We start from the raw sequence: 1087152 nt of genomic DNA, 5'->3' as shown, positions 1-1087152 counted from the left end.
ATCCCCCCAGCATGAGTCAAGCCCTAGGGATTCAGTAGTGAGCAAGGTAGATGTGCCCCTGTCCTGGTGAAGTTCTCTGTGGATTGTGAGAAATTCTGAACAAATTACGATTCAAACAAATGCACAAGTAGAGACTGTGAAAAGGCAAGAAACATGGTGTCATGAGCAGGTCTTTGATTGATCAGAGGTGATTGATCTGGCCCAAGGGTACAGGATTGGGAGCAAGGTGGAGAAAGTAGTTAGAGTTTCCCTAAGTGATCTGCAACTGAGGTCCCAGTAGATATCAAAAGAGAAGGACCAGCACATCCCTAGCAAGCACAATGACAATGACTATTACAAGGTTCAAATGTCCTCAATAGGATCATGCCCCTCCCCGTGACCGCTCAAAGCTATATCTAAGCTGCTCCTACCAATTGCCTTTTCAGATTCTGATTCTAGGAAACAAAGAATTGGAAGAACAACTGAAAATGACCAGGAGGAGGACATACTGGGTTCCCAACTCTTCTGGTGGACCTGTGAATCTTGGCTTTGACATAAGCGACGACGTGGTTTCAGGACTTGGCTATGTAAGTAGATTATCCTGGTATCAAAATACTAGGAAAGTGAGTTGACAGCCTATGCTCAATGATTATAAATTAGGTCAGAAAATTTTGTGCCATATTTATTTGCCTTTGAGTTTTTCAAAGGACCTTAGGCTTCCACAATAGATAAATCATTATCTTTGGTCATTACATACCTTCATGGTTCATGTGTACTTCTAGTTATCTATCTATATATCTACCTCCCCAGCTACCTATCTGATCTCTGAATGTATCTATCAATCATCCACCACCATTTTTCTATTTATTTACCTACAATTAATAGAGTAAGCAGTTGTAAAACCATTACCTACACCAGTTTGAACCTTGACAATCATGTGCATCTATTGTTTTTTCCCTGTATCTCATTTTCCAACTTTCCCTAACTGACATAACCACTACCTGGATCTTTTTCCATCAATAACTTGGTTTACTTTTACTTATTTATTTTTGGTACTAGAGATTGAACCCAGGGCACTCTACCACTGAACTACATCCCCAGTTCTTTTTATTTTATTTTTCATTTTGAGACAGATTTTTGCTAAATTGTTTAAGGTCCCACTAAGTTGCTGAGGCTGGCCTCAAAATTGTGATCCTCTTTCCTTACCCTCCAGAGTTGCTGGGATTACAGGCTGTGTCACTGCACCCAGCTCCTCCCATATAGTTTCAGTCATCTCTAGATTATATATACTTCTCTGGATTACTATATAATGTGAGTGCTATACAAAAGGTTGTTACCATTATATTGTCTAGAGAATAATAACATGAGAAATGTCTGTACATATTCAGTACAGATATGATTTTTTTCAAATATATTTGACCTATAATTGGTTGAATCCATTGATGTAGAACCCAGGGTATGTAGATGCCAATCATATTTACTTATATGAAGTTGTAAATATGGCCTAGCTTTTTGTTTTAGCTGTCAAACAAGTAACATATTATATTTTGGGATTTACTTCTTTACTTACTGACTTTTTTTAGGTTTGCCCTCAGAAGGTGACTTGGTCTATCATACTCTTTATTCCTGTCCATATTCTTTGTTGACAGATAAAAATCCAAGAAAGTGGAGTGCCCATGAAGGTGGAGCAGAGGGCAGGGCTGGCACCCGGTGGTCCTGCTCTCAGCCCAGGGCTCTTTCCCTGCCTGGATGCCTTTCTTTAGGGAGCTAGATGCAGAAAGATCCACCTCTCCTCAGGCAGCTGATTTAACCCTCCCTTAGGACAGCATTCATGAGATCTGAAACTGATGCCCTTTTACTTTTTTCTTTCCTAAGAAAACTTACAATCTCCAAGATGGCTCTGGGAGCCAGCAGGAAAGGAAGCCTGAGGTTCGAGGGGCAGTGGATGTCCTCCCTTGGGAGCAGTACCAGGCTGCCTGGAGAACCACAATTCCCTTCCGACCCCAGCCAAAGTGAGTCCTGGGAGGGAGGGAAGGGCAGAAGCCACCAGGGTGATGGTCCTCAACCCTCACTTGCTACCCCAGGTTACAGAACCATGTCCCTACACCATCATGTCACTCAACCAATACTTGCAGAGCAGCCTGAGGCGCACCAGGAAAGCACAGGCGTCCCACATGTTGAATCATTAGACAAGGATCACTGAGCACCCACACGTGCCAGGCATCATGCTAGACCACAGGGGAGCAGTGCAGTGGGAGCAAGACGGGCGTGACCTTTGCCACCACATGGGGGAGAAAGACAGTGAGCAAGTTGACTCCTAAGTAGACGTGTGACTCCAAGCTGATGGAGGAAGATGCCGTGGAGACGTATGACAGATGACAGCTTGGTAGGTTGAGTGACTTAAGCTGGGGCCTGGAGGATGAACAAGAATTTACAAGACCAGAGTAGGGGAAGAATAATATGGGCAGGGGGGCAACCTATGTACAGGCCTGTCTTAAGGTGAAAGGAATACAGAGGGAAGTGCCCTGGAACTGAGAAGGAGGCCAGTGTAGTTAGAGTGCGGGCCGATGGACATGGCATGAGATGAGGCTGCACAGGCAGGTAGATGCCAGAGGACCATGTGGGGCTCCGCAAGCCACATTAGGATGCTGGTCTTCATTGTAAGGGTAGAGGGGGGCTGTGGGAAGGGCTCAAAGCCCTATGATGTTAACCTTAAATCTAAGACTCAAAGAAATTCAATTTATCCTTCTCCCTTCGATCACAGTTTGATGTAACCATCTCCAGATTGCTCTCTAACTTGATATAGTCTTGCTTTCGGAATCACACTACAGAATCACACTCTTCACAGCACGTACATATCCATTTATTCATCATTTATCGATAGGACCTTAAAACTCTTCTAGTCTGATTCTCTAGCATTTTATTACCAAGAGTCCCTTTTGTATTTATGATTCTCTCTCCAACACATTTGCTAAGAGTTTATCTATCAACAACACTGCATTTTCTGGGCTGGGGATGTGGTTTAGGATAGCATGCACGAGGCCCTGGGTTCAATCCCCAATGCAGGGAGGCACTTGAAAACAAACTACATTTGTTTTCCCATTTTCTTAAACAATCCAAGCTTCTAATCAGCACCAGCCACATTATTACCACACTGAGTTGATAATCTCCGCCAAGAGCAAAGTTCAGGCTCTCAATTCTTCGTCAAGTTCTGGAGTTCACCTCTTAGATAAACATTGTTTCTGTTGGGCCTTTGGAATACTGGCACTAGCTCACAGATTCTTGCCCTGCCTTGGGCAGTCACAGATGGCCCCACATACCTGATGATACCACTACTTCTTCCCTCCTGCCTCTCTCTAACATCTTGGGCAAAGGTGAGATTAACCTTGTCCAGAAGGCACAGCCCTGGTGGGCTGGCTGTGAGGGTATAAAGGGCCAGAGAGTGGAGAAAAGAGGCCACAGTGCTCCCCACCCCCAAATTTCATGAGTTTATCATTTTCATCTTCTTATCTTTATCCCCAAATATTTTTTTTTGAATCAACTTTTCTTCATATTGAAACACATAACATTAGAAGCAACTTTGAAAATAAAAGAAAAAATTACACACAATCCCAACATTCTTAATCCAATAATTTTTGTCTATATTTGAGTCATTCTCAGAGACAAGAATTGTTTGTTTTTTATTCTACTTTATTATTTTTGTAAAAGGTCTGTACAAAATCTGAACAATGAGAATCTTTTCCCTTTGCCAATTCCAATCCCTTTTTCAAAAAGATTTGATACAATTGTACATATTGTTTGGTGTGTTTTCCCTCTTTTCTTCTTCTTTTTTATGTAATTTTTTAAAAGTACTGAATGTTTTCATCACCAAGTGGCTTTTTTTTCTTACTTAAGATACTTGGAAGTTTTTCCATGTCATATATTCATATATATATATATATATATATATATATTCATATATATATATATATATATATATATATATATATTCTTGTTTTTAAAAAAATTCTATACTATGTTCCATGTATGGAGATAGCATAGTTTCTCTCTTTCTTCTTAAATAATTGCTCTATTAATGGGATTTTTTTTTCTGGTTTTTAACTTACAAATAATAGTCATGAAAAAATATTGTGTGTACATCTGGAAGACCACATTGTAGTTTTTACATAGTTATAATTCATGCTTTCAAAATCTTGTGTTTAATTTCATTTTTCTCCTCTATAACCTCCCCGCCAGGTTTCCTGCCCCTCGCCCGATGGATGACGCGGGCCTGTTCTCCTACCTCACACTGTCATGGCTCACCCCACTCATGATCAAGGGTTTACAGAATCGCTTAGATGAGAACTCCATCCCTCTGCTGTCCATCCACGATGCCTCAGCCAAAAATGTCCAAAGGTAACGCATCACTTTATGGGTAAACTCATCTTTTGGTGGGATGGTGAGTGACCTGAGGTGCATAAAGGTGGTAGGTAGGTCCATCCTCAGACAATTTGGTTCTTCCTTTATAGCAAGAGGCCTCATACTGGGTGGATGGATCTTAATCTAGGTCTTGGGAATCTCCTGAAATGATATGCATACTTTGTACATCTGACTGGAGATTTTTTTTCTGGAGCAAAAATCCACATCTTTTATGAGATTTGTGAAAATGCTCATGATCCTAAGAAAAACAGAAATTGCCACATCTAGTCTCAGTCTCCCTCTCTCTCTCTCTCTCTCTCTCTCTCTCTCTCTCTCTCTCTTTTAATACCTTTTATTTAGAGAGAAGGACTTGCTAAGTTGCTTAGGGCTTTCCTAAATTTCTGAGGTGGGCCTTGCAATCCCCCTGCCTTAGCTTTCCAAGTCACTGGGATTACAGGTGTGCACCTCTGCACCTGGCCCTGGTCCCTTTTGATGGTTTCTTCTGGATCAGATCAGGTATTGAACAGTGGAACTTAAATTTGGGGTAAGTGGCCCAATCTCCTGATCCTCACTAGTTAGCCAAACACTAACTAGTCATGTGATCATACTTCCTGTATTACCCACAAGGTAATATGAAGCTCAAATGGAGAAAAAAAATGAGTAATTGATTTAAAATGTCCTATACTCATGTTCCTACCTCTAGTTCCTTTACGAGACATACCAGGTAGACAATGGAAGCTTCCATTTGTGTTCCAGGAAATTGTAGCTTCAGAGGGGCTTCCCTGAAGTACTGAATTTTTTCATCAACAAGTGGCCTTTATTTTTTCAGGGGTCAGGAGAATTTGTGAAATGTTGTATATTCCAGCCTGGTTTCAGGGTTAACAAAGCGAATAGTATATCTGAGGCAACTAGAAAATCTATAATATAGAAACTGGCTTAACTTTGACCCATGACTTCTCAGACTTAGTAAAAAACAAACAACAAAAAGATGCCTGGGAATACTTCTTGGATAATGCCAGATATTGTTTAGCATCTCACCTTTTACCATGATGTCGGACAAGTGGCCCTTTCTGGTCCCTGTGTTTTCATAAACAAAATAGTGGGCTATAAAATTATCTCATGAACCTCCTTAGGACTATTTAAAAATTCAGAAGAGGTGGTAAACTCAGTTTAAAGTATCTAGGAGCTAGGTGTGTAGCTCAGTGGTAGAGTATTGCCTAGCATGTGTGAGGCCCTGGGTTTGACTCCCAGTAACACAAAGTAATAATAGTAATTAAGAACAATAATCGGGCTGGGGTTGTGGCTCAGTGGTAGAACATTGGCCTAGCATGTGTGAGTCACTGGGTTCAATCCCCAGCACAAGAAAGAAAGAAAGAAACAGAGAGATAGAGAGAGAGAGAGAGAGAGAGAGAGAGAGAGAGAGAGAGAAAGGTGTGTGCCCATCTACAACTAAAATAAATAAATAAAAATAATAATAAAGTATCTGGGAAAATGCCTAATACATAATAGGCATCCACTTTCATTGTAATTTGCTTCTTCCATAACATTGTGAATACAAGATCTGAGTACTTCTATCCACTTTTACTCCACAAATTCTGCATTTCTTATTCCTTTACTCTCTATGTCTGTCCACCAATACTTTTGCAGATACTCCATTTTGGGATTTTTTTTGAAAAAAAAATTATCTGTGCATTTATACCTTTAAGGATATAAGGGTTTTTTTTCTGTATATTCACTATTTAACAGGCAGAGTTCTGGGTCCATCTTCCCTAATGTTTTAGAACAACTGTTTGGGCTTTTAGGAAGATTTTCTGACAAATATCAACCATCATGATCACCTCCACCATCAGCAGCAACAGCAGCAGTATTACCACTTTCATCACCATAATAACTCTTTTTTTTAAAGAGATAGAGGGAGAACTTTAATATTTATTTTTTTTAGTATTTGGCAGACACAGCATCTTTGTTTGTATGTGGTGCTGAGGATCGAACCCGGGCCGCACGCATGCCAGGCGAGCGCGATACCGCCTGAGCCACATCCCCAGCCCACCATAATAACTCTTGATATGCTTTATTGTTCTCTAATTACAGAGCATACATAATCATCAATTATGTTGTTTGACATCACAATAATTATGAAATAAATATGATAAATACTACTTTCCCCATTTTACAGATGAAGAAGATGAGAGTTCAGTGAAATGATGTTTCTAGAGTCATATAACTAATGAATGGAGGAGATAAAATTTGAAACTGAGTCTTTTGACATGGAGTCTGGTGATCATTGCCAGAAACTGGAAGAGTTGCTAGAAGAGCTGTGGGCAGTTTATGGAAAACTTGGATGTATTTAGTCAAAGTGGAACCAACTCTAGAGCTCATCATCTCTGTGGATTGTGTACATGTAGGGGTGGGAATAAGGAGAAGAGGCTCTGTGATTCAGCCCTAGCACTCTCATCTGTAAGCAAAGACCCTCTAGTACGTACAAGTGTCAATGGGAACATTTTCGCTTTGCTGAGCTAGAGTCATCTGACTCATCCGTTGGTGGTTATAGGATAGGGTTGATTATAACTCAGGAGGGAAAGCTGGAATTTTGATTGCATGTAAAGAAAAGCAGGGCAGAAGGATCCTCAAGGTGTTTGTTCCTGTTGGGTTTCAGACTAGGCATATGTGCCCATGGCTGGAGGAGGGGGGTAGAAAGGGATAGAACTGTTTGCCTTGAGACTTGGTGAGAGTCTGGACAGGGCTAAGAACCAGCTGTTGAACTCTGGTAACAAAGAGTGACCCTGAAAGAGAGGCCATTCTGTCCACCAGGTTGTGCATACAAGATCTGATCACTTCTACCCACTTTTACTCCACAAATTCTGCCTTTGTTATTCCTTTACTCTCTGTGTCCACCATCCCTTCTTGCAGTTCCTAAGCTCTGCCCACACCTTTGTAAATAGTCACTTTATTAACTTCTAAAATACCCAGAGCTGAAGCTTCAAGGAATACAGGGAGTCCTTTGGCATCGTCCTTGATGTTCTCATCTTATATGGTGGTAGCTGAGCTTCTTGGGCAGTGGAGCCAGACATATGGGAGTGGGAGCCAGCATGTTAAAAGGTCAGGTGCCACATGGAATGCAGCCAACAGACTGGATTGTAAATATACGGGAAGCATCCTAGAGCCAGATGAAGCCTTCTGGAAACCCTCAGTGCCACAGCGACTATGCCCCTGCCTCGAATATAATCCAAAACAAAAAAACTCTGAGAAAGGCAACATGTTTAATTTTTTCGTGAGTTCTTTGGTGCATTTTTGAAATGTATATCCAATTTTTCTTCAAAGAAAAATGTTTTGGGGGCTAAGCACAGCCACACCCACCTGTAATCCCAGCAACTCAGGAGGCTGAGGCAGGAGGATCACAAGTTCAAGTCCAGCCTCAGAAAAATACAAGGTCCTAAGCAACTTAGCAAAACAAAAAATAAAAAGGACTGAGGATGTGGATGAATGGTTAAACGTCAAAACGGTTGTTGTTGTTTTCCTGTTTTTGTTGGTGTAACACAAACATCTAAGGCATTGTTATCCAGGAATATTAAAACAAGGACACACTTTCATTTGGCTGATCCAACGCTGGGACACCCTTTGGGGGACTTTTTAAAAAGAGGCCACGTCAGACTTTGTTCTTTAAATGCAAGGTGTGAACCCTGTTTGGATCTTGACTCAGACACACTAGCTATAAAAATGTATTTTTGAAATAATTAGGGAAATTTGAAAATAGACAAGGGATTAAATAACATTAAGGAATCATTGTTATTGTGTTTACGGTGATTTTTTTTTAAAAAAAAGTCTTGTCTGGAAGAGATACATATTGAAGTATTTCTCCATGAAGTGATATGATGTTTGAGATTTGCTTTAAATACTCAAGAAAAGTTAGAGGGGAAGAAAGATGAAGCAAAAATATCAAAGTGTCGATAATCCTAATGATGAAGGATGAGTACTTGGCAGATTCCTTATTTGCTCTCTCTGCATTTGTTATGTTTGAAAAGTTCACCAGGCTCAGTGGTCCAGACCTGTAATCCCAGCCACTGTGGAGGCTGAGGCAGGAAGATCCCAAATTCAATTAAGCCTCAACAGCTTAGTCAGGCCCTAAGTGAATTATAGAGACCCTGTCTCAAAATAAAAAGGACTGGTGATGTAGCTCAGTAATAAAGCATCCCTGGGTTCAATCCCTAGTACCCCAAACAACAACAACCACTAAGAGAAGGAGGTGTGTGTGTGTGTGTGTGTGTGTGTGTAGAGAGAGAGAGAGAGAGAGAGAAAATTTTTGCAGTAAAGCTATTAGCTTGCAAGATCCAGAATAATTGAGTGACACATGCAAAGAGATTTCACTTGTCTCAATTTCTCTCTTTTCAAGGCTTCATTGCCTTTGGGATGAAGAGGTCTCCAGGCGTGGGATTGAAAAAGCCTCTATGCTGCGAGTGATACTGCGGTTTCAAAGAACAAGCATTATTTTTGGTGTTCTTCTGGGCTGCTGCTTCTGTGTTGCGAGTACATTAGGTCCAGTAAGTGCAGACTTGGTGAGGTTTGGGGACAAGGCTTTAGCGATTAAAAATGGAACAAGGGACATGTTCAAGTCCGTGCCAGGAGTTGGGGATGTTTTTATCTGTTAGCTGCATCCAGAAAATAAAGACCTTTGGAGGGCAGGAGAGCACGGTGGTTATCTGTGCAAACTCTGCAGCCATTGCTTAGGTTCAAAGGGAGAAGAGAGGGCGAACCACCTCTCCTCATGACCCGAGCTCCTGTCAGGTGCCCTCTTTTCATGTTTCCCTCTGCTGGGCCCCTTAACTGCACCCTGCCCTCACCCCTTACCTCTAGGGAAGAGGCAGTTCCCTGCTGTCTCTAGCCCAGTAGTAGTCCACCATTCCTTCTTGGAGTTCCTAAGTTCTGCCCATGCCTTTGTAAATAGTCACTTTATTAACTTCTAAAATACCCAGTGTGTGTGTGTGTGTGTGTGTGTGTGCGCGCGCGCACACATGTGTATGTGTTTGCACATGTGTGTGTGTGCACATGTGTATATGTGTGTGCGTGTCCCCTGTTTCCTGTCTGGACCAGCTCCGAGATGGTAGAGCTGGGGGATTCAGATCTGGGTCAGTAGAATTCTCAAGTCTTCTCCAACTGAACTTTGCCCTTCCTGAGGGTAGGATTATACCTGAGTCCATTTTGATCCCTCAGCAAATCCCTGACATCAACCTTGACCTCCCCATCCTTCTTTCAGGAAATAAGTATGAAACAGGTGTCTGAAAGGATAGGGAGGTTCAAATGATCCCAACTCCTATTTCCTTTTAGGTGCTGGTTATACCAAAGATCCTGGAATATTCTCAAGACCAATCAGGGAATATTGTCCATGGAGTGGGCCTCTGCTTTGCCCTTTTTCTCACTGAGTCGTTGAAGTCTCTGAGTCTGTGCTCAGTTTGGATCGTCAACCAGCATACAGGCATCAGGATTCGCACAGCCATTTCCTCCTTTGCCTTCCAGAGACTCCTCCAGTTGAAGTCTCTAACACACATCACCTCAGGAGAGGTAAGTGACTGGGGATGCGGACTTCCCTTCCCCTCCTGGGGACAAAGGAGGGAGGAATGGGAGTTAGGGGAGGCAGAAGAGATAAATGAAAATAATTCTTAGGTTCAGAATTTAAAACCATTCACAATTGCCTCTGGGGTCATGAAAATAAGTCAACAAGAATCCAAGCTGCCACTTGCATTCAGAGTATTTGGAAAGGATCTATGTGTTCATTCAACAGATAGTAACTGGGGCCTATCTGGGCCAAATTCTGTTCTGGGCACTGGGAATTCAGCTGTGAACTAAAAAGGCACAAATCCCCTGTAGAAGCACTTTGGAAAGTGCATTCCCTAAGCCAACCTGGGAGTAGGGCTTGGGGGAGACCTGATAGCTTAGGGAGTTCTAGGGAAAAGCAATCATAGGCAACCTGAGTTTTAATATTCTTATGTGTGAAAGAGAAATACTTAAACCTGCCTGATTGATTGACTTTCCACTCTTTGCTCTTGCCCTTCTTATAACTTAGCACAAACATCGATGAGACTAGAGAAAGACACTCCAACATGGATTCCATTGCCACAGGGGACCATGGGAAATTTAATTTCAATTTTCCGATTTTTCTATTGCTCACCAATTGCAATTGAGGAGCATAAATTACTTTTATGTTTAAATCAGCATTTTGATTTTTAGAAAAGGCAGCCCTCCTGTAATAAGGGTTCACTTGACGCTTTGACTGTATGCCTTGTGGCTTTGAAACTTACCTGTGTTTTCTTTTTCCCAGTCTTCTTTTCCCTAACCCTCTCTCCCTGATCCTTTTTCCCCTGATCTTCTCCTTCGTGATCTCTCCTCCCTCATCTCATTTTCTTTGAATTACCTCTTTAAAAGCCCCCTGTTCCTGCCGATGGGCAGAATCACATCCTTTGGGACAGGAGTCCCCTGGGTTTCTCCTCTGCTAGCAAAGCAATAAACCTTCTTTTTCCTTTTTCTCAAGACCTTGTCTTCGTTATTGGATTGGCGTCAAGGATGAGGACCAAGCTTTCAGTGACACTGCTTTGGCTCTTTCTCCTGGAGCCATCTCCCTTGTGATCCGGCAGCAGCCCCCTCATAACAATCGCTGAACTATGCCAAGGCAGACCTTGTCCCAAGAGCCTCGCTTGGGTTGCCTCAGTCAGTCTTCTGACCTCCTTCTCTCAGCACCATATCTTCCCCTATCCTCTCCTCAGCTCCTGGGTTGGCATCTTTCCTTCCATCAAGGCTGGACCAAACCTCCAGTCCCCTCCAATTCCCTCATATGTCAGACATATCCACCTGCCCGTCTTTAAAAATCCCACTTATCCTTCAAGGCCCAATTTAGATATCCCGTCCTTCTTGATGGTGTCTCCAAAGCCTACCCTGGCCCTATCCTTACTAAACCTTATAGATCTTGGCAAAGTTATCATAACAAGTGCCAAATTACTCTAAGTCAGACAGTGTTTCAGGTGCCCAACTTGTATTAGCTGAGTCACTCTCTGACACCTCTCTTGTGGTAGATTCTCTTGTTGTTCCTCTTGTCACAGAGGAGGAAAACAAGGCAGGGGCAGGGTGGGTAGTGTGGGCCAGGCCACGTGACTGGTAAGCATCAGAGCCTGGATTTAGTCACAGTGGCCTGGCCTCTGACTCTTGCATGTAACTGCCTCACTAAGGGAGACCGGCACTGAGGCCTGCCACCGTTCCTTTCTGCATGTCTCTGTTCTGAGCACCAGCTGTCTGCAAGACCCTATTTTCCCCAAACATCTTCACAGAAACATGAAGCAAATGGCCCATTTGAAAGGGGAAATGAACTGGTTACCCAAGTGAGGGTTTTCTGAGAATTGCTTCTATACATTTTATTTTTAATTTAGAAAACTCAACTGAATACATTCTCCTTGGGAAAAAAAAAGAAAAAAATGTACAGATAACTGGCAGTATAAGACAGATTTAGAGTGCTTGCCTCGCCAGCATGAGGCCCTGGGTTCAATCCCCACCATCTCACACACACACACACACACACACACACACACACACATTCACACACATACATACACACACACTCTCTCTCTCTCTCTCTCACACACACACACACACACACACACACACACACACAAATTATATAGAGGATGCCCTAGACGTGGTCTCTTCCCTTATGCATAGAGGTTAGCACCATTATCATTTCTCATTTTTTTTGTTATGTATTTTTTAGACTTCTCAAAGTCTTCTACACACATGCAAGTTACTCATAGAAAATATGTTGTATTATATGTGTGTGTTTACATAAATTCTACTACATTTTATGTATTTTTTGCAATATGTTTTTAACTGATGGAAAACCTCATTAGGTTTTAGCTTTTCATGTTAGCACACATAGATTTTCCTCGTTCCTTTTCAGTGATACCTAATGATAATTATTGTACTTTCAGTGTCCCAAAATAAATTGCTTTATGGGCATTATCTCACTCAGTTCTCAAAGGAAATTACAAAGTAGGTCGTGTTATTATTAGTATTATCTTATTTTGCTGATGAGGTCCAGGGGCACAGGAGTGTAAGCACTTGTCTATGGTTCCACAGCTAGTGAATGACAAGGCTGGGACATGAGATCTGGTTGTTTAGGTTCCAGGACCCAATGTTCCTAGTGCTTCTGGGGTGGACTTTTTAACCTCTCCTCACCAAGGACATGTAGGATGTGTCCAGGGTTTGGCTGGGATTAGCAGTGCTTCATGAACATCCTGCGCATGCTTCTCCAACACGTGTACGTTTTCTCAGCAGAAAAATGAAACTATCAGATCACATGGTCTGTATAATTTTTATTTGCCATGTAATGTGCTTTAATTTTTTTTTTTTTTTAAAGGCTCGGGTTGGGACATAGTCCTGTGAACTCAAAGGAGATCAGATGATATAAAAGGAAATCATTTCTTAAGCCATTCAAATTGGTAACTCTGTAGGACATGAATGAATTGTTTTCTGGATTTGGAATGTCAGTTTTTATATGACATTAAATTTATATGACATATGACATTAAATTAAATATGACATTTACATGTGGAGGGAGGACAGTGGGCAGAAGAATCTATAGCAAAAATGAAGGGTCAAGAGAGGATGACTCAGTTAATACTATTAGTAGTAAAACAATGAATATAATAGACGAGTAGAATAAAAGCAAATATCTGAAATCTAGACATTTTAGTGATAATAATAGTAAAAGATATCTTTAGTTGAGTACAATTTGTGTGCAGACACTTTGTATTTCATTGAAATTCCCACAAAAACATAAGAAGCAGGTATAATTACTTTGGCTTTGCAGATGAGAAGCTGAGGGTCAGAGTGGTAAAGTAGCTTGTCAAGGGTCACAAATCCAGTCAAAAGAAGTCCTTTACCACTCTGACCACCTGCCATCATGTTCTGGTACTAGAGAGGTGACACCTGTGCCATGGGCTTGCTGTCTTACAGGCCATCGGCTTCTTCACCAGTGACCTACACTACCTGTTTGAAGGGGGGTACTATGGCCCCATGTTGTTGCTTGTCTGTTCCTTGCTGCTGTCCTGTAGCATTGCCACCTACCATATCCTCGGACCCTCTGTGCTCATTGCCACAGTTTGCTATCTCCTGATTTTCCCATTGGAGGTAACATCTTTCCTGTTGGACATCCCCTAGAACTCCCAGGGTTCTGGAATCTAGGATCCCACCGAGGGGCGGGGGGGGTGTTGCCTCTTGGTCATTCCATTGAGGTCAAGATCCAGCTTTGAGTCCTACTGCCAACCGTCCTCTGGCCACCATGCTTGGTTGATAAGTCCGATGTGAATGTGATGTGTGAGGCCTACCTCGTAGGCTTCCCCAAGGGATTATGTGCTTCACAGGCTTTCCTTGATGAATGACCTCTGTAGAAGGTGCTTATTCCTTCCACCTGGTGAAAAAAATGTAGATGGCATAGTATAACAGGGGGAAAGGGAACAAATGTGCTGCCAAGATGCTGCTGAAATGAAATCAGACAAAGCGGAAGTGACTCTGAATGGCTGAAATTGAATATTTTCCTCCCACAGCACAGTGACTCTCGTTGGAAGGGATTGCCATTATAGGGGCTTTCAGTTTCTGAAGGCAAAAGAGCTATATTTCTGTTGAGCTAGCCACAGCCTGGCTTGAAGCCCAGGAAAGAAAGGCCCTCAGGCTAAGGTATCTTAGGCCCTAAGACTTGAGGTATCTGTAGGAAAAATTCTTCACAGGGACCAGCAACTAAGAACCATAATGGATTCACTCAGTGCAGGATTACTCTCAAGTATTCAATCCACATATGAAGTTTACAGTTTACATTTTCCCTTTCCTTTCCTTTTCTTTTTGTACTGGGATTTAATCCAGGGTGCTTAACCCCTGAGATACACCCCCAGACCTTTTTTATTTTGATAGGATCCCCCTAAGTTGCTTAGGGCCTTGCTAAGTTGCTGAGGCTGGCTTTGAACTTGTGACTCTCCTGCCTCAGCCTCCTGACCTGCCGGGATCACAGCTGTGCCCAGCTGGAGTTTACCTTTGAAAATACAATTGGCCCTCTTAATCTGCAAGTTCTGTATCCTAGGAATCCATGAACCATGGATGGAAAATATTTGGGGGGGAAAAAAAACTGCAGCTGTACTGAGCATGAGTAGATTTTTTCTTGTAATGATTTCCTAAACCATACTATATAATGACTATTAACCTCTACTTTGCATGAGGTACTCTAAGGAATCTAAAGGTGATTTAAAGTATCTGGGAGGATGTGCATAGATTATCTGCAAATACAACCTCATTTTATATAAGGGACTTGAGCATCTGTGGGTTTTGGTGTCCTGGTGGGGTGTGTGTGTGCTAGAACTAATCCCCCAAGGATAGTATGAAGGAGCAAGCATATTCCCAGTTACCCTACCAATGCCAGACTAAACTCCCCTGTCCTTGTTAACAGCCACTCTTGTGCATTAACACACTTACTGCACCCTGACTCAGGTATTCCTGACCAGAATGGTCATGAAGACTCAGGATCACACATCTGAGGTCAGTGACCAGCGCATCTGTGTGACTAGTGAGGTTCTCACTCGCATTAAGCTGGTTAAAATGTACACATGGGAGAGACCATTTGCAGAAACAATTAAAGGTATGTAAAGTTTGTTTTTCTGCTCAGAGACTGGTGATGCCATGGTGCTCCAAGCCCATCACCTCTGAGGAATTCTTTCAAGCTTTTGGGGGGTGCACTGGTACTTACTTACGATGTATTTATTTTCTTCTCATTTCCCAGACCTAAGAAGGAAGGAAAGGAAACTATTGGAGAAGAGTGGTCTTATCCAGAGCCTGACGACTGCCACCTTTTTCATCACCCCAACAGTGGCCATAACAGCCATGTTTCTTGCTCACACATTCTTGGAATTGAAACTCACAGCTAATGAAGTAAGTGTCTTGGTGCTCTGTCCCCCTCCAAATAATGATGTGGAATTTTCACATGTGTCCTTCTCAGCCCACGACCCTCAAAGATGAAAACTTTGCAAAGGGATACTCTATGTTGCTTTTGTTTTTCCAGATGATTCAAGCTTTCTTCCTTGTCAACCCATCTGAAAAAGTGACATCTCTTGCAGAGCAGCAGTGGGTGGGAGGGATGCTCTAGGGGTGCTGAGAGGTACATGTGCATTTAAAACTCTGACCACTCTCACAAAATCTGAAGGATGAGAATTCCAAATGGAGGAGTTTATCTGATCCCCAAATAAGGGCCCTGGAACCGCACTTTGAATGGGAAGATGTAGCTTCTTCAGTCTTTCCCTTTGTGGCCAGACCCTGGCCCCAAGAAGCAGCGGCTGCCTTTCATGATAAGGAATCCAATTCCTCAAAGAGAATAGGGCAGGATGCTGCTTGCGGAGAATGGTAATGCAGTCAGGGAGGTGAAGAGATTGTACCTGAAGCAAGAGGGAGGAGTCTTTGAGACTCTGTGGCCAAGGTGCATGCTCCAGGCAGCTGTCACCTCTGCTTGACACCAGAGAGCCACCCTGAGAAGTCTGAGTGTGAGGGTGGGTTGGGGCTTTGGAAGAAAAAATGTTCAGGAGGACTTTAGGGTCCCACAGCACTCATACCAAGTATGAGCAGACCAAGGCACTCAGCACCATTCAAGTTTATCTGTAGATTTAACTTGAAGAAGAAAGGGATGGAGATGGGCATAGATTAGAAGGTCCTTAAGGCACCTGGGAGGTCATACTCTGAGAGCTAAGAGCCTGAGGTGGTTTGCTGTATCAGAGTGGGGCTTGCATTAGGCATGAAGGATAAGGAGATTTGGGTTGTTAAAGAGGAAATAAGCATCTAAGGTGAAGAAGAAAGAGGACCTTGACTGTGGAGATAGTACCATGCTACATGGACAGTAGATAATATTCTCTCCAGTGGATTTTTTCGGGGTTTTCTAAACCTTATTCCTGTACTGACTTTGGTGTCCTATGCCAATGAGGACATTGAGCAATGTGCTCAGGGTTACAGAATTACCCAGTGACTAAACTGCAACAGGGAGGAGGTCTTCTAACTTTAAAACTCCAAGACAAGTGTTTCTTCCTCCCCTTTCTTAGTCTCTCCCAAACACCAGCTTGGTAGAAGCTGTTGGGTGGCCCTGTGGCTTGAGACTCAGGGAGGGGAGCCCCAAGAAAGGCAGAAAATGGGAAGGACTGAGACCCTCAGTATCTCCTCCCGCTCTGATCCAGGCTTTCATATCAGTGGCCACCCTGAATCCCCTGCGCCTGGCAGTGTTCTTCGTGCCCTTTGCAGTCAAAGCCCTCATGAATTCCAAGTCTGCAGTGGCGAGGTTCAAGGTGAGTGGAGAAAAGGCTGGCTGCATGGGACTCTACTGTAGAGATTATTTGCCTTCATCCCCTGCGATGCACTTCCTGATTGTGTCCCGGCCAAGGTGGAGGAGAGAGGCATTAGCTATCTCAATGACCTCCTGTGCTCAGGCTGGGGCAACAGATGAATCAGGGCAGGTCCCAGTCCCCAAGGAGATCTTAGGATAGTGAATCCAAGCTAGGTTTCAGACAGGTCTGCAGCCCTGATCCAGATTTACATAGGATGGCCTTGATAGTTTTACTTAAACAAACAAACAAATCTGAAAACCAAACTAGTATTTGTTGCTGGTCTTTAAAAACCTGGAAAATTTATACGAAAACCCAAATTTCTGAATTCTCTTGAATAATCCGAAGATCTGGCAACACTGGATCACATTCTCCTATAGCATGAAGCAGCAGGAGCTGAGCTGAGCAGCTAGTTCCCTATTTAGATGGGGTGTTTGGATACAGTTTGCTGCAGACTCCACCATGCCCTATTGCATCTCTGATATCAGGGCTGCATCTTATTTACCATTTGTCCTCTTAGAAATGGTCTGCTTATTCATAAAGCTAGTCTTGCTCCAACAAGCATTTGAATTGGGAAACCCTAATTTAAACCAATATTTAAAAGACATTTCATAGTCATCCTACTTTTAAATGCATACAATCCCCAGCCTGTATCATCCATTCATCCATCCGTCCATATATATGTCCGTCTATCCATTTATCCATTTATTCATTCAATAAATATTTATTGAGCACTTACCCCATGTCAGGCACTTGAGAATACTACATTAAATATGACCAATAGTGACTGTTTTTAGGGTGTTCCAATCTGGTATTGGAAACAGATAATTAACAAGTAAAACTAATGATGAAAGAGGATTATATCAGATCGCAAGAAGAGATATGAGGCTGCCCCATAGCCATCAATTCAGAAAGCCAGCAAGGGGTGATGGGGGATTAAGACAGACACATAGACATTTAGAGAGAAAAGTGGGATCACGTGGGAAACTGATCTCTGATTGGGAGAACAGTGACCCAGAGCTGGTTCCACATGTTTATTATATAGGTTTTATCATCAAAAGGTTATTTGTGGGAAGTTTCTGCAGAGCAGGCAAGCTTGAAGGTCCCAGCAATGATGAGTCATTATATTTATCTTGCTATGCTCAGAATCCTCTATCTTTGGGAGCTAGTGTCTGAATTTCACTGAAAACTCTGAGCTTTTGCACAGTTTTGCTCAGGGCAGCGTTGCTATAGCAACTGGAGAATGTGAACCCGTACCTGTGCATGGGGGGATCCCAGCACAAGCACACCACGACCACGAGACAATCAGACACCTTGATCCACATCACCCCTCCCCACATGAGGCCAGTATAACTGTGATGTTCTACAGAGAATTTTGGGGAGGCCTGGAGGGAATTGTGGAGAGCCTGGTCAGGGAAGGGCCCTCTCCCAAGGTGATTTTGAGCTGAGTCATGATGACTAGGCAGAGGGAAGAGCAAGTCCTGTGGCTGGATGAACTTGGCTTGTCTGTGTAACACAGAGACAGTCTGTACTTGTCAACAGCCCCAAGAGCTCCTCAGAAGCTCCATCAGGTCCCTCCCATCCCCTCTTCCTTATAGAGATTGTCCCTCCGTCCTCTCCTTCTTATTTGTTTTCACCCATGGGGTGGGCAGACATGAAGAATACATAATCTGGGCTTAGAGGGTGAGTAAGGGCATCCCAAATGTCAATAACCATCCTTCTAGACCTTGTCTAGGCTGATCTCCAGAGTAGAGAGAGACAAATATCACTTGGCATCGGTGAGATCATCCTCCCAGCCAGCTTTTTTTAAATGCCAGGATTTATGTAGCTCAACCTGAGTATTTTACAGACAGGGAGATGGAGACACAGAGAAGTCATTTTTATTCTTAATTGTTACACAAAAAGTTTAATTAGAAAATTGTACATGAATCCCACACGAGTCCATGGCTGGCAACCCTTGGGAGAGGTTAGGCCTTCATCAACGGATAGCCAAAGTAGTATGGAAGGAAGGCCCAGTGGTCTAAAACTGCACCAACAGAGTCTGACCTTCTCCCAGTTTGTGGTGATACTTCTAACTTGAAGTGCTTATTAGAAGTTCACTAAACCATATCAACCGGCAGGTCAGCAAAACTGGATATGCTTTCCTACTGCACAGAAGAACTGAACTCTCCCTCCCTCCCTCCCTCCCTTTCTCTTTGTCTTTACAGAAGTTTTTCCTCCAAGAGAGCCCGGTTTCATATGTCCAGGCATTGGAAGACCCCAGCAAAGCCCTGGTTTTGGAGGAGGCCACTTTGTCTTGGCGACAGACTTGCCCTGGGATTATCAATGGGGCTTTGGAGCTGGAGAGGAACAGAGGCAATGCTGAGGGGGTGACCAGGGCTCAGCCAAGTTTACATGCCCTCAGGCCAGAGGATAAAGAAGGGAACTTTGGACCAGAGTTGCACAAGATAAACCTGGTGGTGCCAAAGGTAGCCTTGACCAGGTCACGCAGACAGGCCTGCTGCCAGGCTAGCAGGGCCCCAGGCTGGGAGCTTGGCCAGCACTCAACTAGTTCCTTGACTAAAACCTGCCTTCTCCAAAATCTCCCTTTAAAATTCAAATTTTGCTTGAGGTATAACTCATGGTGTGTGAGCTAGGGCTCAGTCCCCAGCACAGGCCATCCATAGCACTCCCCCACAACTCAAAATACAATTTCTTTTATGAAAGGCCAATCCAGAACATCTTTCACACTTCAGTGTGAGTTATCAATCTTCTACATTTGGGGGCAGAATAAGCAAGACCCAGAATAATATGGAAGTACTTTGTGCTTGTCCTTGGGGGGAACAAAGGACACAGAAAAGAAAAAAGGGGAAGGAGAATAAACTAACATTTATAAAATTCTTAGTATAAGCCAAGTACTATCCTACATGGTTTAATCTGGTTATTCTGTGAACTCACCTTATCTGGCTCCTTCTCTGCCTACTGTTTACAAGAGTGAGCTTCCTGTTCTCTCTCCTTCTCACCTTTGCTCCTCTTCTCTATTGTCTATTAATATTATATTAATATCTAATAATAAATTTAAAATAGATGTAGTAATTGATCTCTATCTGGTGATGAATATAATATCTAAAATTGATATTACTAATAGTAATAGTTATTAATATCTGCTATCTATCTACTGACACTTTCTCCCTTGGAGATTGTCTTTAGTTCCATGGCTTTAAATTCCATCTCTGTGCTCTTATCTCAAGCCTGGTGGTTTCCCTGTGGCTCCAGCCTCAACTGCATATTTAATCTGTCTCTGAAATGTCAAGCTAACACTTCAAACAAAACAGGGTCTTTTTTATCAGTTTGAATATATTTTTATTTATTGATTTTATTTTTTTAAATACATGACAGTGGAATGCATTACAATTCTTATTACACATATAGAGCACAATTTTTCATATCTTTGTATATAAAGTACGTTGACACCCAATTTGTGTCTTCATATATGTACTTTGGATAATGATTTCCATCACATTCCACCATCCTTGCTAATCCCCTGCCTCTTCCCTTTCCCCCCAACCCCTCTGCCCTATCTAGAGTTCGTCTATTCCTCCTATGCTCCCCCTCCCTACCCACTATGAATCAGCCTCCTTATATCAGAGAAAACATTCGGCATTTGTTTTTTGGGACTGGCTAACTTCACTTAGCATTATCTTTTCCAACTCCATCCATTTACCTGCAAATGCCATGATTTTATTCTCTTTTATTGCTGAGTAAAATTCCAATTGTGTATATATGTCACATTTTTTTTAATCCATTTATCTATTGAAGAGCATCTAGGTTGGTTCCACAGTTTAGCTATTGTTACTTGTGCTGTTATGAACATTGATGTGGCTGTGTCCCTGCAGTATGCTGTTTTTAAGTCCTTTGGGTATAGTCTGAGGAGAGGGACAGCTGGGTCAAATGGTGGCTCCGTTCCCAGATATCCAAGAAATCTCCATACTGCTTTCCATATTGGCTGCACCAATTTGCAGCCCCACCAGCAATGTATGAGGGTGCCTTTTTCCCCACATTCTCACCCACACTTATTGTTCTTTGTCTTCATAATAGCTGCCATTCTGACTGGAGTGAGATGATACCTTAGAGTAGTTTTGATTTGCATTTCTATAATTGCTAGAGATGATGAACATTTTTTTCATATATTTGTCGATTGATTGTATATCCTTTTCTGAGAAGTGTCTGATCAGGTCCTTGGCTCATTGGTTGATTGTGTTATTTGTTTTTTCGGTGCTTAGCTTTGACTTTCACCCTTTCAGACCCAAATCTTCCCCATCTCAGGAGATGACACTACCATTTTTCTAGCAGCTGAGGACGTGGGAGTCAAAATCAATTCCTTCATTTCCCTCCCACCAACCCAATCGATCAGCAAGCCCTGTCACTTCTGCTTGGACATCTCTCCAGAACCCAGCCACCTCTCACCACAGCCTGCTCCACTGCCCTGGCTCCAGCCACCACCAGGGCATTTCCAGAACTTCCTTATGAGCCTCTCTGCTTTCATGTTTGCCTTCTTGTGATCTCTTACCATGCAGCAGATAAAGAATTTTTCTAAACTATTAGCCAAATCAAGCCACTTTCCTGCTTAAATTCAGCAACTTCCCACTGCCCTTGTATGGAGCCCAGGTTTCCTCCAAGAGCTGCCTTTGAACCCTTCCCCCATTCACTTCCTCCCTTCCAGCTCCACCAACCTTTTCTCAGCTCTTTGGCATCCAGCCTTGTCCCAGCCTCAGGATCTTTGAGTGGACCTTAGGACCTTAGGAGTGTGTCCATATCCTGGAACACTCTTGCTCCAAATCTTTCTGTGTCTGGCTCTCGTCTTTCAGGGCTAAGCTGCAACAAGGCCTACTCTCAAGAAGGCTTCTCTTGAGAGAAAAACCCTCTTAGCTTCCAACCAATGCTCTGTGTCGTAGGAGCTGATTTCATCCTACTGATATCAATTATTACCTCAGATTTTTGCAATCAATAGATCGATTGTTCTGTCTTTCCCCCCATGTACTAGAATTAAGATCACAAAAATTCCTTTATCTATTACTTGATAAAAGAAGAAATTCAAATGAATATTTGGTGAGTAGATGAATGAAGGAATACATTTGTGAGTTCTCTGAGACTGGCTTCTTCAGCCCCACTTTAGAGATGAAGAAACTGGAGGCCAAGTGACTTTCTCAGGATCAGAGTAGAGTAGATGCCAATCAGAACAGGGTAGATGCCAATCTGGAATTCAGGCTCTTTTAGTTCCTCTCTGCCACTCGTGTGGAATCCCTCCCTCTGCCCATCCTGCCCTGCACAGACTGAACTCGCAGCTCTTGAGCTTTGCTTGTCTAGAGCTTTGGGAGTGCGAGTGGTTATTTTGTTTCCTGTTTATCATTCTGTGTTCCATCCACCCTCCCTGGGCCAGTGGGTGGGTCAGGCCACCCCAACCTGCCTGTCTCTCTTGGCTTTGCAGGGGATGATGTTAGGGGTCTGCGGCAACACTGGGAGTGGCAAGAGCAGCCTGCTGTCAGCTATCCTGGGCGAGGTAAGTGACTTGTGGCCACTTGAATTTCCTCCCATAGGCAGTCCTTTAGGTCCCACACCCAAGTGTCCCCAGTAAGGCTTATTGCCACTTTCTTCCTGAAAAAGTAGGATTTTTTGGTGAATTGCCCAGTTGTGCATGTGCTGTGGGAGTGAGTTATAAAGCCTGTACCTCCTAAGCAGCACCGCCCACCCTCAGGCAGCGCTGGTGGGGGTGACCACCACTCAGCTGCCTGGAGACCTCTCTCACCTGCTCTCTGTGATGTTACGGGATGCTCCATGGTTTAGGATGATAATCATTTCATGAAGCCAAACTCATACCACTGAGTAGTGGGACTTGACCCTTGTTGGGCAGCATTAGGAGCAACAAGGATAGGACACAGCATTCTTTTTTTTACTTTTGAGACAGGGTCTCACTATGTTGCCCTGACTAATCTTAAACTCTTGGGCTCAAGCCATCTCCTGCCTCAGCCTCCAGAGTAGCTGGGATTATAGGTGCACAATTGACCCCTAACTTGTGGGGCAATCTTTTTTTTAAAAAAATGTTTTTATTAGTGCATTATAATCAAGCATAACAGTGGAGTTCACTGGGACATACTCACATATGCACAAAACACAATTTACTCCAATTCATTCCCCAGTACTTCACCTTTCCCTTCCTGTCTCCCTCCAGCTGTGTGATGGGACAGTCTTACTCCATCAATGGAATCTATATGCATGCTGAGCACCTCTGTCTTTGAGATGTAAGCCCCCAAGTCCTTTGCCTGTGGACATTTGTGAGGTCTCTTTGTAGCCAATAAGACTTATGTCTCAATATACCCCATCTCTACTTTCCAAAATAACACTCAAATCCCTGCTCCCAAGTCACTTAGGGTCACATTGCACACCTGATAGCAAACAACTTAAAATGCCCACAACACCTGGCATTTGTGGTCACCTCCAAGAGATGCCTCTCACCTCCTCTTCCCACATGGACCCAGCTTACCCTATCCTGGGGAGTCTCTCTCTGCCTATCATCCCCTTCCCACAACGTCTATAGAATTAACAGTTTTTCTTCCTTTATTCAGCTCTTCCCTCAGCTCCTTCCTCCAAATGTCCACAGACTCACCTCCTTGGACTGTGGTGACATCATCAAATAACAATTCTCTCCTATACTTCACTCTGACAGCTCCTGGTCTATGTGCTCCTGAAGTTCACTATGCTCCATTTGTGATGGCCTTTCCCCAGCTTCCCTGCAACTGTGCAACTGGAGAGAACAAAGACTTCACTAAAAAAAAAAAAAAAAAAAAATTAAACCAGGCATAGTAGTGTATGCCTGTGATACCAGTGACTGGGAGGCTGAGGCAGGAGGATTGCAAGTTCAAGGCCAGCTTCAGCAACTTAGCAAAAAAAAAAAAAAAGAGAACAAGAATATACATGCCTGGCTGTATCCTAAAAACTTTTCAGTATTTTCCTAAAGTCCTGCTAGCAACCTCAGGAGGTGGGTGACTTGCTGTGGCCTGTTTACAGATGTTGAGCAGATGTAGGCTGCAGGGAGGGGGTGAGCCAGGGTGGAAATCCAGGTGTACCTGAGGCTTGAGCTTTCAAGGACACCTTTCTCCATGGCCACACATTTGCTAGTTTCCTCTGCAAAGGAGTCAATTATCACTTTCCTTCTAATAAAGGAAAGCAGAGATGACATTTAGAAGTTTTCCTCTTATTAACTAAAGTCTAACTCCAAATTTAAAAAAAATACAGGATCAAAATGAGAAAGGAGTAAGAACTGAGGTCCTCCTGGATGGCAGGCATGGGGGTATGATGCTCCCTCTTTTTTTTTCTTTTTCCAGTACAGGGGTTGGATTCCAGGCCTCCCATATGGTAGGCAAGTGCACCACCACTGAGCTGCATCCCCAGCCCTTTTTATTGTATTTTGAGACAGGGAGATGAGGGTCTCACTAAGTTACCCAGGCTGGCCTTGAACTTGCGATCCTCCTGCCTCAGCCTTCCTAGAAGCTGGGATTACAGGCAGGCACCACTCCATTTGGCTTCTTTTTTCTAATATTCTTTTTTTATTATTTTTTTAGTTATACATGACAGTGGAATGTTTTTTGACATATCATACATACATGGAGTATAACTTCCCATTCTTGTGGTTGTACATGATGTGGAGTTATTCTGGTCATGTATTCATATATGAACTTAGGAAAATTATGTCTGATTCATTCTATTGTCTTTCCCAAACCCATCTCCCCTCCTTTGCCCTTTGCCCCCATTTCCTGAACCCCATCCCAATCCAGTGAACCTCCATTTCTCTCTCCCTGTCCCCATTGTGAGTCAGCATCCTCATATCAGACAGAACATTTGTTTTTTTTTTTTTTTTTTGGATTGGCTTATTTCACTTAACATCATAACCTCTAGTACCATAATTTCATTCTTTTTATGAACATTGTATAGCTGCATCACTGTAGTATGCTGATTTTAAGTCCTTTGTGTTTATGCCGAGGAGTAGGATAACTGGGTCAAATGGTGGTTCCATTCCAAGTTTTCTGAGGAATCTCCATACTGCTTTCCAGAGTGATTGCACCAATTGTAGTCCCACCAGCAATGAATGAGTGAACTTTATCCAACCCTCATCCTCACCAATCTTTATTGTTAATTGTACTCTTTTTCTTTTCTTTTCTTTTCTTTTGGTACCAGGGATTGAAATCAGGGGCACTTAACCACTGAGTTACCTCCCCAGCCATGTGTGTGTGTGTGTGTGTGTGTGTGTGTGTGTGTGTGTATGTATGTATAATTGGTTTTTTTTTGAGACGGTCTCACTGAGTTGCTTAGCACTTTGCTCAGTTGCTGAGGCTGGCTTTGAACTGGAGATCCTTCTGTCTCAGCCTCCTGAGCCACTGGGATTATAGGAATACGAGTAACAATAGCCACTATACCCAGCTATTATTACTTGTTTTTTTGATAATTGCCATTCAGACTTGAGTAAGGTAAAATCTCAGTGTAGTTTTAATTTGCATTTCTCTAATTGCTGGTCATGTTGGACATTTTTCATATATTGGTTGACTTCATATTTCTCCTTCTGTGAAGTATCTATTCCGTTCCTTTGCCCATTTATTGATTGGGTTATTTTGGTTTTTTGTTTTGTTTTCTGGGTTTTTTTTTTTTTTGGTGTTGAGTTTTTAAGTTCTTTATATATCCTAGAGATGAATGTTCTATCTGAAGTGCAAGTGGCAAAGATTTTCTCCCATTCTGTAGGCTTTCTCTTTACATTCTTGGTTGTTTCCTTTGCTGTGAAGAAGCTTTTTGGTTTGATACAATCCCATCTATTGATTCTTGATTTTATTTCTTGAACTTTTGGAGTCTTCTTGAGGAATTTGTTTCCTAAGCCAACATGATGGAGATTTGGTTGGCCTCTTTGTTTTTAAACTGATCATACAAAAAGGCAGGAAGAACACTACAGGAAAGAACCGTAGACCCACCACCTGCATTTGATAGTTGATGGCCTTTGCATTTTATAGAAGTATTTTAAGTTAGGGAGGCTATGACACTTTCTCTAGTAATTGTTTCATCAATATGTCCAAAATAAGGACATTTTTCTATCTAACTACAATAACATTATCCTGCCAAACAATAATAATTCCATAATATACTGGCATGCTCAGAGATAACCTGGGACATTCGATCTCCACGTGAAGATGGTGGAGGCACTGGTTGCTGGGAAATAAGGGACCTGAGAAATCAGAGGAAAAAACCTGCGGTATCTTCCATGCAGACCTTGCATTCACAGTGGGACTGGCCTGGTGGGGCTCCGAGTGCTCCCATATGTTCCCATGGCCGTTCCCTCAGATTTCCTGGTGGGCCTGGCAGGGCCACATTAAAAGCCCTTTTTAATATCAGAAGTTCTCCAGGTTCCAGAGGGCCCCTGGGGCTGCAAGCCAGGCAGGGTCTACTCCTTGTCCCTCCTTGGTCCTGAGCCTGGACTTACTCTGCTGCAGATGCGTTTGCTCGAAGGCACAGTGGGGGTGTGCGGAAGCCTGGCCTATGTCCCCCAGCAGGCCTGGATCGTGGGGGGCAGCATCAGGGAGAACATCCTCATGGGAGGCCAGTATGACAAGGCCAGGTAAGCTTCTGGAAGGGATGGTGGCTGGTCTGAGGAGGGGCCTCCCGCTGGTCATGGCGGTTTGCCAACTGCCAACCCTTGTATGCATCACGTATGAGCATCACTGTGTTTCCTGCTCAGTTTGAAAGGGATGTCATGATCATGTCCATGTTCCAGAGGAGCCAGCTGAGGCCTCAAAAGAGTCAATAGTTCATTCCAAGTCACACAAGGGATAGGATAGGATAGAGCCAGGACCTGAACCCAGCCGCTTGCAGAAATCTATTACTACTCTGTCTTGGCTCAAAATGGTCAGTACACCTTGTTGCTCCAGAAATATTACCATTCTTTTGCATTAATTAAATCCTTGGCCCTCTGTCGAAAGGAAAACAATGGGGATAATGAGATTATGCAATGAAGAGGAAATGAGTTCAGATTCACGGCCAGCTCCATCAGTATCCCCTTTGAGGTCTCTCCCTCCCTCAGAACCCTGAGGTTGACCTGCTGGAGACAGGTACTTGGGATTTTAGAGTGACACCTCATCAAGGGAGGGTCCAGGAAAACTGCCCTGAATGCTATAGCTATGCTTCCAACTCCAGGAGACACTGATCTCCTTTGACTATTTGCTTGGTTTGCCTTCTGTCCCTGGTCACACCAGTGAGAAATGTACTTGTAGGTGTCTGAACTAGCCACCTCCATCTGACACCTCATATCTCAACCATAACAGGCACTTCCACGTCATGTGCAATACCAACTCATGCTCACCCTGTCTGCTCAGCCCCAACCAAGCTCCCTAGTTTCTCTTTCCCAATTGCTCTGTTCAGTTTACTGGATCACCCAAACTTGGTCACCCACCCTGGATAAGTCTATCTCCTAAATATCTTTTGCATTTCTCTTTTTTCCATCTCTTCTGCCAGTGCCAGTCTGTGATCTCTTGTTGGAATAGTTCCCACTTCCCCTGCCCCGTGGCCTCTGTCTCTAGTCCCCCTCTTTGTTCCACCCTCCATTCTGTCCTCCAGGCAATCGTATTACAACACAGCTCTCATCTTGCTCTGCTTTAAGACTAATACAACTCATAGAGCAGTTTTGAAATGTCTGACAAAAAAAAAATTAAAATGCACCAAGTGTTTGACTCAGCAGATCTATTGCTAGGTATTTAATGAGTGGATATTTTTAGCCATGAACACAAAGACCCATACAAAAGAAGGTTCACACTGCTTTGTTCATAGGAGAAAAAGAACTAGAAACCATCCCAAATTCCATTACTAGAGAATGGTTAAATAATTCATGGTGTAGCCTTATATTGGTGCCATTAAAACAATATAAATCTGTATATCCAGATGAATATATTATTTCTGAATAAATACTGCTTCTGAGGAACACAACTGAAAGGAGACTTGATTTTTATTGTATTTTTTCTGCTAATGCATACCCTTGTCAAATATTCTGTTCAAATATTTGACAAGTGTATGCATTAGTTTAAAAGAAATTAAAAAAAAAAGGGGGGGGGGGAAGAAATGAAAAAGTCCTCCAAGATCAAGTCCAAATTTCTTAGCTTGGAATTCAAGACCTTTCCTTTAAAACTTCAGGTGGTCTGAGGTCTGGCCACTTATATGTTCAGCTACCTGTCCTTGGCAGGTACCTCCAGGTGCTCCACTGCTGCTCTCTGAACCAGGACCTGGAAGCGCTGCCCTTTGGAGACATGACCGAGGTGAGCGGGAGGCGAGCGTCCCCAGCTCTCTGGTAAGGTTGCTGCTCTCTCCTCCAGGCTGCCTCCTTGGGCAGGTAGAGGAGTGACCCAACTTTCCCTTTCCAAAATAGCCCAAGCTTTGCCCATCGTCAGCCCCTGCTTCAAGGTCAAAAACAAAGCCTCCCCCTAGGGGAAGATGGGGCTCATTTTACTGGAAACCAAAGAGCCCACCCTGCCCCATAGAGGTGGAGAGCTGCTCTCAAGCTCCTCTTTCTGGAAAAAGAACAAAGAACCTGCAAAGATGCGAAGCCACCAGCTTCCCACGCCTCCTGTCTCCACCCCAATCCATCAGCACTTCCTCGGCCCAGGGGCACAACAGCCATGGCTCCTCAGAGGCGATCTAATTTCTGACTAACATTTTTCTGGTATTTCACTATTTACAGCTACTTTTTTTTTAATCCATGTAAGACTCCTCCCCTCATGAGAACAGAGGCTTTGTTATCTTGATTTTACTGTCATCTAGGAAGAGCCTGGTCTATTACGCTCTTGCTATATGCAGAGTGTTATTCTAGCAATTTGCAGTGTCTTGGGTGAGCCTCACAGGAGCCCTTGGAGGGGTCCTTTTTAAAAAAAATCGTTTTAATTAGAAACACAGTAGAATTCATTTTGGCACATCATATATAAATGGAGTATAACTTTGCATTCTTTTGGTTGTATATGATGTAGAGTTATATAGGTCATGTAGTCATATATGCCCATAGAGTAATAATGTCTGATTCATGCTCTATCCTACCTACCCTCATACTCCCTCTCCTCCTTTCACTCCCCTCTGTCTAACCCTAAGTACCTCTATTCTTTCCTAGCTACCCATCTTCCATTGTGAATTGGCATCCGCATATCAGAGAAATCATTTGGCCTTTGGTTCTCTGGGATTGGCTTATTTTGCCTAGCATAATATTCTCCAGCTTTGTCCATTTACTGGCAAATGCCATAATTTCATTTTTAAGGCTTAGTAATATTCCATTGTATATATATAGACCACTTTTTTTTTTATCCATGCATTTGTTGAAGGGCACCTAGTTTGGTTCCACAGTTTAGCTATTGTGAATTGAGCTGTTAAAAACATTGATGTGGCTGTGTCACTGTAGTCTGCCCATTTAAAGTCTTTTGAGTATAAACTGAGGAGTGTGATGGTTGGGTCAAATGGTGGTTCCATTCCAAGTTTTCTGAGGAATCTCCCTACTACTTTCCAGAGTGGTTGAGAGCAGTAGTTTTGTTATTCTTCTTTCAAAGATGGGACTATAAATCCTTGTACATAGAGAGCTTAATTCTCTTTTTAAGGTTGTTCTGCTATAAAATGGCTTAAATAAGATGACTGAACTTATTGGATTACTTTGAAGTTTAAATAAATTAATTCATACAAACTAATTTGAATAGTGTTGGGCAGAGAATAGGTGTTAACTGTGACTCTAAGAGCACAGGAATAGCTATTTAATAAGGATTTGTTGAATAAATGGGGAACTTGGCCTCAGTAAGGTGAAGTTGCTTGTCCAGGGTCACAGGGTGGTGACCTGGTTGCAGAGCAGTGACAAGAGGTTGCCCTCCCACCTTTTGAACTTTGCTTCTCTATAGACACCTCTGGAGTTCATGACAGACAGGGGCTAGAACACAGTCTCAGACCTAGCTCTCAGGGCCTGGTGGGCTAGCTGGCAGCTGCCTGCAGTGTTAATCTACAAGGCGACTCAAACATGCTGCCCAGCGACTCAGTTTCCACCCTGAATTCCTAACACAGCAGGTGCATGGGAGGTGACCCTTCCCATGACTGCAACAGCAAAGCCCCAAGCTATGATAGGGTTGCAAACAGTGCAGATGTTCTCAGATGACACCCCTAACCCAGGCTGATGGTCCCACAAAGAGCCAGGTGCAGTGAATAGAAGTTTGAAACTTGAAGGAGATATGAGAAGGTACTGTTTCTTGGGAGTGAGTGATTTATTTTTCTATCTAAATTTTTAGTAGTTTAATATGCCTCCTGAGAAGTTGACAGGTTTAGAAAAATTGTATCCAATTAGGAGATGGGCACAATTCTGAAAATCATCAGGTACCCTGGAATGTGGTACGTCTTGGTCTGTACTGAGGGGATTCCATCTGCCACCCCTACCCACCCATTTGAGCCTAACTGATTGTCTTTGCCCTCTAAACATGGTACCTTTTGCTGCCTGTCTGCAGATTGGGGAGAGGGGTCTCAACCTCTCAGGGGGACAGAAGCAGAGGATCAGCCTGGCCCGTGCTGTCTATGCCAACCATCAGGTCTACCTACTAGATGACCCCTTGTCTGCGGTGGATGCCCGTGTGGGGAAGTGCATCTTTGAAGAGTGTATTAGGAAGACACTCAGGGGGAAGACTGTCATACTGGTCACCCACCAGTTGCAGGTGACCACCCCTCCAGGGCTCTGGCCATGATTGATGAATAATGAAGATCCTCAGGATCTACCATTTTAGAGTACATAATAACAACCTCATAGTAATTGTCCCTTCATCTGATTAGACTCCTCCAAATTTGGTATCTTAATCCGTTTTGTGTGCTATAACAAAAAAAACTGAGGTTGGATAATTTATAAAGAAAAGAGGTTTACTTTCATTCATTATTCTGGTGGTAGCATCTGCCTTACTATTTATTTTGCTATGAAATATTTAAGACCAAAAAAGGTTTAGAAAATAATTAATGAAAACCTATGTATCTACCACCCAGAGTAAGCAATTAAACATTGATTACCCTCCTACATTGCATACTCTCTCCTCCCTCTTGCTAAAACGTCTTACTTCATTGCTTATGGTCTTCATGCTTTGACAATACATATAGGAATCTATACGTATTCCATACATATGTGTGTGTATTTTTAATATATTTGATACTGGGATTGAAGCCAACATTGCTTTGCCACTGAGCTACATCCCCAGCCCTTTTTACTTTTTTTATTTTGAAACAGGGTCTCCTTAAGTTGCTTAGGGCCTCACTAAGTTGCTGGAACTTGAGATCTCCCTGCCTCAGCCTCCCAAGTCACTGGGGTTACAGGTGTGAGTCACTGTGTCTGGCACCTTTTTGTATATTTTAAATGTTATATTATTGATATTTTACTTTCTGTGTCCTTCAATATTTTTTTTCACTTAACTTTTCGTTTTTGAGATCTCCCATGTTGATAATGGGTAACTTTATTGAATTCTCACTGGTATAGTGTTCCAGTATTTGAACATATTAGAATTCATTTCTCCCACATGAACTTTTGTTTCCCATTTTCACCTTTACATATATATATATATATATATATATATATATATATATATATATATATATTTTTACAACTGTCCTTGCAAATAGGCTTGAGAGGTTTTTATTTTAGGATAGAGTTTTAGGAATCAGTTGTTCATAATTCTTCAAAAATCTTAAGGGCTGGGGGTATCGTATCATGTGGGAGGCCCTGGAATTGGCCCCCAGTTTCCCCAAACCGAAACCACCTTGCACGTTACTAGATATTTTTAAATAGCCTCCAAAGTATCTGTGCCAACCTACCATCTCCCCAGCACTTTATGAGAATTCTCCTTACTTTGAAGTTTTAGTCAGTTTTTTCACTGCTAGGACCAGACCAGAACAATTATAGAGGAGGAAAATTTTATTCAAAGGCTCGCGGTTTCAGAGGTCTTAGTCCATAGAAGGGTAGCTCCATTCCTCATGGCTGGAGGTGAGGTGACCGTCATGGTGGAAGATGTGTAGTGGAGGGAAGCTGCTCACATCATGGTGACCAAGAAGCAGGGAGAGAGAATCTACTTTCCAGATACAAATGTATACACTAAAGCCACACCCTAATGCCCCCCTCCTCCGGCCACACCCCACCACTTCAGTTACCACTCAGTTAATCCCTGTTAAAGGATTAATTCACTGATTGAGTTAAAACTCTCACAACCCAGTCATTTCTCCTCTGAGCTGTCTTGCATTGTCTCACCTGTGAGCTTTTGGAGGACAACTCACATCCAAACCAAACCACTTGGATTGTCGCCAATACGTGGGGGTTGTCTGACTTGTGAGTTTTTGCCAATCTCGTGGTACAAACTAATATTTATTAGCATTTAAATTTACATTTTCCCCAATGAATAATGAAGTCGAACACCCTCACATATACTTACTGAAGACCTTATTGCTTTTGATTGCCCAGTACTTAGAGTTTTGCGACCAGATCATTTTGCTGGAAGATGGGAAGATCTGTGAAAATGGAACTCACGGAGAGTTAATGCAGAAAGCGGGGCGGTATGCCCAGCTGGTGCAGAAGATGCGGGAGGACACCTTGCAGGTGATTTCCGCCCCGCCCAGCTCTGGCTCCCAGGGAAGAGCAGAGCACCCTTCCTTCACCAGGCGCCTGTACTGTCTTCCCAGGACACACTGCAGGAGGCAGCAGCGACTGCAGAGAACCCACAGGAAGCAGGTCAGGCTCTGGCTACCGGCAAGGAAGAGCCCCTCAAGGAGAATGCTGGTAAGGATGAGGGGAAATCTCCAGGATGCCTCCATTCCGGGTTCCTCTGAGGTCTTGGAAGAAATGCCAGGTTCATGTCTTCCAGGGCCACTTCCCTCACTATGCTAGATCCTAAATGTTCTCACACACGGGTTACAGCTTGGAGTCGTTGAGGACCAGGGTAAGGGTGGTGGTGATCAGGAGGCCTGAAGCATCCCATCCAGGAAGTGACTGCTGACGGCTTTGCAAGACATCAGGAGGATCATTCCTAAGATGATATACAATCAATCACCAAATATATGAAAAATGTTCATCATCTCTAGCAATTAGAGAAATGCAAATCAAAACCACTCTAAGATTTCATCTCACTTTAGTCAGAATGGCAGCTATTAAGAATACAAACAACAATAAGTGTTGGAAAGAATGTGGGGAAAAAGTCATACTCGTACACTGCTGGTGGGACTGCAAATTGCTACAGCCAATATGGAAAGCAGTATGGAGATTTCTTGGAAAATTGGGAATGGAACCACCATTTGACCCAAATGGACTTTACCCAAAGGACTTAAAAACATCATAGTACAGGGATACAGCCACATCAATGTTTATAGCAGCACAATTCACAATAGCTAAACTGTAGAACCTAGATGCCCTTCAGTAGATGGATAAAAAATGTGGCATAGATACACAATGGAATATTACTCAGCAATAAAAGAGAATAAAATCATGGCATTTGCAGGTAAATGGATGGAGTTGGAGAAGATAATGCTAAGTGAAGTTAGCCAGTCCCAAAAAACCAAATGCCGAATGTTTTCTCTGATATAAGGAGGCTGATTCATAGTGGGAGAGGGAGAGGGAGTTTGGGAGGAATAGACGAACTCTAGATAGGGCAGACGAGTGGGAGGGGAAGGGAGGAGACATGGGGTTAGAAATGATGGTGGAATGTGATGGACATGACTATCCAAAGTACATGTATGAAGACACAAATCTGAGTGAATATACTTTGTATTCAACCAGAGATATGAAAAACTGTGCTCTATATGTGTAATAAGAATTGTAATGCATTCCACTGTCTCATATAAATAAAAAAAATTAATAAAAAAAGAGAACAAATGCTGTGAGCAAAGGTGTTGGAAATCAGCCTCTTTTCTGAGGCAGGGTAGCACAAGGGAAAGATTTTCCCTTCAAGAAAAATGGTTCTTAACTTACTAGAACATATAAAAGAAAAAGAAAATTCATTCTTGAATTGAAACCCAGTTCTGCTGCTTACAAAGCTGTGGGATCCCAGCCAAGCGGCACAAGCTCTGGGAACCCTCAGTGGCAAAAGTGGAGATAATAGTACAGACTTTGCAGGGTTGTAGTAGAGATTAGATGAGGTCGGGTCTAGGGAAATTCCCAGCACAGTGCATGGCCCATTGTAGTTTCCTGTCACCATTAGTCTTCCGCTGCCAGGGTCAGAAACAGATTTGGGCTAATATAGACAGAAAGATAATGTCTTGGCAGGGCAGGGTGTGGACCATAGACTAAAGGGAAAAGGAGAAGAATTAGGAATCAGCATCTTTGGGGTGCTCCAAGCAGTAGTAACAAGTGCAGAGTCTTTTTGGTAAAAGCCCATTGAAAGATTTTCTACCCTACTCTAGTTTTTCTCAGGATTTGAATTTTAGAAAGGGAGTCTCTTCCCAGGAAATATTGGGGTTCTGTTTTAGTAGAAGGGAGAATGTCAGGCAGACACAACAGTCATTCATGGCTGTGCAGGTGGTTGCTGTTATTATCAGAGGTACCTACTAGTATTTCTTTCTTTCTTTCTTTTTTAGAGAGAGAGAATTTTTTAAAATTTTTATTTATTTTTTAGTTTTCGGTGGACACAAATCTTTATTTTATTTGTATGTGGTGCTGAGGATCCAACCCAGCTTCTCGCGCATGCCAGGCGAGCGCACTACCGCTTGAGCCACATCCCCAGCCCACCTACTGGTGTTTCTAAGCACTGTTCTGTAGCCCATGCTCCTGGCCAATGTCTGCCTGGACCGATGTCGTGACTGTTTTTTTGAAACGTTGTCTCAAATATGTATTGCTGCAGAGCATCTTGCAACAATCCAGGCCTGCTATTTTTCAGATGGAAAAACAGGTTAAGTGATCTGAGGTTTCACAGTGACATGGTGACCATTCTGGAACCCAGACTTTCTGGTCCCACATCACTGCTTGCTTCATTTGCTCCTTCTGCCTCTCTCAACCCATTAAGCACATGGGAATGGTGGACCCTCCACGGGTTTTGTTTTGTTTTGTACTGGGGATTGAACTCAGGGGCACTTGACCAGTAAGCCATATCCCCAGCCCTTTTTTGTATTTTTTTTTAGAGACAGGGTCTCATTGAATTGCTTAGCGCCTTGTTCGGTTGCTGCTGGCTTTGAACTTGACATCCTCCCCTCTCAGCCTCCTGAGCTGCTGGGATTACAGGTGTGCGCCATCATGCTTGGCCCCTCCAGAATTTTTTGAATGGCCAGGGAGGGACCCTCTATCCAGACTCTGGAGTTCAAATCGATGATTATCATCAGTTATGTTTTCCATGGAAAACCTGCTGCTCAGGGACAGACCTAGGTAAATCCCAGCTCCACACTCACCCTCCCTGGAAGGTGAGGAAGCAGAAGGCTTTGCCAGGACACCCCCTTGGCCCTGGAAGGGGAGCAGCTGATTGGGAGGCATTTCATTTTCTCTTTTTTCTTATTCTGACCCAGTACCAGAAGAGCAGCTCACAAAGAAGGAGGAGATGAAAGAAGGTTCCCTGAGTTGGAGTGTCTACCTCCAGTACATCAGAGCAGCTGGAGGTATGGTCTATCAGCATCCACCCCAGGCCTGGGGCTCTTGTCCTGATCAGCACCTCCCCTGAAGCCAGGTCAGACTGGAACCTGTGAGGTCCTAGGAGGTGGAGAGGCACAGAGGGGTCATGCCACTCATGGAATCTGACTTGCACAAATCCGACCATTCTCCGTTGTAGTAACTCTGGCATGAGCCAACGTTGGCAATGATGTTTTCACATCTGCTAATTATTTCAGTATAGTTGTTATTTCAGTGTTTTCTAAACTTTGGGTCCCGACTCACTAAAAGCGGGTTGTGAAATCAATTGAATGGATCATGGGCAGAGCTGAAAGAAAAAAACAGGAGAGAAAAGACCAGCAAGCACTGCACGTAGGGACACTAGCAGAACTTGGAAGAAATGTAGAATTTGGGAAAGACACATGGGCACGGGACATAGACTGGGTAGATGGGTGGAGTGCTAGGGCAAGAGGCAGATACCAAAGGAGGGAATGCACCCCAGGTCTCCTGTCCTTGACTTTTTGAATCCAAGATCTTCCACTTACCAGCCCTGTGACTCTGGGAACTGTTTCTCCTCTCTCTGAGATTCAGTTTCCTCATTGTCATAGTCTGTCTGTGCTATTGTTACAACATGCCTGAGACTGGGTGATTTATAAAAAATGGAAATTTATTTCTCACAGTTCTAGAAGTGGGAAGTCCAAGATCAAGGAACTGGCCAGTTCAGTGTCTGGTGAGGGTCTGATGTTTGCTTCCAAGATGGTATAGCTTGAATGCTGTGCCCTCTGTCCTCCAGAGGGAGGCATTTGGAAAATGGATGAGGCAGGGCTCAAAATCTCTTCTGTAAAGGCACTTACAAGAGTGGCACCCTCATGACCTAACACCCCCCAAAGCCCCACCTTCTAATACCATCATCTTGCTGCTTTGGTTTCATCATAGGAATTTGGGAGGAATGCATACATTCAAACCATAGCACCCATGGAAATGAGAATAGGAATCAAAGCCTCAGAAACCGCACGCAGAACATAATAGTTCACAGTACACGTTAATGTATAAAAGATGACTGTAAAGGTTCTTTCTAAAAGTGAACCCTAAGAATCTGCATAAGGTGGAGCTAACTTTTTTAGAATACTGCAGCTGTGCCAGGCACTTGGCTGGGTGCCTGACACACATCATCTCATTTCATCTTTGGTTTGTCCCTGAGTCTGTTTGAAGGTCACCATTTAAAAGGCAAGGAAATAGACTATCACTGATATTGGATGCCTTCTCCAGGGTCACCCAACTTGGAAGTCAGAATTTAATCCAGGAGTTGCACCGAGGGCTCTCCAACTTTAGAGCCCAGTTCTTCCCAGTCTTCCAGGGTGTCCAAGATGGATGGGGGTCCAGGGGATCAAATGGTTCAGGGCTTAGCAGCTCTGATACTTACTGCTTGGCATCTTCTCATGGCACCACCTGTGCACCCCCTCTGTCTTCCCCCCAGGTTGCCTGTCTGTCACAGTTTTCCTTCTGATGGTGGTGATAGTCTTCCTCACAATCTTCAATCTCTGGTGGCTGAGCTATTGGTTGGCACAGGGCTCAGGGGTGAGTATCATGATGTGGGTTTGTGTGAGTAGGTGGCTTCTTGCTCCCTTAGATCCCCTTGAGGGCTAGAGCACAGCTAGGGACCCATGGGGCAAGCCCAGTGCTGAGTTGACAAGTGTGTTCCAGGAAGAATAGTCTGGGAGCTGGGATCCTGCACTGGCCTTCTGGCTTTGTAGAATGGGTCATCACCATGCAGTCTTTTGGGGACAAACCCAAGAGATTTCTGTTCCCAAACAGTCCCCAGGAATCCGTGCATGTCTCCTTCGTGGGTTTCTCCTTTGGTTTGAATTTTGCCTCCTTACTGTGCTTTATTTAAAGTACTTCCCTGGACTCTGGGGCACTGGGGGATGGGAGCCACCATGAGGCAGAATTAAAGTGGGTGAGTTTTAGAAAGACACCTGAAAGCCAATGGCAAAAGTCCACATCCCATGCACCTGCCCAGTTGCCACCACAGTATGATGGCTTCTCCTTTTCCACCTTTCAGATTTCCTATGAGTGCCTCTCCTTGGTAGAGTCTAACTTGAAACCATGCTGGCACGGAGCCTGGGAAGTCATGTGTCCATCTTGTCTTTGCATTGCAGTGGAGAATGTAGAAGGGGTGGCTGTTGTGGTCCGGGGGATGGGCCTTGAGGACCTAATCCAGGGGAGGGCAGGAGGAAAGAAAAGAAGGAGAACAGCTAAAGCATGGAGCAGGGAGGTTTGAACACGTGGTTTTATGTAGCCCCTTGGAGAAGGACATTCTCTTCTTGAATTTCACCCTGGACCCCTGTTCTTTCCTGAAGACCAATTGCAGCCAAGAGAGCAACTGGACCACTGCAGACCCGGGAGACATGCTGGACAATCCTCAGCTGCCCTTTTACCAACTGGTGTACGGCCTCAGCACCCTGTGCCTAATCTGTACAGGGATCTGCTCCTCAGGGACTTTCACCAAGGTCACCAGAAAAGCAACTACAGTCTTGCACGACAAGCTCCTTGACAAGGTATGGATTTGGGTGCTAGATATGCCAAGGCTGAACCCTGACCTTACCTAACTTGGTTTTTGATTTATAGAGAAATGGAGCAGAAATGAAGCATTTCCATATCCGCCCCCCTCCATCCCCCCAGTTTCTCTTAGTCTTAATGTCTTGCATTACTGTGGAACATTTGTTAAAATGAATGAGTCAATTGATACCTTGCTAATATTAACTAAAGTCAACAGTTTGCATTTGGGTTCACTATTTGTATTGCACATTTTATGGGTTTTAACAAATGTATAATGACATGTATCCACCATTTTAAAATCATAAAAAAGAGTTTCCCTGCCCTAAAAATACCCCAAATCCCTGATTGCTTTTTCTGTCTCCATAGTTCTGCCTTTTCCCAGAATGTCATAGTTACAAGGGAGTGTAACTGGTTTACTAGGTGGGTAGGGATTGAGGAAGGTGCCTCAGAACTCTCCTGCTGTTGGAAGAATGAGTTAAGAGTTCAGTGTCCCTTGGTGGAGGGTTAAGGGACACACCAATGCTCGCCTCTGTTGGCTGAACCCTGTCACATTTAAAGTTGCTGATAATTTCCCCAAGTGCCTGTTGTAGTGGGTATGGTCATCCTCATTTTACCTGTGAGATAACTGGAATTCCATGTGCATTAGGGGTTAGAATGTGCATTAAGTGTTATGCATGTTAGATACACTTAAGGCATCACATGTTGGAATACCAACACCACACCTCCTAGAAATATCACTTCTTCCCCTCACCAGATATCACTACTGATAGATACTGTTACAGGCTTGCAGTGGTGAATGAACATTGTGGGAAGGGTTTGGGCTATAATGGGTTTATGGTCTAATGGGGGAGAAAGGGAAGAAAATGGGCCACTGTAATATGATGTGCAAGTGGACCATGGGATGGAGCACACAGGGCTCTAAGAATGTAGGAAGCACCTAACCTTGGCTTGGGTGTCGGGGAAGGAAGTCGGGAGTGGAGGTAGTCCAAGAAAGCTTCTTGGAGGATGCAGTCACTCCTTGAAGGATGAGTTGGGGTTTAGCCATCTTAAGATTAGGAGGCGGAGGTCGACAAAAGCAGAGCATTTCTGGGGAAGTGAATGGAGTGCAGAAGGCTGGAGCTCAGAGGTGTGAGCTAGGCGCTCTGATAGGAGCGCGTGGAAGGGAAGGAAGAGACCCATCATTCTTGGTAGATTGAATGCAAGTTGTGTTACTGTTAAGTGTTTCAGTCTCAGGAGGATGAGGCAAGAGCTTTCCCTCCTTCTCAGGTAAGGTGACTACCTGGCAGGTAAGCCCAGTGCTATCTGAGGCCCACCATTTACCATCCAGGCAGCGGTACAGCACTTGGCCCCATGGTCTCTACAGGAGCCTCTGGCTGCCCTGCTCCAAGATTCTAGAAATATTCAGAAGCTAGTCCTGCAAATGATGTTTTATACCTTAATTTTAAGAAATATCCAGGTTTCTTTCCATTAGAAAGTGTTTAATATTTTGAATATTTCTCTTTTTCTAGTTCTTTTATGACTTTATTTTTTTAAAAGAGAGAGTGAGAAAGATAGAGAGAGAATTTTTTTTTTAATGTTTATTTTTTAGTTTTCGGCGGACACATCTTTGTTTGTATGTGGTGCTGAGGATCGAACCCGGGCAGCATGCATGCCAGGCGAGAGTGCTACCGCTTGAGCCACATCCCCAGCCCCATCCACTTGACTTTTTTTTTTTTTTTTGTGGTGGTGCTAAGGATTGAGCCCAGGGCCTTATGCATGCAAGGCAAGCACTCTACCAACTGAGCTATATCCCCAGCCGACTTTAATTTGACTTTGTAGTTTTAAATCATGAGTGAAGGATAAAATCTCTGAAAAACTCAGCTCAATGGTAAGAAGAAGAACAACTAAACTAAACCCAAGCAACCAACAAAAACATTCCTGCTTAGTTTTATTTTAGGAGGCAACCAAAAACCCTCTTCCCTGTGTCTCCAGCATTTGCCCCTAATCCTCAATGATCCTGGGCTCAGAAGGACGGTTCGCACACTCCCAGCAGCACTGAGGTCTGTCCGAGTGCCCCCTACTCCATAGCACTCAGACTTCCCCTTGGGTGCTGGGAGTCCTTGAGGGAATGACCCTTTTGCCCTCTGATTTCTTGAAGTGATTGTAACAATTCTGATTGCTTTAGCTCAAGTAATTAACAAAAGATTCTGGAAATAAAACTAAAGTCATTTTGGAGACAGAAAAAGTACTAAGATGGTAATCTGCTCCCGTGACCTTCTTAGAAAGCAAACATGAACAAGAACTATACAGGCATTTGCGTGACAGCTGCTGCAGGGGCCCTTGGTGGCTCTGTTAGTTACTGTCTCTGAATAGTCACAATGTTCCTTCTTCTCCTACCTTTAATTTTGGCCTTAATAAATCCTATTAGTTTTTATTAATTTCTATTTCTTGCATGGTGGCTTTTGAGAAATCCATAGGGCAGTGAAAGTGGTCTGTCCGTCAGCACCACGGGCCTTTAAGAAGCGCCTACTGTGAAGAGCTGGCTGTGCTGAGGGTGGGGGAAGACTTAAAGAGGCCTGTCCAAGTCATGGCTTTGACATTAATATTTGGGTGACCTTCAGCAAGTCACAAAGCCACTGCCCCTCCTCTGAGCTTCATTGTTCTTTTTTCCATCTGTTAAACAAGGACACTGAACTAGATGCTTATTAGAGTCCTTTCAGTTGGAAACGTTCTTTGATTTCCAAAGGACCTCATGTCCACTGGCTTTCAGAGATCAAGTTGGGTTCCACCTTCAAGATGGAGCAATCATGGTGAAATACAACCCAAGAGTCCTAGTCTTGTGAAATTTAAGTGGAATTGCTGCTATTCACCTTTAGCCATCCTGAGTGACAGTCATCCATCCCTTCTATAGAAAATGTTAGGAGCTTCATATAGTAAATTTTTTTTTCTACATGCACTTCAATTTCACAGCAAGACCGGCATAGAATACCTAAACACAGAAGAGACCATTCATGCAAGAAATCTAATGCATACACTTCAAATTGATCACACTGTCATTACATCTAGGGCCTTCTGCAATTACAAGGTGATGGTTTTGGAAAGTATAGCCCCCAGCATCAACATCTAGAAAGCAGTCACCACTTCTATGTGTGCTCTCTTTTTGCGTATTTTTCTTCATTTTCCTTAATCAACTCTGCTGTTGTTGCTGCTGCTTGGCAAAACTGGTAAAGACCAAATTGTAATCATTGAACATAGCACTCTGGCAATCAAGACGTTTAAAACCTTCAATCTTCTGGGGTGAAGAAAGCACTGTGCAACAGTTAGAACTCTGATTAACAAACAAGGTGGTCACAAATTTTCCTGGCTTGATGACCTCCACAACTTTGCTGCTCAGGTGATCCTAAAAGGTCTGACTTAAGTTTGTTTCCAAGCTAACATAAGAAAATTCTGGTTCTGGTGTGATGTGAACAGTCCAGTAAGTTCCACCTGATTTCATTCCATTCATTGAACATCTACAAGGATTGAACAGGGTGGCATCAGTGACAGATTCCACTCGTACCAGTGACATCCTTTGCAGTAACACCTTTTCTCACGTAGAACTGGTCCATAAATGCTGGATCAAGCTCACTCATCAAAAAAAATTTCCAGGGTTTAATCTGGTTGGCTTATTACCCAACTCTCTGGGAAATCCAGAATCTATAAGTACCAAGAGTCAGAATTTACAACATTTATGAAAACAATTCAATTTGGTTTATGCACAGTGTACTATTTCTGCAGGTATTATCCAAAATTCCCCACCGACAAGGCTTTCATCCTCATTAGGTGTTAGCTTCAGCCTAACCATCTGGGACTGTTCTATTAAATTGCTGCTAGAATTTTACATCCAGTTACCTTTACTTTCTAGAACATAGTTTCTACTAATGTTATCGAAACCAGTTTCTACTTCACACAGATGTTTTTTTTTTTTTTTTGCAACAGCAATTAAATTTTTTTTCACAAGACAAGTCCTTAAGAAAATGATTCCCTTTACTCATTTTGTGTATTACTGTTTTAATAATTGTTTCTGCATTTGTAGTCCTTTGATTTCTTCCCTCAACCTGGTGTCTTCCCCTCCAGCCCCACAAATTAAGCAATAAACTTAACACTGCGGGTTTATATACTAATATTATACACCAGATGGGCAAAGAGGGAAAGTCTTTGGGCTTAATTTCCTTTTAAGGACATATTAATTTGGCCCCTTTTTTATTGGCATGGGCTCTTTTGGAAGATAGATGACAAAATTAAATGTCTCCCACAAAAGAATTTTAAGTATCCAGTGTTGATTAGCAGGGATTGAGATTAGGGAATACTGACTGAACTCTACACTGCCTTCTCTGCTGTGCTCTGTAATAAATGAGATTAACTTCTAATGGAGTACTGTGCTTTTACTAACTTGCTAAGTAGTGGTATTAAAGGATTTTTATCACTAAGTAGTTAAGTAGGGAGATTTATCCTATAGCTTGTACTGGATTCATTCAGTCCTGTTAGAGCTTGTATCATCCACCTTAACTTTTACTTTCAGTAGCCATTGCCACTAATTTTCTTTAATAGTAATATTGTAAACTTTGGTTTAAAGCAGAAACAGTGGTTTTTCCATCTTAAGACTTACAAGTTCTGTGATTAAGTGACACAAGTGTGTATTCTGACTTCATCTGTTTCTCTATCATCTCCTTCTGTGACATGCAGAGGATCAAATGTATGACTGCCAGGTTATTCACATATTACCATGTAGCAGAATATATGGGTGGATTTTAAAAAATTAAAATTCTAAAAATATCCAGTGGAAAATGACTAGTAATATAGGCTTCCAAGAGTTAGGATCTTTTAGTTATAGTTTTAGCAAAAACTGCAGTATTGAAGCAACTGAGAGCAGAGCAAAATTGACTAAATTTTGTATTTCTTGAACTCACAATATTTTCTTGATAATTTCTGGATTGATGCAGTGATGCTTTGTTCCTTCTGTAATTATAAAGGAAACACATTTTTCAGTGTTTTTTAAACATGCAATCTACTTGGTTTGAGATCAAATGGTTAGACACTGTTTTGACGTATAGCTCATGCATGCTGTTGATTGAGTGTTTCATTGAGGAAGCTTTCGATTAATTTGATCTGTTTGATTCTGTAATGAGCACAGAACCTAATGTTTTGACTTGCTCTGTTGTGAGGACTTTAACTTTAAAAGTGGATTTTGTTTTGGAGTGGTTTCCCAGTAGATCAGTAATGTTTGTTAGCTTGAGGTCTGATTTTTATTTTATTAAAATTTTTTTTTCCTTTCTCCTAATAGACTTAAGACTTCTAATCCTGAAAACTTGCACAAATTTGTGTGGAACAAAGCCTAGAGAAATAAAAACTGTAGATGCAATAGAATCTATCCAGGTGTGATAGAAGAAAACTTTGGTGCCATGTTTTCTTTCTTCATTGGTGTCAGACTTAAATCCGTTGAAATGTATTTCTGTATCACAATTAAAGCTTCAATAAAAGTTTGCTTACTTAAAAAAAGAAAATGTTAGGAGCTGATATTGATGAAATGCTTACTAGGGGACAGACACTGTTCTGAGCCCTTTCCATGTATACTGACTTATAATTCACAGACCATATTTACCCTCTTAGATGGTACAACTCATAGGTGTTTAGGATATTTGCAGAAATATGCAAGCCTTATTACAACTCTATGAAGTATGAGACTATAACAAATGTAGACCTTGAGACTCAAAATAACTTGCCCAGGGTCAGACAGCAGAAGGTGGAGGAGCTGGGTAGCCCTGGAATCCAGGCAGGTGGACTCCAGAGCCCATCCATGCTCTATGCTTCCTCCCCGGATGGCTGTGAAGCTTCATCCTGCACCCCTTCAGAGCCTAAAGGAAATGGGCATCTTTGTCCAGTTCTAAGCAAGGCCTGCTGCTATGTTCATGGACCCTGTGGATTTTGTCCCTGCAGGTTTCCTGCTGCCCCATGAGTTTCTTTGACACAACCCCAATAGGCAGACTCTTGAACTGCTTTGCGGGGGACTTGGATGAGCTGGACCAGTTGTTGCCCACTGTGACTGAGGAGTTCCTGCTCCTGTTTTTGATGGTGATAGCCATTCTGTTAATTTTCGGTTTGCTATCTCCATACATCTTCTTGATGGCAGCCATCGTAGGCGTTGTTTGCCTTGTCTACTATATGTGAGTATGTTCTTTCCCTGTATAAGTGGGGTTTGAGACTTGGGGTACAAGACGGGGGCCAACCCAGATTGGATGGTTTCAGGGGTGGATGGCCCCAGTCACTCACCCTCATTCTCCATGCAGGGTATTCAAGAGGGCCATCAACGTGTTCAAGAGATTGGAGAACTACAGCCGGTCTCCTTTATTCTCCCACATCCTCACCTCTCTGCATGGCCTGAGCTCCATCCGAGTCTATGGAAAAACAGAAGACTTCCTCAGCCAGTGAGTCCTTCTGCTGCCCTCGGACAGTGATGGGGAACCAGGGGGTGGGCAGGATCCAGAAGGAAACAGAGCTTCTGGGGACAGTGTCATCTTTAGAAGAATCAGAACAATGTTTCATTCCGTATTTCTCTGAGCTTCCAGAATCTCATCTGTAAGATGGTGTTTATAAGAATAAAAGTGGAGATGATATGGGAAATGTTTGCAAAATTTTAAAGACCTATGGTTAGTTTATGTATACCCTTGACTCTCCATAGCCACCAGTTTGGCATCCATGGATTCAACAACTTGCAGCTCAGAGATATTGGGGCGGGGGTTAGAATTGTGCCTGAACTGAATATGTATAAACTTTTTTTTCTTGTCATAAATAATACCATACAGCAACTATCTACATAGCATTGACATTGATTAGGCGTTGTAAGTATTGTAGAGATGATTTAAAGTACACGGGAGGATTGTGTAGGTCACATTGTGACTGTTTTATAAAGGAACTTGAGTATCCTGGGGTTTTGTTAGCCTCAGGGGGTGTAGGAAGCAATCTGCATGCTGAAGGATAACTGTGTGTGTGTTTTTTATGTTTAATAATCAGGTATATTATTATGCAATTAGGTTATTTTATTATTATGCATTAGGTTTTTTCTTTCACTTCTGAACAAATATCTCATCTAAATAAATTAAAGAGAAACAACAGCTTTCTGAATAGCAGAACCCCATTCACTACTCCCCATTCACTATAGATCTGTCTTCTGAATGTTTGTTGAAATAAACAAGGAAATTCTGAGATTGTAGTTGAGGCTTAATGGCGTAATATGAGGTAATCTACTTGTAGAGAATAACTGAACTTGGCCTTCACCTATAAGAAGCTCAGGGGTGGTGAAAGAGAAAACAGGGACACATATTTTTGTAATAACACAGGATTGGATAGGAAGGAAGATAAAAGAAGGGAACTGATAAGATAGCATGGAAATTCAGTGGGAGAAGAAGTGGTGGGGGAAGCTTTGGGGAGAAGATCATATCTGAGCTGGCCTTGAATGCTGGGTGAGATTTAGCCAGGGGAGACCATATAACCCTGGGTGAACCATGGTGCCTAATCTCCTACTGGCATTACACTGAGGGGATCAAGGCATGGCTTATTCTTTCAGTCCACACTGAGACCCCGCTGTGCCCAGCACCCACAGAGTACACAGCAGGGAAGAAGACACACACCATCCCTGCCCTGAGGCATAAAGAAGGGTGGGGGGACACAATTAGACTATGGTGAACTGGAGCTGCCCTTAAGGAAGATCTCAGAGGAAGAAATTGGGCAGAGATCTAGATGAAGTGAGGGTCAAGCTTAAGAAATGAAGTGGATCAGAACTCTCCAGATAGAGGGATCAGTAAACACAAAGCCTCCAAGAGGGGAAAAGAGATTCAAAGGATAGCAAGGTGACCTGAACAGAGGGGCCACCAGGTCTAAAATTGTAATTAATCTGGGAAAGCCTCAAAGTAGGGATAATTGAATCACTTTGGGAGGGTCAGAAGCACAGAAGCTGGATTGGTTTGTGCAAAAGTTCAGAAGATATGGACAGAATGATTCACAAGGCCACTGTGCTTTGGGTGACCACTGCAGTGGTAAGAAGATGGTTTTAGTTGGAATGTAGATGAATGTACTTTATTTCAAAAATCAAAAGTTTATTTGAATATACCTTAGAAAAATTCAACTAACGCATCAAACCCATTTAAGGTAGTGATAAAAATTTCTCTTAATTTAATTATAGAATATATTAAGTCAATTAAAAGGAAAATATACTATTAATTTGGGGAGAAGATCTAGTATAGGTTGTGTATTGATTTGGTAAATTGTGGTGGTGGTATATAAAAATTGCAAATTTGTAGGTTTGTTTTGGTTGGAAGTGATAGAAAAAATGAGTTCAAACTAGCTTAAAAAGGAACGATGTTTAAGGCTGGGGTTGTGGCTCAGTGGTAAAGTGCTTGCCTGGCATGTGGGAGGCACTGGGTTCAATTCTCAGTGCCTCATGTAGATAAATAAAATACAATTTTAAAAAAATTTAAAAAAGAAAAGACTTAAAACAATAAAAATATTAACCATTGCTAAATTAGAGGGTATGTGAATGTTCATTAAATCAGCATTTTACTTTTTTTTTTGTACTTATAAAAGTGTTTATAACAACAGGCTGGGTCAGATCAATGAAGAAACTTCAGGTGAGTCCTGACCCAGAGGCTCAGGTGATGTCCCCAGAGACCCTGACTGGCTCTCTATTGCTCGGCCCTCCTTGATGTGATTTCATTTTCGAAGTCTTGGAGACTTCCTGGAAGCTCCAGGCTACCCTCATGGTAGCAAAATGGTAGATTCTGTTTGGACAAGGATTCCCGTGATCCTGCTACAAGTGCTCATTCCCTTCCCTCACTCACAGACCCTGGCAATTGCTCATGTCATTGACCCAGGTGTGTAACTCACTCATCCCCCCAAAGAATCAGTCATGGATTTAGGGGAAGAGTGGATGCAGGTGCCCACAGAGCCTACTCCTCAATTGGATTAGCTCTATCCAAATCCATGGTTGACAAAAGGGTAAGGAAGAGGAGGATATCTCCCAACCCCAAAAGAAAATTCACGTTTAACTGGTGGGAGTGGGGTGCTGCAGGATTCGAGCAGTGTCCTCATGGGGAGCCCTGGGCTGGACAAACACTTGGTGCTCAGGTTGTGCTCTCCTTTCTCAGGTTTCAGAGGCTGACTGATACACAGAATAACTACCTGCTGATGTTCCTGTCCTCCTTGCGATGGGTGGCATTGAGGATGGAGATCTTGGGCAACCTGGTGACCTTGGCCTTCGCCTTGTTTGTGGCTTTTGGCTTTTCCTCCTCTCTCTATGTCTACAAGCTCATGGCTATCAACCTTGTGCTGCAGGTGAGAAGGGATTCTTAGGGCAGCTCTCCTAGGCTGTGCCTATCCTCCGCCTGCAGCCCCTGGGCAAACCCAGGGGTCACAGGACTTTAGGATTTGGCCATTTGAGATCTTCTGAGGTCTGTGCCCCGCCTTCTCTGTTTTCTTGTGGTCACCTCTGTACGGGGGAGGCTACATTTAAAGTCTGTATTTAATGGACTCATAGAACTTGAGAATGAGAGGGAGCCCATTGCTATAGAATCTCCCACACTTATTGTATAGACGGGGAAACCGAGGCCCAGACAGAAGAAGGACTTGTCTAAGCAGAGCATTCGCAGAGCCAGGACAAGCCCTGACCTCCTGGCTTCCTAGCTGATGTTTTTGTACTTAATTGCTCATATCCTGATTGGGTTGTCAAACTTGCCTGAATCACCCGACAAGGTGGTTAATATGGCAGCTTTCCCAGCCCCTTCGGGTGGGGGCAGGGCTTCTAGTCTTGAACGTGTGCAAGGCTGAAACAGACGGCAGGGCCTCCACCAGGAGGTCTGGGTCTAGGTGGAGCACAGCCATAGAGATTCTGAGTCCCTTCCTGCATCAGGCTTAGGAGTCCAGCTTTGAAAATGGATTCTCTAGGAGATTCTGAGTGAGTGACCTCTGTGCCTCTTGGCCTGAGAGCCCTGGGTGGGAGGAGGCGTGGAGAGGGAGTAGCTGGTCGAGGGTCATCGTCCAGGGAAGGGCTGTCCATGGGAGACTGTGAGGCCCGAGGCCGGCTCAGGGGAGCCTGGCTGTACAGCACCAGGGCCCCTTCCTGAGGCGTGACTCTTTAACTGCCCCTCTGTGCTCATGTGGCCATTTTTTCTAGTTGGCTTGGGATGGCAGGTGTCTCCCTGAGCTCTATCTATCCTCAGTGCTGAGGAGTTATTTTGGATATGCAAAGGGCTTCGCTTCTCATCTGTTCCAAGCACATATTTGCACCAGGGCGTGTCCTGTGTGGATAGACACACACCTGTGTGTCCAGAACCAGCCATGCAGATGGCCGTGCAGCACTCACACTCAGACACCTGCGAATGCAGTAGGAGCTGGGGTTCTAGGGGGCTTATGCTAGGCGGGTGCTTCACCAGGCACTTGTACACACTGCTTCCCTGAAATCCCTCCTGAGTGCTGCAGGACATGGGCCAGGGAGGCACAATTCAGGGGTCAACAACAAATAAGGTGGTGCCCTTTTAGGTACCAAAAATAACTTCTGAGCCTTGGGGACAGATAGAGCTCAGTGAGACCCACGAGATCCCAAGCCAACTAGAGCATAGGCCACACAACTGCACAGGGCCAGTTAATGAATAACCCCCCTACCCAGGGCAGGGGTGCTCTGGAACTGTGCCAGCAGGTAGAGCCTCTTCTGTTTAATTCTCACCACGATGCACAAGATACACCAGAGGGCTTGACAATGTGTGGCCTGGGATGTCCAGGTTCAAACCAGGCCTGGCCCATTACTGTGTGACTTTGGGTAAGTTTGTTAACCTCTCTGTGCTTGGGATTTTTCATTTGTAAAAAGAATGATAATACAAGTTCTGAAATCATAGATATGTGAGAAATAAACATTAGGACCAAGGCACGTTGAACATGTTGAATAGTGGCTGGTGCAGGTTAAGTGCTCAGTGAATGCTAACTATTCTCAGTTCTGTCTTATAGGCCTAGAGAATTTGAGTAACTCATGTTTCCAGAGGTTTGTCCATGGTGGCTTATGGCTATAATAGACCAGTAAAAGTGTTTCCCAGAGTTCTGTGAGCCACCCTAGATAATTTATGGAACCAAGGAAGAGAGCCCAGGAACCCCAATTTACAGAATTAAATAGAAGAGGCTGTACCTGCTGGCACAGTTCCAGAGCACCCCTTCCCCAGGGAGGGGGTTATTTATTAGTTGCCCCCTGTGCGGTTGTGTGGCCTATGCTCTAGTTGGCTTGGGATCTCAGGTGTCTCATTGAACTCTGTCTCCTCCTTCCCTTGTATTTTTTTTTTTTTTTTTTTGGTGGTGCTGGGATTGAACCTAGGGACACGCTACTACTGAGCTACATTCCCAGCTCTTTTGATTTTGTATTTTGTAACAGGATCTTGCAAAGTTTCCCAGGCAGGCCTCCAACTTGTAATCCTCCTGCCTTGGCCTCCCAAGGACCTGGGGTTACAGGCATGTCACTGTGCCCAGCTTCCCCCTCCCCACACATATTCACACACTCACATGCAGGAGTGCACACACACACACACACACACAAAATGCAAAGTTATTTCCAAGCCTTCTAGAACTCTGGGGAGAGGTTCCAAGCTGATGTCTTGGGAGCATTGTAATCATTAAGGCCCAGAGATCCTTCCTAAGTGTGCAGGACATCGACCAGGAGTGCAAAGTTCAGGGGAAGGCCGTGCAGTGCTGGCACGGCCCTGGGCACAGTCCTGTGGCAGGGAGCAGAGGCCCATCTCTCCTAGGGTCACTGTGGACTCATAGGCCCCTGCCCTTCCCGGAGGCCTAGCTGGACTTCTGTTGTGATGTGAAACCCTCAGTGCATGTTCCCTACTCTCCTATGCTCCATCCACGCGGAATGCTCCACCTCTGGTCGCCAAGTTGTGCTGGGGAGCCCTCCCCCACCAGCCGCTAGTGCTGCAGCAGACTGACCAGCAGACACCAGCTGCTGTCCTCCAGCCCAATTCAGTTCTGACACTGTGTGCATGGACCAGGCGTCAGAGCCTATGGATGGGGGGTTAGTCCCAGCAGACTGCTCTCTAGGCTCAAGCCTGTTACAAGTACAGGCTGCAACCTGTATTTCTGACCAGCTGGCTGTAAATTGGGGTCCTGTGCTCTCTTCCTTGATTCCATTAATTAGCTAGGGTGGCTTACAGAACTCTGGGAAACACTTTTACTGGCCTATTATAAAGAATATTATGAAGCCGGGTGATGAGAGTGGTTCAGAAAAGGCATGTGGGAAGGGGTGCAGAGCTTCCGTGCCCTCTGTGGGCACACCATCCTCCAGGTGCCTCCATGTGCTCAGCTACCAGGAAGCTCCTGAGCCCTGTCCTTATGGGTTTTATTGCATAACATGACAGTGGATCCTTGGCCGTTAGTGGTAACTCAGTCTTCAGCTCTCCTCTCTTCTCTGGAGGTGAAGGTTTGGGGCTGGAAGTCCCCACCTCATAATCCAGCCTTGGTCTTCCAGGAGGCCAGCCCCATCCTGAAGCTACCTTGGCCCCTCAGTCACCAGCCAGCTCACTGCATGCAAAACACATTCTTATAACACTGGAGATGTTGAGTTAGGAGTTTTTGGCTTGGAAACAGGGACTAAGGTCAAATATGTATTTCACAATATCACAGCTCCACAGTGGTCCTTGGGAGCATTCTTTCTTCCCGGTGTCCACTGCCCTGTTTGAATGTCTCGTCTCCATCCTGGTTAGCACCCTCTTGGCTCCCCTACCCCCTGAACACCTTCCATTCCACCTTCCACTCTCACCAGTGAGCTTTAGTTACAGTTTCCATCAGGTCACTGTCTTGTTCAGAAACCTTCAGACTCTGTCTCCTTGTGCACCAAGCTTAAGATCTGAAACCTGCCTTCCAGGACCCCAATCTGGCCCCGGGACCCCCACATGCATTCTCTAGATGGTCAAGCCACTACCCTCGTAACTTCTGCATGTATTCTTAAGGAATTATGTTCAAGCTTTAGGTGGCAGGAATAACAAATTGTGCTGCTTTGCAGACCTAAGAGGTTTCTCATTAATGCCAGAGATGCTTCTCGCTGCAAGACAAAGGATCAACTCAAAATGACCTTGATCATCTGTTATAACCAGAAGGCTGGGGTAGGGTGGGTCTTTATTAGTTGATTCAGTGGTCTAGCATGAACCCACAATCATTTTACCCTTCTATTCTGTAATCTACAACCTGGCTTTTGTCTGCAGGGTTTTCAACTTGGGGGTCACAAAGGGACTGCTACAGCCCCAAAGAACAAGCCTCACACGAGAACAGCTAAAGGCTGGAGAGGAGATAACTTTTCCCCATGCATCCCTTTTTACAAATAAGAGTTTCCCAGAATGCTCTAATCTATTTTTCACACTTCATTGTCCAGAATAGCATTATGGGTCCACTCCTAAGGCAGTCATTAGCAAGAGGAATAGAATTGATGTGATTTTTTTAAAAAAATTAACCAAGCTTCCCCAAAGCACAAAGCTGCCAGACAGCTAAACATACTTGAGGGTCTCCTGATAAGTCGGGTCTGACATACTGGGGGACTGGAAGAAAGGCAGTCTCCCAACCCAGCCTTGACCTCCTTTTCCAACTTAGTGTTGGGATGGCCACCTTCTCTGAATAGAAGAACACACAGAAGCTTTTCCTGCCCTTTCACTCACTACGGACAGCTTGTAGGTCCCTGAGTGTAACATTCCTTTCCTACTTTCGGGGCTTATGTAGGCTGGTCTCTCTGTTTGGAATTACTTTTCCAACCACTTTTAGCTACTAGATCTTACCTTTCTTTAAAAATATAAGTCCATTTTCATGTATTTCAACTCCCCTAGGAACCTTTTCAATGGCCCTCATCTGGGTGTCCCTTCTGCTGAACCTTTGGCTCTCCACCCTGAATCTGTCATGGAGAAATCCCTTGGTACTGCCAGTCTCTGGTGACTTGTCTTCCACCTGAGAGCTCCTGAAGGACAGGGGTCTACCTGCTGCCTTTTGGGACCTGGGGGTTGCCCCAGCGCCTGACATAGTGTATTGAATGGATGTATGATGACCTTGTCACTCCACACCCTCTGCATGTTCTGTTTGCCTGTTGGGTGACAAACATAAAGACTGAGGTGTCCCACAGTAGAGAGACAGACGCTATCACCCTATACTCGTGCATGATTACCCTACTGGTGTGACTCTGCACTAGGTACAGCCAGAGGAATGAGAAGCTGGCCTCCATTTGTGTACTGGGTGTCAAAATGCATTCTACTGGCAGGTATAACAAATTAGGAACAAACTTAAAAATCAAAGAAAAGATTGAGGTCTTAATCCCTATACTGCCTCCAGCTTCCAGATGATTCTGCTTGTCATCTTCTTGGGCCTCAGTTTCTGTATTGTGGTGCCTCTAATTCCTAAGAATCCCTACATTCCTCTAGCCTGGGTTTCAGATCCTGAAACAAGGACTTGGGGGCGCTGCTTATCTGGGAGATGCTCCCAGGAAACAGGATGGAGGGAGCAGAAGAGTGAGAAGAAATCGTCACGGGAGTGTCATCAAGGCCCCTGCCCTTGGTTACTGAGGGTCAACTCTACTGGGATCTCCTGTGAAGCATCTGAGACATTCCCAGGATTGTTCCCCCAAAGGCTGAGAGATGGGGGCATTTATCTACCAGCTCCTGTTCCCCATGAGTTGAGGCTTCTCAATAGTCCTTGCTCCACTGTGTCTGGGGTGCAATTTGCACGGTGGCTCAGTTGAAGGTTTTGAGCAGAAAGAAGAGACACATGGAGGGAGCTTGAGGTGCAGCAGCATCAGGGCGATGGAGTTGCCCGTGGAGATTTCAGAGTAGCAGCTACACTCAGAAATGCCTGGTGGGGCAGGAGAGCTCCATCCATCCTTGGAGGGAAATTAACTTGCATCGAGGAGTTGCTCAGGGGCAATGGCAGCTCGTGGTTTTCAGGAGCGTTGAGGGCCTGAGGCAACCCCCCCCCCCACGCCCCAACAGCTTCTTGACCACTTGAGCCTCCTCCTTCCTTCTAGCTGGCATCCAGCTTCCAGTCCACTGCACGGCTTGGCTCGCAGACAGAGGCGCACTTCACGGCTGCAGAGAGAATGCTGCAGTATGCAAAGGTGGGGTGCGGGTCTGGGGCTGGTGGGGAGCTCCGCAGGGTGGGCCATGGCTTCTGGGACCTCTGCAAGTCCTGCCTACTCCTGGGGGCCCTAGACTCCCCAGGACTTCTGCTCATCATCCTCAAGCTTTTCTGCACCTGCTGGCTCATCTTGACTACATCCTTCACCGCATCCCTGAATATACAGGGAATAATCTTCTCAGAAATAAGAGGTTTGCCCAAATACAATAATAATAATCATCATTATTATTGCTTCTATTTGTGTCATAGTAGTTAAAATCACAGCTCACCTGAGTTCAGGTTCACACTTTGCTGCTTGAACCAGCTGTGTGACCTTGTGCAACTTATGCTCTCTGTTCACTCTCTCTAATATGGGAAAGATGATAGTATCTCCTTCATTGAGCACAGTGAAGACTCAATAATGTTATCATCAAGATTGAGCCCTTTCCATGGACCAGGCACTTGGCTAAGTAAGCCCTTTATGCAAATTGTCTCATGATATTACAAAACAGTTTATGAGGTCCATTGAATTTTTTTCCCCATTATTCAGATGAGACGCTGAGGCTCGCCCACAGCAAGCACATTGCTTCATGAGATGACACAGCCTGGCCCTGGCAGAACCCTCTAAAGCTGGGTCTCCTGCCCCTGTGATGACATTGTGAATCAGGGATTCTGGTTTAATGCCAAGGAGCTTTGTTGTGAGACCAACTGTCAGTGGAGACCCATGGCTTTGTAGCCAGGTGAACCCTGCCGTTTCTCTAGTGCTGTCTCCTCCCAGGGCACACAGTGGATACAGTCTCCTGGGCGTAGAGGTAGGCAGGTCTGGCTTTGAGTTCCAGTTGGTCTGCTCATAAACTGTGCTTTTAAGTCATTTGACTTGTTGGAGGCTTTATTTCCTGTGAAATGAATCTTAAAAAGCCTGAAAAGTAGGATGAAGATGGAGAAAGTCGGAGCAAGATTTCTGAGCTGTAAAGCGTAAGGGTCAGTGATTCTGCTGCCCGTGTCATCATTATCCTGGATCCTAGTTCTTCAGTGCCTCATGGTAAATTAGGAAAAGTGCCCTGTGTCAGCAGCGAGGGGGCTAGCTAGCTGGATTTCTTATCCTTCTGGGACAAACCATATTCGTTCCAGGTATGCATGGAGTGAAAGGATGTTCCTCTCATCACACGGCAGTAGCTTGACCATGGGGTGGGACAGGCCAGGGTGGGTCACAGGAGCTGGAGGCCAGTGTGTGCAGAGGTGGACAGAGGTTGATCGTGACCACTGATTTCTTTTTCTTTCTTTTACAACAAGATGTGTGTCTCTGAGGCGCCTTTACACATGGAAGGCACGTGTTGTCCCCCTGGGTGGCCACAGCATGGGGAAATCACATTCCAGGACTATCAGATGAAATACAGAGACCACACGCCTGTCGTCCTCGATGGCATCAACCTGACCATTGGTGGCCAGGAAGTGGTGGGCATCGTGGGAAGGACGGGCTCCGGTGAGCTGAGTGTCCCTGGGGAACATTCGCATCCTCTCCTTTGGCCTTGGGTACCAGACCACTTTAGCATGTGTGTTAGGCCCTCTGCTAAGTAGACACTGGTGAGCCACCAAAGCTGTGGGACTCCAGTGGAGGAGACGTATGTTCAACAAACCATCACATAAAGAAACAAAGGTGATAATTACAGATTGCAGTGGACACCATGAAGAAAATACACGGGGTGGTGTTTTAGGAGTCATGAGACAGTGCAGGGCTTCAGTCAGAGTGAGGAGCAGGGCAGAGTAGCATTGGGGTCCTCCTGTCCTTCCTTCCCTCTCTCCTTCCCTTCCTGGACCTCTCATCTGCCTCCTCTTCTTCCTCCTTCTCCTCCTTTCCTTCCTCCTTCCTGATTTCTCTCCTTTCTTCCCCTGTTTCTTTTGGGATATGGTCCACACGTTACTCTGCATTGTCCAAAGGCACTCTTCAGACCTGCTTCTTGGACTCCATCTTCACTCCTTGGACAGTCCAGGGTGACTGGAGCCTTCATGGGTCTCTACCTCCTCAGTTGTACCTTTCAACCCTGCAAGCTGGAAGAGCTCCCGGCACTGTTCCTTTAAGTGTTGTTCCCTTGCTCTTCTTATCTGCCAGTTGGCCTGGGGTGGGGGGGTGCTGGGAAGTGGCATGGATGAGCTCTCAGTAGACACTGGTCCGGTTCACTGTTTTCATATAGTAGATATCTGTTGAATACCTACTATACTCCTGGGAACTGCATTAGTCAGTTCTTTTTGCTGTGACAAAGTACCTGAGAAAATAAATTTAAAGGAGGAAAATTTTATTTTGGCGTACAGTTTCATGGGCCCTTGGCTTTGTTGCTTTGGGCCTTTGGTGAGGCTGAACATCATGGTGAGAAGCATGTGGTAGAGCAGGAGAGGTATCCAGGAGAGGAGGGGGGAGCAGGCACATACAAAAGGCCAGGGACCCATTGCCAGGGACCACTTCTCCAAGCTGGCCCCACGGCGTTGTAGCCCATTCAGCTATGAGCTCATGAATGGATGAGTCCATTGATGATGTCAGAGCCATCATGATCCAATCAGTCTCTCAAAGTTCTGTTTGTGAACCCTGCTGTACTGGGGACCAGGCATTCAACACATGAGCCTTTGGGGGACATTGCAGCTCCAAGCAGAATTTAAGGGGAAACAAAACACATGGCTTCTGTCCTCATTGACCTTTGAGCACAGGGTTAAAAACTCAAATGCCTTTAACACAGATGAGTGGCCTGGGCCATGAGTGGGTCAGGTGCTTCCCTGGTGCCCCGGCAAGGCTGGTCTCCCACACCACTTGTTTCTCCAGGAAAGTCCTCCTTGGGTGTGGCTCTCTTCCGACTCGTGGAGCCCACGGCAGGCAGGATTCTCATCGACGGTGTGGACATCTGCAGCATCAGCCTGGAGGACCTGAGGTCCAAGCTGTCAATTATCCCCCAAGACCCGGTCCTGTTCTCGGGAACCATCAGGCAAGTGCTGGGCTGGAGGCCATACCTGGTGTGGAGGTCAGCCTCGTGGGGAGAGTCCCAGGACAGGGATTCCAGCGCCTGCCTGCCTCATGTTAGCACCGCCTCAATTTCTGGGCCTCTGATCTCTCCTCCAGTCAGGCCTGCCTGGTCCACCTCACTAAGGTGTGGTTTGGGGTTGAATGAGGTCCTCAGACAGGAGCCTGTTGTAAACCATCATGTCCTAAATGAAGACAAGGCATGCTTCCATTTTGTAATAGCCTGATAGGATTGGTCAGCACCTGATCCCCATTAAGGATCTGCACCATGGCTACCATGTTCTTTTGTGTTCAGACGTGACTTACCCTCTTCCCTCACCACTGGCCCACTGGGTGAAGCCCTTGGGGTGGTTGTTAGCAAATGCTTCTTCTCGGGGGGCGTGTTCTGGGCAGTGAGGGAGTGGGAAAGGACCCAGGCAGGCAGCGAGTGGGGCACATGGAGCCCAATCTCTCAGCAAGCAGTTTCACGCCTTCCACTTTCTGGAAGTCAACCCCGGCACAAGCGTCATCCAAGTTAGTGTTTTTACCATTTCTAGTTATATATCTGAAAGAGGTGAGGACAGAGACTTGAAAAGATATTTGTATACTTGTGCTTAGAATAGCATTGTTCACAAAAAGATGGAAATAACTCAAGTGTTCTTCAACATATGAATGAATAAACAAAATGTGGTGTATGACTATATAGCCGAATAGTACTCAGCCTTGAAAAAGAGTGAAATTTTGATACATGTTACAACACGAATGGACCTAGAAATCACTGTGCTAAGTGAAATAAGCCAGATACAGAAAGACCAGTACTACACGATTTCCTTTATATGAGGTAGCTGGAATAAGCAGATTCGTAGAGCTAGAAAGTAGAATAGAGGTACTAGGAAGTGTGGCAGGGGTGAAGGGAAAGGGGGAATTGATTCATGTGTACTGAGTTTTTGTGGTAGATGATGAAAAAGTCCTGGGTATAGACAGTAGTGACAATTATACAACTTTCTTAATGTGTTTACTGTCACTGAATTGTACACTTATAGGTGGTTAAAAAGACAAATATTACGTTACATATATTTACCACAAAAACAAAAACAATTAAACCCAGTGGCTTATGCAAAAAAAGGTGTTTGTTGCTTCATAATATTGAGAGGCCCAAGGCTGGATTCGAGGACCCAGTTTCCCCCTGGCTCTGCCTTTGATTCATTTGTAAGGTCCACCTGAGGGCCCTAGGGGGTTCTGTGCGTCCTCTTCCCGAGGCAGGATGGTTTCAGCCTCTTGTTCAGCTGGTGAGAAAGACTGGCTTCCTGGGATTGCCTTAAAGTCCTCAAGTGTGCTCTGATTGGTTACCTTCCAAGCCAGGCCAAATCAGTGTCCAGGGATTGCCCTGGGCTGATTGGCTGATGCTTGGGTTGCTTGCTCCACCCTGGGGCAGGTCGGGGACCCCCCACTTGAAACACATGGGCTCCATGGTTGGAGAGGAGGGGGTGTCCTAACACAGCTTGGGGGTCGCTGTCTACAGAAGGAGTGGGTGCTGGAGAGAGATAAGGAATGATCACTCAAGGCTGTTTGACGAGTTCTCTGAACCCAATAATCCAATTCTAACCATTCTTGGTCATTTACTGTGTATATAAAATAAAGTGCTCAAAGGTTGGTGAGGTCATTGAACCTTGTTCTTCCTCTCACCTGACAGATTCAACCTAGATCCCTTTGACCGTCACACAGACGAGCAGATCTGGGATGTCTTGGAGAAGATATTCCTGACCAAGACTGTAAGTAGCCCCCAGGCCCAAGTCTGGGTCTCAGTTCTTTGAGGGGTCCCTTCCCTAGGTATCCTGGAGGCTGTTGCCTTGGGTCATGGTTTAAATAATCTCACCAGGCGACTTGGAATTCCTCAACAATAGTTGATGGCCCCGGTCACCAACAGTGTGTTCTGTTCTAGGTTCACCAGCACACACAAGGCTGATAAGGTCTTTGCCCTCCTGGTGTTTATACCCCACAGGTGATAAAGACAAGAATAAATAGAGATACTTTCAGATAGTAGCAAGTGCCATGAAGTTGATAGGATCCAGTGGAAACTCCAGTGGGGGAGCAGCCCCCTTTGATAGGCTGGCCAGGCAAGACACCTTGAAGGATGTGACAGTTGAGACCAAATACTGAGGGGGAGCCAGGAAAAGGTCTTTGAGAGAACATCCCAGCCCAGGAGCTTGCCTAGGCAGAGGCCCTGAGATGAGAACGAGCCGGTGCTCCTGAGGACCAAGAAGACCAGGGGCTGGAGTGCAGAGAGGAGGAGTATTACAGAAAGCGATGGAGAGTGTTGTGTGGCCCCCAAGTCTCACCCACAGTGACCCACATGTGGTCTCTCCTGCCTCCATGTCTCAGATCTCAAAGTTCCCCCAAGGGCTGCATGCAGAAGTGGTGGAAAATGGTGGAAACTTCTCCGTGGGGGAGAGGCAGCTGCTCTGCATTGCTCGAGCCCTTCTTCAAGACGCCAAGGTGAGACTGTCACTACCAAGTGGCCGTGAGGAGCCGCAGGTGACGTGGGGTGACCTGCACTCTTCCCTCCTCCATTATCACAGGACAGCGGTCACCATGCTATTTTTTCTTTCCACCAAAATCCAAAGGGCCCCTGGTTTTGCTGATTGTCATTCCACATGTTTGTGTTGCGGCTAGGCATGGTGGCGGGGAGAGTCTCAGTCTGGGCTCCCCCTTACACTGATGTCCCACAACTAAGCCACAATGGCAGCGACTGGAACCAAGTTAGAAAGCTCTATTCCCTGAAGAAGGCAAAAGGTCAGAAACCCATTGATTTAAAAATTACCTCCTGGACATTCTCCTTGAAAAGTGTACGCAAGACATTCTTTTTGCCTTTACTAGAATCAGGAGTCAGAGGGACAATTGCTCTGGGGCAAATGGCATTTAAAAGAATTTTTTTATGGTGCTGGGGAGAGAAGCCAGGGCCTCGTGCATACAAAGCATAGGCTTTACCACTGAGCTACATCCCCAACCCGTTTTAAAAAATTTGATGTAACAGTGTTTCTCAAAGTTTCCAAGATATTTTTCCTTAATTTTATTACCAGGGGTATCCAGGAACAAACTCTCTCACAAGTGAAGCAACACACACACACACACACACACACACACACACACACACACTTTTATGTGCATACATACACTGCCTCCATACTCACACATATATGTACATGTGTACACAGAGCTATGCACAAGTGAATGCACACACTCACACCATGGTTAGTTAATGATAAATGCAAAAAATGTTGGTTGGTGCAAACCGTCAGAACCGGCAGAAAAAAATCTCAGTGGGGCTTGTAGTGGGGGAGAAAGTTGCAAAAGGGGTAAGATTTTTCTCTTCCTGTTGTGCTGTGTGGCCCCTGAGTCTCACCCACAGTGACCCACATGCAGTCTCTCCTGCCTCCATGTCTCAGATCTCAAAGTTCCCCCAAGGGCTGCATGCAGAAGTGGTGGAAAATGGTGGAAACTTCTCCGTGGGGGAGAGGCAGCTGCAGAATTTGCAATATGTTTGTAGCGCTTTCTTAATTTCTCAGTTCCTTCTTTCACAGTTACTTAGTCACTTGGTGCTGAAGTTGCTTCCTCTGTGTTGCTTCCCAAATTTGAGTCATGTCTTTCTGACTTTTGTCATATCTGCAACCCACCTGTCTTATAATAAATTTGCTGATGATACACACTTTTCAAAAATGGACTTCTCCTGACCAGTAACATTTGTGAAAACATTGTTTTCTGAGCTAGTTTTCTAATGCATATTGTTAATGAATCATCACCAAAATGTCAGACTAAGAAGAGTGCTTACTCATTTACTGGCTAAGACCATCTCATATACTCCCTGGGGTGGGTTTTTGACCCCCTTTGGGGAACATAGATCTATTTTAATTCAAACAAATGGGAAGGCAATTGATAAAGCAAGCGGTTGACTCTGGGGGTTGGGGTGTAGTTCAGTGGTAGAGAGCATGCTTTGCATGCAGAAGCAGCACACACACACACACACACACACACACACACACACATTTGGCCACTGGCCCTTTCATTTCGGGGAATTTAATTCTCTGGTCACTAAGATGTAGTTAGCTCTTGGATAAGAGGCTATCATTCTCTCCATAGTGCAAGAGATAATTAGAGCTTAAAGTGGGTTTTCAACTCAGTTTCCTCATCTGGCAGCTAAGGAAACGGAGGCCTGGTGAATTAGGGTTAGAACTTGGACTAGGCCCAGGCCTCTGGGGCCCCAGGAGGCTGCCTTTCACCCCTTATTTTGTATCCACCAGATCGTCTTTATCGACGAAGCCACAGCCTCCATTGATCCGGAGACCGACACCCTCATCCAGCGCACGATCCATGAAGCCTTCCGGGGCTGCACAGTGCTGGTCATTGCTCACCGTGTCACCACTGTGCTAAACTGTGACCGAATTCTGGTCATGGGCAATGGGAAGGTGAGAGCCCAATCCCTGGGCTGGTGGGAGGCTGGATGCCTGCTCAGGCCGCGGCACAGACGGCCTGTGAATTCCCTCCCCTTCCCTGAGCTTAGCTGTGGCCCTGTCTCTTCCACACCTTTCTCCACCCCCCAGGTTGTGGAGTTTGACAGGCCTGAGGTCCTGCAGAAGCAGCCTGGGTCATTGTTTGCAGCCTTGTTGACAACAGCCCATTCTTCACCAAGCTGAGGAGGAGTAGAGGCGCCTGGAGACTGGTGGCTGAGCTCAGGGGACGGCGTGGGGGCAGCTGTGAGGCCTGCAGTCTCTGACCTTCTTTTCTAGAGATGGCCACTTCTCCTGGAAGCAGGGCTGACATGTGGGGAGGGTGCTGGGAAGGAAAAGGAGACAGAGGCAACAGAATCTGGAATAGGTCACTCTGTGACTCCCCAAACCTTAGATCCCCAGTCTGGTGTCATGCCATGGGGTCAAGTGATCAAGTGTCTCTTTTAAACTCATGCCAAATAATTTTAGAATAGTGTAACAGCTTATTACTATAGTTTTCTGATCTGTGTTGGAAGTGTTGCAAATTGATGTATTGATTTTGTTAAAAATTAAACTGAGAAAATAAGTCACATTCTTTGTTCTGCTTTCTCTGTTAGCTAGGACCTATTCAGTTCCAGGGACAAAAATTCCCTTACGCTGACTTCTGGAAAAGGAGGCTCATGTAACAGGAAGCTCCAGAAAAAAAGTTCTGGGCTGGGTACAGGTATGGAAAGGACGTCTGTCTTGAGGACTCTGTCTCTCTTCTGTTGTCCCTCCTTTCCTTTGTTTGGCTTCAGTCTCTGGCCACTTTTCACTTCCTGGTGGCAACATGGCTGCCAGCTACCAGCTCAGCACCCCAGGTCTTCTTACCTCAATGATTCGAGCAAAAATGGGCTGAATCTCATGGGGTCAGCTTGGGTCCTCACATGTGAACCAATCATGTGCTTGGCTGTTGGAATACAGTGACTTTTCCAGGCCCAGTCACATATCAAACCAGGGCCTGAGGGATGGTGTCAACTTCCCTGAATTATCTGGACTCAGTACAAGATTTTTTTTTTTCCCTCCAAAATAAAATTAGGATGCTATGACTATGTGAAGGAAGAATGGATATAGTTGCTGGATAGACCCCAAATAGTATCTACTATGCTTGTTTACTGATTAGAAACATAAACAGGTGGTATAGAAAGTTAACTTATATACCAACTAGAAAGAAGATCACTACTCCTTCCTCCGATGTGTTTATAGATATATAAATAGAAAAGGAAGCCATTTCCAATTTACTTCTAAGGAGACCTCATTGTTGGGGGGGGAAATAGGTTTCAAAATACTTTTGCTTTGCCTTCAAATTATAGTGTCTGATGTTCCAAAATTCCATAAGAAAATCCCGTGAAGCAATATTTCCCTGTTTCTTGCACTGGGATAGGTGCTCGGGATGTAATGATATCCCTGCCTTCATGGAGTTTGGAATCTTGTGAGGCTAAGTAAACAGTAAACAAGTAAACAGGTTGTTCCAGAGCAGAGGGCCAGGAGGTGACCACATGGTGAAGGGGATTTGGACATCCAAGCAAGGCTTCCTGGTGGAACTGAGGTCGCAGTTTACTGAGACCTGTAATGAACAATATTTACTCAGATGACGAGTGTTGGGCAAGAAAGATCTGTTCAAGACCAAGAGAACGGCAAACACGTCCCTGCAGGAATGAACTGCCTGCCACAGGGGCTGACGATGCAATCTCTGGATCAAACAGAGATTGCCATCTCCACCGGGAAACGGTGTCAGGTGTCCATTATCTTCTGTTACCTTCTCCTTCTGAATGAAAGCTTTTTTAAAAAAAAAAATCTTAAAAATCCATTTATCCTTTTATTACCTTCCCTAATCATTGCTTTTTAAAATTATTTTTTTTCACCTTTTGGGGGCCTGGAGATGCCTGGGAACCCCACTTGTACCATGCCACCCCACCTCTGCATAGAGTTACCGGGTGAAAATGACACCCCTCACCTGGCCCTGCCTTCCTTCCAGAGCTGCCGTGGGGCAATGCCCTGCAGTACCTCAGAGAATCAAAATGCATTCTGCTGTCATACATACCTAATTAAAATAGAAAGATTAAAACAAACAAACAAACAAAAAATCTGTGTGCTGTGACCCATAATACTTCTCTCAGTGTCCTTTCCCAACCAACGAATGCAGCTACTGCGTTTTCCCCAAGCTGACCAGCAGATGGCAGTCTCTTCCCAAAAATGTGGGAAGGCCTGCTGCTTTCAGAACTGGGAGGATCCATAGAGAATCCAAAGAAAATGTCAGAGGACAGGAAACAGAGCCCACTGCCACCAGAGCTACAGGACTCCATTCCACCTGCTTCCATCCCCACCTCTGTTCCTGGTATGATTCTGAAGGTTGGCTGCATATTGGAATCGAATTCCTTTGAGTGTTTGAGATATTGATATTTTTTCCTAGTGGCTCTGATTGTGTTGGTTTGTATGGAAATTGGGTGTAAGAATTTTTAAAAGTTTTAGGAGAATCTAAAGTGTGGCAAATTTGAGAACTATGGGCTCCAAGTTCCAATAAAACAGATTTTTTTTAATAGTAACACTAACAAACCATATCATAATATTTTATTTCTTAAGCTGAGTGGAAAATGGATACTTGTATGTTTTTGTTTGTTTTGTTTTGTGGGGCCCTTGAGGATCCTAGGCAAACTCTCTACCCTACATCCCCCTCCCTCTTGATTTGTTTTTAATGATCTTTTAAACCTTTGGGGTTTCTGAAATATTTTAAATTAAAAGTTTTAAAAATTGGTGCTTGGCATTTCAAAAATCATACAAAAATAGCTGTTGAGAGAAGGCAGAACTTTGTTCTACTTCTTTGTACTTCTTTAGCGATTTGTTATTTTTTAATTTTTCATTACATGCTGGTGGAGAAGAGATCATGGTGATTCTAGGGGTTGCAGAGGTTTTAATCTGTCCTCAGGGGCTAGCCTTTCTCATGGTCAAGAGCAACAGGCCAGCTCAGGATGAGCTCGCGTAATGTGGTCCACAGGGGACAGCAGCTGGAGGTCCAGATGAAAGGAGGCAATAGTCCCATGGCCCTGGCCCTGTTCTGCCCTCCATCCTCAGCTCTAGACACTCTGTTTTAAGAGGAACCCTGATAAATGGAGGGTCTCCAAAGGACAACCACTTTGGCCGACTGAACACCAATCTACAGAGGGAAGAGGAAGGAAGGAAAACAGGAGGGCTCAGACTTCAGTCTTCACATTGCTGAAGTGTCTTCAGAGGTGGGAGGGGCCTCAGGCCAGGAGGCACAGAGAGAGGGCAGGTCACTAGATAGGCCCATAGGGAGTAGCTGCTTGAGGCAAGCACCCTACCACTGAGCCACACCCCGAGCCCACACATGTGTTCTTATGACCTCTTTGGCTCAGACTTGCTGAGCACCTCACTGGGCCACAGCGTCTCCTTTCTTCAGCAGAAGTAGAGGGAGAACTCAGCACCTTCTCTTATTTCTCTTAGACCAATCTCTCATCGATTTCCATCCCCTCAGGCTCCAGTCTCCTTGCTGTTCACTAGTATCCTCCTTGCCCCCCAACTCTCAATTCTAGTGTTTCTACCAGAGACACTCTGGTGCCAGCTTTTAAGATTGTAAAATTTTGCCCCATTTTCCCAGATGGCCCCTATTCTTTTTTAAAATTATTTTTTCTAGTTTCTTAGATATGATGGCAGAATGCAATTCATTTCATATTACACATACAGAGCACAATTTTTCAAGTCACTGGTTGTACACAAAGAATTTTCACACCATTCGTGTCTTCACACGTGTACCTAGGGTAATGATGTCTAGCTCATTCCACCATCATTCCTACCCCCTTCCCCCTCCCTTCTCTTCCTTCCCCTCTGCCCTATCTGAAGTTCCTTTATTTCTCCCATGCTCCCCCACCCCCAACATCATCATTATGAGTCAGCATCCTCATATCAAAGAAAATATTCGGTCTTTTTTTTTGTGGGGGGGATTGGCTAACTTCACTTAGCATTATATTCCCCAACTCTATCCATTTACCTACAAATGCCATGATTTTATTTTCTTTTAATATTGAGTATTGTTCCATTGTGTATCTATACCAAAGTTTCCCTATCCATTCATCCTACTTACTGAAAGGCATCTGGGTTGATTCCACAATTTAGCTATTGTGAATTGTGCTGCTATAAACATTGATATGGCTGTGTCCCTGTAGTTTTTAAGTCCTTAGAGATGGCCTCTATTCTATCTGCCCGTCTCATTTAGACAATCCTATGAAATCCAACTATGTCAGAGTCAGAAGCTACTTAGGAGATTCCTAGTCCGGAAGTTAGCTCGTGGTCCACAGACCTGTCAGCTAGATTCAGGGGATCCATGAATTTGGACAGGAAAAAAATTATATCTTTATTTTTACCAACTGAAATTTAGCATTTCCCTTGATTATGCTTGAGACAACAAACTTTGTAGTATTAGTACCATTAGATTTGAATTTGTCACCAATAGATGTTCTCAAATCTTATTTCAATGGTATCAGGTAATTCAAAATATCATTTATGTGCATCAGTGCTTTGAAATTATAGTCGTCATTAGACTTACTGCTAGATCATGTTATTTAGTGCATCATTATAGAAGATTATATCTTATAATATCCAATTTTTGTGTTTTCATACCTATTTTGAATAATCATGTTTCCATATAATTGACCCTCTTTACGATATTACATACTTTATTATGGGAATTAGAAAAACCATCCTGAGAATACTCTAGAGTGCCAAAGAGATCCATGGCACAAAAAGAGTGAATTAAGAGCCCTCATCTAACTCAATTCTGATTTTATCGAGGGAACTTGAGTCCCAGGCAGAGGACGTGACCTGCTGACACCTACATCACTGGTTTCCAACAGGCTGGCTTGGGAGCGAAATCTGAAAAGGTGGAGGAAAGGAATGAAGAGGAATAGGCACACATCAAGAGCTGGGGACCATGGCCTCACCCCAATACTGTAGTCAGGCTTGGTCTGCTGGGAGTTGTGGTGTGAGGAGTATCGTTTTCCAATTTAATAATGATGTTTCTGACCAAATTCTTTGTTCCCAAATGCCCTGTGGTCTCTACTGTGCCCTAGAGAAAACTGTATTGATTCGTACACTTGTGTTCCACTCTGAGGGAGTCAGTTACCTGGCAGTCACTGAAATGCTCCTCTATCTTCCATAAAGAAAAAGGGGACAGTAAAAACCATGTGCCTAAGGCCCCCTTTCTGTTCCCCAAGTTAACTAGCTGAGTTAAGGAGACGAAGAGAGCAAGCCTGAGCCAGAAGATACAGACACACATTATCCTGAAGGACACAGGTTTCTCTTATGCACACTGGGAACCAAGGTCGAGTTATTGTTATCTGTAGAAAGTGCTTTCTTGTGTATACACCATGATGGTTGCATTTTTTTCTTCCTCCCTTCAGTGTTTTATTTTGAAAATTTCAAAACTGTAGAAAGGTTGTAGGTAGAGAATAATGAATATCCAAATACCCTCTGCCTAGATGAACAATCTGTTAACATTTTGCTTCCGTGTGTGTGTGTGTGTGTGTGTGTGTGTGTGTGTGTGATACATATGCATACCAACACAGACCTTTGAGCCTTTAGAGAGTTACTTGTGGACATTATAACCCTTCACCCTACATCCTTTACATGTAGCTCCTAAAAACAGGCACCTTCTGTCATAACCAAAGTATAATTGTTACACTCATAAAATTTCACCATTGAAATGAACAACTTCACAACCGATAGACCATTATCGAACACACAATTCAAATGTCTTCATTTATCTTAGTAATGTCTACTACAACTCAGACACCCCTCTCCAGACAATCCAGGATCTTAATAAGGAGCTATCATTGCATTTGATTGTCTTATCTCTTTAGGCTCCTTTTTAAAAAATTTAAAAATTTATTCTGATTTGTTACATGTATTTATTACATGTATTCAGAATGTGTTTCAATTTATATTACACATATAGAACACAATTTTTCATGTCTCTGGTTGTGCACAAAGTAGAGTCACACCATTCGTGTCTTCATAGATGTACTTAGGGCAACGATGACCATCTCATTCCACTGTCTTTCCTATCTCCATGCCCCCTCCCTCGTCCTCCCTCCCCGTTGTCCTACCTACAGTTCAAGATGGTTACATTTTGAGAGACAATTCTTATAAGAAACTTAAGCAAGTTAATGCTAATGATGTCACTGCTTCTGCAGCTTAATATATAAAACACCCCTTTCTCTCTCTCTCTCTCTCTCTCTTTCTCTCCCCCCCCCCCCACAGATTGAACCCAGGGGCACTTAACCACTGATCCACATTCCCAGTCTTAAAAATTTCATTTTGAGACAGGCTTTTGCTAAGTAGCTAGGGCCTCACTCAGTTGCTGAGGCTGATTTGGAACTTGTGATCCTTCTGCCTCAACCTCCCAAGCCGCTGGGATTACAGGCGTGTGCCCCTGTGCCCAGCTAGAACCTCTCTTTACGTGGGGACTGGCCTGGGTGCTATGGAAAGGATACGTGTCACTCATCCAGCTGGCTGCCACCGAACTCCATGCCACGAGGGAGAGGAGGTGCTGCTTACCAAGCACCTTGAGGGACAGAGGTGCTATCTGTTCAGCCTGTTGCCACTGAACTTTTCTTGGAGCTGTTACTGATACTTGTAAGCTTTCCCTCAATAAACCAGATGTCTCTCATGCAGTCTCCAGGCACTTTCTTGGGCTTTCCTGCATCCTACCCCAATGCCCAGGTACAACTAGACTTTGGACACAACAACACTCCTCTACCGCCTCCCCACACGCATCACATATAGTTTGTGGTCCTGGGGTTTTGCCTGTCCATGAGTTAGAGCTCACAGAACACTTCCACAGGTGCATCATTTTATATAAAATGTAGGATTGGTTGTGGCTGCCTGAGATGGCTGGGTTTTCACCGAGAACTTCTGAAGAGTCAATGCAAAGAAGGAAATAGGTGTATTACAAGATCATATACCAATCATTTAAAGATAGAATTTAGTTGTTCACCTTTAGCATAGGTTTCCTGGTCCTGAGGATGCAGAGTTACGTTTTGCATGTGCAGGGTGGGTTTCAATTCCCAGGCTGCTCTCTGACTTGCTCACATCTTTAAGCTGTGAGTGGCGAGACTGAGGCCAGGACTCAATATTTGTGTTTATAAAACCTTTTTGTTCTTTGTTAGAAGGCTTGTTCTCTAATTGTTGCATGCATGTATTTTTGGTTCACTAATCCTGGTGTTTCTTCCCCTTGTTTTAAAAGTCCATTCAAATTCCACACATTTCTAGAACCATCTGATATCAACTTTGTTTGGATCTCCTCCTGTGTCTTGCTCCTGGATTCATTAGGAAAACAACACATATAAGCCAAACCTGTTTTTTAAGCACATATTTCTATGTATGACCACCAGGCAGACTAATAGCAATCTAGAAGGTGGTCTTCTTATCTCTCAAAAAAGCTTGCCAATTAAAAAATTATTCATAAGTGACAGCTACCTTTTGGGTGTTTACTATGTAAAAGGCACTGTGCCCTTCACTCATGCTATCTAATTTAAAACCTCAATTAATTTACAATGATTTGAGGTTAGTGTTTTCATTTTGTAGTTGGAGAAATTGAAATTTAGAAACTTTGATGTCAGATCTGATTCTAGAGCTCCTATTCTCAAGCAGCACATGATCTTGAGTCTCTACAACTCCACACACTGATTTCAAAGTGCTTTGGGGCCAGAACTCACTGCCTCTTTCTCTGAGTCTCTGTCTTTGTATAATTGTTATTACATTAAACTGATTTTATATATGTGTGTATTTACGTGTATAAGTGTTCATACATCTATATCTATATTTTTCCTTTTGAAGATTTCAGACAGAGCCTCTTTTTAGAATGAAAGCCTCCTAGAAGCTCAGAGCTGGGAAAATTCTCTTTTCCAGCAAACGTGGATTTCTACTTGCCACCAAGCACCCCTATCTTTGGGCACATAGACTCCTGTTGTATGCATATATCAGTATGTACAAATGATGTGCAGGATATTAGATATGCAAATCACTGTATTGATGTATTTGTAGGATAAAAGAAAGACAATGAGATGTCTTAGATTTTAATTACATAGACCAGTGGGCAGAGATAAAAGGAAGTTAATCAGTAAATGGTTGCAGGTGAGACCAACAAAAACACCCTTTATGTTGAAACCTTGACTTCAGTCCCACCAAGGCCCCTGTTTCTGTAGTCAGTATAGGGCACAGAGTTTTCCTTTCCCAGAGCTTATGAAACATGCTCTCAGTGCTGGTCCTGGCTCATCATTGTAGGAACTTGTCTCTGAACCTGGTCCTTTATTTTCCTAGCTACCATTTGCAATGGTTCAATAAATCCTTTTATTTCAGAGACCCATACGTCTCCAAAGATTTGATTTAATAGAACACAAAACGGAATGTTTAAAGGATGAGGAAAAGTAACAAGGATTTCTGATTTTTCTTCCTGTACTCCAATAGATCCTCATGCTCCCCCCCCCCTCCCCCCAGGTGTGCCCACCAGGCTGGACCTCGCTCCCTGACCTTGGACAAACCCATGCACTGTCTGAAATAGGAGCTGATCTATTTTGTGCTGAAGGACTCCCTTGGCCAGAGAGCAGACAGCCTCTCTCTATCATTCCACTCCAGAATCTGTTCCCTGAAAGATCAGACTCTGCTTCACCAGAATACTGTCTGTCTTGGTAGAAATTCATCTCCTCCCGGCCTTGTCTGAACATGGAGGAAAACTGCTCAGGGTCCTCCACTGGTTAACTCCATAATATCTGCACTTGTTTGGAAGACTGTGCAAGGCAGTCTGCCACGGAGAATCCCTCCCCACCAGGATTGTTGAGAAGACTGAGTGATCAAGAGGATAAAGAACTTGAGGATACACAAAGGGCTGCACAAATGTCAAGTGGTATTATTAGCAGTGATTTGCATCCGCGGAGGAAGGGATGGAGGTAAATGAAATGGGACACTTTAGATGTGCCTAAAGAGAACGCCTGCCGGTCTCACCACTCCCCATGCCAGGGAGCCTTCCTCCATTTCCCCACACCACATCTGTCTCCAGACCCTCCCTATTTCAGCTCAGGTGAAGTCAGTGAGTTGCATCTCTAGGAGACAGAGAAGCCAGGAACCACCAGCAGGGGGAGGAATTGACCAGCCCAAGAGTAAAGGAAGCGTCTTGGGCAGATAAAAAGACTACAGCAAAAATGTCATTAAACCCAAGTAAGTTAGGTGGAGAAGACCTTCTAAAATGTCTAAATATTCTTCAAAACAAATTAAGATTTGTTATTTCTGGATTGAGATTTTACTCCCTCCTAACCAATTCATTGGCCACTGTGAAATCCTTCTGCTAACTGAGATTGGGCCAACTGTTCTGGGCAAGGTTCAAAAGGGACCCAAGGAATCCAACAAGGCCCAGGCTCCAGAGCATATGACAAGTGTGACAAGCCGGAAGCTTCTATGCAAAGTTCCAGTCTCAGAGTTTCAATTCAGGAAAAAAAAGAATTGAGCTCAAATTGCCCTTCTATTTCTGGTTAAGTGAGTGGGAAATACATGATGGATGAATGAATGAGATTTTCTCTGTTTTAAAGGTTGGATTTCCCCTCCCTCTCCTGAGTCCAGGGTGGCTTTACCTTTGTAGGAATAGAGAAAGAAACGGGATGCATTGTCACAGACAGGGGCCAGGAAGAGGGTCAGGAGGTGTGGATACTGGTCTCAGCCTTGCCCCACACCCGTCGTGGCAGGTTCGTGATGTTTGGAATGGGCCTGGAGGGAGACCCTCCCTCCCTCCTACACAAAGGTGTTCTGTGACAGGCCGTGAGGAGGTGGCTAGGCAAGCACATTGCATGAACTCTGTGTGTCCTCAGAGGAGCTGATGGACCATCCCGAAAGGGGGCAGTGCCCTTTAATGTGGGCTGAGGGAATGTTGGCCCCCCAGAGTTCCCTCCTCAGGTGTGGTGGGAGTGGCAGTTGAATGGGGCAGTTGGAGAGGAGGGCTCCAGGCAGGTGGGAGCAGGTGGGAGCAGGTGGGACAAGAGAAGCCAAACCCAAGGGCCATAGAGAGAAGGAGTTCCAGGCAAAGTGGGCAGCAGGTGCCACCTTCTGAGCCTCATGTCTTCTGACGCCTACTGCCTCTTCTTCTCCACCTGAGAACTCAGAGCATTTCCTGTCCAGGTACAGTCTCTCTCTGTTGCAATTATTGGTACCAATTAGTCCTCAGGGTCCTTGTTTCTCATCCCCAGGACAGGATCCAGTGGGTGACACGATCACAGGTGGCTGCCCTGTGGGAAGGAACAGGGGGGCCTGGGGCTCCCAGAGGGTCAAGGAAGCCTGGGCTCTTCCATTTTGGGAGACTCCTGGTATGTGAAAGAAAAAGCAGGAATGCCAGGACAGGCCTTAAAAAAATCTGTGATAGACAAAAGCCCACCTTGAATAAATGAGGCCTTTCAATACACCCTCCCAAACACACACACACACAGACACACACACACACACACACATGCATGTGCACATACACACAGAGTTCACAGTTTAATCATGAGGATTTATTTGTTAAAAGACCTTGAATTCACGGTGCATTACTATGTGGTTCTCATTCATTTAAAACGGGGGTTCTCATCTTTCTTTAGTTATGTCAGAACATCTCTGCCCAAAGGGGTGACCTCATTTGGAGACGCCATCACAGGCCAATATTTTAGGCCCTCGGGGGATAAGAGGCCTCAAGCACCACGTCTTCCCATTTCCCTTCCTGACTTTGTGCTGGCTCACCCGCCTATGCCTCCCTCTGCTCCGTCCTCCACTCCTGGGACGCTCACTCTGACACCAGCCCCTCATCACTCAGGGATTCTTCTGTGGTCTGTGTGCCCATACATGTGCTAGGGAGAGCCAGCCTGGACAGACAGGGGCAGGAAGGGGTGTGGGAAAGCCTCCTCTGAGCTGGAGGCTGCTCAGACTCTGGAGGAAGTTGGGGGAGGCTGTGAGACCATCAGATATTGCCGATTTGGGTGGTTTTAAATCAAGAATGCATTCATTAGGCTGGGATGTAGCTCAGTATCTACATGCTCACGGCTCTGAGTCTGATCTCCGGAACAACAATAGCCTGGTCTCTTATCTGGGAAGGATTTTTACGGGGAAAGGATTCCGTAGAAAGGACTTCCATTGTGGGGCAAACCCAGGGAAACTGGGAATCCAGTTCTCAAACAGGAAATTGTCAGTTTTCCGGGTTAGAGAGGCAGAAATGGAATATGAAGCCGTAGGTGTGGAAGATGTTTCTCCTCGAGATACCCTCTGTTCTTCTTTCATTCTCCCCACCTTGGACAGAGACAAGGATTGAGAAAAAATGATTCTACTTATGAACAATAACTGTGTAAGTGTGATGCTAAATGCGAAGTGACCCCAAACCCCAGAATCAGGGAGCAAAAAAGAATGATGGGGACTGTGGCTAAATAAAGCCTGAATGCATTGCCCCCAAGGGTGATGGCCACTGACCATGACCACATGAATGTACAGAGCAACTGATTTTTCAGAAAAGCCAGAGGTCTTTTTTAAATATGATGTCTTCTAATTATTAAATGTTTTCCACACATTAAAAAATTTAAAAAAAAATCCATAGTCTGAATCAAATGGACCCATAAGTTGTATAGGCCATCCAATTATTAGTTTGAGTCTTCTCTAAACAGAGGCCTCCCCTGCTTCCACCTGTCCAGTGTGTTGACGTTAGGTAAGGAACCCCCAGCCTGCAAGCAGAGAGATGCACCAAGGATTTCTTACCACCTCCTGCCAGCCCGCAGATGCTCTGAGTGGGAAAAGTCAGGGCAAGTACAGAGTCGTGATGGCCACAGGGGCCCTGGCCTGCCTGGGCATGTGCCGGCTCCTGGAAGCTCTTCTCGGCTGTTCCCTCCTCCCCCCATGGCTGCCTGCTAGCAGATTTCTCACTCTAGGCAGCTTCTCACTCCTGGCAGAGGATGGCATGACAGACGGCGATGGAGACGTTAGCCAAAGCCGACTTCCTGATTTTAAAAAGTCTCATTTCCCTCCGGGGCTGCCAAATTTAGCAAAGTGTCATTCCAGCTGCAAAGCTTCCAAGCTGTCTTAGGTAATCATAACTCTGCATTCCCCGTGGAGTGTTCAAGGAAATTGCTCCCCGCACCAATTTCCTATGCCCTCTGATTACCCGAAACTGGCCAGGGAAGCTGGCCTTCTCTGTTGGACATCTTGGACTCAGAACCCCAAAGACAAGCTACCGACAGGTTGCTGTTGGGGCCTTTTGCCAGTGAAAATGGGAACCAAAAAGGCAGAAATTGTAGGTAAGGGCGCTGCACCAACAAACGAGGCCTACCCTCTCGGAAGGCAGGTCAGGACGAGGGGCTGGGAATTCAGCCTGGACAAGAGACGAATAGTGACTGAGTTGAGGAGTGGGCATTGTGAGTTGAAATGAAGGAAATGAAGGTCGTCTAGAATATCAGAGGGCACATAGAAAGGGCATAGATTTTGACTAAATGGCTGAGACCACAGCAGTGGTTGCCGGAAAATAGCACCTGGTTCTACAGAGGGAAAAAATTGATTCTCTTTAGAGCTATTTCCTTTAAAAGTACTTAACTTTTAATTTTGAAATGATTTCAAATGTACAGAAAAGTAGTAAGAACAACGCTAAGAAATTCTGACTACCTTTTAACTGAGATTTGCGAACGAGTATTTTGCCACAATTGTTTTACCAATCTCTTTCCATGCATTCTTATTATTTTTCTGACACATTTCAAAGTCAACTGTGGATATTTTGCTCTATTATCCCTAAATTCTTCAGTATGTATTTTCAAAGAACATCTGATCAAAATGATCCAAATATACAATGATTAAAGTCAGGAAATTTAACTATGAAATAACCTAATTGTATAGAATCCATATTCAGCTTTCTCTTGTTGTCCTAAGAACATTTTTGAATCTTATTTTTTTTCAGTCCAGTATCCCATCCAGAATTGCATATTGCTTTTAGCTGTTATGTCTCTTTAGTTTCCTGTAATCCAAAGCTTTTCCCTCACCTTCCCTTGTCTTTCGGGATACTAATGCTTCTAAATTGCCCAGGCCAGTTATTCTGTAGAGTGTGTCTTTGAGCTTGTCTGACATCTCCTCTAGATTCAGTTTATGCATTTCCTGCATGTGTGCTACATGAGGGCTGTCTTAAGAAGATTCAGAGGTCTGTTGCCAAAGCTTGTTGAAGCAGGATCAGGTTGGCCAGAAGGAAATCCTCTTATGGGTGGCTGAGTTTGCCATATCTGAGGTCTTCTTGAGTTCTTAAAATTCTTGGATTCTGTGATTCTTTACCCCCAAATAATTTCAGTTGGATTTCAGAACTTGCGGTGAATTCTTTCTTCTGCACCAGCTAATTAGTTCTGCTTTGCTCAGGTCATGGTGAGCAGGAGAGTGGTCCAGAAGCTAGTAGGAGGTCACGAGCAACTGTCAGGGACCACAGCTTGATCACTCACCTGTGGTGCAGCGGTATTAAGGATCAGAATATGGTTTCAAGACTGTGTACAAAGGCCATGTCCATGTCCTGGTCTCTTCTTGCCTTTATGGTCAGAACTGGATTGCATTTACTCAGGGACCAATGACCATTCCAAGGATGAGTGACCAATTTCTTTTCTGTTCTCAGACTGAGCATCCTTTAGAACTGACTAGCAGTTCTCCATTGTCTTCCTGCAACAAATTCAGAAAGGCCAGGGGCATAGTGCTTTGGGTAGAGAAAACTCTGAAGAACTTTCTGATACACAAATAGATGTTGCCATGGTTTAGATTATGAGATGCATACGCCCCCCCCCCTCCGCAAAAAAAAAAAAAAAGCTCATGTATTAATGAAGGAGGTGAAATGATTAGATTATGAGAGCTTTGTAGTGGATTAATCCAGTTTATGTGTTAATGATTTGAATGGATTACTGGGTAGTAGCTGTAGGCAGATGGCTGGAGGAAGTGGGTCACTGGGGTCATGCCTGGAGATTATATATTTTGTCCCTGGCTTCTCCCTCCCTCTCTCTGTTTCTTGGCTGTGATAAGCTGAGCAGCTTCCCTCCACCATGCCTGTCCACCATGATGTTCTGCCTCTCCATGGGCTCAGAGCAGTGGAGTTGGCTACCCACTGGCTGAATCTCTGAAAACATGAGTCCAAATAAACTTCTCCTCCCCTAAGTTGTTCTTGTCAGGTATTTTGGTCACAGTGATAGAAAATTAACTAACAGAATTTTTTTTTGGAAAAAGTTCTACAGGAGCATTTTAGCCTCGATCTAGTCCTATGTAGGAACAAACTGATCAGACTGCTGTCTGCATAAATGGGCAAATCTGAAGCCCTTTATTCCCAGCCTTGTTTTTTTTTTTATTTGTTCTTTTGAGACATACATGACAGTACAGTGTACTTTGACAATTATACATACATGGAATATAAATGCCCATTCTGTGGTTGTACATGATGTGGAGTTATGCTGGTCATGTATTCATATGTGAACATAGGAGAGTTATGTCCCATTTATTCTACTGTCTTTCCTGTTTCCCTCGCCCCTCCCTTCCCTTCATTCCCCTTTGTTTAGTCTCATGAATTTCTATTCTTCCCCCACCCGACACCCCTTATTATGTGTCAGTATCCACATATCAGAGAGAACATTCTGCTTTTTGTTTTCTGGGATTGGCTTATTTCACTTAGCACGATATTCTCCAGTTTCATCTATTTGCCAGCAAATGCCATAATTTCATTCTTCTTTATGCCAGCCTTGTTTCTCGACTCTCTTACCAAAGCTTGCTGCACATGGTAAGGTCCCCTTAGGAACCTCGCCATGCAGCTCCACAAACATACTCAGTCTCGACCAAAAGCCTTGGTCTGGGCTTTCTCTCAAACTCTTCTTTCCTTTTCTTTCTTCTGCAATAACCCAGACGCAGTCTCACCTCCCCCAGGACATTCTTTCTAATCCCATCCTCCTTCCAGATCATACTGACCTCTCTGTCCTCGGATCTTCTCTAGCACAGGTGTTCTGCATGACTCAGTGACACTGAGCACATGTAGCCTGGTTGCAGGGCTTATGATTAAATATTACATTACATTAAATATTACATCCCTGTGTAACTTCCAGGTCTCATTCCCTACCCCCCAAGGTAGCCATCATGTTGAATTTCTTTAAAATGAACTTTATTTTATTTTAAAAGATATTTTAAATATTAGTTGTTGATGGACCTTTATTTATTTATATGTAAAATTTATATGTATGTGGTGCTGAGAATCGAACCCAGGGCCTCCCACATGCTAGGCAAGTGCTCTACCACTGAGCCATAACCCCAGCCCCTGAACTTTACTTTTTAAGAAAGTTTTAAATGTATAGAAAAACTGTAAAAATAGTACAGAAAGTTCCCACATACCCCACATCCAGTTTTCCCTACATATAATATCCTGTCTTATCACAGTATGTGTATTCTAATTCACAAACAAATATTGCTACATTAGCTTTTCTCAGTTTTTATCTATTGTCTTTTTTCTGTTCCAAGATCTCATCCAAGATACCACTTTATTTGTTCTGTTTCCTTTAAGTTCCTCCTGGCTGTGTCATTTCCTTATTTTTGATGGCCTTGATAGTTTTGCTTTGGTTCTGGGGATTAAACCCAGGGCCTCATGAATGGGAAGGACATACTGTACCACTGAGCTACACCCCAGCCCCGACCTTGATTAATTGTAAGGAGCACTGGTCAGGAATGTCCCTCAACCGGTATTTGTCTCCTGTGTTTCTCAAGATTAGGCTGGGATTATAGGTTTGGGGGAGGAAGATTGCTCTCATCACATCATTTCAAGGGCTCATATTATTCACATGACTTACCACTCTTGATACTGACCCCGATATCACCTGGCTGAGGTAGTGATTGTCAGGTTATCTTCACTGTAAAGTTATTATTATTTTTTTCTATATTGCACTGAACTCTTGGAAGCATTGTATTCTAGTTAAGTTGTTTCTTGCAGGGTAATAGGTTGATAATTTCGATGCTGCTCTGCATGTATACTGAATTGGATAATTAAGTAAATGGATAGTGGATGGTGAGAACCAGGTTTTTCACTTTTAGATTTGGAGTTTGTAAATAAGCAAGGAGAGGATGCTAGAATTAGGACAATTATGGTAATGGATTAAAGTTGGAGAATCAGTATGCTTATCTTAAAATAGATACAGATAGTTACATATAGAAATATTTATAGCTATGTGCATTTGAACTAGCCAATATACACACATATATTCCTTGTTTCATCATCTGAGAGGGCCCAAAGCAAAAGTACTCCAATAACAAAGAACAAACCTAGTGCCCAGATCTTGGTTTCTAATATCATTCTCCAGGAAAAGGAGTCATGGGTACCTGGAGAAGTGGAATTGTATTGCAAATACAGTTATTGGTAAAAAAAAAAAATGTATTTATTGTTTTGAAAGTATGTGAACTTTGTGTAGTTATTTCAGAGTGCAATTTTTTTGCAATTCATTTATTTTTCTGTTCTCAATTTATTGTGTGTGACATTCACATAGGTTGATGTGTAGACCTAGCACATTGATATTTAGCATTGAATAGTAATATACTCTGTTCATATTATACAATTTGTTCATTCATTTTCCTATTTGCAGATGTCTGAGATGCTGTAAACAGAGTTACTTCAAATATTCTTGTAGAGGGGCTATAAAGATATTTTTTGTATGAGATTAAATCCTCTGTGGATTGTTTCCTTGTGTTTTTTTAGATTAACTTCCGTGTTGACACCAGTAAGTATGAGAGAAGAGAGGCTAGAGAATTGTGAGGAAAATGAAAAAGATCTTGCAAAGTTTGTGGCCACTCTGTGTATGACTGCTTGGAGAGGCAGAATTTCCCCTGCCATGTCCATATCCAGGGAGGATAAGGTAGCTTTGACAATCTTTAACTTGACCGGGTAATGCCATATTGCTTTACAAATTAGCTGTTCAATTTATAGCCCCACCATCAGGATTTAAGGGTTGGTATGTGAAGTTTTTATGCTTTTTAATACTGCCTATTTGAGGAATGACACATGGTTATTACTGTAGTTTGGTTTTAATCCACAATTCCCTGGCACTTAGAAATTGTACATATTTTCTTGTGTTTATTTGACTCATTTATCAATAGCCTATTTCTATATTTTTCTCACTTTTTTAATTGATTGTTTTTTTGCTATTAATATATTGAAAATGCTTTGATTTCTGCATGCTAATTCTTTATAATTAAATGCATCACATTCATACCAGCAAATCTTTTAAACATTGTGCCTTCTGATGAACAGACATCTTATAGTCTCAAATTTATGACTTATTTTTTGAATTTTCTTTAAGAAATCCTTCCTTATTTGAAGATTATAAATACATCTAATCACTTCATACTGTTAGTATGGAATTTCCTTTTCTAGCCTTTTATTTTCAACCACTCATCTAATCACTTCATACTGTTAGTATGGAATTTCCTTTTCTAGCCTTTTATTTTCAACCACTTTATGTTTAAAATACACCTCTTGTAGGTAGCACATCATTGGATCTTGCTTTTCCACCTTGTCTGACAATCTTTGTTTTTTTAACTGAAATATTTAGTCCTTTAAATTTAATGCAATAATTATAAGGTTGGGGTTTAAATCTATTGGCTTGCTATTTGTTTTCTATGTATTCCTTCTGTTTTTCTTCCTCTGTTCTTATTTGCCTATCTTTTTGGGGGTGGGGGTGGGTTACTATTCTATTAACTTGATTAAAACTTCTTATCTTTAACCCCCTTTTGTGGCATTTTTTCCCTAGGGCTAACACAATACTGTGGTTCACATTATATTGTGTGATATTGTGTATTAATTTCTCCTTGGGGGGGGGTTTTGTCCTAGACTACTGTCTTACTCATGACTAGTGATCCATTTGACAAATATGTATTGAACATCTAGTACTCGTAGGAACTGGGCCAGGTGAGAAATATAGCTGTGAAAGAGACTGACATGAAGCTCATAGTCTGTTTGGGTAAATAGAAAAGTAAGTGGGGAAGTTTTCCCAGAAAAAGATGTGTCTGAAATGAGCCCTGATGGCTGAGCAGGAGTTGGTCCAGAGAAGGGAGGACTAGGAGGTTGTTCCAATGGTGGCAGTGGTGAGTACAAAGACCCCAAGGAGGGAGGAGTTGGCACTTTGTTTGGGGAGTGTTGAGACTCCCAGCTGGGCTGGTGCTCAGTGTCAGTTGGTCTAAACCGAGAGTGGAGTACAGAGCAGGTACACGCAAGCAGTAGTGAGTTGGATTGGTAACTTCGAATTTTCTGATTGAATCGGCAATCTAGAAGCTGGGTCTGTGGTATGTATACAGGTATCACTAACTGAATGACTGGAGAAATTCTGAGCAGATCTACTGCATGTGCCTCCTCTTCCAGCTGACTACAAGGCTTCAGTTTCCTCTTTGGAGAGTTTGTGTTTTTGTGATAAAGACATTTTGATTTTCAAAATATTTTTTAATAAAAAAAACCACCATCATATTTTCCCAGAGAAGTACCACTTGTAATATAAGCAAGGGATTTCCCAAGGTTATTGCAGAAAGGAGGGAGTCTCAGTTTCCCTTGTTTCTAGACTGCCCAGATGAGATGGTGACATTCTTCTCCATATACACTGGAGGAAATCTTTCCCCTCTCTGGACCCCTGTTTCCTTTCCTGTATAATAAGGACTTTGGAAAAGTTTGCATCCGAGGATACTCCCAGCTCTGCCATGCTGTATGTTTAATACCTTGGTGGGAACTGGTATATTCATGAGGGTGTGAGTGACTCCTTTGTGTATATAATATTAAAGCTTCTGATTGCAAGTGACAGGAACCAACTTAACAGAGGTGAAGTTAAACAAAACAAAAAAAAGGGAGAATTTATTTTTAGGATATGGGGAGAGGAATGTCATGGAATCCTAAAGCAAGAGTAGCTTTTAAGCTCCCAAGCAACCCAACATAGGAAAAGAAGCGACTGAAGTGCTTAGGAGATTAGAGAATGAGGTGTTTGGTTTGTGGACTGGACATACCACATTGAAAAGTGTCCTCTCCAACTGGGTTGTTTGATTCCATTGGGGGCAGGGGCCACAGAAGTGGGAAAAATGTGGGTCTGCCCAGATGGGGCTGGTCCTGAGAGGTTGAAGTTCTCTTATCAGTAGGTATCCAGGTAAAGGGGATGTAGATACACAAGCTTCTGGAGGTAATCTGGGAGAATAAAGGGTGTGTGGGGTGTGAAAACTCTCACTTTGGATCATGCTAAGAGTGCAAACCCAGTTTCTTAGAAATTATTTTTGCCAGGCTGGGATTCAGCCTGGTTTCTACCAGAAAACTCACAATAGGATTTTATTTGGCTCCCACTCAACCCAACAGGGAAAAGAAGAGGAGCAAAATGCTCTTACTAAGAAGGAGGTATCAGGATGGAGTTAAGGGATGTGGTGGGGCTTTGGGTCCTATTCCTGCATAAATGTGGATGGCGAGTTGGTAAAACCAGGTCTGTGGGGTCAATGCAGGGGAACAGGTCCGGGTTGGGTAGGAGCTGTTTGACTATTCCAGACGTCTTCATTTCTCAGTGAGCCTTCCCCATCTCTCTGCCATAGAGTAAAAGTGTCCCTAGGCTTTTGGCCTAGGGGTCCAGAGAGCCCTCATGATGGTTGGGGAAGGACCCTATCTTATCTCTGATCTGGATCGGCGAGGCCAGCGGAGGTCCTTTTCAGAGAGATATGACCCCAGCCTGAAGACTATGATCCCGGTGCGTCCCTATGCAAGGTAAGTCCGGAGGAGGATTGAAGTGGTGTCAGGACAGGATCTGACCCAGGGATAGCTGTGAGCCCATGAGCAGAGTGGGCACTGCCCTCCTCCCCCACAATGTGCTGCTCTGCACGTTTGCCCTTTGTTCATCCACCCATCTGCCCATGTGCCCTCTTCCTGATCACCCAATTCCTGTTTCCTCCTGTCCTTTGATGAAGGGGAATCAAGAGCAAACATTAAAAGAGAGCTTTTCATGTGCCAGGACCTGCACAAGTGCTTTGCAAACATCTCATTCACTCTTCATGACCACCCTGGAGGTACTGGTATTGTCTTTATCTGATAGGAGAGGAAACCGAGGCACAGAAAGGTTAAATAACTTGCCTGGAGACAGCCTTTACTTTTTAAACAAACTTCCTCCAACACTTAGTGGCTTAAGACAATTGCCACGTATTTAGCTTATAATTTTATGGGCGGCCCATAAAATAAAGCAACTTGGGCTGAATTAGTTGGGGGTAGTTCACCTGGTCTTAGGCATCCGTTGCCCAACAAGGTGACTGTGTCCTGGGCTTGCCTGGATGTTGGGTAGGGCCAACAGGGCTAATTGGCCACTCCACCCTCCAAGAAGCAGGGATAAAGATTTAGGGAGAGTGAGACAGGGAAGGAATAAAAGGCAACATGGGATGGGCCACTGCTGTAGGGAAGGGGGACTCGACTCCTGAGAAGGGTCCAAGCTCCTACTCAAAGGATGTGAGGTGGGAGCATTGACCCATGGTCTAACACACTCTTAGTTCAGGTTTGACCCTGGGGGGAATGAACTCCCTGCAATGATGGGCTGCACACTGGTGCACCTGAGAAAGCTCTGAAATAATGGTGAATAGACACAGTGTGCATTTGAGAGGGGACACTGCCAGCCTGAGCTTGCTTGGAACCCTCTTCATCTGGGATACAGCTAACATTCAGTAATTGGTGGCTAATGCTCTGTGTCTTTGACTTTTATTCTGTCTTACTCGATTAATTCCTCAAGGGCAAAAACATTGGCTTTTCTTCTTTCCTAGGCACATTTCCTTTTCCTTCTTTCCTCTCTTTTCTTCTTCCTCTTCCTTCTTTTCTTCTTCCCTTCCCCTTCCTCTTATCTCTTCATCTTCCTCCTCTTTCTCTTCAGTTTCCTCCTCCTCCTCCTCTTCCTCCTGCTCCTCTCCATTTCTTCTTCCTGCCCCTTTGCCTTCCCTATCTCTCTCCTCTATCTGTTAGGTAATACTTAGGTAGCACTTTGTATGTGTCGGTGCCCTCAGTCCTCATAATAAACCCAGAGTTTCCCTTCAGCTCTTAGCTTCTTGGGACGCCTTGCCCTCTGTGGCATGCCCTGCTCTGGACTTTACCAGTCCTCTGGAAAGCAAAAGACGGGTACTTGACCCCTCTGATGGTCAACTAAAGGGTCTCTCATTTCCTCATTTGTCAAACGTGGCAAGTGCCCTTCTTCCCATGAGATGATCATGAGGCTCAAGCTTTGGCAAAATGTTCAACAACCATTTCACTGAAAACAAAAATCATTGGTTTATAGCACTTATCAATTATGGTTGTGTAAATACTCTACGATGGTCGATTTTGAGCACTCTGTATGATGCTATTGAATACGAAGTTGGGAAGAGATACCTGGTACCATACCATACCATGGTATTCCCATATAAAGATGATAAATAGATGCAAATAACTTCAAGAAAATGGGTAATCGTAACATAATTAGGAAGTGATGAGATCTGAGTGTGGAGCACCTTTGTCTTTTGGATAATTTATTTAAATTTATGTAACTTAATTTTGAATATTGGCTGCGTTTAGCAATTGACTTGCAAAATTCCTGAAAATTTAATAATGTCTCTCATGAGCTTGTATAAACTGGCCCCAGGGTGAATGAATGCAAGTCCCAGGTTCTAAGTGTGGCTGTGGTTATTACTGTGGTTACTAAGCCAAACCAGGAGGCCAGGGCAATGACCCCAACACCCAGAAACACTGAGTATTGCATTTGTCTGTAGGTTGGCATCCAACCCGGTAGACGATGCAGGGCTGCTCTCCTTTGCCACATTCTCCTGGCTTACACCAATGATGGTTAGAGGGTACAGGCACACGCTGACTGTGGACACCCTGCCCCCGCTGTCGCCATATGACTCATCTGACACCAACGCCAGAAGGTACCTGAATTTGCTTCCGTCACCTGGGGAGAGGCGCCCACCCTAGGAGGGGGTCCTGGGGTCCCCTCTGGGTGCCTCCATTTCCTCTGTATGGAATTGATGCACACAGAGGCTGGTGATCCTGCTCAGTGGCTGCTCTCTGAGACTTGGGCTGACTGCCTGCCCTTCTTGCCTCAGGGGAGGTGAGGGTTGGGCAGAGTTGGTTGGAGAGCCCAGTCAGAGGCTCAGGATCTTTCAGCTCCTTTGTAGAACAAAGATGGCTGGAAACTGGCTTTGCTGGATGTTGGTGGCCCTGCCAGGCTGCTGCATAGAGCTCTTGGCATTGTGTTGTGTTTCATTTTAGAAACCATACTGGACTTGTGTATCACAAAAGGCACCTAGGCTGAACCCAACGTGACCACCAGTATTTGCCATTTTGACTTGTAAAAATGGAAATGTCATTGGTCCAAGCCAATTCATGTTCATTATAAAAATGCTAAAGCAACAAAATTTAAGCAGCGCAAGTATCCCTAGCATATTCTTGCTTCCCATCGCAGAGGTTAAACACTGTTAAAATGTTGATGTGGTCCTTTCCAGGATCTTCCTACTCTGATGAAACAGGCCCTGTGCCATCATCCGCGACAGGGCAATGCCTCTTCTTTTTCCTCCCCACCCACAGGTTGTGCTTTTTACATTTAAGGAAAAAAGTGAAACATACTCTGTAGTTGTTCATCACTTTGCTCTTTTCAGTTGGAAATGCACGAAGACTTGTGCACACAGAGACTCCACTTTTATTCTTTCCACCAGCTGCATTGAACACTATAGTTCTGATGACCAAGAATGTCTTCAACAAGGAAGAAGTTCTCAAAGGCCCCTGTGATTTTTATCTCCTGGAAGTTGCCCTGTCTTTGGTCACATGGGGGGTAAAGTGCAGGGCTTAGCTTGGGGTAAACACTTAAAGGGCTGGGCATGTTAGTTGCAGCCTTGCCATTGCTTCTAGAATGGTGCTTCCCCTCATCTCTGCCCTGAAGCCATCTCAGCCAGTGGTAATTTCTAGATAGAATCTACTGTCTGGAGAAAGTGGCCAGGCAGCACTGAGAGAAAAGGGCTGAACCGGCGTTTGTGGAGTACTGGATTTTCCTTCTAGCTCTCTGGCCTGACTCTCTGGTTTTTCTTGTGTCCTTCCATCTACCCCACATCATCTTAGATCCTCTTCTCTGCTATCTTCTGTTTCAAAAGCTTAGACACCAAGCACATGCGGGCTACTCAATGATGTATCCATCTCTAGTCCTGGCCTCTCTTCCAGATTCTGAATCTGCATACCTAGCATGACACTGGACAGTGGCATTTGGGTGACTCACAAGCACCTATATCTAAATCTGCATTCTGTATGTGTGTGTGCACATGCTGGAGATTGAACCCAGGGCCTTGCACGTGCTAGGCAAGTGCTTAAAGCTGCATTAGTGATCTCAGTCCCAACCTGGTAACCTTCTCCCCTTCTTCTTTTCCCTGACTCCTTAAACTTCCTTCACACGGTTGGTCAATTCAAGAAACTGGGGTCCAGCCTTGGTTTCCCTTCTCACTCCGCCCATCATGGGTGAGTCCTGCTGTCGCTCCCTTCCACCTTTCCTTGCATCCACTACTGAACTGTGCACCTCCCACCTGGATGCCAACAGTCTCCTACTGTGGGATCCTTACCTTTCCCTTGCTCCCCCAATAATCCATAGCTTTCACAGCAGCTGAGTGATCTTTTAGATAAGTAAAATGGTGACTTAAAAACCCGGGATGGCTTCTCTTGCACTTGAGATTGGAATACAATCTAATCTCCTCATGGAGGCTGTGAGGTCTCAGGAGATGTGGCCTAGCTGTGCCTCTCAGCCTCTTGATTCACATGCCACACTCCCATCACGCTGGTCTTCCAGATCTTTAAAGTGGATAGTCTTCTTTGCCCTGGAGAAGAGCTGGCCAGGAGGCAGTACAAGCAAAGGCAGCCGAGTGTGTCCAAGTGCCAGCTGTTCAGCCCTGTCTAGGCATTGCCCTCTGCCCCTCCTGTAGGCCACCTGCCCAGGCAAAGAAGAAGGTGAATCCATGCTGCTTGTCTGAAGGCGAAGCACCGCTCCCAGGAACAAGGGCTGTGTGGTACCCCCTGTCAGGGTGTGCCCACCAGAGCAGTTTTAGATGGCAATGTCAATCTCTTTTCTGATCTTTCATGGCAGGTTTCGAATCCTTTGGGATAAAGAGGTAGAAAGGGTGGGTCCCGAGAAGGCCTCCCTGGGCCAAGTGGCCTGGAAGTTCCAGAGGACACGTGTCTTGATGGACATCTTGGCCAACATCCTGTGCATCATCATGTCAGCCATCGGGCCGGTGAGTGGGGGCAGCCCTTCTTCTGCCTTGTCTCCTAGGTCCCCAGCTGGGCAGAGCATGTCATTAGTTACTTTCTCTCCGAACTGGTGGGTTTAGTACATTGTCATTATCTTTGTGCTCCTCAGGGGCGAATTTTCATAAAGTTAATCCTTGTGGAGCGCAGCAGCCACTGAAATTAATTAAAAAGTTTGCCTCATAAAGTCTGCTTGCTGACATTAGCTGAGGCCTCGTATACCAACCTCCACCCCCAGTGGCCCTCTCCTCTCTCCACCGCGCTGTTTTACAGACGGTTCTCATTCACCAAATCCTCCAGCACACCGAGAGCTCCTCCGGGAAAGTCTGGGTTGGCATCAGCCTGTGCATGGCCCTTTTTGCCACCGAGGTCACCAAGGTCCTCTTTTGGGCCCTTGCCTGGGCCATAAATTACCGCACGGCGATCCGGTTGAAGGTGGCCCTCTCCACCCTGGTTTTCGAAAACCTGGTGTCCTTCAAGACATTGACACACTTCTCTGTTGGTGAGGTAAGCTTGTCCAGAAGGAGTCTACTTTTGGAAAACTAATTCTTGAGTTTTTAAAATGCGTGAGAGGTCTGGACGGAGCACTAGCCTTTCTTTTGATTATCCATATCCTGTCCATCGTGTTGCATCTCAGAGGTGGTGGGGACTCAAGACGTGGGAAAAGCTCAGAGAAAGGAGAACTGGGTGACTTCCTAGTGACAGCTGGGACAGGCCTCCGGGGTGACTTCATTCTTATCCCTTTGATTTTCGATGAAGAGCACAACCCTACGAATTCAATACAATTGATTGATGGGTGGATCCAATAATTCCAATTGTGTAGCATTTGGGATGCCAAAGCCATAATGAAAACCATGCCTATTGTACTTCAGAGTTGACATTTTCTTAAGCCCTTAATCCTCAGCAATAAAATCCTTGCTGCTTATTCAAGAAAATTCTCCTAATCAAGGGAACCCCAGGCGGTGCGAGTTAAAGAGAAAGGGCTTGCTTGGCTCTTACAGTTGCTCTTTTCAGTGTGTTCAAAGAGTCCCACATCAATTATAATCAGATTCTGAAAGTAACAGAAACCCCCAAATAACAGTGGATTAACCAAGATGAATTTATTTCACCATTTAAAAGGAGTCTGGAAGAGGGCAATCCAGGGCTGGCAGGAGGATTTCAGGATCCTTCTCTTTGTTCGTCACTCTCTTAGCATGTAGTTCCCACAGTGGTGCAGGATAGACTCTAGAGATCCCAGCCATCCCAACCATGTTTCAGATAGTTGGTAGGAAGAGGGAAAGAAAAACAAACATGGGTGTGCCTTCCAAGTTGGGTTGGTTCCTCTTTAGAACCCATCCCAACATCCCATGACACACTTTGACTGGTATCTCACCATGCCCTTCCCACGGTCACCCCTTCCACCGAGGAGGTTGGGAAATGTAGTCTTTTAGCTGGGCGCCATACTGCCTGAACTCTGCTGCCTAAGATGGGCAAACAGATACAGAGTAGGCAGCAAGCAGTCTCTCCAGCATGCTCCTAGATAATTCTATTACTCTTTATTTATTTATTTATTTATTTTTTGGTGGTGGTGATGGAGTTCCCGGGGATTGAACTCAGGGGCATTTGACCACTGAGCCACATCCCCAGCCCTGTTTTGTATTTTATTTAGAGACAGGGTCTCACTGAGTTGCTTAGCACCTCACCATTGCTGAGGCTGGCTTTGAACTCGAGATCCTCCTGTCTCAGCCTCCCCAGCTGGGATTACAAGCGTGCACCACCGCTCCCGGCAGTTTCTATTACTCTTTAAGTCATTCCTCTTTGGGATTCTCAGTCCTAAAAGACTGGCTTCTCCAAAGTCATACCAGAATGAGACCCCAAAACTCATCAGGTGCCCTGCCCCATTTGCCATTCAGAAAACCCTCAGTTGAGGAGACGTTTGAGTTACCCTTCCCCAAGCCTGAACCCATGTGCTTTCTTTCCAGGTTCTCAATATACTATCAAGTGATAGCTATTCTTTGTTTGAAGCTGCCTTGTTTTGTCCCCTGCCAGCCACCATCCCTATCCTAATGGCCGTTTGTGCAGTGTACGCCTATTTCATTCTGGGACCCACAGCTCTCATCGGGATATTCGTGTATATCATATTCATCCCTATCCAGGTAATGACAGACCTCTGCGATGGGAACCGCTGGCTGTACATTTGCATTTGCGCTCATGGAATTGGATAGAAGGCTTGATTTCTTTTGCTGGCACAGTGTAGTTTTTGAAGAACTTGAATTTGAATACTTTGGGGGGAAAAGGAGCATGCTCCTTCAGTTTGCCAAAGTTCCCAGCACTCCCCGCTGGCATCCTGGCAATTCATTATGTATCACCTGCCTGATCCCCAGCCGTTTTCCCCCAGGCCAGGTCGTCTGCCAAATCTCAAGGGAAGGACTCAGCTGAGAAGCTCAGCCAACTTCTCAGAACTTTTCCTGGCACTTGTGCTCCGGTCCCTAAATTTTTAGGCCAACTGCAACTCAGCAATTCTCCCCCGAACACAGTGTTTATACCTTGCTTTCAGATGTTTATGGCTAGGCTCAATTCAGCTTTCCGAAGATCAGCAATTTCAGTGACAGACAAGCGCGTTCAGACAATGAATGAGTTTCTGACCTGCATCAAGCTGATTAAAATGTACGCCTGGGAGAGATCTTTTACGAACACCATTCGAGGTAGGGTGAGAAACTGCTGAGAGAACCAACTTACCCTGTAGAATGTGTTCTTCTAGGGAGTTCCTAAGGTTCCCAGGGCCAGGCGTTGCAGAAGTGAGTTGAGGGAACCCCCTGAGATGCTCTGCAGGTTCAAGGATTTTCCCAAGGATTATGGAGGTTTTTATAATCTTTATAAGAGAGCCAGGCATCTGTTGTGATGAATCCAAGGGTGAGCAACATATGGTTTTGATTTTACTGGGGCACGGGATCCTGGCATGACCAGTACCTTTGACAAAAATAATCCACTAATATTGTAAGCAATTGAGGAGCTGCCTCAAGCTATTTCTTTGACTTATAAGAAATCTACAAACACACACACACACACACACACACACACACACACACACACAAATCTCACCTGCATCAGCTTTGTGTTTGAATGGCCCACTGACTCAACATTTCTTGGGCAGATATGAGGATGCATTTTTAGTTTTTTTTTTTAAAGATGATATTAAAAACTATTTCAATCAAATATAAATGCAAATCTTAATTGCAGGGACATTTCCATAACTGCTGACATGGACTCAGGTGATTGGCCAATTAATGGTCTGAATCACTGTTACAATCGACTCTCTGGATCTACGATGACACTTTTGCATCAGTGTGTAATTGTGGCTGAAGCTGTGGGTCTGCACATCAGGGAAGGGCTTTAGAAAAACCTGCTTCTGAGCTTGCTGAAGAAAGTACCTCTGACGGGGCACATCAGCCTTCCTACGGGACTCTCTTTGAGGGCTCAGACACACTTCCTCACATTCTGAACTCACCTCAACACAATCTCATTTGGTTTCATTAAGTTTCGTTCCATTTTCAGCTCAATTCAATTTAACTCAGTTTAATTTTAAAAAAAATCAAATTCCTACCATGTGTAAGATCATGGGAGTTACACAAATGATCAGGCAAAGGGTTCCTGATTCTGAGATTAAAGGAGGTTGAGATGACTAAGCTCAAAAACAGTCCCAAATTTGTTGGCTCGATCTCCAGAATATACCCGGAATCCATCTGCTTCTCTCCACCCTCTGCCACTCCAGTTCAAGCCAGTCTCCTCTCCTGGGCTGTGGCGAGGAGGTTTAGTTGTGCCCCCTCCTGATTTTCACCTTCCCCCCTCAAAACATTATGCACCAGTGTGACCTTTCAAAAATGCCAATTAGGTCCTGCAGGAAACTCTTTAGTGGTTTCTTAACACACTTTGATTTTTTTCAAATTTAGATGTTTTGAATTAAGTCCAAATTCCTTATAGGTAATTGGGTCCTACCTGATCTGTCCCTGGTGAACACTCTGACCTCACCACATTTTAGTGCAGATTTTGAACCTTCTGTTTCTAAAGCAAAGTGTCTCACATCCCTCATACCTCAGGATCTTTGCACGTGCTATTTTTTCTGCCTGGAACCCTTCTTTTATATGTTCACAGTGACTCTAATTTGATTTTAGGTCTCTTCTCATGTGACTGACTCAGAGAGGCCTTCTGGACCAGAGCCCTAAACATGTCTGTGCTCTACCAATGCTTCTTCATCACTCTACCTTGGTCATTTCTTTGAGGTCATTCAACACAATTTATAATTATCTTATTTAATTGTTTCTTTCTTTCTTTATTGTTGATATTCCCCCACCGGAAGAGGGCCAAGACCTTATTTATTCCTCTATTCCCTAGCACCAAATGCAATGCCTGTCATATAGTAAACATTGAATTAAAATTCATTCAATGAGTCAGCAACTGAATTGGTTATTCTATAAGATAAAAAGGGGACGTGCCCCAGGGAGATCTGAGAGAAGTTGCATGGAGCTCTAGGGGGAAGCACACCAGGTGGGGAGGTCAGGAGGTCAGGAAAGGCTTCCTGGCAGAGGTGAACTTCCGGTAGGCCTTAAGGACAGGAAGGATGTGGACACACAGAGATCTGGGGCTTCCCCAGGTAGGAGCAACAGCCTGGGGGGTGAAGATGCAGGTGCATGCTTGGGGAAAGTGGATGTTCTGGGGTGAAGGGCACATGGGTAGCAAAGCTCTGGATCCCTGTAGAAATGGGTTCTGATTCTTCCTCGATCACTTAAAAGGCAAACTGGTTAACTTGCTAAGGTCGTGTCCTCTCCTGTCAAAAGGGCCTCATAATAGCCTCTCATCAGGGTGGTGAGAAGAACCTAAAGAGATGGGGCTGTGAAGCATTGAGTGGCGCACCTGGCTCGCGGAGAGGACTCAGAACAGCCGCTGCCGTTGCACAATCGATGTGAAAGGGCTTTTGCAGATGAGGCTGAAATTGGAGCTGAGAACTGTAAACACCAGGGGAAGATGGTTTGGATTTAATTTGTGAGCACTGCAGCGTTCTGGGTACCTTGCAGACTTATGAAAGGGAAAAATACTCTTATGAGTGTTGGTGGCTGGTAGGGGACATCAGGGTCTGGTAGTCTCTGGGTCAGCAATTATTTATAAACTTTTTTTTTCAATGAGTTCCCAACATATAAAAGTAGGAAAATAGCTCATAAAGGTCCTTATCTCAAACTTCAGAAGAGCTGAAGGAAACGCTGGGCTCCCAGGCGCTCACTGTGGTCTGGGCTCTTCATTCGGTCACATTCCCTCTGGTCTCACCCCCTCCTCACTCCTGTCACTTACAGTCCTTGCCTTGCCCCCATAGGCATCTGAGCCCGCGACTCTTGACACATGGAGTAACAGGACAGGAAGGGACCTTGGAAACCATCCAGTTATGACAACGACTCCTGGCTTCACATCCCTGCTGGGTTTGGTCCGGGGGCTTCTGTACCACTGGAATCACTGACCCTCATTTGGCGGAGGACCAGGCGGCACGGAGACGTGTCTTCTTGTTGGTGCTTGACATTCAATACGAGGCCACCTCAGACTTCTCTCTGTTTCACAGATATCAGAAAGAGGGAAAGAAAATTACTAGAAAAAGCTGGATACGTCCAGAGTGGAAACTCAGCCCTGGCCCCCATTGTGTCCACCATAGCCATCGTATTGACATTCTCATGCCACATCCTCCTGAGGCGCAACCTCACGGCCCCCGTGGTAAGAACATCTCTAGACCTGGCCTCTTTTGTACCCTGCCCCTGCCAAGCCCCTTCCCACCTTTGTTGGACCCTGGCCTCAGAGCCCCCAGTCACAATAGGCTACTAGGCCCGAATCCAGTCCAAAGTGACCAGGATTCCAGGAGATCCTAACCGTGATCCTAACCCTCTGTTCATGGCAGGGCAGGGGAACTAGTTAACAGTGGGATTTAATTTTACATCTGGAGAAAAGATAGAAACCAAAACAGCACCTGGATGTTTTATTCATATACTGTTTACTACAAGAGGGAGAATTTGAGAACATTCTCTAGGTCAAAGGACTTGGAGGTCTTGGGAGAGGCAGTGCTGGGTTCTGAGCCCATCCCGCTTAGGAGCCAGGTGTGCCCACTACTTCCTAGCTATGAATTAGGGCAAATCTTTGAACTTATCTTGCCTTGGTTTTTATTATCTTTTAAGAGGAGGATAATCGTCCCTATCAGTGCAGTTGTGAGGACTGAATGAGTCATTTTATACAAAGCACGCAGAATCACCCCTGGCCCTTAAGTGCCGTATCAGTGTTTGCTGTTCTTATTAGCCTGATTCTCACCCGGGGCCAGGCAAAAGTGGGTTGCAAGACTCAGGGGGGGAGTCAGGATGAATATGAGATGAGCTTGCTTTTTACCATGGACCTGAGCCTTCAAAGGTAAAGAAACATGCAGCCAGAGAGAAAATAGCCCTTGCCTTAAATAAAGAAAAAAGCAACAAAGATATTAAAGGAAATGCCTTCAGGACAAGTAGTTGGAGGAAAGTAAACAAGGGTTAGGGAGAGAGACAGAGAGAGGGAGAGAGGCAGAGAAAGAGAGAGAGAGAGAGAGAGAGAGAGAGAGAGAGAGAGAAAGAGATGCTTTTATTTTCTCAAGTTCTTCGGCAGGTAATAGCTCATACCTGGTTTCCTTTCTGGAATAGTCAAGGGATTTGAGCCCAAAGCTAAAATCAATGGCAGTGATGTATTGAAAGCTGATGAGAACACTGCCCAATTATTGTGCCTGCTTTCTATGATCCCAATTTGTTTTTCCTCCAATAAAGCAATAGCACATCAAGAAAGTCAATTTGAAACCAAATTAAGTGCATATAGCTAATATTTTCTACTGTGATGGTTTAAAAAAAATTAGATCCAAACCAAATTCTCTGAATGCAAAACTCTTATTTCTTTGGATTCAGAATCGCCTGCAGCTGCTTCTTTTGCTAGGACCATGTCAGTAGCAGGTCAGCTCAGACGTTTTTGGTCATGTCAGGCAGCCCAGGTGCTCTGTCAACGAAGGCCTGGATTCCAGAGCAAAGGTGGTGTTTGGGGACCTGAGAGAGAATTGCTTTAGGGGTGTATTTAGGAGGAGATGTGATAGGAGCATCCTTCATCATCCTCTTAGCAAACTAAGTAGAATTAGTTGAAGCCCGGGGCCCTGTCCATGGGACCCATTCAAAAGCAGGCAGCATCACTTAGGATTTGGTGAAGGAAGTTGTGATATTAATTTTTAAAATGGGTGGCTGGAGAGAGGCTGCTAATTAGATGAGAAGAATGAAGTCTCAGAGATGAGATCATGCACCCCTGGGGTACCCATAGAAGGGAGGTAACTTGTTTTCATTTGCCCGTATTAATTACCTACTAGGTAAGATTCAGAGAGCAAGAACCCAAGGAAGACAGGAGGTGACTTTTGGGGGGAAGTGCAGTAGAACAAAAGCTCTCAAATCTGGCATTGGTGTGTGTGTGTGTGTGTTGGGGGCGGGGGAGGCAGGGCACAGAGGCCAGGCACTGGGAGCAGGAGAGCGAAGGTCAAGTCAGCAGGGTAAGCAGGTCCTTCTAGGGAGCTTCCACTTCCATCCCTGGGGTTGTGTGTGTGGTGTGGAGAAGGGAACCTTTAGTCCCAAAGGATCAGATGCCCCTGAAGAATAAAGAGCAGAGAATGACCTAGGAAAATCTGCACAGGATTTGATGGAATGGTCTAGACTTAAATAAGAATGTAGTGTGGATGGAGATTTCCAGAAGTATTCAGTTAAAAGGCCTCCCTTCTGGTTCAACAGAGACCAGGGGGTATATTTCCTACCAATATGGTGGAAATTCAGAAGCAACATAGATGAGGATTCCACCATCCCTAATTTTCTAAACCCATGGTTTCTGAGCCATGAAATGAAAAAAACAAAATGTTCCTCTGTGAATTCCAACTGTGCTACCATTTTTTATCTCAGTAAGTTGAACCCCCATGGATAGAATAGTTTAGAGTCCACACAGCTTCCCCTCCTAAACCCTTGTGTCTCTCTTTTGTTCTTCAGGCATTTAGTGTGATTGCCATGTTTAATGTAATGAAGTTTTCAATTGCAATCTTGCCTTTCTCGGTCAAAGCAATGGCCGAAGCCAATGTCTCTCTAAGGAGAATGAAGGTATAACTAACACTGGGTGAGTAGGGAAGAGAGATTTCATTTCTGGGTGGGAAAATTCTCAGATATGGGGATGCTGCACCAATCCGCTGGAGAGCTGGGTCCCCTGTTGGGTCGACATTGAGAGAAGGATATCCATTTAGAGTTAGAGCGATAAATAAGCATGGAGGAGGGATCCGTGTGAGTTTTATAGGTGTTCTGCCCTTGTGGGAAAAATAAAATAGAATCTCTGTCCATGGAGATGATGTTCCTGACCTTTACTCTTGATCCAAACAATAAATTTAAAATTGTTCTAGCAGTGGGTATGGGTTTGCTCTGTTGCTCTGAATCTTCCCCCTGTTTGCCTAGTTTGAGCTGTGATGGGTGTGATGATGGAAGTGATAAAGAATAAAGTGACCTCCATTTAGTCACATTTTATTCACTCATCAAAGATTCACTATGTGTCTTCTATATACAAAGCATGTGGGAAATTCAAATATGTGAGAGTCTTTAGCTCTCATTCTGATCTAGGACCGGGTACACTAGTAATTTATGTACATGGTAAGGATATTAAGTGACATGCAAAAAGTATAGACAAAAGTGGTTTTGAAGTCCAGGTGAAGAATGGAGAAAAAGGGCATTCTAGTCAAGAAAATAGCACTTCAGATTATTTATGAATTAATCATATGGTCCTACTCACCCAAACCAGATATCTGGAAATCATCATAAGCATCTTGGGTTCCCATACCTCTCTTCGCACTTACTCTCCGCATTCAAGAATTTAGAGCCCTGTTGAGTCACCTCCTGATCACTATATGCCCCCCATTTTGAGAGGCGCCATGGTAAGATTAGATTGAAAGGTTCGCTTTTATCGCTTCCTGAAGGCAACGCGAGAATCACCACCACCATGTGTATATTACAGCTCTCAGAGAGCTGTTAAAGTATTGGTTCCATGATGGATTCTTACATGCTTGAAATTCTAGAACACTTGTCCCCTCCAGGACTGACCTCAAGCCGTCCATCAATGGCTCCTTGGTTTTGTCTCTGTTGTTTCCCATCCCCTTCCTACTTTGAGCCCTGTGACTCAAGTACTCCTGAACTTCTTGTTGACGCCTTCCCCCCACCCTAACATCAAACCGTGTTCTGCAGGCATCCTTATCTTTCCCATGTTTGGTCCTTCACACACAAGTTCTCACCCTCCCTCCCGTTCCTTGCCTGTATAGCACCTGTACAGACTCAGGTTGGTCGTCAACTATGTGGACCTCCAGATGGGGAGTCAAGTGTCCCTTCTCTGGAAATTACAGTGCTTTGTCCTTGTCACATTTCACTGAAATGATCTATGCATGTTCCCATCTCCTCCCAAACAAGGACAAGAACCGGCCTCATTTTACATTTGCATTTCTGCTGTTTATCCCCTAGCCGGGCACATGGCAGGCACTTGGCAAACACTTTGTTGAGCTAAGTGGAGTGGGGATGCAGAAAGAGGACACAATAGAGACTTAAGCACATGACCTTGGTTTTTACATACATTAATGTCAAACAGAGAAGTTCCATAACCAAAGACAGGCAAAGGCGGATTATCTAACAGATGAGTGTAAAATGTAGCTGGAATCAGCATTCTCCAGTGTAGGTGACCCACATGGGCCTCATGGGTAAAGAGGCATCTGTCCCAGAGAGTATGTAATAGTGGACTATTCTTCTCCTGGGGAAATAACTTCAGAATGTCTTTCCTGGATTTCCTGGGTAGAATCACCAAGATTGTGATGTGGGGTCATTAGAAGAAATGTTGGGGAGATTCTTGCAAAGGGATGACATCTGCCCATCTAATTTTGTCTCTTTACTCTTAGAAAATTCTCATAGATAAAAGTCCCCCATCTTACATCACCCAACCGGAAGACCCAGATATTGTCTTGCTTTTAGCAAATGCCACCTTGACATGGGAACAAGAAACCAGCAAGAAGAATAACTCAAAGAAAGCGCAGGACCAGAAAAGGCACTTTGTCAAGAAACAGAGGCAGGAGGTATACGCTGAGCCCAGTCCATCGGCCCAGGGAGTCGCTGGCTCAGAGGAACAGAGTGATGGTCCCAAATCAATTCTGCATAACATAAGCTTTGTGGTGAGAAAGGTGGGTGTGTTAGCTTTGCATTTTATAATGAAACACCTGTGACAATTGACTTCTCAGTTGCTTTGGGCTCATAGTTCTGGAGGTTTCCATCCAAGATTGGCAGCCCCTTGGCTTTGGGCCTTTGGTGAGGGAAGCTCATCCTGGCTGGAAGAGTGTGGAAGAGCAAATCACTTGCATCATGAGTAAGAAGACAAGAGAAAGAGAGATCAGGTCCCACATCCCTTTTGAGGGCATGCCTCTAATGACCTAAGACCCCTCCATAAGACCTCTTCTCCTGAAAGTCAACACCACCTCCCAATAACATCACCAAGCCTTTAACACAAGGACCTTTGGGGCACTTTTGATAACCAAACTGTAGTGAGTCTAAAAGTATGGCCTCCTTCCTCTTGTATGGCATAGCTATGGCCTTCTAAAAATCAGTTTGAGCTGAAAGCAGTTGCAGGATGTCTCTCACCAGGTTCTTTGTTGCCTCCCCCACCCCCAACCCCAATTTAAAAACTAGGTGGGTAAACATTGGAGACATTCTCCTCAAACTTAACTTCTGGAAGATGACTCCATATTAGTACTGGTTTTCAATGCCTCCTTTGGAGCCAAATGCAATTTTGAATGGACAATCCATTTCAGGTAGTTAGCCCCAAACTGACTAGCTTTTTTATTAGATTTTTTTTCTTAACATTGGAGTATTAAGATAAATAATAATATGGACAGGAGCACTTCCTACTTACCAGGTACGTAATTAACTCATTTAGCCACTCCAATAGCCCTATGAGGTAGGCACTATAACACCCCCACTTTATCATCGAGGAAACTCAGGTGTCTAGGAAGTTAAACAACTTGCCCAAGGTCAAATGGCAGAGGAGGGCTTGATACACACAGTGCCAAACTCCAGAGTTTATACTCTGAACCACCATGAAATATTGCTCTTGTAAAAAGTAAAATGAGATCCACAAGCAACCCAGAACAAAGCCAGCGAAGTCAGTCAGACACTGTGGGACTGAGATCAGGGTTTTTAGATGAAGCTATGAATTTAGGGAATTCTTGGCTTGCTCTTGCATTTCCTGCATGTATTTTCTTGTGCTGGGAACCTGGCATTAGTGCTCCCAAGGTGGAGGTGTTGATTTTGCTACAGAGGGCTCAGCATTAATCTTTTGCCTAGTATTTTAATCTCCCATCTTGTTGACTCTCTCTCTTTCACTATGCAAATACCATAGAAGGAGAGGTTCTTATTTATTATGCAATGTTAAGCTGAATATCAGCATGAAAATAGTACCTCTTGAGGCTGACAAGACTGTCTGCCACATATTTATTGAAAATGATATCTGATATTTGTGGACTGAGTGCAGTTGAGCTCGGGTCTCGGTTAAGTGCTGTTGAATGCAGCCACTCTGCCTTCTCCTCACTCTCTCGTGGCCTCTCTGGTGCAGCCCCTGACTGCTCCAACCCTGCTTTCCCAGTTGCTTCAGAAAGGCCCTAGCAATCTGCCCCCATATAAAGAAACTGCCATTCAACTCTATCGTTGCTTTACTCCAAATGCTCTTTCAGTATGTTGGTAATGTCTGGATCTGTACATCAAAAGCATGGTCAATATTTTGTAAAATAAGCAGAAGCTATAGTTGGGGGCCATACAGTGATCATGTGGGTTCAGAATATGCTTCTGGAGACTTATGGACCTTGGTTCCAGTACCAACCACTTGACTTTGAGTATATTGCCTAAGCTCCTGAAATCTCAGTCTTTTTATCTGATCCACGGATTTTATAATAGTACCTATTTCACAAGGTGGTTGTAAGAATAGACAGACTCATAAAAAAAAATACTAAGCCCAAATTGTCAGCTGATGTCAGCACCTGCTGTTGCCTTATTTCCTTTAACAACAATCATGTCCAGCTGAAGTGCTGCTCTTAAATGTCCTAAATTTAGGCCATCTGTGCTTTCCCAATTCCATTAGAGTCTATCCTCCAGGATGAGGTCAGGGTGTGTTGTTCAGAATTATGTCCTTAGCCCTGAGCCCAGGGCCTGGCTCAGATGTTCCCAATAATGTTTGCTAAGTGAACACATAAAATAATCAGAAGCCTGGAGGATGCAGGCCTCATGGATTTTCTGCTGAACATAAGGATAGCTCTAGAGGGCTCTTATCTGGCCCTTCAAAACGGACAGGACTGAGGGAGAGCCAAGTACCCAGGGAGGCTGGATCCATACCTGTGATCTCTTTGTCCCAGAGTTTCCATGATATCAAGTTCCTTGAAGTCCTTTTAGTGGAATTCAAAAGGATAGCCTTCCTATACCTGCAGCTCTAATGAAACTGTGAGCTCTCCAAGGGCGGGGACCACATCTGTCCTGATCACTGTCTTTATCTCCAACTCCTAGTTTGGTGTCTGGAATTCAGTAAAGAGTTGTCAAAGGAATTATGATGACAGGTGGAAACCCTCAGGTGTTGAGTGTGGCAGGCAGGTGATGGGCCTTCTGGTCCAGCACGAGGTGGGAAAGCAGCCATATCTGGCCCCATGTTGGGCATCTTTGCTCTAGGAATTGCAGGGAACAGGGCTAAATGCAAATGTTCTAGAATGTTCCATGGGAAATAGTACAGTCTCTGCTTGAATGCACCAACAGGCATGTTCCTACCTCAGAGTCTCTATCTATAGTAAGTAGTTCCCTGCAGAGGTCAGTGTGGCCTCCTCCCTTACTTCCTTTAGGTCTTATTCAAACATCAATGTACCAGATGCTATCCGTGGTCCATATGTCTTGGGTCTTTAGTTGTGCTCTGACCAGATCTACAGCTGTAGCTCTCCACCCTACCCACTGAGCTCTAAGACCTTAAGAGCCCAGGGAGCAGCCCACAGATAATGACAGTTGGGGTGTTCATGTAAAACCGTACTCAGTTTCTAGGAGTTTCCCTGCAGCATGGGCGCTTCATTGGCTTCCTGTGAGAGCTGACTGAATATACCTTTTGGGGCCACCTTCCCTTTTCTATATCGCTTCCCCTCTTCTGTTGATTTCCTGTACCTCCCAAATTTGTTGCTTTCACTCAAATCCTCGATTAAGTGGCTGATTCTGGGAGAACTCAAGACATCCTCCTTTCCGGGAAGGCCTTCCCGGCACACCTGTGTCCACCACACGCCCTGTCTCTTCCCTGCTTTTCACTTTTCCCTTCTATGCTTCCTGTCCGTCTTCTCCAACTAAAACAAGCTCTGTGGGGACAGACACAGAACCGATCTGTTGAGCTCCTTGTTGTTTGTGTTGCTGCTGGTGCTCAGAACAACGCCCGGCACGAGTGCTAAATAACAATTTGATGGTTGAATTCATAAATCTGCCACTGTAGAGTCATCCATGAGTCCAACATGTTGAAATAGGACAACTGTTCAGTATTTTAAAATTGAGTTGTTATGGTGGAGGGATTCATTTAAAAATGACTTGAAAAGCACCCAGCTCGCCATACTTCAAAGGCTACTCCCGAACCCCTGGGCTGTATAGACATTTAGCTTACATTAGATTTGCGTTCCTGGAACTTGGGCACAGGACAGTGCTCACGTCCAGGGCCTGTGTCTCTCAGACCCGCACAAGGCTGTTTTACATCAGTGCCCGTACATGATTTCTAGAGCCCTCTGGGTGCTCTGCTATGCTGCACAAGGGAGAACACTTAATTAAGACTTACATTTCTGCATCTTCCCAGGCTGTGTGTACTGAGTTTCTGATGAGAGTCTGCAGCAGTCACCTCAGAGAGCCAGTTGTGACCCCTTGCCCTGCCCGAGCCTAGCCAGCATAGACTGGGAGGGATGACTTTGGCCCAGGATCCTCTGAGGACTTAGGAGAGTGACTGTGGCTTATCTCTATTTCTCTGGCAGGGGAAGGTCCTAGGGATATGCGGGAATGTCGGAAGTGGAAAGAGCTCCCTCATTGCAGCCCTCCTAGGACAGGTAAGCTGAGTGGTGGGTGCTATGGTGACAGGGCATCAGAATGGCAGTGAAATGCTGATCCTCCTGTGGAGTTTGGGGGCTTTCCGGTGGTGGAATCATGGACTCAGTGCATGGGATTGGCTGCACTGGGCACTGTGCACATAGTGAATGATGCTTTCTGGAAGGTTGATGTACTTAGTAGCTCTGTGCCCCTCAGCTAAACAAGGGCTAAGCTTTGCACGCACTCTTGAGTTTGCTCCCTGAGGATGTGTGTTAAATGGTGACTGCTTCCTTACCTAAAGCCCCATCTTGGTCAAAGGAAGCGATGGATCATTAAGCTCATGGTTTTCCCCAGGACCTGAGCTGCTCTGATTTAGAAAATCCAGCAAGGCAGCTTCACGGAAAACAAAGGAGTCTGGCATTCACGGTGACTGCAGATGTCCTTTTCTCTCGTTCATCTCCATATCCCCAGCACCTGCCTCAGTGTCTGCCAAGAGCAGATGCTCAACCAGGCCTGCCTCCAGGAAGGAGAGGTTGAATGGAGGCTTACACTAAAGCAGCAACGTGCCTCCAACTTCTTTACAAGTCTCGTGCAGGAAGAGGGAAGAAGCCGGGTCCTGTTCCTTCTCTCCTACCTCTAGCTGTGTGACTCCGGGGGAAAGGGTGAAGTCGTTCACTGCATCCGCAGGCCTCCGTGGTGTCATGGTTCCTAAGTTGCATCCTAAATGAATGGGAAATTTTCTGGGGAAAAATATCAAGTTCCTTCTTCTCTTCACTCCCCTGTCCCTAAAGATAAGTCTGGGAGAAGTTTGTTTGTTTTGCAGCTGGGATTGCGTGCAACAGGAAGAGGTTGGGGTGTCTCTGAGGAAACAAAGATACCTGGTCCAGTGGAGCAGAATGGGGAGGGTCGTGTGTGTTTAACAAGCTCCGACATGAGGAACTTCTTTCGGTCTCTGTTGACTACTCTGTAGAAAGAGTGAGATCCCCTTTTCTGCCTGGAGGTGGAGGCCAGGGCTGAGTGGGGTGAGCCCCCGAGGTCACCTGTGCTCTGGGATTCAGAATGTTTGCCTAGTGATGACCCTGGAGTTGGCAGGGATGTTGGAGGTGATGCAGCCCAATTCTCCCCATAAGAGCATGGATCCTCTTGACAGTGGAAGAGATGATCCAACCTGTGCTCAGTTATCACCAGAGACGGGGAAACAATGACTTCATGTGCAGTTCCCACTTTGGAGTGGTTTGATACATACTGAAATGAAGTTTGCTTTCTTTTAACTTCTGTCTTTTGGTTTGCTCCATTGGAACTTCTCAGAGAAAATAGAATCTATCTCCCATGATACAGTGGTGAGATCAGGCCCTTCACCAGGGGCACAGGGGAGGCAGGAAGCCCATGAGCTCCAAGTCTGCTCACTGTTTAACTTTGGTTTGGTGAATTAACCTTTCTGAGTCTTGTTTTTTTTTTTTTTTTTTTTTTTTAATCTATAAAATGGAGCTTAGTGAGGATGAAAGGAGAAAATTTATGTAATAGTTGTAGGATAATTCCCAAAGTCAGTCATGGTGATAAAAATTTTTATATATACTTCTCAAGTGCCTGGAATATACCTACACATTTCTCCATACTTTTTGTTGGTACATTACAGCTCTATATAATGGTGGGCTTCATTGTTACATATTCGTACATGCACACAATGTGACCATATAATTTGGCCAACATCACTCCCCAGTATTTACCCATTTCCTCTTCTCCTCCCTCTCCGCTGGTCTCTTTTACTTACTCTACTCAGGTCTCTTTGATTTTCGTGAGATTCCCTGCCCCTAACTTTCTTTTCCTTTTTCCTCTCTAGTTTCCACATATGAGAAAAAACCATAACCACCCTTAACTTTCTGAAGTTGGCTTATTTTGCTTAACACCGTGTTCTCAAGTTCCATCCATTTTCCTGAAAATGACATGATTTCATGCTTCTTTATGGCTCAGTAAGACTCCACTGCCCACACGTTTTTATCTTCTATCGTTATTACAGTTATTGTTAACATCATCGTCTCTCTTCTGAGTCTAATTCTATGTCTCTTGGACCGTGCTTGAGATGAAATGGCACCACATCCTTTAACAGCTTTGCCACCTTCCTTCCCTGCCCTCAAAACAGGGGAAAAAAGAAGAACCGCTGCTGTCCCCTGTGCGTCGGCCTGAGCACATGGCCTGTCTCAGACATCCTCTCTCCCAGTGTCTTTGAACATCGCACCATCACTAATATCTACCATGACCTAACAGAAGCCCATCATGTGGGGTCATCTTAGATGGCCTTATGTACCCCAGGGTCACAAACAGGAGTTCATGCATTTTTAAATTCTGATTCGTTATATGCGGCAGTGGAATGCATTCCAATCCACATTACACAATAGAGCACAATTTTTCATATCTCTGGTTACATACAAATTATATTCACACCATTCGTGTCTTCATGCATGTACTTTGGATGATCATGTTCATCACATTCCACCATCATTTCTACCCCCATATCCCCTCCTTTCCCCCTCCCACCCTTCTGCCCTATCCAGAGTTCCTCTGTTCCTCCCATGCCCCCTCCATACCCCACTATGAAACAACCTGATGCTGGTTGTTTTCATGAATCATAATAGTAGCCATTATTTATCAGGTGGTTAGTATGTGCCCAATACTGTTTAAACAGTTCATGAACTAGATTTATTTTTAAAGTCATGTTTGTTGAAATATAATTTATATATGGTATAATTTGCCCTATTTAGTTATATGAATTTTGACAACACAAATATAAAAAAAATGACAACAGTCAAGATACAGAATATGTTACCTTGTTCTCCTTTACTTCTTTTTTTGAACAAATGGAAAAATTAATTTTAATATATTTTTATTTAACCCAGTGGATTACCAACATAATTTGCAAAGAAAATAATAATAATAGTAATAATAATAATAATAATAATAGTAAGATGTTTCATGTTCAAATTTTGTTTGTCCTAGTAATTCTTTGGAATCTAATGTCTACTTAACACATAGCACACCTCAATTCAGACTAGACACATTTCAAATACTCAGTAGCCTCATGTAAACCAATGGCTGCCATATTGGCTCCTTTCTCCATCTTTCACCTTTTGGTGAGACATATCATGCATGTTTTTTGGTGAGATTGCTCAATATTTGAAAAAATCCCAAATGTCTCATATGAAACTAGATTTTTCCATTCCTCTTGAAAAAGCAGAAACTCTGATAACACCTGGCCCACATTCTTGCATGGTGCCAACTGTGCCCCTGAGCTGTAGCTACCTTCCTTAAGGTGAGGCACACTAGGGCCGCTACCCACAGCAGTGCAGGCTGTGTCCTGCTCCCTGGGGACTTGGCTAAGGAGGGCCAAAGCCTGTCAGTGCACCTGGAAGAAGGGGAGCCTCTTGTGATCCGTTGGCTCAGGAGGTGTAGTTGTAGTTGACACAGGGGTGCCTTGTGTGACATGGTCCTGCAGCCTGTGCTCTCCAGTTTGCAGTAGGGCTTGCCATTGCTTATTCCCTAATGTTCCCTCCTGGGCCCTTACAGGTGTTTGACTTTGAGACTCTCCATCTGCAGAGCTGGGCTTCGCAGAGCATGGACAAGGCAAATTATCGACCTCTTGCACCTCCATAATCAATGCTCACAGAACAAGGGGGTGGCTGAGAGCAACGGGCTTTTGGAATAGGCCTCGAGGTTTGGCTCCTGAGGCTTTTCTGGTATTGTCACTGCAGATGCAGTTACAGAAAGGGATTGTGGCTGTCAACGGAACCTTGGCCTATGTTTCACAGCAAGCGTGGATCTTTCATGGAAATGTGAGAGAAAACATATTATTTGGAGAAAAGTACGATCACCAAAGGTAACATTAACTTTTAAAGTGCGAAGCTCTGTAGTATTTGGTACGCTCTGTTGCAGATGCTGATGCCATTGGTAATGATCGCTAAGTGGGTTTCTTTAATGAGTTCTGATGAAACATTCATGGGATCCACACAAGCACAGTTTTTTCCCCTCCTGACCCAAGAGTTCGGGAGAGGCACAATCTGCAGACCTGTGACTGCACACTGGAGGAGAGGATGCAATTGACACTTTGTTCCCAGGGTGGAGTACCATATGTTCTGTGGTTCTCTGAAACAGGGCATATGTTGTCTGACTGGAGAAAAATGAATCTGGCAATTTTGCTTTAGGCTGAGTAACCAAAAACTTCACTTGAAATCATGAGCAGCAGGCACGCAATTAATCAGCCTTGACATTGTTAATTGACATCCGTGTTATCAGGATATATTGTCTTTGGTGTCCTCCAAATGATCTAATGAAATAAAAGCAAAAGTTTCAGTTATAATTATTGATACACTTTAGGCCAGGTTCTTTGCTGAGTACTGTGTGTTGCCATGTGTATTCTCTCGTTTGCATCCCCTAAACATCTATTTAGAGGGGATCCTGGCATTGCATCCCCATTTAAAGATGAAGAACTGAGAATTGAGTTGCCTGGCCCAAGGTCAAAGTTATTAAATGGCAGACTTGAGTTTTGGATTTACGTCTTGAACCCCAGCATCATTTGTTTCAGTTGGAACTGCCTGACAGTTGGGACACTTAGCAACCTTCTTAAGCACCACCTTGTTGAAATAAAAAGAGAGAGTTGGTTTTAGGAGTCTGGCTAAGGTTTGAACTTCCTCATTCTGTTGCTTGAACCCACACGCTCTGTCCCTGCTGACTGGCATTGGCCAGCATGTTCTTTCTCAGCAAGGGGCCCATTACGCCACCTCCTCCTCCCTTGGCCCCTGCCATCCTGTTAACAGGAGGCTCAAGCCTGACAGGAAGCCAATCAGCATGGGAGTCCTTGGCAGGGGCCAAATCACTCTGCTCAGGTCTTTTCGCCCTGACCCCCTCTGTCTGTGCCGCCTCCTGCCACCACCTGGAATACTTCACTTTCCACAGAAGCAGCCTGGAAGGAGGGTTCCTTTATTTATCAACAAGGAAGTTCAAAGGGTAGATAGTTACCAAATGCCTGCAACATGCAGGACTCCACAGGGGACCCACAGGGGACCTGGATGAATCTTTGCCCATAAGGTGCTCGGATCTGGAAAGGGCTGTAAGAGGTGCAGGAAAATGTCAGTACCTCAGGGAGGATCGTGCTGAGTGGCATGAGACCGTGCCAGGTTGTCCAGAGGCATCAGGGATCACCAGAGGGGAGAGGTCAGGCAAGAGAGGGTGGCACTTGATGAACCTTGAAGGATGAATCAAGTAACTTCCATTCATTGAGACTTCAGCAGAGGTCTGGCTCCTAGGTTAGAAACTGTGACTCTCAGGACCACAAGAAGCAGGAGGATAGGAGGGAATTTAAATGGGGTGTGGTGAGGGGATGAGAATATGCTGAGCGGCCTGGCCTTGTGGTTGAAGATTGGCAAATACATTACTCGATGGAGGATTTGCTGTGCACAAGACATTGTGGCAATGGCTTTGCAGTGGTTTCCCTCCAGTGGAGAATGAAGGCCAGGGAAGTATGTAAAGTCACTCGTCCAGGGTCACCTCATGCGATTTAAACCCACATCATTCTTATTTCAAAGCCTCCAGCCCCCACCACTGTGTACTCCAGTCCTGAGGTTGGTATATGAGTGTGATGCTCAGGATTGTGCCCAGGTTCTCTTCTGGCTGTCAGGTGCTGCCTGGGGCCTGTGTGTCACCTGAAGGGCAGCATTTCAAGGCCTGCCCGCTTTCTACCTTGCCACTGCACCTTTATTGGGAAGGTGTGCCTTGTGGAGTCTGAGAAGTGAGGCCTGCCTCTTGTTGTGCATCATGGAAGCAGGGTCCTGATGATGATGATGATGCTAATGATGTCTGTCAATCACTCAGTCAATCAGCAATCAACCCTGGTGGAGGTAGGCAGCCTGTGCAGTGAGATACAAACCTAGGGTCCAGTTGTAGGGTCTGGCAGCCGCTTGGATGTGGCCCAAACCTGACTTCCACCTGCACATTAAGAACCTAGGCCATTTAGAGCAGAAGTTAGTTCCTGAGATGGCTGGCTGAGCATGGTTGAGGGGGACTACATTTCTTTTACAGAAGGGCCGAATGGGGCTGAGGTGCACAGAAAACTGAGGAAGGAGATTGCAGGCTTCTTTCATGACACCATCCTGGACATCCCACTAAGCCCTGACTTTTCTAGATCACTCAGGGCCAGAACTCGCAAGGGATGGGCTTCTCCCTGGGGCTGAGTGGTGCCATGCCCAGTAGGACAGCTCTGGTGCTGAGCCTCTTAACTTTGGCACCGTTTGCAGATGAGTTGCTTGTCCCAGTCACTTAGGGCCTCATAAATCAAACTCCACAAAGACTGAACTCCAAGACTTCAACAGTGGCTGATGCAAAATACGGAGTAGAGAGGCTAAGAGGCCCCAAAGCCAGAGTACTACTCCCATGTGGCCTCTCTCCCTTTTGGTGACATTCTCTGTGCCTTCTGGTTGTCCCAGGAGGACCCTATTGTCTCCAACCTGGTAGGAGTGATGGGTGGACGTGGCAGTTTTCTGGAGCAAAAGGGGCTCAGTAGATATCAGGGTTGCCATTTGTAATCACCCAGCCCCAGGCCATTAAGCTCCACCCACACATCTCTCTTCCATTCACTGTCTTGCTTCAGCTGTTGTCTCCCCAGTGTTGACTCCGCCCACATGGTTGCCCTCATTCTGATTCCCATGAGCAGCGTTAGCAGCTGGCACTCCTTCCAGGGGATCCATGTCCTCTGATGTCATCTTCCCGGTACGGTGGGAACCCTGCAAGGGGAGGAGCCATCGTTCAGTCAGCTCTGTTCCAGGTCAGGGGAGGGGCCCCAGGAGCCAAGGGGATGCTGTCCTGGGGACGTCAAAGACAAGGCAACTGGCTGGGGAGCTGATCAGTGATGATGGATGGTGCCTTCAGAAGCTGCCGGAGGCAGGCAGCAGTGCTAGGCGTCTTTCTCACTGTGCTGACTTCTGACTTCATGCCCACAGGTATCAGCACACGGTTCGTGTCTGTGGCCTCCTGAAGGACCTCCGCAGCCTCCCTTATGGAGACCTGACTGAGGTGAGCAGAGCTGGGAGCTGAACCCCAGCACAGCTGCCCAGCAAACCCCAGTCCTGTATCCAGATGCCCGTGAGGATGAAAGGTTGTCAGAAAATACAGGCCAAGTTCAGGTTCTGACCACCCAGAATTCTCTATCTGGGTCTGCACTCCGTGGACACCACAGTGGACATGGCACCAAGCCTATTTATGTTTGGTTCATTGTGGTCACTTCCAGAGGCCACTCCCTATCTGCCTGGTCATCTTGGGAAAGGCTTCTGGTGAAAACTGTGTCCTTACCTCAAGGACTAGCTCTGTTCTCCAAAGCAGGGGTCCAGGAGTTTTGCGCACAGCAGGAATCTCAAGGGCTCCTTCTTGCCTCACTGGCTCTGCCCAGCCCAGAAGTGTAGGGGTCACCTCCAGACATTGCCCCTGGGGTGTTTGTCCAAAGAGCCTGGCTCCGTCTTGGGCTGATCTACCAATTCAAGCGACCTGGGAGTGACCAGGCCATTCCCTTCTCTCCCTGGCTGACTTCTTGTGCACTTTGCACAATCTTTACCACTTTGCCCAGGAGCCCAGGTGGAGCTCAGAAAGCTGAGAAAAGATCAGCTCAGAACACACAGTCTCACAGACAGGCAGTCAGTATGGCCCTCCATCTCCTGGGCCAGCACAGCCTTCCTGGCCCGGCAAGCAGCTGCTCTGGCCTCCTACCCTTCCGGGCTGTGCTCCTCTTTACCCCACCTGCCGGAGTGCCCACCCACTCTGAACCTCTCAGTCTTTTTCTCCTGCTCTTGTTACCCTGCTTTGAGTTCCAGCCTCAAAGCCACCTCCTTTTCTGCAGTTTCACAGCCTGAAGCAATTTTCCTCCAAGTACTCTGAATATGCTTCTCAGTTGGCACTTATTGAATTCTGCTGTGGTACCATTATTGTCTAAATCACTTTGCTCTGTAAAAACATAAGCTCCTGATAGATTGGGCACATATTATTATTTTGTTCAGTGTGTGTCCAGCTCTCAGTGCCCAGTTTAACACCTGAACTGCTGAATGTGATGGGGGTTCACTTTGGGTTCAGATGGATGGAATTCCCCTGAAGTTAGCAACTGAGGCTTTTCATTCTTTCAGTAAATATTTACTGAGCATCTATTCTATGCCCAGAGTGGTGTCAGGCCTTAGAAATGTGATAATGACCAGAGAGCATGCATCCTCTCCTTGTGGAGTCTAGATTTACCTATGGCGGGGGGGATGACTGCACCATAGAAAAGGAATAAAGGGCTCCCTCCTGTTCACTGGTCTGTTCTCCCAGAGTTACCTGCTGAAACAACTCTCTTTGGTGTTATTGGTCAAGACACATCCCCTCCCTGGGCTGTGCTTTGGAATGGGGGTGTGGTGAGGCAGGTGCCCATCCCTCAGCATTGGAAAAAGCTGTTCCTGAGGTGCCACCACCCACTAGGCTTCCTGGGGCAGCAAGAGAAGCAAGAGGGTGGGGAGTTTGGGTGAGAGGATGTGTATCTTCCCCCTGAATCCTGAGACGCCTCAGGAAGCTCCCGTCCTTTGAGAACTGGGACCTGATGATGGGTGGTGCCATTGTCCCTGTCCACAGATTGGGGAGCGGGGTCTCAACCTCTCTGGGGGTCAGAGGCAGAGGATCAGCCTGGCCCGCGCTGTCTACTCAGACCGTCAGCTCTACCTGCTGGATGATCCCCTGTCATCGGTGGACGCCCACGTGGGGAAGCATGTCTTTGAGGAATGTATTAAGAAGACGCTCAAGGGGAAGACTGTCGTCCTGGTGACCCACCAACTGCAGGTGACTGGGACATGCAGGACCCATGAGGTCTGGGTGGGGGTGTGTAGGGGTGTAGCACCTGACGCTCACAGTCTCCTGTATGACCTTTCTCATCCGAGGCTGTCCTCACCTGGACAGGGCATGGTGGGAGCAGGAGACACCAGTGATTCCCCCAGACTTCCAGGCAGCCCAGCCTGGTGCTCTGTGCATGTCCTCTATTGGCCCTAACTTTGGGTTCAGGCGAGCCAAGATCTTTCCTCCATCAGAGTGGATTCTGCGGGAACAATGGACTTTTACCTGTGGGTAGACATGAGGTTCCCCTGCTGAGCTCTGGGCCATTGGTGGGGAGCCAGGAGGAAATAGTTCATAGCCCACCCTTCCTCCAGCAAGCGCTGAGCAGGCCTGAGGCCAGGGGCACCTTGGCTGGGGAAGACGGGGTGGTGGGCTCTCTGGATGACAGGCCCAGATGCCCCCGTCATCACGCCTCAGGGAAAGGGGCTTGAGGCCAGGACTTGGGTGAAGCCAAGGCTTTGGGGGAAGTTTCTTCCTGCTAAGAATCTGTCCGCCTTTTGGGGAAGACGTGTCTTTGTCAGGCTTAGAGACATGAATCCTGGTGAAGAAAGTGACTATTGTCACACTGAGTGAGCTGGAGAATTTGGCAGGGTAGGGACTTCAGACTGACTCAAGGGGTTGCCAAACGCCTGGACTCTTTTATCACAGGGAATCCAGGACTCTTTTCCATCTCGAGAAAATCCAGGTTTCCCCTTCCTCCTGCTGTCTCCCTCTCCCCTCTCTCCTGAGATGTGCAACACATGTATGTGTGCATGTGTGTGTGTGGATCTCCTGTAGGAGGAGATATCCCATGGACTGACCTGCATCGGGGGGCTCACTGGGACAGGGGAGCAGAAGCCCTGACTTCTCTCTCCTTTGGGGACCTTGTTCAACAAGGGCCTGGTTTGAGGGTAGGAAGCAGGTCTCATTGCCTTGCAAGGGTAAGTCAAGCTGGGGCAGGGAGAGAGAGAGAGGGTGGTAGCAAATGAGGTTATTATGGTCCAGGACACTGCAGCCAGCATTTTAGGATCCTCTGGCAGTGACCAAGAGGACGAACCTGAGTTTTTCAGAGACCTAGGAAAGCAGCTTTCCCATCACTGTGGCCTTGCCCCTGAGCTGACCTCAGCCCAGGGCTAGAATTCTGGTCCCAGAAAAAGCCCCAAACATTCAAATTTTGCCTGCACAGACTGTCTGGGTTTCCTTGAAGGGGGCTGGAAGCCCTAAGCTGGGCTGCTGTGGACGAGAGCTCCAAGCCCCTCTCTGCCTGTGCAGGTCAGGGTGCAAAAGGTTGGATTTCTTCTGGAGCCCCATGTGGTGCCTGGGAATGGAGGTCTGAGCCAGCCAAGTTGCTAAATATGTAACCATAGCTCTGACCTGTGACTGGTCCCTGGAGACAACCTGCAGTGGGGAGGGTTGTCTTCCTGAGGCTCCTGGGACCTGGTGGGGAAAGCCTCTCACCTGGCGAGTGGGAGTCAGAGCTGTCCTTCCAGTGGTCCTCTTGGAGGGGAAGCCGTAACCTCAGCCCTGCTTCATCTTTGAAACTCAGGAGCCAGCAGGGTGACAGTAGGCAAGCACTGGCCCCTCCCCCTCATTCTACCCAGAGTCTGTTTACCTTTCCCCCAAGGTCATTTTGGCTCACTTTTTGTGTACTGAAAAATGCAGATGGCCACCAGGTGGCACCAGAACCCTTGTGTGATCCTCCCATCCATTGTCAGGGAGGAGGGGACTCGGAGCCTCAGAACTGGAGCCTTGGGGCTTTTCCGGAACATTTCTGTCTCTGCTGCTTTTACTCTGGATGCCTCTGAGTGGCTGGGCTGGGTGATTGCTCTTCTATTTACTTGAGGAAACAAATGAAATGAGGCCAGTGCAGCTGATACCTGACCCAGGGTCAGGTTCGTGCTTCTGCAGAATAAAGCCGCTGGAATCTGCCTGGTCTGGCTGAAGCCAACTGGGGGACCTGCTTTCCTTAGAGGGGAAGGACTTGGTCCATGGGGGCTTTGCCAGGAGTTTTTGGAGGGCCAAGTGGGCCCTGGCACAGGCAGAAAAGGCTGTGGGGCTGTAACAGGCCCAGTGGTGCCTCAGTTTCCCCATCTAGAAAATCAACTGGTAACAAAGCTGCCCGCCTTTTGGCAATATTGGGCGGTGGGAGGTTGAGAGATAAGAGACAGGCCAGGCTTTGAGAAGTGGGAAGATACTGTGCAAAGGTGAGGGGTTGTCTTCTGAGAAGAGGCTCTGTCAGAAAGTGCCTCAACTGGACAGTAAAAGCCGAGCTGTTCTTGTGTGGGCCCTACGAGGAAGTAGACCCGCAGTGGGACAGTCCCAGTGAGGCAAAAAGGCCAGAGCCATCCAAGCCATGAGCTGCTGTCATTTAACCTTCTGAGTGCAATCCTCTTCCCCACCCCTGTCAGGTGGACAGTGAATAAATGTAGCTACTTCTTTCAGACTTTTTAATTTTATTCGTTTTGTTGTTAATTTTGAGACAGGTCTCACTTAAGTTGCTGAGGCTGGCCTCAAACTAGCGATCCTCCTGCCTCAGACTCCGGAATCTCTGGGATTACAGGCATGCAGCACCATGTCCAGGTCTTTCAGGCTTTTAATCAAGAGCATCCCAGGTTGATTTGACCTTGGGTGGACCCTGTTGCTAAGGCTGCTTTCGGTTGAGCCATCTTGAACCTCACAGCATCTTGTTTTACAGAGCAGGAGGGGGCTTCCTGCTCTCCCATGGTTAATCCTGTGGAGAGAGCTCTGTCTTATTCCAAAATGAAGGGAAACCCCATGTTAGCAGAACTCTTTGATCACAAGAGTGATATGGAAATAATAGAGAATTCAAATGAGAAAAACAGAAGTGCTTTGAGCAAATCAAGGGATACCCACATTAAATGTAGCTGTATTTTTATCATCTAGGTAAAGCCGGTGTAAACCCAGGCTTGGAGTGTGGCTTGAGCTACCGCACCATGGTCTGCTTCTCCTGGGCTCAGTGGGAATGGTGGGGGAGTCTTGTAGTGTTAAATGTGAGGAGAGCCATTGCTGAGATGATACTTCTATTCTCTACCAAATCATGGCTGCAATGACTGTCAATTTCATTTCCCAAATATCCACAATCAGATTTCTTAGCAGGGGCAGCTCAATTAGGAAGCAGAAGCAAAGGAAAATCCAATGTACTTCACTGTTTTGGAGCCAAAGCTGGCTTTTGAACTCATGAAATCTTTGGGGACTAGCTTAGTGGTTCCCAACTGGGGGCTCTCAAGGGACATCTGGCAATGTTTGGCGATATCTCTACTTGTCAAAATTGGGGAACGAAATCTACTGGTATTTAACAAATAGAGACCAAAGAGGTTGCTAAATATCCTACAATGCATAGGATAGCCCCCTGAAGACAAAAAAATTATTTGGCCCCTAATGTCAATAATGTCAATATTGACTGGGGCACTGCTGGGTGGTGTGGGCTCTCCTCTCTTTTACTGGAGATCACTTTACTCTCTGTGCAGTTTTTGGAGTCTTGTGATGAAGTCATCTTGTTAGAAGATGGAGAGATTTGTGAAAAGGGAACCCACAAGGAGCTAATGGAGGAGAGAGGGCACTATGCAAAGCTGATTCACAATCTCCGGGGGTTGCAATTCAAGGTAACTATGCATTTGGGCTGGAGAGGGTGGGAGCCGTCCTTGGTAATGTCTGGCCTTGGAGGAAGTTCTGCCATTTGGTTTTCAGAAGAAATTTCATTTTGTCTCCAGGACCCTGAACACATTTACAATGAAGCCATGGTGGAAGCCCTGCAGGAGAGCTCCGAGGAGATGGATGAAGATGCTGGTACAGTCAGAGCTCCAATCCCGCCTCTCTTCCCATCCTGGGCTCCAGAGTGGACACAGACCTCTCTTTCTTTCTCACCCTAGTTTTGACTCCAGGAGATGAGAAAGATGAAGGAAAGGAATCTGAAACCAATACAGAATTTGTAGAAACAAAAGGTATTTATTTACCATTCATGCCCTTGTGTAACTACTCAAGTGTACGTTGGGCATTCTACCGTTTGAGTCTAGGTATTGTGAACGTCATTTGAGGTAGCTGGAATCATGTGGCAGAATGGGAAATAAGCCAGGGGCTTCAAATTCTGGCTCTGCCCCATGACTAATTCTGTGATCTTGAGCAAGATCCTGAGAATATTGAAATCTTAGTTTCCTGACCCATAAAATGGAGATGTAATCATACCAATCTCATAGGTTCTTGCAAAGATTAAATGACAACCTGCACACAAAGTGATTAGCACAGTGCCTGACACAGAATGACCCTCAATAGTCATTATTATTAGTCACTGTAGAGAACAAAACAATGCACAGGGATTAATTAGAGGGAAGAGCCAGCAAGAGCTGTTTTCCTATCCTTTGTGAGGAACACAGAGAAAGGACTGTGAAGCTAAGAAGTGATCAAGATGGGATATGGTTATTTGTTCTTTAAACAATTAAGGACTAAACATTCTATTATGTGCCAGATACTAAGCTAGGCTGGGAGCGAAAGAACCAATGTGTGAGTTCTTGGGACCTCGTGGTCTGGTAGGAATCCTAAGCAAATGGAGAGCTGTGGGAAACACTGATTAGAATAACAGGGAGTCGAGGTGGGAGTAACAAACAAACATAGGAGGGTTTCACAGAGGGGGTGGCCTTCAAATTGGTTTCTCAAGGAAGGGCAGGAATCTGCTAGGGATACTGTGGTAAGAAGGGGGAGAGGGTGGAGGGTTTGAGGTTGAAGGCATGAGGAAATTCCAAGAAGCTGAGGAGGAAAGATGCACTGGGTAAAGTCCAGTTCTCCTTAGACTGTATTCTTGCATCCTGTCCTCCATTCTATGTCCCTAGAGCATCCACCTCTGCCCTGCCTAGCACTGAATACTGATAGTTCAGGGGTCCCAATTCTTCAAAGCACCCACAGCAAGATGGCTTTTCAAGTTAGAGGATCTAATCTTCATTAATGTGTAGGTGTTTTTTTTTTTTTTTAAGTAAGTGCATTTCCTCAAATTTAAAATGCCATCCATTTTTAAACCCACCATTATTTTATATACCACTTAGGAAAAACATTCTGTTCCAATTAAAATGATATCATATGCTACTGAGGGGAAGGCACATCCAGATTTCAGAGATGTTAAAACATGAAGGAATAAAAAGTCTCTGAATCAATGGGTTTGGGTGCCATTAATGGTGCTTGTGACACGGGCACACGTTTGGAAAGACAACTTATTTTTACTGCTCTGTAGCTTCTTAGGCAGAAGTGAAGTGCCCAGACATTGCTCCCAAATTTTGGAGGAAAAACTCTAGGCTGCCCAGGATTAGGGTTCCTATGGAGAGAATGATCCCTGCTCCTCATTTCTTCCCACCTCCTCTTGTTTACTGGAGAGGGAAGTGAAGTTGTGAAATGTCCCCACCCGCTCCCGCCCCAGAGACCTAATCCTCCAGGATACACACACACACACACCAGGTGCTCAGTGCTCTGAAAGGTACTGGGAGCGAAGAGGCCTAGGCATAGTTAAAGGTTCAGAGTGGTTTTTAAAGCCCAGCAAAAGCAAAAGAGGCACCAGCCACACTCCTGGCTGGGCTGGCAGGCTGCAGGGGATTCCACGGGTTCCTTTGGTGCTCCAGGGTACCCATTCCTTGGGCTCTGCCCACACCCATCTCCCTCATTTTCTAGTCTAAGATATAATGCGTGAAAGTCAGCCTGACCATTTTCAAAGAAGCACACAGGTTCCCAGGCAGAGAATAATGGTGGTTCTATTCACAGAGCCGCCTTTGAGGTGTGAAAGAGTCCGTGTAGAGGGTGCCCCCTCATCCAGCTCTATTTATCTCTGTTGATAAAAGCCAAGGATGGTTTATAATTCTGCTTGGGAGTTGACATTTTCATGCTTCTGTGTGAAGGAGGGAGAAGAAGTGTACAATCAGCGCTGGCTGCTGGGAGCTGCCTGGGCCATCATCTGTGTATCTGTAAAATGCTGTTTGCCGGCGGAGACCCTTTCACCTTCCCCTTGGGGAGCGGAGAGAACTTGGGATGGCCAGGTGGAGGGAGTCAGGAATCCACGCAACAACTGACCTAGGAGGGCACCCTTTAGAAGAGACTGTGGGTGTCCTTGTCCCTTCAGGGCACACAGCCTGACTCCCAACTGCCACCTCTGCATTCCTTTGCTTGGGGACTATCTCTGGTGGCCAGGAGACAAGCTGCAGAATTAACCTCCCCAAGAAGCAGCCCCTCCCCCAGTGGCCAAGAGGAATTGGTATAGGGAAATCTCAGATCCCTTTCATGTGAAAAAGCTCTGAGATGTATTTCGCCACTGGCTCTGAGATTTCTCTACAATGGGATTAAGCTCCAGGTGCCTGCAGGGATTGCCACTTTTTTTTTATTGTGACCTTCCCTTCCCTTTCATTTTTTTCCCTTTAGCTCCCAAATAAACTGCAGCTACCCCTCAGCATCCTTCCGGGGATTAGTTCCAGGAGAACGCCCCAGATGCCAAAGCCTACGGTTGATCAGGACCCTTATGAAATGGAATAGTAATTGCATATAGCCAACACACATGCTCCCTTATACCTTGAATCGTCTCATTTTGGTGAATACCCAATACGATATTAGTGCTATGCAAACAGGCACTACACTGTATTACTGAGGGAGTGAGGGCAGGATAAAAAGTTTATATAAGGTTAGTATAGTTGAAAATTTTCCCCCAGACATTTTCAATCTGAAGTTGGTTGACTCTGCAGATGCAGAGCCATGTGGGTACCGAGGGCCACCTGAACATGCATTCCTATCTATACTTGGGGGACTTCTGGAGAAACACCAACGTAGCTCAGCACACACTGAGCTCCAGGAATGAGCATAGAAGGTATTAAATAAGTGTTTCTCAAAAGACCTAATACCACCTACTTCACAGGGCTGTAATGAAAATCAAACAAAATAAAATGAGCTAAAGTATGGTAGAAATTTGAAAGCATTGGGTAAATGGAAGGATGGGTCATAGGTCCCCTTAGCAGAGGTGTGGCGTATGCAGGGGGTTGGGTCAGGACTGAGGGCCACAGCCTTGTGTTTTTCTCTGTAGTTCCTGTGCACCAGCTTGTCCAGACTGAATCCTCCCGTGAAGGAACTGTGACCTGGAAAACATATCACACATACATTAAGGCTTCTGGAGGTTCGGTATAAAACAATGGGTTTCTTGATTTAATTTGCATTTAAAAAATCTATTCTTAAACTGTTGGGTTCACATTTTATGATTCCTTTAACAATTACTGTCTTTATGCGAGGGCTGTTTATCAATGCTTTTTATTTTTTCCCCCCTAAAAACTAAAGTCTGATAATGCTGCCTTTTAAATGGAATCATTTTTTATCTCCATTAAAGCTGCCAGACTCGGTTTTATTGGAGCTGAGTGGGCAGCAGCCATGAACCAGTGATGGTTCTTCCACACCTTGGCTCTCTAATCCCTGAGTACAGACGCAATCACCCCATTACCAGTCATCTGCACCCAGTTCCCGCCTCTGTGTGCAGAACATTTCTGTAGTTTCATTTCTGGTTTCTCTCCAAGACTGCGTTTTTATTGGTTTCCTTTTAAAGAATACTAGGTTGCTTCTATTAAAGTGCACATCAGAGATTTTTCTAATACCTTGACAATTTGGACCCATTTTCCAACCAGATGGAATAGATGTCCTCATTGGGGTTCAGGGGCCCAACCCCTAGACATCTTGAATCAGTCGAGAATGCAGTTCCCAGGCTGCGTATACTTCCCAAATTCCAAGGGTTGGGCTCTGAGGATGATGAGCCTGCTCCTACCCTTCTCTCTCACCTCCTCTTGCAGGGTACCTTCTCTCTCTCTTTGCCATGTTCTTCTTCCTCCTGATGATTGGCAGCTCCGCCTTCAGCAACTGGTGGCTGGGTCTCTGGTTAGACAAGGGCTCAGAGGTGAGTTTCATTTGGCAATGCCGAGTCTGTGTCTGGAGCAAAAAGTTTGCTGGAGGAAAATCTGAGTCCAGCAGCGCACACTGAGCTCATTTGTGTTCTTTTTGCCCCTTTTTGTGAAGTTGAAATTGGTTGCTTGCACCTCATGATCCGTGTTCCCCCTTCAGTTTTTTAAGACAGGCAGGGCATCTCGTCAAATACAGCAAATGGGGTCAAGTGCATGCCGGAGAGGGAGGTTCTGCAGCTTCTGTCCTAAGTTTTCTCTGAGGAGGGGCAGTGGGGGGCCAGCGAAGCTTCTGGAGAGAAACTGACATCTTGTCATAGGCACTGCTGGTGCCAGAAGGTTCTTCACGGCTCTGCTCCCCAACTTTGCCTCTGCAGGAAGGGGACATGGAAGAGTCAGACTCAGTCTGCAAATACTACAGGGTCACCAGAAGCCTTTTTGTGCCCCACCCCCAAGGCTTCTACCTTGGTCAGGGCCCCTCCAGGGGAGGCACTAAGAAGTTTTCTCTCCTTGGAGCTTGCTGGGAGCTCTCCCAGCCGATGCCCAGTGGTTTCAAAGCTTTCCTGACCCCCAGGGAATGCTCTGAGGGCGCCTGCCCATCCCCTGAGATTACATTTTGGTTGGTACAGTTCTGTTGCTATGACAACCAATGTGTGCAGACATGGGGAAGTTTGGGTAGGAGAGAGGCTGCTTGGTGCAGCTTCCCGGGGCCACTCCCAAGGGAAGAGGCCCATGGGTGGCCTGCTCTGTGCAGAAATAGAGAGTCATGTCTGGAACATATGTATTCTCCCAGAACACATGTATTCTCCCCAAGAAAGAGCCCTTTCCTTGGAGAGCCTCAGGCATAGGGTCGAAGCAAAGCCACCTCCTAGGCTGGGTGCCTTCCCAGGTGGCCGGGGAGCCAGGCAGCAGTGGTGGCAGACCCTTGCATCTGCCCCAATCCCTCAATGCTGTGGGCTCAACCTAAGGCCCAGGAAAACCCCTCCTCCAAGTTGGGCCTTTTATCAGTTAACTCCCCAGGGCTGCTTTTGCCTTTATAGGCGTTCATCCATCAGCCACCCCTGGTTTACATTTCCTCTATTAGTGTAATCAGCAGAATGGCATTTAGAAGAAAGATGTTTGTTTGCTCCCCAAAGGCACTCTTGACTTTTAGCACAGAGCCCAAAGAAAAATGAAACTGCCAGTTTCTCAGGAGGAGGAGGGAAAGATGGCCTCCCCCCTGGACATGGTGGTGAAATTGTCTTCTCCCTGGGCAGCATGGAGCTACGGTTTCTTCAAATCCCCCGAGAGCCCTCTGTGTTCGCTCTCCCCTACCAGAGAACCCAGGGTAGTGTACCAGCACCCTCCTCACAGTTGGCTGTTGGGAAAAGAAAGGGGAAAGACTATAAGAAGCCCCTCTGAGTGCCCCTAAAAGTCCCTGGGCAGCCCAGTGAGTTGGAGACTGGTCCTTGATCCCTTGTCTTGTCTGGGCTGCCTACAGGTTGCTCATCTAGCCTCGTGGCATCCAGATTCCTTGTCGTTTCTAGATCTTCCTGGCTCAGCATCACTTTTAGTCCTCTGAGGCACAGGTAGCTTCCGGGATGGCTGCCCTGTACCTGCCTAGCTCATCTGCCTTGTTTCCCCCGTGACTGTCTGATGCTCATAAATCAGGTGCCCTTTGGGGAGGAACCATTTCAAGCTCCTAGGTCCCAGAGGGAGCTGATTTGATTTTACCCACCAGACTCATTCTTCACAATTATGTGCCTCTTTTGAGTTTTCTTCTCTCTGGAAAAATTTCCCTTCTCTTAATAGTTTACTGATTCATGGTGCTTCTCTTGCTCTGCTTCAAAGATAACCTGTGGGTCCCACAGCAACAAGAGCACGTGTGAAATCGGCAAGACACTGGCAGACATCGGGCAGCACGTGTACCAGTGGGTGTATGCAGCCAGCATGGTGTTCGTGCTGACGTTTGGCATTATAAAAGGCTTGACCTTCACCAAGACCACACTGATGGCGTCCTCCTCGCTACACGATCAAGTGTTCGATAAGGTACAGTTACCAGGGGCCGCAGGCACATCCACTATTCACAGGGCTTATTGGGTCCCTCCTCTGTGCTGGGCACTGTGCTGGGGCCTGGGGGAGAACAGTTCTCATGGAGTTTGCAGACAGCTGGGAGTCTTCCACATATCTAATTACCAGTCATGAAGGTCAATTCCAGGGAACTGTACCGGTGCATCATGGGCCCTTAGACGAGGTAGAGGTAGGGAGCAGAAATGTTCAGACCAAGAGGGCGTCTCCTGCTCCTGCTGGCCCTGAGTACAGTAAGGACTTCTCACCCTCTCCACACTCCATTGCCAGAGTGGGTGGCAGCCTTTGGTTGTGAGGGCTCTTGCCACAGTGTACAGGTGTGGGTCACACTTTGAGGGGACAGAGGCAAAATGGAACTTGTCTTCTAAATGCCCTAGGGAGGGAAAACGTCGCTTCTTCCTCCAAAGGCACAAGCCTCTCTCCTCTCAGGCTGCATCCCAGATTTGCTGAGGCCTGACCTGCAGAGCCCCACACAGAGGCAGAATCTCCCCACACCCACACCTGACGCCCACAAAAAATGGGTAGCATCCATCCTCACCGCCTCAAGATCACCTGGCACACTTGAGTTGTACCCTCGGGGAAAGGCCAGGCCCTGAGTTCACAATTCCAGCCCCAGCAGAGTGGCCAGGGTTTGCCCCACACTCTCCCCAACCCAGTTTGAATCTCTGCTTTTACCCACAGATCTTAAAGAGTCCAATGAGCTTCTTTGACACGACTCCCACTGGCAGGCTGATGAATCGTTTTTCCAAAGACATGGACGAGCTGGATGTGAGGCTGCCGTTTCACGCCGAGAACTTTCTGCAGCAGTTTTTTATGGTGGTGTTTATTCTCATGATATTGGCTGCCGTGTTTCCAGCTGTCCTTTTGGTCCTGGCTGTCCTTGCTATAATCTTCTTGATCCTTTTATGGTAGGTCTACACACCATTTAAAAAGGAGAAACACACACACACACACACACACGCACACACACACACACAGAGTTGATATGCAAAACAGCCGGGTATCAGGTGATAGTGAGCCTTTACTGTCCCTCTGATGGTAGAGCACATTGATTTTTAGCACTTACTAAACTCCACTAAACTCCAGGTGCTAAGTGCTTTGGATACATCTGGCATTTTAGCCTCAGAGCAACCCTGAGAGGTGGATATTACTGGGAGATTGTCACTGGTCCCAAGCCAGGAAACTAGTAACCATGGTTGCTGTCTGTCTGCTATGTTCCTAACCATTGGGCTCTGCCGTTACTGCTACAGGCGAGAGAGGGGGGGGGTGGGGGAGGCCAATTCTTATGCTGTGAACTTTGAGAAATAACCTGCATCCTCATCATTGGCAGAGTTACAGAAAAGCCTGCTTTGCACTGGGGATTCCTGCCGAGGCTCTGCCTGCCCACCTGGAGGATGGCAGGAGGGTGGCAATGATCCCAGCCTCCCAGGGGATACAGCTACCCCTATCCCTGGGGTGGTCAGAGGCTCTTAGCAGCAGGTAGACGGTGGGCATTGAGTGAGGGGAAAAGGTTGAAAGTCAGAAAAAAATGGCACTAGAGCCTCAACTTTGCCACAAAGTGGCTGGAGGACCTCGGAGAAGCCCGAGAAATGTTCCAAAGCTCAGTTTTCTTATCTCCAAACTGAATATATGCCTCGCCTGCTTCAGAGGGGGTTGCTGTGAGGATCAAATGACTAGATGATTAATTTGTGTCAATTAAAAATACAGTAGAGTTGAATGCAGACTAGAGATTTAGAATGTAAGTTCACAAGGACCAGACATAGGCCACAAAAGAAGGAAGAGAAAAGAAGATGGATTCCAGAGTCATTTGTAAGGTAGACTCATTGGGGTTGCACGGCTGGTGGAATTGGGGGCATTAGGAAGATGGGAGAAGCCAAAGATGACTCCAAATGTGGGAAGTCATGTGCAGAGAGGAGATACAGGGGACATAGGAGGAGAGGTGGTTTGGGTAGTCACAATTATGTGTTTGGTTTTGGATTGTCGAAGTTTAACGATCAAATCTATAGATGGTGTCAGTGGATTATGGCAAATGTGGATAGAGAGGCCCTGGGGCTGGGGTGCTGGACTTGGCATCTGTATTTGAACTTGGTATAGTGGGAAGTGCCCTGGGAGTTGGGAGAGCCTGAAGTATCCCTTGTGACTCTGAGAAAGGACACCTGGCCACAGTCTCCAACCTCAAGTATTTATTGGGACAATCAAATTAAAAAAAATATATCTGCAAGTTCTTTACAAAGGAGAGGATATCATTACTTCCAGTGGATTCCATGGACTTGGGTTCATTTTGGTAATCCTTGTTCCAGTCTGCTGTCCTGTTCATAGTGTTGATTGACTTAGCATAAGCCTTTTCTCTGCCCTGCACCCACACTTCTTGCTTTAAAGACAGGGCAGACCAGAGCTGGCCCTGACTGAATTAGCCAAATGTTTTTATCCAACTCACTTGAGTTCTGAGTTAATGAGGTTCCTCCCTCATTCCCCTGGGTTAGTTTCATCTGAGAGTCTGGAGGCGGGATTAGACTCTCTCTCATAAGCAGCCAGCTAATGTGGAAGCCCAAGGCCACTGGTGTCCTGCTCACCGGGCTTCCTGGGGCTTCCGGGCAAAGGGAAGCATCCTGTGGGGGGTTGGTTTTGAAGTCAACTCCCGAGGCTATCCTAATGTTAGTTCAAAATGGTCTTTGAAAATGCCTTTAGAAGACCACACATTGGCATGTGACAACCAGGTTTCGCTCCAAGATAGAAGAGATCCCTTTTTTTCTCTAGTTGAGCATCTAAAGTGGTTGGTTTATATTCAGGGGTGAACCTTATGAAAATTTCTGGTCTTTAAAGACTAGAATTATGTCTTACGTGGCACGACAAGAAGCACTTAGGTGTGAGAGCAAATGAAGGGACCGCACGCTCACCTTTCTCAGGTGTGCATCTTTCACAAAACCAGACAGGGCACTCTGACAGAAGAAGGGCACATTCTCTCAACTTAGATGGCACCATCTCTGACTCAACTGTCTTACTGAGTGCGTGGTTGGAGCTTCGTGTGTGAAGGCGAGCCCTTTGAGACCCCACTCTGTGGCTCTCTTGGCCCCTCTTGATTTCCTCCCAGTGTTTTCCACCGAGGAGTCCAGGAGCTCAAGAAAGTGGAGAACGTCAGCCGGTCACCCTGGTTTTCCCACATCACCTCCTCCATGCAGGGCCTGGGTGTCATCCATGCCTATGACAAAAAGGAAGACTGCATCAACAAGTGAGTCCTGGGCTGGGCCCCTGCCCCAAGGTCTCCCTGCTTCCTGCCTGACCCCAAAAGAAAGTTGCAGGAACAAATGTCTCCTCTGGTTCTATGAAGGGCAGTCTGGACTGCTGGGGACTGACTGATGAGCTTGGAACTGGGCAGGGACACTCTCAGAGGCCTGGCTCTATTCCCAGCATCTGGAGCCCCAAAAGATATGAATTAGGGGAACTCATTCAGGATGACCTCAGAATGCAACCTTATGTTTTATTTATTTATTTTTAATTTGAAGGGCTAACCTGTGTTCAGTTCAGGAAAACAGGAAAGCAGAAACAAAGAAGAAAACGTTGCTCATAGGCCCCACCCCCGACCCTGTTCACATTTTCGTATACAGGTTGAACACCCCGAATCTGAAAATCTGAAATCTGCAATGGTCCAAAGCGCAAAACTTTTTGATGTGTCTACACAAGTGGAGAATTCCACACTTGACCTCATGGAATGGGTCACAGTCATACAAACAGTAAAAGTACTGTATGAAAATTATCCACAGGCTATGTGTATAAGGCATATATCAAACATAAATGAATTTATTTAGATTTGAGTCTCATTCCCAAGATAGCTCATTATGTCTATGTAAATATTCTAAAATCTGGGGAAAAAAAACAAACTAATCTGAAACACTTCTGGTCTTAAAGATTTCAGATAGTAATACTCAACCTGTATTTCCTTCCTGTCTTTTCTTTTATTCTAATCAATTAGGTTTAGGGGGCCAGTGGCACATCTAACCATGGATCAGAAGATTCTATTCAAGATTTTACTTTTTTTTTTTAACTTAAAAGATTAATTTTATTAAACATGCCTCTAAATGTTAAATGATTTTTCCCAATTATTATTATTTTTTGTTTTACTTAGTTACACATGACATTACAATGTCCTTTTTTTAAAAAAGTATTTTTTAGTTTTTTTAGGTGGACACAATATCTTTATTTCATTTTTATGTGGTACTGAGGATAGAACCCAGTGCCTCATGCACACCAGGCAAGCGTGCTACCACTTGAGCATATCCTCAACCCCTCAAGATTTTTTTCTTAAATATTTATAATCATTTTATTGCCTTTTTAAAACTTACATATTTTAAATCCCATTTTTCATATTATTACATGTTCTTTGTAAAAATATTTTTTAAAGGCCACGTTTCTTTTAATTTTGTGGACAGATCAGTTTGCTCCTTGTTAAACTTGGGGACTAGATTAGTAAATTTCTCTGGAGTCTTCCAGCTCCAAACTTCAAAATACCATAGGAAAAATGTATAATCACAATAGGCTCTCCACATTATGACCACTGAGCCACACCCCCAGCCCTATTTTGTATTTTATTTAGAGACAGGGTTTCGCTGAGTTGCTTAGAACCTCGAGGTTGCTGAGGCTGGCTTTGAATTTGCTGTCCTCCTGCCTCAGCCTCCCTAGCTGCTGGGATTACAGGCATGCGTCACCACACCCAGCTCCGACTTGAGATCTTAACAATATATATTTTATTCCTCAAGTACCAATTTAACAAGGTTCCATGGGGGCAGGAGAAGGGGATTCTGTTCCACACTCAGGCACATAATCTCTTTCTATCTAAGGCTTTTCTGTTCCACAGGCCTTAGGAAGAGACGGGGAGAGAGGAGGGTGGTGGACCCCATAGAAGGTGTTTTTATGGCTCAACCCTGGTGAGGATCCTCCACATTTCTGTGCATTCATTGACCTGATCTCAGTCCCATGGGCTCACCTCACTGCACAGGATGCCAGGAATGCAGTCCAGCTCTGGCCAAAGGAAGAAATGAAAATGAATCTCAAGCAACTTCAATAACATAGACATTTTTTTTCCTTCCTTATAAAGCTAACACACCCTTTGATACTTGGGTCTAACTCTTTCTCCCTCTCACTGTCTCTCAATCTGGCCACCCAGGATCTCATTAGACTGGACTTGACGGTTTGTCCTGGGTTCAGTCGGCAGCTGGTCCTGTGACTCATTTGACCTGATGTCAAGGTTTGACCTCATTTTCTGAGTCCTGCCTCCCAGGTAGACCCTTTCCGTGTCCTGATCATGAGAAAAGTTTGTAGAGCCGCTCATCTCTTCACCCTTGACAAACAAAACAGACTCAAGCTTGGTCTTCCCACAGGTTCTCCTTCGAGATTCCTCAGAGACTCCCTTAGGGAGCTGAGCCCTACTACGCGGATGGGGGTCTTCCCCATTCTCCCCATCTTTCTTGTCAGTGGGCTGAGGGCTTCTGATATACATCGCATTTGTCACAGAGAAATAGAAACACTGTGGTGTTTGGATGAATATCTTGGTTAAGCTTTAGAGGAAAAAAGTTAGAATGGAGACGGAGAGGAGGAAGGTGTGGCAGAGTCCCCGAAGGCTGGTCAGAGGTGCGGCCGGGTAGAATCCCCAAGGGGACTATGAGAACCCAGTGGACTAGCATGGCCTGGAGACATTCGTGGCAACAGAGGAACTAAACTCTATAGGACTTCAAACTTTGTAAAGTCTTCATTTTTCTCCCCAATAATTTCTACCAATTGTTCTGACGAAGCCGGCTTTTCACTAGGGGTGTGTGTGTGTGTGTGTGTGTGTGTGTGTGTGTAGTGGGGGGTCTGGGGGGAGACAGATTTGCAGTTAGGAAGCACCCGGTCTTTCCTTTTTCTTTTAAACTCACTCTGCCTTTTCTCTGAGCCTGGTCCTCTGATGCTGGTGCAGGGGAATTGGGAGGGGATCAGAAAATAGACATTCCTGCCTCTGGGCCATTCTCTGCGGCTCATCCCTGCTGACCCAGCTCACTGGACAGATGCAGTCACGGCAGGGTGGGGTCCCAACAGGACCAAATCCCAAGCAGCTCTGCCAGGATCGCCGCGTCAGGTTTGCTGGGTCCCCTGGCGAGCTGCTTGCCAGCATCCCCCTGGCTCCCTCTTTGCCTCCTGTGGGGAAGGAACGCTGCATCAAGCCTGCCACTCACACGCTGTCTTCCTGCCCCCCTCAACTCCAGGAACTGCAGGAACGGGCAGGATGCACCCTGTTTCACCTGGGGAATGAGGAACAGCAGGGTGGGTCTGGCCCCTGTGCTCTGCTGGGTCACCTCTCTGTTACTCTGCCTGGTGCTCCTTCTCCCTCAGCGAGCCCTTTGGCTCAGTGGACATGGGCAGGGGTGCAAGATGTCAGCTTCCTGTCCTTGAAGAGACCCCCGCCCCCAGCTTTCTAAGCAATGATGTTGAATCTTGTCTGTCTGAAGTGGGGAGGGGAGCCAGGCCGACACCCTCCCTGCCTCCTTCACTGTCACAGACACTGACTCTCCTCAAAGGTGGCCTCCTCCATGATCCCCTCCCCACACCCCTTATGCAGATCACCAGCTGATTCCACTAGGCCTTGGAGGGAGGCCGACTGCGTGAGTTCTCGGTAGCTTTTGTTCTCAGTTGTGGGTTCCAATCGCCAGCTCTGGGGAGAGACAGAAAGAGCCCACTTGGCACCACTGGCAACCGCCACATGGGATTTCTCAGTATATGTGCAAATCAAAGATGTCTGTGGTGGCAGAGAGAAGGTGGATAGATGCTCAGTTTTCCCGTGTGAGAACGTAAGGAGTCCCGTCTTCATTCCTCCAGTTGCCCTGATCCTTCGTCTGTGTGACCTAAGCATAACCCGAGCTCTTATTTTGTCTGATTTTCTTAATTTTAGGTTTAAGATGCTAAACGATGAAAACTCCAGCCACCTTCTGTATTTTAACTGTGCTCTCAGGTGGTTTGCTTTAAGAATGGATATCCTCATGAACATCGTCACCTTGGTTGTGGCCTTGTTGGTGACCCTGAGTTTCTCCTCAATCAGTCCTTCGTCCAAAGGCTTGTCGCTGTCTTACATCATCCAGGTAACATATCAGGGAGGGTGCTTTTGGTTGGACACAAAAGAAAACTCCAATGGGCTTAACACAGTGAAGAGAGTTTAGTAGCTCGCATCATTAAAATGTTGGGAAGTTGTGTGGGCTTCAGGCACAGTTGGATCATGGCTCTTGTCTTTGTCCTTCTGTGATATCTTCCCCTCATAGTTATGCAATGGTGACCAACATCCTCTGGGGTCTGTGGCTGGAGATATTTTCTGTCCTAACCACTGGACAAATCCTGAGCTTTACTCTTATTGGATTAATTTAGGTATCCAAGAACTAATTGTGGCTTAATGGGATTGTGATGATTGATTCAGGCCACCATGAAGTTGTACAGCTACTCTTCAATGGGGGCTGTGAAATAAATACTGGAGGGGCCATGGCAGTGTCTATGACTGGCTTATCTTCTTGGATGCTTGTTTTCTTTTGAATAACAACAATAGTAGGTGAACACAAGGTATTTGCTTTGCTTTATATAAATGAATTCATTTATTCCCCCATGATGATCCTATGATACTACTGTAAGCCCCATATTAAAGATGAGGAAACTGAGACCCAGAAAGACTTGCGAAGATCCCACACACGTCATGTCTGAAAGCCAGGATTTGAAGCCAGTCCACCTAGGTCTGATGCTCCTTGAACTTGTCCCTTGATATATGGTCCCCATTTTTCTCTTTGGAAACATTTCCAATGTAGTCCTTACCATTGGTACTTGAAATTCCAGGACCATGTTTCAGAATATGGGTCATTTTAAAGTATTCTGTTCGATGCTGTGGCTTCTTTTACTTTAAAGTCAAATCTCCCTTCAATTCAGAGAAATTTCTCCTTCATTTGACAATTTCTTTCCTTTCTCTGTTTTCTTCCTGTGACTCATGTATATTGGTTGCATATTAGATTTCCTGCATCAATTTCTGTTTCTTTTATCTCAAAATTTCTGTTCTTGCTTTTTTTTTCTGAGAATAAATCTGTTTTTTTATTCCTTTGAATTTTAAGATTGGCAATCATGTATTCATATGTTTAATTTTCACAAGCTCTTATTCTTTCTGTTTTTTTAAAAATAATTTTTTATCTATTCTCTCTATATTTTTTATTTGTTTTAATTAGTTACACATGACGGTACAATGATCTTGACATATCATACATTTGAATCAGATGGGATATAATTTCTCATTTTTCTGAGTATACAGGTTGCAGAATTACATTGGTCATGCAGTCATGTATATACCCACAGCAATAATAATGTCTATTTTATTCTGCTGTCCTTCCATTCCCCCCTTCCCCTCCCCTCCCACTCCAAGAAAATAATTTTTTTAAATCAATGAAGTGTTTTAAATTTCTCTGAGGACATTTATATTATTAGAGCCCCCCCCCCCCCGCCACCGCCCTTAGACTCTTTTCTCTTCTTTGACTTATATATATATGTTTGTTCCTGGGTCACTTCTTTTTCTTTTTCTTTCTTTCTTTTTTTTTTTTTTTTTTTTTGATCTATCCAGTTCTTGCTCTTTCATGCCATTAGATTTGCTCAGCTGTTTCCTGCTCTGTTTCCATTTAAGCATGGGAGAGTGGGGTGGGTTGGGTTTTCAGGGCTTCTTTGGCACTTGTGAATTCCTTCCTAGGTCTCTCTTCACAGGAAGCTTCCTGACTATGGTGGGCTGGGTGCTGGGGTTTTCCCACAGACTGGGAGCACTGCAGGAAAACACCCAGGGAGCTGGCCTTTAGAGACCCACATGCTAGAATTAAAAGGGAATTTTAATCTAGGTACGATTCCTGCAGCCCCAGGTAGTCAGTTCAATTTCTTTAGAGAGGAAATTGTGTGTATATACATGTGCTCACAACCTGTGCCTAGGGATACAGTGTGTCACTGGTTGGAAGATGGAAGTGAATAAATGGGTCCAATAGGAGTCTCTGTAGACAGACTGTGAATTTGCCAGGCTCTTTGTGGGCTCCTCCTCACACCTGGAGGCTCTCCAGATGCTGCTAGACAGAAGGCTCTTTAAATCCCTTTAGCCCATTCTGCTTCCATTTTATCAAAAGGTTCTCATCCTCTTTCCAACTTGCAGAAATTTGTAACTCTCTCATTCAATTTCATCTCTTTCCAATCCCCTTGCTGTTAAGGGTCTATTCTATTTGGGGAAATTTTTATGGTATCATTCTTAAGTGTTATTTTGGGAAAGAGGAGGGACAAAAATATATCTTCTATACTCTTAAGGTAAGGAAAATAATGAATTTTTTCTTGGGTAGCCAATTTCCCTCATGGATGGATGCTTTCATTTGTTGCTGCCTAGTTAAAAAAAAAAAAAATCAAACAGATGATGTTGAATGGTTTCCCTTAATTGGTCCAAGTAAAACAGCTTGCCCCATCTAAGGTCATGCTTTTGGGCAATATCATTGGCTCTCGGTGAAGTTGTTTCCAAACGTTCCTGTAGGGGGTCAGAGAAGAATTTGCACACATTGAGGTTTCTGGGATGGCTTCTCCAGCTGGCTCCTGGGGCTTTTCCAGCATTAGACCCCTTTGGAGAACACAGAAACGAAACAACAGAGCTTCACTTGAGAACAGAGGACGGATGAGAAACACCACAGAGCAAGAAAGCCAGTGTAAAGTAATGTCCCCTCCCGTGGTGGAGGAGAAGAGGCACCTGCTGGGGCCAGTTCTGTGCTGACGTGGACATTCTAAACCTGGGTGGGCTGCCCAAGCCCTTGGGAGATCATACTTCTCCTGTCCTTAATGAAATGTGTATGTGCCTCTGTCAAGGACAGGCTCCGTGGGGTCATTTGCCAGCTCTCCCCTGAGCAGCTGCTGTGAGCCAGGAACTGTACGGGTTGTTGTGGATTTAGCAGCAAACAATCTGACCGCCCTGCCCTCATGGAGCTTACATTCTAGTGCAGAGCTGGAATAAATAGAGTGGCAAGTAAATAACCAATAAGGCTTCAGGAAGTGCTGTGAAGATAATAAAGTGGGGTACAGTGACGGGGAAGAGGGAGCAACATTACAACCAAAAGCCTGAGGAGGCCTCTGCTGGGGGGGTGACTTCCGAACTGAGACCAGAACAAAAAAGAACAAGCCACAGGAGACTGGGAGGAAGGGTGCAGCAGGCAGAGGAGCCGGGGAAAGGCTTGGGAGCCTGAGCTTGGTGTGTTGAGAGTCTGAAAAAGGCTGAATGGCCTAAGCAAAGTGGTAAGAGTTGGCAGGGGTAGAATGTGTGGCTTTGTAAGTCAGGGAAGAGGTGTTACCTGTATTCTAATATGCACTTGGGCGAGATAATGCTTTTTCTTTTTTTTTTTTGGTACTGGGGATTGAGTCCCCGGGGTGCTTAACAACAGAGTCATATCCCCAGCCCGTTTTGTATTTTATTTAGAGGCAGGGTCTCGCAGAGTTGCTTAGGGCCTTGCTAAATTGCTGAGGCTGGCATTGAACCCGTGATCCTCCTGCCTCAGCCTCCTGATCCACTGGGATTGTTGGGTGCCAGCATGCCCGGCAGATAATGCTTTTCCTGTGGGGCTGTCCTGTGCACCTGAGGATGTTCAGCAGCCTCCCTGGCCTCCACCCATTAGATGCCAATATGACCTCCCTTCCCCCCAGGTTGGAACAACCCAAACTGTCTCTAGACATTGCCAAATGTCCCCTGGGGACATAATCACCCAGGTTGAGAGCCATTGCTCTAAGAGAAATGGGAAGCCCTGGCCTGTGTCGAGCAGGGAGGTAGGTGCAACGGAGACCAGTGAGGGTCTGCGGCCACTGCTCTTCCTACTGCATTCACCTGCTTGGGCTCCACGGCCTGCTTCTGTGAGGGTCGCTTGTTGCTTTCCAGAGCTTTCTCACCTGAGGTTTGCCTGGTGGACATCTCGTCATAAAGACCTCAGCTCACATAGTCCTCCCTGCCCACTGTAGGCTGGCTCCCCACCCCTAGCCTTAGCCAGTCACCCACAGCTTCCTGTTTTATCAATACCCTGTTCTTATGGTTCCTGAAATTTCCACCTGCCAATCCACTAGAACGTAAGCCCACATGTGCAGGGTCTTGTCTATCACGCTCAACCTTGGAAAACGAGCACCCTGGCCAGTACTGGACCCATCACTATAGCTTAATAAACGTGTGTCATCTCTGTGTGTCCTGAGAGAAGACTGGTCCTGCCTCTGACTCTTTCCTGCTAGGCTAAGCCCAGAGGCACAGTTGGAGATGTAAGGGATGGGGTTCTCACAGCCACAGCAGTGCCTGAAGGGAGTTAGTGGATACATTAACCCTCAGAATCCACATGTTCCACATCACAGATTCAACCACCTGCAAAATGAAAATATTCAGGAAAAAAATCACTGTGTCTCTACTGAACATGTAAACTAGTTTTCTTGTCTCTATGCCCTAAATACAGCGTGACAGCCTTTACATAATGTTTACATTGTGTTAGATATTCGAGGTAATCTAGAGGTGACTTAGACTATTTGGGGGGAGGTGCATAGGTAAGATGCAAATACGTTGCCATTTCATGTAAAGCATCTTTGGATTTCCGTATCTGCCAAGGGTGATGGTGGTGGTGTCCTGGAATCAGTCCTTCAAGGATACTGAGGGATGACTCCTTGCCCTGGCATGGAACAACTCTGTGGTGTGGTCCCTCTGGTGTCCCAGGGCAACCCAATCCCAGTTGCCTGCTGCTCTGACCTCTCATGAACACATACCTGGGATTGGCTGCCTTCCCAGTCTCCCTATGTCACCCATCCCCTCCGTGCTTTCTGGGTTCACTACCTACACCCTGTGTGTGCTAAAGCTGCTGCAACAAATTACCCCGAGCTTGATGACTTAAAACAAGAGAAACTAATTCTCTCGTGCTTTGGAGGTCAGATGTCCACAGGCAAGGTGTTGGCAAGGCTGTGGTCCCTCTGAGGCTCCAGGGAAGGCTGTTTCTGGTCTGGCCAGGCTGCTGGTGGCTGCTGGCATTCTTTGACTTACAACTGCCTCACTCTAGCTCCGGCCTTTGCCTGCCTATCCCCTTTTCTGCTCTGTGACTTATCCCGTCTCTTGTAAAGATACCTGTCACTAGCTTTAGGGTCCATCCAGGTAATCCAGGATGTTCTCAAGATCCTAATTATATCTGCAAAGGACCTGTTTCCAATGAGGTAACTTTTACAGGTTCCAGGAATTTGGATATGGACATATCTCAGGCAGGTGGGGGAGGGGGCATCCTTCATCCTAAAACACTATTAGCCCTAAATCTCAGGGTAGCCTTCTGGGATATCCTGGCCTCAAGTGGGTCATCTTATAAAGCCATCCCTCTGCCCTACATGATTTTTCTTTTTTTAATACATGATTGTCTCATGTGTAAAGCGGGCAGATAGGCTGGATGGTTTAGTGGTCTCCTGTGGTGGCTGAGCTTTCAGTTCCTTCTTGGTGTTGGGCGGAGAGTGGGGAGGGGCCCTTGATGGAGAGCCCATCCAGGTGCTGGGAAAATTGATACCCAGCAGTTCTGCCCCCAGGGAGCATTCCCGCTGGACGGCAGGTCCCCAGTGCTCAGACAGAAAGGCGAGTGATAGAGTGGTGCAGTGGTGGTGGGATGATTCCCACCATCTGGAGTGCCAGGGAAAATGTAAATACCATTTGTTTCCAGACACAGAGGAAGTGTTTTAAGGCAAAAGAACCCGACAGGAATATATCTCCACTTTGGGGTGCCTGGCTGGGAACGCAGGCCTCCTGTGCGACTGGCCCCTAGTGAGAAGGGGGTGGTGATCCTCAAGGGCAGTCCTGAAAGGTGGGAGAGCAGAACCCAGAGGAGGAAAGGCCTCTAACGGCGACTGCTTGCTCCTTTGCAATAGCTAAGTGGATTGCTCCAAGTGTGCGTGCGGACAGGAACGGAGACCCAGGCCAAGTTCACCTCCGTGGAGCTGCTAAGGGAGTATATTACGGTAAGAACCCAGTGTGTGAATGAGAAGGGACAGGCCTAGGCGGGTATTTAATCTTTTTTTTTTTTGATGTGAAAGGGATCTTTTTAAAAAGTCAAATCTGACCAGTCACCCCTCTTCTTTAAACCTCTATTTATAATACAAACCGAAGTCCTTGGTGTTGAATGTGAGGCTCTTTCTATAAAATAAAATTCTTTATAGGCGGTTTATATACTCAGGAAAGACAATTCAGTGGCTCATTTTGGTTTCTAAAAATTAATATTTGATTAAAGTTGTAAACTGAAAAACAAAAACAGCTTCACTTCTCTTTGAGAGTTTTTCTGTTCAATTCACAGCTGCTATTACTGGGCAGCTGAACCAACCCCTGGGAGGAAAGAGACTGGCTGTATAACACTCCCTGCTCCAGAAATATTCACAGTCAAATTGGTAGGAAAGTTGGTTTTATTCAAAGCCAACTTCTTTTTTTTTTTGTTTTTTTGGCACTGAGGATTGACCCCAGGGATACTTTACTACTGAGCCATATCCCCAGCCCTTTTTATTTTATTTTTTTATTGAGACAGAGTCTTACTAAATTGCTTAGAGCCTCATTTCATTGCTGAGGCTGGCCTGGAACTTGCAATCCTCCTGCCTCAGCCTCAAGAGATGCTGGAATTGCAGGTGTGGGCTAATGTACTTAGCACAAAGCCAGCTTTAAAGGAAGGCAAGAGAAACTTAACTGCTTCAAAGATTCTACCTCTGAAATCCCTGAAAATTAGCAGAACTTTCAGGAGAAGAGGCAGGGAAGGACAAAGGACAGGAAATACACATATGCAGATTGAGTTGTCTTGTGTTAGACAAGCTGAAGTGGGCTATCTCCATTCCCATCTTCGGCCACCCCCCCACCCCCCCACCCCCGTCAGGAGTCAGGGTAGGGGGTTGGAGTCCCCCTCCCCCAACCCCCACTCAGCACGAAGAAGCCATTACCAATTTCAGATGGAGGACCCTGTTTTAGTGCTGTTATTCTTTTGAAAAGAAGTCTAAGCGATCCTAGCAATCTCTTTTTAAGGGCCTTTGAACAGTGTTTGGCCCCACTTACAAACTTAATTAAACACTTAAAACATTTTAAACTGCATTTTAAAATTTAATACATTCAATTTCCTTTTAAGTACCTCAATAATCTGATTTAACAAACAAGCCTTCCTGAGTTTGTATAAATCTAATAAATTAAACTTGTAAATATGGTGAGCTTTAGGTTCTCATGGCAGTTCCAAGGCCATATATAAACAGAAAGCTTTTAACTTAAAATTGTGTTTAAATCAATTATTCAATTTTATATTTTGAATTAGAATCACAAAGCCGAATTCTATACATATTATAAATACTTGAACACAAAGTATGCAGATTTCTTAAATTAAATATATGGTTACAGTATTGCTCCCTCCCCCTTCTCTCTCTTTCTCTCCTTTCTGAAGGATTGAACCCAGGGACAAGGATGAGCCACACCTCCATCCTTTTTTATTTTATTTTATTTTTTTGAGATCAGGTCTCATTCTTGTTAAGTTGCTGAGGTTGGCCTTGAACTTGGGATCCTCCTGCCTTAGCCTTCTGAATAACTGGAGTTACAGGTGTGTGCCACCAAGCCCAGTTATTCTTCTCTTAAATATTTTTATTCTTAATTCTACATCTTCCAAGGCTTAAAAATAGTAAGAATGCAATCATTTCCTCAGCTAATTGAAATTTTTCATGGACCAGGGATCTGGGTTGGTCAGTTACCCTGACAGGGTATATGGGATCCCTATTTCTAGTTGTTAATAGGGGACTTTGTAACTTAAAAGGAGGGGTTGGTCTTATAAAGAGGCCAAACTGATCTCCTTCATTAGACTTTGCATTGCTTCAACTCTCAGGAAGGAAACTTACATGTCTTTTCCGTTTGACTCTAAAAACCACTTGACATCCTGCATTCTTTTTGCTTCTAGTACCCTGGTTTTGGTTTCTAAAAATTAATATTTGATTAAAGTTGTAAATTGAAAAACAAAAACAGCTTCACTCTTCTTTGAGAGTTTTTCTGTTCAATCTGGTAGATACTGAAATCGTATCTGATTGAATTCTGCAAATCTCAAGTCTCAGCCTGGATTTGCCACAGCTTCAAGGTCACACTGCTGACATTGCCCAGGTTCACAGGGCCCAATGTGAACTATCCCTTCCTTAAGGAATACAGCCCCATGACTTTCTATTCCTCAAAGTACCCAAGTTGGTTCCGGCCCCCTCTATCTGGAAGGCCCTGAACTGGAATCCTCTTGTAGCTGACATCTTCTCAGCATTTCTTGGTCTCAGCTCCGATGTCACATAGACGTTTTCTCCAGCCCTCAAATACTCCTGCTTCCCTCTCCTCTGCCCACCCCACAAGTCCATAGGCTGTTCCAACGCTCTGTTTTATTGTCTGCATTTCTGATGGCTTTTCTTGTTCATTATCTGACGTCCCCACTGGAACATGAGCTTTTTTGAGACCAGGGTTCTTATGGGTCAACTTCACCATCACGAACACCAGGACCTAGAGTTAGAGGAAGGAATGAGTTAAACGAATGGGGAAATGACTAGTTATTAACGTGTCGTTGGTCATTCTGCTTTTCAGACCTGTGTTCCCGAAAGCACTCACCCCCTCAAAGTGGGGTCCTGTCCCAAGGACTGGCCCAGTCACGGGGAGATAACCTTCAGAGACTACCAGATGAGATACAGGGACGACACTCCCCTTGTTCTCAACGGACTGAACCTAAACATAGAAAGTGGGCAGACAGTTGGGATCGTTGGAAGAACGGGTTCTGGTGAGGACAAGCCCTGCTTTTGTTTCTTTCAGGCTGTTTTCCTTGGATCTGCCTTGAATGTGCTAGTTAGGCCACACCAGAGAGAGAAGGGTATGTGTGTTGGATCGGCTGTAATTTCCCCTCACATCTATCTACTGTAAATTAGGACTTCAGGTTAAATGGTTGTGTGAGTTGGAAGCGACCACACATCCGTTTTTATATTAATTAAATGAGATTCATTCTGGTGAGATGAGGCTCAGAGGATGACTCGTGTGCTAAAGGCCCCTGCGAGGACGGGCAGGTTAGCTGTGACAAGGCTTCCGCCCCCTCCCCCCAAGTGAGGAATTTCTGCCTGCACAGTCATCCACCAGAGTCATTTTCTTTGCATTAAAAATTCCTTTAATTAAATGCCGGGGTATGATGGAAGCACAAACGAATGCTGGATTTGTTGTTGTGGCTTTTACTGTTCCCAGGGAAGTCATCACTGGGAATGGCCTTGTTCCGTCTGGTGGAACCAGCGGGCGGCACCATCCTCATCGATGAGGTGGATATCTGTACCATCAGTTTGGAAGACCTCCGAACCAAGCTGACCGTGATCCCCCAGGATCCTGTCCTGTTTGTAGGTACAGTAAGGTAGCTGTTTTTGATCATCCTGCATTCCTATTTTTGGATAGTGAAACCAGACCCACAGTCCCCAGGGCTTGACTGGCCTGGGGCTATCCTGTCTCAGGGAGGCAGCATCTCCATGGGCTGTTGGTACCTGTTTTTTTTTTTTTGAGTAAAGTCTTCGAAGGAGATGGGGAACAGAGCCATGAGCTTTGCATTTCAGAAAGTACATTATTAATAAGCAAGATGCTTTGATATGTAGGGTGAGCAGATATCCTGGTTGGCCCCGGACAAACTTATTTTATGCCTGTATCCTGGCATTTCATCTGGCTTAGTAATGGCCACTTTCAAAGGTACCCCAGAGTGCATAATGGAATAGATGGATGGTAGCCTTACATGTGAAGCCATCTCTTGGAAGTGCATTAATTTATTCCTACTAAAGAGCAAACAGAAGCTGTTCAAGTAAAAGAACAGCAGGATTGCAATTTCCACGGGCCCAGGATCTGAGGTCAAAGCATGAGAAGGAAACCGCAGCTTCTCAGTTGGTCCAGTGAGAGGGACATTCCCTCAAATGGAGCACCCAATGAGGCATGGGTGTTCACTATAGGTGGCTTGTAGGAGAAATACATCTTGAAACACTAGACTTACATCCTGCCTATGAGATGCTCAACCCTGGGCAAGGTCCTGGGAGCCGCAGAGGTACTTCTGGCCTCTGAAGGCTGACTAAATTTGGAATGACAGCTTGAGTTACTGGCTTTATCTCTCTGTTTGCCAAGAATTTATGGAAGGTCAAACCTACTTTGCTGCCCAGTGACATGGAGAGGCCCAAGTGTTGTGCCTTCCTCTCTGCAGGGCTTCACATTTTTGTCTGCCTCAGTGGTCTCTGATTCATTGCAGAGTTGTGGGTGTTTGGTATCATGGCCAGGGCTGAGCACTGTTCTTGGAGCTGCAGGCTCCACACCTGCCCTCTCCTGTTCTCCCCTACCTGCCCCAGAAAGAAACCATTGCTTTGTCTTTTCCAGCTTCTAGAGGCCACCTGTATTCCTTGGCCCACGGCTCCTTCCAGCATCCCATTCCTTCCCCATGTTCTTGTCTTTGGAAGGACCCCCCCAATCCCCATTCTCTCGCCCTAGGAAATCCAGCTCCCTCTCCTCTCCTTTGTTGCAGGTACAACTTGGATCCCTTTGAGAGTCACACTGATGAGATGCTCTGGCAGGTTCTGGAGAGAACGTTCATGAAAGACACAGTAGGTTTCTGGAACTGTTCAGGATGAGTCCATTTCCCAACCTCAGTTCCCCCAGATACCTGGTCCAGGTTTAAATATGACAAGCACTTGGAACAGCACTAGGCCAGGTTTATTTTTGTGGATGCCACATACATCAGTAGAATACAATCCTTATTTGCTCTTTTTCTTTTTTAAATAAAAAGCAGCCATAGACACCATTTATTATGGTTCTGCAATGATCCAGGTAAGTGTCCTACAAGTACTGAGCTCACTCAGTCCTTGCAACAGCTCTCTGAGGTTGGTGCTCTTACCCCTCAATTTAGGGGTGCAGAAATTAAAGCTCAAGGAAGAGACATGTCCAGGTCAGTGAGTAGCAGAATAGAGACATGAACCCAAGTCCAGCTGATTCTAGAAGGGGAGTTATGCCTTATTATGAGGCCAATGGCCTCATTTACTTATCAGGACAGATAAGCTACAGAAACATAAGGGATGGTATGGCCTATCTTGGGAATGACAAATATGGCTGGTTTGAGGAGGCTGAGTCATCTGATCAGGGAGCCTCCCCGTCAGAGCTGCAGTCTCAGGTGGGGTCAGCAGGTGAGCATCCTGCCTATGAAGCCACATGGTGCCAACATGGGCATCTCTCAAAGTCACTCTGGCCTTTTGCACTGAATAAATCAGCCCTTGCCCATGACCCTGTCAGCCCCAAATGCTCCTGTCCCACAGTAGCCACCCTAAAAGCCATTTCTCCTTGTTTGTGTGTTCTCTGGAACCGTCTGTGCGTCATTTGTACTCTTTTGGTGAGTTGTCTACGGGGTTCTATGAGTCACGCTGTGATTTTAAATTATTAATGTCCGCCTCCTCCCTGGTCTTTCCCTGGTGCCTGTTTGCAATATTGAAATGATTGTTGTTTTGCACTTTCTTTTCTGCAGTAAAATAAAGCAAGCTGATAAATGCAAGAGAAGGGGGCAATCAATACAGACGATTCAGGACAATTTTATAGATCATCAGCATAAATGTGGCATTTTCTATGTTTTATAGATAATGAAACTCCCGGAAAAATTACAAGCAGAAGTCACAGAAAATGGGGAAAACTTCTCAGTAGGGGAACGTCAGCTGCTTTGTATGGCCCGAGCCCTTCTCCGTAATTCAAAAGTAAGGAAACAGCACGGAAAATGGATTGGTCAAATTTTGGATATTTCCTGCAGTGCAGCTCAATCCAGGAGACGGGGCCCGGCGTTTGTCTTTCAGCAAAGACAGAGCAATTGAGCCATTTAAAAACCGATCACTTTTTCTTAAGACAAAGTTGTGAGGGGTAAAAATTGAAAAATAACAGCCATTTTCAGCAGTAGCATTTTCCTCCCCTGGGCTGCCCCACCGGGAGGTCTTGCTTAGGTATTCTCTCTGTTCCCCTAAGTCGTTTGAGTTTGAAAAATCTGTCTCTCAACTTTTTCCCTTTGTCCCTGAACAATTCTGTGTCCTCAGAAACAGTACCCAAGACACTCAAGAAGGCCAACAGAATGCTAGCCTTCACAATTTGTAAAACGTATTCTTTTTTTTTTTTTTTTTTTTTTTTTAGTGACTTAGCTAGCCTTGCTTACTGATTTGGAGAATGCCATTTTTTAGGAAATCCCGCTCTGAATCTTTATCAAGGGTGGGACACACCATGTGTATTCTGTAGATGTGCCGGTGGCAGGGGAAAGGGAGCCAGGACTGTGCTTGGTGCCTCCTATGGCAGTGCTCATGCTAAGTGCTTCTGTGTCTTTCCATTTCTTTCTCATAATAAAGCATAACTCCCCTTCCCATGAGGGAATGGAGCCATGGAGAAATTACTGGACCAAGGTCCAGCAGAGGTAGGAGCTTAAGCTCTCTAATTTATAAAATTAAATCAGTGCTGTGGTAAGCAGAGCAATGCTCCTTCTACAAAAGGGGGGGGGGGGAAGATGTCCATGCCATGATACCCTAGACCTATAGAAAATGTTCACTTACATGGCAGAAAAAACTTTGAAGATAGGCTTAAGTTCAGGGTCTTGAGATGGAGAAATTTTCCTGTATCTCATTGGGCCTGGCCTATTCACAAGTCTTTATAAGAAGCAAGCAGGAGAAGAAGAGAGAAGGAGATATGATTCCAGGAAGGGACCATGGGCTAAGGAATGCAGGTGGCTTCTAGAAACTGGAAAAGGGCAAAGCACTTTCTTCCCAAGAGTCTGTTGGAGGAACGCAGCCCTGATGACATCTTGATTTGGGGGATTGTTGGCTTCTAAAACTATAAGATGATATATTTGTTGTCATTTTAAGCCTCGAAGTTTGTGGTCATTTGCTACAGCAGCAGTAGCAAATGTATGTAAGTGTTGTTTTTATACTGGTTTGCTGAAGGTCTCTTCAAGGTTCCTTTTTTTAAAAAATGTTATTCTAATTTGTTATATATGATGGCAGAATGCATTACAATTCATATTACACATAGAGAGCACAATTTTTCATATCTCTGGTTGCACACAATGTAAAGTCACATGGTTTATGTCTTCATACATGTACTTAGGGTAATGATGTCCATCTCATTCTACCATCTTTCCGATCCCCACACCCCTCCCTTCCCCTCCTACCTTCGCCCTATCTAGAGTTCGTCTGCTCCTCCCACACTCCCCCTCTCAAACCCCACTATGAATCAGCCTCCTTATATCAGAGAAAACATTTAACATTTGTTTTTTGAAGATTGGCTAACTTCACTTAGCATTATATTCCCTAACTCCATCCATTTACCTGCAAATGCCATGATTTTATTCTCTTTAATTTCTGAGTAATATTCCACAGTATATATATATGCCACATTTTATTTATCCATTCATCTACTGAAGGGCATCTAGTTTGATTCCACAGTTTAGCTATTGTGAATTGTGCTGCTATAAACATTGATGTGGCTGTGTCCCTGTAGTATGCTGTTTTTAAGTCCTTTGGGTATAGACCAAGGAGTGGGATAGCTGGGTCAAAAGGTGGTTCCATTCCCATAATGCTTTCCATATTGGCTGCACTATTTTGAAGTCCCACCAGCAATGTATGAGTATGACTTTCCCCCCACATCCTCGCCAACACTTAATGTTGTTTGTATTCATAATAGCTGCCATTCTGACCGGAGATGAAGTCTTAGAGTAGTTTTGATTTGCATTTCTCTAATTGCTAGATATATTGAATATTTTTTCATATATTTGTTGATTGATTGCATATCCTCTTCTGAGAAGTGTCTGTTCATTTCCTTGGCCCATTTATTGAATGTTATTTTGGTGTTTAGCTTTGTGAGTTCTTTGTATACCCTAGACATTAGTGTTCTATCTGATGTGCAAGTGGTAAAAATTTGCTCCCAAGATGTAGGCTCTCTATTCACCTCACTGATTGTTTCTTTTGCTGAGAAGAAGCTTTTTAGTTTGAATTCATATGCAACAAAATGAAATTAACCCCTGTCTCTCACCATGCACAAAACTCAACTCAAAGTGGATCAAGGACCTAGGAATTAAGCCAGAGACTCTGCGTCTAATAGAAGAAAAAGTAGTTCCTAATCTCCATCATGTGGGATTAGGCCCTGACTTCCTTAATAAGACTCCTAAAGCACAAGAATTAAAATCAAGAATTAATAAATGGGATGAATTCAAGGTTTATTTCTACATATTTGTAACATTAGAATACACCATTAAAAAAAGGAGGATGGTGAACATACAGCCTTGTTCCTCCAGCAAGCCTCTCTAAGGAAGGTGAAGTGGGTGTGATTTGAATGTTCTTTCACTTTTTTTTGTAATTTTTTTAAAAATGGATGCTTTTCTCCCTCTTTTTAATAAATAGAGCTGAGACTGTGAATTTCCCTCTTGGCACAGCTTTGGCTTGGCATGATTTTTACAGTGTTTCTTCCTTGACAGATCATTCTCCTGGACGAAGCCACTGCCTCCATGGACTCCAAGACAGACACCCTCGTTCAGAGTACCATCAAAGATGCCTTCAAAGGCTGCACGGTGTTGACCATCGCCCACCGCCTCAACACTGTTCTCAACTGCGACCGTGTCCTGGTCATGGAAAATGGGAAGGTGCAGAAAGCTGTGGTTGCCTTCACCTCCCCAAAGCCTTCAGTGGTTTGGGCATTATGGTGGGTGATTTTTTTTTTTTTTAATTTCATTTCTTCTTCTCTTTTAGGTGATTGAGTTTGACAAACCAGAGGTCCTTGCTGAGAAGCCCAATTCTGCATTTGCAATGCTACTGGCGTCAGAAGTCCGACTGTAAAAATCCCTGGGGTTGATCTGAGTGCAGGAGGAGGGCGTGTGAGATAAGTAGGATGAGTCTGCAGGAGCAGGAGCTATCAGCTCAGCTGGGTGCCCTGGCCATAGCCCCTCCCACACTTGGAGTACTGGGTCCATCCAACCCATGAAACTTCACCTTAGCTGGAAGGCTTGGGGTGGTTCTGGGTGGTGGACAGAGGCAGACGGGAGCTAATGGATTAAAAAGCTGCGCCTCACCTCCTAAAATCCCAAGGACCCCTCATGTGTAGTCATCAATATCATCCAAGTACCTGAGAATGGAAACATTGTAACTTTCTGTTGAAAATCAGTCAAAGCAAACAGAATGGGAAAATGCCTAGGCATGGAGCTTACAAAGGTTTCCTTACCTTGTTATCAGAAGGGAAAAGAGTAGAGTTCTTTTCCTGTTTAACTTCTATTCACTTCTATCTTGACTGCGTGATAAGCAGTAACTACACAGATCTGTAACATGAGTGATTATAGTGTTTGGTAAAAAATTTATTTTGAAAATCATATTGTATGTTCCAATTGATCTGTTAAAATAACCAGGAAAACAAAAATGTTAGAGTTTCTCTATAAATGACATTTTTATATCTTCTTTATTGGTCATTAAAACGCGATAGGAAATTAAACTACCCTGAAATATTGACTTTCAATTATTTTATTGAAGATATTCCAATTTCCACACTATTTCTTCTCATAGATCTTCATTGCCTTCTCCCTTGACTCCGTAATACTCCTACACAATCATTCACCAAATGAAAGATTTTCTTTCCAACCTCAAGGTTTGCTATGATGGATGCAGAAAAGATGCATTCCCAGTAACCCAGGAGTGAGTTCTGTTAATTCATGGTGACATTTGGGGGAAAAAAAGTATAAAGTCTGTTGAACTTTATGTAATATTTGCTGAGGGGCACACCCGCAGTTCTGGATAGTTCCATGCCGCACCCTTCATTCTGTTCCCCTTCTGAGCCTTCATAAGTGTTCTCTAGTCAGGGTTCTGTAGAGGAACAGAATTCACAGGAAGTATAATTATAAAAAGGGAATTTATTCCATTGGCTTAGGTGACCAGAAGCTGGATAGTCCACAATGGCTGTCTGTAGCCTGGAGAGCTTGGGGAACCAGTGGCTAGGTCATCCAAGAGGCTGAAGCCCTAGAACAAGAGGGATCACTAGTGCTACCCTAGTCCAAGACCTAAGCCTTCTGGAGAATCACTGGCACAGTCTGCTTTGTCAAGAGTGAAAAAGTGTCCGATATCCTCAGATGACCTCAGCAGCAATCAAGAATCCCTTCAAGAAGAGTGGAGTTGCATTTGCTGTTGCTTCCTGGTTCTTCCAATTTTTATTCCATTCAAGCCACCATCCTACTGGATGGTGCTGCGCAGACTTAGGGAGGGTCTCCATTTCAGTTGGCTATTGCACACTTCAATCATTCCTAGACACACCCTCACTGACACACCCCTAAGCCTCTCAATCATCTGCGACTCTTAATCCAATCAAGTGAACAATTGAAATTGACCATTTTAGTCTCATACTTCCCCCATCTTTCCAAATGTGGAGGAAGGCAGTACCTGACATGTGAGCATTCAAGAAACACTTGTGGCAACCCAGATGACAACACCTGATGAGCTCTCTCAAACACTAGCAGAGCCTCGTGGTTTCCCCCTTCCAGGTACATTTGCATGTTAAGGTTTAATGGAGAAATGCTGAGATTTCTAGTAGATAAGAGCCAGGATGGTAAGGGGGATTTAGGGGCTTATATCCAACAGATCTTTCTCCAGTTTACCTCTGGCCAGGCCCTGAGCAGGTGAGGCCAGCACTCCTGGGCCCAGGCAGAGCTCCCAGTCTGGTGAGTGTGTTAAAACTCCAGCTCAGGCAGTTCAGCATTGAGGGTGTGCTCTCAGAAGGATGTGGCTGAAAAGGTCATGAGTAAGGGGGTTCCTTTTGTGGGCATCTCCATGCCAAGCGTGGACTCCCTGTAAAATGGCACGGTGTATTTTTACACCATCAGCACTTCCCCCCATGATGTGTGACCCTGATCTGAGGTCATCAAACCCACATCCCCAGGGCAGGCTAGTGCAGCCAGCACCTTCTTGGATGTCCGGTGACCCACATGATATGTCTACTAGACCTGTTGGTCCCTGTCAGTCATGGGAATCCATACCAATTGTGTGGTGTGGGGGAGGATGCTTGATTTTGTACCAACCTGGCACCATCCAGGCAATCAGCCCCTGATTTCAAGGTGTATCCGTGAGGACAAAGGTAAGATGCAGTGATCCCTGTTGCTCATTCAGAAGCCTTGAGGGATGAATCACCTCCTGCGGCTCCTTTCCTGCCCACTCTTTTTGGCTGGTACTGGCAGGAAAGAATACTGATATCGATCCCGACATCTGCTGAGCCTTTGCAGTGTGCCAGACACCGTGATAAGCATTTTTTCATGAATCATTTCACTGAATCCTTACCTCACCCCATGAGATGGAAGCTAAGGTTCATTGAGGTTAGGAGCTTAGCTACAGGCATGCAGGAAGGAAGGCACAGACAGAGGATTTGAACCCATCCACGGTGACTCCAGGGGCCCTGCTCCTGACCATTCCACAATAAAGCCTCTCCTGCCCTTTCCCCTAGACCTGTCACAGGAATGGTGATGGCTGTCAGCATCACACGTGGGGGACAGTGACTTTTGGAGAGGTGGCTGTTTGCATGTAGACCATGGAACAGTTTTAGTGAACCCTCACACTGACCCTGACCACAGCTTATCACTGCAAAGTCAGCCAGGGAGAGATGATGTCAAATAATAACCAACATTTTCCCAGGGCTCCTCAACAAACAGGCTCTCCTCGCTCAATCCCTGCCATATACCCGTACGGTCCTTACCTACTATGGTCGGAATGTTGCTGATCCTCACATGTTGAAACCCAAGCATCAGAGCAATAGTGTTGCGAGATGGCTTCTTTGGGAGTGGCTCATGTCATGAGTACAGAGCTTCATGAAAGAGGCTCAAAGGAGTTGTCTACCACTTCCACCATGGAAGGACCCATCCAAGGCACCATGTGTGAAGCAGAGCCCTCAATGGATGCCACCTCCCAGCTTCCAGAACTAAGAGCGATACATTTCTGTTTTCATAAATTACCTAATGGAGGGTGTTTGGTTATAGAAGCTCAAGTGGGCTAGGCAGTACCAGTGTTATCTTCATACCACTGATGAGGAAACTGAGAAATAACATGTCAAGCTCACCTTGAAAGCCTGTGCTGTTAAATCCCATGTAAAAATCGCTGGAAATCTGAGATTCTCCAGGTGAGAAAGAGCAGCATTCGGGGTCAGAAAGCCTATGTTTTGGTCAGAATGGGCCCAGCTCCACCGCAGTAACAAAGGAACCCAGATCTCAGGGGCCTATCACAAGTCAGCGATGGCTGTGCTTCCTCTCCTCTTCAGCTGTGGTTCAGGCTAGACATCAGTCTCTGGCCATCATCACTCTTGTGGGAGAGGGCAGACAGGCATGGCAATCAGAAATTCACAAGTTCCAGGCTAGTCTGGGCAACTTAGCAAGACCTGTCTCAAAAAATAAATAAATAAAATAAAAAATAAAAGGAGGGAGATGTAGTTCAGTGATAGAGCTACCTGGGTTCAATCCCAGTACTGAATTTAAAAAAAGGAGGAGACACATGTCACTTTGACCCACATTTCATGGGCAAAACAAGTCACATGGTCACTTCTGAGTTCAAGAGCATGTCAATCTGTTTGTGGCAGGGGAGTCGTGTATATATATGTCACCTGCAGGGAGGAACACGATACCCAAGAGCCACACTCCATCCTGCAGGAAATCGTATAATCCTTCTCTTTGGAAGGACAGCAAATAGTCTGAACAATATTACAACCTACCAAAACCTGGGCTTGGGTCTTGGATCTGCCACTTGAGTGACTATGTGATCTGGAAAAAGCAGCTCGCCTTCTCTGAGCTTCTGTCTTCTCATCTGTAAATTTCGAGGTTTAGACTGAGTTCTAAAGTCATTTTTCAGTGGTAAATTTCATTTAGGAGAAACAAAAAGGAGGTAGAAGAACAATTTATAGAGCATTAATAGTGATATTTAGATGTTCAGAAGAATTACAGTGCCCCCTCAATGTAATTATTTTCTTAAATGTTAAATTTGTTAAGTTGAACAAAGTTTAGCCAAACTTAGTTCTGGGTCTTCCCTTACCATCTGCTTTGAGGATCAGGAAATAAGAAATTCTTTGAAAATTTCTTCTCATTTATTTTGCTGTGTTCTGACTTCCTCTGCCTTTTGGGTGCTCCTGAGCTCAGTGCCATGAATTAGAACCTCTTCAATATTCTTTATCTGCTGCCAACGGAGAATGGAGGAAGCCACTGACATTGATGTTACAAATTAGTGACCAATGGCCTGTGACATGGTTCACAGTCATTGGATCCTGTGTTTGAGGGTAGCTGGTACGGAGCAAGGGTAAGTAAATGACAGCCCATGGGCCAAATCCAGGCAGCCACCTGTTTTCATAAAGTTTTATGGGAACACAACCATGCTTGCTGACTCATTACCTATGACACCTTCCACATTCCAAAGACAGAGTTAAGTGATTGTGACCTAATGTACAACTTCAAAGCCAAAAATGTTTGCTGTCCTAATCCTTTACAGAGTGAGTATGTCAACTCCTAGTTTCAGCCTTGGCACATGATGGGAGCCACGTGGGAGGAGAGTCTGCTGGCTCAGGGTCATGGCTTCTGCTGAATAGCTTTGTTCTGTGGACTCTGAAGCTATGACAGCCATCTTGTGCTATGGAGGAAGGGGACAGATGGGCGAAACAAGTTCTTCCTTATGACACTGAGTGGCTGAGTTGCCAAACCCATAGTCACCCTACCTCTTGCCTTGAGATGTTTCGAGAGGAAACGTTTCCCTTAATGTTTGAGCCAGCTTAACGTGGGCTTGCTGTTTCTTGCAGCATCCTGCGAAGATGCTGACTTTGACCTGAGCTTCCTCAGAGCTACGATCCCCACCCAGGAGCCCAGGAGTTAAGTCATATTCCTCCAACTTAGATGGGGTCCAAACAAGCATTAGTTCACATCCATTTCTCCTCCTTCCATTTATGAATATTTTCCTTCATTTTCCTTCCCTACAGCCCCAGATCAGAAGGACCCTGAATTCACACATTTTATTCTTGCTATTTAAGCGAGCAAGCCTGAAATCAACCTGGAATTGTTGGTTAAAAACTGTTCTTTGCTAAGAAGCTGGAATGACTTTGGCCTGAATGGAATGATTTAAAATGAATTGAAAAGATGCAGGAGGTCAGTTTGGGGTCAGATGGATGATCAAAGAAATCACTTTTTCTTTGGGCCATGTATAGAAGGTCACCTCTGGGTGAGGCTAAATCGAGCACTAAAATCTTCAAATAAATGCTGATTTCCATGGAGAGGTCCTGCCTGACTTCATGATGTGCATGCTCGTGGCTCCTGCTGAAAAGCCGTTGCTCTGGTGGGACCAGCGTTAAAGGGACAGACCAACCCAGTTTCTTCCAGTTTAGCATAAAGCACAGCTCAGCCAGGCTGATCTTTACCTTCAGCTCCAAGAGCAGCTGGAGCTCTGGGCCTCCTTTACCTTGAAAGAAATACACCAAAGGATCCTAAGTTTGAATTGTGGCAATTGTTTTGCATTTTTTAAAAAAATCTATATTATGGTAAAATATATATGACATGAAATTTATCATTTTAAGTGTGCAGTTTAATAGCTTTAACTACCTCGGCAGTGTCATGCACCACCACCATTATCCATCTCCAGAACTTTTTCATCTTCTCAGACTGAAACTCTGTATTCATTAAACTCCCCATTCCTCTCCGCAAACTCCTGGTGCTGTGGTTTAAATGTCCTCACCAAAACTCATGATGAAATGTTATCCTCATGGTGAGGAGGGACCAATGGGACCTGTAAGAGGTCCTAGGTCAGGAGACCTCTGTCCTCATGAATGGATCAGTTCATTCATGGATTAGTAGATTAATGGGTTCTCTCAGAGTGAGTCTGTTACAAAAGTCAGTTTCATTCTGCTTCTTGTGGGTGTCCCTCTTACTATGTGGTACCCTGAATTGCCCAGGGTCAGTGTGGAGTCCTTGCCAACAAGAAGCCCCTCACTAGCTGCCACCCCTTGACTTTGGACCTCCTGGCCTACAGAACCGTGAGCTGAGTAAACCTCCATCCTTTATAAATTTCTTAGTCTCTAGTATCTTGTTATAGCTACTTCCGTCTCAATGAACTTGAGTACTCTAGGTGCCTCATATAAGTGGAATCATATAATATTTGTCCTTTTGTGTCTGGCTTATTTCAGTTAGCATACCATCTTCAAGGTTCACCCATGTGGCAGCACATATTAGAATTTCATTTCTTTCTAAGGCCTTCTTAATAAGTGTGAAGTGTTTCTCGTTGTGATTTTGATTTGCATTTCCCTAACGACAAGTGGCATTGCATATCTCTTTGTGTGCTTATTGGTCTTGCACTTCTTTTAGAGAGAAATTTAATATAGCATTCTTGAAGGGATGTTCTCACTATGTCAATATGGGCAGGAACTTGGAGATTCTGTTAGCCATGGGCTTAGCACCTGGCAGACATCATATTGTTAGGTCTTTAAAACAACTCTTGAGGTAGTAATGATCCTTCCTGTTTACTCAGGGAGATTGTGCATCTTCTCAAATTTACCCAGATCGTATGTAGAAGAACCTGAATTCTTACACCAGAGCTGACTATCTTAGTCCAGTCCCTTCACTTAAAGATAGGAAACTAAGGCTTAGAAAGCCTAAAACTTGTCCAACTTCATTCAAAGAGTGATGGGGGGAAGATTAGGATACAGAATTCCAATTTAGTGCTGTGCCTACAATGTTCCTTTGTATCAGACTGTTCTACCCAAGGCCTAACCGTAAAGGAAATAAAAATAATAACCCTTTCACCCTAAGCAACCTGTGCGGTTATTGGAGAAATTACCTGAAAGTGTCAAAAAGCAGTAAAATGCCAGAGGATGGAGTGTAAGATTGGGGTTGAGCTCCTTCATTCATTCTTCCATCTCTTTGTTTATTAATTCATTCAGTATTTAACTTGACCATTGACCCTTTTGATTCTTCCTTCTACTTAGGAAAGGAGGGAATGGGGCCAAGGGTGGAGCTCAGTCATGGAGAGTTTTCCCTACATGCCTGAGGCCCTGGGTTTGATTCCTAGGAGCTATAATAAGGGTTGGCAGGGGGAGGAATGAGTGAAAGTTGGAAGAAAAGAGAAGCCTTCTGGAAGCAACCAACATTCTTGTAGGACAAATGGGAGCCAGAAGGTGATGAATGTTGGGAATGGTGCTCCTGGATCCTAGTTGGGGAAAGCATCTGAACAAGGCCGGAAGGGAAAATGAACCAGGCTGAGGGGGATAGGCAGTGACTGCCTAACTGGGGCTGAGGAATATTTGGAAAATTTTCGGGTACTTTGCTTTCTGGATCTCCAAACACAGTTGGTGACCACTGATGGCTTGGATACAATTGGTGATGGGAGAACAGTTTGTCGTGGACATAATTAGGGTAGGCGCTTGGGAGGAACCCATTAGCAACAAAGGGAGTCTGGCCAAGGAAAAGCCCAGACAGTCCCCCTGCAGTAGAGTCAACTAAGCTCCAGGGAAGATAACTGGGGTCAGTTAGTTCCACCATATCACACCTCCCAGAACAGGAAGTGTTTCCTGAGGGCAAACACTGACAGTGACATGCAGGGGTCCTGTTTGCCCGTCCCTAATGGTACATGCTGCCCCTGTGAGCAGGAAGCTCTTTCCTGGGCTTGCAATGGACAAGACAGGAGAGCCAAGTCCCCTCTGGCACATCTATTTAAACTGTTTGCCTCTTTAGTTCTGCAATTGGTACATCAAAGATCATCTGCATAGCAGGATCATTTAGGAAATGGTGAGGCCACTCTGTGCAGAGAGCACATTTGGCTTGGCAACCAAATGGGTTCTTTGGTAAGCGGTCATAACGGCACTGCAACCCTCATCAAATTCCTCGGTTTTTCTCTGACATGGGGATTTTAGAGCCAAGTGTCCTCATTCTAAGCAAAGGCAACACGTTCATTTGGACTGATGAACTGCAGAGCTGGGAAGCAGGACATAAAGAAGAAACCATGGGCTTCGGGTTTCTAATAAACCCTGCCAACCATTCTCTGCCCAATCCCTCTATTGATGGCTGGTGTGTTTCAGTGTACTTCTGCTGTCCATGGTCACTACTTTAATTCTTCTCAGGCCTCCTGAAGCCAGAGTACCCCATACACAATGGGTGGCAGCCATGCCTAGAAGTTTACATTCTTCCAGGGGAGCTCTGAGCAGATAGGCTCAGCTCCCTGAAGTATGATTGACACTTTCAGTTCCTCTGTGGGTTCAGACTGAAGTTAACCTTTGTTGAAATTGTCCTTTTTCTCTTCTTTGTCCTGTTTCTTTCTGGTGCTTCCAGATCTTCCCTGAGAGCACTTCCTTGATTAATCACAAGCATATAAATCTTCATCTCAGTGTTTGTTTCTGGGAAATCTGACCCATCATAGGGATATCAAAGAAATATGTACACCAACCCAAACCCATCATTTCCAAGTCTCCAGCAACTCTTTGAGGACCACCTCTCAACTATTCTTGGTCTAAAACCTGGGACGTTCAGGTGAGGCTGACTCCAATAATGCCCCCATCGTGGGCTGGGGATCTAGACCATGTCCATCAGGGTGTCATCTCTATGGTGCCTCAAGAGGTTTGGGCTGGACAAATGACCCAAAGTGGGCCAATAAGAGTCAAAAACCAAGACTTGAGATACCATTAACCCAGTCAGTCCCAAGTTTTCAACTCTGCAAACATAATTATTATTTCAAAGTTATTATAAGTGGTATATTTGTTGCTCAATTTAAGTTTTAATAGGTGTTCCATATCTGGGATGGTGGGAAAAAATGGATTCAAGGGGAATGCATTCTTCTTGAATGGTAGATAATTCAGACTCTTAAGTTTCAAGCTTCCAGATGTTATTTTTACTATCACAAGAAGAGAAATTGCCCAAGAATGAAGCCAACTCAGAAGAAGCAGGGTTGACAGATAGATATCACAGTACGCTCTGGGTACTCCCTTATTTCCTTCATGACAGTATAGTCCTTATTGGTGGATGTTAGTCAGCTTTCCACCACAATAACAAAATGCCAGAGACAATTTAGGAAGAGAAAAGGTTCATTTTGGATCACAGTTTTGGAGGTTCCAGTTCATGACTGGTTGGTCCTGTTGCTTTGGGCCTGTGGTAAGGCAGCATCTCATGGAAGGAGTACATGACAGCGCAAAATTCCTTGCAAGATTTTAGTCAGAAAACAAAGAGAGGAAGAAGAAAACAGGGTCCCACTATCCCTTTCAAGGGCATTTCCTGAGTGACCTAAGGAGTTCCCACTAGTCCCCTACCCCAAAGTCCCACCACATCCCAGTAGGATCACCCTGAGGGCAAAGGCTTTAAAACATGTGCCTTTGTGGGACATTCAAGGTCCATACATATAACAGTGGACTTGCTGTTGATGGTATGCCCCAGGATGCTGTCTTATGGTGACCCCCAGAGTTTCCTAAACCCCAAAGTACCAACATGCCCCACTGAGCCAGAGCCATGCTGAATTAGAGTGAAGTCCCAGACCCTGGGGCCAGGCTGGGAACTAAATGCTATTTCAGACCCAGGCCTCCTCTGAGCAAGACTGCCTCCTGTCAATCAGTCCCTGAGTCACACCTTGGGCACAGGGGGTCCCCCTGCTACATTGCCCCATTAAAACTTAAATAATGAAACAGTTATTTGATGCTTGACATCATCAAGACACTATTTTAAGAGTTTTGCTTGGATTACCTCATTTAATTCTCCTAACAGCTCCAAGAATATGGGCTGCTGTTATCTGCTTTTTGCTGATGGAGACACTGAGTACTGTTGTGTGAATTAGGTTTTAAAATTAATATGTTGAAACTTAATCCCAAATGCCCTTATCTTATATTAACAGGTGGGGCCTGCAGGAGAGGACTATGCCATGAGGACAGAGCCCTCATTTATGGGATTAGTACCCTTATAAAGGAGGCCTGAAGGAGTTTGTTTTCTCTTTCTGTCATGTGAGGACACATAGGAAGCCCCATCTACGGGGACTTCGTCCTTGGCAGATGCCAGATCTTCTGGCATCCTGATCTTGGACTTCCCAGCCTCCAGAACTGTGAGCAATACATTTCTGTTGTTTATAAATTACCTAGATTTTATGAGAGCAGCCTGAGCAGATGAAGACCCTGAGGACAAAGGCAGGTTGGGTAACTTGCATTTTAAAAGTACCATTAAATATTTTCCATGCTTTAACATTTTTGATCTCCTTTGATTATCACAATCATTTTTTTGAATAAATTTATAATTTAAAAAAATTCAAAGCATAAAATGTTGAAAGAAATCGTCCATGGCCGAACCATGATTCTCAAGTCAATGTTCATTTAGAGGAACACAGAAGCTCAGAGTCGGAGGAAATCGAAACCATGCAGTTCCAACTGCTTGTTTAGCTGGAGGAGAGACAGAGCCTTGAAGAAGAGACAGGTTTGCCTAAAAGTGAGTTGAGCAAGTCAAAGTCTGGGGTTTCCATCTTCTCAGTTCTTTTAGTCAGACATGTTTCTTGAACAATGTATGATCCTCCCTCCCTCCCTGTCTACCTCTCTCTCTCTCTCTCTCTCTCTCTCTCTCTCTCTCACACACAGACACACACACACACACACACACACACTACTCACCTCCTCCCTCACCACCCTAAGATGGTCTTCCTCTAAATTCATAGGAAACAGAGGATCCACACTAACCCCAGTTCCTCTGATAATCTAGACAGCTTTGGGGTTCAAACCAAAATGGCTAGGTGTCTTCCAGGTTTCCCTGAAATTTTAAGGGAAGAAAAGTCAATGAGAGAGCCAAATACATGATCAAGAAGCCAACATTCCCAACAAGTGATGGGGCTCCTCTGTCCCACAGGGCTGCCTGGAGGACTCTTGTCTATTTCTGATCCGGGTAGATTTGGAGGATCTTCGAGATCAAAGCCAGAGGAGGATTAGAGTGGAGCGCTTGATCAGCCACAAGGACAGGCAGCTGAGCTGTCCAGCCAGCAGGTCCAGCAGGCCATCACTGGCACAGAAAAGACACGGTGATTGCCTGGAGAGAGAGCGCAGACAAGGTGAGCTGGTAGGAGAAGGTCAGAAGGAGAAACCCAGGGAAATCAAGACAAGACTCTCCGCTGCTCTGGAGGAATAATAAGATCAGCAGAGGTGATGCAAATTCCAGCCACTAAGGCAACCCCTCCCCTCTCCCTTCTGAAAAGCTAACACGTGGGGGTTGAGGCGCATCTCCTGAGTCAGTCTGCAGCAAAGGTAGAATTAATGAAGGCAATAGCATTGAAATGCATTGTATTAATAGACGCAAGCAGAAAATAAGTTAAAATGACTTTCACAAATGAGTCCAAGCTAGGATCATAAAGAAGATGCATTGAATAATAGGTGCAGGGGTGGCAGGGGGAGGAGGTGTCGGGGAGGGTGCGAAGACATTGAGAAATGATTACCCAGAGTTATTTATTTGAAGCCCAGGCGACAGCAACCCCAGAGATGAACTATCTGATTAAACTGAAACATGAAAACATGGCAGTAATTCAAGGGACTGGCACTGGAGAGAAAAATGAGACCAAAGGAAAATTTGAAAATCAAGAAAATAAAGAGTGTGCGTGCCGATACCTAATGGTATTCTGCAGCCCTGAGCAAAGTGGAGTCGCCAGGGTCAGGGTTCCACTGGGAAGGTCAGTGATGGATGCAGTGTCAGAGAAGCACCGTCCAGTCAGCTTCTGGCACCTGTAATGCAGATGGAAGTTTGACAGTGACAGTGAAGAAAGCCAGGACCAGTCAGCCTGCTCTCAAAGCATTTGCAAGGAAAAATGGACGTAACATGAGTCTTTCCTATGACTCCAGGCTTCAGAGTTTCCCATGAATCAATCGGAGCCCGAGCAACGGAATCTCAGGCCAGATACTGTGGTTTGGTGGCTTTGCCACAGTTGTACCAGAAAAGGCAGGGGAAATGATGTTCCTATAGTAGCAGGTAGTGGTCTCATCAAACACTCCATCTCCTCTCCCCACCATTCCCAGCCCCCTTGCCATTGGGGAAGGGAATTTTGCAAGTACCTTATAATCTTGGTTAACAGGTCAAAGTAGAAGTGACACACTGGCAAGGCTAATGCATGGGAAGGTCAGCATAAAACCCTCTAGATGTCTCTTCCCCTGCTTTAGCCACAGGGGACATTTCAAATGTCCTGAGCTCCTGAGTAGGTACATGGAGAAGAATGCCCTTCCTCTCCTTATTCCTACCACTAACTGACCTGAATAGAACAGGTGATATGAGTGAAAAATAAATCTATGATGTGTCAAATCTTTGTTGTGTTGAGATATTATTATAGCAGTGTGTTCCTACATATCTGTCTAAAAACTCCACCTAACAATTACCAGTTACTATATAAGTTAATACCTGCAAAATAATTATGGCATCAGCAAGCTCTTTTAAGATTTGACTATTTAAGTTCAGTGATAATTTATTGAAAAGGTAATAAGTTCCAGGGATTATACTAACCCAGGACTATTGAGATGAATAAGATTCAGAACTTTTCCATCCAACTGGGAGGCAAGTTCATGGGTACATAATAATGATACATAGCGTGAGAAGTTTTACTGTATTGGGATCAAACATTCTATGGGGAAACCAAAGAGCTTAATTCCAGAAGTTTAAGGGGGTAGGAAGAGGGTCAGGAAGACTGTACAGAGGCAGCATTCTTTGAGCTGGGTTTTTGAGGATGTGTACAGATAAATGTATTGGGTAAAGAAGGTTTGATGTACATTTAAGTCAGAAGATAGAGGAAGATCTAAACATCTTCCTCTTGCTTCTCCTCTGAGCCTACTTACCTCCTATATATACTTTAAAATCATCACAGGTATCTGGGTGCAGTGACACACACTTGTAATCCCAATGACTCTGGAGGATGAGGCAGGAGGATTGCAAGTTGGAGGTTAGAATCAGCAATTTAGAGAGGCCCTAGGCAATTTAGTGAGACCCTGTCTAAAATTAAAAAAAAAAAAAAAAAAAAAGAAATAAAAAAGGGATAGGGACGTAGCTGAATGGTAAAGTGCTTCCTGGGTTCAATGCCCACTCCCCACTCCCCTAATCCTCAACCCCTCACCCCAGCCAAAATCATCTCCGGCTTTTCCTGGAAGCCTTTCCCACCTCTGTGTCCCCTCTTCCAATGCCCAGGGTGGTGCATGCAAACCCCAAATCTCTACCTCTGCAACACCCAGCCCTCTGACCTAGTGCCGCAGTCTCTGGCTGGGCACAAATCACGAGTCTCCACACAGCTTGTAGATTCAAACAGCAATTCTTTATTCCCGAACTCACACCGGCCGTCTACAAACACGCTCTGGGGGAATCCACGTTCTCTGCCCAAATCCACTTCTCCTAAATCCACTCTCTGCCCAAATCCACCCTCCTGGGCTTCTGTCTCCCAAAATATACTGTCTGACCCTAAGAACTCAAGAGGAACTCAGCAGCAGGATACGCCCTATTCTAAAGGGGGAACACCCTAATCTCCTATTATGCTAAACTACCCTATTCTAAAGGGGGAACACCCTAAACACGGATCCTGCCCTGGTCCTTGAGCAAGGTCACCTTTCAGAAGTCCTTCCACTAGACAGCATGGGAGTAAGCTGGCAAGGAATTTGTCATACCTACTTGGCTGATGGCTCCCAGCAACCTAGCAATATTTTGTCATTCTGCCCGGGTTTCTCTGTCTTCCCCATTGTGTTGGAACCTCTTCAAGGTAGAGACTGTCACTGTATTCCCAGTGCCCAGTAGAGGTCTTGGTCCACAGTGAAAAAAAGTAAATAAAAACTGGAAAAATGAGAAATTCAACCAAAAACAACAAGATTTCATCACAGGCTTAAGGAATTTTGTTTTGTTTTGTTTTGTTTCAGCTTTTAGAAGTAATGAGGAGAAAAGTAATGGAGAGGGAGGGCTGCACAAAGTAGACATCCAGGGGCAAAGAGAAAGTGCAGCCCAGCTGAGGAAAAAATCAGCTGAGCCAGGAGAAGACCGACCTTTACAAGTATAAGGAGGAACAGCAATTCAGTGAGGGAAGGTCATGGAGGCCCATGAGCTATTGACTTTGTTAAATCATTAGTGGATTGGCTGTTGACCAGAAAAAAGCATCTTTCTTCCTTATGATTTCTAATTTATCCAAGAGCCTCTCTGGCTTTCTGGAATTTCTGTTAACACATTTCAGTGTTTCAATGGTAAATTTCAAGTGTCAGAGTTCTTATTGACATTTCCCCCAGGCTGAGACCTAAAGCTGATCCTGTGTCTAGCAATCAACAAATGCTTGATGAGTCCTTGTTATGGACTAGAGGTAGTGCTGCGAGTAGTGGGGTCTCTGTGATAGATGGCACACAGAGGAGGGCCCATCTGCCAGGGGAGACAGACAGACTACACTGTCTGATGGCCCCCACAAGGGGAAGAAGGATGCAGAGCAAGTTCAGCTAACTCCAAGCATGAAGGAGACAGGGACTGGAGTCGGGTGGTGCTGGTGAATTAGCATAGGGGAGAAGAGATCTTAAGGATCAATAACAATGGAAGTCAAGCTCTGTCCTCAAGTCCAAAGAGGAAGTGCAGGGCCAGAAATTAGAGAACTGTCAAAAAGCCAGAAGTCAGAAAAGCCTGAGCAGAGTGGACAGTGAGGAACAATAGCAGGAAGAGAGAGATGACCTAAGACCGCTGTGAACTCGGCGGGGAGTCCCAGTGTCCAGTTGAATTGGCTGCTGCCATACTTTTTGTGGGTGGGTGGATTTGTCTAAAGGCTCAGAATCTGGGTGTACGTCTGTTTAACTTTTTAGGCCATGATCCACAAAACCCAGACCCAAGGTGGGTTTGAGGTCAAGAGAGTCCAGTCCAGCAATCAAGAGTAATTGCAAAAGCAAGCACTCCTGAACTTGGTGGACATTTTACAAACACAAGGCGGGCCCACGTGGATATCAGCCAGGCTTAGTACATTCCTGTTTTCTTTCTCATCCATTTTGCTCATCAGTTACTGCCGTAGCTCTGAACTTATTTTTCCCTGGCAAATGCTCTAAAAAACTTATCTTCCCAGCTCTGCTCTCCAGGCCTTTTGTATTTCTCTTCTGCTGCAGTCTGGCTGGGCACAATTCAGGAGCCACTTGTCAAAAGAAATGAACTTTATTTTTAGAACACACACACCACACCACACAGCTCTTCAGGAAAACCCTCAGAGCCCAACTGCCACCACTGGCTTCCCACAAGCCTCTCAACCTCCCCCACTCCTCCTGCTCTTGAGGCCGATTGGCTAGGTCTTGGGGGTGGAGCCAAAAATAGTCCCCCAATGAGCAGCTCCGGGGTCTGAAAGGGCAGGGAAACAGCCGAATGAGCATCACCGCAGAGGAGCCAATCAGTTGGCAGCTAGAAGTTTGCTGGGGCCGCTGTGAGCCAATCATCAGCTGGCAGCTGGAAGTTTGCTGGCAGCTGGGAGTTTGCTGGGGCCCCTTGGGCTGTGGCTCTCAACACTCTTCCTTTCTCCAGATTCTGAATCTCAAGAGCTGGTTTGCCAAGCAGAGACCCTCTCAGAAGGTCGGAGGAAGCCCCAGAAAGGATGTTCTTTAGTGGGACGGAAATCAGGAAAGACTGGAAACTGCCGCTTTTAAACATTTTATCCCATCCCATGTGGAACAGGTCACCAAATGCCAAACATGACAAAAACATGAGTGCTGTTCAGACATCATGTCCTGAATCTACTCAGGAAGAGCAGAGCTGTCCTGGGACAGCACTAGGGGGTGTTCTTCCATGGGCAAGATCAAGTCTCCCAGTCCACGCAGCTGCCTCGTGTCTCTATGATTATCAGACTCCAAGTGTAGGTTAGACCCGGGTTTCACGGTTGATTTCCTCCTCACTGATTCAACAGCTTCAACCAACCTTATTAAAAACCTCAGCTTTGATGGCAGGACACACGCTAGATTTTCCTCCTACAGAATGATCCTATTTTGGAACCTCACAGGCGCCGAGTTGCTTGAATACTTTCCAGGTTTGGAATCAATCCTGCTCGAGCCAGGTTGTCGAGAAAAAGTCCCCAGCTATCTTCCATTCATCTCAGATGCTAAATTTCCTGACATAATGGCCCAATCCTGAGGTGACTCTGCCTCTGATTCACAGCTTGAGGAGATTGGCACCATTTCCTTACAGGCAGAAGCAGAGCAGAAGGGTAATGCCCTCACAGGCAGCTAAAGTACATTTTTTTTTTTGTATGTATGAAGTATGAATCCACTAGAAATTAGTCCAATTCCCATGCCACACTTGAAATATGAGAACTAGAATTCAAAGCAGGCCCAGAACAGCAGATGAACCCGTTAAACGCCTATCAGTCACTTCCCAGCAGTCTGGGTCTTTGAGAGGATGCTTCTCTGGGGAAGTCCCAACTCTGGGTATTTCTAGGTCCCTGGTCGATACCGTTCCTTCCTTGCACCCTGGTTATGCATCTCACCCTTGACTTCTTCCCTCTCAAGAACTCTGCAACAGGCTTGCATCCCACCCAGGTATTAGGGAGTTCTAGCCCATCAAGAGGGACTATGAGAAAAGGCTGCTCAGTCACACACAGTTGGGAAGGGCCTTGGTCTCCATTCTTGGAGACTTACAACTCAAGTTGGCTGTGTCTGAGTTTAAGTTCCCCAAGAGCATTTACTGAGACAAAAATTTCTGAGTCCCTGGAAGGTGTGGGAAATGAGAGAGGGAAGGAGAATCAGTCAAGAAAGGATTTCTTCTGTGGTCAGTTATCACTGTGAACTGAAGGTTAGTCTCACTGAGAAATCCTGGCAGCACAATGACCTCAAGACATGGACCACCCAAAGGGTAGTGGAAGGGGGCTGGGGTAGCTCACATTAGCTCCTGCCCCTCTTTGGTTGAGAACTGCTCCAGAGAAATGTTAACTTCCAGATGCTTCTTGCTTACCAAGGTGGGTCAGGGGGCAGGGGGAGCAAAGTGGGCTGCGCAGGCCAGACAAAGCCCTTGGGAAAGAAATGCAGATGCTGATGGTGGGAATGGGGACACTGTGCAGTGCAATGCCACCCACCCCTGGCACACAGTCTCCTGGACAACCCACAACCCTTCCCAGGAGTGTGTGGGGGAGTGTGCATAGGGGGCCTCCCTCTGCCCCTGGCAACCAGGAATCCTGGGCTGGTAGTGTGAGGTGTGGGGGGCTGACCTTGACTTCTACAGACATGTCCTGTCCTGAGGAGGGCAGATGCCCGATCCCTCCCCAGTCCCTCCCCAATAAATATTTCATTATGGGAGAGAAGAAGCAGTTGCTAGGCTCCCAGACAGCCTCTCCCTGCCGCCCGGCAATATGGATGGACACTGACCACAGCTGTCAAAGTTTATGAACCCAGCATTTTCAAAACATATTTGACCACAGGACTTTTTTTTTCTCTTTTTTCCAAAGAATGCCAATTTATATACTGTGACAAATGTTGGAGAAGTCTGGTTCAAATACTTAGCAGGCAGACACATAAACCAAAAGCTGAATGTGATGGATATGTTCTAAGAACTGGGAATTTTTAGCTGGGAGGAAAGAAGATTAAGAAGTCACGAGAGAGGAAGGAAAGTCTATGAAGTGTTATCAGGCAGGGGAGCAGTCTGTCTTGGCCTTGACCTTGGAAACCAGTGGACAGACTTGGTAAAAGGAAGAAGATGGTAATAATCGGTACAATGTGCCGCAATCTGGCTGGGCACAATTCACGAGCCACTTGTCAAGTAGAAACGAACTTTATTTTTAGAACACACAAGCTGAACGACGGGAGTTCTTCAGGAATTCCCTCAGAGCCCAACTGCCACCACCTGCTTCCTGTGAGTATCTCAACCCCCATTCCTCCAGCTCTTGAGGCGGATTGGCTGGGTCTCATGGGCAGAGCCAAAAGAGTCCCCCACTGAGCAGCTCCTTGGTCTGAAAGGGCAGGGAAGCAGCCCAATGAGCATCGCCGCAGAGGAGCCAATTAGCTGGCAGCTGGAAGTTTGCTGGGGCTGCTGTGAGCCAATCAGCTGGAAGTTTGCTGGGGCTACTGTGAGCCAATCAGCTAGAAGTTTGCTGGGGCCCCTTGGGCTGTGGCTCTCAACAACAGTGAACTTTCCAGCTTTCAGGCATTTTAGCAGCTTAAGGACTTCTGCAGGTAAGTGGGAGGACATTCCAGTTCTGAGAGTGATTCTTCCTCCAGATGTGGGAGGGCAGGAAAGGAGGGGAAGCCAGGGTACTTCTTCCCTAATCTCTCTGTTTTCTTGGCATGGCTACCACTAGTTATGTCTCTTGACTCCCCACAGGAAGACTCTGCCATGATTAGCTTCTGATAAGCACCTCTGGGTCTGGACTTTGGACAAAAGATGGAACACTTACTACAATTCACCAACTAAATATTTTATTTGCTCATCAGCAGAACTTGGTCCACAACTATGCATTTGTTCATTGGCTGAGGGGAGCTCTACCCTTTCCACAGAATTGGGGTAGGAGGAGGGGAAGGGGAAGTAGGCACCCACGGGTCCCAAAGTCTTCATCTGGTGTGGCAAAGACCATTCTCTACCATCATGGTAAAGTCCCACAAGAGACCCATCCTGTGCTGAGCTCCCCAGTCCTGCCCCCAGCCTCCAGATTGCCAAGGAGGGAGGCAACTCTCCAGGCTTTTAATTCAAAATGTTGTGTTTTTTTTTTTCTCTTTATAAGAAAGAATAGTTGTCTTTTGTTCAGAAAGTCAGAAAAATGGATTAGCCCCTTGGGTGCTTGCAGATTTGGTTTATATTAATCTTCCAAAGATGTGTTGAGAATGTGAAGAAAACAAAACAAAATCCAGATAAATAATCAAAAGAAATCAGGCACTTGCCAGAAAAAAATAATTTTTTTTTTTTCCAAAAGCAAGCAAATCAAATTCCCTGAATCCCAGCAGCATTTTCCTCCTGCTCTATCCCAGCAGAATGGCTGGATAGGCAGCGTGGTTTCCAGAACCTTCTAATTCAGGTTACACAGTGCCTTCTGACACTTAGCAAGTGAGAATGCCCTTCTGCATTTTAATTCTTCCAATGAGACAATGATTGTCTTGGCTCCAGGGGAGACGGGTATATTTCAGGAAGTGGGAAAGAAGCTCTGCTTGTCAATTACTTGTCTTTCTCTCAGATTCATTTTCATTCCCTGCATTCTCTGTTTCACTCATTGTCGCAGGAAACTACATTTCCCAGCCTCCCTTGCTCCTTGGGTGAGCTAAGAGGAGGAGAAAATCCAGAGTATTTCTTCCCATCTCTCTGAGCTTACTATGTCAGTGGCTGTGGCTGTGTCTCCTCCATGGCTTCTGCTTCCACTGGAAAACCCCTTCTTGCATTGTCCTGGATTCTTCCCAGCTTTCACTCCGACCTGGATTGTGTGGTACCATCTCTTCCTAACTTCCCTCCAGTGAGGTAACTTCCTGCTGTAGCTGATTTCTGGCTCACCTCACTGTCCTCTGCCTGGATTCTTGGCTCTTCAGGTCTTGTCATCACATATTCTCCATATTAAGCTGCTTCAGTTTGGAAGATCTAGAATAGTTTCTGCTTTTCTGACTGGATCCTGATTAATGTACTGGTCTGTCTTGTGAGACAGGCACCAAAAAAAAAAAAAAAAAAATACCCATTACCCTCAATGAAAAGGCGATTTCCCCCAAATAAGTGTGTGAAACAGAAACCAGGCTGTGTGGAACAAGGATTTGGGACAACCTCATGACCACATAAGAGTCACAGAAGACCTTCAATGCCCTAGTTTCCAAAATTTCCCTCTGCACAGGGCTGGGGTTGTGGCTCAGTGATAGAGCACTTGCCTCACATGTGTGAGGCCCTGGGTTCGATCCTCAGCACCACATAAAAATAAATAAGCTAAACAAAGGTATTGTGTCCATCTACAACTAGGAAAAAAATTAAAAATAAATTCCCTCTGCACTAATCTAGAACATTCTAGGATTGTTACTATTACTTAGTATTATTATCCTATTTTACAAATATAGAATCCAAAGTTTGGAGGTGAAACTTTCCCAAGGCACAGCTTAAGCCCAGGCCGTCTAACTCCAGGGCATCTACTCCTGGCCACTATACTATTTTGATCCCCTGACATTGTCTCCACGTGGTTCCCAAAATAAGAACTGACCAAGCCCCTCTATTCCAGATCTGTTCGGACCTGCCCTGGTTTCTTCTGGCTTTAAATAGAAATTGGGCTAAATAAGAAGAAAAGCACACTCCATTTTTGCATCTCAAATCTCATTTGACTTCGAACCAAAATAAGTCCTAAATCAGATCTGCTATAAAATGATAGAAACAGTCTCAAGTTTCTGAATGGTTAGACTGTAATTATGGGCCCCCCTTTCTAGATGAAGATGCACTCTCCAATCCTCCCACTGGCTTCCCATCTGTATGTACTCAAGGCCTTTGCGAGATGCTGAGTGAGGGTAGGTTGGGGCCTGCCCAAGGAACAGAGCAAAGCTCATCATCACACCGAGAAGGAACAGGGCCATAACTTTAGCCTCAGTAGTCAGTGTCTCCAAACAACTGGTGACAACCATTGACCTAAACTCTCTTTCTTCCAAAAAGGTTTCAGGTCACAGACTAAAAAGACTGTGTCCCTACCTGTTCCCTGTGAGCCAGACCTCATTAAGAAAAGAACCTCGTTGTGTCCGAATTTCCTCCAAATGACAAATTAACTAAGCTTTTTATAAACGGTGGCCTTGGGGATGAGGAGGAACTGGGTTATTCCCAGTGCGTCTGCTCCTCTGATGCAGGAAGTCTGTGGTCTTGCAAAGAGTCTGTATGGAGGGACTGCAAAGGCGCCAGGTACCTATTATGGAAGAAAAGAATCTGCAAAGATTCAACTGGAGTTGACCTTATTTCTTGTTGGGGAACTTCTTCCTGGTGCTGAGATGAGCAATGTACAAAGGAATTTATTTCAGGTTTTTATCATCAGTAGCATCGTCATTATCAATATTAATTATTTTTGGTCCCAAACACTATTTTTTATCTGATGGGTTAGACACTTTCTTATGGTAGCCATATAGATTTGGAGCAATTAATATAAAATTTGGATCCACATCTGGATTCAAGTCAATCAGCCAAACATCCATCAACCCTCCTCTGGGTTTCTGTGATGTGCTAACCCACTGATTCTCAAGCCTGGCTGCACATTGGGATCAGATAAAACATAACAGTGTCTGGGCCTCACATCGGATCGATTAAATCCAAATCTCTGGTTATGGAACCTATATTTTTTAAAAAATTTCCTCCGGAGATTCTAATGTCAGCCACAGTTGAGAAGAGCTATAATATAAACTGTACTAGGAACTATGGAGATTTTAGAAATCTTATCTCATGACCTCTAGTTACTTACTGCCTCATTAGGGAAATAAGATGTAGTTAAATAACTAAATATAAGTGTGTGTGTGTGTGTGTGTGTGTGTGTGTGTGTGTATAATATAATGGGTGAAGACAATTCAAAACAACAATTCAAATAAGACAATAATGCCTAAAGAAACATGAAAGAGAGAGAGAGAGAGAGAGAGAGAGAGAGAGAGAGAGAGAGAGATCAGAAATGGGGAGTTGAGGGTAGGTAATAATATTAAGAGTATTAGGAAGAAAAGGAAATGAAGGAGGAACTTAGAGGGGAGGCAGAGAGCAGTTGAATCATTCCAGGTAGAACCATTTTCAATGGTTTTAGAGATGAACATTAAACGTGTTTTGTTTTGGAAGTAGCAGATAGACCAAGAATGTATTAACTAGTGCATCAGTAAGGAGAAGATAAAAAAAAGATATGTAAAAAAAGCTGGATATGTAAATTTTCTTGACTGTAGTGACAGTTTCAATATATATATCAAAACATTATGTTCTACATCTTAAATTTTTTTAAAAAGTAGGTTGGGCCACCTGCAAATGGCCTTGATTGCTACCCAAGATGCTTGACTTCTATTTTTGTAGGAAGAGCTATTGACTTTTGATTTCCGGGCAGAAAAGTGATAAGATGTAGAGATTTTAAATTTTTGTTCATTGGGGGATTTTCGATGTATGAAATGTAGTGCGGATTGGAGGAAGGGAAGAAAGGAGGTGAGAACATGTATCAGCTCAAACAACATGGTTAAGCACAAAAGATGTTCTGGATGCCACGAGGATGTCTTTCCCCTGAGATGGCTTCATTCTCAAGCAATGGGAGTGGCCCCGATGACACCAACACTTCAATCTACCGCCTTGAAAATCGCAGCTGAATTGAGGACACATTCTTTCCAACAGGCCAAATCCCTTCCTCCTACCATCTTTTTTTTGTATAAAAAATTATTGGCACACAGCCATGTCCACTTGTTTATGTATTGTCTATGGCTGCTTCTGAGTTACAGCCAGAGTTGTGGTTTCTACAGAGACCATATGGCCTGCAAAGCCTAAAATATTTACTATCTGGGCCTTTACAGAAAAAAAGTTTGCCAACCCTAGCACAATGAGCTGCGTCCACAAGAGCAAAGCCTTTAGTTAGAGTCACTGTAATATTTCCAGGCCTGGAAGAATGCCTGGTTGATGGTAGGCACCCAATAAATATTTTTGGAATGAATATTTTTGGAATAAATAATAAAGGGGAATTATGGGATTTAAAGACCAGATATAAGAATTTGAACCACTGAGAGCGTCAACACGTAGAGGGAATTGGCTTGAGGGAACTCAGTGACAGTGGTGGAGAAGGAGGTCCAAGGCCAGGAAGTTCAAGAAGAGGCTTATAGGTCTTGCTGTTGGGAGGACACTGGTGCACTTCCCAAGAGCCATTTCAGGAAATGCGGCCTGCAGAAGGACAAAGACATGGTAACAACTACCATGTGCTACATTTTGGGGCTTGGGCAAAGCAAAAGCTCAGCAAAGGTATAATGGGAAAGGGTGCCATCTTAAAATGTCTGGGTCTTTTGGGATCTTGGCTTGGAAGTTGACCCCTGAGTTCCCAGCCTGTTTGTTCTGATATCCATCCTTCAAATGGAGGAAAAGTATGCCACACACATTCCAAGTTCACATATTGTTTAAAGGACCTGCTGATCCTTTATTGACTCACTCACATTCCACGCCCCGCCCCTCCCCCAGACCCAGAGCTCCAGGCTTTCCCCGTGGGCTTATCTTCTTCTGAGGCTTGGATAATAAGCTCCAGGGGAATTGCTCTGTATGTTCTATGAGAGTTTAAAGCAAAAAGTGTAGGGCTGACTTTCTTTCTTTCTTCCTTCCTCTCTTTCTCTTTTGGGAGCTTAAATCAAAGTTCTCTTCTGCTAAGGTTATCAGAGTATATTAATTGATGCCAAAATTGACCAGCTCAGTTTCAGTTGTGTTTGAATCAATTCAAACCTTTGCAGAGCCAGCTAATGGCAGGATCAAGAGTTACAGTTCCATTCCTGGGTCAATTCCCTTCCAGAGGAGTTATTTCCATGCTGGTTTTCTCCACATGAGTCTGAAGTGAGATAAGGTGCTAGGGTTTGAATGTCCCCACCAAAACTGTTGAAGCTTAGTCCCTGCTGTGCGTATTAAAAGGTGGGACCAGTGGGACTTTGAATCATGAGGGATAGCTTCATGAATGGGAATCCCATTTGTGGATTAGGGAATTAGTGGGTCTTTTATTAAAGCCAGTTTGGCTCTATCTCTTGTATGCATTCCTCTTGCCACGTGACACCCTATATTACCTCAGAACTCTGAAAAGAGTCCTCACAAACAAGAAGGCCCTCATCAGATACAGCCTCCTAACCCTGTACTTTCCTATTGCCAGAACTGTAAATAATAAACTTCTTTTCTTTAGAAAGCACCTAGCCTCAGGTATTCTGTCATAGCAATGGAAAACAGACTAAGACAGGTTGGTGAGGGAAGCATCTATCACAGTCTCAATGCTCAGAAGATATTCAAAGATTTACTTTCCCTCTCTTCCCAGACTATGAGGAGGCTGGTGCCTCGACTATCCTTTGATTCCATGCTGGGGGATTGTGAGAGAGCTGACTATTTAGATTTTCTTTGAGGGAATGCAATCGTAGCATAAATTCATTACCTGAGCTTAGGTATAGGGAGATTCTCTAAGGATGTGGTTTCATTTAGGTTTTCTTTAAGAAAAGTTGCTCAAGCTGTCATATAAATGAGGAGTGTGAGGTTTTGTTAATTCGTTCCTTGGAAAGAGAGGAAGCCATTCTGCTGCTTAATAAAGGGCTTTCTCGAGGACGCTGTCATGTTTCTCTCACCTTGGCTGGTGGTGACCGCCTGTGAGGTGGTGGGGATAGAAGCAGAGGTGTGAGCCCTGGGTGAGGCCACTCCTCACTCTCTGACAGATGATTCTTCTGGATAAAGATCAAGTCAGAACTGGGCTCTGGTGGCATGGGGCACACTGGACCAGTAGACCTGGGGACTGGCTGAGAATAGCCTTCTCCCTGTGAGCCTGCTGGTCTGCACCTCAGGGGCTCATTGACCCCGTGTCTCCCCGACCCCCATCAGTGTCGAGGGTTTTGGAGGTGGGACGGTTTGAGGCTCCTATTAGCGTCTGAAGACATATTTAGAATCTAAACCCTGAAGCCTTCCTCCTGGGATCCTGCTGCAGTCGTGCCTGTTCAGCTTGTTTCCACTAGGGGCTGCTGTGGTCAGGGAGTGGCCCCAAGAGCAGAGCTGTTTACCAAGAGGGAAAAAGAAAAAGACAAAGAGAGATTATTTCAGTTCGTGACTAATTTCGTGATTTCAGAAGATTTGGCTGGTGTGCTTGGCCCCTGCCCTCATTTTGCAAGTATGTGACTCCTTTCTTACAATGGCCCTGCCAAGATGGCTTCATCAGAAGGTCCCTCATGTTTGACCCGCAGGCCTTTTGTTGACAGGTGCAGGCTGCTGTGGCTGATAGGAACTGGGCTCTATGCTTCATGTCCAACACGGTACTTAGGGAGAAATAGCTCTTCCTTCTGGGCAACCCTTCTGAGGTTTCAGATGAGAATTGAATCTCAATGGCAAGTCCGGAGTTACAGACACAGAAGAGGACAAACCAGACGGGGGAGGCAAGGTGTCATCAGCACACTCCCCGGATTCTGTAAATCTCCATCAGGCTAGGACTAAGAAAAGGAACTACTGGTGCTTTGATTGAATCCTAGTCAGAATTTATTGAGCACCTACTATGTGCAGAGTCCCTTACATCAATTAAACAGGATCTACATAAGCTTTCTTTGGAAGAACTGGGTTAGAAATTTGGTGGAGGGGTAGAGGAAGAATTGAGAGCCTTTTGAAAGCAGGAATCACAGGAGCTAAGAGTGTAAGAAAAGCTTGTAGATTACAGCTATTTAATTTACCAGTAAATAGAAACTGGATGAGGGAAAGAGTGAATTAAGGGTGGGATGCAATCCTTTCTTTATTTCCTGTGGCTAGAAAACATGAAAGCTGGGAAATGAATCCCTGCTGAAGTGTGATTTCCTCCATGTTGCTAAAAGGTCATGGTGGCATTGTTATTCTTTATTATTTTTATCATTCTTATCTTGGATATTTTTTGCTAGTATGAATATTGACCACAAGGGACATGCATCATCGCTTATCAATTTAGCCCTTTTCAATTTGAAACAAGGCAAAACAACAACAAAAACTATTCCTTGATGATGGAAAATAGACCTGAAATCAGTGGCATTAATAACTGGGCTTCATGCCACAGTGTTTTGGCCTGGGCAGTGTGGCACTCTTGCGATTTGGCTCCAGGAGAGGATCTATAATTTTTGTGAGGACAGAATCCAGGCAGGACTTCTGCACTTGCTGTCTGTAGCTCTCTCCTGGGAACAGACAATGCTAGAGGAAAACAAAGCAAAACCAAAACAACCCGGAGTCATCATCATTCCATCTCCCTGTGCAGCTTCGATCGGGGCAAGCTTGGCCCCCAGGATTTCTGGACACAGAGGCAAAGTGGGACCTGTGAGTTGAAGGATATAGGACAGACTGGAAAATGCTCACTGGTCTCTGATGCCTATGTCCATCAGGAAACTTCTTTCTTTCTTTTGACCCTTCCTCTAATGACAGGTGAATGAGCATTTAGGAAAAATATATAGAATGAGCACAGAGTAGGTGCTCAAGAAATGCAATTCCCTCCTTCTCCTCCTCCTACTTTCTCCCTAACCAAAGCTGTCAATTCAGTGATCTCTGGAGAGAAAGAACTGGCTTTCTACCTTACAACTGTTGCCCCTTGGTTAGGAAAGATAGTGTGCTCAGTTTATGTGGCTGGAGGACAATTTTCTTGGGCTTTTCAGGGTCAGGTGGGGGAACAGCAACAGAATGAATGTGGGAAATCTAGACAGAAAGCTGATCACCAGAGAAACAAACCTAATAGAGAAGCTATGGGAGTACAAAGACCTCATTTTACTGAGAGTAGCTCTGGGTGTTTTGTGAGTTCTGTCTGAGTAATGTATTTCCTTCTTGTAAAGTATTTGACAGGTTTAAAATGCATCAAACTGAGCAGATTTGTTGTGAAATGCAGTACACATATGCTGAGTATTTTAGTAGACTCATAGGCACCAGGCATGCTTTTTCTCTGGTGTGAGAATACAGAGACACATGACTCCCCTTCCTTCCATCACAGTTCCCAGCAGAGATCTCTGGATTTACATAAATATAAAAATAAATGTGTATGCCTGGAAATCAGAGCCTACCAGATTTCTCAATGTTGTCTTTTTTTTTTTTTTTTAAATGGGAGGCTCAGCATTCATGAGTCTTTGATGGAAGTGACCCAAAATGATTACTGATGTTAACCTCTTTAATGATTTTTCATGTACATCCTCCCTGCCCAAAGGGTGGTCCCCAAACATCAGGATCAGCATCACTTGGAAGCCCATTGACTGGGCAGAAAATCAGCTTCATCCTAAACATGATTCAGTTTGAAGGTGTCCCCCCAAAAGCATGTGTTGGAAACCCAATTCCCCAATGCACCAGTGTTGGGAGCTGGGTCCTGGGGGGAGGTGTTTAGGCCAGGAGAACACCACCCTCGTGGATGGATTAATGTTGATGTAAGAGCTTGAGGTTGGGAGATTGACCTCTTGCTTTCTCTCTTGCCTATGTGATGCCTTCTTAGCAAGAGGCCCTCTCCAGATGTTCCCCGAGTCTCAAACTTCTTAGAACTATAAGAAATACATTTCTTTTATTTAAATAAATAACCCTATCCATGGTGTTCTGCTGTAGCAACACAAAATGGACCAAGATGTCTAATGAATCAGAATCTGCTTTTTATTCAGACTCCCAGGAGATTCAAGAGCACACTGAAATATGAGAAGCGCTCTTCTCCTTCAGCTCTGACAGATGCCACCCACCTTCCCCAGAGACAGCCAGATTTCTGAAACTTTTCTACTTATTAGCTATTATTGAGCTTTCTGGAGCAGCCTGTAATAAACTAGCCCTCTCTTCTCTACGACAATTAATTCACTCACACAACAAATATTTGTGGCGTGCCTGCTCTGAGCTAAGTTTTGGTGGGCAAGGAAAGACATATGGGAAGAGAGCGGCTCTGTGTCCCATGGCTGTCCCTTCTCCAGGATTCCAGCAAATCCATCCGGTTCTCAAATGACACAGCTCCCAGATCTCTCCATCATTCTTCCTCAGCTCATCCAAGTTGTCAAAGTAATTCTTTCAGCATTAACTCATCCGGAAAGTATTTATTGAGTCTCTATTAAAATCTGGCACTTAAACAAGACCATCTATTTCTAATGTAGCCTGAAAAATGAAGAGTTTAGGAGGAGTTTTACTTCTGTGGTCTGCTCAGATTTGTCCGAAGGTCTCCAGTGTAAGTCCGTCTCTATCTCTAACCAGCTGTGTGACATGGTGAGTGAGGAGGTTATTTTATTTCTCTGGACATCTTCAGCATGAAATAAGGCCATCAGCATACATTACCAAGCTCCCTTAGGTACTGTATTTTATTCCCGGTGTCATGAAGGAGAAGAAAAAGAGACATTACCACATCACAGCAGTGGTCCCTCTCACCTGCTTTCCTACCTTAGTTAGTGATCCCCCAGCGTCAGGTTCACCCAGCAGTGACCACAGCTAACTCAGCATCTGCTGCATATCTTCTGTTGCTGTGGCCTTAGCCATTTTGTCTTTCTCATCTCTGTTTTGCAAGCAGCCTTTTTAAGAAGGGGGAATGAATAGAGTCAATAAAACTTTTTTCCCACCACATCTACTCTTCCACTTAACACCATAGCAACGAGCAACTCTCCTTCTCCACAGACAACTCTTCTTTTCTCACACAGCAAGAGGAAAAAGAGGAGAGAATCAGAAAACCCACAGCCTCAGGGAGGCTTCCTTGCCTTGCCCCATGGCGGGGGGGGGGGGCAGTTTGACTGGACAGGAGGACAGAGACTGCGAGGAAGTGGGCTCCTGGGTGTGGTTTACAGAGGCTGAGCGCCAGGCCACTCCAGTGAGGACGCTGGAAATACGCTTTGTCATAAAATGGCAAGGGCATGTTTATGGGCAGCTCCGGGCGTGGATGAGGCTCCTATGCAGATTCCAAGGGTGAAGGCTGCAGCCTTGATTCCCAGATGTTTCCCAGACAAGTTCTTTTAAGCATTGCTTTGCCACAGACAGCAGACATAATTAAAGGGTAGCCTTTCTGAGGAAGCCTGCCACTCTGTGGGTGCAGGGAATATTTTGGAGGGGGCAGTGACACCTTCAACAAGCTTTATGAGAGACAGGCTCTCTGGAATATTCTTACACAAAGCCTCTGTCTTTTCCCTGAGGCAACCCCAGCTTAATGCAACTTTTAGACCCAGGGTGTCCCTTGGGACAGGAACGCCGCTGCTTGGCTCCTGCTTGGTCTGTTTCTACGACTGTCACAAAATACCACAGACTGGGTGATTTATAAACAATAGAGAGTTATTTCTCAGAGTTCTGGAAGTGGACAAATCCAAGGTCAAGGTCCTGGAAGATTCAGGTTCCTATACCCTTCAGAGGGGATGAAAGCTGTGTCCTCACAGGGCAAAAGGGACTGAAGGGTTGGGCAGCTCTCTGGAGGATACTAATTCCATTAAAAAAGATGGAGCTCTCTCGTCCTAATAATATTCCAAAGGCCTCATCTCTTAATGCCGTCACCTTGGAGTTTAAGTTCTAACATGAATTTTGGAGGGACATATATATTCAAGCCTTAGCGTTAGTAGCCACCAACCAATCACCCCAGACATCCAGGAGCTTTTCACTGTGATTTGATCATGAGCGCTAAGCATCTGCTGAATTCGAGATCTGCTCACCTATAGCTGCATGACCCAAGAAGGATCTATTCCGCCCTTCTCTTTTGCTAATTCTTTGGATGTCCATTTAGGTCCTCTCTGACTAAATATGAGACTGGAGTTTTGCAAAGATGATGAATTCTGACAACCGCTTTGCATCAGAGTTCTGGACTGCATATGACAGAAAGCAACTTCACTTTTTATACAAATGGAGATTTATAAAAATAAAAAAAAGACACAACAGGCAGGTCCTGTCACATCAGGTGTGGATGCCATGGCTACTTTCACCCCCACCATTATCATGATGAATGGCCTCCAACCACTGACATTTTGCTTTCAGTACTTTATTAAGATTCCAAGTCTAGGGAAAGAGTGCTCTTCTCCAGGCCACCTGGCATGTTAGGGTCCCTTAGTCTCAGAAGTAAGAGGTGGATCATCTGAAATTATTTTGCACCAAGACTACCCCCAGCAGGGAGGGGCAGGAGGCAATTCACCAGTAAGAAAGTGTCAGGCTATGGTGAAGGGCAGAGGTGCCAGGTAGAAGAGATGATGGTGTCCCTTACATGGATGGCCCCAGCCACCGTCTTGCCAAAGGCAAGCAAAAGAAAAGTAAGTTGTTGTCTAAACTTTCTGAGTTTTATCATCTTTGTCGTTTTTTCCCCCCTTATTTCATTTGTCTGTTGACAATACCAGAGGCAGCATCACATAGAAAGTCCCCCTGGATTAACATGTGCCTCCAGCCTGCCATTTCCCAGCTTGGTGTCCTCTTCCATGAAATGAGCCTCGTTCTGTCAGCCCGGCAGGGTGGCTGTGAGGACTGAATGAGGGAACGGGTATGAGTGTTCTTGAAGAGCAGAGCACGTCTCGTAATTGAGAGATATTAAGCCTGCTCTGAATGGGCCAGCTGTGCTGATCATCAGCTTTTCATTTCCTCCCAGCCTCACCGTCCCCTTTCATTTGCTCTTGCTCTGATTTGTTTATTTAGTTAGTTGTACCCTGCTTTATTTCTCTGAGGGTTTGGCTTTCAGGTGGCAGAGTTTTCTCCCCAGTTTCCTGGCAGGCTGATTTTGGCTCACATCCTGGCCTCTGTCATTTCATGGGGGCCCTTTGTCCTCTTCCTTTGGATTCCAAGTGCAGCTGATCCAAAAGCAGGGACAGGTGCGGGTTGACTCTCTGCTGGGCAGCCTTTCCTCAATACCCACAAAGAATCAGGGGACATTTTCCTCCTGCAGAGGCCCCTTCCTCTCCCCCCCCCCCCGACCCTCTCCTCTTCCTCCTCTTCCTAGTTCTCCTCCATCTGTCTGTATTTGGACCACTGTAGCCCGGCAGGCTGAGAAACTGTCAGCATCTCTCCTCATTTCTCAGGGTCTGGACGTAACATCCTTTCCTAACCTATTAGACGCCAACAAGATGTCATTCAGCTGTAGTGGTACAAAAAGAGACTCTCAACAGGAAAGCATTCTGAGAAAATAACGCCCCCCCATCCTCTGCTGGGTCCCCTTGAAGGAAAAAACCCAACAACAAAATAAAACTGAGCAAGAGAGAATTCAAAATAAAGAATGAAGGGTAGAGAAGACATGGGAAAGTGTAGTTTTCCACAGGAAAATGGAGTCACTTAAATATAAACCAGAACTAAATAAATAATAATAAGTTAATTGGAAATTACAATTATGGAATGGGCTTGCCCATGTCACGAACCTTGGAAATTAAAAACAAAACAAAAACAAAAATAAAAACACTAACAAAAATAGGAAAAGGGAATATTTAGATAGCTAAAAACAAAGACTTCAACTTTTTTTATTTCTAAAAATTTGTGGGTTTTTTATATCTTTATTTTATTTATTTATCTGTGGTGCTGAGGATCAAACCCAGTGCCCCATACATCCTAGGCAAGCGCTCTACCACTGAGCTACAGCCCCAGCCCCAGACTTCAACTTTTAAAATCTAATTGTCATCATTATTTTGAACTAATAGGGCCCTTTGAAAAATTAATACCTCTGGTGGAACAGAAACTTTTACTTGAAATTTATAAATTCTTTCAGTTTAAAGTCAATCTTCCCCATTTAATTCAAGTAAATTAAATTTATTTAATTATTATTGAAATAGCATATATAGCATCATTCACTTCCTAAACATGTATTTTAATGGATTTATCTGGCCTCTCATCTGTATGTATTCAAGAGAGAGATGTTTGGAATTATATTTTGTAACTTTCAAAATATTCACATTATTTTAATGATATCTATTTTGGGGGGGTTAAGTTTGGGGTAATTCTTTTATATTCTTTATAGATGTGGCATCACTTTAATTCTTTATGGTAAACTCAGACTAATTATAAATTAGAAATTTATAATCATTACTCTCAAAAACAGCGGCCTAAAGAACTCCAGGGGCAGAGGTTGTAGCTCAGCAGTAGAGCAATAGCCTCACACATGTGAGGCCCTGGGTTCGATCCTCAGCACCACATAAAAATAAATCAATAAAATAAAGGTATTGGTCAAAAATTATTTATATAAAAAAAAGAACAATGACTCCAGCATGGGCAGGATGGTGCACACCTGTAATCCCAGCAGCTCAAGGGCTGAGGCAGGAGGTTCAAAGCCAACCTCAGCAACTGAGTGAGACTCTGTCTCTAAATAAAATATGAAAAGGTCTGGGGATGTTGCTCAGTGGTTAAGCACCCCAGGGCTCAATCCCAGTACAAAACAAAACAGAAAAACAAGGACTCTCAGTTAATTGGGAAAATACGCTGCAGGAATGAACAATTTAACATGGATTCTTAGGGGTAACAGACACTATTATTCATATTTAAATAGATTCTCTCTCTCTTTTTCTATGTGTGTGTGTGTGTGTGTATGTGTCTGTGTATGTGTGTGTGTGTATCCTGCTGATTTAATTCAGAACAAGTTTTTAATTTTTTATTATACAGAAAAATGGCCACTGTGATATTTCCATATAGGCCTACATCATGAATTGATTGTATCCATCCACCTTTCTTGTACATTTACCCCAACTCCCAACCCCTTCCCAGTCCCCAGTGAACCCTCTTCTACTTTCAGGTTGACTTTTTATTGATTAGCTTTCTTCTTTAGTTTTCACATGGGCCTGGCAACATGGTTCAGGGGCAGAGCACTTGCCCAGTTTCCACAAGAGAGGCAACATGGGATATTTGTCTCTTTAGGGTCTGGCTTATTTTGCTTTATATTGTGTCCTCCAGTTCCATTCACTTTGCTGAAAATGACGCGATTTCCCTTTTCCTTATGGCTAAATAATAATTCATTTTTCACACGCACACATGCACACACACATGCACACACAATATTTTCTTTATCCATTCATCAGTTGGGGAGTACCTTGCATGATTCCACATCTCAGCTGTCATGAAAAGTGCTTCAGTGAACATGGACATGCAGGTATCTCTTTTGTATTCTGATTTTATTTCCTTTGGATGTATATATTTATCCATGAATGGCATGGCTGGGTCATATGGTAGTTCTGTTTTACATTTTTTAAAAAATATTTATTATTTTTAATTTTCGGAAGACACAACATCTTTGTTTGTATGTGGTGCTGAGGATCGAACCCGGGCCACACGCATGCCAGGAGTGTGCACTACTGCTTGAGCCACATCCCCAGCCCCTGTTTTACGTTTTTGAGGAAGCTCCATACTGTCTCCCATAGTGACTATGTACATTTCCACCAAAGTGTGTAAATTTTCCTCCCCTCTAATATATATATATATATATATATATATATAATATTAAATATATTAATAATAGCCATCTTTTCTTTTTGTACCAAGGATTGAACCTAGAGGCATTGAACCTAACTACTGAGCCACACCCCCAGCCCTCTTTTTGTATTTAGAGAACATGGTCTTGGTGAGTTGCTCAGAGCCTTGCTAAGTTGCTGAGGCTGGCTTTGAACTTGCGATACTCCTGCCTCAGTCTCCCATGCCACTGTGATTATAAGTGTGTGCCACCATGCCTGACCCTTATAATAGCCATTTTAACTATGAAGTGGTATCTCATTTTTGTTTTGATTTTCATTACCCAGATGGCTAATGATGTTGAACATTTTTTTATAGATGTATTGGCTATTTGTATGTTTTGTTTTGAGAAGTATCTATACATATTGTTTGCCCATTTTTATTGGATTATATTGTTGTAAACTTTTTTGCATCCTTAATTCTTTTTGGATATTAACCCTCTATCAGATGAAAAGCTGGCAATGTTATTCTCCCATTCTATAAGTTTCTTCAGATTGTTTCTTTGCATTGCAGAAGCTTTTTAGTTTGATTGAATCCCATTTGTGAATTTTTGCTTTTGTTTCTTGGGTTTTGGGAGTCCAAAAATCTTTGCCTATACCAATCTCTTACAGCGTTTCCCCTTCCATTAGTTTCAGAGTTTCAGTCTTAAATTAAGGTCTTTGATCCATTGTTGAGTTGACTTCTGAACAAGGCAAAAGGATGGGGTCTAGTTTTAATCTTCTACAGGTGAATACATAGTTTTCCCAGGACCATTTTTTAAAGAGACTGTCTTTTCTCCAATGTATGTTTTTAGAAACTTGGCTGAGAATCAATTGGTTGTAGATGCACAAATTTATATATAGGTTCTCTATTCTTGTTCCTTTCGTCTTTGCAGATGCATTGTATGTGTTTATGTATTCGATGCATTTGAGATAGAGTCCTGCTATGTTGCCCAGGCTGGACTTGAACTTCTGCCTCAGCCTCCTGAATCAGACACATATTATTTTAAGCTCAAAGATTTCCAATTTGGAAACTTCTCCACATATTGTTGTCGGGCTATGTTTTAGTTGAGGTATGACATCCAAGCTTTCTTAACCCATGTTGGGGTGCAAAGCTGGTGATAAGATTTGGAATAGGTGATACAGAATGAACTTTCCGTGTTAAAGGCAAATTAATTTATTATGATCAATACTGTCAGCAAAGCAAAAAGAGAATACACAATGAATAAATGATGTAAAGGAAGGGCTGAAGGAAAGACTGCTGTCAGAGCTAGAGCAAGCTTAACACTGTGACTTAAGGCCCTGTTTATAATGCCTCGACCACTGCCAGTTTGGGCTTGATATAGTGACAGCCCTAAGCTTTAAGACTCTCTCTTGTTCAAGTTATTGTTCCCTGGGTGGCAATTTTTACGCTCTCAATTCAGGGACAGTGAGCTAAGAGGAAGTGAGTTGTGGGAGAAAGTCTAAGCTTTTGAAAATCAGAGCGGTATTATGCTACTTTCCTGAATCCCCAGTCCCCACTAAGGAAAAACAGTGGGGACAATTGATAATGCAGGACCCACCATCAACATGGGTAGTTTAAAATTTTAATTGATCCAGGCAAATTGCATTTCTCCAAATTTATGCCAAATTCATTCTGACCTGAGCCCAGACTCTGCTAACACTAAAGCCCTAATATTTAGCCAGGGACTTTAAATTTATGCCAAAAAGCAAGGAACAAATGACCCATGTGCCCTGTCCATTTCTACTGAATCCATGGGAGATCAGATTGCTTGCTATAAAAACTCAGGGAAAATATACATTTGCATTTACCCATGGAAAAATGCATGACTGTGTTTTGTGTATATTTTAATATAAATTGTATCACACTATATATGTGTACACAAGCACATATAAAAAGTCTAAAAATATGACTTTCTAACATTGATAACCTTAGGGAGAAAGGAGGGGGCCAAGGTTATTGGAGAACAAAGGGACTTTGACAAGGGGACATCTGTAATGTTCTCATCTCTTTATCTTCCTTTGTTCTTCTTTTTGACGAAACAGTCACACTTTACCTTCACGACTAGAAATGACTTTTAAGGATTTGGGAATAATGCTCTCCAGAAAAAAAATCTAATAGAGCTCAGTGACCCACTTAATAATTGCCTCATCAAATTGCTTCTTCAGATGTTTTGAAAACAGTTTTTCACTTAGTAGCTATTTTGTGAAGCAGCTGATTTCTATATGGTTCCTGGGATGAATGAAAACACCAAAGATGGGTGGGCTTTGGTCTGATGTTTTCACCTGAAAAAAAAAATATTACTTGTAGCTAGGAAGAACAAGGGACATGTCTGTGAGTGGCACATAGTAACCACTCAACAAAATGTTAAATGAATGAAATGGATGATGGGCAAGTGTGTGGATGGATGGATGAGACATGGATGGACCCATTGGTGGGTAGATGGGTGGTGAATGGATCAATGGGTGAACCTGATATAACAGACAATCAGTCGTTAGATTAAGGATGACTTTAATCCCAGGTTATATAAATTTTGAATACAAATGAAAATTTAAACACCTTCTCACTTCCTTTTGGCCAACAGCTAGATTTGATAGAGACAGTGTTTCTCGCCTTAAAAAAAAATTCATCAGAATGAGAAGTTAGTCTAATACTAAATGGAAGCTGAGAGTTTGTAGGGGTGCAACTAGGGAACAATGAACTGTTTTCTTCTCTCTCTCAAAGAAATGAAGGGAAAACATACCAATAAGCAGTGAAATCATTTAGAAATGTAGCAGGGTAATTACACAAGTCACAGGGAGAACAATGGTGCCCAGAGGGGCAGCAAAGCAGTCAGGAAAACCGAGTCTACTGCATAAATATGGGTTGTTATTCCGAAAGAGGCAGTGGAAGGAGACAGATGGCCACTGGCAGCCAAGTTTGCAGCCACCCCAAATACGATAATGGGACCAATAATCCTGTAAAAAAGAAGCAAGAGGCTCATCTCCTGGTCAGCAGGTGAAATCAGAATAGAAGGAGCCAGTTTGGCTTGACAAGAGTGACCTCTTTTCCTAAATGATCACCTACTTCCTTCAATTTCCACTTCCCAGCTCAGGGTTACTGCCCTCTCCTCCCTACGGTGGCTCTTTATATATATATTTTGTAGCTTCAGGTGTGGAGAAAAATAAAGATGGAATGAGGAGCATGAAACGTTCATCCTGGTTTTCCACTACCCACCGACCCCATCCCAGCCCCTCAGGCGCAGGGGGAAAAAAAAACAAAAAACCTCTTTTCTCTATGTTCTAGAAGGTTTCAGCAGGCATCTTGCCAGAAAACACCTCTGGATTTTTTCAACAGAGAATTTTTGAGGCCACAGTTTGAAAAGTTTGGTGTCGTGGGTGTGATGCCCCCGGGCTTCTGGCTTTCCAGGAGTTGCTGAGGCTGGAAATGAGTGGAAACCAGAGGGAAGGGGGGCTGCCTGTTCCTACAACCATCTGAAGAGGGCAGACTGAGCCTCTGGGTGGAAAGAAGGAGGAAAGAAATGAAGTGGCCCCACCCCACCCAGAGGCTGGCGGTGATTGACTTTGAAAGTGCCATATACGCGTCTCTGTTAAAACACATTCTGTCAAACTTGTTTTTCTGCGCCTTGAAAAATTCTGTCAAATGCCATAAGCCATGCTGTCAGGAAAACTGTTTTTAACTGCCGGATCCTTGGCTTTGACTTTTTCTTCTTTAGAGCATTAGCCCTCTTCTTTGGCTTTGGGCCAGGTAGGATGGAGGAAATGGATGCTCTAGTTTGTCATCACAATGATTGAATGTGCCATTTGGTGACACACTCAAGTCAGCCAGGGGCCTCAGACTCATGTGCCCGCAGGGGCCAGGCGGGTTACACAAATGAACAAAGCAGGTCTCAGGGGACTTCACAGAGGTGGATTGTCCTGGTCCCACCTGAGTGGGGAGCCTGGTCCTCAGCTCCTGAAGACTGCTGACTAGTGCTGCCAGAACGGTGGATCTGTTCATCTGCTTCAAAAACAACAACTATCTCGCCCTTTATAGTTTCCTGAGTTTTATTTCTTTGGGGTCTTTGTTCAACTTGCAGTAATCATCCTTGTGGTAAAGCTGTGTTATCCTCCATGTTTTAGGGAACTCTTTCTTTCTTTCTTTTTTAATTCCATGCCGTTAAATTTTTTGGGACCAGAGACTACATTATCTCACTCTCCACAATAACTTATCCAAAGATTGGCACTTAATTCAGGCAGAGCCAATCCTAGAATCCCCCTCTCCTGTCCACAGTGATTGGTCAGGGGCTGGGCATGTGACCCTTGTTGACCAATCAACATGCTTTACAATTCTTTTTTTTTTTTTTTTTTAATTAGTGCTTGGGAGCAAGAGAATTCTTTTTTCATTGAAGCTGCAAGGATAACAACAGCTAAAGAATAATTGGCAAACTCAACACCAGCCCTACAGAAGAAGCTGGTCCGAGGCCACTGTGGAAACACTCAGGAGATCACAGAGTCCTGAGGGGGCCAAATTCCCAGCCTCAGCCATCCCAGAGAATAGACCCCTTCCTGCTGTCTTCAAGGACATGTCTGTAAGGAAAGAAACTCCTTTTTTTGCCTAAGGATTTTGAATTGAGCTTCTATCACTTGTAACACAGGAAACCCCGACAGATAACTGGACTCTGACTGCACCTGGCACCTGCTAACTGTGATCTCTTGAGGGAAGCCCATTAGCCTCTTTGCCGTAGTTTCCTCAGCTGAACAAGGAACGATCATAGGACCTCTCTCATAGGGATATTGTGAAGATTAAAAGGGTCCATGTGTGTAACACAAGCAGGACACAAGTGTTGTCATCCGAGTGTGGGCAAGTGACAAAACGTGATTACATTCCTCAGAGAGAGGGTCCAATATGACTGAAGGGCCACTTTTGCCAAAAGACAATTTGAAACCCAAAAGATGATTTCTCTCCTCTCAGATTCTCACCTTATCCAGAAGCATGGCAATTTTTCTGTGTAAGAAAAGAGGTTTCTCTTTTTTTTTTCTTCCCCGAAAAGAAAGGAAAAAAAAGAGAGAGAGAGAAGAGAACTTTATGCAGTCAAATTCATGTTACATCAAGAAATTAGAAGACAAACTAGACAGGAGCTCTAGAACAAGGCAGAATTCATTAATATTCTGAGAGGGCTGGAAAGTCGAAGAGATAGTGGAGTCATTATAAGACATTAAAACACCCACCACAAAGAGAAGTTACTAATGGGTGAGTGTAGGTATAATTTAATGCTTGCATTTATGAGAAAATCCAGGAAATGACAGGTCTGTAATTTTGACTTCAGTTAAGAAGAGGTAATGGAAGTGCCGTTCAGGCTTAGAGCAGCACAATGCTGTGAAAGTTATTATTTAATTAGGGACTGTAAGCACAGATTCAAACAAGGGAAGAGCTCTCATTTTGCATTCAGGAGGTTCACGGGCACAGCAAAGAAATGAAGAGGCAGCAGAGAAGTGAGCACTACCAACTTCTCCAAGAGAGCCTAGGTGAAACCCAGCTCAGAGTGAAAATCTGAGGCCTTGAGTCCAAGGAAACCTTCCTGCAACCTGCCTTCAACTCTGGGGGCTTGCTGCCAGTCTTATTTTCTAGAATAGGAAGGCGGAGAACACAGCTGAGCATGTTTTAGGGACTGACCCGAAACGGGAAGGAATTAAACGAATGTCAAAGGGGATTGCAGTTTTGATAAGAATCAGAAACTAATGGGAGATCATTGGGGGGAGGCTTTGGAGTCAGGGTGTGGTGTTTCCCCTGATGGTGATTGCTACCCTGAAACAATTCCATAGCTGTGGGGGAGGCAGGCCATGTAGGTATGACTTTATGCCTCCTGGCTTCCCCCCAACTACCTCCACAATACTACATTTCACTGTGAGTTATACTGGCATTAACAAACTGTCATGGAAGTTTTCAGTATTATAGTCCCTTAGGAATTTCATGACAAATTCATGATGCCTGGGAAGCCTTCTAAATTAAAATGATAGGGGAAAGCAGATAGAATACCCAGAAACTAAGGGCTATGTCTGACCACCGTTTTTTTCCTGGGATGGGCTTAGAAAGTCAATCAGAGTCTGACTGAGGGACATCATGGGGAATGTGATCCATGAGTGAGTCCCGTTGGTGCCTGACAACCTGGTCTGATTGTAAACTTCAAAGCCTTGTGCCCCAAAGAATTTCTAGGTTTCCCTTGAGGACATCAATCTTAATTCAGACCACAGAGTGTCTCTTTTGTAGTGCTTCTATCTTTGCATAATCATCAATTTAATACTCAGGTTATCCCTGCAGGATGTGGTCGAGTGCAGACACGCAGAATTATTTGCACCAGATGACACGGACTCTTGTCCCAACCCCAGCCCTGATTCTGATGATCTTGGCAACTCACTTTTCACTCTCTAAGCCATATTCCTTACTTAAGAGAAGTAAAGGGTGGTAAGCCTGCAATGTCTCTTTTAGCATTAAAGTTCTACAAAAAATAATTCCTTTCTGCAGGAGAAAGAGAAACTATACAGAGTGAATTAGATGGAAATGTGTTTGGGGGAAGGCAAATTTAATAATGAATGAAATGTGGACTGAGAAGGCCAGGCAGTGAAACCAAGTCCAGGATGGTGGGAAGCCATGCAGGATGAGTAGAATGTGGTCCTGGGGAAGTTGGAGGCAGGGAAAGAAAGTGAGGAGCTCTGAGGAGACAGGAGAAATGAAGCAAACAGGGATTCTACACCAAGCTGGCTTATTTTTCTAACCAAGGGTTTTTTTTGTTTTGTTTTTGTTTTTTTGGGGGGGTTTTGTTTTTGCTGTTTTTTAGTACTAGGGATTGAACCCAGGGGTACTTTACCACTGAGCTACATTCCCAGGCCTTTTAATATTTTATTTTGAGACAGGGTCTTACTGAGGCTGGCCTCACCTTGTGATCCTCTTGCCACAGCCTCCTGAGTTGCTGGGATTCATCTCCTTCCAGCATTCTGGACAGGTCCAGCTTCTCTCAGAACTCAGTGTCTCCTCACATCCCGGAGCATAAACTCTAAAATCCACACGAGTTTCCAATCTTTCCAGACGTCTCTCTAACCTGCCTTTGACAAAGGCTGAGTATGTTATCCTTTCTCTACTGTTCCTGAAACTTCTCCCATTATCCATTCTTCCTGGAAAATCCTTCCTCTTCCTTTCTGCTGAGGAAAATATCCTTATTTATCGAGATCTATGGTAGCATGTCTAACTCTAGAATTATTTTATCCATCAAGTCCTGCAGAGTTTTCAGGAGACTGTTGACCATGTTGGTAGACGAGATAGCTCCCAAACAGGAAAAGTACAAAGTCAAAATAATATTTTTTTTTAAAAAAGTCATTCAAATAATTTGAACAACAAAATGCTCTACTTAATAATGAAACTTGTAAATTTTAATATGACTGATGTGTCTTAATTTCACTCTACTCTGTGTCAAATTGTCTACTGTTGCCTCCTAGACTGTAAGCTTTGTGGGGGCTGGACTGCCATTCTGGTCAGGGGTCCTGATTAGCATAGGGGCATAGGAGAACAGCCATGTTTTTAAAATCAGATTCCAGGTTTCTGTATTGTAATAATTCAGATGACCTGACTATATCAAAACAGAATTACCTTTGCACTAGTAAATAGATGGAGGACCCTCAGTCAATTATTTTAGCCACCTGGCAATTGCAGGCTCTGAGTCTGGGAAAACTCCTGTCTCTCACCTTTTGTAACTCCTCCTCCTCCTCTTCATACCTAGCAGCGTCTTGCAAAGTGCAAAGCTTTAACATGTATTTGTTGAGTAAACAAATCATTACAGGGTTTGGAGCTTGATGTCCCTACAATTCATTGTCATAATCAGACCTTGAGATGTGCAAAGGAAACTTTAGCCATTTACTAATGACACTATTTTCTCTCTCCAGCTGGCTGAGGGAAGGAACCTAATAACAAGCTATGTGGAGTATAATTGGATCATTTTACTGAAAATGATCACAGCAGTAGCAAATTATATCTGTATGATGGATCTTCAGCATTACCCATTTTTTTAGTCAAATTCGTAGGCAAATTATTGTCTTAACTCCAAAACGATGTATCCAAAGATTTGTTAATGTGAGAGTCAGATGTAATGGAAATCTGAAATGAAACATAAACTGAAAGCAAGATGAATGTGGACCGTCTAGGACTTCCCATTTTTTTCTCTTTTATCAAACAAAATGAATCTTCACTCGTAAATTGATAAAAAGAAAAAACCTTTGCAAGACAAGAAATTCAGCTGAAAGGAATACAGAGAAGCCTAAGCATGGTTGATTAGAGATTTAGAAGCCATTGTTTCTGAACTGACATTTTGAACTTGCTTCTGAGATCCAAGCTACAAAGGTCAGGTTTGAGATACATGTTCAAAAACATGCCACTCCACAGCCTCAGATGTGGAATTTAAGGTGATATTTTCAGTAAAATGGCTAGATTTTGTCAACATAGATGAGCATCTCAACTGTCCAGCCAGACTGCAAGCCACCACCAGCGGAGGGCAGGGGCTGTCTCCCCCTATGACTTCACTTCCTGCCATAGCACTTTGTGCATAAATTGCACCGGAATATTTATGATGACCTAGTTAGTAAGCATACTTATTTGCCCTTCAATGCAGCAAATTTTCATGCAACCTTCTTTGTAAGGGTTGCGACTTCTAACATCTGTGACAGGCCACAGAGTAGTGAGTAGATATATAAGGAGAGACTTTGTCATTAATAATTCACACAGGGAGAAAATCATAATTGGAGAAAACTCAGTCTCGATGGCATGAGTAAGTTTCTATAGAGATGCAGTGGAAAGGCTGGTCATGGGAAATGGGCTGATGCCTCAAATCAAGTGTAGTTGTTCTGTTCCAGAGTTAGGATATGACCTGTGGAATACTCAAGGAAATAGTGAACTTGACTATAATAGATAACTGCTCTATCATTATTTTACAAATCAAAAGTGTGCCCAGTAATTATCCTTTAAGCATGCACTGTGCTTTTAGTTCTTGACAACACAGTCACTGAAACCAATAGTCATTGAGGTTTAGACCAATGAAGGGACATGGACATATTTTTAAAAAAATGTCCTCCCACCTGCATCCGGCAGTCTCCAGGGAAGGAGGGAACTTCCCCACTGGAGTCCTGCGGTTCTTCTGTTATAGTCCAATGTTCTTTTAAAAATCTTGCATTAGTGGTTGTTGTTAGAAGGTAGCGTGGTCATTTATTCTCCAGTCTGATCCTTTGGTTTTACTTCCTGTTTCCCACATCAGCCCCCATCCAGGGTCATTTCGGGAACCTCAGTCAGTCTCCAACCTTCCAGGTCTCCTTCATTCAAAAATGTCGTGCCTTGGACTGGGCTGTGGCTCACTGGTAGAGTGCTTGCCTTGCACCACATAAAATAAACAAAGGTATTGCATTTATCTACAACTAAAAAAAAAAAAAAAAAAAAAAGTGCGCTTTACCCAACTGTCATTCTGTGCTTTGCTTATGGGGTGGACAGGATCCCTGCTTTGTCCTCTGAGAGCTCAAGACCTCCCTGGGGAAAAAAAGCTCTAGCAGGAAATATTCCTTTAATAAGCAGGTATTTGTTGAGCAGCTACTACATGCCAGCTCAATGCCTGATTCTGGAGATTTGTGGCAAGTGAAACAGAGGCTCATGGAGACATTTAGTCCAGAGTAGAGCTGGCTAAGAGGAAAGGAGGTGGAGTCACATATGTAATTTGAAGTTTGATAAGAAGTAAAAGCAAACAGGTGAATCGCCATCTATCCTAGCTGGAAGCCTAATTCTGGGGTCACAAAATCTGACTCTTCCAATAACTTAAGAAAATGACAAAGAAAGCACACAAACACACAGAAGTACCTTTTCAAAATTTGTGACGGCTCTCTCCTTAAAGATCCATGGAAAGAGAGAGAGCCACTAGAATTCTTTATTCTTATATGGGGATCCCACAAGGGGAGGTTCCATGGAACATTCTATCCCTAAAAGGGCAAAGGGATAGGATTACAAAGGAGCAGGTGAGTGTAGCTCAACCCCAGCAGGTGACGCCTACACCTGGAGCCATGCCAGTTATCCGAGCTGGGGTAACACCCAAGTTACTGCAGAGCGCAATGATCATTCAGGACCCCAGGGCATCAGGACTTAAAGGAGTGTTCATCCAGGGCCGCTCCCCACAAAATTAGTTTTAATAATCTCTTTTATTTAACCCAAAATATCATCATTTCACCACATGACCAGGACTTTCACACTGATTTTTTTTCACACTCTTTGAATTCCAGTATGTACTTTGCACTTCTGATTCAGACTGGCCACACTTCAAGTGTTTAGCAGCTACACATGGCCAGTGGCTACTACCTTGGACAGTGGAGATCTAGAGAAATAAGTGACAGTGGGAGTAAAGGACCCACACCTGTGCAGAGGAACAAGGGCAAGGAAGCCTGCTTAGAGGTGAGCAGGGAGGCCGGGTGAGCCGGGCTTCAGGGCTGGGAGTCGAGAGATGGCATAAGCATCAGCAGATGGAACATCACTGTCGGGCCAGGAGTCAGCTCAGCCAGGTTGATGGGGTTGTCGGTATGGGGAAGAGGTGCTGCAGTGGCTGCCTTGGAGAATCCCAACTCTAGAATGCCACAAATCATCTCAGCCACAAGAAGCATTCTGAAAGGAGAAAAACAGCTGTAGGTTCAGAGGTGTGGCCTCTGACTACTGATTCATTTTTTTTATTTATGCAAAAATATTTATTGCACATCTACTATGTGCCAGGAACTGTGAATGTGGGTGGTAGTAATGAATAAGATGTTCAAGGTCCCTTCCCCGTAGAAACTGCACTATACTCAGGGAGCAGGGAATAAACAAGCCATAAATAAACAGTTTCTGATAATAGATGTATGATGGGTGGAGAAGAAGCAGGTTGAGGTGATAGGTTGGTTGTGGATGGGGGGGGGGCATTCTCCATCTGCCCCTGTGCACCACTCCCCCTGTCTCTCAGCCCTGCAGAGCACCCTGGGAGGCTGAACTTAGTGTAGCGCAGATTACAGAGAAATAAAGAGACACAATGACTGAATGCCACGTGGTAGCCTGGATTGGATCATGGAATAGAGTAAAAATCCAAATAAAGTCTGGAGTTCAGTTAATAGCATTGCATCCATGTTCATTTCTCGGTTTTGATCATTGCAATGTGCTTATATAAGATGCAATGTTAGGAAGGTTGGATGGAAGTTATGTGGGAACTCCATCTTTGCAACTCATAAGGCTATAATTATTTTAAAATCAAAAAAGTTAAAAAAAAACAACGTATGGTCCGTGATGAAAATACATGCAACAGCAAGAAATTTGCATTTAGCCACATCCACAAGAGAATAATACCAAACCACAGGAAAATTTTAATAGCATCATTTCTACACTGTGGGGTATTTTCTGTTTAAAATCCAACTGTACTAGCAAGGCTGCTTTGGAGCAGCCATTGTTAAGTACCTCCTCAGAGCTCTCCTTCCTACCAAGACGCCCCTGAACACCAGGCAGGGGGATGAATTCACCTATCTGTGCCTCCCACTCTCTATTTCACCCAGTGAGCTAAGGAGCTCAGGTTTTGCCTCTTGAGCCTCAGTGGTTCCATCTGTAAAATGGGAGGTTGGGCTGTGGAATCTCTAAGGCTCTTTGGGTTTAGATGTTGAGCTCTGAATGCAGATACACTGGATGATAATCTAACCCAAAAGCACTGGGGACCCAGCACAAACAGCGAGAACGTTTCTTCTACTTCTTGCCTTGGTGAGAGGCAATACTTACAACAACTATAGGACAGGTGACATCAACTAAACTCTTGCTGTGTGCTAGGCACTAGGCTAAGCACTTTCCTTGTATTAACTTACTGAATCCTCATCATGACTATCATTTGCATCATACCCATTTTATAGTTGAGAGAGCTGAGGCATAAGAAGGTGAAGGGGACTGCTTGCAGTTCCATCGTGACCTCCCTATTAATATACAAGGAGCGGGGGTTGTCCTATGCCTGGAAGGAGCAGGGACGAGGGGCCTGGACAAGATGACGGAGACGGTGAAGGTTTCCCTCTCAGATCTGGGAGGTGAGCTAGAAGCTCACAAAGTGGGCCCCGTGCCTGCCCCGTGGTGTTTTTCTCCTTTGTACCCAGGACCTAGGGGGCGCTTCATGCTCAGGCTGGACCTGGATCTGGCTCAGGAGCCCTTGGAGGAAGGAGCACTGGAGCAACTTCTCCAGAATTCCTCGCAGCTGCCGCCTCCCAGGGACTGAGGAGGCTATCCATCTCCCACATGGATTCCCTCCTGCCTCCTGGTGTCTCCTCCCCGCCTGGTTCTTTATGGATGCTGTGTGCTCGAGCGCGCACACAATTCATTTATTTTGTTTCCTCTATTGGTTTTACGAAAATTACAAAGTGATAAATGCTCATTATGAAAATAGTTCAGATAGCATAGAAATGTATGATGGAAGAAGCGAAAGCCTCCCACTCCTGCCCCCGTATCTCTATTCCCTCCTCCAAATCCCACTTTCTGGGGCAGTCACAGCACGTAGGCATTTTCTGAGAATGTGACACCAAGGAAAAAAAATTGTTTTTTACGTCAAATATAGGCTCCACGAGAGCAAGGTCTGTGTCTGTCTGGCCCACGGTTATAATCCCAGGAGTGGGTCTGACCTATAGTGAGTTGGCCACTCGTGCTTTGAATGTTAACTGACTGGTGAATGAATGGTTTGCTTTGCAAACCCTCCCTCTCTTCATTCCTTCCTTCCTTCTTTCCCATGAAACAAAATGGCTGTATCATGGGCATTACTTCGTATCAGAGCTACAGACCTACTTCAGTCTTTATTAGGGGCTGTCAAGCATTCCATAATTCCGATATACAAATTGGACTGGCTCCTTATTAAAAAACCCTTGGGTATTTTTGCAGTATTTCTTTTACAAACATGGTGCAGTGTACCATCTTGCATATGTATTTTAATGCACACAAGTGAGTCAGGAAGATTCTCTGCAGGGGAGCTTCTGAGTAGGAAGGTACAATGGAACTTAAATTTGATGATGTTAAGGGACCTCTTAGGAGCTGGACAAGAGTCTGCAGGGCTTTGAGGCCATAGCCTCTTTCTGAGAGGGTTAATCCAGCATCTCTCTGTGCAGGCTTGTGTTGGGGCTTACATGGAGAGCCAGTTTCTTCTTTGGGATCCACCCTGATGACCAGCAGGGGGCTTTGGAGCCAGACAAGGGTTTTTCTACCTGGATATTTAGGACTCTTTCTAGTAACCTTTTCTCCAAGTACTTGTGGTTTTCCAAATATCTTCACTTGCATTAGCTTCTTTGGATCTTACGAATCCTTGATATGCAGGCTGAAAAGCTAATCGTATCCCCATTTTACAGAAGAGGCCAATGACAGCCCAAGGTCACCCACTTGTCACATTTGTCCCTTTTCAGCAGGAGGAAAAGTAATTATTCTCAGTAACTGGTAGGAATATCATCAGAATCAGATAGTGCAGTTTTTGTGTGAAAATATCTATAGTGTATTTAAGAGGTAATTTGTCTTAGAACAAAAAGAAAGTAAAACCCGCGTGGTCTTAAACATATAATAAGTTCCATGGGTCCCCAAACAGCTCCTCAGAAGAGACTGCACAGTTGGAGAAGAGATTTCAGCAAATGGAAACAAGGCTGCAAAAATCCCCATAAAACATGTTTTGGAGCCTTCTCAGCTTGAAACTTGGGACAACTAAAGTATTATCTCATATAAAGAGACCAACATGGATTTGAAAATTAGTTGCCTTTGTTAAGATTGGTTTTCCATTCTGTTAAATTAGTTCATTTAATTATCCTGGTTAGAGGGCTTGAGAGCATCAGCAGCAATAACACCTAAACACTGAGGGGACACTATGTTTTACTGAGATCTCTTTGGGGAACACCTTCCTCATTCTTCATTCAAAAGTCAACCCTGGGATTTTGCAGGAGCGAACAGCCCACTCAGGATTGCTAAACTGGAAGTTAGTAATTCTGGAGCCACTGGCCACCCCCTGAAGCTCCCTGATAATGATAATTTCGGAAAAAAATGGAATTTTCTCAAAGGGCGCAGTGAAGCTATTAGTCGTGACTTACAGAGACGTCCTACAGCTGAGTCTAACTGCACCTTTGGCAGAGCCTATGTCGTGGAAAGTAGGCTGCACCTGCGGAAAGACAAAGCCCCTGAATCTAGTTGTTCCTGAAACCAAACTCTTTGGAATTTCCAGCTAAGAGAGTTAATAAATTTCTTTTTATCTTCATCATGAAAGGATTCCTCATTAAGATGTTGTATTACAAAATGTTAAACATAAGTAGAATAATAATTGACTGGTAATTTTTAAATGGAAGTATAATTTATATACACAATATTTACAGATCTTAGGGGTACAATTCATTAATGTTTGATGTACACCCCTGTCAAGACAGAAGGATTCCATCACCTCCAGGAAGATCCTGTGCGCACCTTCCTGTTCAATCTCTCCTTATCTCCCACCTGATTAGTATTGCCTGTTCTAGAACTTTCTATCAGTGAACTCATATATACAATATGTTCTCATTTGTGTCAAACTTGTTTCACTCAGCATGATCTGAAGTTGACCCACATGCTTGTAAGTATATCTAACATTTTTTAATACTCCCGATGATGCAGGCACCACATTTGGGTTACATTCTTCAGATCTTTGTTATATTCCCAGGGAATGTTGTTAATATCTCCATTTTGCAGATAGAAAAACTAAGGCTTAAATAGGTTAAGTAACTTGCTTAGAATCGCATTACTAGTAAGTCTGTCACAGTTGGAGTTCAGGTGTCTGATTCTAGAGACTGAGGCCCAATAAACCAGGGGCTCTGTCTCCTGTTCTGGGCAGGTCAGACACTGAGGGAGGTAAAAGGTCATTAAACACCTCACTCACAACACGCTTGGCCTCCAACTTCTCCTTCTTGTTCTGTTTTTCATCTCCTTGCATCTGGGCTGAAATCTCATCTTCTATTCCACTTGGAGGGAGTCACCTTCGCTGGTGCCCCAGATGAACCAGCTTAGGGGAGGGAGAACAGAGGGCACAGGGGGCTGTGACTGCCCACGGCCTGGTGAGTTATGGCTCCATCTTCCCTCTGAGTGATGACTGTGTGCAAAACCTGACTCATAAATATAGTTACATTTCTGGGCCTGTCTACAGAAAGAAAGATTATCTACAGCTGTAAAAAGGGTAAGGTGAAGTTAAAAAAAAAAACAACAAAAAACCTGCCACCCAGATAACCCAAATTATACAAAAGCCTTTTCCATCTAAGTTGACACCTGATTCAAAATGGAATTTTTTCGAAGGGCGCAGTGAAGCTATTAGTCATGACTTACAGAGACGTCCTAGAGCTGAGTCTAACTGCACCTTTGGCAGAGCCTATCAGATGCAGTTGACAGCAGCCCACAGGTCACAGCGTGGCCAGCATTACTCAGCAGTAATGAAGGATGGAACAACAGCAGCCGTTTAGAAGGCAAAACCCCTGCTTCTGGTATCCAGGGCTCCTTCTACACCCTCTCCACCTACATCAGCCTAAACTCCTGGAGATTAGCACCAGGAGAAGACCCTTAGGGATCTCCAGGAAAGGGGAGGTAGAGGGATACAATAGGCAACTGTGGACAAATGAAACCAAGAGGGTAACAGGCTAGGACAATAGCTCCTTTTCATGGCCTTGAAGGACATAGAATATTTCCTGGCTCGTGTGATCACGAGCAAGTTGCTTAATCTCTCTGTGGCCACTGTTGCTTTGGCTGTAAAATCAGCACAATGATGGCACCTATCAAGTTGTGAGGAATAACTGATTCAATAAATTACATAGCACTCTTTCTGATAATAAGTACTCAACGCATGTTTACTGTTTTGCTATGACTTTTATTGCTGTCATTGGGACCGTGGGAGGAACACTTCAGTGTGGGAGCCTGTCGATGCAGATTTTCATCTCAACACCACCACTAACTTGCTCTGTGTTCTTGAGCAACTCATTTCCTCTTTCTGGGTCTCAATTTTTCCCTATCTACAAAGCCCAAGTGCCCTTCCAGCTTGAGTACTTACTCCCTATACTTCTTGGAAGGAGAGCGTTCAAGAAAGACCTTCCAGCTCTCCTCCCTGCCCCGACTCACTTGTCCTCAACACCTGAGGCTGGGTGAAGATGTCAGCAACCACGGCACATCAAAAATGAGAATCTGGGGCTGCTTGGAGCCTGGTTCAGAGGACCACCTTCTCCAAAATAGAAAGGCATTTGTTGTCTGCCTCCCTGAAGACGATGCTGTAAGTCAAACTGTCCAAATCCTTGCTCAAGCACTGACTGAGTGCTTGACCTTGGTTGCTTAACCTCCAGGACCCCCAGATTCCTCTTCTGCAAAGTGGGGGTAATAGTAACCACTAGCCCAGACAGTGATGAGAAGGGCAAGTATGATTTTGCAATTAAAGAATTTTATACCATGCCTGGCTCAAAATAAGTGGTTAGTCATTTTAATATTATTAAGATGATAAGCTTCATGATGATTCTTTTTCTTTCCAATCCTGAGTGTCAGGCACAAGCAGCACACGGTCTGGGAAAGCAGCTTCTTCCTTTACTGCTCCGGGGAGCGCTCTGATTTAGCTGCATTCCTCGTGGGCACACGAACACACACACATTCATATGTGCATTCACACGCACTCTCAACATTCACACCCCCTTCCCCAGACTGTTTGTCTCCAAGAAGCACCTGAACCAAGGCAAGGAGCTGGTGTCTGGCTTCTGGTTGGAAAACAGTGAATTGCAGGCCACGCTGGGCGATTGCTGCAGGTTCTCCAGCAATTTCAGCTGCTCAGTAAACACAGCCTGTGAGTCAGGAGTGGGTAAACTGTGTGCTCAGACCTGTGTTTAAGATCATCCTTGGATGAGAGTTGGCAGTCAGAGAACAAGCATGTAATTTTCGATTAGTGCATCACCAGCTTCCAGGTTTGCCTAGGCCACGGCAGTCTCGCCTGGAATTTGTTTTGCAACTGGCTGTAGTTTAAAAGCAAACAGGCCCTGGGCTTTATGCAAGGAAGGGAAATATGTGAGGATTTCTGAGGCCACCAACCTCTCTCTCCTTTTCCCTCTTTCTTGTTCATCCTGTTTTTCTTTTACACACACACACACACACACACACACACACACACACACACAACCATATGGTGGGAATAATATCCCTTTCCTCACTGTACACTGGGATTCCTCGCCCCATGTAGGCTTCCTTTCTTCTTCTTCCAGGGCACATTCTCCTCTTTCTTTGGGCCTGGTTTTATTTCCACCTCTGCTTTATCTGACCTTCAATCCTCAAATGATCACACCTGGGTGCACATGCCATTTCTATCAAAATTGCAGCAGTAATCATGAAGATAATTACCTGTAGTGGTCATTTCTATTTGCCAAGCATGAGCTGAGTGCCTTACCTGACATTATTTCACTGACTGTTCAAAGCAGTCCTTGGAGATTGGGTTCTACAAACATTATTCCTGCCTTGAAAATAAGGAAAAATCAGGCTTAAGGAACTGAAGGAACTTAGTTAAACTTTCTACAGCAGTAGCTTGGAATGTGGGAGCTGGAAACATGCTAGTCTGACTCCAGAATCCAAGTTCTTAACCCCTGCGCTTCAGTGTCTAAAGGGATCACCTGTAATTTTTGACAATACTTTTGATCTTGGCTTCCAACTCATGAAATCATTTTAGTGTGTGTGAGCATCCTTAAAAACAGCCTATGCTAGACCACGGTAGGGAATGTCAAAGTGCCTCATCCATGCTAAAGACAAGTATTATTTTAGGACAGTTTTCTTTCAGTTTGACATGTATGGGTTTACAACATAAAGTGTATTTTCCAAGTTTAATCATAATCAAAATCAGTTTGAAGGCCTCTAGTCTGTGAGATCCCTCTGGGGAAAAAGAGTGAATGTTCAAAGTTGAAATTCTGCCCATCTTCTTCCTTGCCTCCCCTAATTAATACTAGTGGCAATGGTGTCTCATGGCTATGAGGGAGGTGAAACTGCTTAGCACATCACAAAGTGTTGGTATGAATAAGTTCCAGGTTGATTTTAACTTTTGCTGAGTAGGTTTGTTAACATATTAGTGGGAGGGCAGAGAGGGGAGCTGGGTGTTCAGGGACCACCAGCACAGCTCAGGGGGAGATTCCCATCTTTCTGTCCTGTGGCTGCTGCTGCCTGCCAGGCCCCAGGGTATCATTTCTTCCAATTAAAATCTCAATGCCCAGAGGCTAACTGCTTAGGTGATAGGGATGGAAATGCTTGCAATCCTTGAGAGGATTTAGTCCTGTGAGCCTTTCCAAGACAAGGGAGGTCTAGCCTTGACCTCAATTCATCCCTCTCACGAGCTGGCTCTCAGCTTCCCAGGAGAGTTGGGATAAGTCTGCTGGCACAGACCCTTAGGACGTTGCAATCTGTACATTCATAGGTCAAAGAAGCTTTGGGACTATGAGACAATCTGTGGGACCGTACCACCAGTGCTAAGAATAGTGACAAAACTCTGAGGTTGCACAGGCCCTTTCTTCTAAAAAAATTCAAGGTAAAAATTGCTTCAGATGTTGGGCTCATTTCTTCCAAGGTCATGGTGGAAGGTACGGTTCTCCCTGCCAGGTCTTGATATTGGGGTGGGGTGAAATAATTGGAAAGCTCTGGCCCTGATTACCTGCAGAAAAGTTAGGGTTGAATTTACCTTCTCCTTGGTTTCCTAAACCTTCTCATCTGATTTCTTACTTCCCATCCCTGTTTTCATGACCACCTCCCCAAAGAGCCTTGTCAGACACTTTTTTTCTCATTGCTTTCCATGCTCCTTCTTCCCATGAAATGTTAAGAGCTCAGATACATTGTCTGTCTATTCAAGTCTATAGGTATCTGTGTTTTATACATAAAAAGAGTAGTGTTTTTTGCACTACCTCTACCAGGCCAAATTTTGCCCCCTTATTGGTATGACTTTATCCTGCTTGCTCCAGAGAAAGAATGGGAACTGAAATTGCCCAGTTTCAGACTTCCCAGCCTTCCAGGCCCCAGAGTATCATTTCTTCCAATTAAAATCTCAATGCTCAGAGGTTAACTGCTTAGGTGATAGGAATGCAAATGCTTGCAATCCTTGTGAGGATTTAGAACCATCATAGCACCTCCCTGGAAGGCAAGGCGGCTTATTGCAAGGGCATATTGCAAGTAAAGGGCTTAGCACACTGTTTGGCTCAAATTAAGCCCTTGTGAGGACCACTGCATCATTATTTCTGAGAATCACAGTAGTTAATGTTTGTTGGGGGATTACTGTATGATGGGATTTAGAGCTTTTCACAAATTCAGTGACTTAATTCTCATAATGACCCTGTGAGTTAGGGACTATTTTTGTCATCATTTTACCAGAAAAGAAAAATCAAGGCACGGCCATGTTGACTTATCCAAAGTGGCACAGCCATTTAGTGGCCAAGCCAGAATTTGAATCCAGAGAGTTGTTCTCCTGAGTTATTACCCTTGACCATGATGTTATGTGTATTACTCACATAATACAATATTAGTATGAATTTTAGAATTAATTCTTCAACCTTTTCTTCAATGGCTAATGGCTAAAACTATGGCTTCAAATGAGTTCTAGCCTCTGTGAGCAATTGTTAGAATCTTGAAATGAACAAATTTTTCCATCCCAGGCACAGTTGCCCCAACAACTGACAAGTGTCATTATTGAGGGTAAAATTTTTTGAGTTCTCACTTCCCAGCCTGAGTAAATTTCTAAGGCCTCTGCAACAACCATTCCTCTTCTTTGGAATCAAGATGGCATGGAGCGTGGGATGCTGCTGTGGAGATGTGTGTTGCTATGGCAGCGGCTCATGCCTCTTTCCCACCCTCTCCGAGGTGCTCTGACACAGGCAGAGGTTTCTATGGTAACAAGGATAGTGGAGGGTCCATGAAGAAAGGACTTGTGTGTGTTCTGACATGGGAAGAATTAAAAATGAATCCAGGGCATTTGGAGGGCTACCCTACCATATGTCAAAGAGAATAATCCCAGCAAGTGGAGTATCCACCAACCCAGACTTTCTTAGCTCCCTTAAAAGTTCACCTTTTGTCTTTTTTTAAAATATATATATATAGGCTATTTAAGACTTCAGAAAATAAGATGAAGAGGTGGAAATCATAGCTGAGGGTGAATTGTCAGGGGTGCATAATTCAATTACTATGCAGGCAACAGACCTATAAATAACTTTAAACATGGTTCCAGATCTCTCAGAGAAGTGACAAAGGATGCAGGGATTGATGCTCTGTCCTGTTTGAAGCTGCTTAATGCCCAATCGAGGAAAACCATTTCCACTGACTGACAGCTCTGCCCTGCAGGCTGCTGTGCCCTCAAAGCTCTCAACTTTTCTGCTGCCAGGAAGGCTGGGATGCTCCCCTCTGCTCCCCCACAGGTCCATGGCTGACACCCAGAAATCTAAGTCGACATATCAACGCTCACTTTGCCCTCTGCATGCTTTAAAGGCAACAGGAAATATGGAAAGAAAGTCCCATTTCTGTCATCCCACTATTTTAAGAGCAGGCTTAGTGGAAGGGACCGCTAGGCAGGGGTCACTGTGTTCCAGCTCTTCCTGGGTCCACCTATGGGACAAGAGATGGAATGTTATAGCTACTGCTTATTAAGAATTCACTATTTGTTAGACATAGTTCTAGGCAATTAGCTTATATTGATTTCCAACACCCTGAGGAGATAATACTGTATTGTCCCCATTTTACAGGTGAGGAAACAGGCATAGAGAGCTTCAGCAACTTACTCAAAGCCTCCCACTTAGTAAATAGCAGAGCTAGGATTCAAACCACACATCAGGATCCTGGATGGGGGCTGGATCCAAAAGAAGTCAAATGAGTATATGTGCTGGGAGCCATCAGCCAAGTAGGTATGACAAATTCCTTGCCAGCTTACTCCCATGCTGTCTAGTGGAAGGACTTCTGAAAGGTGACCTTGCTCAAGGACCAGGGCAGGATCCGTGTTTAGGGTGTTCCCCCTTTAGAATAGGGCGGTTTAGCATAATAGGAGATTAGGGTGTTCCCCCTTTAGAATAGGGCAGTTTAGCATAATAGGAGATTAGGGTCTTCCCCCTTTAGAATAGGGCGTATCCTGCTGCTGAGTTCCTCTTGAGTGCTTAGGGTCAGACAGTATATTTTGGGAGACAGAAGCCCATGCGGAGTGGATTTGGGAGAGAGTGGATTAGGGCAGAGTGTGGATTTGGAAAGAGAACGTGGATTCCCCCAGAACGTGTTTGTAGACGGCCGGTATGAGTTCGGGAATAAAGAATTGCTGTTTGAATCTACAAGCTGTGTGGAGACTCGTGATTTGTGCCCAGCCAGAGACTGCGGCATATATGCACAGAAAGCTGGGCAGAAAGGGAACTCACAGCCAGAAGTGGGAACAGTATTAAGGTCCTTTCAGTGACAAAAACCCAACTCAGGCAGTCAGAAGGAACAAAAGGAATGTGGGGACTCATGATACAGAGATGTCCACAGGCACATTTAACATAAGTGGGTCCAGATCCTCAGTCCCTCAGCTCAGGTCAGCCGGGGCCCCTTCCTTTGTTTCATCCTTGCAATCTGCACAGGTGGTGGCAAGGTGTCTCTGGCAGCTTCTGAGTGCCATTCTGCCAAGCTTAGCTCCAGGAGAACAAGAAAACCCAGTTCCCTAGCTCCTCATCATTCCAGGCCAGTCTCAAAGTGGACAATGTTGGCATGTTTAGTTCTATTTGGGTCACATACCAACTTCATACCAACCATCTTGTTGATGCTGTATCCCATCCGCCAAACCTGGGTCATGTGCCCAACTTAGCTTCCTTAGGGGCACACTGAGCATTAATTAGGGGTGTCTCCAAGTGAAAATCAGAATGTCATGAACAGAAGAAAAGGGGATAGGTGCCGGGCAAGGCAGAACAAGCAGCCATGGTTAACTCTTGCTTTCTGGTATATACAGAGAAATGGGGGTGACTAGACACACTGTTAGCCAAACCCTGCATTGATTGCTGCTTTCACTTGGAGTCTTTAGCTTGCTAAGACACAGATATGAGCCAGTCTGTCTTCCCTAGGAGGAGAGAGTCCAGACAGTGGGAGCTGTCCCACACTGGTCTCTCCCAGGCACTTCCCCCTTCTGCACTTCTGATCTGCTTTGTGCCATGAATGTGATGGAAAGTTATGTCATTATAAACCAGTGTGATTTGTAGTTGTTTATTTTTGTAGCATTACCCACCCTCATCTCTTGGTCCCTGCTCTTTCCCCCACCTGCACTGGCAGGCCCTCATTACGCTCACCCTCTGTATCTCTCACCCACCTCTTTTCACATTCACCTCACTCAGGCTCTTCCATTAGAGATGCCTCAAATCTTTTATCTTCCTTTTGCTGCCTGACCTTCTTCTGGCATTTTCCCACTGTCATTAAAAACCAAAGCCCCGCTTCTCCACTGACTTCTATGCTTTCTTTGTGGTCTTGGTCCAGGCACATGGGAGCCCAGCAGCTTTGCTTGATGGGTCTCTGAGCATTTTGAAGCATGTGTTTTAGAGAACTGAAATTCGGGGGAGATTAAACATCTCTCTGGGTTTTTCAGCTGAGAGAACACAGTAGCAGAGCAGCCTTTAATGCCAAGTTTGTCTCTTTGCTCTCAGTCCATACTTTATTGAGCCTTTGTTTCTTTGAACTTCCACACAATCTCATGGATACTTTGCTGTCAGGATCTGTCTCCCCCTCTGATCCCTAGGGTCCTCAGGTAATGGGAATCAAGACACCTTTGTTTGGTTGGAAGAATTTTTGAAGATTTATTGTCCATAGGATCCTTCACTTAATGTGATTCAGAGTGTTCAGAAATGATGCTGACTCTGAAAGGCCACAGGACAGGAGGGGATTTCTATGGTCTCAATGTGTCTCCTATGAAATTCAGACACTGGAGCCCTTGATGTGCTGGTATTTAGAGCTGGGATCTGTGAAAGGTAGTTAGGTTTAGATGAGATCACGAGGATAGTGCCCTCATTGTGGGATTAGTTCCTCTTATAGGCAGAGGAAGACACAAGAACTCTTCCTTTCCATGAGCATACACTGAAGAAAGGATGTGTGAGCACACAGCGAGAAGGCGCCATCTATGAACTGGGAATGGAGCCTCTACCAGACACGGATGTGCCAGCAGCTTATCTTGGATCCCTCAGCCTTGAGAACTGTGAGAAATGAATATCTGTTGCTTAAGTCACCCAGTCTATGGTGTTTTATCGTGGTGGTCCTAACAGACTCAGACAGTTAATGGAAGAGACTTACCTTCCTTCTTTGTTCAGAGAGCTCAGGTGAGCCACGACCAAATCTCTTGGAGACTGATGCCAAACGTTGAAACCTTCAATTCTTTTTTTTATTGTATTTTTAAATTTTTATTTGTTCTTTTAAAATATACACAACAGCAGAGTATATTTTGACATATTATACATATATGTAGCATAACTTATTCTAACTAGGATCCCATTCTTGTGGTTGTACACTATGTGGAGTTTTACTGGTGGTATCTTCTTATAGAAACATACTGTCTTTCCAAGCCTTTAATTCTTGATTCCATGTACCAGATAAGGAGAATCATAAAAATTTTGCTTTTCTCATATAAGGTCATCATTAGAGCTGTTGAATAGACATTTTTCATCCTCCAGGTACAAATGTAGGGTTGCACTTCACCATCCCATTGGAGTTAGGTGTGCATGGTGAGACTTTAGCCAATTAAATGTGTATGATCTCTTCCAGGTAGAAGCTCTAAGAGCTGGTGTGTGATTGATTGTGTCCTCTCTTCCTCTCACAAGTGCCAGCATTAAGATGACAGCTGTTCCATCAGCCTGGGTCTTGGAGTGAAGAGAGATGAAGCAGATCTTACCCCCTCACACATACCCTGCCTCTGATCTGCTTTGTGCCATGAATGTGATGGAAAGTTATGTCATTATAAACCAGTGTGATTTGTAGTTGTTTATTTTTGTAGCATTACCCAGCCAATCCTAAATGATGGTCAAGTGGATCAAAGCCTGAAGGGAAATTTGCCCAATAGACATTTCTCAACTCCATCAGCCTAGAAGATTCACCACCTCTTCAGATGACTGCACCCTATCTTTTAGGCCCAGGGACTTTCTTTGACCAGAGCATGTCCAGAAGCCCCTCTCAAACACATCATACCTTCATCCTCCATCGAACTTGTCAAAATCTGACATAATCTTGCTTAATTTCTTTCTCATCAGAATAAAATCTCTCTGGAGGCAAAGGTTGTGCACTATTGTATCATTAGGACTCAGGCTTCTGCCTGGTATCTGGGACTTCAATAAAGTTGGTTGAATGGATAAATAGGAAAGGCAGTCAGAAAGAAAACCTTTATGTATGTATGTGTCCATTCAGAGCCATTTGGTGGAAGATGATTCTAGAAACAAATGGGAGGTTGACAAAACTTGGAACTTCTCCCTTTTTCAAACTCATTTTTTAGTACTATTTTGATATCATACTCCATTAGAGTTCGAATGCTGTATCTCACTAGGAGTTCATTGCCCCAGTTCCTCCCCTCTGAAAATCTGTCCTGACCTCCAGTGGGCTTATTATTTGGATAACCACAAATCTCTGCTAGAGCTTGCACACTGCTTTGTCCTTGGACAGCCAGATCCTAGAGGAAAGAGACTAACTGCACTTTCAGGGGCTCTCACTTTAAAGGTGCTGGTTGAAGGAGTGAGCTGTCTCCTGTTGTCGGTGATCATTTCCCATGTATGAGTTTGGTCACTCCAGAAAAATTAGAGGAAGGAGGCTTGGGGACAGTAGTTTGTTTTCTCCTTTTCCTGTGCCAAGCATGTAGTAAGTGTTTGATGAATATTGATTGATTTCCTTTTCCTTAGTCAGCACTCCCCATGATCTGCTTTTCTCATTGCACATGGAGAAAAGGAACTTGAAGTTGGGGTCAACTTACTGTAAACTCCATGATCAGGGTCTCGGGGCTTCTTAGAGGAAAAAAGTGCATTACAAGTGTAGGTTACCACATATTGATAATACAGTGGCCTTATTCTCAAAATTTCTAAGTCCCGCATTGCAACACTCTGTCTGAATTTTGTGTTAAGTTCAAGTGTGCAAAGTCATTTTCGAGTTAAAGTTCAGATGCCCAATAAACATTAGCCAAATGAGTAAAGGAATAAACGGCAAAATTAAATTTTTCCATCTCCTCTGCAAATGACATCAAGAAAATCAATTACACCCAGGATGGAATCTCTCAATTTTCTAAAACTCTTCTGGAACATCAAAATATTCTTCAAACAGAATCTGAAACAAACGGATTCACTCCCTTGGTTTGAGATCTTGCTGTGAAGCTCTTATTAGAAATTCTCATAAGATTCCAGAAAGATCTTGGTCACTTCTGTCATGCACATAAATGGCACTCAGCACATGGGTGACCGGGGGTCGGTTACCATCTTCCCATTAATATCTTCCTCACAAGTAGCTCTGTGCTCTACACAGTGCAGACTTGTGCTTCAGGAGGCTTTCTTGTTGATATAATCCCTGCTCTCACTAAACCACTGGGGGAGAGAAACATGCAAATAAAGTACAATGGATATCAAAGAGGAAAAGACTAACTGCCTGGTTACAGTCAAACATGGATTTGAAAGGGATGTTTAAACAGAATTTTGCATGAAGAACAGGGGAGCATATTTCAATTAGTTGAGATATGGCTGCAAGAACAGGGATGTGGAACAGCATAGTACTTTTGGGGGAATAGCATATGGTTCAGCATTACTGGGGAACAGGGTATTTCCATGCTACCTTCAATCTGCTTTTATTATAGTTTTTTCAGCATGAAGCACCAAACACATTTGTACATACTAAAAATTGTGCACACACACACTTGATGGCATTGACCTAAAATATACATGATGCGTTTCTAATGTTCCATGAAGTCTGTTTGAAAGGCTTTGGACTTACTTACAAATGAGCACACATGGGACCAATCTTGATGCTTATGTTTGGCACCTCCATTCTGCCTGTGAAACTACGGGAAGTACACCTGGATCTTGGTTCACAGAAATACTGGGAAAATATCTTGGCAAATAAAGCATTTATATAATTCTCTAAATAATCCTTTTTGTTGGTGTTAAATTGAACAACCGATTTTTCTCTCTGTCTTTTGTTATACCGAATGGTGTAGTAGCAGTGGTAGCTTTCAATCCTGGACCTTTCTGGCTACCTAAAAGCTAGACAAGAGCTGGCTCCATTACCCCTTCTTGGAACTAGTTAGTGGTGGCAAAAACCCATATAGCTCGTGTTTAACCTGACCAGTGAATGAATGATTTGGGGTCATTTTGGATGACAGCTTTATGGTTTTTCATATAAAAACAACCCCTAAAAACATTAGAATTGTCAAGGTTAGTGATATGGTTCTATGTCACTTCAGCATCAAAATGACAGGTTCAGAACCCCTCTTTTTCTCTTTGTTCTGGTGGGCTAGCTCCATGCATACTTGTGCTACCCCAGCAACACCAAGAGATATAACATGGGGAGAGGCAGTGAGACCCCCACCCACAAAGTAGGGAGCCCTCTTGTTTGATGGGCATGGTGCTCTTGCTGCTGTCCTGTTACTTTGGTCACAGGTGACAATGTCTGCCTTGTTTAAATCCAAGGCAGTTACCTTTGTTTTCAGCAAAACCATGAGCAGAAAAGCAAACTGGCATGTTCTGGAGAAAAGAAAGCCAAATACCTAGACTTAAACTTGGTGTCAGCCCGGGGACAGAGATAATGCCATGGCACCCGCCCTGAGCAACTTAATGAAGCCCTGTCTTAAAATAATAAAAAAATAGATAAAAAATATAAAAAGGGCTGGGGACATAACTCAGGGGTTAAGTACCCTTGGGTTCAATCCCAGTAGCAGGAAAAAAAAAAGTAGGTTGTAACTGCATTACGGGTTTCTTTCCTTGAAAAGCAACCAAGTAGAGTTTGCTATCTAGTGACTCAACCATTATAACCTGTTACTCCCTGAAAAAGAGAGGAATCTGAGGACTGAGATAGAAGGTTAGGAGAAGTTCCATAACTCAAAGGGAGCCAGGGACTATACCAGGGTGATCAGAGGTGGTTGATACCAATGAGACTTAGGAGCTAAGGCGTCTATTTCATAATTTTGCCCATGTCCATTTCAGAGGCATTTGAAAGGAACTGTTGTAAACCTTAAACAACTTCTGCTGGAGCTATTGACCATCCTGAAAAGGTGAATCACATTTCCCCAGAGCTAGTGATGGATGAACTCCCGTGAATGTAGTGTCTTTTGACGAGGAACAGGGGACAAGCAAGGGCAGGTTGGGGCTCGGCCAGGCCACCCCCAGCACTGGGAGTGTGAGCAGAGTTGGCATCGGGAGTCCAACTGGTTCCAGCAGAGAGTGCTGGCAGTTTTATCAGAGCATCCAGATTGGAATGCTCGGAGGGAAACTATTTTAATTTTTTTTTTTCTGTGCTGTACAGTCTCATGAATCTCACCTTCCCTCAAAGTCCAGCAGCCGGCATTGGAGTGATGGTGATTTATTTCAATTCTGTTTTTATTAATAGCTTCTCATATTTGGTCAAATCAAATCATTTTTGGTGCTGCCCAGAATGTTAATATGAAGCAAAAGCAGAGAAGCTGGCTTGTCAGGGACAGAGACACATATGTGTATAAAGTCAAAGGACTTTATAGAATTTACACTTTGCACTTTAAAATGTCTTCTGCATTTAGCTCTGGAAAAGAAATGTGTTTCTGTGAGCTGCTCTACTGCTCCCCCCACCCCGCCGACCCACTGCTTCTTCCACATCTCTTAAAACTCAAACTCACCTTTTTCACAATATTTTATTAAAATCTTTTTCTATTCACCTCTTTGGGAGGATTTTCCATCTCTACAAGTCAATTCCTTTTAAATAAGTCTCGAAGATTTGTATATTTTAAATAGCATATTTGGAAAAGAAAGGGATTTGTCAGTTTATTGATAAGACTATTATACACACAAATACTCAAAATATTTTGGGGTCTGGAAGACAAAGCTCTGCATTTGGTATTGCTAGGTCTTTTCAACACAATCGGCAACTCGAGTTTTCTTTATTGCAATCCTGCCTTTGTTGATTGTGTTGCTTCTGGCTCAGCCCTTGGAAAGGGCTCACCAAAGCAGGGGACGATGTACTGCAGTATGTCCTTTATCACCCCCAGTCAGCCAGTGTGTTCAGGAGGCTGCAGTTGGAAGGGGATGTGTTGCATGGATCAGGACCAGATTGTGTCCATTAGAAGGTACTCCCTCGGATTGCAGCTACACAAAAGGATTTTTTAAATTGAGCTGTGATCAAAGCCTCTTTCTCTTGCTCTTAATGGGACCCAAGTCCAGACTGAAGGCCTCCCTCCCTCACATGTACATCTGCTTAGGCAACTGTTCATTATCTCTGCTGGTGGAGGCCGGCAGCAGAGCCGAGGTCCCCACATCATTAATACATGACTTTGGAAGGAAGTGAATGAGTTTGGTTTTGATAGAGCCAATTTATTTCCTGGATTACTCGCCATTGCTGAGCCTAATAGACTCCATGTTATTAAAATGAGGCCACACAGGCAGGGATGACCAACAAAGGGATCTAGATGGGTAGGGAAGAGTCAGACTGGTGATAGAAAAGTTTCAAGCTCAGACACACAGCCGATGTGAAGAAAATAATTGACAATGAACCTATAGCAAGTGGGGGAGACGTGTTTTTATTTTGTTCTCAGAACACGCTTTTTTTTTAAAAAAAAAAATGTGGTAAAATGCACATAATATAAAATTTTCCATCTGAACCATTTTTAAGTGTATCATTCTGTAGCGCTAAGCACATCCACATTGCTATGCAACAAATCTCCAGAACTCTTCATCTTGTTACACTGAAACTCGGTGCCTATTAAACAACCCCTCACTCTCCTTCCCCGGCTCCTGGCAACTATTTTTCTACTCTCTGTCTTCTCAGAGCATTTTATTCATGCATTTTATTAATTTGTTTTGCAGTGCTGGGTATCAAACCCAGGGCTTTGCACTTCTGAACAAACCCTCTACCCCTGAGCTGCTTCCTTAGTCCCTAAGGACTATTTTAAGTGCATGTGCTATTTAGGGATCTTTCATAAGTAACAGAAGTCCTGGGAGTTGTTAATAAAGGGAATCCAAGGGAGGCTAAGCAGTCAGCCATAACAAAAGCAGGAATGGGCCTCCTTGAGGAGGCCAGGCTTCAAATGCCATCAAGCTCCTGCCCTATCCTGTAACCTTGTTTCTTTCTAACATCCATCGACTCCATCTCCCCCTTGGCAGAGGGGCTTCCTTTGCGGAGAACATGGAGATCAGCAACTCCATATTAGCTTCATCCCCCAGAGAGACATTGAATTGACAAGCTCTTTGGCTCTAATATAAATTCCTCAGGAAGGGACTTATTGAGTCCAGGGGAACAGAGGCCCATACTTGGACCAATTAGCCATGATCAGAATGGTGAGGTTATTGTCGTTGGCTTAGCTTAAGTCAGGTGCCAATCAACTATGGCTAGGGGAGGAGGGACATGTAAGATCATGGCTTCCATGGAAACCATATGGAAACCAAAGGGAGAAGCTGAAGGAGTTCCCAGCAAAAAAGGTCAGCGGTGCTGGTTAGATGTTACAGAAGGTATTATGCCCTTTACTTTGTCTTCCTCCATCACCTGACCACATATCTCAAAGCCACTTATGCACTGCTTTGCTCCCACCCTGTCATGTGACACCCTTCTCCAGGAGATGCCCCTTCTCTGGATATTGGAGACAATGAGGTCATCATCTGCATGGGGCTTGGCACATGTGCACACTGCTCTCTCTCCCTCTGTCTCTCCAGCAAAAGATTATCTGTTAGGATTTTAAAGTGTGATTCTCTCTAATGGTATTCTTGTGTTTTACAAAAGAGACAAAAGATCAAAAATTTTTAAAGGCTCTTGACCCCAAATTCACAGCTCACGGTGGAATTCGAGGCATCTGGTCACCTAATCTCCCTTCTCTGAGCCCGCCAAGCAGCGCTTCCCAGTTGGAGCAGACACGAAGTCGTTGGCAAGAAGACAGAGGGAGGTTTTCTCCTCATTCTTGTTATTATCCTAATTCCCTTGTTTTGTGACATTTAACTAGGCGGGCTCCATCTGCGTTTTTATATCGGTCAGATTATCCTTCCCTTTAAAGAATTGTCTCAGCATTTGGGCTGAGCAGATTTACAGGCAGGCAAACACTTCATCTCCCCAGCATATTAGCTGAAAAGTAAAATCCAACTGTGTTCTGGGAGTCCTCCATTCCAGGGCTGTAAATCAGCTGCATCCGTGTCCCCATAGGGATCCCCAGAGAAACATTGTGTTCACCTGCCTCTCAAGGTAGATCAAAGGCCTACCATGGTGTCTACATGAGAGCCTATGTAAAGGAGCACCAGGCTGGGTCAATCCCTCGTGCATTTTAAAGACTATTAGCCTCAACTGTGTTTCCAAAGATGCTTTCAAGGTCTGCTGCTCAGTCTGAGGCTGTGAAGCGCCATGCACAACTCTGAATACATAGAATAGTTTTTAAAAAGCACTTACACTGCATATCTGTCCACAAGTATTGCCCCAGGCTTTCCTGCCTAAATAGGAAGAATCATAGCATCTAGTGTCAAGGAATATTTAATGAGTTAGGGTTGGTAATAGCCAGAATGAATGAAAAAATCAAGAAAATTTTGGCTCATGGAGTGTATAGGCGCCTGGCTCCATTGCTCTGGGCCTAAGGAGCAGCAGAACATTTCGGCAGAAGGGAATGATGGAAGAAAACTGATCAGCTGATGGCAGCCAGGAAGTAGATAGAGAGAGAGAGAGAGAGTAAGGGCTGGGGACAAGAACAGACTTCCAGGGCCCACTCCCAGGGTCCCACTTCCTCAAGCTAGACCCCACCTCCCAATAGCCCATTCAGCTCAATGGATTAACCCACTGATGAGGTCAGAGCCCTCAGGGTTCAATCACTTTTCAGAAACCTTGCCTCTGAACAGTGTTCATTGGGGACCAAGCTGCCTTCAACACGTGAGTTTTAGGGGTATACTTCATATCTAAACCATGACAGAGACTAATCTGGGGGACTTAAACTTGCACCACTACTATTAGGAAAGAGCCTTGTTCTTTGTGTTTGATTTTTAGTACGTAATATTGTGGTCTAGAGTGTCTAGTGCATGCTTCCCCATTTTACAGTTGATGGAGCTAAAGTACAGAGAAGTAATTCATCTAAGTTTACAGAGTTAGCTGGAGGAAGAGCTGGCATTCAAATCCAAATAGCCTGGTTCCAGAATCCATGCTCTGCTAGCACGCCTCCCAGATAATCCAGACACCTCTCATTATCTTCCAATAAGAGGCTCTTTACCTCCTCCTAGCTCTTGATTCCAGGAAAAGGCCCCTTTCCAGACAGTCTCCCAATTGCTTCTAGGAGCAATTACCTCTGGCTTTGGTGCATACCTGGATTAATAGGGCTGCTCTCTGGGTAAAGAACCCAAGCACCACAAAAATAGCAAACAGCCCATTAGAGTGTCTAAAAGGATTCTTAACCTTCTTGGGTTTATATACATGTAAGAATCATATATGTCAAGGTTATTGTGACTGCAAATGACAGAAATAAATTCAAATGAGGGGAAATTATTGGGTCCTGTAACTGTGCTAAAAGCAAAGATGTTCTCCAACTCCATTCTACATGATGTACAACCAGAAGAATGAGAAATTATACTCCATTATATATGATGTATCAAAGCACATTCTACTTTCATGTATAACTAATTAAAAAAATAAGAATAATAAAAATTTTTAAAAAACAAGGATGTAATTTTAATAGGCTCATGGGTAACTGGAACCAGGGATAAAGCCTTTTATTTCTGTATTATTCTCTGCCTCTTTCATTATGTAGGTTTTATTATCTCTGACCCCTGGTAAGCAACATGGCTGAAATTAGGTCTCACTTGACTTGAGAAGCCCCATCTTTACTCCTGCTCCAACTCAAAATACCCTAGAGAGAGATTGTAATTGCTACAGATTGTGGACATATGTAATGCTTATATACTCCATCATATATAATGGAGTATAATTTCTCCTTCTTCTGATGTACATGATGTAGAATGGAGTTGGAGAACAGCTTTGCTTTTGACACAGTTACAGGAACCAATATTTTCCCCTCATTGTCTGCTTCTATGACTACCCTTGTGGCCATAAAAGCAGAAAACTGAGATCAGCAATATTTACAGAGGAGGAAGGTAATGTCCTCAAAGAAGGCAGTATGTGGGGCAGACACGGCAAAGATAACTCAATAGAGACCCAAGAGAAGACCCTGGACCTACAGACTAGAACTGCATCTAAATGTTGGAGAACTGAGGATCTTATGTCAATAATTCAAAACAACACTGGCCTCAGGCTCAATTATCTGAATAGTTCATGGGAAATGTTTTGACCCAGGTATCTTGGAATGTTGCCTCCAATCTTTCTTTCTTTGGCTAAGAATTAGTAATATAACCCGTATTCCCATGCCCTACCAAGGAGAAAATTACTTTAGAAAATAAAAATAAGATATGAATTTCCTACTGGGAAACATAGAGCTCTGTGAGCCTGAGGTTTCTTCTGTTTCTAAATTTTAAAAAAGAAATAAAACATTAGATCAGATTGGTCTAGTTTAGGCTTCCTATATCTAATATTAATTGTACAAAACAGAAAATGCTCAAGTGGGCTTTCTAAAGGTATCCCCAACTCCAATTAAGCTCCTTTCAATCTGTCCTCTGCATAGATGCCAGGCTAATTTGCTTAAAACACTACTTCATTATGATTCTCCATAAATTCCTAGTGCTCAAAACTACACATAATGGGGCTCTCCCTAAGCCATTCTAATCTCTGACTACTCCATCTGGGGTTGCTTCCTCAACCCTTCAAAGCCTTATGCTTATTCTCACCTCTGACATCCTCATCTCCTTTTAATTCACCCCAGCCAAACCTCCTCTACTGTTTAAAATTCAGTTAGATGCTCACCTTTGAAGAGGGCTACCATGCCCCATAGAATGTGCTAGTCCTTTACCTTTGGCTCTCCAGTTCACTGCCATCTTTCTTTGGTTCTGTTCTATCTGCAGGGAGCCAACCCCTGCAAACATCATTTCCCAGTCTTTCTTGTGAGCTGGCTTCCAGGTAAGTTCATCTAATAGGAGACAAGAGGCCAGAGAACATCTCTGAGGAATGGAACCTGTGGTAGTAACTAGTTTCCTCCATGGTCATCTCAGTAGCCCTGTTTTGGCTTCTCAGGTCCTCTGATACCTCTGTACCTTTGTGATGAGTACTGCCCCTGCCATAATAAATTCCCTTTATTTAGCTGCCTATATGGATTCATTTTTTCCTATATGGCCCTATCTGAATATGGGACCATCTCTCTAATTGCTTTCTTCTCTGACTTCCTGTAATAGACAATGCATGTATTCATTTTTTTTCAATAATATTTCTTCACTTCAAGAAAAAGGATTACAGGGGCTGGGATTGTAGCTCAGTGATAGAGTGCTTGCCTAGCATGCCTGAAACATGGGGCTCGATCCTCAGCACCACATAAAAATAAATACATAATATTAAAGTGAAAGCTAAGAAAAGATGGCATTAGGTTTAAAAAAAGGTACAGTCTGTACTATTTCAAGTAATATAAAATAATGCGCAATAAAAAGAGAGTTTCCTTCTCATTCTAGATGCATAGTCCTCTGTTTAAACTAGAATTAATATATTGTTTATCCTCCTGGGAATTTATATGCATGTCTGTTTGTATGTTTTGAGCAATGGGAGCATACTAATCACACAGTTCTGCAGTTTCCTAGTTTCTTTTAATAACATATTTTGGAGCACTATCCTTAAGGGTATATTATAGATCTACTTCAGCCTTTTTATCAGTTTCCTAGAAATTCCTTGTATGGAGAACTGGTTTATTTAACTATTCCCTATTGGTGAATATTTATGTTGCTCCGTATTTTTTTCCATTATAAACTATTCATGTACGTTGACTTTGTATATAGTAACAAGCTCAGTACACTCTTAAAGGAATTGTTAAGGCAAAAGGTGTGTACATTTATAAATATTAGACATGGTCAAATTGTCTCTCAAAGAAGTTGTACTATTTCATATTCCCACCAAGATTATGTTTAAACACTGTACCCACAACCTTTACAAAAATGTCTTCTTAAAAGTTTTATATTTACTAATCCAGTAGGTGAAAAATGCTGCCTCATCTCCAATTACTCAAATGGGATATCTTTTGAGTTTTTCAAAGCTTTTGTTTACTTTAATAAATATTTATTCACTATATATTATTGTTGTCATTACTAATAAGCACTCCCAATTTTTCAGACTCTCTATTTACCAAACCTTGTGCTCTGAGCTTTACATGTGTCTTCTCCAAATTCAGCATGTCTACAGGAAGATCTTGTTCTTGCTCTATATAGGGAGAAAATAGAAGCTAAGAGAGACCCAAATTCAGGGATTTGTTCAAGACCTCATAGTTTGGAGGTGAAGGAGCTAGAACGCTAACCCAGAAGACTTTCTGATCTTTCCACCACGCTATGTAATTCACTGAATTACAGTTGACCTGGGAATGTTAATCTCCTATTTTCAATAAGGCTGTCAACCTTTTCAAATCTTTAAGTAGGACAATGTCTTATACTGTTTGGTAAATGAATAAAGTGCCAAATACTCAATTAAAATCTCTTAATCCAATAGAATATTTGTTGTTAGATACGACTTACCCACAACAGTGTTTTAGGAATTGTTGAAATGCTTTATAAATCACTACTTTTCTTCCTGTGACTGCAACTAAAATATGTTGGTTGAAGAGATGCATAAATGACTTTTTGGCTGTGTTTAAGCAGCTTTTCGGTTCTGAAGATGACCAATGAACTAGAAGATTGAAGATGTACATATCCCATAAAGTCACAGTTACCTCATTCTCCAAATACATCATTTATGGAAATTCTTGGATTTCACCTAATAAATCAGGCAGAACTCACATGCAGAATGTCCTGCTGAACAGCCCAGATGGGTTCAGGGCTAAAGGAGGCAGCAATATCACACAGGTGGGAACCATGGTCCCTCCAGTCCAGAGCTCAGGGATACCCAGGTTGACGCTGGAAAAATATTTGCACCTCTGCTATAAGAGTGGGGTGACCCCATCAGGAACTCTTGCATCCCATGTCAGCCTCAGCCTCAGCCTCTGTTCAAGTATAAGAATGTCATATATGTACCACCTTTGTCTACTACAAGTCTTTATTGAGTCTTTTCCTGAAAGACTGGGTGTTCAGGTTTTTAAAGTCTATTTCTGAAGTTTCTTAACTCTGAAAAATATTTAAAATTTTTATTTTCATATGAACTATTAACCTTATACCATCAGTCAGCCAATGCTTACTCATTGAGCCCCTGAACGAACTTCCACACTGCAGTAAATGTGAAGAAACCCATAAACAGGTCTGATAAGTGCTAGGAGGAAAATAAAAGAGAGAAATGGGATAGAGAGTGACTTGGGGACCTGTTTTAGGCAGGTGATGAAATAAAGCTTCTTTATAAAGGAAGTAGCAATTATGTTGAAGTGCGAATATCCAGTTGGAACACGGAAGAAACCTGAACAAGAAACTCTAAAGATCTAAAGGTTTAGAGCTCCACTGTCTGCAGAGGTAGCCTCTCAATAACAAATTAGGTTAATTAAATTAAAATTTTAAGTCGGATTTAAAATCCAGTTGCTTAGTTGTCATATTCACTTTTTAGGTGCTCCCTAGCCTCAGGTGGCTAGTGACCGCTGTGTTGGATCAGCAAAGACGTACAGCATTTCCATCATCCCAGAAAGTTCTGTTGGACAGCTCTAAAGGAGCAAAGTTCAGGCAGAAGAAAAGATGAAAGCAAAGGCTAAGGTGGGAATTATTTTGGCGCTGTACTGAATGAAAAGAACTGCAGTGGACTGAAGAAGGGAGAAGAGGTTAGTGTTAAGGAGCAGGTGAAGCATGCTCCTGGAGGTTGGGGAAAAAATCTAGGGTTTTATTTATTTATTTATTTATTTATTTATTTATTTATTTTGCAGTACAACAGGTTTTATATATTTATTTTTTTTATTATTAGTTGTTCAAAACATTACAAAGTTCTCGACATATCATATTTCATACATTTGATTCAAGCGGATTATGAACTCCCATTTTTACCCTATATACATATTGCAGGTTCACATCGGTTACACATCCACTTTTTTACCTACTGCCATACTAGTGTATGTTGTATTCTGCTGCTTTTCCTATCCTCTACTACCCCCCCCCTCCCCTTCCCTCCCCTCCCCTCCCCTCCCTCTCATCTTCTCTCCCTAGCCCATCTACTATAATTCATTTCTCTCTCTTGTTTTTTCCCCTTTCCCCTCACTTCCTCTTATATGTAATTTTGTATAACAATGAGGGTCTCCTTCCTTTACCATACAATTTCCCTTCTCTCTCTCTTTCCCTCCCCACTCTCGTCCCTGTTTAGTGGTGATCTTCTTCTCATGCTCTTCTCTCTATTCTGTTCTTAGTTGCTCTCCTTATATCAAAGAAGACATTTGGCATTTATTTTTTAGGGATTGGCTAGCTTCACTTAGCATAATCTGCTCTAGTGCCGTCCATTTCCCTGCAAATTCCATGATTTTGTCATTTTTTAGTGCAGAGTAATACTCCATTGTGTATAAATGCCACGTTTTTTTTTAACCATTCATCTATTGAAGGGCATCTAGGTTGGTTCCACAGTCTAGCTATTGTGAATTGTGCTGCTATGAACATTGTTGTAGCAGTGTCCCTATAGTATGCTCTTTTAAGGTCTTTAGGGAATAGTCCAAGAAGGGGAATAGTTGGGTCAAATGGTGGTTCCATTCACAGCTTTCCAAGGAATCTCCATTCTGCTTTCCAAATTGGCCAAACCAATTTGCAGTCCCACCAGCAATGTACAAGTGTACCCTTTTCCCCACATCCTCGCCAGTACTTGTTGTTGTTTGACTTCCTAATGGCTGCCAATCTTACTGGAGTGAGATGGTATCTTAGGGTGGTTTTGATTTGCATTTCTCTGACTGCTAGAGATGGTGAGCATTTTTTCATGTACTTGTTGATTGATTGTATGTCCTCCTCTGAGAAGTGTCTGTTCAGGTCCTTGGCCCATTTGTTGATTGGGTTATTTGTTATCTTATTGTTTAACTTTTTGAGTTCTTTGTATATTCTGGATATTATGGCTCTATCTGAAGTGTGAGGAGTAAAGATTTGTTCACAGGATGTAGGCTCCCTATTTACCTCTCTTATTGTTTCTCTTGCTGAAAAAACTTTTTAGTTTAAGTAAGTCCCATTTGTTGATTCTTGTTATTAACTCTTGTGCTATGGGTGTCCTATTAAAAAATTTGGAGCCTGAACCCACAAAATGTAGATTGGAGCCAACTTTTTCTTCTATCAGACACAGAGTCTCTGATTTGATCTCAAGGTCCTTGATCCATTTTGAGTTAACTTTTGTGCATGGCGAGAGGAGGGGATTCAGTTTCATTTTGTTGCATATGGATTTCCAGTTTTCCCAGCACCATTTGTTGAAGATGCTATCCTTCCTCCATTGCATGCTTTTAGCTCCTTTATCAAATATAAGATAGTTGTAACTTTGTGGATTAGTCTCTGTGTCCTCTATTCTGTACCATTGGTCCACCTGCCTTTTTTGGTACCAGAACCATGCTGTTTTTGTTACTATTGCTCTGTAGTATAGTTTAAAATCTGGTATCGCTATACCGTCTGATTCACACTTCCTGCTTAGAGTTGCTTTTGCTCTTCTGGTCTTTTATTTTTCCATATGAATTTCATGATTGCTTTATCTATTTCTACAAGAAATGTCGTTGGGATTTTGATTGGCATTGCATTGAACCTATAGAGAACTTTTGGTAATATCGCCATTTTGATGATGTTAGTTCTGCCGATCCATGAACAGGGTATATTTTTCCATCTTCTAAGATCTTCTTCTATTTCTCTCTTTAGGGTTCTGTAGATTTCATTGTATAAATCTTTCACCTCTTTTGTTAGGTTGATTCCCAAGTATTTTATTTTTTTTTTTGAGGATATTGTGAATGGGGTGTTTTTCCTCATTTCCATTTCAGAAGTTTTGTCGCTGATATACAGGAATGCCTTTGATTTATGCGTGTTGATTTTATATCCTGCCACTTTGCTGAATTCATTTATTAGTTCTAGTAGTTTCTTTGTAGACCCTTTTGGGTCTTCTAGGTATAGAAACATGTCATCTGCAAATAGTGATAATTTAAGTTCTTCTTTTCTTATTTTTATGCCTTTAATTTCTTTCGTCTAATTGCTCTGGCCAGTGTTTCGAGGACTATATTGAATAGAAGTGGTGAGAGAGGGCATCCCTGTCTTGTTCCAGATTTTAGGGGGAATGCCTTCAATTTTTCTCCATTGAGAATGATGCTAGCCTGAGGCTTAGCATAGATAGCTTTTACAATGTCGAGGTAAGTTCCTGTTATCCCTAGTTTTTCTAGTGTTTTGAACATAAAAGGATGCTGTACTTTGTCGAATTCTTTTTCTGCATCTATCGAGACGATCATATGGTTCTTATCTTTAAGTCTATTGATGTGGTGAATAATATTTATTGATTTCCGTATATTGAACCATCCTTGCATCCCAGGGATGAATCCTACTTGATCACGGTGCACAATTTTTTTGATGTATTTTTGTATCCGATTCGCCAGAATTTTATTGAGGATTTTTGCATCTAGGTTCATTAGAGATATTGGTCTGTAGTTTTCTTTCTTTGAGGTGTCTTTGTCTGGTTTTGGAATCAGGGTGATGTTGGCCTCATAGAATGAATTTGGAAGGGCTCCCTCTTTTTCTATTTCCTGAAATAACTTGAAAAGTATTGGTTTTAATTCTTCTTTAAAGGTTTTGTAGAACTCTGCTGTATACCCATCCGGTCCTGGGCTTTTCTTGGTTTGTAGTCCTTTGATTGCTTCTTCTATTTCATCCATTGATATTGGTCTGTTCAAATTGTGTATATCCTCCTGATTCAGTCTGGGCAAATCATATGACTTAAGAAATTTATCGATGTCTTCACTATCTTCTATTTTATTGGAATATAGGGTTTCAAAATAATTTCTAATTGTCTTCTATATTTCTGTAGCATCTGTTGTGATATTTCCTTTTTCATCCCATATGTTAGTAATTTGAGTTCTCTCTCTTCTTCTCTTCGTTAGCATGGCTAAGGGTCTGTCGATCTTATTTATTTTTTCAAAGAACCAACTTTTAGTTTTGTCAATTTTTTTCAATAGTTTCTTTTGTTTCAATTTCGTTGATTTCCACTCTGATTTTAATTATTTCTTGCCTTCTGCTATATTTGTTGTTGTTTTGAGATGGAGTGTGAGCTCATTTATTGGTTTTTTTCTTTTTTTGAAGAATGACCTCCAGGCAATGAATTTCCCTCTTAAAACTGCTTTCATTGTGTCCCATAGATTCTGATATTTTGTGTCTGTATTTTCATTTGTCTCTAAGAATTTTTTGATTTCCTCCTTTATGTCTTCTGTAACCCATTGATCATTCAGTAAAATATTGTTCATTTTACATGTGATGTATGATTTTTCCTTCTTTCTTTTATTGTTGATTTCCAGTTTCATTCCATTATGATCAGATAAAATGCATGGTATTATCTCCACCCCTTTATATTTACTGAGGGTTGCCCTATGGCATAATATATGGCCTATTTTTGAGAAGGATCCATGTGCTGCTGAGAAAAAAGTATATCCACTTGATGATGGTTGATATATTCTATATATGTCAGTTAAGTCTAGGTTATTGATTGTGATATTGAGTTCCATAGTTTCTTTATTCAACTTTTGTTTGGAGTATCTGTCCAATGGTGAGAGAGGAGTGTTGAAGTCACCCATAATTATTGTGTTGTGGTCTATTTGATTCTTGAACTTGAGGAGAGTTTGTTTATGAACGTCGCAGCACCATTATTTGGTGCATAAATATTGATAATTGTTATGTCTTGTTGGTGAATGGTTCCTTTTAACAGTATATAATGTCTTCCTTATCCCTTTTGATTAACTTAGTCTTAAAGTCAATTTTTTTTGATATGAGGATGGCCACCCCTGCTTGCTTATGAGGACCGTGTGCATGGTATGTTTTTTCCCAACCTTTCACCTTCAGCCTGTGTATGTCTTTTCCAATCAAATGTGTCTCCTGGAGGCAGCATATTGTTTGATTTGTTTTTTTAAATCCATGTTACCAGCCTATGTCGCTTTATTGGTGAGTTTAAGCCATTTACGTTTAGAGTTACTATTGATATATGGTTTGTATTTCCAATCATGTTTGATTCTTTATCTTTTTTTTTTTTAATTTGGTTTGTTTCTCCATGATTAGCTTTCCCCCCCGCTCTCTGGCTTTACTGAGGTACTTCCCACTGTTGGTTTTGGTTATTTTTTTTCATTTCTTCCTCGTGTAGTGTTTTGCTCAAGATGCTTTGCAATGCTGGTTTTCTGGCTGCAAATTCTTTTAACTTTTGTTTATCATGAAAGATTTTTATTTCGTTGTCGTACCTGAAGCTTAATTTTGCTGGATACAAAATTCTTGGTTGGCATCCATTGTCTTTCAGAGTTTGAAATACCTTGTTCCAGGATCTTCTCGCTTTCAGCGTCTGTGATGAAAAATCCATTGTTAACCTTATTGGTTTACCCCTGAATGTAATCTTCCTCCTTTCTCTTGTAGCTTTTAATATTTTCTCTTTGTTCTGTATATTGGATATCTTCATAACAATGTGTCTTGGCGTTGGTCTACTGTGATTTTGTGTGCTCGGTGTTCTGTTTTCATCTACAATTTGTACAACCATTTCCTTTTTTATATCTGGAAAGTTTTCTATATTTTTTTCATTCAACAGGTTGTTCATTCCCTTGGTTTGAACCTCTATACCTTCCACTATCACGATGACTCTTAAGTTTGGTTTTTTTATGTTATCCTCTATCTCTTGGATGTTTTTCTCGTGATTTTTTTTACCAGCCTTCCTGAGTTGGCTAGACTCTTTTCAAGATGATATATTTTTGTCTTCATTATCTGATGTTCTGGCTTCTACTTGCTCCACTCTGTTAGTAATACTCTCATTTGAGTTTTTAATTTGGTTTATAGTTTCCTTCATTTCTAAAATTATTGTTTGATTTTTTTATAATCTCTTCTCCTGATAAAGATGCTTATTTGCTTCTTTTATTTGCTTGTATATTTCATTTTCAATGAGTTCTTTCATTGTTTGAATTTGCTGTCTCATATCCTCTTTAAGATTCCATTCCATCTGTCTAAGGTATTCCTTGAGTTCTTTATTTGACCATTTTTCTGATGCCTCTAGGTCCTCCTGTATATTTAGGCTGTCCTGCATTGTTTGTACTCCTTTTCTTCCTTGCTTTTTCATGCTGCTTATGTTACTCCTTGCTCTGTTTGACTGCTGAGTTATTGTTTACTCCTATAAATTTATTTGGTTTTGTGTGTCTCTGGAGTCTTTCTTTTGTGATGGGAGACTATGACTAGAGATGATGAGTTTTGTTGCACTTTAGTGCAGATTCATTCGTTTCCTAAACTGTGTACGGATTCTGATAGCATATAGCGGTCTGCGGTTTGGTCTTGGTTCTTATATTTAGGTTGAATGATGTGATGGTATTGAGGTTGGTATCTCTTGGCAACCTTGGAAGGTTGCTCTACTGACGAGGGATATTAACAGGAGAATGGTCTGGAGTATTTGGGGGAAGTTAGGGTCTTGGTAGCACTATATAACGTCTCGGAACATTGACCTATACATATTTAGTAAATTACACATAAACAGCGTCATGTTGCTTGGGAGGAAAGGTATTAGAAGGGAAGGGAAGAAGTCACTAAGTCACTAAAGAGAATGAGAGTAAACAGATAGAATTCAAGGAAAGGGGAATAAGGAAATTGAAAAGAAATGAAAAGCCAAAAGAAAAAAATAGAAAATAAAAAAAGAAAAAATTTAAAAAAAAATAATAAAAAAGTGAAAATAAAAAATACAAAAAAATATTTTAATAATTAAAAAAGAAAAAAAATTAAAATTTAAAAAAAAATTTAAAAATGCAGTCTTAGAGTTCGATTAACTTCTCTTCCAGTAGGTGAAGCTGTGCCCACCGGGCCAAGCTTCTCCTCTCAATGCGCGTGAACCAATCACTTTGCAGAAGCTCCTCCTCCCCGACTGGGCGGGTCTCCACTCTTGAGAGTCTCGGCCGTTTCTTGTATCTAGTCACCTTGCCACTGGCCCCATTCACAGGTGACGCTCACCACAATACTGGTTACGCGCCAGGTCTGCTGCTCACGGGAGCCCTATTTTCTTGAACAACTGGGCACACTCTCCCTGCTTGCCAGTCCCTCAGCCCCTAAGGTTGTGGAGCTTGGGGCTGCGAGCCCTCAGCATATTTTGCTTGCCCTCTGGTAGCCATGCCCCCGGGAGCTGGTGCAAGAGACCTCAGTTGCCTGTGCTGGTGGGAGCAGTAGCCGGGGTCCCACGATGCAGGTCCCGCGCCACTCCTGAATCCCTCGGTCTGACTATCGTGCTCACGGGAGAGCTGGGAGGGGCCCTTGAGGTTTCCCTGCTGTGTGGAGAGGGAAGGTTAGGGGGTTACACACCTGCTGCCACTGGTTTCAATGAAGTTATCTCCTCCACCGCATTCTGGTGATGTCAGTTCTCTGCCATGTTGGTATCTCATGCGAATGGCAGCATTTCGTTCCCTTTGCCAGGTGACTGAAGCAACGGGTGGGTCCTGACCGGCCCTCCCAAGCCCCATTTCAATCCTGTGGCCACTGCCTATGAAGGCTCGGTTGGTATTTACCTCCACAGGATTCGGTGGTACCGGAACCGACAAGCAGTTTCCGGGGGATCCTTTAGCACTGAGCCAGAGCGGTTTTTCTGCGAGACGCAGGCGAACGGGAGCCTGAATTCGGCCGCTCTGGGCTCGGTGTGTGTTCTGAGAGGAGCAGGCTATTCACCCAGATCCATGTTAGCTCATCAATGCCTACTGATCTTGAGCAAACAACATTTAGATGGTTTAAGACTCCCTATGCCCACGCAGCTGAAGAGGTCAGAGACTTGATACCTCAGTGCCCTCTGCCATGTTGGATCTCCAAATCTAGGGTTTTAAACCTGGAAATCTATTGAGGCAGTTTTAAGCAGGAGGTACAAATTCTGATTGTACTTAAGAAAGATCTTTCTGAACATTTGGTGTTTGTTTTGGTTTGGTTTGGTTTGGTTTAGTTTATAGTAGTGGAGATTGGGCAAAGGGGTGCTCTACCACTGAACTGAACTATATCCTGCACCCCACCTCCCAGCCCTTTTGATTTTGGTCTCCTTAAATTGCACAGTCTGTCCTTGAACTTGCAATCTTCCTGACTCAGCCTCCTGAGTAGCTGAGATGACTGGCATGTTTCATATACCTGGTTGTTAATGGTTAATTTGAATTGTCGACTTGATTGGATTAAGAGAACTTGATGGTTAAGAGGTTTATGGGTGTGTCAGTGAGGGTGTATCTAGGAATGATTGGCCTGTGGGATAGCTAACTGAAATGGAGACCCTCCCAAAGCATGGGCAGCACCCACCAGTGGGATGATGGCTTGGATGTTATGAAAGTTGTAAGAACGAGGAATAGCTGTGGATGCAAGCTCAATTTTTCTTGAAGGAGTTCTTGATTGCTGCTGTGATCCTCTGAGGATATCAGACTCTCCATTCTTCACTCTTACAAAGCAGACTCTGTCAGTGATTATCCAGAAGCCTTCAGTCTCAGACTAGGGCAGCTGATCCCTCTTGTTTGGGGGCTTCAGCCTCTTGGACTGCATAGCTACTCTTTCTTCCAGCTCTCCAGCCTGCAGACAGCCACTGTGGACTATCCAGCTTCTGGTTGTATAAGCCAACCTAATAAGTCCCCTTCTTATAATTATACTTCCTATTGATTCTGTTCCTCTAGAGAACCCTGACTAATACACCTGGCTATTTCTGAAGGTTTTGAGATAAAAAATTCACATACCATTAATCCCAAATAAGTTTTTTATGTCTCTTTGAACAACAAAAATTTTTATTTTAAAGATTTTTTTTTCTCAAAGTGAGTTTTTATTTTTGAGGTTGTTGTAGGGGAGGATTGTAATTTCACTGACATGTCTCTTTACTACACTGTAGTTTGAAACGGTGACCTAAAAAGCTTATAGTTTTAATAAAAATCATAAGGCTTTTATTGTTTGTTGGTACCAAGTAAAGGACCAATTTTTTTAAAAAAATGGTTTGAAAGCATAGGAAGAAAAAAAGAGGAGGGTATTGCTCTCTATTTACAGGATTCCAAATATATTGCAAGACTGTTAATTTTAATCATGTTATTAATTCCATTCACAACCTTTTTTCTTTTATTTATTTATTCATTTATTTATTTTTATTTTTTATTTTATTATTATTATTATTTTTTTGGTATCAGGGAGTGAACTCAGGGCCACATTCCCAGCCTTAATTTTTGTTTTTTTATTTAGAGACAGGGTCTCATTGAGTTGCTTAGCACCTCACCATGAGAAACCAGCTCTACCTCAAACAAAGCCTGTCCAAGGAAGGGGGCGTGACCCTTGTCCTTATAAAGACCCACAGAGCACTCCTAGGCACATACCCACCCTGCTGAGTTGTTTATTTACAAATAACAGGAGAGATCTGCAGGAGCCAGGTGTCCCTGACTCAATCAGGCTAAGTGAGGACCCATAGCAACCCCCTAGCAACCACCAATCAGCATGAGACAGAGAAAATACCTGGGATGCCAGATGACCCTCCCAGTAGTTTATGGTGGTTGATAACATGTTGGGAAACCATGTAGTTCTGTTATGCTCAAATTCAGGACCCCCCAAAAGACCACCAGAGATCAAGAAGGATATACGCAGCAAAGAGGTGTTTATTGCTAGCTAGCTCGCTCCTCTGCGCGCACACAGCAACTGGTGACGCTGAGAGGCCCCGAGCCCAGGGTTTGCAGCAGTTTTATACACTCTTTGGGGGAAGGCAGGGACTTCACATACATCATAGCATCTCTTAGCAAATCATCACACACCATGGGAAAATCATAAGACAACTCTAAAACATGATTAGCACATTTACTGGTGGGAACAAGTTGGGTAAGGGTGATTGGCTAGTACAAGAAGGGGATTCATTTGAACTGATTGGTTTAGGCCACGAGGGGTGTATGTGCTAAACCACAGGGTTTCCCAATGTGTTATCAACCACCATAAACTACTAAGAGGGTCATCTGGCATCCCAGGTATTTTCTCTGTCTCATGCTGATTGGTGGTTGCTAGGGGGTTGCTATGGGTCCTTACCTAGCCTGACTGAGTCAGGGACACCTGTCACAGCAGATCTCTCCTGTTATTTGTAGATAAACAACTCAGCAGGGTGGATATGTGCCTAGGAGTGCTCTGTGGATCTTTCCAAGGACAAGGGTCATGCCCCCTTCCTTGGACAGGCTTTGCTCTGAGGTAGAGACTGGTTTTTCAGTTCAGCACGTACACCCTCATGGCTTAAACCATTCAGTTCAAATGAATCCCCCTCTTGTACTAACCAATCACCCTTACTCAACTTGTTCCCGCCAGTGAATGTGCTAATCATGTTTTAGAGTTATTTTATGATTTTCCCGCGGTGTGTGATGGTTTGCTAAGAGATGCTATGATGTATGTGAAGTCCCTGCCTTCCCCAAAGAGTATATAAAACTGCTGCAAACCCTGGGCTCGGGGCCTCTTAGCGTCATCAGTTGCTGTGTTCGTGCGGGGACCGAGCTAGCTCGCAATAAACACCTCTTTGCTGCGTACATCCTTCTTGGTCTCTGGTGGTCTTTTAGGGGTCCCGAATTCGAGCATAACAACCATTGCTAAAGTTGGCTTTGAGGCTGGCTTTGAACTCGTGATCCCACTGTCTCAGCCTCTTTGGCAGCTGGGATTACAGGTGTGTGCCACCATGCCCAGCCTATTTATGTCTTTTTAATGTTTTACTTTATCTGTCAAAGTCTAATGGGACTATGTCAAAGTCACATACCAATACTGATATGGTTCTCTCAAAATTTTTTTTTATTTCTAAGCATTTTGTATACATATTCTCCTGCTTAGTTATTTGTTGTATATGGATTCATAATTCTTATTTTCTTCTTTGTCTACTATATTTTTTGCTAATGAAAAATTCTATTGCTAAAAAAAAAAAAAAAAAAAAAAGCTAATTATCTACTCACAACACTTCCGACATCAAATGTGTGGGGTTTTCCCACAGCCAGCAATCCTCCAGCTCTCTTCAGGTACCCAAAGAGTGTCCTTAATTTAATTAAGTTCTGATCCTAACCACCTGGAGTTAGCATAGTCCCCACAGGATAAGGTCTCAGTCCTATAAGACTGCCCCTATTCAGACATTCAGATCTAGACATTAAACCTGAACCTCCTGAAGTTCTGATCAACCAGATATAAATCAAGAGTTCCAATAACACCCTTCTCCAGTTTAAAAATGTGCCAGAATGACTCACAGAACTCAGAAGTCACTACTTACCTTTGCTTATTTAGTATACAGGACACAACTAAGAAACAGTAGGGCAAGGTATGAGGGAGGTGGGGTGTGGAGTTTCCATGTCCTGTCTGGGTATACCACCGTCCTAGTACCTTCATGTGCTCACCAGTTCAACAGTGGACCAAATTTAATTGTTTAAGTTTTTATAAAGCTTAATCCCAAACATCACTAACTCCTTTCTAGAAGTCCAACAGGCAATTCCAAGACTATCTAGGAGCCCCACCCTAAACCATTTCCTTAACATAGACTGAGGTGTGAGCTATAGGAACTCCCTATGAGTAACAAAAGACACTCTTGCCACTCCAAAGATTTTAGGAGTTTTGTGCCAGGAGTAGAGAGCAAAGACCAAAGGTATTTCTTATTCTACTTCATTCCTTCCAGTGCTTTCTGCCTATTACATTCTCTATAATGACTGCATATTCATAGCATGGGCTACTATATTTGTTTAATCTTTCGTCTATGGATAGATATTTCAATCATTTCCCCTTTTTGCCATCATTAATGATGTTCTTTATGCTAAACCTCTTTAGGCATATTATTTCAATTCTGCTCTGTTGATGAAGATGAAGAGAAAACATAAACCAATTTGTCTGATGATATTATAAGATGTTTCTATTAGTCAGGATCCTAAGGGATACATGCAATGCTTTTTAAAAATCAAACTTTTTCCCCTCTTGATGATTCACCTCCATAGTGCCTGACACTTAGGAATCAATTGAACTACCATATCATCCAAACTAAAAGCAACAACATAAATTATGTTAGAAATTTAATACTAGGGATAAATGTACAGAATGATTCACCAGATAACTCAGGGCAGAATCAGAACAGAAGAAATCTTGAGGCAAATATAAAGACAACTTTGACATTTAATCCAACAGCATAAAACTGTATGAGATCAAAGGGACTTTGAAATTACAGTTCCATGTGGCTGCTGTTAGAAAAATCACCAGGGACTATTATTGAGTTTGTTGAACACTACTTATAATAAAAAATTATAATGACCCAAGGACAGAGGAAAAATTATTGATTGCAAAGGTAGACACTCCATTGCTATAATTCAAATGGAATGACTGGCACATTTGTCACCCTGTGGAGAATGCCATGTCCAGGCTTTTCCCATCGAATTATTAAGGGGGATTGGAGATTATTTGATAAAAAGCTGACAGGGAAGTACTTGGAGCAAAATAAGTGTCAGTGACACTCAGGGAAGCAGGTGTTGATGAATAAAACATGGCGGGAGTGGAGCACAATGAGGTGTGGAGGTGATTTGGACATGCAGGGTGTGTGGATTGATTTGAGTGACACAGCCCATTCTTGGTGAAGAAAACTAAAACAATTGTAGGCTTCAAAAAGGAGACTTCCTGCCAGGGAATCTATCAATGAGATTTTTATTTTTGAAATATGACATTTCTTTTATAGTGATTCTGTCTTTTGAGATTCAACTCAGGTCAATGAAAAATTCAAGATGAGCATAGAAGTGGAGAAAGTCTCTGGCTCTGGAGAAAGTATCCATCACCTTTTTATTCTCAGATAAAATTCTACTAGACTCTCCCTTTGCCTCAGAAATTTCCATGGGTCTCTATGCTCAGGAACTGCCATGCCTATCAGACACCATTAGGTGAAGGAAGCGGTTCCCCCCCAAAAAAACTAACAGAAAACATAAATTCCAACCAAATTGTCTAATGTCCAATGACTTTGATGGAAAGAAATTTCTCTGATTTGGTGAAGTCCGTGTCGTTTTCTCATTTACGAATGTAAATTGCCTCTTTTTCTTACATAATTGAGTTAGTGTTATGGTTTGGTTTTGAGATGTCCCCCAAAAGCTCACATGTGAGACAATGCAAGAAAGTTTAGGGGTGAAATGACTGGGTTCTGAGAGCCTTAACCCAATCAATGAATTTATCCCCTGGTAGGGATTAACTGAGTTGTAACTGAAGGCAAATAGGGTGTGGCTGAAGGAGGTGGGTCCTTGGGGACATGCCTTTGGGGATTATATTTTGTCCTGCTGAAGAGAACTTTCTCTCTCTCTCTCTGCTGGTGTGATATCAGGAACTGCTTCCCTCCACCACACTTTTCTACAATGATATTCAGCCTCACCTTGAGCTTCAAGGAATGGAGTCCACCTCTATGGACTGGGACCTCTAAAACTGTGAGCCTCAAAATAAACTTTTCCTCCTCTGTTCTTGTCTGGTCTTTTGGCCACAGCAGCAAAAAAGCCGAGTAAAACAGTTAGCAATCATTTATTTGCAAGGGCTAGGTGGTGGAGATACACATTAAATTGGGGATTGCCCACAAAGTATGGACCATTCCAATCCTCAGGTAGTTCCATCATCTTTTCCAGCTATGGCTCCCAGGTATAAAGGATGAGTGAACTGAATAGATCAAAGGATTTTGTGGATTTTATACTCCATAGTACTAAGAGGCTCCTCATTACATAAATAACCATTTCCTTCTGAACTCAACTTCTGGCTACTCTCAATGTTGAAAAATCTTGAGCTATTTTTGTCAAAAAGCCTCAGATTTATTCCCAAAGGTACAGTTATATAGTTCTTTTCAGCAATGTCAACATTGTTGGATTTCCAAACAGAAATAGTAAAACAATGTGAACAGTAACCCACTTTCTCATACATATTACATCACATGATCCTTACAATACTCTTTTTATCCCAAGTGTATAGATGAAGAAAGCTAGGTTTTAAGAGTAAATAATATGTCCGAGATTATACCGCCAGGTACAGAAACCAGAGTTTGAACCCAATTGAACTGTGAAGCGTGGTATTTCCATGAGACCTCACCATTTATAAAAGGAGGTGGACCGGGGCTACAATAGCAATTGCTAAGTTTTATTGAGGAGTTTCTAATATGTCAGAATCTGCTAAGAGTTCAATGCATCAATTTCTTACCAAAAACTTGTTAGGAAAGAAGTACCATTGGTTCCATTTTTCAGGGGAGAAAACACACTTGGAGAGCCAGAACTCTGAACTGAGGATCAAAACAGGCAAGTCCAGTTATTGCTGGAGTATAGGGCAAAGGCCTCAGCTACAGAGGTCCCCAAGGACTAAGTACTTCCACCCACATGAAGCTGTCAATCAAAGAGACAGTAGTGAGGGAAGGAAAGGAACTTTAATCAGTAGAAGACTGAGAAGACACAGGACTCAGTGTCCTCAGATCTGTCTTTGAAACCAACATGAGCTTCAGATTTAAATAGGAAAGGAACATAACTAGTGGATGAGAAGTATGCATGGGTCAGCAGTCTTGGTCAAACTGTGGTCTGGTTAATCATTATCTCAGGATTAGTCAGGCAGGGCTATGTCAGTAATAAGAAAGTTGTTGCCTGGAGGGTAGTTTTGACTCTTGGCACAAGATATTTATCCATCAGAACTGTTGTTCCTGGAATCCATGGTGACCACAAGAAAAAATGACTCAGAACAAAGGAAATATATATGAAATAGGGGCAGAGGTGACAAGCTTTTATTCTGCTTTCAGTTACCCATCCAGCATCTGCAAGTGAAGAATCAGGGCTTTTTGCAAAAGCAGCCTCTAAGTCCTTGTTACATGGTCACTGAACCATGGAGTCATGCTGCCTCCCTCCCAGTAAAACAGCTGATTTTTATTGAGGAGTTTCTAATATGTCAGGATCTGCTAAGAGTTCAATGCATCAATTTCTTACCAAAAACTTGTTAGGAAAGAAGTATCATTGCAATGCATTACAGGGCAAGAAAGTTCAGAGGAGAAATGATTGAGTTGGGGGAGGAAGTCAGTAGTTTAACCTGCTTTCCAAAACACCACAAGGCCTAGTGTTTTTCATTAAATTCTTCCCCAAGGAAAACTGATCTTACTCTCATAGACAGTTTCCTAAAGTGATGGTATGTTGGCACTGGTCCTGAGAACATAAGCCTCAATGGTGCTGAGAACACAAGGCTGATATGCCTGCCTTAGACCACAGCCCCGTGGATACAACACAATCCAGTTCACCATTCCTCAAGGCGAAAACACCACAGTGGAGTTTGAGAGTTTCTAGAGAACTATAGAAACAGAAAACCAAATGATTAAAGGTTATTAAAAAAAGCCTGGTGCATAACAGACCTATGTGGTTGGGAACAAGGAGGGTGGAGGAGAGACATGACCGAGCTGGATGATGAAAATTGCCTTGGTGACCAAATCCTGTTATAAGATGTATGGAATTCTCCAAGGCCTTTGAAAGAAAGTCTTATTCTCTAGTCTCGCCCTTTTTAAGACACGAGTCATCTAGCTTTATACTCTGCAAACCTCTTTGCCACGCCCTCTATTCCCTGGTCATTCCCAGCTTCGTATATGGATAACTCTGGTATTTGGCTCCAGTGGACTGTTATGGTTTGGATCTGAGGTTTCCTACCAAAAGCTCATGTGTGAGACAATGCAAGAAGGTTCAGAGGAGAAATGTTTGGGTTGTGAGAGTCTTAACCCAACCAGGGAATTAATCACAATAGGTATTAATTGATTGGTAACTGAAGTGGTTAGGGTGTGGCGGGAGGAGATGGGAATTGGGGATGTGGCTTTGGAGTATATATTTGTATCTGGCAAATGGAGACCTTTCTCTCTGCTTTCTGATCAACATGTGAGCTGCTTCCCTTTGCCATACTCTTCCACCAGGATGTCCTTCCTCACCTCGAACCTCAAGAAATGGAGCTAGATTGAGACCTCTAAAACCATGAGCACTTAAATAAGCTTTTCCTCCTCTACCGTTGTTCTGGTGGCGTCTTTTAGTCACAGCAGCATAAAAGCTGACTTGGACCATCCTTTCCCATGGCTCACCCCATCAGATCAGTGGGTTGAATGAAGAGCTCTCTGTCTGCCCATGAAATTCTACCTTTTAAGTAGTTCAGTTAGCAATCCTCCACCCCACCACATCAGTTCTTCAACCTCATGGAGATCCCTGGCCACTGACCCCTATCATCTTTCTCCCTCTCCATCAGTCTCCTTTTCACTTCTCTCCCTATGCTTGACAGACTCTTAGAGTTATAACTAGCGCCAATGCTTCCCTTCTCTTCTGTCCTACAGAAGCATCTCCCTGGACTTGAGTCCCAGATGAATTTGACATCTACTCCTTCTGTTATATTTTGGATCTAAAAATGTCCCCAAAAAGAGCTCATGTGTTAGGCAATTTAGGAATTTCAGAGGTGAAAAGATAGGACTATGATAGCAGTAGCTTTATCAAGAGATCACTCCATTTGATGGATTAATAACTTTAATGGATTACAGAGTGTAACTATAGCAGATAGGGCATAGCTGGGGGAAATTGGTCACTGGAGAGATGACCTTGGACTACATCTTGTCCCAGGCTCCTTTCTCTCTCCCCTCCTCCTCCCATTCCACCCCCCCCACTTCCTCTCCCCTGCCCTTCTGCCATGATGTTCTTCCTCACCTCAAGCCCAGTGCTATGGAGTTGGCTGAGCATAGGCTGAAACGATGAGTCCAAAATAAACTTTTCCTTCTGTAAATTGTCCTTGTCAGATATTTTGGTAAAAGGAACAAAAAGTTGACTAACACACTCTTCCTGGCTGCATGTGGACTGCTGAGTACCACTACAGAAAATTATATAGGTGGGTCCTGTTGTCCCTCAGAAAATGCTACCCCAAAGTATGGCACTTTGACATGCTAAGTGCCGAACGAAAGAAGCAGCCTCCAGGTCTCTCTGACCTACCCCAACTCTTCATCTTCCCAAAGCACACAGAAGAGCTTTCTCTGAAAGAATGCAATTATTGATTCTCATGGATCCCCTTCCGGAACCAGAGAAGATTAACTGGCAGAAAAAGAGATTGAAAATCAAATATCACCCCCAGAGTCCAGGTAAAGTTTGTCTGAGGTTATTGTCTGCTCTTCAGCCCTGTTTGTCTCCCCTGAAAGTCAATTGCTCTTCCTCTAAAATTGTCTACATCCCCTTCTTCTCTCTTCCCTATGAAGAGGGTGCTTAAGCTTCTCTCCATGAGGCCTCTCTTTGAGTATCATACATTGTGTGACTCCCTTGTACTTGCATGTTAATACATTTGTATTCCTTTTCTCCTGTTAATTTGTTTCAGCCGACTCTATTTTTTTTCCACTTTTTTTATTGGTGCATTATAGTTGTACATAATGGTAGGATTTGTTGTTACACATTTGTACATACACATAATATAACAATATATTTTGGCCAGTATTATTCCCTAGTATTTCCCCCTTTCCCTCTTCTCCTCCCTCACTCTGGTCCCTCTCCACTACTCCATTGATCACCTTTCAATTTTCATGAACCTCGGGCCCCCCCCCCCGCCATCTTTATTTTCCTTTTTCCTCTCTAGCTTCCTCATTAGAGAAAACAAGTGACCCTTGACCTTTGAGTTTGGCTTATTTCGCTTTATGTTATGTTCTCAAGCTCCATTAATTCTCCTGCAAATGACATAATTTCATTTTTCTTTATGGCTGAATAAAACTCCATGGTGTATATATGTAACACATTTCTTTATCCATTCATCTGTTGATGGACATGTAGGCTGGTCCCATAGTTTGGCTACTGTGGATTGTGCTGCTACAGGCATGGGTATGCATGTATCACTATTGAATGATGACTTTAATTCTTTAGGACAAATACTGAGGATTGTATAGCTGGGTCATGTGGTAGTTCCATTCCTAAGCAGATCCAGTTTTAGAACCTGCAGAGGGCAGAGAGGACATTCCCTTGATGCTACTAGAAACTCAAGGTCATTCACCTCAACTCTTCAGGAAACCTACTGTGTTCTCAATAAGTTCACATTTCTATTATTTTTGCACCTTTCTCATGTTCATAAGTCTCATATTCTCTTGCCTCCTCACTTATTGCTTATCCTTGAAATCAAATACACAAAAGCTTCTTTTCTAGTACTACAGCATCTTCTCTCACCCCCTTCCATCTCTGTTTCAGGTAGGGACTTCTCTGGAAGATTGTGCTTGACTCAAAAAAGCTGCCTCACCCAGAGATGCCAGGGAGGTTATGCACCCAACCCCACTTTCAAGAGAGACCAGTGGCTAATGACCGTCTAATGCAGGGAAATGGAAATCAGCCCTCTTTCTTCAATAACAGACAAACTTTGTGGAAGCAATTTACACTCCAGAACTCTCCAAGGAATCAGGTCAAAACTCGCTCTCAGAAACCACAACATCCTGCTTCCCATACTCTCTTATACTTTTCCGGAGAACATTTCTTCATCAGTTATTTGCACAAAAATCTCCAAATTGGGCTCTGCTTGGCTTACCTTTTTTTTCCCCCTCCCTCCCTCCTGTTGGAATGGAGTGACCTCTGCTTGTATTCACCAATGCCTCCTCCTGTGCTCTGCAGCTTATGCTGTTCTGTCTTCTCTTGCACAATTAACAATCGTTTTTATTTTTATTGGATCCTTCCCATAAGGATTGAAATATGCTCAAGTTTCTCCTATCTTAAAACACAAACTTCCTTTAACCCATTTTGCTTACTAGCTATGACCCCCACCCCACCCCACACCCATCTTCTCTTCTACAACTAAACTTTAACATTAAATTGTTGAAGTTTTTTTTAAAAAAAATTTCATGGTTACATGTTTCTCTTATTTGCAGAATATAGAGTACACATCATGAGATTAGAGATTTTGGAAGGACTCAAGATATGGCCAGAAAGGAGCCCTTTAAGGAAGAGCCTGCCACTCTTGCTGTTATTTTGAGTTTTTCTGGCATACGAGCTGGTGCATACTGCCCCATGGTGCTGTTTACATGTACCTCCTCCATTTCCTCACCTCCTACTCCTTTCCCAACCCACTCCAATCTGGTCTCTTCCCCTGCCACTTCCCCTCTGACCTCCATGTTGCTAAATCTAATGGACACCTTTCAGTTTTTGCATTCTCACTTGATTTCTCTCCTTCATGCCTTGGCACTTTCTCTTTTCTTGGTTTCTCTATCTTTGTATTTCTCTTGCCCTTCTAGAAGTTCCTTTTTGGCTTTCTTTTCAATTCCTCTTTCTTTAAATATCCATTAAATGTTGGTATCATTCTGAGGTCTGCCTGGACCCTAATGGTTCTCACTCTGCACGCACCCTAAACAATCTTATGCATTTTCCAATCCTTTAATCACTGTCTCTGTACAACGGATTCCCAAATATCCAGCCCAGGCCTTTCCTCTGAACTCCAGATTCATATTCATCAGTCTTTGCCACATCTTCATATACATACTTCAAATATATCTTAAACAGAATGTGGCTAGAATTAAATGCACGATATTTCTACCCAAACTGCTCCCAAACTGCTCCCACTTCAGTCTTGATAGTCGTAAGGAATGGCACCACCACCCACATAATTTCTCAAGTCAATAATTTATGAGTCAGGTGCTATTCCTTTCCAACCTCGCATTCAATCCATCACCAAGTCCCACTAATCCATTTTCTTAAATATTCCTTTCTACTCGTTCCCCCATGACAGTTTGTTAGTCGAGGCCATCATTATTTTCTGTCTCAAATATTTCAACAATCTCTATATCAACTGGGGGCTAGTTGTAGGAAACAGAAATTATTTTAAGTCTTTTTAAGTGTGAAGAGATTTAATACAGGAAAGAAGGAGCTTGCACCATCCTGGAAGGACTGAAAAGCTCTGTGGACTAAGCTTCCCCTAATAACATCCAGAACAAAGCCACAGAATAGGCCCAGCAATGAAATAGATACCCTACCAGGACAATGCTTTTAAAAGCACAAAATCGATCATAAAATTCTTTTAAAACTCACTGGTGGTTTCCAATTGCTTTAAAAATACAATCCAAATTCCTCATCACAACCTACAGGTAGTGTTTATCATGTGCTTAGGATATGCCCACACACTGTGCTAAGTGATTTTTGTGGGTTATCTCACTAATTACTCAAAAGAAGCCTAAGAGTCAGGTATGTTATATATCCTTTCAGATGGGCCCACTATAATTTAGGGAGGTTGAATAACTTGCCCAAAGGCACCCACTTAGGAAGCATGACAACCAGATTTACTGGCTCCATAGTCTAGGCATTTAGCACTGCTTCACCATTGTTTCAGCAAGATAGACACTGATGATGTCTCAGCCTCATTTCTTTCCACAGTTGCTCTCATTCCCTGTGCTCCTCCCATCCTGGCTACCCTCATGCCCTAGAAGATGTGCTCTCTCTTGCCTCCAAACTTTTTTTTTGTTTCCTTCTCTTCCTCCTCATTTTTTCTAGCTCATGTCTATTTATCATTTGGGGCTACTCAAGCAAGTACCACTCCCTCTGAGAAAGCCTCTCCTTGAACCCCCAGTGCATGCAGAGTCTGCTGAGGACCCCCTCTAGGGTACTCCTCCTCCACATCACTGAAGCACTTCACACACACAAAGTATACACAACATTATCTAATCAATCACCTAACGTGTGTCTTTCCTAGAAAACTGCATCATGACAGCCATTGTGCCTAGGTACTCTCTCCTAGGGACCTAGTACTTTGCCGGCCACAAAGTGGGCCCTCAATAAATGTTTATCAAGTGAACTCAGTATTAAGGGGGAAAGCAATCTTTAAAACATTATCTGAAATGAGAGTGCAAAAATATAAAAATATCTCGGCAAAAAGTGTAGGTAAGTTCCCATAGGAAAAGAAAAGAAAAAAAAAAAAAAGAGGGGTATAGGCAGATGAGTGTGTCGAAGGAAATAGGAAGTAAGGAATATCTGCAGGACTTTATCAACCTCCTGAGTTTATTTAGTTGCACCACACAGGGAAAACTGAAAGGGGACTATGATATAACTAGATTCCCATGCATAGCCCTGGTTCTCACCTTCTGCCCATCTTGAAACAAGGTTCAGGAATTCCAAACACCTGAGAATTAGATCTGAATCCACAGTGATATACTACCAGGAGGTCAGAAGTTTACATTTCACACTATGAGAAATATTTCACAGATATTCCTCTTACATATCCTTTCTCTCTTTCTCCAAAATTCTGCCCTGATGCCAATCAATGATCCCTTTCATTCTTTCAGAGTGGCCCTTCCACAGCCTCAGCATCCCCAGCCACGTCACACATGGCCTACTGCCCACCAAAGGATACCTGGGTTCTGTGTGTCCCTCTCTTCCTTTATTTAGGTAGGACAGTGAGGTTCATTCTTCAGGGAGTATCCTCACGCTCCATCTTTGCTCAATAATTAAGTCTCCTCCTAGAGATCCACTTCTCCTGGAAGGCTGGGTAGACTGAGAATATCATTGGGATATAAACTAGCGTCACTTTTTCATTGATAATCTTTTATTCCTAATATCATCGTGATGTTATGGTTTGGATATGAGGTATCCCCGCAAAACTTCTGTGTTAATGCAGAAATATTCAGAGATGAAAAAATTAGATCATGAGAGTCATAACCTAATCAGCCCATGTTCGTTTGAGTAGACTAACTGGATGGTAACTGTAGGCAAGTGGGGGGTGGCTGGAGGAAATAGGTCATTGGGGTTGTTCCCTGGAAGGATTCGCCTTCCCTGCAGCTCCTTCCCTCATCTATCTCTCTGCTTCCTGGCTGCCATGAGCAGAGCAGCACTCGTGTGTCATGCCCTTCCACCATGAAATTCTGCCTCACCCGGGGCACTGAACAGTGGAGTCCGCCAACCATGGCTGCACCTCTCAAACTGTGAGCCAAATAAACTTTTCCTCCCCTAAGTTGTTTTTGTCAGGTATTTTGGTCACAATGATGAAAAGCTAACACAAATGAACTCCCACATAAAAGGATGTAGGAATGTGTACCATGCCTGAGGTCTGAGGCCATATCTTGTTTGTAGAATGCCTGCCTGGCAGGTGCTAGGCCCTGGGTTCCATCCCTAGCATCACGTATTATTATTGTCACTTATTTAAAAAAAAAAAAAAAAGCTTGAGTGACTCAGATTCTTGTGTGATGTAGAAAGGACACTGCCCCCTGTGCTCTTAATACTGAGTCATGAGACTCAGTGCTCTAAGAAATAGAGTAAGAACCTTCCAAAGAGAAAACATAAGATGAAATGCCCCTCTGATCAAGATGAAATGTGGTGGGAAGAAGTCAGGTGAAAATGTCCAACACGTGTCCCCATGTTCTCCCTCATTGAATGGAAACTTTGCTGGAGTTGACAGGTAATTGGGGGCCAATATCATTGTGGGGCTGGAACTGAAAGGTAGCATACTTCAGTGGGCGTAACCTGGGGGGAAACTTCATCACCATGGCCGCATCCACTGCAGCAACCAGGTTCATGATGCAGCATTTCAGAGTGAAGGTTTAGATAGGACACCCTGTGGCATATTACTGGCTTTCTCGGTACTATACATGGACGGCAGGGGATGCGGAAATTTCCATATGTTCCTGTGGAAAAGATAGATACAAAGAGGATCATGGGTGTACCAGAAGCCTGGGTCTGGAAGAGAGGGCCATCAAAGTGGGACTTCAATGACGAAAGGTAATGACAGTATACAAACACTATTTCAGCCATCAGACCAGCTCTACCACTCAACAGCAAGCACTGGAAGAGGACAACACGTCAAAGTGTCACGACCTCCAAGACTTAAGGTTTTCCCCATACCAAGAAGTCAGGCAGGAGGAGGAGAAAAGAAGTAAAGGCTTTGACTGACCAAATATTTACCCAATATAGATTGTCCTAAGCTAAAAGAGATTCTTTAAATGACTATAGTTGGCAAGATCACTATTTTGCAAGTTGGTCTCTCCAGCCAGAGAGTATGAGCTCAACTCAACAGAGAAGACTGCAGAGCTCTGGGGGTCTAGCAGCCCAGAGTAGCTGGGGTTGCTCGAAGAGACCTAGTCCTCAGGACCAGTGCCTAAGTCACTGTGATAAATCTGAGTGTCTGCATCGCCTCAACAAGGGTTCCAAGGAAGGACATGATTGAACTCCCCTCCTGACTCTACCTGAATAATCTGGTTACTAACAAACAGCAGGCCTCTTCGGATCCTCCAGGATAATTGCTGCTGGAGCTGGAAGGCTGCTAAAAACATGACTGATCGTATGATTGTTATTAGCAGCAATTCCCCTCACATCCCAGCAGGTGAGAAGAGAAGCAGTCAGCGGCTGGTTCACATGGAGAACACAGCCAGCCAAAGACACCCAGCAGGATGGACAAGTGTCTGAGAAGGCCCTCGGGCTGCAGCCTGTCTATACACAAAGGAGAAAATGACATTGAGCGAGGAAAGCCAAGACAGAGTGAGGAACCCAGCTACAGGCTTGGTTTTAATGTCCTTGCCGGGATCTCTTGGTGGGGTCTTTAAGAAATGGTGGGTGATGGTAGGCCAGAGAGTGGGTACAGTTAGGAAGGGCTGAGTTGGTGGAAGGACTAGCCTGCCAGGAGCGACATCTTTAGAAGTGCCACTTCAGCTGTTTAAATGCTATGGTTGGTTGTACAAATGATTGTTATCTCGAGGCCTAAATTCTGCTGATTCAATTGCTCTTATTTGGATTTTCGAATTATTCCTGACAAGATAATAAGTCTCTTTCAAAACATTAAATCGGATAAATCTCCCGGCTGGAGGTCTCAAGTTCGATTTAATTTTCTGCAGATTTTCTAAGGATCTAATGAGAAATCAAAATGAAAGAGCTTAATTGGAATTCCTCTAATTCCCCAATATGAGGTCCTGTGTTACAGAGTGTGAACGTGGACACACAGCAGGATATTTCCTTTCTCTCTCTCCCTCTCTCTTGCTCTCTCCCTCCCAGTTTAGCTAAGTCCCACTCCTGACCTTTAGACTGTCTTGCTAAACTTCACAGTCTATAAAAGGCTGAGCATTAATTATAGAGCTTGATTTTTGCTTGTTTCTGTGGCCAATTTTAATGCACTCCCCAGTTTTCTTTAGGACTATTTAAGGCTGTATGTTACGTTTTCAGCTGAGCTACATGGACATAGCAAATCAGATGGGAATTTTCAGAGCTGCTGTTCTGCAGAATTTGGAGGGCAAAGGATTGAGCTTGTAAAGTCCCCCAGAAAATTGTCCACCAAGACTCCTTCAATTCTCAGGAGCTTCCCCAGAAAAGTGCATTGGGCATCATTACTCTACATACTAGTTAACATCTACTACTCTTTATTGAGCATTTACTTTGTTCTAAGCACTTTGCTAAGCCTTTGATATGCACGTTTCATTTAATCCATCTCCACACAGCATCCCAGTTGGGTAGATGCTGATTTCCCCCCCACTGTATAGATGAGCAAGTAGTCTCAGGGAGATGTAATTTATTTGAAGCCATACACTTAGTAAATGGTGCCTGCATTGTGGGAGGGAGAAATCATTTGGCTCTTGACCTGTGTGCCTTCCAAACTCTCATTGCCACTAGAATAGTTAACTAAACAATTAAAAAATCACATTTAATGAGGCTCCAGGAGAGCTTGATATACCTTGAGACAACAGCACCATCTTCATCAAACACCCACTACACACACATCCATAGACACTAACTCTTCAATTGCTTTCAGGACTTTTTCAGAGATGGACAATGAGGCAGAAGGAAGGGAGAATGCTTTTATTTCCTGGAAAATGGGGCACAATTTTCTCACCAAAGAAGCTGCTGTCACCAGTTCTGGGAGAGAGATTGACATGACAGTAACTAGCTTCATGCTCCCAGTATTACGAGAGAAGACAGAGGAGTGACCTTAGCAGTTCTTGGCAGAGATCTCACCTCATTAGAGATGATATAGGTCACTTCAATGGTCCTGGGACAAATGGAGAGAGACTGCCTCACTAGAGAATCAGGTCGCAGGCAAGTTACACCTACTCCAGGGCTTTATTTTCTCCTCTGCTTGTTACCAGGGTTGCCAGTTTCACCTCCCAGAAAACAGATGCTTCTGTCACCTGATACTAGTGGCCATCCCAGATTAATGGAACCGAGAGGACAAATACCAGCCAGCCACTGCTTTGGGTGGTAATTTCAAGTAGGAGTTAGCTCTTGCCCTGTTAACTTCCTCACTTTTATCACTGGTCATGATGACATTGCAAAAGAGAAGCTCTGTCCAGAACTGTCTTCTAGACTGGGTTTGCTCACAAAATTCCACTATAAATCTCTGCCCCTTGCTTTTAAATTCACAGGCAAAGAGAGCAGGGAACTTCAATTTAGGAGACAGTGGCTTGTTGGTAAATGGGAGATGAACCTCAGAGGGCTCAGTGCCAGGCATCTGGAGCTGTAAGATCTGCAGCTCTTTCCTTTTTCAGTCCCACACCCTGATTTTTGTCCTCCACTGGCGCAGAAGGAAAGTGAGATGCAAATAAGTTAAAGGGAAGCTCTTTCAGAAGTTCAACTGGGGTCGGTCCCTGGAATTTAAACTCCACAGGGAGAGAAGAGTTTTTTCCTAGTTTCAAGTGTCTACCCAAGGAGCAACCAGAGAAGAAACAATTCAGAATATCAGCCCAGCAGGCAGGGAAGACTCTCAGAGGGACACTGTCCTTCAAGTCTGTGCTACGATGCTCTGGGTTGGGGCTTGATAGCTCTGGGATTCAGGTCATGTTCGGGTCAAACTCCTTATGAGTCATTTATTTACATGTCCTCATTCCCAAAAGACACAAGGTAGCTTCCAACAACAACAACAACAACATCAAAAAATAAAACAAATACAAATATAAAAACAAAAAAAACAATAGAACAAAACAATGACAACAGCAATGTATAATAAACTAATGAAAACAAGGCTTCCCTGATAATAAAGAGGCATTGAAAGGGGGCAAAACAGAAAATATTAGAGTAGAAACCTTGGCTCCAATAAGTAGAAAACATTACTTTGAGTCTCTGGCATTCAAGGAGAAAAAGAAACTCTGGCAGATGCATGCTCTACAACATCTAATATTAAAAGCATAGCCAATTTGTTACAACACGGGAACACATGGCTTTTCTCTGTTCTATGGCTATCCTCTGCCCTCATGCCCCAAGCAGAGGTCAGACAAAATGAGGTCTTAAAAGATTTGTTGGGTAAACCCACCTGCCTTAAACAAAACTTAACGTGGCCAAAATATACCCTCTCTCAAACTGTGGATTCTCTGGTCATTTCTCTCATGGGGATGATAGAACACGTGTTTATTTCTTGATAAGCCCTCAGTAGGCTGAGGGTAAATATTAATTAATTTCATTAAAATATCCCCTGCAGAGGCAGAGAAACAGTTGTAGCAATAGCTGAATTTCCCCCATTTCTGAGAAAGGAGTGAGGAGAGGTTAGTTATTATTTTCAAAGCTTACAAGGGGATGTGATGGTGTTCTAGAAAACACTGAGATAGGAGTCAGAATCCCTGGATTCTTGTTCTAGCCGGAGGACATCTAATCTGTGTAATGTTGGACAAGTTTCTTCCCCTCTCTGATCAGCACCTTCTCCCTCTGTACCACGTGAACTCTAAAGATTAGAGTGACCTAGGGGAGCTTTCAAACTTGCACATGTATGGCCTCCTCCACAGACCAGCGGGGGAGCCCAGGCCTTGGTCTTGTTACCTTAGAAGATTCTCAAGTGCAGCCAGGATTGAGATCCCAGGATGGCGTTGTCTCTAAAGGACCTCTACAAAACCAGGCTTCCATGGAGACATTCTTATTCTAAGGGGTACCTCAGTTAATGATTCTCCTAGGCCTGGGGCCCTTTCTTACAGAGTTGGCTAGGTTAAAAAGAACAAACCAGGAAGCTTCTTATAAATCATGCAGAACAAGCAGCCTGCTTATGCAGCTGCAAGACAAAAATACCTCAGTGCACACGTCTCCCCCCCTTCCTGTTGATGATAAACAGCACCCTCTAATGCAGGGCACGAGCCCATCATCTATGACCTCGCTCTCCCTCTCTGGCTGCCTGTCTTCCCACGTGGGCTCCCTCACATCACTTCATGCCATAGGTCCTTCCCCAGTAGATACAGAACAGGAACCTAGAGCAGTTTGAGTTAAACCTCAAGGATTGGCTCGCAACATGGATTAAAAACACTAAATAGTTACTTCCAGTTGCATTATGAGTAAACACTAATTTAGCATCTATGTGGCAGAGGCTGAGTTAGGCTTTCTGTACCATTTTAAATATTCTATTGGTATTTTTAGAAAGGAGGGGATACTCCCTCCTCTTCTCTCTGTGCATCACCACAAGCAAGCAACAAACAAGGAACCGATTTAGGAGGAGACTAGATCCAATGTTTCAGGGGGGCTTCTCAAATGGCCCTGAGGAATAACATCTTCCTAGGGACTTGGTTGAGGATGGAGTCCTCAAGATGGTCCTCTTCAGGAACTTGGGCCGCCAATCGCATCTGCAGGTACCCCAGAGCCCACTTTGCTACAGCTGTAGCTGACCAGTAGGCTTCACCCACATTTCTCAAATAACTTAGTCAAATTCAACCCTAACCTTTCATTCATAGATTCCAATCCTTCACCCACATTTCTCAAATAACTTAGTCAAATTCAACCCTAACCTTTCATTCATAGATCGAAGACTTTTGCATTAGTACTTTGCATTTGTTGTAATATTTGAAATTACGTAAGTGATATCAATATCCAGACCCTCCTGCCTACTATGCCTCCTCTCTCCCTTCCCTAAACACTAACACTCTAGAAAATGGGAAAGTGCTATTAAAAAACACTTCTAGCAAGAATTCACTAACATAGAATAAACACTAAATTATTGAAAGGCTTGTAGTTCCAGTAGAGAATATAAACATATCACACATTGATAAATTGAAAAACAGTATATAACCAACAAAAATTGGGAGGTAAGAGAAGAAAGGAGACAAAATCAAAAGAAGGATAATACATAATGGGATAGGGAGAGGGAGCATGGGAGGAATAGATGAACGCTAGATAGGGCAGAGGGGTTAAAGGGTAAGAAAAAGGCATGGGGTTATTAATGATGGTTGAATATGATGATCATTACTATTCAAAGTACAGGTATGAAGATGCAAACTGGTGTTGTATACAAAATGTCTATATTTTGTACACAACCAGAGATATGAAAAATTGTGCTCTATATGTGTAATAAGAATTATAATGCATTCCACTGTCATATATAAATAAATTTTTAAAAAGCAGGATAATAGACTCATCTACCCTGAGAAGAGTCAAAAGACACTTCTAAAATTGAAATAGAATTAACAGCAGAGTTAAGTCAATCTTGAAAGATTTTTCTAATAGAGTTTCTCTACTTTTTGAGAATTACGAATACATGTAATTTTAAAAATGTTAAATAGGAGTTCAGAAATTCCTTCAGTTTTTTTAATCAGTTCTTTCCCTTCTGTTGGATTCATGCAAAATTAAATGTAAATATTTTCACTTTAAAAAAAACGCATATAATATAATGCCACCCTCAAAGGAGTATTTCTCTCTTTTGCTCCATGTTTATTCATTCAGAGATGTCTGGGAATGTGTTCACTGAGTATCAAATACTAGCTGTTTCTAGACAGTGAGAATTTCATTTGTAGTTTCAATATCTGTGCTTTTCTGTCTTGTTTGCATTTTTCACCATGAGCATGTACTATATTTATATATTAAAAATTTAAGTCAAGGACTAGAAGTGGTTTCAAGATGAACTCAGAAATTATTATTATGTGTGTGTGTGTGTGTGTGTGTGTGTGTGCGCGCGCGTGCACATTTTTCTTTTCTGGAGAGTGTGTCATATTTTCCTCCAGATTATCAGAAATGTTTATAACTCCATCCTGTGGCTTTTCGTTTCTCTCACCTTCTGTTCTTAACCTTTTGGATAATAACGTAGCTGTCAACCAAGTGCCAGGCCTTGACCACGAGTTTTGTTGTATAACTGTGCTGTCCTCACACAGCCTCTTTTGCACATTATGGAGAAGTGAGGAAGCCACAGAGCAGAAGTAGATCTAGTAATCTGAACCCAGCTCACCTGGGTCCAGAGTTCACATTTGGTCTACTGCATTCTTCTATCTCAACCAGCGGGTCACTGGAAGTGGTTTATCTGCCAATGAGAACCCACAATGTGCTGGCCATGGTTCAGGTCCTAGGGTCCCAGCCATGAGGATGTGACAAAACCCTTGCTTTCCCTGAGCTGATATTTTAGAAACGGGCTTGACACAGTTTCACATTTTGTTTTGTTTTTTCTTCATTGCCCCTAGCCTCGCCTGATGCTGTTGGGCAAAACGAAATATTAAATTTTTCTTTACCTCACCCCCATTTTCCCTTTCATATTCCTTCTCTCCAGTTCTGATGCTCCTAATTTGTCACCATGGTCCTCAATTTGCTCTCCATTGTTTAAACAGCTGTTCTACCTGCTCTGTTTCTATCCCCAAAGATTAGACATCAATAATGCTTGGCACATTATTTTGATGCTGTCATTGATTATAGAATATCTGAGCATGTTGGGCATGGTGTCAAGTGTGAGGGGAGATTTTATATATATATATATATATATATATATATATATATATATATATATATAAATATATATAAAGACACAAGCTCTTTTTCTCTCTGTAGGGGCCTGTATTTACAATTTATAATTTATAGGGATTTGTTAAGTAAGTGTAGAAGACTCTAAGACCCAAAAAATTCATCTCCAATGGTGGATTTTCAGGTACTTTAAAAGACACGTTCTATTGGAGTCACTTATAAACTATCCAGGGGCTTGCTATAAACGCATATTCCCAAGCTCTATCTTCAGATATTCTATAGTTCCCAAGTGGTAGCCATGAGTCTGCATATTCAGCAAGTTTCTCAAGGTCTGTGGACAATTTTTGAAAAGCATTGGTATATTGTGAGAATTTATTGAACACCTATTTACGATAGGAATCTCCATGTCAAGGCTGCATTCATGATGATTCTGTCGAAGCACTGTTATACCCTATTGTGATTGCCAGTCTACCATCAGACAGGGGGACTCACTTCTATTCATCTTTGTAGCCCAACTTTCTGGCATACAGAAACTTGGGTTAAAAGGCATTTAGTAAATGTGCATCAAAGACAGAAAAATTAGCCCAACTCTACATTAGCCTCATAAAAATGCATGTGTCCATTTACACACACACACACACTCACACTATACACACACACATCATCATCATCATCATCATCACCCCTCTGTACTCACATGGGGAAGGCTGATCCAGCTCTGCCCCATGATAGGGAGTTCACAATGAATACATGTTTGGGCAATATGATAAGAAAGAAGACTTTCTACAGCATAACTGACTTGGCAGCTGGATAAAAGTATATTTCAAGGAGAAAATTAAACTCCTAATGCATTCCCATATCCATCAAGCAAAGAGTGAAATAAAGTAAGGAATGAAAGAAACCTATAACAATGAAATTGAGCATCTTGGTGAAGGTCATAGAGCAAGTTGCTCAAATCTGGGACTAGAATTATAAGGTTCTGGTGCTCTGATCAAACCAAAAAAAAATCCGAAAAAACTTTGATCTTATGCCACTATAGTAAAAGTATAATTATATATTAGTAAAAACCTAATATTTTGTATTGTAGAAGTAGAATTTCTAATTCTGCATACCAGTGGATTATCTCATGATCATGCCACTATGGGAATCTCAGGACTGAATCAGTACCTCTGCATTAAAACAGAAAAATCTCATTTGGGAGTTAAAGAAAATAATGTCCAGTGATGATGTGTGTAAATAAAAAAAATGGAAGAATAGAAAAGAGAGATGAAGAGTAAAAAGCAAGAAGAGAAAGAGAGAATAGAAGAAGAGAAGGAGAAGGAACAAGAAGAAAGGCAAAGAAGGAGTGGGGAAAGAGAAGCAAGAATGGGTGACTCCTGAAGCCACACAGAGCTTCTTATTGGAAGTCAACTGCATTGTACGCACAAGGGGTCACTTTATGATATTCCAACTCACAAGCAACAGGATTCCACTAGTCCAAGGAACATCAAGATCAGATTTTTACCACATTTTCCTTATTCTAATTTACAATTTAGTGACATTGGTAAGACATAGAGTAACAATGAATCATTTTCATGGATTGTCCTATGCTTTTGAGAGCTCATGATATGTTGATAGCCTATATCTCTCCATTCCAGAAAGCAGCCTAGAAGCACTATTTGTTTTTCTTCAGTTTGCTGGGCTTGTGCGAGACTACAAAAGAAGGCGGCCCTGATGATAGAAGAGATAAGGTAATTATTATGTTTAAACTGAGATGATCCATTTGTGAGCATGCCAGAATTTCTCTTAATTGAACAAAATAAGGTTGCCACTATTGTGAACCCAGAGCATCTCTACAAGTGCTCCAAGTGTTTAAAACATGTTGCTCTGTAATTTATGTATTTGGGGGAAATATTTAAACATCATCTGAATCAATCTTCAAGTTAGAAAACAAAGTCACTTTATCTTTTGAAAGGACCTCAGTTTCTTCATCTGTAAAATGACAGTACTGAACAAGTCAAAGTACATGTTTCCATTCTAGCTCCAACATATCATAAGTCAAGAAGAATATCTAGGAGAAGTGTCGGGTCACATGCATCAAGTAAGAAATGAGAAAAATGATTCTCTTCTTTCCTTCAAGTTATCAACTTACAAATGCTGACCTTAACTACAAGTGTTTAAAGGAAATGCAGTCTACTTGCAAAGATGTATCTAAAAGTATAGACACTCCATTTCTTTCAGAATGGTGAAGGGTTAATTATAGGCAATGATGAATGACCTTTTATTTCCATGACTTTATCTCACCTCTAACCAAACCGCCATCCTCAATGAAAGTGTCACAAGGATAGTAAAGTTTCCCAAGCTAAAAAAAAAAAAAATAGGGCAGGTTTTCTCAGACATCCACAAATGCTAATTACTCATAATGACAAGTCATTACCCAAATCCATTTCTGGAAAGTCATAAGGACTCCAGAGGTCAAAGCAGAAATGTCATCTCAGGATTCAGCAGGAGACTCTTTCAAATTAACCCTCAGCATGCTCATATTTGCTACTCTCTTTTTTCCAGGAAGAGAAAAACAAATATAGAGGAAAGTTCAACCCCTTGGAGAAAGGAAACCAATTGGAGATTCAAGGTATGCACATGGGTTGGTGAGGGAGTGATTGATTGAGTTCCAGTTGAGGGCTCATATTAAGGAAGCCCTGCAGCATAATCTAAATGCCATGACATAACTGTGGCCTTCTGGGGAGAGGGAGTTGGGCAGGGGTCAGGACTCTCACACAAACAGAAATGCAGCTATCCAGAATTTGGAGATGGGAATTTGGGAACATCAGAGCAACATCTCTCTCGGGGAGAGATGGGAAGAGGTGAAGAGGTTTGGCTGCTGATAGCAATGGGTCTTATAAACAAATGGTTTATAATCTGGTTCCATGCAGATTCCTACTCGTAAATTCACTTTTAGTTTCATCTATGTTTTCAATCATGCACTCAGTCGATAAATATTTTTTGAGTATCAATCTTTTGACAATCATTGTTCCAGGTTCTAAGAACACAGTGGTGAATGAAATAGTACTCGACCTCATTGAATTTCCAAAAGGAAAACAAACAGTAACTAAATAATCATGCAAATAAGAAAATATAATTAAATGACACACTTTATTAAATACGCCAAAGAGAATGAACAAGGAAAGAAGATACGAAGTGAATATAAATTGAATAGACAATTTGATCGAGTCAAGAAAAAGGATGTGGATAGAAGGCAGAGTCATCCAGGTAGGTGGGGGATAAGTAGCAAAGTCCAGGGCAAAGGTTCTGAGATAGACCTTTGGAAAAGAGACAAGGTAAAGAAAGAACTAAAAGGAACTGGGAAGAAAAGGCAGTGTGGTTGGGACCCGGGGCAAGTGCAAAGAGTGAAGGAAGCAGAGCTTGGAGGGGTGGGTGGGCATCTCTGGATTACCAAGGTCAGTTAGGAACAGAAGAGAGAACAGAAGGTAGGAGGCTGCACCCTTCCAAGCAGAGTGGGTCAAGACTGGCACAGAGAAGCAGATCCCTAGAGTATCAGAGGTTGTCTGAGGACGGTAAATACCTGAATAAGTTATGGAGAGCTTTGTCAATGAGGTTTGGACCCCCACCCCCAATCCACTGGGAGGCCACTGAAGTACTTCAGATGGAGATCGAGACAATCTGATTGTTTTTAGAGAACACACTAGGGATAAGTGGTAGAAATAAAAGAACAAAAAGTACACATGATAACATGGAGTATCTTAGAGAGATAACAAATTTAAAAAGCAACCCTGAAGATTACATACTGTGAGATACCATCTTTATAAGACTAAAGAACAAGCAAAACTAGGCAGTGCATTCTTTGGGGATATAGATGATAGGAAAACAAAATATTTTAAAAAAGGGAAATATAAACATGACATTTTAGGATAATGGTTTTATGTGGAAAGAGAAAAGGGGGGCAGGGTGGGGAACAGGGAGTTAACAGGTTGTGTTTCCTTAAGTTAAATGTTGGATGGTGGGTTTCTGAGTGTTCACTTTATAAATATAAATATTATTCTACACATATACATATGTATATATGATCATATGTATCAAATATTTTATTTAAGAGAAAAATGGTCATTCTGGCTACTGTATAGAGAATGGATTATTTTGGTGAGACAAGTTAGGGGCTCTTTTAGTCTCCCAATGAGAGAAAACCAACTTTCCACTGTACATATTCCAGGAGGCTGGAGATGGAGCCCATAGTCCACCAGTCATACCTGCCTAACACCTGGCACCACTCTGCATATGTAGTCAATGATCAATGCAATTTTATTCAATAAAAGTCATGCATTTGCAGGTAGAAAGAGCCATTAGATACATTAAAAGCCAAGACATAGGCTCATAATGGTTGTTGAACTACCAGCTCCGTGGCACATTTATCATCTGTCCCACTACACCCCCTCTCCCTGATTCCAGAAGACCCATCCTCACATCCTATAGGAGGAAAGTAACATCAAGGCAAAGTTTGACTGGAATAGGAATGCTTCAAGTTGGCTGATTCTTTCACTCTAATGACTCTTAAACACCAAACATAACAAAATTATCCTTTCAAATCTGTAGTCTTAATAGTTTATAACATATCTATATATGGATACCTAAACGTACATGTGTAAACACATTTATTATTTATTTTGCATACATATCCTCTACATGATTATCTAATTCTATATGCTTATCTCCAATAACTCCATCAGCTCTTTAAGGGAAGTATTTAAGCGCTCACACACTCTCTCTCTCTCTCTCTCTCTGTAATCTATAAAGTGTTGAGGTGAGCATATTGAGGTGCTGACCCCTCACTGTATAGAACATCAGAATTGATCCATATCTGTAGAAGCTGGATAGGCCTCTTCTCAACTGCTCTGGGCTGTGTGCTCTGTTAGAGAGAAGGACTTTTCCATAGATGAGGGGACTGTTAGACAAAGCCATTCAGGACAATTCCTACATTATAAATTCTGACAGCAGACACACAGTGGTTGATTAGTGAATTTTTCTCTGATTCAGAGGCAGCAATTGCTAAGACATCTGGCCTCTTCTTATTGTTGTCCTGGATTCCTGCCACAATCTTATTTATTATTATCTGGGATATAGTCTGCCAATAAGAATATCAGAAATTTATTGCTGAGTGGAGGAGCTAAGATACAAGTTTTAGTCCTATGTCCAGAAACAAAAACAAAATAATCAGGATGTAGAATGCTGAATGGATAAATGTAAGGAGGAAGCGAGATCACCCACTTGAGACCTCAGCTTGGTTACCAAATCCAGGTGGGAGTCTGTTAGAAGAATAACAGGAAGAGTTGGGGAACTGTTAGGAAATACCACATTCCAAAGTTCACATGCTAAAACAGAATAAGATTGAAAGACTTGTCCTTAAATCAATTCTTTTTTTTTTACTTTATTTATTTTTATTTGTTCGTTTTAGTTATATATGACAGTAGAGTATATTTTGACATATTTATGGAAACATGGAGTACCTCTTATTCTAACTAGGATACTAGTCTTTTGATGGTACATGATGTGGAGTTTCACTGTGGTGTATTCATACATGAACATAGGGAAGTTAAGTCAGATTCATTCCACTGTCTTTCCTATTCCTGTTCCCTCTCCCTTCCCTTTATTCCCCTTTGTCTAATTTACTGAACTTCTCTTCTCCCCTCCCCCTTGTTCTATGTTAGCATCCACATATCAGAGTGAACATTCAAACATTTGTGGTTTTGGGGGGGGGGATTAGCTTATTTCACTTAGCATGATAGTCTCCAGTTCCATCCATTTACCGGAAAATGCCATATTTCATTCTTCTTTGTGGCTGAGTAATATTCCATTGTGTATACATGCCACATTTTCTGTATCCATTTATCTGTTGAAGGGCATTTAGTTTGGTTCCATAGTTTAGCTACTGAAAATTGTGCTGCTATAAACATTGATGTGGCTGTGTCACTGTAGTGTGCTAATTTTCAGACCTTTGGGTATAAACCAAGGAGTGGTATGACTGAGTCAAATGGTGAGTCCATTCCTAGTTTTCTAAAGAATCTCCATACTGCTTTCCAGAGTGGTTGCACCAATTTGCAGTCCCTGGCAATGTATGAATGTATCCTTTTCCCCACATCTTTGCCAACATTTATTTGTACTTGAATTCTTGATGATTGCCATTCTGACTGGAGTGAGATAGAATCTCAATGTAGTTTTAATCTGCATATCTCTAATTGCTAGAGAAGTCCAACATTCTTTCATATATTTGTTGACCATTCGTATTTCTTCTTCTGTGAAGTGCCTGGTTCAGTTCCTTTGCCCAGTTATTGATTGTGTTATTTGGTTTATTTTACGTATTTATTTTTTAGTTCTTTATATATCATGTCGATTAATGCTGTATCTGTTTTTTTGGGATTAGCTTATTTCACTTAGCATGATAGTCTCTAGTTCCATCCATTTACCGGAATGGATGGCAAAGGTTTTCTTCCATTCTGTAGGCTCTCTCTTTGCACTTTTGATGCAATTCCTATTAAAATTCTAATGATGTTCTTTGTAGAAATAGAAAAAGCAGTCATAGAGCTGGGATTGTGGCCCAGTGATGAAATGCTTGCCTTGCAGATGTGAGGCACTGGGTTCAATCCTCGGCGCCTCATAAAAATAGATAAATAAAACAATGGTGTTTTGTCTATCTACAACTAAGAAACATTTTTTAAAAGAAAAAAACAACTATGAAAGTCATTTGGAAAAATAAGAGGACCACAATAGGCAAAGGAATCCTTATGAGAAAACTAAAACAGGAAGCATCACAATACTAGACTTTAAATTATACAACAGAGCTATAACAAAAATAGCATGATACTGATCCCAAAACAGATATGAAGATCAATGTGACAGAACAGAAGACACAGAGACAAATCCACATAAATACAGTAATCTCATATAAGACAAAGGTACATATTGGAGAAAAGATAGCCTTTTCAACAAGTAGTGCTGAGAAAACTGGAAATGTATATGTAGCAGAATTAAATCTAACCTCTCTCTCTCACCCTGAACAAAACTCAATACAAAGTAGATCAAGGACATAGACACTAGACCAGGAATTCTGTGCCTACTAGAAGAAAACAAAGTCCCAACTCCATCATGTTAGCTCGGGAACCAGCTTCTTCAACAAGACTCCTAAAGAGCAAGATGTAAAATCGAGAATTAATAAATGAGATGGTATCAAACTAAAAAACTTCTTCACAGCAAAAGAAATACTCAAAAGAGCAAAGAGAGAACCTTAAGTCCATTCTTAAGGGGCAGGAGTCTTCTTGAAGACCTTAAACACCTCTGGATTTGTTGTGTTTTTTGTGGGGTTTTTGTGTGTGTGTGTGTGTATGGATTTGTTGCTAGAGCATCCCCTAAGCTTTACATGCCAGGTACCACCTTTACAGGTGGAGTCTCATTTAATCTGCACCATATGTACATAGCCTACCATTATTTCCCCATTTTGCAAATGAGGAGAGTGAGACTTCAGGTAAAATTATTTACCCAAGGTCACATAATTATTGGGAGAAAGGATTGGCAGAGATGGAGACAAGTTGAGCTGGATTTAAATGACAGTCTCTAATAATAGGTAAACTTCCCAGAATGTATCCCTGAGCTTAGCAGATAAGCCTGTACCAACCCTAAAGCTAAGAATGACTCTGAAACCTTTAGAGAGGTTTGGCTACTTGGCTGAACATAGGCTGCCTACCTCTGTTCCCACCAACGTAACTGGTAAGTAGAATGATGTGTGAATTTCTTTTGTTCTGTGGCTATAAAAGTTTATGTAAATTCTTCCACAGTGGAACTTTCTTTCAGGATAATTTTGAGTGGTCACTTATATTTGGTTAAGAGTAAACTATTTTCTTATTTCCTTTAAAAAATAAATCTAAAAAAAGAAAAAAATAAATCTAGACAGTCTCACCCTCAAGCTATCATCTTAGGCAACAATTGATAACTACTTTCTGGTGAAGCTTTGTCTTCAGGTCCCTTTAAGACTTGTGGACAATGTTCATATAAAAAAAGTTAAAAATGAGTTTATGCTCATTTGACTTTGAAAACTGAACATTTTTTAGAAAACTGGAGAGAGCCCAGGATTAGAACTACTGCTTTGGGCATGGACAGACCCAGAGGTGGGCATGTCAAGGTTCCTCCTCCCTGAGTCCTCTTTGGAGGATTCACCATCTCTGCTATAACCCGGCCCTCACCACTCTCAGGTCCTGGAGCTTGAAAAAGGACATCAGTGGCAGGCCTCGAAGACAGGGGAGGACAAGTCGAAGCATGATAACTCTGATTCCAAAAACCCAAGGCCCCATAAAAATTCTATTTCTAAAGATTTATATTCTCCTTAAAGCCATGAGGAGTTGGGGTAGCTAAAAAAAAAAAATCTACTTGTAAAGCAAATAGGATTATTGGATTGTGAAATTGAGAGCCATAAAATTTAGAACAATTTTATATAAAACTTCAACTTTTTTTTTTTTTTTGTATTTCAAAGTAAAAGAGTCAGACAGCATCAAGTCAATTTGAATCTCAAAGGAGAAGTGGAACAAGGGTTTCTCTTGGCTGAGCAACTGGAAACCCACCTGAGTAGAGGGTGACTTAGGTGAGACACCTGCTCTGGGGCAGCAGGCTGAACTTGTCCCTGATTCTTGCTGTCTAAGGGTGGAGAGCAAACCAGCTCCTATTTCCTAAATCTCTCCATGTCTGAGGAAGCCTCCTCTTTGTTTCTCCTGTGAAAAGCCTCTTTTAATTTCTGTGCCTCCTTGGGCCTCTTCACCACATGGCTCCCCAACTTCACACTTCATAAGGCCTGGTCAAGTATGACCTTTTTATGTTGTTCCTTTGTATTCAATTTCCTTTTCCATTTGAAGAGTGAGGTTTTTTTGGTACAAGGGCTTCTCTTGTTTTCCCTGGTCCTAAGTAAGTGGTAGCTTAGTGCAGTGAGTATGATTTGAGTTTGAATCCTGAATCTGTGTGATACTGAATAGGTTACTTATCCTTTTCTTCTTCTGTAAAATAAGGATTACATGGGCACAAAGCACTTAACCCGGTGCCTAGCACATACAGGTATTTATCACACAGGAGCGTTATTCATTATTATCTCGTATTGATTGGGAGGAATGACTTCGGGCCTGACACACAGCTGGGGCACTCTAATGGATGATATCCCCACCCAGCCTCTCTGGGTCTGTACATACCATTCCTCCCTTTTCAAAATGAGAAATTGAATCTTTCTTGCAACCACCCCCACCCCCACCACGACAGCTCCTCTCCATCTGATTTGAGTGTGTATTACCATCTCATCACGATGCCACTTAGACCAGGCCTTCTGAATGAGGAGCCGCAGAAGGGGCTGGGCGCAGGCTGGGGCAGGGGACTGCCCCATTAACATTCAATCCATAATAGAGACCATTATCTTGGCAGCAAAATACCCCAGCCTGTAATGATGGGAGGAAATGGGGGTGGGTTACCAGAGCAACCGAAAGACTTTGAGCTGCACGGTTTCTATGGCAACAGAGAGCAGGCACGAGAGCACTCTCCTTGTTCAAAAGATGGTTAGACTCACCAGCAGCACCCGTGACTCATCAGGTGGATGGCGATGCAGAGGGCAAATTGGTGAAAGGGGTCCTCTCAGAATTTAGGACAGAATGCAGTCTGCGAAAGACCCAGTAACTCTTCAAGCTGACACCCAGATTCTCTACTAGGAATCAGGCTTCCCTCTTTGGCTAAATAATTCCTCCCTTCCCCCTCAATTTTTATTTTATTTTTAAAAAGTCAATGATTGTTTATACTAAAAACATTAGTCCCCACCCATAGAGCACCTCTTCCCTCCCCTGGTGTCTGGAAGCAACAACCACTTTTAGCAACTTTAGCTGTATGTCCTCTATTTACTTCCATATTTTAAGTGTTTTCATATAAAACACAATTTCCTATAAAAGTAAGAGGATAAAGCTCTCTCACACACCACCTCCCTTAAATGCAGCCTCCTAATATGATGGTATCACAATTTCTGAATAAATCCATATATATGGGTTATGTTCTAACATTAAGGGCAGGCAAATATTGGCTGACTGCTGAGGCAATTATGGAACTTCAAAAGACATGATTTTGCTTGGGCAGGGGGTTGGAGTCCTCTCCATTTGAGAGGCAGCCTTGCTTTTTGTTAATATTTTATTTTTGATTAACATGAATTAATTGTACCTAGTAATGGGGTACAGTGTGATATTCTAATACAAGCTGACAGTGTGCCCTGATCAAATCCAGCTCCCTTTATTTACCTCTCACTTTCCACCCCTACCATCACTACTGTATATTCAGGTCGACACTTTTATGTTTTCACCCATGAGAAAGGACATATAGTACTTGTCTTTCTGTGGCTGGCTTATTTTACTTGACATAATGCCCTTCGGTTTCATCCTTTTTGCTGGAGATGACAGGATTCTTCTTCACTGCAGAATAATATTCTATTGTGTGTATACACCACATTTTCTTTATCCATTCATCTATGGATTGGCACCTAGGCTGATTTCATCTCTTAGCTATTGGGAAGTGCCACAATCAACATGGGCATGCAGGTATCTCTTTGGTATGCTGATTTTATTTCCTTTGGCTGTATACCCAGATGTATGGGTATATGTATGGGTTATATGTTATATCTATTTTTAGTTGCTTGAGGATCCTCCATACTGCTCTGAATAATGACTGGACATATTTAAATTGTGTATGAGAGTTCCTTTTTCTCCATATCCTCACCAAAAATTGTGTATTTATTTATTTTTTATAATAACCATTCCATGGGATGAGATGACACCTCAATATAGTTGTTTTTTTGTGTGTGTGTGTGTGTGTGTGTGTGTGTGTGTGTTGTATTTACCAGGAATTGAACCCAGGGATGCATAATCACTGAGAAACATCCCAGCTCACTTGTATATTTTATTTAGAGACATAGTCTCGCCAAATTGCTTAGGACCTCACGAAGTTGCTGAGGCTGATTTTGAACTCATGATCTCCTACCTCAACCACCTCAGCCACTGGGATTATAGGCATGCACCACCACGCCCGGCTCACTATAGTTTTAATTTGCATTTCCCAGATGACTAATGATATGATAATGATTTTTTTCATAGATTTGTTGGCCATTCGTATTTCTCCTTTTGAGAGTGTATATTCTTTTTAAAATTGGATTACTTTTTTGTTGTTGTTGTTTTTAAGGTTTTTGCATCCCTTAAATATTCTGGATATTAATCCTTTGGCAGTTGGCAAATGTTTTCTCCCATTCTGTAGAGTGTCTCCTCACTCCGTAGATTATTTCCTTCGCAGCATTGTAGTTTGATACAATCCCACTTATCAATTTTTGCTTTTGTTTCCTGTGCTTTGGGGGTCATATCCAAAAAAATCATTACCTATACTAATGTCTTGATGTATTTTCTGCTAGTTCTTTCATAGTTTCTGTTGTTACATTCAGGTCTTTCATCCATTCTGAGTTGGTTTTTTTGTACAGGACGGGAGACAGGAGCCAAGTTTCAATGTTCTGCACATGCATGTCCAGTTTTCCCAGCACCATTTATTGAAGAGTCTGTTCCTTCTCCGATGTGGGTTTTGGGTGTCTCTGTCAGCAGTCAGACTTCCACCATCTCCTGGGTCCTGTCCTGGCACACCTGCCTTCCTCTGGGCTTGCCGTCCCGTCTCTGGAATCTGTTCAATTTCTCTAGAGAATTACCTCCAGCTTTGCAGCAACAGCACTGGAGACTGGAGGACTCTGCCTTTGTCTTACACAGGCTTCCACTTGATGCCCTTGTTTCCTGCCTGCTGCCTCTTGCTCCCCTTCAGCAGTAGCTAAGCCTTGGATCCCGGGCCTCTCTTGAGACCCTGGGGCTCCACCTTTCCTCCCACTGCCCCCTGCTGAACAATGAAGTTCTGAATCCCAGATGTCTTTTTTTTTTTTTTTTTTTGGTATGGGGGGGATTGAACTCAGGGGCACTTAACCACTGAGGCACATCCCCAGCCCTTTTTTGCATTTTATTTAAAGACAGGGTCTCGCCGAGCTGCTTAGGCCCTCGCTAAGTTGCTGATTTTACTGATTTTGAACTCACAATCCACCCGCTTCAGACTCCCAAACTGCTGGAATTATAGGTGTGCCCCACCGCACCTTGGCTATGAATGTCTTCTGGTGCTGTCCAAAATGGAGTTGTATGACTGGCTCTTACGCCCTTGCTACTTTGAAGTGATTTTAATTCACAAGGGCAAACACACCTTTTGCCTTCCTCAATCTGGACATTCTTGAAGACCTTGGTTGCCTGAGAGGTAGCCTCCTCCAGGATGATTTTGCAAAGCGGCTAAATTATATAAAATACCTGAAATTTTTTAAAATTACAGTACCATTATTTTAAATGTACAACCACCTAAACCTATCCAGAGAATAATTTGATTTGAAAAAAAAAATTTTTTTTAAGGTTTTTTTTTTTCTTAAAAAAATTTCTCTCTGGTACATTAGAGTCAAAGTGAGGTGACTTTTACCTTTTGATTGAGCTCACTTTTGAGACTATCCTAGCAAAATAATCCAAGACAAGCGTTAAATGAGATTGATCATTGTTATATCAAGTATAATTGTGAAAAATGAAAATTAATCTAAACGTCCAATGAGAAGCAAACTGTGATATGTGAAGGCAGTAGAATAATCTGTGAAATAGGGAAAGCATGCCATCGTACCAAGCGAAAGAAACTGGATGCAAACTTGGCTTTATGCTCTGGTATTTAATACAAGTGCATTAACTATCCATTATGATCATTGCATTGCAAATCTTCAACTGTAAAAGTGGGAGAGTTCGGATATGATTACATCTGTCTTGTGAAAGACAATATGGTAAAGATGACCCCTCAGAGTTGTCATGAGGATTAAAGAACATCCTTTAAAGACTTAGCTCATGCCTAACATATAGTCACTGGGCAATAAATGTTAGCTATTATTCCTGCTGTTGTTTGTATGCTCTACAAAGGTATATGTATAAAAGATGTGGAATTATGTGTGTTACATTCCCATTTTTCTTTTTCCAGTATTTTTTTCAAAAAATAATAATCAACACATACACACACACAAATATCCTCTGTAACAATGAAGAAACATTTATATTATGACCTAATTTTTGTAATCTTTGAGGACCTCTGACTCTTGGTGTAGAGCAGTGATTTTCGAAGTGGGGTTCCAGGACCAGAAACATTAGCATCATCCACAAAGTTGTTAGAAATGTGAATTCTTGGGCCCCAGCCCAGACCCTCTGGATCAGAAACTGGTATAGGGACCAACAATCTGTGTTTTGAACAAGCCTTCAGTGGGTTCTGGCACATGTTGAATGGTTTTTATCTTTGGGTGTACTTTAGATTCATTTTAGGACATTAAAATTAATGAAACCTGCTCCCACCCCGATTAATTAAATCAAATTCCTGGGTTGGTGCTCCAGTCTTTGTCATTGTAGAAGACCAAGGTACCCTCATGCACAACCTAGATTGAGAACCACAGATTTAGAGATATCAATCTACAAAGTTAGATTCGAGGGCCGGTAGTCTTACGGGCAGTCTTTTTAATTTTATTCCACCATCTTTGGTTTCTATAAGATGCTCTTGGGCCTATTCTTTTTTTTAACTTTATTTTTTAATTTTTTAGGAGGACACAATATATTTTATTTTTATGTGGTGCTGAGAATCAAACCCAATGCCTCACGCATGCTAGGCAAACGCGCTACCACTTGAGCCACATAACCAGCCCATTGGGCCTATTCTTAATGAATTTTAAAGCTAAGGAGGAAGAGGAACAATTGATAAGCCTCTTCCGAGCCTCCAGACATGAGTGGACATATCTTGGAGATTAGAAAAAAGAGATTTCTCATTTCTACAGAGAGAAACAGGAACAGTTTAATAAGGTAATATAAACCAGTATGTCAGGATTCTCCCTACATTTGAGAAAACTCCCTCTTTGTAAAGTGAGGTCTGGATACATTGGTTCCAAGGAAAACCTGGTGTTTTCATACCAGCCAGACTGGAGACAGTCTCAAATCCCCTGTTTTCTGTTTATGTCTCCCTTTCCCTTTGAGATTCAATGTCCCATCAAAAATCCAAAGAAGTCCCTATAAGAATAAGTTTCAGGTCTCAGCAGATTTGCTGGGTTTCATCTTAGTGATTTTCTGACAAATTTCTACCAGAAAATGTCACAGAGATAAACACCCCTGGTTTATTTTATTCTCCCTTCTCTCCCATTTTCTCACTGTTTGCTTTTATCCCATTGAATGTTACATATTTTTATAATCCCTCTCAAATCCTGTTATAGAATTCGTTTGGGTAAAATAAATAAGAAGCTATAAAAGCCAATCAGTTATATTCTACATTTGCTGGGTTTTTTTATTGAATCCTTCATTTATTCAATCAGTAAGCATTTATTCCTTTCATTTTAAGAAATTTCTATTGAGAATCTCTAAGTGCACTGTGAAAGCTACAAAAGAACATGAACTATAATGGCTTTCCTTAAGAAACTTATTTACCATTGTTAGTAGATAAAAGAGAAACATCAGAAACAAATAAAAAAAGCAGTACGTGATAAATTACTGAGCTAAATACAATCAGCTGTGAGGGGAAACTAAGATGTATCCAGTGCTTACTACAAACCAGGCAGCAGGCTAGATGTTTTCTATACATTATCCCACGTGTTCCTGGCCCACCCCTCTGAGTAGGTGAAAAGGGCAGTCCAGACTCAGGGCTCAGAGCCTGGGCATTGTGCTTGACCTCTCTGTGCCTTCAGGAAAAGATGTGGATAATCACAAGTCAGGAGAAGCAAGTTCACGTGGAACTCATATTTCAATATTCACTTTATCTTAATGACTGAATATTGACTGGCACATAGAAGCCATTTATCATTGTTGGATGACATTTACTTCCATTTTAAAGGAAGAAAACTGAGTTTGAGAGAGATTGTTATCGTATTATCTTGGCACAGCTACACACCAAAACCTCTGTGCTTTCTTCTCTTTGCTTGTAAAATCAAGTGCTAAAATAGCAAGGGTACCAAACGATTTGCTATTTTGTTTGCATTATACAAATTCTTACCAAACTGGAGATTGAACTCTACAAACTCAGTTTTATTTACTTCTTGATTTTTAATAAATGTTGTATTATAAGAAATATCAAATTCCTCCTTGGCTAACACACCTACTCACTTGCCATGGTATGAATTCTAAGCTCCCATAGGGTCCACTCACTGGGCCTCCTGTGTCATTCCCCTCCAGCCCAAGGCAGACTCTCTCTCTTCCTGCCTCTCCTCTTTATCACCAAAATCTGCCTCTTTCTCCTCTTCCTCCTGTTCTTCCACTTCCCTGTCTTACACCTTCCCATATACCTGGGTCCTTGTCCCTGGAACCCTATCTCCCTCTCCTACCCACTTCTTTCCACCTCTCAGAGGCCACATGGCCTCTCTGAGGACCTGGAACTGTGTGTAGCACCTCACCTGTGTTATCTCATGGAGTCCTCAAAACCATCTTGTTTTTATGATTCTTGCTTTCCAGATGAGGAAACTTGGGCTCATGGGGCTTAAGAAATGTGTGAGATACCCCACATCTAGAAACTGGAAGAGCTGACTCTAAGCCACGCCAAGAGACTCGAGAGTTCCTTGAATTTAGTGAGCACAAGAATGGAATCGTGCAGAGCTCCACATTCAGCTACTAACAGAGAAATCCTTCTGACAGAATTCTGTGCCCTGATGGAACTTTCCTGCCCATTGCAAATCCAGTTTATACAATCAAAGAAACCCCATTAAGGAGAGACTGCCATTGTGGCTTCTACGAAGACACTGATCAATAAGGAACAGAGACCACAGTGTCTCCCATCCCCATACCAAACTTTCTGAGTAAGCTATCCCCTTTCCTCTCTATTTCAATCCAGAATCTAAGGTTCCATGGAAGCTAGTCTGGTCTAAACCTTAAATGACTTGAGTTTCTTTCAGACTTCCTTTTTTTTTTTTTTTAAATTTAAAATCATTGAGCTGGGCGCAGTGGTGCGCACCCACAATCCCAGCAGCTCAGGAGGCTGAGGCAAGAGGATCACGGGTTGAAAGTCATCCTCAACAACAACATCGAGGCGCTTAGCAACTCAGTGAGACCCTGTCTCTAAATAAAATACAAAATGAGGCTGGGGATGTGGCTCAGTGGTTGAGTGCCCTGAGTGCAATTTCCTGGTATCAAAAAAAAAATCTTCACGGAGCACCTTTGATGTGTATGGTCACTGTGCTAGGTTCTGTGCTAGGTGCTGCAACAAAGTGATGAGTGAAAAGAGAGGGGGTCCCCACCCTCATGGCATGGAGTTAGGTAATCAAAGAGTCCCACACATCCATTATGAGTGCTGTGGTCAAGTGGCACGTGACACTCTGACAGCGCTCACATGTGGACTTGATCCATCAGAAGGTGAGGGAAAGCCTTCCTTGAGGAAATTATAAATGAGCAAAGATCTGAACAAGCATGAACATTATCTAACACAGGGAAAGGCTGGAGAAGGAAGAACCCAAAAACACAGGCAGAGGGAAGGCGAGGAGGGAGGCGCGGTTGGAAAGGCAGCCGGGGCCAAACGGTGAATGGCCTTGTACACATGTTAAGGGTTTGAGTCTATCTTTAAACCAACTGGAAAACTCCAAATGTTTGGGGGCAGAAGGGAAATAATAAGATTTATATTTCAGAAAGCTTATAACACGGGAAACAAATTGGAGTCACGGACAAAGCTGATCAATTGTCTCAGCCAGAAAGATGATGTGGGCCACGGTGCTGATGATAAAACTCAAACTAGTGGGCCAATCTGAGATATTCAGGAGATAAAATTGCAGTGATCAATGATGGAGCAGATAGGAGCCGGTGAGAGGAAGACCTGTCAAGGGAAACTTCATTTGTGGAGATGAGAATCCTGAAAGAGAAAAACTTCTGGGGGAAAATTGGGGGTTCCGATTTTAATACGCTAAGTTTGAGAAGCCTTTGACACATTCTCAGGGAGGTGTCAGGAAGGAAGTTGGGAATATGAATTTGAAATTCAGGGGACAGGTTTGGGCTCTTCTAAGAAGAGGTTTGTGAGTCATCTGCCTCTAGAAGATAACTAAAAGCAGGGCACAGAGGAAATTTCTGAGAGTAACGAATGTGAACAAAATAGGAACTAAGACTAAGTCTTGAGATCCCTTAATATTTCATGGCCAAAAATAACCTATGTAAAAACAGATTAATGGTCAGAGTGGCAAAAAAAAAGAAAATCAGGACAAGGAAGGGGATATTTCAAGGATGGTTTCACAGCATGGAGTTCTCTGGAATCTTAACCTGAGCTTTGCAGTGGAGTGAAGCCAAGAGCAATAGAAATTGCATCTGTTGTCATCAGTGAGTTTCATGGGCACGAATGCCAGAAACCCAATGTTGCAGCCCCTTCCAAACACTAATAACCTTGGTCTTGATATCTGGGTTCAAGCCAAGCTGCTTGAGAGGAAATCCACTCATCTGTCCAACTAACATTGCAATCCAGCAGAAGGGAAAAGGACAGAAGAATATGAATTTGTTGATAATCTTTGATCTAAGGGTCAAGGCAAGAAAGGGAGTAATTATCTGCAGCTGAAATCAAATCTCTCTTTCAACCAAAGGCTGTGAATTCCCAGGTGGATGCAATGTGCACCTAATGAAGAGTCCATCTGTTACAAGATGAATTGTGGCAAAGCTCTGAGAGCATCACAGCAGCCTATGACAAGACCACTTTGTCCTTTCAAGCATGTTATAAAGACTTGGGAAAAGCTTCATTTTGCACCTGACATTAAAGCACCATTAAAGGATTCTGAATACACTCTCAAAGCCATGCAATTCCGAGGATGGCAGGAGTCATGAACTCATCCCATTACTTTTAGAGGGAGAGAAAACATAAAGAAAAGAACAAAGTTCTGTTTAAAGAACAGAAAAGCCCAGGAATGAAAGAGGAGGAATGTAACTGCCTGTGGAATTGCAGCTTAAAAATAGCACGCAGTGGGCCTGGCGTCCTGTGAGGTCGCCGCAGCTGTGAGGGCATCTGTGCTCAAACATGTTGTCATATGGATATGAGGCTTGAGCCCCTCTTTCCCAAACTCTGGGTGCAGGCAATTACTACCATGCTGGGGTGGGTGAGGGGGCTTTCTGTCAGTCATGCTTCCTTTCTAGTTTGTTCTGAGGTTCCACGGTTCACACCCAATTCACACAATAATTGGACCTAACACTGCTTCTTGCCTTTGGGTAGTTAATAAGCTTATCTTCCATGATGGAGCAAGGATAGAGGTTCCATAGTGGCAGTGGAGAGGGGTGCGGAGGGAAGGGAGGAATGTCTGTTGCTGCTCCATCATGAGTAATGATACAATGGCCGCCATCTATTAAGGGTCTACTGTTGGCCAGAGACTACAAAGCACTGTAGGTATGTTATCTCTATTCCTCCCAAGAACCCTGAAAATTAGGTGTACGTTTTACTTCCATGTTACAAACAAGGAAATTGAGTCTATTTCATAAAGATTTAAATTGTCCATGGTCACCCAACCAGTAGGTGATACAGCCAACTTCAAAGCCCATCCTCCTTGGACCCTAGATTCATTTCTGGTCATGGATGCAGATAAAAGGGAAAGGTATTGGAAAGTAAACCCAGTGGAAGGGTCATCCATTGATGTCTTCTCATTCACATCTATTGTCCCTTTTAGTGCCCCACCCTAGGTTCAATTGTGCTGGAAAGGAAATCTCAATGCCTTTCTACTGTGAAAGTTAGGGAAGCTCCCGCTACCAGATTTCTCCTCCATTTACCATAGACATAGGAGACAGAGGATTGGTTTCTGGTATAATCTCAGGCAACAACAGTTTTTCTCCTGAGTTACTGACTTTTATTGAGGACTATGAACAGAAGTAACCATATTAAGTAACCTTGATGGGAGGGAGGACCAATAGTTATGGTGGAAATGACACCAGACTGGTTCTAAAAATTGCCTTTGACTGAATTGGAATCTTCTGTTTTTAGCAAAATGGAGACTTCATTTTGTAACCTAGTCATAATTCCTGGAAAAGTCCAAGCCTCCTGGACTTTTCCATGGGAAAAAACTCCAGTCAGCATCCCCAGCTGCGCTCTCAGCTGCCAGTTAGCTCCGAGTGCTCAATCAGGAGTGCACCATCTTGGATGTCCAGCAGAGTGAACCCTTCAGATGATTGTGCTTCCAGAGAGATCCTAAGTGAGAATCTCCCATTCTGCCTGCAGAAATGTGAGGAATAATAAATTGTTGTTTTTAGCGAGTAAGTTTTGAGATGGTATGTTTTGTAGTAATACATGACTGACACAGGCTGCCTGGAATTATGGTTGCTGGATGGAAGGAAAAATATTCTTATAATTTTGATAGATATTGCCAAATTCTGTTCCCTGGGCGATATACCAATTCACATTTCCTGCAAGGGTAGATGATAATAAATATGAGATTCTGTAGCCAAGTTCCTCGTATTTTTCATAGCTATAAGAAATCAAGGGCAGTCATTTATCAACTCCTAGCATTCATGATTTTAAAACTGTGGTCAAGAAAAAAAGAATGGAAGAAAAGAAATTTGAAAAGAAGGACAGGTTGTTTAGAATTTCTTTTAACTTCTTCAAATATATTTTTATCCCATTAATCAATACATTGTGAAACTTTTTGGTGGTCAATTGTACTAATATTGGTGATAAAGGTAACTAAGCAATGGCTTCTAATTAAATTTAATTGGTGCAACAAATACTTAAGAGGTAATACTCTGTGCAAAACACTGAGGGTCACAGAGATGCCTAGACAGGAAGAAGCAGAATTGACAATGTTTCATGAATAACTGAGGCCTGTTTCCTCTTTCTTTTCTGCAAAATCAGAGAAACCCAACATTGCCTCAGCACCTTATTCTGAAAACTGGGCCATCTTATGTATTGGAATCCTCATCGCCATTTTCTATTTGAGGAATCGTCTCCTTTTCTTTTAGCTTTATTTTCTACCTCCTTTACAACAGGACTCTGCCAGAAGTACAGCCCTGCAGTTCCTTCTCATCTCAGAACTCCCCCAGGAGGGTTTCACTATCAGAGGACATGTGACTTCCAGACATTGAGTTTCCTACATCTCTGAAAGATCAAAGATGGAAATTGAAGAAGTTGGGGCAAGGAAGAAGGTGATATCAGGAAGAAGAAGACAGGAAATGACGAGAAAAGAGATGGTCCCCACATCAGGAAGTAGGTGGCTCCTTCACTTAACACCAGTTGAAAAGTCTTTCTTGTACTTAGTAACTAGAGAATGCTGCAGGACCTTGAAAATGACACTCTGTCCTTGACCCCCTAACCGTTGGTGTCCGAGTTCTTGGTCTTCCTTTAACAAGAACCCCATTAGGCCAGTATCATGGACTGAGTATTTGTGTGGACTTCCCTCCCCTTTCACCCAAAATCAACCTTCAGCGTGATGGTGCTTGAATTGGAATCTTTGGGGGAAATTAAGTTTAGATATGGATATGAGGATATGGCCCTCACGATGGGATTAGTGGCCTAGGAAGAAGAGGATTTCTGTCTCTGTTTCTGTCTGTCTTTCCCCCTTCCTTCCCTTCACGCTCACACTGATGAAAGTCCATGTGAGGACAAACCAAGAAAGACAGCCAGCCTCCAAGCCAGGAAGAGCTCTCAGCCGAACCCGATCATACTGACGCCCTGATCTCAGACTCCCAGCCTCCAGAACTAGGAGAAAATAAATTTCGGTTGTTTAAGCCACCTAGTCTACTATATTTGTTATGAAGTCCCCAGGCTGACTAAGTTTAGCAATAATCCGCCCTGATGGGGGGTGTCGAGACACCCTGTTGGTAACTTTCTATCTGCGGAGCCTGTTGCCCTGTTCCTAGGCCACAAATCCCTGCTTGTCCTTGCTGTGTTCTGAGTAGAGCTCAACTTTTCTCCCCTATTACAATATCCCTATTTCTATAGCCTTTAAAAAATCATTTTAAATTATTTTAACAGGTATTACAATATTTTTTTCTTTTGTAAGTGCACATTAAGACTGTGGAAAATTCTTTGTCTCCTTACATTTGGCAAAGTGTCATCTATCCTTAAATTCCAGTGTTTCATTGTGGTTGTTTTTATACAGTTATCTCCTCTGAGCTCCTGGAAAGAAGCCTTTGGCTCCAAGTCTTTGTGTCCCCAGCACCAGGCACAGTCCTGTCACACAAAAGAGAAAGTTCATTCCAAGACTAGGAAATTTTTTTTTAAAAAAGGGTGTTGGGGATGCAGCTCAGTAGCTAAGCAACCCTGGGTTCAACCAGCAGTACCAACAAACAAAACCATTCAGCTTAAAGGCTTCACTGTGGAGTGGACTCCTTAGGTTCAAGCCCAAGGAAACCTTTCTGGGCTGAGAAAGTTGGGAGGGCTCCATGGAGGCCGGGGAGTGCTGAGGAAAGCAGAAGACAATGAGGGGGACCCTGCTGAATTGGGAGCAGCATTAAAAAAATGGGACACAGTGAAATAGCAAGTGGTCAAATTCTCATCGAGCATCATTTGATGTCTAGAAACAGCAACCCACTCAAAATTTGAGCAGTTATAAACCATAACTCAATTAATAAGTGGGTTTATTCTAAACCGATCTGATATCCAAGTTAAGGAAACTTGGTTGGCTGTTAAGAATAAAGCAAGGATTGGAACTCTAGAAAGATCCCCAACAGATGCCGTCCATCTTCACTGCTGTCTCCATGCCCAGCTTCTCTCAGACCACCTTCATGGGTTCAAGTGGTCCAGTCTGTATGCCCCCGAGGCACCCCTGCAGGCCCCCAAGTCCACGAGACCTTCCACCTTACCTCTATAAATAACCCGTATCTCTGTAAGATGCCACAGGTCCTTCCCGTCCCCATCAGCTGGGCTTGTGGGAAGGGGGATTTCTAAGACTATGGGGATCTACTCCCAATGTAGTGGAGGAGCGATTTTCAGAGACCTGTGCTAGACAGAAGGGCACATTAAGGAGACAAGAATGAAGGGATTATCTTGAGAGTAAGTGAGGATGGACTCAGATCACTGAGGTTGGTCAGCTGAAGGCTCAGGAAGGCAATGCACAGGATCTTTTGGGCAAGAGAATCTGTGCTATAGAAATGAATTCATACTGGGCTCCAGGTTCCCTGTGGGTGCATCCTGCACCTCTACTAGAAATGTGTTCCTAAGGATGAGGCCCAGAGAATGCAATGCAGGGTTCAGCTGCAAAATCCTTTTCTATGCAAAGAAAGTGGTTTAATGACCTGCCTCCTCTCATTAGAGGCTGCCCTTCTTCTCCACCCAGAGGAGCAGAGTCCTCCACATCACCTGACTGCAGTGGCAGGCACATATTGAGATTTCCGGGCCTCCAGATGGGGCTTCACCGATTGGCCCTAATTGCCATTTTGAGAAGTGGAAAAGACCTGTCCACTTCCCAGACCTCCCTGGCCCCACTGGGAGGTGCAGTGTCTGCGTGCACCCTGGCTGCCTCTCCTGGAGATGGAACATTCAAACAGCACCAGGAGGGCATGAGTGTGCTGAAGGGCTGGCAGGGTGGGTGTTCCTCTGTCATGCCATCTTGGGAACCATTGCACAGGTTATAACTCTGGCTGTAACTAACAGAGGCTCACTAGAGCGGGCACTGGCAAAAAGGAGAAACACCAAGAAGAATAAAGAAGTGTCTTAAGTTATCCACTGGGGAAGGAGCTTAGGGGCTTCTCCCTCTGCTCCTTATCTCTGAGTCTAGCGGTATCCCTATTTCATTGTTTCTTCACTCAACAGAAACATCCAACTGCACTTCCTTGTCCCTAAGGTAGCGCGGCAGTTGTAAACAGATGCAGGGTTAACATGGCCTCCATTCAACAGAGCAGCCTGGTTGAGCCTGCCATTTCTTAGTTCCCATCTGTGTCTAATAGGAAGTCACTGACTGGTCCAGCTAGTATTGGCCATAGTGGACGGACCATCACTTGGCCTTTGGGGTGTGGCCATGCTGTATGAACATGAGCCTATCACCTCGAGAAAGAAGCTGGGGTTGGGGTAGTAGGTGGGGAGGGCACAGTTATCAGAGGCGGAGTAATCACACAGTGAACTTGGAGACAGCCCTGAGGTTGTTCCCCATGAACTCCTATATATAGGTTCTCGGTACACAAAATTCCATTCCTTAATGTCACCAGATGATTCTTTTGTGTTCCCCAAGCTTCAGTCATTCACAAACTGTCTTGAAAATTCTTGCCATCTGCGAGCACCATCTCTCTAGTTATCGACATATTTTTATTTTTTTAAAAATCAACTCACTGGTTTTACTTAAGTCAAATCTGGCTCTCACTTAAGCAGTATTAATCATAAAATGTTGGGCTTGGTGATTTTTTTAAATTATAGCATAGATTATAATTTGTGCACACCAGTAAATAAAAAGGGTTTTCCCATGAATTCCTGAAATAATTTCACATCTCCCAGTAACGTGAACACTGCACTTTGGGGTTATTGCCCTCAAAAGGCTTTTAGTAAAAAAGAGTAGCATGAGACAGGAGGATTGTGAGTTCAAAGCCAGTCTCAGCAATTTAGCGAAGCCCTAAGCAACTCAGTGAGACATTGTCTCTAAATAAAATTCAAAATATAGGGCTGGGGATGTGGCTCAGTGGTTGAGTGCCCCTGAGTTCAATCCCCCAGTACCAAAAAATAAAAATAAAAAAGTAGCAAAGGATGGTGGTTCTTGAAGACAGGCTGAACTTGAGTTCCAGTTCCCTCTCGAGGCTATTCAATCTTTGGCAAATCATAAAATTCGATTAGCCTCAGTTTTTTTTTTTTAAAGAGAGAGTGGGAGAGAGAGAGAGAGAGAGAGAGAGAGAGAGAGAGAGAGAGAGAGAGAGAGAGAGAGAGAGAATTTTTTAATATTTATTTTTTAGTTCTCGGCGGACACAACATCTTTGTTTGTATGTGGTGCTGAGGATCAAACCCAGGCTGCACGCACGCCAGGCGAGGGCGCTACCGCTTGAGCCACATCCCCAGCCCCGATTAGCCTCAGTGTTTGCATGTGTAGAGCAGGGACACACACTTATGTTATGGTTTGGATCTGGGAGATAGCCACCGCCCCCCCCCCCCAAAAAAAAGCTTTCTTATTGAAAGCATTGTCCCCAGCAAGGTTCCAAGGCCAGGCTTTTAGAAATGATTGCATTGTGAGGACAGTAATCTCACCAGTGGATTAACCCAGGTAATGGTTAATAATCTGAATGGACTACTGGGTGGTGACTATAGGCAGGAGGGGCATGGCTCTGGGAAGTAGGTCACTGGGGGCATGACCTTGGGGACTGAATCTGTCCTGATCCCTTCCTCCCTCCATTTCCCTGCCTCCTGGCTGCCATGAGCTGGGCAGCTTTCTCCTCCAAACGATTCTGCCATGATGTATTTCTACCTTGGATCTTGCCGACCATGGACTGTGACCTTTGAAACCATGAGCCAAAATATACTTTTCCTCTCCTGAGTTGACTATTTTGGTCACAGAGATGTCAAGTTGACCAACACAACTTGCCTCCAATAGAATGGAGTTGGCCCAGTGTCAATGTTTCAGGGGTTCCAAACCACAGATGTTTTTCAAGGATTCCTGAACTATCTTCATTGCTACCCTGCTAGGATTTGAGCTTAAATGTTCCCCCAAAGGTCCATGTGTTCAAGGTTTGGATCTCAGCATGGTATTCTTGGGGAGATAGTGGAATGTTTGAGAGATGGGACCTAGCAGAGGTCCCTCGGTCATTGGGGTGTGCTCTCAAAGGGAATTTGGGGCCTCTGCCCTATCCTCTCTTTTTTTGACATGAAATGATTGTACTTATTCCTTCCTAAAGCAGCACCCCCAATGACCCCATCACCTCTCCCACTAGTCTCTACTTCTTTTTTTTTTTCCCTCAATCATGTACTCCCATCATGATATGCTGCCCTACCATAGGCCCAAAACAACAGGGTCAACTGATCATGGACTGGACCTTCCAAAACCATGAGCCAAAATAAACACTTTTGCTTTATGAGCTGATTATCTCAGGTATTTTGTTACAGTGACAGGGAGCTGACTAACATATCCACACAATTCAGAAATCATCCCTTTATCCCTGAAGAAGGGGAACCAGGCTTCTGGGTGAAATTCCTCCAGGACAGCACAGGAATAGCTGTCCAGTCTAGTGGTCAAAGGGTGGGATTGGGCAGAGCCAGTTTTAAATACCAGTTGTACCATTTACCAGCTGAGCAAGCTTGGAAAAGTGCCTTAACTTCTCTGAGCTTCTGTTTCTTCCTCTGTAAAAATAATGACAGCGATACCTACTCCCAAACGGTTTTTGTGAGGATGAAATGAAACGGAGCTGGGCCTCCACAGTCTTTCATCTGTCTTTGTTAGCTGCCAGCAGTGTAACTGCAGCAGTCACCTGCCATTAGCCACCGTGACTGTGACAATCTCATATAGGCCTTGAAAAGAGCTGCTATTTCAGGGATGTGACAATCTGGGCTGGCTGCTGGAGAGGGACTCCGTGGGAAAACAGGCTCGACCATCAGCTCCATGAGTTCTGACAGTAATGTGTCTAGCAATGAAAACAGTCGTCATTTCCCACAGCAAGGGGAAAAAAAAGGAAGGGTAAAAAAAGCATCTCCCAAACCTTTGTAAATGAGAAATAATTCATGCATGAAGAAAGTCATTCCAGGGAGATATTATTAAAATTCTGCCCTTTCTTGCTATTAGAACAAAATAGGCAGAAAGAAAACTGAGGGAGGAAGTAGGGGGTGCTGTACCTTCCAAATAAATAAGAAATCATTTCTCTTTAAAATTTGACCCCATGTTCCTTCTTATTCAGGATCACTAGAGAAAGAAAGAGATAGAAGATTCTAATCTACGCGTGGAGACGCATTTTTGTTCTTATTTCTAAAGCCACAGGAGTGGTGGAGAGTGGGGTGGGGAGCCTTCTTTTCTGTTGAAATACAAAGCTGACCCTCTTGGATTTGGCTTGAGGCAAGGAGAAAGGGGAAATCTCCAAAATGAAGACACCCCTGGGGGAGCCAGATGGGATGCTGGAAGGAAGCTCCTTGAAAGAACTCAGGATTGGAGCCTCACGTTTTAATCAGGCCTACAGACTTGAATGACAAGGAAGTTAGGCTGATGTCTAAGCCCATTTTTTTTTTCATTGCTATAACAAAATACCTGGTGCTGGACAATGTATAAAGAAAGGAGGTTTATTTAAATGGCAATTTGGGAGGTCAAGACCGGGCAGTTTCATTTGTTTGGCCTCTGGAAGTGATCACACAATGAGACAGAAAGCCAAAGAGTGGAGGTGAAGCCAGTTTTGCCATTTAATCATAATCTTCTCTTGAGAACTTACCAGGGTCCCACAACTAATTCCTTCCTAAAGCAGCACCCCCAATGACCCTGTCACCCCTCCCACTAGTCTCTACTTCTGAAAGGTTCCACCACCCCCGGCATTTCCACACTTTCCACCAACCATCCAACACATGAACTTTTGGCAGACACACTCAAACCACATCTAAAACACAGCAGCCCGTGAGTTAAATGAGTAAAGAACATAACTGTACAGTCCATGCTCCTAAAAGGGGGTAGGTGCTACTCAACTCAGCCAGCCCCATGTTGGAAAATAGACCCAGAATCGCCAGATCTTTCCATTTTCCCAGAGAAGGCAAAACTATAGCTTTTTATTTACAATTTCTTTTTAGTTCACAATTCAAATACCTTTTAAACACTAACCCAGCTAAAATCACACACACACACACACACACACACACACACACACTGACCATTAAGTCTAGAAGAAACCACTTTGTGACCTCTGCTTCGCCCTTTCTTGCCTGGTCCACTGCCTCTGTTCTGGATTAACTCCAGACTGTTCCGATAATGCAGTCACACTGTGTCTTTCGAGAGCCCTGTCTTGTGACCCACGGCACAGCCCTGAATGACTCCTGTCCCTGTATCAATGGAGGGAAGATTGACAGCCTCACCTGCCCACCAATGCTCTAGAATCATTTTTCCTCAAAAACACTCAATTTTTTTTTCCAGGAGAAACATTTTTCAATCTCAGATGTGTTCTCAGCCACAATGTTCTCTTCCACGCCGGCATAATCTACTGTGACATCTCCTGCTTGCTTGACAAACGAGGAGACAGGGAGTTGACAATTTGGCCAGATTCCCAGCCACAGGCTTAGCCCACTGCTACCTGGAGGATCCCCCTGGGGACCCTGGGGAGGTTGGGCCACCTCTCCCACCCTTCACTGATGGCTTGGTACACAGCTCTCTCCAAGATGAAACGGTTTGGCCTTTTACTATAAATCTAAGAGCTCTATTTTTTTCCATTTTAGTCATTTAAACACGCAGTCTTGAGATGGTTGCAGCCTCCCAGGAGGACGATGTGTTTTGACACCCATATTTAGGGCTGACATTAGAAGTCTCCTGGAGAAATAAGCCATGGCATGAGATCCCTTGTGAATGGATGACACACATATGTAACTGCTCACTGGCTCCGCTTCTTCTTTCTTTAACTGACAAACATATTTGTGATACACACACACACACACACACACATACACATACTTTGTAGACTGGCTAAATCGAGCTCACTGAGATGCACATTACCTCATATTCTTTTTACGTGTGTGGTGAGAACAGTTAGTCTACTCCTGAACAATATTCAAGTATTCAGTCTATGGTTATTAACTCTGGTCATTGTGTTGTAGAGTAGATCTCCTGAACTATTCCTCCTAACTGAAATGTTGGCACAGCTTTTTACGAGGACTATTACACTAACACTTATTTAATACTTTAAATAAGACTTGGGCATCTTATGAAATATAAACTGTTTGAGAACCCAAAGTGCCTCAGTAACCTTGACAGTAAAATAGAGCTAATAATGCTTATTCTTGGAGTTCTTACTGGGATGAGCTGAGAAAATGCGTATCTAATATGTAGTTTTACAAGAGAAGAACAAATGTTGGTTCTCTTCTGTTTTACTACTTAGAAAATTTTAGCCCTAAATTAGTAGACCAAAGAGGAAGCAAGGATTATATTTATTATATTTTAAACTTTTAACAATTTTAACTATAAAATTTTTAATTTAAACCGTTTAAACTTTGTTACCAGATTTTGCAAAAATATCTTTTCCTACAATCAGGGTTATCTTGGATTTATCAGTTCTCTTCACTGGGATCCCAAAGTTCTCATGCTATTTCATTTATCCTCCTAGGGTAACAACTAAGAGGATGCCCTTGAAAATGTGTTTTTCCTTCTCCTTATTTGAGTGGCTTATCTGTGAACAGGGAGACTTCAATGCATTAATGCCCAAAATTGGTGTGGGAAGGAAAGTGTAATAAACTATGTAAACGCACTTTAATAAATATGAAAATGATGTTCGAGAGATATAAGAAGTTTGATTCCCCAGATCATTTGATATTTCCCAGAAGTCCCTTGTCCTTTCCTGACACATTCTGGTGTGACTTTCAGGGAAAGCTTCTCAGCAGCAGCAGAGAGAAGGAGACTGTAAGACACTGAATTCTTCTCAGTAGTAAAGCAGACCAGCAGGTGGGCCCTGGAATAGGGAGCAGATAGACTGTCCTTGGTCAACCCTTCCTTGGTTCTTCTCTTTCTCTTGCATCCCACCCAGTGTCTCTCCAAACTTGTTGGCTTCCCCTTCAAAATGAATCCCAACTTGACCATTACCTACCACCTCAGTAGTGCCAGCCACTGTCTTCCATAACAGTCTCTTTACTGGTCTCTTCTTCCCCCTCTCTCCTTATAATCTATTCTCAATGAAATAACCAGAGACATTTTTCATAATGTAAAACAGACCAGCCCCTCACCCCCACGGCCTGCTCAGTTCTCAGCCCTCGGTTCCTCCACCTTCCTAAGACCAAAAGCCAGGGCCTGCGTAGACCTCGCAGACCTGCCTGCACTGACCCCTGGCTCTCTGTCCACCTCACTCCTGCAGCCACACAGCCCACAGAGCACTTTGTGTTCAACCCTACAGCAGCCCCACGAGCAGCAGATGCAGATATTTTACATTTATAGTTAATTTTGCAGATAGAAAACGTGGTTTAGAGAAGAGACCTCTCTTACATCACACAATTACACGTGGTAGAGTCAGGATTGGAATGCAAGCATCCCTTTGCATTAACCTTACTTCTTTATATATATGCCTATGGGATCTGCATCAGCAGATTACACCAACTTCAGGGAAAAATTATGTAAAAAAAATATTTTCTGTATTGAACACGTACAGACATTTTCCCCCCTTGTCATTATTCCCTGGAGAATAATGTGTAACAATTGTGTTATGATTTGAGTATGAGGTGTCCCCCAAAGCTCCTATATTAATGTAGAAATGTTTGGAAGGGAAAATGATTGGGTCAGGGTACTGCAATCTAATCAATACATCCTGGTGCAAATGCACTGACTGGGTAGTAACTGAAGGCAGGTGGGGTGTGGTTGGAGGAGGTACATCACTAGGGGCCAGCCCTGTTTCTGACCCCAGCAGTTTTCCTTTGCTGGGCCCTTCTGCCATGAGGTCCTGCCTCAATTTGGGCCCAGAGCAATGGACTAAGAACTTTGAAACCATGAGCCCTAGAGAAATTTTTCCTTCTCTAAATTGTTTTGTTCAGGTATTTTGGTCACAGCGATGCAAAGCTGACTAACACAAACTATTAACATGGTATTTCCACTGTATTAGGTATTAAAAGTCATCTAGAGCTAATTTAAAGTATAAAGGTACAGACAAATGCTATACTGTTTTACACAAAGGACTTGAGCATATGCAGGTTTGGGTATTTGCAGAGGGTACCGGAGTTAATTACCAAGGGACACAAAGGGATAACTATATTTTATAAATTACTTCAAATCCACTTTGGATTTGATAGGGAAGGTAGAGGAAAAGCCACACTTTTGAGCCCAGGACCAATCATGTCTCTAGACCAAGATTCTCTGAAGGCCAGAAAAAATATTCAATTTGCTCCCAATCAAGCTGGTAAAATCAGTCTAACTTATGTAACCAGGGTTTACACAATGTTTCAGGAATTTGCAGAGACAAAAGGAGAGAAGGCATATTTATATTTCCACCAGTAGAGAAATTCTGGCTAACCAGGCCAGCATTCAAGTTAACGGCACAGAAAATGTAGTTGAGCCATCAGAAAATTGTTTTAATGTCCAGTGTTTCTGCTATTGTGCTGCCATTAACATGATGTTAATGAAATGTAATAAAATGTGGCTTGAAAAGGAAACCCATCTGCTCTGAAACTTCAATTAATATGATTAAGATATAGCTTTTACACAATAAACTTGCATCTGATGCACATTCTATGCTTTATAGATTATTACAGCAGAGCTAATGCAGTCAAATAAAGTCAAGTTGTGCCCAATTAACATTTGCAGCCAGCTCCATAGCCCAGAGCCTTGCTGAGAAGAGGGAGCAAAAGTGCCCTGGGCTCAATTCCCTCTCTGAATGATCATCTCTGCTCTCCATTACACTGGGAAGAACAGCACCCCGCCTTCTCCATCTTGTGTTTTCCTCCAGTTCACAGCATCCAGCAACACAGGACAGGCAGGGAAGGTGGCCATGACAATGTACTTGTCCAAGAGACTGTAGGGCTCTGGGATCGAAAGAGGAGCTTCCACCTTGCTTCCACAAGGAGGGAGTGAAAGCTGGTTGGCTGCCTTCCTTTGCTTTCTTCTTTCAATATTCTACCACCACATTCAGCAATTCCTGCTGAGCATCAGCTATGTGCAAGACAACAGGGGGAAAGGAACGGATGCAAAGAGGGAAAAAAAAAGTCAGCCTTCCTCCTCAGGAAGCAGGGCGAGGCTTTAGGAGCAACATTGAATCACTGTGCAAAGACCTGATGTGGGTCTTAAATTCCTTCTCCCTTTCATCAAATTCCAGCAGAGTTCAGCTGGGCCTGGGAAAGATGGCTGATAGAGGAAGCAGAGGAGGAAGGTCAGTCTTTCGTTTCCTTCAGTAGGATAAATACATGCACCCCAAATGCAGAAAACTGAAATGGACATCTGCCCCAACCTCAGTCCTTGAGAGGGGTTGACCCCACCCTGTCTGCACCCTTGTTTTGCACAGACATGGCCAATAAAGGGGAGTCCATACCTCTAACCACAATGATTCACTCAGGGATGAGCCCATGATCAAGTCAGATAAATAAAAGATCAGGCCTAGGAGCTGCTCTGGGAACTATTGGTAGAGAAGCACCCTCCTGCCACTGTGACTGGCAAGGCAGAGAGCATAGCCCTAGAGCTGGTGGGCCCTGTTTGCCGTCATGGGGGGAGCTTGCTGAGAAAGAAGCCAATCAAGGAAGGCAAAGCCAAGCCCTGGGGAAAGACAGACAGTCCCAAAGACACAGTTTAAGCATCGAGATCCAGCTATGCCTGAAGGCAGTTACCCCTTTTCTACTCACTTGTCATATTTATGAATTCATCTTCTTAAATCTAGTTTTAAGTTGGTCCTTAACAGATGAAGAAGTTCTAGCTGATATCAAAATGGATACTACACAGGTACTAGAATTTTCAGAGCCCTGGTGCTGCAGAAGGGGCTTCCACAAATCTCAGGAATGTTGCAGAACTGAGCTGGGGCCTCTCAGTGGCCAGCTGATTGTTTTGTCAGTGAGGTGCAAGCAGAGGCTACAGCTTCACGTAGCCTGTTGTCCCCATTCTTATTCCCCTACCCCCTCCTCCCTTTTTCTTAAATCTGCCCCATAGAAATATCTCAATGACCTTCAAAACCCTTGCCGGGACCTGGCTCCAGTGGATTCACATTTTGTGTTCCCATTTTGGCCTCTACTCTCTCACTCAGTGACATTTTCAGGAAGTTGGAAGCCTGTAAGCCCCAAACCAACCTGGGCTGCCTTCCTTCACTGAGTTTTGCCCCACTCACGGCCTAGTGTTCAGGTGTGATGGTAAAACCAGACCTGGTTGTGAAATGAAATTACAAAAGCGTTATGGTAAGAAGCCAATGCCTGGGGAAGGGGTCAGTTCTGCTCCCCTCTCTCAGCCTTTCTCCAGAAGCCTCATTAACTCTGGGTCCCTACCTTTTGGATTGTAAATAACTGCCCTAAGCGTCTGGCTACTACTCCCTCTTGAAAGGTGAAGGATGCCTGTTAAAAGAGCCCTTTCTTCTTGGTTTCTGTGAGCATGCTTGATGTTAGAGACCCTGCACAAGGCCCTTAGCCACACAGATTAGGAATTTTTTTTAAAAAAGAGGAAAAAGCCTCAATGATAGGATGGGTCTAAGATGATGTCAAATAACTTATAAATATTGTAAGGAACTTTGGATCAGGGCTCAGAATTTGGAGTTTTTCTTTCCTCTGGGCTTACTGGTATAAAATCAAATGTAGAGTTCTCCACCTCTCTGAGTGCTGCTTGCTACTTCTCACTCAGTCTGTTTTTCAAAACACAGGCACTATTTCAGAGTAGGATAAAAAGGTAGACACAGTTCCCTTCAGCTTCTCAGCCTTGCTGTTAACAGAGTTAGTGGAGGTGGCTGGGGATCATGGGATCTTACCTGAGGTCTGTGTTCTGGATCTATGGTTTCTATGACTGCCTTTGATTTTCTTTCAAACTCACATTGATATCTCTCAAAAGTAAGTGAAGTTGGAAAATGTAGAAATAATGAAGGGATGATAAAAATTTTAATATCAAATAGACCTGAAAGCAAAACCTAGTTTTACAAGCAGTGTGGCCTTCGCATGTTTAGTCATATCTTCCTCATACCTAAGTTTCCACCTTGGCAAAGTGGTGACACCTTTCCAGGGTCATTGTTAGGATTCCAGGAACTTTATCTTAGGGCCTGTCACACTCTCAGCTTTCTGCAGACTCAGTTTTCATACTCCAGACACCAAGCTTGGAGCTCTTATTTAACTATCACAAAATCTCTGTAGATGGCGTTATTATTCTTGACTCATAGGCAGGGCGATGTCAGTCAGACTCTTGGTTGCAAAATACAGGAACAGATTTGCTCTCTTAGACAAAAAGGAAATATAATTAAAGACTAACAGGGATCAAAGAATCATTGAGAGGTCAGAGGACCAAGCTTTGGGTGGGTTCTGAGGCAGGACCTGTCTGGATGGCCTATGCTCCCTACCACCAGGGGCAGGGATCTGACTCCTGACTGGCCCCTCCAGCTATTACCAGTCATCAAGGTCACAGAATAGAGCAACTGATGGACTGAATTTATATCAAATTACTGTCCCGTGGCTAAGATGAAGGTGGAGGGAAGATGGAGGAAAGATTTGAACCTCTGAGCCTTCAAGGTAAGAGGAGGTTACAGGAGCTGTCCTTCAAATTGTACCTTGGAGTACCTCCCTAAAGGAGAGCAGGGAGGTAATAGGATAAAGCGTGTTTGATTAAGACAATCTCGAAATCCAGAGGATCCCTCAAAGGAAATAGAGACGTTTCATGTCTTACTTATTAAACACATGTACACAACACACACACGCACACACACACACACTCTCTCTCTCTCTCTCTCTCTCTCTCTCTCTCTCTCTCGTAGCAGACAATGATTATTTAAATCCATATTTTGACCTTCTCATCCTTTTATCCTTTCTTCTAGGTCAAAGTGAGGGGAGGCATGGTGGGCAGAGGCACCAAAAGGGATGTGGACATTGAATAGGTCAGATAATCCTCATAATTATACCAAGGAAGAGCTGTGGCTGGTCAAACCAGCCCAGCTAAGAAGAGGTGGGAGGCTTTGTGGGCTGGGCTAGGAGTGGGAGAGTGTCTTCTTAAAACAGTAGGGGAAAAAAAGAGACAGAAATGCTGGTAGTAACATGGGCACAGAGTAGGAAGCAGAGCATGCCTGGGGTCCCAGGTCTGGACATTGATGACAAAGATACTCAGTGCCTAGGGGAGCAGGCTGCCCTCGAGGTGCTGAGTCAGTACAGCCTAGGGCAGGTGCTCCTTCAAACACAGGAGCTCGTAAATCACATCTGACAGGGTGGGGGCTCTCTGCTGTGCACTACCTTTGTTTCAGGGACAGATGGCCACTGGAATATGCATGTGGAATTTGTGTAATTAGAGAACTACATGTGCATGGTAGAGTGGTTATTAAGCCAGAGAGCTGAAATAAACACAAAAAGAGGTCATTTTTGCACCAAACCCCCTTGGGCCCCAGCAGTGCTTCCCAAACACAAGCTTTAGAATACCAATTGTATTGTTATTTAATGAAGCTTTCCTTTTATTCAGACTCACTTTTTAATCCAAATAGATAGATTTTGAAAGGGAATTTTAGACTTTCTGTTATCCGTCTGGCATATATGGAGCTTAGAAGTTATCAGTCTGTCCCAACAACAAATAAAAAGCTAAACAAACAAACAAAAAGTCTTGAAAAATCAAGACCTTTGCTTAGACCCATAATAGAAGTAAGGCTTGTGTCAAACCTCTGCTAACCAAGTTGAAAACAGGTGAATTCAGAGAATTAAAACCCACTACAGAAGAAACCCATAAGCTAAAACTTCCATGGGGAGATGTTTGGTAGGAAAACCTGAATTGTAACTGATAAACTGCTAGAAGCTCAGTGTGGACAAGTCTGAGAATTCATCCAGTGGAACCTAGTCAGAGGGGCCCCCACATTTTGTGAGTTTTACCTTTAACCGTTCTATAGTGAATGTTGAGGAAAAAAATTCCCTTGTCCTTCCAGCAGGTACAGGGGACAGTTAATCATGTTGAAGTGTTTCAGAGCATTGGATTCTTCTTAAAAAGTTCTACCCTCAAAGAAACTATTTTATGAAACTATTTTTGAATTGTTTTTCAGAGCCTAATTGAGCTAGGGGAAAGGAAACAGCCAACTCCAAACCTCTTTGACTTTTCACAAGAGTGGCAAGTGCTCTATCCGTCCTCGCCCACCTCAGTCTGGGAGGAAGGACTGAGAAGCACTCGCACAACCTACAGTTGGAACTCGAGGTGGGGAGAGGTCCCAATAGCAACCAGCTTAGTTAACACAGGGATCTCTGTTCCCAAATACCCTTCTCCACTGACGGATGCTTTGGAGAAATGGCCAACACAAGAGAGGGCCAATACTAAAGAGCCAGGAGAATCTTATGCCAGAAAGAAAATGCTTAGAGAATGATGGGGATATGTCAAAAGAAGACAGAATAGAGAGGCTTTCACAGGTCAAATCTGGGACAATTTGAGCATAGAAATAAATAACAAGAGTAAGAAATTATAATTAACTGAACAAAATAGCAATCTGGGAGTCCATTCAGATATAAATAAATAAAGAGGAAAATGAGAAAGCTTTTTCTCTCCGCAGAATGAATGATAGAATGCTAGAATTAGACATTCGTTTGGCAACCACGAGAGTAATGATTAATTCATCTAAGAAACATCAATAGATGTTAAAAGTAGTCCTTAAATTTGATGAGAGACAGAATATTTACATAGTATCAAAGTCCCTCACTATGAAATGCTTATTAATTACAAAGGATGAAAGGGTAGTTTTTCTTCATATGGAGAAACCTGGCAGACTTCACCTTCATCATCGAGTAATCGCAGTTAACATTAGCGGCAATGGTTCACATCAGTGTGGTGCCATTCAATAGGATGCAAAAAGAGGAGCATTGCTTCTGTGACATTTCACCAAAGATTCAAAATCTGAATCTAATCATGAAGAAAGGTCAGACAAATGAAAATTGAAGGCCTAAGTCATGAAAATCAAGTAAAGACTGAGAAAGTGTTCCAGACTAAAGATAACCCAAGAGCTAGAACAACTTAATACAATGATCCCAGGCTGCATTATTGTGCTAGCATTAATTTTTGTAATGGCTGCAACACAAATAGGGTTGGTGGCTTGAGTAGCAACTTCCTAATTTTGATGGTTGCATTGTGCTTGTGAAGAGAATGTCCCTGTTGATAAGAGCTACACAGTTAAGCATTCAGGGGTGATAGGTATCGTATCAGCAACTTACTTTCTTATTCTGTAAATTTTTTAAAATTTTCTGAAAATTTGAAGTGGATTCAAAAAATTCTTAAATTATCTTTAGCATTTAAAAAGAAAGTAACTATAGAATAAATATAATACAAGCAAAATAATGTTATTTATCTAGCTAGATTTCATTGCCTGCCTAGGAAATGTAGAGCTATTCTCTGTTTGAAATGAAGCTTAGCAAGTGTTTAGAAAGCAGGTATTTGCTTACAGCACCCTGAGAATTTCTTCGTCATAAGGGAGGGAAAGAAATTATAAAAGGGAATAATCTCATATGTTTACATGTTGTTTAATGCTCTATTTGTATATACCCCAAATAATTCCCTATACCATTTATTGTGTTTGGTCTACATTAGGGAACACTGGAAAACAATTTCTAAAGGACTTGCTTAATAAATGCTTATGCCTGAATAGATGCAGAAGGATGGCCTGCTTTTGCAATATTCCACTAATCATTTCAAAGAGAAGAATATAGGCAGAAAGAACACTGTTACTTGAACACCCCAGCTTATCTCCAGAATTGACTCCATTTATCTCAAGTCTTTCACATCTAATCAATGTAATGCTTAGTCTTCTCTTGATGCACAGTCTTGGAAGCCCAGAGTGTCCTTTGGATGTGTTCTGAGCTCCAGAGTCCAGTATTCAGCTGCCCATTGGCATCTGGGTGTGTAGGTCCCACTGGCTTCTAAGTGAAACATTTTCTCTTCCCAATTTCAGCTTTCAAATCTGTTCTTCTCCTCCTCATCCTTCCATGGCCTCTTCTATCAGTTTCTCAAATCAGAATCTTGGAGAGAATTCTTGAGTCCATTAACTTCCTTTTTCCTTCCCTGTGGTTCCTCTCTATAGTCAAGTCCTGTGATTCTACCTCAAAATGTATTTTTGATACATCCACATTTCCTCATATCCACTGTCTTCAATCCAGCTCAAGCTCCTCATTGGCTACTGTACTTCCATCATTACTCCTCCAAATCATTATCCAAACTATAGCTGCAGTGATATCTTTAAAAAGAATAAATCTGATAGAGCATTAATCTCTAGGATACATAAAGCACTCAAAAACCTTTACACCAAAAAACAAATAACCCAATCAATAAATGGGCCAAGGAACTGAGCAGACACGTCACAGAAGAGGATATACAATCAATCAACAAACATGAAAAAAAAAATGTTCAGCATCTCTAGCAATTAGAGAAATGAAAATCAAAACTAAGATTTCATCTCACTCCAGTCAGAATGGCAGCTATCAAGAATACAAACAACAATAAGTGTTGGCGAGGATGTGGGGGGAAAGGCACACTCAAACATTGCTTGTGGGACTGCAAATTGGTGCAACCAATCTGGAAAGCAGTATGGAGATTCCTTGGAAAACTTGGAATGGAACCACCATTTGACCCAGCTATCCCTCTCCTTGGTTTATACCCAAAAGACTTAAAAACAGCCTACTACAGGGACACAGCCATATCAATGTTTATAGCAGCACAATTCACAATAGCTAAATTGGGGAACCAATACAGATGCCCTTCAGTAGATGAATGGATAGGGAAACTTTGGTATATATACACAATGGAACTACTCAGCACTAAAAGAGAATAAAATCATGGCATTTGCAGATAAATGGATGGAGTTGGAGAATATAATGCTAAGTGAAGGTCAAAAACCAAAGGCCATATATTTTCTTTGATAGGAGGATACTGACTCATAATGGTGATGGATGGGGAACATGGGAGGAATGGAGAAACTTTAGACAAGGCAAAGCAGGTGGAGAGGAAGGGAGGGTGGAAGGGGTTAGTAATGATGGTGGAATGAGTTAGACATCATTACCCTAAGTACATGTATGAAGACATGAATGATGTGACTCTACTTTGTATAACCAGAGATATGAAAAATTGTGCTCTATATGTGTAATATGAAATGAATTCCATTCTGCCATCATGTATAATTAATTAGAATAAATAAACAGTATAAAAAGGATAAATGTGATCTTGAAATGTGAGTTCTAACTATGGAAATGTATAAGACAGTGAGTTCTCTCTGGTTGCACAGAGTAATAACAGACAATGGGAGAGCAGTGTCTGAGATTGGGGTCTCTGATGACTTAATGGCTGTGACATTTTCGGTGCCTGGGAAAGTTTCTGAGCAATGGTGCAGGATGCCTAGCTGCTACGGCAATGCCCTCTATGAGAAGGCTCTATGATAGAGTCCTATCAGCCTCTACCTTGATCTCAGGCACTCAGCTCCTAGTAATAAAGGAACTCTCTTGCTAGACAACCACAATGTTTCACCAAGCTCCACTGCTCCTGAACCTGTCCACATAACAGTAACTTTAAACAATGGACTTGCTTGAGAACTACACAAAGCTCCTAAACTGCACATGGTAACTGTAGTGTGTAACTGAGAAATAAGCTGCATAATGTCGCTAACTCTGTAACCTGCCTAATGATACAGTGAACAATAATATACTAATGGTGCCAATGACCTAATGTAACCTAATGGTATAAATAAAGCTGCAGCTTAGATGAGCAGCCATTTTTGCCTCTGCATCTTGCCTCTGTCTCTTTTGAGTTCTTTACATTGGAGCTCTCTTCCATTAAACTCTTCAAAACTATGCCAATGCAATAGCCTATTAGCACTTGTGACTATTTCAATTAGTTAAAATTAGATAAAAGTGAACATTCAGCTCTTCCATTGCACTAGCCACATTTCAAATACTCAATAGTTATGTGGCTAGTGGCTGTCATATTGGACAGCAAAGATTATGGAATATAGAAATTATCAGTTGGTGTTGCTTCAAAGTTTCTCACTGCTAATAGATAAAATCTGAATTTCTTGAGGAGCTCTACAGGGCATGGATCAGCACCTTTTCCTGCATCTCCCTCCACCAATCACCACATTCCAGTAACTGGACTTTTCATTTCCTCAAATAGATTGAGACCTTTGCTACCTTAAAACTTTAATTAGAGTGTTCCACCTGCCTGGAACATCTCTCCCATTCTCTGAATCCCTAATTTCCCTCATCCTTAGGGTTTCATGTTAAATATGTGTCCATTAAAGAGGACTTTCTTAATTCCCCAAAGTAAATAATTAACATATTATACACTTTTGGCTCCATGTTTTTCTTCTTCTGTGTTATCTATCATATCACAATTGTGATATGTTTATCTGTTAGTTTAATATCTGTCCCCCTATCTTTGAAAGGAAAGAGTCCCTAATTTGTTTTTGTTTTGTTTTGGTACCAGTGATTGAACCAAGGGGCACTTAACCCCTGAGTCACAACCCTAGCCCATTTGGTATTTATTTAGAGACAGGGTCTAACTGAGCTGCTGAAGCTGGCTTTGAACTCGTGATTGTCTTGCCTCAGCCTCCTGAGCTGCTGGGGTTACAAACATGCTCCACAACACCCAGCAAGAGTCCCTAACTTTGAGTCATCACTTCCTCTCTGTTGACTCACACAGTGCCTGGTACATAAAATTCACTCAGAGATTGTTTGCTGAAGTCAAGAGTGATTTTGTAGCAATAGAACACTATAATCTACAGGTCTCTTTGGGTGTCAGTCTGGGTATGATGCAGTTTTTTGTCCATCTTTCTCTTCTTAACCATAGGCCTTTGTCTTCAAGATAAATATTTTCCACTGAGGCCTCCAGAACACTTTCTCTCTTCACTTGGCTTCAAAATCCAGTAACAGTTCCTCATCTGTGAAATGGGGATAAATCTTCGCTGCCTGGTGTCTGGGGCTTCACAGGTAGATCCTTTGAGAGCCCTTCCTGCCCCAGATTATAATTGCATCAACTCTGTCTAGGAAGCTGGTTTCTTCCACTGGCAAATTTGGAACTAAGTATCCTACTACAGAGGTTAATTGCACAGAAAATGTAATTCTCAGACCATCAACTTTTTACCCCTCATGTTTCTGCTATTAGGCTGCCATTAATGCTTAGTTTTAAAATGTCCTAAAAGTATCAGGAAGGAAAGGAAAACAATGAGAAACCTAATACCTGAATCACCCACCCATAAACTGGATCAGCTGTCGTGAAAAAGGGAGCGATATTGATGCCACCAGAGAGAAAGGACTAGACGCAGTGCTTGCCACACAGCTCCACGAAACAAATATTCTCTCCAATCACAACGGCTACCCCGTAGGAGAAATGGGACCCTGGCAGGTCTCTTGCCTGGATTCGTAAAACAGCAGAGTTGGAGGGAACATTGTGATCCTCGGGTCCAAGCGTGGTTGCTCACAGTTGCAGAAGCAAGCCTACATTCTGAGTCCCACCTGGGGTCCCCACACTTGCAGTCCAGAGCCTTGCACAGCGCCGGGTACCAAGGGGCTAGAACCAGTTTCCCACACTGTTTCCTTATTGCCTTCTCTTTCCAAGGTGGCCCCATTAGGAGTGAGTGGCTAGGTACATGTGATCTCAATGCATCATCAGGTGTCAGGGGAAATCTTCAATCCAAACCCACCCTGAAGGCCTGACATTGGAATCAAATCAGAGTCCGAAGTGCTCCGTTTTTAAACTACACACCCACATCAAACCTCTCTCTCTCATCTTCCAGGATTTGTTTTGTTTCTGGCCCAAAGGAGTGAAAGCCTAAGGTCCCCATTTGGTCACCAATCTCCTCCATCATGACACACTTAGTGTAGGGACCAACTCTTTCCATCTACGCCCTCAGGACTGACCTTGAGGCAGGGGCCAGGGCAGGAAAGGGGCCCTCTCAACCACCACATCCATCCAACAGCCTCCCTGGTCTCCCACTCAGAAACAGAGGCTAGACAAAGAACAGACAGTTGGTTCTTTCCCTTCCTCTTCTGAGTGATGGGGTTAGACCCGGCGTCCAAGCAAGAGTGGCCAGAACATGGGAAAACATATTGGAATACCTTCCCTACTGAGATCTCATTCATATAGGAAGGAAAATCAGTAAAGTTCCAGAGTATAAAAAATGCAGTCTGGGAGTCAGAGTCAAATTAGCTCCTGAGAGGTGAGAAGTCACTAGTGAACCATTCTGCCCTGACTCCTCCATTCCTCTCTCTCTCCTCTGTATCTCTGTCTCCTCTCTGTGTATCTTCTACACACACACACACACACACACACACACACACACACACCTCGCATGGTACACTAAAACCTAGGAAATGACTGCTCCATTGACGAAATCTAACCATTCTCTCAAAATAAATATAGTAGGATGCTTGGGCTATTTAGAAGGAACAAAGAGATTCAATTAGCCACAGCGTGGTCAACCTGAACTCCGTCCTACCTACCACAGTCACAGGCTATAGGCAGACAGCTAGAATCCTTCATTCTGCTACATAAATGGTGGCTTCTCATTGGATTTCCTGCTGCTGGCTTCTGAAAGTCATTGCCTGGGCCACCAGCAGGGCTGCTAATTGAAGAGCTGGGCAGGTTCTTTTCCTAAAAGTCAGGATGACATGTTGAAACCAGGCATGTTGCCGTTGCTCCCCACACATTCCTTTTGGAAAGCTTGCTCTTCACATAATCGAAACTTGCAAGGCGCAGCAGACAGAAGGCTGAAGGTCAAACGATAAATTCTAAGAGCTAAGACACGCTTTACTAACTCAACCCTGTGCCTCTGCTTATATAAGGCAAAGCTCCAGGAGTAAAGAACAGGACTCACAGACTCTGAAAGAGCTGGAGAATTTGGGTCAGGATTGAGGGAAAAATGTTCTCTGGCTGGGAAGTAGTTACTATTTATTAAATATTTACCATGTGCCAGACAGATGGGGGATGGATGGATGGATGGATGGATGGATAAATAGACAGATAAATGATAGTTTCATATCATAATACATATACATATATATGTGTGTGTATATATATGTATATTATAAATATACATATGCATAACTAGGTAGATAGGTATATTTCCCCCTTACTGATGAGAGAAAAACCAAAGTTTAAAAGTGAAAAATGTTTGATAATTATATCAGTTTGACCTAGAATAGAACTGATGATGGAAACTTCAGTGCAGGTAGCCAGGGTGTAGGAAAAGTGATACAAGGAAGGAGGAAGAATCAACATAAAGCATGCCCTGTCATTGATCTGATTGTTCCTATGGGCAACTGTGCTCCATCCCACTGACCCTCTCAGGAAGAGTGTAAGATATGCCTCAGAAATCCCCCCTCGGAGGATCAAAATGGTTGAGTATTAATCTCTTCCACTTCAGAGCTGTACCTGTGTGACACAGTGACTTATAACAAGAAATCTATTACCTACCTACCTATGTATTATATATGTACATATGCATATGTGTGTTTATATATGTATATGTGTGTGTATATATATGTATACATATATATACACAAATATTTCCCTGATTCCTAGCACAGAGTTCCTAAAACCCATATAATTTCCTCCAAAGTTCTCTCTTAAAACTTAAGAACTCCTAGCATGGGAAAAATGTGGCATTGTCTCCATAAAGACTTGACATCTTCCCCAAGAGCCAGGACCTGTGAGAATGAGCTATAGGACTAATACCTAGGAATGATCGAGTACAAAGAGCATGGGCTTTGGGGCTGGGAAGGCCACTGTCACTTGGCATCATTCTGCCTCAGCCTATCTGTGGTTTTAGGTACAGGAATGGTGTTTACACATGGAGACAACATTCCCTCAGGACAAGCTACACCTTAATCTATCAACTTTTTTGCCTCTAGTGTCCTCCAAAAGTGGGTACCCTCTATGAGCTCACAGGCAGGTTGTATAAGTGTATAGTTGGGAAAAAAAACATTTCCTCCTACTATACTCTCATCACAGACTCTGTGGCCAGTTGAGTGAGATTTTTCCCCTCACTGATCATTTATTCAATACCGGTTGGGTGTCTTGTAATTCGATTCAATCCTGATGTGACCTACCTGAAGGAACAGTCAGATTCCACAGGCTAAGGCCTCAGACTGCCCCCAATCCACTTCAGAGGCCAATCTCAGGACTGGGCCTGAACTTTGATTATAGATTGGGGAGTCCCATAACTCCCTCTTTGAGTTCAACAGTCATTTGCTAGAACAGCTCAGAGAACACATAGAAACATTGATTCATGTTTACCAGTGTATTATCAAGGATATTGCAAAGAATACAGATGAACAGCCTGATTAAGGGGCACACGGGGCAAGGTTTGTGGGAAGAAGCATGATGTTGCCAAGCTCCTGTTTGTTCAGTAACATGGAAGTTCACTGAGCTCCATAGTTCAGAGATTTTTATTAAGGCTCCATCCCATAGGAATGATCATTAACTCAATTTCCAGCCTTTTGCCCCTTTCCAGAGAATGGGATGGGAATAAAAGTTCAATACTATCATGTCTTGGTCATGATCAATGATCAGTTCCCATGAAATGACCAAACCATCATTAGAACAAAACACACTCCTATCACCCAAGAAATTCCAAAAGTGCACTGTGTCAGGAACCAGGGTGAACAAATGATATACCTAGCACTAGCACTTTTGCTTAGGATAACAGGGTTTTAGGAGCTCAGAGGAAAAAAAAAAAAAAAAAATATATATATATATATATATATATATATATATATATATATATATATGCAAATCACAACATGAGCTCTTTTAAGACATATTTTGTACATAAGAAATGAGTTATTTATCAATAGAATGTTCCATAAGCCAAGGGTAAATGGCAGAAAGTCATCATGGAAATGTCTGCACCAGATGGTAAATTACACAATTACACTTAGATGCTAAAGGAAATTCTAAGGTCCTCAACAGAATGGATGATGCCCACCCACATCAGTGAGGACAGTCGTCGTCGTCCTCCTCCTCCTCCTCCTCCTCCTCCTCCTCCTCCTCCTCCTCCTCCTCCTTCTTCTTCTTCTTCTTCTTCTTTCTCTCTCTCTCTCTCTCTCTCTCTCTCTCTCTCTCTTTTCTTTGGGGGGGGTATAGGATGTTGAACCCAGGGGTGTGTTACCACTCAGATACACTCCCAGTCTTTTTTTTGAGACAAGATCTCACTATGTTGCCTCGGCTGGCCTGAACTTGCCATCTCCTGCTTCAGTCTCCCAAACTTCTGGGATTACTTAATCAATTCAAATGTTAATCTCTTTCCAAAAATACCCTCATAGACACACTCAGAAATGTTCTACCAGCTATCTGGGCATACCTCAAGAAAGGGATGAGGTCTCATGTGCCGCATGAGACCTTTGTTTTTACCGTCACTGGGAGGAAGGCAGAAACTCCGGATGGCTAAAGAAAATCCTGTAGCATTTCGCTAAGAAAACAACCTTCTGAACAATTTAGTACATTTTCTCAAGGTTTTTTACATTTGAAATAAGCCTTAACAGTACTCATTACTCATCAGCCTCCAGGTGTGGGAGACCCATTGTAGTTACTGGTCTTGGAAATGATCAAACTTCAGGGACGCCAGTAGCGTCTTCTGCCAGCTGTAGCATCCCGGGCAGCCCCAGATGGCCCTGGGGAGAGTCCCAGACTCAAACTGTTTCCGGGCACAGGGAGCAAAAGCCTGCGAGACTGTGCCTCCAGGTCAGGTCTAGATTTGGGCTCACAGTGGTGATCTGCTCCCCTGGGCAGGGGGGCGGGAAGAGCCCGCAACTGCTGCTTGGAAAATTCTTGCTGCGCCATGATCGGCTTGGGCAGGTGGCAGCTGCCTTGTCGATTCACGCACCCTCCGGTAACGAAAAGTATTCAGTAATAGCCTTTTGCTGCAACTTTTTTCTTGATAATCCTTCTTCTTCTGAACTTTCTTTTTCTTTCTGACTAGAGTTTCTGGGCTTTTATCAACACATGCCCTAACTATTCTTGGTTCCACTGGGGTGCCTTTTTCCCTTATCAATTTACTTCTCACCCCTTCCATATTTTCATCACAAAGACAATACAACATTTCAAGACAAAACAAGACACAAACATACTGCATCAATCTTCTCCATTTTCTCGAAATGGCCATTTTTTCTCTCGCCCTATCTGCCTAGGGACGAGCAGATTGCGCGTGTCCTATCTATGGACGGGCAGCTTTTTTCATCACTTACCCCCGAGTGTCCCGGGGCTCCCTGTAACGGGCCACCATCTGCCGCAGCCCGGCTGCAGCAGAATAACGGCCAGGGGTGGGGGGGGGTGACGAATAACTTGTGTATGTTGATGCAGCAGGAGTGGAAGCCGTTTATTGTAGGATCTGAGCGATATTTATACATTTTACATAGCTTATCTCATTAGCATAAAATAGATACAGCAGTCAACCAATAAGGAATCTCCACACTTAATGGCTCACTTTTGTTACTTCCCAAACCACTCCCTCTGGCATTTTGCCAGGCGCCATCCAGACTTGTTTACAGACTCTAACATTTCTCTGGCAAAATACCAGGTGCCATCCTGACTTGTTTACAGACCTCAACACTCATGAAATTAGAAGAGAGATAAATGGAATGGAGAAAAAGGAGTTGGAGTAGGGAATTAGGAGGAGAGGGAAAGGGAAGGTACAGGGGAATGAAATTGACCAAGTTATGTTATGTGCATGTACAAATATATCATAATAAATCCTGCTATTATGTATAATTATAATGCATCAATAACAAATTAATTAATGAAAAAGTCACAAAATTAACTATCACGGTGACTGAAAACAACCACTTACTCAACTCTGCAGGGTGACTATTTAAGATGAGTGTGGCTGGATGGTTCTCCTATCTTGGGGAAAGTCACTTAAGCAGGCTGTGCAGGGTTAGCTCATCTCTATTCCACATGATCACTCACCCTCCAGCAGACTAGCCTTGGATTAGTCTCATGAAAGCTGGCAGGATTCTAAAATTCAAAATGGAAATATGCAAGTTCTCTAAAAGCTTAGGCTTAGAACTCGCACAATTGTCACTTCCATTAAAGCAAGTCCCAAGGCCACACCAGACGTTTTCTCCTTGACCTTTTTAGGGGAGAAACTACAAATACTTAACTTTAGAATTAAGACATGTATGATTATCTTCTAGAATTCCCCCTTTTGTATAAAGGAGATAATAAGATTCAGAGTGGAGGGATAACTTAATCAGGGTCACACAGCTTGTTAGAGGAGATGCCCCTATTCCCTACAATAGACTGATCCAACTAGACAATGTGGCAAAGGAATAAAACCACTGCAAGCTGGGCACAGTGGTGCATACCTGTAATCCCAGCATTTAAGAGAGACTGAAGCAAGAGAATTGCAAGTTTGAGGCCAGCCTCAGAAATTTACTGAAACCTTGTCTCAAAATAAAAAATAGAAAGGGCTGGGGATGTGGCTCAGTGGTAAAGCACTCCTAGGTTCAATCCCCAGTACCAAAAAACATAAAAATAACAATGAGACTATCCATCAAGAGGGCAAGCTGAGTCACTGCGTTCAGAAAATTAAAACTTGTTTCATCTGCTTGCCAAGAATAACTCAAGAAAAACTGCCCAGTTCATACTCCAAGCCACAAAACTGCAATATTCCCTCAGTGAGTCCTTTTTTCATTGAGAATTAAATGACTTACAGCACAAAGCCTGTCATTACAGGCATCTTTTAAAGATCTCTTTAAGATAAATAGCACAGGTATTGAAACACTCTGCTGTGAGCCAATTTGGGTTTTTCAAAACAGGAAGGAGACACCAGAGAAAAAAATTTTCAGTAATGTTGTCATTTTTAGTTAATATACTGAGGAGAATGTGGCAATTCATTGCATGCAACTTATCTTTGTTCTTTTGTGTACATTTTGATGAGCTTTCTTAAACTCCCTTGGTAAATAGCAGATATTATGGGCTCTTTATTAAAACTTGGGAGCAACTAAGCATAAAATGAAATACGACCAGTTTCCAACAAGCCTCACATTGCCATTAATAGGAATGTCTCAACAACACAGGTTGTACTTGTAGATTTTGCTGACTTACACTTTTATATTTCACAGTTCTGATTTGGGATAAGAAAAAAATAAGCCACCCATTAGGCAGAGTACATAATTCATAGCAAGAAACAACAAGGATCCTTAATATATGCTGCTCTGCAGCGTCTACAACCCTTAGCCACTGTCTGGATCTAATCTCAGGGTTAAAAAGGAGAGTGTGAGCGGTTTACAATATGTGTTTGCCCTTTTTTAAGCTTAAAAATTAATGCCACAGAGCAGTAAGAATGAATATTATAAGTAACCTTCTTCCATACATTTCCACCCCATCCATCTCCATTGCCATTCACCTCCCTTGAGTTAAATCACTGTTCATTCTTTACACTGTTGTGTTTCAATTCACTTTTTTACATTTAATCATATCTTAGAGATTTTTCCACGCTGTCACATATAGATCAATTTCTTTTTATCCTCCCCTGTTAAGGGGGATTATTTCTGATTTTTTTTCAAATTATTATTCCTAGTGATGCTACAGTGAATATTGTGTGTGTGCGTGTGTGTGTGTGTGTGTGTGTGTGTGTGTGTGTGTGAGAGAGAGAGAGGGAGAGAGAGAGAGAGGGCTACTGCTAGAGTATTTCTGTAGTATAAATTTTTGAAATTAAATTTCTGGAAAAAGAGAAAAAACATGTCAAATTTCAGTAAGTTTTGTACAGTTGTCTTCCAGAAAGGCTCTGCAAATTATGTGTTGTTTTCAGTGCCGACCAGATGGGTTTTGGAAAGCCCCAGAGTCAGACAGGCAGGATTGACATCAAGCCTCCATCTCTTCCTTTGTGGTGACCTGGGAAGTCACTGGATCTCTATGTCCTGGTTTCCTCACTACAGATACAGGACTCATGCATTTCTCTAAAGATGTGTGAAAGGTTGAAATCGTAATGACTTAAAATGATGAATGCCTAGGCCATGATGGGTACTCAGCTTTCCCAAACAGTAACAATCCAGTTTTTTTTAATTCCAATTTGTCATATATGACAGCAGAATGCATTACATTTCATATTACACATATAGAACACAATTTTTCATGTCTCTGGTGGTATAAGACCATTCATATCTTCATATACATACTTAGAGTGATGATGTCTGTCTCATTTCACCGTCTTTTCTACCCCATGCTCCTCCCTTCCCCTTCCACCCCTTTGCCCTATCTAGAGTTTTCTAATCCTCCCATGCTCCCCCCCACACATCCCCATTATGAATCAGCCTCCTTATATCAGAGAAAACATTATGCATTTGGTTTGGGGGGATTGGCTAACTTCACTTAGCATTATCTTCTCTAACTCTATCCATTTACCTGCAAATGCCATGATTTTATTCTCTTTTATTATTGCTGAATAATATTCCATTGTGTATATAGACCACAGTTTCTTTATCCATTCATCTATTGAAGGGCCTCTGGGTTGGTTCCATAGTTTATCTATTGTGAATTGTGCTGCTATAAACATTGATGTGGCTGTGTCCCTGTAGTATGCTGTTTTAAGTCCTTTGGGTATAAACCGAGGAGAGGGACAGCTGGGTCAAATGGTGGTTCCATTCCCAGTTTTCCAAGGAATCTCCATACTGCTTTCTAGATTGGCTGCACCAATTTGCAGTTCTATAAGCTATGTATGAGTGTTCATTTCCCCCCACATCCTCACCAACACTTATTGTTGTTTGTATTCTTAATAGCTGCCATTCTGACTGAAGTGAGATAAAATCTTAGAGTAGTTTTGATTTTCATTTTTCTAATTGCTAAAGATGTTGACCATTTTTTCATATATTTGTTGATTGATTGTATATCCTCTTCTGAGAAGTGACTCGGCCCATTCAGTTCCTTGGCCCATTTATTCCCACAGATAGAGCACTAATCTCTAAGATATACAAAGAACTCAAAAATCTTAACACCAAAAAAAATATAGTTTTTTAACTTCAATATAAATAAACATCTTCTGTCTGCAATACAGATTCTAGGTCACTACCCAAAAGATATGTGTGGAGTGATCTGAAATATGGACCTGAATATTGCACTTTTTAGTAAGCCTGCAAAGAGGTTCTGGTCTCTCTCTCTCTCTCTCTCTCTCTCTCTCTCTCTCTCTCTGAAAGAGCAATGGACACAATACCTTTTTGTGGTGCTGAGGATCAAATCCAGCGCCTCACATGCACTAGGCAAGTGCTCTGCCACTGAGCTACAAGCCTAGCCCTGGTATAGTCTTTAAGAATTGTGTCTTTACTAGACAAGTCCCAATCCACTGATGACTGCTTCCTGCTAAATGGAATTCCATGTGTAAATAGATGGAATCTAACTTTATTCCTAGCTGTCTGCCTTTGTTCTTTCCAATATAAGAATTAGAATGGGTCAGTGGTAGGGATGGATATACCCATGGCACAATTCCTAAACCAGTTCTTGGAACTCCACAGACTTCGAAAAGCATTTTTTTTTCTTAAATTTGGAAACAGAAAAAATCCTACATAATAAGTTCATTTTAAAACAGGGAAAATTGTACACAATAAGTTTACAACAATAATAATTTCTCTCAGAAAGTAATGATCCTATAGTCACCTGAAAGAAATGCCCTGTTTAATCAAATCTAAGATACTAAGGAAGGTAATTGCTGTCACTTATACTCATAAGACATCTTCTTTTGTAAGTAGCATTCTAATTTCAAAGATCTCAAAATATGAGAAAATCTCTGTCTTAGAATAGTTGAAATACTAAGATTTGTAGAAGATATTTGACACGCAAGGGGGGGAAACCCAAAATCATGTCCAACTCCAAAACATGATCACCAGGTCATCTTGAAAATTCATTTGCAAAGATGATTCTCCCTTGGTTTGCTGAGCACCTAGATGAGTGTGGGTATATAAGTTGGGGTGGAGGTGAGAGGGTAGGTAGACTCACTGGGCTTTATGGAGGATGAAGCATTGTGGATTTCTGGGAGGAATCTCAGGAGCAAGAGGAGAGACACGGATTCTGGGTGAAGCAAGATCCATTAAATGCCTACACTCATGCACACACGTACATATTTACATATGTTTGTCACTCAAACATTTATGCTGAAGTTTAAAAAAAACTAGATTTTTTTTCTTGTTAGGATGTTCCTTAGATGTGAGAAGTTCAATAAAACGCTTTCTTCTTCTGCTTAGCAGATCCTAGGTCAAGTTGGCTCCTTTACACCCTCTACGTGAGTGGATTCTTTGAGGTGAGCTTGGGTTTTGTGTCCATTCCAGTGTTAAACAAAGACAGAATAATCTCAAGCTGAAGGAACAGAAGGATAAAAAATAGCCACCAACTGGTTCCCAATACCAGCAAGGAGATGGCATCAGAAGTTTGGAGTGGCTCACCTGACATGATTCAATGTCTGAAGCCCTGCCGGAGGGCAGGTGCTCTGGAGTCCCTTCTCCTTCCAGATCTTGGGTTCCTTCCAAAATGAGTTAATCCTTCTCTAAGCAACATCGAATGTTTTACTCATTAAAATTTTAGCTCTGGGTTAGAAGTTTCTGGACTCCAAGGGACCAAGGACACTCCGTGAATTATTCTACCATCCATGTTCCTATGAAAACACTATTAAACAATTTTAGTCACTGACACAATGATTACAGTCTTCTGTGAGAGCTCTCCCCTTCCCCCTGAATGTCCAAACAGCTGTGCTACCCCTGACCCTGGCAAAAAAAAAAAAAAAAAAAGACATGTCATCATGGAATCACGTTTGCTCACAATTGAGTCTCTGCTACAAAGGTGAGGCATGTTGAGCTCTCTTCCAACCCCTCTTAGCGGAAAGTTGACCTGACATCTCTGTGAGTGGACATATCACTGTAATTTAGATGCGCTGCAATTCCTGGCACCCTGGGTGCCTCCAATTTAAGACTCAAACCATCTTAATAGACAGAACCAGATCCACAGGTACTAATATTGAGCATGATTCTCAGCAATCATCCCAAAGGAGCCAAGCATTGCAAATTAAATGCAATGCTTAATAGTTCACAGGAGGAAAATACAAAACCTGTAAACAGCTCCTTCAGGTTTAACAAGCTGCGGACTTAGCTGAATGTTTTCTGCAACTTGACAATCAGAAGTGACAACCACACAATGGGGTGTCAGTCTTCTTAGCAGATCCATTCTTTTCTCCGCTAATAAATGTGGGTGTCACATAGAATCCATTTCTTGTTTAATTTGCTGCAGCATAATACAGAACTAAATCACCAGCACCCCAGCAAGTTTCCAACATGCTCCCACAGATGAATAGACTCTGCAAAAAGACATGGGCCTGTGCCGAGTCCATTTTCTTGCCAGGAAGACAGTAAAAGGAAAGAGAGAATTTGCTTCTAAACAGTTACCTCTAGTGGATCCATGTCTGTTGGCCTGGGGTTGCTTAGTCGTTGTTCAACTCTATGCACACTCAAAAGATTGTATATATTTTAGGTACTTGGGCTCATAACCGAGCATGTAACCAAAGCAATCAAAACACAGAACATCAATCACTCCATAAGATTCCCTTCTGCCTTTTATATAGTCAGCTCCTCCCAAATCCACAGCCATAGAATATCACTGATGTATTTCTGTCACTGCAAATCACATTTCCCTTTTTTACAGGTTAAAAAAAAAATCAAACCATGTCATATACAGTCTTTCACATCTGTCTTTTTCGCTCAGCATAATGTCTGTAAAGTGAAGCCTTGTCATTGTGTATATCAGGAGTTTGTTCCTTTTTTGCTGAGTGGGTTCCATAGCATGGGTGTATCACCATTTGTTTATCCATTCGTTGAGTGAGGGACATTTGGACTGTCTCCCCTTTGGGCTATTATAAACAAATCCTCCATGACTATTATGCATAACTCTTTGTGGGGATGTATGTCTTCATTTCTCTTGGGGTAATTAAAGGAAAGTGGAATTGCTGGCTCATATTGTAAATGTATGTTTAACTTTACAAAAGATTGTTTGTTTTCCAGGGATATTGTACCTCTTTAATGTTTCACGACCTCAAAAACTCTTGGGATTGTTATTATTTTCAGCACACTCAGTGGATTTGAAGAGAGATCTCAATGCTGTTTTAATTTATATTTCCCCGAAGACTAATGATATTAAGCATCTTTTTGTGTGCTTTTTGGTTATGACCATGTAGTGTTTGTTCAAATACTTTGTCCACTTTTTACACCCTTTATTATGTTGAGTGTGTTTGTGTGGGTGTGCAGGTGTGTGCGCACATGCATTCCTTATATTCTGAATGCAATTCCTTTTCCAGATTGGTTTTATACATTATATGTATAATTATAATATACAATTATATTATTAGTACAAAATTGTATTATAATATTATATAATATTACAATTATAATATTATATATAACTGTATATTATTGTATAATATACACATATATTATATATATGTAATATATGTCAAATATACATATATATGTATATGTATTTTCTCCCAGTTTGTGACTTATCTTTTAAAATTCTTAATGATGTCTATAGTTCTTGTTGTTTTATGAATGGGCAGGCATTTTTCATTATGATAAGAATCCAAGTGTCAAGTTTTTAAACAACTACATTATGTGTAAAAGCAAAACTTGTTTAAAAAACTTTTGCCTACCCCTGCCAAGATCATGAAGCCCTTTTTCTGTTTTCTCATAGAAGTCCTATAGTTTCAGCTCTTGTGTTTAAATCTATAATCCTTTTAGAATTAATATTTTATTATAATGTAAAATGAGGATAGAAATTTTTCTGGGCTGGGGTTGTAGCTCAGTGGTAGAGCACTTGCCTCACACATCAGGCACTGGATTTGATCCTCAGCCCCACATGAATATGAATAGAAAAATAAAGGTTAAAAAAAAAGAAAAAAATTTTAAATTATACAGGATTTCCAGCACAAGTTTTGAAAGGACTATATATTTCTCATTGAATTTCCTTATCTTCTTTGTTAAAAAGCAGTTGGCCATATGTGTGGGTTTTTCCCTAGACTGTTCTGTTTCACTGATGTATGTGTCTGTCTTTATGCCAGTGCCACATTGTCCTGATCACTGTGGCTTTATAATAGACTCTGAGTCCCCTAGTGTGTCTTGCAACTTTACTCATTTGAAAAACAAATTGAAGTTAATAAATTGATGGTAACATCAAACACACAAAATGCTTAGGAATAAATTTGACAAAATATGTGCAAGACAGGTACAATAATAACAGAAACACATTTCTGAAAGAACTATAAGACCTAAAATGGAGAGATCCGTGTTGCTGTGGGTTGAGAATCTCGATGGTTATAAGATATCCATTCTCTCCAAGATTGATGAGAGGTTTTAATCATATAGATGCTGCGTTTTATCAAATGCTTTTTTCTCCATCTATTAAAACAATTCTATAGTTTTACTCTTCATTTTTGTTAACATAATAAATTACAAATGGATTGTAGAATTGATAATAATATTATAAAACCAGCCTAGCATTCCTGGGATAAACCCAACTTTGCCATGGTGCATTTTCTTTAAAAAAAAAAATATATATATATATATATATATATATATATATATATATTATTGGAATGAGGCTCCATGTCTGAAGTGGCGTTGAGGAAGCTGTGTGCCCTTGGCTGCGTGGCGGTCTGGTGATTGAGGCTAGAGTTGGGACTCGAGAAAGCAGCGCCTCTAAAGCACTGGGTTCACCAAGTGGCAACTGCAGGAGCCAGAGGAGTTTTTCATCTCATCTAATACCCTGACCTGTTTGCATGGGAGGATCTTGCAGGACGCCTTAATTTGACAAAAGCCAGAGTGCATATTTGGTTTCAGAAAAGAAGGGTTAAGTGGAAATGGCATCAGAGGACACAAATGTTCAGAAATATGGGTCTTTTTGTACTGGGCACCCCTATGGGCGTAATCATCAATGGGCCCTATAGTGCTGTCCTTGTTCTGGAACCTGCTTGGAGGTCCCTGTGATGCCACAGCCCTATGGACCCCCTGTGTCACCTCTGGGACCCTGGCCCCCCATGCCTCCCAGGTCACCCATGCCACCCAGGCTGCCTATGCCACCAGGCCACCCATGATGCCTATGCCTCCCAGGCCACCTATGGCTCCCATTGGTCTAGCCTCTAGTAAGTGTGGCATGGACCCCTATCATCAATGGTTACTTCATAGGTCCCGTTTTGTAAAGCATGGTCTTCATGACAATTTTCCCAAAGTATTTTGATTTTGATATAAATTGTGCATACCACAGCACCAAGTGTGGTTCAGATTAGTTCATCAGATAACTGTTAAAGTGAATTTCACATATGAGCAAAGTTTAGTGCCATATGTGTGTGTGTGTGTATTGTGTATACACACACACACACACACACACACACACATATATACATCAATAAGGTTAATGTGGTTAAGGGTGAAGATCTTGAGATGAGCTGATCCTGTATTATCTGAGAGAGCCCAATATAATTACAGGAACCTTCAAAAGCAGAGAACCATCTCCAGCCATGACCAGTGACCAAGGAGGGCGTCACAGACATGCAGTACTGCCGACTCTGAGGCTGCAGGAAGGGGCTCTGCACTCAAGAAGGGGTCACCCTTCAGAACTAAAAAAGACCATGCAGCAGACTCTCCCCAGAGCCTCCTGAAATATGTATATACACACACATATACACACACATATATATATATACACATATATATACACATATATACATATGTGTGTGTGTGTGTGTACATATATATATATAATTGTTGGATTAAATAAATACTTCATAAAAGACAATACAGAAGAGCCATAAACCAAGTAGAAAGATACTCAACATCATTAGTCTTCAGGGAAATGCAAATTTAAGCTGAGCATGATACCATTTCCTACCCAGTAGAATGATGAACAATAAAAAGAAGAAAAATACCAAGGGTTGGCAAGGACATAGAGCAACTGGAACTCTGACGTGATGCAGAGGCTGTGTGTACAATGCTGCAGACATTGGAAGCTCCTTATAATGTCAAACATACACTTTCTGTATGATCTAGACATTCCACTCCTAGATATTTATTCAATAAAAGTAAAAATATATGCAACTGAAAGACTTGACACAAATATATGCATATGGCACTATTATTCATAGTAGCCAGTAGCTGTAAATAACCCAAATGTTCATCAAGTGAAGTGGTAAAAAAAATTATGGTATATCCTCATGTACACAGTTAACAATATAAAGAAATCACACACAATAACATTGAAAAATCTCACAGTTATTACGTTGGGAGAGAAATCACACACAAAAGAGGAGTATTATTCTATTTATATAAATAGGTATTATATAAGAATTATTCTATTTATATTCCTATTTATATTCTTCCCATTTGCTGAATCTTGGGCATCGTAGGAAATAATATATTCTATTTATATGAAATTTGAGAGCAGGCAAATTAATCAGCAGTGATGAATAGGAGGTAGTGTTGAGGTGGCTAGAAGCGAACTGGGGAGATACATGAAGAAACTTTCTGGAAGGGAAGTTCTTTGTCTTAATTGGGATGGTGATTAGATATGTCAAAAGTACAGTACACAGGTCAGTAGCTTTATACTGAAACCTGTGAATTTTATTGCATATAATCATATCTCAATAACATCTACTTAAATTTGACACATTAAATTTTGTAATTATCTATGTATTTGGTTGAATATGTCTTAATGTCTTACTCCCTGTCAAGCTCCACGAAGCCAAGGACCATGTCTGCATTGCTCACCTCCAATCCCCAGGGCCCACAAGGCCCAGGATTTAGCAAATGGGTGGGAGGTACCCAAGGAATATCTGTTTAAAAAAAAAAAAAAAAAAAGAACTAACTGAGTACAGGGTTGAATTCACCAAACAAAGAGGCAAACAGAGTTCAGGAGAAGAGAAATAACTTTGTGTCCTAAAGCTGTTGACTAAGGCACTGTGAAGTAAGTGAGTCTGAAAATATCCTAGAATTTGGAGAGCTGGAGGATGGGAGAGATGGAATTCCTGGTGGAGCAAACTTCATGAATACAGACATCTTACTCCCAGCAGATGCAAAGGAAAGGAGACCCACTCCTACTCTCACTCCTCTAGCTACATCTAACTCCAAATCTAACCCCCAAATCCAGACCACTCTCTGTCTCTGCTGACCTGGGCCATGCAAACCCGAAGGCAGCTGCTGTGATAGAACAGCCCACCCACGCTGACAGCGGGGTGACTTTGAATGTTCTCACGGATGCTTCAAGAGGTCCTGATGCTTAATGGAGGTCCCAGGCCTGGGGCCTGCCACAAATGGGCTTCCAAGGGAGCTTCTCAGGTCTTCTCAGCACCGCATGCACCAGAGATGGCAAATTACAAGCTGAAAATTCATTACATTTGTGGAAAACCTGAATTTATTTAGACAAAGGCAGATGGAGGGGATGGATAATCTCGTTACATTTCAGCACACTCTGCTTTATTCAGAAGAAATGAAACATAACGCGTTATGCCTTCCTTTCTTTCCATCTGCTTTCTCTTGCCCGAGTTCAGGTTTATTATTAATATAATGAATTCATCTTGCCTCCCTCTCGATTCCATTAGCCTGTACTCCTAATTAAGTTTTGTTAGCGTTGTCCTTTTTAACAGCTCAGAAACTCTTCCTTCGATGTCGCTCTTTTCCCCAGACCTCAAACCACTTACACAGATGAACTGCTGCCACCAGGCATATGAAATGTCTTCATCAAATGATAATTTTTTCTCAAATGTTAAAAAATTATCTGGGCCCTTCTGTTCCCTCAAACAGCTCTGACTTGAAGGACAGATCCCACAGAGAATTGGGATCAACTCTTAACTGGAATTTTGGGAAGAGAAGGCGGGAGTCACCATTCTCTGATTTCAAGACCTTGACCTTGGTCAGCTCACTAGGAGCCAGATCATTAGTTTTCCCTGCATCCTCACCCACTAGCACTTTACTTTTTTCTCATTTCCCCATATGGGTGGGATGAATACAGAAAGTATCGCAAGATAAGCTCAGGGCAGGGGATGTGACTCAGTGGTAGAGTTCTTGCCTGGGTTCCATTTCGACAGAAGAAAATATTGTAAAAATGTGCTTAGAGGAACACACTGACTCTCCCGCCATCCCTATACTCAATTCCATCTTCAAAGAGTTTAGGATTTCTAACATTTCTGTTCTCAACCCAGGCAGCTCTGGGAAATCAGATCAAGTGGGTGGAATGGCCCTCAACCGCTCTGGCCTGAGGAGTCTGCGTGTGGTTGTTGCAATCACTTTTCGGACTTCTTGCAAAACTTGGACCAACATTTCTTTAAGTCACGTGTGTCTGCTTGAGAGAAGAAATTCTCTGTGGTTAGAAGAACATGCTATGGAACTGGACTCCTGCAGTCTAATCTTAGTTCTGCCCTTACCTTACTAGAGCCAACCTGGTCAAGCTAATTCGTGCCTCGGTTTCCTCATCTGTAAAACACGGCTAAGGGTTCAAACCTACTTTATGAAGTTATTGTGAAGATTTTGATGTGAGAAAGTATGAACATCAGTCAGCGTGGTGCCCAACACAAGTACTCAAAACAATGACTGTCACCACTAATGACAATTACAATCACTCTGGTACCCTTCGGGGGAATCCTCAGGTCTCCAGGGTTTGACCCAAAGAACTAGGGAAAGCAGCCTCAAATTCATGCCAAATATTAAAGCAGCCAACAATTCCCTCTTTGGTCAGTCTCATGGGGTATTCAACCGAGGGTCTATTCTGATGGGGTTACTAAAGGTTCAGAAGTTTCAGTCCATGGTCAGCTGACTCCATTGCCCTAGGCCTGAGGAGACACAGAACATCATAGCAGAGGGGGAAATGGCATCTGGGAAGCAGAGAGAGAGAGAGAGAGAGAGAGAGAGAGATCAGAGACAAAATATAACCCCAAAGGCATACCCCCTGCCCAGGGACCTTCTTCCTTCGTCACACTCTGGCTGCCTATAAGTACCACCTAGTTAGTTCATTCAGATTTTTAATCCATTGAATGAATTAATCCACTTTCATAATCTGATCATTTCACCTCTGATTATTCTGTATTGTCTCACCCATGAGCTTCCAGGGGACATCTCCTGTCCCAATCATAACAAGGGAGATTTGAGCATCATCATGATGGCCCACCGAGAAAGAAAGGCCCAAAAGAGGTTGATCTCCACCACCTTATTTCAAACCTCCTGGATCATGGTTACGTTTTTAGCTAGAATTTCCTTCTTGGGGCATTGTAATCCTTAGGCCAATATCACTGGGCAAGGCTGGGATCAGCTTTCAGCATGGGTCAAGGAAGTCTGCTATTGATTAGTATTTTGAAAATCAGCAGGTAAGATCCATCCACCTCCCTTACACTACTAAGACCTGGATCACAGAGAAGACAATCCAGCCTCTGGCCTTTCATTATAATTGACTCTGGGTCTCCCCACTGCTGACCTCTGAAGACAACAAGCTGTGGCAGCTCAGTCATTGAAGCCCTGATTAATGAGCTTTTCTGGAGCTCTGTAGTTGCCACCTGTCTTGTACCTTGAGCGAGACACCCCTCTGGCCAGGCATTGTTCTTCCTCAAAACAGGGCCAGAGCAAGCTGCCCAGCTGACCCCTGAGGCCAGCATCTTCCGGCGAGCAGCAGAATCACTCCCACCTTTATTACTCACTTTGAAACCTTCTGGAATGAACTCACATAAACCACTACTTGCAGAACTGGCCAGCAAAATTTTTTTTTTTTTTTTGACTCTGCTCCTGGGCTCGAAGGAGAGCGCACATTTTCTCAAACTTAAATCTTCTAAATTGGAGTTGCCACCTTTAAAGGGTAATTTGACCTAATGTCCTTGCCGGTCAAAGAAACTTCTTCTAAATGCAGAAGAAAAATTAACACCTTCCTTTTCAGACACTGGATGAAAGAAGCCACAAATCGGTCAGAATATTAGCTCAAATCTAATTGTTGGAGTCTTTTCAGTTTATGTTTATAGATGGAAAAACTGCACAATATCAGTCCCTTCTCCCTCCTCAGGCTGCCTGTTTTCTCACTTGTCAATCAAGTGGATGTGCCTGGGAACCTCGGAATCCTCCGGGCTGAGCCTGCCTGCCCACCTACACAGACATGGCTGGTCCTGCTGGTCCAGAGAAGCCTTACTCTTGCAGAAACATCAACTCCAGAGCAGTTGGAGAGCCACCATAAAGGCAGGACAAAGTGTCACTACTATGTCCACCTGCCCTAGGCTGTGCACTCAGCCAGGCCAGCCCCGTTGCTCATGTGACAACAGACAGAGGACCCCTGGATGCTGTGGGGGACAGAATGGAAATAAAAGAACACCTCTGACCTGGGAGAGTGTGCTGTCTGTTGGGGACCCAGGGGTCAGTCCTAGGGAAATGACTTTCAGACAGTAATGGCAAAAGAACAGGAGCTCTAGGAGCCCAGAGCCAGACTCCCTGGGTTCAAACCCTGTGTCTTCGTGTTAATGGTGACACCTTGGGGAGTGGCATGCCTTCTCTGTCCCTAAAACCTCCTGGGGTAGTTACAAGGACGTAAAAGCAGAATGTGTAAAATATTTGGAACACTCTTGATTTAAACGTTCTTATTCAAATCTAACCATGCTGCATCACTCTTCCGCCACACCTTCCCATGCAGGGGAACGAGGTCCAGCCTCCCCTCACAAAACCCGAACCCTACCTTATCTCTGTCCGCAGCCTCAGTTTCCCCCACTCTCCTCCTTGCTCACTGAGCCTGGTACACCAGTCTTCTTGCTGCTCAGATGCAGGGAACTTCCTCCTGCCTTGCTCCTCTGCTTTTCTGTCTTCCACCCAGAACGCTGTCCCCAGCCCTCTGCCCTCTCTCCATTCTCTTGACATAAGCCTTGACCTTATTAACCAACGCCGACCTGACCACTTTATCTGAAATAAGAATGAACCATCCTTGCCATCTCTCCTCTTACCTTGCTTTATCTTTTTTATAGAATACCCCTTCCTGGAATTAGATCATCTATTTGTTTTGTACTGTTTCGCTATAGTATCCCCAGAGCTGAGAAGAATAGAAGTGAAGGTTTGCTGATGAACAAAGGATGTACGGGAACCCAACAAGCGTTACCTGCCTCCAGGAGTATGGCATGTGTCTGGGGTGTCCTCCCTCCCCTGGCCCAGCCCATTTCTGCTTTCACCCACAGCTGGGTGGAGGGTCCCACAACCGCCTCAACTCACCTGTAGCTGGCTTCCTCTCATCTCGAGCACTCACAGACTTCTTTTTCTGCCCCAGGATTTTCTCTAAAGCCCTAGGATTACATTGGACCTGAACCCAAGCATTGTCCCTGAGTGTGAGGTTAATGTCCCCAGGGGAAAACCACAACCCACAGAGGAAGGAGCTGCTGTTGCTCAGTCTGTCCAGACTTCAGGAAGACAACCATAGACACTCTGTGGGCTTCTTGGGAGGTCCTGATAGAATCCGGGCCTTAGTGCAAATGGCAGGGATCCCAATACCACATCTTCATAGTGTCTTTTCCTCATTCTCTTTCTCACTCACCCCAGCCTCTCTCATCGGCTCCCTGTGATCACCTCCTAAATAAAGGACCACCCCCAAGTCCTTGGAAAACACTGAGTGCTAAATCTAAAAGCAACCTGGATCAGGAGGAGGTGTCCAGAGCATGACCAGGCTGTGCTAGGTGAGCAGAGAGGCTTTTCTGAAGAGAGGAATCTGGAATGGCAAATCAGAAGAGCCCACTGGGGTAGGGGTTTTTGTGTCATGCACAACATAGTTATGCCAGGACAGTGGAGTCGGTTGCAGAAAGGCCAAAGAAAGTATCCAAAGACAGTGTGGCAGACGTATGGTTTATCAGGGAAAGCTTACCAGAGATCCGTGATTGCTCCAAGAATAGTTTAGTGATGACAGGCTGACTGATAGCACTTTGATCCCTCACAGTGTTTTGTCCAGTGGTGGCCAGCTGGACAGAGGACACGTTTTCTTTCCATAGTGCCCTGAGTCCTACACCTGTCCTCACACAGGAGTTTTATATGTTCGGTTGCAGGAGCCGTGACATCATCAGCCAGCTTTCTCAGTTCACTTGTATGGCCAGCATCCCAAGGAGCAACTGTCCTGGTGTACGTGCAAGAAAGTAGCTTTCCACAGATAATACTAACTTGTCTCAGTTCCCAGTGTGCATGACACCAATCCAGTGTCCTTCAAGACAATACACATCTACACTCTCCAGTCCAGACTTGCTCTCATTGTTCCTTACCCTGGTGAGGTTTGAGGCAACAGAAAGGACACATCCAGGAACATAATGTCTTGCTGTCCCCTTTGCTTTGGGGATGATACGAGTTCTCAGCTCCCAAACAGCCCAGAAGCTGAGTCCACACAGACAAGGCTTTGCGCTGGTAAGATGGTGATTGTGGCCGCAGGGCTTCCTGCTTTCCATCCTCAGCCCTTCCTCAGAGAGACAGGATTTATAAGAATGTTTTTGCCTTCCTAATGAAAATTTAGCCTTTCAAGTCTTATTAACTCTAATGGGGAAAAAATACCTCCATTTCTTCTTTTTCTGGAGGTAAAGCAATAATATTAAATGATCCAATTTACCCATTTCTAATACCACTCTGGTCACTAATGAAGATGCATCTGCAGCATAATGCGTGGTTCACACACAGGGCACCTCTACTCAGATGAACAGCATGCAGATGGCTTCGTGCAGCAAGAAAACGTCTCACGCAAATTAAATTTTTGTGAATCAGATATTGCTCTCCTCTGGACTCACATGATTGTTTAAGAATCATAGTTTCTATCTGGAGGGCTTTGGTAGAAGTTTCCCCCATGTTCCACCTCTCCTCACAGCCAGGTGACTGATGGGCCATAATGAGAGACAAGGGAAATCTCCTTTGTGAGGGAGAATGTATGGGCTCTGGGCAAACAAGAATTCTTAGTACTATGTAAATAATTGCTAACTGTAATAGTAATCAGAAATATGCTACTTGCTTTGCTGGTGGTATCTCATTTCCACCATTCTTTGAGATAAGCAATACTATTATTGTCATTTTTTCTAACTGGGAAGCCTAAGGCTAAGAACATTGCCTAGGGTCATGCAGCCAGACAATCTGAATGTGTCACAGGAACTGCATGCACCTGTGCATATCCCATTTACAATTGGGAACTAAAGGAGTTTGTTGTTTATTTTATACTTTATGTTCATTAATTTATTCACCTAATAACATTTGAACAACTATGAAGTGCCAGATGCCACACAGGCCTGGTCGATAATTCTTACCTTTGACTCACAGTCTTTGGGTGCCACTTTATGTTATCTACCTTATTTCACAGTAACCTTATCCCTCCACTTTGTGGATGAAGAAACTGAGGTGTAGAAATGTTTAGTTCACAAGTAAAGTCACATAGTTGACTGCTGAGTAGCAGGCTTGGAACCCCAGGCAGGTAGACCTCAGAGTCCCCTTCCCCACCTAGATGCTGTACCACCTCCCAAAGAGGAATGGGGACACAATTAAACCTGAATAAATAAAATGCAGTATATATACCCAATGGAATATTATTTAGCCATAAAGAAGAATGAAATTATAGAATTTCCTGGTAAATAGATGGAACTGGAAATTATCATTCTAAGTGAAATAAGCCAATCTCAAAAAACCATGCTAACACACAATAAGTGGGAAGGAGGAAAGAATAAAAGTTCATTGGATTAGAAAAAAGGGGAATGAAGGGAAGTGAGGAAGATGGGAATAGGAAAGATAATAGAATGAATCAGACATAACTTTCCTAAGTTCATATATGAATACATGACCAGTGAAACTCCACATCATGTACAACCACATGAATGGGATCCTAATTAGAATAAGTTTTACTCCACATATGTATAATATGTCAAAATATACTCTTATGTATATCTAAAAAGAACAAATAAAAATTTTTTAAAAATTTCAAACCTGAGCCCTATGATTACAAAACCCGTTTTGCTACTATGTCACACAAGATTCACATTTATATTTGCTTATACAGATAGATACACTAGTGGGTGCATTAATAGATGTTCAGGGCATATTAAAATGATAATCCATTTTTTTGTTTTTGTTGAACTCTTCTATCTGGTTTAGTGCCTATCACAAATGAGAATTATGATTCATGTTTTCCTGTGGAGCCAGGGCTTATTGTAATTATTAGCATATATTTATTATTTAAACTAGTGGGTTTCATTGTAAGATTTCCCATATATGGATACAATATGCTTTGATCATACCCACTCTCCCTATGGTCTAGCCCCTCCTCTCCTCTCCCCTTCTTCTCCACCGATGGCCCCCTACACTTTCATGTCATATTTACACCCCCAAACACAGATTCCACATGAGAGAAAGCATTCAAGATTTGTCTTTCTGAGTCTGGCTTATTTCATTTAACAGGATGTCCATCCCATCCATTTTCCTGCAAATGACATGATTTTATTCTTCATTATGGCTGAATAATACTTCTTTGTGCATATTTACTACAACTTCTTTATCCCTTCATCCATTGATAATGATGGCCTCTAGGCTGATTTCATCACTTGGATGTTGTGAATAGTGCCATAGTAAACAAGGGTATTCAGGTATCTCTTTTGTATGCTGACTTTGATTCCTTCTGCTTTATTCCCAGGAGTGGGATAGCTGGATGGTATGGTTGTTCTATTTTTGGTGTTGGGTTTCCATAGTGGCTGTACTAATGTACAAGCCCACCAACAGTGTATACAGTTTACAGTTTTTCTCTCTACATCCTCACCAGAATTTTTATTTTTATTTTTATTTTGTTTTCTTGGTAATAGTCATTTTGACTGGGGTGAGATAAAGTATCAATGTAGTTTTGACTTGCATTTTCCTGATGGCTAACGATGTAGAGCATTTTTTCCTATATTTATTGACCATTTGTACTTCTTTTGAGGAGTATCTGTTCAGCTCATTTGCTCATTTATTGATTGAATTACTTGTTCTTTTGGTGTTGACTTCTTTGCGTTCTTTATGTATTCTATATATTAATCCTCTGTCAAATGAGTAGCTGGCAATGATTTTCTCCCTTTCTGCAGATTGTCTTCACTCTTCCAATTGCTTCCTTTGCTTTTTAATTTGATGCCATTCCATTTGCCAATTCTTGCTATTATTTCTTGAGCTATTGGAGTCCTATTCAGGAAGTAGTTACCTGTACCAGAATCTTGAACTGCTTCCCCGTCCACAGAGACGGATATGAAGAATGAGCGTAGTTTCAAAGTTTCAGTTCTTTGATCCATTTTGAGTTGATTTTTGCACAGGGTGAGAGAGAGGGATCTAGTTTCAATCTTCTATAGGTGGAAAGACATTGTGTGCTCTCCAACAGATGTTTCTGGCTCCTTTGTCTAGAAGCAGATGACTGAAGGTGCTTGGATTCATCCCTAGGTTCTGTGCTCTATTCCGTGGATGACCCATGTTCTCTATATACGTTTTGTTTCATTCTCCCTGGAGGCATGCTGTATTACAGTGAAAATAATGGTTTCAACAGATGTCTGGGGGAAAAAAAAAACTAATCCACATCAGAGAGAGATGCAAACCCAAACTTTGACCTGTTGAGGAGTGAATCTATGTCCCAAGAACAAGGTGCGAGAAATGAGGTGGTTCATTGAACTCAAGCCCTGTGCACTTGACCTTGCTTTGGATAAATCTTTTCCTACGAGCTCTCAACTGCCTTGGTCGTCCGAGTTTTGTTGGCAGGTCTGCACCCATTCCTCTCTAATTCAGCATCTATTGTAAACTCCAAGTGAGCTCCGTTTCAAATGCTAAGATGTGAGGTGAACAAATCAAAGATGAAAAATTCATCTCCAAATATATTTATTTGTAATGATCCATAAGTCTGGTGTTGAAGGGAAACAGTTCTCTAAAAAGAAAGCTACCCATCACGATGTGAGTTGTCAGGAGGCTAACTCAGCAGCAGAAGAGACACAGGATTTTCTGCATATTAAATGCGCAATCAAAGAGCCATCTGCCCCAGATGATAATGATGGAAATTGACAGACAATTCCATTAAGTATAATCTTCAAATTGAGACTTTCAGGAACAGCATGCAAGAAGAGGGTATGTTAAAGATTTATTATGCTTATGAACTATTTTAGTACAATTATTCAAAACAGACTGAGAGTAAATTATTTTCTAAAATGTACTTGAAATGAGTGTGTACATTTAGGCTTTTAAAGTGTATGCATTTATTAAAGAACTCCCAACATCCTGGCATTTTATCTGGCAGGCAATTTGTGTTTTAAAATGTCAGCAAAGCATTTCTTTGTTTAGGGATATTTTTTAAGCATTTCTTTAAGAAATGGAAAACAAAACATGACTGGTAATTTTGTAAAATTACATCTGGAAGGACGTTGAACTTGGAGATATGTTCTACTTGTTTTATAAGCAGAGCTATATGAAGCAGTGGAGGCCCTTGGTGTATTTGAAATCTTGATGGGAAATAAGACAGATGGGTACTCATATCTTCATTAACGATTGATAATGCCCTAATCTCAGGCTTTCGCCACACTTTTGTGCCATAATTCAGGCTAAAATTCACTCTTTTTTTCAATCTGTCCTCCCAGAAGTCCTTTGTTTCTGCAGAGAGATCCGCACATCTCCCATTACCACCTTTGCTCCCTGAATTTGATCTTGTAGGACTTCAGAGTAATGCAGCCCATTTTTCCCTACTTCTGAAGAGCCAGCCCTAAAGCCTTTGGATTTAATATGTACAATTGTGCTATTGAATCTGGTCCATGTGCATGCCCTCCCTTCTGAGAGCCTGTCCCTTTTCTTGGGGGAGACTGAGACCAGGGGGAGGAGAAAGGGCTGTGTGCTGTTTCTGCTCTTTCAGCCAAAAACACTCAGGAGACTTGTGCCATCCCATCCACAGCTCCTGCACTGTCAAGGAAAGGAGAACCGCTCTCAGGATCAGGCCTTTCTGCAAAACTTTGGAGGGCTTCTCACTGGCTCTAAAAGAAACTGTCCTATCATCAAATATCAGCCTCACCAGAAGAATGAAGAGGAAAAGTAAATTAGAGGCAGTTGTATCACAGAGACGGATATGAAGAGTGAGCTGGATTATTAATTTTTTTTGTTTAATATTTAACAAACCAAGGCTCTCCCCTTGCCAAAACTACTCCCCAGGTGTGAGTCTGGCCCAGATGGAATGGGAGGTTTCTTTTCCCCACTGCACCATCTGATTTTTATTGTTCTCTTTGCAACCCTTGAAATTGCCATACCCTCCAAATTCACTCTCTTCTCTGTCAATCCCAGTATACCAAAACTCAGCCTGTCCTTCACTCTGCCCTTGAGTTAAGTGCATTCCCAGCTGTTGAAATAGTTCAGAGCACTTCCCATGGAGCTAGCAGGTCTCCTGATGACTTCAGATGCAGGGAAGTGACAGAGGCTTGTGACCAAATCAGAGAAAGCTAATGGACACGATGCAGAATTCAATTGTGGAAACTGAGGCCCAGAAAAAAAGCAACTGAACCAAGGTCATATGGTCACCATGCAGTAGTTCTGAGGTCAGTCAGTGCGAGGTGAGAACATAAGCTCTGGGGTCAGGCTACCAGGGTTTCAAGGCTGGTTCTCTTACTTGCTAGATGGGTGTCCTCTTGGAGTCTCAGTTTTCCTACCTACAAAGTGGGAATAGTTATTGGTATCTGCTGTGAGAATTCTGTGGGACAATATGAAATGTGGAAATTAAAAATTTAAAAAAAAAACATTTGTAGGGTTTAAGAAAAAAACATTTTTTCTCTATCCTCTCAGATTATATCAACTGGGGTCATGCATATCAAACCTACAAAAGACAGATTAACAGGAGACTAGGCTTACAAATTATATTCCTATTATTATTTTAATGTTTATATGTACCTAGGGTCTCACAGAATGAAATAAAGAAGGGAAAACCCAAAGAATTAATTAGGCCTGAGAGCTTCCATCCCATTCTAACAAAAAGTAATAAATTTGTGGAGAACTGACAAGACATAAGGAAAGTGTTTAGGCTCTGAGGGGAGGTAAATTGCAGAGAGGTAAATAATACAGGAGAAATTAATGGAAGATAAAGGTTATTTCAGAAAGGTTCAAATAGGTGCCACCTCTAATGCTACAGTTCTCTCATCTCCAGGTGGGAGAGGGGAGCAGCAGCTCCCTTCTACAGAGAGAAATTTATGACCTTGGCAGGCAGAAGGAGGGCAGTAGAGGGCTTTTCTTCCTTCTGCTGTTTCTCAATTCTCTTCTGCTCAAAATAATCCTCATGCCATATTTTGGGGCATATTTTGGGCAGCACGTTCTGATCCCCTTCGGGGTTAATGATCACGCTAACTGATTAATCACAGAGCCTATCCACTGTCTAAAAAATTCTCTTTACCCAAACGTTGCTACTACAGAACTCAATTTTCCCTTTCACCCCCATGGGATTTAGTGTGCCCGCTTAATATTCTATCTCTAAAATTTTTATTCTCCCTATTTAAATTTGAGAACAAATACAAGTGCCGCTGCCATCCCTTCTTCCCTGAGTACTCTTGGAGACATCAAACAGGGTTATGAATCCAGGATCCTGTCTTCCAAACTGCCTGACCCTCTGTCCAGAACGTTCTTCATTCTGATCCACCCTCTTGCTAGTCAATGTCCGTTGATTTTGAAATCTCGGCTCACACATTTCTTCTTCGGTGTTCCCTGACCTATATGCTTCCAGGTTCCCCTGAGCGCTCTCTCAGAGCACCTGCCAGAGTCTCGCTTCCCACCTCCTCATCCTCCACCGAGACCCAGGCCACACCATCTGCACCCCAGAACACAAGAGTCAGCCCAGCAGGGCAAGCAGAGCATGTGTTACCATATGTGGGAAGCTTTTCATTCTAGCAAAGAAGCGTCTTCATACGACTCATTCATAAAGCAACGGACAGAAATAGTTTCCATTCATGCATCTTTCAATAGCAAGATTCATTAAAGGGAATTCTGCTAATTGTGATGTTCGCTCCTGCAGAGTCAACGTGGCTTCTTCTCTCTAGTGGGCTCCCTCTTTCAAGGCAAGTGCCAGAGAGGACAGAACTAATAAGCAAATTCCATGAATTGTTCTTGCTCTTTATTTTTTTTTTAACACTTGCTCTTATCACCCCAGACATACTTTATGTGGAACAAATTGATTAAAACATAAAACGAGGATTCACTTTCTGTTAGGCTCCGTGGTGCGCAGTTATTGGGATGTAAAAAGATCCAAGTGGCTTAACTAAATCCAAAAAAAAAAAAATCCATCTCACACTGTCTTATCTTCAGCTCTAAAGTTTAAGCTCCTTGCTGAGAAGGGTGAAGAAAGAGAACTGACATTTATTGAGTTCCTACCATATGCCAAGTACTAGGAGAAGCAACTTTCATCACCAAATAGTCAGCAGATATTTGAATACTAAGGAATGGGGGGAAGACTGAAAATAAAATAATAATAATAAACAACTATCTGTTGTTGTGGATTTTGCTTTCCAAGAGGAGACAGACAGGAGGCAAATAATTATATCACATAATGTCAGATAGGATTTATGGCTGGGAAGAGAAATAAAATAGGCTAAAGAAATAGGGGTAATGGGAAAGCCAGATGTGGTGGCCCGTACCTGTAATCCCAGTGACTTGAGAGGCTGAGACAGGAGGATCACAAATTTGAGGCCAGCCTCAGCAAGTTACTAAGACCCTGTCTCAAAATAAAATATTAAAAGGGGGATGGGGATGTAGCTCAGTGGTTAAGCACCCAGTGGTTCGATCCCTAGTACCAAAAACAAAAAGAAAGAACAAAGGAAGGAAGGAAGGAGAGAAAGAAAGAGAAAGAGAAGGAGGAAGGAAGGAAGGAAGAAAGAAGGGAGATATTTTAGGCTAGAGAGCAGGAAAGGAGGAAAGGGTTCTCTAGGGGTGGCCCCGGAACAGTGCCTGAATGATGTGCAAAAAGGCTTGTCACCACTGGGAGGAAATGTCCTCATCAGAGGAAGTAGCTAGTACATAGGCCCTGGGGGGGGGGAGGTTTGGAGGTGGAAGAAGAAGCCAGCATATTGGGAGTACAAGACAGAGGTAACGGAGATAGGCAAGCGCCAGCTCATGGGGCCATGCTATGAATGCTTCCAAATTTTGTAACAGCTGTCTGGAAGGTTTTGAGTAAATCTGATTTACTTTGTAATTGGTTGCATCTCACTTCATCTTCAAAAGTTCCTTACAGATGAGCAGCACTAATCCTACTTTCCAGATGTAGGGATTAAGCATTGGAGAGATTAAGCGTCTTGCCCACATCGTGGAGTTTGTACTTGGCAGCTTTATGACTCCAACTCAAGAGGTGCTAAATCCAGACGCCCCAATTTTTACACCAATCCATGCCATCCAAGGACAGGAACTGGGCCATGCATGATCCTGAAATACCATCACAGCAGCCAGCCCGTGGCTGCTGCCTGGTGGCTATTTTGTATATGAATACATACACAGAAGCTCAATTCTGACAAATTCCTGGGGTGTGTTGCGCATTTGGGTCATAGAGGAGGCAGAAATGAGAGCAAAAAGATAATTCTAAATATTCTTATTAGTTATTGATAGACCTTTATTTGTTTATTTGTTTATATGCGGTGCTGAGAATCGAACCCAGTACATCACACATGTTAGGCCACAACTCCAGCCCCGCAAAAGGCTTTTTCACAATCAAAAAGAAAACGGAAAAGAGAATTCAGATATGTTGGACTGTGTTCTGTTTGGAATAGTATCCTTTCGGGAGAGCCATGATTATTTTCTGGCATCTCAATTTTTACCCCATTTGATATTTTAAATTAGATCTTCTACAGAGACATCTGCGTGCCTGAACACACATCGACTCTGAAACAACCAGTGTGCTCTTCAGTCCCAGGGTCTATTTGGAAAGGACATCCATTGAAATTGAGCTGAGTTTTGAGTTTCCTAATGGCTATTCACGCACATGCATCATGTCCAGATAAGTAAACTACAGAAGGATCTTGTGGTCTTTCTCCTTCCTGTGTCAAAAACCCCACCAGGGAGCAGCACCCTTCTTCCTCTTTTTCCCAGGGGTAAACCGAGAGAGAGAAAAGACCATTTTCAGGTCAGTGCATACTATGCCCCACTGCCAACTCTGCCCCAGCCCCACCCAGCACCCCCAGGCTAGTCCCATGCAGTCGTTCATGGCATAATGGTGAATAAGCACAGACGCTCCCATGTGCCAGACTCTTCCCTTGGCCGGAGGTGCCATGGCCCCAAGACTTGCCAGGGAGCAAGACTGAACACATCCTCATACAACCTGAAATCATGAAGGGCACCAAAGGAAACAAACTGGAAGTTCTCAGGAGCTTCTAGCAGTGTCCTGCCCTAGTCTGGGGTGCAGGCATGGAAGTTTTCTTCAATGAATAACATGGAAGGACAAGTGGCTTTAAGAGGAGGTGACAGAGGAGCGTGCCAGGCTAGGAGCTTTAGAGGGGTGCGGGGAGACCTGAAAGAGGCTAGTGTGACCCAGGCGCAGTAGTGAGAGGACAGTGGTTAGGAGGCAGGGACTCTCAGGGGATGGCCTGGGAATCTCCCATGACACCCCCAGACACCCACCAGCACTCCCTGGCAACAGGAGTGTCGGCTCAGCCTCCAGAGCAGACATCACAACAAACAAGTGAAAACAGACTCAGGAAAGCCTAAAAGCTCCCAGGGTGTCTAGACACACAGTTCCAGAATCCTGCTAGGTGACATTATAATCCTGCCAAGAAAGCCATTAGCACCACCTCCCCCGGGGAGAGGAGCTCCAGGTGAGGCTCGAGGTGAACCTGGCCGGGAGAAGAGCCGCTTACATCCTGGGGCTCTCGGAACCTCTGAAATGAGAAGCAGTCATTAGCACAGCGAGCGGCCCTCATCCCTCCTTCCCCATAATAACACAGTCACCAGAGGACGGAAAATTACCCTGACGTCTCTCTATCTCCAAATTGCACTTTAGAGACAGGCTGCATGAGGCAGACAGCCCCCAGTGCAAAGCTCCCGACTCGACTTGCAAGCCAAGGGCTCATAAATAACCCTGAAATACACAGTCTGACGGCAGCTTTGCTCTGTGGCTGGTAGCTTCTGCCCTCAGAAGGACCATGAATCGCAGGGCCTGACAAATGGCATCAGGAAAGTGGTGTCTGCCCAGTGAGTCGAGGACCTGCAAATTAACCCCAGGATGGTGCCGGCTCAGGCCAAGTCTAACCTCCAAGAAAGGAGCAGGCCTGGAGGAGAGGCCTCCCAAGCATCCAAGAATCAACCTCAGCCCACCAAGGCCAGAGAAGAGCCATCCAGCCTCCGAGAGAGCTCTGTGATTCACAGGATCCAGGAAGGCAAATGAGATTTTTCTTTTTTCAAGTGGTGATTGAAAATGCTCATTAGGAGCGAGAATGTGCAGTGTTAAGTGAGCCCAATTGAAAGGTGCGAAATGTTCATAGTCTGCATTTTTCTTTCTCAGTCAAAAACACTCTGAGATTTGCCAAAGCACTTTTGCAATCATTTGTAAATTGGTCTGCCAGGGCGTCTATGAGAATGTTAAATGACAAGAAGAAGAAATCAATATCTCATCGCTGACGCGGGGGTGGGCATCCATGTGAAAAACAAGATTCGAAGCACCGATAGAAGGATGCAAAGATGTCGATCTCCTGGGATGAAAAAATAGTTAAGCAAAAGGTGACAGATTCCCTGCTAGAAAGACTGATCTAAATAACTAATGCAAGTAAATCAGCATAAGGCAGCTATAGATGTGGGAGCTTGTTGTAAAATTCAGATCTTGTCGGGGACTACCGATAAGAATCACATCAAATGAGATTATCAAGATTAAATTAGTTCACTCTTCAACAATAGTTGCAAAAACTTTTTTAAAAATATTTTTATTTGTTCTCATTACATAATACATTATGATACATGACAGTAGAATATATTTTGACACGTCATCCATAAATGCAGTATGACTTCTCATTCGTCTGGTCGTACATGATGTAGAGCTATACAGGTCATGTAACCATGTATGCACATAAGGTAATAATGTCCAATTCATTCTACTATCATTCCTAACCCTTGGACCCCTCCCCTCCCTTCACTTCCTTCTGTCTAGTCCAAAATACCTCCATTCTCCACCTCCTCTTGTGAATTAGCATATCAGAGAAAACATTTGGCCTTTGGTTCTTTGGAATTGACTTATTTTGCTTCACATAATATTCTCCAGTTCCATCCATTTACTGGCAAATGCTATAGTTTTATTCTTCTTTAAGCCTGAGTAATATTCCATTGTGTATATATACCACAGTTTCCTTATCCATTCACCTGTTGAAGGGCACCTAGGTTGGTTCCATAGTTTAGCTATTGTGACTTGAGTCACTGTAAACATTGATGTGTAGTATGCTGATTTATACCTTTAGGTATAAACCCCAGGAGTGGGATGACTGAGTCAAGCATAAAATTTTGATGTGAACAATAAAGAACATATTTCATAATCTGCTTGAATCAAATGTATGAAATATGATATGTCAAGAGCTTTGTAATGTTTTGAAAAGCTAATAATAAAAAAGAACATATTTGTGACATGAATAATACAGAAAACACGTAAACAATTTTGGAAATGGGACATTTGTAGAGTTTAGTACAAAACCTATTATTCTAATAGAGGCACCACATATGAGGGTAGGCACCTGCTATATGGAGCCAATAATTTTAGCAATTACCAAGTATGGACTGTGTGCCAATTATGTTATGAATAGTTTTGTTTTATTATTGTTGTTTGTGCATTCACTCAAAGATCCCTCTAAGTATGTAATTTTGTAGATGTGGTAACTGTGGCCCAGAGAGGTTAACTATCTTCTCCAAAGTCACACAGAAAATCAGAGATGGGATTCCAGTTTCAGTTTCAGAGTTATTGCTATTTGATTCTACTTTTATAACTCTCAATCAGTTTGGCCTGGAAGAAAGGGAATTTGGGGGTGGGAGGACTTAGCTGATGTTTCCACTAGAACAAGAAAGAAATAGCTGGAGAGCTTTACCTAAGCAAACTCTTTTTCTGGGGAGAGAGAAACCGGTCATCGTTTGGGGAATGCCACCACCAGGGCCATCTTTTTCCATTTCAGAGGCTTCAAGATTTTGACTGAAACTTCAAAGAGAATCCTGGATCTTCTCTAAATACAATTATATTTAGCTAAATAAACAAATTGGATAGCAAGGGAAAGAACAATCAGTTTCACATGTTTTTCTCAAGAAAAGGAAATTCAGCTAAGGAGTCATTCGAAATATTTTTAAATAATTACACAGCAACAAGCCCCAAAGCCAAAACATTCTTTTCAGGATGTTCTGAAGTGTTTTGCGTTTCTCCCTCTTAGAATCACAAATCAACCATCCCCTTCTCTGTTAGAGAAGCACAAACACTCCTCATTCTTATGGCCCGTCCCTCTTAGCAAGTGAAGTATTCCCTGAAATATTTTTCTCAAACTTTGCAAAAACTAGTGATCAGGTCCTTAAGAATAAAACAGGACTCCCCCTACCCCACCCCCCCTGCTTTTTGGCTTGGAGTCTTATACCAGCAACATATTTCTTTTCCCTTCTGTATAAATACATGAGTAGAAATCTCCTTCCAAATAACAAATAGATCATTTTTCTTATTTCACTAGAGAAGAAAGTTCTGGAGTAATTGTTGATACAACTCAAGCCAAATGATTTCACCAGGAGATGCCAGCGGTCCTATTCTCTGTGTCCTTAATGGACATGTGGCTTTTTCTTTCTCTCTTTCTTTTTTTTTTATTTATTTTTTATTTTTTAGTGGCTCCTTTGTTACCCAAACCTGCTGGCAGAGGATGAGGGTATTAAGTCTGTTAATTGTGTTTGGATGCTACCGTCCTCATATGTTGTGAGCCAGCGGAGGATGGTAACTTGGCTGGAGGAAGGGGTCTCCGGCAGGGGAAGGAGGATTAGATAGTTTTATAGAAAGGCAGTGAAAGAGAGCTCGCTGCTCCAGGGGGCCAGGTGTGAGCGGACGGGTGGCACTGAGAAGGCAGGCCTGCCAGCCCAGGTGACCTCGCTCAGTGGGCTCCAGCCCTGGGCCTCGTGACATCACGGCACACTCCCCGCTCCTCAGAGTCTTTCTCTTCCACTTCTCTTCAGTTTCCTTAGTCATTCAGGAAACCTTTCGCCCCTCCCTCTGCCCCTTCCCGTCTCCATCTCCTCTGTCTCTGTCTCTTTCTCTCCCCTCTCCCTTTTGTCTCTAATGTCTTCTAGGATGCACTCCATTTGGCTGGCATTTCCCCCCCCCAGGGAATTGATGTGCAATCTTTTGTTCTTTGAAGCTGTTTTTGTTTCCAAGAGACAAAATACCTACTTTGTGTCATGTTCTCTTGTGTGTGACTAATGATTACAGAACAGTTATGAGCTGTACATTTGTATTCTTAGAAAGCTTAAATTAGTACCATTTTTAATATAACAATTGCATTAGCATGCAATGTTTGCACTTAAATCATAACTTGTGAAAGCAAATTAAAGGGCTTAAATTATAGATGTCCATTGACCACTAAACCATCAGAAAACAGAGACTAGTAATTCTCATTGCAAAACACTGCACTATTTTTGTTGCCTGGGAGATTCTAAGATGACTTCCTCTGCCTTCTTTTTTATTTCTTTAAGATCTTTATTTTATTTATTTATTTTTATGTGATGCTGAGGATCAAACCCAGTGCCTCACTCGTGCTAAACGAATGCTCTACCACTGAGCCACAACCTCAGCACCACCTTCCCCGCACCACTTCCTCTGCCTTCTAAGAACAAGAAATATCTGGATGGACAGAAACAGCAAATATCAAGGCCCATCATCTTACTTGATCCCATTTCTGATACACAATCTAATTAGGAAAAAAGACAATATATAAATAACACACATTTGGTAAAACATAGCATTACTTTCTATATTGATTCTCTTGACATTTTGATAAACCAATTAATATTAGTGTGTTAGCTTTCTGTCACTGTGACATAATACCCATGATAACCAACATAGAAAGAGGAAAGGTTTACTATGGCTTACACTTTCAGAAGTTTTAGTCCATAGTTGCTTTTGGACTTATGGTGAGGCAGTATTCATGACACAGAAGCACACAGAAGAGGAAACTGCTTACCTCTTGATGTCTGGGAAACAGAGAGAGAGGAATGGACTGGGGCTCCAGTGTTCCCTTCAGGGAGACCCCCCCCCCAAGTGATCTAACTTCCTTCCACTAGGCCTCACCTCTTTAAAATTCTCCCATGTCCCAATAGCACCGTAGGCTGATGACCAAATTTTTTAACATTTGGGCCTTTGCCACACTTATCCAAACATGGTACACTTATCTAAACCATAGTAATTGGTCATAAAATAAATGGATTTAAAAACTATATACTTTTCTGAGCATGTTATCATGAATCTACAGGTACAGCTACTGGGGATGTTGAGACAAAAAGATCACTTGAATCCAAGAGTTCAAGGCCAGCGTAGGCAGCATAGCAAGACTCCATCTCAGAGAGAGAGAGAGAGAGAGAGAGAGAGAGAGACAGAGAGAGAAGAAGGAGGAGGAGGAGGAGGAGGAGGAAAGAATGGGTGGATATTGGATTGGTCCATCAATAAGTGGTAAGTGGAGGGCTGGATGATGGATAGAGGAAGGGATGATGGATAGATGGGCTGATGGAAGGTGGATATGAGCAGACTCTTGCAGTCAGATCATCTGAGCAACATCATCAATAGGTTTGCTCATTTCCAATTAAACTAGGGCCTGCTCCGCGCAAGGGCATAAAGATGGTGGATGTTTTGCAACAGAAACATAGAAGATGTGGCCCATGCCCTCAAAAAAGTCTCATTCTCATTAGGAAATTAGACAATATATAAATAACAATACACATGTGGTGAAACATAAAATTATATGGCAGAGGCTGTTCCGAGAAAAGGAATTCCTAGGAAGGAAGGGAGCACCCAGAGGAGAGCTTGTTGGGGAGACCTGACTCAAGAAGAGTTTAAAGAGCAGATTAGGTTGGATGAATGGGGAGAAGAAGCTGTTTCCAGAAAGTGAAAACTGAAATGGTGGCACCAGGCTCTTTCTCTCCTACCGGTGGCTCTCCATTGTTCTACAGCTTTCAGCAAGAGGCGCTGTGGCTTCGTGTTTCCTTTAACTGTACATCAGCCCCGAGCACAGAGTCTTGTACAAATGAGAAGCTCAATTAATACAAAGTGAATGAATAAGTGGAATAATGAATGAAGAGTTAGACCCAAAGTCCCCGTGTGTGGTCTCTCCTTGGGATTCTTGGCATAAAATGACGTTCAACTAGATCTTTACATAGATCACCCCAGACTAGATTTTTTTCCTTAGATAAAAGAGCCCTGAGAGTCAATTTGTCGTATGGATTAGTAATAGGATGATGAAATCGAACTTATGCTTTGGCAATAATGAAGACAAAAATCAGTTTCTTTGCATTTTCCAACCGGAATCCTTTCATATTTGAAATGAAAAGAAAAGGGCCAAGGGGGAGAAATGGAACCATGCTTTGACACAATCTAAATTAAATAGCTTCACTCCCAGCTTTTTGGAAAAAATCAAACCTAATAATATTTTGCCCACGGATTGTTCTTCAAGAGGATAATAACAAATCACTCCACGGGCTTTAGCCTTGCAACCAGCAACGTGCAGTAATTTAATTAGTTATGTGCCATGTCAGCGATTTAGAGACTGCAATTGACTAGTCTGTGAAGTTAGAGGAAGCTCCACTGCGAAGAAGTGTGACAGCCTCAAAGGTGACTTGTCTCAGGCAATGGTGACAGGATAATGGGGAAAAGGAAGAATGTTGTATGTAGTCTCTGAGAAGATCTTGGCTGCCTCGGGGCCTTTGAATTTGGTGCTCCCTCTATTTTGAAGGCCCTGCCCTTGGTTGGCCAGCCCTCCCTTACCTCCTCACTCCCCCAGGAGACCTGCCCAAATGTCATCCCAGGAGAATTCTCCAGATCATTCTAGCCACTTTACTATCCCCTCTCCCATCATGATCTCGTTTACTCTCTATCCCTTACTCTATTTTATTTTCTCCAGTAGCACTTATTATCACATGAAATAAATTGTTATTAGTCACTTCCTGGAAAACTAGTGGGGTAAGAATCTTATCATTTGTCCATCACATTCACTATCACTCAGGGCTAGAACAGTGCCTGGCACAGAAGGCCCTCAATATTTCTTTAATGAATGAGGGAATTAATTTATTGGGGTTTTGTTTTGCATATTTAAACCTCCTTAAAGAGCTAAGCTGAAAGCAAGAGCTACAGTAAGACTTGAAGTTAACCTTTATTGAATACCTCCTGTGTGAGGCGATCCATTAATTACTTTACATTCATCAATTCATGAAATTCACAAGAATATGATGTAAATAGTATTATTGTCCCTTTTGTACGTGGGCAAACTAGTGAAGTCAGCCTCTCCTGTTGCAGAAGGATTCCATACAAGGGGGCACTATATTTAGGATCATCCTCTGGGAAACCTTTGATGAAAGTAAAGAATCCACTTGAGTGAGATGATGATGATGATGATGATGATGATGGTGGTACTGATGGTGGTGTGATGGTGATAATGATGAGGGTGAGGGTGATGATGAGATGATGATAGTAATGAGGATGAGGAGGAGGATGATGATGGTGGTGGTGGTGATGATGATGGTGATGGTGGTGATGATGGTGATAAGCTGACATACAAAGTACTTAGCATGGGTTGGGGTCTGTTCTAAGTGCATTACCTGTGTTAATTCATTCAGTCCTCATTACAGATTTATAAGGTAGATACTGATAATATCTTCATTTTACAGAAAAAGGAAAATGAACCAGAGAGAAGTTAAACAACTTATTCAATATCTTGTAGCTATTCAGTGTCAAAGTTTACCTCCAGGATCATATATAAATCCCACTAAAGAAAAAACGGTGGGGGAGAAGAAAGGAAGGGAGGAAGGAAGGAAGAAAGGGAGGAAGGAAAGAAGGGAGGGAGGAATTGAAAGCCTGAACAAGAGATGGGTATTGGGGCTGGGGTCGTGGCTCAGTGGTAAAGCATTTGCCTCACAGGTGTGAGGCACTGGGTTCAATTCTCAGCATTGCATATAAATAAATGAATAAAATAAAATTCCATCAACAACTTAAAAAATATTAAAAAAAAAAAAAAAAAGAGAAGAGATGGGGGTTGGAATCCACACCAGCCTCACAGGTCACAAGCAAGACTTGTCATCAGACTGGGCTACAAAGGATGCAAAGAGATTTACTTTTTCCTGAACAAGCTGACACAATATTTACAGAAAACTGCTCTTACCAAAGGGGATTTTTATACCTAATAATCACTAGATAAGTGAAAAAATTCATGCTCCACAGAATTAAAAACACTCTCCTGGGGGTGAAGAATGGAATAAGCAGTCTCTAAAATAAAAAAATGACATGCTGGATAATCATTATGCTAAATAATGTACATGGAAAAACAAACAAACAAAAATGTCATCTAGTCCCTTGCATTTAGCTAAAGAAATTTTTTTGTTGAATGAGGTTCTTTTCCTTGCATCTAAGCTATTTCTTTTTCCACTTGAACTGCCTCAAAAAGAGTGAGTCAAAAAGAAAAGTTGCTGGGAATGGAATTCAATAATATTTAGGGAGAAGTGAAATTAAATATTATCTGATGCCTCAGTTCCTAGCTGGCAACACAGAAGTTGCAGGCAGGGGACTCGCTTGCCTAAGCTTCGGGAAGCATGCTTAATGGGTTGTGAATACTCTATGTACTCACATCCATGTGCACAATGTGAGTGAAGAGCTGGGATAGAAGGGAAATAACAACAACAAAAAATTCTTTCAAGTCCTCTTTTATTGTTTTGCAGCAGAATAACCAACATAAAACAAAACAAAAAAAATATTCAGCTGTGCAAGAAGAGCTAGTACTTAAGAACAAATGGGAGGCATGGCTCTTCTGTTTTAAATATATACTTAAATACAACTCAGGTCCTGCCCACTTGTGGACTCTAGGTCTGGGTAGTGGAGCTCCTTCACCGGTGGACCTGTAATAATGTCATTTTTAACGTCTCTCTCCAGTAATTAATACATGGAATTGAGGTGCCCACTATTAGACATGATCACAATAAGCCCCTTTTCTAGAACCTTCCCCAGCCCTCTACAAATAATGATCTGACCTAGACAAAGATGATTGGGATTTCTGGAAGGCCAATAGTTCAGAGCAGTTAAGTATTCTACAGGGGTCTCTTGGTCCCCATTTCCATGGAGGGCAACAAATATGGTGAGGTGACTTTCTCCAGCTTGTAGAACAGGTCTACCGGGAAGGCTCCCCCAAGCCTCTGAGGACGCTGGACTTCTCATCCTTGATGAAAGCTTCACACCTCTCTTCTTTGAAAACCTTCCCCCATGTTTGTCACTGCAGGTGTGCTTGGTGTCACCTCTTTTCACCAGGATTTCAATATTATCCACAGCCACACAGTGCACCAGTGACCATGTACCATTTGGTTATATCTTGCAGGCCAAAGTAGCCTCCCTATAGATGATGATTCCCTGCACAGAGACCCGGATTCCCAGATAAAGGGCTTGAACGCTGTCGGAGTCAGGGATCTTCACCAGACAGTCTCCCAGTCTACCCCACTGGAAGTCTATTTCCCAGCATCAGTGGTCATAGACTTCTGGCTAACCCACAGGGTAGACCAAGGAGAGGGAGGTGGATCTAGCTGCACCATGGAGGTCAGGATGCTGTCAAAATCCCTCCAGAACATGACCCAGCTAGAACGCTCCTCAGTATTTCTCCTAAAGAATAAAAGTCATCAAGCTAGAGTGATACATGCATACCCATGTTTATAGCAACACAATTCACAATAGCCAAACTATGGAAGCAGCCTAAGTATCTGTCAGTGGATGAATGGATAAAGAAAGTGTGGTATATATGTACACAATAGAGTTTTATTCAGCCATAAAATAATGAAATGGGGGTGGTGCTGGGGTTGCGGCTCAGCGGTAGAGCCTAGCACAATGGAAGGCCCTGGGTTCAATCCTCAGCACCACATAAAAATAAATAAATAAGGGCCTGGGGATGTGGCTCAAGTGGTAGCGTGCTCACCTGGCATGCGTGCGGCCCGGGTTCAATTCTCAGCACCGCATACAAAGATGTTGTGTCCGCCAAAAACTAAAAAATAAATATTAAAATTTTTAAAAATAAAAAATAAAATAAAGGGATTGTGTCAACTACAACTAAAAAAATATTAAAAAAATAATGAAATGAGTTCATTTGCAGTAAAATGAATGGGACTTGAGAACTAGAATCTTAATAATTTAAATACTTACTATTTGTTGAGCACTTTCAATGAGCCCCGAACTATACAAAGTGCTTTCTGATTATTCTATCATTTAGATTCTCACAAGACCATGAAAAAACTGAAGGAATTAGAATTCCAAAGGTGACAGGGATTTGCTCCAGCCTCATAATTAATAAAGGGTGTGTCTGGGATGTGAACTGTGGCAGATCTCACTCCAGAACCCGTGTCCTTGGTCACCCCTACGGTAGGGGTTAAGAATCCTTTTGGAGTAGCTTTGACTCTAGAAAGAGCTGGATTCAAGTGCCGACCCTACACCTTACAGAATGAGGCCAGTTAAGAAGTGATTCCTCTAAATGAAGAGGTGGAAGAGAAGAGGGAATGGTGGGAGAAAGAACAGGCCCATCCCAACAGCCGTCGTTCACTCATGACAGGGATTTGTTTAACACTGTCACTTGTCTCCTCACAGTCTGCTCTGAGATGATGGGAGATTCACGGGTAGTCAATGGACACCAGATGTGACGGCATCCTGAGAGTCCTGCCAATTAGGAGGAATTGTTTCCTGGATTGAAGACCCCAAAGACAAGCCACATGCTGTTCAGTGATACCCAAGGCCACTCTGCACTGGGAAGAGTGATTTGTCTCCTGCCTTCTTGAGCGTCACCAGAGATATAACGTTGGCAAAGACTGGAATGGGAAATGCCAGGCAGGTCAAATCAACCACAAGGTCTTTCTCTCAATCCCCTGTTTGGATGGAGTCCAGCATACTGTCTTAGGTTGGAAACCACCAGAAACAAATCCTGAGACAATGATTACAGTATAAGTTGCTTATTTAGAAGATGATGCCAGGAAAACTAGAGAGAAAAGAGCCCATACAGGGAGTGTTCCTGAGCAGCTTCACTGTGGGCAACTTCAGTTTTGCTGAGGACCTTTGACTTAGCCTTCCCCTAGAGTCAAGACATTTATCCCACCAACCCCCATTCATCTCTCTTTGAGAGTCGTTTCCAGGGGCAACTCCCAACATTTCTGCCCGTTTAGAGGTGGGCTGAGAATGCCCAGGCGGCCAGAGAAAGTAACAGTGGAAAGAAGTTCAGGTGAGTGGGCTGGGGTTGTGGCTCATGGCAGAGCGCTTGCCTAGCATGCATGAGGCACTGGATTCCATCCTTAAAACCACATAAAAATAAACAAATAAAATAAAGGTGTTGTGTCCATCTACAACTGAAAAAAAAAAGAAGAAGAAGAAGAAGTACAGGTGAGTGCAGGCTGAAGCCATCTGGCTTCACAGGAAGTGACTGTGCCCAGAGGAGATGGGTGAGGCACCACAATGCCTGCACAGATGCCGGAAACTCCCTACTAGGAGCAAGGCAACGGCCTTCTTATCCGTTAGAAACTGCAGCAGCTGCTTAGCTCTAACCAATTTGTTAGCTCTGCAAGAATGTGGATCCAGTGCTCAAGAAAAACTACAAAACCAAATCTGTTTGGAAATCTCTACATTTTCAACACGTTGGTGACAAATTAAAAAGTTTGAAAACTGTGTGGGCCAAACAAAGCTCATGTGCTGGCCCTGGTTTGTAGCTTCTGGTATCACAGTAGCAATGTCACTGGGTGGTGTTGGTAAAGCCCTTGTTCCTTTCTTCAAAGGATTCTTCCACCTGTCAATTCACAAGCCTTTTTTCACATCTTGGGGAAAGCTCATTTTCTGAGAGGTGCTACTGCATAGATCTCATTTCAGGATTATCATAAGAGGCAGAATTCAAAATGAAAGGCTTTGTTGAAGGTCTTATGGCAGAGACAGAGTTCTGCCAACCAGTTTCTTCATCTTTTGCACCAAGACAATGAGTAGTTTTGTGACATTAGTTACCACCTCCTATAGGGGGGAGCCCTCAGCAGAGGTAGCTGACTTCTCAGGAGCTTTTGGAGGGACTGGTTTCCCTTGTCTCTTTCCTCCCCCACCATACAAAGGTGGACATTTCTCATGGGTAGATGGCAGCTGTTAGTTGATAGTTCTCTAATAACTCACACTAGAGAATTCTGTTCTCACGGCCTTTCAAAAGCATTCTAAAAAGAAGGGTTTAACAGTAGCCATGTGAACAATAAAAATCACTGTGGTGACAAAAGTTATCTCCACTTTCAACTTCCAGAGAGGCCAGGGTCAGGGGATGAGAACCAGACTTGTTCGTTCATTCATTCATCCAACAGATAATTACCATTGTGAGCTGTATGCTGAAGAAGCCTTCCAGTGGAGACTCATTTACCACTCATCTACCTCCTCAGCCTTTCCCAGGTGGGGAGGGACAATTGCATCTTCTGATCACAGGAGGAAGTGGTTAGGTGACATCTCCATTGTTTACCCAGAAGTTCAACCTGAGTAAGACGACAACTTTCTCAGTGGTTAGAGAGAAAGGTCTCCCAGCCAGGGAGAGTCACTGTTTCACAGCAACTTAAGGCATTTTACCTTAACCATTAGTGTTGTGGGGCTGGGGTTGTAGCTCAGTGGTAGTGTTTGCCTAGCATATATCACTGGGTTTGATCCTCAACACTACATAAAAATAAATAAATAAAATAAAAGTATTGTGTCCAACTATAACTAAAATTTTTTTTAATTAGTCTTGGGTTTAATAAAAATAATTCTGAAGTGTGAAAAATTAGTATTATGAGATCAATCAAAGCCTATGTTTGGATGTTTCTTACAAAGGTACACTCAACAAATATCCATGCTGTTCAAAGATGTGAGGCTCAGAAAGGGTTATCTCAGCCACCCTTCATTTTACCAGTGGGAAAATTGAAGTTCAAAAAGAGGAAGTGGCTTGTTAGAGGTTGCCCAGCTAAGAAGCAGAAGGGAAATCTAGGCCTTAGTCCAAAGCACTCTCCACAACAAATCACAAAATGACCTTTCATAGGAGTGCTCTAGTTCATTGAATACATTCCAGCTGAGCACCTTTAGATGCACGATCCTTGGGTAAGTGCTTGGAACAAGTGCTTTCTTCAGATAAGCTTCCCACGTGCTTGGGAGTGATCTGGCTCAGGAGTTCTGAAGGAGGCCTAGGGAACCTACATAATATGGCAAGTGCCCATGGATTATTCTGGGAGCCAGGTGAGCTTGTGAAATACAAGCCTGAATGAGATGTCATTCTTAAACAAAGCTGAGCATAATCATCCCTGAGCACACGTGCCCAGACTCTGCCTCCAGTGATATTTTATAATCATTTTACTATGTTTCCTAAAGATTTCCTGGGTGAGCCTGATGCAGGCCATGTGCTTGGGAACTCCTGGCATCCTTGTTATGATCACTGCTACAGATGCCAGGACACAGCTGGGTTTAAATCCCAGCTCCCCAATTCCTAGTTGTGTGGCTTGGGGAAAAGTCACTCATTTCTTTCAAAGCACAGGGGATAATGTCAGTACAAGCTACCCAAAAAAGCTGTTGTGGGGAATCTGCAACAGGAAACGATCCATGTGGAGTCTTGAGCTCAGTGCCTGGTACACAGGTGCACAACAAATGTTAGCTATTGTTTCTATTTTATGTAGTCTGGAAACCTAAACTCATCTGATAGCCTAAAACTCTATGTGAAGCTAAGGCCTAATGAAGGCAAACAACATTGGAAGAGAGCATGTAAGCAAACATTTTCTACTAGGCAGAAAATAAATGTTAAGAGCCCTATCAACAAGATCTTTCAATACTGAAACTTAACTGAGAGCCCTCTCCTGAAAACTTCCCTTCTCCACATTTGAACTCTTTCTATACATTCCCTGCAACTGAGGGGCATTTCCTAGTAACTAGCATTCCAGCAAAGGAACAACTTGGAGGTTCCTTTGTATTCAAGCCGAAGCACACACTGCTGATTTCTCGGAAAATCCCCAAATCTTCCAAGGTTATCCAAGAACACTGTGGAACTGGCAGAGATGTTATGAATCAGCCTGCTTTTTTAGCAACTGCCCTGATTAGGGGTTACGGTGAGCCATTCATTTTGGTGTTCTGCAAAGAGATTATCCCATTCCAGGGGATAAGACTATTTCAAAGGAGCTAAAAAAATAAACATACTTTCCCTGCATTAAAGCCTCTGCCTTCTTTGAACTTCTCATTTTTAGAATCTTCACTGATAAGGACAAATGCAATTTTCACCATCAGTGGATCTGAACAGACAATTACATTAAGGCAAATAAGACAGGGTGAGGTCAATGATGTAAATCACATTGTGTGCATCTAATGTGCAAACAAAATCCACAAATAAAAATGAACATCTTCAAAAAAACAGTCGACTTTTTTTTTTTTGTATCTAATCAGGTCTCAATTTGCATAAACATTTCTTTTCCCATCACCTACATGAAATTACTTGCTGGCATTTGGAGATCTGGGGAGGGGAGAATTTGGCTAATTTTCAAAACATTTTCCCTAAGGAAATTGCTCAACCCTTTTAGAAAGGGCTTACAGGTGCCTATCAAAGATATTGTCCTTATCCCCAGTGCTATAGCTTATCAAGTTTACAAGGTGATCTCTTGGTTGTTTTTCATTTGGTCCTCACCAAACAAGCATGGAAATTAGCATCGTTTCTTAAGCTTATAATGGAGAGAAATCTGAAGTTGCAAGTGATCCCACAGGAAGTGGCAGGGCTGGAGTGGGGCTCTTACTTTCCCCTGGAGCAGGCTGCATTTGGTTCCAAAGTCTGCCCAGGTGATGAGTATTAGCCAAACCAGTTAATTCTCAATGGCTTGATATTGTTGTAACCTCTGAGCATGGAGCTGGACAATAATTTTGAGTTCTGCAATGAAACAAGAAACTTGGAAAAGGGCAGCAGAGACTGCATTCAACCCAGCTGAGATTTACATATTTGCAAGTGGTGTTTCAGCCAGCCCAGTGGGGGAAGCAAAAGGCTAGGGACGCAGAATGAATTCCGTGTTGAGCTTTTGTGTGCAGGAAAAAGGCAAAGAAAGGATATTCAGGAAAGGAGTGTCAGAGAAACCATGGGGAGGGTCAGAGGGTGTGAGGCATGAAGGTACATGCAGAGAAAGACAACAGCCTGCTCTTTAAAACCTCCCCAGTACTTGGCGTCAAAGGGAATAGAAACAGGGCTGATGGTGGCTCAAAGGGCATTGTTTGCAGGCTTCATCACACACAGCATTCAACACTTGATGAGGGCTTTGGATATTATCCAATGTCCGGGTACACATGTGTCACAAAGCTAAGCAGCTCTCAGCAGATCACCCTCCCTCCGCTGCTTGATCTTTGACATGTTTCTGCCTCCCAAGGTTACTGACAGGGCAGGTGAAGGGCCCTTACACCGATTCTCTGTGGAAGAGGACAAGCCTGGTACCGGATAGGAGGGACTCATGTAAAGGTTCCCAGCTCAGGTTTCAGGGAGGCTTTGGTTTTTTCAAAGAAATTAAGGGGAGACCAAGAGACGGTACGGCCAGAGCAATAATGCTATTTCTACTTTGTGTGTCTTTTCCAGCTAACAAAAAATAATAATAAGGGAGAAAATAACAAAAGGGCATCATTGTTGCAAGGCAGGCTTTGCAAACCTTTGCCCAGATACATACAAGGGCCCCTTCCTGCTCTGAGGTTTTAGGATTCCCCTGTTTCTGGCAAAAATGAGTCTGTTTCACTTCTCTAGCCCAGTGTTTTCCTAGAGTGGGATAAATGTATTAGTAGGGTTTTTATATGGCACTTGGAAAACTCCACTTTGATGGTTATGCACTTATTGCAAAATATCATTTTAAGAGCAACATACACTGGTTTTGTATTTTTAATAGTGAAGTTAAATGTTTTTTTAAAATCAGTACATAGTTATACCTTTAGAAATGGAGTTGCTTTCATTATTGAGCCATTGTTAAGTCATAGTCCTGTTGGACGTGGCAATGGCAAAAAACATGACCTCAGACTGGCAACAGCTTGGGACTTGTCATGTGGACCCAGTTGGTAATCAGCCAAGCATCCGCATGGAAGTCAGTGAAAGCTGAGGACGTCCCCCAGACCCATCAATGCTTAGGACAAATCACTGGGAAAGAGTAGCCACCACATGAAAATTTACAACTGCATACCCTATCCTAGGGCTAAGGACAAGCTAAAGAAATAAGTTACAAGAGGAGATGGCACAGCCAGAAGTACTCACCACAAAGGGTAGAGTGGGGGAGGAATCCTGGAGGGAAGGAAGGGATAAGTACCCCTTATGAGCTGTGTCCCAGACAACCTCTGCCCTTTGCCAGACTAATCTGTCATTGTCCTGTAGACCTGATGTTGAATTTGCCCCCACATTTTTCATGTTTTCCATGCCTAAAATGACCTCTGCCCCCCCCCACAATATTCCCAGAGCTCAACCTCCTCCTTCTCCCCTAAGCCTTTCCCACTCACTCCCTCTGCACTTTCCATGCGCTACCCCAAACTACTTCACCCTATTTTCCCCAGAACAGGAAATGTACCCCGTGGCTGATGTGGGAGGTGACATAAGGGCAAGCTGACTCAGACTTAAGTTGAATCACAGAGTGAGAAAGCTACTTTTTTCTTGCTTCTACATCAGTTCATCTGATTTAATCAAGAAAAAGTCTCAGCTTGAAACCAATATGTATTCAACAAGTATGGTACTTGCAGATCTCACCCTTTAACAAAGCAGAGTCCTGGATAGGAATCTTCATCATGCTAAATATCCAACTAGAGTAACATTATTTTTCTTTTATTATATGTATTGTCTTTAAATTGAATTTATTTTAATTAATATATAAAAAGCATAAAACTATACATATTAACAGGGTAACTTGTGATTTTTGACACATGTGTATATTGGGTAATGTTTAAATCGGGTTAAACATAACTGTCTCCACATTTTTTCCTTCTTTATCATGAAAACTAAAGTACATTACTGTTATCTATAGTCACCCTACTGTGGGATAACAGCACATAGGAGCTTACTGCTCCTCCTAGCTGTGTCTTAGTGCCTCCTGATCACTCTTTCCCCATAGCTCCCCTCAGTCTCTGGTCACCCCCATTCCATTCTTAACTTCTATGAGACGGACTTTTTTAGATTCCACATATGAATGAGACCATGAGGGACTTGTCTTATTTCATTGAACATAATGATCTCCAGTTCCAGCCATGATGGATAGATACCAAACTCCTTGAAAATGACAGGATTTAATCAGGATTCCCATGACTGAACAGGATTGTGTATGTGGACCACATTTTCTTTATCCATTCATCAGTTGATGGATACTAAGATCATTTCCATTTCTTGACTACTGTGAGGTCTCCTCAACATCCTGATTCCATTTCTTTTTGGATCTATACCAAGTAGCAGAATTGCTGGCTGGATCATGTGATGGTTCTATCGTTAATTTTTAGAGGATACTTCAAACTGTTTCCCACCATGGCTGTGCAGATTTACAATCCTGCCATTCCTGCAGTGTGCAAGTATTCCTTTTGCTCCTCATCCTCACCAGCACTTGTTATCTTTAGTCCTTTTGATAGTAATCATTCTTATTAGGAGGAAATGCTCTCTCACTGTGGTTATTAGACTTGGTGAGCTATTCTGGTTTTGCATTTGAAATAGTCATTAAATCAATGTCTTTAAACCAAAATGCAGAAAAGTTAAAGAAAATATGCACATAATGATACAGTATAAAGTATGGTTTGTGGAAATGGCAAATATAAGGAAACTGTATGAATAAATGAAGTTTAGAAGAAAATGGCCAAACTTTTCTTGCAGATACCTTGAATCTATTAACTCCACACAGTGGAGGTTGACCAGGAGTTGGAGTCTAGCACCAGCCTCACTAGGCTTCTTGATCCCATGCTCTATCAAACTAAACCCCAAAGTCCACAGAACAATGACAAAAAAAGCAAATAGCAAGCAAAAATAACCATCGAAGTGAATTTAAAAAACAAATAAATAAACCATACAAACATGGGAAAAAAATGTACTAAAAAAGAGACTTAGGACTCACAAAACCAAATTTGAAACTAGGACAGCTTCTAAGGATCAAAAAGAGGAAACACAGGCATTCTCCGTCGGGATGCTCCCACCACAGGTGTGAAAAAGTCCTAGTAGACTCTGTGTGTCCTTCTCTCAAGATTCAAATTCTGGGGAAGTGTCTGATTGGCTGAGCCCAAGTCAGAAGCCTGTACAGCGGCTGTCAGGGGGAGGGAAGAGGAAAGCATGACCCCTCACCTTCAGAGGTGGGGCACTGTCTCCTGTAAGATCACACTCAGAGGCCCAGCACGATGGTGCACACCTGTAATCCCAGGGGCTCAGGAGGCTGAGGCAGAAGGATAGCAAGTTCAAAGCCAGCCTCAGCAACTTAGAGAGGCCCTAAGCAATTTTGTGAGACCCCGTCTCTAATAAAATTTTCAAAAAGGCTGGGGAAATGGCTCCGTGGTTAAGCGCCCCTGGGTTCAACCCCTGATATCAAAACAAACAAACCATACTCAGTAGGAAATCCTCCAACACAGGACAGCTGGGTAGACGTTGTACAGCCCAGACATAGCAACCTTTCATAAACACACGTGCACACACACATATACAAACACACTCCTACATAAGTTCCACTTCCTATCCCTCCCTAGGCTCCTTCCTAAAGTTCGTCCCTCTCATCACCTTCTCTCCCTTATAAGTATATTGAGTTTCTCTCTCTCTCAACTAGAACTTTTCTCATAGCCTATAAACATGTTAAAATCTCACCCATCGTTAAAATCCTCCTCTACCAAAGAGTCCAAAACATGCTCTTCACTCGCCACCCACTCACTGCTCATCCCACAGCAGGGTGACACCTGCCTCCTCCACCCCAGCACTTCCCTGTAACGGTATTTTACAAGTCAGCAATGAACGTGAAGTCATTCAGTCTAAACAGCACTTTCCAGTCTTGAAGTCTCTCGGGTATTGATCCCTGAAACACTCCTCCACCTTGACTCTGGGAGCTCCTTCATCCAGTAGCAGGGGAGGCACTGTGACTAGAACTTGGGAAAGAATGTCAGCAAAGTGGCCAGAGTCCTGCCCCGAAGGACAGTGGAAAGACACACCAACAGGCCAATGCCGTGAAGCGTGATACTGAAGCTGAAGACTGGATTGTTGTCTCCAATTTCTTACCCTTTTCCTGTGGTGGAATTTTATGTCCTTGCCCTCTGCCTTGTGAATTTGTACTGGAGCATGTTTCCTCACCCCTTCTGAATTTGGCCTTGGCCATGTGCCTTGCTTTGGCCAATCAAGTGTGAGCAGACAGGACAGAGCAGAAGCTGTCAATATGCTTGAAGCTTAGCTGGGCCTCTGGAGCTTCTGGCTCCTGCTGCAAGAGCATGTCTTATAATGAGATACGTGAGAAATAGACCTTGTCAGCTGCAGCCTGCAGCAGAGCTGTTCCAGCTGATGATGCACCAACATGTGAGTAAGGAAGCAGAAAGAGTGCAGGCTGTGAGCCACAGGGGCTAGCCATCGTTTGCTGGACAGTGTTGTGCAGAAAGCTGACTTTATGGGTGGGATTGCTGGTAGGGCAATGGGAAGTGAAGAGGTTGGACCTAGCCTTCTGTGGTTGATCAGAGAAGGTCATTGGTAACTAAGCCGAGTCATGAAGGACAAGTGAGTGTTGGTCAAGAGAATGGCATGAAGGGCACAGGACAGAGGATGAAGTAAATGCATGGAGATGAGGAAGGTGACCATAGGCTTGGGACATGCACATCCTTCACTCTAGCTGGAGCAGGACTGCAGAACCTTGTTCATTTGCTTCTCTGGGCCAGCTCAGCTCCTCCTGCAGCTGCCTTCAGCATCTGGTGCTATCTTCTCCTCAGTCCCCCATCTCTGACTTCTCTCAAGCTCCAAGGTCTGCTCTGTAATTGCCATCTCAGGGGGACTCTGAAACATGCCCAGTGTTTATTTTCTTAGTCCTTTCAAACCTGCTTTTTCTGTGCCTGATCTCTCTAACAACCCCCAGCCCCTGCCAGGTGCCCAGGTCAGGAAGCCTGACCTCATCGCCCCCTTAGCCCCATACCCAGCGTAGTGTCTCTGGTCTTCCTGCTTCTCTTCCACATTTGCTCTTGGCTTTTCACACTTCCACCGCAAATAGCCGACGTCAGGAGACATCTTTAGTTTGTTCCTTATTTTTGTGAAAATCTTCTAATATATCACCACTAGGTAGGATGCTTATTATTGATTTATGACATACACATTCCCTCAAATTGAGAGATTTGTCTCCTACTCTTAGCTTACTGTTTTTTAAAAAATATTTTTAGCTGGAGATAGACACAATATCTTTATTTTACTTATTTATTTTTATGCAGGGCTGAGGATTGAACCCAGTGCCTCCCACATGTTGGGCATGTGCTCTCCCATTAAGCTACAGCCCCAGCCCACTGAAAGGTTTTTAAAATAATAAATTAGTGTTGATTTTACGAATTTGTATTCTTCTAAATTGATTGAAATACAATGTTTTTTTAATCAACTAATAAATTAGTGTCCCAAGGCATTCAGAAACCCTACATGGTCATGATGTCCTCCTATTCCTTTCACTCAATGCTTCATTTAACGGAGGGAAGGGATCTGTTACCATTTTTGTGTTATTTTATCTCAGTCCACATTTGCAACTCAGACTTTCTGCATCTATGTTTATGAGTGACCTCACTTATATCTTTCTTTCTTTGGAATATGGAGATATTGCAGATTTGGTTCCAGACCACCAAAGTGAAGCTAAAATCACAATGAAGTGAGTCATAATAATTTTTTTTCCTGTGTATGTAAAATTATATTTATATCAGACTGTAACCTATTACATGTGCAATAGCATTATATCTAAACAATTTTGTACACATCTTAAGAAATACTTCATTGTTTAAACACTAATAATTGTCTGAGCCTTCAGCAAGGCCATCTCTCTGCTGGTGGAGGGTCTTTGCCTCACTGTTGCTGGCTGCTGACTGAGCAGGGTGGTGGTTGCTGAAGGTTGGTGTGCTGCGGCAATTTCTTAAAATAAAACAACAATGAAGTCTGCTGCATCAGTTGACTCTGCCTTTCATGAAGGATTGCTCTGGAGCATGTTATACTGTTAGATAGCATTTTAACCACAGGCTTTCTTTCGAAATTGGAGTCAATCCTTTCAAACCCTGATGCTTTATCAACTAAGTTTATGTAATATTCTAAATCCTTTCTTGTCACTTCAACAATGTTCACGGCACCTTCGCCAGGCCATTTTCCCATTCTGTTGAAACTTTGCCATGGGATTGCAGCAATTCAGTCACATCTTCAGGCCCCACTTCTATCTCTGATTCTCTTACTAGTTCAGTAACGTATCTGCAGTTACTTTCCCCACCAAAGTCTTGAACCCTCAAAAAGCCATCCACAAAAGTTGGAGTCTATTTTTCCAAACTCCCATTGATGTTGATATTTTGACCTCCTCCTGTGAATCAAGAATGTTCTTTGTGGCATTTAGGAATGGTGAATACTTCCAGAACATTTGCAATTTACTTTGCCCAGATCCATCAAAGGAATCGCTATCTATGGCAGCTACATACAGCCTTACAGAATGTATTTCTTAAATAATAAGATTTCCAAGTCAGAATGACTCCTTGATCCAGAGGCTACAGAATGGGTGCTGTGTTAGCAGGCATGAAAACAACATTAATCATGTTGTACATCTCCACTCTCAGGTGACCAGGGGCGTCGATGAACAGTAATATTTTGAAAGGAATCTTTTTTCCTGAGCAGTACGTCTCAACAGTTGGGCTTAAAATATTCAGGAAACCATGCTGTAAATAGATGTGCTTTCATCCAGGCTTTGTTTTTGCACTTACAGAGCAGAGACAGAGTATGTTTAGTATAATTTTTCAAGGCCCTAGGATTCCTGAAATGGTAAATGGGCATTGACTTTAACTAAAATCACTAGCTGTGTTAACTCCTAACAAGAGTCAGGCAGTCCTTTGAAGCCAGGCATTGACTCCTCCTCTCTGCCTGTGAAAGTCCTAGATGGCATCTTCTTTCAATACAAGGGTGCACCCCTGCACTTAAAATCTGTTGTCTGGTGTAGCTGCCTTCATCAGTTATCTCAATTAGATCTTCTGGATAACTTGCTGCAGCTTCAACACCCACAGTTGCTGCTTACCTTGCACTTCTATGTTTTGAGGTGGCTTCCTTCCTTACACCTCATGAGCCAACAGCTCTTAGATTCAAACTTTTCTTCTGCAACATCATCACCTCTCTCAGCCTTAATAGACTTGAGGAGAGCTAGGGCCTTGATCTGGATTAGGCTTTGATTCAAGGGATTGTTAAGGCTGGTTTGTCTTCTGTGCAAAGTTTTCCTCATATGAGCGATAAGGCTGTTTTGCTTTCCATCATTCATAAGCTCATTAGAGAACTCTTTCCTTTGTATTCCCAACTTGGCTACTTGTTTGGTACAGGGTCTCACTCTCACCCTGTCTTAACCCTTTGACATACTTTCCTCAGTAAGTTCAATTATTTGAAGTTAGAGATGTGTGACTCTCCCTTTCACTTGAACACTTAGAGGCCATTGTCAGGTTGTTTATTGGCCTAATTTCAATGTTATTTTTTCCCTGGGAAAAGTGAAGGCCCAAGAAGGAAAGAAATATAGGGAATGGACAATCAGTGGGGCAGTCAGAACACACAACATTTTATCCACTAAGTTCACCATCTTCCATGGACATGGTTTGTGGTGCCCCCAAACAATCATAATTGTAACATCAAAGATGATCACAGTGCTCATAACAGTCACCATAACAGATAGAATAATAATGAGAATGTTTGGAATATTGTAAGAATTATCAAAATGTGATCATGAAAAAAAAGTGACATGAAGTAAACACATGCTGTTAGAAAAAATGGCACTGGGTTGTCACCAATCTTTAATTTGTAAAAGGATGCAATATCTGCAAACCATAATAAGGCAAAGTGCAATGAAATAAAGGATGCTTATATTATGGAATATTATGTGAATGATTTTTTGTAACATTATGGTAAGCTCATACAACAGCCCTACATCATTTTCAATAATCCTGAAGGTGTTTATATATGTGTGTGTGAGTGTGTGTGTGTGTGTGTGTGTGTGTGTAAACATATATGTATGTTATGAATATCCACATATGTGGATAGATGGAAGTTTTCCATTACTTAGTGGTTACTTATTAAGTTCACTGGACTAATATACTTTTGGGATTACATCTTTGATTACCTTTTTCATTTCTTTCATGGCTATTGGTCTTCTTGGGTACTAACTCTAGTCTAATTTCTAATTCTAAACTCTAGTCCATTTCATTTTTGATTAATTTTTTTTCTATTTCATTAACAAAATGTTAATTTTCATTAACTCTATGTAGACTTTTACTTTCTTTGGTTTATCTTTCTACCCTTTCTAGTTTCTTACGCTAGAGATGGGTTTCTTAGTTCATTTTCTGTTGCTATCACGCAATACTACAGTCTGGGTAATGTATAAAAATAAAAGGTTTATTTAGCTCACAGATCTGGAGGCTCAGTCCAAGAGCATGATGCCAGCATCTGCTAAGGGCCTCATGCTGTTTCATAACATGGCAGAGAACATCACATGGTGAAAGAGAACAAGAGAAAGTAAGAGAGAGAAACATGAGCAAGACAAAACCAAGGAAGCTGAATTCACTTGTATAAAAATCCACTCTTGAAATAACAACTCCACTCTCACAAGAAGTAGCTCACTCCCTTGACAACGGCATTAATCCTTTCATGAGGGTTCAGCCCTTAGATCTAATCACCTCCTTAAAGACACCACCTCCCAGCACTACCACATTGGAGATTGAACTTGAATGTGAGTTTTGGCAAGAGCATTCAACCCCCAACATTAATATTCAATGCTTTTCTGTTTCCTGTGAATGCATATAAAACTATATATTTTACTCCAAATACAACTTGGGCCATCTTTCATTGGTTTTGATTTGAGTTCTTATTGTCATTCATTTATAACATCAATTTGGCCACCTTAGATGGTAAGCCTTTATTTTTACACATTTTTCTCTTCCGCAGATAAAATAAACAAAACACCTTAAGTTTCCTATTGGGCTTTTAATTGAGATTTTATAATGGGCGGTTTTTAATATTTAATATTAATCCTCCTCCATTTTATAATGGAGGAGGATTAATATTAAATTCCCTAAAACATAATATGTATCTCCATTTATTAGGATCTCCTTTTATGTCCATCCGTAAATTTTACTGGTACTTTTACAAAGGTCTTTTCCATCGTATTAAGTTAGCAGGTTACTTTTGCTATTGTTAATGGATCCTTTCCCTTTTGTTTTCTAATTGGTTATTAATGACACATACAATACCTAACAATTTTATTTGTCACTTTCATATTTGACACATTCTGATATGATAGCTACTTGGTTTGTTCACTTAGATTTTCTAGGTGATCAAACTATAGTACAAAGTAGGCACTCAATAAACTTGCTGAATAAATATCATTGAGTTTCTGAGCTTAGCTTCCAAGAAGTATAGACAATCTTGTCCAATTTACACATCCCTCAAGAACCTTGTCCTTCATAAATCTCTCAACTTTTCCAAATACATTCTAACTTTTCTCCATTAATTCTTTGTACCACTATGATTTATTTGCCCACATTATTCAGTTATGCTCTGGTCTTAAATAATTTAGAAGAACCCGAATGCAAAGAATTCAAGCATAGCATTATCACAAATAATAGGGACTCAAAAACAGATACCCCCATGTTCCCCTAATGACTTCTACATTGAATCTAAGCATCTGGAGTGGAAGTCAGTCATCTTTCCACTTTGCAAAAGGGTGCTGTGGGAAATTCCCTGCTTTGCTCTCTAAAAGCACACACTGACCTTTTGGCTCTACAAGCCCTTTCACACCCAGACTCTTCCCCCAGAGATGAGCAGAGAAAAAGAAATGCTGAAATTTGCCCTGGTGGCAACACCCACCCGGGAGGACATGAAAGATTTGAGAAATGTGAGCTGTCCTTCCAGAAACAGATTTGCTTTTTCTATATTTGATTTAAGCAATCCAAACTTAAAAAAAAATAAAATAAAATAAAATCAATGAGTACTAGGGAGGAGATAGGAGGCAGGAAAATGAGCCCTTTGAAAATTCCTCTAGAGAGCCAACTGCAGCCTATTAATATTAACACATGGTGCCTCAACCCTTGGATGCTTTTGGAGATTCGCAGGCTGGCTCTCGGGAACCCTACTGTGATGGTTCTTTTTGAATGTTAGAAATAAGATCCACAGCCTCTAAGTTAGGCAAAAAAAGAAAAAAAAGAAAAAGAAAATGTCCATTTTCTTTTGTGCACACACTTTCATAGGAAGCTGCCTCCGGCATAGAAGGAGGAAAACTGAAAATTCTTAACAGGCTGTTCCTTGGCAAGGGAAATCCTTATTTAAGAATCTTGCAAAGTGAAAGGATGAACAGGAGACAATGAAATGAAGCTCAAATTCATCTTGGAATAATATTTCTTTCTGAGATAGACTCAGTTATTGGTATTGCTTGGGTGGTGACTTGCAACCATTTATACTCGACGTAGTACAGTAAAAGCAGTAGACAACCTTAGGTCTAAACAATGACTGGAAGGAAGGAAGACTTTAAAAATTAGAAGAAAGGAAAATAAGTGCCTCAGCTACTCCCTTAAACGCATTAGACTTCTTTTTGGAAATTCAGACTTGACCTTGAATACAAAGTGATTCTCACCTATAGTAGGCAGAATGGGGTAGAACTTTACTGAGCAATAACGTGCTCAGGCACGCTGCCACATGTTGAGTCCTTTGAGAAAGCCTGCTTGTTCTCATGTCCCTGTCTGCTGCGGCTTCCCATCTCCTCTTAACCTGTTAACCGTTCCCAGTCCTTTGAATCAGTTGACATGTCACTTCTTCCAATTTTCCCTTAGTCTTCCAGATACTGCGACTATCTCTGTCGTAGTAAATATCACACCCAATTATGAATGTCCACTTTGCTTCCATTCAGTTTTCTACTCTTTCCCACTAAACTTCATGTCAGCCAACATCAAAGGCTATACGCCTGATACAGTTCCGGGTACCTGATAAGAACTCTATAAATATTTCTTGAATGAAGGAACAGAGTATAGACCTTCCATGGGCAAGAAGCAACCTTCTTGCCCTATGGCTGCATTTCTGTTCAAAATGAAAGCATTTTCAAGGTTAAATATATTCTTGGAGCCACATCTAATTGGCCAGCTTCCCAAACACTAAATTATTTAGTTCCAGGAGAAAGATTTTTCTTTTCCCTTGGCAAATCTTTTCTCTTTTAAAGAAAACTGGATGAGGTGACTGTTGGAAGAAAATGAAACATTACCATGTAGCTGCAGAGATGTCCAAACACTGCCAAAGCTGTCCCACAGGTTTGCCCACTCGGGGAATATCTATAAATATTTTCTTCAGTTAGGCTATTAAGGCAAAATTATCTTGAAAACACTTTCTAAATGTGAAGTTCACAAATGTTTGCTAATAATTCTTTCTGCCCTTTCCAACACAATTGGTTATGAAGGGCATCCTTCACTTAAGACTGCATTAGAAAATTTTGTCTTTCTTATCCTCTCTGATAAGAAAGGCAAAGTAGTTCAACTTTAGAGTTTGGTCAAAAGGATCACTAATTCTTAAATCAGGTGTATTAGTTTTCAGGGGCTATCATAGCAAAAGTCCACAGATTGTGTGGCTTAACCAATAAAAATTCATTTCTTCACTGTTCTGGAAGCCAGAAGTCTAAGATCAAGGTGTGGGCAGGGTGGGTTTCATCTGAGAACTTTCTCCTTGGCTTGTAGAGGATGTCTTCTCCTTGGGTCTCCACGTTTTCTTCTCTTGTATATGTCAATGTCCAAATTTCCTTTTCTTATACAGACTCCAGTTATCTTGGATTAGAATCCACTCTAACTTGTTTCTTTAGTTAGTTGGGGTGGGGGGACTGGGGATGAAGTTCAGTGGAAGAGCACTTGTTAAGCATACAGGAGGTACTGTGTTCAATCCTCAGCACCACTACCCACCCACCTGTTTCCAAATACAGTAACATTCTGAGATACTAGGGAGAAGACTTCAGCATATAAATTTGGGAGCAAACAGTCCATAACATGAGGATACAATGTATTTCCTCAAATATTTGTGGGAAGAAATGAAAGACACAGCAACACAAACTCAATGGCTACTTTTTCGAATTTTTTAAATTTGTTTTTTATAGTTTATTCATGACAGTAGAATGTATTTTGACATATCATGCGTACATGGAGTATATCTTCCCATTCTTGTGGTTGTATATGACGTGGAGTCACACTGGTCATGTATTCATACAAGAACATAGGAAAGCTATGCCTGATTCATCTTACTGTCTTTCCTATTCCCCTCCCCCCCTCCCTTCTCTTCACTCACCTTTGTCTAATCCAATGAACTTCTACTTCTTTCAAGAGTGAAAATCTGGGGCTGGGAAGAGTAACTCAGTGGTAGAGCACTTGCCTGGCATGCATGAGGCCCTGGGTTCCATTCCCAGCACTCAAAAGAAAGAAACAGAGTGAAAATTTATAATCTTTTAAAAACCCATGAGAAATGGAATCTGCCCATTCAACACTGGACAATCTTTAGTGGAAAGTCCTATGATAAGAAAAGCAGTAAGTATTATTCTATGGTTTAAATCCCCTCTTCCCATCTGAGCAGAAACAAAATAACTGTAGTTTTCTTGTATTTTTATTTTGGTTTACCCATTCCTTTATATTTCCAAAGTACCTGGCGTCTGAGGGCAAGGGGTGGAGCTGTCAGGGTCAGGTAAGGGGTGAACCAGCCTCTTCCCCACCTTGGTTACCCCTACTAGTAGCACATCGATTCCCTCCAGGACTCAGGGTGAGACTGAGAGGGTGGTTCTCTCTAAGGCAGAGAAAACAAGATGAAAAGTGATTTGGGAATGTTACAAATCACATCTGCCCTGACTTTGGTTAAACATGCTGCTGATTGCTTTTAGGAGATAAACAGTGTTTAATAAGATAGCCCAAACCTGCCATCACTCTTCACCCAGACATGAGGGCTTTTTGTTTTGTTTTGTTCTTTATTTTTAATTCTTTGAGCAGATGGGAAAGCAGGCTGTTGGGACCATCATTTACTCTCACTTGACAACAGCAGGAAGATGAGCAAAGAAACATCAGAGGTGAACAAGGTGTGGCCCAGCAGAGGAAGTCCTTGACTTTGCTGCACCCTGTCTCCACTTAGTTTGCTCAGAACATTGCTCCTGTTCTTGCTACTGAGTTCCTGACTTTTCCTAAATCATTGGATTGGTTGGGGGGGGGGGGGGTTCTCCCAGAATGATGTTGGATGCTGTGAACATTTTCAATCTCTTGCCCAGTTTCTTTCTCAAACTCAACTCATATGTTCTGCTCCCTATTGGACATCTTTATTTCAACATCTATAGATACCCCAAATTCCGAATCCGACCCCGATCCCCACAACTTGCTCTCATCACAGGTGTCCCCATCTCAGCAGATGGCAGTTGCATTCTTCCAGTTACTTGGGCCAAAAATCTTGAAGTCACCTCTGACTCTTGTCTTTTTCTCACATTCCGCATGCAACCTGTCTAGAAATGCTACAGGCTGTCCTCTCAAACTATATTCAGAATCTGACCTCTTACCACCTCCTGGCTACAAACATCTTTTGCAGGATTTACTTCAACTGCCTCAAAATTGGCCTTCTGGCATCTCTCATCTCTTCTCTCATCCACTCTCCCAGCAGCCAGAGTGCATCCTCCAAAGTGAAAATCAGAGCCTGTCACTTCTCTGTTCAGATGCTCTAGGTTTCCCATTTAATTCACAGTAAAATCCAAAGTCCCAGTCACAACCCAGAAGAGCCCCCATAATTTTAGACCCCTTTTACTTCTCTGGTCTGCTCTGTTGCCACTCTCCCTATCACCCAATCTGCTCCTGCACACTGCCCTCCCTGTGACTCCTGGCACATGCCAACATGTGTCTGCCATCAAGAATTCTGGAGGAAGGTTGTTCCCTCAGATACCAAGTCAACATGGCTAACCACTCATCGGCCTTGCCTTCCCTTCTCAGTCTCAGGCCTGTCCTGACCACTCTGACATCCCCAATACCTTTGTCTTGCTCACTTCTATTTTCTTCTGTATCTTCACATAGCTCACACATCTCATAGCTTATTTATTTTTTCTGTGTTATTTGTTGTTTATTTGCCTACCAAGGCTTTTTCTTACCCTTCCTCAACAAGAGTACAAGGATCTTTGTTTTGTACTCTGAGATATCCAGCACCTGGAATAGTGCCTGGCACATATTAGGTACTCAATAAATAGTTGCTCAATGAATAGTAACAATAAAGCATGTATTGTATCTTTCCAATGAGCCTTGGAATGAGCCTACTCTTGCTCACAAGCAAAGCACACCAACTGAGAGAGGGCCCTTCTCAGTACACCATGACTTCAAAGGAGAACCTGATAGACTTTTCTGCCTTGGGAAAAAAAAATGATCAAAAACAGAGAGAAAAAGATATAGAATTTCTGCTCAGCCACATATCAAATGCAATGAACAGTGTGGGTCATTTCTGCCTCCCATGTTACTAGAAATCAGTGGGAAATATCACTGGACTTGGATCCAGGAAACTCAGCTGAGCTTATATGATGTGGCCTTGGGAACACACTAAACTTTCTTGGGCCTCGGTTTCCTCATCTGTAAAACAGAGTGAATAATCCCTGTACCCCAGAGTTGTGAAGATTAAATGGGATCATGAGTGTGAGGTGCCCAGCATAGCCTGGGACTATGAGACAGACCCCCACACTCCCTACAGTCAGAGTCGCCCACTCTTGGGGGAAAAATCGGTGTTCCAGCTCAAGTAACACAGCTCAACACCCCACCACTGCTTACTTCTGTGCAAACCTGAGCACATCAGCTGGCCCCTCTGAACCTCCATTGCCTCATCCTTAAAATGGAGATAGAGTTGCGTCTCCCAGAAGACAAGCAACGGGATACCTGGGTATGTGCCTGATGCCTACAAAGTGCTCAATAAATATTTGCTGCTGCCGCTACTGGTACTTAGTAAATATCATTTTTTCTTCCCTTGATGAAAGCTCCAGAACAGGAGCCAGACCATTCATTCATTTTTTTTTTCTCCTTTGATGTCAATAATGACAACCTGCCCTCAAAACCTGGTTCACTGGGAACATTCTGATGGGATAACAAAAATGTGTTTCTTGGGTTTTCTGCAGCTCTAGTCCTATGACTCCTGGCCTGGAACTGTCAAAATAATCCTGAAATTCAGGCTTCCTGCCAAACTCTCCTGGAGAGGGAGAGATTTAGCATGTACTCCTTCCTTTCTCCCTGCAAGGTCCCCACTCCATCCAGTCCAGTTCTGTGGCTGAAGCACACTGCGTCAGCTGTGCATGAGTGATTTGGTAAAACAGGGTTTATTTTTACGTTAGCTTCCTTTGACAGAGCCCAGGGTGGTGCATGAAGAAGGCTGGAGGGTAGAGATGTGTAAAATTGCTTCAGAAATGTCTATGAGATGCCATCCTATGAGATGTCTCCAGGGTGCTCAGGGCAAGGGTTATGGCTGTGATGCCCTCGTAACTAACTTTGGGCTATGGCTTATGAAACCCTGCATGTTGATCAGGAATCAGAGCAGCTGAGGACAGACAAGGACAGCAGTCTACCTTGAATTAGGTCTTTCAGGGTGATATGAGATGCCAGGGCCAGCAGTTGGCTGCAAAATCTTGTTGTAGAATCATCACAGTTCCTTTGTCACTTCTGATCTTGATATGAATCTTGTAAAACAGAGACCCTCCTTCTTCTTAAGGCCTTGGAGTCATAAATCTGTGAAAACAACTTTGCCCCATGCTCATGCAAGCACACCCTTTCCCTGGCCTCTGCTTCCCTGTTCTGACTGCAAAAGCTGGACCCTCCACAGAGCTGAATTGGACTCCTTTGCAAATCAGTGTGTTCCACCCATAAATAATCAGATGTGTGAATGTAGATCTCTGATTGACACAAAATCATTTGTCCAAATTCCCAACAAGGACAGACATTAAAAATAGCTCATGGTCCTCCTCAAGTCCCCTTCCTGAATTTTGAGAGGTTTATATTGGAGGTCTTGGGTACAAGTGAAAGAAAATCAACTGAAATTGACCCAATCAAGAAAGGAGCCAGACATGGTGGTGCCTGTCTGTAATCCCAGCGGCTCAGGAGACTGAGGCATGAGGATCATGAGTTCAAAGCCTCAGCAACTCAGCAAGGCCCTAAGCAACTCAGTGAGACCCTGTCTCTAAATAAAATACAAAATAGGGCTGGGGATGTTGCTCAGTGGTTAAGTGCCCCTGGGCTCAAGGTTCAATCCCCAGTACCAAAAAAAGAGCGAGAGAGAGAGAGAGAGAGAGAGAGAGGAGAAGAAAAAAGAAAAAAGTTTTTAAAAGAAAGGAGATAAACAGGCCCTCATGACTGAGATGTTTATGGCTAGTTTAGCTTCAGGCACAGCTGGGTCCGAATGTCAAAAGCTGTTGCCATTCATCAGTGTCCCTATTTAGGCTCTGCTTTCTTCCATGTCCACCTCTCTCCCAGATGGGTTATTCTTCTCTGCTGCTACATTAGACTCCCAGTAACTCCAATTGCATGTCTACATCTTCCAGGGGAAAGAGGATTTTTTCAGGGGCCACTATTGCCAGCAAAAGTTCACTTATTAGGCACCTGTGATATGCCAGGCACTGGGTTGAGAAACGGGTAATGACTGGAGGCTTCATGAGGGCATTTGGGCTGTAAAGGAACATTTTTCATTAGCCCCACCAGCCCCTCCCAGAACCTGACTTTGTTACAGGAGGACCCTGTCATCTTGAGAGTGACAGGGACTCATCAGGTATTCCTGGGTAATAGAACCTTTTCTAAGAGGAAGAAGTCACAGCTTGCAAATGGTACCATACCTGTTTCTCCCACCTCAAGGAGCCCACCATCTAGATGAGATAAAAATGAAAAGAAGGTCACAAACATGTTGGTCCCAGGCATAGTTTATTTGGTCCATTGGTATTTTTTTTCTTTTGACAATATTGAGAAGACAGAACATTTCTCATTCAGAGCCACATTTTTGACTTCTCCTAAACCTATCAGGTATAGCAGTACTGAGCCCATATGCCTCCGTGGCACAGTGAGTAAGAACTGAAAATGGGACTTGCCTATTCCTTACATTCCCTATTGCCTTACACCCAGACCACTTTACCCATGAATTTTACTTGCTGAGGGAGTCTAAGTGCTAAAGAGTACAAACAAGAGGCTAAGGGCATATAAAAGAAGAAGAAATGAATTCCCTGGGTGGATGGAAAAGGAGAAATCAAAAAAAGAGATTCCAAGAAGAGATCAAATTTGAGCCAGGCCTAAATGATAAGCAGAATTTTAAACACAGAAGTCCCGTCAATGCGTAAGATGAATTTTCCCACTAGTGTTGGGAAGGGGTTTACCAAGGTGAGTGAAGGAGATGGAGAAAGACACAGGCAGAATGTTCCACTGATGCTCTGGGACCTCAGCCTGCACAGCTCACACCACGATGCACAAGCAAGACGAAGGACCAGGTGACTGAATTCTGCAGCACACCTAACACACTCCACCAGCCTCGCTACAATGGTTAATTTGAATTGTCAACTTGATTGGATTAAGAGATGCCCAAAATTAAGGGGTTTCTGGGTGTGTCAGTGAGGGTGTGTCTAGGAATGATCGGCATGTGGAATAGCCAACTGAAGTGGAGACCCTCCCTAAGTATGGGCAGCACCATCCAATAGGATAGTGGCTTGGATGGAATAAAAGTTGGAAGAACAAGGAAACAGCAGCAGATGGAAGCTTGATTCTTCTTGAACCTGTTCTTGATTGCTGCTCTGATCGCCTGAGGATAACAGAATCTTGCTTCTTCATTCTTCCAAAGTGGACTCTGCCAGTGATCCTCCAAGAAGCCTTGAGTCTTGGACTAGGGTAGCACCATTGGTCCCTTTTGTTCTGGGCTTCAGCCTCTTGGACTGTGCTGCTACTGGTTCTTCCAGCTCTCTAGCCTGCAGAAGGCCATTGTGGACTATCCAGCTGCTGGTCATGTAAGCCAACCTACTAAGTCCCCTTTTTATAATCATACTTCCTGTTAATTCTGTCCCTAATACACTCACTGAGGCCTCAGGACAGGCATGGGAGCTCGTGGGTCCAGCACTGCAGTGGAGCAGCAGGCCAACCCACCCTGTGGACCTCAGGCTAGGCGCCAGGCTGGAAGCTGTGCTCCAAACTCAGCGTCACCTCATAATTGTGACCACAACCTTGCCAGGCCTCATGGGTGACACCCTCTCTGCTAAGGTCAGGGCCTCTTGCTGCTTCTTCCAACTTCTTTCCTTGGCTATCTCTTGAACCTTCAATGCTCAGTCACTTGATCCTGGCCATCAGCCTCTTCTCAGAACAGGGAGAAGTCCCCTAGTTGATTCTGAGTTCCCAGGGCTCTGTATTACCCTCCTTGGGCTGGGGCCACTGAGATGGACAGAAGGAAGACAGGAAGTGAATAACAATATGTCCAGCTACTCTTTAAAGGTGCTATAATCATCCCAACTTTCCAAAGAAGAAAATTGAAGCTCAGAGAAATTGATGACTCCCATTTCATCCCCCATCTATTGAGAATCACTTACGAGTCTTCCAGGATTTTATGGAATTTAGAAATCATATATGAAGGGCTGGCCTGGTGCCTTGAATGCATTCATTTGTTTAAATAATTAGTGGACATCTGCTACACCCCAGGCAAGGTGCTTGGCACACGGTGACATCATTCAACAAAGTAGGCATGTTTCCTGCCATAGCAATTGTGTGTGCACATACGCTTGTGTGAGTGTCAGGGTTGGAAAATTGGGGGAGAATAAGTAACCACATACAGCCAGTGAGCAATTGGACATCAGGGGCTTTCGGGGTGGCAGCTCACCAGAGAGATGAAGATCTTCAAGTTCCAGAAGGGAATGCCATCTCAACATGAGACTTACAAAACAAAGATATTCAGTGGGACATCTATTCTGGACCCAAAAACTGTGCCTGGGTGAAAGGAAGAGGGGCAAGGAGTCTGGGTGAGGCAGACCTTTCCCCATTGTGCTAAAGGGGTTGTATTTCATCCTAAGGGCTCTCTGAAGTTAAGTGAGGTGGGGAGAAGAGAGGTGGAGAAGTTAAGTGAGGTGGAGAGAGATGGGGAGTTCTGTGCAACAACCTTGCAAGTGGTCTTTTGCCCCACCCCCACAGCTTATCTCAATTTAGCAGGCAAAGCAATCCTGGTAAAAATGTCCGTCAGATCATGTTAGCCCTCTGCTCAGTACTGTGCAATTGCTCTGCATGAAAGCCAAACTCCTCACCAGGCCCTGTGACCTGGTGACCTGACCTGTCACCTCCCTGCTCTTGTTGGATAACACCCCCCACCCCCAAACCCTACTGGTAGGAAGACTCCAGCCACACTGACCTCGCTGTTCCCAGAATGTCGTGCCTCCCTGGAGGCTCCCCTCCAGCTGATACCTCTGCCTGGGATTCTCTTTCTTCTCCCCTCATCACCTTCACATCATTTTTTAAACCTTCCCAGTAAAATTTAAGATTGAAAATTGGCCCCACAATACCTCTAATACCTGCCCCCTTTTATTTATGCTTTGCTTTGCTTTTTCTGTAACACATATCTTCTTACATATTGTCAAGCCTTCTAGCCAAACACCACCAGGAACACAGGTGTTATAAAACACGTTCACTTTATTACTGTTGGAACAAAGGAGATCATATTCCAGAGAGACCCCTGGGGCATCTCCTTCCTTACAATGCACTACTACACCTGTGTTCCTGGTGGTCTTTGGCCAGAGGCTGTTAACAAATACTATTTTTTGTGCTATTTTTTTTTTCTTGCTTCCTTCCTAGCTTCAAGGAGGTAGAGATGTTTTGATTAGTCTGTTAACTGACATATTCAAAGTCCCTTAGAGCCATGTCTAATGTACACTAGAAGCCCAATTTCTATTTATTGAAGGAATTGCTTATTAATCCACTTGTGAACATGGCTTGATTAGGGAAGGGATGAGTTACAGATGCCCTGAGAGGACTGATTTTGATAACAAGATGGGCAGATGTGTCATTCCCTGACATGAAGTAAACAAGGGTGGGCAGGTTTGCAGGATGGGTGGACTCAGAGAGGCGTTGGTTGATCAGCTTTATTTATTTACAGTCACAGAATCATTAGCCCATCAACCTGGATCAGCCTCACCCACAGCGAAAGCGATCACAATCCCTTTGGCCCCCCAAGGCAGGCCTAAGCCCCCAACTGACCTCCTCTGTACAGAACCAATAATATCATTATATCATATACAAAACACTGTGTTAGACATTGGACACAGACGGCCTTACCCAGTTAACATTCCTATGATTTTGAAGATGAGAAAACTGAGGTGCAGAGAGGAGAGATAAGGTTTCCATGGCTGAGCTGGAATCCGAGTACAGATTGATCAACTCCAGAATCTAGACCATTCACAACATGCAGCGGCCATGAAGCAGATGCCCCAAAAGGTGGGATTGAGGAGGTACCCAGCAAAGGTGACCTTGTGATGAAGCAAATGAAAGCTGTTTTTGTTTTTCTCTGTGAGGGGGGAGCTATTTGCAGCAAACTCTGCTCTGCATCTCATGGGGAACCCCAAAGGCTGCCCGAAGCCCTCACAGCCCGCCAAATCCCATTAAGGCCTGTCATGCCCCATGGAGTTGGCCCTGCTGAGTTACATAACAGGGAGGGAGTGGTGCCTCTGACAGGAGGCATCAACTGGAAAGGCCACAAAAATTAAAAAGGGAACCAAGCCCATCCTCACCCCCCACCACCTCCAAAGGAGAGCAGCAGAGGTCTGAAAACAGTGTTATTAACTACACCAGGCATGGGAGTTGCCATGGATACCACTAACCCAGCATGGTGCCTCCTCTGCCCTTAGTCCTGAAAGGCTTTGCTCTTGGTCCTGATTCAGGCTGACAAAAGAGAGGTTTTTCTCCCCCACTTCCCCAAAACAGGTCCTAAAAGTACAAAAGGCATTTGAAGACTCAGAGCTGGGATGGGGGGAGCTCCTTCCATTCCACGTCATGTTTTTGATAATTGTTTTCTTTCAAACTCTATTGTGCATCGAGTTAGCTGCATTCACATTAACATGATTTTTTTTTTTTTTTTTTTTTTGTATGAGGACAACTGTGCTCTTATAAAGCAGGGTCCATACTACGAGAAAAAATTAAGTGACTTGGAGGCGAGAAGAGAGCAAAATAATAGGCAAAGAAAGGAGTTCAAGTGTCTGTGTATCTGCCATTGTAAAGGATGGTCATTGGTGATCCCTAGAGGCATGTTAAAATTATAGAAGACTATACCGTAAAATGAGGCCTAAACTGTGTCCCTAAAGTGAAGCTCCCAGGTTTCTCCAATGCAAGAGCATTGAACAATCTCTGTGTCCCCAGGTGCTCAAAAAACAAAAAACAAAACAAACAAACAAACAAACAAAAAAACTGTGCCAGTCACATTCCCAATAAACATTTATCAGATAAACATATTTGAGTGCTGCTTTTAACTTTTCAAATACTCCTTAGATCATTTAAGCCTCACAATTACATGAAATCAACAGTACCACTCTCCAATCCAGGCCAAAATTAGTAATATAAATGATAATCAATTAAAAGTGGTACAGTAAAAACTCACTTAAATCTGCAACCCAAGGCAGATTGATGGGTGGAGAAAGGGATGATAGATGGAGAGATATGTGAACCAGCAAATAGAGCAGAACATCAATAGCAAAATTCCTGGGTTGGACAAATCTCAAAAGTGCTTTCATTCCCCCAAATTCTATGTCTTATATTGATTTCCTGAGCATTTCTCAGACATTTGTTATAAAATGAAGATAAGTTAACATTAGTCATCTAAAATCAATCCAAGATTAACCTTTGCAGCCACTGAGAATTGAGCCAGAGTTTATCACTCAGGAACCAGCATATCAGGTAGCAAGCACCGCTAGAACCTGGGGGCTTGACAGTACAAAGGTTTACCTCTTGCTCATGCTGTTTGTCCACAACAGGTTAGCTAGGGGCTTTGTGACAGCAACACCTTTGACGTTGTCATCTTTGTTGTTTTCTCTCAGAGCCCAGTTGACAGCAAGCCACTGGGCATCACCTGAGGCAAGGAAGAGACTGTCAAAGCATGAAACATGTTTAGGTTTCTTCACATTTCATTGGGTTAAAGGAAGTGACAAGAGCCAAAGGAAGGAAGCAGATGCTGCTGAGCAGGTACACGGTCCTGCAGGTGACTCTCAGGCTGACGTGCCTGTGTGTGCTCTTCTGTCCTTTCTCTCGTTTTTATTGTAAACAGCTCAGTCTCTGTGGGTTTTCTCCCCTATTTATGCAAAAACTACAATGCCCAGAAATTTGCCTCCTCTCTTTCTGACGTGATCAGTCCACATCTGCCATTGGTAATGATTGAACTTCTCATATCTGTGCCCTCTGAGAAGAGAAGCTCTTTTCTACATGTGATACCCTTATTTTGCCAGCTCAATGATGAAATCCAATGGAAAGCATTCAAAGTGGGTCTTCAAACCCGAGGAACAAATGACTTTGTGTGTCTGTGTGTGTGTGTGTGTGTGTGTGTGTGCGCGCGCGCCTGGTGGAGACTGAGGCTTAGCAGCATGGCCACCTCCTCTGGAAGCTCTCTCAACCTGACACTTTGCTACTGTCCCATCACAGCAGGGAGAAGGGGAAAGGCGAATCATTTAAGGACCCTGGGGCTCCTGTGAAATTTCTGCAAGACAGAGGTGATAATAAAAACTCAATGGAGTGGGACAAGTGGGAGGGAGAACTATTAGCAGGCTGACTAGAAGGGGAAAAGGGCTTAAAAGAAAGCCTGAGTTGTTTTCAAAGCAAAGATTTCATCTTCCCATTGGAGCAGCCCCACCCACCACCGTGTTCCTCCCCTCCACGGCGGCTGTCTTTGAGTCCACCTCTCGCAGTGATGTCTGAGGCCAAGTCCTCTCCCCAGAGGCTACAGAGCTAGATGATTCATGCTGTACAACCTAGTACATTCTAACACAGGCTTCTCTGAAAGGCAGCTTGGCTCTGAAGCTGTAAAGTACAAAGCCCTTCACAGCAACAGCCAAACAGGTACATAAATGAATCAATATTCCAGCACTCAGCACATTCGCGCATATGTACTACAGAAACATGCTGGCCCAGGCCCAATACCTGGGCTCCTAACTGTGCTAGTCAATATCACTCGTCAATTAAAAACTAAAAGGAGTTTTATCACTCCCCCTGACACCCCAGACTCCTGGCTCATAAAATGGATTTCAAGTCAGTGTAAATAGCCTGCTTTGCCCAGCAGCTGTGTTCCTGAAAAGTTTCTTATAAATCAAATCCTCTTTTAAAATGCATGAAACTCGCTGTTTAAAAGGAGTGCTGTGATTAATCCTTTTGTAAGGCAAAGAATCTTCCTATAATATAAAAACCACTACTACCTCCTATCCCCATCTAGATGCTCTCCCCCTGCTACCTGGTTCTTTCTCATTGTCACCTCTGCCTGCTCACTTCATTCTGTAAGGTCAGCTTTAGGCATAAATAACGTTATTAAGAGAGCTCACATCTTTGAGGCTTGAAAGCAAATCAAAGATCCATCTTTTTAACATGTATCTTACAAACATCCTAGAGCAGAGAGGGCTGCAGAATACATTTTACTTGTCTGCAGATACCACAATACACAATCACCAGAAATGCTGACAAGCTTCGCTATGAAAGACCCAGCTGATGGGCTCTGCGAGAGAGGCTCATCATCCCCCTCTTGAAACAAAATCGGAGACAGCATCTTGGAAGACAGGTGGAGATGTGGTTAAGGATGCTTTTATTTCCTCTCTCCAGCTCACCCTCCCCTTCCTGCTAGCAAAGACCGAAAAGTAGAAGGAATTGTGGAAAATTCCATCCTTAAAATGTCATGAACACTTTTGCTCAAGGATGAGGCCAAAGATTAGCCCAGTGTCTCTCCATCTCTAGTCATGTGGGGTTTGGTCACATCTGTGTAATAGCTGTCGTTATTATTTATTTCTTTTAGTTAAGTTGGCTCATTGATTTTTACTTAGCCTCATGAAAAGCAACCCATAACATTGAAGTTTTGAGATGCAGTTGTAATTTTTCTAGACCCTGTTAAAATGCATTTGTATCTATTTTAAAATGTAGGTTAATCCAAGTGCCAACTAAAGTCATCCTGTGAGCCACTATTGATAAGCATACCTTACTTGGCCAACACTAGATGAGGTGGCCTCAGCAAATCTAATTGAGCCATGACAGTCTCAGTTCCCACTTGGATGGATGACTGAACTCTCCTATAGGAGCAGAAGCATCCAACATAACACTTTGGATGGGCTCAGTAGGATGGATGAGATTGGCTCTGACAGAGGGAGTGAAGGAATGCATTTAGGGAGGGTATACAGCCAGGTGCAAAGATTCAGGGGCCTGTGGCAGGAAGCAAGTGGTCAGAAGGGGAACATGCTGTGTGGCAGGAGAGGTAGAAATTTCTAAGCTCCAAGAGGAGGGTTTTTTTTGTAGACTTAGTGAGAACAATTTTAAAAATCATCTATTTTGCAGCATGTAACAGGATTTCCTTTCCTTTTATGGATGCATATGATTCTATTATATGTTGTTATGGATTGAATTGTGTCTCCTCAAAAAATAATTTTTAGAAATCCTAACTCCTAATGCTTTTGGAGACAGAGCCCTTGAAGAGGTAATTAAGGTTAAATGAGATCATAAGGGAGGGGTCCTAATCCAATACCTAGGACTCTTATTAGAAGAAGAGGCTATAGCAGGGAGATTCAAAGAGAGAAGACAGGGTGAGAGCACAGCAAGAAGGCAGCACTCTGAGAGCCAAAGAGGGAAGGAGAAGCCAGTCCTGCCAGCACCGAGATCTTGGATCTCCAGCCTCCAGAACAGTAAGGAAATAGATGAACATGAGCACACAAAAATCTCTTCAAAACTCTACTTTCAATCCTTTTGGCTGTGAATGCAGAAATGGAATTACTGGATTCTATGTTAATTTTATTTCAATTATTTTTGAGAAAACTCAAAAAGAAGATGCACCAAACTTATATTTTTTATAGTTTTAATTGGAGCTTCAATGCATAGGCACACTTAATTAAGTCACTGGCCATGTGATTGAACACAATTTCCAGCCCTCTTCCTCTCCCAGGAATTTGATCTGAGCCAAAATCCCAACTCTTGAATCACCAGCTTGGTGATTCAGCCCTCATCCTGAAGCAATTAGGGTACACCACTGAGTCACCTTATTAGCATAACAAAGGTACTCCAATCTAACGTTCTTATCAAATTTTCCATAGTTGCTGCACCATTTTTAATTCCACCAACAGTGCGTAAGATCTCCTATTTCTCCACATCCTCACCCACATTTATTATTTTCAGTGTTTTTAAAGTAATTATGTTAACAGATGTGAAGTAGTATCTCACTGTAGCTTTTATTTCCTTTTTCTTAATGGTCAGTGTAATTAAGCATCTTTTCCTATGCTTACTGACTGCATGTAAATCTTTGGACATTCCATCTATTCAAGTCCTTTGCCTGTTTTTGAATTATTGTTTGGTTTTGGTTGCTGAGTTTTAGGGGTTCTCTCTATATTCTGAATATTAATCTACATTCAGATATATGATTTGGAAATGTATCAATCAGGGTTCTCTAGAGGGACAGAATCAACAGGAAGTATGATTACAAAAGGAATTTATTAGATTGGTTTATACAATCAGAAGCTGGATAGACCACAGTGGCAGTCTGCAAGCTGGAGAGCTGGAGGAACAAGTAGCTGCACATTACAAGAGGCTGTAGCTCCAGAATTAAGAGGGATCAAGGATGCAACCCCAGTCTAAGACCAAAGGCTTCTGGAAACTCCCTGGAGAATCACTGGCAGAGTCCACTTTGGAAGAGTGAAGGAGCAAGAGGCTGATATCTTCAGGCAATTTGAAGCAGCAGTCAAGAACCTATTCAAGAAGAATGAGCTTGAGTATGTTGTTGCTTCCTTGTTCTTCCATCTTTATTCCAACCAAGCCACCATCCTATTGGATGGTACTACCCATGCTTAGGGAGGGTATCCACTTCAGTTGGCTATGCTACATGTCAATCATTCCTAGACACACCCTTGTCGACACACCCAGAAACCTCTTAATCTTTGGCATTTCTTAATCCGGTCAAGTTGACAATTCAAAATAACCCTTACAGGAAATATTTCTCCCATTCTCTTGATTGCTTTTTAAAAATTCTGTTTGTTATATTTTGATGCACAGATTTTTTTTCCAGTTTTTTTTTGTGTATTGCTTCCTTTGTCACCTGTGCTTTTGGTATCTCATCCAAGAAATCATTGCCAAGTTTAATGTGAAGTTTTATGCCCTCGTTTTTTTTTTTTTTTTTTTCTAAAAGCTTATTTTTTTGGTCTTACACTTAGGATTTTTAATTCATTCTGAATTAATGTTTGTATATGGTGTTAGGTAAATGACCAATTTCATTCTTTTTTATGTGGATATCTACTTTTCTCAACAAAGTTGACTGAAAAGACTGTTCTTTTCCCCATTGAGTGTTCTTGGCAAACTTTCAAAAATCACTTGACCACATATGCAGGGATTTATTTCTGAGCTTTCTATTTATTCCATTGGTTTACATAACTGCCTTTATACCAGTGCTACACTGTTTTGATTACTATAGTGTTATAGTAAGATCTAAAATCAGGAAGTGTAAGTCTTCAGCTGTGTTCATTTTCAAGATTGGCTAGTCATAGTCCCTTGATAATTCCATGTGAATATTAGGATAGGTTTTACACTTCTGCAAAAAAAAAAAGTCTTGAGGTTTGGAAAAAGATCACATTAAATCTATAGGTCACTTTCGGTAATATCAACATCTTAATATTAAATCTTCCAATCCATGAATATGGGGTGTATTTCTGTTTTATTCTATTGTCAGTAGAATTAGTCTTATGATTTCCTTTTCATATTATTCATTGTTAATATATTGTTCATTGTTAATGTTGACTTTGTGTCCTTTTACTTTCCTGAATTTATTTATTAATTTAACAGAGTTTTTGTGGAAACTTTGGAGTTTCCTACATGTAAGATTATACCATCTGCAATCAGAGATATTAGTAATTCTTCCTTTCCAAATTATCTAACTTGGAATTATCCAATTTGTTTTTGATTACCTTTTCTTGCTTATTGCTCTGACTAGAACTTGTAGGACTTTGTTGAATAGAAATGGTAAAAGTGGATATCTTTGTCTTGTTTCTGAGTTCAGAGGAAGAACTTTCAGTCTTTTGTAATGAAGTTTGAAATTAGCTGTGAATTTTTTTGAAGTAGTTTCCTTTTTCATCTAGTTTTATGAGTATGATTTATAACTATTCTTATGCTTTTGTCTTTAAAAATATAAACAAGAATTAAAAGTTGATTTGTGCACCAAAATTACCTTAATACAGGTTTGTCAATTTGTTTAACTTTACCAGAAAACTTTATATTTTCATATGGCTTCACGTTGCTAAGTAGTTAGCATCCTTTGGTTTCAACTTGGAGAACTCCCATTAGTGCTTCTTGTAGGACAAGTCTAGAGGTAATGAACTCTTTCAGCTCTTGTTTATCAGGGAAAGTTTTCATTTCTCCTTCATTTTTGAAGGACATCCTTGCCATATGGATTATTCTCGGTTGACAGTTTTTCTTCTTTCAGCAATTTTGAAGATATCATCCCACTACCTTCTGGCCTGTAGTTTCTGCTGAGAAATCTGCTGATAATATTACAGAAGGCTCCTTGTATGTTCTGAGGTTTTCTCTAATGCTCCTGTCAAGATTCTCCATGTGGGTCTTTTTTTTTTTTTTTTCAAATATTTTTGATCGTTGATGGACACAATACCTTTATTTAATTTATTTATTTTTATGTGGTGCTGAAGATCAAACCCAGTGCCTCACATGTGCCAGGCAAGCTCTCTGCCACAGAGCTACAGCCCCCAGCCCTCCACGAAGGTCTTTTAGATTTAGCCTAGTTGAACTTCTTAAATCTCTATAGCCCTTTCTTTCTTCAACTCCGGGGAAATTTTAGCTATTATTTTTTCAAATAAATTTCTCCTCTTTCTCTTTCTCTTCTCCTTCTAGAACTCCCATGATTCCTAATTGGACCACTTGATAGTCTCCTGTGAGTTCTCTTCATTTTTCTTCATTCTTTATTCTTTTGATCTTCTGATTGATAAATTCAAATGACTTACCCTCAAACTTAGTAATCCTTTGTTCACTTGATTAAATCTGATAATGAACCCCTTAAATTCAATTATTATATTTTTCAACTCCAGAATTTGTTTGGTTCTTTTTTATAGTTTTCTTTGTTGCTATTCTTAGCCTATTCATGCATCATTTTCCTAATTTCATTGCTATTCTCTTTTATCTAACTGAGCATCTTGGGGGGGTTACTGGGAATTGATACCAGGGGCACTTTACCACTGAGTTACAGTCCCACTCTTTTTATTCTTTTGAGACAGGGTTTTGATAAGTTGCTGAAAGTCTTTCCAAGGCTGACCTCGAACATCCTGTCTCAGCTTCTGGAGTCACTGGGATTACAGGAGTGTACCACTGAAACTGTCCCCAACTGAGCTGTTATGGGCCAGGCTACATGGGCAATGACCAGACGGACTCGGTTTTACCCTGAGACTCCATATCATATAAGAAATGCTTCTTCCCTGGAAAAGCCCCACCTGTGAACCCATTAATAATTACCTAGCACAACACACTTGGCAACACAAAATAGCAATTCTTATACAATGTAAAATTGTTCTCTTTGGTTTCCATTTCTCTTGGGCAATGTACCTCATTGGAGATTGATTTTCTAGACGTTAGTAACCATTCTCTAACTTGTACTGAAATGGGGTCATTTTGACCCACTTCCCTTCTGCTTGCTTGCTGCCATGCCAACCTGGAAAATCCCATGGGAAATACCAATGTACCCATTGCATTGTCTCACTATCTGCCCAATTCAGCTTCTGTACCTGCTTGCTTGCAGCTACATCAACTCAGATGTGGATTTTGCAGTTTTTGCCTTTAAATATACTAAAATGCTCAGGCTCGGGGCTGTTCCTTGCAGAGACACTGGTCGGAGGAGTCACTGGTCGGCCAGCTAAAGACTCTTCAATTTGTGCAAAACTGGGACTTGGTGTGTTTTTTTGAGCAACCTGCCCCATAATAGAGGATCTTTTTTTTTTCTTGCCACGTTTTTTTTATTGGTGCATTATAGTTGTACATACTGATGGTATTTGTTGTTACATATTCTTGCGTGCACACAATACACAATATAACAACATAATTTGACCAATATCACTCCCTTGCACTTCCCCCCTCCATCCCTATCTTCCACCCTAAGGCCTTTTTCTCTACTGATCTCCCCTTGCTTTTCATGCATTCACCCCTCACCCGTCTTTTCCTTTTTCCTCTCTAGCTTTGCATATGAGAAAAGAACATATTACCCTTTTTCCTCTCTAGCTTTGCATATGAGAAAAGAACATATTACCCTCAACCGTTGGAATTTGACTTTTTTCACTTAATATAATGGCCTCTAGTTCCATCCATTTTCCGGCAAATGACATAATTTAATTTTTCTTTATGACTGAATAAAACTCCATTGTGTATATATACCACATTTTCTTTAACCACTCATCCATTAGCAGACACCTAGGCTAGTTCTATAGTTTAGCTACTGTGAATTGTGCTGCTAAAAACATGGATATGAATGTATCACTGTAGTATGATTAGTTTAACTCTTTAAGATAAATACAGAGGAGTGGTATATCTGGGTCATATGGTAGTTCCATGCCTAGTCTTTTAAGGCATCCCATACTGATTTCCTCAGTGGTTAAATTAATTTACAATCCCACCAATAGTGTAAAAGTTTTCCTTTTCTCCATATCCTCTCTAGCATTTACTATCTTTTGTATTCTTGATGACTGCCATTCTGATTGCTGTGAGATAAAATCTCAGTGTAGTTTTGATTTGCATTTCCCTAATTGTTATTATATTGAACATTTTTTCACATACTTTTTGGCCATTTGTATTTCTTCTTTTGAAAAGTGTTTGTTTAATTAATTTGCCCATTTATTAATTGGGTTATTTGATTTTTTGGTGTAAAGTTTTTAGAGTTCTTTATATATTCTAGATATTAATCCTCTGTGAGAGAGTAGCTAGCAAAGATTTTCTCCCATTCTGTAGACTCTATTTTCTGTTTCTTTTTTTTCTGTGCAGAAGCTTTTTAATTTGATGATATCCCACTTACAAACTCTTGGCATTGTTTCCTGAGCTTTAGGGGTACTATTGAGAAAGACATTGCCTGTGCCTATGTGCTGGAGTGTTGACCCTATGTTTTCTTCTAGGAGTTGCATAGTTTCTGGTCTAATTTCAAAGTCTTTGATTCATTTTGAGTTGATTTTTGTGCATGGTGAGAAATATGTTTAGTTTAGTTTCATCCTTCTACATATGGATAACCAGTTTTCCCAGCACCATCTGTTTAAAAGGATGTATTTGTTTCCAATAGATGTTTTGGGCACCTTTGTCAAGGATGAGGTGACTGTAGGTTTATCTCTGTGTCTTTTATTCTGTACCATTGGTCTATGTGTCTGTTTTTAGGCCAGTACCATGCAGATTTTGTTACTTCAGCTCTGTAGTATAACTTGAAGTCAGGTATTGTGATTCCTTGAGCATTGCTTTTTTGAATTATAATCGCTCTAGCTATTCTTGGACTTTTACTCTTGCAAATAAATTTAGGACTGTTTTTTTTTTCAGTTCTCTGAAGACTCTGACTGAGCATTTTTAAAACAATCAACAGTTATTTTAAACTGTCAGTAATCTGGAGATTTGCAGGTCTTTAGGGTCAGTTTCTGTTGACATATTGTTTCTTTGAGTGAGCCATATTTCCTTGTTTCTTTGTATGCCTTGTGGTCTTTTATTAAATAAATAGCCCTCTCCCACAGACTTTATGGACTGGCTTCATGCAGGAAAAGATCTTTACTGATCAGATGGTTAGAAGTTATTGGACCTCTCAAACATTTCTTAAGCATGCATCTTCTCTGGGCTTGTGAATATGTTTTTCACCCCAATATTTTTGACTGATTTTAGTGATTTTTAATTTTTGTAAAGGCTTGTCTCTACTTCTTCTTGGGAATTTTCAGATTCTATTTCTATTCTATTTCTTTTACCCATAATCTCTTGCTTCTCTGATGGCTGTCTATGGAACTGCAAACTCCTGCTATTAAAATGCCACAGTTCTTGCCTCTATTTTCAGTATGACCTCCAATCTGGTATTATCTATAAACCATAAAAGAAACATTTGATAAAACTGGACTCCATAAAAATTTAGAACTTCTGCTGTTCAAAAAAAAATTCTGTTAACCGGAAGAATCATTCAAGACGGTGAATTTTATGTTTTATATATTTTAACACAATAAAAACTTACAGGACAAGAAAAAAGACAAGTCAAGTCATAGACTAAGAGAATATGTGCAAGACAAATATGAGCTGAAGGACTTTTTTTTCAGAACATAAATAAAACCTCTCAAAAGTCAATAATAAAGAAACATAGAACTCAAAGAAATATAAAATATTTGAACAAATAATTCACTAAGAAGATAAATGGAAAGCAAGTAAACATATGAAAAGATAACCAATATCTTCAAGGAAATACAAACAAAAACCACAATGAGATACCACTACATATTTATTAAAATGGTAGAATTTTTTAAAAGAACGAGGAATAAAGGGAATGCAAAGTAATTTAATCAATTTGGAAAACAGCTACTTTGATATTAAACAAATTCTTTAATATCACCTATCTTATAACCCAGTACATCCATTCTTAGAAAAATTAAAATGCATGGTTTAAATAAAAATGTACACATAAATGTTTATACTGACTATATTCATAAACATCAAAAACTTGAAATAACCCAAAAGTTTTTCAATAGGTAAATGGAGAACCATTGATAAAATGAAATGATGACTTGTTCCTACAATATAGGTCAATCTCAAGTGCATTGTTCTAAGTGAACAAAAGCCAGACTCAAAGGAAATAGAATTCTCTTTCCATGATTCCATTTATATGACACAAACAGGCCAGTATTTTCTGTGCCTGGGTTTGTGGAGGGTTATCTATGAAGTGGCATTTTGATGGTTATATGACTATATGCATTGGTCAAAACTCATAGAATTATACACTAAAAATGGTGAATTTTACTTTATGTAAATTATACCTCAGTAAACCTGACACACACACACACACATACACACACACATACACACACACACACACACACACACACACCATACATATAGACATTTACACATGTTAGAATTTTTTTACATCCTTGCCAGGACTTAGTAATATTGTTTTTAAAATTCTAGTTATTCTAATAAGTTTTCATTTTCCTAAGTACCAATGACATGGATCATGTTTTTACATGCTTATACAGCTGCTTCTCAACTTACTATAGGTTGTATACCAACAAGCTAAAAATGTAATAAGTCAAAGATGCTTTTAATACACTTAACCAACCAAACATCATAGCTTAGTAACATGCAATACACTGTGGACTTCTGATTGTTTGCCCTCATGATTATATGATGGAATGGGAGCTGCAGCTCACTCATACTGCCCAGCATCATGAGAAAGTTCCATACTATATATTGCTAGCCTTGGGGGAAAAAAAATATATCCAAAATAAGTATCACTTTTGCACCATTATACAGTTGAAAAATCATAGGTTGAGTCATGATGGTCAAGGACTCATCGACCTATATGCTTATGTGCCTCATAGAACTGTCATATGTAGTCCCTAGTGTGTGGAAACACTCAACAAATTGTATTGGATATTTGGATATGTCAGGTGGTCTCAATCTGGGCGACTGGTCATGGCAGCCTGCATTGTAAGGGTTATGGAGACACAGTAGGCCTGACCTGAAACTTCCTGGCTACCAGGGTGCTGCTCCCTGTGCCAGCCTCTGTTGCTTACTGTTCTCAACTCCTGACTTCATTCTTCCAAGAGGAAGAACAAGCCCTACAAAATTTCATACAGAAAGAAAAAGGAGAAAAATGCTCCCATTCCAGAGTTCTATGCTGGAAGTTTCTTTGTGATAGTACAGGTGACCATGTTCCAGTGGAAAAACCAACCAGTTTCTGGAGATTTGCTTCCAGAGATCGGGAGAAGGACTTGGAGCTACTTTTATCCTTATAAATATTATTGAATAGCAAGGTGTTGTAATTTGCTTTGAACTTTATGAGGCTTGAATCTACTAGATCCAAGTGGTCACATTAGAGAAATGACTGAATGGTAGCTTGCTATACTTACAAGATGCCCTGCCTGGGTTTAAATATGAAGCCAGGAGCCAAGAACTTCCTGTTAATAAGCTGAAAATAAAAATGAAAGCTAAGCCCTGGTCCAAAAGCTGGAAATGTCCAGATTTTAATTTTAAAGGAATCAGATTTGATCTTTATTTAACCAAAGAACAAATAAAAGAAGCTCAGAAGTGGAGTCAGCCATGGCCTGGATTTGCTATGATGAAGGAATATGATACTTCGGAGCTGCAATAAGGGAAGAAATTGAAGCATCAAAAAGTCCTGATTCTGAGAATGAAGTTGGTTACATGCGGAGGATATATTGAATCTCAAAGGATTTATTTTAACACCAATTTAATTTCATTTATAAAACATAATCATTAAATGAGCTAAGCATTTCTTATAAAATTGTATATGAATTTGGAGCACATAGCAGTCAAGAAATTTTTCATAGAAAAGGCAACATTTGAGCTGAGACTATAAAGAAGACAGATGTTAGAGGTGTAAGAAATTGGGATGGTGTCATTAGAGTAGACAGGCTATGGGACTCCAGATCCAGAATCAAAATAGTATAAGGCCCACAGGAGAATACTGAGGTACATTTGAAAAATGTCAGGTGGTCAGTTACAGGAGAACTATGGACAGTAAATAGTGATAAACATAATAAATTTGGCTTATATGAGGGAAGTCTTAGAGGTTGAATTAAACATAGTGACTCTCTCCCAGAAGGTTTTCAAATAGTCTTTCATCTGAGAGTCTGTGAGCAGTAGCAATGCACCTTCAGAGCTTTGTTTTACACATGGAAAGAGATGAAAGGACACCTCTTGAGACCATTCCCTTGGGGAAATGTGTAACATTCTAAGAGGGATGATGGGGAATCTCTCAGGGGGAAAGGCCAGTACAGGGTATCAGAGCTCAGTGGGGATAAAAAGGGCACCCTCACAAAAGACGTCTTGACACAATGTGTTGGATCCCAGGAGGGATGCAGAAAGCTCCCCTGTGGTTTGGGGGTGGGGCTAGTTAGCATGAAGTGATAGCATTTAGGCTGTATTAGGTGCATATCCATATGGGCAACAGCCCAGCATACAGGGTCAGCCCCAGGTGAGTGAGGAGCCTGTCAGTAGGACACAGCAGGGCAGCAGCCTCGTGTGCCAGACACTGCAGTGGGGAGATATCCATGATGGTGGCAAGGACAGTAGTAATGGGAGATTGGTTACATAAAGAGTTGATCACTACGTACATATGATTATGATCATAGAAGACAAGTTTATTTTCAGAGGAAGGAGTGGAATGACAAATGCAGAAAAGGAGAAAAGTATAAAGAACTAGTGACACTGGTCTGAACCTGTGGTTTTCCTTACATAGAGACATAAAAAGTAAGTACAAATAGTGTATTCCCTAGGTCATCTGCTGAAAATACCCGGAGCACTGATAATCTAGTAGTAATAAGCACACCTAGAATCCAGTTCTTGGTATCTAAATACCATTCTTTGCTGAGAGGCACCAAGGGACCTTATGGAAATTATTTCTTTCAGGGACACGGCACGGCAAGTGTAAGATAAGCTTAGGTCTTGTGACAGAAAGTGAGGCCATGCTCAAGTGGTAATGGGTTATTGGTTCACATCATAGGTACAGAACCAGCTTGAAGGGGCTCTGTTGATCAAAATCTATGGTGTGGTATAGTAACAGATTAGAACTAATTGGGCTAAAATAGGAATCCACAATTAAACACTAATATAAATAATAACTTGAAGGTTAAGGAGAAATAGAGTATTTCACAGTCCCAAATGATTAACCACCAAAAAAAAAAAAAACATCAATTATACAGGAAAGAAGCAAGACATCACCTTATTAAATAAAGTTAACGTTAGTAATGGGACAAGTTACAATCAATGAGAAACATGCCTTATCACTTCTGTGACTTTCCTGCAAAATATGCATAATTTGTCAAACTATGAGGAAACAATAAACCAGACCAAACTGAGGAGCATTTTACAAAGTAAGAGGCATATGTAATATTCAACTTTGTCGAGGTTATGAAAGTCAAGAAAAAACAGGCACTGTTAAAAGACTGACAAATACTAACTAGACATGGCAATAAACTGTATCCTTCCATTGAAAAAGATATTGGAACAAGTGGGAAAATTTGCATGGACTCAGGAATAGATTGTTATCACGTATCAATTTTACCTTTCTGGATCTGATGGTTGTATTGTGATTATGGGGCATCTTCTTGGCAACTTATTCTTAAATGAGTCGGGGAAAGAAGGGTTTTGTAATGTTTTTAAAAACTTCTGTAAATTTTAAGTTGTTCCAAAAATGAAGGCTACCCCCAGTGATTGTAACAGGTTCTTGGATGAGCCTCCATGAAAACACAAACATGGAGTTATTGGAGCCCCCATCTATTGGAGCCCCCATCTAGGGCAAAATGATGCTGATGAGATCGGCAAATCTGGAGACTGGATGAGGGGCAGCAATGGCAGATGGAGCCTATATGATGTTCAGTCTTCAGCCCTGGAAGATTGAGAAGACAGTCATATAGAAAACAAAGGGAAATAGAAATACATAAGTCACTAAAATGATTGAGCGAGGGCGAAAATTGGTTTGATTTTGGATATGTTGAAAACGTTGAACAAGCAATTCACAGTCTATTCAGATTCCAGGTGTCCACAGGGATTAGAATGAGACGCTAAACTGTGTGTGTGTGTGTGTGTGTGTGTGTGTGTGTGTGTGTGTGTGTTTAAGGGGACCCAAGCAATGGTAGGCTTGGCTTCCTCTGGTTCCACTCTACTAACGAAATGTGCTGTATTTTCACCATGAATTAGCTTTTTTAAAAACTAGCACTCTGATTGTCCACACCTGCGGGGAATGAGCCTAAATATATAATTCATTATTCTTGGAAGGTCGCCAAAAGCAAAAGCAAAAGCCAGAAACTTCCCAAGCTGTCTCCAGAGCTTAATGTGTTTTCAGCTCACACAAATTCCCCATTGCCAAATGGTCTGTCAACAGCCCGGATAGTCAAAGAGACTAAGTGTGTTTTAGCTACACAGATGTGTCCTTTGATTGCCTTATTATTTAATCCCCCTCTATAAAAGTATCATATGGCCCCAATTCCTTATCTTGGCATTTGAGGCTCTCTCCAAACATAAATTTGTGGCCCCATTTCTTCTCACCTCCCACCTGAGTCCTCACTCCAGCCAGCCCTGTACCTTTTTAATGGACTGAGCTCACCATCCTCTTTCCTACCTGGGAGACCTCCCTCATCTCCTCTCGTTCTGCCACTTGGGATTCAACTCAGTGTGCACAGGGAAAGCACATTCCAGGTGCTGTGGAGGCATTGAGTTGACGAAGACACAATTCCTATGCTCAAGGAAATTGCAGTCCCAGCAGAAATGGATAAACCTATAGGAGGGAGGGTCTGCTTTGTGACTGCAAATGTGGGTCAGGGAGGGCATGTGCACCCTGAGATTGGACAGATGCCACTTTTACATTTAAGTCTTTCAGACATCAAGTCAATCGGTCCCCAGATCTCCATTTACAACTCCTATTGCCGGATGAGGACACACTGTGTTTTGCCACCCTCATAGTCCCCCATTCTTTAGGCCTCAACTAAAAATAGTATTACCCTCAGAGTGGCCTTTGCTGGTTCACTTGTACCACCATCTACAATACAATGAGAAAGTCTGCACTCCCAGTTCCTTTCTCTCTCATCCGGGAAAATAGCCAGCTATACTCCAAAGCTGACTAACACGGACATCGTTTCTTTCAATAATTCAACCAAAGATTCAGAAGTTAGTCATATTGGCTGTAATTCACTTGCCTTGGTACATGGTACATATCTGAACCTATCATTGTAACCACTTAGATGGGTTAAGACTGGCTTTGGCCAAACAGGGCCTCACCCTAGAGCTGGTGCTAGAATCAGTTTACCAAAATCTCATAGCTCGGAAATGTCGGATTCTATTGTGAAGGTGAGAAGAAAATTGATGGTGGCAATACAATCCACAGAAGTTCACCATGGAAAGTTACCGGCAAAGTCAAAGCTAAAGCTAAAAGCCAGGTCTCCTGTCTCTAGCTCAATGTTAAATCACATTTTGGAAAAGCCAGCTAAGGTTTCGTTGGACCAAGATGTAGTCAATCAAGCTTTGCATTCTAACAATTCTGTCCTCATTCCGGAGAGTCAATGTTAAATTTACCATCCCTCAGGGAGGGAGAGAGGAAGAATTCCAGATTCTGTATCCAGACAGAGATGGGGTACAAGAAGAGAGATTACTGGAACAAGCTGTAGATCCAAATCAGGCATGAGAAGCAAAGAACCTGTGTAATAATTGTCCCACTTGTGTGACCAATGGAATCGAATTAGCATAATTGATTTAATCTGCACAACGAGACAGGACTTCTGAAAAACTGCCCATGAACACATTATAGCAAGACCCATAATTGGTATATTAAATAAAAATAAAGGATTAAAGATGGAGTTCTTCCAAACTACGTATCCAGAGCAGTCTAAACAAGAGACTGTCTGGTTGCAGCACAGCAGGAAGAAGGATGACTGGTGTTAGTTATTCCAAGGGAGCCATGGTTAGAGCTGGCTTCTTGAGGAATCTGTATATTATACCTGTGTATATATTTAAAATATTCCCATAGAGTACACTTTATTCCCAATAACACACCATTGAAGATATGCTCATTTCTTGGTTTAACCACCCCCCAATTTTTCATCTGATAATCTTCTTAGCATTTTCCCAGTTCCATAAGTATAGCTCTTCTTAGCACAAAATACTGTCACCCAATAAGCAGGAATGACTCATGAGTATTTTGACAATCCCATCTCCATTCTTTTAAAATGTTCTCCTAGAGAAAATAGAGAGGTACAGGACAGTTCTAGTTTGTGAGGATCCCTTCTTGACAACATGGTCCAGAAGAAGGGAAATTTAAATGCTTGGTGAGGTTCTCCATAACCTGGTTGCAGCCCATATTATAATTTCAGCATCTCCTTTCTCCTGTTCAGTCCCCACTGCAAGAAACCTGGAACAAAGTGGTTTTCCATATGATTTCCGTGCTTTTCCGTGCTTTTCTGCCGCCTTACAAGTATTCCCCTTTGCCTTCCCACACATCCACGGGCTGGATTCGGATGTGACTTCTAGATTAGCCCTCGACCTTTTTGGTGAAACCTTTGATTCCTGACAAGAGGAAATGACCCTCAGTCCCTTTAGACCCTGCCTCATTTTGCTTCTCTCCCTTAGCCCACTCCCTCCACATCTTATCATGATTTGTGCATCTGTCTTACCTTTCAAATAAATCTCTGAATTTCCAAAGCAGAAATCACAGGGGATTTATGTCTCAGAATCCCATGATGCTTTGCCTAAATTGATTTGTTGATGAAAATTCATAGGGCAGGAGCTGAGTATATTTTATTAATATTGGCATCTTGAACAAGTGCAGTTAAATAGCTCATAAAGGCTTTGAGGGTAAGAAAACACTTGGTATCCAAGGTTCATTCGCTGATGAGACTCCCTAAAACCTTCCTTTCATTGCACCAGTCCTGAGTCTTTCACTGTGGAGACCATTTGTCATCCTCAGCCCAGAGTATACTTCACTTATTGAATTACTGTGACCCTGGGCAGTTACTAATCTGTGAGGCAATTTCAGGCCAACATTCTTGGTGGCACTAATCATGTGTAAAAGCATTTGTGAGGTGACCTCCAGCTAGTAACATGCCCTGGATTGGGACGATCCCAGGAAAGTAATCTAGATTAGAAAAATAGACTCTGAGGCCACCAGTCATAGAATTAGGTTCTGATACTAATTATCACTTTGGGGGGGGGGGCTATTTTGTTTCTATACCCTGTCACTCCAGGATTCTACATACCCAAACTACCCTACCCCTGTCCAACATCATTGTAGATCTTCCAGAAGTCACTGGCACACAGGAAGATCTGAAGACAAAACTTATTAATAACCCATATGTGTCATTAAGGAACAAAGTTGAATGTGGTATCGTGTTAACTGCCAAGAATATGGATTATAGAATTAAGATCCAATATTTGAAAATGACCTCCTTGGTTAAGATATTTTGAACAAGTTTTCTGACCTCTCTGAGCCTCACTCAATGAACTCATTAAAGCTGCCATGTCTATCACATAGAGTTGTCTTGAAATGAAGTGAAATCATGCAAGAAAAGCTCCTAGCATGGTACCTGGCACGTGGTAGAACTAAAAAAATGTTAGATGTTATTTTTATCAACTTTATCATCATTATTAGCACAGTTTTGGGTGATAAAATTCCAAGATTAACAGTGGAAAGGAGCCATCACACAGACTGGACCTCCATCATTGGCACTCAAACACTCATAAGATATCAAGGCTCCTCTTCTGCCTGCAGGAATCTCTGTTTTCACGCATCTTTTGGAAGAATATTTGTCATCTAGATCTTTCTTTCATAAGTCCCAAGAATCACAGCTATAAAAATCAGCTGGAAAATATGGGGAGACTGGATTCAGATCAATGCAACAGAACTTTCTGCAGGACCTCTCTCTACATGAAATAGGTTGTCTCTGGAGGTAGTGAACTTCCCATCACAGGAGACATTCCGGGAAAAGCTAGATGAACACTTTGGGGGAATTTTGTGAAATAATCCAGGTATCATATTCAGGATTGAACCAGAAGAACTTTGAGGACTTGACTGACCCTAGGACTCCATGCTACTATTATCTCTTCTTTCTTTATTTTTAGCCCTTTACTATAGAAAAAATAATTCGGTAACATTGAAAAATATCCAAAACAATCCCTGTGGCTGGAGATCCACTTTGCACAGCACAGAATTGGCAAAGCAGACATCCCTAAACTGCCATTTTTGGTTAATGGTAAAAGAATTTCTAACAAATATGCTATCAAAACATTCAAAACTCATACTTGAGAAGTCAAAGCAAATTATAGTTGGTAAGCTATTATTTTAAAAATACTTATGTGTACCTTGAGTTGAATTAAGTTCAGGAACAAAATGTATCAGAAAATGCCTGCTTTCCAGTTTTTGATTCATCATATCATCTGGCTTTAGAATGTGTCGTTTTCATTCTAGGAAGGATAGACTCTCATTCTAGTCAAAGAGCACTTAATAGATGCTGTCTAATAAGAGAACGTGTCTGGTCTTTGTCCTGGGCTTCCAACAAGAAGATTCTAACATCCTTGGAATTCTTTGATTAATTGGAATACCTTTGTTATGCTAATAAGGTGACTCATGGTAGGCCTTTAAATTTCTTCAGGATGAGAGCTGGTCCCTAGAAACACCAATCAAGTGATTCAAGAATTGGGACTTTGGCTCAGATCAGCTTCTTGGGAGAGGAAGAGGGCTGAAGAGTGAATTCAGTCACATGGCCAATGACTTATTAAATGTGTCTATGCAATGAAGCTCCAATAAAAACTCTGGGTATAAAAGTTCAGTGCATCTTCTTGGTTGGTAAACATATTGATGTGCCAGGAAATGACACACCTTTCTCTTTAATAGGACACGTAAGCTCTTTATTTAAGTTTCTCCCTAGACTTGTGCTGTGTTATGTCCTTTATAATAAAATTATAATCATAAATATAATGTTTTTCTGAGTTCTAGTGAATTACTAAACCTATTAGAGTCATGAGAAACCCTGAATTTATAACCAGTTCTCTGTAAGTTCTGCTGGTATCTGAAATAAGTACAGTCTTATAAAGGGCTGAGCCCTTAAACCTGTGGAAGCTAATTCTAGTTCCAGAATAGAATCACAATATCCCAAGATGGGATTGAGATAGCAGACACCATAATGTAAGTTATTTCACTGAATAGGGTATATCTTGGCTCTTGTTTCTCAGTTTGGGCTACCAAATATTGACAAGGATATGGGAATACCTAGATTACAGGCCAGGAATGTAACTCTTGGAAGGTAATGGGTGCAATCATATGGGAAGAAACTATGCTATTGGAGGATTGTAGGGAGCTTGTAGGTTCTTGAGAGGACCCTTCACCAGAGGCAAGAAGACACAGGCAGCAAGATTAAGGTCTGTTCGTGGAAATTCAGGAAGGAGTGGGAATATGTGCCAAGAGGGATATTTTTGGTACTCTTTGATTTATCTTATAAATTTATAAATAGTCATTGTTACTCTGCTTTTACAGATGAGGAAAAAAAAATGAGACCCAAAGAGGTTGAGTAATAAGATAACTCTTGTAAGGAACAGAGCTAGGATTTTTAAAACTCACATCTTTTTTACTTTAAACCACTTGCCCTGTGCAAAAAATATTCTACTGTTATTGAGTGTGTGTTTTGCTCTTCATAAAACAAGGGTTACTAAAATATTTTATATTCTCATTGATTCTTTGCCTGCCTTTTCAAGCAGTCCCAGAAGGAGAGATACTTTTTTAATTCCCCATTATAATTGTAAATTTTCATTTCTTGTTGTAGCTCTGTTATTTTTGAGTTATACATTTTGAAGCAACATACTTAGGTGCATACAAATTTGGAACTGTGAAATCTTTCTGGTGATTTGAAAATATTATCATGTTGAGGTACATCTCTAGTGCTTTTACTATGTCTTCTTGCATGGTTTTTTGAAGTGACTGTTCAGGGATTACAGTAAATATACATTCTGTTTTCATTATTCATGGATAAAATTAATACCTGTGGCACGTTTGTGGTCATTTGCAGATATACACGGGAAAGTGAAAAGTTTGATTCACCCAATGTGCATGTTCCCAGCTGGGGTAGAACTTTCTTATTTCAGCTTCCACAATAGAACCACATGTTCTTTTCACGTCTATTTAGTGGCACATATTTCACCTTTTTTTTTTCCTTTTGGGGCAAATTCAAAATGTTAAATAGCCCCTAAATATAGTCCTAAAATGATATCTAGTATTCCTAACCACACAAACACACACACAAAAGTTGTCATGTGTATTAGACAGAAAATGTGTTCAGTAAGCTTCATTCACGAACAAGTTAAAATACTTTTGGCTGTGAGTTCAATGTCAGTGAATCAATAGTGTATATGAAATAAAATGTCTTTAAATAGAAACACACATAAAACAAGTATATTGGCCACTTGATAAAAATGTGGCCAGAGGCTCACAGGAACCTAACTCTGTATTTCCTCTAAGAGCATGGCTCAATATTTGCTATTTCATTATTTGATGAGATTTTATAGAACAGAAGAACCACTGTAAATAACAAGAATTGCTATACTTTCCACTGTTACTTAGAATTAATAGTTATCACTTCATTTGGAATATAGAAACTTTACCACCATGTAAGTCCCTTTGTTCTCTTTATCTTGTGATTGTCATAAGTAGTGTGTATGTGTGTGTGTGTGTGTGTGTGTGTGAAATTTTACTAGACAATGTTACAAGTTTTACTTTGAATCCTTATGCATATCTTATCTTAAAAACTTAAAGAGGAAAAAGCAGCCTAGTATATTTGTTAACAAGACAAATTAAGCTTCCTTAACCTTGAACCTTGTTAAGCTTCCTTCAACCTTGAATTTCCAGTTTCCCTTTATCATTTCTCTTCCATTCAAGAAAACTTATTTAAGCACATTGTTTACAGTAGGCATGCTGGTAGTAGATTATCTTCATTTTCCTTCACCCAACAATGCCCGTTTTTCATCTTGTTTTCATAAAAGTATTTTCACTAGATAAGAAATTCTGGGTCTTAGAGCACTTTTAAAACGTTGTTCCACTGCCTTATGGCCTTCATAGATTCTGAAGAGAAATCTACATTCCACTTGCTTTCCTTTAAGTAATGTCTGTTTTTCTCTGTCTGTTTTCACAGCTTTTTCTTTGTCTTTGGTTTTCAGCAGTCTGACTGCAATGTGTTTGCATGTAGATTTCTTTGAGTTTATCTTGTTTGAAACTTGCTAAGGATCTTAAATCTGTAAGTTTACATCTTTTTCCAAATTTGGAAAGTTGTCAACTGCTGGGAGCCACAGCCAATTAATATGATGCATGGCATTTTTGATTGAAAGGTGATGCCAGCTAGCCATTGAGATGATATGATTATGTTAAAAATTACATTCATATGGATACCGGACTCCTGCTGCGGGACTCCTGGAGAGTTCCCATTGGTTGGGAAAGTGCAGTAGGAGGGAATTCCGGGGAGGCGCTTGCGCTAGAGTTCCGGGAAGGAACCAGCAGAACTGGTGGCCCTGTACGGGGAGCGCCTGAAGCTTGGAGGTGAGTAAAATTGCTCGCCCCTGAGGGAAGGCGACAGAATGGGTGACCATTTCAAAAAACAATGTGTTCTTCTTTTGATTTATTTTGTTTTTGTTTCAAGCTGCCTATCCCTAGAATTTTCTCAGGAAAACTGGGAAAAATGGTTGGCTCAAGGCTTGAAGTTGTTTGGCCCGGAGAAAGAGAAAATTGATACAACTATTCTTTGCTCCGTTTTTGTTTCATTCTGTTTCGGCTTTGTTTTATGCTACCTTACTGGGTTGCGTTACCTTTATAGTAGATTAGAAACTAGTAAAAAACAAACCGAAAAACTGTTAAGTAAATTGTTAGAGGTCCAAACTGTGGTAGAAAACATGTCAGGTCAAGCAAAAGAGAAGGTCTCTCCAGCTAGTCAGACAGAGGAAAATTTGAAGAAAGAAAGCTTAGAGGAAAAACGACCATCAGTTGGGGAGTTACAACAGGAGGCTGCTACTAACTCCGTTCTATCACCAGAGGGCGTAATTCAACCAACAGCTCCATCTGCAGCTGAGCGGCCCTCAATTCCTGTAGTTAATGCACAAAATCCTAAGGCAAGATCCCAAAGACTAGCATGCCCTGTACTTGAGCAGGCAGGAGGGCAACGAATTCACCGCGCTCTAGATTTCAAAACAGTAAAGCAATTAAAGGAGGCTGTAACAACCTATGGCCCGCAAGCACCCTTCACCATAAGCATGGTCGAATCTATTACCAACTTAGACATGACACCAGCAGATTGGGCTAACATGTGTCGATCTGTGCTAAATGGAGGACAATATTTGTTATGGAAGGTTGCCAATGAAGAATTCTGCATGGAGACAGCTAGGCGAAATACAGCAGCCGGTTACCCTCAAAGAAATCTGGAGATGTTGTTAGGAAAGGGACCTTATGAGGGTCAACGACAACAAATTGAATATGATCCTGGTGTATACGCACAAATTGCTGCAGATGCAGTTAGGGCATGGAAAACTTTACAGGGGCATGGAGATTTACAAGGACAGTTATCTAAGGTAATACAAGGAACTAACGAACCTTACGCTGAATTTGTAGATAGGCTTATTCAGACAGCTTCTAGAATATTTGGAGATGTAGAACAAGCAATGCCATTTATAAAACAACTGGCTTATGACCAAGCAAATCGTTGCTGCAGAGAGGTCATTAGACCATGGAAACATGAAGCTTTAAACACATATATTAAATTATGTAGAGACATTAATGAACAAGGACAAGTCTTAGCAGCAGTACAACAGGCTTTAGATGCCAGGCCAAAAACATGCTACAATTGTGATCAGACAGGACATTTTAAAAGGAATTGCCCCATAGGAGGAGGGTTTAACAAAGCTAGGTATCAAAGGAATAGAATACCAGGTATTTGCCCACGATGCCGTAGAGGGAGACATTGGGCTAATGAATGCCGTTCTCAAACTACCATAGAGGGCACTCCGTTATCAAAAAACGGACAAGGATCAAGTGTTTACCCACGATATCGTGGAGAAAGGCATCAGGCTCCATTGCCAAAAAACGGACTGGAGGGCCCAATGCTCCGGGGCCCAAAACCACAAATATACGGGGCAATGGAGGAACCCAGCAGCACCATCAAGGTAGTGCCCAGGACACATTATCCATTAAATCCCTCATCAGACAAACTAGAGGGAGCGCAGGGCTGGACATCTGCGCCTCCGCAAGAGCAGTACTAACTCCAGAGATGGGAATTCAAATCATTCCCACAGGAGTAAAAGGACCTCTTCCCCAAGGAACGGTAGGCTTATTATTGGGACGCAGTTCTTCCACACTAAAAGGACTTATGATAAGTCCCGGGGTAATTGATCCCGATTATGAAGGTGAAATAAAAATTATAGCTAGTTCTCCAAGAGGCATATGAGTTATCTCACCAGGGGATAGAATAGCACAGTTACTAATAATACCCAGCCTACATGATAAATTTTCTAGTCGTACTGTAGAAAGAGGTACCAGGGGATTGGGCTCCACAGGTGTAGATTGGGCTATGCTGTCTTTAAATTTAGATTCTCGCCCCATGCTAAAACTAAATATTCAAGGATACGACTTTAATGGGCTACTGGACACAGGTGCAGACCTTAGCATCATATCTAGTCAGGAATGGCCAAAACATTGGCCATTACAACAAGCCACTCAAACGCTTCGAGGCCTAGGAGTGGCTACTAATCCCCATAGAAGTGCAATGGTATTAGATTGGAAGGATCCTGAAGGATGTGAGGGAACTATACAGCCATATGTATTGGATCATCTTCCTATAAATTTATGGGGACGAGATGTCCTAGATCAATTGGGTTTAACGTTAACAAATAACATCAATCCTAATGCGCCCACTACTAGGGCTAAACAAGGTTTTAAAAAAGAAAAAAGATTAGGAAAACAAGGACAAAATATAGCAGCACCAATTCAAATAGATCAAGGAACAGACAGACATGGGTTGGATTTTCAGAAAGGGCCACTGAGACAATAAAAATTACTTGGAAATCAGAAAGACCAGTGTGGGTTCCTCAGTGGCCCCTGACTAAAGAAAAGATACAAGTAGCCCATGATCTGGTTAAACAACAATTAGCGAAAGGACATATACAACCTTCCATATCTCCCCATAATACTCCCATTTTTGTTATTAAAAAGAAATCTGGTAAATGGAGATTATTACAAGATTTAAGAGCCATTAATAATGAGATGGTTATTATGGGACCTGCTCAATCAGGGATTCCCCAATTGTCTGCTTTACCAAAAACCTGGTATGTTTTAGCTATAGATATTAAAGATTGTTTTTTTTCAATTCCTATTCATCCTGAGGATAGTCCACATTTTGCATTTACTATCCCTGCACTAAATCATGAAGGTCCTGATCAGAGATATGAATGGAAAGTACTCCCTCAGGGGATGGCTAATAGTCCAACTATGTGTCAAATTTATGTTAACAAAGCAATCCAACCACTTAGAAATCAAAATCCTGAACTACAAATATTTCACTATATGGATGATATGTTATTGGCACATAAAGATAAAAACACACTGCTAGAATGTTATGCCACACTTACAAATTTATTAAAAGGTTATAATCTAGAGATAGCAATAGATAAAGTACAATTAAATCTTCCAATTAATTATCTAGGAGTTCTGTTATCCTCAACCATGGTCCGTCCACCAAAAATTCAAATACGAGTAGATCAACTCAAAGTACTTAATGACTTTCAAAAGTTATTGGGAGACATAAATTGGATAAGGCCTTATCTAGGCATACCAACAGGAGAGCTAGGACCTTTATTTGATATCCTAAAAGGTCCATCAGATCCAAATTCACCCCGCATGTTAACGCCTGAAGCAAGAAAGGCATTAAAAATCATTGAAACATATATGGAAAATATGCACTTGGATAGAATTGATATAAGTTTGCCTTTATTATTTATTGTACTACCAACAAAAAATATTCCTACAGGAGTATTTTGGCAAGAAGGTCCATTATTGTGGATACATTTATCTTATTCTCCTAATACTATTCTTACTAGATATCCTGAGGCTGTAGGACAATTAATACTCAAAGGAATAAAAGCAGCAAAGGGAGTGTTTGGGATTTCTCCCAATAAAATTATTACTCCATATACTATGGATCAAATTGATGAGTTAGCCAATGAGTTAAATACTTGGGCAATAATCATGTGTAAATCTAATGTTTCATTTGATAATCACTTGCCATCTAATCCTTTGTTGTCTTTTTGGTCTAAGCATCCTGTAGTTTTTCCAAAAATGACAAGAAAGACCCCTATCATGAATGCTCCAAATATATTCACTGATGGGTCAAATAATGGTACAGCAGCAGTAGTTACCCCTGATCAAACTTTTACATTTTTAGTACCCAAACAATCAGCTCAAAAGGTAGAGCTTAATGCAGTATTACAAGCTTTTATGATGTTTAAAGATTCCGTATTTAATTTATTTTCTGATAGTCAATATGTAGTTAATGCTATAGTATCCCTTGAAGATGCAGGTAGGATTTCCCCTTCTTCTACTGTTTTCTCTTTGTTTTCCACTATACAAAGTCTAATCTGGGACAGAAAAGATCCATTCTTTATAGGACATATCAGGGCACATACAGGATTGCCTGGAGCCCTTAGTTTGGGCAATGATTTAGCAGATAAATCTACACATGACATACATATTTTCTCCACAATAGAAGAAGCTATAAATTTTCATAAAAGGTTTCATGTCAATGCTAATACTTTACAAAAACGTTTTAAAATAACTAAAGAACAAGCCAGACATATAATAAAACAATGTCAAAATTGTGTGACATTTTTACCACAAGTTAATCTTGGAGTCAATCCTAGAGGACTGATACCTAACCATATTTGGCAGATGGACGTCACACACTTGCCAGAATTTGGAAAATTAAAATATTTGCATGTTACAGTTGATACTTCTTCTGGATTTTTGATGGGCTCCCTTCATGCCGGAGAAAAAACTAAAGATGTTATAGCTCATTGCTTACAAAATTTTGCCACTGTGGGCGTTCCAAAACAGTTAAAAACAGATAACGGTCCCGGTTATGCTTCTACCTCTTTTAAACAATTCTGCTCATCATTTGGCATTACTCACATAACAGGAATTCCATACAATCCACAGGGACAAGGCATAGTTGAAAGAGCTCATCAAACTATTAAAATGTACTTATTAAAACAAAAGGAGGGAATTGGAAAGGGGTATATATCCCCCAAAGATAAACTTAAAATAACCCTCTTTACTCTAAACTTTTTAAATTTGGATTCATCAGGACTTAGTGCTGCGGAAAGGCATATGTATCCAAAAAATGTGCATAAGCCTAAAGTTCTTTGGAAAGATATTCTAACAGGACAATGGAAAGGTCCTGATCCAGTGATTGTCTGGAGTCGGGGCTCTGTCTGTGTGTTTCCACAGGGAGAACAGCAACCGATTTGGATTCCAGAAAGACTAACTAAAACGATTTCTACAGATCAAAAAGAAGATGATTTGACTCAAATCCATAACAGCTGATATCCAGAACTCCAGCTTGGCCATTCTTACATCTGCGACTGATTAACCAGGATGCTTTTTTCAATATCTATTTTATTATTGCATTTTTCCATATCATAAGGTTCTATTTTATTTTTGAGCTCATACAGACCTAGGTTGATGTTTTTCTGATCAGTTTTATTTTTTGACTGTGGAGTTTTTAACATTGCAATGGAGATTTCACCTAGGTGAAACTACAAGGCCTTTACTATTGTCTTATGTGTTGTATGTTATATGTGCACACTTCTGTTTTGTGTTATGTGTCTATATGTGCTTATGTCCATAGATCATATATGAGGAGTGCTCATAAAAAAAATGGATCCAAGTACTTTTTATTATTCACGTAATTTTAATGGTTTAATTTAAATTGGGTAAACAGCTGTTAAAAATTATTTTAATATGTGTACAAATAAGCAGGTTAACAAATCTGTTTGTTTATTTTCATCTTTCCTTTTCATTATATTTAATAATTCTGTTCAAGATAATGTAAATTGTTCTAAAAAAAAAAATGTTTTCTTAGTACCTGTTAAAATGTTACATTTTTTTTCTTTCTCTCTTTAACATCATTGTCAGAATTCCTATTTTTCATCCCAGTGCCGGTGAAGACAAAGATGAAACCAAACTACAACTTCTTCGATAATTATCACAACAAACTGTATAAACTGATACATCAATGATCTTGGGAGGAAATGGACATATTGATAGATTCCTCCACTTTGAACTGCTTACAAAACTTGCCTGGACTATGTATCACTTGTATGCACTGTGATCTATCTGTTGATACAACAAATTATGGTAATGCTGGCGTATCTTTGCTGATGTGTCACCAGTGATGCAATTTTCCCTAGGAGTCGTCAATTGATGTGGTGTTGTGGCATTTCTGTATCCTCCTCCCTTCTACTAGTGATGGTCTAATTTTGGGGGCCAACAGAGGTGAGGCAAAGAACCTCACCCCCCCACTGGCACCAAGGCCAAATCTGGGGGACAACAGAGGTGAGGCAAAGAACCTCACCCCCCCACTGGTGCATAGGCCTATCCACAAGTATGGCTATTTGCTGGACCGGTAGTCAGTGACGGGTATGATCCAATTGCAATGGTATCAACCTAAGACAGGAGGCTGACGCCTAAAGGTCAGTTTTCCAATGACGGGTAAGAACCATATGTTGAATTGGACAAACCTAACAGGCACGGTCCCTAGCCACATTACTTGTTTCTTAATTAAACAGAAGGGGGGAGATGCTGGGAGCCACAGCCAATTAATATGATGCATGGCATTTTTGATTGAAAGGTGATGCCAGCTAGCCATTGAGATGATATGATTATGTTAAAAATTACATTCATATGGATACCGGACTCCTGCTGCGGGACTCCTGGAGAGTTCCCATTGGTTGGGAAAGTGCAGTAGGAGGGAATTCCGGGGAGGCGCTTGCGCTAGAGTTCCGGGAAGGAACCAGCAGAACGCTGCGTGGGTGGATCGGGAAGCTTCCCGGGCACGGGCGTGCTATTGGCGGTTTTTTCAAATAAAGTTTGTTCCTGTTTGAGTGGCTCGTGATCTTGTGCCCAGCCAGACAGCGGCAGTCAACCATTATTTCTTCAAATATATTTCACACACATTTCTTCTCTTCTTCAGAAACTTCAGTGACATAAACATTAGGCTTTTAGATATTGCCTCATGGGTAATTTTATTTTTCAGTATTTCTCACTCTGCTTTTTAGATTTGCTAGTCTCGTCAAGTTCACTGATCTATCATCTCCATTCTGATGAGGATATTTTATTTGAATTATTATTTTTCTAAATATTTATACACTTTTTCTAAATAGTTATAAAACTTCCATTTGTTTTTTTTTCTTTTATTTTTAACTGAAACATAATTGATGTACATATTTATAAGATATAGTATAATATCATGATACAAGAATACATTGTATAACAATCTAATCAGGTACAGCCATTATGGAAAACAATATGAAGGTTTCTCAGATAATTAAAATTGGGACTACTGTATGGTCCAGCAATCCTACTACTAGGTCTATATCCAAAGAAAAAGAAATAACTATGTTGAAAATCTACCTACCCTTCCATTTTTATTGCAACATTATTCACAATAGCCAAGATACAGAATCAACCTAAGTGTTCATTAGTAAACGAATGGATTAAGAAAATGTGAGATACACACACACACACACACACACACACACACAATGGATTACTATTCAGCCATTTAAAAAGAATGAAATGTGATCATTTCAGGTAACAGATACACCTGGAAGACATTGTGAGTGGAATAAGCCAGGCACAGAAAAACAAATGCTGCATCATCTCACTCTCATGTGGAATCTAAAGAAATCTTCTCTTTTCTTTAATAGCTGAAACTTTCCAATCATTTCCAGAGCCTTCCTCCTTACTTTGTGGAGCATGGTTTTAATAGCAGCTTTGAAGATTGTCTAATTCTAACATCAGCATCATCCTAGAGATGGTATCTTTGATTATCTTTCTCCTTGTATGTTGTTTTCATTTTCTGGTATTTTGAATACAAAATTATAGATAATCTTAGGTTGTATACTGGGAATTTTTAATACTATGTTAAGAGATCCCCCTGTCCTATTTAAATCCTATGAGGAATGTTTATATGTTGTTTGTTCATGTTTAAGAAACAGTAGACCCAGTTAGGATTAAGCCACAAGTTTTGACTCACTTTCCATAGGCTGTGGTTTCAGCACTAGTTTTGTTCTCAAATTCGTTCCAAGAGTCATTCCGTTTGTGTGCCAGAATATATAGAGGCCAGAGACCAGATGGGGACCTAGAGGGGTGGTCTACCCCACAGTTCAGAGGGAAGAACTTGTGTTCCTCAGAGTTTTACAATTTCTATTGTCAGAATTCACATTTAAGGCTGGAAAGAGAATTAAAAAGTACAATTCCCGCCGTTCTGTCTGGTATATGGTGTCTCACTACTCTTCTGACCAAAAAGAGTGGGTTTCTCTTGGAGTTCATTTATCCACACCCATGGATAGAGAGCTTTTCCAGGAAACTGGTACCTTTGAGCTAACAACAGAATATACAGAGGGGGGAAAATGCAGGAAATGGACTGCCATGTCAACCATGCTTCAAGTCCATATTTTCTTTCTTCATCTGCCTGATACCAATTACCTTTCAGAGTCTTCAGGTAATTGCCTTAAGGCTTTAAGTTGCATTCAATGGGAACAACAAAATGAAGAGTGCTTACCCCATCATAATTGGAACTGGAAGTGATTTGTACATTTCTTAATTTTATGTAAGTATAGCATTAACTTAACTTAATATTTCCTATAATTTCAAATTATCTTATAGATCTAATAAACTCTTTTATATTAACTGTTGTATCTATTCCTTTGATGATAAATATTGTGTGATTCCAAATTTTTACTATTACAATTTTTACTGTTTAACTGTTTCAAGTGATGTTGTAATGCACATCCTTGGATATGTTTCCCTGTTCCATGTGGGAGAGTTTCTTAGGATATATACTTAAAAGTGTTCTTGTTGGGGAAATAGATATATCCTATGCATTACATAATCACTCTCTCAAGTAGATGTGTCAATTAACACTTCTGCTAGAAATAGTTTAACAGTCTCTATTCCTTTCTCAAATTCTTGTAATCTTGTATTGTTGTATTTTAGAAAATATTTTCTACTGTGATGGGTGTGAAATGGTGTCTTGTAATTCTTTTTTTTTTTTAACTTTTCACTTCTCTTTTATTTTTTGTGTATAAATACATATATATATGTGTGTGTGTGTTTAGTATTTAGTATACTTAGTATATACTAATGTAGAAATAAACAATATTAGGAAGAAATAAAGAAGAAGCAACAGAATTGTTGCAAAAATTCAATGCACCAAAACTAATACCAGTTATCACCCCAAAGGAGGAAAGGTGATTAGGAATTGGCATGATGGTCAAAAGGGACTTAGCCCTAATTTTTTACATGCAAAATGTATTCATACATTTACTATAACTAAATACCTAACTTTAAAATAAATTGTTTCTCTCATTATATTCATTTCCACTTTAATGCATTATTATATGTTTATGTTTGTGATAACACAGATAAGAGTAGACTATATTTGCAATATGAATCTTGATTGTTTACTAATTATCACATAAGGATTTCTTTATTTTAAAAACTTTGTAAACATCTTTAATGGTTGCATAAACCCTTCTGTATAAATATACTATAATTTGGTAAACTGTTCACTTCTTAAAGGCATTGGGGTTAGGTTCAGTTTTTACTATTTTTATTTACTTCATAGATGGAAAAAATAACAGCTCATGAGACATCTTTGTCAACATTCTAGTTTATTTCCTCAGGATAAATTCCCAGAAGATGAGCTAATAGATTGAAAGGTAGAAGCATTGCTAAGGCTCTTGATATGTTCCACTTTATTGTTCTTCAGAAATATTGGGTCATTTCAACCAGCAATACACAAGAGCACCTCATGAGTAGTTAAAAAATATTTTAGCAACCCTCTATTTCTATTTCATGTTTCTCACAGAGAAATTCCATTTATTAAAATTCCTTTAATTTGTCCAAAATTTAGGTTTATTGTAGACAGAATCAGGGTATGGGTGTGTGTATGAGGAGGGCAGGAAGGAGGTCACTCTACTCCCAGCTAAAATATGACATTAAGCAATCACAGAATGAGTCAGATTCTAGGAAAAATAAATAGAATCAAATTTTCTTCTGGTAGCAAACGTTTGGTTTTCAGCTACCTGTTGCTGCAGTAGTCATATCACTTTTCCTAATCTTAGGAACACCTTCTGAGCCCCAGGCACGTGCAGGTGAGACAGCATAAGCCTTTGTGCCTCCACTTGCACTTGGCCTGCTCTCTCCTTCTAGCAGAAGAGGAAGGAAACCAGGAACTCCAGTCTTGCCCAGTAGAGTTAACCCCTGCCCCTGATATACAGAATGCTCCTTCATTTCACAACAAGGCATTTTAGATCCCTTAGGAAAGGCTATTATTTGTTAAATGACTGAATTCAAAACACCACTTTATATTCATTGTATGTATACATAAACAGCTTTTGACCCTATAAAACATACTTATGGTATTACTTTGAAATCTTTAAATCATGCAAAAATCAAACCCATACAGATTATAGTCACATAAAACAATGCATAATGCTGAAAGACAGTGTTAAACATTGAACATAGGACCACTTTGCAAAGATAAAAATATTCATGAATTTGCTAAGACTCTTATTTGCGGTATTATGCCCAGTTTTATTCAAATTTTTAAGTTCTTGAGATACTAGCATATAAACTTTTAAATGTTGATTTTTTTTTACTTAACTCTCTAATGCAAGCATTTTCCCTGCCATTCATTACCCTCCATAACATTATGTTTAATACCTGTCCAATATACTATAATTTACTAATTGCCCTTAGTTACACCAGCCCTGTACTAAGTGCTTTACATTCATAACCATATTTAACCCATATGACAGTCCTTTGAGACAGGTACTATCATCAGCCCTATTGTATAAATAAGACTATTACAAGAAGTCTGATAGATTCTCTCAGGAATGAAAAAACTTATAATCTAAATAGTGGTCTTGATTGCTACCTGATTTTTCACAGAAACTGAATGACAGTCCAAATAATCACTATTTTAAAACTTCAGTACCTGGGTTTTGCTGTGCTAGTGTACATTTCCATGGCAACAGAAGTAATAGCAGCAGAGGAGGGAGAATTGGCTTTGGTGAGCATCAGAAACAATTGCTGCCTGAAAGCAGAACTGTCACTTCCTAAATCGCACCTGCCCAGCCCAAGGCATAAAATACCCGGCTGGAGTTTGTAGATTATTGACTTTGGAAAGTAAAAAGAAGAGTTCTGCCAGATTTGACACCCAACTGTCCAACTAAGCTAAGCTAGTACGTTTAAATAATTTAGGCAAAATTAGATTTCTTTAAAGCTCAAAGTTTACAGAAAGACTGTCTAATTATCTCCAATGTTTTAAAAATAATGCTAAGTATTCTCATTCATTCATAAGAAAAAGGCTTACTTGTACCAAAAGTAATTGCTGTTGTTGAATGAATATTGATTCCATACAAAGAATGTAGAGTACTAATTTTATAATTATGGTCTTACTTCTTTATTACATGTTATACAGAAATTACCACATAAAACTTCACACACAAATATTTTAATCTTTTACTGTGGAAAATTTGGAGCATCTACTAAACTAGACAGAATAAAGCTGAGTTGGAAAATTCTGTCCCATGGGCCAAATCTGGACTGCCACCTGCTTTTGAAAAGAAGTTTTAGCGAAACTCAACCACTGTTTATCCATTTACATATTTTCTATGGATGCTTTCACACTACCATGGTAGAGTTGGACAATTGTGACAAAGAACACATACCCTGCAAAGCCTAAAATAGTTACAGTCTGGCCTTTTAAAAAAAATAGTATACTGATCCCTGATCTAATGAACCCCCATATACTCATCACTCAGCTTCAGTAATCATTAACTCAGGAGATGCAAACATTAGAAGGTAGGCTTTTGTAAGTCTCCCTCAGTGCCCCTTACAAACCATTCAATGATTTACATGATGTAAATATAAACAGTTAAAAATTGTTTTAACTACAGGTGCAATAACTAAATCAAAATAAAATTTAGATAACACCATTGGATTGCTATCATTTCTTTCTTCCTCTCTTGACTTGGGCCACTCTGGACATTGTACTGAGGAAGAAAAAGGAGTGGCAGGGTCAGAAACCAGGCTGAGAAAATGAAAAGAGTGCTTCAGAAGTTGTGCAATAACTGCTAAGTGAAGGAACAACTGAAAACTGTAAAGAAAATCTCCAGGATCTTCTCTCTGTCCCCTACAGCCCCTGGAGCTTGCCCAGCACAAATCACAACACTGATTTCAAGATTGTATAGAGACTTAGTGTGATACTGTCTGGTATGTAGAAAAGAACCCAGTTATGACAGAGCCTGGCTCTGCTACTATACTGTTGCAGAGCTGAGCACCTCATTCGCCAGTTCTGGGCAAATGAGTCCACGGTAGACCAAATTAACCCAGAAATAAAAGGATATCGTCCCTGACTTACTTAGCTCACAGAATTCTGAAGCTCAAGTGGAGAGATACGCATCGACCACCGTAGTTCACCTATGTCGGGGGAGCACGCGGATCACTTGGTGAGATCATATAAATGCCACTCAAGAATCTAGAGTGAAACCAACCACCACCAACAAAAAGACAAAAGAGGAAAAATCCTTGCTTTATTTTTTTCTGTATCTTTTAACTTTTCTCCATGGGATTTCAGATTTATCCGTTTATTCCATCCTCAGAACTTGCCTTTAAGGTATGCGGGCAATTTATCTAAATCCACATTTTATAGATGAGAAATGCGAGGGACTGAGAGGTAAACACCATTTCTCAAAGCTGCAAGGAGGCATGCTAATGCTCAAAGCCAGACGGCAGGATCTAACCAATGAGGCTTAGATGTATGCCATCTCTTTCTCCCTGGGCAAATTTCTTAACCTCTTTTCCCCTCTTTTATCTCCATATAAAATGTGAATGGTATTTAACAGATGCTTAACAAATATTTTTTTCCTATAACATTTATTCTAGGAGGGGGAAATACTTAACATGACTTTTATTTGTTTATGGCTTTTATAGGAGAGGTATGTAGGAGTAAGAGGAAAGTAGTGTTCTGCCCTGACTCTGGGTGAATATTAAATGGAGATGATCATTAAGAGTGGCAGGGGAGAAGGCCTATTCTTCAAGAGGAAGCAGTGCATCTACTATCTACTGCCTCGGATCTTGGGCATGCTTTTCAAAACAGCAGCTCTAAATGATAAAACTGCTTAGCTAAAGCTTTCAGCCTTGACTTTCAAAATATTAATCCTCACCAAAAACTTAAGGGAAATGACTTTTGGATTTGGTGAATAAAAGAACACCTCCATCCAAAAGTTACTAAGACCTTGGGGACTCAAGGATACTTATGCTCACAGGTGATTGACAACTGAACCTTCCCACCTGTGGTGGCCTTTTCTTTTGGAAGCAGAGATTCTGTAGGTTCTGTCAGGAAGACACCCAATGCCAGCAAGGGCTAAGAGAGACATGCAACTGCTGTGATACAAAACTACCAGGGCTGCAGGCTGGCATATAAGTGCTAAACACATAAACATCAAAACTTTTCCCACCACCATACTTGGAATCACGCCTCTGCATTCTGTTTGCCATGGTGAGATTTTTCTCCTCTTCAGCCTATTATACTAGCATTCATCTGTCCTGTCAACACATCATAAATTGTTTATAATGCATCGCTCCAGAACAGCACTGAAGTAATGAGGATAAATAGATCCCGATAGACATATTGCTACCCACTGAGATTGAACCATTAAATAGCTCATGAATATTTAGGAGGTGTGACTCGCTTCTCACCCCATAAGGTGTCTGGGAAATTTTGCCATAAATGTTCACAAATGGGGGTCTGATGTTTGAGGAGCCATGAAGAAGCAATGAATAGAAAGAGTTGGGAGCAAGGCATGTTCTAAGCTCTTTTACTAACTTTTATGACTGTCTGTGAGTTTTTTTTAGCAAGTCCCTTACACTCTCTCGGTTCTAATTTGCTTAGCTGAAAAGTCTCTCAAAGATGTCTCTTAAGATCGAAATTCAGATTTTTTTTCTGAAAGAAGTAGAAACCTCCCATACGTTACTTCAGTTCTCTCAGCCTTATCTGGGACTTGGGCCACTTGTTTCAGCCCTAGCTTGCATTGTGATCACCAGCTCAGCTTGAATCAGGCTTAGTTTCACGTGGATACAGTGTTTTGCTGAAGGGCTGCACGATCCTTCTCTGGCCTTTCCTCTGGGGACATACTCATTTGACACTGAGACATGAATACCCACACTGCAAAATCCAAAGTTCAAGGGCATTTATGCCCAGTAGGTCAAAGGTTTGGCCATTGGGTGATGGGACCTGGCAGAAAATCATTATAAGGAGCATCTTTTTATGAGAGTTTGTAGATGGTCCCATGACATAGAGTAATAGGTCACACTTACCAAGCGTTAGCCAACTGATCAAGGCTTTCCCTCTTCCTCTGTTTCACTCCCCTTGTCCCTGGGATTTACTCTCTAATTAAAAAGGTAGCATGTGAGCTTTGGCTCAGGTTTTGATTTCTAGAGAATCCAAACTAAGATACCGGTAATATTCATAAATCAACTTGGACCAGGTAAAATTCAATGGATAATCTGTGATAAACACCCAAGTTTGATTGTTTTTAGAAAACAGAATGTCACTGGGCACTTATTGTGGCTGACTGTCCATCTGTCTGTCTAGATAAAAAGATACAATTCCTTTCAAAAATAATCTTCAAGTAAGCCAAGAGATGAGACATGGACACCCCCCTCTCATTACTGAGACATTTATCTACCTGTGGGGGAAAATAACCAGCATTCTGGTTTTCATGGCTGCCTTGCTTGGTTTGAACCCAGCAAGTCTGTAACAAGTTTATAACCCAGCTCTGGTTTCCTGAGGCTTTGACTGTCCCCACCGTCACCGTTCATCTCCACCATTTTGATACTTACTTCCTTCTCAAAATAATTTTGCAGGAAATTATTCTGCATTTCTACATGGCCTGACTAGAAAATAAAGAGTTCCAGTCATGACAGAAAACGCAGCTCTAAGAGTGGAAAAGTGAATTCTAAAATTCTGTATAAAACAGTCTCACTTCAAAACGTTGGGTTTTTCTCCTGAGCCTTAAAGATACTCAAGTTTGCACAAAGTCATATTTGGACAGTTGGGAATTATTGTTGTCATCTGCCCAGCGTGCTACCCCCTGCTCCTGCCCCCACCGTCACAAACACTGCTCCCTATGTGGGGTTGAGTATTTGATCCAGGATGGCCCAATCTCAATACCTGTACTTTCCCATCAAGCCTGCAATGTGATGGTGGGGGTTGGGGGGTCTTGATCCCACTGAGGTCACCCACAGGTTTTCACTGTCGTTTCTGTTTCCTTAAAAGACCATGGAAGGGTTCTGTTTTCATTTGATAGAAGCTACAGAGATGGGACCCAGGTTTCCAGCTGTGAGGATCACTGTCACATGGAGAAGGCATACCGGCTTTACAAGAGAAGGAAGCCAAGACTGAGAGAAAAACACTGTCAAGAGATGGATAGAGATACAGAATCTTGGTGTAATCAAGTCGCCTATTCCAATCTCTGAACTTCACACATTCTTGCAGCTCATTTTTATTCTCTAAGATAGCCCAGTATCTTACCAATAAATCCCCTCCTCTGCTTAAGCTGGCTGGAATTGGGTTTCTGTCACTTGCAATCAAAAGAATCCTGGTTAATATAGATGTGTAGAAAAAGCAAAGCCTTTGCTCTATTTTGATATGCCTTGCTATTCTTTTCTTTTTCTTCTCTGTCCAAAAATAAATAAATAAATAATGAATTTGGATGCAAAGATAAAAGGGGACTTTTCAGCTACCCTTGCACCAGTCAGTTATACTGGATTTATGGATCATCTTTAAACCCTAATCCATCCATCACTCCTTTTTTCCTGCCATGGATAGGTTTTATTTGGATAGCTGCACAAAGCAGAATAGGATGCCATTGCTTAAAATGACAGACTCAACCAAGCCAGTTTGGTTTGCTTGCTAATGTTAAATTTCATTCATGGGTACAGCAGTAGTAGAAAATAAATGTTTGAATTTTTGTTTTGTCAGATTCAGGCAGATTGTCAGGTAAGCAAAAACCTTGGGCTTATTCTTTGGCTGGAAGCTTTGCACCAGGGACTTTCATGATCATTTATTTTCATATCTTCCAGAGACACAGAGAGCTGAGTAATTATGCAGCATGGAATACCTAATTGCATTCAATAATTACATGGGAAGCTGCAGTGTGGAAAATAAAGAGTTACCAAAATAACACATTGTTTCCGACAAAATGAGACAAAAGTATAGTTCTGGTTCCAGCGGGAACAGCTGCTTGCCATGAGGCTAGTGCCCAGCCTGCTCATCTGGGCAGCTCTGCCACCATGCCCACTGAGGTGAAACAGCCTGAGACACTCCAAGGAACTGACTCTTGTGGCTGGGACATGTCTTTCTCTGAAGAGAATTATATGGGCTCCTTTCTTATTTGAAAAATAATGTGTTTCAAAAATCAATTCTCAGCACTTGTCATTCTAGCTTCTGAAATGTTTTCTTCAAAGATGTAAGCATGTCAGCGTGGGGCCTCGCAGCTACATATCCTGATGTCTTAGTTACCCAGCTTCGGCAGGCCTGCCAACCATGCACTCTGGATCCTTGCAGGAGCCCATTTACTCCAATAAAGAGCAGGAAGTAAAAATCCTTTGCATTTCCACAGATCTTCTCAAAGTCCTTCCATTTTAAACTTGATTTCAACATTAGTAAGTTTATAAGATGAGGATTATTATTACCATTTGAAGGATAAAAAAAAAAATCCCTGTGACCATGGAAAGGTCTACAATGAGAATTTGGCCCTGATTCCTATATATAGTATGACCTTCTTGTTGTTCTACATATGTAAACGCAGAACAGACAGATAGACAGACAGACAGACACACACACACACACACACACACACACACACACACACACACAAACAGTGGGAACTATCAATCCCTAGTGATCATCTGCTGCATAATTATTCCCCCCCTGGAGATGTGAGTCCATTCTCTGTCCTTCCTTGCCTTAGCAATGGTTAATCTACCACTAGATATGAGTTAACTATATTAATAAAACTATGAAACTATCTGTGATCTCCTTCCTCCTTCCTGCAATCATCAGCCAATTTGCAGTTGACTGGATCAATTCTCACATTTTTTCAAGAAAAAATAATCACAATGCTGTAGTACACTATTCTAACTCAAACCTCAGGATTCCAAGCATTGGTGGACTAACTCCACAAATATTAAAATACAGGGGAAAAAAACCTTCAGAAAATTCTTCAAAAGATTACACAAAGAAAGACGAGGGAAATAAAGTAAGGGCACTCGATTGTCACTGAAATAAGCCATTCATTTCAAGAGTTATTAAAAGAACAAAATATTGCAAAAAGATTCTGTAAAAAACAAAATCATGAAAATATTGCAAAGCCCCAATATGACCTTTCAAGTCATTTCAGGTAAATTCTATCAGGGAGAAAAATTAAGTAATGATGTCAGGGGAAGGCAAGCATCTAAGGTGATGGAGGAAAGTGCCCTAGAGATGTCTTGCTGTATCTTAGTGAACCTGTGCAATGTGAAATATCAGCACACACCAAGAGGCCTGGAGAAGTGAGGTTTAGATGCATCCACACTGCTATGCAGAAGCAAGGATCCAGTTTGGGCCCAAGATGATCTACCACATCAAGTCAGGGGGCCAAGGGATCTGTGGCAAACTGCATCCTGAACTCATCAGACTGAGCTGAGCTGGTTCTGCTCACTGTTCTATGACTTTCTGATAAAGTGATTATTGTTCTTCTGGGAGCCAAGAGAACCTTTCTGAGAGGTGCTTAGTAACTCACTAACATCAGAGTAAAGTGACTCTAGGTAATTTTATAAAGAAAATAGAAAAACAGACTTTGAGCATAAAAGATAAAAATGGGAAAGAAAAAGAGAGGACTGCCTCTATTTTCTTTCTGGTTTTGGAGTTATACTGTGTATATGCAGATTGTCATAGTTGGTGTTTCAATTCCACCCAACTGAGAAAAACCAGTACTATGCATAGATGAAGTAGGTGGAAACCCACACAGCATGATTTAAGGGGTGGGCAGACTCCAGACCCTAAAATAGTTCTTTCCCTGGTTTGACAGGGCACATTAAGTAGTAATTGCCTGAGGTTCCTCTATTTAAATGCAAATAACTCTGGAAAAGATAATACATTATGAGAGTCATTAAACATCAGTATGAGTGAGTTATCAGATCACTTTTCCAGGTAGACTCCTTAGAGATCCCAGTGCCAAGTTTACCTTGGCTTAGGTGCAGTTTGTGATCTTGAGGAAGTCCCCTAGCCCCAATATGCCTCTCTCCCTCTGTAAACATCATACTTTGCCCAATCTGCCTCTCGGACATTATAAGCATTGAATGAGATGATGCATAATTAAAGTAGCAACATGCTATTTCTACCAATAAAATTTTTAAAATGTATTTTAAATAATAGTACTCAGAGTATATAGGTGTTGAGAAAAGTGGGTACTGGTGGGAATACAAATGAGTCTATTTAGCCATACGGGTCAAAATATCTATTTAAGGTATTTGTGTGAATCAGAAGTTTCAATTCCAAGAATTAACTTCAAGAAATAAATGAGAATACGCATTAATATTTAGATACAAGTGTTATTTCTTGCAGTTTTGCCTATACTCATAAAGATAATACAATTATCTAAAAGATCAACCAAAAAATTATCATAAATCATGGTATAAACCCACAAATACATACTATTTTCAATTTTGAAGTGTTATAGAAGTGTATTTATTAACATAGAAAAAGTTCCTAGTGATTTCATAAGCAAAAATTGTTCTAAACAATGTATAGTTTTATTTCATGTATCTTCTATCTATATCAAGTGATATTTATTAAAATTTAATATTCTACATGTATATGAGACAAAAAATAATTTTGGTTTTATTCTTCAGTTACCTATATTTCTAAAAGTTTCCACAATAACTTTGTTTACACATGTAAAGACAATATTTATTTTAAGAGATTCTGATAAGATTTTAGATTTTAACCAAGAATTTTTAATCCATGAGGTGTGGAGAGAGAGAACTACTTCCTTGCCTTGGCTGAAAAACTCTGAGGGAAAAAAGGCGTAAGATATGTGTGAAAAGAGTTTTGAAACCAATAAATCTCCCTGTAGCATCAAAGAAATGGAAGACCGCAGAAATGTTATTTCCGCTCAATCGCTTGCTGAAAGAAAAATTGCTTCAGCACCACGGATAGCGAAGCTACCCAGTTGAGTTGAAAAACTCCCACCCGATGCAAAAAAGAGGAAAGAAGTTTAAATCAGCTTCAAAGAAGTGTGTTACTTAACACAAGAACTTGCTGTTTTATTAAAGTGGCTGAAGTGATCATTCAATATATTAATTATTAAAATATTGCCCATAAATATCTGCTCTTCTGTGATGAAATTAGGTGATAGTTGGTACAAATATGCTACTGTATATTGCACTTGTACATGAATCACAGGGAGCCTCAAAATCAGAAAGAACGGGTTGCAAGGAACTTATCCACTCAGCAGTAGCAAGCAAGTTTGTTCAAATATTAACTCCTCACCAAAATTTAGTCGCTTCACATCTACATAAAATAATGAAGAGTTCCAGAACACAACACAACCATTGGAGTTGCAAAGCTCCACCCACTGAGCTCTTTCCTCCTGGTGCCTTACAAAAAACAGCCACACACGTATCAGCTCTCAGACTCCAAGCACAGCTTAAGATCAACAAGGGGTCCGGAACTAGAGGCAACAGAAAGCCAGCCCATCTAGAGATGGGATGTCAGTCAGCTCAGCTTTCCATTGCTATGAAAAAAATACTTGAAAAAAAAAAGTTTAAAGGAGAAAGATCTATTTTGTCCACAGTCAGCTGGTTCCATTGCTGTGGGCCTGTGGCAAGGTAGAACATCACGGCCAGAAGCACATGGTAGAGCAAAGCTGCTCATCTTAGGGAAGCCAGGAAGCATAGACATAGAGGAAAAGATATACGTTTAAGAATATGCCCAGGTGTGCGTGCGGCTTGGGTTCGATCCTCAGCACCACATACAAACAAAAGATGTTGTGTCTGCCGAAAACTAAAAAATAAATATTAAAAAATTCTCTCTCTCTCTCTCTCTCTCTCTAAAAAAAAAAAAAAAAAAGAACATGCCCACAGTGACCTACTTTCTCCAAGGAGGCCTTACTTCCTAAAGTTTCCAACACCTCCCAATAGTGTCATAGGTTGGCAAGTATGTGGTTTAGGGGATATTATAGATTCATATGGAGAGGAGATGGGTTGCCTTCAGACAGGTTCTCTTGTAAGGGTCCGGCGAAGCGTCGGAGGGAGAGACCACAAGAGACCAGCTCCATGCAATTGGCAGAAGGGGTTTTATTGATTCAGCATGCTGAGGCTCCAGGCTCACTCAGGAAGATAGAGCAGCCCAGCGCCCCGAGCAGAGGTCAGGCAGAGCTTAAGTACACTTTTTGGAGGGGGGGGGGGGGCTTTGCATACATCAGAACAAATCATCTGGAGACTTGGGGAAATTGAACAACAACTCTGAGTCATGATTAGCACATTTATTGGCGGGAACAGATTGGACAGGGGTGATTGGTCACTTTTAAGCGGGGTGCACATTTAAACTGATTGGTTCTGGGACTTGTAATGTCTACGTGCCATTTTACACAGAGTCCCAAGTTATCAGACCACCAGAGGAGCCAGTGAGAATGTTTACTGGGCAGTTCCGGTATTGTCCTAACAGCTACAGAGATCACAGGCTCCGGGGGTAGCCGAGGAATTTAACAATAATAAACATAACAATGGTCTCTTACTTTACAACCCAAGCCTTGCAGTTTAGAAACTTCACAATGTCCGGTCTTTTACATTTTAACTCTGGCTCTGTGGCTTAGAATCAGCTTAAAAATTTTACCTTTACACTCTGACCTCCAAAGTCTCTCCCCACCCATAGCTACAAATACCCAGATTTTCCCCTTTGAAGACATTTATTCATTTTACAGATACTTAGTGAACAGAACAGTGCCAGTCCCAGAATAGAACACATAGGGCATAATAGCCAGTGAATAAGGCAGATAAATAAGGTCCCTGCAATCACGGGGTGGGCATCCTGGGGAAAAGACAGACAATATTACACAAAATATAAAATAATGCTAAGTTAATGAGTTTAGAATTAAAGGGAGAGTGGAGTGAGATGGAGCCATGAATGTTGGCAAAGAGCAATCCAGTAGGACTTGGTAGGACTTAGCAGAACTTGAGTTGTACTCAGTGTGCAATGAGAGGCTAACTCCATGACCTATTTCAGGAATTTAAATGCTGACTTTTTCAGGTTCTTCATTTAAAATGCAAACACCTCTGGTGGAGATAGCATCTTAATTGGAATCTGTTGATAATACCCATTCACCGGCCCCACCCCACTTTGCATTCCCATTCAAACAGGTATGGAGAAAGCACTGGGTTTCTGACTAGAGACTTTGAACACAGGAAAAAATGTACTGACATCCAAGGCCAAAAGGAAGTTACCAAGGGCAGATCTTGAAAACAGATCTTCCAGTACAGTGAGGAGATATTGTCAACTCTGAAATCAAACAGCACTAAATTAAAAATCTGATTCCCTACTCCCTGGCCTACTAACAGTGTGACCTTGGGCAATTTCCATTCTTAGAAAGTTGGTTACAAAAACACATGGAACAAGAATTGCAGTATTAGAAATGTATTAGAATTTATCTCAGTCATCCCTATGAATTCATGAATTGGCTACCATGCTACAGAAGCACATTAGGATTTAATTCAATATCATAACAACTGAGTTATTTACAATATGCCTAGAACTATGCTAGGTGCTGGGGTTTCAAAGATGAATCAGATAGTAATAATATCCACATGCCTCTATGCACATTATTTTTTTCTCAGAAAGCAATGAAATTTTGGGAGCAGAACTTGGCAAAGAAATCTTCTTAGTCTAAAAATAACAGGCAGAATGAATATCCCACCCTGCTCCAGTTTCCAAGCATTTTTAAACGGCTGTGTGACTTTCTCCCAGAATGAAAAAGTATACTGCCTTTTGTAAAATCTTCCTGTTCTGAATTAATTAGCAAGGTGAGTTGGAATCCACATCTAATTCTGAGGGAATTTGGCAAGGTAGTGTGGTTCTGTGGTGTAAATTTGTTTACAACTGATGCTAATGCCTGCTCATTTGATTTAATGGTTGGCATGCCATTCACTTGCTCAGGGGGAGGATGAGAGGAGGGAGGATTTCTCCTAATAGTCCTATCCGTGATTGCAACATCTGTCTGCCAAATGAATTCACAAATATTTTTTATTTTTTTTATTTTTATTTTATTTTTTTTTTTTGAGAGAGAGTGAGAGTGAGAGAGACAGAGAGAGAGAGAGAATTTTTTAAATATTTATTTTATTTTAGTTATCGGCAGACACAACATCTCTGTTTGTATGTGGTGCTGAGGATCAAACCCGGGCGGGACGCATGCCAGGCGAGCGTGCTACCGCTTGAGCCACATCCCCAGTCCCCACAAATATCTTTTTAAATGTATAAAATAATGAATTGGTGAAAATGGAGAAACTGACACAACGTAAACAGGACATGAGTGCAAACAGAAGTTGTAGGGACTACTAGTGAAAGACCCACCGATTCCCTGTCCAAGAAAGACGCACGAGGCACTGGCTGCAAACGCAAGAGGTTTATTCAGACACAGACGCCTGCGGGTGCTCAGCAAAACCTCAGCCAGAGCTTTGGTGAACTGGCACACCGGGCTTTGGGGTACAGGTCTTTTATAGGATAATGGGGCAGGTTTTGCGCGCGGTAAGCAACAGGTTTCTTATTGGTTATTTTGAACCCAGCATATAGATTACCTAAAGGGCAAAGTTGTTCTTCACTTTATGTTATCAGTTCCTATTTGCCTAAGAATGCCCTGGGACCTGGTTTTTTTTTTGTTCTTTTTCCAACCATCCTGTCCTTTCACAATAGACTACCCTTAACTGATTAACAGATAGACCTCTCCGGTGTTTAGTGGGTTAGCAACACGCCCTGATGGTTTCACAATGGGGCCTGGGGTTTCTGGGCTGGGGTCTTTCACTAGAAAGAAGGGATCCTGTTCGGACTCAGGGCCAAAAATGAGGATCAAGTTCCACAAAGGACCAGAGACAAAGGAATGGAAGTGAACTCTGAGGAGGAAAAGAAGGGAAGTTCTTATCTTCAGAGAACATCTTCCAAGATTCCTCCCACAGATTCTATCTACCTTCTGATGCAACACTGTAGCCATCTACAACCCCAAAGCCAGGGATGGAGACTTTGGGGAGGGACCATTCAGAAGCAAACACCAGGATGTTTGGATATCTCAGCCTTCTCTGTTTAAAATAAATAATTGGCACCCCACCCCTGAAGTAAAAATCTCAATCAAATTGAAGCCACTTCTCCCAATCATAGCCTTTCCTCTTTCTAACTCAACTAACTAGGAATCAAAACACCTCTGGATCAAAATCATTTTTTTTTCTTTAAAAGTTAGAGTAGTCCTTAGGAATTTCAAAAGTTGAAGTGTTCTTTAAAAAGTCAGCTGTAGAGGTACCAAAATGTCAGATGTTGCCACCTCCTCCTAACTCACTGCCAAATCTGTTTTATTTTAAGAGCTCTATATGATGAAATGCAATATAGCTCAAATAGCACCTTAGCAATCATTATCAAACAAAACCAGGCACTTAGGTCATAGATGGCAGTGAGGCATACCATTGATCTGTGACCTTGGGCCGCTAACAAAATTTCAAAACGACAAAAGGATCTTCAATATCTTCAATATCTGTAGAGTTATAGCTGGGCACAGTAGTGTTCATCTATAATCCCAGGCTGAGACAGGAGGGAGTTTGAGGCCTATCTCAACAAACAAACTAGCAAACAAATAAAAATCTGTGGAGTTAATCTTGATGGCTTTGTGCAAGGAAGTATTTTCCAGTCTAGTGAAAACACTGGGATAGAAACATAAACATTTGAAGCATCATTTTTTTTTTTTTTAGGTCAGTTCTCTGAGAATAGATTCTGAGAGATGATGTGCTAGAAGTCAATTAAAGAATAGCTTAGGAATTAGCACCTATTGGGGAGAGAAGGAAGTGGGAACAGGTAAGGGAGAAAGCTAAACTTCATTGCAGTCACACACACACACACACACACACACACACACACACACACACACGCCTCAACAGATCCCTAGTAGAGCTCTGTTGCTGGGATTGCTCTTTAGTTATCCAAGCTAATAGCAATATACAAGCTAATAGCAACTGGACTTTCATAAACTCTTCCATGACCAATCATGGGTTAGGGAATGTCCTCAGGAATGGAATGGATGAGGTGGCTTTCTTTGGCTGAGGGCAATTCCCAGAAAGTGACTCAGCTAAGAGTCATTGCTTGTCACACTCCCTGCAGCTACAGGAATGGATACCTCAGTCTTGAAGCAGATTTGGGCTGCAGAACACAGCACTAATATCACCGAAGGCCAGTGGTACCCTTGGTTGGTCCGACTGGAAGTGGGCCCACACAGAACACCCTTGAATGTCTGAAATGTCCACCCTGCCTTCTGCCTTTGAATTAGATTCTCTCTTCTAATAGTAGTCTCTATCACTGACTCTACCTGATATCCAAACTTGAGTTTCCTGTGGGCACTTCTGTCCACACTATCCGAAGTTGTCATTGAGTAGGGAGAGTCTTCCTATTCCAGTGCATAGTGGCTGTCTGCTTCTCCCATTTCCTCCATGCAAATAGCACCCAGGGGGGCCCGGGTGCTCTTGGCATTGTACTCAGCCTGGGACTTGCAAAGATGAACAGGACACCAGCCTTTTTTGAGGAACTCAAAATCTATTCAAAGAAATAATGAAAACAAATCTCAAAATAATATATGGTAAGATCAATAATGAACAATTTTTTTTGAGAAACTAAACATTTTGAGGGGAATATCAAAGAAAGTTTTCTTCTGGAAGAGATGTTTGTTTTTGGCTTTGAAAAGGGAGTTAAGAGCTGCCAGATGGAAAGACAGAGGACAGACATGGTAACAGGGGAAGTTTGGGCTAAGCTCCCAAGTTGTTTAAGGTTAGCATGGCTTAGACATAGGATGTGCTTGATCTGTTGTATCAGGTTAGTAAGTTAGCAGTTTAATCTGTAAGAGATGGGAAACCAACCTAGCAGAGGTTTTTAAGTAGAGAGTGACAGAATCCAATTGATGATTAAAATATTTAGTAGAATTGTGGACAAAGAATAGAAATGAAAAAGAACTTTCAGAAAGGAGGCCAGACAAAAAAACCTGAAACATTTTTATTATTAAATATTTCAAATACAGAGAATAATAGAATGGAATGAACATCTGGTGCATACCACTCAAATTCAATAAATCTTAACCTTTTGGATATTTGCTTCAGATCTTCTTTTAAAATAAGAAATAAAATAAGAAGTCCCTCTTGCATCCCCTCTCTTCATACTCTCCCTCTGTCTCATGCCACACTCCTCAAGTGAACAGCCAGAGATAGGAAGCTCTGGAAAGGATTGAGAGGTGAGAAAATAAGGGATGGGTAAAATCAATGGCGATTAGAAGGAAGATGAGAGAATGAATTCCAGAGGCTTCCTCAGGTAAAGCAGACAAAATTTGAGGATGATAGATTAAATGAAGGAAAAAAGGGAAGAAAAAATAAATTTGGGATAATTCCCAAGTTTTTAGCTTGGATTACAATTTGACCAGTGGTACCATTAACGGAAGCAAAAAAAAAAAAATTGTGAAAATGGATGTGGTAAAGCAGATTTAGGAAAAACAATGGAGAGTTGGACTTGAGGTGTTCTGGAGCCTCAGAAGAAGTCGTGGTGGAGAGATGTTGCTGGTGTTCAAAGAGTGTGACATACTGAACTTTGATCACCCGCAGCCTCTGCCTTCTACTTGCTGATTTTTTTCTTTGTTGTAAACAAAGTATAGCTGTAGCGTCTGAGGGAATTGATTGCCAGAACTGGAATTACAGAGTTATGGAGAAAGAAGCATTTGGCATTTGGGATTTGAACATTCCCAAGGATGTCTTATAGCTCCCTCTTGCCAGAATCAGCTATTATCATTTTGACAAACATTTGCTAATCTGGTAGGCAAAGAATGGTTCCCTTACTGTTGTTTAAATTTGCATGTCTTTGATTATACTGGAAGCTAAACATTTTTCCATATGTTTGTTTACTGCTTTGCTTTTCTTATTTTGTGAATCATCTGTTCATGTCCTATGCCCATTTATCTAGTTTGGCTTAAATGTTTTCATAATCAGTTTTAGGAGTTCTTCTTACAAGAAACCTATTAACCCAATGTCATGTGGCTATGATAATTTTTCTCAGTGTTCTCATCTTTTCATTAGAGTTGTGGGTTTCATTTTTGTTTTATATTCATATGATTTTTTTATACTTAATTGTTTTGCTTAAAATCTTTCTGCACTCAGCTCCTAGACATGATATGCAAGGCCCTTTGAGGTCCAGTTCTTTAACCTGTCCTCTGTCAATTCAACCCACGAAAATGCATGTTTTAGACATCCTCAACGACCTCTCTCTGCATGAATACAAGGAAAACTTTTCTCACATTTCTAATACTTCACACATCTTCCCCAAACACCCTGGTCAACCAGCATAACTTCGAGTCCATCAGGATCCATCTCAAGCTTCTTGTGTGATGGAGAGGTTCAGTGCATGGACCCTGGTGACGGGAGCTCTTGCTTGGGTCTCAGCTCTGCTGTTTGCTAGCTACTTTTGTCAGTTGACCTAAATCATCTGAGCTTCCCTTTTCTTGTCTGTTGAATTAGAATAAAAGTTCTTATTTCGGTTCCTTAAAATGTAAAACAGAGTTACCATAGGACTCAGAAACTCCCACTTAGGCAAAGAGAATGAAAATACCCTGTTGTAGTCTTAAAGTCTACATGATGAAAGCTAGCCCCAGGGTGGTGGGATTCTGAGGTGGGGATCTGGGGAGATGATTAGGTGATCCTTGAGATAAGTGGCCTGAACTTCAGAGAGGTAGCCCCTCCGTGCCTGTGAAGATGCAGTAAAAGGTGTCCTCTTTGAACCAGGAAATGAGCCCTCACCAGACACTAAATCTAGCAGCACTTTAATTTTTGCTTTCCAGACTATAGAAATAAATTTCAATCACCCAGTTGGTGGTATTTTGTTATGGTAATAAAGCAGACTAATGCAATCATCAAGAGACTGTTGGATACCTGCTCAGAATTGCCCCCTGCTCAAGAAAGAGAAGGTGAATGCAAAGGGAGTGAGCCTTCTCCAGGCCTCCCTCATCTATTCTTTTCCTCTCATCTCCTGTCTTTGCCCACACCTCTGGCCTCCCTAGCTGCAGGAATGTTTCTCCAGCATTGTTTAAACGAAAAGTAGAATTGGCTCTAGGAAGAGTTCAAATAAATAAGATGAAATATGACTGAAGGCGAAACCAATGTACTGGCTTATAATTCAGAGAAGCATCCTCCCTCCCCTGAACCTGGGTGACCTTTTCCTATAAATTAACCCCATAAATGGTTTAAGATAGAGGCGCTGGATTAAATGGATCATTTTCTATTGCAAATTCTCCTTACTGTCTTAGTTACTTTATATGCCTGAAATTATTTTATTTTTAGTTAACACATTTTTTAAAACAGAATCAAATGCAAATCCTTGCAGAGCTTGTCCGACTCCTGTAATGCTTAACTACATAAAATTTTCAATGTATTATTTATATCCAGATATGCTGCAGCTGACTTTCACATGTAAATGTTCAGAATTCCAAGTTCCTTACTGACAAAAAAAAAAAAAAAAAAGTTTTTTTTCAATCTGTCTTCATCGCCACTTGCTTTCTCCCATCTTTTATTAAAGAGTCTGTTAACACTTTAAAATGGGGCCCTCTTACCCACCAGAGGCCCCAATCCAAGGTAACATCTCATTCACAAAAGAATGAATATCTAACACATGTGAAAAATGTTCAACCTCTATGTAAACATCCTAAGTGGAGAAAAATCCATAAGAAATGTCCTGGGTCCTGAGTAAGTATTCCACCTGCATTCAGGGGGGGTGACAAGAACAGCTTGGTTTATTCTAATAGCATCTATAATCTGCAAATGGGTACCCCTAAAATCAATTATTAAACTCCTGCATCTGTGCTGAGGCTCAGAGAGAAATCAAATCTGAGCCTCAAAATCTTCAGGCCAATTAAAAGTGTAGAAGCAGTGAAGCCAATGGGAAGCTGACCCAGTTCATAAAGCAGCAGCAGAATGCAGGGAAGGGAACATGCTGAGCTTCAAGCAGAGGCAGAGCCAGATTCCTGCAACCAGCAAGCAAGACCGGGTCAAGGAGGAGGAATTCAGGAAACCTCTTCCCCTGGAAACTGCCTTCTACAGGGTTTTCTTTGTTGGTCTGTTAATATTCCAATTGCATATCAGACAGAGTGACGCTTGCTTTCATAGTGCTAGAGAGAGGGAGCAGGTGGAAAGGAAAAATCAAAGCACACCATATTTAAAGAATGGGCTTGCTCTGGGAGAGAAGGAGTCCTCTGGCACTGCTTCCCACCAGGAGGAAGGAAATTCAAGTCCTGTTCCCTTTCACTCCGCATAATTTAAAAAAAACAATAAGAGTACTTCTGTGAAGGTCGGTGATTATTTGAGATTTCTTGGGACTCTGAGTTCTCAGATCCTAAGAAATCACATTGGGATTGTAGAACACTCTAGTAGGAAGAGGCCTAGGAGCCCCCAACCTCCCCAACCCAGTGACAGCATCCCCACAGGGCCCAGGAGTTCCAACTTCTGGAGGCAGCATCCTCCCCAGCACAAGTAGAGGAGAGTGAGTTAGGCTTGTAAGTGGGTTTATCTTGGGGACGCTTGTCATTGTGCTGTCAATGACTCAGAGCATTTCCTAGAGGAGGTGGATTGCAAGAGCAGGCAGCTGGAGAACTTTTGATAAGTGAATGGATAAAGCTGCAGAGCCTTGAGTTCTCAGGAGCCTCAGGGGCCAGTGATTTGTCTATAGGAAGTAGAAAGGCTAAGGAGGCAGACCCGAGATAGCAAGGGAGCCCCCTGAAGTCATTATACACAGGCCAAGCGTAGGGTACCCCAGATGGTGAGTTCACACAGCTGTACGTGTACGGCCAGGCTGGTGCAGAATGGGGAGATTATTCCCAAAGGGATGTTGGAGGCTTGGGCATCTCTCCCAAGGACTGGGAGTGCATGGGAGTAGTCTGGAGAAATGGTGTCCTGACTTGTCAGGAATCATGCTGGGGAGAGTGGAGAGACTCCATAACTACCAACATTGCAGAGTGACATAACAGCTAGTGTTTGTTAAGCCCTTATACTTGAAGCAACACACTAAGCCCTTCACGTGGATCTCATTTAATCTGCACAACATTCCTAAGACATAGATATTATTATTCCATATTTTAGATGAGAACCAGGAGGCACAGAAGGATTAAGTAACTTGTCCAGGACAACACAGCTAAGAAAGTGCCCAACAGGGGACTGTTTCTTCCAGAATCAGGGAGCTTGAGCGTTCACCTTTCCTGAAATCCCTGAAGCTGATCATTGTTGTTGCCTCTGCCTGAGCTCCTCTTCATAATAGAGTGTGTGGGTGTCCACCTTAAGAATCCAGAAGGCGGGAGCTAGGGAGGCACTGCCTCCAGGCAGCCTGATTTAGAGAGAGAACACTTGGGGCACTGGAGGTGGTGAGCAAAGTACTGGGGGAGGAGCAGGGGCGCTGGCCGGGAGGGTAGAGAGGCTACAGGCACAGCCCCTGTGCCTCAGGAGGAGTCTTCAGATAATGGCAGGAAATGCCCCTTGGGAATTTAAGGGTTAGAATAGTCTGGGTTTTTGTCTGAAAGGAACAAAAAACCTGTTGAGTAAGTCAGGAAACTGGAATCTGTGGGAAAGAGCTAGAAACCAGCAGGCTTCCCCATGCCAAGGGATGGGCCTTCTCAGACCTGACAGCCAGGAGGCTCCAGCACCACTCAGGAAGGGCTTCCAGGCACGTGTCTGTGAGTCCTCCTCTCAGTCTAGCCTCCCACCCCATCCAATCAGGGTCCATCTGTCCCCTGCAAACTGGTGAGGTAATCAGGAGGAAGTCTCCGTCCTCCGCGGTTTCTACACCAGAGGCAGGACAGTAACAGACAGAAACTGGGGTGAGAGGAAGCGGAGATGGCAAACGCTGGGAGAGAGGGGAAGCTTCCCTGGAGGCACGTGGGTGTGGGTGCTGTTGGGCAGGAGTGTGGGTTCCAGACAGTCAAATGTGGGAAATGCACTCCCAGGTGTCAATGTGGGCAAGCCTGGGCCAGGGAAGAGGAAGGGAAGGACAGCACCCTCCTTCTTTGTCCTCACCAACCACAAAAGCCCCCACAGAGCTTCCTGCTGGTGTCCAGAGCCTCTGGGACCCCAGAACATTCCCACCACCCAGAGCACAGCAGGTTGGGGGAAATCAGGGAAGCTGCAGGCGGGTCCCATGGACCCAAGGAAGGCTTGCCAAGATGGAGTGAATAAAGCCAGCTCAGTGGAACAGAGAGGCAAAAATAGATCCCCAAATTACCCACTAGAAGGGGACCTGTTAGCTCTCCTGGCAGGGTGCCAGGCACAAGGAGGCATCCACGGAGAGACCTTCAGGAAGCCAGTGCTCCATCTTCCTCTCTCTGCATACCTTTCTGTACCCCTGGGGAAGCTGCCCATGTTTTTCCAAAGCTCATTATAGTTCTGTTTTCACTCCCATTTGACCTCCCTCTGCCTTAATTTTTTTTCCGTTCTCTCTACATGGATGTTGGATTTAAAAGGCAAAGGAGGTGGGTTGCAGGCAGACAGAATCCAAGGGTAACTGGAGGTGGATAAGGACAGTGAGGGTGATGGATAAGCTGCAAGAGTCTGGAAGCTTGGCCTCTGTTTCCAGTAATAATAGTGACCCATCTCCCCACCCTGGGCACTGGACTGTCCCTATCCCCAAAGCCCCTTTGTATAAAACAGATGAAGGAGACCTTTCTCCAAGAGGTGAAACCCATGAACAGCTTGATAAACCTAGCACAGGATCTATGTCAGTTCTACTTGCCCATTTGCTGGATTTCTCATACAGTGACCAGCCTGCACTCTGTTCAGTCAAATCACATAACCTCTGTGCCTATTTCCCCATCTGCAAAAAAAAAAAAAAAAAAAAAAAAAAAAGCCGGGGGCAGGGGGGGATAATACCAACCGCTCTGCTTGAGTTGTGTTCTTTTACCTTTTTATTGTGAAATATAATGTACACAAAAAAGTGATAAAATAAATGTACAAAGTTCCAAGGCCATTTCAAGGGAAAATGAAATGATATCAGAGAAGAGACTTTGGGGAGTGAAAGAATTAAGTCAACCTAACTGGTTATTGAATCAGAGTCAATGACATTCACATCTTCAGCAGGAGAGTCTAGATTGAGAGTTCGCTTCTTGTTCTGAATTGAGTCCCTTCTGGGCTCTCTGAGGGGATGCCTGAAGTTCCTGGGATACAGCAAAGGCTCAGAGCTGAGTTCTTGCGGTGATGCAGGCAAATCGCAGCTGAGGAGGTCAGGAAAGTCTGTGGAGAGGGGAGATGGGGAGCAGTGAAGGAACTGACTTCCTCCCCCTCCCAGCCTCTGTTGCTGCTCTGGGGGGGGTGAGGGGGATGCTGTAGGAGCTGGCTGACAGCTGGCCTTCCTCCAACTACCTTCACAGCCAAGTAGGACCCACCCCGAGGAGGGGAAGCCTGAGTCATTCCCACATCCAGCAGCCTCAGTGCATCGATAAGAACTAATTTGAGAGTCAAATTGCCTTCAAGCTGTGTGACCTGGGGCATGCTGATTACCTCTCAGAGCCCCAGTGTTCAATCTGAAAAACAGAGATAATAGGATCTATCTCTTAGGACTGTGTTGGTTTCTCCAGAGGTACAAGGGACTCTAGCAATCAATGTGATCATACAGAAATGAATTTGCGTATCTTGGGGACCAGCATTATTGCTTTCCCCGACTCTACACTGTACATTGTCTACTCTGAGGGCTGGTTCTCATACGGCTAGCTTGCCACCTTGCCTCTGGGAGAAAACCATAAAAGATGTTCTTCTTCCAGGTCCCAGTGATAATTTTGGAATTATCAACAGCTTGTGAAATTAGTTAGGTAGCCATGTGCAAAGTCTCTTGATCTTGGCCTCTTGAAGAACTGCCTTTCCTTCCTGACACTGACCTTGGGAAATATCTTTCCTTTTTATGAGGACAGGAAACAACAGTTCAGTAGAAATACCTGTGTTCAATATATATCCAGGATCTGGCAGAAGTCATTCTCTTGGGGAAAAATTGCTGAAGACTGTAGGGCTGCTGGCCCAGTCAACTCAAATCCCCTCATGCCTGTTATGCCAACTCTTTCTTGTAAGGATGTGGGCACAAAACCTTGTGCATGACAACTGCAAGGTGTAATTACCCATGGACAGCTGTGGCTGAGTGTGCTGCACCACACAAAAAGAAAGGATTGCAAAGAATCCCCCAACCCCAGCCAGCTATGGGGACTTAGAGACTATTTAGATGAAGGTGTTCATGCAAGTCTGGGAGGGGGCTCATCCATGGATGGGTCTAGAGTGTTTCTAGGTACACTGAAATTTTTCACAGAATTGTATGTGTATGTGGTAAGTGTATTGTTCTAGGAAGAGCGTAGAGAGCTTGCATTGATTCTCAGGAGGATCCAGACTTCTCAAAACACTAAGGACAAATGAGTAACAATCAGTAGTCAGGAGTACATATCCATATGCACCACAGAGATACTTACAGATGCATGAAGCAGGCAGATTGAGTATGAAAGATTTATTAGTGAGTCCTATTATATCATTACTACAATGAGACAATCATAAAAAGTTTGACAATCTCGTGGTTCTGGAGATTCCTGTGTAAGGCCAGGCAGTACCATAATGCCAGGCCTCTGGAGAGGGCATGGTAGCATAAACTGCTTACATCATAAGCCAGGAAGCAAAGAGGAGCTGAGACAGGGGGCCCCACAATCCTTCAAGGGCACGCCCCCAGTGACATAAGAACTTCTACTGGGCTCCATATCTCAGAGTTTCTGCCACCTCCCAATAGCACCCCCTGAGAACAAGCCTGTCACACCTGGACCTTTGGGGAACACTTATCCAAGCCATCGCAAGAGGGGCTACAATGATCTAGAAAGCACATCTGCACTTAAAAACAAGGATAGTAAAAACATTCTTTAGGATAAAATGAACAGACCACCTACATACCTGGCCAGATCTGCTTCATTGATCACCAGCGTAGAAGCCCAGCCAACAAAGAAGAGAAAGTCCCAGAGTGAGCTGATGGCCACACCACACCTGGACCCCTGACGCCCAGGCTGGGAAGAGGTGGGCTTTTGCCAACACCTCCTGCTGCTCCTATCTACACAGAAGATGAGATGCAGGAGCAACAGCAGAGAGAAGACTAACTGAGGACTCGGCCTGGATATGCACACTGACCAGAAAAGAAGTAGGAATCAGGGCAGCCCACAGAAGCCTCTTGTCAGAGGTGAGGCCTCAGCTGGATTTGGATGGAAAAAACTATGTGACTAAGAAGAATGTGACTAAGACAGAGGCCTACGAGGAATTGGCTGGTAGAGCTAAGAGCAAAGGTGGAATTTCATCAAAAATTTTCACTGAAATGCAAATCAAGTCTGCACTAAGATTTCCTCTCCAGTCAGAACGGCAGTGATCAAGAATACAAGCAACAAAAAATGCTGGCAAGGTTGTGGGGAGAAAGGAACACTTGCACATCGTTGGTGGGAGTGCAGACTAGGGCAACCACTCTGGAAAGCCATTTGGAGATTCCTCAAAAAACTAGGCATGGAACCACCAAATGACCCAGCTATCCCACTCCTGGGTATTTTCCCCAAAGATCTCAAATCAGCATACTACAGTGACACAGCCACACCAATGTATATAGCAGCACAATTCGCAATAACTGAATTATGGAATCAACCTCGATGCTGTCGGTAGATAAATGGGTAAGAAACTGCTGTATGTATGTACAATGGAGTTCTACTCAGCCATTAAAAAGAATGAAATTATAGCATTTGCTGGTAAATAGATGAAAATGGAGAATATCGTGCTAAGTGAAATTAGCCAAACTCAGAAACTCAATGGTCAAATGTTTTCTCTCATAGGTGGAAACTGGAGTAAAATAAAGGAAATGGGGGAGGGAGGGATAACACTACATAAAGAACCAATCAAGGGCTGCGTTTGTGGCTCTGTGGCAGAGCGCTTGCATTGCACATATGAGACTCTGGGTTCAATTATCAGCACCATATAAAAATAGTTCATCTACAACTAAAAAAAAAATTTTTAAAGAACCAACCAAATATAAAATAGATGAGGGAAAGGAAGTCTAGTAGTGTAGAGGAAGGAGAAGGTGAGAGGAGGACGGGAGGGAGAAGGGGGATCATGAGCAGAAACTGATTTCCATGCATGTAGGAGTTTGTCAGGATGAAGCCAACTACCATGTATAACCATAAAACTCTAATTTAAAAAATGTTTTAACTTTCACTGAATTCTGTTCCTGATTAATCAATAATGTACAGACAAGGAAAGGTTTCTTAAGGAAATGGACTTTTTGAACCAATAGTTCATCTGTGGGCATCACTTGGGAGATTTAAGGCATATCTGGGTTTGGAAAATGTCCATCCAAGGACACCGGTAATTGACCCCTGCCTGTGCCAGATGGGCGGGCCACACCCCAGGCTGAGTATTGGTTCCTATGTAGACTAAGTTGAGAATATAAAGGTGGATTTTATCCACCTCAGCAGCTGCTTATAGCAGAGGAGAATGAGAGGTCAACAAAATTCCATCACAATGGCGGTGGCCTTCCATGCCCCTCCAGTTGACTGGACTGGCTTGGGACAGAGGGAGGGGTGGCCTCAAGAGCAAGTGGCTGAAGCTGGAGAACACCATTGGGAAGGTAATAGCCCATTTAGCCCAGCCTCAGTGAGGACAGGGAGAGAGGACTTTGCTCATGACTGCAAGGAATTTGTCATGTGTATGAGAGAGTTCCTACTTCTCTTCCTGTTGGTGGGCAGGAGTAATGGAAAGATGTTGATGTGTCTGCTCCTCATGCTTCCTTGGGACCAAGCAGGAAGACATGAATGTGGGAACAACCCAAACCACGATTACTCTTCATAATCATCCACAAATAACCATTCTCATCTCTCTCTCCAGCCTCTCTAGGTGTATATCTCTCCTCTCCAGGTCTCCTCTCCCTGTGTGATCTGTGCTAAGAGGCTGGTGTGAATGAGCCACATCAACAGGCTTCCCTGTCCACTCAGGCAGCAGGAGACCAGAGAGAGGGAGGAATTGAGGTCAGGGTATTCACTCTACTTATGTATTTACAAATATATAGAAAATTACTCAGGAGGATTAAAAAATGATACTTAACTTTGAGGAGGTTGGTGAGCTTGGGTAAGGTAGAAGGTAAAGATAAACTTTCTTTTGTTCTTAAATATTTGAATTTTTTATTATCACGTATCTGTGAATTCTTTTTGTAAGTTTAAGCAACTGTGTTAGACATCTGTGTGCTTTGGAATAACAAGGATCAGTTTCCCTTTCGAACTTCCTTCCAATTGCCTTTTGGGTGGGGCACTGTGGCTTGCTGAGACTCCTCTAATCACATTCTGGCACATCTTCCTATACTGCAGAGATTGGAGAGATCGAATACATTCCTTGCAGTTTAGGGTTCTAGATGTGGCTTGTGTTCTGTCAAAATGCATTCACTTAAGATCAATTCAAATCAGGGATTGTGGACATGGGTGGAGTTTAAAGGATCAAGGCACCTATTCATCCACACTCCCTTGGTTGCCCGTTGCTTCATCTTCACAGTAATTAGAAGAGCTGCCTAGATTCTCACATTGGTTAGGGGTTTTCCAGAGAAGCAAAGTCAATAGGAGAGAAGAACAGGGGGGAAGAGAAAGAGAGAGGCCTTTTATAAGGAGTTGGATCATGTGATTACAGTGGCCAAGAGCTGCAGAGTGAGACAGCAAGTTGAAGATCAAAGAAGAGCTGATGGTTCAGTTCAAATCCACAGGCAAGCAAATGCTGGTGACCTAGTCAGAGGGTAAGCAGGCAGGGAGAATTCTTACCAAGAAAAGGGCCAACCTTTTTGTTTTCTTCAGGTCTTTAATCAATAGGATGCGGCCCGCCCATGCTGTGGGGCTAATCTGCTTTACTCAGCCTACTGATTTGAACATTAATCTGGTAAGAAAATCACACAGAAAAAGCCCAGAATAATATCTGACCAATTATCTGGGCTTCCAGTGGCTCAGTCAAGTTGACACATAAAATTAACCATTATAGGTTTGTTCATTCAGCTTTCTGATTCATCCTGTGATCTATCTACAGCTATTAATAAGTTATTAAATTAATTTAATGTGACTAAGAATTTTACTCAGTAAAGTGGACCACAATTGTTGTTGCTTCAAGACCAAAACTGGCTAACTCACATGATTGGGTCTGAAAACAGCGAAGATCCAATGACAATCAGAAGGCTGTATGTACCTAGTCTTTGGCTCCCATGGTAAGTTATGTGGTACCTTGAAATCAAAGATCTATTGGATCAGGCTTGGGAAGACAGAACGGTTGATGGGATACGTATTTGTGAGCTCATGAAGAATGAGGAATGTGAGGTATTTCTCAACTGTATTAGTGAATTTAAAATAAAAATATTATAGGCTCTGATTTAGACACCTTTAGCTCAAAGCACAAGAGAAAAACTGTGGAGTTGTGTTTTAATAACTTACAAAAGGATATGGTTCTGTATATCCACAGGGTGGACATAAGTAAAATCAGAATCAAAAATCTGACCCTGTGGTTGCTGAATTCAAATTCTTTTCCAATGTTTTATTTGAAAATTAAGACATTGAATCAGGGGAAATGGTACCTTGAGGACTGAAATGGCGATATTTGAGAGAACTTAATTGCCTCTGAGTGTTCTAAACCCCTGAGCCCTGCTGAAAACCTGTCTGCAGCAGAGACAGCCATTCCTCCTATATCTGAAGATGGCCAGGCTGCCTCTGTTGCAGAGCCCATAATGATCTTACCTGGGGTGGTAACATTCCAAGGGACATTAATTCTCCTCATATCCCATACCCAATACCTTCCAGGGCTTTTAGGATGAACTCTAGATCACAGAGTCAGCTCAAACTCAAAGTCAAGCCCACAAGGAAAAAGCCAAAACACTAAAAATAATTGCAAGATTTGCAGATTTCTTAGTAACAACCTGGGGAAACGTATGAAATGGATTCTGAAAGTGCCAAGCACAGAAGGCAGAAGCAGTTTTAGTTCAAGCTGCATCTTTCCATGTGAATTCGCTTCCAGAGACTGGATTCAGTGGGCTAGATAGAGCTCATTGCAGTTCTAAGAGTTTATTTATTTGGTTGAGCAAAACTGGACTCAATAAATGACTTGCAGTGAACACAAATGCCAGAAATCCCTTTATACAAGACAGAAAGAGAAATTCACAGGGAGAAGGAGAGGAGGGTTGGAATGGATTTGTCATGTGTGACCTACTCACCCAACCTTTATATTTCTCATGAGGACCTAAAGGACACTAGGGCATTGAGAAATACATTGCCAAATCCTGGAATGAGGCTCAACACCTCTTTTTCTCTTATCCCACATTGACTCCATCAGCAAATCATGTTGACTTTGCTTTCAAAATACACCCTCAGTCCAAACAAGTCACATCACAATCACTGCCATGTCTCTCCTGGGTTACTACACTAGGCTACCGACCTGTCTCCCTGTTTCTTCTACTGTGGGTCCTCCTCATTCTTCCTTCCATCAAATAGCCAGAGTGACCCTTGTGTTGTGTCTTTTTCCCAGAAACCAGTTTTCCCATTTTATGATACCAACTGGGTTTCCTACAATTCAGTTCATTCCTGACATTATCCACCCAGAGTTAGCCCAGACCCCAAGTTAAGGGTTCAGCCCCACAAGACTGTCTCCACTTCAGAACTCAGCCTCACCTGGGGTCCCCAGGCTACCTGCCCTTTTCTACCTAGCCAATTACAAATTTGAGGGGTCCCATGACCCACTCTTTGCTTCTCAATTTTGATAATTTGCTACAGTGACTTACAGAACTTAGGTGAGTGCCACACATGCTATTATGATTTTATTATGAAGGACACATCTCAGGAAAAAACAAATAGGACAAAGCATGGGATTCAGGCCTTCCCTACCCTCTCCAGGGACTCTACCTCCCTGGCATGTCCATGTGCTCACCAACCTGGAAGCTCCCCTACCTAGTTGTTTTAGAGTTCCAGTGGAGGTTTCGTGACAGGCACAACTGGTGATTGACCTCAATCTCCGGCTGGACTCCCCTCCCAGTGGCAGGGGCGAGGCTAGCAACTACAACCACCTAATCCTGAGTTGGTTTTTCTGGTGACCTGCCTCTACCCTAGATCTTTCCAGGGCTTCCTTAGCCCTCAGTCATCACATTAGCATACAAAAGACACTCCTGTCACTGAGCAAATGTCAATGGCTTTAGTAGTTCTGGGCCAATAACTGGGGACAAAACTCAAATATATATTTTTATTGCACTACATTCTGCTAAACTCCAAGTCACATGGTGTCTCAACTCTGTTCAAAACCCTCACTTCCTCTAGAGTAAAACAAAGTTACTACAATGATGCACAAAACTAGACATTGGGACCCTGCTTCTCTTCCCCTAACTAACTCCCCTCCAGCCACAAAGGCCTCAGATAACCCAGCAGGTACCCACTACAGGCTTCTGCACAGTAGCTGCTTCCCCTGACCAGATGCTTAGCCCCTGGAACCAAGATGGCTCCTTCCCTCCCTCCTTTTCTCGGAGGTTGCTGAGTTGCTTAGGGCCTTGCTAGGTTGCTGAGGCTGGCTTTGAACTCACGATCTTCCTGCCTCAGCCTCTCAAACTGCTGGGATGACAAGCGTGTGCCACCCAAACCAGCTGACCTCCCAATTTAAACTATGACTCTCTAACACATCACATTCCCCTTGCCTGTTTCTGTCCTTTCAAAATATATGGCACCTATTTGCCCATTCTGTTTCCTATTTTGTTTATTATCTGACTCCAGCTACATGGATCCACTAAAATGGATCTGTTTCTCCTTGCAATTCTATCAGTTTTTGCCTTAGGTATTGTGGACTGTGTTGCTAGGAACATAGACATTAAAGATTGCTATATCATCATGGAGAATTGTCCCCTCTATCATTCCATAATCCATGTTATAATAATAATAAATATTATTATTATTGTTATACTACTACTAATAATAATAATAATAATAATTTTCCTTGCTCTGAGGTGGGCTTTGTCTGAAATTAATACAGCTATTCCCTCTGTCTATTGATGAGTGTTAGCCAACATATATCTTTCTACATGCCTTTACTTTTGTTTCCTTCTTTTTGATTATGGCAAAAACACAACATAAAATTCAACATAGTAATCATTTAAAAATGTACAGTTCAGAGTGTTAAGTATGTGCACATTGTTGTACTGAAATTCTATGCCAATGAAGCAGGGAATTCCCACTTCTCCCTCCACTTAGCCCTTGACACCCACCACTCTACTTTCTTTTTCCGTGAATTTTTCCATTTGTCTATTTTTTTCTCTTGTTGCCCTTGTGGCTTTCGGTGTCATATTCAAGAAATCCAATGTCATGAGACTTTTTCCTCTTTCCTTCCAGGGTTGTTACAATTTTAGGTCTTAAACTTAGGTCCTTAATCCAAGTGGAATTTATTTCTGTATATGGTATAAAATAATAGTCCTACTTCATTCTTTTGCATATAAATGTCTAGTTTTCCTGACACCATTGTTGAAGACCATTGGGTGGTTGTTGAAATCCTTGTCCAAGATAATTTGACCAACTGGGCATGGTGGCACATGCCTATAATCCCACTTATTCAGTAGGCTGAGTTAGAAGGATCCCAAGCTCCAGGTTAGTTTGGGCAACTTAGTGAAAGATTGTCTCAAAATTTAAAAGCTTTTAAAAAGACTGAGATGTAACTCAATAGTAAAGCATCCCTGAGTTCAATAACCAATACTGAAAAAAACAATTTTCACCAAACCTATGGGGTTTTCTTTCTGGGCCGTACATTTTATCCCATTGTTTTATATATCTTTATCTATGCTAATACCACACTATTTTGACTACTATAGCTTTGTAATATGTTTTGAAAGAGGAAGTGTGTGAGTCCTTCAACTTTGTTCTTTTTAAAAATATATTTTTGCTATTTGAGGTTCCTTGAAATTCTGTGACTTTTTTCTATTTCTGCAAAAAGAAAAAGATGTATGTGTGTGTGTGTGTGTTTGTGAGTACATATACATATATATGACTACATATATATGTACGCATATGTAAGCATACATATATATGTGTACATATATAGCATTTCAGTGCTATAAATTCCTCTATATACAGAGGGAGAGATTAAGAATTTTAATAGGGATTTTCTGAACCTACAGATTGCTTTAGGTAGTACTTAACAATACCAAATCTTTCAATCCATGAACACAGGATGACTTTTTATTTATTTGTGTCTTTCATCTATTTCCACAAGCTGTTGTCATTTTCATTGTAAAAGTCTTTCAGTCCCTTGGCTAGGTCCCCAATGACATTATTCTTCTTGACACAATTGTAAATGGAATTATTTTCTTAATTTCCTTTTCTAATTGCTCACTGTTTGTATATAGATATCAACTAATTTTGTGTGTTGATTTTGCATCCTGCAACTTTGTTGGATTTGCTTATTAGTTCTAAGAGGATTTATTGTGGAATTTTTAGGATTTCCTACATATATGTCCATGGCATCTGTGAACAAAGAGAATTTTACTTCTTTCCAATTTGGACATATTTTTTTTTCTTTTTTCTGTACTATGTTGTGATGAAATAATGAAGGCAGCATCATCAACTGGTTCCCAATTTCACCACTGATGATATTAACTGTGGTTCTATCCATTAACTTTTAATCTATCTGTGCCTTTATATTTAAAGTGGGTTTCTTAGAAAGAACGTTGGGTCTTGTTTTTTAATTTACTCTGATAGTCTTCGTCTTTTAATTGTTATATTCGTACTTTCGTAAATGTCTAAATATAGCAATTAAACATACTTAAATTATTATTAATATAGTTTGACTGATACCTATGGTATTTATAACTATATTCTGTTGAATATTCTGTCTTCCATACTTTTATGCCTCTTATGGGTTTAATTGAGCATTTTATGATTCCATTTTATCTCCTCTGTTAGCATATCAATTATTCTTCTTTTTACATATTTTTAGTGGTGGCTCTAGTATTTGCAGTAAAAATTTATGACAAATCCAGGTCCAGTTTCAAATAATACTGTATCAATTTGCAAGTAGTGGAAGTATCATATAATAAAGTATTCTTAATATTTTCTTGCCATCACTTGTATCATTGCTGTCATTCATTTAATTTACCTGTAAATTATAATTACTGAATACCTAATTTTGTTTTCTTCCATTGAATGCATCATTTTGAGCAAACTGTTATCACTTCAATTAAGATTTTTTTTAAATGAAAATTTATTTTACCTCCATTTATTCCTTTTCTAATGCTCTTCCTCTTAGATCTGAGTGTCAACCTTTCTCATATTTCTTCTCTCTGAAGAACTTTCTTTAACATTTTTTGCATGGTAGGTCTCCTGGCAAAAAAATTTCCTCAGTTTTCATTGTCTAAGAGGGTCTCTAGATCTCCTTCATTTTCAAAGCAAAATTTTTCTTGGTACAGAATTCTAAAATGGGGGTCTTTTCCCTTTGATCATTTTAAATATTTTAGTTCACTTTCTTCTTGCTTATATAACTTCTGAAAAGAGATGTTCAGTGGAATTCTTATCCTTGATCCTTTAGTGATACAATATTTTTTCCTCTGGCTTCTTTTAGGATTTTTCCCCTCGAATTGGGTTTTCTGCCGTTTGGATATAATATGCCCAGGTGTAGAGTTATGTGTTATATATCCTGCCTGAAGTTCCTTTATCTATGATCTGGTATCTGTCATCTGGTTTGAAAAATTCTCAAGCAATATTGCTTAAAATATTTCTCCTGTTGTTCTTTTTCTGGTATTCACACTACATACATCTTGTACCTTTTGTAATTGTCCAGCAGTTCTTTGATTTTCTACTCCATATTTTCTTTTTTTTTTTCTGTTTGTCTTTTAGTTTGAGTAATTCCTGTTGACATATCTCTATTTGTTCCTTTGTTCTGCTTGATTATTTTGTTCTTTTTGTGTGTTTGTTTTTCTAGGTTCTGCAAGGGGAATTTTGGATTATTGGTTTTAGAATTTTTCTTTTTTTTTTTTTCTCTATCAGCAATTTCTGAATTTTGTTACATAAATTTTGATACTTTGTATTTTCTTTTCTTATCTTTTTTTTTGTTCAATTAAAATATTATTTTATTTGCCTATGGACTTTCTCTTCTTAGATGTATGGTTGTTTAAAAGTGTGCTACTTAGTTTCCAAGTGCCTGGAGTTTTTCCTGTTCTCTTTTTCATATCGATTTCTGTTGTGGTTAGAAAACAAAGTCTGTGTGATTTCAATTTTTAAAATTTTGTTGGCGTTTGTTTTATGTCTTAGAATGTAGCTTATGTTGGTATGCGTCCTGCAGGCATTTGAGAAGAATGTGCATTTTGCTGCTGTGGATAGAGCCTTTTACAAATGTCTGTTAGACCCTGTTAGTCGATGGTGCTGTCCACTTGTAGATGCTCGCTGCTTTTCTGTCTGGTTTTTCTATCACTTGTTGAGAGGTGGCCTTTGAAGTAATTGTAATTGTAAGTGTAATTGTGAAGTTGGGTATTTCTTCTTTCAGTTCTATACGTTTTTGCTTCACATTTTTTTGCAACTCTGCTATTGGGTGCATGCAGAGTTAGGGTTGCTGTGTTTTGTTGACAGGTACACCTTTTATGATTATGTGATGTCCCTTCCTCTTTTCTAGCGATTTTCTTTGCTCTGATTTCTATTTTATCTGTTATTAATATAGCCATTACAGCTTCAGCTTTCATTTGGCTAAGGTTTGCATGACCTATCTTTCTCCAACCTTTTTTACTTTTAATTTGCTTTGTCGTTCCACTTGAAGTGAGTTTCTGACAGATATCATATAGTTGGGTCAAGTTTTTATGTATTCTTTGAATTTATCTTTCATAAGAGTATTTAAACAATTCGCATTTTATGTGAGCCTTGATATGTTATAGTCTAAGTCTCTTTAGTTTTTGTTCATTCTGTCCACTTTTTTGTTCCTGCCTTTCTGGAGATTATCTGAACACTCTTTAGAATTCCACTTTGTTTTGCCTATAGAACTATTCAGTGTGTTGGGCTTGGGGCTCAGTGGTAGGGCACTTGCCTTGCATGTGCGAGGCCCTGGGTTTGATCCTCAGCACCACATAAAAATAAAATAAAAGGTATTGTGTCCAAATACAACTAAAAAAATAAATATTTAGAAAAAGAGAGAGAGAGATTCAGTGTGTCTCTTATTAGAATTTCTTTAATGATTTCCCTAGGTGTCACAACACACACACACACACACACACACACACACACACACACACCATCTTATCAAGTTCATAGCTGCTGTTCTTTTACCAGTATGAGTAAAGTTTAGAAATCTTACCTCTTTTTGCTTTCTGTACCGTCCCCCATATATAATATAATTATCTTAAGTATTTCCACATTTAGGACTCATACTTAGAGCCACATCATGCAGTGTTATAATTCCTACTGCAAAAGTTAAAAATAATTTTGAAAACTTGAGAGAAAGAAAGTCTATTGTCCTAGTTATATTTTTGCTTACCATAGTTCTTGCTTTCTTCCCAATATTACTAGATTCCTAGTTCTTTTTCTGTCTAAAGAATTTCCTTGGGACTGAGGATACAGTCATTGGTATACAGCACTTGCCTAACACACGAGTTCTTGGGTTCAATTCCCAGTCAGTGAGAGAGAGAGAGAGAGAGAGAGACTGAGAGACTCTAATAATACAAATATTTTGTAATAGTCTTTTTGCAACAGATCTTTGTAATAGTTTTGTATGTCTCTGAGGTTCTGTTCAAACTTCTCACTCCATTTTCTCTCTCTGGTTTAGACTAAGCAATTCCTATCATCCCATCGTCATTTATTCTTCTCTCTGTTCCTCCATTCTGCTGTTGATCCCACCCACGGAGATTAGTTTTGAGTCATTGTTATTTTTCAACTCTAAAATTCATGTTTGGCAGCCACATCAATGTTTATAGCGGCACAATTCACAATAGCTAAACTGTGAAACCAACCTAGATGCCCTTCAATAGGTGACATAACATGAAACTCAGAAATATCATTTTACACTTTTTTTGAGCTGTAGGTTTCCGACACTGCTCTGGCAAGGGAGGTGGGGACAGTGCCTTGTTACTACCAGATAGAAGTAGAGATGAAAGTTCCCCTTTCAGCCTCCATGGACACCTGTATGGTAAGGGCTCCTCATTACTGCCAAGCAGAGGTGGGATTTCCAGCTCCCTGTGTGGCCCCGTCACCACTAGGCTGTAGTGAAAGTCCCGACTCTTCACCAGTTCTGCTTTTTTCACCCACAGCGTAACTGCTGAATGCAGTGGAAGTCCAGGTCCTCCTCATGGTCTCCATTGACTCCACAAGGCATGAAGTCCCGGCTCTCCCTGCTTGGCTTTCTCCAAAGTGCTTTATGATATCAGGTTATTTTTTGCTGGTAGCATCCACATACGAGAGAAACATTCGACTCATTGGACTGGGTCTGGGTGCCTTCTTACAGCCTCACAAGAATGGAAGTCCAGGTTCCCCACGTGCTTTAATGGCATGTTTGGAGCCAAGGGTTGGTTTGGGTTTGGTTTGGGTGTTTTGGTTTGGGGGGGAGGGTTTGTTTGTTTGTTTTAGAGCATTATAGTTATACATAGAAGTTGGGTTCATTTTTACAAAATCATCCGTGGGTACAATCTGATTTACCCCATCTCAGTTCCAATTGTCCCCTTTCCCTCCCCTCCCCCTCCCCCATTCCCCTTTCTCTTCTCCACTGATCTTCCTTTTGTTTACTTATTTATTTACTTTTGATTAGTGCTTTTTACATAACATGATTTGTTGAATTCACATTCTCTCCCTTTTACCTTTCTTTCTCCTTGATCTTGTTCTTCTACTCCAAAATGTTTTCTATATCTTTATGATATCAGATACCCCCATCTTCTTTCCCTTATTTTTTCTCTAGCTTCCACATATGGAAGAAGACATTCAACCTTTGATTTTCTCAGTTTGGCTTATTTCACTTGGCATGATGTCCTCCATTTCCATCCCTTTATTAGCAAATGTCATAATTTCATTCTTTTTTATGGTTGAGTAAAACTCCAGTGTGTGTGTGTGTGTGTGTGTGTGTGTGTGTGTGTATTTCATGATTGATCATACAAAGCAAAATCTCAAAAAAACTCAACACACACACACACACACAGAAAAAAACAAATAACCCCATTAATAAATGGATAAAAAAGCTAAACAGACTTTTCTCAACAGAAGAAACAAATGGTCAAGAAATATATGAAGAAATGCAACATCTCTAGCAATCTGAGAAATGCAAATCAAAACCACATTAAGATTTCATCTCATTCCAGTCAGAATGGCAATTATGAAGAGTACAAATAAAAACAAATTATATACACACACACACACACACACACACACTCACACACACATAGCATTTTCTTAATCCAACAACATTTTCTTAATTCATTCATCTATTGATGGGCATCTGGCCAGTTCCATAAGACAGCAGTGAATTGTTCTGCTGTAAACATTGAAGTGGCTGTATTGCTATAGTATGGTGATTTTAGCTATTTTGGGTAAATACAAAGGAGTGGGATAGCTAGGTCATATGGTTGTTCCATCTCCAGTTTTTTGAGAATTCTTTGTACTGCTTTCCAGAGTGGTTATACTAATTTGCAGTCCCACCAACATGTATATTTATTGGAACAGAACAGAGTCCAGAAAGCAGACTCACATATATGGATGTCATTTCGTTTTTGACACACAGTGCTGGAAGAATTAAATATCCTCATGGGTGGGGGCGGTTGACCCTTACCTCACACCATAAACAAACACAAAGTAAGGGATTATAACTCAAAATGAATTATAGACATCTAACAAAGTGTTAAAGAAAATTTTAGTTATCTTTGGTTTGGGAAGATGTCTTAAATATGACATGAAAATTGCTCTTTTTAATTGAACTTTACAATTAAAATCAATAATGTATGTGTGTACACTTCCCCCCACATCTTCACCAGCATTGGTTTTTATTTGTACTCTTCATAATTGCCATTCTGACTGGAATGAGATGAAATCTTAATGTAGTTTTGATTTGCATTTCCCAGATTGCTAGAGATGTTGCATTTCTTCATATATTTGTTGACCATTTGTTTCTTCTGTTGAGAAAAGTCTGTTTATCTTTTTTGTCCATTTATTGATGGGGCTATTTGGGTTTTTTCTTGTGTATGTGTGTGTGTGTGTGTGTGTGTGTGTGTGGAGTTTTTTTGAGATCTTGCTTTATATGATCAATCATGAAATGGGTCTGGCAAACAGAACTTATTTGAGTCACTAGGGGAAAAAAAAGTCCCATTCCATTATTCAAAGCGTAATTCAATTATTAGATGCAAAAATCCCTGGAACAAGGGGGAGGCCAGGTAAGCAATGAGTTTGTATGTTGAGATAACACAAATGCATACTTCAAATATTCTTTATTACTGTGGTCAAGTTAACTTAAGAGACCAAGTTAGAGACCAAGATAACTGACCATCAGAAAATGCTAGGACAATAGGAAAATACAGAAATTACTGGATTCTGGCTGTGAGTCAACACCAATTCTTGGAAGAATTCCAGAATATTCTCTCATCTACTGGTCAGAGGTGGACTTAGAAAATTTTCTTTCCATTTCTGTAACTTTGCCTTTGTTAATTTGAAGACTTTTGATTTAAAAAAAAAAAAAAAGATTTCCACCAGGAAATTGTGACAATGAGCTGGACACTGAGCTGGAAGTTGAAAATTCCCCATGATTATTTTGGGATCTTCATACCACTGCATAAACAACCAATTGCTCTTTGTGCAGCAATTGATCCTAATTTTCAAGAAGCAATAGGAATGTTGCTTCATAATGAGAACAAGAAGGAATATTTCTGGATCCAGAGGATCCTTGAAAGTAACTCCTGACTAATATTGCACTGTGAGCAGTCTCAGTGAGAATGTAAATCCTGGTACACAAAGAAGTGCCAAAATCTTCCTTCCTGCCTCCCAATAGTTACTAAGGAGTTTATGCATGGTCTGCCTCATCAGAAAATCAATCATTCTCCCTCCCTTCCCACCTTTCATCTTTTAGTGAGAGATACCAAGATGAAAGGAATGGTTGGAGGCCAGTCCTTCTGGCAGTGCTACCCTGCAGAGAAAACCTCTAGCTGTTCACTAATATTTATTCTCCTATCTTCCATAGTAGGCAAAGTTTCACCAACATTAGGCCACACACTCTGGATTATTAGATGAAAAAAAGAAATCAGTGAATTTTTTCTTACAGTCACCAATTCAGAAAGTCTCTGTTTCAATTCTAATTCACACTCTAATAGCTCATTTCTGACTGATCTCAGGTCTGGTGTTCCATCTTCCTGACAATTCAGTGATGTCTCTAACCAATCGATTCAGTACAGTTTTAAATACTCTTGAGGAAATAAATGCTATAATCAAACTTCAGCCTTTGCAGGAACTGAGAGGAAATTAGTTGATAGTTCATCTCACAGAGCATTGCTTTGTGAGAGGTGATGCAAGATTTGCCGGAGACCTCAGGTTATTGCCAGCTCTGTCCTCCCCCTCTCCCACAATAATAGATCATCCACCTCTAGTTTAGTACATGACTAACCAGATTTCTTTGAAACCAGGTATATGACTAAGTCCTAGCCAATGGGGTATAAACAAAAGTGATTTGTGCAACTTTCAGAATGGACTTTTCAAAGATGAGAGAGTGCCCTCCACTCCCTCTATCTAAAATACAAATGTGGTGTGAGAGGCCTGCTAGTGGATCAGAGTATCACAGTAGATATAACAAAAAAAAAAATCACATAGACACTAGGTTTGTGACACCAGAAACAGCAGTGAAAGAAGGAAAATCTTCTATCTTATTTAAAATACTTTTTATTTATTTACTTATTTACTTAGTTATTTGTTTATTTTTGCAGAGGGCACAAGAGGAATGGTCTCATTAGAATAATGTCTTAGTTCATTTTCTGTTGCTCTAACAGAATACCTAAGTCTGAGTACTTTATAAAGAAAAGAATCCTATTTTGCTAACAGTTTTTGGAGGTTGAAAGTCCAAAATCAGAGGCTCTATTTGTTCAGCTTCTGGTATAGACCTAATGGCAGATGACATCACAATGGTGGGACATGACAGATCACATAGTTAGAAAACAAGTCAGAGAGATTCAGAGAGAGGTCAGACTTGCTCTTTGTGTAGCAGTGCACTTTCGTGGGAACTAACCAGAGTCCTGAAAGAATGACACCAATCTCTTAGAGTGATGCTTCAATGATCTAATTACCTCCCACGAGGTTCTTCCTCTTAAAAGTTCCACCAGCTCCCAACACCCCCAGTATCACCACACTGAAGACCATTCCAAGCACACAAACCTTTGGAGGACACACTCAGAAGTATCCAGACCGTAGCAAACAGCCCAACCAATGTTCTAACTAATGCACACAATTATGCTCCAAAAGTAAAACTGAGACACAGAAAAGGAAACTCAAATAGGTGGATTGGGAGTCAGGGGAAAGTCTCTGTCTTCATCGGGGCCACTAACTTGCTAGGTGACTGGCACAAGATCATTCACTTCTAACAGGTCTCAGCTTCTCCATCTGTAATCGCAGGCTGAACAGCCAACACTAAGATGAGTTCGTGCTATGCCAGAAACAATGAAAAAGAAAAAGAATTAAGTAAATCTAGTCTTGTCGGAAGTGAATGTAATCCTAGGAAACCATTTTTTAAAAAATGCATTTGACAGGGGGGAATTCATGCCCTTTTCTTTCTTTCTCCCTCCCCCACCCCACCCCCACCTCGCCTTGGTGTTATTCTCCAAGACATTTGTGTTTTTGAATAAATCTTACACATTGAGTGCCAAAATTCCATCTGCATCCTCCCGCTGAGAAGTCATAATGCCATGTTTATGACACCGGGCTCTGTTTCCATGGGGATGATTGTGTCAATGTAATTCCAGCATTATGACTTCTGGGTATGTTTGAGAAAATGGGTGAAAGCAATGAAAAAATCTTCAAATATACACATTTGTTGTTATTCTGATAACTGACAGCTACAGAAATGATGCTGCTGAAAATAGAGAGAAGGAACCAGACAGATGCCCACCAGAGGCCCTACACCCTTCCTCCTTGAAGTTTTTTGTCTGTATCTTGTTTAATTTTTGTTTAAATTTTTAATAGAGCATAATTTGCACGAGGCAACTGTAGGGCTTTTATCTGCTCCATTTCTGCCTAAATCTTTCATCTGGGTGGGGACTGCATAAAGCTTATCCTGAAATAATGGCTTCTATTATTTAAATCCATTACTCAAATTCAATTTTGCTAAGAAGCTATCACTCCTACTCCATCTGCAAATATGGAAACTTAAATGTAGAGATTTCTCCTGAAATTTTCCACAGGGAGAAAAAAAAAAAAAAAGTCATCCATTTAAATGTATGCTTTGACCACTGCAAATTCAGCAGGAACACAATTTGAAACAACCTGTTTCTGTTTAAATAAAACTGGGATTTAAATTTTTTTGATTATAAAAATAATTCATGTTTACTGTAAAAAAAAAAAATCAAACACTGAAGAAGCTAAAGTAGAAAGTAATGTTATATCCAAAATCGCTGTGTCCTACAGAAACATTATTTCATCTCTATACTTTTTCTAAATTTTTGAATCTACAGAAGCATGACTATTTACATAAATCAAAGCACATGATGCGGCAGCAGACTGAATTTTCCAAAGATGGCCACCCACGACAATATCCCTAAACTTGCATGCTCTTCCACAAGTTTCCTTTGCCACTCTTCTACAGGAAATGTTATTTCTCCACCACCAGGAATCTGAGTAGACTTTTGGATTGCTCCACTCAATAGAATAGAGGTGACCTCATGTTGTACCAGCTCTGTGTGTAGCTCATAACAGGCCTGGTGACGTCCACTTCCTACTCTTTGAAACCACCACTGTGTTTAAAAATAGGACTATCCTGAGACCACCAGGCTGTGAAGAAACCCAAGAAGGCATGGAAGAAGAGAGTCCCTATGGAGTGGGAAAGAAACCAAGGCCCACCAAGGTCCCTGTCAGTGAAGAAGCCGTCTCAGAGGAGCAGCCTCCTGTTGCAGCCGTGGGGGCCAAAGACGTGCCACCCAGCAGAGGCCTTCTGGGTTCCCCCTCTATCAAAGCAGAAGTAGAATAAAATAGCTGCTTTAAGCCCCTAAGTCTGGCATTGTTTGTAACATTAACAATAGATAACCGAAACATATGCTCTGAACTTTTCTTTTAATGTTAAAATAAATCCACCTCCTTTAGTGGGTCTCATGGTGTTCTATTCTACATGTTTAATATATGCCAATCAACTCACCCCTAAGAGTTGTACTTTTAGACTGTCTTCCCTTTTGTTATGCTGCAGTGGACATTCATTTACCTGTATCTATATGTATCCATCTGACTGTTTTCAGGGATGAATTATTCTAAGTCATGTTACTGAGCTAAAAGAGAATTCAAGTTATATTTTGATGTATTCAGTATGACTATACTTCAGAAATGTATAAATTTAATCCCACACTGACAGAGCATATGAGAGTTTCCCTTTCCCACGTTTTCATCATCACTAGATTTTATCGACCTTTATAATCTTAGTCAATCTGCTGTGATATACGTAATTTCATTTTTACTACTTATGTCTTACATTCATTCAGTAAGTTGATTATTTGTAAAAAATTAAACTACTTCAAAGTCACTTTAAAGTTATATAAATAAATAATTTAATGCATATTAATATATTTATTATTATGTTATATATTATTATATAATGTACTTAATATTCATTATTGTTGCACAATCAGTATTTTCATACCTCCACCTCTTTAAGAGAAGAATAGGAAGAATGGACTTCCCGAATTCTTTGAACTATATATGGCCATATGCCTTGTTTTGAAAAATAAAAATAAAAAAGAGCAAACTGACAAGCATGAATTTCTAGAGAAAAGGTTTAATTCCAGTTGCACAATTCCTATGTTATCTCTTCCCCTTCCACAGCAATCATGAAAACACATGTTGGTAGGAAGATTTTACAACATTTAAGTGGAAGTCTAGGACAATTCATTGAGAAAAATTGCCCCCAAAGGTCTACACCCTCAGAGTTTGTATGAGTAAGAAGCGAGTGTTTTGTTTTTTAATACTAATATCAAAGTCGCTGGGTTCTTTTTTTTGTGTATTTATTGATTTCATTATTTTTTTATTTATATATGACAGCAGAATGTGTTACAATTCTTATTACATATATAGAGCATAATTTTTCCTATCTCTGGTTGTATACATAGTATATTCACACTAATTCATGTCTTCATACATGTACTTTGGATAGTAATGATCACCTTCCACCATCATTAATTACCCCATGCCCCCTCCCTTTCCCCCCAACCCCTCTGCCCTCCCATGTTCCCGCTCCCTATGAATCAAATTGCTGGGTTCTTTACAGGTGAATAACCTAACCTACCCCAACTGACACAACAGACATGTGATCAGAGACATGCTTTTCAAATGCTTATGTGCCTGTTTGATTGGTTTGTACTCATTGCTCAACTCCACCCTTGCCTACACATATATCAACACACATACCATGAGTCATCTTGGGTGAGAGTTTGGAAATCTGGCATGTATCTTCCCATATTTTTCCTTCATGCTCATAACACTATACAAATATACATAGAATTATATGTACACAAAGTTTGACTTTAGTTTTTGTTTTATAAAAATGTAGACTATTTTACATCCTTTTCTGCATTTTGTATTTCTTACTCAATAAGCAGCAAAATAAAGTCATTTACTACAGCTCTAATGCACTTACTTGACGGATTGCTCAATGGAATGTCTTATGTATACAGTAGAATTTACTCAACCAATATTCCCTCCTTGATGGGCATCCACTTTGATCTAGTTTTATTCTATCAGAAACAGCACGGCAATAAATATTTTAGTGCATTAAATGCATCTGCCTCTATTTCTGTTGGCATTCTCAGGCGAGGCCTAGGAAGGTTAAATGATATACAGTATGTGTTTTTATTTTTCATAAGTGTTGTTAGATTTCTTCTGACAAAGGCCACCCTTCTACCAGAAACATAAAGAGTACTTTCTTTCAATCCCTAAGAGTATTAGTGTTATGGTTTTTTTTTTCCTCATTACTGTAAACTGAGACCTTGTTGCTTTTTAAATTTGCATTCTCTTGACCACTAGTAAACTTAAGTATCTTTTCATATACCTCTGGCCATTTAAAGTTGTTCTTCTGTGACTTTTCCTTAGTCAACTTGTTAATAGTATTCTATTTTTCCTGTCACCTTGGAGAAGCAGTTTGAACATATAGGCAGCTTACCCCTGTCGACCACTTACAATTCACTATTTTTTCCTTGATCTATTGGTTTTTATTTAAGTTACTTCTTTAGCCACACAGTGGTCATTATTATTTCTTTCAAAGCATCCAACTTTTCTGGTCTTAGTAAAGACCCTAAAGTATTTAGGACCCCAAATTTCCCCAAAGAGGTTTTTCTTGGTTTGTTTTATTTTGCTTTTTATACTTGATGAGAAACCCATTTTCCTTTTTTGTTTTAAATTAAGGTATGATTTATATAAAATAATCACACCTATTTTAAGCATACAGTCTGATGAATTGTGGTAATTTTATAAGATCAAGTAATCATAATCAAGATATGGAATAGTTTCATCATTATAAAATGTTTTCTTGTGCTCCCTCTACTCTCCACCCCAAACCCAGATAATCACTATAATCACTGAGTTTTCTGTTATAATTTTGCAATTTTCTGAATCCCCCAGCCTATACCTGTGTGTTTGAATTCTTTATCTTAGCATGTTTTTTATATTTATCCATGAGGCTGAATGCATTAATCTTCTGTTGCTTCTTAGTGAAATACAGAATTCCATAGTACATTTAAATCACGATTTATCCATTCCCTTATTTTTGTCAATTATAAATTATTCTGCTACAAATTTTTGTATACACGTGTTTGTGGATGTATTTTTATTTCTCATGGGTAAATATCTAAATATCTGGAACTTCAGAGTCATATGATAAGAGATGTCAGTTAGAGACAGTGCCTTACTGTTTTCTAGGATCCCAAATTACAAGTGACTGAACCTTTTTACTTTTTCACCAGCAATGAATAAGAGTTACCATTGTTCTATATCAATTGTCCTATAACCTTCTGACTATTTTCACTGGGTTGCTTCAGCTACATTTTCTTGAGTGGTCAGGGTTCTTTGTGTATTCTAGGTACAATCTTTTATCTGACATACATTTTCCAAAACTTTTTCTCCCATCTGTGTTCTTAAAATCCAAAAGCTTCTAGTCTGAATGAAGCCTACTTTATCAATTTTTATTTTCATCTTATGCTTATTGTCTCTTACCCATAAAGATTTTCTTCTCTCTTTTCTTTCATAAGTTTTTCATTTGAACTCACACATTTATGTCTATGATTTACTGGGAGTTAATTTTTGCTTAGTGCTAGGTAAGGGCATTAGTTCATTTTGTTTTGCTTTGTTTGCAAAGGGATAAACATTTTTGTTTCCAAAGGAGTAGGGGCTGAGGTCTGCACCATTTGTTGAAAAAATAATAATCTTTCTCCATGGCCACGGTGTTCAATTGACAACATATGTAACTGTGGTTCTATTTCTAAACTCTATTCTGCTCCATTGGTCCATATGACTGTTCTTATTTCTTCTTGATTGCTACAGACTTTTAGTAAGTCTTTAAATCAGATAGTATAAATTTTCCAAATTGATTTTTCTTTTCAAGATTATATTACCTATTCTAAACCCTTTGCCCTTCTATATGAAGTTTTAAATCAGCTTGTCAATTTACTAAAAATCCTTTTGATTTTCATCTATTCAGAGCATCCTGGATGCAGAGCCCTGACCACATGAGTGGCTACTAAGAAAGCTCAGAATAGAGGGAGTAAGAGAATAGACGGGGAGTAACAGGGAACAGATTTGCCTTCTTACCTGAAATAACTAAAAAAATGGGCAAAGTATATAAAAGAAAACTTCTCAAGACATCAGAATTTAGGACAGTGGTCCTTGAGAGAATATATATATATGAGGTGACCACTGCAATTGCCCTTAGCTATGTCCTGGACAGATTTTCCAGACACAGAATAGGGCAAGGCAACCAGATAGAGCACAGCAGAATCTCCCTACCCTGAAGAGAAGGGGTGGCATTGGGGAAGGAGTAGGGGCTGAGGTGACTAGACTTCACAATGGTTACAGCGTCGCAAAGAATGAGAACTACAGACATCTCCAGTCTTGGTAGTCTTCAGTACAGGCAGGTGAGAAAACCATCGATAGGATTAGAGGGAAAATTCTTAAAATGGGCCAGAACAGTGCCTGTTCCCACAATCTGGAGTGGAAAAATCCTCATAATTATAAGCATTGGTAGAATCTTCAAAATAGTTTTGCTTCATAGTGGAGAAAATTTTGTCTTAAATGTTGCTCTGCTGCCTCCTAACAAACTTTAAATCAGACCCAACAGGATCAGACTCTTTTCAGGTAACTTAAATGCATTCCAAAACCTGAATCTCAAGTGTATTTATGAGAAGACAATAATTTTCCAACAGGGAAAATCTGACAGAATTTGGCGCACATTCAAAAATTATGAAGCATGCAAAGTAGGGCAAATACAAGCCATAATAAGGAGAAAAGTCAATCAATCAAACTGACCCAGAAATGATACCGATAATAGAGTTAGACAAAAAACATTAAATCATCATAACTGCCTTGCATGTGTTCAAGAAGCTAGAGGAAGATGAAGCATGAGAAGAAGGGACATGGAAGATATTTTTAAAAACCAAAGATGTTTTTTCTTTTCCTAATCCTTTCTCCTCATCATTTTGTAAAATATTTATCACTCTGTCTTCAAATTCACTTAACTTTTTTCTGCCATATCCATTTGGATTTGAGGTCCATCTGTGAATTTTTAATTTCAGAAATTATAATTTTCAGTTCTAGCATTTCCATTTCTATTTTTCTGCTGCGATTTCCTTATCTATGTCAAGATTTTCATTCACTGAAGATATGTTTTATTTCATTAAGGAAAGTTAGAATTGTCACAGCCTATTGAGAATATGTTCTATTTTCTTAGGGGTGTGTGTGTGTGTGTGTGTGTGTGTGTGTGTGTGTATGTGTGTTATGTTATTTTGGGTTATATTCTGGACATTAGGGTTATTAGTTTGTAAAAATTCTGGGTTCTATTATTCGTCTCTTGTGAGTGTTTTCTGATTTAGCTGATAATTTTCTTGCCTGCACTTATTCTTCTCTTGAGCAGTGGCTCTAGTCTCAGTTCCAAACTTCTGCTTTAATTGAGCTTCTCTGCATATGTCTGGTATGAGGGTCAGATATGTGTGTACACAGACTTTCCCTTCACACACATTTTTTTTTAATGTTTACAGTACTCCAACTTCAATTTTCTGTTTGCCCATAAAGAAATAAGGTTTTTCCATATGCACCTATAGCTGCTATGAATTCTGTGTGGAGCCCTAGAGATAGATGTAGAGTATCTCATCTCCCTTTCTCCAAGTAATTGGGCACTTTCTACTAAAATCTGTCTGCTTCTCTTCACTTTTCTATATTTTCAGGAATAATACTTTTGTATTATGTCTAGATTTTATGTTTATTTTCTGAGGTAGCAAAGAAGAGAATGTGGGCAAGTGTCTTAATCCATTTTTTGTAGCTATCACAAAGTACCTGAGGCTGAGAACTTTATACAGAAAAAAAATTAGCTCACAATTCTGTAGGGTAAAAGTCAGAGATCAGGCAATCTTATTGATTTCACCTGTGATGAGGGTTCCCCTAACCATGTCACAACATGGCAGGGAACATCACGGAAGTGTATGTAAAGGGAAAGATCAGATGGCATGACAGGAAGCCAGAATGATTCAGGGTCAAGCCCACTCTAGTTATAACAACTCACTTTCACAAGAACCAATTAGAGAAATACATTAGTCCATTTCAAGGGCAATGACTTAAGTATCTCACTCTAAGTCCCATCTCTTAAAAGTTCCCTCACCTCTCCTTATATCACCACATGGGGGATCAGCTTCCAGCATATTCCTCTTCTGGGGACACACTCAGATCATACTTACACCACAGTCTTGGTTAACTAGTGTGGCCCTGACCTACCAGGAAACTTGGGGGAAACTGTGAAGAACTAATTTTTTTTTAAAAGAATATAAGAATAAAGTCAGGAAGTCTAAGTGGCAAATAGTTCAAGTGGCAAACAGTTTATGACACAAATCATCTTTGCCACACATAATTAACTATTTTGTCATGTATCAAATTCTCAAGTATTGATATTTTTAGGTCTTTTTTCTATTGTCCTGATCATTCCATTCCCATACAACAAAGACATTGATTTACAAAGAGTAACTTCATGGTATAATCTTTAAAGAAAAATTCTCCTTCTTCATAGTTTTCTAGGTTCTTCCTAGATATTTATTCTTTAATGTATATTCTAGGATTATTCATACATATTTTAAAAAGCATTTATGTTACGAGTTGGAAAGGCATGAGGTTCATGTATTCATTTAGGGAGAACTGACTCTTAAAATAGGTCTTCCCATTCAGGAACCAAGTTTCTTGGGAATAGCTTTCTATTATCAGTAAGATTTTATAATTATCTTCAAACACATCCTGTGCCTTTGAAATAAATTTGCATTTTACTGTGAACATTATATAATTTGTCTTTAATAAACAATGTTTAATATTTTATGTACTGATTTCTAGAAAAATATAATTTATTTTATGTTATTTATAATCTGCAACCTTTCCAACTTTGATGGTTTATTTAAAATAAATTATTTAAAAACCCATATGACCTAACCTTTTATTTTTTTTAATTTATTTTTTATTTTTTTATTGGTTGTTCAAAACATTACAAAGCTCTTGACATATCATATTTCATACATTAGATTCAAGTGGATTATGAACTCCCATTTTTACCCCAAATACAGATTGCAGAATCACATCGGTTACACATCCACATTTTTACATAATGCCATATTAGTGACTGTTGTATTCTGCTATCTTTCCTATCCCCTACTATCCCCTCTCCCCTTCCCTCCCATCTTCCCTCTCTACCCCATCTGCTGTTATTCAATTCTCTCCCTTGTTTTTTTTTCTTTTTCCCCTTTCCTCTCACAAACTCTTATATGTAATTTTGTGTAACAATGAGGGTCTCCTTCCATTTCCATACAGATTCCCTTCTCTCTCCCTTTCCCTCCCACCACTCGTCTCTGTTTAATGTTAGTCTTTTCCTCATGCTCTTCCTCCCTGCTCTGTTCTTAGTTGCTCTCCTTATATCAAAGAAGACATTTGGCATTTGTTTTTTAAGTATTGGCTAGCTTCACTTAGCATAATCTGCTCTAATGCCATCCATTTCCCTGCAAATTCCATGATTTTGTCATTTTTAGTGCTGCATAATACTCCATTGTGTATAAATGCCACTTTTTTTTTATCCATTCATCTATTGAAGGGCATCTAGGTTGGTTCCAGAGTCTAGCTATTGTGAATTGTGCTGCTATGATCATTGATGTGGCAGTATCCCTATAGTATGCTCTTTTAAGATCCTCAGGGAATAGTCTGAGAAGGGCGATAGCTGGGTCAAATGGTGGTTCCATTCCCAGCTTTCCCAGGAATCTCCATACTGCTTTCCATATTGGCCGCACCAATTTGCAGTCCCACCAGCAATGTACAAGTGTACCCTTTTCTCCACATCCTCGCCAGTACTTGTTGTTGTTTGACTTCATAATGGCTGCCAATCTTACTGGAGTGAGATGGTATCTTAGGGTGGTTTTGATTTGCATTTCTCTGACTACTAGAGATGGTGAGCATTTTTTCATGTACTTATTGATTGATTGTATGTCCTCCTCTGAGAAGTGTCTGTTCAGGTCCTTGGCCCATTTTTTGTTTGGGTTATTGGTTATCTTATTGTTTAATTTTTTGAGTTCTTTGTATATTCTGGAAATTAGGGCTCTATCTGAAGTGTGAGGAGTAAAAATTTGTTCCCAGGATGTAGGTTCCCTATTTACCTCTCTTATTGTTTCTCTTGCTGAGAAAAAACTTTTTAGTTTAAGTAAGTCCCATTTGTTTATTCTTGTATTTAACTCTTGGGCTATGGGCATCCTATTAAGGAATTTGGAGCCCGACCCCACAATATGTAGATCGGAGCCAACTTTTTCTTCTATCAGACGCAGTGTCGCTGATTTGATATCTAGGTCCTTGATCCATTTTGAGTTAACTTTTGTGCATGGTGAGAGAAAGGGATTTAGCTTCATTTTGTTACATATGGATTTCCAGTTTTCCCAGAACCATTTGTTGAAAATGCTATCCTTCCTCCATTGCATGTTTTTAGCCCCTTTATCAAATATAAGAAAGTTGTAATTTTGTGGATTGGTCTCTGTGTCCTCTATTCTGTACCATTGGTCCACCTGCCTGTTTTGGTACCAGTACCATGCTGTTTTTGTTACTATTGCTCTGTAGTACAGTTTGAAATCTGGTATCGCTATACCTCCAGATTCAGACTTCCTGCTTAGAATTGCTTTTGATATTCTGGGTCTTTTGTTTTTCCATATGAATTTCATGATAGCTTTATCTATTTCTACAAGAAATGCCGTTGGGATTTTGATTGGCATTGCTTTGAACCTGTAGAGAATTTTGGGTAATATCGCCATTTTGATGATGTTGGTTCTGCCTATCCATGATCAGGGTCCATTTTTCCATCTTCTAAGATCTTCTTCTATCTCTCTCTTTAGGGTTATGTAGTTTTCATTGTATAAATCTTTCACCTCTTTTGTTAGGTTGATTCCCAAGTATTTTATTTTTTTTTGAGGATATTGTGAATGGGGTAGATTTTCTCATTTCCATTTCAGAAGTTTTGTCGCTGATATACAGGAATGCCTTTGATTTATGCGTGTTGATTTTATATCCTGACACTTTGCTGTATTCATTTATTAGTTCTAGTAGTTTCTTTGTAGACCCTTTTGGGTCTTCTAGGTATAGGATCATGTCATCCGCAAATAGTGATATTTTAAGTTCTTCTTTTCCTATTTTTATGCCTTTAATTTCTTGTGTCTGACTAATTGCTCTGGCTAGCATTTCAAGGACTAAATTGAATAGAAGTGGTGAGAGAGGGCATCCCTGTCTTGTTCCAGATTTTAGAGGGAATGCCTTCAGTTTTTCTCCATTTAGAATGATGCTAGCCTGAGCTTAGCATATATAGCTTTTACAATGTTGAGGTAAGTTCCTGTTATCCCTAGTTTTTCTAGTGTTTTGAACATAAAAGGATGCTGTACTTTGTCGAATGCTTTTTCTGCATCTATCGAGATGATCATATGGTTCTTATCTTTAAGTCTATTGATGTGGTGAATAACATTTGATTTCCGTATATTGAACCAGCCTTGCATCCCAGGGATGAATCCTACTTGATCATGGTGCACAATTTTTTTGATATGCTTTTGTATTTGATTCGCCAGGATTTTATTGAGAATTTTTGCATCTATGTTCATTAGAGATATTGGTCTGTAGTTTTCTTTCTTTGAAGTGTCTTTGTCTGGTTTCAGGATCAGGGTGATTTTGGCCTCATGGAATGAATTTGGAAGAGCTCCTTCTTTTTCTATTTCTTGAAATAGCTTGAAAAGTATTGGTATTAATTCTTCTTTGAAGGTTTTGTAAAACTCCGCTATATACCCATCCGGTCAAGGGCTTTTCTTGGTTGGTAGTCTTTTGATGCCTTCTTCTATTTCTTCCTTGTTATTGGTCTGTTTAAATTGTGTGTGTCTTCCTGACTCAATCTGGGCAGATCATATGACTTAAGAAATTTATCAATATCTTCACTATAATCTATTTTATTAGAATATAGGGTTTCAAAATACTTTCTAATTATCTTCTGTATTTCTGTAGTGTCTGTTGTGATATTGCCTTTTTCATCCCGTATGTTAGTAATTTGAGTGTTCTCTCTTCTTCTCTTCGTTAGCATGGCTAAGGGTCTGTCTATCTTATTTATTTTTTCAAAGAACCAACTTTTAGTTTTATCGATTTTTTCAATGGTTTTTTTGTTTGTTTGTTTGTTTCAATTTCGTTGATTTCCGCTCTGATTTTAATTATTTCTTGTCTTCTGCTATATTTGCTGTTGTTTTTTCTCTTCCTTTTCTAGGGTTTTGAGATGTAGTGTGAGTTCATTTATTTCTTGGTTTTTTCCTTTTTTGAGGAATGAACTCCAGGAAATGAATTTCCCTCTTAAAACTGCTTTCATTGTGTCCCATAGATTCCGGTATGTTGTGTCTGTATTGTTGTTTATCTCTAAGAATTTTTTTATTTCCTCCTTTATGTCTTCTGTAACCCATTGATCATTCAGTAACATATTGTTTATTTTCCATGTGATGCAGGATTTTTTCTTCCTTCTTATATCATTGATTTCCAGTTTCATTCCATTATGATCAGATATGGTGCATGGTATTATCTCCACACCTTTATATTTACTAAGAGTTGCCCTATGGCATAATATATGATCTATCTTTGAGTAAGATCCATGTGCTGCTGAGAAGAACGTGTATCCACTTGATGATGGTTGATATATTCTATATATGTCGGTTAAGTCTAGGTTATTGATTGTGTTATTAAGTTCTATAGTTTCTTTATTCAGCTTTTGTCTGGAGGATCTGTCTAATGGCGAGAGCGGTGTGTTGAAGTCCCCCATAATTATTGTGTTGTGGTCTATTTGACTCTTGAACTTGAGGAGAGTTTGTTTTATGAATGTTGCCGCACCATTGTTTGGTGCATACAAATTGATAATTGTTATGTCTTGTTGGTGGATGGTTCCTTTTAACAGTATATAGTGTCCTTCTTTATCCCTTTTGATTAACTTAGGTTTGAAGTTGATTTTATTCTATATGAGTATGGCCACTCCTGCTTGCTTCCGAGGGCCATGTGAGTGGTATGATTTTTCCCAACCTTTCACCTTCAGCCTGTGTATCTCTTTTCCTATCATATGAGTCTCCTGAAGGCAACATATTGTTGGATTTGGTTTTTTTGATCCAGGTTACTAGCTTATGTCTCTTGATTGGTGAATTTAGGCCATTAACATTTAAGGTTACAATTGAAATATGGTTTGTACTTCCAGTCATGTTTATTTATTTATTTATTTTAGTTTGGCTAGTTTTTACTTTTTGGTTATTTTCCTCCCCCTTTACTGAGATACCTCCCGCTGTTAGTTTTGGGCACTATTTTTTAATTCCTCTTCTTGTAGTATTTTGCTCAAAATGCTTTGCAGTGCTGGTTTTCTAGCTGTGAATTCTTTTAGCTTTTGTTTATCGTGAAAGATTTTAATTTCATTGTCAAATCTGAAGCTTAATTTTGCTGGATACAGTATTCTTGGTTGGAATCCATTATTTTTCAGCGTTTGAAATACATTGTTCCAGGATCTTCTCGCTTTCAAAGTCTGTGATGAAAAATCAGTCGTTAATCTAATTGGTTTACCCCTGAATGTAATCTGCCTCCTTTCTTTTGTAGCTTTTAATATTCTCTCCTTGTTCTGTATGTTGGCTATCTTTATAATTATATGTCTTGGAGTTGGTCTATTATGGTTTTGAATGTTTGGGGTCCTGTAGGCTTCCAGGATTTGGCAATCCATTCCATCTTTCATCTCTGGGAAGTTTTCTAGAATTATTTCATTTAATATGTGTCCATTCCTTTGGCTTGAATCTCTATGCCTTCTTCTGTCCTGATGACTCTCAAATTTGGTTTTTTTATGACATCCCATATCTCTTGAATAGATTGCTTGTGGGATTTAAGCATCTTTTCTGTGTTGACTATATTCTTTTCAAGTTGATAAACTTTGTCTTCATTATCTGATGTTCTGACTTCTACTTGATCTAGTCTATTTGTAATATTCTCGTTTGAATTTTTAATTGGTTTATAGTTTCCTGCATTTCTAGGATTACTGTTGGATTTTTTTTTAAGATCTCTATCTCCTGGTATAGCTCATTCTTTGCCATTTGAATTTGTTTGTTTAATTCATTTTCAAAATATACTTTTATTGCTTGGACTTGCTGTCTCATGTCTTCTCTAATATTCCTTTTATTGCTTGGACTTGCTGTCTCATGTCTTCTCTAATATTCCTTCTCTAATATTCTAGTATGCCTTGAGTTCTTTCCCTATCCATGTTTCAGATGCTTCTAGGTCCTCCTGTAGATTTAAGTTGTCCTGCATTGTTTGTACTCCTTTTTTCCCTTGTTTTTTCATGATGTTCACATTACTTTCCAGCTCTGTTTGACTGCTGTGTTTTTGCTTTCTCCTATAAATTTGTTTTGGCTTTGTATATCTCTGTTGTCTCTCCTTTGTGTTGGGAGATTATGCCTGGAGATGTTGGGCTTTATTGTACTTTAAAGCTGATTCATTCAATTTATAAAGGGCTTCCGGATTCTGTATGCATATAGTGATTTGTTGTTTGTTCTTAGGACTTTAGGTTAGGTGCTATGAAGGTATAAGGGTTAGTATGTCTTGGCTACTTTAGAAGGTTGCTCTACTGAAGGGGGATACTAACCGTCGATTGGATCAGGGTGTTGGTAGTAGCTAGGTATTTAGGAGCCCTATAGACAGTCTCGAAACATTCACCTTTTTGCATTTAGACAATTACACGTAATGGAGGACGTAATGCTTGGGATGAAAGTTGGGGGGAAGGGGAAGGAAGGTGCTCTTAAAAAGAAAGAAGGAGAGGGAGATAGATAGAATAGAGGAGAATGGAAAGAACAATAAAACTTGAAAGGGGAAAGAAAGAAGGAAAAGGGGAGAGAAAAAATAAAATAAGAAATAAAATTAGGTCTTAGAGATCCATTTTCTTCTCTTCCCGTAGGCAGAGCTGTGCCCTCCGAGCTGAGTTTTGCCCTCTATGTGTCGACAGCAGTCCCTGTAAGGCGGCTCCTGGGAGTCTCTCAATCCTGTTAGTCCAGAGCCGTTTCACTTCTCCGGCCCCTCCTCCCCTTCCTCCTGCCAGCCAGCCAGGTCCTGCTCACCGGAGGCGGTTCCCCAAGGATCTGGTTACACTTTCAGCCCCACCACGTGCCCTATTTCCCGAACAACTGAGCACTCTCTCTGTCATTCATCTAAGCCCCAGTGCTGTGGAGCTGTGTTCTGGGAGTCAATAGTTTAATTTTTCGAACCCCTTTGGTGGGCACGCCCTCAGAAGCTGGCGGCTAAGACCTTGGGTGTCGCCACTGGTGGTAATGGGAGTTGGGGGTCGAGAATCCCCTCTGCTTCCCTCAGCCCCTACAATCACGACCCCAGCGCTGGTGGTAGGAGGAGTTGGAGGTCAGGAGTGCCCTCTGTTTCCCTCCGCCCCTACCATCACGCCCTCTCCGTTGGCGGTTGGGGGAGTTGGGGGTGGGTAGTCTTCTCTGCTTCCCTCCGCCCCTACAGTCATGCCCACGTCACTGGCGGTAGGGGGAGTTGGGGATCGGGAGTCTCTTGGCCCTTACGGTCACGCCCACGGAGAGATTTTTGAAGTTTCCTGGTTGTTTGTATCTGGTGTGGGTGGGAGTCACACACCTGCTAAAGTAGATTCCGCTGGGAAGGAATCTCATTGGCTGAACTCTGGTGACTTCCCCTCTCTGCTACAGCGGGCCCCTGGCTCCTTGCCAGAGTGTCCAAAGGGAGGGGTGGGACTGGCTTGTCTCTGGTCTGACTCAATCTCTGGTTTTAGTTCCCAGTTAACTATTTCATAAAGGCTTGGTTAGAGTCCCTTCACGTCGCCTCCTGAGCCGGGCAGGCAGGGCTGTTCGCAGAGCCAGGCGGGCAGGGGCGTTCTCTGAGCCGGGCGAGCGGGGCTGTTCGCAGGGCTGGGTGGGCGGCGGCCATTCGGCGGCGGCGGCCGGCGGGACTGGACCTCTGCACCACGTGGCCGAGATTCACTCATCTGGGACAAACTGTCACCTCCAATAAACTTACTAATTCCTGGCAGGTCTCCTTTCAGCGGAATTTTGCTAGAAGTTTCTCAGCAGGTAGAATCTAGGCGTATTAATGGGTCTCTCTGATCCCGTTAATGTGGAGGTACTGAAAGTGCTGCCTCCTCACCGGCCGCCATGTTGGGTCCCTGACCTAACCTTTTAATTTTCTAAGTTTTCAGATAACCATTAGCAAAAAAAAAAAAAAAAACCATAGTTGTTACTATTTCTTTTTCCCAAAATTTAGACCAGTTTTATTTCATACTTTATATCATTGCTATTTTTAGAAAATCAATAGTAAACAGTGGTTATACCTTTTATCCTGTATCTCTTGTCAGATTAATTAAAATCAGTTTACCTGATGTTTAAGTTCACTTTGTTATTGGTATTTTTGAGCAATGATTTATAATCACAATTCAAGTAGCTTCCTCTTATATTTCTTTTACTCACAGTTTTAATAGCTATGCATTTTATCAAATATATTTTATGCATCTACCTTCGTCAGCCTTCCTTTGTTGTGACAAAATACCTGGGAGAAACAACTTTTAAAAGGAAAGATTTATTTTTGCTCATAGTTTCATAGGTTTCTGTCCATTGTCACTGGGCTTTTCAGTTTCCGGGCCTGTTGTGAGATAGAGCATCATGGCGTAGAAGGCATGGTGGAGCAGAGCTCCATGGCATCTGGGAGAAGAACGAGAAAGAAGGAGCCACACCCCCAGTGACTACTTCTTCTCACTAGACCCCACAACACAAGGCTTCCTTCGTATCCCAGTGGTGCCACTAGGTGAGGACCAAGTTTTCAACACATGAACCTGCACCCAAAAAGGCTTGTTCTTGTCTCACAATGCAAAATGCATTCATGTGTGAGCCCCCGTAGTCTTAACAGTTTCTCTGAGATTCAAGACAGACTCTTACTGTGAGTCCTTACAGAAATTAAAAAGAAAATTACATATCTCCAAGATGTCATGGAACAGTGTAAACATTCCCATTCCAAAAGGAAGGATGGGAGAATATCAAGGAATCATTGTATTTAAGCAATATGGAAACCCAGTAGGGCAAACATTAAATCTTGTGGCTCAATGTCCAGCATCTGGAGCACACAGTGGTGGGATGTGCGCTCCAATGTTCTTGGGAAACCCCTCTTCTGAAGCCTTTCCATCTTCTCCCCACATGGTCACTCTCTTGGGCTGGCTCTGCTTGCTTCCAATGGCTTTCCTGAGCAGATGTTCCACATTCCTGGCATCTCCGACTTCCTAGAGTCTCCATTGCTTGTTTAGTTTCACTCTTACAGTTTCAAGCATCACCCCATCTGGGGTTGCTGGTAGGGCTGCCAAACCTGCCATGCACTGCCCAGTTTCCCAGGATTTCCTTTGAAATCTCAGTGGAAACCATGACCCCTTAACTCTTGCATTCTGCATGTCTGCAAAATCAGCATCACATGGATGACCAACATCTGCTACTGGCTTGAGCAGAACACAGGCCTATTCCTACCATGGCTATAGTAGCCATTAAGTGCCTTAATGAGTGAACATGAAGAAACAAGTCACAGGAAACCAGTTCCCTAGGTGGTCTTGTTCAAGCAGGCTGCCCTCACTATCTTCTCAAAGCAGTCTTTCAAACCTGTTTATGCTTTTATACCTTTGAGCCTATGATTCATGAGATGCCCTCAAGGCATTTTTCTCTTATTCTAGTGCAAAGTACTTGGATTCTTTTTAATGGTGCTTGCCGCAGTCTGGCTGGGCACAAATCACAAGCCACTCAAGCAGGAACAAACTTTATTTTTGAAACTGCCGCCAATGCCCCATACGCTCCCGGGAAGATTGCCAACTGACCCACGCGGCGTTCTCCCGGACCCCAACAGGAAGTCCCTCCTCCGGAATTCCCTCCTACCGCACTTCCCCAACCAATGGGAACTCTCCAGGAGTCCCGTAGCAGGCCGAGATGAACAGCAGGAGTCCAATATCCATATGAATGCAGATCTTAACATAATCATATCATCTCAATGGCTTGCTGGCGTCACCTTTCAACCAAAAATGCCATGCATCATATTACTTGGCTGTGGCTCTTAGCAGGTGCTAATCCTTCTAGCAACTACACACAACTTTACCCATACTACTTTCCTGACCAACTTGCAAGGTTTTTAAATCTTTCTGCTCTTTGATAATGATGTTACTGTGAATTTGTCTAAAAGCAGCCAAAACAAATCTTTCCTTCTTTTAAATTGTTTATCTTGGGTATATTTGTCATGGCAATGGAAAGCTGACTAACACAGATGATGGATATGGGTAGTGGGACCACTGCTGTGACTATAACTCACAATGTGGTCCAAAGATTTGGAATTGATTTGTGAGAGAATTTTGGAAAGATTTAAAGACAGATTCAAGAGAATTCTAGATCAGTATAAGTGGAATTTAATAGATAGTTCTGGTGGAAACTCAGAAGACCAGATTGATGATAGAAATGTGGGCACTAAATTCTATGCTGATGAGGTTTCAGATGGAAATGAGAATTCTGTTGGAATTGGACTGAAGGACACTCATTAAATTCTGGCAAAGAACCTGTCTACCTTTTGTCTTTTCCCTGAGATTTTGTGTGAGCTGATTTATGTTAGAGTCTGTAAACAAGTCAGGATGGCACCTGGCATTTTGCCAGAGAAATGTTAGAGTCTGTAAACAAGTCTGGATGGCGCCTGGCAAAATGCCAGAGGGAGTGGTTTGTGAAGTAACGCCAGCGAGCCATTCAGTGTGGAGATTTCTTACTGGTTGACTGCTGTATCTAGTTTATGTTAGTTAGATAAGCTGTGTGAAATGTATAAATACCGCTCCTGTCCTACAATAAACGGCTCCCACTCCTGCTGTACCGATCTACACAAGTTGTTCGTCACCCCACCCCCACCCCCGGGTTATTTTGCTGCAGCCGGACTGCGGCAATTTAAAGGTGACAGACTAATGGAGGAAATTTTAAGGCAGCACAGTATTCAAGCAGTGGCATGGGTTTTGCTGGCTTCTTTGGGCAATATTGTCAGTGAGAATCATGAGCAATAATCAAGGTAAAATAATTTTAAAACCTTGCAGTTTGGTGAGAAAGGAAGTATTTTTAATGTTAGAGCTAAGGAGGATGTGGTTCCTGAAATAACAGTGCCAGTAAATAGAAGCCAAGTAATTTATACCAGGACAAGAAGAAATATATCTTGATGGCACCTAGGGATCAGCAAGACCCGGTTCAAAAGTTGTAAAAGCATAAATTTCTTTCAAAGACTTTCATCTGAGAGTATAGCCCCAGGGTACCCTGCTGGTTTGAGACCACTAGGGAATCGTTTCCACAGGATTCCTTTCCCCAAGTTCACTCATCAACACACTTCAGAATCTGCTGAATACATGGTTCAAGAAGGCCAAGGTATAGCTCATTCTTTTGTCATTCATTATCTATGTGACACTGATTTTGCAGGCATGCAGAATGGAAGAGTTATGAGGTCAAGACTTCCACTGAGGTTTCAAAGGAAATCCTGGAAGAACAGGCAGTGAATAGCAGATTGGGAAGCCCTGCCAGCAACCCCTGACAGGGTAATGTGTGAAGCTGTGATAGGGAAACTAAATAGGCAGCGAAGACCCCAGGAAGTCGGAGGTGCCGGGAACATGGACTGTCTACTGAGAGAAGCTGTAGGCAGTATGCAGAACCAGTCCAAGACACGGCCATGTGAGCTGAAGCCAGATAAGCCACAGGGGTGGGCTTTCCCAAGCCCTTTGGGACTCCACAGGGCCCTCTGTGCCTGGATGCCAGAGGCAGAACTCTAAGATTTAATTTCACCCTGCTGGGTTCAGGTCTTATTTTGGTCTGATTCCTTATTATTTTTCCATTGCCACCTTTTAGAATGGAAATACTTATTTTGTTCCCTTACACTTAGAAGTATGACATTTCTTTTTGATTGTTACAGGATCTCACAGCTAAATTTCCCTTGATTATCAGAGGAGATGTTGGACATGAAATTACTAAAAAATGCTAAAACAATTAAGAGTTTGGGGGCTTTTGTAGATGAACCAAAGACATTTTGCACTATGAGATGGGCATGAGCCTTTGGGGTCTACGGTAGAATGCTATAGTTTGGATCTAAAGTTTTCCCCAAAGTCTCACCTGTTAAATATCTTGGTTGCTGGTTTGTGGTGCCATTAGGAGGTGGGGCCAGGTGAAAGGAAGTTAGAACATTGGGGGAGACTTGATCGTGAAGGAGATAGTCACAGCCCAGCCTCTTTCCTTGTTGTGAGATTCCCATAGAAAGAGAGAGGGAACCAGGGCATTCAACAGGAAGCAGCATTTATTTGCATCAGCACTGACCCAGCAGATTTCTATCCAAAGGCTGGGCACCAAATGCAGGAAGTGTTGCCTTATATGCCTTTTGTTAATTCCTCTTTTACTTGCCAGCTCTTCGTCTCCGGTAGTAGGTAATACACATTATGACTGGACATTCTATTCCTATAGTATAGAGTTGCAACAGTGTTACAACGGAGTTGTGGAATATACAAATCGATACTGACGGTGACATTATTTTTCCTTTGTTCTGAAACATTTCCTACGGCATTCCCCCCATCTCTCTCTTCCTTTTCATCCACCATAAGTTAAGCAGCAGCATGATGTACTGTGCTGCCACAGCCCCAGAGCAACAGCCAAGTGACCATGGACTGATGTGTGAGCCAAAATAAACCTTTCCTCCTTTTTAGTTATTTTGATCTCAGGTCCTTTTTATAGCAACGGGAAGCTGACTAACAAAGAGTTATATCCCAAAGGATGAAATAAATAACAACAATCCCATATTTTATAAAAATGGAATTTTAAAATCAGGAGAAGATAGATAAATCACCTGTTCAGAATTCCAAATAATTGACATAGCAACTCTACCATCAAGGTCACGGAGCTGAACTGCCCACTTCTTACGCGTGGGTTATTTCTTGTGACTTCCTTCCACAGAGTGCAGTATGGAAGGAGGACAAGTGGGAACATAACCTGACAGTGGAGAAACAGGACACACACTACTTAACTCAGGCACCAAGGTCAGCAACTGCATGGTAATTCATACCAATAGTATGGCCTCTTGATAGTACGTAGTGGGAAAGACTCTTGTGGTGTTCCTCCCCAAAAGCACAACTCCAGTCAAACCCTGAGGAAAATATCAGACAAATCTCACTGGAGGGGCTCTTCAAAATATCTGACAGTACTCCAAACTCTCAAAGTTGACACAGCAACAAAAACATCAGATTAAGGACCACCCAAAATTCTTCACCCATCAAAGCAACGAAAAAGTTGGACAAAAAAAAAAAATGGTCAAAATCAACTCTACAAAACTCTGGAGGTTAATGAAGGGCTGTAAGCAACTTTGGAAAGATGTAGCCCAAACAAACAAAGAGAAAGCCTGAAACTCTCTTAAATCAAGAAGCTTTGCAGTATTAACTTACTGTGTTCTGTTCCCCATCCCTCAGCACCGTGTAAGCCTTAGAATGTAACAACTGCATTAGTAGTATAAAAAGCAGAAAAAGAAGGCTCAAACCCCCTCTCAAAAACTCATCACCAAAAAGAAGGTATTATTTGAACATTCCAGTGTTTCTTTGGCTTGTCTTTATTTGACCTCATCAAAATTATCCTAGTACTAAAAGCTTCTCTCTGAAATGCATTTGTCAGGTATTTTAAAATCCTGGCTGTTTCAGGTAACAAATAACAGTTGATCAAACAAGAGATTAACCAAAAGCTTCAAAGAAAAAGCCGAGGAATGAGGTGCCCATAGTTGTTTAAAGGCCATAGCACAGGCAGGGTAAGCCTGTGCACGTACTCAAGAAAGACTCTCTCAAAATTAAAAAATATATATATTTAAAAGGGCTGGGGATGTAGCTCAGAGGTAAAGTACTCTTCACTTCAATTCCCAATACCTACCCCCACGCACAAGATATACTTAAATAGGCAGAAGAAGGATGAATGAATATTAAGATAGATCAATTGAGATTATTCATTCTGAGGAATAGAAAGGAAAACGAACATAGAGAAATGAGTAGAGCCTCAAATACCTGTGGGACATCATCAAGAATGATAACACAAGCAAAGTGAGAGTCTCAGAAGGAAGAGAGAGGGAGGAAGAGAGGGAGGGGCAGAAAGGATATTTGGGGAAACACTGGATAAAAATTTTCCATATTTAATAAGATATGGAAGGTACACATCCAAGATGCCAATGGCCTCCAAGTAAAACTCAGAGATCTACATCTACAGCATCATAATCAAATAGTCAAAAATCAAAGACAAAGAATATTGAAAGTGCCAAGAGAGAAGTGACTCTTCAAAAACAATAAATTCCTTCTTCAACATTTTTAAATTGGTGCATTGTAATTGTACACAATGGTGAGATTTTGTTGTTACATATGCATACATGCACACAATAGAACAGTAGAATTTGGCTTAGTATTTTCCCCTCCCTCCTCTCCTCCCTCTTCTTGCCCTCTTTCTTCCATTCTGCTGCTCTCCATTGGCTTTTCTTGCAATCACCTCCACCTTTGTCTTCCTTTTTCCTCTCTAGTTTTCAGATAAGAGAGAAAACATATGATCCTTGAGGTGAGTTTGGCTTATTTTGCTTAACATAATGTTCTCACAATCCATTCATCTTCCAACATATGACATTTTATTTTTCTTTATGGCTGAATAAAAAAAAACTCCATTGTGTATATGTATGTGTGTGTGTGTGTGTGTTTTATACACACACAAACACACACACACACACACACACACACACACACACACATATATATATATATATATATATATATATATATATATATATCACATTTCTTTATCCATTCATCTACTGACAGACACCGAGGCTGGTTCCATAATTTGGCTATTGTGAATCGTGCTGTTACACACATGGGTATGCATGCATCACTATAGTATGATAACTTTAATTCTTTAGGAGAAATACCAAGGACTGTTATAGCTAGGTCATATGGTAGTTCCAGGCCTAGTTTTTTTAAAGAAATTTTCATATTCTTCTTTAATGGTTGTACTAATTTACAATCCCACCAACAGTGTAAAAGTGTTCCTTTTACTCTACATCCTTTCCACCATTTATTATTGCTTATATTCTTGATAACTGCCATTCTGATTGCAGTGAGATGAAATCTCAGTGTAGTTTTGATTTTTATTTCCCTAATTGCTAATGATGCTGAACATGTTTTCATGTATTTGCCAGCCATTTGTATTTCTTCTTCTGAAAAGCATCTATTTAATTTATTTTTCCCACTTATTAATTGGGTTACTTGTTGGTTTTGTTTCCTTTGTTTTGGTGGGATTTTTTTAGTTCTTTATATATTCTAGATATTAATCCTGTCAAAAGAGTAGCTATCCAAGATTTTCTCCCATTCTGAAGTTTCTTCCTTCACATTCTTAATTATTTTCTATGCTGCAGAGCTCTTGAATTTGATGCCATCCCATTTATTAACTCTTAGCATTCTTTCCTGAGCTTTAGGGGTACTCTGGAGAAAGTCATTCCAGTGTGTTTATGCTGGAGTGCTGATGCTATATTTCCTTCTATGACTTGTGTAGTTTCTCATCTAACTCCTAGGTTTATGATCCATTTCAAATTGACGTTTTTACATGGTGAGAGAAAAAGGTACAGTCTTATTATTCTATGTACAGTAACCAGTTTTCCCAGCTGGTTTAAAAGGCTATCTTCTCTCCAGTGTATGTTTTTGTACCCTTGTCAAGAATCAGACGAATATAGATGTAAGAGTGTGTCTCCATGTCTTCTATTCTGTATCATTGGCCTATATGTCTATTTTTTTTTTATGACAGGACTGTGCAGTTTTTATTACTGTAGCTCTGTAGTATTGTTTGAAGTCTGGTATTGTGACATCTCCAGTATTGCTCTTTTTTTTTTTTTTTTTGCTTAGAATTCTTTGGCTATTCTGGGTCTTTTTCTTCTAAATAAATTTTAGGACTTTTTTTTCTACTTCTGTGAAGAATGTCATTGGTATTTTGATAGGGATTACATTCAATCTGTATATTGCTTTTGGTAGTATTGCCATTTTAAAATATTAATTCTGCTTCTCCATGAACATGGGAAGTCTTTCCATTCATCACTAGTAGACCTACTATATAAAAAGTAATGAAAGAGGGTTATTTATGCTGTAATGAAAGGACACTCAGCAGTAACTCAAATCTACATGAAGAAATAAAGAACACCAGTAAAGTCAGCTACTTAGATAAATATAAATGACATTCCAAGTGTATTTTTTTTTTGCTTATAACTACTTTTTTCTCTCTGATTTTTCTAAAAAACTGCAAAAAAAAATTATAAGCCTAGGTTTATGGGTACAAATGAGTAAAGACATAATTTTGGTCAAAAACATAAAAGGGAGGAAAATAAAGATATATAGGAGCAAAGTTTATGTAAACTATTGAAATTAAGATAGAAATTCTCTGAACTAGATTGTTATAAATTAATATGGCAATGATAATTTCCAGAGCCACCATTAGGAATGGTATTTTCAGGGCAACTCAAAATATATAGTAAAATATAAATAAAAATGACATATAAAATATGAATAGTAAAATGGTACATTCTATATCATCAGTAATTACATTTAAAGTAAGTGGTTCAAATCTCCCGTTAAAGATAAGAGACTGACAGAATGAATTTAAAAATATGGTCTAACGATGAGAGATTGATTTTGCATTCAAGAACATAATTGGACTTAAAGTGAAAGATTAAGAAAGATACACAGGCTGACCTTCCCTAATTCAAAAATAAAAAATCCAAAATGCTCCAAAATGAAAAATTTTGTGAGTACTGATTTTGATGCCATGAGTGGAAAATTCTACATGTGACCTCATGTGATGCATACTGTCAAAACACTGGTGCATTAAAAATATTATATAAAATTATCTTCATGCTGTGTGTATAAGTAATACACAAATATTGAAATGGCAAACATAAATCTACCATGTTTATACTTGGGTCTTATCTCCAAAATGTCTCTGTGTATATACACAGATATTACAAACCTAAACAAGTCTAAAATCTGAAACATTTGTAGTAGATTTAGTTTGCTGGTACTTTGTAAGGAGACTTTGTTTCATAGACTTTCCAGTGAAGTTACTTCTCAAACCTGAATTACTTTCGTTGTGCAGATTGTATACAGTAATTTTCCCTACAAGTTAAAGGTTATATGAAATAATCAGATATGATCCCAACAAACTGGCAAGTCTATAAAACATATAAAGAATTGAATTTACACCAATCCTTCATAAACTCTTCCAAAAAATTAGGTAAGAAGAGAAGATTCAGTACCCTAATTCAAAAATCAGACAAAGACATAATAAAAAAAAAAATACTACTTGGAAATGGATACAAAACTCCTTAACAAAGTATCAGCAAACTAAATCTAGTAGCATATGAAAAGGTTGAATAGGTCACCATGACCATGTAGAATTTATCCCAGGAATTCAAGGTTGTTTCAGTATCTGAAAAACAAACATAACAGACCATATCAAAAGAATAAATTTTAAAACCATGTAATCATCCCAATAGATGCAGAAAAATATTTGACAAAATCTAACACCCTTTCAAAATATATAATAGAAGGGATCATGCCCAAACTAATGAAGTGAAACCAAAAAAATAAACAAATGAACAATAACATCATGAAAAATCATAACTAACATGCCGCAGTCTGGCTGGGCACAAATCACGAGCCACTCACAGCTTTGTAGATTCAAACAGCAATTCTTTATTCCCAATCTCACACCGGCCTTCTACAAACACATTCTGGGGAAATCCACGTTCTCTGCCCAAATCCACAACTCCACTGGGCTTCTGTCTCCCAAAAATACTGTCTGAATCCCGTGAGAACTCAAGGGGAACTCAGGCAGCAGGATATGCCCTATTCCCAGCAGGAATAACCTTCCTAAACCGGGAACGCCCTAAACCCGGATCTGCCCTGGTCCTTGAGCAAGGTCACCTTACATGCAATGTCACTGCAAAATGTCCTATTTCCACGAGTCCTTCCACTAAGCAACATGGGGTACGCTGGCAAGGAAATTGTCATACCTACTTGGCTAATGGCTTCCAGCACTAACACAAAATTTAAAAGTGACAAGACTGAATTATTTCCCTGCAGACCAGGAACAAGACACAGATGTCCACTCTCACCACTTCTATTCAATATTGTACTAGAAGTTCTAGTTAGGGCAATTGATCAAAAAAAAAGAAAGAAAGAAAGAAAGAAATCAAGGGACCAGAACCCACCACCTCACTGGGAGCCAGGAACCACTGGGCTCCCGTGCTGTGGTTCCCTATCCACCAATGTGTGACTGCACCCAAACCACCTCTATCTTGGGACACTGAGGCCACCATTGTAGCCCTTCCCACATGGTAATCTCCACTGTGGGACAACTGACAGGGCCAGGAGGCAGCTGTCCATGAAGCACAGCATGCCACAGTGTGCCATCACCAAAAAGGCTGCCCAACACCAACGCACAGTCCATTTTCCAGCCCCACCTCTGAAAGTAGTTGCCTCCATCTTGGGACACCTCTACCACCATCTTGGGTTACCTCCACTGCAACCTCCACCATCTTTAGTTAGAGCAGATTTCATCTTGGGACATTGACTGAGGTCTGGAAGCCCACAGCAAGATAACAACAGGCTTGACGCTACTGATGCCACCAACTAGGGACATGGCCGCTTCCATCTAAGGGCAACAACCGGGACCTAGAAGACCATCACCAAGGTCCCTGTGGGACCAGTTGCACCAGAGTTATCCTGACTAGGTGCTTACAGTCACCATCCTGTTGCAGGGGCAATAGGGAGCCTTGCATGGGGTCACCTCTCTCCTCTTTTTTCTCTCCTAACAACTAGCTTTTGTTGATTCTCCTTTCACTCGTCCTATAATATAATACCTCTATATATTCTCACATCCTACCTCATAAACATCACATCCTACCCCTTCTCCTCTCTTTGTTCACCACTAGAAATGGTGAACCCTTATGCAAACCTACTGGCTATATGGTAGATGATAACCATACTCATCATTTCTGTTTATAGAGGCAAAACTGTAAGTGTTTAAATAGAAGCCAGTTGATTATTTATTATATATTATTAGTTGCATTGGGTGCTATACACATTGATGTCCCCCTTGAGGGTGAGGTATTCCTAACCTACAGGGACACTACAAGATTATAGGTAGAAACAGTAATATCTCAGATCCGCACTGCAAGAGAGGATGACACATAGACAACATGAAAAAACAGTGAAGGAAAATGTACCAAACAAACCAAGATACCATAATAGAATCCATTGACAGTGCAGTAGATGAAATGACAGAGAAGGAGTTCAGAATATACATGATTTAAAAAAAATGATCTGTGAGAGCTGGGGTTGTGTCTCTGTGGTACAGTGCTTGCCTAGCATGCATGAGGCACTGGGTTCAATCCTCAGCACCACATTGAAATAAAATAAAGATATTGTGTCCACCTTAAACTAAAATAAATAAATATTTTTTTTAAAAAAATCTGCAAATTAAAGAATAACTTAAATGAGTAAATGTAGGCAAAACTTGACTCCAACAAAGAAATAAGAGAGCAAATACAGATAGCAAAAGATTACTTCAAGAAAGAGATAGAGATTTTGCAAAAAAAAATAAATAAACCCAAAACACCAGAAATCCTTGAAATGAAGGAAACAATAAACCAAGTATAAAACTGAATAGAAAGCATCACCAACAGACTAGATCACTTGGAAGACCTTAGACAATGAAGACAAAATATACAATCTGGAAAATAAAGTTGACAACACAGTGAAGATGGTAAGAAACCATAACAGAACATCCAAGAATTCAAAAGACCAAAATCTAAAATTTATCTAAGTGGTCACTCCCTCTCCACTCCTCCCTCCTCTTTGCCCCATCAATGTTCCTCCTTTTTTCCCATATCCTCCGATTATGGATCAGCATCCATTTATTAGAGAGAACATTTGGCCTTTGTTTTTTTTGGGGGGATTGTCTTACTTCACTTAGCATGATATTTTCCAACTCCATCCATTTACCTGCAAATATTATAACTTTATTCTCTTTTAATGCTGAGTAATATTTCATTGTGCATATATGCCAAATTTTCTTTATCCATTCATCTATTGAAGGGCATCTAGGTTGGTTCTACGGTTTAGTTACTGTGAATTGAGCTGCTATAAACTTTGATGTGGCTGTGTCCCTGCAGTATACTGTTTTTAAGTCCTTTGGATATAGACTGAGGAGTGGGATAGCTGGGTTCCAAGTTTTCTAAGGAATCTCCATACTGCTTTCCATATTGGTTGCACCAATTTGCAGTCCCACCAGCAATGAATGAGTGTGCCTTTTCTCCCATATCCTTGCCAACATTTATTATTGTCTGTATTCTTGATAACTGCCATTCAGATGGGAGTGAAATGTAATTTACATTTCTCTAATTACTAGAGATGTTGAACATTTTTTCATATATATGTTGATCGAATGTATATCATCTTCTTAGAAATGTCTGTTCAGCTCCTTGGCCCATTTATTGATTGGGTTGTTTCATTCTTTGGTGTTTTTTGAGTTCTCTATATAACCTGGAGATTAGTGCTCTATCTGATGTGTAGGTGGCAAAAATTTGTTCCCAAAATGTAGGCCCTCTCTTCACTTTATTGATTGTTTTTTGTTGTTGTTTTGTTTTGCTGAGAAGAAGCCTTTTAGTTTGAGTGCATCCCATTTACTAATTCTTGATTATATTTCTTATAAAACTTAAGAATTTCTTATTTGTCTTGCTAACAAAGTCAGGACCTAATCCAAAGTTATAAAGATTTGGGCCTATTTTTCCTCTATTAGGCACAGGGTCTCAGGTCTAATTCCTAGGTCCTTGATCCACTTTGAGTTGTAATTTGTGCATTGTGAGAGATAGGGGTTTATTTTCATTTTGCTGCATAAAAATTTCCAGTTCTCCCAGCACCATTTGTTGAAGAGGCTATCTTTTTTTCCAATTTATGTTTTTGGCACCTTTGTCTAATATGAGATAACTATTTATGTGGGTTTGTCTCTGTGTCCTCTATTCTGTACCATTGGTCTACAAGTCTATTTTGATGCCCATACCATGCTGTTTTTGTTACTATTGCTTTGTAGTATAGTTTAAGGTTTAGCAATACTCCTCAAATTTTCCATGAAATAGAAAAGGAAGGAACCCTTCCAAACTCATTCTATGAAGCTAGTATCATATTGACACCAAAACAAGGCAGAGATACATCAAGGAAAGAAAATTTCAGATCAATATCCCTGATGGACATTGATACAAAAATTCTCAATAAAATTCTAACAGGTCACATACAAAAACATATTTTAAAAATAGTGCACCATGATCCAGTGGGGTTCATTCCAGGGATGCAAGATTGGTTCAACATATGGAAATCAATAAATATAATTCATTACATCAATAAACTTAAAGATAAGAATCATATGGTTATATCAATTGATGCAGAGAAAGCACTTGACAAAATATAGAACCTTTTCATGTTCAAAGCATTAGAAAAACTAGGGACAGTAGGAACATACCTCAACATTGTAAAAGCCAACTATGCTAAATCCAAGACCAACATTATTCTAAATGGAGAGAAATTGGAAACATTCCCTTTAAAAACTGGAACAAGACAGGAATGCCCTCTTTTGCCACTTCTATTCAACACAGTCCTGGAAACTCTAGCCAGAACAATTAGGTAGATGAAAGAAATTAAATGGATATGGATAGGAAAATAAGAACTCAAACTATCAAAATTTGCTGATGACATGATTCTATACTTAGAGGATCCAAAAAACTCCATTAAAATTCCACTAGAATTAATTAATGAATTCAGAAAAGTAGCAGGATATAAAATAAATAACCATAAATCAATATACATCAGTGATGAAGCCTCTGAATGAGAAATTAGAAAAACTGTCCATTCACAATAGCCTCAAAAAAATAAAATAAAATACTTGGGAATCAACAAAAGAGGTGAAAGCCCTCTACAATGAAAACTACAGAACACTAAAGAAAGAAATTGAAGAAGACTTTAGACTTTATCCCATGCTCTTGGAGAGGCAAAATTAATATTGTCAAAATGGCCATACTACCCAAAGCGCTACAAAGATTCAATGCAATTCCAATTAAAATCCCATTGTCATTTCTTATAGAAATAGAAAAGGCAATCATGAAATTCATTTGGAAAAATAATAGACCCAGAATAGACAAAACAATCCTTAGCCAGAAGAGTGAAGCAGGAGGCATCATAATACCAGAGATTCAAAAAAAATTGTAGTTGTAGATGGACACAATATTTATTTATTTTTATATGGTGCTGAGGATAAAACCCCATGCCTCACACAAGTGAGGCAAGCACTCTACCACTGAGCTATAGCCCCAGCCCTGTGTCCCACAGATTTTTATGAGTTGTGTTGCTATCCTCATTTACTTATAAGTATTTTTTTTTCACTTCATACCTGATTTCTTCTACTATCCATTGGTCATTTAATAGTGTGTTATTTAGTCTCCAGGTATTAAAGCAGCTTGTATTTTTATTTTATCTTTTATTTCTAATTTCATTCCATTATGATCTGATAGAATGCAAGGTATTATCTCTATTTTTCTGTATTTGCTAAGAGTTGAAAAGCATCCATTTTGAAAAAGAACAAAACCATTTGTATTCACAAAGGGCATGGTACTATGCCTAGAAAACTCTAAAGAACCCCCACACAAAACTATCAGAGTTAATGAATGAGTCCAACAGAACTGCAAGATAGAAGGCCAATATGCAAAAATAGTTCTATTTTTATACACTTTCACTGAACAACTTGAAAATGAAATTGATAAAAGCAATTCCATGTACAATAGCATAAAAATGAAGGAAATACTTAGGAACAAAGCCAACAAAATAAACACAAGAAAACTGTAAAATACTGTTGAAAGAAATTAGCATTATTCATTGTAGTCAAAAAGTAGAAACCAGCCAATTATCCATCAAATGATGTATAGATGTACAAAATGTGGGAAATACCCCTATACATATGTATATATGTTACAGAACATTAAGTGTGATACATGCTACAACAGGAGCAAATATTTATGCAAAGTGAAGTCACAAAGGCCACAGATCATATGGTTCTACCTATAAAAATTTTTTTTAAATTGATTGGAATGTTTTTCAATTTATTGTGGTGATGGTTTCAATACTCTGAAGGTACACTAAAAAAACAGTGAACCGTACACTACAAATGGGGGGATTCATGGTATATGACTTATATTTCAGTAATGTTGTTACCAAAAAATAAATAGGCAATGGTCAAGGTCTATCAAAACAAAGAAAGTCTCAGAAACTGATGCAGCTAAGCAGAGACATGATAATCAAGTGTGATGTGGTGTACAGCATGGGATCCTGGAATAGGAAAAAAAAACTAAGGAAAGATGAAGTATCTATTTAGTTAAAATACATCAATAATGATCCATTAATTGTGATGAATGTGCTATACTATTTTAAGATGTTAATGGTAGGAAAAATTGTATAGGGGGCACATGGGAACGCTTATTATTTTTGCAATTTTTCTTTGAACTAAAATTATTCTAAAACTATAGTTTTTAAAAAATTTATAATTCTGGAGAGGTGATTAAGATACTTCTTTAAAAATTTTTTAAATCAATTCTCCTTTGTTTTATGTATTTAGAGCTATTGGTTTTGGTGTACACAGATTTTACTTACATTATTTATGAAGTGTAGTTCTTGTCATTATCTTTTAACTCGATTGAGTGCTTTCACCTTTAAATCGCACATTAATTTTGTTAAAGAAAAATCTGTGATGAATTAAATTTAGAAAAATTTATCTGAGGAAGAAGAAGGTTTTAGAAACTGGGAGAAGTTCCTGAAAGAAGTTGGTTCATAATGCCCGACTCTACCATATGTGCAGGTTATATTTATAGCCAGCGGAAAGGAAGTGACATGCAGAAACAACCTGATTGCCTGCAGTTGGCTTTTACCTTATATGGTCATAATTTGGCTGAGGGTTGGATTGCTGATTGGCTGAGGTTCAGTTGCTAGGGTGTGCACATAAGTTAGGTTACAACTTGCCAGCACATCCAGCTTCCCTTGCAGTTCACTACCTAGAAAGGGAACGTTAGGCCAAGTTTATCATCCAAGTACAAAAACAGACTTAGGCCAAACTTAACAATTTAACAATTTTAACTTGGCCATTTTAGTGCATCCATGACACATGTGAATTCTACATAACCACAGTAAAATGGGATCTTTCAAATATTTTTATCATCATCCTCCCTTTGCACAGACCACTTCAAAGTCACGACTTCTGGAACTTTGCCTTCACCTGTGTCCCCACTTCCCCTCATTGTCCTTCTGTTCCAAGAACATTGGGTTTTGTGCTCTTACTTAATGAGGTCAATCTATCCATAGTTCACCTGCACATCTTCTGTTATCTTTATGATTTTTCTGGCTTTCCCCAACTTGGGTTCTCTATTCTTTATTTTGGCGGGGCATGGGGGAGGGGCATTAGTCTTTCCCTTAGTATTTTCTTCAATGGAGCATGTGAATGATATTCTAACTTTTGCATAAAAATAAATTTTTAGATCCATTTTTAAAGCATTCACTGTTTTATGAACCAAAGGGATTCTGAAGTTTGTGAACAATGTAGGAAGTTGTTAATGGAGAGAGACAAACTTTTCCTCTATCCCTTGATTTCTGCAGAAGGTTAGGAAGACTTAGTTCCTGTCTGGGGAAAGTGGCAGTTTTCTCTTCCACGAGACAATCTCAGAAATCTCTAGGTGTGTGTGTGTAGCAATTGGAGGTTGCTGGAGTTCACCTGCCTGGAGCCACCAGAAAATGTATAATGCAAATGTTAGCACATTCAGCCTAACTGAGAGAGCAGCTCGGCCTGTAGGAAAGGGAGTGTTTAAGACAAATAGAGCAGAGAGCCTCAAGCTTCAGCTCTGGGAAGGAGCCAGCCAAGCCAGCCCTGCTGATAAGAGGTGGCTGCAGTAGTCTTTTTGTCTCACTTGAGAGTTCTTACCAAGCAAGATTTGGTTTTCCAAATAGCTTTCCTCGTGGATAAAAGCCATGCCTCAGTAAACATGGATTCTCTTTCCGTTACCACTCAGACTTATTTTAATGCATTGTCCCAGGGCCTGATTCCACAGGAAAGCACTGGAAGGAAGGGGCCTGAGAAAGGAGCCAAGGAGTCTCTCTCTCTACATGATTCCACTAAAGCCTACAGGAATCACCTGAGATGATTTAGAAGAACGTACCACCCTTCATTTTTTTCGGAGAGAAAAGCTAGTATCTATAAAGAAAACAGATCCCGGGAAAGATGAACAGATAAACTTTAGGAACTCTGAGGAGTTTAACTGAAGATTTTGCCCCAGACAAGTGGGGTGAGTTACCTTGATATTTCCTCTCTACTTCTTATATGCATTCTCTCAGCCTTTGAAGGCCACATTCTAGTGTCTAGGTCCCAAGGACTTAATGTAATTTCAATACAATCACATTTTCTCAGATCTCAAGAAAGAGCCCTAAGGTACCATTTTTTAATTATAAGGTAGAGTCAGCAGTTAGCCCCAGGTATAGTGAAACATCTTGGCCAAAGTCAGACCATGGAGTCCTAGGACAGGTGGGAGCATTCGTAAAGTCTTGTATAAAGCACTTCAGTTCCTCCTATCCTCAAAACTGCTCTCACCTCAGCATTTGAATATACAACATCTGTGCCATTGTTCTCAATTTCACTCTCTGATGGGAAGCTGTATAACTTGATCTCTTGCACATTATGTGTGTTTCATTAGGATTATCATTTAAAATGCAAAAAAAAGGCACACTCCAGGGTGCCACATATTAAACATTTTATCTCTTCTCTTTAAAACAATCAGAGCTAAATGTTTTTACAGGTAATCCCAGATCTCATTATAGGGGAGTAAATGCACACTCTTATGAACCACTCTTTCTCAATAACCTGGCTTATTAACATTTTCCTGTTCTCTTTTCACATTTAACCTAGTTTCTTCACCTTTTGAAATTCAGCTGGAGCATCTCTGTCTTGTGTTGCTTTGGGTGTGTTCCCCTAACCTCAAAGGCAGAGATGCATTCCATGGGTTATTTACTTAATACCACCCACCAGTCAGGCTCACAGCACACAAGTTTGCCTGTAGTGAGTGTCAGGACTTGATGTCTTCATGTAATTTCCATGCTTTGCATTGTATTTTGGAGAGGACAGAAATCAATGCAGATAGTCCCTCTGCCCTGGTGTCACCTAGAGGTTTTATTATTTTATTGAGAAACAGGTAAGTCCAGTGAGTCCTTTCAAGGCAAAGATATTTCATGAGGCAAAAGAGTCTAGGGACTTGTTTATCCCCTTCCTCTGGGACGGGCTGGGGTTATACTAGAGTTCCAGAGCATTTTTTCTGTCTGCGTGAGGGTTCAACATCCATGCTCAGCTGCCCCAAGATTCCTTACTTTGGAAAAGCCATTCAGGTCATTCTCCAGTCCTGCCAGTGACATGGTAACACTGGTGTCCTCAACAGTATAAGCCCCTCTACTGGGCTGAGTCATCTCTCTACTGGAGATCTTGCACAGAAAGATCTCTACATGCAAACCTAGGTACTTAAGCTGGTGTCTCCTACAGTGTAGACTTGAGAACACATAATGACGAAGATGTGCAGAGAAGAGTTGAGATGAAAACAAAGAAGTGGTCCTCCTTGTCAGCACTCACGTCCCTGGTCCCACCTTTTCTCAAACATTAGCTGCATCATGGTCCTATGAGGCACTCCCATATACTTATAATAATTCCCTCTCATTTATTTTTTTTCATTAAAATCTCAAGTAGTGTTCTGATGCAACCAATAAGGTCTTTACTAGTAAACATTTCTAAGTTTTAAATTACAACATTCTGTCTCTTCTCTGACCTTTTCCCAATTGTTCACTTAAGGTGACTTTGTGACTTTTGCAGGAGAGGCACACGTGCACTTTGTGTTGTGTGTAGATATGCTCATCTTTATGGAAAAAATTAAAGGTGTACTTATCCTATTCATAAACAAGTGAAGGGAAGGGCCTTACAGAGCCTCCTTGGGTGAGTCTTCTGCTCCTCCATCTATGGGGCAGCCACTCTTCAGCACTAGTGGTGGCATTGCAGAGCTGGGATGATAGAATCTTTCAATTTTTTTTTTTTTTTTTTAAAGAGAAGCCAGAGACGTGGTTTTTATGAAAAATGTCTTAATTTTGAATTGTTGACTCAAATTGTGTTTAAAATTGCTGTAGACCAATCCCTCCCTCCTACCTACACCAGAAAGAAATAAGAGGTTTGGAGGGCTTCTTGAGATACATACATATATATATATATATATATATATATATATATATAAATTCTTTTGTGCAGTGCTGGGGATAGAACCCAGGACTTCATGCACATTAGGCAAACTATAGCCTCAACTTGAGATCTCCACTTTTGATTCTTGCTGTTCCTAGTATAGTCCAGCAGGATCAGAATCGCAGGCCCACCCTAGATCTGTAGGATCAGAATCGGTATTTTAACAAAGTCTCTGGGTCATATGGCTGTCTATTAAAGACAAAGAAGCATTGGCTTCATTCCTTTGTTATACATTTGGCTTGTATACTGGCATTACCTGAGGAACTTTAAAAGATACTGAGATCTGGGTCCCATGCCCAGAGATTCTATTTTAATATTTCTGAAACATAGCCAGACGATGACTGGAGATTTCTTTAAAGCTCCTGTGGTGACTGTAACATGAGTGAATGTCGAGATTGCTACTCTCCCATAAGGCCCACCCCTTCCTGTTGACTCCCAGATGATTTACCCAACAATTCACCTAGGCCTTATTGTCTTGGCCCCTGAGTGGACAACACCTCGTCTGGAGTTTCAAAGACTTTCACAGAAGTTACAAGTCGTTGGTCTACAAATATTGTCAGAAAACAAATTGGGAGTAGAGGTGGAGGAGGTGGGGGAGTGTTGCAAAAAATTCTTCAAATTTTGTCCTAGATCGGGAGACAGGACTTTTGTAAATAAACAAAGAAATATTGAACATTAACATCTTAGGAAAATAAGCTATTAGAACCAAACTGTACTCAATTACACGGTACAAAGATTCCAAACTCACAGGGCTAACACAGACCTGTATCTTGCATGATCTCAGACATCTGAAAATTCCAGTCTTTTGCATATGCGGCCAAATGAGAAGGGCAAGAGTAAAAATAGAAATCTAACCAAGGTTGAACCCTGAGAGCAAGGACATCTAAAATTAGAGTGTAGGAAAATTTATTTTTAAAAAATTCTGACACTTAATCTTGTCTCTCTGATCATTTTTCCTACGTTCCTGCAGCTAAAACAAGATTTTTATTTGCATCTGTATGAATGTATAACATTTTCCTAGTGTGATAAATTGCAAACTAAAACCAAGCCCACAATTCTTTATCCTCCCTGTATCCATACCCTGTGCAATGCAAACTGGTGGCTTCTGCTCTCACCAGAGTCTGTTACTCCACCCTTATACCTGGGCTGACTTAGTTACTTCCTTTAGCCAATCGAATGGGCCTAAGTGACATTGTGTTAGTTCTGAGCTTAAGTTGCAAAAGACCATGCATCCTGCTTCTCTCTGTCCTGTACCATTGCTACAGCAGTGTAAACAAGCTGGATTAGCTGGACTTGGAAAAGACTGAAGGCCTTCCCAGAGCAATTGATAGCCAGCACTCCTCAACATTTGAGAATGGCCAGCAGCAGCATCAGAGTCACTTACCCAATCCACATTTAACCAAAGAAACATGAGCAAGCTCCATCGAGACCAGAGGAATTCCCCAACTATCCCACAGCACCATGAGTTACATAAACACTTGATTTGTTTTGGAGTAGTTTGTTACAATAAATAACCGGCCTACCCAGCCTAGGGATTTTCAACTTAGTCATTAAAATTCTAAATAACTAAAGTTCAAAGAAATAAATAACTTGTGGGGGAATGGGGGTAAGAGAGGGGACATGGACATGGAAAAGACAGTAGAATTAATCCAACATAACTTTCCTATGGGTATATATGAATACATGACCAGTATAATTCCACATCGTGTACAACCACAAGAATGGAAGTTATACCCCATATGGGTATGATATGTCAAAATACATTCTACTTTTAGTTATACACTAAAAAGAACAAATAAAAAAAAATTAAAAAAGAAATAAGCAACTAGAGAACAGCCAAGCTGAACCTGAGACTAAGGAAAGAATGACAAGGCCCTCTTGCCAATTTTGTTTTTTTTCATTGGACCACTTTGGGACTCTGGTGTTACCTTGCAAGGTCAAGTAGCAGCACACAAGGGCAAATTAGTTGAAAGTGAGACAAATTCTAAGGATAACCCTCGTAAGTGATCCCTATCTACCTCCTGATACTGCCAACACTACAATTCCCTTTATATTTCTATCCCAGTGATATTGGTCTTCTTAATTTGAAGACCAAATTTAGATGTGAGTAGTGTACACTTTCTGGAAAACACCAAATGCTATTATTTGAATCTGGAATGTCCTCCAGAGGAGGTTTGGTTCCTAGCCACTGGTGCGATTGTAAGGTGGTGAATCTTTTGGAGGTGGGCCTAATGGGAAGAAGTTAGTGTCTCTTTTTGCTTCCTGGCCACCATGAGGTGAGCAACTTTGCTCTATCATGTGCTACCCACCATGATGTACCTACTGCCTTGCAGACTTAAGAACAACAGAGCCAACCAAACATGGACTGAAACCATGAGCCAAATAAACCTTTCATCTGCATAAGTTGTTCATTTCAGGTATTTTCTCACAGTGATAGAAAGCTAATACCAAGTATAGAGATTCTTTACATAATTATGACCTAATATGATTTTGCAAAAGATATATTATATATCCTAAGGTTCTCTGCAAATTTTACTAAGAAAATCAAACAGTTTCAGAAGAAACTGTTTTCAGTATTCTTAATAGTTCTAAAATTAATTTAAAATCTAGCTGACATGGCAAAAGAAAAAAAAGGAAAAACAAAATAAGCATTTAAAAGATACCGCATGCATCAGAAATTCAGTCCTGTCTCTCCCCTAACGAATCAGCTTTGTAGGAGAAAGAATTATTCTGCTTGTCATAAGACGAAGACTGGGTTTCTACAAACCTCTTCTTGCCTTCATATATGACTTGAGTTTGCTAAGAAGGGAACAAAACCAGCCACATAATCCCATTTTAAGGTCATTCATGGCTTTTGAGGGAAGTGGGTGGCTATGTGTGACAAAGGGGCAGCGCCAAAAAAAAAAAAAAAAAAAAAAAAATTGTATTGGGAAGCCAGACCTACTCCCAGGTAAACAGAAGTCTCATTTCCAGATAAGTGGAAGACTAATTAAGGAAATTGCTTTTTTCCTCTTAATAGTGAAGCCCAGAGGCTGAGTACACAGCATGTCCATGAGTCTTTGTCTAGTCATTCTGAGGGTGAGGAAGCCATCTCCCATGGGTGGGGTTCTCAGGGAACTAACAGTCTGGTTGAGGAGACAGCATGGGCATACCTGAGAATAGTTATGTGTGAATCAGCAATTTGGTCAGTGGTTTCAGTTACTGGAGTGAGAGGACATCAGAGCTTGCTGACATCCACCGAGTGAACTGGGAACGTCAGGAAAAGCCATGGAAAAATCCAGAGACCCAGAGAGAGACTGAAAGTGCTATTTATAAAATATTCCTAGAAGTGCCTCCTGGCTGGCTCTTTGTTCTCCCTCTCCCTCTTTCTATCCCCGCTCCACACACCCCACAGTGATAGTGAACTATATTTGTTTCATCAAACCATCCCTGTCTCCGAAGAGTCTCAGGAGAGACAGCTGCGTAGTAGGGCATTATTGTCGTTTCTTCACATTATCTTGAGCTAGAAGTCACCTGGGACAGGTATGTTCCCAGAGAAAGAAATGGTCCCATGTGTTACCACTGAGACAAGAGCACACTAGACATGTGAATCAGAAACCCACAACAAAAGCCTCTTTCGGTTAGTCCCCGTGAATAGAAATTCTTAGAAAGCTTTCTGTGGATTGCCATCTGGATGCGTAACTACCACTATGATAAAATAGCACTTGCTTGCACTCTCGCGTGCTGATCTTATAATTATCTATACTCCCAAGTTTTCTAAGCTTTCATTTTTTTTTTTTAAATTCAGGGAAAAAAACCTTTATCTTTGCACAGTTGCTTTTCAATACAATTGTAGCCTATTTTCCAAAATGCCAAGTAATCTAAAAGTAATTTACATCCAAGCTAGGGTATTTTTCTTCTTACTTCCTGAATTGTTCTCTGACTAATTTCGTAGGAAAGTTAGTCAAGTATTCGACTATGCACAAACTGCATGATTAGAGAGGATAGCTCTGAGGCTGGAAGGAAACCAGACTGATTTAAAATTTATCAAGAGATCATTTAATTCCATGCAGTGAGTATTTCCTGCACCGCCAGAGAACTGATCATCATTATTCATTAAGATACGAGGAACATGGAGCTAGATTAAGGCGCCATCATTCAGGAGGCTCGCTAGTCTTAAGTACAAATGCAATCCCACAGTCCTGACAACTCAGACCAACCTACAGATGGCAATTTCACCTTGCAGGTTATTAAAATGAGCCTCTGATCTTTGCTCAGCCGACGACTTCCTGGCCTCTCGCAATCAACCCGAAATGTGCTACACGTTGCGTCTCACTGCCTTAATTTAAGTACAACAATCATTCAATTACCCCACGTGATTTCTCAGGCCCCTCTTGAAGTGAGCCCTTGGAAAACTAGGAGGAAAAATGAAATGGAAGAAGGAAGCCCCAGGACTTCAATAGGCTTTAACCCCAAAGGCTTTGATTTTGCTCCTAGGTGTAAAAAGAGCAGAAATGAAACAAGGTTCATAATCTCCTGTGCAGTCTTCAACACGGGGGAGGCAACAGCTGAAGAAGGAAACCTTGAAGCTGCTCAGGTGGGGAGGCAACAGCTGAAGAAGGAAACCTTGAAGCTGCTCAGGTGGCATTGTTGGTCTCGTCCACTGTTTCTTCCCCTCTAGCCTGACCAAGCTGTGAGGCCTTACCTTAGCTTCTAAACCATAAATCTTCGAGGCTAAACAGTTCACTTATCTGAGTATATCAGTCACCACCAAGGCCATTCTCTGTGTTTGAAAAAGTGACCTGTAAGAGGGATCTTTTGCAAAAGGTGTGCATCCAAATGTCTCTTTATGAATAAGAACCAAGTATCTATGTATAGACTCCTCTTAAGAAATGCAACCAAGACTTTCTGGCACAACGCAAATCACTTGGTGCACATGAATTCACTTAATCTTAACCACCTTACTTGGGTAAATGTGCTCACAGACAGGTGAGAGGTAAGAATCACAATAAGAAAATGCTGTTAGGCCCGGCACAGTGGTGCATGCCTATAATTCCAGTGGCTCAGGAGGCTGAGACAGGAGGATCGCGAGTTCAAAGCCAGACTCAACAACAGGGAGGAGCTAAGCAACTTTTCAGTGAGACCATCTCTCTAAATAAAATACAAAATAGGGCTGGGGATGTGGCTCAGTGGTGGAGTGTCCCTGAGTTCAATTCCTAGTCCCATAAACCCCCCAAAAGAAAATGCTATTAGACAATTTGAGAAAACAAGTCCAGGTTCCATCTACTTCTTTTCAGTGGACAGTGAGCCATGGTTGAGAGTATAAATTCTGGGAGCAGACCGACTTAGGTTTGAATCCTAGTTTTACTGCTTTCTAGCTCTATGACCTTGACAAAGCCATTTGAACCCTGCTAAGCCTTGATATCCTCATCTTTTAAGATGGAGATGCCCCCCTCTCCTTTGCAAAGGATTAGATGAAGTCATAATGCATGCATGGTATCTGTCACAGGGTAAGTATTCAGTCAGTGCTGGCTGTTATTATTTCTTTTACTATTTTCCTTGGCTTAATCTCTTTTCAATCCATGGTGAAGCAGCTTGAGATTTTTAGGTAAGCAAGCTCCAACAGATGGACTTACAAAGTTAAGTGTTGATAATTTGCCATGATGGTGATAAGCACTAATTAAATTGGAATTACCACCCAAACTGGACCAAGCAGGAGGGATCTGGTAGGAAGTCTGGTCTATTGGTTTCATAGCAGAGGAAGAGCTGTGATTTTGGTAATGCTGGAGCTGGAGGCAGAGGAATGTGGAGCTGAGAGGAAGTGGGGAGCCTCATCACCTATGGTTTTCACTTTGATTAAGACTGTTCTGTGTCCCGCACCCTTGAATGAGATGAACCTTGAACACAGGGCGTGCTGCAAGAGACCCATTTCAACCCCCTGGCTCCTAGGGCCAACCATCTGCCATTTTCAACTGGGGAGCAGAGATGAAATTAAATCGCTGCAACGTAATTCTCCCACTCCCTAAGAAACCAGTGAAGGATGGCAAGCTGGCCGGCTGTGGCTGTTTACAGAGCAGACCATCCTGCGTTAATGGAGCAGAAACAAGCAGACAGCAGAACCGGGAAAGATGCATTTTTTGTTTTCTCTTGGAAGGACCTCAGGGAAAGACCACATCCCATAGCAAAAGGCATAAAAGAAACCAGGATGCTATGAGTGTGGTGACATCTCTATCAGGGTTTCCCAAACTGGAAGGAGTGTGAACAACCTTTTAAAAGGTTAGAAGAGCAACTAGGAATAAGGGGGAAAAAAGGTCTTATATCTGAGTCTACTGCCAAAACAAGCAAGGAGCATGAGTCCCCCAGTGGGGAGATGAGAGGGGTCAGCTGGGATCTGAAGTCCTCATGGGAACACAGACACGGTTGGACTACGAGTAAAGGAAACTTCTATTCCCATCTAGAAGCACAATGGGGACTGGAGCAGAGGGAAGGGATTGAGCATGCACTACCAAGGTGATGCTTTTCTGGCTGATCCACTAACAGGGCCTGACTGTGAAAGCAAGACCACAACAGGTTGGGAGAAAAATAGTCTGAAGGTGGCAATGTACTCTTTCCCCCAAACAGTGGGGCCAGGTTAGTGCCTGCTTAAGCCTCCAGCCCCACCTCTGCTCTCAGCCAGCCATGAAACTCAGAGATTCATTTGCATCTACCAGCTGCAGTACTGCTGCCATTTTGCCTCTGGGAAATGTTATGGAATAGATTCATCTAGGGCTTCTACAGAAAGGATGTTGTCAGTGTGCAGTTCATCTCCACTGAGGCGTGAACAAGAGGACAAATAAACAGAGGCTTGGGGAAATAAAGTGGGGAATCATCTCCTCCTCTTCCCCCATCCTTTACAAGTGAGACAGGCATGGCCTGGAAAGAGTAACTCATTCCTTCCTGTAGGTTGGCACAACCAAGGTCAGAGATGAAATTCAAACTGGAACCTACATTGATTAGAGGAACAAAACTCTTTCAATAGGAAGCTAAATGCTGGAATGTGCTTGGATTAATGGGAATTTCCTTTATTGAAGTTATGAAAAAAAAGGACTGTTTTTCTTATAATTGTGACAGCTCACGAGAATCTTTCAAAGTCCTCCGCAGACCTAGAAGTCTACAAACCTTAAAAATAACAATTAAAATAGTCAGGTAGACTCTGGACCACAGATACAATGTGATGATAAGTAGGCGAGTCCTCTTAGAATTCAGCTGGGTTGAAATTTTACTGCAACTCTTGGGGGGGACCTCAAACAGCTTTAAGAAGAGAAATGAGTATCCTATGTGCAAGGAGCCCTTCTGAGCACCCAGAGTTGTAAGAAAAACCCACCAGAGGGACATAGGGAGGAAACGATGCAGCAAAGTGGGAACCAGCTCTGGCAAGTGTCACTTTCATAGAGCAAGCCACTGAGCTAAGCATCGTTTTCTCTAAACAGAGAGGAACATCGGAGAAAGAGACAACGTGATGTGTTTGTGCATTCTTTTCCTATGCCTCTCCAGAATTTATCTGGAAGTAGGTAAATTAATAGAGAGACTAGAATGTGCCCATAAAAAACGGATGCATTGGCAGATTGCATTCTTTGGTGTCTGCAGCATCACCATGTCCATATGCCCAGGGATGTGATACTTCCAAAGCACCTTTGCTCTGCTTCTGGACCAGAGAGGCTGCATGGCTGAGCATTAGCACAGAGCTAATGTGTTGCAGAGTACAAACTTGAGACTTTCCCAAGACACAGTTTTAGGAAGCGTGGACTTTATTCTATAAATAGTGAAGAGTCAAAAAAAAAAAAAGTTTCTGAGTAGAAGAGGAGCTTGATTGGATATGAGGGGTCTAGACTGAAAAGGCAAAACTCAGATTTGAAAAGCTTTCAAGATAAGAGGTAAGGAAGAGAGATGATAAAAGTGGAAAGAGGAAAAGAGAAAACTACCCATGGAAAGGAAGAAAAACTACCTGCTTTAGATGGCTGGTATGACTGATCTGGGTAAGTGTATTTCTATGGCATGGGACCACTGGGCATGCGTTTCTCAAGAGTCTCCTGGAGAGGATGGCTTGGGGTCAAAGGGCTTGAGGTAAGGAAGGTATGCCTGCCTGTAGGGAACTGCATGAAGTCTTTCTGGAAGGAGAGGCACTAGAAGCTCTCAACCCCTGGCAAAACACCTCTTGCTTTATTTCTAGTTGGGAGAGAAACCCATAACCAGAGAGCATTTTTTTTTTTTTTTACCACAAAAGCCAAAGACTTTTGGGAAATGAAGAGAAAGGGGTATATTTTTTGCTGCTCTATCTCCTGAGTCCTTGTCCTTTCCCTTTCCTTTGTTCTATCTCCTCATCTGGAGATACTGTTTAGCCTCCAAAGCCACTTTGCTGATTACCTGAAAAACAGGAAGTGTCCTGTCTTGCTCCTGTGGTACTATCATGAAAGCACTTTGATGATTAATCGTTTTTTAAAGTGCAGAATGGACTTTAGAATCATCAGTCCTATTACCCAGCTCTACCTACCCCTGGGCTTCACTCAATGCTAACACCATGCCCTACTTTCTCCATCTATCACAAGCGTAAAAGCTGTTTAAAGATCCATTTCCTCCTCCTGCCCCCACCCATTATTGTAACTTTGGTTCTAGCTGTCAAGAAACGTTACTAAAGAAAAGAGTGCTATAATTCAGTATTAGCTTACCAAAAAACAATAGTGGGAGTTGAAATCACAAGTAGGCAAGAATAAAATAGAGTCAAAATTCATCATGAAGTCATTTTCACCTCCCACGCTCCGCGATGACCCAGACAATAACCCTCATTTGTAAAGAACATAAAGATTTGCTCCTGCACATCCTAGCAAAAACACTGTGATGGTTGGTTGCTGCTATTTTTTTTAAGTGTCAGAATTTTCACTCCTCCTCTGGAAAAGAGCAATACACTTTAGAAATGCTCCAATCTCTTATCTTCAATCAGCAGAAAAATTTATAATTTAGCTCAGTTTGAGCAAATGATGTTTGGACTGGATTCCAAAAGTAGATGACGTGGATAATTGGCAATTCTCTGCCTTTAAGGACCGTGACAAGTGTTGCAGAAGAGCCTTGGCCAGAATTTGGAGAAGAGGTCTCTTGGAAGCCCTTAGAGGCCAGCCTATGCCCTGACAGAAGACACAGAGGAAAGCGGCTTTTGGAGGAGGCTGGCTGACTTCAGGCACCCAGCAGTCGGTGGCAGTAGTACTAAAGGTAGAAAGTGAAGTCTGCAAACGTGGCCAACTCATCTTAATTAAGGCCAGAGCCTCTTTAATAAAACAAAATGGCACTTGAGTTCAGAAATCTAATATAAGTTGTCACCCTCAATTGGAAAAAATGGAGGTCAATGGCTATATCCGCAGCTAACAGCACAAAGGATTTTTAGTTGCCTTTTCTTAAAGCTTGTCTCAAATGAAAAAGCCAAATAGCTAACTGGAGCCAAGAGAGGCAGTTTACTGAGTAACAGTGACTTGGGAACTGGGCCTAGAAACTGCACAAAGCTCCATCAGGTTTGGCCTGAGCTGCAACTGTCCTTCTTTGTTTCTGACTCTGTGATGAGTCCCTGAGTTCTTCTTCCCCATACCAAGATGCTTATGTAGACCACCCGCCATACACACCCCTTAAAATCCTTCCATGTCTTCCCAGTTACTGATGGCCAAACCTGTGGCACAGGCCTACAGGGTTCCCATCTGATGTCTCTCCTTTTCTGCCCTCAAAACTCACGTCTACCCAGTTGGCTTGGTTCACACCAGCTCGGTAGCTCTGGGCTTCTTTCTTCTCCAGACCTTTGCAGTTGGGTAGTTTGGTAGTTTTATTTCTGGATCATTCTTCTCTCAAAGCATGGCTGGTTCCTTCCTCTCCCTGAGTTCAAATATTACCTGCTCACGGAAGCTTTCTGGACCTACTTCATGTAGAATATTCCTTGCTTCCTCCACTACTATCTAATTGCTACCTTTTTTTTTTTTTTTTTTTTTTTTTGCTTGCTCTGTGTGTGTGTCCAGCCTCTGACATGGCCTTATTTCTTTAGTTTCTTATTGCCTTGTCTCTCCAGGCTAGAATATAAGCTTTGTGATAATAGAGACCTTGCCCGTCTTTTTACCACTGGCTCCTCAGCATCTGTAACAGGGCTCAGTCAGTATTTCTGAGTGAGTGAATGAATGAATTTGTTAATAGATTCACTGCCACAAATAATTTAAATTCTAGAAATAAATCTTTCAAAGTCTTACAGCCATCAGGTGAGTATACGTGGGAATGTGACAATCTGGGTTTGTTTTAGAGAGAATTCTGCACGCATTTGGATCATAGCCACTGCTGAACCTGCAGCCACCCTGTGCCCCCAGCTGTTACTTGACAGAAGTAATTTGTAGAAAGTCGTATAGAAAAGCCAGGGGTCTTAGTTTTTACTCCCCAGAGCTATCTATATGCACTCATGGGTATTTTTACCTACAGATGCATCCTGTAGCCAGCTCCATTAATATTTTACATAAACAAGCAACAAGGGCCATCAGTTAAAAGTCTTTAAAGTCTCATGCAGTCTGTGCACAGGCAGTAATTTCAAAGCCAGAGTGATGCCTCTGCTTGGGAAAGAGGAGTCTGCCTTAAAAGAGAATGGAATCAGACCCTCCACTCGCCTGCCCTCTTACATATCTATTTAGATATTGTCCTCGGCTTTCACACACCCAGGGAACATGAAGATAAGGCAGTTTTCCCAGTTAGAATGCTTGCTGGAGCATGTTTTACTTCATCTTGATTCATTGATCTGAAAAGGAAAATAGAAGGAGATGGAAACAAAGGGACCAAACACATTGACTATGTTTAGTTCTCCTTAGTGCAATTCTAAAAAAATAAAGGTCAGCCAGGCACAGTGGCCTATGCCTGCAATCCCAGAGACTCTGGAGGCTGAGGCAGGAGGATCACCAAATTTGAAGCCAGCCTCAGCAGCCTAGTGAGACCTTCAGCAGCTTAGTAAGACCCTACCTCAAAATAAAAAATAAAAAGGGCTGAGGATGTAGAGCACCCCTGGGTTCAATCCCCAGTACCTAAATAAACAGATAAATATCAGTGCTTTGTAGAAACAAGGGGACCCGATCAGGCTGAATTCTCTCCTGTGGCTCCCACCATGACTAACTGATTTCTGTTGGTTATAGAATTTCATCAGTGGTGACACAGCTGTGGAGCCAAGCCAAACAACAAAGGAACTGTTCACAGGATGTAAAATAATCATAATGGCAATCATAATTCAGCTGTCCACTTGCCACTGCTCATTTTCTTTCCTGGGAATTGCAGGTAATGACTCTGTGGAATGAAGCTGTGCACAGACCTCTGATTATTGCCTCCGCATGAAGACTGACACTTGGTATCATTTGGCTGTTATCTGCAGGCAGAGAACTGGCCTGCTGATGCAGGAGGAAAGCTTTCAAAGGGAGGAAATTCCAGGGCTCAGTACAGCTTGAAACCTCTAGACTGCACTGCCTCCCTCTGCAGCCTGACAGAGGTCCAAGGGCATTTACATAAAAAGCATTAAAATAATAGGGTGGAATACATCAAAGCCAACCTTTTCCCCCCAAATCTAAGATAACACAAAGCATTTACAAGGCCAGACCTGCTCAGAAGGGCAGCCTTATCCTTGTCCTCTTCATCAACATTCAGCCAATATTTAAGTAAAGATCATGTACAGGGCGCAAAGTTGGGTACTAGGTATCCAGTAATAAAGGTAGACAGGTTCCCGCCTCTACTGGTCTTTTCCTCTAGAGGAAGGCTGTCTCTCCTTTGTTTTTAAGATTGCTTTGTTGAGATATAATTCTCATACTATATAATCCACTCATTTCAAGTTTACAATTCATTGACTTTTAATATATTCGTGGATTTGTTCAACTATGACCACAATCAATTTTTAGAATATTTTTATTATCCTAAAAGGTAAGGTTTTAAGGAGCTCATCCTTTGTCAGTTATTGAGTTACAATTGTGATCACCACTTCTACTTCTCACAAAATGAGGCACGCAGCATGAGGAGCTCTGTCTTGGGGGCTCTGAGAAGGATCCCTGTGAAGAGATCTTTGTGCTGAGAGCTGACAGATGAGTAGAACAGAGTCAGGTAAAAGAGAGAAGGAGGTGGAGAAAACACAGAGTCAGGCTCTGTGGGAAAACTGAGGAACCACGAAAAGGATTTTGAGTGGTATCTTCAAACAATTGATTTTCTATTGTTATAAGGGCTAGGTATGGTGGTGCATCCCTATAATCCCAGCAACTGGGGAGACTGAGGCAAGAGGAGCTCAAGTTCAAGGCCAGCCCAAGCACAATTTGGTGAGATCCTGTCTCAAATTTTTTAAAAAGGGAATTGGGTTGGTTTGTAGCTCAGTGATAGAGTACAGGAAAAAAAGAAGAAGAAGAAGAAGAAGAAGAAAAAGGAATAAAAAGCATCTTGTCTACTTGTCCTTACTCCCCATAATAGTTAGATTTACATTTCAAAAGGCTACCTCCAGCTAATGGTTGAAAAATGGATTGGAAGAAGGCAAGGGTGATGACAGGAGCCCATCACAGAAGCCCAGGTAGGAAATAGTAGTGGCAGAAATCAGGGTGGTAGAGTAGAAATGAGACCAGGCAGTTGATTCAAGATGTTTTAGGGGGCTGAGGTTATAGCTCAGGGGTAAAGCACTTGCCTTGCACATGTGAGGCACTGGGTTCGATCCTCATAAAAATAAATAAATAAATAAATAAAATAAAATAAAGATAAGCTATATATGTGTGTGTGTGTGTGTGTATCTTTTTATCCTCAGCACCACATAAAAAATAAATAAAATGAAATAAAGATATATATATATATATATATATATATATATAATCTTTTTATATATAAAAAGGTGTTAGGGACAGAATCAAAAGACCTTTGGTAGTGATATCCCCCAAATTCAATGCCTCCACAGCTCAATATGTGAGGGATGGGAAGAAAACTGAAATAAAAGCAGAATTTTTAGAATTAGGAAAGAGATTATCATGAGCTCAATTTTGGACATATTGACAATGAAGTGCTATTGAATGAGCTGTCAAATAGGTAGCTGAATCTGGGTCTGATGTCGGCGGCAAGATCTGGGCTGAAGAGATAAATGTAGGAATCAATGTCATATAATAGGCAATTGGCTACTGATGTCGTGAGAGAAGGTGAGAACATTCAGCAGGATTCTGCAGAGCAGAGAAGGGGCCTTGGGCCAAGCCAAGGAGAAATCCAACTTTATGATTGTAACATGAACTGGTAAAAGAAGCTGGGAAAGACCTGCCAGAGAGGAAGAGAGAAACCAGGAAAATGCCGTGACCTGGAAACCAAGGGAAGATGGTGTTTTAGGGAGAGAGAGGCTATTTGTTTAAACACTGCTGAGAAATGAGGCCTAAAAGAATGTCCTTTGCACTTGGTGACAGGAAAACCATTAATGACCTTAGGAAGAGTCGTTTCAGTGAGAGAGCAGGTGGTGGAAAAAAAATAACAGAACATGTGCAGCCAGTCTTGTGAGAAATTTGGCAGGAAGTGGCAGGGGAAAAATGATGTGGATGAAGGGCCGTGTGAGGTGAAGGAAGAAGGCTTATTTTAAGATAGAAGAGGATTATGCGAATTTTCATGCTGGTAGGAAGGAGCTAGTGAAGAGTAGAGAAGAGGAGATGATGGATGGACAAGGTACCTAAGAAACTGGTGAGATGGCAGCCCAGCTGCAGGGGTGGCCTTGGTTGGAAGGGAAATCTGCTTCCACCTTGTGAAGCCCAAGGCAATCTTTGGAGTCAGCTATTGCCAGGAATGAACCCGTGCCACACTGGAAGCAGGGGACATCCTCAAAACGCCTCACTGAGCACGGTTGCTTTTCCTAACACCGCTAGGGGTGGATAGGAGGTTTTCTCCTTGTTCCCACCAAACACAGCTGCCTCTCTGTTTCTGTCTCTTATTAAACACATGTTTGGCAAACAGGAAATGAGAGGCATCCAGGAACCTCCAAGAGGGAGAAGGTACTTGTACTTCCTGCTTAAGCAGTTTTCCTTGCACATCTGACACCTCACTTTATACTTCACACATCTGAATGCCCTTTCTTCATACCCCCTGATCCTCTCAGTTCACATTTTCTGTCTTTCACTGTCTCAGGATGGTAATAAATAGCCAGGACCCATGGCCACGTCTCAGGCCAATTGAGTGACAATAAACAGCAAAATGCAGGTCAGAAGGATCATGTCCTTTTGGAGAGGTGGTGCTGGGGTCGCTCCAAGACATCATTTTCCCAAAGGCAACAAGACAGCCTCTAAAATGAACAGTGGTAACAGAGGGCGCAGCTGCTGCCTGGCTCCCTGCCCCTTCTGTTCTGTAGAACTTGACAAGACTCAAGCCTGAAATGCAAGGGAGGCAGCTGCCCATACCTCCCATCCCTACCCACCACTGGGCACCACTGGGCCCACTTTGTCCAGCACTAGCCACAGTTCAAGTGAAACGGCTGTTAGTGCAGCTCCAGGATGGTCAGGCAGGGTAAGGGTTGAGCTGGCATTGTGTTGTGACTCTAGGTCTTAGAACTTAGGTCCCAGAGCAGAAACTCAGGGTTGTAAGGATCAAAGGGGATAATGCCTCTGAATGGTCGTTTAGCAGGTCACTAACTTTATGGTGATTTATTAATGTTGGAGGGATTTGGCCAAGATTCATATGGACCTCCTTTTTTTCTTCACACAGTTTTTAAAACTTAAATTATTTTAAACCCCACAAAATAGACTATAAGTGTGTGTGTGTGTGTGTGTGTGTGTGTGTGTGTGTGTGTATATATTATAAATACATATTTATATATATTTTTATTTCCACTTATATAAATATAAAGAAATGACAAATATTTGAAGAGATAGATATGTTTAACCTGATGTAAATATACATATTTCTACATATATATGTATATATTCCCCTACCACCATGAACACTGGACTTGTGCACTGGGGAACCTGCCCCAGTGTGGCATCGGGGGAGTAGGTTAATGCACTGGAATTCGTGGAATGTGGGAGGAGGGTCACCTGATAAAATCAGGAGTCCCCCAGGACCTCATAGTACAAGTGTCTTCCCTTGAGATCCTGATATGTACTAGGAAGACACTTGTCACTCAGCAGCAGAGATGCTATTGAAGATAGAAAGTTGTCATGGGGCTGGGATGGCCCCAAAACCCAGCCTCAAAGATCAATGTGTCAGGTCCCCCAGGCTGCTGAGGCTGCTGGCATATCCATCAGGGTCAGATCCCAGGAAGTGTGCAGAAGGGCTCTGAGCCAGGTCACCCTAGGGCCCCCCAGATGCTGCCAGGAGTTGCCTTTGGTAAGAGGGCAACAGGCTGGGGTGGGGTCCTCTCAAGCCACACGGGCTCCAGAGGCAGCAAAGAAGGCTGAAGGGGAAAGTGCAAGGTCCCAGGTGGTGGTGGGGAGCTGGAAGGCCAGAAGGAACATGAGGACAGGGAAGGGCCTGCCAGGCCTGGGGGTGGAGGGAGGTTTGGTGACCTGAGGGCAAGCCAGAGAAGCTGATGCTCTGGTGCAGTATGTGGGGGTGGCCAGGGACCACCAGGTCCTCAGTAGGATGTGAATGAAGTGGCTTTGTGCCACTGTAGGGGCAGCAGCCCTGGAGGTAGAACTTGTGGCTGAGTTCCATCTTGTACTTGGGGTGGCACTTGGACTGGCATCGGTTACCCAGGTCATGGGCAAACTGGCATCTAGCCCCATAGTGGCAGTGTCCACTCTCTGCGAGGGTCTCAGCTCTGTCTCGTTGCCCTACATAGTAGTGTAGGTCACAGTAGGCAAGGTGGGCAAGGGTGACTGCTCAGAGCCCATGTGGGGAGCCAGGGGTGCAAAGCCAGGGGTGAAGGCCCTCAGTAACAGCTATAGCCCTCCACCAAGTCAGTGGAGTGGCCAGGTGGGCAGGAGGTGACCCCAGACAGGGTGGAGTCAAAGTTCAAGCTCCAGAATCAGTTCTTGTGTGGTCAAGTGACAGTCAAGGGCTCAGCAAAAATAAATGAATAGTTAAATGTGCAGTGAGATCCATGGGAGCACAGGTGGCCATGAGAGTGGCTTTCATGTGGACTTCTGATGGGTGTAATGAGGTGGGCCAAAACCTGTACGGTCACTCTTCTTAATAGCATCATGGCCATATTAAAGACAGGCTCCCATATGTACAACAATACAATGCCTGTGTGTGGTTAAAACTTCACTTTATACATGTGTAATGGGACAACTTCTATGCAGATTTGTCCTCTTATGCCAAGAAAACTTCAATAATTACATACCATATATTAAAGTGGTATTATAATTTTCAGTGCTCTCTCATTTATTACCCCCTTTTTCTTCACAATGGCCCTCTGAGGTGTGCTGGGGTAGCTACTGGTTTTCCTCATCCGTCTGATGATGAAGAGGAGCTAAGAGAGACCCAGGAAGGAGCATCGATTTCCTCCAGCTCATGATAAAGCAAGGTGAATGAAGGCTGCGTTTTGTTGCAACTAATACTGCACACTGCTGCCCTGGGTTTCTTCTTAAAGAATCTAAGACACATTTCACTGATGTGATGTATTTTAACCAAACAGCTGCCAACTGAACTCCTATCAGGGATATGGGGCGCTGGGCCAAAAGAAGAAGGGATTCTGTGGGTATCATCCTCCTCCTCCACAACAGAGAAAATTAATGACACCATCTTTGATGCATTTGAGAGAACCACTTAACTAACCGCTGACTCTGCTAGTTCTAGTTATTTACTTCCCTGTTCAATAGAAGTTGAAAAATCACCTGTATTATTAATTTGCGTAAAATCTTCCAGCTTCAGAATGTGACTCCAAAGCTATTTTTACAAAGTTGAAATTCTCAGCTTTTGCTTTCAAATGACGAAAGTCATTCATCAGCTGTTCTCATAAACGTCAAGTTTACAATTTTTTTTCCCTTCCATTTTCTAGATGAGATAAACTTGTACAGGCTTACTGAATTTCTCCAACTGCACAGTCATATGTAAAACTACCCAAACAGCCCTTAGTCCCTTTCCTATTTTTAGATATAATTTTCAATTATATCTTCCCTTGAGCAAATCCCTATTTATATTATTTATTGTTCACTCCCCTAGCCTTTTAAAAAATCAATCAGCAAGCATTTATTTAGCTTCTGCTTACATGTTCATTTGTAGTGGGTACTGGATGGAGACACCCAATTCACTGAGCCTTTATTGAGTCCTGGGCCTCAGAAGTCTTATGAAGTCATCTAAAGAAAAATTTGACCTTATGAAATAATGAAAGCACTAGTAGGTCACCGGAAGTCTATTATTGTGAAGGATAATCATGGCATTCTTGGGCATATCAAGATAGAGAATGGGAGAACTTCAAGAGTCCTGGATGATTAGAGGACCCAGGATGGAGAGACTGAGTAAGAGACAAGGACAGAAAGTGTACTTCAGACCACATCTGTGTCTTTGTTTGGAGGATCATGAATAGCCTGGGCTGAATCACAGAGGCAGACAACAGGGAGCCATTGAAGGTTCATTTACAAAATGAACAGTGTTTGTAGACGTTCTATTCTGTTGTGGTGAACATAGCAAGATTTGAGTGCTAAAAATGGATGGGCAGAGGGTATAGCATCTAGCAATGGGATATATCTGTTGGCAACAGAAAGTGAGCTTCTCATGTTTTTCCAGTGGAAAAGCCCAGGAAAAACAAGGAAACCCCAAAGGCTACTTAGGGTATGAGAGAGAATGGGGAGAAGCATATAAATTCGCAGCGATCTCAGTGTGGAAGCTGTTCTGCAGTTCAATTATGATTTCCTTTAAGTATTCTAGATTCACCAGGATGGCATCATTTCTCTCCTAAGGCAAAGAAAATATCTTTACAAACCAGTCTAGATCACTTTTCTTTTTGATGGGATCAGGGGAGGGGAGGGACAGAGAGGTGGTACAGTATATCTTGGACTCTAATGTGAAAAGGTGCCCTCTCCATGGAAGATGTGCATTTGGGCACTTGACCTCCAGGTTCAAAAGAACCATTTTGAATGCATACAACCCCCTGTCCTTCCAGGGCCTGGCTGTAGTCCCTGCTACCTCCCTCCCTTGACTCTCAGGGATTTCAGATCCCTGTAGCTCCTTTCTGGGATCCAAGATGAGGTCCTGATTATGGCATACAAACTGCGTGGTCCAAACCAATCCAGGGTTTGTTTTGAAATGATGGCTCTTTCAGGGTAGGAAGAGATATTTACAAGCCTTATTGTTCCTGTCAATCAAATGTTCCATGCTCACGGGAATCATGGCCCTGGGAAGAATTTACCCAAGAGACAACACCCCAAGAGAAAAACCAAACCTCCTGAGTTTTAGGGAGAGATATCCTTAATTGAGCTGGCAGGACTCTGTTAAGAGGGAGGGAGAATGCAATGGAGCAGAAGCTGAGCCGCAGGAATGGAAGACAGCTTCCATTCTGCCATGTTTACACAAGGGGGATTCTCTCTCCATGAGGACACTATCTCAGAATTGCTTTTGGTCGGCGATTAAGAAAAGAAGAATAATGTAGGTGGTTTAAAATAACCATTGGTTTAAGATCATTATTTTTACCATTATTAGATGACTAAGAAAGGTAAGGCAAGTTAGTGTAAGTTCAGAGCCCAGATCTAGCATCATACAGAACTTGATTTTAAGCTCTGGCCTTGTGCTGGCTGTTTAACCTCTCAGCTACACAGTTTCCTCTTTTTAAAAATGGGAGTAATAACAGTGCTTTCCTCATCAAACTGGTGTTGTGTCTAAATGAGATAAATTATGCCAAGAGCTTAGCAGTGGGGGAGCTCAAACTCCTGATGGATCACGGTGTAGACTCCCAGGCAAGTCTGTAGCCAGGCTCTGGGCCGCAACCCTGGCAACATTCTCTGAGTCCCTGGTTCTGTGGGTTTTCAGTCTCCTCTGGGGGCAGCAGACATCCTTTCTCCTGGGCTGAGAGCTGAGTCTCACACCACGTTTTCTTTGTCCCATTTGGGATTTTCGTGATTACAGTCAGACAGGTAAGCAAATCCCACTCCCAGTGTGGGGAACGTTCTTCCAGTTCAAGCCGTATATCAAATGAGCAGTTACAGAGGAATAAGGCACTTTGGGTCCTGGCAGTGGGAATAGAAAGGAGATGGCAGATTCCAAAGACAGAAGTAATAAGACAATGGGACTTGACAACTGAGGAAGAGGGCCATTAAATATGACCGTAGGTTTGGGGATAATAGGATGCCATAGAGAAGAGATCTTGGAGTCTGAGTGCAGAACTGTCTATACTATACCAGGAGAAAAAAAGCATGTTCCACATAATTTGCACAAGAAAGATGTTTGATAAATGATAGTGGGACAGATAAGCAGAAATTTCCATTGGGCAAACAGAGATAAAGGCAATATATATATATATATATATATATATATATATATATATATATATATAAATCTCTCTCTCTCTCTCTCTCTCTCTCTCTCTCTGTGTGTGTGTGTGTGTGTGTGTGTGTGTGTGTGTGTGTGTATGAAAGAGAAAGAGGGAGAGGGAGATGGAGACCTATGTACATTTTTTGTATGTAAATTTAGGAGTTATCAGAATAGAAGTGGTATTTAAGACAAGAGAATGGAGGACTTCTTTGAGTGACAGATACATGGGAGTAGAATGTTTAAAGAAAAGGGAAGGCCCACAGCTACATAAGTGGAAGATGAATTGATAAAATGCTAGAGTTGGAAGGTACCTTGGCAAAAATGTAACCCATCTCATTAACCTGAAAGATAAAGAAACAGAGGTTCAGAGAGCATCAGTGGTTTGTCAAGTAGCCAACAACATTCAGAAAATGGGAGATCTGGGGTCTGAACTCAAGTTCTCAGACTCTCAGTTTTGTCCTTTCCAACAATTATAAGCTGGAGACCAGGAAATGGCTACGTGTAAGGTGAATGTTAATTGACATTGGCCAACAGGATGAAATTGGCAATTGTGAACCTTTAAATTGGGATAAAATAAACTTATGAGCCAAGGAATCATGAATACTTAAAGAGTGCATAGGTTTTGTCCTTTAACATAGGTCAATAAACACACACATACACACACACAATGAAACCAGAAAAATATCCAATTACATGGAATCTCTTAAGGGTAGATTAATGATTTCAAAGGCTGGACAATCATTCCTCTAATTTTTTTTTTTTTTTCAGGATAAGGAAGTGGCAGAACAAAATCAGATTCAAAACATTTTTTTTCTGCTTGGGTTCATCCTGCTTTCTGTTCAACTTAGAATCTTGCCTGAAGTTGACCAGAAGAAAAACGATTTTTGCTGCCAAATTTCTGGGCCGTATGCTCCGCTTTCATAATTTGCCAAGTCTCTATCTAAAAACAATTGATTTGAAGAGTCAGAAACGTGTGTTGCATGAAAGATTTGTGATTACAGCAGCCACTCTCAAGCTCAAAAAAAACAAACACTTCTCTCAATGATCCAAACCCCTTCTGAACCCATCATCTTTACTGGTGGCTCAGTCGGTATTTGTACCCAAATTGCCACTTAAACTTGCCCCTTTGGTTCACTGTACTGATCACATAAGATTGGAGTTAATTATCCACCTCACATTGTATTTCTCTCCCAAACACTAGAACATGGTAGGGTGGACGCTTGATGGAGAGTGACTGATGTTATTGAGTTTCTTCATTCTCATTTTATTGTAGGCTCAAAAAGAAAGTGAAATACACTCATGCTGTGAACTTTTGAGCTTCTCTGGTATCCTTCAATGCTTCCCACAAGATGGAACAGGGACCTGTCTTTTCTGTCAGCTGTATTTCAGGTAATCGTTTTGAGAGGAAAGAGGAGGATTAATCCTGGCTTTCGAGCAAATGTGCTTCTCTCAAGGCTTCAAGTTTCCCAGCTTCCTCATTTAGGGAAACTGCTCCCCTTGTCCTGGTTCTGCTGTCTCTAGCACCCTCCACATCACAGAGGCCCAGTGCTGTTGGAATGTAGCCAAGCGCTAGCTCTCAACAGGGGATTTTCCCACACTACTCCGGATTTTTCAAGCTGGAAAAAATAGATGTGTTTATTTCTTGTCAAAAGTTTGAGGGTTTTCTAATATCTATATATGTGTCATTCACATTTAAAGTTTTCTCTGCAGCTCTGTGACTTTCTGAGTTCTAATTGTGTGATCTGGAATCTGACTGTTCATGCATTTACCATTTGGGAGACCTTGGGAAACATGTATAAACTTTGTGCTTCAGTTTCCTCAAACATAAGATAGGATAATCGTTCCTACCTCATAAAACAGAACTAATATACATAAAGTGTTAAGTGGTCAATAAATATAAGCTTATTATTATTCTCCATTCCTATTCAATTGAAATGCTAACTGGCTGCGTAGCTATCTAACATTTTCTTCAAAAAGCCAGTTCTTGGTGACTATAGTTAAAAATAATGTATATGTATTTGAAAATTGGTAAGAGGGTAGATCTTATATATTTTCACCACACAAAAAAATGAGGTGATGGCTATGTTAGTTGATTTAATCACTTAACAAGGCAGCTGCTTATCAAAACATTACATTTTATATAATTTTTATTTGTCAGTTATATCTTAATAAAACTGGGGATGTCTCGTCTTAGATTTATTCTGTTTTTCTATTATTAAGTTCATTAATTTCTACTTCACTTTATCACTTTCTTTCTTTTTTGAGTTTTTTATTTTTTTGTACTAGGGATTAAATCCAGGGACATTTAACCACTGAACTATACCCTCAGCCTGTTTTTTTTTTTTAATTAATTTTTATTGTTGGTTGTTCAAAACATTATATAGTTCTTGATATATCATATTTTGCACTTTGATTCAAGTGGGATATGAACTCCCATTGTTTTATTTTTTATTTTGAGACAGGTCCTCATTAATTGCTGAGGCTGGCTTTGAACTTGCAATCCTCCTGTCTTAGCCCCCTGAGCCTCTGGTATTACAGTTGTGCACTATCGTGTCTGAAATTTTAGTTTTGGTTTCAATTTGGAAAGGAATTTCAAAATTTACAAAAGGCTTAATTTTTTTTCTTTTCTATTTTGGTTATTAAATGGAAGTTTATTTTCTTTTGTCTGACATAAGAAAATGCAATCTGCACTATTCCTTATTTTGAAGAGCATGGAAGATTTTTTTGGCACCTAAAATAACGTTTGGTTTGAAGAAATGTTTCAGAGGAAATGGAAGATCCAATCTGTTTGGATAGGCAATTAAATATTTATATATTAGTGATATTTTTACCATTCTCTGTGCCATTATTTATGCTTGTAGATATCATTTATTATATTTGTCTCTGATTATATTTCTTTTTCCCTTTTCAGTTACTTGTTATACATATTTCCCCTGTCATATTCCAATAATTTAAAATTACTTTTGTATTTTACATTGTAAACTTTAAAAGCTTTTTCATTTACTTGCCTTAAAAAAAATGAAGTATATATTGGCTTTTTGCTGTGAAAGACAGGGAAATTATCTCACTTTCACTTCTTTCTCAGTCACCTACTGAGTTGTCAACAAGCTCTAGGGTTTTGTCCCAGTCCATTAGTTGTACCATTTAAAAATTTGAAGTTTGTCTTCCAAGTCATTTTACATTATTTTATGTAATTAAATCTCACTTTTAATTTTATATTTCAATATGTTCATAATTCATAAATAGTTCTTATATATTAAACCTTCTCCATTCCATACTCTTTACAATGATTCTCTTGGTTGACTGGATTTAGTCAAATATTTTCAAGAAAGATTCACAATTGTTATAATGCCTGAGTCCTTGCATATTTAAGAATTCTTCATTGGCCTTCAGAAAGGTTGGAATAAAAAAAAAAATCTTAGGTCATATTTATTGTGCAACATTGAACTATGTGGAGAATTGCATACTAGAAGACGACTTTTTTTTTTAGTTAGTTTTTTTTTTTTTTTTTTTGGCTTGAACTTCTCCAAGGTATGTTCCAATGTTACTTATTCTCATCAGTTCTTTTTCTGGGACATGATGTGTTCTCTTTACATGCAGATTTATTTCTTTATTTTTGGAAACTTTTTATCTTTTAATTTTTATCTGTGCTAATTGCAAGCCTTCTCTACTTACAAGTTTTATGTTGGATCAACCTTGTCTACCCTCCCTCCCTTCCTTTCATTTGCATTCATCGTGATTATATCACTGATAAAATATCAGAGGTTTATCAGAGGCTCCCTGCAACCATAGGCAACCTAATAACCTGTGCATGGAGTCACAAAGTAAGAAATTCAAAATAGGACCTATGTTTGGAGCTTAAATAATCTCTGCAAGGTAGAGGGATGTGGGGGCTGCAGGCAATATTACAGGAAGAATAAGTGAATTTTACAGGAGATGAATGGCATGAAGGATAGACAGCAATCTGCTGCTTCTGGGCTCTGGGTGTGATGTCAACTCTTCTTTTTCTTCTTGTGGGTCAATCTTCTGGAGGATCTGACCTTTAGGGAAGTTTCAGAGAAAGCCCCTTCCTGCACTTTTGGAATACAAGGGTGACACTTGAGTGGGGGAGGTCAAAGAGACCTAGGTTTTCCTTCAAAGCATTTAGCATGCCAAAGCATTATAGCACTTATTGCTACTGGCTACTCCATGTACCCAAACCAACTAGAACAGAAGCTCCCCGAGGAGAGGAAATCTTTGTGCCCCCCACCACTGTGCCAACACAATGTCTGGCATATATAGTTGATATCAATAAGTACTTGATTGAACTCTCCCCCTGTGTCAGAAATTCAGCTTTAGCTGTATATATATTGCTTTTTGCTGTTTCTAATTTACGAAGCTTGTTTCCTTAGCTCTAGTTTCCTATCTTATTGTGCTGCCTTAGTTCTCTTTTTTTCATTGATTCCTTGTCTTTAATTTCTTTTAGGGTATAGGTCATTGGTTGTGGAGGATATTCTACTTCCTAAAGTTTCTTTCAGAATGGGTTCTGTGTCTTTTTAGTTTTCTGTATTTTTTTTTTTTTTTTTTACGCAGTTCATAGGCAGTTTCTTTGTTTCTTATGACGGCACAGCAGCTTTGTGTGTGCCAGCAAGTGTGATCTTCTGAACCTCTTCACACCCGTTCTGAACTCCTTGGTCCTCTCCTAGCTTCTTCCAGCTAAGTCTTTCCTTCTCAGGCAGTAAGACACAAGTGAGGAGTAAGCAGCCCCCAGAACGACACAAAAGATCAAAAAGTACTAGTATAAGAACCAGGCTGGGGATATAGCCCAGTGGAAGTGTACTCTGAAGCCCTGGGTTTGATGCCCAGCCCTGCAAAATAACAACAACAACAAAAAAAAAACCCAACTGAGCAGATGGGATATGGGCTGATGGAAAGTCCTACATTCACTTGCCCTCTCCCACTGAGTAAGGGCCCAAAGTCATTTATTTCACAGCTTCCTGCATAGCTAGGAGAAGAGCAGGGGCAACCTCTGGGGAGAGTGAAAAACAGTGGGGATAGGGGGTGGGATTTAACCCTAAGGCTGATCATTTCTGTTAGAAGTGAAAAACCAAAGTTGACTCTGGTGGAACAACCCATACTGTAAGGCACTGTCCTTGGAAATAGGATATATGCCCTTGACCAGGGCAGAGTGAATTCAGGTCTAGTAATTTCAAACACATTATAGGAAAAAAGGGGGGAGAAGGGTAGTCATCAAATCCAGTCGTCACTGCCTGTAAAGCCCACCCTTGCACGTAACAAGACAAAGATAGGTCTGGAGAACAAGCTCTGAGATCATCTACTGCTCAGCATAACTGGTTCTGGGGGATGCTGGTCACTCTTGCCCCTCTTTTGCCTTCCTTCCAGCTGAAAAGGCAAAATGCCCACTTCCAAAAGCCTTTCCTCTTCTTGGGGAGCAGGAGCATGGCAGTTGTGGTTTGTACACTACATAAGGGTGCCTGGAGAGAGTGCAGCTGAGGGGTGGAATCCAGCTTACTCCTAGTCATATGTCCTGGTATATGAGGTTCCATCTGCTCAAAGAGGACACTTTCCTTTGTGCTCACTGAAGCCTGTGTCTACAGGGCTGAGATGCCCAGAGAGGGTACCTTTCTCTTTGTGGGCTGGCAGTAGTAGCCCTGCTAGAGAATAAAGTGGGATGGTGGTAAGTGGTGTGGGAAGAGCTTCCACTTTGGAGGGACAGTTCCCACCTTCCCTCCCTGGATACTGACTCCACACACATCTGATTCTCTCCTGATGCATTAGGTGTTTCAGACTTTGCCTACTAACCCTGTTCTCACTCTTGGACAGCTTCTGGGAGGACAGAGTATAGAAGTCATGTTACCTCCAGAGGATCTTCTGTTTTCTTGCTACTTTTCAGAGTTTACTGTATAAAGCTGTGCACCTTCTGTGTTTGAATGCTGCTGGTGGATCCTTTCTTCCCCATTTTTTATTTGTGTTTTTAGTTTGAGATAGAGGATTTTTATGATCTGTTTGCTACTACTGTTACTTCCAACCTCTCCTTGATTTAAGTGGGGATCTCCGTGCTGCTATAATTGTTTTCAAAATGTGTTGATTCCCGTAATTTCATATGCCATCTATTTAATATGCATGCTCACAGAGAGTGAACAGCATGTGTAAATCTATTCTTTAATAGTTCTGGTGAAAAGTTACATGTATTCAGGTGCTCAACAAATGTTTATTGGTGTCCATAAGGCACTAACAAGCTTATCACATATCAAAGATGACAGCAAGATGATCCCATGTTCTGATTTTTAAAAATTGAAATATGACTTTTTAGACTTAAATAAAATGGCAGGAAATCTGGAAAACAACATGTTTCTTAAAATGATGCTCTGGAAATATACTTGAATTTGTTATTCAGTCAGGAGTTTCCAACAGACGTAGATTGTACAATAAACTTACACAGTGAATCTGCCATTGCGATAGAGGAAGCTTTAAATCAGATTTAAATCTTGTCATGCCTGGGTAAATGTGCTAATATTTTCAGTCAGTCTCTAGTGCAGCTGTTAAAACATTTGGGCTCTACAGACCAAATGGGACTTCTAAATTTCATCTGAGTTCTGTGTTCTAATTCTTATTATTTTTTGCTTTTCTAATTAGAAAACAGATATTGGCTTCTGATTAGATGAACATCAAGATTTACTGATCCAAACATATCTTTCAGAACAATAAAATTTGAATTTCATGAAAGCACAAAGTTGATACATATGTTACAGATTCTGTATGCTTTCAGTAGCAGAGGAAAACGTCAAAATTTTGCATATCTAACAGTTAAACAGGAAGCTAACGTTTGTTCAGGAAACATACATTTGCAAATGATGTTTGATTTCAATGAAGACAGCAATCTTCTGGAAACTTTGCTCAGCTAATAAAAATTAATTCTTAATATACAACAGAGTTTATTTTCTTTCAAATGTCAACAAATATTAAATAATTCAAGGTTCCCCCCCTCATTTCTTTCATTTCCAGTTTCTTCAGTTATGAAGTGTTAGACCTCAAATCTCTCTCTATGGGCTTCACGCTTTTGTGTGTGTGTGTGTGTGTGTGTGTGTTTTAAATGCTTAAGTTTTGTAAACTAGCTTCATAATCCAGGACCATCTTTTCAAAAATTCTCTTAACATATTGAGTCAATAATTTAATTCTCTTTGGCAAAGATGACAAAGATGTCATCCTCTTAAGATGTTCTACAAGTCAGATTTTATAGCATTCTTTTCCATTTTGCCAACTAATGTACATGCAATTTCTTATGGCAGACCTAGGCACTGCCTAAGGTACTGTACCTCAAAGTTATGAGAAATGTAACCAACTCTTCAGATTTTCCCATGTGCTCACATACCCGCTTATTTGATATCTACTGACTTGTTACAAAAACTACCTGTTTTTTCTTAATCTTTTCAATATTCTACAAATGGGTTGCATATTTGATGTGACAAATATGATTTCTCAGGAGAAAACATCTAAGACTGATCAGAAAAATCTCTTTGGGACCAGAGTTCAAATTGGCTGCTGTGTAACATTATGGAAGGAAATAAATTCATAAAATTTCAACACTTCTATTTTTATTAATGTTTGATTAAGTAAATTTGGTAGCAAAACATATGTAATAGGTACCAAAGATCCTTTTTCATTCCATATTGAAAGTGTTTAAATGAAGATATTCAGAAGTATTAAATTCAATATTGTGAACCTGAACAAAAAATGTGCCCAGATACACTCATTAATTCAGAAATAAAATTTAATGACTTTTACAAGGCTGATAATTTAAAATTTAACATACCTTTGAACAATCCTACACATGTTCTATTTTTAACAGAAGCTCATAGAAATGTTTGATAAAGTATAGATTTATTACATAATGTTTTAGTTCAAATATATTTGTGTTTCAGCACAAATATAAAACTAGTCATGTTTACAGAGTAAAAATTGTACAATAGCTCTGTATACTGAAATATTAATATGCAGTTGCTGAAAATCATGTATCAGCTGGATATTTTTGCTTTATTGATGTGTATTAACATTTTTTTCTAACATGACAAGGCCACATAGGAAATGTTCACCATTCTTCCAGTACATTTTGATTCCCAGTAAGCAGTACTAGTTGGCAGATTCATTTTAATGGCAGGAAGGTGAGAATTCAGTTGAAAGAGCAAATTTTCATTTTGATGAGCTATTTGATCATAAAATGTGCAGTGTTTCAATTCATAACTATATCTATCGTCGAGTGAAGATATCATTATAGTTGGCATAATTATGAAAACTTTTCTTTCACTTGATTAAAATCATTTCATATCATTAGATTGGCAATGACATGCAAAGGTCAAGGGTATGGCAATCACCTCACCAGCACCATCAGGTTAGACATTAATCACTCCTTTATTGAGCTGCAACACAAAGCTTAACACACTTCCAAAAAGTTTTCTCAGTAGAGCCTTTTACACCTTCCTCACTAGCTAACTAGACACGAGTCGTCATTGCTTGGCTTGACTTCTCCTTCCAGCAGCAAATTCATTACAACCTTTGTCAAATAGCTGCATGTTCCTCTTTTTCCCAGGGGGGCAGTGTTGTAAAAGGAAGTCATGTCATCCTACAAAGGAAAACAGTAAACAAGTTGTTTGATTTTTTTTTTTTTTTTTTATGTGTAAAGAGTTGACAGGTAAAATCAGTGTCAGCCTATAGGGAAAAATAAATTCACTGAAAGATTTCCCCTTGGAAAATATGAGTTTCCCAAGCTTTTATTTTCCTGAGGCATCTTCTCAGCATATAAAATAGATATTTTTTTTAGTATTCTCTACTTTGCTGACAATTTTTATTTACTTAGGGAACTGTTTCACAGATGAGCATAAAATAGTAAACAGAGAACCTAGAAGGGACTAAATTAGGCACCAATGTACCCTGTTCTGCATTCCCATCTTCTTCAGAAATTTCATTTTATAGTCTTTTGGAATCAATGGCTCCTCCCTGGTAAAACATATTTAATTGTCAACTATATAAAGAAAATTTATCTCACCTTAGATTTCTTTTTTGTCAAAACTTCATAGCTGAATTGACTAATAGTTAAAAAGTAACACTAATTCCTCAAATAAGTCAGATTGCCTCTCAAGTATTTACATTCTGTGAATCTGTTTTGTAAATTAAATGATAAAAGATTAGGGATATTTTAAAGAATTGAGACAATTAAAATAGTCTTCAAAAAGCTACTTTTTCTTTACTTACTTGTTTTTCAATTTCTTTTAGCCGACTCTCATCTTTTTGAAATTCATGAAATGCTTCTTTCACCAGTCTGTCTAGATCTACTTTGTCTTGAAATTCCAGCTCAGGGTTTCTTTCCAGTACAATGGATACAACCATTAGTAACTAGAAGAGGCAGACATTGAAAGCCAATTACATGAACCATAATAATGACCAAGTCTGGACATGTTTTCACTCTTTAATCAGACTGTTGGATGATTCTAGTATTCCATAGTGTATTCTGGATGATAAATCAGAGGCATAAAGATCACCTATAGATAGAATCTTCTTAATTTTGAAAATTAGTGTAGTTCTATTTGGAAACTGGACATGTTTTTCATCATATGTATTGTTGTAGATACATATGTATAGTCACTTAAATAAATCTAATAACTTCTAAAAAAAAAAAGATGTTCCTAACCTAGTACATAATATGAGGGGCTCTATTTACCAAAAGTATCTAAACTCTTTTGGGCCTTTGGGCATAAATCCTTGTTGGCAAGACATCAAAACAATGTCCAATGGAGCAGGGCTACCAGGGAAGAGGTGGCAGGGAACAAAGCCAGAGAAGGCAGATGGGTTCAATGAAGACTCTGGAACTAGGTTTGGGATCAGATGACTTAGAACCCCCTACCTGAAAATGAGATTAAGTCTGGGATGCTAGGGAAGTTTTTTAGGGGCTGGCCATATGTATGTTTGAAATACAATATTTTTAAAAAATACACCTAACTGATTTTTTTTTTTTTATGACATAAGTACTGTATCTCAGTTTAATGCATCACCCTATTGTTTGGTCATCCCAGACATTTATCTCAAGAAGTTATGTTCATTTTAAATGTCAAACTCTTAAAATTTGCAAAATTTTAATGCAAAAATCAGTATGCGGTGACTGTTAAAGACTTCTTGATGGCTTTTATGGTACATACTTGGTACAATGAACAGGAAACACACCCCTTAATTCTCAACTTGGGAATCTTACCGAGTATATTTTATCTAAATAGTTCCTAAGCAGAACCTGAAAGAACCAAAGGAAACACTTTCAGTTAAAAATCCAGGGTCACATGTAGAAGACTAATGAGGCAGGACTTCAGCCAGGAGAAGTTTTGCTATAGTTCTAAAGGAAAATTTCTTCTGCAAAGGGAATGATGTGACTTTGATCAATAAGAAGGACCTCTATGTCCACTGTGTGTCCCAGATGCTGGTATTATACATGGAAGGTTAAAGTCACAGCACAGGGAAGGCATTCACCCTTCTAATACTACATCTTTTCCTGACCCCTAGTCTCTACCTCATTCTTGCATGATATGGAACTGATTGCTAATACTGCTCCATATTCTAGGACATTGGAGAAGAAGTCAAATCTCACTTAGCTTTGACTAGCTCGAGAAATGCTGTATTGTAGGAGATTTTACATCCCATGCATTTAACACTATTATCAGTAAGACATATTACCTACCTTCAAGAAACACAAGTCCCAGAAAAAGAGATAAAATGAGGATGAACTACATATTAAATCCATCACTTGGGAGATTCACTATGTATTTGATATAATGTTTTAAAGTGACAAAAGAGCACATGTATGCACATGTGTGCACATGCCTATGTATTTTAGCATTTTACTTGATGTGAAACAATGATGCTACTGTATACAATTACATATCTTCATTTCACAGAGACGTGTGGGAAGTTGTTCTTCAAAAGATTAACAGCAACAATCTCTTGCTCACGGGCATGGGGGGATGTTTTTGTTTTCTTTTCTATAATTTTCTGAACTATTGAAATTTTCTATCATAGTAGTGTATTATTTTTGTAAATAGAAAAAAACTGAAAACAAAATGTATAGGAAAAGATGACTTCCTCTACTTCTTTTATGACATTGCTGATATGCTTGCTGTTGGGCGGGGAGGTGCAGTTGAAAGGCTGGGCTACCAGTCTTTCTACCCTGCAAGAGCCAGAGGTGTTTTGTGTGCCTCAGCTTGGATCAAGGATGACCATCTTCTTGACTCCATGGAGAAGTATGGAGTTAGGTGAGGAATGAAATCCTTGGTCTTTGGGCAGTTTTCCTACACTGGTTTTCAGGGAGTAGAAGAAAGCACATTTTCAGCAACCTACATTTTTAAATACAAACCTCCACAATGATCTGTCTGTACTTTGGCTGGTCAATATTTCCCAACATGTCTTCAACAAGGAGAGAAAAATTCATCTCATACATGGTCATATCTGACAAGGTTGGTTGCTGAAAAAAACGAATCCGCATTAATATGCTGAATGTTATACTCTGGTTCTCATTTAATAAAATAATTTCATTTTCTAATCAATAATCCTTTTCAGTTTTCTATACAACCTTAGAGAGCATTTTCAGCTCTATGACTGAATTTTATATATGTCAGACTACTGAAGCCAACCAGCTGACTATTGTGATAAATTAAGCCTTCCATTTTTAGTAGCTGTCTTCACTATGTTAATGTTTTCAGGGGGAAAGGACTATATTAGAAAGCTACTTGAATATACAGAGGGAACAGCCAAAAATGAGGCAACAAATAGAGTACATATTGCTTTCAGAATTAACACAAGAAGTTATGTTTGCTGTCAGACTTCAGCATGTAAGTCACTTGCTATTGAATTTACATCATTTCTTTGCAGGTTCTCTCTGAGGTGGTGGCATAAAAATGCATATAAATAAGCAAAAACAATATGATGTGCAGAAATGGCAAGGAAATAGAAATAAAGCAAAACTAAATAATTTTCTCTACACTAACCTTTATCTTTTATTTAAAATAAGAATCCCCTACAATATTCTATTCATGTTTCACAAAACAAATGAAAGCAGAAAATAAACTCAAATCCAAATCCAAATATGGGCATGGTGGGTAAACTTCAAAGGATGGGATGGAAGGATCTAAATGTTAGCTGTGTGTGGTACAAAACAGATGGAGTCACTAGAATTATTACCAGAGATGCAGAGAAGATGAGACATACCTATTCACTTCTACCTTAATGATGATTTATAATCAACTTAAACATAGCTTCAGAACATGTGTTTCTACTTGATATTTAACATGGGGCTGAGGGACCCTGATTCTTCTCTTGCAATCAAGTGACAGCAAAATGATTTAGCTGTATATTCAATACATTCATAATACTCTAGAGTCAAAATAATCCAACATATTGTTAATATTTACAAGTAGTATTCAATATTGGAAAAATGAAGCCTGATTACCAAATATAGGTATTATAATTGTTTAGATGTCTAACAATGGGATTAATATGAGTACAGAAGGAAAGGAAGATCTTTTCATGGTTTCACATTAATTTCCCCTTAATGTATCTCATTTAAAAGCCAACTTGGCTACTATGCAACTACAATGAAACACAGAAAAGAGATCATGGAGGTTTTCTTATTTTCTACTCTACTGAAAGGACTCAAGGAAAGTCAGGTAGCAGAGGAGTTAACAGAAAAGGCTCAGAAGTCTGCCTGCCAGTGGTCACACCTCAAGTCAGCTACTTACTAGAGATGTGTGACCTTGGGAAAATCATTTAGCTGTGCTTCAGTTTGCTCATCTGTCAAACTGGAATAATATAATACATTTCTCACAAAATTGTCAGGATAAATGAGCATTTGCAAAGTGTCTGCAACATAAAATATTTAACTTGCACTCATTGTTGTTATTGTTAGCAAACAAAGGATATACTAAACACAAATGATCCAGGCTACCATGAAATCTGTTAAAGTAGTCTAGTAGGGATTGAGACAGGTTGCTGACAACAGGTTGCCATAGTGTACTGCCCAGGTGTGCAGAGAGGAGGCTTAGCAGAAGCAGCAGGATGCCAATAACAAAGACTTTGTCTCTGCTCCCAGGAAACAGTGCTGCCCAGAGCAGCAATCACAGGGCACCTCGGGAAGGGCTGAGACCCTTATATTGGCAATCAAATAAACAAGTCACAGTCCTAAAATAGTATAACAATATTTTTTAAAAAGCTTTTACTCATTTTTTGGAATAAGAAATGTGTGTTCATATAGTTAAAATTTTGAAAGATTAAAAGGGTTTCAGTGCAAAGTATCTCCCTAAACACACAGTTCTACTTCCCAAAGAAAAGAATGCTACCAATTTCTTGTGAGTCCTTCCAGAGTTACCCTAAAATGAGTGTGGGTGTATATTTGAGAAGATTTTTTTTTTTAAAAGAACTACATTATAACTAATTCAATTAAAATTTCAACAGTAAAAATAAATACAATATTTCTGCTTCTGTGTGTAAGAAAAATGATTTAGATGACAGGATAAAGTAAATAAGATAATCATATCAAAGAAGCAGACCAGTATATTAACTTGGGAAACCATATTCAGGAGAGGACATGCATTCATCTGGACCATAGGTAAGTTACAACTCAAGTAAAATAAGTGGTTATCTGTTCAATGACCTAAAAAGTTACTGCATTTTTCACATTCCATGTGATGCCTAAGTAGTGTTTCCTTCTTAGGCCTGTTCTCTTTCAGCCTTTTCAATGTATGCTTTACTGTTTATGAGGTTCCCAGCACAGGCTAACCACCAGTTGGTGGTAATGGGATACTCCTACATAAAATAAAGTCAATACAAGAAACGCTAAGTTCATTATAAGTAATCAAAGGAAGGACAGCTTGCTCAGCAATAGGTTTGGTAATGTGCTATCTCTAAAGTCAGCCTCTTTGAAACAGGAAATATGACAATACAAAAAAATCTTAATTGAATACAACTTCTCAGCAATATATCTATTGGTAAAGAAAACTTTTTTATGATTAGAGGAATACTAAAATTGAAAAACAAAAGTAAATCAGACTGGGTAAAATATTTCCATTCTAGTTGATTAGACTTCCTATTTTCTAATATTGATCCCTCCAGTTATCTGGACATTCCTTCTTTGAAACTAGAACACAGAAAAGTAGAAGTTATTTGCCATGCAGAAAGGGAAAGAATCCTTATTTCTTTATATATCCTTTTTCCTGACAACACAGTGGGGCTTTACCTGTGGCAAATGCTTCCCAGCTACAATGATGCCATTGGGTGTGCGCTCCAAGATCTGCCACACTCGATCATAGAACCCGGGGGGAGTTCTATTCAAAGACCCATCAATCTGACGTCTGTTCAGCCAACACCTGTAGATCAAAGGAAATTGCTTCAAAGTTGAAAAACAAGCTGGTTGTAGAAAGCAGAGCTTTCCATATGGATTAACTGCTTCAATAGGGTGAGCAATAAAAGCCAAAACCCATCAATGATGCATATTTGCCATGTGTTACCGAGGTTAGTAAATATTTCATAGTGATAACAGAGCTTGCAGGAGAGGAGGAAATCTCCAAGATTTTAAAAAATTTAATAGGCAAAATGATATTCTCTAGTAAGCTATGAGATGCTCACTATATTATCAAATGATTTTCTAATACATAAAGCAGCTCCATTTAAAAACACAGCAAAGCAAAGCAAAACAAAATAGTAACAAACACAGGAGCAAGCACTTTCACAATAACTTTATGATTCTCACATAATGCAAAATGTAAACTCCATGAAGGCTGGGAAACATATAACTTGATCATTCCTACACATCTCTCGAAGAACTGTGCTTAATAAACACTTGATAAGCAAATGAATAAAGGATCAAAAATAGTATTATATGCATAATATTATATTCATAATTTAAAATCTTATGAAGGTTTGTTATTTAAATATGGCTAAAATTTCAGTGCTGAGAAACCAGATATAAAATCTACGTGTCATAATAATCAGAATTCAGTGATAAGCTAAAACTCTAGATCTTTTATTTTCATGGATAAGTCTTAAGTCTTAAAGATACAGAATTCATAAGCTTCTAGATGTAGGATTTGTATAATTTCTAAAGAATACACAGTAGTGTATATTCTTTCAAAAGCTGAAGGCAGAAACAGGTGTGTGTGTGTGTGTGTGTGTGTGTATGTGTAATATATATATATATATATATATATATATATATGTGTGTGTGTGTGTGTGTGTGTGTGTGTGTTTTTACATTTGGTATTTAAAAGTCATCAGAGTAAAATGTGTCATCAATTACATGGAAGGTGTGATTGACATTATTTCTAGGTATAAAAGTAGTAATGCAAGGTATAGTAAATAGAAGTGGCTCTTGAAAAAGAGGTCCAGTAAAATTTGATAACTATATAAGTAAGAGAGGCACTGGGGTTTGTTTGAATGTATGAAGTTTCTTTTATTAGACCAGACTTCTTGTATTGCTAGGTTTTCAGTGTTTTGCTAAATTGAAGAAGCCCAAAGGTCTTAGGAGTCTCTTGGTGATGTTTTGCTTCAAATAACCACCCTACACTGCATTTCCCCCCTTATTTCTTCTGTTAACAACAACAAAAAGACATTTTCAGAGTTCTATGAAGTCATGATGAATATTTTAAAAAGGAGAGTTTGCTAGAATATAAAAAGAAATATGAAAATACAATGGAGGTGGAGAATTATTTTAGAAAACTTCTGCTGTATTTTTATTTTGGAAAAATTTTAGACTTAACAGAAGTCATAAAATATTTCATAAAGTTCCTCTATACTCTTCACTTAGCTTACCCTGCTCTAATTACCTTATATAACCACAGTACAATTATTGAAACCAGAAAATGAACAGCAACACAATATTAACTAATCTATGGTACTTACTCAAATTTTTATCATGAATGTTCTTGCTTTGGTCCAGGATCCGATCTGGGACCTCTACATGGCATTTAGTTTCCATGTTCCTCAGGTACTTCTAATTTGTGGCCATATCCCAGCCTACCTGTATCTTTAATGACTTAAGAGGATATACCTCAATTTGGGTTTTTCTGATGTTTTCTTATGAACAGACTGAAATTACTCAATTTTGGAACTAATATTCAGAAGTGATGTTCTGTCCTTTTCAATATATCATAGCAGGAGGTATGTGATATTGGTGTGTCTATTACTGGTGATACATTAATCATTTGGGTGGAGTCCACTGGGTTTCTCTACTTAAAGCCACTGTTTCATTTTTCTTTTAATTAAATATGTAAATTTGCTATTCCCATACTGGTTCTATTCAATGATGATTTTTGCCTAATGATGACTTTGTTTCCATCATTGTAATTAGAATTCTGCTAGAAGGAGGAGTCCCTTCTTTCCCATTTATTTATCATCATGAACTAATGGTTATCTATTCTATGGGTTAAGTCCAACACTATCATTTATTATCTTGCTCCATCTGTCCTAGCTGTGGTGATGGGGGCTCCTTCTTGTTGCTTCCAGTGTCCACCTGACATATTTCTCTTGTATTTTGAGATTTCCTTACTTTCTGGCACAGGATGCTCTAGGCTAATCTTGTATTTTTCCTTCCTGCCCTGGATTCAATCATTTCTCCAAGGAATGCTGTTTCTTTTTATTAAAGAAAGGTACTTAGAAAGTAATATCTGGGATCTGGTTTTGCTCATTACTGTTAGGGTTTCATTTTTTCTAGGTTACCTCAATAGACAGATCTAGGAAGTATATAGATACACATATGCATGTACATATACATATACATATCCACATTTCTTTATCAGTTTGTGTAAAAACCATAATGACTTTGTCACAGATACACATATTTTTATATTACCTTCTTTCTTACACTTACTGACACTATCAATTCCCATTCAACACCTACCCTTCCTTGATTTCTCTATTTGTAACTATTGTTTCTAACAAATCTGGTTCTTATTATTCATAATATATTTACTTGTTTATTCAATCCTAATATATACATAAAGTAATTTCAGAATTGTCAATTCACACATTTGTGAGAAAAAATTATTAACTACATTACAATATTTGGGTGCAGGTTTTTTTTCTTTAGCCTTATAGCATCAAAGCAATATTTTCCAAAAGTACTTAATTATTTTCTTCCTCATTCTCTCAGTTGGTAATAATAATCATTTGTAATATAGTTAGGCACATTTGTTATTGTCTGTATTATATTTTGGATTCATTTCACATCTGGACTAATTTTAATTATTTGTGCTTTGGGTATGTGAAATATTACCATTGTTTAAGTCAGAGTTAAACACAAGGTACACTAAGGGAAGTACTACTCTTTCTCTCATCCTCTACCTACTTTTCCATTTTTATCCTGCTCCTACCCATTCCCTGAAGGTAATCAATCACATTAGTTTCTGATTTATCTTCTCTACCTTTCTTCTGTACAATGGGCAGATACACATTAATTTTTATATTCCCTTCTTTCTTACATGAAGAGTAGTCTATAAATATTCTTTTGTACTTTACTATTCCTATTCAACAATAAATTCTAGAAATCACTCCATCAAGTTCACAGAAACCATATTCATTTTTTTTCATAGGTATGGAGTACTGTTAAATGGACATGCCACAGTTTATTCAAATAATTTCCTATGTGGGTGGGCAGTTATATTATTGGAATTCTAAAATTTTCAATTATTAACAAAGGTAGCAGAATACAACAGTCATTAATATGGTATTATGTAAAAATGTGGATGTGTAACCGATGTGATTCTGCAACTTGTATTTGGGGTAAAAATGGGAGTTCATAACCCACTTGAATCAAATGTATGGAAGATGATATGTCATGAGCTTTGTAATGTTTTGAACAACCAATTGAAAAAAAAAATACTGGATTAACCCATTAATTCCTAAGTTTCCAAATCTGCAAATACTTTTACAAAATTGACAGAGGTACATTAAGATAGGTTGGAAATCACAATCTGGAGCTTATATATCCCTTAGATATATCTTTATTGCTCTTTCTCTCTACATATATATGTTCAAATAGTCTAATTATTCAAATATTTTCTTAAAAGAACAGAACTCTAAAAACATACTATTTATTTCAAATTGACCATAAGTGTTATATTTGTTGCTCAATTTAAGTTCTTTATAAGTGTCCTGTACATAGGATGGACATAAGGGGTTAATGAATAATCTTATGCACATTTTTTTCATACTGTTTGAGGCATGGTTTCATGGTTTCAGAGAGATTCCTAAAATGTTTGCTGTGTCAAAGGACAAGTGCAAATGTAGATTTTTTTTTTTTTAGATGTTGTTAAATTCTCACCCATAAAGGCTGTACCCATCAGTTACATATAAGAGTGCCTGTTTCCCACAGCCTCACCAAATATTTATTACAGTTTTTAACTTCTGCCAGTGTGAAAGATGAAAAATGGTTCAATGTTTTAATTTAAATTGATGTAATTATAAGTTAGTTTTAATATATTCCCCAATACATAAAGGCCATTTTTCATATGTTTTAAATGAATTGACAAGTCTTTTTATTCCCCCATTTTTCTCCTTGGAATTTTGGTTATCTCTCAATTTTTAAGAGTTCATGACTATTCATTTTTTATAGCATATATATTTTTCCATTTTTTCAGCAGTCTTTTGATATTATTTCTTGCCATGGAAAATGTTCTTAATGTTTATATAGTTTTACAATTTTCTTTTTGATGCTCTTGGGTTGAGTCATAGTTAGAAAGTCTTTTCCACACCAAAGTTAAAAAGAAATTTACTGAGGTACTCCTTTAATATTTATATAATTTCCATTTTTACATTTAGATCTCTAATATGTTTGGAGTTGATTACTGTATATGGTAAAAAGTACTTGATTTTACTTTTTGCAAATGACTGTCTAGTTGTCTTAATGTTATTTATTTAAAAAGTTGAGATGTCACATTTATCATGAATTAAAAGTCTAAACTGTACTTGGGGGGGGTCTATTTCTGGACTTTCTATTATCTTCAACAGATCTTTATTTATTTATGTGGTGCTGAGGATTGAACTTAGTGCCCCATGCTTGCGAGCGCTTTACCACAGAGCCACAACACCAGCCCTCTCTTCAACAGATCTATTTGAGCATAAATATATATTTGTTTATAAGCAAATATAAATATACGCTTATATTTCTAAGCATTTAACAATATAACCTTGGAAAATGCTAGGCATTGATATGCTCAATAAATACTTGCCTAAATAATCACTAAAGTTCTTTCTGGAATAAAAAAATGTCTTAAGTCCAATGCAATCCACAAATATTTGTTTTGTTCTTATTCAAAGGCTAGTACAAGTTAAGAACATGAAAGGATTTAGCCCTGAAACTTACAGTCTTTTTAGGAAGACAGAGTTACAGGCAACATTTTTAAGTAATGTTACCAAACCCAATCCCTTCTGCCAAACTGTTGGGAAGAGACACTGAGTGCTATAAAGGTTCAGAAAGGGAATTGACTAAGGTGGTATGAAGTGCTACATTTTGCACAGAATAAAAAAAAATGAGGAAATACTTATACACTATATCCAAAAGAAGTATAAAGTTCAAATCAACACAAATCACTGACTGACATTAGTCTGTTTATCTAATCCATCTCTTAAGGTGGCCTCTGATACTCCGCTGCACTTTCTTTCTTTTTTTTTTTTTAATAGTTTTTTATTTTTCGGTTGACACAACATCTTTATTTTATTTTTATGTGGTGCTGAGGATAGAACCCAGCGCCCCGTGCATGCCAGGCGAGCGCATTACTGCTTGAGCCACATCCAGCTTTCATTATTTTCACATATATCTATCAAATTAAAAACTAGACTATTGCTGTAAATCCAGAGCGTTCTGTATGTAATAAAGGGCCCTTGTTACCTTTCATTCTGTTGAGGCTGGAGAATATCTAATAGAAGTTGTTTAACTTCACTAGGTGACAGCTGATATAAGTCTATGGCTGGCTTGTCCCCACTTCGAATCTGTAGTTCATACTCCATAGCATGGATGATCCACCTAAAACAAAGCAGGGGAAGCAGGAATCAATAACTCTTGAAATAAAATCACCTTGTGCTCCTCTTAGTAATACCCTTAATAGCACTGACCCATTCAAAGGTGAATGAAGAAAAAGCTATTTGAATTTCCTGAACCGTTGATATAATTACTTCCATCAAGATTGTGTGACATGATCAGACTGTTAAAAATGAGGCCTGCTCTTACACATGTAGTTACATTATAAAGCATAAAAAGGGGTTTAAAGTACCTAGGTTCTTACAAAGTAAGATTTTTATCAGTGTAATATGATAGCACACTATACACAAATAGCTACCACATTGCTTTCTTAACACTAGATATATGCAAAACATAAATGGGACATAGTTAATGCATTTTAAGAAACAGGCTGAGATATGCTATTATATAAATATTCTTTCCTGAGGAATTTTAAAAATATAATTTCTTTTACTTTGCAGTTATTCTTTTGGGATAGAAAGGGACAGAGGAGAAATACCTGTCTTTGAAATAAAAGGATGCAATCAGTTTTAACTTATACTACCATATTTGAGAATGTACTTTTACCAATAGATTTCAGAAAAGCTAAAATATTTAATTATTTTATGTGTAATTTTAGTTTTTAATTTGGAATTTTTTTAAAAAAAACATTTCTGCAGTTTCATTTCATTTCTTTTATGTACTATATTCTTATGAAAGAGAACTCAAATAAACTAGTTATGAAAACCAAAGAAACTCTAGAAATAATACTGTGCCTTAGGGAACCAGAATTCTATATACTATTAGGAAAAGCCAGGGAATTACTTTTACACAGCAGATTCCTATGCTTTACCCTTAAATCCTTTGGTGAACAATGAATAACAGGGAATTAATCTGCTTTCCTTTTCCTATTTTGCTTGTCTCACAAAGGTGGGGCCATAAACCAGTCCACCAGGGTAAATGATTATGTATAGCATGAAGATTTAGAGGGGTCAAATTACTGCACACAGATGTAGCATTATCTTTCTCTTAACATATTCCTTGAAAGATAAGCCCATAAGACAGGTATAGTAATGAAAAAAGTTAGGTCCTTCTTTCTGCTAAGGCTGGTTTGAAAAATAATGTTGATGCATACTTATGAGATAACTTTATACCTGGGTGCAGCAGATGGAAGAAAAAAATGTTAAAATGTTCCCAGGTGAGCCAGAGAGGACCTCAACTAGACATATTGCCCTGCCTGCTGGACCAGTTCACAGTGTTTCAGTTCTGTGACTGTTTCAATCTCCACTGCGATAGGTGAAGACAACCCTCTATTCTTCCTATTTTCTTCCCTATTCTTTGTTGTAAAACAGCATTAGACTTGAACTACTAGAATAGCTATTAGACTCTCAGAGGAAGTAAATAATCAAGTGAGCAACACGGTTGAGAAAATCAAAGGCATTTTATCCATTTTTAGGGCTACTAATAAAAAAAGGCATTAAAAAAAAATCCAACTTCTTACCCTCATTTCCATGAACAAGATTTGACAAGTCTAGCATAAAAGTACTTAAATGCAAATATGGGGAAGGGAAGGAAAGAGAAAAGATGTGAAGGGAAGGGGAGGTGGAGAGGAAGGAGGAAAGTCAAAAGAATGAAGGTTATTCTTTGACCAAAGTCCTATAAATCAGTCTGTCTAAAGAATCAGAGATAGGCTGTACTTGCCAATAAGCAAATGAGAAAGTGGCAGATACACCCGACTGACCAATTCAACCTTTATACATATCAAGGTTTGACTCGAGGACAATGAATTCCTTAGGACTGCTAGCAAGGTATAAAAAAGTGGACTAGTCCCAGGAATAAACGTGCCCTTTTAAAAACTCTTGTGAGGTTAGTAAGGATACTGTTTTATGTATTGGCATTTGTCTTTCTGACATGCCTAAATCAAGGAGTGAAATATAAAATAAAGTACATGGAAATCTGACTACTGGTAAACCAGACAGCTGCATTTTCTGAAAAAATGCCATAAAGAATAGCATTGAGGGGCTGGTTGTGGCCCAGCAGTAGAGTGCTTGCCTAGCATGTGCCTGGCCCTGGGCTCTATCCTCAGCACCACATAAAAATAAATAAATAAAATAAAAGGTATTGTGTCCATCTACAACTAAAAATTAAATATTAAAAAAAAAAAAGAATAGCATTCTCCTTGGTAAGAAACAATTTTTGGGCTGGGGTTGTGGCTCAGTGGTAGAGTGCCTGCCTAGCATGTGTGAGGCACTGGGTTCAATTCTCAGCACTGCCTATAAATAAATAAATTAAATAAAGGTCTATCAACAACTAAACAATATATTTTAAAAAGAAAGAATTCTTTAACAATCATTCTGATATTATTTCCATAATAGGAAAGATTTGTGGTTTGTTGTTACACAAGTAAACATTTTACTCCATTCCAACATTTTATTAAGCCATATATTATGAACTAAACTGAGCTCCCCTCCCACTTCAATTCCTGTGTTGAATCTGAACCTCAACAGGAGACAAGGTCATGAGGGTGGGGCCCTTATGACAGGATCAGTAACCAGAGCTCTTTCTCTCTTTACCATGAAAGGAAATAGCAAGAAAGTCTACAAGCCAGGAATACAGTCCTTACCAGAAACCAAATCATTTGGTAGCTTACCCTTGGACTTCCAAGCCTTCAGACTGTGGAAAAAGGAATTTTCTATTGTTGTTGTTGTTTATAGTACTGGGGTTGAACCGGGGGGGGGGGTGTGTGTGTGCCCTACCACTGACCCATATTCCCAACCCTCTTTATTTTTTATTTGAGACAGGGTCTCACTAAGTTACTCTGGATGGCCTGGAACTTGCAATCCTCCTGTCTCAGCCTTCTGAGTAGCAAGATTACAGGCATGTGCAGCTATGCCTGGCTAAATTTCTTTTGTTTAAGCCATTTTATCTATGGTATTTTTTGTTACAGCAGCCCAAGATAACTAATATATAACAAGAGACAGAAAAGTTACAAGGACTTTTTTGCTTGATTCATAGTAATTTGGATAATAATAATAATTAGATGAGGCAAACTGGGCTTCTAGTTTGGAAACTGGAGAACAAATGACTCTACCCTCCATCTAAGCATAACAGCACAGAATTAGGAGAGCTTTTACAATCCCATTTCCTTACCTCGTATTAAACTTTAAGTATCAGAACCACAGTAATGAACTTAGAGTTGTAATTATTTCTTTTTTCCTTTATTTGTATAAGCAGTGTTAAGAGTTGGTACCTTTGACACCAATGGCCTCTAAACACAGAATATGTGATCCATAGATACTATTTGGGCATCAGAGGACAAGATATGTCTGGATCATAATTGCTTACAGAATGTCTTGGCAGTACGAAAAGTAGAGATGAAAAAGGCCTGATAAAATATATCCTCAGGGGTTATCTCCCACTGCAGCTTGACTGACAGACCTGTAGCAGAAAGCAGTTGATTGGAGGTCTTTACAGTAATGGGCCTGTCAGGAACTTGATCTATTTCAACATGAAAGCTGGTGCACAAATCAATAATGAGACAGCAAATCAAATCATTATCAGGCTAGAATACCATTCCTGTGAGCAGGTTAATTTTGTTCACAAGAGTGCCTGAGAGCATAAAGTTGAAGAAATTGCACAGGCAGGATTAACCTTGGAAATAGAGAAGAAACAGTGCTATTGGAGTACAAAGCAGCTGAGGCAGTGGATGATGAAATGCTTTGGGATCATTCCATTGAACACTAAAGGAGAATCAATCATGGTTGAAAGGAGCACATCTTCCACGGTGAACATCTCCTGCGGGAGCACAGGTGGTTTTCAGATATAGGATCCAAAGATAATGGTGGGGGGGTGGGTAGGTAGAGAGAAAGATAGAGATGTGTGTAGGTAGGAATTGTTTCCTCCTATGGATTTTTGAGATTTATGGTACATAAAAAGAAATCTCCAAAGGAACTTTTCTCCAAAATCCTAGAGAGGACCTCAATTTTCAAGTGCCACAGTGATAATGTTCACACTTTAACCTTTGTAAAACATCTTCACATTCCTTACCCAGAATGGTCACAATTCAATGAAGAAGCCAAAGCAGGGGAAGCCTCCCTGTTTTATAGATCAGAGAGATGGAGGGCAGGTTAGGCAATTAAGAACTCTGCAGTCATTCACACTAGTTTTAAAGCCTGATTCTTGATCCTATGACTTGGGCAAGTTACTTAAATTTGCTGAATTTCAAATAGCCTGTCTTAAACTTATCTCATTTTTAAAATTGGTTCTTTTTAGTTACACATGACAGTAGAATTCATTTTGACATAATTATAAAAGCATGGAATATATCTTGTTCTAATTCAATCCCCAGTACCTCTCCTTTCCTTTCCCTTCTCAACCCTCTGCTCCCTTCCCTCTATTGATCTTTCTGGCATTTACCTACAGCTATTTTTAAAAATTAATTTCTTGTGGATATACATATACGTACACAGGAAAGTTACGTAAGATTCATTGCACTGTCTTTCCTTTTCCAAAGCATCCCTACTTCCCTCATTTCATTCCCCTTTGCCTACTCTACTGACAATTTCAAGATATTCCAAAGGGCCAGAAAGTGGGCCCTTAGTAAACATTAAGTCTCTTTCTGTGAGAATACACAAGGATAACTTATTTGCCCCTGATAGTCACAGAAGTTAGTAGCAGAAATGGTAATCAAAGTCAAGTTGTTCTCCTAAATGGCTCAAAGGGCCCAGTGGATGTTGACTAATTTACAACATTTTAGACTGGAACTTGGAACACAGGCATCAATCCTCTAATTACAAAGACGTAGTTCACAGGAAAGTATTACTTCCACTACAAATACTAACTGAAAAAAAATGACAAAAATAAATACTTTTAAACTGCTCTTATACTTTGTTTCCTAAACCAATTTTGATGCAGCAACAAGCAGGAAGACTGATATTTTACAAAAAGGGGTGTGTGTATGTTTGTGTGTGTATGTGTGCGCGCGCACACGCGCACATGTTCAACATGATGAAACTCTCCACTTACTAGTGGTATCAATATTATAAGGAAGTAATGTTGATTTCTTACTAGTGGTAACAACATTACAAGGGAGCAAAAAGCTTGTTCTGTAACTCTCTTTTATCTTATATCTTATATCTCTTGGGGCATATAAGAGAACCTTAAAATTAGTGTCAAGTCATGCCCCAATTTCTTGTTCTCATGTTAAACAAAGATGCAAAATCTTTTTTCTTAGGTTTTTAACCTTATAACCTCAAATAGTCCCTGACTTACAATGGGCTTGACTGACTGGTTTTTCTTTTTTACTTTATGATGATATGAAAGTGATATGTATTTAGAAGAACACACTTCAATTTCTGAAGTGTGATCTTTTTCCAGGTTAGTGATATGTGGCACAATATTCTCTCATGATTCTGGGTAGCAGCAGTGAGCCACAGCTACCAGACAGATAGATGTATTAAGTCTATTTTTTCATGTAATTTTCCAATTTTCAATAGGTTTATTTGAATATACCCCATCATAAGTGGAGGAAAACCTGTATTCAAGTACCATGGTATGACTTACACCATAAAATGCTAAATAGTATTGATCCTAGATTGGAGGACTGACAGATAAAAGACAAAAAACATCAGGGGTCTATGGAACATCACAGTAATTCCATAAATACTTGAATACAACATAGATCATAAGTTAAAATCATGTAGGAGAGACTATAAAGGTCATAAGGTTTTAGAAATAAACAATAAAGCCCTTTTGCATGAGATGGCAATGATACAGATACTTAAGTGAAAACACAGAGTACTTGAGACTGAACACAGGAACTATGGAGTCAGGGTATAAATCCCAGTTCTTCCATTTACTGGTTAGACTAAGAGAGATCTTTTAAGCTCCTGAGTCTCAGATTCTTTACTATAAAGTGGGGGTCCTAAGAATCTACCAAAGTTGTTACAGGATTAAATCAGATAATATATGTGAAAAAAATTTTAGCACCCTACCTAGCATAATAAAAACTCAAAAAATAATATTTGTGGTTATGGTGATGATACAAGAAGGGGAGGATGGTTTACTATAGTTATGTTTAGAGTGCAATGATCATGTACTATTCACACTTGTATACCCTTAGATCTTATGAAGAACATTGTTTAGAGATGTAAGACAACCTGTATTGTACAGATGTGATTTACTGCACCATTCTGTTAATAAGTGAATGGAGAAGAGTGCTACATCCTGATATCTTCTATAGGCATGACTGGAATTTCATATAATTGGTAATTTCCTAAATGACATGGTTAGTTTTTTTTAGTTGTATATGGACACAATATCTTTATTTTATTTATTCATTTTTTTATGTGGTGATGAGGATCAAACCCAGTGCCTCATATGTACAAGGCAAGCGCTCTAGCACTGAACCACCACCCCAGCCCTAAATATTCTTTTATTCTTAATTTCAACATCATGTGGCACAAACCAACTATATTTATCAAAATTAAAAGTCCTTTTTCCTCTCTCTCCAATGAGCACAGAGGCATGGTCTCTTTTGTTTTTCTGAAATTCCCTATCACTACCTCAAGACAAACCATCTCACTCTGCTTATATCCTATATACTAAGCAATCAAATATTTATTGAGCATCTCCAATAAGCTAGATTGCAAGATATGAAATAATATAAGATCTAGTCTCTAGCTTTAGAAGAAGTAAAATTCTTAAATAAATCCTTAAAACATAAGTATCATAGTGAGTAGGAGTTGACCCTGTGAGACCTGTGTAAGAAAGAAATGTACATAATGAGCTGGGCAGGGACACTGTTAATACACTGGGAATATAATATCACAATGCCAGGATGGGTTTCAAGACAGTGAATAATTAATGTTTCACGGAAGTTTGTTCATGAAGTGTTCTGCTATTGTTTTATTTATTTATTTATTTATTTTGATATCAGCGATTGAACCAGGTACACTTAACCACTGAGTTACATCTCCAGCCCTTTTTTATATTTTATTTTTGAGATAGGGTCTTGGTGAGTTGCTTAGGGCTTTGCTAAGTTGCTGAGGCTGTCTTCAAACTCACACTCCTCCTGCCTCATCGCCTCCTGAGCTGCTGGGATTACAGGTATGTGCCACTGCACCTGGCTCTCTTATTTTTAAATACTACCACATGCTGTATCTTGACAACACATAGTTTAAGGTGTATGTTATTTCTCATGGAAGGCACTGAACACATAGAAGAGCAGATACAAAGACAGGAGGAAAATTATATTCAGAATAAACTAAATGCACTAAAAATAACAAATAAAAAATTTAAAAAAGAATAAACTAAATGCATATCCTAGGAAGAGAGAGAAATTAACTTCAGGTCAGATTTGAATTCAAGAAAGGAAATTACATGGGAGTTGTGAAAGAATGAAAGTTGGTCTAGAATAAATACTAAAGGAAAAACTATAAGAGACTGAAAAGACAGTCTTGTAAAATCCTGGGAAATTTAACAATTATTGTAAGGCTTTGTTTAAACTTCTGCAAGGATGGCTGTCATTTGAAGAGACTCTTGATTAGAACATTTATTATGCTTTAGAAAAGTTATAACCTATACTTCTCTATCTATCTTGGAGAAATTCCTGAGTCTATGATAACAGAAGAATCATATTTCTTCTCACTTAGAGTCAACTCAAATGAGAGACACATATCTGTATCCTCATATGTTGTCAGATGTTGGAGTTGAAAATATTAGGGCAGACAGACTGAACAAATCAGGTTATGATTAGAGAGAGAGAGAGAGAGAGAGAGAGAGAGAGAGAATATTTTAATATTTATTTTTTAGTTTTCAGTGGACACAGCATCTTTATTTTATTTGTATGTGGTGCTGAGGATCGAACCCATGCTAGGCGAGTGCGCTACGGCTTGAGCCACATCCCCAGCCCCTGATTCCAAATTCTTACAGTTGAAATACCTCTAAATGTTTGAAAGAAACAATTTTAGGGGATAAAAATGAATGTTAGGGTCTATGCAGATATAGTAATTTATTTTTAATCAAAGAGGAGATAAAGAATGAGAAATTCATGTAAAAAATACTATAGTTGAAGTCAGGCAAATAGTTTAAAAATAATAAGCTAACGAAAAATAATTTAAATAGTACCAAAAAATATAATAGTAGGAATCTCCTAAAGAAAATAACTGACATTTATTTGATATACATTTTTTAGATATTTTTCTATATATACACTTTACACATATATGTATAATATAATTATTATTGTTCTTTTTATTTATTTAGTTTTTTAATATTTATTTTTTAGTATTTGGCGGACACAACATCTTTGTTTGTATGTGGTGCTGAGGATCGAACCCGGGCTGCAGGCATGCCAGGCGAGCACGCTACCGCTTGAGCCACATCCCCAGCCCTTATTGTTCTTTTTAAAGAATTTAAATAATACATTTGCAACTTATCTTTTCATTTAATCTGTCTTGGTCATTTATAAATGCAGCATGTAGAACTTTATCTTATTCCTTGAAATTGCTGCATCTCATTTTACTATATGGCTATAAAATAATTTATTTAAATTCTTTCCTACTGATGAAGTCCTAGGTTGTTCCTAATGTTTCATTATTTCAAAAAGTGCTGAAATTAAGACTGCTATAAAATATGTCTTTATTATTTGTGTATTACTGTAAATTCCTAGGTTAAAAATTAATGAATCAAGAGATATGTAGATATTGCTAAATAAGCAAGGAGATTTTATATGTAATTCTGAAGGAAAAAATGGGTAATCATCTTTCAGAAAGTGCTTCATATTCACATGTAAAACTAAAATTAAGAAATGAAAGGTAAATCAATCCAACAACAATAAACAGAAAAGGAAGAAAGTAACAAGAAATCATGGTAAATAGAAAACAAAATAAAATGCAAAACAAGTAAATACATTTAAAAAATGACATAAATGTCAAATATATATTTCTATTAAAAGATAAAAATATGCATTACCACTACTGAACAGTACACTTAAAGATGGTAAATTTTATGTTTTTCATTATAAAAAAGGCACTCAGACTATCTCAAAAATAAATATGGAAGAAAGAACAACAGAGTAGAGGAAGGGGTTCTGGGGAAGAAAGGAGGGGAAAGAAAGAGGAAGTACTATAGACTGAAATGGAGAAAACTATCTTATATGCATTTATGAATGTCAAGATGGAATCCATTATTAAGTGCACTAATACAAAAAAAACAGCATAAATGTTGAGCATAAATAAATATACACATACACATATAGCTACATACACACAAAATTATAAAAGAACAATGAATGTAGAGATGGAAGATAGGATACCAAGCTAATAATGACAGTTAAAAAAAAAGCAGGCAGTGATATTTGACAAATGTCAAATTATAATGCAGTTGTTATTTTTTATGCATCATTGTTTTATTTAGAAAAAGTCTATATCTTTTACAAACTAAAGGATTTATATATTAGATGATAAGATGAATTTGCCTTAAAGAATTTAAAAGGGGGTTTGGGTGGGGTAGATAGAAGCTGGGTAATATTATGGACATACATGGCTTTATTATATGTCTATATATTTTTGTAGATGTTTGAAATTTTAAACTGTTGAAAAGCAACAAATGATACAAAGGAGGATGTGTTATTAAAAGCAACGAAGTAACATGTACAAAAATAAAATTTTAAAATATATAAAGCAAAGCTGATAAAGATTCTAGGTAGAAACTCAGGAATATATTCTCAAGAGTAATGAGAAATTATGAAGACTTTTTATCAGCAATCATGGATTAAGTAGAACAGAAATAAGATACTAACAATGCAATTATATAGTTAGCAAGCTATGTACACATATTCACATTCATATATATATTTGGATACAATAAACAGAAAATGTATATTCTTTTCAAACATTTTTTGGGAAAACTTCCCTCCTCCAATTGGCCATATGTTAGGTTATTTATATGCTCAGATGTCATCTGACTCTATTACAATTAGGACACATTAACATAATACTTTATGTCATAAAACATATGACAACCTCATAAAGGCTTTATGAAACATATTATCTCATTTCATTCTCACATAAAACAGTGAAGCTGGTATGAAAGTGAGACTAGAGAGGTTTGGCCATTTATCCAAGGATACAGAGTTGATAAATGGCAGTCAGGACTTGAATTTAGATCTGCTGAAAACAGAGCCTGGTTTACTTTACATCAGCCTTCCTCACAAAACTCACTTTTTTGAAAATTTTTTATTTGTTTTTTTAATTAAGATGACAGTAGAATGTATTTTGACATATTATACATACATGGAGTATAACTTTCTTTTCTTGTGGTTGTACATGATGTGGAGCTACACTAGTCATGTCTTTACTATTCCCGTCTCCCCGCTCCCTTCCTTTCAGTCTCCTTTGTCTAATCCAATGAACTTCTATTCTTCCCCCTACCTTCTTATTGTAGGTTAGCATCCACATATTAGAAGATTTGGCCTTTGGATTTTGGGGATTGGCTTATTTCACTTAGCATGATAGTCTACAGTTCCATATTTACTGGCAATGCCATACTTTCATTCTTCTTTATGGTTGAGCAATATTCCATTGTGTGTGTGTGTGTGTGTGTGTGTGTGTGTGTGTATATATATATATATATATATATATATATATATATATATATATCACATTTCTTTATACATACATCTGTTGAAGGGCACCTAGGTTGGTTCCATAGCTTAGTTATTGCCTCACAATATTCTTGATTAAGAAGATTCTAGGTCGTCAGACTCTTACTATCAATTTATTTTCTAAGCTTATGATATTAAAAATTAAGCATTAGATTTTAGTAGAAAGTGGATATAGAATATTCTTAAAAGGATCACATTTTTATCTGAGTGTGTCCTCCTGACACCCACTTTTACCAAAAATCATTTTTCCTTTAAGGCTTACCAACTCCATTATAGGTATTTTTACAATTATTGTGCTTAGTTTTTACATGATGCAGCTATTGAAATCCTTGGAATTTGATTTTACCAGAGAACAGAATTACTTCACTATATCTAATTTGGGAAATAGACAAAATTTTACTATTTATATATTATAAATAAACATGATGATTCTTTTAGGCCCCTGGCATTATTTCTTCATACCACCAGACACTGCCTCCACAGCTTAGGGCAAAAGTGCACTTCCCTAAATACCTACCAGATACCTAGAACATGACTTCATGTGGAAGGCTAAGTCTTTTAGAGGACACCTTGAATAATTCTCTTTATACAAATGCAAAGTGCTTTACTCACCCAATTCGAATTTTTAGCATTCCACGGAATAACTCAGGGTTATTGGATATGATCCAGCCAATATGGATGACCAGTTCTTGCTGAATGACGGCTTCCCTCTCATCATGGGTATTACACTTATAATAGATGATGTTCTTAATCACTCTTGGTGACAAAGGATTAGAGATAACCTCTTCTTCATGCCCAAAGGCACCCAGAGTTACCTACAAGTGGCAGAATTTTATTGTAAAAATTTCCTAGATACTAAAAGATAACAGAAAAAAGTTCAAGGCTCAGATGACTGGCAGGCTGAAATTGCTCTATACAAGCTAGGGAATTAGGCAGAATAACTGTTCCTGCTATTTATTAAAATGGCTTTCAAAGCATGATTCCCACTAGAGTTCATAATGGTTCACAGTCTGGTCTAAAATATAAGGGCAGGTGAGGGTCTCAGAGGAATGAAGGTGAGTGGATATAAATAACTCTTAAGATAAAATTATTTGAAACAACTTTTGTATTAGAAATTCCCCAGAGAAACTGGAATATGTTGAATAGTTTTATTTTACTGCACAGTCTACACAATTTAGTATTTGAGAAATATACTTTTCCATTCTTTTACAGTTTCTCAGGCAGAACCTTTTGCTCTTTAACAACACTGTGACCTTTTCAAAGTCAGGTGTGAGGTCATACAGTTCTTGTGTAGCCCTCACCCTATCTGGCATAATGCTAGGTACCTAATGAGGGTGAAGATCCATGGTGAAAGATCTCTCACCTATGGAAGTGAATGAATGACACTGCCCACAAGTCTGGGGAAGGAAAAAACACAAAGGGAAATGGCAAAGAAAACTCAAAGCAGAAAGTGCTGCTGAAGCGGGAAAAAGAATATTCCAGTTTCCTTCACTCCTCTGCATTCTGCTTCCCAAAGGAGTCTGCAGCCTTTCTTCCTCCTCACCAGTGCTTTCTTTCTTCTGTGTACAGTGCACAATTATAAGATGCAGGAAAAAGAAGAGCATATCAAAGCCCCTGTGTTTTCAGAGATCAGGGGAGAAAGTAAACATGGGGTTTTTGCCCCAATATTGTAATGGAGTGAAATCCAAGAAGTACTTTATCATACCATAGTGATATTAACCAGTTAGTCTGAGTATGATTTATTAAAATGTCACTGTGCAAAGAAGAAAACAGAAGGTGCATCATTGCCTCTGGAAGCAATAATGACTAAATCACTATTTCATTCCACAGAGCTTGAGTGCTTTCTACAAGTGCTTTGTAGAAACAAACTTCAGTTTTCAGGGTAGAATTTCATAAATGAGCTCATACAAACTTTGCTCCACTTTTATTTCTTTTTTGTAAACGTTTATGAGGCAATCAATAAATGGACTTCAGGCACCTGGTCATGAAGCTGAGCTGCTGTCCTTCCATGCTTACCCATTTCTAAAAATGACTATATCCCTGGGAGACTTAATGGTCTGTGGGGCAATGGTCCACTCATAGCCTCAGGGCAGGCTCTGAAACTTCTCAGGTTTCAGGACACAAGCTGCAACTCCCCTCTGGATATTATACACAATGGACATGACTAACCCAAACCCACTTCTCCTCCTAGTGTCAGGTACCAGTAATCTCAAAAATCTTCCAAAACCTTATGAATGCTCATATGTAGTGGAAGTAACTCTATTTTCAGATATACTATAGGGACCCCAAATCAAGGAAAAATAGTTTCCCAAAGACTGCTTAATTTTCTTTCACAGGTGAAATGGTCCAGGGCAAAAATATAATGCTTTGGCTGGAGGTGAGGCTCCTGGCAAGGTAAGGCACTGGATAAGCTACTTCCCGTATCTTGGTCTACTGACAAATGGGTATAAAAGTCTCTTGAATAAATTTGGCAAGCATGGAGAAAACAACATGTGAAAAGTAACTCAACTTTTTCTCAGAAGTTTTAAAATTAATACTATTATTTTTAATTGTTATTAAATTAAAATTGTTACTTAAAATCACAGGAAGAAGTAAAATAGCTTATTATTCTAATATTCTAAAAGCTGGATATCAGTATAAAATAATTTTAATCTTACTTAAGAATCTTGCGTTAAGATCAATGCGTTGTTTCTACTAAAGAGGGTTATAGCATTTCATATTCCTAAAGCATATTATATCCCTAGGTTAGCTATCAGGAAAACACAATAAAGCATATATATTTCTAAAGAGAAAACAAGTAAAAAGATTTTCATTCGAATCAAAGAATGATTCAGCAAGGTAATTAGAGATTACTGAAAACGAAACAAAAAATGAGCAGTCACAAGCCATTCCATATCTTCATGCACAAACTCCCACATTTATCAAGTATCTATTCTACGCCAGATCCATGCTAGGCACACTGGGACATATACTAGACAAGATCTAGGCCTTGATCTCTGGGGGGCTCAAAGCCTACAATGAGGTAAGAGACACACATTCAAATGAATTGGGATTGTGGACAGATTGTGGGAAGTGTCATAGGCCTGTTACGATAATACAAAGGAGAGTAGGGATTACTGCTAGCAGGAGATGGCTCTGTGAGAAGAAGGTAACAAAGTTGGCATGGAGGGTGAAGGATCTAGGGACCAGCACTGTCATGAAAACTCTGGTTCTGCTTGAATACCATCACCGATCTAAGGGGCAGGAGGAGTTCACGTGAAGTATAAGGAGAAATGTGTCTTTGCTATCCACTGCCTTTGCTCTGCTTATCCTAAACCTGTCTGGAGCACTTCAATAAGTACTATTCCATTTTCTATGTCAGTGTCTGCATTGATCTCAACATAGAAGTTGAAAGTTACAGCTCTAAGGTGTGCAGGAAAAATGAATAGTCCATAAAACAACTGTGAGTTTTTGAGATTGTGCATGTTTTTGCTTGGAGAAGGAGCCTTTTGAAGGAATGCCTGAGCACTGTTGATCTGTTTGTGAGAGGCCTTTGACACTGAGCTGTGCCAGAAACCTTTGTAACTGTGACTGAGTGAATGTCTGAAAAGCAGATACTTACCTGTTTGCCCTGAACTAAAACATTAGTAATGGATGGGGCCAGGCTGTCCACTACTTTACTTAATAGACTTGCTGCACGACGTACAACCGACCTGGGGGCAAAGAAGAGAGCAGGCCAGATGTTCACAAGTCTAAAAAATGATGAATGAATGGGACCTCGATTAGGGATTTATAAAAATATATATGGTTGAGTCCTCACATAAATATTTGGAGGAAACACTGTGAGCCCAAGACATTAGAATTAACAGCTGAAACATTCCAGACTATTGGATCATCCAGAATAAGGGAGGGATGATCCTTTACCCTTACCTCTGCCACCAGGCTGTACCAAAGGCATTATTGGTATCATTATCAATTTTAAAAGAACAGGGAGCCTAAGTATTCCTTTAATTGGGGTGGAGGAAGGGAGTATGGGAAAGAATTAAGAGGGTATTCTGATTTTGCATTAACAAATTCACTATTAAGTCTGTCACTGATACATATGACCTATTCCTACAACCACTTCGTTTCCTTTTGTACCTCATAACCTAATCCCTGGATCAGAGAACTCAGTACTGAATTTTAGAAAGTGCTACAATGAAATACCAGCACTTTTTTTCTTGATAAAGCCAGAATGTTGGGGGAAGGAATTCACACTGCTATTTTTACATTCCTGAAAAAGTCTTAGAACATAGGGAAAACAGATTTTTTTTTTAAAAGTACAGCACATGCAATACATAAAGACATTTTCCCACTCAAAGTAAAAATTCATGTGGAATGTTCAGATGGAGAAAAGGAAATAAAAATGTACGTTTGAAATTAACTAAAATTTTTTTTTAAAAAATCAGGATATCCACAGAAACTGGCCTATAAAAAGCATTTATATTTCTTAATTTCAACATAAATAGGAGTAGTAGAAAATTAAGTCAAAAACTGATAGTTAGTGAAACAAACATTTCCTACTTTTAGAGAAGCTTTCATCCACACACCATAAGACCAAAAGACACGTTTAAACTGTAGACTGCAAATAAGCCCACACGTTTCAAGCAGCTTGAGCTTCCAGATTCTGTGCATGTTACCTGTTTCCCATGTACCAGAAAAGTAGTAATGTGTGGGGCTATAGAGGAAGAAAATTTCTGGGTAAATGCAGCCCCGTAGCGCACCGCCAACCTGGGTGTGTCAGTGGAAAGCCATAAAAGGGAAAATAGAATAAATAAAACCTCCAGGAGTTTGTTCTTTTAAACATAACATTCATCATTCTAAATGTTTGCTAGTTAATGATTTAACCTAGAATACAAGCATAATACGTAAAGCAAGAATAGGTTTGCTTAGCCAAAAGTAAGAATATAGATCATATTTGAAATTTACTGGCTAAAAAGCAATATTTATTGGCTTGCATGACTTACTGTACTGAGAATTTGAGATTTAATCACAGGATTACTCCATTATTTCTTCTGACTAGAAATGATATATACTATAAAAATAAGAGTTGAAGTTCTATACATAGGTTATTTGGTATAGCCCCCTTATATTAGAGATTAGAAACATGAGGCTAGACACTTATAAAAAATTAAATGAGTTATTTGACAAAAATGTACACACACACACTCAATGTTTGTTAAGTTCTGCTAATAAGATGATTAGAACTGCATCAAAATGCAAAGGGTCATAATGTAAGCATATCTTTCCCATTGTGAATTTAAACAACTTTATCTAAATTTACCTATTTTTTTTTTAATCCCCAAGAAGTGACTACCTCTGTAGAACAAATTGGTTATTTTTCATGAAGCAACTATAATCATTGGGATTTATTCGACTTAAGTGGTAAAGAGAACTGTCTTTTAAGTACCTTATTTATAATTAATTGTAAGTAAATGAGCCATTGGTCTCTCTTTGTGGCTTTCTATAAGTTTTTGAAAAACAAAAACTAAAGTACTTTGCTGAGACAGAGGAGGTACAGAGTAGGAAAGAGTCATTAGGATGTCATCCCAGGAAATACTCTCCACGTTGAATCCCTATGGAGGTTTTTATTCTTAGACATTTTCTTTTTTAGAAAAATATTGGGATAGTCACAGTGCAATGAAATGTAGGCATATCCTTAGAAAGTAGATAGTCATGGTGTCATAACCTCAGAGTTTAAAGGTAAAAATTAGGGTGAATAACCATCTTTAAGATTGATCCATTATCTTAAAGCTACTGAATATAACAACACACACACACACACATTAAAAAAAAAAAAACCCACAAAAACCCACAATGACAGGGACACTAATACAAACCAAAGCTTTTTGCTGCCAGCTCTTCTATAGAGTCTCTCAATGTGATCAGAAACGGTACCTAGACATTGGATAATAGAGTCTTTGATGAAGAAAGCTTTTAATTAAAGATATAACATTTATTCCCCTTTAACAAATGACTCAAATTTTTCATTTTGTTCCTTTAGAGTTGATACATCCACCCATTAATGGTCTGAACTATTTGACAAGTAGAGCGTGAATGTCCTTAGCACTCGTTTCCATTTAGTCTGAGTAAACAATTTTGGTATCTTATTTCTTGAATTCTTACTGTTTTCTTAATTAATATGTAATCTAAGCTTTAAACAGATGCAAATAATATTTTAATTTACTGCAGAAAATAAAAAGCTATAATGAAGTAGCAAATTGAACAAATACCATAGACTTGTTTTGTTTTGTTTTTAGTTGAAGATGAACACAATACCTTCATTTTATTTGCTTATTTTTATGTGATACTGAGGATCAAACCCAGTGTCTCATGCATGTCAGGCAAACATTCTACTACTGAGCTACAATTCCAGCCCTACTATAGACTCTTAATGTAATGACTCTTTATTTATTTGTTCAATGAAAGTTAACTGAGGCCTTGTTAAGTGTATGGGGCTATGATCTTTCCAATATACAGTAGAGCTCAAAACACACCACTGGGCTTCATTATTTGGCCATAATTAAATGTGGTTTGACCTTATGACAGGTTTCATTAGCAAAGAAACAATGTGACAACACCAAAAAGGAAATAAGGGTAAAGAACAAGATTTTTAATATTTTAATAGCTTTGTAACAAATTAGATAAAATTATTTTCAGATTCTGTAGATATTTGTGATTTTCAATTTATCATAAGGATTTATAGATTTAAAACATTTAGAGTCTTTCAAGTTTCTAAGTAAAAGATGAATACTATTTCCAACTTTACAATAAATGGTTTAAAAAGAATTCCCTCAGCATTTTCATTATCAATTATTTTATATTAATTTTATTTAAAAGCACTACAATAATGATCACTCTGAATTCTAGGTTCCTAAAAAAAGTTTGATTTTTAAAAATCTTACCTTTTTGTTTTTTAGCTAAAGTTCAGATGTCATTGATTGTCCTCAATCCAATTAAGATTTTGCTTATAGTTTTAGGACAAATTAGAAACATGAAGAATTTTGCTTGAAATTTGCTTAATAATATTCAAGAAGTTTATCTTTTAGCTACCATAATGCAAAAACTAAATAGATGTCATTTGAATAAAAAATTATGCTTAGTTCATTACTAAAACCATAAATATTATTAATTACATTGCTCTTTAAGACACTAACCCAATTTTCCATTCTAACTCAAATCAACATGTACTTCTGAATAAAGAGTATTTCCAGATGAACCAAAATTTTTTGAGTAGCTGGACATTATGTACTTGAAATATATTCTGATCATTCTACACTATAAAATGAGAAAAGCAGACCAGAATATAGAACTCAAGGATTCCTTACAGTAATGACCCAACATAGGAATGTGGATTACTAGGATAACTGGATTTTGTCCTTAATGCAGAGTGCATGTAGATGTGATTAGAAATTATTTATTCTTTTTTTAAATATATATTTTTTAGTTGTTGATGGACCTTTATTTTATTTATTTGTATGTGGTGCTGAGAATCGAACCCAGTGCCTCATGCATGCTAGGCAAGCGCTCTGCCACTGAGCCACAACTGCAGCCCTAGAAATGATTTATTCTTTTTACACATCTTCTGAGTGCAATCCTATTATATGCTATGTTCCATTCTAAATGGCTGCTGCAGACCATGAAGGAGCTAATTGTTATAGACATAAACTATTCAATAATATTCTTAAAAAATTATAGGAAATAAAACTGGAAACAAAAACTATCAATAAATAACTATGACATCATCAGAGGTTAACAGTCACAGGCAGAACCCAGGCTCCAATACTGTTCAATCAGAGAAACAATCAAGCATCATTGCATGAAAGCCATTTAGGAATTCATACATTGAACAGTATATTCCACTCTGGGGGTATGAATGCACATATTCCTTTTAAAGGAGGGAAAAAATCTTAATGGAGGACCAAATAACTTTTAGTGGATATTTTTATCCATATCTGATAGGTGTTCAAAAATAAAGAAGTCCTGTTATTTAAAATGTTTCCAATACACAAACTCTTACCTTCCTTTGTGATGAAGTTGGGGCCTTCTCTTTTGAGCAGTATACCCAGCAGGATGGTTTGGCTAGCCAGACAACTACAATCCTAAAAATATAAATCAGTGTGAGGAACTAGAATGAAATAAATACAAGTGTTACCACAGTGGGCAACTAATCACAGAATTACATGATGCAGAGAGGATGTACTCTGTTATGGAATTCAGGAAAGATAAATTGTCACTGATATACCAAGCATAAGATGATATAATACAACTATTTATATTAGATACTTTGGAGATAGAGGGTAGACAACCGAGTTTCCTGATGTAGCAGAATTTAATAATAAAAAATTTCAAGAAATAAACAATGTAGAGAAAATATTTGTGTATGAGATTTATACTGATTCTGCCATACTCTGAGATTTGGCTAAGGCATTTAACCATTCTCTTCTTGACTTCACTTATTCATAAATGGAAGAATAGGTTGCTATCAACCTATTGTTAAGAGATGCTTAGTAGGATGAGACATTAAGAGTGCTGATCATATATTAGGGCAGTGTGCTATGAGTTTTATCACTGTTGTATTCATGCTTAAGTGGATCTATATAACATAGATCAATAATAAGAACTGATGATGTCTGGAAAGATTTACATGTTGTCTACATGCTCACACTAGTATGCTCCAAATAAGATATCAATGTTTACAGTTCTACCAGTAGAATTTCGATTCTTTCAATAAGTCCTACACCCTATCCCTACCTATCCTAATAAAAATGTGGAAAGATAAAATATTAAGTTGCTAAAATATTGAAATGGATGCAATCAGAGAACTATTTTCCTTAGTGACAGGATAGATTTAAAGCAAGCAGTAGACCTAAACATTGGGGCAGGATTGTTAAGATGGGGATGGGAAAGGAACAGGAAGGGCACTGACAAAAATGTCTGGAGAACCCAAAAGCAACTATCTCTGACTTAAATTCTTTAATGACTCACAATACTTTCATATCCAAGATGGTCCTATTCATTTGCACTCTCATTTAAAATAATCTATGCTAATTTTGTATCAAAAGAACAACCTTTCATGTTTGCCCTGGGTGCAGACCAGCTATCCACTTCCAGATTAATTGCTACCTTCTGAGAGGACAGAAAGACACAGAGCCTGACTCTGGGAATTCCTGCTATAGCAACCTCACTTAGGGCCATGAGGGAATTGCATCTTTCTCACATTCAATTTTTGAAGAATATCATGGGTGGATTTGTTCTTCCATTCAGTAATGGTAACGTCTGGTTGTTGCTTCAGTTCAGGGGTATCGGGGGTACTGCTTTGTCGTTTGACTTTTGAATGTTTGGGAAATTGTAATTCCTCGAAACTCTTAAATTCTGGAAGCCTGGAAATTAACAGAAAGTGTCTTTAAATTCCTGCTTTCTAATGTAATCACAAGAAACAAAAACTAAATAACAAAAAGAGACTTACTTCTCTGTGTCACTGATTCGTAGGAAGTCAAGTTGTTCTACTACAGCTCCAGATATTAGTGTCTAGAATATGATGGGAAACTCTTATATTCTTCAATCCATACTATTATGTTCTATGCACACACTTTTCTATAAGCAAGAACTACTTTAAATGAAGTTTACTTAAATATATACAGTGTTATCAGTTATAGAAGGCAAGTACCATACTGTTTCAATAAATTTTCAATTTCAGCCATTTAAATTTTTTATTTAGAATTTCTTTTTTTATAGTTTTTGCATCTCTAGTAAAATTCTCCAACTTGTTATCTAATTTCTTAAACATATTAATCATAGTTAAAGTCTATTTCTAATAATGCCAATATCTGAACCAAATGTAATTCCATCTCCATAGTCTTATTGTTTGAGCTTCTCTCCTAATTTACCTGATAAATTAAATATTGCAAGATAGACATTACATATAAGTCACTGCAGAAATATTTTGAGGATCTGAATGATGTTATTTTCTACTTGCCCATCATTTATTCAAATCTTATATTTTTCATCAAAATTGTCTAATTTTTAAAGCATAATTCCATGTATTTCTTTTTTTATTTGTTTTAATTAGTTACACATGACAGTACAATGATCTTGAGATATCATCCATTTGAATCAGATGGGGTATAATTTCTCATTTTTCTGAGTGTACAGGTTGTAGAATCACATTGGCCATGTAGTCACGTATATACATATGGCAATAATAAAGTCTATTTTATTCTGCTGTCCTTCCTTTTCCCCCTTCCCCTCCCCTCCCCTCCCATCACTTCTCTCTACCCAATCTAATGGGACACACTTTTTTTTTTTCTTTTTCCTCACTTCGTCATACATGTATTCTGTATAACGATGAGGGTCTCCTTCCATCTTCCGGGCAATTCCCCTTCTCCCTCCCTTTCCCTATCTAGAGGTAATCTTCTTCTCATGCTCTTCCTCCCTACCCCATCTTGAGTCACCCCCCTTATATCAGAGAAGACATTCGGGATTTGTTTTTTAGGCATTGGCTAACTTCACTTAGCATAATCTGCTCTAATGCCATCCATTTCCCTGCAAATGCCATGATCTTGTTATTTTTTAAGTGCTGAGTAATATTCCATTATGTATATATGCCACATTTTTTTAATCCATTCATCCATTGAAGGGCATCTAGGTTAGTTCCACAGTCTAGCTATTGTGAATTGTGCTGCTATAAACATTGATGTGGCTGTGTCCTTGTAGTATGCGGTTTTTAGGTATTTTGGGTATAGTCCATGTGTTTCTTATAAAAATTAAAAAATATCTATGTAGATGCTGGAATGCAAGAGGCATTTACATATAAAAGCAAGAGTAGATTTATGTTTAATATGTCCATCAGATATCTTTAACTCATATCTTTCTTTAAATCTCACTAAAATAATAGTAGGAAAATGTTTAAGGTGTAAACCCATTGAAGTATAAATTCATTAGGACAAAAAGTACAGAGAAGAGCCTCAGGACCTGGAGGCCCAGGATACTGTTGGAAGTAGGGGAGAGGGAGCTAAAAACAGTAGGATTTGGACATTATTATAAAGTGGCTGTAATTCAAAATTTCCACCTCCTTCCCTAAACAGCTAAGAATTTTGTATCACCCTAATTTTGGGGAAACAAGAGGATTTTTCTCTAATTTATTTATTTATTTATTTCAGTGCTGGTAATTAAACCCAGGGCCTCGTATATGCTAGGCAAGTACTTTACCACTAAGCTACAATCCTAGCCCTTTTTCTCTGGTTAATAGCTGTGTATCAAGAAAATAAAGTATAGTAGAAGGCAGGAAAAACAAGAATTAAAAATAGATGAGCTGACAGTTTACATAACTCCCAGTGGGACCCCTGTGTCCCTTCTCCTACCCTGTTCTCAGGACATGGAAGGAAAGTGTGTATCATTTAGTCATGACAGTTTGTTTTTTGGAGAAACTGAAGAGCCTTGGAGAAAAGACTTCCAGATATTGGCTCCTGATGCTTCCCTCACAGAGGCTTTTGCCACCAGACCAATTTATAAGGACATTCATCAAGCCTTGAATCCTTCCTCCCCAAACAGAGCTTCCTATAAAATTTTTACTTCTTTATTCTTACAAATGAATGGTAGCTAAAGATTACCAGATATATGAAAAATATCTTCAACATAAAAGACTGAGAAAAAGAAACCTGAAAGCGTTAATGCAGGGGGCTAGAGATTTGACTCAGTGGTACAGTGACTGCCTAGCATGCAGATAGCTCTGGGTTCGTTCGATCCTGAGCACCGCAGAAAAAGAAATAATAAAAAAAAGTATCAATGGGATAATATAGAGGAGAGGGAAATTTCAAAAACTTTTAATTCATATCCTTAAAAAACAACACAAAATGTGACATCTATAAAACAAGAGCAGGCTATTATGAAAAGGAAAAATTAAAAACATAATAGGCAAAATGTAAAACTCAATAGAAGAGCTGCAAAATTAAAATCTAAGAAATTGCTCAGAAGCATTACAAAAAGACAAAGCAACAAAAGATAAGGCGAAAAATTATAATCTGGGAAAAAAATCATTAAGTATGCAAAATGCAACTACCAGGGCTGGGCTTGTGACTCAGTGGTAGAGCGCTTGCCTAGCCTGTGTGAGGCACTAGATTCAATTCTCAGCACACATATAAATAAATGAATAAAATAAAGATCCATCAACATCTAAAAAAATGTTTTAAAAAATGCAACTACCAGTGAATGAGTATATAAACACGTCATTTATAACACCACCTGCATAGGTCCTCCTTGTAAATTTTCCTTTCTTAAAATTGAGCACCTACTATGTGAAAGACCCTGTGGGATCATCACAATTATTTCGTAGAAAATAAGACATTTAAGTTCATGATGGATTACAATTCAAATAGTGAAGTTAAAGGTCATAAAAGTATGGTAAAGCAGAGAAGTGTCACTTCTAGTCTGGGTCATTTTGCAGAATTGGCCTTTAAAATTTCTAAGACTTCAAAATCCAGAGATCTTAAAAGGAAGAATATTCCCAGCACAAGAAACAGCATGAGCAGAGGGGCAGAACTCCACAAAATTCAGTGCACAGTAATTAATTTGTATTGGCTGAAGCACAAAAAGTGTTTAGTAGGAGATAATGGTGGACAGAGGAGCTGCTATGACTATCAGGGAACAAAAGAAGGTTCATGTAATTTATGAGATGTGAAAATAATGCTGTGATGTTCAAATGGAATGAGGATTTCTACTACAAAATCCTGGTTGATGTTGTAGAAAAAGGAAAAGAGCACTGAATCAACAGTCAACTAACTTGTGCCTACAAGCCCAAGATTATGTAGCAGGTCACTTCTGTACTTCTGGACCCCAGCTTCCTCAAATGCAAAAATGAGGTTAAAGATGAGCTTCTCTGACCTTAACATTCTGCTTAGGAAACAACTGCAAATGTTCAAGCAACTGACTGGTATAATCAATCAGATAAACTGGGATAGTGACAATAGGAATAGGAAGATAAATACATAATGAAACTTTAGGACAAAAACCTTAAATAGAACATATATTAAGAAATATCTGTATTTCAGATTAATTGTCCTAAAAACAGAAACACACTGAAATTCAAGAGACTACCTGTAGACGATCAACATGAACTTTGACTCCTCCAATCATCCCTTTTTTAAAAGCTGCCAGCATATCTAATATGGGGTTGAACCGGCTACCTCTAGAAACAAAAGAGGCAAACAAATGAGCATATTAACAGCATAATGGGAAATCAATAATCAAATACTAAGTGTATTTCATATATGCAAAACACTCTGCTACATGATTATAGAGGGATACAAAAAAATACAAGGAGGCCCTGCTTCCAAAGGGTTTACTGTGTTAATGACTGTAAGATACATGCATTTTACTTCTTTCAGCAACCTACCTTATATTGTCTTCCCGGATAAGAACAAGGAAAAGTGGACGTCCATGCATTTTCCAATATTGCTTAATGAACTGTAGTGCATTCTATCAAAATATGAGTAAGGTATGGTGTAATGGCACAGTATCTGAGCAAATTAAAATCCTTAACCATGTGAGGCAAAGAGCCAACAACACTCTTAAATATCAAAACAGTTCACAATTAAACCTTGAATAACTCAGACTATTTACAAGTACAGAAATCATTTTGATTTCAAAACTTGTTCTTACAAGTAATCATATATATCACCCATGTTTTAAGGCTTCCTTGCTCATACACATGTTTATTCTCTCTTTACCTAAAAAAAATACAGTCTAGGAATGGTACCAGAAAGAAAACAAAGCCACCTGTTAACATTCAGAACATTAATTCTCGCTCCATGTTACTGCAGATTTATATTACAACAGGTAGGAGAGACTGAATTGAATCAATTAAAACCATCAGCAAAGTGGAAGGAGTTCTTTAACTATTTATGTACCTACCTATCATTATCATTATAATATCAAAGATTTATATAACACTTCATCCCATGCCAGGCACTATTCTAGATGCTTTACACATACTAACTCAATCTTCAGAACAACCCTATTATTATTCAGTTTTACAGATAAGGAAGCAGAGGTACAGAAGAGCTAAATAACTTGCCTAAGAACACACAGCTGATAAGTGATAGTCAACATTTTGACAAACGCAATTTGATTTTAGATTTCAGGCTCTGGACCATGATTCCAAGCTTCTCTACTTTACAAGTAGGAAAGGGAGTGGAGAAGGTTTTAATTTACAGAGATATGAGTTAGTTGAGGTCTTCCTGGACATTCTTCATAATTATTCTGCCAATTCAACTTTTGTTCAAAAAGAGATGAAACTATTACTATCATAGAGTTTTCAAATAGTTCTCTATCTGCTTTTACAAAACTTTACCTTTCATTCCATTTGTAGAAAGGTATAACAAGCAATGTAATACTATTTGATATAAGACATACTCCATCTATTATTCTAATGCTGCAAGTAATCTAAACTCTTTCTCCAATGGTATTGTTTTACTTTCGTATTTTACACGGTGTTAATAAACACCCAGGAGCACTCAATTTAACAACATGTGATAAAATCAGTGGAAACAATGTCATCCCATTTCAATCAAAAGGCAGTCTAAAGTTACCTTTATGTCATCTATCAGCAATAAAACATCTTGAGACATGTAGAAATCACTTAGGTCAAAGATGATAGGGTAACAAACCACAGTCTTTCCCAGAATACGGTAAATCTATAAGGAAAAAAAAAAACAAAACAAAACATACTAAAGGCAAAGGTGCAGTATCTTAAGTCTTTCAGATATTAAATTGATGCTTAATTCTGAAAGCAAATAAATCATATAAAACCATATAATACTATTTTTTAAATATCCTGATTGAATTAGTATGCTAATAAAGTAAACCACCTTTATTAAGAAAAGTCTGTGTTTGAGTAAGTATTGTTATAAATAAAGTACTTTACAAAGCTTAGAAATAATATAGCAGTGAGATTCCCAGAAAGCTCCTGTGAGCTTTACTTGCTGAAAGATTTACTTGCTGAAAACAATAATCCAGATAATTAGCCCAAGTACATAGTGCAATATGACAATGGATGGATAACAGGTCACAAATAATTTTAGAGGTGACATTATAATTGAAATACATCTATAAGAAAAATTTGTGAGTACCTTTGATGTACCGAGGCAGCCAATAGGCCTATCTGGCCTTCCGGAAAGTCCTAACTTTTCATTGATGCCCAGGTGGAAATAAGCCTGTAATACACAGTTTGTGAAGTACAATCAGGCAGGAATCAACACTTTTGTTTTTCCTATTTTCTTCCCCTTGACTATTATCCTACTAATTTATGGTCTTTCTTGAGAAAAAGAGACCAGGGGAACCTCTTCCAAGGACTACAAGCCAGCAAAAGCTGTCAACCTAGATTTTGGGTTACTGAGTTCTTAAGAACAAAACGTTTGCAGATCCACTAATGAACATTCTAAAATTTGACATTGCTGTTATGTTGTCATAAATGTTCAACTTGAATGGCTCTATTTGATTTATAAAAGAACTCAAAGAGACAAATTACTCCTGTGTCATTAGAACAATTTGACTACTTTTAGTAAAAAAAACAAAGAAAAAATAAAACAGGGTCATACATTTCCTGGGTGTCCACCTCCAAGTATTTCCCACCAAAATGGAATCTTTATTGATTTTTCTGATAATATAAATATTATTTTTTTAAAAAATATTTTTTTAGTTGTAGATGGACACAATACCTTTATTTATTTATTTTTATGTGGTGCTAAGGATCAAACCCAGTGCCTCACACTTACTAGGCAAGCTCTCTACCACTGAGACACAACCCCAACTCCAATATACATACTCTTTTAACCCCTTACACATTCATGTAATATACAATCTGTCTAGTATTCTAATTTTTAAACTTAATATTGTTTTGCTTCAATTTCAACATGTTAAAATTAGTCTATGCATTTTCTTTACATTTCAATGTTGAAATGACTAAAGAAATATAACAAATAAGAAGAAAAAGTCTGTAGAAATATAAGAAAAGAGGGTGCCACAGTGGAGTAGAAAGTTCTAGAATTTATATAAAGTAAAAATGAATAGTTAGAATGAATTAGGAGTTAATCAATGCCAGAGATGAGCATTTAATCCAACTAAGATACCCTTAATCCATTTAACATCTACCCCATCAATTTTTTGTTATTTTAAAAATAACTCAACATCTCTGGACAGTAGGAAATTATGTATACAGGATAATTTCCCAAACTAGTTTGATCAAAGAGAATGTACCATCTCTCTGAAACACAATGCCTGATTGGTTACCCTCTAAAATAATGTGCTAATTTACATTTATAGCACATAGGCCTTTTTTGTCATTCTCTTCGATCAAAATGATATTTCAAATTACTTTTGAACTAATATATTGAAATATTTTGTGGTTGAACATTTTCTGATATATTAAGTTACTTTTGAAAGTTCTTATAATTTTTCTCACTTGTTCTCTTTTCATCTGGATATCTGTCATTCTTTTTGATTTATAAGAGATCTTGAGGATATTACCCTTTGAATATTCTACCAGTTTGCTCTTCTTCAATGTTGTTATGAAATGTGAGACTGACTACATAGTAGGTCAAACATCATTTCAGCATGTGGTATTTAAATATAAACATTTTTCTACTAGAATGTTTCACAAGCCCCATTGATGTACTAGGTTGTTTATGCTATATTTAGTTAAATTTTTCAATTGTTTTCTGAGTGGCTTCCTGGCACTGGTACCATTCTAAGAATGGACTTCTCTTCCCAATAATCATATAAGTATTCTATTTTTTTTTTATTCTGGTGATTTTAAATTTAGATTATCTGAAAAATATTCAAAACTGTAATTTGTCTATAATTTATTTTTGTATTTGATGAGGTAAAAAACAAAATCTAACCTAAATTTTTTTTAAATGAAAAATCAAAGCAAGTGTATCTGCACAATCTGCTGATTGTGGTTTGAACTGATGCAAATAACAACTTCATCATATACAAAATTAATGTTGTTTCCAGGTTCTTTATATAGTCTGTCATGTCACAGTTAGCTGTTTCTCTGTCTCCTTTGGCATTGTACATTCTTCAAGGATAGCATCCCCTGAGTTGGCTCTGTGCCTGGCATATAGCTGGTACTCAGGAATACTTGATGGATGAATGAGGGAGCAACTGAATGTCCTCCTGAGCCACTGTGGTTTGAATATTGATTCTAGAATAGCACTGGTTTTAGACAAAGTCAACAGGCCAGGAAAAAAAATACTCTATAAGCATATTACATGGCTGCACTGAATCTATAGCAAGAACACAAGATGGAGTCCCCTTTTCTTTCAAATATTTAAAAAAAATAAAAGAATGTCTAAACTATTTTAGATTTCATATAGACAAGTGGTTATATAAATTAATCAAGCACAAGTTAGGGTTCTCAACCCTATAAGATTGAGAACTCTCAAATAGTACTCTTTAATACAGTAAAAGGATTCTCCTTAACTTTCTAAACTATATTACAGCAGGTCTGTGACCATGTAGACAGTGCATTCTAGGGTACAGATAATGCTTTTCACCTTATATTCATTCACACCATTTAATACTGAAATATATAGTTGTCCAAACCACATAAAAATGCAGAAGTACTTCATACTAAGTCTGCACCATAAAGCAGAACTCTGTGTTCAGACCACCACGGAGCAAATCACACCACAGTGGCTGCACTGTGAACATTAACCTCACACTATAGAAGTCCTGCCCTCAGCTCTTTGCCCTCACATCTTCTTCAGCGGGTTGAAAGAGGGTGTAGCTTCTTAGAGGAAAAGGATCAGTTACTGGAGTAGAGATGTGTGCATCAACTAAGATTGAGGAAATACCGTTACTTTCAAAAGGAAGACTTATATGGAGCAGTATGCTAAGCAATACATTTTAGTTGATAGAATCTCAAAGAGGAGTTAGTTTGGAACACAAAGGCTGCAGCCACAAAGAACAATCTTCCTTCTTAACACATGCATAGGGAAACTGGGTTCTTGGTTACAAATCTGTCTTTTTAGCCATACCACACAACCAAATTGTAAATAATTTGTTAATACCCTCTTTAAAACAATGAAATATAAGCCTCTGTGATGCCACAGCACATTGTACAAACACTTATTATAGATATTATCAAATAGACTATCATTAACTATTTTTTTCCTTCCATACCAGTAAACTCAAAGGTCATTTAAGTGTCCTACAGAGCTGTGTATATAGCAAGTGTTTGCTTATAAATGAATAAAATGTCAAATTCAGATAATTTGCTAGCCACGTTGGCCTTTTACATCTTGAATGTATGTTATCTGGTAGACTCAGGTACCATAAAACAATTTTGCTAATATTAATCAGACTTGAAAAAATGAATTTGGGCTAATTTACTTTAAGGATATATTCATGAAAGACTAACCATTTGTCACCATTCTCTAGACCTTTCAGTGAAAGACCATAAAAGTTTGTCATAAGGAACTATCTGTATAACCTTATTCAGACAAGGGCACTGTGGGAGAGCTTTAGATTCGGGCATGCTTTTCTCCTGTTGCTTCCTATCCTTGCTTTGTAGTTCTTCATTTCCCTCTTGATCTCATGTATCATCTTCTACTTTAAAATATAGCTCCTCATCATTTACATCTTGGTATAACTTTAAAATGTTAGTTATTCATAGGAGTCTTATGTACTAGGAAGATGGTAAGACTCTTAAGTTTGTTAGGAGGTATAAGGACCTTTTAAGAAGTGGTGTTCCTGGTGACCTGACAGCCAGATTCTGGGTTATGTTGCCTACAGACAAGATCCAGCCTGATGACCAGAAATTATGGGGTCCTGCATTTTCCCATGTAATGTGCACCTCACTTCTCTATGCCTTCATTCTCTTGTAGCATGAAGGCTTTGACCACAACCACTACGTTATAATCAACTTAACCTTGATTACTTGACAGAAATTGTTACAAACACTTCTGCTAAACTCCGGGGAGTTTGTTACTGTATTGTTTTTAAAAATTACCAAATAAAAATGGTAGTTTATGAGTAAATATGAGTCAACAATTTCCTGTCTCTAATGAGTAAGAATAGTCATAAACACAGGCACTTTTTGGATCCAGCTGCAGAGCAAAAGCTACCTTTTAAGCTCATCCTAAATAGGCATATAACTACATCAAAAGTAAATTCAAACATTATTTTATAATTTCTTTGAGACCTACCAAACCAAAGGAGTAGGAATTACTTCAGAGTCTAAATTGTAAGACAAGAGAAAAAGGGAAGTAGTGATTTAAAAAAAAATTTAGATGAGTTTAACGATGAATTAAAAATGGAAAAAAATCAAAATATAAAGGATAGTTTTACATATGACAACTAAAATTAAGACTAATTTACGTGCTTAGTGTAAGTCGGTAATGGATTTTTGCAAGGAGTAAAATATCAGTAAGACCTATATAAAATGTTCACAATACAATGCATTAAATTAACAATACTCAATATAATGGACTTCTAACTTACTTTAAAACCTTAGTATTAATGATCATATCCCAGAATTAGATTTTAACAATGCATCTTGCTTATAAACTAAGTCCAATCACTATGCTCTATTTCCTCCACAAAGGAGCAAGAAAGCACAGAAGCAGAATCACTTACTTTCACAAGCTCTTGCTGAGGCCATATCTGAATGGGTTCCACCTGCTGAGGCGTCTGAGTCTGAATACCATATGTGTTAAGAAAAACTTGAAGGCTAAAGAACATAGGGGGAGGGAGGGAGGTGGGAAGGAGGGAGGGAGGGAGAGAGAGAGAGAGATTTTTAAACAATGCATTTATAGTTTAGGGAATGGTGAATGAAGAAGATTAAAGGGGATGGAGGGGATGGACTATGAACTACATTAACTTGGAACATATTATTCATTTGTTAAATCAGCAATATGCAATTTATACTGGAATCCAGCAGCCCTCCTAGATTTTCTCCAAAGCATCATATGTGCTTTGGAGGCTGGCAGGAAGGATGAGTACTGATTTTGGGAATCCTCATAATGTGTTTCACAAATTTCTCATAACTATGCCCCAGACATCACTGGCACTGGTCACAGATTTTAACATTCACATGAACTAAGATAAAATTATTCTTCAACATGAAAAGAATGTTGTTCTGGCACTTAAAATGATGTTAACAACATTCTTAAAACCCTGTGAAGAGGTCTATAAAATTAATCTCTACTACCATATCAATACAGTAAACATAAAGCCATTATTCCCTTTCCCCTCCCCACAAAAGAACACACCACCCATCTGAATTTCATACCGTTGGCTTTCTGCTACAAGTGCTACGTGAACCACCAAATCATTTTCCAGTGGGCCCTGTAATACAGAATAAGGGAGGAGAAACATTTTAAAAGATTTGGTCATCATCAGCTACAATGAGAATCAAGGACAATATTAACTATCTCTAGAGTTCATTAAAATGATGGACACCAGCTGGCTCTAAGCAGCAGCCTCTATTTCCTTGCTTGCTACTGCCTACTAATCAATTTGATAGTGTAGACAGAGTAATGGAACACCAAGGAATGGAAAGCCATAAATCTCATCACCACCAGAGGGGCTAGTCTGTCAGGGCTATTTTGAATGATGCATAAGAGTAGTTTGGGGACTGAGAGTCATTTTCTATCATTTAACTCTGAAGAGAAGAGGAGGAACTAAAAATAAAAGTCCAATTTATGTATTCCTGTTTTAGAAAATGATTGTGGGTTAAAACTATCCATTTGACATCTTAACCACATATAAGGTTATTCTCTTTCTTTTTATTCAATTTCCTTTGGTACTTCATACACTGAAATAGCTTTATTCTAGTATATAGTTCCTACGGATGAGAATGAACTACCCAGTTGACCATATAATTAGCATTATGTTCATTAAATACAAGCTGTTGGACTTAATAGTTCTAATCAAAGACAGCATTGGATATTTGCTGCTCTTTTTTTTGTGTTGAAAAGATTCACTATAACATATATTATACATTGTTAAAATGAACCCAATTTTGAGCCTGTACATAATTAACAGAGAACATTAACAAGCACCAATAAATTACAGTACTAGGGAGCTCTGAAAATACTGATCAGATATAACTCCTTTACAGTAATGAATCCAACATTCCCAATAGTATGCTGTAAAGCATTTGATTTACAATCAGTCAGTTCCTCTCTATGGTATTCAATATGCCACTAGAATTTATGTATGGTGGCAGGCAAGAAACACCAGAATACATATATCAGTAGTAAATATCATATAATCAAAGGGATGGTTCCCAGAATCATTATGAAAGTACCACGATGATGAAAGTACCAGAATTCCATGTGATTTAAATGAATGTATAAGAGAAAATATGCTACTACCCAACAAAACAAGTATACACTAAAAATGTTATAAATTATATTTTTATTTTATAAAGAGCTCATAATTAAATGTTCCTCAAAAGTACGAGAAAAAATTATTCAGAGTCTGAGATTTCTAACAACAAATTAAAAAAAAAAAACTAAGCCAATGAGATCTAGTATTTACTTCATCAAAAACAGGATTAACCTTAGAGTGGGCCATTATCTATAATCTTCAGGGTAATTATGGAATTCTTAAATGAAAAGCAAGTGAAAATATATACTAGAATACAGATGTTATTTCAGCAACAATAAATAAGGCAGTTTATAGATTCTAATTGGCAAATTAGTATCTTCTTTTTGAATCATAGGCCTGTTTAGAATAATGTTGTTTCCATTTGTATGACAGAGTACTCAGATCTAAAATGGCCCCTATACATGCTGAATGTGTAAGCATCTGGTTTGGGTTTATTAGATGGCTAAAGAACTCCTTAACTATAAAAGCCCAGAATTTCAGAAAATTCTGATTCATGAACCATCTACCATAATGGGGTTGGGCCTTCAATTTCCATCCAAGTAGGACAACTCACCCCATTCTCCACCCACAGAAACAATTCAGAACAGAAAATACTACCTTGATAACTTCCTCCCTTTCACCACAAAAGTTGGATCTTTTCTCTATTTTTATCATTTTCTTCCAACTACCAACATTGTTGTCTAAAATCCATGATGTAACTTCCTAATATTAATTAGTATCACTTTTTTCCTGAATGGTATTTTCTCTAATAATATTGCAATATTTTCGGCTTTTATATTCAGATGTACACACACAAATGCACATATAATACATGCACACACATACTTAAGCTCTGTATAGTGCCATCATTCTCCACTTTATATGCATTCATTCACTCATTCATTTGACCAAGAGCATAACAATATACAGGACTCCATGTTAGACCTTAACATTTACAGATGAATATAGTCTACTGTTCTTCTTTGAGGAGTTCAAAGTCTACTGGAAGAGATGAATAACAGATAAGTTTTCACATGTATATTATCACATAAAAGTTATTTCACTGGTATTTTTGGCAGATCTACCTCATTAGAAAAATGGCTTCAGGGCATATTTAATTATATATTATAAAACATTATACACCATGTTTTATTTAATAAATGTTTATTTTATTGGACATTTAGGTGTTTTCTAATTTTCCATTTCTCCAAAGAATATAATTAATTGTCTTTAAGAGAATTATTGATGATTTAGAATGAGAACTAAGTACATTACTAAGATACTAAGATATAAGACAAATGAACATAATATCTGACACATAAAACAACTTTTAGGGTACTAATTCTTGCTGCAGTTGTACTTATTGTTATTTTCAAACCTACCAAAGGACAGTTGCTCGGTTCTTCTTTGTTGAGATGTTCTGTTAACAGACACTAGTATGGCAATATATAAATCAATGGAAGTGTAACTGATGTGATTCTGCAATCTGTATACGGGGTAAAAATGGGAGTTCATAACCCACTTGAATCAAAGTGTGAAATATGATATATCAAGAACTATGTAATGTTTTGAACAACCAACAACAACAACAAAAAAAACCCCATGTCACCCTAGATTGCATTGCCTTGCACCATTTTAAGACATGTGAACCATCCATTATCCTATTTTATATATAGGTTAGTTCTTCCCCAAAGAATTCTTGACATCTCTTAAAAGATGGTGTTTTTCCATCTTCCTTAATTCTGTGGTCTGAATATTTGGCTCCCCTACACTCCAAATTCATATGTTGAAATTTTAACCCTGAGGTGATGGTATTAAAGGATATGATTAGGTCATGGGTGTGAAACCCTCATGAACGGGACTGATGCCCTTATAAGAGTGGCTGGGGAGAAACTCTTTCTACCATGTGAAGACATGAGAAGACACCATTGTGAATTAGAAAACAGATCCACACCCAGACACTGAATCTGCCAGCTCCTTGAGCTTTTAGAACTTCTAGAAAACTTCTGTTGTTTATAAGCCACACAATTTATGTAATTTGTTATAGCAGCCTGAACAAACTAAAACATTTACTACCCAATTCTTTCTACTTTCATTTCTAAAATATAAGACTGTAAATATCTCCTTATCTTCCTTGCCTCTGCAACTCTGCCCTCTAACCTGCTTTGCCTTTAGAAATAGATAATACCTCATATTTAAGTCCTTGGTCATATATTCATACCTCTTGTTTTTTTTTGTCCTCACACATATCTCATTCACTCTGGTAGCTTTAAATTAATATCTCTAAAGAGATAATAAAATGTTTGTTTATACTTTTAGTTTTAAATTTTACTTTGGTTCTGATTTTAAACTGCTTTTCAAATATTTTCTCTTGGCTCTTTCCAAAGTTAATTATAAAACTCAACTCTTTATCAACCCTATCTCCACACCAAATAGGCTCTTATTCCTTACTTTGCCTAATGGGCCACTATATTATCAGAACCTCAGGATCACCTTTGATGACTCTCTTTTACACTCAAATTCAATTAGTCACTAAAATCCTATTAATCCCTCCTTCATAAAGTACCTTGAATCTTGTTTTCTATTTTTCATATCTATAGTGACCTTTAGTATGGAAAAATAACAACAGCAAACACTTAAAGCATTATACTTTAAGAAGATTGCAGTGATGCACACCTGTAACCCCAGCAACTCAGGAGGCTCGAGGAAGGAGGATCACAAGTTCCAGGCCAGCCTTGGTAACTTAGTAAGAACTTTGGCAACTTAGACCCTACCTCAAAATAAAAAATAAAAGGGAATGGGGATGTGGCTAAATGGTAAAGCATCCCTGGGTTCAATCCCCAGTACTAAAACAACAACAACAAAACAACAACAAAACCAACTATATATTCTATGTGCCAGGAATTGTTTTAAGTGCTTAAAAAAAACTATTATTCTCACTTAACAGAAAACAAAAACTGAGCTCAGAAAGCTTCCAAGGACTTTGAACTGGCAAATGGCAGGGCTGGAATTCAGACCCAGTCAGCTTGACTGCAGAGTCTGGACTTATAATCACTCATTTATCCTGCTTTTCAAAGTGTGGAAAGAGGGCAGGTTTTAGACTTGCAGGAGCCACATACAAATCCATTTTATCAATTCCTTTCAGCAATGATCCTGGTCATCTAATAGGTAGCTTAAAGTGAACTCATTCTCACTCTCCTCACCTTCAAAACATTCCTTATCCAGGTAAAGCACTGCACTATGAACTACTTCCTCTAGGGGGAAAAATGTGTAATTCTCTTTGGTTCCTCTTTTTTCCCATAAACTTATTTCCCATAACTTATTTACTCATGAAATCACCTCATTTAGGTAGGTTACTATAATTATTCTCATTTACTGATGAGAAAACTGAGGCATAGAGTGGTTTAAAAGCTTATCCAGGGTTGGGAGTGTAGCTCAGTGGTACAGCACGTGCCCAGTATGTGTGAGGCTCCTGCTTCAATTCCTAGTTCTGAAAACAAACAAACAAACAAAAATATCTTATTCAGGGGCTGCAGGTGTAGCTCAGTGGTAAAGTGCTTTCATAGAAAGATGAGGCTCTGTTCAGGTCCTTGGCCCATTTGTTGATTGGGTTATTTGTTATCTTATTGTTTAATTTTTTGAGTTCTTTGTATATTCTGGAAATTAGGGCTCTATCTGAAGTGTGAGGAGTAAAGATTTGTTCCCAGGATGTAGGCTCCCTATTTACTTCTCTTATTGTTTCTCTTGATGAGAAAAAACTTTTTAGTTTAAGTCCCATTTGTTTATTCTTGTTATTAATTCTTGGGCTATGGGCGTCCTATTAAGGAATTTGGAGCCCGACCCCACAATATGTAGATCGGAGCCAACTTTTTCTTCTATCAGGTGCAGGGTCTCTGCTTTGATATCAAGCTCCTTGATCCATTTTGAGTTAACTTTTGTGCATGGCGAGAGAAAGGGATTCAGTTTCATTTTGTTGCATATGGATTTCCAATTTTCCCAGCACCATTTGTTGAAGATGCTATCCTTCCTCCATTGCATGTTTTTAGCCCCTTTATCAAATATAAGAAATTTGTAATTTTGTGGATTTGTTTCTGTGTCCTCTATTCTGTACCACTGATCCACCTGCCACTTCTCAGAAGAAGACATACAATCAATTAATAAGTACATGAAAAAATGCTCACCTTCTCTAGCAGTCAGAGAAATGCAAATCAAAACCACCCTAAGATACCATCTCACTCCAGTAAGATTGGCAGCCATTAGGAAGTCAAACAACAATAAGTGCTGGCGAGGATGTGGGGAAAAGGGTATACTTGTACATTACTGGTGGGACTGCAAAATGGTGCGGCCAATATGGAAAGCAGTATGGAGATTCCTGGGAAAGCTGGAAATGGAACCACCATTTGACCCAGCTATCGCCCTCCTTGGACTATTCCCTGAGGACCTTAAAAGAGCATGCTATAGGGATACTGCCACATCAATGATCATAGCAGCACAATTCACAATAGCCAGACTGTGGAACCAACCTAGATGCCCTTCAATAGATGAATGGATAAAAAAAAAATGTGGCATCTATACACAATGGAGTATTATGCAGCACTAAAAAATGACAAAATCATGGAATTTGCAGGGAAATGGATGGCATTAGAGCAGATTATGCTAAGTGAAGCTAGACAATCCTTAAAAAACAAATGCCAAATGTCTTCTTTGATTTAAGAAGAGCAACTAAGAACTGAACAGAGGGAAAGAGCATGAGGAAAATATTAACATTAAACTGAGACGAGTGATGGGAGGGAAAGGGAGAGAGAAGGGAAATTGCATGGAAACGGAAGGAAGCCCTCATCGTTATACGAAATCACATATACGAGGTTGTGAGGGGAAAGGGGGGGGGAAGGGAGAGAACGGAACAACAACAGATGAGGTAGAGAGGGAAGATGAGAGGGGAGGGGAGGGGGGATAGTAGGGGATAGGAAAGTCAGCAGAATACAACAGTCACTAATATGGCATTATGTAAACATTGTGAATGTGTAACTGATGTGATTCTGCAATCTGTATTTGGGGTAAAAATAGAAATGCATAACTCACTTGAATCAAATGTATGAAAGATGAAAAAAATAAAAATTAAAAAAAAATAAAGTATTTAGTTCAAGAGGAATATCAACATATTTTACTCTGAGAAATAATAAATACTATTTGCTCCAAAAAAAAAAAAAAAGAAAGATGAGGCTCTGGATTTGATCCTTAGTACACAAACACACAAAAAGAAAAACTAATAAGTGACAAGGTAGGGGTTGAACTCTATATAGTGTTACGGGCCAAACTACATGTGTCTTACCAGACAAACTCCATTGTACCTGGACACTTCATTTCATATAAAAAAATGTTTCTCCTGTGTGAAAACCCTGCCTATGTAACCCACCTCCTGCTAAGTACACCCTGTTTGACAATACATAACAGCTAAAAAATATTTCTGTTATTCGTATACAATGTAAGATGTTATCTTTTTATTTCCCATTTTTCTTGGGCAGAGTACTGTATCCAAACCTGGGTCATTCTGACCCACTTCCTACGTTGCTATGGTTTTGACTTACTGGTAGTTTGTGGGTTTTAGCTGTAAAAATGTATCCTACCTTCTGCAAAGGGTCAAGGGTTGCTGTGGCAATTTGCTTGCTGCCCTTCCAAACTGCCATGGCAAATAAAGCTCCATGTCTTGCTTCAAGTCTGACCTGGTGGCTTATTTCAAACATGCCTTAACAATAGCTCTATTTTTATAGTATACTCTATAACTCTCTAATGTGTTACTGACACATCAGTAAGTTCCATTTCCTCTACCCCTTCAAAATATATCTCAAACATACCATTTCTCTTTACCTCCACTACTGCTACCACCCTACTCAAAATCATCCTGATCTTTCATTTGGTCAACTGACTGGTCTATCTACCTTAGCCTTAAACCCCAACCATTCATAGCAGTCCATTCTGCAAGTAGTAATGAGGACACTTAAAGTATAAATCATATATCATCTCATCAGCACCCCACCCCACCTATCACCCACGGAATAAGAACCAAACTGCTTACCATCGCCTATAAGGCCATTCATCATCTAGCTCCAGCTACACCCTTCTCTTCTTCACCATGTTTTAGTCACATTGAACTGAAACAACTGTGTTCCCATTATGGGGTTTTTGGACTGGCTGCACTTGTTTAAAATGTGTTTTTCTTCCAGATTGGTAAATGAATATCTTCTCACGATGAAGGTCTCAGTCATCATCCCTTCTTCTTAGAGATCTTCTCCCTTCATTGTGGCCAAAGCTGCTCTCAGGCATCCCCAGGCCCTTCTACTATGTTAACCTTATTTGTCTACCTCACAGTACCTGTCAGCTCCAGAAATCATATTTATTTATTATTATTCATCCTCTAGACAATCACCCCTTAGACCTTGATATACCTTGTCTTCTGCTCAGTCCCCAAAGCCTGGCACACAGTAGGTATCATTGCACACAGTAGGTATCATTACTATTTGATGAATGACTGCCCAGACAAGTTTCTCAATTCTGTGTTTATCTGTAAAGTGGGAATAATAATATTTAGAATTCCTTCCACACATGGGGAAGATCAAGCAAAAGAGGGCATGTGAAATGTTTAAACTCTGATCTGCTACACGAACGATATTTGTAGTATTAGTTGTTGTGTGAATCTCTGTTACTTAACCTCAACAAGCCTTGGTTTGCTCATTTGCAAATGAGGAATAATAAAAATATCTACTTTGTGGAATTATGAAGATAATAGAGAACACAAATACACATATAAGAAGTGTTCAAAAATATTAGCTTTTCCTCAACTACAGTAACAAACACAACATTGGTTTATACAATATGTTTCCTTGGTTTTCTGCCTCACATCTGCCTTTGTCCATCTTCTTTTTTTCAGTCAGGTTAATTTTCTTGTATCTGTGATTTTTATGAAGGAGGTGATAAAAAAATACTTGTTAAATGAATGAAGGAAGAATGATGGGTGAGTAAACAGATATACCTGTTTAATATTTAGGAGATTAGTTCTGTACTCCAAAACCAGTGTTTCCTAAATAAAGCCCAAATTTCCAAAGCACCTTTATAACTTAGCTGCAACCTACTGTTCCCTGCCTGTCTCCCATCTGTTTAAGAAGACACTAGTGAAGAAAATAGCTCACTTATGTCCTCTCAAGATTTTGCTTACTGTCCTTCATGTCTGACTGGCCCATTTTTTCAATCCAATCTCTACTCCAAACTCCCCCAAATATCAGGGTGTTCTATATATAAACTTCTGTACCTACTAGCAAGAGCAGGTAATACACCAGTTACAGAACACTAGTGATGGACTACCATATGCCACCTATATGGAAGTGTTTTTTAGCCTTTGGAATGCTTGTAAGTAGTTTATATAACTACAGAGTAAGCCCCTTGAAGGGCTCCCATGCTTGTTTTTATCATTGGGAATGTACACAGTATTGTGTACTAAAAGAAATGCAATTGATAATCATTTGATGAGCTGGAAAAGGAACTTTGGCAATACGCAAATCTTCCCTTGAACACACAGGCCAAATATTTGCGAACATAAAACAAAGGGAGATAATCATAAATAAATGTATAACACATTTAAATAGCTATGAAAAATTGTAACAAATCATGTTAATCACAACTGAAGATGAACAATCTGTAGTTGGAAATATTCTGGTTCAAATTTTTCATTTCTCTAATAAAGTCAGGTTATATTTTTGAATATTTTTCATTGTCATAGCAAAAACACATAAATAATAAATTCATCATATTAATTATTTTAAGTGTACAACAGAGGAGGAACTTTCCAAGCATAACGTGTCCATAAGATCACACTACCGGGGCTGGGGATGTGGCTCAAGCGGTAACGCGCTCGCCTGGCATGCGTGTGGCCCGGGTTCGATCCTCAGCACCACATACAAACAAAAATGTTGTGTCCACCGATAACTAAAAAATAAATACTAAAAAATTCTCTCTCTGTCTCTCTCTTTAAAAAAAAAAAAAGATTACACTACCTGTATTAAGACTGCAACTCATCCTGCTCAATATTTAAAACTATGGTAATTAAGACATTGCATGTACATCTGTCTAGATTCTAGTTTTTAAATTACTCAAATGAGGTCAAAGTAATAAGGCTAGGAGATTTGCACCTGGGAGCTATAAATAAAACAGTGTAAAAGACTTTCAAAGGGTATACAGAGAAACTTTAATGTGAATTTGCCCTCAGATATTTTCTCCTTGTTCTGTTTAATCTATTTTTTTCAATAGATAATTCATTCATAAGGTTCAAAAATTATGAAGAAATTTTCAGTGAATCTATTCTACCTGGGCTCCCACTTCATCCATCCAGTTCCCCACCATCTAACAACCAGGTAATTACTATAATTATTCATCCTCTTTCTGATATCTATAAAAACAAATGAGGATATATATTCTTACTTCTCACATTTCTACACAAAAGATAGAGTATTCTTAGTATTTTTTCCCACTTATATATATCAAGGTGTTCTTATGTATTAGTTCTTAGAACATGCCTCATATTTACTGTTTAATATTCCATTTTGTAGATGTAACATAAGAATTAATGTCATATTTTTACATTTTTAATAATTTAAGGCTAGTCAACCTTTTGCACTGAAATGTTTGGAAACGGTTATGGTTAACAGAGTGGCACCATTAAACATGAGGTTTTAATTTTGCTTTTAAGAATGGAACAAGCACTCAACCTAAATCATTCAGAGGCACTACCACAGATGCTTTTCAGTGATAGAGTGAAACTTGACTGTAGTTATGTCCGAGTCTGAAATGAATATGGCACATGCCATGATATAGATTTCACAGGTTATCTACTGCTGCTACTGTGGTTTGTATTAGACAAGGCTCTTCAGAGAGACAGGACCAATTAAATATTTAAACTTTTTATGTTTTTAAACTTAGATATCTATTGTTGTTCTTTTCAGACCTTCAACTGATTGGATGAGGCCCATCTGCATAATTTATTCAGATATATTCAGTATATTAATTCAGATATTAATCTCATCCAGAAACACCTTTATAAAAATATCCAGAGTAATGTTTGGCCAAATACCTGGTAACCCATGTTCCAGACAATTTGACACAGAAATGTGTTACAAGTAGGGAGGGCAGAAAGACACAAAGTCCCACCAATATAGTCCAGTGCACATTTCGTCCACTTGAAATCAGATTTTAAGACAACTCAACCCTAAGTGTTGTCTACAAATTGCCCACTTTCTTATCTACTTTTTGATAGGATATAATGCTTTAGTTCTTGATGATTAAATTTAAAAATTGCCAACTCTTCTATTAAATCACCTATACAGTATGTACAAGCACCTAATTCTTACTTTTGCAACACTGTACTAAGACCTGGTCTAATTAGTTTCATTTTTAATATGCCCTATGCTGCATAAAATAATCTACTGTGGCTGGTTTATATAAGCCTCTTACTGAAAGAAAGGCAATGGAGGAAAAAGAGAGGGAAATGGAAAAAAGAAGCCCACAAATAAACAAGTCACACCTCGTCCAAGGCTGGTCTTGCCCCATGGGCAGTGCTTTTGAAACATTCTATGCCTCTGCTTTGGGGCCTTATAGAACATTCATTTATGCTCATTAGCCTTCATCAGTAGGTCCTGCCAACATTCAGCATTTTTTCATTACACTCATTTTTCAGCAAAACCTCATTAGCTGAAGAAACCAGGCAGATGCTTTATATATCTCAATTCCAACTACAGACACTGCACCCGCAGCATTTCTCCTGTAGGAGCCAAGTAAGAGGTTATGCAGTTTGAACACAGTCACATCCTGACTGAGATGCACTGGCATCTTGTTCTAACATTTCCAACCAAGCCAAAGCAGCAATGTGGCAAAAATTAATAGGGAAGCAGAGGAAAGTTAAGTAGAAATATGAGAGGAATAACAACATCAAGCATGGTTTCTTTTCTGGTTTGAGAATAGAGCTGGCCAGGGAGAAAATGGCCCTTAAGGTTCTGTGTATTTATATACTGGATTGGTGATTATACAGGCTTTCTATTTAAGAGTAAAACAAATGAAATGTAAAAAGTATTCCTAGAACTTAGACACACAGTTTCAAATGCCCAAATGAATGCTTTAGGCAATGCTTTCCGACAGCAGTTCTTTCAATGACTGCAATTATCTTGGAAGAGAATACCGAATTCTTTGTCACAATAAACTGATTTGTAAAACTGTTTTTATACCTTTCTAAGCACTTGCTGTAACTAGGTACTTCTATATATTCATCTTGAAGAAATGACAATGCTAAAGGCCTTGCTTTCTTCCTGGAAAAAATAAAAATGACTACATGAGCCCAAGTAGAAGAACTCTGACCCATGGTATTCACATATCTATAATCACAACCAAGGAGAACAAATTATGAGAAACTTACAGAAACAGAGTTGGAAAGATGAGTAAAACAAAGGAGAAAGTAGAGGAAGATGGCCAAGTGTAGTTTCCAAAAATCTAGTCATTGTACCATTAGGGTTTTCTGTGTCATAAAAAGAGCCCAAGAAAACACCTGAATAGCCAGAAAAAAAAGGAAACTAGGTTTTAGAATCATAGAGGAAAAAAGCAGCAACTACAACAAGCCAATTTGATTACTGGTTTTTCTCTTTGGGGGCTTCTACTGACTGGATCAGTCCTCTTATACCCGAGTTGAAAATGCCAGATGGAAGGGGGCATTTTTATCATTTGGTAGTAGATGTGGATGATGGCAGGTATTGGAAGAGGTGGAACAGGCCTGTGAAACAGATGGGATGGCAGGACTCCACTTCAGCCAGAACACCACAACTTTTAACTATATGCTGAAACACCACCAAAGATTTTGTCTGAAAAATGGGTTATTATGAGAGGGGATGTCTAAATAGTATATTATAGTGAAAAGACATCCACAGACTAAAGGTGAAAGATTGAGATAAAACATACCACTTACAAGAGCTGCAGAAATAAGCAGGGGATTCCATCTTCATATGAAATAAAGCAGACTTCAAGCCAAAGTTAATCAAAAGGAATAAAGAAGGACATTTCATACTGTTTAAGGGAACCATACATCAACAAGATATAACAATTAGAAATATATATGCCCCAAACAATGGAGCATCTACATTTATCAAACAAACTCTTCTCTATTTCAAGAGTCAAATAGACAACACAATAATTCAATAACACTATAAGATCATTTCAACATATAGGCTTGAGGCTGTCACCACTACAAAACTGGGATATCACCACTTGTATCAAGGGACAACAATAAGGATTTGGGGGCTGGGGATGTGGCTCAAGCGGTAGCGCGCTCGCCTGGCATGCGTGCGGCCCGGGTTTGATCCTCAGCACCACATACAAACAAAGATGTTGTGTCCGCCGATAACAAAAATAAAATAAATATTAAAAAAATTCTCTCTCTCTCTCTCTTTCTCTCACTCTTAAAAAAAAAAATAAGGATTTGGTAAGATATCATCAAGGTCCCTGTGGGCCTGGCTGCACCAAAGGTATCTCTACTAGGGGTGCTATCAGTTATCCTGTTGCTGAGGTTATAGGGAGTCTTGCATGGGGTTGCCCATCTCTTGTTTCTCCTACTAACAGCCAACTTCTTATGATTACCCTCTCCCTAGTCATATAATCTAATCACTCCACATCCTCACATCCTACCTCATAAACATCTCAACCAACTCCCCAGACCCCCTTCTACCATTAGAAATTGTAAACCATTACACAAACCTATTGACTATAAGGTAGAAGATAACCAAACTCATCATTTCTGATTATAGTGACAAAACTGCAAGTGTAAAAATAGAAGCTAACCGATACATGGCTGCACATTGGATACATTTAGAGCTGTAATATTGATCTCTCTCTTAAAAATTGAGTTATTGTAATCTATAGGGACACTATAAGACAATAGGGCAGAAGCTGTCATACCTTGGATCTACACTGCAAGTGAGGAAGACTTATAGGCATCATGAAAAAACAAGGGGGGAAAGTGCCCCACACAAACCAAGATACTACAATAGAATCCACAGATAGCCAAGAAATGTCAGAGGAGTTCAGAATATACATATTTGGTATTTAAAATGATTTGGGAATTAAAGAATGACCTAAGTGAGGAGATACAGGCAGAAATCAATCACTCCAACAAAGAGATAAGAGAGAAAATACAAGTTGCAACAGATTACTTCAAGAGATAGATAGAGATACTGGAAAAAAAAAAAAACAAATAGAAATCCTCAAAATGAAAGAAACAATATACCAATTAAAAAACTCAATAGATAGCATTACCAACAGATTAGATCACTTGGAAGTCAGGACCTCAAGACAATGAAGACAAAATATACAATCTTGAAAATAAAGTTGAACTCACAATGAAGATAGTAAGAAATCATGAACAGAATATCAAAAGACCAAATATAAGATTTATTGGGATAGAGGAAGATTCAGAGATTCAAACCAAAGGAATGAACAATCTCTTCAATGAAATAATAGCAGAAAATTTCCCAAGCATGAAGAATGAACTGAAAAAAATAAATACAAGAGGTCTATAGGACATCAAATGGACAAAATTACAACAGATCTACATCAAGACACATTATAATGAAAATACCTAGTATACAGAAAAAGGACAGAATTGAGAAAAATCAGATTATCCTTAAGGGAAGACCAATTCAGATCTCAGCAGATTTGTTCAACCCAGACTCTCAAAGCTAGGTGATCCTGGAACAACATATACCAAGCTCTAAAAGATAATGAATGCCAACTAAGAATCTTATATCCAGCAAAATTAAGCTTCAAATGTGAAGATAAAATAAAAACCTTCCACGATAAACAAAAGCTAAAAGAATTTACAGCAAGAAAACATGCATTTCAGAATACTCTTGGCAAAATATTCCACAAGGAAGAAATAAAAAACAACAATGAAAACCTGCAAAGAGAAGAACTAAAATAAAGGAAAACCAACCAAAGGGGATAGCAGTCAAGCTAAATATAAAAAATAAGCAAAAATGACCTGTTATAGAATTCATGTCTCCTTCAACTCTTTTTGATAAATTTTTACACATAAAAATTTTAACTACAATATCATCAAATTTTTCAGGTTTTTGTTTATTTTGTATTTTTTTGTTTTCCATTTCTCAAAGTTATAAATATGGTCTTTAAAAGTCTTGGCATTTTATGTTATATTTTAATATATAATTAATCTGGAATGTGTATATACATTGCCTGTGATATGAGATGAGGTATATTTTACTCTCTTATAATTTAAAATCCATTATTCAAGATTCAGGATGAAAAAGATCAATCAGAGTAAAGATTGTTTAATAAGGTATTTATAAAGGTAAGGGCAAGGTTGAGGGTAACTAACAAGTTTTGTGAAGCACCTTTTCTTCTATAAACTTGGAAAGGTAGGAGGTGAAATAAAAGAGAGCCATTACGAAAAACTTGTAGGAGAAGGGACCTAACTGAAGTTATTCCCACCAAAAGCATGTAGAAACTCTATTAGACTGACAGTCTAATAGAATCTTATAGGGAGAAATAAAACACCTCCCTCTGCTCTTGTATATTCTAAGTTCATCTGTTTGGTGATCCTTTCTGATAGAACTCAAGAAGAAACCACATAACAAGGGGACTTATCATGCAACCTACAGCCTATGTTTCACCAAAAGATAAAAGATGGAGAAAGGAGCCAATATGGCAGCCATTGGTTACATGAGGCCACAAGTATTTGAAATGTGTCTTGTCTGAATTGAGGTATGCTATATGTTAAATAGACATTTGAGTCTAAAGAATAGGACAAAGAAAATGAACATGAAATGTCAAATAATTATTTTCTTTACAAATTATGTTGGTAATCCATTGGGTTAAATAAAAATATGTTAAAATTAATTTATCTATTTGCTTAAAAAAAGAAGTAAAGGAGAACAAGGTAACATATTCTGTTGATGGTAGTAGTATATACATATATACACATATATATATTCATTTTTAATATTTGTGTTATAAAAATTCATATAACTATAAAACTAAATGGGGTAAATTGTACCATTGTACCATATATAAATTATATCTCAAAAACATGACTTTAAAAATAAATCTAGTTCATGAAGTGATTTAACAGTACTGGGCACATACTAACCACCTGATAAATAATGGCTACTATTATGATTCATTAAAACAACTAGCATCAAGCCATTTCATAGTAGGGTAGGGAGGGGGAACATGGGAGGAATAGACGAACTCTAGATAGAGCAAAGGGGTGGGAGAGAAAGGGAGGGGGTAAGGGGTTAGAAATGATGGTAGAATGTGATGGACGCGATTATCCAAAGTACATGTATTAAGACACGAACGGTGTGAATATACTTTGTATAATGCAACCAGAAATATGAAAAATTGTGCTCTATATATGTAGTATGAATTGTAATGCATTCTGTGTCACATATAACAAATAAGAATAAAAAAATAAAGTGAAGTAAATAAAAAAAAAAGAAATTTCTGAGACATATGAAGGCAGTACAAAGAGGAAAGTTCATTGCATGGAGTTCATTCTTTAAAAGAAGAAAAAGTCAACAAATAAACAAACTGCCATTATAGCTCCAAGCCCTAGAAAAAGAGGAACAAACCAACACCAAAAGTACTAGAAGACAGGAAATAATTAAAATCAGGGCAGCAATCAATAAAATTGAAACAAAAAAAATTCAAAAAATTGAGAAAACAAAAACTGGTTCTTCGAAAGAGTAAACAAAATTGACAAATCCTTAGCCATCCTAACAAAAAGGAGAGAAAACCCAAATTACTAAAATTCATGATGAAAAAGGAAACATTGTGACAGATACTATTAAAATACAGAAGACAATTAGAGACTCTTTTGAAAATTCACACTACAATAAAATAGAAAATATTGAAGGCATTGACAAATTTCTAGAGCCATATGATTTGCACAAATTGAACCAGGATAATATACACAAGTTAAATAGATCAATTTCAAGCAACAATATAGAAGATGCCATCAGAAGTCTACCAACCAAGAAAAGTCCAGGACCAGATGGATACACAGTTGAGTTCTATAAGACCTTCAAAGTAGAACTAATACCAATACTCCTCAAATAATTTCATGAAATAGAAAAAGAGGAAACACTTCCAAACTCATTCTATGAGGCCAATATCTCCCTGATTCCAAAACCAGACAAAGACACATTAAAGAAAGAAAACTTCAGACCAATATCTCTAATGAACATAGATGCAAAAATTCTCAATAAAATTCTGGCAAATTGAATTCAAAAACATATCAAAATGATAGTGTACCACGATCACGTGGGGTTCATCCCAGGGATGCAAGGTTGGTTCAACATATGGAAATGAAAAAATGTAATTCATCAAATCAATAGACTTAAGCATAAAAATCATATCATCATTTCAGTAGATGCAGAATAAACATTTGACAAAATACAGTACCCCTTCTTGTTTAAAACACTAGAAAAACTAGGGATAACAAGAACATATCTCAACATTGTAAAACTACCTATGATAAGGCTAAGGCCAACATTATTCTAAATGGAGAAATATTGAAAGCATTCCCTCTAAAAACTGGAACAAGACAGGGATGCCCTCTCTCACCACTTCTATTTAACAAAGTACTTGAAACTCTAGCCAGACAATTAGACAGATGAAAGAAATTAAAGGGATACAGATAGGAAAAGAAGAACTCAAATTAGCACTATTTGCTGATGATATGATTCTATGCCTAGAAGACACCAAAAATTTTATCATAATACTTCTAGAACTAGTAAAGGAATTCAGCAAAGTAGCAGGATACAAAATCAACACCAATAAATCAAAGGCATTTCTGTACCTCAGTGAAAAATCCTCTGAAAGAGAAACTAGGAAAACTACTCCATTTTCAATAGCCTTTTAAAAAATAAAATACTTGGGAAACAGCTTAATGAAAGAGATAAAAAACATATTTGAGGAAAACTGCAGAATGCTAAAGAAAGTAATTAAAGAAGACCTTAGAAGATGGAAATATCTCCCTTGTTCTTGGATAGGCAGAATTAATATTGTCAAAATGACCATACTACCAAAAATACTACACAGACTTAATGCAATTCCAATCAAAATTCCAATCACATTGCTCATAGGAATAGAGAAAGCAGTCATAAAATTCATCTAGAAAAATAAGAGACCCAGAATAGCTAAAGCAATCCTTAGCAAGAAGAGTAAAGCAGGTGGCATCACTATACCAGACCTTAAACTATACTACAGAACAACAGTAACAAAAACAGCATGGTACTGGAACCAAAATAGACTTGTATACCAATGGTACAGAATAGAGGACACAGAGACAAACCCACATAAATACAGTTATCTCATACTAGACAAAGGTGCCAAAAACATATATTAGAGAAAGGATAGCCTCTTCAACAAATGTTCCTGGGAAAACTGGAAATCCATATGCAGCATGGACAAAAAATCAACTCAAAATGGATCAAGGACCTAGGAATTAAACCAGTTACCTCACCTAACAGAAGAAAAAGCAGTCCCAAATCTTCATCATGTCAGATTAGGCCCCAACTTCCTAAATAAGACTGGTATAGCATAAGAAATAAAAATAAGAATCAATAAATGGGATGAATTCAAACTAAAAAGATTTCTTCTCAGCAAAAGAAAGAATCAGTAAGGTGAACAGAGAACCTGCAGAATGGAAGCAAATTTTTAGCACACAGACATCAGATAGAGCATTAATCTCTAGGATATATAAATAACTCAAAAATCTTAATGCCAAAAAACCGAATAGACACTTCTCAAAAGATGACATACAATCAATCAACAAATATATGAAAATATGTTCAATATCTCTAGCAATTAGAGAAATGCAAATCAAAACTTCATCTCATTCCAGTCAGAATGGCAGCTATTAAGAATACAAACAACAATAAATGTTGGCGAGGATATGGTGGGACTGCAAACTGGTGCAATATGGAGATTGCTTGGAAAACGTGGAATAGAACCACCTTTGACCCAGCTATCCTACTCCTTGGTTTATACCCAAAGGACTTAAAAAACAGCATACTACAGGGACAAGCCACATCAATGTTTAGAGATGCACAATTCATAATAGCTAAACTGTGGAACCAACCTAGATGTCCTTTGGTTGATGAATGGATAAAAAAAATGTGGCATTTATACACAACTGAATATTACTCATCATCAAAAGAGAATAAAATCATGGCATTTGCAGGTAAATGGATGGAGTTAGAAAATATGCTAAGTGAAGTACGCTAATCCTAAAAAAACAAATGCTCAATGGTTTCTTTGATATGAGGATGCTGATCCATAATGGGGATGCAGGGGAGCATGGGAGGAATGGAGGAACATTAGACAGGGCATGGGGAGGGAGTGGAAAGGAGGGAGTGGGAGGTCGGAAAGACGGTGGAATGAAATGAACATCATTACCCCAGATACATGTATGAAGACACGAATGGTGTAACTCTACTTTGCATACAACCAGAGACATGAAAAATTGTGCTCTATATGTGTACCATGAATTGAAATGCATTCTGCTGTCATATATAACAATAAAGAAAAAAGTTAACTGTTCATGGTGAAATGGAATCCAAACAACCAAAAAGAGAGGTTTTTCTTAACCTTTAGAGATTCAAAAGAAAAAAAATCCAGTCACAATTAGAGGAAAGGATCTTAGCATTAGTACAGTTTTAATTTTATTTTTTATAAATTCTCTTAAGAACTCAAATCTGTATCTCCTACTTTCAACACTTTTGACTTTAATAAGTACAAGAAGGACTCATGCTGTGCTACATTGGATTAGTCTTGTTTCATTCTCACATTTAACTCATATTCTTGGGCTGACGTTATATTTCTTCAACCTCTGATTAATGATATGATTAGAAAAGTCATAATTAGTGCCCAGATATCTGACCATGCCACAGTATTTTCAATTCATATCATGAGGAATCTAGATCTATAAACTATAGGTTCCCATGATGTAAGCAGTTTTAAATAAGCCTTGGGAAACGATATAATGCTCACACAAAAATAGTAAGTTAATAAAATAAACTATGAATATGCTCATATATCATCAAACAAGTGACATTATGAAAATTATTATCACATGAATTATATGAATATATGGCTTTCTAGTTTCTGCAAATGATTTTAAAAAGGTAATATTTCTTAAGATATTATTATGTTCTGATGTTTCTAGTTCAATGTCATTTTTTTTTTCTTGGTACTGGGGACTGAACCCAGGGGTACTCAACCACTGAGCAACATCTCCACCCCTTTTTATATTTTATTTAGAGACAGGGTCTCAATGACTTGCTTAGGCCCTTGCTAAGTTGCTGAGGATGGCTTTGAACTTCAGATCCTCCTGCCTCAGTTTCCCAAGCACTGGGATTAGAGGTATGCACCACCACACCCATCCTCTTCTAGTTCCTCAAGGAAGAAAGTTAAGTTACTAGTTGGAGATCTATGCTATTCTTCAGAATACAAGAGAATCATATCTGAGAATAGGCAAGAGACAATTAAGTTTTATCTACACTAAATACTAACAATCAATATACAGAGTTAGTATGTTAGTAGAACTAAATTTTAAAAAGATATCTGCCCAAATTAAAACAATGGCTTGGATGTGTATAGGGATAGTCTTAATTAGAGACACATAAGAAAGAAAAGAAATTTAACAGGTGAAGTATTGAACATTTCATTTTTTTCTCTGTTGATTGTAAGCTAAAATTTCATAATGGAATGGCTCTCTATTTAATAAGGCTATTACTTCTTGGATATCCTTCAAAATTCTTCACAAATTCAAAACTTAACTTGTTATTTGTAAAACAGACCAACTATAATGTTTAATCCACGGAAATTATAAAAGGGTATACAAGAAATAACATGTAGATTATCAATAAGGTTAAACTCCTTGAGTACTCAGAAAACAAAAATAACTGGGAAATTTTCCAGCATATGAAAAAGACACAGGAGTGACAGAAAATGCACAGTGGTTTCATATTCTTATTGGTAGGTATTGATTGATAAATAAATATTTGACAGCTAGCTACAGAAGCACTGTGTTGGTATGGGAGATGCAATAATGTAAAACATGCTTTATATGACTCATCTAGCTTGGTGATGACTAAGAGATGACAGGAATACAAAAAATGGCATTAAAAATGTAAGCCTCATCAGTAATACACACTTTTCACCACACTGTGTATCACCATGATTCACTAGTCCCCACATAAGGATACCCAGGCTGCAGACTTGGATCTGCACCTGTGTGACCTTTAATTTCAGTTTCCTGATCTATAAAATGAAGCTAAAAAGATGTTTTTAATAATCATAATAGTCTTTCATATATTTGAGATGCAGGCAATAATCCTAAGAGAATGGCAAATGATTTCTGAAGTTTCTTAGTGAAACACAAATACACAAAATAAGACATTTAATCAAAAAAGGCAACATTCCCTAATCTGGGATAAGGTCTATTGATTAAGTCAGTCTTGAGGAAAGAAAGTTTTTAGAAAGTAATTTTACTTTCATAATTTTTATATAAGTATAAATTTAAGTTTAATTATAATCTCTTGCCCTGTTTTCATTAGCTAAGCAATATGATGGAGTAGAAGATGGTTCACTTAGGAATATAAAAGAATTGAGTAAATAAAGGCCTTTAAATAAAAAACAATTAAGCAACATCAATTGTTTTTAAAATGTCAATACCCAAAGAAACATCAAACATTGATTGATTATTATTATGATAAATTTGTAGAACACAAAATATTATGGTAAATGTTGTATGATAAAGGAAACCTTGATACAGTCAAATGAAGAAGACCTATATGAACATTTAAAATAATATTTTAGGGGCTGGGGTTGAAGCTCAGTGTAAGCACTTGCCTAGCATGTGTGAGGCACTAGATTCTATTCTCAGCATCACATATAAATAAATAAAATAAAGGCCCATCAAAAAAATATTATTTTATAGGAATAATATGAGAAATAACTAAGTATAAGTATTAATAAATATAAAACTGAATATCTGATAAGACTATAATCATCTAATAAGAAAGCCTACATATAATAATAGACCAAATGTTGGAAAGATAACATTTTCCTCCAGGCTTTCAGGATTTTTCCTCAACTTTTACATAAAAATGTAATATTATTTATTTAAGAAATTATTTGAAATAAAATAAAAATAGAAATATTTATTTAGCTCTTACAATTCATTGAAACATCATTGAAACATCATGTATTAGGAATTATTACCCCAATTTAATAAATGAAAAAAGGGAGGCTTAAAGATATTAATTGTTCAAGGTCACACAGTTATCAGTGGAAAAGACACAGAGTCTCTTTATAGTTAGGCTTGTGTAATGCAAAGACACTACACAATATCACCTCCTTCAAAACACAAAAGTATTACATATATATGGCATTATTTAGCTTTCAGGCTAATAATTCATGCAAAAATTTATGCATCTGTATTTTAAGAAAACAAAGCATTAAACTGCCTCTTCCCCATTTATTTGAAAAATGAGAGAACAAGTGTATATGTTTTTAGCTCAGATCCATAAAATATGTACATGATTTAGTAAATATATACTGACTTTTAGCTTAAATTTGGAACTTTACAGCCTTGGAAAAATAAGCCCTTATGACTAAAAAACATTCCTTTCATATTGGCCTTTGCTCCAAAGGCTGTCAAAATAGATCAATCCATTTTAATTGGCACATTAAATGCGCTAGCCTATTTCTTAGATTCAAAGCTTGAGTGTCAATGAATGTGAAACTGAATTCTCTCAAGGGTGCATCAACACACATGATCTGCTCTATCATGATAATTATGCAATTAATGTAAAATATTGCCTCAAGTAACTGATCAGAAATATTCATATTCTATTCACCAGAATGATGACAAAAACATTTGGAACTCTCTTCACGGCCACACAAGAGAAAATCATTCAGAGAAATGGGGGCTCCCAAAAGCCCAATCCTTTGCTTTCAAAGACAGAAACTCCATAAAATATAGATTATTAAATAAGCAGCATTAGAATAGGGCCAACTGATAGGTTTTTCTTCAAAGATTAATTTAATAACTTTAACTAGGTAAGTTCTAGTTTAATAAGTTTATGAAATACTTATGAATAAGTATTATTTTTTCTCAGAGTAAAATACCAGGAATATAAGCTGGGTGCTGTGGTCAGACCTGTGATCCTAGCAGCTTGGGAGGATGAGGCAGGAGAATCCTGAGTTCAAAGCCAGGCTCAGCAATTTAGCAAGGCCCTAAGCAACTCAGTGAGACCCTGTCTCAAAATAAAATATAAAAAAGTTTGGAATGTGGCTAAAGGGTTGAGTGCCCCTGGGTTCGGTTCCCAGTACCAAACAAAACAAAACCATACAAATGAATAAGTATGTATGTAAAAAAACAGGAATATAGATTCATCAAAATAATACTAGATTAATATTCCTGTACATCTTTATTATGAATCTTACTTGAATCTATTTTTTTCCCCTTTGACACTTTAGCAATGACTAAGTCTTCATTGTGTAGATCAAATATTTCACTATATTTCATGCCTATTACTGGAACTTTTAATTTGAATATGTTCAGTGGGTTAATTAGAGTGATCTTAATAAATGTGTTTAAACTCTTCTCTTTTAACTCTCAATTCAACTTTACTCAGTTCTGGATTTTGTGATCAAAGCATTTAATTTTAATTGGCTCTGGTATAAATACCAATTGATAAGAGAATCTCATTTCCTTCAAAGACTTCAGGCAGTATTACCTGAGAATATTCTCTGTGTAGCTGTGGCATGTTCAGGCTGGGCTTTCAGAAGAATTTTTGATGGCTGGACTATTTTATTCTGTTTTATTAGGAAAATCATAAGAATTTCTATTTATTACTCAATTTCATTCCCATACTTATAAATAAAATTGGCTTTTTGGTCCCACACAAACAGTTTCTTTCTTTGTCAGACTAGTGAAGTTTTTTTTTTTTTTTTAATTCTTTAATAAGTAGAAATTATGTCTCAAACAGCTTAAACCATTTGAAAGCATTAGGATAAACTGAACCAAATAAAACTTAACCACATGCAAAATTTCCCTAAATCACCTAAGATTAATACACCTTTAAAAACTGAATAGATTTGATGGGGCTGGGATGTGGCTCAAGCAGTAGCACGCTCGCCTGGCATGTGTGCGGCCCAGGTTCGATCCTCAGCACCACATACAAACAAAGATGTTGTGTCCGCCGAGAACTAAAAAATAAATATTAAAAATTCTCTCTCTCTCTCTTTAAAAAAATAATAAAAAAATAAAAACTGAATAGATTTGAAATAAAAATGTTAAAACAAGGGAAACAGTTATATGTCTATATTGTAGGAATGCTGTATAATGCATCTACTAAATTTGCAGGGGGTGGGGCATATAACCTCTTCTGGATGGAAATAAACTCAACAACTTCTGAAGAGATGATCTTCCATCATCTGATTGCTCTTCAACTCCCTAAAATCTGCCTTCCGGGCATCCCACTCCACAAAAACTACTCAAAGGTTACCAATAACCTAGATCGTGAGAGTCAGCAACAGAGATACTAAGAGGGAATTTATGAATCAGTCCTCGCCAAATAATTTTATAGATTAAAGAACTACACTCCAGGGGTGTCAGGACACCTTCCCCAGATTACATTGAAGATGAACCATGCAGGATCTAAAGACCAGCATCTGGATTTCAGCCAGTGCTTTGCTGCTCCTCCCAGCTAGGTAGTCAGCCATCCTGAACCAGTCTCTAACTTTCATATCTATAACACTGTTTTCATCTTCTTGCTATATTCCTTTGTCCAGCTGTTACAGAACACACTTTACTCCACCGTCAGCACTACCCTGGCAAAGAACTAAGCCTGAAAGCTGGCCTTCCATGAAGTGTCTGCTCTGTGATTTAGCTTTCTCATGAGTTGTGCTCAACAGCAATGTGATCTTGCACATCTTGTTTTCATAACTACTGGTACCTCATTTAAGTACTATGTCTGCATTGGAACTATCAAAATACAAATAATAATAAGTAACATTTATTGATGTTGAAGTATAAGCCAGGAGCTTTTCTAAACTCTTTATTAACTCACTTAATTCTGACAACAATTTTATGAGATACTGAGTTTGAAAAACAGAAAAAAAAAAAATCTCTGTTAAAATATAGAACAAACAACTCATAAACAATTCCTGAGCTGAACACAAAAGAGCCTAAGGGACAGAAAAGAACCAAAAATGTAAGGATGCACTAAACAGCCCATAAATTATTTTATAACTTTCCAGGCTCCTTATACATTTTTTTTTTTAATGCAGTAAAACAGAAAAAAAGGCCTTGGTAGAAAAGAGACCATTAACCTTGTGATCTAGGGGCTAATGTTTGATTGGACCACAAACCTCTAACTACCCAGTGACCACCAGAGATGTTGATATATGCTCAAACACACATACCAGACCAGGTGGCCTAATGAAGGAACACAATCATGCTGAATATTTCCCAGCTGTGAGAGCAGCTCAGTCCCCATGCTTTGGATCATACATATTCCATGTAAGTATGCACCCTAATTAATACTCATGCATTGGCAGCATATCTCACTTTTGAGATTGCCTGTTTGAAAAGTGTGTCTTTGCCTTTTGCTTTTTAATAAAGCTCTTTCTCTGTGTACTAAAAAATGACTCATCCTTAAATTGTTTTCTGCAATGAAGGGAAGGAACTGGAAGGTCCAAGTAGAGGCGTCCTTCAGACCTCAGATACCCTCATGTGACAGTATTATTATAGTTTTACATGTGAGGAAATTAAGGCACACAGAGGCTGATATATTTGTCCAAGCTTGGATTCAAAAGTGTGCAGTGTGCCTCTAGAGACTGAGTTCATAACATTTTGATAGGCAGAATATCCAAAAATATAAAAGTTCTCCTATTGATAGTCTTGAATATTAAAATATCTTTTTTAGAGGGGTATCTGTGACCAAATCCAGGGGTGCTTAACCACCGAGCCACATCCCCAGCCCTTTTAAAAATTTTGTTTATTTTAACAAAGCTAAGTTGTTATGTCACTATGGCTAACCTTGAACTTGCAATCTTCCTGCCTCAGTGGCACTGGGAGTGCCACTGTGCCCAGCAGAACAACATTTTTATATCAGTATTTTTTCTATGACTATTCTTTTGATATTAAAATGTCTTATTCATGTAAAAATTCTATGGAATTTACTACTTATTTTAAGAAACAAATCAATTTTCCCCAAACTTACTTATGAACAGAAAAAAAAATGCTTAGCTGGTTCTTGCCTATTAAAATATTGTAGTCTCAAGTCAGAATTCCACAAATATTTAAAAAGGTTATAGTACGTATTTTTCTTAATAAGGAATATCCTGTATTCTAATGAGGATAATACACACTTCAAAACAAAGATATTTGCTGAATTCCAGAAACCCACCCTCCTGTTACTATAATTGGATGTTCTCTATAGGGTCACCTCATCTCCAGTGGCAATGAAAAAATACAATGAATCAGTGAAATACACATCGTCAGCTGCTTCCAATTTCTGCTGTAATCAGACCTCTTCCAAGAATGAGAGTAGCAAAGGCTAAAAACAATTTTCAAGTGACCATTATCTCATATTAACATGGCAGAGGTGGTGTACTATGAACAATGATTCTCTTTCACAGATAATCAGTGAACACCCAGCATCAGAATTACCTAGGCAACAGAAAGTGATGGGGCCCCTATAAGGAACAAGTTGGGGTGAATGCAGAGGGAGTAAACACTTAAAGAAGCTTCTAGCCTCGTGAAAGGGGCTTCCTTTGATGAAGAAAGAAATCCCTAACAAAATTACTGACTGTTAGATCTGTGTACTTGGCCTCATCCTTGCACACACAGCAGGTAAGAGGGCAGATGGAAATAATTCGACCATTTTAACATGATAAACGTCACATATAATGATCCCAGCATACATTGTGTACTAATGTACAACATCTTGGCATTTAATTTTTCAGATCACTTCTACAGGTTTCTAAGTGTCCTAAGGCACCACAGGTGAAAAGGAAAACTGTTTTCCTCTGATGTGATACTGAGTCAATCTTTTGAGGAAATAAGCTACTTCTTTTGTTAACTCCTTCACACCTTTAAGAAAATCACTGCCTTCAGATGCTTTTGAAGGGGATGACATTCTCTCTTTGCTTTTCCTCTTCAGTGAACAACTTCATATTGGTTCTGCCACCTGATAACGGTGTGATTTTGGAGAAATTACTAAACCTCACTGAGACTCACAGTATCTATAATGGGTACAGAAATATTTAGAAAAAGTGTTTAAATTGGACACAATGCATATAAAATGGCATGCATAATGTCAATAAATAGTAGGAGCACAAAAATTGTATCTCTCACTTCCATTCTCATGTCCTGTCACATACCCTGTCTCATGCTTGTCTCATGCTCTTCACATAAGAGAAGATAATGCTAAGTGAAGCTAGCCAATCCTTAAAAAACAAATGCCAAATGTCTTATTTGATATAAAGAGAGCAACTAAGAACAGAACAGGAAGGATGAGCATGAGGAAAAGACTAACATTAAACAAAGACGAGAGGGGGGAGACAAAGGGAGAGAGAAGGGAAAGCATATGGAGAAAGTAGGAGACCTTCAATGTTACACAATATTATAAGAGGTTGTGAGGGGAAAGGAGGAGGGAAAAAAGGGAGAGAATTAAACAACAGCAGAGGAGGTAGAGAGGGAAGATGGGAGGGGAGGGGAGGGGAGGGGGGATAATAGGGGATAGGAATGGTAGCAGAACACAACAGTCACTAATATGCCATTATGTAAAAATGTGAGTGTGTAACCAATGTGATTCTGCAATTTGTATTTGGGGAAAAAATGGGAATTCATAAATCGAGTCAAATGTATGAAAGATGATATATCATGAGCTCTGTAATGTTTTGAACAATCAATAAAAAAAAAAAAAGAGAAGATAAAGAATAAGACATATTCTGTACTCTGAGGACCTCCATCAGGGAGTCAGGAACACAACCAACTGCAACAGCATGACAGTACTGTAACAATGGTATGCAAAGGGTTTTAAGAAAGCAGGTTTAACAGTACAACTTCCAAACCCAATGACTCGTTTCCAGAGAGTAATTTATAGGATGGAATAATAGGGTTTTTTGTATTTTTCCCAAATCAAAGGTGATATAGGGAAGTAGGGTAAAGGAGCAGACATTGTTATCTTACTTAGAAGATAAAGGACAGACAAATTAAGAGTGTAAATTATTTTCTTTCAAATGTTACTTTACCAGACAACATGAATAACTGGAGTTTACTTACTTACTTGGTTTGCATCCATGCAGGAGTGGGATGGCATCACAACGGTTGAATAATACCAACTCTGCTCAATTAAGTGTTAGGTTTATTTAGGACAGTAGTAGCTCTTTAACTGAATTGATCAATCTGCCTATTAAAATAGCTTCAAAGTTCTACTGTGTCTACCCAAGTTCTGCTTCACAATCAGAGCAGGAAGCCTCAGCAAGCTGTCATGACCCCACAGTCCTCTAAAACTTAGGCACCTGAGGGTAGTGCAATTCACCTGAGTGACTTTGGAACAGTGATAAGTCAAGTCTAGATAACCCTTGTTCCACACTGGAGACACCAGAAAATGGGCAGATTCACCCACATTGCATGAGCCTGGTGTCTCTTGGCCCACTACCCAGTGATATAAAGAGACTTAGGCCAAAGAGAAATGGTGCATCACCTATAGTGGATCACAAAATTGAATTGACAGGGAATTTATTGTCTGAAATTATGAAGACCACAGAAAGTGGCATAATATTTCTTAGTGCTGAAAGCTAACAACTGTCAACCAGAAATCCTATATCTAAAAAAACTACCCTTTAGGAATGAAGACACTCTCAGACAAAGGAAAACTAAGAAGTTTCTTGCTGGCAGACTCACCCATAAATAACATATAAAAGGTCCCCAAATAGAAAATAACAGAAGAAGGCTGGGACATTCAGAAAGCAAAGAATAATGGAATGGTAAAAATTGAGGTAAGCACAATAGACTATCTTTCACCTCAATGAATTTCTTTGATCAAATTTTATGGTTGAATGTACTAATGAAAACCACACAGATTTTTCACTCCTCACCAAAATTTTATGGTTGAAACAAAAATTTTCACATAATTTAACATGCTGCTCAATGAACATAGAGAAAATAGTTAAATGTTCATATACTTCACAGGACATACCTGTCCTTCAGAAGGTAGCTTTCTTGGATATACAATTCCTAGTTGACAGTTGTTTTCTTTCAACACTAAGAAATATTGTGCAACTCACTTCCTATGGCCTCCATAATTTCAGATAAGAAATTCTATCAATACAAACTATAGTACAGCCATATCCTGCTATATGGCTATATTAACTCAGAAATAAAAAGGAATAAACTATTGATACAAACAACAACTTGTATGAATCTTACAGAAATTATATTGAGGAAAAAAACCCAATCCCCCCAAATTAGGTATAGTTCCACTCAGATAAGACTCTTGAAATGACAAAATTATATGTAGTTTTTAGGGGCTAAAAGGACTGAAGTGAAAGGAGGTTATAAAAAGGTAATAGAAAGATGTGGTGTGGTGTGGTGTGGTATGGTGGTAAAAGTGTAAAAGAAGGATGTTTTATGGTAATAGAGTAATAGTACAATTAAGTAACTTGATTGTGGTGTTAGTCACACAAAGCTATATGTGATAAAAGTACATAGCTACATAAATACAAATGTGTGCTGTATAATGAGTAAAACCTAAATAAAATCTGTGGATTATACTAATGTTAATTTTCTTTTTTTTCATATTTTACTATAATTACATAAAATGTTAACACATGGGAGGCTGAGGGAAGGGTTCATAGGCGCTCCCTACACTTTCCTTTGCAATTTCTTGTGGATATGTATTTCTTTCAAAATAAAAAGTTAGAATAATTTTTATTCTACTGACATCTCTAAAGTTTTTTTTTTTTAACTCCTTGCCTTTTAAATTATTATGACAATTAGTATTAAAAAAAATCCCAGGAAACTATGACAAGAAAATCAGAGAATAAAAGTGAAGTAATAGAAATTAAAATATGACAAAAATTCAACAAAGGAGCTGGAACAAAAAGTCAACAGATTCTCTGAATGTTAGTATTTGTAACACTAATGTATATTACAGTAAATGACAATGATTAAAATTATGATTTTAATTTAAATATAATTATAAAAAATATTAAGTAGAAAACATTTGAGAAAATGTAAGAGACTTGCAGGATAAGAGTGTTTTTGCATACTTGAGGCTTTGGGCCACAACACAAGTTTGCCAAGATAGTTTGTGCTAAAAAAAATGTGATTATGTCAAACACTCAGTTTTTCTCTGGAGAGCAGGTGTATAAATAACTGAGGTCACTCATGCAGGTGATGCCCGCCTGCCTGACCCTTAATAAAAACCATGGACAACCAAGCTTGAGCAAGCATCTTGGTTTGACAACCCTTTCCAAGTACTGTCACACATTACTGTTGGGGTAATTAAATACATCTCATCTGTTTCTACTGGAAAGAAAGTCTTCGAAGTTTGTGCCTAGTTTCCACAGGACTTGTTCAATATGCCTTTTCCTTTTGCTGATTTTAATCTGTATCCTTTCACTGGAATAAGCCTTGAGTGTAAGAACATCATCTTCCAAGTTCTGTCGGTCCCCCAGTGAATCCTCAAGGTCAAGGGGCCTTCTGAAATACTTTCCCTTGAAGGCAGGGATTTCTCTCATTTTCAGGAATTGTCTGGATTTTACTACTCTCTACTTACTTTCCCAACGTTTGTCAGAGTTTAAAGCATCAGGACAACTCCATAGATCTGTTAATCCCAAAATCTGACTTGGCCAATCCTGACACAGTGACCACCGAAACAAACATTTCAAGCGGAGAGCTGCACATCTGGGAATATGTGTGGCCCCCTTTTCCATCAGTCTACTTCATCCAGACTCCGCAATGGTCCTGGGTATGCCCAACTTATCTACAGTTTAAAATGGTTGAGAAAGTGGTAAGGGAATCTTATCATTTATATATCACCACAATTAAGCTGCCAACGAAGTAGGGGAACAGTAGCTTGCAACAGTTTTCTATTGCACATCTTTCCATCACCTTCCTTTCAGAAACTCTATACAGTGCTACACAGATATTATCTACCACATGCATGCAGGGGACAAGCCTCAATTCATACCCTTAGAGCACTTCTCTTAGTGAGGATGTGGTTCTACCTGAAAGGCATGCTATAGATAGATATTTTAGTAGCAACATTAGAAATCAGTTTAATATAAAAAATGTAGAATGAATTCTCTATAAAATTCACTTCCACTCGGTTGTACTTGGAGAAGCATTCTTGAGTGGGAAAGAAAAAGATGCCAGTAAACTATATGCTGAAAATTACACGTAACCATCAACCTGCCTTATGTGTGTCAAGCATGAAACAAGTTTAAATTCATGATTTTTGTCAGCCATGTATCCACAAAATGTTTTAATGTCCTCTATTTCCTGCTCCTATATCTCAAATCTATGACCTATTATTTGATTTTCTAAGAAAAGGCTTTGAGATTTCATCACCCTAGAGAAATGGGTCAAGCATGTAAAATGCTACGTAAATAATACATGATAGTCTTAAAATAGCTCAGAGTCACAGCACTGGGTAATACGAAGTTAAATGTATTCCCTGTTTTATCATTTCTTAAAGTAAAACTGAATATCTCAAATTAGTAGAGATTGTACATTTGTACCACATGGTATACTAGCCTAAGAGAAATGCCAAATTCCCATTGTATAGGAGCTAACAGGCAAGTGAAAAATTTGTCACATATCAACAGTCACATATCAACACAGAGATTTTATATTTTGGGGAAAATCTTAATATTTTATTTACAAGTCTCTCAAATAGCTTCGCATCTATAAGTCACTCAAAGTAATCACATGTTTTGTTGAAGACCAGCAAGAGTCAAACACATAGTACAATAGAACCTAATGGAGCTGTTTGCTCTGCCTTTCCCTCATTAAAACAAATATTTATCATGTATGTGTATTTACACATACACACACACACACACACACATATAAATAAAATAAGGGAATATTTCAATTTGTAAGCTTAGTGTCTGTGAGTGCTGATGCCATTCTTATTAAATGCATGTTAACTGCTTAGAATCCCAGGCACACATTCAGGTTCATTTCCTTTCTCCTCAGGCAGTTTCCACAATTCACAACATTTTCATTTTAACAGTCCTCATTACTGGTATCATTTAATACTTGAGGGTTTGTTCAAGTCAACATCAATCTTGCTGATTCTGCAAACACTTATTTTGTTGACACAACATAGTCTAAATCCATAGCTACTAAATGTAAAAATTTAAAAACTATTCCTTCCCCTGACAAGTCACCAAGTGCTAAAAACAACTCTATCAGTCACTCACTCCTATCACAGAGCATAGAAGAGACCTTAAACACAGGGCCTTTTATGGGAACCCACTCTCTTCAATAATATGTCATCTGTCCCAATGCCACCCATATGCACTGCACCTTCTCAAAATACTTCACATCTTAAGTTCAATCATTCTGAAGATGCAAATGTTTCCCTGAAAGATGACTTGCTGGACACATCTGACTCCTACATCTTCATTAACAGCCCTTTACCACTAACAAATCTTAACTAACCAGAACAAAGAGAAGCCGATCCCTCAGAAGAAACAAGAAAAACTCATTCAGAATAAAATTTCCTCTTTAATTAAGCTTTAAATATCTATGCATGTGTCTAAATTAAGAAAAAAATATAATCTTTACCTGATTGGAGTATCTCATGCTCACATTACGTTGATTTTGTTGTGGGATATAACGCTGAATAGGATCAATGTCTTTAGGACTGATTAATTCATCAGCTAAGGAAAAAAAAATAACATAATCAAATAAACATTTACACAACATTATAAACCAACAAAACTTAAGAGAGAGCAATAGACCATTTCGCTCAAGAGCAAAATATCCATTTTTTCAAGGCACATGGAACATCCTTTAGGATATAACATATGGTAGGTCATGAAATAAGCCTCAATAACTATAAAAACTTGAAATAATAAAGAGTATAACCTGTCACTATAATGAAATGATAAATCAATAACAAATTTCTGAAACTCAAAATGTGTGGAGGGCTGGGGATATGGCTCAGTTGGTAGAGTGCTTGCCTAGCATGCACAAGTTTCTGGGTTCAATCCCTAGCACCAAAACAAACAAACAAACAAACAAAAAAATCAGCTTTGGGCTGGGGTTGTGGCTCAGTGGTAGAGTGCTTGCCTAGCAGGTGCGAGGCCCTGGGTTCGATCCTCAGCACTACATAAAAATAAATCAATAAAATAAAAGTATTATGTCCAACTACAACTAAAAAATAAATATTTTTTTAAAAATTGTGAAGTATAATATTCCTAAACAACCAATGAGGCAAATAAGAAATCAAAAAGGAAATCAGAAAATACTTTGGGAGAATAGCTCAGTGGTATAGTACCTACCTTATGATGTGCTCAACCCTGGGTTTCATTCCCAGCATCACAGAAAAAAGGAAAACAAAAAGCAACAACAAAAAGAAATACTTTCTAGTGCAATTTTGATGAGATGAATGAAAATGAACATATAATATATGAAAATGTGGAGCTATAGATAAGCAATGCCCATTAGGGGAATTTATAGCTACAAATTCCCACATTAAATAAAAGAAAAATTTCAAATCAATAATCTATTGTTCTACCTTAAGACCTGAACAACAACAACAACAACAAAAAACATAACTAAATCAAAAACAGAAAGAAAAATAGAGTGAAAATTTATGATTATAGTATACACAAATAATGGAGAATATCAATGAAATAAAAAAATACATTCTTGAAAAGCCCAACAATTGTCAAGACTTTTAGCTAGACTGACCAACACAAACAAGAGGGGAAAAGATGAAAGATGGGGGAGAGAAAAGGAGAGAAAATACTCAAATTATTAAATCAGGAATGAAAGAAGAAAAAAAATCACTGGTGATCACTGGATTATAATAGAATAATATCAAAAAATGCATGCCAACAAATTAGATAACCTAGAAGAAATGGACATATTCCTGAAAAGACCAAACTACCAAAACTGAATCAAAAAAATAAAAAGTTTGAACAGATTTTTAAAAAGCAAAGTAACTGAAACTCTTACACAGATAATACATGCATGCACACATACAAACCCCAACCTCAGTGATCACTGAGCTATACCCCAGACCTGCTAATGAATACAGACACAAAAATTCTCAACATATCAGTAAACTAAATCTGGTAACATATAAAAAGCTCTAGGATCTCTTTAATAGACACAGAAAAAGATTTAATTAAAAATGAACATTTTTTTCATGATACAAAGCAAATAAACTAGGAATATGATATAGTTTGGATATGAGGTATTACTCAAATATTAGATAATGCAATAATGTCCAGGGGTGCAATGATCAGATTATAGGAGCTTAACCTTATCAGGGGATTCCATTTGATGCACCAATTTGAATGAAGTATAAGTACTGGGTAGTAACTATAGGCAGGTAGGGTGTGGCTAGAAAGTAGGTCACTGTGGGTGTGTCCTTGGGGATTATATATCTTGTGAATTATATTTTGTCCTTGACTCCTCCAATCAGTCTCTCTCTGCTTCCTAGGTGCCATGAGCTGATCAGCTTTCCCCTGCCCTTCCACCATGATGCCTCGGGCCAAGAGCAAGAAAGTTGGCAAATAGTGGACTAAAACCTCTGAAACTGTGAGCCCCAAATAAACTTCTCCTCCTCTAAGTTTTTCTTGTCAGGCATTTTGGTCACAATGACAAAAGGCTGATTAAGACAAGATAGAAGGGAACTTCCTCAACCTGATATAAAGCATATCTATGAAAAATCTATAGCTAACATCATGTTCAGTGGTGAAAGAATGACTACTGTTCCCCAGAAATCATAAACAGAAAAGAATGTTCACTTCTGGTCTCCATTGAAGAAAGGGTTCTAGTTGGGAAAGAAAAAGTAACAAATGCACTCAGACTGGAAAGTAATTAAAACAACATGGTACTGGAATAAGAATAGACATATAGATCAATGAAACAGAACTGTGAGTCCAAAAATAAACTATTACATTTATGGTTAACTGGTTTTTATAGGAGGCCAAAATAATTCAGTAAATAGAAGAATATACTCTTTTTTTTTTTTTTCTCAACAAATAGTGCCAGGATGACTAAATATCTAAAAGAAAATAATGAAAGTGGACTTCTTTCTACATTTGGAGACTAAAAATAATAATAATAATAAAAACAGATAAAAGCAAGTGTTAGCAAGAATGTAGAGAATCTGGAACCCTCATATATGTTGTTGGTGGGAAAGCAAAATGATGCAGCTGCTTTGAAAAACTGCTTGGAAATTGTTTAAAATGTTAAACCTAAGAGTTAGCATATGATGTAGCAAATCCTTAACAGACATTTACCCAAGAAAAATAAAAAAATGTCAAATAATAATTTATACATGAAAGCTCACAGAAACATTCTTCTGAAGAGTCAAAAAACAGCAACAACCCTAGGCGGGTGCAGCACATGCCTGTAATCCCAGCAGCTTGGGAAGGCTGAGATAGGAGGATTGTGAGTTCAAAGTCAGCCTCAGCAACGGTGAGGCGCTAAGCAACTCAGTGAGACCCTGTCTCTAAATACAATACAAAATAAGGCTGGGGATGTGGCTCAGTGGTTGAGTGCCCCCAGGTCAATCTCCTATACCACCCCCCCACCCCCCCACCGCAAAAGGCAACAACCCAAATGTCCATTCAGATGAATGGATTAAAAAAATCAGGTATATGCATACAATGTAATGCTATCATGTATAAAAAAAAAGAAGGGCTAATACAGGCTATAACATATAAAGAAAATATGAAGCCAAGTGAAAGAAGCTAAGATACAAAATGTCACACATTATATGATTTAGGGTAACAGAAAGTAGAAAGTAGATTAGTGATTGCCTAGTGTTGATGGGCACTATGGAAGTGACTAGAAGAAAATGAGAAATGACTGCTAAAGGGTAGGAAGTTCTTTTGAAGTATGATAAAAACCTTGTGAAATTGTGGTCATGGTTGCACAACTCAGCAAATAAATTAGAAAGAATTAAATTGTAAACTTTACTGGGTTATACCTCAATAAAGCTGCTTTTAAAATATTACACTTGTATTGTCAAAGAAGGAAACTAGTTTGTTAGGACAGACATGGTTCTTGATAATAAATCATAAAAGAGATTTCTGAGATGGAGAATTTCCTAGGGTAATGTACTCAATGGGTGTCATACTGTAAACAAGGAAGGTCTTTTCATCTGGTAGTTCCCTACAGCAATTTTGGATAAAAAAAATTCAAAGATATAACAAAGACGGCAATTTAGACTGGGAAGGAAGGAGGTAGATGAAGGCCCTTTTATCTTTAATGTCTTCTCTCACACACGCAAGTGATGCCCATCATCCATACATGAGGCTCCCTGTAGCTGAGTTCCTGCACGGACCTTGAAGGGAATACATGAGGGAAGAGATGGTTGTAGAAAAGGCCCCTAAAATGTAATTCTGCATAAACTCCTTTGAGTCCAAGTTGGCAGTGTCTATGCAAATATATAGTGAGAATACTCTTTAAACCAGTAATTCCACATCTATAAAATTATCTTAATTATGCTCACACATGTGCAAATTAATACAATAATAACAAAAAATGAATCCAATTTCTACTAAAATAAGATGGCTCCCTTTTATATTTTTACTACACCTAAGTTATAAAAATATAATAATTTCATTCTTGATTTTCAGTTCTAAACTGTTCATATGAACACCACACCATCTCAGTTCTTCATAAATGTATGTGTGTATAATCTTTATTTAAAAAATTACAATTCATTTTCTATAGATTTTTAAGTACTGCTTTTAAGCAGTTAACTCCAAAAAATAGACCAGGGAGTCAATGATTGAAAATTTCTTTCCAGCTTTGGGAACATTTCTACATTATATTTCTATTCTGGGGTACCTCCCAGGCACATCTGTAATGTTATTCAACAAACAAAATCACCAAAGCGTGCTTTAGTAATTCTTGGAGGATCTCCTCAATAATAATAAAAATAAACTAAAAGTAAAATAACAAGAAAAAGGAAGAGGAAGGGCAGCAGGCATCACAGCATTTGGATTTTGCTTACCAAGCTCCTGGCATTGTTTAAGAAATTCATGTACATTAATCCTCACAACTTGATCATTTTATAGAAAACAGCAAAGAGGAATATTGTATTTAAACAACTTGCAATGGCTAGTGAAGCCAGATTTAAAGATACGTAGTTAGTGTAGTGAAAAACCAGTCTCTACCTCAGAGCAAAGCCTGTCCAAGGAAGGGACGTGACCTTTGTCCTTGGAAAAACCCACAGAGCACCCCTAGGCACATTCCCACCCTGCTAAGTTGTTTATCTACAGGAGAGATCTGCTGCATCAGGTGTCCCTGACTCAGTCAGGCTAGGTGGGGACCCATAGCAATACCCTAGCAGCCACCAATCAGCATGAGACAGGGAAATACCTGGGATGCCAGATGACCCTCCCAGTAGTTTATGGTGTTGGGAAACCTTGTAGTTCAGCATGTACACCCCTCTTGACTTAAACCAATCAGTTCAAATGAATACCCCTTTTGTACTGACCAATTAGCCCTACCCAACTTGTTCCCGCCAGTGAATGTGCTAATGTTTTAGAGTTGTTATTTTGTGTGATGATTTGCTATGATGTATGTGAAGTCCCTGCCCTCTCCAAAGAATGTATAAAAATGCTGCAAACCCTGGGTTTGGGGCCTCTCAGTGTCACCAGTTGCTGTGTGTGCATGCGGAGGACCGAGCTACCTCGCAATAAATACCTCTTTGCTGCTTACATCGATCTTGGGTCTCTGGTAGTTTTGGGGGGTCCCGAATTCGAGCATAACAGTAGTTAGGAAAATCTGATCTAATATTGAGTAAAATCGAAAATGAAGGCCATGTCGAGAATGGAGCCCAGGAAAGCAGAGCAGCTCTTGGGAAACTGAAATGTTAATGTTCCAAGGCCCAGAGCCCATCCCAAGGGAATGTTAATGAAGCAGCTCCCAGCAAACAGGGAGATGCTAATCCAAAAGTCCTTCCAGCCCAGATTACTCCTTTGGCCCACCTGTACCCCACCCTTTGGGCCTTCCCACCTACATTCTATCACTAAAAGATAACAGAACTAAGGACAGGAATTCTACAGGAATGAGGGAAAGTTGAAAGAAGACCTTAGCTATAAAAAGGGGAAGACATCCACCCTTCCACGGATTCCACCTCTTGGGTCCCCTTCTTCCTCGGAGAAGTCTTTTTTGCTGTCCTTTAATAAAGCTTCTACTTTCCACTCTAAACTTGCCTTGGCGTGTGCTTCTCTGGTGTTATACTTCAGCATTGGGGAAGCAAGGACTGGTTACCAGTAAACAACGGTAACACTAGTATGAGACAATTTTTTTTTTCTGTGAGGGGAAAAAAAACCACTTTTGCCAAATTTAAACCAAATCAATATAGGTTCAATTGTAGTAGATATTGATATGTAACTTTGATTTATTAATTTAGGTTTAGCTCATGATGCAAGTTTGATTAGTACTCTGATATTCTAAATAAGCAGCAAATTATTTCCCTAGCTCATTTGTATGATCACTGAGGTATGAAAAATTTCCACAACCAACAAGCATGTTACAAAATTAATATTTCACTATTATTCTATAGAAGTAAAATTCTTTTTATCTTGTTATTTATAACTGATGACACACAAATTAAGAAATTTTATATCCTTAGAAAGCAAAACGCTAATCTATTAAAACTGATAAGAATCAAATGGCTAGCCAAGTGCTTTGAAAGCTTGCTTTTTTTGCATTTCCTTCCCATTTCTCCTAGTACCACACTTCCACATCTAGCATGATTTTTCAGGTTACACCACATACTCATCAATAACCCTGTAGGCTGTATGCTTCTTATTCATGGCTGTGCCTAGCATGGCAACTGACAGAGTGGAATCTTAATAGACTGACTTCATAAATACAACAAAAATTGGTGGCTTAACAAAATATAGAAAAACTAATTGCCATAATCATTAATTTCCATACTGATTAAAAAAAAGTAAAAAAGGTCAAATTAATAGATATGTTTTTCCTTATAGCACTAATTTTTATCATTCAGGAGGCAAAAAAAGAGGTCCTCATTGAGCCAATGCAATGACATTAATTTTCTGATGAAGGGTGACAGGCCTGAAAGAACTTATACCTGACCACTTATAGAATATTTAAAACAAAAATAAAAAAACAAGAATAAAAGAGCAATGGCTTTTTATCCCCCCCAAATATGTACAATTTTATATGTCAAATTAAAAATAAAAAAATTAAAAAGGGAAATATTCGGAAGCATTTGTTTCTTCCATGAAACAAGTTAAAGGATATTTAACAAAACAAGTAATTTTTTTCATCATGATATTAAAATCACAAAATCCAAATGAACACACTAAAATAGGCTAAGCAGATAATTTACAGGGTAAAATTATGTATTTCAAAGCAGAATATGTACTTCAAAGCTGTGGTGACACATATTAGTAACACATTTTACTGAGATAGGAATAAGAAAAAGACACACTGGTTCTCCAAAGAGAAAGTCCATTAAGTCCATGGAATGCAGAAAACACCCATGAGCCTTTGAAATGCAAAACAAGCAACTGAGAGCAACCCTGCCCAAGTTCTTAGCCCAAGAACTTGGCCCATGTCCTGGTCTGCAAAAATTAACAACGTGCAGATAATACCTAAGTACAGAGAAAAACTGATGCAAAACTTCACCCTGACTCCACCTCTTGTCCAGCCCCCAGCAACTGTCTCCCTAAAAATAGTGTTATGCTCGAATTCTTGATCCCCCAAAGACCACCAGAGACCAAGATAGATGTAAGCAGCAAAGAGGTGTTTATTGTGAGCTAGTTCAGTCCTCCGCGCGCGCACACACAACAACTGGTGACGCTGAGAAGGGTTTGCAGCAGTTTTATACTTTCTTTGGAGAAGGCAGGGACCCCACATACATCATAGCATCTCTCAGCAAATCATCACACACCACGGGAAAATCAAACAACAACACTAAAACATGATTAGCATATCAAATGGCAGGAAAGAATCTGGAAAGGATTATTGGTTAGTTCAAGGGGTTGACACACTTAAAATTGATTGGTTTAAACTGTGAGGATGTCACAAGGGGGGGTACATGCCAAGCTGCAGGGCTTCTAGTTTAGATATTGGTCACCACACCTAGTGGGGGCTGTTGGTAAAGATGGCGCCCGGAGTGCTTCTCTTCCGGGAGCTGAGGTCCATGATGCACTGAATGGCGTGCAAACCATCACCTCCAATCCCTGTGAATGGTGCAAACTTTGAATGGCGCACCTCCAATCCCTGAAGTGGTGAGAACTCTCAGCCAATGAAGAAGTAACAGCCCACTTGCCTTGCTCCTCCTCATCCTGCATTAAGCCCATAAATATCAATACCCTGTTCGTGTTCGCTCTCTTACTCTCTTGCTCTCCCTCTCTCTCTTACTCTACCCTTCTTACTCTCTCCCCCTCTCCCCACCTCTCGACCCCCTTCTCTTCTGTGACTGGCCACTATGGTCCTGCTAATAAAATCTCGGACAGGTAAATGGTTGTTTTGGCTTGTTGAGTTTACAAAGCTTTTCCACCATTCTTTACAGGGGCCATCTGGAATTTCAGATATTTCGATATCTTGGCCTATCTTAGGTGATCAACATCTGCGGAGTTTTTCTGTGGTATTTTCCTGACTTTAGGACTGCAATAGGTCAGAGGTTAAGTTTCAGAGCAAAATGAGGTCCCAAATAGAATGAGGTTGCTTAGGTCTTTCAATAGCTCACACAAGTTGTTGCTCTCACCCTTTGGAGATGGTCCACATCTACTGTTGAGATATTTCTAATTCTCAAGATGGTCTGCATTCTCCTTTGAATGTTTATTCCTTGCTTTACTAAATAGATCTCTATGCCTCTACTGAGTGTGCTTAAGTTATTTCCACTTAGCTTCCCACTTGTCCTGAGTCAAGTTCCTCCCTTCTTTGATAATTCCTTGGGACCCTATAGCAGAAATATTTCTTCTCTGGTTGTTGCCTCCGTGTCCCTGATGCCAATCCAATAACAAGGTCACAGTTTGGAGAAAAAGGAAAAAGAAGGTCTATTGCTTTGCTAGCAAAGGAGAAATACAGAGACTACTTTCCCAGAGGCTGGGATTCTGTCCATCAGTAGGAACAGGAGTCTAATAGAGGTGATTCAAAGGATACATTCCACAAATTAAGAGTTGTAATTCACTTGTTAATTTGGTAGATGGTCATTTCTGAGATCTTCTGGTACAATCTCCAAAGTCTGGATTACTTCATTCCTACAGTGGGTGTGCACTCAAGGACAGAAAAATCTGTCTAGGAAGTGAAAGAAAGGTAATCCTGTTTCCCCTGAATTAGGAAGGGGAAAGATTATCCAGGAGCAGGGAGAGAGGAAGAGAAAGAAACCTGTCTATTTAAAAAATAAGTTTCAGTGGCAGAGCAGCAAGAGCTATATTCAGAACACTGTTACATGGTGACATTATGAAATGAGCCATTTTGAAAACAATAAACGTAGATCTTCAACACCATATATTATACCAAAAGATTCCTCTGTCACAGAGAGATAGTGTGTGGTGTGTGTACAAACTCAATTGATTAACAGGTGTACTTTCTAGGATTAAATGTTGAATCTTATTGTAGCAGTGGTCTACTTTATGCTTGATGCTCTGCCACTGCAACTGATTTTTAGAATGGACATGCTTCTCTCTCTCTCTCTCTCTCTAAACCCTTACCCTCCCTAATCTCAGGGGAAACAGGATTACCTTTCTTCCCCATCCTGGGCAGATTTATCTGTCCATAGGAACATAGTAATCTAGATTTTTGGGATGGTACCAGAAGATCTCAGAAATTACCATCTCCCAAATTAACAAGTGAATTATAACTCCAACAGAAAACACATGAAATGCAGCCTTTGAATCACCTCTATAAAAGTCCCCTTTCCTGCTGATGAGCGGAATCACAGACTCTGGGACAGGGGTCTCCTGTGTTTCTCCTTTGCTAACAAAGCAATAAATCTTTTTCCCTTTTCTCAAAACCATGTCCTCGCTATTGGACTGGCACTGGGGACAAGGATCGAGCTTTCGGTATCATGATGGCAAAAAACTAAATAAGGAAACAATGATAGCTCTAGGTATATAAAGATTTTTAATTTTGCTCATCAAAAGAAAACTAGCATACACAAATTTCTGAAGCAAACAAACCAGAAAAAATTGGAAAGGTTTAATATACTTAATATATAAAATATTCATGTAGACTGATAAGAAAAACAACAAAACCAAGGTTAAATGGGCAAAGCAAACGACTAGACAATTTACAGAAGAACTAAGAAATGTATTTTATGAGCATGTAAATGAAAACAAGATACAATTTAATATCTTACTACGTTAGTAAAGTTTTTGTTCCTAATAATAATATTTACTGCTATGGAGGTTATAGGTGATACAAGCACCTTGCAGACTACTGAATAAATCAATAAACTCTATCAGTCAGGAACTGTGTGATCTTAGTGAGCTGCTAAAGTCTTCTGGGTCTCAGTTTCCTCGTCTATACCACATAGTACTCATAATACTCTTATAGAGAAATTAGGAGGATCACTTAGGATAATATTTGTAAAAGGCAGAACATAGAATCTGATAAATTTTAAGGTAGGTATTATTAGTATTTCTGATAAACAGTGTGACAGTATATTTGAAGTACCTACTCAGACTCTAGGCATCACTGTTTTCATATTCAACTTTACTAATATTTGTGAGAGTAGGACTGTAATTTTATTTTTCTAACCCTAGAAGCCAGTCAACTAAAATATTTTAAGAAAGTCAGATATACTGGACACAGTGACACATGCCTGTAATTCCAACTACTTGGAAGGCTGAGATATAAGGATTGGAAGTTCCTGGCCAAAATAGAATAAAAAATGCTGAGATATAGCTAAGGGGTAGAGTGCATATACAGCATGTATGAAACCCTGGGTTTGATTTCCTGGTACCATTTAAAAAAAAAAAAAAGAAAGAAAAAGGAGTTATTTATATAATAATTTACAGAAAGAAGATCTTCCTAGACTAACAATTTAAAGTAATACTACATGGGCTCTCAAAATGTTATATGTTCCACACAAATCCCACTTTAGGTCACTAGTAATCACGTGGATATCATGAAAAAGATAATGAAAGTGCTCAGTAATCGATGTCTTTCTGCTTGAAGTTTCCTGAAGTATAATAGCTGGGAAATTCTCTTAGCAACCAATATAGAAAAATATCTATATACTCTTATCAACTCATTTTATCTTTGATCAGTAAAAAAACTGTGCTATAAGGAGTTTAACGTCAACTGTGTTTGAAACCAACAGAACAATAAAAATCAGGACCTCAGTTTCATAATGTCCTCTACACACTAAGGCATCTGATGAACGATTTTGACATTCAAAAGCATTTCTAGGCTTAATCAGGAGTTTTTATATTTGGGGTCAATTTGGCAAGAAAAAATGAATGAAAACAAATGCAAATAGACTTATCTTAGCTATTAATACTAGAATTAGAAGTACTATATCACAATAATTAGGCTGTTCTCAGAGAGAAAGAGATATATGTCCTATTGTTCCTGCTATATAGCTTATACATAGCACAGTGATTATCAAAGGGGCCTCTACAAATAGAAGTAGAATCAGCAAATAGAAGAATGTTTAAGTAGCAACTGGAGAAGCACTTTCTTCTTGTGATGAATTTTGAGGTTATGGGGGTATCTGAAAGGAGGGCTCATAAGCATCCTGAGTTGACTGCCTGAAAAAACCTCTTCAAATATATTAACTCCTAAATTGTAACTGGGAAAGGGAAGGAGGGGGAGATGAAAGGACAGGAAATAGAAGAACAATTCAAAGATGTATTTGCCCTACTGTAAATTTCTTATGATTCCTTATGATAGTTCCTCATTAGTTAATCCTTAGCACATTAAAATATGGAAACTGATCATCATAAGTTAAAGATATTCTTCAAGTCCCAGAGGTAGTAAGTGATAGAACTTGTATTTGAACTTGGAACTGATTCCTAAATTCATGATCCCCAAACCACTGACCTTTCTATTAGAGTACAAGAAAATCATGTAGAAGAAAAGAAAAAAAGGAAGAGAAATAAGGGAAGATGTAAAGGAAAAACATGATGATGTCAGAGAACTAACTTGTATCAATCAATTAGGAGTTCACTAGATATTAACAATCATTTTAAATGCCTACAGGAAAACAAATTGGGTTCCAAACAGTGACTTATCCAAGAATTTAAGAAGCCAATACATTAAAATGTGAACTTTATATGTATAATACTTTAGAAATTTAAAGGTACTTCTAAATTTATTCTGTCACTTTTTAAAAGGAGAGTTATTGGATATTGAAACCAGGGGTGGTTTACTACTGAGGTATGTCTCCAACCTATTTTATATCTTATTTTGACTCAAAATGGTCTAAGTTGTGGAAGTTGGCCTAGAACTTGCGATGCTCCTACTTGAGTAGCTGGGATTATAGGTGTGTGCCAACACACTGGGCTTCTGCTATCACTTTAAAACTCTCTTATTAAATACTAGAGGAGAACAGGGCACATACTTCAAGATGATGGTGCAGGCAATGATTTCCTAAATAGGATTCCAATAGTTTGGGAAATAAAAGCAAGAATGGACAAACAGGATTACATCAAATTAAACATCTTCTGCACAACAAAGAAAACAGTCAACAGAATAAAGAGACAATCTACCTAATGGGAGAAACTCTTTGTCAGCTATTCATCTGACAAAAGATTAACATCTAGAATATATAAAGAATTAAAAAAAACTTAAAAAAACAAGCAATTCAATTAAAACATGGGCACATAATCTGACTAGAACTTCTCAAAAGAAGAAATAAATGGCCCACAAGAAATGCTTAAATATCTTTAGCCATCAATGCACATGAAAATGACATTAACATTCTATCTCAACCCAGTCAGAATGGCTAATAAAACCAATAAAAAACCAAATGATGGTGAGGATGTGGAGAAAAAGGAATCCTTAGACACTGTTGGTAGGAATGGAAATTAGTAAACTTAATATGAAAAACAATATGCAGGTTCCTCAAAAGACTAAAAATAGAATTACCATAGGATCCAGTTATCTCTTTCCTAGTTATAGATCCAAAGGGAATGAAGTCAGCATACAAAACAGATACCCTTGTTTATTGTGGCTGTACTCACAATAACCAAGATATGAAATCAGCCTAGAAGCCCTCAAACAGATGGATAAAGAAAATATGGTACACACACACACAAAATAGAGTACTATTCAGTCATAAAGAAGAATGAAATTTTTTCATTTGCAGGAAAACTCAATAGAACCAGAGGTAATCATATGAGTTAAGTGAAATTAGCCAGAGAAAAATAAGTATAACATGTTTTGTTTCATATGTTGAAACTTAAAACAAAAACAAAACAATGACCTAAAAAAGAGAAGATAGAGTATTACTGTATTAGGGAAGGGGAAAGGGAACAGGAGGAGTGGAGTGAGAGGAGAGAACAAGAAAGGGTGAATACAATCATCAAAGCACAATATATGCACGTATGGAATGACATAGTAAAACCTATTAATTTATACCATTAATATGATTGAATAATAATAATAATAAAGAACTCATAGTAGGAACAGAAAGATGTAGCACATGAACTTAATTGTGTATGTGGAACCTAAATAAGTTGAAGTAGGGAATAGAATCACGTTTATTAGTGGTTTGCAGGGGGCTGATAATGTGAAGTTGTTGGTCAAAAGATAAAAAGTTTCAGTAGACAGGAGCAATAAGTTTTTGAGATCTAAAGGATGACAAGGTGAGAATAGATATTGTACTAAATTTCCAACAATGTTCTTACCACAAAAAAGTTACATACATGAAGTGATGGATATGTTAATTAGCTTGAATTAACCATTTCAGAGAGAGAGAGAGAGTGTGTGTGTGTGTGTGTGTGTATGTAGAAACATCACACCTGGATCTCATAACTATGTACAATTATTATTTGCTAATTAAAATATTTTTAAAAGAAAAAAAAGTCTCCTATTAGTGCTCAAAGGAATTTTAAAAATACTCATCTCCAAAAGACAATGATCACTCACAAAATTCCAAGAAAATTTTCATTTACCTGAATATTTTGGGAGTTTATATGTACTATAGAAAAACCTGTAGGTAGTTAACATTGCAAATAATTCAAGCCTAACCAAAAAACATGTCTTGTTTTCACCCTTGATATTTATTAATGTTTTCAAAATATCCATCCTAAAAAAAAATTCCTCTATTCACTTCCTTAAGTTATATAATATGTAAAGTTCTACTCTTTAATGATTGAGGATCTTCTAATAGTACTTGAATGAAGGTAAGTATGTGACATTCAGGGTAAGAAAATTTAGCTGCCTCAGGGAAGTTTTAAAGTAGATTAACTTTGTTATATTTCTTTAGTTTTCTAAACTTTAAAAAGTATTTCAGACAAAGATCATGATTTTCAAGTGACTTTTTACATTGATAAATACTTTTGGAGTTTTACACAGAGGTCAAAAAGATACTCTGCTTTCTCTGGACTGATTTTACATGAACAATGTCTGAACTATCAAATTTAAACAATAGTTGAAGGTACAACAAATGATCATTTTATTTTAAGGCAAATTAAATATTACATCATAAAATATGTCATGTGGTTTAAAATAAATATTTATAATTTAATTTACCTATTATATAATAATCATTGATTTCCTAAAAGCAAATTTCCTAAGAAAAAAGGAAAGACTATAAAAAAAACCATTTTATAAAAACACAATGGGAGTTCAAGCTTTGTTTAGAAAATAGCATACTATAACTTCTTTCTCTATCAATGCCATAGAAGCCACACAGTTTTGTTGTAAAATTATTCACTTACACATAGATAAAGTATTCTTATTAGATTTCAGCAGGATACAAAACTGGCCTGAATTAGTTAGTGAGAGTTATATATACAGAATGCTTTTAAAGATTCACTATTCTATTATTTTTATGCAAAAAGAGTAACTCCAAATTAACTGAGTACAAAAGGTTGCCAAGCAGATATTCAACTGAGGTTCCTTTATTGAATAAGTAATACTTGTTAGTAAATGTGGTATCTGGAATCTTAATGAAAATCCATAGAACTCTGATGGCTCTTAACAATAGTTAACAGTAACTAAATGATTTAGTCTTCTGAAATCTTAATCATCTTACTAGTGATCTGTTAACAGATGACACATGGCTAGGCCAGAGTGCTAATGGATATGCAGAATATATATATATATATATACACACACACACACATACACACATATGTGTATATATATATATATATATATATATATTTTTTTTTTTTTTTGCATCAGGAAATCAGGATACAGTTTCATATTACACAACATACCTTTTACATATTCTTTACTGTTTTTTTTGGAAGCCCAACAGGGAAAAGAGAAATTGACTCTGTCTTTTAAGGCAGCCCTGTAGTAGTTTTTCTTCATTTTGGTCATGAAACAGAAATAGAGGCATGACCTATACTCTTCACATTCACTCTGGTCTTATCATGAGAAAATACTGCCTACATTCAAGATGTGTCTACATTTGTCACATTTATTTTGGAATAAGGATGATCCAATACTTTTCTATTGATTGATACTATTCTCAGACTTTTTATTTTTTAAAGCTCAATTTGCTTAAGAAGGGTGTGGTCAATTCTGCATTCCCATCTCATCAGCTTTGTCAATTTTATACTTTGCCCCCAAAATAATTTTTCTCATTGTAACAACCCCGGGCTGGAGATTTACCAAGAGAAAGAAAGAAAAAGGTTCAGATTTTAAATTTTCTGTCACAGGGTTCAGTTTTCAGTCTCAGAATTATAGAACAGTTTCATCATGTGCATTTATAATTTCTAAGTATATAGAAAATTGTGATTCTAGTTAAAATTACTGTCTTTACCCAGGTTAACTACTATTCTACTAAAATGTTTTATTTAACCCTATCAAAAAGCTTTTTTTGTATTTATGCTAATGAGATGGAAATAACATTCTAACCAGAGATAACCTTTCTGACTTGGCTTGATTCTACAAAAATTACTTCATGTGTATTCCATTCCTCCTTTGGAAAATCAAAAAAGCAAAACCTTTATAAATAATATTAAATCCTTGTCAAAAAGCTGTCCCTTTAAAGAAAGAAAAATTTTCTACATGTTCTTAAATTAGCATTCAGTATATAAAGAGACACAGAAAATAGAGTTAGGAAAGGAGCAAATTGAAAACAGCATTAACTTAATTTTCTCCTCTTTGGTTAGTTTCTGTCTGCTCTTACACATCATTTGAGTAAGGCTAAAATTGGAAATCTGACTTTTGAAATATTCTTCCCTAATGGACTGTAAAAAAAAAAAAAGGAACCAAAGATGATTTAGCATTTATACAGAAATGCCAGAAAAAACAAAGACAATAAGAGTATTTCATGTAGTAAGCAGGCTTTTTAAAGTATAAGCACAGATTTTATAATTAGCTTATTTAATAATTCATCATAAAGAAATTCTGACATTGAAATGACAGCCCTTTGGTGGACATGCTGGCAATATTTGAAATTTTAGCAAGGAGTGGTGCAAGAAGATGCATAATAGTTTTTTTTTTTTTGTGTGTGTGTGTGTGTGTGTGTGTATGTGCTTATCAAATTTGTCTTTGTTTCAGTGTGCCCAAAGACTACTCTGATTCAGCTTTTTTGCAGGAGAAGCCAAAAAGTAATTAAGAATTATGAATAAATAGTCCCAGTAAGCCTATAACTAGCCCTGAAAATTACCAACATGTATTTATTGGTAAAGAGAGAATTTTCAAAGATGACCAATTCCTTGTGGCATATATTTTACTAAAGCTCTGTTCAAACACGACTGCTACATTTAATCGTGAACTTTATTATATCACATAAAAGTAACACAAAGTTCTCAAAGCATTCTGCTAGAAACCTATTTACTAAGCTGAATTCAGCCCCCTAAATGATCATAATGGTACCCATAACTATTTGACTTTCTTCCTGAAAATTGTCCCTCACCATTCAGTAAAGTAAATACATTAATACTCCTTTACACACTAAGAAACTCCCCAAAGACCTCTAAAAAGTATGAAATATCACCCAAATCCAAGAAAAACATCACCAAATACATACTTATTTCTTACAATTTGATAACAAGTAAAGAAAAAATGTTGACCATCTTTTCCTATACTTACCCAGCAGTTTTGCGATGATATATAGGGCTTGTCCCCAAAGAAACAGTTTTCCATCACGGCCACAGTTGCTAGGAAATCGCTTTTGACTACCAGGATTTCTTTTTTCACATTCTACAAAGTCAGCTGGCACATAATAGTACTTTGGAACTACAGGACATCCTACAGTTTAAAAATAAGGGTATTAAAATGTAACAAAGTAATGCCCTTCCCCAAATGTCCTTTAAGAATCTGTAATGACTAGAAAGCAAGGAAAGAGAAAGACTGTCCAGGAAATAGTTGTGATAAGCTACAGAAATGGGATATCCTTTCAGATTTTACCAGTTAAAAACACGCAAAAAAAGCTTGTTGACTCTAAGTCAACAGCATACTATTATGCTTTAGCCAAAGTTGTGTACACAACTCCTTTAACAACATTTAATTTTAACACCTTTAAATGAATCAAATAAACAGTATGCAAATGTTTAGAGCCATAGAGGAAACTATTTTTAATAGGATTAGTCTGTGGAAGCTTCACAAATGAGATACTGTGTAATCTTAAATGAAGAATTATAACCCTGAGCCACTGCTTAGAGCAAAGAAATCCCTATTTAAATATTAAGCCCATTATCTACCATTCAGTATCACCGAAGAGGAAAAAAAATCCATCTTTTCCTGTGACCAACCCATTTAAAAACATTTCTTGCAGAAATTAAAATTATTATTTAAAGAGTAGAGTCTTTGTAGAGTGCTACAGAAAACTTTTTGCAACATGAACCTGCAGTAAGTTTTTCTAAGAAAATTACACATATTTCCCTAAAATTGTGTTTCCTTCTTCAATCACTATTGATCAATCAGTATTGATATATGTGTCTAAAACCAGGGAAAAAAATTCTATGATATATAGAGAATAAACATCACCCTGGGCATAATGAAGCCTAAAGTGGAGTATATTCAACTATCACCTCAATGCATTAATGATCTGATACTGAAGATCTGATTCAATAGATTTCAAATATTACATTCATTACATCATTCCTCATGTTCATCCAATAATCCTCACAAAGTGATTACTCAGAGCATAAAGACAAAAATAACTTTTTTGTAAAAATTAGTATTTATCATTCTACGTTTAGCAATAAACCTTCTATAATTTTTAAAATCACAAGCATTTTAAAGGGTGTGGATAGAAAATGAAGCATTTATTCTGAGATATTTGAGGAAAAACTTCAAAGAGTAATCATAGACACTTTGTGGGATAGGAATGAGGACTAGTACTATAAATGACATTTTATTCATCTTTATGAATAACCTAAATTAATCTCTATCAGGTCCATAAGACCACATACTTTTTTTTTTTACCAGTACACCATAATTTTTAACTTATGTATAAATATGTTTTCAAAACTGTTCTCAGATGAGAATATATTCTTATTCTATTTATACTTCCCAATCCCAAAGATATCTAGACCTTTATGTTTAAAATTCCTTGGAGAATTAGTTTTCCAATAATATAGAAAAGTCAATTATGTTCTTTAATGGTCCCTGGTGGTGTTTGATGGAAATCAATATACTCCCACTCATAAGACTGGGCATTTTGACCATTTCTAACATATTAAATACATCAGTGAAAAATGACATTTAAACATATAAAATACATTCAAAGCACAATGCTAAAGGCCCTAGAAGCAACTACAAAGAGGAGAGAATGTTCTTGGTAACCCTAGTGCCTTAAGAGAAGAGTGGAGCATCTCCAGGGAGCCTTCTGGGTCTGGAGTGGGAGCAGCACTCACCAATCATACAATTTTTGGTAACATGGATAAAAATCAGTCACTTTATATTATTATCATACTACACAGAGTAAAAGAATTACATAATTTAGTAACAGATGAAAAAGATCTGTCCACATTCACACTACCTTAGCATTAGTACTGCCACAACTATCTAAATTCTTCTGCATTGCTGTATTGACTAATGAATTCCTTATGTAAAAACACATGTATTATAATAAATTAATAGACTATTCTCTATGATTTTATATAAGGCTCAATCAATTTTTTCAATTTAATATACATTATTGTGTTTTATAAAAGACTCACTTATACATTTCAAAGGAACACTAAGGAAATGGTAATAGGAAGAATTCTTGAAAAAGCAACTATACCTTCTGTGGTCTGATGAAGCACTGGAGTTAAAAGATCCTGATATTCCTTGACTTGTTTGGGATTGCCTCTAAAAACTCCTAAAATGTAAAATATAATAGCAGGTTTACTGAGTAAGTAGCATAAAAATTTTACCTTAGAAAACTTACTGGTCCTTTTTAAATTATTGTGATAATTTTTTATGTAAATGATAAAAATATAATTTAAAAAGTAATGCAAATTGCATGATTTTTTTCAAAGAAATTTAGAAAGTCATATTAGCACTTAGAAGTGAAAACTGAATTTTAATTAAAATTTCTCTCTGATTAAGCATAAATGTTATGTCATGATTATAGTATTCATGATTTATATTAATCAAAAACCTTTCTTTGGGCTGGGGATGTGGCTCAAGTGGTAGCGCGCTCGCCTGGCATGCGTGCGGCCCGGGTTCGATCCTCAGCACCACATACAGACAAAGATGTTGTGTCCGCCAAATACTAAAAAATAAATATTAAAATTCTCTCTCCCTCTCTCTCCTCTCTCTCATTCTTTCTTTAAAAAAAAACCAAAAAAACAAAAACAAAAACAAAAAAAAACCTTTCTTTGTAAATACAAATAATATATTAGTATCATTTTAAAATCAAAGTAGTTTTTAAAAATTTTTTATACAACTTTATTTATATTTATTTATTTTTTAGTTTTAGTTGGACACAATACTTTTATTTATTTGTATGTAGTTTTAAAAATTATGTATATGATTTAACATTCACTCAGAAAGCAGAAGAGTAGTACATAAAAATTCAGAGCAGTTAACATCACCCAAGTACAGTCTATTTGCTAGATGAAAGGAGTCATATTTCATTTCTGCTCTTCTTTAAACCACTTATATCCTATAGCTTACATTTCAGGAAAAAGCTCACTTACCATCAATCATCATATAAAGGAAAAATATGGGAAATTCACATTCAATGTCATCAAATAGCTAAAACAGAAAATAAAAGATTAAAAATTTCAACAACAAACTGTAACAACTATATTTACGCTAAAAAGGTAAAATATTAATTTATAGTAATAACTTAAAGTTGGATTGATTTTTTTTTAAAGAGAGAGAGAGAGAGAGAAAGAGAGAGAGAGAGAGAGAGAGAGAGAGAATTTTCAATATTTATTTTTTAGTTTTCGGCGGACACAACATCTTTGTTTGTATGTGGTGCTGAGGATCGAACCTGGGCCGCACGCATGTCAGGCGAGCGCGCTACCGCTTGAGCCACATCCCCAGCCCCTGGATTGATTTTTATAATAATCAATTATTTTTAAAAAATTTATCAGGACTCTTATTATTGAAAACCTCATTTATTCAATCCATCAAACAGCAATCATCCAATAAATATTTACCAAGTATTTACTAAAAAGCTAATACCTGGCACTAACTAGACCAAGAAATATGAAGACACAAAAGAGATAGAACTTCCCCAAGAAGTTTACAACCTACTGGGAAGGCTAGCACACAAATAAACAACTACAGTGCAGTACAAAACGTCTCTACATGATACATTAGGAAAGCAGTGAATGAATCATGTTAGTCTCCCTGAGGGTCAGGGAAGGGTTTATAGGACAAGAGATGTTTCAGCTAATGCTTGATGGGCTTCATTGGAGAGATGAACTAAAGGAAGTCCACCAGAGGAAGCAAAAATATAAACTATAGATACATAGAAACACAAAGTATGGATAGAAAATGCTGGTAATTCAATGATTCTAAGATAAGCAAGGAAAAAGTAATAGTAAAAACAGAACTACAATGTGTTGCCTAGGTCAGTCAAATGAAGAAGAGCCTCACAGCTCATGCTCAGAGTCCGTGACTTTGACATGGAACAGGGAACCAATGATGACTTATCAATACATTTCCTTGCTAAATTGGGCAATTGGCAGTACTAAATAGAGATGCAGGGTAAGAAAAAAGGAAAGCAGGTAGGAGGCTGCTAGAGCAATACAAAGAGAAAAGATTAGCCTAAACCAGGGCACTTCAGCTTCAGGGCCACTGACATTTGGGTCAAACAGCTCTCCATTGTAGGGGTTGTCCTGTGCAAAGCAGGAATTTTAAAATAACAAAGGTCTCCTGAGGGACACAATTTCCTCAGGTTATAAATCAGTAGCTTATATCAAGGAGTAATAGAGAAATAGGAACATAATATTAAGATTTTTAAGAAAGCCACATCAGCCAGCTTTTGTGACTGACAAAGGTAGTTGAGTGGGAAGAAGCTAGAATGATTTTGTTTGGGGCTTGAGCAGAGGAGTTAGAACTGAGTACAAGGAGACTGTAGGGCATCTAAGTAGAGATGTTCAAAAGACAGTTGCTTTAACTGGACATGGTAGTGTATCCCTATAATCCCAGTGACTCAGGAGGCTAAGGCAGGAGGATTGCAAGTTCAAGAACAGTATTGGCAATTTAGCAAGGCCCTAAATAACTTAGTGAGATCCTGCCCTGTTTCAAAATGGAAGATTAAAAAGAACTGGGATGTGGCCCAGCACCAAAACAAACAAACAAACAAAATGATAGTTGCATAAATGAGTAAAGAAATTGGGATGAAGAAGTATGAGATAAAGAGCATTATTGATAAGGTGTGAGAGCATGGGTAGAATGAAAAGCAAATAGGACTGAGGATGGACCACAAAAGAGCAATGTTTAAGAGGACAGAAAAAGAGAAACCTGCAAAGGAGACTAAAGAGAACAGTGAGAGAAGGAAGTAGAAAACTAGAAAAACAGAGTTATGACAAATAGAGAAGCAGCTTCCAAGAAGAAAGACTCCTTTAAAGTATGCAAATGCTAAGGAGAGGTTTAATGAAATAAGGTCAGAAAAGCAATCCCTTATGATGTAGTGACCAAAAGTGACTGACATCAATATAGCTACTGAGGAGTGTTAGGGAGAAAAGACAGATTATACAGGCCCAAAGAGAGTGGGAGGCAAACAAGGTCTATACACCACTTTTACACCATGATTTTCAGAAGTGTTGCTCCAAAGAGAAAGAGGATGAAAGGCAGATACGAATATAGGTTGAGGGAGGCTTTTTGCTTTTTTTTTTTTTTTTTTTTTTAATGATAAACATCAATGTGTTTATGTTGAGGAAAAGAAATTGATTGAATTTGGGGAAACAGAACAGAGGGAAGGTATAGAAGTGGGAAAAATGAGTGTAAGAAAGGAGAAATGTTCATCAGTCATTAAGAAAAGAAAACTTTCAGTTAGAGAACTAAGAAAATAAATGAGAACAAGATGAAATGTATATATGTGTAGTGAGCTAAGAAGAGAGAGCACCTTTTATGAGTCAGGAGAGGAAGAGACAAGTATGATGAAGAGATTCACTGGAGAAGGCCACACCCAAATGAAAGACTCTCAGTAGAAAATAAGAAATCAAAGGCTGGAAACTTGAGTACAAATGGAAAAAGGCCGGAAAAGCTTCCAAGAAGGGGTCCTGGCAGGGTCATACAGTACAACTGACAAGAAGAGGTGAAAACAGTGATAAGGACTGACCAACAAGGATATCCTGAATTAGAGGAGGTATTTATCCACATAGTGCTGGTAGCTTTCCTTGGTGGTGCTCAGCAGTAAGTACATAAGTAGAGAAGCCCTGCTAGACTGATCCAAAGTTCAAAGTATGCAAGGTGGTAGTTGCAGATGGTTCAATTCAAATGTAAGTGAGGTAAATCAGCTCAGGAAATGAATTAAATAGAAATAAAACATTTGAAGGCATTTAAATGATAAACTGATTAATTTAGCAAATTTTGACACTACAAAATTTCAACAGCTATAAAAATTCAATACCATACACAATAAATGGTTCCTAAGGCTCTCAAATGATACATTGACTATGAAATTTAACACATTCATTAATAATTTGTCAATTTGTTCTGCAAAACTAAGTGTATATTGAATTTAAGAGTAGTATCTTAATTGCCAAACAATTACAAAGTCTAATATTGTTGAGACATACCCCATGTTACAAATCCATTTTATGGGTCTTCAGTGGGTGAGTCAAAGTGATAAGCATGCTTTAAAAATTTTCAGGGCTGGGTTTGTAGCTCAGTGGAAGAGCACTTGTAAAGCATGTGTGAGGAACTAGGTTCCATTCTCAGCACCACATATAAATAAATAAAATAAAGGTCCATTGACAACTAAAAAATATTAAAAGAAAAAAAAAAGAGGGGCTGGGGTTGTGGCTCAGCAGCAGAGTGCTCACCTAGGTCTCACGTGTGAGACCCTGGGTTCAATCCTCAGCACCACCTAAAAGTGAATTAATAAAAAAATAGGTATTGTGTCCAACTACAACAAAAAAATAAAATATTAGGAAAAAAGAGTAATTTTCAATGTACCCAGTAAAGCAAAGTCTTCAGCAATGTGAGGGGAGGCTTACTTTTTTGGAGTATTAAGAATATTCTATATGGCTTAAAAGCAGCTAGTATAAAACTATACATAGTGGTTTGAAATAAATAATATTTTAAAATTAATATTCAGAAGTATATTGTAATGAGAAGTGTCTAAATGAAACAAAAGTGACAGAGGGAGTAGTATCAGTTTGAATAACAGCATTTGCTTAATAGACTAAAAGCTAGATCACAAATAGAAACTTTATATTATATAAGAAAAACAGGCAAAGGACTGAAAATGCAAGAGAAAATTGTTTGACCAGTGCATCAACATGGCCTACTATGAGCAAACAGACCTCACAGAATAAGAGCTAATACTTATTGAGCACTTGCCATGTGTCAAGCACTGTTCTAAACATTTTAAACGATTTAATTCTTAAAAAAAAAAAAAAAAAAAACCTCATGAGGGGCTGGGATTGTGGCTCCGCGGTAGAGCGCTCGCCTAGAATGGGCAGGACCCGGGTTCCATCCTCAGCACCACATAAAAATAAAAAAAAAAGCATTGTGTTGTGTCCATCTACACCAAAAATAAATATTAAAAAAACCTCACGATATAGCTAGTATTATTATTTTACCAATGAATAATATTAAACACAGAGTTCAATTAACTTATCCAAGACCACATAGCTATTAAAGAGCTGGAACTTTAATCCAAGGAGTCAGCCTCTGGAATTTGTGATTTTGACCATTTTCATGTACTAATGCACAATATTTTTTGATACCTTAATTTCAGCTGGTTTGTAGTAGCGTCTGTTTGGATCCTCCAGTGAGGTTCTATATCCATCTCTCAAGAAACGTTTAAAACCATATTTTCCTTTTAATTTTCTAACTACTTTATCAAGTGTCTGGTTAAACAGAACTTCATCATCCAGGGCAAATGCAGGATAACTGATGCAGGGAAGCAGGGCAGCATCTGTGTTCTGGGGTCAATAAGAAAAACAAATTGTGTCTACAGTGATATGATCAACAAAGCCTAAGGAGAATCATGGATATGAAAAGTCAAATAGATTATCCAACCAACAGTGAGCTTGCTCAGAAGAGCAGGCAAGTATTTCTATGGCATGCTGCAGTGGACCTTACAAAAGAGCTAAAACTTTGTTCATTAATAAAGAGAATTGTCAAAGTGCAACATGGGCTCAAACATTAAAATATTAATTAGAGCAATATGTAAAAATTTAATACCAATAGCCATCACAATTTAGTTTGCCACAGCAATTTTCTTATAATATTGAAAAAGATGAAACAAGTTAAAGGTCCATCAATTAGCAGCAATTCTAAGAGAAATTAAAATTTATATTATAGAAATGTATTTCTACATTTAGGATAACAATGACTGTGACCAATACTGTTCTATTTTGTAAAGTAAAAATATTATACATGTGCATAAAACTATATGGAAACATGTATATGATACCACCTAAGAGTATATTCGAGTGGTAGAATAAATGGATATTATATTATTAAATAGCAAATAATGCTTATTTGTGAGTTTTGATTTCTTTTACTATAATCTTACATTACATATATGTAAGTTATTTTTAAATTATTATATTATTATGTTTGGATTTTTTTAAAGAATAGAATCATAAATAATATCTAGAAAAATGTACAATTTGGTATAATAAGCATACAAAAGTTCATCAGACAAAGAAATAGAGTAAATAAAATGGGAGAAAAGAAAAAAGAACATTTATTCAAAAGAAGTATCACTGGGTGCAGTGGCCTATGCCTGTAATCCCAGCCATTCAGGAGGCTAAGGCAGGAGAATCTCAAGTTCAAAGGCTGCCACAGCAATGGCAAGGCACTAATAAGCAACTCAGTGAGACCCTGTCTCAAAATACAAAAAGAAGTGGGGTGGCTCAGTGGTTGAGTGGCCCTGAGTTCAATCCATAGTAGGCCCCTCCTAAAAAAAGATATATTGAAATATATTTTTCTAATATTCCATGACAAAAAATAATTCATTTTGGCCTAATGTTGCTAACTCCACCAAAAGAAAAATAATGTCTTTTTTTTTTTTTTTTAAATGTTGCCTTACAAAAGATCCAAAGGACAGAGAAGCTTTGTCCACAACTATTTTCTTCCTAAGTCAGCTTTCCAAAGGCCAGAGGCGTGAGGGGCAATATTAATTATGTTTTCTTATGGACAACCTCTAACATTTTAAGAGTACTTTCTTGGAAAAGAAGTTAAAATGACATAAAAATCATAAATGACAGTTCATTTTATTTATTTATTTATTTTTTTTAAATTAAGCCAAATAGTATTTTAATGAAATATTTTTAAAAAATCAAAATTAATGCAAAAACTTCAGGAGACTTTGGCTACTTCACAATTTGGCCCACAACCAGACATGGTGGATAACTATTTCTCACTGACCATTTAATATACATAAGGTCCATATAAGTGAACTTCCAAGCTCTATGCTTGAGATAGAGGCACTTCCTTTTTTTTTTCCCCCATGGTGGCTGATTAAGATGTTTTTTTTTTTTTTTTAATTGGTTGTTCAAAATATTACAAAGCTCTTGACATCTCATATTTCATACATTAGATTCAAGTGGATTATGAACTCCCATTTTTACCCCAAATACAGATTGCAGAATCACATTGGTTACACATCCACATTTTTACCTAATGCCCTATTAGTAACTGTTGTATTCTGCTGCCTTTCCTATCCTCTACTATCCCCCCTCCCCTCCCCTCCCATCTTCTCTCTCTACCCCATCTACTGTAATTCATTTCCCTCCTTGTTTATTTTCCCCTTCCCCTCACAAAGTTCATTTTAATTTATGCTAAAAATATCTCACATGAGATCTTGATTCTCTGGGTAAGAGTGAGCACAAAGTTTGCCTGTTGCGATTGTGAGCATCAAGATCCACGAAAATAACTGACCAAGAACAGCCCTAGAAAGAGAAAAAGAAAAACACTTCAAGAACTTGTCAAACATTTGGCATTGTTACTGTGGGAAATTTCACAAAAAATATTAACACTGACTGTCTAAGTATGGGATTACTAAAGGTCTTACGATTTTTTTTAATACTTTCCGTATTTCTCAAATTTCTTGCAGTAAATATATTAAACAATCATAAAATATATTTACAGTTGAAATTTTTTGCCTTCTTTATAAATCAGAATGTACTGATTACAAGATAGTCAATTAATAACATTTACTTTAATGAAAATACAAGTAGTTAAGCTAATATGACAAGGAATAAAACTAGAAATAATTTGAATTCATAAAATCTGAGCTTTGTACATTCCTTATAAGGAATGTTAATTATATGATCAAACTAAATAAATTTATATAAAATCAAGAATTGTGGATATAAAAACATCTGATTAAAATATGAAGATAGCAGAATTTCCAATAATAATACTGAAAATAACAGTAGCTATTATTTAATATGTTAGCATAATGCTTTATGTTTCACATGGCTTATGTCACTAAATACCCACATATAGATATTATTATCCCCGTTTTACTGAAAAGGACACTAAGCCTTAGTTCAATAGAGCAAGGGTATAAAATCAAGTCTGACATAGAAGCCCATGCCTTAATCACTTAGTTTTACAATTTCCCACACTAAAAAAAAAAAAAAAAGAAAGAAAGAAAGCAAAAACCAAACAACTATCTTTCAAGTAAGAACAACAACAACAAAACTTGAATTAAATGATAGGTATACTATAAAATGTCAACTGGTCTTCTAAAACATTAAAATTTTTGTTTACCATTTAGCCATTAGTTCATTCTATATTAAACAGCACAATTTTAAGTCAACATGACATTCTTTTACTGTGGAGCTAAATATTTGAAAACTAACGAAATGGGAATTCAAAGACTGCTTTCATTATAAGAGAACACTGAAAAAATATATGTGGGGAAAACAGAACTATCACACATTTTATGTTGCTTCAATATTACTTTCTAAATCTCATCTCATTCTCACAAACTTCAAAGATACACTCAATGGAAATGAAAACACCTTGAATCAATCATATAGCACTAGTTCCTAGATCCAAATATTAGACTTACTAGATATGTAATTTTCCTCTTAACCCATGTTAATACAAGAATATCAGCTTGTAAAGTAGAATAGTTTTTCATTCAAAACATAATTTTTTAAAAATATTTTACTCTGGCAAGTGAATTAATGAATGAACAGGGAATGCGTTAGGCTGTCTCTCAACAACCAGGCTAATATTAAACTGTTCTGTTATTTGAAGAGTTCTAATCTCCCATCTCTACTCATCTATTCATTTAACAAAATGTCATGTAATAGGTACTGTTGGCAGAGTACTATGCACTCTGCTTTGAGGAAAACAAACAAGGTTGAATTTGACCTGTGCACTCAAGGAACTGACCTAGTGATAGACAGTCCTGCGCAAGACAATTATGAAAGGAACCAAAAGACCACACATTGCAATACATAGCAAAGTATCATGCACAGGGCTTAATGAAAGAATTATAATTATAGTAAGTCACCACAGCAAAGTACCATGAACATGGTTTATATGGAAGAATAATAATTATATAATTGCCTAAGGAAGTAGGAGAAGATAAGGACCAAATCTACGATCTGAATTCTGGAGGAAAAAGAAGCAACTATATTAGTAAGAATAAAACAGCAAGAAATAAAGGGTATAATATGTTAGGAACCTGTGAATACACAAAATAATAGGAGCTATAATTTGTCCTTAGGCCAATAATTAATAAAGTTAATTGCATGCCAAACTGCCTGGAATTAAATTTTAAAAGATACAATCAAAATAGGATAATTTATTTTGAAATGAAAAATTTGGTAATTCTCTCCATTATTTAATAATGTAAACCGTCAACTTCTATTTTCTGGCCACAAAAGATAGCTTATTTATCTAAGTTCATCAAATATTTGTTTGGGTTTCAATTTTCCTCTACCAGTCTCTAAGAAATATGCCCAAAGGGAAATAAAATCTCACAATTTTATCATATTTTAACACTAAGAGCATAGGTTAACAATACTGTTTGTGTTCTCTTACAAAATATACAATAGTTTATGCATTAAGGTCCATATTTCCAGGAGGGTAAAATCACCCAACGTCATGGGCAATTAATCCCCAAAGCAAGACTTTTAAAAAGTCATCAAGGAGAGTCCTCATGTGGAATTAATTATCACCTACTTTAAATCATCAGACGCTTAATTTTAGTCCTGCAAATTTCAAAGCAAGCTACATGTCTGCATTGCTTTGAACACTTTGCATAACATGAGCAATCTTTCTAGTTGTCCCTTTTAGATTTTGGCCTCAGCTCATTTGTCAGTATCTTGACTTCCCCAATTAAAAGCAAGAATATGAAAAATGTTTTATGTGTATATGTCACTTCAGAGTATCTTATTAACTTTGGATATTTGATTTTCATCTTCCATTTCCTGAAATCGTCAGAACTCTGTCGTAATATCCTGATTCCACATAGAGAGCATATATTTTTTACAACAGAGAGTTCAAACTTCTTTAAAAAAACATTTTTTTTTTAGTTGTAGATGGACACAGTATCTTTATTTTTATTTATTTATTTTTATGTGGTACTATGGATGGAACCCAGGACCCCACATAGGCAAGGCAAGCACTCCCCCACTGAGCTACAACCCCAGAGAGCTCAAACTTTATTCTGAGTTTCTGCAATTATTTTAATTCTAGTAAATGCACTAAATGATTCTACCTGACAATGTCATGGGGGACATAGTTTCAATGATGGGAAAGGGCTGTACTGACCCATCTACCTGTCCCCTCAATTCCCATGACAAGAATAAACACTTTTGAGATGGTTCCTAAGGCCCATGGTACCATATGTACACATCATACTGTTAATATCAATGATCTCGGTTAAAAGTGAAATGATTTGGAGAATTGTCTGGCCCTCTCTCTCCTCCATTTTAATCACTTCTCTAAATCTGAGCTACTAGAATTGCTACTCTTATCTAAAATCAAAAAATAAAATAAGGTGAAATTATTTAGTGGGGATCTACTACACATGATCTCTTCTATTCTTCTTTTGGAAGCAAAATCAAACAACAAAGCTACAATCAGGTGTTTTTTCTTCTTTAATTCAGTATCAGGCTTCCCTTAGCAGAGCCCAGAGAGGAGTACTCTTCCAGAAAGTAATGTTTACAGACTGGAATTCCCCCTCTACTCCATTGTAATGGCAATAGGTGTATAAATGGTCAATTTTTGCTTCCTGCTCCAAGAGTTTTTTTCCAGTAGCCCCTTTCAAAATACAGCCTTCTCTTCCTTACAGAAGATGCTGCTCACACACTAGGAAAGGAATTTTCAAAGTAAAGAGGAGGATAAATCTGATCATTAATTCTCAGAACAGCAAAGCTGAGACTCAAAATCAGGAATCACAAAACTGTTGCTTACTATGTCCCTGACATTTGATAATATATTCTGACTTGTTTTTTTTTTTTTTAAATAGTTTTTAGTGTTGGCAAACCTTTATTTTATTCATATATTTATATGCGGTGCTGAGAATTGAACCCAGTGCTTCATACATATGAGACAAGCACTCTACCACTAAGCCACAATCCCAGCCCCTTCTGACTTGTTTATTAAATGTGATTATTTGAACACTGCCAAATATGACTTAAAATATTTAAATATATTTGTCACTGTATTTATTAAGAACATTTTTTTTAAGAGAGAGAGAGAGAGAATTTTTTAATATGTATTTTTTAGTTTTTGGCGGACACAACATCTTTGTTTGTATGTGGTGCTGAGGATCGAACCCGGGTCGCACGCATGCCAGGCGAGCACGCTACCTCTTGAGCCACATCCTCAGCCCTTAAGAACATATTTGAGACCCTGATGAAGTATCCCTAATGGAGGATTACATTAGTATGTATCTAAATGTAGCTGACCCCAAATCAGCTTTTATTACAAATTCATCATTATAGAAATTAGGTTTGAAGGATATGGACAATAGGCCCCAAGGAACTTCCCTTATCTAAAACTGTTCCTCTACCGCTTTCCTGCCAGGTGTGTAGGGGAATGTCTGTGGTAAATTGGAGCTTCTGTCATTGCAGTGGGATAAAATAAAAGCCTAGGCCTTAGTCATAGGAAAGGCAGGAAGGGAAAATGGGGAGAGCACAGAAGGGACTTGCACCTGGCCCCCACCTATACCTGAACTGGCTGTCCCTGGTACAACAGGCCTCAAGGAACTTCCCTTATCTATGACTGTTCCCCTACCAGCCCTAAATGAGCCTACAACTGAAATTTCTCCCATGACCTGGCCCTGCTAAACCCTATAAAACTCAGTCAACTTGCTGTAGCCATTGCCATTTTCTCTCTCGAAAATGTGCCCCTCGGTTACTTAATAAAGCTCTGCTGATCGTTGAGGTCTGTCTCCATTTCTTTTTCTTTTTGTATTCTTCATTTCCTTTTTTTTTTTTTTTAAAAAATTTTATTTATTTATTTTAGTGTTAGGGTCTGTAAACAAGTCAAGATGGCGCCTGGCATTTTGCCAGAGGGAGTGGTTTATGAAGTAACGCCAGCGAGCCATTAAGTGTGGAGATTCCTTATTGGTTGACTGCTGTATCTAGTTTATGTTAATTAAGATAAGCTGTGTGGAATGTATATATACCCCTCCAGTCCTACAATAAATGGCTCCCACTCTTGCTGTATCAATGTACACAAGTTGCTGGTCACCCCCTGGTTATTTTGCTGCAGCTGGACTGCGGCATTTTAGTTTTTTTAGGTGGACACAATATCTTTATTTTATTTTTATGTGGTGCTAAGAATTGAACCCAGTGCCTCATGCATGCTACGCGAGCACGCTACCACTTAAACCACATCCCCAGCCCCTTCATTTGCTTTTAAGGTCCTCTTATCACATTTGATTCCTAGACAGGGACTCAAAGAAAAATAACTTTTGAAAATGTAACAGTGGTCCACTTAACCTTTTGAATATAGTCCTCCTTGCTCTGAGGCTTATTTTAAAAAGGATATGTATTTTCTCTCTTCTCCCCTCTCCCCACTCTCTAACAAGATTAGGGAGACAGTGCTATCTTTCTACCACTAGTTAATTATACTTGAAAAACCCACCACAGGTAGGAACTATCTGCTGGAGAACCTAAGAAGTGAATATCCAACATACCATCAGGGCACCCAGAGCACACCTGGAAGGCAACCCTTGAAGAGTTTGTTGGGCAGAATCACAGCCTCTGGGACAGGAGTCCCTTGTGTTTTTTCTTTGCTAGCAAAGCTATAAACCTTCTTTTTCCTTTTTTTCAAAACCATGTCCTCATTATTAAATTGGTATAAATTGGCATTGGGGACGAGGACCAAGATCTGGTAACAAACATAGTTTCAGAATGTAGATTTTAAACAGTGTTTTTTTTTTTTTTCCTTGAATAATAAGGAAAGTGATTATTGGGGGGCGGAAAAAAAAACTAAAAGTTTTTTAAAAATAAGAGTTCTCAAAGAAAACACAGGGGAGGATTTCAAGATGGAGGAACAGAGGAGGTTGCTTACTTGGCTGCTCTGTGGAGTGAGACCAAGAAAGCAGACAGGCAGCTTCTCAGTAAGGTGGGTGAACATTAAACAAACAAAAAAGCAGGGGGATTTTACTGGAATTTAAAACTGGACATTAAAGCAGATCAGGGACTCAGTAGGTTGGATATAATAAAATAAGGAAGAAATCCCCAGGGGCACAGCCGATGTCACAATCAGGCCAGAAGCATCCACCAGAGCAGTCCCTCTATGAGCATGGTGGAGGGATAAGGGAAATAAAGGAACACGCATTTTAGGGAGGCCTGAGGTGTGTCTAGGTATGGAGCTTTTAGAGATCAAGGACACTGCCTCATAAACATGAAAGATGCGCTGCACAATATCCATGCGCAGGGACCGAAGCCACTATCTCTCCTGGTGGCAGGCAGGGGACAAAGGCAGGAACCATTATGCAGCCACTGTGCAGAGACCAGCAGCTGAGAGGGCTAATTCCTGGCAAACTTAAGATGGCCCTAAATACAGGCCCAGTAAACATACAAAGCATGACACAGAGTGTGCTTAAGTGACCAGGAAAAAATCAAACATGGAGAAAGGTTTACACAGGGAACAACTGGTTGTGGAAACCCATCTGTTCTATCCCACTCCTCAAATTCGAATGCTTGCAGATTCCACTGGTAGAGACACTCTGGCCTGGAATTTGGAAGGGTGGGGGAAGGAGAGATTGGAGACTAAACCCGAAAGGGATCTGAAAGAGACATGGGGACTAAGAATTGGGCCTCCCGACACATGAGTGGAACCCAGGGCAGATCTGTGGGGTACAGACTTCTAGCAGGGATCAAAAAGTACTGGCCCCTGGAGGTAAGCTGTTTAAAATCTTCAGAACAACTGGATTCAGCAAAGAGGCTGGAGCCCTTCTAACCAGAGGGTGAAGCATCATGATCCAGTCAACCCTACCTAAAACTGCCGAGAAGAAAAACTGAGACTCTTTTGAACTCCAACGGAAATTCTATCAGAATTTTAACTTTTATCAAGATTTTTTTAAAAAATTATTTTCTCTGTTTCATTCTTACCTTAATATGGTAAATGAACATTTATACATATTTATATTTTTTCCTCATTTCTAGCATTTTTTAAGCCAGTTATTTTTCATGGATTAATTTTTTGTGAACCAGAATGTTAGAGTAATATATTTTAGTTTTGTTTTCTATTATTTTATTTTTATTTGTAATTTCTTTAAATTTTTACTTTACATATTTTTTTCCTGTTTCCATTGACTCTCTCATTTTTTCTGTTAACAGCCAATCTCAATTGTTCTCTCTCACACACTTCCTTCTTCTCTCCTCCTCCCTCATAATCATCACATCCTTTATCTCTTCTTTTCTCTCCCTGTCTGCCATTTGAAATAATAATCATAACTTGCTGTTTTTATAGTAGGCAACAACTGATCATATCACTTCTGTTTATTGTGATAATTAATATTGTAGACATCATAGTAGAAACTATTTGGTTTAATACTGTATATTGTTTGCATTGGTTGTTATTATTATTTGTCTCCCCCTAAATAATGAAGTACTGGAAACCTTCAGGGACACTATAAGTCCACAGGGTAGAAACTCTACTGCCTCATAACCATACTGTTAGATGAGTAGAGACAAAAACATGAAAAAGCAAAAGAACAAATTGCCCCAAACAAACCAATGTACATAGAATGTACATAGTTAAACTGATCTGTGAAGTAAAGGACAGTACAAGAAATGAGAGGTGGGGCTGGGGTTGTGGCTCAGAGGTCGAGCACTCGACTAACACGTGTGAGGCACTGGGTTCAATCCTCAGCACCACATAAAAAAAATAAATTAAAAAATAAAGGTATTATGTCCGTCTACAGCTAAAAAAATAAAAATAAAAATAATTAAAAAAAATAAGAGAAAGTAAAACATCACTTCAATAAAGAGGCAGAGATTCTGACCAAAAAAAAAAAAAAAAACAAAAAACAACAAAAAAAGCCCCCAAACACACACACATACACACAAGAAGAAATCCTCAAAATTAAGGAAAAAATAAGCCAAATTAAATTAAAAATTCAATAGAAAGCATCATCAACAAACTAGATCACTTGGAAGAGATAACCTCAGGCAATGAAGAGAAAATATATAATCTTGAAAACAGAGTTGACCAAGGAAAGAAGATGGTAAGAAACCATGATCAAAAATTCCAAGAACTATGGGATAACATGAAATGACCAAATTTAAGATTTATTGAAATTGATTCAGGTTCAGAGATACAAACCAAAGAAGTGTACAACCTTTTCAATGACATAATATCAGAAAATTTTTCCAAACCTAAAGAATGAAATGGAAAATCAATACAGGACCCAAATGCATCAAATTAGAACGATATTATAATGAAAATGCTTATGGTACAGAATACAGATTGAATTTTAAAGGCTGCAAGAGAAAAATATCAGATTATGTATGTGGGGAACAAATTCAGATCTTAGCTGATTTGTCAACCCAGGCCCTCAAAGCTAGATCCTGGAATAACATACACCAAGCTCTGAAAGAAAATGGATGCTAAGCAGGAATCCTATGTACAGCAAAATTAAACTCCAGATTTGAAGATTAAATAAAAACATTCCTTGAAAAATGAAAGTTAAAAGAATCTGTAGCTAGAAAGCCTATACTACAGAACATTCTCAACAAAATATTCCATGAAGACAAAAAAAAAAAAAGTGAAAACCAGCAATTGAAGAAACTACACTAAAGGAATAGTCAATCAAAGTAAACTAATTAAAATTAAAAGCTAGAAATAAGCCCAAGTGACCAGGAATACAAATCATATCTCAATGATAACCTTGAGCAGTAATGGCCTAAACACATCGATGAAAAGACACAGATTGGCAGATTGGATTAGAAAACAGCACCCAACAATATGCTATCTCCAAGAAACTCATCTCTTTCTGTTATAAGTACTTTAAGACATCCACAGACTAAAGGTGAAAGGATGGGATAAAATATATTACTCACATGGATTGCATAAACAAGCAGGAGTTTCTATCCTCCTATCAGATAAAGTGGACTTTAAACCAAAGATAATCAGAAGGGACAAAGAAGGCTACCATTTCATTCAGCTTAACAGAATTATATTATACATCAACAAGACATAACAATTATAAACAATTATGCCCCAAACAATGGAGTATCTACATACATCAAATAAACCCTTCAAGAATCAAATAGGCCACAACACAATAACACTTGGTAACTTTTTTTTTGTGGTCATGCTGGGGATTGAATCCAGGGTCTTGTGCATGCTAGGCAAGCACTCTATACCAACTGAGCCTATATCCCCAGACCAATACTTAATAACTTTAACATGCCTCTGTCACCACTGGATTTTGTTTTCCTCCAAACAAAAACTAAATAAGGTATAGTAGTAAAAAATACAACTGATAATTCAGTTATAACAGACATATATAGAATATTTCATCCATCAATGACTGAATACACCATCTTCTCAGCAGTACACAGATATTTCTCTAATATAGACCATATTCTATAAGCTATCACATATGTTGGCATACAATTATAATATTACCTTAATATATTTTTAGCATTTGTAGGATTGATCATTCCCTTTCCATTGATATTAATTTTTGTGTTTTTGCTTTTTCTTCATTAAACTTGTTTACATTTTATCAAATTTTAGCTGTATTATTTCTTCTCTGTTTAACATATTTCTGCTCCTACTCTTATTTTTCTTTCCTACTACATAATTTGAAAATAATTTGATTATTATTCCAGCTTCTTTCTGTTACAAGTAATTTAAGTTATAAATGTTCATCTGAGTCATATTTCATCCCAGGGATCCTGATATTTTAAGCTTTTATTATCACTTAGTTCAAAGCGCGCTTTTTTTTTTTTTTAAACTTTTTTGTTCTTCTTCCTTGACCTCTAAGATATTTATAAGTGTGCTATTTAATTTTGAGAGAGTTGACACGTGAGGGTGGGGTTCTTTATATCTCAAGGTGATTGATTTCTAATGTAATAAACCATGAAAGAAACAGTCTGAACAATTTCATTTTTTTAAATAGTAATAGTAATACTTGTATATTAATTTTATTAGATACATACATGTCAAAACTGATAAAATTGCACACTTCAAATATATGCATTTTATGGTACTTCAATTTTACCTCAATAAAGCTATTGGGGGGTCAAAGAAAACAGTTTGCAACTTATGGCAGAACACATCAAAGATCTGAGATTTCCCACACCAATAATTTACCTTCCAGATTCATTGTGAGTGGCTTTGGGTTAGTTCTTAGTTCTACCCTACTTTTGTGTGAACTAAGAAAAGCTAAGTCAACTCTCTGACCATTCTTTTCAAGAAGGGATTTTCCATTTCCAAAGAACTTTGACTCCCTGAAGTTGACACCAAGAAAATATATACTTTTTGAAAGCTTTCAATTAACTTAGCTAAAGACACAAGATCAGATCTTTCAAAACACTACATCAAAAATCTTTAGAAATAAATATCCATACAATCTGAAATCCTCCAAGATGTTAGGAGGTTACATTGGGTTTTCACTTAAAAATATTTACTGTCAGTTCTTATCCCAGTAACTAATTTTTAATGAGAGCACAGTTCTTTTACATACATTAAACAACATTATAAAATGATTAAACACTCAAAAAAATCCCATGAAGTATTAAATGTGCTACTGTTTAGCAGGCACATTATTATTTTAACAATTGTAAAAGTGGAAATACTAAGATTTTCAAAATCAGGTTCCTGCTATGATCCCTATCAGAAAAAAGGATGAAATGGAATTCATAAAACTAGGACACTGATACTATCCTATAAAAATGAAAGATGAAGAAGCTCTACTTTGCAACATGCAGTCACTAAAAGAATAAGACATTGTCTATATTTCCATCCAAAATTATCAAAGGGTCATTCATTTACCAAACACTTGGTACACAGACACATTGGAAAATGACATGACCTAAAGAAGATAAAAAATTAACACTGATTAGAGCACTTGTTCTCATCCTTGGATGCACTTTAGAATTCCGGAGCAGATTTGAAAAACCCTAGTGTCACTGCCTCCTCCTACACCTAAATCAGTATGTCTGGGTATAGGAATCAGTATTGCTTTTTAAATTTCTCAGGATTCCAATGTGAAGTCAACTCTGAGAAACGGGCTGTGAAACAATAATGATATTAAATTTTTAACTCATAATCACAATGACTAATAAAGCCTACAGTTCTTTTAGAATTATAAGTAAAAAACATATGAAAACTTCCTGGGAAAAGTAAAGTTTTTAAAGCTATGTAGAATATGCACCAACATCACACCATGCAATTTCATCAAAGAAAAAAAAAATACTAAACATAAAGGAGAGACAGGCCTCAATACAAGACTAGTGGGTGGGTTCAATACTCTACTCTGACCAATAAATCTCATTCAGGGGGGAAATAAGTGAACAAAGAAATATCAGAGTTAAATACACTATAGATCAAATGGTTTTAACAGACTTCTACAGAATATTCCATCCAATGTTTGAGGATTGATCATCAGCTCATAGAACTTTTTCCAAAATAGACCACATGTTTCAACAGTAAACAAATTTTTAAAAATTCAAAAAACTGAAATAATTTCATTCCATTCTGATAAGATACAAGAAAGTAGAAATTAACAGCAAGGGAAATTACAGAAATCATACAAATACATGAATACTGAATAACACACTTGAAAGATAGTGGGTTACTGAAAAAAATAGGGTGGGGATAAAAAATTCCAAGAATCAACCAAAAATAGAAACAAAACATACCTATGGGATAAAGTGAAAGAGTACTAAAAGGGAAATTTATAACAATGAGTGTTAGATTAAAAACAAAATAAAAAAGAATCAGGTATAGGGGCACATGCCTGTAATCCCAGCTGCTCAGGAGTCTGAGGCAGGAGCATCTCAAGTTGAAAGCCAGCCCTCAGCAACTTAGCAAAGCCCTAAGCAACTCAGTGAGAACCTGTCTCTAAAATACACACACACACTCAAAAGAAGCTGGGGATATATATATCTCAGTGATTGAGCACACCTGTGTTCAATCCCTAGTACCAAAAAAAAAAAAAAAAAAGATAGAGATCTCAAATAAACTAATAATACATTTCAAGATCTTACAAAAATAAGAACAAACCAAACACCAAATAAGTAGAAGGAAAGAAATAATAAAGATCAGAGATAAAATAAAGATGAAAAGAATACAAAGAATCCACAGAATACAGAGCTGGTTCTTTGAAAAGATAAATAAAATTGACAAAGCTTTAGTTAAATTAACCAAAGGAAAGATAGAGAATACTCAAATAATAAAATTAGAGGTAAAAAAGAAGTTAATACAATATAGATACCAATGAAATTCAAAAGCTTATTAAGGGACATTTTGAAAAACTGCATGTCAATAAACTGGACTATCTAGAAAAAAAATAGAAAGACTTCTGGACATATGTTAACAAAATTGAACCAAGAGAATATAAAAATCCTAAATAAAGCAAAAAAAGTAATGAGATAGAAGTGGTAATGAAAAGTCTCTCAATAAAGAAAGCCCAGAACCAGAAAGATTCACTAGTGAATTTTACCAGAATTTTAAATACCAATGCACCTAAACTATTTCATCAGACAGAAAGGGAATGCATCTTCTCAAACTCATTCTATAAAGACAGTATTAACCTGCTACAAAATCTGATAACGACACAACAAAAAAGGAAAACTATCCACCAAAATCTCTGATAAATTAAGATCCAAATCTCCTCAATAAAATTATTGCAAGATGAATTCAATAGCATATTAAAAAGATAGTGCAGCATGATCAAGCTGTATTCCAGGGATGCAAGGATGCTTTGTCATGAAAAAAACCAATAAACATAATTCATCACCTAAACAGAATCAAAGATAAAAGCATTACATGATCATCTCCAATAAATACAGGAAAAAGCATTTAATAAAATTCGACATCCCTTTATGATAAAAGTCCTTGAATAAATTAGGCCTAGAAGGACCATATCTCAACATAAGTTTATTCATGATAAACCCATAGCAAATATCATATAGAATGGGGAAACACTGAGTTCCTCTAAGATCAAGAGACAAGGGTGTCCACTGTAACTACTCTGATTCAATATACTTCTGGAAACTTTAGTCAGAACAATTAGGAAAGAGAAAGAAATGAATGGCATATAAATTGACTGTTGGTTGATGATATGATTCTGTACTTAGAAAACCCTACAGATTCCACTAAGACTCTTAAAACTCATAAACAAATTCAGCCGAGTAGCAGGATACAAAATCTTGGGCTGGGATTGTGGCTCTATGGTAGAGTGCTTGCCTCACATGTGTGAGCACTGGGTTTGATTCTCAGCACCACATATAAATAAATGATTAAAATAAAGGTCCATCTACAACTAAAAATAATTTGTTTTAAAGTGACTTTTCTATATACCAGTAATGAACTTGCTGAATAAAAAAATCAAGAAAATAAATCCCATTTACAATAGCCTCAAAACAAAAACAAAAACAAACCTCCAAGGAATAAGCCTAACCAAGGAAGTAAAATATCATTACAATGAAAATTATAAAATATTAAAGAAAGAAAATGTAGAAAACACTAGAAGGTAGAAAGGACTGCCATGTTTATGTATTCTGATAATTAATATTGTTTAAAAAGTCCGACTATTCAAAGTGATCTACACATTCAATGCAATCTCTGTTCAAATACCAATGACAATTCTTCACAGAACCAGACCACACAATCCTAAAATTTATGTGAGAACATGAAAGAGCCCCAAGGCCAAAGCACTCTTGAGCAAAAAGAGTAAAGCTGAAAGCATCAAAATGTGAGATTTCAACACGTACTATAGAACCATAGTAACAAAAACAACATGGTTTCAGCATAAAAAGAGACATGTAGATCAACAAAAAGAAAAGTGGATCCAGAAAAAAATCCCTGTATCTTCAGTCAATTGATTCTCCATACAGGTTTTAAGAACATGTTGGACAAAAGATAGCCTCTCAACAAATGGTGCTGGGAAAACTGGATACCCACATGCAGACATTGCAACTAAACCCCAATCTCTGATTCCATACAAAAATCAACTCAAAGTGAATAAAAAATCTTAATATTAAGATGTGAAACTCTAAAACTACCAAAAGAAAAATGGGAAAAACACTTCAAGATAATGGCACCAACAACGATTTCCTGTCTGGACTTCTATAAGCACAAAAAACAAAAACAAAAATTGATAAATGTGATACATCAGATTAAAAAAATTTCTACACAGCAAAAGAAACAGTGAAGAGACACATACTGGGACAAAATCTTTGCCTGGTAGGTCCTTATCTGAGAGCCGATTAACAAGCAGAATACATAAAATACTGAAAAAAAAAAAAAAAACAAGAAAACAAATAATTCAATAAAAAGTGGGAAAATAATCTGAATTGGTACTTCTCAAAAGAAAAAGTACAAATGACCATAAATATATGAAAAAGTGCTCAATATTTTTAGCCATCAGTAAAATGCAAATCAAAACTTGATGGAGATTCAATCTCACTCCAATCAGAATGGCTAATATTAAAATAATAAAAATGAATACTGGTAAGGATGGGGGCTAAGGGAACCCTTGGATATACTGTTGGTCAGAATATAAATTAGTACAGCTACTATGGAAAACCATATGAAGGTTTCTCAACAAACTAAAACAACTATAATATGATCCAGCTACCCCACCTCTGGGTATATACAGGAAGGAAATGACTCAGAATGCAAAGAAATCCTTGTACTATTACAATAGCTAAGATATGGAATCAGCTTAGGTGCCTATCAATACATGAATGGATAAATAAAATATGGCACAAATACATAGTGGAATATTATGCAGCTATAAAGAAGAAAGAAATCCTTTAATCTGCAAGAAAATGGATGGAATTGCAGGACATCATGCTAAACAAAATAAGCCAGAGTTGGCCATTCCTGGTTCACAGCAGTTCACTATTTGCTATGCCATGGAAAGCAGTCAAGCAAGACATATATATATATATATATATATATATATATTTTTTTTTTTTTTTTTTTTTTTTTTTTTTTTTCCAGAATGCTGCTAGTCCACCTCTGATTTGATCCATGACACTTGAAATACTCTACAGGACTTTCAATCAGATCTCTTCATTTCCTTTGTTTATTATTATTAATGAACTCTCGTTCATTAATAATAGCAATAAGAGATAACTGTTATTGAGGGTTTAGCAGAGCTAAAGTTAATAGCTAATAGCTAAGTTAACTATTATTTGCATGTAAACCTTCTGAAATAGATCTTATTATCATATCTCTTACCTTTTTAGTTACAAAAAATACAGTAATGCCGTCTCCTAATTCTAATATAATGCTATTTTTAATGTCATTATCTAGCCATCTGTCTGTCCATCCATGTGAGAAGGAAACCCTGGGTCACCTCTTGGACACAGACTATGTACCATTCTCCCAAATCTGTCTTTAGTCATTCCTCATACACTAAATATAACTACATCTCATTTTCCAGAGAAAGTTGGGGTGAAAAGAAAGCTTACATATCAAGGGAAGAGAAGACAGGCAGTTGTGTTACCATACTATGACTTGAAACTTTCTTAAATTCAAGACTGGAGATTCATAGTATAAAAATTGCCGTAACAAAACCCAAGGTGACTCTTTGGCACATCTGCATTAACTTCTTCTTAAAATATATTTTCGGTAACGTAGCATTTCAATAACTTAGACTTAATTATATCAGTTGGAAACTTCAGATTGCCTTGTCATTTTGGAAATCTTTATAAAAACTGCTGAAGAAAACTAGCCTATTTCTTCATCTGGAATAGTAACGTTTATTTCTACATTTTATTCCCTTCCATTTACAACTCAATCTGTGTTCAGTTGATTAGTTTTATGGTGCATAACTGGCTAAAGATCTTATGATCTAAGGTGACACTCAAGGATTCCCTTTAATCCCTAGAGAAAATGAAATATTAGACATATGATTATAGGCAGATGAAGGTGAAACTAGTATCAAAACTGCCTATTCTATGGCTGTATACATTACAGATATTCCCCTCTGTAGGAGAAATACATTTATATGCATTAAATTGAAACCTACATGAGAATTGACATGAAAAATAAATAATATATAATGCCAGAAATATTTTTAAAATGTGAAATCTCTAAGAAATGTCTAAGAGACTTGAGGGAAGCTATTGACACTAAACCAAGAAAATGAGAGAATTAATTTATCAAGAATTTTTTTTAGCAGAATACAACAGTTACTATTATGGTATTATGTAAAAATGTGGATGTGTAACCGATGAGATTCTGAAATCTTTGTAATGTTTTGAATAAAAAAATAAAAAAAAAAAGAAATTTTTTTAAAAATAAGGAATGGATTTTAGTGAGAAAACTAAAACTTAACTGGCAAATATTTTCAAAGTAAAAGCTTTTCAAGCATGGGCTGGTACATAAATTTCATATATTCATTGATTATAAGGAAATGACTTAAGGAATAGCCAAATTACTTAAACATACAATTCAAATAATCAAAGACTTCTTATTATTTTTTTTTACCTGGTTGCCAAAAAGGTTGAATCCATTAATTGCTTCTAGAGCTGCTTTTGCTAAACCAACAGAGCTAAAAGAGAAAAGGAAATACTTCATTACTCTGAAAAGTCTGGCTACAAAATAAGAACCATTACCTGATGAATATTCACAAGCAAGTTTCTTTATTAACAATTATAACTACTTCCATAAGAGAACAATGTCTAAGAGACACCTTTCTGACATTTCACTATTTTAATTTTTCTTTTTTATAGTTAGTGATCATCTGGGAAAAATATTTCTGGGTTCACCTTGACACAAACTATAGGCCATACTATTTATGGAAATAGTTTAATTCTGGTTTCATTCCTATTCAAGAACTTGAAAAAAAGTGGTGAACTTTAGAGGAAGGTGTATTATGATGATATGTGCTGTAATTACCAGGTTGGGCATCATTAGTTCAGATCAATGTTACAGAGCTTTTCTAATGTCAATTCTAAACCTTAAAAAAGATTTTGCATGTCATACACTTATTACAGATTATGGTTTAATGTATTCCTTCAAATACTCATTTTCTAGGATCTAATAAGTCAGGCATTATTTTATGCTTATAGAATAAATGATCTTTCTACCTCTCCTTTTTTGCTATTCTTCTTCTTGTAATAAAATAAATACTATTTCCCTCAGTATCCTACTCCTTTGGCCTCTCAAATGCCACATACAATAGTGATAAAAAAAATAGGAAGACCCATTTCATTTAAAATATAATACTGTCATCTTATAAATATCTACCTTTAAAATTTTTAGATCAGCTGGGCACAATGGTGCTCACCTGTAATCCCAGAGGCTCGGGAGGCTGAGGCAAGAGGATCATGAGTTCAAAGCCAGCCTCAGCAAAAGTGAGGTGCTAAGCAACTCGGAAATCCTGTTCCTAAATACAATACAAAATAGGGCTCACATTGTGGCTCAGTGGGTCGAGTGCCACTGAGTTAAATCCACTGGTACTCCCCACCCCACCTAAAAAAACCCTTTAGACCTCATGTTCAATTTATTTTACTTATTGCAAAATTTTATTTGTTTCAGTCAAAGTGACTGCATATGTCATTAATATCATTGAAAGTTAATGATGTCATTAATTCAGCATTTCTCTAAAGTAGTGATTATCAAACTGTGGTCTCCAGAGCAGCAAGAGCAGCATTACCTGGAACTTGTTAAAATGCCACCTCTCGTTCCTCCCTGGGAGTAGGGCTCAACAATAAGTGTTTTTAAAGCCTTCTAGGTATTTGAATGCAATCTAAGTTTCATATACATTGGCTGGGGTAGTTCAGTGATAGAGTGTTTGCCTTGTATGTGCATGGTCATAGGTTCCATCCCTATCACCAAACCAAAAGTTAGATAAATAAATAAAAATCACTGTTCTAGCTATTCATGAGATCATGATCTACATTTTTGGATGGCTGTTTACATGAACTGTATTCAGGCAAACATTACTTTTATTATGGGAAAATAAATAGGTCAGACACTTATTATAAAAATACATGGATGGAAAAATGGAATAGGTCCAATTTTCCCTATCCTAAGCTCAAGTAAAAATCTTGGACATTACATATACACAAATATAAGTAGGCTCAGAAAGGTAGACTGACTATGAACTTCAGAAGTTTAGGAACACATTGTGATAATTCCCTGGATTGCTTTTTTGTCTCATATATACCAGACTGAGTTAAAGAATAACCACAAAATGCTGGCAGGGATCAATGAAACCTTGCTCTCTCTAATTAAGGACTAGGAAAAGGGCAGACTTAAGAGCAAATACATCAATAAATATGTTTAACATAAAACTTCTAAAAACATCAATTAAGAGATCAGCAAACTTAAAACATGATTCAACTGAATACTGTCTGTAAGAAACTCATTTCAAAGATAATAATATAGGTAGGATAAAAGTAAAGTATGGTAAAAGATATTTCATGAAAACACTAAATTGTAAGAGAACAGGAGTCAATCTATGAATAACAGACTTTATAACAAAAAAAATTACTAGAAATAGAAAGAAATTACATAATGATAAAAGAATTAGTGTAAGAAGAAAACACAGAAATATATGTATATGTACCAAACAACAGAGCTGCAAAAAATGTGAAGCAAAGCCGACAGAACTGAAAGGACAAATAAACCACAGTCACAGTTGGAAGCTTCAATTATATTCTCTCCACAGTATCAACTCCTAATAGAAGAACTGGGCAAAGACTTAGCAAGAATATAGAACAATTTAATGCTATCAATCAAGAGTAACTGATATTTTAAAAATGTTAAACAACAGTAAAATACATGTTTTGTTTTGAAGTGCATACCAACTTATATGAAGATTGATCCTGGCTGTAAATAAAACCTCAAAAAATCCCCAGCCCACCAAAAAAACCCAAACAAATAAACAATAAAAAACCTCAAAAAATGTAAAAGAACTGAAGTCATACTGTTTCTCTGACCATAGTGGAATCAAGCTAAAATCAATAACAGAAAGAAAACAGAAAAATCATTTAATAATACTTTTAAATAAAACAATATACATTTACATAATCCACATGGGTCAAAGAGAAAGTGTCAAGTGAAATAAAAGTATATTGAGGACTGTAGAAATAGATCAGTTAGTAGAGTGCTTTCTCTTGCATGCACCAATCCGTGTGTTCAAACCCCAGCAACACACACACACAAAAAAGAAAAAATTACATTGAGCTAAATGAAAATGAAGTTAAAATAATGCTGAGAAATTTATATTCCTAAGAGTGTTTATTAGAAAAAAAAAAACATACCAATTATCTAAACCCTCATCTTTTTTTTTTTTAAAGAGAGAGAGAGAGAGAGAGAGAGAATTTTATTATTTATTTTTTAGTTCTCGGCGGACACAACATCTTTGTTGGTATGTGGTGCTGAGGATCGAACCCAGGCCACACGCATGGCAGGCGAGTGCGCTACCGTAGGAGCCACATCCCCAGCCCTAAACCCTCATCTTAAAAACCTAGAAAAGAGCAAATTCAACCCAAATCAAACAGAAGGTAATAACATTGATAAGAGTAGGAATCAATGAAATTTAAGACATAAAAACAACAACAAAAAAGTAATAAACAAAGAATTTATTTTATTTTTAATTCTTATTGTAGTAGGGACTGAACCCTGGGCCTCACACATGTTGGACAAATGCTCTATCACTGAGATACACCCCCAGCTTCAAAGAACTAATATTTTAAAAAAGAAATCATTAAAACTTGGCAAATCTCTAGCAAGATTGGAAAAAAAAATAAAACAAATGACACAAATGACTAAAATTAGAAATGAATCAGAAGATATCACTATAGGTACTGTAGACATGCAAAAGATGAACAAACAAACAAACAAAAATTACACCTAAACACATAAATTTGACAACTTAGAAATGAATCAATTCCTGGAAAAGCAGAAAAACACAAACTACCACTACTTACTCAATATGAAGTCAATAAACTGGATTTATTATATATAACTACTGAGAAAACTGCAATTTAAAGAAGGTCAAAACAAAATCTTTACACCTAGATGATTTCATTAGAGAATTCTTCCAAAGATTTTTAAAATAACTAAACCATTATATGCAGTACCTTTTATAGAAGAAACATTTAGAATTCAGTTTATAAAGTACTACCTGATACACTCTGGTTTAATAACCAAAAATAGTCAGTATAATTTTCCATATCAACAGGGTAAGAAGAAAAATCATAAGATTATATCTATCAATGCAGAAAAAACAAATTCAACATTCATCTCAGAGAAATAGAAGTAAAAGGAAATTATACAATTTGATCCCTAAAACCACTGCAGATAACCTTATACTTTATGGTGAAAGAAAAATTGAACACTTTCTCCTTAAAATTGTGAAAAAGCCAGATGTCTTCTCTCATTTCCACCATTTAACACAGTACTAGAAGTTCTAGGAAGCTTTATATGGCAAGAAAAGGAAATAAAAAGAATATTGTTTGGGAAGGCAGAAATAAAACTGTCCATATTTGCATATGACATTATTATATATGAATAAAATCCTAGGAAGTCTATTAAAAACACAACTTCTTAAACTAGTGAGTACAACAAGATCACAAGATTTATGATAAGCATTTAAAAACAAACTACATTTCTACATATTAGCAATGAACACTTGGAAGCCAAATTTAAAAATACAATTCCATTTCAATCTACCAAGAAAGAAAAGAAAAATAGTTATGTGTGAATTTACCAAAACATATACCTGAGAATTATGCTGAAAATTATACAATGCTGATAAAAGAAATCAAAGGTAATCTAAATAAATAGAGAGAAATACTGTGTCCATGGACTCTAAAGATTCAATAAAGATATCAAATCCTATCAAAATCCGAGCAAGACTTTTTTTAAGTACAAGACTATTTTAAAATGTATATGGAAAAATCAAAAGAAAATTACAATAGTTAAAACAATTTTGAAAAACAAAGGATGAAGTTGGAGCAATTAGTTTATCCAACTTCAAGACTTACATTACTATACTAATCAAGTCTGTGTGGTTTTGGCAGAGGGCTAGACATATAGAACCCAGAAACAGATGACACGTAAATGCCTGCCACTGTATTTTTAAGAGGGTCAAAAAGTATTTCAGTGGAAGAAATAGTCTTTCAATAAATGGTGCTGGAGAACTGCATACCCACAGACAAAAGGGAAAATAAAAGCTTCAACTTCAACCAAAGTCTCACACCTTATACAAAATTAACTGAAAATTGATCATAACAAAATAAAATAGAAGACAATCTTTAGGATCAAAGACTAGGTAAAAAGTTACCAAATTTGACACCAAAAGTATATTTATAAAGGGAAAAAAATGATAAATTTGACTTCATTGGAATTAAAAACTTTTACTCTGTAAAGATGAAAACACAAGGTATATAAGAGAGAAATTAGTTGCAAATCACATATCAGACAAAGGGTTAATATGTCAAAGATATAAAGAACTCTCAAAAATTAACAATATGCAGAGTGTTGTGCCCAATTACAACTAAAACAAAACAAAACAAAATGACAATGAGATATCACTACAACCCAGTCAGAGTGACTAAAATAAAAAAATAGAAGGAGTTAAATACATCATTTATGCACTGATGATGGGATAGGTACTCTGGAGAATAGTTTTACAGTTTCTTAGGAATTAAAGATACAACTATGATATGACCCACCTACTGTATGTACTATTGGCCATTTATCCTAGAGGGAAAAAAAATAAGTTCTGTTCATATAAAAGTGTTAAACTATCTTTGTAAAAAAAAATTTCCTAAAAAATGCCTGTGCTTCTGTTGGTGGGATTATAAATTAGTACCACCATTGGGGAAATCAATATGGAGGTTCAAGGACAGGCATGGAACCACCATATGACCCAGCTATGCCACATCTCGGAATTTATACTGAAAAATTAAAGTCACCTTACTACACTGACACATGCTATCCATGTTTATAGCAGCGTAACTATGGAACCAGCCAAACTATGGAACCAGCCTAGGTGTCCATCAACAGATGAATGGATAAAGAAAATGTGGTATATATACATGATGGAATTTTATTTAGCCATAAATAAAAATGAAATTGTAACTTGCAGGAAAATGAATGAAACTAGAGATCATCATGGTAAGTGAAATAAGTCAAACTCAGAAGGTTAAAGGTCATATTTTTTTGCTTTCATGCAGAAACTGGAGAGGAAAAAAAGAAAAAGAAAGGTGGGGGTGGATCTCCTAAAAATCAAAGGGAGATCAGTAGAGGAAAGGAGTCAAAGAGTGAGAGGTGGGGAGGGAGGGGGAAAGTGCTGGGGGAAGTGCCAAATTATATTTTATATTGTGTGCATGTACAAATAATGTAACAAGAAATCCAATCATTATGTACTACTATAATGCACAAATAAAAATGTGGAAAAAAAAAGCTTATTCTTCAGATGTTGCATCTTTGAAATCATTGTCTAATCCAAGGTCATGATGATTTATAACTATGTTTCTCCTCAGAGTTCTATGATTTTATTTTACATGTAGATATTTAATCTATTTCAGGCTGATTTTTTGTATATAGTTTGAGGCAGGGTTCAAATTCATTTGTTTCCATGTGAACGTTCAGAATCATCTATGAAAAACTACTTTTTCCTCAATGAATTGTTTGTACTTCTATCAACTTTAATTGAGGGCTGGGGTTGTAGCTAAGTGTTAGAGCACTTGCCTAGGCTGTGTGAGGCACTGGGTTCGATCCTGCACACATAAAAGTAAATAAATAAAATAAAGGTCTTAAAAAAATCAGTTGACCATGGATATATGGGTTTATTTCTGGACTGTTAATTCTATTCCATTCATGTTTATCCATGTCAGAACCACATTATGTTAATTACTGTAGCTAATTTTAAAATTGAAAAGTGTGAATTTCTAATTTTGTTATTTGTCAAGGTTGTTTTGGCTAGCCTGGGTTCCTTGCTTTTCCTTGTAAATGTTAGGATCAGCTCCTCAAGCTCTATAAAAAAGACAGTTGGATTTTAAAGCATTGACTGAACAGGATTTCCCTCCATTTAGTTAGATTAGTTAGTAAGTCAATCGCTTTCAACATTCTAAAAAATAGTTTTCAATGCACAAGTCTATACTTCTTTTATTATTGCCCTCTACGCTTAAGATAGGGTAACTAGAGCCAAGAAATGTTAAAGTGTGATTATCAAATCTATCCTTTCTTTCCTGGGGAAAACCTTTTCCTTACTAGAATCTATGCTGACCAAATTCACCCTGATTTTCAAGAACAACTGAACTAATAATATGGATTTAAGATATTGCTCTACTGATTTGAAATCTGTAGTCTAGCATTTCACTGCCAAGGAAGACTTCCTGGTAGTGAGGGAAGTACTTGATGTTTCCACAGATGAAATAATTTCTATGACAATTCATAAGGTACTGCTTACTCAAAAAAAGGTAAGTGACCTCTTTATAGATCCAAAGTTGTTTTTAGAGAGAAATGACAAGGAATAGAACCTGAAGGAATAAAATTCATGAAAAGAACATGTAGTGGTTTCAAGAATATCTGCAAATTCTTCAACATTCCTCCTCTTTAGAAGTGGAGTCTAAAAATCTATTACTAGAATATTGAGTTCTTAGTGACTCGAACAAGTAAAAGGCAGTAGAATTTGTATCATGTACCTTCTGAGGCAGTCATAAAAGGCAAAACTGTCTTGGGATGTTGGGCCTAGAAACCTACATACTTGACTATTATGAAATCTATATTAAAAAAACTCCATATATGCCTTCCAACAGATATCTCCTACCAAGGCCTAGTCAACACTGCAAGACCTGAATGAGGGAGCCTTCAAGGTAACACTAGCCCCAGCCATAATTGACAAAAAGCATATAAGAGACCTGATTTATGAACTACCAGGCTTAATAGAATCAACCATCAGAAAACTGAGACAATAATAAAGGGCTGTTCTTTTATTTAATTGTACTTTTTATTAAATTTGGAATGTTTATTGCAATGATGGTAACAAAACAAAACAAAACAAACAAACAAAAAAACAGAGCCTAATTGTGTACCCAGAACAACTGGACAAACCATAGTAAACTTTCATATTTCAAATTGTAAACAAATGATTGCCTGAACAAAAATTCAAGACTCTTAGAACCTAAGGAGGTCATATACTGTCACCACATAATAACATTCATCGTCAAGTAAACAAATGGTTTTCTTAAGAATGTGATCCTGATGATATCCTGAACTTTTAATGCACAAACATTTACATTCAGTTAACTCATAATATCAGAAAACTGAAAGTAGAAAGAAAATAACTTATTCAAAATGCAAATATGTAAGTAATTATATAATTGAGGACATATACAATGTGTCCAGTCCAAGTTTAGAAAATGGTGCCAAAAGACAGCTATCCAAAGTGCATCCAAAAGTGGCATACATCTGTGATCCTAGATACTCAGAAGGCTGGGGCAGGAGGATCATTTGAGCCCAAGAGTTTGAGACATGCCTGGACTACATAGTAAGACACCATCTTAAAAAACAAACAAACAAACAAACCACAACAAAAAGTAAATAAATAAAATAATCAGGGAAGAGGATGAGGAGAAGGAAGGAAAAAGAAGAAGAAAAAAATTTAAAAAGGGAAAGCTATGGAATGAATTTGAATTTGGACACTGTTTTTGAAATACAGCATTAAAATAGAAACATTGTACCTGAACTGAAGTAAATATTGTTGAATTCTTCACATTTTAATAAAAATAGTTAAACAGACAGTATAAATTCACAATACATTAATTTATTGTCCACTAGTTATTAAATCTCTGGCAACAACAGTTCATTTAGAAACTCAAATACATTCTTGATGTGATCTTACATTTTGCTAGAAAATACAGTATATATTACTGCAAAAGTTAAGAAACGTTTAAATGGTACAAGACATTCTCAGAATGTTAAATTATTCTATTATTATTGAGTACATTAATATTAGGTGACTATGTTCAATAGAACATATACTGATCTAATTTTTGCAAGGTGATACCTCAAGGTCTTTTGTTCTAACATTAATTTAAGAAGGCTAGAATATAGCAACACTTGCCTGCAATAGAGTTTATAATAAGGTGATTTATTACATAATCAAGGCTTTTCTAGAAAAGATGATGGGGTTTGGACTGGGTTATTTATAACCCATCATGGAATCCACAAAAGTAACTCACAGGCATGAGAACTAAATTCACATTGTCCTATTCATAACACTACATTTTTAACTCCCTAAGCTACCCAATCATTTCCTGAAAGAACAAGGACTTTACAGCACTATGGTTTTAATGGATGTTCACGAATTATTCAGTATGGCAAAAATACATAAAGTGAATCAGATGGATGGCAAAAGCCTTTATCACAGTTCAATGACTGGAACATCAAAAATGACTCAAGAAGACTAAGCAATTACTTTAAATAATAAGCATTGTATGGAATAAAATGATCACTAAACACCTGTTACTTATATTTAATATTATAGTGATGGTTTTCGTTATTAGAGAAAATGAAGGAATAGAACATTAAACTGTTTTTAAAAACCTTAAAAATCAGATTCAAATTATTTTTGCTTCAAACATCATCTTTATATCATAAACACAAAACTTAAAGAGGAAATTGTTGAATGTAAAGTTCTACAAAGGAGTAAAAAAATTTCAAGAACTTTTCTTCCCATTTGGAAATACATCCAACTTAAACTATTAAGTACAGTTTTCCTTTTTGTTTTTCAATAGCCAAAAAATTCAAAGTTAGGGGATTCAATTCATATTTCATAAGAAAAATTTGTTTCTTCACCAAAACAAAGAAGTATGGGTTCAAAGGAAGCCCCAAGGAGCAGGAATATGCAAATTTACATTATGAGGAGGAAGAAATTTAAAGATTAAAATTTGTGAATTAAATTTGAAGAAGCTTACAAAGTCAACTATCACATGTTTTCACTCACATTTGGAAACTGAAAAAACAAAAAAAAAGAAGATGACCCAAATACAGAAGATGAACTATTATGGAAGGGAAGAGGAAAAGGGGGAGGGGAGGAAGAGAAGAAAGAAAAAGAGGGTAACAAGGAAGGTGGATATGAATGAAGCACAATGTATGCATGAAAAGAAGTATCAAAATGACACCTATTAATCTGAACAATTAATATGAATTAATAATAATAAAAATGGACCTGGAGAGGCTGATAAGTTCACCTGGATATGTAATTCTGAGTATTAAGAATTAGTGCTACAATAAATAGGTACTGAAAGGAAATATAGAGGGAAATATAATTCAATCTAATAATACAGGATTAAAAGATGTATGGGCATTTATTAAAATACTTAGAAGAGAAAAGAAAAACATTATCTGATAGAGTTCCAGATATCCTAGGAGAAACTGAAAGGGGCCAGTTGCTTGAGGAGAGTAAAATCAACAGAAAAATCAAGACTGCAGTGAATGGTTGCTTAGGAAACATTTCAAAAGAATTAGTGAGCTTAGACCAATAGGCCCTTTTACAAAAGCCCTGGGAAAGGGTAAAGTTGCTGCTAGGATGGGGTTCTGATAAATGAAAGAAATGTCTGTTTAGAAAAAAAAATGGGGGATTCAATAAAAAAATACTAAATAATTCAAGAATTTGGACTAAAGACACCAGCAAACCTGGGGTAAAAACGGCAGATCAAGAAGAATCTGACCAACACATTAAGATGCATCAAGGTATACGATTGTCAAAGATAACCTTGAAATTTATCCCAGTTTTATCAAGAATTTATGCCCAATTATTTATTCTAATTTCAGAAAAAACTTTTCAACACATTAAAATAGGCATGCAGAGGAGGAGAGCGAACATGCTGTGCTCCCCCATCTACCAATGTGTGGTTCTCCTGGCCCACTTCAATCTTGGGACACTGCAGCCACCTTCACAGCCCCTCCCCCCCACGATAGCCTACATCTTGGACAAAAGACAGGGCCCAGAGGCAGTGGCCCGAAGTAGCACAGCGCCCACAGCATTGCATCTCTGAATAGGCTGCCCAGCCACCGCCTGGCCTGCCCTCTCAGCCCCATCTCTGAAAGCAGTCACCTCCATCTTTAGAAACCTCCGTCGTCATCTTGGATTACCTCCACTGCCACTACCACCATCTATTGTTGGTGCATCTTCCATCTTAGGACATCAGCAAGGGCCTGGAAGCCTAACATCAAGGTACCTACAGGTTTGACGCTGCTGCCGCTACCAACAAGAGACATACCCACTTTCATCTTGAGACAATAGCTAGGACCTAGAAGACCATCACCAAGGTCCCTGCAGGCTTGGTTACACCACAGGTATCCCTGCTAGCCTTCTTCTCTTGATTCCTTTCACTTTTCCTGTGATCTAATATATTCTCACCTCATACCTCAAAACATTAAAATAAATGACATCCTCCAACTTCAGAAGAGTACAAGTACACATTTTGGGGGGCTCCAGAACATAAATCTTTAGTATAAAGGTACAACTCAAAAGGATTGTATCTAGCATAGCAAGGGAAGGAAGAGCCAGTCACTTTTGTACCAAGGAAGAGTCAGACTGTGCTGTGCTCTTGCTCTACCTTCTTCTAAGGAGAAACCTTAGACTACAAAAATAGTTGGAGAGAGAAAAAGAGAGTTAAAAGGCAATGAAAAGTATAAGTACTTTCAGCAAAAATTACAACAGACAGTTTGCATGATTTTTTGACACTACAGTGGTACAAAACTGATCATCACTGTATTTCAAATTACGATTTTCCCGTTAAGATAGTAGTACGTGGTATGATACTCTCCAGTGATGCAGGCAGCAGTACTGAGCATTAGCTCCCAGTCAGCTCAGCATTCACAAGGGTAAGCAACTGATACTCCAGTGTACTGTGTTGCTAAATTATAGATTAAGTGTATTAAGTGCATTTTTTACTTATGTTATCTACAAACTACGATGGGTTTACTGGGAAGTAAACCCATCCAATTTGAAAGCCTCTGTATTTATTAATCCATTAACTCCCAAGTTTACAATTCTGCAAAAATTTCAATGAAACTGACACAGGTACATGAAAATAGGTTGGAATCATAATCTAGAGCTCATATATCCTTTGTATATATTCTTATATGTGCATATTTTTTTTTCAAATGATATAATTATTCACCTATTATTTTTCTCAAAAGAAAAGAACTATAAAAACATAGTATTTATTTGAAAAGTTACCAGAAGGGGTATATTTGTTGCTCAATTTAAGTTTGTACATGTCCCACATTTGGGATTATGGGACACAATGGGGTTAATTCAAGCAGTCTTAAATTATGAGAACGGCTTAAGGATATAGCAAGATTACTGCACTAATTAGTAACAAATAGATCCAAGGAGGCCCAGACAATGTGAAGAGGTATCCTATAGTAGCAAAAAAAAAAAAAAAGAAAAAAGAGTTGTGACTTGATCCCAGACTGTTAGCAGCTCTACATATAATTACAGAAGCCAAAGTACAGAAATACTGGCCTCCCAGGACCAATGCCATCACTATGTTTAAAGGAACCATGTAGCATCAAAATACACCCTTTTGGCAGCAGAGGTGATACATCCGAAAGACACTTGTTGAAATGTGCGCTAAAAACATTTTTTAAAAAGATGTTTCAAGTTCTTTTGGGGAATTAAAATTGTTAGATTATAAACAATTACAAGATCAATGTTAAATGTATAAAATCCACTGTCTAAATTTAAATGATAAACTTAATTTCCTATCCATTTGAATAAAATTAGCCTGCTACAATTAAGATTAATTTTGCATGCAAAAGGTGGCAAAGAACATCACATGGGCTGGGGTCTGGCTCAGTGGTATAGCACTACCCTAGCATGTGTGAGGCACTGGGTTTAATCCTCAGCACCACATAAAATAAATAAAATAAAGGTATTGTGTCCGTCTACAACTAAAAAAAATATTCATTTTTTTTAAAAAAGAACATCACACAATGATTTTCCAAGTCTTGAAATAAAATCTTTAATGATTTAATGACTGGTACCTCAGTTATAGAACAAGTTGGATTCTCTGTTTTTTCACTAAGGGACCTTGCAACATCCTCATTTGCTGGGGTTAATGGTAACTTTTACCCAATGGTCTTTGAGTTTACTGTAGACTTTATAAACAGAAAAAATTCCTAGTCCAAATATTGTATAATGAAAATAATAGCAGCGGAATCAGATTGGTGTATTATTAAGTGATTATTAAAGGGCTAGGGCTGTAGCTCAATGATAGAGCACTTGCCTACCATGTGTGAGGCAATGGTTTGATCCTCAGCACCACATAAAAAATAAATTAATAAACAAGGATATTGTGTGCTCTTCTACAACTAAAATAATATTAAAAAAAAAAAAAAGAAAAAGAAAAAGCAAGGAAAAGACCTGATGAACCTAAGAACTGAAACAGGAAAATTTTGTAAAATCATCTTTTATAATCAGATCCACTTTCTTTCTTGTAATTTAACTGATAATCTCAAATGATGATAACTTAACTTGGAAGATGGTTGGAATATAACATTATCTTATCATTTGTCTGAATGTTTAATTTCTGAACTGACATAAAATTTTCTGTATTTCACTGAATTCTTCATTGAGTGCTACTATTCTGCTTTATATGTAAAAATGCCTAACATGAACTGTAAAACTATAGAAAAAGGTATGTATGTTAGTTCCCAGGATTAATTTGACAGTCATTTATATTTCAATTTTTGTTATTAAAATGTTTGCAAATGTGTCAGTACACTAGTATTTAGCATTCCCTTCCTACCCCTCTGCCCTAACTAGAGTTTGTGTATTCCTCCAATGCTTCCCCTCCTCACCCTATGAATCAGCCTCCTTATATCAGAGAAAACATTTGGTATTTGTTTTTTTGGGAATTGGCTTACTTCACTTACAATGATATTCTCCAACTCTTACAAATGCCATGATTTTATTCTTTTAATGCCGAGTAACATTCCATTGTGTACATATATATATATTAGTTTCTTTATCCATTCATCTATTGAAGGTCATCCAGGTTACTTCCACACTTGGGTTATTGTGAATTGTGCTGCTATAAACATTAATGTGGCTACATCACTGTATTAAGCTGAAGTCCTTTGGTATAGACCAAGAAGTGGGATAGCTGGGTCAAATAGTGGTTCCATTTCAAATTTTTCAAGGAATCTCCATACTGCTTTCCATATTGGTTGTACCAATTTGCAGTCCCACCAGCAATGTATGAGTGTGCCTTTTCCCCACATCCTCGCCAACATTTATTGTTGTTTCTTTTCTTTTTTTTTGTTTGATTTTTTTTTATTGGTTGTTCAAAACATTACAAAGCTCATATCATCTTTCATACATTTGATTCAAGTGAGTTATGAACTCCCATTTTTACCCCAAATACAAATTGCAGAATCACATCAGTTACACATTCACAATTTTTACATAATGGCATATTAGTGACTGTTGTATTCTGCTGCCTTTCCTATCCCCTACTATCCCCCTCCCCTCCCCTCCCATCTTCCCTCTCTACCTCACCTGCTGTTGTTCAATTCTCTCCCTTGTTCCCCCACCCTTTCCCCTCACAACCTCTTATATGTAATTTTGTGTTACATTGAGGGTCTCCTACCATTTCCATATGCTTTCCCTTTTCTCTCCCATTCTCTCCCCCCACTCGTCTCTGTTTAATGTTAATCTTTTCCTCATGCTCTTCCTCCCTGTTCTGTTCTTAAGTTGCTCTCTTTATAGCAAAGAAGACATTTGGCATTTGTTTTTTTAGGATTGGCTAGCTTCACTTAGCATAATCTGTTCTAATGCCATCCATTTCCCTGCAAATTCTATGATTTTGTCATTTTTTAGTGCTGCGTAATACTCCATTGTGTATAGATGCCACATTTTTTTTTTATCCATTCATCTATTGAAGGGCATCTAGGTTGGTTCCACAGTCTAGCTATTGTAAATTGTGCCGCGATGATCATTGATGTGGCAGTATCCCTATAGTACGCTCTTTTAAGATCCTCAGGGAATAGTCCAAGAAGGGCGATAGCTGGGTCAAATGGTGGATCCATTCCCAGCTTTCCCAGGAATCTCCATACTGCTTTCCAAATTGGCCTCATCAATTTGCAATCCCACCAGCAATGTACAAGTGTACCCTTTTCCCCACATCCTCGCCAACACTTATTGTTGTTTGACTTCATAATGGCTGCCACTCTTACTGGAGTGACATGGCATCTTAGGGTGGTTTTAATTTGCATATCTCTGAATGCTAGAGATGGTGAGCATTTTTTCATGTACTTGTTGATTTATTGTATGTCCTCCTCTGTGAAGTGCCTGTTCAGGCCCATTTGTTGATTGGGTTATTTGTTATCTTATTGTTTAATTTTTTGAGTTCTTTGTATATTCTGGATATTAGGGCTCTATCTGAAATGTGAAGGGTAAAAATTTGTTCCCAGGATGTAGGCTCTCTGTTTACCTCTCTTATTGTTTCTCTTGCTGAGGAAAAACTTTTTAGTTTAAGTAAGTCCCATTTGTTTATTCTTGTTATTAACTCTTGGGCTATGGGCGTTATTAAGGAATTTGGAGCCCGAACCCATAGTATGTAGATCCTAGCCAACTTTTTCTTCTATCAGACGCAGTGTCGCTGATTTGATATCTAGGTCCTTGATCCATTTTGAGTTAACTTTTGTGCATGGCGAGAGGAGGGGATTCAGTTTCATTTTGTTGCATATGGATTTCCAATTTTCCCAGCACCATTTGTTGAGGATGCTATCCTTCCTCCATTGTATGCTTTTAGCCCCTTTATCAAATATAAGAAAGTTGTACTTTTGTGGATTGGTTTCTGTGTCCTCTATTCTGTACCATTGGTCCACCTGCCTGTTTTGGTACCAGTACCACGCTGTTTTTGTTACTATTGCTTTGTAGTACAGTTTGAACTCTGGTATTGCTATACCTCAAGATTCACACTTCCTGCTTAGAATTGCTTTTGCTATTCTGGGTCTTTTGTTTTTCCATATGAATTTCATGATTGCTTTCTCTATTTCTACAAGAAATGCCGTTGGGATTTTGATTGGCATCGCATTAAACCTACAGAGAACTTTGGGTAATATCGCCATTTTGATGATGTTAGTTCTGCCTATCCATGAACAGGGTACATTTTTCCATCTTCTAAGATCTTCTTCTATCTCTCTCTTTAGGGTTCTGTAGTTTTCATTGTATAAATCTTTCACCTCTTTTGTTAGGTTGATTCCCAAGTATCTTATTTTCTTTGAGGACATTGTGAATGGAGTGGTTTTCCTCACTTCCATTTCAGAAGTTTTGTTGCTGATATACAGGAATGCCTTTGATTTATGCGTGTTGATTTTATATCCTGCCACTTTGATGAATTCATTTATTAGCTCTAATAGTTTCTTTGTAGACCCTTTTGGGTCTCTTAAATATATTATCATGTCATCCGCAAATAGCGATAATTTAAGTTGTTCTTTTCCTATTTTTATGCCTTTAATTTCTTTTGTCTGTATAATTGCTCTGGCTAGTATTTCAAGAACTAAATTGAATAGAAGTGGTGATAGGGGGCATCCTTGTCTTGTTCCAGATTTTAGAGGGAATGCCTTCAGTTTTTCTCCATTTAGGATGATGCTAGCCTGAGGTTTAGCATATATAGCTTTTACCATGTTGAGGTAAGTTCCTGTTATCCCTATTTTTTCTAGTGTTTTGAAAATAAAGGGATGCTGTACTTTGTCGAATGCTTTTTCTGCATCTATTGAGATGATCATATGGTTCTTGTCTTTAAGTCTATTGATGTGGTGGATTACATTTATTGATTTCCGTATATTGAACCAGCCTTGCATCCCAGGGATGAATCCTACTTGATCATGATGCACAATTTTTTTGATATGCTTTTGTATTTGGTTCGCCAGGATTTTATTGAGAATTTTTGCATCCAAGTTCATTAGAGATATTGGTCTGTAGTTTTCTTTCTTTGAAGTGTTTTTGTCTGGTTTCGGGATCAGGGTGATGTTGGCATCGTAGAATGAATTTGGAAGAACGCCTTCTTTTTCTATTTCTTGAAATAGCATGAAAAGTATTGGTATTAATTCTTCTTTTAAGGTTTTGTAGAACTCTGCTGTATACCCATCCGGTCCACGGATTTTTTTGGTTGGTAGTCTTTTGATGGCTTCTTCTATTTCTTCTTTTGTTATTGGTCTGTTTAAATTGTGTGTGTCTTCCTGACTCAAACTGGGCAGATCGCATGACTTAAGAAATTTATCGATATTTTCATTATCTTCTATTTTATTGGAATATAGGGTTTCAAAATACTTTCTAATTATCTTCTGTATTTCTGTAGTGTCTGTTGTGATATTGCCTTTTTCATCTCGTATGTTAGTAATTTGAGTTCTCTTTCTTCTTCTCTTCGTTAGCATGGCTAAGGGCCTGTCGATCTTATTTATTTTTTCAAAGAACCAAGTTTTAGTTTTTTCAATTTTTTCAATGTTTTTTTTTTGTTTCAATTTCGTTGATTTCTGCTCTAATTTTAATTATTTCTTGTTTTCTACTACATTTGCTGTTGTTTTGCTCTTCCTTTTCTAGGTTTTTGAGGTGTAGTGTGAGTTCATTTATTTGTTGGTTTTTTCTTTTTTTTGAGAAAAGAACTCCAAGAAATGAATTTCTTCTTAAAACTGCTTTCATTGTGTCCCATAGATTCCGATATGTTGTGTCTGTATTTTGTCATTTGTCTCTAAGAATTTTTTTATCTCCTCCTTTATGTCTTCTGTAACCCATTGCTCATTCAGTAACATATTGTTCATTTTCCATGTGAGGTAGGATTTTTCCTTCCTTCTTTTATCATTGATTTCCAGTTTCAATCCATTATGATCAGATATGGTGCATGGTATTATCTCCAAACCTTTATATTTACTGAGAGTCGCCCTATGGCATAATAATATGGTCTATCTTTGAGTAGGATCCACGTGCTGCTGAGAAAAACGTGTATCCACTTGATGACGGTTGATATATTCTATATATGTCGGTTAAGTCTAGGCTATTGATTGCGTTATTGATTTTTATAGTTTCTTTGTTCAGCTTTTGTCTAGAGGATCTGTCCAATGGCGAGAGTGGTGTGTTGAAGTTCCCCATAATTATTGTGTTGTGGTCTATTTGACTCTTGAACTTGAGGAGAGTTTGTTTTATGAACGTTGCAGCACCATTGTTTGGTGCATACATATTGATAATTGTTATGTCTTGATGGTGGATGGTTCCTTTTAACAGTATATAGTGTCCTTCTTTATCCCTTTTGATTAACTTAGGCTTGAAGTTGATTTTATTCGATGAGTATGGCCACTCCTTCTTGCTTCCGAGGGCCAAGTGAGTGGTATGATTTTTCCCAACCTTTCACCTTCAGCCTGTGTATGTCTTTTCCTATCATATGAATCTCCTGAAAGCAACATATTGTTGGATTTGTTTTTGTAATCCAGGTTACTAGCCTATGACTCTTGATTGGTGAATTTAAGCCATTAACATTTAAGGTTACAATTGAAATTTGGTTTGTACTTCCAGTCATGTTTATTTATTTATTTATTTTAGTTTGGCTAGTTTTTCCTGTTTGGTTATTTTTCTCCCCCTTTACTGAGATACCTCCCACTGTTAGTTTTGGGCACTATTTTTCAATTCCTCTTCTTGTAGTATTTTGCTCAAAATGCTTTGCAGTGCTGGTTTTCTGGCTGCAAATTCTTTTAGCTTTTGTTTATCGTGAAAGATTTTAATTTCATTGTCAAATCTGTAGCTTAATTTTGCTGGATACAGTATTCTTGGTTGGAATCCATTATTTTTCAGCGTTTGAAATATGTTGTTCCAGGCTCTTCTCGCTTTCAAAGTCTGTGATGAAAAATCAGTCGTTAACCTAATTGGTTTACCTCTGAATGTAATCTGCCTCCTGTCTCTCATAGCTTTTAATATTCTCTCCTTGTTCTGTATGTTAGCTATCTTCATAATTATATGTCTTGGAGTTGGTCTATTACGGTTTTGGATGTTTGGGGTCCTGTAGGCTTCCAGGATTTGGCAGTCCATTCCATCTTTCATCTCTGGGAAGTTTTCTAGGATTATTTCATTTAATAAGTTGTCCATTCCTATGGTTTGAACCTCTGTGCCTTCTTCTATCCCAATGACTCTCAAATTTGGTTTTTTTATGAGATCCCATATCTCTTGGATAGATTGCTCGTGAGATTTAAGCATCTTTTCTGGGTTGACTATATTCTTTTCAAGTTGATAAACTTTGTCTTCATTATCTGATGTTCTGACTTCAACTTGATCTAGTCTATTTGTAATGTTCTCGTTAGAGTTTTTAATCTGGTTTATGGTTTCTTGTATTTCTAGGATTACTGTTTGTTTTTTTTTAAAATCTCTATTTCCTGATAAAGCTCGTTCTTTGCAGTTTGAATTTGTTTGTTTAGTTCGTTTTCAAAATATACTTTCAATGGTTGGACTTGCTGTCTCATGTCTTTTCTAATATTCCGTTCCATCTGAGTTAGGTATGCCTTGATTTCTTTCCCTGTCCATGTTTCTGATGCTTCTAGGTCCTCCTATAGATTTAAGTTGTCTTGCATTGTTTGTAGTCCTTTTTCCCTTGTTTTTTCATGTTGTTCACGTTACTTTCCAGCTCTGTTTGACTGCTTTGTAACTGCTTTCTCCTATATATTTGTTTTGGCTTTGTATATCTCTGTTGTCTCCCCTTTGTGGTGGGAGATTATGCCTAGAAATGTTGGGCTTTATTGTACTTTAAAGCTGATTCATTCAATTTATAAAAGGCTTCCAGGTTCTGTACGCATATAGTTATTTGTTATTTGTTCTTAGGAGTATATGTTTAGGTTAGGTGCTATGATGTTACGAGGGTTAGTATGTCTTGGCTACTTTAGAAGATTGCTCTACTGAAGGTGGATATTAACAGGCAATTGGATCAGGGTGTTAGTAGTAGCTAGGTATTTAGGAGCCCTATAGATAGCTTGTTTCTATTCTCAATAGCTGCCATTCTGACTGAAGTGAGATGAAGTCTTAGAGTAGTTTTGATTTGCATTTCTCTAATTGCTAGTGATGATGAACAATTTTTCATATATTATCATCTCCTGAGAAGTGACTGTTCAGGTCTTTGGCCCATTTATTGATTGGGTTATTTGGGTTTTTTGGGTATTTAGCTTTTTGCATTCTTTATATATACTAGATATTAGTGCTCTATCTGATGTAGAAGGGGGAAAAATTTGCTCCCAAGATATAGGTTCCCTATTCACCTCACTGATTGTTTCATTTTCAGAGAAGAAAGTTTTTAGTTTGAATTCATCACATTTATTGATTCTTAACTTTAATTCTGTGCTATAGTAGTCTTATTAAGGAAGCTGGGGCCTAAGCCTACATAATGGAGATTAGGAACTACTTTTTCTTCTATTAGATGCAGGGTTTCTGGCTTAATTCCTAGGTCCTTGATCCACTTTGAGTTGATTTTTTTTGCATCGTGAAAGATAGTGCATTTTTTTTGCATGTGGATTTCCAGTTTTCCTAGCAACATTTGTTGAAGAGGTTATCTTTTCTCCAATGTATGTTTTTGGCAACTTTATCTAATAGAAGATGACTGTAATTTGGTCTCTGTGTCCTCTATTCTGTACCATTGGTCTACCAGTCTATTTTGGTGCCAATACCATGCTGTTTTTGTTACTACTGCTCTGTAGTGTAGTTTAAGGTTTGGTATAGTGATGCTACCTGCTTACTCTTCTTGATAAGAATTGCTTTAGCTATTCTGGGTCTCATATTTTTACAGATGAATTTCATAACTGCTGTTTCCATTTCTATGAGGAATGCCTTTGGGATTTTGACTGGAATTGCATTAGATCTCTATACTGCTTTTGGTAGTATGGTCATTTTGATAATATTAATTCTGCCTATCTAAGAGCAAGGAAGATCTTTCCATCTTCTAAGGTCTTCTTTGATTTCTTTCTTTAGCATTCTGTAATTTTCATCATAGAGGTCTTTCACCTCTTTCGCTGATTCGCAAACATTTTATTTTTTTGGAGGCTATTGTAAATGGGCTAGTTTTCCTCATTTCCCTTTCAGAGTATTTGTCACTGATGTACAGAAATGCCTTTGATTTATGGGTGTTGATTTTATATACTGCTACTTTGATGAATTCATTTGCTAGTTCTAGAAGTATTTGGGTGGAACTTTTAGGGTCTTCTAGGTATAGAATTGTATCATCAGCAAATAGTGCCAATTTGAGTTCTTCTTTTCCTATGTGTATCCCTTTACTTTCTTTTGTCTCTCTAATTGCTCTGGCCAGTTTCTCAAGAACTATGTTAAATAGAAGTGGTGGAAGTGGGCATCCCTGTCTTATTTCAGTTTTTTAGAGGGAATGTCTTCAATTCTTCTCCATTTAGAATGATGTTGGCCTGGGGCTTAGCATAGACAGCCTTTAGGATATTGAGATATGTTCCTGTTGTACCTAATTTGTATAGTATTTTGAACATAAAAGGTGCTATATTTTGTCGAATGCTTTTTCTGCATTTATTGAGATGATCATATGATTTTTATCTTTAAGTCTATTAATGTGATGAATTACATTTATTGATTTTCAAATGTTGAAACCACCTTGCATCCCTGGGATGAATCCCACTTGATTGAGGTGCACTATCTTTTTAATATGCTTTTGTATTCAATTCACCAGAATTTAATTGAGAATTTTTGCATCTATGTTCATTAGAAATATTTGTATAAAGTTTTGTTTCTTTAATGTGTCTTTGCCTGGTTTTGGGATCAGGGTGATATTGGCCTAATTGTAAGTGCTCCCTATTTTTCTATTTCATGAAATAAATTGGAGAATATTGGTATTAGTTCTTCTTTAAAGGTCTTGTAGAACTTGGCTGCGTATAAATCCAGTTCTGAGCTTTTCTTGGCTGGTAGACTTCTGATGGCATCTTGTATTTCATCGCTTGATATTGTTCTGTTTAAATTGTGTATATCATCCTGATTCAATTTGGGCAAATCATACGACTTAAGAAACTTGTTGTACCTTCAATATTTCCTATTTTATTGGAGTACAAGTTTTCAAATACTTTAGTAATATGAGTTGCCTCTCTCCTTTCTCTTGATTAGTGTAGCTAAGGGTCTGTCAATTTTATTTATTTTTTCAAGAACCAACTTTTTGTTTTGTCAATTTTTCAATTGTTTCTTTTTTTTCAATTTCATTGATTTCAACTCTAATTTTAATTAGTTCCTGTCTTCTACTGCTTTTGATGTTGATTTGTTCTTCTTTTTCTAGGGCTTAGAGATGTAATGTTAGGTCATTTATTTGTTGGCTTTTTTTTTTTTTTTTTAAGAAATGAATTTCATGCAAAGAACTTTCCTCTTAATATTGCTTTCATAATGTCCCAGAGATTTCAATATGTTGTGTCAGTATTCTCATTTACCTCTAAAAAACTTGATTTCCTTAATGTCTTTTGCAACCCCCTGTTCATTCATTAGCATATTATTTAGTCTCCAGGTGTTGAAGTAATCTTTTTAATTTATTTTGTCATTGATTTCTATTTTCAGTCCATTATGATCTAATAGAATGCAGGGTATTATCTCTACTCTTTTGTATTTGCTAAGAGCTGGTTTATGGTATATTATATGGTCTATTTTAGAGAAGAATCCATGTGCTGCTAAGAGAGTGTACTTGCTTACTGAAGGATGAAATATTCTATATATGTCAGTTAAGTCTAAGTTATTGATAGTATTATTAGTTTATATAGTTTTTTTGTTCAGCTTTTGTTTGGAAGATCGATCCAGTGTTGAAAGAAGTGTGTTAAAAGTCACCCAAGATTATTGTGTTGACTCTTGAACTTGAGAAGAATTTTGGTTGATGAACATAGATGCTCCATTGTTTGGGACATATATATTTATAATTGTTATGTCTTGTTGTTACATGGTTCTCTTGAGCAATATGAAATGTTCTTATTTATTGCTTCAAGCTAATTAACTTTAGGTTGAAGTCTACTTTATTTGATACAAGGATGGAAACCCCTGCTTACTTCCACAGTCCATGTGAGTGGTATGATTTTTCCCAACCTTTCACCTTCAGTCTGTGTATGTCTTTTCTTATCAAAAGAGTCTCCTGGAGGCAGTATATTGTTGGGTATTTTTTTAAATCCAATCTGCTAGTCTACGTCTTTTGATTGATGAGTTAGGCCATTAAGATTCAGGGTTATTATAGAGATATGATTTGTATTCCCAGCCATTTTTGTTTATTTTGTTATTTAACTTGACTTGGTTTCTTCTTTGGTTAGTTTTTACTTTAGTGTAATACCTCCCTCTGCTGATTTTCATTATTGTTTTCCATTTCCTCTTCATGGAATATTGTGCCAAGTATGTTTTGTAGTGCCAGTTTTCCAGCTATAAATTCTTTTAACTGTTGTTTATCATGGAAGGTTTTTATTTTATCATCAAATCTAAAGCTTAATTTTGCTGGATACAAGATTCTTGGTTGGCATCCATTTTCCTTCAGTTTGATATATGTTGTTCCAGGATCTTCCAGCTTTCAGGGTCTGGGTTGAAAAGTCTGCAGTTTTCCTTACTGCAGACTTTTCAACCTGATTCCTTTCTTTTGTGGCTTTTAATATTCTCTCTTTATTCTATATGTTGGGCATTTTCATTATAATGTGCCTTGATATGGATCTGTTGTGATTTTGTACATTTGGCATCCTTCTTGAATTTGGTTTTCCAATTCATTTTTCATGTTTGGAAAGTTTTCTGATATTATTTCTTTGAATAAATTGTTCATTCCTTTGGTTTGCAATTCTGTGCCCTCCTTTATCCCAATAACTCTTAAACTTGGACTTTTTATGATATCCCACATTTCTTGAATGTTCTGTACCATATTACCTGTGTAGTCTACATTCTACTAACCTTCTTCATTAGAAGAATATATAGGGTAAAGACGATAACGCCTAGGACACACAGCAGCACTAGAAGGGAAGACACATGAGCAATATGAAAAGGCCAGGGAAGAAAGTGCCCCAAACAAATCAAGATACCACATTATTAGAATCCATGGCCAGCATGGCAGAAGAAATTACAGAGAAGGAGTTTAAGATGTACATGATTAAAATGTTTTGTGAATTAAAGGATGATATAAGAGAGCAAATACAGGCAGTAAAAGATCATTTCCACAAAGAGCTACATAAACAAATACAGGCAGCAAAAGATTACTTCAATTGGGAGACAGAGGTTCTAAAAAACAAACAGGAATCCTTGAAATGAAAGAAACAATAAACCAAATTAAAAGTTCAATTGAAAGCATCACCAACAGAATAGACCACTTGGAAGACAGGACTTCAGACAATGAAGACAAAATATATTCTTATTGTGGTCCTGCAGGGTTCCAATACCTCTCCTTTGTGGGGAAGAACAATGTTAAAAGATCCCAATGTAAACAATATAGCACCTATAAACAATTTGTTGCTATTGGACATTTATAGTTTGGTCACAATGTACAGAAATGTTGAATTTGATTATTATCTATAATATAATCCGTAGGTTTGTAAAAGGGTTTACAATTTCTGATGATGGACAATGAACTGGGAGTGAGGTGTAGGATGATGTGCTAGGAGGCAGGATGTGACGATATAGATCTAGTATATCTTAGGAAGAGTGAAATAAATCTAATGAAGAAGGTTAGTAGCAGGGGAATAGACAAAAGTAATTTTGGGTAGACAAGTATGTGGAAAGACAGTGGAGTACATAAAAGAAACACACATTTGTATTAAGAAAAATAACGGATGTTAAAATAGTAAAAATTGGAGGAAAAAAGAAAGTAAAAGAAAAAAAAAAGGCATGTACAGCACAACTATAAAATGCTATTCAGACGTCCCAGTCCTCAAAATCCTAATTCATGCAAAGTACTTGGTTTCATATATGTTGGGGATGTGAGGGCAGGAAAACAGAGGGGGTAAAGAAAGAGAGAAAAAAAAATCTCAAAGGAAGAAACCAGGATTGTTAATTGTTTTGGCTGGAGATCAGTATGTTTCTGCTTTCCTTCTCATCCAATAGCTGGAATTGTCTGTTGTTAGCTGGTATCTCTGCCTTCAAGATGGTGAGGGTAACCAGGGTGGGAAGGCTAGTCCTGGTGCAGGGTACCTGAAATAACGTATAGCACCCACCAGTCCCTGATGGGAGACTGCACCTCAAGGGTTTCTTGTTGGGTCCACTTGTATGACTTGAGGGCCCTGTCCTATCTCCCTATCTTGCCTAAAGATTTCCAAGTTCCTGGTCTCTCTGTTAGTCTCCAAACTGTTGCACCCTCTCCCTTACTAATTCCCAATTAAGGGACCTCTCTCACTGGAGCTCCCATGGGTGATGCCCTGGTCCCATTGCACACCCATCCCACTGAGAGCTGTTTTGTGTTGGATAGTTACTGTTCTGGGTTACCATCTGCTGGGGAGAGTGGGGAGTTGGAAACTGGGTACCTTGCCAGCTAGAGTTCAAATCTGGGTGTTGTTTCCACCAAAGATGGTGAGGAAGGTGACCCAAGATGGAGGCAGGCTGCTTCCAGCTGGGGTATCAGGTCAGGTAGGGGGAGCCAGGTGATGGCCGTTGTGCGATATGTTCAGAAATGAGCTCTATGGTGTGTAGTGTTGTGGCTTTTGGCTGACTTCAGAGCTTGTGTGATGTCCTCAAGTGTAGGCACATTACCATGCATAGGGGACTATGGCAGTAGCTGCAGAGTCACAAGATGGAGGTGACGGGAGAGCCCCTCCGTTGGTAGGTGGGGGTTAACAGGGGAGTGGCAGCCAGAGTTCTATGGGTGTGTAGCAGCTGAGTGTCCTGTATGGGAGAAGAGCAGTGTCTGGGAGTTCTGGGCAGGTGGTGATATGGTCATCCTGCTAAGGCACTCAGGAGTCCTGCATGGGCTAGTAGTCAGGAATTGGGTATCGGGAGTCGGAAGTCCTACTTTAATGCGGATGCCCAGAACCCTGTGCATGGGCACAGCACTGGTGATTTCTGTGCAACAACAGCTATGTAGGGGTCTTTTATCACTCTCAGAGAAGCAGTATTCCCACTAGTTGAGATCTGGGTTATGGAGCAACACAGAATGCTGCCTCCCTCTGGTCCACCATCTTGGATCCTCTAGAGCTACTTTTTAACACTATTAAGTAAATAAACTACGATTATTATTAATAGTAAATAAACTACCTAACATGAGTTGTCAGCAACTGTTGCTTATTCAAACATACTAAACTATAGTTCAAGATGTTGATCAGAACTCTTATAGAAGACACTGAATAAGATTTATTGAAGGGTATAAGAATCTGTGGTTAGAATGAAATTCAGGTTTTTAACACAAAAGGGAATTTCAAATGCAATGTGCATGTATCTGGTGTTTGAAAACTTTAATGTATTTGACATTTCAAGTAACAAAATTTCAAAGACAAGAAAATGACTTGGTTGAACAAAAAGGCAAGCTGTGGATTAAGAGTAAAAGCTGAAATGGATGGACTGACACATTGGAAGGTTGGGAAAGACGCCCTGCTCCTTTCTTGAAATTCATTAATGGGACTCTAATTTACACAGAAACTACAGCTTAAATCCATTGCTTTGATTTTTACTCATATTCAATTTCCATATATTTAAACAACAAAAACAAGCAAACAACAACAACAACAAAAACACCCTCAGAATTGGGAAATTACCTTGAATGTAGCTCTGTGCTGCCATTATTATATTTGCTTCCTCTTTCCCAAATACCAAAGTCAGGAACACGGTAAACTCTTTCTACACAAAATACAAGGTTTTGAATAAAAGAGACCTAAAAGAAAACAAATGAAATATAAGGACACATGCAATAACAGGATCTTTAGATACTGACAAGAATAATTAGATACCATTTGAAATTCAAATACATACCTGCCTCCAAACGTATTTTTTAACATGCTGAAATTCTTGAGAGTATTACATTACTATGTATCCTCTACTATACTTGGTTTTTCTAACATAAAGCTTACTTTCAGTGAGAACCTAATATTATACAACAAAGAAATAAAATATAAGTACTTTCAATGCTCCAACTGTAATTCTTTAATGATGTATCTATTACTGCTTATGAGGACTGTGTATCTTAAGAACTAGGTAAAATATAAAGCATTGTTTTTATACTAGAGAATATTTGCAGTCTAATATGTCCATATTAAATGTTAAATACTTTGAAATCTTTGTTGTATTCTATTGTTGTACAAAATGCTAGTACCTCGTTGGATCAACTTGGAGTCTTGAGTCTATTGATTCTCCTAGAGTCTAATCTTTCTGCTTTTTCTATAGTTGCAAGTACTTTTGGTTATAAACTCAAAGCTCTCATATAGATTTCAGATATCAGATTAAGTTTATACTCTCAAAACTAACAATGAAATGAAGATTATGGTCAGTTCTTATTTAATAAAGGTTTATTCATTTTAATAAAGCCAATTTCTTAAGTGAGCTATGGGTTCTAACCACAGGGTCTTAAATTTGGTTTCCATGTATATGGTTCAATACGACAAACTGAATAAATGCACCTGTCTATCATCACAAGATCCTTTTGAGGTGGCAATATACACCTCCAACCTCCACATACGTAATTAATATAATGTATATACTTTAAGAATGAAACAGTAATAAATCTCAAAACCAAGACAAGGATCCACCGGCAGTGGAGAAGCTTTGAAAAATCACAGGAAGAAGGAAAACAGATGGGAAGGAATCAGTAGAGAAATTAGAGCAGAGGAAAGCACAGCCACTCAAAAATAATTCTTCCTTGTTCTCTAGGTCCTCCAAAAAATCTCTAAGCTCAGAGTCCAAAAAAACCACATTAATCAAGAGTTGATAAGGCTGGGCACAGCAGCGCACACCTGTAATCCCAGCAATTTGGGATGTTGAGGCAGGAGGGTCCTAAGTTCAAAGCTAGCCTCAGATACTTAGCAAGACCCTAAGCAATTCAGTGAGAACTTGTTTCAAAATAAAAAAAAAAAAATTAAAAAAGGGCTGCAGATGTGACTCAGGGTTAAGCATCCCTGGGTTCAATATCTGGTACAAAAAAAAAAAAAAGTTGATAAGGAAGTAGTCCACCCAGTCTATTCACAAATGATGAATTGTTAGGGCACGTGAATCTCAACTCTTTCATTCTCCTCACTAACAAAGAGACATTTGACTTTAGGGTAAAGAACAGCTCATTCTTTTCAATGAAGGGAAAGAGTAATTAAGGTATTATAGCCTCCATTTCTACAAAACAAACATTATTCCACAATCTCTCTACCCAAGAGTTCAAGCTTTCCCTAGCCCCTACTGCCTTGCCAGCAGACCCTAAGGGAAACCTGCCTATATAAAAATCTTGAGCACTGGGCTGGGGGATGTAGATCAGTTAGAGAGCACTTGCCTAGCATGCACAAGGCCCTGAGTTTGATCCCCAGCAACACACACACACACACCCATGACCATTTTCATACTCATTTGTGGTTCTAAGAGCTGCTGAAATTTTATAACACATACAGAAAACATATCATAGTTTGTCAGGTCTCTACGTTTAAAGTCTTGAAATAATCCCAAGTTCCTCTACCTTTCCTGACAAGCTTCTCAAGCGTGTAGCCTATATTCCTGGCTATCATTTCTCTCTTCTTCCCCAACTTCCCACTTTAGGAAGATATCAGGACCAAGAATAGGCCCAGATAAGGGAGCCTAATCTGGCTATCTAAATAAGAGACTACATGACTAGAAAGGCTGTTCTAGATTAATGAAGTATGTGGAGAAAACTAAAATACCATTCATGTTTATTAAATGTCCCATCTCCTAATGTTAGCCCCCTGAGGGCCTTAACTTGTTCTGTTCACTGCTACATGCATGGAGAATAGTGTCTGACACAAAACAAACCCACAATACTTATTTGCAGACTGACTTTTACTCGCATCACTCCCAACAACAGAAACTAGTTGAAAAGATACTTCTCATAAAAAGCCAATTATCCAGCCTTATCCATCTCTTTGTCCCATCACATTTTATAAAATGGATCATTTGTGCTTTCTGAAAGTCCCCATTTCCTTAGCTACTGACATCACATTCTTCAGTTGTTTCCCATCTTCCTGACTCCAACTCTTCTTGCTTTCATCCATACCAGTGGGCATTCTTCAAAGCTGTCTTGTCCCTCTTCTTTCCATATACAAATGTACCTCTCCCTGAAGTAAACTCAGTGATTATCAAGGTTTGAACTAATGATAGTGGTATAAGAATCAAAATTTACAGCATAAACACAGAGGCAAGAACATTGATGTGGAAGACCTAGTTCACTCTCATTATACAATGGCCTCTCTGGGTGACATACGGTAAACTAACCTCACTCAGTTCTGGATTCCTTAAAATTAAATAAATTATTGTATGTATTTAATGCATATTTACAATTTATCAATTTTCCATTCTAGTCCTGAATATTTATAATACATACATTAGCTTCTATCTTCAATTATGAAGTTTTTCTACCTAGATGTCTTACTAAAACAACATGTCCTGAACTCTTCCATTTGGAAGTACTTCTCAATTTTGCTTTTCTCCATAAGACTGCTTGCTTTCCAGGCTCTCAGTCTAGAAATCTTGATCTGTTAAAAAAAAAAAAATTATAAGAGATCACTCATTTGGACTGAGCTCTTACAGTAGGCCCAAAATACCAGCCCAAACAAGAATGAAGTCACTTTTACTACCTGCTACCTCATCAAAGTAAACTCTTAGGCCAGTTTTAAAGCACCAAAACCAACCAAACAACAACAACAACAAAAGTCAGAAAACATGAGATTCAAACCAACCAACAGAAGAGGCCCTGTTTACTGGAGTTGGCCTGATAAGGAAATCTCCTGTTTTAATCTTACAACTAACTTTGAAACACAATCTGATACTTTTGCTTTCTTCAACGCTTTTATGCCTATAAAGCCAACCTGCTCTGTTGAGTTCAGGAAGCACCTTTTCTAAATCTTTGGAAGAGATACTCTCCAATTTGTGAATCATTAATGAAAGCCAATTAGATCTTTAACTGAATTTGTATTTTTTTTTTTAACAAACTATGTATCCTTTCGTCTCTGTATTCACCCAGCAACGAAGGTCTAATATATTTTCTATCTATCACCTCTTCTGTCAAAAAGCTTCATGAATCTTGACAGTGTAATGACATTCACATGACATTAATAATTCTCCATAATCTGTCCACCCTGTCCTCCTATGCCTCTATTTATTTCATTATCCTCTGACAGAACTCTGGCTTCCATTTGGGTTGGTTGGCATTAGTTTAGCTTATTTCTAACCTTGAATTATTTTTCTATGAATTTTCCTTCAATCCTAGTTCAAGAGGAGGGAGTTATATTAACACTCACTGTTCTTAGAGCAATGCTATAGCTTTTAATTTTTATTTCATTTTTCCCCCTCACCTCTCAGGTCAAAATATTAATGTGCAGATTATGGGGTTCTGACAAAAACCCTGCTTGGATTATTACATAATATATTTAAACAGTATTACCTTTCTTTTCTTTTTTCTCTCTTTTCCTTTCTCTCTCTCTCTACTATGGATCAATCCACAGGGCATTTTACTACGGAGCTACACCTAGAATCCTTCATTTTTATTTTTTATTTTGAGACAGGGTATCATTAGGCTGCCCAAGCTGGCCTTGAACCTGCAATCCTTCTACTTTTCATCCTACCAACTAGCTGGGATTATGGATGGGTATGTGCCATGGCACACAAGCACATATATCACATTTTTCAATTTAAAAAAATGAAATCTAAAAAAAAAAATCTAAAATGAAATCTGAAAAGTAGCAAAGGTTTTTACAAATAGGAAACTGTAGACCCATATAACTTTCCAAATTTAGAAATGAAAATTTCTTGTGTATTCAACAAAAAGAATACCATGTTTCATTATGGACCTGCAGAAATTTAAGATTACTGTTTGTACTTATGTGTTGTTGTAGAAAGCCTTCCCTATCTGGAAGTCAGAAAGATATTATATAGTCTACTCTATAATAATCATTTTCAAGGTATGATACAGAAACCATGGGGCCCATAACCTCAAAATTATTAATTTTCATTCTCTCACAAATGGAAAGTGAGTTTTCTAGAGGCTACAAGGTATGTGATATTGCAAAAGACTGAAGGCCAAAGCAGATTATGAGATCCACATCTTCTAGTGAGTCAGAAATGAGAGATTTCCAAAAATGTAGAGCAATGACTCTTTCTTCACTCAATTACTTTTACTTTCGAAAACAGCTATTTTCATAAAACAGTATTTTATAGTAGCATGTAATGGATTATTTTAAAAAATAATGAATCCTTAATTTCTAATACAGTAACTATTAATAAATATAAACATACACAAAACAAAAATAAGCATATAGGAACAAACTAAAGCTTGATGGGGTTCTCAAAATATTAAGAATATTAGGGGATCCTGAGATCACAAAGTTTCAATACCATTATTCTAAAAGTATAAACTTTTACCTCTCAAAATCCAAACTTTCTACGTAAAAAGAAGCATTTGATGTCATTTTTAAAGAAAAATGGAGCACCATTCATTGCAGTCTATCTTACTGCTCTTAAAAGCTTACACTATCATAAATCAAGCTTCATATGTAGTGGAATGTGTATGCATATATTAACTGTTTCTGGACCCTAAATTCTATTCCACTCTATGTTTATCACTGTACAAATATTATATTGTTTCATTTCATTTACTGTTGACATGTGGTAGGTTTTATATCTGGTAAAGTGAGTTTCCTTTCATTTCCTTCGTATTTTTCCTTCTCCAAAATGGTCTTGTGTATTTCACAGTTCACTCTTCTATACAAAGTTAAAGATCATTTTGTCAAGTTCCATTAAAATTTAGAATTTCTATGGACATTTTATTGAAGTTTGATATAACTATGAAGAGAACTGACATTTTCAAAACATTATGCCAGACTGAATATTAACATGATTTACACTAATATATATATTTAGGTTTTCTTTTTTATAATTTTGTCCATATGCTAGTAAGGTGCAGATATAACAGGTAGAATATTTAAAATTATAATTAATTTTTAATTGGTAATTGCCACTGAACTCCACATATTGATCATATATCATTGCAGTTGAACTTGTTAAAATTAGTTTATCTAAGAATCAACTTGGATTTAGTGTGTAAGCAATATCATCATCGCTAGAAATTAGAACATTCATTTCTGCTGTTCCTGTCTAGGTTATTTATATAATTTGTCCTTTTCCTGATCCGGGAATTTAAATAGTCTGCTTCTTATAACTGTTGTAGACTTTTTCATAGGTGAATATTATGAGATTAAGGAAATTCCACCTTATTCTCAAATATTCAAGAATACTTTTCATGAAGTGAGGATGGATGTAGTGGTGCATGCCTGTAATCCCAGTGACTCAAGAGCTTCGGGATCGCAAGGTCAAAGCCAGCCTCAGCAATTTAGTGAGGCCCTAAGCAAGTTAGTGAGACTCTGTATCAAAACAAAATAAAATAAATAAGAAAAGGGCTGGGTATATGGCTCAGTGGTTAGTTGCCCCTAGGTTCAGTTCATGGTACCAAAAAAAAAAAAAAAAAAAAAGTTTTCATATGGTTTTTCTCCCTTAATTTGTTACAGTGATAAATCACAGTAATGAATTTTCTCACTTTAAATCAACCTTACATTTCTAGACTAAAATACTTGGTTTTGGCACATGATACTAGTGATTGATCACCAATATCTCACTATGTTTCTTACTAATAAAAGCCTGATTTTAACTTTACAAGACTCCAAAGCAGCAGGAATGACTATGTGACTAAGTTCTGAAGCTGATGAGAAGTCAGTAAGATAAAGCAGAAATCAATGGATCAAGTTTCTAGGAATGTTTTATGAGCCTCTTCCTCTTTCTTAATTCTTACTTATCAGTGTAGACATGACACCTAGAGGAACAGTAGCTATTGTAAAATTATTTGAATAAATATCTCATGTTAAAGACAGTGGAGCAAGAGAAGAGGATTCTCTATTCTTGGTGGCACTGATTACTTGCTATTTAAGCCCAGGACTTCCCACTTCCAGAATTTTGGGTGAATGAAATAAAACCTTTACTTGCTGAAGTTAAAATTGTTAGGGTTTCTTTTATTTGTAGCCATATGCAATGTTAAGTGATACTTCAACCATGATTCATTCAGATTTTCAATGTCATCCCCTTCTTCTGTTAGATTCAGTTTGCAAAAAAATTAGGGATCTTAACATTTTCCATCCAATCAATCAAAAGCAATTTGTCATTCTCTATAACATCATGTATTTAAATTTGCTGCACTGAATCTATTCATTTTTCTATTTAAAAGTCAGGGTTTTTGTCAACTTCCCCTACTACAATAAAATTTCTAGAAGGCAGGGATTTTTGTTTTCATCAGTCTTTTTCTCTAGTATCTAGAACAGTAATTTCCACATGGTAGAGGCTCAGTAAGTTTGTTAAATGAGCAAAGGAATACATAAAAATGATAAAAAAAGAATATAAGTGAGATTGGTATAAAACTTGACTTTTTCATACTAAATATGTCAAGTTTTATAAAACTATATTAAGCTCATAAAATTTATTGTTGCACTTTCTCTGTTTAATGAAGTAGGAGCTACCTGTTCCTTTAAGCATTGATATAATTTTCCTAGAAAAAAAAGCTGGAATTGTTCTTTTTTTCTTTATTTCTTTGAAGACAAGTATGATGAAGGGGAGGCCTAAGATTTTTTGACTAATGTGTTACTTTTTGACTAAAGATTCTTAATGGGATAACAACTGGTTCTTGGGGAGGTAAAGGAAGGAACAACAAAAACAAAAAAAAAGTGAGACATTACAATCACATTGTAATCACAACTTTCCAAAGTTCTGACAAAATCTTTGATCTGACAAAACCTTATTCCTTATACTTAATTTGACAAATTAAAACGTGAATTTAAATAGTTTTCTCCTCCTTGGTACCTATAACAACAAAAAGGTTAAAAAAACTATTATAGCTCTATGTCATTTTCTTCAAATATTTATTTTCTAGTTGTAGGTGGACACAATACCTTCATTTTTATGTGGTGCTGAGGATTGAACCCAGTGCCCCACGTGTGCTAGGCAAGCGTTCCACCACTAAGCCACAACTCCAGCCCTATGTCATTTTAAAAATTTCTTCCTATATCAGTTTTGGTAACTCCATTAGTTTGCTTGAGATGCCATACGATGTACCATGGAGTGGGTGGCTTAAATGACAGAATTGATTGTCTCACAGTTCTGAAGGTCAGACGTCCAAGACATAGTGTCAACAGGTTTAATTTTTTTCTAAAGCCTCTCTCCTTAGCTTAAGGACGGTTATCCTCTTCCTACTTTGTCCTCACACGATTACTCTTCTATGACCAAATGCCTCTATATCTTCTTCCCATGTCAAAGACACCAGTCAGATTATATTAGCTCTCATCCAAGGACCTTATTTTAATCTACTTATCTCTTTAAAGGCCCTACTTTACAAACTACATCTGTATCTAAATACAGTCATCTTTTGCAGTCTTCAACATAAAAACATCGGGGGTAAATAATTCAGTCTGTAATAGATTTTTTTTTTTTCTAGAACACATTCCATTTGAATAGTTTTAAAATTTACTGCGGCATAATTTATGATAAATTCTACCTCTCTGAATTAATTTTTAGTTATGTTCTTCTTTTCCTTGATATTTATCTATTTAATTATTACTTTCTGCTTGTCAACTCTTTAAAGAAGTTGGTATGTATTATTAACTTTTAAATTTTATATTTTATAACATTATTCCTAGTTTTTATTTTTATTACTTCCTTTTACTTGCTTTATGTTTACTAAAGTTATAATATACTCATTGAAAAAAAAAGCTGCCCTAACCCAAATTTGAGACCTGGTTTAAGAGGCTCTTCTTCTTCAACAATGAATCAATTACCCCAATTCCCTTATCATCTCCCACACCATGCTTCTACCTTAATTACCTCAAGGCCAAATACCTTATAACTTGGGACAGTCCAATGTACTGAATCTCAAAATAAGCATTTAAATTAGCTAATCCACAGAAAGAACAAAAAACTTGCACCCCCAAACCTCCTCTCACACACAAACCATTCCCCATAGCTGCAGCTCCTTACTCACTATTTAACCTGTCCTCTGATAAATTCCCTGGGTAGCCATATAAGGTGGCTTTGTCTCATTCAGAAATGTAAATAACAAAGAATTGTGCATTTAATCTAATGATGAGTAACTGTACAGTTTATCACTGTTTTGTTTCCAGCTATCAAAAAAATCCCTTAAATATTATAAAGCACAGATGCATTAAATTAATTCCATGAGGTTATTAGGGACCTATGTTCCTTTCATCTAGCTTTATATGGATTTTTTTTTGTGGTATCATTTTTTATCTATTCTGCAAGAAACTTATTTTCTTCAATTCAGATTGAATTTCTTCAATTCTCTCAAAATAGAGCCTTTTCCAAATTCCATGTATTCTGAAATTGGTGTGCATATATTTATACATCTGACAGAATGCTTTGACATTATTGAATGCTTTGATGTTATTGAAGAAAATGCCACCCCTATCCTGAAACAATGAAAATTTGCAGGCATAAACCCTAGGGATGTTAAAATCAAACAATGCATCTTTTCTCAGATAAAATGTACCTTGACTTCTAAAAACAGTAAAATAGTTTGTCCATAGGGAGGAGTTATTCTTCTACCTCTATTATACTGCTGCACATAACAAATTTTTGTATTCAATACTACAGAACTTTCATCCAGGGATTAAGATTTCAGGAAAAATATGGAGAATTTATGTCTTCCTACTAAAAAATTACTAACTTTGCCATATCCAAGATACTTCAACTAATTGATAATACTAGCTTCTTTTTTATTGTGGTGGTGGCTCAGTGGTAGACCACTTGCCTAGCATGTGTGAGGCACTGCGTTCAATTCTCAGCACTGTATACAAATAAATAAAGACCCATTGACAACGAAAAAAAAAAAGTATTAAAATAAATAACATTGGACACCAAAAAAACCCCAAAAAACCCTAAGGTAACATGTGGATATTCAATAATAAAAAAGTTTAGAAAAGGAAATATTCTCAATGATTATTGGTAACCAATCAAATGTTTGAATACCAACTTTGGCACTTAATCTTTTCAGTGATTTCATTCCCACAGCAGTTGAGAACATAGTAACAGAGTCAAAAATACATGGATGATACAGAGAAATGACTAAGGAACAATTAAAGAGATAACTTCGGTCACTAGAAATACTTTTCTGTCATTCTGGAATATTAATGGTTCTCTTCTGTTTCATTCTTAACAAAAAATACAGAAGACATATAAGAACCACTTAATTAGGAAAGGCAATTGTTCAAAATTTTAGTTACTTGCAGAAGTTCCTGCTTTCCTCTTACATTAATTTGGAATAATTATGAAAGTCAAATTTTATCCTATAATTAGAGAATGATAGCTCAAAATTTGCTTTGAAGCTAAAGGTAACAATATATATTGGTTTGACCAAGGCAAATAAATTCTGCTTCACAAGTCACTTTACTGTCTAACTATGTCTAAGTGCAAATATAATGGTAACATAAATGCATTATTATGAACAGTTACTAATACTGTATTCATTCCTTATCACATGTTACACAGACAGGTGAACTCATACAAAGCAATGAGCATTTTATGTATTTTAAATAACTATTTCAGCTATAAGAGAAGTGGCCATTCCAAGCTTACTATGTGTCTCATGAAATTATAAATTTTTCTATCTGTTTTACTCAGTAATAATTAATTTTTTAGAAGATGGCTGACACTATTTTTTAAAAACATCTATAACCAACATACTGCAGGCTCAATTTTTTTTAACTCTTTCGGTTATAATATTAACCTGAAAGCAGACACCAATGTAACAACAATTAAAAACTAGGAGTAAATATTTATGTGTAGAAAACATTTTTATTTGGTTAACAAAAGTAGAATAAGCTGTAATTTTTTAAAATTCATAAAATGGGGGCTGGGGATGTGGCTCAAGTGGTAGCGTGCTCGCCTGGCATGCATGCGGCCCGGGTTCGATTCTCAGCACCACGTACAAACAAAGATGTTGTGTCCGCCGATAACTAAAAAATAAATATTAAAAAAAGTTCTCTCTCTCTCTCTCTCTCTCTCTCTCTCCTCTCTCACTCTCTCTTTAAAAAAATAAATGAATAAATAAAATTCATAAAATGGATTGGAAAACTGCTCAAAAGATTATCTGTACCAATTGTATCTTTATATGTGCGAGCATTTTTAGGTACATTCTTATTCATTTAAACTGATTATCTTCAAAATATCTAAATCCTCTCTGATGTCTATAAATCACAAATTATTGCAGCCCAAACTAGATGCAATATTACAAAAAATGTTGACTACTAGTGAGTAATGGCTTACATATAAATTTTTCAATAATATCTTAACCATAATACCACTTCAACAACAATGTAATATACTCTTATATGCAATTTAAAGAAAGTGAAAATTTCAAGAGATATGAAAAGGGACACAGAATGGTAGCAATGGTTAGACAATCAATTTGGTGACATGATTGACTGCCTAGAGAACAACAGTCTTGAAACGGATTAAGATTCTACCTGTTTGTCTAAAAAACGCATATTGGTATGTACATAAATAAATGGCTTAGGAGACACTAAATCTCTTAAGAGGCACTACCACCAACACAACAAAATGAAGCAGGCTTTCTCTCAAGAGAAAGGAGGAATAAATGGGGTAATATTTCAGGGAAAAAATTTCCTAATTCCTGGACATTTGCATTATGAAACTTTAGTATACTATATATGAAGGGTAAAGAAAGCAAACAACTGTGAATAGTAAATCAAGTAGCCATTAGCTATAGGTGGCTTCTGAGCACTTGCCATGTGGCTACTCAGAATTGAGGTGGGTTTTCACTGCAAAATACATACCAGATTTGGAACAGTTAGCACAAAATTAGGAAAAGCAAATTATCTCTTGAATAATCTTTTATATTAATTAATGTTGAACCATCATTATAAATATACTGCAATATATTAAATATATTATTAAAAATAATTGCATCTTTTAAAAACGTAGCTACTAGAAAAATTTAAATTACATACATGGCTCACATTTTATTTCTCTTAGTCTTGTAGAGACTGGAAAAGAAACACACACTTTCCCAGCCTCCCTGCTCAACTTCAGGTGGCCTCATAATAGCTCTGGTCAGTAAGGCATGAGATGGAGTCTGCTGGGGACTTTTGATATTTCTGATAAAAAGGGTTTCTTTTAATCGAAAGTAGCTAACAACGCTCTCACCCTTTAATCAATCTTTCCTTTCTGATTACATTTTTTTGGGAGTGGGAGGTTACTAAGGATTGAAAGCGGGGGTGCTTTACCATTGAGCTACATTCCTAATCCTATTTTTTTTTGGTTATTGGTCCCTCTTAGATATACATGACAGAATCCATTTTGATAAAATTATACAAGCACAGGCTATATATCTTATCTACTTAGGACCCCATTTTTGTGGGGTTCACTTAGGTAATTGCATATGTATACATAGGAAAATTATGTTAAATTTTTTCTACTGTCTTCCCTATTCCTATACCCCCCCCACACTCCCTTCCTTTTGTTCCCCTTTGTGTAATCTATTGAACTTCCCTTCTTCCTCTTCCTCCCCCCTTTATTGTAGTTTCCCTTCTACATATCAGCAATTTTACTCTTTGAGATAAATTCCCACTAAATTACTGAGGGTCTCACTTAGCTGCCAAGGTGGCTTTGGACATGTAGTCCTCTTGCCTAAGCCTCCAAAGTTGCTAGGATTATAGGCATATACCGCCACAATCAGTTTTTTTCTTTTTATAACCAGCGATTTTGAGGTAATAAAGAAAAGGGAAACTGACAAAGCAGGTTGTTACACATCTCTATGCATCTCATTAAATGAGAAAAATAAGCACCTGTTCATTTAAGACACTGTAGTCATCCAAAACAGAGGATGAATTAATATATTATAATGAAGCATAATTATGGAAGAGCTAGATTGGAATATAAATTCCAAATAATCACAGAACATTTTTTTACAAATATGATAAACCTAAGTTTATTCAATAACAGCTATATATACATCCAACAAAACTTATAAAATTATTTTCTACATAAATACTTGAGTTTGATTTTAGTTAAAAAAAGCAAAGATATTAATTTGAACCTAAGTATAAGTTCACTGCCTGATTATTAAATCAATAAAGTGACAGGAATCTCAAGTTAATAGCTAAATTCTAAGAACTTCTTAAATACATTGCTCAAAAATGGGTATGAATATTCAGGATATTAAAACAGCATTTGTATTAGAATAGTATAGCAAGGCTAAATGTCCCAAGCAAAGGCCTGGCATAAAACAGATACTCAATTCCTGAAGATGGACACTAGACATTTAGTTGCCTTGTTCTTACATGGTACTGAGTCTCAGGCAGCCACGTATTGTAATAATAAGTAAAAGCTATAAAGCTGTGCACTGACTATGAGAGCTGTCAAGTAGTATCCCCCAAACAGAGGACAAAGTCTTGGAGACTTGTAGATTCAAAGTATTTGAATAAATCTTGGTTCAATCATTGATCACTTAGCTACTTGAGCAAAGACTTCAAAGGTCATATATGACAAACTATATAGAATTCAAAGAAATTTTTCAGGAAAGCTATTAAACAAACAGATAACACCGCCAATACAAACATTAATACCACCATATACTGGGGAGGAGGGCCACATCTTGAAAAAAAAAAAAAAGAAAAGAACAGAAACAGTTCCTAATGAAGCTTTAACACTGGACTTGCTAAGTAAAGACTTTAACTATTTTAATCAATCAAAGAGATAAAGGAAAGTATATATAAGGAACTAAGAAAGAACTAAGAAAGATATCAAATTGACAAAAACAATAAAGAGAAATAAACTATTAAAGACAATAAAAATAAAATTTTGAGTAGATAGCAATAATGAGAATAATCATTTAATAATTTTATAGAATAATAATTTTCTAATAATAAAATAATTTTATAGAAATCAAGTATGGCACTATGGGATGGAATAAAAAATAACAGAGGGAAACATGGAAAGTTCACAAATACATGAGAAGTAAAAAAGAAACTACTAAATAACCAATGGGTCAAAGAAGTCACAAGAGAAATTAGAAAATGCACTGAGATGAATGAACACAAAATCAAAATACATCAAATACTAGCAGAATGTACAAAAACAGTAAATAGAAGGCAATTTATAGCTTTAAATTACTTTTTTCAAAAGAAGAAATATTTAAAATCAATAATCTTAACTTTCTACCTGAAGAAACTAGAAAAATACCAGCAAAATGAACCCAGATTCAACAGAAAAATAGAAATAATAAAGTCTAGAAGACAAATAAAATACAGAATAGAAAAATTAATAAAACCAAGTTGATTCTTTGAAAAGATCAATAAAATTGATGAACTTTTGGCAAGGCTCACCAAGGAAAAAAAGGAATAAGACTCAAATTATTAAAATCAGAAATGAAAGAGGGGACACCAAGCTTAGAGAAAAAAAAATTAAAGTCAATAGTATGAACAATTGTATGCCAACAATTTAGATAACAGATAAAAAGGACAAATTCCTAGAAGAACACAAACTTCAGAAACTAATTCAAGAAGAAATAGAAAACATGAATATATATGATAAGGAATTGAAAAAATAATCAAAATTCTTCCCATTAAGCCCAGACCTAGCTAACTTTACTGATAAATGTTACTAATCACTCAAAGTAGAATGAATACCAACACTTCACAAATACTTCCAGAAAATAGAAAAGGAGGAAACACTTCCTAATTCATTCTATGAGGTCATTACCATTATACCATAGCCTGATAGACAAGTCTGTCTCTCATACATACACACTATATACCAATATCTGAGAATTAGTGAAAACTCCTCAAAACAAATATGAAAACAATCTAGTAACATATAAAAAGAATTATACATCAAGTAGAATTTATTCCACATATTTTAAGTTAGTTCAAAATAAGTCAACCAAAGAAATAACTCAGATGAACAGATTAAAAAAAAAATCTTTTCAACAGATACAGAAAAAGTATCTGAAAGAATCCAACAACTTTTCAAGATGAAAATACTCAAGAAACTAGGAATATAAGAAAACTTTCTCAATCTGGTGTAAGGTATCTACAAACTCACATGTAACATCATAATAAATAGTGAATGACATGGTGCAAGGATGTGATAAAATAAAGCTGCTAACCTCCTTGTAGCCTGGAGGCAGAGAGAGGGGAAGGAGCTAGGCTCAAGACATAATCCCTGATGGCCCACCTCAAGGATGCACTCTCTTCAACTAGATCTAACCTCTTAAAATTTCTAATTTTTTAAAAACAATTTTTCCAATTATGTATTCAGCTATGAATCCTTCAATGATTCAATCCATTGATGAGGTCACAGCTCTCATGATCCAATTACCTCCCCAAATCCCCACCTCTGAACATTGCTGAACTGGGGACCAAGTCTTCAATATTGAGCCTTTAGGGAATATTCCAGATCTAAACCATAACAAGGCTTTTGCTAAAAAAAAAAAACAAGAAGTAGAAGATTTGAAGACCATCACTACTAAGAAATGAACAAGTAAACTTTGACTATTTGCAAATGACATGATATTCTACATAGAATAAGGAATTTTAAAAAACTGTTAAACAAATACAAAGTTGCAGGATACAAGATCAAGATGCAAAATTCTACTGCATTTCTATATACTAGCAAAGAATATTCTGAAAATGAAATTTTAAAACTCCATTTACAACAGCATACAAAGTAAAATATTCAGAAATAAAATTTAAAATGGATAAAGGACATATATTGAAAACTACAAAACCTCACTGGAAGATATTTAAAGTATCTATGACACAAAGCATAAGTAACAAAAGAAAATTTTGATAAATTGGATTCCATTAAAGTAAAGTAACTTTTTTTTCCCTTAAACTACAATTTCAAGAAAATCCACAGAATAGGAGAAAATATTTGCAAGTCACATATCAGAAAATAGTTCCCAGGTTATAGAAGAACTCACAATTCAATAATTAAAGGACAAATAATGCAATTTAAAAGAGAAAATGAAAGGTGGGGATGTAGCTCAATTGGTAAAGTATTTGTTCAGTTCATACTCAAAAAAAAAAAAAAAATAAAAGCAAGGATCATGAACAGATGTTTCTTCAACAACAGTAAACCAATGACCAATAAAAGACCACTTAAAAGATGCTGAACATCATTATTAACTCAAGAAATGCAAATCAAAACCACAATAAAATACTGCTTCAGACCAATAAGAATGGTGACACAAGAAAACAAATAATTAGCAGGGTGTTATGAAACCAGATCCTCTTTTACTGATGAGAATGTTAAATGATGTGTTAACTTTGAAAAACCATTTAGTAGTTCCTTAAAAAGTTGAACATTAAGTTATCATGTGGCCTAGTGATTCTACTTCTAGGTATATGCCCAGGAAAATGGATGTATGCCTACACATGAACACTTGTATACATCAAGGAAAATTTAAGACAAATCTACAAAACCTTGTACATGAATTTTATAAACAGAATTATTTGTAATAGTAAAAAAGTAGAAATCACCAAAATACTCAGCAACTAATGAATGGATAAAAAATATATGCTGGCCATAGTGGAACATGCCTCAAATCCCAGTGCCTTGGGAGACTAAGGCAAGAAGACTGCAAGATTGAGCAACTTTGCAAGGCATTAAGTAACTTATTGAGACTCAAAATGAAAAATAAAGTTGGGCGTTGTCACTCATGCCTGTAATCCCAGCAACTCAGGAGGCTGAGGTAGGAGGATTGTGAGTTCAAAGCTAGCCTCAGCAAAAAAGGAAGATGCTAAGCAACTCGGTGAGACCCTGTCCCTAAATAAAATGTAAAACAAGGCTGGGGATGTGGCTCAGTGGTTGACTGCCCCTGAGTTCATTCCGCAGTAGCCCCAAGAAATAAAAAGGACTGGGGATGTAGCTCAGTGACAAAGCACGCCTGTGTTAATTCTCTAGTATATATATAAAGTGATACACACACACACACACACACACACACACACACACACACACTATGAAACATATTCAGTAATTAAAGTGAATGACATAATGAATCATGTTACAATACAAATTGAATACAAATGTCTAAAAATACAGTAAATGAAAAAGGCTATACAAAAAAGCCACATACTGTTTGATTCCATTTATACATTAGCAAATAAACAAATCCAAAGAGAAAGAAAGCAGAATAGTGATTGTCAAGGGAAGTGGGGAAGGAGAAATGGAGAATGATTGTTATTGGGTTCCAGGATTCTTTATGGGGTGATGATAATGTTAAAAATGTGATTATGGGGATAGTTTCACAAGTCTGAATATAGCAAAATCACAGAATTTAAAAAATAAAAGTTACCAGGTACAAGAGGCATGAAAGAAGACAACATCAAATCAAAAAATGATAGGAAAAACAGATCACATTAACAAATCCCCATCTGGGGACTGACCTGAGAGGGGACCTGAGTTACCTGTGGAGGTAAGAAAAAAAAAATCCCCAGATAATCCATACATTGAAGTAATTAAGCACAGAACATAAAATTATAATAATAGTAAAGTTCAAAAAAAATTTAAAAATTGTAATTTCTTAGAAGATATCAATCTAATACACTCAAATGAAAATTATTTGTATATTTGTTTATGATTGAAGCAAAAATTTCAAAATTGAAAAGCAGAATGCCTAAAAAATAAAATTCATTTGATGGGCTTAATAGACAGTTATACATACTGGAACATATAAGCTCGGGAATTGGAAGATAAACCAGCAAAAAAATTCCAAATCAAAGTAAAATGGATAGTGAAAAGCATAAGAAAGAGTAGTTAAAAGACAATGGAACAAGGTGCAAGGGAACTTACAGATAAGTGAATGTAACAGGAAAATAAAAAATGGAGCATATGCAATATTTGAGTAGATAATATCTGAGAATTTTCAAACTTATGAAAGACATAAAGCTCCAGATTAAAAAACTTCTATAGGCCCAAGGACAAATACAACCCCCCACATCTTAGTAAAACTAATAAAAATCAATGATAAAAACAAAATATTTTAAAGCAGCCAAACATAATGTTTTCATATAGGCAATAATGGAACTGAAGCAGATTTCTTCTTAAAAGCAACTGAGGCCAGAAGACAATGTAATGACATATTTAAAGTTTTGAAAAAAAAATAAACATGAACCTAAAGTATCTTTCAAAATTTAAACTGAAACCAAGACATATTTAGAAAAACAATAACTAAGGAATGGAAAATAATTCCAGGTAGACCATCCTAGGAAAGAAAAATAATCATCAGAACTGTACATGTGAAGACATTGTGTATATAAATCAATACAATTCTATATTGTTGTATATAGAAATAATATTAATGCTTTATGGAGTTTGAAATATATGCACAATTAAAATAAATATTAAATGGCACAATGGCAAGTAGACTCTAAAAGGTTAAGGTGTACATTGTGATTTCGAAAGTAATTCTAAAGTAAGAGTAATAAAAGAAAGTCTAATTAATAAGCTAAAGAAGGGGAGATGTAATGATATGAATATTTGATTAGTCCAAAGGACCTATAAAATAGGACAAAAAAGGGGTACAAAAACACAAAACTGATAATAACAAATAATAAAATAATGAAAGATTTAACCTAAATTTACCAATATTTATATTAAATATAAATAAATTAAATTAACAAATTCAAAAATTGCCAAGGTGGTTTTAAAAACAAAGTGATGTTTACAAAATATAAAACATACAAATAAGAATTTAGAAAATTTAAAAGTAATTTAAAAAGACATACCATACAAATATTAATCAACAGAAATGGTTTAGACAAAGTATAAGAAAGAAATTTTAAGGGACTTGAACTGGGACACTTCCATGTCAATAAAAAAGTATAACAATCCCAAATCATATGCACTAATTGCATATGCTTTCAAACACACATATTCATATATATATGTATATATATACACATATATATTCATATATACATAATACACAAATCAAAGTTCTAAAATGGAGAAATGAAAAATTGTATAGAGAATGACTAATGCAGAAGACAGGAAATTCAATAGCATATAAAAGACACAAATACTATGCCACAGTTTACCTTATTAATATTATACGGAACAATGAACACAACAGAATGCTTGTCAGGTTTATCTAAAATATTTAACAATAATAACCATATGCTAAGCAAATCTCAACAAGTCTGAAAGGAGTAAAACATATGGAGTATGTTCTCCTAGCAGTGTAGATAAAAACAAGAAATCAATATTTTAAAAATATAAAATACTCAAAATGTTTGGAAATCAAGAAATACATTTAAAAACAAACAGCTGGCCAAAAATAATAACAATGATGGCTAAAAAATATTTTTAACTGAATGGTAATAAAAATATGACAAACTTAGACTGCAATTAAAAAGTAGAGAAAATATTAAGTCTTTTTTTTAAATTTTTTTAATATCTATTTTTTAGTTTTTGGTGGACACAACATCTTTGTTTGTATATGGTGCTGAGGATCGAACCCGGGCCACACGCATGCCAGGTGAGCGTGCTACCGCTTGAGCCACATCCCCAGCCCCAATATTAAGTCTTAAGTGTGAATATGTATCAAAAGAAAAAACAAAAAAATCAATGATAAAAAAGTTTCTATATTAAAAAGTTGTGGGCTGAGGTTGTGGCTCAGTGGAAGAGTGCTTGCCTAGAAGGGGTGAGGCACTGGGTTATGTGAGCACCATATAAAATAAATAAATAAATAAATAGATAGATAGATAAGTAAATAAATAAATAAGTTATTATGTCAATCTACAACTAAAATAAAGTATTTTAAAAAACTTTAAAGGGGTAAATTAAACATAAAGGTATGGACAGAAATGAATGAACAAAAACTATAGAAAATTCAACAAAGCTGAAAACTGGTTCTTTTTTAAACTTAATTAATTTTTAATAATTTGTTATACACGACCGTATAATGCATTTAAATTCATAGTACACAAATGAAGCACAATTTTTCATTTCTCTGGTTGTATATGAAGTAGAGACAAATCATTTGTGTCTTCATACATGTACCTAGGGAAATGATGTCCATCTCATCCTACAATCTTTCCTACCTCCATGCCTCCTCCCTCCCTCTCCCTCCCCATTGCCCTATCCAAAGTTTCTCCATTCCTCCCATACTCCCCACCCAACCCATTATGGATTAGCATCCACATATCAGAGAAAACATTTGGCCTTTGGTTTTGGGGGATTGGCTTACTTCACTTAGCACGATATTCTCCAATTCCATTCATTTACCTGCAAATGACATGATTTTATTCTCTTTTAATGCTGTGTAACATTCCATCAGGTAAATATACCATAGTTTCTTTATCAATTGAAGGGCATCTAGGTTGGTTTCACAGTTTAGCTATTGTGAATTGTGCTGCTATAATCATTGATGTGGCTACTTCACTGTAGTATGCTGTCCTCTGGGTATAGACCCAGGAGTGAGATAGCTGGGTCAAAAGGTGATTCCATTCCCACTTTTCCAAGGAATCTCCATATTGCTTTCCATAATGGCTGCACCAATTTGCAGTACCTCCAACAATGTATGAGTGTGCTTTTCAACTCATATCCTCGCCAACACTTATTATTGCTTTTTTCTTAAAAATTGCCATTCTGACTGGAGTGATATGAAATCTTAAGAGTAGTTTCGATTTGCATTTTTCTAATTGCTAGAGATGTTGAATATTTTTTCATATATTTATTGATCGATTGTTTATCTTCTTCTGAGAAATGTCTGTTCAGTTCCTTAGCCTGTTTATTGATTGGGTTGTTTGTCTTTTAGTGTTTAGGTTTTTGAGTTCTTTATATATCCTCTAGATCAGTGTTCTATATGATGTGGGTGTGGTAAAAATTTGCTTCCATTTTGTAGACTTTCTCTTCACCTCACTGATTGTTTCTTTTGCTGAGAAGAAACTTTTCAGTTTGAATCCATCCCATTTATTGATTCTTGATTTTATTTCTTGAGCTATAGGAGTCTTGTTAAGGAAGGAGGGGCCTAATCCGACATGATAAAGATTTGGGTCTACTTTTTCTTCTATTAGGTAAAGGGTCTCTGGTATAATTCCTAGGTCATTGAGCCATTTTGAGTTCAGTTTTGCACATGGTGATAGATAGGGACTTAATTTCATTTTGCTGCATATGGATTTCCAGTTTTCCCAGCACCATTTGTTGAAGAGGCTATCCTTTCTCCAGTGCATGTTTTTGGCATTTTTGTCTAGTATGAGATAACTGTATTTATGTGGATTTGTCTCTGTGTCCTCTATTTTGTACCACTGGTCTATATTGGCACTGCTGTGTCAAATACCATGCCGTTTTTATTATTATAGCTTTGTAAGTATAGTTTAAGGTCTGGTATTGTGATGCCACCTGCTTCACTCTTCTTACTAAGAATTATTTTGGCTATTCTGGATGTCTTGTTTTTCCAAAAGAATTTTATGATATTGTTTTTCTATTTCTATGAGGAATGTCATGGGGATTTTGATTGGAATTGCATTAAATCTGTATAGTGCTTTTGCTAGTATGGTCATTTTGACAATATTAATTCTGCCTATCTAAGAACAAGGGAGATCTTTCCATCTTCTAAGGTCTTTTTAATTTCTTTCTTTAGTGTTCTGTAGTTTCATTGTAGAGGTCTTTCATCTCTTTTGTTAAGTTGATTCCCAAGTTTTTTGTTTTGTTTTGTTTTTTTGTTTTGAGGCTATTGTGAATGGGGTAGTTGAAAACTGGTTCTTTAAGCAGTCTAATTAAACTGAAAAGCCATTAAGAAAGACTAGTCATGAAAAACAAGTTGCCACAAAATAATCAATTTAGGGAAGGGGAAGTCACTATAGAACCTAAAGATATAAAAGAATATTCAAAAGAACTTTATATCAAACATTTGAGGCTTTAGAGTGAAAAATACAATCCAACAATCTAACAATACATAGTGGGTTATTAATAAGTGGGATCTGAGATTCATAAAATAAGTACTTAATCATACTTGGAAGTTTACAGTTCTTTGAATATTCATATAAATCATAAACTGTGAGTTAATACTTTAGTTTTCTTTAAAATATGTAATAAAGGTTAGAGAAACAAAGATAAATTATGCTTGATAAATTTGTATTAATTTTTCATTTTAAAATTCAGTTAAATGAAATAGTATCACTAAAGTTTTGCTAACAACACCTTGAAGATCTGAAAGTCAAGATACCTGAGAATGGTGAATACCTAAAAAATAATAAAAGCCTCTGAAACAATAAATGGCTTCATAGTAAACTTGATACAGTTACATTGTCTCATTTGATGTTCAGGATTGAAGAATACTGGTATTCTCACAAATATTTAACATTGCTCATATACAAGGGGTTAATAGGTTAATCTTCATATATAATTTTACCACTGGGGTTTGAATAAACAAATGGTAACACACACTCTGATTTGTGTTAGGAACTGTTTTACTTCCTGATTAGCCTTAATAGAATAGCCAAAATGCTCAAAAGAGGATAACATCTAAAATAGTTTTTACCATTTATGTACATAGCTATGAAATTCTGTAATTAAGATAATGTATAGTAAAATATCCTTTCATAAACAGGACTAAGGAATAATTAATAAGCTACAATTGTGGTTTAATGTACCTCAACTGTTAATGCAAACAATACTTTGGCATAAACAGGTGTTATGATGAAGAACTGCTTTACTTCTAGGAGTCTGAAATTTGGTACATCCTAGGCAGAGGGTGTGTAAGTGACCAGCCCCCAATGAAATCTTCAGTAACATGTCTCTAAGGAGCTTACACAGTAGACAACATTTCACATGTGTTATCACAATTCATGCTGAGGAATTAAGCATGTTCTATATGAATATATGAGAAAAAGACTGTTGGAAGTTTGCACTAGAATTCCTCTGGGCCTTGTTCCATGCATCTTTTTCCATGGTTGATTTTCCTTTGTATCCCTCTCAGGGCAATAAACGACTATAATCATGTGCCAGATACAAAATATATACCCCAAAGCTAGACCCAAATTCTTTGTGAGTTCTCTTAGACAATCATTGAACCTAGGGTTGGTCTTTTAAACTCACCACATAGAATTATTCATTTATTCTTCCAAAACACAGAAGTCAAATTTCAAATAATTATGTACATAGGGAGTTAAGAATATGCAACAAATGATATATAATGAACCCAGCTCAAAGTTGTCACACATTAATGCCTTCTATGCAACATTTCAGATGTATACCCTAAGAGAGCTCTAGATATTAAATCATTCCCAAATCATTAGTTTGGGTTAAACAGTTCTTGTCACAAAATTTCAAGAATTAGTAACTCAAGTCAAGTCTTCAATCATATAGCATCATATGACAGAAATTAGTTATCAAAAATGGTTCTTAGTTCATGTGAATATTCACCCCTTCTTCAACCTCTTGCACACTTGGTTTTCCTAAGGCCCCTTTTCATGTTTACCTGATATCCTTGCTTCCTATTTCAGCAAGCTAATAGAAGTGATCAGAATAAGATCAACCTTTATATATACTATCATGCAAATACACATTTAGGTTATATTCACATTCCTTCCTTGTCACATTGTCTGAATCATTAGGGATCCTAGCTAAAAACAACCCTTCCACTAATGCAAAATATCCAATCACACATTGCCTATTCAAAAACTTTGCTCTTTCAGTTGTCCTTTCTTTTTTTCTGTCCAAACCAACAAATTTTACATGTATACTGGATCTTTCCCATCAGCCTAACATCCACTCCAAATACAATCCTCCCCTGACTCTGCACACTCCTCTAGCTAGTATCCCAATTCTATGACCCCCTTTCCAAGAAAATTGTAAAAAAGTTATTTTTTTGTTTCTCCTCTATTTTCTCCCAAAGTTGCTATTCCCACAAGAAGCTTTTGCACAAGTTCACCAATGACTCAAGTGATATTGTTTGCACAATTCTGATTTACATCTAGTATCCTGAAATCATTACTAATAGTGCCCCCTTTTCACTTTCCAGAGTATTCTGGTTTGCAGATGAATGATATGGTCACCCTACACTAACAACAGGGCTTACAGACAACAATCAATTTTCAGTCCTTACCTTTTTCCATTATTAATTATTCCCTCTTTCTTAAAGTACTTCCATTAGCTTCTAGTTTACTCCATTCTCTTTTGTCTGACCTTTCCTCTTCAATTCCCTTTGGTGGATATTTGCACTTTTTTTGTCATGCTGATGTGCCCAGTTTTCAGTCCCTTCCTTTTCCAGCTATATTCACATTCCAAGTACTGTCACCTAGTCCAAGGGATTTAAATATAATCTTGTGCTAGTAACTCCAAAATTCATATCTCCAGCCCAGTCCTCACTTCTAAACTGACAAGGTACCCAACTATCTATAAGACTGCTTTCCTTCAATGTCGAATAAACATTACAAAGTTAACATTTTCAAAAATACACTCTCATTGCTATCCATTTTACCTCTATACAGTCTAAGTTATAATCATTCTTCTTCTTGAGTATTAAAACAACTGAACTTGCTGGGAGCCATCAGCCAAGTAGGTATGACAAATTCCTTGCCAGCTTACTCCCATGCTGTCTAATGGAAGGACTTCTGAAAGGTGACCTTGCTCAAGGACCAGGGCAGGATCCGTGTTTAGGGTGTTCCCCCTTTAGAATAGGGCAGTTTAGCATAATAGGAGAGTAGGGTATTTCCCCTTTAGAATAGGGCGGTTTAGTAATAGGAGATTAGGGTGTTCCTCTTTTGGAATAGGGCGTATCCTGCTGCTGAGTTCCTCTTGAGTGCTTAGGGTCAGACAGTATATTTTGGGAGACAGAAGCCCATGCGGAGTGGATTTAGGCAGGAGTGGATTTGGGCGGATTGGATTTGGGCAGAGAACGTGGATTCCCCCAGAACGTGTTTGTAGACGGCCGGTGTGAGTTCGGGAATAAAGAATTGCTGTTTGAATCTACAAGCTGTGTGGAGACTCGTGATTTGTGCCCAGCCGAGAGACTGCGGCATGAACTGATCCCTTTATTTTTAATCTTGTCCTCCTAGGTTTATTCTCCACAAAGCAAAGTTATCTCTTTAAAAAATAACTCAAGTTTTAACACACTTCTATCTCAAAACCCCAGATGGCATTCCATCAAACTCGGAATAAAATCCCAGATTCTAACTATTCATCAACTTTTTTTTTTTTTATTCCACTATAATAATGTGGATTTCAAAACTTTAAAGACAATCTCTTTTCTCAATTCTCTATTCTGTTTGATCCATTGTAGAAACTCAAAAAATATTTAACAAACAATTGCAAGATTCACACAAAGATGAATGAATGGATGCAGGCATGAATAAACATGTAAACCTTAGATCTCCTTGGCTTGAACATAGTGTTGTAACATGATGTTTTAGTCAGATTTTTCACTGCTGTGACTAAAAGACCCAACCAGAAGAAATTCAGGAAAAGTTTATTTGGGGACTCAAGGTTTCAGAGGTCTCAATCCACAGAGGCTCCATTCCTCAAGGCTTGAGGTGAGGCAGAACATCATGGCAGAAGAGTGTAGTGTAAGGAAGCAGCTCACATGATGATCCGGAAGCAGAGAGAGTGGTCTCCACTTGCCAGATACAAAATATATACCCCAAAGCTAGACCCAAATTCTCACCTCCTCCAGCCACACCCTACCACTCAGTTAATCCCTATCAGAGGATGAATTCACTGATTGGGTTAAGATTCTTACAACCCAATCATTTCTCCTCTGAACCTTTTCACATTGTCTCACACGTGAGCTTTTAGGGGACACTTCATATCCAAACACTCACTGACAGTATAGAGAATGAACTTAAGACAGAATATTTTATTTAAATCTCAACCTACAGTTCCACATGCAGCCTTGAACAAGCCTTAGTGGCTCTCTGCATGACTTCTGTCATTTGTAAAATAAAAACAATAACCGTATTTACCTGAGTATTGTTGTAAATATTAAATGAGTTTATGTGTGTGTATGTGTGTATATGTATATATCTTCATGTACGTATCTTCTTATATATATATATATCCTTGTATATATCTCCATACATATGCAAAACTCTTCGAACAGTGACAGCACTTAAGTGTTATATAAATGTCATCAATTATAATTGTTGTTGCTATATATAATTTAGAAATAAGGACAATGATACCTATTTTTAGAAGAAAAGATTTATAAACAGTTTTAAGCAACTTACTCATTTTCCTGAATATATTGTTGATAAGCAGAATCTAAGAATTCTTAAAAGGCCTCTAAAATTACTCTCAGAATAGATTTATTTGAACTTTGAAAAGACAAAATCCCTGAAGTTCAGCTTGATAACCACTTTATACCAAAGTCAGAGTATGCCAAAAAATATCCATACAAAAAAAGAAGCCAACAAAAACTGCCAATATTTTAAACAGAAAATTATGCATACAAATTAAAAGTCAAAACCTGGTAAATTATAATGAGATAAATACACCATTTACCTTTAAAATAAATGTCTTAGTGTATAGGAGAAAAAGAAAAATCACATCTTCAAAAAAAAAATCACTCTAACAAGTTCAATCAGACTTTGATATGTGGATACTAACACAGAAAAGAAGGATGGGAGGGAAATAGAAGTTCATTGGTTTAGACAAAGAGGAATGAAGGGAAAGTAGTGGGGGATAAGAATAGTAAAGACAGTAGAATGAATCTGATATAACTTTCCTATGTACATATATAAATCTCAACACTGTGTATCCAGAAGACTGGGATCCTTATTAGAATAAGATACTCCATATTTGTATGAATATGTCAAAATAATAAGATATACTTCATGTTTGTATAAATATGTCAAAATCTCTACTGTCATATATAACTAAAAAGAACAAAAAAAAATTTTAAAAAGTAAAATTAACTGTGTAAACTGGGCGTGGTGGTGCATGCCTATAATCCTAGCAGCTGGGGAGGCTGAGGCAGGAAGATCAAGAGTTCAAAGCCAGCCTCAGCAAAATCGAGGTGCTAAGCAACTCAGTGAGATCCTGTCCCTAAATAAAATACAAAACAGGGATAAGGATGTAGTTCAGTGGTTAAGTGTCCCTGAGTTTAATCTCTGTTTACCAGCCTCACACCCCAAAATCAAGTGTGCATTAAAAATAAAAAGTTCAACCAGAAACTACTGCTAAATATAGTAGTCTGAATCCCAACCACACCTAGAGTTTCTATTATTTAAGATCTTGTAAGTTTCTTTCTATACCAAATAGGACTGAAATATGTAATTAAGTAAGAAATTATAAAGTGATGGAGTGTGACTTCAGAGGCTAGGTCATGAAACACAGTACTTGCATCTTGCTCTCTTGGATCACTTGTTCTACAGAATGCCACATGCCACAATGTGAGGACACTGAAGTAGCTCTATAGAGACAAACCCTGCTAACAGTCAGAGGGAAACTGAGGTCTCCTAGCAACAGCTACATGAGTGAGCCATTTTATTCACTTTTTAAAATTAATTAACTTATTTATTTTACAGTAGAGTGCATTTTGACATATACTACACAAATGGAATACAAGTTCTCATTCATGTGGCTGTACATAGTTCAGAGTCACTCCAGTAATGTAATCATACATGTACATAGAATAATATCTGTCTCTTTCTACTGTCCATCCCATCCCCACAACCCCACCCCTCTTTTCACTCCCTCTACACAAACCAAAGTTCCTTCATTCTTCCCTATCCCCCACCCCACTACAAATCAGCATTTGCTTATCAGAGAAAACATTCCGCTTTCAGTTTTTTGGAATTGGCTTATTTCATTTAGTATGATATTCTCTAGTTACATACATTTACATGCAAATGCCATAATTTCATTCTTATTTAGGGCTGAGTAATATTCCATAGTATGTGTATACAGTTTCTTTATCCATTCATCTGTTGAAGGGCATCTAGATTGGTTCCATAGTTTAGCTACTGTGAATTGACCTACTATAAATGTTAATGTGGCTGCACATCACTACAGTATGCTATTTTTAAGTCCTTTGGGTATAGACCAAGGAGTGGGATAGCTGGGTCAAATAGTGGATACATTCCAAGTTTCTGAGGAATCTCCATACTGCTTTCTATAGTGGTTGCACCAATTTTAAGTGCCACCAACAATGTATGAGTGTACCTTTTCCCCCACATCCTCGTCAACACTTATTATTGCTTGCCATTCTGATAATTGCCATTCTGACTGGAGTAAGATGAAATCTTAGGGTAGTTTTGATTTGCATTTCTCTAATTGCTAGAGATGATGAACATTTTGTGTGAGCCATTTTAGAAGCAGGTCTTCCAGCCTGAGTAAAGCTTTCAGATGACTGTAGGTCGAGCTGACAGCTATTTCCAATTTCTGACTCACATACTTTGAGATAACATTTATTTACTACTTTTTGGGGCAGCACAGGTACTGAGGACTCAGTACAGTACCAAATTACTTGAACTCAGTGGCTTAAAAAAAATAAACAATTAGCCCTACATGATGGCACACAGCTAATCTCAATGACTTGGGAAGATGAAGCAGAAAAACCACCAAGTACAAGACCAGCCCGGGTATCTTAGCAAGACCCTATCAAAAATATAAAGAGCTGGGGATGTAGAATAGGGGTAAAGCGTCTCTGGGTTAAATCCCAAATCCCAATACAAACAAACAAACCTTCTTTTAAAGAACTAAAAATAAAAATGAAAATACCCGGACATTTCTGAATAAACAAACTTTTATCCATGGAAGCAACACTTGGGTTTATTTATCTAAGGGAACAAGAATATGTAGGTCAATTTGACAAACTTCTGTTAATACAATGGCTCAATAGATCACCCTCCAATTATTAGCCTCACTCAATGATTTTTCCACTTAAAATTCAAGTTCGTAAGAAAAATAATAAAGAGTGATGTTTTTTCTAAAATGACATGACACTATGAGACCAATCATTAAAAGGCATCAAAAATGGAGTCATATAACAGCAAAATCATGAGGAAGAACCACTAAGGTTGTATCTATGCCCCCAAGTGTAAAGGTTTAGCTGATAGAACTTAATGAAGAGACACACAATTAGAAGTTTTAAAATCTTCATTAAAAATAAAAAGAAGCCAGACATGGTGGCACATGCCTATGATCCCAGTGGCTTAGGAGTCTGAAGCAGGAGTCTTCAGAGTTCAAAGCCAGCTTTAGCAAGGTGCTAAGCAACTCAGTAAGACCCTGTCTCTAAATAAAATACAAAATAGGGTTGAAGAAGTAGATTAGTGGTTGGGTGCCCCTGAGTTCAATCCCTGGTATGCCTCCCCCAAATTAAAAATAAATAAATAAATAAATAAATAAATAAATAAAAACAAATCCAAAATGTAGGAAGGGAAGACAAATTTTAACATTATAAGTATTCACTTTCAAAGTATTTTTGAACTCTATAGTTGTAGACTCAAAGTCTAGAAAGTTCCTTCTATGAAAGAATTATGTCTTTTCATATAATAATGCTTTCTATAAAAGGCAAGAAAAATTATTCTAAAAAAAAAACAAACAGTATTTACATAAATTTAGGGTGGTTCTTTGAACCATTTCTAAATGATGAAATGGGACACAGAGTGCCAAGTTCACTACTTTGCCCTCTCCAACAGATATAAATGAGTTATCTCCATTAGTAAAGATAAAGACTGCATTACGGGAACTTTATGTTAAAGTTAGGTATAAGTTTAACACATATTATGTGTTTCTCTTTCAATATAGAAAGCAAATCAGTGTAAAGGCAAAAAATAGAACTGTCAGTTTCACAGCTTTCATTTTTAATAAAAAAAAAAATCTGTAAATGTCAACTGCAAGACTGACAGATACCAATGAAGACTAAGAACCCAGGATACAAGACACATCTGTGTGGGCTACGAAAGATGTTAGAAAATTAGCACACACCACCATCACTGACTTAAAAATAATCTCTAATACAACTTATCACCACAAACATTGGAAATCAGTCTGTTCACAGAACCTCAGTAAGAGTACACAAGATCCTTAAGAAAATGAACCTCTCCTTAAAGAACTACCCTGTGGATGCAAAGTTTGTAAAAACAAAAGAATCAGTAAGGATATGGTAATGACTTACAAAAAGAAGGAAAATAGTGCATTAGAAAAACAAAAGTGAGCTGGGAGCAGTGGCATTCACCTATAATCCCAGCAACTCCAGAGATTGAGGAAGGAGAATCTCAAGCTTGAGGCCAGTATGGGAAACTTAACAAGATCCTGTCTCAAAATAAAAACAAATGGCTGGACATAGAATCAGTGGTAGTTGTGCAAGGCCCTGGGTTTGATCCTCAGCACCACATAAAAATAAAAATAAATAAATAAAACAAAGGTATTGTTTCCAACTTCAACTAAAAAATAAATATTTTAAAAAAAAACATGAAAGGAAATAAGTGGCAGCCTCACTGTCTTCAAGGTCCATGGATTGCCCTAAGATCTGAATGTGCCTAGGAATTGAAGAAGAGATGGAACACTTTCCAATCCAGGGCATAAGGTACAATCAGGAAAGATAATAGTCATCTTTATCACTTTTCAAAGGATTAAATTCTCTAAAATAAAAAAAAAAGGAGCTTCATTCACCAAAAATTTCTGTGCAGGTCAATTTATTGCCTATAACCCCTATGATCCCTGAATATCAAGGAAATCTCAAGGAAAAAGATGGTGAGCAGCAATGATACATTTTATTATTCTAGGATTCTTATTCTTTATTATGCATACAATAAAGACTATTGATATTACTATATAGTAATTTTATATGCTCCAGATAAAAATTATAAGGCCAAGAAAAAAATTTAAAAATTTTAAAGAAATACTAAAAATTGCTTAAGTATACATAAGCTATATAAAAGACAATGAAAAGGTTAAAACTATCATATTTATGAAAAATGGCAGTTGACACATTAAGATTTAAATAATTAAAGTAGATATTGACAAAGCAACACATAATTTAAAAGTAAAATGAAATATCAAACAAAACAAAGCCAGTGCTAACTAACGTAATTTCACCACTAACATTTTGCCACAAGTAATATCAGTGTGAAATCACTTTCCACAACGATGTTAGTTGCTGGTTATTGCAAATGATTAACATACTGTGTTCTACTGGAACCTGGAATATGTCTCCCAGTGCTTTGAAACTTCTATGGGTGAAAAAAATGAAAAGCTAAACAAGCTGGCTGTAGAAACCCTTTTCTCTTTAGTCAGAGTCACACCTCTTTATTTTATATTTTAGGATGCTCATTAAGATTGAACTGAGTCTTCAGCTCCAGCTCCACTCAAAATGTTTGAATAGCATTATATGCAGTATTATAAAAACTAATAAGTATTTGAATAAGACAAAACCAGAGTTGTGTGATGAATCAAATAAAAGATAACCAAAATACAAGAAAGCACAATAGGCTATTATTATTTCTTTGTCATTATTTACCTTCACATTTTAATAGTCTTTACTTACTTTACAAAAATACAAACTACTAAAGAACAGAATTACTTCTACCTATTTCAAAACACCCTCAGCATAGTCCAATGATTATTTTGGTGTTTAGTATACACAATAATTGTTCTTCCCTGCCCAGATGACAGGAGGAATAACAAGTATATATAGAATACCTACTCTTTGATAGAGTTCTCATTGTATGTACCCTCTAGAATAACAAAAAGCTTTTTTGCTGCCACTCTGGCACATTTCATAGCGTGTCAGCATGTATGCCTGTGAAAGAAAAGTTTCTCAACTTCGGGATATAAATCCTTTTCAATTTTCCTAGTAAGAAAAAGAACATGGTATTTGTCTTTTGAAAAACATGAAGAACCCTACTGAGGTCCTACAAATACAAATAATATGATAAAAGTATCTTTCCACTTTTAAATGGATGTTATAAAAAGCCTTGGTGTGAAAAGACATAATAACTGAGAAAATCTGGAACCGTTATTTCACTTTCATTGTTAGTAAAATTTTTTCAAAGTTGTACATTTTATTTCAGAATACCTGAAATAGAACCTTCATGGGAGTTAAGTTTACCATCTTAAATATTGTGCTCATTTAAAAAATGTATTGTGCATTGAAAATACAGACCTTTTGATACACTATCCAAATTCATTATCTGATTTAAGAATAACCCATTTTCATGTAAAACAAAAAATACTTTCAGAGATAAAATTTAATAGTAAAGAATTGGGGGAAATCATACCTCATCAGTGTTATAGATAATCTGGAGTCCTGAGGAAATCATTTCCACAAGGTAAAGAAGATAGAGTGATACTGCATTTATCTGAAAATAATCAGCAACAGTAAAAGGTTAAAGGAAACAACAAAATATTAAGTTATGAAAATAAATAGAAAAGCAATGATTAAAAGTCATTTGCTCTGATAGTGTCATATAAAATCATTTCCTTTTGTATTGTGAAATGAAGGTGATGTGGATTTAGTTCATAATGAAATCTCAGGTTTGTAGGTAAAATTCTAAAATCCTCAAATTCAACGTGATATGTTAGATTTATTTTCAGACTCTGAGACTTCTACTTTGGAATAGTTTTGCCCCAGAGGATGCCATGTAATATCAATTTATCTGAAATACATGTAAATGACAAATTTATTGGCAGGCAAAACATTATAACTATGCTAGGACACTACACTCTTTATTTTCAGACAACACAAAAATTTATGTAAACGACTGCAGAAATATGTTCATTTTAACCAATGGTATAACATCATTTAAAACATTTATGAACAAATTAGTTCTATAAAGAAATGAGATATTCTTTTAGATTATTAATCTATTAAAGTAGTCAATATATGGTCTAAAAAAAAGACAATAATACACACTCTAACAAAAAAAAATGTCATAGAATCCTGAATAGTATTTGTAATCTGCCTCACATAAAAGTAGGAAAGATACATGTTACAATATGGACAAATCTTATATGATGGTTAATTTAGGGTGTTAACTTCACTAAATAAAAGATACCAATAAAACATTATTTCTGGGTATTTCTGCAAGGGCATTTCTGGAGTATACTGGCATGTGCATCAATGGACTGAGTGGAGAAGATCTGCCCTCAATGCAGGTGGGCACTCTCTAATCTGCTTAAGGTACAGATGAAACCAAAAGATGGAGTTAGGGCACATTCTTGTTTTCTCTTCCAGGGCTAAGACACCCTTCCTCTTCTGCTCTTGAATGTGAGAACTCCAGGTTCCTGGCTTTTGGGTTCCAGAACTAACATCAATGCCCCTTCCCCTCAGCACTCATCAGAGAGTTATACCTTCTGCTTCTCTGGTTCTGAGGCTTTCAAATTAGGACTGGGCCATGGTACCAGCATCCCTGCCTTTCTAGCTTATAGATGATCTATTGTAGGACTTAAAGATAGTAATTCATGTGAGCCAATTCTCCTAAAGAAGCCCTTCTCAAATATCTATTGATCTATCTATCTCCTAATAGTTCTGTCAATATAGAAAACTCAGAGCACTCTACCACTGAGCCTCATCCCCACCCTTTTTCTTATATTTTATTTTGAAACTGCTAAGTTGCCAAGTTTGGTCTCAAACTTGTGATGCTCCTGCCTTTTCCTCCCAAGCCATTGGGATTATAGATATACACCATTATGTCCAGCTTGAGTAATACATCTTCAATGAAAGAAGCCAGTCACAAAGATCATACATTGTATGACTGCATTTATATGAAAAGTCAAGAATAGGGAAATCCACACAGTCAGAAAGAAATTGGTATTTGCATAGGGATGGAGAGCTTTGGGGGGAAAATAGGGAGTGGCTGCTCATGGGTACAATGTTTCTTTTTGAGGTAAAGAAAACATTTTTAAAATGACTGTGATAATTGTTACATGAGTCTGAAAATACTAAACATCTCTGAATTGTACACTTTACCAGATGAACTATATGCTATGTGTATTATATCTCAATAAAGTTATTAAATAACTTTTAAGTGAAAATTTTTAGTTGAAGTAAGGAAACTATAAACTTGAGTCAAAAACAAAGAAAAAGCAAGGTGTAAGTTTGTTAACATACAATTCTAATGGGAAAGATTATTAACCTCTAATGGGCTTAGTGGCTTATGTTTCCTTTTACTTTTCACTAACCTTGTCAAGAGAAAGACAGAAAGTGGGGGCAGAAAATTATTGGTGCTCTCAAAGCCTTGCTTAAAACTTTCCTTCTGCAACCAGGGCCCAGCACCACTAGTGGCACTCTTAGGAACCAGATCTATCCTGGATGTCTCCTCCTGACTTCCTAGCACTCAGGCCACTGGGTATCAGGGTCATGGCACGATCCAAGTGTCCCATAGGAAAAAGGAGTCTTCAGGTTTTAAAGCAACATAAATATTTGAGTGACCCTCCTTAGAAGATGGCAGAGAAGAATTTCACCTCATTGGGAGGCTCATTCAAATATCTTCTAGCATTGACACTGGCCTACTGAAAATGATTTTAAAGAAATTTAATTCCTGTGGACAAACAGGTTACAGAAATTTAGAAGAAAGACAGAAAAGCACTCTGCTGTAACATTTATTTAATGCTTATATGTGCCAGGCACTGAGCTTAAATTCTGTGATACAAAAATAAATGAGCTGGAGCCAGGCACAGTGGTATGTACCTATAGTTCCAGCTACTTAGAAGACTGAGCCCATGGAGTTTGGGACCAATCTGGATAACAAAACAAGACTCCATCTATTAAATTAAAAAGAAAAACAAAGGAAATGTGTATAATAATGGAATGTGTATAAAAATAGCTACAGGGTTGGAGATGTAGCTCAGTGGTAGAGTACTTGCCTAGCATACAAGAGGCTGTGGATTTAATCCCCAGCACCACAAAAATAAAACAAACAAAACAACTGGCACAAAGACAAATGGAACAAAATAAAAAATCCAGAATTTTTTAAAATTTTTTATTTTGCATCCAACTTATTTTCAACAAAGGCAGTAAGAAAATAAAGTTTCTTCAATAAATGGTGCTGAAAAAAATGGATATTTACATGCAAAAGAAAGAAACAAGATCTCTTTCATACAAAAATCAGCTCAAAACATATCAAAGACTTCACTTGGAGATCTGAAACTAAAATTACTAAATGAAAATGTAGGGTAAATGCTTCAGGATATTAGTCTAGGCAAAGATTTTTTGTGTATCACCACAAAAGTAAAAGCAACAAAAGCAAAAATGGACAAGCGAGTATATCAAACTAAAAAGTTTCTACAGAGCAAAATAAATAATTAACAGAATGAAGAGACAATCTACAGAACAGAAAAAAAGCCCTGCAAGCTATTCATCCTAGAAGAGATTAATTTTCAGAATATATATACAAGGAACTCAATAGCAACAAAATAATCTGATTTAAAAAGGGCAAATGACCCAAAGAAAGAGAATGTACAAATAGCCAACAAGTATATGAAAAAAATGTTCAACATCACTAATCATGAGGAAAATACAAATAAAAACAATAATGACATATCATTTTAGCCATGTTATAATAGCTATTATCAGTAAGACAAAAAATAAAAAATGCTGGAAAGGATGTAGAGAGAGAGGAATCTCATTTACTATTATTAGAAATGTAAACTAGTATAGCCATTATGAAAAATAGTTTGGAGGATCTGGGGCTGGGGCTCAATGGTGGAGTGCTCGCCTAGCATGCATGAGGTACTGGATTCGATCCTCAGCACCACATAAAAATAAAAAAGAAATATACTGTGTCCACCTAAAACTAAAAAATAAATATTAAAAAAAAAGAAAAAAGTATGGAGGGTCTTCAAAAATCTAGAAATAGAACTAACAAATGATGCAGCAATCCTACTAAAGGATATATATCCAAAAGAACTGAAAGAAATCAGTTAGACATCTGTACTCATATGTTTATTGCAGCACTATTTACAATAACAAAAGCATAGAATGAACATAAAGTGTCTATTAGTGGATAAATGGATTAAGAAAATGTGGTGTAAAAACAATGCAATATTTTTTAGCCATGAAAAAGAAATACTGTGTTACGCAGCAACATGGATGGAGCTGAAGGACAGTATGTTACGTGAAATAAATCAGGCACAGAAAGACATACTGCACGCTTTTCCTTACATGCAGAAACAAAAAAGTTGGTCTCAAAGAAGTAGAGAATAAAATAGTTGTTACAAAAGCCTGGGAAGGATCGGGAGCACAGATACAGACAGGATGGTTAACAGAAATAGGGTACACTTGGATAGGAGGATGAATTAAAATGTGCTATACCACAGTAGGATAACTACCATTGACAACAATTAATGGAATATTTCCAAACAGCTAGAAGGAGGATTTTGAATGTTCTCAACACAAAGAAACTATAAACATCTGAAGTGAAAATTATGCCAATTATCCTGATCTGATCATTACACAAGTATATATATGTATGTATTGTATATAGACACTTATATGTGCATACATACATATGTCTGTCACAATGTAACCCATGAATATGTACACATATTGTTTCAAACATAAAAATATAAAAAAATAATATTTTGAACAACCAACAATAAAAATTAATTAAAAAAAATATATAAAAAAAGTTCGTGCACCACGATCAAGTGGGATTCATCCCAGGGATGCAAGGTAAGTTCAACATACAGAAATCAATAAATTTAATTCATCACATAAATAGACTTAAAGGTAAGAATCATATGATCATCTCAATAGATGCAGAAAAAGCATTTGACAAAATACAGCACCCCTTTATATTTAAAACACTAGAAAAATTAGAAATAACAGGAACATATCTCAACATCCTAAAGGCTATCTATACTAAGCCCCAGGCCAACATCATTCTAAATGGAGAAAACTTGAAGGTATTCCCTCTAAAAACTAAAACAAGACAGGGATGCCCTCTTTCACCACTTCTATTTAACATAGTTCTTGACACACTGGCCAGAGGAACTCGAGAGACAAAAAAATTAATGGGATACACATAGGAAAGAAGAACTCAAATTGGCACTATTTGCTGACGATATGATTCTATACCTAGAAGACCCTAAAAGTTCCACCAGAAATCGTATAGAACTAGTAAATTAATTCAGCAAAGTAGCAGGATATAAATCAACACCCATAAATCAAAGGCATTTCTGTATATCAGTGACAAATCCTCTGAAAGGGAAATGAGGAAAACTACCCCATTTACAAACCTCAAAAAAAGTGAAATACTTGGGAATCAACTTAACAAAAGAGGTGAAAGATTCACATAATGAAAATACAGAACCCTATAAGAAGACCTTAGAAGATGGAAAGATCTACCTTGCTTTTGGATAGGCAGAATATTATCAAAATGACCATACTTCCAAAAGCACTATATAGATTCAAAGAAATTCTGATCAAAATCCAAATGACATTCCTCATAGAAAGAAAAAGCAATCATGAAATTCATCTGGAAATATAAGAGACCCAGAATAGCTAAAGCAATCCTCAGGAGGAAGAATGAAGCAGGTGGCATCACTATACCAAACCTTAAACTATACTACAGGGCAATAATAACAAAAACAGCATGGTATTGGCAGCAAAACAGACTGGTAGACCAATGGTACAGAATAGAGGACACAGAGACTAACCCACAAATTACAATTATCTTATATTAGACAAAGGTGCCAAAAACATACATTGGAAAAAAGATAGCCTCTTCAACAAATGATGCTGGGAAAACTGAAAATCCATATGCAACAAAATGAAATTAAACTCCTATCTCTCACCATGCACAAAATTCAACTCAAAATGGATCAAGAACATAGGAATACAACCAGAGACCCTGCGTCTAATAGAAGAAAAAGTAGGTCCTAATCTCCATCATCTGGGATTAGGCCCCAACTTCCATAATAAGACTCCTTTGGAGCAAGAATTAAAATCAAGAATCAATAAATGGGATGGGATCAAACTAAAAAGTTTCTTCTCAGCAAAAGAAACAATCTGTGAGATAAATAGAGAGCCTACATCTTGGGAGCAAATCTTTATCCCTCACACATCAGATACAGCACTCAAAAAGTTAAACAACAATAAAACAAATAATTCCATCAATAAATGGGCCAAGGACCTGAACAGACACTTCTCAGATGATGATATACAATCAATCAACAAATATATGAAAAAATGTTCATCATCACTAGTGATTAGAGAAATGCAAATCAAAACCACTCTAAGATTTCATCTCACTCCAGTCAGAATGACAGCTATTATGAATACAAGCAACAATAAGTGGATGTGGAGAAAAAGGTACACTCATGCACTGCTGGTGGGACTGTAAATTGGTGCAACCAATCTGGAAAGCTGTATGGAGATTCCTTGGAAAATTGAGAATGGAACCACCATTTGATCCAGCTACCCTCTCCTCAGACTTAAAAGAACTTAAACACATCATACTACAGGGACACAGCCACATCAATGTTTACAGCAGCACAATTCACAATAGCTAAACTGTGGAACCAACCTAGATGCACTTCAATAGATGAATGAATAAACAAAATGTGGCATATATTCACAATGGAATATTATTCAGAAATAAAAAAATTAAATCATGGCATTTGCATGCAGGCAAATGGATGGAGTTGAAAAAAGATAATGCCAAGTAAAGTTAGCCAATCCCAATCAAATTGGCACTATTTCCTGATGATGTCGAATGTTTTCTCTGATATAAAGAGGCTGATACATGGGGGGATAGGGAGAGGGAGCATGGGAGAAATTGACAAACTCTGGATAGGGCAGAGGGGTTGGAGGGGAAGGGAGAGGGTATGGGGTTAGAAATGATGGTGGAAAAGTAAGTGAATGAAGATACGAATTGGTGTGAATATACTTTGTATACAACTAGAGATATAAAAAATTGTGCTGCAGATGTATAATAAGAATTGTATTGCATTCCACTGTCATATATAAATTTAAAACTATAGTAAAATTTTCATTTATATAGTATACACTCATAAAAAAATTAGAAAAAAATAGTGAACAAAAAGTAACACGTAATCCCACTCTCCAGAAAAGACTATGTTAATCTTTTGATAAAAGCCCTTTTATTCTTTTTAGTGCCTTTTTATAAATATCATCATGTAAATGTTTATTGTAAAAAATATTGCCAAGCCTGGTGTGGTAGAACATGCCAGTAATCCTAGCCATTTAGGAGGTTGAGGCAGAAAAATCACAAGTTTGATGCCAGTCTCAGAAATTTAGTGAGACCCCGTGTCAAAATAAAAAATAGAAAAAACTAGGAAGTAGCTCAGTGGTACAGTGTCCCTGGGTTCATGCTCAATTATCAAAAATAAATAAATAAATAATATTTAAAAGTCAGATAATGTTTTACAATTTGCATTTCAAATTTAATAATCCAGTGTAAACATTTAGTTTTTAAAAATGTAGTCATATTTATTGATCAAAAATGCACTGTTATATTCTGAAAATGCTATTTCAATAGTAAACATATTTGTCAAAGCAAAAGACATGTAAAATCTAATTATACTACAGTTACCAGGTAAAGTTTGAGAAACCATATATTTGAATAACACTAATTCTCCAAGGAACTGTTTACAAACAATTACAAAATTTTTTCCTGTAAGAAAGGGGGACATTATGCTTTCTATGTTTGGAGAAAACATCAAAGTATGATATTTCAGATCTCTATAGAGAGGGGCACTATAAAAAGGAGAATCTCCCTTTTTAGAAAGGAGTGTATAAATAATAAATATTGCATACTAAGGACAGCAGAAAGAAATGATAAGCAGGAAGACAAACCCATTAAAGATAAACAGTATATATAATATTTGTATCCTAGAAACAAGGATGCAGGATGTCTAGTTAAAAACAATATAGGAATGTGAAAGAAAAAATTAAAAACAAAACATAAATCCTACAATATATTCTTAGCATAGGAATAAAATTTAATATAAGACAAAATTTATGGATTTTAGAAATTCCTTTTGGCACTTCAATTATATATTTTTTAAAGGTTGAAATATTAAAAAAAATCTGCTGCATAACAAAAACTCCTGATTAGCTGTTACACAACTGTCAATTGTCTTTTATTTGTAAATATTTTAGTTTCTAAATATTGAAGTTCTACCAATCTGAAAACAAGTAAAAGCTTTGTCACCAAAAGAATGGTATGCTTCCTTCTTCAAGACAGAAAGATTATATGCCATCCAGTTTCTCCAGATTTAATGTGCAATTACAGTAATTACTTTAGCCCTGGTGGTTAGCAGTTCATCTTCTCCTCCATTTTATTCATTTTATACCTTTATCTTAAGAAATTAATGAATATACTTTTAAAAACTTCAAATAGCCTCAAATATTCTATAAAGTATCATGTAAACAGAGAAGACAAATTTCATGAACTATTTTTTTTTACCTGAAGATGACCATATTCCTCATAGGAGAGTAATTCGTCCCCTGTATGCACATTGAAAATAGAGTGAAGGCATGTTGTTGGACGAGGATCCTGCTTAAACTGCTGGACCTAGAATCAAATATAAAAACTAAATAATGCTAGTAATTCACATACCCATCTAAGACTAAAGATTATAAGTAGTTTTGAACTTTTTGATGATGAAAGCTAAGTAAGGCTCCTGTGTTCAAGGGATCCTCCCATTTCAACCTCTTGCCACTGCCACTTCCCTTCACATGCCACTGTGCCCAGCTTAACCAGTTTAGAATACAAGTATAAGTGTTAAATGATCTGACAGACAAATTCCAAGGCAAACATTACCTATTCTAAAGAAGTGATAGACATAAAGATCATAACAACTAACCTACTAAACTACATGATTGTCAATTGATATTTCACAAGCAAAGTAATAAAAGAGTAGTAGAGTGCATGTTAAGATAATAGCAATAGCTTTTGCAATGTTTTGCATCTGTATTTCAGAATAAAATACTAGTTTACTTTGCAAGACAAGATTCCAAGCAATTGTATTCCTCTGTATTTGGAAATACTTCTGTGACATTCATAATGAAAAAGTATTTGGGGTCACATACTAATGCAATAAATGTTCAAACTTCAAATTGAGGTAGTGTGAAGTTCAAAGTCCGGCCCTCTAATCACTTGTTTGATTCTTCCAGTAACCAGTCTCCCATGCTGAAGCTATCTCAGGGTGTATTAAAGAGGTATAAACTCAAGGCAATATGGAATTTTTCTATCATCATAGAAAGTTGTACTGAATAGTACTTCTCAAGAAGATGGAAATACTTTTACCTTCCCCAAGGTAAAAAAACAAACACAGTCCTTCCTGTTATTGAATAACCTGATCACCAAACCAAAGTCAGGACTTAATGACAAGTAATCAGGGCTGAGGGAATCAGGGTACAGTTAAGGATGTATGTTCTCTACTTAGAAACTGACCTAGGCATCCAGTTTTAACTCAGGTGAGTTATCCTCTCAATATCTGAAACTATGAGCAATAGCTTGAAACTACACAAATAGAAATCACTGAGGTCACTCCTATCACATTATTCAAAGTTTTGAACATTATTCTAGGCTTCTATACAAAAATATGGCTACACTGAAACAAAATATAATTTCCCCACTTGATGGGAATCTAAAAGAATACAGTTTTATAGGTTTAACAAAATCACTGCTATGGTTGACAAGATGGCGCTTGTCATTTGTCTTCTAGACATGCAAGAACCCAGCAGGAGAATTTATATTCAATCACTATGTCAGGGGAAAGCAACTACTAAATGATTAAAGATGTTCAAATGGGGAATTATATAACTATGCCTTAAGTTTTAAAGCTGCTGCAAGACAAATAATTTTAAATATCACTAAAAACAAGATCCAAACTCTATAAGCCTTTAAGATTAATGGGGCATGGTGTATGTCAACTATAAACAAAAAGAACTCTTTGAAAACAGTAGTAAAATAAAAGGACATTAATTAGTATTTTATATGCTATCTGGCATCTGGCAAGTAAAAATAAAGATAAAAGAAAAATTTTCTTAACTAAAATAAATATAGAATAATGTTTTTTCCCACCTGTATTTTACTTATATTTTTCCAGAAAAAAACTTTTACCATTGTAAATAAACAATGTATCATGAGAAGAGATAATTGAGTGTTTTGTCATCCATTCTTAATTTATAGTTTTAAAATATGCACTTAGAGGAAAATAATCATCTCATAAGGGATTTCTAGAAGAATAAATTTTATAAAATCCCAGTGATTTCTCATTAACTAGAAACTACTTAGCAACATCTTAAACACATTTTTAAGTAGATAATTAAGCACAGTAACATTCATAGCTTATTGTAAAGCAAATCTCTGCCCTCCAAACTACTAAATGCAGATTGAATCAACTTTAAAAATGTTGAATGCTTCTCCTTAATGAGTATTAGGAGAATAAGCAGGAGAATACATATGTGAATATTAGGAAGTAAAACATACCGGACATTAGTAAGTAGGCATTAAGACTAGTGTCAGGACAATAAAACACAGAAATCAGACTGCTTTACATTTTATGAATTAAGGACAATTCCAGTTACTCACTCAATTTCTTAATAAATTTTAAATATCTCTTTTAGCTGGATATTATTAAAAACACAAGGAGCATATTTTACAATGAAAAAATTCAATAAAAGTGGGGGAGTCAAACTTTTTAGGTCATGATTTTACTGCAGAAAACAAAGATGAGGCTTGAGGTCAAACAACAAATATACTTCACTTTAATTTTAAGGAAAGGCAAAAATATGAATATTTCACATTTTAAGCATTATGTTCATATTCTCTATTGCTTTAGAATCATGAAGAGAATGGCAAGGCTGGAGCACCAGTGAGAACCAGTAAGAGGCACTGAGCTGAATGCATGGTTCAATCTCTCTCTTAGCTCCTCACACTCACATGTGTATTATAGTAATATTCCCTTTTCCTAAAAGGTTATGAGGATGAAGGAAACAGGAGAAGGAGGAAAAGAAGAAGAAAAGGGTGGTGGAGAGGAAGAGGAGGAGGAGAAGGTAGAAGACTTTAAAATTTGTAAAGCATTATCTTCTCTAACTCCATCTAAGTTAGCCAATCCCAAAAAAACCAAATGTTGATGTTTTCTGATATAAGGAAGCTGATTCATAGTGGGATAGGGAGAGGGAGCATGGGAGGAATAGACAAACTCTAGATAGTACAGAGGGGTGGGAGGGTAAAGAAGGGGACATGGGGTAATTAATGATGGTTGAATGTGATGATCAATATTACTCAAAGTACATGTATGAAGACACGAATTGGTGTAAGTATACTATGTATACAACCAGATATGAAAAATTGAACTGTATATATGTAATAAGAATTGTAATGCATTCCGGTGTTATATATAAATTAAAAAATAGTAAAAACAACAAAAAAATAAAATTTATAAAGCATCTTTTACTCCTATGAATATTAAAATCCAGTATTTGTGGTACATATAAATACTCAATATGACCTAGATGCTCTGAAAACTCAACATTATTTTAATGCTCTATACTTGTAGATACATGATGAAAGAAATGCTAATTCTTTGTAACTTGAGGGATTTCAAGCAGCTTAAGTCACACTCAAGCTCTATTTAACAGGGAACATTATTTTATAATTGGTTAGTATAACTGAATAATATTTAGAAAAGGCCATTACCAATTGGCTAATCATGCCACCAAGAAAAAAAGAACTTCAGACATTACATCATTGCCTTCCTTCTGATAAACAATTCTAATTTAAGTCTCTCAGCTTGTTTAGCAAGCAAACACCTGAAATTCATGGTTCTTAAGACGTTACCTAAAAAGAAAAGTTGAATTCAAAAAACCATTTGGCTTTCATGAAATGATACATAGGAAATAAACAGGAAAAAGTAACTTTATAGTCATAATAATATCACTATAACTCACGGCATATTAATTCCAGTATGTCAATCTATGACATACTACTTGGTGTACTACTTTATTTCAAGCATCCAAAAACCTTTCCAATAATGACCCACAAAGTCAAATCTTAAGAAACAAATTACAGGTTTATCCAATAACATATGTAATACAGATGTATTATCAGCTGGCAAATGAATTTACTTTTTCTGACAACTAACACTTTCTTGTTGCCATATTCTGGTGGTAGAATATGACTTTTTTTTTTTTTTAATTTTGCTGTTTCAAGATCTGCTCTCTCAGCCAGGCATGGTGGCTCATGCCTATAATCTCAGCAGCTCGGGAGGCTGAGACAGGAGGATCGAGAATTCAAAGTCAACCTCAGCAAAAGCAAGGAGCTTAGCAACTCAATAAGACCCTGTCTCTAAATAATTAAACACAAAATAAGGCTGGTGATGTGGCTCAGTGGCTGAGTGCTCCTGAGTTCAATCCCCGGTACCCACCCCCCAATTTTTTAAATGTGATCTACTATCACATTTAAAAAATTATTTTCCAGGATAAGTTAAAACAACACAGTCTTATGACTAAAAATGTACAAAATAGTAAGTGTTGAAAATTGTCTACATAGTTACTGATATGCATCTTTGCACAAATGTAGAAGTTAGAAACACATCTGAAACACATGGGCTAGAAGGCATGGGAAAAAATACTGATAAAAACTACATAAATGTATTTTAGGTTCATCTGGTACCATTCATTCTAGGTGCTTTCTATACATTATTTTATTATTCTTACAAGAACTCTATGAGGGAGGTATTACTAGTACCTATATTTTAGTTTCTAAAAAAATGAGGCACACCAAAGTTAAATAATTTGTCTATTATTACTCAGCTAATAAGTGGTTGGTTTGTACATCTAATAATTTATTTACATCACTGCCTTAGTTTGCATTGATGGTCCAGAATAGAGTTAACATAGCAGGCCTGAGACTGCTAATCTCGGAAAAGACTGCTTAGAAAGAGAAGACACTGGGGAATGATATTGGCTAAATTATATTGCGATATTGTGTGCATGTATGAATATGTAACAATGAATCCCAATAATAAGAATAATTATAATGAACCAATAAAAAATTAAAAAAAAGACTACTTATAAAAAATAACCTTTGGCTGATATGTGAGAAGTTGAATTTGGAGAGGATTCCTAGCAGGCTCTCATAAGAGCAGATCACTGTTTATACTATGTAGTTTATGCTAAAAACCTGGTTTCCTTCTGGGAGTCTGGAATGTTGGTTAGTGCTAGACAGACAGTATCTATATAAAAAGCCACCAACAAAAATCTTGAGAAATAAAAACTTTGAAACTATAGTAAGCTTCTTTGGTAGACAACATTTTACATGTATTGTCACAATAAGTTCATGGGGACATTAAGTGCTGGGTCACTCCAAAGGGCTCTTACAAGCTGGCATCTTGTTGCCTCAAAACTGTATCCCAGGTATCTTTTCATTTTGTTGATTATGCTTTGTCTCCTTTTGCTGTAAAAAACCATAGACATGACTATGACTATTTTCTAAGTCAAGTGAGTCCTTCTAGTGAATCATAAAATGGGCAGTGGTCTTGTAAACTCACAATGCACTGATGCTCATATATGAACATATGAAAGGACTTGAGGACGCACAGAAGAAAGTAAGTAGAGGAAAGAACAACTTATATTTGTATAAAACTTTACAGCTTAAAAAAAAAAAAAACAGATGCTATATGAATGTGGTACAGTGGGTCACAGCATTGGGTGTATCTACGGAACACTAATTTAAAAAAAGGTAAACCGTAAATGGATTGAAGAGGGATTGATAGAGTAGAGGGGTGGGGGCAGAAGTGCTGGGGACTGAATTAGAGCAGGTTATGTTTCATGCTTTTGTGACTATATCAGGGTATATCCTGGTATTATATATATAACTAAAAAGTATTTTTTAAAATATGCTATATTATTTTAAATTACAAAAACATAACCCTGTAAAATTCAATTTTCAAAGCCTGTAATTCCTAGCCTCTTTGCATGTAAATAAATGAAGTAGTACATTTTTAAAGAAAATTCACTTTAGCCTAAGCAATTCACATATTCAGAAATAATTCTGACAAAGATTTTCTTTCAGTAATGTAATACTGGTTAGAATTATGAATATTTGTAAAGTTCCTGAGAAACTTGGTCTTTATCAAACAGACACCAGATGCAAAACAAAAAAAGTCAAGTCTAAATAACAATTCTCAATCACCTCCCACTGAAGTTATTTCTTCAATTTCAGGATTTCAAAACCCTGGACTGGGAAAGCAAAGGCTATTTTAAACTATCTACACTGCCCTAGGATATGGTTTTACCTTTTTAAAGTAACATTCTTCGTCAGAAAACTTAGTGCAATACTGGTTAAATTAATCTTTCAGAATATGTGAGAATTCCAGTCCTCATCACAGTGTTTTACCTTATCGGCCTGACGCATATAGCAGTAGAGAATTCCTCTCATACATTTTATAGCCGAGTGCTCCAGCTCATGGGTCCTTCCCTTGTCATCATCAATGCGCCTGGGTGAGAGAGATAACTCATGAAACAAATTGGAAATGCATTTGAAAAGGAAGCAGAGCTTTTGATAATTAAGTATTTAACTATCTGGCTAATCCTGTGTTCTGGTGACGTCTGCTAATTCTGTCACAGTGAAACTCCATTTTCTCAGCAGATGTAAAAATGCTGCAATTAAAAAAATTAAAATCCTGTGATGAAACTTATGCAGATTTTTCCTTTTTTTAAGGAAGTAAGCCAATTCCTTTTCAAAATGGCACACAATATTTTCTACCATGATGTGGCTAAAACTTTAAAGGATATTTCTGTAGTGGAAAAGCTCCAACAGATTTTTAAAATTCACTGTTCGAGAATAAAAGCAATTTTTAATACTCATTCCTTCAGGTTACATAATGGTCATCAGGATATAAAGAAGCACAAGTTACAAAAGGCACAAGTCTTCTTTGCTCTACCATATTCTAAATAATGCCAGGGTAGACACTTTAGTTACAGTAAAGAATTGTCCTCAACTAAGTACACAATCACTGGGACATGATATTTTTCTGGCATAAAGTTTTATATTCTCAGGTCTTAATTTAAAATCAATTCACCATACCTTATATCTTTAGGTTTTTAAAAATAAAGAGCAATTAAAGTCTAATTATTCAAGTAGGCTAAACTTTTCTGTGTATATGGTGCTGTTTTATTATAGATCACGACTTTTGGGGCTGGGGTTGTAGATCAGTGGTAGAACACTTGTCTAACACAGGGAGGCACTGGGTTCAATCCTCAGTACTACATAAAAACAAAGAAAAATAAATCATGACTTTTATAGATTAGAACTTTAAAAGGTGGATGAGAATTACCCACTAATGAAACAATAAAAACAACTTACTGTTTCATTTTAATTAAAATATCTGATAATATCTGATATCTGAACCGAATGCCGATAAAAAGTATTGCATGCCCTTTACATTATAATTAATTTCTACTCTGGTAGATTTCATATACCACTACTGGAAAGAATTACTATCATTTTAACATAGTATGGTGAATGTCAGACAAAAAAATTCATCACTGGCATATCATTTCTCTTATTTTATTGAAGGCACTGCAGTAAAACTAGCATAAATTTGCTCTGTATCCTATTTTCTCCCTACTATCAGACATAAGTGTTTTAATAAAAGCAAATTCTACATATATAAGGTGCCCAACAAACTAAGGGCTTTCAATTTTCTATCAAATGATTAAAGCCTTTTGGGAAAAAATCATAACCAACTTTAGTCCGTATTTACTCCATTTTTAAACCAATTTTTATCACAATGTTTTAGAAAAATTTCAAATTTGCAAAAAATTAAAAGGATGCTACAATGAATAAATCTTTTATTCTTCACCTGGACTCACCAGTTGTTAACGCCAGTTTGTATCTAACTATCATTTTTTTCTTCACTATTTGAAAGTAAGCTACAAATATTATATGACCCTTTCCCTTCAGAAGTCTCTCTGAAAAAGCAAGGACATTCTCCTATATATATAATACCATTATTACTCCAAGAATTTAAAAACTGATACAACATTATCTAATATATAATCTGCACTCAAAATTATTACTTCTACAATTTTTTAAAAATATCTGACAGTCAAGAATAACTTATTGCATTTGGTGATCTTATTTCTTTAGTCTCAATACAGTCATGCTCATACTAATCTAGAGCACTTATTTCCTTCTTCTATGATATCTATTCAGATGGTTAGTCTCAACTGTCAAGTTGACTGCACTGACAGATGCCCAGAAAACCGGTAAAACACATTCTGGTATGTTTGTGAGGGTGTTTCCAGATTTATTGGTGTGTGGAAAAGGGAACTGAGCAACTACTGATTCCTCCAGCTGTTTAGACTACAGATGTCCATTATGGGACTATCTGGTCTTTTATCATGTATGCCAATCTAACAAAATCCCTTTTATAATTATTTGTACATTCTATTGGTTACATTCCTATAACCAATACATCTAAAGGGAACAGTAACCAATACATCTAAAATTTTTAAGCATCCAAGAAAGTTGTCTTATAACAATCAACTATCCAGCTTTGGTTGATTATTTATGCATGTCTAGACTCATGTTAGACATTTTAGTTAAGAAGTTAGCATGGGTGACATTAATCTGTTTCATTACTGGCTTACACTCCGTAATGTTACAGTGATACTTCCTATACCCCTAAGAGTAGTAGTAGTAGCTTTACATTTAATAAGCCTAAACTGTATTTATACAGAATATGTTAGGAAATATTTTTAGTGTTACTACCATAGCACATGCAAGTGTGCTAATAAAAACTACTTCATACTATCTTGATATTTGATCTTCTTTTAAAAATTCAACATATCAATGATTTATGACAGAGGAACCATTTCATGTAGATGCTACAATTTTCAGAAATATGTAAGTCACTTTCAGAAAATTTACTTTCAGAAACTTAATAACCTTAATAATAGTTAAAATGTACTACTGACTATAAAGTAAGAAAAAATTCCATATTTTGAAATGATATATTTTTACTTTATAAAATCATCATTTGACTTACAACCAGATTTAACAATCTTAATGAAGTGTGGTGGGAAAAACACTAAACTGGAAAAAGAAGAAGAAAAAAAGAGTTCTGGTTCTCATGTTATCATTAACTAATTGTGTAATTAAAACAAGACTATTAACTATTATGGGGTTCCATCACCATCAATTCCTTCTTTCATTGAAACAAAGAAACACAATGAGAATGGGTAGGTAGTTCATTCTGCCAATGACTAATGAAGACTGAGAAACGTAAAAATATAAAATGTTTGATCTTAAGACTATTTTAACTGGTCTTGTATAAGCCTGTATAAATTAAAAGGGTTTATAGGAAGGGACTTGAGCAACAAGAAGTCACAGAGTGAATCAGCAACAGAGCAGAAAGAGGGCAGCCACTCAATTGTTTTGGTCCCACAAAACTCTATCAGCTTGACTTCTTAGAAGACTGCCTACCAGCTTACCTGTATGCTAGAGCCAAAGCCCAGGCACCAGCAGCACAATAGAGACTGTCCTGGATCTTGGCCTTCTGATCACCACCACAGGTTTTAGTTGGAAAGAGACCTGTGGTTGGACTTTGATATAACAGCAATGTTGACTTGACTAGAATGGAAGATAAGTAAGGCAAAGGATGAATTATACAGTCAGCCATTTTCTTTGGGCTAAATGTCTTAATCCTTTTTGGTTTCCTTACACCATTTCTGAAGGTTTTGTTGCTACTAAATTTAGTTAGAGTATTAAACTTTTGAAGATACTGAAACTACTTCATGGCATTCTAGCCATGTGGTAATTCACACTATATGAAGGGGTCCTTATAGTTTTGAGAAAAGGACTCAGCCGATTCAACTTAAAAAGCTTTTAACATGTCTTAGTTAATGTTAATACATAATACATGTCATATTAAGACAGGTATAGAAAAAAAAATCAATGACAAAAAACTAAACGATATATTTTTTTTAAAATCAGTTTAAATGTACAACAATGAATATCATGCATGGCTAAATCTCAAAGCCAATTGAGTAAATTTCAGTAAATTATCGGTAATTTAAGAAGTATGAGAAAAGACCACAGAACATTAGTCTTCATGAAATACATAATTTTATATTTTAATTACTAATTAATGACTAATTACTAATATAACAAAATATATGATATATTATATATTATTATATTATAAATTATATATATTACTAATATAACATAAAATATATTACTAATTAGACATTACATATTATATATTTTATTATATATTTTATATTATGTTAGTAATTAGTCATTACACACTAGCCATCAATGAAACTTCATTGATGACTAATATAATGAAGTAAGACATATATTTTATTAAACCCATCAAATTCAGTCATTTTCACTCAGATTTCATTGATGGCTAATGTGTAATGACTAATTACTAATATAATAAGTAAAGTTACTTTTTATATGCTACAAGTTAGAGACACGTTTGACTTTCAAAATTGAATCCAATATTTAAATGTTAGCATGAAGACAGCAGTAAGTAAATAACTGTTTGTGAACATTTTACTTAAATAAAACAAGCCTGAAATTAAATCTTTTATATAAGAGTTCTAAAATAGGAAAGCAAAGACACTAAAATTATATTTCTTAAGAACAATTTTACTCCTAACTATAAATATATGAATAATGCTTTTTCATAAACACATTAATATAATCTAAATTGACACATGTCGACTACCTTTTTAAGATAGTTTTTTTGAGTGAAGAATGGTGGCACATGCCTATAATCCCAGCAGTTCAGGAGGATCACGAGTTCAAAGACAGCCTCAGTAATAGCAACATGCTAAGCAACTCACTGAGATCCGGTCTTTAAATAAAATACAAAATAGGGCTGGGGATGTGGCTTAGTGGTTGAGTGCCCCTGAGTTCAATCCTTGGTACTCAAAAAAAAAAAAAAAAAAAAAGATAGTTTTTTTTCAAACATCTGAAATACGCTAGTCTTTCACAGGGACTTAAGAATTAAAATTTATTTATTTTTCTAAAACTAAACTGATCTTATTATGAAAATTTGTTTAAGAGTACTAATTTATTTATTATTTTTCACAAAGTAAATGATTAGTCCTCAAACGCTAAATAATTTGTTTCCTTTTAAAATATAATTAGTTCTCTTTAGCCAGGTAATGCTACAAAGATAATTAAAAAAAAGTCAAAATAAGAATGCATTCCATCTTTACCAAAAATAAGTGGAAATAAAGTCTACATAAGGTTGAAATAGAAGAAAAAATTTCATATCTCTGGAGTAACCAAATTTTATATTATCTGCCATTATAGTAACTGAGATTACCTCTTGTATCTCAGTGAATTAGAAATGGACACAAAGAATTTAGTATTATCTGAGTACCTTGTATAGGTAAGTAAGTTAATGCTTATATGAAATATTAATGTATTCATCAAAAAACACTCAAGTTTTCAAATCTGATTATGCTTAGGAAGATTAAAAAACACAGAAGATACTGCTAACAGTTGTAAACTTATTCAAGGGCCAGGTACGATCTGAACGATTCCTTTTATAATTCCTGTATACATGTGCAACTAGATTGCATTGCTGTCTAAGCACATGAAATGACCCAATATCCAAATTATAGAACACCATCATTCACATAATACACACAATCTAACTAGGGTACAGTGAGTACTAATCACAGCTACCATGTTTCCCTCCGGTTTGCTTACCAATTCTGTAATAATGATCCAATTTATCCCACAAAGTTTCATTATCAGGTCTTGGAAGATTAATGCTTTTCAGAGGTTCATAAACTGAGCCTAGAAGAAAAATGAAAACCTATCAAATTAGGTCATTTTCACTCAGATAAACAAAAGTTATAAACAAATAAAGAAGCACTACTTAACAACCTAATTTTCATTTTTATTCATGAACTACCATCTCACACTACTGGTAAAACTTTTGGTAAGAGAAGAAGAGAGAAGCAAGCATTCTAAATATCACAGGACACTCTCACCCTCATTGATCCAACTATTTGATATGTATACTGGTGCTAACAACTCAAATATCACAAATACTCATGCAATAGCCACTAGCTCAATAATTTTCATTATTGAGAAATGTTCTAAATGTTCTAAAGTCTCATGCACTCCATAATTTCATAATGAAATTCTTAAGCCTCCACTTTCTCCCACATATATAATAGTCTCACCTTATTATCTGGACTTTAAGCAGAGATCTACTTTCTACTTCTCAGCCATGAAAACTACTTTAAGGCATTTGCAGAACATACTACTCAAAAGCTACAGAATACACAATAATCATGAATAATTTGCCACAAAATGGTTACAGAAAATTGTTCACTTGACTAGTGTACTTTCTCAACTGCTGACTGAAAGAAACATATCTGAACCTTCAACCATCAGATAAGCACTACCTCCATTCTGTATAAAAGCACTCAGAAATCATCACCATCTCAAGGTCACAATTAAACCACCTCTGGGTTCAGATAATGCATTCCATATAGTATGATAACACAGCAGAAAAATTATTCTATAATTTACCTGGGGGGGACAGAGAAACAAATGATGTCAACATGTGTTAAAATTCTGATGTTAAAGAAAATAAAAACTTTTATGTTCATAAAATTGTTGTTTAAAGGCAGATTATTAGGAATCCCTTAACTTTAGGCAAACAGTCCACATAATGAAGGAAGTAAAGAAAGAACCTATACATTCAAGCAACAATCCCATTATCTTTTGTTGAAAAAAGATGATTTATAGATAAAAACAAGGAAGAGGAAATGACCTTCTCTGAGTGAAGACATTTTCTAATGGCACTAACCAGAATGTCTCTATAGTAAAGAATGGAGAGATATAAAAACATAGGAGATTATCAGGACCTCTTGCCTCCTCTTACACAGGAACCAAGGGCCCAGGTATGTTGCCTTCTTGTATCCAGTCAGCTCAAGGTAGGTATAAGTGTGTGAGCAGCCTGGAGTTTGAAAGGAATAACAGAGCAACTACTAGCTAGTAAAGTACTAAGCTCTGGAAGACTGTACACTCCAGTAAAGCTAATCCACTGAGGAAAAAAGTAATATCAGGTACAAAATAATCACAAATTATAAATTATGTGTGTATAAAAAATTAAAAGGGGTCTGAGGATGTGGCTCAAGCAGTAGCGTGCTCACCTGGTATGCGTGGGGCGCTGGGTTCGATCCTCAGCACCACATACAAATAAAACAAAGATGTTGTATCCACCGAAAACTAAAAAATAAATATTAAAAAAATTCTCTCTCTCTCTCAAAAAAAAATTAAAGCGGACACTTTTGCAGGAGAGAAGGATTGTGAGTGAATAACACTTTTGTTTTTATTTTAAATCTCTATTAGCAGACATAGTATTTTGCCTTACATATGAAAAATAAAGTCATCAATTTGAATATATACTTTCATTATAGTTAGGTAAATAATATGGATTATGGATAATACATGTTCATATGAAATCAAATAATCAAAATTAAAATCAATCTGCATTACCACCATAGGTGAATTGATTTTGAATGATAGTTTTAATTTTATATCACGGTTTTAGATTGAAAAAAATATTTGTTACTAGTGCTTTTACATCTAAGACAAAATGGACTAAAATATTTTTTTAAATATTTATTTATTTATTTGTTTTAGGTGTAGATGGACACAACACAATGCCCTTGCTAGGCAAGTGCTCTACCACTGAGCCACAATCCCAGCCCAAGACTAAAATATTTTAAAGCTGATAAAATTTGATTTCTAGATTCTTAGCTCTCAGCTCCCATGGGTTCTTGAGCATATCTTGTTAAGTCACAGTTTCAGAAATACTTCCAAAAATAAACTAGAGAAATTTCATCCCATTTGATATTCACAAAGAAGGTGTTGCTTAATGTAAGTTTCCTAAATATGAGGAGAAAGAGTGAAGAGGTAACTATGATGGGAAGAGTGAACAACAGTTGTACATGACAGCAATCATTTCTTAACAGCATGTATTATGGCAAGAGCTTCTCCTCATGCTACCACTATAGGGCATGACCTCTTCTAAGCAAGGTAAGCATTCCAGTATGGCTGGACAGTACTGTATTATTATTGGGAAGTCACTTGGAAGGAAGATGAAATAAGAAATTAGCTTTGAAGGAGTCTGAATGTATATAAACCAGTCTGTCAGTACTTTTCAATCTCTTCCCCCACCATCCATACATACCCTTTACTAAATAAAGTCTCATTTAGATGACAAATATCTAAGTTGAGGAGACGTTCAAGAGCTTCCTAGCGTTCCAAGAAACACTATCTGAAACCATGCTCTAAGTAAGGAAAATCACCAGATCTCTTTTTAAGAAAGATGGTCAGCAGTTCTCCAGAGAAAGAATGAAGAGCCAATGGAAGCTATGATGATGAGAATAAGGAAGAGGGGCAGATGAATGGTCAGGGTAGGGACAGTGTGATGTCATGACTTTTTTTTTTTTTACTGACTTAATATCTGTAGGGTCAGGGAAGTCAGAAAACCAACATTGTCTCCTGCTTTCTAATCAGTTTAGATTAAGAAGTTCTAGACAACATTAGGAAAGAAAACTGCTGCTCCCTTGCTCCAGAGCCAGGGACCATCATGCTAAATTTGTAGAGGGAAAGTACACAACAAATGTACTTCGTCCAAGAAAGTGTGATGATTGAACATCTTGAATAAAATACAATCCTATTTTCCCATTAACCAAATATAAGTTCCCAAATAAGGACTCAAGATGGAGGATTCTAACATCCTAATGTTGGAAAGAGCAGCAAGGACATGTTCAGTAGAACTACAATGATTCTGTCATCTAATTTTCCTCAAAAAAAAAAAAAAAATTACCAATTGATTTTTTTAAATAGACAACAATAACAAACAAAAAGAAAATCATACTTCTCAAGAAAATACCTATTCAGTAAGAGGTAAGAGGGCTAGAGATATAATTCGGTGATAGGGTAACTGCCTAGCATGTACTAGGCCTTGGTTTAATCCCCAATACTGAGAAAAAAAAAAGGGGGTGGGTGGGAGGGCGATGTACAAAGTAGAGCAGAAAGTATAAAATTAAAATCATCTGATTCACTGAAAATTACGATTATCTTTACATCTTCCTAATATTCAAAGAATGACCATGCTGAGTTAAGAATAGCTTGGTTAAACAGATGTTAACATATTAGTGATCACCACTGCACTGCTTCTTCAGTAACTACATGAAATTAAGCAAAGATGTTCCATGCAACTTATAGTGAATATCACCAAAAATATGATGTCAAATAACAATTAATTAATGGTATCAATTGCATATAAGATTCAACATCTAGGAAGTTTCAATACAAATAAAAACATGAAGAAGAAAGCCTTGCACTCCCAATAAAAATTTAAAAGATAAAATAAAAACCCACAGGAAATTCTAATAAATGATCTAGGTTTAAAATGAAATAAATATTTTATGTGTACATTTTTCATTTCTATTCTTTTTCTACTTTAATTATGTCTATATCCAAACAGAACAAAGTAAAAAACAAAAAACCTTATTAAGTTTTTAAAATGAATTTAAACATTTCAATATGATTTTTTACCTATTAACTGCCTTTGTATTAGAATAATATAACCTGTATACTATTCATTTAACAACACACTATTTTCAAGGAGATATAGAGAAATCGGAAAAAAACAATAGGCAGAAGTTGAAGAGAAATATTATAGCTTTATTCTGAAGTAGGGAAGAGCTATTTACTAACAAGCAGATTACACAAGTTCTTTCCTAAGACATTTCCATGAACCCTTAAGAACATTAAGAAAGATTATAAACTAAAAAAGGCATAAACTTTGTGAATCTGTACTATGAAACACAAAGAAGGTTGCTAAGAATTATGAAGTAGTTCTTCAGAAGTCACAAATTGCACCGGTAATTCAAACAATAAATATTAAAAGAATAAAAAAAGATTTTTTAAGAAGAAATCTTCTAAAAGAAAACTGTTGAGCAAACTACTATGAAAGCAATAGTCTATTATTTTGGCATCATACTTTCTATTATATCATTCAAAGCTGTTTAACACATTCAAAAATGTTTATTCATCAAGAGTTTTATGATCCTTGGAGTAGCTTTATTGTTTCTCCATATATAGTAAAAAGACAAATATCATTTTACTTATTCATTCAATTAATTTATACATATTCATAAGATTCTGGATCATATATTTGGTAAAAAATAGTAGAAGGTAGAGAGTTAGAATATTTTAAAATATAAATGACAAGAAAATTCAGTTCCCCTGTAGGGCTAAAAGAACAGGGGACATCTGCCTTGCAACCTTGAAAATGTTAGCATTTCAAATAATGAATTATTATTTGAAATCTGGACGGGCATAAAACTATAAACATGTACATAGATGCAATCATATTTAGTACTCAGAGTTGTAAAACAAGAAAATGTATATATCTTAAATTTTGGAAGCGAAGTTCATGAAAAGCTCTAGGTAAAGAAAGGATATATCACTAACAACTTCATTTACAAACTGAACCAAGTGTGTCCTTTCACAAAATAGAAAATTTTATTACAAATCTAAATCCTTTTGACAATAATATTCTGATTTTTCTTCCTCAATTAAAATAATTTCAGATTTTTAAAAAAGGACCACATTCAATCATTCTAAAACAGTTATCACTAACATTCTGGTGCATTCCTCTAAGGCATTTTTAGAAATACAAAATTTACCACACATACAATCATAACATATATGCTGTTTTTAATCAGACAATAATCCTTTTGTCCTTGACATCACCACTAGCCATGTTCTCATTCCAATGTAACTACATTTTTATTGATGTCTATATAATTATAATCAAACACATGTGCATAAATGAGGGGACTGTGTTGTTGCCAGTTTTCTAAAAATGGGATCATGATATAGGGCTGATCCTTGTACTTTGTAACTCTTGTTTAACAACATGTGAGAATCACTTCAAGGCAATGGTTCTTTCTAACAGCCACTTTACATTTCATGGTGCAGAGACAGAACAATAAATAGTACCTATCAGTAGGAATATAATTTGTTTCCTGTTCTTGCCACTATAAACAATATTGCTTATATACAATGATTTGCTGGAGTCAACTAGTACCAACTGGAGAGAGCACAATTATTAAGTTTCCAGGAATTTGGGGAGCTGGCTGTCAACACAACCATTATTGAACATTAAATTTTATAAACTTCCAATTTAAAAATCATCAAAAACAAAAGTAATGAAGACTCACCACTTCCTAGTTATTTCACTATGATTTACTTTTACCTATACTTAAATTTATTTTCACCTAGATGTGTATACATTGAAAATACCATATATAAGCACATTACAACACATCTTTTCCCAATTTTGTATATTCAGTGATGTAATATAAAATTGAGCATCTGTGACAAAAAAACACATATTCAAAAAACCCTAAATTATTTATTATCTGTATAGGGAAATTTGTCTACCTCTAGTCTAAATATCCAAAAGCAGTATAAATTAAGTTAGTGTAATTTTTACAAAATAATAGCAAATGAATATTTCAAATGCCAAAAAAGTGCATATTCTGTTCCTTTAAAAACTTATCTAGGGGTTGGGGGAAGTCCATGTAACTCAGTGGTAAAACATGAACTTAGCATGAACAAGGGCCTGAGTTCAATATCCAGCACCAAAAGAACAGGTTCTACTTAACTTCTTTTTTCATACTATCAGTGAGTTTGAGAATCCTTACAAATTGGACATCTCAATTTGCTCTTCTGTGAATTGTCTACATCCTTTTGTCATTTGCTATTGTTGATTGTTGTTTTTTTGATATAAATTTCTAAGAATTCTTTGTATAGTGTTTGTTTAGTGTTTATTTACTATTCGATTTGAAACATTTTCCTTGAGATTTCCAAGGAAACCAATATTAACAGTCAAAAATCAAGGTTTTTTTTCATTTAGTTCTAATTTTCCTTTTTCAAATGTTTTTTGACAATCCTGCTATATGTATACAGTCATCTCAGTTTTCTGTTGTTTCTTGTTTTTAATGTAAAAAATAAAATTTTACACTTAGGTATTTAGTTTATTGGAAATTTATTTTTTAAACTGATTTTAAAACAAGTAATGTATTCCATAATTTTTAAGAAGTTTGTAATGGTCCATTTTTTAGGTTATAAAACTTTTCCAGGTTATAAAATATTGAATATTTTATGCTAAGTCATAAGGAAAGAACATCCCAAGTTACAGGATTCAAAAAAGACCATTTCCTCTTGAAATAATAAAACTTAATTCCCAAAAGCCACATAAAAACCTCAAGTAACTAATAATGTAGCATTTAGCCAACTTATGTTTCTCACAGATAGAACAAATTTAGGCGGATGATATTTACGAATAGCTTTAACAATAACAGCTTTTATATAATTGCATTAATGTCTGCAAAAATTCTCATGTATTGATTTTAAAAAGCACTTTATATATTACTCAATATTGGATACTGTCATTTGAAATTAAAATACCAACAATGTTTTCACATTTGTTTGGGTCTTGGGTTCTAGCAGAAAAATATACAAACTTTTTGAATGTAGAAGGATATGAGCTCAAAGAAAAAAAAAAAAAAATCAACCAGAATCTTCTATATGTGTTTTATTAATGATTATCTAACTTTGAGAACAGAGTAAGTTGAAATTCACCAATTCTAATGATTCCAACTTTAGACTCTTCTCCACTACCTAATGGGAGTATGCCTACTGCACAGGATTAAATAGTCCCATAATTTCATGGAATTATATATTCCCTGTACTCATATATGAATAAAGAACGGTAAAGAGGAAAGGAAGGGTATAGACAAAGTAGGTATAGACAAGAGTAGGCATGAAAAAGCAAAAGAAACAAAGCTTGACATATAAACATAAAAATATAGTATATATACAAATCATATCTTAGCTTATCAATAAATTATTAAAATGCTAATTTTTGAGCCTCGAAGACAGCAAGGGTTCCCAAAGAACGATAATTGTTTATCCGATATATCTAAATATTATGTATTTTCAAGCAATTTTGAAACTTAAATTATTTCACTAACTTCAGAGGAGCAGTTCATTTTAAAATTCCTCTTTGTTCTTCCACTGATATAAACTAGAAGAACATTGCAAGAGAAGGAACAAGTTACTCTACTACATCCTCAAATTTGTATCCCTAATGCTGGCACATATTAAGTTCAGAAGGAATATTTATTAAATTGAGTGAGTTACATGATTATGGGGAGGTCTTCTTGAATTCCCACAATCATCTGTATTCTAAAAACTTTTAGTAAATACCTTTTTGACAGCTCTTCTCACAATACATTTGATTTTCACTATTAGCTTAGTGTGTTATCTGCATGCTGCATTGGAAGTTGATCAATAACAGATGTATTCAGTGACACAGTAGGTGACCTTAAACCTTTGGTAGGAAAGAGGGAAAAGGAGAGAAGCTAACAAAAATACACTTCAAGAACTTGATATCCAGTTTATAAATTTATTCTCAGAAGTTACGTCCTGTCCTCCTACTTCACCACTGACATCTCTGATTTAATGATGAAGTACGATCTCCTCAGCAAGATTTCTACGATTAGACAAATTAGAAAACTCATCTTATTCACTTTACAATGAAAGCATGTTAACTTTTAGAGTTAAATAATTTGAATATACTACAGATGACTTGAGGAAAAAAAACTTAAACTCATTTTCTTTTCTGTTTAATTCCACCATGCACAGAAATTTAAAACAATAAAGATCATATCTTCAATACAGGTATAAATTATGATACTTCTCTCTTCAATGAAGTACCGTAAAATGGCTAAAGGAATGCAATAGATGTATATGTAATATCATGAAAGATCAAAAAACTGTTAAAATGTACAATATTATAGAGTAAGATATGTACAGCTTGGACCCATGTGTTGCAAAACTAAGCAATAATAACTCTGTATAATGTTTGCAAATGCACAGATAACTAAGTACATTCAACAGCCCAGAAGGATACACAAAAAAATTGTTAAAAATGATTATCACTAAAATCTATTTAAGGATATTAAATCCACTAGAGTTAATTTGAGCCTTCAAGATTTCAAATGCATGTTGTCTATAGAAGAGAATAAGCTGGGTAAGAAACATACTAAACATAAAGTAAAAACTGGCAAATATGAATAACACAATTTTATAAAAAGGAAGTAAAATTTGCCAATTCAACTTATCCAAATAAGATGTGAAAAGGCCATTCCACCATTCCCATGATGTTTCACATATTGACCTTATGAATACCAATCACTCAATTAGCTATTTCATTTTCTTCTCTTATTTATAGTCCAGTAGAGTACCTCCCCATTATGTAGTATGATTTTGCACAATTTCTGTAGAAAAAGTTATTTAAGAAGAGTGGGATTTTTACTCCATATATTTATATTTAAATATTATATAATAAGATATTTATCAATACTTGAGTAATTTTTAAAAATGGGAAATCTCATGCCTATCCACTATATATTGTACAAGATATTTTATACACATGATCCCATTTCAAAATTCTTACCAAGCTCTGAGATTGTTATTAACTTGAGGCACATGAAGTTAATAAATGGCAGTCTAAATTTGAACACAGGGCTCTCTAAAGAGAACTGTTGGAGTGTTCCTTTCCTTATACTATAAAGCATCACAAAAAAAAATGCTTTACTGAGAAGAGTTAAGAGTCCTTAATTCATGCTTTCATTTTCTGCCTTAAATAGTAGACTGCTCCAAAATATGTATATGTGTATATACTCACATACATACTTCTACTTACTTAATGACTCTATTATTAGAGTTAATTTGAGCCTTCAAGATTTTAATTGTATGTTCTCTATGGAAGACAATAAGATGGGTAAGAAACATTTTAAACATAAAGTATGAACTGGCAAATATGAATAACACAATTTTATAAAAAGGAAGTAAAATTTGCCAATTCAACTTATCCAAATAAGATGTGAAAAGGCCATTCCACCATTCCCATTTTATTTTTAATAAAAAGGTATTAAGTTCTTACAGTGACCTTTAGAGAAGGAGCATGGCCCATAAAATCTATTTAAGGATATTAAATCCAGTTGATGTTTCACGTGTTGACCTTATGAATACCAATCACTCAATTAGCTATTTCATTTTCTTCTCTTATTTATAGTCCAGTAGAGTACCTCCCCATAATGTATTATGATTTTGCATGATTTCTGTGAGGTCAAAGTCACATTCCAACAACTTTAATCTTCCAAAAGTTTTTAGAACTCCTTTTGAGGAAAAAAATGCATTCAGAAGCATAAAAAGTTATTTAATGTTCTCAATCATGATTGTTTTATTCATTGTATTAACCCTGATGCCAAAAGGGGCTGGCACACAGTGAGTGCTTAACAAATATTTATTGAACAAATAAAATTACCATCCTCTAATGACTAAACATTGCCAAAAGTTCCTAAGAATCAGCTGCAATGAATAAGCTGATTAGTCAAGGCAGATGAAGTAAGACTCTCATTAATAAGTAAACTGTGACAATAAATTCAACTTATTCTCTTCTATTCATCTAACCTATTCTGTTTTCTATTGCTTATAAAAAGGGATATGAGTGAAATCACAAAAGGAGATGATTAAAAAATGATTTGAACAATGGCACCATCACTAGAATATACATATAGCCTTATAAAGTGGATTGCTTTATAAAGAATAATAAAATCTGCACATATAAGATTTTGTAAGAGAAAGTAAAGATCATTATTTCATACTTATAGGTGAATAATTTAAATTCCAAACTTCTAAGACTTAAATGATAGTCTTAGTTCACTATTAACTGAATTACATGGAAAGGAAAAGAACTTTACTATAAAGCATCCTCAATCTTTATAAGAACTATTTAATTTTATTATGTCTTCTGTTATTGTAGTGATAAAACTGTGATGAAGGCATTTTGCTGTGTCCTATTTTATTCCACAGAAATAACGCTTTCAAGTCATTTGGCACTTCAAAAAAATGGACTTGAACCATTTCCATTTATCATTTACACTTTGATGATGCCTATTCTATATTCTTGTCTTGGCAAAATTCAACAGTGCATTAAATATGAATGGTATTACTACTAATTAAAAATTGTCCTGATATATTGTAGAGTAGATATGATAAGAGGAAGCCTTGAATACTAATATTTTGAAAAAACACTATAAGCTATGAGTTAGCAAAATAGTTTAGGTTCACTTGTACTGTATAATAAACTGGCCACAAATTAAAATGTTCATAAAATAAAAGTAGAAATACTTCTGAAAGACAGTATAAAGTTTGTAGGTTTATCAATCAAGTTTCTGTTGCTGTATTAAAATCCTGACATAGTCAATCAATTTAAAAGAAGGAAAGGTTTATTTTGGCTTTCAGTTTCTGAGTCTTCAATCAATGTACACTTGACCCTGTTGCTTTGGGCCTGTGCTGGCACAGGACATAATGGAGGGGGCATATAACTAAAGAGGCCTGTTCACCTCCTGATGGGCAGGAAGCAAAGACTGAGGAAGATATCAGTGTCCTAACATTCTCTTCAAGGGCAGTTTCCTAATGACCCAACTTCCTTCCACTAGGTTCAACCTACCAAAGTTATATCTCCCAACAGCACCATAGGCTGGTGACCAAGCCTTTAGTACATGGGCCTTTGAGGGAAATTCCAGATCCAAACTATAGGTAACTAATAGCTAGTTAATTTTCCTCACCTCGAAATACAGTGAAGTAGACCAAATAAAGCAGGGAAGAGATGGCATTCATCTTTCCTAGACTCTAATTCTATTTAACCTTTAGTCTTTAACAATTTGTTCCAATGCTGTGCTGAAGGTCTATTATAAGGAACTACCTTTTTCAAAAACACACTTACCACACAATCATTAGCTATTTCAAGCTTTCTTCTACAGAACCCAAGTCATGTATTTTACAAGCCAATTTTCACTTTTAGGTGAATAAGATTATTCTAAGTTTCAATCAAGTAAATTTGTCAATCACAAATTCCTTGAGGAAGATTGTCTTAATACCTCACAGGCTGTGGAAAGAATGTGAGTTTTGGAAAAAAAAAAACTGGGCTACAATCACAGCCAAATCATTTAGTAACTTTCAGGACCTTGGCTCTACCTGAGCTAGGACTTCTCAACAGAAAACTGGGGGGAAATTATATAACCTCATGGGGTAGGTGTGAAAGTTAAAATATTTTAAGTAAAACATTTATTTAAAACAGCATGCATATCAAATACTAACTGTCCTTTCCTTCCCCACCTTATACTCTGTCATCTCTCACACTCAGGACAAGACTGGGTACAAAATTGGAAATCAAGAACTCTTGATTAATTAGCTTTGTCAAGTTAACATCAGATTCTTTTTGTTCAGTGCAAGAATGGATGGCCCACAAATGATTCTTAAATCAGCAAATCAAATAACTGGTAATTTTTAAGAAAGAGAAAAAGATAATTAAGTGGAATAAATGTGATATTAAAGCAGCCTGGGTTAGTATAGGAGCTATAAGCACTTTGTCTAACAACACTCACAGAAGCATGAAAGAGGGAGGAAAGTTCCACTAAAATATGACCCTGAACTACACAGGGATGATACTAACAGATCTTCAAGCAAAATATAACCAAAATGAATGATTTCTGAAGAATGATTATTCAGAGCTAACCTTAATTTCACTAACAAGTCACTAACATCCTCTAAATCTAGCTACAGCCAACAGTCAACAGAAAAGCAAGACACAAAGCAAACTCAAGATTTTGGCAAGTGAAATCCAGTCTCTCATTAAGAAGTGCAGAATGACTGAAATATCACATGGTACTGAGAATATGCAAAACTTTTATGTTTTAATGTCTCAATTAAAAATTTTTAAAATTATTAAATAAATAAGTTTAAAGAGATAGAAATGTAACTAGTCTGCTGTGACCATTACACATTGTATAATGCAGATATTAAAATGTAAATTAATTCACTTTTTATACATACATTTAAAATTAGAGAACTAGAATACTAAAATAGACATTCTTTAAGTTCTAATTCATCACACAATACACTATTCAGAGGATCTAGTTTGGCTTAAATGCTTCATGTCTCTTCTGTGTGTAGCTTAACTCTGCCATATTTTTATGGACTATTAGTTTTTTATGCAATATAAAACTGCAAGAATGTGATTCCGGGTGAACACTGAATCTATTAAAATTCTGATTTACTTTAATTTGCATTATAATTTAGTTATAGGGATTTTATCATAGAAAAAAATTAAAAAGAAAACTAGAGTCATGAATGAATATTTAAGGTATTCAGCTTTTACTATTGCAAATGACACTAAACTATTTCTATAACATGAAACTATAATGAAAATCCCTCTTGAACTTATTAAGTGTTTTGTAGCTGATTTGAAGGCTACTTGCTGCTGCTTTTACTTTTCAAAGAAAATTACCATCTACCCTAATTTTTATGTTCATTTTATAAGACTGGTAAATCTCTTACAGAAAAACATCTTCCCAAACCAGTATTGACTGGCATCATTTTGTTTTAAATAAATTACATGAGACATAAAAGAAGCTAAAAGGAATCCTACCCACCTCTACTACCAAGAGGCCCCCAAAAGACCTTCAAGTAATCAGCACTTCAGTTTCTCAAAGGAATATTTGTGGAAAAAGAAACTGGACTGTGGAGGTTGAGGATCACCTTAACTTCTACTGCTGAAAATGCCTCTCATTTTCACTCAATTGGCTAGGCAACTCTCTGAATTTGGAGGTAAGACATTACACTTCACAGACTTCCCATTTGAAAAGGGAACTACATGGTGCTCTGAACATAGAAGGGATCACCAAATGTAATTACTGTAATCATGGGCTTGTGTGATGAAGAGACAGGAAAGAGATGTTATGTATAGTCACATCACATTCAACTTATGTTATTCATGTACAGCAATGGTTTAAAACATAGTTGCCCTAAACTGGGTTCAGTTGGGTAAAAGGATGTGAGCCATGTAAATCTAAATCAGGCACTGGAGTAGACCAGCAAACCATCAGAAGCAGAGAATCATATTGGTGGAAACTGACTGCAAGAAACATTCAAGTTGTACTTAGTAACTGTGGGGTTGTACCCAATAAGAAAAGGGATGCAGGGGCTGGGGATGTGCTCAAGCGGTAACGCGCTCGCCTGGCATGCGTGCGGCCCGGGTTCGATCCTCAGCACCACATACAAACAAAGATGTTGTGTCCGCCGAAAACTGAAAAATAAGTATTAAAAAAAAAAAAGAAAAGGGATGCAAATAATGACATATTTATCCAAGACTAAGTTCAAGATTGGGGACATGAAACACTTTAGAGCCTAAGATCTATAGTTAAATTACAAGACAGAGAAGAACAAATACAGTGCTATACATAGACTTTTACTCCTCAAAGGGTAAGCCAACCATCAGTAATAAAGCGTTTGCCTGGGAGCTTATTAGGATTTGCAGATTCTCAGGTCCTCTCCTAGAATCTGCATTTTAAGGTGATCCAGGGCTCTACAAAGGTAATATTTCTTCTGATAAAAAATGAGAGACATGAGGAGAGGAAAGAAAAAAAGAATAAAAGGTGTTAAAGAAGTTGAAGATCAAAATCAAATAACCGCTTAGTTTTATAAGGACAATGCAACTATACAATCCCAAGTAAGTCATACCACAACCAACCAGAACAGCTTGCTTCAAGGACATTGCATCGTTGTACAGACAAATCCAAAGACAAATCACCTCATCAACTCAACTCTGCACTATCCCAACCAGTTCCCCATCTTGCAAAATCTCCCATACAACCACCCACCCTAGGCTATAAAACCCTAACCATACACTCTCCCCTGACTCTCCTGACAGTCAATAATTATTGTCCTAATATTTTAAAGCAGAAATGAATGTAACAAGCATCTGGTCTAAGCCCCTTGTTTTATCAAAGAAATCCACAATTTGCTGAAGAATTCAGAGCTAGGTAAAAGCAGAATCAATACGAGAAACAAAATCTCCAGACTTCCCGTTCACAGGTTTGATATATTTTTAAAATTTACATTCATTATTTTGGTCTATTTGTCCTGGACAAAGATATTACTTTTTTCTAATATAACTCACCTAAGAATTCCACACTTATAGGCAATTATCAACACACAAGACTGAATACAAACACGTAAACAGAATTTTAACTTTTTCAAATGGATGAATAATCTATGTGATTTCTTCGATTCTCCCTGCAGGGAAAGAAAAACCCAGTACATGGTGACTATTTTTAAGCACAGGGAAAAAGTCAACAGAGGCATGCATTTTGGCCATGGAGATACGGTCCACAGTTTAAGAGAGAGGTCAAGAGTGCTTTTACCAAGTCCTAAAGTTATTATAGACTTTGGTCATTATTTTGCTTAATATCTTATATGTTTTTCTTGAACCTTAATTCTGAAGCTTTTTCTCCAAATGGGAGAAATATTTTTTCACTATAAATATGTTCTCATTCAAAAAATTCAGGAAAATAAACTCACCAAATAAAAAATTAAAATAATTAGACAATAGAGCAGAAAATTTCATTCTGTACAAACTGCATCAATTCATATAGCATGATTCCTTAATTCATTGAACTTTTATGCTTATCTATCTTTGAGTCCCTTACACTAAACCTTGTAACAGGCACCATTAACACAAAACTGCAACAGATCTAGACCCTGACCTGAAGGATTTCATGGCCTACTATAGGAGACAAATATACAATTAGCCAATAGCAATGCAGTGAAATCAGAGGTAAAAGAAGCATGTATGAAGTGCCATGGGAACTGGTAGAGGAATTAATTGAAACCTAAGATGCAGAGAAGGAAGTTGTCAAAAAATATGTGAAGACAAGAGATCACTGGAATGGAATAACTGAATTTTCAGAGAAAGGCTACTTAATACAGACGGAATCTCATGATAAAGACACAGAACTCAGAAAGAATGATCTGGGAGCTACAGATAGATTAATGATGCTGCAGCAGAGAATCTAAGTAGGAAAGGAAGATGGAAAGAGATCCAGAAGTCTAACAATGGGAGATGTGGAATAGTAGATTTTGCCGCAGTCTGGCTGGGCACAAATAACCAAGCCGCCACAAAGCCTTGTAGGTTCAAACAGCAACTCTTTATTCCCGAACTCTCACCGGCACTCTACACACACTTCCCAGGAACACACTACCTCCACCGGGTTCCACGGGTCAATTCTCCCGGAACCCCCTTGAGAATTTAACCAGAACTCCAAAGTAGTGGGCGCCCAAGGCAGCAGGATTCGCCATAATCCCTGAGCTGCCCTATTCCCAGCAGAATCCGCCCTATTCCCTTTAAACCATTCCCTATGGCAAAATGCCAGGCGTCATTCCGACTTAACTGTGGCTCTCAACAAGATTTAGGTGTGCATTTTATCCTTTAGATAATGGAGAGCCAATGGGATGTCATATAATACAAACTTTAGAAAGATTAAGTCTGCACTAGTAAAGGATTCTCAGAAAGGTGTTGAGTCCTAGGCACAAGAGTCCAATTTTGGTCAATATAATCATTTTGGGCACTGATTTAAGACAATAATTGCAGGGATGCCAAAGGAAGAAATAGTCAAGAAATATTTTAAATATAGAATAAAAACGAAAGGCTTAAATTTAGTCTAGATTTAGGTACAAATGTCAATATCATACAGTAAAATAGTAGGAAAAGTCCACTGATAAATTCTAATCCTCAGTTTTTTATTCCTTCAAATTAAAATAATTAAGTTTACATTTGGATAGGACTTTTTTTATCCTTGCGGTCACTGAGCAGATGATTATCATCAAAGCTACAAGTCTAGTGAGAACTGGAATTAAGTGGGTATAACAAATTAATTGGGCTTCATTGTGCATTTCCATGAAAACCAGATAACATAACCAAACAAGAGGATCTCTGAACTGATATAAACAACAGATAAAAACTCATATAAAAAGATTTTACAAAGCAAAGATAATTACCCTACAAATATATAATTTTTTTAAAAAGATCTTTTTAAAAATGACTATATTGAAAATATTTAGCATGGAAACTCCCTTGTTATCAGCAGACCACTCAAAAACTGTTTAACACAAGTGAAAGTTAAATTAACATACATATATAAGCAGTATTTTTAAAGGTTTTTAATTTAATTTCAATTTTCTTTCATTTGAATGGAAAAAATTCCCAACAAAGCAGGAAAAACATAATAGAAAATGATTAATGGTCTCTAACAGTACTTGCCACAATATCAAATAAAATTATGTTTGGACAAGATTTTTAAATAACATTTTTAAAAAAAGATACATTTTTAAATGTTATTTGAAAACATGAAAGTTTGCTGAGTTCAGAAAAAGGCCAGCCAGTGGAGCAAGGCTCTATTTCCTACATGTGGCAAAAGTTTCTCACTACATATTTCCAGATGAGGCCACTTAATCAAATCCTTAGCACCAAAGTAGTCCAGGTCTAACAGTGGTAGGTTTGGGAATCATTTGGCCTAGGATGCTCTGCTGTTCAACATGTTTAAAATATATTATTTTTGCTCAAGAAAGAAGGAAATAATAAGGTCACCTACAATAAGATAGCAAGATCTATTAAACAGCAAAGATCTGATTAACTATTGGGAGAAAATGAAAATGTAATAAGAATACATGAGAAAGGCAAACACACAGAGACTAGTAGAGACAGAATATTACTTGAAATATGTCAAAATTTTCATCTTCAAAACACATCAGTAAATACTTAACAGTGCAACACTTACATTGGGTATGGTGATACATGCCTATAACTCCAGTTACTCAGGAACCTGGGGCATAGAGTTACAAACTCAAGGGCAACCTCGGGCATCTTGCAAGACCCTATCTCAAAATATAAACAAACAGGACTGAGGTAGTGCACTTGCCAGGCCCAGGGTTCAATCCCATTACCTCAAAACAAATAAACAAACAAAAAAATTTAAATCAAAGGTCACAGTAAATTTAGAGGCTTAGTTTCTTGCCCTTCATTTTCGAAGAGTCAGAACTACAGAAATGTCATTTATTTGCACAGATGAAAATTCATAAAGGGAACATATAGAAGACAGAGGAAAAATTTTAAAAGATGAGAATAAGATCATCCTAATCAGATGACATTAAAATTTTGGATGTAAATTATATATATATATATATATAAAATTGCCCTGTAAGCTCAAAACTCTGAAGAAAAAACAAGTCTCCCAAATGAGGTCATGAGAAGCCAACTTTCTTGACATATTAATGATTAAATAATGTGCACCAATCATCAGTTATTTACAACAAACTTAAAGGTTCATATTAACTACGTGCTGGAGTTGTGGCTCAGCAGTAGAGCGCTAGTCTCCACATGTGAGGCACCGAGTTCGATCCTCAGCACCATATAAAAAAATAAATAAATATATAAACAAAATAAAGGTTTTAAAAAATTAATGTAACCATATGAAAAAATTAAATATATAGAAAATTGTCACTAATTTAATTGTTGGAAGAAAACAAATGCAGTAAATATATAAATAAAGCACATGATAGGAATGTTTTCAAAACATACCAGGAAGCTAAAATATACACCATGATAAAGGACTTTCAAAATCTCAACTGTTCAACCCCAGAATCTGTGCCTGTCTTTCCCAGTTCCCATTCACATCTTTACCAATAAGAATTGATCTATAATCCAAATAATAGTATGAATGTTCATCTCCATGATCAGGGCATAAATATTTGCAAACTTCAGTTATGAGTCATTAAAACTTGGATCTCTTTTCTTTCCTTTCCCCCTTACTTCCTACCTCTTCTTTCTTTCCTTCCTTGTTTTTTATTTTTAATTTTTTTGTGTGTGAGGGGGAAATTGGAGGGGTAGGCTGCAAATTGACTCCAGAGCCTCATGCTTCTTTGGTAACTTCTTAGTCACATCTCCAGGCCAAACAATTGACTTTAAAAATGGCCAGAAAGGAGAGCCATATAAATGGTATAAGGTTCCTGACAACAAAGTGAAACACTTTTAAAACTTTTTAAATTTTATATATAAAAATCCTAAAGAAAATACTTGAAAATTGAATTAAATGGCACATTATAAAGATAATACAACATGATCAAGTTGACTTCATTCCAGGAATGTGAAAATGGTTGGTTCCACATACACAAATAATAAATGCAATATAGCACATAATAGAACCATGGAGAAAAGTCATGTGATCATCTCAATAAACAAATAAAAACCCTTTGATAAAATTCAACATCTCTTCATAATAAAATCTCTGAATAAATTAGGCCTTGAAGGATCATGCCTCAACATAATAAAAGTATATATTACAAACCCATAGCCCATACCATATTGAATGAGGAAAAACAAAAAACATTTCCTCTAAGATCAGGAATAAAACAAAACAAGGGTATACACTCTCACTATTCTCATAATGTAGTAATAGAAATTTTAGCCAGAACAATTAGGCAAGAGAAAGAAGTACAGGCATATAAATGGAAAAGGAGAAAGTTGGTCTGGGGATGTGGCTCAGTGATACAGTGCTTGCCTGGCATGCATGAGGTCAAATCACCTGCATGGCAAAAACAACAACAACAGGAGGAGGAGGAAGTAAAATTATCTTTGCATATATTATTTTACACATGGAGAAACCTAAAAAAATTAATCAGAAGACTCTTTGACTCTGTAAAGTGGCAGGATACAAAATCAGCATATGAAAATCAGTAGCTTTTCTATATACTAATAATGACACACTGCAAAGAAATAAACACTCTAATTTACAATAGCCACTTAAAAAAATAAAATATCTAGAAATAAAACTAAGAGTATAAAAAAAAATCTAAAATGAAAATTATAAAATGCTGGAGAAATTGAAAAAGATACTAAAAAGATGGAAAGATCACCCATGTTCATGGATTGACAGAATTAATATAACTAAAATGGCCATGCCACCCCAAAAAATCCACAGATTCAATGCATTCTCCATCAAAATAACAATGACATCTTTCACAGAACTAGAAAAAAAATCCTAAAATTCACATGGAAACAAAAGACCCCCAAAAGCCAAAACAATCATGAGTAAAAAGAATAAAGCTGAAGATGTCCAATATGAGATTTCAAGATATACTACAAAGCCACAGTGACCAAAACAAAATATGTTGACATAAAAGAGATACACAGACCAAAAGAACACAATAGAGGTACCAGAAATAAATCCTTGTATTTTATCTTCAGGCAACTGATTCGCCATGAAAAATGGGATGGCACTAAGTTAAAAAGCTTCTGTATAAAAAAGGAAACAAGTGTATGAAAAGAGAGCCTATAGAAGGGGATAAAATTTTTGCCAGCTACTGTTCCAAGAGAGGATCAATAATCAGAATATATAAAAAATTCATAAAACACCAAAAAAAAAAGTCCAAAGAACTCAATTCATAAATGGGCAAATAAAAAAGAAAGAAATAGGCAATTCTTCAGAGAAGATACATAAATAGCCAACAAAAAAATACACGACAAAATGTCCAACATCTTTAGTAATCTGGGAAATGTAAACTGAAACTACATTAAGATTTCATCTCACTCCATGTTGAATCATCAGTACAAATAATAATAAATGCTGGTAAGTATGCAAGAAAAAAAGAAATTCTTATATACCCTTGGGGGTCTGTAAGTTACTTCAACCACTATGTAAATCAGTATGGACGTTTATCATCTAGGTTTGAAACCACTATATGACCCACCTCTATCATTCCTCAATACTTATTCAACTCCACTTACAATAAAACCTAAATATCTTCAAGGTTCCCAAGGCCCTGCTCTTTACAATCCCTGCTTTCTTACCCATTCTTTGCCCACAAAAGTTGTTTAGCTTCAACATCCTATCCTAGAACATTTTATAGAAATACATGCATACCCATGTAGCAGCAGAATTCACAGAAGCCAAATATGGAATCAATTTCATTCACCATTATTTCCTTTTACCCTCACCTCCCCTCTCTCTCTAATCTCCTTCCTCTACTTGAATGGCATCCCTTCTACTTTTTTTTTTTTTAAGTGACTGTCAAACATTATTCTTTTTTTTTCTAAAATGTTTTTTAGTTGTTGCTGGACCATCTATAGATTAAATCAGCCAGTCTCAGAAAGTCAAGGGTTGTATGTTTTCTCTCATATGTCAAAGCTAGAGGGAAAAAAAGTGAGAGAAAAAGGTCTCTCATAAAAATAGAAGAAACAGGGCGAGGCTTTTTGCTCAGTAGTAGAGTGCTTGCCTAGCATGTGTGAAAGACTGGGTTAGTTTCTCATCACCACATATAGATAAATAAAGGTCCAGCGACAACTAAAAAATATTTTGAAAAAAAAAAAAAAAGAATAATGCTTGACAGTCACTTAAAAAAAATAGAAGGGATGACATTCAAGTAGAGGAAGGAGATTAGAAAGGGGAGGTGAGGGTAAAGGAAGTAATGTGGGCAGAGACCAAATTATGCTGTGTACAGGTACAAATATATCACAAGGAATCCTATTTTTTTTTTGTATAATTAAAGTACACCAATAATTTTTTTTTTAAAAAAAGTATGGACAAGGATTACTACAATCATAGAAAAATAACTAAGATTTTACAGAAAACCTTCCTATGTTAAATGGGCTGCATTCTAAAAGTTATGTTATAAATGGGAAATAGGGTCATGTACTTAACCAATGTCACATTTTCTGAATCACTGTCAATATCTGCATCTTCATTATGCCCTTCATTATCAAGAATGAACAGAGTATTGCCATATGCCAGCACTGTGCACTGCGTTACATGTTCAACATAAACACATTTAAGAAATGGTTTCTGTCATAAGGCTGCTCCCTGTCTTCTCTCCACCTTCTAGTCCATTTTTTACATAGTAGCCAGATAATTTTCATAAAATATTAATCAGATCATTCAACTCCACTTATAATAAAACCTAAATATCTTCAAGGTTCCCAAGGCCCTACTCTTTACAATCCCTGCTCTCTTACCCATTCTTTGCCCAGAAAAGTTGTTTAGCTTCAACATCCTATCCTAGAACACTCATCTCCTCTTTTCCCTTCATTCATTTCCTCCTTCAGCTGAAATGTCATTTGTAGAGAGACCTTCATTGAAGTTCCCAACCCAATCCTGCAAGAAACAGGAAGTTGATGAATGGTGTTAATCAAGGAAATAACAGGGTCAGTTCTTCATTTCAGAAAGAAACAGGCAGCAACTTGTAGGATGTGATAACTAGAGAGGTGGTCCAGTGGGAGGTAATGACTATAGGCAAGAAACAACTGAAGGAATCCAGGGCAAAAAGAAATTGCATGTAAACAAAAATACCAGTCTTTGATGGAGCAAGATGGTTGACTAGAGGTACTAGAGTACACTTCTCTCCACAACAAATGAACAACAAATGACCAAAACAAATGAACAACTACATTCCCCTAGAGGGTTTAAGGTGGAGTGCCAGAGTTCCATAGGGATATCCTGGAGACTTCAAGGAGCAGGGAGACTTGCACTGGCCTTACAAACAAAACTAAATACATCTCATCTCTCCAGGTGAGAGGGAACCAAAAGGGAATTTCACTGTGGGGAAAGATAAGCAGGAGGCCCCCAGCAATCCTTACTAATATCAGGGAAATCCTGAAGTATTTGCTGTTGGAGAAGCCCACTGCCATCACAGTAGGCAGTCTGGGGAACACACACCACTCATTGCCCCAGGGGGAAGAAAAAAACAGACCATGTTGTCCCCTCCCCCACTTAGGTTCCTGCTGCACAACTTAATCTTTAAAGCAGGCCCATTCTATGATCAGGTAAAGCAGCAGGGCAGCTATTCCAAACCACTCAGCTGTCAAAGCCCTCCTGGTCTTGCAAACCAACACAGTGGCGGCATCAACCCACTAGTAACCACAATGAGGATGCCAGGTAGTCCCGTCCACCCTAATATGAACACTAAAGGTTTGCCTGGTGGCCTCTTCCACCCTATGCAACTAGCCCTGGCCCCACAAAACAGCCTTGTGTCTACACTTGGTCACCTCTGCTTGGTCCCAGAAAGCAGCCTGGCAATCTACCCTGAGTAACATCACCTGCCATTGCCTCAGAAGACAGTTAGCCACCCTCCTGCAGGCACAAAATAGAATGAAATCCTGTCAATTGTAGATCTGGAGGACATTATGTTAAGTAAAATAAGTGAGGCACAGAGAGATAGTGCATGTTCTTATGTAGAATCTTAAAAAAGATGATTTCATAGAAACAGAAAAAAAATAGTGGTCACTAGATGCTACAAAGAGTAGATGGTAGAAGACGAGATGGAGATAGGATAATTGGTTCCAAAATACAGTTAGATAGAAGAAATAAGTTCTAATGTTCTATAGCATAGTAGGGTGAGTATAGTTCATAACAATTTACAAAGAAATAGATAAGATGTACAACATTTTCAATTTACAATGAGTTTATGAGGATATAACACCATTGTAAATTGAGGAGAACCTATAGTGCAAAATTTCTATGACATCTGAGAGGTCCAATAATCCTAGCTAATCTGAAATGAATGAGAAAACAGTGAACAAAGCAAGCTGGCATGGATGAGAATCAGTTGAAGTGGAAAGAATTAGGGAAAGAGTTAGGACACTTGGGGCTCTGCCATCTAAGGGAAGGGATTATGGATTTTATGCTAAGAAGATAAGATTTCAAAAAGAAAATGACATGATGTGACTTAAATTTTTTAAGAGCCTTCTTACTTCTGGGTTTAAGCATAGACTTTAATGAGGCAAGAAAACGGATACAGGAAAACAAGATATTTTAATAGTATACACCAGACATGAGAGAGGCCTGGACTATGAAGGTTGGAGAAAATGGAAAGATTTGGTACACATTTTAGAGATGAAGTTGAAAAGATTTCCTGGTGAACTGAACAAATTAGGTGGAGAAAAGAGACAATTCTTACATATTTATCTTGAGCAGCTGGAAAAATAATGGTTTAGTTTAACAAGACAGAAAACATTTAATAAGAAATGTGGTTGGGAAAAGAGTCCTGTTTTGGCCAGGTTATATTTGAGATATTCAGCATATGCCCACTTGGAAATGCTCAGTGGGCACCTGGATCTGAATCAGGAATTCTGGAGATTTCTTCTCTTTCTCTGATTTCACAGAAGACTGAAGAAGAAAAAAAAAAAAAAAAAAAAAGCAAGAGAAAAATAGATTTTAGAATACACAATATGAGTAGGTAAGAATCTAAAACAGTGAGACAGGCTGTTGTGCTCTTCATGTAACCGTTTCACTTATGAAATCTGAAGTATCATCTTTGCTGAGCATAATGATACAGAAAGAGTAAGCTTTAAGGTCAATGAGATTCATGCCAAGGGAGTTAAGCGATATCATACGGTTTCCATTTCCTAAATCTTATAAGATTACAGGGCAAGACCTAGTAAGAAGAAATCAGAGCTCTCAGTAGAATAAAATTTATAAGTACTTCTGAAAATTCCACCCTACATGAAGGGAGCTCATTACATACTCCATATAAGACAAAAATCTTCTGACTATATATAAAATAACAACTGCTCTACTTGCTATCTAACAGGAATTTCTATAAAAATTGTCAGAAACAATGTTTTTAGTGTCATAATGGATTGACAAAAATGACATGGACTCAGAATTTCTAAGATGGAATGATCCATTAAATAACACAGCTCTACCAATTCTGGGTAACCTGATTCAAGCTAATTATAATTTAGCAAGACAGGTTTTCTTAATCAAATGGCTAATTTAAGAGTAAATCTCAAAATGAGAAAGAGATAAGTAACCATGTCTATGTGTAAGACCTTACTCTTAAAATTTAAAAAAAGCAATATTGTAAAAGACATAGTTTTAGGAAAGAAAAAAACTAAAATGTATGAGCAGCTACTAAATATCAAAATGCTTTGCATTTAATATCTTCTTTAATCCTCACAATAATCTCTCCAGGTAGGTTTTATTATGCCGTTTTTTGTTTGTTTGTTTTTTAGAAAATAATAAAGTGAACTGAGTCTCCAAAGATTAAAGTAACTTGCTCAAGATCAAACAGGTAGTAAACAGCAGAGCCAGAAACCATATACTCTTTCATTAGGACTTCATTAGAGGGCTCTAATCCATCGGATTCCAGAAGTCTCAAACCTGTTTTCAAGTCACATTGAAACCCGCTTATTGGATGCTGATACACTTCAGCAAGATATAGAAAAGGTGATAATTCATTTCACAAAGGAATAATTTATTAGGTTATTTTCTCATAAATTACTAAAGAAAAAATACCAAGCTGTTTCATTTCTCTTCAGACTACGGTATCATCACTACTATAATCACCTGAGGCAAAGCCAAAGTGATTGCTACAGCTGACCAACTCAGTTAAACTATTATACTGAATACTGTAGTAGCCACTGAAGAAATGGAAGCAATCTGGGGTATCGGATACCATATTCCTTCCCTAATAATTATTTAATTTCTTTTGGCTTTTGCATTTCTTTATGAATTCATTGTCTTGTACATTTTTTTCAAATGTTCTTTATTTTTTCCCCAAGCGTCTTTAGAGAAAACCCTGGATATCAAGATCTCTCTTTTGTCTTAAGCAGTCAAAACAAATTACATTCAACCACTATACATACTGATGCATTAGCAGTCAGAGCATAACTCATATATGCGCACATAGAAATAAAAATGCAGAATTCACACTAAATTCCATAAAAAGTAGAAACAGGCAGGCACGGTGGCACACGCCTGTAATCCCAGTGGCTCGAGAGGCTGAGACAGGAGGATTGCGAGTTCAAAGCCAGCCTCAGCAAAAGTGAGGTGCTAAGCAACTCAGTGAGACCCTGTCTCTAATAAAATACAAAACAGGGCTGGGGATGTGGCTCAAACCCCAGTACCCCCAAAAGAAAAAAGAGTAGAAACATATCCAGAAAGAATAAGGAAGGTTAAAATACATGAAATAATCAGCTACATTATTGTGTCCACCTACAACTAAAAAAGAAATTATTAAAAAAAAAAAGCTTATTAGATGAAAACATGCAATAAAACAATCTCCTATAATTATAATGTCCAAGGTACAATAAGGGAAAGCAAATCATTTCCAATATAAATGCAGTATTTCTAAATAAGTAAATAAATGATATATCTGAACACTTTATATAATTATCAACAGATAAAATTTTTAAGTATTTATAGTCTTACTATATTAATGATTCTTTAACATGGATGATAACACTGAAGTTTGCTATTTTCTATTTTGTTTCTTAGTGCACTCAATTTAAATTTCATAAGATGGTACTGGAAAAGCTTCTTCTATACTGTCTTCAAACACTCTATGTAATGTCAAAGAATAATTCTTGATTATAAGAACTATTGCTGTACAAAAGCATATCTTTAGCATTCTGTTTCCCCTGTACTGCCGAATGACTTTGCTAATGCCGAAAACCTAACTATTAGAGGAAAAGCCAAGATGGAAAACAACCTGGTACTTAAAAAGAAAAGTAAAGTAAGACTGCCAGCATCCAAAGGACTAGGTTCCTAATCAGAATCCACATGTATTCACTCCCTGGGCCATAAGTTACCTTAAAATTGTTTTCAAGGGCTGGGGATGTGGCTCAAGCGGTAGCGCGCTCGCCCGGCATGCGTGCGGCCCGGGTTCAATCCTCAGCACCACATACAAACAAAGATGTTGTGCCCGCCGATAACTAAAAAATAAATATTAAAAAATTCTCTCTCTCTACCTCTCTCTTTAAAAAAAAAAAAAAATTGTTTTCAAAATCATATGCACTCATCTGGGAAGCTGATTCTGCAGCTTTCAATCAGCTCTCAGCACAACACTCTAAGAAGCCACTGTACCAACAACTCCTCTAGCCCTTACACCAAGAAACCATGGGATGGAGTGCAAAGCATCATTCTGAAACAATAGTCTCAGGACAAATCACTTCCTATCTGTGAAAAGATCTATGAAATAAAAATACCTACTTCATAGGGAGTTGATAATGAGTAGACACATGTGGGGTGTTGATCCAAAATTTCTGATTTATGAAAGTTGCTTTCATTATGTAAGAAGACAAAAAGTCATTGAAGAAGCTATACTATGTACCCATTTGACTATTGAGGTTCCCAGGCACTAAGGAACTGCCCTTAGACAAAGAGCTTGCCAAGTGCCAGGGCAGGGCTTCTACTCTGCCCTTCTCAAGCCCTACACCACAAAACCACAACAGGCCACATTCAAAACACAATGCTAACATGAGCCTAAGCTTAGCTGAAATGGTGCTTAGGTTTGGGCCCACCAAAGAGGAAATAAAACCAAAATGATATTTGGTGACAACAACCTTTAAAAATAAAGGTATTTAAAATTACCAAGTGACCCTTTCGGGGTCTACACACTTACCAGACCTTAAGAAAGCTGGTGGAGAAGAGACGACTGCACCAGGTGAGTTGGCCATTTCAAATTGTTGACTCTAATAATAAGTGTCGCAGGCTACATTACAGCAATTTTAAAACTGTTTAGTGAAGGTTAGAAGCAATCAGCATTAGATTAATTGAAAGCAGTGTGAGCAGTTATTAACATGATGCAGTGCACAACAAAAGGCAATAATTGAGGATCATTATATAATTTTATTTTCTCTTTTATGACTTGAAAATTTTATTTCCTTTGTTTGATAAATTACATTTGCTTATAAAGATGAGGCAGGAAAAATAATATTCATGTATTACACATTACATAAGAGTAGCATGCTTAATTGTGCAGTAAAATAATTATGCTACTATGTAACAATGCTTAGAATTCTGCAGAGCAGTCTATACCAGAAGCAGGTTAGTTCAATGTTCAAACAAAACTATTTATATATTCTTCTAAAAGTCACAATCAAGTTGTTTTTAACAACCCAAGAAGTAAGTGATTCACTGAGAAGTTTTATCATCTATACTTCATACAGTTAAAAGAATATAAAACTTAAAACAGATAATTTGGAGGACTAGCTTCAACTGTTTTCTCTTTTAACTCAACAAAGTTAATGTGTAGGAACATCCAAAATTAATACTATCTACTTAACTACTTTCTACATGAAACTGGATTTAAGCAACTGCATTCAACAAGTTACATAAAACAAATGTTTTTCTCATTTAAAAGAAAAGGTTTTCAAAGCTTATTGTTATAATATGTATTTAAGAGAAAACAAAGTAAAGACTAAAGAAAATAAACTCCATGTGCTTATTAAAAGAAAAGAAAAATACTGCAAAAATAAATGCTGGGGGCAATGCTCGATTCCCTGTGAGAAAACTCTGATTATTCTTTGTCCAGACATAACCAATTCGTTAACACTTCTTATAGCCCAGATAACCACATAGTTAATAGCCAACTCACTATTTCCATATGACATTAAAAAAAAAAAAAAAACCACTTAAAGAAACATGAAACAAAAATACTTTAAACTACTTTAAATTATTGTATTGACTCTAAAATGTACAGGCGACTCCTTTTCTAAAAATTCTCTCATACCTTGTGAGTTTTCTTATAACCTTAAGTAAATAAATGTACAAATTAACATTTAAAAACAATTTAATTGGCAACAAAGATGATTGATGAAATAAAACACTTTCTATGTGTTTTAAAGAAAAAAAAAGTCAGGGTACACAACAGATAACTAAGAACTTCATTAAATGAGCAAAGTTCAAAACATAATATGGAGGAAAAACCAAAACAAACAAACAAACAAAAAAACCAAAAAAACCCTGCTTAATATTAATGCAAATGCAGATTTAATTTTCCTGGACAATATCTTTTCCATCCCTCAATAATGATACATAGTTTCCTTAGTGGAAGATTTGCCATCCACCAACTCTCCAGCTTTAAGGGTGCACTTTTTGATCAAGACTATATCTAGGGCTGGGGATATAGCTCAGTTGGTAGAGTGCTTGCCTAGCGTGCAAAAAGGCTCTGAGTTCAATCCCCAGCAACATTAAAAAAGAAAAAAAAAAAAAGAAAGAAAGAAAGAAAAAGAATAAAGACATTTAAAAAATATTATATTTAGTCAGTGAGAAATTTGGTAAGTTTCATTCTCAGATCTTGGAGAAGCTATCAGCCTCAAGTGCTAATTTAAAGTCCTGACTTTGCAATTTGAACAAGTCAGTTCAGGACACATGCGTTGTTGGCATCCTCTGACCTCTACAGCCTCAGGTTCCCAAAACCATGAAAGGAAAGTACAGGTCCTAAAGGCCACTTGTCCAGGGAAGGGGCTCACTTCATTCTAGGCCCTAAGTATGCTCAATATGACTTACTTTGTGGCCCCAGCCACCGACTCCATCAATATCTGTCACACAGATAACTGGCTACAGGTTAAAACTAATGGGAATATAAAAGGGAAGTATAAAATAAGGCAACGAGCAGTGGCCACCTTTTTAGGGTCAAAATCTAAAATTGAAGCTCTTTGACTTTTGTGGATAGAATACACATAGAGAAGCCACAGTCCCTTTCCCAGTTATGTGTCGCCGTCTGATTTCTAGGGGCAAGACTCCATGAGAAGTCGTGTAGCCGCTACTTTTTGAGGGGAAATACGGAATAGATCGGGAGAGAAGCAAAACTAGACGGGAGGGCCGCCACCTGTTTTTCTTTCTTTCTTTTTTTTGCTGGGGGCGGGGTGCACATCAGGAGCAAAGGCAGGGCCGCCGCCAACTTTCTAAGGAGAAATTCACATCCAACAGGTGGAATCCCAGGACCCCCACCTCCCTCCCGCCCAAGGTGCTTAAGGGGAGGCACCACCCACTGTGCGGGGGTAGGGAGCGGTGCCCCAGCCAGCCAAACCTGAGCGCTTGGCCCGGGCTCTTCGCTCCAAGACCTTCCAGCTCACATCGGCCATGAGCCCCGCCGCCCCGGCCATCGCGCTGCGGCCACTGAATTGGCAAAAGCCCTGGGGGACGCCCGTGTGCACCACCCGCCCGGCCCCGCCCCCCGCGCGACACTGTCGAGAGGCGCGCCGGCCGGAAGTGAGCGCGAAGGCGCGCTTCACCCCAGCTCCACGCTTCCCTATCGTCAGAGGGGCAGCCCTTGTCGCGAGAAGGCGTAGAGAGTCGACTGCGGCTCTAAAGCGCCTCAAGGCTGCGTGCTTTCTGTCTTGGTCGCCCGCGCGGTGCTTTGCGGCTGCCGTCAAGCGCGGCGCTGGGCCGGCGGGCGGGGGCCAAGGGGCTGCCATGGCGGCGGCGGGCCGGCTGCCGAGCTCCTGGGCGCTGCTGTCGCCGCTCCTTGCAGGGCTCGCACTGCTGGGAGTCGGGCCGGTCCCGGCACGAGCGCTGCACAACGTCACGGCCGAACTCTTTGGGGCTGAGGCCTGGGGCACCCTGGCGGCCTTCGGGGACCTCAACTCCGACAAGCAGACGGACCTCTTCGTGCTGCGGGAAAGTCAGTGCTTGCCGGGCCCTCCCTCTGTCCGCTGTCCGTGTGCCCTCCCGGTGTTCTCCACATCCCCTGTTCCCGTAACCGGTCCTCTTGCATTACCCAGTCCTTCTCTCCTAGCCCTGTGGCCCTCCCTTTATCTCCAGCATCCTTGACAGCTGGTCCTTTTTTCTCCATTTTTCCAGCCCCGGGTTCTGTCCCGGTCACTCCACGTTTTGACCTGCCCCTCAAAGCCCTGGCAACACCCCATATTTTTCCTGAGAAGCCCGCGGCCTTCACCCACACACCCCACTCGTCCCCGTGGAATCACCTGCCTCTCAGAGTCCTTCCTGATTCCCAAGAGTCTTTGTAGCTGGTCTCTCCGTCTATTCCTAAGGCCTCTTTATTTGCTTTGGCTTTATTTCAGGTTTCCCCTTTGATGAACAAAAGATGCAACTTGACAGTTTCTTCTCATGGAGGACTTATCTTTGCCTCCCCATTTAACTAATCCCTCCCCCTATGTCAGGGTTTCAGTTTTCTCTGAAGCTACTGTAACCTCTTAAGGCCCCAAACACTCCATCCCTTTCACATACGTTGTGCAAGGACCACTAATAAACCCAGAGCTTTATTGAGAAAGTCTTCACAAACTACAAACTCTTCTACCTTATGAACTGCCTAGTCGTTAGTGCATAACTGACTCTTTCTCATTACCTTCACCACCCTAATCTTCCAAATCTGTGCTTTTTTTTTTTTTTTTTTTTTTTTTTTTTTTTTGCCAACTTTGTGGTTCTTGGAAGTTATTTGCTTTAAACATCACAAAGACCTTTTTTTCCCCCCCAAAAAATCTTGATGCTGACAATGGGCATTAGAAGGAATCTTAACATTCTTGAGTACCAACAAAAGCAGGTATTGCGTAAAGGTCAAGGCCATAAAGAAAGTGAGGAGCTAATGCAGAGCCTGACTGACAGGATCCTGACCTCTTGTGGGCTCTGGATATTTTTCCTGTCTTTAATGACTCCCCATTTTGCAAGAAGTGTTTATGCTGCCAAACATGTAACTATTTCATCCAATCTTGGTAGATGATAGTTGGCCTGTCCTTTCTTAAATGGTTTTGAAAGTCTATCTCATTGAATGCTAATTGAATTCCAAGAATGCATCAACTTGGGAGATGATTTTATAGGAGCCAGAGCAGAAGGGTCTTGGAGGATTCAGTTTTTGCTGCTTAAATGTTTTATTATGTCCATGTTGTCAAATATCTACAACAAGAGTTAAAGTTCTGTGATGAGCTAAATGACCTTTTAAAAGAACAACATAATGGACGTGGGGAGCCCCGGGATTGATATATAGTATGGTATAATATAGGGTTTTTTGTTGTTTTGTTTTTGCTGTGAATTAAATTCAGAGTCTCACTATTATATAATAATACAGTTTTAAGGGATGTTCTTTGTTTTTTTTTTTTTTTTTTTTTAATGTCAGCCCATCTGACTCTTGGCAGAATTCACTGACTTTGGTTTGTCTTGATCCAGCTATGTTTTTTTATGGTTATCCTTCCTATGCTTCTTTGAATATTAAACTTACGATATACTGTTAAGTTCCCATTCCATTAGATTAATAGGGCTATCTTTGAAAGTGTACATGAACTGGAATAGAGTAAGTTTTCTTGTTGACAACAGTGCCCAGAAAGTTTATAATCATTGGATGAATATTTTACCAGGAAACATTTTTCTAACATCATATATTTTCTTCTTTTAGAAAATGATTTAATAGTCTTTTTGGCAGACCAGAATGCACCCTATTTTAAACCCAAAGTAAAGATATCCTTCAAGTAAGTACAAAATTATACATTTTTTTAAACATTTAGTCATTAGCAAAATTTGATATGGATTACCTGGTTGGGTTGTTTATGAACTCACTCTTACCTGTGATGTGACACAAAACTACTAGTTAAAAGGTGTGAGTAGTAAGTAATTTGTCAAGAAAGATAATGAAAGTACTAAAGTTTAAAATAATTTCCTCTTTAAAAAATAAATAAAATAAAAAGAAATAAATTTGAGTGGACTGAGATCTGTACCTATGTGAACATTTTTCATTCCTTTGCAGTCTAACAGGCTTTCTTGGATGTATTAGATATTGTTCCTCATCCAGAGCATGCCTGTGGGAGTAGATTAATTATATGAGGCTCTTCAGGTTAACATTGTTTTGCATGGGAAACAGGGAGTGTAATTTGCAGATCAATGACTTCTGTCCTAACTTTTTAATTGACTAATAGTTGATTAGTTATTATGGTAGATTCTGAAGGAATTCAATTCAGTCTTTTGAAATGAAATCATCTGAATTTTGAAAAAGTATCTAATCTTATTTTTCTTTTTCATGGTTGGCATTGTATGAAACAGTGTCCCCCACCACAAATGATAGTGAGCCAACACACTTTTGAAATTATAGGAAATGAGGAATTTTGTTTTTAAGGGGAAAGAGATGGCTCATTGCAGGCCAAAGTAGCACCTCCAGAGAGTCACTGAATTCTAGCTTGACTATAATATGAGTAAATTTAGGTGAGGATATTCAAGTTTAGGGACACTGCCTTTAAAAGAATTATATTGTTATATTGTGTACATACATGAATATATATAAATAAATATCATCAATATGTACAGCTATAATTCTCTCCCTAATGCTTTCTTCCAATAAAAAACACTGTGGGCTGGGGTTGTGGTTCAGTGGTAGAGTGCTTGCTTCCCTAGCATGTGTGCGGCACTGGGTTTGATTCTCAACGCCACATAAAGAAATAAAATAAAGATGTGTGTTTACAACATAAAACAATTAAAAAAATAGTAAGAATCTTTTAAGAAAGAGAAAGAGATGGTAATAAAGACAGCATGTTATGAAGAAGAGGTTAAAAAAAAAAAATTTGCCTGACAGAACAGGATGGTACACTTTGGAGAGTCATAGTCTAGGAAGCTGGAATCAGAGCAGAGTAGGAGCTCTCATAAATACCATAGAGTTTAAACTCAGTTCCATGAGGAGAATCTTAGTTTCATGGGTTCTTTAAAAATCTAGTTCTATTGTTTATCCTAATCCTTCAAATGTCACTTGTATATTTTGGAAGCTATTAGAGCCTCTTCTTTATCCTTTTTGCTCTAATTTCTTGGTGATGTTTTTAGATACAGGTTGTTTTTCATTTGCTCTGTTGGGCATAGGTGGGCCCCTGTTGTTCATTAAGAAATTCTTACCAGTTGGTTATTGATTTGCTCAATTCATCCCCGTTCCTTTATCTTTTTGTTTTTACTTTGGTCATCTTGGTTTTTATTTGTTTTGTTTTCTGAGAGGGGTTCTGTACTTTATCTTCTTAGACTTCCATATGTTAGTTGTCATATTTTTTTATTTCCGAAGTTTTCTTTCTTCTCTTTCTGTTTTTATCCCTTAGCACCTTAGCATGGTGGGTTTTTGTTTGTTTGTTTTTATGACCATACTTTTCTTTTCTGGCTTCAACTGTAATTTTGAAGTTTTCTTTGGTTCCCTTCATTAGCTCTGTTTTCTTCAAGTTCTTTCACATTGCTATTTATTTTTGCTTTCTTTAATATTCATAGTCTATTCATCTTTGATTAAGTCATTAAAGAGCTAATTGAAAATTCTTTGCATGATGGGACTTCTGTACTCTATCTTGTCCTTTATATATTTTCCTCTTTGGCTGGCATGCCAGGGGTGGAGGTAGGGGCAATGATCAGACTGGTTTTGTTTTGTTTTGTTTTGTTTGTGAACTTTCTATTAACTCCCTGTTTTTAACTTAAGGCCAAAACCTTACCTTCTGCTATTACTTAAATCCTTAATGTCTGAAACTTTCTAGAAATATACCTATTGATTCTTACCTTGGTGATTGAGAGGGAGAAGGGCATGCCTTAAAAAATAATTATATGTCGTCTAATTGGAAGTTTGTTGTGTTGCTATTTGCTCTAAGTAGAATTAAATATAAATTTAATTTAAGCCCTATTTTTTGGTTGATCATTCAGACAACATTATGAGAAGACTCCAGGATGTTAAGTGTTCAAGGTTAATATAAATAGTTTTCGAATTATTTTATTAAAAATATAAAATTAGATATATATGTTTGGATAGCGAATTATCAGATTTCATAAAAATTTGTTTTCCCTTGTGAATTCAGACTAGCTTTCAAAAGGGGCCAGGGTTGCTGCTCAGTGTAGAGTGCTTGCCTAGCATGCATGAAGTGCTGAGTTTGATCGCACCACATAGAAATAGAAACAAACAAAATAAAGGTATTGGGTCCATCTACAACTAAAAAAAATACATAAAAATGAAAAATAAAATCTTTAATTTTATTATAAGTTTTGAATGTACATTAAAATCCAAGTTAAATGTCTTACAAATATCTTAATTGATAGGTCACACTGATATTCTTTGTTGCTTTAGCTGTTATGCTCCTCCACTTATTACAAACACTATCCAAATATCTTAGTATTTTGACAAAAGAACTAACTAAAATGACTGTATTAGCCAATGTTTAATAAGGGCAGGTACAGAGATAGATAGGTTTTCTCTTGGTATGTTTCAGATCTATTGTTTTGTAGGACTGCTCTGCATTCATTCTCAATTCTTATAGAACAAAGTAGTCTACATACAGAAGGAGTGATAATAAAGAAAAGAATAAGATTAATCAGTTCTGTGATATTTTCAATTTGGCATTGAAAATATTTTAGGGTAGAAATATAAAGATGACCTTTACTGTTGTAACTTCTCTAATATTTTAAAATGTTTATTTCTTTTAGGAATCACAGTGCATTGATAACAAGTGTAGTTCCTGGGGATTATGATGGTGATTCACAAATGGATGTCCTTTTAACATATTTTCCCCAAAATCATGCCAACAATGAATTAGGAGCTGTTATCTTCTGGGGACAAAATCAAACATTAGGTGAATGTGTTTTAAGAATTTTAAATATTTATCATTGGAAAGATGTGGGAAAATATGCCTGATAGTCTTAGGAAAATATAGCAAAAATATTGTTCTGAAATCAGTTCAAAATGCTGTTCTTGTGTGTTAATAATTGTAAAAAATTTTTAGAAGTTCTAATTATTCTTTTTCAACTCAGAAGCAACCTGGGGTCAATTTCAAAGAACAAAGTCCATTTTTATTCCTTTAAGGAAGCAAGATTTATCAAAAGGTTTTAATGGCTTGTGAGATTGTTGAGATAGCTAAAGAACAAACTCTGGGTTAAATACTCAGTTCTCAATGCCATTAAGAAAGCTATAATCAGAAATGGCCAGTTGCAAAATAGCTGTCACAGTGATGCAGTGCTTTCCATGATTCTTGTCAGCAAAGTGGATGCTACACATGACCTCTTAAAACTTTCAAATTAGATACAGAGATAGAATTCACAGTGTAAATGCTTGACAAGGCTTAACTTAATTCAATATCTTAGATGCAAGGATATCTAGAAAGTACTATTTTTGGTTACTACTCCCCAGTACAGGAAAGCACAAAAAAGTTGAAGTAGAGATTGAGAGTTGTCTAACCATATCTACCCATGAACCTTCAAGTCTTATCTGAAAAGGAAATAATGATAGAAACTTTGTTCATGGAGCCAGATTTCAAGGAAGGCAAATGCAGTTGTGTTTTGTCACATTTGGAACTATAGACAATAATCTCAATCAATGCTTTATAATCATCCATTCTTACTGTGAAGTATTTAAAGGAGTACTGTTTGCAAAGCATTGCTTGTCAGTGAGCATAGATAAAGCAGAGTTAGATAGTGTTGCACATATTGGCTTCTGTGCACCAGTACCTTGTTCATTGTCAACTATCAACTACTTTAATGAAACTAAATTGTATACAAAGGAGAATTGACAGATAGTTAGAAGGAATCTTAAACAAAACTCATCATGCTGGTTTTCACTATAGGATGAACTCTGTCAATATTTTATCCTGAAATTAGATTTACAATGTCTCATTATTGATAATAGTTGGAATGAATTAGAAACAAATCTTGCAAAGAATAAAACAATATTTTCCCTAACTGTAAATATTAAAAATAATATATAATTTACGTGTATTCTCTCTTTATAGATCCTAACAATATGACCATACTCAATAGGACTTTTCAAGATCAGCCACTAATTATGGAGTAAGTATGTACTCTGCTTCCCTGGGAATGGTTTTAAATTTACAAATATAATCTTTTATGATAGAAGCTACTTTGCTAAGTAGTATTGACATTAAATTAGTTTCTTAAAGCTAATAGAGGGCTATATTATTGATTGTATGCTGGTGATTTGCCATTATGGAGGAGAGAAAAATGAAGTTTATTATTTTGAAAAAAGGAAGATCTGTGCTTTTATAGCTTCATATATATCCATAATGGACTGATGTTAGTAGTTATGTCATTATTCAAAGAACTAAGAGAGTAGTTTTTGATTAAAATTTTTATGCCCGATTGACAGATATGAAGAATATAGGGTTTCCTCTAGAAATATAGAAAGATTCTTACATTAAAGAGAAATTTTGCCCTTTTTGCAGCTCTTCCTTTGTGTTATATTTGTCCTCAAAATAGTCTCACGTACTAGGATAATTTATTCCAAATTTCTGACAGGGTGTTTTGATAATACAGTAGCAATCATTCTTGGAGCTACAGCTACAAATGGCCATCTTCTTCCATTAAGAACTTTCTTATAGTTGTTAAAACCCTATCAGTAGGTCAGTGACCATTTGAAGCATGACTGATAAATCCATGGGTTAATCTTCTTAAGGGTGCTCACCTTGATTTCTTTCATGCTTGTGTTTTTTTCATTGCTGTTACAAGAGTCAACAACTAGTATGGAATTTTGTATTATGTGAGCATTGTTATCATGTGAGCATGTGAGGAGTTATACCCTCTAAATAAATCCATCTAAATAAACAAGTTGGGTCATGGCTCAGAAATAACTTTCTAGGAATCAAAACCATCTCCTTATCCCTCAGGAATAGGCTAGATTATGTAGAAGTTACAGCAATCCCAAAATCTCACAACAAACTTTATTTTTTTTTTTCGTTCATTCTACAATGTGTCCACTGTAGGTCAGCAGTAGGCTCTGTTGTGACATTGCTCAGAAAGGTAGGCTATCAGAGACCCCACTACCTTTGTAGCTAAACCATCCAAAATGCATGTTCTTACATTATTGTAACATGCTTAGTAAGGGCTAGTAACAAGCAACAGTGACTAAACACTGGCTTGAATAGTGATATGTGTTACTTCTGCCAACATTTTATTGACTATAAGTAGACACTGGTGAACATTGTGATGTCTGCCAGACCTCCCAGAGTTTTGTTTTTTCTTCTTTTTTAATAAAATAGCTAATTAATGATTTTTATGATTTTTTTTTACAGCTTCAATGGTGATCTAATTCCTGATATATTTGGTATCACAAATGAATCCAGCCAACCACAGATACTGTTAGGAGGGTGAGTAAATATGATGAAAGCCATATAATTAATTGTATGTGTTGTTGCTGCTGCAGAAATTACATATCTGTATGAACTAATTGCTTTAACAATTGTGAAAAAAACAGCTGATTGGAAATCCTTGTTTTCAAAAAAAAATTTTAAAGACCATTTGGTCAACATATTGGCTTTTTCAAAGAATTTAGACTTATGTAACTGCTTTCTGTATAGAACTTGCTTAGTTTTTCTATCCCCTTGAGAATTAGAGATGCAAACTTTATAGATCCTCATTTAAATATTGGTTCATTAAGTGTTTTTAGAAATAGGACACTTTGATTTAAATAGGATGGACAGCTATAGTCTTAATTGGAGTTTACCTTGGTCATGAAATGTGATTCACAGGCATGTAGATGTGAAAAGTATCAAAGTTTAAGGTATTCTGAGGGGAAAATGTCAAATTTCTTTTCACTTTTTCTGAAGGTTTTCCATAAAGAATATAGTGTTTCAAGGCTGATCATAGTAAATTTTGAAAGAATTATTATGGATCTTGAATGAGAAACTTTCTCCCACGTACTTGGCAAAATATTTGACAAACTAAGTCCTGCTTTAAAGATGAATTGGAAACAGATCTTAATTTGCCTGTGTGGTCATGTCTAGGAGGAACTGAGTACAGGTGAAAAGAGGTGAAGACACAGACCCCTCCATTCTGATCATAGCAGGTTGGGACAGTAAAGGAAGCTGCTTGTCTTTGCTTTCCTCAAATGGACATATGTGATTGAAAATGTGATGGTTTGTCTTGCCAGGTTCATTTCATGGTAATCACCATTTTAATCAGACATCATTGGAATATCCTTAATGTGTTATAGTTTGAACCTTAGAAATTAAAACTTGTGAAACAACTGTTTTAATAATTCAAAAAGTAAAATTCTACTATCATTATGATTTAGAATATCATGTGATAGTGTCATAGCTTATTTGTTCTGAATTTTATATTTTATCTAATACTTATTCAAAATGCATAGCTTTTAAAAGTTATTCTGTTTAAAAACAAGTTCACTTGCACTTTTTATACATTTTATTCCAGTTCTATATACTAGAATAATATTCTATTATAGTAGCTCTCATTTAAACTTCAGGTACATATTAAATAATAGTTACTAAACTTACTCTGAGAGACAAATTTCAATGTAAGTTTTGTCTTGATACTAATTTAAAGAATGAATTATATGAGCTCAAAGACAAGACTGTGTCTTAGGGCTATGTGTTTAGTTAAGTGATAGAACAAGTGCTTAACATGCACAGACCAGGATATACTGGTTGAATCCCCTGCACCAAAAAAATAAATAAATAAATTCTGTCTGTAGCATTGTTAGGTTGACAACATACTAGCAAAAGCTGAATATGTCCTTGTGAAGGCAATATCTAAAATAAGAAAATGACATTTAGGTCATTTTTTAGCTTTCTATTACTATGACAAAACATAAAAGGGGAAAATTTGGGGGCTGTGGTTATGGCTCAGTAGGAGAGTGCTTGCTTAGCACTTGAGGCCCTGGGTTCAATCTTTAGCACCACATAAAAATAAATACAGGTATTGTGTCCAACTACAACTAAAAAATAAATATTTATAAAAGGGGGGGAACGGTATTTTGGCTAACAGCTTCAGAGGTTTCATTCAGTTGTCAGTTGGCATCATGGTTTCTGGGTTTGTGTTAAGGTGAGGAATGTGTGGCAGAGAAGATCTGTTCACCTCATAGCCACCAAGTTGCAGAATGAGACACAGACAGACACACCAAGGCTGAAACATCTCCTTTACGAACACTCTGTGCCAACTTTCCTCTAGAAGGCCCAACCTCCTAAAGGTTATAACCACTCCCCTAATAGCGCCTCAGGCTCTTCAACAAATCTTCAGAGAACATTTAATGTCCAAACCATAACAGTATCAGTTTTACAAACAGTAGACATATATGTATAGCTATATAAGTAAAAAAGCCATCAGCATTGACACTCTAAAAACTCAGAAGACCTTGGTTGTTAACCCAATGTTATTGATCAAGAAGTGTAAACTTGCCCGATTTATTAAGTAACCTAATTTACCTTTTTCAACTTAAATACTATGCTTTATGCAACTTAAATACTATGTCAAACTGAAGTTAAATTTGTTAAATTTAATTAGTTAAATTTGGCCAGCAATTTAGCTTTATGGGAACTCTATAATGATCTTTAAGCAGAGTACCCCCATAAGATTAGGCTGGAACACATGCACATGCCTATAACCTGACCCAGTACATGCTTGGAAATAGGAGACTACCCACAAATAAAACTTTGGAAACACTTTAGCTGGAATAAACGTCAATACAGTCAGACTAAGAAGGCAGTGGTAATAAGTAGAAGGATCTAAAGGTAATGAGTACAGTGGGGTTTTCTGGCAGGAATAGGAAGGGTGGTGAAGCTACCTTAGTATGGTATGTTAGATAATCAAAGGCAAAGCTTTTCTTTGCACCTCAAATTCACTTTACAGTCACTTGAAATCATGTAGTAATGTGCCACATTACTTAGGTATAACACCTTCCCATTAAATGTTAGAGCAGCTTCTGCAGTGATGAGAGGTTATCATTAATTAGAATTTTAAGTAAAAGGGTATTTAAAACTGATGTTGCAGAAGCATTCAGAATATTGTTTTTCATATTAAAATGCAAAACACCTGTACCTATGATTTTTATTAAAGGAAAATATAATGTTCTGTCACATATTATTCATCTTCAAACAATAATGTGATATTGAGCCATTAACATCTATTATTTAGAAAAAAATTGACAATTACTTTGGGAATTATGGCACAAAATAAAACCAAATGATAATCCTTAAGAAATGTTATAGTCCACATTAGTACTCAGAATCATAACCAAAAAGGTAGCTTGGGGATGATTCATGGTTTTTTATGATTCCCCTGGCAACCTCTACACTTCTCAACCTACATACCACTTATATTTTTTAACACTGTTGGTAAAATCAACCTATTAGAATTTCAGAAATCAGATATTATTTGTCAGTATTTCCGTGAAAATATGACATCCATTTGCTAACTTTTCTCTTTTCCCAAACTTTGCTATTTGTGATAAATTCGTTTATTTCCCCACTGTCACCCAAATATTTTTATTTCAAAATCAAACAACAAGGCTGGGGTTATGGGTCAGTGGTAGAGCACTTGCCCTCCAGAGGGGCACTGGTTTCAATCCTCAGCCTCACATGAAAATATATAAATTAAATATATTGTGTCCATCTATAATTTTTAAAAAATTATTAATAATGAAAAACTTTAGCATATGACTTTTAATTTTATATGCTGTGATTACTTTAATGGTATGTCATAGTTATTTTTTTAATTTATTTATTCTAATTTGTTATACATGACAGCAGAATGCATTTCAATTTGTAGTACTCATATAGAGCACAATTTTTCATGTCTCTGCTTGTACGCAAAGTAGAGTCACACCATTTCTATCTTCATACCTCTACCTAGGGTAAAGATGTTTGTCTCCAAAAATTTCTTTCTTACCCCCATATCTCTCTCTTCCCCTCCCTCCCCTTTGCCCTACCTAAAGTTCCTCCATTCCTCCCATGCTCTACCCACTCCCCATTGTGGATGAGCATCTATGTATCAGAGAACACATTTGGCATTTGGTTTTTTAGGACTAGCTTACTTCACCTAGAATGATATTCTCCAACTCCTGCAAATGCCATAATTTTATTCTCTTTTAATGCTGAGCAACATTCCATTTTGTATATATACCACAGTTTTCTTATGCATTCATCTATTGAAGGTCATCTAGGTTACTTCTACAGTTGTGTTATTATGAATTGTATTGCTATGAACATTGATGTGGCTGCATCACTGAAGTAAGCTGTTTTTAAGTCCTTTTGGTATAGACCGAGGAGTGGGATAGCTGGGTCAAGTGATGGTTCCATTCCTAGCTTTTCAAGGAATCTCCATACTGCTTTCCAGATTGGTTACACCAATTTGCAGTCCTACCAGCAATGTATGAGTGTGCCTTTTTCCCCAGTCCTTGAAAACGCTTGTTGTTGTTTGTATTCTTTAATAGCTGCCATTCTGCCTGGAGTGAGATGAAATTTTAGAGTAGTTTTGATTTGCATTTCTTTAATTGTTAGAGACACTGAACATTTTTTCATACATTTGTTGATTGATTGTATATCATCTTCTGAGAAATGTCTGTTCAGTTTGTTAGCCCATTTGTGAATTGGGTTATTTATTTTTGGGGTGTTAAGTTTTCTGAGTTCTTTATATATCCTAGAGATTAGTGCTATATCTGATGTGCTTGTGGTAAAAACTTGGTCCCATTCTATAGGCTCTCTCTTCACCTCACTAATTGTTTCTTTTGCTGAGAAGCTTTTCAGTTTCAATCTATCCCATTTATTGATTCTTGATTTTATTTCTTGGACTATAGGAGTCTTACTAAGGAAGTCGGGGCCTAATCTAACATGAAGAAGATTTTGGATTATTTTTTCCTCCATTAGGCAGGGGGTCAAAATGCATTATATTTATATAGTGCTTTTGGTAGTATGGTCATTTTGACAATATTAATTCTGCCTATCCAAGAACAAAGGAGATCTTTCCATCTTCTTTAATTTCTTTCCTTAGTGTTCTGTAGTTTTCATTGTAGAGGTCTTTCACCTCTTTCGTTAAGTTGATTCCCAAGTATTTAATTTTTTTTTTTTTTTTGAGGCTGTTGTAAATGGGGTAGTTTTCCTAGTTTCAGCGGATTTGTCACTGATTTAAAGAAATGCCTTAGATTAATGGGTGTTGATTTTATGTGCGGCTGCTTTGCTAAATTTATTTATTAGTTGTAGACGTTTTCTGTTGGAATTTTTTGGATCCTCTAAGTATAGAATCATGTCTTCTGCAAATAGTGGTAGTTCGAGTTCTTCTTTTCCTTCCATATCCCTTTAGATTCATTCATCTGTCTAATTACTCTAGCTAGAGTTTCAAGAACTGTGTTAAGTAGAAATGGTGAAAGAGGGCATTCCAGTAGTTAGAGGGAATGGTTTCAATTTTTCTCCATTTAGAAAAATGTTGGCCTTGGGCTCAGGATGGATAGCTTTTACAACGTTGAGTTATGTTCCTATTATCCCGACTTTTTCTAGTGTTTTGTACATGAAGGAGTGCTATATTTTGCTGAATGCTTTTTTGCACCTATTGAAATGATAATATGATTCTTATCTTTTTTTTATTTTATTTTATTTTTATTGGTTGTTCAAAACATTACAAAGCTCTTGACATATCATATTTCATACATTAGATTCAAGTGGGTTATGAACTCCCATTTTTACCCCAAATACAGATTGCAGAATCACATCGGTTACACATCAACATTTTTACATAATGCCCTATTAGTAACTGTTGTATTCTGCTACCTTTCCTATCCTCTACTATCCCCCCTCCCCTCCCCTCCCATCTTCTCTCTCTACCCCATCTACTGTAATTCATTTCTCTCCTTGTTTATTTTCCCATTCCCCTCACAACCTCCTATATGTAATTTTGTATAACAATGAGGGTCTCCCTCCATTTCCATGCAATTTCCCTTTTCTCTCCCTTTCCCTCCCACCTCATGTCTCTGATTAATGTTAATCTTTTCTTCCTGCTCTTCCTCCCTGCTCTGTTCTTAGTTGCTCTTATTATATCAAAGAAGACATTTGGTATTTGTTTTTTAGGGATTGGCTAGCTTCACTAAGCATAATCTGCTCTAGTGCCATCCATTTCCCTGCAAATTCTATGATTTTGTCATTTTTTTAGTGCTGCGTAATACTCCATGGTGTATAAATGCCACATTTTTTTTTATCCATTCATCTATTGAAGGGCATCTGAATTGGTTCCACAGTCTAGCTATTGTGAATTGTGCTGCTATGAACATCGATGTGGCAGTTTCCCTGTAGTACACTCTTTTAAGGTATTCAGGGAATAGTCTGAGAAGGGCAACAGCTGGGTCACATGGTGGTTTCATTTCCAGCTTTCCAAGGAATCTCCATACTGCTTTCCAAATTGGCCTCACCAATTTGCAGTCCCACCAGCAATGTACAAGAGTACCCTTTTCCCCACAACCTCACCAGCACTTGTTGTTGTTTGACTTTATAATGGCTGCCAATCTTACTGGAGTGAGATGGTATCTTAGGGTGGTTTTGATTTGCATTTCTCTGACTGCTAGAGATGGTGAGCATTTTTTCATGTACTTGTTAATTGATTGTATGTCCTCCTCTGAGAAGTGTCTGTTCAGGTCCTTGGCCCATTTGTTGATTGGGTTATTTGTTATCTTATTGTCTAATTTTTTGAGTTCTTTGTATACTCTGGATATTAGGGCTCTACCTGAAGTGTGGGGAGTAAAAAATTGTTCCTATGATGTAGGCTCCCTATTTACCTCTCTTATTGTTTCACTTGCTGAGAAAAAACTTTTCAGTTTAAGTAAGTCCCATTTGTTGATTCTTGTTATTAACTCTTGTGCTATGGGTGTCCTATTGAGGAATTTGGAACCCGACCGCACAATATGTAGATCGGAGCCAACTTTTTCTTCTATCAGACGCAGAGTCTCTGATTTGATATCAAGCTCCTTGATCCACTTTGAGTTAACTTTTGTGTATGGCGAGAGGAGAGGATTCAGTTTCATTTTGTTGCATATGGATTTCCAGTTTTCCCAACACCATTTGTTGAAGATGCTATCCTTCCTCCATTGCATGCTTTTAGCTCCTTTATCAATTATAAGATAGTTGTAACTTTGTGGATTAGTCTCTGTGTCCTCTATTCTGTACCATTGATCCACCTGCCTGTTTTGGTACCAGTACCATGCTGTTTTTGTTACTATTACTCTGTAATATAGTTTGAACTCTGGTATCGCTATACCGCCTGATTCACACTTCCTGCTTAGAATTGCTTTTGCTATTCTGAGTCTTTTATTTTTCCATATGAATTTCATGATTGCTTTCTCTATTTCTACAAGAAATGCCGTTGGGATTTTGATTGGCATTGCATTAAACCTATAGAGAACTTTTGGTAATATCGCCATTTTGATGATGTTAGTTCTGCCTATCCATGAACAGGGTATATTTTTCCATCTTCTAAGATCTTCTTCTACTTCTCTTTTAGCGTTCTGTAGTTTTCATTGTATAAGTCTTTCACCTCTTTTGTTAGGTTGATTCCCAAGTATTTTTTTTTTTTTTGAGGATATTGTGAATGGAGTGTTTTTCCTCATTTCCGTTTCAGAAGTTTTGTCGCTGATGTACAGAAATGCCTTTGATTTATGCGTGTTGATTTTATATCCTGCCACTTTGCTGAATTCATTTATTAGTTCTAGTAGTTTTTTTGTATTCAATTTTCCAGAATTTTATTGAAATTTCACATCTATGTTCATTATGGATATTGGTCTTAAGTTTTCTTTCTTTGATATGCCTTCGTCTTGTTTTAGAATCAGGGTGATATTGGCCTTGTAGAATGAATTTGGAAGTGTTCCCTCTTTTTCTATTTCATGGAATAATTTGAGGACTATTGGTATTAGTTCTTCTTTATATGTCTTGTAGAACTCAGTGGTAAATCCATCTGGTCCTGGGCTTTTCTTGGTTGATAGATTTTCTTCAAGTTCATTGCTTGAAATTGATCTGTTTAACTTGTGTATGTTATTCTGATTGAGCAAATCATAGGACTCTAGAAATTTGTCCATGCCTTCGATATTTTGTATTTTATTTGAATATAGTTTTTCAAAGTAATTTCTAATTATCTTCTGTATTTCTGTGGTGTCTGTTTTGGTGTTTCCGTTTTCATCATGGATGTTAGTATTTGGATTTTTCTCTCTCCCTCTCCCTTTTTAGCACAGCTAAGGGTTTATCAATTTTATTTGTTCAGTTTTTTATCAATTTTATTTGTCCAGCATTTTTTTTGGTCAGTTTTTTCAATTGTTTTTGTTTGTTTGTTTATTTCAATTTTGTTGATTTCAGTTCTACTTTTAATTGTTGCCTGTTTTATACTGCTTTTGGTGTTGATTTGTTCTTTTTTTTTCTAGGGCTTTGAGATGCAGTGTTATATCATTTATTGACTTTTTTTTCTTTTAATTAATGAACTCCATGCAAAAAACTTTTCTCTTAGTATTCCCTTCATAGTGTCCCAGACATTTCAATATGTTGTTATCAGTGTTCTCATTTACTTCTAAGAATTTTTAATCTCCTCTTTGATGTATTCTGCAATCCATTATTCTTTCAGTAACATATTATTTAGTCTCCTGGTGTTGGAGTAGCTTCTGTTTTTTATTTTAATCATTGATTTCTAATTTCATTCCATTATTATCTGATAGAAGGCAGTTAGTATCTCTACGTTTTTGTATTTGCAAAGAATTGCAATTGTCATAATATATGGTCTGTTTTAGAGAAGGATCCATGTGCTAGTGAGAAGAAAGTGTATTCACTCATTGATGGATGAAATATTCTATATACATTCATCCAGTCTGTTATTGATAGTATTATTTCTAGTTTCTTTGTTTAGTTTTTGTTTGGAAAATATATTTAATGGTGCAAAAGTGTGTTAAAAGTCACCCAGAATTATTGTGTTGGGATGTATTTGACTCTTGAATTTGAGAAGAGTTTGTCTCATGAGCAGAGATGCTTCATTGTTTGGGGCATACATATTTATAATTATTATATCTTGTTGCTGTATGGTTCCCTTAAACGGTATGTAATATCCTTCTTTATCCCTTTTGATTAATTTTGGCTTGAAGTCTACCTTATTTGATATGGGGCTGGAAACCCCTGCTCGTTTCTGCAGTGCATGTGAGTGGTATGTTTTTGCCCAACCTTCCACCTTCAGTCAGTGCATGTCTTTTTCTATGGGATGAGTCTCTTGAAGGCAGCGTATTGTTGGGTCTTTTTTAAAAATCCATTCTGCCAGTCTATGTCTTTTGATTGGTGAGTTTAGGCCATTAACATTCAGCGTTATTATCGAGCCATGATTTGTATTCCTGGTCATAATTCTTTATTTTTGGTATTTAACTTGACTTGGTTTCCTTTCGTGTAGTACCTGACTTTGCTGATAACTTTGTTTATTATGGATAATGTTTTTATTTTGTCATTAAATCTAAAGCTTAATTTCGGTGATTATAAGATTTTGGGTTGGCATTCATTTTCTTTCAGAGCTTGGTGTATGTTATTCCAGGATCTAGCCTTCAGGGTCTGGGTTGAAAAATTGCAGATATCCTAATTGGTTTCCCTCTATATATAATCTGGTTTCTTTCTCTTTGGCTTTTAAAATTCTCTCCCTGTCCATTATGCTACGCATTTTCACTATAATGTTCCTTGGTGTGGATCTATTGTGATTTTGTACATTTGGTGTCCGGTAAGCCACTTATATTTGATTTTCCAATTCATTCTTCTTGTTTGGAAAATTTTCTGGTATTATATCATTGAATAGATTGTCACCATCTTTAGTTGGGGCAACTCCCAGCTTGGGACACTGGCTGGGACCTAGAATCAATATCAAGGTACCTATATTCCCCAATTCCTCCCTCTCCCCTGCATCCACTAACCCAAGGCAGTGCTTGCAATCATGTGGCCTACCCATAGCTTGAAAAGCCTGGTCCTGTAGTACCCAATACAAAACACCTCTCTGTGACAAGTGTGCAGGCCCCAGAGTACAGCCCACAAGACCTCTGGGGATAGAGAGTCCTGATTGGGAAGTAGAGAGGGATGGGTAAGTGAGGTACGGTTTCCAGACTAAATTAGAGACCATTAATTGTAAGGTCTACAGGCAACATAAGGAGAAAAGACCAGGCGCCCACTTCACATGAGCAAGCCCAAAAGGAGTTCCTTGGGGGTGCAGTCTCCCTTCCAGGACTGGCAAGTGCTATACCACACCTCCAGGAGCATCACCCACAAGACCAACCCTCCCACCCTAATAACCTTCACATCCTGAGGGTGGAGATACCAGCAAACAACAGACAACCCCACCTATTGGATGAGATGGGAAAGAGGAAAGATGCTGAACTCCAACAAAAACAATCCTTAAATTTTCCTTAGATTTTTGTTTCTTTTTTCTTCTCTCTCTCCCTCCCTCCCTCCCTCCAACCCTACCTCTCTACTCCCACCCTCACATCACATTTGTGAAACCAAGTACTTTTCATGAATTAGGCTACTGCGGACTGGGACATCTGAATAATATATTACAGTTGTGTTGTATATTCTTTTATCTCCTATTTTTACATTTTTATTGTTTTAATTTGTATGTTTGTTTTTTATACTCTATTTTGTTCCCACTTACTTTTCTCCCCAGAATCACTTTCCTCTTCTCCTGCTACTAGTCAACTTCTTTAGATTCCTCTTTTATGCATCCTAAGATCTAATAATTCTATATCCTCCTCTCCTACCTCCTTAACATCTCATCCTACACACTATACCTGCTTCTCTCTTTGTCCACAATCAGAAAGTGCAGATCCTTTTGCAAACCTACTGTTTATATTGTAGATAATAATTAAACTCAACATTTCTGTATATCGTGACAAAACCATAAACATCTTAATAACAGCTATTTGATTTAAAGCTGTGTATTGTTTATATTGGGATCTGTTAATATTGTTTTCCCCCTTAAAAGAGAAGTATTAGAACCCTGCGGGGACACTGTCAGCCTACAGGGTAAAAACTATAACACCTTGGATCTGCAGTGCTAGAAAGGAAGACACACAAACAACATGAAAAAACAAGGGAAGAAAGTGCTCCATACAAAGCAAGATACTATATTATTAGAATCCATGGCCAGCACAGCAGAAGAAATAACAGAGAAGGGGTTCAGAATATACATAATTAAAATGTTCTTTGAATTAACAGATGATAAAAGAGATCAAATAGAGGCACCAAAAGATCATTTCAATAAAGAGCTACATAAGCAAATATAGGAAGCAAAAGATGACTTCAATAAGGAGATGGAGGTTCTGCAAAACAAACAAACAAACAAACAAAACCCAGAAATCTTTGAAATGAAGGGAACAATAAACCAAATTAAAAACTCAATAGAAAGCACCACCAGGAGATTTAATCACTTAGAAGACAGAATCTCAGACAATGAAGACAAAATATGTACTCTTGAAAATAAAGTTGACCACACAATGAAGATGGTAAGAAACCATGGGCAGAACAATCAAGAATTAAAGGATAACATAAAAAGACCAAATTTAAGAATTATTGGATTAGAGAAAGGCATAGAGTTACAAACCAAAGGAATGAACAGGCATACAGTTACAAACCAAAGGAATGAACAATCTATTCAATGAAATAATGTTATAGTTATTTAAGGATACATAATTATATTATATTTTCTGGAGATCTTCTAGACACTTTAGATGGGCCAATTAAATTCCCTGATGATTTATCACATGGCTTTGTTTGATTTTGGTGAATATTTAAGAGAATTTTTTTTTATTTTAAATAAATGCCTTAAGATATTGTTTTCACAATGTATTCACCATTTATTTATTCATTTATTTTAGAGTAGAGAGGTTATTATTTATTTTAAAACATACTTTCAATACGTACTTTTTTATTAGTTCTCATTACATACACATGACAGTAGAGTGTATTTTCACATATTATGCATACATGGATATAACTTATTCTTATTAGAAGCCCATTTTTCTGCTTGTACCTGATGTGGAATTTAAGTGTTGGTATATGCATATATAAACATAGAAAAGTTATGTCTGAATCAATCTGCTGTTGTTCCTATTCCTGTCATCCCCTCCCATCCCTCCATTCTCCTTTGTCTAATCCACTGAACTGCTGTTCTCGCACCCCTCCCCCACTTTATTGTTCCTTGATGTGTCTTTGTATGGTTTTGGTATCAAGGTGATAATAGCTTCATAGAATGAGTTTTACTCTATTTCATGGAGTAATTTGAGGAGGATTGGTATTCTTTGAAGTTCTGATAGCACTTGGCTGAGAACTTTTGATTCATATTCTTACCTTTTTTGTTGTTTTTCGATATACATAACACTAGAGTGTATTTTGACATATATAACACGGAATATAACTTATTCTAATTAGAATCCCATTCTTGCTGGTAGACTTTGGATGTCATCTTCAATTACATTGCTTGAAATTGATCTGTTTAAATTTTCTATGTTCTGTTTCGATTTGATTAGGTAATATTTGTTAGGTAAAATTTGTTGATGTCTTCAAGGTTTTCTATTGTTTTGGAGTATATGTTTTCAAAAATAATTTCTGATCAACCTCTGTATTTCAGTAATGTCCTTCTTGAATTTCCTTTTTCATCACAGATTTTAGTAACTTGAGTTTTTTCCCCTCTTCCTCTTGGGAAGCTTGCCCAAGGACATATTGATTTTACTCATATTTTAAGAAAACCAATTTTTGTTTTGTTGATTTTAATTTTTTTAAATTTCAATTTCATTGATTTTGGCTCTGATTTTTATTATTTCCTGTCTCTTACTGCTTTTCAGGTTGATTTGTTTTTCTTTTCCTAAAGTTTGAGATGTAATATCATACTATTTTTTTGGTGACTTTCTATTCTTTTAATCAATGAGCTTGATGCAGTGAACTTTCCTCTTAAAACTGCCTTAGTAGTTTCACTGTTCTCACTTACCTCTCATTTCTTCTGCTATCCATTGATGATTCAATAGTATATTATTTAGTCTCCAGATGTTAGAGTAGTTTCTATGTTTTATGTTATCATTGATTTCTAATTTTATTCCATTATGATCTGATAAAATGCAAGGTATTTTCAGTTTTTTTGTATTTGCTGAGACTTACTTTATGTTCTAAGATGTGTGTATTTTAGGGAAGTATCCTTTGGTGCTAAGAAGGAAGTATATTGTTGGATGCAATATTCAATATATGTCTGTTCAGTGTAATTTATTGATTGTATTTTTTAGGTCTATTGCTTCTTTATTGAGTTTTTGTTTGTAGCATCTATTCAGTGATGAGAAAAGTTTGTTCAAATCACTCAGTATTATTATGTTGTGGTCTATTTGATTCCTTTTTTTTTTTTTTAGTTGTAAATGGATCTTTTATTTTATTTATTTATATGCAGTGCTGAGGATCGAACCCAGGCCCTCACACATGCCAGGCAACTGCTCTACCACTGAGCCACAACTCTAACCCCTTGATTCTTGATATTGAGAAGAGTTTGATGAATATAGATACTCAATTGTTTGGGCCATATGTATTTGTAATTGTTGCCTTATAGATGTATAATTCCCTCCAGCCATATGAAATGTTCTTCTTTTTCCCTTCTGATTAACTTTGGCTTGAAGTCCACTTTATCTGATATGAGATTAGAAACCCCTGCTTGTTTAAGATGTCAATGTTAATGATATATTTTTTTTCCATCCTTTCATCTTCAGTCTGTGGATGTCACTGAGTCTCTTGGAGATAGCACATTGTTGGTTCTTTCCAATTTGCTAGTCTGTATACTTTGATTGATAGCATGGGCCATTTGCACTCAATGTTGTTATTGAGAATTGATTTTTATTCTGTGTCATTTTCATTTATTTCTGGCTTTAAATTTGAATTAGTTTCTCCTTTGATTGACTGTACTTCTAGTGTAGTTCCTCCCATTGGTGGTTTTCACTTTTACTTTTCATTCTATATGGAATATTGAATACATTTTGTATTGTAGGCTTTCTAGTTGTGATTTTTTTTATCCTGAAAGGTTTTTATTTCATCATCAATTCTTAAGCTTTATTTTGCTTGGTGTAGTATTCTTGGTAGATATTTATATTCTTTCACAGCTTTGTATATACTATTGCAAGATCGCCTTGTTTTTAGGGTCTGAATTGAGAAATCAGCTGAGATCCAGATTGGTTTTCCACTAAATGTGAAGTGTTATTTTTCTCTGAAATCCTTTAGTGCCACAGTCTGGCTGGGCACAAAATAACCGAGCCGCCACACAGCCTTGTAGGTTCAAACAGCAACCTTTATTCCCAAACTCTACACATACTTCCCAGGAACACACTGCCTCCACCACGGGGCTACTTCGCCAATTCTCTCAGAATCCCAGAGAACTCAAGGGAACTCCCAAGTAGCAGGATCCGCCCTAATCCCAACAGGATCCACCCTAATCCTGGAACTGCCCTATTCCCAGCAGAATCCGCCCTAATCCCTGAGCTGCCCTAATCCTGGAGCAGGGTCACCTCTCAATCATTCCCTCTGGCAAAAATGCCAGGCATCATTCTGACTAAACTGTAGCTCTCAACACTTTAGTATTCTATTCTTGTTCTGTTTTTGTTTTTGCTTTTTTTTTTTTACCCAATCCTTATTCTGTATGTTAGGCATTTTCACAATAGTGTGTGATGGTGTTGGTCTGTTGTAAGTTTGAATATTTGGGGTTTAGTAAGCATCTTATATGTGATTTTCCATTTCATTTTAAGGTTTGGGAAATTTTCTAATATTATTTTGTTGAAAAAACTGCATTCCTTTGGCTTGTATCCCCAAGCCTTTAACCAATCTGACTAACTCTTAAATTTGGTCTTTTCATGATATCCCATGTATCTTGGAAGTTCTCTTCTTGGTTTCTTCACATCTTTTCTCCATGGTCAACATTATTTTCAAGATTATATATTTTTGCCTTTATTGCTTGAAATTCTGTCTTCCATATGGTCTAGTGTGCTAGAGATCCTTTTCATTGAATTTTTAATTTACTTTATTGATTCCTTCATTTTGAGAATTTCTTCATTTTGAGGATTCCTTCTCAATATTTTTTAGTTCAGATTTTCTTTCTTTCTTTCTTTCTTTCTTGTTTTTTTGTTTGTTTGTTTGTTTTGTTGTTGTTGTTTTGTTTTTGTACCAGGGATTAAACTCAGGGGCACTCAACACTGAGCCATATCCCAGCCCTATTTTGTATTTTATTTAGAGACAAAGTCTCACTGAGTTGATTAGAGCCTCACTATTGCCAAGACTGGCTTTGAACTCATGTTTCTCATGCCTCAACCTCCTCAGCTGCTGGGATTACAGGCATGTGCCACTGCACCTGGACTTTTGTTCAGAATTTCTCTCTTTATTGAAGTGATTATTCATTTCCTGTATTTTCTTTCATTCTTTTTTCTTTGCAGAGAGAGTAATCAGGGATTGAATTTGGGGCACTTAACCACTGAGCAAAATCTCCTTGCTATTTTCTATTTTATTTAGAGACAGGATCTCACTGAGTTGCTTTGCACCTCAATATTGCTAAGGGTTGCTTTGAACTTGTGATCCTCCTGCCTCAGCCTCTGAGATTGCAGGTATGCACCACCATGCCCAGCTAAATCCTATATTTTTGTTTTGATTTCATTATTACCTTGTCCTTTACTTAGCAGATCAGTTGAACTATGAATTTTCTAAGCTACTTCTCTAACATTTCTTGCACTATTGTGTCAATGGATTTTCTTATTGAATTATCTTGCTTTGTTTTGTGTGATTTGTTCCCTTGCTTTTTCATGTTGGGCATGATTCTACCCATCTAACAGTATGGATCTGAGCCAGTAGATTTCTACCCTGTGGACTTACAGTGTAATGGAAAGTTTCCAGTAAGTACTTCACCATTTGGGGGAAACAAATATTAACAACAACCCATACAAACAGTGTACAGCATTGTCCGAAATAGTTTCTGCTAGGACATCTGCAGTGTCACAATAAACTGAAATGATGTGATCAGTTATTGCCCACAGTAAAAGAAGTATGTGTGCAAAAGGTTTACAATTTCAAATTTTGGACAGGGAGAGAGGAGAAGTGATGGAGGATGTGATGATAATGGGGAAAGAAAGAAAAAATAGAAGTAAAAAATTAAAGGATGGGGGCTGGGGATGTGGCTCAAGTGGTAGCGCGCTCACCTGGCATGCGCGCGGCCCGGGTTCGATTCTCAGCACCACGTACAAACAAAGATGTTGTGTCCGCTGATAACTAAAAAAAAAAAATATATCAAAAAATTCTCTCTCTCTCTCTCTCTCCTCTCTCACTCTCTCTTAAAAAAAAAATTAAAGGTTGAGTGAAAGAGAGAACAATAAAGATTGGCTAGTAGCAGAAAAAGAGAAAGGCAGTCAAGGAAAATAGATAAGTGAGAGGAAAAATATATAAGATAAACTTTTTTAAAAAATAAAAAACTTTAAAACAATAAAAAATTTCTAATATATTCTTATTTTAAAAAATAAGAATGTAAAACAAAGCCAATATATACTAATCAAGCATCCTGGTCCTTAAAATACTGATTCATGAACAATAACTGCCTTCAAAAAATGCTAGAAATTGAAAAAAGAAACAAATATGAATATGTATAAAAATTGAAATGCAAAAGACCATTTGAGATGGGAAATAATGTTTTCGTCCTTGCAAACACAACATAGTAGGCTATGTTTATTTATCTTACAATAACTATACTGGCAAAAGAATATTCAAGCACAGATTATTCTATGGAAATCACCTTCTAGATGCGTACATTTCATAATTGTTCTTAACTAAAATTGTTGTATCTAACCATGTACTTGTTTTCACTATAACTTCTTCCTCCTTTACATAAAGATTCCATATTCCTTACCCTTCATAAATCTTACTAATGCTTCATTTCCTGCGGGATGAAAACACAGAAGTTCCCAAAGCAGGAGAAACCTCCTTTTAATCAAGATCTGCTAAACTAAGGGAGTTTCTAGTTTTCTTTCGTATAAGTATTTCTCTTGAGATAAAGCTTGTTTACGAAAGCAAACATTTTTGTGTACATAGACATATTCTGAATTCAGATTCCTCAGGGTGAAGTTGCAACAGTAATGATAATTTTAATAACTCTGCCTCTTTTATCCCTGACAATTAACAAGGAATTAATTATTGTTGAGAGCGATACTTGTAAGAACAAAACAAAGACAGCATCCATAGAAAATACCAAATTTCAAAAAGTAGAACTTTCAGCTACTCTGAGTACTCTATTGCTAGGGTACATTATTAACTGGAAAAATTCACTTTATGCCAAAGTCATTTGGGATAATGACAGTGATGGTTTGAGATGTAACTAGAAGTCTATCTAGGACTACCAAATTCAAGGACAAAATTTTCACATAATTTTTTTCATATTTGACAATTATTTTTCTATAATACAGCATTATATCTTAGCAAATCATATCAAGAGAATACTATTTAAAATCAAGCCTCTTTTTTTTCTGATGAAGTTTTCATGTTAGCTATTTTCTGTATCCTATTGATAACAAATACATTTGCATGCTACCTTGTGAGCCAATTTTTCTGCAGTATATATCTTTGTTTTATTAATATCAAAGGAAAAGTTGGTTGTAATTAATAAAATGAAAAAGAAAGGTTATTTCTTTTTTATACTGTATTTTTATTTAAGTATATTCCAAAAGTCAAATACGAGTTCAGTGTGCATGCGTATTTATTGAAGGACAATTTAAAATCATGTTTCTTATGGATTATTTTTATCCATATAACATTGAATTGCATTGCTTTTAATTAAACAGTGTTAAATAGCATGTCATGTTACTGTTTTATTTTTAATGTACTATTTTATAAAAAATAAGTATCAGAACTGTATTGTTTTAATCATGACTTCTTTTAGTAAGTTCTTACAAAATATATTCTGTAATTTATCAACAGTTTTTATATTCCTTAAATGACATATTAACACATTTATTTGAATTGGAAACATGAGATTTATTTCTGGCAGAAATAACTTTCATTGAAACATTGATTTAACAGCAAGGACTGACTTTTCTAATTGGATTATGTGACCTTTTCCCTATACTGAATGAACTAAATCAGCACCTCGAAATTTGTTTTATTTTTAATTGTTCATTATGAAAAACTTCAAATATTTGTAAAGGTAGGATAAGAGAATGAATTTGATTATAATGGAACTGTCATCCAATTTCAAAATTTAATGGCCAATTATTATTTTATCCACACCTTTTTGTTCCATTTCTCTTTCTGTACAGCACCTCGAAAACATTTAATCTATAAATATTTAAATATACATGTTTACAAGATAAGGATTTTTATTTGAAAAAAAAACCTTAATTGCAACTCATTTGTTACACCTAAAAATTTAAGGATAATTTCTTAACATTATATTTTCAGTGAGAGTTTTGAAAATTGATTTAAATCATATAATAATTTATGAATACTTTATTTAACTATATATTGGCAATGCAATGAAAAGTTTTCCCAAAATCTTAGTATGTCTGGTTAAATGAGGTACTTTTAAATGAAGAGTAATTTGTATAATCAATAGTAATTTGATAAATCTTGGTAATGTTAGACTTTTTTAAAAATGAGAAAGGAAATGGCTCTAATGAATGGGTTACACATGTTTTGGCAGTCAAAGACCAATTATTTGCTTTCAATCACTTTAAAGGAACACCTAAATGATAGAACATTTAAAAAATTATTTTCAATGATAGGTAGATATGTGTTTTTTGACATGACTACACAGGAATTCAGGGCATTGAGAGTCATAGCTATAATAAATGTCCTTTCTTTACAATCTTTCTATGTGTATGAGGGAGATTTCTTAACATTCATATCTACAAAAATGAAAAGTAGACATAGATTTTATATTGAGTTATCTCATTCTAGCAATAAGGCATTATTTTAAGGATAAATTAATATATTTTAAAGCTCAATCTCTTTTAAACATTCATTTCCAATAACGTTTTACCTTTGGTTTAATGAGTTATCAAACTATAACAATATGTGTCCTCAATTGTATATTGGTAGTGGAAATAATTTCATCTGAGACATTGTTTTTTAAAACAGTAAGATTCATAAACAAAACCAATTTAAACAATTTTTAGATTACTTCATAGACATTATTTTTGAGAATTATGCTAGAGTCATCACTAAAAAGACAAGTTTTATATCACAATAAAGTAAAACATTTTATATCAAAATAAAACATTTTATATCACAATAAAGTAAAGTGAAAGTATAAGTTCAAGTATAAAATGGTAAGATGTATAATTTCTGACTATTAAGGAAGACCCTATTCAAGCTTTTTTTGTTTTTGAATTTGTATGGGTGTAAATAGTGATGGATAAAGATTTAGTATTTCATTTATATCTCACTAGATACATTTTTAAAGTAATCTTTTTTTAAAGTTCAATAAATATAATAGATTTAAAGATGACTTATTTTGCAGCAATGTAAGCTGACAAAACCATATTATTTTTTGAAAATAGGCTTAAATGTGTTACTAGGTACATAGTTTTTCATAATTCTTTTAAAGCATATCTAAGCAAAAATGTTTGAACAACACAGGACTAGAAGTATATTCTTCTTTGAAAAGTAGGTAGATTAGCAGTCATTTCAACAGGCAGTTACCATAGGCAACCAAAAGATACAGTGGACATTAATTATCTTTAAATTCATTCTTTGATAAATGTTGTTCTTTAAATTCATTCTTTGATAAATGTTGTTCTTTGAGATTAATAGTGACAGTATCCACAAATTGGAGCACATTGACATAATTATATTTTCTGGGAAGGAAAGCTAATAATTGAAATTTTCTAGAGTAAAGAAACATCAGTGAATAGGCTTAATATGACTTAAAACTACCAACTTTTTCACCTCTACAATTTCTACCTTGCAATCAGAGCAAATTGTATTTGTAACCATAGTCTTTAAGAAGGGTTGAAGCCATATGTGACAAGATTATAGTTTACCTGAATCCACTTGTCTGAAAAATGTTATCTGTTTCTTTCTTACTGCCTACACAAAGAGCAATTTAAAAGATAAGCAAATGATTTTTTATTCAATTGTAAATTTTATACAACATAATTCTGATAGACATCTATATGTGTGTGCTTATGTATAACATACTGTTCTCAGTCATCTTCAGTGCCCTGCCAAATGAAACTACAGGCTTCCCTTCCAATCCCCCACCTTTAGTAAACATCAGAGGGGTAAATGGACATTGTATATAAAATTCAACTATTGAGTCAGCTGGTGCCTTTCAAATGAAGTAAATGTAAATTAGCAAACCTAGCCAACAATATAAAACTTAAAGTATTATGAAGAACTTGAATATTGATTTGAAATCTTGAAGAAAATTCTACCTATAACTTATTTCCAAGTAAATGTCTTAAAAATATTGTAGGGAATGAGATCGCCAACTACTCAGATGATAATTTAACAAAGAGCAACATGATTAGCCTCGTTGAGCTGAATTTTATACTGTGTATGTATGTATGTGTGTATATAATACATGCATATATGTATGTGTATACATACACACACACACACACACACACACACACACACATACACACACACATATTCTCCCTAATTTTTGCAATCTTGTATTATGGGCTTTTGGTTAAAATAATAAAATTAAATTCTGTGGATAGTGCTTGATTTTCTTGTTTAGGTTGAAGTGTATTTAGACCCAGTATATGCTTGGGTAAGTTAGAAAAATATTGTTGAAGAGGTTGCTGTTTGTAAAACACAGATATTATATAGAGATAGTTTTCTCTTGATGAATGCTTATCTTCTTCCCAGATTCCACCTGCCAAGAACAAATTAGTCCATTGGTCTCTGCTTTCCAAAGACATCAGAATCAATCCATGAATAAATGTTTTTTTGCTATCCAGTCAGTTGAATACTGTGTTGACGATTATGTTGGTCTTAAATAGCATCAAATTTGTTTTTAGAGATAGCCTGTGTATGTTTCCATATTGAACTCAAACACAGTATTATGAAAAAATACTTCTGACTGAAGTAGAAAAGAATAGGAAATATCAATTATCTGCTGACCATTTCCTGGAGTCAGATCCTGGTAAAGCATTGTTGATACAAATGAGTCATGGTTTCTGCAGAAACTTTATAGCATCAAAGGGAAAGTTATTCAAGTAACATTAATAAAAACGAAAGCCTTATTAGTAAAGTATATTAGGAAAATTGTAGGAAAAAAAGAACTTTTAGAGTAAACTGATTTTGAGTATGGTCTTTATAAATAGGGATGCCTTTGATACTAGGTTGTTCTCTACTGATGAAAAATTGTAGGGAAGTGGTATAAATTTGCTTTTACTTTTTTAGTTGACTTAGTCTACTAGTATTATGTTCTACTTTTGATAATTATACTCTGGTTATATTAAATGTTAACACTAGGGAAAACTGAATGAGGAATATAAGTAAACATAGGATAAATTTTCTAAATGAAGTAATGTTCACATAATATAAAGCTAATAATTATGCTTGTCATAAAATCTCTAGTTGTATGAGTTATTTAGTATGTTTTTTTTAAAATATGCATCCATCACTTCTAACTAGTTCCAATGCCTTTTCTATGCTATAAAAGGAAACCTTGTACCATTAAGCAATTGGTCTCTTGCTCCTCAACCCCTTATAACAAGTAATCTTTTTTTTTGTAATATATTTTCCTATTATGAATATCTCATGTAAACTGAATCATAAAGAACATTACTTTATTTTTAGTCATCTGTATTGTACTGGATATCAGTACTTCAGTGCATTTTCTAGGATACTAAAATCCAAAAAAGCGCAACCCCTTTACATGAAATGGCATAATATTTGTACATCCTCCCATATAGTTTAAGTCATCTACAGATTACATATAATACCCAATACAATACAAATGCTACATAAGTAGTTGTTGTACTGTATTGTTTAGGGATTAATGGCAATAAAAAATGTCTGTACATACAGTTTCTCTCCCCCAACCACCAATATTTTCAGTTAGCAGCTGTTCAAATCCAAAGATTGATGGTAGGGAGCAAAAGTCAATGACATTCTGTCCATTCATGCAGTGACATTCATTTGTGTTATTTTCACCTTTGAAATATTGTGAATAACATTGTTAAGAGCATTCTTGTACTCGTATATGAATATCTGATTTTAATTTTTTTTTTATCTATATACCTCAGTATAGAAGTAGAAGGTTCTATGGTAGTATTTTTTAACTTTTCAAAATTGATTTCTTCACAACTACACCATTTTATATTCCCCATGGTAATGTATAAAGGATCCTGCTTCTCTGTTATTATAGTGAAGCAGAGACAAATGGGCCAAGGACCTGAAGATACACTTCTCAGAAGATGATGTACAATCAGTAAACAAACACATGAAAAAATGTTCATCATCACTAGCAATTAGAGAAATGCAAATCAAAACCACTCTAAGATTTCATCGTATTCCAGTCAGAATGGCAACTATTATGCATACAAACAATAAGTGTTGGCAAGGATGTGGGGGAATAGGTACATTCATACACTGCTGGTGGGACTGCAAATTGATGTAGCCAGTCTGGAAAGCAGTATGGAGATTTCTTGGAAAATTGGAAAAGGAACCACCTTTTGACCCAGCTATTCCTCTCCTCGGTCTATACACAAAGAACTTAAAAATAGCATAGTACAGGGACACAGCCACATCAATGTTTATAGCAGCACAATTCACGATAGCTAAATTGTGGAACCAACCTAGGTGCCCTGCAATAGATAAATGGATTAAAAAAAAAAAGTGTGGCATGTATACACAATGGAAAATTACTCAGCAATAAAAGAGAATAAAAAAATCATGGAATTTGCAGGGAAATGGATGGCACTAGAGCAGATTATGCTTAGTGAAGCTAGCCAATCCCTAACAAACAAATACCAAATGTCTTCTTTGATATAATGAGAGCAACTAAGAACAGAGCAGGGAGAAAGAGCAGGAAGAAATGATTAACATTAAACAGAGACATGAGGTGGGAGGGAAAGGGAGAGAAAAGGGAAATTGCATGGAAATGGAGGGAGACCCTCAATGTTATACAAAATTACATATAAGAGGTTGTGAGGGGAAGGGGAAAATAAACAAGGAGAGAAATGAATTACAGTAGATGGGGTAGAGAGAGAAGAGGGGAGGGGAGGGAGGATAGTAGAGGATAGGAAAGGTAGCAGAATACAACAGTTACTAATAGGGCATTATGTAAAAATGTGGATGTGTAACCGATGTGATTCTGCAATCTGTATTTGGGGTAAAAGTGGGAGTTCATAATCCACTTGAATCTAATGTATGAAATATGATATGTCAAGAGCTTTGTAATATTTTGAACAACCAATAAAAAAATACAAAAGAAAATAAATAAACAACATGAGAATTAAAAAAAAGAGAGAATAAAATCATGGCATTTGCAGGTAAATGGATAAAGTTAGAGAAGATAATGCTAAGTGAAATTATCCAATTCCAAAAATCCAAATGCTGAATGATTTTCTTTGGCATAAGGAAGCTGATTCATAGTGGGATAGGGAGAGGGAGCATGGGAGGAAGAGAGGAATTCTATATAGGGCAGAGGCGGGAGGGGGTAATGAAGGGGGCATGGGGTAATTAATGATGGTTGAATGTAATGATCATTATTATCCAAAGTACATGTATGAAGACACGAATTGGTGTGAATATATTATGTACACAACCAGAGATATGAAAAATTGTGCTTTATATATGTAATAAGAATTGTAATGTGTTCCACTGTTATATATAAATTTTAAAATATAAATATATAAAAAAAAGAATCCTGCTTCTCCAACATACTAAGACTTGTTATTTTCTACTTTTAGATTATTGCCATCTTGGTGGTGACAAAATGCTGTCACATATGGTTTTGATTTGCATTTTGTAATTACAATTATATTGAACATCTCTTGATGTGCTTAATGGCCAGTTGTAAATTTTCTTTGGAGAAGTGTCCAATCCTTGCCCATTTTTATTTATTTTGTTTTTAAATCCCATATTTTTAATGATGCATGATAATTATACATAAAATGAAGATTCATTTTTACATATTTGTATTCAATATAATTTGGCCAATATCATTCTATAATAATTTCCTGTTTCCCCTCTTCCTCCCTCCACCTGATCCATTTCCTCTATTCTATTGATTTCTCTTTGATTTTCATGGGCTCGCCCTTCACCTTTCTTTTTCTTGTCCTCTGTTTCTTTCATATATAAGAGAAAACATACTACCCTTGACTTTCTGAGATTGGTTTATTTCACTTAACATATTATTCTCAAGTTCCATTAATTTTCCTGCAAGCAACATAATTTCATTCTTCTTTGTGGCTGAAAAAAACTCCATTGTATATACTTATACCAAATTTTCTTTATCCATTCATCAATTAATGGACCCTAGACTAGTTCCATAGTTTGGCTACTATGAATTGTGCTGCTATAGTACATGGGTCTGCATATATCTCTATAAAATGCTGACTTTAATTCTTTAGGATAAATACTGAGATGGTGTATAGTGGATCTTATGGTAGTTTCATTCCTAACCTTGATAGGAATTTCCATAGTGATTTTGATAGTGGTTGTACTAATTTACAATTCCACCAACAGTGTAAAAATGTTTCTTTTTCTCCACATTCTCTTCTTCATTTATTATTATTTTTATTTTTAATATCTTTATTTCATTTATATGTGGTGCTGAGGATTGAACCCAGTGCTTCATGCATGCTGGATGAGCACTCTACCACCGAGCCACAATCCCAACCCTTATTTGTGTTTCTGATAACTGCCACACAGACTACTGTGAGATGAAATCTTAGTTTTGATTTGCATTTCTTTACTTGCTATTGATGATGAGTATATTTTTATATATTTGTCATCCATTAGTATTTATTCTTTTGAGAAGTATCTGTTTAATCCACTTGCCCAGTTATTAATTACATTGTTTGTTATTTTTAACAACACTTTGTTGCTGGTTTTTTCTTTTTTTTAGTTCTTTATATATTCATGATATCAATCCTTTGTCAGAAAAGTAGCTACCAAAGATTTTCTCTCATTCCATGGGTTCCCTCTTCACATTCTTAACTGTATCCTTTGCTGAACAGAAGCTTTTTAATTTCATGTCATCTCATTTATTAATTCTTGGTATTATTCCCTGAATTTTAGTCCTATTGAGGAAGTCATTTTGCTTGTGCCTGTATGTTGGATTTTTGTTCTTATGTTTCTTTCTAAGAATTGCATAGCTTCTGGTGACATTCCTAGACCTTTGATCCATTTTCATATCATTTTTGTGCAGAATAAGAAATATGGATCTAGCCTCTCTCCTCTCCTCTCCTCTCCTCTCCTCTCCTCTCCTCTCCTCTCCTCTCCTCTCCTCTCCCTCTCTCTCTCTCTCTCTCTCTCTCTCTATATATATATATATATATATATATATATATATATACATATATATCTATCCCATTTTTCTAGCACCATTTGTTAAAAGTGTGTCTTTTTCCTCCTTTTTCAAGGATGGATATGGCTGTGTGTGTTTGTCTCTGTGTCTTCTGTTCTGTTTCACTGGTCTGTGTGTCTGTTTTTATGCCAGTACCATGCAGTTTTTGTTACTGTAGCATTTTAGTATAATTTGCATTCAGGTATTGTGATGCTTCCATTGCTTTTTTGACTAGAATTGCATTAACTATTCTGGATCTTTTATTCTTCCAAATGAATTTTAGGACTTTTTAAAATTTATTTTTTATACTTCTAATCAGTTATACATGATAGCAGAAAACTTTTCAATTCATTGTACACAAATGGATCACAACTTTTCATTTCTCTGGTTTTACACAATGTAGAGTTGCACCATATGTGCTGTCATACATATATCTAGGGTTATGATGTTCATCTCATTCCACCATTTTGTTTTCTAGTTCTGTGGAAAATGTCATTGGTATTTCAATGTGGATTGCATTGCTTTTGGTAATATGGCCATTTTAACAATATTAATTGTGTCTATCCATGAACATGGTAGGTCTTTCTATCTTCTGAGGTCCTCTTCAATTTCTTTCTACAATAGTTTATAATTTTCACTTATAGAGGTCTTTCAATGTACTTTTTGAGGCTATTGTGAATGCAGTTATTTTTGTGATTTCTTTCTCAGCAGATTCATCATTGTTGTAAGAAAATCCATGGATTTTCGCATGTTGATTTTGGACCTGCTACTTTGCTGAATTTCTTTATTATCTCTAACAATCTTCTGGTGGAGCTTTTTGGATCTTCTAAGTATAGGATCATATTATCTACAAATAGTGATAATTTGACTTCTTCTTTTCTATTTTTGTCCATTTTCATTTCCTTCTCTTGCCTATTGCTCTACCTTTGTCCATTTTTAAATTAGGTCTTCTGGTACTTGAGTTGTAAAAGTACTCTTTACTCTGAATATTAGACTTTTACAAAGATAGGATTTCCAAATGTATTTTCTTATTCTGTGGGTGTTTTTTTGTTGTTGTGTTGTTGGTTTTTTTTTTGTTTGTTTGTTTGTTTGTTTGTTTTTCACTTTCTTGATGTGTCCTTTGCACAAGGTTTTTAATTTTGAATGGTTCAGGTTCTTCTTTTATTTTATTTTATTTTTTATCTTTTTTGGTGTTGTATCTATGAATTCAATGCTAAATATAAGGTTATTAAGATGTACCCTCTATGTTTTCTCCTAGGTTTTAGCTTCTATGATTTTAACTTTTTAATCTGTTTTTGAGTTAATATTTTCCATATACTGTGAGGTACACATCAATAAATTCTTTTGCATGGTCTAAAACTGTGAATTAATATATATTAAAGAGAATCGTTGTCATTTTCCACAGTGTTAAAAAATCATCTGTGACATTAAAACATTTGCTTTCTTATTCTTAAAATAAAAATTATAGACAAAAGAGTTGAAACCATAAAACTCTTAGAACACGTAAATCTTTATAACCTTGCATCATTACATAGTGAATCATTAAATATGGTACCAAAAAATAAGAAGAAAAAATTAGAATAGATGAGTTGGACCTTATCAAAAGTAAAAATTTAACTTTAAAGGTCACTATCAAGAAAATGAAAGACCACCCACAGAGAGGAAAATACTGTAAATTAAGAAATAGATAAAAATCTAGTATCCAAATTATATAAAGAACACTTATAACTCAATATTAAAGCAATATATAATATAATTTTTAAATGGGTAAAGGATATGAGTAGATAGTTTTCCAAAGAAGATATACATATATCCAAAAAGCACATGAAAACATGCTCAGCATCATTATAATGATCATCATTATAATAATCAGGAAAATACAAATAAGACTTCTAGAATGGTTATATTAAAACAAATGAATGATAACAATTTAACAAACATATGGAGATATTAACACCCACTTACATTGCTTGCAGAATCTCAGATAGTGAAACCACTTTAGAAAAGTGTTCAAAAAGTCAAATATACAGTTAGTTGCCTTATAGTCCAGGCATTCCACTCCTGATACTGAAAAGAGTTGAAATCATATATCTCCATGAATACTTGTACATGAACGTTAATAGCAGAAAAATAATGGAATCAAACCAATGTCCTTTAACACATGAATGAATAAACATATGCAGATAAGCATACAATATTGTCCAACATAAAAGGACTGACACATATTTCAACACTGATGAACTTGAAAATATTATTCTAAATGAGAGAAGCCAGACACAAAATGTCATATTGTATCATTTACTTATATGAAATATCCCAAATAGGGAAATGCATGGAAATAAAAAGCAGATTAGTGGTTGTCAGGAGCTAGAAGAAAGGAAAACAGAGAGTATCTAAAGTGTAGGGTTTTTCTTTTGGAGGTGATGAAAATGTTTTGAAATTAGAGAGTCATATAGTGAATATGTTAAAAATCATTGACTTGTATACTTTAAAAGAGGAAAGTTTATATATGAAATATATGTATTTTAGTTACCTTTGTGACTACTGGGACTGAAAAACCCATCCAGAACAACTTATAGAGGAGGAAAGGTTCATTTAGGGTCTTTATTTAGGGTTTCAGAGGTCTCAGTCCAAAAGTGGCTGGCTCCATTCCTTGGGGCTCAAGGTAACACAGGACATCATAGCAGGAAGAGTATGGCAAAGGAAAGCAGCTCACATGATGATCACAAGATTTCAGGCAGCTGAAATCTTGACTTGCCAAAGACAAATATATTACCCACGCCACACCCCCAATGCCCCACCTCCTCTAGCCACACACACCCTGCCTTCATTTAGGTTTACGAACTGGTAACCCAATTATTTCCTCCCTGAACCTTCTTGCACTATCTTATATGTGAGCTTTTGACATATCACTTCCAAACCATAACGTTCCACCACTGGCCACCAAAAGCTCAAACTTATCTGACTTTGCAAAATACATTTAGTCCATTCCCAAGAGTCCCTATAGTCTAAACTGTTCCAAGATTGCTCAAATTTCAAGTCCAAAGACTTCTCTGATTGTCAAGGAAATCTTACAATGTGAGCTCCTGTAAAATTAAAAACAGTTTATAAGTATCCAATGTGTAATGGGACAGAATAAAATTCCCATTCAGAAAAATAGGGCATAGAAAGAATGCATAGGACCAAAACAATACTGAAATCCAGCTGGGCAAACATGTCTGTGTCTGGCATCTGAAGCACATGGCCTCATGATGTTCTCTCCAAAGGGCTTGTGTAGATTCGCCCATGTGGCTTTACTGGTTGCATTCAAAGTGGCCTTTTTGTTGGCTTGTCTCTGCTCAAATCCTGAAACTTTCCTAGGATGGTGTCCCTCACCACTGGCATTTCTTAATCTCGGGTCTGCACTGCAGCTTCAGCTTACTCCACATCTCCACACATTGTCCTCTCAGGGGTGCCCCCAGGGACTCTGACCCTGCTGTGCTTTGTCTGGTCTACCAGGCCCTCCCTTGAAATCATGGTAGAAGCCTCCATGACCCCCTAAGTTCAGCATCCTGCATTCCTGAAGAATCAGCATCACCTGGTTGATGCTAAGATCTGCCACAATTTCAAGCTTCTGGGGACCCTAGTTACAGAGCCTCTCAGTACCTGGGTAGCTGAACTTGTTGAAAAAAACTTCCTAGGGACTCTTGTGCAAGAAGTGTGCCCCACTGATCTCTTCTCAAGAGAATTTTTACTTTTATTCCCTTGAGCTTGAAATGTGTATTGTCTTGCCAACTCCTGAGATGCCCTCAAACCATCTTTCTTATTGTATCTGGGCAGTCTTTAGCATTCCTTTACTAGCAGTAATGTCTTTAACAACTGCAACTTCCTTAGCCCAATTTTTTAAAATATTTTTTTTAGTTACAGGTGGACACAATATATTTTTTATTTTTTATTGATTTTTTAAAAAATGACCGTGGAATGCATTACAATTCTTATTACACATATAGAACACAATTTTTTTATCTCTGTTTGTATATAAAGTATGTTGTCACCAATTTGTGTCTTCATACATGTAATTTGAATAATGATGTCTATTACATTCCACCATCGTTGTTAAGCCCCTGCCCCCTCCCTTAACCTCCCACCCCTCTGCCCTATCTAGAGTTCATCTATTCCTCCCATGCTCCCCCTTCCTACCCCACTATGAATCAGCTCCTTATATCAGAGAAAACATTCAGCATTTGTTTTTTTGCTGTTGGCTAACTTCACTTAGCATTATCTTCTCCAACACCATCCATATACCTGCAATTGCCATAACGGAACCACACATCAAAAAGACAACAATTATAAATATTACATATACACAAACAATGGAGCATCTACATTCATCAAACAAACTCTTCATAACTTCAAAAGTCAAATTGACCACAACACAAGTAATCTTGGGTTCTTGGGTGACTTTAACATACCTCTCTCACCATTGGATAGATCTTCCAAACAAATATTTATTTTTTTAATGTGCTGCTGCTGATTGAATCCAGGGGCTCACACATATGAGGCAAGCACTCTACCACTGAGCTATAACCCCAGCCCCTGAGTCCCAGTTTTATTCCCACATTTCAAGTCCAAGTTTTTCAAATATTTCTGCCTTGCTTTTTGCTCCTGATTATCACCATAAATTTGGCTTATACCCACCAGCAATATCCATTTCACCGCCTGAATGCTATGCTATCTAGAAATTACTTTCACCAGATTAAGAAGTCCTTCACTTTTAAAATTATCCTCACAGAAAGTCTCAAATCATGGGCAAAATGCAGTCAGTTTTTCAGCCAGAACATAACACAAATGGCCTCTATTCCAAATTCCAGTGGAGGTCTTCTATGAACCCTCTCGAGCCCTGTTTTCACTGCTCACTATCCCATTGGCAGTCTGGTCTTCTGAGCTCCCATGAGAACCAGCCATTAAACTCTGCTTACAACAGTCTAAAGCATTTCCAGCTTGCCCTGTTAAACACCTCAAAATTCTTCCAACCAATTCCAAAATGCTCCAAAAGCTTATGCGCTACATGGTCAAGATTGTCACATCAACAACCAATATCTGGTGCCAATTTCTGTTTTAGTTAGCTTTTTTGCTGCTGTGACTAAAAGGACCCAACTAGAAAAACTGTAGAGGTGGGAAAGTTTATTTGAGGGTTCACAGTTTCAGAGGTCTCAATCCATAGACAAGAGACTCCATTCCTTGGAGGCTCAAGGTGAGGCTGAATGTCATGGCAGAAAAATGTAGCAGAGAGAAGCAGCTCACATGGTAGACTCCCCTGGCCAGATACAAAATATATACCCCAAAGCCACACCCCCCAATCCTCTACCTCCTCCTGCAACAACTCACCTTCCTTCTTTTACCATTCAATTAATCCTATAAGGTGATGAATTCACCAGTTCGGTTAAGACTCTCGGAATCCAATCATTTCTTCTCTGAACCTACTTGCATTGTGCCACATGTAAGCTTTGGGAGGACACCTCCCATCCAAACAATAACAATATCTCAATAAAAACAAATAATCTTAAAATGTTTGGCATGCAGGGAGATTTTTCTACTTGAGCAATACTCATTTGATGTTTACCTTAAAAGAGTTACTTTTATTTTATATTTTAGAAATTTATCATGGCATCCTGCTTTGACCACTAAAAGTAAAATGCGAATTCCACATTCTCATGCATTTATTGATCTGACTGAAGATTTTACAGCAGGTAAGTTGCACATAAATGTGAAATATGTTATTTAAATTGCCTAAGAATTACAGATTTTACTTATTCTTGTATTCGCTTGCTCATGGACTGAATGTTAAGACCAGACTGTTAAAAGTTTATAAGAAATCATTTGAAACATAAAAACAGTACTGAATATAATAAATAAGTTTGTAGTTATTTTATTGTTGTTGTTTGTTATCCACCTCAAAATTTGAATTCTCCCATTTTATGAATTCATGATAATTTTGTCATGTTGCCTGATGTTTCTTTCCTTTCTTTTCAAAAGTCTTTGACTAATGCTAAAGAAAAATATTTAGTTTATGTACTCCAAAACAATTTTTTTAAAAAAAAACTTTTTAATGTGGAAAAATTTTAACATAGAATAGTAGGCAAAATAATATAAATATATGCACACTTAATTCCCTAGCTTAGTTATAAATCATATCTTAGTTATGAATGCCAATCATGTTTCATTTCTGTACCCATCCACATAAGTCTCTCCACCCCAGATAATTTTAAACAAAATCCCAACATATAATTTCATTTATACATACTTCACTCTCTGTATCTCTGTAGCCACCAAAAAAATCATTTTGAAACCTAAAAAATTAAATAATAAAGTTGAGTATCATCAAATATCCTGTCATTATTCAAAATATCCCACTTGTTTTTATCCAACCAGGAGCTAAACAGGACTCACAACAGACAAAAAAAAAAAAAAAAAACTTATCTGTGTCTGGATTTTCCTCATTGTATCCCCATAATATTAGCATGTTACTCTGGCTTCTGTTCTTAGTGTTTAGATTTAAACAGAATCCAGCTTTAACCAGAATCCAGCTTTGTAGGATCAACAGGCAGGAATAGTGGTAAAGAATACTTCCAGCCTGTTGCTGTGTGTTTCAGCTCATTATGGAGACTGATCATTTAACTTTTCTTTTATAGTGTAAAATTGTTCTCTAGCTTAGGGTTGGCTCAGCATGGGTCATCTACTTTGCTGCTCCTTAATGGTTTTAGCAGCTATGGTAATTGTTCTCAAGTCCGTTATTTCAACAGGAGTTGCAAAATTGTGGCACACTAGATATGTCACTCTTCTGTATATATTATTAGTTGGGTGTTTCCTATTAAAAAAAAAAAGAAAAAACTACCACCATGATCTTCAGTCAGTGTACATATATAGTGTACATTGTGACAGGCAAAGATAAATCCTTTATTTTTTTCTTCTCCCCATTTTTTGTCCCCAGTTTTCAAAGGCTTATGATCTGATTTTGCTATTACATTTTTAGTCACTGAACTAATTGCAAATGAACAAAAAAGGCCTGATGACTGCTAAAAGTAATAAAATTTAAGAAAGAAAAGACAACTAAAATTATGTTCTTTAAGCTTTTTATTAACTCTAAATTTGTTATGAATTTTGCTAGCACATTTTTATGAATACAATTTGAACAGTTAAGAAATTAACACCCAAATGTACTCTGAATTTTACTGATTTAAAACAAACAAAGCCAGTCCTTTACATAGTTAGCTCTTTATAGTTCTGAGTTGTTTGGTTTCAAATGTACACTTACAATGGAAAAAGAAGAGGGAATTGAACAAGGAAATCAGAGGTTATTTTTAGTTTGACTTATCTGGGACACTAAATCATGAAACTGTCAATAGTAATAGTATGAGTACTTCTTGCCATGGAAGTGGTCTTAACAACTCATTTTTCAAGATGAGGAAATTCTATAATTGTAGGCTGATTTTTCTGTTGCCTCATTGACATTACACATACACATACTTTTCCCCACATAATTTTTTTTTTAGGAAAATTCTGTCATGATGTTTTAGAAATTTACTTTGAGTTTAATAATATTAGACTTTCTTAAAAATATTGACTTTGCATTTAAATAATTTCTAAAGAATTTTGGGGTATTTTTACACAATCAACAATCCGCCTTATGAAATTCTGACATAAAATGACACAATTGTGTTTACAGGAGGTATGAGTTTTAAGTAAACAATCTATTATATAAAATGTAAAAAAATTCTGATAATTACTTTTAAGAAGTTAAAATATATTAAGGAAATATTAAAAATTTATAATTAAACTATGGTGAGCTTCTCATTGTCCAGAGTGTACTCATTCCTTAGGATATAGAAAACTTTCTGAAGAATAAGTCTTTGAAGAAAAAAAATAAATAAATAAAATTTTTTGGGGGGGCATTACTGGGGATTGAACTTATTACCTTTTTAAATTATCGCCAATTTAAAGGATGGAAAATAATGGTATTTAATTATTATTTTAGTATGCATTTCTCAGATTATTATTGAAGTACATTTTCTTTGCTTTTGGGAGTTGACCATTTCTTACTTTTCCCTATGGATTGCTGTGTTTTCCTTTTCAGATCACTGTCTCTTCGTAATGTTTTTATTTTGGTTTAAGTTCTATTACTCTGTCAGGCAAAGACTGACACTGGCAATTCTGATTCATGACTACTAGAGCTTTTTAAATAGACTTCAAGTATTCAAGTTACTTAATACTGTGAACTCTTCTATATACTGATCTGATCACATTATTCTCATCATCTCATTTACATCAATAATACATCTCAAGAAAATCAAATCTGGCTATTAATTCTTCAGGCTACCCCTCCATTCATAACAGCAATGACATTAATCAGCTAGAGCAGATCCTGAAACACTCCTTTTTCTTCTGCAAATGAAAATCAGCCTTACTATCTGTTTAGCTCATTTGATAACTAAAGAATAAGTATCTACCTTCAAAAAAAAAGAGAGAGAAAATATCAGAATTCAGGTCCTTGTCCAATATGTAGACCATTACTTTCTCTTAATATTCTTTATTTGGGATAATTTGATTTTCAATAAAAAGTATTTGTGCCTACATATAGATGTCCATTGTCAGTTTGATCCCAGAGCTAGAGAAGAAGGTCTAGGTCATAACCTGAAGTTTAGGAGTCTTCAGTATTTTTAAGGCCATGGATAGACAGAGGGCTACAAACTTTGTTTGCTTTTGAATTATTTTAAAGTAGCATGGTTATGGTAAGAAATTTTAAACAGTTCAAATGTATATTCAGTTTCTTCTAGCTGATGCATCCTGTGCAGGTCTACACACAATTTTGTGTTTGGTCCAAGTTGAATTAGTGTGTAGATAATTGTCATTCTGTCTTAATTCATATATATTAGCATATCCGTATATGCTAATATAAAATTGACCTTTTATAGATTCATATCTTTCCATTATATAGAGATGCTATAATTTACTTAATATTCCTCTCTTGGTGGACAGTTAGATATGTTTCTTGTTTGTTTGCAACAGTGTTCCAGTAAATATTTTTGTACGTATATCTCTCTGTTCTTGTGCAAACATAAGTATATTAGCTATTATCAGAAGTTTATTAAGGTTGTATTTATGTGTATTTTCCCTTAAATAATGTTTTTCAGAAAAGTGGATAAAGAATAAACAAATAATTACAACTTTTATTTTGAATTCTAATAAATATTGTAGTTTCCCTTCAGAGTTTATACCAAATTTACCTTCCTACAAAAAGTGTATGAAAGTAGTCATTCTTACCAAATTTGGTATTTTCTTTTATACTGTAAAATATATATAATTATTAATTATGAGTTATTTTAGGCATACCAAAAAATATATATGACTTTTGGTATTTTCCATTTTTGTCAGTTTCACAGGGGAAAATTGCATCTTGTTTTGATTTGCATTTCTTGAGTTATATCATTAATGCCAAACAGCTTTACATACACTTACTGACCATTTATAATTCTTTATTTTGGAATTGCCTATTCAAGTATTTATCCATTTTTCTGTTAGAGTTTTTCCTTTTCTTTCTTAAAAGTTTGTTTACAAAAGTTTTTTTACCTTAAGAAAATTATTTCTGCTTTTTGGTACATGATATATCTATGTTGCGTGTTTTACTTTGTAGAAATTCCTTTTTTCTTTTGATCATATATAACTGTTAACTATTTATTAATCAAATTTTTCTTTTCTTTCATGGTATCTTTGTTTTGTGTCATGCTTGGAAAATGCCACTTGGATGTAATATTTTGGGTAACAAACAAGTTTTTAATTATTTCTGGTGTTTTTATGTTTTTGCATTTAAATCTTTGACACAGTTAAATTTTCTCATTGATATTTTAGTTATATATTTAGATATTCACTTCTCCATTTTAATTGTGATCAGTATTGTCTATTCAACAGCACAGGCCATCTAAGTCCTGCCTTGCTATGGAGGAATTAATTTCTTCACTTATTGTTTACTTGCATTCTCCCTTATTCGACTATGTTGGTATATTATTATTCTGGAAGTTTTCCTTAAGTAAAAGAAATAGTCAGATGATTGGTCATTTAAATAAGAGATTTATCACATTTAAATAAAAAGGGTTACTTTAAAATGTTATGTTGTGACATAAAAATTTTACCAATTTATAATATGTGTATATAGGAAAGGTAACCTGTTTGTTTTCTAAAATTGATAGAAGGCTGAATGCCTTACCTTGGGTAATTTGTTTGTTACCCAAGGAAATTTAAACTTATCAATTAAATTTATCTTTAGGCTGGATGTACTTTGCAGTGTTAGTGAGCTTACCCTGGGTTTGATCCTCAGCATATCTGTCACACACATACACAAAAGGTGTAGGGTGGAATTATCTGAGTGTTTAACCTTTTAGTCTTTTGGGGGTTAAGTTTTAGTTTTTCTGTATCTTTTCACATTCTTGCTTCCCCTAGCAAAAATAGGAGCTGGTTACAACCTAAGAAAAGGCTTATATGTGAAAGGATTAGAAGGGGACCTTTGTATTGCCCTTAGGTCCTTGTGCCTTTACTTTGGTGGCCCTTATGTATTAAGTGCCTGGCTAGCATTTGCTCCCTAAGTTGGCAGTTGGGCACCAAGAGTTCCTGACCTCTTTTCCTGACACAATCAAAGGCTAATAATAATTCACTTTAGTGCTGAGAGCCATTAGCCAAGTAGGTATGACAATTTCCTTGCCAGCGTACCCCATGTTGCTTAGAGGAAGGACTCGTGGAAATGGACATTTTGCAGTGACATTGCATGTAAGGTGACCTTGCTCAAGGACCAGGGCGGATCCGGGTTTAGGGCTCTCCTTGGCATTAGGGCAGTTCCAGGTTTAAGGTGTACCCTGCTCGGAATAGGGTATATCCTGCTGCCTCAGGTGTGCCCGCTCCTGTAGTTCCCGTTGAGTTCTCACGGGATTCAGAGAGTATTTGGGCAGAGAACATGGATTTCCCCAGAACGTGTGTAGAGGGCCGGTGTGAGATCGGGAATAAAGAATTGCTGTTTGAATCTACAAAGCTGTGAGTGGCTCGTGATTTTGTGCCCAGCCAGACTGTGGCACTTTAGCAGGCTTAATTCTGCTTCTTATGTATTCCTTTGAAACTTCATCTCACCATATATCTATAACTTGGACTGTCTATGGCCCCATCTTTTGCCATACGATTCATTTTCCTTGTACTATATTAGTCCCTTTGAAGGTCCATTGACTCTCAAATTGGCTACCTTTTATGTTCACCACAGGTGATTTTGAATTCCTTCTCTACAAATAAAAGATAAGGTCAGTTTGAAAATACTAGGTTGGTCCCTTCTACACTGTCTAGAAAAGATACTTAGGAGAACCCCTATAAGTACCTCTTATTCTAAAAGAAAGGCTCCTTCTTGAATTCCAATAGGAAGCAGGGTCTAGTTCCCATTAATTTCTATGTTTTGGGCACTATGCCTCTACAAGTTGGACACTAAAACTGGTCAAGGGAAGTGATATCAGATCTCCTCTTGTCTTTCTGACTTTCACTATCTCCAAACCTTCTTATGTAGCCTGGCATCCTGACTTGAGTTTTTTCTACCTGTCATTTAAAGTAAAACTTTTTCAGACCCTCAAGTTTTCCATTAAATATGAAAATTAGAATATTAAAATCTTCTCCTCAATAAATTATTCTTTTCTCTGTTTTTAAATTTTATTTTATTTATTTATTTTGGTGCTGATGATTGAAGCCGGGAGCATTAAACCACTGAGCCACATCTCCAGCCCTTTTTATTTTTCATTTTGAGACAGGGTCTCACTAAGTTGCTTAGAACCTTGCTAAGTTGCAGAGGTTGGTCTCAAACTTGGGATCCTCCTGCCTTAGCCTCCTGAGTCACTGGGATTATAGGTGTGTGCCACCATACACCACCAACTTAATTTTTAACTATTCAAAAACTGCTATTTTGGATGTCAAAAGCTGAATGTTGACTCTTTTGCAGTTCTGCTGTAATAACCCTAATCTTTGCGTAGGCCTGCAATTTCCAGCATACATTCTGGATATCCTGAACATTCACAAAGACTCTGTCAGAGGGTCCATGGAGTGAAAGTGATTTAAATTTTATAAACAAAAGTTCTTTCAGGTACTCTGTAATTTCTAAAAGTGTAAAGAGGTCCTGAAAACAAAAACCTTGAGAACTCTTACCCTCATCAAATTCATGCCTTTTGCTCATTGAGAGTCACAAAGTAATGAGAGAGTAATACAATGATCCTTGCTGCCTCTTCCCATCATACCCACACCAAGTCTATTAGGAAAATCTTGTTCAGCCTTCAAAATATATCTTCAACCTGATCACTTCTTCCCCTCATCACTGAGACTTTCCTCATACAAACATTGTCATTTCTTACCAAGTTATTCCAGTTATTACTGGTACCCTTCTCCTACCCTTTTTTCATCTACAATCTCTTTTCAACACATGAGCTGCCCTGATCTTTCAAAATGTAAATCAGATAATTCCCTTTTTCTTAAAATCTTCCAGTAGCTTCTTCATTTAGCAAACTAGCCAAAGTCCTTAAAATGGCCTTCTAGAGCCCACATACTTTGGCTCAAGATTACTTCTCTGACCTTCTGTTCATCTATTATCCCACTCTGATGCCTTGCACGTATAGCACCTTGTTGTTCCAGCAATACTACAAGACATGATTCAATCATAGAGTTTGGGTTAGGTAGCTATTTTTTCAATCTAGAATATTATTCCTCCAGACATCTGTATCACTTCACTGAAGTTACTTCATTAAATATATTTAATCTTCTTCACATCTTTACTTAGCTGTTGTCTGATTTCTTTAGTGAGCCTCCTGTATTCAAAATTGCAACTTTCAACCACTCCTTTTTGCCCTTGTAACCGCTTCAGTTTTCCCAGGGCCCTATAACCTGCTAAAGTATTATATACTTATTGTTTTTATTATTTCATCCCATAGGAGAATATACACTCCATGAAGACAGAGATTTTTGTTGATTCTATTCACTGCGGTTTCTCCAATGCTTGAAACAGTACTTAGCACTAAATAGGTGCTGTTGAATAGTCATGTTTGGGGCATCAGAACAGAGCATAAAACTGCTATAACATTTTTCATTGCTCAAACTATACCTAATTGAGGAAGAGATGTCTTCAGCTAAAGATTTTACAGCTAACAAAGAGAACTTTTGATGAAATCAGTGTTCATTTGCAGAAGTTCAGACATACATAGTCTCTCAGAAATTTCACAAGGGATTTCTCAGAAGTATATACAAAGTTTAGAAACTTCAGCTCTGGAAATTTTATCTAAGTAGATATAAAAATAATGGAGATCTTCAAGAATTTGGGGTTTTTTTTCTAAAATAAAAATAAAATCACTTCACCCTTAAGATATCATAAGGTTATCTATCCTATGAATCACTTCTAAATACATTTAGTTTGAACTGATTCAAATTCTGTTCTAAATAAGAGCTGATCCTTATCAGCGAAGATGAAGAGACCTGTTTGCTAAAAACAGCAGTTGTTTCTGATAGTATCATTTATGTTCTCTCATAAGAATGGGACACCAGAGAAAGAAAATAATAGGAAATATTTTATTGCACCTATGCTGTAACTTCCCTGAGACTGACACGTTTATTACTAGAGAAAACACTTCAAAGAAAAACTTTACAGAGATAGGTTTTTCTGTTGTAGCACTCTTCTACTTGCTTATTTTATAACTGTGAGGACCTATTAATAAGTAGCACCAGGGCTTGATTAAGGGATATTTACTGCACACTCTTCCCCCAAAAAACAATATTGGATCTCTTTATTTATTTTTTTAGTCTTCATCTGAAATATAGTTTAAAAATAGTAACTACCACATTTTTTCAAGCACTTAGATGACTCTTGACCCTTTTCTAAATACTTGACATGTATTTGCTTATTTTTTAAAACAACTTTATACAATAAAGGATTTTTTAATTAATCTTGTTATACATATTGTAAAACTGAGAGATTATGTAAATTCCCCAAAGTTACCTTGAGAATGTCAAGAAGCTTTCTGCCTCTAAAAATTAAGTTCACTAAACATTTCATATAACCTACAGCTGTGTTGTTAACATTTTGTGGTCCCTTTGAGAATCTATAGATAAAGTTATAGATCCTCTTCCAAGAAAAATTCCCATAAAAATAAAGTTTTATGTTCATGAACATCCATAGAAGTTTTCTTGGTTAATAATGAACTAATACTTGCTACTTTAAATATTCAAAAATTATAGCCATAGATGGTATAGAAAGCAAAACTCGTAATCCAAGATATTTGCATGGCTATTGATTTGATGTGTATTTATCAGGTTTTTTAAAGCATATTCACTTCATGCAAGAAAATATATGTTTTTTTGCTGGATATAGTGGTTCATACTTGTAATCGTAGCAACTAGGGAGGCTGAGCTGGAAGATCTCAAGCTTGAAGCCAACTTGGACAACTTAATGAGACCCTGTCTCAAAATAACGAGCTGGGAATGTAGCTCAGGGCTTCTCTAGCATATAAGGTGCCTGGGTACAATCTCTGGGGCCGCCAAAAAATGTATATGTATGCATGTGTGTTTAGTTTTATGGGTTTTCTTTTTTGTTTTATTATGTAAGAACTATATGAAAATGTAAAACCTGTATTCATCTGAAGATATCATTAAAGTGAAAGACAAGCCACAAATAGGAAGGAGATTTTTGTAATGTATGTAATCAACCATGATTTGATTTCCAAAACTGAAAACTGCAGTAAAGTAGATACATATCAACATACGTGAAGCTCAGAAACAAGGTTCGGCAAAAAATTGTCTCAGAAGGGTGATAGCATGTAAGTAAAGTGAGTCCTATCATACACACCATTTTATAACTGCCTTTTTCACTTAATTTCTTAGAAACAGTTGTTCTCAATACTTAGATCTACCTCATTTATATCATAGCTAAATTACATTCTCTTATTTGGATATATATTTACTTTAACATACTAAAATCTTGCTATTAAAAAACAGATTAGAATGTCCCCAGCAATAAATACTATTCACTGTCATCCAGTTTATGAAGCAACTCTGTGTCCATGAGGACTTTACATGTTATTTCTATAGATTCCAACATCAGAGTATCTATATATATATGTTTATGTGTTTGATATGCATAAAAAGTGATAAATCAAAATCTATTTTATTCCCTGAACCATTTAAAACTATGGACATCTTGGGGCTGGGAATGTGGCTCAAGCAGTAGCGTGCTCGCCTGGCATGTGTGCGGCCTGGGTTTGATCCTCAGCACCACATACAAACAACGATGTTGTGTCCGCCAAAAACTAAAAAATAAATATTAAAAAAAAAAAAAAAAAAACTATGGACATCTTTACACTTCTCGATCAAATACTTAAGCATGCATCTCTAAAGAATAAATATGTTTTGCATGAACATAATGGTATTGTCACATCTAAAAAAATTAATAGTAATTCCTTAATGTCATCTTTGCGAACCCATTCAGATATTCCCAGTTGTCCTAAGAATTATATTTTATTATTGCTTTTCTTTCCTTTTTAGAATCCACGTGTCAGAATTTATATATGCATTTAGAGTTATTTCTTCACAGTCTCTCTTAGTCTAGGTATATCCTTGCCTTTGTTGTTGTTATTGTTTTTGTTGTTTTTATAATATTGAATTTTTGAGGAGTCAAGGCCACTTGTATTCTAATGTTGTACACTGGATTTATCTAGTTGTTACCATATGGAGTTTAACTTAGGGGCACTGACTTCTTACAGGTAAAAGAAAAAATAAAAGAAATCCAGTAAAGTCATTGTTGCCTTGGGGTATTTTAACAAAATAAATGAGCTAATTTGTTGTTGTTATTGTCATTGTTGTTTTTATGAAGAAAGGGAAAGAGCAAATGCTATAAATACTCTAAATATGATCTTTTTTAAAATAGAAGTATCAAATACATTGTTTATTATATTTTAATAAATTGTATTTCTACAGAGAAATTACAAAGACTTTTAGATATTTTAAAAAGCATCAGATACTAGTTTTTCTTGTTAAAATAGTACATGATGCTAGATATTGTACAGAAATAACAACATGAAATTTCTTCCTTTGTTTAAAATATATTATGGTATTTGTGTGTATGAAGTATAAGTTTTGTCCCTTTATTAAGAACTCAAGTAGATTTTAGCATGTCAGTTGATAATATGTTGCATATCTATTCTGTCATCTCTTAAATATTCATTTATTCGTTATAATTCTAGAAATAAAAGTCTTCTTATTTGATGATCAATTTGGTCATCTAAATCACTACCCAATAAATTCTATCTATTAAATAGGCTGTGATCAGAAAAAAATTAGTTGTAGTCAACTAGGCATTTGTTGCCAAATGAAAATATTTTCCAGATTTATAATGTCAGAAGTATAAGGGAACATCATATAACTATCATACACATTTGCCCTGATGATCAGAAGCAGACCTAATTTGGAGCAATGGCTGTAGCATCCAAACAGGTTGGGCTTTGTGTTCTTCCCCTCGCAGGCTAGGTTTTGAGCAAACCCCCTTTTGTTTTTTGAGGCTCTGTTTCATCTGTAAAAATGAAGATAATATCATATAACTTGATTGGTGGTGGCTTTAGAATGTTTCTGACTGAGAAATGGTAAGAAAATATTTCATACCACAACATTTGCACACATAGTTATACCATTTGTACAGAGATATATAGGTAAACACTTTTACATTAAAAAGGTTTACTCATTCTGTGTGTGGTATATTTCATTTTAAAATGTTGACAGAATTGATTTCAGGACACACTAAAGGGTAATGGCCTTCGTCTGAAAAAAAAATAAAGATTCAATTAGTTTCAGATTCTGCTATAAAAAATAGCTGCTTTGGTCATTCACTCACCAAACACTCATTAATCAGTTATATGCCCATGTGAACAAAACTTTCTCTTCTTATTCCTATAAAGTTTACATTCCTTAGGGAAAGAGAAAATGAACAAAAAAAATGTGCAGATGTGGAGTTTCTTCCAAGTCATGAAGAAACACATAGGTGAGGTACTATATGAAAGAATTCCAAGGAGGATCATCTAGAATGAGCATGAGTCAATAATTATTTTTTAATGAAATAATTATAATTCACCACATAAAGAATACTTTGTATGGATTATTTTCACAAATGGTTTCATCTTTGTTCCATTTAATTATTATCCCTGTGGTTCATCACCCCACCACGTTTCAGGAGCCCATTTCCATGAATACATGTCCCAAAACTTCTGACTATAACCTCCTCTCCTTGTAGCTTCTTATTTAACCTCTAGGCAGCATGTATCTGATGCTTAGTACTTTTATGTCCTTGTAATACTTGTTTTCTCTGATCACTATGAAATCCAATTTTTTTTCTTTTCAGAATCCTCTGTGGGTCACTTTTCTTTACATCAATCACATTAGTTGTGCCACTGACTCCCATATTTATATCTCCTATCCCAGCTATCTCATGAATTTCACCATTCCTGTACTCCATGGGCTCCAAGAGTCATTCTTGATCACCCTCTTTCTAACTCCTCACAACCAAATCTTCATGATTCCACCTCCTAAAATTTTTGTAAACTGCATTCCATTGCAGCTACCCAGGTTTATTATATCATTATCACTAGCTTTCTTTGTTGGAACAGTTTTATTACTGGAAGAGACCTCTAGGCTTCTTCCTTTTTAGTCCAGTCTATACATGGCATCTTAACATCAAAATTAGAGAAAAGAGCCAGGTGTGGTGGCACAGCCTGTAATCCCAGTGACTCTGGAGGCTGAGGCAGGAGGATCTTGAGCTCAATGCGCGCCTTTACAATTTAGTGAGGCCCTCTCTCTAAATAAAATATTAAAAAGAGTGGAGATGTGGCACAGTAGTTAACCACTCTTGGTACCAAAAAAGTACCCCTCCGCAAAAAAAAAAAAAAAAAATAGTGGAGAACTGATCTTATTAAAATCTCTATATGGTGCCTGAATAGCAACAGAATTTCATACTCCTTATCTTGAAACACAGGCCTTTCTTTGTCCAGTCCCTGACCAGTGCTTCAGCCTTAATCACTTTCTCTGCCCCATCTCTTTCTCTGTGTTCCTACCACCTTATGTGCATTTTCTCTGCCGGAGATACTCTCATCTCCCCCACATCCCTTGACCAGTCTGCCATTTATATATTCTTCAGGTCTCAAATGAGACCTCCCATTTCTGGGAAACTTTTCTGGACCCCAAGTGCAATGGCCACAACTCTTACAAAGTGACTTGTTTTCTTATTTTTGTCACCTGGTAGAATAATATCCCTTTAACAGAGTGACTGCTCTCCTCACTATTTAGCTTCATCTCTTGACACAATGCTGGTGCCTAGGCATATATTTGGAAGGAAGGGAGGAGTAGCCAATTGCAAGACAATGGGCCACTGTGGTTAATAATGTAGGCTGGATCCAGTGGACCCAGGTGTCCATCCTGGTTTTTGTCACTGACCAGCTAGACAAATTATTTAGCCTGTCAAGCACTTCATCTGTAAAAATGGGAATGTTAATAGTTCCTACCTTCCAGGATAAGAAATCAAATGAGAGAACACATGTAAAATGTCCAGCATAGTTCTGGGAGCATAATAAGCATACAAGAGAGATTATTCTATAATTCCATTCTGATATATAAAAAGATAGAATGACTAAACCATCCAATTTTTGCTATGTTTATTTTGATAGTAAAACATACATATTGCCAGGCCTGGTGCCATGCATCTGTCATCCCTGTAACTTAGGAGGCTGAGGATTACAAGTTCGAGGCCAGCCTCAGCAACTTAACAAGACCCTCTCTCAAATAATAAAAATGAAAGGAATGTAACTGTGATAACATGCCCCTGAGTTTAATCCCCAGTACATACACACACACACACACACACATGCATGTGTGTGTGTGTGTGTGTCTGTGTATTTAAATCAGCTGTTTCACTGCTGTGACTAAAGGATCTGACCGGAACAATTTTAGGGAAGAAAAGTTTGTTTGAGTGCTCATGGTTTCAGAGGTCTTAGTCCATAGAAGGCAAGCTCCATTCCTCAAGGCTCAAAGTGAGGCAGAAAATCATGGCAGAAGAGTGTGGCAGAGGGAACCAGCTTACATGATGATCAGAAAGCAGAGAGAAGCTGGGGATGTGGCTCAAGCGGTAGCGCGCTCGCCTGGCATGCATGCGGCCTGGGTTAGATCCACAGCACCACATACAAACAAAGATGTTGTGTCTGCCGAAAACTAAAATAAATAAATAAAGAAAGAAAGAAAGGAGAGAGAGAGACTCCACTCACCAGAAACAAAATATATGCCCCATAGGCACACCTCCATTGAACACTTCCTCCAGCTACACCCCACCTTCTTCCAGTTACCACTTAGTTAATCCCATTAGAGATTGATTCACTGATTAGGTTAAGGCTATAAACCAATTATTTCTCCTTCAAACCTTCTACTATATGTCTCATACATGAGCTTTTGGGGCAACACCAAATATAAACTATAACATTATGTATATACACATACACACACTATATGTATATATCATACACATATACACACGCACTATATATATATATAGTATATGATAAACTTGCTGTACAGTTAAGTTCATTTTTATCATATTTTTGTCATGTATTTATTATATACATAGATATATATTCCTATAACTTCACTGACAGAAATTACTTAAATAAAATCTAGAAACACAAGACATTATTATGTGTGGACCTTAATCCCTGAAAATGTTAACAAAAGTTGACTAACTTCCCTGTTGGATAAAAACTTAATTATCGTATGATATAAATAAAATCTTTTCTTGCTATAGGGATCCATTGGGCTAACTAAAGTATATTATAAATATAGTTTATAAATATATGCTGCATAATTTGAGGTTTCGGAACTTTCCTAACAAACTACTATATACAAAGGTGTGTCTCTTCAAGTGTTCCTAGAAGGTAAACAAAGTGTAGTTCTCTGTTACAATTTATTTAATAGAATTGCTTCATTTACCTTTTATCTCATTTTCTCTGAATTTATTATCTATTAATATGTAACACCATTTAATTAATTCATTTGTACCTTGATAACATTTCTTTTACTCTCTGCAGTCTGTCTAAGTACCACAAGCTCTCTAAATTTGATCTGTGAAGAGAGGGAGTCTCTTCTTTGAGCTTATTAAAAAACAAGAAGTATTCTCTTTCCTTCCTAATGTGGAAGGTTTTTACCATTATGGGTTTTATCTACCCTGATCCATGCATATGTTTTGGAGAATTGGGCTTCCCTCTCTCTCTCTCTCTCTGATAAATGTTCACTGAAATTCTTTCTGATAAATAAGCTTTCCTTGAGTATAAACAGAGGGATGTTGAAATACTGTTAGCTCTTTAATGTCACTAGGGCTCCATTTAGTACATTGGTGAAGGAATAAATGACACTTTGGCATTGTGGTTATCATTCTCCATAGAATGCCTCCTAGCAGATTAAATTCTTTACCTGTCAGAAAGGATCTGATTCATCTGGGGGTATTATTGTCTTAGTGACCTTGTTTGGTGTCTAATTTATTTTTAGGGAGAGGAGCAGAAAAGGCAAGTTAAATATTTTCTTTTTAGGAACAGATTGCCTTGATTATATTCAGGCTTTTATAAATTACCATCATTACAGAAAGTAGCTTCTGACTGAAATGAGCCAAATGAACTTATAGAACAGCTAAAAAAAAAGAAAAAGAAAAAGAAAAGAAAGAAAATGGTACATAGTCCTTGAGTTGTTAATAATGATTCTCTCTTGAAGAGGAAGAGTGAAAATGAATCAAGAAGTTTGTTGACCTGTGTTGTAGCTTTAATGAAGATTTTCAAAATCTTACAGTATAGTTTAATTTCGTTTTTTTTCAGGAGGCATTTAGATACCTCTTTTATTAATTCATACATTTTTTTTAAAAATTTCTCTGCCTCGTGCTTCCTGCCACTTCATTGTTCCTTGACACCTTGAAATAGACACCTGCCGCAGTCTGGCTGCAGCAAAATATCCGCGGGGTGACGAATGACTTGTGTACCTTGATACCTCCTAGGAATAGGAGCTGTTTATTGTAGAATAAGAGCGGTATTTATACATTTTACACAGCTTATCTAATTCGCATAAAATAGATACAGCAGTCAACCAATAAGGAATCTCCACACTTAATGGCTTGCTTTTGTTACTTCATAAACCACTCCCTCTGGCATTTTGCCAGGCGCCATCCAGACTTGTTTACAGACTCTAACATTTCTCTGGCAAAATAACAGGTGCCAATCTGACTTGTTTACAGACCTTAACAGACACCAGGAATGAATAGAGAGGATATTAAAGTTTTTCATATTTTCTCTATTTTTAGTAGATAAAAGGAGTGCATGACAGGCGTTAAAAATGAAAAGGCAACCTACAGATTAGGGAAAAATATTTGCAAACCACAAATCTGATAAGGGGTTAATATTCGAAATTCATAAGGAATTCATACAACTCAATAACAAACCTCATAATGCAATTAAAAAATGGCCAAAGGGGGTCAAGGTTGTGGCTCAGCAGTAATGCATTTCCCTAGCATGTCTGAGGCACTGTGTGTAATACCTGACACCACAAAACAATTAACAAAAAATAAAGGTATTGTGTTCATCTACAACTTAAAAAAAAAAAAAAAAATAGCCAAAGGACCTGAGTGCACATTTTCCCAAAGACAACAGAAAAATGACTAAAAGATATATGAAAAGGTACTCGACATCTCTAATCTTCAAGGATTTAGTTGTAGATGGACACAATACTTTTATTTTATTTATTAAGTTTTATGTGTTCCTAAGGATCGAACTCAGTGCTTCATACTTATTAGGCAAGAGCTCTACCACTGAGCCACAACCCAGCCCAAAACTTACTTTTTCAACAGTGATCTAACTTCAGACTTGAATTTCAGGGTAGTCTTTACAAGCATGGACAGTTTTCTCTCCTTCAGGGCCTTGCTGTGCAGTTAAGGAAGTGAGATGTCAATAAAGCATCAAGCAGCAGGCTGAGGCAGGAGGATCTAGAGGTCAAAGCTAGCCTTAGCAAAAGCGAGGTTCTAAGCAACTTAGTGAGATCCTGTCTTTAAAAAAAGATGTGGCTCAGTGGTTGAATACCCCTGAGATCAATCCATGGCACCAAAATAAATGAATGAATGAATAAATAAATAAATAAATAAATCTCAAAGGGTGATCATTCCTAAAAGTGCTTATATACTGAAAAGACAAATTATCAATAAAACTCCAGTCATATGATATGTAATATTTATTTGCTCAAAGACCTTCAGTGATTCTTCTTTATCTTTTAAAATAGGTTCTAGTTCTTTTGTCTGCAAACATTGTGGTCTCCTAACCTCAATTCCAGCTTTATCTCTTGTTCCCCGGCTTGTAGCCTCTGCTTCTACTGAACTAAATTCTGCTTTTTACCGCCTGTCCTCTCACTTTCTTCATTGCTATACCTTTGCTGTTTTCTCTGCCTCGTAACTTCTCACTTGTGGCACTATTGACATTTTGAATTACATACTTTTTTTTCCCCACTCATGGGGAACCATTCTGTGCATTGTAGATTTTTAGAAGCATCCTTAACCTGTACCTTCTAAATACCAGTAGCAACCAAAAATGTCTGTAGACATTGCCCAGAGTCTCATAATGGGCAAAATAGCCAATTGAGAACTATTGCTGTACCAAGTGAACTAATAAGCTCTACATCATACTCTTTTTGTCAGGCTTTATCTCAAATACTGTTTCCTTAAAGACTTGTTAATATTTTCTCTGTGCTTACCTATTTCCAGTCTTTGTAATAACTGTATTTCCAGTACCTGGTAAGGATAACCACCCGCCTTTATCTCTGTAAGTCTCCTGACTTAACCATCCCTGACCCTCAGTCTCCCTCCCAGTACTTCTCTCTTATGGAACACCAGCCTCATAGTCAACTTCTTTTCACAGTGTTTTCTTTTAGCCATCTCAAACGTAATATGCTGCATGTCTCTTATTTTGGTGTTATTTAATGAATGTCTATAATCCTTAGTACCAGCTACAAGTTATTTCAGCTTTTTATGCAAATCTACTCCTCTGGAAGCTTCTGCCACCTACCTACATGATCATTATATCCTCTTTTCATCACTACTATCTCCTGGTTCCCTGGAGACATAACACTTCCCGAATAGTTGTTCAACTTTTGCCATTATTTTAGGTGACTTCAGTGTCCACAAGTGATAAGCCCAGCCCAGCTCCATGACTTCCTCACTTCAACCTCAGTTAACACCCTATACCTTGTAGGTAGGAGAAAATATAATGTTCCCCAAATCAAATATCCTGCCTCCACCTTCCAGCCTTCTAAGCTGATTTCTGAAGTGCCTACCTTGCCATGCTTTTTTTGGATATCTCTCAGATCTCAATTCCATTAGTGGATCCTGTGTCTTTATATTCACCTATCCATCTTCCAGCCCTTAATTCCCTCCCTATTCATCATACATACTGTGTTACAAATACATTTTCTTTTCTCAGGTTCCTGCATGACTATCCACGCACCTATATGTCTCTAAGAAAAATATAATCATTGAGTTGGAAGGTGGTCCCTGATTTCTGTTTCACATTATAAATTCAATCCCTTACTTTATTCTTCCTCATAGTTCCTGAACATTTCCTTCACTTTTATCACAGTTTGAATTTGAAGTCTCCTTTCTGTCTTGATATATGCCAGCTGATCTTTCTCCCTTCTCTTCTTTCTTCCCCCTTTCTGCTGCCCTCGAAGAAGAAATCAATGCACACATTTTGGCCATAGCTAACAGCTGTATCTGGTCCATTTTGGCATTTAGCAATGAATTTGCTCTGAGAGGTGTCGATTAACATTTCTTCTGAGGCAAATGTACACCCCCACACACACACAGAATACATAAGAAAATGAAAAGGGACAATTGAGCATTTTCTGCTTATATCAGGTAGGCACAAAGGAAAGTAATGCCCTTTGGATAACTGAGTAGATAAATTGGGTCATCAGATATCTAAAACATTAGGCAGTCTTTTACCAAAAGACTGATATGACATTTAGTAGCAGATTGCGTTGCATGGTCTGATATTTCTTCACACCTGCTTTCTGAATATAGATGTGTTCTGAATCTGATATCCCATATTGCATACTGCTGACAATAAACAGAAGGCAATAATACTATATTTTCTACATAAATGAATAGAAATCTTTGAAATCCAGCTTTTTTGATACCATGGAATTCCATATTTTCATTAATTGAATTTTACAATAAAATTCCAATTTAAAACAGTATTTGCTACCCTTAGATACTCAACTCTTACTATAATGAGAAACACTTCTTTCTTTTTAATGTCAAAATAGAATTGAGTAGTTTATTTCTATTGGACAGTATTTTCCCTTGTATTAATGTACTCCACACAGTTATTCTCAGTCACCTGAAGATTGCTTTTAATCATAATTGGCAAATTTATACTGATATTTAACTCTTCTACCTAGGATTTTGTGGGTTATTACAAAAGCTCTTTGCCTAGGCACTTCACCAGAATTATGTTGTATGGCCTGCCAGCTAACATAAATGATACTGATTGATAAGATACTATTTAATTGGCTGTTTATATTTTGACCAGAATGTCATATTTTACTACCCAAATGCAATGAATTTATATTTGAGTAGCTTAAATTGTTTGAATTGTTACCTAGTCACATTCAAGATGAACTAAGTAATTACTATCCAACAGTTGGTTTACTATGAACTAAAAGTCTGTCAAACTTAATGTACTGGACTTTAAGACTCTTATATTTGTCTGGTTAAGGAAAATTTAAATTAGCACTGGTGCAGTGGTGCACAACCACAATTCCAGCGACTTGGGAGGCTGAGGCAGGAGTATCACAAGTTCAAGGCCAACCTCATCAACTTAGCAAGACTGTCTCAAAGTTACATTTTTTTACAAAGGCTGGGGATATAGCTCATTGGTAGAGTGTCCCTGAGCTCAATCTGCAGTGTGTGTGTGTGTGTGTGTGTGTGTGTGTATATATATATATATATATAATCTATTATGTACACAAATACATACATGCACATATATTAGCATTTAACTAAGTCATTTAAGAGTGTTTTGGTCAAGAATTTCACATTTCTCTTTGCAGAAATTGGACACAATCAGAAAAGGCTCCTACTTCATGATATACATTGACATGAAAAACAAAAAGGAATAAATACTGGCTGCACTGTTCCTGTCCTTCCCTTCAAACCAAGAGAGCTAATTTTTTTAATAATGCTTTTTTATGAAAGCTAACTGAAATCATGGAGTAAAATGAAACTTTAGTTTTTAATTACTGTAGATCTCATTTTACTCTTCTTAGCACCAAACATCTCAGATATCATCAACAGGGGTCAGGTGCTTATATTTGAGAACACTTTTAGTGTCCATTTTTACAATTTCAAATTAATTAAGATATGAGGTAAAATGAGCCGAAGTCACATAGGATGACTTACTACAAAATAAGAAATCACCTTATTTTTTTCCCAATTTGTATTTGTAAAAGAACTTTAATTACAGTGCTTCTTGCGAAGTAATGAGATCTTAACCTTTCCACTGTAGGAAAACACATAATGCCTGGGTGGGATTACTTTTGAAAATTCTCAAAGAGAGTCTATATTTCTATGGCCTTTTCTTGAAATGAAACACAATTTTATTTCTGCAGTAAACTTTAAAAAATGGAAATAATGTTTGTCAGTGCGTCCTTACAGATTATAAAAACAAATCTGGCTACAGGGCTGAGCAAGCTAAAATAGCAGGTACTCTTAGAGTTCATAGAGTTGTAAATAAATCAGCTGACTTTAAAGTAGGTAATAGACTCCAGTTGATGTAGTAATGATGATCAGTATGCTAAATGTACCCACATATACACAGACAGACAGACAGACAGACACACACACACACACACACACACACACACTCACACACACTGTTTTTACTTAAAAGAAGCACACAGTATATCTTTGAGATGGTTTAGTTAGATCTAGCTTTAAATTTTTCTGTCCTCTTAAGCCAGAGTTAATTTTTATAAACATTAAAAATATAATGCAAGCCAAGCATGGTGGCCCATGCCTTTAATCCCAGCAACTGAAGAAACTGGGGCAAGAGGATCACAAGTTTGAGGCCAGCTTCAGCAATGTAGTGAGGCCCTAAGCAACACAGTGAGATCCTATCTCAAAATAAAAAGTAAAAAAGTCTGGAGATGTAGCTCAGCAGTAAAGCATCCCTGGGTTCCATCCCTGGTACCACAAAACATAAATAAATAATTGCGCACACGTGCACGCACGCGTGCATACACACCCACACACTTACACACACACACACATATATATAGATATAAATGCAGATGAAAGAAATGGATTCCCTTATAAAAACATTTAGAGCATGAGCTACTGAACAGAGAATGAGTTGTTAAAACCAGCTGCTGTGAAATATATCCTTTCCCAGTTCTCACAAAAGTATTTCTCATATTATCCTAGAATAAGTGGTAATTCCAGAGTGCAGACCAAAGTATTTAAAGTGTTTAATATCCCAAAGGATAAGTACTAACCTACTCTCATAATTGAGAGTTCTGTTTATCTCAAGAGACTTAAAACCTACATATGTCAAATCATACTGATGTGTTAATGTGTTATAGTTGCCTATCATTTTGCTTAATCCCAATACCATAAATGAACCAAATATTTGATGAAGTTTGTTATACATTTTCTTGTATTTAATATCTTAACTTTCTATTTATAATAACATATAGTTACACTTAACTATATAAAAACAATCCTGGAAACACTATAGAAAACCCAAATTTGTATGTCTTATTTTATCCACTCATAGGAGATCTGTTTGAAAGCCAGAGATTTTCTGAACTCCCAGGACTTTGCAACATCAATAGTCTCTTGAAAATTGTATTTCTACACTGTCTCATGGCATATCACTGCCACTTATTTATTATACTGGAGGAGTAGAGACTTGGGCATTCTTGCATGAGATGTTGTCAAAAGAGAAGCACATACTTTAGGAAGGCGTGTCCTTGGCTCTTATTGCAGAACCAAAAAAGTGATGGGGACCATATGACCTTTCTTAACCTCTTCCTGAACAACTAAGCTCCAGTTGTACTAAAATGTCAATTCCAACTCTTTTCTACCTTTGCATCTCCTTATGCATTTTTTTCTTCTCCCTCTACTAGATGGTCAATCTTTCTGTATTTTTCTATTTAAAATTTTGGCCTAGCAAATCATTATTACTTATCTTTTGCATAGCTTTTACACTCAGCCTCTTCTTGAGTTACCTGCCTGTTGTGGATAAACCATATTGGATTAAGGCACCTGTGAGCTAGTCAGTGCCTTCCTTCCCAACTGTGACTAAATGATGTTTCTATGACCTATGTTTAGGCTGCTAGATATTTTGTCACTGAGGACCTTGTAAATTCTCTGAGACTAGGGTCAGGTATTGTTCAACTCTATACCTATGAGTGACAGCTTCTCTTAAGATTTGTTAACACCTTAGGGCAGAGCAATGGGTTAGACACAATTAACATACCTGACTTAACTAGTTCCAAAATTTTGTGTTCTTTGCAGTCTGTCCACAATGGTAAACTCAAGTCCTTACAGTGGACTTCAGTGACACCCCCCACAATACCTATCTGGCTTGATCTTCTCTTGCTTCATTATCCTTCCCCACCCCCACAGACCTTCACAATATGTACTCCTCAGAGAGGCCTCCTTGCTGAGTACTCTGAGCGAGGCTCTTCCAGGCAACTACATGGCTCACCCTCTTATCTCCTTCAGATCTTTACTCTTTTACTTTTGTTTTATATGTCTCATATCTTGTATGTTTCTATATTCCTATTCTACAGGTTTCTTTTATATTTAGTGATTATTTTCTAGTGTAACATCTTAATTCCTTAATGAGATTTTTCCTTTCTTTTTTAAACTGCTTGCTATGGGGCTTACCACATACATTTAATCAGAATCTACTTCAGATGTATACTAATTTAATTGGAGTGAGATATGAAAATGTTGTGTTATATAGATCTATTAACTTTACTCTTTATGTGTATTATATCTGTATGTGTTACAACTCCAACCATGTATTATTATAATTATTACTTTATATACCTTTATGTCTCTTAAAGAAGCTTAGAGAAGAAAGTTGAACAATTATACAATCATAGCATTTGTTACACTAACCTTATTAGGCACCATTTCTTTTTCTCTTGGTTTATTCCTGTGACTTCAAGTCATCATCTGGTATCATTTCCTTAGTGCAATATAACTTTTATCCTACTCATCTTAGTGCTCTTATTGCCAAAATATATTTCTATGTATTATAAACTCAGTAGTACAATCATATACATTTTTTACACAAGTACATGTATAAGTTACTCAAAACAGAGAAATATGCATTTATACTATCTTTGAGTTGGGGATGTAACTCCATGGAAGAATGTGTACCTGGTATATGCAAGGCCCTGGGTTCAATCCCTAACACCACCAAAAATGAAAAATGAACAAATTCATGCTATGTTTTACAATTAATTATTTACCAGTGCCTGTTTTCTCAAGTACATTTGAATTATGCTCAGAGGTTATTTCCCTTCTGTCTGAATAGCTTTCATTAGTATTTCACAATAAGGCAAGTCTGTTTATGATGAATTTTCTGATTTTTAATTACCTAGAAATGTCTTTTTTTAACCTTAATTTTTGAAAATTGGTTTTCCTAAATATGGGATTCTTGTTTGATAGGCTTTTTGATAGGCTTTTTCTTTTATCACTTTAAATAAGTTATCCTACTGCCTTCTGTTCTTCATTCTTTCCAATGAGAAGTCTGTGTTAAACATATTGGGATTCCGTTGTACATGACAAGCAATTATTTTCTTGCTCCTTTCAAGACTTTTTCTTTGATTTTCAACATTTTTCCTATTATCTGTGATTTACTATGATTTTTACTATGTGGATGTCTTTCCTTATTTATTTGTTTGGTGACTGGCTACATACAATACTTCTGTGAAGATATTTTCCCCATATACCCAGTCATTCTGGGATTGCATTGATTTTATCAGGGCTCTCTTTCTTTGATCACACTGAGCTGTTAGGCTCCACTAATTGCCAGCTGATTATTCTATTGTTCTTCACAATGTTTTGGGGACATAAAGTGTTCCATAGTCTTAATAATTGAGTTCAGATCCCTTTGTGGGTTTACTTTTTTAGGTTATTGTTGTAGATTTGTTCAGACCTTATAAAGGCTCTTGCTAGTTCTTTCCCTGATTCTCTTTGGTTTACTAGCAAGTCTGTGGTTTGAGTTGTATCTTTCATGAAGCTGACAGCCTCCTCTTAATTTCTTTCCACCAAATCTACATTGGTTTTGAACATGCCCTTAAGTTTTAACTTGCTCATTTGCCATTTCAAATAAAGTCAGTTCCTTAGAGGAGAGCTTTGTAGCTGTATTATAGCCTATCTCTCTTCTTGGGGAAAAGTTCTTGAGCCATGTCCCCAGAGCAGAGAATAGAGACATTGATGCCCTTTCTTCTGAGTGCTAACCTTATTTTAGGAGCTGAGTGCTCGATTGGAGTGGTAGCTTCTGATCTTGACTTACCTCCCCAGGAAAGACTTGCTCCAGCAGATCTGTAGAGATCTGTATGGTGTGATTCCAGAACCTTTGCATATGGTAGGCATTCACTTACCTAAAATTGATCAATATAATGTCATATAACATTAGGAAAATTGTTGTTCACTTTTTATGAGGCAACTTTTTTTTAGGATTTGTAACAGGTGCTGGGTGAGATTATTCTGCCATATTACAGATTACTCTGTAAATTTAACATGACAATTTTATAAAACAGCATTAGAATTTTTCTTTCTTAACAAGCCAGTCCTTATTTTTGGTGCAGCATTTTAATTAAGTTGTCAGTTGTAAATGGGAAAAATTCCAGTTCTCCTGTACGGCCTTTTGACACTTAAAAAAAAAAGAAAAAATGTTAAATCTCTTCTTGTTGAAGAGATTAGGTCTCTTAACCTAGTATTATAAATAGTACTTTATTATAAATAGTATTCCATTATAATCTAACAGGCAGAGAAGGCTGAGAAAAAAGTTAATTGGAAGTTTATTAGTCACTGTAAGGTTTACTATTTGCATTGCAACTATCTACTTTCCATATCATTAAAGATATACTGTTAGAGTTAACATTGTTTCATAAATTATTTCTTGTAGCTATTTGAAAGGACATTTGTTAAATATTTAATATGCATTTAATTTTAGTCACTTATACCTGTTTGTGCTTAAAGAGAAATATATTCATAATTTTACATGTGAAGTTTAGGGATTATTTTAATCAATTGCCATAGAGCTGAGGAAATTATTTACTTCTCCGAATTATTAATTTCAGATTTTACACAGCTGGAATGGGTATATATGCAATTTTTATAATGGTAAAATGTACTTAGTATATATATTACATTATTGATATGACATGCTTTATTTGGTTTTATAGTTTGGTTTGGTTTTGGGAACCAGAGGCCACAAGTATGTCTTTTTATTTTCATAAGTTGTTTTAACCTGAAATTTTATAATGATCTGTGTATTAAAAGCCCTATGGATGAAAAAATATTATATTTTAGTGCTCTCAGCACTTCACTGGTATGAGTATAATAAATATGCAGCAGATCGGTAGATCTGCTGTAGATCTATTAAGTTTCTGACTAGTGTACATATCACCTCTTCAGTAATGGCCCCCACAACTCATCTGTGCAATGAGTACTTCTGCCAGCTCTGTTTCCATTGTACATGTTCATAATTCTAATGGAACCATTACCACATGATATTTGTCTGTTTCCGTTATATCTGTCTCTTCTAGGGACAAAAAGTTTGTCAAAAGCACACTAAATTTTATTTCTCTCTCTGATGCCTAGTTGAGTGCATGGAGATACTTAAGAATGAGTGGATGGATGTGATATAAAAAAAATCTTAGACCATTTAATCTAACCACATTACTTTATAGGGAAGGAAATGGGCAACCTAGAGAGATTAATACATTGTTTTACTTTTCTATAGTGATTAGAATTTATTATACTTCAAGAATTTTATCACACTGCTCTAGATTTAGCAAAAATATTCCCTGCTAGTATTTTCCAGAAATTATATGTGGAAATTTATGGAGAAGAGGTATTTCCAAAGAAGGATCTAAGGAGTTCCCAGAGAGAAAGGAGAACTCAGTTTAGGACCAGCCTCATTCTTGGCATATGTAATGGAAAAGAATTTCAGCACATGCTAGTCAACGAACCAGACAGAGGTTTATTTAGAAAAGCAGGTTCATAATCAGGGAAGAATGGGACAATCTCAAGAAAGAGACGCCATTGGGAGTAAAACAAGAAATATACATTCAAGGTAGAATAAGAGCCTTCTTGACAGTGAGAGATACCTTTTGGGGGTTCCTGACTCTTCTTTTAATGGAAACTTGGTGACGGGTGGGTATCACAAGGTAGGTAAGAATAATATCAGTCTCATTATCTCAAGATGGTTTCTGATGTACTAGTAATTCTCAGGCTATGTAACTAACAATGCTAAAGTAGATTTATAGATTTCTTAAGAATTTGGGAGCCTAACAGGCCTAGAAGAGAGATTGGCTTAGAAAAGGACAGACTTGAAAAGTATGCAAAACTTATGAATTAAAATCTTTTTCCTTTATCCTTCCTTTATATTTCCTACTATTTCTTATTTCTTCTATCCTACCTCAGAAACCATATAGACATCTCAATAAGTCAACTACTATGTTTTTTTTATTTTAATTTTTAATTTGTTCTAATTAGTTATACAAGACAGCAGAATGCATTTTGACACATTGTGCACAAATGGAGCACAACTTCTCTTTCCTCTTGCTAAACATGGTGCAGAGTCACACTGGTAGTGTAATCATACGTGTGTGTAGGCTTATACTATTCATCTCATTCTACCATCCTGTCCATCCCCACACCACCTTCCCTCCCCTCATTTCCCTATGTATAATCCAAAGATCCTTCATTCTTCCCTACCCACCCACCCCCCACCATTGTGGATTAGCATCCAATTATGAGAGAAAACATTAAGCCTTTGGTTTATTGGGTTTGACTCTATCCATTTACCTGCAAGTAGCCTAATTTGATTCTTCTTTAAGGCTAAGTAATATTCCTTTGTGTATATGTACCACATTTTCTTTATCTGTTCATTTGTTGAAGGGCATCTAAGTGGGTTCCATAGTTTAGCAATTGTGAATGGAGCTGCTATAAACATTGATGTGTCTGCATTACTCAATAAGTCCACTATTATCTTGGTTGTGCAGTTAAGTTCCTCTCTGTTATATATAAAGGGGAACCAAGAACAGTGGGGAAGATAGTAAACAAATAAAGAGTTCTGGACTGAATGGGGCACAACTAAGGTTTTGATTTTTAGTGACAAAATTTAAATCATTTTAAATATCTCATTTTATATTGCTAACTATCCTGTCCTTGGATTTTCTAGATGAATAAACTGGTACACCTCAGCTGAATGTCTGTACTGTGTTTTGTAATTGTCTGATAAAGCAGTTATTAGAGAAATCAACAATTTCTACCCATGACCAAATTTCTACCCATAGTTTTAGAGCATTCATCACCTTGATTAAATTGGGCCATGTCAGAAATAAATTATTTTTCAGGTTGAATTTGATTTTAAATATCTGGCCACTGGGGGCTGGGGTTGTGGCTCAGTGGTAGACCACTCATCTAGCACATGCAAGGCACTGGGTTCCATCCTCAGAACCCCATAAAAATAAATAAATAAAAATAAAGGGTTTGTATCCAACTACAACTAAAAATATACATATAAAAAAATATCTGGCCACTGTTTTATAAGCAACATTAAGGTTTGGTTGTTTTGTTTTCTAACTAAATCCCAGATGTAAGAACCCACCATATAGTGAGAATTTAAATTTCTGTTAAAAATGAAATCAGAAAATTAAAGTACATTCCAATAAGCATTTTTTGATTGTGCTTATCAACAGGAGCCTAATACAGTCTTTTCATTCAAAGGAAATAAGTACTAAGAAATGTAACAACCCATGTTTCAGCTGTCAAAACAAAACATTTTCAGATAGTAGTGCTTGCATATGTAGCTATAGAATGATTACCAAGTATAAAGTCTCATTTATTTCTAAATGGGGAACAGGTGGACAAGATAAGAAAGGATCAGGATTTTAGTATGAACAGTACTAATGAAAGTAGATATCTTTACTGCATAAACCAAATGTGTGCAGGCTGACTAAATTGCCCTAGGGAAAAAAACATCAACCATATAGAATTCTAAAATTTGCATTTAAAAATTCCTTTATTCAAGTAAATAAATACATAGTTGAGAATTGATAGAAAGTGGGACAATCTTTGTAATAATGTCAAGATTCTATTCTCTAGTTCTTTCTTTCCATCCTTGAGAGTTTTTCATCATCTGGAACATAAAGGACCTTTCTAGAAGGTGGAAGGTTTTCATATTGGAATTTTGAATTAACATCTGTTAACACATAAAAATGTTCCATGATTGAAATTATTGAATCTGACATATGGAGGGTGGTTTGTCTGCCACTACAGCCAGGCTGCAGATCAGCTCTGCCATCCCAAGATGGCTGCATTGTCCCTTTGTGGCAACACCACCCCCTTCCTGCCCCTCTGATGCTGTCACCCCAGGGAGCGATGGTCTAGTTTTCATTTACATATGTGGTGATTTCAAGAGCAAGACTGAACACACATGGTGTGTGCTTTCTTCTCACAAGGGACTGGATTTAATTCTGAGTCAGAGGTGCCCTCATGCCAGAGCCTTGGACCCTCAGGAACTGAGGCCACCCAGTGAAGAAGCCCTGCAGGGACCACATCCTTTGGCTGGTGTAAGTGGGCAGTACCTGGTCTGCTCCCCCATTTAAAAGTGACTCAGGACTGCCATTGCTGCTGCCTCTGATTCCGCTGCTGCCAGCCAGAGGTCAGCTGGAGGTTTTCTTTCTGGGGTGCTGCACAAGCCACTGCCATGACCAGAGGTCTCTTCTCTCTGATACCTCAAGCATGAATTCCAACGCTACCTCCGTGGTCACTGCTGCTGAACCAGAAGTCTCCTGTCAGTCTACCACAGCCCGCATTGCTACTGCCATTGCTGTGGCCCCTGACTCTGCTGCTGCAAGCCTGAGATTGCCTGGAAGTCTTCTTTCTGGGTGTTGCTGTCACAGAACAAACTGGTATGCAACTGAAGCTGACACTGCTCCTGACCCCCGGAGTAGTTGCAGCTGCCATTGCAGCCATTACTGCTGCCAACCACCAGCACCACTATCGCTACTACCTGGGGCCCAGAAGACTGCTTTGGGGGAGACTCCAGGTTTGGTTGCACACGGCTACATCCATTTTCAGACACAAGCCAGGGCCTGGAGCCTGGGTGCCAACAGGTTTACCACCATAAGAGCCTCTGGGTACTCCAGCTGGGACCTGCAGGTCCAGTGTGGTGGTGCCTGTGGATTTGGAGGAGCTTAGGGTCTTCCTGCTGTGAGTGTTGGTGGCCCTTGTTTTACTGCTGCATCTCAAGGTTGCTCCTTTGCATGAGTGTATCCCTGGTAGTCTCTCTGCAATAGGAGCAGCATTGAGATCTTGGGACTACAGCATGGCCAAGCCTGAAGTATCTCAAGCCCAGATCAGTGTGATAGAGACTGGGTTTCTGAGGGCTGATTTGGGTTTGGTGATTGCTGAGAGATATCAGAAACAGAGCTGAAAAACTGTTGAACACTGACATAGAGGGTTCGACGTTCCAGCAAGATTTATTATTTTATTTTATTTTTTGGTTCACTAATCTTTCTACCATATTTCGAATAGGATTTTTTTTTTGCATCAGTGAGTGGAGGACAATGATATATGAATGATGTTTTGCATTTTTGTTGTACTCTTAAATCCTTAATTGTTTCTCTTTGTTTGTATGCTTCCTCTCTCCTGTCTATTTTCTCGAATTTTCTTTCCAACTTTTCTCCAACCAATAGCCAATCTCTGTCAGCTCCTCTTCCACTCTTCCTGTGAATTTCTACTTCTAGTTTTCTCTTCCTCTCTTGCAGATATTACATACTTCACTACCTCTGTTCTCTCATCCACCATTTGAAATTGTAAATAGTTTTAACAGATATTCTGTTTGTACTGTAGATAGTTATTGAACTCATCATTTTGGTTTACTGCAAGAAAGTAGTAGATGATGTAGTGAGCACCCCCTAAGTTAGGTTTAAGGCTATATATTGTGTACACTGGGTACTGCTGTTGATACTGGTCTGACCAGTAAAGGCAAAGTGCTGGAAACCTTCAGAGACACTATAGATGTACAGGGTAGAATTTATCCTGCCTTAGATCTATAATTTTAGATGGGAAAACACCCTAACATATGAAAAAACAAGGGAATGAAGTGCCCCAAACAAACCAAGATGCTTCAACAACAGAAGGCACTGATAACATTGTAAAAGAAATGTCCAAGAAGGAATAAGCTGGACATAAGAATTATAAATATTTATGCCCAAACCATGGAGCATCTAGTTAATCATAGTTAAACTGATATGTGAAGTAAGGATAGTATAAGGAGTAAAATCAAAGGAAAAATACAGGAAGTGAAAGACCACTTCAATAATTAGAGATTGTGGAAAAAAAAAACAAGCAGAAATCCTCAAAACGAAGAAATCAGTAAACCAAATTATTAATTCAATAGAAAGCATCACCAACAGACTAGACCATTTGGAAGACAGAACCTCAGAAAATGAAGACAAAATATATAATCTTGAAAGTGGAGTTGAACATAAAAGAACATCCAAGAATTATGGGATAACATGAAAAGACCAAATTTAAGAGTTATCAAAATAGATGAAGGAGCAGAGATACAAACCAAAGGAATATACAATCTTTTTAATGATATAATAGAAAATTTCCCAAATCTAAAGAATGGAATGGAAAATTAAATTACAAGAGACTTACAGGACCCCAATTGTACAAAATTACAGCAGTCCTACACCAAGACACATTATGAAGAGAATAACTAACACAGGGAATAAAGATAAAATCTTAAAGGCTATGAGAGAGAATAAATCAAATTATGAGTAGGGGGAAACCAATTCAGATCTCAACTGATTTTTCAACCCAGACCCTTAAAGCTAGGAGGTCCTGGAATAATATATTTCAGGCTCAGAAACAAAATGGATGCCAATCAAGAATTTTATATCTAGCAAAATTAAGTTTGAGGTTTGAAGATGAAATTAAAACATTCCATGATAAAAAAATTATAGAAATCCTACACTACAGAGCATTCTCAACAAAATATTCCTTGAAGATAAAATGAAAAAAAAAAAGTGAAAATCAGCAAAGGGAGGATCGACTAAAGGGATATTCAACCAAAAGACAAACTAAAACAAATCCAACACCAGAAGTAAATCAAAATGACAGGGAATACAAGTCATATTTCAGTAATAATCTTGAATGTTAACAGCCTATGTCATCAATCAAAAGACATAGACTGACAGATTGGATTGAAAAACAACATTCAATAATATGCTGAGAGATTCACTTCATGGGCAAAGAGATCTATAATCTGAAAGTCAAAGAATGGGAAAAAACTTATCACTCATATGGATTGCATAAACAAGCAGGGGTTTTCATTCTCATTTAAGATAAAGTAGACTTCAAACTAAAGTTAATCAGAAGAGACAAAACATTTCATACTTCTTAAGGGAAGTATATATAAGCTGGACATAAGAATTATAAATGCAACTAATAAAAAAATAAACAAAATAAAATAAAAAGAATTATAAATATTTATGCCCAAACCATGGAGCATCTATGTATATCAAACAAACTCTTCTCAATATCAAAAGTCAAATAGACCACGATACAATAATACTTGGTGACTTTAACACCTCTCACTCACTACTAGATAGGTCTTTCAAACAAAAACTAAATAAGGGATTATAGAATTAAATGATACAATCAATAATTTAGACTTAACAGACATATATAGAATATTTCATTCATCAATGAACAAATATACTTTCTTCTCATCAGCACATGGCTCCTTCTCTAAAATAGACCATATCTTATGCCACAAAGCAACTCTTAGTAAATACAAAAAAAAAAACAGAGATAATACCCTGCATTCTATCAAAACACTATGGAATAAAATTAGCAATCAGTGATAAAAAAAATAGAAGCTATTTTAACAAATGGAGACTAAATAATACACAATTGAATAATGAATGGATAGTATTAGGAATCTGGGGTGGGGGTAGGGTTGTGGCTCAACGCTAGAGAGCTAACCTAGCACCTGCAAGGCCCTGCATTCGATCCTCAGTACCACATGAAATAAATAAATAAAATAAAGGTATAAAAAAACCGAGACCATTATAAAAAAAAAAAAAAGAAATCTAATCATTCTTGGAGGTAAAAGAGAGACCTGATACAACGTATCAAAATCTTTGGGACTCTATGAAGGCGGTAGTAAGAGGAAAGTGTATTGCATTGAGTGCTTTCATTAAAAGAATAAAAAGTCAAACAATAAATGATCTAACACTACATCTTAAAGCCCTAGAAAAAGAAGAACAAATCAAAACCAAAAGCAGTAGAAGATAGGAAATAATTAAAATCAGACCTGAAATTTATGAAATCAAAACAAACACTTGAAAAAATTAACAAAATGAAAAGTTGGTTCTTTGAAAAAAAAAAATTAAATAGATAAACACTGGCCATGCTAACAAAGAGAAAAAAGAGAGAAAACTCAGATTACTAAAATATAAGATGAAGAAGGAAATATCACAGTACACACATCTGAAATGCAGAAGATAGTGAGAAACTATTTTGAAAATTTATGCTCCAGTAAAATAGAAAAATATCGAAGACATCGACAAATTTCTAGAGACATATGACCTACCCAAAATGAATGAGGAGGTCATACATGATTTAAACAGATCAATTTCAAGTAATGAAATAGAAAACACCATCAAAAGCCTACCATCCAAGAAAAGCCCAGGACCAGATGGATTCTCAGCCGAGTTCTACAAGACTTTCAAAGAAGAATTAATATCAATACTCTTCAAAGTATTCCATGAAATAGAAAAGGAGGGAACCCTTTCAAACTCATTCTATGAGGTTAATATCACCCTGATACCAAAATCAGACAAAGACCCATCAAGGAAAGAAAACTTTAGACCAATATCCCTGATGAACATAGATGCAAAATTCTCAATAAAATTCTGATAAATTGAATACAAAAACATATTAAAAAGATAGTGCACCATGATCAAGTGGGATTCATTCCAGGGATGCAGGGTGGTTCACCATATGGAAATCAATAAGCATAATTCATCATATTAATAGACATAAAAACAAGGATCATATGATCATCTCAGTAGATGCAAAAATAAAAACATTTTACAAAATGCAGCACACCTTCATGTTCAGAACACTAGAAGAACTAGGAAGGAACATACCTCAACATTGTAAAAGCTCAATAATGCTAAACTCAGTCATCATTCTAAATAGAGAAAAATTGAAAGCGTTCCTGCTAGAAACTGGAATAAGACAAGGATGTCCTCTTTCACCACGTCTGTTCAACATCATTTAGCCAGAGCAATTAGACAGAGTAAAGAAGTTAAAGGGATACAAATAGGTAAAGAAGAATTCAAACTATCACTATTTGTGGATGACATGATTCTATATCTAGAATATCCAAAAAAAATTCCACTAGAAAACTTCTAGAACTAATAAATGAATTCAGCAAAGTAGCAGGATATAAAATCTACACCCATAAATCAAATACATTTCTATACTTTAGCAATCAATCCACTGAAAGAGAAGTTAGGAAAACTACTCCATTCACAATAGCCTCAAAAAAAAAAAAAAAAAAAGAGAGAGAGAAAGAGAAGAAAGAAATTAAAGAAAATCTCAGAAGATGGAAAGATCTCCCATGCTCCTGGATAGGCAGAATTAATATTGTCAAAATGACCATACTACTGGGTTTAGGTTGTGGCTCAGTGGTAGAACACTTGCCTGTCATGTGTGAGGCACTATCCTTACCACTGCATATAAACAAATATTGATCAACAACTACTAAAATATTTTTTAAATGGCCATACTACCAAAAGCATTGTACAGAGTTAATGCAATTCCTATTAAAATCCCAATGATATTCTTCATAGAAATAGAAAAAGGAATCAGAAATTTACTTGGAAAAATAAGAGACCCGGAATAGCTAAAGCAATCCTTCTAGCAAGAAAAGTGAAGCAGATGGCATCACAATAGCAGACCTTAAACTGTACTACAGAGCTATAGTAACAAAACTGGTATGGTATTGGCACCAAAATAGACTTGTAGACCAATGGTGCAGAATAGAGGACACAGAGACAAACCCACATAAATACAGTTATCTCATACTAGTCAAGGGTACCAAAAATATTCACTGGAGAAAAGATAGCCTATTCAACAAATGGTGCTTGGAAAACTGGCAATCCGTATGCAGCAAAATGAAATTAAGCCTCTATCTCTCACCCTGCCCAAAAGTCAACTGAAAGTACAACAAAGTCTTAGGCTAGAACAGAGACTCTGGGCCTAACAGAATTAAAAATAGACCCAAATCTTCACGTCGGCCTACTATTTGACTTCCTTAACAAGACTTCTCAAGCGCAAGTAGTAAAATCAAGAATCAGTAAATGGTATGGATTCAAATTAAAAAGCTTCTTCTCAGCGAAGTAAACAATTAATAACGTGAGGAAAGAGCCTACATAACACCCAAAAAACAATAAATTGGCTAAGGAACTGAAAAGACATTTTACAGAATAAGAAATATAATTGATCAAAAAATATATGAAAAAGTATTCAACATCTCTAGCAATTAGAGCAGTGCAGATTAAAACTAAGATTTCATCTCCTGTCAGAATGGTAATGATCAAGAATACAGGCAACAATAAATGTTGGCGAGCATGTGGGGGAAAAGGTACACTCTTACATTGCCAGAGGGGCTGCAAATTGGTACAACTACTATGGAAAGCAGTATGGAGATGCCTCAAAAAACTGGAGATGGAACCACCATTTAACCCAGCTATCCCACTCCTTGGTTTATACCCAAAGGACTTAAAATCAGCGTACTATAATGATGCGGCCACATCAGTGTTTTTAGTAGTTCAATTTACCATAGTTAGACTATGGAACCAAACTAGGTGTCACTCAATACATGAGCGGATAAAGAAAATGTAGTATATATATATATATATATATTACTCCGCTTTAAAGAAGAATGAAATTATGGAATTTGCCAGTAAATGGTTGGAGTTGGAGAATATCATGCTAAGTGAAAAAAGCCAATCCCACAAAACCAAAGGCCGAACGTTTGCTATAATATTCGGATACTAATTCACAATAAGGCAGGGGGGACTAGGGAAGAATAGTGTTACCTTAGAATAGGTAGAGGGAAGTGATGGAAGAGGAGGGGATAGAATGTGGGGATAGGAAACATTCTAGAATGAAACATATTATTACTGTATGTGTATGTGTGTCTACATGACCAATATGATTATGCAACACATACAATCAAAAAATGAAATTATATCCCATCTACTATGATATATCAAAGTGCATAAATGCATTCTACTGTCATGTATAACTAATTAAAACAAAAAATGTAAAAAAGAAAATATTGACTCTATAAAATCTATTAGAGAAAATATGTAACATCAGTTAAGATATACAGATAACAATTGAATTCAAAATAGTGCCAAGTATTTGAATATCTTTAACTTATCATAATTTCCTTGATTGTGTTTCTCTTAACAGTTCAATATACAAATTATGAAGAATAAATCCCCTACAATAAAAAAATGTATTAATTAGGATTTATACTTGTTTACTTTTTAATTGTTAATATCCCTCATCAATATTATAATCCCCTTAGACATTCTATTTCAGGGCAGTTAATAGGTCCTATCATTATTTGCTTCCAACTACATGCTACTTGGAGTTTATTGTTTTAGCTAAGATTTTCATGTTCATATACAATCTGAAATAAATGAATCCAACCTTTCCCCACCCCCTAAAATAAAAGTACTTCTGTTTTATTCCAGTTTTTAGAAGGAATGCTTTCAATTTTTCTCCATTTAGAATGATGTTTGCCCTGGGTTTAAAATATATTGCTTTTACAGTGTGGAGTTATGTTTCTACTATTCCTACTTAGTCTAGAGTTTTGAACATCGGTGGATGCTATATTTCGTCAACTGCTTTTCTGCATCTATAGAGATAATCATGCAATTCTTGTCTTTATGTCTATTGATGTGATGAATTACATATGTTCATTTCCATATGTTGAACCAACCTTGCATCTCTGGGATGAACCCCACTGATTAAGGTACACTATCTTTTATGCTTTTTTTAAATGCAATTTGCCAGTATTTTATTTAAAATATTTGCATCTATGTTCAGAATGCATATTGATCAGAAGTTTTCTTTCCTCAGTAGGACTTTGTCTGGTTTTGATATTAGAGTGATATTCCCTTCATAGAATGAATTTGGAAGTGTTCCCTCCTTTTCTATTTTGTGGAATACTTTGAGGAGAATTGATGTTAGTTCTTCTTTGATGGTCTGGTAGAACTGAGAATCCATCTGGTTCTAATCTTTTATTTCTTCATAGGCTTTTTTTTTTTTAACTTGTCAATCCTTTTTATTCTTTTGTTTTATTTTATTTGTTTCTTTTGTTATTGTTCTTTTTAGATATACATGACAGTAGCATGTATTATGACATATTTTACATACAGGGAATATAACTTATTCTAATTAGTATCCTGTTCTTGCTGGTAGGCTTTGGATAGCATCCTCAATTTCATTGCCTAAAAATGATCAGTATAAATATTCTATGACTTCCTGATTCAATCTGGGTAGACAATATGTCTGTAGGAATTGGTCAATGTCTTCATGATTTTTTATTTTATTGGAGTCTAAATTTTCAAAATAGATTCTGATTATCCTCTGTATTTCAGTAATGTCTTTGTTGATATTTCCTTTTTCATCACAAATTTTAATAATTTGAGTTTACCCTCTTGGTTAGCTTGGCTGAAGGTTTATCAATTGTATTCATTTTTTCAAAGAATCAGCTTTTCATTTTGTTAATTTTTTTATTTTTTATTTCAGTTTCATTGATTTTTGCTAATTTCAGTTAAGTCCTCTCTTTTACTATTTTGGGTATTGATTTGCTCTTTTTCTAAGACTTTAAGATGTAATGTTAGGTTATTTTTTTGGTGACTCTCTATTCTTTTCATGAATGAGCTCACATCAATGAACCTTCCTCTTAGAACTACTTTCATAGTGTTCCAGAGGTTTTGATATGTTGTGTCACTATTCTTATTTACCTCTAGTTATTTTTTTTATTTTATCCCTGATGCTTCTGCTATCCTTTTATCATTCAATAGTGTATTATTTCGTCTTCGCAGTTAGAGTAGTAGCTTCTACATTTTATTTCATTGTTGATTTATTATTTCATTCCATTATAATCTGAGAGAATGCAAGGTACTATCTCTATAATTTTGTATTTGCTATGAGTTATTTTGTGCTTATGATATGGTCTACTTTAGAAAATGATCTGTATGCTGCTGAAAAGATAGTGTATTCAGTCATTGATGGATAAAATATTCTACATATGTCTGTTAAGTCTAAATTATTGATTATATTTTTTAATTCTATAGCTTCTTTGTCTTGTTTTTGTTTCAAAGATCTATCAGTGATGAGAGAAGTATGTTAAAGTCACTCAGTATTGTTGTGTTGTGGTCTATTTGATTCTTCAAATTGAGAAGGGTTGAAATTGATGTATGTATAAGCTCCACTATTTGGGTCATAAATATTATGATTGTGATTTTTTTGTTGTTGTATAATTCCCTTAAGCAGTACAAATTGTCCTTCTTTTTCTCTTCTGATTATCTTTGGAGTAAAGTCCACTTTATCTGATATGAGGATAGAAACCCCTGCATGTTTATGAGATCCACGAGTATGATATGTTTCTTCCCATCCTTTCACCTTCAATCTATGGATGTCTTTGCCTATAAAGTGAGTCTCCTAGTGATAGCATATTGTTGGCTATTTTTTTTTTTTTAATCCTGTCTGCTGGTCTGAGTCTTAATTGAAGAGTTTAGGCCCATTTACATTCCCTTAAAATTCCCTTTAAAAACTGGAACCGGACGGGGATTACTGTTTCATCACTTCTATTCAACATAGTCCTTGAAACTCTATCCAGAACAATTAGGCAAAATAAAGAAATTAAAGGGATACAAATAGGGGAGGGGGAAGAGCTCAAAATGTCTCTATTTGCTGACCACATCATTCTATATTTAGAAGACCCAAAAAACTCCACCAGAAAACTTCTAGCGCTCATAAAGAAATTCAGCAAAGTAGCAGGGTATAAAACTAATATCCATTTCTCCCCCTTATATTTTTCCCCCTTTCCCCTCACTTCCTCTTGTATGTAATTTTGTATACCCCTGAGGGTCTCCTTCCATTTCCATGCAATTTCCCTTCTCTCTCCCTTTCCCTCCCACCTCTCATTCCTGTTTAATGTTAATCTTCTTCTCATGCTCTTCGTCCCTACTCTGTTCTTACTTACTCTCCTTATATCAAAGAAGACATTTGGCATTTGTTTTTAAGGGATTGGCTAGCTTCACTTAGCATAATCTGCTCTAATGCCATCCATTTCCCTCCAAATTCTATGATTTTGTCATTTTTTAATGCAGAGTAATACTCCATTGTGTATAATGCCACATTTTTTTTTATCCATTTGTCTATTGAAGGGCATCTAGGTTGGTTCCACAGTCTTGCTATTGTGAATTGTGCTGCTATGAACATGGATGTAGCAGTGTCCCTATAGTGTGCTCTTTTTAGGTCTTTACGGAATAGACGGAGTAGGGGAATAGCTGGGTCAAATGGTGGTTCCATTCCGAGCTTTCCAAGAAATCTCCATACTGCTTTCCAAATTGGCCGCACCAATTTGCAGTCCCACCAGCAATGTACAAGTGAACCCTTTTCCCCACATCCTCACCAGCACTTGTTGTTGTTTGACTTCCTAATGGCTGCCAATCTTACTGGAGTGAGATGGTATCTTAGGGTGGTTTTGATTTGCATTTCTCTGACTGCTAGAGATGGTGAGCATTTTTTCATGTACTTGTTGATTGATTGTATGTCCTCCTCTGAGAAATGTCTGTCCAGGTCCTTGGCCCATTTGTTGATTGGGTTATTTGTTATCTTATTGTCTAATTTTTTGAGTTCTTTGTATATTCTGGATATTAGGGCTCTGTCTGAAGTGTGAGGAGTAAAGATTTGTTCCCAGGACGTAGGCTCCCTATTTACCTCTCTGATTGTTTCTTTTGTTGAGAAAAAACTTTTTAGTTTGAGTAAGTCCCATTTGTTGATTCTAGTTATTAACTCTTGTGCTATGGGTGTCCTATTGAGGAATGTGGCGCCTGACCCCACAGTATGTAGATCATAGCCAACTTTTTCTTCTATCAGATGCCATGTCTCTGATTTGATATCAAGTTCCTTGATCCACTTTGAGTTAACTTTTGTGCATGGCGAGAGAAAGGGATTCAGTTTCATTTTGTTGCATTTGGATTTCCAGTTTTCCCAACACCATTTGTTGAAGATGCTATCCTTCCTCCATTGCATGCTTTTAGCCCCTTTATCAAATATAAGATAGTTGTAATTTTGTGGATTGGTTTCTGTGTCCTCTATTCTGTACCATTGGTCCACCCACCTGTTTTGGTACCAGTACCATGCTGTTTTTGTTACTATTGCTCTGTAGTATAGTTTGAAGTCTGGTATAGCTATACCGCCTGATTCACACTTCCTGCTTAGCATTGTTTTTGCTATTCTGGGTCTTTTATTTTTCCATATGAATTTCATGATTGCTTTCTCTATTTCTACAAGAAATGCCGTTGGGATTTTGATTGGCATTGCATTAAACCTATAGAGAACTTTTGGTAATATCGCCATTTTGATGATGTTAGTTCTACCTATCCATGAACAGGGTATATTTTTCCATCTTCTAAGATCTTCTTCTATTTCTCTCTTTAGGGTTCTGTAGTTTTCATTATATAAGTCTTTCACCTCTTTTGTTAGGTTGATTCCCAAGTATTTTATTTTTTTTGAGGATATTGTGAATGGAGTGGTTGTCCTCATTTCCATTTCAGAGGATTTGTCACTGGGAGGGGACGGGGGAGGGGGGATAGTAGAGGATAGGAAAGGCAGCAGAGTACAACAGACACTAGTATGGCAATATGTAAATCAATGGATGTGCAACTGATGTGATTCTGCAATCTGTATATGGGGTAAAAATGGGAGTTCATATCACACTTGAATCAAAGTGTGAAATATGATATATCAAGAACTATGTAATGTTTTGAACAACCAACAATAAAAATTAATTTTAAAAATAAATAAAAAAAATAAAACTAATATCCATAAATCAATTGCATCCCTATACACCAATGATAAATCAGCTGAAAGAGAAATTAGGAAAACTAGCCCATTCACGGTAGCCTTCAAAAAAAACCCTTTTAAATCAATCTAACAAAAGAGGTGAAAGACCTCTATGATGAAAACTACAGAACACTAAAGAAAGAGATTGAAAAAGACCTTAGAAGGTGGAAAGATCTCTCGGGTTCTTTAATAGGCAGAATTAATACCATCAAAATGGACATATTCCCAAGAGCACTCTACAGATTTAATGTAATTCTTTTTTAAATTCCAATAATGTTCTTTATAGAAATAGAAAAACAGTCCTGAAATTCATTTAGAAGAATAAGAGGCCCAGAATAACCAAAGCAATCCTTATTGAGAAAAACGAAGCAGGAGGAATCACAATAATAAATCTTAAGAGCAATAGTAACAAAAATAGCATATTATTGGCACCAAAACTGACATGAAGACCAATGGAACAGAATAGAAGACAGAGACAAACCCATATAAATACAGCTTTCCAATACTAGACAAAGGCACCATGAACATATATGGAGAAAAGTTAGTCTCTTCAACAAGTAGTTCTGGGAAAACTGGAAATCAGTAGGTAGCAGAATGAAACTGAATGCCTGTCTCTTACCCTGCACAAAACTGATCAAAGACCTAGGCATTAGACCAGAAACCCTGCAACTAGTAGTAAAGTCCCCACAGTCCTTTATGTCAATTTAGAAACCAAATTCCTCAACACAACTCCTAAAGCACAAAAAGTAAAATCAAGAATCAATAAATGGGATGGTATAAAACTAAAATCATCTTCACAGGAATGCCAACAATCAAGAGCATGATGAGAGCCTACAGAATGGGAAAAACGCTTTGCCACCTGCACCTCAGATTAGTGCATTTAACTCCAGGATATATAAAGAACTCAAAAAACTTAACACCACAAAAATATAACAATAAAAAATAATCCAATTACTAAATGGGCAATGGAACTGAACAGAAACTTCAAAGAAGAAGAAATAGGAATGGTCAACAAATATATGAAAATGTTCATCATCTAAAGGAATTAAAGAAATGCAAATTAAACTCCAATGAAGTTTTATCACACTCTATTCAGAATGTCAACCATCAAGAATACAAGTAACAATAAACGCTGATGAGAATGTGGGGAAAAGGGTACACTCATACATTGATGGTGGACCTGCAAATTGATGCAACCACACTGAAAAGCAGCTCAGAGATTCCTCAAAAAACTAGGAATGGAACCACCATTGGACCTAGTTTTACCACTCTTGGATATATACTCAAAGAAGTTAAAATCTGCGTACTATAATGACACAGCCACATCAATGTTTATAGCACGTAAATTTACAATAGACAAGATATGCAGCCAACCAAGATGCCCTTCATCAGATGAATATATTATGAAAATGTAGAGTATTACTCAGTCATCAAAAATAATGACTTTATGACATTTTCTAGTAAATGGATGGATCTGGAGAGCTTCCATGTTTTTATACATATGTCAAATATACTCTGTTATCAGGTATATCTAAAAATAACAAATAACATTTTTTAGAAATAAAAGTACTTCTGGTCATGATTTAACTAATGAGGGAAGATAGGATGGGAATATGTTTATTGTTTACTCAGCATGAACAGCTTTTATTCTTGAAATAACTCATGCAGTGGGGAAGAGGGGGTTGTGGCAGCTGGGTGAACACAGGAAAGCTAATTCACACTCCAAGCCTCCCTTTCCCCATCTGTGAAATGGAGCTAACAACAGGCCTACTTTATAAGGTCACTGTGAGCAGGAAATGAGCTAATGCTTATAAGACATGAAGAAGCTGGTGGAATGGTGGTTTGAGCACTCCATAGATTATATCTGCCTCCCTGCTTTAGCATACAGTGTGAGGCGGGGATTGAGCTGAGAAGAGGCGGCTTTGACTAGGACAGCCATCGATGAGGGTTCAGGCAGAGAACAGGCAGATCTGGTGTGGCAGGGGGCATGCACATGTGCCTGTGTGTGTCCAGGGAGAGGAAGCGGTTCAATGGGACTGCAAAGCAGAGGTCTTGATGTAACAGGGATTCACTTGATGCTTTGACTGTATCCCTGGTTGCTTTGAAACTTACACATTTTTGTCTTTTTCCCAAACTTCTTCTCCATGACTTTCTCCTCCCTTTCTTCTCTCTCCTTCCTAATCTCATTTTCTCTGTATCACCTCTGTGAAAACCCCCTGTTCCTGTGGCTGGGCCAGAATCACAAAGCAGTAAACAACCATCTTTTTCCTTTTCTCAAAAAAAAAAAAAAAAAAAAAAAGAAGAAGAAGAAGAAAGAACTCATGCCTACAGGGCATAGTGTCTGAGCCTGACTGTCTTGTTAGAGGTATGTTTCTAGGGAAATAAAGAGGGAAAAGTCTAGGTAGAAGATTAGGAACTTCAGGAATTAAATTTTAAAGTGTTCGCTAGAAATTTAGACTTCTTCCTAAGCATAGTAACTTGTGAATGAGGACTTATTCAAATAGGCTCCTCATAATCTTATTAAATGAGTGCATCTGTAAAGAGTATCATTTGTCAGAATTATTTGATACCGAGAAATATAGGGTTAGTTCTCATGTACAGAGAGTATGCAACTATAGCCATAATCTCTGTCAAAAGTTTCAAACTCGTACTTACAGCCCAACATCAGTCCTCAGACATGATTTTTTTTTTTTTTTACTGATACTGTATTAAAAAATATTTTGGATTAAAATTCTAGTACCTTAAAAATATAATTTTCATATTTAAAAAGTTATATTTCAGGGTTGCTTAGCATGTGTGGAGCACTGGTTTCAATCCTGAACACTGCTTACAAATAAATAAAGGTATTGTGACCATCTTAAACTGAAAAAAACATTTTTTAAATTATATTTCTATAATAACATTTGGCCGAAGCTAATTAACTTCTGTCCCCTGTGTCGAGGATGGACTCTTTTGGTTCATTTGAGCTCTCTACTTCCTCATCTCTCCATCCCAACACCCCTCCCCCAGTGCCTTTTTTTACTATTTGATCATCTTGTTTGTACCCTCTTAAGTTAGCACCTTATGCCTGACAACATTTGAATTGATGACCTCTGAGCTACAGAATGCACTTAAATTGCTAAAAGGAGTGAGAGTTGTTGGCATTCACTTGTTTGTCATAGTAAAGTCATATGGTTTTCTGTGTTCTTTTTTATAAATGAATAGAAAAAATGATATTTTATTTAAAGGATATTTTTATTCTAAACAGTTATTCTTCCCTTCCACTAATATAATTGGTCCTAAGAGGAACTGTGTGATATTTATGGAATAGATATTAATATGAGCTTGGCATAACCTCTAGTTTTAAACAGTATAGGTTGTAGTACTATTTTCAGGCATTCTTTATGGGAATGTCTGAGGTTTCTAGAAAATACTATAATTGTTTTGTTAACTGTGTGTTTCAAAAATGAATCAGAATATTACTTTAATGGGAATATAGTAACTTATCATCTGAGGAGAATTTCTTCATTCAGGAACTATAGTGACATTATGAATACTTATAAACATTTCCATTGGAGTATTCCACTTAAAATGTCAAGACTTCACACTGAAAGGATAGAGTTCCAGAATCATAATTTTTAACTTATTCTTTCATATCATAGTATACCAAGTAACTTGACAAATTAATAGCACACTATGAGCATGACATTAATCATTTAGCTTTGTTTCGATTTTTTCCAGTGTGATTTAATTCACATCAAATTTCTGTTATCAATTTCTAAAACTCCTGAAGTTTTTTGTCTAGGTTTGTACTTTATAAAGAAAAGAGGTTTATTTAGGTCACCGTTTTCAAGGTTGAAGAGTGTGACAGTTCTCTGCTCACCTCTAGAGAAGGCCTTCTGACTGATGGCATCACATGTGGCAGAGATTACACAAGGAGACAAAAAGAGACTGGGGAGGGACCAGGCTCACTATTTTTATAGCAATCTACTCTGGGCAGAACACCTACTCTAGGAGACCAGCATTAATCCCTTTTAAGGACAGTGGCCTGTGACCTATCTACCTTCCACTGGGTCCCACCTCTTAAAGGTTGCACCACCACACTGGGACCAATCTTTCAGTATATGAACCTTTGGGGGATATACCAAACCATCAAAAATTTAAATGCCAATTTTAAACAGAGGGCTTTTTATTTGAAGGGAACACTGTGCTGATCTGGACAAAGGTTATTAGTTTATTTTTTTTGAGCCATGAATGGAGATAATTGACTATGTGAGTGTCATTTGAGGAGAACAAAATGCATATGCATTGAATTTTTTTTTAAAGAGAGAGAATTTTTTAATATTTATTTTTCAGTTTTCGGTGGAAACAACATCTTTATTTTTTATGTGGTGCATAAAAAATGCATGCCAGGCAAGCGTATTACCACTTGAGCCACATCCCCAGTCCGCATTGAATATTTTCACAATTTTATTTGTTAGATAAATCTAATGAAAAGATATTTAATTTGACTTGAGATTTATATTCTGAATTTTCAGTAAATCATGGTATGATTTTTTTCTTAAAAGAGTATTTCTTCAAGTCAACACTGTGATTTCAGCTATCATCTTGGTGTTCCTATTAGCATTTTAAATGTTAGTCTTCAAGAGAAGAAACACAAACCCACTTCCAGAATATATATCTATTTCTGTGCAAGTAATTGGGGCTCAATTCCAGGGTTGAAGGAGTCTAATGTAATCACTGTGTTCCTAAATTTTTATTCTTTCCTGTATCCCTCATTCCCCTGTTCCACACTCCACCTCCTCACCGTCTACCCCCACCTTGAGTATAGTCTCATGCATACTCTTATTCTTCTCAGTTAACTAGGTCTTGCACTTAATTTAGGGTATTTTCCCTTACATGTTTAGCACATCCCTAACAAGTCACTTAACTCCACTCTTTTGATCTACTAGTCAGGAGAAAAGGAAGGGCAGACCATGGGAACTGGGGAGTATGCTGTCTAATGATGACAGAAACTTCTCCATCATCTTAAATGGGAAAATACTGACAGTGAATAGTTGAACACTCCTATAGACTCTATAGAGTTTTTAAGTATCTGGGGATTTAAGAAATTCAGACTCATCAACCTAGATGTCTTTATTCCATAGGTCCAATGTCTTTGTTTTTCACCTATGTCCCAAAATTTGACATAGCAGACCTGTTTAGGTTGAAATTTAATCTTTGGAACTTATCTCCATTTAATAGTCAAAATCCTCCTGCTATAGGAGATGAGAACCTTGCTATGTTTGGTGCCTTCATAAAATATATAAGTCATTGTGACCTATTGTCACCTTACTATGCTTAGAACAATAGAACTTATTTCTCTTATCTGTTTTGATATCCATTACCCAAACTCTTTCTATCCCCTCTCCCCACTACCCTTCCTAACTTCTAGTAGTTAGTATTCTCTCTTCAAATTGAATTTTTTAGCTTTAGTCTATGAGAGAGAATATGCAATACCTGTCTTTCTCTTTCTAGGTTAATCACTTAATAAAGCAAGTCCTCTTGCTTCAGCCATATTGCTGTAAATGAGAGCACTTCTTTTTAAAAAAAAAAAAATTGCTAAATAACATTTCATTATGTGTATTCTCTACATATTCTTTACCTATTATTCATGGACACCTACATTGATTCCATAGCCTGCCTATTGTGATTAAGGCTGCAATGTTCATGTAAGTACAGCTCCCTCTTTGATATACAGAATTTATTGCCCAGGAATGGGAGAGCTGAATCATATTATAGATCTATTTTTCACCTTTTGAAGAAGCTTCACACTATTCCCTTATAATGACTCCACTAATTTACGTTGACACCAGCAGTGTACAAGTATGTCTCCTTTTCTCTACATCCTCTCTGGTGTTTTTTATTTTTGTCTGTTATAACTCTTCTAACATTGTTAATTTGTCTTATTGTTTCAGGTTTCACATTTAGGCTTTGAAGTATTTTGAGGTGATTTTTGTGTAGGGTGAGAGGGGTCAAGTTTCAGTCTTCTACATATGGATAACCAATTTCTCAGCACTGTATGTTGAAGAGGCTGTCCTTTTGCCGACATATGTTTTTGACACATTTGCTAAGATTCAATTGTTTGTAAATGTGTGGATTTATTGTGGGATTTCTATCCTGTTCCTGATCTTTGTGTTTTTATGCTAGTACTGGGCTGTCTTATTACTGTAACATCGGAGCATGTCTTCGGAACAAGGATTATACCTCTATCTTTTTCCCTTTGCTAAAGACTATCATGGCTATTCAGGGTTATTTGTATTCCATGTGAATTTCAGGATTATATTTTCTCATTCTGAGAAAAATGCATTGGTATTTTGATGGGAATTTCATTGAATTTATAAATTGCTTTGGGTAGTATGAACATTTTGTTAATATTGTTAATTAATATTCTTCCAATCCACGAACATAAGAGGTCTATCAATTTTTGTGTGCCTTCTTCAATTTCTTTCTTCAGTGTTTTGTAACTTCAGTTGTAAAAGTCTTTCATTTCCTTGATTAAATTTTCTCTTTTTTTTTTTTGTTTTTTTTTTGTTTTGTGGCTATTGTAAATGGCATTGCTCTCCTCTTTTCTGTCTCAGCAAGTTTGTTATTGATGTGTAAAAAGGCAAGCTACTGATTTTAGTGTTTGGGGTTTTTTAATCTGGTAATTATGCTCTCTCTATATACACACACGCACGCACACACACAAGTGTGTGCATACATGTACATGTGGCTTTTATTTAGGTCTCCTGCCTAATTACTCTAATATTTTCAACAGTATATTGAATAAGAATGGTAAAAGTGAACATCCTTGTCTTGTTTTGTATCTTAAATAAAATGCTTTCAACTTTTCCCTGTTTGTTTTTATGTTGAATGTGGTTTGTTTTATACAGCCATTATTATGTTAAAGTAGATTCCTCTACACCTAATTTGTTCAGAATTTTATTATGAAGCATTCTTGAATTTTATAAAATGTTTTTTCTGCATCTCTTGAGACTTTTGTCCTTCATTCTGTTGGTGTGATATTTTAGTTTCTTGACATATACATAGAAATATCCTTGCATTCCTGGGATAAATCCCACTTGATCTTGGTGAATGAACTTATGATTTTATAATGTTTCTTTCATTTCAATGATATTTGTCCATCTGCCAAATCAATTGTCTTTACCAACTTAATAAGGTGGTTTTCACAGTAGAAAATTTTCTCTTTAAAATGTGTATTAGGGTGTTAGTTTGTTGGGCAGCTTTGGCTTGATTCCTAACCAGGCACCATAGTATTAGTCTCTCTATAGCTTGTTCAGTGTAATTGATGGTTTTAGTCATGATGCTTACCAGGGTCAGAGAGCCTGCCTCTGCCTAAGGGCTGCAATAGGAGTAGGGGCACTTTAGTGTCCCATGTAAGTGTGGTGCAAACTGGGGCACCCACTGCATGGGAACTCCTATAGCAGAGACATCAGGAGCATGGAGATGGGGAAATGTGTCCATAGAACCTATAAGAGCAAGTACCACTGGTTGTAGGGGCTTCTAGCAACAGCAGTAATGTCTGTGGTGTTGTAGTACATGATAGACATGTCCTGAGGCTCCAATTGGGTGAATGCGACTTACACTGGAGGCCTCTGGTGGCTATGGGGTTAGCAGGGGCTCTGGAGTAAGGACCAGAGTATACCCATTCTCAGGCCCTGTAGAGGCAAGTAACACTGGAAGCAGCCCAGTGAAGGAATCCTTATTGCCAGTTTCTTGTTACATGTGATTTAAAATCTTGGTGCCTGCTTCCTTAGATCATTGATACCAAGTGTCATTGTTTGGGTTCCTTGGGAAACAGGTTCTAAAACTGAGATTCATATGCAAAAGTTTCATTTTCAGGTATGTCCTTATAATCAAGACCAGTGGGCAGGAATGGAAGGAAGCAGACAGAGTTGGACTTTGAGTCAGTGCACAAAACTTCAATTCTAGGGGAGCTCTGAAAAGTGGAATGACCCTGCAGAGTTGTCCTGAGTTTTGGATATGAGCTCCCCAAAAGCTGCTCCAGAGAGCACAGACTACTTAGGGCTGTCTACTACTTCCAAAAGCCAAGAGAATAGTCCTTTATTCCTAATTAGAGCTCTGGGTAGAATGTCATTTCCTTTAATTTTGTTGTATGAATTACTCTTAGCCATGTGGGTGAGAATGTTATTACATTGTTGACTAAAATTTTTCTCTAGCAGTTATTTCATTCTCATTTTGTTCAAAGTCTGAAGCATGATTCTTCATAATGAATTATTAATAATTGTCTCTATTTTTATTTCTCTGTGTAATGAATCATTCATATTTCTATAACCTCTTTACATAATTGAATAGTGAAATGAGATTTTTTTAAAATCTATTTAACTGGGTGTTTTCAATTCATCATTTATTATAAGTGATTCTCATAGTTTTAATAAATAGCTAGCAAAACTATGAAAATAGAATCAACATTGTGTTAATAAGAGTTCTTAAATTTTCTAAATATGCATAAAACAACAAGAAGCTCATAATTTATCATCTTTTATCCATACATATATTGCTTTAGTTAGCTTTTGGGTCATTGTGACCAAATACCCTATCAGAACAACTTAGAGAAGAAAAAGTTTATTTGTGGTTCACTGTTTCAGAGGTCTCAGTCCATAGGTGGTAGATTCCTTTGCTCTGGGCCCATGATGAGTCAGTACATCATGGAGGTTATGTCCTGCATGGGAAAGCTATTCCCCTTATAGCAGAAAGGAAGTTGGGGGTTGGGGAGAATGGAGAGGAAGGGGCAGCAAGAAGACTAACCCTTCCAAGGCACAATCCAATGACCCACTTCCTCCAGCCATTCAGCCATGACCCCTGCTTACAGCCCATCACCCAGTCACTCCATTCAGACTAGGATAGTTTTTTATTTTATAGTTTTTATAATTTAATCATTTCACCTCTGAATATTTCTGCCTTAACAGGACCTTGATGGGGACACCATATTTCCAACCCTTAACATATATTGAGACGAATACAATACCAATAGAAAAAAATTGTTGAATTGTTTTTCTAGGAATAGCAATAGATTCCTAGAACTCATTCACCACTCACTCTAACTGTGCCTGCTTAGCCTTGTGTGATAACAGAATAGATCTAATTCCGTGAAGATAACTGCCTTAATAACTGCCTTAAACAGGATAAGAGTTTGATATATTCAATTTGAACAAATGCAGCCTGTGTTGAATTATTATAGAACAAAGTAATTGCCCCTGTTCTGGGTTTTACTTACAGATAGCTCAGGGATTGCATTGACATGACTTCCTTAGTGATTCTGAGAACCACTAAAAAAAATCTCTGGACTGTTAATCCCTAATCACTTTCTTATGCTAACTATCTACATTTTTAGATAATTAAAAAATCTATAATAGCTTTTAAACATTATTTCATCAATAGTTCCTATGGTCAGTCATACTTATTTTTAATAAAATTATTTAACACAGAGCCCTCCTTTTTTCAAGCAAATTTGTGTGACCTGCACTATATATATATATATATATATATATTAGTTATTCTATAATCACTTGAACACATACTACTTCCAACCACAGAGAAGCTACAAACATATAAAAATCAATTAAACAAAACTTGTAGCCTCAAGAAGCTACAGAAGGACAAATGTGAAGCCAGAATGTCATAGTGCATTATAATAATCACCACTGTGATGGGAGGCACCACAGTGGAATAACAATGGGGATATGCCTAGGGAGAGTTAAGGTCTGCAAAAAGAAGGGGACATTTAAGCCTATTTTAAATAATTAATTCACAGGGTGGCTATGAGGTAGAAGGGCATTATGGAAAAAAAGGAATGGCATGTACAGAGGCAAATATATGTGAAAGAATATGATAAAATCTATCTGGAATACACGCTTCTTGTAGAGGAGTAATAGGAAATGTGCCTGTAAACATAGATAACATAGCCTTCATCTGACACACAGTATGAAGGGTTTGCTGCCCTAGTCCTGAAGAAAATGAGTGTGATCTAATTCGTTCTTTTGCTTGCAAATAATCTGAGGCAATGTGGAGAATCTTTAGAATGAGAGGAACTGGTATAGGTATATCATCTTACAAGTCTCAGATTATACTTGAGATTTTCCGAGATGAATAAGGAAGCAAACATTTCATTGGGAGTACATGTATGACACTAATGAAACCTGTCATCTTTTAAAAGACTATAATTCTGTATCCAAAGGCAGAGCATACCCAGAGTAGTGGAAATGAATGCAGAGAGATTTGATATGAGCAAATAAGAATGATTGTCTCTGGAATTGGGAGTTTCCAAATTTATTAATTATAAAAATGAAAAAATTACTTAGGTTTTGGGGGATTCTATGTAAATCTTCATAATTATAATAACATAAATCAACTTCATAAATTTGTATAAAACATTACACAGAACATTAAAATGTGAATCAGTTTTACTAAGCATACTTAATGTAAGGAAAATAAATTTGGAATAGTCATGGTCTTCACATTACTATGAATGATTAAGAAGTCATTTAAATCCATTTTTTAAAATGGATTTTTTAAAATTTTTTTGGTAGTTAATGGACACAATACCTGTATTTATTCATTTTTTTGTGGTGCTGAGAATTGAACACAGTGCCTCACACGCTAGGCAAGTGCTCTATCACTGAGCCACATCCCCAACCCCATTATTTAAGTCATAAAACAGTTATGTCATTATAATATGGCTGAGTCCCTTCATAAGTTTAAAACCTTTAATGATCACTAATTGCCATTATGCAAGCATTATACTAAATGGCAATACTAGAATCGATGTAGGGAACAACTGGCCTTTGCATTAGGATATTTGATTTGACTGTCAACCTTGTTTTTTAAAGATGTTTTATTGAAATTCTTACACTTTCCAATAAACCATACTTTCTTTACTTGGAATTCATGAAGACAATTTTTCTAATACTTAAAATTTGAAATAACATATTGCTCATTTAGTATGAGTGCTAAAAATTCTGGATGCTGAGATGCCTATTTAAAAATGATGCTGAAACCTGCCTATGACATAGACAAGTGTTGCTTTTAGGGTACAAAAGTAAAATGTGATTATGATCATAATATCACCTCATACTTTGAAAAACAAGAAAGATTATTTAAAATATATATTTTGTGAGGCTAAGGATGTAGTTCAGTGATTGAACACTTGCCTAGCATTGAGACCCTGAGTTAAATATCCAGCACCACACACACACTCTTGCACACACACATATACACAAACACACACACACTACAAATAATTATTTTTAAAATAAAAAAAAATTTTTGAAGGACCAATACCAAAATCTTCTTTTAAATACATTTCCCTTAATTGTACTAATATAAGGTCATCATCTTCTTACCCACCCGTTCTTCTCTCTCCTTTTCTCTTTAGAGAATCAGACTTTTTAAAATATGTTTCTGTAGAATTGCATTAATAATTGTTTTTATGTATTCATTTGTTTCTGCCTTCAAATGTACACATCAGTATAACTGCAGAAATTTACATTTCTATTATTTTTCTTCCAGATTTATTCCTCACAACATTGTCTGCCTCTAGTTCCTTCCAGTTTGAGATATGGGAAAATTTGGTAAGAAATCTTTTCTTTGAAGCATTTTTAAATGATGGTTTTCAGTAAAGGCACACAATTTAGAAAATAAAATCAAAGTAATCACTTGGTTGGGTTGGTTTCAACAATAAATAGAACAACTTTAAGAGCCTTTTGGTTGCATTGCTGCATTCAAACTGCTGAATATTACTGAAGGAAATGATTCACTCAGCATCAGTTCCTCTGCAGGTTTTTAGGCATGACTGCCAATTAAACCAATCAGTCTACCCTAATGTGCATGTTAACAGGACCCCTGCTAGACTGTCAGCTGTTGAAAGAAGTTACTGTCATTTAATTTTTCAGCATGGTGGTTTATGAAGAAAATCCTTTTTAAAAGACTTATTTTTCCTCTTTGCCTTTAGGCTTTATATAAAGAAATAAGAACAACAGACACTAAACTTACTGCCAAGTTGGGTAGGATTAAGGAGTCTTTCCCAATAGGTTTTTGCTTTTTAAATTGTCAATGAAAGATTCCCAAACTGATGTGGCGTGATTTTATTTTTAGTTTGATGTAGATTAAATATTCCCAAACTGATGTGGCGTGATTTTATTTATTTTATTTATTCACCAAAATCTTGACATTTAATTTTAGACTGCACAATAGAAGACAGGATTTAAGGCCAATTAAAATGGGCTAACTCAGTGACATTTGTCACATATTGGTCAAGTATGATACCTTCCTTTGTTCTATGGAAAAATCTGCAATGTTTGTGAAAATAAATAAAACATGTAGTATGTAAATGTATAAGTATATGTAAAGCACGCAGTAGTCACTAATGAAATTTTAGTTTTAGATCTCTTAATTTCTCACCTAATTACTCCTGATTATCATTTATTTCATCCAAATTAAACTCATAAATTTTATGAAAACACTGATAAAAATAATCAGCTCCAACAAAGATAAAACATAGACTGGGGAAGGAGATTGATCATTAGCCATCTCTTAGAGCCTGATCAGCGGGGTTGATCATTTCTTCATGGGCAGAAACCAAGATGGGAGTAGAAGATCAGAACTTCTAACTGCTTTTAAACTAAGTAATTGATCCTTTTTTTATTTTAAACATGGCAAGGAAAAGTAAGAAAGACATCTAAACCTAAAAAGGTTGTCTTTATTTAATGTACTACTTTTAAAAAATGTACTTATTTATGTTTCTGATTATAGAAATATGGTTATTATTTTCTTCATGATTAAGACTCCTCTGTTGGGGGATATTTGTTTACAGATGGTCTTTCATTTCTACTTCAAATGAATCTTGAGATATTAGAAAGTGAGATATATATTTAATTAATTTGTATCTGGGGGGAAGAGCCTCGATATAAATAAGTAGAATATGTATATAAAATTATGAAGCACTTTTAAATATCTGATTTAAAATTTCAGCCTAGACACATCTTAAAGGTAAGCAAGTGAAGCAACTCATTAGGAAAACAATCTTCATGAAATGAATACATTTTGATTGGGATATTTTTTTCCTTTAATATTGTTTTTAAAGAAAATTAATAAATTGGCTATTGGATAATAGGACTAAGAATTGTTCTTGTAATTTGTCTGAGTCAATGAATAATTGTTAAGTAAAATATTATTCAGGTGCTTGTTAAAGATGGAAAGGGAGATTTTATTCAAGAGGACTGCTTATAATGGGGTTTTGCATTTACAAATACAACAACAACAAAAACACTTTCTATCCCAGGAGCAGAGATTACAAATTTTTGTGAGAGTAGCATAATTTCTTTGCTAAACTCCCCTAACAGTATTCTACCTGAAAATAGGCCAGAATGATTAGATTTTAACTAGGGTATTCTAACTAAATTGACTTAGTAGCATCCTTGCTAAAATTAAAGTTTACAAGGATAGAGATGGAAGCCTAAGTTTGGGCTGAAAATAGATCTCAGAAGAGCCTATCAAAAGTTGGGGCAAAGATAGAATCTATGTCGGTACCCCAATTAACAATAATCAAGTCAGTAAAGATCTTATATGACCATTTTTAATGAGAAACTGGTCAAACTCTGTACAATAGCTTTCCAACTGACCAAAAAGAACTCAAACCTATAAAACTGTATTGGTTAGTAGAAGTATAAGAGCTGCAAGAAATCTCTTGTAGAGTGTCAACTGTGTGCAAAGCCACATGGTACTGCTGTTCTGGAAGACACAGAAGTAAACAGAGCTTATGAGATATGAGTATGAAGACTGGTATAAGAAGTACAATCCTCATGCTATAGGAGTAACACAGAAGGGATGTCCTTCTGACCTCCCCAGGATTATCAGTGAAGGCTTCAAGAAGGATATGGCATTTGCAATGGCTAGTACAAAGGAATAGGATTTTAGTGATGGGAAATAAGAAAGAAAGAGGAAGAGATAAGAAAGTGCACAGGAAACATGGGATACATTCAGAGAGTAGCAAGTGGCTGGTTTGGGCCTCAATATGAAAGAGATGTTGGAAGGTAAGATTAGAAAAATTTATTTAAACAAAACATTAAAAGCCCAATTTCTAAACTAAGTAATTTGGTCTTTTAAGAAACTATTAAATAATTTAAGACTGAGGGTCAGATAAATGGAGCTTTCACTATTTCAATTAACCTTGAAACTTCATATCAAATCAGTTGTCATGGAATGTCTGGAGGTAGGGAGATAACTCAGGTGGGATTCACAATAACCTGGGAAAGAAGTGAGTGATTAAAGTGTTGGGAATGGTGAAGAAAGGGCAGATAGGAGAAGAAAGGATGACCAGTAACACAATGATAACTTGTGTTTTGTTCTGATGACTTATAAAAATATAAAAAGTAAAAGAAGTGTCTAATTTGGGGTAGGAACAAATATTTTAGAATAGAAACATGTCAAGCAAGTAGTTCAAAATGTGAAAATGAAATTCAAGGAAAAATGTAGATAAGTGTCATAGGGAAAAAATTAAGAAGAATGGCAAAGCCAGACTCTTTAACATCTGTTATGGTCAGAATTTTTCAACTTTGACATTATTGCTACTTTGTCATGGAAAGGTAGCCTTTACATTGTAGGTTGTCTAGTAGTATCCCTGGCCTCTACTCACTAGATGCTAATAGCCTTCCCTAGTTGTAACAATAAAATATATCTGCAGACATTGACAAATGTTTTTCAGAGAGGGAGGTGGGGGTAAAATCACACCGGTTGAGAACCACTGCTTTACGGGAGTAAAGATAGGGATACATAGGAGTTAATACATTTTGCTTCCTGATCAGTTTTTAATATTATGAATATAGCAGTTTTAACACTAAATGCTAAAATATTCAGGCCAGGATACTGACAGTCATCAATAAAAAGGATACTTGTTACAGCATAGCACTTATGGTTGGAATGCAAGCTGAAATGGCAGAATGTGTTCCTTATTAACAGCAGTGGGTTAGCTTCTTCAGTGGTGGTGGCAGTTATGGTAGCAGAATATTTCCACTACTAATATCAGTTTATGTTAACTAAATACATTTTGTATGATAGCAACTTTTAGATGGATGATCTCATTTGTCCCCTGAGATGGTAGGGTGAAAACTTGTAAAAATACATTGAGGAGTTAAGTCAACTGATGCTTATAGAAGAATGAACTTTTTCAGGCCTCAAGTCTAACAAGGAGTAGAACTAGGAGTTGAAGTAGGAAATGTGTCTCTAAAACATCTGTCCTGGAATTGTTGCATAATAATTTCAGAAACTAAATAGACAAAAGAAAAAAATAAGGATATAGCTTTAGGAGAACCACTAGTGAGTTGGCCCAATTTTGGACTGCAGTAAAGGTCAGTGGGAACACCATAGCAAAGAATGAGCCAAACCACAGAGTAGGTGAGTTCATGAAAAAAATTTCTGTCAGATCATAAGTATAGGACTGCTATTATAAAAATAACTTCTGGTTGTGATGTGATATATTTTTTAACGCTTCCTTTTCTGTTGTTAATTTGGCCCTTTCCAGAGTCCTGCAATTAGACAGCACATATATCCCATTCTGATAATGAGGAAACAAAACGCAGATTAGTAAATGTCTATCCCAGAGTGTTATAATAACTTATCAATGAAAGCAAGACTGGAACCCATATCATCTAAACTCAAGTGTAATGCTCTTTCAACCATACTATTCTGTTTTCAATGTAGGTTCAGAATGAAAAAGAAACCTCATGTTTGTCTTCCTACATTAAATAGCTATGGCAGTTTCATCTTTGAAATTAAGTATAGTCATGCTCCACTTTGAAATGTGTTATCTAATGAGGGCAATAACATATGGATGAAGCAGTTTATTAAATCATTTTCATCAAATAATAAATATGTAAATGACACTAATCTGAATGGATTCAGGTATAGATTTTCACTGGCAACTGGAATGAAGGAAAATAGTGGATGTGATAGAAAATTCATCTAAATTAAATTATTGTCTTTTCCCCAACTATGTCAATATATAATGTGTTCTGCATATACTTAACTTTGGACAGTATGTGTTCTCTTTCTCCATTAATTAGAAACAAGTGTTGCTTTTCTTATATCAATGCTCACTGCGAATATGGCATGTTAGACATAGGATCCTATTACTTGATAATTGTCAATGTTTCTCAATAGAGATGAATCATGAGGATATACTCACAAAATTTCACAGACCTTCACTGGAGTAATTCATTCACTTATCAATATATTCAATTGATATTCATATCTCATATAATGCTAATTTTTTAAGAGAGTTGTTTTCAGCCTTTCAAGAAATATTGTATCCACACAGTACACAATGCTGTGATCTTTCTAAAATGCAAGAGCAATTAATACACCAGTCAGAAATTTAGCAACTTTTGGGCTAGGGATGTGGCTCAAACGATAACGTGCTCACCTGGCATGTGCAGGGCTCTGGGTTCGATCCTCAGCACCACATAAAAATAAAATAAAGATATTATGTCCACCAAAAACTAAAAAATAAATATTTTTTAAAAGTCTCTCTCTTTCCTCCCTTCCTCCCCCTCTCCCCCCCACTCCGCCTCTCTAAAAAAGAAAAAGAAAGAAAGAAATTTAGCAACTTTAACACAGTATCCCTAATGCAGTCTTAGGATATAGTAAGGACTAGAGGGAAAACCTGAAGTTTATATACCTCTGTAAATAAAATGTCTACAGAAAAATCATTTTAAAAGTATGGTAAATATTTAGATAAAGGTGGGATAAACATGTTTCTGTATATTTATAATGGAGTGTGAAAATAATTGGAAAATTGCCTGGCACAGGACAAATCTTACTCCTTCTGCTCAAGCATTTGATTTTCATGTTTTCATTATACCAGTATCTTTCTCTGTAAAGGTCAGAAATGATTTCTTAACAAACTGACTTTCAGATTTATAATATCCTTAGGGGAATAAAGAAGGAAAAACTTTCAAATATATAGACATCCTATGTACGATTTAGAAATCAGAGTCAATATATCAGTGAATGGAGATTTTTAGTGGTAAGAGAACTCTTTATAAAATTAAGAGCTCAATCAGGCACCTTGGTACTCAAGCAGCTCAGAAGGCTGAGGCAGCAGGATTGCAAGTTTGAGGCCAGACTCTAGAACTTAGTGAGACCCTGTCTCAAAATTTGAAAATAAAAGTTAAAAAAAGGCCTGGTGATGTAGCTCCATAATAAAGCACCCCAAAGTTCAATCCTAGTACCTAAAGGCAGGGGGGAAAAAAAAAGGGAGCTCAGAATTCCAAATTCAATGTTTTGTTAAAAACAAAACAATAGAAGGGAAAGGAAACAATTTTTTAAATATTCTTTTTTAGTTTTATTTGGAAACAATAAGTTTATTTTATTTATTTATTTGTTTGTATGTGGTGCTGAGGATCGAACCCAGTGCCTCTTATGTGCTAGGCAAGCACTCTGCTGCTGAGTCACAACCCCAGCCCCAGGAAACAATTTGTAATGCATATTATGTTTGGAAGTCAGATGTGTATCATTTCATTTTGGAAAAAGTCATTGAAACAAAGGGTTTCTAGTGAGTTCTGTTTACTATAGGTGACTCAGCATAGTACAATGTCAGGTGTTGTAATAATTTCATTATTACATAAACTTAAATTGATCTTGGATTGACCCATTATGGATCAGTAGAATTCTTCTCTCATCTGAACATTTTTTCTTAAATATACCTGACTGAATTTTATTACCATAAATTCTGTAAAATAGATTTTAAAATTTCCTGTTTCCTTCTACCACTATGTTACCTTTAGAAATTCTTTATCTGACTTACATCAGTCTCCTAACTGGTAGTTTTATGCTTATATATATATTAATGCCTTCCACAGTACTTGAAATTAGAATATACTCATTATGTTTGAAATTATGATGATTATTTGGTAAAGGGTATTATACCAGAATTGATAGCAAAAAAAAGTAATCCAGATTCATACTTTCTTATAATGGTTCTTTTGTTTCATAATAAGTGATAAAAGTCGACAGGAGATTGTTGATTGATTTTAGTGTAATATGACAGAAGTCTTAGCTTTTTTCACTGCTTTAACTTAAAATGCTTTGTTTCACCCTTGACAGTTGTGTGTATTATGATGATCTAATTCAAAGTTTTCTGACTTTCACAGGGTGGGAACTTCTCTGTCCATAGTATACTTACAAAACCTCAAAATATGATGGTAATTGGACAGTCAGCATTCGCAGACTTTGGTAAGATTGTTTTTGCCTTTCAGATTTTCCCCCTATTTCTGACTTAGTCATGTTATTCCTTATAACAGCAAATAACTTCAGTTTTTTCTAGAACTATTGTAGATTTAAAAGATACCTATTCTAAAGTACAATATGGCATATGGTTACTTCCTTGATAATGAGGAATTTTTGGCTTATGTGTTTTTAAAATAGTTTGAACTTGATCTTCTTTGTAGGAATGACATGCAAAACAAGAAAATACACTGAAACTTTTCTAAATAATAATTAGAAATAGGAATTATGAATTTTCATATACACACTGAGTATTCCTTACTCCAAATGCTTAGGACAAGGAGTGTTTTATATTTTCGGATTTTTTCATATTTTAGAATATTTACACATGCATAATGACATATCTTGAGAATGGGGCCTCAGGGAAAATAAAGTTCATTTCTATTTCATATATACCTTATGTATATAGCCTAGAAATAATTTTATAGAATGTAACTAGTGTGCCTGCATTTTGATGCCAACCCATGACATGAATTCATGCGTGGAATTTTCTACTTGTGGCATCATGTTGTCACTCAAGAAGTTTCAGATTGTGGAGCATTTCAGATTTTCAGTTTATAGATATTCAACCTCTATATCCATAATATGAAACAAACAAAATTAAGTTAACCTGAACTATTAAAACTTGAATATTTAAAAACAATTTTAGTTACATATTAATTCTAAGGAATAACAATTTCTAAGATTTCAGGTTTCATAAGATTCTATGTAGTTAATCAAGTTCACATTGATTGGGAACTTCTGAAACATGATTCCTTTCATCATTTGTTAGAGTTACTGTAAAAGGATTTTTGTATTAAATGGGAAAGACTTCTACATGACCACCACCTAAAAAGTGTCCCTAGCTCACTCTCATCCTATTGTTCCTTCAGTTTGCTAACAAACACCACAGCCTGTTCCTCAAAAGATAATGACATGTCACCATCCCAGAGACCTCAGTTATAGTATGAGAATGACAATGATATCCACTTTCAAGTCTATTGTAAATAACACAGTATGAGTAAAGCTCATAGCAAGAGTATAAGAAATTTTAATCTTTTTATTGGATTTACCTATCTTTTGTTGCTGCTACTTGAATGATTAAATCGATTTGGTGTTCGGTGTCATGGAAATACACTGAACCACTGAACAAGGCAGCTAAAGCAGGAAGTTTGACAATGTTATATAGTGGATATTTCCATAGGATGAAAATGATGAACTGTATTTTAGCTTTATTTCATTGAGTATTACTTTAGTTTGGAGTAAATTTCTTCAGCCTGGTTTATGGTTTTTATTGAAATAGTCAATAAAATAGTCAATAAAACAATGAAATTATTGTTTTTAAAGTTTACTGATTAATTTGGTTAGCTGTATTAATAACAGATGCCTTTGAAAGTGATCCTCCATGAAAAAATTAAAAGCATATATGTACTATATAATTCTCTAGGATTTCACAGACCTCCTTGAACCCCTAATCCCCTAGTTAAAAACCTCCAAATTAAACTTGTATGTATTATGATTGTGTTTATATCATAAAGTGTTCTGCTTGTAACAAAAATTATGAGTAGGTTCAATTTAAATTTTTTGTTTTGATAATCATAAATGTGGACATTTACATATTAGTATTAAGACATGGAGAACATAGGACATAGTCAAAGTAAAAAACCTAAATATTTCTTTCCTATTTTCAACAACTTTATGTATCAGTAAACCTTTAAGAACTACTTGACAATGCCTTTTAAAGGTGTGTTTTTAGTTGGAGATTGCCAAAAATACTACTAATGAGTCCAAAAAAGCAGATGGCATTGAATAAGGTTATGAATATTAATATATTGAAATATGCATTTTCCTATGAAAAGTATATGTTTGAATACATCTGTGAATTGCATTCTGCCCTTCATCTTCTACTACACCCACTCCCTTTGAAACAAGATGAGGGAAAGGACTGACAGCCAAGAAGTCAACATGATTTCAGAAATTCACATGTTTGAATAAATGATATAGGTGACAGGAAGAAGCCTGGATCAAAGAAGAGTATTCCAAGTATTTCCATTCAAACAATGATTTCAAGATTACTTGTCTTTTTAAAAAGGAGGGGGGGATATATAAACAGTGAGTTATCTTACTTTTACTCCCTGTTTTCCCTATTTTCTCTTGTTGCATTAATAGTAAAGTAGTAAATTACAGAAGAGTAATAGTCAAGAAACCAAAATAGGTATTTATTACCCTGTAAATTTTTAAATGTTAGAATTTTTATAAGAGATTTTCTAAACTCATGTTAAATTGTTTCTATCTTCTGATTTCCATTAACAACTCCTTTAGAAAAAGTTGTGTAGTTTCTCAAGGTCATCAACTCCTGCAAGTAAGATTACAAAAATTGGGCCTCTATTATGCTTTAAATATTCTACTGAACACCATGCAAGGAAGCTGAGATTTTTAAGTTGAGGTCCTTGCCTTTAAGAATTTATAATCTAAGATGTGAAGGCGATCTAGCTGTGTCTTCTGTCACCTCAGTGGATGGCCAGAGTTGATTTGGCTTATCTGGCTGGCTAGGCAGGTGACCTCTTCCTCCCTCACTTCTCCATGTGTGTCCCTTCCAAAGTTGCACGCACTGTCGAAGAGGATGACCTTCCCCCATAAAGGAGGATCATTCTTTGGTCAAGAGTATATGAGTAGCTGTGCTCCTCTGCTAGAATCTCCAAATACGATCTCAAGAAATTTATAATCTAGTTGGGAAGATAAAAGACAAATATGTACAAAAATAAAATTCAAGAAGCTGAGGCAAAAGGATTTGAAATTCGAGGTCAGCCTCAGCAACTGAGTGAGGCCCTAAGTAACTTAGCAAGACCCTGTCTCAAAATAAAAAGGGTTGGGAATGTAGTTCAGTAGTCAAGGGCTCTTGAGTTTAATCCCTAGAATAAGAAAGAAAGAGAGAGAAAGAGAGAAAGTGAGTATGGGTTGGTAGGAGGGAGGGAGGACGGGAGGGAGGACCAGATATATATAGGAGGAAAAAAAAAAGACTGTATTTCATTGTTAATTATGAAATTAATGCCACAGGAAAAATTCAACCCAAGTATGTGGTAATATAGATCATTCTAGACTGAGAAAGGATAGGAAAGCCTCATGAAATAATTTCGGACTGGACTTGAAAGCATCTCTAGGGTTTATCTAAATTTATAGTGATGTGAAATGGCATGGTTAGTAAATGCTAAAAACATTTTGGCTTGAATAGAGTTTCTATAAAAATGTAGAAAAATACAAATGAACTGTGAACACATTTGGGTTATCAGGTAAGTAACAGGTAAACAAATGTTGATTTTATTCTGTAGAAGTAATGAGAAGTAGTAACAATTTCAAACAGCTCTTTGTTAATAACTTTTTTTATTAACTTCAGGAAATAAAGTTGAGTTGAGATCTTTTGATCTGGAGGGATATGCATAAAGTAATGTTTCTTGGGTATGAAATTAGAGTTCAAGGAAGATTATAAAAATCTATGAGGTGCCTTTTATTTCAAAAGAGTCAGGTTGAAACAGTTTTAAGATACAGTTTTAAGGTATTTTCTAGAATGGAAACCAGTCAGGAGACAGGTCAGGGAATGACCTATCAATAAATAGACTGATAGACATAAGAAACTTAACAAAGAATGAATCAGTAAATTTGCGGATTGGTTTGACCCTAGAGAGGATAAAAAAGAAAACACTGTGTGAATAATTAAGAGAATGATTATACTATTCATAAAGACAGGTAAATCAGGAGAGAAAGCTAGATTGGATATTAAGATAGTTATCATATTAATCATGATGATAAGACAACAGAGCTGGAAGACTATATAGCCAACCTAAATGGAATAAAACCAAAGCAGGTTGGAGAATCCTCCAAAATCCTAGCAGTCAAGACCTGCATGAGCCCTCCAAAAAAGGAAATATATATGAGAGGGCTAAGGATAGTAAAAAGGAATGCTATAGAGGTAGTCAGAAACCATTGACAGATACTAAAATGTGGTGCAAGATGATGACACTGAGGACCTGCTAAACCAACAGTTTAGCAGGTCCTCAGTGTCACAAAAGTCACAAAATTCCATTCCACTGCTAACTCATGTATCAGATAATCACAAGATCTGATACTTTCTTCTACCATTTACAGAAGTTGGAGAAGTCCTTGAGCCAGAGAAGTCACCCAATAAATAGCAGCTCTTACTGGCTACTAGACAAAGTGCTAAGTCCTTATCCTCATGCTTGGAAGATCTGCAACACATAAATGCTTCTGTTAGCTAAGAGGTCATTAAGGAGTGTATATCTTTGTGTTTTATGTCTCTTCCCTTTATACAATATATTAGGCTCAGAATATCAAATTCAAAAATTTCTTTTAATCAGTTGTTTGTCATTAATTATATAGGACAAAAATCAATAGAATTAAAGTGTATTTTTCTGTTCAAAAAACAAAAAAGGTACATAAGACCAAACTTGGAGAAAATGTGTTCACGTTTTTGGTTTTTTTTGTTGTTGTTGTTGTTTTGATACTTTTTTAGTTGCGGATGGACACAATATCTTTATTTTATTTATTTTTATATGGTACTGAGGATCGAACTCAGTACCTCACGCATGCAAGGCAAGCACTCTATCACTGAGTTACAACCCCAGCCCCATGTGTTGATGTTTTTTACTGTTTGCAATCCCACGTATAGTTGGGGGGGCGGGGGGAGACCCTTCCAAACTACAAGAAAATCAAATATTATACAGGATGTTAGGATTATCTATAGATTAGTTCATTTGAAATATAATGTTTAAATTTATATATTCCATTCTAGTGCTAACTGATGTATCAGATCATCATAAGATCTGATATTTTCTTCTTCAAGAAAGAGTACCAGGCATGATACTAGAGACTCAGAATTGTCAATCAGATCTATAAACAGTACTGTGATGAACAGTGGAGCTAATGAAAACAGAAAAATTTGTCATCCATCAAATTTATTAACATATTGGAGGATATGAAATGACTTAAAGGCATTGTCATTGATGGTTGAGAGCAAATCTAATTCAGTTGTGCATAGCACAGTAAATAATCAATGAAATTATGTTTTGAAGTCTTCATAATGCCTGGTACAAATTTAAATGTTAATTTCAAATTAACCATGAAATGTTTACTTCAAAACAATACTTTATAGCAATTATACTCCCTTTGTTTTAAATTAGGTATACTGAATAACAGTCTGATAAATTGTTTCTTAATATCTCTTGATCTAGAAGTAAATCAAATATGCCATATACTAAGTTAAATTTTATATTTAGTCTGTATGCTAATTGGATCTGAATGTTCATATTCTCTCTTACAAAATAATTTTAAAAATCAAATACCTTCAATTAGATGAGTGATATTATATCTAAAAAAGCTATATAGGGGAAAGGTCTAGATATTATGCTTTCTGGATTCGGTCTTATATGAGTCATTTATGGTTGCTTTTTATTCCAAAGTCCTAAATTAATAGTGGACTTTTACTTATTTATTTTGTATAGTTGAAAATTGACTGTTTTGTTAAGTGCCCTTATCATTTTTTTATTATTGTTTTTGCTTTAAAAGGACACTAAACTCCAGTTAGAATCATCAATAAAACAAACCAAAAAAAAATGTGTGGAGTTTCAGGTATTCTCTCTTAAATGTACTATCGTATAACTTTTACCACCAGTCAGAATTTATCAAGTAAACACAAATGCAGACTATTTAGTATGTGAAATATGAACAAATGGTATATAGGGATTAGGTTCAAGGAATCTGAAATATAATACTTTTGCCGTCTTTGAATGAATTGTGTGGTACAGACATCAATTCAATTAGAGTTCAGTGTATATATTCTTTAAAATTGTATTTCTGTCAGTTTTTCTTCCATTTAGTTTTCTTCCTGTTTTGTAATGAAAGATTTATGCTATATATAAGTATTCAAAAAATAATCTTTGAGTGCGTATTATTTGGACAAACCCTGTTTTAGATGTTTGGCATATAGCTAAACTCTTTCATGGAGTTTAAATTCTATAGAAGCAAATTAGTAAGGGATTTTTAGAAAGTGTTAAGAGCTTTCAGGAAATAAAGCAATGCCCTGCGATAGAAAGTTGATAAGAATTTATGTAGCTGGTTGAAGGTCACATTTGACCAGAAAGTTGAGCTTTCAGGTATTACACAAGATCTTAGGGGAGGATGCTCCATGCAGAAGGAACACCCTAAGGGAAGGTTCTGAGGACAAATATTCAATGGGGAAAAAAAAAATGAAAGCAGCCTCTTAGTAAGACCTTTTATGACTTTGAGAACCAAGGTAGGGAGTTTAGATTTCATCTAAATGTAATTGGAAGTTTGGAGGAGGTTAATTAAGAGAACTTGCAATTAACCAGGCAAAGACTATGAATAAGTTAGACCAGGGCAATTATCAGGAAATGGAGAGAAGCAGTCATATTTAGGTATAATGAAGACAGAATTGCCAGGACATATTGAAGGATTTGATGTTGGAAGAGTAAAAGAAAAATCAAAAATGACCTAAATTTTGATTGTTCTTGATTGACTATCTAGATGGCATTACATTTCAATAAGTTATAAAAGGAGTAGAAAGAAGGATTTTGTAGTTCTAATAAATAATAGTTCTGTTTTGGACAGTTAGCTTGGAGATGTCTGTTAGATACCAAAACAAGATACAAGCAGGAGAGAAGCTCTGGAGTGACAGTTCTGGTACCAGCATACCCTTCTTTAACTACCTTTTAGAAGATTGACAATAAATAATGAATAAATAAAAGAAAGAGTATAATTCAAAGCATCTTATTTTTTTTTACTAAAGTAGCTCTTCAGCCACACTGACCTTTTTGGTGTTCTTCAAATAGTTTCTTTTTGAGGCATTTGCCATTGCTCATCCTTCCACATAGAATTCTGTCCTCCAAGTATTCCTCATGACTTATTCCCTCACCACCTCCTCGTTTTGTTAAAATGTCACCCTCTCCTGGAGACCTTTCTTGGCTGCTTTGTTAAAATTGTAAGCCCTACCATCAGGACTCTTTACTCCTTTTCCCTCTTTTTCTTTATAACATTTATCACCATCTGACATAGTATGCATTCTTCTCATGTACCCTCGCTAGAATGTATTCCATTGGTGTACTTTCTTTATTATTCTCTCTCAAGCACAGAGTAGTGCCAGTTACACTGTACATACCGACTAAATAATTTTGAATGAACTATTTAATTAAATGGGGAAAACCTTCTCATTGATATAAATCATTGGTTTTTGAAAATAGAAACCAAATTTAGGATATCTTAAATACCTTCAACTAGAATCCTAAACGAAAACTTCTGTCATTCACATGATGAAGACTAATATATTGAGACTTTTGCTTATTTTGATTGAAGTTAAGTGATTAAACTGAAAATTGTTCTGAATCTCACTAAAGTAGATGGATGCTGATTTCAGTAGAAAACATCCTGGAGCCTTAAAACATATAACTCTCATCTTTATATTTTCTTTTTTATTTTTCCTAGTTCTTGAATTCTGACCAGTGAACAACAGCATGTATGTTATTATTATGTATGTTATTATTTAACATTTAAATAAACAACTAGTTAAACAGTTTCTTAATATCCTTTTATAGTGCCAATTTTATTTTCACATGAAAAAAATTAAAGGTAACCAGTTTAAACACTTATCTTTGTGCCACCAAGAAAAAACATTTTTGGTAAAATTGAAATATTTTAAGTGCATACAGTTCTGTACAACACTTAAATTGATTAGATGTTCTTAGAGTGTTCTACTAACATTCACAGTGCTCTTTCAAACAAATAATAAATCCAATTCATGAGTATTCCCTTTCCATTCCTTGTCATTGTGATTATTGCAAAATAGTGGTTGTCATGGCAAAAGTCCCTGAGTTTCTATTTTGTAGCAGAGCACAGGTGAGGCATTTATCATGGTGACTCATGAATGCAAGATGTGATAAATTCTTTGAATACTTTTTGATTGGAAATAGTAATTTATATAAAAATTATAAAATTGCTACTGAAAAGTCTTGATTATATACATATTCAGCATTTAACATCACCTTTTAAAGTACATAAATATGAGGAAAAACTAGAACCACAGGTCCCTGAACCCTTTATGTATATAGTGAATTATTGCTTGTCTTGATGAGAGTGTTCTCTTTGTAAAGCTATACCTCTAACATTGTAGTTTCAAAACTGTACTGTGCATTTAATTTTTAATGATGCATGGCATTATGAATGTGTAATTAGCCCTTTCAATATTTAAAGTATATAAAAACTCCATAGGATAATGTTATATATTATATTGTTATATTATTGTATTTTAATGGGTGACATTTTCAGTACTTTCTAATAGAATCTATGACTTAATTGGGACTTTTGTCATTCTAAGTCTAATTAGTAGAATGGATCTGTGATAAGTGGAGCTTCCCATAAAACTTCCCTATTAACTTCCCATGCATATCTCTTTATTATTTGATTGCCACAGTACTGTGGAAGTGATTGTTTCAGATACCTTGCCTATTCATAGATCTTACAGATACATATATCTGGAAAGGTAGCGAAATTTATTTCTCTCCAGCACATGCACCTAAGGGGAATTCTCTGCTATCAGTCAGAAGCCTGAGAATACATTATGAAGAGCCTTTTCTAAATATCCTCTATTTTTCAAACAACTCTGGCTTCCATTTTGACCCCTTTTCTTTCATCTATAGCTCTACATTTTTCCTCCTGGGTAAATACCCCATCAATTGATAAAATCACAGTTGTATTCTTGTATGTAAATAGGTGTATAGCTCCTCTGTGCTTAATCTTAACTCCCTAAAGAGTTAAGTGATGAATTAGGTAAGTAAATGGGGGTTAGATAGATGATACATAATGAATGGAGGATGAATGGATGAAAGTGAATGTCTTTTGTCCAGAGTAATCCATTCCTTCGCAACTTTCACAAAGTAATTCCATCTCCTGTCTGTTCTGTAACAGACAGTTCCCTTTTATTCCCACAGAGTCAAATGGACATTGTCTGTACTTAACCTCCTGTCATCACATTACTCCATCTAACTAACATATTTTTAATTTCATCAAGAGGAAGGTTTAGGTCTTTTTATATCAATAACATCAAAAGGATTTAGGGGATTAGTATATTGCAAATATTTGTTTACTTCAAATTACTTTAAAATACTTGTTTTATGTCAAGAATCATTTTATAAGAGGTATTTTATTAACCAAGCATAGTGGTGGACATCAATAGTCCCAGCCACTATAGGCTGAGGTAGGCGATTCACTTGAGCTGCAGAATTCAAGACCAGCCTGGGCAACATAATAAGGAAAAAAAATTGAAAATATTGTATATTTTTATCAAGTATCCTTTAAGGTCTCTCTGAGATGAACAATATTATTTATTCTCATTTTACAATGGAGTAAAAGGGATTCAGAGAGGTTAAGAAACTTGCCCAAGGTCATACAGCTTGGAAAGAATTGGTAGAGGTGGGAAATGACCTTGGGCCCTGTCTCTTAAGCTGTATTCTTAAATACTGTGTACCCCTTTTTCTACATTACTTATTAAAATGCATGACCATCCTCGTCGATTGCACCATTTCACTTAATTTTAAACCATATAATATTTTGATAGTAAATCTTTTCATTCTACTCCTTACATTTTCTGATGGCTTTTCTCTTATTATTTTTAGAATTTTTATACTATGTAACCATTCTCCCAAGTCATCCATTCCAAAAAAACGATTATGTGTATGTGTAATTCTGTATCTACAAATTCTAGAGAAAAATCAAAGCCAAGTGGTGGTGACTCTATGCCAGCTCCCCTACCATTGCTTTCCTTCCCTTCCCCTCTGAAATTGTCTATATTATTTTTTGTGATACTATTTTTTTATTTTCATTATAGTATTTTATATATTTTTGATAATAAAATTTGATGTTGACTTATGAAAAAACAAGCAATGGTGATTTTAATACAAAATTCACTAAATATTGATGTATCTTTAGGTTAGATAAGGTAGTGTTTGCAGAATATGCCTTTATCGAGTATAACACATTTCAAGTTATTACAAGAGTAAAATCAATTGACTGTTATGTTCAGATGAGAGGTATTTCTTAGAAATAAGCTCCTGGATCTCTCTTTGTGGATTTCAATTTTCCCCCTACTCCTAAACAAGAATTATAGCCACATATTAGTATTTTTCAGTCAGTTTTCAAAGCCGTGATCATTTCTAAATTGTGATCCATCATTTGGGACCAGGACCTTTCTGTAGTCAAATAATTTCTTTATTAAGTATTCAGAAATAAATATAAAAGTTCTTCATGTCCACTCCCACTTCATATTTCTTAAATTAAAAAAATGATCTCACTACACTATTGATTTCTTTTCCATTTTTCTCCTTTGATTTAGGAGTCTGCATATGAAGAATTTTATTTTCTTCATCCTGTATGTCAATTAAGTGATTTTTCATTTCTTATGGTCTTTTCAAAATAAACCCAAAGTTATTAAAGCAGTGACATAATTTATGATTTTAAAAATAATAGAGAATATGAATTTAGTAGATCACACCTTAAGACACTTCAAAATAAACCACCAATCTATTAAAAGTTTTTGCGGGCTTATAAAATATATTTTTTTATTTTAAAGAATAACATATATTTTATTTTAAATCTATTACCAATCAAGCATAGGAGTTAGTACTGTTTTCTTAAAGATTTGTCATATGCTTTTGATTCATATAGATCCAGACTGAAATTCTAGCTCTCCTAGAATTTCAATTATTATTATTAATGAAGCTTATATTTATTCAGCATGGATTAAGCATGAGGCATTCAATCACCTAAATATAATTGTGTTTTATATTCACCAAATCCAAGTTATAACAACTCCATGTTGTACATGAGAAAAGAATCAGTTAGAACATGCCTTGTGGTGTGTTGTTATAAACTGGACATAAAAGTATTATAATGTAGTAACTGTAGAAATCAGATTCTCACCCTTGCCCAAGATTTGTTGACTTTTTGATTATTTGTGGTACTCCATTTGTTTACTAATATTCAAAAATGTTTTTACATAGACTGCACTACTTGTCATGTACATTCCCTGAAGTCTGTTTCTTTACCCCATAGCTAATGTTTTGGCAGAGATTTTATTGAATATCAGGAATTAAAACAAACAGATAAACAAACAACCACCTCTTCCACTCTTTACAGACTAGCTTTGTGCTAAGGCACTCTTGAGCACTTGCCCTAAATCGAGGGAGCAGCCCAAAGGGAAAGCTCAGGATTTTTTCAGGTCTATTTTGAGCATGCATCTCACCTAGATGTGCATGTGTTTATCTAAATCCTTCCCACCATATATAGGACTTTTTTTTTCATAATTGAGATTTTACTGGTTGTGGAAGATTAGAACATAATCATTTTGTATACAGTTCTTAAGTACGTTATGAAAATTCGCAAAGCTATGTGTTATGATTCTTTTTTAAACAATTATTTCCAGCTAGAATTTGGAGGCAAATTTTTCTTAAGTACAAGTGTCTTCAACTTTGATAAGCATTTGCTTAAACACCCTAATATCCCAAAGAATCTCTCTCAATTTTTCCTGTAGGGCCTTCAATGGCCACTTGTATGTTTTAATCCATAAATCTTTTGCTCAAGCATCTCCAGGCCTTGCAGGGTTTTTTCATAGACTAAGTTCAAAGTTCAAAGTTAAGGTGAAATAGACAGCACCTTGAGTCCGTTATCAAGATAGTCCCTAGACAGGCTAGAACAGACATATACTATTACTTGTGAATAACGTCTGCTTTTTTGCCTCAGAATCCAGTGACTTGGGAAGTTACTGCTTTAACACTGCTACCACATCAGAAGTAGGCACAGGGGCAAGTGCAAGTAAAAAAGCTGCACAAATTTCACACATGTGAGTGTATATGTTTGTGTCTGTGAATGGGAGTGTGTGTTTGGTTTGCCAGACTAGAACTCAGTCCTCACACATTGAACAGAGTCCTATACATGCTGAGTTTTCATTTTCAAGTTGCCTTTTTTCTTGAGGCGGAATTTGATTGGTTGCTGTCAACCTTTGGCAGTTTCCAGAGTTCTGACAAAGTTGTTTTCTGTCATTTTCTGCTTGTTTATTCAATGTGCCTGTGAGGGACCCAGAGCCTGGAGCTACCTATTCTACAATTTTGCTGACATCATTTGATCCACTTTTTGTCTCTGTAGTTTTCCCAATGTTAGAAGTTTTATATAAACAGAATCATATAACACTTCTGCCTTGTAGCTAGGATCATATTTTTAAGGTTCATTCATGTTGAAATGTGTATTAGTAATTTTTTTCCTTTTTATTGCTAAAGGTGTTCCATTATATGATAATACCACATTTTATTTATCTGTCACCCATTTATGGCTGTTTTAGACTGTTTCCAGTTTGAGACTATTATGAATAATTCTGCTATGAACATGTGCTTAAAAGGGTTTTTTTGTTTATTCATCTATGATAACTTGGAATGGAATTATCAGATCCATATGATAGGTATATACAAAATTTCACAAAAGCTAAACTGTGGAACCAACGTAGATGATTTTGTTTGTTCTTCTGTAATTACTGGGAATGGAATTATCAGATCCATATGATAGGTGTATACTTACTTTTTATAAAGCTGCTAAACTATTTTCCAAAGTGACTATATCATGTTATGTTACTATCAGTAATATATGTGGATTCTACTTTTTCTGCATCCTTGTCAACAATGATATTGTCATTCTGTGGGACGTGTAGTGGTATCTTTTTGTTCCTGTTATTTGCATCTTCCTTATGATTTATAATACTGAGCATTTTTTCTTATGTTTTTTCAAATGCTTTGTCATTTGTAGAATTTCTGTAGTGAAATTTCTATTCTTTGTCCATTTTTTAAAAAATTCATTGGTTGTCATTAACTCGAAGAACTTCATATATTCTCAGTACAAATCCTGTAGCATGTATATGATTTTTAAATATTTTATTCCAGTCTGTGGCTTGTCTTAGAGCCACTGACTTAGAGCATTTCTCATCTTAATTATCTGTGTGTACTGATAGTAATATCATAAAATTTGACCTAAGAAATTAGATTTACAATAATTGATAAAGGTTTGCTATACCTTTAAATAAAGCACAAAAAAATTCTTGGTTGTCAGAGTTGATATTATATAATCCAAAGTGTCAGTTTTATAACCTAACTGCTAGTTCTTTGCTCACCACATAAAGATACTAAGTTTTGCCTTAGAAGATTATAGATTGAAATATTTACAGAGAAGTAGACATTGAATTACTTGCCCTAAGATTTTTTTAAGGTTCTTTGCACCTAGATTTAAGTGTTTGTTTAGTACAACCTGACAAACATTCTATAACTCATCCTACTGGAAAATAACATCATTTTATCAAGAAACTAACAAAATTCACTCCTGTATTAAGGACAAAATATTAGTAAGTTTCCTAATACTTAGCAAAATCAGTGATTAACTAAATCAAATGGAATTCAACTGACAATTTTTTCACCTAGTCTTTCACTACATTCCTACTGATGAACCAGTATAACAATATGTTAAGTGATATATTTTAAATGCTTTTGTGCATATTAGTAAGATATTTTTTAATGTACAATGAAGTCAAGTATAGGTTGATATCACAATTCACTAAATTCCCACTGTTGTATTTTTCAACATTTAATATTGCTTAATAAACATCTATTTGGTGATAAAGAATACATATTTGCTTTCCTGCTTGATGACCAAGGTAGAAGAAGGTCAATTTCTTACAGCAAGAAAGAGGCCTCGTATCCATGCTCCTTGTTTTGTGTATTAGAAGACTGACCGTAATGAATTACAGCAGCTTGTGTGTTGTTCTGAAGCCAGATAGTTCTTGGCATGCCTTCTATCTCTACCACCTACAACTTCTATCTCTATCACCTGCTAACTTTTGAAATTATTTATGAACAGTACTTGACAATTTTATATTATGGTTTATTCGGTACTAATAAACTTTCTTAACTGAAAATTTTTACAGCAAATGTTTACTCTTTTTATACCTGATCTGATTAAGTCAAAATGAGGTTAAAAGTCATATTTCAGGATGTATTGTCCAGTAGTGACCATTCCCTTTCAACCCAGAGAAGAGTCATATTCCGTAGCTATTTGATTAGATCTCTAATTCTGGAAAAACCCTTCAGAAATGCTTGTCGGTTTCAGTCATGGAAGGAGACAGCTTTTGATAGTGAAATCACGCTTTTGCCTGCCCCTTAATGGCTTTTTGCCACGTGGTTAATATTACCAAACTTTAATGTCCTTATCTTTCAAATAAGAATATTATTTGCTTTATTGTTTTCATAAAAATTAAATACAATTGCATATATAAAGGAACCTCTGCCAAGAATTAGTGGTTGTTCGGGAATTACTGATTGCCTTCCCCTATCCCAGCATGTGTATATCTAAATAGGAAAAAATTTATAATCGCAGCATTAAGCGTTGTATATTTATTAACATAAAGGTAACTGCATGTCTAGGGCTGGGGTTGTGGCTCAGCAATAGAGCACTCACCTAGCACGTGTGAGGCCCTGGGTTCGAGCCTCAGCACTACATAAAAATAAAAGTATTCTGTCTAACTACAACTAAAAATAAATATTTTTTAAAAGATAACTGCATGTCTAGATGTTTCCCTCTTTTTTAATTCAGTGCTTATGACCACAATTAAAATGTTTCTAAATATTATACTAAATGATGTTTCAATTATTTTATAAATGAATAACCCCTTAAATTGCTCTTGTACCTTTGAATAAACTGCTGCTCTAATGCAGAAGTTAGTTCAAAAGGCTGACATCAGTAATTCTAATGTTGTGCTGTGATTTATGCCTACCTAATTGAATAATTACTTGGTTCTGGCCATCTCTAAATAAAGCTTGCCTGGTTGAATGAACAGCTAGCTAGTCTTGATTCTCCCTCTTTATGAGATCCTGAGCCAGGGGTTTCACTTTTCTGGGCCTCAGTATTCTCCTCTATAAAATGATAAAGGACATTATTTCTTAGGCCCTTTATAGTTCAAACATTATATCATTTGATATTAGTGAGAAATTAACCTAGTTATTGCTGATTATTAAATTCTGTTAACTGATTATTTAAAATAGATCAGTAACTAGAAAAGTATGAATAAAACAAGTGCATTAAAAAAACATTTTAGAAGGATTATTAGTTAGAACATTTACCTTTAGGAGCTAGGAAATTTAGAAGTCACAGAAAATTCATAGAATTTTCTGGGCATCTTGCTTGTGAATATAGCAACTTCATTATGTTCCCCATTTGTCTTTTGAAAAGGATCGATGATAAAGTTTTTAATCATGAAAATGTATACATTATGAGATAAATGAAGTATTATTATTAGCTGTTTTATCATTCCCAACCTTCTGACAAAAAGTTCACTACCACTCAGTGGAAAAAGAATTTAGCCTGAGCTCATAAAAGGCAACATTGAGCCAGACATAAGGGTCTTTGTTAACATTATGAAGAAAGAAACCTACTTCTTAAAGACAAGATGCTTTCTTTCCTATTCCCATCCCCCACTTTCCTTCATTCCCCTTTGTCTAATCCAATGAACGTATATGCTTATACCCAAAGAACTTAAAATCATCATACTGCAGTGACAAAGCCACATTTATGTTTTTAGCAGCTCAATTTACAATAGCCAAGTTAAGGAAACAACAATGGAATATTACTCTGCTACAAAGAAGAATGAAATTATGATATTTGTTGGTTAAGTTGAGAGAACTGGAGACTATCATGCTATATGCATTAAGCCAACCCCCCGCCCCCACAAAAAAAGGCAAATGTTCTCTATGATATGTGGATGCTAACCCATAACAAGGAAGGAAGGGTAGGGAGGGGAAATAGAAGTTCATCGGATCATAACTTGTCTATATTCACATATGAATACACAACCAGTGTAACTCCACATCATGTTCAACCATAAGAATGGGATCAAAATTGTAATTGGTTGCACCCCATGTATGTATAATGTATCAAAATATGCCCTACTGTCATGTATATCTAAATATAACTAATTTTTTAAAAGATACTTTGATACAAACAAAAAGTCAAGGTATTAAGAAATGTGAATTTGATATCCTAATAATTTACAGCGTATTGAAAAAATATGCATTTGGTTTCATAGTTGATCTAAAATACCTGCAAGTGCAAATAACTGCAATTGTGAAGTGATTTTAAAATATCTGTATTCTGAGAAAAAATGCTAATTAACTCATTCATTGTACAACCAAACTAAAAACATCTAAAATACAAATTTTACAAAATCATAAGCAAAGTGCTCATTTAGTTTTCAAAATAATATTTTAAACTATTTTTTATAATTTCTGAAATTTGCCACTTTTTTAATACTTTTAAATTAGCTTTTTTAATACTTTTAAATTAATATTGCTGGACATTAAAGGATCTCAAAGGTGTCTCCCAACGATAGGCATTTCAATAATAGTTGAGTACAGGCAGAAGCTTTAGGATAACCTTGTTCACAGTTATTATTAACATCCATTTTAATGAGAGCCATTTTGGGCTTTCTTTGCTGATAACACTCTCCTTCTTTCTGTGGACAAAAAATTTAAGAGGCTGTAGCTCAGCTCTGCTGGTTTGAAGTGGTGACTCCCTTATGTTTAAGCAATTGTCTTTGGAGCTGGGGATATAGCTCAGTTGGTAGAGTGCTTGCCTAGCATGCTTATACAATGTCAAAGACGTCTTTTAAGTATTCATCATTCTAACAACAAAGTACTATTTATTAAACTCTTAAGTACCAAGAACTATGAAAAGAACAGTGACTGAGAATACGGGAAACAAGTTGCCTAAGGTTGTATTCTGATTCTGCCTTAGACTAACTCTGGGGTTATGGGCAAGGTGCTTAACCTCTTTTTACCTCTGTTTCTTTAGATAAATTTGGATGATAGTATCAGATGATAACACAATAAAAGTTATTGTGAAGATTAAAGAAGATAATGCAACTATAAGACTTATGAAGTGTTTTCCACATAGTAAATACATAAAGAGTACTTACTCATATCCTACTCATCATCATCATCATCTAATCTTTACAAGAAAATATTGAGATACTTGTGCACTTTACAAGTAAAAGAAACTGAGGCTAGAATAGTAAATACCTTGCCTAAGCCCATACTCCAAGCAAATAATAGCTCATATTTGCATTCAGGTCCTTCTGATGCACGTAAGCCCATGCTCTTAAAATATACCATGACCTTTTTGGAAGTAGAATCTTGATAGCATTTTAGAATGTCATACATGGAATCTATACTTCTCATTTTGTGGATTGAAAAACTGAATTAGCCCAGCACCCTAGTTATAAAGCAATCCTGAAAGCAAAATCTTTCCCATTGTCCTTTTTATTACACCAAGCGTGTCTGCATTTCTTCAGAATTCTTTGAAACAGCTTAAATGACACACATTTTGATTTTCTTCTTCTGCCCAGATATAAAATACTAGATTATTGACATTTAATTAAGGCTTTGTGTAAAGATTTCATTCTTAAAAATACTAATTTTACTTGGACTGTTATTTTTTACTTTCTCATCCTTGTCAAAATAAGAGTTTGAGCCATTATGCTGCCCATTTGCTTACTGTGGATTTTTATGCTTAAATATATTTCTGTTCTTTTCATCTTTGGCCTTATTTTGGATGTAGGATTTTATGAATGGAGACTATTAGTCCCCTTTCCCTACTCTACAGAGTAGATATGAATAAATATGTAAAGCAAAACAAATGGATTTTGTTTTAGTTTGTTTCTTTGTAGAATTCAGATTATGAGTTTGAGTTAGCTGGTAATTTGGTTTATAATAGGTTATTTAATAGTAGGATTAGAAACCTTTGAGAGGAAAAAATCTAATCTCTTTTACGTAAGTGAGCTAATCTTAAAATGATCCCCCAGAATTTCCTTTTAAATTGAGAGTACTCCAAAATAAATAGGTAAAATAATACTATTTAAATAGCACTCTGCTCTGTGGAAAAAAGGAACATTTAAAGTAAACTAATCAGTAGTATAAAAGTACATTTACCACTGAGATATATCCCCAGCCCTTTTTATTTTATTTTGAGACAAGGATCTTCTGTCTTAGCCTCCTAAATGACTGGGCATGAGCCACTAGACCTAGCTACAAGTTTAAGAATATTCTTAAATTTTCTCTGCTCTTTACCAATATGATAAATGTATGTAGGTGTTCAAACCTGGGGCTGCAAACACTTCTGCATTCTGCTTACCAATTCCAAAGTAATTGGAGGACTCAATGGAGAAGCTTTGTACATTTTATAGCTCCTATGCTCCTGCATGATATTGCAGGCCAGGACAATATGAAGAGTTGAACCTACATTCAAGAGAAACAGGATCATTTGTATGCCCACTATGCAAATGGATTTCTTCAGATGTTTTCTTTGTGCATTCTTTTACATTACAGCCAAGGCTGTGCTGCTTTAATCCCAACCTAAAGATTGGAGACAAGGGAAGTGGCCAATGCCCACTTCTCCATTTCCTTCCTTTTTTTTTTTTTCTTTTTTCCCCAACCTGGATTGAATCCAGAGTCACTCAATCAGTGGGTCACTCAACGAGCCACATCCCCACTTTTTCCTTAAACTCTTTATTTTGAGATAGGATCTTGATAAGTTGCTTAGAGCTTCACTAAGTTCTTGAGACTGGCTTTGAACTTGTGATCCTCCTGCCTCAGCCTCCTGAGCCACTAGGAGCCATTGTGGGCATGGCTTACCACATGGGACATTGTGCCCTGCTCCATTTCCTTGTAGAAGTTCTTACAACCAAGAACAGAACAGTATTCTTCCTAGACACTGACTGATGTTTACCTCAATAGTAGGAAATTTAACCTGTATAGTTTCCTATTTCCCAACTATCACATTAACTATTAAATGCTTAAATAATGTATAGCTTAACTTTTAAAGATAAATTAAAATATTTTAAAACCCTATCAATAGAAATATTCCCTTTGTTTTTTATGATATATAAATATTATAGAAAAGTATATTGTATCTGTGTATCAATGAATAATCAGTTTTTTTGATAAGGAAAGCTAAAAGAATATTTGAAAGCACATTTGATACTATTCATTGAGTTTTAGATTTAATTATAGGAATCTTTAGAATAATCTAGTCCAGCTTCCTCTCCTCACCTTCTTTCCAGCCTCAGAAACTAAAATAAACAAAGCTATTGCCATGTACAATGTTTAGAGGTTTATACCATCATGTACTTCTGGCTGGAACCAGGCCTCATTCTACCCCATTAGCACCTAAGCACTACATAGTCTTTTACCTCTATTCACACATAAGTGAAAGCAAAGCCAGAACAGTAAGTAAAACAGGTCATGACTTTTCTTTGTGTAACTCAGAGGGGAAAAAATTGTGAAAGAATCAATATGTTCAGCAAAACAGAAAAGCAGTAGCAGTTAAGTATCTTGGAGACATTATTAAATCTTGACATATTTTGTGATTAAAATGAGAAGGAAAAAAGTGTTTTTGTTTTTTGTTGTTTGGTACTGGGGATTGAACCCAGGGGCACTCAACCACATCCCCACCCCTTTTTTTTATATATTTTATTTAGAGACAGGGTCTCCCTAATTTGCTTAGGGCCTCATTAAGTTGCTGAGGAAGGCTTTGAACTCATGATCCTCTTGCCTCAGCCTCCTAAGCTGCTGGGATTAGAAGCCTGTGTCACCATACCCAGCTGGAAGAGTTTTTTATCATTTGAATTTGAAAAATTATCAGCAGGCTAGTTACAAAGTTTAATATTATATTAACATATATAAACTTATCACAACATGATGACTATAATTAATAACAATGTATTACATAATGGGAAATTGGTAAAAGAACAGATTTAAATTGTCTGTAACAGAAAACACGTTAAGTATGTGAGGTAATGACATGCTAATAAGCTCAATTTAGCCATTCCACAACAGGTACATATTTTAAAACATATTGTACTCCATAAATATATGCATTTTCATCGATTAAAAATAAATAATGTTCTTTTTAAAACATATTAAAGCAAATAAACAATAATCTGAGTATTTTCATGCATGCCATCTATTTTAATGCTGTTCATTGCTTATTTAAAAATTGTATATTTTCATAAAAGTATCTAATCTGGTTATTATAAAAATTTTTTTATCATATTCAGTGCATTTCTGAGCTCTTGTAAGAAATATAAAATTATATTATTCATATATTCTGGTAGAAGAAGAAATGGATGTTTGGAACTTTTTTTTTTCATTTAGTACATGTATTTCCAGCTTTATATTAATGGTGAGTCACAAAAAATGTAGGGGTCTTTTTTTTAATATATTTATTTTATTTATTTATTTTTATATGGTGCTGAGGATCGAACCCAGGGCCTCACACATGTTAGGCAAGTGCTCTATCGCTGAGCCACAATCCTAGCCCAGAAAATGTAGTTTTGTATGTGATAACTATCTACTTTGTCTCTTGACAAATGTTATGGAAAAGCTGTTATATCTACCTGTAATCAGGTTTTATTTTAGCTAGAAATGGAGATTTAGAAACTCAAGATAGAAATCTTTCATTCTTAAGTCCTACTTATTGAAAGTTAAGGAAAACTTTGAATTCTGTTTAAAACCTTCTACCATTAATAGTCATATGACTTTATTATTTATATCTCATGGATTCTATAGTCATCAACGAGTAAATTTTCCAGATGGAGAAAGGTGACATTTTGACTTATTGCCTTTAAGCTGTCATGCTATATCCTTACTAAAAAATCATTAATTTATTTTTGTAATTTAACTCAGAATTCCTCATTACAGATCAAAATACAAAACACTGAATCTCTTTCTGGTTTTTGGGGGGGTTTTTTTGGCTGTACTGAGGATCATACCCAGGGCCTCACATATGCATGCAACTATTCTACCACTGAGACGCATCCCCAAACATTTTGATCTCCCTTTCTGAAAACTGTATTAAATAATTTTTTTCATTCAATAGTTCTTGGTTTGAGACAACTAGATTCTTATCTTTAGAAACTATAATTGGATCATGACTGAAGTTTTATACCAAAGTAAATTTTCAGGGGCTTAAAAGTAAAACTAATGCCCAAACATACTAGAACAAAAAGAATGGAGGTAGGCTAATAGTCACCACTATTGTGTGGTAGGCCTTTATAAGTTATAAGCAAAACTTAGAAACCATAAAAGAATGTATCAGCAGGGCGCAGTGGCCCATGACAATTGTCCTAGCAACTCAGGAGGCTTAGGCAGCAGGATCACAAGTTTGAGGCCAGTCTTCTCAACTGTGTGAGATACTCAGCACCTTAGTGAGACCATGTCTCAAAATTAAAATAAAAAGAGCTAGGATGTGGCTCAGAGGTAGAGTGCCCTTGGCTTTGATCTCCAGAACAGAAAGGAGGGGGAGAGGGAGGAAGGGAACATATTTTACATCACAGACGAAAGCATACTTTTGTTAATATGGGAAGGGCTTCTATGAATTGGCAATTGAAAGGCAAATGTTATCATTAATAGAAAAACTAAAATTCACAAAATAGCATTTTCACAGATCAGACTGGCAAAAATTAAAACATGTTTAGTTCTTGGTGCAACCTCTCTGCCAATAATTTTCAAACTGTGCTCCAAAATATTGGCCTGAATGGGAGGTCCTACAACTATTTCAGGGAGTCCACAAGGTCAAAACTGTTTTCATAACATCTAAATTATTTTTTGCCTTTTTCACTGTGTTGACATTTATATTGTCAATGGTGGGTAAAGCTGCTTTCAATTTTTCACAAATCAAAGAGGTAACACCAGCTATCCAAGTATTCCTTGTATTCTTCTCTCACCTACACTTACACTATTAAAACACAGCAGAAGGAAGAAAATGAGACACATAGTTTTACTAAAGAATATTTTTGTTGAAATAGCAAACAATAATTTTTATAAGTATCAATATTCCATGTATATCTTTTTAATATTCTATGTTGGGTTTTTTGTTTTATTTTTGGTTCTGGAGATTAAACTCAGAGATACTTTACCACTGAGCTACATCCACAGCCCTTTTTTTTTTTAAGTCTTTTTTTTTTTTAAATATGTATTTTTCACTTGTGGGTGAACCTTTATATGTGGTGCCAAGAATAGATCCTAGTGCCTCATATATGCTAGGCAAACACCTTACACTGAGCCCAAACTCCAGGCCCCAGCCCTTTTTGCTTTTTATTTTGAGACAGTGTCTCCCTGAGTTGCTGAGTGTCTCACTAAGTAGCTAAGGCTGGCTTTGAATTTGCAGTCCTCCTTCATGAAAGCTCCCTAGTTACTGGGATTCCAGGCATATGCCTCCACACCCAGCAAAAGTGTTCTATACATCAAATATGATGGTTGTCAAGGCAAAAAAGCACTGGTGTGATTAGATTTGAAATCTCACTGGAATCCTCCATGACCCCCTATCTCTAGAATTCTGCATTCCTACAGAACCAACACCAAGTGGATGATTTCAAGGTCTGCTGCTAGCTCAGGCAATAGCCATGCCCTCTTGGACCATGACTGCAGTTGACTTCTCAGTACTTAAGCAGCTGAGCAAGGTGAAATGAACCTTGAGAGAACAACTTCCTAGCCACCCCTGTGTGAGCAGGGTGCTCCCGTTGTTGTCTCTGAAATGAGTTTTTGCTTTTTTTTCTCTTGAGCCTGTCATGGGTGTGGTCTTGCTTTTTTCTGAGATGCCCTGTTTGAATATTATGCTGCCTTGAAATTTTCTGAACCAGATTAATTTGTCCATCACTTTTAATTTCAACCTCACAGAAGTCTCAAGCATGGGCAAAATGTAGACAAGTTCCTTGGCAGGACATAACATGAATGGCTTCTAGTCTAATTCCCAGTTGAGTACTCATTGTCATCTTTACTGTCTACATTCTTAGCATTCTGGTCTTCTGAGTTTCTACCACAATCATCCAGTGTGTTGTTGTCTGTAAACAGTATTCTAAGTTTTCTTCTGCAAACCATTTACAAGAACTTTTTTTGGAAAATCTTGCTATTGCTTATGACCTTAATAAATTGCTTAATAAATAATAGCCTCAAACTTGGAATCCTTCTGCCTCAGCCTCCTAAGTTGCTGGAATTACAGGGGTTCACCACCATGCCCATCTCCAAAACCTTTTGGATCACATGGTCAGGTTAGTCATAACAAAGACTCCCACTCTTAGTACTAATTCCTGTGTTAGTCAGCTTTTCATTAATGTGACCATGATATCTGACAAGAACAACTTAAAGGAAGAAAAGTTTATTTGGGGCTCACAGTTTCAGAGGTTTTAGTACATGGTTGGCCAACCCCATTGCTCTAGGCCTAAGGTGACACAGAATATCATGTAGAAGAACATGGTGGAAGAAAACTGTCCTGTTGGTGTCAGTAAAAAGCAGGGGGTGGGGGGGGTGGGCGGCTAGAGACAAGGTATAATCCCCAGTGGCACGCCCCCAGTGACCTGTTCCTGGAACCATGTCCACATGCCTATAGTTACCACCCAGAAATCCATTCATATGGGTACAGCTCTCATAGCCTGTTTTATCTCTGAACAGTCCTGCATTGCCTAACTCATGAGCTTTTAATGGGACACTTCGTATCCAAACCATAACATTTTTTCATACTGTATTTCATTAATTTTGGCTCACATCTCAATTATCTCCTTCCATCTACTGGTTTTAGAATTGGTTTGCACTTGTTTTTCTTTTTTTTTTTAAAGGAGATCCTTTTTTTTTTTTTTTTTTTTAAGAGAGAGGTGAGAGAGACAGACAGAGAGAATTTTTAATATTTATTTTTTAGTTTTTGGCGGACACAACATCTTTGTTTGTATGTGGTGCTGAGGATCAAATCCGGGCCGCACGCATGCCAGGCGAGCGCGCTACCACTTGAGTCACATCCCCAGCCCCTGCACTTGTTTTTCTAGGACTTTGATATCCATCAAGTTGTTTACTAGGAATCTTCTGATTTTTTTATGTATGCCCAAGAAATGTACAGTTTGCTCTTATAACCACCTTCATATTGTCTCAGAGATTCAGTATGTTGTATCTCTATCTCCTTTGCATCTAGGAATTTTTAAATTGTTCCTCTGACTTCATTTATGATCCATTCATTATTTAAAATTGTATTGTTCAATCTCCGTGTGTTTATCTACTTTCTATTTCTTTTCTTATTGTTGATTTCTAATTTTATTCCATTATGATCTAATAAAAGTCAAGGGATTATACTGATTTTTTTTAAGTATTTGCTAAGACTTGCTTTGTGATCTAAAATATAGATGAGTGGGTTTTAATTAACAGTAGGAAATTTTCATTGGCATTACTGTAGATTCTTTTTTACAAGTAACCTTTTAAGAAATTATCACTTGTTGCATTTTGGTAGTACCATGAATAATATCCAGAGTTTTCTGAGAAGGCTATTAAGGCTACAGATTTTCACATTTATTAACCATACTGTAATAAGTGGCAACATATTGTAATAAGTAGCATGTGAAAGCAGTTTAAAAATTCAGTATTATTTTTTGTTAAGACAGATATTGAAGCCAGGCAATTCCAGGCTTCTCACAAAAGCTTTTTGTTTTGGAAAATAGTTATTTTTCATGAAAATATTATTTTACATGCAATATTTTTACATTTGTTATTTTTAACTTAATTTTTAAAGCTACAAATAACCATAGATGTAACCCACTTAAAATTCTTTGATTTCCTCAGTTCTTAGGGTATTTATAAGTTTGAGACTCATTCTTCTGTGGAGATTAAATAAAAATTTGAATTTTATAAATGATTGAACCAATAATTATCATTTTAGAAATGTATACTACTTTTGCTAATTTATACTCACTTTTAAGGTTACTAATTTATACTTATTTCTGTAAATCTGTATAAAAGATTATATAAATTTATTCATTTTTAAATTTTTTAGACTACCAAAAGATTACAAATAACCCAGTGTTTGCACATAATAGAAAATTGATTATATTGAAATATATTCATACAATATAATACTGTACTGCAAATCAGGCAGATATAAATTTACCAATATGAAACCATCTCAGAGATATTAAATCAAAAATTTATGGTACAAAAAAATAAAGTACACTATACTATTTGTGCAAAATTATATATGGCATATATGTATACACGGACTGTCTTTGGAAAGATATGGTACTTAGGTATAAGCATAAAAAGAACTGAATCCAGGTTTCTCCATACTCTGACCTGTAGAGATGTTTGTAGAATAATGTACAGCTCTGTAAAAACACTGGGATTGTGGCTCAGCGGTAGAGCTCTCGCCTACTGTGAGCAGGACCTGAGTTCCATCCTCAGTAGCACATAAAAATAAAGGCATTGTGTTGTGTTCATCTACACTAAAAAAAATAATAATAATTTTTTAAAAACACTTATAAAGAAAACCTGTGCTTACTTCATTTGCTTTTTTGTTGTTTTTTTTTTTTAATGGTGCTTTTTTAGAAGCCAGAGTGCTGAAAACATTTTAGCTCTTTGATTGAAGTCCATCTTAAAATAAAGGTACTTAAAAGTATGTAAAAAGATTAGCCTCACATTTACAATAGGATGTATAATAATATGTTACTATTGATGTACTGCTTATTTTTCTTTTGTGGCAGTAGTGATAATTATATAAATAAATTAAAAGCAACTTTTTAAAAATTGATGATTTTAACACTACAACCTGAAAAGACCTTTTTCCAACCCTGGATAAACATTTAACCACAGAAAAGTTTGCAATTTAGAACAAGACAAAGTTCAAATATTAAGTACTAAGGGCCAAGTGATTTGATTTTAATTGAGACACATTTATTATAAAACCATATGTCAACTAATTCTTTCGGTTTTATCCAGATTGATGGAGACTTACAACAAATAGGAAATTTAATCTGCCTGCCGTACACACACATTTTATTTTGTGGCTGTTAATGGACTCTTAAAGTTTCTTTTGGCAGATGGAGATGGACAAATGGATCATTTACTTCCAGGCTGTGAAGATCAAAACTGCCAGAGAAGCACAATCTACTTACTGAGATCTGGAACAAAGCAGGTATATCAGTTTTGTTTTGTTTAACACAATAGAGTTATGTGTTTAAAAATAAAAATCTTGGGGCTGCGGTTGTGGCTCAGCGGGAGAGAGCTTGCCTAGCACATACAAGGCCCTGGGTTCGATCCTCAACACCACATAAAAATAAATAAAATAAAGGTATTGTGTCCAACTACAACTAAAAAATAAATATCAAAAAAAAATCTTCAAAAGTTAGAAAAGACATCTGAAGAATCAGAACAAAGAGAAATACAAAATTAAGTTATTGTGTTCCTCATATTAAATTTAAATTCATTTTATTCATTTTTTTGAAGCAGAAAGCACTGCTACAATCATTTCTGATTAAAAAAACCCATTTTGAATCCTATGATTAAATGAACTATTAGCATTTTTATATGCCAGAAGAAATGGTAAAACACTATAATAAAGATATGTTGTAGAGGAATAATAGAATATCATATCTATTTTCAAAGCTAACCTTGTTTATGTCTGTGGTATCTAGATCTGTTTCATTTTGTCATGCTGACTTTTTACCTATAGCTTGTGGGTAAACAGTTTGAAATCTGAGAATCATATTGGAGAATTAATATGGGAATGATAGGTTATGACAACAGAATTAATGAGCTTTATTTTCTTTTGTAGGGTAATAAACAGTAAAATACCACATTGACTTTTATATTCCTATGAACATCACATTTTATATTAAAACATTAAAACAAATCATTCACTCAGCAGTCTCAAACCATATAACTATTACACCTGTATATTTCATTACCTTAAAACTTTTTTAATTTTGATTCAGTTAACATGTTAAGTAACACTTCACTGTTTCATAGGTATAAACAAACCTAGTAATTATAGCATATATTCAAATCACAGATTACTATGAGAATATTTTCAAATTATAAGGTCATTTCTCCTTAGGAAGGAATATGGTACATAGGAAGGAACATAAAGGTCACAGTTCTTTGTTGGACTATTATGTATACCACATTAAGTGAAAAATCTTAACTACTTTTGGAGCATAATACAATTGTTTTAATGGAAATACTTCTTATGATAAGTAAAATAATACTTTTTTGCCTGAAGAAAAATGTAAAAGCTAATTAAAGCTGCAGACCAATATTTTTTTTTAAATCTCACTTTCTGAAAATATGTCTTTATCATTAATTTTTTTCTTTCTTTTTCCTTGGCAAGTTATACTTTCTTTAGAAAGCCTATGATATAACTTGCTAAATCCTTTTCAAGAAGCCATTTTTAATACACTTTAGCTTGCAACCATAAAAATGAATCACCTGTTTATAAGGCCAAAAAGTTCTGTTGGCATGTTTGTCCTGCCGTTTCCAGTCAGCTGTTCCATCTTTGGTTCACATTATCTCCAAGTTATATGGCAACATCCATACTCTCAGCACATTGTGGGCACACCTCTAATTATAATTGCATGATTTCCACTTTTAGCTTTATATTAGTTTATCAAAAAGTGAATATTTGTGTACTCAGAAGAGAAAGGAATTCTAAACTCTTTTAGAAAAATCAACCTTTTCTTTCTCTTCTATTATCAATATAAAAATGAAGACATGCGGTAAAAATTTAACTTATAGCCATTTTTGTGTCACTTCATTTTCTTTTTCTGAGAAGTACCTATCAGTTACAGATAGAGCTTGTCAGACCTGATAGTGTTTGGAAAGCCTTGTGAGCTGCTTGGCTTGAGGTAATAACTACTCCTCTTTGTGTAATAAAGCATAGCAGATCAAGGGAGACTCATCATGTTCTAACTTCCTTCCTAAATTGGGCCTCCTGAAAGCTCACTAGCATTAGATAATGTTATAGTCTGCTTTACTTCTTTTAAATACTCATTTTATTTTAAAGAAGTAAAGTTTTATTTCTACTTTACACTAATTTTAAATTGGGCAATATGACTATATGCGTATTGATATCCATTTAATCCCAAGGTTCTATGATTTTGTGAAAAAAGCAAAGATGACTACTGATAAATTCTAAGGGAGACAACTTATTTATCAAAAGAAATCATAATACCCTACCATACTATGGAGATGAAAAAGATAAATAAAATATGCTTATCTTCAGAACTTTTTATGGATCATTTCTTTGGCAAATTGTAATTTTTTTCCCAAGGTAACTATGAAGTCTAATCTTTTTCTCTAAATCTACAGTGGGTTCCAGTCCTACAGGATTTCAACAATAAGGGTACACTCTGGGGCTTTGTACCATTTGTGCATGAAGAACGACCAACTGAAATACCAATTCCAATTACCCTTCATATTGGAGACTACAACATGGATGGCTATCCGGATGCTCTCGCCATACTAAAGAACACATCTGGAAGGTAGGGAAATTAAATTAACTGAGAAATATTTATAAGATACCTTCACTATGGCAATTTATAACTGAACAGCACGTAAATATCATATAGTCTTGTAGGTATAGATCATGATGCTCGGTTCTTATTTTCTTAATTGGTCCCCAAATTTCCCAGCTACTTAAATTACCTATTCTTTTTCACAGATTCATTTTTTTAAAGAGCAAAATTGATTAACTAATCTAAAGGAAAAACCTGGTTTTCATTCAATAAAACTTGATTTTTTAAAAGATACCAAAAAATTTACAAATTGCCCAGTTTTTATATATATCTATATATAAAATACTTTTTTTTCTTTTTGAGAGAGAGAGAATTTTTTAATATTTATTTTTTAGTTTTCGGTGGATGCAACATCTTTATTTTATTTTTATGTGGTGCTGAGGTTTGAACCCAGCACCCCTCGAATGCCAGGAGAGTGCGCTACCACTTGAGTCACATCCCCAGCCCACCTAATTATATTTTGAAACTGAATACCATGGTAGTTAAGAGCAGATTAACTACCATGGTTTCAGTATCAGTCCAACTATTTACTATCTGTGTGACCTTGGACAGATTACTTAAACTCCTCAACTGTAAAATTCTACTTCTGGCACAACTGAGGTAAAAGAAAAGTAACAAATCATTTAGTAGGATACTCTGCACATACTAATATTATTTTGCAATAGGTGTTACCTATTGTTTCTTTTTTTTTTTTTTTCTTTTTAGTTGTCAGTGGACCTTTTATTTATTTATATGTGGTACTTCAAACCCAGGCAAGCACTCTACCATGAGCTATAACCCCAGCCCACCTTATTGTTTCTTATTTGGCAATGGCATTGAAAATTCCAGGATGATTATTGATATTATACTTTACTCTTTTATTTATCTTATAATAAGTTGTGTTCCCTGGCTCTTTTTGTTTCGTGCCTCCTGTCATTTATCTCTTTATAGTTTGTTCTGAGCATTAATTAATTTGATGACCTTAGAATTAGTAATAACTCAGCTCCACATTCACTACCAGCTCCTGTTGTAATACAGTGCCCCAGGAAAAAAAAAATCACACTTTTTATTGCTTTCAACACCAGATAACATTGTCTAGAAATCCAGTTTTTAAAGAAACATATATATAAATAAATATCCCTGAAATTTGTATAGATTATGAGGAATAGAAAAGATATGGTATATATTAGAACCCTTTCTTACATGAATTTGCTTTAATCAAAAAATAGTTTGGGGGCTGGGGATGTGGCTCAAGTGGTAGAGCGCTCGCCTGGCATGCGTGCGGCCCGGGGTTCGATTCTCAGCACCATGTACAAACAAAGATGTTGTGTCCGCCGATAACTAAAAAATAAATATTAAAAAAAAATAGTTTATAATTTTTGACTGATTTCAAGACTGCTGTATTGCTGATAATTAGTGCTGGGTTGATGTTTCTAATTTGAAGTGTTGCTACCTAGAGAAGTCTGTCTCCTTTTACAGATTTTGAAAATCAGGTAGATAGCAACTATGTAGATGAAAATAAAACCTATATAACATCTGTAAAAAGACTATAACAGAAATTATGAAGCCATGGTTAACTTGGTTTTTGGGTTTTTATTACTTTAAGAAGATGGTTGTTTAGATTTCTATTTGTTTTCACTTTAATCTAAAGGCCTAATATGTCTTATTAATATGGGAAAGCTGGGAATGGAACCACCATTTGACCCAGCTTTTGCCCTTCTCGGACTATTCCCTGAAGATCTTAAAAGAGCGTATTACAGGGATACTGCCACATCGATGTTCATAGCAGCACAATTTACAATAGCTAGATTGTGGAACCAACCCAGATGCCCTTCAATGGATGAATGGATTAAAAAAATGTGGCATCTATACACCATGGAGTATTACGCAGCACTAAAAAATGACAAAATCTTGGAATTTGCAGGGAAATGGATGGCACTAGAGCAGATTATGCTTAGTGAAGCTAGCCAATCCCTAAAAAACAAATACCAAATGTCTTCTTTGATATAATGAGAGCAACTTAGAATAAAGCAGAGAGGAAGAGCAGGAAGAAATGATTAACATTAAACAGAGACATGAGGTGGGAGGGAAAGGGAGAGAAAAGGGGAATTGCATGGAAACGGAGGGAGACCCTCATTGTTATACTAAATTACATATAAGAGGTTGTAAGTTGAATGGGAAAACAAACAAGGTGAGAAATGAATTACAGTAGAAGGGGTAGAGAGAGAAGATGGGAGGGGAGGGGAGGGGGGATAGTAGAGGATAGGAAAGGCAGCAGAATACAACAGTTACTAGTATGGTATTATGTAAAAATGTGGATGTGTAACCCATGTGATTCTGCAATCTCTACTTGGGGTAAAAAAGGGAGTTCATAACTCACTTGAAGCTAATGTATGCTAATGTATGAAATATGATATGTCAAGAGCTTTGTAGGGTTTTGAACAACCAATAAAAAAAAAAAAGAAGATGGTTGTTTAGATTTCTATTTGTTTTCACTTTAATCTAAAGGCCTAATATGTCTTAAGATAACCTTTAAAATAATGTTACATTTAAAAGATCTTTACTAATGACGGTTTATGGAAGAAACAAGCATGGTCAGAGATCCCCTGTTTTTCCTCTATTTCATCACAAACCAAAAGCTCTGGTTTCTTTCACCCTAGCTGTCCCATTGCTGCTCAGTTGCCTTTGCTTACCATCGTATTCTATGCATAGTCATGTTGTTATTCTCTGAGCATATATTTTAAGAATATGACTTCTGATTTCCTTTATTATTCCATTACACCTTCATCAGATACAACCAGGATGTTAGTATATTTAAGAAGTGTTATTGATATTAATAAATTGTCATTCAGTGGATAAAATTGTACAGCAAACTTTATCTTCTAGTAAGCTTTATTGGATAGCCAAACCTAGAAGCATCTTTTAAAAAAAGAAAAAAATTCTTAGCAGCAAAGAATCAGTCTGATTATATCCAAAACCTCTTAAACATCAAGTAAATAAATGGCCAAATACAACATATTACCTATTATTTAGTGCTGGGAAGAAAACAACTATAATTTTAATGTGATTTTATTATGTATGAGTTTTATAGGGTAGTATTATCTTTATATTAAAATATGAAATGACAGTGTGGACAACTATTTACTCTGACAAAAGGAAAGGAGCAACTGAAAGACAAAATACAGAAGTTCTGTGAGTCTTGTAAAGGACAAAGCAAACATCTCTCCCTATATGACATAGCAGCAATTCCTCATTGAAACTGCTTTTTAGCCCAGGAGATTATTTGCAAGCATGTAGACTTTTGTGTTATTTATTCAGAAACCAGAGGTTATATTTAAATATATTAGTGAGACACATTCAGGCCATTATATAAAGATGGAAAATGATCAGAATTAAACTGAAATTTTTTTATTGATTTTTTAAAAAAAAAATAAATGACAGTGAAATGCATTACAATTCTTATTACACTTATATAGCACAATATTTCATATCTCTGGTTCTTTATAAAATAGGTTGACACCAATTCTTGTCTTTATACATGAACTTTGGATAATAATGTCTATCACATTTCTCCATCCTTGCTGATCCCCTGCCTCCTCCCTTTCCTTCCCACCTTTCTGGCCTATCTAGAATTTATCTATTCCTCCCATGCTCCCCCTCCCTACCCCACTATGAGTCAGCTTCCTTAGATCAGAGAAAACATTCAGCATTTGTTTTGGGGGATTGGCTGACTTCACTTAAGCATTATCTTCTCCAATGCCATCCATTTAGGTGCAAATGCCATGATTTTATTCTCTTTTATTGCTGAGTAAAATTCCATTGTGTATATATGCCACTTTTTTTTTATCCATTCATCCACCGAAGGGCATCTTTGTTGGCTCCACAGTTTAGCAATTGTGTATTGTCACTGCTATAAACATTGATGTGGCTATGTCCCTGCAGTATGCTGTTTTTAAGTTTTTTGGGTATAGATCAAGGAGAGGGATAGCTGGGTCAAATGGTGGTTCCATTCTCAGCTTTCCAAGGAATCTCCATACTGCTTTCCATATTGGCTGCATCAATTTCCATATTGGCTACATCACCAGCAATGTATGAGTGTACTTTTCCCCCATATCCTCTCCAACACTTATTGTTGTTTATCTTCATAATAACTACCATTCTGACTGGAGTGTGATTAAATCTTAGAGTAGTTTTGATTTTCATTTCTCTAATTGTTAGAGATGATGAACAGTTTTTCATATATTTGTTGATTGATTGTATATCCTCTTCTGAGAAATGTCTGTTCAGTTCCTGGGCCCATTTGTGAGTGGGTTATTTATTTTTTTGGTGCTTAGATTTTTCAGTTATTTTCTATACCCTAGAGGTTAGTGCTCTATCTGATGTGTGAGGAGTAAAAGTTTGCTCCCAGGATGGAGACTCTGTTCACTTCACAGATTGTTTCTTTTGCTGAAAAGAAACATTTTAGTTTGATTCCATTCCATTTATTGATTCTTGGTTTTAAATCTTGCACAATAGGAGTCTTATTAAGAAAGTCGGGGCCTAATCCCACATGATGAAGATTAGGACCTACTTTTTCTTCTATTAGATGCAGAGTCTCTGGTTTAATTCCAAGGTCCTTGATTCACTTTGAGTTGAGTTTTGTGCATGGTGAGAGATAGGGGTTTAATTTCATTTTGTTGCATATGGATTTCCAGTTTTCCCAGCACCATTTGTTGAAGAGGCTATCTTTTCTCCAATGCATGTTTTTGGCACCTTTGTCTAATATAAGATAATTGTAATTTTGTGGGTTAGTCTCCTCTATTCTGTACCATTGGTCTACCAGTCTGTTTTGGTTCCAATATCATACTGTTTTTGTTACTATTGCTCTCTAGTATAGTTTAAGGTCTGGTATAGTGATGCCACCTGCTTCACTCTTCCTGCTAAGGATTGCTTTAGCTATTCTGGGTCTCTTATTTTTCCAGATGAATTCCATAATTGCTTTTTCTATTTCTATGAGGAATGCCATTGGGATTTTGATTAGAATTGCATTAAATCTGTATAGTGCTTTTGGTAGTATGGTCATTTTAATAATATTAATTCTGCCTATCCAAGAGCAATGTAGATCTTTCCGTCTTCAAAGGTCTTCTCTAATTTCTTTCTTTAGGGTTTTGTAGTTTTCGTTGTATAAATCTTTCACCTCTTTCCTTGATTCCCAAGTAAATTGTGTATATCTTCCTGATTCAATCTGGGCAGATTGCTTATGAATTAAGAAATTTGTCAATGCCTTCAATGTCTTCTATTTTATTGGAGTATAAGTTTTCAAGATAATTTCTAATTATCCTCTGTATTTCTGTAGTGTCTATTGTGACATTACCTTTTTCATCAATATGCTGGTAATTTGAGTTTTCTCTCTCCTTCTCTTCATTAGCATAGCTAACAGTCTGTCAATTTCACTTATTTTTCTCAAACAACTATCTTTTTGTTTTGTCAATTTTTTCAATTGTTTCTTTTGTTTCTATTTCATTGACTTCAGTTCTAATTTTAATTATTTCTTGCCTTCTACTTCTTTTGCTGCTTTTGCTCTTCTTTTTCTAGGGCTTTGAGATGTAGTGTGAGGTCATTTATTTGTTACCTTTTTCTGCTTTTAAGGAATGAATTCCATATAATGAATTTTCCCTCTTATTACTGCTTTCATAGTGTACTAGAGATTTTTATATGTTGTGTCTGTGTTCTTACTTTTTAAATTTCCTCCTTGATGTCTTCTGTAACCCATTGTTCATTCAGTAGTATATTTTCAGTCTCCATGTAATGCAGGAATTTTTCTTCCTTATTTTATCGTTAATTTCCAATTTGGAAATTCAGTCTCTTTATGCTATTCCATATTTCTTGAATGTTCTGCTCATGGTTTCTTACCATTATCACAGTGTGGTCTCTGTTCTTTTTAAGATTATATATTTTATCTTCATTGTCTGATGTCATGACTTCCAAGTGCCTATTCTGTTGGTAATGCTTTCATTTGAGCTTTTAATTTGATTTGGTTTATTGGTTCTTTCATTTCAAGGATTTCTTTTTTTTTTAGAACCTCTATCTCCCTGTTGAGGTGGTCTTTTGCTTCTTGGATTTGTTTCTGTAGCTCCTTGTCAAAGTAATCTTGCACTGCTTGTGTTTGTGCTCTTGTATCTTCCTTGAGTTCACAGAACATTTTAACCATGTATATATCCTGACCTCTTTCTCTGTCATTTTTTTTCTGTTGTGGCTGCCAATGATTCTAATGATGTGATGTTGTTAAGCTCGAATCGGGACCCCCAAAAGACCACCAGAGACCCAAGATCAATGTAAGCAGCAAAGAGGTGTTTATTGTGAGCTAGCTTGATCCTCCGCACGCACACACAGCAACTGGTGACACTGAGAGGCCCAGAACCCAGGGTTTGCAGCATTTTTATACATTTTTTGGAGAGGGCAGGGACTTCACATACATCATAGCCTCTTTTAGCAAATCATCACACACTGCGGGAAAATAACAACTCTAAAACATGATTAGCACATTTACTGGCGGGAACAAGTTGTCTAGGGGTGATTGGTCAGTACAAAGGGGGGTATTCGTTTGAACTGATTCGTTTAAGCCAAGAGGGGTGTACATGCTGAACTACATGGTTTCCCAACATCATAAACTACTGGGAGGGTCATCTGGCATCCCAGGTATTTCCCTGTCTCATGCTGCTTGGTGGCTGCTAGGGGGCTGCTATGGATCCCCACCTAGCCTGACTGAGTCAGGGACACCTGGTGCAGCAGATCTCTCCTGTAGATAAACAACTTAGCAGGGTGGGAATATGCCTAGGAGTACTCTGTGGGTTTTTCCAAGGACAAAGGTCATGTCCCTTCCTTGGACAGGCTTTGCTCTGAGGTAGAGGCTGGTTTTTCAATGTCTTCATTTGTTTGTGATTCTTTCTTCCCTTGTCTTTTTATGTTTCTTGTGTCTTCCTTCCTAGCTCTGTGGGACTGGGGTGTTAATGTTTTTACTCTATAGGTTTGTAGTGCTCTTGTAGGATTCCAAGATCTGTCCTTTGTGGGGAAAGACAATGTTAACTGATCCCAATATCCATAATATAGCACCTGTGAACAATTTGTTGTTATTAAGACATTTACAGTTTAGTCTCAATGTACATAAATGTTGGATTCAATTATTATCTAAAATAATATCAGTAGTTTCATAAAAAGGTTTACAGTTTCTGATGGTGGACAATGAACTCTGTGTGGGGCATAGGACCATATGTTGACTGGGAAAGATGTGAGGGTATAGTTATTATATCTTAGGAAATGTGAAAGAGAAATCTAATGAAGAGAGTAACAAGAGAATGGACAGGAAGTAATTTAGGGTAGACAAGTATGTGGGAAGACAGTAGAATACATAAAACAAACACACATATGTATTTAGAAAAATACTAGATGTTAAAATAGGAAAAATTTGGAGGGGGAAAGAAAAATGAAAGAAGGAAAAAAGGTGGAGCATATACAACACCTCCATATTATATTATTCAGATGACTCAGTCCTCAAAATCCTATTTCATGCAACGTTCTTGGTTCACATATGTAGGGGATGAGTCACATGTGTTGGGGATGTGAGGGCCAGAGGATAGAGGAGTAGAAGAGAAAGAGAAAAAAAAAAAAAAGAAGAAAGAAACCAGGGTTGTTGCTAGTTTTAGAGATCCATTTCGTTTCTGTTTCCCTCCTCATCCGATAAGTGGGGTTGTCTGTTTTAAGCTGTTGTCTCTGCCCTCAGGATGGTGTAGGTAACCAGAGTGGGAAGACTGATCCTGATGTAGGTCGTCTGGAAGTGGGGAGTGCCACCTGCCAGTCCCTGCAGGGAGACTGCACCTCACAGGTCTCTGTTTGGGATGGCTCGTCGGACTTGAGCACCCAGTATTATCTCCCTCTCTTGCTGGAGATTTCCCAGCTCCTGGTCTCTCTCTTAGGCTCCAAACTTTAGTCCCATCTCCTCTCACTTAGCAGTTCCCATCTAAAGTACCTCTCACACTCAGGCTCACACCAGGTGGGCAGCGCCCTGGTTGTACTGCACATCTGCCCAACTGGGAGCTGTTTTTGTATTGAGTGATTGCTGTGCCCAGTTATCGCCACTGGGGGAGGGGGGATACTTGATACCTGGCCAGAGGGAGATGGGATCTGAGAGCTATCCCCACCAAATATGGCGATAAAGGTTATCCAAGATGGAGTCAGTCTGATTTCAGTGCTGGGGTGTCTGGTGAGGTGGGGGGAGCCAGGTGGTGTGGGTAGATAGTAACCGAGTTACCTGCGTGGGAGCGGAACGCATTCTGGAATTCTACAGAGGTTCTGATAAGTGATTCTGCTAAGGTGCTTGCGAGCCATGCATAGGCTAGAACTGCAGGCTTTGGGTTTTGACTGGCTACCAGGGGCCCTGAGTCCTATTTGAAAGCTGAGGCTCTGAGCTCTCCAGGGGGGGTCACAACACTGGTGATTTTTTTTTTTTTTTTTTTTTTTTTTTTTTTTTTTTGCGGTACTCAGCTGTATAGGGGGTCCTCTTACACTCTCTGAGAATGCAGTATTCCAACTAGTTAAGACCTGGATCACAGAGCGACACAGGATGCTGCCTCCCTCTGGCCCACAATCTTAGAATCCCGCAAACTGAGATTTAAGATTTTTCCAGAAAGTAATTGCTGGGCACTTCAACAGAAGTTACTTAATTGCCCGTTCAGTTATAATCTATATTTTCATATGCATTCTTGGCTTCATAATAATCACTTGGCTTTACACTAATAACCCTGATTCAGCAAGAGAAGTTTACAGTATGATGTAGATATTTTACTTTAAAGGTCAAGTAATGTATAGTGTGTGTGTGTGTGTGTGTGTGTGTATATATATATATATATATATGTATATATAAAGGTCAAGTAATGTAATGTATAGTATAGTGGCCTAGATCTATATGAACATTTCTAGCCAATTACTTTTCATTTTTACTATGAAATATATTAAAATAGTCTTCATTATCTCACCGATTTTACATTTTATACCTTAAGTAGTTCATCATAATTTGAAATAACATTATTTGCCAACTTTTTCATAGATGAGAAAAATGTAACTAGCAACAAAAGTAAAATATTGTCCAGAATATTCTGCCTAGGAATGTTTGCTGTTAGTTTCGCCAAGAAAATCTTGGTTTGCTCTCATATTCGATATTAGCATTTCCACATCTTCAGACATTACTAAGGATAGGCTAATTTTCACCTAACAACCTACCTCATTAAATCATTAACTTATCTTCAGTTAATAAGTAACTCTGAGTAAGTATATTAGCTGCAGTCACAAGTTATAATAGACTAGGGAGTGTTTTAATATTTTTGCTCATAAAATTACAGGTGGGGGTGTAGAATATTTTTCTCAAATGTTTTCTTCTCAGAATTAAAATGAAAATCATATTCATTTCATCATTGGGTTTAACAATGCTTTACTGCTTCCTGAGCAGTTATTATGAAGCTTACAGAAATATTCAATATGTTATTTTCTTTTAAATCAGTTTTTACAATGTAGAGTGTCTTTAAGGCTATTGACTTGATTTTACACTACTTCTGATTATATTATCTTATTCAGTAGCTTCTGAACCTCAAATGAGGAAGGATACTAAATTAATAATTAAAAAAAGGAATTTCACCACTATGATAACAAAAACACTGACATGAATGAAATAAGTCTTTATCAAGTCTGATGAAAGAAATAAAAAAAGGCAAACAATATTAGAAACATGAAGGAATTATAACTATAGATTCAGAGAAAATTGAAGAAAGCAGCTTTATGGCAGAAAATTTAGTGTATATGAATAATTATCAATAGTTTGATTATAGGTGGATTGCTGGCAGACTTTATAGTGTTCAATACTAATTGCTGATAGAGTAAATAAATGTTCACTGTATCTCCTTTGGAAGTTATAGACTCCTGCCAATGTTTTAGCTCACTGGAGTTTTCCCCTCATAACTAATGAGGGGATTATTTTTTATTTTAATACAGAATTAAGAATTCTAGTATACAATTTATTAGGGTAAAAGAATAGGCATTCTTATTGCAGAAAAAAATTATCCATAAATTCTAACTACTATTGATTCTGGAGTTGTTAATAAGTGAAGATTAGCCAGTATAAGTTCTTCAATGATGAAACAGAATGAGTTATATAGGCTAAGATTTCAAAACATATATCACCTTTATTTTCAATGATGAGATAAATTTTTCCATGGCTATTTTATCATTTTTATATTTAATTTATTCTTATTTGCTTGCCTGAGGTATTTTCTTTTGTTTGTTTGTTTGTTTTTTGTTTGTTTTTTGTTTTGTTTTGTTTTTTTGTTTTGTTTTGTTTTACATCCCTAGGATGAAACCCCACTTGATCGTGGTGCACTATCTTTTTGATATGTTTTTGTATTCAATTTGCCAGAATTTTATTGAGAATTTTTGTGTCTCTGTTCATTAGAGATGTTGGTCTGAAGTTTTCTTTCCTTGATGTGTCTTTATCTGGTTTTGGAATCAGGGTGATATTAGCCTCATAGAATGAGTTTGGAAGTGTTCTCTCTTTTTCTATTTCATGGAATAATTTGAGGAGTATTGGTATTAGTTCTTCTTTATATAGAACTCAGCTGTGTATCCATTTGGTCCTGGGATTTTCTTACTTGGTAGGTTTCTGATGGCATCTTCTATTCATTTCTTGAAATTGATCTGTTTAGGCACTGGGGTTGTATACAGCACTTGCCTCGAAAAAAAGAAATTTATCTGCTTAACATGTGTGTGTGTCATCCTCATTTCCGTTTGGACAAACCATATGACTCCAGAAATTTGTTCATGCCTTCAATATTTTCTATTTTATTGGAGTAAAAATTTTCAAAATAATTTCCCATTATCTTCTGTATTTCTGTAGTGTCCGTTCTCTTTGTTAGTATGACTAAGGAACCAACTTCTTGTCAACTTTTTCAATTGTTTCTTTTGTTTCAATTTCATTGATTTCAGCTCTAATTTTAATTATTTCCAGTATTCTGCTGCTTTTGGGTTTTATTTGTTCTTCTTTTTCTAGGGCTTTAAGATATAATGTTAGTCATTTATTTGTTGACTTTTTCTTCTTTTAAGGAAAGAACTCCATGCGATGACCTCTTAGTGTCTCACAGTGTCCTTGAGATTTTGATATGTTGTGTTGGTGTTCTTATTTACCTCTAAGATTTTTTAATCTCCTCTTTGATGTCTTTTACAACCCATTGTTCATTCAGTACCCTATTATTTAGTCTCCAGGTGTTGGAGTACCTTCTATTTTTTATTTTATCATTAATTTCTAATTTCACTCCATTATGATCTGATAGAATGTATGGTAGTATGATTTTTTTTTTTTTGTATTTGTTAAGAGTTGCTTTGTGTCGTATTATATATGGTCTATTTTAGAGGAGGATCCATGTGCTAATGAGCAGAAAATTAATTCCCTCATTGATGGCTGAAATATTCTATATATGTCTGTTAAGTCTAAGTTATTGATTCTGTTACTGAGTTCTACAGGTTTTTGTTTGTTTGTTTAACTTTTGTTTGGAAGATCTATCCAGTGGGGAAAGAGGATTGTTAAAGTCACCCAGAATTATTGTGTTGTGGTCTCTTTAACTCTTGAACTTGAGTTTATTTGATGAATGTAGATACTCCATTGTTTGTGCATATATATTTATAATTGTTGTCTTGCTGAAGTGGGGTTCCCTTAAGCAGTATGAAATGTCCTTCTTTATCCCTTTTGATTAACTTTGGCTTAAAGTCTACTTTGTTTGATATGAGGATGGAAACCCCTGTTCGTTTCCACAGTCCAAGTGAATGGTATGATTTTTCACAACCTTTCACCTTCAGTGTCTTTTCCTATGAGTCTCTTGAAAGCAGCATATTTGTTGGGTGTTTTTTAAAATTCCAGTCTGCACTCTGTGTCTTTTGATTGGTGAGTTTAGGCTTTAAATATTCAGGGTTATTATCGAGCCATGATTTGTATTCCCTATCATATTTGTTTATTTTTAGCCTTTAACTTGACTTGTTTTTTTTCCTTTGATTAGTATTTCCTTTACTGTAACACCACCCTCTGCTGATTTTTATTGTTGTTTTTCATTTCCTCAGAATATTTTGCTGATTATAATTTTTAATTTTAATTATAATTTTTATAATAATTTTAATTATAATTTTTTTTAACTTTTGCTTATCAAGGAAACTTTTTATTTCATCATCAAATCTAAATCTTAATTTTGCTGGATGTAAGATTCTTGGTTGACATTCATTTTCTTTCAGAGCTTGGTATATGTTGTTCCAGAATCTTCTAACTCTCAGGGTCTGGGTCTAATTGGTTTCCCCCTATATGTAACCTGATTCCTTTCTCTTGTGGCTTTTAAAATTTTCTACTTATTCTGTATACTAGATATTTTTATTATAATGTGCTTTGGTGTGTATCTGTTGTGATTTTGTACATTTGGTGTCCTGTAAGCCTCTTGTATTTGATTTTCCAATTCATTTTTCATGTTTGTAAAATTTTCTGTTATTATTTCATTGAATAGATTGTTCATTCCTTTGGTTTGTAACTCTGTGCCTTCCTCTATCCTAATAATTCTTAAGTTTGGTCTTTTTATGTTATCCCATAATTCTTGAATGTTCTCCTCATGATTTCTTACCATCTTCACTGTGTAGTCAACATTCTTTTCAAGATCATATTTTTTGTGTTCATTGTCTGAAGTCCTGTCTTCCATGTGATCTAATCTTTATTAAAATGATCTTTTGCTGCCTGTATTTGCTCTCTTATATCATCCTTTAATTCACAGAAAATTTTAATCATGTGCATTCTGAATTCCTTCTCTGTCATTTCTTCTGTGTGCTGGCCATGGATTCCAGTAATGTAATATCTTGGTTTATTGATGCACTTTCTTCCCTTGTTTTTTCACGTTGTTTGTATGTCTTCCCTTGTAGCACTGTGGATCTGAGGCGTTACAGTTTTTACTCTCTAGGTTTATAGTGTCCCTGAGTGTTCCAGTACCTCTCCTTTTAGGGAGAGAACAATGAACAGATCCCAATACAAACAATATACAACCTTAAACCAAATAGTTGCTCTTAAGATGTTAATAGTTTTGTCACAATATACAGAAATGGCAAGTTCAGTTATTATCTATAATAAAACAGTAGTTTTGCAAAAGGGTCTACAGTTTCTGATGGTGGACAAAGAACCCGGGGTGAGGTGTAGGATGAGATGTTGAGGAGGTTGGAAGTGAGGATACAGAATTACTAGATGTTAGAAAGCGTGGAAGAGGAATCTAAAGAAGTTGGTTAGTAGCAGGAAAAGAGAAAGAAGGTGATTTTGGAGAGACAAGTAAGTGGGAAGACAGGTAAGATATATGTAAAAACTGTAAAAATAGTAGATAAAAAAATATACAGTACCACTATAATATTACTATTCAGACTTCCCAGTCCTCAGTTGCCTAATTCCTGAAAAGTACTTGGTTTCACAAATGTTATAGATGTGAAGACAGGAGAAGAGAGAGAAAAAAAAAATGTTTGAAGGAAGGTACAGGGATGGTTTTTTTGGAGATCAGTATCTTTCCAGCTTCCCTTCTCATCCAGTAGGTGAGGTTGTCTGTTGTTTGATGTTATCTTCACTCTCAGGATGGTAAATGTTATTAGAGTGGGAGGGTTGGTCCCAGAATCTCCTTTGGGAGATGTGAGCACCTAGTCTTATCTCCTGTAGACCTTGCATTTCCTGGTCTCTAAACTGTATCTCACTCACCCCCTCCCTTTCTACTTCCCAATCAGGAACCTTTCTTCACAGAGGTCATGTGGGCTGTGCTCTGGGGACTGCATATCTATTACTGAGAGTTGTTTTATATTGCGCAATTCAGGACCCAGTTTTGCAAGCCACAGTCTGGCCCCATAGCTGCAAGCCCTGTGCCTAGTTAGTGGCTACAGTGGAAAGGGGGAAGTTGAGGACTTTCTGTACCTTGATATTGCTTCTAAGCCCAAGCCAGTGTTCCAGCCTGGGAGTTGCCCCAAATAAAAATGGCAATAAAGCTGTTGCAAGATGGAGGCGGCTGCTTTCAGTGATGGGTTGTAGAGTCAGGTAGCTGGGCCCAAGTAGTGGTGCTGAGCGGCGTGTTCAGAGACACAACTCTGTGGCATGCAGTATTGTGGCTGGCAGCTATCTCCAGACCCAGTGGAGTGTCCCCGGATGCAGGCTACCGTGTGTAGGGGACTGTGGCAATGGTTGTAGTGCTCTAAGATGGAGGGGACCAGAGGAGTCCCACATTAGTAGATGGGGGTCCACATGGGAGTGGCGGCCAGAGTTCTTGCACATGGACAGCAGCTGGGTGTCCTGCATGGTTGCTAATGTATATTAATTATTTAATCATGTTGTTATTATTATAAGGTCACACATTATTTGATTTATTCGTGCCATTTTATGTTTTCCTTTAATTTTGCTGTTTCTGGTTTCCTTCATTTATGCCTTTGTTTCTACCTTTTTCCCCTTTATAATTACTAAGGGAGTTGATATATTATCCATTTTTGTTATAGTGGTTGTATTTCAATGTTTATCACATATGCCTGAAATTTTTTTTTGACGAACTACCAAATTTAATCTGAAACAACAGTTGTAGCACACTTTCAGTTCTCTTTCTCTCAGCTTCTGTCACTTCCCATTCAGTATCATCAGTTGATTGATTAACTGATTTTCACATTTTGATACTACAGTTTTTTGTTTAGCTACAGGATTTGCTAGTTTCTTTGATTAACATCGAACATCTTGTCTTTCCTTCTTTCTTAAATTTATATGTGTTTGCTCAGGATAAGTTTTTGAGTAATTTTAACAGGGTCTATAAATTCAAAGATCATACATGTCTGACAATTCCTATATTTTTCTATAGTCTGAATGTTAACTTGGCTGAATATTGGGATCTGTCTACATTCAAAGTCATTTTATTTTATTATCCTTTAAAATAATTAATGATTAAATTTTAGTACTTACTTTTGGTAGTAAAAGGTCTGGTACTAATCTGATTGTTCTGTTGCAGATAGCCTTGTTTATCATCCCTGTATGATACAGGATTTGTACTTTATCTATACTGTTCTTAATGTTAATATATTGAGTCTGATTATTACTCCTTCTATTATTTAGTAAGTCTCTTCTCTTCTGTTCTTTATTGGCTTGTTAAGGTTTTCTGAAGCTAATATTAAAACAAAAGAAGTAACTTTAGATCTGTGCTCCTTATCATTCCCTCTACCCTTTCACATTTTTTAACTATTTTTCTTTGTGTTGTCTTGTAGAAAATGTATCTTTGTTCAATTTTCTAACTACCTTGATTGCAAAGTGTTAAGATTGAATTGAGATTTAATCACTACAAACTACTAGTCAACACTGTGAAAAGAACTCAGAAAATATAAATACTGACAGTGGGTTAGGAGGATCATTTTTATAATGCAGTTTATACGTTGATGTAGAGTATGAGTATGTTTACTATCCAAATTATGTTGATAAATATCTTGTATTATACTACAAAGATAAATGCCAGTAGGCATTTTCTAAGTAACTGATGGGTGCAATGCTATGTTTTTGCATTAAATTACACTATGCTAAAGTAAAATAAGTGTATTGGATATTGAATCGTCAGCATATGTAGTTATCTTTTGGATTTGGTATAGTAGTGCTTGGAAAGGAAAAAGGTATTCTAGAATAATATATTAAATCTCTTTTATTTTAGTCAGGTTCTTTATAATAGTAGTAACCACAGAGTTTTATGACTTCTAAGGAATATGATTGTCTTCTTCAATTAAAAAAAAAAGCAGTTTCGTGGAAGATTTGGAGCTTTTATTTTTATAAATCTCTTTTTAATTTTTATTAAACTTTTATTTTTAACACCTTTATGAATCAATTCTGTGGTGGTGTGTGGAATCTTATTTTCAAGGATGAACAAATGGAAAATCCCTTTCCTAATAGTACATAAATAGGGCAAGACTTAGATTCAGACCTCTCTGTAATGTATAGTCATGCATATTAAAAAAACACAAATGGAAATTTCATTTTCAAATTTATGGACAAAATTTATCATAAAAAGGAATTTAGGTGAGAGTGTAATATGTAACACAAACTATTTCTTCCACTACATTATATGTCACATGAGATTAAATTGAAGTTTATTTTTAAATACAGTTAAAGATCCAGTGGGGGTGGGAGCATAGAATTTGGACTTCAGTTTAAATGCCAATACTATCACTTGAAAACTCTTGTTTTCTTCAGCAACATATAAAACCCATCTGTATTTCTATAAATCAATAAAATTAGGGTAGTTATATCTTCCCAGCAAGTTCTTTTTTAAGATTGAGCAAAATACCATTTCTTCCCCTTTTCTCTCAAGCCTAATAAGAAATCTGTATTAAAAGCTAGGTTGACACAGTGTGTATGTGGACTTTAGTTCCAAAAGATCTGTGACGGCTAGATAGAGGTTACACAGATTGTTGGTAGCGAAAATACTCAAGTTCTTTTATTTCTTTTCTTTTTGTTCCACAACTCTAAATTGCAAAAAGCAATGTATATGTTTGTTAAAAACAGCCTAACCATGAAAGTATAATTTTTCTTCAAACATATGTTGTATAGACAGAACAGAAGTAAAGGTGGAATTGGTTGACACTTGAAAAGCAAAATCAGTAACTCTAAAAGGGAGAATTAAAAAGCATCAGCAAAAAGTTCTCTTCATCTGATGATTTCAAGAAGTAACTTAAAATTTCCAAGTCTTTCTACATCCTCTGTTTGTAACCCTTTTGCCCTGTAGTTAATAGATTAATGCCATAATATATAACCATTTTCAGTGTTCTGTACATGAATATTTTTTGGAAAACATAATAGATCCATGATAGCAAAATGTATCACTTTACATAAGCACATAATTTTTTCTCTTTTATGAGCAAACAGAAGGAGATAATAATAAAGAACATAACATATGTAAAGAAAATTGCATGAGAGGGGCAATTCTCAATACCAAAACATATATGATGAAAATATAAACCAGGTTTTCTTCTTGATCACTAAGTTTAAATAGAAAGTTTAAAAGATGGACTGTTTTTGAATACAGGAGGCTTGATTCAGACTATTCTAAGTGTTTTCTTTATCCCAGTATACAAATGTACCAAATGTAAGACAAGGCAACATGTCACAGAGGTGTGAGAATTAGATTTGCATAAAAAGATTTGCCAGAAAAGTAGAAATTAGTTTACTTCTATATGAAATGAAGCATTTTACCTACCAAAATAAGTTTTTACAGTGTTTAAATTTGTGATGTTTAGAGAGTATAGTACTCTAAGAGTGTAGACTTAACATTTTCACCATTAACATTGCTGAAAAGAAGCAAGTCCAAAATGGCCCTAGCTAAAGAGTTCTGAACCTTGTCAGCACTTACGTTAACCAAAATGTTTGCAAGTAATGCTTATGCCTTATTTTAAAAGACAAAATTCAAATTTCTCTGGCATTAGAAATATGAACACAAACTTTGACGATGAAAAGTTAGGGTTAATACTTCCAGTAATAGAAAAAATTAATATCATTTCATATAGAGTAAAAATCATAAAGATCCGGAATGTTACCCTATTTTAACAGGGATTGCTTTTTCCTATTTATTTTTGCATTTCTTTTCAAATTTACTACACCACAGTATTACTTCTGTAATCAGAAATGATTTTGTTTTTTCTTTTGAAGAGTCACTGAGCAAGATCACTTCTATATGGTTGGCTGTCTCTTCTGCAGCTGGCATTCATGTGAAAATATTTAATGAAGTGAGTTAGAAGGCAATTCTGAGTTATCAGGTATTATAATCTAACAATAAAAAAATCTTGGTTTTGATCAATGAGACCTAGTAAATCAAATTTTTAACTGAGATCTCTGAATAGTTTGTTAAAAATATACACCAGATAAAGATAAAATTGTTTTCTAAGTGATATTCTGCAAAAATCAGTTAGTCAGTTAGTCTCTATATTATCACCTATATTTAATTATATCATCTATCATGAAATCATGTATTTAGCTAGAAAAATTGGATATGTTAGTAGTCCAAACTTGAATTTATTTTTACCCTAAATCACACACCCACTAAGGCATCTACAGATTTGACCTTACTACATTCTTATGCATTAACCTCTATTTGGTCTAGTTTTTATTCCACTATATCTCAATAAAAATGTGCACCAAGAATATCTTTGTTGATATGTGGAGGACGGTTATCTAATAGCGATTGATTTGTTTGTCAGTGTATTTTGTTCTCATTTGGTAAGTCTCTCTAGTAATGAATTTTATTTACTCATGTTTGTAAAGGCACATAGAGTTCTGTGTTCTAAAACTTTCTTTTAATTTAGACTTGAGTTTTTCGGACTGAAAGGAAATTTAAAATCACATGGTGTGTTTCTTTTCTTATGAATTAATTAGGGCTTAGAAAGGTTAAATGACTTATCTAAGTTCACTCAATTACTGGTAGACTTGTGAATCAAGCAGTAGTGGATGCAGTTCATTGTGCTTTCATTGTATTATACTGATTATTTATTCATTCAAGAATTTGCCTGCACTTGGAAAGGAGCATTATGTAGGATCTGAAAATACAGAAATGAGCAAGATATAAATATCCTTCTTCTCATGGCTTCTTTGAGGAAGAGCTGTCAATAGTCAAAGTTCTAACTTATCTATGACACTGTACACAAAAGAAGGTATATTAATACTGGCCATGCATTTTAACAGAAGAGGTTAATGCTCACTTTTTTTGTTAGTCTGGTTTTTGGTTTGGTTTGGTTTGACTTTGTTTTTTGGTATTAGGGATTGAACCCAGGGGCACTCTATCACTGAGCTATTATCTCCAGCCCTTTTTTGTATTTTATTAGAAACAGGGTCTCATTGAGTTGCATAGGGCCTTACTAAGTTGTTGAGGCTGGCTTTTAATTTGTGAACCTCTTGCCTCAGCCTCCCCGCCACTGGGATTACAGGCGTGCATCACTGCACCTGGCTAATGCTCACTTTTAACCTTGGAAACAAACTAAACAGATGATACAGAAATGGCCAAAAGGTACTTAAAAAGCTACTCTACAAATTTAATCAATAATGAAATACAAATGAAACCATAATAAGTTACCACTTTACACTGACAAGAAATTAAAATCAGAAATTTACATTGTAACAAGTGTAGCCACAGTTGTATATATGTTGCTGGTAAAAATATAAAGTCATACATCCACTTTTGAAGACTCTGACAATTTCTTAAAAATGGAACATACAATGGCCATGTGACACATAAGTCCCAATCCTAGATGTATACTTGAGAGAATTGGAGCCATATATTCACAAGAAAACTTTTATTCATAAGAATCCAAAGTAGATACAATCCAAATATCCATAAACAAGTAAATGGATAAACATATAGTGGAATTTTTGCTGATAAATGGATGGATCTGGCGACAAAAACATAGTTGGAACTTTTTCTGATAAATGGATGGATCTGGAGATTATCATGCTAAGTAAAATAAGCCAATCCCCCCTGAAAAAAAGTTAAATGATGTCTTTGAGATGTGGATGCTAACGCACTACAAGAGGGGAGGAGAATTCAGTGGATTAGACAATGGGGAATGAAGGTAAAGGAGGATGAAAATAGGAATGACATTGGAATAAATCGGACATAACTATTCTATGTTTGTATATGAATACAACACTAGTAAAACTTCACATCATGTACAACCACAAGAATTGGAGCTGAATTAGAATAAGTTATACTCCACCTGTGTATATTATGTCAAAATACACTCTGCTATTATCTACATCTTAAAAGAACAAATACCAAAAAAAAAAAAGAAAATACAATGGAATATTATTCAACCCAAGAAAGGAATGACATTGTTAAATAAAACTTTAAAATTCAGTTCATCAATTGCAGTAACCACATTTCAGAAGCCATTACAAAAAATATAGAGCATCATGGGATTAGGAATGACAGTGGAATGAATCAGACATAACTTTCCTATGTTCATATATGAATATACCACCAGTGAAACTCCACAAAAGTGAATAGTATGAAATTATATGATTGCAGAAAGAACACAGACTTTGGACATTAATCCCATTGTCAGGTGTATCTTCTGTCAGCCACAGTTGTGTCTTGAGCCTAACAGGGATAGTAATTCATACTTCATAAGATTCTCAATTGAGTAATGTACCAACATTCCATACCTAACACCTAATATATAGACAGTATGTTGATGCTGTATTGTGTTATCAACTGTTAGAACTCTCTGGGAATTGTCTTTATCTCATTTAGTGACTGGTCAATAAAAGACCTATCATCCACACCCTAATGGACTACAACTCCAAAGACTACATTGCTGTCAGAATTCTTCCTGTTCCTATTCTTCTTCCTTGTCTTCCCCATAGGTGCTGATGCTGAGTTCAACCTTACCTAATAAAATTATTGTCTCCCTAATCTCCCTTTCCAGTCTCTTGCCCTGGGAACCCAACTTGCAGTGATCAGTAATGTTAGTACCTTCTACTCAGCACCATGCTAGGTGCTTGAAATTCATGTGAAATGACATGGCTCCTTCCTCATATAGCCTACAGTGTGGGTTAGAGGCTCCACAAAGTCTTTTGAGAGAAACATATTTAAACTGAGTGTCAAAGGAATTAGAAACAACTTGCCAGTGAGTAAGGGGGTGGGGGGTGGGACAGGAATAAATGCTTTGCAGGAAGAGTTGCATTTGCCAAGACACAGATCATCTGAAGCAGAAGATATAGCAAATTTTTTAACATATCTAAAATTCTGTGAATTGGCCCCCACTGTTTTCTGTGGCTCTTTTGTAATACAATAATGATGATACTTAACATTTTGATCTGGTTTTTTAAATAATTTTTTGTAGTTGTAGGTGGACAGATTACCTTTATTTTATTTGTTTATTTTTTATGGGATGCTTAGTATCAAACCCAGTGCCTCATGTGTACTAGGCAAGCATTCTGCCACTGAGCTATATCCCCAGCCCCTTTTGATCAGTTTTAACTTTGGGTCTAAGTAAGTTTCTATCACATATGATTTCAACAGTTGTTAATCTTTTAATTGCTCCAAATAAATATTGCAGTGTAAATTTTAATAAATATATGTATGAGTCAAGAAAAATCTTACAATCTGGGTGTTCATCTGTAATTTCAGAATAATTCATTGAAGCATTTTGTTTATTGGTGAGAAGCTGAAACAGCTGTATAAATTCAGAAACAAGATTATCCTCGTATGAATTATACTAATAAGCACATGGATTTTTTTTTCAAATATATGTATTTTAAAATGGCACTTTCATTTCTTGCCTTGACTATAGGGAGCACAGAGAACAATTTCAATGAGTGGTTCTGGGAAAGATAAACATACTTCTCACTTATGGACTAATCTTACAGGTGTTTGAAGAAAGTATTGAAATCTCTTAATTATTGCTTTGTTTTAAGGAAAAACTATTATGAAAAAAATTATATCTATTTAATTGATAGTTGCACTGTACATTGTAGCTTTAAAAAATACAGAAAATACAGTTTTGACTATCAGCATTAAAGCACTTACAAGTATGAGGAAAGTATTTTCTGAGGCTAGTATAGAATGAACATAGTATCTGCTTTTAAAAGTTGTATATATTCATGCCTAGAAGAATGTGATACATCTTACTTATGTCCTTTACTATGTTTTTAATACTTTTGTTCTATGAATATTTTTAAAATATATAATTGTTTAGCACCTTTATTGAGATAAAATACACATATCATAAAATTTTGCATTGAAAGTATACAGCTTAAAAACTTCAGAGTTTTGCATCCATCCCAACATTCAATTTAGAACATTATCCCCGAAAGTATACCTGGTATCTCTAAGGTATGACCTCCCCAGAAGTTGGCAATGCTAGTTAATTTTTTGCCTCTGTATCTTTGCTGTTTTGGTCATTTTACATAAATGGAATCATAAACATGATTCTTTATGATTGACTTCTTTTATTTGCCATAGTGTATTTAAGATTTACTCATATCATAATATATATCAGTATTTCATTTCTTTTTATTGCCTAATAATCTTCCATAGTATAGGTGTTCCAGATGTTATTTATCCATTCATGACTTTCAATGAATTGTAGAAAGGTGTGGAGAATAGCATTGGATTGTATGTTTGATAATGCCTTACTAATAAATTGCAACACATAATGTGTTTTTTAAAAATGCAACTTAATTCAGTTACAGTCTGGAAGTCAGAGATCTAAAATTAGTATCACTGAGCTAAAGTCAGAGTGTTAACACTGCTGGTTTTCCTGGAGGCTACAGGAAGGAATCCATTTTCTTGCCTGGTCAAGTTTTTCAAGGTTGCCAAAATCCCTTGACTCATGGCCCCTTCATCCATTTTCAAAGTCAGTATTGTAATATCTTTGTATTAGTCTTAGTTCTCCAGAATATAGAACCATTAGAAAGGATAAAGAAAGAAATTTATCGTAAGGAATTGGCTAATGTTATTAAGGAGGCTTAGTGTTCCTTAGACCTGTAATCAACCAGATGGAAATCCAGGAGATCTGATGTGTAGTTCTAGTCCAAAGACCAGAGAGTGAGGAAAGTCAGTGGTGTAAATTCCAATCCAAAATTAGCAGGCTCTAAAACCAAGAAAAACTAATATTCAGGCCAAAGATGAAGACCATAAAAGAACAGTATCCCCAGCTCAAGGTGATCAAGAGGAGTTCCCTCTTAATAGTCATTTTTGTCTCATTTGATTCTTTAATTGAATAAATTGAAACCCACTGACATTAAAGAGGGCAGTCTGCTTTTCTCAGTCTACCAAGTCAAATATAAACTGCATCCAAAAACATCCTCACAGACACACCAGAAGTAATGTTTGACCAAATGTTGTGGTATCCCATGGACCAAATTGACACACAAATTAATCCTCACAATTTTATCTACTTTCTGAACTCTTCTGCTCTCTCTCATTCTCATACTTGCTTTTTATTAAGGACCCTTGTGACCAGCAGTAGGGGAATATTATTCAGTCTACTACTACAGTCCACCTTCTGGCTTCCTGGAGATTAGTTCTTGTCCTACATGCAAAATATATCTATTCTATGTAAACATTCCCAACATTCTCAAACCATTACATCAACTGAATTACAGAATGTCACTGAAATCTCATTGGTTCAAAAGTCCTAAATTTCATTATCTAAATTATCCAAGTTGGCCCTAACTAAGACTCTCACTTTAATTAGAGCTCTCACTATATCATACCATCATAAGGCACAGTTCTTCTCCATCTGTGAACCTGTGAAACTAGTAAATTAGCTATTTATTCCCAAAAATATCACAGGAGGGTGGGGGCAAAGAATGAGATAATTGCCATTAGCATTCCCCTTCAGAAAGGTAAAAAATTAAAGGAAAAAAATAGGGCTACTGATTATTGTGTTAGTCTTATATGCTGCTACTTTGCTGAAATTGTTTATTGATTTAGAAGTTTTCTGGTGGATATTTTCAGTACTTTAGTTATAGAGTAATGTCATCAGTAAATAAAGATTATTTGGCTTCTTTTCCTATTTGTATCCCTTTATTTGTCTTCTCTTGCCTGGTTGTTCTGGTTACAACATCAAGAACTATGTTGAGGGCTGGGGATGTGGCTCAAGTGGTAGCGCGCTCGCCTGGCATGCGAGCGGCCCGGGTTCGATTCTCAGCACCACGTACAAACAAAGATGTTGTGTCTGCCGATAACTAAAAAATAAATATCAAAAAATTCTCTCTCTCTCTCTCTCCTCTCTCACTCTCTCTTTAAAAAAAAAAAAAAAAAAGAACTATGTTGATCATGTACAACCCCAAGAATGGCAAGTTATATTCTATGTATATAATATGTCAAAATACATTCTACTACCATGTATAACTAAAAATAAATAAATTTTTAAAAGAATATTATCAAAATAAAACAAAATATAGTCCATTCTAAAAAAATAAAATATAAGTTTGATTGAAGCACTTGGAACACTATTTTCTGAGAGCTTGTGTGAACCTTATCTTTCTGTTTCCCTTTCCCATTTGATAGGCTATCATAGTTACAATAGGCTTTTTTGTGTTCTGTCTTCCTTTCTTCAAAGTCCAATGACTTTGTTTGGACACTGGTTTCATAAAATGTGTTTGTGAGTGTTCCCTCCCTTTCTATTTTGTGGAATAATGAGAAGGTGATTAGCATTACTTCTTTAAAGGTCTGGCAAAACTGAACTAAGAATCCATCTTGTCCTGGACTTTTCTTTGTCAGAAAATTTATTATTACTGCTTTAATCTTGTTGCTTGATATGATTTGAATAAGTTCTCTGTGTCCTCTTGGTTCCATTTGGGTAGGTTACGTCTGTCTAGAAATTTGTTATACCTTCTAGATCTTCTCATTTATTGGAATATAAATTTTTTATATTCCAATAATGAATATGCCAACAAAGAAATCAAGAAAATTACTCTATTCACAATAACCTGAAAAAAAATTTAGGAATTAATCTGAATAGGTAAAAGACGTGTATAATAATAAATCAAATACTGAAGAAAGATACTGAAGAAGGCCCTAGAAGATGGAAAGACTTACCATGTTTATGGATAGGTAGAACTAAAATTGGCAAAATTGTTATATTACCAAAAACAATCTACAGATTCCATGCAATCCCCACCAAAATACCAATCATACTCTTTCCAGAACTAGAAAAACTGGTCCTAAAATTTATGTGTAAAAATAAATAACCCAAAATAGACAAAGCAGTTCTGAGGAACAAAAGCAAGGCTGGCCCTTAGTAGATGAATGGATAAAGAAAATATGGTATATATATATACAATGGAATATTACTCAGCAATAAAACAAAATAAAATCATGGCATTTGCAGGTAAATGGATGGAGTTGGAGAATATAATCCTAAGTGAAGTTAGCCAATCCCAAAAAACCAAATGCCAAATGTTTTCTCGGATATAAGGAGGCTGATTCATAGTGGGGTTGGGAGGGAGAGCTTGGGAGGAATAGAGGAACTCTAGATAGGACAAAGGAGTGGGGGGGTAGGGAAGGGTGAGGGGTAAAAAAGATGGTGGAATGAAATGGATATCATTACATGTATGAAGATGCAAATGATGTGAATATACTTTATATACAACCAGAGATATGAAAATTTGTGCTCTATATGTGTAATATGAATTGGAATGCATTCTATTGAAATACATGACAAATTAGAATAAAACACTAAATTTAAAAAAAAAAAGAGCAAGGCTAGAGGCATTACAATACCTGGCCTCAAATTATACTATAGAGCAATAGTAACAAAAAAAATAGTATGGTGTTGACATTAAAAATGGAAATGAAGACCAACGGAATAGACTAGAAGCCATAAAGAAAAGCTCCCTAAATATAGCCATCTAATTCTTGAGAAAGGTGCCCAAAGCATACCTTGGAGAATAGATAGCTTTTTTACCAAATAGTGTTGGGGAAATTGAATATCCATATGCAGAAGAATAAAACCAGATCCCTACCTCTGACCCTTCATAAAAATAAATTCAACATAGATCATAGACCTAGGAATTATACCAGAAACAGTGAAACTTCTAGAAGAAAACATAGAAGCAGTTTGCCAACACATTGGTGCAGGTTCTGGCTTTCTTAATAAAATTCCTGAAGCTCAAGAAATAAAAACAAGAATCAACAGGTGGGATAGCACAAAATTTAAAAGCTGCTTCACAGCAAAGGAAACTATAAAGAGCTTGAAGAGAGCCTACAGAATGGAAGAAAATTTTTACCAACTATTCTTCTGATAGGGGATTAATAACCAGAATATACAAAGAATTCAAAAATCCTAACACCAAAAAACTAACAAACCACTTAATAACTGGGCAAAAGATCTAAAGAAACATTTCTCAAAAGTATAAATATAAATGGCCAACAAATATATGAAAAGTTGTTAAACATCCTTAGCAATCAAGAAAATCCAAATCAAAACTACACTATCTTATCTCACACTGGTTAGAATGGAGAATACAAATAACTGCTGGCAAGGATGTAGGGGGAAAATGTACATTATACATTGTGGGACTACATACTAATATAAACTTTGGAAAGCAGTATGGTGATTTCTCAAAAGAATGGGAGTGGAACCACTATATAATCCAGCTATCCCATTCCTTGGTATTTATCCAAAAAGAACTAAAATCAGCATACTATAGTGAGGCATGCATACCAATGTTTACAGCAGCACAATCCACAATATTGAAGTTATGGAACCAGCCTAGGTGCCCATCAATAGATGAATAAAGATAATGTGGTTTATGTACACAATGAAGTTCTACTCATCCATAAAGAAGAATGCAGTTAAGTCATTTGTTGGTAAATGGATACAATTTAGAGCATCATGTTAAGTGAAAGAGGCCAGACTCAGAAAATCAAGGGTTGAATATTTCTATCAATTGTGGAAGCTAGAAGAAAAACTGGATATAAAATTAAGATCTCATGAAAATAGAAGGGAAATTAGTAGAGTAGAAGTGGAAAACCAAGGTGGAGAGAGGAGGGTTGGGAAAGGCATAGAACTGGGAAATGAAGTTGACCAAATTATATAGGTACATGTATGAATATGCCACAATGTATTTTATAGTTTTATAGATAACTATAATGCATCAATTTTTAAATAAGTAAATAAATAGAAGGAAGACCAATACAAAGGAATCAAGGAATTCCTTGAGCAAAGGAATCAAGAGAGAGACAAGGGGAGACAAAGGGGCAATACTGTGGATTGAAATGAAGAGAACTATGTTATATGCATTTATTAATATGTCAAAATGAACACTATAATTTGTATCTATAATGCACTAAAAACTGAAAAAGTTTTTAAAAGTAAGATTTCCCGTAGCAAGTAATATCAAATTCGATTAAAAAATTATGACCCATTGAATGCAGTCCGTAATCAGTTCACTTGAAATATACTTTTATAGGTAGGTTCACATTAAAAGGGAAGGAAAGGTACCATGAGTAGACTATATTATATGGAGATTTTTTAGAAAACTTGGAATGGAACCCATATTTGACCCAGTTGTCTCACTTCTTGGTATTTACCCGGAAAACTTAAAATCAGCATAATATACTGACCCAGCCACATCAATGTTTATAGAAGCTCAATTCACAATAGCTAAGCTTTGGAACCAACTCAAGTACCCTTCAACACATGAGTGGATAAAGAAAATGTTGTATTCATACACAATGAAATATTACTCAGCCATAAAGAAGAATGAGGAATGGCATTTGCCAGTAAACGGAAAATATTGGGGACTATCATGTTAAATGAAATAAACCAACCCCCCCAAAAATAGAGGCCAAATGTTCTCTCTGATATGTGGATGTTAACACACAATAAGCAGTGGGAGAGGGGAATAGAAGTTCAGTGGATTAGACAAAGGAGAATGAAGGTGAGGGAGGGAAGGTGGGAATAGGAAAGACAGTAGAATGAATCAGACATAACTTTCCTATGTTCATATATGAATACACAGCCAGTATAACTCCACATTATGTACAACCACAAGAATGTGAATTTAGGGCCAGGCATGGTGGCGCAGGCCTGTAATCCCAGCAGCTCCAAAGCCAGGAATGGCGAGGCACTAAGCAACTCAGTGAGACCCTGTCTCTAAATAAAATACAAAATAGGGATAGGAATGTGTCTCATTGGTTGTGCCCCTGAGTTCAATCCCTGATATCAAAAATTAAAAAAAGAATGGGAATTTATATTCCATGTATGTATAATGTGTGTCAAAATACACTCTACTGACATTTATATCTAAAAAGAATACATTTTTTAATAAGTAAGTTGTAGTGGCCATTTTAATATGAGTAAAATAATCTTCAGAGCAAAGACAAATACCAGACATGAAGATTAATATTACATTATTGATTAGAACACTAATTTGGCTTTCTGGCAACCAAACTGCATCCTAAAACTCCATCCTAAAGCTAATTTGGGGCCTGTGTCCATAATATATAAAAAACTGTACAATGTAGCCTGATTCCTCATTTTACATGTGGATTACACTTTGAATGAACAAGAAATACAGGAATTCCAAGCCTTTCATAAGTATTTACCATTCCTCAAGTTGTACTCTTATCACTGATTATACATTACTGTGCTTTCAGTTGATGGAAATCACCGTTTCTATTATATTTACTTGGTTATTTTCACCTCAAATAGTATCTCTCTACCTTCCTCCCCATTGCTACTACTGGTTTGTCCTGCAATAGCAACATCAGGAATTCAAACATAGCAATTTCATAACTTATTTTTCTATGCAAGAAATAATGTTTATCTAATCCTGAATATCATAGTTTGAATAGTGGGAATGGCAATCCATGCAGGATTAAGAAAAAGCAAGAACAAGTCTTGTCTCCTTCCCCAACCCCGTTTTAATCTCTCTCCCATTCCCATTCTGCTTGGTCTGTGGACATTTGTACATAATACTCTGTCATCTAAAATGTAGAGCATGGTAGCAGTAGCTGCTTCTTCTTTTCTATGCCAGACTTTAATAAGCCCAAGCCCTGGTATCTAGATAAAAACTGCATTTGTAAATGACCTCTTCTGTTTTCCTTGCAAGTGCCACCACTCAGAGCAATTCTAACTTTTTGTGACAACTACTTCAGATCATTCAAATTATAACTGAAAACTCTGTGAATCTTGTGTTTCCCCCACTCTTTGTGTCTTTTTTATTTACATGAAAACATGTATTAAACATTGATACTCATGCACAGACCCTCCATTTGTAGTCTCTTAAGTAAGACTCTGCTTTAAATGAAAAGGAAACAAACCTCAGTACCCATGAATGGATATAAACTTGAGCTTCCCTTTAGAGTGTAGAGTATCAGGAACAATATTTACTTTTATTTCATCAGAAAAGCTTTAGAGTTTTGCTTTTCATATAATCTACCTATAATTAATTTTGTTGCTATAGCATCATAGAGATCTAATTTTATTCCTTTCCACTTAGATAACCAGTTGTCCCCAAGTTTGATGAGTAGTGTTCTTTGTCCACTGACATAAAATGAAACCTTTGTCATTTATCAAGTTTCTCTGTATGTAGTTCTGTTTTTGTGTCTTCTATTCTGGTTTCTTACCTTGTTTATCAGTCTGCACTGATTCCTTATTATGCTAGTTACTGTAGCTCTTAAACAATGTTTTGTATCTGGTGAAGAAAAATCTTCCAAGGGCTAAGGATATACCTCAGTGGTACAGTGCTTGCTTAATCTGTGTGAGGACCTGGGATCAATCTCCAGTACCCCCCAAAAAAAAGGTGGGGGGAAGGAAGGTAGGATCTTCCAGTGTAGTTTTCCTTTAGAATTATCTTGACTGTTCTTTTGCCCTTGCTCCATCCATATAAATTTGGAGTTACTGTTTTTATTTGACCAAAAGAACTCTATTGGAAGACCCAAACAGATGGAATAGAGTAGAAGAACAGAGACAAACCCACGTAGATATAGTCATCAGATCCTTGACAAAGGCACTAAAAACATACATTGCAGAAATCATGCTGGGAGAACTGGATATCTATATGCAGAAGAATGAAACTACATCTTTCTCTCCCCATGGACAAAAGGCAACTCTAAGTAGACCAAAGACCTAAAGAGTCAGATCAGAAACTTAGCAAATACTAGAACACATAGGTTCAACACTCCAATATACAGATATAGGCAACAACTTCCTCAATAGGATTACTAAAGTTTAGGAAATACAACTAAGAATTACTACATTGATAGCATGAAATGAAAAAGTTTCTGCACAGCAAAGAAAACCGTTAAGAATGTAAAGACAGAGCCTACAAAATAGAAGAAAATCTTTGCCAGCTACTCTAACAGTGGTTTAATATCCAGAACTAAAAAAAATGTAACACCAAGACAAATACCCATTTCAATAAGTGAGCAAATGAAAAGAAACAGACATTTCTCAAAAGAAGAAATACAGATAACTAACAAATATATGAAAAATGTTCAACATCCTTAGCAATCAAGAAAATGCAAATTAAAGCTACAGTGAGATTTCATCTCCTTCAATTTAGAAAGGAAATCATCAGAATACAAATAATAATAAATTATGGTGAGAATGTGAAGGAAAAGGAACACTTTTATGAACTATTGATGGAATTGTAAATTAATACAACCACTATGTAAATCAGCATGGAGGTTCCTGAGCAGATTAGGAATGGAACCACCATATTAGACAGATTTTCTATTCCTCAGTATTTATCCTAAAGAATTAAAGTCAGCCCACTATAGTTATATGCACATAATGTTCACAGCAGAGCAATTTGCAATAACCAAGTTATAGTGTCCATCAATACTTAATTAGATGGACACTATACACAATGGTGTTTTAGTCAGCTCTAAAAACGAGTGAAATTATGTCACTTGCAGGAAAATGAATGGAACTGGAAGACATCATGTTAAGTGAATCTTACGAAAATAGAGGAGACTAACCAATAGGGTAGAGAAAAGGAGGACAGAAGAAGGGGAAGAAAGAGAGAGTTTCTGGAGATGAAACTGATCAAATTATATTATATATAGGTACAAATATGTCACTGTGAATTCTACTATTATATATAATTATTATGCAAGAATACAAATATTTTAAAATAAAATTAAAAATTTTAGGCTTTTGATTGATTTTTATTACATTTTATTTAAAGATTAACTTGGGATGAATTGGCATATTTCTGACATTAAATCTTCAAGGCCATAACATTTATTCACATATCTTTCAATATCCTTTAGTAATGTCTTGTCACTATCTTCATGAAACTCCTATACTGTTTTTCTTATATTGATTCCTAGAGACATCATTATTACTGTAATGAGATTTTTTCTATTAACTTTCTGGTGATTATTATTCATATATAAGAAACCTGATGATTTTAATATGTGAATTTTATATTCACCAATCTTGCTTTATTCTCTTATTCTCATAATTTGTATGTTCTCATAAATTTCCCATGCAGACAGTTTCATTTGAAAATAAGAATTTTTTTTGTTTAGTTGGTTCGGTTTTGTTTATTGTTGTTTTGGTGCTGGAGATTGAACCCAGGGCTTGTGTGTGGTGACACACATTCTACCGCTGAGCTACACTCCCAATCCCATACAGTATTTTTATTGTACATGTTTTTCTAACAAATGATAGAAGTATAGGAGGTACAAATAAATGTAAATTTAATTGTCTATAATTACATTACCAAATGATGTTCACTATTTTTAAATATTTTTCATTGATGCATTAAAATTATATATAAAAGTTGGATTCATTATGACATATTTGTACATGCACATAATTTGATTAATCTCATTCCTCCGTAACTCCCCTTTCCTTACCCTCCTCCCTTCCTGTAACCTCCTTGCTCCACTCTATTATTTCTATTATTATTATTTTAAATTAGTACATTATAGTAATTTTTCATATAGGAAAGAATAATAAATAAGGTTTTAAAATTAATCTAAAAATAGCAATATTACTCTTATACATTAATCATTCATAAGTTAAATATATATATATATATATATATATATATATATATATATATATATATATATATGTCCATTTGTGTGATCTTCCCTCTACTGTGATATGAAATAAAGACTGCATAATGAAAATACAATTTTTAGCCTTTTTACTATACTTTTTCAGTTATGAATAACAGGTTATATATTATTTTCTTAGAGTGTGCCAAGCATTACACATTAGTTAGATTTAGGATATTAGTGTATATGGATTAACTCTAGAATATACATGGTTTTTACCTTACCTGAAAAAACTGTGCTGTATAAGATGCATCTCAATTAAAATGTACTGTATTTTTTATGACTACATTTTGTAAATACCTGTTATTGTGTCTTTACTCACTAGCATTTTTGTTTAGCCCCATAGTTTACATTTTTAAAATAGTGTCCTTTGTAATACAAAAGCAGTCAAAGGAATGTAACAGAATATAACAAGGGGTGGGGACTGGAATTCTCAAATTCTGAGAAAATATTCATTCTTGAGGTTAACCAATGTCCACTAAATATATTGGAATAACAGATTCATACATTCTCAGGAACATGTAGAAACATAACAAAAAAGAAAAAATGAGCATTTAAAAAAATGTTATGTTAGTCAAAGCTTTTAAATGTTAATGAGTTTTAGAGTTTCTTCCCTCCCTTTTATTCCTATAAGTGAACATCAGAAACCAAGTAGAATACCAAAGTGAGAATAGGCTATAAATTGTCATTTTCCACATACTGAAGATTTTGAAATAGAATTCTAAAGAAGTAAAGGTAGAATCTTGGTACTGCCTGAAAACTCCTTTTGCATGACAGGGTTTCAAAAAAGGCTTACTCATCTTTTTTTCCCACAGCACATAGATTTGACTCAGTATTTCCTAACATAGTTCCTTGTCCTACATCTTCAACTTATTTGTTGGCATGAATATCCTAATATAAATATCAATTTCTTAATGGTATTTTCTATAGGTTTTCTTTATCACAGGTACGCCATTACTTGGCAGTTTTAATGCCATCGTTATCTCAAAATAGAGAATTTTATCTCATCTTTGACTAATGGTAAAAAGAAACTTAGCATGCTGAATTTCAAATTTAAACTGGGTCACTTGGGGGTCCTCCAGTGCCAACAAATACTTGCCAAGGAAAAAATTTTCAATATTTTACAAGGGTTAATTGTTACATCTTTTTTTTCCTTTTAGCCCAAGTTTTAGTTCATTATCTAAATGTTTTGTCCTCTGCTTAATAAAGGGTTTAATATATGATTATTTGTACATTCCTGGCTTAATCTTATTTTAATGCATTTTCAATGGTGGACTAATGCCCTTTTTTAAGGTGCATCATTATCTTACTCAGCATGTCATCAGGCTATTTCAAAAAAGATAAGATTAAATCTTTTTTTTTCATATTTCTTTTTTTTATTAATTTTTATTGTTGGTTGTTCAAAACATTACATAGTTCTTGATATATCATATTTCACACTTTGATTCAAGTGGGATATGAACTCCCATTTTTACCCCGTATACAGATTGCAGAATCACGTCAGTTACACATCCATTGATTTACATATTGCCATACTAGTGTCTGTTGTATTCTGCTGCCTTTCCTATCCTCTACTATCCCCCCTCCCACCGTCCCCTCCCCTCTTCTCTACCCCCTCTACTGTAATTCATTTCTCCCCCTTATATTTTTTTTCCCCTTCCCCTCACTTCCTCTTGTATGTAATTTTGTATACCCCTGAGGGTCTCCTTCCATTTCCATGCAATTTCCTTTCTCTCTCCCTTTTCCTCCCACCTCTCATCCCTGTTTAATGTTAATCTTCTTCTCATGCTCTTCGTCCCTACTCTGTTCTTAGTTACTCTGCTTATATCAAAGAAGACATTTGGCATTTGTTTTTAAGGGATTGGCTAGCTTCACTTAGCATAATCTGCTCTAATGCCATCCATTTCCCTGCAAATTCTATGATTTTGTCATTTTTTAATGCAGAGTAATACTTTATTGTGTATAAATGCCACATTTTTTTTTTATCCATTCCATATTAAAGGGCATCTAGGTTGGTTCCACAGTCTTGCTATTGTGAATTGTGCTGCTATGAACATGGATGTAGCAGTGTCCCTGTAGTATGCTCTTTTTAGGTCTTTAGGGAATAGACCGAGAAGGGGAATAGCTGGGTCAAATGGTGGTTCCATTCCCGGCTTTCCAAGAAATCTCCATACTGCTTTCCAAATTGGCCGCACCAATTTGCAGTCCCACCAGCAATGTACAAGAGTACCCTTTTCCCCACATCCTCGCCAGTACTTGTTGTTGTTTGACTTCCTAATGGCTGCCAATCTTACTGGAGTGAGATGGTATCTTAGGGTGGTCTTGATTTGCATTTCTCTGACTGCTAGAGATGGTGAGCATTTTTTCATGTACTTGTTGATTGATTGTATGTCCTCCTCTGAGAAATGTCTGTCCAGGTCCTTGGCCCATTTGTTGATTGGGTTATTTGTTATCTTATTGTCTAATTTTTTGAGTTCTTTGTATATTCTGGATATTAGGGCTCTGTCTGAAGTGTGAGGAGTAAAGATTTGTTCCCAGGACGTAGGCTCCCTATTTACCTCTCTGATTGTTTCTTTTGTTGAGAAAAAACTTTTTAGTTTGAGTAAGTCCCATTTGTTGATTCTAGTTATTAACTCTTGTGCTATGGGTGTCCTATTGAGGAATGTGGCGCCTGACCCCACAGTATGTAGATCATAGCCAACTTTTTCTTCTATCAGATGCCATGTCTCTGATTTGATATCAAGTTCCTTGATCCACTTTGAGTTAACTTTTGTGCATGGCGAGAGAAAGGGATTCAGTTTCATTTTGTTGCATTTGGATTTCCAGTTTTCCCAACACCATTTGTTGAAGATGCTATCCTTCCTCCATTGCATGCTTTTAGCCCCTTTATCAAATATAAGATAGTTGTAATTTTGTGGATTGGTTTCTGTGTCCTCTATTCTGTACCATTGGTCCACCCACCTGTTTTGGTACCAGTACCATGCTGTTTTTGTTACTATTGCTCTGTAGTATAGTTTGAAGTCTGGTATAGCTATACCGCCTGATTCACACTTCCTGCTTAGCATTGTTTTTGCTATTCTGGGTCTTTTATTTTTCCATATGAATTTCATGATTGCTTTCTCTATTTCTACAAGAAATGCCGTTGGGATTTTGATTGGCATTGCATTAAACCTATAGAGAACTTTTGGTAATATCGCCATTTTGATGATGTTAGTTCTACCTATCCATGAACAGGGTATATTTTTCCATCTTCTAAGATCTTCTTCTATTTCTCTCTTTAGGGTTCTGTAGTTTTCATTATATAAGTCTTTCACCTCTTTTGTTAGGTTGATTCCCAAGTATTTTATTTTTTTTGAGGATATTGTGAATGGAGTGGTTGTCCTCATTTCCATTTCAGAGGATTTGTCACTGGGAGGGGACGGGGGAGGGGGGATAGTAGAGGATAGGAAAGGCAGCAGAGTACAACAGACACTAGTATGGCAATATGTAAATCAATGGATGTGCAACTGATGTGATTCTGCAATCTGTATATGGGGTAAAAATGGGAGTTCATATCACACTTGAATCAAAGTGTGAAATATGATATATCAAGAACTATGTAATGTTTTGAACAACCAACAATAAAAATTAATTTTAAAAATAAATAAAAAAAATAAAACTAATATCCATAAATCAATTGCATCCCTATACACCAATGATAAATCAGCTGAAAGAGAAATTAGGAAAACTAGCCCATTCACGGTAGCCTTCAAAAAAAACCCTTTTAAATCAATCTAACAAAAGAGGTGAAAGACCTCTATGATGAAAACTACAGAACACTAAAGAAAGAGATTGAAAAAGACCTTAGAAGGTGGAAAGATCTCTCGGGTTCTTTAATAGGCAGAATTAATACCATCAAAATGGACATATTCCCAAGAGCACTCTACAGATTTAATGTAATTCTTTTTTAAATTCCAATAATGTTCTTTATAGAAATAGAAAAACAGTCCTGAAATTCATTTAGAAGAATAAGAGGATATTGTGAATGGAGTGGTTGTCCTCATTTCCATTTCAGAGGATTTGTCACTGATATACAGGAATGCCTTTGATTTATGCGTGTTGATTTTATATCCTGCCACTTTGCTGAATTCATTTATTAGCTCTAATAGTTTCTTTGTAGACCCTTTTGGGTCTGCTAGGTATAGAATCATGTCATCTGCAAGTAGTGATAATTTGAGTTCTTCTTTTCCTATTTTTATGCCTTTAATTTCTTTCGTCTGTCTAATTGCTCTAGCCAGTGATTCGAGAACTATGTTGAACAGAAGTGGTGAGAGAGGGCATCCCTGTCTTGTTCCAAATTTTAGAGGGAATGCCTTCAGTTTTTCTCCATTCAGAATGATGCTAGCCTGAGGCTTAGCATAGATTGCTTTTACAATATTGAGGTATGTTCCTGTTCTCCCTAGTTTTTCTAGAGTTTTGAACATAAAGGGATGCTGTACTTTGTCAAATGCTTTTTATGCATCTATCGAGATGATCATATGGTTCTTATTTTTAAGCCTATTGATGTGGTGAATAACATTTATTGATTTCCGTATATTGAACCAGCCTTGCATCCCAGGGATAAATCCTACCTGATCATGGTGCACAATTTTTTGATATGATTTTGTATTCGATTCGCCAGAATTTTATTGAGTATTTTTGCATCTAGGTTCATTAGAGATATTGGTCTGTAGTTTTCTTTCTTTGAAGTGTCTTTGTCTGGTTTAGGAATCAGGGTGATGTTGGCCTCGTAGAATGAATTTGGAAGTTCTCCCTCTTTTTCTATTTCCTGAAATAGCTTGAAAAGTATTGGTATTAGTTCCTCTTTAAAGGTTTTGTAAAACTCTGCTGTATACCCATCCGGTCCTGGGCTTTTCTTAGTTGGTAGTCTTTTGATGGTTTCTTCTATTTCCTCAATTGATATTGGTCTGTTTAGGTTGTCAACATCCTCCTGACTCAATCTGGGCAGATCATATGACTTAAGAAATTTATCGATGCCTTCACTATCTTCTATTTTATTGGAGTATAAGGATTCAAAATAATTTCTGATTATCTTCTGTATTTCTGAAGTGTCTGTTGTGATATTGCCTTTTTCACCCCGTATGCTAGTAATTTGAGTTCTCTCTCTTCTTCTCTTCGTTAGCATGGCTAATGCTCTGCCCCTCTGCGTGTTGCTGGGCCTGACCTGCCGGTGGGTCTCAAGTCCACCTTCTTTGCAGGCGCGTGGGGCAGCTCTGCCCCTCCGACGGGTTGCTGGGCCTGTTCTGCCGGTGGGTCGCAGTTCCGCCTACCTTGCAGGTGCAGGGGGTGGCTCTGCTGCTCCACGGGTTGCTGGGCCTATTCTGCTGGTGGGTCGCAGGTCCGCCTACCTTGCAGGCGCGTGGCAACTCTGCCCCTCCCCCAACCGGGGCGATGTGTCTGGGCCAGTTCTGTCGGTGGTCACGGTTCCGCCTACCTTGCAGGCGCGTGGGGCAGCTGTGCCCCTCCGCGGGTTTCTGGGCCTGTTCTGCCTGTGGGTCGCAGGTCCGCCTACCTTGCAGGCTCGTGGGGCAGCTGTGCCCCTCCACCGGTTGCTGGGCCTGACCTGCCGGTGGATCGCAGGTCCGCCTTCCTTGCTGGCGCAGGGGGCAGCTCCAATGTTTATATTTTAATATCCATAAAAAAAAATATGGAACGCTTCACAAAATTTGTGTGTCATCCTTGTACAGTGGCCATGTTAATCTTCTCTGTATCATTCCAATTTTAGTATATGTGCTGCCAAAGCAAGCACTTAAGAATTACTGATAAGGGGAATGACTTCAAACAGGATAGGATTCCATATGGGAATGAATATACTGAAAAACACTAAATTATACACTTTAAAATGGTGATGTTTATGGTATATGAGTTATATCTCCATAAAAATAATTCACTTAAAGAGTCAGACTCAGGGGCTGGGATTGTGGCTCAGTGGTAGAGTGCTTGCCTAGCATGTGTGAGGCATTGAGTTCCATTCTCAGTACCACATATAAATAAATAAATAAAGATCCATCAACAATTAATAAAAATGTTTTTTTTAAAAAAAGACTGAGATGAATCTTACTACTTTACATGTACTTTGATTTTGTACAAATACTATTCTAACCAACTGTTTAAACATAAATTTAGGCGCATTGAAATTTTATTTGAGCAGACAGAAATTCATGAATTGAATTTCTAGACCACAAGCTGTAACTGGGCTTTATGAATGGGTTCTGAGAAGCCTTTTATAGGGTGAATGTCCAAACAAGGCCCCCCCGCAACAACAAAAATGAGTGTTTAAAGTGGAGCAGTAGCAGTCTTTGGATCATTCCTATAGAAAAGTCCCTAGTTCTAGTTTGGTTGGTGCATTCTTACTAGGCATTAAGTTCCCTTTACCTTTAACACTAACTTGGATTTCTATTTGTTTAAATAGGAAGTATGTGCAGTGGAGCTGCCTCAGTCTAATGTCTTACCAATTAATTATTTTAGCACAACCTATTAACCGACCTTAACATTTAACACTTCAGTTCGTACTACCACTCGTATCGATGATTTACCATCACTGAGGATGTTAGAAGAGTAAATTACTTCTGAAGGCATGCTCAAAGAGGAATCACAAAAATGTGAACAATGACACTGAAATATGTAAAGAGATCTATAGGGAACTTACTTGGAGAACACAAGGGGTGTGTGGTGTGTGTGTGTGTACATGTGCTGAGATTGTTATTTTATAGAAGTCATTCATATCAACTGGTCACATTCCATGTTTTCTGCTGTAGCAGTCTAACTCTACAATGGGCTTAGACAGCCCAGAGAAATGTTTGACCATCCACAATGGATGTAGATGAAGTTCCTATTAGCCACACTCCCTCTTCACCATTTTGTTGTTGTTGATACTAAGATATTCAGTCACCTCACAAAGAGAGGAATTGAGGAGGCAGATAACTGTGCTTAAAAATAAATTAATCTTTAGTGTTTATTTTTCTTCTTAAAAAAGACTTACCTGCTTTTTTTTCAACTCTCCAAAAATTTATTAATTCTCAATTTTTCCTCTTTGATAAGTACATTTAGAGCTATAAAATTTTATACATTTATATATATTTATCTATATGCCACAAATTTTTCTCCATGTAACATTTTATATCTTCATTAGAATTTATTTCCTGGAAGGTACTGAGGTCCAAACCAAAGGAATGAGCAATCTATTCAACGAAATAATACGAGAAAACTTCCCAGACTTGAAGAATGAGACAGAATCCCAAATCCTAGAAGCCTACAGGACGCCGAATGTGCAAAATCATAAGAGATCCACACCTAGACACATTATAATGAAGATGCCCAACATACAGAATAAGGAGAGAATTTTAAAAGCTACAAGAGAAAGGAAGCAGATTACATTTAGGGGTAAACCAATCAGGATAACAGCTGATCTTTCAACACAGACTCTCAAAGCTAGAAGATCCTGGAATAACATATTTCAAACACTGAAAGAAAATGGGTTCCAACCAAGAATCGTGTATCCCGCGAAATTAAGCTTCAGGATGGAAGATGAAATTAAAACCTTCCATGATAAACAAAAGTTAAAAGAATTTGCAGCTAGAAAACCATCTCTTCAAAACATCCTCGGCAAAATATTACAGGAAGAGGAAATGGAAAATATCAATGAAAACCAACAGCGGGAGGTAGTACAGTAAAGGGGGGGGAATAATCAAAGAGGAAAACAAACCATGTTTAGTAACATAAATAAACAAATATGGCTGGAAGAACAACCCATATCTCAATAATAACCCTAAATGTTAATGGCTTAAACTCACCAATTAAGAGACACAGGCTAGTAGAATGGATCACAAAACAAGACCCAACAATATGCTGCCTTCAGGAGACGCATTTGATAGGAAAAGACATACATAGACTGAAGGTGAAAGGTTGGGAAAAATCATATCACTCATATGGACTTCGGAAACAAGCAGGAGTGTCCATACTCATATCAAATAAAATAGATTTCAAGCCAAAGTTAATCAAAAGGGATGAAGAGGGACACTACATACTTCTCAAGGGAACCATACACCAACAAGACATAACAATTATAAATATATATGCCCCAAACAATGGTGCAGCTATGTTCATCAAACAAACTCTTCTCAAGTTCAAGAGTCTAATAGACCACCATACAATAATCATGGGAGACTTCAACACACCTCTCTCACCACTGGACAGATCTTCCAAACAAAAGTTGAATAAGGAAACTATAGAGCTCAATAACACAATTAATAACCTAGACTTAATTGACATATATAGAATATACCACCCAACATCAAGCAGTTACACTTTTTTCTCAGCAGCACATGGATCCTTCTCAAAAATAGATCATATATTATGTCACAGGGCAACTCTTAGACAATACAAAGGAGTAGAGATAATACCATGTATCTTATCTGACCATAATGGAATGAAATTGAAAATTAACGATAAAAGAAGTAAGGAAAAATCATGCATCACTTGGAGAATGAACAATAGGTTACTGAATGATCAATGGGTTATAGAAGACATCAAGGAGGAAATTAAAAAATTCTTAGAGATAAATGAAAACACAGACACAACATATCGGAATCTATGGGACACATTGAAAGCAGTTCTAAGAGGAAAATTTATTGCTTGGAGTTCATTCCTTAGAAAAAGAAAAAACCAACAAATAAATGATCTAATACTTCAACTCAAAATCCTAGAAAAAGAAGAGCAAAACAACAGCAAAAGAAGTAGAAGACAAGAAATAATTAAAATCAGAGCTGAAATTAATGAAATCGAAACGAAAGAAACAATTGAAAAAATTGACAAAACTAAAAGTTGGTTCTTTGAAAAAATAAATAAAATCGACAGACCCTTAGCCACGCTAACGAAGAGAAGAAGAGAGAGAACTCAAATTACCAGCATACGGGATGAAAAAGGCAATATCACAACAGACACTTCAGAAATACAGAAGATTATCAGAAACTATTTTGAATCCTTATATTCCAATAAAATAGAAGATAGTGAAGGCATCGATAAATTTCTTAAGTCATATGATTTGCCCAGATTTGTTTCAGTTATCTATCATCCAACTTTGCAACAGTACCATACTATTTTGATGACATTTGATTAAAATAAATAGGAAATTTAAATGGCTTTAGTCTTCCAACTTTACTCTTTTTTTCCAGGTATTTTAACTCTTCTAGATCCTTTGCATTTTCTATAAATTTTAGTAACCATTTCTACAGCTTAAAAAAATCTGCAGAAATTTTGATTGGGATTATACTGAAGATGTAAATTCGGGGTTAATTTACATTTTAATAATACCAGGTCCTCTGGCCATGAATATGGTGTGTTTGTGTGTGTGTGTTTGTGTGTGTTTTTATTTTAGATCTATAATTTTCTCATTAGTGTGTTCTAGGCTTTAATATGGAGGTCTTGTGCATCCTAGGTATTTCTTTTGTTTGATGCATATGACTGGAACATTTTCATTTTAATTTCTGATTGTTCTTTGGTGATATATAGAAATACAGTTGACTATTGTGTTTCTATTTTCCACCCAGCTAAACTTCCTTTCTAGTTCTAAAAACTTTTGCATGTTTCATAGGATTTTTTAAATAAGTTGTCAATATAATTTACAAATAAAAACAGTTTTAATTCTTCCTCTCCAATCTGGTTGCATTTTATTTTGTTTTTTGGTGATTTGTTTTGTTTTGTTTTTAGGACTTTTTTCTTTTTGCAATGGCAAGAACGTGCTTTACATTTTTTGAAATGTGAGAGCAGGCATTCTTGTTTTTTAGGAAAAAAGATCTTAGGAAGAAAATATTTTCAGTTTTCTACCATTAGTATGAAGTTCACTATAGGTTTTCTGTAAATGTCCTTCATAATGTTGAGAAATTATTTGACTGTATAATTTGCTTTATGTCCAACTATTGAACCAAACAGATTTATTTTCAAATATTAAAGCAATTCTGCATTCCTGCAATAAGCTCAACTACTCATGATTTTTCTCCTTTTCATATACCTCTAGCCCTCACTTTGCAAGGTACTGTGTTCATTGAAACATGTCCATTATCATAACTATATCCTCTTGACTGCGCAATTCTGTGTTAATCATAAAGCAGAAGATTGTTTTCAAAATGCTGAATTTGCAATGAACAGTGAATGTACTGTGCAAAGCAAGATCTGGCTGTACTCTGAAGTTTACTTACTAGAATTTTGGTTAAAATTTTTGCACTTGTGTTCATGAATGCTGTTGGTCTATAGTTCTTTTGTTATGTCTTTGCTGATTTGGTGTATGATGCTGATTCATAGAATGAGTTGGGAAATATGTCTTTCTCATCTGTTTACTTGAGCGTTTTTGTAGAATTGGGGGGGGGTCCCTCTGAATATTTGGTAGAATTTGTCAGTGAAGTCATCTCAGTATGAAATTTTCTCTTTTGAACTACACTTTAATTTTTGTTTTTAATCTACTCTTGAGTGAGCTTTGGTACTTCCAAGAAATTCACCCATTTTATAATATTCCTTTGGTGGCTTTAAATACCAATAAAATCTATACTGATATCACCTCTTTCATTCCTGATATTAGCATTTTGTATCTTTATGTTTTTAAATGACCATTTTAGCTGGAAGTTTATTAACTTTATTAATCTTAGCAAGAAAAAAGACAGCTTTTGTTTTTATTAATTATTGTCCTGTACTTCATTTATCTTCTAATATATTTCCCTTTTCTGCTTATTTCACATTAATCTGACTCTTCTATTTCTAGTTTCTTAAGAAAGAAACTGAGATCACTGAATTGAGACTTGTCTTTACTAATATAGGTGTTTACTAATATAGGATGCTGTAAGTATCCTCTAAATACTATATTAATGATGTCCCGAAAATCTTGATATTCATCATCTTCATTTTCATTCAATTCAAAGTACTTTCTATTTTTCCTTTTTTTACTCCTGGATTATTTGGCAGTGTTTTAAGTAATTTCCAAATATCTGGAGATTTTCCAAATATCTATTATTGCTTTCTAATCTAATTCCATTATGACCAGAGGACATACTTTCTATGACTTTAATTCCTTTATATTTATTGAGACTTATTTTATGATTGGTATATGCTCTATCTTGACAAATATAATTTACACCTCAAAAGATGTCAGCCAGTTTTAAATGGATGATAATCTTGCTCAAGTCTTCTTTATCCTCACTGAATTTATGTCTTTTTAATCTACTAGTAATTGGAAGAAGCATATTGAAATCTTTGAACACAGTTGTAAATTTGTCTTTTTCACCTTGTAGCTCTTTCAGTTTTTTATTTCATATAACGTTAAGCTCTGTTACTAGGTGCATAAACATTTAGGATTCTTATCTTGTCTAGAAGAACTGACACCTTTCTATTATGAAATTACTGACTTGATCTGGTGATTTTCTTTGTTCTGAAGTCTACCATGTCTTTTATCAATATAGTCAATCGAGTCTTCTAATTTACCTTAGACTGGTATATCACTTTTTAAACATATATAATAGCATTATTAGAATATGATCACTTACAATACAATTCACTTAATATGTACAATTCAGTGGTTTTTCAAATATAATTATATAACTGTCCTGCAAGGTTAGAACCTTGTCATTATCTCAAAAGAAACCTCTACTCATTACCAGTCTTGCTTTTTTCTTCTCAATTCCTTCAGCCCTAGGAAACTGTTAGTATGCTTTTTCTCACTATAGATTTGCCTGTTGTGGACATTTCACATAAATGGAATCATACACTTTCTAGCTTCTTTCACTTAGCATATTTTCAAGGATCATCCATGTATTGGTGTAATATGTTCCTTTTAATGATCAAGTAATACTTCATTGTATACTATATTTTGTTTGTCCATTCATTAGTTGATGGATATTTGTATACTTTTCACTTTTGGTTTTTACAAATAATGCTATTATGAACAATTATCCATACATATTTTTATATGAATGTATGATTTATTTCTTTTGGGTATACCTAGGGATGAAATCCAAGGTCAAACAGTAACTTTGTTTAACCTTTTCAGTAATTTCCAAAGCAGCTGCACTAGTTTATAAGCCTCCCATCAATGTATGTGGTCCAAATTTCTCTATATTCTTTCCAACACTAGCTATTATCTTCCTCTCTCTCTCTCTGTTTCTCCCTCTACCCCCACCCCTCACTCTAACTCACTCTTTCTTTCTAAGGGACAGTGTTTTGCTTTGTTGCCCAGTCTGGCCCCAAACTGCTTCCCCCAAGCAGTCTTACTGCTTCAGCTTCTCAAATAGCTGGGATTACAGGCACATGCAATGCTTCCTTGCTAGCTCTGTCTCTTTTTATTACAGCCATGCTACTAGATGTTAATTGGTGTCTTATGATTTTGATTTGGACTTCTCTGATAGCTCATTTTGTTGAATATCCTTTTTTGTGCATAATGACTTTTTTATTGCTTGGAGAAATAATATCTATTCAATCCTTAAGGGTTAGGCTTAGGGTTAGGGTTACAACAGTCACTTGAGGCAATGTGCTATTATTACTACTATTTTATGAATGAGGATAACAGGTAAAGGGCAAATGTCCCTAACAATCAGAAATCTAAAAGTGAATTCTTAAAAGTGAATTATTTGTCTTTTTATTATTCTGTGGATTGACATTCTGCTTTTTTAATAGCTGTCTTTTTACCTGTTTGTGTCTTTATGTTTCAGGTAAATTTCTCATAGGCAATCTTATAGGTTCAGTGTTAGTTTTTTCATTCAATGAGTCTGTCTTTTCCTTTTAATTTGTGTATTTAAACTATATATTTCCTGCCAGTATTAACATGGCTAGGTATAAATCTACCATCGTGTTATTTAATTGGGTTTTTTTTTTCCTTTTTGTTTTCATCTTTCAGCTTTCATTTGAGTTAGTTTTAGTTTTATACTTTTTATGATTTTATCATTTTTGTTGGCTTCTTTTAAATCTTGTTATTTCAGTGATTCCTTTAGGATTTAAAGATTATTTACTTATTTACTATACCAATTATATTATTTCATCTCTAGTTTCAGAAACTTAAAAGAATATATTTTTATTTCTCTTCTTCTGATCTTGGTTCTATTTTTATCACACACTTTATCTCGTATTCTTTTTTTAAATATTTTTAGTACTAGATGGACACAATACATTTATTTTATTTATTTATTTTTATGTACTAAAGATGGAACCCAATGCCTCACACATGTGAGGCAGGTGCTGTACCACTGAGCCACAACCCCACCCGCTATGCTTGTATTCTTAATAACAAGGGATAATGTGGTGTTGAATTTTATTCAGTTCTCCTTAAAGAAGTTTAAATAAGAAAAAATATTTTATTAACATCTTCAGTGCTTTTCATTCCTTTGTGTGGAACTAGATTATCATATGGTGTCAATTTCTGATGTGCATAATGGACTTTCTTTAACATTTCTTAAAGTGCCATAAAGAAAGAATACTGACATAAATTATTATGTAAATATTATGAACCTTTTAGTGAAGAAAATAAACAAAATTTAGAAAATAAAAGACTTGGAACAAATGTTTGCAGCATATCAAATAATAACAATGGCAGCATATAATAATAATAGCAGTTGTTGAACATGTCTGTGTTATGTACCAGGTACTATACTAAACACTGTACTGTGCATTTTCTCATTCAGTTCTTTCAACAGTCACTTGAGGCAATGTGCTGTTATTACTACTATTTTATGAATGAGGATATAAGAATAACAGGTAAGGGCCTAATGTCCCTAACAATCAGAGATCTAAAAATTAGTTAGAAAAAATTTTAGTGGCAATTCACAGTAGAAAAAGGACTAATGAACCTGAAAGTAATAGTTTCTCATAATCAGAAAAAAAAAATAGATCATTTGTAAGCAATTCAACTGGCAAGAGTAAGAAGCAATGCTACTATTATTGCTAAGACATGAAAGACACTTATATTAAATTGGAACTGTAAATTGGTACATTTTTAAATACACATATCTTTTGGCCAGATGATTATCATCTGAAAATCCTTGTAGAAGTTCCCAAAGAAAAATAAAAGAGGAACATCTGGCAATAACCTGACCATCAATAATAGAATCTTAAAATGAATGGTAGCTTATCCATACAATAGAGTTGCCACAGGGGAGAATGAGACTGGGGAAATAGATAATTTGGTGGGCTATTGGTGAAAGATATGCAACTTCTCCAAAGGAAATTTTCAAAATAGTGTCAGAAGTCTTGATAATTTAGTATCCCTTTCCCATAGCAGAACCCAGTTTGGTTTGAAGGTTTTCTTGGTTTCATTTTTGTTTATAAGGATATGGGTTCTTACATACATGAATAGCCTAGGAGAAAGTTTGGAGAGATATATACCAAATTATTAACAATGTTTATCGCAGGAAAGGAAGGATTTTGACTTTTTAAATGTCTCTGTTACTTGAATTTTGTGATAATTTTTGTAATCATTTTGAAAAACAATTTTTTAAACAATGCATTCATTGCAATTGCCAAAAATACAGAAAATCTGACTCAGAGGCAAAACCGCAAGGGTTTCAAAACCAAATAGAACAAGACTATGTCTTTAGATTTCATCAGAATTTAAAAGAACTGAGCTTTCACAGACCCCAAGTTGCACAGTATAACACCAGCATAACTAGTGAGACATTCATTATTTTACAAACATGTATCAAAAATTAAGAATGGTGCAAGGCACGGTGGGACACGCCTGTAATCCCAGTAGCTCAGGAAGCTGAGGCCAGAGGATAATGAGTTCAAAGCCAGTCTCAGCAACCAGAGTCACTAAGCAACTCATTGAGGCCCTGTCTCTAAATAAAATACAAAATAGGGCTGGGGATTGTGGCTCAGTGGTTGATTGATGCCCCTGAGTTCAAACCCTGGTACCCCCCACAAAAAAAATTAAGAATGGAATTTTAAATTATACAATTACAATAAAGATTGTTTACATGAAACTGACCAGAGTTGTTATAATGAAATCCATGCAGTGGCTTTGAAAAGAGAAATGGAATACATGCAGAAGGCTGATGAATGTGATACAGTGATCACAAAATATAGTAGAATGCTGCTTTTATCACATATTTTCATATTTAAACATACTCTCTAATGAGAAGCTAGAATATGCTGCATCTCTGTGAAATTTATAGTAAAATGGTTTAGCTTAAAAAGTAGGATACATAAGTTACCTGAAAAAAAATTGCAAATCAGAATTTAAAAATCAATTATTAGATAAGAGACAAAGAAAAATCATTTGTTCTTTGTAATGAGAATACTGTTATATGTTATATCTTGAGCAAAGGTCACCTCAAAGTTTTCCAAGTAAATGTTATGGTCTGAGAAAGCTTTCATTGATTAAATAATTGTTCTAATGAACTATTTGTTCTGGAAAAATAAGCACTCATGTTTTAGTACTTCATACAAATTGAATATTTTGTACATAGGTTTCAAGTATGTGTTAAATACTTAGAAATGTTCCTTTCTTATAATTCTTTTTTTTTTCCCCCTAAATCACCGAGACTCAAACATTTTTATGTGGAAAAAAAGAAATCTCCACTAATTTAGTTAAAATGATTATTAGAGAAAAATTGAGCAGTAATAAAATTTAAGCACTATACAGTAGCAACCTGTTTTTTTCTATGAGCATAGGGGGAAGTGGAAGGTTATGTATGAGATATGCCTATAAACAAGAGCATTACATAAAATCACAATATACAAACATTACTTTTATATCTAATGAAAAGATTTTTATATGTAACTGTGTCATACTTTATAAGAATGATGGTAATATAAGCTCTTTCATGGAATACTAACTGGATGCCAGGAATTGTCTCAAGTACTTTCCCTTCAGTATTTTATTCCTCTTCACAATAACCCCATGCTGTAAGTACTTTAATCACTCAGTTTACAAATCAGGATGTGAATGTTAGAGAAGTTAAACATCTTGCTCAAAGTCATATATCTGCTAAATGACCAGGTCAGGATTGGAATCTAGTAGTCACGCTCCAAAATCTAAGCTGATAACCACTCTGCCTGTGTAGTCAAATTCAAGAGAGTGGACTTTATGGCTACACAAAGTATGATGTCTTTGTTATCTGAGAGGTTCCTGACAGGTCAGCTGTTTTAGATTCACTGCTTTGGGTTTACAGGACTTGGGGATATCAGGGTCTCCAGTTAAAATTTAAATATTTCTTAAAGAATAATATAGGTCTTGGGTTGGGGATGTGGCTCAAGTGGTAACACGCTCGCCTGGCATGCGCAGGGCACTGGGTTCGATCCTCAGCACCACATAAAAATAAAATAAAGATGTTGTGTCTGCCGAAAACTAAAAAATAAATATTAAAAAAAAAATCATGTTTCTCTCTCTCTCTCTCTCTCTCTCTCTCTCTCTCTCTCTCTCTGTCAAAAAAAAAAAAAAAAAAGAATAATATAGGTCTAAATGGTAATGACTGGTCCAGGAACTCAGTTACAGAACACAAGGTATATAGATAATAGAATAACAAGAGAGCACCAGAGGGATGTATGTAGAAACTCTATATATAAAGAGGAAAAAGGCGAGCAACTGACTTGCCTCAAAAAGTCAGACAGTTTTTATCAAAGACTGAAAAGAAGTGACAACAATTTTAGTTCGTTGTTTTTTGTTGTTGTTGTTGTTGTTGTTTTTAATGTCATAGTACAGCAACCATAATTGATTGCTGGATTTTTTTTGGGGGGTAGTATAATTTTACTGTATATATTTAGTTTTTGATTCTAGAAAAATACATTACACCTGTTGTTGCACAGTTTTGAGATGTCATATTAACTAAATGCCTTTTGTTTATTATACAGCAACCAGCAAGCCTTTTTATTGGAAAATGTCCCTTGTAATAATGTAAGCTGTGAGGAGGCACATCGGATGTTTAAAGTCTACTGGGAGCTGACAGACCTAAATCAAATCAGAGATGCCATGGTTGCCACCTTTTTTGACATTTATGAAGATGTGAGTTCAGAGCTGTCCTAAGTGTTTGAGGTTTAATTTCCATCTACTTCATCTCCCTTTGGCTTTATACTCTTTTTGACTAAAAAATGTAGACGACATAATGAAAGCAAATGAATTAAAGAAAGCATCTTTTAATGTTAAATGACAGAGAAAACAAATTTATCATTACAGTCAAATATGAAAATGCCCTTATGTAATTATTTGGATTAAACCACTGAAGAATCATGCTTTGAGACTGGTAAATGTGCATGGTCAGCAGTAGAAAAAAGCAGAGTCAATAGATAACTGACTCTTAAACATTTACTACATTGCAAAAGAAAAGTTATGTACTCACTTTTATCCTCGTGAACTAGAAGTAGCATCTATTGCTACAGATTATTTGGTTACCAGGTTAACTTATGAAAGGCTTGGGTTTTTCTCCAAGGAAGAAAGTCAGTTTACCACTCAGAAAAATAAATTTTAGGGAAAAAAAGTAATAAACTTGTTAAATTTCAAAGTACCAAGCATATCTTTGCAAGATAATTTACTTTAAAAAGTCAGGTGCTCATCAGGACATGTATATCTTCTTCATCCCTGTTTTGGGTTTATTTTGTTTTTATAAGAGGCTATTTCCAATTATGAGTAATGCAGGAACTTGTTTTCTTCTGTTCTCCTACCAAATCTCTTTCAATTTTAGAAATTTCCAAGCAGAAAAGTAATTGGCAGAAATATCACAAGAGGAGGAAAAAACCACAAGAATTAACTATGAATCAATTTTAATTTCTCTACATCAAAACATCATAAATGAAATTTAAAATTATTTTTTTGAATCTGGGTAACAAATTTTCTATGAATGAGTGAAATAATTAACGTCCTAATACAAAATGATTCAGACAAACTGATATGTCACCTAAAACTCTTTGGAAAAAATAGCACATAGTCAATTTACCAGAAGAAAAATTTGCTAACATACATAAAAATGTGATAGATGAATAGCCTCATGAGACACGACAGAGTCAGTTTAAATTGAGTACACTCTATTTTAATATAATTAGCAAAGCTTCCCCCTTTTTTTACAGAAAAAAAAGAAAAATGACACGTTGAAGTGGCAAGGGCAGATAAAAGGTCCTCTCTCTGATTGTTGGAAAAGATCTGGTGATCACTGTCACAGGCTTTAAAAATTCATGCATATATGGCTAGAAGGAAATACACCAAAATGCTAACAATTCTTTTCAAAGACTAAAACTAGATGTTTTCATTTTATTTTACTATTCAACTTCAACTTGAGTAAATAAATTTTACACTTAAGTGGTCAATATACAGTGTAAGCTTTCTGTCACTGTGACAAAATACCTGAAATAACTTAAAAGGAAGGAAGGCTTATTTTGGCCTCAGTTTGAGAGATTTTAATATATAATCAGTTGGCCCTTTTGGTTTGGGCCTTTGGCAGGATAGAGTATCGTGGCAGGAGTTCATGGTTGGAGGAGGCTACTCACCTCATGGCAGTTGGAAGCATCTAGGCCCAAGTATCCCCTTCAAGAGTATACCCCCAATAACTGAACTTTCTTCCACTAGGCCTTAGCTCCTAAGAGTTTTACCACATCTCAGTAGTTCCACAGGCTTTCAACCAAACCTTTAACCCAGAGGCCTCTGGAGGACACTTATCCAAACTGTAACACACACCATACTTTTTAATGATCATTTTCTTTTTTTAGTTCATCTAATAGTTTGTTCTTAACTGTTTTTGTTTTTTCCAGGGAATCTTGGATATTGTAGTACTAAGTAAAGGATATTCAAAGAATGATTTTGCCATCCATACACTAAAAAATAACTTTGAAGCAGATGCTTATTTTGTTAAAGTCATTGGTGAGTATTCTAAATAATTTTGTTCCTATCCCCTATCCTTTCTACTTCTTCATCTTTGTTCTCTCTCTCTCTCCCTCCCGCCCCATATTCCAAAGAGCAAGGATATTGCCCTGTGTACCAAACACAACCCTCTAAGTCAGGGAATAACTTCAGTATCATCTATATCTATGCATAGACCCCATTCATATTTTATCACCTACCCCAAAAATAACATTTTTTTTCCTGATCCAGAATTCTGTCAAGAAAATCTGATGCAGAAGACACATCTTTTTAGATTTCTTCAAAATGCAACAGTTCCTTAGTCTTTTTCTATTTCATGTCCTGACCATATCCATTTTAAAAGTATGAGATAATGCTGTTTCCTCATTTTGTAACTCAGATCATAAATGCTTTGCAGAAATTCCACTGCAAAAAAATGCAGAACTGATCCTGTGCACTTCTCAGTTCATCTCATTAGGAAGTACATGGTGGTGACCTGGTCTGCCACTGTCATGTTAACATTGTTCACCTAGTCTTTTTGATGACTACTGATTTCATCCAACCAGTTCACTGTTTTCCCCTTTTAATTTGATTAGTATTTTATGGGGACATATTCTGCTGTTACTTAAATATCCTTTTCTCATCAGACCTCCACCTGCTACCCTTATACTCCATTGAACCACACCACTTGAGTCAGCCTTCTTTGTGAAATAGTGATTATCTCCTTTCCTTCTGCATTATTTTAGATTGGAATCTTATACTTCCCTGTCCAAGCCTTGAGTCAGACATTTCATTAAGGAGATCTGGTTCCTTTTGGCAGAGTGTGTTGTTTAAAAGCCAGGTTCTGAATGCTCAATATACATCTGTTCATATTTGTATATACAATGTAAAACCATAAGTCATATCAATATCTAGATTTCTAATCCAACACAGTGCTTCAAGGTTCTTTCTGATATCATCTGTATTTGTAGTTATCTTCTCTAGCAGTGAGAATCTGGGCTCTTGTTTTCCTCAGTTCTATTTTCACTGTAACCAATTCATGGCCATGCAAACGTCTCCATCTGACGTTGATGTTCATCATAAAAACCCTCTGTGTTTTATTAAGTATTTGCATAATTATTTTATTTTTTATGGAAAGACTATAGATGTTGTGTTTTTAAGCTTGGTTTCCACATGTTTGTTTTTAGCATATGGAAATTGATTTTTGAACTTGATATAAGCAAGATTATAATCTCAGTCACTATTGATTATTGGAGGTTTTTTTTTTTTAGATTCCTTGGGATTTTCTGCATAGACAGACATCATCTTAAAAGAAAGACAGTTTTATTTCCATCTTTCTCTATACCTTTTATGCTTTCTCTTACGCTATCTTAAAAGAATGTTAAGAGTAGAAACCCTTGCATTGTTTCCAATCTTAAGAGAAAACAGTCCATCTTTCACCATTAAATATTATTAGCTATAGGGGATTTTTTGTAGATGCTCCATATCATATTAAAGAAGTTTACTCTCTTCCTAGTTTACTGGGAGTTTTATGATGAATTCATGTTGGAAAATGACTATTGTGTTTCTATTACTATAGTCAACATCAAGACAATCATATCAATTCATTTGTTAATGAAATGCCTCATATACTTTGTAAAAATACTAGTTTTGAAATGAACATAAATAGCTGAACACAGAAAAGCAACAGTATAATGAATGTGTTGAAAGATTTAAGAGATGAAAATGACAAAATATGTAACCTCTTTCTAAACAGCAAATTCAGTCTTATTATGATGAACTAACACTGGCTCCCATTTCATTAATATTATAGCCTTAAAATACTGACAGATGGGTTTTAACCATTTCTATACTTTTTATCATCCATTTGAGCACATTCCCTCCTTTATCATTTTCAAGAGATTTTTTTTCCTATTTTAGAGCTAAAAATATTAAAATATCCTATAATGTGTATCTAGTATGCTGTTAACTTACACAACCTGGAATTTTTTTCCTCAGTTGTTTTCCTTCAACTTTAATTTAAATCTCAAGATAAGACAAGGAATCCTTAAAACATTTTCTCACTGTCATGTGTATAATAGACTAATGTATTTCAGTTAACAGAACCAAAGGGCTATTGGAGTAAAAATCTAGGATTTGATACCATAGGGATAAACTACTAAATCCAACTATTAATTCCAATTTAGCCATTTGACTACTGACGCAAACTATGGTTCCAAAAGGGAGATTCAAAAGAAGTCATATCATCATTAGGAAGAAAACATCTCAAAAAAATTTGTCCTTTGGCCTTAAATCACTAGAATCATCCTCCTTTATGAAGAGCAACACACCATTAGTCTCCATTTATTTTAACATATATATTTAATAACATTATTAAATAACACATTTAATAATACATTCTCTCCCTTCATTCCAGGATGTTTGAGAAACACTCTAAAATTAAGATTATTTGTGCCATTTGTATTAGAATCTCTCTGTCCTAGTTAGTATATTGTGATAGTTGAAGCAACTCAAGGGGTAGTGTCTGTCTTATTTGTCTTTGATTCCCCAGTGCCTAACACGGGGTCTGTAACATAGAGGAATTTGGGAAATTTATGACAAATGAACAGACAGGTACCTTTTGAGGTTGGCTTGGCTGTCTTAAGAATATACTTTTCTCCTCTAGTATCCAAGCAGCATGTAATGCCTCAAATCCTGTATTCTGTCTCAAGAAAGCATTCTACCAACCTACCTTTTGAGGTTGGCTTAGCTATCTTTATTTAAGAATATTCCTTTCTCCTCTAGTACCCAAGCAGCATGTGATGCCTCTGATCCTGTATTCTGTCTTTAGAAAGCATTCTACCAACCTATGAAACTCCTATTCATGGACAGATCTCCACCTTTACCCATTTTCTGTTATCAGGAACACAACTTTTTAAAAGTTTATTTCTTGAAAAAGAAGGTCGAAATACCCTGTTCTAGTTCTCAGAACTACACAGCTTTTTAGATTCTCTGTCACCATAAACTCTAACTTAATTCCAGGTTTACACCAGAACTGCACAGAAAGAATAATATAAAATGAGAGAAGGAATTTCTATCTCATTACCTTAATGGGATGCTATAAAAATAACCCTTTGCTCCAAACTTAAATAAATGTTATTTACTTCAAAAATATATATTAAATTCTAGTTAATAGTACTTTATTTCAAAGTACTGTTTTCTTTCTGTTTAATGAGATAGCTATAGGATTTGTGTCTTTCGTTTGAGTTTTACCACAATAAAGAAACTAGTTTCTCAAATTTTGTGCACTCTTATTACTTAGTTCATCTGAGTGTGATATGTTCATGTGTATGCCCAATAGGAGTAAAGGTTAATGCTTTCTAGAACAGATGTTAGACATTGAGTATTAAGGAAAAATTCAACCGAAAAAGGTATTAATTTGTATATTGTTAGGTCAAATTATGTTCTCCCTGCACTCGGTTCTTTTAACCTAGCTTTAGAACCACAAATTTTTCTTTTGTGCTTTCAAAAAGGAATATGAGGGAATTTTCTACATTTGTAACAAATTTGCTAACTACTGTGAGGGCATCTCATGCCATTTTTTTCCATGCTTAAGTCTGTAGACTCCTTCCTACAAATGTTCTGTCATGTGGTACAGAAGTAAATCAGAGCATAGTTTATCTAACACTGATGAGAGTTACAAATCTTAGTTATAGTAATAAAATACTAAAGAGAAAAGGCAGTTCTCAATATGAAACAGAAAAAAGGAGTGATATTTTTTAACATTGATAATTTGGAAATTGTGTGGAAAATTACATATATTTAATTTAATATCCTTAGCCCCTCCTTGATGTTTACTCATTTATATTCTTAAAAATTACAAAAATAAGATCAGGGAATCTTGGAGATGGGAAAGGCCTCCTATGCAGTCTTTTTCAAGGCCAGCCTAATGCAGCATCTCAGTTGTTTTTTTCTTGGATACCTTGCAGAGAAGTCTTAAGACTGGAGTCATAAAATAACGTGAACTTCTTATAGGAGATGGCTAAAACAAAATTTATTCCATCTCAGGTCACAATTATGCATTTTTAGTTACTTAAGTCCATTGAGCTAATGTTTGGCATATAGTAAACCATTGATTAATATCTGATAATTTTTTTAAAAAACAATAAAATTATTGTGTGTTTTATCCTTAAAACAGATTGTAAATGAAAACTGTAGTAACTGAAGACCTATATGCACATCATGGTCTTGCGCAGGAAAAAATGAACTTCTGTAAATAATTAAGTACCACAAACTTCTTGAGTTTTGACATGGTTTTCTTTTGTTTTTTAAATTCGCCATTTGCCTTTAATCAGAAATCTCTTTTGTTTTTATTAATTTATTTATTTCAATTAGGTATATATGACAGCAGAATACATTTTGATTCATTTGTACACAATTACAGCACAATTTTTTATTTCTCTGGTTGTACATGGTGTAGCGACATACCATATGTGCAGTCATACATGTATCTAGGGTAATGATGCCCATCTCATGCCACCATCTTTCCTGCCCCCATGCCTTCTTCCCACCCCTCCCTCCCCTTTGCCTCATCAAAGTTCCTCCATTTTTCCCATGCCGCTCCCCATTTTGTATCAGCATCCACTTATTAGAATATTCAGCCTTTGGTTTTTTGAGATTGGCTTACTTTGATTAGCATGGCATTCTCCAACTCCATCCATTTACCTGCAAATTCCATGTTTTATTCTCTTTTAATGGTGAGTAATATTACATTATGTATATATACCACAGGTTTTTTTTTCATTCATTTATTGAAGAGCATCTAGGTTGGTTCCACAGTTTATCTATTGTGAATTGAGCTGTTATAAACATTGATGTAGCTGCTTTACTATAGTATGCTGCTTTTAAGTCCTTTGGGTATAGACTAACGAGTGGGATAGCTGAGTGGTGGTTTTATTTCAAGTTTTCTAAGGAATCTCCATACTGCTTTCCATGGGTTGCACCAGTTTACAGTCCCACCAGCAATGTATGAATGTGCCTTTTTCCCCACATCCTTGCCAACATTTATTGTTGTCTGTATTCTTGATAACTGCCATTCTGACTGGTGTGAGATGAAATCTTAGTTTTTGCCACACACATGTCATATAGAGCATTAATCTCCAGGATATATAAAGAACTCAAAAAATTTAACACCAAAAAAATTAACCCAATCAATAATGGACTCAGGAGCTGAACAGACACTTCTCAGAAGAAGATAATACATTTGATCACCAAATATATGAAAAAATGTTCAACATCTGTAGTAATTAGAGAAACGCAAATCAAAGCTACTCTTAAGATTTCATCTTATGCCAGTCAAAATAGTAGTTCTCAAGAATACAGACAACAATAAATGTTTTGTTTTTTAAGTTATCCAAGAAGTGGAATATAGCCAATTCTTGTTGACAATTTTTGAAGTCATGTGAGATATGTTGTGTAGGGTTCATTATATTATTTTTTTTAATTTTGTATGTGCTTGAAATTTTGTTTGAAAACCCATGATCAAAAGTATTTATAAAACTACATAACCAGGTTAGGGATATAGCTCAGTTGGTAGAGTGTTTGCCTTGTATGCACAAGGCCCAGGGTTCGATCCCCAGTACCACAAAAAAATAAAATAAAATATTAATGAATCATAATTTCAAGTGATTCTTGACAGTCTCTCGCCTGTGACCTCCCTAACTCAGGATAAGTACCATTTACTGCCATCTAACTAACTTTCCTGAGAAAAGAGAGTTCTCCACACATCTCCACACATCTCCAAAGCCCAGAAATAGCCAATTTGGTGCAGGTTTTAGTTTTAGAAAGCTGAGTAATTTTGCATTAAGGACATTAACATAAATATTAATAACATGCTTTACAGAAAGGTCACAGGAAATGAGATACCAATTTAAAGCAATCATTTGAAAAAAACATAACCTTCTAGTCATTTTGATATGCCCTTCCTCTCTTTTCTTTGATTATTAGTTGTTTGCCTTAAGTCAGCCAGCTATTAGTATATAATTACCCTTTCAAAACCATGTATAATGTCCAGAGTTGATTTTGCTCTAAAATTATTCTGTAACTCTGATGCTCAAACCAGCCTATACTAAATATCATTGTTTTCCAATTAAGGAAATTTAAATAAATAAATAAATTCAAATATATATATATATGAATATATGAATTTATATGTGGCTACGGAAAGGTAAAACTGTCCTGCCTATCCATTTGCTGGCTGCTGGTTCATACAACAGCACAAGTCCACAGCATTTATATGAAGACAACAGACTCTGTGTACTGCAGAATTGTGAGTTTCCATAGTGTTCCTAAATCAAGACTAATTCCTAGCTCCAATTTTTTTCTCTTATTACTATCAGCTACATTTGGAAGTTCCAAATCCTAATTCTTTTCTGCTAGAACTTAACTCAAATTTCTAACAATCATGAACCTGTTTTTCCCTAGCACTTTTAAAGTCATCACCGTTTCTGTACCTTTAATTACCAAACAACATGAGACCTTTCCTTTAGAAAGCTTTTATTCCCCCACCTTTTTCCAGATTTTGTTAAATATGTAAGTTTATTTATGTTTTCTATTTTGCAAATCCTTTCTTATTATGAAACCATATTACAACTATATTATTAATAATTATTTAAACAACAGGTTTCACCAGATATATTGCCATTGTGTGTTTAACACCACATGTCTTCATCCAACTTCAGTTTATTTTGGTGGAGCACTGGCTTAAGTGATTTTTTAGTAAAACTGTATATAGATTAATAGTTTCTGAGAACATCCTAGTAATTCAAGGTATCATTTTTTTGCCCTTACATATTAACATGGAATTTAATAGACATTATTCCAGGTTTTTCTTGAATAGAGTATGGTAGTTTTTGAAATTCTCTTTTCCTGCAAGTTGTGTTTAGGTGGGGAATATTTATATGATTCCTCATTTTTAAGGTTTTTTTTTCATGTATCTGGGAATTTTTCTATGCATATATTCCTAAAATAGATCAGTTTTGACAGGAATATGGATAACAGAAACACTTGTATGACTATATAATTCTGCCCAGCAGATGACAGCCATGCCTTCCTTTCTTCCTTCTCCATGTAGAAGCTCCTCTAAGCTGGGAGCCACCCCAAGGTAGATGCTGTTTTTGAGCCTCAACCAGGTGGATCAGCAGGAAGGAGAAAAGCCAAGTCACAGGAAGGGCTTATAACAGTCTCACTATTTTGCTGAGCTCTTTTATGTTATTTTACCCTGTAGGTCAGAAGTTTGGGAGGGGTTTTTTGGCAATAGTTTGAAGTTACTTAGAGCACTATAACAGAAGTATATTGAAATCCCCCATTTCACTTAGCTAGCATGAACCACTAAGTGATTCATGTAGCTATTCCTATTATGAGCCTCTGGCCTAATTTACCAGAGAGCTTCAGCTCTCCTTTCTTTCCCCAGTCCCACCATGCATGTTCTTAGCTGCTACAACTTGGAAATGAAAAATATTTTGGTGATCTGCTGGGAGTCCATCCACTCTTGACCTAGTGACTCTGACATGTTCAGCACTAATTACTCTTTTCTTATTCTTATTCAATACTATCTCCTTTAGAAGTTTCCCAGAATAACTGTCATCACAGTAACATTAAGGCAGGTAAAAATGTTTTATATTCGAAATTATTTCCAAGACATTCTTTCAAACACACTTACCTAGAAACAATGTTTTTAGTTGTAGATGGACACAGTACCTTTCTTTATTATTATTTATTTTTTATATGGTGCTGAGAATCGAGCCCAGCACCTCACATATGCCAGGCAAGCACTCTACTGCTGAGCCACAGTCCCAGCCCAATGTATTGAAGTTTTTTACAAAGAGCATATACTTTAAAAAATAATGAATAAAAGATAGGTAATCAATAACATATAATCCTTCTTTAGAGTGTCTAAAATAATGTTGTCTAAATGACAAGAATGGTGGTGGGCTATTTCAGAGATATATGCAGAAGCTTGAATAATTGCCATACATTGTTTGTTGTGTATTTTTGTGCCTTAAACAAACAGATGTTTTCAGAGAACAAATGTGAACAGTCACCCATAATCCATGCATAGATTTTTCATTTTAAGCATTTCAAAAACCATTATAGGTTTACAATGACCTTTACAGCTCCAGCTTTATCCAGTTCATCCTTCTTTGAGCTTGCACAATGGTTTAGTGTTTGGGTTTGTTTTTGGCATTTGTGTGAATTACCTAATTTAAACTCAATTACAAAGTTAGAAGCCAAATTTTTAGACTTGAAATAACTTCAAGAATACATGGGTTTGTTACACATTGTATGGTTTAAAGTGAAGTAATAAAATCCCAAGCATTGTCATTTTAAAGGAAACATACATTTCACATCTCATTAGCCATATTTTAAACTAATTAAATCTACTGATAACTAGTACTTTGCTTACCTAAGTATTTTAATTACAATTTAATTCTGTGAATAGGCTATCTTTATATATATTTTATTAACCTTTTTTAAAAGTATTTGGTTTTGAAAGTCTAGGAGTTTTTAAAATTGCTTTGGGAGATATTTATTTTAAAGGAAATTATAAAATGTAATAATAAATCTATGGAATTTTATAATACGGTTATAAATAATAATATATAATTTTAAAAGTTTATGAAATGGTTAAAATTTTTTGAATCTCTTACCATGCTTTAGCCATAGTCAAGCTAGTTAGAAAATATTGATACTTGATCAATACAGTGATACTTAAAAACCAACCAATCAGAAATAGTCCTTGCCTTCGAGAAACTCACAGTAGCAAACAACACAAAGAACAGGAATTATATACAGGTTTCTGCCCTATTAAAATTTCCTTTCCCATAGCCCTTTATGTATTTTATCATACCAAGGATATTATAGTTGCTTAAGAAAATTTTTACTTCACTCATAACTATATACTTTATATCAACAAATATAACTCCCATTTTGGAAAGTGGGCTTTTTCTATAGTCACAGTAAATTTTTTCTTGTAGCGTTTAGATATTTATTATATTGGAATTTTTTCTCCTACCAAATGATGAAATTTCTATCCTGATATAACTGGGGATATTACATTCTTGAAGTCATTTAATAAACTTCTGGTACCTTTTTACTTGATCATAAAGTCATAAAATTATAATTTCAGGGGGACATTGTAGAAACAACATCAAATTCTACCCTTTCACTTTTTCAATTATACAGTACAACTCTGAATCATTATTTTTGTTGGTAAAGTTTTGGGTTGGTATTTATTTTGTTTTATTTTCTGACTTCAAAAGTAAGACAGCCTGTTTTAAAACATTTAGAAAGTCTAGAAAAGCATTTTTTTAAAGTTATACTCTTTGCCACTTCATAGATATGACTACCATGAATATGGAACCTTCTCTGTTTCCTTCTGTTGGTTGCTGAAATTTCAAGCACACCAAAAGAAACAGTAGCAATGAAAGCTGATTCAGAATCTGGAATTATATAATCTTTAATTTGTTTTAGAAACAAAGCAACACTAGCAAATATTTATTATTTATCATGCACCATAACTTCTGCCAAGTGTTTTACAAGGTTGAACCATGTTAGCATCCTCTATATGATAATTTTAAATGATAATATATGCCTTTATAAAATAGTATAATGCTATATATTACGTAAAGAAAGAAAACAGAAATTAGCTTACCAAGTACCATATTGTAGCCCTCATTTTTCTTTGCATTTCTTACTTTAGAGAGGATGTATCATCCATGATTCATTCAGACCCCAGCTTTTCAAGACTCTCCCTCTTATAGATAATTTTGTTATATGTGAGCTACCTTATACAAAAGGCCCTTTAAACCCAGACTACTTCCTGCTGTGCTAGGGCACAGTATTAAGCACCTGAAACTAACTAATATCAATGTAGACTGCATTTAGGATTCATAGAATTTAGGAGTTTTTATAAACTTTATAAATTATTTTATCCAGCTATATTACTTTGAAGATTTTTCTAAAACCATAAGGAGAACACAGTGAAGTGATTGGCTAATGACTACACATCCCATTAGCTAACACAGCAAGAAATCCTCACTTGATGAAATTTCATGTACAGCATGAGTAGGATGCCTGAAGGGACCAGAGCTTATAGTATTTAGCCAGTGTTGATATCAGATATTCACTTCAAACTGTGCTCTTATCAGCACTCACAACCTACAGACACTATAATTAATCTGGCATGAATAGAAACTAAGTGGTGGGGGACCTAACTATTCATAAGATAAACTACTAACATATATAGAACTTATACTGTATTTTATTTCCCAGCAGGACTTAATTCAGTTCTTTTTTTTTTTTTTTGAAGAACTTATGTCCAATTTTAATAAACTACTATTTAAATCATATTCCTGATAAGTCTGTCAGATTAATATACTGAAAAATAAAAGGCAAGAAGCATTAAAATGTTCTTTATATGCTTATAAGTTTCAAGAAATCTAATACTTTTCAGAAAGTATTTATTTCATTAACTCAAGAGGGAAAGAAGAAAGTACACAATGGATGTGAAAGTGTGTCCCTTTTTTTCCTAAGATGATGGCTCACCAGAGGATGTTAGTGATAAGGGCCAAAGTTTAAAGTAAAATTTCATTAGCAGTGTAATTACTGACAGTGGCTAAAACATAATTTTTTTCTACCTATGTCAGATATACAAAGCTAGAAAAACCCAGAAGCTATATAGTGTAAGTCTACCTTATCTGCTGGGGCGGCATGCACATGTCCCTAGAAAAGGATGAAGTCATACTATAGGTGAAATAGTTTCAGATTTAGATCAGGTTGACCTTTGTATTGGTAATGATGGGAGTTTTGAGTCCCTAATTCAATAGTATTAAACAAGCTTGTATTATCAAGCTATAATAATTATTATAATTAAGCTCAAGGATTAGTATTGTTCCTTCTTGAATCTGTGGTTGCAAAAACTAAGTAAATGCATATCTCATTTGTAGTATGTAGGCATCTTTTTGTAACATGTATGTGATGTACATGTAGTACATCTAGGTATATATTAATGTTTAATAACATCTACTTTGACTTTTATCATATACAATTTTTAGTAGAGAAAAATCTCTAAGATGTGAAAGAGTTAAGATTATATCAACTAACATTTTGATTCTAACAAGGTGAACATCAAACTTGAAAGCAAATCTTGTTTTAAAAAAAACTAGATGTAAGAACTACATTTTTAGTTTATTATGTACAAAATGAAAGAGACTAATATGTAATTTTGAGTAAATACTTTTGACAATGCTAAACAAGACACATTTTACGTTATACAGAAAATAAAATCATTCACCGATTGCCATATCCCATCCAAGTACTAACCAGTCCCAGCCCTGCTTAACTTCCAAGATCTGACATGATTGGACGCATTCAGGGTAGTCATAGAAATAGGAATATATGTTCTTTAAAGGACTTAGTGTCTTGTTGAAGGCTGTGTCCATATGATCTTACAAAAGAGATGTATTCACTTTGTGACCTTGAGTTATATTTATGTGGAATTTTTAAGTTTCCTCTTCTGAAAAACAAAGGAAGAGATGGGGAACAACTAAACTAATTTCATGTTTTCATATGACGATTGAAGTAAAAGCATTTCTAAAAGTAAATTCATGTTCTGAGCTTGATACTTCTTGGAAGATCAATGAATGTTTGCCAAAAAGGTGGATGATAATTTTATCTATATATTAAAATGTTCAAGATTGCACCCAGAAATTCTATTTCTATGAATTTATCCCCAAGGTAAAGGTCTGAGGTATACCAAAGATCTTTGCAAGAATGAACTATAACAGCAACAATTATCTTCCCAATAGTGTTTTGGTTGTTTTTTGGTACTAGGGATTGAACCCAGAGGCACTAGCTCTTTTTATATTTTATTTTGAGTCAGAGTCTCACTAAGTTGCGCAGGGCCTCGCTAAATAACTGAAGCTGGCTTTGAACTCGTGATCCTCCTGCCTCAGCCTCACAAGCCACTGGATTATAGGCAGTTGCCACCGCACCCAGCCCCAATAGTGTTTTAAGAGAAAAAGTTGGCTTCTGAGGTAGGGAAGACCTAAAAGTTCTTTCTAGTAAGAACTTTTAGGTAAATCATAAACACATACATAATGGAATACCATGCAATTATGCATGGTATTAAGAACTTTTAGGAACTTTTAAGAACTTTTAGGAACTTTTAGGAAGACCTAAAAGTTCTAGTACTTTTAGGTAAATCATAAACACATACATAATTGAATACCATACAATTATGTGGAGAAAGTTTAGGTTTAATTAACTACCCCCCAACAAAGCAAATCACAAAGTAGTGTGTACTATGATTTTGTTTATGTGATTTTTTTTAATAAAACTATATGTGGTATCAGTCTTTTTGGGCTTCTATAACACAATACCACAAGCTGTGTAACTTAAACAACAGTAATTTCTTTCTCTCAGTTTTGAAGCCTAAAAATCTAAAATCAATGTTCTGGCAAGTTAGATTTTATTCTGAGGCCTCTTGGGTCTAAACATGACCTCTGTGTATATGGGTGGGGAGGTGTCAGGGAGGCCCACACACATGCACATAGAAATAACAAGTTCTTCCTTTTCTTATAAGACACTAATCCTATCAGACATCATGAACTCATTTAACCCAAAGCCTGACTCCAAATATTTCCACACATCAGGTTAGGACTTCAACATATGAATTTGAGGGGATAATGTGATACTATAGAGACAGGGGAAAATCAAACTTTCTTTTATCAAACATTCTGATGCCATCTACCTGGAAACGGTGTCAGATACCACAGATTGATGTTTTACCCCCACACTGCTGCCCCCACTTCAGATGTCACTTGCAAGTCCCAGGTTGTAACGTGTACTTCTGAGTGACTTTTGGATGATTGGGATGTATGTGGGTTTTTTTGTACTTCTGTTTAAAAATTCTTTCTATAATAAGTGAGCATAGAGCTGGGGGGAACGAGAGGATTAAAGCATGATAGCTAAAGGGCACAAGATTTCTTCCTGAGAAGATGAGTATGTTCTAAAATTGCAGTAATGGTTGCATAATTCTGGGACTATAGTAAAAGAAAAGTGAATAATACATTTTAAACAAGTAAATTATATGATAGATGAAATAATTCATGTGTGTATCTGAGGTTTTGGAAATAACACTGGCAAAGATGGAATGTGTTCTCCCACACTGCACATTTCTGTCTTATATTTTGACTGTTACTCAGTTTTTTCAGTGAGGATTTCTCCATTTACATGGCACGCATTTTTTTTACTATCAACAAGAATGTACATATATACAAAATAACTAAAGAACAGTGGAAAATACTTTCTATTGAGTGGAATTATACATGCTATAAAATTATTAGGGTCAAAGAATGCTCCGTGAAGATAACAGATAAGGACTTTGATCCATAGGATGGTTAAAATTTGGATAACCAAAATAGGAAGCCATAATCACTGTAAGAGAATGAACAGGGAGAAAGACTAGCTGTCCTTCTTGCATGCTGTTGAAGGTTTATAAGAGAGCATACTGACATATGAACTGATGAGTAGACATCTATGACAAAGATAATATTTTTATTAGTGACCCAATAATTAGATACTTAATAGGGTTCTTCAAACACAGCCAATTTGTGTGTGCGTGTGCGCGTGTGAAAAAAATTATTTTAAGGAATTGGCTTATTCAGTTTATGAAGCTGGCAAGTCTAAAACCTGCAGAGTGAATACCCCATTAAACCGGAGAATTCTCTTCCTAGAGGGAGGCTCATTCTTTGATTCTAATCAGACCTTCAACTAATTGGATGATGCTCATTCACATTGTGTAAAGCAATCTGTTTTTCTTAGTTTATCAATTTAAATATTTATCTCATCCATTAGTATTAATATTTTTGATATTGGGGATAGAAACCGGGGCTACTCTACCACTGAGCTTAATCCCCAGATTAAGACTGGGGTTCACCGAGTTGCCAAGGAGTTCACTAAGTTACAGAGGCTGGCCTCAAACTTACATCCCATCTGAGAGCCTTTTGACCCAATCAAATTGACAAAGAAAATAAACTATCATACTTAGTATTTAAATTCTTCGTCAAAGAGAGGCTATGATAAAATGTGTGGACTAAGAAGATGAATATTTCAACAATGTTCAGAAGTTTAAAATAGATGGAATCAAGAGGACAGAACCATGAGGACCAGCTTGGAATAGTCGTCTAGATGTGAGGTAAGACTATAATATAAAGAAGATTGTAGCGATAGGTATTGACAGAGGAAATAAGGTAATAATGATGAATATAGTTTGATGAATCTTTACATAGTTAAAAATTATATAAATTATAGCCATACCCATTCTAAAATAAAATATATGCATTTATCTCAGAAGAATTCCCCCAACTCCGTCAGTAGCCCCTCCATAGATGTAGCCACTATTACTTATGTAGCCACTGAACTGTCACCATCAATTAGCTTTCCCTGTTTCTGAACAGAATATAAATGAAATCATACAGTATGTACATATTTGTTTGGCTTCTTTCAGTCAGCACTGTGCCTGTGAGATTCATCTAACACATGTTTAAACATAATCTTACTAAACATTTGCCTGCATCTTTGTTTATTACCTTAAGGTCAGAACTTAGCCTCCCTCATCCTAATAGCTCCATATCATTTCATATTATGGATATTTATTACTTTATTTAGCTTTTTCTCAGTGGATATTTAGGTGGTTTTTCAATATCTCATAGACATGAAATAGAGTAGGAGGGACTGCAATTTTAATATTAATAATTACCAAAATACCAAAAATGCATTTGTATTTATTACCACCAGCATATGATATTGTCCAGTTTACCACATACTCCTCTGAGAGTTCTAAAATAAATTACTTATTTTATAAGAAAGAAGTAATACATACAAATGGTTAAAAAAAAAAAGAGGAGGAGAAAGAAGAAAATACTATGTGGTGAAAAGTTAGTGTTCCTTTCACTCTGTCTCTTCCCAGAAAAAAACTTATTTGTGTCTGCCCGGAATATTTTATGCATATACAAATATATATAATACACACACACACACACATATCATATTTTTGTATTACATAAATAATAGCTCCAGACTTTACTTTCTATGCTTAACAATATATCATGGAAAGTATATAACAGCAGTATAATCTAGAGCTGCCTCATTATTTTAGCTGCTGAAGAGTATCACATAGTAAGAGTACACCATAATTCCTTACTAACAGATACCAATGTTATCTTCACTCTCTTATTATAAATAATGCTGCAACAAATATCCTGTGGATAAATCCCCCAAAACTAGAATTGTTAAAAGAATATATATATGTATATGTGCTTGTATATGTATATATACACACACACATTTTTAAAATAAACTTTATTGAAATATACAGAAAAGCATACATAAATATTCAGTTCTATAAATTTTCCAGAGTAAAAGCACTGATGTAATTATTCCCAGATGAAGAAACAGATATTACCAACATTCCTAACTCTCTTTATCCCCCCAGTTCACATAAGGAGAACCACTACTTTGATTTCTAACACAATAGATTACTTTTGCCAGATTTGAAAGGTTATATTGTAGTCTTTTATTTTAATAGCTATCCTTTTGCATAAATTTTATCAAACTTATGTAGGAAAATACATAAATCTAGCATCTTTACCTGTCCAGGGACTTTATAAATGACAACTTCAAAAGTTTAATAAGTGAATTAAATATTATGTAATTTTTATTTTGCCTCTTATAATGAGTGAAGGCCAGAATCTTTTCATATGCAGTAGAATCTTCTTATCTGGAGAGAATATATTTCCTGACCCCCAGATAACCTCAAATACTACTGAGCTCTATGTATACTGTTTTTTCTTATACATACGTATGATAAAGTTTAATTTATAAGTTAAGCCTAAGAGATTAGTAGTAATAATTGAATAGTTATAACAATATACTGTAATAAGTTGTGTGATTGGGTCTCTTTCTCTCCTCCCCCGCTCTGTATTTCTTTATATATCTTATTATATTGTTCTGACCTCATTGACCACTAACGAGTGGGGTAGAGTGTCTCAATTTTTTTCTTATTATTTTCATTTTCTGTTCTGGACATTACTTCTGAAATTCTTTATTTTCTCTTAGGTTATTTTATAACTAATATCTATAAATCTTTTTAATATATATTACAAAAATATTCATCCCCTTTGTCACTAGTCTTTTAAATTTTTATGGCATCTTTTTTATTTTGTAACAGTTTTAATAAAATCTGATTCACATATCATACCATTAACCATCTGAAGTATACAATATTCAGAGTTGTGCATCCCTCACTGCAATCATTTTTAAATATTTTCATTACTTCAAAAGAAACCCCCAGCCCCACAACCCTTAGGTAACCTCTCCTCTGACTATTCTGGACATTTTATATAATTAGAGAATCATATAATATGTAGTCTTATGTTACTGACTTCTTTCACTTAGCGTATTGTACTTTATTCCTTTCAATTGCTAAATTATATCCCATTACATGTGTATACCACATTATCTGTATCCATTCATCTGTTGATGGATATGTATATTGTTTTCACCTTTTTGCCAAAATGAATAATGCAGTTGTGAATATTTGTGAACAAGACATTGTATGAATATTTCTTTCCTCTTGGGATATAGCTGCAGTGAATCACTTGGTCAAATAAGAGCTCTTAATTAACCTTTTAAGGACTGGCTAAACTTTTTTCCAAAGCACACACCATTCCACATCCCTCCAACATCAATGTATGAGGGGTTCCAATATATTCACGTCTTCAATAACATTTATTTTCATCTGAATTAATTATACTTGTACTTGACTATGAAATGTTAAATAATTGTGGGTTGGGGGTTTTTTGTTTGTTTTTGGTTTGGGTTTTTTTTTGTGTGTGTGTGTGTATGTATGTCTGTGTGTCTGTGTTAAGGTGTGTTCTTTTTAACTCTCTCAAAATTTTAATTGTGGCTAAAAAAAAAAAAAAAAACATGTTACATAAAGTGTGTCATCTTAAACACTTTTTAAGGTATAGTTCAGAGTGTAGGGATATTCACATTGTTGTAAAACACATCTCCAGAACTTTTTCATCTTGTAAAACTGAACCCATTGAACAACAACTCCCCTTTTTAACTTAACCCAAGCCCCTGGTAAACACTATGTAGAATAGTGTCTGTCTCTGTGAACCTGACTCTTCAGATATCTCATTAAGTGAAATCATACAGTACAACCATCCTTTGGTGTCTGCAGGTATTTGGTTCCAGGAATACCAACTTCCTCTGCAGATAACAAAATCCAAGGGCTCAAGTCCTTATTAAAATAGCATAGTATTTGCATATAAACTATGCATATCCTCCCCTGTACTTTTAATGATCTCTAGATTATTCATAATATCTAATACAACTTAAGTACTATGTAAATAGTTATTATTATTGATTAGGTAATAATCACAGGTAAAGTATCTGCATGTTCAGTATAGATGGACTATTTTTTTTTAACATTTGCAGTCCTCAGTTGCTTGAATCCTCAGGTATTGAACCTGAAGATACAAAGGGCCAGCTGTCTTTGTCTTTATGACTTTGTTCACTTACTGTCTTCAAGGACCATCAGTGTTGTAACACGTGATTCTATTTCCTTCATTTTTAAGACTGATTAATATGTATTTAGCACATCTTATTCATTCATTCATGGATATTTGGGTTGCTTTTACCTCTTGGTTATTATAATTCTACTATAAACATAGCAGTGTTCATATACTGTTCCCTAATGAGCATTTTTTCCTGAGCTTATTGATTATGCCATCTCTGGAAAAGTGTCTGTTCAGATTCTTTGCCTACCAGATCAGTTGTCTTTTTATTAATAAGGTGTAAGAGTTCTTTTATTATTAGGTATCTGCCAGATTATAATTTTTGTTTTGAGTTAAAACCTAAGCTTTATTTTTCTTCAACTAGCAATTATCCAGTTTATTTAATAAATAATCCATCTTTTCTCATCCTTTAAAAAATATTTATTGAAGAAATATATGGTATTAGATACTGGGGAAAATAAGCACAATATGATGCAGAGCTAACATCCAGGTACAAAGACAGATGTATGAGTAAAGGATTACTATTGAGCAAGATAATGGTTTAAATAAAGGTTTGTGAAAAATATCTGGGGGCCATTGGAAAAGTATCATTATCTACTTAGAGAGGAGAAAAACAAACTGAGAAGTTACGACAAGGAAACTTTCAGAGTAAAATAGCAAGAACCATGCACTATGCCAAAGTAGAAAATCTAATATTATAAACCCATTTTGCAAGTGTAAAATACTTTTTCACTCTTTCCTCAAGTTGAAGTTAATGTAAATATACTACAGATATCTTTTGTGATGCTCATTTCTTGGTGCCTGTGTACTTTACCTATTCTATGTTCTGGTTTATTTGGACTGCTATAACAAAATACCTTAGATAAGGTAATTTATACACAATATCAATTTGTTGCTTATAATTCTTAATGCTGGGAAGTCCAAAATCAAGGTAAGGATCATTCTTCTTCAGATGGTGCCTTGTTGTATCGTCACATGATAGAAGGGAGCAAGGGAGTTTGCCGCAGTCCGGCTGCAGCAAAATATCCGGGGGGTGACAAATAACTTGTGTACGTTGATGCAGCAGGAATAGGAGCCGTTTATTGTAGGACAACCGAGGTATTTATACATTTTACACAGTTTATCTTAATTAGCATAAACTAGATTCAGCAGTCAACCAATAAGGAATTTCCACACTTAATGGCTTGCTTTTGTTACTTTATAAACCACTCCCTCTGGTATTTGGCCAGGTGCCATCCAGACTTGTTTACAGACTTTAACATTTCTCTGGCAAAATAACAGGTGCCAATCTGACTTGTTTACAGACCTTAACAGGAGTTGGCTCAACTTTCTTTTATCAGGATAAAAGAAATAATCCCATTCATGAAAGTGGAGTCTTCATGATTTAATTTCTTTCCATAAGCCCTCATCTCTTAATCTTGTCATTGATTGTTAGGTTCTAACATATGAATTTTAAAGAGACACCAACATTTCTAATATAGTGATTATTATTTTACATTTATGTAATATGAATAAACATAAGAAGCCATAGTCTTACAAATATTTTTAATCCACAGATATTCATAATTTAATTAAAATAATTTATGCTTACTGAGCAGAACTGTCAATTATTATTTTATTTATAACACATAAAGTGTTTAATAGCACACAATACCTGCTTTCTTAAAAAGGTATCACTTCACCAAAAGTGATCAAACTATAGTTCTATTTCAAAACTCATGTTACTTATATAAACGTTGTATAGATATTGTAATCTTTTTCTTTTTTTGGTGATCATAGAATAAATTTATCACTAAATTATTTCTGTGTATTTGTACCCAGAATTTTTGACAAGATAAATGAAAAAAAGTTTTGTTTGAGATATAAAGTGTTAAGTGCTCTATTTGTTTTTTCAGTATACATTTTAATTGGTTTGCATTTAGCACCTCTCTGACAGATTCTAAGTCATCCTTGGAATTTAACTAACCAAGTGGAAAATAGAAATGACAGTAGGTACAGTATAATATAGCCATAATTAATTATCTCACCTATATAATATACAAAACAGCACCATTTTGACAGCATAGTAAAGGTTTTTGAAATATTATAAAGTAAATAGCAGAAATTTAATTGGTTCAGATCCAAAGAAATTAAAAGGGTTTCTGCTTGTGGTCATCAATCAATTGGTGTATTAATGGGTTATGGGAGGAAATTAAAGCTCATTTTCAATATAAGCTTACATTATAACAGGAATAATAGCCTGTTCTTTATTTTTCCACAGTTCTTAGTGGTCTGTGTTCTAATGACTGTCCTCGTAAGATAACAGTAAGTAAACTTAATTCTTGTTCATAAATATTTCTATGAGAAGTCTCTGCCTTGTAAATAGATACACACAAAATAGTAGTTACATGTTATAATTAAAATTGTCATTACTAGTTACTCAAAAAACTTTTCTGGAATTTATTATCTTTCCTAAAGGTATTTTTCAGAGTAAGGATCACCTCATTTATGAAGCATTTTCTGGTATCCTACCATCATTTCTGGACATTTTGGCATTTATAATTTTGATCACTCATAACATTTTTTAGATTAGATGCCTCTCTATACTAGACTGTAAGCTCTTAAGGTCAAGAACCTTGCCATTGATCCTTGTATACCTGAAATAGAGCAAGGGTCAAATACATACTAGGCAATAGATGACTTTTTCTGCATGGCCTTAATATTGGCCTTCTGTCTAATGGAACAGTTCAGTAAAATAATTTTTTTTAAAAAAAGGAAAGAAAGAAAGTAATCAAGTTTACTCTTCTAAGTAGCTTTTTCATGTAAAATATAATGAGGATAATACATTATATGAGAAGGCATGGGCAGGGCTATGGTTATATCTCAGTTGGTTGAGTGCTTGCCTCGAATGCACAAGGCTCTGGGTTCAATCCCCAGCACCACAGAGAGAGAGAGGAAGAGAGAGAGAAGGCATGTTCATACATATATGTGTGTTTATTCATGGACCTGCTTGGGTCTCTCAATCACCCTTATTTCATAAAAAAATAAATAAATAAATAAAAAATTGTCCCCCATTTAAACACAAGAAAACAAGCCTAGTCATAAAGTTGTTTAATAGTAAAACTGCAACATAAAATTAGGTGTTGTGATTATAGTTTCATATTCTTTCTATCCCATTAAAGCACTATATTCCCAATATTATATATATAATTGGGAAACTTCTATATTTAAAACATGTGGAAACAGATCCTGACCCAGAGATTTAATCTGAACTCTACTTGGGAGCAATACCTCTGAAGTAGTGAGGATTGGCAGGGGGAGAAAGGTTCGTCTAAAATGCTTTGGGATCTCTGAAGCTATGATGATGGCTCTAGTTGGGGCAAAGGGGTCTGACCTTTGTACTCCTTCATTGCACTGAGACAATACCAGGAGTAGATTATAATATCTATGACATCACTCCTCTTTTGTTGAGAACAAGTTCCAGGTAGGACCCAGCTGTGAGAAAATAGCAGCTAACACTTCAGAAAGCCCACAGAACAAGTGTCAGAGTTCTGGAAAGATCTGGATGATGCATCACTATATCCACTACTGACACCAAAGCATTTACTGCAAGGAAAGGATTGTTATACTGAAATAGATTTTATATTGTTATATTTAATCAATTAATATAAATCATAAAATAAAATATTTTAATTTTATAGATATTAATGTCCATTAATATTAACAGATGTTAGTATTTTTATGATTTTTTTAGTTGTAAAATGAACAGAATATCTTTATTTTATTTATTTATTTATTTTTATGTGGTGCTGAGGATCAAACCCAGTGCCTCATGCATGCAAGACAAGTGCTCTACCACTGACCCATAACCCCAGCCCCCAGATGTTAGTATTAATAATAGATATTAATTTAAATAGATTTTATGCTATAATATTTAATTGCTATAATGAAATAGATTTAGACTGAAAAACATAATGATTAATGTAGAGGCCTTTCTCTGCCCAAAAAAGAAACTGCTGTAATATATCCAGCACAAGTGAAAGACTTAAATAGAGAGAAAGGAAACCATCCAAAGCAATTCTTTCATTATAATGAAACTGGGATCTTCTAGAAGATGCCAGCTAGAACCTACATTCCTAAAAGTGCAAAGAATGATCCAGGGCATAAAACATGGAAGGGTACTTTGGTACTGCATGGCAACACTGCAGGCTACATGAGAAAACATGCCAGGCGTAGTATTCAAAGCAAAGAACCATGGACTCTCAAAAACAAATTATATTTTGAGAGTAAGAGAGAGAGAAAGCCACATTCACATAACTTTTATTAGAGCATATTGTTATAATTGTTCTATTTAAATTAAACTTTATTATACTTATACATATGTAGGGTAAAGTGCTATCTATGGTTTTAGGCATCCACTGGGGGTCTTGAAATGTATCCCTTGAGGATAAAAGGGGTCTAATGTACCTTACATATACTTGTTCCATCCTTACTATAATCCTATTATATAGATACTCTGACCATCCCTAATTAAAAGTGAGGAAAGTGAAACTCAGAGAAATAAAAATAACTTGCCCAATGTCACACAGAAACTATGTAGAAAAGAAGAAATTTGAACCCAGAATGTGTGTGTGTGTGTATAATGATTACATTATTATTTTCAGAATTTGCAAAGGAAATATTTAAAATATTCTCAAAATATGAAATATATAGTAAGAACTCACAGGCTTTGGGTTGTTGTATTAGCTAATGCTTCCATAACAAAATATTATAAACTGGGTAATTTAAACATCAGAAAATTATTCTTACAGATCTGGAGAATGGAAGTCCAAGATCATAGTGCCAGGCATGCTGATATTCTCATAGGTTGAGCTCCTTGCATATTAACTTTTTAGGTTTCACATCAAGGAATAACTGGAAAATTAGTATTTCTTTCTTTTTTTCTTTCTTTCTTGGAAAATTAGTCTTTCTTTCTTTCTTTCTTTTTTTTTTTTTTTTTTTTTTTTTTGGTACTATAGACTAAACTCAAAGATGGTTTGCCACTGAGCTATATCCCTCGCTTTTTTTTGTTGTTGTTGTTCCTCCACATTTTTTATTGGTGCATTATATTTGTACATAATGATGGGATTTATTGTTATATTGTGTATACGTACAAATATGTAACAATATAATTTGGCCAATATCACTCCCCAATACTTTCCTCCTCCCTCTCCATCTCCCACCACTTCAGCCCTTTCTTCTGCTGATCTCCCTTTGACTGTCATGAGATTAGCTCCACATTTCTTTCCTTTTTTCCTAACTTCTGCATATAAGAGAAAACATTATAACCCTTGACCTTCTGAGTTTTTTTGCTTAATGTGATAATCTAGTTCCATTCATTTTTCCACAAATGATATAGTTTCATTTTTCTTAATGGCTGAATAAAACTCCATTGTGTATATATATGTACCACCTTGTATTTATCCATTTATCCATTGATGGATTCCTAGGATGGTTCCATAGTTTGCCTATTGTGAATTGTGCTTCTATGAACATGGATATGCATGTATTTCTATAGTATGATGACTTTAATTCTTCAGGATAAGTACCAAGTAGTAGTATAGTTAGTTGGGTGTAGCCTAGTCTTTTGAAGAACCTCCATACTGATTTGCATAGTGATTGAACTAATTTATAGTCCCACCAACAGTGTACAGTGTTCTTTTTTTCCACATCCTCTCCAGCATTTATTATTTGTATTCTTGATGACTGCCATTCTGACTAGTGTGAGATAAAATCTCAGGGTAGTTTTAATTTGCATTTCCCTAATTGCTAGTAATGTTGAACATTTTTTCATGTTTGTTGCCCATTGGTATTTCTTTGAGAAGTTCCTTTTAATCCATTTGCCCATTTATGAATTGAGTTATTTGGGTTTTTCTGTAAAGTTTTTTGAGTTCTTTATATATTCTGATGTTAATCCTCTTTCTGAAAAGTAACTAGCAAAGATTTTCTCCATTCTGTAGGTTCTCTCTTCACACCCGTAGTCAGGAGGATCTCGAGTTCAAGACCAGCCTGGGCAACTTATCAAGATAACTCCATCTCAAAATTTATAAAACAGGGAGGACACTAGTGCTATAACTCAGTGGAAAATGCCCCTGAGTTCTATCCCAGTACAAAAAATAATAATAAACCAGGTATGCATATGCCTGTAATCCCAGCAGTTCAGGAGGCTAAGACAGAAGGATCACAAGTTCAAAGCCAGCCTTCACAAAAGCAAGGCGCTAAGCAACTCAGTGAGACTCTGTCTCTAAATAAAATACAAAACAGGGCTGGGGATATGGCTCAGTGGTCAAGTGTTCAATCCCCAGTGCCCGCTCCCCCCTCCAAAAAAAAATAACAACAACATTGTGTTAATATAGCCTGTATATTATGAAAAATATATTTTCCAAATAACAAAGAGATCATCATCCTTTGTATAATTTCAATACTTTCAACATTTATTATAGCTTGTTTTAAGTTCTGTATTTGGCCTTTCCTGGAGAAAATTGTTTAATCCTTTTTGAAAGTGAGCAGTAAAGTCTCCAATTATTATTGAATTATCTATTTCTCCCTTCAGTTCTTCATATATTTTGGGACTCTATTGATAAGTGTATGTGTGCTTAAAATTGTTATGTCTTCTTGATGGACTGACCCTTTTTTCATGTCCTTTTTGTCTCTAGTAAAATTTGTATGTTAAAATCTATTTTATAGCCACTCCAGTTCTCATTGTTTTCTGTTAATGTGGTGTATTTTTCAATGGGTTTCATACAGTATAATCTTTGAATTTACAAAGTGTCTTTTTATAAAAAGTATATAACTGGATCGTACTGTTATTAATTATTCTGTAATTAATCTGTATCTTTTGTTAAGGGCATTTAATTCACTTTTGATAAGGCAGTATTTATGTATATCTTTTGTCTGTTTTGTCTTGAATTTTTTCATTCCTCTATTGCATTCATACTACTTTAATTTAGAATATTCTCTAGGTTATCTCTATATTTTTTAAGTTATTTTCTTAGTAATTGCTCAGAATTACAATTAACATTTTATCTCTGAAACAGTATGGTTCATATTTCACTTGTCTACAAAAACTGTATTCCATTATACATTTTTACTACCCCCTTTTTTGTGCTTTTATTGTCATACAAGTAACTTCTTCAAACATTTTGAGCCCAGGAACTTTATATTATTGCTTTATGTGTAGATTCAATTTACTTTCTAGGGTCCTTTTAGTTCATTTAGCTAGAAGTCCCTTCAGTATTCCTGTAAGTTAGGTGTACCAATAAAATCTTCTCTGTTTTTATCTGGCAATGTGTTAATTTCCTTTTCATTCCTGATGGACAGTTGTACTATATTTTAGACTTTTTGATTAATATTCATTTTCTTTCATACTTCAAATGTATCATTCTGCTACCTTCTGGCCTCATTCGTTTATAATGAGAAATCATCCATTAATCTTATTGACGATCCCTTGTACATAATGAATGAATTCTCCTCCCTTACTGCTTTCAAGATTCTCTATTTCGTTTCCAAATTTCACTATGAGGGCTGAGGTGGTAGAGCACTTGCCTAGCACTTGCCCCATGACCACAAAAAAAAAAAAAAAAAAAAAAAAAATTTTTTTTTTTTTTTACTATGATATGATTGTTAGTATTTGTCTGTAATGTATTATGCTGTGGATCTCTGTGGTTCATCCTACCGGGTAGTCACTGGGATTTTTACATGTGAATATTAACATACTTCATTAAATTTGGGCAGTCTCGGCCATTATTGCTTCATATATTGTTTCTCCCCTTCTCTACTCTCTTTCTAGAACTCCCATTATAGTTAATATTCTTAATGGTACCCCATAGGTCTCTGTAGCTCTCTTCATTTTCTGAATTGACATATCTTCAATTATTTTTTCTGCCAATTTAAATCTACTGGGCCAATGTACTGAATTTTTCATTTCAGTCATTGTACTCCAGAAATTAGTTTTTGTTCTGTTTTGTGATTTCTGCCTCTTTATTCATATTCTTTTTTGGTGAGACACTGTTTTCTATGATTTCTGTAAGTTCTTTCATCATGATTTCCTTTAGTTCTTTGAATATATTTATTAGAGCTGATTTAAAATCTTTGGTAAACCAGCCATCTAAGCTTCCTTGGGGGCAGTTTCTATTGACTATCCCCCGTCCCCAGTATATGAGCCATACTTTCTTGTTACTGTTGAAAAATGTGTATTTTAAAATATGTATCAACTCTGGATATCAGATATTCCCCACCTACCCTGAGTTTTTTGCTTATTGTCATATGATTCACCTGGATAAATTCTATAAAGCCTCTACTCCTTATGCATGTGGCTACTAAAGTTTCCCCCCTCAGCTTAATGGTCATCTTGGATGATCAGATAGTGCCTTAAATGATAGATGAGATCCTTCTCAGGGCTTTGGGGGCATGAACATAGTACTATTTATGTATGTGACCTTCTGATTTCCCAGAAATATATGAAAGCTTCTCAAATCCCCCTACTGACATCTTCTTTCTATCTTTCCTTTTAAGGTTTTGTCAGCGTCTCATTAACCCCAGTTGATATCACTGCCTCAGATAGCTGTAGTCGTAAACCTCTGATGATGATTATTTTAAACAAGCATTCCAGTGATAGGGCTGTTCATACAAGCAAATTCTCAGTCTCCTAAACAAAGACAAATCCTGAGAATGGAGATTTCCAGGGAGCTTCTGGATAAGTCAAATAATGAATTCTCTGGAAATGGGGCTTTTAGGAGTTCTAAATCTTATTCTGCCCCCTCCAGTAACTATAAGGCTATTCATTTTCATAGCTTCCTTAGTTGCAAAGCTATAGATTTTTCTTTTATTTTAATATTGTAGACATTGATGGATCTTTATTTTATTCATTTATTTATATGTGGTGCTGAAAATCGAACCCAGTGCCTCACACTTGCTAGGCAAGTGCTCTACCACTGAGCCACAAACCTAGCTCCCCAAAGCTGTAGGTTTTTCAATATTTCATTAGAGTTAACATAAGGGTAATGGAAGTCGGACAAATTAATATACAACAAAGGTCACTATTCACAAGATTCACCTGTTTTTCTTGAATAACTGCTGCTTAGATTCTTCGAAGTTTTGAAAAGGTGATTTTGACAATGTTTTGCCAAAGTTCTCATTGCTTTTATGAAGAAGCAGAATTTTGGAGATTCTTACTAAACCACTTCAGAAGTGATAGACCTAACTTGGCTTATTAAAATCTATTGGTTTGCCTAGTGTTGTGGCCCATACCTGGCAATCCCAGCAGCTGGGGAGGCTGAAGCAAGGGAATAGCAAGTTCAAAGCCAGCCTCAGCAAAAGCAAAGTACTAAGCAACTCACTGACACCTTGTCTCTCAATAAAATACAAAATAGGGCTGGAAATGTGGCTCAGTGGTCAAGTGCCCCTGAGTTCAATCCTGGTACCAAAAAAAAAAAAAAAAATCTATTGGTTCAACTTCAACTACAAATGGTTTTACATATGCATGGTTTTGTAACATTATGCATTGTTCATTTGGAAAATTTTGGAATACTGAGTTACACAGATCATTCTGATGTTGACACATTTCATAGTATAATATTTTGAATTAACATCACCATTAATTACATCAGAAAAGCTTTTAAGTATTGGGAAGATATCAGATTACAGTAGCAATTTTCTAGATTCTAGTTTTCACTTGGAAGCTCAAATTTTTTTATTATCAACAAATACTGTCAGACTCTATTTCTCCATTTTCAGAAAAGCATTGACTAATAACAAGTCTAAATACCCATTTTTGGTGCTACTGCTAATTAACCACCTTTGCTTTTGTGTCATTAGTATAGTTGTTGACACAGTGTAAAATACAAAGGCATCTTGGAATTACTATTAAAATAGTAATGTGATTTTACCTAATGTGTCGGGAGCCCTAGGAGCTTTTATGCTATACTTTTAGAAACACTGTGTAAAGGAATTGAACCTGGATTTCTGGAAATTGTCTTTCAGTATCAGAATGATTAGCTCATGATGTGGTGAACTTTTGCTCTCTAATTCAGAGACGTGCTGACCTAATTTTTTTAATTGAATATGGGTGGGAAAGAGAAAAATGCTCACATAACCTGTAAAAATAAGATACTACGTATAGTAATATGAAATATGCCAGGTGAATTAGTACAAATATTCAAGAATATAATTGGAAATATTCACTGAGAATTCTTATAACCCAAGATACCTGTACCAGTGTCTACACTACACTATAACAAATTAAATTTGAAGTCATTATCACAGTGGACAGTGTGACCTCATAAGTATCTCCAGGTCTCCCGGGAATAAGACAGATTTAAAGTATGAAAGGTCATACCCTATGCCAAAGAAACACATACAAAGAAAAAATTATTTTAAGAAGTATGTACTGCATTCACAATGTTAAGTACATAAACCAGTAGTATCTCTTATATGCTGCTGATAGGAATATAGAGGTAATGCCAATTCGTATATAAGAATGCTATGTTTATTACTGCAAAAGCAATGGGAAACTGTCAACAATAAGAAAAACATGTTAAATGATGGAATATCCTAAAGCACCAGAAATGTACTACAGCTATATGCTTAATTATGAATGAGTCTCAAAATAATGTACTTTTCAAAGCACATAATGAATTTACATATGTAAAACTATAAAGAAAAAGAAAAGGGCTGGGGATGTGGCTCAAGTGGTAACGCGCTCGCCTGGCATATGTGCGACCCGGGTTCGATTCTCAGCGCCACATACAAACAAAGATGTTGTGTCTGCCGATAACTAAAAAATAAATATTAAAAAATTCTCTCTCTCCCCCCCCCTCTCTCTCCCCTCTCTCACTCTCTCTTTAAAAAAAAAAGAAAGAAAGAAAAAGAAAAATTGCATGAAGAAGATAATTTCTTACCTTAACTTTTGTTCACCTATCTGTGGTTAAGTGATATGATTTGACCCTGTAATCCCAGTAACTCAGGAAGCTGGGACAGGAGGATTTCAAATTCAAGGCCAGTCTCAGCAACTTAGCGGGGCCCTCAGAGACTTATTAAGAAGTTGTCTCAAAATAAAAGGCTGGGAAGGTAGTTCAGTGATAAAACACCCCTGCATTCAATCTCTTCTATACTTAAAAAACAAAAAACTATCTGTGGTTGGCTTCAAAACTGGATATTAAAAGATAATGCTTTTCCTTTCCTGTCTACAAAATAAGAATATAAACGTATATGGAATTTCATTAACTCTTTCATGAAACAGTACTTAATACAAAGTATATGCTTTATTTGTGTGATATTATTCACATATTTTATTCAACTTAACTAAATAAGTAAATAAATTCTGATGAGTAATTATTCCATTCTTATAGCAATCTAGTTTCTCATGGCCTTTGGAAGCACATGAAAGTCTAAGGTTCTTAAGAATATCAATCAGGCAATTGTGGTATTGATGAAATTAATTATTTCTTGCCTATCCTGGAGGAAAATCATTTTCAGAGCATCAATAGACTATCTAAATGTTATTACTAACTTTCCACTACTTTATTGGAAAGATATATACAATTTCATTTTTGTGACAATATTCAAGAGTTTAAAGCATTTCTTAAACTTTTTATCATCTCTTTATAGGAAAATCCATTGCAGCCATTATTTTCTTTATGTCCTATTTAATTTGTAAAGAAAATAAATATATCATCTTTCATTCAAAGTTTGAAAAATAATTCTAGTATAAGAAGCAATATGCAAGTTGAAGATAAACTTTACCATTGTAATTAGGCCTTGTCAGTCTGTCAGATTTTTCTTAAGTGGAATATAATTTATTCTTCTAATGAGCAGAGAGTGAAAATTGATAAAAACTAATTATTAATCTTTTTCATCAACTGTAATTATTATAGATGAATTTTATTTACTTTGATATTTTAGTGAGAGAATGTATATATTACCCATCACTGTAGGAAATAAAGCAATGCTATATTCAACAGAAATATTATATAATAAAACTATTGATTTTGGGGGTTTTTTGTTTTAGTTTTTTTTTTTTTTTTTTTTTTTTTGTAGTGCTAAGGGTTGAACCCAGGATCTCATGCATGCAAAGCAAGCACTCAACCACTGAGTTACATCCATCCCAAAACTGTTATAGTTCTATTCTAGGTAAAATTGAAAGTAGTGAATAAAATTTTGCTTAAAATATTTGTCCTTATAGAGAAAAACAATATTAAATATTGTAAATACTCAGGTTGAACTATATAAATGTACCTGTCAAGTCATTTACAAAGTTAAGAATTTTCTACTAACCAAATTTTATTTTGAAGTATTATAGAAGTGCTAAGTAACTCTTATCCATATAAGAATTACATGTAAGAATTTTTTAATGTGTTCACGATAGATTTGCATGAAATTTCAAATCACTCACTTACACTTCAAAACTATTTCTTTTCTTATTGCAGCCTTTTGGAGTGAATCAGCCTGGACCATATATCATGTATACAGCTGTAGATGCAAATGGGTATCTGAAAAATGGCTCAGGTAAGGCCAGATATAATGTTCATAATGTATAGAAGTACCTTCATTCAATATATTGGCAAGGTAAACTGATGACAAAAATTGGTTTCATACCCCCTAATAATTATTTTTATTAGACTTAGTTTTTAGGCTTATACCAATAAAGTATAAAAAGATTCTCAAGGCAAAATATTAACATTTAATTCTTCATTTATCACCATTTTGATAAGGTCTTTTTCAGTTGAACTAAGAGAGAAATTTGAAGAAATTAGACTTATTTTAAAGAGTAAAATGGTAAATTATTTAAATTAAGCTCATTTTAGAAGAAGTAAAAATTAGAATCCAATTAATACTATAATCTAAATTAATCCTAGATTTTAATATGTGAAATAGAAGCTGGAAAATATTGAGAGGTTTTTTTGAGTTGTGAGTATGAAGAAAAAATCTAGTTATACATTCAGATAAATAATAAAGGGAAATACAATTAAGTCAAAAAAGGAAATAAGACTAAGCAAAGAAAGTACATTTGACATAAGATTAGATCCAAATTACAATAAATACATGGTAATCATTTATATTATCTAAATAAGAAAAGGGATCCTAATACATTAATACACTTCTTAGTGTCTCCAAGTCTTACCCATGAAGAAATATAAGCAGACCTGCTATGTTCCTACTTTTTTTGGATTTAAAAAAAAAAAAAAAAAAAGCTCATAATATGACCATGAGTGTACTTTTTAGCTAATTATACACAGTTAAAACTCATAATTGCAGTTTCAGCATAGAAACATTCATAAAACAAAAACTACTTTAAAAATTCCAGGAAAGATTGTCAGTTATAGTCAAATACTTTAATATACCACTGTCTGTCAAAAAATGAAAATAATTAAGGATATAAGATGACTTGAACAAATTATTTTTAATTTATGTACATACTATACTTTGTACAAAATAAAGGCTCTAGGATCAGCTAGTTTTATCTTCTATTTCACTACTATGTAAAATGTTCCAGAATACAGAAAAATAAAATGAAGCTATTCATTTCATTTCACAAACTTAGTAAATTCAGGCAAACCCAACATACCTAAAACCAAAAACTTAGCTCCCCAGTGAATTATCAGTGAAACTTCTATGTTCAAACTAACAATTTAAATCCATCTATATTTTAAAAAATGCACCAACCGGGTGATTACATTTTATTTTACTATACTGAGCATATGTTACATTTTAATATTATGAAAAGTTTTTTAAAATATTACAAGCATATGCTGTGTTTCAGGCATAAATATATTTTCTAAACTGGAAAGTGAGAATTTAATTGATTTAGGGAATATAATCATGAAACCCTGCCCCAAATTTTAATTTTAAACATGTTTATATTATGTGGTGAAGCTATAACCCTCCCCACATTCCATCCTGCCTTATCAGTGGATAATTCTCTTTAGGGATATAGGGATGACTACATTTATGTATTTTAGAAACTGTACTCCTGGCTTTTTCATAGAGCAACTGAGGGTCACTACCCATTAGTGAATCATGAAATTAATTTAGTGGCTAATAGAAGTTTTTATTTAACAAAATAAAAGAGAACCCTAGGAAATATGAAAGTATATCACAGAAAAGTTAGTATTATTTTACAATATTTTTTAATTTTAGGAATGTGTATGTCTGTTCATACTTGGTGATGACATAAAATGTGGTTTTTATTGTAGACTATAGTTTAAAAAGTTTGAAAACCAGAGAGAGATAATAACATACATAATATTACTCAGCATAGGCCTGGCCTAATTTTCTTTTTGCTTATACGTAGATCTTATCATTCTTATACAGTATTCTGTGGTTTTTACTTTCTAGCAAAGCCTGAAAGGCCAAATGTTGTTTGAGAGTTACATTACAGAAGACTCATTAATTTTGCAAATAAATCAAAGTTCCTATGGGAAAAATAAAACATAAAACTACATTTATTATGAACATTTTAGAAGCTAAACAACTCTAGGTTTGAATGTAGGACTTTGTGCACTGCTCTTATAAGTTAGCCAAAAATCTGCAACAGGGACCTAAATTCCCTAACTAATATTTTGCCAAGAACTTAGTAGGTTGGATCATATTGGCAAAATTTGATGGGCCAATGGGTTATTAGTCATTTATGAATAATAATATTATGAGACCAAGAATTTTTCTCTCCCTCTTAAATTACTTTCTTTTTCTTTTGAGTTAATTATTTGTTAACATAGCTGAGGAAAGAAACCCAAGTAACCCCTACCGTCTGTGTTCTCTTGGTTCGTCTATTCTAAAAGTAGTATTAAGCAGTCACATACTATGATTAAAAGAAAAAAAGACAACTGTTTTTTCTCTTCTTCACACTCACTCAACAAAGAATACATCTGTAACCAGGTATGTGTGTTTTTTTCCACACCAACTGATTCTCCAGTATCAAGTGTCTTATAATTCTACTCATTTCTGTCACTATCACAAGAATGCCCTATACTTTAGACATCAGATGCAGTGCTGTCCAGGTATCCAGTACTTCTTTAAATTGGTATTTCCCATGGCTGTATCCTTAGGTTCAATCAGTTCCTAAAATGGCTCAAAGAACTGAAAAAAACATCTACATTTACTGGTTTCTTATAAACGATACAGATAGCCAGAAGAACAAATACATAGGACAAGAGCTTGGGGTGTGCCACTTTACCAAAACATCGATATGTTCACCAGTCTGGAAACTTTCCAACCTTTTCCTCTTGGGTTTTATGGAAGCTTCCTAGGTAGGCATAATTGATTAAATCATTAGCCACAGGTGATCAACTCAACCTTCAGCCCTCTCCTTTTCCTAGAAAGGAAGTAGGGGCTGAAAGTTTCTAACCTATTCTTACATGGACAGTTACCCTTGCAACCAGCCCCTATCCTGAGATTCTCCAGGAGCTCCTAGCCATATTATTACCATACAAAAAAGATACCATTGCAGAGATTCCAAGGAGTCATGTACCTGCAAAATAAAATATTCATTTATTTTTCTTTTTATTATTATACTCTAAGGAATAGAATTCAGGGGCTCAAGCATGGAAGACAAACCCTCTACCACTGTGCTATATCCCCAGCCCAATATATTTCTTATTATACACTGGAGTATCACACATACCTCATATTTTAGAGCAATTAAAATGTATTGCAGACTCATCATGTCTGAAAAGCAAAGAAAAATTTGGTTTAAAATATGATAAAATGAATATGGCTGATAAACAGATTATTAAGGAAAATTATTGGTTGTAACACATGGATATTGTCTTTATTTAATTTTAATTATAACCATTCTGATTTCTACACTTTAATCAATAATTATTCATTACATTTTTCAGTACCTAAAACTTTGATACTTGTTTTGATTATAATTATTAACATAAACTAATTGTACAAATTAATGGTTTTCACTCTGACATTTATATATATATATATATATATATATATATATATATATATATATATATATCCTTCCTTGAGATAGTGTTTTGTTTTGTTTTGTGTTGTGTTGCTTTGCTTTTGATTCTACACATGAGAGTAAACCTGATATTTGTCTGTATCTCACCTATTTCACTTAACATAACTTTCTCCAATTCCATCAATTTTTCTCCGAATGAAATTATTTTGAATAGTAATTCATGTCTATGTACAGACTATATTTTCTTTATCTACTTTTTATCAGAGTCCTAGGCCAGATGCCTACCTCTAGGGATCCCAAATAACCAGGTCCAGCCACTAATCACAAAAACCAAAAGAAAAAGTAATGATAAAAGTAGGAACAGAACTTTAATCATTATGACCATGGGAAGGCAAGGTGAGATGCAGCATTTCAGCCCTGTCAGTTTAAATGGAGCAAGAATTGGGCAGGCGTGAGAGGTATGCATAATTAAGTAGTCTTTGTGGACTAGTTGATGAACATTTCAGATCTGGCTTGGGGTGGTATCTCAGGATATTTATCAGATCTGTGATCCTGGAAAGGAGCATTTCAGTTCCTGAGAAATGATTGTTCCTGCTTAGGAGATAGTCCTATCATAGGGTAATGTACCCTTCATTCTGATGTTCCTGGAAGGAGTAGGACTAAAAATTTCTACATGCCACCCCAGGGATCTGAAACAGGATGCTACAAATTTTGCCTCAGTCTTGAGTAGGATGAGATAGGTTAGTAAATTTAGGGCTAATAAACATTGTATCACCAGTTTTTAGATGAACTCTTTAAATAATTAACATGCACATAAGTGCAGAGCTAAGGAGGGACCTGAAGATGAATACAAAATAAAGGTAGAGATTCTAAGTCCTTGTTATACATTTATCTATTAACTTGATCTGAGCTGATTCCTTTTCTTAGCTATTATGAATACTGTTGAAATAAACATAGATATGTGGATATCTCTTTTGAATGTTGGCATCATTTCCTTTGGATATTATACTCAGGAGTAGAATAACTGGATCATATGGTAGTTCTGTTTTTAGTTTTTTAGCAACCTTCATAGTATTTTCCATAGTGGATGTACCAATTTACATTTCCACGAATAGTGTATAAGGTTCCTTTTCCTCCACACTCTAGCCACCATTTATTATTTTGTTTTGTTTTGTTTTGTACCAATTTACATTTCCACGAATAGTGTATAAGGTTCCTTTTCCTCCACACTCTAGCCACCATTTATTATTTTGTTTTGTTTTGTTTTTTAAGCTATTCCAACTGGGGTAACATACAATATCAGTGAAGTTTTGATTTGCATTTCCCTGTTAGCTAAAGATATTAAGCATTTTTTCATATACTCATTGACCATTTATACTTCTTCAAAAGAAGTATATGTTCAAATCATTTGCCAATTTTTATTAGATTAATTGTCCATTTTTGTTAAATGTGCAGAGATTTTTATAAGTTCTGGCCATTAATCCTCAGTCAGATGAATAGTCGGCAGATTTTTCTCCCATTCTACAGGTTCTCAATTCACTCTGTTGATTGTTGTACAGAAGCTTTTTAATTTTATGCAATCCCACTTCTCAATTGTTTTTGTTCCTGAACTACTGGAGTTCTATTCAGGTGCCTGTACCAGTAGCCTGGACTGTTTCCCCTATGTTTTCATCTAGTAGTTTCAAAGTTTTAGGACTTTGATCCATTTTGAGTTGATTTTTATACAGGATAGAAGATAGAGGCCTACCTTCAATCTCTACACAGTGATAGCCAATTTTCCCAGCTACATTTGACATCACTGGGCCAGCTTTTTGTACCTTTGTCAACAGTCTGTTGGCTGTGGGTGTCGTGGGTTTATTTCTGAATCCTCCATTCTGTACTATCAGACTATATGTCTATTCTTATGTTAATACCATTCTGTTTTTGTTACTGTGACCCTATATTATATTTTGAAATAAATAATGATCTCTCCAGTATTGCTTTTTAAAAATTTATTGTAATTAGTTACACATGACAGTAGAATACATCTTGACATATCATACATAAATGGAGTATAGCTTCTCATTTTTCTGGTTGTACATGTTATAGAATTACACTGGTCACATAGTCATATATGCACATAGGGTAATAATGTTTGATTCATTCCACTATCCTTCCCACCTCCATACCCCCTCCCTTCACTCCCCTTTGTCTAATCTAAAATACCTCTATTTGTTACTAACCCCTCCCCTTATTATGAATTAGCATCCACATTATCAGAGAAAACATTCGGCCTTTGGTTCCTTGGGAATAGGGTATTTTGCTTAGTATGATATTCTCCAGCTTTATCCATTTACTGGTAAATGCCATGATTTCATTCTTCTTTAAGGCTGATTAATATTCTATTGTATATATAAACCACAGTTTCTTTATCCATTCATTTGTTGAAGGGCACCTAGGTTGGTTCCATGGCTTAGCTACTTTATGAATTGAGCCGCTATAAACATTATTGTGACTGCATCACTGTAGTTTGTTGATTTTAAGTCCTTTGGGTATAAACCAAGAAGTGGGATAATTTGGTCATATGATGGTTCCATTGAAAGTTTTCTGAGGAATCGCCATACTGCTTTCCCTAGTGATTACGCCAGTTTGCTCTGATAGAATTATGATATATGCAATGTATGAGTGTATCCTTTTTCCCCACATCCTCAGCAACATTTATTGTTTTTTGTATTCTTGACAATTGCCATTCTCAATTTAGTTTTGATTTGTATTTCTCTAATTGCTAGAGATGTTGAACATTTTTTTCATATATTTGTTGACCAATTGTATTTTTTCTTCTGTGAAGTGTCTTTTCTGTTCCTGAACTCAATTATTGATTGGGTTATTTTTTTTCTGGCGTTAAGTTTTTTTGAGTTCTTTATATATCCTGCAGAGTAATTCTGTATCTGAGATGCATGTGGTAAAGATTTTCTCCCATTCTGTAGGCTACTCTGTTCACATTATTGTTTCTTTTGCTGTGAAGAAGCTTTTTAGTTTGATTCCATGCCATTTATTGATTCTTGATTTTATTTCTTGTGCTATAGGGGTCTTGTTTAGGAAGTCAGTTCCTAAGCTGACATGGTGGAGATGTGGGCCTACTTTTTCTTCTATTAGGCACAGGGTCTCTGTTCTAGCGCCTAATCCTTTGATCTACTTTGAGTTCAGTTTTGTGCAGGGTGAGAAAAAGGAGTTTAATTTTATTCTGCTTTACATATGGGTTTCCAGTTTTCCCAGAACCATTTGTTGAAAAGGATATCTTTTCTCCAATGTATGTTTTTGGTGCCTTTGTCTAGTATGAGATAACTTTATGTGGATTTGTCTATGTGTCTTCTATTTTGTACCATTGATCTAGTGTCTATTTTGGTGCCCGTACTATGCCTATTATGTTGCCTCCTGCTTCACTTTTCTTGCTAAGGATTGCTTTGGCTATTCTGGGTCTCTTATTTTTCCAAATGAATTTCATGATTGCCTTTTCTATTTCTATGAAGAATGTCTTTGGGATTTTAATAGAAATTGCATTAAATCTGTGTAATAGTTTTGGTAGAATGGCCATTTTGACATAATTAATTCTAGTATTGCTTTTTGCTCAGCTATTTGGGTTTTTTTTTTCTTCCATATGAATTTTTGTATTTTTGTTTCCTGGGAATGTCATTGGCGTTTTGATGGGAATTGCAATAAATCTGGAGATCACTTTGGGTAGTATGGCCATTTTAACAATATTAATTCTGCCTACCCACGAACATGGGCGGTCATTCCATCTTCTATACTGTCTTCTTCAAATTGTACCTTCAGTATTCTGTAAATTTTCATTATAGCGGTTTTTCACCTCCTTGGTCAGTTCATTCCTAGGGTGTTTTGTTATTGCTATTTTTTGTTTTGTAGACTGTTATAAATGGGATTGCTGTCCTGAATTCTTTCTCAGCAAGTATTGTATATAGAAAAGTCCCTGGTTTTTATACGTTGATTTTGTGTCCTTTTATTTTGCTGAGTTTATCAGCTCTGAGAGTCTTTGGTGAAGTTATTAGGGTTTTCTAAGTAGATTCATATCATCCAAAAAAAAAAAAAAAACTTGTTCCTTTCTTATTTGTATCTCTTTTCTTTCTTTTTCTTGCACAATTTGCTCTGGCTATAATTTCTAGTATTATATTGAGTAAGAATGATGAAATGTGGACACTCTTGCCTTATTCCTTATCTTAGAAGAAATGCTTTCATTTTTCCTCATTTACTATGATGTTGGTTATGTGTTTTTAATATATGTAAACTTGATTATGTTGAGGTATGATCCTCTAATTTATTCAGGGCTTTTACCATGAAGGGATGCTGAATTTTATGAGGCCTTTTCTGCATCTATTGAGATAACTGCATGATTATTATCCTTGATTCAATTTATGTGCTATATTACAGTTATTAGTTTGGTATATGTTGAGCCATCCTTATATACCTGGAATGAAAACAACTTGATCATGGTTATATGATCTTTTTAAGGTTGTGTTAAATTTGATTTGTAAATATATTGTTTAGAATTTCTATATCCAAATTCATTAACAGAAATAAATGAAAAAAAAACTAAAAGAACAATACAGAGGATCAGTGAAACAGTTGGTTTCTTTGAAAAGATTAGCAAAATTGACAAACCTTTAGCTAAACTAACCAGAAGAAAGAAGATCCAAATAAATAAAATTATAGATACAAATAGAAACATTAAAAGTATTTTTACACCTATGTTCATTAGGTATATAATTTTCTTTGTTTCTTTTAAAAGCAGGATAACTTTGGCTTCATAAAATTAGTTTGGAACAATTTCTTCCCTTTATTTTATGAAATGGTTTGGGGAAGGATTGTTGTGTTTCTTTAAAAACTCTGATAAAATTCAGCGGTAAATCCATCTATACTTTTTGTTGGGAGACCAAATTACTGCTTCAGTCTCATTTCGTTACTAACATATTTAAATGTTTTTTTAATCCTCATTCAATTTCTGAGATTATCATGTGCACCGAAGTTTGTCTATTTCTAGATTTTCCAGTTCATATATGGGTCTTCAAAGTATTTAAATGTTTCTATTTTCATCCCTAATTTCTGATATGTTGTGTTTATATTTTTATTTGATTATACAGAAATTTTATTTTCCCCCTACTTGCTTCAGTGACCTACTGTACATTCAATAGTATGTTGTTCAATCTCCATGTGTTTGTATAATTTCTCTAATTTCTCTTGCTATGGATTTCTAGTTTGAGTCCATTCTGGTTTAATAAGATGCAAAAGAGACTGCAAATTGGTGCAGCCAATTTGGAAAGCAGTACAGAGATTCCTTGGAAAACTGGGTATGGAACTACCATTTACCCAGCTATTCCTCTCCTCAGACTATACCCAAAGGACTTAAAAACAGCATACTACAGGGACACAGCCACATTGATGTTTATAGCAGCACAATTCACAATAGCTAAACTGTGGAGCCAACCTAGATGTCCTTCAGTGGATGAATGGATAAAAAAAATGTGGCATATATACACAATGGAATTTTACTCAGCATTAAAAAAAGAACAAAACCATGGCATTTGCAGGTAAATGGATGGAGTTGGAGAAGATAATGCTAAGTGAAGTCAGCCAATCCCAAAACAACAAATACCGAATGTTTTCTCTGATATAAGGAGGTTGACTCATAGTGGGGTTGGGAGGGACAGCATGGGAGGACATGAATTCTAGATAGGGAAGAGGGGTGGGAGGTAAAAGGAGGGGTCAGGGGATTAGCAAGGATGGTGGAATGTGATGGACATAGTACATGATGATACACAGTACATGCATGAAGACTTGAATTGAGTGTCAACATACTTTATATACAGAGATAAAAAAAAAAGTTGTGGTGTATATGTGTATTAAAAATTGTAATGCAAAAAAAAATTACCTTAGGTAGAAGGAAGTGTAAGGAGGGGAAGACAGGGGATGTGGGGATAAGAAAGATAATAGAATGAAACAGACATTATTACTTTATGTATGTATGTGACTGTATGACCAATGTGATTCTACAGTATACTCAGAACTGAGAAATTATATCCCATCTATGTATGATATATCAAAGTATATAACTGCATTCTGTCATGTATATCTAATTAAAACAAATACAAAATTTTTGGAAAAAAATGTGCAAGAGATTACTTCAGTTTAATTGAATTCCTTAAAACTTATTTTATGATATATAATCTAATTTGGGAAAAGATCCATGTGCTGATGAACAGAATATGCATTCTGTAGCTATTGGATGAAATAGTCTGTAGATGACTGTTAAGTCCGTTTGAATTTTTGCCTGGATGATATGTGAAAACAGGGTATCGAAGTCACCCACTATTATTGTATTGTATCGGGGCCGGTCCCTTTTCATGGCTAGTATTATTTTATAAAATTCAGTGCCCCAGCCTTTCAGTGCATAAGTATTTATAATCATTATATCTTTTTCATGATACACTTTCTTTGTCTCTTCTAATTTGGCTATTTTGTTGGATAGAAATATAGCTACTCTTGCTTGCTTTGGGGTTTCATTTACTTGGAATATCATTTTCCATTCTTTTAGTCTGTATATGTTTGCAGGTGAGATATGTTTTTGAAGATAGCATATTGTTGGTCTTGTTTTAATCTGTATTTTAATTGGAGAATTAAGACCATTTATATTCAAGGTTATTACTAAAAGGTATATAATTGTTCTTGTCATTTTACAGATTTTTTGGCTTGTTTTGAGTATTTTGCATTCATTTCATCCTGTCCTATTGATCTTGAGATTTTGATTGGTCACTATATTGATAATATTTGAGTCTTTACTATTTTTTTTGCTTGTCTACTCTTCTAATGCAATTTGTTCTTTCCCATGATCATATGATTGTGCTAATCTTTCCTCCTCTTCTGAGTGACAGGTTCCCTTAAGTATCTTCTGTAATGGTTTTCTAGTGGTTATGAATTCCTGGAGTTTATGCTTATCTTGGAAGACCTTCATTCAAATCTGAAGAATAAAATTGACTTGAAATACATCATTCCATGCCCTCCTACCCTGCTGTTATTCTGATGGATTTCCCTCTAAATGTGACTTGGTGTTTCTCTCTTGCAGCTTTTTATATTCTTTCTTTCTTCTGTACTTTTGGCAACTTAAATATAATATGGCACAAGGTATGGTGGTGTGTGCCTGTCAAGTTCTTGGGATTCTGAGGCAGGAGGATCACAAAGTTCAAAGTCAGCCTGGGGAAGACAGTAAGACCCTCTCTCAAAATAAAATAAACGGAGTTGGGGATGGAACTCAGTGGTAAATTATTTGCCTAGCATACACAAGGCCATGGGTTCAATTCCCAGTACTGAGGGGCAGAAGATGAGGTATGTCATGAAGAAGTTATTTTATTGTTGTCAGAATGTACTGTTATGACAGAGTTGTCTTTAATCTCTTATATTCTTTCTTCTGCTATATCTTCCATTTAATTACTCATCACCCTTATCTATTTCTATTCCCTTTATAAACTCCATACATATCCAGCTTGACTTCCAGTATATCTCGCTTTTCCACCTCCACGTTCCATGCCATTTTCACTCTCTCCCTCTTCCCCTATCTCATAACTTCAGCACTTCTACAAATTAGAAAAGTAGCACTGTCCCATCAATCCTTTATTAACCTCACTCTCCAAACTAGAAATAAATTCTTCCTACCAAATATCAATAGAACTGTCTCTTGTGTCTCTTATCTAAGTTGGCCTGGAGACTCTTTGAGAACTGGTTCTATGTGTTTTACCCATTCTAGGACATCCAAGTATTTGTTAAACAAATGCTTGCTTAAAATTAGTTCAAAGGCTTTCATATTTTAAAAATAAAACTTAAGAAAAAAAAACTTAAGGCAGAAAACTTGAAGAGTGCTTAACTAAAACATATCATAGTTATAGTTCACTTCTGGTTGTAAGATTACTTAGTCTAATATAGAGTAATGGAAATTGTTCATAAAAATTAAATGCAAACCAACAGATTTGTAATTGTAAAGCACCTACATGTGCTAGGAGCTATTTCAGATCCTGAATATTATTTCATTGAATTCTACAGTATCTCTGCATGGTAGCTCCTATTATCACCATTCTACTCTGAGGAAACTGAGGCTCTGAAAGCTCAAATTACTGATCTTAAGCTTTCAGAACCTCAGGTTTTTCAGCTGTAGAATATCTTTTAAATTCAGGACTATCTAACAACAAAAATTATACATTTTAAAACTACATCATTATTTGTAGGTGTCATCTTGCAAAAAGCTTGATGTTTATTCCTGAGAGATTTCTTTCATAACCTAGGACTTAGTAGCTACTTCTAAGTAATAATAATGGCTAAAATTCATTAGATATTACTTTGTACCAGTTAGTACAATGCTAAGTACTTCACATGATGTTCTTATTTAATAGTATTAGCTGTGAGACTTCTGTCAGGAAATCTATTGATGGATAAGGAAAAAGAAAAAATTCCCCAGTATAGTAAGTCCAAATTATTATCCTGATATTCTGCTCTTGCAATGGTTTATTAAAGATAGAAAATCTAACACATTCTGAAGAAGAAAACAGATTTTAACTTTCTGATATTTATAACATTCAAGACCAGAAAAGTTACATTTTCAACTCTTCAACTGTAATTAAACTCAGTCATTTTAATCAAAGAACCTGGTCATATTTATAGATAAAATAATGTATCATTGTAACTGCCTTACTTTAGTATGTAAGCCTTTTCCATACACACAGATCTACTTTTTAAAACTTTTCAATAATATGTAGTATTGGTGGTTTGACTGAATAAACAAAAATAACAGTTTATTTATATTCACAAGTTAGAAAATGCAGTACTAACTTACAGACTACTAGAAACCAAATAGTGCTCTCAGGCAAATATAAGGTTATTGACATTCTTTTATGTCAAACTAGATAATAGAAGCACTTATTCTGTAATCAATAAATATTTCATCATTTTTTAGTGACTTCTGAATAATAGATGAGATGGGGTAGGTGGTCATTATTAAGATGCAAATTATCTCTTTTACCTAGGAAGATATTATTTAATACACTCAAATAGTTTAGAAATGGAGACAGTGGTGGTCTGATAAAACATCTTACCATAAAAACAGAATTGTTCCACAACATTGGCAAACTCAGGCCTCAATTTTATATTACACAACTAAATTTCAGGAACAAAAATTTTATAGGTAAAACTTTAAAACTTTCCCTTAAAATATCTGCCATTCCTTCACCCACATACACAAATCACTTTTTTTTTTTTTTTTTTTTTTTTTTTTTTTTGGTGTTCCTGGGATTTAACCCAGGGGTACTCTACCACTGAATTACATCTTTAGTCCTTAATTTTTGACACAGGGTCTCACTAATTTGCTGATACTGGCCTTGAACTTGTAATCCTCCTGCCTCAGCTTCCCCCATGTAGCTGGGATTATAAACATGTACCACCTAGCCCAGCCTAATCAGTATTCTTTAATGTTATCCTGTAATGTTCTCCTTTTCATAGTCCACCCTATGAAGGAGTAATTATTTTGAAAGGCTACTATTAGTTTTGAGTATTCAAAAATAAACAAAGAAAAGCCACTTTAGATAAAAGTGTTGCCTCAAGAAGAATCTTAAAATATATGGGGTACTCAACAATAAAATGTTGTAATGGGCATAAATCTTGAATAGACATTTCTCTAGGGAAGATATTCAAATGGCCAGTAAACACATGAAAAGATGCTCAACATCATCAGTCATTAGGAAAATGCAAAAAGATTCTACCCAACAGAATGACTACAATCTATTTTTTTAAAAAAAGAAAGAAAATAACACAAGGATGAAGAAAAATAACTGTACAGCCACTATGGATGAATATGGTGTTTCCTTATTTAAAACGTATCTGCAACTATGCCTTAGTCATTAAGCTATTCAAAGGGATGACCCAGCTCCTTGTTAAACCATCAAAAAATAAGAGAAAAGGAGTCCCAGACCACATGGATATGCCTTTCTTGTCTTCCCCGTTGAAACGTAAGTTCCTCATCTTGCTGATCTTTGCCTAATTCAGCTTTCTGTTTGCATTGCCATAAAATACCTAGCAAATAGTATTACCATTGAGATAAGTAGATAGAAGGAAATCCAAATATCCACAAAAAGGGATGGGAAAGTAACTCAGTGGTAGCGTGCTTGCCTAACATGCTCGAGGCCTTGGGTTTAATCCCTAGCAGTGCAAAAAAGTAAATAAGCAAATATCCACAGAAAATTAGAATCAACTGAATATTCGTGAATTTATAAAGTTTTATTGTTGGGACTTATAACCTATATAAGAATTTTTCAAGTCAGCATTATTGACTTGGGCTAAATTTTTGTTGTGGGTTATTTTATTTACTGTTGGATTCTTAGCAGCCTTCCTGGCCTCTAACCACTATAGTCCAATAGCACTCTCCAGTTTTGACAACCAAAAATGTCTTCAGATATTTTTAGATGTCTCCTGAGAGTATAAATCACCTTTAAGAACTAGTCTAAAGACAATTATTACTCAGATTCTTCCTGCACTAGACGATATGTTTCTGAATAAGGATTAAGAAAAAAAGGGGGTGCTGGGGTTGTGGCTCAGCAGTAGAGCGCTTGCTTAGCATGTGTGAGGCCCTGGGTTTGATCCTCAGTACCACATAAAGATGAATAAATAAATAAAATAAAGGTATAAAAAATGGGGAAGGGGGCACTTCATATTCTGCATAATCAATTTAGAGGAGAAAGAAGGGATTATTTTTATTCATCCGTGTTTTCTATGCTATATTATTAGTTTAATATTCTAATAAAGTTATTAGTTTCCAGCCTTTTGAAGAGATCTTCAGTGAGAGACTTCATCCTAGGAACAAATACAGAGATTCAACACTGATTCCAATCATATCATGAGTGTACCACAATCAGTTTAATCAATCAGGACCATAGTGTGTATTCATTTTCCAAAAACTTGATCTCTCCAGTTGGATCTAAAGAACATGTGATTAACCACCTTTCTTGTAAGAGATAGCTACCTAGTATCTATTACTCCAGCCCAAAATCCCATGATTCTTTTCAGATATAATTCACATACCACAAAATTCACCATTTAACATGTACAGTTCAGTGGTTTTTGGTTTATGTATAAAGTTTTGCAGACATGACACTTCCTAATTTCAGAACATTTTCATCAACCTTAAAATAAAACCCTATACCCATTAGTATTCATGCCTCATTACCCTTTCCCTTCAGCCCCTAGCAACCACCATCTTTGTCTATGAATCCACCTATTCGGAAAACTGCATATAAATGGGATCATACCATTAAAATATCCCTTTGTGGCAAGCTTTTTTCATTTTGCATAATGTTTTCAAAGTTCTTCCTTGGATTTTTTTTATAATTAACACGTAAAAATTGTCCATACTTACATTCAACTTAGGGTAATCATATTTATCTATTTAAACATCATTTCTTTCTGCTGAAAACATTCAGTATCTCAGATTCCTTCTTGATTACCTCCTACCTTCACAACCTCCACATTAGTTCATGAAAAAATCTAGTTGATCCTACCTTCCTAACATATTCCCTACCCTGTTGATTTCCTTCCATCACTGCTTCAACCTGTAAGTACATGCTACCATCTTAGGCCTAAAATGCTTCCCATATTTTTACCTGTATTCCCATCATTCACAAACTGATCTCACATGTTTTCTTCCTAAAGAGGCCTTCTCTGACTAACTAAAAGTAGGCCTTGAACCACTCTATATCACATCAACCTGTTTTTATTTGTATTATTTATTCAACAAATATCTATTCAGTATTATGCTAGTGTTACTCTACATGCTGGGGTTATAGAAGAGAACAAAGCAAAGATCCTTCTCACATGCACTTATAAAAATATAAGTGGTAAGTACTTGGGAATAGTGAAGGTGGGAAGTGGTTTTTTATTAAAAGGTGATCAGAGAAGTGCTTGGTGAGGTGACATTTGAAAAAAAGATATTAAGGAAGTGAACCATTGAGATATCAGAAGGATGGGTTGTCCCAGGGAGGGGGAACCAAAAGTAAAATGGCTCTTAGATGGGAATGTTCTTAGTGAAATCATGGCATTAAGGAGGCCTATATAACAGATGCAGAGTGAGCATGAGAGTAGAAATAGGTGTTGTAAGATAATAGAGATTCATGTAAGATAATAGAGATTCAGACTGTGCCAGGCCCCAGGGATGATAGCAGTTATCAGTAAGATTGTTTTCTTATTTTCTTTATCCTAACCCTCCCATCCCCCTTCCACAAAACTTAAATGACTTGAGAGCAATACCTGGCTTGTTCAACAGTATGTACTTATTCTGCCAAGAATTATGCCTGACACAGATTAATGCATTCACATAATAAACATTTATTGAATGATTGGTGTATTTATTGAAGAAATGACTAAGTACCAAATGTCATGTATGCTTTTAATATATAAAATGTCATAATTATTTGTTTTATAAATGAGATAACTATACTTTGAAGAGGTTAAATAACTTGCCTGGTATAACACAATTAGATTAGAAAAGCCAAAACTTGAAATCAGGAGGACTTACTCAGAAACCTTATCTATACTTTAAAATCTTTCTTAGATCAGATTATTTGTAATAATAGGTAGTTAAGACTAGAGACCCTGCCGGACATGACACACACCTGTAATCCTAAGGGCTTAGGAGGCTCAGGTGGGAGGATCTCAAGTCAGCCTCAGCAACTTAGCAAGACCCTAAACAACTTAGCAAAATCCTGTCTCAAAAAATGAGGGCTGGGTTTGTGGCTAGAGCGCTTGCCTATTATGTATGAGGCACTGGGTTTGATTCTCAGTACCACATAAAAAATGAGTGAGTAAAAAACGTATTGTATCCATATACAACTAAAAAGAAAAAAATAAGAAATAATAAAAAGGGCTGGTGATGTGGCTTAGTGGTCCACTAGGTTCCCCTCCTTAAAAGTTCTACCTCCTCCCAGTAGCACTATAGGCTAAGGACCAAGCCTTTAACACATAGGCCTTTTGGTGATACTTCCAAACAATAGCAGGAATCTAGCTCCATTCATTTACATATAGATAGCCTCTTCAATAAAAGGTGCAGAGAAAACTGGATGTCTTTTCTCCAGTTTTTGGTGCCTCTATCAGAAATCAGTTGACTCTAGGTGTGCAATGGATTAATTTCTGAGTTCTCTATTCTATTTCATTGGTCTTTGTGCTGGTTGTTATGCCAGTCTCATGCTATTTGGTTGCTATAGCTTTGCAATGTTTTTTTAAAATATATATATTTTTAGTTATAGATGGACACAATTACTTTTTATGTTGTGCTGAGGATCGAACCCAGTGCTTCACACATGCTAAGCAAGCACTCTACCGCTTAGCTACAACCCCAGTCCTATAATATGTTTTGAAGTCAGGTATTATAATGCCTCCAGCTTTGTTATTTTTGCTCAGGATTGCTTTGACTTTTCAGAATCTTTTATGGTTCCATAGAAACTTTAATAGGAGTTTTTGTATTTCTATAAAAACTCTCATTGGTATTTTCATAGGGAATTTATTTCATTATTCATCTGTGTATTGCTTTGTGTATTATGGTCATTTTAACAATATTATTTCTCCAGTGTATGAATATGATCTACCTTTCCTTTTTTGCGTGTCCTCTTTAATGTTTTTAATCAGACATTTTAGTTTTTATGGTGGAGTTCTTTTAGCTACTTAGATAAATTTATTCCGAGCTTGGAGCTGGGGTCATGGCTCAGTGTTAGAGCGCTTGCCTAGCATGCGTGAGGCACTGGGCTCAATCCTCAGCACCACATAAAAGTAAATAAAATAAAAGTATTTAAAAAAACAATTATTCCTAGCCTTTGTTTGTTTGATTTGATTTGGTTTGTTTGTTTTGATTTAGTAGCTGTTGTAAATGGAATTGTTTTCTTGATTTCTTCCTCAGCTAGTTCATTGTTCAATATATAAAAACCAGGACTGGTTTTTATATATTGATCTTGTATCCTGCAATTTTACTGAATTCATTTCTCAGTTCTACAGTGTTTAGATGGGATTTTGTCTTGTTTTCTTTTTGATTTGGTTTTGCAGTGCTGGAGCCTTATACATGCTAGACACGTGTTCTATAACTGAGTTACATATCTATCCCAGGTTCTTTTTTTTATATATAAAATCATGTCTGCAAAAAGGGATAATATGACTTTCTCATTTCCAATTCAAATGCCTTTTTCTTCCATTATTGCTCTGGATAAAACTTTCAGTACTGTGTTGAGTAAAAGTGATGAAATTGGGTATCCTTGAATTGTTCTAGATCTAAAAGTTAACAATTGTGACTATTTCCTGTTCAATATATTAGTTGTGGGTTTGGTTTGTCATATAAGGAGGACTTAATTGTATTGTATATTTCTTTTATTACCTAATTTGTTGAGTATTTTTATCATGAAGGGACATGATTTTTTTTTTAAAGAAAGAGAGGGGGAGAGAGAGAAAGAATTTTTAATATTTATTTTTTAGTTTTTTGGTGGACACAACATCTTTGTTTGTATGTGGTGCTGAGGATCGAACCCGGGCTGCATGCATGCCAGGCGAGCGCGCTACCGCTTGAGCCATATCCCCAGCCCGGGACATGATTTTTATCAAATGCTTTTTCTGTGTTTTACTGAGATAATCATTTGAGTTGTCCTTTATTATGTCAAAATATTTAATTATTCATTAAAAATATTTAATATATCACAGTTATTGATTTGTGTATGTTGCATCGTCTTTATATCCCTAGGATAAGTCCCACTTGGTCATGGTGTATAATGTTTTTGTTGTGCTGTTAGATTCAGTTTGGTAGTACTTTGTTAAGAATTTTTACATGTATTTTCCACAGAATATACTGGTATGTTATTTCCTATTTTTTGTTGTATCTTTCTCTGGTTTTCATATCAAAGAAATGCTGGTCTCATAGAATAAGGAAGAATTTCCTACCTTTCCAATTTTTGGAATGGTGTGAGAAGAAGAGTTGGTGTTACTTCTTTAAAAGTTTAGTAGAGTTGGGTGCAGTGGTGCACACCTGTAATCCCAAGCAGTTCAGGAGGCCAAGGCAGGAGGATAGTGAGTTCAAAACCAGCCTCAGCAATAGTAAGGCACTAAGCAATTCAGTGTGACCCTATCTCTAAATTAAATACAAAACAGGGCTGAGGATGTAGCTCTGTGGTCAAGTGCCCCTGAGTACTATCCCCAGTACCAAAAAAAAAAAAAAAAAGTTTAGTAGAAGGCTGGGATTGTGGCTCAATGGTAGAACACTTGCCTAGCATTATAAGGCACTGGGTTCAATTCTCAGCACTACATGTGAATTAATTAATAGTAAGGGTTCTTTGACAACTAAAAAAACAAAAAGGTTAGAATTTAGCAAATGAAGCCATCGAGTTCTGGGCTTTTCTTTGTTGGAAGTTTTTTTTTTTTTTTTTTTTTTTAATTACCAATTCAATCTCATTGCTCAGCATTGCTCATTTAGTTTTCTATTTCTTTATAGTTTAATCTTGGACAAGTTGTATGTGTACAGGAACTTATTCATTTCTTGTTGTTCCAAATGATCTTTTGTATTACTGTGGCATCAGATGTAATGAATCCTTCTGAATCTCTAACTTTATTTATTTGTGTCTTTATCTAGCCAGTCAGTCTTAAAACATTTGCTGATTTTCTTTATCTTTTCAAAAATAAAAACAACTTTGTTTCTCTGCTCTTTGTTAATTTTTTTAGTCTTAGTTCGTCAAGATACATTGTCAGGTTAATGACTTGAAATATTTCTACTTCATGATATGTTTATTACTATAAACTTCCCTCTTAATCCTGATTTTGCTATATCAAATAGGTTTATTTTTATTATTTATATCATTTTGTGCTTCCATTTTCATTTTAGAAATGTTTTTTTTTCATTTATTCATTGATCATTCTGCAGCATTTAATTTCCATGTACTTGTGCTATTTCCACAATTCCTCTTGTTCGTTTCTAATTTCATTCCATTGTGCTCATATTATTTTGATTTTTTTTGAGACTTATTTTATGACCTAATAAACAGTCTATCCTGGAGAATATTCCATGTGGTGATGAAAAGAATGTATATTCTACACCTATTGGATGAAATGTTCTGTAAATATCAATGTCCATAATATAGTTTAACTCTGATGTTTATTTTCTTCTGTATGAACTGTTGATTTAAACTGGGCTGTCAGATTCTCTAATACTGTATTAGAATCTCTCTTCCTTTAGATCTGTTAATATTTATGTTACATATTTTAGTGGTTTGGTGTTGGGTGGATATATATTTACAATTGTTTTATGTACTTTTGCTAAAGTTATATGTTTATATGTTCTATTGTGATATAATGACCAACCATCTGTTTTATTTTGCATGAGTATAGCTACTTCTACTCATTTCTGGCTTCAATTTGTGAGAAATAATGTTTTTCCATCTCTTCACTTTTTTTATTGGTTCTAGTTTTTTAAATACATGACAGCAGAATGCATCACAATTCTTATTACACATGTAGAACAGTTTTTCATATCTCTGTATATAAAGTATGTTTACACCTTCACTTTTGGTCTGTGTGACTACAGGGGAGGTATGTTAGGTATTGGTTTTTCATTTTTATTTGGTTTTGTTTTGTTATTTTTAATGCACTCAGCTAGTTTGTAGCTTTTTGTTTGTTTTTCCTGCCAAGGCCAGCCTCTACTGGGTTCAAGCGATCCTTGTGCCAGCATACCTGGCTTCTGTCTTTTAATTGAGGAATTCAATCCATTTACATCATTCAAGGGTATTATTGATAGATTAAAAACCTGCTCCTGTTTCTTGTTTTGTACACTTTTGTTCCTCTTCTCTGCTGTTACCCTGAATCTTTATCATGATAGGAATCACCAGATCACAAAGATTTATTCATTCCTCTTCCTTCTTTGTGTGGCTACTCTATCACAGAGATTTATACTTTCACATGTTTTCATGGTGGTAATTATCATTTTGCTTCTAGGTGTATGACTCCTTTATCCATTTTTACTTGTCTGCAAAAGACTTTATTTCTTCTCAATTTCTAAAGGATAACTTTAGTGGGCATAATATTCTTGGCAGGCAGTATTTTTCTTTTCAGCACTCTGAATGTTAATAAGTTCCCATTCTCTCCTGTCCTGCAAGGTTTCTGCTGAAAAAATAATCTTTTTTCTAATCGAAATTCACTTGTTAGAAACTTGACATATTTATTGTACTGCACCTTTTTGGTGGGTAAGGACCAGGCTTTTTTTTTTTTTTTTTTTTTTTTTTTTTTTTTTTTAAGACAGGGTCTCATCTCAACCTGCCTCAGCCTCCTGAGTTGCTGGGATTACAGGCATGCACTACCATGCCTGGCTTCTTGCTGCTTTTAGAAGTGTCCTTTACTTTTATTACCTTGATTATAATTTGCCTCTTTGAGTCTAACTGAAGTTCTTTGATCTTCATGGAAATTTCTAGGAAATTTCCCTAGACTTGGGAAATTTTCAACTACAATTTCATTAAATAGGCTTCCTGTGCCTTTTTCTGTGTCCTTCTTTATTCTCTTAATGGGATTATTTGTTCATTTAACGGTGTCCCATAGATTCAACAGTCTTCCTTTATTCTTATTCATTCTTTTTTATTTTATTTCTCTAACTGGATCAATTCAAAAGACCTGTCTTAAAGTTCAGAATTCTTTCATTCTGCTTGATATAATCATATGGCTGGCTATCAATTTTTGCTGTTTTTTTTTTTTCTGGTAATTGTCTCTGTTGAATTTCTTCTTCATATAATGAATTGTTTTCCAGATTTCATTTAGGTGTTTCTCTATATTCTCTTGTATCTCTCTGAGCTTCCTTGAGACGACTGTTTAGAATTGTTTTTTTAGGCATTTGGTAAATTTCCTTTTCTTTATGGTTATCTCTAGGGGTGTATCATGTTTCCTTGTTTTTTCATGGTGTTTGTTTTTGTTTTGTTTTTAGTTGTAGATGGATACAGTACCTTTGTTTCATTTATTCATTTTTATGTAGTACTGAGGATCAAACCCAGTGCCTCACACGTGCTAGGCAAGTGTTCTACCACTGAGCTACAACCCCAGCCCTTTTTCATGTTTCTTATGCATCCATTATAACAGTTACCTTTTTTTTAATATATTTTAGTTGTTGATGGACCTTTATTTATTTGTATGTGGTGCTGAGAATTGAACCCAGTGCCTCACGCATGCTAGGCAAGCACTGTACCACAGAGCCACAACCCCAGCCCCTTAAAGCTACCTTTTTGAATTTAACAAAGTTGTTTTATTTGAGGGTGGATCCTAAGGAGACACATCTAAGCTTTAATTCTGGATGAATTCAGCAGTGTGATCTTGGCAGTTTCTTTAGCTTTATTCTTTAACAGGCACAGATCAAGGGTGGGGGCATATTTTTGTGGGCATCCAGAAATTCATCAATGATATTTCCTGTCTTCCTACACCAGCACTGGTTCCAATGGCAGTTTTAGAACAAGGGTATCTGCTCTGATAAATTATGACAGTCTGTGCCCCTTTCTGTCTCTACAATTTGAAGAGCAACAGTTTGCCCCATGTCCTTACTTTAGCACAGATCTAAGAATTATTGGTTTTTTAGTTTGCTCAGATTTTTACTTATTGTTTTAACAGATTGGTAACTTCCTGATCCCTTATATGTGGAACCAGACTGCAAGTTCCATCCTTTTATTTTTACTCTGCTTATATCATTATATTTGAAGTAATTTTCTTGTGAATAGCTTATAGCTGAGTAATATTTTTTAATTTGCTCTGCCATTTGGATCACTTATGCTTAATGTAATAAGCTTAATGTAATAAGCATAAGTTGAAAAATTATGGCATAGTCTACCTTTTTAGTTTTTGCCGTTTTTTCTTTTTATTTTATTTTCTTCCCCATCTTACAACTTACCATTTTGAACTATCGTTAGTGTTTTAGTATTTCTTTGCTAAGATTTTATAGTGATTGTTCCAGGTTTGACAGAGTACTGGCATCATCAGTTTACCAATTTGATATGAAAATCTTAACCTTGGTAATATCCTTTAACCATACATATATAAAATATAATTGTCATATGCTTCCTGTACACACATCAATTATAGTTTGTACATCAGTTATAGTAACTGTACATCAGTTAGTTTTTACTTCAACCAAACATATAATTACTTCAATTAAACATAACTGGGAAAATTCAAGAGTTAGAAAGCCTATTGTATTTACATACATTGTTGCTTATAGCCTTCTTTCCTCATGTTTCAAGATTTCTTTTTGTAACATTTCCTTTTATTATTTCTCCTCATTACTTCCAGATAGGAGTGGCAGGCAAGGCACCCATGTGGTCTCCACTACCACCACAGTAGAAGGGGAGGATCATAAATGGTTATGAAGGTGAAAGTCACAGCTCCCTATTTGGCATTTACTGCATTTGCTAGCATCAGCAGAGGTGATGTCATAGTATTTTCTGTGCTATTTGGTTTTAGTAGATGAGTTGTTGCCTAAAAATTTTCTGTCTTGCTAAGCTGCTCTTTTCCTGGTCTTTTTGCTAAAGATAACAGGATTTTGTTATATACATCTATGGGCATTTCTGAAGTTGCTGGCTTCTGTAGATCAAATTGTAAGATATACAATGCCAAAGGGAAACCCAGAGAACTCACCACCATTTCATTCCTTAAGTCCCAAGATCATTTGCTGGTCTGCTTTCTCTCCATCTATTCTCCAGGGGTTTTAGTTATACTTAAGCAGGAGGAATAGGGAAAAGTACATCTACTATATAGCATGTTTCCAGAAATGGAAGTTCAGCCTCAGTGATTTTGATTCTGAAGAAAAATTGATGGGGAAAAATTTTGCCTGTAAGTTTTATGCTTCACAGTTTGACCTTCCCAGTCCCTGTTATCACAGTTGAGGCTTCTCAAACAAAAAACTGGCAGACTGTGTGTACACGTGTGTGTATGTATTGGGGATGGGGACAGCTTCAAACTTGTGTGTCTTGCATTACTAAAACACTATTCCACAATTTTAGGATGATTCAATTGAATCAATATTCAAAAATATCTCATTCTACTATCTTTCCTGCCCCATTCACCCTCCCCCTACACTCCTTCTCCTTTACCCATTCAGAGTTCCTTCATTTTCCCCATGCCTCTCCCCTCCCCATCATGAATCAGCATGCATATATGGTGTGATGCTACATTGAAATGTAAAGTTGTGCTACAATTGTGTACAATGTATCAAAATGCATTCTGCTGTCATATATACCTAATTAAAATAATTTTTTAAAAAATTCAAAATATATTTTTAAAAAATCTTTAAAACCTTATCTTCATAACATAGCGGCTTTGATTTCTATAACATTCTTCCATATAAAAAAATACAAAATAAAAATAAATCCCCTATGTAGTAAAACTTAATTTATGCGGTTCTACCAAAAAATTTATGTAGTCACTCATTTGTGTGAAAAAGTGATCACTGTAATATACATGAATGATGTATCATGCAGCCAAAAATGTACTCAGGTTGTATAGTACTCACAATTCATTCTGAAATCCACTGATTGGATGGTGGGGTGAGGTTAGCACTGTGTTCGATTCATTTTATTATGAACAGTAATTAAAAATGTGAGTAATTTATATTTTAACATAGCTATTCCTATGTAATTATTTTGACAGGTAATATAGATTAATATAAGCATAGTATCATTGTTCAGCTATTTATCTAAGATGAAAAACAAAGATTTTCATTTCCATATTTCTACCCATTTATTTTTATGATTGACCCCTAATTAAATGAGAAAAGAATGGTATAGTAAATTCTTAGGAGTAATCATTTTACCAATTAAAATGCAAAAGTGAAGTGTCTACATGAAAAACACCTACGATAAAATATGTACTATTTTGATGTTAGGCGTGTATCAGGCATAAAAATATACTGTTACCCTATTTACAGTAACTAGTTGTTTCTCAAAAAAAATCATATTTTTTTAAGATCAAACAAAATCTCTTTAAGGCACATCAATATAAAATTGTTAAAATCCAACAATGCATCCTGAAAAAAAATGCCACCATCACCAAGCTATAAACATTACAGGATCACTTTGAACTTCATTGTTTCTGTGCATATTTTTAATTACTAACTCTACATTCGTAGTCTTGTGCAATATCCCTGTTGTGTAGTTTCTATTGACATTTGTATAATTTTAGACCATTATCAGAATAGATGATAATATGAATAATTATAAATAACATATACTGAGCACTCAGTTTAAACTAAGTTTAGGGAACTTTATTCATTTATTTACTGACTTAGAGCTTCACTGAGGTAGTAATTCATGGATCCTCACTTCACTCTACCATACTGTTTAGCACTTAATTCATATTAAGTTACATAAATAAATTGGTAAGAATCTTCTGATACAAAGATGAATTCAGTTAGAATACTTCTAGTTTTAAGTTAATATATAAAATGAAAAATTCATACTAAGTACAACAATATTCTCTTCCTTCTCAAGTTTTAATAATTTTAGAAAGTATATTCTGTTTGAGTTTCACTGTCAAATATTCAGTATAGCTAGCTGTGGTTTAATCTATAGAAAACAAATATTCTCTCTATTGTAGTGGTTCAAAAAAAACATTTTTAAAATTGTTGACATTCATCGTTACTATCTTGTTGGCTTTTAAAATATTATAAAGAAAATGAACTGGGAATTTAGTAAATTGTTATATATTATAGCTGTTCTCTCTTTAATACCATATTAAATTTTTTAAATTAGAATAATGACTCTCAGACTTTACATGCTAAATACATATTTCTGGGACCCACACTGAAGTTTCAAGTTAGTAGGTCTGGTGTGAGAGATTAGAATTTGCCTTTATAACAACTTCTGAAGGGTAGTTAGGAAATCCAGTGACCACATCTTTAGAACTCTTATATAAGGATTTTTTAACTAAAAATATACCCAATGTTTGAAGTATACGTATTCTATTTTTTCCTTTTCCCTTTTACAAAGTTTTATAGATATGTAGAACAATTGATTTGAATGACCTATAATAACTAATTCAGTTTCTCCATTTGCCCTTAAATTAACTTTTTATGTTAAGTATAATGACATTTAAATATGTACGGTGGTAAATAAACATATTAATCATTGTCATTATTACTTTCATTATTATTTCTTTGCGGGGGGGGGGGGGGTGGCGCTGGGGATTAAACTCAGGCATACTCAACCACTGAGCCACATCCCCAGCCTTATTTTGTATTTTTAGAGATAGGGTCTCACTGAGTTGCTTAGCACCTCGCCATTGCTGAGGCTGCTTTGAACTCACAATCCTCCTACCTCAGCCTTCCGAGTGGTTGGGATTACAGGCATGTGCCACCATGCCCAACTCATTATTATTTCTTTATATCATTTTTGGAAAGAAAGCATTATAGAATAGTTATTATATATTTTAGTGTTTGAGTTTCACTATGTAGAAATGTAGAATATACTGTGTAGAAATGTACAAATGAACAATTAGCAATGCCCCCCATACATTTGAAATATTATTTAAACTTTTCATGTGATAAATATGAAACTTTCAAGTAATTTGGTGAGGCAATCCAATACACTTATAAATTTAAACTCAATTTACTCATCCTATAACTATTTCAAGTAAAGACAATTTAAAAGTTTTGTGGTTGATGGCTGAATAATTTTACTGTTTTCTTTATGATTTCATTGGGATAGACCCAATATTTCATGTTTTCTTAAAGTTCAGTCAACAACCATCTGATTATACTATCTACCAAAATGTAATCTCTGTAAAAGCTCTATTAGAAGAAATTATACTATTGAACTTATGATATATTGACTTCCCCTATTTTGACATACAAAATCAATGGAGCAAATGTGCTGTAGTAAAAACAGAGAAATTTATTTTGTCATATATTTATTAAGAGTGGCCCCCACACTTTCATGAGTTTTGCCCCTCTACGTGCTTCTCATTGTGGAAATCCAAAAAAGATTCCCTCATGTTTCCCCTTCACATGGGACAGTTACCATTTTGAAATATGCCCAGAGCATAACAAAAGCCTACTCTCCAAGGAAAAAGATTTTACAGGGGTATAAATTTACCTGCCTCCAGCCTTCTAGTCAGCAGTCTCAGGTAGGTAGGTGTGGAGGTTACAGAAATACTAAGAAACACTTATGAAACTCACTAACCAGGAATACAAACCTTCTAAAAGACTGCTTTAATCATAAGATTATAGAATGCTTTCTATCCCTACCACCTTATTGCTATACCACCATATCAACAATGCTTAATGTGACAGCAATGGATTACAGCTGAAAGAGCTGCCAGGCCGCCTCTATGAGGAGCTCATAATGAAGCCCTAGATAAAAGGAGGGACAAAAACAAGGACACTAAAAAATTTGAAGGCTCTGGCACATACACCTATATCAAACATTAAACACAGCCTAAGTTGTAGCAAAATTAACATAAAACTAAACACTAAAAGCCTGTTTACCTAATTTCCTTTAATACCTGATCCAATACATCATAACAACTTCTCAACTAAGTTACAAATCAAGAAAATATAGTCTGAACAGACAAAGCAAACATCAGAACCAGACTCAGATATTTTGCAAAGTTTGGAATTATGATGTAGAGAATTATGAATAATTATTAATAAAAACTGTGAATGAGATAATAATAGAAAAGTGATCATTTAAGAACAGATAAGCAATCAAAAGAGAATGCTAGAAATCAAAAGCACTGTACAGAAATAAATAATGTTTTTTGATGGGCTTATCAGTAGACTGGACACTGTCAAGGACATTCCCCCAAATGAAAAGCAAAGACAAAAAAAAAAAAAAGAATAGGAAGGGGAAATAAAACAGAACATCCAAAAACTGGAATATTTTGAAAGTGTGAGAAATGTGTATAATTGGAGTATCAGAAAGAAAAAAAAGAATAAAGAAGTGTTTGAAGTAATTAATAGTCAAGAGTTTTCCAAAATCAATGACACATACAAAACCATGGATCCAAAAAAGCTCAGAAAACACCAAGCAGGATAAATACCAAAACTATCTTCACCTAAGAATATCATATTCAAACTACAAAGAAGCAAATACAAAGAAAAAAATTAGAAATAAGCCAAAAGAAAATATCTTACCTATAGCAGGACAAAATCATGCAAACAAAAAAAGAATAAAGTGAAATATTTAAAGCATTTAAGTACTAAAAGAACAAACTACCAATCTGGAGTTATACATCCAGCAAAATTGTTTTTAAAATGAAGGAAGAATAAAATCTATCAGACAAAAACTGAGGGAACTCTCACATGTAGATCTGCTCCCTAAAGAAATGTTAAAAGATATTCCTCAGGGATAATTTCTGGTAGATCTGAAATTCACATCTAGTTAAGAAGAATCAAGTCTTAGAAGGAATGAACAGAGATAAAGCAAGATCTTTTTCTTCTTCTTCTTCTTCTTAGTTAATCTGAAAAATAGCAGTTTAAAGTAATAATACTACTAGGTAATTGTGGCCTATGGTAAGTACTATGAATAACAATACCATAAGAAATAAGAAATGGGAATTGGGCATACTCTTTTATTAAAATTTGCCCTTTCCTTCCCACTAGCTGTTAGCAGCGACCTCTCCCAATGAATTAGTAGTGGGCTAAAACCTTTAATATTTTATGTCTTCAAAGATGAGTGACTTTGCATCACTTTTCCCACATATATTTATAGAGAAGTAGAGAAGAGATGAGGTAAGGTAAGGGATAGTGTTTTAGTCAGCTGACCAAAAGACACAACAAGAACGATAAGGAAGAGGGAAAGTTTATTTTGGCTTCTAGTTTCAGAGGTTCAGTGCATGGTCAGCCAACTCCATACCTTTGGCCAGAGCTGAGGCAGACCATAATGGCAGAAGGACATGGCTGAGGAAAGCTGCTCAGTCCAAGACAGCCAGGAAGCAGAGTGAATTCAGCTCAGAGATAGAATATAAACCCCAAAGAAATGCCCCCAGTGACAACCTTCTAGCCATACCCTGTTTGCCCACAAGTTACCACACAATCCATAAGTGAATCAATTCACTGATTAGTTTACGGATCTTATATCTAATATTTTCACCTCTGAACATTCTTACATTATATTACACATGAACTTCTGAGGGTTACCACATGTCAAAACCATAACAGTTAAGAATTTTTGTTTTATTTCTCCCTTTTGAGAAAGATACTTACAAGGATATATTTATAAAATTAGCATGATCAAGTTATTATTATAAAAGCAAGAAAATAAAAATTTAAGAGAAATTGAATATTGACAAAAGAAAAATATAAAAGCACTTAGAATCATATATAATGTGTGTTTTCTGGGTATTGGGGTACATGTACACTACTAGTAAACTCTACAGTGATAGTGGATTAATCTATAAAATTGGTTTTGTTTTGCAATACTAGGGATCCAGCCCAGGGCCTCCCACATGCTAGGCAAGCATTCACAAAGCCAAACCCCCATTCCTACAGATTTATATGATAAATTATTATTATTCAAAAAGTACTGAGCATCTACTAAGTACAAGCTATAATCCTGGGAATGTTGATGAAAAATAACATGTATTCACTATCCTCAAAAAGTCTGCAGTATATATTTACAGAGAAATAACAAGAAAAAAAGATAGCCTTGAGCCACTAGTAAAATTTTGTCAGAATAAAATGACTTCACTAGTCCGTGGTTTCTTCTACAATATCTAGATGTCTAGAGTGGAATCTTTAAAGAACTAGGATTCCATATCCTACAAGACTTCCTTGATATTTGATACTTTTCATCTTTCCCTGGACAACTGAGCATGACACTTTTCCAGGAACTATAAATGTGGAAAAATATTAAGATTATTGCCATCAAAAACTTTATAAATTAGGAGCTAAACATTTACATTTTTAAATATCTTCTTAATCAAATGTCAAATTAGTGATAATAATATGTGCAACAGGAACTGAAAGAAAGAACATTGAAGGATTGAAATGTATAAAGACGACGTAAACAAGAAATACAGTTGTAGAATTAACTAAGTCAAAATGATGCAAAATGCAAATTTATTAGGAGAATACAAAAAAATAATTTGACAATCAACAAAGAAAAAAATTTGTTCCAGTGTTTTAAATCTATAGTAGACATAAACATATATCTTTGTGTGGGTGTGTGTGTATACAAGTGTACACTTGCACTTGTACACACATGCTGCACTGGAGATCGAACCCAGGGCTTCACACATGCTAGTCCAGTGTTCTACCACTAAGCTATACTTCACCTCTGAGGATTTTATTTTTATTTTCCTAATCTTGTTGAGGAAAAACTGATGTTCTAGACACATGTTTCTATTGGTTTAATTTGTTTGATCTAGTATTTTTTCATAACTTGGCAAATAGCCTGAAATCTCATGTATTCACTGATTTTTATATACAGAATATTATTTTTAAATATTTCTAAAATAAAACTTAGTAAGGAATTTACTAGCAATTATATTACTTTTTGCTTTAATTACATATATTCACAAAAAGTAATGAAAAAATAAGTTTTTCTTAGGTTATTTCAATATTTCACATTTTAAGAAATCAATACACAATCTAAAATAGGTGATTATCTATTTCTTAAAATATGTTTAAGGCCAGACATAATGGCGCACACCTGTAATCCCAGCATCGTGGGAGACTGGGGCAGGAGGATCACGAGTTCAAAACCAGTCTCAGCAACAGTGAGGCCTGAGCAACTCAGTTAGACCTTGTCTCTAAATAAAATACAACACAGGACTGGGGATGTGGCTCAGTGATTGGGCGCCCCTGACTTCAATCCCCGGTACCAAAACAGAAATAAAATATGTTTTAAAAGACTAAAGAGAGAGAGGGAGAGCTCTCCTGTTAACTAGTATAGTTTTGAGGACTTTGGTTTCTCATCCAACATGTAAAGAATTTGAAAGTCCAATCCTCACCAAAAAAGAAAGAGAAAAGATGAGCAATCTGAAAATCAACAGCTCCTCGGGAAGACACAGGAAAAATCATGGCCCCCAAACTGGAAATGTCACCAGAGTCCTAGGCCAGAGTCCTGACTGGGATCCTAACAATACATATCTAGCCACTTGCTTCAAAAAACAAGACATGATATAGGAACCAACTTCCTCAACAAGACTCCTAAAGTGCAAGAAATAAAATCAAGAATCAATAAATGAGATGGTATCAAATTAAAAACCTTCTTCACAGCAAAAGAAAGAATCAAGGACATGAAGAGAGAGACTATAGAATGGTAGAAAACCTTTGCCACCTGTACCTAAGAGAGAGCATTACTCTCTAAGATTTATAAAGAACTCAAAAAAATACCAAAAATAAATAAAAATAACCCAGTCAATAAATGGGCAAAGGAACTGAACAGACACTTCACAAAAGAATAAATAAGAATGGTCAATAAATATATGAAAAAATGTTCACATCTCTAGCAATTAGAGAAATTCAAATCAAAGCTACACAGAGATTCCATCTCACTCCAGTCAGAATGGCAATTATCAAGAATACAAGTAACAATGTTGCCAAGGGTGTGTGAAAAAAGTACACCCATACAACTGCTGGTGGGACTGCAAACTGGTGCAACCACTCTGGAAAGCAGTATGGAGATTCTTCAGAAAACTTGAATGGAACCACCATTTGATCAAGTTATACCACTCCTCAGCATATACCCAAAGGACTTAAAATCATCATACTATAGCAACATGGCCACATGAATGTTTATAGCAGCTCAATTCACAATACGTAAGCTATGGAACCAGCCTAGGTGCCCTTTAACAGATGAATGGATAAAGAAAATGTGACATATATACACAATAGAATATTACTCAGCAATAAAGAAAAATAGAATTATGGCATTTGCCAGTAAATAGATGGAACTAGAGACTATCATGCCAAGTGAAATAAGCCAGTCCCCAAAAACCAAAGGCCAAATGTTCTCTCTTACATGTGGATGCTAAACACTCAATTTGGGGAGTTGGGGCAGATGTTCAGTGGATTAGACAAAGGGGAATGAAGCAAAGGGAGAAAGGTTGGGAATAGGAAAGATTGTAGAATGAATCCAACATAACTTTCCTATATCTATATATGAATATACAACCATTGTAATTCCACATCATGTACAACCACAAGAATGGGATCCTAATTAGGATAAGTTATACTCCCTGTATATATGTCAAAATACACTGTACTGTCATATATATCTTTTAAAAGTACAAATTTTTTTAAATAATCTTTTTCATAGTAAAAAGCAGAGAAGGAACTTGAAATCAATATGGCCTTATTGGGAGGGCAAGTGAGATCAAGTGTCTCAACCCTGTCTTCAAGAATACTTACATGAGCTTTAGAAATGAGCTGAGGAAGAACTGGGTTAGGGGTGAGAGGTATGCATAATTAAGCAGTCTTTGTTCAAAGTATATTCTGTTGATCATTTTCTCATTTATGGTTCTGTGAGGAGGCTCCAGAATAGTCCTTATGGTTATGGAAGCAATCTCCATTTGCTTCACAGAGTAATCCTGGAAGGGGATAATTTCATTCCCATGAGACAATTTCCCTTGCTTTGGGGGAGGGGAGCAGTCTAATCATGGGGTGATCTGCTTGCAAGCCTCTGCTGTTTCTGGAAGGTATAGGGCAATGATTTAAGACTTCTGGGAGCCACAAAAGCTGGCTGTTGGATGTCCCTGCAAATCTTAAGTTTTTCTTATCTTGGTGTCTTGAGTCTTGAAGGGAGCAGAATAATGTTACAGATGAACATGTGCCTCAAGCTGAGCAGGAATCTGATCCATTTCAGATAATAATGGAGTCAGATACAACATGAAGGCAAGAGATGCTAAGCTTTATTCTGCTTTTAGTTACCCATCAAGCATCTGCAGGTCCAGGTGAAGTCAGTGCTTTTTAGCAAAGGCAGTCTAAATCCCTGTTATAGAAAGACAAGCAAATACAGAGAATCACATTTTATTGGAAGCAAAAGCCGCAGCTGGAACCTGCAACTGATAGGACCACTTCAAGAGTAATTGACTAATTGCTGAAGATTTGTTTAACAGATTAAAACCTCCTAGAGGTCCAACTCTAAGGGACCACACTCTTTCATGAGTGTTCCTCCAGGAGCCCCACTACATTGTCCAGGCCACAATATGAGAAATAATCCTCTTATGCTTTTATATGTGTGTAGCAGGAGAGGAGTAGACATTTTTAAGACTACTAACAGAGCTACTGTTCTCCTTAATGAATACCTGCCATCAAGGGAAATTATTTTACCAAATCTTGTAACCTTGGTAAAACCTGCTTATTATTGGTAAAACCCAGTTATCTGACTGACTTGAGAGAAGTGAAATACTTAACTGCAGCCCCCACCATACTTCTGTCTCACCTAAGAGGGCAGTAGGGACTGAATGGAGAAGTCTGTGACCCCATGTGACCCTCAAAACTTAACAGCAACATCAACCAGTCTCCTGTAAAATAATAATCAATGAGGGCTGGACTATATCTCAATGGTGTAGTGCTTGCCTATCATGCAGAAGACCCTGGGGTTCAGTTGCCAGCACTCCAAAAAGAAAAAGAAAGAAAAAATAAAAGAAGAGGTAAACAAAGTTAAGGCCCTCTGTGATTTTATTTATTTATTTTTTTGCAGTGCTGGAGATCAAACCCAGGGCCTTACGAATGCTAGGCAAGCATTCTAACACTGAGCTACACCCAGACCCCTTCAGGCCCTATTTAAAAAGGAATCTCTAAGAGAATCCAAAGCCTACAGAGGAGGCAAAAACAAGCATGAAACGCATTTTAGCCTCTGACATATAGCTACAACAACCAGTAAACACAGCCTAACTCATGGCCTAATGTAAAACTTCATACTAACAGCTTATTTATATTAGTTTCTTTTACTAAGTACATCAGTCACATCCAGCTTTCAACAAAAAATTATAAGGCATGCTAAAAGGCAAAAACAGAAAACTGGTCTGAACAGACAAAGCAGAAAGTCTTTGGACTTTAAAAAGGGGAATTTAAAATAACTGTAATTAATATACTCTAATGGAAAAAATAAATGTTGCAAATAAAAAACAGTATAATACAAATGAATGCCTGTGATGGACTCACTAGTAGATTGGACATGGCCTAGGAAAGAATGAATTACCTTGAAGATACGTTAGTTGAAATTTCCCAAACTGAAAAGATACGAGAGAAAAATAATAAAAAATAATTTTAACCAGGCCTGATAGCAACAAGGATCACTTAAGTAGAGGAGTTTGAAGCCAGCTTCAAACAGGCTTCAACATGAATTTTTTAGTTTACAAAACAAAGTTTCAGTTTTATTTTAAAGAACATTCAGGTATAAATGAATTCATTAATTTACAAAACAAAGCTTCAGTTGTATTTTAATAAACATTCAAGTATAAAGTGCTATACTTATCCTCCCCACCTCCCATCTGTAATTAAGCCCCTCCCAGCTTGATTCTGCTTAGTCGAGGAGACATCATGAACATTCAGTGGAACTTGCTTTCCTAGTATTTTGCCCTGAGACTGTATGTGAAGAAGTCCAGTCCAGTCTCCTTGAGGATGCAAGACCATAAAGAGAAAGGTCCACCCAGTCATCAGCAGCTTAATGCAGCCACTTAAGTGAGCCCAGGCAATACCAGCAGATACTGCCCAGCTCTCCACAGAATCATGAGAAATAAAATGGTTAGAGTTGTAAGCCACTAAATTTGGGCTTAGTTTATCACACAGCAACAAGTAATTATGAAAAAGAATGTATTCTCTTGAGAGCCAAATATGAAAGGATTTACAAAGGTTAAAATCAGTTTTTAAAAATGGACAGTACCGACTTGAGTGGCTAGTAAAGGGAAAGAAATGTAGAGAAGCAGAAGGTAAGAATTCAGGAGTTAAAATTATTTGGTTACTGATATTCACAATTTAATCATGTCCTCTTTAAAGAAGGCACATGTGAAAGAAATTACTTTGCAAAAGAAAAAAACTATACGGTATTTTTGCATTTTATAGCTAGTAGTTGCCTCCAGGTCTCTCCAAGTTGAGTAGCATGTAACAGCTTCCTTAATCTAGTGAACATTTATTTTTTAAATTACATGTTTCAGTAAAAATAACAACTTGCAATTTGAAACTTAAAAAAAAAAAAAAATCTCACCTTTGGTTGGTAGTTACACATCTTTTTTCCCTGTCTCAGAACTAAGCAGTTTTAGGTTGCTACTTAAAAAAGACCTCTTACAGCAAAATGACCACTGGTTTGCCTCTCAGAGGTATAGATCTCCTCCATAGAAAATAAAGTACACTAAAGCATAAGGAAAGCTTTCCCATTAAGTTCATTTATAAGACATTGTCCACTTAAGAAGCCAGAGTTTTGTTTTGTTTTAATCAGAGAATGACAAATGAAACATAATTGCACATAACCTCAGAAAAGTTTACTCCCTAATGCAACTCAAAAGGAACACTGACCATTAAATTGGAACACCACAGGTAATAACCACCTAATGCAATTTGGTTTTATGAGAGCTGTGGATTTCTTTTATTGTTTTCCTTTGCATTTTTCACAAGCATTGGCAATGGCTTTTTACAATTCATTAGATGTGTATGTGTGCACTGGGTTGTAGAAAAGCAGTTATCAACTCAGGCTACTCAGTTCCTCAAAAAATTAAAGTTAGCATGGAACCCCCATTAATTACATTCCTAGGTGTATTCCCAAGAGGAATTAAAACATGTCTACTCAAAAACTTGCATATGAATGTTTACAGTAGCATTATTCATAATAGCTAAAAAGTAGAAACTAACCAAATGTCTACTAACTGATGGATGGATAAACCAAACGTATTCATATACTGCAATATCATTTAGCCATAAAAATATGAAACATGCTACAACAGAGGAAGAAACCAGATACAAAAGGCCACATATATTTATGATTGCAGATTTATGAAAGATCTAGAATAGGTAGGTACATCCTTAGAGCTAGAAAGAAGAGATAAGTGGTTATCAGGGCTGGAAGAAGAAATGGGAAGTAATGCTAATGGATAGAATATTTTTTGTGAGATAGTAGAAATAGTCTGGAATAAATGGTGACAGTTGTACAACCTCATAAACATGACTGCATTTTATACTTTAATTGGTAGGTTTTGTGGCATTTGAATTATATATCAATTTAACAAAAAAGAGACAAAAAAATCCATTCACATTCTAAATGTATAATGTATAACTGGGAAGCAGGTTGACAAATACAGCTTGAAACAGAGTTTCAAGCTTCTTAGTTCATTCCAAAAATTTAATTAGAAAAACTTCCATTAAAAACTGTCAGTTGTGCCAGGAATAGTGGCACATGCTTATCATCCCAGTGGCTTGGGAGGCTGAGGCAGGAGGATTGCCAGTTCAAAGCCAGCCCCAACAAAAGCAAATACAAAATAGGGTTGGGGATGTGATTCAGTGGTCAAGTGCCCGTGACTTCAATCTCCAGAAACCGCCCCCCCCCCTCAAAAAAAAAACTTAATTTTTATACTGTTTTTCAGGAACTAACACTTACATAGTGCTTGACAGTTTATAAAGCACATTAAAATTTATGTACTGCTATAATTGCCTCTCCAAATCCAGTAGGTGGTATTGTTATTCTAATTTTACAACTGAGGAAATAATATTTTTCTGTTGTTTGAATCCTTAAGAATCTCCAGGTAAAGGTTTGTGTATTTTTCATCTCTGTATAAAAGGCATTCAGTAAATGTTTAGGTTAACGAATACACAAATTAATTAAGGCTTAGGAAGGAAAGAGACCAAACAAAGCAATGTCAGAATATATATCTTTGGCATTCAAATCCTATGTGTTTTCAATAATATATTAAAAGTCTCCTATGTTCTCTGCACGGTTATTCAAGTAAACTTGTATCATGTTATTGTATGTCTCAACAGTAGTCATTGATATGATATATTATAAGGCCTCAAGGGAAACTAAAGTGAAACAATTATACAAATTAGACTTGTTATTTATACCAAACCTTCAGTTTATACATCAGGCATTTATTAAATGCTGTCATGTAACAGCCAATATGCTGTGCCCTAAGAAGAGAAGCATCTAGGCACCTCTTTTTATGGAGCTAAGTTCAGATATAATATAAAATATTACAAAGGAAAAACAAAGTTAGTGGTTCCTTTATTCTTCATTTTAAGCCACACATCAACTATCAGAGCCAACCATCGTTATAAGAAGTTTTCCTTAAAGTTTCTCAACTTCTAAAATCTATGAATTTAGCATTTAAGCATATAACACCACAGATTCCTCATATGTGTAGGATACTTTGGGACTTTTTTCTTCTGGAGCCACATTCTAGAGTCTCCAGAAGAGTGCTCCCTTTAGCACTCATACACCACATACTTTTAAAAGGTTTGACCATTTTCTCTTCATGGATTATCCCTTTCTTTGAGGACAGCCTCCTCCTCCTTGTTCTTAAATTGATCACTAATTAGACTGTTTAAAACCCAGGAATATTTATATAGTGACATTAAATTAACACAGGTCTTAGATTTGTATTTTTATCACTAGTGATTAAGGTATTCCTCTACTTAATAGAATGCCTGATTTATGGAAGGTGCTTAACTTCTATCGAATGAACAGACTAATTAAACACAAACTTAGTGATTAGTGAGGATTAGTGAGGATCTACTCACATTGGAAACTAGATTTACTCAGTCCAAGTTAAATGATGTACCTTAGTCACATAAGCCTTAGAGACCATTTATTCTTTTTTCCTATGTGGGTAACCATTCATTTAACTGAAATCTATTTTAAAACAGAAAAGATAATAAAAAGCTGATGATTTAGCAAAGTTTTTAAATATCAAGTAACTATGGCCTAGAAAGTTTACAAATTTTAAAATAAAATGCCTCTGTTTTTTTAGTACTGTCAAAATTGACTTCTTACCTTCCATATCTATTTTGTCCTTTTTTTTCCTCGACAAATCTGAATTCTAGAGTCATGTATAATATTCATATAGCTAAATTTAGCCTGTCGTCATCTAATAGTCTTTTAGCAATTACTGTGTTTTACATATAAGAATTAGGAATATCTCCCTTTAGCTGGCTAAACACTTATCAAAAAACTCCAAATGTTGAATGAGATGGACATCATTATCCTAAGTACATGTATGAAGACACAAATTTTGTGACTCTACTTTGTGTACAACCAAAGATATGAAACATTGTGCTCTATATGTGTTATATGAATTGTAATACATTCTGTCATACATAACAAATTTTTAAAAAAATTAACTCCAAATGTTAAAAATCACCACACTTGTAACACATTTTTTTTTCTTTCTTTGACCACTGTTCTTGCTTAGTTGATAATTTTCTTAATTTAAAAAGTGAGCTGGCTGCTGTGGTGCACACCTGTAATCCCAGCCGCTTGGGAGGCTGAGGCAGGAAGATCACAAGTCCTCGAAACACTGGCCAGAGCAATTAGACAAAAGAAATTAAAGGCATAAAAATAGGAAAAGAAGAACTTAAATTATCACTATTTGAAGATGACATGATTCTATACCTAGAAGACCCAAAAGGGTCTACAAAGAAACTACTAGAATTAATAAATGAATTCAGCAAAGTGGCAGGATATAAAATCAACAGGCATAAATCAAAGGCATTCCTGTATATCAGCAACAAAACTTCTGAAATGGAAATGAGGAAAAACACCCCATTCACAATATCCTCAAAAAAAAATAAAATACTTGGAAATCAACCTAACAAAAGAGGTGAAAGACTTACGCAATGAAAACTACAAAACCCTAAAGAGAAAATAGAAGAAGATCTTAGAAGATGGAAAAATATACCCTGTTCATGGATAGGCAAAACATCATCAAAATGGCGATATTACCCAAAGTTCTCTATAGGTTCAATGCAATGCCAATCAAAATCCCAATGTCATTTCTTGTAGAAATAGATAAAGCAATCATGAAATTCACATGGAAAAATAAAAGACCCAGAATAGCAAAAGCAACTCTAAGCAGGAAGTGTGAATCAGGCGGTATAGCCATACCAGATTTCAAATTATACTACAGAGCAATAGTAACAAAAACAGCATGGTACTGGTACCAAAACAGGCGGGTGGGCCAATGGTACAGAATAGAGGACACAGAGACTAATCCACAAAGTTACAACTATCTTATATTTGATAAAGGGGCTAAAAGCATGCAATGGAGGAAGGATAGCATCTTCAACAAATGATGCTGGGAAAACTGGAAATCCATATGCAACAAAATGAAACTGAATCCCTTTCTCTCGCCATGCACAAAAGTTAACTCAAAATGGATCAAGGAGCTTGATATCCAATCAGAGACTCTGCGTCTGATAGAAGAAAAAGTTGGCTCTGACCTGCAGACTGTGGGGTCGGGCTCCAAATTTCTTAATAGGACACCCATAGCACAAGAGTTAATAATAAGAATCAACAAATGGGACTTACTTAAACCAAAAAGTTTTTTCTCAGCAAGAGAAACAATAAGAGAGGTAAATAGGGACCCTACATCATGGGAACAAATTTTTACTCCTCACACTTCAGATAGAGCCCTAATATCCAGAGTATACAAAGAACTCAAAAAATTAAACAATAAGATAACAAATAACCCAATCAACAAATGGGCCAAGGACCTGAACAGACACTTCTCAGAGGAGGACATACAATTAATCAACAAGTATATGAAAAAATGCTCACCATCTCTAGCAGTCAGAGAAATGCAAATCAAAACCACCCTAAGGTACCATCTCACTCCAATGAGATTGGCAGCCATTATGAAGTCAAACAACAATAAGTGCTGGCAAGGATGTGGGGAAAAGTGTACACTTGTACATTGCTGGTGGGACTGCAAATTGGTGTAGCCAATTTGGAAAGCAGTATGGAGATTCCTTGGAAAGCTGGGAATGGAACCACCATTTGACCCAGCTATTCCCCTTCTTGGACTATTCCCTAAAGACCTTAAAAGAGCGTGCTATAGGGACACTGCTACAACAATGTTCATAGCAGCACAATTCACAATAGCTAGACTGTGGAACCAACCTAGATGCCCTTCAATAGATGAATGGATAAAAAAAAAAAAATGTGGCATTTATACACAATGGAGCATTACTCTGCACTAAAAAATGACAAAATCATGGAATTTGCAGGGAAATGGATGGCACTAGAGCAGATTATGCTAAGTGAAGCTAGCCAAACCCTAAAAAATAAATGCCAAATGTCTTCTTTGATATAAGGAGAGCAACTAAGAACAGAATAGAGAGGAAGAGCATGAGAAGATCATCACTAAACAGGGATGAGATGGGGGAGGGAAAGAGAGAGAAGGGAAATTGCATGGTAAAGGAAGGAGACCCTCATTGTTACACAAAATTACATATAAGAGGAAGTGAGGGGAAAGGGGGAAAAAACAAGAGAGAGAAATGAATTAAAGTAGATGGGGTAGGGAGAGAAAGGGAGGGGAGGGGGGATAGTAGAGGTTAGGAAAGGCAGCAGAATACAACATACACTAGTATGGCAGTAGGTAAAAAAGTGGATGTGTAACCGATGTGAATCTGCATTATGTATATAGGGTAAAAATGGGAGTTCATAATCTGCTTGAATCAAATGTATGAAATATGATATGTCAAGAACTTTGTAATATTTTGAACAACTAATAAAAAAAATAAAGTATATATGTGCAGCATTTAACATATAGATTCATTTCTATAAGTTTAAAATTTGGAATGCTTTCTTAAAATTATTTTAAAATATCAGGGAAAGAACTGCATTATCAGAATAGACAATAAATACCAATATATTTGCCAGACCTTTTTTTTAAAATCTACTTTGATGTACATTTATCACATTAAGTAATACAAAATTATTACTCCAGGTTTGTATTCATGAACAAGGGAACATGATAATTGTTATAGCTAAGATTTCTATACATCTTTCAGAAACTTATCCTGTTATCAATTAAAACAGAATATCAGCAAAGAAAATGTTTTAATTTTTAATTTCATCTTTTATCAAAAAAGCCTTGAACCCTTGATTTTAATAGAATCTTAATTACTCTGAATAAGACTAGTATAAGAAACAAATATATCAGTATCTGGAACACAGTCTCTTTCTCCATCCCTTTACACCCTTCCCAGTCAGAAGAATCATAAATCAGTCACCTTTTAATAAAGAACATGCTAATGAAGAGAACTTTTGTCACTTACACTTGAAAAACTCAAGGCAGATAAGACAGTACAACAAAAGCATGAAAATCACCAGCAGGCCATTAAAGAAGGAGTACAATTTGGGTAGGTAATATGAATGGAATCACAGTTGTAATGGGTTGCACCCAATGTATGTAAAATATGTCAAATACACCCTACTGTCATGTATATCTAAAAACAACAAACACAACAAAAAGGAGCACATGCCCATTAGTAACAGGAAATGCTATTAGCCAAATCATTTGTATGTTAGTCTCTGTATAGTGAAATATATGTAATAGTGAAATATATGTAATATTAAAGCTTGAATAATATTTTTCTTTCAAAGTCTTAGTTTCATATTCATTAACTTCTACCATTCACGTTATATATCCCACTTGCCATTCTCAAAATTTAAAAAATTCTTCTTACAGAAAACTATTATCCTCTTTCATTTTCTTATAGAAAAATGTAATTTAACATTCATACATATAAACCAAAATGTGTAATTTCTCTTAGCATCCCCCTCCCATATAAGCAGTGAGAATCTCTGCCAAATATAACTCTTAATCATCTGAAATGAGCCAGAGGACCTGAGCCTATTCCAGGGTAGTTGGTGTAGAGTCCATATCCAGAACACTTGACTTTTTCATCATCTTTTCCAGCAGGAATATAATTGGGTTAAACTCTTAAAGGCAAATTGGTGCCTTTCCCTGAAGATCCACAAGATTAACCACTTTATCCCAAAGAAGGATGGCTAAATAAGCCCAGGCTTTGGGTATAGAATGGGAATATCACAAAGCCTAAGACATGCTCAACAACCTCAAACACTACAAAAATTAAGTGTAGCTGATAGCCTAGAATTACAAAAATCAACAAATGTCATGCTAACTAGAATCCTCAACTGGGTATAAAATTTTATAGATTCCCAAATAACAGGCTAGCACCCCATGCATATTATAGAGAAACAAATAGTAAAAGAAAGGAGCTAACATTGGAAAAAGTTATTTTATGTCATAAGAAGACCTTTTTATAGTGCAGTAGACAAATATCACACTTCTTTTTCATCTGTAGACAAGATCTCAGGTGATGATAAAGGGTGTGGGATATGGAATTAAGCTGCTGAAATTAAATCTCAGTTCTACCATTTAGTAGCTATATATATTCTTTTCAATCGAATTGCTTAACTCTCAGTTTCCTGAATATAAAGAATAGTATTACCTTTGACACAATTATTGTTAAGAAACATTAAATACACAAGAAACTGTGCCACAGTTTTTGGCCCACCTAAAGCTAATGCCTGTTAATTCCTTTATTATTGCTTACAGAATGTATTTTTTTAATTTTCATATTTTGTCATCTTTTGGTGTTCTTTGTCTCCATTTTAATCAATGGCAACATAGTATTGTTTGAGTATCAACTTGAGATTAAAAGATACTTTTTCTCGAAAAGTTGTCTCTTCCAAAGTTAAAACATTGGTTATTTGCATGTGTCCTTTCATCTCATTTTTATAGAGATGCTTAAGCTAGGTCAGTGCCAGAGTGAGTTACAAATAATGCGGTTAATATGAAAATTCCTTGTGGTTTAAAATCTTGCAAGGAAAAAGAATTCAATGTTCTTTTGAACATGTTTGTTCACATAAAATAATGACTTTTTCTTTGGCTAATATATTTTCCCTGTATGTTTTTCCTACCTCTTAGGTCAGCATATTGGTATTATAAAGTTTTATTTTTGACAAATAGATGTCAGAGCTAAAGTTGTGATAGGGTGTCCTATCTAATATTCATAATTTGGGTTCAATAGCTTGCTTAAAAATAGAGTGTAACAAAATTATTACAATGTACTTTTTCTCCTATATTGCCTGATTCTTTAATTCAAGATTATAAATTAAAACATAACCTGCTTTAGAATGGCATTAACCAGTCAAAACTGCATGTCAGTATAGTGTTCTCCAGGAAAATAAGAATGAATCAACCTTAAAAAATTTACTTTTTAATTGCATAATGTATACTTGAACTATTCTGGAAAGTCAGACTATGTCACAGACAGAAGTCACAGACAGAAGGACACAAGCATTTGAATCTGGTGGTTGGGGTGTCTGATACTGCAAATAGTTTTTAATGTATTCATTAAAAATTATTCAAAATTCTTATTTGACATTGATGCTTTACCTCTAGGTAGACTATATATTTGTATTTATGCTGTACAAATTGATACAGTATTTTTCTGTTGTCCAATACCATATTTCAACTGGAAAATATTACAAGTCTCAGGTCTGACACATTTGGAGGATTAAGATTTTTTTCACATACACATTCTTTCAACAAATATGTATTGAGCAGCTAATATGTGCCAGGGCCAGGGCAGGGCCTATTTTATTCTCTTAAAATATAGAGAGGAATAGAGCAGACTAAAATCTCAGCTCTCATGAAAATGAAATCCTTGTAGGGGAATACGAGCAATGAGTAAATTATGTAATATTATGTAATTGTGAGGAAGTGACAAGTAGTGTGGGGCAGGGGAGCAAAGGGATAGGGGGAGACAGGGAAAGCTGAGTAAGAGGAATAGTGATTGCCACAGGAAGGTATTCACATCAATGTTATTTCATATTGGGCCTTTCTGAGAAAGTGTCATTTAAACAAAGATTTGAAAGAGGTGAAGGAGTTAGACAAGTAATTATCTTTGGAAGAACATTCCAGACAAAGGAGACAGCCAGGGCATGAACTCCTTAGCTGTAAGCATTCCTGGAATCTCCATGGCAAAAAGAATAGTATATTGGAAGTTCTGAAACAGAAGACTTTAACTATAGAAGATGAAGTCACAAGTTAAATGTGGGGTGAGGAGTGTAAACTAGGTAGGACCCAGGACAGGCTTTTATTCTGAGTAAAACAGTGCACTGTAAAAGAAATAACAGAGGAGGGAAGCCAAATAGAAGTACATTAAAGTAATTCAGGCAAGAGATAATGATGGTTTGGACCAAGAGGACAGCAGTGGAAACAGAAATAAGTGCTTAGATTATGGATATGTTTTTATTCTGATTATATATTTGATTCTTCGGAAGATTTGAGAAAAAGAGAAGTACTATAACTCTAGGGTCGCTGGCCTGACCAAATGAAAAGATGGTGTTGCTAAAACTGAGATGGAACAGAAATGGGGGTAAACTTAAGGATTCTGTTTTGAATTCATTGTATGTACTGTAATATCTCTTAGACATAGAAAAAGTGATGCTGAGTATGCTATTGGAAATGAGCCTAGAATTCAGGGATTAGAATTCTACAATGGAGTTACAAATTTGAAGAAATGTTAAGAACTGATTCAAGTCAATTTGGTCACATATGACTCTCATATTCTTTTAGCAAGGGGAGACTTATACTTCCCAAGCTCAAAACCTCCTATAGGAAATCAACATTGTAGTACTAGAATAAAGACAGACATCTAAATCACATAGAATTTAGAGGCAAGAAATAAATTCAAACACCTTTGGCCAATTAATTTTAACAAAGATGGCAAGACTATTCAAAGGGGAAAGAATAGCCTCTTCAACAAACCAGTGTGCTGGGATATCTGTATATAGACATGCAACAGAATGAAGTTGTACTCCACATTTTTTAAAAAAAAATTAACTAAGAATGGGTTAGTCACATAAATGTAAGAACTAAAATTATTACAAGTCTTAGAAAAAAAAAAGAAGTAAATCTACATTTCATCAGATTTGGCGGCAGTGGATTCTTAAATTTGACACTAAAAGCATTAGTAACAATTTTTTTAAAAAAGTAGATGGAATTTCCTAAAAGTTTAAAAATTTTGTGCAAAAATTAATGGACATTTTCAAGAAAATGAAAAGATAGCCCCATGGAATGTTAAGAAAAAAATATTTAGAAATCTCACCACTGATACTGCTGTTGTATCCATAACACATAATGAACCTTTGCAGCAAACAGCAAAAATGCATATAGCCCAATTTAAGAATGGTCTAGATGTTTCTCCAGAGAGCCCAAAATCTCAAAGTTATCCTACATCATTCATCGTGAGATATAAATCAAAACTACAAATGAGTTAACACTTTACAACCATAATGATAACTTTAATTAAAAAGACAAAAAAAAAAAAGTATAAGCAATCATGTGAAGAATAGAAACCCGGGCTGGGGATGTGAATCAAGCAGTAGCGCGCTCGCCTGGCATGCGTGCAGCCCGGGTTCAATCCTCAGCACCACATACAAACAAAGATGTTGTGTCCGCCGAAAACTAAAAAAAAATAAATATTAAAAATTCTCTCTCTCTCTCTCTCTCTCCCCCTTTCTCACTCTCTCTTTTAAAAAAAGAATAGAAACCCTCCTATATTGTTGGTGAGAAGGTAAAATGGTGCAAATGCTATGAAAACAATATGGCAATTCCTCAGAAAATTAAACCTAGAGTTACTGTGTGATCAGCAGTTACAATTCTGAGTATATAATCCAAAGAGTTGAAAGCAGAGTCTTAAAGAAATAGTTGTACATCTGTGTTTACTGCAGCATCAATAACAGCCAAAGAACAAAAACAACTCCAATTTTCATCATTAGTAGGATAGATAAACAAAGTGTATTCATAAAATGTAGTATCATTCCATATAAAGGAAGGAAGTACTGATACTTGCTACAACTTATACGACCCTTGTGAACATTATGCTAAGTGAAAGAAGCCAGGCACAAATGGTCAATTTTTATATGATTCTTTTTATATGATGTATCTAGAATAGACAAATCCATAGGAATTTAAAGCTTGAATATTATGGATGATGGGTACAAGGTGTGTTTATGGAATGATGGATGAAAACTAGAAACAACAGAGAACTGGTGGCTGCAAAACATTTTGAAAATACTTAAGATGCTGTAATTTTATTCTTTAAAATGGCTAATCATATGTTATGTGAATTTCACCTTAATTAAAGAAAAATTAAATTGAAATGGGAGCTTTTGTTGAAAACCAATGGAAATGTAAAATGGCACAACCTCTTCTTAGAAACCAAGTTTTCCATATTTAAAAATAAGTTTTAAACTTTTTACTCCTTAATTCAATGTTCATTATCTAGGAATGTGAGAAAATAATCTGGATACAAACAATTACTGATAATACAGAGATGTTCTCTAAAGAACTGATAGATGAGGAAAATTTTCTTCATATCTAACATTAGAGGGTTAGTTTTAAATGATAAGAGAATATTATGAAGAAAGAATTGTATAATATCTGCAGAGATATTTTAGAAAAATAGCTGTTAACATATATAATAGTATGTTTTACACTGTATTACCTTTGGTTTTTCTCTCAATTAATAGAATTTTGATATTTCAATAATCTTTCTCTCATCTGTTTTTAAAGATTTTCAATAATTAGTGCGTATTCACAAAATAATATCAAGTGAAAATAATACTAAACTATCTTAAAAGAGAAAAATTGTATTAATGGTCTAATAATGTATAAAATTTTATTTATGTAACAATAACATCACAGAAGAAAAGAAGGGAATGGAGCTACACTGGAGGAAAGTTTTTAGATGCACTTTGAATTAAATTGGTATTAATCTGAACTAGATTTTTTTAAGGTAAGATGTTAATTGAAATCCCCAGGGCAATCATTAAGACAGTAACTCTTAAAAAATATATAGTAAAAGAAATACCAAAGGAATTTAAATGGTTTATAGAAAAGACTTAACAAAAGAAAGCAGGAACAGAGAAATAAAAGAATTTTATAAACATCAGACATAGAAAACAAATAGCAAATGATAGACATAAATATTGCCTTGTCAGTTAGTTATTTTAAATGTAAATTAAATAAATACCTCTATCAAAACATAGATTGGAAGAATAAGTAAAGGAAATATACTGTCTTCAGTATATGGTAAACAGTAAGATAAAACTGTTACTAAAGACAAAGATATTTTATTAACCAGAGACCTAAGATAGATATAACAACTCTAAAGATGCATGCAGCTAACAGAGCCCCCAAATACATGAAGAATTAAAAAGAGAAATTGATAGTTCAAGTATAAATAATGAAAACGTTAATACCTCACTTTCAGAATTGATCAAACAACTAACTAAGATCAATGAGAAAGAATCTGAAAACTATAAACCATCTAAACCTAAAAGACGTGTATAGCACACTTTAACCAACAATGGCAGAATATGCACTTTTTTTCAGGATAACAGTGAACAGTCTCTAGGATAGACCATACATATCCTATATCATAAAACAAACCTGAATAAATAAATTTAAAAGTATTGGAGTCATACCATGTATGTTCTCTGACCAGAATGAAATGACATTAAAAATCACAGAACACTGAAAATAAACAATGAGGCAAAGAAAAAATCATAAGGTATCAGAAAACATTTTGAGATAACACACACACACACACACACACACACACCATACCAAAATCAATGGAATGAAGGGAAAACAGTTCATATAGGGTAATTTACCACTGTAAATACCTTTGTTGAAAATCAGAACAATCCCCAATAAGTAGCATAAGCCTAATCTTCCACTTTCAGAAACTAGAAAAAATAAAGCCAACAGTTAAAGCAAGCAAAAGATGGCAAATAATGAAGAAAATAATACAGAAACAGAGTAAACTGAACACTATTTCTTTTAATACTAACAAAATTGAACAACCTTTAAATAGAAATATCAGGAAAAAAAGAAGATTCTCTTGTTATATTTTTTTTAGTTAGACATGACATTAGAATGTATTTTGACATATTATATATGCATGGTATATACTTTCCCATTCTTATGTTTATACATGATGTCGAGTTACTCTGGTCGGGTGTTCATGTATGAACGTAGGAGTATTATGTCTGATTCATTCTACTGTTTTTCCTATTTCCATCCCCTCCCTCCCTTCCCTTCATTCCCTTTTGTCTAATCCAAGGAACTTCTGGTTCTTCCCTCCACTCCCCTCTTATTGTGTGTTCACATCCATATATCAGAGAGAATATTTGGCCTTTGGTTTGGGCGACTGGCTTATTTCACTTAGCAAGATAGTCTCTAGTTCCATTCATTTACTGGGAAATACCATAATTTCATTCTTCTTTATGGTTAAGTCATATTTCACTGTGTATATATACCACATTTTCTTTATCCATTCATGTGTTGAGGGGCACCTAGGCTGGTTCCTTCCATAGCTTAGATATTGTGAATTGAGCTGCTATAAACACTGATGTGCCTGGATCACTGCAGTATGATGATTTTTAAGTACTTTGGGTATATGTAGAGGAGTGGTATAACTTGGTCAAATGGCGGTTCCATTCCAAGTTTTCTGAAGAATCTCCATACGCCTTTCCAGAGTAGTTGCACTAATTTGCAGTCCCACCAGCAATATATGAGTGTACCTTTTTCCCACACCCTTGCCAACATTTATAGTTACTTGTATTCTTGATAATTGCCATTCTTACTGGAATAAGAGGAAATCTGTGTGGTTTTAATTTGCAGTTCTCTAATTTTGAGAGATGTTGAACATTTTTTTCATTTATTTATTGACCATTTGTATTTCTTTTTCTGCAACATGCCTGTTCAGTTCCTTAGCCCATTTATTAATTGGGTTATTTGGGTTTGTTATTTTTTGGAGTTTAGTTTTTTGAGTTCTTTATAAATCCTAGAGATTAACATTGTATCTGAGGTGCAGATGGCAAAAATTTTCTACCATTCTGTAGGCGCTGTCTTCATGTTCATGATTAAGGAGTTTCCTTTGCTGTGAAGAAGGTTTTTAGTTTGATCTCATCCTGTTTATTCTTTTTTATTATTATTTTAGTTGTAGATGGACACAATATCTTTTTTTTATGTGGTACTGAGGATCGAATCTATTGCCTTACATGTGTTAGGCAAGCACTCTACCACTAAGCTAAAAATCCCAGCCCCCATTTATTGATTCTTGATTTTACTTCTTGCACTTTAGGAATCTTATTGAAGAAGTTAGTTCCTAGGCTGACATGATGGAGATTTGGACCTATTTTTTCTTCTAGTAGGTGGCAGGGTCTCTGGTCAAATACCTAGGTCCTTGATCCACTTTTGAGTTTTGTGCAGGGTAAGAGAGAAGGGTTTAATTTCATTTTGCTACATATGGATTTCCAGTTTTCTCAGCACAATTTGTTGAAGAGGCTATCTTTTCTCCAATGTATGTTTATGGCACCTTTGTCTAGTATGAGATAACTGTATTTATGTGAGTTTTTCTGTGTGTCTTCTGTTTTCAACCATTGGTCTTCATGTCTGTTTTGGTGACAATATCATGCTGTTTTGTTACTATAGCTCTGCAGTATAATTTAAGGTCTGATATTGTGATGCCTTCTGTTTCACTTTTTTGCTGAGAATTCTTTGGCTATGTTAATTTTATATTCTGCTACTTTGCTGAATTCATGTATGAGCTCTAGAAGCTATCTGGTGGAGTAGCTTGGGTTTTCTAAATATACAGGCATGACTTCGGCAAATAGGGATAGTTTGAGTTCTTCTTTTTCTATTCATATCCCTTTAGTTTTTGTTTTTTTTTTTGGTTTTTTTGTTTTGTTTTGTTTTGTTTTGTTTTTCCTAATTGCTCTGGCTAGAGTTTCAAGGACTATGTTGAATAGAAGTGGTGAAAGAGGGCATCCTTGTCTTATTCCAGTTTTTTGAGGGAATGCTTTCAATTTTTCTCCATTTAGATTGATATTGGCCTTGGGTTTAACATATATAGCTTTTACAATGTTGAAGTATGTTCCTACTATCCCTAGTTTTTCTAGTTTGAACATGAATGGATGCTGTATTTTGTCAAATGCTTTTTCTGCATCTGAGATAATCATGTGATTCCTGTCTTTAAGTCTATTAATGTGATTAATTGTTTATTGATTTCCATATGTTGAACACTTGATCATCTTTTGAATGTTTTTGCATGCAATTTGCCAGTATTTTTATTAAGGATTTTTGTGTCTGTTTTCATCAGGGATATTGGTCTGAAGTTTTCAGTAAAAAGAGAAGATTCTAATTAACTAAAATCCAGAATGCAAAAGGAAGCCACTAGTAACCTTACAGAAATATAAATGAAGATAAACAAATAACAAATAAGCACATGAAAAAAAGCATAATATCATTAGTCACTAGGAAAATGCACATAAAAACCCCCGTGAGATGCCACTTTACAACCTTGAAAATGGTTATAGTTAAAAAAAATACAGAAAAAATGTTATCAAGGATGTAGAAAAATTGAAACCTTCATACATTGCTGGCAGGAATATGTAAAGGTACAACTACTTTTATAAATGTATATATATTTTAATTGACATAATAATTTTATTTATGTTTATGGAATACAGTTTATGGAATACAGTTTGACATTTCATTACATATACACAACGTGTAATGATCAAATGAGGGCAATGGGCGTAGCCATCACCCCAGAACATTATTATTCTTCAGAATCCTCTCTGCCATTTTGAAATATACAATTGTTGTCAACCATAATTATCCTACTGTACTACAGAACATTAAAAGTTATTTATCCTATCAAACTTCAGTACAGCTACTTTGGAAAATAGTTTGTAGTTCCTAAAGATGTTAAACACTCTTAGATGTTAATTAAAAGACAGGAAAATGTAAGGAGATTCCAAAAATTGTATACTAATGTCCACAGCAGTATTTTTCATGATAGCAAAAAAGGGGAAATCACTCAAATATCCATTAAGTAATAAATGAAATAAAATGATAGTATACATCACATAATACAACATTATTTGGCAATTAATTATTGAAAAACAAAATGAAAGAAGCCAGTGACAATAAACCATATATATTGTTTGTTTGTATTTATGTGAAGTCTTCAGAATAGGTAAATCTGTAGAGACAAAAAACAGATTAGAGATTTCCTTCAGTGGGAAGTATGGGAGTTGAAAGAATACCCCTAAGTAGATATGGAGTTTCTTTTTCAAGTATTGGAAATGTCCTAAAATTATATTGTGGTAATGGCTAAACTCTTTGAATATACTTAAAACCACTTAAATGTATACTTTAAATGGGTGATATATATGGTATATGAATCAAATTTGTAAATCAGCTTTGAGAATCACATCTGTTTTCTGTAAAAAGTAAATCATTAATATCAATGAACTGGATGTTAATTTCACATTTTTTATACTTATGAATAAGTTTTATTACCTGAATGTTTATATTTTTCTCATTTTATCATTTGATGGGAATAATTTTTCCAAAGATGTTTTTTGTTTTGCATTGTTTTAAAAAAAAATCTAGCTGGACAACTCAGCCAATCAGCACATTTAGCTCTCCAACTACCATACAACGTACTCGGGTTAGGTCGAAGTGCAAATTTTCTTGACCATCTTTATGTTGGTATTCCCCGTCCTTCTGGAGAGACAGTAAGTAAAAATTTAGTTGTTTACAATTCTGACCTTAAATATTCAATGTTTAAATATTTCAATTCAATAATTTGAGTCCAATTGGATACAAATAATTTGAATATTGTTATTCCCTTAAAAGAATAAGAAAAACTGATTGATGGTTACCTATCTAAGCTTATCTTACTAAGTAGTACATCATGATATGAAGATATTTTGTAGTTTTTCCATCTCACCCCCCGTAAATTTTATGAGTTCCTATTCTTTCCTGCTTATTCTTTTTTTTTTCTTTTTTTTTTTTATTATTGGTTGTTCAAAACATTACAGAGCTCTTGACATTCCTGCTTATTCTTAACAGTTTTCACCACCTAACATTTAATATTTTACTGACATAAGCACAATAATATATAAGTATAATACATAAAAATACAATATATAATAGTAATATTTTACTTGTGTTAGTAAATAACATCTTACTCTTTTTGTCAGTCTCCCCTCAATGTGCATTTGTACACAGCACCTGCTAAATATTTTTGCCCAATAAATATTTGTTGGGTAAATAAATTCATAAGATACAAGTATAATATAAAAAATAAGAAAATTTTTCAAACAGAGGATACAGAAGCCCTGTATATGTAAACTTAGTTTTAATTCATACCTGGTATTTCAACATCTCACATTACTTGAAATTTTTCCTTGTTTACTTAGAATTAAATAATTGTGTTCTTTATACCCTAGATGTTAAATGTTCTTAAATTCTTTTTTTCAGTCTGTACGAAAACAAGAGTGGACTGCAATCATTCCAAATTCCCAGCTAATTGTCATTCCATACCCTCACAATGTCCCTCGAAGGTAATGTTCCTGTTTGACTGAATTGAGTAAAAAATACTGCCAACTCTGTATGATAGATATAGTAATGTCTTTAAAATTTTCTTATTCTTTTTTAATTATTTTAATTTTTGGTTATAGTTGGACACAATACCTTTATTTTATTTATTTTTTATGTGATGCTGAGGATCAAACACAGGGCCTCTCACATGCTAGGCAAGTGCTCTACCACTGAGCCACACCCAGCCCCTAAAATTTTCTTTTTCTTAGGGGCCAGGGGTGTAGCATGCTCAAGGTCCTAGGTTTGATCCCCAGCACTGTACACATATAAACATACACACAGACACACACATTCCTGCTATGTTCCTAAGAATGCTCATCACTTAATTTGCTTACAGCAAATTTTAAATGACTGAACATACCTACAACAAAAGGTCTCTGACATTTTTCATGAAGAACAAATCCAATCCTATTAGAAAAATAGCAGGCTAATTAGTTAAGGATATATATATATTCATGCCTAAATAAATTACTCTTTGATTTACTACTCATAAATTCTAATGTTTCAGGATGTTAAATTGTTTTGACTTTGTTTTTGTTTTGAGTGTCAGGGATCAGATCTAGACCTGTTAGGCAAACACTCTACCACTGAGTTATATGACTTCAGCCTTAAGATGGTTCATTTTTTAATAAGTACTGATCTTTTAACTAAATTCTTTGAAAAGTAGTATACATCCCAAGAAATTGGGCACACAAATTTCAGAGCCAAACAGACCTAGACTAGAAAAACTCAGCTCCACTGATCCTGTGAGATTGGAAGCTAATATTTTGTGCTCTCTATGGCCCAAATTTTGTGTCTATAGAATGGGAGATAGAACACCTATCTTAAGAGGATAAGGATGCGAAATAGTTAACACAGTGCCAAGCACATAGTAGGTAAATGTTTTTATTCTTATTATCAGCATGCATTCCTTTCTTGAGATAGCATTTAACTTTAAATCCTTAATTTATCTGTTAATTTTTTAATTACATTGATTCTGTTCTATCAGTGAGATCCTGCTTATTACATTTATTCTCAAAATATAGGCATTTTTTACCTCCCCCAACTCCTGCTCCAGTCCCTGGGCTGGGACTGAACCCAGGGCCTTGTGTATGCCAAACATACATTCTACCACAAAGCTACACTCTCAGCCTTTTTCTTTATTAAGTTTTTGGATGAGATGTATTATTGTGGTGTCCTAGACCAGCTCATGACCCCTCAACAACTGTGTGCATCTTTTTCCATTTCTATTCAGTGAAGTCACATTAAAATCAGTTATTGTAGGAGAATTTACTCTCTGAAAACTGGCAAATGCCATAAATCAGTTCTATTTCCCCCTACCCTGCAGAGAACAAGTTTACCAGCACATCTATATGTAATTTTATGCCAGATATATGGCCTTCAGAACCAAAATGTTGGAGAAAACAAACTTTACTACAGCATTATGCTTCAACATCAATAGAAACTGTTTCACTGGAAACTTGGTTCCATTTTTTTTTTTTGTTTTGTTTTGTTTTGTTTTGAGTCAGAGTTGCCTAGGCTGGTCTTGAATTCAAGGATTCAAGTTACCCTCCCATTTAATTGAGACTACAGACATGCACTACCATATATACCTAGGCCTGGTTCATGTTTTCTAAATGAGCCTATATTGTATATTTATATTAGTTTTCTATACATGAAATTTATAAAAAAAAATAGAAAATAGATAATAAGCAGGAAACTATATGTAGGTATTTCTATGTAGTACAATATCATGACTCATTTTTACTGCCAAGGTATAGTAAGGGAAAAAAAGAATGCAAAAAAGTATGTGTAATCAACAACCACTGTGATCTAAAAGGTATATATGTTCATGTATGCAAGATAGGTACAAGCAACTGCCTTGAGGATTTACCTTGTGTCTGTTACTGACTTTTAAAAACTATATATTTAAAAAGCAAAACCCAAAATATCTCATGAAAGAACTTTTTTAAAATATGAGCAAGCTATAGAGTTCCTCAACTAATTTATCTTGCTCTTTCTGAAGAAATGTTCTTTTCAAATTTATGTACATAATAAAAATCAAACTGATTTTAGTTTGAGGTATATTTTAATATTTATTGACTAGAATCTAACTTCTGGATCAATAAATTTTAATTATCCCAAAATATATCAATAGCTATTTGATATTCTTCAGAATGATCTTACCTTTATTAAACTTTTAAAATGAAAATATCCATTTTCTGTTTCCATGGAGAACAAAATGCTCTATGTATATAACCACCTGCAGTGTTGGTGATAAAGATCTTGGCTTTAAGCTTTGGGGGGTTTATAAGTTGTGTTGTATATACTGTTTCAGGCAAGAAGAACTAGTTCTGTTTATGTTGATGACCTTTAACCTGTTTGTTGACATTAACATTGAAGGACTGAAGGTGATTTTATCATTGTTCTCAATATAAAAATCATTATAGTAATGTAAACCCTCTAACCAAGACACAGAAATGGGGCGAGTCCTGCACATGCCGTCTATGTATACAGTTGTTTCAGTTGGTCATACTGCATGTGTAGGCAAGGGTCAAAAAAAAAAAAATGATACAGAAACTTTATTGAAGTCATGACCACATATCTTTAAGAGTTCAGGTTTCAAATTTAGCAGGTCAATCAAAATGTGAAAACGATGTCTTTGCTCATCCAAATACCCTTGATAAATTAATAATACTTCTTAGCTGGGCACAGTGGCATACGCCTGTAATCCGAGATACTCCAAAGGATGAGGCAGGAGAACCACAAGTTCAAGGCCAGCCTTCTTTGCATGACTATCTGTATAAAGTAAATTAAATAAATAAAAACAGCTGGAGGTGTAGCTCAGTGGTAGAGCACTCCTAGGTTCAATCCCTGATACCACAAAAAGTAATAACAATTTTTAGAGGGTCAAACTCGGAAAAAGAAAAATATCAAAATATCTCATCAAAAATTCTACTTCAGGTAGCTGGGGGTGTAGCTCAATGGTAAAGTACTTGCCTAGCATGCATGAGGCCCTGGGTTCAATCCCTAGCATCAGACCAGAAAAAAAGAAAAAAAATTCCACCTAGCTTCTAACAAAAATATGAACTCTGCAGGAGTCATAGTCTTAGCACTCTTCTAAATTTAATTGCTTTTGTTTTACTTATAGTTAATGAATAGGTGGGTGAGTGATTTAATGAATGGCTCATTTTATCACTTAATAAGCTATTTTGCTTTTTGATCTCAGTTTAAGCTTATCTTTAAGTTAACATTTGTAATTTTAATTTTTCTGTTTTTATCTACAGCTGGAGTGCCAAACTATATCTTACACCAAGTAATATTGTGCTACTTACCGCCATAGCTCTCATTGGTGTCTGTGTCTTCATCTTGGCTATAATTGGCATTTTACATTGGCAAGAAAAGGTTTGTTTATTTAAATGAAACATTAACTTTGGTTAATACATATAATGTTTATTATATGTATTGATTGCTCTTTAAAATTATCATTAAAGAACTGAGAATGTAGCTTAATAGTAAAGTGCATATCTAGCATGTATGAGGCCATCAATTCAACCCCAGCACCACAAAAACGAAAAAGTACTAAATACATAACTAATAATTTCATCCCAATAATGCCCCCAATAAAAGGGCTTCTCTGTGTCACAAAAGAGAAACACTTTGTTGTTATACCTATTCTCTTTGGAGTATCATGTCAATCATAATCATTTTTGCTAACTAAAAGTACTGTTTTTTATTAGCTTCTCTTTTAACTTATAAAAAAGAGAACACAATAATTTTTCTAATAAGTATTCATAGATTTATCATTTGAAAGTAAAATTACATATTTAGTTAACTTTAAAACTGCAGCTTGAGGTAAGACCAATGATCATCCTGTGTACTTTGACCAGAATTATCAAAACATAGTCTAAAATTTTAAGACAGCTCTTGACCTATGAAAGAAAGGAAATTAATTTCATCAATTTTTCAGGACATCTGATTGTGGGCTTACAGCAATTATAATGTTGTGGCAAAAAATAGATACACAGTATCATTGGTAGCACTGTAGTTCTGCTTCTTTGACCAACTTTTCACCTAGACTGGCTGCTGCCTTCTCCCTTTCTCTCAAGGCAGGCTTTCCACAGTATCTGCCCTAAGTCCTCTTTCTACACTTCCCCTGCCAATTTCATCTAATAATAGCTTCAGTTATTAACTCGAAATATTTCCAACCCTCACCTCTCTCTAAAGGTCTCTTCCCATCTTACAAGCACCTCAAAATCAGTATTCTAAAGCTTCATATCTTCTCTTTTTTTTACTTACAAGATTTAATCTATTTCCCTATTGATTCTGCCTCCACTAAGAATCTCATCAGGCCAGGCACAGTGGCACATGCCTATAATCCCCCAGTGACTTAGAAAACTGAGGCAGGAGGATCTCCAGGATGACCAGCCCATGTAGCAAAGCAAGACCCTGTCTCAAAAAAATAAAAATAAAAAGAGTTGGGGGTGTAGCTTGGAGATGAAACACTTCAGTATAGGTCCCCCCAAAAAAAAAAAAAATTTGTTGCTCTGCATTCCTACTACCACTTCTTCATTTCAGCCCCTTATTATATCCCACCTGGTCTCTCCAATTTCATTCTCTTCCTTTTCCACTTATCAAACTGTTACCTGATTGTTCTTCATTAAGTTTAGCCTTAATTATAACACTATCTTGCTAAAAAACCTCAGGGGACTATCCACTGCCTAAAAATGTATAAATTCCTTAACCTGACTTTCATATTACTTCCAATATACCTTTTCCAATATATTCTTTTCATACATTCCATTTTCCTTCTAGACTTCTCATGATCACTCTTGTTGTACTCCCCTTCCTAAACCTCATTTCCAAAAATGCTGTCTTTTCAAAGCATTCTCTTTCATCACTCAAACCCAGAAGTAATCTCTCTCTTAGAAGTAACATTGTTCACCTTGTATCCTGAAGTACAATATGTTTTCCTTCTTTTTCCTGAGGCTTTAAGTTCCTGGAGAACAAAATACAAAACTGAGGGGTTTTTAATTCTTCAAAATACTGAGCATAATACATTGCTGGGAGCAGAGGGTCTATAAATATCTGCTAAATCCATAGGTCAAACAAAAAAACAAAAACTAATATACATTAATATAATTAGTTTAGTTCATTTTTTAATATCAGTGTTGAATTGGAGAAAAATAGAATAATTGATTCTATCCTTATAGAATCAAGTGTTAACTCTTATTTTCAAACAACAAACTAAATAACATTTTTGTTGATTTTTAAATTTAATTAGTAGATCGTTAATTATCAAATAGTACTATAAACTACAAAAATATTTCATAAGATTATTGTATTATAAAATCACAACCATTATCTACTAATTGCTGAGGGAGGGCTTTTTAAGAAATTAATCACTTCTATTTCAGAAATGAGTCTTCTTAACGTTTTCTTATCATTTATAAACTAATTTAAAATTCTTTTTTCAGAAAGCAGATGATAGAGAAAAACGACAAGAGGCCCATCGGTTTCATTTTGATGCTATGTGACTTGGCTTTAATATTACATAATGGAATGACTATTCATTTGATTAGCTGAAATACTAAATCCTGGCCTATAGAAGAAAATAGGGGATTTTGAATATTATTTATAAATGATGCATCTCTTGGTTATTATTGGAAGATATTAAAATAAATACAGTCTGAATGTCTCACAAAGTCTTTTTTTTAAGCACTTTGTAAACAGTAATTTAAATTATTTACTCAGTACTGCTGTGCATTTTTGTTCTTTTGTGGAATGTGTTGCATGTACTTTGGTGTTTATGTATTTATAATCTTATTGGGGTAATCATAGAAAAATATGTATAAATAAAAATATTTAAATAAGCAGGATTTTTCTTTGTTCCCCTTGAATTGATCTTGTTTCTTATTCTAATGGTGCAAACTCTACTTTTGCAAATCTATCACAGATTAAAGTTATTAAACATTCACCTTCAACACAGCAGTTCAGGGGGCTCAATGATGGCATACAATATAATTGAGTACTCTTCCTTTGGAATCACAGTAAGACTTGCCTTAAATTCCTGGTTCCACAGCTTACAAAGTGATTGTTTGAATTTGGCTATTGCTTAAACTCTGTAAGCCTAGGTTTGTTTATACATTGGGACTAATATACTTACTCGCTTAAGTTATTGAAGAGAGTAAGTGGGATAGGTACTTGAAGTGTTTAAGCTCAGTGCCTAGCACAGAGTAAAGTGCTCAAAAAATAGTAGCTGTCATTGTTACTATTTTAGGTGATTTTATTAGACTTCTACAAATAATTATAAAAATATATAGAATTGATAGAATTTTACTTTTAAGCATGAAGAAATCACATTCTTTGGAAAACTAAAATTCTTGGTGGTTCATATCTTACATAAAATTTTCTTGATCATAATAACTAAAAATTATAGCATTACCCAAGAATAAATATGTCATAAAATTTTTTATTTGAAAAACTAATCATCATGTGACAATGAAGAACATTTTATTTCTTCAAAGGAACCTGCTATAGACAGCATCTAGGAATACAAATTTTCAATCGAATTTCTATTCTCAAGGCTTGCAACAGTTGATAATTTACACTCAGACTTGAATGCAAATTTTACACTATGAACTTCCTTTTGTCAAAATTAAATTTAAAAGACTTAAATTTAGATTGAGAAAAAAGTTCATATATTAAGGATAATAATTTTCTAGTGTGCACATGGACATGTAATGGCTCCAAAATATAAAATCTCTCTGAAAACAATTTCGTTCTTCATGTTATTTTTTTTCTTTATCGTTCACTGAGAGTGGCATGTATTAAATTAGTTTACTTTGTATCTGAGCATGTGAATGTGTCTTCTTAATAAATATTCCTCATTGAAGCAAAGTGTTGTGATGAGTTTTGAAATAATTATTTTGGAACATGAAGAGTCCTCAAGGGTTAAGTGAACATAAATCACTTGTCTGGACCATGAGACCAAGATAAGGTGACTTTCCCATTACCACTTTGTGAGTCAGGGACAAGGCAGGATTCTCCTGATAATACTTATACTCACTATAAACCCATAATGCTATAACCATGCACTGTTTTACATTTCCAAGGATAATAAACTTCATATCTATCAACTAATAAAGCATGAGTCTTAAAACTATTTGGAATCAGGGTCTACAAAGAATAGCATGACAGACAAAATGTTAATGACAAAAATATAGTCTATGATAATACTACTATTTCTGTGTCTCCAAACACAACTTTTAATATTATTTATTAAGAGACAGCAAGTAAAAAATTGGCCCAACACTGAGATTCAGTAATAAAGATGTTTGTATTAATTTTGAATACTGTAGTGCAAAGAAAACAAGACTTTGAGATCAGACAAAACTGAATTCAGAGCCCAACTGCCCCATTTTATGACTTTGAATCAATTACTTTAGCTCTTCAAGTTTGGGTTTCTTCATCTGTAAACTAGGATAGTTAAGTGTGATACCTACCTTAAAGGAGAGGTTAGAGTTCAAAATGATGGTTTGTACGTAAAAGGACCAAGGCCAAGGATGTCCCCTGTCACTAATACTTTCTAAAATACTACTGGAAATCTTAACCAGAATTAAAAAGCCAAGAAAGAAAAATAAAAGACAGATTGGAATGGAAGAATCAAAATTAGCAGATGAGATGATGGTATACAGAAAAATCTCAAGAAATCTACATACCATGTGGGGACAGGTGCATGGAGTACTGCCTATGTGGCCTACCTTAAGCGTGCCTGAGTGGCAAAACTACTCTCCTCCTGCTAGGCACTTGAGCTGCAAACCACCCCAAAGGCAGAGCTCTGGTATTGCAGTCACAGCGCTTGCTCCATGGCCCACTCCTTAATTGGTTGCTACAAAGACAGTTGGCAAATAATTGTATCCATGGCTGCCTATAATCTGCTTAGCTATTGCCTGAGTATATATACATGGTAACTACGCAATAAAATCAGATCTGCTTCCAGCTTGGTATCCGGCGGTCTTGATTCGTGACTCCACAGCCACACTCTTCCTCTATCCTGTTTTGTGGATCTCCTCCCTGGACGAGAGAAAGCCCACACATACATACAAATACAAATACAAATACAAATGAGCCAGGCAGTTTTGTATGCCTGTAATCCTAGCAGCTTGGGAAGCTGAGGCAGGAGGATCAAGTTCAAAGCCAGCCTCAGCAACTTAGCAAGGCCTTAAGCAACTCAGTGAGATCCTACCTCTAAATAAAATGTAAAAAGGGGGTAGTGGCTGAGTGCTCCTGGGTTCAATTCCAGTACCAAAAAAACAAACAAACAAATGAACTAGTAAATGAGTTCACCAAGGTTGCAGGATACAAAGGTCAATGCGCGCACGCGCACACACACACACACACACACACACACACACAAATTATCTAAAAGCGAATAACTGAATATATTAAAAATGTCATTCAAAATAAGATCCAAACAATGAGTGTCTTAGGTAGAAATATAACAAAGCATGCAAGGGATCCATTAACTACAAACTACAAGATAATAATGGAAGAATCAAGGAAGACTTAAATGGAAAGATACTATTCAGAGATGGGAAAATCCAACATAATAAAGATGTAAACACTTGCTGAGGTGATTTATAGATTTCACCCCATCCCTACCAAAATCCCAGCAGTATTTTTTGTAGACAAAAAACAAGACTACTGTACAATTTATATGAAAGACAAAAGGAGCTAGAATATCTTAGCACAATTTGGAAAAAGAAGATGAAGTTGAAGGAATCTAACTACCAGACTTCTTGTTAATTATAAAACTATACTCATCAAGCTAGACACATAGGTCAATGGAATAAAATAGAGTCCAGAATAGACCCACACAAAGATAACTAAACAATATTTGACAAAGGTATAAAAATGATTCAATGGAAGGCATTTTCAACAAATGCTGTCAGAACAATTGATATCTATATGCAAAGGGAAGAAAGAAAATTGAATTCATACCTTGTATTAACTTGAAACAGCTTGTAAACCTTACATAAAATGTAAAGCTACAAAACTTTTAGAGGGAAACAGAAGAATATCTTCATGATCTGGGGTTAAGCAGAGTTCTTAGAAATGATACTAAAAGCATGATCCACAAAAGAAAAAGTTAATAAATTTGATCTCATCTAAATTAAAGATATTTGCTTTGCCAAATACACTTTCAAGAGAATGAATATTCAAACTAAATGGGCAAAGAAAATATTTGCAAATCACATATCCAACAACAAACTTATATCCAGAATGTATAAATAACTTTTAAAACTCAACAATACAAAAACAACCCAATTTAAGAGTGGGTCAGAATTTAATGACACTTCACCCAAAATGATATATGGATAGAAAATAAACACATAAAAATGCCCATGAAAAGGAAAGATAGCAGAATACAACAGTCACTAGTATGGCAATATGTAAAAACGTGGAGGTGTAACCGAGGCGATTCTGCAATCTGTATACGGGGTAAAAATGGGAGTTCATAACCCACTTGAATCAAATTTATGAAATATGATATGTCAAGAGCTTTGTAATGTTTTGAACAACCAATAAGAAAATGCACATTAAAGTCATGAAAGGATGCCACTACACACATCTATCATAATGGCTAAAACAGAATAAGAATTCAAGTGCCAACAAGGATGAGGAACAACAGGAATTCTCATACATTATTAGTGGGAATACAAAATGGTAAAGCCATTCTGGAAAAAAGTTTTGAGAGTTTATTTCTATCAAATCTATTTTTATATACCAGCATACTCAGTAACAAAATGAGATTTTAAAACATAACAACAATATCAAAAAAGTCAATGACATAAGATATAAACACACTTCTATGAAGTAAATTATCAAACTTCTCTGAAAAACACTAAAGAAATCCTCAACAAATGCACATCTGTACCAGGTTCATGGATAGGAATACTCAAAATTATAAAAGATGGTAAATCCTTCCCAACTCCACTAATATTCCACTGACTTTGTTGTTGTTAATGCTGAACTTAATAACCTACTTGTAAAGTATATATGGAAATACAAAGAGCCAAGAGTAGCCTAAATAATCTTGAAAAAGAACAAGAACTAGTCCTACCAGATATTAAAACTTCATATGAACTTACAATTAATAGAGTGTGATACTGATGAATGGACAAATAGGCCAACAGAATGTATTAGACAGTTCAGACACAGACTTACATACAGGTGTAACACCTTAGAAAAGAATAAAAATCACAGCTTTTTAACAGTAAATGAGGTTGAGAACATTAATAAGAGAACTAAAATTAGATGTGCCCTAACACAGAAAAATCAATTCCAGATAGATTGAAACTAAATGTGAAATGCAAATTTATAAGCTTTTAGTACTTAATATAAGTAAATAACTTTGCAATCCTGAAGAGAGGTTGGACCTCTTATTCAGATCACAAAAAGTACAAATACATAAAGGAAATTTTTTCTAAGGCAGGAGGATCACAATTTCAATGAGCTTCTGCAACTTAGCAAGATAATATCTTAAAATAAAAAATGAAAATGGCTGGGGATGTGACTCAGTGGTTAAGTACCCCAGGCTCATCCCTGGTACCAAAAAATTAAAAAGTTCATAGCAACATTCATAAGGGCCAAAAGATATAAACTGCTTAAATGTCTGTTTACATGAATTTTTATACAATGAAACATTATTCAGCCATGACATTTAAAGAACTACAACTGCATACAATACAGATTTATCTCAAAGTTAAGCCAGTTGAATAAGACTAAAGCATACATACAGCAATTATTCTATTTAAATAAGTTCAAAAATAGAAAAAAAATATAATGTTTAAAGATGCATTTACAGGCATCAAATCATAAAGAAAAGGTAGGAAATGATTAAATTCAGAATAGTGATGAACTCTAGGGAACTGGGAGATTATCATCAGGCAGAGGCACAAGGAATATTTCAGAGTATGGATGGTACTTCATTTCTGTTTTTTCTTTTTTTCTCACAATTCTTAGCCTAGAATCCAGAAATAGGCAAGCTTTGTACCCCTGAGCTATATCCCCAGGCCCAATGCTTCATTTCTTGATACATGCTTACATACTTCTTCTAGACACATTTCTAAATATATATTTAGTAATTCACATTTCTAATATTTATTTATTTATTTTTTAAAATCTTGCAAAATTTTTCAAAGATCCCTTTGCAGATCACATATCTAGAAATGAGTTTCTTTATAAATCTTAAATTATGTATTTCATAGCACAAGTTTGAGCTTCGTTCCTAATATTATAATTTAGATATATATTCCTTACAAATAAATTATAAGAATTGAATAACAATATGTAGAATATATGCCTTCTAATCAAACCAATATTAAATAGCATATGTATATCAACTAGTACTTACAGTTCATCAAGCCATTAAGTTGAACTTATAAAAAATTTCCATTGTCATCTATTATCATTCCCAGACATCTACATTAAAATTTATATACTATAATATAGTTTCATGTTACACTAATAAATCAGTATTTGTTTCAACTAAACAGATCTAAGCATGAAGTAAACAGATGTCCTTTCAAAATGGGATTTTGGCTTTTAAGAAAAAGCCAAACTTTTACCAATTTCATTACAAGAAACATAATTAGGGCCTTAGTTTTTCACAATGAAATGAAAATAACTGATGAAAATTTACCTGACCATTTGACATATGCCTGATAAGATTGAAAAATTTTAGTAAAAATTTTAGTTTATTTGACAGTATTACTAAAATAACTCTTTTTGATTCCCTAGCAGGAGCTCTTCAATATCATTAACAGAGAAAGATAATTTTGTTTTGTGTATTTTATGGTCTCAATCATGCACTCCCCAAAATTCGTATGTTGAAGCACTAACCTCCTATATGGCTGTATTTGATGATAAGGCCTCTAAGGAGATGATACTAAGGTTGAATGAGATCGTGGCAGTGGAGACCTAAACCAATAGGAATGATGTCCTTAAAGTAAGCAAAAGAGACACAAGAGTACACATACAAAGTAAAATACACATGAAGACAATGCAGTGGTGGTAATTAGCAAGCCAGGAAAAAGCCCTCAATAGAAATGAAGCCTGCATGGAAAGCAGTATGGAGATTCCCTGGAAAACTTAGAATGGAACAATTTGACCCAGCTATCCCACTCCTCAGTTTATACCCAAAGGACTTAAAAACAACATACTACAGGGACACAGCCATATCAATGTTTATAGCAGCACAATTCACAATAGCTAAATTGTGAAATCAACCCAGATGCCCTTCAGTAGATGAATGGATAGGAAAACTTTTATATATACACATACATACATACATACAATGGAACATTACTCAGCATTAAAAGAGAATAAAATCATGGCATTTGCAGGTAATTGGATGCAGTTGAGAATGTACTGTGGTAAGTGAAGTTAGCCAATCCCAAAAAACAAAAGGCCCAATGTTTTCTTTGATATAAGGATGCTGACTCATAATGGCAATGCGGGGGAACATGGGAGGAGTGGAGAAACTTTAGATAGGGCAAAGGGGAGAGGAAAGGGGGTAACGGGCAAGGGGTAGGAAAGATGGTAGATGAGTTAGACATCATTACCCTAAGTATATGTATGAAGACACGAATGGTGTGAAAATATTTTGTGAACAATTTGTGACTTGAAAAATGTGCTCTATATGTGTAATATGAAATGAATTCCATTCTTCCATCATGTATAACAAATCAGAATAAATAATTTAATAAGAAAAAAAGAAATGAAGTCTGCAGGCACATTGATCTCAGCCTTCCAGCCTCCATAACTCTGAGAAAACAACAATGTTTTATTTAAGCCACCCATGACATGGTATTCTGTCATGGCTGCCCAAGCAGACCAATACAGTACCTTTTTATAATCTTCCCTCTTTTCTTTGCTTAAACAAAAACTCTACGGTTGTATAATAAACAATGAAATCTTTATACACCAAGACCATATTGGATCTTTGGCTTTCACTAAATTTCACCATTACTGTAGCCATAAATTGTACAGTATCAGTAAAGCAGTTTGAAACCCATGTTGTGATTTAGTAAAAATAGTTTTCTGTATATCAAATTTTGGCTGATAGTAAATTCCTTTGTCTTCCTTAGTTATACCCCTATTAGTCACCTTGGGCTGACACACAAAATACTATAGACTTAAATGACGGACTGTATTTTCTCACAGTTCTAGAGGCTGGAAATTCCAGATCAAGGCACCAGGCAATTCAGTTTCTGATGGGGATTCTCTTTCTGGCTTGCAGATGGTTGGCTACCTTGTCCCTATGTCCTTACATGGCCTTTCTTTGTGCCTGCACATTCAGAAAACAAGTTCTCTGGATTCTCTTTTTATAAAGATGCTAATTCTATCAGAGCAGCCCTACACTTATGACCTCAATTAACCCAATTACTTCCTTAGATGTAATTAGATGGCCTCCTATCTCCAAAAACAGCCCCACTCCAGGTTAGGACTTCAACATGTGAACTTTGAGGAAACACAAACATTCAGTCAGTAAGAATCTAAACATATAGAGGATAGGAAAGGTAGCAGAATACAACAGTTACTATTATGGTATTATGTAAAAATGTGGATGTGTAACCGATGTGATTCTGAAATCTTTGTAATGTTTTGAATAACCAATAAAAAAATAAAATAAAATAAAATAAAGAATCTAAACATAGAGATAGTTTTTGTAGGTTATCTTCAAACTGTCAAAGTATAGCAAAAAAGAAAGAAAACAAAAATCTATTAAGTACATAACCATTGAGATAAAAAGCTTTTTAAAAATGACTCATTCTAGTAAGTCATTGCCATGCAGACCATTCAAGTGCTACATGGGATTTAGTCAGGGAAAACCACATTTAAACTATAGGCATGATTCTGTGACAAGTTGGAAAGGCTAGCTTGAAGCCTGGAAGATGGGGCAGGATGCAATGAAAGCAGAATTCCCAGTCACCTGAAAACTGGCAAGTAATGTGGGAACAGACTGGGTGCTACCGGGCGGTCTTCCTACAAAATAATAATTCAAATACAGAACTCCCCAGCTGAGAGATATGCAAACTGCTTTCCTTTTGATTTAGCTAACATATGGCCACACAGTAGTTTCAGCTATGATCTGTGCTTTACTACATTCCTCAAAAAGTCTACTACAATTATACCAGTACAGCTAAGAGATAGGTGCCTGAAAAGGGAGCCACAAAATGAAAATTCCCAATTGAAATCTACTCCCAAGCCCACATGCTAGAAAAGACTTTTTAGATTTTATAAAAATTAAACTATTAATAAAAGCTACTAAGCTAAATGAAGAAATACTATATACCTACTGTTTGAATTACTATGGTTTCTCTTATCTGTCATCCTCAACTGAACTGCCAGATTAATTTTTTCTAGAACTCTACTATTACACTATTAAAAGCTATTCCTATGGTCTTGTGAATCAAGTACAAACTCCTCACCTAGCATTCAAGTAAATACAGTCAGCCCTCTGAATCTTGAGGGCTCTGTATCCAAGGATTCAACCAGCAGCTGACTGAAAATTTTTTAAAAATCGTTTCTGTAGGACTGTGGCTGTGGCTCAGTCGTAGAGTGCTTGTCTAGGACGTGCAGGGCCCTGCATTCAATCCTCAGCATCACATAAAAATAAACAAATAAAAGTATTGTGTCCAACTACAACTAAAAAATATTTTAAAAGTCATGTCTGTACTGAATATGTACACGCTTTTTCCCCCTTGCCATTATTCCCTAATCGATACAGTTTAACAACTATTTACATAGCATTTACACTCTTAGGTTGGAAGTAATGTAGAGATGTTCAAATCATGAGAGAATACATGTAGTTTATGTGCAAATTCTACACCACTTTAACATTCACAGATTTTAGTATCCATGGGAGATTGGGGGTTGGGAGGGTGTCCTGGAACTGATCCTCCCTGGATACTCAAGGCCAACTACATCTCCTCTAGTCAACCTTATCTTTACTACCAAAAATAAAACTGCTCACCCCTGCAGTTGCCTGTTGTGCTCTTCCACCCTCTCCTCTCCACTTACCATCTAAAGCTTTCCCATTCTTTGTGTGTCACCTTCTTCATGAAACATTCTCTGATGACATCACACATACTGATTTTTCCTTCAGTCAACTATACATTAAGAACCTTTTATTGTTCCAGATGTTCAAAGGGCCCCTTCCTCTCAAATTTTTATCTACCCAATGGCCTTATTTTTTTATTGTGCTAGTTTACCAAAATGCCACCTACAGTATTTGTGGAAAGGGGTCTTAATTGCTTTATTTACTAGTTGGTTCTTGTGTACAATCTTAACTGTGATTGTCCTTAGAAACCCAAACTTATAAAAACCCAACACAGCACACAGCAAAGGGTCAAATACCTTCATATTCATTGGTGTTGAATATGTTTTCACTTGTAAATCTTGTGAATTACTTGCAGTTTTGTGCTTTTCTTGGACGGATACATGGAAAGAGAGAAGGCCTTGACAATCTTGGAATATTTCTTTCGGTAGCCTGACATTGTCCTTAGCAATTATTTGTTAGACAGCAGGTCCTACTGGGTGTCAGATACAGGTACAAACAATCTATTTATATGGTAAGGTCTGAATCAAGGTTGTTTCCCCAGCACCAGACATTGTTTTCTCCCCAATAAGTATGTGTTGAGTGAAATAACGAACATAGCCTCTCTGCCCTCAATCAGCTTCTATTTTAATGTGATAGGGATTAGCGAGATACAGGGGATAAGTAAATAAGCAAGGTAATTTCAGAGCGTAAGTGCTACAGAGAAAATAAAAAAGGATAACACCACAAACGACAGTCATTGGCAAATCTGGAGATTTTTATCAGTCGAGTTAACCACCCATCAGCAGGGCTTAGTAAAAGGGCACTATGGAGGAGGCGGATACCCAGGATTTACACTTCTGCCTGCCTCGCTCACTGGCTCTGGACAAATGGTTTAACCTCTCCTGTCTGGATCTTCCCATCCTCTGAGGGTGGGACGATTTAAAGTGTGGATATGGAAAGTGCGTGGTGCTGTGTCCGGCAACCTAGTAAGCGTTCAGGAACCGTCAGTAATTATTACCGTTGGTCCGCTTAACTCACCTGGCGCTAAGGACTCTGAGAGCCTCCGCTCTGCCGGGACCCTCGCCTCCCTGACCCGGGCAGGTGGTCCAGCAGAGTGAGCAAAGTTTTCACCTTGAATTTTGCTGCTAGGGGACCGAAGGGTTGGAAGCCTGCGAGGGAGCAAGAAGACCCGGCAGGTGGGTGAGGGCGGGAGACACCAAGGACTCCATCTGCTCCCCCCGGCGCTCTGCGGCGGCGGAGGTATGGGCTGGGCTTGACCCTCCGCGCCCGCCCACTGGAGCGGCGGTCCACCCCCAGCCTCCGCCAGGCGGCGGCCCGGCCTGGCCTCACCCCGCCCCCACCCCAACGGTCACCGGCAGAGCGCGACGCCATCCCAGGGCTCGAGGCCGCGGGCGGGCTCGCGAGGCGATTGGCTGGGAGGGGCGCGAGGGGCACGCGGGCGGGGGAGGGGGCGGGCACATGCGCACAGGCAGCGCGGCCGGCACGCGGCGCTCGCGCTCGCTGCTTAAATGAGCCTGGGCTCCCCGCGCCCGCCACTTCAGTGGAGCCCGTGCCGCGGCTGCGGGTGGAGCGGCCGTATTGTCCCGCGCCACGCGTTAGCGCTCCTCTGCTCCCAGGCGGTCGATGGGACGGAGCGCCGCGGAGCAGGAGGCAGTGCCCGTCGGGGGGCTCGGGCAGTGCGGGAGCCCTCCAGGGGACTCGGGCATGCCGGGCCGCAGGACCTGAGCCGTGCTCAGTGGAGAGGCAGCCCTGTGACCGACGATGGGGACAGAGTGGGGCTGCCATCGCGCCGGGCCGTGAGTCGCGCGCCTCTGCCTCCGCCTCGGCCCACTCAGCCCCTCGAGAAGCGCCTGGCCGCTCGGGAACATGGCCCTGGAGCAGCTCTGCTCGGTCCTCAAAGGTAAGCGCCCGGGGCCGTGGACGACGCCCCCTGCGGGCTGAGGCCGGCGTGCGACCGGCCCGCGTCTTCGCGTCCCTTCCCTGCGCCTGGCACCCCGACGCGCCTCTTTGTCTGGCGGCGCTCGCAGCGGCTTGGAGCGGATCGCGGAGCTCTCGCGTCCTGCCCGGAGCGGGTGCTTTCCCAGCGCGCCTCCCCTCCAACCCCTGCGTGTCTGGCAGCTCTGGTGGGGTACAATCGGGAAGCGGCTGCCAGGGAGGTGCCCCGGCGGCCCGGCAGGGCCCTCCGATCTGTGCGCTCGCGCCTCTAACGGACATTGCTTTGCAAAGTTGTCGGTCCGTATCAATGGAGCTAAGGCCGGTCTTTCTCCGAACGTAACACGGAAAAGTAATTCCACGCAAACAGTAAAAGCCGGATCCGAGACGTCGCGGAGCGTTTTTTGAAAAGCCCAGCGGCGTCCGCACGGGGACAGAACCGGCCTCCGGACCGGCCGGGTCCCACCTGCTGCGGCCGAGGAGGCTGCGGCACCACTGCGGGCTCCGGGGGCGGCGCGTGTGCGCCGCGGACCCGACTTAGTTCGGCCCCGGGGGAGCGCGGCTGCTTGGGGCTGTGCCCCAGACTCTTCCCTGGACGCGCTGCTCCCTAGAACGTCAGTCCTCCAGCTCCTTTCTGCATATCCCAAAATACGCTCCGCTGGTGTTTGCTTCTTATTTGTTGTTCGGAGAATTAAAACAGTCGGCTTACCAAGTGCACAAAGCTCTGAAACATGCTCTAGCGGATTTGCATTTCCACACTTTCTTTTAGGAAAAAAAAAAAAAAAATATATATATATATATATATATATATATATGCATAATCTAGATTGCGACATAAAGTTCATTCTGAAACTCTTAACTGAATAAATCCTTTTGTCCATTCTCAGAGAAAACACCGTCACAACTCAGTGAAAGACTTCCTCCCCCTCACCACCACCTATTTAATTGGGAATTGAATATATGAATTCTTGCAATTGTTAGGGGGAAAAACCGTTTATATTGAGGGGAAAGTTAAAGGCATGTCTAGTTCTTTACTACCTTAATATTCTACAATGACAAATTTGGTTTTTTTTACTCCATATTAACACTTTTTTCCAAATTTGTTTTATTAGAAAGTTTGCTGTAATCCTGCTTCCAATTTGAATTGGATGTACTATGTTTTGGACAAATTTACTATTTTTTTAATTTGCAAATTTACGTTTTAGTTGAACAAAAAGTCCTAAATTCTTGAGATTTATTTGATTTAAAATATTTAACTACCCAAGTATATATTTATATATTCAGCTTGTACTAAGGGAACCTAGGACTTTTCTAATTGGTGAATATTTATTTCACAGTCCATAAATTCTTAATGATTCCTTTATTATATTATAATAAAAAATAACTCTGAAATTTTATAGTTATCCGTAAACTCTTGATTATTATAGAGTCATTCCTTGGAAGTTAAGATTTGTTTTTTAAAATAAACCACATGTATAGTAAGATATCTGATAGTGTTACTTAGCTGAATTTTCTTCCCTTCGCACTGACTGTGCACACACCTTCTTATGGTTATCAGGGCACATCTGAGAGTATTATCTCTCCCCCGACTCACACCCAGAAGAAATCACACGGTTTTGTTTACCCAGCTTTACCTGCAGAACTTGGAAAACTGAGCTGCCTTGAGCAGAGTCTCATTACCTTAGCTGCTGCTCCTATGGTGAAGGGGTTTGCAGCTAATCTGCCTTTCCGTTTACAGTTGGTACACACTGCCCTCTCTGGCCACTGCGAAGCATTTAGTTGTTGCACCTTTCAGAGAAGGATTCTATGGTGATGGCAAAGCTACATACAGTGAAAACAATGTAGTATCTGGCTTTTCTTTTTTTAATGTTACTCAACCTACACTATTTTTACATGCTAGAATGTTTTTAAAGCTCAAGCTAAATTTTTGTTTTAAGCTTACTAGAAAGAAGAAAAACTGTTTTTAGGTCTTCTGTGGTATATGCATGGAAATGCTAGAAATTGGTTTGGAAAGATTTTTAAAAATTAACAAAAATTGATCCTGAGAGGGGAATCTGAGGGACTGAAAGACGAGTGAAGGGAGGACTTGCATTTTACTGCACAACCATTTCTGTGACTTGATTTTTTTAACCCAATATCTGTATTATCTATATATTAATTAGTGTTTTAATTTAAAAAATTGACTTTTAAAAACAAATTAGTCTGAAGTAACTATTAAACATTTGCATATTGGTAGATGCTATCTAAGAAAAGTCTTGCTGGAATATTACAGTCAGTTTCTACTAAAACAACCATAATGAGCATACGAGTTTTTAAGTAGAATTTTAGTTTTTTAAGACTCCATTTATTCTTTCTGTTTTACTTTCAGCAGTGAGTACAAAAGAATAACTTTACTAGGTTTGTTTTAACCCTTCTATGTACAGTATTATTGAAAATAAATAATATACTTTTAGCTGTTCATTACCACTGTGGGTCTTAAAAAATTTGAGTTAACATTCTGTCTTTAGTTTTATGAAAACCTTAAATGGGCATTATAAACCCATTTTTTTGTTGTTGTTGTTCTTATTCATGCTGTACACTTGCTGCAGAAGAATTCTGTTAGACTCAGTGATATTTAAAGTATATAAATGTGGTTAAATCTATAGTGTAACAAAGCATAAATATCCCTTAGTAACACCTTTTAAAACCCTTGTCTAAGTCTACATGAACTCCTATTCTTCAGTCTTGGGCCTCATCAAAGAACATGAGCTAACTATGAAAAAATAATTATACTGGAAAACTAATCTTGAATAGTAAACTTTTTTTTTTTTAGTAACTTTTTAAAAAATAACTTCTTGGCTTTTCTCCCAAGGGGTTGGAAAAACTGTTTTTAACATTGTCAATTGAAAGGTCTTATTAAGCAGTGGTTTTATTATAATAAATCTTCAACTAGAAGGTAGTTTACATTTTGAGACCAAATTCTCCTTTTAGGAAAATACGTTTATATTACAAAGAAAGCTCAAATCAAAAATACTTTCAGTCCTTTTTTGGAATAAGAAAGAAAAATAATAGACTACAAATGATGAAGTCCATATCTACAATTTTAAAACAACAATCTAAGTTCTACTTTTGGTACTACCCATTCAGCACAATCTCTTACATTTTTCTGTTTATGCTTCTGCATAATAATTATTGATGTTAAAAAAAAAATCTATGTCCCTGCATCACTTTGAGTTCCCTATTATTATGTTCTTTCAGTTGGAAAAGAGGATCCTGAGAGGTGATCTACTTTAGGGGTTTCCAAACTTCCCTTAATAACAGAACTCCTTCAAAGTCACTTTTATAAGAAAGTACTTCAAAACAAGAACAGGTAAGAGCAAGGTTGCTATGATTGGTGGGAGGCCTTGCTCTCTTCTATCACCTCTAACCTCTGGGTGACTTTTCAACATATTTGTTGTATTGTACACAAAATTACAGATTGCAGTATGCTAATCTGAAAGTTCAGTTGTTTTCTAATCAATGACATTAAAATGTATTCATTTAAATTTGCATAAAGTAACATATTGGAAACTACAGCACAAAAAAGATATCAAGTCCTCTTTTAGACATGACCTGATCATGATAAAACTTGATGACAGTGCTGTGGATGTTGAAAGGAACTCCTTTAATCAAAGTAGAGCATACAAAACTGCCATCTCAGAGCATTTTTACTAACAAAAAGTTTGTCAAATTCTGTAGAAAATATAAAAAGCACTTCTGCTACAGCTACTCCTAGAAAAGTGATTGGCAAGGTGATTAGCATATGTAGGCGGGAGTAATCTTAAGGCTCACTATCCATCTTTTTTCTTAACAAAGTAAAATTGAGTCTGATTATATTGGGGTGCTTTTTTGTTCTTTGTAGTTTATCAAAAACAAATTACTGCTGTGTCAAGTAGTATGTGAACTCTAATTGCACTCCATTTCTGCTTTCATTATAGAAAATACTAATGAGCAGGGAGACCAGTTATGTGGTTGTTGCAGTCTGGCATCTTGTGTTAGATTTAATAAACCTATGTTTACCACTTAAATGCTTACAACAGGAAGGCTTAGAGGCGTGTTTAATTACTAACAAAGGTAAATGGAGCCAGCCTGAGAAAAATAAGAAAGGGAGAAAAATCTCAATTCTTTTCTCATCCCCTGATTTATGCTCACACAAAAACACTGAGTCATATATGTGGCTAATGTTAAACTGATATGTGTGTTCATCACTTGGCACAGGGCTCTGTACGTAGTATGTATAATCAGGATCGTTCTTAGTTGCTTCATATATTCATCTAATTTATACAGTGTGCTGTGTGGGTCATGCAGTCTTCTAGGCACTAGAGACACATCAGTGAATTGAGATAGACAAGACCTCTCTTTCTAATAAGAAAAGATGACAATAACAAATCCCTAAAACACCAAGTGGTATTAGTAATAATGAAAATAAAGCAAGATGGAAAAAATGTAGAGCTTATTTAGAAATCGGGGAAGCCTCACAAGAACTGAATGAAACGAAGCAGTCAGTCATGCAGAGAGACTGATTCTAGACTGAAGGCATATTTTAGTCCGTAAGGCAGGGGTTAACTTGGTGTATTGAAGTAATGGGCAGGCCTGTATAGCCATAGATAGAACTAGGGAGATCAGAGAGGTAGTTGGGTACCAGATCACATAGGATCTCACAAGCCAGAGTTAGGAGAAGGGATTTATTCTAAATTTAATGGGGATGTTTTGCAAGATTTTATGAAAGGCTATGAGGTGATCTGATTTATATTTTAAAAAGGTAACTGGTTGCTCTGTACACAGTAGGCTTAGAGAACTATGGCAGAAACTTCTGGTTGTCTCCAAATATCCACTTTACCCTTCATTGATTTTCTGAATTTTAGGTAAGTAGACAGTTATCAAAATAAAGACTATTTCCCAGCTTACCTTAGGGTTGGGCCAGGTGACTATGTGTAGCTAGTTAGATGTTAAGTAGAGAATATGCATGCAACTTACAGGAAGTGTTATTTTGTTATTTAAACTTTTTATCTTTAGATAATTGCAGATTCTGGGCAAGTGTTTTTCAAGGAAGAGGGGTGCCTTATGTCTCTATTCCTGCCAACAAGGATGCAGTCATGGTAACTGAAAGGAAGGTTATAATGGCTGGCCCTACAGCATCCATGTTGAATCATAAACTAACCTTGGAAATGAAAGTCACACACAGCTGAATAATAAGATAGAAGGCACATATGTGCCTGGTAATGATGTAGCCTTCACTCTGGCCCTTGACTGTTTATCTGTAGTTTGTATGTGTGTCAAAAATATTTATACTTCTATCTTGTTTGAAATGTTAGTTTAGTATTTTTATTAGGCTAGTTCTAGTGCTGATATTATAGTCAGGTGGACAATAAATAAAAGTAACAAAATCAGACTCAGAGCTGGTGAGCAGTCACAGAAATGAGAACTGAATGCTGTCAAATAAAATTAATCTGGAAAAGCTTACTAGAAAAAGTAAGTCTTAGACAATGTAAAGGTAATTTTCTAGATGTAAAAAGAAGTCCATGGCAAATGCACATGATCAGAAACAAGTGTCTGTAGGACTGTCATCATCCAATTGCAGTGGTCCTCAAAGTGGACCAGGTTCCAGGTCCTGCAGCTTCACTAGAGATTTTGTTAAAATGCACATTCTCAAGCCCTAACCTAGGCCTGTTAGATCAGAATTATCTGAAAGCAAACATGCCCTGCCCCCACCCATCTGTGATTTCTTGAGCCCTCAGAGTGATGATGATGAGTATGAAAGTTTGGGAAGTACTGTTCTGTGTCTGGGAATGTAGCTCAGTGGTAGAAAACCTGCCTAGCATGTGCAATGCCCAGCACTGTACACACACACATATACAGGGAAATGATACTAGAATGATCATTTCACAAAGAGGGAAATGATACTAGAATGATACACACACACACACACAAAAAAAAGAAAGGACAGTGTAAACCACTGTCCACAAAATTCCATTCCCAAACCTGGAAATAGAATTACTGGGTAGAATTTGCAAATTTTAAGTCTTAATACATATTACCAGGTTAACCTTCAAAAAGTTGTGCCAGTTTATTATTCTGTGGCAGAATATAAAACATATCAGTTTTTCAGAGCCTGATCCAAACTAGTGTGAACTTTAAGAAAAGCTGACTATCGAAGAAGAATTATAAGTGGCTAACTGGATGTAAATTCAGAGTGGAATCTGATAACCATTTGCTAATTGGGGGTCACACACATACTCTGTTCCTGGAAGAACCAAAAACTGAACTTTTGGATCCTTCCTTGGGTATGTTCCTATTTAAACTGTCAAGGTAAATAGCCTCTGGAAAGTCCTGTTTTGCCCAGACCTGACCAATGAGCTGTGACCTGCAGTCAGATTTAAATAACAACCATTCAGGACCTAGCATTTCATGCTGACATTCCTTGTTGACATGGTGAACTGGAGTGGGAACTTGGTCGAGAACTTTATATAAGCCAGCCCCTTTCTTTGTTCCTCCAGGTCACACTTTGGGTTTGAACTAAAGGCATTTTTTCCCCAAATTTGCAAACTGTTTATTGAAAGAAAGCCTCCCTTTTTTGTCTTGTCTTAAAGTCATTCCTGGTGAATTTTTGTTGACATTCTTTGGTGTCAGAAGTTGGATCCAAAGGGACCTTCCAGTTATTCTCAGCACTGTTCTGGACCAACACCTCGGTTTCTGCAAGAGCCCCAAGTTCTGTTATCTTTCTGGTGGCCCCTTGGCATATCGGATGAGTCCTCTTGAAATCCAGACCTCCCATGTTCCAGGTAGAGGTCTTAGAGACTATTTCAAGTAGGAGGGCACGTCTTCATTTAGGTATCAGGACTCGGTCTATAAAGGTTACAATTATGGAGACTCCCATAATTGTCAAATTGCACAAGGCTAATCAGTTATCACCTGACTTTCCAGCTTCTTTCATAACTAAAAATTATGGTTTGGAAAAGTATGATTGGTTAAGTTTCTGGACCCATATAACCCAGGATGGTCTAAAACTTTGCTGGTCGAAAAGGGGTTTTTTCGAATTCTAAAACTTTCTATTTGCATGCACAACAGGTATAACCAATAAAATACCAAACCTCTGAGAGGCATTTGTCTGGTTTTGAACTCACGATCTTCCTGGCTCAGCCTCCCCATCCGCTGGGGTTACAGGCATGCACCCTCCACACTCGCTCTGCCCTTCTATTTTATTGGGAGTCCTAGGGAAGTTTCCAGAGAGTCCCACCCAGGACCACCTCTTGACTTCTGACTGATATCAGGAACGCATGAGACTTTCAAGCCCCCACTGCATGTAGTCTTACCATTAGAGGGGAGATTTTACTATTACAATGACATGCTGAAGATCCCAGGCAACTGAGTCATCTTGGCCTGTTCTGCCCAGTTCTAACTGGAACTTGTTCTTAAAGATTTTATAGTTAGGAACTTTGCTTTTAATTGGTCTATATCCCCAAGTTCTGGAATCTGGTCTGCATAAAGATCACAAAAGTGTCCCCACCCACCATTTCAGGGTAACTTGAGTTCTTATGGGCAGGAAGGAGTGTTTGGGCCTGTGTTGCTCCTGCAGACAACAGGTTTGCTTAGGAGTGTAAAACATCCTGTTGACTTAAACTAGGACAGGGCCACAGGTAAGTCACTTTTTAAAAGAAAGCATGTGGGGGGTCAGCACCATGGGCCCAGTTTATAGGATCGTTCCTTTAATATCATGTTACCACTTTACACATCTGTCACTATCTCAGGAAATCACTGCTGCCTACTCATCCCATCAGCCCACATAAAACCTTTTCAGGATGGATTTTTCTGGGAGTGTATCAAACCCATGTCTCTTTGTTCCAAAAGAGGGAAAATGATACTAGAATTAACCCCACCAAAAAGCCCTGACCTTACAGTACCTACTGAGGTATAACAATCTACCCTACCAGTCCTCCCCCTCTTGTCTTCCAGAAATTACCCAAGAGCCTCTAGTTATCTTCCAACACAGATATTAGTCATATCCATTCAGTACCTCCAGGTAAAATCCAGGTGTGTCAGAAGCCTCTACTCACTATCAAGCAGTATACCCTAAATCCCTTGGCTGGCATCCAGCCCTTCATATATGGCTTTATACATAAGAAACTTGTTTCCTATACCAGTCCTTGCGGTACTCCCACCTACCTGTTCATAAACTTAATGGAAAATGATGGAGATTTGTATGGAATCTCAGAACCATTAACATGGTTCTCAATCCTCAGTAGTTCCCAGCCTTCATACATCATTGGGCAATGTTCCCCCTAAGAGCAAATACTTTAAAGCTATTGGCTTCTACATTGTTTTATTCAGGATGCCCTGATATCCAGTACCTCTTTATCTTTACCTGAAAGGGCCGATTATATACCTAGACATTCCTTCCCCAAGGATATTCTGAAAGCCCCACCTACTTCTCTCAGATTCTTAGACTGACTTAACTGTTGTCTCCTTCCAATATGGTGCAACTTTACTTTGATATGTAAATGCTTTTGTGTATGCGAGCCTTAGTAATAGCATCCACTTGCACCATAACCTGTCATAAGCTCTCAAATGACAAGAAACATTACAGAAGTAGATAGCTTCACCCAAGAATTGGGACCAGTCCAGTGTAACCTCAAAATGAACCAGCAATCAATTGAAATCTTGGGGATTTTCTTTGCCCTTCTCTCCCTTATAGCTATTTTTTTCATCATCTTTTTCTGTTGTCTCTGAACACCAGTACGTCTTTACGTATCAATTCACTACTGCCCCCCAACCTAGTTCTTTTAATTACTGTCTTACTAAAACTTGTCTCAGAAGATCATCATTACCTAGGCCAATTTGACCAACTCTTAGAAAAATTCCCTAACAACCTTTAGTACCTCCTTGATCCTTTCATCTTCCCAACTCACTAGACTCCCATTTAAATCTAATAATGATTCCTATTGTTGTCCTGTCTATCCTAGCCATTCCTTTTGCTCTCTATAGACAAAAGAGAAAAGGGGGATAAAAATCATCTTTTACTTCCAGATTTGGGCCATCACTGGAAACCTAACAAAATGTTGGGTTTACCACCTTACCTCACCTACAGCCTTGATATCCATAACCCACCTTTTGGGTACAAATCTACTTAACAAGACCTGTGCCCTGCCTCTAAGTTACTGCCCACCCCTACCCCCACATTGTAGGCTCCCCAAAAATATACACTTACCTCACCCTCTGAATACGGCACAACTGTTTTCCTGCCTCTCTTAACTTTGTATCTTGATCAAATCTGCAAAAGTGCTTCTCATGAAGCCTGAACACCTTTTTGTCAACAACATGAACCTTGCAACATGGATACTTCAAGTGGGAAACCTGCTGCTTTCCATCAGTGGGGAATGAATCATTTTGCTCTGCCTTGGTCTCTTCCTCTTACGGACAGGACAACCTTTCCCACTAACAATTCTCTTAACCTCCAAACATTTCAAGGATCCTTTATGTCCCTGTTTATTTTCATCTGTGGCTACCAGAACAGCCCTTGGACCTTGACTGCCTACCTCTTTGGATATTCAGCCTTGACTTTTATCATATTACAATTAGACAAGTATCCCAACCCAAATCACACAGTAGAGGGAAGGGGATTCTTTCTGTTATCAGTGATTATCCTGATGACAACCCCTCCGATTATGAAATGACAGCTGTGGGCTTTCCTAAGGATATGATTTACCAGAGGGCTGATCCTGGCAGTTAAGCTATATTTGGAAAATAGTAGGATACTGGCTAGGAGTTGACACCTCTTAGAATGAATATATGGTCAGAAACCTTTCTTGCACTGTTAATAGAATCATTTATCCCACTGTTCAGGCCTCTAGAGCTCAACAAAGATCTTTGGATTCCCTTGGTTACATAGTCCTGAATAGCTGCATTGTGTTAGGTTACATCTTTGCTGCGCAGGGAGGTGCCTGTGCTGTTGCAAAGACATAATGTTGTATGTGGACAAATACTTAGAGCTAGGTTGAGTTGGAAACTTCCAAAAATCTTAAAATTGGCCAAATTCCTAAAGGGTCTCTCAAAGGCTCCTCATACCTGGTTAAGATATTTTCAGCTGGCTACCTTCTGATAATGGTTCCCTTGCATTTTGCCCTACAGTTTTAAATATTGTCATGTTAAAGCCTGAACATTTGACTTCTCTTTAAGATCACCGTAGCCTCTTTTAACAGATATCTTCAAGAAACCCCCACCAGAATCAGATTAGCCCCTTCAAAACTCTGGGTATACTCTAGCCAGAAACCAGAACCAACTTAACCAAAGATACTTTGATTCAGATTTAACAGGTGTCTAGGTGCCCTTAATGAACAAATGGCTTCGGCTGTTCAGCTGATCACCACCTAGTCACCAGGATCCCAATGTAGGACTGGTTGAACCCAGAGCAGATAGCCAACCATTCTGATGCTGTGATGGAACATAATTGTCTCAGTAGATCATCAGCACTTTCTGCTAATGAGTTTGGATCAAATGGGGGAAATGTGAACTTAGGATCTTTCATGGAAACTTTGTGTTTTTCTAAGCAGCTAACCAGACCCAAATTCAAAATGGGTCATAGCCATTAACTGGATCACACACATTCTCTGTTCCTGGATGAACACACATGGAACTTTTTGATTCTTCCCTAGTATGTTCCTGTTTAAACTGTCAAGATAAATAACCTCTGGCAAGACCTATTTTGTGTCTCATACCTGACCAGTGAATTGTGACTTGCATTCAGATTTAACCAGTTAGGACTGAGCACTTCCTGCATGCTAGTGTTGCTTATTCACATTGGCAGACTGAAGTGGGAATCTAAGCAGAAACTTTATAAGCCAGCCCCTCTGTTATTTTAGGTCATACTTTTTATTTGTACCTATGGTCAAGTCTGTCCCACAAAACTCTTGTGAAATGTCCCTTTTTGTCTTAAAATCTTTCCCAGTTCATTTTTGTTGACCCCAAAATCTGTTTTTTTAAATATTGGGCTAAATTTCTTTGGTTTTGTTTATTGACAAGTATTTCTTGTTGTATAATAATTTTCCTCTTGTTAATTGTTATATGTAAATTGTACATTACACATATTAATAAACTATGTAAAAATTTTGTTTCTATCTTTAGTAAACAAATTCCTTTACCCAAAGGAATATACATAATTCTCTCACACACACAAACACACACACCAAACAACAGAGCCTGGCATTTATTTTTGTGTTTAGCTTGAAATAGGGCTCTGCTTTTCCCCAAGTTATTAAAATATTATTGAAGAAATCTTTGTTAATTTCATATTTTCACCAAGGGTTTCCAATAACTCATATATCATCATGAATGCTTGGGGGTACTTGTCTGTTTCTGAGCTTTTTCTTTTCTTTCTTTTCATTATCTATAAGCTACTAGTAGTAGTAAAGACTCAATCTGCTTGGTTCATTGCTCCCCAGCAACTGACTTGCTACCTGCTGCACAGTGGGTGCTCTGTGTGTTTGTTAGGGATCATCTGTTTCTTCTATATCATTGCTACATGTTTTAATTACTATAGCTTGACTATAAATACATATTGCTTTATTTTTATGTATTTTATGTTATTTCTAATTTTCCCTTGGCCAATATAAAAAGGCCTCAATGTGAGCATCAGAAAAAAAAATTATTTTATGAAAGTAAAAAAAAAAAAACTACAATTCTGATTAAAATATCAATAAACCTGTGACACACTAGACCTTTACTACTTTTAGTATTCAGAAACGTTACTTCCGCGTTTCATTCAGTTTATTTATTAACTTGATTATTTTCAACCTATTTTAATGTACTTCTGTCAATCTTATTGAAATATTTGTGGAATTGAAAACCTGGGATTTAATGGGCTAAACTGGAAGGACTGAAGACAAGATCCTCTGCTTGGAGCCAATTCAGGTTTAAAAGAGGAGGAATAAAGGAATAACTTTGAGGATTTGTGTTCCACACCTCAACAGTACCTGTCTTCATCATCTAAGTGACATCATCTTAAGTGAGGTCCGTACACAGATTATTATAGGCCCAAGTTGACAGCAATACCAGAAGTAAGGGCATAAATGGTAGGTACTACTTTTTCAAAGCATCAAATCATAAAAAGTTCTCTTCATAATCCAATTGCATGATTACAGAGTTTAGAATTTTTATTTTGGTGTGGATTTCTGCCTCAAAGAATTAATGTCTTCCTGTATACATTATATTTTAGTTCAAAGTATTAAAATATTTCTGAATTTGAGAAATTATTTGTCATTTTGGTAAGAGGAAGAAAGAACAGTTGCATATAATTGGAACCAGAGATAGAACAAAGCACACAGTTGCTTCATGTACTAAAGAATTTTAGTGTTTGGCATTAGTGAAATTTGTTTTAATATGAACCTGATTATAACTCAAGCAATGTACAAAGATCCTATGATACCAATCAGGAAACTGTGTTTAGTATGATGTGTGATTTAGAATGATTGAGTACTGTATCACCAAACACTGTCTCAGTAAATATTTCTATTCCAAATTGCAGTGCATATTTGTCTTTATATGTTGTTATATGTTGTTTTTGTGTCCTGTGATACATCTAATTTGGCTGATTGAATTATGAATAGTTAGTAATTTTATTTGGGGAAAAGAGAAAATGGTGAGAAGCCCTCTAAATAAAGTAGAAAAGAATATAATATATAATGCAACTTTATTTTCAGTATGACTCTTCTACCTTGCTTTTATATTCTATTACAAGTTTCATAAATCTTATTTTATATGGACAGACTTTTATTGATCATCATGTATTTTAATTTTTTTGTCATAGTTGCCCTCCTGGTTTCTGTTGATTTTTTACCTTATATGTTAGTTTTGTGGTTATTTGCTTTAAAACTGAATTATAAGTGTAAAAATTGATATAAAACTGTTGTGCCTTTGATTCAGGAGGGAAAACTGTATTGAGCACAAAATTTTGATCACTTGTTTGTCATCTAAATGATATGCTTTGGGAGATAGTATCCTCTAATAAGTTAAATTGATATTTGTGTTATTTGCTGGATTATCAAATATATATTACTCTGGATTTTTTATCATAAATCTTGTGTTTAAAAAAATGTTTCAAGACCCCATTCCTCTTACTCAATTACAGTATACAGATGTGAAGAGTTTGAAGGAAGGATTGTTTCTACCTAATATAAGATCTTCAACACTACCAGTAACCAAAGAAAAGGAAAGGGGCAAAGTTGCACAGAGACAAAGGTCAGCAAGGATGCAAGAAACCAAAGACAAAGAAGTCAAATACTTAGATTTTAAGATATAAACTGAATGGCAAGAACTGTTTGTACATTGATTACTTTGGTTAGTAGATGTTTAGAATGTGCTATAGAGTTAGCAATGGTATAACTGTCTGCCAATTACTTGACAAACTCTCTAGTATTTCCATTTCCCTTACCCCTAACATCTTGTGAGTTACCAGTTACAGTTGACTCTATATCTGAATCATGTCGTTAATTTCCTATTCTTTTTGCCACCACTCTGCCTCAGCATATCATCTTTGCTTCCTAAATCATTTCTTTTCATAAGTTCAGACTCCACACAGCCATCAGGATTGTTAGTCTGAAAGTCAGATATTATGATGTCACTCACTACTTTAAAAACCTACGGTGGTTTCTAATTATAATCAAAAGTCGAAAACTCTTTAGCATAGCATTCAAGGTTTTTATAACCAGATATCATCCTACTTTTTTCTACCCTGCTATATACCGCCATTTCCTTTCACATGCTAACAGTATTATATTGCTCAGAGCTCCCTAACACCCAGTCAGACTCATGCCTCTGTTTTGATTAAGCCATTTCTTTCTTTGGGCTCAAGTCCCATAAGGTCCAACTAGAATGTACCTTCTTTTTCTGAAGTTTTCCTCATTGATTTCTCTTAGTCCTCACTGGAATGAATGGTTCCCCTCTCTGTGCTTCCATTATGCTGTCTACCTCCTGTTAAATCCCTTTTCACCTTGTAGATTGCCTTTGACAATGATTAACTCTGTGCAGATGCTAATTTGTTCTAATATCTATTATTTATTTAGCATAATGCCTGGCACAGAAGATCTGCACATCTTATTTAATCTTCACAGCCACCAGTAAAGTTGGTGTTACAGTACTATACATCATCCCAATTTTATAAATAAGGCCTCACAACTGGTCCATCGCAAAGCTTGAACCCCACCCTAAATCGATGTATTGTCTAAAGTCCTTACTCTTAGCCATTTTGCTGTTTTCTCTCTTCACACTTTTGATTCCTCAGTGCCTGCTCTTCAGTAGGTACTTTCTATACAAGCTTATTGACTGAATATAACTCCAATTCACACAGTAGTTTGTGGCAGGCTGGTAGTATCATCTTCAGTGAAAGGGAAAATGTACCATTCATAAAGATAAAATGTTTTTCAATATCTTCAAATTTCATGTATTGCTTATTGGGTCACAGAAGTGTTCAGCTTGGGGTTGGGATGGTTTATAAGTATGTCCAGCTTTTGTGTAACAAACACAGCATAGTAATGCACAACTATAAAACAGTTTAAATTGATTTCTAGGAGACTACTGCCCACTTAATTCTGTATTATAAATGTCCTTATAAGTCAGATAATCTAAGTGAACTTTCACTGGCATAGCACATTACATTTAAACTCTGAGATAGTATACAGTAAATGGAAGAATAGTTAGGATCAACAAAGGAATAGTTGTCTCTAAACACAAAATTGTGGGGGGTTTTAATTAGCTTATTTATTTATTCTAATTTGTTACACATGACAGCAGAATGCATTTCGATTCATAGTACATGAATGGAGCACAGCTTTTCATTTCTCTGGTTGTACACAAAGTAGAGTCATATTCATGTCTACATACATGTAATGATGTCCATCTCAATCTACTATCTTTCCTACCCCTTTGCCCCCTTCCTTGCCCTCCCTCCCCTTTACCCTATCCACAGTTCCTCCATTCCTCCCCACCCCACCCCCACTATGGACCAGCATCCACTTTTCAGAGAAAACATTTGGCCTTTGGTTTGGGGGAGTTGGCTTACTTCACTTAGCTAACTCCATCCATTTTGCATATATACCACAGGTTTTTTTTTTTTTTTTTTTTAATCTATCCATATGTTGAAGCACATCTAGATTGGTTCCACAATTTAGCTATTCTGAATCGTGGTGCTATAAACATTAATGTGGCTGCATCCCTGCAGTATGCTGTTTTTGGGTCCTTTGGTTATAAACCAAGGAGTGGGATAGTTGGGTCAAATGGGGGTTCCATTTCAAGTTTTCTAAGGAATCTCCATACTGCTTTTGATAGTGGTTGCACCAATTTGCAGTGCCACCAGCAATGTTTGATTAGTTTTGATTTACATTTCTCTAATTACTAGAGATGTTGAACATTTTTTCATATGTTTTGTTGATTGGCTGTTTATCTTCTTCTGAGAAGTGTCTGTTCAGTTCCTTAGCCCATTTATTGATTGGGTTATTTGGTTCTTTTCATGTTTTTTGAGTTCTTTATCCTGGAGATTAGTGCTCTGACTGAGGTGTGTGTGATAAAAGTTGCTCCCATTCTGTAGGCTCTCTCTTCACTGATTGTTTCTTTTGCTGAGAATAAGCTTTTCAATTTGAATCCATCCCGTTTATTGATTCTTGATTTTATTTTTTGCAATAAAGGAGAATTGTTAAGGAAGTTGGGACCTAATCTGACATGATGAAGATTTGTGCCTACTTTTTCTTCTGTTAGGCACAGGGTCTCTGGTCTAATTCCTCGGTCCTTATTGCACTTTGAGTTGAGTTTTATGCATGGTGAGAGATACGGGCTTGATTTCATGTTTCTGCATGTGAATTTCCAGTTTTCCCAGCACCATTTGTTGAAGAAGCTATCTTTTCTCCAATATGTTTTTGGCACCTTTGTGTAGGTATGAGATGACTGTATTTATGTGGGTTTGTCTCTGTATCCTCTATTCTGGATTGTTGGTCTACAAGTGTATTTTTGTGCCAATACCATGCTGTTTTTGTTACTATTGCTCTGTAGTATAGTTTAAGGTCTGGTATTTTTGTGATGCCACCTGTTTCACTCTTTTTGCTAAAGATTACTTTGGCTATTCTGGGTCTCTTATTTTTCCAGATGAATTTTATGATTGCTTTTTCTATTTCTATGAGGAATGTCATTGGGATTTTGATTGGAATTGCATTAAATCTATGTAGTATTTTTGGTAGTATGGTTATTTTGACAATTATTAATTCTGCCTATCCAAGAACCAGGGAGATCTTTGTCTAGTATGAGATCTTTCCATCTTCTAAGGACTTCTCTAATTTCTTTTTTAGTGTTCTGTAGTTTTCATTGTAGAGATCTTTTACTTCTTTCACTAAGTTGATTCCCAAGTATTTTTTTTCCCCTGAGGCTATTGTTAAGGGGGTAGTTTTCCTAATTTCTCTTCAGAGGATTCATCACTGCTGTACAGAAATGCGTTTGATTTATAGGTGTTGATTTTATGTCCGGCTACTTTGCTGAATTCATTTATTAGTTCTAGAAGTTTTCTGGTAGAACTTTTTGGATCCTCTAAGTATAGAATCCTGTTGTCAGCAAATAGTGATAGTTTGAGTTTTTCTTTTCCTATGTATATCCCTTTAATTTCTTTCACCTGTCTAATTGCTCTGGCTAGAGTTCCAAGATGTTAAATATGTTAAATAGAAGTGGTGAAAGAGGGCATCCTTGTCTTGTTCCTGTTTTTAAAGAGAATGCTTTCAATTTTTGTCCATTTAGAATGATGTTGGCCTGGGGCTCAGCATATACAGCTTTTACAATGTTGAAGTATGTTCCTTTTATCCCTAATTTTTCTAGTGTTTTGAATATGAAGAGGCGCAGTATTTTGTCAAATGCTTTTTATGCATCTATTGACATGATCATATGATTCTTATCTTTAAATCTATTGATGTGATGAATTACATTTATTGTTTTTCATATGTTGAACCAACCTTGCATCCCTGGGATGAAACCCAACTTCATTATGTTGTACTATCTTTTAATATGTTTTTGTATTCAATTTGCCAGAACCTTATTGAGAATTTTTGCATCTATGTTCATTAGATATATTGGTGTGAAGTTTTCTGTCCTTGATGTGTCTTTGTCTGATTTTGGAATCAGAGTTATATTGGCCTCATAGAATGAGTTTGGAAATCTTCCTTCTTTTTCTATTTCATGGAATGATTTGAGGAGTATTGGTATTCTTCTTTGAAGGTCTTGTAGAACTCAGCTGTGAATCTGTCTGGTCCTGGGGTTTTCTTGGTTAGTAGGCTTTTGATGGTCTCTTCTATTTCATTTCTTGAAATTGATCTGTTTAATTTGTGTATGTCATCCTGATTCAATTTGGGTAAATCATATGACTCTAGAAATTTGTCCATGCCTGTGATGTTTTCCATTTTATTGGAGTACAAATTTTCAAAAAATAGTTTCTAATTAACTTCTGTATTTCTGTAGAGTCCGTGTGATATTTCCTCTTTCATCATGGATTTTAGTAATTTGAGTTTTCTCTCTCCTTCTCTTCCTTAATGTGGCTATGTGTTTATCAGTTTTATTTGTTTTTTTCAAAGAAACAACTTTCCATTTTGTCAGTTTTTTCAGTTTCATTTGTTTCAATTTCATTGATTTCAGCTCTGATTTTAATTATTTCCTTCCTGTCTTCTACTACTTCTGGTGTTAATTTGTTCTGATTTTTCTAGGGCTTTGAGGTTTTTAAATTATTTTTTTAAATACCAAGTTGAAAAATAAATGACATCTATTAGTGCTTGAATAAATGATTATAAAAATCAGTTTTATCTTTTCTTAGGTTGTCTTAAGGGTCACATATAAATCAGAGCATAACACTTAACACTTTAAAATCTTGAGAGTGAACATTGTTAGTAAGAAATAGTGAGTTAATCTTTTATTATCATCTGATACTCCTTGTAGACTTAGTAAAATGTCATAAAAATGCAATTTTTTAACTTTACTTTTCTGTTATTTCTCTAGTGTTATTGATAACAATACTTGTAGTGGAAGGGATCGCTGTGGCCCAAAAGACCCAAGGTAAAGTACTTACAATGATAACTTACTACTTGTCCAGAACAGTGGGATGGCTTAATTGAAAGGACTGAAAAAAAAATTTGAGTACTATTTCTATAATCCTTCTGCATATTCCAATAACCTAAAGCTTTCTGTCAACCTATCAGCCTCATTTAACTGGATGTAACTTGTTAACTAGACTAAATCATCAACAAAAACCTTCTCCTGGTAAATTAATTTTTGGCATCACTAGTAGCTCCTAGCACACTGGATTATGTGTAAAATTTTAATGATATTCGTACTTTATCACTAAGCAAAAATAAAAAAAAAAATCCCTTGTTCCAATGAAAACAAATGAAACATTTCTCAATACCTTATTTGAAGCTCTTTGGTCCTATTCTAAGTATCCTGATGTAGAAAAAAAGATTAGCGTGTTTTTTGAGCCAGAATTTCATGTCATAGTTGGGTACATTTCCTTATAACCCTAATTGTTCTTTATTTTTGTCAGTTATACATGTACATGATAAAAATCCAAGTGTACTAAATAATTAGGAAAAAACCAGTCCTCCTCCTAGTCTACCCCAACCATCTTCTTGCTCAATATAAATAACTACTTTTTTAAACTGATTGTTTGGAATTTTCTCTCATATCTTTAAATAACATGCTATTCTTCTATTTCTTGATTATTTCAATTTTAAACATCTGATAGTGATTTCTCACCATGGATGGTGAATAATTTAGCTCTTTGACACACCTACTGTTCACCCCCATTCACAATGTTCTCTTCCATTTTTACCACCCTTCTCAATATAGCTATATTCTGGTTAAATCAGTATTCAGGGTTTATATTAAGTTACTCATCAAGTTTTTTCAATATGAATTTTGCATTTGGTTTTGGAAATTTGGGGGTTTTGTTAAATTTTTCAAAATCTCTCTCCTCCCTCCATTTTCTCTGTTCTCTCTCTGTAGGAATGCCATTATTTAATTTTGGCTCTATTGTTGTTTGTTTGTTTTTTTCCATCTGTCTTTTTGTTCCATGTGCTTTATTCTGTAGACCAGGAATTAGGAAACTTTTTCTGTAAACATTCAGATAATAAGTATTTAAGACCAGAGCACACCTACTCAGCTCTGCTGTTGGTGTGAAAGTAGCCACAGACAATACATATACATGACGGGCATGCATATATTCAGTAAAACTTTAGCACAACCACAGGCAGAGGTCAGATTGGCCCAAAACTTTTTCTAATATTTTCATTTCTTCTGTTTTTGGATGCATTCTTGTTTTATACATATGCTTTTTAAAAGAATGTCCTTGTTCTTGTTTTATTCATGTATTTGCTTTTCTCTTTCTCAGATTAAAGTTTTATGTTGTTACTGTCTTTAAAAAAATATTTTTCTTTTCTGTCTTTGTTTCCTTAGCGATCATTTTTCTCTGTTTGGGTCTGATTTTCAAATTAGTGGCTTTAAATATTCAGTGATTACTGAACATCTGTTCAGATTTTAAGAGGCGCACTGAAAAACTGCTCATTAGCAGTCTGCAGGTGTAAGTAAGGATTATCTGCTGTGGCCCTCACTGTGGAATGCCCTGACATTGGGCATCTCCTGGGTCTGCATCGTTGAATCTTTAGGAATGATTAGATTTCCCATTTAGAGACTCCATAACTCACTGAGGCCTTTGGTGAGCCCAGTAGGAGAAGCCCAGGAGTGTCATTCAGTATGTTAACACTCACTAATCAGTCTATGGGCATTTTTATCCTCAGCTACACCTGAGGTCTCCTATTCCATTAACTCTGTTTTACCTTCTCCAAAGAAATAATATATGAGCAGCAGCTGCCTAGATTTGTGGAGAAGATAAAGTATATGAAACAATTTAAATACAGACTTTATGTATATGTAAACAGCGTCATATTATTAAAATTACCAGTTTCACATAACCCCTCACTCTACTTCTAGAACTACCAGTTATTTCTTTTGTATCTACCTCCTTGTACTTACAAGTTTATGCCCTTAAAAAAAAATCCTTTTACTGCTTTTTAAGTGGAACTTGAGGAGGCAGCAGAACTGAATACTTGTGTTCAACTACAGTCTTTAAAATCTTTCTGTAATCTTTGAATCTTATTTGACTTTTGTGTTAAACTAAATATAAGGATGCCAGAGATAATTCCATAGATCCTTTTATTTTTATGTCAGAACTGAGTTTTATTAAATTTTACTGATTTATCAGATTCTCTTATATGGTTTTGTACTTTATTTCTATATTCTCTACATGGCAAACTTATCCTCCAGCACAAAGTTCCTCTAGCAAGCATAGCATACACAATCTTTTACTTCGTTCTGTGCTCAGTTTGTTGAACTAAATTTGGCAGTGGTCTTACAAAATTTTATATATATATTACAAGAGTGGGCAATTGTTTGGAAAGTTGTTGGGGAAAAAGAAGAATGCTATTCTGCTTTACTATAATTATGTTTAAATGCTATTTTTTCCCTAAGATGGACAAAATATTGGAATCAAGCACATTCCTGTAACCCAGTGTGGCATTTGGGTTCGAACCAGTAATGGAGGTCATTTTGCTTCACCAAATTATCCTGAGTCATATCCACCAAACAAGGAGTGTATCTACATTTTGGAAGGTATTTGACCAATTTTTTTATTGGATGAATTTTCTACTTTGTTGCAAAATTAACTGCATTGGTTAAAAATACCATGTTTAAGCCAGTTTGAACAAAATTTATATTTGAATTAAACTCTAGTAATGATTAGTATTTCTAAATATTGAATACATTAACAAAATGATAATTGAAATTTCATGAGAATTTTGAATCTCCTAAATTATGATTCAGTTAAGTGCATCAGTATGTATGAGAAATTCCTCTGTTAAAAACTTAAACTTACTGGCATTTTTTATTAGTCTTCATGCAAATTTATGTCCAAATTAGTGAATTCCCTTCATTTCTTCTGCTTATTCTTTTGTGTGTAATGATACATTTTATCTCATGAAATAAGTAACCAATAACTTTTCGAAGCTTCAATTTTAATCAGTCATATACATTTAATTTAATAAACAGCATTTGCCAAACAGAAGGTTACAATAGTTCTATAGAGTACATTATTAGTATTGTAAAATATGACATTTATTGTGACCTGTAAAAATTCTCATTATGATCCTTATCTATGAAGCATTAGAGTGATTGTTCTGTTTTTCTCATTTGTTTGTACATTTATATATTTCCATTTCTGTTGCCCTGATTTGCTTGCTTTTGTTTTATAGCTGCTCCACGTCAAAGAATAGAGTTGACCTTTGACGAACATTATTATATAGAGCCATCATTTGAATGTCGGTTTGATCACTTGGAAGTTCGAGATGGGCCATTTGGTTTCTCTCCTCTTATAGATCGTTACTGTGGCATGAAAAGCCCTCCATTAATCAGGTCAACAGGGAGATTCATGTGGATTAAGTTTAGTTCTGATGAAGAACTTGAAGGACTGGGATTTCGAGCAAAATACTCATTTATTCCAGGTAAAGAATAATCTTTTCAGTGGTTGAATATCTCACCCTGATTGCAGAATCCTAAGACTAGAAAAGAGATAATTTGGTCAAGTTAAGAAGATCAAGACTTTAAAGGGATTCTCAAGGTGAAAAGGAAATTAGTCTATGAACAAATAAACCTTAATAAAACTTGAAAGTAGAACCATATCATTTGAATTTTGAGGCATAATACAGATGATATCACATTTTCTTATTTTTCTTGTGTTTTATAAAACACATACTTAAGGTCCACAATATCAAAATAAATGTATTTTTAAATAATTTCAACATATTGTTTGGTTTTCACAATCCCCAAAAAAATTTTGGCAGGTTTTTTATTGGACTGATTTGACTTAGCTGCTCATTTGAATAAATGCTCTTGAAAATAATGAGCAATAGAAAAAATACTGTTCTGCACTTGTATTTAAAGATCTGGGTTTGAGTCTTTTTTCTGTCACCTAATAGCTGTAAGACCTAAGCACAGAGTTGTACCTGATGTTTGCCATTGGTGAAAGGGGTAATACCTACTGTATTAGTTTCCTGAGACTGACATAATTAATCACTACAAATTTGGACACCCAAACAATAAAAATATATCCTCATCATTCGGAGATCAAAAGTTCAATCTACCAGGACCTTACTCCATCTAGGAACTCTAGGGGAAAATCTTTTCTTTGTCTCTTCTAGCTTCTGGTAGCTGCTCCAACACTTCTGGTATCATAGCCATATTGCTCCAATCTCAGTCTCCATCTTCACATCTTTCTCCTCTTAAAATCTTAATTATATCTTTCACCTTGTAATATTTGCTTTTTAAAAAATATAAGGTTATACAGGTTATGGGGATTCTGATATAGATGTATTGGGAGGGGGCACTGTCCAACCTATTATAGGGTCTTACCTACCTCTGGTTCCTAAGAACGCTGTGAGAACAGTCAGAACATTACTTGTTTGCCCAAACTAACTTATAATTCATGTCATTAAATGTTATGGAAATTTTAAAGTTTTGCCTTAATATTTATTTGCCTACTGCTAAAATGACGACATTCCAAAAAAAGTAAAATTTGTCTTATAATCTTTATTTTTTTAAGAATAGTTTTAGGTTCATAGCAGAAATTGAGTAGGAAGTATATATCATACACCTCTTGCCTCTCATTACCACTTTGCAGCAGAGTGGTTCGTTTGTTAAAATCAATAAACCAACATTGACACATCATTATCATCCAAAATCATAATTTAGAGTTCATTCTTGGTTTTGTATGTTCTATGAGTTTTGACAAATGTATATTGACATGTATATTATAGTAGTATACAGAAAAGGTTCATTGTCCTAAAAATTCCATGGGGGTCCTCCTATTCATTCTCTCGCCTTATACCACTGGCAAAGAGTGATCTCTTTACTATCTCCATAGTTTTGTCCTTTCCAGAATGCCACATAAAATTGAAATCATAAGTATGTGACCTTTTCAGATTGGCTTTGCTCATAAGTTCCTCCATGTCTGTTTATGGCTTGACTGCTCTTTCTTTCATTTTTTTTTTTTTTAGCACTGAATGAAACTTTATTATCAGATGTACCACAGTTTATCCATTCTATTAAAGGATGTTTTGATTGCTTCCAAGTTTTAGTAGTTGGGAGTAAAACTGCTGTAAACATCATGTGTAGGTTTTTGTGAGGATGTAAGTTAACTGGTTTGGGTAAATTGTGATATATATTACAACATGGATAAAACTTGATACATGCTAAAAATAAAATTAGCCAGAAACAAAAGGATCAGTGCTATGTGGGTTCACTTATGTAACATATCTAAAGTGGTCACATTCATACAAACAGAAAGAATTTAATTGCCAGTGACTTAAGAAGGGTAGAATGAGGAATTAGTGTTTAATGGATACAGACTTCCAGCTTGGGATGATAAGGAAAAGTTCTGGAAATGAAGAGTGGTGGTAATTGCACAAGTTAAAGGCCAACCTTGGCAACTTAGGAAGACCCAGTCTCAAAATATAGTTTTAGAAAGTGCTGGGGGTATAGCTCAGTGTTAGAGCACTCGGTCTACCAAAACACTGGTTTCCAGTGCCTGAAAAAATTATAAAAGCTGGCTTAGTTAAAAATTGGTCAGGTATTCAATTTCTATTAACTGAAGACACTATTATAAAAATAATCTTACATATGATTTATCGGTAGCAAAAACACTACTCTTATTTGAGTAATGTTTTAAGATATTTTTGAAAGAATCACCTTGTATATTAAGATGCTTAATTTGGACAAAAGAAGCTCTTTTCCCTCTATCTTTATATATTATTAGAGAAGCTTTATATGGATTATAGTTAAAATATAGACAAATTATGAAATTCATAGGATTTTTAGATTTTTTTGACCTTTCATTTGCACTTTATGATGCTTCAGAGTTTCTACAGACATTATATTTAATTTTATTCAAATGACAATAATGTCAGGAAGATTGTGTTTTATAGATCCTATTTTATAGATGAGGAAACTTAGAGATGAAGATTTTCTTGTAGATGCCAAATATAAGAGTAGGAGCTGGGGTTGTGGCTCAGTGGTAGAGCATTTGCCTAGCATGTGTGAGGCACTAGGTTTGATTCTCAGCACCACATATAAATAAATGAATAAAATAAAGGTTCATCAACAACTAAAAAAAAAAATTTTTTTTAAATCCAGGACTAAATTCTAATTCTCTAAGCAACTTTTTCTTTTTTGTTGCCTTTGTGATATAAGTAAAGATTCTGCAGTTTCATTGTTAGAAGAAAGGAAGATGTTCCATGTCAAAATAAATAGGCAATGCCTAATTTGCTAAAATGTGACTATATCTGCTGTTATTAAAAGTCATGTTTATAAAATAAATTTTTTGTTATTATTTTATTATCATTTTTATTTGTTCCACTTAATTGTACATGATAGAATGCATTTCAATTCATCATACACAAATGGAGCACAACATTTTGATTCTCTAGTTGTACGTGATGTAGAGACGCCCCATTCATGCAATCAAGGGTAATGATGTTCATCTCATTCCACCATCTTTTCTACCCCTATAATATAAAATAAATTTTGTCTAGGGAGTAGTAAATCTAAAAGAAAACTATTAACAGTTGTAAGAAATTATTGTCTTTTAATGAAATTCTCTAATCTTGTTAAGATGGAGGCTCTCAATCAATATTACTTCCTGGATTTAACTAGATAATTGTGAGAATTTTAAAACAATAAGGATAAAACCTTAAAATTCTTTCCTTCATATGAAAAATTCTGATTAACTTGCCAGTTAGCTCCTGACTTTTTCACCCAGTACCACTTAAGATTTAAATTTACTTTTGACATTTTTCTGCAAAAGGGCTGTAGTGTCCTATTAGTTGTCGCCTTTTAGCAAGGATGAGTTTAAGTTTAAAAAGGACAGTCCCTGAGACGTATTCTAAATAAAGCTCCTAATTTATTTCCACTTTTTTCCAATTTGTAGTTTAATAACTTTCTAAAGTGTCTGGAATTTAAAAGACAGTTTTAACAAGAATTGAGCATCCCATTACATAAAATAAACTATGTATGAAATAGGTTTTCCAAGATAAGGATTCTAAGACATTTTTGACTCTCCAGCAGTTTTTTTTATTCTAGTATTTTGGTGAATGCAGGTCATATCTGAACTTTAAGGTAGTATGTACAGAAACCCCTGTCTGTAATTTTAAAAAATTTCTTATGGTAAAATGTACATAGCATAAAATTTACTCTTTAACCATTCATAAATCTCCAATTTGGTGGCATTATGTACATTCACAATGTTTTGCAACTATCACCACTACTTTTACTATGCAAAAAAATTTATTAAGACAAATTTTAATGTGATTCAGCCAAAATAACTTTCATTTATTTTTAAAGGTTGCACTAATATTTCCTTGTGTTACCACATTTTGTTTATCCCTTCATTGGTCAACAGACTACTACTTTTGGTAATTGATGTGAGTTCTCAAGCAGCATAAGTTATTAATTCATGATGGGATCAAAAATATGAACATCATCATTAAATAAATATTGATTCTTTAAGTGAGTTCATAAATGGACTGTTGAGGTAAACTAATATTTAAGCCTTAAAGTAATTCAATACAAATAACTTTCTTCTTTTTTCTGTTACAGATCCAGACTTTACTTACCTAGGAGGTATTTTAAATCCCATCCCAGGTTTAGTATATTACCTCTTTTTCCCCATGGCATTTTTGATCAGTCTTGTTTTCCTTTGAACGTCATTCATTTATTCTCTCTAGATTGCCAGTTCGAGCTCTCGGGAGCAGATGGAATAGTACGTTCTAGTCAGGTAGAACAAGAAGAAAAAACAAAACCTGGCCAAGCAGTTGATTGCATATGGACAATTAAAGCTACTCCAAAAGCTAAGGTATTATTATGTATTGAGTCACTTCAGGGAAGAACATAAGACGTGATTTGTATAAATTGTTGCTTTTGTTCATGCAAATATTTGTTGATTATATAAACTGATACTACAACACTACAACTTTAAAAAAACTTAATTTTACTTCACTTACTTTATTGGGCACCAGCACTGTTAGAGTTAAATAAACAAATATAAATTTCAGGAAGTTTACACATACATTAAGGTTCTTAATTTTAAAAGTCTAAGATTCTAAAAATCTAGCTGGACTTGGTGTTGTATATCTGTATTCCCACCTACCGTGAAGGTTGAGACAGGAGGATAGCAAGTCCAGCCCAGGCGATATAGCAAGACCTCATTTAAAAAAATAAACGATCTTAAAATCTGTAGATTCCTAATGGTGAGTACAAATATTGATCAGTTTATCATTAAAAATATTTTGTTTGGTTAAGAAAATTAGGCTTCAAGAGGTTAGAGTCTTCTTGAAGGTCTCAGAGTTGGTTATACTAACCAGTGTAAAATATGTTGAATTCTGTGTTCTTACACATCAGCTGTCCTCTACTAATTATGTAGAGCTTTTGTTTAGAAGTACCTCAGAGAAGAATGTTGTAAATAACTCTAACAGGTTGAGATTGATTGCTAATTAAGGAATATCAACAGAGTCAAAAATTAGATTTAATATATGTTTATGAAGAGAGACGGGGTGGGAGAATATACCTTTAAAAGAATCATGAAAATCAGATTTACAGCTGGGCATGGTGATGCATGCCTCTAATCCCAATGGCTAGGGAGGCTGAGGCAGGGGAATTGCAAGTTCAAAGCCAACCTCAGCAACTTAGTGAGGCCCTAAATAGCTTAGAACTAGAACCCTCAGAGGGAGATGACTGATGTGAAAGGGTAAATTTAAAAAAATATATCTACTGGGCTGGGGTTGTGGCTCAACAGTTGAGTGCTTACCTAACGTGTGAGTCACTGGTTTCAATCCTCAGCACAACATAAAAATAAGTAAACAAAGGTTTTTGTTCATATACAACTCTAAAAAATTGTTTTAATTAAATATATCTACTGGCACATGTCAGTGACAAAGAATGTATTTTTATGGGCTTGTTCTTAGAATGGGGTTGGAGGTAAGGCTGGGTTCCCCTAGGACTCTCACTAGAAATGTGTCTTTGGTTTTGGGATATGAGTTTACATTCCCTGCTCAATCCAGGAACCATGGAGCCCCAAAATTAACAAAAATGGTCCTAGGCTCATAAAACCTTTTGAGGCATCTAGCTACAGAGTTGCCATTCATAAACCACCATTGCAGATAATCTCACACATCCAAAAGAAAACACCTATGCTCACAACCTACCCTTGAGATAGGAGTAGACAAAACAATCAGGTTGTCTCCAAAAGGATGCTATTTAGATTGTCACTAGCACCATCGATAGCAAAACAGAAGCTCAACAACAACAGAATAATATCTTCAAAATTTTGAGAGGAAAAATAATGACTGACAACCTCCATTTCCATATTGAATTCTATGATTCAAACATGAGGGCAATATTGAGGTAATTTGCCACAGTCTGGCTGGGCACAAAATAACCGAGCCACCACAAACCTTGTAGATTCAAACAGCAACTCTTTATTCCCGAACTCTCACCGGCACTCTACACTCATGTTCTGGGAAAAATCCACACCTCCACCAGGCTCTGCATCCCAAAATACTCTCTGAATCCCGCGAGAACTCAAAGGAACTCAAGGAGCGGGTGGGCGCCTGAGGCAGCAGGATACGCCCTATTCCCAGCAGGAATCACCTTAAACCTGGAACCGCCCTATTCCCAGCAGGATACACCCTAAACCTGGACCCACCCTAATCCAGCAGGATCCTCCCTAAACCCAGATCCACACAGGTCCTTGAGCAGGGTCACCTTTCTCAAACAATCATGCAATGTCACTGCAAATGACCTGGGTCCGAGGCAAGCCCATTTCCACAATGGAGAGTCCTCCCTCTAAGCAACATGGGGTAGGCTGACAAAATGCCATGCGTCATTTCTACTTGGCAATGGCTCTCAGCAGTAATTCTAGGCAAAAAATAATAAATGAAGCAAATGCTATAGTTAAAATTCAAATATATCCTGCTTACAGGAAAATTTGAAAATGGAAAACTAAAAAATAACAGGCAAATACCAAAAGAGAATGGATGGAACTATAAAAAATAAAAATCAAGAAGGTCACCAATTCACAAAGAAGTTAAAATAATGTAAAATTATTACAAATTAATGTAGCCTCAGAATGTTTAAGCTACAGATTCATCATTGCCAGGGGAAAAGTAAGAAATCCAAAGTTACAATGGGAACATTTTTTTCTTCTTAATGATTAATTGACCAAATGTACAAAAAAGTTATTAAGGCTCAAAAGATTTAAACAACACAAGTATACGTAATCGACATGTATCTTGCACAGAATATCCAGAGAACATTCATTCTCTACGTGTGAAACATTTATCAAAACTAGTCTATAGAGTTGGCTAATAAAGGAAATTTGAACATACAACAGTGCTTGGGATTATGCAGAGCTTTCTTTGAAAAAATACAATTAAACTAGGAATCGGCAACCAAGAAATTACTTTACAACCTTATATATTTGGCAATTTGTTCATATATTTGGAAACTGAATAATATTCTACTTATTCATAGATCAGAAGAAATCAGGATAGAAATCTGAAAACATTTAAAACTCAATAAAAGAAATACCACATGTCAAAAAGTTGTAGGGGGCTGGGGCTGGGGCTCAGTGGTAGCATGCTTGCCTAGCATGTGTGAGGCATTGGGTTCGATCCTCAGCACCACATAAAAGATAAACAAAGGTATTGTGTCCATTTATTTAAAAAAAAAAAAAAAGTTGTAGGATGCAGCTATACACCAGTATTTTGAGAACTTTTACGACCATACACACTTCCATTAGAAGAAAAAAAGCTTGAAATTTAATGAGCTAAGATTCAACTGAAGACATTTAAAAATGACAAATCTAAGGAAAGATAATGATTTTAAAAGCAGAAATAAATTCTTTAAAAATCAACAAAACCAAAAATTAGTTCTTTGTGAAGGATAACAATAAGCAATTCACTGGCAAAATTTATCTAGAAAAAAAGACACATCCACATAAAATCAGAATTGGAAAACGTCATAAATAAACTACAGCAAAGGTTAAAAACTCTTTAAGGAACTCAAGCAAAAAAAAAAAAAAAAAAAGTCAAGTAATCTGAATAAACCTTTCTCAAAAGAAGATACACAAATTACCAACAAGTATATGAGAAAATGCTTAGCATCGATAATTATCAGGGAAATGCAAATCAAAACTACAGTAAGATATCTTAGTGTTACAATAGCCATTATAAAATACCAAAATCAACAAATGTTGAGGAGGAAGTAGAGAAAGAGGAATTTTTATACATCATTAGTGGGAATGTAAATTAGTTACCAGTATTACAGAAACAGTGTCATTTTCTCAAAAAAAAAAGTAAGAATAGTTTTGATATGAGATATGATCCACCAATTCTGCTACATGGCACATATCCAAAGGAAGAGAAATCAGTATGTCACACAGATAATTGCACCTTTATATTTTTGCAGCATTATTTACAATAGTCAAGATATGGGATCAACCAGTACAACAAATTGTAAATGGCAGGGAGGAGCTAATGACATTAAGAGACAATTAGAAGTTCAAACACTGTGTTTGATATTAAGAAATTGGCTGGTTTGATAATAGTGTAGAGGTTATTTTTTAAGTGACTTTAACACTACATAATAGAACTATTTATAGATTAAATGGAATTAGTCTAATAGGTAAGGGGCAGAAGTGAGGAGACACATAGATAAAGTTTAAATAAGATTGAAATGATAATTGTTAAACTTAGGATAAGTGAGTATATAATTTATTCTGTCTGCTTTTTTGTTAATAAGTGTTTTAGGTTATCATAAGAGATAAACAGTTCTTTGCTAGTATAAAAAATGAAGTATATAAGCAAAAGAGGAAAAATATATCTGAAGTTTTTAGAAATACTTATTATATGTAATTTCTATCAGAATGGAGGTGATAGACAGTCAGTTAAAAGATAACTTGTTAGAAATTGTCCAATCTGAAATACAAAAAAATATTGAGAACCAATTAAGAAGCCTGTAGGACAATTTCAGTAAGCCTAACATATCATTTTAAATTCTAGAAGGAACAGAGATTAGTAAAGAACAAATACTTCAAGAAAAACTTGCTAAAAGGTTCCAAATTTAGTGAAAGACATGAATTTTTAGATGTGAGAAGCTCAGTGAATACCAAAGAGGATAAAAAAGTTACAAATAAAATTTTAAAATAAATAAACCAAGGCCTACACACATCAAAACCAAATTATTTGAAACCAAAGACTGAGATCTTAAAATCAGCCAGACAAGAATGGTGCTTTCTAAGGAAGCAGTGATGATAGTGATTGGGTTTATCTGTAGAAAATCATGAAAACCAAAGATGATAGTTCAAAATCTTTTTGAGTGCTAGGAGAAGAAAAAAAAATTGGAATGAGGGCAAAATGAAGGCACACTCTGGTGAAGAGTGACGAAGAAAATTTGTTGTCTGTAGGCCTGTTACAAAAGAAATTACTAAATGAAGTTCTTTAGAAAAAAGAGAAATAATACAAGAAAGAATGATGGAATTAGCAGGATGCATTGACACACTCCTTTAAGTCTGGGGCTGTGAGGAAGAAGGATAATAAGTTTGAGGCTAGCCTCAACAACTTAGTGGGACACTAAGCAAAATAGCAAGACCCTGGGGATGCCAAGGCAGGAGGATCGCAAGTTTAAGATAATCCTCAGCAACTTCCTGTTTCAAAAAGGGCAGGGGATGATTTAATCTCCAATACCCAGAGGGGACAGGTGGAGGGTTGGGGCGTCATGGAACTTCATGAATGAAAGTTAATGAACAACAAATGTCTGGGCAAATATAAACCATCTTACCAATATCAAGAATGAAAGAGAGGCTATCATTCTACCCGTTAAAAAATAATAATAAAATATAGTACAACTCTATGCTCAAACATCAGATGACTGAATGTGGTCAAGTTCCTTAAAAATCTACATGCTACCAAATGTATCCAATAACTATATGAAGTAAATCATCCCATATTTATTCAAATATTGAATTCATAATTTAAAATCTAACAAAACCCAGGCCTAGATGGATTTGCCAGCATATTGTACCAAACATCTAAGAAAGATACGATGCCTGTTCTTTACAATCGCTTCCAAGAAATGAAAGAGGAGGGTACAATGTAAACTAATTTTATAAAACACAATACTCTGATATCACCAGAGATGTAAGGAAACTACTTATTAATTCATTAAGAAAACGATGCCAAAACCCTCAACAAAAGATTAGTAAATCTGATATAGCAATGTATAAAAAGTATACTATATCACAGTGAAGAGTGGTTTATCCCGTAAATGCAAGACTGATTCAGCATCTGAAAAAAATCAATGTAATTCACCATAAAAGAGCTAAAATTGACCTTAAAAAAAGGATACAGACATCTCCATTTGTTAGAATTCAGTACCCATTCGCAATAAAAATAAATCTCAAAAAAGTTTGCATAACCTGATTAAGGATAGCTACAAAAGCCTCCTGCTAATATCACCTTTAATGGTGAGAACTTGAATACTTGTCCCTTTGGAATTTGTAACTAACTCCTATTCAACATCATACTAGAAATTGTAGCCAATGCAAAAAGGAAAAATATACTGTCTTTGTAGATATACGTGATTGATTATCTGTATAAAAAATTCCATTAACTCTACCCAAAAAAATTTTAAATTCCTGAAACAAAAATGAGTTTAGCAAGTTTGCAGGATATAAAACCAATATACAAAATAAGTCTGTCTTATTATTTACTACTAATACCAGTCAGTTGAAAATTAAGAAAACAATACCCTTTCTAAAAAGCTTCTTACAAGTATATGCACCATCCATAAACTGAAAATGTGTAGAACACTGATTAAAAGATTAGAGACCTAAATGAAGAGATGCACTGTGTATATGTATTGATAGACTCTGTTACACTAAAATGTCAGTTCTTCAGAATTGATTTGTATAGTTGAACACAATTCCCATCAAAATCCCAGTCGTACTTTTGTAAATATTAACAAACTAATTCTAGAACTTAATGGTAAGTAAATAATACTGTTAAAGAATGAAGATGGAAGATGGAGATTTACTGTAAAACTTCAGTAATCAAGATAATGTGATATTGACAAATTGGTACAGGTCAATGGAACAAAATAAATAGCCCAAGAGATTAGATTTGTGTAAACATGGTTAATTGCTCTCTGACATATACACAGCAGTTAGTGGAGTTAGGGTAGTCTTCAGCAGATGGGGATGGAACAACATAAGTCTGCAGTTTTTGCACTTTGACATTTATAAAGTACCTCACACAAAACCTAAATATATATTATAACCATAAACGTTAAATTGTAAGTATCTAGGAGAAAATCTTTTCTTCCTTTTTCCCCAATGCTGGGGATCTAACTTGACCTGCTCTGTGCTAGCTAGGTATCTACCACTGAGCTTTACCCCAAGCTCCAGAAAAAAATGACTTTGGGTTAGACAGTTCTTAGATAGGACACGAAAGAACTATCCATAAGTGAAAAATGTGTGTGTGTATGTGCGTGTGTGGATAAATTGGACTCATCAAAATAAAAAGCTTTTCCCTGTGAAGGATGTTATTGAGTGAAAAGCCACTGGTTGGGAAAAGACTTTTGCAAATCACCGTTTTTTCTGGAAGACTTCTTTTTTCCAGAACTCAAACTCAATAGTATGCAGACAACCCAATTCTTTTAAAATATTTTTTAGTTGTAGATGAACACAACGCCTTTATTTATTTATTTTTATGTGGTGCTGAGGATTGAACCCAGTACTTAACACGTGCGAGGCAAGCGCTCAACCACTGAGCCACAGCCCTGGCCCCAACAACCCAATTTTTTTTAAAAAATTTTATTCTAATTTGTTATACATGACAGCAGAATGCATTACAATTCATATTCCACATATAGAGCACATTTTTTCCATATTTCTGGTCAACAACCCAATATTTAAGTGGGAAAATTTTATCAGACAATTCAAATAACATTTAGTCACTACAAAAATGCAGATTAAGACCACAGTGAGATAGTAGTATATCACAATGATATACCGCCATTAAAACTGCTTATTTTAAAAAAATAATACCAAACCAGACTTGGTGGCATATGCGTAAAGCCCAGCTCTGGAGGTTGAGGCAGGAGGCTTGCTTTAAGAATTAAAGACTAATCTTGGAAACAGTGACACCACCTTCCACCAAAGAAAAAATAAAAGAAAGAAAAAACGCTGAATCCTGGAAACCTAAAGAGTAACTGAAACTCTGATACATTCCTCGTGGGAATGCAAAATGATATACCACTCTGGAAAACATGGTAATTTTCTATAAAATTGCCATGTGACTCTGGTTTTTTCTGAATGTGTACCCAGGAGAAATGAAAGTGGTTCATATAATAAATATGCAAATATTTATAGCAGTTTTGTCCATAATAATCAAAAGCAAAGAAAGGTTCAGGTTTCTTCTGCTGTTAAAAGAATAGACTCAGGCATATCCAGACAGTATAATCTTTTCAACATTAAAAAGGGGCATTCTATTGACAAATGCAATACTCTCAAGTAAATCATGCTAAACAAGCTATGTACTATATGACTTTATGTAAAGCTCTGGGAAAAGTCACACTATAGGACAGACACCTGCAAAGTAGCAAGCAACTTGACAGATTTTCCCTGGAGGCAGGGGTGGTTCAGGGAACATTTCTTGAGATGTTAGCAAGAAGTGAGTAATGGAAACTCCTAATTTGCTTTAGGAGCATAAATTGCTATAGTCATTTGTCAGCATACTCTGTTAAAGCTGAAAGGTGATATGTTAAAACAGTAAGTACAATTCTGGATAGATACCCAAATGAAATCATCATTTATATGTGTAATGAGAATACAAGAATATTTGCAGCAGTATTAATAAATTTTAAAAGTGAAAGCAACTAGAACCCCATAAAAATATGGAAAGTGGTTTATAAGTGATAAAAAGTTTTAAAATAATACTATATATTTTTTAGATTCATAAACATTAAAATATAATTACAAATCAAACTAAAGATACATAGGAAGGGTAATGGGAACACAGGCTTTAATCGAATCAGCAATACTTTTTTTATATTTGACAATATTTAACATTTAGATATTTATTTCCATGAAATTAAATGATATGTTTTAGAACTCCATATTCCTCTTTATTGAAACATTTTGTGAAAGATAATTCCACATTCACAGATATTTTAGGAGTATTATCCGGATTATTGACTAGTAGAGATTGTGCTAATTTTCATTAATTTTTAAGTAAAAAAGTTATACTCAGTTATAAAAAATGACTTCAATCCTTTTTTAAAAATTGTTAAACATCGCGGGGGTGGGGCTGGAGTGTGGCTCAGTGGAAGAGCACTTGCCTACCACGTGTGAGGCACTAGGTTCGATGCTCAGTACCACATAAAAAAAGCAAAGGTATTGTGTCCATCTACAACTAAAAAAAAATTTTTTTTTTAAATTGTTAAACACAGGGCTGGGGCTATAGCTCAATGGCAGAGCGCTTGGCTAACACGTGTGAGTCACTGGGTTCAATCCTTAGCACCACATGAAATAAATATGTTGTCCATCTACAAATACAAATAATAAAAATAAATAAAATGTTATATCAGACATTAAAAAACAATGTTAAACACAATGAACAAACACCTGGTTTTATTTAAGAAATTTAAAGAAAAAAGATGAAAGGCCATCATAACCACTGAATACTTGAAATAGTATAAACTAGTTAATGAGTGATATTTAAGAAAAATATGCCACTTAAGATTATATTTTACTAAAAGTACAATGTAAATAATTCAGACATCTTGGTAATTTAGCTGATATTTAGTTTTGCCAGTTCATAATTACACAAAGCTACTAACTTACTACCTGCTCTGAGCGAGTTATATTGAATATAACTGAGCATATGGTCCTCTGATCAGAAGACCTTAAAATCTAAAGGAGGAAATAATTATAGTATTAGGGATACCTACCACCATGGAACTATGAGCAGGGTGATTTGGTTATATAAATAATGGCGAAATCTATAAGGTCCAATGATAATATTTAAGAAAATGCAATTTGTATGTTAAAATACATGCATGAAAATAAGTTTTAGAATGGAAAACCTATTTCATAACTAAATGTCTGGCATTCTCATGGAAGTGGCAAACTGGTCATTTCAAATAAACCAAACTTGGTCAAAATTTGAGCTATATTTTAATGCTTTTAAGTTTCATGCCCTCAAAGTAGTTTAAAAGGTAAAAAATATGTGACAAAACTTTTTGTTTCATTAAGCCCTTTAAATAAAAGGGTGGGGTGACTTACCACAACTTACCAATAATAACTAGAAAATGTGTACTCATTAGGTATCTTCAGTGGAAATTTAGGGGAAATCTTTATTCTTCACTCATTGAATTTTTATTTTAATTTTAGAGTGACACATGAGTATCTACAGTCAAGAGGGTGAGAAGAGTGCGGGTGTGTGTGTGTGTGTGCGGGTATGTGTGTGTGCACGTGTGCACATACACATTGTGAAGCAACCTATGAAGTGAGAAGAAGACACTTTAGACTTAGACTAACCTAACCTGGGTTCAAATTCTTGCTCTGAATAACCCTGGGCAAGTTCCTGAGTCTCTTCATAAATAATGATACCTACTTCATGAACCTCTTCTAAAGATTAATGCTTTGCCTTTTTAAGCCAAAGATGTATAAAGATGTAAAAGAAATATTCAAACAAGAATGAGCCAAGTGTATTTTAAGAAAACTTGGTGCCAGGTATCAAACTCCCTGTAAAATTTTAATAAAGAAGATGCTAAAGGTGTTTACTTTGAAAATACAATTAATATCATCCAGTCCAAAAAATATAGAGTGTTTTAAGGGGTGGAATGTTAAAACATCAATTAAGTGTGCAACAGTAGAGTAGTGGGTAAGTGAATGGTATTCTGATGGGTTATAACAAAACTGAGATAGATATATCTTCTATTTCCTGTGATTAAACTTAAGTATTAAAATGTACAGGAAAACTGGAAGAAAAATATCAATCACATTTTTAGAAAAATATAATGTTTTGAGTGATTTATTTCCTCTACCTATCAGTACCATGAGAGAAAACACAAACTTCAGTTTCCTTAATGCTTGGTTCTATTATTAACACAACCAAAGTAACAGACCATTGGTCTTAGACTTTTCAATTAGCTATTAGCCTTATATCTATTTTTCTGTCAACTGTCATAATTCAGTCTAACATGTTGACTGTGGATAAAAGAAGCAGAAAAAAAATACTATTTTTAAAGCAGTTTTTTTCTTTGTTTTAATGTTACAGATATATTTGAGGTTCCTAGATTATCAAATGGAGCACTCAAATGAATGCAAGAGAAACTTTGTTGCAGTGTATGATGGAAGCAGTGCTATTGAAAATCTGAAGGCCAAGTTTTGCAGCACTGTGGCCAATGATGTAATGCTTAAAACAGGAGTTGGAGTGATAAGAATGTGGGCAGATGAAGGTAGTCGGCTTAGCAGATTTAGAATGCTGTTTACTTCTTTTGTGGAACGTAAGTAAATAATTCCTATAGCATTGAGATCTTTTACGTATTTTTCACTTGTTCATGCTACACTATTGAGCATTTACTTTTGAAAGTGTGTAGAAATGATTACTTTCCCACTCCCATCCCATCTCCCTTCACCCGTCCTGTCCCGTGCCCCCCCACCCCAATCCAGTGAATATCCTCCCCTCCCTCTGCCCCACCTATTGGGAGTCAGCATCTGCATATTAGAGAGAACATTTGGCCTTTGGTTTTTTGAGATTGGCTTATTTGATTTATCATGATAGTCTCCAGTTCCATCCATTTATTGGCAAATGCCATAATTTCATTTTTCTTTATGGCTCAGTAACATTCCATTGTGTATATATACCATAGTTTCTTTATCCATTCATTTATTGAAGGGCACCTAGGTTGGTTCAATAGCTTAGCTGCTGTGAGTTGAACTGCTGTAAACATTGATTTGCCTGTGTCACTATAGGATGCTCATTTTAAATCCTTTGGGTATATGCGGAGGATTGGGATACCTGGGTCAAATGGTGGTTCCATTCCAAATTTAATGAGGAATCTCCATATTGCCTTCCAGAGTGATTGCAGCAATTTTCATTCCAACAGCAATGTATCAGTGAATCTTGTTCCCCACATTTTCCTTGCCAACATTTATTGTTACTAGTATTCTTGATAATTGCCATTCAGACTTGACTGAAATGAAATCTCAGTGTAGTTTGAATTTGCATTTCTCTAACAGCTGGAGATATTGAACATTTTTTCATATATTTGTTGGCAGATCATATTTCTTCATCATCTGTTCGGTTCCTTAGCCCATTTATTGATTGGGTTATTTGTTTTTTTGGTATTAAGTTCTTTGAGTTCTTTATATGTTGTAGAGATTAATGTTCTATATGTGGTGCAGGTGACAAAGATTTTCTCCCATTCTGTAGGCGCTCTCGTCACATTCTTGATTGTTTCCTTTATTGTGAAGAAGCTTTTTAGTTGGATAACCATCCCGTTTATTGATTCTTAATTTTACTTGTAAAATTTTTCTTCTTTAGGAGTCTTGTTGAGAAAGTCGGTTCCTAAGCCAACATGGTAGAAAGTTGGGCCTACTTTTTCTTCTAGCAGGCACAGGGTCTCTGGTTTAATGCCTAGGTCCTTAATCCACTTGGAGTTGAGTTTTGTGCAAGGTGAGAGATAGGAGTTTAATTTTATATTGCTGCATACGGATTTGACAAAGACAATTTGAGACATGTGACACAGTGCTTTCCTGTTAAATAGCCCCATTACTTCAGGCAGGTAGCATCGGTTATGGAGCAAGTGGCCCTTGAATGTAGGTTCTTTGAGTTTATTCTTGAAAGTAGATATACTAATTGAGGTTGTTAATTCTAAATAGAAACCGTAGAATGTACATAGGCATTGAACCAGAGCTAATTCAGACCATAAGTAGTGGGATAGAAGAAAAATGAGCCAGGTAATGTCATTTAAAGCTACAATGTAAATGCTTTTAAATTAAAGATTAAATTTAGACTTTATAGATATCTGGGAATTTTGTACTGCAAAATAACATAATCAGTGTTAGGTTAGGTTGTGGCTCAGTGGTGGAACACTTATGGGTTCTATTCTCAGCATCAGATAAATTAAATAAAGGTATTGCATTTATCTACAAATTTTAAAAAGTATTAAAAAATAACATAATCAAAGTTGTGCTTTACATGATGCATGGAGACTAGTTAGAAGTTATTCTGTAGTCAAGGTAGGAAGTCATGAAGGTCTGAAGAAAGCTGGAACGTTGAGAATAAAGAAGAGTTACAGAGACAGAGTCAGCATGATTTGATGACCAATGAAGAGTGAAAGGACAGCAAAAATGAGTCAAGAGATACTTACCACTTTTTGTTGGTCTGTCTTGGAAAGTAAAAACTGAGCAGATAAAAAGGTACACGGTTCTGTTGTTTGGACATTGTGAGTTCCTCGGGGAGTTACAGGTGTCAGGAATCAGCTGTGGTATTTGCCATGAGCTAATTGTGCTACTGCTGCTTTTTGTATGGTGGATATCATCTGAGTTTGTTTCTGAAAATATATTTTTAATTTGATAACTTTCAAAATTAAAAAATATAAAGCAGCTGTACAGAGGTTATTTCTCTATTTCAGATAGGTACAGATCAGTGCTTTATACAAAGACAAATTTAACAAAATCTTTTAGCCTTCTTACTTTTCTCCTTAGTTTATTTATTACTCCAGACAACTCTACCTTTGCTGTTCAGCGTACTGTCTGTCCTTTAGCCACATGTAGTTAGCTGTTGAGCTCTTGTAATGTGACCAATATAAATAGGTATGTGCTACAATTGTAAAAATATATCCTAGATTTCAAAGATTTGGAATGAAGTATGTAAAGTATCACATTAATAATAGTTTGATTTATTATATGTTAAAATGAAAATATTTTGAACACTGTTTCAAAGCTTCCCAATACCATATATTTGTACTCACAGCTCAGAATGATTAGAGAAAGGATGTAAATAGGTCTTCAAGGGAAGAAGATTTTGTGTCTTGACTCTGGAAAACCCTTGCACAGGCTTCTTATGATTGCTGCCTTCTAGGAGAGACATCAGAGCATGTTGTTTCTCAAGAAACCAAGGTGCAGGGCTGGGGTTGTGGATCAGTGGTAGAGTACTTGCCTAGCACGTGTGAGGCACTGGGTTCGATCCTCAGCACCACATACAAATAAATAAATAAATAATATTGTGTCCATATACAACTAAAAAAAAAATCTTAAAAAAAAAAAAAAGATGCAGTAACATGGATACAGTGTTTCTGCTTAGACAGCACCCAGTGTTTTTATTGAAGTTTGGTCATATAGGCACCTTCAGTCTTGCATGTACCAAAAGTCCTAGCATACAGATTGAAAGCAAGTGTTTGGACATAAATAACATTGTTCAAGCAAACTGTAAGCATTGTGAACTGCCTTTATCTAGATGTTAGGGAAAGGAGAAAAGCCAAATTCAGAGATGGCAACGAAGGGCCAACCTTGCCAGCAGTTTTCTAAAGGAGCAGCCTCAGGCTGCTATATTAACTCTTCTGCAAAGATATGTTGGTTTAAATAAACTAGATTAGTAATGTTAATTTTACTTTTTTACTCTCTAAGGGGCTACTTGCTCACATTTTTTGGATCACATATTTCTGGGCAATGCTAATCTAAATCTTACATGAGAAAATTATTTTAAATCTATTTTAGTTTTGTCCACATACACTAATGATTTCTATTAGTATGATTCTGATATATTAAACAGGGGAAAGTCTCCCTCAAATAATATCTTTATATTCACTAAGATTGAATCATATGCTTCAGTAGACACAGCTCCACATTCTCAAATTTAGTTTCATTACCTAAGAACAAGAGGAAAACGCCCTCTCCAGAAATAGTGTGATCAAAATAAAGGATTTCACAACTGTTATAAAAACAAATCCTAGTCTGAAAAGCTCCACTTGATAAGCACATTAGAGCTCAAGACTTACCATCAATTCAAATTGTTGAACTACTTTTGTTCTTCTCTAAGCTGTTAATGATTTGTAATTGTTATGAATCCATCCATGAAAACAATATTTAAGAAGAGGTTTATATAAATGGGCTAATTTTGCTTGAGAAGTTCACTTCCTGCTTACCCATGGGAGATGGGAGATGGGAGATGTGACTAAAATAGTAAAACTTTGCTAAGATAGATGATATAGAATAGCAATCAGGATATGTTTAACTTCTTCCCAGGCACTGAATACTAATATGTACTTCACTCTTTAAGAAAGGATATGGTTTTAGGAAAATAATTTCTAGGACTAGAACTGTGAAAGCAGCAGAGGATATTTTTGTTAAACTAAATTCAGAATGTGATTTTCAGTGACAATTGCCTGCAGGTCCCCTGCAGGCCTGGTTGAAGGACAGAACCATCGTTCAGCATCACTGCCACATCTCATCAAAAGTCGAGTGGAGCTGAAACCCTAACCCTCCTCTTCTGTCCGTGACCTACTCATGAGTGAAGGCAGAAAAGAGTCCTCAGGCTATAAGTAAAGAGCAGTTCATAACTAGCACTATTATTATTTGTCCATTACCCATAAAGACCTACAGTTCAGCCATTTTATTATCTTTTGGAATTGAAGGAGTTCATTAGCATTCTATATCAATAACTGGCACCATGACTCATTTTAAAAGCTTTGCTGATCCAATGAAAAATCATAAAGCTTAACATATTTGTAATTTTAAAATTTTTACAAAACAAAATCTGATAATATCAATGCTGCTTTCTAATTGTGTTAAATAGTATGGAGAGCAGTTAGAAAGAATCTTTAATAAAATCTGAAGGTATTTTCTTCTCATTGTTCAAACAGTAAGGAACATGGAGCAAAAAACCTTGTAGGTGGGCTGGGGATGTGGCTCAAGCGGTAACGCACTCGCCCGGCATGCACAGGGTGCTGCGTTCGATCCTCAGCACCACATAAAAATAAAGATGTTGTGTCCACCAAAAACTGAAAAATAAATATTAAAAAAATTCTCTCTCTCTCTCTCTCTCTCTCTCTCTCTCTCTCTCTCTGTCTAAAAAAGTTAAAAAGAGCCATAAAATTGAGGATACATAATATTCTGAGAATGTTATTAATCAGAATACCAAGAATCTACAGTGTTTTTTTGTTTGTTTGTCTATTTGTTTGTTTGTTTTGAGACAAGGTCTTGCTAAGTTACCCAGGCTGGCTGGGATCCTCCTACATCACCTTTCCAAATAACTGGGATAACAGGTGTGCACCACCACACATGCCCAGCCACAGTGCTACTTATAACCTCATTCAGCTTGTCTTGAAAATGGCTTATCTTCCTTGCATCCCTAGTTATGAACTAGATTAAATAGGTTGTAGAATTATAATAGCAAGTATAATAGAATTATGGTGAAAATAAAAACAGAACTGCAGTTTGTGAAAATGAGGAACTCAAAATTGCTGGGATTTTTTCTAGGCTATTTTTTGTATTTTAAAGTGCACTCGTTTGTATAATATGGTTTTATGATATCTCTGACACATCTGAACTAGTACACTAGCACATTTTCCAACGTAAATAAAAATACCACCTTACATTTTCATTGACTTTCCTGCCCTCATCTAATCACTTAATTGTATAACTAATACCTGTGTCTTTGTGATGGGCTTTAAAACTATCTGGTATTTTTTAAGAATCATGAAATATTTGTTGTTTTGTTTTTAATTTTTTTGTAGTGTCAGATGGACAGAATGCCTTTATTTTATTTGTTTTTTTTTTTTTTATGTGGTGCTGAGGATCGAACCCAGTGCCTCATGCGTGCTACTGCTGAGCTACAGCCCCAGCCCGGAATATTTGTTGTTTTTTTTCTTAATTTTTTTATTTGTTTTAATTAGTGATACATGACAGTAGAATGCATTCATGCACTTTGATATATCACACATAGATGGGATATAATTTCTCATTTTTCTGAGCATACATGTTGTAGAATCATACTGGTCAGGTAGTCTCATATACATATACAGTAATAATGTCTGTTTCATTCTACTATCTTTTCTATCCCCACATTCCCTCCTCTCCCTTCTCAACACTTCCCTCTACCTAATTTAAGGTAATTCTTCCCTAGTGCCCCCCATCTTATTGTGAATTAGCATCCGCATATTAGAGAAAACATTTGGCCTTTGTTTTGGGGGGATTGGCTTATTTTTCTTAGCATGATATTCTCCACCTCCAACCATTTACTGGCAAATTCCATAATTTTACTCTTCTTTAAACCTGAGTATTATTCCATTAGGTTTATATACCACATTTTCTTTATCCATTTATCTATTGAAGGACTCCTAGGTTGGTTTCATAGTCTAGCTATTGTGAATTGAGCTGCTATAAACATTGATGTGGCTGCATAGTATGCTGATTTTAAGACCTTTGGATATGAACCAAGGAGTGGGATAGCTGGGTCAAATGGTGGTTCCATTCCCAGTTTTCTGAGGAATCTCTATAATGCTTTCCATAGTGGTTGCACTAATTTGCAGTCCCATCAGCAATGTAGAGTAGTTTTGATTTGCATTTCTCTAATTGCTAGAGATGTTGAACACTTTTTCATATAACTATTGATCAGTTGTATTTCTTCTTCTGTGAAGTGTCTGTTCAGTTCCTTAGCCCATTTATTGATTGGTTATTTGGTTTTTTGTGTGTATTAAGTTTTTTGAGTTCTTTATGTATCCTAGAGATTGATGCTTTATTGGAAGTGGTTGTAGTAAAGACTTTCTCCCAAACTGTAGGCTCTCTCCTCACTTTTATTAATTGTTTCCTTTGCTTTTTAATTTGAATCTATACCATTTAACTCTTGATTTTACTAATTGAGCTTTAGGAGTCTTATTAATGAAGTCAAATCCTAGGCCAATGTGGTAAAAATTTAGGCCTCTTTTTTCTTCTGTTAGGCACAGGGTCTCTGTTCTAGTGCCTAAGTCTTTGGTCCACTTTGAGTTGATTTTTGTGCAGGGTGAGAGATGGAGGTTTAATTTCATTATGGTACATATGGATTTCCAGTTTTGCCAGCACCATTTATTGAATAGACTATCTTTTCTCCAGTGCATGTTTTTTGGCACTTTTGTCTAGTATGACATAGCCATATTTTATGTGAGGTTGTCTCTGTGTTCTTTATTCTGTTCCATTGGTCTCCATGTCTAATGACATGTCTATTTTGGTGCCAGTACCATGCCATTTTTATTACTATAGCTCTGTAGTATAGTTTAAGGTCTGGTATTATGATGCTTCCTGCTTCACCTTTCTTGCTAAGAAGTGCTAAAAGCTATTCTGGATCTCTTAATTTTCTAAATAAATTTCATGATTGCTTTTTCTAATTCTGTGAAGAATGTCATTTGGATTTTAATAGGAATTGCATTAAATCTGTATTTGGTAGTATGGCCATTTAGACTCTATTAATTCTGTCTACCCAGGAGCATGGGAGATCTTTCCATCTTCTGAGGTTTTCTTCAATTTCTTTCTTTAGTGTTCTGTAGTTTTCACTGTGAATGGAGTAGTTTTCCTAATTTCTCTTTCAGTGGATTCTTCGCTGATGTATAGGGATGAGTTTGATTTATGGGTGTTGATTTTATATCCTGCTACTTTGCTGAATTCATTTATTAATTCTAGAAGTTTTCTGGTGGGATTTTTAGGATCTTATAGAATCATGTTTTCAGCAAATAGTGATAGTTTGAGGTCTTCTCTACCTATTTGTATCCCTTTAATTTCTTTCTTCTGTCTAATTGCTCTGGCTAGAGGTTCAAGGATGATGTTGAATAGAAGTGGTGAAAGAGGACATCCTTGTCTTGTTCCGGTTTTAAGTGGAAATGCTTTCAATTTTTCTCCATTTAGAATGATGCTGGGGGCTGGGGATGTGGCTCAAGCGGTAGCACGCTTGCCTGGCATGCGTGCGACCCGGGTTCGATCCTCAGCACCACATACATACAAAGATGTTGTGTCCGCCGAAAACTAAAAAATAAATATTAAAAAATTCTCATTCTCTCTCTCTCTCTCTATCTTAAAAAATAAAAAAAAAAAAATAAAGGCATAGAATGATGCTGGTCTTGGGTTTAGCATATATAGCTTTTACAATGTTGAGGTATGTTCCTACCATCCCTAGTTTTTCTAGTGTTTTGAACATGTAGGTGTGCTATATTTTGTCAGATGCTTTTTGTGCATCTATTGAAATGATGTTGTTTTGAGATCTTGTTTTAAATCTATTAATATGATGTATTGCATTTATTGATTTCCGTATGTTGAATTAACCCTGCATCACTGGGATGAATCCCACTTGATCATGGTGCACTGTCTTTTTAATATGTTTTTGTATATGATTTGTCATTGAGAATTTTTGCATCTGTGTTCATCAGGGTTATTGATCTAAAGTATTCTTTCCTTGATGGGTCTTTGTCTGGTTTTGCTATCAGGGTGATATCAACCTCACAGAATGAGTTTGGAAGGGTTCCCTCCTTTTCTGTTTCATGGAGTACTTTGAAGCATATTGGTATTAATTCTTCTTCTAAAGTCTTGTAGAATTCGGCTGAGAATCCATCTATTCCTGGGCTTTTCTTGGTTGGTAGGCTTTTGATGGCGTTTTCTATTTCATTACTTGAAATTAATCTACTTACATCAGAAATATTTGTTTTAATGATGCTATTTTGACAAGTTAACAGTCTCTAAATAAATTATTGTATACTTTTTTTGCACTTAAATTAAGAACCCAAGTACAGACATGACTAAGACCACTAATTTTATAGTCTGATCAAATCTTAGAACCAGAAATCTAAGACACACTGTACACTCTTCTATTCATTTTAAAGGAGGAAGCTGAGGCACAGGGAGAGAATCTATAATAGCAAAGCAGTTTTGGATGTTCTCTCTTCAACTATCAGATTTTGTTTAAAGTGTTCTGAGGACCCAATACATGCCTAATTTTCCAGCCTATATTCAGAGCCAGTTGAGAAAGACAAAGGAGATGTGGCAAGTGAATACCAAAATACTCAATTTTATTATTGTTAATTACTGCAGTAGGAATCAGGTATTTCAAAACTTCCTAAAACTATACCCTAAAGAGAGAGTCTTCTCATTCGAGGAAAAATTTTTTAAACTCATGGCTATATTTTCATGAGGTTCATTGTATATTTATTAAGACAGTAATGTTTATAGAAAACAATCATTGTCCAGTAAAATTTTAGTTTTTTTTTTTAATCATGAGAAGGAATGTTTAAAACAATGTCTAAAAATGTTTCTTCCTTGATAAAGTATGTATTTTCTGAAAATCAAAAATGGAGTCTTTAGGCATGAAATACATTTTGTCCAGTTATAATTTTAGAAGTCTTGTGAAGGCTTTGGGCTGCTTTTATACCTCTACAATCTTGTTTACTATAGGAAAATATTAAGCTGCTTCAAGATTTTTTTGTGTGTGCATCCTTCATTGAGGTACTTTATACTACCATGTTAGATTTTTATCTCCAGTGTAGAGCTTTATTTCATAACAAACATAAACACATAATCCATTATTACAAATGTTTACATATGCAAGAAGTGCCAAGTAGAATAGATGAAGTATGACAGAACACACAGGAGTGACCAGCCGCCTGGGAGAATGAAGGGGATTTTTCAGAGTGGGTCACATTTGAGATCATCTTTAGGAATGAGTGGGTGGTCATCATGAAGGGAAGATGGCATGCAGGGCTGAAAGAACAACTTATACAAAATATGAAATTACATGGCACGTATATTAGTGTCTTTATATTGTTTAGAACTGGGTGTGTTCTCAGCGTTAGAGCATGGACGAAGGATGCACTTGCCTAGCATGTGTGAGACACTGGGTTCAATTCTCAGCACCGCAGATAAATAAATGAATAAAATAAAAGTTCATCAACATCTAAAACCTTTTTTTAAAAGCCCTAGGTTTTATCTCCCAGCACCTCAAAAATAATTTTAAAAAAATTTAATTGTTTTAATTCAGAGAGGGCACTTTTTTCCATTTTGGCTATAATTAAACATTCATAACATAAAATTTACAATTTTAAATGAATATCAGTGGCATTAAGTACATTTACATTGCTGCACAGTCATTGCCACTATTTTGTGAACTTTCTCATCACTCCAAACTGAAATTCTGTACCCATTAAATATTAATCCCTCATTCGCCCTTTTCCTCAGCCCCTGTTAACTTCTATTGTACTTTCTATGAATTTGCCTCTCTAGGTACCTCTTAAAAGGAGGATCATACATGTTTGTCATAAAATAAATGATCATACAAATAATTATGCAAAATGAAATATTTCATTTATTTCGCTTAGCATGTTTCCAAACTTTTTTCATGTCATAGCATGTGACACAATTGCATTTATTTGCATGACTGAGTAATGTTGTCTTATGTATACCACATTTTATTTATCCATTCATTTGTCTGTGGACATACCTGTTGCCTGGTATGAGTAATGCTGTTGTGAACACTGATGTGGAAGTATCTTCTTGAGATACTGCTTTTAATCACTATAGTTACATAACCTTGTAGATTTGCTAGATCATAAGGTAATTCTGTGCTTGTCTTTTGGAGGAATCACCCGGCAGTTTGAACCATGTCCTCTGCACCATTTTGCATTCCCACCAGCAACACATGTAGGGTGTCAAAGACTCCACATCCTTGCTAACATTGTGGTTTAAAGTTTTGAAACAAAAATTTACTAAACCACATAGAAGTTCTGTAAGAACTATGGGAAATACGTTCATACAGTCATTACACTAAAAATGACCTTTAGATGGTCAGCATTAGAAAAAGTTTGCATGAGCCAGCATCAGAGAATATTGACCTTTCTCTAATTGTTTGTGTAGCAGAATGCATTCATGGAAAATCCTTTGAAATATGAAAATACTCTTATAAAGTCAAATTCTCAAGCATAAAACAAATCGAGGTGGATTTGTAATCTGCATGTCTCTGCTCTTAACAAAACAGTTTTCTTTTTTCCTACAGCTCCCTGTACAGGCAGCACTTTCTTTTGCCATAGCAACATGTGCATCAATAATTCTTTAGTCTGTAATGGTGTTCAAAACTGTGCATACCCTTGGGATGAAAATCATTGTAAAGGTGAGTCCAAGGCAAAAGCCAACTGTTTTGAGAAAAGAGTGACTGTTGCCTTTCATTAAGGAAGACTTAAAATGTTCTTTTTGTACAACAGTGCTTAGTATAACTGCTTGCAGAAATGGAGACTTTTTTATGGATAATAGACCTCTGGGATGTGGTAAAAGCAAAGAAAAACACTTATTCTCAACAAAAGCAGTTTTTTGTTTAGAGAATGTTTTTATCTTAAGTTGTTCAAAAGTTGTCATATTTCTTGCCCTTGTTTTATTTTCTTATTGTGGTTGAAATCTGTCATTTGTATTCTAAAGATACCTAAATTAATTGTGAAAATAATTTAGAGGACAGCCTTTTATTCTTTTTTAACTTATATGGAAACACTATAATAAAAATCAACTAATAGATTCAGGTTTACAATATAAGAGCAGACCCATTCGAAGAACTGCTTTTAATTTCATCAAGTCTGCTTTGCTATATTTCCATTTTATATCCTCTGAAAGATAAATATGGCTTGTGATAACTGTTGAATGTTTGCCAGTTGGTTGTCAAAGCAGTGTGTCAGAACTAAGATTTATCTACCTTTCATCCTCCCAAGTGTTTAATAAATATCTATGAAAAGGTGATATAATGTGACATGGCTGTATTAAGTACTTGACATGAAATATTTTCAGATAATCATTCAAAAACAGTAGACCATGATAACATACCTGGTGGCTAGTTAGATCTATTTATATTAATGCATCCAATTTGATTTGCAAGTTGTAAGTTTTTCTTTACCTTTCAGCAAAGGAACCAAGTACTTTTTTTGTAATCTGTCTAGTCATATTGTGATTAGTTACTTTACCCAGAGATCATAATACTAGGATTATTGTTTTTGCCCAGACATCATAAGATTAGGATTGTTGTGTTTGTTTAAAAGCCTAATTTTCAGTTGCATTGTCTGTGATCTATTTGACCTATTTTCTGCTTTTCCTAAAAATCCTTTACCAGTTTGTTTCAGGACTTCTATTAATGAGTTTTGAAAAGCTTAATGTTTCTCTTTCTCTTTCTACAGAAAAGAAAAAAGCTGGACTATTTGAACAGATCACTAAAACTCATGGGACAATTATTGGCATTACATCAGGAATTGTCTTGGTTCTTCTCATTATTTCTATTTTAGTACAAGTGAAACAGCCCCGAAAAAAGGTCATGGCTTGTAAAACTGCTTTTAATAAAACTGGGTTCCAAGAAGTGTTTGATCCTCCTCATTATGAACTATTTTCACTAAGGGACAAAGAGATTTCTGCAGACCTGGCAGACTTGTCAGAAGAATTGGACAACTACCAGAAGATGCGGCGCTCCTCCACTGCCTCCCGGTGCATTCATGACCATCACTGTGGATCGCAAGCATCCAGTGTCAAACAAAGCAGGACCAACCTCAGTTCCATGGAACTTCCTTTCCGAAATGATTTTGCACAACCACAGCCAATGAAAACGTTTAATAGCACCTTCAAAAAAAGTAGTTACACTTTCAAACAGGCACATGAGTGCCCTGAACAGGCCCTAGAAGACAGAGTAATGGAGGAGATTCCTTGTGAAATTTATGTCAGGGGGCGAGAAGATTCTGCACAAGCATCCATATCCATCGACTTTTAATCTACTAAAGGTGATATTAATTATTAAGTATGTGTGTATGCAACCTACAGAGCAGCCATTCTGATTTCAGTAACCAACTCTATTTTCCTGTCAAACTAGGAAGACCTTCATTTGCCATTTCCCTATCACATTGATGAAATTTTTATCATCTCAGGCAGTCTCTATGTTAAGCCAAACAAAGGAACTTAATACATTTGGTAGAAAAAAAAAATAATCATCATATGTTGCTTGATGTCATATAAACGAAATCATCACCAGTTACATAGCAGGTGAAGAGGGGCATTGGTGGTGTTGGGCCAGGCTCAGGCTGCCTGTTAGTTTTAGCATCAGAAATACTGCTCTTGACTGATAAAGCTCTGCCAATATTTTGAACCCATAATAAACTTAAAAATAAGGTTTTTCTTTATATTCCTCTTATTTTTCTTTTCTATAATTTGTTTTATATGCCTATAGTTTTGCCATTACTGTTTCCTAATAAGTGGTTAATACACCACTTACCTCAACACAGGCATTTGTTATTAAAGTTGTCAAAATACAGCTAATTTAGTTCTGTTTTTCTACACTAATTTTTACACTACTGCCTTTTAATTACTGGATTGTTAGTCCTTATTTTCTATGAGAAATAGATGATATAATTTATTGCCTTTAAATCATACCTTATCTCTGTTGTATTATACCAGTAAACTTCATGATCCTGAGATGTATGCACCTTACCAGTTATGACTAAAAATTTGAGAAAGACAAAAATGTCTAACAAATCTTTGAAATCGCCTACATTTGGTCACATTCGGTGATAGCCCATTCATTCCAGTAGACAGTCATTTAATTCACTTGTGGGGAGATCTGTAATTGTATTTATTTACAGTGTTCCTCATCCCCAAAACTACATTTCCTGTTATTTTTGTAAGAAGATTACTTCCTTTGTATTGGTTTATCTTTTGACATTTGGTAACCCAAGATTCTGTGAGAGTTAAAGGAAAATTCCTAAGAAACTGAAAGCCTTTTGATTGCTTCTTTCTTAGGACAGCACATTTTTCTAACTCTTATCAAGAATAACAATTTCAACTTTTTTTTAAACTGCACTTTTGACCTTATTTTTTTTATGGTATATAAAACAATAATTTATAAACATGATATAACTCATTTGTGTTTTTTTAGACTTTTTTGATATTATTTGATACTGTACAAACTATTAAGTCAAGATGAAAGACCTACATGAAGATTTCTTTCAGTGTTCACAATAGCAGCTTTGTATACAAACATGCTTTGTTGGAAGTGTACACCCATAATTTATTATAAAGTGTACATAGGCTTTCTCTTTCCTTTTGTTGCTGTATTTAGTTTGTGATAAATCTTTCACTGTATGATATTTATTGCTCTAAATCACTACACATCTTATTAAAATATGCATTGTTACATGATCAGTCAATCATGTTATTTATGGCACTGATATTTTGGGTCTTAAGATATATGTAGAATGAAGTCCATTTATTGAATTGTAACTAATAGAGACATGTCATTTATAAAAGGTAAATTCTCATTTTTTACATTTCTTGTAGTAAATTCTCAATGAGAAGTTGAGGTTTCACTGGTTTCATTCATTCATTCCTTTACGTAGATATGTCCTTTCAGATTAGTGAATGCTGTGACACAATACTGCCTCAGTGTTTCCTGTATCACATTTTTTTATTTTTAAAAAAGTATATTATATCGAGAAAACTTACACATAATGTATTCATGATTTAATTTTTTTAAGTCATCATAATTTCCTCTCTTAAAAATACAACTCGGAAGACTTAATGAGGGGCTGGGGCTCAGCAGTAGTGCACGTGCCTGGCATGTGTGGGGCACTGGGTTCGATTCTCAGTACCACATATAAATACATAAAATAAAGGTCTATCAACAACTAAAAAAAAATAAAAAATAAAAGACTTAATGACTTTGAATGAACTAATACCAGAGAAATTGGATAACTTGTTTCACAAGCTGAGTAGGCCTTTTGATTTTAGTAGGTAATTTAGACCAGCCAATATTTGAACAATGTAGTAAATAAATTCTTAATACAACAACTGTGATCTTGTTAGGGTGATGAAAGAGATTAGCATATTTTCTACATGAAATTTTATTTATTATACAACAGCTGGTAAATCCATCCTTAACCTCTAGATTAGAGTAGGAAATGCTTAACTATATTATTGATGGTCACTTGTAACTATTTTTTTTTTTGTATTTTTTTAGTTGTAGATGGACATAATACCTTTATATTTTATTTATTTATTTTTATGTGGTGCTGAGGATCGAACCCAGTGCCTTAGGTGCAAGGCAAGCACTCTGCCACTGAACCACAATACCAGCCCCTATGTTTTTATTTTTGGAATTTGTATCCTGTTTTGAAAGGACTTAAAGAGATCTACAAAATACAGAGCCTTTGAAGAAGATATTGAATGTTAAGTTGCTGAGACTGGCTCCAAACTTGCAGTCCTCCTGTCTCAGTCTCCCAAGTCACTGAAATTATAGGTATGCATCATGACACCCATCTGACATTGAGTATTAAAACAGAATAAAAATACATGGTTTCACACAACTTAGCAAGTAAAGCTTGAACAGTAAATCTGATTCTAAATTTTCTGGCTGCTAAAATGAAAAAGGTTTTCTTTTTTTTCAGTAGAAAGCACAAACTTGCCACCGTGGGCTAGTTTCTGTAGGATTTGAGTATCTTTTAAAAGGACATTTCCTCAACATTTAAGAAAGATAAAAAGTGCAAGAATAGGTTGTAATGATAAATCTTAACCTAGTAAAGGCACAACTTTAATGTGATCTAGTAACATTGTTTTCTGTTTGCAGAGATAGAACTAAAGAACCAAGTGATCAAAAGCTTAAACTGTATTATATGCCTTCATTGAACTATAGGCAAGCCTTGGATCTCATTTCTGAGTCAAACATTTTATCTATTAAGACGAGAGTGGAACTAATATTTTAGGCATCATTATCAGAATAATGCTAATGCTTGCTACTCCCCCCCCCCCCGTGTGTGTGTGTGTGTGTGTGTGTGTGTGTGATTTTTACTCTTTGAGATCATTGGGAAACCTTTACAAATTATTTACTATAGTGAAAGCCATAGGTTTTAGTAATAAAAGACACAAAATTTTGGCATCTTATGGAAGTTATTTCAGCCCTTCATAGTACTCCAGTGTTAAACACATCTAAAAGAACACAAAATGGATGGAGGAAATTTCTTCAATTCAGGAACACTACTCAAGTATACCAATGTGATATTGTCATTATCTTGCATCCCAAATTTAACACAAGAAATCAATCCCCACATGCCCACAAATTGGAAGAAACCTATTCATCCCAACCTCTAAAGTATATAGGAATAAAACAATGTTTTCTGGGAGGAAAATAATCTAGAGGTTTAACAAAAAGCAAAAGATTTTCACATTTCACATGACAAAGACATGAAAAGTCTCCTTTAACTTTGACTTAACCAATTTCAATGTCAGAATCTTTATCATGTTTCATATAATTATTGGGCATTAAAATAAGGCCTGGGGCTGTAGCACTTGCCTTGCAGGTGTGAGGCTTTGGGTTCCATGCTTAGCACCACATAAAAATAAACAAAGGCATTGTGTCCATCTACAACTATGAAGAATTTTTTAAAAAGAACTTCATAAATGTCTGCCACTAAATATTTTTATAGTTATTGTTTAGTGAGAAAGATGCTTTCTTATTTCAGGAGTGTATCAACTGATGTAACAGAATGGAGAAAGCCTGGTTGTAATTTAGGAATAATTCTCAAGGGGATTATGCTTTCATTGCAAAATAAATATGTCTGCAGTATTGCTCATGTTACTTTATTACAAGTACTAAAAACAATATGCCTTGAATTGTACCGATTAGATCCAGAAGGAATTTGGGGTTTTAGTGTTTTTAAAGATCTAAGAAAGATTATCTGATCCAGATTCGTTAAAATAAAACTGAAGTCCAAAGAAGTGGAGTGAGTACCCACATCTCCCAATCCTATCCAGTGCTCTTTTCTTGTGCCTTTCTATCCCTGTTTTTGCTGGCTGGAGGTTTTAAAAGTCTAGCAGTTCTAAACAGCAGCCCAAGTATTCCATGTATAGCTTGTCAATCATTCTGATTTAAAATGTAATTTTTTAAAAACACATTTTCCCTGTTTTTATTTATGTAACAGTGTTATTCTACGGGTTTCTTACCATGATTCCTTGACACCTGCAAACTCTGCAAGCAATTACTGTGACTTCTCAATGAACAATTGTTAACATGGGCTTGATCAGACAGAAAGAGCTTCAGTGTGATTGCTTTTATGATTTTTCAAAATCCAAAGAAAGCAATGTATATTGTAGAAATTAAACATTTTGTGTGCTATATCACTTGAGTTTTGGAGAATGATTTGAGTCTGAGCCACTATAAATGACAAATTGACCTTGGATCTTTTTTCTAACTTTCCTGCAAAATTAATTATCTGTGTTTTATATGCATGTATTAATAATTTGCTCTCCTTTACTCACTTTTTCATACACTTTATATGTTTCTGCAATTGGTTTAATGATTACAAAAGCCCAAGAAGATAATGCTAGGGTGCATGTTTAGTTTATACACTTAATCTCCAACTTAGCACTTTATAGTAAGGAATTTTAACCCTTAAACTGAAATAAAAACTTGTGTTTTGATTTCCTTGTTTGCTTTTGTTTCTAAAGTCTCTAGAAGTGGCAGAGAATGTAGGCCACTTCAGGCAGTAGAATTTGTACTTCTACGGCAAAGTTAACATTTCCTATCTAATAGCTTCCCAAGTTAAATAATCATAGTTGTGATGTTTTTAAAAAGCAACCTTGGTCTATCACTTAGAAACCATTTTATGCTTTCAAATTAATCTTCAAGAGAAGATGAACTTTAAAATTTTCAGCTGCTGCCAGGACCCACTCTGCTACATCTAGTCACTGAGGTGGCAATGAGAACTTGCAGAGTGGGTGTGAAGAACCAAGCTGTCCTCTTGAGGTGAGCAATGCATTGGTCACAGCCATCACTTTGTAAAGATGAATGAGTAGGCCTCAAGACCTTACATAGAGAGGAAAGCAAAGGAAGGTTCAAACTCCTGACTTTTACAATCATCAGGTCCAGATCAAGGAGCAAAGAAAGAAGAAAGAAAAAATAGTGCCACTGTCTTTACAAGTAAAGAGCAGTTTTACTTTGTGTGTTATTTAGGATCAAGAAATTGGTTGTATTTAAAAGAGCTCTCATCTTTAAAGCTTTGTCATACTCTATCTGATGCCTTTGGACTTCTGAGCCAATAAATATTTTGTTAAAAAGTTTGGAGTAGCTGCTGATTGCTAGATGGAATTTTCATCAGAAATCTAGGTATTGAACCAAGATGGGATTTTTTGTTTGGTTTTGGTTTTGGTTTGGTACTGGGAATTGAACCCAGAGGTACTTAACCACTGAGCTACATCCCCAGCACTTGTTATTGGTTTTCAGACAGGGTCTTGCTAAGTTGCTGAAGCTAGATTTGACCTGTGATCTTCCTGCCTCAGCCTCCCAAGTCGCTGGGATTACAGAGATGCACTACCATACCTGGGATAAGCCATTGTTTTTAAATTGTTTTATTCTTCCAACAATAACATTGTCCTGTTGTATTCAGAAAGTTCCCACAAACCCTTCCAAACTCTATAAAGGTAGTATCACCCTGATACCTAAGCCAACAAAGACACACCAAGGAAAGAAAACTTCAGATCAATATCACTGATGAACAGAGATGCAAAAATTCTCAATAAAATTCTGGCAAATTGAATAAAAAAATATTAAAAGGATAGTGTGTCATGATCAAGTAGGGTTCATCCCAGGGATGCAAGATTGGTTCAACATTTGGAAATCAATAATGTAATTCATCATGTCAATATATTAAAGATAAAAATTATATGATCATGTCAATAGATGCAGAAAAACATTTGACAAAATAAAACATCCTTTCTTGTTCAGAACACTAGAAAAATTAGGAACATACCTCAAATATTATAAAAGCTGTCTATTCTAAGCCCAAGGCCAATATCATTCTAAATGGAGAAAAATTGGAAGCATTTCCTCTAAGAACTGGAATAAGACAGGGATGCCCTCTCTCACCACTTTGATTCAACATAGTCCTTGAAACTCAAGCCAGAGCAATTAGAGGAAAGAAATTAAAGGGATATGAATAGGAAAAGAAGAACTCAAACTATCACTATTTGCCAATGACATGATTCTACGAGGATCCAAAAAACTCCAGAAAGCTTCTAGAATTAGTAAATGAATTCAGCAAAATAGCAGGACATAAAATCAACACCCATAAATCAAATGTATTTCTATACATCAGTAATGAACCCTCAGAGAAATCCAGAAAACTACCCCATTCACAATAGCCTCAAAAAAAAAATACTTGGGAACCAATCTAACAAAAGATGTGAAAGACCTCTACAATGAAAACTACAGAATACTAAAGAAAGAAATTGAAGAAGACCTCAGAAGATGGAAAGATCTCACATGCTCTTGGATAGGCAAAATTAATATGGTGAAAGTGGCCATACTACCAAAACTGTTACATAGATTTAATGCAATTCCTATTTAATGCAATTCCCAGTGACATTCTTCATAGAACTAGAAAAAGTAATCATGAAATTCATTTGGAAAAATAAGAGATCCAGTATAGCTAAAGCAAACGTTAGCAAGAAGAGTGAAGCAGGTGGCATCACAATACCAGACCTCAAACTATAATACACAGCAATAGTAACAAAAATAGAATGGTATTGGTACCAAAATAGACATGTAGACCAATGGTACAAAATAGAAGACACAGAGAGAAAACCACGTAAATATGGTTATCTCATACTAGACAAAAGTGCCAAAAATATACACTGGAGAAAAAAAATAGCCTCTTCAACAAATGGTGCTCGGAAAACTGGAAACCCATATGTAGCAGAATGAAATTGAACCTCTATCTCTCACCCTGCACAAATATCAAAGTGGATCAAAGACAGACACTAGAACAGAGATCTTGCACCTAATAGAAGAAAAAGTAGGCCCAAATCTTCATCATGTTGGCTTAGGACCTGACTTCCTGGACAAAACTCCTAAAACACAAGAAGTAAAATCAAGAATCAATAAGTGGGATGGATTCAAACTAAAAAGCTTCTTCTCGCAAAGGAAACAATCAAGAACGTAATGAGAAAGCCCATAGAATGGGAAAAATCTTTACCAAATGCACCTCAGAGCACTATCTCCAGGATATATAAAGAACTCAAAAAACACCAAAAAAATAAGTAACCCTATCAATAAATGGGCTAAGGAACTGAACAGACACTTTACAGAAGACGAAATACAGTCAATCAAAAAACATGAAAAAATGTTCATCATCTCTAGCAATTAGAGAAATGCAAATCAAAACTAGGATTTCATCTCACTCTAGTCAGAATGGCAATTATCAAGAATACAAAAAATAATAAGTATTGGCGAGGATGTGGGGAAAAAAGGTACACTCATACATTGCTGGTGGCACTGCAAATTGGTGCAACCACTATGGAAAGCAATGTGGAGATTCCTTAGAAAACTTGGAATGGAACCACCATTTGACCCAACTATCTCACTCTTCGGTCTATACCCAAAGGTTTTTAAATCAGCATACTGCCATGACACAGCCACATCAGTGTTCCTAGCAGCTCCATATACAATAGCTAAACTGTGGAACCAGCCTAGATGCCCTTCAACAGATGAATGGATAAAGAAACTGTGGTATATATACACAATGTAATATTACTCAGCATTAAAAGAGAATAAAATTATAGCATTTGCAGGTAAACGGATGAAGTTGGAGAATGTCATACTAAGCAAAGTAAGCCACTCTCCAAAATCAAAGACAGAGTGTTCTCTCTGATAAGGGGATGCTGATCCATAATGGGGCCGGAAGGCAGGAGAAGAATAGAGGAATTTTGATTGGATAAAGGGGAGAGAGGGGAGGGGAGGGGGGATTGGGGTAGGAAAGATAGTGTAATGAGATGAATATCATTACCCTAGGTACATGTATGACTGCACATATGGTACAACTCTGCAATGTGTACAACCAGAGAATGAAAAGTTGTGCGCCATTTGTGTACAATGAATTGAAATGCACTCTGCTGTCATGTATAACAAATTAGAACAAATTAAAAAAAATATATATATATATATAATCTCAAATATAAAATAACTACCTTAATGTATTACATTTATAATTTTGTAAAGCAACTTTGAATGGCAGTAGTTGATGTTTATATATTTTATATATAGACTCCAGACTGCTTAGAGAGAAATTTCCAGCAATTTAGAACAAAATAAAATCAGGAGCTTAGTGCAAACTCTGACTCAAGACAACACTTTACTCTGCATGTGTGCGCTGCTATGAGTCATTATAAACATTGTTCCATCTACAAACATTAATTGATTCCATTTTTGTGCCAGTCATTGTGCTAAAAGTACTAAAATACTAAGACCATGGTGATGGAACATATTCCAGACCTAAAAGAACCACAAAGCAACAGTCCAGTGGTGACATTGGTCAAGGAAATCAATCACATTTTAATATGGTTATAAAGAAAGGAGCCAGATGCAATGGGAGTACAGAGAAAGAGCATACGACCTGACCTGAAAAGGGTCAGGGAGGGCTTCTCACAGAGGCTGGCACCTCAACTCTCTCGATGGCTCAGATGAAGTAAAGGCGTCTGAAAAGACGAAATGGGTTTTGTTGTTGTTTGGTGGTTCTAAGTAACAGCAGCTCTGTGAACATGCTATAACCAGACCGCATGCTAATACAAGTTCAATTTGGTGATTTCAAAAATCAAGAAGATAACTGTTGGTTATTTTAATAGTCTAATAATTTCTATATGTCCTCTAGTCTTCATTTTTACATAGAGAAATCCCTTCATATAAAATATTTAATAAACATTTTTTAAATCACCAGCAAAAAAAAAAAAATACCCACAAATCTTGAACCAAAAACAGTGATGGAAAGTAGGGGAGTTCTCTTTCCCCGTAAGTTGTTGTATCACTTGAATATGTGTATGCCTCATAAGATGATTTAACTCTGAAAAAGAGCACAAGGAACAATGAGCTTACCACAACTGGCTCAGACACATAGCAACCTTAACTTCCTTAGTCATTAGCTTTTTTTTTTTCTTCCTGTTCTTACATTTCAGTTTGTTTTATTATGTATGTGCTGGAGATCAAACCCAGCACATGCCAGGCAGGTGCTCTAACACTGAGCTATATTCTCAGCCTGTCATTCGCCTTTTTGGTTTTTTGTTTGTTTGGGTACTGGGGATTGAATCCCTATGCTCTCAACCACTGAGTCACATCTTGCCCGCAGTCCGGCCGCAGCAAAATAACGGAGGGGGGGGGGGTGACGAACAACTTGTGTAGATTGATACAGCAGGAGTGGGAGCGTTTATTGTAGGACAGGAGCGGTATTTATACATTCCACACAGCTTATCTAATTAACATAAACTAGATACATCAGTCAACCAATAAGGAATCTCCACACTTAATGGCTCGCTGGCGTTACTTCACAAACCACTCCCTTTGGCATTTTGCCAGGCGCCATCCAGACTTGTTTACAGACTTTAACATTAACCACTCCCCCCTGGCAAAATGCCTGGCGCCATCCTGACTTGTTTACAGACTCTAACATTTCCCCCTTTTGTTTAATTTAAATAATGACCATAGTGGTTTTTACACAAACACCATAAATAACCTGCTACAAACAGAAAGGGAGGATACAAAATGCCACAATACCAAGCCAATTGATGGCTCCATGCAAGAAGCCCTTGGAAAAATTATACCAGCAATGACACCATTATCAAAGATACCGAGTTACAATTTGTTGTAGATTACAGTTTGTTGTCTCAGTCCAGGTAAAGCAGTGTCTCAATAGATTAACTCACAGTCCAGGTAAATCACAGTCCAGGTAAGTTCTGCAGGCAGCTAGCTTAAATCACAGTCCAGGTAAGTTCTGCAGGCAGCTAGCCTATGCTGTAGCAGCAGAAACAGCAACAGCTCCAAAGGTCTGTTTCTCAGCTGAAGTTTCATCCGGTTCTTAGCAACACTGTAAATTCTTCCACCTTTGTTTTCACCAGCACTGGGACAAGGCAGGAACTCCGGATGGCTAAAGAAAATCCTGTAGCATTCCACTAAGAAAACAACCCTCTGAAAAATTTAGTACATTATCTCAAGGTTTTTTACATTTGAAATAAGCCTTAATAGTGTTCATTATTCATCAGCCTCCAGGTGTGGGAGAACCACTATAGCTTAGTTATTGGCATTGAAAATGACCAAACATCAGGGACGCTGGTAGCGTCTTCTGCTGGCTGTAGCGTCCTGTCCCGGGCAGCCCCAGATGGCCCCGGGGAGAGTCTCGGACTCAAACTGCTTCCCGGCACAGGGAGCAAGAGCCTGCAAGACTGTGCCTCCAGGTCAGGTTTAGATTTGGGCTCTCACAGTGGCGTCCCACTCCCTGGGATGGGGGGCGGGGAAGAGCCCGCTGCCGACGCTTGGAAAGCCCTTGTTGCACCAGGACCAGCTCGCGCACGTGGCAGCCGCCGCTCCATTTTACGCACCCTCCGGTAACAAAAAGTATTCAGTAATAGCCTTTTGTTGCAACTTTTTCCCTGATAATCCTTCTTTTTCTGAACTTTGTTTTTCTTTCTGACTAGAGTTCCTGGGCTCTTATCAACACATGTCCTAACTGCTCTTGGTTCCACTGGGGTGCCTTCTTTCCTTAGTAATTTACTTCTCACTCCTTCCATATTTTCATCATAAAGACAATACAACATTTCAAGACAAAATAAGACACAAACATACTGTATCAATCTTTTCCATTTTCTCGAAATGGACATTTTTCCTCTCGTCCTATCTGCCTAGGAACGAACAGATTTGCTCCCGTCCTATCTACGGATGGGCAGCTTTTTTTCGTCAACTTACCCCCGAGTGTCCCAGAGCTCCCTGTAATGGGCCACCATCTGCAGCAGTCCGGCTGCAGCAAAATAACCGGGGGTGACGAACAACTTGTGTACGTTGATACAGCAGGAATGGGAGCCGTTTATTGTAGGACAGGAGGGGTATATATACATTTCACACAGCTTATCTAATTAACATAAACTAGATACATCAGTCAACCAATAAGGAATCTCCACACTTAATGGCTCGCTGGCGTTACTTCACAAACCACTCCCTCTGGCATTTTGCCAGGCGCCATCCAGACTTGTTTACAGACTTTAACATTAACCACCCGCCCTGGCAAAATGCCTGGCGCCATCCTGACTTGTTTACAGACTCTAACAACATCCTCAACCATTTTTAAGATTTTATTTTGAGACAGAGTCTCACTAAGTTGCTTAAGGCCTTGCTGAATTGCTGAGGCTGGCTTTGAACTCTTGATCCTCCTGCCTCAGCCTCCTGAGTCGTTGGGATTATAGGTGTGCATCAACAATCCTGGCTCATTAGCTTTTAATATAAATTAAAAAACAACACTTGTGGTAGGCAGCTCCTTAAATGGCTCCCAGTGATCCCTGCATGCTGGTGTTCATCACATAATCCCCTTGTCTTTGAATGTGAGCTGGACCTAGTTACCTATGGACCTAGGTACCTGCTTTTACCTTTTTCTATGGCAAAAGCAACAGATGTCACTCCTGAGACTAGGTAACAGACTGACTTCTGTCTGCCTTGCCCACTCTCACTCTTGTGCTTTTCTTGCTCATGGAAGCCACTTGCCATGATCTGAGATGCTCTGTGGAGAGGCCCATGTGAGATTTATGTTGCACAATTAACACAGAACTGAGACCCTCATGCCAACAGCCTGCAAATAACTGAACCCTGCCAACAATATGAGTTTGGAAGGGGGACCTTGGCAGTGAATCTTGGGATGAATACAGCCAGTATTTTGCTTGCAGTCTTATATGAGGCCTTGAACCCCAGCCAGATGGCTCAGAGAAATCAGAGTTTGTTGTTCAACCTGCTAAATTTGGGAGTCTTGTTTTTATGCAGCTATAGGTAACTGATACAAAGCTGGAAAAGGAATAATGATGTATCCCTTCTCCACTCCTGGAGTGAAAGTTAGTTGAGGAAAATCTAACATCATGTTTTAATGTTTGCAGAAAATCCCAGTGGGCTCATCATCTTGATGATCTGGCAGCACCAAAGAACCAGAAGAAGGACAGCTGGTCTTTCTCCTGCCTGATCACCTGTCAGCTAACTTAGCTTCCTCAGCCTCAAGTAAAAACACTTAGCCTATCGTGGAGTGTTTTAATTTCATCTTCAAATCTGAAACTTAATTTTGCTGGATATAAAATTCTTGGTTGGCATCTGTTTTCTTTCAGAGCCTGAAATATATTATTCCAGGACCTCCTAGCTTTAAGGGTCTGGGTTGAGAAGTCAGTTGAGATCCGAATTGATTTCCCCCTATACGTAATTTGATTTTTTTTTCCTCTCACAGCCTTTAAGATTTTATCTTTTATTCTGTGTGTTAGTCATTCTCACTGTAATGTGTCTTGGTGTGGGTCTTGGTGTGGGTCTGCTGTAATTTTGTACATCTGGGGTCTGTAAGCCTCTTGTATTTGATTTTTCTATTTCATTCTTTAGGTTTGGGAAGTTTTCTGCTATTATATCATTGAAAAGATTGTGCATTCCTTTGGTTTTTATCTCTGCTCCTTCATCTATTCTGATTACTCTTAAATTTGGTCTTTTCATGTTATCCCATAATTCTTGGATGTTCTGTTTATGGTTTCTTACCATCTTCTCCACATTCAACTCTATTTTCAAGATTACGTATTTTGTCTTCATTGTCTGAGTTTCTGTCTTCCAAGTGGTCTAGTCTGTTGATGATGCTTTCTATTGATTATAATTATAAATAATTTGGCTTACTGATTCCTTCATTTTGAGGATTTCTGCTTGTTTTTTTTTTTCATTGAAGTGTTCTTTCACTTTCTGGATTTTTTTATTTGATTTCACTTCTTATACTATCCTTTACTTCACATCATATACAATATGAACTCCTTCTTGGACATTTCTTCTACTGTGTTATTGGTGGCTTCTGTTGTTGAAGCATCTTGGTTTGTTTGTGGCACTTTATTCCTTTGTTGTTGTTTTTTTTATGTTGTTATTGTGTTTTACCACCTAAAAGTATGGCTCTAAGGCAGGATAAATTCTACCCTGTAGACCTATAGTGTCCCTGAAGGTTTCCAGAGCTTCACCTTTACTGTGAGACCAATATCAACAGCACTCAGTGTACACAATATATAGCCTCAAACCTAATAGCTCCATTAAGGCATCTACTTCTTTCTTGCATTAAACCAAAATGATGAGTTCAATAACTATCTATGGTACAAACAGGATATTTGTAAAAACGATTTACAATTTCAAATAATGGATGAGAGAATGGAGGTATTTGCGAGGGAGGAAGAGAAAAGCTAGAAGTAAAAATTCACAGGAAGAGTGGAAGAGGAGCTGACAGAGATTGGCTGTTGGAGAAAAGTGGGAAAGAAAATAGCCAAGAGAGAGGAAGAATACAAACAAAGAGAAAAGAAGTTAAAGATATAAGAATACAACAAAATGCAAAACCCCATTCATGTATCATTGTCCTCCACACACCGATGCATAAAAAACATCCTTTTCCAAATGTGGTAGAGAGATTAGTGAATCAAAAAATAAAATAAATCTTGCTGGAAAGTCAGACTGTCTCTGTCAGTGTTCAACAGTTTCTCAGCCCTGTCTCTGACATCTCTTGGGATCACCAAAACCAGATCAGCCCTTGCAAACCCAGTCTCTATCCCATCAATCTGTTGCTGGTGGAACAGCAAATTGGTGCAACCACTGTGGAAAGCAGTATAGAGATCCCTCAGAAAATTGGGACTGGAACCACCATTTGACCCAGCTATACCACTCCTTGGTTTATACCCGAAGGACTTAAAATCAGCATACTATAGTGATGCAGCTACATCAGTGTTTGCAGCTCAATTCACAATAGCTAGACAATGGAACCAAACTAGGTGTCCCTCATTAGGTGGATGGATAAAGAAAATGTGGTATATATACTCAATGGAATATTAATTAGCTTTAAAGATGAGTGAAATTATGGCATTTGCCAGTAAATGGAGTTAGAGAATATCATGTTAAGCAAAATAAGCCAATCCCACAAAACCAAAGGCCAAATGTTTTCTCTAATATGTAGATACTAATTCACAATAAGTTAGAGGGCACAAGGGAAGAACAGTGTTACCTTAGATTAGGTAGAGGGAAGTGATGAGAGGGGAGAGGAGGGAATGTGAGGATAAGAAAGATAGTAGAATGAAACAGATATTATTACTGTATGTATATACATGACTATATGACCAATATGATCCTGCAACATGTATACTTAGAAAAATGAGAAATTATATCCCATCTATGTATGATATATCAAAGTGCATAAATGCATTCTACTATCATGTATAACTAATTAAAACAAATTTTTAAAAAACACTTGGTCAAATTCATTCTTGCCCTCAAGAATAGCAAAAATGGTGAAATTTGATTAATTTTCATTTTAAATGCAAATTATATTACAATTAAATCCTCACTCTTGAATCGTGTACTTTTTAAGTTGTCTATCAATTCTCCTTTGAGTAAAATGAAATTATCTAAAGATGTGGGGTTTAGGGGTTGGGAGTTAATGCTGGGGATCAAACCCAAGGCCTTGTGCATACAAGGCAAGCACTCTACTAACTGAGCTATAGCCCCAGCCCCTGAAATTATCTAAAAATGAATAAAGGATACCGTTTAGTTCAGATTCTATAAGGGAATTCCCTTAATTCAGCCAACATCCTTATGTATTTCCAATCACATTAACACTCAGTTTCCTAGAAGGCGTGTCTAGATGATTCTTGGAACACCTGCTCTTGGAAACAATGGGCAAACAAAAACAAAAATAGTGAAGGATACTATGGTAACTGAAGAAAAAAATAATGCAAGCCTTTCCTGTGCAAAACCCATGTTACCCCCAAAATGAGAAATGTAACTAAAACATATCTATAGAAATTTTTCTGTTGTGATGAAAAATTTCTTATAAGAGAATACTTTTTTTTTTTTGCTTCACTTTGGCCAAAATGATAATCAAAAGATCATATCTGCAAAGTTTTATGTCTGTAATCATTTTCAGTAGCTGGTTGAGAGTCAGAGCTACCTACTCAAAAGATAAAATTACATCCTTAATTGTATCTGTGCTTAAATTTTTCCTTTGAATTTGGAGCTACTGTTGCTGACATAGTTTTACCCTGTGGGTATAATTATGTCCTAAATCCTTTTCTAATACCAAGCTATTACATCTTAACTTCTAAAATCAGGATAGTGCCTGTTATCTGGAAATCTTGAAGCTGCACCTTATACTCTGATCTCCACAAGGAGGTACCAAATAAATGTCTATTCTGATCTCCCCACCACCACCTTTTTTTTTCTCCCTCTTGAGCTGGGGACGGAGCCCAGAGCCTGGCCCATGCTAGGCGAGTGCTCTACCACTGAGCTATACTCCTAGTCCCCACTTTGCCTTTTTAAATTGCTGTATGGCAGTGACTATCCTTGTTGAAGGACTTCCTGAGCTGCTTGTCTTCTGCAGGGTTGAGAGCAGCACCTACCTTTCCACTAGGAGCCTTGTAAATATCCTCTCCACAGCTGTTAATAAGAATCTCCATGCTTAACACCTTAAATCCAACCTGTCCTGCTACCAGTAACTCCTATACCCACAAATCCTTACAGATTTCTCTTTCTTAAGGTAAATAGAACCACATCAAATACATTCTCTAAAAAAGAATTTCTCCAGTTTGTCAGTGGAAATTATGGAACTTCCCTGAATTAGGGAGAGGTCAACAGTAGACTGACAGATGTACAGAGAAACTTTCTTTATTAAAAAAACATATCTTGCCAGGTGCAGTGGCACATGCCTGTCATCCTAGCTACTCAGGAGGCCGGCAGGAGTATTCCAAGTTTGAAATCAACCTGGGCAGCTTAGCAAGACCCTGTCTCAAAATAAAAAAAGGCTGGGGATGTAGCTCAGTGGTAGAGCACCCCTGGGTTCAATCCCCAGTACCACACACACACACACACACACACAAACATATCTTAAAGGTTGTGCCAAGGAATGTTTCTATTTTAAGCTGACATTCTCACCTCTCCACCCTAGGGGAAAAAAAATAGCTTGCTTCTCTTCCCCTCATCAGGTAGGAAGGGAAAGTGATTGCACACTGTTTTTAATTGCAGGTTTACATAAACCCACAATTCCAGAGCATTGATTTGTTGGACTGTAATCTACACTTTAACACACTGAGCTGCATTTAGGCAGCATGCCAGATGTGTAAAGTTGGAATTTAATGACATTTCAGTAGCGGCCCCAGAATTTAGTACAGGACCACTGTCGAATACTAATGTGCAACTAACAAGAAAACAGAAGCAACTTTCTTTTTCAGTTACCTTTTTTGTCCCTTTCCTGAAGATGGGGAGGCAGAAAGTAATTAGTTATCTCACGGAAACTTCATTCCATAACAGAAGCACCCAGATTTTGGACATGCCAGTCTTCATAACCATGTGAGCCAATTCCTCAAATAAACCTAGATACATTTTTTTAAAAAAAGAAAAACTCGAAGCAGAAGCAGCCATGGTAGTGGCAGCTTTGTGCCTGACACTTAACAGTCAATCAAAGTTCAATTTTTAAAGCTTTAAAAAATTATGCTATTGGGCTGGGGATGTGGCTCAAGCGGTAGCGCGCTCACCTGTCATGCGTGTGGCCTGGGTTCAATCCTCAGCACCACGTACAAACAAAGATGTTGTGTCCGCCGAAAACTAAAAAATAAACATTAAAAAATTCTCTCTCTCTCTCTCTCTCTCTCTCTCTCTCTCTCTCTCTCTCTCTCTTTAAAAAAAAAACTGATGATCTGATCAAGCATTTTTCTTTCTGTGAATGACCATGTACATAAGAGATATTGTAAACAAAATAGCTTTGTGATAACTTTAATACTTCATTTCTTTTTAAGTAAAAAAGAGACAGAAGAAAATCTAATTTGGGGGAAAAATCTGTTTTTATATTCTAAAGAACAGTTTCTCAAGCTCAACACTATTAATGCTTTGGATCAGGTACTTCTTTGCAGTAAGGAAACCAATATGTGCATTGTAAGATGCGGCAACACCAGGCTAGGTGCTGGTACACCACCCAAGAGTAACAACCAAAAATAGCTGGGGACCCCTGGCAGCAGGGGAGGGGATGCAATGGAAAACAGACCCCAGTTGAGAACCACCTCTAAAGAAAGATTAAAGCAGAGTTTAAAAAAAAATGAATGTTGTTGCATTCTGTATTTTAAAAATATTTCAGACTTACAAAAAAGCATGAAGACAATGAGCACCCACATACTGAGAAGCCTGCCTAAGAAATAATCATCCAGGCGGGCATTTAGACACATCTTGTAATCACAGCTAGGATTGCAAATTTGAGGCCAGCCTCAGCAACTTAGCAAGATCTGTCACAAAAGATAAAAAGGGCCTGGGATGTAGCTCAGTGGCAGAGTGCTCTTGGTTTCAGTCCCCAATACCACCCACAAATAATAATAATAATAATAATAATAATAATAGAATATTCTAAAAACACAATTGAAATCTACTGTGAACTCCTCATATTTCATTGTCCTTCCCACCCATCCTTCAAAGGGCCTGATTTTGGTGTTTGTCTGTGCCATGTATGTATGGTTAGAAGTTATATACAATTTCACTAAGTTTTGTACCTGGTCTTCAGAGTTTCTCATGCCTACACAAGCCTAAATTTGGATTTCCACCACCTTTCTTAACAAGCATGGTATAATGCCTTAGTTCTAGTCACCACTCTTCCACTTTGGATATTTTTTTTTCACTATCTCAATCTATCTGGGTTTTATGGTAACTACTTATATTTTTGTTTTTATGGTAACTATTCATATTTTTCCCTATGCTTCTCAATTCATTTGCCATGCATACCTTCTGCATCACACCTTATATTTGGGATCACTTTCCTTTAGAAATTATTTGTTGATTCTTTGATAATCTATTCATTTTTTGCTTTTCTGAAAAGAATCTCTATTTCCTTCTTATTTTATGATGGCTTATCCTGGGTCTGAATGCCTGCATTGAGAGTTATATTCCCTCAGTGCTTATCCCATGACCATCTGGCTTCTTTTATAAATTCCCATGTCTATAATCTGTCTTTTCCCTGTTACTTGGTTTTAAAATATTCTATTTTACCACATTATTACAATATGCGTGAATGTAGGTTTATTTTCATATTAGTCTTGTGATTCCATGTTTCTGAAATCTAAGATATATCTTTTATCAATTCTGGAAAATTCTTTCATAACTCTTAGTCTTTTTTCGATCTCTTCATTTTATCACTGTGATGCGTATTCTCTTAGCAATGTCTACACTCCTCTTTCACTGTGCAGTGAATGCTTAATTGGAATGACCATATTGCTTGTTTCTAGAAATTCTATTTAGTTCTTTTTTAATTGTCTTGCTCTTTCTCAATATTATCTTTTTCTTTTTCCGTGTTACTGATTTTTCTCTTTAACCATTTTATATTCTGTATTCCAAAATTCTATCACCTAAATTCCTTCAGAGTTTAATTCTTTTACGTGTAGTTGTAGCTGTGATCAAAATACTGACAAGATAAACTCAGAGAAGAAACAGTTTATTTGGGGCTCATGGTTTCAGAGATTTAGTCTGCAGACTCCTTTGACCTGGACCCCAGGGGATGGCAAGACATCCTGGTGCAGGGGCTTGGCAAAGGAGAACTTCTCAGCTCACACCAGACAAGAAGGAGAGGGGGCGGGGAGAGAGAAGCTAGGACAAGCTATAATCTCCAAGGGCCTGCTGCCGGTGACCTACATCCTCCAGTCAAGCGCCAGCTGCCCAGAGTTACCACCCGGGAGTCCATTTAAATCATCAACATGTACTCGGTCGCATTTCATTGTCCCCCACCGGTCCCGGCCGCGGTGGGGCTGGAGGTCGTCCTGGGTAGGTTTATCTCGATGCTTCCATGGAGAAGACGACTTGCACGGATGCTCGCACGTACCCCTGGACGGCGACGGAGGCGGTGGCCGCGCGAGCGCTGGAGGGAGCGGCCGGTGTGGGGTGTGAGCCAAGGTTCCCGGGGTCGCCTTGCAGAGGGGAAGTCGCGCCTGGGGTGAGGTCGCTGCTCCTCCTTTTGAGGCACGCGCGAAGGGGCTGACTTGCGGGCCAGCCTGCGGGTCTCGGGTCCGGGGACAGCCCCCTCCCGGGCGACTTGCTGTTACGCATGTTCTGAGATGGACGCGGCTCCCCGTGTAATCCGCGGTGGGGAAATCCACCGCGCATCGGATGCCGTGCAACCCCACGGAAACGCGGCTCGTCGGCCTGGTCGGTGGCGCGTGTGCAATGAGTTCTTTCGAGTAGTTTTGTCTTGGCTGGAACAGTAAAGTTTAAAACTTTAAAATAAAGGGTAGTATGTACAAGAAAACGAGGATGAATAAATCATCCCTGGTTTTCAAAAGAGACACCCTAGTAAATTGACCTATGTGAAGGCTGCATCCGCTGCCTTCAGTGCCAGCAGGTCCTCTGTTGTGTAATCAGTGTGATTCCCAGGAGCTTCTTCAGTGACAAACGAAATGAGCCCAGGGCGTGGAAAATATGATTTCTATATTGGTTTGGGATTGGCTGTGACCTCCAGCATTTTCATAGGAGGGAGTTCCATTTTGGGGAAAAAAAAAAAAAAAAAAAAAGGCCTTCTGCGACTTGTCAGAAAAGTATCCATGAGAGCAGGTCAAGGTGGCCACGCATACCTTAAAGAATGGTGGTGGTGGGCTGGACTACTGTAAATGGGGGCAGGCGAGGTGGCCAACTTGGCTGCATAAGCCTTTGCACCAGCCACGCTAGTGACTCCACTGGGAGCTCTCAGCGTCCTCCTAAGTGCCGTTCTTTCTTCATACTTAATAAATGAAAGACTTAATCTTCATGGGAAAATTGGATGTTTGCTAAGCATTCTAGGATCTACAGTTATGGTCATCCATGCTCCAAAGGAAGAGGAGATTGAGACGTGAAATGAAATGTCACACAAGCTAGATGATCCAGGTTTTGTGGTATTTGCAACAATTGTGGTCATTGTGTCCTTGATATTAATCTTTGTGGTGGGACCTCGCCACGGACAGACAAATATTCTTGTGTACATAACAATCTGCTCTGTGATTGGAGCGTTTTCAGTGTCCTGTGCAAAGGGTTTGGGCATCACCATCAAAGAACTGTCAGCTGGAAAGCCTGTGCTGGATTGTGCTGCTGAGCCTGGTCATCTGTGTGAGCACACAGATCAATTACCTAAACCGGGCCCTGGTCATATTCAACACTTCCCTTGTAACACCAATATATTACGTTTTCTTTTCAACCTCAGTTTTAGCTTGTTCAGCTATTCTTTTTAAGGAGTGGAAAGATATGCCTGCTGCTGATATCACTGGGACTCTGAGTGGCTTCTTCACAATCATTGTGGGGATATTCTTGTTGCATGCCTTTAAAAATGTCAGCTTTAGTCTAGCAAGTCTGCCTGTGTCTTTTCGAAAAGATGATAAAGCAATGAATGGCAATCTCCCTACTATTTATGAAGTTCTAAATAATGATGAAGAAAGTTTATCCTGTGGAATTGAACAACACACTGGTAATAATATCTCACGGAGAAATGGAAATCTGACAGGTTTTTAAGATGCGATTTAAAGGTTAATCCATAATTATGTTGTTTTTTTTTTAAGAGAGAGCAAGAGAGATAGAACGGTAGAAAGAGAGAATTTTTAATATTTATTTTTTTTAGTTTTCGGCAGACACAACATCTTTGTTTGTATGTGGTGCTCAGGATTGAACCCGGGCCGCACGCATGCCAGGCGAGCTCGCTACCGTTTGAGCCACATCCCCAGCCCCATCCATAATTATGTTATAGTGATTTTGAATATCAGAATCTGTCTGAAAAAGCATTCACCTCAAATAATGTTCTCTAAAGACGATCTTTTTTAAGTTTTCACTAATTTGGACCAAGAAGTTACTTTTCTTATATTTAAACAATGGTGGCTCATTAAAAATGGCCTCAGTATGTCGCCAATTTCTATTAACATTGTATTATTGTAGAGGTATTTTACATTTTGATTCTTTCTTCAAAATCTAAATGCACTAATGACAAGTTTTAAGTCTATAAAAATGCTTTATTTTTTCATTATTGATGAAAGTCTGAAATGTACATTTGTCATTCCCACTCCCATCAATCCCTGATCATATAAGGCTTTTTGATTGTAAACAAGAACAAAACTATCCCAATGCGTTATCCTCTGATTTATCTTACCTATAAAAGTGGCTCCTGTTTGGATGAATTATTTTGATGTTGAAATGTTAAAGGGAATTCTAAGTTACTAAATGAAGGAAACTCACAGACCAAAAAAAAAAAAAAAATGGTAGGAATCATGCCAAGGAAATATTTCTTAGGCTATGGCTTGTCACCACACATGTGGTTTCCTGTGTGCATTTGATGGTATTCTTAGAATCCTGTTAAACCAGCACATCGTGCATCCGCTGGGCTGGGCTCTGCTTTGTACCATGGCTGGATTTATTCTTCGGTTACTTGAATTCCATGGGAACCTTTATGACCATTTTATATCAGCTCTTGTACTTTTCAGTCTATTTTCATAATAAGTTAATTGTTATTTAGACCTTTTAATAAGTGGGAAATAAAATCAGAAGAAAAAAATTATTAACATGTTAAATGGATTAATCCACTGATGAGGTTACAACTCACATCACTGCCTAAAATCCCCCCTCTGAACCTTTCTGTAACAGAGACCATGAGCTTCCAAACTATGAGCTTTTCAGAGAACACTTCATATCCAAACCATAAGAGTAGTCTTTGTTGACCCATGCTCTTGGTTTTCTAAGTTGGCTGCTACTTTTCTTTCTCTTGTGAATATATCTGTGAAAAGCTTTTTATCCGTGGGCATCTGATGAAGCTTGGTATACTCTCTACAAACAAGATTTGAATGTGCTACTCTAAAATGCTCCATCATATTCAAGATAGAAAAATAAATTCCTAAAATTTACTTTGTACCTTTTCCCCTAACACCTAGCAAACACTAGTTTGCTTTGCTACCATTGAATAGATTTGTGGGTTCTATATAAATTCATATAAATGGAAATAATAGATGTTATGTATTCTTTTGTATCTAGCTTCTCTCAATATATTTTCCATTAATCCATGTTGGGTGCATTGATAGTGCATATCTTTTTACTAAGTAAGATTTCATAGTTGAGAATACCACAATTTGTCTTTTCTTTTGTTGATGAACTTGTTTTCTACAATTACAATGCCTTTATTTATTTTTATGTGGTGCTGAGGATTAAACCCAGTGCCTCGCACATGCTAGGCAAGTATTCTGCCACTGAGCTACAACTGCAGCCCCAGTTTTTTATAATTACAAAGAATGCTATGTACATTCATGTACAAGTCTTTGTGCAGACTGTATATATCTCAAGTAAATATGAAAAAGTGAAATTTTAGATCATATAGAAATTCATCTTGAACATTTTAAGAAATGCAAATTGTTTTTCTCAAAATTGTACCAGCAATTTTGTTCTACGTGTTTGTTATGATTAGTCGCTTTAATTATAATCACGCAAATGAATGTGCTATCAGTATTGCTTTTCTCTGTGGTTTTGTTTTTTTGTGAGGTTCTTTTGGTGGTGGGGTATCTTGGTTTTGGGTTCGGTTTTTTGTTGTTATTGTAGTTTTTGGTACAAGTGGTGATGGGGATTGAACCTAGGGCCCATTGCATACTAGGCAACATTATTCTAATTTGTATTTCCTTGAATTAAATGCAGGTCAAATTTTTGTACAAATTTGGTCAAATCTGGTCGATGTGACAAAAAAAAAAACCCACACTGGTCAAGTTTTTGTACTATTTTTATTTTTTGACCAATTTTTAAAAAATTGGTTTTGCTTATTATTGATTAGTAGTACTTATATATTTTGAATAAGAGTCTTTGTTAGATATATGTATTGGGAAATTTTCTAGGTTTTAGCATTTTATATTCTGTATTCAAAAATCTCATTATCTAAATTGGGATTTAATTCTGCTGTGTACTCTTTCACTCTCGCTTCACTCATGTAGCTAGTTTGCCTGGATGTGGCTTGCCTTACCTTTCCCCCCAATGCTGAGGATTGAACCCCGGGCCTCACGCGTGCTACACAAGTGCTCTACCACTCAGCTACATCCCTATTTCTCCATTTTCTTAACTGGGTCTTTCAGGTAGCAGATAAAATTCAATTTAGCAACTTTTTCTCTCATGGTTAGTGATTTGGGTCATTTCTAAGAAATCTTTTTAAATCCCAAGAATTAAAAGATTTTCTCCCTAAGTTTTTCTCTAGAAGCATTAAGGTTTTACTCTTTATATTTAAATCTATGGTTCATTTCAAAGTAGTTTTTGTATGTGGTGTGAAGTAAGGGTCTCCATAGGGATATCCACTTGTTCCAACACATTTTGTTGAAAAGACTCAGTTTTCTTTATTGAATTTGTCAAGAATCAATCAAGGTTGGAGATATACCTCAGTGGTACAGTGCTTGCCCCACATTTGTGAGACCATAGATTTGATCCCCAGCACTACAAAAAAAAAAAAAAAAATCAAGAGATCATATAGGCATGGGTATATTTATGGACTCTACTATTGTAGCTTTTTATTAAGTCCTAAAATCAAATCAGGTAAGTCTTCCCAGCTTATTATTTTTCAAAATTGATTTGGCTATATTGAGTTCTTTGCATTGCCATATAAATTTTAGAATCAGTTTTTCACTGTCTGCAAAAAAAAAAAAAAGCTGTGGGAATTTTGTTTGGAGTCTCATTAAATCTATAGATCTGTATGGAATTTACTTTTTAAGTGTTTACTTTATACTGGGGATTAAACCCAGGAGCATTCTACCTGTCAGCTATATCCCCAGCCCTTTGTATTTTCTGTTTTGAGACAAGGTCTCGCTAAGTTGCCCAGACAATTCTCTAACTTGTGAACTTCCTGCCTCCAACTCCCAAATAGCTGAGATTGAGAATTTATATCTTTTTTTATTTTATTTGATTTATATCTTTTTTAATTTATTGTCTAATTAGATACACATGACAGCAGAATGCATTTGATTCATTGTACACAAATGGAGTGCAACTTTTTATTTCTCTGGTTGTACATGATGAGGAGTCGCACCATATGTGCAGTCATTCATGAACCTAGAGTAATGATTTCCATCTCAGTCCACCATCTTTCCTGCCCCCATGTTCCCTCCTCTCCCTTCCTCTCCTTTTCCCAGTCAGAGTTCCTCCATTCTACCCATGCCCCATGCCCCCATTATGGATGCTGATCCACTTATCAGAGAGAACATTTGGCCTTTCATTTTTGGGATTGACTTACTTCACTTAGCATGATATTCTCCAACTCCATCCATTTACCTGAAAATGCCATAATTTTATTCTCTTTTCATGCTGAGTAATATTACATTGTGAAAATATACCACAGTTTCTTTATCCATTCATCTGTTGAAGGGCATCTAGGTGGGTTCCACAGTTTAGCTATTGTAAATGGAGCTGCTATGAACACTGATGTGGCTGTGTCACTGTAGTATGCTGATTTTAAGATCTTTGAGTATAGACCAAGGAGTGAGACAGTTGGGTCAAATGGTGGTTCCATTTCAAGTTTTCTAAGGAATCTCCACCATATTCCTTTCCATAGTGGTTTACCAATTTCAGTGCCACCAGCAATGTATGAGTGTACCTTTTTCCCCACATCTTCGCCAACACTTATCATTTTTTGTATTCTTGATAATTGCCATTCTGACTGGAGTGAGATGAAATCCTAGAGTAGTTCTGATTTGCATTTCTCTAATTACCAGAGAAATTGATCATTTTTTCATATATTTGTTGATCAATTGTATATCTCCTGAGAAGTGTCTGTTTAGTTCCTTAGCTCATTTATTGATTTATTATTGTGATCTTTTTGTGTGTGTGTGTTAAGTGTTTTTAGTTCTTTATATATCCTGGAAATTAGTGCTCTGATGTGCATGTAGTAAAGATGTTCTCCCAAGGGCTGGGGCTATAGCTCAGCAGTAGAATGTTTGCTTAGCACATGTGAGGCCCTGGGTTCGATCCTCAGCAACACATACAAATGAATAAATAGAATAAAGGTATTTTTTAAAAAGATGTTCTCCCACACTCTATGGGCTCTCTATTCACATTATTGTTTCATTTGCAGAGAAGAAGCTTTTTATTTTGAATCCATCCCATTTAGAGAATTTATATGTTAACAGGGCTTTGTTTTCTGATCCATAATCATGATGTGTGTTAGTTCATTCCTGCTGCTATAACAAAATACCTTAGACTGGATAATTTATAAAGAACAGAAATTTATTTCTCAAAGTTCTGGAGGCTGGGAAGTTTAGGATCAAGAAGCAGACAGAAGGGCTGAGGGGATAGCAGTTGAGCACTTGCCTAATATGTATGAGCTACTGGGTTTGATCCTCAGCACTGGAGAGAGAGAGAGAGAGAGAGAGAGAGAGAGAGAAGAGAAGGAGACAGATTCAGTGTCTGGTGAGGGCTATTGTCTGTTTGTCTCTAAGGCAGTACCTTCTTGCTACAACCTGACATAGTAGAAGAGGTATATAAGCATCAAACACTGTATTCTCGCATGACCTAAAGAAATGGAACGGTCAGGTGATTCTGTGAAGCCTCTTTTATAAGGGTAGTAATCCCAAACAGGAGGGGAGAACCCTCATGGCCTGAGTCCCTCTCAGGTTCCACCACCTTTTAATATTGTCACCTTGGGGTTTAAGTTTCATTGTCTGAATTTTGAAGAGACACAATATATTCAAGCCATAGCATGGTGTATCTCTTTAGCTATTTAGATTATTAACTTCTCCCAAGAATGTGTTGTAGTTTTGTACAGGCCTTGCATGTATTTTGTTAAATTTATTCCCATGTGTTTATTTTATTTTTTTAATAATTCAATTTAATGCTGAATAATAGAATGCAGTCTATTTTGCATACTGACTTGCTAAATTCAGTTTTCTAGTAACATTCTGTATATTCTTATGATTTTCTGTGTATCTGATCATGACATCTGTAAACAGAGGCAGCTCTGTGTTATACATACACTTCATTCCTTTTCTGTATCTGATTGTGCCAGCTAGGATAATTACAAGTGTGGAGAGTACATGTCCTTTTATCGTTCTTGATCTCAGAGGAGAAAACATTAAGTCTTTTGCAATTTAGTATTGTTAGATATACATTTTTTTAAAGATCCTTTTTTAAAAATTTCCCTTCTAGGTTCTGAGAAGATGGTTCAGCAGTAGAGCACTTGCCTGGCATACCCAAAGTTGCCTAATGAATATTTATTCGAGGAGAGGGTCTTTGTTACCAAGAACAGCAGACTACATTCTTCTCAAGTGTATAAGAAACACTCATTAGTCAGAACCACATGTTAGGGCACAAAATAAGTCAGGGGAATTAAAGAAGATTGAAATCATATAGAGTATCTTTTCCAACCATAATATAATGAAACTGGAAGTCAACAGCTAGAGGGAAACTGGAAAATACCCCTTATTGCTGGGGATACATTCCAAGACCCCAGTAGGAGCCTGAAATCACAAATAATACCAAACCCTAAATAAACCATATTTTCCCTCTAAATCAGCAGCATTGCAATATCAGAGTTAATCTGTCCTTCCACATTTTGGTGCCTCCTCTGCATCACCACTTTTACACTTTGGCAGCATTATTAACCCATATTTTAGGGTTACTTGAGCTCAAGCACTGTGATAACTGCAACAGTAGATTTGATATGTTAGATGGCTAGTAAGTGATTATCAAGAGGGTAGCTTATAGAGTCCAGATACACTGGACAATAGGATAGTTCAGTGTCCTGGGCAGGGACACTACCCAAAATGATACATGATTTAAGATTTATAAATTGTTTATTTCTAAAACTTTCCATTTGATATCCTCAGACTGTGGTTGGCCATAGATAACTAAAAGTGCAGAAAGTGAAACTGCAGGTAAAGAGGGACTATTGTGTGGGGATATTAAACAACATACTCTTAACCAATGGGTTAAAGAAGAAATCACAAGTGAAAATAATCTGAGGACATATGAAAATGAAAACAGCACACCAAATATGAGAAGCAGCAAAATCAGTGCTGAGAGGAAAGTTTACAGTGATAAACACATTTAAAAAAGAACAAAGATCTCAAATAAATTAACTTTACACCTAAATGAACTGGAAAAAAAGAAGAACCAACTAAACCCAACATCAGCAGAAAAAAAGAAATAATAAACATTTCAGAAGAGATAAACTACACAGAGGATAGAAAAGAACATCCTATTTTATATCTTTTTATGAGTTTCATGAAATGAAAACCCAAAGTGGGTCACAGCTCTCTCAGCTTTTCTACCTTAGAAGCACATACCACAAAGTACTTTCCTCCCAGTTTTATTCTTTTATATGACGATGAAACTTTGGACATGCCCTACCATCCATTAAGCTGCCTTTGAGCCCTTATCCCCATTATTTTCTATGCTGTTCTTAAAGGAAACCCGGGTATACACTGTGTTCTTATCTCCAAATAATATAGAGTACATTGGGGGCCCAAAGAAATGGAAGGGCATGTGTAAGAAACAACAAATGAGGGGTTTACTAGCACTAAAAGAAATCGAGCAAGGCTTCCTGAAGCATTCTGAGCACTTTCTGAAGGAAGAGAGGGACAAGCTGATGAGAAGGTGGGCAGACTCCCAAACAATGGCAACACGGATTTTGGGGGGATTCCTCAGGCCGGCAATCAGCTGGTCACTCAATGTTACCAGCCTTCTCCCTGTGCCTCCGCCAGGCAGGGAGGACTGTTGTATAAGCCTTCCCTGGGGATAAGCCCAGTCACCTAGTCCTGTTTTTTTGTTTGTTTTTTTTTTTTTTTTTAACTGCAGTGATAAAGGGAGTAGCACACAGGTGTCACATGATTAATTCTGATTGCTCAGAACCTGCCCGTATACTTCATACACACCCAGACTCTAGATCTCATGCCATTACACCTTTTCAGAGTGCTGAGTTGGAGATGAAAGGAAATAGAACACACTCCAAGGAAAGCAGAAGAGATGAAAGGACCACAGCTTCTTCAAATAACTCCAAAGACTTGAGAGATTCAAATTCTGCTTGATGGAGTGAACACTGCACATCCTATCAGCAATCATTATGACAGAACGCAACTCCAGAGAGTCCAAAGAAATCATCAAGCCCTAGCCCAACTGTATCAGGGTTCCCTTGATCTTGGTCAGCGTGCTGGGAGTATTTTCCACTTGGGGATAATATTCTTTCTCATCAGAGGCAGAATGGACAATATCACAAAGGATTACACAATCACTTCCCTCCTTTAAAACAAAGTATTTGTATTAGTCAAGACTCTGACTTAAAAATTAGCAGCCTTACAACTCAGTTTAGGTAAAAAAAAAAAAAAAAAAAATTGTTTTAAAGGACATTTATGTGGTTCCCATGACTGAGAACTGCACTGGGTAAACTATGCAGAAGTCTACACTGACAGGCCTGGGCACAGAGTGGTAGGCCTGTAATCCCAACACCTTGGGAGGCTGAGGCAGGAGGATCACAAGTTCAACATTAGTCTCAGCAATTTAACAAGGCCCTGAGCAACTTAGTAAGAACTTGTCTAAATAAAATGTAAAAAGGGGCTAGGGATGTGGCTCAGTGCTTAAGAGCCCCTGTATTCAATCCCTGGTACCAAAATGGGAAAGAAAAATAGTTCTTCAAGGACCAGGACTTCTGGGCTAGAACTTGGGAATTGGTACTTTCAGGGTCATCTCTGCCTATATCTGCTTCTCGTGGTGTTGATTTCATTCTCTGTCCCTGTGGGTAAATATATGTGCACATACTGTAACCACCTTGCCTCCAAAGACAAAAGGAGTTCTAAAAGAAATCCACTGGACCCTCCTGAGATCACTTGACCATTGTGGACTCCTGAGTTGGGATACTCTGATTGACTAAGCCTGGATGGTTTAGAAGAGGCAGGACCAGGTCATCAGGTGATGTAATTGACAGCACCATTCAAATCATCTAGAGTGGGTGAAGATGTTCCCAAAGGAAAAAGGAGTGAGGGTACTGTCACTAGAAGGGGAGAATAGACATGATTGAACTGCGAAGATCCAACACGATGCTTAATCTGTGCTTGGGACACACTTTGTCTTCTATCTTCCCCACGCTTCCTACCAAATTGCTCAGTACTGACTCCTAGGTGTCGACTGTTTTAGGGCATCCCCCAAATTAGTGGATAGCACCCCTGAAGCCTGGAATTGAGATAAATTGCCTAAGGAGATAGATCAGGAGAAGAGCTGGACAGGCAGCAAGGTAGCGTGAGATGACCCACGATGTGACTTAAAGTTAATATTCATTGAGCACTTATCAACATTTTTTAAGTACTGCATAAGAGACAGTGCCCTAACTTTTCTTCACAATACCATTATTTTATAAATGATAATTGTAGCTTAGTTCAGTCAACATTTCCAGGGACACGTGGCTCCTGTCTGCCAGGCTCAGCCCATTCTCTCTACCAATTTGCTGTATTGCCTCCCCACTAAACTAGATATCCAAAGATGTGAGTTTCAAATATAAATGGTGGATTTATTTGGGTGGGCACTCTCTATTTTTCACTTAAATGTGTTTTCTAGAGTTACTTTCATGAAAAAAAGAAGCTTGGGCCATGACCCTGAATCTATCCTTAACTCACTCACTGACCCTGGACAAGTTTCTTTTGCCCTGGGCCTGAGAGTGCCAGGTCACATCTATGATTGCTGACAGCTGAGATTTCCTCGTCTGCCCTCTCCTCCCAGGCAAGCAGGGGGACCATTTCAGGAACTAAAGGTGGAAAAGCTGGATCTATCGATACCTAATGCAAAGTAGGGAAATCAGATGAGAATGGTAGAGGAAGCCAGAGTTCCCAGGATCCAGTCCAAGGCATAAAAGGACAACTCAAAGCAAAGGAAGAGTTGAGTACAGACGCCAGGCAAGACAGCCCAGGCAGGGCCGCGAAGACTCCCGTCTACTCACTGCAGAGGCTGGGAGTGATGAAGGTGTAGACTTTGCCCTCCCACCACCTACACTCCTGTCCTGTGGAGGATTCCCCCTGTGTATGACGTGTAGTCTTGGTGTAACTGCCAATCAAGGAATCTCTGAGCAGGGTGTCAGAAGGACAAACCTCCCCTACTGGGACACCCAGAAGAAACCCTCACTGTTTCAGATGCCTGGATTCCAGAGCTGGTTCCTGTCTGTCCCAAACCTGCTTCTTCCACTTTGCCTTCAGGTAAGCATTTGCTTAAGTTTCTCCTGTTTCTAATGAGAAAGTCCTAATAGATACATCTCTCTCTTTGGTTGAATACTACAATTTTGCTTTTTGGATTTTAGGGTTTTTTTGTTTTTAATCTTATTTTTTGCGGGGGGGGGGGCTCTTTTTTTTTTTTTTTTTTGTCTTTTTCGGAACTGGGGGTCGAACCCAGGCTTTGCGAATTCAAGGCAGACGCTTTGCCACGGAGCTACATCCCAGCCCGCTTTTTGCATTTTAGGATCAATAATCATTTATTGAATCCTGCTGTGTGCCAAGATCTGTGCCGAGCTCTTCCACACTCGAGAGAAATCCATGGGGGGTCAGTAATTGCTCTGCATCGCTTATCACACTGTACTCATGTAACTTCTGAATGCCTGACTGAGTGCTTGACAGTGGGGAGGCCAGGGTCCAGCTGGACTCTGCCTCTAGGCTGGCCAGCTTACCAGCTTATGGTTTGTCTTTAATACAATCAGGTCCCAGCACCCTGACTTACCCACAGTGTATGACCCAAACCATGGCTGCCTGGCATCACCCTCCAGCCTGTACCCGACTGTGGCTCCCTGTCCCACATTTGCTCTCTGGCTTGTGGCCTTGGACCTGACTTGAGGCAGGTGCTCTTGGACTGATTCCTTTGCTCTTCAATTGTTACTTGAATTTTCATTCCATTATTCCTTCCACAAATATTTACTGAGTATTACCAACTGCCAAACGTAAAGAATATCCCAATACTATACAAAGGCAGACCTGATCCCTGTCCACATAAACTTAGATAATGTATTGATCTATTTTTCATTACTCTAGTAGAATACCTGAAGTAGGCTAACTTTATCCAGAAAAGAGTTTTATTTAACGCAGAGTTTTGGAGATTCAAGGACATGGCACCAGATTGTCTTGGCCCTGATGAGGATCTCAGGGCAGAGAGCAGAAGCACATATGGGAAGAAGAGATCACATCTAAAAACAGGAAGCCAGACAGAGACTGAGGTCACACAGTCACTTCTGAGGGTTCACCCCCAATTGACCAAGGACCTCCCACTAGCCCCACCTCTTAAAGGTCCCACTTCCCAACAACAACCTGAGAACCCAGCTCCCAACACATGAATCTTTGGGAAACAAAAACATCCAACACATAGTGAAGGTTCTTACAGAATCTTACAGAAAGCTGATGTTAAACAAGCAATTAAAACAAAATATGATGAGTGATAGCAAAGAATTCCAAGACCTGAGGGAATGCGTGGCTAGACTAGTAAGTCCTCCAGGAATGGAAGTTAATCTGGAGAACAAGTGATAAGTTCCAAGTGGAACTCATTGAGCATGCAGGTGACTGTCATGCTTTGGATTGTGTGGGCTTCTGCTGCTCTGGACAAGTAGCCTCGGACTCAGACTTGACCCAACACCCAGGATCCCAGTCAAAATAGTCCTAAAAGTCCCCATTATTCTCACAGTTCAACTTGAATGTGAAGCAGACCCATCCAGGTTTGTCATCCAGAATGTTCCAGACCAGCTAAAGAGATAAGAGAGGCCCCTGTGAAGTAAGAAACTTACCAATAACTACATGCTATGCTTGGGGTTCCATGGAGTGTCAGAAAGGACCACGCCGAGTATTCAAAGCTTCATTCTAGCACCCAGTGATGAATAAGGAGCAAAAAAAAAAAAAAAAAAATGTTTGTTGATTGACAATCTTGAACCACAGTAACAGAAAGTGTCCTAAGTCAGGCAGGCTTAACACAAGACAGGCCTGCTCACAGGCAGCAAGACTGAGAGGGGTGGGGCTGGAGAGGACACTCTTTTGACAACTCAGCTTGGAGAAGTTTCCCACTCCCACCCCCTCCCAGGCCTGGCTTCAACTCTCCTTCATCCAATGTCACTTGTCTTTCTTGCTACCTCTCCTCCCTCAAACTTTGCTCCTCTTAATGACAGTTCTGGTTCTCCATTCTCCTGGCTCCCTTGAAGAGCCTCTCCTAGTATGGCCCAGTCCTTGGTGAGCTCTACCTTTTAGTGTGGCGCCATCACCAGGCTCACCTGAGACCTCCAGGTGGACCTCAAGCCACAGGTGGGATTTTCCGAGGAAGTCCTTAAGTTTCCTGCTGCCCGGATGCTCACATTGGGAGCTCTTAAATGTAGTCTTCCCTTTAAACTGAATATTGCTGAGAAATCTTTTTCAGACTGGAAAAGGTTTTTTTAAAAAAGGTTTACAAAAACATTAAAACTGCTAGATGCACAATGACACTCAAGAGGAGTGGGACAGTTCCATCTTAGATATAACTCAGAGCAATATTACGTCTTCTCCACACCAACACAGGTGGAAATTGCGACTAGCATATGGCCATGACCACAGACAGAGCTGTTGGTGCCCAGCCCAGCCAGCACCTTCTATAGCAGGCCGGCCTCATTGGTTACCCACTGCATAACCACCAGCAATTTTCTCAAGCCAGTGCCACTTCATGCTGAAGCTGATGTAGGAATGACACTATTGGGATTGAGAGTTGGCCCTCTCCAGGATATGAAATCAACACACATAAATCAAAGGCATTCCTGTATATCAGTGACAAATCTTCTGAAATGGAAATGAGGACAACCACCCCATTCACAATATCCTCAAAAAAAAAAAAATACGTGGGAATCAAACTAACAAAAGAGGTGAAAGATTTATACAATGAAAACTACAAAACCCTAAGGAGAGAAATAGAAGAAGACCTTAGAAGATGGAAAAATATACCCTGTTCATGGATAGGAAGAACTAACATCATCAAAATGGCGATATTACCCAAAGTTCTCTATAGGTTTAATGCAATGCCAATCAAAATCCCAAGGGCATTTCTTGCAGAAATAGATAAAGCAATTATGAAATTCATATGGAAAAACAAAAGACCCAGAATAGCAAAAGCAATTCTAAGCAGGAAGTGTGGATCAGGCGGTATAGCGATACCAGATTTCGAACTATACTACAGAGCAATAGTAACAAAAACAGCATGGTACTGGTACCAAAACAGGCGGGTGGACCAATGGTACAGAATAGAGGACACAGAGACCAATCCACAAAATTACAACTTTCTTATATTGATAAAGGGGCTAAAAGCATGCAATGGAGGAAGGAAAGTATCTTCAACAAATGGTGCTGGGAAAACTGGAAATCCATATGCAACAAAATGAAACTGAATCCCTTTCTCTCACCATGCACAAAAGTTAACTCAAAATGGATCAAAGAGCTTGGTATCAAATCAGAGATTCTGCGCCTGATAGAAGAAAAAGTAGGCTCCGATCTACATATTGTAGATCGGAGGACGCCCGTAGCACAAGAGTTAATAACTAGAATCAACAAATGGGACTTACTCAAACTAAAAAGTTTTTTCTCAGCAAGAGAAACAATAAGAGAGGTAAATAGGGAGCCTACATCCTGGGAACAAATTTTTACTCCTCACACTTCAGATAGAGCCCTAATATCCAGAGTATACAAAGAACTCAAAAAATTAAACAATAAGAAAACAAATAACCCAATTAACAAATGGCCAAAGACCTGAACAGACACTTCTCAGAGGAGGACATACAATCAATCAACAAGTACATGAAAAAATTCTCACCATCTCTAGCAGTCAGAGAAATGCAAATCAAAACCACCCTAAGATACCATCTCACTCCAGTAAGATTGGCAGCCATTATGAAGTCAAACAACAACAAGTGCTGGCGAGGATGTGGGGAAAAGGGTACACTTATACATTGCTGGTGGGACTGCAAATTGGTGCGGCCAATTTGGAAAGCAGTATGGAGATTCCTGGGAAAGCTGGGAATGGAACCACCATTTGACCCAGCTATTGCCCTTCTATGACTATTCCCTGAAGACCTTAAAAGAGCGTACTACAGGGATACTGCCACATCAATGTTCATAGCAGCACAATTCACAATAGCTAGACTGTGGAACCAACCCAGATGCCCTTCAATGGATGAATGGATAAAAAAAAAATGTGGCATTTATACACAATGGAGTATTATGCAGCACTAAAAAAATGGCAAAATCATGGAATTTGCAGGGAAATGGATGGCATTAGAGCAGATTATGCTAAGTGAAGCTAGCCAGTCCTTAAAAAACAAATGCCAAATGTCTTCTTTGATATAAGGAGAGCAACTAAGAACAGAGCAGGGAGGAAGAGCATGAAGAAAAGACTAACATTAAACAGAGACGAGTGGTGGGAGGGAAAGGGAGAGAGAAGGGAAATTGCATGGAAATGGAAGGAGACCCTCATTGTTATACAAAATTACATATAAGAGGTTGTGAAGGGAATGGGAAAAAAAGGAGAGAAATGAATTACAGTAGATGGGGTAGAGAGAGAAGATGGGAGGGGAGAGGAGGGGGGATAGTAGAGGATAGGAAAGGTAGCAGAATACGACAGTCACTAATATGGCATCATGTAAAAATGTGGATGTGTAACCCATGTGATTCTGCAATCTGTATTTGGGGTAAAAATGGGAGTTCATAACCCACTTGAATTTAATGTATGAAATATGATATGTCAAGAGCTTTGTAATGTTTTGAACAACCAATTAAAAAAATAAGAAAGAGAGAGAGAGTTGGCCCTCTCTATGCCATCCTGTATTAGGGGAAAGTCTACCTTCTCCTCTGCTTTAGGCCTTTGTTAATTATTTTAATAATCATTATTATTCAATCAATACATATGAAATTTAGAAAATAAGTAAAAATAATACTTTTCCAGCTGGGCGCAATGTTGTAATTACAGTGCCTGTAATCCCAGAGGCTTGGGAGACTGAGGCAGGAGGATCACAAGTTCAAAGCCAGCCTCAGCAACTTAGTGAGGTGCTAAGCAACTCAGTGAGACCCTGTCTCTAAATAAAATACAAAATAGGGCTGGGGATGTGGCTCAGTGGTCAAGTGCCCTGAGTTCAATCCCTAGTACCCAAAATAATAATAATAATAATAATAATAATACTTTTCCAGCCACTCAGAGATTGGGTTGGATATAATCTTCCAGAGTTTTTCATGGGTAAACAAGTGTGAAGTCACAATACACATACAGATATTTTTCTCTCAACATTTATTTTGAAAATTTTCAAACCTACCATAAATGGGAAAAATAATATAAATAGCATCTATAAATAATTCACCTGGATTTATGAATTGGTACATTTGTTTTGTCTGTCTGCCTGTCTCTGTCCCCAAGAGGTACACAGATTTCTATATTTTCGTGTCTAGATATAGGCGTCTATATCTATATGCAGATATAAAGATCCCTATATAAAGAGATCTATATAGACAGATACAGCAATAGCCATGTAGAGAAATACGTTAACCAGGACGTCACCTATACCACACGATTGCCACATTCAAGAAATGTAACACTGGTACAATAATTATTAACTAATATATAGCCCATATTCAAAGTTCCCCAATTGCCCAATACTGGCCTTTACAGTTGACTTCAAACGTTGGGTTCTCTGGAAGTTCACACAGAGGTGGAGTTTGGGGTGCAAAATGTTGATCAGTATATATACATGTGAAAAGAAGGAGGATTGGACAGAGGAAGAAGCTGAACTGCCACACCAGCCTGACAAAGCCTCAGTTTGCCCAATGGGGAGCAAGAACTGCCCAGCAGCTTGTACTACACAGAGCCAGACGGTACTTGATAGCCCCTCCTGGGTCAGTTACCTGGAGCAGGGTGTTCCCTGCCTAAAGCAGATCCTGATCAGCCAATAGCTGGAGACTGCCCGCCAGCCACATTCTCCCCACTGGGCAGCAGGTCTTGAGGGGAGACATGGTGGCACACTTCCCTACTTCCCGGATCCAATCAGGGTCACTTGTTGCATGACATTGTCATGTCCCTCCAGTCTTCTTTAAATGATAGCATTTCTGGCTTCATCTGTTTTGGCTGTTATAAGAAAATAGCATAAACTCGGTGTCTTATAAACAACAAAAATTTGGTTCACCAGCAGATTTGGTGTCTGGTGAGAGTCTGCTGTCCTTCCTAGATGGCTCTTTCCATCGCAGCCTCACGTGGCAGAAGGGCTGAGGAACCCCACTGGGACCTCTTGCAAGGCCACACATCCCATTTATAAGGACTCCACTCTCACGGCCTAATCACCTTCCAAACTCCACACTTCCAAATATGCTCACAGTGGGGTATGTTTCAGCATATAAGATTGGGGGCAGGAGACATAAACATCCCCTCTATAGCAACTTCTCCTGCTTTTTTTATCCTTATAATACCAATATTTTTGAATGGGCCAATCAATTGTTTGGGAGAATGTCCTTCAACTTAGGTTTGTCTGATTATTTTCCAACCTACTCCGTTCATTTAAGTTTCCCTTCCATGTAAAATACCTAAATGACAATCAGATTTTCCTGATTACAGCCACTTTGTCGAGGCCAGTGTCTGATCTAGTACCACAGATTGCATCTGGTAGATACATTCCTTAAATGTCTTTTAATCTAGTATGTTATTCCTCTTATGTGATAAATTTGGTGGAGAGACTGGGCACTATCTCTGTACCCCATCCTCTGCTTGCTTTGGGCCCTCTACTTGATGAATTCAAGTTCAACACTTTGTCTGGAATACAAATAGGCAGTAGTGCATTCTCTGTGAGACCCATTATCTGACCCAGGTACACTGTACACCTTGAGACAGGAGTCTATTACTGGGTTTCAGATGTTCCCTGCTCCCTGTTTCACAGCTCACTAGTTTAATAAAAGGCAATATGCCTACTCATAGCCCTGTGTCCCCCAACAGGAGAGCATCACAGGTTTGTGGGACACTCATGTGGGATAAGAGGCAGAGGACAATAAGGAAAGCCACAGAAACCTGTGTTCTCATCCTGACTCTGTCCTTGCCTCTCTGTGTACCTTTAAATAATCCCTTGATCTCTCTTCTTGAACCTAAAACACAAATAGAACTTTTTTTGTCCTGCCAAGTTTGGGAACAGTGAACAGGATCCCACGGAGTGTAGATGTAGAAGTACATGACAAACTAGAACACACAAGGTGTGAGGGATGCTTCATACCAGGAGTGCAGGGTGGGTTAGCTCATCCCCATCCTGTGATGGTGGTGATGGTGGGAACTGGGTTGGTCATGGAGAACTACCAGCCTACAACAGCTTGACCAGAGGGCATGTAAGCCACACCTACATCCCCATCCCTGATGTTTGTGATTTTCACTGTGCCAAGAGATGGGCATTCCATTCAGTCCTCCCAGCAATGCTGGAATGTAGTAAGCCAAGTCTCAGAAAAGGATATTCAAGTGTGTTTCAGGGACACCTGCCCAAGTAGACCTCCCTTCAGCAGCAGACGTGAGCTCAGAAGGCAGGATTCTCCAGGACTGAACTCCAGGAATCTGAGCTGGAAACTGTCATCAGCAGAGTAGCCTGGGTTGGAGGTCACACCAGGCCATTTTGGATTGAACGGGGCTCCTCAGGGTCAGAAGAAGGAATTGACCCATGCCAAGTATCCCACACAGACCGGAAGCAACCACTGCTCACCTGCTCTGCCTCAGGGACGGAGGCCCAGAAAGAAACACAGCCAGAGTCCCTCCAGGCAAGTGACTGCTTATATATATATAGAGTGGGAACAAAATGACACAGAGAAAGTAGCAGCATCAAGCCTTGGGACCCAGGAAAAAGTTCATTCCTCACTTTGCCCAGAGTCTTAGGTATTGGCGAGGATTGAAGGGAAGTTACTGTTATCACCAACCACACCTTCTGGTGGCGAAATAGCATGAACAGCCTTCTAGAGGATACAAACTGGTGGCCCCCGTGGCCTGGTCAAACCTGTTTCTCTCAGCCATTTTAATAGTGTGGCTGCTTTCGTGTGGGCCTTCTCTAGTATGCTGAAGGTCAGTTTCACTATCTGCCACAGCTCCAGGAGGAAGTATTATTGCGGAGGTGGGCAACCTGAAAATGACATGGTTGTTGTGACCAGCTCCCATTTGAACTTCTGCCTTTCAGGTCAGCAGGAGTCATGGCCCCACTGGGAGAGCTGAAACTCTGATCCCCAGTCAGGAGCTGCCTGCTCAGCATCTGTGCCTCTCAGCTGTACTGCTAGTGTTTCAATCCCAGATTGAAACATTCTTGAGGTTCTAGGCAAATTCCTTTGAGAAAGGGGGCATATTACCTCACTAGTAGCCAATGCTAGTTGGTTAATCAAATATCAGAAAAGAGAAAGGAGTATGAGGGTGTGGCTCAGTGGTAGAGCACTTGCCTGGTGAGCAGGAGGTCCTGGGTTTGATGCCCGGCACAGGAAGACGGAGGGAAAGAGAGAGAAGGAAAGGAAGGAAATTGGCCTCTATTCAAGCCTGCTCTGAGCCAGGCACAGTGGTACACACTTGTAATCCCAGAGACTTGGGAGGGTGAGGCAGGAGGATCTCAAGTTCAAGGCCAGCCTGGACAATTTGCAAGACCCTCAGCAACTTAGCGAGATCCTGTCTCAAGATTCACAGTACTGGTGATGCAGGTCATTGGTAAATGTCCCGGGTTCAATTTCCAGTACCAAAAGAAAAAAGAGAAATCTACTCTGAGCTGAGTTACTGGATATGTCATCTATTTAAATGCCCCAACATCATTGAAGGGTAGATGACACCCCATTGTGCTAAATGGAAAACCAAGATTATTTAGTTTCCCTTGAGTTGCACAGACAGTAAGTTTTTCAACTCAGACCTGAATGTGAAGCTGTGTCCTCTACCCACACTGGCTCATGTGGAGCACCTATGATGTGCCTGTACAGGACTAGACACAGCCTCTGCCCTCACCCAGTTCCCAGTCTGAAAAAGAGTTAGCATATGCACATGTGCACACTCCTGCCTCTTTTCTCTCCCAAAATTCAAACTGCTTTTCAAAGAGTTGCAGCTACTGTTAGCAGGATGTGAGATGATTTTAGGTAAAATGTAAAAATGAACTAACTTTTTCAGTGTGTGTGTGTGTGTGTGTGTGTGTGTGTGTGTGTATCATAAAAATAGTTCAGGCTCCACACTTATAATTCCAGCAGCTCAAGAGGTTGAGGCAGGAAGATTGCAAGTTCAAAGCCAGCCTCAGGAACTTAGTGAAGCCCTAAGCAATTTAGTGAGACCCTGTCTCTAAATAAAATATTGAAAAAAAAAAAAGGCTGGGGATGTGGCACAGTTGTTAAGTGTTCTTGAGTTCAATCCCCAGTACAAAAAAAAAAAAGAGCTAGTTCATAAAATATATGGCTTCATAGATATAAGAGATGATTATTTTAGTCTTTGTCCCCGGCTCCTGGCATAGAGCTCCTAAAACTTCATAATTTCCTGAGCAATAGGATATATGTGTTCTGTTATAATATTTGATCTTTGACCCTCAGAATTCCTGACACAGAACTTCTAATCCCTTGGAATTTCCTGAGTAATAGGACTGTCTTTTGTTCCAACAAGGAACAAAACTCTCGATGTCTTGATGGATTCCTGAACGGCAGCTGGTCAGAAGAACTACACCATGGTTAGAAGCTTAGAACCCTTGGCCCTATACCCAGTCCCCTGGGAAGAGGGACAGGAGATTGAGTCAATACTGACCACGATTACATGATGAAGCTTCCATAAAAATTCCTATTGGGTTTGGAGAGTTTCCCACTTGGTGAACACATGCATGCACCAGAAAGGTGGCACACCTCAGCTCCATGGGACCAGAAGCCCCGCATTCAAGATCCTTCCAGATCTCACCCTATGTACCTCTTCATGTGGTTATTCAGCTATATCCTTTATACCAGTTAAGCCAGTGTGCATAAATAAGAATTCCGTGAGCTATTCCAACAAATTATGGAACCTGAGGACTAGGTTATGGGGACCTCCAGTTTATAGTCAGAAGAGTAGGTAGGAGAAAGAAGTTGTAAGAAACCTGACGACCCTTCCCTTGTAATCAGCATCTAAAACGGGGACCAATCTTGTGGGCATGAGCCCTTAACTTTGTGTCTGCACTAAATCTAGATAGTGTCAGAACTAAATTGAGTTATAGGACATCCAGTTGTAGGACACCCAAGCAAATAATTGAAGAATTGCTTGATATAAGAAAAAAACCCACATATCTGGAGCCCAGAAGTTTTGCCAGAGTAGCAGAAAAATGAAGTTTATCATCTACACAGACAATCCGTCAATGAGGCTGCAGGAGTTGGCCATGTGAATAAAGGCCAGGAGACAGGAAATGACTCTGTAAAGGAGCTGGGCTACCCTGGTCCTTCTGGGCACGAGTCCACTCCATGTCTCTGGGCACCTACTGCCAACCTTCATGCCCCTTCTGGTATTGCTAAAAACAAGACCTCCAGCCCAAGGCACTTCTGCCTCACTTTTGGCCAAAGCTGGTGACAATATGTTTCAGGTCAGGGTATAGCAAGGAGGGTCCAGCAAGGAGGTCAGGGTCCCGCAGTACCAATTCAGACACAGCACAGAAGCCAAGGGTGAATGAGGGCATTGTAGGATCCAGTCCTTCTTTTACTCTGTCCAGTAAAATGCAGGCTTTAAGAAGTCACCAAGGGCCGAGCCCAGTGGCACATGCCTGTAATCCCAGAGGCTCAGGAGGCTGAGGCAGGAGGATTGAGAGTTCAAAGCCAGCTTCAGCAAAAGCGAGGCACTAAGCAACTCAGTGAGAACCTATCTCTAAATAAAATACAAAATTGGGCTGGAGGGGTTGTGGCTTAGAGGAAGAGCGCTTACCTAGCACGCATGAGGCACTGGGTTTGATCCTTAGCACCACATAAAAATAAAATGAAGGTACTGTGTCCACCTACAACTAAAAATTAAATGTTAAAAAAAAAATGGGCTGGGGATGTGTTTGAGTGCTCCTGAGTTTAATCCCAGTACCTCCCAATAGAAAAAGAAGTCACCAAAGTGGGTGCAATGGCTCACACCTGTAATTCCAGAGGCTTGGGAGGCTGAAGCCGAAAGATTGCAAGTTTGAAGCCAGCTTGGACAACTTAGCAAGACTCTGTACCAAAATAAAAATTTTTAAAGGGATGGGGATGTAACTCAGTACTAGAATACATTCCTAGCATGTGTGGAGCCCTGAGTTCAATCTCTAGCACCACAGTGGGGGGAAAAAGTCACTAAGAACCCTCTACGCTCAGTCCTGGGAAACCCATTCAGCACACACACGTAAGCCCCCACCATCATTACCTTCTCATAAGCCACAATACAATACAATTAGGGCAACATTCCGAGAATTAAACACTCATTAGAAAGGAAAATAGCTGTAAGTGATTGAGAGCAATTTTCTTGACAAGAACTCATTAGGAGGCAAAGATTTCAGTTAATTAAATAGAAGAAAGTGGAGCCTTCTCTGGACTGGAGCATCACTGCTCAAGCCAGACCCAGTGCCCCACAGTGAGATGCCCAAAGCCCTTTGCAGGCACTTCCTTCCTGGGAGGAAGAGCTGTGCTCCCAAGGAGCCTGGCAAGAGGGGGAAGTAAGTATGAAAGACAGAGAGACAGCAAGACAGGGAGGCGCCTCTTAAAGAGTCAGTTCAGAGGAGAGGCTAAGTATTACCAAGAAGAGCTGATGGGGGTGGGGATGGCTCAGCAGTAGAGCATGTGCGCACCTTTTGCATGGCCCTGGATTCATTCTCCAGCATCTGCTCCCCCACCAACAAAGAGCGCCAACCCTGTTCTAAGCCCTATACCACAACACTGCAGGGTAGATTTTGGTATTTCCCATCCCCATTTGACAGACAAAGGAATGGAGGCTTAGAAGGGTTAGAATCTTTGCCCTAGGTCTCACCTGGTCGGGTAGAGATTCTTGTTAACATATTGGAAGGTTCATGCTCACTTCTGCTGGAGCTGCACCATGAGGAAGCCCATTCCTTTACCTTAACGCATCCTAAACAACCTACTAAGATGCAAACATTAACCCCATTTTCATCCCTTATGACCTCCATGCTGAGTGTTGGATGGATTAAGGATATGAAAGCAAGAAAAACCCACAACCCACAGTATTCAGACACCACAAAATCCTGGGATCTCACATTACCCAGGGAGAATAGCTGAGAATGAGCGATACCAGGGAGGACACCCAAAGGGAAAGGGAGCCAAAGGTCCCTGAATCCTGGGATAGCACAGCTGTGACTCTCAATGACATCACCCAGAGTTGTAGGAGCCCTTCCCCGCCAGCTCCAGTCATGGCTCCCTTTGGACATCTGTATCCTTGCAAGAAAACAACATGGAAGAGACCTCTAAAAGTATAGTGTACAAAAAGTAGAGTGTATAAAAGTATAGAGATCGGCTCGCTCTCAAAGCATAGGAAAGGGGAAACCAGCAGAAGAGTGGACCATACCTTCCAAAGCAGGGTCCAGAGTAAATGGGGCCCCGTCTCCATTAATTAGAAGAAGAAATGTTTGAGCTAAAAGTTCTGGAGTAAGGCAGGGTCACACTGGAGGTTAGAGGACTGCCTTTAATCCTCACTTCCCAATGTACAAATCACTGGAATCCCTAAATGACGCTTTGTCATCTGTGCCCACCATGGACTCATCTTAAACCAGGCCTGCCACCTCACTGGCCGGCAGGGAGGAGGTGCTGGTCAGGCACACAAATCTCTGGTCTGCCTGGCAGTTATCATTCTCACTGGTGATGGATCAGTGGATGAATCATGCTGCCTCAGTCTCGGAGGATTTGGAGATGTGAGTCAGCTTCCCCAAGTCCTGTGTGCTATGAGATGCTGACCAGGTGGATCTCCCGAAGGTTGGAACAGGACTGCGGTGACTCAGTCCACCTAGGGCAGAACCCTTATGAATCAGCCTCCTCCCTCAGGGTTGGCGTGCGCTTTCCACTTAGAAACTTCTACCCAAAGTAGGTGCTTCGTGTTGGATAGAGGATGAGTGGACAGATGGATAGACAGATGAACAGAAGTAAGACTGCAGTCTAATCTCCTGACTTCTAGAGCTGAAACTCACCCACCATACTGGACCATCTTTTTGGCTATATCTTCGTCTTTTGTTTCCCTGTTAAGGGGGCCTCATGGCCAATACCCGCAGGCCTGCTCACCAAGTTCTTGCTGACCATCTGAACTGGACTCCAGCAGTAGGGATGGATCCAATGGACTTCATGCTATGGGGGAGGGGCTCCTTCCTCCTGGATGATGGAGGTGGGGACTGACTTCACCCCTTTCCAGTTTCGGTGAGTAGGAGGGAATGAGGTGGGGGTGAGTTCCTAAGGACAGTGCCCAGCTGAAAGCCACCTTCCACAGTCAAACTGTTCTGGTGACACGAGGAGATGGGAATGTTTTAGGAGTTTTTTGTTTGTCTTAATGAACACTGTAAAGAAATCTCCACCAGACTCTGAGCACTGGCCAATCATTTGTCACTAAGGATGAGCACACAGCCTATAAGCAATTCCTACTCACAGCGGTTCTCAGTGTGTGTCTTGATGAGACACCTTGTTCAGGGCATCCCAGGACCAAGTGGCAGAAGATCAAACTGTGTTCACTTTTGTGCTGTACCCAGGGGCCTTCCCATATGGTGTCCCAGACCCTTCCTTCTGACCTCTCATTGGTCCTGAGACTGTTCTAGTAATAGAAGGAACTGGGGCTTTGGAATTCAGAGGCCAGGATTCATGTCCAGACCAGGCTTACCAGGTACAGTTGGTTGCCTTCTGTCCCCAATTATCTAGCAAAAGGGGTTCAGCCTCCAACTGTGCATGTGCAGGACTGAGTCCATGAAGGTACCCTATGGGTTATCAGGGGCCCGGTCAATATGCTTGGGAAAGTCATGGTCTCTTCCCCAAGACTTGGTTTTCTTACCTGTAGAAAGGAAGTAATGTGATGTTTGTTCTACTTACCTTGCAGGTATATGTTGGGGTCAACAACTTGTAGGACCCAGCAGTGCTTTCTGGACACAGGGTAGTAGTACCCCATTGACCCACTTGGGGACAATACATTTGACCTCCTAGCATGCCAGGGCCACCATCCTGCTCTCTCCTGGGACCTGGTGATGCTTTGGAATTCCTTCTCAGCTGTATTTCTTCTTCCTTTGTCCTTTTATTTCTCCTTTAAGACCTCTTTCCAGATTGCTGTTAAATTTTCCTTATTGATTTTTAAGTTATCGTAAAGGTAATCAATTATTCTAGTTTAAAAAAAGAGAGAGATCTTTGAGGCAGAAAATGAGAGGGAGAGGTTCACCGTCCTGAAGCAGCCACATCCTTTGGATGAGAGCAGAGTCTTCAGCCCTGCATTCTGGAGTCTGGCTCTTTGTTCCTTCCAAGCAACCTGTGATGACAAGACATCTGGGGGTCCACCCCGTCCTATTCATGAATATTAACTTTCATGCACACCCTTTAGGGAGCAAAGTCAACTTGACGGGAATGTTTGTGGGTCAGGAGGGAGATCCCACCACACACCCCTCAGCAAATAACACCCACCATTGGGCAGCATGACCACTTCCCCACCCACATCCCACCTCCAAAGGATTGGTTCTAGGGTGGCAGAGGCTCCTGGAGCCTGCGCCTTGGAGAAGGAAGGAGCTGACTAGGGAGGGTTGTCAGCTTTTCCTGAAATGTCAATAAATCATAAGTTTCTGCCTGAATTACTTAAAAAACTAGAACACTCAGAAATACATCACCTCCTGCCCCAGCACCATTCCCTCCCCATGGCAGCTGCCAAACATGAAGCGCAGGACTCGGGCACCCTCCATGCACCAGCAAGCCCTTGGCAGTGTGTGTGTGGGGGGGAGCAAAGTGGAAGGATGTGGAGTTGGAATGAGTGTTCCTGGGTCTTTCTAGGAGGTAAACCAGTGGCTGATGAGGGGAAGGCTGACTTCTGGTTCCAGCCACATCCTAATGAACAAAGTGACCTCGGGCAAATCACTTCCTGTTTTTATCTGTCCCCCATCTTTGCTAATCTGTATTTGCTGAATCACTTGTAATGTCCTGGTGATCATGCCATAAGGCAGCTCCCTCCATCTTCTCTGTCTTAGAATCGTGAGGTGTGCAGAGGTTAAAGAGCACACCAAAGGTCACAGCTGAGGCCTGGGCCTGGGCAGTCTAGCTCCAGCCCCTGCATACTCACCACCATGCCAGGGGCACCGACTGCACTCTCCAGAGGCTGGACTGGGGATCTCTGGCACAGTGAGAGCCTGCGCCTTCTTTCTACAGGGCCTTGAGAGAGAGAGAGAAGGTGGGGGTCCCGAAAGTGAATCCTGACCACTCAGGAGGGGGGCCAGAGAGTAGGAAGAAGGCAGGGGCCTCTCATGCTAACTCATAAGATGAGCTAGTGACAGCTTCAGGGGTATTCAGAGTCCAGTCACAGGTGAGGGCCCAGGACAAAGACCAGGGAGCTCATGGACACCTTCACCTTCCTGACTCTTCCAACCTCAGGTAGCCTCCTCTCCTTCAAAACCACAAAGCCCCAAATGTCCATCTCTGTCAGTCCTGCCCAGAGACAAAGGGTGACATGAGTGAGCCTTGTGTCACACTAGTGCAGTGACTTGGCCTCAGCACCATCTGCCCCTCACTGGGACCCTTTGCAGGGCATAGGACCAACAGTCACCACAGCCAGGGGGACACCAAGAACTGGAATACTGATCCAGCTGTCCCTGTGCCCTCAGACGTGCCTGAGTGACCAGGAGATCCATGGCAGAGAGGAAACAAGACTCCAGTCCCTGCTACACCACACACTTCCTAGGGGAGCCCATCCAAAGTCCAAGCTGAGGGCTCACAGTTCCAAGTAACAGAAACCCAAATCCAACTGACTCAAAAAGGGGGAGGGGGAGTGTTAAAGGATTCTGGAACTTTCATCACCCATGTGCTCAGGAGCAAATAAAATGAAGACTGAAATACCATAGGATGCTACTCATCCCTCTGCCCTATCTCAGCATGTTGCAGCCTGGCTTCCTCCACATGGGAAAAACAGGGCGGCCAAATTACATACAAGAGGAAGCGAGGGGAAAGGGAAAAATAATACAAGGGGGAGATATGAACTAAGGTAGAGGGGGTAGAGAGAGAAGAGGGGAGGGGAGGGGGGATAGTAAAGGATAGGAAAGGCAGCAGAATACAACAGACACTAGTATGGCAATATATAAATCAATGGAAGTGTAACTGATGTGATTCTGCAATCTGTATACGGGGTAAAAATGGGAGTTCATAACCCACTTGAATCAAAGTGTGAAATATGATATATCAAGAACTATGTAATGTTTTGAACAACCAACAATAAAAAAAAAAAAAAAAAAACAGGGCGGCCATGGCACCAGCCATCATCAGAGCAATATTGCTTCCCTTGCCTTAGATCCAGCCTGATGAAACCAAAATAGAGGTTTTCATGGGCCAAACTCGGGTCAGTAGCAAGGGAGAAGAGCCACAGGACATGTCATGTGAGAAAGGGATCGATACTAGGGCTATAACGTGTACATATCATTCCTAGAAAAGGGGACTCACCAGGGACCAGGAAGCCACTCCAGTTGGTTATCTCTCATGCCTCTCTGAGCCTTCGTTCCCTCCACAGTGAAGTAAGATGATGTTGACACAGCTGTGAGTTTTTGATGAGACTGTGTATAACATGTCCAGTGGCTGGAAATGTTCCACAGATATTTGCATATTCATTTTTACTTGTTGTTGCTATTGTTGTTGCTGCTGTCAGTAGAAGGGCTTGCTCAGTCAGGTGAGGGCCGAGGTGCACACCAGGAGGCCGTGGGCCGAGCAGAGCCTTGGTCCTGGGTGCTGCCTGAGCCCGTGTTCTCACAAGGCCACTGAGTGCAACCTCACATGGACATACCCAGGACCTGCAGTGAGGGTGGTGGGAGAAGGTGGCCTCCAAGACAGCTCCCTGCCCAGGTCTCAGCCCATCCAAAGGGAGAACAGTCCAGATCCGCTTCCTCTTCTCCAGTCGTGAGGAACAAGCAAGAGAATGTGAATGGAAGGGGAAACTGTAAAGTCTTATTAGCAGTTTATTGTTGTTATTAATTATCATCTCAGAAAACTGCTGGGATTATGAGTCTGTGTTTCCTCACGTTTTCTCTAATGGCTATTACCATGAGGGGAGCCAAGCAGACTTAATTCGCTAATGCCAACAACTTAATTATGCAAAACCAGATCTGCTAATGAATTTCTCCCACTCTGGCTGCTGGTGCTGATTAATTTTGCAGGTACCTTTATTGGAGGGAGAGGGAGGGCAGGAGCCTGGGTGTTTGGCTGTCCCTCCTCTATGCCCAGAAGCCACCCACTCGCACACACACACACACCCTGGACCAGGGCCACCTAAGATATGAATCACCAGCTCTGAGAGGCATCAAGATGGCTGAATAGATTATTTGGTAATTTAAGGTGGCTTTTTTTCCCCCGCACTGAGAACAGAATCAAATAGCTTGTCTCAGAAGGCAGAAAAAGGCCACTATTGAATTAAATGGAAGCTACAAATGACTTTTTTCTCTCTCCTCCTCTCTCTGCTCTATTTCTGATGGCTATTTATAGACCCGAGTCTTCTTGTTGCAAATGAGGGACATTCTCTTCCCCCATCCTCCACTATTCTGCCCCATATCCTTGAGGATGGTGGTCTTTGGAGGATCTCAGGATTAGACTTTGGGCACTGGTAGCCCAGGACCCTCCTCGGCCCTCCTGTACCCTCTTATCAGCTCCTTCAGTGGGTAGCTGCCCCATCCTTCTCCCCCTGTGAGCTTCTCCAGGAGCAGGACCAGTCTGCCTGCTCAGGGCCAGATGGAGGCTGGGGACAGTGAAGGCCCCATACATGTCACAGTATTTCAGTGACAAACTAAGAAACCCCTCTGGATTAGTGAGGCCAAAGAAGACAATTTACCAGAAGAATCCAAACACCTCACAGATGAAAAGGAAGGGGGAATAAACTTTCACAGCCTTGGGGAGGGCATGATCCAGGACGGCCTGGGGACCTGGGGATGCTGTACTTTTAGGGCACAAATATTTTCCAGGTGTTTTAACAACAAATAGTTCAAATCCCACTGTACTATACTCACTGCGTGACCTTGAATAAGTTTCTTAACCTCTCTGGGGCTAATTTATCTGTAATAGGATCATAAATCCTTCCACCCCATCTCTCACAGTTTGTTGTGAGTATAACCCAGATGCCAGCTGCAGTCCTGCTGTTCTTTGAAATCTAAATGAAATTGGCTGGGACCCCAGTCGCTTGCCAGTGGAAATCCAGTATCCTCCCCCGAGATTTCTGTGAATACTTGGGGATGGTTGCACGCAGGGGCACCTCTTGTCCTGTGGGCATCTCCAGCTCATTGGTATTGTTGCGGAGGGAAACCTAAACAAACTCTCTAAATTCATTTACTCTTTGTTGACTTCAAAAAAAAAAAAATCACTTGGGAGGCTGGGACAGGAGGATCACAAGTTCAAGGTCAGCCTGGGTGACTTAGCAAGACCCTGTCTGAAAATAAAAAGTAAATTTAAAAAGGGGTGGGGATGTAGCTCCGTGGTAGAGTGCTTGTCTAGCCTGTGCAAGGCTCTGGGTTCAGTCCCCAGTACTGTACATACACAGAAACAGAATCACTAGTTCGGGAAGTCACAAACTGGGTCCTACATTATTAGTCTCCCCTTAACCCTGCTGTAGATGACTTCTCCAAATGAAGGCAACTCACAGGTTAAAACTTTTCTTCTGTGAGCAGCTGCATTTCCCTATCTTTCCCAGCATAAAGTTGCTATTCTGTTATCTTTCCCTTTTCTCTGGTGAAAGATGCTTTTATTGTATCCTAATGGCTAACGGCTGAAATAGCTATTCCTGGAAAAGGAATTAAAATGACATGAGTTATAAGACCTTCTAATCAGGAAATTTTCTTCAGATTTAAGATCCCAGGACTTCCAGTGGTCTGCAGATGACTGCAGTCCAGGCATTAGAAAAGCAGACCACCCGAAACTTGTGACTACTTGAAATCTGCGATGACCATTGTGAGATATGCCTCTCCCCACCGCTCCCTCTGGAAGCCTTGCACTTACAAGCCCTAAGTGAGGTGGTCTTTGTTGGCAAGAGCTTCCATCTTCTTTTATTTGCTAGCTTTCTAAATAAATTCCGGTCCTGGTCCCAACAATGTGTCCTCAAGTCCTTGGCCTTCTCAAGTGGCAAGCCATGAACTCGGGTTCATGGTCACAGCAGCCCACATCCATGGCTGTTTTGTGGCTTTGCAATTCAGCCTCCCTCCTTGATTTCCCCAAAGGAACATTTATGTTGTGATCTGGAACAAGCAAACATCACCTCCCCACAAAACGGAGGATTTAACATATTTGTATGGAATGTGCTTGTGCATTGGTGAATGATCATAAGATAGTACCTGTAGGGGTTTTTAGCCCCCCCCCACGCCCCCCCCCCTTCCCTCCTGACCTGTGGGAGAGATGGGAAGAGCACGCCCTGACCAGGACGAGCCAAGAAAGGAGAGGGCCACTGACCGCTCACACCCAGCCCTCCCTCCCTCCCTCCCTGAGGACAGTCAGGCGGGCCAGGGAGACCAGTCAAAGCAGGAGCTCGGTTATTGAGAAAACACACACAGCTAATATAATGTGCAGGAGCCAATCAGGGTAAAGGTCAGCAGGGTGGGGAGCGTTCACGTGTGCACCCATCCTACAGGCCACAATGGGAGACAAGAGCTGTCCATAAGGGCGAAGGGTTCTGAGCCTATCCTAGAGGTGGTCCGATTTTTCGTCACAACGCACGGCAATGCCTTCTGGCTAATCGCCAGGTGCCCTCTTAGCCACATGTGGCCCCAGGACTGGGAAGCGGGTAGCAGCCAGCAAGTTAGGTTTCCTCTTTTCTGATGCAACATGCCCCACATGTTACATCATGCCCTTCAAGTACCCACTGCAGTTACTATATAAAAGTTACTTGCATTAAGAAATTAGCCCTCTGCCATCTTGCCCAAGACTGCCTATCCACCTTCTCTCTTCTCTGCACTGCCCCGCCTCCACCCCAAATCCTCTGGCATTTCTTATGTTGAGCACTGGATGATCCCTTTGCTTCACTGTCACCTTCCAGAATATTACCTTCCACCTGCAAATTGGCCTATCAAGGAATTTCCTAAAGTTGGTGCCTTCTTTAAAAGCACCAGCCATTAAAATAATACTTTTCCATACTCAATACATGAAGATCAGTTAAGTATGAAAGTGCTTTGAAAACCACAAAGTACAGTCCACATGTGAAAGGTTATTAAGTCTGTTTCTCTTAGTCACTGGACAAAGCTTCTCGGAATGAATCTAAGCTCTTTTTGCTTGCACCCATCCCTCTGCCTTGTGAAAAGTATAGGATCTAATGGATTTTCCTGAAACAACCATTTTCAGGCTCCAGAGAAACCTAGCCTCATTATCTTGAATTAAACATACCCATCCCAAACATCCATTTCCACTTTTTAAAATTCTTATTGGAAAATAATTTACATACAGAGAGACAAATCATGAATTTTTACATTTGTATAACCAGCACTCAGCTCAAGACAGAGAAAATGACTAGCTCTAGAAGCCTCCCTTGGGTTTCCTTCCAATCACTGCCCCCAAAGTTGACCTCCACTTGTTCCTGGTCACATGTGTATCAATGGCAGAGCAGGGATTTGAGCCTGTGCAGCCTGAGCTCTTATCTCCACTGCTTCCCTGTGTTTCTGAGAACAATATATAATAATATACCATAGAAAGTGATTGCAATGGAAACCTCCACAAAATGAAGCCTAAGTTTATTAGGGGAACAGAATATTTTATAATGAGCAGTAGGCATAGCTTCCCTTTGCTCCAGAAGGAAACAGTATCATGCACTTTTAAGGATATTTGCTGTACAAACCTCCTAGGAAAGATCATGCGGAACAGAGGCAGCCAGTCCCTCTGCTCGTGAGCTGCATAGAAATATGAGAACCCCATGAAGAAATGTGTCCTAACAGCTGCTCTGGCCTAGCCACCTTTCACATCTGCTGCCTCGTCATCAGCAGAGATGCTGGAGCTGCCCACAGAACCCAAGGACTTGAAAGGTTGGCCTGAAAGGGAGACTATCATGCCATCTGGAGGTGGCCCCTGAGCAGCTGCAAGCCTAATCCATGCCAGGCCCGCTGGCCCTGGTGAGGTTGTGGTCTCTGAGGACACCAGCTGCTGGGCTGATGCTTAGACCCCCTGGGCACACCCCCATTCTCTCCTCTGCCTCCTCACACCTTCTCTGCCTCTCCTAAACCTTCTCCTCACTTCATTTTATTCTCTCTTCATCATTTTTTCTTTTGTCCTGGCTCTTCCTGTATCTCTTCCTCTCTCGATGATTTTATATATGGGGCTGACTATATCACCATGAATGTGATAAAAGAAGGAATTGTCACTTACTCATAAGCTCTGCACCCAGAGATAACCACAGGGAACATTTTGGACACATTCTCCCAAAGTTTTCTCTACACGTGTCCAAATATACCAACATGCTTACCACCAAATTGAGATTCCACCCAAATGGCTCTCAGACTCTCTGAGCTGCTCCAGAGGAGAAGGCAAGAGGAAGAAGCCTTTCTTCCCTGCCTTCCCCTAGAGAAAGGGAATGACAAGAACCTGGGACCTTTGCCGGCTGCCCAGCTGAACCCGAGTCCCCCTTCCTATTCCCAGCAGCAGGGTCAAGTCTAGGGGAAATCTTAACTGCGAGAGGTCCTCGGGAATGGAGGCTGGGATGATCACATCTGTTCTCCTCATCCCTGAGCAGATCCCAACCAGAAGGAAAGGAAGCTTCCATGCACACAGAGGAACCAGTGGATTGTAGAGCACAGGCCGGGGTGAAGTGTTGGGGGGACTTTTATACTTGTGTCCAAGTATGCGCACACACCCTTACAGACTTTCAGTCCAGTCCCAGCAAACATTGTGGGGAAGGGTATGAACCGGCCTTGGCCACACAACTAGCTTTCCTTTGACTTAAATTGAGACTGATCCTCATTTTGGATGTGCCTGAACCCTCAATCATCCCCCAGGATGAGCTGGGAAGACAGCCTGGCTGGACAGCCTGGTAAGGACGTATGGGTGGAGGGAGCATTTGGGTGACTTTTAAGTTTTCACTATGATCAACAATGCATTTCCTCTGTTCTTAAAGGTTTATTACAGGAAATTCAGACAACAGCCAAGATTGTAGAATTATGTTAGAAGTTTTCCCTCAACCTGTCACCACTCCCCACAAAGATGACCACTAAAAATTGGTTAGTACCTTCTCAGAACTATTCTTGTACATAGGCAAAAATATGAGCACATATGAAGTTTTGTTTTTTTAACACATACAGAAACTTCCTTTTCTCACTCATTTACTCAACAAGCCTTCAGGAACCTTTCTTTTGCCAGCTCAGTGCAGAGGGAGCTGCCACATTAGGAAGAAGATTTCTTGGAGAAGAGAACCACGTCAGTGTAAGACGACTTGGCAGAGTGAGAATCCATTCAGCCTTTCCACAAACATTCTCCATCACCTATGTGTGCTGAACAGGCCTGCAGTTGGAGAGACCCAGGCTCAGAGCCCACCACCACACTGCCCAGCTGTGTGAAGGTCATGGAACCTTCCTGAGTACTTACCGCATTGTGCAGACTATGTGAGGAAGTATGTCAAGTTTGGCAGAGGACGCAATGCATAGAGGGTGCCATGATGTCTCAAAACCTGAGCAAGCTGGGCTTGGGGGTGTGGCTCATGGTAGTGTTGCTCACCATATGTGAGGTCCTGGGTTTGATCCCCAGGACTGAAAATCAAGAACCAGACACAAAAATAGCTTCATGGCCCTCTATGGTCAGGGTGGATTGGGTGACTTTTTTTTTTTTTTTTTCTCATTCCACTGAAGAGCAGTTTGCTCATTTATTTGACAGACAAGATCATTTCTTCCAATTATGTTTTTCAAATCCTTACATGAACCTTTTGTAAAGAGGCTGTTATGACCCCTCATTACTAAGTCACCTTGAGCAAAAGCTTGATGTCTCTGAACTCTTTCTGACTCTAAAACGGAGAAGAGTTAAATTAATCCTGTCTCTGCCCCTGCCCAAGGCCACCTAGAGGACAAATTAGAATATTGCCATAAAAATGCTGTGTCAACCCTACAGCAGTGTAGACATGTGTGGGAATTCGGAGGTGTCCAGGGCAGTGGCCCCACTAGAAAATACATTTCTGGGAGGGCAAAAATGGACTCAGCAAACACTTGTCAAATAATAAATGATACTTCTTGATTGAAAAAATAGGAGAATGCAAGTCCTGGGAGGTCTTTAGAAAGTTTACCAAGGGGGGAGGAGCGAGGAGGAAGGCAGATCACATCTTTCCCCCTCCCTCTCTGCCTTCCTTCTGTCCTTCCGTTCTTTCTTTCATTCAACATATTCACTCCCCTGATTTTTTTTTAAGGGGAGGAAAAAGAGTGACAAGGACACTGACAACAGCTCATTGTTTCACACACACTTCCCAGTTTACAGTGCACCATCACAGGATCACGCCTATTTTTTTATTTTGTCCCCTGAAGTAGGAAGTGCACTTCCATGTTAAAGATGTAGAGATGGAGGCTCAAAAAAGTTACACAATCTCTCCAAAGTCACAGGATATAGTTGGGAACCAATGTACCACTCCTCCCGACCACATTCACCATCTCACTCTCTTTCTGAAGGATCACCCTTACTTCCCGCTCCTCCAAACACTTGCTTTCCCAGGTTTTACTCTGGACCAACCATGCATCAATACAACAAAGGTCTGGAAGGAAAGGGCTCTAAGGGCTTTCCCCTCCTGGGGGCCATGCGTTCAATTAGTGTTTATTGAGCCTTGGGCTGGATGCTCCTTCTTCCTCCCTCTCTGTCCTTACTTACTGAGCACCCTTCCAGTATAGGGTCTTTCCGTAGATGTTGGGGAGACACCTGTGACCCAAAAAGGAGCCGTCCTTGTTCTTATGGGGTTTCATAAAAACTCTCAGCTGTCAGAGAGGAGGGGCTGTACCCAAGATTTTCTCTCCTCTTTGTCCGGGTTCTAATGGAATCTCTCCGTCCAGCAAGAACAGTCTTGTTTTCCTCCCGGTAATGGAGGAAAATCATTTCACAAACCAGCGCGCCCTCTGGTGGCCAGAGTTGGGGACTGTTTGTTTCTGCTTGGGAACCCTTTTCCTGGAGCCAGGCTCAGGGAAGCTGTTTCGGCAGTCTTTGCGCAAGGGGCCCACCACTCACTTGAGCCCAGCCCCACAGCATCATTCTGCTGTCGCTGTCCCTGACCACCAGCTGCTACCCCCCCCAAGGTCCCCCTCCAAGCCACTTGTCCTGCAACTTTTCACCCCAGTTTCCATCAACTCTTGACAGTACTTGATATTTCTCTATTTGCAACAGTATTACTAAGGAGTGTGTCCCCTCTCTCCTACTGAACAGAGGGGAAGAGAACCCAGAGCCTCTTCATGGTGGGTGCTCAGGCCATTTCTGAAGAATACACAAAGGAATTTCAGACAAACCAGAAAGAGCCTCACTGGGAGAGCCCTGGGCGTGCTGAGGGCCGAGTGTTGGGTTGCCAGATGAAATACAGGACAACCTAGCTAAATCTGAATATCAGACAACAAATAATCTTTTTTAGTCTAGGTATGTCCCAAATATTGCATGGTACCTACTTATACTGATTTTTTTCATTGTTTATCTGAAATTTGAATTTAATCAATATCCTCTATTTTTATTTGCTAAATCTGGTGACCTTAGCTGGGTGGAGTAATGCCATCAGGAGGCCCATGTGGCCATGGTGGGGAGCAAGGTAGGGAGAGGCTGGGTGAGTAGGTTTCCAGAGAGGTTGGGAAAGACCAGAAGGTCTAGTATAAATCCAGCTTGTGGCCAGAGAAGTCAGCAGTAATGCAAACTTACTTACCTGGAACTTACAACCATATCATCTGGGGGAACAGAGCCTTGGGAAACAAGGACAAACTTACCTGTTTGCCAAGAGTCTGCTCAGATGTCCCTTCCCCAACCTTTTCCATCTGTCCAACCACTAAAGGCCCCTCTCCATTATCTTCAAACTGATGTCTACAGGACACACCCAGAACGTGGAGTGTTTTTCTCCAAGTTAATCACTCCAACCCTTCCCTTAAGAGCAGAAGCTGAGTCTCCTCCTAAGACACCTAGAAAGAATCAGTCATTGATATAAAACAAATGGATTTCAAGATGAAAATTCCCAAATCTTTACAGTCCACCTGTGCTGTATAATGTTGGGCCAGTTCTGCAGCCTCTCCCTGTTTCAGTTTCCTCATCAGTAAAATAACCAAACATACCTTATAAGGTAGTCACTGTAAAGTACCTGAAACAAGCCTGGCATATAATAAGTGTTCAATAAATATTAGCTCTTAACCTTTACTACTATTGCTCACACAGTGCTTGCTGAGATAAGTATCTCCCACTGATTTTTCTCCTAGAATGCTATTGCACTCTAGTTCTTTCCTATGCTCCGTGGCAGGTAGGATGGCTTGGGGAGATCTCCTTCAACCTGAGCAAAGTGCAGGCTGTGCAGTGATGAGATATCACATTCCCTCAGTGAAACAATCTTTTGGCACGAGTTCCCGGTGACCATGGCTATGCGTCTATGTTTCTAGCAATATTAGAGCCCATTTATAATGATTTATGGTAATTATACTGGACAAGAGTTTGATGGCTATTAGGCCTCTTTATTTGGCTGGAAAATATTTGAAGCATGAAGCTGTGTGAGACAATCAGCACCAGCACCATTACGAAAACATCCTTGTATTTGGAACCAATTTGGGCTGTCATTTTTAATATCACGGATTATTCATCTTCAGATTCCAAGTCCTTGGTATCAATGTTCTGCTGCTTCAGTATCTAGAGGACGTCGATTAGCAAAGGGCCTGTCCTGGGGGTGGGCAGCCAGGCAGGCATCAGCCCCCAGGGACTGATTCACAGCGGATGCCAGATCCTCCCAACACAGATTTCCCCAGCATCATCTCATCTCCCCTTTTGTGGAAAGACACTACCGCAAGGGACACGCCACTGAAAGTACTGCCTCAATGTCCCCTCTTCTTCCTTCTCCTGAAGAGGGAACAGAATCATTGGGGCTGTCCTCCAGCCAACACACACCATGAATTTACATTGGCTGTTTGGGGCTGGCATACATGCTGAACCCAATGTTCAAATTGAATATCACCCTGAATAAAGCAGTCACGAAATTATAATAAATAGGAATTTCTCAAGCTGTGCCTTTGCCTTGCCAAAATAGCTGGATTAAAAAGTTTAAAAAATTAATTAACAGGCCAGATGTTTAATTTTCCACAATGACAAATACAACATTCATCTATATTTCCTCTACTTTCCATCTAAATATTTCAGAGTAACATAGACAAGCACTCTGGCTCTGTTTCAGATTACTCCAACCTGCCCAGGTTTCATATGTGAACGTTATTTTCTATTAATATTTTAGTTGTAGATGGACACAATATCTTTATTTATTTTTTTTGTTTATTTGTTTATTTTTGTGGTGCTGAGGATCTAATCCAGTGTCTCACACATGCTAGGCAAGGTTTTACCACTGAGCTAGACCCCCAGCCCCTTGTATGTGTACATTCTTTACAAGCACAAGAAAGTAGAAAGACTCTGCCCAGGAGGACCTGAATTAAGGTCATGAGAGCATAAAGTCAACCCATGGCCCGTGTCTGTGCCCAGATGCCCCTGCAGTGGGCTCCTGGGCCCCTCCACAGTCTCCAAGGACCCCTGGAAAGATTTCTCTCTCCAAAAGCAAGTTGCCATAGGATTCCTTTGACCTTCAATTTAATGAGAAAGAACAATGAAGCAATTACTGGGCAAGGGTTCCAGGGCTACCTGGACTTGGCAGGTCCGATTCATTTAACCTCTTCTTTGTTTGGAAACTCAGATTGACTTTAATGATGTAAAATAAAGTGGCTTCCAGGAGCATCTCTTGACACTAATGGAGCCTGGATGCCCTTTTTTTAAAATAGACATTGAAATATGTAAGAACACCCATGTCACCGGGACGCCCACTGACCAAGTTTTGGCCACTTTAACTACTCCTGGTAATTAGACTCTGTAAAACTGCAGCCATTTCGCTTGTCTCCATTCGGGAAGAAAATTCATTGTTTTAATATCCACTGGTAAACTTAGAATTCTATTTGCCCAGAGAAAACTCATGAAACAAGCTGGAGATAAGAACAGGAAAAACAACTGTGATGTGGGCACAGGTGATTGGAGAACCTGCCTCTCCCTCTCCTTGACCCCTACCCTGGGCACAGGCGGGTGCGCAGGGAGGCAGCACAGGTCGGCCTGACACTGATGGTTTTAGACTATCTGCTCTCTGCTCCTCCCAAGGCCAGGTCAGGATTGGGGAAGCGTATATCAGAAGGTCATTTACAGGAGGAGCCTGGGGAGTGCCAGAAATGATTCCAGCCTTCCTTCCTCCGAGGGATGGCACAAACCTAGAGGGCGGGTGACCACATGGCTTGCTGGGGCCCGGGGAGCAGCTTTCTACTTTAGTTAACTAAGGCCCACAGTGCTGACTGGTGGCCTAGCCCCAGACTATGGACAATGAACAGCAGGCATCTCAGAGCCCACTGCATGCCTTTCCCACTCACTTTCCTATGAGCCTAAGACCCAAAGCTCAAACGGCCATCTTGACATCTCTAGGTGGAAGAGTCAAGCTCAACACATTCAAGCCACACTTAGATGCTTCCTCCCCCCTACCCCTACCTGCTCCCCTTCCCATGCCCCCTGTCTCAAGAAGGACCCTCCAACCTTCCAGCACAAAACTCAGAAGCCTGAAAGTCACCTCCCTTGCCCTCAGCCCTGATAGCAGAGGTTCTTGGTGCCTGGCCCACGTAGGGACACTGACACATGCCAACTTTTAGAATCCCGGGAAACCATCTTTCCTCAGAAGGAGGTCTGGAAGTGTCGGGAAGCTGGAACTCTCCAGGAGCAGCCTTTGAGCAATGATGCAAAACTCCCTCATTCCTCTGTGTGACCAAGTTTCCCGGTAAGTTTAAACTCCAATTGCCCAACAGCAGGACTCACTTCACGGACATGCTACATGGGCAGCTAGCTGCAGGATCCCCATGCTTAGAAGGGCCCCGTGCTGGGCTGTGTGCTCTGCCACAAAAGCACTTTTAAATTCTTAACAACTTATGAGCAAGAGGCCTCCAGTTTTCACTCTGTATTGGGCCCTGCAAAGGATGTAGCTTGTTCTGCCCAAGCTGACTTGAGAAGGTCCTGGCTACCTGCCTTCCTTCTCTCCCCCCGTCTCTCTTCCCTGCTTCCTGGTCAATATTTTCTGGCCTCTCGACTAAACAGCTTGCCCTCCAATCCTTGTCCCTTCTGGGAAAAGGCAAACCAAGACCCCTTCACACCCATTTCTTGGGAATCTTCCTGCCTCCCTCCCTCCATCTGCACCTTACCTTGGTGCTCATTCTTGCCGGTCACTGCAGTGGCCTCCACATCCACTATGCTCCTCCTTCTCAGAAGCCACAGGGTTTCTTTGTCATGGTAACAAAGTTCCTCATGTCATCTACTCTCTTTCAGTGGTTGACACTGGGTGATGTACATAAAGGCCTGTTACCTCATGTTCTATTTGGGAGCATACTTTTTAAATCCCATAATAAAAGTTAAATTAAAAGCAAAAATTAAATTACTTCCCACTGCTCTTATCACAATAGCACAAATTACTGTGGCCCCTAAGAAACTGCAGGATCTGACAGCCCTTGGTTTCTTTCTCTGTAGACCAGCCTTTCTATTCCTCAAGCTGAGTTTATTTCCTCCTCAGGGCTTTTGCACATGCTATGCCTTCTGTCAGGAATGCCCTCTTTCCTCATATTTCTCATTCCTCTCTAATACTTCTTTGCCTAGATACTTAACCTCTCTGCTTCTTGGTTTTTCTTCATCTGTAAAGCAAGAATTATCTTGCCTAGCACGTGCAAGGTCCTGAGTAGATTTTCAGCACCCAAAACAACGACAACAAAGGATGATAATAGTTCTTACCTCCCAGTATTTCCTTATAAGATTGTTATTAGAATAAAAGTGCCAGGCACGAAGCAAACACTTCATAAACACCAGCTCCTGTCAGTGTAAGTACAATGCCATTCCTTCTTGGCTTGAAGTAAAATCATCGTTCCAGGAATCTCAGTCATGTTTATCCTGTGGCTTCAAATGACCCCGAATTCCCTCTAGTTGTACGTTCAGAAGATGGAAGAGCAAGAGCGCTAATGCCAGGCCAGCAAAGTGTTGTCTGGGGACAGCGCCAGCAGGCCATCCCCCAATTATGGTGACAATCAAGTGAACCCTAAAGATATCGAGGGCCTATAAGCACAAAGCATGATTATCACATGCAGGACCCAGGGGGCTACAGCCAGCCCTCAGTGAATCAGAAGCCCCAGGGCCTGCACTGGCCTGTTCAACCGGTTCCATCAACTGTTGCTGGCCTTTGATTGGATGTTCACACATTTAATCAGATTCAACCTGAGGTTATCAGTAATAGCCAGGATGCCAAAACTTCCTCTCTGTGAGTCAGCCAACTTCATGACTTGCTATGTGGTGATCTGATTCAGGTTTAATTGGCTACCTGCGTGTCCATAGAAATCCTCAGGGCAGCAGTTTCTGGGGCATTATTTTCTAGAATTAGGAAGGGGAGAGCATCCCATAATTACCATATGCCAATTAGTGTCCAGCCTCTGTGCCAAACTTCAAGGCCCCTACCATGTGCTATCTCACTGATCCATCCCCAAGTTACTCTTCTTTGAGGTTCTGGAGCTCGGGAGAGTGAAGAAACTTGCTTGAGAGCACCCTGGCAAGATTCAAAACCAGGTCTGTCTGGCCCTAAGACTGAATCCTTTCTCCAAATTCCATCAGCGTTTCCCAGATCCAGGATTCCTGGACTCCATCCCCTCATCTCTGACTCAGAAAATGTAGGCTTCCTAGGAAGCCCCAAAGATGTAGATTTAAGAACAATTTACAGAGCTAGGCAAGGTGGCACATGCCTGTAATCCCAGCAACTCTGGAGGCTGAGGCGGGAGGATCTGGAGTTCAAAAAGCCAGCCTCAGCATAATCAAGGTGCTAAACAAGTCAGTGAGGCCCTGTCTCTAAATAAAACAGAAAATAGGGCTGGAGATTGTGGCTCAGTGGTCGAGTGTCCCTGAGTTCAATCCCTTGTACCAAAAAAACAACAACAAAACAACAACAAAAACAACATTTACAGGAAGTAACTCTTTCCTCAGATCCAAATAAAATAGCCGCATGAGGTTTAGTTTGTGATCTTGGTTCACTTTAACCACTGGCTTTAAACTATAAACTAATCAGCCTGAGTTTATTTTAAATTATACCTGATCTTATTTCAAATCAGACTTTTAGCCTTTCGATACAGCTTTTTATTTACTGACTAAACCTCTGTTCCAAGGAAGCATTTATTCCATGACAGTGCACACTGCAGCCACGCACCCACACCCACCATGCTCTTCTCACATTGTAAGCTCTTAGAGGAAGAAATTGGGTACCTATCACTTCACCGCACACAGAAAGACATTTAATCTGTTTCTTAGCCCAGCACACGTGGCTTGATAGCAAAAGGCATTTTCCTTTTCGCCTTCTCATATTACAGCAACAATTTTGGCTCCTGGAGTTCTGTAGACTCCTTTTTGGCAGGAAGATTAGACCAAGAGCTGCATTAAAGATACAGTTCTGTACCCTCCAAGGTATTAATAGACGGAAATCATGTCGGAGCTTCCTAGAGCAGAACCATCTCTGCAGTCAGAGCTGTGAGTCTGAACCAATTCAGGAGAAGTTGCTGCTTATGAAAAGAAGACTCCTTGAGCTTATAAATGGATTTTTTTTTTATGAACTTCTTGCCCTGCTTCTGATTTCAGCACTGGAGCATCCTGGATCATGCTTCTAACAAATGTGTTTCCCAATTCAAAACTTGGGCTTCTGATAAGAACCACTTTGACTAAGTCCTGAAGTCTATCTAAATAGTAGCCTATTTCATATGGACCATATTTCTATTAAAACACTATAACCCTCTTGTGTTCCTCTACCACTTGCAGAAAGCCTTAAGGAGTAATAACTAATTTAATAGCTAAAATAAATGCTTAAATCCATTGTAGAATCAGCTGCCAAGTTCTTTTCCCCTAAAATTATAAAAGCAGGAACTGAAGACAAGGAAATCCATAAGGCCAGTGATTTCAGCGATATGGCAAACTGGCCAACACCGGGAGGGTTAATAAGCACCGGAAAAAAACCTTTTGCAGTCTCAGAGTGTCATCAACCAAGGAAATAAGGAGCCACAAATTAGGGGGGGAAAAAGAAGAAGAAGAAGAAGAGAAGGTTGAAGAGAGGAATAACAGTGAGAGCAAAGAAAACCAGGAAACCGAATTAGACAATTCTGTTGAAAATGTCAGCAAGGATGATGCCCAGTCAGGTAGTCAACGAAAGAGAGCTAATAAACACAAGTGGGTACCACTGCACTTAGATGATTCTAAGACCAGAGAGTCAGGAGAGACCTGGATGCGCAACAGTTTTCAGTGTTAACCTGAACCAAATAAGTCACCCCATAATAACAAGAGAAATGACACATGAAGTTGGAGGCAAGACAGAGAAAAAAGAGATGATCATGACGAAGCGTCCAGTGTAAGGAGTAAGGGGGGTAATATCCAAAGTTCCTTAAAAGGCTGAGGGAGAGGACGAGGATAGGGAAGAGGAGGAGGCAGAACTTTGATTATTTGTATGACTTCACGGTGAAAAGACAGACCAACCATTTCAAATAGAAATTAACACCATTATGATGGATTACTATGACGATGGTACGGGTGTACAGGAGTATCCTGTGGAAGAAGCATTGCTTAAAGAGTATATTAAACATCAAATTGAACATTACTTCAGTATAGAAAACTTGGAACA

The 1087152-nt window shown here is 38.0% G+C and overlaps 5 protein-coding genes, 1 non-coding gene and 5 pseudogenes across 10 annotated transcripts; 7 read left to right on the top strand and 4 right to left on the bottom strand.

Annotated features, from left to right (window-relative positions):
• Positions 1–467: 467 nt before the first annotated feature.
• Abcc11 (ATP binding cassette subfamily C member 11) lies at positions 468–60744 on the top strand. The gene is made up of 29 exons (XM_076837555.2): positions 468–566; positions 1855–1991; positions 4216–4374; positions 8768–8915; positions 9700–9933; positions 13372–13545; positions 14893–15040; positions 15182–15330; positions 16617–16724; positions 18968–19228; positions 22228–22299; positions 26270–26394; positions 28009–28081; positions 30287–30490; positions 32269–32403; positions 32487–32583; positions 35292–35381; positions 36848–36948; positions 37731–37928; positions 43885–44111; positions 44235–44372; positions 47088–47274; positions 52979–53068; positions 54361–54550; positions 55880–56039; positions 57747–57825; positions 58436–58549; positions 60352–60516; positions 60652–60744. The coding sequence occupies exons 1-29, from the start codon at positions 468–470 to the stop codon at positions 60742–60744; spliced, it is 4155 nt and encodes a 1384-aa protein (XP_076693670.2).
• Positions 41096–41625, bottom strand: LOC143383367 (S-adenosylmethionine decarboxylase proenzyme 2 pseudogene; annotated as a pseudogene).
• A 19487-nt stretch (positions 60745–80231) lies between the features above and the next one.
• Positions 80232–139748, top strand: Abcc12 (ATP binding cassette subfamily C member 12). 4 transcript variants are annotated; one of them, XM_076838295.2, is made up of 29 exons: positions 80232–80350; positions 82363–82518; positions 84714–84861; positions 85148–85381; positions 86836–87009; positions 87411–87558; positions 90459–90607; positions 92914–93021; positions 94845–95123; positions 98964–99035; positions 102762–102886; positions 106002–106074; positions 107650–107853; positions 111372–111506; positions 111615–111690; positions 111774–111845; positions 114947–115036; positions 115698–115801; positions 117633–117830; positions 118551–118777; positions 120961–121098; positions 124789–124975; positions 130788–130877; positions 133486–133675; positions 134128–134287; positions 135428–135506; positions 136527–136640; positions 139391–139555; positions 139662–139748. In XM_076838295.2, exons 1-29 carry the CDS (start codon positions 80232–80234, stop codon positions 139746–139748), a joined length of 4101 nt encoding a protein of 1366 aa, XP_076694410.2. The 4 variants fall into 4 exon arrangements, with proteins under 4 accessions (XP_076694410.2, XP_076694411.2, XP_076694412.2 ...); XM_076838296.2 differs by having other exon boundaries at positions 111615–111696; positions 111771–111845; positions 124819–124975; XM_076838297.2 differs by lacking the exon at positions 85148–85381.
• A 200416-nt stretch (positions 139749–340164) lies between these two features.
• LOC143383211 (large ribosomal subunit protein bL19m pseudogene) lies at positions 340165–356448 on the top strand (annotated as a pseudogene).
• Positions 356449–464978: 108530 nt separating this feature from the next.
• LOC143383210 (mRNA decay activator protein ZFP36 pseudogene) lies at positions 464979–475647 on the bottom strand (annotated as a pseudogene).
• Positions 475648–476946: 1299 nt separating this feature from the next.
• On the bottom strand, positions 476947–701030 carry Phkb (phosphorylase kinase regulatory subunit beta). 2 transcript variants are annotated; one of them, XM_076839471.2, is made up of 31 exons: positions 700917–701030; positions 671805–671894; positions 669563–669701; positions 666462–666561; positions 660519–660626; positions 652365–652445; positions 620673–620788; positions 594459–594522; positions 578150–578245; positions 576071–576268; positions 571856–571913; positions 570955–571032; positions 568815–568973; positions 552201–552295; positions 520191–520246; positions 519536–519629; positions 515026–515109; positions 514486–514590; positions 513291–513373; positions 512993–513083; positions 509367–509428; positions 509118–509280; positions 507918–507999; positions 505738–505795; positions 504538–504628; positions 500492–500694; positions 489106–489240; positions 483460–483589; positions 480586–480693; positions 478443–478583; positions 476947–477813 (listed from the first exon to the last, which is right to left on the bottom strand). In XM_076839471.2, exons 1-31 carry the CDS (start codon positions 700990–700992, stop codon positions 477676–477678), a joined length of 3282 nt encoding a protein of 1093 aa, XP_076695586.1. In that variant the 5' UTR covers positions 700993–701030; the 3' UTR covers positions 476947–477675. The 2 variants fall into 2 exon arrangements, with proteins under 2 accessions (XP_076695586.1, XP_076695587.1); XM_076839472.2 differs by lacking the exon at positions 504538–504628 and adding an exon at positions 503481–503571.
• A 111-nt stretch (positions 701031–701141) lies between these two features.
• On the top strand, positions 701142–965697 carry Itfg1 (integrin alpha FG-GAP repeat containing 1). The gene is made up of 18 exons (XM_076839473.2): positions 701142–701510; positions 703236–703308; positions 706265–706410; positions 707563–707620; positions 708859–708933; positions 739721–739815; positions 791220–791281; positions 797858–797939; positions 823984–824078; positions 826250–826422; positions 874908–875058; positions 876795–876903; positions 896767–896810; positions 906950–907028; positions 957949–958073; positions 958822–958904; positions 962208–962325; positions 964398–965697. Exons 1-18 carry the CDS (start codon positions 701303–701305, stop codon positions 964455–964457), a joined length of 1836 nt encoding a protein of 611 aa, XP_076695588.1. The 5' UTR covers positions 701142–701302; the 3' UTR covers positions 964458–965697.
• On the bottom strand, positions 863725–863832 carry LOC143384566 (U6 spliceosomal RNA). The gene has a single exon (XR_013089367.2). It is a non-coding gene; the product is annotated as a U6 spliceosomal RNA (small nuclear RNA).
• Positions 965698–982745: 17048 nt separating the features above from the next.
• On the top strand, positions 982746–1024920 carry Neto2 (neuropilin and tolloid like 2). The gene is made up of 9 exons (XM_076837553.2): positions 982746–982782; positions 994010–994066; positions 996533–996673; positions 997312–997560; positions 1001708–1001731; positions 1001836–1001963; positions 1012447–1012675; positions 1023181–1023294; positions 1024340–1024920. Exons 1-9 carry the CDS (start codon positions 982746–982748, stop codon positions 1024918–1024920), a joined length of 1560 nt encoding a protein of 519 aa, XP_076693668.2.
• A 19703-nt stretch (positions 1024921–1044623) lies between these two features.
• Positions 1044624–1045704, top strand: LOC143384049 (magnesium transporter NIPA2 pseudogene; annotated as a pseudogene).
• A 40741-nt stretch (positions 1045705–1086445) lies between these two features.
• Positions 1086446–1087152, top strand: part of LOC143384397 (la-related protein 1B-like) — a 1001-nt pseudogene continuing 294 nt past the window's right edge.

The sequence above is a fragment of the Callospermophilus lateralis genome, chromosome 18, assembly GCF_048772815.1.
Source record: "Callospermophilus lateralis isolate mCalLat2 chromosome 18, mCalLat2.hap1, whole genome shotgun sequence".
NCBI classification, from domain to species: domain Eukaryota; kingdom Metazoa; phylum Chordata; class Mammalia; order Rodentia; family Sciuridae; genus Callospermophilus; species Callospermophilus lateralis.
The sequence above is the reverse complement of the archived record's forward strand: the minus strand, read 5'-3'. Positions and strand labels throughout refer to the sequence as shown.

Coding starts and splice junctions, on each gene's coding strand:
- Abcc11 (XM_076837555.2), top strand. CDS start 468: ATGACCAGGAGGAGGACATACTGGGTTCCCAACTCTTCTGGTGGACCT. Junction 16,725..18,967: donor CTGCAGTGGCGAGGTTCAAG/GTGAGTGGAGAA, acceptor TTGTCTTTACAG/AAGTTTTTCCTCCAAGAGAG. Junction 35,382..36,847: donor GTACATCAGAGCAGCTGGAG/GTATGGTCTATC, acceptor TCTTCCCCCCAG/GTTGCCTGTCTGTCACAGTT.
- Abcc12 (XM_076838295.2), top strand. CDS start 80,232: ATGGTTGGGGAAGGACCCTATCTTATCTCTGATCTGGATCGGCGAGGC. Junction 95,124..98,963: donor TAAGCTTTGTGGTGAGAAAG/GTGGGTGTGTTA, acceptor TTTCTCTGGCAG/GGGAAGGTCCTAGGGATATG. Junction 111,691..111,773: donor GGAGATGGATGAAGATGCTG/GTACAGTCAGAG, acceptor TTCTCACCCTAG/TTTTGACTCCAGGAGATGAG.
- Phkb (XM_076839471.2), bottom strand. CDS start 700,992: ATGGCCGGGGCGGCGGGGCTCATGGCCGATGTGAGCTGGAAGGTCTTG. Junction 576,269..578,149: donor CCAGAGAATCAAGATCTCAT/GTGAGATATTTT, acceptor TATTGACCCCAG/AACACAGATGCTGCCCTGCT. Junction 520,247..552,200: donor GCATGAGATACTCCAATCAG/GTAAAGATTATA, acceptor TCTGTATTACAG/GGCCCACTGGAAAATGATTT.
- Itfg1 (XM_076839473.2), top strand. CDS start 701,303: ATGGCGGCGGCGGGCCGGCTGCCGAGCTCCTGGGCGCTGCTGTCGCCG. Junction 703,309..706,264: donor AAAGTAAAGATATCCTTCAA/GTAAGTACAAAA, acceptor TATTTCTTTTAG/GAATCACAGTGCATTGATAA. Junction 876,904..896,766: donor TTATTTTGTTAAAGTCATTG/GTGAGTATTCTA, acceptor ATTTTTCCACAG/TTCTTAGTGGTCTGTGTTCT.
- Neto2 (XM_076837553.2), top strand. CDS start 982,746: ATGAGTCCTCTTGAAATCCAGACCTCCCATGTTCCAG. Junction 1,012,676..1,023,180: donor GTTTACTTCTTTTGTGGAAC/GTAAGTAAATAA, acceptor TTTTTCCTACAG/CTCCCTGTACAGGCAGCACT. Junction 1,023,295..1,024,339: donor GGATGAAAATCATTGTAAAG/GTGAGTCCAAGG, acceptor CTCTTTCTACAG/AAAAGAAAAAAGCTGGACTA.